Genomic DNA, 863,975 nt, shown 5'->3' on the forward strand with positions numbered 1-863,975 from the left:
AGGTGGAAAAGGAGACTTCTGAAAAAGAAAAATCAAATGAAACAGAATCTGAGGACAACGAAACAGAGATACCGGAAGGTCGAGTTCTGAGAAAGAGAACTTGGATTGAGGAAAGAAACGGCAAAGACGGCAAAACAAGAAGGAACGCCAAAGGAGATATTTGGCCAAATAAAATTAAGAAATTAAGATACAGACTGACGCAAGCTAAACCCTCAGAGGCTGAACAAGTGAATGAAGTAACTTGTCTCCATGACCAGACAAGTCAATGCCGTCTCCTCGTCATGCTTCAACATCCTCCGCATGCTACGTAAGATCTTCCGGTGGCTCCCCACCGAAACCAGGAAGACGGTCACCCAGGCCCTTGTCACCAGCCGACTGGAGTACGGCAACACCCTCTACGCCGGAACGACAGCCAAACTCCAGAAGAGACTCCAGCGCATCCAGAACGCCTCAGCACGCCTCATCCTGGACATCCCCCGACACAGCCACATCTCCGAACACCTGAGAAACCTGCACTGGCTCCCCGTCAGCAAGAGGATCACGTTCCGACTCCTCACCCACGCACACAAAGCGCTCCACAACCAAGGCCCAAGATACCTCAACGACCGTCTGACCTTCTACACACCCACCCGCCAGCTACGATCGACCAGCCACGCCCTCGCCGCCGTTCCCCACATCCGAAGGGTCACAACGGGAGGAAGATCCTTCGCCTACCTGGCTGCCAAGACGTGGAACTCCCTCCCCATCCACCTCCGCCTGACCCAAGACCACCTCTCCTTCAGGAAGCAACTCAAGACCTGGCTGTTCGAGCAGTAGCGGACCCCCTGCCCCAGCGCCTTGAGACCCTACGGGTGAGTAGCGCGCTATACAAATGCTTTGATTGATTGATTGATTGAACTAGTCAGCATCCAGAGAAAGAGGGAGAAACAGAAGTGTCAGAAGCAAATAAACTAGCAAGGAAGCCAAATCAGAAATATAAGTCACCTGAATGGACGTACGTGGCACTGCCTGAACAAGGAGAAGAGGCAGATAGTCAAGGAAATCCAGAGGAGACTTGGCTGAAACTGATAAAAGAAGAAGAGACTGGGGAAATCCTGAGAGTTATATTATCCGATATCGGAGAAGAAGCGGAAGATCAGGAAATCCAGCATGTGGATGACGAGACAGAAGTGAAAAACGACGAAAGGCCAAGCTGAGTAATTTAGACGATCCTTGTAGGAATACAGAGGATTGAATAAGAAAAATTGCAATATTTGAACAAATCTGTAAAGTTTAGCTTCAAAAGCTAAAGGAGGTGGAGTAAAAGAGGCTAAAGACACGGTTAGATCTAACAAGATGGCTAACATAGATGATAACAAGAGTAGATGTACCTTCATGAGAAGATGGTGCAAGACATGTTGCTGTTGTACAGGATTATTAATGCTTCTTTGGAGCATACTCGCTCTTTTAATCTCTTTCAAAGTAACTCTAGATACATTAGCAGGACATACTGAGAACATGACTAATATAGTGAAAAACTCACAAAAAGTAATACCGGTTAGAACAAGCACAGAGCATGTGCATCAAGACAGATCAATAAATGATTTCTCTAGCAATGTGTTTTCAAAACTGTTGTATGAATATGTTAAAACAATGGAAGTAAGGGATTGCTACGTCTGCATGCAATTACCTGCATCTGTTTCAGAAGGGGTGACTTATCATCACCTCCCAGCAACTTATGGAATAACATGTAGTGTTTTGACTAGTATATTTTATAAAGTAGGAAAATTAGAGTACAATTTGTCTAACATAGATAATATTCTTGGACGATTGCCCATGAATAAAGAATTAAATCCAGCTAAAGATGCTAATACATTAGGAGAAATTTTCATAGAAACTAAAGGATTAACCCTAGAATATATTTTTAAGAACAATTTAACTTGCAGTTTAAAACCAGAAGAGAAAACATTCTTGGATATGGTTGAGGAGAGAAGATTGAAAATACACAAGAATGCAGAAGGACATAAAGAAGGGGAAAACATTTGGGCAATAGATGGGAACAAGGAAACACAAGGTGACGTTAGACCAACAATAGCTATAGATTCACCACAGAAAGGCAAATTATGGATCATGAGAGAAAGATCCCAGTATGATTACATATACATAGGGACAAGTGAGTGTCATGATACATACTTCATTGCATCTGGATGGGGATTTAGAGGTGGAGAAGACCCAGTTTTCCCTGGATTGTATTATATTTGTGGGAACAAGGCTTATTACAGGTTGCCTGACCATTGGTATGGCACATGTTATGTAGGCCTGGTCTTTCCAAAGATCTTTCACATGGATAGAGTAGAAAATAGTGGACCAAATAACCTACTAATGCGTAGCAGAAGAGAAACCTGGTTAGAAATTGTAGGTGATATTTTTGGAGCCTTGATACCAGCAGTGGGAATATCTTTGAATGCAAATAATATTCGGAAACTATCCACTATTGTGGATCGTTTGTCACCAAGCACAGCTGGAGGATTTCTATTGGTAAACACTGAATTGGTTGCCATGCGTGCTATGATTATGCAAAATCGGCTTGCCCTTGATATTCTATTGGCAAAAGAGGGTGGAGTCTGTGGAATGCTGAAAGTTCAACATTGTTGCACTTACATTCCTGACGAAAGCAGAGATTTAAAAGTCTATATCAAAAATATTACAGAATTGCATGACGAAATAAAACCACTGGAGGTTGAAAGTATCTGGACTAGAAATAGTAATAAGATGGCTGCTATAAAAGCTTTCTTAGGTAAATTAGGTAGTACTATAATAGGGAAAATATTATTTCAATTAATCTGTGTGATTTTTGTATTATTACTACTTAGATTAGGATGTATGTGTTGTAGATATAGGAGAAATAAAAAGAAGGTTAAAAGAGAAATTTACAAAAAGAGAGAAAAGAAACCAGAAAAAGATCTCAATGAAATAGAAATGGAAGAATGGAAGGAGAGCATGTATGATAGAACCCAGAGAGAAGATGAAAGGGAAACTGAATTTTAATTAAGCAAAAAAGACATTTCAAATTTCTGAAAAAAAGGGGAAACCAAATTGAAATTTGTGGGTTGTTTGGTGGTGATAAAATCACCAAAGGGGGGATTGCTGGAGCGGGTAAAATAAAATTATTTTGGTATACCCAATCCATTTATATATGTTTATATTAAAAAGACTAAACGATAATTCTTAATGATTAAACAGTGTGTTGTGATGAACTATCAACCTCATTAATCAAGAGAACATACGTGGGAATGCATATGCATGGCTAAAATAATAGGTGAACTAAGATTGTACATGTATTAATTACGTTTTGTGTTTCTTTACCTTAAGTTGACTATTTCGGCCTGCTAAAAGATGGCCGCCAACTGAATCCACACTAAAGTACATGACTTCATGCAATTGACAGCAGAGGAAGGCGTCTGCACTGACTACGCAGCAACCTCTCCTTGAACCCCTGAACCAGGTCCATGAAGACTACTCTGGGCGAGATGCCAATGTCCCTGAACACGGATGAAAATGTTGCAAAATGGGAACCAAAAGCCACCTTTCCACAATAGACTGATACTTTCCTGACCTGGGAACGATTTTCCCATACGCTTAGTTTAATACATCATCCGTATGTGAAATTGTAAATTGTTGCTTAAAATCTTGGGATGGGGCTGGATTCAGCCAATGAAAACCCTAGAAATTATGAAATGTTTCTATTATATGTAAAATTTCAGTATAAATATTAGTAGTACAGAGAGGGAAATTAGGTTACCACCCTACGATCTCGAGACGCACCCTGATCGATGCTATTCACGACGCTGACAGCAGAGGATGGGACGCTAGATTCTTTGATGATTTTCTGAGGACCCGATTCTGACTTAGAGAACGACAATTAGCCAGAATAGGTAATTATGACTCAAGATTTATTGCACTTGTTAGGATTCTAACATGAAATTTTAATTAGATAAAGAAATTGATTGTTTGAAGAACTGTGTCGGGTGGTTATTTCTTGAAATGTATATTTTATTAGCATAAGAATTGAAGTGTTTAACATCAAAATCCCTAGTTCAACTAAATGATCCAGTTGGCCTCCGGATGGAGGAATTGTTAGGATGAAATTAAATAGAAGTGGTCTCCTCCACCCAAGGGAAATAAAGCTGTAGTTCGGAAGGAAAAATTGAAGACCTCTCTCTCCCCTGTAGGCACGGATAGATTGATGTGAAAGAATGTTGGTGTTATGGGCCCCACCAGCGTGTGATGCGTGTATGTGCGTGTGACTGTGGAATCATTCCGTCCGTGGAATCAGGAGGAGATTTTGCGTTCTGAACTGCACCACGACTACTCACCTGTAAGGGTCTCAAGGCGCTGAGGGGGGGGGGTGGCAGGGGGGGGGTAAGCAGGCTCCAGTCCATCAAGGGGGGGTCTGTCGAAGAGCCAGGTTTTGAGGTTTCTTGTGAAGATGGGAAGCGATGTTGTCTGTCTGAGGTGGAGCGGCAGGGCGTTCCAGGCTCGGGCTGCGAGGAAGGAGAAGGAGCGGCCGCCCGATCTGGTCTTTCTAGTGCGGGGGACCACCAGGTGTCGTTCCATGTGTCGGGGTTTGGGCCCATGATGAGTTCTTCTGTTTTGTTGGTATTTAGTTGTAGGCAGCTGTTTTTCATCTATTTGGCGACGGCTTCCATGCCTTCTCGAAAATTGTGTCTGGCGGTATTGGGTTCGTTGGATAGGGAGAGGGTGAGTTGGGTGTCGTCTGCGTATGACACAATGTTGAGTCCGTACGTTCTGACGATGGGGGCGAGTGGAGCCATGTAGACGTTGAAGAGGATAGGGCTGAGGGAGTACCCCTGGGGGACTCCGCAGGTGGTAGGGTCGGAGAGGAAAGGGGGGAGTCTGACCCGCTGCGTTCTGCCGGAGAGGAAGGAGCAGATCCAGTTGAGGGCCTTGTCTTGGATCCCTGCGTCGTGGAATCTGCATATTAGGGTGCGGTGAGAGACTGTGTAGAACGCCACTGAGAGGTCGAGGAGGATGAGGGCTGCTGTTTCTCCTTTGTCCAGTAGGGTGCGGATGTCGTCTGTTGCAGCGAGGAGGGCGGTTTCCATACTGTGTTTTTTTCTGAAGCCGGATTGGGAGGAGTTGAGGATGTTGTGCTCTTCGATGAATGTGGCGAGTTGGCTGTTGATGGTTTTCTCGATGACTTTCACTGGGAACGGGAGCAGGGAGATGTGTCTGTAGTTTCTGAGGTCGGTGGGGTCCGCTGAGGGTTTCTTCAGGAGGGGGTTGACCTTGGCGTATTTCCAGTTGGCGGGGAACGTGGCGGTTGCCAGGGAGCGGTTGATGGTGTGGCAGAGCATGGGTGCGATGGTGTCGGCAGCTCTGTTGAAAATGTGGTGGGGGCAGGGGTCCGTGGGGGTCCCGGAGTGAATTGACTTCATCATCTTCAGTGTGTCTTCGGTGATGAGGGCTGTCCAGTTGTCGATTGCTGGCTTCAGGGTGTCGGGGGATGGTTGGTGAGGGTTCAGTGTGTTGGTTGTCTTCATCGAAGTTGTCGTAGATGCTCTTGATTTTGTGGTGGAAAAAGGTGGTGAGTTATTCGCAGAGGTATTGTGAGGGAGGGATGTTGGTGGACTCGCTGGATGGGTTGGGCGAACTCCTTGATGATGTTGAAGAGTTCTTTGCTGTTGTGTGCGTGAGTGGAGATTCTGTCTTCAATCGCTTTTTTTCCTCGTTTTTCTGATGAGTTGGTGGTGGGCGTTGGTGGCGGCTCTGAAGTTGTTGTAGGCTTCTGTGGATTTGATGTTCCTCCAGGCCTTTTCGAGGCAGTGGCAAGTGCGTCTGGACTCTCGAATTTCGGTGGTAGACCATCTGTCTTTCTTGGCATGGGTGTTGTTGTTTTTCTTGAGGGGGACTGTGGTGTTGGCGCTGTCGGAGATCCATCTGTGCAGGGTTTGGGCTGCGGTATTGGGGTAGTCGTTTTCCACGATGGTTGGGGTGGAGTTGCTGAGTGATGAGGTTAGCTGGTCGTCGGGGATTCTGGACCAGTTTCTTTGTGGGAGAGGTGCATGTGTCTGTGCATGGTGGATGTTCTGAAGGTGAAGTGGACGCATCAATGGTCAGTCCAATGGAGTTTGGTGGTGTGGCTGAAGATGATGGAGATACCTGTTGTGAAGAGGGGGTCGAGGGTGTGTCCTGCTGAGTGCGTGGGTTCGGTCACGATCTGACGGAGTCCAATGTTGTGGAAGTTGTCCAGGAGGGATGTGGTGCTGGGGTCCAGTTGGTTGTCAAGGTGGAAGTTGAGGTCTCCCAGTAGGGTGTAGTTGGTGGACGCGATGGCATGCGGGGAGATGATGTCCGTGATGGAGTTGGCAAAAAGTCCGCGGGGTCCAGGGGGTCGGTAGATGAGGGTTCCTCAGAGGGTGGTGGTAGGGTTGTCCAGTATCTTGAAGTGAAGGTGTTCCATCAGGTCTGTGGGCTCGTCAGGGAGTGTGCTCAGGCGGAGGTTGGATTTGTGGATGATGGCGATTCCTCCTCCCGGGCGGGTGGGGCGGTCCTTCCTGGAGATCTTGTATCCTTGGGGAATGGCGATGGCGATGTCCAGTCCTGAGGTGGTGTTGGTCCATGTTTCGGTGAAGAACGCTACGTCCGGGGTGGTGCTGTCGAGGAGGTCCCAGATTTTGGTGGCGTGTTTGTGGAGGGATCGGATGTTGAGGAGGATGCATTGTGTCTTCGGTTGGTATGTGGTCTTGCGGGTGGGTTGCGCCGGGTCCGTGGTCTTGGCGGTGCTGCAGGTGTGCCAGCAGCGGTGACAGCTGAAGGGTCCGTGGGTATCGGTTGGTGATGCTAGCTTGCAGTTGTTGTTGCATCCTGGGTTGAGAGCGTGGAGTGCCGCTGGGTCATAGCATTGGCGTTGAGGAGGTCCAGGGTTCCTGGCGCTACTTACGGTCGGGTCGCGGTCGGGCGCAGACGGGCTTGCCTTTGGTGTGCCTTTGGCACGCCTGCTGCCCGCGTCCGCACAGAGGACGCGCAGCTGCCGCCATTAAGTAGGGTTCAGGGAGGGCTGGACAGCTGGGAGGCGGGAGCGGGGAGGGGAGCTGGATTGGGCCGGTCACGTTGGTCGTGCTTGGGGGAAGGGGCCGCGGGGGCAGCAGCGGCAGGGAAAAAGGGGCAGAAAAGGCAAAAAGAGAGGAAAGAGTGAAAATGAGGCAGTGAAAGGTGCAAGAAAAGTGGGGGAAAGACACAGAAGGAAAGTGAGAGGAGAAGATTAAATCGGTGAAAAACGAGTGAAAACTGGGGAAAGACACAGGGGGAGTGAAAGGGGGAGATTGAAATCAGTAAAAAAAACGAGTGAAAACGGAGGAAAGACACAGTCCCACTCTGTCCCACTTACAAATGTAAGTGGGACAGAGGAGAGGAGCAAATAGCAAGAATTAAAGCATAACAAGAAGATGACTTATGGAGTCTAGCCCTTTATGATGGGGCAGAAAATCAAACTGGTGGAAAGTAAATACTGACATAGTGTGCTCTGGTGCAGCGAAGTAAATTATAAATGAGGACAGCAGGTATCATTATGGGTAAAGGCAAAGGTGGCAAGTCGGCATTAAAGCAATAAAATTGATTACTACACAGTAAGCATAAGTATTGACCACTGAGTGCTGACACAGATGATGACACAGGTGTAGAGTCTCCTCATAGGCTACACTGGCAGCCAAAATTGACACTGATTTCATGCAAGTGAACCTGCTGAGGGCAGACTGTAGCATTCTGCTGTGGGGCTGTAGAATGCAAGAATATTTAAGTCTTCTAAAGCTGATGTTCCAGGGTGGCAGTTGCCAGTGGTGTACTTCCTCTGTGGTACATAGCTTCTGTGTTGGCTAATAAACCAGCTTTTACCTTTTACTTTGGTGGTGCCCGGAAACTTGTCTTCAACATTTCACAGAGCTTAAGAAAGTAGCAGAGAGGTCCCATGACGGACATGGGCATTACTCATTGCAATGCACAGTTACACAGATAGGAATGCAACACTTCAACACACCAGGAGGGCTGGAGCTGCAAGGTTTAAGAAGCACAGCATTACAATATTTTAGGACTACACCCAGATTCCAAAATCTCCTCAAATCATTTGGAGCAGGTGAGTAGAAGTTATGTGTCCTTAAATGTATGTGTATTTATCCACCAGGTTAAGAGAAATACACAATGGCAAATTCCACTTTTATACAGATTCAGTCAGTGAGTGGGAGTGAGTAGAATGTGACTGCAAACAACAAGGTGACAGAAGTAATGCTTGAATTAATCTTAAACAGTGCCAATCACTCGGCCCGTATTCCTGTCATATGTTTTTTCGTCCTATGTTACTCTAGACAGGGACCTGCCAAATGCAAATCAACTGTGATTCTTCTCAAATAGGAACAATCCAGTCCAAACTGCCAGGCCACATCCTCTCCAGATGGAACACAAGCAACCCCAAACCAGCATTTCCTACATAGGCCTCATTAGTAACTTCGCCATGGCCGAAAACAAGCCCAGGTAAAAAAAAGGAGAGTTATGCATGGGACTAGCTACATCACCATGTAAAAAAATCCTAGTTACAGAAACAAAACCAAAAGGCATCCTAGCATCGGGGAGAGAGGAATCTCCTATTCGAGAGCTATGATGCCTTGTGGTGAAAGCCAGAGATCCCTACAAGCCACAAAGCTGATTCCACAGACAAACATCTGACGTTCCCTTCGATGCTGAGCCATTTCATGTTGTGACCAGAAAAGGACACATGGTGACTGCCCAACATCCTGCGAAGCCTATCACATGAGATTCCTTGCATTTCTGACATGCAGCTCATCGCTCGTTGGGCGCTGATGTCAATGTAGAGACTGGGTCTGAAAGGACAATTGGGGAACCCCTGCCTGCTGTTGTACTTCCATCAGCAGCACAGATCAGGGACACTTTGACTGCCTGTCCACAGTTTCCGAAGACACGGTCAGGACGTGTGATCAGAATGCCATGAAGATTCATTGAGGAGTTATGATGGTATATATTTGTTAAAAATGAAAACATTTTATGTAACAGAAAGGGAGATGTAGTGCTTTGTGAGTTAGCAATGACAAAACCCTCTTGGCTCCTGATGGATTCAGCAGAACTGTTACTTAAGCTTTAAAGCGAAGTGGAGTGAATGAAGGTTTAGGATGCTGAGGTCAAGGTTACACGCAGAAGAATAAAGATGTGTTTTACTCTGCTCCGTGTGTGGCATAGTGGGTACCCAGGCTAGGGGGGACGCTACATTCAACTGTCCAATTTTATGTGGCATACATGTCCCTCCACTTAGCAAAGTGGTTGACTGTATAAAGTAATTTAAACAGAGTGAACATGAGTTCAGAATGAAGATGAATAGCAAACAACGTCACGGTATGAATGCTTAAACCACCTTCACATATTCCTGTCTGAATGAAAGTATACAGTATGACTCTGAAAGAAATTTTCGGAATTACTGCAAACTATGTAATGGCTTTGGCTTTTCCCAGTGCTTTGCAAAGGTTTGTTGGGTGAAACACCTGGTGGTTCATGAATGTTTGCCAAGCTGTGCAAATTTCCATATACTTGATTATCAACGAGTGGCAATAGGAAGAAACTTCCCCTCTAGTTCTACCCCTTCATTTGTGGCACTCAGGTTACTCAACAGTGAGCACAGAAGGAGGTTTGTGATGGTGAAGCGATATCCACACTGAACATTCCCTAGACTCTGTAAGATTAGCAAAGACCTTGTGCGATGGAATTTTCACATAGAGCTGAATGTTGTATGGATGACAAGAGAGGTTAGATATCCTCAGAAGAGAGCAGAGGAGTTCCATGTACATATTGAAGAGTGCTTAGGAAAGCATGGAACTTTGTGAAACACCCTGTTGAAGAGAGAGGGGATTCAACAATGTCCCAAATACCATGTCAGAAATGACCCTCGTCCCCCAATCCATTCATCCTAGATTTTTAGGAGGGATACATGATTGACTGTGTCAAACATGGCCAGTAGTCAAGAAAAATTAGTAGGCAGGACTCTCCTTTGTGTAAAATGCACATTTATCCATTCTTTGTAGCACCACTGTTTCTGTAGTGCAAAAGAACCTTAATCGCAAGGGGCACTTCTCAATTTAGTTGTGTCTTTAAGGGAATTTGTAGCTGCATCCCAACTGAACTTTCAAGTGCTTTTGTTATGAAGGGAAGGCTGAATAGAAGGTAGAAGTAAGTTATGTATTTGGGGTCTGCAACCGCCTTTGTGAGAAGACCCCAATGCCACCGTATCATTCACATCTCCCCTGTGAGGGTTATAGTTCTCTAGGAAGATATTATTTGAAACATAACTAGTTTCTCTACTGTGAGTGCCACCATTTGTTCAGCAAATAAAACCTTATTGCCAATCTGATGAAAAATGGTGTGGAATATTGTGGGCTTAATTTTTGCTGTTTTCACTTTGACAGGCATTTGAAAATAAATAATTGATCATTTTTCAAACTTTACACTATGCGTCAAATCCATAACCATCACACCTTCACCTCCACGTGACCACCATCTAGGTGGGTGGGGCATACCCAAAAAGTATAAGGTGGTGAAGCACTGGCTGTGACAAATCAATCCCAGATTTACCAAGTCACTTGTGTCCACAGTGCAGTGACAAATACAGGTACATAGTCTCTTCTAATCAATGGGCATTTCATAGCTTCTACTTTTTTGTTTCCTACCAAATGCAACGGCCATACTTAGCTTAACACAGCCCCTGCAGGACGGGTGGGGGAGGGATGATGGAACCATTTGAGGGGGGAGGAGTTACTCATTCTCACCCAGATCCTTCAGGCCACGGTGTATCATACATGCTCTCCAGAGTTTCTGAAATTCCCGGGGGCAGCCACTGTCCTTGTAATTCATCTTTCCAATTGGCATACGTTGGTCCATCCCGCTATAGCATCTTGATACTGCCGGACTCACTTTGCTCCCCCAACCCCTGTCAAATGCCATTTTTAACTCAAGAATTTGTGTTGCACTGATATTTCTATGGATAATGTTATGTGGCAATCATAATAGTATTATTTTCTAATATATCACATTATGCACTGTATTCATGTTATACCAGCGTGCTCACAGACATACACAAAAATGTGATGGGAAGTTCTCACACACTACCAGGTTGCATTATATTGCAATCCAAAAATTCGAGCTGACTGCAATTTGAGAAAAATGGGTGGAGGATATGGGATATTTGTTGAGTGCGGGAGATTGGACTAATGTACTATATAACGCCCCCAGGATTTACCATAAGGCATGCTCAAATTCATTCAATATTACTACATGCACAATGTTTACATGAGACTTATTTCCAAGATGCAAATATATAGGGCCTGACTTCAATCACATGGTATGGAGCTGCCAAAAGCTACGATCATATTGGAACAAGGCCCTACAATTGGGTGACGGAGTTACAGAACATAAACTTTTGAATACCCCAGGAATATGTTTGCTGGGATTATTTTCCTGGACCAGTACCAATGGAGATACAATCAGTTTATTGGATATAACGTTGGTGTTGGCCAGGCGAAAAAAGATCTATGACTTAGAAAAAAACAAAGGGCCTAGATATCACAAAATGGTGGGGGGGATTTTAAAAAACAAGTTAAACGCTCCACTGACAGACTTGCCAATGGTGGATGTCAGTGGCTCGGTAAACTCACACAAACATATAATTACCACCCCTATGCTAAGATATGTTTGCAGAGGGGCCATAACCTACTAGGCTGGTTCATAATGAGGGCCTACGTCTTAAATCTGGGTACATCCTTACTCCTTCTGTGGTTCCTTCTTGCCAGAGATGATTAGATATCTTGCCCTGATTTGTGGGTGTATTGTTTCTGTTGGCCTTGTAGGGGATGCAGCTGCCTATAGTGAGGACAGTGCAGTGATGCTGTTAAACTTTGATGTGATGTTTACTATGTTTTAGAGGCCAAAGAGAAACATCAAACAGATAGATAAATGTGAGTAAATAAATAAAATGATACACACATAAGGTCTGATTCACAAAAAATTGTAATTCTGCATTCGGATGTTTACAACATTTCTTGGGAATTGGTTTACTAATTTTGTGAATTCAGATTTCCAGGAACAAATTTCAGGCTAGATTTAGGGGTTGTCAAATTTAGAAAACTCCACCGGCTCCATGGTGATCTCTGTACATTCATGGCGACTCCTGTGAAGGTACCAGAAGTTTGATGGATGGTCGTCACTGGTTTTGACCACCATCCGAAAATGTTTGGTTTTTCAAGAACAAACAAGTAAAGTGGAATATTTAGTAGAAGACCACACCTAAACTGGGTCCTTGGTAAATATGCAATTGCGACCATGCAGAGGCATTCCCACAAGCGCTATTGTACATAATGCACTTGTGGAAATGCCATTTTCGCTTTGCAGTGGCATTTTTTACTCTACAAGGTGATAATTCCCCTGGAAAAACTCCTATCCGAAACTCACACCATACTTGGTGGGTGTGGAAAGGGTTTTTACATCTTGGCAGGAGATTTACTCCATTTTAGCAAAAAATCCATGACCATTTCTATGGTGGGAGTGGGTGAAAGAAAAGTTTGAGAATATCCACACATTCTCAAGTTTGTGGCTTTTACTAAACTGTCCATAGAAATCTCTCATTGGACGTTTATTTTCCACACTTTCAGTGGGATTTACTTGCACACAATATTACATCTTCAAGCGGTAATCTTGCGCATGAATAAAAGGTCGATGAGGGCAGGGTTACCTACGTGAATACCTTGCACTTGAAAAGTGACTCATTTGTGCATGCCAGTTGAATTTAAATGTACAAATGGCTTCGTGCACTTGACCCTAAACAATAAGCAACAGGTAAAAGAGGAACACAGAAAAACGGATAGAAAGGAACTTCGTGATATGGTTAAGCCATGTTGTCACTTGTAGAATCCCGGTTCTCCTTTTACAAAAACAAAATGAAAATATGTGTGCAGTGGGTTGCGTCTTTTGTGGCCTAAACTTCCCCTGAAACCTTTAGTACTGTGGGTTTTACATTTCCATTTACATACCTTTCCATTCCATCTCAGTTCTCAGTTTCTGTCATTCTGCTGTTGGGAAGGAAGTGACCACCGGTTCCTCTTAGTTTCTTCTTCTGTCCTAATATTTGGCTTACACCTGGTGGTTTGTGGTAAGGTTATTCTGCATGAAACAAAAGTCTAGATTCTTCTTGCTTACACATTTTCACAGTCACCATTGATACACATTTTTTCTGAAAAGTGACAATTTGTTTTAAAGAAGTTAAATGATTTACCAATGCATCATATTATAGTCCGTTGTAGTGCTCAGTCTCAAAACCTACGGTTGAGAAAGTAAACATCCTTTTTCTTATATTGCTCATTGATTAATAATGTGGTTGTCCAGTTTCTAAGATATCAAGAATCCCTGAATTTATTCACCTGCGTAAGTGTCTTCAGAACATGCCGTGACAGGCCCTATCAGGCACTGTGTTTCTAACTGTCAAAGAGTAAAGTGCAGAGTGTTCTCCGTAAAGTTCAAGTCCTATATAGCATGGGGTTTATTTTAGATTGATGAGGGCCCGTTTTGCAAAAAACATTACAAATCCAAAAGGCTGGTGGCCAACACTAGACATATTAGCTTTGCCAATGATTATTTTCATCTGTGATGTCTTCCTTTTTTTTTTTTTTTATAATTTTTTTATTATTTTATATTTCTTTACAAGACATACAGGATTATTGCAGAATTAACAACGAAATAGATACAAAGGAAAAAAAAAATGTTTACCAAACAAAATAAGGAAATGGTCGTAAAGGGACACAAGAAGTACAATTCAATTATAATAATGATGATCAGGCGAGCTCCCCCGGAATCCATTGGCGCACAGGGTCCCAAATTCTCCTGCCTAAACACCTTTTCCTTCTGCCTTTTGTCCTATATATGGCTTCCTCTATATTAAAAGAGGCTAGAAGACGCGCTCTCCACACTTCAAATGAAGGAGGAGTTGGGCTGATCCATTCTTGGGTTATGCAAGCCCTAATTAGAGCCATAGATATAAATAGAAAAGCTTGTTTACCTTCTGGCATCAAATCTGAGTTCACACCAATCAAGACAAGTTCCCCCGTTAAGGTGAGTGAAGACCTAAGCACTGTGTTCAAGAAGGTCTGTATTGCCTCTAAAAACGGGGCTAGCCGTGGACAGGCGCAAAACATATGTATTGAATCTGCAGCGTGACGACTACATCTATTACATGCTGTTCCTGCCGTCCCACCCCATTTTGAAATTTTTAAGGGCGTATAATATAAATCATATATTGCCATATAATGCTGAGTACGTAATCTGCCAGTGACCAAAACCGTGTTAGCCAAAGTAATTGATTGTTCTAGACAGATAGTCTTGATCCCTAACCTCTTAGCCCATCTTTCTGCATAGATAGCAGAATCATCTGGACAGGAGTCCAGTAAAAGTCTATAATAATAACCAATTCGTTTTTTTACAAATAGATTATCAATAAGTGAAATCCTTCTAATGCCGGATAGTTCCACCATTGACAGAGAAGAAAAAAAGCTATAAATCTGTACATATTTAAAATAATCCTGTACTGAAAGTTTATATCTTTCCGTTAACTCCAAAAAGGTAAATAATCGGCCATCCTGCCATATATCATGCACCCAATGAATTCCTTTGTTTCGCCATCTAGACATGACTCCATCCTGAAAGACGGTTGGAAATATTTTAGAGGCAGAAAAAGGTGTATAAATTGACAGTTTCTTAATTCCAAATTGATGTCTAACTATTTTCCATACAGCGAACGCTGCTTTCAACGTCTTAAATTTAATTTTTTTATAGTAGCTTGGTTCTATATTTTTAAGAAAACAGCCACGACATTCCTCTCCCAATATAAGTTCATATATTGAAGGTGAATGACTCTGAGGAATCTTTACTTTTTCCCCAATAATCAGCGGAGAGATAAACTGTAAGACAGAAGCAGCATAATAAAACAAAAAATGTGGGAGTCCCCAGCCCCCCCTAGATTTTGGTAAAATCATCTTTTTATATGCCCTGCGATGTTTTTTATAACCCCAAATAAACCTGGAAACCAGTCTTTCCAATTGTTTAAACAGGGTCGAGGGAAACTCAAGTGGGATAGAACGAAACATATAAAAAAAATTTGGAAGTACAATCATTTTTAACACATTATTCCGACCAACTAAAGATAAATGAAGATGGTCAATCCGTTCAAGTGTAGAATTTGCATTTTGAAGAGCCGGGTTAAAATTTAAAGCTGGAATATCTGATACAGGGGATGTGATTTTTATGCCCAAATAGGTTGCTACGGATACTAAGGGAATCGATAAAGGGGGGGTCTGACCAATGACTATATTTTGGGTTTTCGCTATATTCAATTTATAGCCAGAAAAGGACCCAAACTGGATAGCCAGGTCCTCAATCACTGGAAGAGCTTTCGAGATATTGGTTGTGAGCACTATAATATCATCAGCATAGGCAAGCGCTCTATAGTTGTTATTAGCAGCAATGACAGGAGGAATTTCGTATGCTGAATTCAGTTTGTTTAAAAATATGTCTATATAAATAGCAAACAAAAGTGGGGAAGAAGGACAGCCCTGCCGAGTCCCTCTAGAGATAGAAAAAAGAGAAGATTTTTTGGAGCCCAATTTTATACAGGATGTGGGGGATACATAGAGGGATTTTACGGCAAGGATAATGCGTGGACCAAACCCTTTCAAAACTAACAACTCCCACAAGTATGACCAAGCTACCCTGTCGACTGCCTTTTCGGCATCCAACAGGGTAATACCCAGATCACACCTCATCACTTCGGCCCGGTCCATTAACGTAATTACTCGCCGGACGTGGTCCAAGGTATCCCGAAGTGGAATAAAGCCATGCTGTAAAGGCGATACTACTGTAGAGATTACCCTGGAAATACGAGTTGCTAGGATCTTTGAAAAAACCTTGCTATCGGCATTAATCAGTGATATTGGTCTAAAAGATGAGGGGAGTAAATGGGGTTTGCCTTTCTTGAGAAATGCCATGATTGTTGATTGACTCCAAGAAGGGGGTGCAACCGCATTTTGAGCCTCTACACAAGTCTGAAGAAAATCTTGCTTCAACAAGGCTCTGAACACTCTATATAAAACTCTAATGGTATACCATCTGGCCCTATGGCTTTCCCAGCGGCTAGCGAGAGAATAGCCGCCTCTACTTCATCCCAAGAGATTTCTACATCTAATGCTGCAGATTGAGCATCGGTTAACTTGGAGATATTATCGATCCCACAAAAGTTTAACAAAGAATCTGATGAATACGAAAGATTTTCCTCAGTATAAAGTTTACTGTAAAATAGGCGAAAAACCTCCAGGATTTCTTCAGGTAGAGTATATATTTGACCTGAGTCACCCTGAATCTCACTCACATTATTAAACACTTCCTGCTGCCTAAGCCTTTTAGCCAGGATCCGCCCTGTCATTTCCCCCAATTCATAAACTCTAGAGCGGGATACTGCAACCTGCTCCGCCAGTTTCGATGCAAAGACTTCATAAAGCCTAGACTTATGTATGGCAAGTTTTGATTTAATAGTTTCAGTGTCTTGAGCTGTGATAACAGCGGAAATTAGTTTTGCCTCCCATTCTGATACAGCCTTCTGATAGATAGCAAGTTGGGCCCGGGAAGACCTTTGTTTATTAATAGAATATGACAAAGTTTCACCCCGAACCGCGGTTTTGAACGCGTCCCAGACCATTTTAATATCGAAGATTTGTGTAATCCATTTAGACATATGTTCAATATACAAAGTATCGACCAAAAGTTTGCGTTCAAATGACCAGGAATTTATCCTCCGAGATGAGCCCAAACCATGCTTAATCTCAATTAGTATAGGGTTATGATCTGAAATTATTCTTGGAAATACCTCATAGGTAATATTATGTAGAAGCACCGAAGACACAAAAAAATAATCTACGCGGACCACTTTCCGATGTGGGGCTGAATAAAATGTAAATCCCGGTACAGTATTTCTCTTTGCAAACCCCACATCAAGAAGGCCAGCCTCTAAGACTAAGCCTTTTAATGCCTTATAAACCTTCTTCTTAAGCCCTTGATACGGAATCTCTGAGGATAAATTACCATCACTGTCGATATGGATATTGAAATCCCCACAAAATACTAATGGAGTGGGCCATCCAGCTAATTCTAATCTTAGAAAATTTAAAAGGTCAGGGTCATCAGAATTAGGGCCATATATAGAACAAATAGTCACTTGTCTACCATTTAAACACAGTTGTACTATGACCCATCTTCCAAACTGATCAGTTTTAACTCGTTTACAAGACCCTAGCCCCTTTCTAATAAGGACTGCCACCCCCCTTGTAGTAGTGCCTTGACTCGTGCATCCTACAAGAAACATTCCTAAATCTTTAAAGCATTTTCTATTATTCCATGTCAGGTGTGTCTCTTGTAAGCAGAGGACGTCTATTCGCATACTTTGAATGATATGGGCACACATACCCCTCTTTTGCTTATTATTCAGCCCGCAGATATTCCAAGAACATACTCTTAAATTAGCCATTGAAGATTCTTTCTTTTTTTTGTTCGTTTATCATACCTCCAAAACTAGTAAGAAAAAGGGAGGTGACATCAATATAATACAAATCAACTATAACTTCCTCTACTGAGCTTAAATACAAATTAACTGCAATAAACCTGAGCTTACTAAACCCATCCCCCCACCCCCCCTCCACCCTCCCCCAAACCCCCCAAAACCCCAACCCCACCCATAGCGAGCAAAAGGGACTAAGAGTCCCTAAATGTGATGGTCTGAGAAGCATAATGCGTCTCGCTGCGCACTCTCATCTGCCAGACAAAGATCAAAAGGAATACATTTTAATGATACTTGGGCCCACCTATGACAAGAACAAAAAAGAAGCATAGAACCAAATAGGTAATTGCAGAAAAGTGGACCCCTGAAAAGTTAATCTAACAACAAGAGAGACAAACCAAGTAAATTTAAGTCATCATATCTTAGATAGAAATTCTTTGGCAACATTCTCCGATGGAAAAAAATTAGTTCTCTCCTTAAAGATGACCTTAAGTTTTGCAGGGTTAAGAAGAAGAGCTTGGGCTCCCTTCATCTGAAACGAGGGGATAAGTTGACGAAACTGCCAACGTTGTTGGACAGTAGAATGGCAATAGTCAGGGCGGACAAAAAAGTCCAAACCCTTTCCCCTTCATTTATGGTTTGGCCGAGCAAGATCATACAGTGCCTCGCGCGCCAAAAAGTTGTTCAGGGAGATCAAGATAGCTCTCGGTTGGTTGTTAGAGGCCCCGCCAGGATTCTTCTTAAGTTGGAAGGGACACCTGTGTGCTCTGAGGAGCTCCCGGTCCCACTGCCACTGAGTTAATTCCGGAAAAGCCTCAGTAAAAAGTTCTATAATAAATTGTCTGACATTGGTCCCTTCACTTCCTTCGGGGATACCCAAAATGCGCAAATTATTGCGCCTCGATCTATTCTCCAAATCCACAAGCTTCCAGTTAAAGTCCTCCTTTAGATTGACAAGAGTGGAGAGTTGAGAAGTTTGCTGAGTCAACACATCTTCAATAGCGGAGATCCTCCCCTCAGCCTCCTGTACTCTGACAGAGTTTTCATTGCAGGTTTTTATAACCCGTCGCACGTTGTTTTGAAGCTTACGTAGTACCCCTTGGGTACGCAGGTTCTCAGCTCTAGTCTCTTCCCGGTGTTGAACCATCAGTTGATACACTATATCTAGGGTGACCGCCGATGTCTGAGATCTCTGCGACAGGTCAGGTAGCTCTGCATGCGTGCTCCCAGTAGGAGAAATAAGGGTAAGAGAGCCATGATACTTAACAGCTTCTGGGTTTGCTGAAGGGGGCCCCCCCCTAAGGACAGTATTTTCCTCAGCCCCCCACTCCAAACGAGCAGACGAAGAGTCGTCATTAATTGATCCTTCTACAATGGAAGGGCTATTTTCTTGGCCGCCAGCAGTTAAACTAGAGATGCTACCATCGTCATTCCACTCCTCATCCCCTTCCTGGTCTGAACTTTCCATCTCCAGTGCGGCCGATAAGTCGGACATTGAATAGAAGTTTCCTGCAGACTCAGTTGAATGTGCATCAACAATGTTATCAGCCTCCTCCTGAGAATTAACATAAGCCATGGAGCCGGCACTGGGGGCAACAGTGTTATCATAGGACATGCCCTGGGATTTTGACTCTACCTCCAAGGTAATAACTGTATCCTTTTTACCAACATCTACAGTAGAGGCAGCAGTCAGTACCCCCAGGGGTTCCTCATTACAAGAAGAGGGGGGAGGATCCAATACTTCAAGATGCATACTATCACAGGCAATGATACAGGGATTGACCAAAAGATTATCACTCAGATGTGTTGAACAGGGTTCGGAATTAGCCAATAAATCTCCAACAGACTTTGGTTTCAAATTATCCTTCAGATTAACCTTATCCTTATCCAGTACCTTATTCCCTTTTTTAAACATGCCAGGTATTTTTTTTTTTTGAGGGAGTAGCACTACATCTCCCAGCATGCATCAGATCAGTTTCACAAAGTTTGTGTAGTATAGGATTAACAGAGTCAGCCGAGGTATTATTATTACAGCTGCTGTCTTCTGAGTAGACTCATTGACGATTTTTGATATATTCAAGGAAGCTCCGTGATTTACTGGGTTACCAGTAACCGTCGTAGCCGCCGCCGCTGCACGAGTCGTTGGCTTAGGTCCCATCACTGGAGCACTTCTGCGTACTCGTCTCCCCAGTATTCCTTTACTTTTGGACTGTTCACCGGTGGCGGTTAGTTTCAACGAAAAGTCCTGAATCCAGCACGATCGAGATTCAGCAGGCAGGTAGTTCCGCTTCAATAGCTGCCCAGTGGAAACGGTCGCCGCACGCCAAGCAGTTTGAAAACACCGACGATATTTGAGTAAAGAAGCCTGCCGCATACTAGCAAGTCACCCCATTAATCGGAACTTCACATGAAGTCTTCTACGCCACTCCGCATCTCCGTCAAAGCTGCCAGTGAGAGTGACTAACAGCGAGCTAGACTCTGCTGCTCACTCGGATACACACACATCCGCCATCTTGCCCTCATCTGTGATGTCTTCCTATTGGAAATAATGAACTTATTTCCACTTTCCCCTCGATCTCTCAGCAGCCTTCAAGACCATCGACCACCAAGCCTTACAGATCACTTACTCCACCAGAATGGAGTTCAAAGCACTGCTTCTGTTGCTTCTGGAAGGTCAGGCAAATTTGCCTTTAATCAAGTAGTCCCGGTCCTCCTTTGTTTGTACCAGAACACTACTTGACAAATTATTTTTAAATTGGATGGAATTGTGAAAAAATGATTCAGATAGCCAGGGTGAATCAGGAGTAGATACAACTGACCAAGCCTTTGTCGGCAGTTGCATTATAATAATTGTTATAAGTTTGCTTCTTGGTACATTCCCCACTCCCCTCCCCATGTATCCACTTTGGTATTGTCTTAGAACCTTGACATGAAGGCAGCCTTGGAATGTTGACAGGCTGGCACTTCAGAGGTTTACCTGGCTTCAGCAATCTGAGGGTGCAATTATCTTTAATACAAATAAAGAAGCTTCTTCTTACCTGCGTTGTTAATATTACTTCATTTTGGCGACGAGAGGAAAGGGATGCTGTGACAGGGACAGCGCTGCATCCTCCCCTGTGGATCTTTTCGTCTTGCTGGCTTTTTGGAGGAGCTGACGTATTTCTTCTGTAGCGGAACATCTCTTTAATGGACAACTTACCTGTTGTGGGTCTCATATACTTGACTCATGCTTTATGCCTTTTCCTGTTCTCGCTCTCCCTCCTCCTCTTTCTGCCTTTTTATTTCTTTGGGGAGGAAAATGTGTTATAAGTTTGCTACTTGGTACATTCCCCACTCCCCTCCCCATGTATCCACTTTGGTATTGTCTTAGAACCTTGACATGAAGGCAGCCTTGGAATATTGACAGGCTGGCACTTCAGAGGTTTACCTGGCTTCAGCAAGCTGAGGGTGCAATTATCTTTAATACAAATAAAGAAGCTTCTTCTTACCTGCGTTGTTAATATTACTTCAATAATGTTCTATCAGCTATGGAAATTGTTCATTATGTGTCAACGTTTTACATATAAAAATGGTGTTTGACAAGATTTCCTGCTTCAAACTCATGGAAATTCTGTCTGATGCAGCCTCGCAGGATTTTAACTGAGTTGATCAGAAATGTACATTCTGAGGTCTCTTATAGCTGAGAGACCGCTTAACAGTGGTGGCAGCTGCCACTTAACCATGCCTGTGTCGAGGGGTTGAGAACTGGTGGGGGTAATAAAAATTTTAAAAAAGAACTTACCTGCCGCTCCCGGACGCCTCCTCGATGCTTCTCTGCTCCAGCCAACTCGGTGCTCTGCACAGCTCCCCTCCCCACCCAATCCAGATGCTGCTCTCATGCATGAGAGGAGTGCCAGGATTGGTCTAAGTGGGCTGAAATGCCGCTCAGTTAGGGACAGGGAGCCTGTGGATTTTCTCCCACCAGGCTCTGCAAGACAGCACGGTTGGAGAAATGTCAGTGCGCATGTCGGTTTGGCTCACCTAAGACTGCCGGCCTATCCGAAATGCGTACTGACAGTGCACCTACCACTCCTCCTCCCTGGGCCTGGCTGCTGTTGATGCATGGCCTGCCCCTCCCTAGACTTGGTGGACTTGGCTGAGTTGGAGTAAGTGAAAAATAAAATGATTATAAAATAGTCTTATTATCATTTTATTTTTCATTTGCTGCCTTTCAGCAATGGAGCAACGCTCCTCCGCCATAACAGAGGAGCCGCCCCTGCTGCTTAAGTGTATTGCATAGTCATGGAGTTTAGTTCAAGTAGTTTTGGAGATGCCATAGGTTTTCATATAAAAATTACTTGGTATGATACAGTTGAAATATTTGATTATACAGTATGCAACCCTTTCTTTACCCACAGTTGGTTACACTGTGAACTCCCTCCCGTGGCATCTCTCTCTGTGTTTATCTGATTGATGATAAGCTGCACAGGTGCAGGCACATAAAGTGGTTGTGGTAGGTATGCTAAAGTGACATGGCATACTTCTACAATGTAACTCCCAGGACATACTCACAAGCTGTTTGGGTGCCATACTCATGAAGTTTATTTACACCCCCTGACTGCTGGGTAAAATGCAAGTAAAGATAGCCACAGCTCTCTAGAAAGATTTGTATGGATACTTTCATGGTGCACATACAATTGTTCTGTTCTTTTCTCAATTGTCATTCTCTTGTCTCACATAAAGTAGTGAGGTAGCAGTTCTCCTTTGTCCCCATTCTGGACTCAGGCGCCTCAACTCTGTAGTAGTGATCTTTAGAAGCATCCTACATCTATTCAACTTACATTGTGGGCAGGTGTGGGACTAATATGCTCCTCTGGTCCATCTAAGTATTGGGCAGAGCCAGTGATCTCTAGATGGAAAATGCAAAGGCGTAAGACAATGGCTGTGGGCCCTATATGTGGGAAGAATCCCCCTTTGTAATCAAATCACCCCTCCGTGCCCAGTAAGTTGCCAAAGGGTTCGTAGTCCTTAGCGATGACATACTGCCCACTTACTGCCCACCAAGAAACTACCGGTCCCGTTAAACACCTTTAAAATGGGATTCTTCACATATAGTGAATCAAAGACTATGGGCCCGATTCACAGAACTAACTTAAGACAAAATCCTAAACTTACTACCATTTTGGTATTCACAGAAGGCACTTACTCATTTTGGTATTCACAGAAGGCACTTACTCATTTCGGTATTCACAGAAGTTAGGACTCCTAACTTTAGGACTCCTAAATGCCTTCTGTGAATACCGAAAGTCTTAAAATTAGGATTTTTCTCATTTTAGTAGTCCTAAGTTTAGATTTAGGACTACTAAATTGAGAAAAATCCTAATTTTAAGAATTTCGGTATTCACAGAAGGCATTTAGGAGTCCTAAAGTTAGGAGTCCTAACTATACTACTACTAAACTGAGAAAAATCCTAATTTTAAGACTTTCGGTAGTCACAGAAGGCATTTAGGAGTCCTAAAGTTAGGAGTCCTAAATTTAGGACTACTAAATTGAGAAAAATCCTAATTTTAAGAATTTCGGTATTCACAGAAGGCATTTAGGAGTCCTAAAGTTAGGAGTCCTAACTATACTACTACTAAACTGAGAAAAATCCTAATTTTAAGACTTTCGGTATTCACAGAAGGCATTTAGGAGTCCTAAAGTTAGGACTCCTAACTTCTGTGAATACCGAAATGAGTAAGTGCCTTCTGTGAATACCAAAATGAGTAAGTGCCTTCTGTGAATACCAAAATGGTAGTAAGTTTAGGATTTTGTCTTAAGTTAGTTCTGTGAATCGGGCCCTATATCTTCCGGTAGGTTCCTGAACATCCAAGCCTTAGAGTCCCCTTTAATCTGGTCCTTACTGGACTAACAAGCTGCAGGGCTGGGGACACATAGATTTATTCCAAATAGGTTTACCCTAACACAATCCCAGGCATTCTTTGATGAGTTAGTCCAACTCGTAACTGGTGCTACAAAAATTAACATTCTAACAGAGAAAGAATATGAATATGGAATTGAATCACTAGGTAAAAGATAAGATAGAATGCAAATTCAATACCATTAACGGTGGCATTCTCAAAAATATCACATGCAGTACTACACGTATTTACCATGCCAATGAAATACAGGAACTATTCCTACAAGGACAAATATTGCAAGATACTGTCAGGGTGTTGAGCACTAACCTTTATGACGTTTGATCTTGTAGAGGCAGGATGAAGTTTCAGAATTAGCCCCCAACTCCTCCCCCGGATTAACCGGACCCATCACCAAGAGGTGACTTGAGAATCTATCAAACACTAGGGGGAAAAGAGAATGGCATGTCAGAGGAGAAATGAAGACTGCCTCTGCTGGTCTGATCTCTACGTATGTGCTGCTCTCTGTGTCAGTTAAGGCTTCGGGTCAGTCGGGGAAGTGTCTAATGAGCTGTAAGGGTACAAGCAAGAGTATTTGAATGTTCATGTGTTTGGTATCCCCTTGATCAAACTAACCCTACTTCTGAATCTAGTAACGACTGACCTAACAGCTCCATTACCTCTTTCCCGCTTGCCATGCCGTGGATGAGTGGGAATCCCTAGCAGGAAAGAACAAAGGTTATCTGATGCCCTGATTTACCTTACTGTGAGTTTTTACCCATCCCTTACCTATCAAATACCTTGTGTGGGATAAAAGAGTCAGTGGGTTGAGGTCTTGTAGGCAGGAATTCTTGCCATTCCTCACCACTACAGTGGATTCAAGGGTAATTGGCTTTACCTGTCCAACTATTTCCCAATGGTCAATGATGGCACTGATAAAGCACACTACTCTGCTTAGAATTCGAGGCACTTATCTCTCTTGGATAATTCCTGCAAGTTTCTAATCGCTTACTCAATTTGTATCTTTGCAGAACCCGGAGGAGCTTCTCTCAAGTGGGCGATTAAGGAACTTCTAAATTAAGTACTAATGAAGCAATGTAAGGGCGAGCCCTCCGAAGAACAGTAAGTTTGTTTGCTGTGCTGCACACTTGCGCATTACCGGGCCATTTAAAGAATGTGATGCTGTTGTCCTTGTCTCTTTTTTTCAGATTTCATGACAAGAGAGGACTGCAGCTTGATTGAGAACGCCAATGCCATTTGAAGCTGCTGGATCCGAGGCGTTGAGGGAAGAGAAGGCCACTGGAGACAAGAAGTCGAGAGAGGCAGGAACACTCCCAGGACCCAACCACGCCTATAGTGGCATTTTATAGGTGACCCCACCCCCAATCGCTTTACTTTTCACAAGGTTCAAACTCTTACGAGATTTCCCAAATCTCACGGGAGCGGCTCACGCGAGAATAGATGCTGCTGAAATAGGGTCAGACACTGCTCTTCTCCCAAATAACAAGTACATGCCACAGAGGATCAAATTGGCATTGAGGCCCAGAACTCCCTCCACCAAACTATATTCCATCATTTGCCCGTACCGAAGCCACTGACCAAAAAGACCTCAAGCTTCGGTGTTTATTGTGTCCCTCCCAATGTGTGTTCCACTGGGAATGTCCCCAGGGGTCAAGTGTTGATGTTTGCTGGGGATCCCAGTCTGTCTCTGTGATTTTGTGTGTCGCGGATGTCTGTGGACTTGAGCAGCCATGACAGATACACATACAGTTGGCATCACAATAAACACTATGTCCTAGGGACATACATACAATGCAAATTATACTGGACATAATCCTTACAAAATAATTAAGAAGCCATACACACAATGTAGTCTATTATTCACTGTTAGACCCAGCAATTTCGGGCTGTCTGAGACACATCTCATCCAGTCAGAACCCACTGTTCCAAATACAATGAGCATGATACACTTGTCCGATGACCTGTGCTTACCCTCTGGTAGCTTGGCACCGAGCAGTGAGGCATATCCTCAAGACTCGAGTGTAAAGTGTTGGCACAGCACCCCCCCCTCGAAACAAACTTTGTTCGCCACAAAAAGACTCCATACCGTACGTATAAAAACACTTGACTTTATGTTATACACACACACACACACACACACTGCAATCAAAACAAGATACACATTGCATATACACTCTACAGTTATAAGCAATTATCAAACACCTCTATTGAAATCAAAACAAAACACACATCGTATATACTTTTCACAGTTATATGCAATTGTCAGACTTTCCCACTGCAGAAAGGTCAAACAGTCACCAGTCTCTGACTACACCACGTGACCCAGCCTCTCAGTTTATCAACTTCTCCAGCCAACAATACACGTTGCCCTTGCTGGTGCCCTGTTGACTAGACAGTCGGAACCACCTAACATGGAAAGAAACAGTTACTTAGTTTCCATCCGGACTAGACCTCCAGGCGACTGATGGCACCTGCAGATGTGCGGGATCGCTATCCCCAACACCCCCCACCCGGTAGACTAAATGTTGTGACCCAGGAAGCTGGCGCATTCCCCATCTGGGGAAATGTTTTACTCTCAAGCACAGGTGTGACCAGCCTTAGAACCCTGGCAGTCAGCTGCAGATGCCCATAAGGCACACAAAAAACCTTGGGTCTTGTCTCGATATTTTCCAAAACAAAGCACTCTGTGTCATGGGTACAAGGAGAGGAAGCCAACGACTTCGGGCAGAGGCTGCGATGTCGTGCACCATCGTCCTCCTGATCTGGAGGCTGAAGATAGTCTCAACTCCCGGGTAAGGATCCCCCAACACCCCTTGGCCTCCGCACGCTGTGAAGCACAAGCAAGTACAGGTTTCTTGGTTGCAAGCACAAGTCCCTTAGACTCTGCAAGCTTCCCCTGCACTCCTTAAACTCCTCTCGTCCCGGCACCTCAGATGGCTGTTGATCTTTGTGCACACACTCCTCTTGTGAGTTAAGTGATAGGGAAATACTAGCATCCTTCTAGGAGCAAATGAATGAAATTCACCAGACATAGCAGGTTTGCTCAGAAACAGAGTGAAATGTAGTTTATTGGTACCAAATGCATACATCATTGCTAATTAGCAAGGAAGAAGTCAGGTTTCCTGCCTTAGGGGCTCTCAGACTGCTTCTTCTCAGAGTAACTGGTTTCTGGGTGCTATATACATTTAGTAATGCCATGTCAGCAGAAGTAGAATAAGGCACCAAGCCAAATATGGCTAACAGGGATGTGCAAGATCTGCACCATGCCAATTATAAACAGCTAGATAAGGGCAGACCAGAAAGGCTGGTTCGGCACTGTGTAAGCAACTTGCACAACCAGATAAAGAACTATCATGAAGTCAGGACAAGCAAAGTGACCTCTAAGGGGGTTCAGAATAGCTGTTGAAGCTTGTCCAGTCAAGGTCAGATAGGAAGCCCTTTGAAGCTCCAGGCCTCATGTTCGTGTGATATATCAAAGCATGATATCTTATGAAGTGCATACACATGAATTTATATGGACATATATATATTTTTCAACAATCCTCCCTTTTGGATCGTCCTATCCGACATTAGTGTAAAACCAAAATATATATATGTATATATGAAGGAAACAGTTACATATCTTTGGATGGCATTACACAGTGTTTGCATAAAAGTGCATATATTGTCACATTGATACATCCTGATCTGAGAATTATTTTTGAACATGATCACAATGATATGCTAGTAGTCAATTCATACTACTTCCTGTGTGCATTATTATATCAGCAGGCTCGTGATACCGGCAGCATACTCATAATTAAGTGTCTAACAAATATTGTTTGCTCTATGCAATGCATAAGGCTACAGTGTCATTTTAGTCACTCAGTTCCCGGGCACTTTCTGCAAGTGTCAGTAATTTAAAGGCACGCAGTGAGCGGTCATCTGCTTTTCCTCCTGGTCTGCAGTCTTGTTCAGGGGTGGTTTCAAGGACCTGCCCTGCGTTGTCCTCTTCAGTCTATTTTCCTGCAGGTGCAGACCATCACCTTTCTTTGAGACTGCATTGTGTACTTCACTCAACAGCATCAGTTGGTGTCACGTCCCTCTGACACTTTATGATGGGCCCACATGGATCGTAGAAATGGTGTGGTCTGTCCTTTTCTTGACTGCTGTGTTGCGCAGATCCTCTGGTGACAGATGGTCATCAATTTCTGGTACCATCATCTCAGGTGTTGGAATGCTGCCCTGCATCGTGTCCCCCTAATCCATTCATGGATTTGGTTCACTGTCTGTGGTCCAGTCCACCTAGAACTAAGAGAAACAGTTTTTATTTTTCTCACCATGACCATGTCTTCATAGTTGCTTTAGAAGTCTTTGTCCCATTGCAGGCAGTACTAAAGTCAGAGCATCAGGCCATTTCAGGCCTGTTCCATCAGTTGCCTTTACTAATAATCTATTTTTTATTTTGGAGCTCATTTACTCCTCCTGGCCTCAATGTTGGAGGGTGATATGGGGTATGCATGCTATACTTTATGCCCAAGAACAACCTCTTTAGCATAAATGTAGTCACTAAGTGATCTCCTTCTATCGCTCTTTATGCCCTGGTGGTCCCCTAACCTTGGAGAGCTGGCTTTCCTGAAGCACTGCGCCCCAGTTGCTGCATCATTCTTCCCTGTTGGACACACTTCCATTCATTTTGAAAACGTATCCACTCACACCAGTAAATATTTAAATCCATTCACTGGGAAGCAACGTGCATCTGCGCATTCATCCTCCCTTGTGCAATATCAAATGGTCCCTGCTCCAGTCTTCTAAGGGAAAGGAACATACTGCGTGGGGGCAAAGGCATCTCATCCTGATAGGCCCGCACTCTCTTCATTATTCGACTCACATCCATCATCAATCCACCCTCTATGTTCATCTGGTGTTGCAGACCATTGTTATTCCTTTACATTAGCTTGCAACAATTGTCTCTGAATCCCATCTGCACTGGCTGTAACATGCTCTCTTTTTCTGCTGTGTCAGTGATGGCATTACCTTTGGCTAACTCAGTATTAGCTGCTGTGTAGGCTTCACATTTTATTACCGCTATCCTGGTGTATAATTGTATTGCTTTTAACAAGATCCTTACTAAAGGACCATTTTTAATAAGGCGCCCTGCTTCGGTTATGAATCCGTGATGCTCCCACAGCTGGCCACAAATAAGAACTGCAAAGCATAATGTGAGTCAGTGTAAATGTTTACAGTTTTACCCTTGACTAGTATTCATGCTTTTGTTACAGCATACAGCACATCTTACTGAGTTGATGTTTCAAGTGGCAGAGCTGCACTTTCAACTTTGTTGTCTGCTATTGCTATGGCATACCCTGCTCTGTAATTAGTGTCTATCAGTCTGCTGAAGAAACCACCAGTGTACCACTCATACAGTCTGTCTTTCCTAATAGTGTCTAATATTGGCGTGGTGCCGTTTTCTACGATCTCAACACCAACTTACTTAGGGGTCTCATCTATCGCTAAGAGAATGGATCTCATCTGAATAACCTATTGCAGGTGGGAGGGGCGGAGCTTGCCTGAGCTCATGATGGCTGCATAGATTGTGAGCTCCGCCGAGCCATCTAAATATTCGTTCATAATCCGACCAATGTGCTGCATACTTGATTAACAATTAACCGGCATCTACACCAGAGGCTGTTGCGCTCATATTGCCCTGCTCAAATCTCAAATCCATCACCTGCAAGTAACAGGGCTGGCGATCGGCGAAGAGGCCTTGCGCTCGGCTGCACGGCCCGGGCCTGTGGCGTGTGTGGCGCCCAGGCCGGGAGCGCGCGACTGCTCCCCCTGCATGAGTGTCTACGGAGAGAACTGAGCAAACATTGCTGCATAGCCGGAGAAGGTGGTTATGGTGGCGCATACCTGAAGACTAGTTGAGCTGTGAGGAGTGGCATACGGCTACGGGTGCGCTATCAGACTTCGGCTCGGTGTGCGCGCTGCTGGGGGCCCTGACTGCAGACCGGCGAGTGGATTGAGACACGGTGCTGAAGCCCTGGTGTAGTGGTCCTGGGCGTAGCCGTGAGTACTGAGAGACGGGGCGGGTGGCCGGGCTCATCCATCTGAGGCCCCTCCCATTGGAGTGAGCTCCCTCCTTCTCCCGGGACAGGTCAAGAGGCGGTGGTGAGGCCCACCGAAGTAGGGAAGGGCCTGGAGCGGCCATCTTGCAGTCTCGCCCTGACGATCTACCTACAGCGGCATCCCCCGTGACACGCAGGTGGGGGGACCCCCCTTTTCTATTGGACACAGTTGTGTTGGCCTTACTGCCATTCCGGTGCAGCGGGGGATACTTCAGTGCAAATAAGGACCATACACACTTCAGTGATTTTCCAATGCGGTGGTCTTGCGATATGGCCCTCCCCCGAGCGACACATTTCCAGGCGCAGTCAGGCCATACATTGATACCGGATCACACAGGCAGCCCGATAGTGCAAGGGGGCATGCTGAAACACTGACTTGCCCAGCGCTGGGGACTAACAGGCACATGCATCAAAGCTTTTTGCGATCGTAAACGGTGCAATTCGCAAAAATCGGCAATTTGCGATCGCAAAAATAGCTATAGCGATGCATGAAACAACTTGCCACTCGCAATGTAAGAAATCGCAAATTTTTAGCGATTTCTCAAATTGCGATTGCATTTAAGGAATCGCAAATTGCGATTCCTTAAATGCAATGCAGGATGCCTTTAAAAATAGCGATTTTGCTATTTGGGCCCGCTATTTACCATGGAATCATACCACATGGTAAATAGCGGAAACTTTGAAAGATGCACTAAAGTGCATTTTTCAAAGTTGTAGGTTACACACACACACATGTCATCAGGACATGTGTGTGCGCAACATATGTGCACGGTTCAATTTCAGGGGTGCAACAGGATGTCCTTTTTACACCCTTGCACCCTTGAAATTGCGCTTGCAATTTCCCATTCATTCCCATGGGCCTGTAGGCCCATAGGAATGAATGAGAAACTATTCCTTATTTGCGACTCGCAATTTGCGAGTCGCAAATAAGGAATGTGTAGGAATAGTTATTATTATAGCGATTCCTACATGCATAGGATTTTGCGAGTCCTTAATTGCGAATCCTTAATATTCGCAATTAAGGACTTGCAAAATCCTAGCTTGATGCATGTGCCTGCATATATGCAGCTAACAAAGGTGGTGTGCAAGCATGGAGACCCTGACCTCCCCCATACTCCCTCACTGCGCAGCTCAATCGAAGTATTACACACAGCAACAATCCGTCTAACAAGCAGTGAACTACCTATTGATGGGCACGTGTGAGGGACATTGCAGGTCATAGACGCACTCAGCTACAACTGCTAGAAGCTGTCTTGATCAACGACGTGCATGCATAGGGGGTAGCGGTTGGGACAGCAGGTGCGTGACCCCACTAACATTGGGGGAAGGTGCCCTGGAGGATCGCCGAGTCTAGTGTTCTGCTGGATCCTGAACCAACTTGTACGATAATTGGACGTCCTACTATATACTCCCATCCTCCAACTACAGATAAATAATCAGTGCTGCCCCTGCAGTGGCTTACAGTGTATGTTCCCTTGCATAGTCTTGGAAAGCAGCTAATAGGGTGACAGAGCAGTGGGACGCTACGGCCCATTGGAGACCCCGTTGCCATTACTGGAGAGAGAATTGAAACTCGGACACAGAGGCCATATGAAAGGTGGACAAGAAACAACCCAAGCTCCACTTCGAAAAACGGAAGTCCAGACTCCAAGAGCAAGACCCGAAGGAGGGCCCGAATGCACAGGCTGAAGAGCCAGACCCTATGGACGACGATATCTGAACTATATTGGTGGCTATGCAAATGAGCCTGCAAAAGAGCTTGACCACCATTGATAGTAAACTGGACTCTCTGGCGCAGCGTATTGACCGCTTGACAGAAAGCAGGGATAAGCAGGCGGAGCGACAAGATATGACGGAGCATAGGGTCACAGAAGTTTAGGAGGCCCAGACAGAATTGGGCTCTGAACAAAAGCAGATAAGTAAAATACTACTAACCCTACAAGATAAGGCAGAAGACCTTGAAGCTCGCTCCCGCAGAATCAATATTAGAATTACGGGCCTTCTGGAGTCCACAAAAGTAGGCAATATGGAACTCTTTGTTGAGAAGCTGCTGGAGACTCTGTTGGGCCGTGACACATTTTCTTCAATGTTTGTCATAGAAAGAGCACACCGCTCTCTTGGCCCGAGGCCTCCCCTTGAAGCTGCGCCGAGGCCCATCATCACCAAATTGTTAAATTACAGAGATAGAGACGCAGCTTTGAAGGTGGCTCGAGAGAAGTAATCATTACAATACGAAGGATCAACGATTTCGCTCTTCCCGGACTTTACGCTCCGGGTGCAGGAGGCTCGCAGACAATTCGCACCACTGAAGAAACAACTACGTGAACAACAGTTGGATTACGCCATGCTATATCTGGCGAGACTACAAGTCAACAGACAGGGTCGTTTCTGAATCTTTACAGACCCTAAGACCTTGCAGAAAGCCCTGAAGGAATGGGCTAGGGACACAACTCGTCAAAACGCATGTCTGCCCACGGGGAAGCTGCCAAAAGCAGTCTGGAAGAACAAGACTGACTGCTGATTCATATAGCGTAGCAGATAAGAATTTTGCTCAGAGGGGAATGGGGAATGTAATTGTGGATAGTATGTGATATAGCTGTTGGTGACGACGCAGTGGGGCAGGATAAGGTATATGACAGTTACAAAGGCAACATGCTGAAGTTGAGTTATGCATAGACTTAAGCGACATATGTACTGTGTAGACCTACATGTCTATGAGCTCCTCAGATAACATATGTTGATGCCAAAATGCTTGTAGAATGCACACTATATGTCTGAAGATGGGCGGATCAGGGACAGCACCTGGTGTGCAATGGAACGTACAGGGCTCAGGCAACATCTGCCCAAAAGTGTGTACCACTACCTGTACCTTCGTAGGTTTTGTTTGTTGTTTATCGACATCATTTTTGATTGTCACACAAAGGTAATGGGGCTGTTAGGGGGTTTCCACCAATGCAGAGTTGGGGTATGCATGGCGTGGGTGGGGGGAGGGGGTACACAGAGACACAGTATATGTTGTGGTTACAATGCAGTATTAACAGTCCAATCTTTGTGCAGATAACTTCTCCATATAGCGATGCTGGAATGTTAGAGGCCTGAATGATTATAGAAAGCTGAGGAAAGTCCTGGCGTATCTCACCAGACATTCTATCGATATAGCTTTACTGCAGGAGTCGCACTTGCAACTACATAGCAGATAGCAGAATGCTTAACTGTAGGGGGCTGCTGGGTAATGTCCATGTGGAGGGGTTCACGTCTCACGCCCGAGGGGTGATAACTTGGGTTAACCCAAAATCAGGGCTGCAACTGGAGCCATTAGAAACAGACTCGGATGGTAGGTATGCTATTTCAAGATGCAGAGGGAAGGGACTTGATCTGATTATATTTAATATATGGTCCAAATTTTGATAATCTAAAGTTCTATGCAGTGATCCTTGAGAGAATGCGCGGCTATGGGGGTACCCTCCAACTGTGGGGTGGAGACCTCAACTGCGTATTAAATACACACCTAGACAGGTCGGGAGGCCCGGAACGGCGACTTACAGCTGCTTCCCCAGAAATCATGGGGGCGATAACACAATTACACTTATTTGATGTATGGAGAATGCGCTCACCAAGTAAAGGAGGATACACACATTATTCTGCTCATCACAATTTACATTCTAGAAAAGACTACTCTCTGGCCTCTAGGAACTTGTACACTCAGGTCAGAGACAGTGTGGTGCTGCCTCGCACCTTTTCGGATCATTCTCCGGTGCTGTTGGTCCTGGAGAGCCCCTGCTGACATATCCCACCTTTTACTTGGCGATTCCCCCCTTACTAGCTATTGGACACAGTTTTCAAGTCTGAGATTTTAGAAGCAATAGACACCTTTTTTTAATGTAATGTAGGGTCGGTTGATACCTTTTTGGTGATATGGGAAACATTTAAAGTCTAATTCAGAGGGATTGCTATGTCTAAAAATTCTGGCATCCTTTGGGCGATAAGAAAGCCGCTTTCAGACTTAGAAGGCAGCCTCAAGGTGCTTGAACATAGATCCCTCTCTGGCGCGGACGAACAAGCACAGGGGGAATTTCGAGAGCTGCTGAAGGAGTAGCATGAAACGGCCAACTCAGAACTGAAACACCTGGGTAAATATGCTAAGGCCCACCATTATGGAGTAGGTGAGATGCCAGGCTCGGTCCTGGCTTCTCTGCTAAAAAAATGTAGAGAGAGAACTGGGGTGGAGGTACTCAATAACGAACAGGGAGCACCCATTATGGAATCTACAGAAATAGTAAACAGATTCAAGCAGTACTACACCACACTATATACCTCCAAAGCAGGGGACCTTGGTACAGAGATATTAGATTACCTAGCACACATAAAACTCCCCTGGTTGACAAACACTCACTGGGAATACCTCATGTGTTCATTGGAAACAGAGGAGATAACTGCAGCACTGATGGGAATGAGAGCTGGCAGTTCTCCAGGCGCCAATGGATTAACAGTCTCCTTTTATAAGGAGTTTAAAGACATCCTCAGCCCACATTTACGCACGCTGTTTGAGGAGATCAGCGAAAGCGGTCAGATGCCTCCATCTATGAGAGGCACTGATCATCGCCATTTTGAAGCCAGATAAGCGAACAACAGAATGTTCATCATATCGTCTACTATCGCTGTTGAACATGGACACAAAATTATACGCTAAAATACTAGTGAATCGTTTGACTCCGCTCGCCCTGCTGCTGGTGGCGCTGGAGCAGGCCCTAGCAGAAATCTGACATATAATCTGTGAACAGTATTCAGCGCAATTCAACATACAAGGCAAGACGTGCGTTCTGTCGCCGTGTTCCTTGATATGGAGAAGACATTTGACTCGGTCGAAAGGACTTTTATGTACCAGGTTCTGATGAGACTTGGCTTAGGGAGTGTTTTTCTACAAATGATAGGTGTCCCATACAATAGCCCAGTAGCCAGAATGAAAATAGGTGACATGATCACCGACACGATATGTATCACTAGGAGCAAGCGGCAAGGCTGCCCGCTTTCCCCGATATTTTATGCGCTGGCTGCAGAACCATTGGCCTGCGCATTGCGGGAATATCACAGTCACAGGGGTCTTCGCTTCCCGGAATATCAGCTGGTGATTTCCACGAATGCTGACGACACATTGCTCTACATCAGAGACCCTGAACATAACTTGTCCCCAGTACTTCGCAAAGTAGTCCAGTTTGGAGCACTGTCTGGCCTTAAGGTCAATTGAACCAAATCGATCATATTCCCGCTTACTCCCAACACACCACACTTTGCCCCTGACTTTCCCCTTCTATGGACGACAGACTCGGTAAGATACCTGGGGGTTAAACTGCACATAGACTCGGAGGTAGTATTCAGGGAAAACTATGGGGATGCAGTCAGTAAACTGGAAGCTGATGTAGAACGCTGGATCCGGTTACCATTATCACTAGCAGGCAGGGTCTCGATCATGAAGATGGTCGTATTGCCTAGGTTCCTGTTTCTGTTCACTAATATCCCGATGGTCCTCCCTTCCTCCTTTTTCAGAACGCTCACATCCTTATTACTCTGATTGGCCTGGGCTAGGAAGCATGCCGGGGTCTGGTGGTATACACTCACGCTGCCATATCCCATGGGGGGGCTCGGAGCGCCAGACCTGGGTCTGTACTACAGGATGGCTCAGAGCGGGCACCCTCATTACTGGATACATGGCCCCACTGACACACAGCACATCCAGATCGAGAAAGTTGTGGCAGCACCGCTTCCTTTGCCTGCAATTTTATTTAATCCTCCTGATCACAGGACAGGGATCCTAGACTTAATCAACTAGACAGTGCACGCCTGGCATCACCTGCTGATGTTACAGGCAGATGCTATTTTGTACTCCCCGCTTGCTCCCCTGGAGTGGGGCCGCTGGCTACCTGCATGTACTGACAGGGGGGTTACCCGGGCGTTGAACGCTATGAATATTGTAAAGATTGGTGATATGTTTGCAGAGGGTGTTGTGAAATCGTGGGATGCAGTAGAGACGCAGGGTCAGTGTGATACGCTGCTCCATAGATTCCAATACCACGAATGAGACAATCACTGAAGGAGATCCTGGGCAGTGACTTAGCCGAGCCACCTGATGTGGCTTCACTTACGCTTTTGATAAAAACGGAATTGCTGACTCGGATTGTATAAAATGACTCAGACTTATCGAGCCAACCACTACACTAGATAGGATAGACTGGTTTGGCAGGCTGATATAGGTAAAGACATTGGTAATGGTATGTGGAAGTATTGTTGCGAGAGCGCAAAACGTATCTCCCTAAACAGCCGCCACAAGCTGATCCACTTCAAATTCCTTAACAGAGTATACTACACCCCAGAGAGATTGCATAGGTATGGACTGCGTGTCTCTGCTGACTGGGAGCGCTGCGGCAATGGTCCGGCGGATTGTTTCCACTTAGCATGGGTGTGCCCGGGGATCGCCAACTTCTGGACCCTGATTTTCAAAGCTCTAGGTGACATCATTGACACCAGATCCGATGCAGGCCCTGCTGGGTTATTCCCTACCCTTGCCAAAACCCATTAGAAGACTGGTTGATATGGGGCTGCTGATAGCCAGACGTAGAGTGGCGATGTGCTGGTCCCATGGCCCAATCCCCACTATGTCCTGCTGGTCAAGAGACATGGTATATTGTAGTACACAGACTGAAAACTATAGTGCACTCCTTCCACCACGCAGCCACCCTAAGAACTTTTGGGCATTATATCAAACGTATTTGGCTTATAAAGCGAGCTCAGTCCATGGTGAGGACACCGCTGTGCAAGAGTCGGTGTGAGCAAAGCTGCTAGTGTAGCTGTGATAGTTCTGTGAGGTTGTGTGCTTACGCCAGGGACTTATTGCTATATGACGTCCTGATCTCCTGAAGGGATTGAGCGAGAAGATATATGCAATTGGGAATGTCTTTCTGTATCACATGTTGTTGCTATATTTAACAGGGGCCCTGGTCCCGCGATGGCCAATGAGGACAAGTACGTAGCACAAAGATGTAACGAAAATACTTAATGGACTATAATGCTGCGTGTTATGCTTATGGTATTATTGCCGGAATGTCTCTGATTTTTTTCATTTGGTGTTGTATTAAAAATTTTAATAAATTAATTCCAAAAAAAAACTATTGCAGGTAATACTTTTGCCATATTGACAGGTGGGCATCTTATTATGACATTACAATTAGACAACATGGTGCCATTATAACCTCTGTGCCTGCCAGCAGGAAATGTTGTATCGATTCAGACAACAACAAACAAATGCATCCGCACCAAAGGTGGCACCTAGACAATACAAGTATAGTCCAACACAATAAGAGCCATCCTCTCCACCATCACAGCTGCCGACCCCCAATAACTGCAGAAAGCAAAGTCCCATGGTTGTGTCCGACAGGCCTTTTTTTTCCAGCTGTTTCAGCACCGCATTGACAACACCACTTCACTTGCAATGTTATTTTGCTCTGAAACAGAGATGGGAAGGCACTTTGTAGTCAGGCAGTCCCCATGATGGCGCAGTACACAATGTCTCTTTCAATTTCTTGAAACAGTTTGCAAGGTCATTAGTCATAGCATCTGCATTCAGGGACCCATTGGTGGCAGCAGTTCATTATCCCCAGGAAGGACATCATTTCTTTTTTTGTGGGGAGGAGCTGAATGCCCTGAAACAATTATATTCTGTCAGGTGGCATGCGGCGTGTACCTTGGAATATCACAAAACCCAGGTAAGTCACCTCTTTTTGGCAGCACTTGCATTTTGACAATGAGGAGTTTTATCTTCTCTTCTGGAGGTAGTTCAGCAGAGCTACAGTGTCTTTTTCACAGGCTTTCAAAGGCCTCAATTGATGAAGATGTCACAAGGAGGTCATCATCATACTGCAAGACGATGCTACCACCTTCCATGCATAGGTGGTCCAAGTCTCTCTTAACTGCCTGCGCATTGACATTGGGACTCACAGTGAACGAAGTGTACTGGGTATCCAAGCACGACGGCAAAGAGGCTTTCACTCTATGGATGAACTTTAATGCTAAAACCCACTGAGGGAAAAATACTCTGCCTCTACAGGTATAAATAATAATTTAGTATGGGTGTCGGGCACAACAGGCTCCAAGGGAACCACAAGTTCATAAGGTTAGGTAATCACCTTTCACCGTCCTCTTTTTTTAATTTTTATTTTGTTTATTTATTTATTTTAAATATCACTTTATGGGGAAGGCACATTTCCAAATCTCTTGGTCTCCTAGTTCTATAACCTTATTGTTTGTGATATGTACAGCCCTTTCACCTTTCATATTCATAAAACTGCAGTCTAACAGCATCATTCATCATCCCTCAACACATCCATAAGTGCGCTACAGGGTGTGCATACAACAGGGAATCCTTACTGAAGCTGCAAGCAGAAAGTGCCTTGTTCTAACCTATCCTTAGGTATTTGTGAGTAAATTCCATTTACTCAAAAACAATATACTGCTGCAAAGATGTGTTTCCGGGGAGGCCATATTCATTTATATTAAAATTGTGAAATGTAGCCCTTTATCTCCCACCTTAGTGGAAACATCTCCTACTATAGTGGAAACATGACATTCTCCTTAGGGGTGTCTGATACCTTCATCCTGAAACACTGTGGAACAATAACACTGATACCCTACTCTTATGTACTCTCTGGTATCTACGCTGTACCCATTGATAATGTCATTAAGTAGGATAAACCCCACCCTGCATATCTCCTACAAAGGTATTATTTCTGAAGAAAACTGTGATATCCCCATCTGCTCCTAACAGAATATGCAATACTTCCTTTTGCTAATGTCACCTAAAACAGATCTGTGGTGTCCAATCTAGATCCAGGAAGGCTTAATCAATGCCATAATTTTATTGTAACAACTATGTAAATTCTTCCATTTATTAAATGTATTTAAATTACTAATGACCATATCCTGAATATCATTTACATGAATTGAGAATTAATTTGACCCTAATTTTCCTAGGCACATGATAGCCTCAGACATCATCAGAGCTAAGCTTATTTTAACACTAAGCTATTTTTTAACTGCTATGATGTTTTTTTTCACATTACCCGTAGTGTGTTATCCTACAATGTTATAATCAGGAAATTTAATTAATTAAAAGGAATTAAGTTAGTGTTGAACTACTCTTCAACATTACAAGCATGTATTATATATATATGTTTTTCCTATTTAGAACAAGTTGCATTCTAGTGTGTGTTCGCTTAACACGCGTTATTTGCTGTAGACCAAAATAGAAGCAAAACTGCTAAAAAGGATTATCTTCCCCATTCAATCAAATACAGCCCTGTTTATTTATTTATTTGTATTATTACTACGAGGGCTATAGACTAAATGTACAACTTGCATTTACACAAGTATATATGTACATGTATGCACCAGGAAATGCTGTAATGCTTTCATAATCTAATGTAGGCCTCTAAAAGTTGAAATCACACACACTTTTTTTTTACGATACTGTAAAAGTTCTGGCTTATTTTATTTCTACAAATACTTATTTTAGCTTGCACTAGAGAGTCTGTGTATGTGACTCTCTGAAATCATTTAGATAAAATCAATTTTATCAGTGATCTGCTAACAAAACGTGTTTAAATTAAGGACTGTCACAGTGGCTAACTTCAGATAAAAAAATGCTCAAAACTCCCTGCGTTGGCATTTTTTAGCTGTGCTAGTTAGTGCTAAATACAGAACTTGGCCTCTGACCCTTAAACCTGTTGTCCCTTGTTTGAGCAAGATTATCCCCATGTGGCCATCCCTATTTAAAGTAACTCTCGAGAAGCATGACTGAAGTGCCTCCGTCCTGATATTTTAAAGGTAGGATCTAACTTTTGCTGTTTTTATTCTTAGTCCTATGCAGTGTGATTTCTAGCACCTAAAGAACTGGCTCAAAATTTTAGTTTTCAGAATGCTATAATGCGCCCAGAACTATTGTGCATTAAGGCATGCAATGTAATTAACATGTCTCTAGAGCTACTCTCTTTGCATAACTTTTAATAGCATTTGTATTTGAGACTGCAGCCATTAGGCCATACTAGAAATCATATTTTAAGTTTGTCACTAAGAGACAGTAATATTGGCATTGTTAGGTAAACTAATACTCGCCCTTTTTCTTTAGTACACGACATATTTATCCATTTAGACATTGAAATCTGAATGCACACTTTGCACATGTTGATTTTATATTACATTGCTACATTTTATTTCTTTTTTACAGTAGGGTTATTAGACATTATAAAGATCATAAAAATGCAAAAACGATTTTCGTGCAATGACTTTTAATAATATTTTACATGTAGTCATTATTGAGTAATAATTACTAACCCTTGTTTCTACGTATGAAAAGCAAGCCTCATTCCTTTCAGTTTGTTTTTAAATGCATTTATTTATAACACTTACAAAACTTCTTTTGAAGCTAAGCACAGAAGCGTTAATGAAACATAGAAAGTTATTTTACCCTTTTGGAAATAAGGCATTATTAACCATTAGAAACACAAATGTGCTCCTTAGGAAAGGAATAGGAAAGAAAGTCCTGACTTTCATCTTTTTTCTTTTATCCAAAATATTGAAGCTATATTTCTAACTTTCAATACTAGTTGTCTATAATGTACGTGCTTTTATGTGCCACTTCATATTAACTTAAAACCTAGTTCCCACAGTCTTTACTTGTAGCTTGTGCCTGGGTAGGTCCTGTCTTAATTATCTAGCTGTATCTTATGACCGGCAGGTTTCAGCTTTTACACATTTTCAGGAGAGAAAGCAGCAGCTGGTGCTGGGACTGAGCTCAGTTCCTTCTATTAAAAACCAGGTATTCCAAGCCAGTCAAAATCTATCGTTTGCAGTGTTGGTGTATACACTAATGACATATTGAGTTTACTTGAAATTTCATTATAAAGTGCTATGCCATTAGAGTGCTGCAAAAGTTTGTACAGGAGCGTTTTGAAACCCCAGGCCTGTGTGCGTATTTTACAGCTACTTGACTTGGCCTATGAAACTACTTCCCAAGCTCTGAACTCCTATTTTTCTACATATAAAATTCCCCTAAAATGCTAGGTAGCTGATAGGCAGTACTAACAAAAGGTTGGGCATCTATTTTTAATTATTATTTTTTTTTTTTTTTTTTTTTTTTTAAACCGTTTATTACAGGTCTTAAAAGTATACAAGTATGGGCCCACAACCTTCCGGCCGGCCGCTAGCAATAGTAGGAACATACAACATATATTCATGGAACACGTGGTATTACAGGAGGAGCGTTTCTCAATAGATAACAATGTTGAAAACCACATCATCCAGGCCCCATTATGCGGTTTCATTTTAAAATAAGAACAACAAAAAATTAAAACCACACCCACAAGGCAACCCACAATCAAAAATAGCAGCACGTGCTCCCCAAGAGGGGGGATCCCAACTATACAAAGAAGTGTGAAGAGGGGGAAGTGAGCAAAGCGAGGACTGGGGGAACCCAATGCCCGGCAGCGGGGGGAATGAGTCGGCTAAGGGGATGGGGCTGGCGAGGGATCAGGCAGCAGCGGTGGCGCGCAGATACCCCCTCGGTAGGCGTTCCAGGGGCCCCATACTTTCACCCATGTCCCAGGCTTACCCCTCGCCACATACACCACTTTTTCGCGAAACATGCACCAGTCCATGTGTTCTTTCCAGGCCGAGACCGTCGGGGGCCTCTGGGATCCCCACAGTTGAGCAATATCACGCTTGGCTACCATATATCCCAGAGTCACCCACCACGTCTGCGGCGCTGAGTAATCAGTCGGTTCCCACACATTCAACAGGCATCTCCTCGCTTCAGGCAACAGCGCCACATGCGTAACCAGTCGCAGCACCTCATGTACACCACGCCAGAACCCCTCTACCTCCGGGCACTCCCACAAAATATGCATAAAGGTCCCCAAAGCACCACACCCACGCTTACACAACCCATCTCCAGCATAGCCCATACGCAGAAGCTTTGGCCCCGTCATGTAGACCCGGTGGAGTATCTTGAGCTGGACGAAGCGAAGGCGAGCCGGTATGGCCACCTCCTTCGGGGAGGCCACCGCGGAGGTCCAGTCCTCGTCGTCCAACTCCAGCCCGTCGGCAACCCAAGCCGCACGAAGGGCAGTCAACAGGCCCGAGCGGTCGTTTATCAGCTTTTTGTATATAAGTGAGATCGTGCTGTCCGGGACGTGCCAATCCAGCACTCTATCTTCCAGGGGGGAATATTCCGGGATGGAGGCAACGTCCGTGAAGACGGAACCCAGCGCATGACGGACCTGCAAATACCGGAAGTATTTACTGCCCTGCAACTGAAATTCCGTCTGCAGCATATCGAACGTTTTAAATCCTCCCCTCGTCCAAAGATCCCCCACTTTACTGATACCTATTATGTCCCACTTCTCAAAGCCCTTAGAGGTCCACAGGGAACCTAACCGCTCAGACGCGTATAGTGGTGATGCCCGGGTCAAACGGTCCTTCCACCCCATAGCTGCATTGGCCGCGTGCCAGACTTGCACCATGACACGCGTGGGGCCCGTCAGACGAGCGTCGGGCGCGCTAGAATAGAGCGCTCGATTGTAGTCGCCACCTGGCAGGAGCATCTTGTCCATTTCAAAAGCCGGGTTTAAGGCGGGCCCGTAGAGGCCGTGATTAATGGCAGCGAGCTGGGAGGCCCAATAGTACCGTTTAATATCCGGGAGGGCGATCCCCCCGTCAAACCATGGGAGCGTCAGCTTAGCCAGAGCAATGCGCGGCCTCCCGTCCCAGAATAGGCGGCGTTGCAGACTCTCCACCTATTTTTAATTTTTGTTATGTCCTAGTTGTGTAAAACACACAAATTCGTTTTTCTCTGTGAGGCCTACTTTTTCCTATTGAGTGCCATTTTCTAGGTAAAGTTAGTTCTAACATTACTATGTTAAAATTATTATTATTATTATTTTTTAGTATTATATAGCTCTAGCTATACCCAAAGGTATCAGAGCGCTTTATTTGTTATGAGATAACATTTACAAGAGGTACATAAAACATGAACAATCCTTAATACATCAATTATGTACATAAACAAACACAAAATATCTTTTATGAAACACAGGACAATGTATGCAAAGTCCATTCTCTTTTAATATGGAATGCTAGGCATTTCTGCCTTGAGTTTTAATTTTAATTTTTACCATTCTGGGAATATAATTATTGAATTTTTCAACCATCTATACTTTGTTGCAGCTACACTTTCCATAGTAGCGCACAACTACTCGACGTATTTTATATAATTTATATTATTACCTTTATTTGCAAGGCTATCTGGTGATGATTTGTTTTGAACTTTTCTCTCCTGCCAGTTTGCAAACAACTTTCTAGTGGGCTTACCATGATTTTCTCCAGGATCCACTCTCATGAAATGTGTTTTTTTACTCACAATGTGCACTTATACCCTGAAAGATAAATACAAAAGGTCTCCTACAAAGGAAAAGTTGTTAGGTAGTGGATAGAATGAGTTAAAAAGAAGAAAATCAACAGTTATGGACCAGCTAGAGACATCACATAAAACGATTTTGCTTCTCTAATTCTCTATTTTTCATATAATTCAAAGAAAACATGTCAAGGAATCAAGATCAATACACTATTTAAATGCAGTCATTTCTCCATGACATACTACTCGTATTTCAAAATAATCAGAAGCTCCACTCACTAAATTCTGGGAGGGTTTCTTTTTCTGGGGAAAATCAATACCCCATCCTAGCACAGGCTCTCCTGCAATGGTTTTTTAGAAGACCCCCCCCAAGGGTCTAGCCATTTGTCAAAATGTATTGACATAAAGTAACTTAGTTACTTATCAGTCCCCTGTTTCACTACTTTTATATGTGTAGGTACACATGAGTTATTCTCTAACCCAGGCTCTCCTGTAGTGTATGCCACATATCAATTAGTGTATTGATACAAAGAATATTTTAAAAACATTCTCTACAGTCCCCTGTTTAGTTTAAATGCCAGTTAATGCCCCTTTTTATTAATACTATGTGTTAAATATGCATTTGAAAGACTGAAAGGTCACTTGCAGCAAGGCAAGTTAGTTAATTAGCTTACAGTTCACTTACCGACTGGTGACATGACAGTCCTCCAATGTCCCACTTTTTCTGACACCATTCTGATAGGGAAATACTGGCACCCTCCCAGGAGCAAATGAATGGTTTTCAGATGTACCGAGCAGCACTAATGACTCCGATGGCAGCAAAACACAGGCGTGTGTCAGGAGCTTGGAGCAGCAATTAAGGAAAAGTTTGCTGTGGGATTAGACGCCGGCACTTTATGGAATTTGTGAAATAGACAGCTGTACAGAAGATGCAATATGAAGAGCATACATATCACAATGAAAGAAGACATCGATAAGGTGCATATTACTCTTGTTTAGTGCATAATTTGAATCGAGTAGCATCGCTGGTGAAGGTTTCCTGTTACCTGCTGAGCCTGTTGTCCCTGGAGGGGCAGCGCTAACGCCCTGTTGTGTTGCTGAGATTGGAGAGGGGCCGCCGGACGGGACTGCAGGTCCCGTGAGCCGGTGAGGCCCGCAGGTGTGTAGCGGCCCGCCCTCCCGCCCACAGTCCACATAAATTACCTCGCGGAACCCGCTGGCGCGGGTCCCGCATCGCTGGTGAAGGTTTCCTGTTACCTGCTGAGCCTGTTGTCCCTGGAGGGGCAGCGCTAACGCCTTGTTGTGTTGCTGAGATTGGAGAGGGGCCGCCGGACGGGACTGCAGGTCCCAGGAGCCCGTGAGCCGGTGAGGCCCGCAGGTGTGTAGCGGCCCGCCCTCCCGCCCACAGTCCACCCTAATCGCCTATTGGCTCTTGTGCCGGCCAAATAACAACGGTTCCCGCTAGCGGGACGCGACGCGGGACGCCCTGGACTAAGCCCGGACAAAGGGCGGACAGTCTGAGACAGTCCGGGACAGGACCGGGTAGGAGGGGGCCATTATCCTTGGTTGTTTACCGTTTGCCGATTATTATTGTGTCATCCTGTGTTTGCATTATTGGTACTGGCACAGCTCGTTTTTCAATGCCTAAAGCTAAACCAACGGCCGCGTTGTCCACTATGGATAATTATTTAGTAAAGATGGTGGATAAAATCAATCAGGAAAGGAGGAAGTCCTTAGGACGATCGGGGCCACAAAGCATAGGCCCTTCTTCCCCTACTGGACCAGCATCTCAGTCAACCTCCATCCTTAATGTTAGTGTTCATACGAACTCAATGGCCAGCCCCGTTTTGGTTGACTCCAATGATACTATAAGTGAGACAATTGTCACTACCATGCCCATAAATGAAGTAGAATCAGATGTAGAAATTTCTTCAGACCCAATAGCCCCAATTGTGCAGGCCCCTAGGACACAAAGATCAATACGTTCCTGCAGGATTAATAGCAAAACCAATCAGCCCAAACGAGGGGGGAATCGCCCTGTTAAAAGAACTGACCCCTTATTGCCCAATACTCAGCATGACCAAATTAAGTTACAGGATGGTCCCACGATCAGCTTGGATAAGGAGCAACTAGATATTTTGCTTAATGCTATCGAGGCCAAGCTTGATCTCCTTGTTAAACCCCTACTGACCAAACTTGCTACAATTTCTGACGAAGTAGTCAGACTGGGTGGTTTAGTGGATACCCTCCTAAATACCGTAAAGGCAGTAACCACCGTCGAAAAAGATTTTGTATCCGCTGTGGTGTCTTCTAATCTCCACATATCTGATCCGACGACGGTTGAGAGCAGTAATGTTAGCTCTGGGAATGATCGTGTTGCAACCCCTGCCGTACCTAACTCCCTCCTGCAGTTGCCGGTCCAAGCTAAACCTTCCTTTAACTCAGTACTAAGGAAGCAGATGGGCCCCAATGTAAATCATAACAGTTTTAGTAGCCCTCAGCCGGATCTACCACCGTCCTGTGCACCATTTGTAGCAGTGTTAACAAATGTCCCCCCATTAAATACGTCTGGAAGCAACCACGGCTTTGTTGAATCACACTCCTCTTTAAAGAATAAAACCGTGGATTGGCTTCATAGGCAGTGCGGTTTTCCAGTTGCACTTTCAGGGGATATTTTGAGCACTAGAAGAACGAATTGGGTGGGGAAATCACACAAGACTTGTGGAGGGGATTGCATAGTTATCAACTTTCGAAATCCGCAACTTACCTCCACGGCGTTGATTAAAGCTGCTTCTCTTCCCACACGGGATGAAGGAATATCCCTACGCCCCCTGGGGTTCTTCTATAGAGATTTTGATATTCAACCGGATGCTGAGCGTTATCAAGGGAGGTCTAGAGGTCTGAATATGTGTGATGGCCCTACCATCCCCACGTTCAATAGATTTCAGCCCCTGAGTGGCCTTGATTGTAATGATTGACTGGGGCTACCCTCGGTGTTCCCTGGGTCTGTGATTGTTTCTATGAGAAAGGGAAGTTGTAGTATGACCAGGGGGGCTTATGAATTAGTAGAGACCACTGGTCTAAAAGACCCCAATGTTAATCTTATTGATGTTTCAGTGGACAGCAGAACTGTAAGACCGACCACTGGTGTTGGGGACAGGATTGATCCAACTACACCCACCATATTAGACAACAGAGGACGGTGCTCTATTGTATGTTGGAATGTTGCTGGCCTCTCACAAAAGGATACTTGTCTAGGATGGTTTGATTTTATCAATAATTTTAATATTATCTGTTTTCAGGAAACCTGGAGTCTGGTACCCATCAACTATTTGGGTTTTGTTTCTTACCATTTGCCGGCTGTGGCTTCCACTTCGGGCAGAGCTAAGGGTGGGCTTTTGACTCTGATCTCTGTAGAGGTGCCACTTATCGTCAAGAAACATGTAACCATTGGGGCCCATTCCCAGATTTTATGGCTTTCTCAGGAGCCGGGTAGAAATATCCTTTTAATCAACTTTTATAATAATGTATTTGACAACTCTAGGCATGAGGTAGTTTTTGCTTTAGAGTCCGCTTTGGCGGATATAGTTACGGGTAACAATGTTATGTTTGATTTTATTTGGCTAGGGGATTTTAACACTGTTGTATGCCCATCCCCTGTCCATAGGGCCTGTGGTTTTGTTAATTGCTGGGGGGAAGGCGTCCGCGACTTTCCCCACAATTCCTATGGAGAGTCATTAAATAAAATCCTGATGACTTATGATTTGGAACTGTTGGAGAACTTGAAGGGTGCCTCTGGTGAAATCATCCCTACATTCACGGGCCGGAATGCAAATACTTTGATTGATTTCATTTGCATCTCATCTAGCCTCAACCAGTGGTGTACAGCCCCTCTGATAGTAGATAATCTTATCAGCGACCATAATTGTCTAACTATGGAGGCCGTACTATGGAAGGCGAAATGGGGTCCCAAACCTAACACTATTACTAATATTGAACCCCATCGTTCCAACGGTACTAGAATTAGGTGGAAAGGGGATAAAGCAGATATCTTGTCCAACTCCATTATTAATATTTGTCTTAACGATATTTCCGCTATTTTAGAGAGTAAAGAACCGACGGATGTAACTATCCCTAAGTTTATTAATATTAACACTATTATTGATGCTAAATTTACAGTGTCCCTAAAGGGCAAATCGTGCAGGCAAAGGGGATGGTTCGACCATGCTAGCACTATTGCACTTAAGGGTCTCAAAGAGGCACTTGCTGCTAAACCCAGAGACATAAATTTGGTAAGGGAACTTAGAGCCACCTATCAGACAGCAATTAACAACAGGAAGGCCGAATTAAGGCAAGACGCCTGGGACAAGTTAGACCAGGCGGCCGAAACCTCAGACTCCTCCCTTTTCTGGGCAACAGTTAATCGTCCATTTCTTAAAAATGAGGAGATGCCTGAGCTGACTGCTAACGTTAGCGTAGAAAGTTGGGTCTCCCACTTTTCCATGATTTTCGAGTCGGACAAATCCCCGGATGTAGATCGAGGTGACTGGTCTGCCATTCCTTTAGATATATCCATTTCTGAGGTTCAGGATAGTATTTCTGCCAGCAAGGGAGGTAAGGCCCAGGGGCCAGACGGGGTGCCCATTGATGTTTATAAAAAAGAACCTGAGATTTGGGGCCCGTTATTAACAATCGTGTTTAATGTAGCAGTCTGCCTCGGTGTCCCACCCTCATGGGAGGAATCCATTATAGTACCAATTTACAAGAAGGGAGAGAGGAGTGATGCCAAGAACTATCGACCAATCTCCCTTCTAGATTCCTCCGTGAAAATCATGAGTAGGGTGCTCCTGGTCAGACTCGAAGAATGGGCCGATTCTAATAACATACTGGCTAACTCTCAATATGGTTTCAGGAAGGGACGGGGAACAGTAGAACAGTGCCTCAACCTTGAACTTCTAATAGGGAAATATACGAAGGCCAAGAAAGGATCTCTTTTTCTCTGCTTCGCAGATTTGAGTAGTGCCTTCGATATGGTGAATCACAAGATTTTATGGGAGAAACTTCTGGAAATGGGAGCCCCGGAGGGCATTGTTTATTTCTTGGCCCGGTTATACGCCAATCTCAGATCTAGCGTCCGTTACGGCCCGGGAGGGGAGTGTACCCCTAAGTTCCCTATCAGACGTGGTATCAGGCAGGGGTGTGTACTCGCCCCCCTGCTTTTTACACTCTTTATTAATGAGGTTGATTCGGTCTTAAAGACTGTAGCGGCTGATACCCCTAAAACCCCTGATTTTCATATTCCTGTTCTACTTTATGCAGACGATGCCGTTATTTTATCTAGGACCCCTATCGGCCTACAACGTCTAATGGACAGATTTTCTCTGTTCATTAAGGACAGGAAGTTGAAGATCAATAAATCAAAAACCTTTGTCATGGAGTGTGGCAATAGTTGTAAAAAACCACATTCTTTTTTCATCGAAGGGCATAAGGTCCAAACGGTGGACTCTTTCAACTACCTAGGTATCACCTTTTCCAAATTAGGTAGTTGGTCCAATGAGATCAACTATGTAAGGGGTAGAATGGCGAAAAGTGCCCACGGGGTGTTTCAGTTTGCATCTAAACTAGGGGATAAACGGCTCATGGACATGCTGAAAATTTACCAAATGAGGTGTCTTTCTATTACTCTCTATGGTGCTGGTATTTGGGGGCACGCCCCGAGTGGAAGTCTACAAGTGAGGAAAATATCTTCCTTAAAAGACTTTTAAGTCTACCCACTTCGGCTTCTACCGACCTGGTGCATAGGGAGTTTGGAATCCAACATCTCTCAGACTCTGTAGCCCTTAGACCGCTTATGCTTTGGCGTGCAATATGGGTAAAGGAAGAGACCTCTTTAAATAGAGCTATTATTGAAGACTGTCTCTCTACCGATAAGTATTTAAAGATTCCATGGGTAAAATTTGTTTCTGATAGTTTTTCTGAAATCTATGATCTTAATGTAATAGAGGATCACTATGCCGCCTCTTGTTTGACCAAAAACGAGTTGAAATCTACTTTTATGAACCATAGGAACGAGAAGCGAGGGAGGATCAGTGGTAATTTAACAACCTGTCGGTTTTATGGAAGTTTTAGCGAAACGACAGGGTTTCAACCGTACTTGAGTTTTGTTTCCAGACCCTCCCATCGATTCGTTCTGACAAGACTCCGTTTTGGTATTGTTCATCATCTGGTGGCATTTCCAAGCATTAGGAAACACCCGATCGGTCCTTGCCCATGTGATAATATTACCGTACAAAGTACTATGCACTTTTTACTGTTCTGTTCATTTTATGGGAATATTCGATCAGCTTTTTTAAAACCCGTTTTTAGGAAGTATGGAGTTAGGACTGTAAAAGATACTATGAAACTGTTATTTAACCCGTCACCTGATGTCTGTTTTTTCACTGCCACTTTTCTTTTACGGGCCATTAAAGCAAGGCCAAGTCTGTCATTTTAAAACTGTTTTAAAGTATTTTTAAATGTTTGATTGTCAAAATGATGAAGCTGCTTTTATGTATGTATGTGCTTTTATGGACTTTGTTTTTAAGCTCCGAATAAAGCCTTATGAACTGACTGAATGAAACTCACCAGACATAGCAGGTTTGCTCAGAAACAGAGCAAAATTTATTTTATTGGTACCAAATGCATGCATCATTGCTAATTAGCAAGGAAGAAGTCAGATCTCCTTCCTTAGGGGTTCTCAGACTGCTCCCTCTCAGAGTGACTGGTTTCTGGGTGCTATATACATTTTGTAATGCCATGTCAGTGGAACTAGAATAAGGCACCAAGCCAAATAAGTCTAACAGGGATGTGCAAGATCTGCACCATGCCAATTACAACCAGCTAGATATGGGCAGACCAGAAAGGCTGGCTCGGCACTGTGTAAGCAACTTGCACAACCAGATAAAGAACTATCATGAAGTCAGGACAAGATACTGTATAACTGGTGGGGGGCTTTTGATTGATCCTTAGTGAGTATGATGATAGATATCGAGTAAGGATTTGTATATGTTTGTACAAAAAACCAATAAACTACGTTTTAAAAAAATGAAGTCTGGACGAGCAAAGTGACCTCTAAGGGAGTTCAGAATAGCTGTTGAAGCTTGTCCAGTCAAGGTCAGATAGGAAGCCCTTTGGAGCTCCAGGCCTCATGTTAGCGTGATATATGTAAGCATGATATCTTTTGAAGTGCATACACATGAATTTATATGGACATATATATATTTTTCAACATTAAGGGTATGTCAGGATGATCCTTTCCCCCATCAGGATCACTTCCACCTGTCTCCGCCACTCCCCTTGCTAATCCAATGCGAGAAGCAAGCCCACATCGTACCGAACACACCATCCAGTGTCATTCACGACTCTTGCAGGTAAGACATACACATACCTGCCCAACCTCTTCCCAACACCATACTCTTATCATTAGGGAGAACTCTGATATAGCAGGAGACACAAAGAACCTGGCACGTAGCTTTCTGCATGCCAACCCGTGTAACAGTATCCCATGCACACAGTCCCCACCAGGGAAAAACTGTGGCACAATCAATCAGCTACGTCCGTGGATGGCGCCACCAACGCAGCCGGCCCACTGAGGCCCCTGGCATAGGTCTTATCCCATAATAAGGGACTTACAGCTAACCCAAATAAGTGCTTTGGAACTGCACGGCAGAGTCAAACGTGCTTGCATCCTGGGGTGGCGTAGTGGGCAAAAGAACGATGGAATTAACCCAGATCTCTTGACTGGGGGAGAATGTCTGCATTGTCAGCATTCCGTCCATCATTTGTTTGTTGTAACGCTTTTCGCCCTAAGTGGGATGGGTTTTCCCAGACGTGGGACCCGTGCTCACTACGCCACTGGAGTCAAGCTATCCTGGCTGATGACGGCTGATAGCCAGAAACCGGTCCTAGGATGCTTGATTCCGGTCCAGGGAAGACATGGCTTGGCAGTTCGGGCTGGACTGTTCCCATGAGGCACAGGGTCAAGACTGATTTGCATATGGCCATGTCTAAACGGGGGTGGCGTAGTGGGCAAAAGAACGATGGATTTAACCCAGATCTCTTGACTGGGAGAGAATGTTGTCAGCATTCCGTCCATCAATTGTTTGTTGTAACGCTTTTCGCCCTAAGTGGGATGGGTATTCCCAGACGTGGGACCCGTGCTCACTACGCCACTGGAGTCAAGCTATCCTGGCTGATGACGGCTGATAGCCAGAAACCGGTCCTAGGATGCTGGATTCCGGTCCAGGGTAGACATGGCTTGGCAGTTCGGGCTGGACTGTTCCCATGAGGCACAGGGTCAAGACTGATTTGCATATGGCCATGTCTAAACTGGGGTGGCGTAGTGGGCAAAAGAACGATGGATTTAACCCAGATCTCTTGACTGGGGGAGAATGTCTGCATTGTCAGCATTCCGTCCATCATTTGTTTGTTGTAACGCTTTTCGCCCTAAGTGGGATGGGTATTCCCAGACGTGGGACCCGTGCTTACTACGCCACTGGAGTCAAGCTATCCTGGCTGATGACGGCTGATAGCCAGAAACCGGTCCTAGGATGCTTGATTCCGGTCCAGGGTAGACATGGCTTGGCAGTTCGGGCTGGACTGTTCCCATGAGGCACAGGGTCAAGACTGATTTGCATATGGCCATGTCTAAACTGGGGTGGTGTAGTGGGCAAAAGAACGATGGATTTAACCCAGATCTCTTGACTGGGGAAGAATGTCTGCATTGTCAGCATTCCGTCCATCATTTGTTTGTTGTAACGCTTTTCGCCCTAAGTGGGATGGGTATTCCCAGATGTGGGACCCGTGCTCACTACGCCACTGGAGTCAAGCTATCCTGGCTGATGACGGCTGATAGCCAGAAACCGGTCCTAGGATGCTTGATTCCAGTCCAGGGAAGACATGGCTTGGCAGTTCGGGCTGGACTGTTCCCATGAGGCACAGGGTCAAGACTGATTTGCATATGGCCATGTCTAAACTGGGGTGGCGTAGTGGGCAAAAGAACGATGGATTTAACCCAGATCTCTTGACTGGGGGAGAATGTCTGCATTGTCAGCATTCCGTCCATCATTTGTTTGTTGTAGTGCATCCTAAAGCTAGCATCCAGAGCAGCAGAAAACTGGAAAGAAGAAAAGTAAAAAGTTGAGGGAAATCACCCTAGAAAGGGCCATTTGCAACACTAGCCCTTCCCAGTCGAAAGCCAGGGGAGTTTAATCAATACCTTGACAAAGTTCCCTGAACTGAGCGATAGACCCTGAACAATGACCCAACTTCCCTGGTGAAACTGGTCAGTCCTACGCCCCTTCCTGGAACCTCCTTAGATCCATTCCTTATACTAAGCCTCCCCTGGGAAACCCCCCAGACTCAACCCAGTGCCCCTGTTAGCCCCAGGGGTCTGACTCCCGTTCTCACTCACAGGCATCCTTAGTTCACCGGTAAAGACCCCAGAAAAGGGCACCGACAGTCACCGGTGTCCAGAACCAGGCTCCTGCCCACCCCAAGCCCTCCGACATGGGTGGTTCTCCAGAAGGGGATTGATCAACCTGGAGCCACACCCCGATATCCACTACCCCTCTCACCAGCTCAGGAACAGTCTCCTGAGCCTGACTATCCAGCGTAAGGTTGCAACCCTGGTGCTGGATAGGAGCCGGGGCAATCTCTTTTGCCTCTGTCCCCTTTCACTGAAGTCCTGCATCCCCCATTGAAGAGAAGTACCCCTGTATCCTGAATAGGAGGAATGTGGGTGTCAACCAGCCCCCCTCATTCTTCCTCCACTAGAGAAGACCCTCCATTAGTGGCCTCTTGGTACTGCCCTGGCTACTCCCTGGGTGCTCCCACCTAGAGTACACCACACCCTGGGACTGAGTAGGAGGCATCCTGGACCTTGGTCCAACCCTACACTTCCTTCTCCACTGAGACGAGATAGAGGGGCCCCCAACCACTCAACTCCATGGGGAATTGCCAACACTTATCTGTATCTCCTCCACCCCTGCTGAGGGATCACTGGATCCACCCACATTAGGTTCCTCTCCTAGTGCCTGTCCAGCCATCGCCCAGGACCCAGTTGACATGCTACCACCACTTGGGCTGGACCTAGCCCTCTTGGCTTGCAGATCCGACCTGGCCCCATTCAACCCCAGAGCCAGAATCCCTTTTCTTGCATTCAAGCCACGCATTCTCTCCGCCCTCGCCCTTCTACGTTCCTATTGGAATCTACCGGGCTCCATCGTGAGCCCACTTTCTCCCCGTCTGCCCCCGCAGTTCCCTGAAGGACCGACACTTAGAGGTGACACTGCTTTTTGCTCAGGGGGGCGCCACTCCCCATCCCTGCAGTTTTTGACTCTGGAAAGCCTTAAGAGGCAGTCTCTGTCCCTCATCATCCACAACCTCACTCTCTGAATCGCCAGCAACACTCCAGGCCTCCAGCCAGGCCCTCTGTGACCTTTGCAGCGCTCCCCTTCCCCTGCGGCCTTTAAAAGAACACCTTGGGTCTGTGTGGAGTCTCCTGTGCTGGGACACATCCCCAGATTCCCATTCCTGCCCAAACTCCCCCACAACAAGTACCCCTGCTGTCTTTTCAGATTTAGACATGACTGTTGTGAACACAGAGAAAGGTTTCTAAACTAGAACAGCAAACCACAGAAAAAAAACAACACTTTAAGGCAAGAAAATTATACTGTACACCGGAGTCGTAGCAAAGCAATGTATTGCTAGGGATTGTGCCACTCATGTCCTATCCACACCGCTGATCACTAAATGTTAGACCCAGCAGTTTTGGGCTGGCTGAGACGCACCACAGCCAGTCAGAACCCATTGTTCCAAATAGAATGAGTATGATACACTTGTCCAATAACCTGTGATCACCCTCTGGTAACTTGGCACCAAGCAGTCAGGCGTACCCTCAGGGCTTGAGTGTAAAGTGTTGGCACAGCACCACCGTCGCAACACACTGCGTTCGCCACAAAAAACTCCACATTGTATGACTAAAACCACTTGTCTTTATATTACACACACACACAAATACACACACACACACAAACACACTGAAAACAAAACGAGATGCACACAGTAAATACACTCAACAGTTATGCCCAATTGTCAAACACCTCTATTGAAATCAAAACAAAACATACATTGTATATACACTTCACAGTTATATGCAATTGTCAGACTTCCCCCACGCCCCCGTAGACAAAAGGTTGTGACAAAGGAAGCTGGTGCACTCCCCGTCTGGAGAAATGTTTTCCCCTCAAGTGAAGGTGTGACCTGCCGTAGACCCCCGGCAGTCAGCTGCAGATGCTCACAAGACACACAAAACCCCTCGGGTCGTGTCTCGATGTTTTCCAATACAAAGCACCGTGAGGCGTGGGTCCAGGAAGAGGAAGCCAAAGACCTCAGACAGAGGCCGCAAAAGCAGGCACTGTCGTGTTCCCAATCTCGAGGCCAAAGACCATCTCAGGTCCCAGCCCAGGTTCCCCCAACACCCCACGGACACCACACGCTCTGGAGCACAAGCAAGCACAGGTCCCCTTGGTTGCAAGCACGGGTCCTTTGGACTCTGCAAGCTACCCCCGCACTCCTTGAACTCCTCACATCCCAGCACCACCTCAGATGCCCTCTGATCACACCCAAATGATGGTGTATGTCAGGACGGTCCTTGTCCCAACCACAATCACTTGAACATGTCTCTGACTCTCCCCGTGTAAGCCTTACGATCTTATGGAGACAGTGAGATCCTTTGTGACTCATGCACACACCTGCCCAATCTCTTCTCAACACCGCACGGGAGAACTCCGATATATCAGGAGACATGCAGGTCACATGCGGAACCTGGCACGTAGCTTTCTACATGCCAACCCGTGTAACAGTAACTGTGGGCTAATCAATGAGCTACCTCCATGGATGGCACCACCAACGCGGCAGGCTCACAGAGGCACATTTTAGTTACATGCCCCTGGAATAGGTCTTACTCCATGACAAGAGACTTACTGCTAACTTGAAACAGCCAATCATATATACACCGATCAACAGTATGTACATGATGAGCTCAGCGCTTTGACACTGCACAGCTGTGCTAAACATGCGCGTATCCTAAGGCTAGCATCCAGAGCAGTGGAAAACTGGGAAGGAGAAAAGCAAAAAGTTGAGGGAAAGCGTCCTAAAAAGGGCCATTTCCAACAACTGTTTTACACTAACACTAATTTTTTATCACTCACCAACAAAGTTATCTTTTCCTACTATGGTGACAAGCCTCATCAACTTTACATTTCGGAACTACAGCACTCCCTCTCACACTTTTATCTACTGTACACTTTTGCACAAACTCTTCTCCACTTCACCATAATAGTATTATTCCTACAGAACAACTACCCTTCTCAACACAAAAGAGAAGACTGAATTTTCATAGCCTTTAAACACTTCTCCATAGACAACCTAATTCTTGAACTCATCTCTAACCTTGTCAACTCCACCTCCGATGCCAACATCATTATAAACAACTTCAACAATTTTTGGAATGAAAAGTGACCATCCATGTCCCAATTACGACATGCACGCTTAAGCCAAAGGCTTCAGCGCCCTTGTATTCTAAAGACAGAAATAATAATGGAAGAAAAACAAAACTTGCGAGATCCTTTTAATAACGAAGTTACTACACATAATACAAAGATAGCTCATCACATCAGCCATAGCAAAGTACTATACCAACACCATCAATGAAGCCACCATCAGAAGCAGAATACTGTTCAATACAATCAAGCACAGCATCAACACCCTGCCACACCCACCTATTCCTAACTTCACAGAAAAGGGCAATGTCACAAACCTCTTCTTCAGTGAAAACATGCAGAAGACTCAACAGCACATCAATAACACCAAGCCTGCTTCATCTGTTACACCCACCCATTCTTGTAGAATCCTGCAATGGTTAGCCTTCAAAATCCTACCTCTCCCAGATCTTACTTACTCAACTTCCTTAAAGTCACTTCTTATGAACATGATGTCTGTCTTCCCATTATCCTGCATCAAAGCTCTCCCTGGGAATGCTCTCTTAGCCCAACTTATCATTAGCGTCTTCCCAGAAGCTCCCAAGACAGGACACATCTTCCCACTCCTAAAGCCAACCTACAGTAGACGCTGATGACCTCTCCAACAACCGGCCCATCACTAAGCTGAAATTTATCGCCAAGGACAATTAAAAAAAGCAGTCTATGTTCAACACCAAGTTCACATCAATACTAACCATCTCCTGCATGACTACTAGTCTGACTTCAGATTATGCGGCAGTTCAGAGAACCATACTTTACTCGTTATAGATTTCCACACAGTTGACCATCCCACCCTCATTTGCACCCTGAACTCTTGAAAGAGATTCATCTGCAATGCCTTCACTAGTTCGCCTCTTACCTTTCCAACTAATACCAGGGTGTTCACATGTCACAATACCAGTGTGTGCTACATGTCACAAAAGAAACCTATTCAAGTAGAGTCCCCAGGGTTCCATACTTTCTCCTGTCATCTTCAACTTTTACAAGGAGCCACTTATTACTCTACTGAGAGATAACAGCATCAAGATCCGATTATATGCCAATGATACACAACCTACTTGGAAGTCCCCTTCACAACAGACATCCAATGGCTCAAACACTGCTTGCACATCATCCAGACCTGGGTGCCCTGCGCCTACCTGAAGTCCAACACAACCAGGACAAAAGTTTTGTTCTTTATCAAGAACAATAAAGTTAAAACTGGCTCAAAGACATGAATCTTATCAGCTTCCAAATCCTAACTGTCACCAAATGCTAGGTCTCTCACATATGCTCCGAACACCAATCTCATTCAGTAGGAACACACTGCTGAAAAAAACCAAAGCAGACCTGTTACCTGCTTTCTCTTCTGAAGAAAGTCAAACCGTTTCTGCCAGAAAGTGACTTCACTGCTGTTCAAGCACTCATACTGTTGCATCTGCATAGTGGTAGTGCCCTACTCTTTGTCCTCCCAGACTCCACAGTGGTTCCCCATAGGAGCATCCTACATGCCACAGAACATTCTATCCAGGGCCTGATGAAATATGATCACATCACCCCCATCCTGATGGAACTCCATTGGCATCTCTTACTGCCCACATGATCTTCCAACCCAGCTGTGTCATTTACAAAGCCCTCTTGACCATCAACCCTGCTTATCTTGCAGACAAGCTCACTGTTTCTGGAGGTTCTTGGCACACTGATAGCCAGGACACTATCAGACTGCAGAATAAGAAATGTAAAAATAAACAAGCATTGGCATAGCCAATAGGTCTCGCCTTTGGGACCTTATAAGTTTAGCCATGCAGCAGACTTCTTTAATTGTTACAATTACAGGCCACATGTAGCCACAAGATGGCAGAAAAGGCACGCATGTACGAACGATGTCAAGAAGCGGAATGAGTGACACAAGCGCAAATGCCGCCCACTGATCTAATATCACATGTGTAGCTGTTTATTTCTGTCTGGAGCGTATACTCGGGAACCCCAAAAAGCTGAGCGTCTTGTAGCTTCTTGGAATCCGCCGAAGCCCTCCCACACCCTTAACACAAAGCAAGTGTACTGAGCACATGGCGAAGTCACCTCTCAGCAGTCACCTCATCGCCTGTCAGAGAGGACCACTTGAGCCCCCCTCGGACCCTAGAAAGAGCCAAGCCGGTGTGACAGCGCGGTCTGCTAAGTGTCACTATTGTGTGAACCTCTGAATAAAAGAAAAACACAACGTAAGCGTCTCTTTCGTATCTCCAGCCCGCCTTGTTGGCAGCAGCGCTATTGCCCAAGAGGCAGCGCCGGCGGCTGTCGTCGTGACACGGCCGCCTTAGGAAGGACAACCAGGCAAATACAGGGTGCAAAGGAGCCTCTCGCCATTGGCTGGCAGCGACGCTGATGCTTGTGTTGCTGGGCTCTGAGTGATGTGGACCATGTTGATTTGCAAAAGTAGGTCACAGTTCACTCAGCTGTTTTGTAGGATGGGGTGGGGGAGAAACCTGTACTGTCCGGTTCTGTTTCCATACTCTGAGATCTGAAGAAGGTGGTATGTGGGTTGGGGAAGGGGGTGTTTGTGGAAGGCCAGCGGTTATTTTCATTGTTTTCAGGATGTGAGGCCACTGCTGAATCAGCAGATAGTGAGTAGGAACAAGGCAAAACAAGACCATGTGTTGTGCGTGCACACTGCAAGGAATGTAAGGTATGCAGCTGGCACCTGGCTGTGCTGCTGCTCGCTCCCGAGACCCCTAGGCCATGGGAGTCAACGTTTAGCAGGCTTTCAATTTTTGAAAGCCACACGCAAAGGCCAATAGAATGTGTGGCAAAACTATAGCCACACGCACAAGTTTTATGAAAGTCTGGAGAGATTCCAAGAGGCCCTCTCCTAGAGCATCGCATGTGCGATGCGCTAGGCTCGGCCTAAAAAGCAAGACAGTAGTCCTTTTCCACCCATGCACCCAGGATATGGAACAACATTTCTCTATCCATCTACACCGAGCCAACGCTGGTCCAATTTAGGAAACAGTTGAAGACTCGCCTCTTTAAAGATCACTACATCACAGTGAATTAAGCGTATACATCACAATGCATTAAACGTGTACAACCAAGCTTCCCCTCCTATTAGTTGTTGACTTTATGATTGTTTTTGATCATGTACAGTGCTGCGCTGCCTTTTGGCTAGGTTTGCGCTGCAGCAATACCATATATATACATACATAGTTCCCAACAATAGAACTTTTCTGAAACGTATTAATAAATCCTTGACTAAGATGCCCTTTCAGCTTTTTCTTCTCTTCTACGTTATGGCATATTCACAGAAGGATGGATCACCATTTAATTCGTTATCCCATCTTTTTTCCTTCCTCTCTTAATGAATCAATAACTCTTTCTGATCTATTTGTCTATTCTCCCACTTTTCTCTTCTAAAATGTTGGCATGTATGACACTGTAACATTTATTTTTGTGCTATAAACAATTCGCCCTTACATTAATAATGTTTACAGGAGGGTGTGTGCTGACCGAGCAATGAATAGGAGTAAGGCTTCTGTTTTAATTGGTATTTAATTTTAATGAAATTTTCATTATATTTTTATCACTTTATCGGCGTGCACTTATGTTTTTTTGTTCCATGTGCAAAGCTAATAGATACTTGCATAGTCTGGTTCAATACAAAGTACCGGTACACAATCTGACAATGTTTTATGGTGGTTTTGTAAAAAAAAAAACATTATTTTATTGGATTTCTCTGGCAGGGAACCTCAGAGGTATTCCAGTGCTGTGAGTATCAAAGCGCAGGGAAAAGGTGCTGAATTAACACCACGGGAATTCTTCCCTGACAGGAAGTGGTCACTCACACTGCCCACCAATCTGCAGAGCGCCCGAGTCTGGGGTTGAGAAGGTAGTTAAGTAATACCTGCAATAAAACAAAAATCACTTGATCCACGAAGCCCTTGATAGGAACACGCACAAGAGTAATCAATAAGGCTATTTTGTTAAACAAACACATTTGTCTCGATTTACATTATCCTTCACCGAAACGGAACAGTCAGTGAAGACGAGGGGAGTTAATCAGGATGGAAGGTGAATGGAAAGGACATTTTAATCATTGCACCGACAGGCTGAATGGAAAGACATTACCAATTGTTTTACGTTTTCTTGTTCCCCGTTGGCAGATTCATTGGTCTGGATGTCTTAATGACAGTGTGGGAAACTTTGCAAAAGGACAAAAGGATGGTTTTAGAAACAAGTAGAGTAAGGGATTAGATGATTTCCGTCTATGTAAAATTTAAAATACAAATGGAAAACTAGGATCCTTACCGGGCCGTGAATAGACCAAAATGTCTGTTTTAATCTCATCTTTTTGCTCTGGGAGCACTTCTCTTTTTGGCTGCGTTTCTGTTATGAAAGTATTTATTTTGGTGTGTTTCCGTAGTAAAATGCTTGTTTTAGGTATCTATTGTTAGGAAAGGGAATGTTTTTGTTTCTTTAAGATAACTTTTACTTTCTTTTAGCTTAAATAAGGCTCTTTTCTTTTGGGTTGTTTATTTTTCCCATTAGTTTACTGGGTTTTAAGAGTGTTTCTATTTTAAGTGCTGTTTTCTGAGGCCTTTCGTCTTTAAACTTTTTTCCTTCTGTGGCATTTTTAAGCCTTCATTTTAATTTGCTCGTACTTCTTCCTTTTTTGGTCTGGGTGTTTTGTGATTGATTTGTTCTGTATTTATTGTATTTTAGGGGAATGGAGAGGGAAAGCTACCTCATGTGATGGGATTGCAGTTGTGTGGTGGGGTGTTGACATGGCTGTCTCCTCAAGTCAAACAGTGTGGTAGAAGCCAAGTGTCTATCATCTGTTAGATGCAAGAAGCTTCTGCTGGAGTATTTGATGGTATGGTGGAGGAGGATGAGCAGTGGGAGGAATTGTAGAATAAGCAGGAGCGTGGAGATTAAGATATCGCTGAGGGACTTTCACTCACTGGAATTGTTTAAGGTGGCGAGCTTTCTGAAATTCATTGGCTCTGTACCACTACTCTTGGAATCCACTCTAAAACATAACAAGCATTGGTATAGCCAATAGGTCTCGCCTTTGGGACCTTATAAGTGTTAAGCCATGCAACACTTGATGTTGTTGCACCAAGGATATTGTACTGGATAACTAAACACTTATAAGGTCCCAAAGGGGAGACCTATTGGCTATGCCAATGCTTTTTTTTTTTTTAAAGGACAAGCAGTGCTATCAGGCTCCGGCTGTCACTTAGTCCACCGCATCCCACATAGACGCTGCAGCCATCTTTGAGAGAGGTAGAGAGAGAGAGGTAGAGAGAGAGTTAGAGAGGTAGAGAGAGGTAGAGAGGTAGAGAGGTAGAGAGAGGTAGAGAGGTGTAGAGAGGTAGAGAGAGAGGGGTAGAGAGCGAGGTAGAGAGAGGTAGAGAGGTGGAGAGAGGGGTAGAGAGGTGGAGGTAGAGAGAGGTAGAGAGAGCGAGAGGTAGAGAAGTAGAGAGAGGTAGAGAGATAGAGAGAGGTAGCGAGGTAAAGAGGTTGAGGTAGAGAGAGGTAGAGAGAGAGGTAGAGAGAGAGCGGTATAGAGAGAGGTAGAGAGAGGTAGAGATGTAGAGAGAGGTAGAGAGAGAGAGGCAGAGAGAGAGAGGTAGAGAGAGGCAGAGAGGTAGAGAGAGGTAGAGGGGTAGAGAGAGGTAGAGGGGTAGAGAGAGGTTTAGGGGTAGAGTGAGGTAGAGGTAGAGGTAGAGAGGTAAAGAGGTAGAGGTAGAGGTAGAGAGATAGAGGTAGAGAGGTAGAGAGAGAGAGGTAGAGAGAGAGAGGTAGAGAAAGATGTAGAGAGAGAGAGGTGGAGAGAGAGATAGAGAGGAAGAGAGGTAGAGAGAGGTAGAGAGATAGAGAGGTAGAGGTAGAGAGGTATAGAGAGAGAGGGGTGGTGAGACACACAGAGGTAGAGAGATAGAGAGAGATAGAGGTAGAGAGAGTTAGATAGAGGTAGAGAGAGAGAGAGAGAGGTAGAGAGAGAGGTAGAGAGAGAGATAGAGAGAGAGAGGTTGAGAGAGAGGTAGAGAGGTAGAGAGAGGTAGAGAGAGAGAAGTAGAGAGGGGGAGGTGGAGAGGTAGAGGTAGAGAGGTAGAGGGAGAGGTAGAGAGAGGTAGAGAGAGGTAGAGAGAGAGAGGTAGAGAGAGGTAGAGAGGTAGAGAGAGGTAGCGAGGTAGGGAGAGGTAGAGCGGTAGAGAGAGGTAGAGAGGGAGAGAGGTAGAGAGATAGGTAGAGAGGTAGAGGTAGAGAGAGAGAGGTAGAGAGAGGTAGAGAGAGAGGTAGAGTGAGAGAGGTAGAGAGAGTGGTATAGAGTGAGAGAGGTAGAGAGAGAGGTAGAGAGAGGTAGAGAGAGAGGTAGAGAGAGAGGTAGAGAGAGAGAGGAAGAGAGAGAGAGGTAGAGAGAGAGGTAGAGAGGTTGAGAGATAGAGAGGCAGAGGTAGAGGTAGAGAGGTAGAGAGAGAGAAGTAGAGAGAGAGAGAGGTAGAGAGAGAGGGGGAGAGAGAGAGAGAGTTAGAGAGATGTAGAGAGAGAGAGTTAGAGAGAGAGAGGTAGATGGAGAGAGAGGTAAAGAGAGAGAGTTAGAGAGATGTAGAGAGAGAGGTAGAGAGAGGTAGAGAGAGAGAGGTAGAGAGGTAGAGAGAGAGAGGTAGAGAGAGAGCGGTAGAGAGAGAGGTAGAGAGAGGTATAGAGAGAGAGAGAGAGGAGTAGAGAGAGAGAGGTAGAGAGAAATTTAGAGAGAGGTAGAGAGAGAGAGGTAGGTAGAGAGGTAGAGAGAGGTAGCGAGGTAGAGAGAGGTAGAGAGAGAGAGGTAGAGAGAGTTAGAGAGAGAAAGGTAGAGAGAGAGGTAGAGAGAGAGGGGTAGAGAGAGAGAGGTAGAGAGAGAGAGAGGTAGAGAAAGATGTAGAGAGAGAGAGGTGGAGAGAGAGATAGAGAGGAAGAGAGGTAGAGAGAGGTAGAGAGATAGAGAGGTAGAGGTAGAGAGGTAGAGAGAGAGGGGTAGAGAGACAGACAGAGGTAGAGAGATAGAGAGAGAGAGGTAGAGAGAGTTAGAGAGAGAGAGAGAGGTAGAGAGAGAGGTAGAGAGAGAGAGAGGTAGAGAGAGAGAGAGGTTGAGAGAGAGGTAGAGAGGGAGAGGGAGAGAGAGAGAGGTAGAGAGAGGTAGAGAGAGAGAAGTAGAGAGAGGGAGGTAGAGAGGTAGAGGTAGAGAGGTAGAGGTAGAGGTAGAGAGAGGTAGAGAGGTAGAGAGAGGTAGAGAGAGAGGTAGAGAGAGAGAGGTAGAGAGAGAGAGGTAGAGAGAGATGTAGAGAGAAAGGTAGAGAGAGAAAGGTAGAGAGAGAGGTAGAGAGAGAGATGTAGGTAGAGAGGTAGAAAGAGGTAGCGAGGTAGGGAGAGGTAGAGCGGTAGAGAGAGGTAGAGAGGTAGAGAGAGGTAGAGAGGTAGAGGTAGAGAGAGGTAGAGAGAGGTAGAGAGGTAGAGAGAGAGAGGTAGAGAGAGGTAGCGAGGTAGGGAGAGGTAGAGCGGTAGAGAGAGGTAGAGAGGTAGAGAGGTAGAGAGAGGTAGAGAGGTAAAGAGATAGGTAGAGAGGTAGAGGTAGAGAGAGAGAGGTAGAGAGAGGTAGAGAGAGAGGTAGAGTGAGAGAGGTAGAGAGAGTGGTATAGAGTGAGAGAGGTAGAGAGAGATGTAGAGAGAGGTAGAGAGAGAGGTAGAGAGAGAGGTAGAGAGAGAGAGGAAGAGAGAGAGAGGTAGAGAGAGAGGTAGAGAGATAGAGAGGCAGAGGTAGAGGTAGAGAGGTAGAGAGAGAGAGAGGTAGAGAGAGAGAGAGAGAGAGGTAGAGAGAGAGGGGGAGAGAGAGAGAGTTAGAGAGATGTAGAGAGAGAGAGTTAGAGAGAGAGAGGTAGAGAGAGAGAGGTAAAGAGAGAGAGTTAGAGAGATGTAGAGAGAGAGGTAGAGAGAGGTAGAGAGAGAGAGGTAGAGAGAGAGAGGTAGAGAGAGAGCGGTAGAGAGAGAGGTAGAGAGAGGTAATGAGAGGTAGAGAGGTATAGAGAGAGAGAGAGAGAGAGAGAGAGAGAGAGGTAGAGCGAGAGAGAGGTAGAGAGAAATTTAGAGAGAGGTAGAGAGAGAGAGGTAGGTAGAGAGGTAGAGAGAGGTAGCGAGGTAGAGAGAGGTAGAGAGGTAGAGGTAAAGAGAGAGGTAGAGAGAGAGGTAGAGAGAGAAAGGTAGAGAGAGAGGTAGAGAGAGAGGGGTAGAGAGAGAGAGGTAGAGAGAGAGAGGTGGAGAGAGAGATAGAGAGGAAGAGAGGTAGAGAGAGGTAGAGAGATAGAGAGGTAGAGGTAGAGAGGTAGAGAGAGAGGGGTAGAGAGACAGACAGAGGTAGAGAGATAGAGAGAGAGAGGTAGAGAGAGGTAGAGAGAGAGAGAGAGGTAGAGAGAGAGGTAGAGAGAGAGAGGTGGAGAGAGAGGTTGAGAGAGAGGTAGAGAGGGAGAGGGAGAGAGAGAGAGGTAGAGAGAGGTAGAGAGAGAGAGAAGTAGAGAGAGGGAGGTAGCGAGGTAGAGGTAGAGAGGTAGAGGGAGAGGTAGAGAGAGGTAGAGAGAGGTAGAGAGGTAGAGAGAGAGAGGTAGAGAGAGGTAGAGAGAGAGGTAGAGAGAGAGAGGTAGAGAGAGATGTAGAGAGAGATGTAGAGAGAAAGGTAGAGAGAGAAAGGTAGAGAGAGAAAGCTAGAGAGAGAGAGAGGTAGGTAGAGAGGTAGAAAGAGGTAGCGAGGTAGGGAGAGGTAGAACAGTAGAGAGAGGTAGAGAGATAGGTAGAGAGGTAGAGGTAGAGAGAGAGAGGTAGAGAGAGAGGTAGAGTGAGAGAGGTAGAGAGAGTGGTATAGAGTGAGAGAGGTAGAGAGAGAGGTAGAGAGAGAGGTAGAGAGAGGTAGAGAGAGAGGTAGAGAGAGAGAGGTAGAGAGAGAGGTAGAGAGGTAGAGAGATAGAGAGGCAGAGGTAGAGGTAGAGAGGTAGAGAGAGAGAGGTAGAGAGAGAGAAGTAGAGAGAGAGAGGTAGAGAGAGAGGGGGAGAGAGAGAGAGTTAGAGAGATGTAGAGAGAGAGAGTTAGAGAGAGAGAGGTAAAGAGAGAGAGTTAGAGAGAGAGGTAGAGAGGTAGAGAGATAGAGAGGCAGAGGTAGAGAGGTAGAGAGAGAGAGGTAGAGAGAGAGAAGTAGAGAGAGAGAGGTAGAGAGAGAGAGAGAGAGAGAGAGTTAGAGAGATGTAGAGAGAGAGAGGTAGAGAGAGAGAGGTAGAGAGAGGTAGAGAGAGGTAGAGAGAGGTAGAGAGAGAGAGGTAGAGAGAGAGAGAGGTAGAGAGAGAGAGGTAGAGAGAGAGGTAGAGAGGTAGAGAGCGGTAGAGAGAGGTAGAGAGAGAGAGGTAGAGAGAAAGGTAGAGAGAGAGAGGTAGGTAGAGAGGTAGAGAGAGGTAGCGAGGTAGCGAGGTAGAGAGAGGTAGAGGTAGAGTGAGAGGTAGAGAGAGAGGTAGAGAGAGAGAGGTAGAGAGAGAGGTAGAGAGAGAGGGGTAGAGAGAGAGGTAGAGAGGTGTAGAGAGGTAGAGGTAGAGAGGTAGAGGTAGAGAGAGAGGTAGAGTGAGTGGTAGAGAGAGAGGTAGAGGTAGAGAGCTAGAGAGGTAGAGAGGTAGAGAGAGAGAGAGAGAGGTAGAGAGGTAGGAAGAGGTAGAGAGAGGTAGAGAGAGGTAGAGAGGGGTAGAGGTAGAGAGAGAGGTGGAGAGGTAGAGGTAGAGAGGTAGAGGTAGAGAAGTTCATCAAAATGCTCAGGTGCCAGGATCGGTTTTTAGGCCACAAAGCTGCGGGTTCATGTTTAATACTTTATTGGGCGATTAATTAAAACACATACGATATACTCAGTAATGCAGGGAAGCTGACCCTTTCTATGTAAACAAGGAGGCACTGCTCGCTCCTGCAGGCAAAACCCCGTGGGATGCGAGGAATGCAGCTGAGGGGGCAGGGGTGGAGGGAGTGCGGCTGAGAGCACACAAAGCGTTTCCCTTGCGGGAGCGAGCAGGGGCACCATCTGGTTGCAAGTTAATTACAAACAGATGGTTTCAAAGCTCGCTCCCGCAAGGAAATCGCCAAACGTGCATGCGTTGCCATTGAAAGCAATGCAAAGCGTGCACGTTTTTGGCCCAAAAAGTGAATCGATTTCTAAAGGTCTCCTCCTATACAGCACATGCGCGCTGCGTAGCCGAGACCTAAAAACAACGTTTCTAAAAGAGACCTACGACACATGCTCATTTTGTTTTCTCGTTATGTTTTGTGAGCTATGTCTAGGGTTTATATTTCGAAGTGCAGTTCTTTTCCTCAAGCTTTACAGTACTCTGTGTGCATTACCCAACCGTACCCAATTGTTACACTAATTTTATAGGTCAAGTAATTCATCGTAGCTGCTGTTTTCCGCCTAGCTGGATTATCCTTCGCTAAAGCTTCACAGGAGTTTAAACAGCCTCCTCAATACTCTCCACACTGGCTTCAGAGAGAGCAGCAGCACAGAGACTGCAATTCTGCAGAATGTGGATGACAGTCTGCATCCTTGACATTGGGAATTCTTGTCTTATTGTTCTCCTCGACTTCTCCACTGCACTTGGCACAGTCAACAACCAGGGTCTGATAAACATCCTGATGGGAATTAAAGGTGCAGCCCTTAACTGGCTCACCTTCTATTTAACAAACTGTTCCAAAGTAATGAAAATTGGGAACTCTGTATGAAAGGTAATTGACTACAGCAAGGGTTTCTCCAAGACTCGACCCTCTCTCCGACCCCATTCAATTTCTGTCCTAAACCTCTCTGTGTGACCCGTAGGAACTTTTGGAATCTCTTCCACCTTATGCTGACGATTCCCAAATATACCTGAAGGTTGCATCCTCGGACAGCATCACCCTCCTATCCAACAACTTAGTAAGAATTCAGTCTAGGATGTCATATCACCACCTCAAACTAAACAATGCAAAAACAGAATTCCTCTTACATCTCATAAGAAAGCTGCTCAATGTATGCATGGATCGGTCGATTTTTCCTGCCTTGAAGTGCCAACCTTCCATTGTGCAGACTGTCAAGTCCTTGGCTTCACCCTTGACAAACGACTCAAGCTCCAGAATCATATTGCAGTCATGGCCAAGAGCACCCAGTTCCAACTAAGGCTGCTTTGTGGAATTAGGCAACTCATTGCAGAACAGTACCTAAAATCAGCTGTACAGGTGCTTGACTATTGAATCACTCTCCTCTCGGGCATTCCCAAAGTTCTCTTAGGTTTCCTCAGAGCAGTCCTATATGCTGCAGTCCGCTTTGTTACCAGTCACACAAATCTTACCACATCCTTCATATCCTGCTACCCCCACACCCCCCAATTGCTAACTATAGAGGCGAAAACCAAATGTAAAATCATCTATGCCAATCACAGAGTACTGCACTCCTCTTCACACACATATCTAACTGGAAAACTAAACATTTCAGGGGCAAAAATGGGTTCAAGGAACGCCCAATCTCTTCTCCTGGAGCCCCAACCTTCAAACAACAGCGATTCACGAACCAGCCATTCTCTGGAAGTCCCACAAGAATATGGAACTTCCTCCCTCCATATGGCTACTTGTCATGCTACCTTCAAAAAAAGATCTCAAAGCTTTTCTTTTTGAAGAACACTTAGGTCAAATTTCTTTTGTCCCCACTTGCTCTCCAATAACTGCTTACATTTTTCCTATGTTATATCTCAAATATACTACTGTACTCAGTGGTGCAGCTAGACCTGAGACAGCCCGGGGCGGTAGCCGCGTTTGCCGCCCCCATGCGGCACGACTTTGAAGGGGTGGAGGGGTGCTGGTGAATCCACAGATTGCCGCCCCGCGACGGTGCCACACTGAAGACGGCAGGTGAGAGCTGGGGGAATGGAATTTTGCCATTTTGTCCACCCCCCTCAGGGATGACACCCGGGGCGGACCCCCTTCCTAAGTACTGATTGTTTAAGAACAGCACTCGTGTACAGCTTAACTCCCACTTACTCACAATTACCAGCTTTTAACTCTTCCTAAGTTGAATCCCAAATGTATTTACACTGTGATTGTTGTGACTGTTCTCTTGTTAGTGCTTTGATGCCTCCGGGCCATGTCTGTGCTATATGAAATTACATAAATAAATATATAATTTAAATCCACTCTAGACGCACATTGCTCCGATTTGTTACTTGGTAGTACAAAAGAACAAGCACATCCCTGGAACTGGTGTTTCCCTTCCAGATAAGATTTACATTGATCCATACATTTTAGAATCTGAGATGTATAGAACACATTAAATATTCACATTATATGATCATGGTGTTAGTTATTCCCAGTGCATTACTGCTGCTCAAAGAAATCTAGAACAGTCAGAATGTTTACTGGTTGATGCCATCCTAAATCGCTGATGCATTTAAATATGTCATTTCTTTCTTGGAATCTCTCTTTATAACCCATATTTTTTGTTTTTACAGATCGATGATTCTTGTCCTTGGAGACCAGGTTATACTCCCTGCACACTTCTCCCTAATCCCTTCCTCCAAGGTCACCCACTATTTACCAGGAATAAACATTTGTTAATCATTGCCAAACTTGATAGGGTCTAGGGTTTGTTCTGAATGTGTGGTCAAGCTGTGTTCTGAGGGGTCAAGAAAGTAGATCCCTGAAGGTCTTCTAGCGTGGAAAGCTTCTGCCTAATCAACAATGCTTGTAGGTGAGAAATTATTTCAAGTTCCCTGAAGAGGGATTTTCAGACGCAGAGGGGAAAAATGCACACAGCGGCTAATCTCCGAGAGGAGAGTTAATCTTTCTGCCACTAAACAGAGCTGTTTGTGGTGTTACATAATCTTTTATTTGGCTTTCTGACACATCAAGATGCAACAGGAGCAGCAAGCAGTGGTGGTCCAAAGCTGCAGCAGCACATTGAGTGATGCTTAGTCAGATGTTGTGCTTCCTTTCATCAGATCAGTGTGGCAATCATCTGAGCCAAATAATCAGCCTGAGAATGAGACAGTGAAGAAGGCTGAGAGAGCCAATGGGAAAGAGCAGCATGGCCTGTACACCCTGTTGTGTGCAGGCCATGGTACCTTAAATCAATGAACCTTGTGCCACAAGATATCTGAACTTGCATTGAAGTTCTGTGATTAGTATAGTGAAAACTCCTACCACAAACAGCTCTTTAACTAAAGCTTGACACCACTCAATGAGAGCCCAAGGTTCCTCGTTTTCATGGGATGCTATAATCACACATGAATGACTTGAAGAAATACCACCCACAATGAAAAACCACACCATTACCCCATTTCGACTTCTAGCGCCTAAGACAAACCAAGAGGTGCCCGGCAGGGCAAGCACCCTGCCACCGACGGACCGAATACCAGGGCCTTTCTGAACCTCTGGCAAGGCTGAGATTGAGAGGCAGAGAGAACGTTTGACCCCTGCCCGCGCCATCAGTGTCGAAGCAGCCGAGAAGTAAAAATGTAGAGGATCCAGATCCACAACACAAGCTTGTACGACCTTACTAAGTTGCTGGCTCCCGCTCAAGTAGCGATGGCTCCGTGCTCATATATAGAGGGCCAACAATGATACTGGTCGACACAACCTGGTTTGAGGGTATTGGTGAGAGAGTCCTTATTAAGCAGCTAAGAACACCTGTGCAGTATGTAGAGAGCTGCACAAAAACCCTGATGCCACTGTGACTCTGATCAGTGGTCACAGTGTCTAGAAGGCCTTGTTCAGGTTCCTAATGATGTTCTGTAACTAGTCCAAACACACAATGGCACCTTTCTTTCCAGTCAGGCCCATGTATACTGAGAGACTTTAATGATTGACTATGAAAGACATCCAGTGGGAGAGCATCTAACATTGTTGGTGTCGAAAGGGACAGGTGTGGTGCATCGGACAGAGCGGCTGACTCCGGAGCACGTGGGCTTCACGGTTCGGTCCCTGGCTGCAGCTCAGCTCAGCCCCCTGTGACTCTGGGCAATAGCTCACTTAATCTCCCCGGCGGCCCCCAGCGCCTTGAGACCCCTAGGGGTGATTAGTTTGCACTTTACAAATACAGGGGACATAACATCACCAACCATGAGAGTGTCACTAAATACCGTTGAGATGGCCGCAGATCCCTTTAACTGCTAAACATGGCCCTTGGTGATTGAATGTTTAAGCAACTGAGGAGTGTCAAGATCTTGTTGGGGCCACTTCAAGGAGGGTTTGTAAAGCTCCACTGCCTGGAAATCCATGAAATACATGCAGCTCTCATAGGTGATCTTGCTGATGCCTTTCCTTTCCTCCTTTGGGTAAATCTATGGGGTGTGCTGCCTGCACACCTAACAATACAGCTGCTGGTGGTACTTGTGCAGGCCGAGTAAGAGCCTCTGGAGGTACCAAATTCTTGGAGTGGCTTGAGGAAGGCGGTTCAGGCTACGACTTGTGATTAACCAGGACCCCAGGAGCTTGATTGGGGGGCTGCTGCAGCTAAAATAATCCTACTGTGGCCCCAGAAGTGCAGATTTCTGGCCCTCAATTGGCATTGGCTAGGGTCCCGCATATTCCCTATCCAACTTTAGGACCTCCCCTTTCAGCTAGAACTCATGCACAACGCCAACCTCTTCAGTGAGCTGCATTTCTGTGATGCTGCAGATTTCAGCCACCGATGTTCCTAAGAAGTCAAGAAGTCTTGTTGCAGCCAGCTAGTGACAATGGCAGAAAAAATGAAAACCAACAAGCTTTTCACACCTTGTGTAGTGAGATATGACAAGGGGTCAACAGCATAGGCTTTAAATGTGATTAGAGATAAGCGCCTTACTCAAATACATAACAGTGGCGTAACAAAGGCCCCCGCAGCCCCTGCAGTGCGGGGGCCCCCTCAGCACATTGCCCTGGCTTCAAAGCTCCTGAGTGAGTTCGATGGGGGGACCCTCCCTGTACTTTACAGGGGGACCCCCTCAAGTTTCGTTACGCCACTTATACATAAATGCACTCCAAACTTACGTGTAAGACAGAGACTCCTGGGACTGCGGTCAAAATGAAGACAGTCTGAGTGGTAAGAGTGTTAACGGATTTGGAACAGAAATCTAGCATGATCCAGGCACTGTGAGGTTCGACTTAGGGCAGAAGAGGAGTTGAATGCCTTCAGGATATGTTCTATAGACAGAAAGGTGAAAATTGATATGAGTATTGATATGCTGGATAATATAATGAGGGGACACTCTTCTTAATAATCTGAGTGTTCAGTCGTCGGTCCTTGCTGTCTCGCTTGCAGTGGAGATGGAAAAGGCTTTGGAGGGACTGCATGAATCAGAAGTGGGACACATTATACAAGGGTCCCCTAGGAAACTTGACGTGGGTCACAGCCTTCAGAGGTACTGTGATGGTGGTGCTGGAGTTAGCAAATTGTAGAGAGAGGGTGTAGGAAAGTGGATATCTGACTATGGTTACCCCCAACTTTTTGCCTAGTGTCTAGCTGGTTTTTCGACTTAGTTGGCCTGAGATCCTGCCATTCAGGGTCTCAGGCTGTCTGCTCTCTCTTTAAAATGGACTCCATGTACCCTAGGTACATAACCAATTGGTAAGGATCACCTTATTGGACCCTGTACAGTGTACCCTAGGTACCCAGGGCATAGGTGTACCCTAGGCCTCCCAGGGGCTGCAGCATGTATTATGCCACCCCTGGTCTGGCCTTCCAATCAGACACAACTGGCTGATCACTCAGCTGGGGCAAGGTTGTGTAATCACCCCTTGCTTAGATATAGTATGCCTATATCTACCCTTATATATAGACACATGTGTACCTATCAGTCACTCCTATGGCAGGCCTTAACAATCCTGGAGGCAGAGTGCTTTGTAACATGTGAGATGGTGCTCTAGCATGAGCTGAGCCTGTCTGCAGCTTTCGGAACCATGTCCTTATAGCTGTTCTATGATATAGCCTACCATATACTCTTAAAGTGCCTTATAATCTTAAACGGTTATGGTAACTATGGTTTGGCTTTATCAAAACATGTCGTGTAAGGTGTCTAACACTTTGGAATAATACCCCCATACCATTTCTGGACATGAGGATATTATTCCCCCCTTCTAGAGGGAAAGACATGTTAAAATCATACTTCACTGTTAGCCTCTGACCAAAGCCTCAGCATCACAAAATGGATGCTGCTGCCACAACACAAGTCTGACCTCCTGCAGCTGGGAGTGATCCCAGCCAGGGAGGCCTGGACAATAGGTTTCCTGCTTGGGGAGGTGCTAGCACCTCCCCAGACAGCCTTTAGTGTATTGGGGCAGGGTGGGCTGAAAGGAATGAGACATGCCTGGGGCACACAAGGTGTTCCTTGCATAGTCCAGTTCAAACCGGCGCTGGGGCACTCCAGCCCCAGCTCTGGCGCGAAACTGGACAAAGGGAAGTGGGTGTAACCACCCCCTCCCAGGTCCCACCCATAAGGCGTGACCTAGCAGGTATCCCAGCCCCCCAGATTAGTATAAGAGTGGGAGTTGGGCCTCAAGACTTTAGATTATCCTGAACCTGCAACTTGAACAGAAACTCTGGACCTTCGACGAAAGAAGAAGACTGAAGAATCTCCCTTGTGGCCAAGGAGTGGCTACCCTGTGCAAACAGGCACCATCAAGAGACTACCCTTTGCTTTGCCCAAGTTCTACGAGGAACCGACTGCAGAGCCCGACCAGAGCCTTGACTTCCAGACTTCTCCGACCCTGATCCACATCCACAGCAGAGCTGAGATCCGTGGAGGCGACGAGCGACGTGGGACCGGCTACCTGGGAAAAGTGGCTAGTATCTTCAAGCGCAGCTTCTGAGGCACCCTCGAAGTTGTGCACCGGGGATTGAGAAGCCCCACCCCCAAGCACCATCTGCACCGAAGATCAGCCCCCCACACTCCACGAGTTCTGCGTGGGGCCCTTCAGCATTTTCCTGCTTGCCGCGTCTGTCCGGTTGCTTGCCCGCTGGCTAGTGGCCTTTGTGACGACGCACCCTGAAATCTTCATCGCTGGTTTGGCTCCTCCAGACTGGCTCCTGCTCCTTTGAAAAAGAGAAGCACCCCAGACCTTCCTGGTCTGCACCAGAAGCAAGTCCTCCGTTCTGCGTGGGTTCCGCTTGCCAAGGCTTGGTGAGTCCTAGTCCAACTTCGACGCCGCCGACAGCAAGAGCCTTCGTGGGACAGCTCGCCTCCTGGTCCTGGTCGTCCTCGACGCTTCCTGGTCCTCCTGGCTGCAGCGACAAGCTTCACCCTCACCTGCAATCTTCACGACATCGCCTGGTTCCTTCCTGGTTCCACGTGGTCACTGGCTAGTGACCTTGACTCCGTCCCTTCTGCTTGCAGGTCTCCTCTCTTCTTGATCCCAGCCTTGGGATCCACCGGACACTCTTCACTGACTGCCTGTCAGCATCTTTCTTCAGGCATCCATAGGAGTCGACGACGAAACCCGACGCAACTTCACCCCTATGCACCCGCAGCCTGTGGGCTAGGTAACTTGGGTACTCCGGTGCTCATCAGGATAGTGACTATCCTAGTGTCTAGTTTTCCAGTCTCGACTTCCTAGCTACTCCGGAAGTGTCCTAAATCTATCGATTTCTAAACTGTACTATTGCTATTGACTTTTACGCATTACGCGTGAGTGTTTTCACTCTGCACACGGATCCCGTGGGCCTCCCACTTCCTAACCTTTGGTAGTATAGTGTAGCCCCAGCGATTCCCTAGGCCTAGGCCTATTCTATTTCCGTGACAGTGGTCCTTATACCACTTACTTAGTATATGGTTTGCGTGGCCCCTAGGGCCTAACTGTATTACTTACCTGTGTGACTTAATGTATGCTTAAATAAGACTGTGTTGTACTTACCTCTAATCTCATAAAGAGTGCTGAGGGTTTGACTAGAATAAATACACTTTATTTTATATATATATCTGTTGTGGTGTCCTTTCATTTGGTATTCAAGGGATTATATATGGTATCACAGCTGGCTTCACATGCCATTCAGAGTTTAGCCTAAGACTGCTCTTGTCCATGCTACCACTAGGATAGCTGGTCTATAAGGTTGACTTTACAACCAATCACCATAAGGGTATTTGGACTGATATAAGGTGTACACTAGAACTAGTGACATCATACATCAGGCCAACTTCTCACAGAGGGCAATACAAAAGCTAATTGTAAAGAAAAGGCTGACACTGTGTAGTGCTAAAGCTATCGGCCTTTCAAGACATGAGTCCTGACACCATGGAGAAGAAATTTACTGCAGCTAAAGAAAGTACTTGATGTGCATGGGAGGGTTTGCCTGACCCATGGTGGGATATGGGAATATAAGCTGTTTGCCAATGTACTAGGTCTTCTACGGAAAATCTGAAACTGGAGATAGTGAGATTCCTGGCTGAGATGTGAACTTTGAGTTACATGGTGGGTTTTCCTGGGGGCGGGGGAGGTGGCCAAAGATGGGCTGATGTTAGGTTGGGCTCTGGGCCAGCAAGACCAAGCTGGTCATCCTCTAGGTAAGATGCTAATGGTGAGGATGCTGGGTCTAACTGTTTGGGGTTTGCCTTCTCTGCTTTATCTCACTGCTCGCTCTTCTTCCACTCTGTGGCCTTTGCTATGCCTCTGTTGATGGTAGCCATTTTGAAATTGATGGAAACTTTTATTTGATCATTTTGTTGGAGGTTCACATGAAAATGTGTGACATTTATAATCTGGAGACTAGCTTCCATGAGAAATTGTACTTTATTTGATTAAAAATATAATCATAAAAGCAAGACATACATACCATACGTATACAAAACTAAGTGATTAAAATAACCAAAGTGTAATAGGACTACATGTTTTAAAACCAGATAGCAGCATAATATCGTTAAAAACAACTAATAATGTAAAAAACAGAATAAGCGTTGCTGCTAAAATCTACAAATAAGACACTGAATTGCAGAGAAACCCATGAGATAAGAACAGTTCACGGAAGCAGCTGTCAGTTGTCGATAGTCAGTATCGAGTCGTCCATGATACATGATGATAATGCTCTATAATATTGACTTGAACCCAAAAACTTGCTGTGCTCAATCCAGTCTGTCAGAATGTCGGTAAAAATTGTTTGCGCGCACAAATGTCTGTTGTAGAAGTATCTCAAATTCTACTCAAAATGTTAGTGGAGACAAAAGAGACGCAACTGTACTCCAGCCAAGCATTGGAGCAAGTCACGCACTAAACATGGCCAATTACTGGTACTGCTACACACGCTCCAAGAAATTAACAGAGGCAGAAAATATCAGTAGGTAAAATACGAAAGTAAAGGGAAAACATTCTTTAATGCAGGTGGGCGCTCTTTTCGTAATACAGCTGCCATTTTGTGGAACTCTTTGCCGGCCCACATTCGTGGGCTTACTAATTATTTTCACTTCAGAAAAGCCATTAAGACATTTTTGTTCCCGTCCCTGTAGGCCTTCAGCGTTTGTGCGTGCTGCTCTTTTGTTGCTTAGCGCCGGGACGCCTCTTAGCTGAGGCAACTGTCGCGCTTTATAAAATCTAGTAACATAACATAACATAAGAATGTTTCAACATTTAAAAAAAATGTGTGTCATTTTTAATTTTCCTTCTTTATTGAATTTCGCTGTTTCTTAAATGCATATTAGAAAAAGGCTCCCAACACATGGAACACCAGGGGTCTTATAATAAAAGTGCCCCAGGGGTGCAACAGACGTTTGTGCCCACTTTTCCCGCCTCTGGTATTCCAGAAGGGGCCGCAGACGCTTCGACGACCCCTTCAGTAATACCGATAGCGCAGGTGCACTTAAAGTATCAGCACTACCTTCCAAGGACGTTCCTTAATTTACATGGGGACATGCCCCATGCAAATGAGGGAATTCCTTTGCCTCTATGCCCGTGCCATATCACAGACACTGGCGCAGAGGCAAAGAAGCTCTCAGGAGGCGCACTGTCAGTGCGCCCTCTGAGTGCAGCCCTCTGGAGGGGAGAAAGAGGGTCCTATGGACACCCAAGCATCCCTTTGAAGGTGGGTGCAGTCACTCGCTGCACTTGCCAGCAAGGGGATGTCTAATTCCCATTAATAGTGCAGGTGGGTTGCCTGAAACAAATTCATGTAGGGCTGACATTGTGTAACTCCCTTTTTTTTTTGATTAACAATGTTTTAATAACAAAGAGACACACAGACACTCAGTACATTAACAATACAGTGTAGCAAGAAAGGCATCCAATGGATCATCACATTATGTCATACAGCCTGATACCTTGTGGTGTTGCACTCCAGCACAACATCAGTGTATTCACATCAGTATTATCTACATGATTAATCCATACTTTACTACGCGTTGCCCAGTGTAGACACACATTGCACCTCCTCTGTATGCAGCCGCAACCCAGAACGACCTGCGAGATATCTGACCTCGGTGTACTTCCTAGCAGTACCCTACGTACTTAATAACTCAGTTACTCCTTGCCCTGTATCTCATGTGCAGGGGTGTGTTCGCCGTCCGTCTCACTAGCCCTAGATGTCAGGTAAGTCTGATACATTGCCCAAAAGTTTTTTGGCCGGCTGCGTGGGGGGAGAAGCTCGCTGTAATTTTCTGTTTGTGTACTACTGTACATCATATCTCTTGACCAGCTAGCAATAGTGGGTGTCGGGCCCCGGGACCAGCAGATCGCAACCCTTCATCTGGCTATTAGCAGGCCCATATGTACAAGTCGTCTGACTGCTTTTGGTAAATGCTTGGAATATCTAAATAAGGCCAATGTGGGGTCAGTTGCGAGTGTCGTATCTATGATGTCTCCCAGCATGTTGAAGGCCAAGACCCAGAAACTGGCAATTCCCGGGCATGTCCAGGCAAGGTGGAAAAATTCCGCCAGGTCTTCGCCACAGCGCTCACAAGCCGCAGAATCCCTCAGCCCATATCTGCATAGCCTCTCAGGTGTATAATAAACCCTATTTAAAAATGTAAAGTTTATCAATCTGTGTCTGCCATTAAGGGAGATACGTTTTGTGCTCTCGCAGCAATATCTCCAGGTTTTATCATCCAAATCTCTGCCCAGATCAGCCTGCCAAGCTAGTCTAGCCTTTGTGTAAAAATCCTCTCGATAACCCTGGGACAGTTTATAAATAGTTGATACGACCCGGGTTGAGGAGTCAGATTTTATTGCATAGGTAAGTGGGGTCAGCTCAGGTGGCTCAGCAAGGTCACTGCCCAAAATCTTCGTCAGCACATGTCGAGCCCTGTGAAACTGGAATCTGTTTAGCAATGTGTCATGTCGGCTGGTCACCCCAACATCTTCCCATTTCTTAGCCACCCCTCCTGTGAACATATCCCCTATCGTCAAAATATTTAAGGAGCTGAGCACCCGGTTCACTCCCTTCACTCTGCACAGAGGTAACCAAAGACACCATTCCAAAGGGGTCAATGGGGAGTATAAAACAGCTCTCGCTTGCAGTTTCAGAAGGTGGTGCCAGGCATGTTTAGTTGCATTAATAGAATCTATAATCCCCGTTCTACGATCAGATGAGGTACACAGCAGAGCCGGCAGAGGGAGTGGTGCAGCCACCGCCCCTCTATCTGAATATGGGGGGGTGTCAGACAGACCATGTATCCAATGATGAGCATGAGCACTTTGTGCAGCCTTGTAGTATAAATCAAGATCTGGGGCTCCCAATCCGCCCATTCAGTAAGGAAGTGTAAGAATGTCCCATCTGACCCTTGTGTGCTTTCCGGCACAGGCTAGTTTGAGTAGTAGTGAAGTAAGCAATCGGAGAAAGGAGCTAGGAAGGACCATAGGGATATTAGTAAATAAAAATAAAAAGCGGGGAAGGATTACCATCTTCATGATGGAAACTCTGCCTACTAGCGATAATGGCAGCCAAATCCACCTATCTACGTTGTCTTCCAACTTGCTAATTGCAACCCCGTAATATTCTCCAAATACCACCTCCGAAGTCAGTGTGAATCTTAATTCCCAAATAGCGCACTTCAGTGGAACTCTATCATCAAGGGCACCACGATTCAACATCCACTACATGGTCACCCGATTAAACTCAAGGTTACAGCCACATGTAATAGTCAGAACGTTATTTACATGTTGAAATGCCCATCTGGCTTAGTCTATGTGGGTAAGACAGAGAGAAAAATCTGCATAAGAATCAACGAACATAAAAGTAATATACGAACTCGACAGGCTAAATCTCCAATCGCCACTCATTTTCATCATCACCAACACGACATTTGCCATCTACGCTTTCTCATTCTTGAACAAATCCCATATTTAAGGGGACGGGACAACAACAAATATCTGCTGCAAAGAGAAACCTTTTGGATACACAAACTTAACTCCACCCATCCAAAAGGTCTTAATGAGCGTTATGACCTGGGCTGTTTTTTGTAAATGAGTCACCTACTCACGACCTGATTCCACCCTATGAGAACCCGTCCATTTTTGGAAACCCTATGAGCTTGTGCTACTGATAATGTAACTGTATAATTTTTTTCTTACATATTATTCTTTACATTTGTTACATTTTGTATCATTTTTCCCTTATCAAGTTTATCGTACAATACGATTGTCATTTCACCATTGACAGTTTAATGTTTTGCTTCCGTCTATTTACTCTCTTTGAAATGAATGGTAACACATTGTTTAGGACACACATTCGAAATTCCTATATACCGTGTTCATTGATACGTTGGTAACTTACATTTATTTATCAATTTCGATTCCCCACATTAACCTTCGGTTCAGTTTATTAACACACTAGCATTACATCCCGTTTATACGCATGAGTCCCTTTTCTGTTTCACATCATTTTCCAGCACGAGAACTACGAATCTTTCTTTCACGTAGTTCTTGACTATCCACTCCTTTATAGACCCACGTGTTTCATTATCACATGACCGCCACCTGTTGGATTTTACACTCACCGGAGCATTTAGAAGCGTTTTCTCGCTAAGCGAAGATACCTTAACCGTCATTACCAACCGTAAGTTTATTTTTACAACTGTGAGTGTACACCTGGCTTACGCGGTGGTAACTTCACGGACTCTAACAGCTCTCTCGATTTCGCCACCTTAAATCGGGTAGACCATTTTTGATCTTTACAACCGAAACCTCTTTCCTTCGCTTTCTCATTTCTTTTTATGTTTTTTAATAACACAAACACTAGGGTTAGATTCTAACACACGTTCAGTTTCCCGTTTCCACATGAACACTCAGTGAGTTTAATTCGAGTACTCTATCACTTCTAGTACGATCAGTGACATTACTTTTTTTGCAGTCACTTACAACCAGGTTAACTCTTCTGGAGCACAAGCGGAACCTACTAATTTGCACTTTTTACACAATTAGTCACCTTGAGCGTACCATCCAGTATTCCTTCAGGCACCTTTTTATAATAGTTTACTACTAAGCTCAACTGTAGTTTCTTGTTTTAATACTGAAACTGACTACTGGCCTTTTCCTTTTAGAGTGCCGCCCCTGAAGAAGGGCTGAGACAGCCCGAAATGCATTGGGCATTTGGCTAAATAGTTGATTGAACTAGAATGAAAACAATTCTACAGCAACATTTGAAGAAAAGATTCAATAAATTGAAATGATCTCTGAACAAGTTTTGGTTCAATTTGTTTCACTGACAAAGAGAATTCATCTCTCATCCTGAGTGCAATACGAGTGACACTTTCCTATCCAGGAGCGTGCTAACCTTTTGCATACTTGATTTCCCCACTCAGGGGGATTTACTCGTCTGCACCAATTACCAACTCTAGATTCTGTCTATTTCGTCGACACTGAGTGCGCACCTTCTGTTTTTTCTATTTCTTGTCTACCTTCCCCATGGTGGCTATGTTGGGTTTCGACCAGCCGCGCCCCGTGTGCTATGAGATACAGCAGTGGGGAATCTCTGCCAGGTGTAGTGAAGGGTATCTCTGCTGTTCAGCTCCGCCACAGCAAGTCATGCACAGCCAGGATCTCCCGATGTGTTACTGCGCCTGCAGAGCTGCTCCGCAGTTCGCCTGTCAATTCCCCAACCATCTATCAGAGCAGCACCTCACTCAGCATAGCACAGCTCCGTGGCGTCCATAGCCAAGCCCAGGGGTCGTTGTATAGTGTAGCACAGCACCGTAATATAACTTTGGCGCTGCCGGTACCATCCAGACCAGGCCTCCGATCCTAGATCGCAATGTTACCAGGGATAACGGTGTTCCCCACACCCCTGTGCCGATCCTCAAGAACAACTGCACTAAGGAGGACTCCAGTCACAAGCGCCACGATCAGCCGCACGCCCGTCGTAGCATGGCTCCCAAGATATCCCAGGCGAAGCGTACTGCGCACAAGACCTCTGTATACAGTTTTTAGATCCTCTCAGCCCAGTTCCGCAACTGCGTCACTGCGTTTTTGTATATCAGGGTGACACAGCAGAAGAGAGGCCCAGGAACGTTCCACTCTCCCAGGGTAGCCGAAGACACCTACCCGACTCGTTCAAGTGCCTAGGCGGGGAAGCAATAACCGGCTTCTGCACAGATTCCGGTCCGTTCTAGTGGACTCCACTGCGTGCTCCAATGTGGGCACTGGTGATGTGTAGCACCCCAGGCTTAAGTAGGCAGAGTCACCAGGCCGTCCCCTTATGTTCTCAGTGCACGAGCCGCTTCTGGGGGAGGCGCTACTCACAGTAATTGCAGGCACGTTCTGACTGCACGGCACGCCGCTTTCGCAGTGCACGGCTCAGCAACCAGCCCGAGTCTCAGCTCCCTGGGGCCAAATAAGTCCCCAACGCCAGGTAGTCCGCCACTCCGCTCAGTTCTCCTTGGATGTCGGGGGAGGGAGGGACACCGCTTCTCCTATCAAGCACAGGTTCGCCTGGGTGATACAACAACCGCTCTCTTTGTTCCCCGCAATGCGGGAAGCTTCATTCTCCGGCAGTCGATGTGCTGACTGCACGTCCACCCCAGGCTCCGTGGCGCAGCTCCAGGCCCACTCGCCGTAGCTCAGTATCCGATGTTGTGGGTCGTTTCAGCAACTGCAAGTTCGATCGCTGCTACAGGCACATACTTCTGCGCTCTGATGCGCGCAGTTCAGACATCCAAGGATGACTCTATGCAGGATAATTGATGAATTTTGTGATGGCTCGACGGAGCTCCCTGCTTAAGTGGTCATCTTAGGCTCAAGCAAGCTCCGCCCGACATTCTTAATCACTATCCCATATGTACTCTTTTTTCCTAAGCCCTATGAACTTTTAAAACACTTTCTTGTGGGTGTAATATTTATTTTAAATATATATCTTAATTTAATATAAACAACTAAACTCTAAAGGCAATTCTACCATGAAATCATTTTTATGGTAGGCAGCATGCTAGGGGAATTGTTGCCGGAGTATCATGGTTTGTCATGACCTAAGCTTACATAAGTATCTAATTTGAAAGAAAGATATCCTGCAAACAATGCCAAGTTTAAAGTTTTTGGAATCATCACTGACTAGATGAAAAAATATTGGGTACGGCTTAACCACTGTGACAAATGGAAGCTTCGCTATAGACATTAACAGGGAAAAGGACAGTCAAAGTTTTCACAAAGTCAGTCTTTTTATTTCTTAATGTAATTTTCCTGAAAAGTAATTTAATGGAGTGGCCATATGCATTCATCATTTGTTTATTTCGTCTTCATTCCTTTTTCAGCTGGCAGAGCTGACCATCCAGCACCAGAGCAGGAACCGGGGTGAAAAACAACAAGATACTCAACTGCAAATCAGGCATGACAACCAGCAAGGAGGATAACTATCTATCATCAGGGAAAGTGCACCTACCTGGAGGCAAACTTGCTCAACTACCAAAAGACACCAGAGCAGATGATGTTAAACCCACTATGGGTGTTGGACGAATTGGACACCACAAGCCAGGAGGCGGTATATAATGGAGCTCCTTCTGACAAAGAACAAGACATATCTTTGGTGTCCCAAGGGCAGGCCCTACCATCATCTGGGCCTGTACTCACACACCTCTTTAACTCCAGAAGCCCCAATACCAATGGGTCACCAGCTGCACACCTTGATCTACCTCCTCTTCCAAGTGCCCCCCAGGAGCAGCAGCAGTCAAGGGACACATTCGCCTCAGTCACCCCTTAACCCCTCAATATGTAAAGCTGCTGCCAAGGAGGTTGTGAGGCCTACGGCAGATGGCCAGCTAGCAATTTCTTTAGATATGTAGGAATTATTAGGGGAATTAATGGTACTCTCAGAGGCACTATCTGACCAACATAGGGATAAATGTTTGCTCCTGAACTCCTTTATAAGAGGCATCACATCTCATCTGCCTTCACAATCCACCCACATGCATGCCTTCCAGTCATCTTTTTTTAACTGCTTCCCCTTATACCATGGTGTATTGTCTTTTTAGGGGGTGTCTTTTTTTACTACGGCCAGCCTAATGTCAATTTTATAGGAGGAAATTAATGCTGTGCTGGAGTAAATCGAATCTGTGGATGGCTAGGAATTGTTGCTCACAAACAACCAGGAGTTTTTGACTAGATATACAAAAACACTATGTGGCCACAAAGGGTCTAATTCACAAAACTGCACCCGTTGAAACACAAAAGGGCCTTTTGGTATGCATGAAACCCAACTTGTGATTCTGTAATACTTTACCGATTTGCAATTTGGGTTTGCAACTATATACCAAATTGCTATTTAGAAGGGGGGGATGTTCAGCGTGCTCCAAATAGCAATTCGTAATGCAATGTATTCATGCTTTGCGATCAAAATCCAGTTTCAAAACATTAATATTTTACCGACTACTGAAATGTGGTGCTAACCCATTCGCAAAGGGGAAATGGTTGGGTCGTGGCTGCATTAAAAAAAAAATGATTGCTATATTGAAATGCAATCACAGACATGGTGGTCTGGTGAGGGCAGCAGGCCACCATCCCAGTGACTGTAGCCAATCGTAGTGGGTTGCAATTTGTGACCTAACTCATGCATATTAATGAGGTAGATTGGATTGCGACCCAGTATGAATGGTGATTTTGTTACTCAAACTATTTGTGCATAGGTTGGTTTGCAAAATCAGAATTGATTCAGTAAAAGTTACTGCGCAATTTGCAATCACTTTCACCAAATTGATTCTTAGTACATTTGGCCCTTTGTTCTGATTCTCCGTTTGAGTTGGGGGAGTGACCTATTAATGATTTGGATTGCTAGCTTTCATTTTAACATTTGAAATGTAATGAAAAACATATTTGTAAATCACACTAAACCCAAAGGTGTCAAAGCACTGAGCCAAAGAGTGACCGTCCTTGCAAAGTCTCAAAACCAAGATCAAGAATTATGAAGAAAACAGCCATGTTTTTAGATTTTTCCTAAACAAAGAAAAATAATCTGTCTGTGCAATATGGAGGCAGCATATTCCACAATGTTGGTGCTGTGACCGAAAGGTAACGACCTCCCCATCTAACTTTGCGATAGCTGGGAATAATCACCTTTCTGCAGGATACCATTAGAAGAGAGAATTAAGATGATTTGATGCTCTGTGATGAAGTGCCAAGAAGACCATGCAAAGTAGTTTAAAGGTAATCCGCTTTCTGACTGGAAGGCAGTGGAGATCTTAAAAACCCTCTCTGTCCACAGAGGAGTCCCAACCAACAGGGCTGTTTCAGGTATCAGGTATCAGGTAAAGTGCACCGTAAAGACTTTTTAAACTATGTTTTTGGACTTGCTAGATAAGACTTTTCTTATTATACTGTTCTATTTTTATACCCAATAAAAATTGGCTTTTTAAAAAATTTGCACAATCTGAAGGACCACGCTATTTTCATATCAAAAAATGTAACAACATATTTTAGGTTAGTAGCACACAAAATCTAGATGAAAAGTCTTTGGTGTATCGTGGAAATTTCTGATATAGATAGCTGTGCCTGTACTATTATGCCATTGTCTGACATGACTGTGAAGTGTATAGGCATATAGATGTTGTATGATCACAGAATAAAAACTTAACATGGCAACAAATCCATAAATACTTATATAGTTTTGGTTAAGTATTGTAATGTTTTACATTCAAAAGGTACTCGCTGGTTAGATTTTTACAAATTTGCATTTGCAAATGGCGTGCGCAAGAGTAAGTTTAAATGTGTGTCAGAGTGACTGATGTGCTAAGAGAGTAGTGAAGTGAATTGGGGAATGGGGAGGTTTCACCATTACTGGTTGTGCTTCCAGCTATGGATTAAGTGGTGGGATTGTTCCTGCTGCAAGTACATTGACTTCAAGATTTCTGGGGGCCGTTGCCCAGCAGTTCGACACTGGTACAGGTTTGTTATTGCCTCTTTCATCTTCTTAGTCAAGACATGTTGCCTTGCACTCTCTTCCCTCAAAGAACCTAGGATTTCCATGTTGCAGCTTTGGTTACCTTTCATAGTGTTATGAAAGGCATGCATGCATATGCTTTTCACCCACCTAAGGGAGTCCTTCAGGTGGTCTGCCATCTCACGCAGAGTTGACCACAAATATCCTACCACACAGTGGAGTGCTATTGGAAACGCGATCTTGCCCGAGGACAAGGTTTGGACTTGTCAAAACCCCTTTTATGCATGGCTGTCTGACCTGACCAGCTGATTGTCTATCGTGTGTAGGATAACAATATTGGATGTATTAGGGGGATAGAGGGGAGCTGGTGGCTGGGGACTTGCAACCCTCAGGAGAGGCCTCGAAAGAAGACCGCTTGCTGGCTTTGAAGTGGTTGGCTGTTGGCTTTAGTGTGGGGCAAACAATGTCCTTCTCTTCTCCTGCCATGGCAGCTGGCGAAATAGCTGCTTGAAGGCGTCAAAGATTTTCTGCTGAGAATACCTGCTGTCCTCCACTTGTGGTTGATGCCGCATAATTGTCATGCCCAGTACCTGCAGGACAGAGAGGAAGAAAGTTGAAATGCATCCAATAAAGTTTGTGCTGATGTCGTCGGACATGCTTCACAGTAGATTTGCGAAGGAAGTAATAATTTAACTTACTGACATGTAACTATACTAAAAAAAGCAATGGGTGCTTCCTTTGTGGATGGACTCCCTACACCAGTGTCTGTGAAAACGTGGTGGTAAGGTATACTCTGATCCAGCAGCTCGAAAGATTAAGATGAACAAGCATTGGCATAGCCAATAGTTCTCGCCTTTGGGACCTTATAAGTGTTTAGCCAAGCAACAGTTCATGTTGTTGCACCAGGGATATTGTGCTGCATAACTAAATACTTATAAGGCCCCAAAGGCGAGACCTATTGGCTATGCCAATGCTTGTTTAAACTATGACCCGGTGCTGCAGTGTTCTCTCGCGAGACAACGTGCGTGATGGTGCAGCGCTCATGTAGTGCTGTGCTGTCTGTAGTAGGAAATTGTCCGGTACTTTAAAGAAATGAACATTTCTGTGAAGACAGCTCCGGGATGCAGGTCTGGAGGTCTCAAGAGGCGGGTGCAGCATGGCTGGGCCACCATGGCCGTCTCTTAATAAAAAGCGTTATGCTTCGAATGTCATCATGGGAAAGTTTGCGCAGGCTCGATGCTCTGCGGCCTTTATCAGAATGATAATAACTTGTTTTTCCACAGTGCTTAAGGTCTTTTACAAGTGTGCATTGGGCGGACGCCCAGGGAGCCGACCATCAGAGGTGCTGGAGCTCCCGCAGCAGAATTGATCTGACTTACGTCCAAAGAAAAGTGAATTTGAACACTTGTAGAGAAGACTGTTGGGTCCTTGGCTACTTTTTGTTTGTTTTTGTTTTCATGACGCTCCTGAGTCTGGCCCCACTTCCCATCCACTCCTACACAAATGTCAAACCATAGCCAGCGGACGAGTGTGGGGGTGCCAAACGAAGTTTTGCCCAGGGCGCTCTCTGACCAAAGGGCAGCTCTGATTACTGCTAAAGATTTTTGCCCCCTCTAAGCGCTGTAAACAGTGGAGCGAGGTGCTGCTGGACAGTTTGTCATCAGACAGCACAATGCGCTGGGACTGTTCCAGTATGACAGAAGTGTGCGCCCATGACGGCTTCCGGTGAGAGGAGGCCGAGATCAGCAGATACAGGCCGGCGCATAGAGCGAGGGGGTCAGTCGCGTTTCTTCGGGGTCCCTGGTAGAGGAGACACAACATGTCTGCGCTCTTTGTCATTATCCGTGTGCGTGTTGTTAGTTTGTTGCCGGCGTTCACATGGCAGGTGCGGGCTGTTAGACTGCGGTTTTCATCACCCGCTGCACAGCGTGCCCCGGGGAAATGCATTTTGAGTCACTAGAACATCCCCTAACTCAGAAGAAAACTTTCAAATGCGTGCCCAAAAATGACTGCCGGTAGCATCTGCCATTCAAGAAAAGCAGGAATAAGGGGGCTTAGGGTTTTAGATCTGCGCTCTACCACAAGTGACACACCGTGTGATCTGACACACCCTGTGATTTTAGGCACATTAGGAGATTTGTCTTGACTATGAAGTGAGAGTCACCGTAGCAGTTTGTAGAGAAGAAGAACAATGGCCTGCGAACAGGGCTTTAAGTGGGATAAAAAACTGGGGGGTCTCTCAAAGGGGCGTGGCCGATGTTAATTAAGGGCGTGGCTTAAACACTTCTAAGCTAAAATCTGTGCTGCCCAACTTGTATTTTGCTGTTTCTGTCATTGCATCCAGATATATGATGCAACAAGTAACATCATACCTACAACAAGCCAGGACTATTGGATTTGTCAATGGTTGTTCTTGCAGAAGATAAATAAGCAGCAACTATCGCTTGTATATAATATTGAAAAAGCTTCCACTAAAGCCCTGGTGACACCACAACAATGTTGCTGCTCCTTAGTTTCAAAGAGAGAAGGGCAACCCAGAGAGAAAATGACTCTTTAAAGGATTACTGGCTTCGAGCCCAGTGGCGCCTGTTGTCTCTTGTCCCGCAGTAAGAGATGGGGAGGAGCGGGTGAGAGAGGGGGAGGAAAGCCTGCCATGCAAGGGATGCTAGAAAGCAGGATAGCAGCTGTGCACGTGCACGACATCGCGAACGCAAGCTGGAGGCCTGAAAAGCCACTAGTTAGCACTTCCAAAACCCGCTTACTAAAACTCTCACCAGAGCATCGCTTATGCGATAGCTCAGGCGAGACCTAAAAAGGAATTAAAAAGTTACAAACTAAAGGATTACAGTGGTATTTGACACCAATGATGTCAATACACTGAGACATACATGATTGATAAACACCACTTCATAACAAATAAATCACAAACAAAACAGCAGAGATTTGAAACAACATATACACAAAAGATGCAAAGAAAGTAAAAATGTGGATATATACTAGTAGATGTAAGATGTTCATAGACTTATTTGATAGGTGGGTGATGGAGACGTAAATTGCAGCTGCCAGGATGTTCCCTGATATCACCTGTGGTGTAAGTCACAATGTGAACATTAGGTGTTGGTGTCTCACAGCAGCTGACAAGAGATGCATATATACACAGTCATAAGACATTCAAACACATACATTCTTAAGGTAGGGTGACATGTTGGATACCCAATAAAACAAGCATACGGGTCCGCTCATGAATGTTAATAACTTGGCAATAAGAAAAATATTGTGCTTACAGTCATGTCATAGTTTTAAGAAAAGTGACAAAGAATATCACAGTGGATAATTAAGCAAAATGGGAACCTGGGTAGATATACAGATCTGTTACAATTGACATACACCGATCCTGTGACTTATAGAGAGGGAGAGAGATGGCTGACCCAAACCCAAACCAGTAGATGGTGTATTTACCAGTTTTTATCATTAGTTCCGGACAGTCCTGGTTTGGGTGCAGTGCTAGGAGCAGAAGAGGTGGTGATAAGTAGTGAAAGAGATGATAACACGGGCCCTTAAAAGTGATTTAAATCATGATATGAATGAGCATGTGTGTTAAAACATGACCACCAGAAAGTGACCGAGTGGGGTCAAATATTAACTCCAGCACTGCAAACTGACGACAGTTTCCTGTCCCTTTCAGCACTCTCGGATTTGGAGTGTAGAACAATTATTGGTGACAATGTGCTGATCTCTAACTTGAGAGCATCTCAGATGTTAAAGAGGAAATTCTACAGAAAAGGGAGGTGGGAGGGCAGTTAGAAATTTGTAGTTACAGTATCCACCAGAGAAAGCATAACCAAAGGTAAGTAGCTTGTTCTTCTGATAGCCAATTCTAACCTCAGATTCCTCACTTTCAGAATAGATACCATGGGAGTAACTCCTAAAAGAAGGAGGGTTTGGGAAGTGGACTCAGTTTAAAAATTAGCAAGACAAAGCAAGCAAAGTGAACTTCTCGTCAGATCTGGCTGTCAAGGCAGTGGTGCCACATAAACGCATGCAGCAAGCCTACCTTGCAGCCTGACAGATATCATAAAGAGGCACCCCCAGGGCCAATGTCATCGTAGCAGCCTCTGCTCTGATGGAATGGGCTCTCAGGCCCTCAGAGAGCTGTTTCTTGGACCAGTGTGTAGCAGAGTTTAATTTAGAGGATTATACACTTTCACAGGGTCTTGTTTTGCATTGTCCTGTACTTCTTCACACTTGAGAAACCAACTAAGAGGTGATAATCTACTTTCTAGTCAATTTAAAAGTGCAGCGTCATCTTTGGATTAAAGCAATAGAGCCTCTCCTGTTTTTGAGGGATGATACAGAGTGAATGATTCAGGGTAGGTGACTGATTGGCCAAGATCAATCAATCAATCAATACATTTGTAGAGCGCACTACTCACCCGTGAGGGTCTTAAGGTGCTGGGGGGTGAGGGGTGCTGCTACTGTTCGAATAGCCAGGTCTTGAGGAGCCTTTTGAAGGTAAGTAGGTCCTGGGTCTGCTGCTGTAGGAGGATGGGGAGGGTGTTCCAGGTTTTGGCAGCGAGGTGGGAAAATGATCTGCCACCGGTGTTCGTTCTTCGGATGTGGGGGACGGTGGGGAGTGCGAGGTCGGTGGAGCGGAGCTGTCGGTTCGGGGTGTAGAAGGTGAGTCGTCTGTTGAGGTATGCCGGTCTGGTGTTGTGGAGCACCTTGTGTGCGTGGGTGAGGAGCTGGAAGGTGATCCTCTGGTTGACGGGAAGCCAGTGCAGGTCTCTCAGGTGTGGTGTGATGTGGCTGTGGCGAGGGATGTCGAGGATCAGGCGTGCGGAGGCGTTCTGTATGCATTGTAGTCGTTTCAGGAGTTTGGCCGAGGCTCCTGCGTAGAGGGCGTTTCCGTATTCCAGCCTGCTGCTGACGAGGGCCTGGGTGACCGTTCTTCTGGTTTCGGTGGGGATCCACCTGTAGATCTTGCGGAGCATGCGGAGGGTGTTGAAGCCGGAGAACGAGACGGCGTTGATTTGCTTGGTCATGGAGAGCGTTGAGTCGAGGATAAATCCCAGGTTGCGTGCGTGGTCGGTGGGTGTAGGTGCTTTTCCCAGGGCTAACGGCTACCAGGAGTCGCCCCAGGCTGAGGGGGTGGAACCGAGGATGAGGACCTCTGTCTTGTCTAAGTTCAGCTTCAGACGGCTGTTCTTCATCCACTCGGCGACGGCTTTCATTCCTTCGTGGAGGTTGGTTTTGGTGGTGAGGGGGTCCTTGGTGAGGGAGAGGATCAGCTGGGTGTCGTCGGCGTAGGAGATGATGTTGAGGTCGTACAGTCAGGCGACGTGGGCGAGCGGTGCCATGTGGACGTTGAATAATGTTGGGCTGAGGGATGATCCTTGGGGTATGCCGCAGATGATCTCGGAGGCTTCGGAGCGGAAAGGGGGGAGGCGTATGCTCTGGGTTCTGATGGAGAGGAAGGAGTTGGTCCAGTCCAGAGCCTTGTCTCAGATCCCTGCCTTGTGGAGGCGTGTGCGTAGGGTGCGTTAGCAGACTGTGTCGAATGCGGCCGATAGGTCCTGGAGGATGAGGGCCGCGGTTTTGCCGTTGTCCAGTAGGACCCTGATGTCATTGGTGGCGGTGATGAGGGCAGTCTCGGTGCTGTGGTTGCAGCAAAACCCAGACTGGGACGGGTCCAGGATGTTGTTCTCCTCGAGGTAGCGGGTCAGCTGTCTGTTGATGGTCTTCTCGATGACATTCGCGGGGAATGAGGAATAGAGAATGATAACCTCTTATCTGACCTATCTTATTTGTACAGAATTAATCACTTATGTTTAACAAAGACCCCAGAATACAAAATTACTTCAAAAACATTTTCATTCTTTTTATTGTTTTCTTTTAAAATATAAATAGCAAAACATTCATATATGTTCTATTAGCATATAATTTGTATATAGATCATACATTTCTACAAACAATGTTTCCACATTAGTTAAATTTCATAAACACTTGTGAATTTAGAAGGCAAAACAGTTTAAAAAGCCTGTGGAAAAGAACCCCCGAAAGGAAAATAAGAAAAAAACGTCACATCAGCATTCTCACCTATCAATCACTCTTACATACCATCAGACATTCCACATAGAATAAAGAAAGAATTGATTTTTTGTTAAAAACACAAACCAACTCTGGTATGAGATCCTACTAAAGTTCTGATTAAAAAAAATATATATATAGATTTTGAATAGTTCTTGCTAGGTCCTAAAATACTAGGATCGGGGCGTTGAGATTGAATTCTTCTATGGATCTCCCAGATGTATGGTTGGTACTCCCGGTCTACGTACGTTTCGGAGACTGTATACAATTTTCACGTCTCCTTCTTCAGGACCAGTATATTTTTAGAGGTTTCTTTGTCGTCTGAGCGGCGAAAAAATATATAGGGGTTCTCTCTATGTAGGATAACGAACAGAAATTTGCATGTATAAAAATCTTGTATGCAATCTGGGGGTAAATAATTTTAAAGAATGCTTATATGTGGGTGCTCTAGCTTAATTAGAGCCACTGCAGCTAAGAGACAGTTATAGCAGCATCATTTTATCGTTTCTAACAACATTGCAAGCAAAAAAAGGGAAAGTGCCCAAGATATGAGTAACCAAAAAGTGCTTGAAAACAGAAAAAAGGTGCCATAGAAAGAGTTAAAACCTTCATAGATTTACTAAGTGTTACGCAAACTAAGAAGAAGGGAGAGGAGTGTTAGCATAATATTCGCCTACGTGTATTTTTTGGCGTAGTCTCTGGTTTCCCGACACCTGATCCGTATTCCAACTAGTGCAGTAAACACGAAGATTTTCTAGAGATTTAACTCTGTTAGGTAAAGATTAAAGAGAGATAACCTCTATGTATAGGGTTGTTTTTGATTATTTGCTTCGAGATACAGAGAATTAAAGTTATCTCACCCTCTTAAAAATAAGTAGACATAAAGAGTTGTATGTCCTGATGTATTAGGCCATTAGTCATTCCTACGTTCTATTTTTTCCAGAGACACAACGAGAGCGATAGGCCACACTGTTGAAAGTGTTGTTGTCAGTTACCATCTAAAGACAAACAGATGAGAATATATATTTATCAGAGATGAAATAACACAGTAATCATTCAGCAGTGTTGGATTTAATCTGCCTCTAAGTTTTTACCCAAATTGTTTAAATACATGAGTCCTCAAAGGGGTGTGCTGCGTGTCTGTCCCTTTAGCTTAAGCAGGTTGGAAGGCATATTGTGCTCAGAGGTACAATCTAAAAAGGAGGAAGACCAGGAATTTGTCGTTTTAGTCTAGTTGGATTTCTACACTTATCCAGTAAGAAACGTAAGTCTACGATAATTAGGATAATTACAATGGTTGAGATAATTACCAAAAAAGACATACAATGACACTATCATAGCGATGCCCGCAGTGTCTTATTAGTACACCAAATCAGTTCTAAGTTCAAATGAACTGAGATGACTGCGCGTCTAATGTAAACTATTAGAGATAACCTTTCTATTGTGCATATTGTAAGCACAAAGTGTGTGTACTTTAAAGATATAGTTTGCGAACGCTGTATACGGAACGTGTTTTTATTACGTGGTAAACAGAGTTAGAACCAAGATACACACACATATATACACACCTATTTTGAAAAATACAGGCATAGTCTATATATTGTGTGGGGGCACCGATGGTCGTAAGATGGAAAAAACCGCAATGTACGTTCTGTGTGGACAGACCATTTAGGATACGGTGCCCTGATATTTTGGTGTGCAATTAGATTTCTGTCTTTACAGATAGGTAAGGTCACTAAAGCTACCGCTTCCCTTACCTGATAGTTTGTAGAGTTTCCCGCTTTCAATGCTGCCGGATCGGAAAAGCGAGGATAATGGTGGCCTCGTATTTGTTTGGAAGAAACCGAGGTCACATGTTTCTACGTAAAGTTTACGTGGCGCTACACGACCTTCATGAGGAGAAGACGTAACAATGGTCGCCATCTTTAGATGGTGTACAAAGTGATAAAAAAGTGTGATACCTCCAAAGAGCATTGTATGTGAGATTGGAAAATGGTGGATGATTTATCAAACTGATAACAGATAGTAAATATATCAATGAAGTTATTAAAGGGAATACATACAAACCACACGCGTTATGGTCTCAAGCATATGTATATATTGCTGGTCCTTATTTCAGAGAACTCTAAAAACAGAGTTGATACTCCGACAGTTGGGTATTACTGTATACGCATATATCTATTATGATGAGAACGCTGTGTAGCGTATGCAATCACACAAGAAATACGATCAGTAAAAGCTAAATTGGTCGCCATCTTGAGATGGTCTTAAATAGTCTCAAAGAGAGAGCAAATCCAGACAAAGTAAGATATCTTGTCTACAATTGCAGCACTGCAGGTATGTTAAATTGAAAAATTTGTGATGACACCGTCACAGACAAGCCTGAGATCAGTATTTGTACAGGGAAACAGAAGTGTTTTATCCAGACAAAGTAAGATATCTTGTCTACAATTGCAGCACTGCAGGTATGTTAAATTGAAAAATTTGTGATGACACCGTCACAGACAAGCCTGAGATCAGTATTTGTACAGGGAAACAGAAGTGTTTTATCAATATCACAGGGGGATTACCTTTATTATATAGGGCACAGTATATATAAATTATTCTGTGACTAGCCAGATAATTTCCTCATTGAGGCCTTTGCGTACAGTATCCAAGTGAAAAATCCAAAATGTTTCACGTTGTTTTCTAGTTTTTACTGGGTCCTTACCTGGTGTTGTCTTGACCTTTTCTAAGATAAGCCATTTTATTTCCATTTCCTTGTGTTTATAATCAAGGTAATGATTGACCAAAGGTGCTTGTTGTTTACTGGTTCTTATGGCTGATTTATGTTCTGAGAGTCTCGTCCGAAACTCTCTAGATGTTTCCCCTATGTAGCCAAGGCCACATGGCCATAGTATCAGATAAATGATGTTGGAACTCCTACAGTTGGTCATTTGTTGTAATTTGCCTGATTTTTCACCATATGTCCAAGTTTGTGAGACTATAGCGTGTTCACATGCATGGCAATTACCACATCTGTGGTTTCCTAAAGGTAGGGGTTTACCATCCAGGGTAGTTTGTCCGGTCTTATTTTGTGGGTGGAATCTACTATGCACAAGTTTATCTTTTAGGTTGGGATTTCTTCTAAAGGCTACTATTGGTTTATGTATGGAATTGGTGTCTTCATTAGTATTCAGGATTTTCCAATTTTTATCCAAAATCTGTTTGATTTTATAATTAATGTTGGAATGATCCACCACACAGACAAGTTTGTCCATTTTCTCTTTGGGTTCATTACTGATAAGGGCATCTCTGTTATAATATTTAGCCCGTTTAAGTGACTGACGTATCAGTCTTCTAGGATAGCCTCTAAGGAGGAGGCGTTCCTGGAGTAGTTTAGCATGTATCATGAATTCTGCGATGTTGGTGCAGTTTCTCCTGATTCTTAAAAATTCCCCATGGAATGGAGTCCTTTTGGCATGGTGGATGGTAACTGGTATGTTCTAGAATAGTGTTTTTAGCTGTTGGTTTTCTAAACAGACTGACCTCTAAGTGCCCTTTGTTGCCTGTAATCCATATATCTAAAAATTCTACTTTGTCAGCGGAATATTTACCAGTGAATTTCAAATTATTGTCATTTAAGTTTAGCCAGGATATAAAGGCCAGGAGATCAGATTCTGAGCCAGTCCAGATGAAAAAAATGTCATCTATAAAACGATGCCACTGAGTTATATTTTCAAAAAAAGGAGCAATCTCATTGAAAATATGTTTGCGCTCAAATTCCCCCATAAAAATGTTGGCTACACTTGGGGCACAAGACGCCCCCATACTTGTACCTTTGACTTGATGGTAAAGGTCTTGTTCAAATTCAAAATAGTTGTGTTGTAACACAATTTTGAGACAGTCCAAAATGAACACATCAGGTCTATCCCCAGGTGTCCTGGCCAAGAGGGCTGCCACCGCCTCTATAGCCAGGTCCTGGGGAATGTTGGTATATAAAGACTCTATGTCAAGAGTGACGAGTAGTTGTGTATTGCAATTGAATGATTTGTGTTCCAATGTTGCGATCATATGGCCTGTATCTTTAATGTACGAAGTGTACTGGGTGGTTAAAGGGCAAAGAAAAGTGTCAACATATTTTGACAATGAGTTTATGGAGGAAATGATGGGTCTGATTGGTGGGTCCAAGATGTCTTTATGAGTTTTCGGGACTCCATATATTGCTGGTGTCACTGTGTTGGTTCTGTTGAGATAGGCTAATTCTTTCTGGCAAATGTAGCCATCAACAAAGGCTTTAGTAGTGGGGAATGGGAGCAGGGAGATTGGCCGGAAGTTCTTGGCTGAACGATGTCACATATTGTCAGGAGTAACTACCCAATTACTGGGATGTAATTCCAATACGTTTCCATCCCAAAGACATATGGGAGCTCGTCTTATCCTTTCTTCACCAAAAAGATTCCTCTTTATCGGTGGAAGAGGAGTCTGAACGAGGGGCACACTCTTGTGGTAAATATTTCATTACCGGTACTATTTTTTATGCGGTAAAGTCTAGTAAGAATAACTCAGTAAAAATAAGAGGCAGAATCCGTGGTATTAGAGGTTCTGAAAGGCTTTATTCCTCTACAAAGGAATTATGGTTCGAACCATAGGCTTCAAATTCCATCACCACGAGGGTTCAGGAAGGGAAGGCAATACATTATTGACAAGTAAAGATATTTATATGAAAAGCATTACATTAAGACAGATGCAGGATGCGTAACAGCTGATAATACAGATAATAATACACATACGTAATGAAAAAAGGCGTACATATAGGCGTAACTAGAAACGTCATTAAACATGATGTCACAAGTGGGTGGATCCATAAGAGAATCCTGCAATGTCAGCAGAAATATTTGGCAGAGATGCGCGCGCAGCCGCATGACGTGTGATTGACGTGCAACTAGAGGGTGAAGGGGACTTGACATTTAGCTCTACATGTGGAGACAGAAGTCTGGGGGGTCATGTCAACCTAATCCCAAATCATATCTAATATCTTATGTTTAAAGAACTGTATTATCCAAAAGGAAAGGTCTCTAGGATGAAATCTATTCTATACTGACTGTTAGTGCGTGTACAAGCGTCTAAGTGTCTACATGAGATGCGAGGGGGCAGGAATCTTCCATGGTAACAGGGGCTATGAATTACTTGCATGAGGACAGTGAGGCCTGGCCCTTTACTCGGTAGCTGGAAGAATGTTTACCTAAACTACTAGACAGGAATGCATCGGATGAGGAGCGGAGCAGATAATCTTGAAGGTGAAATACAGTTTTTGGCAGGCAACGGCCGGATCAGGCACCGTTAGCCGCGCAGGGAGTAGGACAAAGTTCATGGGTACAGATGCGGGCTCAGACTGGAGCTTTCAGAGGCAGAAGGCAGGAAAAGACTTGATGGCAGAATTCAGGGCCTACTCGCCTGAACTGTAAAACGTGGAAAGTGAACCACATAAAGTCGGTGGCCTTTCATACTTAGGAATGGAATATCTGACCCATTCATGGCGGATCTGAAAGAGGACATGTTGACGGTGGACGCACATGTATTTGCGTCTTCATAACTGGAACTGGAGGGAACATACATGTACTTGTAGCATGCACATGGAGCCGTTGGGGTCTACGATAGGGGACATAACTGATCATAAAATTCATATTTCCTCACTCTGACCAGGATGGCATAGCCATCTGCCCTTGCTTCCCAAGAGTGAAATAGTATGGTACTCTTGCGAAGATAAGTGAATGTACGCGGGGACATAGTAGACCCGTGACCGGCTGGTTGGTCACATCCTGTGGGGGATAGTAGGCTGTTAACTGCTGTGTGTACATGACCCCTGGCCTATGTTTCTTCCTTTTTTAATGTTATGCAAAATGCATCTGTACTGCTCAAACATTACTTGTGCATATGTAACTGCGATTCCTTTAGTTATACTGTTCTTTATTGCTAAATGCAAAACAAAAATTACAAAAAAGGTGTTCTTTTACATTCCTCTAAATGAGAATAGCCAATTTCTTTTAGCATTTCAGTTCCAAACTAAAGTTCTCATTTGGTGTCGATTGCCACACGGTTATATATAAAGTCCCTCAATCTTTAATCAGATCCTAAAGAAAGATTTGGAAGGATTGCAGCTACTCTGTAACTCAGTGTTAGTGAAGTATTCTGATGACCTTATGGTGGCATCAAAGACAAAAGAAGATTTCAAATTAAATTCAATTGCACTCCTGAACCACCATGCAGACAATGGTTGCAAGCTCTCTTCTACAAAAATGCATTATTGTAAAAGAAAAGTGATTTATCTTGGTCACGACATTGAGGAAGGGGCAAGGAAAGTATTCAAAGACTGCCTTTCTGCAACCTTCAACATGAATCCTCCAACTACCCAGAGGAAGTGAGGATTGTTTTGGGAATAGTTGGCTACTGCGGTCAGTGGTTTCCAAGGCTTTCACCGATTGCGAACCTTTTAGTGAGGCTTACTCGCAGTGACATCAAGGATCCGGTAGCATTTGATGGCGAATGCTTGAAGGCATTCTGGGAACTCAGAAGAAATCTTTGTGGCGCACCTGCTCTCAGAATGTATGAGAAGGAGTTTTTCCAATTTTGACACGAAAAGGACAGGTATGTTAGTTCAGAAGCATGGTGGAGTAACGCAGCCTATTGCTAATGTCTTGGCTACATTAGATCCCTAAGCTACAGCTCTTCCTGGCTGTTGGAAAGCAGTTGCAGCTGTAAATAATATAAATATATAACAATTTGGGTAAATTGTGTTGAATACATTTGGAGCTATTATTCCATCTAATGGAGTAACTAAGAACAAAATGAAAACTAGAAGATTATCTATGCTTGCAGATTTCCTTGCTTGTAACACTGCCATTGCATTAACCCAGATAAATACCAAATTAATTGCTATGCGTGCTAAGATTATGGAGAGCCCCCTTGTGTTTTACAAGCTTCAAGCGACAGAGGGCGGGGTATGTAGGGTGTTTGAAGGTGGGAGAGTGCTGCACTTTCATCCTGGATAACAATAAGCTTATTAACAACGTATGTAATTAATATAATTAATGTTTCTTGTGAAGTCACAGCTTTTGAAGAGTATGGCTTGCGGGAATCCATTGGTACCCGATTTGGAGAGACTAAAAAGAGCTTTAGAAAAGTTGGTAAATGGTTATACTAACTCCTACAACCCTTGTGCTAATTTGTGCAATTGTTCTATTTCTTTTGTTGAAATGTTCTGAATTAATCACTAATAAGTTGGGTTCAAAATGTAGCTGTAAAAAGGAAACAATGTCCAAGAGGAAAAGGTACAAGATGCAAATGGAAAGTACAAGAAATCAAGTATACAATCGGCTTTGCTGTTGAAACAAATTTGCTACAACCGGTTTCAGTGTGTTTTCTGGGCTTAGTCGAACTAGGCCTCAGTTAGGCTATGGTACCATCTTGTCCATATGCGGTGACATCTTTATTCTCGGATTGTATTTCTGTCAGACACTGCGTGCAGCAAGATTTAGATTTGTTTATTTCTGAATGACAGTGTTCTCCTAGAGGGCCTGAAGCTGTGCTAATATTTTCAAATACCTTCCGATTGCATGGGGTATTGTATTCATTCAAATTGTTTTGCTGTTTATGTAATAAGTTTGTTCTGAAACCTACTGACGACATTAGGTAAGAGAGGCTGAATCAATATTTATTTAGCGGGTTAGTGCTAAAGTGATAGGGCTATACACTGATTCATAATGCTGGTAACATCATGATGATTTTGCAGTTATGCTTTCATATGGATGAAATGGCTATATTAAAATCCTGAATTTGGGGATGAGCCAGCTCTTTTTGGCATCTACTAGGGATGCGGCCTGATTTCTTACTGATTTGCTGCACATTTGAGACTTAAGGCTCTACTACGAGTCTGCCGATCCACGGACTGCTAGACAAGCAGGTGCGCAGTGGTGGCGGTCTTGTGACTGCCCCATTATGGCCAGGGCAGCCGGGCTGTCCTGGAACCACTGCAACGGCGGTGCCGCAGTGTTATGAAGGCTGCAATATGCTTGGTGGGGCTGCTGTGGCCCGCAAAGCATATTGCGAGTTTCCTCAAGCCTCACTTTTCATAGCGGTGCAGCCGCCATGAAAAGTGTGGCAATGAGGAAACAAAGGGGTCCCCTTGTGCCTCACGCCATGTGGATGCCCACAGGGGGGTACAACATGTGCCCCCCTGTGTGCATGCACACCAGTACCTGCACGGTATGGACTGCAGCTTTCCATGCCGTGCAGGTATTGCCTTTGAAGCTCCCATTGCAGTGCCTATTTCATGTGCACGGCCCTGGGAACGCCAAAAAACGCCAGCCAAAAGGAGAAAACTCCTAATCTGGTGGGCGGTTTGTATGTAAGTTTGTCGGTGCGGGAGCGGGCGGTCCCACTCCTGAACCACCAAATTCATAATGAGGCACTTACTCTATTTCAGATTTTGCCTATTATTCTACGTTGTTCCTATTATTGAGAGACTTCATGGCAATGATTCTATGCATTTAAATAAGGCTATTGTTGCATCTGCAATTTACTATTTCTGTATTGTACTTTTGAATTTTTCTTATAAACCTGCACGTTTGCTTCTAAAGTTTGCTCTAGAACTGGCTCAAGTCAGTCCTTTCTTTATTTGACTCTATTTTTAAATGGTGTTTTGAACCTTGCCTCTGGGACACATTACTTGTGACTCGAAGTTAATACCATCCCCGATCCACCCACATCCGGATTGTGCCATTGAGCTGTAAAAGTTTAGGGCCACAGCACACCCACATCTGTTATAAGGATATAAGTGTAAAGTATAGTAGTGAATGATATTTTAATGACTGACAAACATGCCCAAACTTTTAGTATACTAAGGTACAGAAATTTCTCTACAGGATGAGATTAAATTGTTCATATATATATATATAGACTGTGTTTTCATTCAACTATTTGTTCCACTGATGTAATTGTACATCACTGTTTTAACACATATATATGTAATATATACATTGTAATAACTGATTTAAACAGTTTTCCATGTAGTTGAGATATATATATTTGAAGCCTTAAAGAAGTTCCATCTCATGGAGAGAAACGTATTGGCTGGCCTGAACAGTTATTTGTATGAACAAACAAATTACGAAAGTAACTGTGATGAAGCCAACTATATGGTATCACATGAAGTTTTTATTCTGAGATATGAAATAATCATTTTAAGAAACTATGAACGCCTTTGGTTTGTCAAGTACAAGGTTATGAGTGCATCTCTAACTGTGAATGTCAAATCTTTTTAATGCCCTCTATCCACTAGTGTAATTTAGTCTTCTATATTCCCTCACAGTCACTATATACACCCTTTAAGCTGTGCAGCTTTGTGCCTCCTCATACTGTCCTTTCTCCCTGCGCAAGAAAACATTATGTGCACATATTGGAAAGAACACGCTCCCAGCACAGGAGATGGGAATTTTACAAGACCGATGTAAAAATTCCATGACAAAGCCAAAATGTCAGGGGCACCCAAAATGTATTTATTGGATTACTGATGTCTGGCAATTATTCTACTTTAGAGTGCTCCTTAGCCTTCCACTTTGTAAAAGTAATGCCAATTTCTTAGTCGTATTGTGATTAGGAGCTTTCTTTTGAAACTCAATTACATCTGTCAGGGATTTGAGAGTAGACATTTCTAGGTTTCAAAGCTGCAGGTGTAGTGGGATGAACATGCTTCTTAGGTCGGGCATTATCCAAGATCTTTTAATTATACTAAAATATGTATAATATATTTACATATAGGGGTTTCAGCCACCAGTTTGCATCCATTAGTCTGTTGTTGTGTCATTCACATATTTTTTTTTCCCGCCCACTACAGCATATTGCATGGAGCAGTGGGTCAGCCTACTTAAGCAACTGGTTAACATCACTGGAGTGACTGCATTTTGCTCTCACAAGAAGCACATCCACACACAAGCTAGTTCCCATCAATGCGAATGTTTTTGCGTCTACTTTATAATTACATTAGTGTTGCCCTTGTGTTTAGAGACTGGTGTGATAGCAGGATGTCTTTGATGCCCATTCCTTCTCACATCTCCCGGCAATGCTGTTGTAAATTCCTTTTGGAGTGTTTTGCTTTTCTGACTGCTGCTATTTCGCAGCATACCAGATGGTGTTCATTTAAAACGGTCCTGTATTAAGTTATCCTCTTCTTACTTTTTTTTCTTTGTATTTTTTCTTTTCTTCTTTCAATCCTAATTAAATGTTTTCCTCTCTTCTTTCATTCTTTTATTTTTGATAGTCAATTTTATTGAGTTTTGCAAACATGAAACATACAAACTGCAATTCATATCGCCAGCCTCTGATCTCCTTAGTTGAACGTTGATATCTATAGGTAAATATACAGCAGTACCTCAGTCGGTTGTCAGTGTTGAGTCCCAGCCCATAATGATCACACCATTTGACCCATATTTTGGCAGGTTTTTGCGGGCAGCTCTAGGAAGGTTTTTGCTGGCAGCCCCCCAGATTGGTTATTCCTCCTGTGCATGGGGAGAGGATGTAGCTTAACGGCTACAGCGGTCTACCTCAAATCTGGGGAACCGTTTTCGAGTCTCAGCAATGACGCTCAACATCCTGTGATTCTGGGCAGATTACTTAATCTCCCTGTGCCTAACAAAAATTAACGTATCCTCATGTAACGCAACTTGGGCTCATGTAAAGCACTCTGGTACCCGATTTCGGGTCAAGTTCGCGCTATATAAAACTTCAGAAAATAAATTAATAATTAAATACATCCCTGCTCCGCAAGGGGAGTCTTGGGCAATTCTAAGATCTATCTCTCTCTCTTGGCCCACAAAGTGGCCACCCTCACTAATTTCCGTTCCCCCCTCATGTTTCCCAGGTCACCTAGAATATCTCAATCAGTCAATTTGTAGAGCGCAACTTAACACCTGTGAGGGTATCCAGGTGCTGGCAGGTTCTAGTGGTTCATCCAATGAGCCAAGTCTTGCAGAAACGGCTATCGAATCAAATGCTCTATAAAGTCCAGGAGCAGCAGGGTGCAAGGGCCGTGCAATTCTCAGGCTCTGGCCAGAGCTATATGTGCCTGACGGATACAGTGGTGGGTGCCTTGTTTCAGCATGAAGCCACATTGGTCTGAATAGACCAGGTCCTCCATGACTTTATGCAAGGTGGAGAGCGAGCAGCTTCGTAATTATTTTGAGCTGCATGTTAATCAGGAATATGGGGCGAAAGTCCACACAACGGGGTTTGGTGTGGTTCGAATTGAGGATCACCACAAATAGTTGCTGCATCTATTTCTGTGGGGAATGCCCCTGCCTCCTGGGCAGCTCGGTAAAGTTCCAACAGATGTGAAGAGAGGCAGGTGCGGAATTTGCTGTAGTATTGCAGGGGGAAACCCTCTCAGCCCGGTGCTTTCCCAGGTTCCATCGCCAGGATGGCTTCCTCTATTTCCTCGATTGTCAAGGTGTTACACACGTAATCCAAGCCTGTACAAAAAACATATAAATGTCGCGGGACCTCTGTGTAACCGGGATGCTTTGGTTGCGTTGTTCCAAGCACTGCAAAGTTGGTGGAGTGCAGAAGGAGGACAGGGATCTACAAATCCCATGAGTCCTTCATGATATGACGCCATGTACGTTCGGAGCCCCGCGATATAGGAAATGAAGACCACTTCATTGGTAAACGAGGGGCAGATTATTCATTTGGTCGAGCCCATCTCTACACGTTGGATGAAGCTGCGAGTGGTATCTTGGTAAGGGGGCGGGCGCACCAATCCTCTGTTTTAGTTCTGCTGGTTTCTTCGTGAAGGCGAAAGGATTGTCTTCATTTTCATGCTATTTCTGGCTGTTCTCGTTTTGCACTAACTGGCTGGAAAAATCTTTTCAGCAAAACATTTATTTTCGTACCTGATATCAGGGGTGCATTTCTTGGCTTATTCGTGTCTATGATAGCTTCGCTATCCTACACATCTGTGAAATGTGTTTATACCAACAAGACAATCATTGCTGGTATAACCTACAATCGCCAAGGTCAGGCTGAGACTTTGCCCACCAATTTGATTGAGGTAGGACAGGTTTGTTAATTACAAAATAAGAGTTATTATTATTTAAGGAAGATGTGTGAATTCTTATGGTGTTCTATGGATTACAACTACGCTTCAAGAGTACTTACTGTGTGAAATATATCATTGATTTGGGCAAAATACTTTTTACATGACAAGATAAGGCCATGTATGCTCATCATTATTTAATCATGTTTTTTAAACAGGGGTACATGAGCCCTGGATATTGGTTCATACCCTGTGAGGTTGGATGCATGATATCTTTGGTAGGTACTAAAAGATATCGGTGATATAAGTTCCATTATGAGTGAAAATGTTGTTGGAAATATATTAAGTGTCTTTTTATCTTTCAGCCTTCTCCCCAAAGACAGACACCATAGTCTCCTACTATGCAGATATGCCAAATAATATCGAGAAGTTATCCTAGGGGGATGTTATTTCTTTTACATGTAATGAAGGAATTAGCTGGAGATTATTACTCTAAATTGTGTAACATTGAGTTATATCATAAGTTGTTTTTTCTTTTACAGGTCTCTCTCCCTGCAGAACCTTCCCTATCCTTCCCTCTTTTGATCACTTTAAGCTTCTGTACTTTCATAGCAATTCGGAACGAAGGCCGTTGAGCGGTGGACCAAATGAGCATCGAACCAACTCTGAGGAAAAATCGGTCACATGATCGCAACAGAATAATCTGCCCATGTTATGTATTCCTCCTGGTTGGTTAAATATCATCACGGCCACATTAGAGGATGTAATAGCAGCGCTAGCGCTAGTACAAGAAGTAACAGCCTCAAGAGCTGAAATGGCTGCCTTACAAGAGAGAGTAGTCAGATTACAGAGGAACCCTTTTGATGTTAATAATGGGAGAGGAACAGGGGGTGCCTCATGGTTTTCTAGTCAGAATACAGCGACTAACCCACAACTCACAGTGGAAGCTCCTACACCCATACCTTTAGAAGCCCCAGAACGTTATTAGGGAGATGTTACCAAGGTGCAAATATTTCTTACACAAGTCCTTTTACATTTCACTTGTCGACGACAAGCATGTAATATTAATCAGGCTAGGGTTACCTTTATGATTTCGTATTTTAACAGGAGATGCAGCCTAATGGGCCGTTCCTTTAGTTCAACGAGACGACCCGCTTCTGTATGACTGGGATGAATTCCGTAAAGAGCTTGAGGGGTTTTTGATTGTAGAGCCTACACCTTCTCAGCTGATAGGGAGTTGTTAGAGCTAAAGCAAGGATCAAAAGATGTAGTTGTTTATTAAAACACCTTCCAAAGATCAGTTTCTGAGACACAATGGCCAGGAGAAAAGAGCCACCTTGTTTCACCGGGGGTTAAGAGAGGGACATCCATGTGTATCAATTTATTTAACTTGACTTTACGCTTGAATGAGTGAACGTCGTGGAGACACAAAGACAATTCACAGGCATTTAACTAGGTTTGAGAAGAATAGAAATATGGGTAGCGGAAGTAATAATTCTACAGAGCCTATGGAGATAGGTTTTCTGAGAGCTGCACTTACGAAGAAAGAGAGGGAGGAAAAAAAATGGATTATGCATGTTCTGTGGAGAAAAAAAAAGGACATTTCTTAAAGGATTGTCTAAACAAACCTAGGAATCTTAGTGGTTGGTCTAGAGTACCAGCTCTAAACAGATATGAAGATGGAAAACTAAGTTGCTCAAGGGGCAAGGAAGGGAATACCTTGAGCGCCAGATATATCTCTTCCATGAGCAGGGCTGACATGCCAAATTGAGAACATTTATTTTTGTCATTCCAGTTGAAGACTAGAGATGGGTGGCAAACCCAGCAAACTAGGATAGATTCAGGAGTAACAGGATTATTCATAGACGAAGATGTGTCTAGAACATTACACGTAACACTACTGGAGAAAAAGAGTCTGGAAAATGTATTTGCTGTAGATGGGAGGTAACTTGCTTCTGATCCCATCAAATATCATACAGAAGACTTGTTTGTTTGAAATACCAAAGAACATTTAGAAGTAGTTTGGTTTAATATTATAAAGACACCTCAATATGAGTTGATATTTGGACTCCCATGGTTGAACATGATCCCGCAATTAACCTGTGTGACGACTCTCTCGCTTTTAAATCCCCGTTTTGTAGAGAACATTGTCTCACTAATACAATATCACCAGTTGAGGCATTGGCACAGAACCATAGTATATTCACGGCAGCAAAAAAAACTATAGTACTTCCAGGGTATTATGGTGAATACCAAGATGCATTTAGTGAGAAAAAAGCAGATACATTGCCCCCTCATCGTTCTTATGATTGCCAAATAGATCTGATCCCTGGGGCGGTGGTAATGTGTGGCAGACTCTATGCACTTACAGAGACAGAAAATGTATATTTGAAACAATACATAGACAAATACTTGGCTAATTGTTTTATACGACCCTCTAAGTGTCCAGCATCTTTGCCTTTGTTTTTTTTTATCCCTTAAGGCACTTGCATATCCCTGTACTCTGTGGCAGGCACCATGCGGTGCCTGCCACATAGTGCAGGGATATTAGGGGGGCACCATAGGTGCCCCCCAGTGCCCATGACCCAGTCCCAGGGATTAAGCGGGGCCCGCTACGGGCCCCAAAAACCATTTCCGCCATTTGTTTTGCTGCGGTTTGTCCGCCGCAAAAAGAATGGAGGAAAGGGATATCATAATCTCTACGGTGGTATCCATGTTGGGCTAGGTTTATGTTCCTACAGGCGGTCAGAAAAGGACCGCCTGTCAGAACGGTGGCGGATCGTCCTTACGACCTCCACGCATACCCAACGATTCCCCCACCACCATAATATGGCGGGGGGAAAACAGCAGTACGATGGCGGAAGGTCCACCACCGACCGGCTGTCGGTGGCAGGCCTTCCGCCATCGTAATCCGCCCCATAGTGTTTTTAATCCCAAGTTTATAGGGCCATACAGAATTATAAAATGTGTGAATCCTTTTACTGTCAAACTCGCTTTACCCAGGTGTTGGAAACAGCCCACTCCCACTCCGCAGGGTGGTGGTGGACCTTCCCGACACAATGGGGTAGCTTGGCTCGAGTGGTCAGGAAACAGGCGCAGTGCTAAGCATACAATATACCCATACAATAACCATGCGTGCATCCGTTCCAAAAACGACTCTACACCGTAAAAATTATGAAAATATTCTTTCTTTATCTTTTTCTCTTAGTTGCTGATTGGGAAAATAAATAACAATCACAATATACAAATTCTTAAATAGAGCAGGTCAAATAAATATTTGCTGTTCGCTGAAATAAATAGGGGTGATCATAAATAACAGGACATAAATACAAGTGCAATATATACAGACCATTAAATACTTTGAGGTAATAAATACTGTACCAATAAATACTGTACCAATAAATACTGTACACCAACAAGTCCTGTGGACCTATAAATACAGTGCAGCATTAAATAGATAAGAATTTAATAAATACAGTTTCCTCAATAAATAATTAGAAGTATACAGTAGCACTCATGAATCAGATGACACTTCAATACTTAAGGGCTGATTTGGCCCAGGCACAGCTTGTAGGGTGTTGAAGGCTTGGGGGGTCCTACTCCCTGGCTGAGGCAAAGGCTGAGGCCTAAACTGAGGTAGATCAAAGGGGGGAATTCCAATACCCTGGCTTTCCTCTCCACACAACCTCTCTAGGTTAGTCCCAGTTCATCCCAGGCACAGTCAGATGGGTTTCAGCACCTCCCTAGCCCCTTAGAGTAGTCTCTCAGGTCTCCACAGGGCCTTAGGCGCCCTCTACTCCACTTACTGCCCTTTTCTGATGTTCCGACGCCGCTGGAGTCGTGTCGACGCCGTGAGGCGGTTCCGGTTCGGTCTCGGCGGCCTCGGCACAGGGTCAGTTCTTTGTCGACGCCGGTAGGCGGTTCCGGTCCGATGTCGGTGGCCTCGGTTCGATCTCGACCTCCGATTCGACGGCGTCGGGCAGTCTCTTCACGATGTCGACTTCGGGCGGCTTCGGTCCGATGGCGCTCTCGGCTCCGATGACGTCGGCCGGCCTGGCCTCGATGTCGACTTCCGGCGACTCCGGGGTGCGATCCTCACCCCCGACCTCCGGTGCTCCTCCTCACAGGCTCCGGGCGACTCCGGAGTGCGATCCTCACTCCCGACCTCCGGTGCTCCTCTACCTCGGTCTCCGACGACTCCGGAGGGCGGACTTCACTCCTCCGATGACGTCGCTCGCTCGACCTCGGTTCACTTCCTTCTCGACCCTTGGTATTCCTCTCGACCTCCGCCGGCGCCCTCTTACGACCTCAGGCGGCTCCGGGTACGACGTCTGCTACCTCAGTCAGCGCCGCTTCTCCACCTCGGGCTCCAGGTCTTCGGCTACTCGACGCCAGACTCCAGGGAAACCAGTTCTCAGGTCAGAATCTTGCTGCTTTATTGGTTCCAAGGCCTGTTCCTGCTGTCCAGGTCCTTAGGATGGTTTTCTGCTGTCTTCTTCCCCCACAGGGCTATAGGCTGGGATCCATCAGTAGGGACAAGTATCAAGGGTGGGTTTATGGACCCCACTCCAGGCACAAGTTTCCACCCCTGCTGCTTCACTCCTTCCTCCTTCACTGTTGTGCTCCTCTCTCTTCACCAGTCAGGTGCCAACTGCCAGCTCCAACTGCCAACTGCCTCTCTTATCCTCCCAACATTCTAAACGGTTTCCAACTGTCACACAGTTCTGGAATCTCCTGGAAGGTTCTGGAAGGTGCTGGTAGGTTCCAGTGGATGCTGGTGATGTCACAGGAGGCCACCATTTTGTGCTTCAGGCCCTCAGACAGAAGTTTCAGGGGTAGCTAAAATGGCTCCCTGAATCTGTAGCAACACTAAAAAGTCTGGTGGTTCCCAAAAAGGAAAAATTCAAACAGGGTTTGAGGCAAAAGTGGGACAAAATAAATAATGATGAGGAGGGACCACCCAAAGGGCTGACAGGTCTAACACGCGTCCCCCCCAGCTGAAAGTGGGGAGAGCTACCCAACCCCTTGGGAGTTCTCATCACTAAGGCGGAAATACCTTGAGAGACCGTCTGCATTGGCGTGGTCCACTCCAGGCCGATGTTCCACCTGAAAGTCCATCCCCTGTAGGGAAATAGACCACCTCAACAACTTGGGATTCTCCCCCTTCATTTGCATCAGCCAACGAAGGGGTCGGTGGTCGGTCTGAACCAGGAAGTGCGAGCCAAACAGGTATGGCCGCAACTTCTTCAGAGCCCATACCACTGCAAAGGCTTCACGCTCTATTGCACTCCACTTCTGTTCCCTGGGAAGTAGTCTCCTGGATAGGAAGACCACGGGTTGATCCAGACCCTCTTCGTTGAGTTGCGATAACACTGCCCCAATGCCATGTTCTGATGCATCTGTCTGGACAATGAACTTCTTGGAAAAGTCTGGGGCCCGTAAGACCGGGGCCTCGCACATGGCTTTCTTCAATTTCTCAAAGGCTTGCTGACAAGCCTCCGTCCAGACTACCCGTCGAGGTTGTTTCTTGGACGTGAGCTCCGTGAGAGGGGCTACGATGGTACCGTACCCCTTCACGAAGCGGCGATAGTATCCCGTGAGGCCCAAAAATGCTCGGACCTCAGTCTGTGTCTTGGGGGGTTCCCAGGCCATGATGGCCTCGATCTTCGCCTGGAGGGGCTGCACCGTTCCCCTACCCACCAAGTGTCCAAGGTACACTACCGACCCCTGCCCGATCTGGCACTTGCTGGCCTTGATCGTCAATCCAGCTTGTCTCAGGGCCTGGAGAACAGCTTGCAGGTGACGCAAGTGATCCTCCCAGCTGTTACTGAAGACGGCTATGTCATCCAGATAAGCAGCAGAGAAACTCTCCATCCCGGTGAGGATCTGGTTTACCAGGCGCTGAAACGTGGCAGGTGCGTTCTTGAGCCCAAAGGGCATCACACAGAACTGGTAGTGGCCATTGGGCGTGGAGAAGGCTGACCTTTCCCTTGCTCCATCAGTCAAAGAGATCTGCCAGTACCCTGAAGTAAGGTCAAAGGTACTTAGATATTGGGCAGCTCCCAGCCGGTCAATTAATTCATCCGCCCTAGGGATCGGATGAGCATCAGTCTTTGTCACTGAATTCAGTCCCCGGTAGTCCACACAGAACCTCAGTTCTGGTTGGGCACCCGGTGGTGCAGCTTTTGGTACTAACACCACCGGACTGGACCAGGGGCTGCTAGAAGGTTCAACCACTCCTAGCTCCAGCATCTTAGTGACTTCACTATGAATGCTGGCCTTCACCTTGTCTGACATCCGGTAGATCTTGGACTTCACAGGTGGGCTGTCTCCTGTGTCCACGTCATGGACGCACAGGTGAGTCCTACCTGGGACAAGGGAGAACAACGAAGAGTACTGCCCCAGGACCTGGCGACAGTCCTCCTGCTGTTCAGGAGTTAGAGATGGGGAGAGAATCACTCCCTCCACCGACCCATCCTTTTCTTGAGACGCAAACAGATCAGGGAGAGGCTCGCTTTCCACGTCCTCTCCTCCGTCAGTCACCATCATCAAGATGACTTCGGGCCTCTCGTGGTGGGGTTTGAGGCGGTTGGCATGCAGCACCCGCAGGGGCTGACGAGGGGTCTTCAGGTCCACCAAGTAGGTAGCCTTACCCTTCTTCTCCAACACCTCAAAGGGTCCTGACCAGCGATCCTGGAGGGCACTAAGCTCTCCAGGTTCGATCACCCACACCTTCTGGCCAGGCTCCAACTCCACCGGGTGAGCGTTGTGGTCATACCACGCCTTCATTACTGCTTGGCTGGCTTCCAAGTTGTCAGAAGCTTGCTTCCACAACTTAGCCATTTGGCTCCGGAAGGCCAGCATGTAGCTCACCACATCCTGGGGGAGCTTTCTGGGAGTTCTTTCCCATCCGTCTCTCACCAGGTTAAGAGGTCCGCGTACAGGGTGCCCATACAGAAGCTCGAAGGGGCTGAAGCCCACTCCCTTCTGTGGCACTTCCCTGTAAGAAAAGAGCAAACAGGGTAGGAGGACGTCCCATTTCCTCCGCAGGCTTTCAGGCAGACTTCTGATCATGCCTTTCAAGGTTTTATTAAACCTCTCCACCAGACCATTGGTCTGGGGGTGGTAAGGAGTTGTGAACCGGTAGGTCACTCCACACTCCTTCCACATTGCCCGCATATACGCTGACATGAAGTTGGTCCCCCTGTCGGACACAACTTCCTTGGGAAAACCCACTCGGGTAAAGATTCCCATCAGGGCCCTTGCCACAACAGGTGCTGTTATGGTCCTCAGAGGGATTGCCTCTGGGTACCGTGTGGCATGATCCACCAAAACCAGGATAAACCTGTGACCAGCTGTAGTCGGTGGATCTAATGGACCCACAATGTCGATGCCCACCCTTTCAAAGGGGGTGCTAACGACAGGAAGTGGTTCCAGGGGAGCTTTCAGCTTCACCCCTGTTTTCCCACTGGCTTGGCAAGACACACATGTCCGGCAGTAAGTATCGGACGACACTTTCATCTGAGGCCAATAAAAGTGTGGGACAAGACGGGCGAAGGTCTTGTCTTGCCCCAGGTGTCCTGCCAATGGTATCTCGTGAGCCAACTCCAGAAGGAAGGCTCGATAACGTTGAGGAACTACCAAGGCTCGTGACGATCCATGTAGGGGTGCCTTGGGTTCACTGTAGAGGAGGCCATCCTCCCAGTAAACACTGTAGTTCCCTTCAACGTTCCCTGCTGCCTGGGCTTCGGCCTGTCGCCTCAGCCCCTCAAGGGTAGGGCACTCCCTCTGGCCCTGGCAGAATTCCTCCCTGGACGGGCCTCCCTCCACGTGCCACTCGGCCGGGATGGGTAAGTCCTCCAGGTTGGTAACGTCCCCCTCCGCAGACTCCTGGTCCACCACCTCCGGTGGCCTATCCGTCCTACGGGGTGGAGACGCCGAGGCAGGCTCCTCCTGTCCTCGGTTCTTCCCTTGACTGGCAGCTGGCTGGGCCTTTGTTCCAGGCTCCAGCCGGAATGAACTCCCTCTTCGGGTAGTCCCGGACCTTGTGCTAACACAGGCCCAGTCAGGTGTACCCAGCATCTCGGTGTGAGTCCGGTATTCCACCTCCTTCCAAGCGTTGTGCTCCATGTCATTGCCCAGCAGACAATCGACTGGCACGGCAGGGCTTACGGCAACTCGAAGTGAACCTGCAACCCCCCCCCATTCAAAGGGAACCTCAGCCACGGGATAGTGGCCGGTTCTGCCGTCAGCCATCGCGGCTGGGTGGAGTACATCGGGAATGACCTGCTCTGGAGACACCAGCTGGCTACGCACCATAGTCATACTGGCTCCTGTGTCTCTCAGAGCCTCCCCTCTTTGGCCATTGATGGTGATCCACTGCCCATACTTTGCAGTATTTGCGGGCACCTGGATCTTAGGAACCATCTCCCGTTCTCCCAGGGACACTAAAGTGACACCCGCCCACTCCCTTCCCTTAGTTAAGGGCATCTCCTCCCCGAGCACTGCACTAGCTACTCCGGGGGTCTTTCCTCCAGTGGGAGGGGGTGATCGTTTCTGACACTTCGGATCTCCTTTATAGTGTCCAACGCCACCGCATTCGTAGCAATGGACAACCCTTGGCTGCTGACACTGGCCAGGATTAGGGTTTCTGGGTGGGTTAGCCTTAGAGGTGAATCCTGTTCCCTTCCCTTGGAAGTTATTTTGGGGGCCTTTGGAGAACTCCTTTTTCTTTTCCCCTCCCTCTTTCTTCTGGGGGGCGCCCTGTCCGGCCTTTTGAGTATCCCCTCCAGTCCCCCTTGTGGACACCCGGGTACTAGCCCAAATGTCCGCCTCCTCAGCAAGCTTCCGGGGACTGGTCAGCTTGCTATCCACCAGGTGTTGCCGCAGTTCAGGGAAACATTTCTCGAGTAGGTGTTCCTTCAACACTAGGTCAAACAGCTCCTCGTAGTTCCTTACTTCACTGCCCTGAATCCAACCTTCCAGTGCCTTCTTTGCATAGTCCAGGAAGTCCACCCAATTCTGTGTGCCCAGTTTGTGACTACCCCTGAACTTCTGTCTGTACTTTTCCGGAGTAAGTCCAAACTTCCTGATGAGCGCCAGTTTCATGGTGGGGTAGTGGGTTTGCTCATCCTCTTCGAGGGCCAATAAAGCATCCCTACCAGCTGGAGGCATGTATTTATACAGTCCCCCTCCCCAATACTTCGCTGGAACCCCATGGGCCCTCAATGAGACCTCATAGGCTGCTAGCCACTTGGCGATGTCGTCACCTGCCCCATAGCTCGCTACAATGTCCTTTGGCAGGTAAGGTTTGGATTCCCTGGTGGACTCTTGGTTTTGGCTGCCACCATTGGGAACAGGTTGTGCCCCGATTCTCAAAATCTGAAGATCTATTTCTTTCAGTCGCAATTCATGGGCCATCCTCTGCTCCTCTTTCTCCTTTTCCAGCCTTGCTAAGTCCCATGTGAGCTGTCTCTTCTCTCTCCGGTCTGCTAACTCCACTTCGGATAAGCCCCCACTAGAGACAGTGCTGCCCTTCCTAGAAAGTGTCCTGGGCCCTGCTGACAGGTTCCCCACCTCAGGTTGGTACATCTCAGCCCCCTCGGGGTCAGGCTCTCCATCCCTGTCTTCTTCCTCAGCCTTGCTTTCCCTGCGTGCCTCCCCCCAAGCCCTTAAGCTGGTTTGGAGTGCACCCTTCTTTGCTCCTGGGGGACAGTACACCCCCTCTCGCTGGCAAAACTCCCTGAGTTGGGCCACAGTGTACGTGTCTAGATTTTCAAGAACAAACTCCATCTTGCCCACTCAGGTTAGAGGACAGGTTTTGTGCAGTAACAATGCAGGGGGGTACCTTTAATAATACCTCCTCCCACCACCAGAGTAAATTTGGAAAAAACAAAAACCCACAATTAGGAAGGCCGCTGTGAGAAAACTCCCGGTGTAGGCCTATGGACTACCCACAGTTATTGTTGAGTATATGTAGGCACAGCTCTATCCCACCACTGAACACCAATTTATGTTGGAAACAGCCCACTCCCACTCCGCAGGGTGGTGGTGGACCTTCCCGACACAATGGGGTAGCTTGGCTCGAGTGGTCAGGAAACAGGCGCAGTGCTAAGCATACAATATACCCATACAATAACCATGCGTGCATCCGTTCCAAAAACGACTCTACACCGTAAAAATTATGAAAATATTCTTTCTTTATCTTTTTCTCTTAGTTGCTGATTGGGAAAATAAATAACAATCACAATATACAAATTCTTAAATAGAGCAGGTCAAATAAATATTTGCTGTTCGCTGAAATAAATAGGGGTGATCATAAATAACAGGACATAAATACAAGTGCAATATATACAGACCATTAAATACTTTGAGGTAATAAATACTGTACCAATAAATACTGTACCAATAAATACTGTACACCAACAAGTCCTGTGGACCTATAAATACAGTGCAGCATTAAATAGATAAGAATTTAATAAATACAGTTTCCTCAATAAATAATTAGAAGTATACAGTAACACTCATGAATCAGATGACACTTCAATACTTAAGGGCTGATTTGGCCCAGGCACAGCTTGTAGGGTGTTGAAGGCTTGGGGGGTCCTACTCCCTGGCTGAGGCAAAGGCTGAGGCCTAAACTGAGGTAGATCAAAGGGGGGAATTCCAATACCCTGGCTTTCCTCTCCACACAACCTCTCTAGGTTAGTCCCAGTTCATCCCAGGCACAGTCAGATGGGTTTCAGCACCTCCCTAGCCCCTTAGAGTAGTCTCTCAGGTCTCCACAGGGCCTTAGGCGCCCTCTACTCCACTTACTGCCCTTTTCTGATGTTCCGACGCCGCTGGAGTCGTGTCGACGCCGTGAGGCGGTTCCGGTTCGGTCTCGGCGGCCTCGGCACAGGGTCAGTTCTTTGTCGACGCCGGTAGGCGGTTCCGGTCCGATGTCGGTGGCCTCGGTTCGATCTCGACCTCCGATTCGACGGCGTCGGGCAGTCTCTTCACGATGTCGACTTCGGGCGGCTTCGGTCCGATGGCGCTCTCGGCTCCGATGACGTCGGCCGGCCTGGCCTCGATGTCGACTTCCGGCGACTCCGGGGTGCGATTCTCACCCCCGACCTCCGGTGCTCCTCCTCACAGGCTCCGGGCGACTCCGGAGTGCGATCCTCACTCCCGACCTCCGGTGCTCCTCTACCTCGGTCTACGACGACTCCGGAGGGCGGACTTCACTCCTCCGATGACGTCGCTCGCTCGACCTCGGTTCACTTCCTTCTCGACCCTTGGTATTCCTCTCGACCTCCGCCGGCGCCCTCTTACGACCTCAGGCGGCTCCGGGTACGACGTCTGCTACCTCAGTCAGCGCCGCTTCTCCACCTCGGGCTCCAGGTCTTCGGCTACTCGACGCCAGACTCCAGGGAAACCAGTTCTCAGGTCAGAATCTTGCTGCTTTATTGGTTCCAAGGCCTGTTCCTGCTGTCCAGGTCCTTAGGATGGTTTTCTGCTGTCTTCTTCCCCCACAGGGCTATAGGCTGGGATCCATCAGTAGGGACAAGTATCAAGGGTGGGTTTATGGACCCCACTCCAGGCACAAGTTTCCACCCCTGCTGCTTCACTCCTTCCTCCTTCACTGTTGTGCTCCTCTCTCTTCACCAGTCAGGTGCCAACTGCCAGCTCCAACTGCCAACTGCCTCTCTTATCCTCCCAACATTCTAAACGGTTTCCAACTGTCACACAAAATGTGTGAATCCTTTTACTGTCAAACTCGCTTTACCCAGGTATCTCAGAATCCATCCTGTATTCCATGTTTCCTTGATAAAAACCTTCCTAGATAAAAATACAAAAAATCCCCAGCAACTGTTTTAGTGGATGGAAAACCTGAGTATGAAATAAACAAAATCCTAGATTCCAAAACAAAGGGGATCTCATCTCTGGTATTTTGTCTCATGGAAAGGGTATGGAGTTGAGGAAAACTCATGGGAACCTGCATCTAATCTACATGCACCTCGTCTCTTGCGAACATTTCATGCAAATAATCGGATAAAGCAAGTCCAGGACACCGTCCCTTGGGGTAGGGATGTACTGTTACACACATAACCCAATCCTGCACAAAAAAGATGCAACGTATAAACGACGCAGTACCTCTGTGTATGCATTAGTTGCATTGTTCCAAGCCCTGCAAAGTTAGTGGAGTGCAGAAGGAGGACATGGAACTACAAATCACAGGAGTCCTTCTTGATATGAAGTCGCGTACGTTCGGAGCCCCGCGGAAGAGGAAATAAAGACCACTTCCGTGGTAAACGGAGGGCAGATTATTTGTTTGTTAAGTCGATCTCTACACTTCGGCTGAAGCTGCGAGCAGTATCTCGGTAAGTGTGCGGGCGCACCGATCCTCTGTTTTCGTTCTGCTGGTCTCTTCGTGAAGGCGAAAGGATTGCCTTCATTTTCATGCTACTTCTGGCTGTTCTCGTTTTGCACTAACTCGCTGGAAAAATCCTTCCGCCAAAACATTTAATTTTGTACTGGATATCAGGGATGCATTTCTTGGCATATAGTGTCTGTGATAGCTTCGCTATTCTACATATCTGTGAGATGTGTTTGTACCAACAAGACAATCAATGCTGGTATAACCTACAGTCGCTACGATCAGGCTGTGACTTTGCCCCCCAATTTGATTGTGGAAGAACATTTTGTGAATTACAAAAGTTATTTAGGGACGATATGTGAATACTTATGGTGTTCCATGGTTTACAACTACGCTTCAAGAGTACTTACTGTGTGAAATATATCATTGATTTTGGATTGTGGAGAAATACTTTTTACATGACAAGATAAGGCCATGTATGCTCAACATTATTTAATCATGTTTTCTAACAGAGATATTGGAGTCCTGGATATTGGTTTATACCCTGTGAGGTTGGATGCATGATATCTTTTGGTAGGTACTAAAGATATCATCAGTGATATATGTTCAATTACGAGGGAAAACGTTGTTGGAAATATATTAAGTGTCTTTTCATCTTTAAGCCTTCTCCCCAAAGACAGACACCATAGTCTGCTACTATATAGATATGCCAAATAATAGCTAAAAGTTATCCTAGGGTGATGTTATTTTCTTTTACAGGTAATGAAGGAATTAGCTGGAGATTATTATTCTAAATTGTGTAACATTGAGTTATAGCACAAGCTGTTTTTTCTTGTACAGGTTTCCCACCCTGTTGTACCTTTCCTATCCTTCCATCGCTTGATCACCTTTAGCTTCTGTGTTTTCATAGCAATTTGGAATTAAGGCGGTTGAGAGGTGGACCAAATGAGCATCAAACCAACTCTGAGGAAAAATCGATCACATGATCACAACACAAGGCTTCATCTAGTGCCTTTGCTGCTGTGGAGAATAAGGTTGGAATGGGGATCTCTGACTCAAGGAGTTTACCAAACTCACTCAACAGACGTGGGTGCTGTACGTGGAGCTCCCAGTAGTGGTCTGGAAGGTTTCTGCAAATCCCCGCCATGTGCATCAGTTGCCCCCCCATACATCCTGCACCGCTGGAACTAACCTGGAAGCAAGGTCCCTGACGGTTAGCCATCAAAACTTTCTGTTTTTATCACCACCCTCGTACACTAATCCTGTCGATGCATCTTGAGGCTTCAGAGTCCTTTCCAAGGGACCACTTTTCCAGGTGCAGCGATTTGGGGCTCAAGGGATGTGATGAGTCTGTTTTTGGCTCTCACGGTCTCCGGATATATGACTTTGCCATGCCTCTGATGGTGGTTTTGCTTGCTTCCAACAAAGTGATGGTAGAGTCTTCAGAACCCTGGCTGTTTTGGAAGTAGGTTTCAATTTTGGTGGCTGTTATTCTCACAGTGGAGGTCTGCGAGGTGCTAGGCATGTGGCATCAGATGGGCTGGGGGCCAGCGGTAAGTGAGCTAAACTGCAGGGAAGTGGGTAGTGGTCTGATATTCCTCCAGGGTGTAGGTCAATTGTCCTCACTTACAGGGTGTCAGTCGCTGGGAACAGAACCAGGTGGATGCAGGATTGGGTCTTGTGAGCCGGGAAGTTGTGTATATTTTGTAGCCCCAGGTGCCATAGTCGCCAGCTGTCATAAAGCCCTAATGCATCCATCCATCCCCGGAGTTGTAAAGCATGATGGCTGTGGAACTCAGAGTGGGCCAGAGGCATCTCTCTCGGGATCAGGGGTGCATTAATGTAGCACCCGATTATGGTTATGCCCAAGGCGAGGGATAGGATAATGGCCTCTCCTGCCCTGAGGGTGGAGGGGGGGCAGTGGAATGTATACGCTAAGGGAGTTACACTCCTACCCTTCGAATGGTCCGACTATGCTTATGTATCTACCGTGAGTATCCGTGAAGCAGTTGGTTACCTTCAGCAGGAGGGATCTGTGAAGGCGTATGGCCACCACACTGAGCCCCTTAAGTGTACCCAGAGTAGAAGATCCTGTTGTAGCCATACCTGCAGAGGAAGGGGCAGGTCTTGCCCAACAGATGAGTTTTCTGGAGCACGAGGTTGGAGGGTTGGGTGTCTTGTGATAAGGGGTTCTGGGGGATCTTGTGCGCGGAGTGATAAGCTGGGAAATCTGCACTAGTTTCCCCTGTGCGTTAGGTTAGGCGCAGAATTCAATGCTGGCTGAAAAGGGAAGAGAAGAATATAAAAGAACATCACAGGAAAAGCCTCATGCAGAACATCATCAACCCAGACGTCGCCACACTTCCACCCAAGAAGAATCTGACACCCAAATCATTTAGCAAACAAACTCCCAGGTATTATTAAGGCAAAATACAAAAGTCAGGCAAGAAGCAAAAGGTGATCGTCTGTGGCCTGTCATTCCTGGGATGGGTCAGGCTGCTGTACCAAGATCCTGTACCTTGGGTGTGGGTGAATGGCATGCTGCTGGAGGAAATATCCACAGGTAGGGGCACCCAGCAGGAATATCCGTGGTCTCTGCTGCTGTTCGCAGTGACACTTGCCGCTAGTTGATTAGCTACACAGAGATGCCCGGATTCGTGCGTTGAGGGGGGATCCAGCCTGGGAGGACACCATCTATCTATATGTGGATGACATCCTTCTATACACAGCGGACCTCGATAAGTCCCTGCTGTGAATACTGGAGGTCCTGAATATTTTCAGGATGCATGCTGGCTAGCGGGGAAACTGGGGAAAATCTGTCGCGTTTGACCCTTCCTGGTCTGGTGGGTGCCAGCCAGCTTTAAATACAAAGGAATATATGTTAGAGTTGACCGGGAGCTGTTCCTCCAAGAAAACCTAGACAGAATTCTTAAGGTGTATAGGCGAGATGTGGGTCACTGGTGCCACCTCCTGTCACTCGTGGGGAGAGCAACATTATGCATAATTATCGATTGTACAGTCTTCACCCCTTAGATGCCCTTAGTCACAAATGGAAACAATATCTGGGAAGATTAGAAGATGATGCATTGGGGAGACCTGCCGAACCCAAGTGAAGTAGCAATAAGGGCCGGCTTTCGCTAATGCACAGAGCCTATTACACTAAAACAACATTGTATAAAATGGGAAGTAGCGACTCAAATCACTGCCTGAGGGGGTGTAGACAGAAGGGAACGTTGATACACACTAGCTCGGAGTGCTCACGTTTACAGAGTTTTTGGGAGAGGGTGGAGAACAGACTATACGATGTGACAGAGGCACAAGTATATATTTTTTTAAAGCAGCAAACATGTTTGCTCGTATCACACCGCAGTGCGCAGAACTCAAAAAATTGAGCTCAAACATCACTGTTCCTCCAGTTAGAACAATAATTACAGGAACACTGGTCATGGAGAAGAGAAGAATCCATGAAAACAGCACTGGCTGGCAGCACCACTGCACTGGCCGGATACCCTCCTGTCTACTTTGGAGCTGGTCACAGAGTCAGATGGGAATTAGCCGTAGTCTCAGTTTCAACTTGTCTTTTCCTTTGACTGCTGGAATATGGTCCTCTGTCTCATGAATAATATTTTTTTGACATGAAACACAGAATCTTCTGTTAACACACTTGCAGCACAGTCATCACACTCTGATGGTATGTGAGGAGGCTGGAAAGCTTAGGCTTCTGATCTGCACATGGGCACGTGATGTTGGCCAAACAAACTTCTTTGAAGCTTGGCAGTGCAGTGGACCATCATTTGTGCCTCTCTAACTGCGTCTACCGGCTGCTCAGCTTTAAGCCACCAGCAGTTATAGACTTCTGTCCATGAGCAGTAAGCAATCTCTACTCCCAGTTCCAGAGGAATATTTGTGAAATGCTCATACTACATGTGCTCACTTTTGACTAAAACACATGGGTTTGAAAGTGAGAACTGCCAGACTGATAGACCTAGTCTTGGTTTGCTTGCCTTTTTCACCTCTGCTCTGCAAGCACTACTGCAACAGTGTGTGCATGTGACCTATCGCCCACAGTCTGAAATGCAACCATTTTTAGCTTAACGAGGTTGAAGAGAAGGCAGCATTAGGCATGCGTTTTAATTCAAGTGGTTTCTGAAACAGTAGAACAACTTGCCACATGTGAGTGTGCAAGTCTGTAAGTCAAGGTCTTCTCCAAAGCACAGCTAAGGCTACAGCTGTAGTCCCTGACAGCACTTCACTGCTCACAAAGATAATGACAATTTGCAATTTTGGATTGCAGTGTGCTGCCACAGGCATTTTTGACAGTTGTTGTGCTTAGTTTTTTGGGAGAATGTTCACTTTGCAAGCCCCACTCTATCAGTCATACAGTGTTAGTGAAAACCGGGTCAGAGAAGAAGTGCCAAGGGTCTCTAGTAAATCTATGTAAAAGTTGTTATCTATGTAGTGAGAGGGGAGAAAACCACATCCCTCCCTATAACCATCAACTCCATCCTAGTGAGCACGTTGCTCAGAGTCAAAAATATGATGGAGCCTCTGCTGGTGTGTCTGTCCAGGTAGAGGAACTGGTTCAGAGTCAGGCTGTATAACTACCACTTTCGCTTTTTCTCATCTCACAGCTCACCATCAGTCAATATCAGGCTGCAGTCGGTTCAGTGTCCAACATGAGAATCCGTACCGGATCATCGTCTGGCACCAGTAATGTTGACACCGCCGCCAACATGGACGGGCACAGCGCAGATCTTGGATCCAAATAATAAGTCTGTACTGGAGTTGGTAGGAGCCCGTGGTGGGTCCCAAGGAGTCAGACAGCACAGATCTTCGAGTGGCAACTCAACTCAAAGCTCTTGTGGTTACTTGCAGCTCAAAGGAGCACCGTAAGTGTGCCAGAAATCTACAGCATGGCCTCCTTAAAGGCTTCAATCTGCTGTGATATCACCAATGGGCTGGGAAATTCAGGGCATACCAAGATCAGTTGGGGAACCTGTGTTTCGACTGGCGACCTAGTGGAAGTCCGACTCACAGGACGCCCTAGTGTCTTCTCTTCGGATACAGACTGGCGATAAGGTGTTAAGACATACTTCTCTTTTTAATGTTTGGACTTTGATTAGGACTTACAGGGAACTTTGACCGCAAAGGTGACATCTCACAGGAACGGCCTCAGGAGCACGATGGAGCACAAGCCTGTGGCATGGAGCTGGACTTAGGGCCATAACCTTTTCTTATGTTCAGCAACATGCAGCTTCTCTTCTCAGTCCCAGGTCACCTGTGGGTGCATGATGGCACATTTATCACACACCTTTAAGGTGACTAACGAGCCCAGACACCAGAGAGACACCTAGTGCAGGTCCGTGACAGACATTTGCTTTCTACAGTCACGAAATGCAGCTGCGCTGCGTCACTTCTGGGGCAGAAGAGTCACACGGAGACACCTATCGGTGCACAGGAGCATTCCAAGAGAAGAATTTCTGGATCCAGTCGGGCGCCTCTGGAGTACTCTAACGTGAGAACCTGCAGTTAGAAGTATGCATCAAAAATAATTCTACATACAAATATTTACTAACACATAGAATATGTTTTTCCCTTCTGTATTCATTTATATTCCTTCTACAAATTGTGCACCTTAGTGGGAACACAAAATCATTTACAGACTACAAAAGCTCACAGAAAAAAACCCATCCTAAAACGTAACACAAGCGTAACGTGTTGGATGGAAGAACCTTGGGTTTTTTCTTTTCGAATTTACAAATCTGAATAAAGCAACAAGAGTAGTTCAAAATGCCATATTTTCATTTCTTTCGGTTTCAGTAGAAACAAGAACAGAGTGCATGCTTTTCTACGTGCGCTGGTCATACTCTTGCCTTGCTGAAACCAGATGTCTGCCACAAAGACCTGCATAATGAACACAAGTATGTGTTAAGTCTTTCAAATAATTTATTAAAACAACTCTGACTTCTATCTTCCAATAAAAGAAATACAAAGCAATTTTTCTATAAAGCCTTGTCTAATATGGTACTTGATAAAAGTAGATTCTATCTTTATTAACATCCCCAAAAGACAATAGCCATCTGCGCCTTCCTCTCGGCAATTATTCAGAAACACTGCAGATAAGCTGCGGCCATTCAAAGAATCTGTCTGCAAGGTTGAAACTTCATTAGGGTTCAAAATTCAGGTATGTCGGAGTATTGATGTCCAGGTTTACTTGTAACGGCACTCACCCGTATGTCACTTCTATGAGTAGCACTAGTCTGGTAACCAAATACTTTAAGGGACTTTACCTCAATTATGGCTCTTGGATGTAATGCAATTGTAGATTTCCAGACAGTGGATACATGTGAAATATGTTCTGAATGGCTTTGCCAGTTTCTATCCATTTCTCACATAGTGCATATAAATGCCACTTTAGTCTTTTTAGGTGTGAGGTGAGCATCATAGTCAGGCATTTTTTTTTTTTTAATTAATGACAAAAATATAAAAACCTCAGAAATAAAACATTGACATTGCGACCAACATCACAACCATCTCTACAGAAATGCATTTATAAATCTACCAGGATTTTTCTTTTTTAGTGAGATCAGAAAAAAAGTTGCAAATTCAAGAGAAAATATTTTATTAGGATTACTCTTCTTGCGCATCTAGCTGAAATGTTCGAAAATAAATTTTACCAATGTGCGCATTTGACAACATAGACCTAAAACGTATAAAGAATGTGCAAATTCAGGTGAATTCAATTTATAAGCACAGTATACTGCCCATGTTGTTTGTATCGGAAGTAGTATTTTACCCTTGCTTGGCTTTAGAAATCACAAGAGTACTTTTGACTAACCTTGCAAACCGTGGCACCAAGACCTGAAAATTAAAAATGTGTATTCGGCCATATTGCAGAGACACTGCTTTGCAACTTAAGCATCTTAACCATGGGACTGGAGGTCACGGCACTGAATGTGAAGCCCATGTGGCGACATAGGGTTACACTAGTGAGACATAAATAGATAGTGTTTTTCTTTTCTTTTGATTTTGGGAGAGAAAGACAGAGAGGCAGGCTCGGCCTAATGCACAGTGTAATAAAACAGATTGACAGTGAGAGCCTTACTTGAGCAATGTTTGACCCAATCAGGGAATTTTACGGATCCAATGCTCTGGGCTGACCACATCAGCAATCAATCAGTATAGACATAATACAGATAGAGGAAAGGAAATTTCACAGTAATTGTTTGGACTAGTCGGATTCCGTGGGTACTAAGTGCAGTAAGGAACACTACCTATGAACAGTTTGGAGAGAAAGTACTTACAAAGTTCTTGCATTGACTTCTGGTTTGCAACAGAAACAAATGCCTTGGGGTACGAGACCTGTTAATGCCTTGTTGGGTTGGAGGCGGCACTGCCAGAAAACTTCGGCTTCTTTAATCGTTAAAATGTTTTTAGAATCTGCTGCTTTGCACCGTCGGGGAAGCAATGTATTAAGGCTGGTGTCCAGAAGGTATAAGCAACCTCCGCTGATGGAACAACAATTTCTTCTAAAAAACAGCAAGATTTAGAATTGCTTTAAAACCCCAGCATCTACCGCCAACATGCCACACATTAAAACAATTCAGGGGAACTCTTTTTTCAAGAATTTCCTTTTCTGGAGTTACCTTCCAACCAAGGATTCACTGTAACCAGGAAGTGTCTGAAAAGGTTCTCCATAAACCCTTGTTCGAAATGATTCAGGAAAAACGCTGCGGCCCTGGAGACCGCTTTCCCTCTTCCGAAGAAAATGACGCTCACTTCAAAAAGGCAATATTTAACCTCGCAGAGTCGGCTATTCGGCCAGCAGGGTGGACTGGAGCGACTTGAACGTCCGAGGGTTTGCTTTCCTCTGCTCTAGGGGTATAGGGTGGTGCTTTCTCTGGTGAGGGGTCTGGCACAGCATGTCATCCAGGGAGAGCGAGCTGATCTGTCCTGAGGCCTGCAGCTTGCTGTACACGGATTCAAACCTGGCAAGTTGTGTTGGGTTATTCTTCACCTTCTCGCGGACAGCAGCAAGCTAAAGGACGAAACAAACAGATACACACTGAGGAATCAGCCGCCACATTATACTGCAGTAACAGGAATACTCAAGTTATAGATTTCATATAAGCTGAATAGCTGCTTTAAAGAAGGACTTCAAATCAGTACTCCCTATGTGTGACGTTCAACAGTTAAAGTAAAGTTATTCCCTTTCCCAGGGTCAGTTAAGTGCAGTCAGGTGGTGTCTGACTCCTTAACATGTAGACGACACATTAGACAATTACAAAGAGTTTTAACCTTCTCTAGACACTCCCTAAAGAGTGCCATCAATCTGCCCCCCCTCCGGCTCTTGCTTATGACCTAAGCACCAGGCCAGAATTGCAGCCTGGACTGAACCCTCCACTGATCACTCCAGTGTATAGTGCTTCACATCTGCCAAGGAATGGTGGATTTTTTTTTTTAACCTTCTACAGACTGGCACCAGCAGTGGCTGAGGCCACGAAGAACTGGATTCAGTGCAATAAAGACTATGGGTAAGGAATCCGGGAAATTAGCCACCCGTACCTCCTACCAGTCCCAATCATTACTTCATGCCGAAAGAACTAAGCAGGATTAACATTGCCTTGGGCCAACACAAATACAAGAAAACTACACACTGACGTAGGGATGCCAATGGACCTTACTGTGAGAAGTTCCACAGATTTTACATAGCCAAAAACACACAACCAAGCCTGTGACTACAGGACCACAGCCTACGTCACGTGGTGTTTGTTGTCATGGCTGTATGTGACTGAATACAAAACCAGAGAACTCAAAGACAGGTAAGTGACTCAAAGAAATAGACAACACATCGGCAAGCTCATTCAAATATAGGTGGGTGCTATAACTTAGGTGACACAGTATATCCAAAGAACAAGGAAAAAACAACTGTCGCTGGACAGTACGGCCGTCATTCATGTGATAATTTAACAGGTTAAAGGCACACAGCAAAGTAGACGTCAAGTTATGAAAATTTCACAGCTCACAGGTATCAACTCAGGCACAGGAGATTTACACAACCCTTGCAGATTTAAGTCTAATAGGACACACAGGGCTGAATGACAGTGAGTGCTGATACAAGCATGTATGTGGGTGACCGAGTCGTGGTGTGGGGGTGAAGAATGCTGCCCATCTTTGAGAGGCTGGATTCGTAGTGTGTTCCGTGGGCAGGGCATATTGTGAGATATGAGTGGCCCTGCGAGTGATGGACGTTGCAAATGATTGAAAGTGAGTGAATGATGCAACGATTGTTTTTTTAAAGGGTGTGGGTGAACACCTTGGTGCATGAGCGATGCGGAACTGTGTTGCATGTAGCTTAGTAATGTGAACTGGTGAGTGTGGGCAACAGAAGATGCGGGTGATTAGACTGTGTGGACAAGTGTGTCTGATAGGACCCCCTTGCACTGCGCCAACTGTCTTCCAACTAAGATTATGTACCACCACTTACCATCCTGAGTTCCACATTGTACTATTCAATACTCCAGGTCATCCCTTGGAGAAGACTAGTGCTGTAACCAAGTCTTGTGTGCCAGCAGTTACAAGTCTCCATCTAAAACAAGGTTTAATGATCCACTCAACCCTGAAGCATATTCTGGATACCAACAACCTGTTTTCTGAAGCCAACTATGTAACAGTTTCACTCAGACATGTTTTGGAGAGAATTCTGTAACCACTCTCAAATTTCATGAACCATAAAATCATCCTCGAGAACAGAAGGTAAAAGAAGGATGGAGGGGTAGCACTAACATATGCTATCACAACCTGAACCTCATGGAAATGTTTGATTGAGCATACTCTCATTTGAGGGCCTGGGTGCCAGCCGCATTGTCAATCACAAGAGTTTCATTATCACAGCTGTGGTTCACAGTCCACTTGGATCCAACTCTACTTTTCTGGATTCCTCAAAAGGGCACTCCGCCTGTTCGATCATTAGACTGAGAGTACTAATTCAAAATCTATGGTGGACATCATCACTAACATGCTTGAATCCAGCAGCCTGCATGTGGTGAGTGGCCTAAGCAGAAAGACAGAAACACTGGAGCTTAGGCTGATCCACAATCTGACAACCTCAAAATGGAGGTGCAACTGCAGCTATGGTCTCACCATCCTTTAGTCCCTATCAAGCTGTCAAACAAAACCTTCATTCGAAGCGGCAACGGCTCGCTTATCCTCCCTTTTACTTGCATCACAAACATTAAGTTTTGTATTCAGTCCAAGACAAACAACCTGGTTCGATCAACCTTGAAAACTTGATTGGCAATCTGCATCAGAAAGTATCGGCTGCACAAAACATTTGAGTGCCAGCCAAAATGAGAAAACTAAAGTTGTAAATCAAATCAGCCAACACGTGTTTCAGTGGGAAACTAGCTAAGCTGCAATAAGCCAACCACAAGCTGGAATGATAATGATGCAAGTCTAGGTCAGAAGAGGAAACAGCCAACTGCAAGACACATAGTACAGGTTACCATATAGCGACGCAGAAGGCCAAATAGGCTTACTTTGATTAAAGCATCGTTGAGGCATCCAATATAACACAGAAAATCTTCAACAGCTAGCAGAAGCTGTTCACCCCACACGTCCTGAAAAGTATTCCATGCCTTTCACGTGAAGACCCACCTGAATCCTTGTAGCAAAATTGACATAATTAGTGACGCCACGGCAAACAGACTGGAACATCTTCTTTGCCAACATCCCACACCATTCATACTACAAAGAAGAAATCCTTCCTACATTAAACAATTCAGAGGTGGCGCTAAAAGGTACCTTTTCCTGGCATGCTTGGACTACTGTACTATCATCAATACTGGTCTCCTTAACAATCTCACTGCCGAGCTTTAAAGGTTACAGAGCCAGGCAGTCAGAGTGCGCTTTAACCTCTATGAACATGCCCATGACAAATCGGCCCTCAAAGGAATTCACTGGGTTCCAATGGAAAAAGGGTCAAGATGGAGGTCTTCTGTGTGGACCGGTGCTGTGGACAAGGATAGCCTGGTGCAGCTGACTCTGAGTGGCTGACCGTATTTGGCGGTGATTGAGGGGAGGGAGATTGTTGGGTGTAAAAGCAGATACTATATTACGCTGTTGACCTGACGTCTTTGTGAGTTGCTCGCCTGAACACTCTGAGTCACTGTGCTGGTACGCCGCCCGGCCCCCGGGATGTGGGCTGAATGGCTGTGTGCACTGTTATAACGGCAGCTGAGAATTGAGATGTCGAGAGTGTACAGGTTGACTTAATGGATGCCTTGTTTACAATTCTGCAATAAAAATATGTTTAAAAAAAAAAAAGATGGAGGTCTTCTGCACCATTCATAAAGCTCGCTGGCCGGAATACCTGCAGAAACTGACGACATACTATTCACCAACGAGAAACCTTTCTTGAGGGACTGCTAATCTGTTTAACTAAGGATCTTCTAAGAGGCTGAAACACAAAAGAAGAGCTGTAGGAGTAAAATGCTCCAAACTGTGGAATTCTCTAAACCCAATCCTAAAATCTGTACCCAACCGTAATTGATTCATAAAACATCTCAAAACAGAGGAATTCAAATGAACGCTGCAAAGAACACTAGTCGCAACTGAAGAATATCGGACATGAATATCAATCTACCCAGTTAGAACTCTAATCAACCTTCTTATCCTTCAGATGTGTACCTCTCTACATGTGCACCTTGGAGCTCTGATGTATTCTAAAAGAGACATGCAGCACTTTACAAATCTCTAAATAAAGAATAAAATTACATGAGTTTATGAAAGTGGTATAGAGGTTTGTGGGACTGGATGTGTAAGAACATTGCTGCATCTGCTACTAATGCTGCTGGTAAATTTTCCTTGCAGGGGCCAGTAGCTAAGGAGCGGCTGTTGCATGATCAAAGGCCTAGAAACATCGGACAAGTTGTATCCTTTGAACTTATGAAATAGATAGTGGATTCCTTTGCAGATGAACTTTTACCAAATAGTAGACTGCTTAAAATACTTTTGGGAGCTATCTCCTTTCCCAGCACAGTCTCCATCAATTCGTATGTGCAATAGTCATGTTTGGGCACCACTTGAAAATGTTTATGCCCACATCCAAGAACAGTGTCTCATTACAACTGCAATGCAAAAAACCCCAAAAAAAACACGTTTTGCAAAAAGAGACTCAAAATGTAGACTTTCAAACATTCAACCTTTCATAAATACCACCCTACTAAAATTTTGAACTGCACCTAATCTCATTTTACAGCATTTGCCACAACATACGCTAGGACAGAGGTTTCACCAACAGCTCAGTAAGGGCCAACACCTCAGTCAGAAAGGTAGGGATTTTCCTCAGTCAACAGTAACTTCAAGGCCCATCGCAAAAGAACTATATTCTCTGACTGAGGTATGAAACCCCAATCCTATCCCACCAGCATCCTGCAGATTAATTAGCAAGCCAATATTAGAATCCATGAGGGGAAGTAGACTGCGTACTCTACAAGTGCCACCCTGATTGTTGTAGGGCTAATGCTCTGACACCCCAGAACATCTCCATTGGGCTTCAAGTAACATAAAATGTGCTGCCTATGAACTTTCTTGCCACGGTATTCTCATCAGAGTGAAACTCTGCCACTTGTTTCCTTGAAGGGCTAAGCAAAGAGCTGGGACATAGTGGCTGGCCATAAAGGCCTCTACTTAAAACCACAGCTGGACAGGTGAGAACTTAAGCGCCACCCTAATCTTCTGTAGTGAAAGCAAATGTATATGCGTGAGAAAAGGGCACTCTGTTCCATTGGAGTTGGTACTGCCAACATTGACAAATCAAATATGTTAATTCGTTTTGGTCAAGGTTTGCGCATCAAAACTGTAGATTGATGCTGTGTGAGAGACAATAACAAAAATAAGCGACATCCAACTAGAAAGTCGAGTTTTAAGGGTTCGCTGAAGTATTAGTAAACAGGAGCTAGAGTTGGAGCTCGGGTGGAAAACCGGAGCAAGACATGTTAAACCGAAAGTTCGAAATTCCCATTATCACTAGTATATTAGACAAGGTTACCAAAGATGTGACCGCATCAATGAATTTAGAAAGAAAAATCAAACACATCTGTGTGCATTGTATAACAAAACGTAAAGGTAGATTAGGGCAAGGTGGGATCTGGATCAGCCAGGGCTCGGTCTCAGCGCTCGAGGGAAAACACTGCCGGGGATGACCAAACAAGAGCTGCCACCCTCTCTATTGACTGAGCGTTAAAACATATTATATATATATATATATATATATATATAATGTTTTTCATACCGATTAATTAAATCATTACAATATAAGTACTGAGTGCAAAGATTACAATCTAGAAAATTATATATTTTCTCATCATGTTACTTTACCCAGGCTACCTGTACTGCTTTTTTATGGTTTCTGTTAAAAATATATATTTTTGACTTGTCACAGTACTGCTAACCACAAGTCAGGTTCTGCAGTTATAGTCTGGCAGATCAAAGAGGGATGTCTGGAGTCGCCGCAGGAGCAGCCTAAAACAGTCTATATCGTATACAGTACTTATATGATGTCCAGACATTGTTTGGGAAATGCTCTCACGTGTCTGAAGTCGCCGCAGGAGCAGCCTAAAACAGTCTATATCGTATACAGTACTTATATGATGTCCAGACATTGTTTGGGAAATGCTCTCACGTGTGCTTGGGCGTGACTCGTGATCTACACAGACTGAAAAGCAGGAAAGACAAACAATAACCATGCTTTGATCCCTTATTTGTGTAAATCTTATTGTCTCGCTAGTGGCTGCTGGCCAATGTTACCTGGGCCCACGTCCTGATGTACAGAGCTTGAATTACTTGAAATAAAACAGGGTTGATTCCCTCTGTATGTAGTTTGCTCCAGGGTAGCCCTCTGCTGAAGAATAATCAGCAAAAAATAGAAAGAAACATTCTTGCCCTGATGCCACAGACCTAGTTGTGTCCCATAATAATTAAAGCAATACTGGTATTTATGTACTAGATTAAGGTGGAAAGCCTGAGTAAAAGAGGGGGTGAAGAGATTTATCTGCAACGCTACCCTCTAGGAGAACCCCAGCATACGCCGTGGCATCGAGAAGGGCAACAATCTAGGAGTTTTTAGGATCTGCAAGTGCACCCTCCTTGGAAGGCAGGTACAGGACTGAGCCTTTCCAGGAGTTGGCGAGTACTGCCAGCTCAAACGCGCTACATCCAAAGGATGGATCGGTCTCAGCCTATACTTCATTTCTGAGGACTGAGCCCTTCCTGCAGGAGCGGAGACCCGGGAGGTCCCCAAGATCTCAGCCTGATGGATCTTCAGAAAAGCCACTTAGAAAACACTGGGGGCTGTCTCCAGCCTGCTGTAGAAAGACTGTGTGGTAAACATCTGGAGGAGGTTTCAGGGCTGGACATGGCCCGAATAAAGGCCAAAGCAATGGGTGAGCAGGCTATTGTACTAAATGAGTTACTTTAATACCGCTACTTTATTTGAACAGTGAGTGTTACTGCCCTGACGAAGGGCAACAACTGAAAAAAGTATCAAACTATAAAATACAACAAATATACTATTGCAGAATATTATATATATATATATATATTCACTTAAAAAACCATAGGTTTCACACATGTTATAGTTAGCTGGGCATTTCTCTCGTAAAAAACCAATGAAATTCCCCCGTTATAGTTAGTGCAGGCAACTATAACTCACGCGAACGCAATCCTCTGCTGATGACGTCAGATATTACATCACTGTATTTAGTCACTTATTTACCCATGTCTTCTTCCATTCATCTTTAGCTATACATATATTACATTTTTTTTTTTTTCAGAAAGACACATATGTCATCAGTGATGTAATATCTGACGTCATCAGCAGAGGATTGCGGTCGCGTGAGTTATAGTTGCCTGCACTAACTATAACGGGGAATTTCATTGGTTTTTTACGAGGGAAATGCCCAGCTAACTATAACATGTGTGAAACCTATGGTTTAAGTGAATTTGCAAGGTTTTTTAAATGCTAATTCCTAACTATAACGTGTGTGAAACCTATGGTTTTTTCAGTGAATTTGTACGGTTTTTTAAATGCTAAGTTATGTATTTATTAATATATTTTTTTAAACAAAACTTTTTCACGGCGCGCGCACGGTGCGCTTCGCGCACCGTGCGCGCACGGTGGGCACGCGGTGCGCTTTGCGCACCGCGCGCCCACTTTACACAATTCGTGCCGTGCACTCACGGAGCGCTTCGCCCCCAAGGGCCAAATACATTTTTTTTTTTAAATCGCGGAGTGCGCGCACGCTGCGCAAACTTCGCAGAATTTTTTCCGTTTGGGTGGTGCGCGCACTCGGCGATTTTTCGAAAAAAAAATAATAATGTTTTTGGCCCTTGGGGGTCCTTCTGGGACCCCCTGACCACGGCTAGGGGGTCAGGAACTGTCCACCCTGCCCCCTTTTCACGTTCTCCACATTTGTTTTTCACCCCCTCAGAGTGCGAGAGACAAAATGGCGGCCGACACTTCCTGGTTTCGACCGATTCGAATGTTTACTAAGATCTAACAACCAATCAGAATTGCGCTTGCGCACGGCAAGGTGCGCGCACCCAGCGCGCGTACAGATATATATATTGATTTAAATGCTATTTTCTCTGCAAATACTGAACAGATTTACACCAAACCTGCAAAAGGCACTTCATGGACCTTATGGCTACCTCTGCCAAATTTCACGTAATTCTGTTCAGCCGTTCGGGCTGTAGCTGCGACTAAAGTCCCTATGGAAAAATCCATGGGGAAAACGCGTTTTGGGACCCCCCCTTTTTCTCGGCCCCCGCTTGACGAATCACCCCGAGACTTTCAGGGTAGGAGCGGAGCGCCCCATTAGTTTTGAAAATTTCGCGAGGATTCGTCAATCGGCGCCAAAGTTATTCAAAATAGAATTTTGAGATTTCCTATGGAAACTCGGTCCTAACTATAACTATCTACTGGCGGAAATTTTACTGATAAAAAACCAATGAAATTCCCCCGTTATAGTTAGTGCAGGAAACTATAACTCACGCGACCGCAATCCTCTGCTGATGCTAATACTGTATTTAGACACTTATTTGCCCAGGTCTTCTTCCATAAATTTTTAGCTATACATATATTACAAATTTTTTTTTCTCATAAAGACACATATGTCATCAGCAGAAGATTGCGGTCGCGTGAGTTATAGTTTCCTGCACTAACTATAACGGGGGAATTTCATTGGTTTTTTATCAGTAAAATTTCCGCTAACTATAACATGTGTGAAACCTATGGTTTTTTCAGTGAATTTGCAAGGTTTTTTAAATGCTAATTCCTAACTATAACGTGTGTGAAACCTATGGTTTTTTCAGTGAATTTGTACGTTTTTTTAAATGCTAAGTTACTTTACGCCATTCGTGGCGTGCGCGCCCACTTAACGCAGTTCGTTTCATGCGCGCACCGTGCGCTTCGCGCACCGTGCGCGCACAGTGAGCACGCGCCCACTTTACGCAGTTAGGGCCGTGCACGCACGGTGGGCATGTGGTGCGCTATGCGCACCGCGTGCCCACGTTCCGCTAGATGGGCCATGTACGCACGATGCGCTTCGCGCACCGTGCGCACATGGAGGACATATTATGCGCTTCCTTGTGATAGGTAATCTGTTGAAATTTTTTGGGGAAATGCTGTGCTCTTATATGCCATGCACAAATGGTGGCCTTCGGCCACCATTTGCACACGGGGTGGAGAGAGTGGTTTTTTTTTTTTTAAATAATTATTTACCGTACGCGTACGGTAAGCGTAATCGGCGAAATTTTCGAAAAATAAAAAATTACCGTTTTTTGCCTTGGGGGATCTTTGAAGACTCAACTAACATGGTTATGTGCATGGGCGCTGTCTAAACAGCCCCTTTATATGTTTTTGGCATTTGTTTATCAGCTCCCCCCTCAGAGTGCGAGAGAGAAAATGGCGGCCGCCGCTTCCTGGTTTCGACCGATTCGAATGTTTACTAAGATCTAAGGGCCAATCAGAATCGCGCTCGCGCACGCCACCGTACGCGTACGGTAAGCGCTCCGTAAGCGCACCGTAAGCTGGCTCAGATATATATATTGATTTAAAGGCTATTTTCTCAGAATCTACTGAACAGATTTACACCAAACCTACAAAAGACACTTCCTTGACCTGAGGACTACCTCTCTGCCAAATTTCAAGTAATTCTGTTCAGCCGTTCGGGCTGTAGCTGTGTCTAAAGGTCCTATGGAAAAATGCATGGGAAAAACGCGTTTTGGGACCCCCCTTTTATCTCAGCCCCCGCTTGACGAATCCCCCCGAGACTTTCAGGGTAGGAGCGGAGCGTAGCGCCCCACCTATTTCGAAAAATTCGCAAGGATTCGTCGACCGGCGCAAAAGTTATTCAAAATAGAATGTTGCGGATTTCCTATGGAAACGTGGTCCTAACTATAACTACCTACTGGCGACCGCCAGTAGGTAATATATATATCCTGTTTTGTTGTTTTAACTGTTCGAAACAGACTGTGAACTCATGCAGTAATCAGTCCTTCCAGGAACCTGGCGAATCTGAAGCCCATGTCGTTATTATTGAATAGGCTTAAGTTTTTTTTTTAAACATCTTACAAATAGCTGTTTGTTGAATGAATGCCTTGGATGAACCTACCATAGCTTCTACATTTTATAAACACACAGCAGCTGCCTTCTCCAGGTGGCGGTGTCTAGTGGGGGGTAGGGATGTCATCTGTCATAGCAAGTGTCCCAAGCCACTTTTCCCCCCACAAAGAAATTCTGTTTCATTGAAATCATGGATTCTCTGCTTCAAATAAGTTGTCAGCATGTGTTTTGCGACGAAAGATGTGCTTTTAGACCAGGTTTTATTGTTTGCACATACATGTTATTGCCTACCTACCAGATTCATCCATTGTTGGCAGAAGGACAGGCCAATGGGCTGAATGTCTGTGTGGATCATACAAGTCTTATGTTCAAAAGCGACAGTCCAGCTCAGCCCATCATCCTACACTGCTCACAGAATTGGTAAAGACTCTTGTTATTCAGCGGTCTCAAACAAACAGCTATTATTATTACCTTCTTGGTTACTACTCTTGCTGTTATTCCTCATTCCACTAGCATGTGATTGAGCACAACAACTATATGGGGAAACTACAAGCAAATCAGTAGTGTCTACATTTTGGGTGTGCCATTCATTCTTTGAACAGGCTTTCCAATTAGTTCTTTCAACAAGGTGCTAGCAGGGCAAATTCTTCACATAGACATTAACGGAGTTATTTTGTAACAGGCAGCAGCCTTCGTCTTAAATTTGTCGGGCGTAAAAACCATACATTTTGTTTGATGATATTTTCAGCTCTGTCATGTTCTTTGTTACATGATGTAAGGGCATCTAGGTTGTGGTATACTCTTACTTGTTTAGAAGGCAGAAGGGTGACATATTCCGCATTACTTAACACTTCTGGGCTCATTCGCTTCCAACTCTCTTTAATCGCCACTGGAGTCTTATAAAGAGTTCTACTGTAACCTGCCAAGTTAGATTCCATTTACATCGATGCTGTGTTCACAGTAACATCACCACTGTACAGGCTGATTTTTGAGATCTTCAGAAGTTTAAGAGTGTTGGTCTGTTACTAACACACATCCCAATATGGCGTAAATAATTGCAGTGAAAATAAACACACACGGCCCAAGCATACAAATGGATAGGATCTTTAAGCTGACAATCCTCAGCACCGACGGTGCTAGGGATTTCTGTTTCAGCTGCTTCACTAATGGCCTTCATTGAAGGATGTAAACACACTGGCTCCCACTGAGAGCGTCCACCCGGGCCCTTGTTCGAGGAGAGTCTCATCTCAGGGAAGTGCAGATCTGACCCCACAGGGAATTTCCTGGACACCAAAGGGAAGACAAAGTCCAACGATGGTCACGTCCTGCTTTTGGCAGACACAAAGAGTCCAGCAGCAAACATGAAGGAAAAGCCTTTCATAGTTAAAATTAACACAAGTGTTTACTAATATTTCTGGTACAATTCCTTCTGAAGTTCCCAACAGGAAGGGAAGCAGCATTGGTACAAAGCGGCTCCACCATGTCAAGAGAGCAGCAACATTAATGCATTAAAGCACTACAAGCAGGTACCTGGAAACCTCAAAGGTGTTAAGGTTTAAAAATGTGGTCTCAGTACAGTTAGGTCTGTGCACCCTAGACCAATGATTACTGCTGGTCAGTGTTTAGAGAGATGGCTTGCTGGCTGACAAGCAATCACTCTCTATTTCGGCACCTCTATTGCCTTTACATGAGGATATACTAGCCTCAAGGACTCCACCTCTGAGGTCACAGGCACACTGTGAGGAGGGGGGAGTGGAGATACACTTGAAACCAACGTCAACAGTCTCTACCCTTGAGTTGTCATGGTCTTTGGCCACGGAAATGCCGTGCAAAGGGCATCCAAGTGCTAAAGACAACCTCAAAAGGATAGAAGCTAGAAACCATGTCTATTTTTCAGCTGTGCCACAACATTATGTGGGAGACTGATTTGCTATGTGGTGCAACTGAAAGTCACTAGACCTTGAGCTGTTAGTTACATCTAGGGTCAAAACTTTTCTTCAGGTAGATTGCAACTTTCAAGTGTACAGAGTGGCAGTGCAAACTGAAGGTGTCGCATTTCAAGTATCAATGAGATTTAAAAAGAGTTATTGTGGCCACGTTGGAGAATTGTAGTTGGATGAAAACTGTTGCATCTCCAACATGGTGAATTATTAAGTTAAATAACAACGGTTTTGAATAAAATCCGACAATGTTTGACAAAACATACACAAGTCCCAGTACAGAAGCCCCCCTTTAAACCATTTCAATAATATAATGAATTGTGAAGAAAAAAAATGTTTAAATAACAATGACAAGAGGGTGTTGGTACAAACTCTTTTCCCTAAAAAACCCACAAGCCATGACCTTCTATCTTCTATGCATTTCACAACATATACTGGAAGAAGGACCAGGGTATAAGATAGGGTGAGGGAACAGAAGTAAAAGTAAAAAGAACAGTTACTTACTATGTGGTGGAGAATATCTAACTACACATTCCTCACCTTAGAATATTCCCCGAGACATCAGACTGGAGCCGGAAAACTTCTAAGCAGTACATCTGTGCACCGGAAGGTGGCACCCGCTGCTCCACATCTGCATCGAGAGTGCCAGATGTGATGTGCGCTGGCCTTTATAGGCGCCGCCCACCCACGCAAGCTGAAATCAGTTGCTATCGTGACTCAGATGCAGAGCCAAAACCAAATTGGTCGTGACCAGTGTGCAGATTCCTAGCTTAGGATCTCTGTAGGTGAAAGAATCCAGTTAACAGATCGGGGCAGGTGGGAGGGTTGGTGAGGAATCTGCGGTTAGTAAAGAGTCTCTACCAGAAAAGGCATTAACGAACGTAAGAAACTTGTACTTTTGACAGACACTTCTAACCTCAGATTCCTCACCTTAGAATAGGTTTACCAGAGCAGTAACTTCTAGGAGGTGGGTCTGTGAACTAGCTCAAACCAAACGTCCTACAAGACCGAATGGGCAAAATGCCTTTTGCACCAGACCAGACTATCCAGACAGTAGTGCCCACATCACAACCTGGTAGATGTCCATGACAGGTACTCCACATGCCAAAGCAGTAGTAGCAGCCTTGGATCTGGTTGAATGAGCCCTCGGGAGGCAGCTTTTTAGCTAATGCTTAAAAAACTTGATGCAGAGCACATTCCAGCAGGAGATTGTCCACTTCTGCACCACTCTTTCCTTCTTCGCTCCAATGAACCTGATAAAGAACTAATCACCACCTGGTGTTCTGTGGAATGATCAATAAAGAAGTTCAGTGCTCTCTTCGGATCCAGATAATGGAGACGCTCCTTTCCTTAGAAGGGTGAGGTGGAGAAAAGAACATCGTCAGGGCGACGGATTGGCCAATGTGAAACAACACAATCACCTTTGGTAAGAAGGGCACACGAGTCCGGAGAACCAGCTTGTCTGGACAGAAGGCAGTATCGGGAGTGGCAACAGAAAGAGCCTGAAGCTTGCTCACACTCCGGGCTGATGTGAGGGTCACCAAGAATCCAATCTTATGGGTGAGCAACCTGAGTGGACAACTGTGCATGGGTTCAAAGGGAAACACATGAGGAAGGTCCAAATCAATTCAAGTCCCTCTGGGGGACAACAAAAGGAGATGGGAAACAAATGTTGGAGTCCTTTAAGGCTGGTCCAGCAACTGTAAAATGGACAAATAGCCGACTGGTAACCTTTAACTGTACCCATATCAAGGCTTTGCCAGGCTAAGAACAGTATAAACAACAAAACCTCGGAGAGCTTGGCATGAAGTAGGTCGACCTGTTTGTTGCCACACCAAGCCATAAACTTGTCCCACATTAGGGGTATACCGATTTGGTAGATGTAAAGCCTGGCTGTGAGAATAACTTCCACAACCTCCGAGGAAGGTCAGAAGCCCTCAACTGCTGCAGCTTAATCTCCGGCATGGAGGTGGAGCATGTGCAGGTTCAGGTACAGAATTCTTTCCTGCTGCGACAAGAGTTCCTCACGAAGGGGCAGCTTGATTGAAGGATAGAGACTCATGAGTTTGGTGTACCAAACTCTCCTTCCCAGTCTGGCATCACCAGGATGATTTCGGCCCAGTGATCTTGACCTTCAGAACTCTGGCCAGGAGTGGTATCGGCAGAAAAGGGTACAGGAGTCCCGAGTTCCACCTGACATGGAATGTATCTCCCAGCAAGAGCCGCACGAGAAACTAACTCGCAAAAGTGCTGACATTGTGCGTTCTCTTCAGTAGCGAATGGCTCGAGCGAAGGGTCTTCGTAGTTGCGGAAGAGGCGTTCAAGGAGTCAGTCAGGTGATGCGCAATCAGTAAAATCCCCTGGCGCCCCAGCCACGTCCAGAGGTGCAGGGCCTCTTGGCAAAGGACCAGGACCCCACCCTGCCCTACTTGTTACAATACCACATGGCGGTGGTGTTGTACGAGATCATTTGAAGCAGTCTCCCTTGAATGGATGACAGGAAGGCGTTCAACGCCTGTAACTTCAACTGGCTGATGTGGTGTTGAGCCTCTGCCGGAGACTAGAGGCTTCTGATCTCCACCTCTGCCAGATGGCAGCCCCAGCTCAGAAGCGATGCATCTGTCACCACTGTCAGCTCTGGGTGGGGAACAGAGAACTGTCTGTCACTGACCAAATGGTGGTCTTATTGTCACCACTGCAGGTCTTTTGCAGACCCTGCTGAAATCTGGCCTAGTGTGGAGCAGTCCCCTTGATGTTACTACCACTGGGACTTCAGATCCCACTGCAGAGCCTGCATATGGTATCTGGTGTGCTTGATCAGCAGGATGTAGGAGGTCATCAGCCCTAAAATCCTCAGAGTCAACATCAAGGGGATCCAGGACCGAGGCTGAAACATAGGGATCATTGCCCAAATGGCCTGGACTCTCCGCTATTGGATACAGATGTGAAACTGCACAGTGACCAGATTTGCTCCAATATAAGGAAGCAACTGGGAAGGAGTCAGGTGTAACTTTGGAATGTTTATAGTGTACCCAGTGATAGGAGGAGGTTGGACATAGTCTATAGGTGGTTGTCGACCACATGTGGCAAGCCAGCAATCAGTTGTCAAGGTAGGGGGAATACAGGGACTTCCGACCTCCAAAGATCTGTGACCACCGCCATCCCCTTTGAAAACACCAGAGGGGAGCTGGTGAGGCCAAACAGAAGAACAGCGAACTGGAAATGCTTGTGGCCCACCGTGAACCTCAGGCATGGGTGATGGTGCCAGCAGAGGCATCAGTGCAGACTCGGCTCTGGGACTGGGAGCTGATCCAGGGGGTCCAAATGGTGCAGAGGGAGGTTCTGCCAGCGGAGTCCCACTTGGGAGGTCTCTCGGCTCCATAGGCGCACCAGAGGAAGTTGGTTGCGCAAACAAGCGCATCATGGCCACCCTAAACTCATGGAGTTGATCAGGAGTTGCACCAAGTCCGGGAAATGCGGGCTGGCTCAGAGCAGAGGCTGGGACCGGCGCCGGAAAATGGCTTCGGGAGCAGGCTCTGCAGGGTCAATGACCCAGCACCTTTACAGGAGACTTGGAGCCGCCCCGTTTAGATCACATCTTCTTCTTGAACTTACTGTAGGAGTGTGACATCAACAACTACTTCTCTTGGTACTGCTTGTGGGAACAAGATCGGGAATAGCGAGGAAAAATAGTCCCAAAGACACCAGGGGTAGCTCCAAATCTGCCTCTGTCACCACAAAAAGAAAGGAAATGATGTCAGCACACGTGGATGGAGCCTATGTAGGCCTACGCACATCACATCTGGCACAGACCGCGTTGACGGGGAGACGAAGGCACCATCTTTCAGCGTGCAGGGGTACTGCTTCAAAGTTTCTGGATCCAGTCTGATGCTTGGAGGAATATTCTAAGGTGAGGAAACTGTGGTTAGAATTCTTTATTACAAAGGGTACTTAGGAATAAGATGGGGGGACAGCAGTACACAACGTACTGAGTTTATGACAGACAGGAGAGGGAAAATGACATGTATAAACCTACAGGTGAGACAGGAGGTGAAGAGGGTCAGAAGGTCAAATTAACGGGAAATAGAGAAGCGAGTAAGGAAGGAGGAGCGATAAAAGGAAGTACAGGACTCCTCCATAAATAATAAAATACAAAATAGCTTGACAGCCTGGTAATGTATTTTCCCCATAAAATGGAATTGTCAAGACAGATGTCATTAATCGGACCGGAGTTACATTATGTCAGATTGTGCAGGTAGGACCCGTCAAAACCTGTATGGTGGTTTTCATCAGCAAAGCATCCAACAGGTCTTGAAACTATAGTGACAAACATAGTTTAAATATTTGAATCCAATGTACCCCGAAACACTGCAGTAGGGCCCCCATGAATCCTTGATTCACTAATGCATCTCAGAAGATTTTATGTAAAAAGAATAAAGCCAGTCAATCCTTTAATTTGTGGCTCCACAAACACTTGTGAGTCCAAGATGGACTTCAGAGCTTTCACTTGAGAGAAAAGAAAACACATTCCTCTTAAAAACATGCGCAACGGAATGTTTACTGTTCCTATTTCCAGATGGCAGCCACGGTGACATTATAATGCAAAAGTAAGCATTCGCTGTTCCCAGGAGCGTTGCACACAAGCAGAGGATAAGTAAAGACACCAAGAGGTACGAATGAAGAGCTGCTGCTAACACGATGAAGATGAGCATCGAGACAGCACATTCACTCCACGGAAGCAGAACGAAAATATTCATGCATTATCTATCAATCTGCACGCATGAGGCCATCTAGTGGTGACAAAGTGTACTTTAATCTCAACTACTGAGAAATTAAATTCTAGCTTCTTCTGGCTTTTTTAGCGTTTCGAAGCTTTTCACCTAGGAACGGAATATGCTCCACATAGGAACAGGGAGCTGTGGTAGTTTCACAAATGAGTGCCATTTTCAGAAGTGATAGATGGGGCAAAAGACAAACAAAACAACACGTTGGAATCATTCCATAGTTACAATGAGATGTTAAGAGGCGCAGGGGTGGCGCACCTGAAGGCTAGTAACGGTGACGTGGTGGCATCGGACAGCGGCCCTGGATGCAGGTAGGGTGAACGTGGCCCGGAGCTTGCTTACGACGACATTCCAAAGCCATGGGGTAAGAGTGCGGAGAGAGCGGACGCGGGGCAGAGAGAGCACAACGGAGTTTGGGCACAGAGAGAAGGCAGAAGTTGGCATAACAGATCCATCGTCATGGAGACTGGCCCAGCACAAGAGAGGAACTGATAAGCCGTAAACTTTCTTGAAAACTACTGCTGGCAGAGAGTTAGTCGGCTATTGCCTTTCACGGGGGATGGAATGACATTGTAAGATTTGAAAACAGTAGTAGCAGTAGTAATGGTAGCACGTACACTGATAGCCCAGCCCTTCTTACATCGTTATGCTGCGAAGGGCTACTCGAGATTCTTTAAGAAGACAGTTCAGAGCACCGCCCTTAATGTCACGGCTATCTTCAAGGTACCCCATTGTAAAGGCCAACGCCACGGCCATTTCCCCCCCCAGCAGAAGGTCCAATACCCTACACTACCCTGTCTGTTGATATACTGGACATTGGTTGTTGTCGTCTGATAGAACTGTATGCTGCCTCCTGAGGTGGGGAGGAGGAAGGGTTTCACAGTGAGACCAGCCGCCTGCAGCTCCAGCGCAGTCATGTGCAGGGCTGTTACCACAGGCACCTTGCCTTGATGTTGCCAAGATGAATGTCCCAGCTCAATTAGGAGACATCCAAAATTACGGAAGTCTGCAAGTGAGGATGACTGAAGCGAAGACCAGCCAATAGAAAGAAGGCTCACATCTTCCAGGGCAGACCCGGAAGAACAGAGTGGTAATCTGTACCTGACAAGAGACTCCCCTGATGGTGCAGCCGCTGCATTCCCAAGCACACTGACCGCATGACCCTCATTCGCCACCTGGGGTGTGGCACCAGCAGGAGGCATGAGGTCATCCGGTCTCACAGGGATAGGACTTCCAGAGCTTGCAGTCACCAGGATCACACCCGATTATCTGCAGTCCGCCGATAAAGAAAAGCCTTCACAGGGTTGGTCTTCACTGCACCCATGAAGGTCACCTTCTGTGCTGTGAAGCGATGAGACGTCTGGCCCTTGATGGTTAAGCCGAAATGATGCAGAAAGGTGATGATGTGTGGAACATGTTTCGAGACCAGAGCAGTCCTCGCACTCTACTCATCACAAGGCAGTCCTCAAAGTACGTAAAAGTGTATCCTTAGTGAGGCCAGGGCCAGTACCTTGGGGGACACTCGCAATGCAGCTCTCAGACCAAGTGGTAGAACCTTGAACTGACAGTGCGTTGACCCCCCTGTGAACCTCACGTAGGGTCTGTGAGAAGGGAGGATTAGCAGGTGGAAGTGGGCAGCTTAGATTTCCAGGAGCTGCTATCTCGGTCGTGATTGGTAGGAGGCTTGAATATTGTAATTAATTATACACATGTTTTGAACCTTCAGACCACATTCTACCCAGAATCAGGCTGCCAGATCAGTCCCCTTTGACCCTCTGTTTTCTTCAGCAAAAGCAATTCTTCAAAGTCTACACTGGTGGCCAACATGAACAAGAATTCATGGTGAAGCTCTGCCTTTTGTATTTATTTTTACAAAAGCTTGAATGATACAGCTCTGTTTTGTCTCAGGTTTAAAATCACCAAATACACTCACTCCCCTCTGCTTTCTTCCTGGGCCAATCTGTTAGGGGTTCCTTGTTCTAAAAAAAAAAAATGAGGTAAATTGTCATCTGAGCTGGCTCCCATCTTTTGAACAATCTTCTTCATGACTTGAGGGCCATTCCTTTCCAGGATGTAGGGATTAAAGGGTTAATACTTTCCTCTGCTCTCTTTAAGCACTCTTCAGTGACATTTTTATTTGTTAATAGCGCAAAGTGACCCGCGGGTGAATGTCAAGCTCTAAACATACTTTTAATATTAACCAGTCGCGTGTTGAGAACCAACAGAATCTGGCTCAGAAACAAAATTTTTAAATTGTCCGGCCGAACGAACAGATTGAAGAGGAGAAGCCCATGATGGGTCTCTGACCATCGTCCTTCTTGGGAACAAGAAGTTGAGGAAGTAAAATCCCATTCCCCTTTCCTCCAAGAACACCACCTCTATGGCCCATTGTTCAATATGACAAGAACCTCGTCTGCAAAATCTTGGTGATTACGGGAGAGCATAGCCTAGTGAAAGGAGGACAACTGGAGGGGAAGAAAGGAAGGTTGTAGAACACGGCCCCTGCAGATAAGCTGGATCACCCAGCGACTCATCTGGATCGTCTTCCAGTTCATGGAGAAAAGGGAGACAATCCCCTTGCTGGAAACGGGTGGTGTAAAGGAGAGAGTCAGAGAGGCTACGAGTCAGCAGAGTCAGGGGACGATGGCAGAGACTGGAGCCGCTGCTGCGGCTGATGGTGTCCCTTAGATTCGCCCCTACCTCAAAAGGACCAGTACATATTGTTATGTTTTTGGATCGGGGTGACAGGTCTGTTTTTCTTTGAGGATCCCCTAAACTTTTACTACTACTAGTGGAACAGCACTGCTGGAGATCCATGCCCAGCAAATGTGCCATGGTGCGACTGGCTTTGAATTGCATCAGACAGGAGTCAGCTTTTTCTCATATAAGTTGTTCGATGATGAGGGCATGTTCATAAAGGATGGCCGGACAGCTCCCGAGAAGCCTATGAAGCACATCCAAGTGTGGGGGCACAGGGTAATTGTATCAGAAGAAATCCAAGTCCCATATAGAGATTAGAACACAGCCATCTAGTTCACCCTGGACTACATCCGAAAACAGCTTTGGAAGGTTTATAATGATCAATTTCACCAGCTCCCACGCGGCATGGGCATAGCAGGCAAAATCTCACACAGCATTACCAGTGCAAGGAGCTACGGTGCCAGACTTGGACAGCTGTAGCCACTTGAGTCAAGTCTCTTAGAGTCTCAGTCTGGAGGAGCCGTAGGAGAGGCACTAGGATTCACTTCAGCTGCAGAGACTTGAACCACCAAACTGTCCTAAGAGCATTGTGCTGACAGAAACTCTGCATGACAACCCAGGCCACAGCTTTCAGACTCAATTTTTCTATGAACTGTAGGACTTGAGAAGAACTTCTTCCAGGCAGGCAGAACGATCTCAATGAGTGCCTTGGTGAAACACAGCAGCAGTTTTAAGTCTGCAGGAGATGGCTACAAGGTTTTAGTAAAAAATCTTGATTTCACCTCACTGGTGGGCAAGGACATTTTCAAGCCATCCGTAGTTTTTCATACCACCAAAGTAAAAAGAAAACTTTCTCTGAAGAAGGTCACAGGAGTATGGAGTGCCCCTTTCTGAAGAAGTATCAAGACCTTTACCATGCCGCAAGTCCATGGCAGCATTTGTACTGTAAAGAGGGAGATGATCACCCGCCTCTAATTAATTATCCTCTGTGTAGCCACAGTTTTTGCCCTGTAGAACAAGATCATCAGATCCCAATCTGAAAAGTTCCTTCATCTGAGCAAACCTCTGGGTACAATGGGAAGTTCCACGGCAGTGGTTTGTTAAAAAAAAATATATATATAAAAAACCCAGGCATGTACCTCGACTGTAACTGCTCTGATATCAGCCACCTTTAAAGGTTGAAGTACTTCAGACATCATAACAGGACACAAAGGTGGCACCGGTTATGGTGCCATAGAAGACAGAGTACACAGAGTTCAGGGCTTTGGCCATAACCTGTGGAGACACAAAGTCAGGTGGTGTTGAGATCAGGGCTTCCGGAATTGTTAAACCCATAAGACCAGGCACAACGCTAGGGAATGGCTGAGAGGGTAGGAAGCAGTCATGAATACACCCAGCATGGCCTGATGAAAAGCCTAGATGTGTGTAGGGTCCGCAGATGCAGTGGGAACTGTGGCTTCATATTCCTAAAGCCCAGCTCCACCTCTGGTGACAGGAAAGAGGCAGGTGTCCAAATAGTTCTGGCAGCTAACAATTTCCTCAAGGAACAGACAACCCTTCCTTTCCATGGTGTTTGTGTTTTTTATGGGAACATCTCTTGGGAGATCGCTCCTTGTCCGTGGACTTACCTCAGGAGACAGGTACTACATTGGGGTTTCCCTGCAGGCCTTGACCAAAAGTAACTTGGTCTCCCATTCTCTGATGGCCTTCAAATGCATTAAGATGCGGGAATCACTGGATAAAGGATCGTGGACACATCCAAGATACCACATGCAGATGTTGTGCAGATATAGCAAAGGCATCTGTTACAGCATCTACGAACCCCAACACCTTTAGAGGAGTTATATGACCTAGTCCCTGTCGAAAGGTGAGTAATTTTCATCAGTCAAGCACTAAGGGAAAGCATTGGATGTGTGTCATGAGGAGGAGTAAATAGGAACTGATGCAAGAGCACCAATTATCACATCCTTTGTGAGCACAATTTTAGGCTGTGCATTGCCCCTAAAAGACCTGCTCCCAAGATGATCCAGCAGACTAGCAGTAGAAGGGGATAGGAGTTATGGGGGACCCATACAAAATATAGTTCCCTCTCCTGGTACCCTTCCTTGGGTCCCCTGCCTGATCTACCCAAACTAAGAGTCGCACCATCCAGTTAGAAAACATAGCAATACCAGACATTTATGAACAATTGAACATATGGAAAATCTGCTCCACTCACCTTCAATTGGCAGCTCATCTGCCAACAAGAAACTGAAGCACTTTTAGCAACAGTCAAATTGAGAGATTCCTAATTCTGTGCAGGGTCCTATGACATTATGTTTTTGCTGGTTATCCAACTGTAAGGTGTAGCTCCAAATATACTGAAGAAAGACATCATGAAAAAATCTTGAACAATTAAAAAAGATAATATATATATATATATTTTTTACATCTGGTAAAAAGGCTAATCTGGACTAAAGCTGCTGGGGTAATTTTAGTCCCCGTGTGGCCAACTACAGGGAAATAAACAAGGCAGGCTCATTTGTATGATGAACCAGACGGTGGGCCTAAAGCTCCAATCAATCAATCAATCAATACACTAGCTAATAAAGTGGTTTATGCGGTTGTTGGACCTGGCCCTTTCCCCAAACTTTGTATGCCTTCCTCTTCCTACTTTTTGGTGAATGTGTTTTGTTGGCCTTAAGTAAGCTAACTAGTGCTAAATTGTTTGTGCTCTCTCCTTACAACATGGCAGAATTGGCTTATACACCACTGGCATATATAATTTATGTATAAGTCCCTGGTAGAGTGCACTACATGTACCCAGGGCCTGTAAAATTAAAAGCTAACAGTGGGCCTGAAGCACTGATTGTGCCACTCACTTAAGTAGTCCTTTAAACATGTCTCAGGCCTGCCATTGCAGAGCTGGTGTGTGCAGTTTTAAACTGTCATTTCGACCTGGTAAAATACACCCTTTGTCTGGCCCAAACCTTCCTTGTCGATACCCTCCTTTTTAATTCATCAGTCACCCCTAGGGTAGGCCCTGAACATCCCAGAGGGCAGGGTGCAATGTATTTATAAAGTAGGACAAGTACTTTTAAGTTTTACAGATTTACAGATCCTAGTAGTGAAAAACTTTTCACTACTGCAAGGTCTATCTCTCCCATAGGATAACATTGGGATTACCTTATTACATTTTGTAAGTGTAATTTCCAAATGGGAAGAGATAACTGGTTCAAAATTGGTGTCTGGGAGCCTAATTTAAAATCCACTTGTGGTGAAGTCGAATTCTAAATTACAATTCTGAAAATGAAAACTTTAAAAAGTTGCCTTAGCCATTTGGTGCCTGCAGAGTGTCTATGGTCACATGACTAGATGTAGTTGGCAGTTGGGTTTTGTGTATTCCTCCTAGACAGCCACACACAATGGGAGCTTAGGTGACTAAATGGGCCATAACTAACAGAATGGGAGGGAAGAGCTGGGCCCAGCCTCACTTACACCAGAATAGGCTGTGTCCTGTCTCCACACAAAGGGCCACATGCCCCCTGTACTCGGTCTGGAGCCAAGGCAGGGAATGCAGGGCATCTGTGCACTTTAAAGGCCTACCTCTAGACGCTTCTCCCCACTTCAAAGGCACAACTGTACATAAAAGAAGAACCTCAGACACCACCCCTTCAGTACACTTCTGAACCTGTGGATACTCTGCTGGGCTCCTGCTGAGCTATGCTGACCTGCTGCCCTCTTGCCGGTGTGAGGAGGACTGGATCTGCATCTCTTGAATCCAGAACCCAGGGTGACTCCAAGGGGTAGTTATCTGGCCTACTGATCTGAAGCCTCGGTGGCATAACAGGCTTCCAACCATCTTGCACCTGCACCTCGGCTCTGCCATCTATGAGTCTGCCCTGCCAAGTGGTGCCATGGCAGTCCTGGACCCTTGGAAGTGGGCGTAAGGGGCTTGTCAGCGGAACTCTGCTGAGCGACGCATCTCCTTGGCTGAGCAGTGCATCCCAGAGCAGAACGGACTCATCAAAAGAGCTGCATCACCTCCGCAGCTCTCAGAACTGGCGAATCACCCCGGAGACCTATCTACAGTCCAGGTCCTTGCATCTATTGTCGACAGCTGCCCGACACAGACACCGGACTCCACATCGCAGCCCCTGAGAACCGATGCATTGCTAGCTGCGTACCACATCCCCGATGCCGGATTTTGCATCGCAAGCTCCGTCGAGGGCATCCTCGATGATGACTCAGAAGGAACTAGCACCGCAGCCTTATTGCACATCGGATCTGATGCATTGCTTCGGCTGTGCGGCGCATCTTTGACCCAGATCCATGCAATGTTCCACAACCAGGATTTAAGGTACTCTGTTCAGCGGGCCTAAATGGATCGTTGTATCCAGTCCGTGATCCATCACAGTCGGCCTGAACTTGTGACTTTGTCCTAGTCTGGCGTGATGAGATTTCCCCAGTTGGCGCTTTGTGCTTTTTGGCGCTATTTTCACTATAAACTTTAAAATTCAATATCTGCAGTCCTACTAATTGGATTTTTGTCGTTTTGGTCTCGTTTTATTAAAACGTACTCTATTTTTCTAAACTTGCCGTGGGCTCATTTTGTGGTGCGTTTTCACTGTTATTCTTTTTAAAGTGCTGCACAAATACTTTACACATTGTCTCGAAGTTAAGCCACATAATGTATCCCTTTTATATAACAACATAAAACCATCTCTGAATATAATGACAAAACAATAATAGCTTTAGGTACCAATCCTCTGTTTGTATTAACCAGATTGTCCTTAAAGTTACAGCCAATGAGGTCCCCCGTAACAATGAAGGCCAAGGAGGCAGACACTGATTGCTAAGATAGATCCTACCGGGATGAATGGGAGAGATGACCTCTAGGTACATTCGTTGCCCTCCCGGATTTAATGAGGGAGAATACAAAATTAAGTGATATACTTCTATGTCGACACATGAACGGCTGTGTGAGGATTAATAAAGTCGCACACAAAAACCATAAAACTCCAAGAGTTTTGGCCAGCGGAACTGCTGAGGGAGACTGAAGCAAGTTTTAGTTTGACACGATGGCAGAAAGAAGGCATGGGCGCACTTTTGTTTGAGTGAAGGCAATGTGGCTGCTTATGCACCCTGAACACTTATGCAACAGAGGGTAGGCAAAGCTCTGAATGTTACAGCTTTAAGAGGTAGTTTTCGGTCCTCCTCCTAGTGCATATAGGTATAACAAGCTGGCAACACGAGAGACACAGGCTCAATACAAGGGAATGACCCACAAGCCCAATAATTACACAGCAGGGCAATATATGGAGTGTGGGGGACACACACCCCATGTTTTTTTGGGAGGTATGAAGGGAGGATTCTTCCAAGCAGATAAAGGAAGATGCTGGACAGCTTTGCATTCAGGAACTGACCCGGACAGGCTTTGTACAATCCAAATTTATTTAGTGGACTAGTCCAAGATGGAGGCCAGATCAAGAAAAGGCATCTCAAAATCCCAATCCAAGACATACTATTGCCAAGAAAATATGCTAGCCATGGCAGAGTATAAAATGACAATTTAGAAAAAAATATTTGCAAGTTCTCTTGTAGGTGGACACAAGTAGTGCTGCTTTTCTGTGGTTACACTGGGTTCCATTAGTGCTCCAATTCTTGTTTCAGAGTTGGTGCCAGGTTTGAGTGATTCAGTATTTATTTTTACAAAATCCTAATAACTTACCATGTAAGCAAAATAGGCAACTAGTTGAAAATGTATGCACTAAACTCTAGAAGAATCACTGCATATGTTCAAATCACAGTGCCCACTAGGGGTCTAGTGGACATTAGAAATTATCTTCAAAGTCCTGTACACAAAATATTGCATTTATCAGAGTCGCACCCTCCAGATCCAAATCCAAAACGTTTTAAAAAAAAAAAAAATCCAATAAAAGAGCTTTTCTGACCAGATGTAATAGTGGCATATCCAGACATACCACAAAGATCCCTTAAATCCTTGATGACCTCCAAAACCAAAAGGCGTGTTGTCAGACTATTACTGTATCATTATGGCAAGGCAAATTCATACAGACAGCATTACAGAATGACACAATTTAGCAGAGCTAGATAATCAACATATACAGGCAATGACAAATAATCGCTGATTACATTTTAGCACGTGTGAGGTTGATGGCTGGCTTCACCAGGACAAGAACAAATTACAGTATTTTTTATTGTCTTTTCACAACTTTAAAATTCTTGCCAGTATACCGTATAGAGTAACAGGTAGATGGGACTAAACAGGGGTTGCCTCAGTGATTTAATCGGTTCAGAAATATGTAGGAAAAGTACTGGCCGATTAAGAAGATTTTAAAGAAGTGCAACGGGAAGTCAAAAAATTGTAAGCAATGGGAAGGCTCCAAGCCCTTTTTTGTAAATGACGTCCCGCAGGTCAGACGCATGCGTTTGCGCAGGCTCTCACAGGTTCCCCCCTAAAAAGTACCAGTGTTATATATATATATATATTACCTACTGACGGTCGCCAGTAGGTAGATATAGTTAGGCCCTATTTTCCATAGGATATCCGCAACATTCTATTTGGAATAACTTTGGCGCCGATTGACGAATCTTTGCGAAATTTTCAAAACTTTTGGCCAGCTCCGGTCTGCTCCTATCCTAAAAGTTTCACGGGGATTCGTCAAGCGGGGACCGAGAAAAAAGGGGGGTCCCAAAACGCGTTTTCCCCATGTAATTTCCCATAGGACCTTTAGCCGCAGCTACAGCCCGAACTGCTGAACGGAATTACATCAAATTTGGCAAAGAGGTAGTCCTTAGTTCAGACTCGTGCCTTTTGCTTAAATGGTGTAAATCCGTTCAGTAGTTCCAGAGAAAATGACAGTTAAATGTACATATATATCTATGGCCTCCGAGGGTCCGCGTACCCGAAGCGCACCCTGCCGTGCACAAGCTATAATTTAATTGGCCAAATCCCGGGGGCAATTAATTTAATGTAAAGGGGGGACCAAAGGGGCCCCCCAGCCCCAGGGACTGCCACCCCCCGGGGCTTTTTGAAATTATGTATGGGGGGGCTCTCAGACCCCCCCCAGCCCCGGGGACCGCCACCCCCCAGGGCTATTTCAAATTAGGTGTGGGGGGCTCTCAGGCCCCCCCAGCCCTGGGGACTGCCACCCTTCAGGGCTTTTTACAAATGTTGGAGGGGGGCCGCGCGGCCCCCCTCCTGGAGCCTTGTACAGGCCCTGGGGACCGCCACCCCCCAGGGCCGGCTCCTGCAGTGTCCTGGGGTACCCACCCCCGGGACACTGCTGTTTGCAATGGCAGGACGGGAGCCTCGCGGCTCCCCCCCTGCCATTGCAAACTGCTTTGCTTTATTGAAGCAAGAGCAGGGAAACATGCTCTCGCTTCAATGAAGCAAAGCAGATTGCTTTTCCATATGGGGAGCAGCATGTTAGCTGCTCCCCATGTGGAAAAGCAAAGCCGGCTCCCGCAGAAGGCGGGGAGCCGTCTGGGACCGTGGGGGGATTGGGGACCCCCCCACGGTCCCCAACAAGAGCCAGGCCCTGAGGGATGGGCTCCCCGGGGCCGTAATTGGCCCGGGAGGGGGGCCACGTGGCCCCCCTCCCCATTAAGCAAACACAAAAAAAAAAAAAAAATCAATGGTCGGCCCTGGGGGATGGGGTCCCCGGGGCCTTAAGTGGCCAGAGGATGGGGGCTACGCAGCACCCCTCCATTAAAAGATTTTTAAAGTTGGCCATGCCCCGGGGGATGGGGTCCCCGGGGCGCAGAATTGGCCACGGGAGGGGGTCCACGTAGCCCCCTTCCCGTTAATTTTTAAAAAATAATTTTAATTTGGGGGTGAGGCCCTGGGGGATGGGGTCCCCAGGGACACAAAAAAGTAAAAGGAAGGGGGGCCACACAGCTCCCTTTAAAAAAATAAATAAAAGACGCGATCGTCCCTAGGCCCCGCTCCCTCACAAGCACACTCTGCAAACGCACCCTGTGGGGCGTTTTATATTGGGGAATTAATTCCCCTTTAATACTGGGGGCCCCTGGGGGCCAACTAGCCCACCAGGTACCTCCAGTAAGCGCCACAGGGCTGCGTTGCATGGAGGTGCTCCAGGCCACGCCCCTTTTTACACCTCTCTGCAACGCAGCCTTGTGGCGTTTACTGGAGGTACCTGGTGGGCTAGTTGGACCCCAGGGACCCTCAGGATTCAAAGGTACTTAATCCTCCAACTTAAAACGCACCACGTGGCGCGTTTTAAGTTGGGGAATTAATTCCTCTTCAATCCTGAGGTCCCCTGAGGGCCAACTAGCCCAACAGGTACCTCCAGTAAGCGCCACGGAGCTGCATTGCAGAGTGTTGTAAAAAGGGGTGTGGCCTCTGAACACCTCTCTGCAACGCAGCTTCCTGGCGCATACTGGAGGTACCTGGTGGACTAGTTGGCCCCCAGGGGACCTCAGGATTGAAGAGGAATTAATTCCCCAAATTAAAACGCGCCTCAGGGTGTGTTTGCACACATGTCACCTCAGGCCCCGCCCCCTTCCTTCACCATTGTGCAACTATTCCTCTAAAATCAGCCGAACTACGAATTCCGATTTACTCACCTGTTATCAGGAGAGAACCCAGTGCTGCATCTTTTAGCCCAGCACTGACCTTGAAAAGTAATTCTAAGCATACTTACCAGTAACTTGTATTTCCTTCAATAGGAATCCATTGTGTGATTTTCAGCAGAAAAGTTCCTAAGTGTCTATTTTCACAAACTAAAAATATTCCTAAAAAATCGTCTGTATGACTTAAACACATTCTTTCAACTGTTTACAGGAGATTCACCAGTGCTGGATCCAGGATCCACCACGGAGTAAGAAAAAGTAACGATAACACTACTTACCTGCTAAGTGAATTTTCTGCCATGGGATAACATTGGTGATTCTATGTGAAAAAATTTCTGTCAACTTTTAAAATACAATAATATTCCTTAAAAATCACTACTGTAACCAAAAGGTGTTTACTCAACTGTTTACAGGAGATGTCCAAGGACTGAATCTAGGATCCAGTCCTGTGGTTAGAAAAGTAATCCATAAAGTAACTAATTGCATTTGACTAGAAATTCACATTGAGCTCAATGTTGCATTGTGTTTGAAATTGTGTTGCCCATTGCAACAACTGTAACTACTGTACTTAAAAGTCTATTGCCTATTTGTAAAATATTTAAACTAAAGTAATTCATTCTGAGAAAGTATATTTTGTATTGTAATGTATAATGTAATTATAATGTAATTAAACAAATAAAATATCTAAAAATAAATAGTTAAAAAAATGTAGTAAATCAGTATAAAAAAATCAGTATAATACATTAAAAATTGTCATTTACAAAACCTTTGAAATTCACTTAACAAAACATAGGTTTCAGGCCTGATATAGTTAGGAATTAGCATTTAAAAAACCTTTGAAATTCACTGAAAAAACCATAGGTTTCAGGCCTGATATAGTTAGGAATTAGCATTTAAAAAACCTTAGAAATTCACTGAAAAAAACATAGGTTTTAGGGGTGTTATTGTTGGCTGGACATTTCACTCGAACAAAACCATTGAAATTCCTCCGATATAGTTAGTTGTACTAACTACATCTCGCGCGCCCGCAATCCACTGCTGATGATGTCACATATTACATCATTCATGACAGGGTCAGTGACATCACTGATGACATCTCAAATGACATCACTGATGACATCAACCATGTGACAATCAGATAAACCTCATCATACACTAGTATAACCTTTCATCACTCACTGTAAAATACAGAGTGCCAGATTTAAAACCATTGACACACCAATACAAGTTTCTAAACACCCACCCAGTGATTCCTAGATCTATACACACATCTAATCACTTACCTATAGATTCACTCATACATGCTGTCAATGATCAATAGAACACTATCAAATATACTTATACACCTATATCGACATTACACACCAGCACACATCCTAATCACTTATGAAGTCATCCTACTCACTTATGCAAACAATGGATCATACTTACTTTTACTTAGCTATACACATAAAAACACCACTTCATCTATTCATATAGATAACTCATACTTAGTGTGTTATAAAATCACTATTACAAGTATACAGTTATCCATCCAGTCACTCATACAATCACTGAGTCTTATGTATACTTATTTATATACAACTGACACATACACTGGCTTTTATTTTTCTAGTTTGTTGGACATGTACCATTGAGACATATATTGGCTCATCAATGCACACCCATAAAGATATTCACTCACCCAAACAACTATTATAACATGAAGTTTTAACTTCATATACCTACTGAATCAACTATTCACACATCTTTGAGCAGTCACACACCCCCCACCGAACCACATATATATATATATATATATATATATATATATATACACATATATATACACACACCCACACACACAGCCAATGAGGCTTTCTAGTCCTTGCACCTTTACCGCAATGGATTGGCAAAGAACGTTGAGTTTTAGTAGGTGTTTGGCTTTTATGGATTGCGCCATTCCTAGTTTGTAGGAAAGGTGCTTCAAAGGAGCTTGAAGGAAATGTTCCACCCATCCCTGCCCCTTAGATTTGAAAGAGGTGGCACAGCATTTATTCTATGCCATATGGAGGGGGCAATTTAGGAATGCACAACTATTTTGTTTCTCATTTAAGGTTGAGGCTTCAATCCCATGTTGAGGATTACACACCAGTAGGAAAATAGACAACGGTAGTCACTAGATCTGCACGTACAGTATGGTTTCTAAGGCCTCTGCTGGAGGTCTGAGAAGTGTTTTAGTCCAAATAATGACATGTATTGCTCCTAACTTTAATAAATACCTTGAGCAACACTTAAATGATTTTACTTACTAATTCCTGACATTGAATCAAGGTGAAGAGTGGAGTACTGCACGGCAAATAGGTGTTTTTTAGCATGTTCTCTTATAGGAGTAAGTTTCTATTTTTTCAGTTTTTGTTCCCGACAAAGCTTTTTCTTTTTGGTGCTTAACCTGAATCTTTGTTCAGGTGATTTGTTCTATGGGTACTCAATCTATGGATCCTTATTGGGGGCGAGGCTTTGATTTTCTTGTAATAAAATGTGAATCCCACATGTGTTTGGTTCTTTGGGTGATATAAAAGAGTCTAAAACAGACTCGCTTACAAACAGGGAGAAAGCGAAAATCTTCAATTTGCAGTCTTTTTTTGCTTCAAGTAAATCTATTGATTTTTCAATACGTAATAAAATAAGTATATACATTTTTTGTGTTACATTTCTATCAAAGTACAGCAGAAAAGACAGTATTGTTCATTTACGCAAACCCAATTAAATGGTTTAAAAAAAAAAAAAATTACACACTACCTTCCCCGTACATCATGTATAGAAGGCAGTATATGTCTAAGTAAAATAACAGAAAATAAGGAAAAATAAAATCCACGATGCACCTTAAGAATAAAAGTCTGTGGACCAGACCAAGCAGGACAGTGTAATCTTTAGTACTCGACCAAGACACTGCACAATTTTTATCATAAGTCTCTGCAAAAGTTACAATATCGGAACTTCTACATTATGTAGTTTTTCATCTATTCATAAATTTGGACTTCTTAGATTGGAGAAGGGGGATACAATGGGGGCGGAGATTTAAACCGCTGGCCATTTACTATTCCTCCGATAGCACATATCTTAGCAGAACCGGTCTAGAGTTTCTCCATCAAGAGCTCCTTCATAGGTCATCCTCTAATCAGCATAATGCTAGAATTTCAGGGGAGTCTTTCATCTGATTTTGCCACTAATTAAATCATGTATGAGACCCAAACATCACATGGTGGTCCTCCAACTCCCAGTATACACAGTATGCGCCTTGTGCTTACTTCTGCAGTAACCCATTAGTTAAGCCCACAAGTCCATTTCCTCAGTTGCGGGGCAGTGGGCGATTTGCGCACCATTGTGATGTCTTTTAATCAAGATGTAGATGTAGTCCAAGTCTAAGAATTTCATAAGGTATTGGTTCTTTTCGGTTCGTTGCAATACCCCAGTAGGCAAGTGATAGGTTCAGCTGTGAGCGGTTTACCAGTCAGTTCAGCCGTTCTTGCCATCACTCCTTCCAAAACTGAGTAATCTCTAGGCATGACCATTCCATATGGTAAATGTCAGCTTCTCCACAAGGATTCCTAGGGCACTTTGGTATTATACCTGGTAACTTAAGGCTTATCTGTGTAGGGGTAAGGTAAGCTTGGTGTAGGTAGTTGAATTGTGTATATTTGAGACGAGGGTTCGTTGACACTTTTGTAACATGCTCCAGAAAGGACTTCCACTGTTACTAACCACTCTTCCCCCAAGATGTGGGTATTCAGTTGTATGGTCTGTCAGTAGTGCATCATACACTAAAATGGCTGCCTCACTGCTATCTCCATTACATAACAGGTGTAATGTTTCAGGTGGGTGCAGGTGCTCTTGGTCTTGCCCCCACAGTTCTCAGATTGTGTTTTCGGGAGGGTTGTACATCAAGAAGTGTCCCACGAAGAGCCCATAGATATCCTCAACCTCTTGGAATGATCGCAATGTGCTGTGCAAGTATATGCCTCCCAATTAAGTCAGTCCTAATTCTGTCCATGGTTTGGTGCTATGTTGGGTGGTGAGCCCATCTATGAAATTTAGTAAGTGCCCATAGTGGTAAATTCAGGGAGTATGGGTTGCAGATATTTGTGTCAACAATATTTTGCACCCATCACCAGTATTTGCTAGGGTAGTCCCATCCCGTGGCCCCATCAACCATTTAAGTGGTGTCCCCCTAGCTCCTTTATTATTACTGCCATCTCTGGGTTAGGAGTACTCAATAGCCATCTCATAGGCCATTGCAGCCGTGCTGCTGCATGAATATAATTTGTGCAGGGCCACTCTTTTCCTACCTTTCCTCCATATGAGACTGGATAATACATTTTTAAGATCTTTGAAGAATCCTGTTAGAAATGGGATCTCTGGTTGACTAAGGCTTGCGCCAAAGCCAGGCAGAGACCACCACTCTAGTCAGGGCAAGGGAGTTACACGCCAAAGATAACCCCTGCTCACCCCCTTGGTAGCTTGGCACGAGCAGTCAGGCTGATCCTGGAGGCCATGTGTAAAGCATTTGCGCATGCACACAGCAACAACATCCCAGGCACACCACAAAAGGAACTCCACACAAGGTTATATCAAAAATAGCCTTTGTATTCTCATAACACATTAGAATAGTAAACACATATTATACATGGTGCCACCTGGCACTAGGTCATATTTACAAGGGATTATTTACACCTGACAGGGCCAACTGGACCACTGTCGGAACCATCACAAAGTGAACTTAGTAGATGTAGAACTTATCCTAAACATAGAACACAACCAGTAACTACTGGTAACCACTGTACTCAGCATCAGCCTGTAACATAAACCACATTATGCACAGTATCACATTAGGCGCGAATACATTCTGCGCCAACCTCACCAGCATAAACACATTATGCAATTCTCTCATAAGTCTAAACGCATTAGACAACCTCCTAAGCATAACTCACATTAGGGGCATAAATCACACAGTGGAACATAATCTCACTAGCATAAACCATAAAATGCAAAACAACCTCCTAATCATAAAAAACACATTCAGGGTGCGTTAATCATACTACATGAATCACATTTCCTAGCACCATAAATCACATTTAGCGCATAGTCTCCTCAAAAGACCATAGTAGGCATAAATCACATTAGGGCCTGGCGCCCTACAAACCTCCCAGTCCCCCTGGCCAACTGGCCATCCCAAAGGGGGCTCAAATGCCCTATGTCCAAAAGTCAGGGCGCGCTGCCTATGCAGCGAAAGTCAAGGGTGCGCAATCTGCGCAGACCTAAACGTTGCAGCTGGCACTAAGTGCTGCGCAGCTGTGAATGGATGGGGCGAAGGAGTGCATCTCACTTCTAATTTAGAAGACATGTCCCCCCAATAAAGAATAACCTAAAGATGCAGCTGCCCACTACTTGCTGGGCAGCTGGGAATATTAAAATGCGACAGGGGCTCTCAGTGGCCCTTAAAACAAATGTACCCCCTTTAAAAGGTAAATAGCTGGGGTCTGTGGTTCCCTTGGTGAATCCGACAGAGTGGATCTGCGTTATCCAGCGTAATCTTGTAGGCAGTCTTACAAACTCGGAGACGGGCGCTCATATGAAGCGCGAGTCTGGTTAACCCCCGAAATCGTTGAAGTTAGGCTAAACGGTATTGGCATGGAATCGAAGCATTTATTTTGACACCACGGGGGCATATTCATTGGAAATTATTTTTAAGATTACGCTGGATAACGCAGATCCACTCTGTCGGATTCACCAAGGGAACCACAGACCCCAGCTCTTACATTTTAAATAACGGGTTGCCCCGCCCAGTCCTGATGAAGATCCACAAGGCCGAGGAATTTATCGCCCCTTTGGTTACAAGCCGGATCGAAACGTCGACGCCCACTTAATCTGCCTGGACCCTGAGCCCTAATCCCACGTGCCATCTTAGAATTGATTTTCAGTCGGAATTGACAAAATATTTATTGTGATTGTATCTTGGCCAGGCTACTCTAGGACGGTGATTTGTAACCAGTCGTTTTGTGTTTTGCTTTCACTTATCAAAATTTCTTACGTAATTCTGTTGAAATATCTCCTTTTATCACTTCACTCTCGAGCACCCTGTCTTCTGCACGTCTCCCTCTGGAGCAACCCCTTTCTCAATTTGTATTGAATACTGTCTGGGTTTCACCAACTGATTCAAATAAATACATGGTGATCCAGAATGTGGTCGTTTTTGCACTTTTTATCTGTATGGGTAAGCACTTCAGCGCCCAGCATTGGGGTAGTAGGCGCTATACAAATGCTACAATATATACCATGTGCCCATGCAACTACCACAATAAAGGAATCATGGTACATTGATTTTTGTCTCTGTGGCCCTTTGGTTAGGCGGTTCCTGTACCACTACAATATCTGACGAAGGCGCTTCGTTTAGTAGTCTGTTTCCCACGGGAAACATTGCTATATGTACCAATATTCCGTGTTATATCTTACAATGGATAGGTCCTGCCCCGTGCCCCTCGTTGGGCAGAGGGAGCGACGGCGGGTACTATGGGCGTATATTAATTATGACAGTATTTTGGACATCTTTTTAATTATAAGCACATAGTTCAATCTGTTTGTTCAAAGACGTTGGAAGGGTGCCCACATATTTATAACAGCATCTGATATTACATGTTATTTATTAATGTTTTCAATGGTACATATTGAGGCTATCCTTATAACACCTACACGCGGAATCAACATATTCAATCCTTCTTCCATTGATTCGGTAAATAAGCACACTAGCCGAACCCCTGCCATCGCCGGCCCCTTATAACCCCCCCATTACCCGTTCCTATCCCACACTCCGTCTCTTATAATGCCTGGCACTACCAGCCCTGCAATGTCTACCCAAAATCCTGTTATCGCCTGCCCCCCTACGTCTGAAACCCTCTAGTCCAGGCCAGCCGGTGTCCATCCAAAAACACCGTACTTTTTAATTTCAGCCATTCCGTGCCTCACCCCAGTCTCCAAATTCTTACTCTAATATGTGCCCCGCAGTTATTGCTACCACCTCGCACTACACGCCCTGTAATCCATGCCCTCTAATAACGTTCACCTGTGTCTTTCAATCTCACGAGCCCCACACGCACTACTCTCTAAATTCAGCCCCCTGGCCTGTGCCCCTCCACTTTATCCTTCATTTCAACGCCTCCATATTAGTGACCCCCCCACCCCGGCCATCTCCTGCCCCCTCATACAGTACCCTACACTATGTGATGCCTCCAAACTAGCTCTCCGTCAGTGCCTTCCTTGACGTTCTCTGCCCTATGCATTTACCACATAATAAGATAAGGGGACTATCGAGAGAGCACCCCACTGTTGAAAGGGAGCCTGTCACATTGGGGACTCTTTCCTTCATGGGGCTCCCCTGGGGTTGGGATGAAACGCTGCGGTGGCTCCTTTGTTGTTGTTGGAGGGGGCCTGGGTGCCGTTCCTGCATGGTACCACTTTTGCAACACGTAATGGAAATCTGTTTTATTGCGCGGCCTAGACAGCCATAAAACCAGTGCTTTAAGTGGAAAAAAAAACCTGGGGGTGCTCTAAAAGGGGCGTGGTTAATGGCTTGAAGGGGCGTGGCCTATCCGAGTAGGGGGCGTGGTCTAAATCAAAATAACTAGCACTGTGTGCTTAAGAAAATCATGAGTACCGGCACTTCTCCGTGTTCTCCCATTGAGTACCGGGACTTCTCCTTGTGTTAAGAGAGTACTGGTACTCCTAGTGGCATGCTGTGGTCAGTCTCTAGGTTATGGGTGCTTGACAGTTAATGTCGAGTGGATTCCGGCGCTAGGTTGCGGCTGCAGCCCTACACTCTGAGCCGGCATTTGATAAGATAGCGCCTTAGGCGGAGAGAAATTTGGCGCCCTTGCTAATAGAGACTGAAATGCGGCAGCAGGGGGTCCTTTTTGAGTTGAGCTAAGCAGTGACTGCCCCCTGAACCCAAACGCCTCGAGACCTCCCCAGCTCACCTAAATCACCGATAGTTTAGCTGCCTCACGGTGATGGGTCTGTTGGTGTGTGTATCAGCAGGGGTGAAACGGTGAAAGGAGCGCGAAGAAAGGGACAATGAGGTGTTAAAACAGGCCGGCCCTGCTCACACCCTGACAGCGCAACAGGACAGGAAGACACCTGTGTTTTTCTAAGCTAGAGGTTTCGACATTGGAACTGTCGCGCTGTGAGTTATAGGGAAAGTTTGCAGATCCGTTGTCTGTCAGAGTGCCTTGAGAAAAAAAAAAGTCTGCTTTTGCGTAAAACTTCTGCTTCTCATGTTAATGCCCTTGGGCTAAGTTCACGCTATATATAGTTACAACAAACGCTAATTACACCCTGCAGCTATGGGCAGAACTTGGCCAAAGGCACTTTGAACAGTGAAGAAGAAAATGCTGATAGTGTACAAGGCTGCCTTGAAGCCACGCCCCCAGACACGCACCTCCCAGGCTCACCCCTATCAATTTGGTGAGTACCGGCACTTCTCTTTTTCCATTTAAAGCACTGCCTAACAGTGCAGCAACAGTGGGCAGAGTCTGAGCACCGGCAGGTTTTTTTTGGGCCCTCAAAACGGGTCCGAAAAAAAAAAAATAAAGAACGGACTACCTTTAGTAGCCACGAAAATAGAGCCCGATAGAGACCCGTTTCGAGGGCCCCAAAAAAAAACTGCCGGTGCTCAGACCCGGACAGACCCGGACCACTTAAAGCCCTGCATATGCCGCTACACAACAGCGTTGGGGAATGTCCCTCAGGAGTGGCACCAACAACAAGGTGATATGTTTCACAAGACATGTGTCACGCCACTGCTAGTCAGCCTGTATAACAAACGTGCAGTGACAGCATAGCAGTGCAGTGAGTGTTATGGGAGCTACACCGCAGCATTATCATGTGTCGTGTGTAGCGTTGCAGGGCAACACTTAATACAAAAGATGGACCACAGCTTCACAGAGCAATGTGTTTTGTAGGGGGTTTGTCTCAGTTGGGCAGTGTGTACTATGGGAGCAACACTGCAGCGTGGCAATAGCAGAACAATGTGTATTGTGTAGCGTTGAGGGGTAAGAGTCACACAAAAGACAAACATCACCACTGCAGAGGTTCTGTCACAGCAGGATAATGTTAATTATTGCACATGCAACAGCAAAGCAGAACAATTTGTGTAGTAAAAAATAAAATCAAAATGAAAATTAGTTTTATAAAGCGATTAAACGAACAATGATGGCCAGGGGAACATACTATAGCACCGACTTGTGTAGTTTTAAATCTTCAAAAAAGGCACAAAATGGTTACAATTGCCCACCTCAGAGTATGGTTTGCCACCAATAAACCACAAATATTAAGCTATTAATAATATTAATATCTTCTGCTATGCTACCAGCGCCAAGATGCCCTAGGGTATTCAAGCGCTTTATAAAACTCTGAACAGAGAGCTTTGAGAGGCAACATAGACATGCAATCAGAATATATACAGCACAAATGCCAAGCGCAAACACTTAGAACGAGAGGAGATCTTTAGATTTCTGATCCTATATTTCAAATATTTAGATCTAAATATTTGAAATAAAAGTGTTTGCGCTTGGCATTTGTGCTGTATATATTCTGATTGCATGTTTAAATTGACTCTCAGAGCTCTCTGTTCAGAGTTTTATAAAGCGTTTAAATACCCTAGGGCATCTTGGCGCTGGTAGCATAGCAGAAGATATTAATGTCCATAAAAAGCAGAGACTATAGATTGAAAAGCCGGGTCTTAAGGATCCTCCTAAAGATTAACAGGGAAGAGCTGGTCTTTAAGTTGAAGGGTGGAGCATTCCATCGTTTGGTTCTGCCGTATGTGAAGTTTCTGCACCCTCCTCCCCCTACCCCTGCGATCTTCTGACCTTGGGCACTGTAAAGCTACCTGCTGAGGACGATCGAAGTGTCCTGATAGTAGTGCACAGGCGCGCAACACCCATTGGACTCACAGGGCTTCAGCCCCCCCCCCCCCCCGTCGTGTGTGGCAGCCCGGGATGAGACACCTTCCCGGGCAAAAAAGCAGCCGCACCCGAGCACTTCACAGGTCTTTAAAAGACCATTTGCCAGTTAATGAGGCCTTGCTGTTGTTTCACCCCTTCTAAGAGCCCCTGCAGCACCACTCTGCCTATTGCTTAAAGTTCAGCCCCCCCCCGAAATTTTTGCTCAGCCCCCCCCCAAATTTGGCTCTAGTTGCGCCTCTGGTAGTGCATCTAGTTAGTTTATGTTTAAAATAAACAGGGTCATCGCCATGAAGAGCCTTATCGGCGATACACAGCATCTTGAAGTCTATCATTTTATTAACTGGCATAGTATGTGTAGCGCTGCAATGCAAAGTGCTCTAGAAAGCAAACTACATCACTGCAGAGAAATGCCTATCTAAGGTTTTGTGTCATTGCGGGACAATGTGTATTACAAGCGATACAACGTAGTATCCAACACAACGTGTATTAAAAGAGATGCATTGCAGCACAATGGGATTATAATTGCTTTTTCAGAGCACAATAGTGCGATCTTCATCAGAAGAACACAGCAGTGCAATGTGTACTATTACAGTGCTGCGTCACAACACCTCAGGGACTTTTTCCATTTAAAGCACTGCCTAACAGTGCAGCAACAGTGGGCAGAGTCTGAGCACCGGCAGTTTTTTTGGGGCCCTCAAAACGGGTCCGAAAAAAAAAAAAAAGAAAGAACGGACTACCTTTAGTAGCCACGAAAATAGAGCCCGATAGAGACCCGTTTCGAGGGCCCCAAAAAAAAAACTGCCGGTGCTCAGACCCGGACAGACCCGGCCCACTTAAAGCCCTGCATAAAACTAATGATGCCGAATTAGAGGGCGGCCTTTCAAGCGCTGGGAGGGCATCCCGTGTGGAAGGCATGTTAGCTCAGATAAAACAAATGATATGCCTGTGGTGACAAAGGACACGGATTTTCAGCCTTTGCTTGAGAGTAGCACTATATTTACATATGAAACTGGTCTCTGGTATGTAATTATATATTCATCCACACCGAGACTGGTCTCTCTTGATAAATTCACGCTTTCTCCCAACCACATCCGTCTGTCCAAGTATTCATTCGTCCAAGCATTCATTCACCCAGCCAAGCTACATATAAGATAGCCCAGTGGTTTGGGTGTAAGCTAAGTAGAACGGTTTTTGACTTCCAAAACTCCTCCAGCTGCAGCTTGCTCGTCTTTTCAACCGTTTTAGGGAGATAACATGAGGAGAAAACGTCTACGTAATGAAAACGAACATCCTCAGGTATGAGGACATAATTGAATCTGTTGTATGAGTTGCGTAAATGGTCAGTGTTTACATTGCAACTATGCATCCATATGGAATCCAGATAGAAAGTGGGGAGGCTGGACTGTTTAGATTACTGTATAAGTGTAATTAATGCACACGAATACTGCTTGCTCATGGATGCGTCTTGAATTGGGACAGTTTCCCCTATGATAACTGTGTGGCACTGACACCCCATTTGCATTACACGTCATGGTTCACGAGAGCACCAATGCCTGCAGTGATCTCATATGGCAATAGCTGCTGTGAATGTAAGGCCTGTCTCACCTACAATGCTAGGGGATCTTTGATGCACTGGCTGAAAGGACCACCAACGCCTCCAGGGCAACACTTCTTAGCATTCAAATGGGTCTTACATCTAAAAATGTTTTGAGAGTGGCATGCGGCCTTATATATTTCAAACAAAAAGGATCTCTTTGGAAAAAACATAAAAGATCACGGTAAAGCCAAGCAAACACAACTGACGTCTACTCCATGTAAAAACAAAAATGCATACCAGAAGCACTTTAAGTTGACAGATTCTCACACTTAAACGATATGGCCATTTAAGCACGCTCTGTACAGTGGCATGCCCAGGGCTTCAACCCAGGACTTTAAAACTGTCACTGTGTGCACTGGGACAAGGCTTTGCCATTAACAGGGTAATCGAGCAGCAGTATTTACTGAACAGGAAACAAACAATTTTTAGAATGGTATTGCTTTTTTACACATCCTGCACTCAGTCGTGGCTCGTGGGGGAGGGGGGGATGTGCGGGGGGATGTCGCGTGGGGGGGGGTGTGTCGCGTGGGGGGGGTGGGGGAGGGGGGGTCAGGGAGTGTTAAAATAATTTTTTTTTAAATCCTACCTGAGGTCCTCAGCACGTCCGCGCCGCCTCGGGTCCGTCCGTTGGCACCTTCAGCCCCTCTCAGGCTCTCAGCCAATCCTGGCGCTGCCAGCAGCGCCAGGATTGGCTTAGGGCACGGTTACTGCTCGCCTGCCTGCCCATTAGGAGACCGAGGTTTGAGCCTTTGCTCAACCCTTGGTCTCCTAATGGGCATGCGCCAGCCAGAGCAGACACTGGTGCGCATGACTGGGCACGGAGCGAAAATTCGCTCACCTTCCCCAATCATGCGCACTTGTGCTGCTGCCTGTTGCTCGTGCCTGGTCCGTCTGACAATCATGTCAGTCAACATGACGCCGGACCGCCCACCCTCTTCAGACTCTGAAGGGGGTGGGCGGTCCAACGTCATGCTGACTGACATGATTGTCAGTTCTCCCTCTGCTTCTTTGAACTTGAGTAAACTGATTCAGTTTACTTAAGTTCAAAGACGCCAACATTGCGGGCTGGGGGGCTACGCCCCAACGCCCTAATGGACGCACCGCTACTGTTTCTTCCTCACGAGAGCCCCACTCAGCACTCTCGTCACCGGCGGGCGGGACTTCCTCACCCGGCCCCACCCACGTCCCAGGCAAAACGTGCCTGACTTCCTGGTCGGGAGGACCCGGCCGCAGCGGTGATTATTTCTTTGGGCACTATGAGGGGTAGGCTCCCTCTTTACTAACAATATAAAGCGGGGTGGGCACCCGCTCAATAAATAAAAGCAAAGTCGCGGGGTGGGCACCCGCGCATTAATTAAATTGAAAGCGAAGACGCAGGGTGGGCACCTGCTCAATTAAATAAAAATAAGTGGGGTGGGCACCCGCAAAACAATGAAAAATGCGGGGGAATCCCTACGTCGGGATTCCCTTGAAGGTGATTGCAGCCAAGCGCTGCGTGTGGAATGCAGAAGCGCTCCCTCCCGGAATAAATACAGCGCTCTGCAAGAAAATAGAAATAAAGCGCTCATGAGGCGCTAGGAGGTAAAAAAAACACTAAGTCCCAAAGAATTGCAAATGAAGCAAAAGGTCCCAGTAGTCCTTTAGGCATCTAGGGGCAATGCAGGGCCCAGGGGCCAGCACACAGGGTCCTTCAGCAGGGAGGCAGCCCCCATGGCGGTCCCTCCGGGGCCCCACCAGCTGCAAGCCCCCCTCCGTCAGGAACAGAACAGGAACTGAACAACTTTCATGGGGTCACAGCCCCTATATTTATATTAGGAAATCCCTTTGTGGCACAGCACAGGGCTTGTAGGATACCAGTCAGAACTGGTTTGGGGGAGCTTTGGAGCACTTTGTTTTGCTCAGCTCCTCTTCTCCTTTGTCAGGTGGGGGCTCGGGGATTAGACGCACCACAGGTGGCGGAGCCAGCATTGTGGAGGGAAGACACAGTTCTATTCAGGTCCCAGGTGCAACTCCTCCCTCCCATCTGCATGCAGATCTCTCTATTTACCACTGGGCAGACTCAACGTGGCTCCTGGAATTCCCCAGCCCTCCCAGCTCTGGGCAATCACAAGCCAGACATGCACTCCACATCAGGCAGGCAGACACATAGCACACAGAAATGGCAACTTCTAAAACTGGCATTTCTCCACCAGTCACCATAACTCTGCGCACACCATTGCGCAGCATTTATCCTCACAAGTTCATACATACCAAACTCGGCCATGCACTCCTCTCATACCAGAAATTACCATGGACACACATATCCCCCATGCATGCCTATGGGAGGGCAGGCCAATCTCACCACACGTACTCAGAGAGCGCACACACTTTACACTGGACCACAATGCTAAAGTGCGCAGAGGCCTAAAATCACTACCACCATGTCAGAGCTTACGGCAAAAAGTTCATGGGTGAACCTGCCATAAAGGGCCAAGTCCAACAAATCCCTATTTGGAAGCAGAGAAAAGTGATACAATAGTCTGGGCATCACCAACATCTTGGCTATTGCCACTCTGTTCATTGCCCTCTCGTTCTCCCTCTGTCAATTAACTATGTGGGAACAAGCCCAATTTAGCCCAGACACGGTACCAACCTCATTCAGCACCTCCATCCTCAAGGGGCGATCATGCTGTACATCCCTCAAATAAACAAGTCATTCTGTAGAGCAAGATAATATCCCAGGCACTATTACTTGGTATCCCCAATAGACCCCTGACTGGTGCCCCTACCTACATCAAATGAGTCAGAGATGATTCTTCCTGGACAGACTGTGACCTTCTAATTGGAATAACATAACATGTATTTGTAAAGCGCACATTAACCCAAGAATATCTTGGCGCTGAATAACAGATGTTTATTGTTATCCAGGTCAATGGTACTCATTTTATCGACTTCAGGAGGATGAAAGGCTGAGTGGACATGCTGGGATTTGAAGCTGTGACCATGAGGTCGAACACAGGCCCCTACAGTGGACGCACTGTAGTGCCATTCCCAGGGTGTCACATTATTTTTCAATGTCAAGTGACATTGGCAGGTGGAAGGGCCCTCGGTTCAAGGGTTACATTCGTAAGTCTAAATAATGGTCTCAAGTTTAGAAATGTGTTTCTACCAGATATAAAACCATTCTGTTGAACCAAGGTTTCAATCACCAGAGTAAATCTATTGGCTAACACTTTTCTAAGGACTTTGGAGTCAACATTAATAAGTAATAGTCTGGAGGAACACACATCAAGCGGGTCACAATTACATTTAGGGGGAACCAATATCAGTGCCTCTCTCAATGTTTCAGGCAGGTCCCCAGCATCTTTAGCGTCCTTAAGCAGATGGAGAAGTTTTGGAGACAGTTTAGTTTTATATGTGGCATAGAACTCCACAGGGAATCCATCTGTACCCAGGGTTTTATGATGTGCCGTCTGATCAATTGAGCCATGAACCTTATCTATTGTGAGCAGTTCATCCAAGGTAAGCTACTGTAGAAGATTTATCAATGGAATGGGCATCACATCTATACAAGATTGCAACAAAGGTCCTTCCGCCACATCTCTGGCTGTGTATAGGTCACCACAGTATTCCGCAAAACTCCTATTAATGTCTGCTTGTGTGAGGAACGTCTCACCTCTTAGCGATATAATGGCTCCTATTGGACTTGTAGGTGGGTCAGTACGCAAAATCCAGGCCAGCAGTCCCCCCGATTTATCTCCCTTCCCTTGCTGACGTAAAATGTATTCCCTGCAATCCAGCCGTCCTGATCTATTCAAGAGGTCTATGTATTCCTTTCTAAGCTCCGTGATACTGTATACATCGCCCGCTGCATCCCTCCCCCCCTGCCTTCCTTATTTTGTGTTCCAAATGTAAAATAGGTTTATTCAATTGGTCCTATCTACCATAGGTAGTTTTGATGAACACCTGTGTCCCATTTGTCTCTCCTATCAGATGATGACCCCCTCATTTTCCACAACATATGGATCAATATGCGTGCCTATGATTTCTCTAAATTTGATGTTCTGTAGCTCCTGGGTTTTAAGTTTCCAAGAAGAAATCTGCTCTCCCCGTCTACCCCCACAATACCTCCATTTTAAGTGGGCTATGGTCAGAGAGGGGTTGACACAGGTAATCAGTGTATAGTATATTGGGGTTCATAGCCATTTACATAAAAAAAGATTATAGTATGTCATTGGTGCACTGATGCGTAATCTGCTCTAGTAGGATGCATAATACTCCACGTGCCATGTAGGTGTCTGTCTGTAGTTTAGGAGCACAAATAGCATGATTTCCTAATACTCATTGCTTCCTACGACGTCAACCTGTTAAGATCAACATCCTCCCAGTTAAAATCCCCACCCCACATTTTTGGTGCTGCTAAGTATAGGCAGAAGCTCATCTAGAAACAAAGTGATTACTGTGTGGGGCAATTATCGCCACTAATTATAAAGGTTCGCCATACAACCCCACCTCCACCACCACATAAAGACCCGCAGCATCTATTATTTTATGGCGAATCACAACAGGGACAGCAGGTGATATATATATGATTTGGCCCCTACATTCTCCTTGATAGCTTTTGAAACTCCGAGGTCAGATGTGACCCTGGCTGATATCAATGTGCACCTGTCTCTGTCTTAAATAGGCATAGATCTGTGACACCACACAGGAGTGACCATCCCCTGCCCATTCCATGTAATTACATTATACCTGTTTGATATCTTGTTTTGTGTAACTGCTGTGGTTTACCTTGTTGTTGCCCCTCTCTTATACTGTGTAAGAATCAACTGATTGGTAGTACCAGTAACTCGCTTCCTTTACAAACTGCGATTAGATTTGTATCCATATAAACATTAACAGAGGTGCCAAGCTCAATTCCTACTCCCAGGTCAGGATGATAATAACTAGTCTAACCAATGAATAATACTGATTTATCAAACCTTTCCATTTTGGAACTAAGGGTGAACCAATTGTCTTCGGCTTATAAGATTGTAACTGTCATGTTTATTCAAATCACTAGCCCATCCCACTGATCATATTTCAATCATACACTCATGTGCTCCCCCTTGCAACATAACACAAATACACATACAAATATCACCATTGCAATGATGAAGAAAAGGATATGATGAACCAGAGTCATATCAAGTTCAGACATATCAGGCCATAGATGTGGCTACTCACACCTGGTCAGCGCCAGGATACCCTCCTGGATGAAAGAGTGCTCTACAAATCAGCATAACATAACATCCAAGCTAGCCATCAGTGCCACTTCAATGTCCTCCATGGCGATACCTTCCGCTCTCTCCAGAACTCTGCTGCAGATCTTCATATAGGGGCTGCTGTGCATTTCCACCTCTGCTACCGCCATGGCTCTTTCTCTTGCTGCCGGTTCCTTTGTTGGCCTACCAACTGCACTGCTTTTGGGGTGATGTCAAGTGTTCTGCATCAACTATCCATTCCACAATACATGTAAATGCCATTGAGGTAGCCTCCCCTTGGATTCCAATCACTCCCGGGCTTCTGCCGGTATTGTGAAGAAGACCTTTTTCTCAGCATCCGGCATTCAAAGCTTGGTTGTAAACATGAGAGAATATCTGATTCCCAACTGACAAAGTCTCCTTTTGACCTCCATACACTATCCTGGTCACTTCTGGACTTTCATTTTATAATCTGGGAAGATGGGCACCTCTCATTCGCCACATGCAGTGGGCCCTTGTTCCTAGATGCCAGCAGGATACTATCTCTATCCCGGTAGTTTAACAGTCTTGCAATAACTGGCCAGGTGAGGCATTCAGCCACGGAAGTCCACATCGTTGCTAATACAGACTCATTGAATTTCAACTCATTCTGTGAGTTTCTAGTGATGTGCTCGCAAAATCAGAATTTCTATAGTCAGGGCGTATTGGGTTCCAATGCACTTTTCACATGCTTAATGGTTGGTAGAAGCATGTTGTAAAGGAGCACAGCAACCTCCAGCAACATTTAAAAAAAATAATAATAAACAAACACAATAAGTCTCCTATGTCCTTGAATCCATCACCCCAGGAGTCATTTTTATCACATTGTAAAAGCACTCCAAGCTGGAGATGACTGCTCTTCAGCTGGAGTGCAGGGACCCCTTCTGGTTGGTTGTATGACTGCAATTCATGGCCCGACAAATGCTAAAACCCCCCCCAAAAACAACAAAAAAAGCCTACAACAGACGTTTAATGTGTTTTTTAAATATGCTATACCAGAAATATTTTCTGATAATCACTATTATTAAATATTGCAATGTTTGAATTTAGGAAATATACATTTGAGCACAGTTATTGGGGACTTGTTGACAAAGCCAATAGGTCCACTTTATACATGTTCATGTGCTGCTCCTTCGATAAAGCCAACTGGCCCGCTTTTTATATTTTGGTGTTCTGGCCTTTTGAGAAAGTCAGTAGCCTTACTTAAAATGACGGCTTTTATATTGTTATATGACATACACAGCAATGCGCGGTGGCAAGGGGATAGGCACAGGGTGGTTTGGTGCACACGGGGGTTGCAACCAGCCCTGCAAGCCCTACCCCACACCGTGCATAGTGACTGACATCTTACTTTACGTTAAAAAAACACAGAAATTGACTGAATAAAACAAAGGAAGTGATGTTCTAGTTAGGAATTGTAATAATATCTTACTTTACATTAAAAACAACCTTAGAAATACACTAAAAATACAAAAGGTTAAAGGAATGTTATAGTTCGGTGAAAATGAAAATTAAATCATGATGTTTTAAACTAACAAAACTAATGAAATTCCCCAGTCATAGTAATCTCAAGTAACTATAACTTGAGTGTCGCCATGCAATGCTTATTACCTCACATTTTATATCACTCATGATATGTTCGATGATGAGATAGTTTCTTTAGGGGGCAAAAGTTACAGGTACTTGAGATAACTTTTTCAGCAGAAAAAAAAAAAAAAATATATATATATATATATATATATATGTGTGTGTGTGTGTTAAAGTTATAGATAGAGATCTGTTAGTTAGATTGAAGTTCTGCTTTTGCTCCTGCCTAACTACTCTTTCACAGAGGGTTTATCCTTCAGTTGTTTTAATCATTCTGTCAATGCCTTTGTCGTAAATCTGCCCCTTTAATTCTCTGTATGCATGCACAGGAAGCAGAAAATGGAGTGCCTGTGTCCATGCCAATAGCGCAATATCCTTTTTATCCCATCAACAGATTTTACATTATTTACACAATTTCGAGCTTTGTTATACATCAATTCATCTGCACTTGATATTCGAGAGACATTTACAATGTTAACCTCAAAGGATGTAGCACAATAAACATGTAAACCTGAGTATACTTAATAACAATAATATAGAATACAGTGATTTTTAGGTCTCCACATACATTTAGTTCCCCAGTTATTATTACAGTTGTGTGTTTTCATCGTCTGCTGATGAACAATGTAAAAATTTCAAGACAAACTTACCACCTCTTCGGAAATCTCTGGTCTCTTCACAAAGTGTGGAGCTACAGTTACTTGAGCCATCTCCAGTATATGCAAGGCATCTACCATTGCGCCTGACTCAGTCTGAATTAGAATCTGAAACAAAATGAAATTAGTGCTGGTCAGTGAATTTAATCTTCTAAAAGTCTCTTTGAATGTGCCTGCATGCCAGTGTACTCGCTGCCAGTGAGCAGCTGTTAGTGCCACTGAAGCTGGTGAGTGTTGCTGTCCTAATGTTATATTATGTGCTTCTAAAGTCTTGTTTTAAGACCCTAATTGCGTATAAATCAGCTAAAATAGACAATACTCATTGGTGACTAGCCATTGTTGGACTTAGCCCTCTCTGCAGGGTCATACCCAAACCTTTTCGCCTTAACCCTCCTTTTTGCTGAACACATTTGTGTTGGCTTTTAGACTGTGCAAACTTTACCACTGCCAACTAGTTTTAAAGTGCTTCTGCTCTCTCCTTTACACATGGTGAAATTGGCTTATACCCAATTGGAACATTTCATTTATTCGAAAGGCCCTAGTAAAGTGGTACTATGTGTACACAGGGACTGTAAATTAAATGTTACTAGTAGGGCCACAGCACTGATTGTATCACCCACTTAAGTAGCTTTTTTAACATGTCCCAGGCCTGCCGTGTGCAGTCTAACCTGGCAAAATAAACCTTTTGCCATGCCTAAACCTTCTTTTTTAATACATACAAGTTACCCCTACAGTAAGCCCTAAACAACCCATCTGGTAGGGTGCAATGTATTTAAAAAGTTGGACATGTACTTTTAACTTTTACATGTCCTGGTAGGGAAAAATTCTTACATTCACTTTTCCCTACTGCATGGCCTACCTTTTCCATAGGATAACATAGGGTTACTTTGTTACATTTATTTAATATCTTTCAATTGGGAGCAGGTAGGAATATCAAATTTGGTCTCCAAAGAATTGTCAATTAAAACCCTCTTTAATGATAACGTTAGCTTTTAAGTCTTAATCCTGAAAATGCCACTTTTAGAAAGTTGCCATTTTCTTGCCCCAACTATTTGGTGCCTGTATCCTGGGTCACATAACTAGGTGTAGCTGGTAATTGATCTTTGTGTATTGCTCCCAGACAGTGAGAGAAAGAGTGGAATAGGTGTTGGCAGGATGGGCCATCTGTGACTTGATGGGGCCGAGTTTCACCTACCACACTTACACATCACAAAGCTTCTGCCTCAGCATACTCTCAACTGGGTTCATACCAGTCTTTTGTGCCTGCAGACAAGCTTGGGCCAGGGTAGGGAAGAAGGGAATTCCACTCACCTCTGGCGGTAGAACCCTCTAGAAATTTCTCCTACTTCAAAGCTGGCACCACATATAAATATTTTACCCTCAGACCCAACTCTTCAGTACACCTCTAGACCTGTGGAAGACACAGAAGGATTGCTGTGCTGCCTGCAAGAAGGACTGCTACTCTGCCACCTCAGTAAGAAGGACTGGACCGGCATCTTGAACACAGGACCGTCAGAGTGACTCCAAGAGCTAGTTGGTTGGCTTCCTGATCAGAGCCCCAGAGACACAAAAGGCTCCAATCATCTTGAACCGTGCACCTGGACTCTGCCTTCTGTCAGTCCTGCCCCCAACTGGTGCCACCCCAGTCCTGGACCCTTGGAAGGGGGCCTGAAGGTGCCAGCTCAGCTGTGGACTTGAGCAGAATTGATGCAGCGCATCTCTTTGCATATTTGCATTGGAACCGCTGCTGTGGCACGCATTCCTGATACAGGGCCCCACTGCACCTCAGGTGCGACGTTGCACGACACATCCGCGATGCAGGACTTCGCATAGCAGCCCTATAGCCCCTCAGAACTGCCGCTGCGCAATGCATCCTCGGTGCTGGACTTCTCATTGCAGACTTGCAGCTCTCTGCAGACTTGAGGCTCTTCGGAACGGACGCGGAATCTCGTAACACTCCACAACCAGGATTTAACGAACTTTGTTCAGCGGGCCTAACTTAGTCCCTGTATCCCACCCGCATTTCATTGCGGTCGGCTTGAATTTGAGGCTTTGTCCGAGTCTAGCTTGACCAGATAATCACAGTTGGCGATTGTGTTTTTAAGCACTATTTTTACCTAGATCTTTAAAATTGTATTTTTGTTGTTTCGGTGTGCAGTAAATTATTAAATTTTTCTCTTTTTTCTAAATTGGTGTGGGATTTTCCTTCTGTTGTGTTTTCACTTTATTACTGTTTGAAATGCTGCAGAAATACTTTACTCATTGCGTCTTAGTTCAGCCTGACTGCTTTTTGCCAAGCTACCAGAGGGTTGAGCACGTTAACTTGCGTTTCACCCGAGCAAGAATTGCGGTTGCAGCGTTAGTAGGGTTTTATCCCCCTCAACCAATGACTTAATTTCCTACAGCCACATATTATTTTATGTGGATACCTGGTTCAATCTATGCCACTAATTGTAGAAGAGCAGCGTTTTCGGTTGGTGTGGGCTATGTGACTTGTAGAATGGTGTCTTGTCATGGGATAACCATCTAGGTAGGAGTTTAGAGGTATGCCCAAATTAAGATAGTGGCTAAAATATGCTCTACAATGCTGCACATTTTAGGAGAGTCCAATACGAAAGGGTGACTTTAGGTAACTGCCCATATATTCCCTGACAGATAACAATACTCAAACTGCTGGTATTGAAACCTTGAGTTACAATGCATGAGTTTCCTTTTGCGAGCGTGTCTCTCAACACATTGTAACTACATTTTATAGACATAATTTTTCCTTCTGTTCCTCTGTTTTGTTGGTTTGCATCAGGATCCAGTTATCTCCAGTCCTTACTCAGTTCTGTCAGGACTTCCCAATATTTTCCAGTTGTCATTGGGTTTTCCTGCTTAGGAAGTTTGCCATCTTTTCTACTAATTCAGTCTGGACATTTTTATATGTTTTGACTTTTTCCTACAAAACTAGGAGACCCTTGAGGCATGCACTTGCAGGATTCATTCTAACAAGTCCGAGTTGGCCAACTGGCTACAGAAGTAGTCACTTTCCCCCTTAGTATCTCCAAGGTGACACAATTATGTCCTGCCCTTTACAAACGCATCAAAAATACTGGGCACCCAGTATTCCAAAGAACAAGAGTAATAAGATCATAAAGAACAGTGTTCCCCTAAAAATCATTTAAACTGGACTAATGCATAATCCAATAGGCCAGGCATTGGTATATGATAATAATCAACACAATTTCATCAGTGAGCAATATGTTATGTTAAAGTGTCATAACATAGGTCCAGTAGACAGTCAATATACGTCAAATTAATTCAGGTGCTCTAAGCTACGACGCAGTGTAAATGCAAAAAGGCAATTGTGATTCTAACCTCTCCATTCAATGCTCAGTATCAGAATACATGGAATCATAATTTTCCGCTCAGAGGGTGAGGAGTGCAAGTGGATTATAGTATCAAAGACGGAGTATGCGGTGTTCAACAAAGTGAGAAACTAAAAGACGTAGAAAACGTGTGACCACTGCTAGCTTCCGGGAAAGAGGGAAGGCACACGTGAAGCACAAGGTAACATTTTAAATTAATAGCATGTGTTGCTGTAGATACAGAAATGCTCTGTATCGACAGCAAAGCGATGGCAAGCTAGCAGATGATGAAGATGCTTGAAAAAAGTGCCCTCAATATCTAGAGCTTGTTGACGTGCCAATACAAATACTGCTTGGTGAAGGTGTGCGGCATTGACCAAGTAGAAGCTTTACAGATATCCATGAGCGGGATATTACCTAAAAAAGCTAATGTGGCTCCCTTTGCATTAGTAGAATATGCTTTTGGAGGCACAGGCAGTGTGCGCTTGGCTTTAGCATAGCAACTTTGAGTATATATAACTAGCCACCTAGCAATGCCAGTTTTGAAAATAGCACACTACTTGTAGAGTGTGGCAAAGTCTACAAAAAGTTGAGCGAACTTTCTTAATGGCCTAGTCTGTCAATATGATGCATGAGAGCTCTTAATGTCCAGAGTGTGAAGCGCCCTTTTAGCTACCGACTTTGGCTGTGGGGGAAAAAAACACGGGTAGCTTAACAGTTTGGTTGATGTGAAAAAAGGAGACAACCTGGGGCAAAAAGTTAGGGTTAGTGTGAAAAACTACACTACCTACCCGATACCTATACCTAAATGAATGCTTTTCGCATTGTAAGAGCACACCAATACATCTGAGTAAGATGACTTCTATTAGGAAGGTAACCCTCCAAGATAAGAATTTTAAGGAACACCAGTGCAGAGACTCAAAAGGTGGACCCATAAGTAACCACATTCAGGTTTCATACCGGTGGAGCAGGTATCTTTGGAGGAATTACCCTCTTTAATCTTTACGTAAAAGCTTTAATTACAGGTACCCTGACAATTGGTGAATGCGGTCTATTTTGGTGACATGCAACAACTACAGATAGCTGTAGGTGTATGGAAGTGTAAGCTAGACCTCCTTGTAGAGATGTAGATGGTAGAAAACTAACTCCTGCACAGGGACTGTAAAAGGGTCCAGCTGTTTAGAAATACAGTAGTGGATAAACCTTTTCACTTTAGATGCCTAAGAGGCACAAATAGAGAGTTTTCTGGCCTCTCATACAATAGCCATGCATTCCAGTGGGAGGTTAAGGTAGTCAAACTCTAGGAACCGAGGTGCCAAATAGCTAGATTGAGGTGTTTGGGGTCTGGGTGTCTGAGTTGACCCTGATGCAGAGCGAAAAGGTCTGGCCTGATTGAAAGCTTTTTGTGGGAGTAATATCTCAAAGACCTCTGAATACAATGGCTGTCTTGCCCAGGCTGGCATGACACATGTGATAAGTTGGGCTGGTATATGCTGTCCACTAGTTATAGTGGGCAACTTGCACCAGTCCAAACGACCATTATTGATGATTAGGTTAAAGACAACCTTTATTGAAAGCTATCCTAGTGGCAGCTATGGAGAGCAGCCTTCAGGCTAAGTCTTGAAGGAATGTAAAGCAGCTTGGTTTACCAGATTATAACCTTCTGAATGACCAAATGAAAGGAGAACCACACCAGGTATATATAAAATATATGTATTTATTTCTAAACACTCTCTACTAACCGCTTTATAAGATTAGAGAACAAGGCACACAGAATTACAGTACTAGAATGACAGTGAATAGCACAATACACAGCGGGCTTCAGGGGGAGACCGAACCATATATTAAGAAAGTGGTATAACAACCACAACTTGACTAGACACAGTGCCTAGGGCACATAGAATCGCTGGGACCCCAAGGAACCACCCAAGGTAGTAACGCAGGGGACCCACGGGGGACGCGTGCAGTGTGAGAAAACAGCCGCGAGCTCCGTACAACTCTATGGGAAAGTCGCGGTTGGAATTTTAAAGATTAAGGACACTTAGGAGAGGACTTTAAGCATACCCTTTCGAACATAGAAGGTTCTAAAGGCAGCACCCTTGAGAATACCGAGGTACCCGTGTTACCTATCCCAGGAGAGCCCGGTCCATAGGGGTCAAGTGGTGTCGGAAATACTCGTTGATATCAATGCCGTGTTGCAAAGAAGTGCTGCTGCCGGGAGGATGAGAAGTGTCCGGTGTGATCCAAGCCTGGATTGGAGCTGAGAAGAACCTGAAAGCAACGGGGACAGAGTCTGGGACACTTCACAGTGACCAGGGGCACGATAGACGAATGCCCACCAATGTCGGGTGTTTCAGGTGAGATGAGGTGAAGCTTGACTGTGCAGCCACGGGGACCAGGAGACGTCGACAACGACCAAAGTCCGCAGGTGAGCTGTCCTACGAAGGATGTCGAGTGCTGGGGGGTCAGTGTCTGGATTGGAGACCAACAAGCCTAGGCAACTGCAACTCACGCGGTCAGAGAAAAGATGCTTCGGTGAGGACCAGTAAGGTCCTGGGGACTCCCCAAGCGATGGAGAGTCAGGGCACGTCTGGAGCAACCAGGAAAGCCCACTGAAAGTTAAGGATACCTTCACAGGGACCCACAGGTCGACGGACCAGGGATCGCGAAGGGACCTCGAGAGGAATCACAAAATACCAGCCCACGGAACACTCGTGGAGTGTAGGCCGGTAATCTTCGGGGGAAAACACTGCTCGGGTTGGGACTACAAGTAGCCCAAAGCACAGCCTCAGGGGTCGCCAAAAAGCATATGCTGCTGCAAATGTGCTCGGTGTCCAGGGGTATGGGTTGCACGGTCCCCACGAGGGCTGCGGGTCTCAGGTTTGCTGAGAGCACTAGTCAACCTCGGGGAAGCTTGGGAACCCACCTTCTGTGTTGGAAAATCTTTGGAGTCCTTCAGGAGCTGCGTAGATGTAAACCAGTCAGATGCGTTTCAGGTGCCTGCCTTGCAGGGGAGTAACTCCTTTACTCCAAGGGAGATTCTTCAGTCATCCAACGAAGTGTAGATAATCGAAGTACTTGGTTTCTGTAGCAGGGTTTCGTCCAGGTAAATCCTAAAGTCCTGTAGCCAGGGGTTCCAACTTTATACCCAAGGAAGGGGTGGGACAAACTCTGGGGACCCACCTATGGGAGGGTCAGGACAGCGGGGTGGCTACACCCATGTCCTTTGTCCAGTTTTGCGCTAGAGAAGGAGCAAATGGCTCCTGCAACCAGTTTGAGCTGGACTATGCACAGGGACACCAAATATGTCCCCAGTGCAGACTTCAAAGCACTCTTGGAGTGCACCCACCCAGCCTCAATACACTAAAGCCTGTCTGAGAGGTGGTCACACCTCCCTGTGACAGGAAACCTATTGTCCAGCCGTCCCTTGCTGGAGTTTCGTAAAGCAGCAGGAGGGCAGACTCGTGTCTATGGCTGGCAGCATCCATCTTGTAATGTCAGGGTTGAGAAAGCTGGTACCGGGTGTACCGATGTTGTCATATTTCTCCCTCTAGTAGGGTGGAATCATACCTCCCACACCAGTTACTGGTGTGGAGGTATGATTCCAAGGTGTTTGACACCAAACACGACATGTTTCAATGCAGCCGTTTTAAAGTTAGCGTTTACCGCGAGGTTATAATGCACTTTAGAGTATATTGTTGGCTGCATCACAATCAACCATGGAATAGAGGTTCCGAAGGCTGCAGAGTGGCTCTGCTCAAGCAGTTGCACCCTCTCACATAAAACCCAGCACCCTGCCTTCAAGATTGATAAGGCCTGCCATAGGGGTGACTGATAGGTTTATGTGTGCCGTGATATGGATATAGTGAACCTATATCCAAGTAAGGGGTGCATGCACCACCTTACACAGTCTGCTGTAGCAGACCTGTTGTGTCATTTTGAATGGTCTCCCAGGGATGGCATAATACATGCTGCAGCCCCTGAGAGGCCTCTGGGGTACCTATGCCCTAGGTATATAGTATACCATATACTAGGGACTTATGAGGGTACCCCAGAATCCAATCTGGAGTGTACTTGAAGTACATGAACACCAATTTAGGGAGAAAGCAGATAGACTGGGGTGCTGATTAGCAGGATCCCTGTCAAACTAAGTCGAAAACCAACAAAACACCAGGCAGAAAGTGGGGGTAACCATGCAGTCAGATTCCACCTTCCTACAACTAGGATGAGAGTCATGGATGCTTTCTTCAACTTCCTCACCCACCAAGTACATGATGAGGCGAAGCAGGAGAAAAGCGCAGGCAAATATCCATGATCAGTCCATCCATTAGAGCACTGTCGATGTACTGTAGGTGTGGGTACCTGGCGGTGAAGCTTTGGCATTTTGTGTTTTCAAGAAAGACGAACAGGTTGATTGTTTGAATCCCCCATCGTTGGAAGTGGGTGGAGTTATCTCTTGTGTACCAATTGGTGCATCCTGCTAAGTACTTCCGCAAAATCGTTCTCCTTCTTGGTAGATCTCCACCAACAGGTGAATGCTGTGGCAAGCTGCCAAATGCCAGGTCACTTGTGTCAGAGGAACAACCTGTGGGGAGTGGGTCTGAATGCTGAACATGGCAATCATGCTGTCTTGTCTTTAGAAGTACTGTTTTCCCTGTAATTGGGAGAAATGCTGAAAGGGCTAACCTGATGGCTAAAAGTTTCAAGTAATTGATATGACGAACCTGGTGCTGTGGAGTCCAAAAAACATGCATTACCATCTGTTGGAGGAGAGCTAGTCAACCCACAAGAGATACATCTGTTGTGATGGTCATCTGTAGAAGGGGGTCTAGAAAGGCCGTGCTGAGCAGCAGGTTGTTGCTGTTCCAGTATTGGAGAGAAGGCTGGGCCATGGCAGTTACCAACACTAGATCCTCGCAATACCTTTCTGCTTGTGACAACCGTGGTGAGAAACAATCTTGCAATAGGGCATGTGTAACCAGCACTTGGTACAATAATTATGCACAAAGCCATAATTCCCAACAGTTTCTTACGTGCAGACAGTGATGGGACGGTGTGTCTGAAAAAGAGGCAGCAGCTGTTGGAATGCGTCTGATGGTTGGGGTATATTTTGCCTGTTACCGCATTCAGGAACGAGCTTAGGAAGGGTTGAATTTATTAGGGTTGGAGATGGCACTTTCGAATTGATGGTAAATCTAGATTGTGACGTAGAGACAATGCTTGTGGAGTGTGTACAATGCATTGTTGTTTGCTGCTGCTCTTTATCAGCCAGTTGTTTAAGTATGGAAACACATTGCATTTCAGTGCCGCTAGTCTGTAATGACTGCTAGACACTTTGTAAATACCCTTGGAGCTGCAGAAACCCTAAAGGGGAAAACTTTGAACTGGTAGCGTTTTCCACTTACCACAAAACAAAGAAACTGGTGGTGTGCTGGGTGTACAGGGATATTAAAGTATGCGTCTTTCAGGTCCAGTGCTGCCATGCCACCTTGGTGTAGCAAGGGGATGACATCTTGTAACACAACCATGTGAAAGCATGCAGAAGAGATGAACCTGTTCAGTGGTCAGAGGTCAAGGATCAGTAAGCTGTCCTTTTTGGGGATATGAAAGTACAAGGAGTACACCCCTGCTGGTGCAAAGGTAAGGGTTCCATGGTGTCCTTTGCAAGGAGCACATGCACCTCTTCTTCTAGGAGACGAAGTTGGCTACTCAGTACTTTGATTGAGGGGGGAAGGGGGGTGGCGGGGGTAGTTTGGAAGAGGTGTGTCACATTTGAGTTGGTGCCCTTCCCGCACAATGGAAAGGAACCACTGATCTGATGTAATGCTTCCCACTGTGACATGAAGAGTGTTTATTATTCCCCTGACTGGTGTACTGATTGGAGAAAAGGAAGGGGGGTCATTGCTTTGTAGCAAAGGAATCCCTTGCATGGCCACCCCTAGCCATTTCCTCAGTAGCCCCCTTTTGAAAAGAGTTAGGCTGCTGAGGGTTCTGAAAGGGTTGATGCTACAGCTGCAGCTGAGAAGGAGACCTTTGGCCTAAGCCTGCTGGCTGGCTCCCTTCCCAGGTGTGCTGCTTGTGAAAAGGCAACTTTGAAATGGGAGCCTGAACAAGACCCTTGCGGGTATCAGAGCGCTTTACAGGCAAATGTGAGTAATAGAGGCACGCAAAGCAAAAATATAGTTTAGCATAAAACAGTAATAGTAAAATAATACAAAAAGACAAATATATACAGGATACACCAATAGTTCAGGTGAATTTGGCCAGGAGAATAGATTTCACTTCTTTTTTTAATAATCCCGTGGAAGGGTTCCATCTTGTTTCTGGGGGCAAGGCATTCCAAATCCTGGGGGCCATTCCTGAGAAGGTCCGATTGTAAGTTTTCTTCATAGCAAATCGTTGTGGTTTCAGTAGCAAGTTATATGAGCTCCTGGTGGATCTGTTACCACAGGAGAGCACCAATTTGTCAGCTAGATAACTAGGAGTTTTGTGATGTAATGCCTTGTGTGTCATACAGGCGATGTTCCAGTGTATTCTCGCCTCGAAAGACAGCCAGTTGAGGGCACAAAGGTCAGGGGAAATGTGACAGTTTCTTTTGGAGCTTGTGATGAGTCTAGCAGCTGAGTTGATTGAAGCTCTTAGAGGGGCCGTCATCGATCTGGGAAGGCCGCAGAGAGCTACACTCCCATAGGCCACACTCTGGATTACTAGCGATTGAACAGCATGCTTGAAGTCAATTGCGGGTAGGAAGGGTTTGAGTTTTCTCATGGTGTTCATCTGAAAATTTGCTCCTTTTGTGGAGGCGCAGATGTGTTTCTGCATATTTAGATTACTGTCCAGAGTTACTCCCAGCGACTTCGCTGAGTCGATAATTAGTGGTTGACCGTTGAGTGCTGTCAGGTGTTTCATCCACTCGAGGATGATGGTCGATTGGCGGGTGGGGCGATTAAGAGGAATTCGGTTTTGAGGGTGTTTAGTTTCAGATGGTTTTTGGCCATCCAGGTTTGTGTTTGTTGGGAGTGTTGCATTGAGAGACTTGATGTCCTCAAGTGAGTGGATCTTTATATAAAGTTGTGTGTCATCTGCATACATGTGATAATGGACATTTGAGGACCTGAGAAGCTCGGTGAGTGGTTACATAAATATGGTTGAAAAGTGTTGGTGAGAGAGATGATCCCTGCGATACTCCTAAGGTGACTGGAGTGGGCTTGGATAAGGATTGATTGATCTTGAATCTTTGTGTTCTATCTTGGAGGAAGGAGGAGAACCAATTAAGCACAGAGCCAGAGAGACCCATTCTGTGTTTCAGGAGGTCAAGCAAGTTGTTGTATTTGACTGTGTCGAAGGTCGAGGATAGGTCAAGCAGGATTAGTAGACAGGCTTCGTTTTGGTCCAGGATTGTTAATGCGTCATCGATTATGTGGGTCATGGCTGATTCAGTGCTGTGTCCTGCACGGAACCCGATTGGTATTGATCGAGCAAGCTGAATCGTTCTATGTGGTTGTCAAGTTGCGTGTGAACACATTTTTCTAGCAACTTGGCCAAAGTGGGGATGTTGGATATTGGGTGATAGCTATTCAAGTCTGCAGGGTACGCAGATGGCTTCTTTAGGATTGGGCATACCTGGCCTGCTTTAAGGATTTCAGGGATAGTTCCTTGAAGGAGCGAGGTGTTAATAATCTTGGTCCATAATGGCAATATCATTAGGATGAACTCTCTTAAGTAGTTTGCGGGTAGAGGGTCTGTGTAGTGGTTGGAGGGATTCAGGGCCGTAAGCGTTCTCAAAATAGTTTCTTCGCTGTAAGTATTGAAGGCGGACCAGGAGGCGTTGTTTTTCCGGTCAAACTTTGCGGAGCATAAGAGAGGGTCTCCTGGCGGGGGCAAAGAGGTGACCATGTGAGTATCTGTTTGGGATAGTAGGTCGTTGCGCAAGTTTGATTTTAAGTTTTCTGTCTTCCTAGTGAAGTAGGAGTGAAATTCCTCGCAATTGGGTCATGTGCCTGTGTTAGCTTGGGGGAGGTGCGAGCCACCTTTTGATTGAGATGTGATTAGATCGAATAGCTTTTTGGGTCGATTCTTGGCTTGGTCTAATTGCTTACTGAAGAAGTCTGCTTTTGATCTTCTAATCTTTCTGTAATAGGACTTTCTTGTGCTTCTTAGTAGTTTGAGATGGTCAAAGGATGATGCCGATCTCCATCGTCGTTCAATTCCTCTTACTGAACGTCTTTGTTCGTTTAGCCTGCCATCATACCAGGGTTTTGAGTCTTTTGTGGTGAGGGTGAGGGTTTTGGTATTGGTGAGGGCGCACTACAGACCTTGCTGTCTGTTGTGTATGAATCCTTCTTCATTTTCTTGAGCATCTGATTGACCTGAGCGCCCAACAGATGCACGCCATCACAAGGTACACTAAGAGGGTTACTGAACCTCTGCTTAAACCCTGACACCCTCAGCTCACTAGTGACACTAGTGTTGATCCCTCTAACCACTGTATCTGCTGCATCAAGGGCACAACGTATATTAGTGCTATTAATTGTTTTGTCCTCTGCAATTGGCTCTTGCCCCATTTTGCGGTGAAACTCAAGAAGATGCTTTATGTGCGCCTCCATCTACTCTCAGTGATACTGATCATATCTAAGAGGAGGCCTACAGAGTTGGCAATTTACCACTGTGTGGCTGCCTAAAGGCTACCCTTTTTCCTGCATCATCATCTTTTTTGATTCTTTATCAGGGGGAGGAGCATTCCCTGTGGCCTGTGCAGAGGCCCTCTGATGAGCAGTGTGCACTAACTATAAATCTGGGATAATAATCTCTTTGAAAATGAGCTGGATCTTCAGGGGCAGACATACTTCTTTTCGAGCTGGTGGGTGTTCACCCTGGTCTTTACTATGTCTTAAAGGTTTTATTGGTGGGTTTAGCATACCCTTCAGAAAGGGAAGATACCCAACGGACTGCTCAGTTTTGGACAACATTTCCAGCATAAGTCATTCTTGTCATCCGTAAGATGGTGCTTCATCTGGTAATGCTAAGCACCCCGCTGTATTGCGAGAAGCTATGCAGTAGTATCATCCCATGGGAACTATTCAGAAGGATATCGCTTGAAATCTAGGTCATCTTGTGGGTTGACTACATAATCTTCCAAGGATCAAGTCTCTCCTGAGGCCTAAAAGGCTCGTCATGTGGGTCCTGCGGTTACTAAGGAGAGCCTGCATCAGAGTCTGTACTTTGTTTGTCAGGTGAAGTAAATGCACCTTTTCTTGGAATAGGGATAAACCCCAGAGTTGGAGATCTGGTGAGGACACTGCCAGTGTTCAGGTGAATAAAGCATTTTGTGTGCTTTCCGTCCACGACATCAAACAGATTTTGAAAATTCAACCAGCCTGAGGTGTCCTACCTTGGCGTTCACTTCAGGGCCTTTGGGTGTTGACTCTTTGGTGTTGACTTCAGCTATGAGTGAGGTGGGTCAATGACTTGGGGCTGAGGTGTCTCTGGTTTTGAACAAGGCTGTGGGCTTTGGCATTAAGTGAGTTTTCGGCGCCTGGGCGCTGAACAGACGATGGAGTAGGATGAGGATCTATGCCATTGGTAAGGGCTTTGCTCAACGGCGAGCCAACCTCTGGAGTCCAGGACATGCCGACTAGAGGTGTGGACCCTGGGGGTTTAGGCTTTTTTCTTCCCAGCTCTGGGCTTTGAATGCTGGACTCGGTGGGAGCAGTGCTCTGCCTCTGCGGGTGGTAGTTTAGGCATTCAAGAATGATCTTGAGCCGTAGCCGATGAGCGTGGTGGACCCTCGTATTTGGCTCCAAAAGTGGCTCCTGCTGTGGTGCTGGCATGAGGATTTCAAAGTCTTTCTCAATATCAGAGGCCTCAGAGAAGATAGCCTCAGGTTCATCTTGCAACTGGCCTAGGGAAATGTGATACTTCATAGCTACCATGCTGAGAACGACGTTACCCGCGAAGGATAATACTCATCATCCTCTGTTCATCTTGTTATCCTTTATGTGTATCACCATTGGGACTACATGAGGGTCCTTTCTGTATATATATCTATATACAAATAATAATACGCAAGGTATAGGAATTTAATTTTCTTCCTATGGCCCTTTCTTTTCTGTGATGAGATGTGCCTTTTCTGAAGGATTATATAAACTCTCTTTTGGATAACTTACTTGCCTTCCAAATAGCCCTGACGAAGTTCCCGCTTGGAACGAAACGCGTTGGCTGTGTGCTGTTCGTGTTAAAATTATCGGAATAAAGAGAAAATTATTATGTTTTTTGGACTACTTGATTTCGTGTTGAATCTTAATGAGTGCACCTTCCACCTTTGGATTTACGTTGTGATTTGTTTTGCACCTTTGGACGACGGATGCAGGAAGTGTTTTTGCACCTATTTGTTGACTGCTAATAATACATGTGTTTTGGTTGAGCTGGACCTTGGTCGGTCGTTCTGTTTCTTGTTTCTTAATGACTAGAGGTGTGGACCCTGGCGAATTAGGCTTTTTTCTTCCCTGCTCTCGGCTGAATGCTGGACTCGGGTGGGAACAGTGCTCTGCCTCTGCGGGTGGTAGTTTAGGCATTCAAGAATGATCTTGAGCCGTAGCCGATGAGCGTGGTGGACCCTCGTATTTGGCTCCAAAAGTGGCTCCTGCTGTGGTGCTGGCATGAGGATTTCAAAGCCTTTGTCAATGTCAGAGGCCTCAGAGAAGATAGCCTCAGGTTCATCTTGCAACTGGCCTAGGGAAATGTGAGAAGGGCAAGCGTCTTCCTCCTCATCACAGGGGATCTCTTTAGCACTTGCTGATGCCTCTGAGACCTGCATCTTGTACTACACCCCCTACTCTTTCTCCTGTGTCTGACATTCTTTTTGCAACAGAAGGTGAGGCAAGTGTAGCAGGAGGATTCTCTGTGATCCACAAGGAGGAAGAGGCTGCAGACCTCGTGGTGGTCAACCTAAGCGTATTTTGCATTGCACCTAGGACAGAAATACAATGGAGTGTGTTTCATTATGTAGTCCTAGTTGCACTATCAAGGAAAACCTTGACCAACCTCAAAGGGAAGAAGCGAGTTGAGACCACAGTGTTGTGAAGTATATCCGACTACAAAGGTTGATTCTGGCAAAACTTTTGATTTCAATATTGTTGTTTTTGTCGCTGGGGTAGAAAAGGGAGCAGTAGATTCTGAATTGGAACTGAAAAAGAAAGCAATCTGGTGTGTATAATGCGTCAACTTTGGAGCTGAGCACAGAACGTCCAGGCCTGATGGCGAAATTAAAACTGGGGTGGAACCTGTATGCTGATGTATTCTGCACCAAGGGAGGAGTCACAGCAGGTCTTCTGACTCACACGTCTGAAGAAAACCAATGACAAACATCTGGGCCCAACACTGGAGGGCAGGAGTATGCCACACATGCTACTAACATTATGTTACAGGGAATCTGACAGAATATTGTAGTAGCAAGAGTTTTAGTGTTGGTGGACGACACTGCCGACAGATCATGGGGTTTGCACAGTGAGATTCTTTAGTAGGCAATCTTAGGAGGGGTTGTATGTTGCTTTGCCAACTGTAATATGGTATGTGTGTGTCATTTTAAGACTGCATACTAGCTGGTTGTCTTATGGGAAAGCATTTGTGCTGCCTAGCCTACCTAGTTAGTTATGCAGAGAAGTCAATGATGAAGTCCTTTGGCAAGTTTTGTTCTTTGGAAACAGTTATGTCAGATGCTGAGGGTCTGTGAAACATTACAAAAAAGGCAGAGGGCCTAACGTAATTATGATGAAAACATTTTCTTTTTAAAGGCAACAGCCTTTTAAGAGTGCATTGTTATTACAATGTGTTAAAGCTTATAGTCAGGGATTTTGTTATATGGAATCTCACATATTACTGTTGCAGGCAAAGATTTTGTTGTTGGTCACTAGCTCTGATAAACCCCGGGATAGAATATTTGGAGACAGATAACCCATATTAACCCTTATACAAGGAGCTGCATATTACTTTGCAAACTAATATTTGTAATTTTAGGACGGTCTAAACAAGTGTCTTGTCGGAAACCTTAAGCAGTAAGTTTAAGTTCTTTATGGTGAAAGGCAAATTATACAAGCTACAGACCTGACTGGTTTATTGGAAAAGGTTAAGTCAGATGCCATTTGTTTGAACAGGTTATTATAAAAAGAATTATGAAAAAGGCAATAAGCCTGACTTATTTATTAGGAAAAACACATACTAAAGACAATGAATTAGTATTATGCTCTGTTAAAGGCTTCAGACAAGTATTTTCATAAATGGAAACTCACTAATTTCTCATTGGAGGCAAGAGTTTTAGTGTTGGTAACTCCCTGTTGCAAAGTCTTGGGGTAAAGAGATGCACTGTGATAATGGTATGTGTATTTGTAAAGAGTACTATCACCTGCAAGGATAACCTGGCGCTGAGTAGGTGTGTGTGCCTAGCCTGACCTCTGGTAGGATGTTTAACTGAAAAGCCAGGTCTTCAGCTTCTTGAATTCCGTAAGAAGAGAGGAGGAGACTCTAATGAGGAGAGGGAAGTTGTTCCACACTTTAGGAGCAATGTTAAGAGAATGCTCGTTCTCCTGGTCTTCTTCTGTGTATGCGTGGGATGTTAGCGAGTAGAAGTCCTGCAGAGGTGTCTGGATGGTTGGTGGAAGGACATGAAACTGTTCAGGTAGGTGGGGCCCGAGTTGTTGAGTGCCTTGAAGGTGACATGTTTGAATTAAGTGCATTTGTGCATCGATAGCCAGTGTAGTTCCCTGAGGTGTCATACAATGTGAGTTCTGTGGGGGAGATTAAGGATGAGTCTGTCTGCTGAGTCCTGGATAGTCTTTAGTCTTCTGGTGAGTTGCTTGGTGATCCCGATGTAGAGGGAGTTCCCATAGTCCAACTTGTTGGTGACAAGGGCGTGAGTGACAATTTTTCTTGTGTTGCTTGGGGGCCATTTGAAGACATTCTGCCGCATCTTAAGGGTGTGGCAGCAGGAAGCAATGATGGCGTTTTCTTGTGCAGTCATGTTAAGTTTGCTGTTGATTATTCCGAGGTTCCTGGCCAGGGCCCTGGGTCTGAGTTCAGCCAGCCACTAGTTGAAGTCCCATGGTGAGGTGTTCTTGCCCAAGATCACTACTTCTGTCTCGTCAGTGTTGAGCTTGAACCTGCTGGATTTCATCCAGTTAGCGGCTTCAGTCATGCAGGCGCTGAACTTGTTTCTGTGTCTTGTCCGAGAGGGAGAGTATGAGTTGTAAGGGTCTTTTAACTGGGTCTGTATATTGTTTTGCCAACTATAAACAGGTTTATATTTCTAATATTATGACTGTAAGCAAGATGGTTGCGTTCTGGAATAGCTTACTGGGGTAGACTGGAGTGGATTATGGAGACAAGCCAAAGATAAAGGCTGTAGGCTTGATTGGTTATTGGGAAGAGTTTTGCAAGATGCCATAGGTCCGACCGGTTAATAAAAGGTTTTGACAAAGCCTTTAGGCTCGACCTATTTATTGTGAAAAACATAAATTAAAGCTAATTCATCTTTAGGAGGGGACTGTTCCCACACAGTGTTAAAGCCTGTAAACAAATATGATAAATGGAATTTCACAGATGACCGCAACAGGCAAAGATTTTGATACGAATTACCACACTTCCGACAAACTCTGGAGGTAGAAGATTTGCACTGTAATGATCCTTGCTAGACCCTCTTAGGAGGGCCTGGCAGATTTAGTTGTCTGCCAGGATTTGGTAATAGAACAAATTAATAACAAATAGTAAACAAACATTTGCATACATAGATCGTTTTGGGTCAGCCCTCTTCTGTCATTCATCTGTTCTAGTGTCATTCACATTCTGCTTCTACAGGACAGGGTACAACATGGAAAAATGGGAAAACACACTTCAACAATTAACTTTTGTTCTGTGTGTGACTGTGTGTCTATATGTCTGAGTGCACTCCAGTGCTATAGCTGGCGGGCCAGTCCTTTAACTTACCAGTTTAATTCTTTTCATCTTAGTCTTCAATTTTTCTTTTGTTATTTGCCTGAAGATCCCCGGCAGTGCTACTGAACCGCTTGCTCCCATTTTATCTGGAGAATGCCACATCCCACAAGGTCACTGCTTCTAAACCAAGCAGCTTTTTTTTTAAAAGATATTGCCCAACAGGATGTTCTACCATTCCAGAATGGCTGCTACATTTAGATGGATTATGTTGCCCATTCTGGATCAGTACAATAATAATGCACAGTACGATTCCAAGACATATGCAGAAATGTTAGGTTTACTGAGCGGCATTGCTTCTAAAAGTGGTCGCTATGTTGGAATTACAAAAAGAAAAACAAAAGCATTACAGTAACTATTTCAAGATAGTTGCTTCTCTAAGTCACTGGGAGTGCCTCTTTTTTCTACTATTCTTTTAATATATCTTGCATATGCTTTCTGAGTTTGTATATTTTATTGTGGATGGCAAATTAATAAATGCAAAAGGAAAATCCGATGAGCGTATAATTTTGATTCTAAAGTAGAAACTCCACTTAGCACACCTACCTATGTATTATATACGGTCTGGGGAGATAGTGGACTGGACTACATTATAAAACCCCTCTACATCCACCTTATGGAAAAGCGTTCAATGCACCGATGAGTCAAGTAGGTGTATGAATAGATGAAAGAGTCAAGGTTGAGCAATAGACTGCATGTATGTTGACATACTGAGTGGCTAAACTCACCGATAAATGAAGAGGTTCAGTTATAACCAGACCTACTGGCACTGTCGGTGATTATCTATTACATTGCTTGAACTGTAAATAAGAGATCTACAAAATTAACAAAATCTACATTGGCACACCTGTGCCCACAATGCAATGTGACGCACAACACAGGACAGTTGGTAACCAGTGATTAGTACAAAATGGCATTCACTTATATAAACTTTAAGAGTCCAACTGTGATGATTACAGCAACAGAATCCTTGGATCAAGTGAACCACACTAGCACTTGGTTAGGATGAACAAAGAAAAGCTTAAGCAACGTACTCACATTCTCACTCATACTCACATTAAGATTATTGCATATTCTGCTGTCTGTGTTCATGATGCGTGAAAATATGGATTTGGCCTTCGCAACATTATTCTGGGAGAAAACATAAGAGAAACAGTCAAATGAATCACCTATCAAGCGTTTATGACAGACATAGAAAGAGAGGCAATTGATACATTTAGGGCAAACAGAGTAGACATTACAAAATATGAGGATTGTCTGAAGGTGCAACAGCCACAGAGCAAATATTTTACAGCATAATTCACCTGCCCACAAACACGCAACCAGCTAAAATGTGAAGCATTCGTTATTAGACAAAATATATGCCACCAGCATCAGATTTTCAGTAACTTCGTTTAAAAATTGCACAGCCTGATAACAATTCACAAGTGCTGGGCAAAAGGAAAAGATACAATGTGCTATATCAGAAATGGATCATGTATGGTAACAAAATATCAAATGTACTGCAAAAACATCAACTAGCATTGATTACTGGTTTTAAACATACTTCTCATATTGTCCATATATGCCAAAATTGTGGATTTTCATCTTATCTGCCAGTGATATCAAAGAAAGGCTAAAACGTAGACAGCTAAATTAACGCTGCCATTACAGTTGGTGCATACTAGGTGCTTTCAACCTTAAGGTAATGCGAATGGTTTCACATTATGGGTGTTAGACCGAACTTTTACAAGCACAAGCAACCTCTCCTGAGCATTCAGGAACTGAGATTACATTGCCTTTTTTCTGTCAAGTAAACATTTCTTAACAGTATACATGTGTTTCAAGCTAAGCACCGATAATCAGAAGGAATCATTTTAACTGTCCCAATCATTACCTTGTGAGATGAGTTCACATTTTGTGATACCCAGGCACTGCATAAACTAAGATAACCCCTACAGCTCTGCGGATGACCCCTAAAGTACTACAGTAACCACAATTTCCCACATATTGGTGTAGCTCAACGATGCAAGTTCTGTGAGTCCTACATGAAAGTCACCCATTATTTTTTCTCCTGTTCTTCCCTTCTGAGTAGTCTGGTGTTGGACATATACTTCAGAGGTAAGGCAGGGCCACTGCTGGAAGGACACTGCATGGCCCAGCAAAGAAAAGACCAGCAGGAAATAAGGAAGGAATGAGAAGTACAGATGACTGGTGTTGTTTGGCTGTAGGCATTCCACTGCTGAAGCCTAGATGGTTTGCACTGCGGGCAATGTCGGAGGAGGGTGTATTTACACAGACAGATGGGCCAGTCATAGAATTCACTGCTTCAGTGGAGGCGAAAGACACAATACAGCAGAGTGCAGGGTCCTCTCCCTGGGTTGCCCGTCTCTATCCCTGCGAGCATGGAGTAACCATGAGTTTTAACTGGGGTGGGAAGCTTTGACTGACATGGTTAGGACACAGGAGCAGCCCGAGAGACACACCAGGGCTATCAAAAACATGGGTTATAGTGGCTTTCCTATTCACTCATGAGCAATATTATGCCATGTGAGCAGTTGACAGGAACACAGTCACATCAATGTACTACTTTGTTAGGGTTTCTCATAGGCACATGTACAGTAACTTCCTTAGCAGAATAGTGACCTGCGATTTTGTTTTGGCAAACAAGGTCACTAAGGTGTGCAGTGCTGGATGTTCAGGAAGTGCATGTGTCTCCACTCCCTCACCAGGACTCAATCAATTCGGCTTCCTGTGAAGTCCAGCATCCCTTCTTCTGCTCCACCTCTCTCCACCAACTACACATCATGTGCCCATTTGTCATTACTGTCACTGTTCAAAATGAGCAAGAACTGGGGAACCAAGCATCAAACTTCTGAGTGACTCTGATATCTTTTGCCCCAGAATTCATACGTTTCTTACTGGCCACCACTTTAGTATGACCAACAGAAAGAGGAAGACACAGAGCTTGGGGCAAAATGATAGACCAGTTGCCCTGTCGTACCAGGATACAATCCTGTCGTTGAAGGGACAAAGAAAGAATGTCCTTCATTCTATCCACAAACAGTCGTTACCTTTCCACTGGGAATGAAGCTTAGATTTTCATTAACAACTTTGAGTATGAAGAAAATCCTGTAAATATATTAAGTTCACTTAAAGAACATCTTTGTGTTCGAGTTGCTTACTTAAACAAAGCACATTATGGTATTTCATCTCCAAAATTATTGGCACACAAGGCAATATTAGACCTATGTGGTGTCTTGTTGAATCTAGAATCTGGAACACTGCCTGTGTTTCAGATTCTAGAGAAGACGGTTTGACCCAGGTTTACTTGCATGGACGTTTCTTATGATGCTCTGTGCTAATAAAGCATACTTTACAACTGTGGCGTGCGTGGAGACAACTTTATTACATTGGCGACGATCGGAGAACATTTGGAATAGAAATCGGAAAGTAAACCTGGAGTCCTGTGAGCGGCAGATCAAGTGACCGTCAATCTTTGAAGTGAGGGAGCCGGTACCGCGTCTGATGCAAAACGAGCGTAGCGGAAGGCGGTTGTTGAAAATCCGGTATCCACAAGAGCTTCGGTGAGGCACATAGTTATTTTTAACTATTTTGGTCGAGTTCAAGGCTGGAGTGAAGCTCTGCGCAAGCGCGCGTTCTAGCGTGATGAAGTCATAGACTGGCGGCCATACTTTGGGACACATTCACGTTACGTGTCGGCCATTTTAAAGGCTTTTTACGAGTGAATTTGTCCGTGCAGTAACAGAACACAAAGCAGACTCAAATAGACTAACTTGAACCCCCTAGGAGACATACACTGTAAGAGACCCTTATTTCTTTTATAGAAGGACGTGAGGGTTTTGCGGTCAGACTTGGGCAATTCATCAATATGCCATATTGGCTAGGACTGAAAGAAAGATATAGACTGAATTCCCAAATATACATAAAACATCCGCAACACTCAAAGCAGTACTAGATCCAGAGCAAAGTAAGTAAAAGCAAGCCTTGATAAAGCAGTCAAGAAAAAACACTAAGGATAAGGCTGCAATGGGAGGACTATGTCATGAAATCCCTAATAAACAAGGAGTGGGAGGTAGAGTGCTTCCAGGTAAAAAAAAGTATCAAGTAATGTGAGGTTCAAACTGGCACACTAGCTGCACCCTATTGATTTGACCGTGTTGATACTAAATAAAATATAGCTGGGGAGGTCCTCTGTCTGTCCAAGGATCATTGAGATGGAGGCCTTCTTCACGCATGTGACCTGGGTTAAATTACGCAAGGGACATTTCCAGACTGTGCCCTATAATAGGCACCATAACGGAGACCTCCATCAAGCACGGTTTATTGGGAATCATCACCAAACCAAAAGCTAGGATGAGAGATAGGTTCACACTCTCAGGAAACATACTGGCAAAAACACCAGATTTCAATGTACTGGCTGTATCCCCAGGGTCCAACACAGAAGGCATGGGAAAAAGATTAAATAGAACGGGCTCTTGTGGAAAAGTCACAGACTGGGCTAGTAGGGGAGACTATCGAGTAACAGATGATCTAGTCACCTTGGTTGAAATAAACCAAAAACTAAATGACACTGCAGTCGCCAGACCTCTGTGAATTATGAGATGCAGGTGATGTGGTCAGACAGGGTCGAATAGATGGACTCCAAGAACTGTGTCATGAAACTGTCAAAAAATTAGATTTTACATTCATTTTATTTGGCACAATAATTCAAGTTGTCCTGACGAGGTCTTAGCAACTGCGCAAGGCCAAAATGCAGCACACCATCAAGGAGCTGATAAGATTTATGGAATAAGGCAAAGTAATGTAATAGAGCATTGAAGCCAAAAATAATATTGACTCGATAAATAAAACTATCACAGAAATGTACATTAAACTGCTGACCACCCTATTTAATGAAGTGGGACCTACAAAATGTTTTTTTAAATTAATTTATTTATTTGGTCTGTATGAAGAGGAACACATTTCTGTATGCATTTATAATAAAACTAAGAATATCAGGGTAGATTGTTTTTTGTTGAACAACTCTCCGAAAAGAAGGAGTATTCATCTCCAATCAGGATTTAATATTTTAAAATGAAGGAAATAAACCAAGCACCATTGATCAGCTTTTCAACTAGTGTCACTGACTGTCAAAACCTGCCAGTCGGAGATCAGACTGGAAAGGCAGGAGGAAATTAAGGGGGAACAATTCAGGACTCGCTAATCGGCCTTGACAAAGGCAGAATCTGAATTCCATCAGGCAAATTATTCAGAAAAAGAACTAAAGCAGGGTCAGACAAAATTTCCCTTACGCTGGCGTAATCTCATGTACTCAAGAGTAATTTTGCATTACGCTTGCCACTCGAAATTCTCAAAATGACACCATGCTCCATAATTACGTGAAATTCACTGCAAAAATGTAATAATCAACAATGTGAAAGACCAGAATGTAAGCAGTTGCAGCATTTTTTGGTATAAAATGAGTTCACGCTCAAAATGGATATGGAGAACTTCACTGCACCAAATGCTGATTTTGCATTTCACGCAAGTGTATTGTTCCTGAAATTTAGCGAAACTACAAATTTCACACATCCCTAAAAAAAAAGACAAAAGCTAGGACTTTTCACCCTGATATACTGGGGAGAATACTTGTAGCTGGCCTACAGAAACGTCAGGACTCTTGCAGTTCCACGCCCAGCAGGACATTAGAGATACCAGCAATCTATGTACCACAAGGTTTAATATTAACAAACTCAATCCCTGTCCTGACACTCCCTGCAAATGGGCCAAAGACCAAAACGCAACAAAACTCCATTAAGGGAGACTGCATTTGCTGACAGTAGAGCAGTAAAGGGGCAGGATACCAGTAAACGAATCAACTCCTCCACTCTACCCACCAAGTCAGTTCCATTATTTCTAACTCTGGTGGGTAATGGCTTTTGGACAAGCAGTGACAATTTTTCTATTCACAGATTAGAACTGGCATTTGTTCTGATCACTTGACCTAGATATATCAAACAATACTACTGTGAAAGAAAAGAACAATTATACTCCCTTGTGGATTATTATATTCTGATCAATATTTCAAGGTGGTGATCACTCAACGCTTCTACATGGACTATGTTGTGTGAGCGTTACTTACATTTTTGATGGATACTTGTTATGTGCCATTTTTGTATGTGTCGAATACTTGATCAAACCCTTGAAAGCAGGATTGCCTACCAAGTTAAAATGGATTACTTTGTTGGTTCACACTGTCACTGGCTTTGAATTAACATATAAACAAGCTATAATTACTTGCAATGACTTCTTTTGCACAGAGAATAGCTACGTCTGCACTTGTTTAGAAAGCAGATACAATAAAGAAAGCACAAAGCATGGGTTATTTGTTCCACGGTTTTACCTAGTATAGGCACATGGCAGTTTGTGACACAAACAATGTTTGATATGGTTAAGGCAACTGCCTTGGCAACAGGGTCATTGGTGGCAGCCCACAAACAGGTCTTCATGCGTGACTGAAAGGCAACAGAGCCTTGAAGAACTCTCTGTGGATTCCCAGGGCAGAAGTCATTTGGTATATAACTGCGGAGCCTGATTCTGGTCAAAGCCTTAAAGCACAAAACACAGATGCAGGCATTTCAGAGAACCCAGCTTTCTCCAGCCCTCCAAGAGTCCTTACTTTATCAAGCAGAGACAGGTTCAATACGCAACATTTTAGGGGAGGACCAAGGAAACTTGGCAAGGAAGTGTCTCAGAAACAGCTGATGTGGTGAGGGAAAGGGGCTTCAACAATTTGTGCAGGCCTAAATGATCTCGGAACTGGTTAGACTGGCTCTGAAAATAATAAAACCAGGCTACTGGGAAGAATACTTATTGTTGCCACAGATCCAGGTTTCATTCCACTGCTATTTACAAGAAATCCTGCCAGAAGGGTATCCCCTGTGATGTACAGGGTACTGGAGACAGATATTTTCCCCTCCCCTCACCCCCCCAGTGAGATAGTACAGATGACCTACTACAATGTCTTTTTTAATCTTAGACCTGAATAAGAACATTCTATATATTTGGAAAACATTTCACAATGGACATTTCAATGGATCACAGCATTCATCCAGTCGGGGAGTCATGGCGTCTTGATGTCTTGATCTAGAGGACTAAATTTATTACTTTTTCCCAATTTAGATGTTGAAACAGTGGATTTTCATTTTTTCATTCAGAATATCATTTCCATTTCAAAGTCCTACTGCTAGGCCGATCCCGTGTTTTTTTCAAGGAGTGTAACACAAAAGAAGCATAATTCTGCACCCCCTGGGTGGATTTCGCACACTGGCAGAAGCCAGGTAGACAGAAATATCACAGAGGCTTGCTAGCCAGGGATTTCACACAGCTAGCTAATCAGAAGTCTCTCATTCTCAGGACTTCAGGATTCATCTGTGGGGGTTCAGGGGCTGTCTGAGTGCTGTGTAATAGACTTCAGATTTTCAGAGACCCTTGTAGGTAATTCAGCCTCTTTTAGTGATTTGCTTGGAGGACATCGTAGTAGTGCTCTTCTGTTTAAAAAAAGGTCGCTAGTCCCACTGGAAAAAAGTATCCGCTATTGTTATGGTCCTCAAGTTTTCTTCCAGTTGTGTTGGGCAAAGATACGTTGTTGGTTTACATAGAAAACATACTGACCAAGGTCTCGTTGCAGCAGTAAGGGGTACTTAGTCCAGATCTCTTAGTCATAGTGGACTATTTGCGGTTCCCTTCTCTACAGACCTTCTCATTACCAAAGGCTCTCTTCTGGTTTGTCTCAAAGATCTGTGACATCTTAAAAGCAAGCCAATGTGAAGCATTCCTGTCCCTGGTTTTGCTCCTGCTTCCCAATCAAGGGGGGTCATAGTGTGTGGTTTGCTCATCTTCTTCACTTTTTCCATCTTTTCTCTTCATTCCCAGATTGCATACGCTGATCAGGAGGGAACGTCGTGGCCGTATTCTGAAAAGGATAGCCTTAGTCCACACACTTCAGGAAACCCTACTGCTCTGGATGGCGGCCTTGGTAGGTCACACCTCTCCCAATGGACATCCCGCCTTCATAGTGCTCGTAATTTTAACCTCACGATATCAGAAACAAAATCTGTAGGTGAGAAAGTCCCACAAAACTACATGCACAAATACATTATTTATATTGGGGATTATCACGATTCTGTGGGATAGCGGGGTATGGCGCAATACTGACAATGAGGCTAGAATGTGCTGATTATGTAGCAAAGCTATTGAGCCTGTAGGACACATCGCCCTGACTTATTACATATTTTGTTTAGCTAGAAGGCATCATGTTCTGCTTTTGATGGACAATTTAGGATTGGGTGCCAGTTGCCCTTTCTATGGGGTGTTTGAGAAGCTATTTATCCGGAACCTAAGAAAACTTTTCAGTGATTTCTTCATACTTAAATGTGCTGCTTTTCCAGTGTAAAGATGGGTGGCACAGGTCGGGGACGGCATGAGGGCACGGGGGTGTGGGGTTGGGGGGTATTTAATGGGGTTTAAAAAACGATAAAAAAACTTACCCGATCGCCACATCTCTCCTCAGTCTCTCCTCCACAGTCTCTCCCCGAGGGCCAGACAGGAAGCACCCAGGCTCCCCATAGCCAATCATAATGCTGCAATGCAGTGTTGCGATTGGTCTGAGCGCCGTGGTTCGGCGCTCAGCCAGGGAATGGGAGCCTGGCTTCTCCACACAGGCTGTAATAGAGAACATGCAAAGTGCACTTGGAGTTATCATCTTATGTTACCTTTTTTCACTGCTGCAAAGCAGTGGGGGGACGCCACTCCGCCTTAGCGGAGGAGCTGCCACTGGTTAAGGTGTGCTGCGAGTGAGATCGGATGCTAGTAGCACTTGGTGGATGGGGATAATTTTTTAAGTTCATCGTTTTTGGACTCGCTTGAGACAGCGCATATGCTGTCATTTGCAAGACATTTTTGTTTACTGACAGGAGTCTTAGAGCCAGCTCACTGCTTACCATTGGTTAGCTTCATCGTTACTCATTTCCTTGTTTCTCTTTGCATGCTACACTTTCTCTTTATGTGTTTATCCCTTTCCTAGAGCAAGGCTGAAGTATTGCTTCCTTGATCAGTATATGTCCTTCCACTAGTTGTGCTTTCTGAGATATTTGTTTCCACTAGCAATTTCTTCCCATTCATTCACACTGGCACCTGCCAGTGCTGGTTCTAGCACTACCATTGACAACTGCAACACTGAATAGACGCCCTTGCCCACTGTAGAACTAGCTGCATCTATTGAACATTTACCATCTACAGCAATAGGGCCAGTGACTATACTCCCGTCAAGTTGGACAACTGACGAACCTGAACATAAGAGGCCTGATAGGGCCATTACTATGCCCCATCCAGTACGAACACAGCAGTCCCTGGAACAGCCACCCAAATGTTGCCATATGTAGCAGTTTTGGTAGGAGTACTGCCTTTACCAGCTGATAGGAAGGAATCATGCCTGGCTCTGAAAAACAAAGTCTGCCATTGGCTCTCACAGAATACTGCATTTACCATACCAGAATATAAAGACATATTAGTGAGGAGAATTGGGCGGATTGGCCACTCACTGAAATCATCTGAGGGGGTGTGCATGGTCATTAATTGTAGGAATCCAGGTTTGGGGCACAGCCTGATTGAATTCAGGTTCAGGTTTGGTTGCATAGCATTATCCATTAGCATTGTCCTGATGAACTATTTCTATAAACCCAGTCTGGCCGACCTGCAAGGGGGAGGATGGATGTGAACCATCGACCTGAACTAGTGGGTGCTCCTAGCATCTCCACCTTTAACATATTTTTGCCACTCTCAGGTTTGGATGCCAAGGATTGACTTGTTCCATCCTTGAATTCTGGGATTTCGAGTACCAAGGAGGCTGAAATTGGCTCGGTGGCTTCTATGCATCATGTATTTTTGGCACCCACCTCATCTACATCTCGAGTTTCTAGCCTCCTCCATGATCATATGCGGCAGCCCCATGCACGTAATAGTCCTCAATTTGTCGCATCAGATGCCCCTCATGTTTACACTGGCTGTGATCGTGCCCTTACGGCAGCTCTTCCTCCTAAGCTCGTTCCTGGAACCTTGACGCATTAAAAACAAATTAACATGTCCTTAATGGTGTGACTTTGTGGACTAATTTGATTTATGCATGTTCCAGGAAACCTGGGCAGTTACGCCCCATTTCTGGGCTCGGTTTCCTAGCTTTGATCAACCTGATCTTTTCTCTGGGAGAGGTAGGCCATCGGTGGGCCTTGCAATCTGATTCAGAACCCCCCTGGTTTGTACTTACAAAATCATTGACCTCTGGTGACGCATTGTGTGTACTCCTGCAATCTACTGTTGGGATTTTGTTATGTTTTAACAATGTCTATTGTAGGCACGAAGGTAACAAAGCCACCTTAGTTGTTATTGACGTAATGAATGCGCACCTCTCATGACTCCTATTTGGTGTTTTTAGGATTGTGTTGGGTATTTTAATTTTGAACCCCTCTGTATTGCCACTGACACCCTTAGTGGGGAGGAGGAGGAAGTATGGGCATTCCCGGAGCTTACACTCAAACCTTCTGCCGCAGCCCTGCAACTAAACGGTTTTACTCTTAATAATTGCTTTAGAGCCTGTAATGGAGAACTCTATCAGATAAAAAGGGGAAGTCACGTTCAATCGTCAGGATGGCACCAGCCATATAGATTACATATTGATAAGCATCAGGCTGTGGTCGCAAGTAATTGACATGGAGGTTGTCTCTAGGTAGGACAGCGGTCATAGTGGCCTGGACCTCTCCTTGAGTTCACTGGGCCTTTGCATTCCATCTCAAGAGTTTGATCCCTTTGACAAGAGGCTACTTCCAACTAGTAACCGACGTAGACTGCAATGGAGTGTTGTCGCTGCCAACCCAATCATTCAGGCACAGCTGTACAAGGTTATTGCTACAGCTTTGGAATCAATCCTAGCTCTGGGAGGGAGTTCCCTCGCAGTGTCCTTATGGGAAGATTACACTGCCATCCATAATTCCTTGTTTTGCTGCTTAAAGATTTATGATAGAGGCCAGCACTCTCCTAAAATGGGATCATGAGTCCAAACGGCATACCCAGGCATGTCGGTTGCTAGGCGGGCCCTAATGACTGCTATTAAATGTGGGACTAGAGCTGCAATCCAGGAAACTAGGGCTTCTTATTAAGTTGTATTGGATAAGGCCAAGCAAGATCATGAAGTGGCCAAATGGGAGGCATTATTGGTTGCAAATTAAGGGGAACGATCATCACTCCTTTTCGCAAATAGTGGCTAATAAGGGCCTAGATGTTGCAGCCTCGCTATGTAGTAATATGGCCGCTGCCACTAGGGTTGATCACTTCACAGGTCTGTACGATTGATGTGGGGTTGAATGAGCTAGCCCTAGCGCCACCTGCTGGCATTGCAGTGTGTTCTGCCAGCAGGGCACTTGAAGGTGCGACCATGTACAGTCCTCAAGATGGTCTGGCTGCCTCAGTAAAACAGGTTGAGGAAAGCCAATCAACCAGCACCCCACCTGGGGTTGTTCTGATCCATCAGGATGAGTGTGTTCTTTGCCCTATCACTGAGTGAAGTTGCCGGTGCCTGGGCCGTAGCTACGGGGGGTGTTTGGGGTATTCCACCCCCATAATAAATATATTTTCTGATAGTTGGGTACAGATGCTTTCAGTTGGGTACTGAGAGATGTCAGTAGGATTTCACCAGGGATCTTTACACACACACAGACAAAAATGCACACACTGGAATAAAATTCTCGCGCATTTCAAAGACATACTAGGATACCACATTCCGGTCTCTCCTGAATTTGTACTTCTAGGGCTTAGGGACCCAGGGTTGATGCATCAAACCACGGCGGCTCAAGCCATCATCTGGCTTTGTCTGGGTGTGGCCAAAACAGCTTTGGCTGCAGCCTGGAAGAAGCAGGAGGCTCCGGCCATGACACAACGGCAGGCACGCCTCTGGAGAGCGCGAACCATGGAACGATTGAGTGATATCTATAGAGACGCTTTAAAAAAAATTTGAATACACCTGGGGGAACTAAGTGCAGTATTTGTACTCTGGGTTACCGATGACTACATGTTCCCTGAGGGTTAGAGCACTCCACCTGATCCAATTCTAAGCAGAGTACCATCACACACCAGAACGCCTCATAGACCTAGTTCTACTATTGCTAGTCACCCAGGGTCTTACTTAGCATGGGTTACACAAGCCCAGCTTATTTTCCCTTTATTTTTTTTTCTACTCATTTTGTGTTCGGTTCACACACAGTTGGGGGTTAATTCCCAGGCTCTCCTATACGCTCATCATAAGCGAATGCATGAGTGCTCATTGGCATAGGGGTTGGGTTTGGGAGAGGGTTAGGAGTACATGGGTGGGGTTTGTTTAAGAAGACTTGGTTGACCGCAACATACAGGTAATACATATAGGACTCCTTGAGGGCAATGGGACTCGTAACAACCGCAATACTTGTGCATGGAAATAGCATTATGACAGCTGTATACGGGATGATTGAATATATGTATTGCCATTTGCTATGATAATTCTTTTGCAAAACTCAAAAACAAATTTGAGAAATAAAATGCGCACACACTTTCTATTTTGAAAGTCCTCAAATTATTGGATATTTTACAAAATATTATGTTTATTAGTACTCCTACCAATCCTCTCCTTTTCTATTGACCCATAGGCCCCTCTCATGCACCCTGCTTGTCGTATAATGTATTGAAACATTATGCGCAAGCCGGATTTTTAGAAAATTTGAACCCCCCCAAATTATTTTGACCAAGCTACACCCCTGGCCGTGCCCGTGTCTATTGATTAGATTCCGCAAGGAAATCGCCGGGGCTTGATATGGTACTAGGGGGGCTATTTAAAGCTGAGAAGGGGATTTGGAAACCCTATCTTGATCTTTATTTTAATAATATTATGAATGGTCTCACCATGCAGCAGACCTGGGCAGGGGCTGAAATTGTCCCAATTTATAATAAAAAGGGCTTTACGTCCACTCCGTCCAACTTTCGCCCTATTAGCCTCACCAACAGCTCGCAGAAGCTCTTTAATTGAATCTTGTTGAGCAGATTGCAAGCTTGGATGGAGGACGTACGAGTGTTGACCCCCTTGCAAGCTGGATTCAGGGCTGGAACCAGTACCACGACCAAGTGCTTCAATTGCAACAAATTTACTGGAAGTACGTTTCGTTGGGAGGAGGATGTCTCTATGTAATTTTTGTCAACTTTTGGTCGGCGTTTGATCTAGTCTTGTGGAAGGTTCTGACTGACATGGGTATTCCGAAATATTTGATTGATGTGTTCAGGAGATTACACCAGGGCAATTATGCACAGGTTAAGTGTGGTCCTACTGGGGAGCTGACAGCCCCCATTCTAGTGTCCCGGGGTGTAAGACAGGGATGTTTTTTAGCTTCTACCTTGGTTTTGTTATGCATTAATGATTTGGTGACTGTATTGGAGCAATGTAAGCACAATGCCCCGTGTCTGGCTAACAGGAAGGCCCCGGCGCTCCTGTTTGCAGACGACACCCTGCTGGTCTCAAAATCCCCAATGGGCGTTCAAATCTTTTGGGCCAGTTCGGTGTCTTCTGCAGACAGAAAGGGCTCGGAGATCAACCTCAACAAAACTAAATATATGGCATTGAATCTAGGTCGCACCAAGTGCATAACAGCTTTTCATTAGAGACGGTCCGGACATTTGAATATCTAGAGTTTACCCTCAGTGAGCATTTTGGTTGGTCCTCCCAGATCCAAAAGTGCAAACTTAGACTAGAACACTATATTGGTGGCATTTTGAGAGCATTTAAAGGCTTTAGCTTTTGTTTGATAGCCCCTGCATTGTAAATCTATAATTTACAAGTTTGGGGGGAGGGGAGGTGGTGGAATCCTTATATGGTGCTCTGGGGGCACGACAACGTCAATGACATGGAATTCAAGGAAAATTGTTCTATACAACTCCTCACCAATATCCTTTCCAGCACCCATTTGTGCCATTCTGCTGTATCTTGGCATTCGACCCCTTGTCTATAGAGTAAGACTCAGACCCTTGCTGTATTGGAGGAGGATCTGGACCTCAGTGGACTTATTGCCCTTTCAGATGGGCCTAAAAGAAATCCTAAAACTCCCTGAGGCTGCTTGAATCCTGCTGGGTATATCAAATGTTGTTTAGTAGAGATTGGGTGTGAGAATATGTGGGCTCAGCCAGGTCCATGCTTAAGAAGCTATACTGGAGACCTTGCCACTCTGTACATTTGTGAAGTGGCAGTGCCCCCCCCAGCCACATTAGAGCTGAGTTGTCTTTATTTTGTCCTGAGGTTAAGGAAACTGTAGATTGTGCCCTGTATTTCTGTCCATACTAACATGCACACAGTAGGAAATGGATTCTGCCGCTGTGTCGCAATCTGGATATCAAAACTGTAACAAGGATATTAAGGTCAGACACTGCCAGGCCAACTGTATTTGCTATCTCCCGTTATCTTCTATGTAAGTGGAGATATAGACAGAAAAGGGCTTCTCTAGGGCCCAGGACTTGTGCGCTTGTGATGGTTGTACTATGTAACTGGTTGCAACTTTATGAATTACATGTCTGTGAGTTATGAATGTGGCTCGCGGGCTCATGTTTCAAATGCTATGAATGTTTTCCTTTACATGCTGCTAGTTTTATATTTTCCTATGTGCTTCTAAACCCCTTACATGCTATGATTGTAATGATGCAATAGATTTATTCTTTTAATGTATTGTTTTATCTGCTTTTATGGCTATTGCCCAAATAAAGTATATTAAAGTTTCTTTTACAACAATTCAAAAAGCTTTATTCAACAGTAAGTCTTAAAAGCACATCAACACATTAGACAGACAGAATGAATATCACAAAATAAAATAAACCACACACAATTTTTAAAAAAAATCATTAAATCCAATTAATTACTGTCGATAATATGGTTAAAAACATTATTAGTTGCTAAAATTTACAGAACAAAAAAGAAAAACTTAACTCGTAAGGGACACTAACTAGCAGCAGGTTGGATAGAAGTTCGGGTACGTATTATCCAGGTCCAACTTAGAAATTTAGCTACAGCCACAACTATGCAAGGTGAACAATCAGACCCCAATATCCTTAATGCTTCTATATGTCTTCGAGTAGCTAGCTTAAGACAAATAGGTCTAAGCCATTTGCGACGCGGAGCAACATAGAGAGGACATACAAAAAATACATGTGCTACAGATTCAGACATGTCTAGGCAATTATGACAATTGTCATCCAATGTTGAGGACCATTTATTTGTGAATGATTTGACCGAGAGAGTACCTACTCTAAATTGAAAATATAACTTCCGGTCAAATGGCCTCTCAATGATGTCCCAATATGGTTCACATTTTGGGCGAGATTTATGATCAAGAAACCGACCAGTTAAATTTGTGGACAAGTTAGCTCTATGGGATTCTAACGGGACCATTTCCCAATATTTTTCTTTCATATGTTTTTTTGTTGGGAAGATTGAAGGGTTCGGATTATCCCATAAAATACTGAGATCTAACTTTAGTAGAAGGGACCTAATTTCCCTGAGCCACTGGATTTTGTGAAATTGGTCGGCCTGAATCACATCCTTCAAACCCTGTACATAATGCGTTAGTTCAGGGGTCGTCCAAATACGTCTCCAATACAACAGTGGTCGCAACCTAGCTAAATCAGCAATTTTTTTGCTACCTAGATCCAACAAAAGCGGGACAGTTGAGGTGCTTTGGGGCACACCAACCAAATTACGTAAAAAAGTATTCTCCGCTTTAACTAGGCGGTTCAAGTTGGTAAAACCCCATAGTTCAGATCCGTAAAGGGCTGTATTAACAACTTTCATGTTATACACCTCAAGGGCGGGAGTAATTGGCCTTGTTAAAGAGGACCTATGTTTGAAGGATAGGGCACCTGCAAGTTGGTGGAATTTTAATATAGCCATAGGCAGTCTGTTACTTTCCCTCTCCTGAGGCGGATGCCAGGAGATCTTTCTTTTACTTTATTGCATTGCATTGCGCATTTTAAAAAAATTTGTATGTGCCATTGTGACTTTGTGTGCGCTAGCGCGTGAGTTTTATACTTAACTCTGGTGACACTTGCCAAAGCTCCTGGAGAGTCTTCTCCCCCCCTCGTTGCCGGTCACTCTCAGCCGAGTATCGACGCTGAGAGACCGGCTTCGCGGGACGAGGGGTAGACGGCGGCCATATTGGGTTGGGCTACTGGTCGGTCGCGCTCTAGCTGCGCATAAAAGGGGCTTTTGGAAGCCCTGCGCTCGACTAGGCAGTCTGTTACTTTCCCTCTCCTGAGGCGGATTCCGGGAGATCTTTCTTTTACTTTATTGCATTGCATTGCGCATTTAAAAAAAATTGTATGTGCCATTGTGACTTTGTGTGCGCTAGCGCGTGAGTTTTATACTTAACTCTGGTGACACTTGCCAAAGCTCCTGGAGAGTCTTCTCCCCCCCCCCTCGTTGCCGGTCACTCTCAGCCGAGTATCGACGCTGAGAGACCGGCTTCGCGGGACGAGGGGTAGACGGCGGCCATATTGGGTTGGACTACTGGTCGGTCGCGCTCTAGCTGCGCATAAAAGGGGCTTTTGGAAGCCCTGCGCTCGACTAGGCAGTCTGTTACTTTCCCTCTCCTGAGGCGGATGCCGGGAGATCTTTCTTTTACTTTATTGCATTGCATTGCGCATTTTAAAAAATTTGTATGTGCCATTGTGACTTTGTGTGCGCTAGCGCATGAGTTTTATACTTAACTCTGGTGACACTTGCCAAAGCTCCTGGAGAGTCTTCTCCCCGCCCTCATTGCCGGTCACTCTCAGCCGAGTATCGACGCGGAGAGACCGGCTTCGCGGGACGAGGGGTAGACGGCGGCCATATTGGGTTGGGCTACTGGTCGGTCGCGCTCTAGCTGCACATAAAAGGGGACGGGCATGGCTCAGCGCAGCGGACGCGTTCAGCAGACACGCCGTATCTGCGCCGGAGTCGTGCCAGAGTCCTGCCCGTCAGCGCTAAGGAGGCGCAAGGCACAAGGGTTAACGGGTCTCATCACTCAGCTGGCGGTCCCTACAAGAGAGAGGATTTACTCAGTATTCGGCAGACCTTTTTGTCCTGTGAATACACCCCTCATGACCCGCTGTGCGGTCCCTACCGGTGCCCTTATGGTAATTTTGTCCTTAGCTCCACTACCCCCATTAGAGCACTTCGTGAGCCCCCTCCCATGACATTCTTGCCCAGTGAGTCTTCCACTCCCCGGATCCTTAAAATATGGAACCTCAATGTCAGGTCATTGATTAAACATCATGCTGCTATCCACGACCTTATCTTAGCAGAAGCCCCTGATATCTTTTTCATGACTGAGACTTGGCTTCATGATGAGGCCATGGTGGAATTGAACTTGGCAATCACGCAACAATACTCTATGGTAGCTAAATCATGCTACCCCTGTACTTGGAAGATATTAGCTATAGATGGCTGTGAGAGTGCGCACTTTTGTGTCACAATTAATCATCACCTTACCTTCTCTGGGCTTCTGATTTACAGACCCCCTGGTAATGATATAGCCTTTAGAAAGGCTCTTCCTGAAATAGTGAGCTCTCTCGCGATAGGTTCGGCTAATTTCACTGTTCTTGGTGATCTTAACCTCCATTTTGACCTCTGCCATACCCCTGTTATCAGCAGTACTCTTGCAGATCTAGAGGCGCTGCAGTTAAGTCAGATGGTCACCCTCCCTACGCATATAGGTGGTCATATCCTGGACCCCATTTTTACAAATCTGTCTGCGGCCAAGGTTCTGCCTCCGTCCCCGGTAGCCTGGTCAGACCATTTTTTGGTGGAATTGAACCTTGTGATTAGAAACCCTCCTTTCACAAACTTAGACAGGTCTGTCTTTAAACGTCCTTGGAAGAAACTTAAGCTCGAGGACTTCCATCGGGTACTCAGCGAAAACCCACTTGACCCTTTTCATGATGTCGAGTCTGGCTACGATTTCTTTTGTGACTGGGTTTCCCGTGCACTTGATTCCTGCTACGTGGAGTAAATGTCTCTCTTTTGAACCCAGCCCAAGGTATGATAATACTTTATTGCTTTTAAAAAAATCATGTAAACAAGCGGAAAGAGACTGGCGAAAAACCTATGATGCTGAGAAAAAAATATTGTACCTCGAAAAAATTAAAATATACCATAGAGCCATTTGCAGAGCTCGTGCGGCTTATTACTCCCAGGAGTTCAAACGCAGCCCTAATCCTGCAAAGCTGATTTTTAAAGTTCTTAAGGATCTGACGGCTAAAAGAGCTTCAGCAGCCGAGATATGCTCTGCATCCCTCTGTGAGGAGCTCGCCAACTTTTTTTTGGAAAAGGTGCATACCATCTATCGCTCCTTTCCTAATATCACCCCTCAGTGTGAAGGACAGAGACTTTTTTTCTACCCCTATTGCGGCTCTATCCACACTTCCGGGAATCTCTGAGCTCGAGTTCAATAGGCTGGCAGCTAAAGTTAAATCCGGGTCCCCTGCAGACCCGCGCAGTTCGGAGATTCGGCTGCTTTATGTTTCCCCCCTGTGCGCCAACTTATTAATCTCTCATTGTGTTCAGGGATTGTACCAACTAAGTGGAAACAAGCCTATGTCACCCCTATTCTGAAGAAACCCGCCTTGGACCCCCTTAAACTGGAGAATTATCGTCCTATCTCTCTTCTCCCTTGGGCTGCCAAGGTTGCGGAGGCCTATGTCAATGGAATCCTGACTCAACATCTTCAGACCGCTAATATCTTGGATCCCTCCCAGAACGGTTTTCGAGCAGGTCACAGCACGGAGTCTGCTCTCCTAGCGATGACGGAACATCTGCGCACCGTGCTTGACTCCGGTCAAACTGCGGCACTGGTGTTACTCGACCTCAGTGCCGCGTTTGACATGGTCTCACATGTGATACTTCTACAGCGTCTGGGTGAGGCAGGTATCTCTGGCCCGGCACTTGACTGGTTTCGGTCTTTTTTAGCAGGTCGCTCATTTCGGGTTGCCACACCTCCTTTTGAATCCAAACCCTACTTCATCGAGCAGGGAGTTCCTCAGGGGTCGGCACTCAGCCCCACGCTGTTTAACCTGTATGTGCAACCGCTGGCTGCGGTCGCCAAACAGTGGGGCCTGACTATGGTTTCCTATGCGGACGACACGCAGTTGGCGGTTGCACTCAATGGGGACTCCGACTCGGAGGCCCCTAGGTTCAGGGAGGGCTTAACAGCAGTGGCTGGGCTGGATGACGGCCAACTGTTTACAACTCAATGCTAAAAAGACGGAAGTCCTTATCATTGGTAAACAGTGCAATCTCTGGGGTGATCAGTGGTGGCCCCCAGAGTTGGGTCCTGCCCCTATTCCGGTCCCCGAGGTTAAAAACCTGGGGGTCTGGTTAGATTCTGCCCTTAGTTTCTGTGGACATACAAAAAAAGTGGCTGCTGTTTGCTTTGGGGTCTTGCGGGGGCTTAGGCCAACTCTGAAATTTTTTGGCGCCCCCACTAGACAGTTGATAATCCAGGCCACCATACTCTCACGGCTCGATAACGCGAGTTCACTCTTGGTGGGGGCCAATCAGGCGGAAGTTATCCGGATGCAGCGAGTACAGAATGCGGCGGCCAGAGCCTTAGTGGGTCTGCCTAGGTTCTGCTCCGCGAAGGAAACTATCCAGAAACTTCACTGGCTGCCCATGGCTCAAAGGATTGAGTTTAAGACTTTATGCCTCTCCTTCAAGATCCTTAAGCTGTCCTTCCCCCCCGATCCTGGAGCATCTTCTTACCCCTTATGTTCCCTCTCGCTGTCTGAGGTCATTGGGCCAAAATCTAGCAGTAGTTCCACGGTTCAAACGCTGCAGAGCGGGAGGGTGTTCCTTCCGCTTTTTGGCGGCTAGGCTTTGGAACTCATTACCTGCTCATATTCGTGCCCTTGGTGACCTGCTCATGTTCAGGAGGGCTATTAAAACGTATCTTTTTCCCTCTGGCTGTAATTTTACTACATAGGATATCATTTCCTTACTCTGCTTCTCCTCTTCTCTATCTGCTTCTCTGTTCTATGTATTATTCATTCTGCCAGTCGGAGCGCCGGGACGCTCCTTTGCTGGGGCAGCTGTGCGCTATAGAAGAACGGATAACATAACATAACATATCCATATGTCGATTCCATCCCATGTTAGTCTGTAATAAAATTCCAAGATAGACAAAGAAGTCGACCTGTTCAAGGGGTGTACCATCAAGAACAATTTTACCCTTAAAGGAATTGGCCTGATTCAGAGACATGAACTTTGTCTTAGTAGTATTGATCTCAAGTCCACGTTGTTGGCAGAACTCTCCGAATGCATGGACGGCCTTCTGGAGGCCACTCGGGGTCCGTGAGAGAACTAGGGTATCGTCCGCAAACATGAGAACAGGTACGCGTGCCCCAGCTAATATAGGAGCATCAGTGGGAGAGCTACTAAGGTGATCAACTATTCCATTTATGTACAAGGAAAATTGAGTGGGAGCCAGGACACACCCCTGCCGAACACCACGTTCGACAGGGAATGTGTCCGTGACCTCACCCTGGGCCCCCCATCTGATTCTCGCGTAACTATTCTCATGCAGGCGGACGACAAGAGTCAAAAGATCAAGCGGCATCCCCTGTTCGGCAAGAACAGACCAGAGTTTGCTGCGGGGGACTAAATCAAAGGCCGATTTTAAATCTACAAACACTGCATAAAGTGACCCCTTAGTTAACAGCACATTTCTCCAATAAAGTATAATAAAAAAAAGAACTTGGTCGATCGAACTAGTACATGGACGAAATCCAGCTTGATATGGGGATAAAACATTTTGTTCCTCAATCCATGTTTGTACTTTGCTCTGGACTAGACGACCAACCAATTTTTGTGCTGAGTCTATGAGGCTAATAGGCCTATAATTATTTGGAAGTGATTTGTCCCCCTTTTTAAAAACAGGAATAATCTCGGCTCCCTTCCATGAAGATGGAATGGGAGCTCCTCTGGCCACTGAATTTGCAAGCAATGCAAAATACTGGCACCAAGAAGGTCTATCGCTTAGGAAGATGTCAGCTGGAATACCATCCATACCTGGCGCTCTACCTCTGGTAACACAGTCTAATGCAATGCTTACATCTTCAACTGTAAACAGATTATTTTGAAAAAGGATAGTGGGTGGAGGGCTACTGACCGGTAGAACAAGTTACTTACCTTCGGTAACGATGTATCTGTAAGAAACATTAGTTAGTTAGATTCCTCACCTTAGAATATCCCCAGGCGTCAGACTGGATCCGGAAGATTTTTCGTCAGCAATACCCCTTGCGCGTCGCTAGGCGCCGTCTGCGGCTCCGCGTCCGTCGTCGGCGTCGTGCGCCAGGATGTCGTCGTCGGAGTACTTAGACGCCGCCCTCGCGCGCTGACGTCAGTTCTTGTACATAGCTTTCCGCGCCAGGAACGCAGAGCCATGCAAAGACCGACACTGGTGCCAAAAATGAAATCTAGGGGCCTGAAAAGGACAACCTTAACCCTAGATGTCAGTTCGCAGAACGGGGAGGATGGGTGGGTTGGTGAGGAATCTAACTAACTAATGTTTCTTACAGATACATCGTTACCGAAGGTAAGTAACTTGTTCATCTGAAAGAAACACGTTAGTTAGATTCCTCACCTTAGAATAGATACCCAAGCAATACCATCCCCGGTGGTGGGTCTGCGAACCAAGATCACACCAGAAAGTCCTGGAGGACAGAACGGCCAAAGAAGCCATCCCTCCGGACTTGGCTGTCAAGGCAATAATGCCTGGCAAACGTGTGTAACGAAGCCCACGTCGCCGCCTGACAGATGTCCTGCAAAGGGACTCCCCGTCCCAAGGCAGTAGTAGCCGCTGTGGCCCAAGTAGAATGGGCGCGCAGCCCAACAGGAGGGTCCTTTTTTGCCAAAGAATAGCAAATTTTGATACACAAAACGACCCACCGAGAGATGGTCCGTTTGTGCACAGCTTTCCCCTTCTTAGCGCCCACGTACCCAACAAAAAGCTGGTCGTCCACCCGGAACTGTTTTGTGCGGTCCAGATAAAAGGAGAGCGCACGTTTTGGGTCCAGACGGTGGAGCCTCTCTTCCTCTTTGGAAGGATGCGGAGGCGGAAAGAAGGTGGGCAAGGTGACAGACTGCCCAAGATGAAATGGAGTCACCACTTTCGGAAGAAAGGAGGGACGAGGCCGAAGGACAACCTTGTCCGGATGAACAGATAGAAAAGGAGGCTTTGAAGATAAAGCCTGGAGCTCACTCACCCGTCTAGCCGAGGTGATGGCTACCAGAAAAGCAGTCTTAAGAGTCAGAAGACGAAGAGGACAATTGTGAAGAGGCTCGAAGGGAGCGCACATCAGGAAGGTCAAGACCAGATTCAAGTCCCACTGAGGCATTACAAAAGGGACAGGAGGGAACGTGTGAGTAATGCCTTTCAGAAAGCGTGTAACCACAGGGGACTTGAAAAGAGAAGGCTGATCAGGAAGCCGCAAGAAGGCGGAGATGGCAGCAAGATAACCTTTCAGGGTGCCCAGGGCAGAGCCCTGCCGGGCCAGAGAAAGAAGAAAAAGAAGAACCTCAGAAAGAGGGGCGGAAAGGGGATCTACAGCCTTTGCTGTGCACCATGCCACAAATTTGTTCCACCGGCAGGTGTATACCGTCTTTGTGGAGGGACGCCTGGCTGCCAGAATGATATCACAGACTTCAGGAGGCAAGTCGAATGGCATCAACTGCCGCCGCTCAATCTCCACGCATGGAGGTGGAGGCTGGACAGGTTCGGGTGGAGGACCGTCCCCTGCTGCTGCGACAGAAGATCCTCCCGAAGGGGCAGACGTATCGGGGGATCGGTCAACATACTGAGTAGCTCGGGATACCAGTACCTTCGTGCCCAATCCGGAGCCACCAAGATGACTTGGGCCCGGTCGTGCCTGATCTTCTTCAGCACTCTGGGCAGAAGTGGTATAGGCGGAAAGGCGTACAACAGACCGCAACTCCACTCGTGACGAAAAGCGTCGCCGAGCGAGTGCCGCCTTGGAAATTCCAACGCGCAGAACTGCTGACATTGCGCGTTCTCTTCGGTGGCGAATAGATCTAACCAAGGCTCTCCCCACTGCTGAAAGAGACCTTGCGCCACTTCGGAGTTCAGACGCCATTCGTGATCCATCATGCACCGGCGGCTGAGTTCGTCCGCTCTGGCGTTCAGAGAGCCCGCCAGATGTTGAACCACTAGGGTCATGCCCTGGTGTTCCAGCCACGTCCAGAGGCGCAGAGCCTCCTGACAAAGGGTCCACGACCCCACCCCGCCCTGTTTGTTGCAATACCACATGGCGGTGGTGTTGTCCGTGAACACCTGCACGACACTGCCCCTGACAGAGGGAAGGAAGGCTTTCAGTGCAAGTCGGATCGCTCTCAACTCCAACAGGTTGATGTGGAGACGAGACTCCGCCGGAGACCAGAGGCCTCCGATCTCCGCCTCTCCCATATGGCCACCCCAGCCCAGGAGGGACGCATCTGTCACTACGACATGCTCCGGTTGGGGAAGGGAGAGGCTCCTGCCCATGACCCAATCGCGGTCCGTGAGCCACCACTGCAACTGTTGTGCAGTGCCCTCCGAGATCAAGACATGGTCGGACAGGTTGCCGTGATGCTGGGCCCACTGAAACTTCAGGTCCCACTGCAGAGCCCGCATGCGCCGCCTGGCGTGATGCACTAGTAGGATGCAGGAGGCCATCAGCCCCAGAAGCCGCAACACTAGCCTGACCGAAACCCAGGATAGAGGCCGAAAGATGGGAATCAGGGCCTGTATATCCCGGACCCGCTGTTCCGGTGGATAGACCCGGAACTGCACCGAATCGAGAACCGCTCCGATGAAGAGGAGCTTCTGAGAGGGACTCAGGTGTGACTTCGGCACGTTGATGGAAAATCCCAGCAAATGCAGGAGATCCGCCGTAGTCTGGAGGTGGGAGACGACTGCCTGCTGCGAGCCCGCCTTCAACAACCAGTCGTCGAGATAGGGGAAGACTGGAACCCCTGATCTGCGCAGATGAGCTGCGACCACCGCCATCACTTTCGTGAACACCCGAGGGGCACTGGTGAGGCCGAAGGGGAGCACGGTAAACTGAAAATGCTCGTGGCCCACCGTGAACCGCAGGTAACGCCGGTGGGCCGGCAGGACGGGGATATGGAAATATGCGTCCTGCAAGTCCAACGCTACCATCCAGTCTCCGGGGTCTAGGGCAGCTAGAACCTGAGCCAAGGTTAACATCTTGAACCTTTCCTTTCGGAGGAAGGCATTGACGTTCCGGAGGTCCAAGATGGGGCGTAGGCCCCCTTTGCCCTTCTTGGGAACCAGAAAGTAGTGGGAATAGCAACCACGACCTACTTCTGGACTCGGAACGCGCTAGACGGCCCCCTTGGCCAAGAGGGCCGAAACTTCCTCGCGGAGAAGATTCAAATGATCCCCCGAGATACGGTGGAGCTGCGGTGGCATGGCTGGAGGGGTCGTCTCGAAGGGGAGGGAGTAGCCCCTTCGGACGATTTGCAGCACCCACCTGTCCGATGTAATGGACCGCCAGTGGAGCAGGTGATGGCGAACTCTGCCGCCCACTGGCGTGGAATGGGCCTGAAAGCTCGGACTAGGAAGGCTTTGAGGCGGATGCTGCCGGGGTGGATGTGGGCTGACCACGTCGTCCTCCAGATCCGCCACGGCGGAAACCACGTCCGCGCGCAGGTTGGTTCTGCGGCTGGTGGCTGGGCGGACGTGAGGAGGCGCCCCTTCCTTGGCCACGAAAGGGGCGAAAAGCGGAGGTGTGCGCCCGCGGAGCCGAGAGGCCCAAGGACTTGGCCATAGCCCGGGAGTCCTTAAAGCGGTTCAGCGCACTGTCCGCCTTCTCACCAAACAGGCGAGTGCCATCAAAGGGCATGTCCATGAGGGTGTTCTGGACATCCCCGGAAAATGACGTGGACCGCATCCAGGCGTGGCGACGGAGTGCCACCGTGGTGGAAATCGCCCGACCCAGCGAGTCCGTGGTGTCAAGCCCACATCGTATGGCGTGCCGCGCTGCATCCCTCCCATCGGCCAAAGCCTGGTTAACACGTGTCCGGACCTCCTCCGGACACAGGGGCAGCACGTCCTCCACCGTATCCCACAGAGAATGGGAATAACGGTCCAAGAGACAGGCGGTGTTTAAAGACCGCAGGCCCAAACTAAGGGACGAGAACAGTTTCTTGCCAAACTGCTCGAGTCTCTTGGAATCCCGGTCCGGCGGAGCGGTTGGGAAGGAGGATTGGGAGGTAGAGGCCTGGATAACCAGACTCTCGGGGGTGGGGTGTTGGGACAGGAAACTGGGGTCGCCCGGAGCAGGGCGGTGGCGCCTGGCAACGTTCCAATCCACAGGAGGAACTGTGGAGGGCTTGGACCAGGTGCCCTGCAGAACGTCAGTGAGGGCCTCATTGAACGGCAGCAGAGGCTCAGTGGAGCTTGTTGCGGTTTGAAGCACCTCAGAGAATGATGTTAGTCCTCACAGCCACGGCAGGCAGCTCGAGCCCAAGGGCTGCGGCCGCCTTGCGCAGCACCACAGAAAATGCTGCACCCTCCTCCGAAGCCACAGTCGGAGGAGAAGTGAATCCAGTGTCTGGCGATGTATCAAGACCACTGGCCTCCCCCAGTTCATCTGCCCAGTCCTGTGAAAGCTGCGACTGAACAGCCAGAGGGTCCTCAAACCCCTCCCAGTCGCCCCCGTAGTCCGATTCCTGATAAACAGGAGGAATGATCGGAGCCGGACTATAGAGATGAAGGGTCTCAAGCGGCGCCGGACGCGGCGTCGGTCGACGCCGTTGCGGCGCCGGGTCCGGAATAGGGCTAAACTGGGGTTGGACGCCGTCCGGAGTCGGCAGCAACGGCGGCGGCGTCGGCGGAGGTGTAGGCGTCTGCGCCGGCGGCGCCGGAGACGGCGTCGGTGGTTCATGCGCCGGCGCCGGTGGAGGAGTGGTTAGGTCAACCGGCGTCGACGGGGGCCCAGGCATGGGCCCCGCGGGGACCTGCGGCGTCGAGACCGGAGTCGTCGACGGCGCCGGGGCCGAAGCCGCCGGCAGGCAGGGTCGCCCAGTCGAGCCCGCGGGGCCCGAAGGCGCGCCAGCGGGCGTCGACGGCGGGGCCAGGCTCCTCATGGCCGAGAGGAAGGCACTGACCTCCGCCGGCGTCGCGTTAGTCCCAGGGACCGGAGGGTATGGGGACGGGCGCGGCGCCTGCGGCTCCGCCGGAGCCGCGGGGGTGGAACCACTTGGACCCTCGGCCGAGTCGCGCGACCGGCGAGGGGAGTCCGAAGAGCGATGTCGCCGCTTGGACTTCTTAGAGCGTTTGGACTTACCCGACGACTTGGAGCCCGACGATCGATGGTGGCGTCGGCTAGGGCTCCGCGAGCGATCCTTGGACCTCCTCCTGGACCGGGATCGCGCACAACGCGGAGCCGAGTGGCGAAGCTCGAGAAGCTTGCGGGACCGCTCCCGCCGAGCCTTCGAAGTCAGGGCCTGGCAATCGGAACACGACTCCGCGTCGTGGTCGGGGCCTAAACAGTAGAGGCACCGGCGGTGGTGGTCGGTCACCGACATCAGTCGATGGCAATCCTCACAAGCCTTGAACCCAGGCATCCTACCGGCACCAGATGTCGACAGACAAGGATCAAAAGTGATCAAAAAAGATTTAGTCAAAAAAGACTAAAAGGGGTAGCTCTCCCGGATCTGCGCTTACTGGCGCGGAAAAAAGAAGAACTGACGTCAGCGCGCGAGGGCGGCGTCTAAGTACTCCGACGACGTCATCCCGGCGCACGACGCCGACGACGGACGCGGAGCCGCAGACGACGCCTAGCGACGCGCAAGGGGTATTGCTGACGAAAAATCTTCCGGATCCAGTCTGACGCCTGGGGATATTCTAAGGTGAGGAATCTAACTAACGTGTTTCTTTCAGATACACCTGATTACAAGCGTATTGAGGTTTTAAAAAAATCTAGCCATTGTAGCTGGGGAACGTTATTTTGTGGGGGATCCCCCTGCCCACCCCTATCCCATTTTATATTATTCCAGAATAGTTTGAAATCTTTAGAAGCACAAGCCGATTTCAAGTCCCGCCATCTGTCCTCGTCCCACTTCCTTTATGCCTCCTTTTGGACTAATCTATAAGAATCCCTTGCCTCGCGTACTCTCATGGGATTCTTTGCCTTTATTTCTTTCCTCAATCTTAACCTAGCGGCTTTACAGGAATTATTGTACCACTTAGCTGTGGCCACTTTTGAGTTTCTGTTTCCCCTAGGTGATGCCTTCTAAAAAAATGACATGAGTCTAGAAAAAAGTTTGTCATGGGCCTCTACCATAATCCAGGGGAAATCCTGGCTATCAATTTGTGTATTTAATTTTGCCAGTTCCTCTATGACTTCCTTTTTAAGTGCAGCCAGTTGGGCAGGATTCTCCACTATTTTGGCCCATTTAACATGGCGCATATTATTAGAAGCTACAATGTCCAAGGTGGTTATTACTCCACCTATGGACTCTTCTTTATCCCCTGATTGTACATGAAATAACGAACAAAGAGGGTTATGGTCGCTTTCTATCCGAGGTTTGATAACCTGTGACGGGTTGCCTCCCACTAGCCCACCCGACGACCCGTTTCCCGCTCACCTCTCCCCTTGTTTTCCCTTTCAGCCGGGACCGGACTCTTCAGGGCTCTTTCCCTTTAACCCGGAGGGACGGCGCCAGGAGGAAACACCCCACGTGATCGGGTCACCTGACCCAGAGGCGGAACTCAAAAACGCGGAAGTAATCAGAGCGAGGAGAGGGACGTGGGACGCCGGAGAGAGACGGATGCCTGACGACCTGCTCTGGACCTTCGGGACACGTTCTTCCCCGCCCGACGAGGACTCTGGACCAGAGGCGAAGAGGAACCGCGAGGACCCGACCAGTCCGCAGACCGAGGGACCCCACGAAAGAAGGGAGCCGGACCTCATCCGGCATCGCCAGCAAGCGGGCCATGTCCCTGGAGGGGCATGGCTTAACAAGGTACGGGGAACCCTAGGGGCCTTTTGGAACACCCCTGTCAGGGGAGGGGACCTGGGTGCGAGGTGTGGAAACCCACGAAGGGACACTAGCCCGAATACCTGAACGCGCTGTCCCCACACACCCAAAAACCCTCACACACGGTGGTGGAACAGGAAAAGTCGGGTGTCTCCTCCTCACTTCCCTTACCTGTAGGAACCTTGGTTACCATAACGACGGAATTAACCCCAGTTCTTTTGTTTTCTTTTGGGGAATCACGGACAGCTTGACGGAGGGAGGAAGAGCTTCCTCCTGTTCCCTTCTCTTCCCGGGACTACAGATCCGAAGACTGAAGCAGGACCAACCCGGACTCTGTTCTGATGACACAACCGACGGACAGTCGCTTGTTTATTTTCATTACCTGACCTTCTGATTCACATTGTCATTTGGCCGTCAATAAAAGACCCATACCAAGAACCCCTTGTGTCTCACCCTTGCTTCTCCACTGCGCCACATAACCATATCAATCAACCTATGCCAAAATCTAATATCCACCAGTAGATAGTCAATCCGGCTACTATTCCTCCCATTATCAAAGGTACTCGCTCCCAGTTGATCTGAGGGAGTTCTCCCATTTGCTGCTCTTAAACCTCTTTCTAAGCACATAGCTTTTAACTGGATTGCTGCAGCTGACCATCTTTTAATAGCTGGGGGACCAAGCTTGGGAATACCTCATCTATTATCCTGATCGGCAGATATATCCTGATCTTTTTGGCCGAGGGGTTCATAAGTGGTGTTAAAATCACCCCCACTATTGAAGCAAACTGCATTGGGAGATCCTCTAGTTGGATGTCAAGAGCTGTGATGACCTCTGAAATGTGGCCACCTGGTTGTCCTCTGGCATAGACGTTAAAAATGGCCAATTTGTTGCCATCAGGCCATTCAAGTCTAACTGCCAGAATATCTTTTGACAGAACTCTGACCTGCTGAACCTTGCATCTCAAGGTCTGGCGTATCCAAATCACCAGGCCTCCTGCTGGCCGACCTTTTAGGCTTTTACCAGCGGGGATAAAAAAATTAAGATATCCTACTCGAAAGACCGCACCCGCGGATCATGATTCCTGAAAAAGATTAATATCATACTGATCAATGAATTTGCACCATTCCGGAGAAGGAACCTTATTACCAATTCCCGCAAGGTTCCATGAAATGAGGGATAAACCTTCCTTTTTAGGTTGGGGAATGGTCAATTTTATGGAATTTTTTGATCCTCCCAAGATTACATCTCGTCTCTCTATGCAATGCTCTGCTTTAGATTTATCTAGGGAGTACGGATTTGGCATAGTACCCTGGGTTCCAACGTGTCTTTCTACGCCCCTTGGATTCGGGCACCCCACTACTATAAGTTGGTTGTTATGGGAAGTCTCTGTGATCCTCGTTATTTCCACTGGGGTACATATGGGCAATGCTGATCCTAGATAGTCACCCTCATTAGCCTGTTCCGAGTAGCTATATGGATTACTGAAGGCAGTATAACCTGAATTCTGCAGTCAATCGCAATCCTCCATGTCTGTCAGTGCCCCATATCGATTCCTCAGGTTGATTCCATCAAAAAAAGAAGGTAAGCCCCTTCTCATTGGCGGGTGTGCGTGAAAGGGCTTTGAGCTAAACCCAGAGTTAATCCCTTTACACCACAGTCGATCATAGAAAAATTCTAAGGTTAATGGGATTATAGCAGAACCCCTAAGTTGAGGAGGGAATAAGTTTGCTAGTACAAACCGCAACGCTTGGGGATTTGAAAAATTTATAACTATGCAATCACCCCCAAATCTTTTCTTGCTCTTTCCCAACCAAGGTACCCTTCTGGCCATTATGATATCCTTGGCTAGTTGTTGTTTGCCCCCATCGGAAATCATCATACTATTGGATAGCCAATGGAGGGCTTTGCCAATTAAATTGCCTGCGGGTTCTTCTTTACCAGGGCTTAGACAGGGTACATTAGCTAGTACAAGTACTAGGGGCAAGGCCTCAGGTATAAGCTGAAATGCTTCTCTATCTGAAGGGATCTTGTGGTAGCCACACAGGGCGTTAGGACTAATAATAGAGCTTGGAAGAGTGGCCCCCTTTCCCGGTTTTACTGGGACCCTGATGCTCATAGAACCATTGGAGACTAAGATTTGATCGTTCAGGCTAGGATCTACATCTCCAGTTGGGGTATTAGCCTGGTTCTGGGGTTGAGACAGATGTATATCCGGATCCCTTTGGGTAACTGACTGACACCCCGGCTCCAAAGGGAATAAGTCGCATCTATCAGAGGGAAGGTTAGATGGAAAATTCACCCCACATTATCTTTCCATGCCAATCACTTTTTCCTCTATAGAGGATAGCCTAGCTAAAATAGGATCCAAGATATGATCTAGTTTTCCTTTAAATATTGTCCAAAGAGAATCCATATGTACCTCTGGTGCAGATTTAGGGGGATTTGGTTTGGCTACTTTCAGCCTGGTCTTTTGTACTCCTATCCCCTTAGATTGATCAGCCTTGCTTAATGACATCAGCCCACCAGCCCTAGTACATCGTCTTTTCTTTTGGGCAGGGGGGGAGGAAGTGATACTAGGTACAATATTATCAGTATAGCCTATTAAAGAAGATCTGTGGGACTGATCCGGATTACTCATAAGATTTATATCATTTTCTATCAAGTCCCGTGGTAAACCTGGTGATATTAACTCCGTCTGGGGAACTATCCCTTCCAGTTCTTCATGCACCATCGCAATGGTGGTGAGCCCTGGATCCAATGAGAGTCTCCTTTCAGTTCTTTCTATTTCATCATTAAGCATGCTGGATACTTTCACCAGGTACGAATCCAAAGTAGCTCCACCCCCTCCATCGCCTTTCCCACCATTGTTTTTCCTTTTCACCATTTTCCTTGCACGAGTATGAATAAAGCAAACAGTACCTTCGTAATGCCGACCTTAGGGGGAGGCCCAGCCCAGCCTCAATCAGCCTCTGACGGCCACAGACGGCCCGCCCTTTGCCCGGGCTTAGCCCGGCGCTGCCCGCGCGTGTCCCGCAGGACGGGAGGCGTTCAGCTGTTTAATAGCGCCTCCGGGCGCAGGTTGCGTGGTCAGAGGTGCGCCGGTGTTGGCTGGGGCACCTGGGATATGAAGTATTCCTGCCGTTGCCCTCACGGCGTTTGATGAGGGACAGCACTCCCACCAGCGCCGTTACCCTCACGGCCCAGGTAATCCGGTAGCAAAAGGAGTATGTTGCAACCACAGCAGGCTCTCAGGGATGTATACTAAAAACAGCGATACGGAGAAGAGTCCCAACCCATGATGGAAGAACGTGGGACACAGCCGCGTATGTCTGCTGTGCTGGTGCAGTTTCTTACCTGCAGCCACCCCTCCTGCCTTGTTGCTTGCCTTGTCCCTTCTGCATTGTTGTTTGTCCGTCCCTCTCACTTTGTTGCTTGCCAACGTCCTTCCGTACTGTATTGTTGCTTGCCAACGTCCTTCCTACCCCCGTCCCACTTTGTTGCCTGCCCTGTCCCATTCCTCTATCCCGCATTGTTGCTAGACGTCTCCACCACCTCCTCCCCTGTTGTTGCTGCCACGTCCCGTCTCACTTTTTGTTTACCCCCTACGGTCCCACTAGGAAATAAAGCTCTATGACGTGGCCAGCGCTGCCGGCATCATAGAAAGGCAAATGCTACTTACCAGTATGCATCTGTTCTCGGCATGTAGAGCTGCAGATCTACACACTGTGCATAGATCGCCATTTGGTGTTGGGCCCAGATGTTTGCAGTTGTTTTTCCTCTTGGAAAGTCTTTGGAAGTCACGAGGTATGTGACTCCTCCTTTGGATCGTATTGCGCATGGGCTTCGGCTCCATCCTCCGATTGTTTTTCGACCAGCAGGGAAATCATGGAGCGTAGTAAGAAACAGTGAAGATGCCCATGTGTGTTGTATCTAAATAAGATAAACTGGAACAGATAAAGGTAGCCGGGGAGGCGGGTGGGCGTGTGTAGATCTGCAGCTCTACATGCCAAGAACAGATGCATACTCGTAAGTAGCATTCGCCGTTCGAGGCATATGAGCTGCAGATTACACACTGTGCATAGATTATATAGCAGTACCCATCCTTAGCGGCGACCACCAGTATCTGTTGCAGTGGTTTGAAACCATGTCTTGAGTACAGCCTGGCCCACACTAGCTTGTTGCTTAGTTTACACATCTACACAATAGTGTTTAGTGAAAGTGTGCGGTGTTGACCATGTAGCTGCTTTGCAGATATCATCTAAGGGAATGTTCCCTAAGATTGCCATGGAAGCCCCTATCTTACGTGTAAAGTGGGCTTTAGAGGGAACGGATAGCGTTCGTTTTGCTTTGCGGTAGCAAATCTGAATGCATTTGACAATCCACCTAGCTATCCCAGATTTGGAGATGGGGTTGCCTTTATGTGGTGGTGAGAAGGAAACGAACAGTTGTTTGGTTTTGCGAAAAGGTTGTGTTCTCTCGATGTAGTAGAGTAAGGCTCGTTTTACATCTAGTGTGAGGAGAGCTCTTTCTGCAACGGTTTGTGGTTGCGAGAAGAATACGGGTAGTTGCACAGATTGGTTTAGGTGAAAGGGAGAAATGACTTTAGGGAGGAATTTTGGATTAGTACGGAGAACAACCTTATTATGGTGCATTTGCAGAAAAGGTTCTTGAATGGTGAGTGCTTGTATCTCACTGACTCTTCTGAGGGAAGTGATGGCTACTAGAAAGGAATATGCTACTTACCAGTATGCATCTGTTCTTGGCATGTAGAGCTGCAGAGCCACACACTTAGGATAAGATCACCATCTGGTGTTGGGCTCGGATGATTGCAGGTTCTTGTTGTCTTCGGAAGACGCCTTTTGGTCACGAGATAGGTGACTCCTCCTCTGGACAACAGTGCGCATGGGCATCCACTCCATCCTCAGATTGTTTTTCGCCATGATAGGAAATTATGGAGTGTGTAAGAATAAAGAGAAAGGATGTCCATGTGTAATGTCTAATTAAGACAATGCTGGAACAGATACAGGTCCCGGGGAGGTGGGTGGGCGTGTGTGGCTCTGCAGCTCTACATGCCAAGAACAGATGCATACTGGTAAGTAGCATATTCCGTTCGAGGCATATGAGCTGCAGATCACACACTTAGGATAGACTATATAGCAGTGTCTCCCCTAGCGGTGGTCACCTGTATCCGTTGCAGCAGTTTGGAATAGAGTTTTTAGGACAGCTTGGCCTACGGAAGCTTGTTGTTTGGATTGCACATCAACACAGTAATGCTTAGTGAAGGTGTGTGTGGTAGACCATGTGGCTGCTTTGCAAATATCTTCTAAGGGAATATTCCCTAAGAATGCCATGGAAGCCCCTATTTTCCGTGTGGAGTACGCTTTAGGGGGAACTGTAAGAGTGCGTTTAGCTTTTTGGTAACATATTTGGATGCATTTAACTATCCACCTGGCTATACCTGATTTTGAGATGGGGTTGCCTTTATGTGGTGGAGAGAAAGCAACAAACAGTTGTTTGGTTTTGCGAAAGGGTTTGGTTCTGTCGATGTAATAAAGCAAGGCTCTTTTAACATCTAAGGTATGAAGGGCTCTCTCAGCTACGGAGTCTGGATTAGGGAAGAAGACTGGCAGCTCGACTGATTGGTTAAGATGGAAAAGGAAAATGACTTTTGGCAGGAATTTTGGGTTTGTCCTAAGAACCACTTTGCTACGATGTAGTTGTAGGAATGGCTCTTCAATAGTTAAGGCCTGTATCTCACTTACCCTTCGCAGGGATGTGATTGCGATAAGGAAAGCCACTTTCCATGTAAGGAATTGCAGTTCGCATTTGTGCATAGGTTCAAATGGAGGGCCCATGAGTCTTGTTAGAACAATATTTAGATTCCACACTGGAGAAGGTGGTAATCTGGGAGGAATAATTATTTTGAGACCTTCCATGAAGGCTTTGATGGCTGGTATCTTGAATATTGACAAGTGTTGTCGATTTTGTAGGTAGGCTGCTAACGCTACCAGGTGTAGACGTATGGAGGAATACGCTAAATTGCATCTTTGCAAGTGTAGTAAATAGCAAATAATGTTTTGGATGGAAGCATCCAGTGGACGTATATTATTGCAGTAAATGGCAAATCTTTTCCATTTTGCAGCATAACATGCCCTAGTAGTAGGTCTTCTAGCTTCTTTTATGATATTCATACAGTCTGGTGGGAGATTGAGGTAACCGAACTCTAAGACTTCAGGAGCCAGATCGCCAAGTTCAGTTGCTGTGGATCTGGGTGTCTGATTTCTCCATGGTTCTGGGTTAATAAGGCCGGGGAAAGGCGCAGTTTTTGATGTGGAACTAGCGATAGTTCCAGAAGTGTTGTGAACCAGGGTTGACGTGCCCAAGTGGGAGCTACTAGAATCAGTTTTAGAGACTGTTGTTTGAGCTTGTGTACCACAAATGGAATGAGTGGGAGAGGCGGAAAAGCGTACGCAAATCTGCCTGACCAGTTCATCCATATTGCATTGCCCTTCGACTGTGGGTGTGGAAACCTGCCGGCGAAGGTTGGGCATTTTGCGTTTTCGTGTGTGGCGAACAGGTCTATGTCTGGTTGGCCCCATTTTTGGAAGAATGGGAGTAGGACTTTGGGGTGTAATTCCCATTCGTGGATTTGTTGTGTCTGTCGACTTAGGAGATCGGCAATCTGGTTGTGAACCCCTGGAAGGTGTTCCGCTAGCAGGTAAATGTTTTGGGGAATTGCCCATCTCCAGATGTTCTTTGCGAGTTGGGACAGTTGGAGAGAATGTGTCCCCCTCTGTTTTTGTATGTAATACATGGTTGTCATGTTGTCTGTGCGGATGAGGACAGTTTTGTTCCTTAGATGTACTTGAAAAGATTTCAGTGCTAGGAACACTGCTAGAATTTCTAGGTGATTGATATGGAGCAGTTTTTGTTGAGTGGTCCATTTGCCCTGAGTGGTGTGTTGGAGGAGATGGGCTCCCCACCCTGTGAGAAATGCGTCGGTTGTCAGCACTACTTGTGGAAGAGGCTCTAAGAACGGTTGCCCTTTGGACAGGTTGATGGTGTTCCACCACTTCAGTGAGCGGCTGTCCACCAACACCAGATCGGTAACTTGTCCGTGAGCCTGGTTCCACTGTTGTGCTAGACATTCTTGCAAGGGACGCATTTGAAGACGTGCGTGAGGCACAATGGAAATGCATGACGCCATCATGCCTAACAGTTGCATAAACACTCTTGCTGGAAGAGAGTGTTGAGTTCGAAATTTTAAGATGAGGTTTTGTATGTTGGCTATCCTGGCTGTGCTGGGATAAGCTATGGCCTTGGAAGTATTTATGGTGGCTCCCAGATATTGATGTATGTGGGAGGGTTGCAGTTGAGATTTGGGATAGTTGATGGTAAATCCCAAGTTGTGTAAGGTTTGAATAGTGCGGTGAGTGTGGAGAACGCATTTGTCGAAAGTATTTGCTTTTATGAGCCAATCGTCGAGGTACGGGAAGACATGGATTTGTTGTCTCCTGAGGTGCGCTGCCACTACTGCTAAGCATTTGGTGGATACCCTGGGTGCAGTTGTTACTCCGAATGGGAGGACTGTAAACTGATAGTGCTGTCCGTCTACCACAAACCTTAGGTACTTCCTGTGAGCAGGATGCATGGGGATGTGAAAGTATGCGTCCTTGAGGTCCAATGTGGCCAGGAAGTCGTCTTGTTGAAGTAGTGGAAGGACTTGTTGGAGAGTGATCATATGGAAGTGATCTGAGTGTATGTACTGGTTTAGTAGTCTGAGGTCGAGTATGGGTCTTAAGGTCTCGTCCTTTTTGGGGACCAGGAAGTATAGGGAATATACTCCTGTACCCTGATGTTGGAGTGGAACTGGTTCTATTGCGTGTTTTTGAAGCAAGGACCGAATTTCCTGTTTGAGGAGTGTAAGATGGTGTGGTGACATTGGACGGTGCTTGGGTGGTATGTGTGGGGGGGGTTGTGTTTGTGAGTTCGAGGCAGTAACCAAACTGGATAATTTGTCTTACCCACTTGTCTGTTGTAATGGAATTCCAGACAGGTAGGAACTGTTGGAGTCTTCCCCCGACCAGAGTGGAATGGTCTGGGGGGAGTGGAGGCAAGTCACTGTTTAGTGGCTGGAGAGGTGCGGGTGTTGGTATTGCCCCGACCTCGGCCCTTGGTGTTGTTTCCCCTATATCCTCCTCTAAAATATCCTCTGTTAGGGGATGTTTGTGCGGAGGTTTTGAAAGTGGAAGAGGTGTCTGTCCCAACATTTTTGGAGGCTCCCCTATAGAAGGAGCGTCAAAAGGAGCCTCGCGGTTGTGGAGACTGTAGTGCTCCCATTGATTTAGCAGTCTCGTTATCTTTTTTCATCTTCTCAAGTGCAGTATCTACTGCGGGCCCAAATAGTTGCTCTTGGTTGAATGGTTGACCAAGTATTGTTGTTTGTACTTCCGGCTTAAAGCCTGAAATACGTAGCCATGCATGGCGTCTAAGTAGTATGCTTGTGTTGACCGCCCTAGAAGCAGTGTCCGCGGCGTCTAGTGCACATTTGATTGATGCGTTAGATATGAGTTTCCCCTCTTGGATGAGGTAATTGGCCTGGGATTTGTACTGATCTGGTAGGTGTTGTAAAAGATCTTCTAACTGATCATAATGAGCCCTATCATATCGGGCTAATAGGGCTTGTGTGTTGGCAATACGCCAATGGTTAGCAGCTTGTGCTGCAACTCTTTTGCCCGAGGCCTCTAATAGCTTGGACTCTTTATCTGGGGGCGGTGCGTCTCCTGTTGTTTGGGAGTTAGCCCGCTTTCTTGCGTTTGAAACTACTAAAGAGTCTAGAGGGAGCTGTGCTTTAATGTAAGTGGGATCTTGTGGGGCAGGTCTATATTTTTTTTCAATTCGGGGGTTAAGAACCCTAGCTCTGACAGGATCTTTAAAGACCTCTGTGGCGTGTTTAATGACTCCCTTAATCATGGGCAAGATTTGAACTGATTTTTGAGACTGTTCGAATGTGTCTAGAAGAAAGTCTTCTTCGGGTGTATCTGAGTGCATGGTGACGCCATGGAAAAGTGCCGCCCTGTTTATCAGCTGCCCAAACCCTAGGTGGTCATCTGGAGGGGAGGGTTTGTTTGGGGGTATGTAGTGGGATCAGGAATATCAGGTAAAGGGTAAGCCCAGTCATCTAAGGGTGCCGTATCCGGGAGTGTGAAAGGATCATTAGGATTGTTAACGTCATCCGGATCACCCCCTCCCCTAAGTCATCATCATCATCCTGTGGAGGTGGTGTATGTGAAGGAGATGGTAGAGGAGAAGGAGGTGGGGGAAGGGGGGGTGGGGTGGGAGGTGATATAGGAGAGGAAGGACGAATGGGTGAGGTGGCAAAGTCCTTCGTCTTTATGGGAGCTGGAGAAGGTGTTGTGTCCAGCTTCCTTTTCTTGTATGGCACAGCAGTGACATGTCCCGTTTTCGGATTGATATAAATCCTTTTTTGCGTGGGATCAGGACAAAAAAGTTCTTCATTGCCCGAAAGAGGCTTTGGTGCCGACTTTTTCGATCTATGTTTTGGGTGATCGGTAGAGTCTTTTTGGACTTTAGACTGTTGTTTCGGTGCCGATGATGGTTTCGGTGCCGATGATGATTTCGGTGCCGAAGAAGTTTTCGGTGCCGAAGAAGTTTTCGGTGCCGAAGAAGTTTTCGGTGCCGAAGAAGTTTTCGGTGCCGTCAGGGATTTCGGTGCCGAAGAACGTTTCGGTGCCGGTGGAGATTTTGGTCTCGATGGTTTCGGACCCAGCTTCGGTGCCGAGAGGTGTTGCGTCTTTGGTGCCGAAGGTATTGTGGGCACTATAACATGTGGTTTGCTCGAGCCCGAGCCACCTGTAGGCTTATATTTCTTCGGAGCCGAGCCCAGGGGCGGGGCTACTGAAGACGATTTTCGGTTGCGACTGGGGCCAGCTGGCGGAGTCTTGACCAATGCCTTTTTTGGGGGGGGGTTGGGGTAGGGGCACTGGTACTCACTCGTTGCCCCGGAGTGATGAGGTCATCGGAATCGTCCGCTTCGGATACGATTTGGAGGTCTTCGGAATCTTCTTCCGGGACATCCTGGGCGAAGATGTCCTCTGGTTCTGGAGCTGGTCTGGCCATGATATGGCCTCGAGCTCTTCGGTCCCGGATGGTTTTCTTGGATCGGAATGCGGCGCAGGATGGACAGCTGGATTCGTTATGTTCCGGCGAGAGGCACAGGTTGCAGACCTCGTGGTGGTCACTGTGGGGGAACTTTGCTCCACATTGGGGGCATTTTTTTAAAGGTGTCCTTTCCATGAGCCGTATCCGGAACCGGTCCGATTAAATTTCGACGTAGAGTAGTAGAGAATTTTCGCTTCGAAAGCTGGATTTTCAAAAGTTTTCAGCCGGAGTGGAAAAGTTCATCCGAACCCAATGGCGGAAAAAAACAATCTGAGGATGGAGTGGATGCCCATGCGCACTGTTGTCCAGAGGAGGAGTCACCTATCTCGTGACCAAAAGGCTTCTTCCGAAGACAACAACAACCTGCAATCATCCGAGCCCAACACCAGATGGCGATCTTATCCTAAGTGTGTGATCTGCAGCTCATATGCCTCGTGTTATCCATGTTAGGAATTGAAGTTCACATTTTTGTAGAGGTTCAAAGGGAGGACCCATTAGTCTGGTGAGAACGATGTTCAGGTTCCACACAGGTGAGGGTGGCACTCTGGGGGGAATTATTCTTTTGAGGCCTTCCATGAAGGCTTTTATGGCAGGTACTTTAAAGAGTGATAAAGAGTGATAGGTGCTGCCTGTTTTGTAGGTAGGCTGCTATGGCTGCAAGGTGCAGTCGAATAGACGTGTAGGCTAGATTGCATCTTTGTAAGTGTAGTAAATAGCATATGATGTGTTGAATGGACACATCTAAGGGATTAAAGTTATTGCTGTGACAATAGACTACAAATCAATTCCACTTGGCTGCGCAGCAAGCTCTAGTGGTAGGACGTCTAGCTTCTCCAATGGCGTTCATACAGTCTGGGGGGAGATTTAGATAACCGAAATCTAGGATTTCAGGAGCTAGATCGCAAGGTTGAGCTGAGCTGGGTCCGGGTGTCTGATCTCTCTGATTTTCTTGGGTGGCGAAGAGGTCTATCTGTGGATGCCCCCACATTTGAAAGTACAGGTGAAGAACTTGTGGATGGAGTTCCCACTCATGGATCTGTTGAGTTTGTCTGCTCAGGTGATCTTCTGTAGTGTTTTGGACTCCTGGGACATGTTGGGCTAGGAGAAAGATTTTTCGGGGTATGGCCCATCTCCATATGCTCTGTGCTAGCTGAGAGAGCTGCGGAGAGTGTGTGCCTCCTTGCTTTTGCATATAGTACATGGCTGTCATGTTGTCTGTGCGACTAGGACTGCCTTGCCTGAGATTTGTGTTTGAAAAGATTTTAGGGCTAAACATATGGCTAGTAACTCCAGATTGTTGATGTGGAGTAACTTCTGTTGAGGTGTCCACCTGCCCTGCATGGTGTGATGTAGTAGGTGAGCTCCCCAGCCGGAGAGCGATGCGTCCGCTGTTAGTACTATCTGAGGAACCGGGTCCAGGAACGGTCGCCCTTTGGAAAGGTTTTTGGTGGTCCACAACTGCAGAGAGCGATGGGTACGACCGTCTACCAACACCAGATCTGTCAGTTGACCCTGGGCCTGGTTCCATTGGCGCGCTAAGCACTCTTGGAGAGGACACATTTGGAGTCTTGCGTGAGGTACTATGAATATGCAAGATGCCATCATCCCTATTAGTTGCATGAACACTCGAGCTGGAAGAGAGTGTTGTGGCAGAAATTTGGCACGTAGAGCCTGAATGCTTGTTATCCTGGCAGAACTGGGGAAGGCTAGCACTCTTGAGGTGTCTATGGTGGCACCGAGGTATTGTTTTACGTGGGATGGTTGTAGATGGGACTTTGCGTGGTTTACTGTGAAGCCCAGTTCGTTAAGTAGCTGGATAGTGGCGTGCGTGTGTTGTACACACTGGTTGTATGAGCTGGCTTTTATTAGCCAGTCGGCTAGGTATGGGAAGACATGGATGTGTTGTCTTCGCAGGTGTGCGGCCACTACTGCTAGGCACTTGGGAAATACTCGTGGTGCTGTGGTGACTCCGAATGGGAGCACTTTGAATTGATAGTGTTGGCCGTCCACCACAAATCTGAGGAACTTCCTGTGAGCGTTGTGAACAGGAATGTGGAAATAGGCAGCTTTGAGGTCTAAAGTGGCCAGGAAATCGTTTTGGGAGAGCAGGGGAAGTACTTGCTGGAGTGTGACCATGTGAAAATGGTCTGAATGGATATATTGGTTCAGGGGCCTGAGGTCTAGGATGGGCCTTAGCGTGTCGTCCCTTTTTGGTATGAGAAAATATAGGGAGTAAACCCCTATATTGTGTTGGTTGATAGGAACTAGTTCTATTGCCCCCTTTTGTAGGAGGGAGATTACCTCCTGCTTTAGTAGTGTTAAATGTTCCTGTGACATTGGGCAATGTTTGGGTGGAATGGTTGGGGGGGTAGATGTTAGTTCGAGGCAATAGCCTGACCGAATTATTTGTGTTACCCATTTGTCTGAGGTGATGGTAGTCCAGACAGTAAGGAAATTGTGGAGTCTGCCCCCGACCAGAGTGGGATGGTCTAGGGGGAGTGGAGGGAAGTCATTGGGCAGGGGTGGAGGCAGAGCGGGAGGTGTTTATCTTGCCTCTGCCTTTATTATTGTTGCCTCTGTAGCCGCCTCTTTGGTAACCCCTTGTAAAGGTGGATTGGGTAGGAGCTTTATAGGAAGTGGAAGGGGTGTCTGAGGAGTAGCCTCTGGATGTGCTTCGAAAGGAAGAGCGGCGAAAAGAGCGCCTGGGAGTGTGTGATTGTAAGGCTCCCATAGATTTCGCCGTATCTGTGTCTTTCTTCATTTTTTCCAGGGCCTCATCTACTTTTGGGCCGAACAAATGTTCCTGGTCAAAAGGGTGGTTCAGGATGGAAGCTTGCACCTCTGGTTTGAAACCTGAAATCCTTAGCCAGGCACGGCGACGGAGGAGGACGCTGGTGTTAATTGCCCTAGAGGCGGTGTCAGCTGCATCTAGGGCACAGCGGATGGAGGTATTGGTGATGGTTTTGCCCTCCTGAATGAGTTCATTTGCTCGATTTTTATATTTGTCAGGGAGGTGTTGCATTATGGCTTCTAGTTCGTCATAATGGGCCCTGTCGTATCTTGCCAGAAGTGCTGGTGTTTTTGCGATGCGCCATATGTTGGCAGCCTGGGATGCAGTGCGCTTGCCGGATGCGTCCAAGAGTTTCGACTCTTTATCAGGTGGTGGTGCTTCGCCTGATACTTGGGAGTTTGCTCGCTTTCGTGCTGAAGACACTACTAGGGAATCTAGTGGTGCTGGCCCTCTGATGTAGGCGGGATCTGTAGGGACGGCCTTATATTTTTTGTCTATGCGAGGGTTGATGACCCTGGCTCTGACTGGATCTTTAAAGACCTCCGGCGCGTGTTTGATAACTCCTTTGAGCATGGGCAGGATGGAGGTGGCCCTGTGTGTTGTGTCGAAAATATCAAGGAGGAAGTCCTCCTCCACGGGGTCGGTATAGAGGTCCACACCGTGGTAGTGTGCAGCCCTCTGGAGTAGGTGGTTGAACCCCAATGAGTCTTCTGGTGGGGATGGTCTCGAAGGGTAGAGATCATCCTGCAGGACGTTAGGAATGTCAGGAATGTTATAGTCGTCCCATGGGTCTGGGGAGCCTGTCGGAGTGGGGTCCCCTGTAGGTTGGTCATGGGGCTCGTCCCCTATGTCATCATCATTGTCATCATCCGGAGAGGGTGTGGGGGAATGATGAGGTGGGGGGGGGAGAAGGAGGTGGTGGAGGAGGGGGCGAAGGTATTCTCAGAGGGGAAGTAGCAAAGTCTTTCCTCTTTGGAGGTGGAGCTGGGGCAGGCTTGTCCAGCTGTCTCTTTTTGATGCTGAGCATCAAATGTCCAGTTTTAGGATCCTTGACCAGTGTTTTTTGCAATGGATCAGGCTTAAAAAGTTCTTCAGAGAGTGGCCTGTCCATCAGCGCCGAAGCCGTAGGTTTTTTGGTTTTAGAGTCTGCACTAGTGCGCTGTTTTGCACTATGCGGCTTCGAAAGGGCTGGTTGATTACTCGGCTCCGAGATGGTTTTTGGCTTCGAGATATGGGTGTCGGTGGCCTTGTGTTTTTTGCTCGGTTCCGGGGACGGTGTCGGTACCAAGGAGCTTGAGCTGGCTTTCGGTGCCGAGTGCTTAGGTAAGGAGCTTGGTACGGAGGAGGAGGCCATTTTCTTTTTCAGCGTCGGTGCGGAGGAGTGTTTCTCGGCACCGACGATGGGCTGGCTCGAGCCCGAGCCGCCGGAAGGCTTAATAAGCGTCTTTACCGGTCCCGAAGGTGCGGTGTGGGAAGCAGTGCTCTTGGTCGTGCCTAGGCTCGAAGGCGTGACCGAAGCCTTTTTCGATGCCGTGGAGGGTGTGGGGTGGTGGATTTCGGTACTCACGACCCTCTGTGCCGGAGTGATGTCTTCCACACCTGAATCGTCAGCTTCCGAGGCGGTGACTAGGCCCTCGTCGGTGTGTTGTCCTTCTGGAGCGTTGACGCCTTCTCCGAAGATGACATCTGGGATCGCCGTTGTCGAGTGTGCCATAGTTCTTCGTGCCCTTCGGTCTCGAATGGTTTTCTTGGACCGGAAGGATTTGCACGCCGGACAGTCTTGAGCCTCGTGTTCAGGGGAGAGGCAGAGGTTGCATACTTTGAGAAGATCGGTGTGGGGGAATTTGGACCCACATCGAGGGCACTTCTTGAAGGGAGTCCTTTCCATTAGCCAGGACCGGAGCTTGGGTAGGCCCGAAGGCCGTCGTCGACGACTGGAATCGAAGGTCTTGATCGATGAGAGCCGCATCGAGTGAGGGGATCGTGATCGAAAACAATACCGCGAAAAGGGGGTGAGGATTGCGCGTCGACTGTAGAACTGGAAACTGTTCGGAACCGGAGCACGAAGATCACATCCGAGCCCGATGGCGGAAAATAACAATCTGAGGATGGAGCCGAAGCCCATGCGCAATACGATCCGAAGGAGGAGTCACATACCTCGTAACTTCCAAAGACTTTCCAAGAGGAAAAACAACTGCAAACATCCGGGCCCAACACCAGATGGCAATCTATGCACAGTGTGTAATCTGCAGCTCATATGCCTCGAACTTTATGTTTTCTAACTTTCAGCCATGCTAGACAGCAGCCATGTTGCTGTAAAACAGGGCTAAAGGACATGGACAAAGCCAAAAGCTCTCATGTAGGCCAGATCTATTGGCTTTCATACATTCATAAAAAATAAAAAGAGAACCAGTTTATACCCGTTTCAAAGCCAGTGCAGCAGCAAAGCAGAACGCTTGCCTTGGTATATGTTCCGCTTTCATGTCTATTTCATCCAGCAGCAAGCCACAGACGGAGCGAGATTCTTGCCTATTCTGAAACGAAGAAAAATGGATAAAGGGTAATCACATGTTTAAATAAAAAGATAGAGCACACAGATATGCCATCATATTTGCTACATTAGACAAAGAGTGGCAATAGCAGCTGGGCCTAAAAGTTGTTCAAAGGCGACATTTGGTAAGTGTGGCATTGAAGCTCTTGAACCAGACATAAAACAAAGGGACATTATGGAATCCTTAATGTTGGTGACAAAGGACTGGTGGGAAGAGAACTGTTTTTATTTGTTTTTTACTGAAGGGCTCTATATCTACCAATTTAGTAGGGTGGCTACAAAATATTCTGCACAACTGCATGCAATTTTAAGCTATATTTCTACTTGCAATTTGATCTCCAATGAAAATTATATGCCTATCCAAAGTTAAGGCTTTTGCAATTCCAAAAGCAACATCTTTCCAAATTTTACTGGAGCAGGGATTATCGTCTAACTCAAAAATGTTACACAAGAGTTTCTGTAGCATATTTGGAAAAGGTTTATTAACTATCTTATTTGATATTTGCACCACCAAATTTGGGAAACCTTTTGTACAAATCCTTACAAATGCTTGCTTTCCAAACCATTGACTTGCGTTTCGTGAGTAGACCAGGACTTACCAGCTTGTAGCAGATTGCAAATCCAAGTATGTATGATTCTCTGCTGAATTTAATGTTTTGCCTTCTCATTTCCAGCAGTACCTCCAAAGCACCTGAACAGAGAAGGATCATTAGTCATGGAGGCATGCTAATACTGTATAACGTCTATTGCAATCTATTGTACAGCATCTTACTGAATGTACATAGAATTTAGTGACTGTAAATGTAAAGAATACCATTTATCCTAATCCAAAATACTTTAGCGTTTTTGAAAATACCTAAACTATTGATGTTCATATCCACCAGTCCCTTACAATAGATAGTACATTAAACTCTTCATGGTCCTGAAATCCAGTGGGTAATTTTTCAGCCACTAAACTGTCAGTGGCCATAACTCAAACAGTGCATTTCAATAGTTGCAGAACTGATGTTTACAGTCAGAAATGGTGACAGAATCCACTGAAATAGTGTGCTTTGGCCAAGCCACTAAATAGAACAGTAGCAATTATCGGACATAGGGGAAAGGACGATGTTTCCAGTTTGAAGATGTTTTAGGAGACAAGGGTACCCCGATATGTGAACCTGGGGTGATAATGAATAGTTAAGAACAATGGTTCAAGTATGGCCCAAAAGGGTCCAATAGAAAAGGTGACCCAAGCAGGGTCACTTGTTTTTTTAAGAGAAGTGAAATCAATTCCATAGGGAGCAGGAGACAAAGTACGTAAAGGGTCATGTAGGTCAAAAGATGACAGGTATTTATTTAAACAAAGTCAATTTTAGAGTGCTCACATAATAAGAAAGCGTGGTGCGAAATAGTGATAGTAGTTTTAAAAAGACATCGCATTGACAACAATATAGTAGTTGAATTCCATAATTGATCTTTACAAGTTATAAGGAATTACCCCACAACATGAATTCCTTATAACTTGTAAAGATCAATTATGGAATTCAACTACTATATTGTTGTCAATCCGATGTCTTTTTAAAACTACTATCACTATTTCACACCACGCTTTGTTATTATGTGAGCACTCTAAAATTGACTTTGTTTAAATAAATACCTGTCATCTTTTGACCTACATGACCCTTTACGTACTTTGTCTCCTGCTCCCTACGGAATTGATTTCACTTCTCTTAAAAAAACAAGTGACCCTGCTTGGGTCACCTTTTCTATTGGACCCTTTTAGGCCATACTTGAACCACTGTTCTTAACTATCCAGTTTGAAGATGGCGGTGGCCAAAACGATATTAAGTTGAGGAAATGGCGAGATTTCTGTCAAAAGGGATAACTGGTTCCATGAAAATTGAAAAAAGTAGAATGAAGATCATAATAGACCAACATTTTTGCTAAGAGAAAGATGTTAGATTTGGAGCCATTAATTTAGGCCCACTTATCATGCATTTACAGAACTTGCAAGGCAATCGAAGTGAACTGGTTATGCCCTAGTGAAATGTGCTACTGGAGTGAGAGACATGTTAAACAGCTACAGGATAGCAGAAGCCTAGTGGATGCCACAGTGAACAATGAGATTAGAGGTCAAGATACATTAAAGTGATAGAGTAGGCATGGTTAGAGAGGAAGGATTGGAATCACTTCAATACCTGTTTTCTGTTCACAGGTCAAATTGAGAGCCTAAGAAGCAGAATCAGATGGTGACAGTGTCAAACGTCGACTGAGCTCTCCAGTAGGACGAGAAATGCTAAGAACCAAACCATTGTATTTTCAGCTAGACATCAAACATGAATGAGTGAGGTCTGAGAGCATTTACTATTGCGCAATGCAGATGTTTAAGATTTGAACGATAATAGATCCTGCTGCAGTTGTACAGGGGCACATTCATTTAACATCTTGGAATATATATTATAGAAGGTACATGATGATGAATTTTTTACTGGTGGTGGAATGCTACTCATGGGGAGGGAAGAGCGGACTTTCTCATAGATGTCTCAGGAAAGTATCTCCACATTGTAGAAAGGTGGAATCTGACTGCATGGTTACCCCCACTTTTTGCCTGGTGTTTTGCTGCGTTTCGACTTAGTTTGACTGGGATCCTGCTAATCAGGACCCCAGTCTAGCTGCTTTCTCCCTATAAACTGGTTGTTCATGTACTTTAGGTACACTCCAGATTGGATTCTGGGGTACCCTTATAAGTCTCTAGTATATGGTATACTATATACCCAGGGCATAGGTACCCCAGAGACCTCTCAGGGGCTGCAGCATGTATTATGCCACCCCTGGGAGACCATTCAAAATGACACAACAGGTCTGCTATAGCAGCCCGTGTAAGGTGGTGCATGCACCCCTTACTTAGATATAGGTTCACTATATCTATCCATGTCACTGCACATATAAACCTATCAGTCACCCCTATGGCAGGCCTTATCAATCCTGAAGGCAGGGTGCTGGGTTTTATGTGAGAGGGTGCCCATGCATGAGCAGAGCCCCTCTGCAACCTTCGGAACCTCTATTCCGGGGTTGTTTGTGATGCAGCCAACCATATACTCTAAAGTGCATTATAACCTCGCGTCAAATGCTAACTTTAAAACGGCTGCATGGAAACATGTCGTGTTTGGTGTCAAACACCTTCGAATCATACCTCCACACCAGTAACTGGTGTCGGAGGTATGATTCCACCCTACTAGAGGGAGAAATATGACAGCACCGGTACACCCGGTACCAACTTCACAGACCCTGGCATCATAAAAGATGCTGCCAGCCACAGACACGAGTCTGCCCTCCTGCTGCTGGACGAGACGCCGGCAGGGGAAGGCTGGACAACAGGTTTCCTGTCACAGACAGGCTTTAGTGTATTGGGGCTGGGTGGGTGCACTCCGAGAGGGCTTTGATGTCTGCACCGGGGGCACATTTGGTGTCCCTGCGCACAGTCCAGCTCAAACCGGTTGCAGGGGTTATCAGCCCCTGCTTTGTCGAGAAACTGGACAAAGGACATGGGTGTAGCCACCCCTCTGTCCTGACCCTCCCATAGGTGGGTCCCCAGAGTTTGACCCACACCTTCCTCAGGTATAAAGTAGGAACCCCTGGCTACAGGACTTTAGATTTTACCTGGACTAAACTCTGCTACAGAAACCAAGTATCATTCTACGATCTACGCATTGCTGGACAACTGAAGATTCTCCCTTGGAATAAAGGAGTCACTCCCCTGCAAGGCAGGCACCTCAACGCATCTGACCGGTTTGCATCTACGCAGCTCGTGAAGGGCTCAGAAGATTTAGCAACACAGGAGGTGGGTTCCCAAGCTTCCCCGAGGCCGACTAGTGCTCTCAGCAAACCTGAGACCCGCAGCCCTCGTGGGGACCGTGCAACCCGTACCCCTGTACACCGTGAACATTTGCAGCTGCATATGCTTTTTGAGGATCCCGGAGGCTGTGCTTTGGGCTACTTGTAGTCCAGACCCCGAGCAGTGTTTCCACCAAAGATTACTGGCCTACACTCCATGAGTGTTCCGTGGGCTGGTATTTTGTGGTTCCTCTCGAGGTCCCTTTGCGATCCCTGCTCCATCGACCTGTGGGTCCCTGAGAAGGGAACTTTAACTTTCAGTGGGCTTTCCTGGTTGCTCCAGACGTGCCCTGACTCTCCATCACTTGGGGAGTCCCCAGGACCTTTCAGGTCCTCACCGAAGCATCTTTTCTCTGACCACGCGTGTTGCAGTTGCCAAGGCTTGTTGGTATCCAATCCGGACACTGACCCCCCAGCCCTCGACATCCTTCCTGGGACAGCTCACCTGCGGACTTTGGTCATCGTTGGCGTCTCCTGGTCCCCTTTGCTGCAGAGTCAAGCTTCACCTCTTCGCACCTTAAACAACCCTTAAACACCCAACATCAGTGGGCATTCGTCTACCGATCCCCTGGTCACCCTGAAGTGACCCAGACTATGTCCCCTCTGCTTTCAGGTTCTTCTCAGCTCCGATCCAGGCTTGGATCACACCAGACACTTTTCCTCTTCACGGCAGCAGCCCTTTGCAGCGTCACGCCATTGAAAATGACGAAGATTCCTGACACCATTTGACACCTATGCGCCCGGCTTCCCTGGGTTAGGTAACACAAGTACTCTGGTGCTCACACGGGTACTGGCCTTAAAACCTTCTAAGTTTGAAAGGGTTTGCTCAAAGTCCTCTCCTAAGTGTCCTTAATCTTTAAAATTCCAACCGCGCCTTTCCCATAGGATTGTACGGAGCTCGCGGCTGTGTTCTCACACTGCACGCGTTCCCCGGGGGTCCCCTGTGTCACTAACTTGGGTGGTTCCTTGGGGTCCCAGAGATTCTTCGTGCGCTAGGCACTGTGTCTAGTCAAGTCGTGGTTGTTATACCACTTTCTTAATATATGGCTTGGTCTCCCCCTGGGGCCCACTGTGTATTGTGCTATTTACTGTCGTTCTAGTACTGTAATATTGTGTGCCTTGTTCTCTAATCTCATAAAGAGGTTAGTAGGGAGTGTTTAGAAATGAATATGCTACTTACCAGTATGCATCTGTTCTTGGCATGTAGGGCTGCTGACATTCATATCTGTGCATAGATCGCCGCCTAGTGTTGGGTCCGGATGTTTGCACGTTGTTGTCCTGGAAGAGTCTTCGAAGTATCCTTGGATAGGTGACTCCTCCCCTGGACTACAGTGCGCATGGGCATCCTCTCCATCCTCAGATTGTTTTTCGCCATTGTGGCAGTGATGGAGTAGATACAGAAAGTGATGACCATGCTATACAGTAATTCTGAGAGCTGCAGCTGCTACAGGCGCCGGGGAGGAGGGAGGGCGATATGAATGTCAGCAGCCCTACATGCCAAGAACAGATGCATACTGGTAAGTAGCATATTCAGTTCGAGGCATGTGGGCTGCTGAATTCATATCTGTGCATAGAATACATAGCAGTGCCCTCTATTAGCGGCGGCTACCAGTGCCAGCTGCAGCGGTCTGAAAAAGTGTTTTGAGAACAGCCTGTCCTACAGCTGCCTGCTGTTTTGACTGCACGTCTACACAATAGTGTTTTGTAAATGTGTGTGTAGTGGACCATGTGGCTGCTCTGCATATATCATGCAGGGGAATATTTCCTAGAAAAGCCATGGAAGCCCCCAACTTGCGTGTTGAGTGGGCTCGTGGTGGAATAGTTAATGTGCGTTTTGCCTTTTGATAACAGATTTGAATACACTTAACTATCCATCTGGCTATCCCTGCTTTGGAGATGGCGTTACCTTTGTGGTGTGGGGCAAAGGCAACGAACAGTTGTTTTGTCTTCCTGAAGGGTTTAGTCCTGTCGATGTAGTACACGAGGGCCCTCCGTACATCTAGTGTATGTAGTGCCCTTTCTGCGACAGTTTGTGGGTTTTGGAAGAAAACGGGCAGTTCAATAGTTTGATTCATGTGGAACTGCGATATTACTTTGGGCATGAATTTGGGGTTGGTACGTAGTACGACCCTGTTGGCGTGAACCTGTATAAATGGCTCTTGAACTGTTAGTGCCTGGAGTTCACTAACTCTTCTTAAGGAAGTGATCGCTACCAGGAAGGCTACTTTCCAGGTAAGGAATTGAATCTCGCATGAGTGTAGAGGTTCAAAGGGTGGACCCATCAGGCGTGTGAGGACCAAGTTGAGGTTCCACATTGGAGCCGGTGGGTGGCTTGGTGGAATGACTCGTTTGAGTCCCTCCAAGAATGCTTTGATGGCAGGCACTCTGAATAGTGAGAGGTGCTGCCTGGTCTGCAGATAGGCTGATATTGCGGTCATATGGACACGTATAGAGGTGTACGCCAGATTGCATCGGTATAGGTGTAAGAGGTAACAGATGATGTTTTGGATGGATGCGTCCAGCGGGTTAATGTCATTATTACCGCAATAAATGACGAACCTTTTCCATTTGGCTGCATAGCAAGCCCTTGTAGTGGGTCTCCTGGCCTCCTTGATGATGTCCATACAGTCAGGTGGCAGGTTGAGATAGCCAAACTCTAGGACTTCAGGAGCCAGATCGCCAGGTTCAGCTGTTGCGGATCTGGGTGCTGAATCTCTCCATGGTTCTGCGTCAAATGCGCGGGTTTGATCCGCAGCCTTTGATGCGGCACCACGGAAAGTTCGAGGAAGGTGGTGTACCACGGCTGGCGTGCCCACGTGGGAGCAACTAGGATGAGTGTCAGGGAGTGTTGTCTGAGTTTGCGGGCCACCAGCGGTATTAACGGCGCTGGGGGAAAAGCGTACGCAAATCTGCCGGACCAGTTCATCCATATCGCATTGCCCTGCGACTGCGGATGTGGGAACCTGGCGGCAAAGCTTTGGCATTTTGCGTTTTCGCTTGTCGCGAATAGGTCTATCTCCGGATGACCCCACTGCTGGAAGTACGGTTGGAGTACTGATGGGTGTAACTCCCACTCGTGCATCTGGTGGCTGTGTCTGCTGAGCAGATCCGCCATCTGGTTGTCCTTGCCAGGGAGGTGTTCCGCCATGAGGAACATGTTCCTCTGAATGGCCCACTTCCACATGCTCTGAGCCAGATGAGACAACTGTGGAGAGTGTGTTCCTCCCTGCTTCTGTATGTAGTACATTGCGGTCATGTTGTCCGTCCGGATCAACACGACCTTGTTGCATAGATGTACTTTGAATGCCTTCATGGCCAGGAAGATTGCCATCAGTTCCAGAAGGTTGATGTGCATCTTCTTTTGTTGTGTCGTCCATAGTCCCTGCACTGTGTAGTGGAGTACATGAGCTCCCCATCCCTGGAGAGACGCGTCCGCTGTCAGTACTATCTGTGGGACAGGCTCTTGGAATGGTCGGCCCTTGCAAAGGTTTTGTGGATTCCACCAATGCAGAGAGTTGTATGCCCGACCGCTCACCAACACTAGGTCTTTCAACTGTCCTTGAGCCTGATTGCACTGACGTGCTAGGCACTCCTGAAGCGGGCGCATATGTAATCTCGCGTGCGGGACTATGAAGATGCAGGAGGCCATCATGCCTATTAACTGCATAAACACTCGCGCTGGAAGTGAGTGATTGGGTTTGAACTTGGAGATCAGCAGTTGTATGCTGTTGATCCTCACTAAATTTGGCTGAGTGTCTATAGTCGCACCTAGGTACTGTTGTACGTGTGCGGGCTGGAGATGGGACTTTGGGTAATTTAGTGAGAATCCCAGACTGTGAAGAAGGTGAATGGTGTGGGACATGTGGCTGGCACATTGCTGGGCTGACTTCGCTTGAACGAGCCAGTCGTCTAGGTAGGGGTAGACGTGTATATGCTGCCTCCGTAGATGTGCTGCCACCGTAGCTAGGCACTTCGTGAAAACCCTGGGCGCTGTTGTCACGCCGAAGGGAAGGACTTTGAATTGATAGTGCTGCCCCTGAACAGTGAACCTGAGGTATTTTTTGTGTGAGGGGTGGATGGGTATGTGGAAATACGCATCCTTGAGGTCCAGTGTGGCTAGGAAGTCTCCCTGCTTGAGAAGCGGAAGGACTTGCTGTAGAGTGAGCATGTGAAAGTGCTCTGAAAGAATGTACTGGTTCAGGGGTCTCAGGTCTAATATAGGTCTGAGTGACCCGTCCTTTTTTGGAATTAGGAAGTAGAGGGAGTACACCCCCGTACCCTGCTCGTGGATGGGTACGACCTCTATAGCGCCTTTTAGAAGCATACTTTGCACCTCTTTCTGTAAGAGCGTTAAGTGCTCTGAGGACATAGGACGGTTTCTTGGTGGTATTGTGGGTGGAGTGGAGGTTAACTCCAGACAGTAACCGTATTTTACAATATCTTTGACCCACCTGTCCGTGGTGATGGAGTTCCACGTGGACAGGAACCTTTGTAGCCTTCCCCCGACAGGTGTTATGTGGTCGGGAGGAAGGGAGAGGGCGTCACTGCTTGTTCTTGGGGGAGGACCTGGTGTTGCCGTAGCCGCGTCCTCTGCCCTTTGTACTGGAGCCACGATATCCACCCCGGGTGTTTTTATCGTAGGTGGTCTGTGTATTGCCTTTGTTATATGTTTGTTGTGACCCCTGTCCTCTACCTGCTCCCTTGTTTCCGGGGCGACGAAAGGAGCCGCTCCGAAAGGACTGAGTTTGGAGAGCGCCCATGGACTTTGCAGTGTCCGTGTCCTTTTTTATCTTCTCAAGGGTGGTGTCAACCTCTGGCCCGAATAAATAGTCGGGGTTGACAGGCTGGTTGAGTATATTGTTTTGTACCTCAGGCTTGAATCCTGAGATTCGTAACCAGGCATGTCGTCACAGCATGACGCTTGTGTTTATGGCCCTGGCAGCCGTGTCTGCAGCATCTAGTGCACACTTGATGGAAGCATTCGTGAGTAGCTGTCCTTCTCTGATGAGCATTTCTGCGCCTTCCTTGAACTGGTCAGGGAGATGTTGGAATAGTTGCTCCAGTGTGTCATAGTGCGCTCTATCATAGCGAGCAAGGAGCGCTTGAGTGTTGGCTATGCGCCATATGTTGGCAGCTTGGGCGGCAACTCGCTTGCCAGAGGTCTCTAACACCTTGGACTCTTTGTCCGGGGGAGGAGCGTCACCTGTCGTTTGCGAGTGTGCCCTCTTGCGAGCATTCGCTACGACAATGGAGTCTAGTGGTAATTGGCCTCTGATGTAAGTAGGGTCCCCAGGTGCTGATCGGTATTTCTTATCAATCCTGGGGTTTATCACTCGTGCCCTGGTGGGTTCCTTGAAAATGTCCTTGGCTGGTTTGAGGACTCCTTTCAACATGGGCAGAGTCTTTACATGCCGTTCTGAGGATGCGAAAGTGTCCATAAGAAAGTCATCTTCGACGGTGTCAGAGTGAAGCTGCACCCCATGGTTATTGGCAGCACGTTCAATAAGAGCGTTGAAGGCTGCAGTATCCTCTGTGGGAGATGTTTTTGCCCCATAGAGTTGTGGGTCCTGTGCATCGAGAGGTGCACCTGGGTCTACAGGGTCGCCCCAAGTGTGGTCAGGGTCCTGCTGGTCATCAGGGTCTGTGTCTCCATGGTAGGGGACTTGGTCATCCATGTAGTCCTCCAACGCATCCGTGTCGGAACGTGTGGGGGAGAATAGTTGTGGATCCTGGTAGGATGAGTGGAAAGGTTCATAAAGGAGAGGTTCTGATTCTACAGGCAGCTTCCTTTTTAGTGGGATCCTGAAAGGGTCCAACGGTGGTTCCGAAGTTATCCTTCGCTCGTGGAGAATCATCCTGCCAGTGTTGGCGTCGATGACACGTGACGGAGACGTCTCAGCAGGTGTAATCGTAGTCTGGGTGACCCGTGTCCTGAGTTGGAACATTTTCGGGATTGTTGACGGAGGCAAGCCAAAGGTAATGTTGGCTGGCACCGAAGAGGCTGCTGGAGCTTCGATCGGACCGGAACCCGACGGGTCCTGGAGGGCAGCCTTGGTTTTGCTGCTTTGTGTCGCACCAGGTCGTCCTTGGAGCGCCTTTGAGGCTTTGGCACCGACCAGGTTCGTAGAGGCGGCCGTGGACTTTTTCGGCGCCGTTGGTTCATCGAGTCGAGGTGCGGAGATGACCGTCGACGTCTTCGATGCGTGAGGCTTTGGTGTCGTCGAGGGAGCGATGCGAGACGCAGCAGGCGGTGCAGCCCTCGGTGTCAGTGGCGTCGGTGCCGGGAGCCGAGCAGGTTTGTCGGCGCCGAAGGCCTTTTTCCGTTTGTCGACTCCGACGTCGCCCGCTTCAAGTTCGGCACCGAAGTCTCTCTTGGTGCGGTCGGTGTCGACGCGCTGGCGTCGAAGGCGTGGAAGGCCTCGATCCGACCAGCGCCACTTTCGGTTTCGTTGGAACCGGAGCAGCTTTCGGTTTCGGTTTTATGGAAGGGAAACCAGCTGGTTTAAGCGGTAATGGCTGCCGCTGAATGTCCGAGGCCGGGCCCGAGGGCGGGGCCGAAGAACTGCGGGATGGGTCTCGGGTAAGGCCCGAAGGCGATCCCTCGACCGGAGCCATAGGCCGTGGAACTGGGCCTTCTTCGGTCTGAACAGGTAGGCCTTGTTCATCATTGGAGCTACTCTCTTCGGCCCCTAAGGCCTCCTCGTCGTCTCCTACCTCGGTGTCGTCTTCACCTCTGTGGAAGAGTGATTCGTCGACTTCGTCCGATCCGGATCCGTGTTCGGAAACGGGACTGGAGGGTAAGACTTCCAATTCTTCGACGTCTTCGGCCTCGTTGAAGATGTCTGCTGGGGCCGGTGCCGCGTGCTGCGCCTCGAGTCTCGCCGCTCGTCGATTCCGTAGAGTCTTTTTTGAACGGAACCGGGCACAGGCCATGCATGTCGATTCGTCGTGGTCCGGCGAAAGGCATTTGTTGCACACCGGATGGACGTCGATGTGTGGGTACTTCGCATTGCATACCGGACACCTCTTGAATGGCGTCCTCGATTCCATCGTCGAAGTAGTCGATGAACAGGTAATGCGAAAAAAGTCGGTGCTGAAAGTTAGTAAACTAACAAAGTTGTATCGAAAACCGATCGATAAACAGTACCGACGCGAACTAAAGGCCTTTTGGCCTCGACAAAATATTTTCCTAACTTGAGCTAAGATAGCACATCCGAACCCAATGGCGGAAAAAAACAATCTGAGGATGGAGAGGATGCCCATGCGCACTGTAGTCCAGGGGAGGAGTCACCTATCCAAGGATACTTCGAAGACTCTTCCAGGACAACAACGTGCAAACATCCGGACCCAACACTAGGCGGCGATCTATGCACAGATATGAATTCAGCAGCCCACATGCCTCGAACTAAATACATATATTTGATATATACCTTGTAAGGTTCTCCTTTCATTTGGTCATTCATGAGGTTATGATCTGGTAAACCAAGCTGCTTTACATTCCTTCGAGACTTAGCCTGAAGGCTGCTCTCCATAGCTACCACTAGGATAGCTTTCAATAAAGGTTGTCTTTAACCTAATCATCAATAAGGGTCGTTTGGACTGGTGCAAGGTGCCTACTATAACTAGTGGACAGCATATACCAGGCCAACTTCTCTCACACATGATTAGGAGTACGATCATAGCCTGTAAATATTCAGAGCCAGGCCAGATTAGAGGAAAGTTCAGGAGTTTTGGGCTGAGGCTTGTGCTTGCAGAGAAGCTGGACTTGACGGTACAATGGTGTCTCCGAAGAGCGGTAAGAATTTAGTTTTTCTAGGGAGTTGCACTCCAGGGCATTTCACAAATTCCCTCCCCTGGCATGTGACAATGGGGTCTCGTTGGAACAAGCAGTAGTAGGGAGAGGGGGTAACAGTCTTGAACCAGGTTCAGTAGCAACCAGCATTTCTATATTCCCCATGATCTGCTATTTACAAATCTATATGGTTAACAAACATTCTTTCTTCAAACTTGGATAGTTATTGGTGAGTCATCAGATTGCCCTTTTGCCCCCAAATGGACCCTGAACCAGATCACGTTTTCAACTCACCAGAAATATTAGCAAGTATTCTGCTGATCTGTGACAAAAATGATGATAATGCTGGACACAGATAAAACATGTGCATGATCTGGTTCCTTACACCCTGGGCATCGGTGCATAGCATTAGGATAAATTCTTGACAGTTTTTTTAGTGTCTAATAAATGATGCAGCATTATAAAAAACTGTCAGCAATATTGTATTAAAAAAAAGGTTCACCTATCAGAAATACAATTTTTATCCATAGTTCATTATTAGCACTAATGTCTTTAGTAGACCATCACATTATTTCTTTTAAGGTCCAATCAGTCTCACTGTATTTACATTTTTGACATATTTGTTTAATACAGAACGATGTTCAAAAGAATATACTGCACTAAAAACAGGATTCCCTATGAACCACAGATCTTACGACGGGTGAACGTCACTTTCAGCCTATAATATAGTAATAATGAAAATAAAGTGCATGTCTCTGCCCTTAACTACTGAACTTTATTGAAAGTCTGCAATTCATCCAACACATCGATAACTAAATAATTGTCTCTGGATTTTGGACTGAGCAGAGATCTGTAGTAAGGGAAATTCATTCTAATTCCAAAGTACTGTTTGCAAAGGAGATTTTGTAAATTACATTTTTTTTTGTCTATTGTGCCAAAGAAATGCGAGACCCTGCACTATTCTTAACTTTTTTTTTTAGTTTCACTGTTGCATTTAGTTAGAAAGCCATATGTGGGCTAGGGAAAATAATTTCCTTGAGAGAGGTAAACTGTGCATAGTCATATCTATATGGTTTCAAACAAATAGTGAGTACCCAGCAATCGAGCGCCCAGTAGTAATACTAAGTTTGGACGGCTCAGGCTGCTTTCTCTGTGCATCTATAAATATTGTTTACCTGGAGAGTGGGGAAGTTTTGTTTTACCATATAAATCAATCTGCTTATCTTCCTAATCTGAACACCAAAAAGACAGTCTGGAATACACATGGGTAGTTGCTGAAACAGAAAGCTATTTGGGCAGAATAATCGTTTCAATGTGTAGTTGACTCTACCAATAATTGATATCTGAAGATTCAGACTCTGATCCAATTGCTGCTTAGCCTCTGCCCATTTATTTAGGTAAAACTTGTTCAATTTTATTGGGATTTTGCATGCCAGGAGATATGACTTGTTCTCCAATCCTAACTAAAGTGGGAAGCCGGGACATCCTGTTGGGTGGAATGTTCCCTCGGATTTTACGATATCGACTGTATACTCTGAAACCTTCCCGCACATGATTAAAGTATCTAAAATTTCGTTAACGGATCTGGGACTGAGGTAGTAACTAATAAGTAGTCCGCACAGAGTTTAAAGTTTCTGAGTCGATGCCCACAACTTAAAAGATTGTGTGACTGTAACTCCTTATTTGGAGCACTATTTATAACCAAGTAAGCCATCAGACTCTGGTATAAGTCTAGTACTGCTTTGATAAAAGAGTGAGATATTTAACTCTAGTCACAGACTCCCAGAGACCACTGTATTAAATCAAAGGCTGTCCCTCATAGACTAGCATGACCCAAAAGATTACAATGGAGGAATCTAGAAAGGTAAGAATCTAACAATTACTGGCTTATGTTACAATCTTTTATTAAGGTCTGCTGATCTTGGTGAATAATGTTCATACCTTTGTATTCTTTTAGCAAGTATATTAGTGTTGATTCTGCTATCAGTATTGTGTAGTGGTACGGGTCTATGTGAAGAACATTGAGTGGGGTCCTTACCCGGTTTAATAAAAACAGACAAAGAAATCTTTTACTGTGAAATTAGGTAAAACTCCTTGGAAGATACCTTGGTGTGCTATTATGATGAATTCTATTAGATAGTTCTATACATAGTTTTGCGGGAAGGGTATTTGGTCCAGATGCCTTCCCATTCTTCAACGATGCAACATACTACTTATCTCTGCAGTCAAGCTGGATCTTTCTGCCTTACTTATTTAGTTTCTTATTGTGTATTTTTTATTATTCCTCTGAAGAGGGCTTTATACGAGTCACATATATGCAATATGTGCACCAATCCAGCATTTAGTTCAATGTATTCCTAGGCTGTTTTCTCAATAGAAGTCAAACACGCTGTGCCCTTTATGGGGACCCATCAAAGGTTAAGAGACAAGGCCTGCTAATAAACATAAGGTTATGTAAATATAATGTGATGATCACATAGTTGGAAATATGGCAAAAACTCAACTTGAGAAAAAGCTTTATAGCATGCAAAAACAGTGTAGCCTGCATTATCAGGGTCCCGATTCCTATAAGGATCAAACAAGTCCAGATTCTTTATTAAGGATTTAACTGCATCTTTTACTGCAGTGGATTATGGTGTCTTTTAGTAGATCTGTCTATCAATTCTGGAGCTAAATTCTAGTCTGTAGAGGGTATATATATATATATATATATATATATATATATATATATATATATATATATATATATAGAGAGAGAGAGAGAGAGAGAGAGAGAGAGACTTCATATTTCTATTTCTTATGATTGAAATATATTGAGGTCATCACTATTTGAACCTTTAACAGACATGACTGTTCATTTTTTTTTACCATTTTGAAGTCTGGTTGGTACCCATCTGCCATATGGATGCAACTTTCTAGTTATTACCAAGATTAAAGCAGATTTTCTAGAGAAAACTGCTATGCTTCTAATTGTGTTTTTTGCAGCGATACAGCAGCAGTAGAAGCCCAGGAGTTTTCTAGGATGCCAAGCTAACTGTAAGAATACATGTGTCTTATATTATCATTACACCTTAACCAGAGTGTCCCAACATTTGTAATATTACCCACGGTTTATTCTTACTATGAAACAGTTTGTTAACATTTCATGATCCAACTGAATGGTCTAACCACTCTCTGTAACTGAATGTGTTGTCCTTGTATTTCATTCCCTTTTCATCCACTGCATGAAGATCTTCCATCATTTTCTTCTCTTCCAACGACCCTTAAGTACACCGAATGCCCCCCCCCCCCTCTCGGTATCCATCATAAGTCCTCTCTCTTCACTCTTCACACTTGTCTCCTACCCTGACACCGGCCACATCCCCAGAACAAATTTTACATGTGTGTTTGTACCTCCTGTAGAACATCCCATAAACAGAACGAAAAATATATCCAAGTATTTTATAATCATAGCAGTATTTCATTGTTTATTATTTATGGCTTATTAATCTAATTTTTGCCTAATTTGATAATTTCCCGTAATCCGCTACATTTTTTTGCCCCTGGTGCTGAAAATATAAATTCGGGGAGCTGTTAATAAGGATATTTAATATAGAGGGGTGCTGAGAGTAGCTGCATAGCATAAGTTCTTGAATCTAGGAATTATTTGCCAGAATTCCCATCTCTGTTGATCAATTTGTTTTGAACTATCTGGTCTAAAAAGGATAGATTTATATTTGTACTGAATAAGGCTTCAAGTGACACTGTTCCTACTACCAAGTATGCCTGATAATTCATCAAAGTCATCCTTGGCTTGGAGGAGACTTTTTGTGACTCAAATTAAGTCTCTTGAATATAATGCATTTATTTACTTAAATCTATTGAAGGATCCAACCTTTTCACTCTTTCTTTAAGAGAATGTATAACCAAAGATTTCAGGGCTGAATTTACCTTTGAGCAGTGGAGGGCTGGTGACCATTAAAAGTGGTGAAGCGTAATCCTTGACTCGAATTCCAGTGAGCGAGACTGACTCATTTACTTGGAGGGTACAGGTTGGCTGGGTGGGGGTAAGGGGGCGAAATTGCACACACTCACTTGCACTTACTCTAAATCTCTCCCTCATTCTCACTCGGTCTTAGCCATTTACTTTCATTCGCAGTCACTGTTACTTACTCTCAGTCAGTTTCACTGACTCATGCAGTCTGACTCAATCTCACTTTGACCCACCCAGTCTCACTCATTCTCAGTTACTCTCACTCAGTCCACCCACTCAGTCCTGATTGACTTAAGTCCCACTCGGTTTCACTCTGACTCACTCATTCCCGCTCAGCCTGACACATTCTCACCTAGTTTCTTTGAGTCTCCCCATGACTCACTCGTTCTTCCCGATTCACTCAGTCCCACTCATTCCAAATCACTCATTTTCACTGTGACTCACTCATACTCAATCAGTCCCTCTCATTCTGACTTACACAACCTTCCTCTGAATCACACAACCTCACTGACTGACGATCTCAATTAGTCTCGCTCTGACTCACTTACTCCCGCTTAGCCACACTCATTCCCACAGTTTCCCTGAGCCTCCCTATAACTCCCTCTTCCTCCCCGATTCAACTTAAATCCTACTCATTCTCATTCAATCTCACTGTGACCCACTCATACTCAGTCTCATACAGTTAGAACACTAGAACATAAAGGATACATCTTTAAGATGTTTACTCAAACTCTATTCTAGTGCACACAATATGAATTGTAACTACAATAAAGACAAATGAAATAGGAGTAGGAACATTTACTAAAAGTGTGAACAAAAAGCAAAAATCCAAAATGACACCCACAGATGAACTAAAATATAGGTAACTGGATAGCTCGGTATGCATCTCATGCTTGAAAATTGTGGATAAGTATCTCACAATAAATATTCTCACAAAGAGTGGGATAAAGGCTGAGAGACAGGAAACTGTACATGTTCCTCAATAGGCCCTACCGAATGCCAACAAACCTGTGGATGGGCAGGTGTGTTGGCTGAAACCTGTTGACCCTGGTACACTAGAGATAACACTCTCACTTAGTGTCCCTACCTGTTTTCCTCTTTGGCAAGGTGATCCTGAAATAAAATACATTTCTGGGCACCTGAGACAATTTTAATTGTAGGTTCTCTCATAACAACCAAAGAGCTCCCTTGGTTCTCAATGTTGAGATTGTCCAGATACACTAGGTATGTGGACATGGACTCTAAGATAAAACATGCCACTAGTGACCCTAGTGGGTAAGGGTCCTATTGAACCCCATGGGTGGTTTTTGTTGGAAGGGTTTAGATAGATTAGAAAATTCTTTTGTAACATATTTATAGAAATTATATCTCCATTCTGCTCCTTCAAAGCACTAGTTAATGCGACCACAGCAGTAAATAAATCCCATTTCTAGTTTTAGAGATAGGTCACATCAGCACATCTTAACAATTAGGCTTTCATTGCAACATAATATCATGTCCTGCACTCTAGTAGTATGAGGCCAGATGCCCTCAAGTTCAGCATTTCACGAAGGCTACGTGACTACCTTCCTGAAAGCCTTCAGTCAGAATGGGTGATTTGATTCTGCACGGCCTGTCCAGTTGTCACCTGGAGTGAAGATTCCCCTCTAACTCCTTGATCTTTGTGTTCAGCTTTTATACCATTGTATTGTTTTTGTAACTCTCGAAATAAACAATAAATGAGGCACGTAGTTATCAACCATCTAGAAACTCTTCAGAATACAATAACAAATATTTTGAAAAAGAACAGGGAGCGTTTAGATTAATCACGAAAATAAATTCAAGCAAACTTGATTATCACTTTGAACATAATATTACCCCCTAAATGTGCACTCTACACACATATTCACTTTTGAGTGATTGATACTTTTAATTCAAGAAGGGTAATACCCAGAACAGAGAAGACATAATATTCAAGACATCATCATAAGCGTTTCTGATTTTTCCAAAGAGACAGAGCTTTATCATCATGTGACCTTGCTTCCATCCTTTCTTGCAACTAGTTATCTCATTTGAATCAAGGCAAATTGCAAGTATATTGCAGGATTCTGCTGTTTCTCTGTATTACTTAGTTTTACCTCTACAAGTATTAATTGTTCCTTTTCAGCTGTAACCAAAATGAAAAGCAAGGATTTCTTTTAGAAACAAAGGTTATAGAATAATATGTAAGTACTCACTTTCATAAAGACCTTTTGTAAATAACATGTCCATCATAATGTTGAACGATGTACTGTCGCAAAAGAAACCATTCAAAGTCTGGGCTCCCAAAAAAACAACAACAAAACTGATTTTAGGAGGGAAGGCAAACAAACTTAATACATGTACTTCAATTAATTTAATTTAAAAAAGAGAAAACAGGCTTTCCATCATGTCTAGTAATTTTCAACACAACATGAATTCTTAATAATTAAGCACAATCATATGACTCATCTATGTTGATTCTGGAAATTCGTACAATAGTGTATTTGATACTCTGAATTTCAAACAAACCATCTAAAAATCTACATATTTTGAATAAATCTCAGCACTCCCCTCATTTGTTTGTTTTTTAGGAGATGACATTAAATTCTGGCAAACCCTACAGCACATAATTACATAGCAAAGTACAATGTGACTCCTTGACATTTAATTCCCACCACATAAAAAGCAAATATCTCAGACAGATATTAAATAGGAAACAAGAAATTGACTTTGTACATAATTGAGTACCAAACTAAAAATAAATGTGGTAAATGAAGAGGTTACTTACCTTCGATAACTATGTGTTTGGTAGAGACATTTGTTACTTCTATATTCCTTACCTTAGAATTTAATGCCTCTCTAGCAGTCCCCCTGCGTGTCATTAGGTGGCGTCGGTCGGCAACTCGTCCGTCGCCGGTGTCTTGGGCGTCGGGATCACGTCGCGGGACCTACATAGATGCCGCTCATGCGCGCTGATGTCAGTTCTTAACACAACTTTCCACGCCATAATCGGGGAGCCACGAAGACACTGATAACTGGCGCGTTGAAACTAGAGCCCATTAGGGGAGTCCCTATCTCTAGAAATAGGGTTTCAAAGCGGGGAGGATGGTTGGACTGGTAAGAAAACTACAACTAATAGATGTCTCTAACAGATACATTGTTACCGAAGCAGTAGATTCCTCACCTTAGAATAGATATCCCAGCAATACCATTCCTGGAGGAGGGTCTGCGAAACAAGATCAAACCAGAACGTCCTGGAGGATCAAACGGGCAAAGTATCCATCCCTCCGGACTTGGCTATCCTGGCTGTAGTGTCTGGTAAACGTGTGCAAGGATTCCCACGTTGCTGCCAGACAGATGTCAAGGACTGGAACTCCACACTCTAATGCCGCGGTTGCTCTGGTGGAATGAGCACGCAACCCCATAGGAGGGTCCTTCTTTGCCAAAGCACAGCCTATTTTGATGCAAAAGACAACCCATTGGGAGATGGTCTGTTTCTGAACAGCCCGGCCTTTCTTGGCAGCCACATAGCCGACGAAAAGTTGATCATCCACCCGGAAGTCTTTTGTGCGATCAAGATAAAAAGACAATGCACGCGTTGGGTCGAGCTAGTGAAGTCTCTCCTCCTCCTTAGAGGGATGTGGAGGTAGATAAAAGGTGAGCAGAGTGCTAGATTGTCCCACATGAAACAGCGTGACGACCTTAGGAAGGAATGAAGGCTTGGTCCGAGGCACCAGTTTATCCGGATAGACAGATAGAAAAGGGGGCTTAGAAGATAAGGCCTGCAGCTCATTCACCCTGCGAGCAGAAGTGATGGTAACAACAAAGGCAGTTTTGAGAGTCAGCAACTCAAGGGGACAGTTATGAAGAGGCTCAAAGGAAGCACACTTAAGAAAGGTGAAAACCAAATTTAGGTCCCATTGGGGTATTACAAAAGGAGATGGAGGGAACAGATGAGTAAGACCCTTAAAGAATCTGTTAACGAAAGGAGATCTGAATAAAGAAAGTTGATCAGGAAACCGAAGAAAATCAGAGATGACTGCAGTATTTTCTTTAAGAGCGCCCAAAGAAGATCCCTGCTGGGCCAAGGAAAGAATATACAAAAGGATCTCAGATAGAGGAGCAGAGAGGGGGTCCACAGCCTTTGCTGTGCACCATGCCAGAAATTTGTTCCATCTACAGGCGTATAGCGTTTTAGTGGAGTGACGCCTGGCTGCCAAGATAATATAACAGACTTCGGGTGTAAGGTCGAAAGCTGTCAACTGCTGCCGCTCAATCTTCATGCAAGGAGGTGGAGTCTGGACAGGTTCGGGTGAAGAACTGTCTCCTGCTGCTGCGACTGAAGATCCTCCCGAAGGGGCAGTCTGATTGAAGGATCGATGGCCATGCTCAGAAGGTCGGGGTACCAGACTCTACGTGTTCAGTCTGGAGCTACAAGAATGAATTGAGCCCGGTCGCGCTTGATCTTCTTGGACACTCTGGGCAGAAGTAGTACAGGGGGAAAGGCGTACAGGAGGCCGTAGCTCCACTCGCAATGAAAACCCTCGCCGAGGGAGTCCTACAAAACTGCTGACATTGCACGTTCTCTTCCGAGGCAAACAGATCTAACCAAGGCTCTCCCCACAGCTGAAAGAGACCTTGCGCCACCTCGGGATGGAGGCGACAATTATGATCAACTAGGTAACGATGGCTGAGTTAGTCCGCAATGGTATCCAGGGAGCCCGCAAGGTGTTGAACCACCAGGGTTATGTCCTGATGTTCCAGCCATTTCTTAAGGTGGAGAGCCTCTTGACAAAGGGTCCACGAATCTACCCCACCCTGTTTGTTGCAGTACCACATGGCGGTGGAGTTGTCAGTGAACACCTCCACCACTTTCCCCCTGAGAGAGGGAAGGAGGGTCTTCAGTGCCAGTCTGATCGCCTGGATCTCCAAAAGGTTGATATGGAGGAAGGACTCCACCGGAGACCAGACGCCTCTGATCTCTGCCTTTCCCAGGTGTCCGCCCCATGCCTGAAGCGACGCATCCGTTACCACGGTCAGAATTGGTTGGGGAAGGGAGAGGGATCTGACTCTGACACAATCTTGGTTCGTAAGCTACCACTGCAATTGGTGTGCAGTTCCCTCCGAGATCTGGATGTAGTCTGAAAGATTCCCCTGATGCCACGCCTACTGGAACTTAAGGTCCCACTGCAGAGCCCGCATATGCCATCTGGCATGATCCACCAGCAGGAAGCAGGAGGCCATGAAGCCCAGCAGCTTGTCATTCATACCGCCGACAGAAGCCACCTAAGCACACGCAGGGGTACTGCTGAAGAACAAATCTCCCGATAGACACCTGGGGGAAATTCTAAGGAAAGGAATTTATAACTAACAGTCTCCATCTGAATCAAATAACAGTATGTGGACAAAATATGTGCTAATTATCCTTACATATGAATAAGTGTTGTAGCCACATACTGCTTAGCTGGGGAACTGCAATTAAAGTGAACATCCAGTCTATGATTTTCAGTGGGAGTAAAGTTTTGCTCTTGGCGGGTTTTCTCGTGTAACAAGTGTGTTCGCTGGTGTCGATTATTTTATTTAGTGCACACCACAAACAGAATTGCCTATGGTTGTTTGTTAACTTGACAGATAAGGGTACTGGGCAACTTCATGACAACATAATTTGCCTGGGCATCTGACTTTCGTTTCTTAATTTCTAGAGACAGAATATGTAAACATTAAATTATTCAGGCTAGCAATTCTGAGAATCTGAGCAGGAAACTACTTGTAGCAATTTGCAGATCTTGATGCATTTGAGTTAGATCAGTAGATAATAACACTTTCTCTTCTGTGAACCCCCAACGTAAAAATGTCTGGAATCCGAAGACCCTGAAATGAACGATTAATGCATGCCAAGGACTCAGGCCTGAGCAATTTCGATGACTTGAATCGCAAAACAATATACAAAAATATAGAACAGTGATAGAACATGCCGTACACAGAACCTTTTAGGCTATTAGCCTTAGCATTCCGCATCCTGTAGCCAGCTGCTACAAAGCGACGCATGAGTGTTAACAAGGGTCTCTGTAAATTGAATTCTAGCCTGATGTGCGCCTGGGCAGTTGAGGAGGGCAGGTTTAAAGTTTGCCCAATAAATGAGCCTGTGTGCAGTCCAGCCAGGGAGGCAGTTTCCTTGGGAGCACCAGCTGCCCATAAATAATAATACAAAGAAAACTGACTTAAATGACTTAGGGGCGATATCGAGGGCTTTTCCAAATGATTATAGAGCCTGCGAACTGCTACTGAAGCAGCCTTACTTCCTAAGCGTGCCCAGGGTGCATCGGGGACCCTTGATCAGCAAACCTCACTCCAGGAAAGCAGCAAGTGCTTTACTTCTCTACTGTCGTGCCCCCACACTAACCAGCTCTCCCGCTTGCATTGTTTTTGCTGAAAACAAGCACTGCCGATGTTGTGGTTATAAAGAAATCAAGTTCTTACCTAGGACTGGGTTTGTACAGATTGGCCTGCGTCTGCAATGAAAACCGGTGCAGCAGCGAATCAGATAAGGCACCACGAGGACCGACTAGCACTGGCTTCACAGGTTAATAATGCCACATCATTTTTTGTCGACAGCATCACAAACTAATTGCCAAAAAGCAAATTCTGTTTTGAAAAAATATAAATGAAACAATATATATCCATATGTTTCAGCAACTGAATAAGAGAGATTCCATCAAGGTAAACAAGGGAGCTCTGCGGGCTGCGTCAATGCACAAACATTTTTCAGATCACAACAAATACAGTCCGTATCAGAGCTTCACAGATGTGTTTTTCAAGGTCTGAAGTGACTAGATCTTTGACCTGGAATCATGTTTTCTGTTAACTTCAGAATAAAACGATCTTCTAAATCCGAATCGTTTTGAATATGTTTATTAACACACAGACATAAGATTATGCTGCATGTGATGTCGCAGGATGCTATCATAGCCTCTCCCATACCTCAGACCCTCGGGGGGGGCCGCTGCGATGTGGCTCGATTAGGAGAAGAAGCCCTCATGGTGTTTCATCGGTGACGTTGATTTGCCAGTGCTCCATACTCCGCTTCGTGGGCTGCATTGGCTGAAATAGCCCCATGGAATGAGGACCCCGCACACTGCGCTAGTCCTCTTCCTCCAAAGCGGAGAGCTCTTCCATACCAAGAGTCTCACTAGCCCAGCAGATTGTTATCGAACCTTCCCAGGAAGTATGTGACGCGCTAGCTCCATTCTGTTCAAGATAGCATTTCTTTCCCTGATAACTGCGGATGAGTTGAATCCAGCGGGGTTCAGCCCGCATCCGACGCGGTTTCTGGCCCTGCTGATGTGGGACTGCGTCCCTCCTCAGACCACGGATCACTGACCCGCTCAAGAGTGCCCGGTACCTCCCCGGCGCGAGGCTTCTCCAGGACGGGTTGTAAGCCGGCATTTCCTCCCATCCATCTTGTATGCCTACCAGAGGGTATCATTTAAGGGAGAAAACCGGTGTTTAGTTCAATATAACACGTTGTTTTTTTCATGAAGGAAAGCAGAAAAGTCACCATCTGTGAGCTAGCTTTTGTTGATGTGCCTCCTCCCTTATGTTCTTCAATAAGTGCTTCTCAGTAACATCTTTACCAGTGAATAGTGTGAGTGGCCGCAGGGTAGAAGGTCGATGTACACCTACGACCCATTTCAGATATGCTGTGGGTAAAAAAACACATAAGTCCACGGGCAAGAGGACTGATGCACTGCCAAATACAACGAATATGCTTCAATTACTTACCAGTAATTGCATCACTCCGAGTCCTCGCCCCTTGCTTCTATTTATTACACACGAGGCATTCCTTCCTCACCAGACACCCGTTAACACGCTATTGAAAACCTGAAATAAAAATACCCCACCCCCCATCCAACCTCCTGTAATACCACATAACCCGAAATCACACCAAGAAGGTTGACCTGGACTACCAGGGAGGGAGGGAGGGATGGATGGATGTAATGAAAAGAAGCAAGGGAAGAGGACTCAGAGTAATGCAATTACCGGTAAGTAATTGAAGCATTACCTCCTCGTTCCTCCCTCGCTTCCATTCATTTTACACATGAGACGTACAAAGCCAAACAGGACAACCGAATTGGAGATGCACAATAACATGTTTATTTGAATAACACGTACAACAAGGAAGCACCGCTATTCAGGTACCATAGTGGAAAGAATCCGGAAACCAAAAACCTCCGACCGGTCAACTTCATGGACCATCCGGTAATGAGAGGCAAAGGTCAGAGGGGAAGCCCAGGTGGCCCCTTGACAGATGTCAAAAATGGTAGCCCCCTGACCTCAGCACAAGAGGTCGCTATGGACCTAGTGGAGCGACCCAAAACCCCCAAGGGAGAAACCTGACCAGCAGGCTAGTAGGACAGAGAAATCAGAGTCCGAATCCACGACTCAAGGAAGAAGTGTAAGGACACCACCCCTTATTCACAGAACCAAAATTCACAAAAATGGAATCAGAGACACAAATGGAAGCCACACGAGCCATATAGATCAGGAGAGCCCTACTGACATCCAAAGAGTGCTGCCGCACCTCAAACTCCGAAGAAGTAGACTCAAAAAATGAGGGCAGGATCAATTCCTGGTCCCGATGGAACTCCGAATCAACCTTAGTATGAAAGGAAAGGACAGGCCGCAAAATGATCCTGTCATCAAAAACCCCACAGAAGGGATGCTTGAAAGACAAAGCACCTAGTTCACACAAACGTCGAGTGGAGGAAATAGCCACCAAAAGAGTCTTAAAAGATAACAAACGCAAATCCACAGAAACCAGAGGCTTAAAAGGGGGAGACATCAAGGACTCCAAAACCAAATTATACCTATTTTAGATGTCTCCCTGCTGGTTTTCTTGTTTGTCATTATGGTGGGGAAACGTGCATCCAAACACAAGCATGTGCTGTCCTCTTCGGACGATGATGAAGCCATTCCTGCTCGCCGGAGCAGGTCCAGGGGTTCGGCGGATTCTTCTGCCTTCCTCTCTGCTTCTGAGGTTCAGGCAATGCTTGAGGCTGCTGTGGCTCGTGCTCTGGGTGCCAGGGTTCCGCCCAAAAGAAAGGGATCTTGGTCTGCGGTGGGTCCGGTGGATTCGACCTCTGATGACTTCTCAGCATCTGAGACTAGCTGTGCGTAGAGAGGAAGTTCGGGACCTTCTGCAGGATGTCATATTATTTCAGATTTTCAAACATGTGGAACAGGTGTCTGGTGAGGCAGGAATTCATGTGTGTAATGAAGGGAAGTGAGGGAGGGACGAGGATGTAATGCTTTTATCACTTCGATGCCACTTCCTCCATACATTGGAAAGTCCCATGGAATCAATCCAATTTACGAGAAATGAGCTTCTAGATGTCGTTGCTGGATGTCCACGACATGTTTTGACTGTGCCATCAATGGTAGTGTTAAAGTCGTCCCCTATCACTAACACCTTAGTAATGGTGTCTGATACAAGTGTGCTTAATGTTTCTTGCCTAGAGTTGATGGGGGGCAATGACTTACTAGATATCAAGGGTGACCATCCAGATACCAGGAACCAGAACAAATCGTATTGTCAGTGTGTACTCCAGATACTGTTTTGGAAACATTGTGTAGCAGGATTTGCACATCCCCAGAATCTCTTGTAAATACCTTGAAATTATATTGAACCTGTATTTCCTTAGAAATGAAAACTCCGTGCCAAAGAAATCTGTATACTGCAGTATTCAAATGGTGGAGACGTGCCGCATGACTCACTGAAATGCTGCTTCCCGCTTTACCATATCATTAAGGCCATTAACATTCCAGGTAATCACTTTAAATGCCAGGTTCCTTATGTTTGTTGTTATGAGAGCTATAGTAGCGTAAAGCAAAATGGAGAAATGTCCAGTGTCCAGCCGCCACCCGCATCACCATGGTGGGCTCGAAGCCCATCAGATGGGCAGTTTCTCATAATAGATTGTTCACCAAGTGCATATAAACTGCCAACAAGGGATACTCTTATCCTACCCCGCCCCCCACAAATTCAACAATTCCTACACTTCATTCCCAGAAGAATCAGTCATCTGTACAAACAATGACATTTTGTTAAGGCCATATAACTTGGGACGCAAGGGAAATGCGGTAACCAAGTGACTCAATTTCCCCACCCACACCAGAATTAAAGTAAATAGCGCTAAAGTGAGCAAATAGCAATGATGTGGAAGTAAGTATTACTGGTTAATCTAGTGGGTATGACCTCGAGAGGTAGGTGTGTGTGTGTAACCTTCCCGATGCAGAATTCTAGGGTGGTGCCCTCAAGAAAGAAATGTTCCTAGCCAGAGCTTGCCTCCATCGACCCCCAACCCTCAGGCACTGTAAGCTAACAGTTAAACCCATAGATGAACAACCTGCCAAGATACAATGCCTCTCACAAGGCTGGATTAGGTAGAGTATCTAGGGATGCAGTCAGTGCCTCACATTCGTTGAGTCTGGATTCCCCACCAGTTTTGCTTCTGTTTGGTGGAGTGCACTTGATACCTCGTTACTCATGCAGGCTTGAGATGTGCTACGGTTGTGCAGTTGTCATTGCTGTTTTCCTTCAGGGTTGTACCCAGCTGTAGCAAGAGTGTATCTGGATTCTAGGGTCTTTCTTTCCTTGATACATATGCATGCCGCTTTCCTCTGCCTCTGCCACAAACAACTTTGCGTCTGAGATGCCTCAACAGGGACACATCCACCCGGATCTCGTCCATCCTCCCTTAAAGAGAGACACCAAAGTTTCCTTATTAGATTGAAGGATGGCCTCAGCCAAAGAGCCCTATGAATTCTCAGTCCACTGCTACTACTCCAGCGGGAGTGGTCATCTGGTTGCACAAGTAGGTGAATCAGGGACCTATAGAGAGTAGACCCAGCTCATATAGGTCAGGTAAGCTGGTGCGTCATGTTAGCAGCAGCTATATGTAGCAAAAGCGAAAACCAAGTGCCTCTCATCATTTCTTACACAGAGCAGGAAAAAGCGGTAGTTGCTGCATGTCCGCCTTGACACTAAGATGATTGTTCAAACCCTGCAGAAATTTGGGATTGTGTCAGGTTTGAAGTTTAACTGCTCAAAGTAATGCTTATTCTTCATGTAACCAAACGTTAGACACAGGGCTGTGGTATGATTAGATCTGAGAGTATTACCTTTCGCTATCTTAGGGGTTAAAGTGTTTCACACATAAACAGAGCCTGTTAGATGAGAACCTGGCCAAGGCTGTGTCAGCTCAATGGCCCCAGATAAAGTTCTTGAAGACTCTTCTTTCTATGAAGGTCAGAGTCACGCTTACTAGATGATCATGCTCACCTGCCTCCTGTACTGCTAAGGGAATCTCCCCTACTGCTCCCCAGCGGGTTGTTACGAGACTAAGGTCCGGATTTAGATATTGGTAGATTCGGACCCGCTGTCACCTTTGACGGTTTCACCGCCCGCCTACTTGGTTGTCCTCCCGATCTATTCAGATATTGGCGGTTCCATGGACAAAAGACCGTAAGAGTGCTGCTGACTCAGCCAAAAGTTTTCACCCGCATCAACAGGGTCATAAGCAGAGTTGGCCGTCTGCCGGAATCCAGCCATGATTACCGCTGGCTCAATCACGATGTGCCTTTCCTTTCGAGGAAATTGTTGTGGTGATACCTCCTACTTTGAGTTGGTGGATTCAAAGGAAATGAGGTAGACACTCACCTTTTTTTCTGTTTCCCACCTCCGTTTCCATCTTGAACCACATTGTCTATGTCTCTCCTTTGCTGCTACAACTTGACCACAACGCTAATGAACTCCGTTATCGCCGGAATCTAAGGTAAACTTGTTTTACACTTGTCTTACTATGAATCGTGTGTTGAAAACTGATTTAGTCTTGTTGCTTTTACATGCAATTTTTTTTCTAATGGGTATTGCATTAGTGTTAATTTTACAACTGATAAAGGTAAAATGAACACACTTGTATTGACACTTAAAAAAAGAAAGACGTGGTGCTTGTATGTGTTGTCTTTGTGGTGCCTGTGAGTGTGTATTCAATAGTGTGTGTTGTTTGTGTGCTATGCAATATGCAAAAAATGAACATAACACATTACCTACATATATTTTAGAAGCAATCACAACATTTATGTGTAGTGACACATTAATAAGTAGTACTTACCAGTTTCCACTCCACCAGAGACTCATTCCATCAGCAAACGGATGAGAGGACAACGGGAGCACAACAGGGACATCTAAATAGACTCAGCACAAAAATGCTGACCTGACAGCGACAGAGTACTGTTAGCCAGCAGAGGAGTCTGACGCGTCAACAAAGGTTCCCGCTTACACGACGGGAAACAGTCTGTTGATGCACACAGAGGTTCAGACAGCCCACCTCTAAATACGGTGGGTGGGATACCGTCAGCTTGGAGGAGTACTTGTAACCACCGCCACAGAGGGATGAAGGGAGTCCCGCCGAGATCTTAATCAGGCCCTTACACACAATGCTAGGACACTTTATTTTGAACTCAGGCCTACCGAGAGTCATGTTAGCTAAATTGAGATTTCTAGTTCTGCAGTGGGGATTGGAGTCTCTCAATTTTGAGCATTAGTACCTGGCTGCGTAGCAGCAGTGTACCTGCCACTCGCTGTTTTGCAGCTTCCAAATGAAATCAGTACCATGCAATCTCACCTGCAAGTAGACTTGTATACGAGCTCTTCCTCCTCTACTTGTGATCACATAAAGAAGCTTTATAATTATTAAACAGGTCACTCAGTATGCCCTCTGTGTTGCTCTGGTGGGTATTCCCAAACATTGAGGCCACCTCACTGCCAAGGAGCAATGCCACTGGGAAGAGGTGGGTCTCTCAACTATGGGTGAATTTTTCCAAGTTGCCCACTTGTCTGCATTTAAAACATTGGTTCTAGAGTACAACATTCACAGAGGGCAATTTCTAACACAGATCCTGGATAATACACTTCAAGAATTTTGAAATATATTAGAAGAAAATCCACAAACACACGCTCTAATATAAGCCAAGGCAGTGGCAGAAGATTGGTTAGCTGGCTAAGCGAAGCAACTCAGTCCCACACAGGAGCATGCCTACTGAATCTCAGAGAGCAATGGGAGGTGGACATAGGTCGAGCTCTTCATGACAAGGAGTCTGGACGGGAATTAGTTTATACATATGCAATCGTTGAAAATGCAAAAAACAGAAATGGCTCAGCACACAACTCAAATTCAGGTATAATGGACAGAAATATATGTCAAAGTCAATAAACAAACAAAAATGTAAAGTATCCCCAAGGATTCACGGTATACTTCAGTATCTGGATGCTGACATTTTCTTTATTTTGTTGTTCAAGTTATTCTGAATTAAAAGCACAGCATACAATTCATAGCCGACGCGGCGCGTTTCGTCCCAACGGGACTTCTTCAAGGCTCACAGAAAGTGCTTATACGGTCCAACGCGAGTCAATGTTTCCCTTATTCTTTCTGTAATTAGTATATTCAAAGGTCTAAAACCTTCATACAGACAAACACCTCTATATTTATGTGATGTGGAGGTGGAAGATTCAAGGTACGATAGCCTTGATCGTGATATACGGTCAGAATGCCACAGGGTCCGCGCTCAGCGTGTTTGAGAAAGTAGAGCTCTACATTCTTCCACCTCCACATCACATAAATATAGAGGTGTTTGTCTGTATGAAGGTTTTAGACCTTTGAATATACTAATTACAGAAAGAATTAGGGAAAACATTGACTCGCGTTGGACCGTATAAGCACTTTCTGTGAGCCTTGAAGAAGTCCCGTTGGGACGGAACGCGCCGCGTCGGCTATGAATTGTATGCTGTGCTTTTAATTCAGAATAACTTGAACAACAAAATAAAGAAAATGTCATCATCCAGATACTGAAGTCTACCGTGAATCCTTGGGGATACTTTACATTTTTGTTTGTTTATTGACTTTGACATATATTTCTGTCCATTATACCTGAATTTGAGTTGTGTGCTGAGCCATTTCTGGTTTTTGCATTTTCTTTGGGTGACACCAAATATTAGGGACGCAGGAAGGTCACGTCCCTGGCTCTTTGCACCACATTTTTGTTTATTTACATTATTGTATTCATCTGATTGGTTAAGGTTCTCTAGTGCCCTGATCTTCTCTTTGCTGTTCAGTATCACATATGCAATCATTTACTGCCCAATTCAAATACATATAATATAACTTGATGCACAGAGCCAACCTAACCATGATTAAAATCAACAGATTATTCCCCGGAGCAAGTCCCTGCCCTAAATGCCACATTCCGCAAGCCAGGTTCACGCATATGATGCAGGCCTGACCCTTCATAATGTGATATAGGAGTTCATGTAACTAACAAACTGCATGAGATAATGGGCATTGCTGGTCTATGTCACTTGGAGAGCTGCATTCTTGGGTTCTTCAAGCTCTCAAAAACACAAAGCAGAAACCAAATTCCTAGTACTAGCACAAAGGTCTATGACAATGAGATGGAAGGCTAATGATTCCATAACAGTCACTTTATGGCTTAGAGCTACCCTTGGATGAGCAGAAGCAGAAAATATGGCTCTAGATAGGAGAAGAGGCCAAAGAGTCAAGAAAACACTCCATAGCCAACCAGTGGTATGACATCTTGCACGCTGTGAGTAATGCAATATGAGGTGAGCTAAATCCCTGTGACTCCCCAGGCTATTATCCAGAGATTTGTAATACCTCAATTAATACTTTTATTTGCCACACATACTGGATTAATTAACTGTAACGGTATACACAAAAGAAAAAAGAACTAGTATTGTTGTATCCTTGTACCCAAGTATGTAAAAGACCTGTACTGGATCAACTCTGGGACCTACATGTGTGAGAATTAACGGAAATGTACACATTAACTTAAACATACACGTGCATATGCCGCCCTAATTAAGACAGTTCCTGCAATATACCAGCATTAAAGGTATATCACATGTTCTTCATTGTTTACAAAGAGATAAGGATCAATTTGTTGTTATTTTGTTTTACCAGGAATCAACTGTTTCTACACTCACTACCGCAATCTCCATTTACATGAATAAAACTTCCATCCAAGTCACGCTATTCTAGGCACCATAATCTGTATAAACCCAACACTACATACGCAGGCAATCCAATACCTTCTACTACTCCTACAAAGGAAGCCAAATGGATTCACACTGCACAGCATCCTGCAACATCACTTCCAGGCACCTCTCAAACGCTCACCTTCTTACAATAAGCTCTCAACTATTCTCCACACCCAAAACAGTCCCCTTTCTCACACTTTTTGGCACTGATCAGATAAACTCATATCAGGCACAACCTGCTGCACCATACAGCCCACGACACATACAATGCCAGATAAAGAGCAGTCTCTTTACTTCACTCTAACACGCAAACACATACCTACACTGAACATCCATACGCCAAGACTACACCCAAATCTAAACACACAATTACCTTTCGAACCACAGATTATGATGCAGATCAGCCGACACACATCCAAAGCCATCTGTCACATGACTTCACTCAACTAATGCACCCATCAACAACTCATCACTAAATCTAAAAAACACATCCAAGCACGTCTTTGCAGCTTCTAAGAACAAATTCCACACATGTCAATATTACCTTAGCACTCGCAGTCTACCTGTAACATATGGGTCAATGGTGCTACACCTCAACAAATGACGCACGCGAAACATGGCATACGCATCCCTGAACCACAGACACGGCCTTCTAGAACAGTCACAAACTATAACCACCTCTACCAGCAAACTGCACAGAATTTCCACGTAGAATCCTCACAAAATGAAAAACATGGTTAGCATGTCAGGAGACATGAATAAACTAATCAACTGCACCAGCACTGTGAAAACCAAAAGCCACAAGGTGCAAAACCAGAAGGAGCAATATCAAACTGAAAAGGCAGAACTCCAGTTTCTTTCCCTCATGCAGCACCCACTCAAAAATAGCCCTTAATAACCCTTAAACACCATCATGAACATTCCCCACCACCAATCATTTAAGACAGATACCTGATAAACATTCAGGAATTACAAACACAGAATTAGGCAGCTACAACAAAAAATAAATTAAAATAGCCCTGTATGAATTACACAACACCACACCTCAGTTCGCTTCCCACGCCGATATAAAAAAAAAATACAAAAAAAAAAAAAGCGGTCTGAATCTCCCAAATGAGCGCAAGCCAGACTCAGTATCATTCCTTCTCACAAATTACAGATCCTTTGGCAATCACAGAGACAGCATACGTGACTAACTCGACACAGCTTCTTTGCCAAGATATATTGATCAATGAATCAGGATTTGGCGAAGAACCGGACCCCAATTAAACTTGAAACCATAGCACACCCATAAAAGTTTCTCCACAGATGCACAAAAAGCATAGAAATAGAATCAAATGATGAATCATCTATACACCATTATACTCTTTCTCACACACATAAAACTATATAATTGACAGACCCCCATTCATTCAGAAACAACAGATAAAGCAGTAGCCAAACCAAAAGGCAACAGCTAATCGTCAAGTGCAGAGGCCGAAAGATTTTCTTTAGGTATGCGGTGTCAGTGCTGCCATGTGAGGGGTGCTGAAAACCGAGAGTTGTTGAATAACAAGGCTGCCTAGTCTTGATTTCACCTCCTGACTCTTCCAGCACCCTACACTTACTGGTTCTTAATCTCACTGTTGCAGGTTCTTTTAGCCATACTTTCTCTCTTTGTCTCGGTTTTTAAGTCTCGCCTGAGCCAGTGCATGCACCGCTCTGGTGAGACTTTTAGTATGTGGGCTTCGGAAAATGCATGTCTAAGAGAAATAGAGGCGCACTCCGAGGTTCAATATTGCTCTACGTTACTAATTTGAAACCAAGGGTGCTACACTACCTGTGTGTGTTGACATCACACACTCAATAAACTAGAAGACTTACAGGCTAGACCCTGATTGTAGTGAGCACTGTTCCTACTTAACAGTTGTTCTATAATGATAAACTTCACTTTTTTTTTTTTTAGTTTAAAAACATACTAAATCCCCCCCCCCCCAAAAAATAAAACTTTTTCCAGGAACTTATTATTGACCAATAAATCATAAGGCGTAATACAATTCTTACATTAATCAGTGTACTAATACACAACCATCTGGTAACACCATAAGATACTTTAACAGAACATATTCTTGAATCCTTGAATTTGAAAGAACATAATGTTGCACAGTACAATTTCCTAGTACAATATATCCCTGTGTAACAATTCCCATATTCATCTCTGCATAGCTTTCACGTGGCCCATAGAGGTCACAGGCCTGAAGCCCGATGCATTACGGGACTCGCTGGTCCCTTCCTCAGGGGCAACATTCTGTAATCAAAAGAATTGTCATCGTGTACGGAGAGTCACGTGTCCCACGAAACAAAGAAAGGGGAGAGGGAGCAACAGGAATCCACTATAGTCTATGTGAGTGAATGTACATGTAGATCACCTATCCATGTTATGTCGCCTAGTAAAGTCACGTCATGTCAATTGTGTTACATAACGACACCTTCATTATTGTTAGGCACGGGGAGATTAAGTGATTTGCCAAGAATTATTTACTGTACCAACAAAAACAGGCTCCACTGTCCTTCTCAGAAGTATCAATACTAAGAGGCGGGGACACAGCTGTGCTGCAGTAAAGGGATACGGTGCTTGCACTTCACAGTCCACCTATGCACAATGAGCGGTCACTTTCCTTCAATCAATGGCACCTGATCCATTGTCTCCTCCATAGCCACTGCACCCGGCACAAAGGTAATGTTGAATTATATTTCACTATTGGAGTTGCAGCCAATGACAACTGCTATGTGCACTCCAAATGTGGCTGATATTTCCCACAACTAAAACTTTATTGTCCTAGAGATTGGTTTTCAGTGCGAGTTAGGGTTTGCACGTCCCAGGGGTTTAGAATGATCACACAAATGTGGTGCTGAAGGTTCAATGACATCAGTGGTCTGGGGGATAGCACAAACAGGCCTTAGGTGTAACTATGTTAGGCCCTCATGCGACAAAGGAACCAGGAGGAAAAAGAGGCAGTTTTAGCAACTTGGGACCCATATCTGGGTTTGAATGCACCGGAGCACTGATTAAGGTGTTCAAATGCAATGGCACCTTACAAACACGCTGCCTGTTAAGCCCTGTGGACACTTTGAGATAAAGCCCGGGCTTGGGGCTTATCACCTCAGCGAGGAGCAAGTAAAAAAGGTAGCTTTCCATTGGACCTATTGAAGCTAATCAGCATATTGGAGCTACAGGAGCTAGCCAGCATATCCACCTAAAGTGTCTGATCGGTAAAAGGGCAGCTGCCCAAATCTTTCAGAGGAACAGGCTAAAGTGTTGGGAGCTGGGGCAAAATAGATTTTGTTTTGCCTTCAACATTTGTGTTAATTACTAGCTTTACTGTCAGTCGATTCAAGATTTCAGAGTGGATCCCATAATGTTCTTTAAAAAAAGACGAACCCCATTGCAGAGTTAGTAGTTCTAGTCGTTCAAGGGTTACAGATTATAAAACACAATAAAGCAGCATTTTTTGGGTGTTGGTAACCTTAAAGATTTCCTTGTAAAAGTACTTCTTGGTTGAGATAAGCAAAGCGTTGTACTGTCATCAGTGGACATGAAAGTGATTAACTTTTGGGTCCTAGCCATGCAATTTACAATTCAAACTCAATAAAAACAGAGATCATACCAATAATTGATTCGTAATAGGTAACTACCTAAGGTGCATAAAATATAACAAGCCATAGATATAGCAAACATTAGCCCCTCACTTAAATTGTAAAGACATTTCTAGCTGCAGTCCAAATTGGTACAGACAGCTTTTTACGAAAGTAGTTTTATGAAACTGGCCAGTTTATGAAAATTCAAGGTTTCTGAAGATTTGCAGTGCAAATTGAGAAGAGATTAACACAGACTGCCAGTTCCTAGTCAATGCTTCTTTCCTGGAGCACCACTGCAGCTTCTGAGTTATCTGAGAGCATATAAAAGATAAAGTTTGTGTGGACAAGAACGTCGATTTTTCACAGCCTGGTGGGCATAAAATCTGGACTTTATCAATGACATGGAGGCTAAGATTAATTATTTGATTTCTGCTATACTTACTATCTTTCAAGTTTAATTGTACTCAGTGCAGGCGGGAGAATGCGCCCCAGGTTTTCTGCTTTCGTGTCTTGAGGGGATCTTCGCATCCTCTACAATCTAGGTGGGTCTTTAATTATCCCAGGGGGTAGTTGATGGATCCCCTTTATAAAATGAGTCCTTGTTGAGCATGTGTATGGCGCTACAGAGCCATCTTCTGCTATCTTGAGCCATCTTCTGCTATCTTGAGCGGTCACCATGATTACCATGAAAATGTGCAAGGTCTCTGCTGAGTAGCCACACCCCTCCTTCCTAATCCTTCGGTGCAGCACGTCAAAGCAAGCCACCGCACCGATTGCCCCCGCAGAGCTCTTCGGCTTTACTATTCGGGGTGGCACTTATCAGAATAAGCGACTGCACCGATAGGTGGCAACAAGTCGAGGCATACTTCCTGCACTAAAGTACTTTCTCTCATCAGGGTAAAGTACCTTAGCGCCTGACTGCCCTTCAGGCATGTGCGTCGGCCGCCATGTTGCAAGATTGGGATACTTGTGAAACAGCCATTTTGTTGGTTTGGGCATCATTTGAATGACGGTTGTAAGGACTTTTGGCAGTTGTAGTTAGACTGAGATATATGCATTGCTTCTTGAGGAGAGTTGTTTCTTGGCCCAATCTAATTTAAGCTTTTAGCTATTTAAATACATGATACTATATTTTTACCAATCTTAATACTACTTAACAACGTTATAGTGTAGCACAGATGTCAGATGATCGATCAGTTAGAAGAAAGACTAGAAATTAGAGGGTATGGTAAATACAGCACTGGGAAAGTTGATGGATTTGCTAAATGACACCATCAACAAGAGATCTGAAGCACTTTCTAAGAAACAAAAAGGTTTCAAAAACAGCTGAACAATCAGGATGGGTAGGTAAGACCCAAAGGAAAAGAGCTTCAGGCGACGACCATAATAATAAAAGCAAGAAAGCAAAGGTAGCAGGGGAAAATCTGACACTTGATGCTGTTGATGACAGGATTAGTGCTTCTGGCACTGTGGATGGGCAAGATAAAGACCCGGATGTTCATGATAATGATGAGGCTTCAGAACCAGATATCAATCAATCAGAACCAGAAATCAATCTCCTTTACTCCTCAGAATTGGACTCCGACCATAATGTCAGGAAGAAAGGAACATTCTAAGGAGGGGTCTAAGGCCTCAGGGTCAAAGATGGGCATAGATGATCATTTGGGGGAATGAAATGTTCGACCCCCTTTCAATAAAACTCCCTCTATCCCCTTTTTTGGGCACCGTCACACCATGTAGTTGATTACATCTCCTTCTGGTTAAGAAGGGAGATACCTAAGGAGGTGAGATCTCGGCTGGGATTCTGATGCCCACGCCCTTCTCTTCCTGATAAGGTTGCTATGAACCCAGACTTGGATGCCAAAGTAGTGGTGTTTATTAATAAGCGCGAGAAAGACCAGAGGAGGGTCCTAGATAGAGGCTTGAAATCCTGGCAGGGCTGTCTGTTGGACTGGATTGGTCCCCTGACTAAGATTTTTAAATGGCAGAGGGTGCCTATCATAAGGAGATTCCAGTTGATGCCAAAGAATTACACCAGTGTGCCCAGAGAGCCATTGGCCTCTTGATTTTATCACAGGCATGGCTAAAAATATTGTAGTGTTTAGAATCATATAAAAGTCCCAAAAGGATTTCAAAAAGGTGTTTCAGGTCAGGATTATAGGTATGGCCGGGAGAATGAGAGGTTGGTTCCTCGACTGAAGACAACCTACATCAAGACCCTACTTGGGACGAGGTTCAGCCAGACATGCTTTGGATCCTACTAAGGTTTCTACCCCCAGAAACAATGGTTTCTTGGCTAGTCTTCCAGAGGAGATAGGAGACCAAGAGGAATATCAGCAGGTAAACGTTTTGATAGACCTTTCAAATGCCTCTATAAAGGTAGGAGGCAGGTTGGCCCAGTTTTGTGGGAACTGGAGGCTGGTGACAGAGGAGCTCTGTGTTTTAGAGACTGTCAAGGGATACAAACTGGAGTTTATAGATACCCCAGTTCAGACAAGGAAACCTTGGGAGATAAGATTCTCAGAGGCAGATTCAAAGTTGATGACACAAGAGCTAGAAGATGTATTGGCAAAAGAGGCCATTCAGGAGGTCACAGATGGTGGTCTAGGTTTCATCAGCAATATACTCCTGGTCGAGAAGAAAGACAAGGGTATGTGACCAATGATAATTCTAAAGGAATTGAATGAGTGGGTTGGATATCACCACTTCAAGATGGAGGAAATGAATGTGTTAGGGGAGGAAATGAATGTGTTAGGGGACGCGTGAAGGAGACTAACTAATGAGGTTAGATCTCCATAATGCGTATTTGACTGTACCGATTTGGCCACCTCGCCAGAGATATCTCCACTATCCTGACATAAAATCGTAGCTCAGCCCATCATAACTTCTGAGATGCAATTGTTCTTGTTCAGATAAAATTATTAAAAGCAGGACTCTTTGGATCAGTGATGCTCAAAGTACGGCCCGGGGACGCCTGCAGCCCTCCTGACCTTCACATGCAGCCCCAGAGTTACCAACAGCACTGGGCTGCTGTTTACTTCCGAGAGCACTAACATTTAGAAAGATGTTAAATGGGGAAGCTTTTATTTAAAAGCTAACTAAAGTAAAAGGAAAATAATGTAATAAAGTAGCCTGCAACATTTAACCACCCACAAAGCCCCACTCCCATCCTGCTAGCTTCAGTGCGGCCCTCGGGCTCACGAAAGACCATACTTTGCGGCCCCTCGGAAAATATTTGTGAGTATCAATGCTTTAGATCCTCAAGACCCCAACCTGGTTACATTGAGACTTAAGTACGATTATGAGAAACAATTATGGTGAACAGAGAAACAGGCTAGTGTAGGTTCAAGCACCCAGCAGTGGTAACTTTTTAAACAAGCTACATACCTGATCTTTGATTAGTTCCAATGCAGTTTCAGGCAGATCCAACTCATAGCATAATCTAATAAATAGGGGCCCAAATTTAAACTCGCCATACGTCCTACTTATGTTCTCTGAATGGTACCTAGGAAGTGAATCACAAAAAGATATGTAAACTATTTGCAGAGGGACAAAAGTCAAGCACACATAAAATGCATATTCAGGTTTATTACATATATATTGGATAAATAACGAGTAACCATGCAATATCGTACAATATATACCACTGAGGGGTTCTGGTGACATCATAATCCATAAGGGCAAAGACCAAGTGATTTGGAAATGTATGCAGAACCCTAAAATGGCAACACGTAAAAACAGGGGCATAACACAATAGTTTTCTTTTCAGATTTATTTGGGGGAGTTAGCTTGCAAAAGGCATTCTTTTTCAAATGGAGAAATGAATATTGTGAGATGTTGGACAACACTGCTCGGCCATAAAAAGATAAAACCATAATTAAGGTGTTGAGAGTGTACAATTGCAAAATAAAAACACCCTTTGATATACTGAAAAATGAATTGTGTCTGTAGAAGAGACTTTTTAAGCTGTTCTATGCTAAATGCAGCTGAAAAATAGCAATGATTGGAATTAGGATGTTCAAGTTTTCTTAACCATTCATAAATACAATTTTGCTTAAACAGACAACCGTAAAGATGTGCAGAGTTGCCATGAAGATAAAACTCATTCCACAGGAACCAGTGAAATATTTTTCATACTTCATAGGTCCTGCATCTGCAATTTCACTTTCTGCAATAAAAGCACACACACATGACATATCTCTTGAAGCAAAGCGATCGTGGACGCGGCGTGCTCTAACTGCTGGTGCAGTCATTTGGGCTATGACCACAATCCCCAAAATACTGCAGAAACTAAAAATGATGACGCTCCACTCCTGGGGGCTGCGTTTACAAATGTATTTGATAAATCAACAGCATTCCACCAGAGGCCACCAATGCGTTTCGTCTATATATCTGTCTTCACGATTTTAGTTTGTGCTTTCATATCTTTTTAACATTGATAGGCATTCTGGAACTTGTGGTCCGTCCAATTAATATTGTACCTGAAAGCAATTACTGGATTTGCAGTTATTGGTAAACTATACAGCAAAAACACAACTCATACAGGCTATTATTCGTCTTACATCTCAAAGGAGTGCATTAATAATCCTTGGTGTTCTGAACAGTTCATGCTACAACACTCCTGGCAGTTGCTTGATCTCTCAGAGTTTGTATTTCGACAATACGTGCTTTGTCCTCAATTATTTCAACAACAATGCTTCCATTCACAAATACTTCTCAGTTCCCTGTCTCTTTTGTTGGTGATTACAAGTGCTAATATACCTAAATTGCCACGCAAATCCCCAGGATTCAGATCTGCTGAATAATACATCAGTTGAAAGGTAGCAGCAATATGAAGGGTAAATTAATCCAGGACATATGCTCACTGTCTCCCATGAGGAGATCCCTGGTGGTAGGCTTCCAGTGTGTAGTTCACATGCGACGATTAGTATCGATTATTTGTCTCTGCAGATATTTCGGGGGTAGTGGTCATATCCCACCGACTGCACCAGCAGTTAGAGCGCACCGCTTTTCAACCGCATTGTTTGTTGGATTTATGTGGTGTTTGCGCCCGGCATGAGAGGAGCTTTTGAGATTCAATCTGGTGCAGTGCCAAACAAGAGATACTAATTGTCACGTGTGTACTACACACTGGAGGACTACCACAGCCCGGAAAGGCATGGGCTTCCACTTTGTCTTGGGAACCTCTGCAACTGGTAAAATGTCAACAGCAATCTCCCCGAGAATTTGCCGGCGCGTTTCCTGTGCCGGTTCTCTATGGACATTGTTTGCCTTGCACGTCGGAACATGGGAGGATTCCGGTGAGCTATTTTTCATCACCAAACACATCGCGCATTTCGCACTCACCTCATTCTCTTCCTGCTGCTCTCTTCTGCATCGGAGCGTCCTCCATTTTAGGAATGCACGCGTCTCCTCAGAAGTGTTCTGCGTAGCGGTGGACTTCCCGGCTGACACACTGGAGCCTCTGTTAACCCCCTCATGGCTTCCTGCATGTCTTTTAAAGTGACATACAAACATTTTCTTCTACCATGAGAGTATATCTTATGCTGTATGTTTATCCTGACTGGACTTGTTTTTTTTTTCTACCTCACATGCTTCCTTTCATGAGGCCTTCTCAGTTAACTATTTCAAGGTTTTGAATGCTGTTCATTTCAAGGAATTTCTGCTCTTCTACGATATATTATGACTGCATTTCCTCTTTATGGCCACGAGCTTCACTTTTTAGCTTGAATTTTCTCACAGCCATACCACCTTTTTCCTATACGCTTTTCTTACCTGGATGCAGCTGTTGCCTGATCTAATATGCCTCATTACTTAATCTGCACTTATATAACCAGGTCAATTCTTCAACTGTCAATATACTGAATGTTTTATAATCACCTAGTTATTCTATGATTTGACATGACTGGAGTCTTTCTCTTCGCCTTCCTCTTGCATAATACATTGTCATTTTTGATTCTCTACCAAATGGTCAACATGTTACCTTTTTCAAGGTCTGGGACTCTATAATTTGTTGGAATTTATGCGCCAATGTGCTTCTTCTCTTTTTAAACCACGGCTGGTCAAACCATTGGTTGTTTCTTCAGGAACATTTTAATACCACGGTTCTCACGAGGCCTGTGCATCGTTTATGCTACCCACTGGTAGATAGCTCTTTATGGGTAAATTGCGCAAGCCGAAATTTGTTTTTGTTCCATCACGACAAAGACCATTGGTAACTTCCCCAGCTGTGTTATCACCAGTCTCCTCTTCTACTACATTGCAGAGTGCTGGAGTAACTCCTAAACGTAGCTCCTCATCTTCACAGGCCGCCTCAAGCAAAGCATCTCCTTCCACCTCCTCAACTAAACGCTTGAAACACGATCCTCCATCTCCTGATAAACCTTCATCCTCCATATCTATGGAGCTACTATTGGAGGAGATACGTGCTTTACATCAGTTTGTGGAGGAAACCAACAATAAGATGCAATTGTTGGAGGGAAAATGGTCTACAATGGAAAACAGAGTGACTTCATTGGAATCCCAGATACCTCAGGTACAGGATAACTCCCAGCAAATCTCTTCCTTAGAGAAAACAGTCCGCAGCCTTCAACAACACACTGAAGATTTAGAAAACAGAAATAGGAGGAACAACCTTCGTATTTATGGTTTGCCTGAGTCTCTTGAGGGCAATGATCCCGTTTCTTTCTTCTCCTCCTTTCTGCCGAAGCTCCTGGATATGCCTCCTACTACTTCACTTAGCATTCAAAGAGCTCATAGGCTCGGCCCTCGTCCACCTCTCTCAACAACTTCAGTTAAACCACGTGGTGTCATTATCCTCTTTTTGAAATTCACCGATCTACTCTCAGTTCTCTCTGCAGCTAGAACTAAAAAACAAATTACTTGGCTTGGTCAGAAGGTGTTTTTGTCTCAAGATGTTTCCAACCCCACAGCTTCCAGAAGAAAGGAATTCCTGAATCTTCGTCCTCCTCTACGAGCTATTGGCGCTAGACACGGTTTGTTTCATCCCTGTATCTTCAAAGTGACATTCCAAAACCAAACTTGGACTTTTCAAGATCCTGCAGAACTTAAGAATTTTATTCATATTCACACCACTAATGTTATGGATACTATTAATTCTTCAAGTGGTTCTTCACATGGTTGACTGATTAATTTCCTTTCCTGCATAAGCTTCTGTGATTGTTCTCTCCATTGGCTCTGTCTCTTTCTTGATGTCTCTTCATTGGCACTGTTAGTTAAGTAGTTGCTTTGTTCTCTGATGTTTTTCTCTTCTTTCTCATGTTTACCATGTTGCTGGTTATATTCTAGTCAGTTATATATATCTCTATACATTATATCAACGTTAAGTGTCTCTTTGTTTTATTCATACAGATGTATTTATGTCTCTTCATCCCATATGGTCCCTCTCCTACTTCCCTCAAGTCCTGATGCGGTTGGACTCCCCACGTTGGGTGGTTCATTTTGTCCTGCGTTGTCCCTGCCCCATTGTCTGTTCTTTCTCCCCTCAGGTATGTTATTTTCAGTCATCCTTTTTTGGATATGTACTGTCTCCTCTTTTTCCTTGTCTCTCTTTCTTTTTCCCTTTTTTCCTCCCTTTTATTTCTCCTCTAATTGTTCTATTCTCCTTTCTTCTCATCCGTGCTCGGCTTACCTTATTATTTGTATGACTCCATCACCTGTTTCTCTACATTTTCCTTCTCTCCTCTTCATTTTTTCCTCTTCTTTCATGATCTTTTTTCTCTTATATCCATTGTTATTCTCTATGATGTTCCTAGTACTGTAAATGTTGTTCTTGTCAGAATTTTAATGTTTTTGCATTCAGAGTTATCTCCTGGAATGTAAAGGGTTTGATCAATCCTATTAAAAGAGAGAGAATCCTTTCCCACCTCGCTTCTTATAATCCGGATATAGTCCTCTTGCAGGAGACCCACCTCACAGAAACTGAGTCACTTAAATTAAGAAGAAGCTGGGTGGGAACGGTCTTATTCTCTCCATCTACTAATGAAAAAAATGGAGTTGTCATTTTATGTCATAAGAAATTAAAATGTAAAGTGCTATCGCAAGAAAATGATGCTGATGGTAGATGGATTTTAGCTAAACTGTCAATTAATTCTGTTCCTTTAACTGTTTTTAATATTTATGGTCCTACACATCCTGATTGTTCTTTTTGGCCTTTGATCACTCAAAAATGTATTCAACTTCGAGACGATTAGTTTATCCTGGGAGGAAACTGCAACCAAATAGTAGACCCTTTTTTGGATCGTAAATCTACAGTTCGCTTTATTCCAAGCAAGACTCACAAGCACTTCCTTGATACTATTTCTCAATCACATCTCATTGATTCTTGGCGACTTTCTCATCCCGACACTCTTGACTACTCCTTTTTCTCTCCCCCTCATTCATCCCTTTCTCGTCTAGACTACATCTTTCTTTGTCAATCTTTGTCTCAAAACTTACTGTCTTCATCTATTTAACCTATAGTTATCTCGGACCACGCTCCGATTGTAACAGTACTTGACTTATTCCATCCACATCCAAGATCTACCCGATGGCGTTTCAATAATTCCCTTCTAACTGATCCCCTGTTTCCCTCCTCTTTTCGCACCTTCGCTAATGAATTCTTTCTCCTAAATTGTGATTCTAGTACTTCTCCCCCATATTATCTGGGATTCCTTTAAAGCTACTGCACGAGGTTTCATTATAGATTTTGTTTCTAAGAAAAAGAAACGCTTTCTTCAGAAACGGAAAACTATATTAGCTCAAATTAAACTTTTGGAACACAAATTTTACACAGCATCACAAACTTCCATTTCACCAGAATTGATACGAGCTAAGCTGGAGTTTAACAAAACCTCGACTGATAATGCTTCTTCAATACTCCTTTGCAGTAGTGCTCGCTTTTATGGTGGTCGTAATAAAGCAAGGAAACTTCTAGCGAATTATCTTAAAACACGCAAAGAACGTAGTTTTATTGATTCGATTTATTCCTCTGATAATTCCCTTCTTCATAAAGATCAAGCAATACTCAATGAATTTAAACATTTTTATCAAAACCTTTACACATCAGAATCTCCCCCCACTCCTTCTCTTATTCAGACTTATCGTGACAAAATCCCTCCTCCTTCTTCCCATTTAAATCTCCTTGATCTCGAAAATGACCTTTCCCTTACTGAACTTTCCAAAGCTTTAAATACCCTTCCTAAGGGTAAATCACCCGGTCCAGACGGTTTCTCAGTTGAATTTTATTTGTACTTTTCTGATTTGTTATTCCCTAAACTTTTGACACTTTTTAACTCATTTTTTTCATCTGGTAAGACAGAAGGTACTTTTCAAGAGGCAACCATCTGCCTCATTCCCAAAGACGGTCGGGATCCTAAATTTTGCAAAAACTATCGCCCGATCTCTTTAGTTAACGTTGATTATAAATTATTTGCTAAACTGCTTACTTTACGTTTAGATCCTATCATGCCCCATCTTATTGGGAAGGAGCAATGTGGTTTTGTCAAGGGTAGATTAACTTCCGACAATTCTCGTCTTTTTCTCAATGTTTTAAATAAAGTCTCTTCCCTCTCTATTCCCCTAGCTGCTATCTCTGTTGATGCAGAGAAAGCTTTCGATAGAGTTGATTGGTCCTTTCTGTTTGCATCATTATGCTGGCATGGTTTTGGTCCTAAATTTGTATCACTTATTTCTTTATTATAATCTGCTACCAAAGCCTCGGTTCTTGTTAATGGCCGCGTCTCATCTTCCTTTCCTCTCCAACGCGGCGTTCGTCAAGGTTGTCCCTTATCCCCTCTTCTCTTCGTTTTAGCTCTTGAACCCTTTTTGACTTCTATCCGTAACAATGATTCTATTTCCGGTTTTCCTTATGGTGATCACCAATTGAAACTTTCTGCTTATGCGGACGACATCCTTTTATTTATCTCTGCTCCCGAGTTTTCTATTCCTCCTTTACTTCTCGAATTTAATTCTTTTTCGCAGGTTTCTGGCTACAAGATTAACTCTGACAAGACTGAAATCCTCCCTCTATTGAAATACGGTCTTCCCCATTTCTTCTCTTCCACTGGTTTTGCCTGGAATAGTTAAAAAATAAAGTACCTAGGCATTTCGTTCTCCAATTCTATCACCTCTTCTATTAAACTGAATATGTCTGCTGCCCTTTCTCGAATTGAGAAACTATTCACCTCTTGGAATCCCCTTTTTCTTTCCTGGTGGGGCCGGCTGGATTCGATTAAGATGATAATCGCCCCAATTTTAATTTATATTCTCTCCATGCTCCCCGTTCAGATCACCTCTATTTACATTAAACTTATTCATCGTGTCTCTCTAGATTCCTTTGGAAGAATAAAAAATCCAGAATAGCCCTATCTTCTCTTCGGAAATCAAAATCTAATGGCGGTGTGAATTTCCCAGATTTTCGTCTTTATCATAAATCCTTCTCTTTATGACCGGCCTCACGATGGCTCACGTCGGATCTTTCCTCCTTTCCCCCTCTTTGGCTCTACATTAAACAAACCTTATTATTACCCTTTTCCTTCAAAGAAGTTATATGTTTTTCTGCAAAAAATTCTCATACTTCCCTCCCCTTGTTTCGACATACTTGTCTCCTCCTGAAACCTTTAGTTCATCCCTCTAGCATTTCCCATGCATCTTTCTTAGACTCTCCTATTTGGCATAATTCCCTTATCCTACTTAACAACAGACCCATTTTTTGGAACGCTTGGAGGCCAAAAGGTATTTTATGGGTTAATCAGTTTTTTGATGGCGTTTCACCTTGCTCCTTTCCTCAATTTCAATCCTTGTTTCACTGTCCTCGTTCCTTCTTACAGAGATTTACCACTCTTATGGCACATATTCCTCAATCTTCTTTATCTGATATCCAAAACCCCCTTCTAAATATACTTTTTACTATCCACAAAGGCTCTCTTATATACAAAAAGTTTTCTGCCCCTATTCCTGATCGCACTAAGTCCAAATTGGAACTTTTCTTGGGAATCGGATCTTGGATGTCACTGGCCTACTACTTTCTGGGATAAACTGTGGTCCAGATCTTTAAAAATTTCTCGCTCTGCTTCTCTTTCCCAATCTCTGTTTTTCCTTTATCATAGGCTTTATCTCTCCCCTGCCTCCCTTGCTAATTTTTCTTCCTCGGCTGACTCTGACTGTTGGACCTGTGGTTCGTCTACTGCGGACCTTTTTCATCCATCTCCTCTTTCTCTGTCCTTCAGTCTCCAAATTTTGGGAGAAAGTTTGGGCTTACATTTCTCGTTTGTTTACAATCTCCATTCCTTATTCTATACCTCTTCTCTTTGCTGGAAGTCTTTCCGATTCTTTAGATCTCCTTCCACATGATCATGGTCTTTTTGACCTCATGCTTGCTTTGGCTTTTCAACACATTTCCTTTAATTGGAAAAGTCTTGACAAACTGTCCATACAGCATTGGTGGAACACTCTTTGTCATTTCCATTGACTTGACATTGCTTTTGCTTCTTCTTGCAAACCACTCATGAATAGGGATCTATTTTGGTTGCCCCATACCACCTATTTGGACCGAATTGTTTAAAAAAATTCTCTGCATCAAACTTCTGAAAATGTCAAGCCCCCTTGAACTGATTTTGCCTCTCTTCTTTATTATCCACCCTGTTAAGCTATTATATATATATATTGTTATACTCATTAGATGTATTTATATTTACTTATGCATTTACAGTATTTTATCTAGTATATTTTTCTGTTTTCTTTCTTTGTATTACAGTATTAGTTTTTCCTTTCCCCCTCCTGCCCCTCCTTCCCCCTCTTTACCTTCTATAAACCCCACAAATTGCTTCTACTCTTTTCTTCCAGTCATCAGCTAATTTCTTTTTGATATTCTTATATTTATTGCTGTTGTCTTTATTTATTTCAAATTGCCAATAAAGCTTTTCAAACATAAAAAAAGAGAGACTGATAACTTATGAATCACCTTCTTTGAGAACAGGAGTATTGCTGGTGAAAGGAGCTACATTACACGCATGCACCGTTTAAAGTGAAATCAGGAAGATTCAAAATGGAGAGGAGTGCAGCAGTATATTGTAACATTAGCATTGTGCTAAAAGGACTAATGCCCACACTCCTCTATGTTTAAAGACTGATTATATCTCCAAAGGATGTCTTTCATTTGATGAACAACACATGCAAATACAGCATTGATCTGAAAGTTAACATTAATCAGACTACGAGTACTAGAATGTCTATGGGCATAAAAGGCATGTGAGCACTGTATGTAATGGTTAAACTCAGGTACCATGAGCAAGACCGTAATGGTTGAAACGCATTGGTGGCGTTGTGGTTAAGTTGCTGATACTAATTAAATCTACGTGATTTTTAAGCCCCCGGAGTGCAGCTTCTTTGTTTTTGCTTGCAAGTATTCCAGGTTTCCATAGAAAATATATTTTTTGGTTTCCTATTAACTTTTGCGTATGACAAATCTTCACAAAACCCCCCCCAAAAAAAAAGGATTCATCCACCATAGCTTCAGTATGATCTGTCAAACAGAGGCCGAGATAAAAGGGTGTTCCCAAACACGTTTTCCTCATGCAATTTTCCATAGACATTTTGAACAGCACTAACGCCTGAACAGAATTACACCAAATTTGGCAGAAAGCTAGATCTTTACCCAGAAAGAGTGCTTTTTGTTATTTGGTGTAAATATATTCAGTAGTTTTTGACACATTAAGGTTCAAGTTTGTAGATATCTAGAGACAGGGGAGTACCCCAGGACAGGAAGACCAAAAGATAAGATCTGACTGGGTGCTGGCAACATCTACAATGGCAGCCATTTTAGGACTTGGGGTCTCCGTGTTGTAAGAGGAAAAAACCTAAAAAACACAGGGGGCAGAGTAAGGTTATCCTAGACCCCTAGGCCGGGGAGGGGGGTCTCAGAAGGAGCCCCCCTTAAGGGCCAAAATTCCAAAAGGAAAATGTTACTTACCCTGTAAGCATCTGTTTGTGGCATGTAGTGCTGTAGATTTGCTGTAGATTCACATGCTGTGCATACTCCTGCAATCTATTGTTAGGCCTGGAAGTGTGCAAGTTGTTTTTCTTTGAAGAATTCTTATGGAGTCACGTGGTACTGTGACTTTACCTCTTGCTGGCAATGCACATTGTCATCGGCTTCATTATTAGATTGTTTTCCGCACAGCAGGTGAGGATGAAACTGAAGCAAAGCAACACAGGATAAAGAAAGAAGACCATGCAAGAGATGTAAGAACAAATGGTAACTGCAACAGCCAGAGGCGTCCGGGGAGGAGGGGGGGTGCAATTGAATCTACAGCACTACATTCTACTACAGATGCTTTCAGGGTAAGTAATATTTTCTGTTCAAAGCATGTGTAGCTGCAGATTCACATGCTGTGCATAGTCTGTAAAGCAGTCCTTCCCTAAGCTGTTCCTGGCCTGTGGGTGTTGCAATAGACTGAAAGAGGGTACAAAGTGCAGCCTGACCAACATTTGCTTGTTATAGGGCTAATACGGACGCACAGTAGTTTTCAGTGAAAGTGTGCGGTGTAAACCAAGCAGCTGCTTTACAAATGCCCGCTATTGGGTGGTTCCCAAGGAAGGACATAGAGGCCCCTTTCTTTCTGGTAGAGTGGGTCCTAGGAGTAGTAAGCAAAACTCTTATCTTTTGTGTAACTGGTTTAGATGCATTTCATTATCCACCTGGCTATGCTTGATTTTGATCAGGCCTTCCCTCTGTGTGATTCAGAAAAAGCAACAAACTGTTTTTGAGTCTTTTTAAAGGTCTTCTTTCTGTCCACATAGTACATTAAGGCTCGTTTGACCTCTAAGGTATGAAGAGCCATTTCTGGGAGTTCTATAGACTGGGTAAGGTAGAAAGAGACCACCTTAGGAAGAAAATTAGGGTTGGTGCAGAGGACCACTCTACTTCTATGAACCTGAAAAAAGGTTCTTCCAAGGTTAAAGCCTGAAGCTCACTAACACGTCTTAGTGAGGTGATGACTACTAGGAAAGCTATTTTCCAAGAGAGAAATTGCAAGGGACATGACTGGAGGGCCAGACAAATGGGAGATCCATAAGTCTGGTGAGGGTAATATTAAGACTCCCCACTTCGGCCCGAGGCATCGGGAAGGAATGACTCGAGTCCTTCTTTAAAAGCTTTCATGACTGGAATCCTGAAGAGAGAAAGCGATGTTGCCCATTCTGGAGATAAGCAGCCACAGCCGCCAAGTTCAGCTGAATGGAGGTGAATTCTAGACCACATGTTTGGAGGTGCAGTAGGTAACAAACGATGTTTTGAACTGTGGCTGCAAGTGTTCAATCTGATTTGAAAGGCAGTAGCAGTCACACCTTTCCATTTGGCAGTATAGAAAGGGACGAGTCGTGGGTCTGCGTGCTTCCTTAAGAAAGTTCATACACTGAGGAGGGAGAGTGAGGTAACACAATTATAAGACTTCCGGAGCCAGATTGCAAGGTTGAGGCTCTTAGGTTCGGGGTGCCTTATTTCTCCATGGTTCTGCATGAGAAGGTCTGGAGTGCATGGGAGCCTCTTGTGCAGAACCACCGACTCCTCGATGAGGGTTGAGAGGCAGGGTTATCTGGCCCAGGTAGAGTCACCAGGATGAGGGTGAGAGGAGTTTGATGCAGCTTCTGAACCAAAAATGGAATGAGGTGGAAAAGCGTAGGCAAATATCCCTGACCAGTTTATCCATACTGCATTACCATGGACTGTGGGTATCTGGAGGCAACGTTTGGGCATCTTGCATTTTCTGCTGTGGCAAAGAGGTTCACATGTGGAAACCCCCAGTGAGAAAGTACCAGAGTAGAACTCCTGGGATGGAGTTCCCACCTGTGGATTTGTTACTACATCTTCTTGAGAAGGTTGGCAATGTCGCTGTCCACCCCCGGTAGGTATTCTCCTAGCAGTGGATCTTGTGGTGGAGAGCCCAGCGCCAGTTGGACTAAGCAAGCAGAGAGAGTTTAAAATGGATTGCCTCCTTGCTTAACTATGTAATATATGGCTGTCATGTTGTCCGTCCAGACAAGGGCTACCTTGCCCGTATGTGGGGACGGTAGGCTTTGAGAGTTAGATGAAACGCTAACAACGCTAGGAGACCACTGTGACTGGGATCCCACTGATACTGGACTGTCACTTCAATTAAATAAAACTGGAGAATTTCAGTGTTTTTTTTTGTTTAAAATGGTATGCTTGAATTAACTTTTTCACCTATGTCACTTTATCCTTTACTTTTTCAGTGATTGAATTATATATATATATATATATATATATATATATATATATATATATATATATATATATATATATATATATATATATATATATATATATATATAGACATATGGGGAAATTCTCTAGGCCAAGCGCAACTGGGCCATTTTTTTGTTGTTTAAAATGGTATGCTTTAATTAACATTTTCACCTATGTCACTTTATCCTTTACTTTTTCAGTGATTGAATTATATATATATCCATATGGGGAAATGCTCCGGGTCAAGTGCAACTGTAGTTTGGACACTGATATAACAGTTTGTCAAAATGAAATGATTAGCAGTTTCAAACAAAGAGGGTACAATGGTAAAATACTAAAGGGAACACAAAAAAAGTCAACACATTAACTAGGGAGACTATTCTTTCCAACCATAAGAAGAAACAACAAGAGAAAGGGGCTGTGAGACTTATTACTACCTACAGTAAGCAGGGTGATGAATTGAGAACATTAGTCAGGAGAAACTGCCACAATGTATGCTCTGACCCAGTGATAGGGGCATTGGTGCCCAGAAATTCACAGGTCACACATCGCAGAGTGGTGTCAATGTGGGACACCTTGGTGAAGACCAACCCTGAAATTGCCAAATCTAAAAACTGGCTTTCAGGTAGAATGGTCTTCCAAAAGTGCTCTAAATGCAGGGCGTGTACTATTGGTATCAACACCAGCGACTAACACACACACACACCTTTTAGTGAGAGACCGGTGAAGATCAAAGAAATCTTTTACAGCAAAAGTGATCATGCAGTATATGTTGTGACGTGTAGCTGCAATTTAAGATACATGGGCAGTACGGTTCTGCAGGCTCACAAACGTACACTGCAGCACATACAAGCCATTTCCAAAGCAGACAATACTTACCCAGTTGCGAGACACTGCGCTAAGGTCCACAACAGCAGTGAGTCACAGATGACATTGTTTGTGATTGATACAGTCCCATTGAACAAGAATTGGGGTGATCAGATTAAAGCATTAAGACAGTTGGAAACGATGTACATATTAAATCAGGATTCTAAGTTCCCCTATGAATTGAACAGTGAAGAGCATTTCCATTTTTTTTTTTTAAACTGCACACATCACAACCATACTGGAATTAAAAATATATATATATATATATATTAGAGTGGATACTTTATCAGTCATTTGCTTACTTCTTACATTGCAGTGCATAATGAGGTCAAAAAAGCCATCTCCCACCCACTATACCTGTGAAAAATGAATGTGAGAAACCGTTTCATTAATTGAGTGTTAGCCCACTATGGTCTTATTACAAGAGTGAATACATGCCTGAAAATGATTTATAAAAAGTATGTTATATGCATTTTAATGCATGGTTTGTATTTTTTATTACGTGTCTGCTCAGTACAATGCAATCCAAAAAGATTTTTTGAGAAGACCGAAAAATATATTTGTAATTATGAATGAATAAATATGTAATGCAATTTAATGAAATTATATTATACTTCATGTAGAAAATTAGACTTTTATTCCTAAGAACATTGGATGAATTGAAAAAGATATAAAACAATTTAGACATTGTGAATGTATTAGTACGTAGACTGTCCATTTCCATGATGACGTGCAATATATAAACAGGTAAAATGGCGGCGCTGCATTTATGTGATCAAGGCTGTGGGGCAGCAGCAGAAACGCGTAATGGTGTTCATGGAACAGCAATAAACTTTCTTTGGAGCATCATTTAAACTGTCTTTGTCAATCCGGTGGGAGGAAGCAAGTCGTGGAGAATTGCCGGAATATATATCACACACACACACACACACATTATATATGCACACATATGTGCACATATCTTTCGCTATGACTCCACACAGAAGTTATAATGGTAAGTTTGTATGCTCATTCAGCATTCCCCATTATTGCCATATAATTCAATTTGATGGTGTGTCAGCCTAGATAGCCACACAGAGAATACTGCGATGGAGCCAGTTTGTAGATTTTTCATATGTAATGAGGAGTAGTCTATGAGGTCTAATCTGCCTAATTCTTACATTAGGTTCCTTTACATTTCTAGCTCACTTGATTGGATGACCAAGCATACTGCCAGAGTGGGTTGCTGAAAGCACAAGTCCAACGCAGAGCAAGGGGGCTCTAGAAACCCACAGATTTCACTTTTACTCTTCGAATTGAAATAAATTGCTTAGTTTGGTAGCAGTGTGCTATGAAAGACACTAGTTCATGAAAAAGATGTGCTGGGAGGGAGGACTTTCCTACTCAGGGAAAAAAGCCTGGACAGGTAAAATCAAAGTCAGAAGTTGAGAATGACCGCCTTGGAGTGCAGGCTGGGTGCAGCACTGAGTTCGGCCTGCTGGAAGTGGTGCCTCAAGTCCTAGATGCAATATCTGTCCGCCGTTGCTTTGCATTGGGGCTGATGAACCTTTCGGCTGCCTGACGAGAATTTTCAAGTCTGATGCAACCTTAGTTTTAGATCAGTGGGGCTTGGCATCACTCTGTGTTAGATCCGGTGCAGCTCTCAGACAGGATGTGTGCGGCATGGCCTGTGAGGCCTTGTGTCGCTTGCCGGCTGTTGCAATGGAACCTTTGAATCAGAGCCCCCCCCCCCACCCCCCCCGAGTCACTGCATGTCTTTACTTTATTACTTTATTTTTTATGAAATAGCTGCTCATTTTAACAGTTCTTGTTTGAAGTCTGTTTTTACCCATTTTAATATACTTTGCGATCTCTGCTTCCATAATTTTACATCACCCTAGTTAAAGCATATCCTAGCGTTCGGCCCCCGCGGCTTCCGGAAGTACATCGGGAACCGCACTGCACTGGGGGTTGACGCTCTAGCTGTTTTTTCCGCTTCCACTATATCTGTCACGCTGGAGCATCCGCGCAGCGTGTAGGTAGCAGGGGCATTGGTCTTGCTGCTTGAAGGTGAATCGCCGCGTATTTGCACGTGTCACCTTGCACTTTATTTTTTATGAAATAGCTGCTCATTTTAACAGTTCTTGTTTGAAGCCTGTTTTTAACTGTTTTAATATACTTTGCGATCTCTGCTTCCATAATTTTACATCGCCCTAGTTAAAGCATATCCTAGCGTTCGGCCCCGCGGTTCCCGGAAGTCAGTCAATCAATCAATCAAAAAACTTTATTTCGGCCATTGCGGCCACAAAAGCACAAAATATACACAATTGCAATTAAACATTATATAGTTAAAATATAGTAAAATATCATTAACCATCCCAACATTGAAAAATAGAGTCAATCTCTCAACCTCGAAGCAAATATGAATTCATATAAAGTATGTGCAAAAAAAAGGACAAAGTGTTTTAAAAAATAAAATAAATACGAAAATAAGAGCCACAAGTCAATAATTTACATATTTCCATTAAGATAATAAATAAAGTTCAGAGTTTTAAAAGGATGCATATCCAACAAAAGAAATAATTCAAAAACATCATGATTCATATTTGGTTCTGCACTGGCATTTTCATAATGTTCCGTCGCCTAGTCCACATAGCAAAGAGGAATTTAGAGATTGCTACAGTGATAACAGGTTGAGTATCATATTTCATTATCCTATAGGCTTCACTATGGTTACTTATGCCTAGGTTTTTACAAAGATGAATAATCCATTTCTTTCTAGGCCTAACATAGGCTGGACAGAAAAAAATAACATGGACTTCAGTTTCTTCCATCACTAAACAGGCTGGACATGGCTGCTTCGTGGCGCCTACCCACTTGTTGGTAAATGTATTCAGCGGGAGTGTACCATGCCGAAACTGGATGTAGAGCTTTTTTGCCATTAAGGGTTGGATCCAGTCCAGTGCCGGCTCTAAATAGTATTGGGATTTGACTTCCACAAACTTAGTTGTTAAAGTGGTGGAATCTGCCGTCTGGAGGATTTGAAGCAATTGATGTTCTTTCAAGGCATACAATAAAGTTTTTTTTTACGTTACCGGGCATGACACATCCGGTGTTGACCATAAATCATCTCTGCCTATTGCTTGTAAGGAATTAATTCCTCCTTATTGCAGTGTAACTCTGGAGTGCTCCACAGTCGTCTCCAGTATAAGACTGGACGGGCAGCAACCAGATCGGCAATCGGGACTATACCTAGGTCCAACCTTAGTGGGATGAGTGGAGTACTTTTAGGGAGTGCCAAGAGTTGTCTCATAAAGTTATTCTCAGTGAGCGTTAAAATTTTAGATGAACAGTGGCCCCAAAGTTCCGCTCCATAGACAACTGCCCCCCTTGCTTGGACCTTATATACTACTACCGGGGGTCCAATAACCTTGGCAGCACATTTCCTATAGACTCTCAATATTCCCCCAGCCATCTGGATCAATTTCAAGTTTACTTTATGAATTTGCGGGCCCCACTCCATCCTGTCATTTAATGTAAGACCCAGGTAATCAAAGATGGGTACCCGTTCGAGAAACATGTGAACCGCACTGCACTGGGGGTTGACGCTCTAGCTGTTTTGTCCGCCTCCACTATATCTGTTACGCAGGAGCGTCCGCACAGCGGGCGCACGCGGCGCGCCAAAGGCTAGCCCGTCTGCGCCCAGCGCCAGGACCCCTGGACCAGACGGACCAGTTAGATATGACAGGCAGGTTTTACTTAATTTAAGGTCCAGTCTTTGTGCACCCCACAATCTACCCATACTTCAGGGTACCAGAGCTGTTGTTGGGTGCCCAAAATGTACTTTTAATCCGGAACCACACAGACAGAGAAGAGATCAGAGGGGAAGGGCAGAGGATAATACCCAGAATAGTAACATGATGTTTGGTCCCGTTATGAAAGACACGGAGCAAGTAGCCGCCAATTCCGAGGGAACAGCACCTGAACACATTAAATACCTTTTGGTGAATGCTCGTTCTGTGGTTAAACACAGATATGAACTTGAAGATCTCATACAACTCTCTACTCCAGACATCGTCTTTTTGACTGAAACCTGGACGGATAATTCCTCCGCCCCCGACTGGAATATTGCAGTCCCAGACGGATATGCATATTTCTCCCAGAACAGAGAATAAGGTAAAGGTGGAGGCATAGCTATCATCTATCGGGCCAATTTCAAATTACACACAGAATCAATTTCTACTCTTCCAGCAGAGGCGCTGCAGTGCCGAATAAAACTTAACAACATGCAGATTTTTCAGGGAATCCTGATATATCGCCCCCCCAGGCCCTAGAGGAACTTTCGCGCAAATGTTACTGACTCTCCTAGAATCATATACTGATCCCCATTCCCTTACGGTTCTGGGAGATTTTAACTACCATTTGGAACTAAACAATAATTTAGATACCGCCAGACTTCTAGACAACCTTGTGGCTTTGAACCTTGAGCAGGTAATAATTGGTTCCATCCACATGGCGGGTCACACGTTGGATGGGATCTTTACTAATGATTTAGACATTACTTTCTCCAACTTATTGGACCTGCCCTGGACTGACCACAAGGCTATCTATTTCAAACTTAAAATTTCCGAGATGCAGTCCACAGCACAAGCAAGACTAACCAAAGTCCCTATTAGACGTTGGGACAAAGTTAAGGAGGGAGTCTTTGAGTCAGCCCTGGGTTCAGGCCCTATTGTGTTAGACCGTGATAATAACACTGCAGTACAGCATTTTAACGAGTGGCTTCTGGCAGCAGCAGATAAGGCTGTACCAGTAAAGATAGTCAAAAGAAAGAGAGGGAAGACACCATCCCCTTGGTATACCCCCGAACTTAAAAGCTTAAAGATCACCTGCAGAAAGGCGGAACGCCTCTGGAGGACAGACTATGATAATCTAAAGAAAACCCTATATAATCACTCCATTCAAGCATATAAGGAGGCAATAGTGGCTGCCAAAAACACTTTTTCACAGTTAAAATCAAGGACACGGGTAACTCCACCAGAGAACTGTTTAAAACAGTTAACTTGTTGGTTAAACCCCAACAAGTCAGTATTTTTAAGCCAGATCAAAGTTTCTGCAATGCCCTTGTGGAACATTTCCAATAGAAGGTCAAAGGAATCTATAACAATTTTTCAAATATCATAAAACCTTTGGATACGTTGGTGCCCCCGACACGTCTTTCTAGTAGGCTGACTAGCTTTCAGCCGATGAGTAAAGAGGTGTTTAATAACATCCTGATTTCTCTGAAATCAGGAGCCCCGACCGATCCTTGTCCACCTTCCTTTATGCATCGAGCAGCAGATCCGATCTGTGAATATCTTACACCTAGTCTAAATCAAATCATAAAATCTGGACAGTATCCCGCTATCTGGATACGGGCAGCTGTTACCCCCCTCTTAAAAAAACCAAGTCTGGATCTGGGTAACACTAATAACTATCGCCCCATTGCTGGTCGTCCTTTTGCAGCTAAGGTTCTGGAGAAGTACCTGAATAAAATCCTAACAGCTTACTTAGACACTAATGGCTTGTTAGACTCTTCCCAACATGGTTTTCGGCCACACCATTCGACAGAATCAGCTCTAGTTAAGGCAGCTGAAGAGATTCGTAGAGCTGTGGACGGTCTTGGTACTCCTTGATCTGTCAGCCGCTTTCGATACCGCCAGCCACATGGTTCTGGCACAGCGGCTGAGGGAGATTGGGATAGGAGGAACAGCCCTGTCTCTTCTGATCTCCTTTCTTGGAAACAGGGAGCAGAGGCTGTTTTGGGATGGTATGAAATCTGATAGCTTTCTCCTTCCTTGCGGAGTCCCTCAGGGGTCAGCCCTATCTCCTACCCTGTTTAATTTGTATGTGACACCTTTAGCTGACCTCGTCAGGAAACATGCCTTCGTTTTGGTCTCGTATGGTGACGATTCCCAACTTGTCTTATCTACCAACAATCAGCTCGGAACCATAGCGGGCAGATTCCATTCCTGTCTTACAGAGATCATGTCCTGGATGGGTCAGAATTATTTAAAGATAAACACAGATAAAACAGAAGTGATGGAGTTTGGGCCAGGCTTGCCCCTGTGGAACAAATCGTGGTGCCCATCAGAGGCGGGAGAATGTCCGACCCCAGTAGAGAAGGTCAGAAACTTGGGCATCCTCTTTGACAATAAACTTAATCTGGGGGCCCAAGTTAACAGTCTTGTGTCCTCGTGTTTTTTCCTCTTGAAGACATTGAGGAAAATGTTTCCTTTCATTCCATTAGAACTACAAAAAACAGTGATGGTGGCTCTCTTTCTTTCTAAGCTGGACTATTCCAACGCCTTGTTTCTGGGGATCGATAAATATCAACTGTCGAAACTGCAGTCACTACAGAACGCAGCAGCTAGCCTTCTGCTGGGTTTACGTAGAGGACAGCCCACCTCAGCGGGGATACGATCTCTCCATTGGCTGCCCATAAAACAGCGTATAGAATTTAAGGCGCTTACATATGTGCATAAGGCAATTTACGGCGGTGCTACAGAGGACCTGAAAAGCTTCTCTGTATCCTATGCTCCTTCACGCCCCTTAAGATCAGCCACTCAAGGCCTTGTCAGAGTCCCAAAGATCAGAAGACATGGCTGGGGCAGTCGGACAATCACATACTGTGCGGCCAGGCTGTGGAACAACCTGCCTCAGACCATGAGATTGCAACCTGACCTTCAGGTATTCAGGAAAAGTTTAAAAACTCGGCTTTTTGCAACCATATGAGTGAGCTTTTTCTGTGTCCCTTGCTATTACACCCTCAGCGCCAAGACACCTCGGCATTCGAGTGCTTTAGAAACATATATACATAAACATGTCGGATCTGATGGATCATTCAGTTAGACAGGGAGGGGTATGCTCTGATGCCCGTCAAGGACCTGGGGGGCTCATCTTGGGGATCAGAATCACTCCAGCAGAAGCCAGCAGTAGGGCTCAGGCAGGTCCAGTGAGTACTGTTCATCTACAAGGAAGGCATCTGGAAGCCTTCTGTGACCCTGTAACTCAATCAGGGGGCCAGGCAACTGAACAGAGAGTCATTCTGGGTAGCCTCGGTTCTAGGCAAGCCGATCCAACCCTTTCTTCGGTCAGCAGGGCAGTCCTTCTTCCTCAGACAGCACAGAAGTCCTTTTGAATGTTCCACAGGTGCAAGAGTGTTCTGATGAAATGGTTCTGAAGGTCCCATTTTTATTACGGGTGCCAGCTATTGGTTCTGGTCAGTTCTTCCCCTTTCCCTCGGTTTGGCTCAAAACTGTCTAGGGTGATGAAAGGTAGTACAGGCCAGGTGTAAGGTTCCTTTGTGTTTGCTCCAGGTAGGTCCAACACTAGTCAAGACTGTCTTTGTGAATTTCCACTCACTTCCACTCTATCATTCAGAAATGCAAGTTCCAGTGATGAACACAAGATTAAACGTAGGGAATTGCAAAAAATTTCTCAAATTCCACTACCAAACATCACAAACTCTGGCTTACTAAACAGAGAAATTGTTTTGATGAAGGGACAAAGCTAGGAACATGATGGTTCTGAACATGCTTCGAATATTCCACTACTTCAAGACGCTCAATCTGGATGAAATCTCTCTTACCAACCATTGCCTAATCTCGTTTTTTTCCGGATGAATTATCCAAGTCTGTGGTGATCACCCAACATTCAGCTCACATGGAAATCACAACCTCCTGAGTGACTTACTCTTCTGGGTTGCACCCGTGTAAAGAAAATAAGACCTCAATCTTCAACATCCAGGAAAATCTACTATTAACCTTGAATCCATGACAACTTCTTTGTTGACTTTCTTAAATCTTTTAACAACCCTTAACAGGGCTAAACATATTGAGCCCCTGGAAAGGCTTGCAAACAACTGCAGTGGCAAGGGAAAAGCGTCAAATGGTGTTTCTGGCCAGCAGATCACACAATGCAAACGTGTCCCCCCCCTTTTTTTTTTAAGTGCTCAACCAATTCCACCTGAGGGGTCATTCAAAAATTGGCCTTTTCTCTAATCCTCTTTAACATCACCATCATGTTTTTACAAATATGTTTGAGGTCTACAACTTAGGCCATCATATGTGACACTCAAATTCACATCATACTCTCCAATGATCTCAAACACATGCCTAAAAGTCCTGGAATGTCTGCATAGTGTGTAATTTGGTTGCAGATTCAAGTTCTGTGTCTATCCTCCTATATGATGAAAACTTCGCTTTTTTGGATACTTCATATTGGATTGGCCTTTTTCCAATTGTCCCCACCAACACTTTCTCAAACTGTACGCTATTTAAGTGCAAGTCTCAATGCTAATTTTTCAATTACCGCTCAAGTGGACAATGTGCCAAAAATGCCTTTTGACATTTAAACAACCTTCCTTCAATCCGGATTCTTCCTCAAAGAACTGCATTTGGCCGTGCAGTTGTGAGCTCCAGAATAGACAACTGTGAAAGAATAAATGTTAGGCTTTTCCCTCAACCCATGGCTAAATGACACAGAAGACCGAACCATACAGCTTGCATCGATCTGAAGCAAACTAACCAAGTTACTCCTGCTTTGATGACACTTCATTGGCTCTGTTCGAACAGAGGAGCAAGTTGAATTCTTTACGTCTTGTGCATAAGGCTGTTCGTAGCGGGGCTCCATCCTATCTCACACTGCTTTTGCATTTGTGACTGACCGGACTTCTAAGCCTGGCCATCTAACACCGTTTCGCCATAAACACTCTGATAACAAATCAATTCATGCTTAAGGTCCTCTAGTTGGATTTGCTTCCTTCCTTCATAAAGAAAATAAGATCCTCAAAACCAATTCATAAAATCGCTGAAACTGTCCCCTCACAACAGAACTTTAGTTTGCTACCCTGCTGATAAATAGATATTGAGCTCTCCTTATATCATTTCATAAATCTCAGCTGATTATGCTAATAACCTCTTTTGTAATCTTACTCTTTAAGCGATCTTGAGTTACATTTGGGTTGCCAATTAAAGAAAGTAAATCAAATGAGAGAGTACCTGTAAATAAGAGTTTTGGCCAATTCTACATCAGCAGCAGTCTGGCACAAATGAAGAAGCTTTTTGAGCTCATCTTTGTGGACAAGCTCATTTTTCTTTAATTTGTCTTCAATTCTCCTAAAGTACAGATCTGCAAGAGAAAGGGAAAGGTTTATGAGCTGTGAACTGCAAACAATTTTAGACTCAGCCTACTACTAAAATTATCAGTGGTGCATCAAATCTGCTAATGGCCCTAATGACAGCACATAAATTGGGTTCAACTGCCCTTGGTTGCGTAGTGAAAAAGCAACAGAAAAATGTGGGGGGGGGGGGGTTTAACTGACAGTATAGGCCCTCTGTTGCTTCACCCAGTAAGCCAAAATCCTTTTTAGAATATATATTACAAAATACAACAGGTTTCATTTGGGGGCTAAAGCACTACATAGAAATATTTAAACTCAGATTTCATTAATTTATCCTATTTATTCAGAAACACCTTTGATTGTGGGATGTCACAAAGCATATTTCCTTTAATGTTGTGATTTTTCTTTTCTGTCGAAATCATGTAACTCAATAAAGAAATCTAAACATAAAAACACCTTTGAATAAACCTTACATAATGCAAGATTCTCTTAAAGTCCACTCATAAACACCCTATCATGACAATCCATATGATGAAGATGAATCTTCCATATTAACATTCATACTATGTTCTTGATGGTTTCTTTCATAGTTATTACAGAAGGACCATTATTCCACAGTGTAGCTGATTCTACGAGGTACAGCCAACTTGAGTTTAGCTGATATGATGCCGCTTCCTCAGGGTGATAGATTATATATTGTTTACACTTTCCTTGAAGGTCTCTAAGCATAATTTCCATTCATAGTACGTCATGTTGTCATGCATCCAAAGATGGATACTCAAAATTATTTATTCATTCGTAATGATTCTTACCTGTCATTTCAACATCTATACCGTTCCCTTAAATAATGCGTATACCACTTGTTCTATATGAAATGCCATTTAAGCTCAGTATGCCGTCAAGGTTCACTTTTGCTAGTGCAACCGGTTACGTTAAGCGAATCTTGCCTTATTGTGGGTTTTATTAAAAGCCTTTTTTGAATAAAAGGGATCAATTAACAAAATCAAAGTTTAAGTATTTGTATGTAATAATTTAGCTACCTACTGAAACCCACTGTATTGAGTAGTAAAAGTGGGTTTCCTCAGATCTCCGGCTCAATGCCACTGTACCTGCTTCATCATTGAAGACTACAACCCAGAAAAAGAGAGTGAGAGTGAGTGAGTGTATGTGGGGTGTGCGTGTGTGTCTGTCTGAGGGGGCGCGATTTTCTATGATAAAAATACACCTATTCATTTTATAACATACATTTAAACTCTTGACTTCATAATTCCACAAGTCATATTCGTTCAAGTGAAAGGTGATCCATCATTATGGGCTTCTATATCTGTGGAAAACCAGGATTGTCTCATACAACTTGTGGACAAGGTGGGCGAATGTTAACACGGGCAGTGTCACCCGCGCAACCTAACCAGCTTGAGACTAGTTACTGGTCGGTAAGCTCTGAAGTGTGAAAACTGACCGAGGAGTGAAATGTAACAATTACAAGGACAGCTAATTAGTAGAACAATATAATTTCGTGCTTGCTAATATCTCGTTAGTCAGTGTAAAAGGACAATAAGAATTCATTGTATACCTGTTCATTTCATAACAAATCGCCAAATAATTGTGGCAGCATCATTATATAAGACAATATTGTAAGATTTCATGGAAAAGGGTCAACAAGCCTTTGCAGGGGTCATAAATTCTCATAATTTCGCCTGAGAACACAGCAGAGTTGGAACCATCGAGACACAAAGCCATGTCAAGCTTGAGCAAAGCCACCTGGCAGAGAGGCACCCAGAGACATGCAGAGGAACAGCACCAAAGAATGCCGTGAAATCAGTTTTCCTAACACAGGTTTCGGAAAACAAAAATGTAACAACTGTTCTTTACTCCCTGTCAAAGGAAGAGCAGTGTTTTCCTTCCATTTCTCTTCAAATTCACTTTGCGTTCGGTCATCTGATGAAACGTTCACTAAATATTTGACATGCTCACTCTAAGGCTTGGTTTCAAATGGAGGCTGGGGTTGCACACAGCTGGTGCCTTTTGGTCCTGGTGAACTTCACAATGAATAAAGTGATGAGGGATTACTTACTCTGAGTAGTCGGAAATACAGCCCGGCGATGTGGCCTGCAGTGTGTTAATATTACCAAGCTATGTCCTCTGCACAAGCCCAAAACATGAACAGTAGGACCTGGGTGAAGGCTCCTCAGAGAGGTAGCCAACAGTGCAAAGACATCATCTCAGTGCACGCATGGTGCTGGTCTTTTAGCACAATCGGTTACAGATGAGATGAACAACACGTGAATAATGCAATGGAAAAAAAGCGTTGGCACAGTTAATACAAAAACTCCAAAATCTTTTTGATGTAAAATTGGCGAGGGTGCACTACAGACTTTGCTGTCTGTTGTGGAAGTCAACAGATCTTCGCCAACAGACAGCTAGGAGCTGTAGACAAACAGTGGAGAGGGCAGAGGAGGAAATAAGCAACAGGGCGGGTGGGGGCGGTTTGATTAAACTAAACAAGCATTGGCAAAGGGAATAGGTCTCGCTTTTATGCAACTGCCAAGCTGTTTGATTTGCTAATGCTTGTCTATAAAGTATACTTTAAAAAAACGTAAAAGAATAAAAAAGGCGCTGGAGGAAAAGAAGACATCTTATCTTTCTCAATAAATGAAATTGGGCAACAAACATTGGATGGAACTTGTCAGACCAACATGTAACAAGATACACAGGAGCCAAACCGTGATAGAAGCAGCACTTCTGCTTTCGTCCATGAAATATTATCCTGGTCTCTGATTCCCCAGCACTCTACATAAAGAAACATCTAAATTCAGCATATGCAAGTCTCGAGTAGAAAAGCATGGGAAGGAAGATACCCTGGAAAGAGTATTGTAAAAACTGTGCTGAAGGACAACTGTTTAGCTTTAACACCTTGGAAGCTCTATAAGTGTACGAAAAAAAGTTCAAGCACTTCCATGACACGATAATGGTAAACACTTTTTTTTTTTTACAAAAAGCTTTATTTGACGTATTAGGTCATAAAAGCACAAAACTTACATATATAAACAATACACAATACTTCTACAAGCAATTCATGGAAAATCTTTGCAGAATCAATGCAGGCTCTCTAGGATGGAAAGATATGAGTATCATAAAAACTCTATGTACAAGTTAAAAATGTTTTTTTTAATATAAAAATTAGTTAGCTAAAAACTTTCTAAGTGTACTTCTATACAAACTACCTTTATTAACAGTCAAACTAAAGAGCAGTTGGTTATGCCGAAATGCATTACACCCAGACATATATGTTAATGAACCATTATCTCTTTATGGGACCTTGCTCTAATTGCCCCCACCCACCCCAGGAATTTCGCCATGGTTACAACAATCGCTTCAGTTGTGTCACTTCTGAGGATTCTTTCAGCCTCTTGCGCCCTTCTTGTTCCCAAAAGCTTACATATTGGGGACAACCAGGTGCGCCGCGGAGTTTTATAACCACTGCATTCGAACAATACATGGGCCAATGATTCGTTGCAGATCTGGCACACCGGATACAAATCGTTACTAGGTGTGGACCATTTGCTAGTAAAAGCTTTTAATGGCAGTGTGCCAACCCTGAATTGGAAATATAATTTCCGCTCAAAGGGCTTAGTAATAATGTCCCAATATTGCTCTAGCTCAGGTATGGATTTACAACTCAGGAAACGCCCTGTAAGGGAAGAGGGCTCACAGTTTCTCACTAAACCGGTCTGCGCCATTTCCCAATATTTGGCCTTCAAGATCTGTTTTGAAGGAAAGATTGTATTTTTGGGATCCTCCCATAGAGAGCTCATACCATATTCAATAGGGTGACTCTAAGCTGTCTTAGCCATCTTATTTGGTGTAATGTGTCTGCCCTCATTACATCTAGGAAGCCAGCCGCATATTCTGCAAGTTCTGGGGTAGACCAAAGTCTACGCCAGTGCAAAAGTGGGCGTACTTTTGCAGTTTCAGCTATTGGCTTCCTCCCAAGATCAATCAGTAATGGGCATACCGGGGTACTCTGGGGCAAACTGGTAATATTTCTGAGAAACTTATTTTCCGAGATAGTAAGTTTGGCTAAGTTCTTTACCCTGCGGTAATTGCAGCATTTGCCATTTAACTAAAACTACAAAAATCCTATACATTGAACAAGGAAAAATATGGAATATCAGAAGACACACCAATTGTAATTCGGCCAATGCGGTTTATCTAATCACATGCCCATGTCAACTCAGATATATAGGCATGACCAGCCGGAAGATAAAGACCAGGATATGCGAACATAGGAGCAACATCCGATGTAAGCGGAATACCACGAAACTAACCGATCTATTCCTAACTGCAGGACACACAACCAATGACATGACCTGGGTGGTCATTGAACAACTAGACGCACATACTGGAAACCTGCAAGACCTACTTTTGGAAAAAGAGCAACGTTGGGTTTATAGGCTCTCAACTCACACCAAAGGCCTCAACGACAATGTTCCATGGAACACGTACTGAGAAAATAATCACTTTTTAGTATACACCAGTGATAATAGGTGCCAGGTGCTAGTCGATGGGCCGACTTAGATGACAGACCTAAAAGTTCCCATATACACACCATGCCATATTACTCTGTAAGATCATATCTCCTAAAAATACGTTAATTGCCACCAATTCTCATGGCTGGGAGTATGCCTAAAGATTGATTTTTAAAGATTTCTACTAGGGACCTATTGGTATGACAACCCCTGCACAAGGGCTAACGCGGCCCTAATGCCGTTTGTAATTACTCCATAGCCCTGCATATCACGGTCTCTACAATGTAACACATGGTCCCCACATTCTTCTTTCCTTAAGTCCACCTAGAAATTACAGCCCCCTTTAACGCGCATCTATATCTTGATATTTTTCCACTTGAGTAGCTCTTTAACTACGGGCACTCAAATCCGCAGCCACATCCTCAAATGGTGCCACAGTGTGCTGAATATCAGCACTCTAGTTCTTGAGGCTCCTGACCACGTGAGGACGTGACCACTCCCCAGTCTTCCTACTAGTAACAGTAGGACTCTCCATACACCGCAAACCGGCGGGATCCGGTCCACAACGTAGGTGACAATGATATGGAGCCCCAGACAAACGTGAGTACAAGCACCCGTTTTCAATACGCAGGAGCCGCGATACGAGGAATTTCATTACCGCAACAGTTGTCTCGGCTTTCCACTCCTTTTTAGGGTCAGAATTGGGTAGAGCATTGTATGATGGGATCCATCAGGCGTTTTTCAAACAGAGTCAAAGTGAGGCTGCTTTTCATGTCGTGAGTCAGTACGTACCGTCCGTCTTTCTATGTTGAATGTGTTCTCTGGAACAAAATCACGCGGAACCACTAGATACGAAATTTTAATCTTCACCAATGTGCCATAACGCGAAACATTTTGAACCTGACATATATTCCACCATTGCTTAACACGCATAACTTAATATCAGACTTGAGGTGCCTTTATCGCTGATTTTCATTTAATTATGCACCACCGGGGCACATTGTAGCCACGCTTGGTTATTTTTCAGATAACCATCATGCGTGCACTCACCATGTCACATGCTTGATGCCATTGTTACAGTTTTCCTAGCAATATGCCCACTACTCTTCACATGGAGGAGCGCTATTTAAATAAGACACGCATGAAATGTCTAAACAAATGGAAATGCCGCAATGTACTTTTCTTTTACAGGTACTCCCCGTACAGGATCTGTAAATAACAAGATCCCACCACACTCAGAGCGCACTTTAGGGCATGTGCTGATATCTACACTAGAGTGGCCTTATATCTCATTTTTTGGCCACACACTTAGATTTGGTCCTGAAGAAAGCCTCTTGAGCACACCTGAAGGCAGAAACTAGTAGACCTACACTTTCACTGGGATAGAGAGGTACATTTTAAAACCTCATATATATCCCGACGATGTTTTTACCTATGTCCTAGGGCCCTTCCACTAAAACTTTTACAAGGGCATCTCCTAGAGACATTTTTATCACATAGTTTCACTTCACATAGCACTTTTTCACTCTTCACACAACAACCCGCTCCGCTGTAGTTCAGGCGTTGAAGCACAGCTGGATTGCACTCGGTAATCCAGCTGGGCCCCGATGATGAAGCATGCCACCTACTAGGTAGGTGGGTGAGGGGTTTCCTAAAACAACTATTTGTTGTTTTGCGCTCCCCGAAGAAGGTACAGGTCCTGAACTACGACCAAAAAACCTACTAAGGACTTGTCCACGTTGTTTGTTTGCATACTACCCAGGGAAAAGGACAAGTAGCCTTTCCATTTTTCCTTACTCTCTAGTTGGTCTTTTGTGTTTTGTAAGTTCTCATGACCCCAAAGTTCTGCACCATATAAAGCAGAGCTAATTACTTTCATGTTATATAGCTCCATAGCAGGGCTAATTGTAATGGTGAAGGAAGTATTGTATTCTTTTTGCAGCACCCCTGCCAATTGTCGATGTTTTAGTTATGCTAGATCAACTTGATGTGACCACTTTAGCCCCTCCTGAATGTTGATCCCTAGATATATGAACTCCTTACCCTGATCTAGCACGGCGTTATTCAGCCTGATGACCCCCTTAAATGCCCTGTGTGGATTAAAGGCCATTAGTTTTGTTTTAGACACATGACCTCCAATCCCCGTCGAGCACAAAACTCTTTGAAGATTGATAGGGCTTTCTGGAGCTCACTCTGTGTTTTAGAAAGGATCAATGTGTCGTCCGCAAACATTAGCATGGGGACTTTTTTGCCTGCCAGTGACGGTGCATCAGTGGTGGTTAATCTCATACAGTTCACTATCTCATTTATGTATAGCGAAAATAGGGTTGGGCCAGTACACATCCCTGTCGAACTCCCTTCTCCACTGGGAAGAATTCTGTGGCTTCACCCTGTTTGCCCCATCGGATCTTAGCCTTGTTGTCCTCGTGCATTCTAATGATAAGTGTCAGCAAGTCGGGTGGTAACCCCATATCTTGTAATGTCTGCCAGAGTTTTCCACGTGGCACAAGATCAAATGCTGACCTAAAGTCAACAAAGACGGCATACAAACTGCCCTTACCCAGGATTACTGTCTTCCAGTGTAAAAGAGTGAACCTGAACACCTTGTCTATTGTACTTGTAAAAGCACAGAATCCTGCTTGGAGGGGCGATAAGATACCGAATTCCTCAATCCAATCTTGCACTCTATTGAGCACCAACCTGCCCATTACCTTTTGTAACAAGTCAATAAGGCTAATGGGCCTGTAATTCCCTGGGCACGATTTATCTACTTTTTTTAAAAACAGGAATGATCTCTGCACCTTTCCAGGAATCTGGAATCGGCGCACCTTGGGCTATAGCATTTGACAGTAAGAGGATATATGAACTCCATCTCACTTTGTTAGAGAGGAATACATCCCCCGGTATTCCATCTAAACCCGGAGCTTTTTCTGCCATAATAGATTTCAGGGCCACCTCAACATCTGCCTTGCTAAAAACTGCCCCCTTAAAAAACTGTTTAGCAATGCTGCCCTCTATTTCATGCTCACTTGTAGCGTACTGCGGTTTAAAGTGGTTTACCCACGCGCGTTGTGAGACGTGATTATGGGGCTGGGAGGCCTGTTCTCTATTCCATTTGTGGACATTCCAGAATTGTTTTGGGTTCCTATTAACACAGGCCTCCTTCAGTTCGTCCCACCTTTTACTGTCCCATTCCTTTTTCGCCTTTTTTTCACCCCCCGGTATATGGCCCTTGCTATTTGTACCGATGCGGGTCCCCTTGCTTTATAGCATCCCCTAAAGCTACACAAGACCTTCTACATTCAGTACTATACCATTCCTGTACTTTGGGTATGGGTAACTTTTTAGGTTTGCTCTTTGTACCAAAATGCATACGCAGTTGTCCAAAAAATGTGTTATGTATGCCAATGTATAGCTTTAAATCAATCGGATTAGATGCACTAACCTTTAGATCACTAATGGCCCGGTCTAATTCTTTTTCAATGCTAGCAAGTACTACCGGTAATTCTTTTAATTTAGTCCATTTTAATCGCCTAAGGTCATTTGATGGGACAACGTCAGTAGTTATATAACTGGCTAGTATTTCGTGACGGACTTTGGAACAAGAAAGGTCCAAGTCCACACATAAAGTATTATGATCGCTTTCCAGTCTATCTTGGATCTTAATATCCTTCACTCTATGCCAGAGTGCTAGGCTGACCAGAACATAATCTAGCCTACTGGTACTGTGGCCGTTATCGAATGTATCGGCCCCCATTTTGCCAGACATTGTACGGCCATTAAGTGTCCGCAAACCCTTTTCCATACATATTGAATTAATTTGGATCACCACATCAGACCATCTTTTTATTGGGTCTAACTCCAGCTTTGGGATACCCCACTTTAGATCTTCCTTGTCAAACGAGTTGCCCTCCTCATTCAAGAGTGGCTCAAACGTTGCATTAACATCCCCTGCAATGATGAAGGGTGTGCCTGACTGACTACTCTCGAGAAGGTCGTCAAGACTTTTTCCCCCTTGAGCCTCGCACCTTTATGTTATATATTACTGCAATCTCATTAGTGCCCCTAGACAATTTAACGGCCTGAATGTCCTGACTATGGGTTGGGATAGCTTGAATATCTAGGCCCATATATTGCTTCGCCCACAATGTCAGTCCCCCTGATGGTCTCCCTTTTGGGCCTTTAACGGCTGGAATATGACAATTTAGATACCCAACACAAAAGAGGGGGACTTCTGACCAGGTCTCTTGGAACAGACACAAATCAAACTTCTCAATAAAAGCATGCCACTCTGGGGATCCCAACTTGGAACCTAAGCCTGCAATGTTCCAGGTCAGTAGTGTGTTCCTTACGGGTAATGTACTGCCAGGTAATTGGATATTTGATACGCATGAGCTTAGGCTTGGGCTGCCCTCTTGTCCTAGACCTTCATTTGGTTAATTAGCAGGACGTCCTCTCTTACATCTGGGTCCAGATCTAAAGGTGGACGATCACGCCCTAAAGGGCTGTCCCTGAGGGCCAACTTTGATGGCGTAAATCTATATTTTCTAGCGTTGATACACCCCGAAGCCTCGATAGGTTATGCTCATATTGGTGGACGTTTTCACTACTCTTAGGAGGGCGTCTAAACTGGATAGCTGATTGACCTGGAGCACTTGTGTGGAATTCAAGGGCAAATAGATTTTCCGCTATGTCTGCCCTGGCCATCGTAAGCTCAATGCTATCCAAGGAGTTTGATGTTGCTACCAACCTGCGGGCCTTGACAATGTCTTCCCTAATTACCGAACGGCATCCTCTCACATGCCGTATCCAATGAATTGATGTATTTATTAGGGAATCCTCACTCTCTGGTCTTTTGTTTGCAACTAACTAGTTTTGGTACATTCGCAATGACAATTTTTAATGAATTAGGCATTTCTGTAGAGTAATTAGCCAGGTGCCTATTTTGCTGCTCTGGCATTAGCTGGGTAGGATGTGATGCGGTTTTGCCATTATAACGTACCAGGGCACTCGCACAAGCTACTGGAAAAGAGTTTTCGCTATGACTAATAGTAGGATTTGATCTAGTAGGATTTGGGGTAGGTCCAGACTTTACTTAGGATGTCCTTCTAATCTCTGCCCTGGGCCAACCCAAACTAAATGTGGACCCAGCAGTCTGCGTTTGGTTGGTATGTGGGGTGATAGCTGATATGGCCCTAGATATTACATGTGAATGTCTTGGGTCTTTGCTTTTCCTTGTACCCCCTGATTGCAATCGGTCAGATGTCAGTGATTTTACCAACAATAATAGATCCTCGATCTGGCCTCTCATTAATCCCATTTCTTGCCTCAGCAAAGTGACTTGCTGAAGTAAGTCTTGATGTTCCTTAGATGAGTCTAGCCCCCTGTCCCTAACCTGCTCAAGAATGGCCGGGGACATCTGGATTACCCGAGACCCACCTTCATCTCTTGTTTCGTTATTGGGGATATCAAGTAGTGGGAGGAATCTATTAGTGCACTGCACCACAGTGACAGTGTGATCTATGTTGGCTACGCCCTCTTTAGATACTTCTCCTTCATCGGTGCTTTTAGTGACTTTGTTTGTGCGTGTTTTATGAAACATTGCCGGGATGATGGTAGTGGGAGTTTTATCATCAAGGGACGGCTTAATTGGAGGTGGGACACTAGTAACGTGTGTCGAAGGCTCTAGCTCTAGGATACCCTCACACTCCTCTATTAGGGTGTCTATCCGATCTAGGACACAATTACTACTTGCGTGTAGATGGAGCTTACTTGCCCTTTTGCCCCTTCTGCTCCGATTTCAGCTAATACCTCCAGCCTCCCCACCATCCTCGCCCCCACCCAACAACTTCCTTTTGCCCATTGATGTTAATAGGGGGATTACAATATGGCTTGTTCAATCAATCAAACTGGGCACAATATCTGTTTACTGTCCTCAATGTACCAAAATGTGCTACTATCATGCAAGGTTGATCTCCTTATAACATTGCTAAAAAAGGGATCTTTCGCAATAAAGATGGCCCAGCTCTTTCAGAGAAAAAAATAAATAAAAAGAAAACATCAGCGTCTTTAGCAAACAGTCACATCCGGGATAGCAAAAACAGTACCTTTAGGGGTTATCGGTCACAATAAGATCACCAACGCTGCACTCCAGCTTGTGCAGCAGACGTTAAGGGGGTGGCCCAGCCCTGCCTTCTCCTGGCACTGACGGGCCTGCCCTTGTCCCGGATGTCACCCGGGCGCCGCCCATGCTGCGGAAGTCCGGCGCGGCTTTTGAAGCTCCGCCTGTCGCAGTGGCAGCGTCACCCAGCGCCTGATGGACAGGGGCCGCTGGGAGTTGTAGTTCGTGCGTTGGCCGTTCCCCTCACAGCTTAGTTGGGAGATGCGGAGTGTCGGCCGTTCCCCTCACGGCTCAATGACAGAGTGCTGGGTATCGGCCGTTCCCCTGCCTATTTTCCTTAAAGTGATCCAAAACTACACAAGCAGCAATGTGTTCTCTTAATTTTGTGCCTACTAGCCCATAGGAAAGGCATACTTACTTGGTTGACTTAAACAGGCATCCAATGTTCTAGATAATAAACAAAAAAAGATTCACCTGTAGGCAAACCCGTCAAAGGTAATTAAAAAATACAAGCTTGCGAGAAACGAAGAAAGAATGGCTCTCATCAACTGCATACTTAGTCTAATACAATTTGGAGATAATCCCACTATTTATTACAACAATATAGAAATGTCAAACACTTTGGCTATGCAATTAAGCAAATATCCCCAATACTTCGGGATAGCTGGTTCAGCGCTAGGTTATGAACAAAACGTCCTTTGGCACACTAGAGGACATTAAATCATTAAGCAAGATTTTAAGGACATTCATCTGCAAGCAACTTAACAATAGACCCAAAGACATTTGGAGTTTCATCTTAGGTCTAAAATATTCTGAACTATGGCGATTTTAAATGTCCAGTTAACAATGAAGGTGGCAGTGCTTTAAAGCTTGTCTGAATTTCTTGTGGGGTAGGTACAGTCTCAGAAAATATTATCCCACCTTAATTTAGCTAGTGTGATTTGTATTTTGTCATATAACCAAGGGACAGACCTAACCTAGGAGGCATACTCCTTTTTCATCCGCCATGGTAAATCGAATATAGCTTTGCCTGCCAGTTATCTGAACACATAACTCGGGTAAAAATGGAATTCTACCTCGAGACATGGTGATCCAAAATGTAAATGACAGCAAAACTATACCAAAGACATGATGATGACTGATTTGTTGCATATGCTAGTAAAGTTCTGTACCTAGTCAAGCAGGAAATTAGATTCACACAGAATGTTTTATTGCTGATGATCCGAATGCTCAAAATATTCAGTAGCTTAGCAAAGGGATAGATGGGCATTAATGAAATATCTAACTAGCCCTTACAATATCTGTAAAGTGATGTAATTTACAAATTACATTGTGGCTAATGTCTAACCAGGGGTACTGAGAATACAAAATGAGCACTATAAGAGGAGTGCTGTGGCTTAAGGATTGGACGACATGTACAACTATGCTGTGGCCCCAGCATCTTCAAGAATGTTTATGAGGGAACGGGACCATCATTTGAAAGTCGGAGCTACAAATCCTGATAAAGTATATGACAGCAATAGATGCCAAGACATGAATTCTCTCTTTGTGGCTGGATGTTCTGACTTTGTTAAGAAAGATGTAGAAAGCAAGTTCCTAGCAGGCATTTGAAATGTGTGATTGAACAACATTTCCGTAGGTCATCCATCATTGCCCACAAAAATAAGGGTTTGGCTATTTTAACGACTCAGATAATGTTTGAAAGAATTTTGTGGCATATTTATCATATTTCAAAGTGGAAAATGAGCACGAACACAAAGCTATGGCAAGTTGATCTGGACCACTGATGACCATATCTCTGGAAAGGATAGTGTCCCTGGTGCATACAAAGTGCAAGCGAATAACGGTGGGAACATACTGAAGAGAAGTTAGCTCAGGTAATCAATGAAAATGCTATCACTCATTCTGCAGCCAGAGGCAGGCTGAGACTGGAACCCTGAACAATAAGATTAAGTATATCCATCAATAGATCAAGTACAGTGCAGTTGGATGCCACACATAGAAATTTCAAATAACCAACCACCATAGGTTGTACTGTGGTGATGGGCAGCTTCACAGTCTGAAGAGGACATACGTTGGCAATGTTAGCATATATGCTGAAGTAACAGGTCTTTAATTTTCTAAATGCCATATCCCAATCTTTCACCCCAGATACCATGGAAAATGGTTTTGCTGAGCCAGAAACCATCACAGCACCAGCCATCACCAAAGGAGACACCCGCAGGATCAGGACTCAGAGCAACCCGAGAGCGAATGGGCTCTGTAATGAGAAGGTCGGTATGGGCCACCATATTCATTTACTTCTTAAAAGAGTGTAGCAGCCAGTTGTTCTTCAAGGAAAGTCCTTCATCAGTGACCACGTTGCAAGAATTACATTTTCCTATCATCAAGGAGAGGAAATCTCTAAGCTAATTTTATCACACGATTTTGAGATAAATCTAAGCATAAACATACAATTTCATCCATGTGGGTCCAAGCATAGATCAGTACTCCAGTTCGATCACAAGGCCAATCTTCTGGCATAGTTAGAAAAAACTTCAGACACAATGCAAAGTTCATGCCAATCCGGCAAAAATGTCATGCAGGTTTGATCAGAGGAGCAATTACATTAACTTTGATAGGGACTACAGGAAGTTCAACCATCAGCTGCCGCCAATGTGCTGACCGCAGTGGCGGTGAGGCGCGCTGCACATAATCTTAACTTTAATTATTCTTGGGTGCCTGACTCCAAAATGGCGACGCCTCGGGGCCAATTACATCTGACGTGCTATCTGCTGACCTGCAAGCACCCGTGAGGCCGGAGACGAGGGTCTGCCTCTGACACGCGGACCGCAGTGGCGGTGAGGCGCGACTCACAAAATCCTACTTTCATCTTTAATTCATCTTCAACTCAACTCGGATGCCTGTCCCCAAAATGGTGACTCCTCAGGGCTACGACGCGCTGACTCCTGATAATCCCGGCCACAGAGCCAAGGTGATCAACGGACTCTTTCTGCCTGACTACAAGATGGCGGCCAAGCTTCACTCTGCTTCCTATCTTGCATCCCCTGCTATCTCCACTCGCCATCCCTGGACTCAAGACTTTCGGACCTACCCGGAGCCTCTCTTTTATCCGGCAGAGTCCGAACTGTATGGCCGATTCCCGGTGGAGCTGCTTCGCTCAGCTATAGGGGAGACTGGCTCTGGCACTACGCTATGGCCATCACCTACCCAGCCGGATTTTGGACATATGTCTCGTCTCGCCACTGCTTACTCCTTCCTGTGGACTCCCAGCTCTCCCTGGCCTCTTTCTGGATCTTGATTTTCTTGTTTGATAAAAACTCCTGCTTGAATATGTAATCATTACATAATTAACAGCGACTTGCAAGTTACACAAATATTCACATTAATTACAGAAAGTGCTCTAATACCTTCGGGTCCAGCCAACGCTATTTAAAACTCAAAATAACTGTAAAGCGCTCTGATATCCATCGGGATCTGGTTCGCGCTATATAAAACTTTATAAATAAATAAATAAAAATAAATAAAATCATGAAGTTTATCCAAATGGAACAAAAATCTGAAGAGCTTACAAATTGACTTAAACGTATGTAATTCAGAGTCTTGTTCTTGAGGAAAGACTTCTCAGATAGTAATGGTAAAGGATGCTGCTGACCAACATTGTGAACAATGAGATTAGTCTTCACGTGAAACATTCATTCGCTCATCAAGCTCCATAGCATATAAAAACACACAATATTTTTACAAAAAGATTTTTTTAAACAAAGAAGATGGCAAAAAATAAAACAAATCACTGATTCACTGGAGAAAGCTCCTATACATTGTCTCTAATTTTATAATCTACCTTACCTTGTTTACCTCCAACACGCGGAAGAACTTCAGGTTTGTGTTGCTTTTGAAATGGGCAAACACTGCTGCACTGCATAGGCCACACCGGCAGATTGTGACTGATGCATCTCCTACTTTGTTTGCACTCCCCTATAAGGAGCATAGTATGTAGAATATGAAGTTTCTATTAGCCTTTTCAATTCTAAAGTTTCAATTGCAACAGTTTTTAGAAGCACTAGGAAGCAGTGCCTTCTTTGAACCAGTCAACGCAATGTCAGTGCAGCAAATGTTGTCTAACAGATGTATGCTTGCATTCCAATATCTTGTGGTCTTGTTTGCCCTTAACCGGTTTGCCCTTAACCCATTAGTCAACAGAAGTAGTATGTGCAGAGATCACAGAGGGGATATGCACATGTAGTTAATGATTTTAAACTCAGATCATCCTTGATATTAGCTTAGCAAATTCACTCTAGCTCAAACTTTGCCATACAGATAGGATATCTATCTTTGAGAGTGGGAAAAGTCTAGAAACATCTCGAGAAGGGGGTGGGGGCATAGAGGTGCTGTAAGAAGAAATAACAAGCATTAAAAATGCAATAGGTCGCGCCTTTCATCAAGTTAAAGCCATTTACTTTGCTATACAATACCTTTAGCAAAGCAAATGGCTTTACCTTAATCGAAGGCGAGACCTATTGCATTTTCAATTCTTGTTCTAAGGGCTGCCACTAGCTACAGCACCTTCACAATTACCCTCACAGACACCTTCAGCTCGACCTTTGAGCGCCACCCCCACCACGTCGAAGGTTGCAGACCTGTGGTTGAAACGGTATTGCTTATGTACTCACTTTGCCAGGGTTACTGTGTGATACTGAAAGGTGCTGCCACTCTCTCATTAAAAGTATTTAAACACTCCCCCTGCCCATCCACAGAACCCCCTGAGAAGTGCAGGTACTATTCCTTACTAATTAAGGAACTGCAGGCCCTCAGTACAAGCGAGCACTTGCCCATCTAGAGCTCTGTTGCAGAAAGTATCATGAACACTCCCGAGATACTAACGTACAATGTTCAACGTAACTGCCTTGTAATGCATCACTAGCGCCCTCTTTTCAAAGTACCGGCTTTTCTTCCTCTGTGCTGCTGAGCACTTGTGCGCCTCTGCGATAAGGCGTGTGCACCGCATCCCTGTTTGAGAGGCACACCAAATAAATAATGAAAGCACTCATTAAAATGCTTCCTCCTGCTAGCGCGAGCCCGCCTCCCCCACCCGCTTCCTCCACGGCCCCCACCCCCGGGACTAGCTGTTCTTGCACTTCCCACGCTCCCCACCACACGCCACGTGCCGAGGCACCCGGCGCTGTGGTCACGAGCCGCCCACCCCTGCGCCCCTGCAGACCCTGTGCCATCCGAGCTCCAGCCTCGCTTCTCAGAGAATTCCTCGACAGCCACTTCCGGGAAATGGGGGTGGGTGAACTGTACGGTGCACGAGGTGTGATGAGGAGCGCATCTCATCGAGAACCGTACTGCTACCCACAAAGGGGAAAGGCGGGGCAGTGATGAGGGGGCAGCGAAACAGGTGCAAAAAAAGTTGTGTGTGGGACCAAAAGGAAATATGGAGGCTGAGCGTGGGGAGTCGTTCTTTACCACCCACCATTTATTGGCTGTAGTGGGGTGTTGCGCTGGGCTCGGGAGTACTGGGTGTGTGGTGTAGGTTGCGGTGCAGTAGGCAGACCGTGGGAGGATTGGAGCACATTGCAGAGGAACGGCAGCGTGTAGGTGGGGTAGGAGAGGAAAAGGGGTTATCTGATATAGAGGAGAAGGGGGGCGCAGTGGGTGGAATGGGTTGGAGTGGGACTCTGTGGGTGTCAGCTGTTGGGCAAAAGGTTTGGGTCTGCAGCGTATTGGGGAAGAGGAGAAGCGTGTGAGACAAGGGAGTAACTAGAAGAACAAGCACGGTCCGCTTTCACTTTCAGCCGTCGTGAAAGCTTTCTTGTCTTTATGGGGCCATGTGTTTTGAAACACATGGCCCCATAAAGATAAGAAAGCATTCACAGCAGAAGGAAGGCAGACAAGCCCGTCCAAATGGGACGGCTCAGAAAGCCGAACTAAAACGTCACCAACACCTCTTTTCCAATGGCTGGCCACCGTTTAGCATAAACGGTGACGCCGGCCAATGGAAAAGAGGGGCGGGCTTAATGCCCTTTACAGAATATACCCCAAATCATTAAATCTCGCCAGCGAAACTGTGCATGTGCGCAGCCCATGCCAGGCGAGACCTAAAATGGTAGGAAAGTGAAAAGGGTTTATCCACTGGGACAACGAAGGCCAGCTACAAGGGTGAAGACTGGACACTTAGCAGTACGCAAAGTAGTATAGAATATGGCCTACAATTCTAACAAAACATATATTAACCACATAGGTTAAAAATAGAGAAACATTTTTTTTACATTTAAGGCACTGATGCAGGCAGGGATCTGTTATTATTTGTGCAGAATCTTTTTGATTTTCTTGGGGGGAGAGGGGTTAGAGGAAGGGGTGATTCTAGGGGAAACCATTCCTACTAGCAAAACAAGTTGGGTCTGTCCTTGGCAAACACCTTTCAATGGTGTTGAAAAAAACATATGCATGCACAGTCTAAGACAAAGTACAATTAGTTTGATTTAGTTTAGCTAGCAGCAAGAGCATTCCTATTATTAGTGATAAGAGAAAACATCTCCTCCTGCAAGACTGTTAGCTAACTTGCTTAGTCGGTTTTGCTTCTTTGAGTTTTGAAATAATGAAACTTCTGTTTTATTTTGTGTTTTACAATAGCAGCTAGGATTAACACTTTTCTCTGGTGTTAAATTAAATAGGCATAGTGAGTTCCAGAACCATATAAACTCAAGATTTAGGAATGTATGCCTGAGGACTGCGAGTTATTTGGGAAACAGTTGAACACTAAACTCCAAATGTATATTGAAAAGAGTGAAAGAACTCGGTCATGGCGTAATATTTGCTGCTTAATGTCCATATATTTAGAAATATAAAAATTATTACATTTTTTAAGACATTAAGGACTTTTTCAGTTTACCACTGTAATGCTACACAAGACCTACTTTGGCCAGTTACTTTCTTCCCTCTTTGCATCCCTCACTTATTTTCAGTAGCTTTTTTAGCACCCCTTTGCATGAATACGCACCAGTTTCAAAGCTATTTTCTGTCTCAGCAACAGATAAGACAATGCTTATTAACACTTTTTAAAACGCTTAGTTTTCATAGTGAAATATTCTTACAAATCAATGCACTGAGTGTCAATTAGAACTGTATTTAATATACACATTGTTCAGTCCATGTACTCTTTAGGAACCCACTACCAAAACTACTTATCAGCCATTTCCCCAGTCAGTCTCTCATGCAGCCACATTTCACATGATCTGCAGATGTGGTCTAAAGAAAAACCCCACTGAGGAAATAATAGACCTCATCAGCATCTCATTCATCATACAATCAAAAACTCTCTCTTGAAATACAAAGTCCCAAACAACTCTTCTAGCAAGACTTGGAAAGAGGCAAAATTCCATCTTTTTGACATCAGGACCATCAAACAATCAATTGAACCAATTTAGACCAAGGTTAGCATTATTAATCTGTTCTTCAAAACCATGCAGTCCTAAAAATGACACTGGATTGGTCAGACCACACTGTCATTCCGAACATCCCCCACCCATCGACACCAACCATCGACAGCTGTCAAACAAAGACCATCAAACCTAGGTATAACATCTTCATAGACAGGTACTTGAAAAATCTGAAGAAAAGACTCAACACCATGGTAATGACAACTAACTGCAAAGCCAGTGCCATTTCCTTACTCCACTTAGTCAATCTGATCACAAAACAGGATACCAATACTCAAACTGCTCCATGATTCTGGTGGTGTGCTATACAAAACCGAAGTTCTCAAATGGAAAGAGGCGCAGACAAAGAACAAGTTGAACAGGTATATTTACTTTAAAACGCTGAGATACTCAACCAGCAGAACCACGGGCAGGAAGCAATCGTTGTGATTACGTTTCCACATTCTGAATATCTCACATTTTATTTTATAACATTCGCGTGTGCCATGCAAGCGCTATGAAATAACACAAAACCCAACAACGTTCCACTCACAACTTCCACCATACACAACAAATGTTTTAAAAAATAAACTATCTATTACCCACAACACACCACCAAACATGAACACACCACCGTATTTAAAACACAGACTACAATCTAATTAGGTTGAAACAATTTTTCAATACCATGAACGGCAGAGGGAGAAATGATCAACCGTCCACACTGTCACACTGGCAATCCCTCAATTTAAGAGGAGAACTGCTAGCCCAAACACTGGAACCAGGGGAATAGTGCCGGACACCTGAATTCTCTGTTGATCAGTCTGGAGATGAGTATAGGCTTTTGAAAGAAATGCAAGGTAAAGGCAGGCCCCTTAATATACCTTCCATGTTGCATGCTCTTGCAGAAAACACAAGGTGAAGAAACCTCAACACATCTTCCATGCGGAAACAACAACAACTTCTCCTTATTACAACATTCACCATCCTCCAATTTGACCACAGACTACTTGACCACCAACACTCTCCTTGGAGAAGAAAATCCACTATGATACTTTGGAGAAAGATCAAGAAGTTTCATATTTACCATATGACCCACCTGAACGCACACATATTTGGCATTAGAATCTTCATACCTCTCTTAAGCACAAAATATTTAATCCATCACCTCCTCCATGTCCTTCCTGGGAAATTATAGCCCATCGATAACCTACTGACCTTGGAATCAGGAAGCCTTTCCTTCAGAAATACAAACAGTGAGTCACTCACCAGTGTCAGGATTGGCTATAATCTATGTGGCCAAAAATAACCATTTCAGATTCACTAACCAATTCAAACTATTTGCCAACGATAACTGCACATTGTCCTTGATCACTATTACACCTTCCAACCAACCTATTACTACGAATGATACAAGGAAGCAGTGATATGTTTAGCATTAGGATTAAATAAAAAGTCTGAAAATGTCCCTGATGATAATTGCTCTCCGTTGTGTGTGATAATTTCGTCAGGCATACCTTCTCTTGAGAGCAAATAATCCAGAACTCAATAACACTGGTTGTTTTGGACTTTGAAACAAATTTCACCTCTGGCCACCAAGAGTAATAATCCACAACGCCAAATTTGGTTGCGCTAAAAACCACATTTAATAGACCAATCACATCAGGACCTAATTTTGACTGCACCTTATCTGGCACTACTACAAGCTACATCGGGCTCGGCACAGTCACTTGCGCTTATAACTGACAGTACAAGAAAAACATTCTTACACATAGTTTATATCTAAACAAAGTATTCTCTGAGCATGCATTTTATAGCTCTTATCCCTATATGACCTTTATGTACAGGTTGTAGCATTTTCCCACAAAGATGAAGACTCAAAGAAAACACTAAAAACTTGTGTCTTCCCTCTAGACCGTTAACTAAATATGGCTCTTAGGCTACATGTTGGAATGCACCTAATTCCTTGTCTATTCTCTTAGCCAAAGGCCAACCTGTCTTCATGTGTATAGAGACTTGCTATATTTCTCCACTGCCTCCAACTACTCCAATTCTAATACACCTCTTTGGGTCACACTCCCCAATGCACAGGCTATGTATTCATCAGCGTTGCCTACCTTCTTGTCAGAAACAAAGGGCGCTACTGGAAGCCTAGATAAACAATCAGCAAAACTTTTCTTAATACCCACTATGCCCTTATGCCCTTAATGTGATAATGGAATTCCTGCGACCTAGACTGCCACTTAGCAATTCTGGGAGTTGTCTTCCTAGCATCCTCGGTAATTAACATATCTACCAAGGGTTTATGACACTCCATCAATAGGCCAAAGCTTGCAGTCCTACTACGTGATAGGTGGCTTCTGCATCACGTCAAGTCCTAGAAACAAATGGCACCACTTCATCTTACCATCTCTTGCTTGCATCAAAACTGCACCCAATCCATGTTGGCTAGAATTGTTGATTACTACACTGGGATAATTAGTATCAAAATGCTTAAGGGGCATGGTTTCTCTCACAATCAGAGAAAACTCACTTTCACAATCTTGGACAAAAATTTCAAATTTTTCTTAAGACGTTTACCCATGCAATATCAGCACATCCTGGAATGGCTTTAGAGTTAAACTATAACAAACCTGCCAAAAAAGAGCAAGCCCTGGCTTGATCCTTATTGTTGGGCACAGGCAACTGGAATATGGTACATAACAGGCTTTTCTTTGGTTTTACACCCTCAATTGACAAGTGACCTAAATATTCAACACGAACCACATCAAACTTGCACTTGCTGGCTCGTAAAGTAACACCTTTCTCTTGATAGACCGATAACATGCCAACCTTTTATCATGCACATGTTTAGTACTTACATAGACAAACATTATTTTGGAAACAAATTATGCCAGTAACTGTTTTAGATAGACATTCCATGATTCTTTTGTAAACAGCATTGGCTTAAGCTAGACCAAAAGCCATCTATTTGAAATGAAAATATCCTCAGGCATGATGAAAGATGGAAGATGAGACTATTTGCATAAGCCTGATATGCCAATGCCAAATCCAGCATTGTGAAGACCTTTGCACACTACAGAATGTTCAACATTTCTCTATGGTTTGGAAGAGAATGCCTGTGGACCTAAATACTGACATTTATAGCCCTTAAGTCAACACACATACTCGACTAACCATTGGCCTTTTGTGCTAGAACAACAGGAGATAAGATATCAGAGTTCTCAATTGGTTCTATCACTCCTTGTTCACACAAAGGTTCAGTTCTTTCTTCAATGCTGGATGAATCGTCAAGGGTACTCTACGAACTTTGTTTAACTACAGGATGGGCATCAGACTTGAGTTGGGGACACCCTTTCTACACTGATGTGAACTGGAAGTGGGTCCCCATTGTCCATAATTCACTCACCTGCCAGGAGGTGGGAGGATCGGAGCTAGCACTGGGCAGGTGCATAATAGGCAGCAGTCAAGCCTGTGGCACTGGATGCGCTTTCTACAGTGTGGAGGCTGGATGTGGTACTCCATTGCCCATAATTCACTCACCTAACAGGTGGCAGGATGCGCAGCTAGCACCAGGCAGGTGCAAAAGAGGCAGCAGTCAAGACTGCAGCGTGGGACGCACTTTCTACAACGCTGTGGGCTGGAGGTGGGATTACATTGCCCATTATTCACTCACCTCCCAGAAGGCTGAGGACTCTCAGCGATAAGAGGCATGAACGTAAGAGGCAGCAGTTAAGCCTGCATTGCGGCACACACCGGCTGCATTCCTGGGCAAGAACGGACCAGTCTGCACCCATCCAAGCCAGAAGGATGCTGGCCTAGACCCTCCATCTTTTGTTGTTTTACAGAGGACTGTGCTGGTGGAGTAAGTGACCTTGAGCTTGTTTCTATTATATTGGATTTTTACGGGAGTTGTAGCGCTATAGCACTCTTCTTTTACTGGCTTTGGGGAGGAAGGGGTGTGGGGGGGCGGGGTCGGGCCAGGTTCCTTTCTCAGAAGGGACTTGGACATGGTAAAGAGTATAGCTGTTTCTGAGCTCTAGAGCTTGACGGACGGGGTGCTTCTAGGAACGCAACGTCCATTATGTCATATTTCACTCCTGCGGTAGGGGCACTTGCTGAGGAGATCGTTACTGTGGAGGAAGAACTTAGTTTGTGTTGTTCCACCGGACGTCCTTCCAGGAGTAGGCAGGGGAGCGTGAGTGCAAGGGGCCCTCCAATTAAAATACAGGACTCACCAGTCTGAATGTTGCTGATACTCATCCTGAGATGACAGTATCCTCTGTGGATTTGGACCCACCAGTTTGTAAACGCAAAAAAAGAACATATCAAACTTTAGCAGGAGATGGGACTCTGATCAAAAAGCTGCCGAAAGGATGCTTTGTAATGTCGGCACAGATATGGAGGGTTTTCATCATGTACTCTTTAATAATGATAAAGCTGTGTCTGATACCATGACTCGCCTGAATCAATTTCTTTCTACTGTCTAAGATAACTTGGAATGTAATGTTAGAACCATGTTTGACACTGTTCTGACAAGACTATCTGTTATAGAGCAAGTTCTTATTAATCTGGATCAGTCATCTTGCCCCTCCTCTTTCAGATATGGTTCCCTCTTCCTCAGACCTTTGACAAGTCAACTGTCCGTTGCAACCTGACAGGGAAAGAGGTAACTCCTCTTTGTCTGCTACCGACATGGCCAAGAGGGAAGCCAACCCAAAGTTATATTTTAGTGGGAACTAAACCATTTCTGTCTAGATCCTCTGTGCGGCCCCCTCATTGATGAGAGCTCAAGGGCTCCCACAATGGAAACCAATGGCTCTCATGTTACCTTACAGCAGAGCTCAAATGTTACCCCCTGCAAAGCTGTCTGAGACCTTCTTCAGATGACTCCTTTTGTGATGATCTTGACTAATGTCCCCTCCTTGGTTGAGGGGCATAAGGAAACCAGTGGGCAACTTATTAATAAAGTTTGACACTGGAATAAAGTACGACCTATCGATGGTACACTATTATTCAGGCACATCTTGATGGCTAGGACGGTGGGCTGGGTGGGCAAAAGTCCAGCAAAGGCAACTGGGGATTGTGTGGTGTTTAATTTTGACAATAGAGAGCTGGTTGATTACTTGGCTCATAGTTTAGCGCAGTCTCCTGCAGTGGGCTCCAGTATTTCTGTCCATTCCCCTTTGACAAGACTTGAAGCCCATAACTCACAACATCAGAGAATAGTTGCAGAACCAAACATGGATCAGTTTGCACTATCGACTACGAATAGGTTTTCTGTTTTGTGTGCTCTTTAAGGGCTAGACTGATGTACAGTGAGCCCTTTGGATTTTAGCCCACAGAACACACACTCTGAAGACAGGGCTCCCATATCAGGCTCAGAATGTAAGGCTGGAAGTGCTAAACTTCCAAGCTGGAACATTGATGCGGCGATGGGTAAATTAAATGATTCGCTGTGGGTAACATTTGTAAAGAACTTCAACGCTCTGTGCTGTCAGTAAACCTAGGATGTGTCTAATGAGCTTTTGATTGAGGACGTTGCTTTCTTTTTTCATGGCCATTCCCTCCTTGTCTGGTCAGGCAAAGGAAAGTATTGCCACATTAGTGTCTCACAATATAGGCTGCATCACTACACATTATGACATAGGTTCTGCTTACCTGCTGGGTGTCAAGCTTCTCTTTTCTAATTCCAAGTGTTTTATTGCTGAATTTTTACAATGCCAATGTGTCTAAAGAGACCTCAGAGTCGTTTTTGGGTCTCCGGGACTGCTTAGATCAATTGAGAATAGAGTCCAACCTGTTTATTCTAGTGGTCATCCTGGGCGACCGTAATTTACATTTGTGTGTTAAAAATTGTGAAATGGCTAGATTCAATGAGGCGGAAGGTCACACTGCAAGCTGCAGGGAAAGTTGCTGAACGACCTCATGTGTGATTTGAACGTATCATTTGAATGGCGCGGTCAAGGGGATGACCTCTATAACTGTTTTTTTGGTCCATTATTCATGGGAAGGGGGGCGCACACAAGCATTGATTATGGTCTTCTCTCAGCCCCGTTATGTCCCTTAGTATCTAAGAATGCCACATCCGGTCAAGATGGGAGCGATTACAATCAGATTACGGTCTCCCTAAATTGGGATACTGAGCGAGCCCCCGCACACCATTCACTTCGAAGGGATAATGGCGTGGTGACAGCTGCTCGGAGAAGGAGGATCAGATGGAAGGGGATCTGCCCGCCCTTGTTTTTAACGGAGTTAATAATGAATAGTTGTGGGGATTTTGCGACATGCCAATCAGTAGATCTGTCATTGGAACGTGGCTGCATTTTCTAATATTTGCTCTACAGTAAGTGTTATACATATTGGTGAGGGAGTTAGTGGGCGGAGCAATTCTCCCCTATGGTTTGGTCATGAATGTTTGAGGGCCCATTGCGATTTGATACAGGCCCTCCGTGCCTCGAGTGGCAGCCAATATGGCTGAATGTAGACATATAAAGCAGCTATTAAAACAAGCATTGGCATAGCCAATAGGTCTCGCTTTTGGGACCTTATAAGTGTTTAGCCATGCAACAGTTGCATAACTAAATACTTAGAAGGTCCCAAAAGCGAGACCTATTGGCTATGCCAATGCTTGTTTCTGTTTATTACTGCTCTGTAGTAATGGCGGCACCCGTGCTTTAGCTTAAACATCTTAAGCTAAAGTCGGGTGCCGAGATTGCATCAAAAGTAAAGAATGGTCTATTTCTTTACTTTTGAAGCAATCTCAGCACCCGACTTTAGCCTTAGATGTTTAAGCTAAAGCACGGCTGCCGCCATTACTACATAGAAGTAATAAACAGGAAGAAAAAAAACTGCCTCATGGAGCACATCAAAACGGCTCTAGGCTACAGTGGTAGCACTTTTTTGAGCCCTCACAAAAAGTCTCGCCAGACCAGCGCATGCGCTGGGTCAGGCGAGACCTAAATAGAAAGGAAGCTCTGCGTCATGAAGCGTGGGTGGACTTAACGGGAAATGTGTCACCCAGGGCTTTAAGTGGGCCGGGTTTCACCAGTGCTGAGCACTGGCAGTGCTGAGCACTGGCAGTTTTTTAAAGGGGACCTCGAAACGGGTCTCTATCTGGCTCTGTTTTGTGCCCTGGCACAGGCGATCCATTCTTTTCCAGACTGCAGTGACTGCAGGCACATCCATGTGCGCGTGCTCACTTCTCACTAGTGGAGAACTTACGGCATTACATCATGCCAGGTGAGTGTAGTAGGGGAAGGGAAATCCTTTAAAGAGAGTCAATTTCTCTCTGGATTTCCATTCTCTTTTTGAAACGCAGGAGCTGCAACATTGTCGTGGTTTCACCAGAGCGTTAAGTGGAAGCTTTTCCCATATTATATGCAACAAGCCATAGTTGCTGCTTATTTATCTTATGCAACAAACAACCATTGACTATACACAGAGATCCCCTACTACAGAACAGCAAAATACAAGTCGGGGGGCACACTAAGCTAAGCAAAGATTTTTAGCTTGCATGTTTTTAAGCCACGCCCTTAATTACAGTGGCCACGCCCCTTTGAGAGTCCCCCCAGTTTTTTCATCTCACTTAAAACCCTGGTGTCAACAAAAATGCAGCTCTAAATTTGAGGAAACTGTTTTTTCTAGCAATGATTCCCCAGCCATTCACGATTTTATTGCCCCTGACATTTGGGTGTCTCATTTCAGCAGTATTGATGGCCCTACGGACCCATAGGGATGAGTGTGGAGCCTTTTGCTGTCTCAGATTATTCAAATCTTTGGTTCGAACTAGGGCAAGTAAAGGATGTTATTGGCTGGATTTGTAGTAATAGGGCTGATGGCCTCAATGGGGTTGCCGCTGATTTGTTTATGCTGAATGTTAATCTGTAAGCATCCCTGCTTACTGTGTATCTGAATGGAGTAGTTAAAATTGGGATCCCTCCTACAGGGGTGTGGAATTTATTAAAATATCTACTTGTCCATCGGGCAGGTTGCTTCATAAATCTACTTGTCCTGTAACAAAATCCACTTGTCCCTTTGGTGCCAAGTTGTGCGGCGACAGATAATGGCAGCAATCTCATTATATAAGAGCTCTTATATAGCCTCTCTGATTATGCCAGGGTTCATACCATAGTAGTGTTTGAATACTAGCAATCCCTTTATGTTCCTACGTTTCCGCAGATCTACATACTGGGATTGAAGGTAGTGGTAAACAATAGTTCCAGGGTTGGAATGTCCTTTTGAGTCTGCAAACCTACTAACTTGCCTGTTTTAAGGGTTTTCAACAACTCTTCTCTAATCTATTCCAATACTGAGAAATGTTGTAAATTTTCTCCTGACAATGGCAGAAGTAAACCTTCTTCCAGAGTTGGGAAAAAAGTGGTTGAAGGGAAAATAAACTTGCAAACACTCAGGTTTTAGCATGAGCAAATCTACACATGCATATATGCTCATGCTAAAATGCAGTTCACAAATATTTTCTAGGAGTACTATCTCTTGCCCTACTGCTGTAAATTCTTCTGAATTCACGAAAGCCATATTGCTGCCCTTAATGCAAGGTCCTATACCAAGGGTGCACTTTTGAGATTGTCTTTAATAATTGGGCCCCTAATTCGGTCTCTCTCTCTCTCTCATTCAGTCTCTTGCTCATACGGTCTCACACTCTCACACTCTCACACTCTCACACTCTCACACACTCTCACACTCTCACTCTCACACACTCTCACTCACTCTCTCACTCTATTTACACTGTATATAAATCACCTTGAGGGTGAATTATTACGGGAGGGCCTTGATTTACCTCAAATGGGCAACAGACTCATTCCTGTACGCAGATGATGCTATCCTTCTAGTATGGACAGCCTTGGCTCTCTCACGACTATTAGCTTCTTTCGTGAAATGTATGGCCTCTTCTGACCTTTCAACTGATTTAGGGAGGTCATATGTCATGGGCGCTAGATCCACGAACAGTAGAAAACACAGGATAGTGGGGGTGGAAATCACTAGGGTCCCCCTCATTTTTTATATCAAGGGGTTCTGTTTGACCAGAGATGGCCTGCTGTCCTCTGATTTCAGCCAAACGGTCTCTCTTCACAAAATGTGACTGAACCTGGACCAAGAAAAACGGTCTTGCCCGTGGAAAATATGACAGTAAGGCTTTAGAATTGGAAAAAGGTACGGTGCAGGCTTTTACTATGCTTAAAACAACGTTGCATATTGAGCCTTACTTGATCCTTGTTGGTAATTGCTATCATTGTTACCCCCTAACCAGATTTAGCTTGGGGGTGATACATCAGCTGCTCACATTTCTCAAAGGGTGGTGATTGGTGGAGAATCTTTCTCCTTGTCGCTGTTATAATTTTTCAACACAAAATACTCTCCACTACTTTTTTTGCGCCTTTTATAGTAACCTACGGTGCTAATTTATAATTTCCCTTCTTACAAAGGTATGAATTCCTCACAGGCAAGACTGGCCCTTTTGTTTTTACAGATGTTAACCTCAGAACGGGCAACGGTCTGAACTACGCGGGCTCAGCCATGTGTGTCCCAACAATGCAAGAGCAATGATGCTGGACATAACCACGCATATGCGTGGTTAAGGCGGTGCCCGGTCTAGCTGCCGGAATGGGCGGGCTAAAGTAAGAAGAAGAATCTGGAGGAACACGGGGAGGTAAGTGGAGCTGAGTTTTTGAGGGTAGTTTTCAGGGCTGGAGGGGTCAGAGTTGTTTTCATTGCTGAGAGGTCGGGGGAAGATTTTAGGGCTCTGAGTAGTTTTTAGGGCACAGGGGGAGGGTCGGGTAGTATTGAAGGCTTAGGTGGAGTGTTGGGGTAGTTTTTAGCACTTGGGGAGGAGGCTGGGTTTCAGGAGGGAGGGGGTACTTTTAGGTTTCAGGGAGGGGCGTGTTAGGGCTCAAGGCAGGGATCGGGGTACTTTTTAGGGCAGGGGGGCAGGGAACCTTTTAGTTATTGGCCGGAAGGAGTTGGTTTTCAGGAGGGAGGGGGTAGTTTTAGGGCTCAGGGCGGAGGTCGGGGGGTTACACTTACCTTATCAGTCTTAACCACGCATATGTCTTTGCCGTAAATGCCCTAACAACGCATATTTCATTGTAAAGGCATGCGTGGTAAAGGAATATGCGTGGTTAAGACCGCGGTCCGTCACACCACCCCTCAGAACGCATTTGTTTGTCTATGGCTGGATTTTAAAGAGGCACTGCAATAAAAAAGATTGTGCTTTGAAAATTGTTTTATTAGTTTTATCATGATTTATGTTTATTTGGATTATATATCTATTTTTAAACGTCTGATGTTTTTAACGTGTCATGTATTTATTGCCTGTTGTATGGAAATTACTTTCTGAAATAAACATTCATGATTGACAGAGTGACTTTAGTTAAATCCTTTAGTTTTCCCAAATTACTCTTCCACTCTGAAACATCCACAGAAGGTTATTCTAGCATAAATTCCTGAACAATTCTTTCTTAATATCACTTCTTCAGAACGGTTACATCCGCCACAAAATGCAGGACCCATCCTTTGCAACTTAAACTGTTCCTGGAGAAGAGTGAATGCAGTATAAAATTACAGTAGCAAACTTTCCCAAACTTAATTAGGCATACCACCATATGACGAAGTATGACATTACTTAAGACATTTTCTCCTATTCACCTACAATGAACAAAGTAACAGAGGAAACAAGGCCAGCCATCTTTTGTACTCCCACTCCAACAATTCTTATTAGGCAAAAGAGTCTTTTTATACAAACTCACATCACTAACTGAAAAGTTACTGCTCTCACACAAAACAAGGTTCTCATTTCCTGAAACAGAGGGAGCCTTTGGAATATTTACCTAGCACATAAACCACATTCGCTACCTCATTAAGTGCATACTTAGAGGAACTCCTACATAAGTAAGCAAAATGTCCTTTCTTTGCACTTAATGCAAAGATGATTAACAGCCTCACAAGATGCATTAGCGAGATGATTATTACTCCCACACGGATAACATTGAACCCCATGTGACTTCCTCCAAGTGATGTTACTAATTTTTTTAAGCATTTCATCATGAGTAACAACTGAGTAAACTCCAATAGTCTGACGAAAGACACAATTCTTCCATAAGAGATGTGTTCGCAATCCCAGATGCCAGTTCAATTGCTTTAGCTAACTTTAATTTGTAAGATGTCAGTAAACTCTCCTAGATGTTCATACTGCTAAGTCTTTTTTAACACTTGATCATTAAATTTTGAAGGTTCACCATGTTTATTTTATCCAAAATGTGTGCATTAACATGGGTCAGATTGACATATTACAGGAAAAATAAAGATAGTATCAAATGTGAGTGCTTTTGGGAGCCTCTCAATGTACACACGAGAGACAGACATTTGTTCTAAACACTAGTGAATAGCACTCCTGACGCCCTATCAAACTGCGGGACAGATAGGCTCAAGATGTCGGGGCTGTAGACATAACATGAACGGATGGAGGTGAGGATGGCCCCTAGAGTCCTAGTAGTATTCAAGAGAATAAGACTTATTCAGTTGAAATACTTACAGCATGTTTACTTTAGCCTAACCAGGTTGCATAAAAACGAATGAAGGTCTTGACACTCAATGCAGTGTAGAGTTGGGTTGGGTACCTTCTACTAAACAATGTGGGATTGCCCCATTATCCATCCAACAGTAATGGTCTTGTATACATTTGACCCTGTCTCAAATGGTTGGTAGACCAATCAAACCGTACCCTAAAATTGCACACTGGAGACTAATGGACGAATGGAGAAGCCTCTGGGCTACTAGATAGCCGAGGGCAACGTGCCAAGAGATTCCTCGACATTCACAATGAGACAAACCTTCCCTCCCCCCCCATGCTGGAGAGGAAAAGGGGCATGGCCTGGTGTGTTAGGCGGAAGAATACATTTATAAATCAAGGGGGTGCTGAAGAAATATAGAAAAAATATGCAGGTTATGGTGGAAATATTTCCAAGATCTAGTGTCTGACTGACTAATGGTCCATAGATGCTATTATCAGTTCAAGATGTGATATGTTATAATAGTAGGCTGCCTGCATTTGCTGCGATTGAAAAAAATGTTTTATATAACTAATAAAAACTTTAAAAAAAATCTGCATGTATAATTCTGCGGCCCGGTTTCAGTTCAACAAAATCTCAATTCAAAATTGCTGATGCGTGGTTGCGAAGGAGACAGGTTGAAAAATGTGTGTAGCACCATTGTGTAAGCGGACCGATGATGGGATGATCCACAGACCTAAACTAAAACTAAATGCATGGCTGCACGTGGTTGTTGGGCTATGGATTGAACTGCTGGGAGGAGTGCTATAATCACTGATTCACACAAAGAGATGGCGGGCCTACAATGAGACCCAGTGAACGGCTGCATACAAGTGCTAGGCAACGTATTGACTACAGGGAGCTGAAATACAGTTGAGATGTGCAAAGAGATGGCGGGAATGGAGTCATCGCCAACCGAATACACCAAGTAAGGCTGTAGTGTTAGTCATCTCAACCTGCTCGCCCTAAATTGTTCATTCTCATCATCTTGACACCACAAAAAGACGGAGAGAACACCACTGTCTCCCTAACTTGCCTGCCTCTTGTACTCAGCCTTCACAAGTCACCGATCAAAGAAGAATCATGGGTTCTGATGCAGTGTGTAGAAGTGTATCTTTTCCAAGTAAGCGTCAGACACCAATTGAAGTGATTGAATTGAGGTTTATTCAAGATTATACATATGACGAGACCCCATCCAGCATCAGGCTGAAGACAACTGCCAAACGTTTAAAGATCGCTCGGCAGTACACATTCTAGACCCTCAACATTCCAGAATCAAAGTGCTGACAGATAAGCTAAGAACACCACCTCACCTCCCCCTTTCAGCAATAACCTAAAAATAACAGGCAACAAAAAAAAAAAAAAATAAACAACCAGATAAATAAAGCGATCAAACAAGACAATCTTGTAACCTTAAAGGAACCCTCTTTACACAAAGAGGTCTGGGCTCCCTTTCTCCAGTTCCAGACTCGGGAAACCACTTGCGTGTAGGAGACACAATACTTCCATCTAAAGAAGTGACAGGGCGTAATTTTGCAACCCTGCTCAGGTTCCAAATCTTGTGATCACTTGTTTTTATAGCATTTTTAAACACTTTGATAACCTGACACGGTTTACTGAACTTAGAAATGCCTCCTGTTTTCCTTGGAGACTTGATTTTGACCCAGTCCCCAAGACCAACAACAGTTCTCTTTACAGCCTTTCTCTCATCATAACGAACTTTCAGTTCGTTCATTAACCTTTTCTCCTTTTCTCTCCAACCATCTGTGCTCCCCACATTGTCACACACCAATGACCTCTTCTTACACACCCACAGAGGGACAGCTTCAGTACTAGCAATCCTACCTTTAAACAAGCGAAAAGGAGCCACACCAGTCGATGAGTGGGGAGTGAATCTATACTCCCTGACCTTCTTTTTTAACGCCTCCTCCCAATTATCGCCACAAGACCTTGCTTGCTGCATAGATTCCTTCAGGACTTCGATGAACCTTTGCACAACACCATTGCATTGAGGATGGTACAGAGAAGACCGTTTGTGCTTAATTCCTCTCAAAGACAAAAATTCTTACATTGATTTAGAAGTAAATTGTACGCCATTGTCTGACAAAAGCGTTTGTGGAAATCCCTCACTTCCAAATATCTCATCCAAACATTCTATTACTACAACTGCCTCAACTGAGTTTACAACCTTTATCACAGGCCACCGAGAGAATAAATCCATGCAGACAATGACATGCCTATCTTGAGAACCGTACCTCACAGGTCCCAAAATATCTATTGAAATATCTGACCAAGGACCGGCTGCTTGCTCCCTAATGATCATAGGTTGAGTTCTGCATTTAAGTAATATGTCGCAATTTGCACATTCCACACAATCACGAACAATCCTTTCTATAAAAACATCCATACCCGGCCACCAATATGCTTCTCTAATCCTTTCCTTGGTTTTAGCAATCCCCATATGGGATGCATGAGCACTATTGACCGGTCTACCTCTCAGTGAAGAAGGAGGAACAGGTTTACTCCCACGCAAAAGAACTCCATCTTCCACAGATAATTCATCTTTCACGTTCCAGAAACCTTTTAGATCTTCACCACAATCTATCTTTTCACACCAACCACCTATCACCATGGTGACAATCTTTTGCACAACCTCATCCTCCACAAGACCTTGCTTCCACTCACTTTCAGATAACATCCCCTCAGTGATCAAACATACATTAACTTCTTCTTCAAAACATTCTCCACCAAACCATTCTACATCATCATTTTCAATTGAACCAAGTCTTGAGAGACAATCAGCAATAAGATTATTGGCCCCAGGTAAATACAACACATCAAACATAAACTCTTGAAGAGCCACAACCCACTTACGAATCCGATGGGAAACGAAGTCAATGCCTTTCTTAGTGAAAACCTCTTTCAGAGGTTTGTGATCAGACAATACTTTGAACTCCTTACCCCACATAAACTTTCTTAATTTCCTAATAGCCCAGAACACAGCAAGGGCTTCTTTCTCAACAACCGAATAACGACATTCAGCACCCCTCAAAGGCCTAGAGATGAACAAAATTGTTCTTTCTTGTCCATCAACCTTCTGCAATAGGACTGCTCCTAGCCCAGTCGAACTCGCATCAGTCATGAGATAGGAAGGTCTAGCAGGATCGAAGCTACTAAGACATGGGGCATTACTGAGATCCCTTTTTAAACCAACAAATTCCTCTTCACAATTTTCCGACCAAACAAACTCACAACCTTTCTTTAGAAGAGACCTCAAAGATTGTTTTTCCTGCAAAATTCTGAATAAATTTGTGGTAAAATTCTGCCATACCCAAAAACTTTATTAACTCCTCTTTTGTCGATGGTGAACGCAAACCAAGAATAGAGTCAACCAATGCACTCTTTGGCCTGATGCCTTCCGCCGAAACAACATGACCAAGATAGTCTATTTCTGCAACATCAAACTTGCATTTATCAGCACGGAGTGTAAGACCAGCATCTTGTAAAAGATTAAGAACAGACCTCAACCTCATATTATGTTGACTTTATCTGCCCCAAAAACAAGAACATCATCTTGATATACCTTAACCCCTTCTAGGCCTCCCAGTACGCCCTCCATCACTCTCTGAAAAACAGAGGCTGCTGAAACTAAACCGAAGGGCATCCTCATATACTTAAAAGTCCCAAAGGGAGTCACAAAGGTGGTGAGATCCTGTGAAGAAGAGTCAAGCTTAACCTGGTGGTAAGCAGAGGTCAGATCCAAAGAAGAGAAATGTCTCGCACCCTCAAGAGAGCACAACATCTCAGCGACATTTGGTAAAGGATAATGATCCACAATCACTGCCCTATTGAGCTCTCTCAAGTCCACACAAAGCCGAGCCTCTCCATTGGCCTTTCGTGCCATAACCACCGGAGAAACCCACTCGGTTCCCTCAACTTCTTGAATAATTCCCTTCTTCAATAGCTTGTCTAACTCACATTTCATGCTATCCCTTACTTGAAGAGGTACATTTCTCACTTTTGCAACCTTCGGTAGAACATCTTTCTTCAATAGAATGCGATGTACATATTTCTTCAAACATCCTAACTCACTCCTAAAAACATCAGGAAAAGCTTTGATCCAATCTTGATTACAATCTCCAACCACACTCACAGGTGGCAATTCTTTCAGACAGACAGAGGGTTTTTCGTTTGGGTCAACATAGACATTGAGATCTCTCTGGTGAAACCAGCTAATAAGAGAATCACCCTTCATGGAAACATACATTTTTGCAGGAATTACTCTTCCCTTGAAATCAATGGTTCCCCAAAAATAACCCAACAATTCTATTGTAACACCACCATACCCTTTGGGTCTTATGTCAGGTTTTACAAGAGATACTTTACCCATTACATTTTTTTCAAAAAAAACTTTGGGAACTAAAGTTATTTTAGCTCCAGAGTCAAATAGCATATTAACAGGAACATCATTAACTAATACAACTTCATAAGGACCATCAGAGGACCCTGCTGAGATTTGGGAGACTACAATCTCTCCCTCATCATCTTCATCTTCAACAAAGAGGTCAACTTCACTAACTTTCTTCGGACTCTTCACAGATCTACAGCATTTAGAAGCATGACCTCTCTTTTGGCAAATTGTCTTCCATCCAGGGCAGTCTTTAAAATTAGCCAAATGACCAGAGTCACCGCACCTGAAACACTTTCCTTGAAAACCTTTGGGAAGTGTTGTTTTCTGAGAAAAACTGTTTTTCACCTTTGGTTTTACAACCTTATCTTCTGATTTGTCTACCACTACCATAACTTCAGTCCCTTCTTTCTTTTCACCGGAAGAATCCTTCTTTATAACATCAACACAAGCTTTTGAATGCTCATGACTCTTGGCTATTGTTATAACCTCAATGAGCGTTGGGTTATCTTTTTGCCATAGCGCATCTCTAGTTTTATCTTGGGCACAACCCAACATAAACTGATCCCTCAAACGTTCTTCCAATGTAGCACCAAAATTACAAGTTGAAGCTAATTTCCGCAGAATTGCAATATATTGTTGAACAGATTCATCTTCCCGTTGCATTCTCCTCCCGAAGTGATAACGTTCAAGAATTGTACTTATTTTAGGCAAATAGTGTAGATCAAGTTTTTTTTATACAAATCTCATATTCATTAAGTGAAGCTGCGTAACCATCTGATAGATCTGGGAGATGCTCGAACACTTCTTGTTCTTCAGAGCCCAGACAGTGCATGAGAAGAGATGTTTTTCTTTCTGCACTCAATGAGGTGCCACATACTCGCGCATAATGTACAAATACTTTTTTCCACTTTTGCCAAGAAAGAGGAGGGTCACCTGGAGTTGTTAGAAAAAATGGGGGTGACGTGACATTCTGCATTTTGGAGTTAGAATAAGGACAACCTGTAAAAACACTCTATCAAACCGGAAATAAAATTTAAACAAATGAGAGAAAGCTTAGAGCATCAGCGAGTGAGTGATAAAGCAGATTAATTTTATACATCAGTTGTGTGCTTCAGTATTAAATAAGCACTATACATTTCTAAAATTTAATGTAAATCTTGTAAGATATGCATATAGGCGCTAAATCATACTGTACGGAAATGTAATGTGTTAAAATTAAGACTTATGTCAGAGCTCTGCACATCAGCGTTCTAAACACTAACGTGCACACAATTAATATTTCAGCTGTGCGCGTCAGCAAATTCTGAAGCGTCTGACCTTCTAATCACTGCAGACGAGTTAGCGCTATGAGCAATAACGTGCACTTTCTCAGTGTATCAGCTGTGCACATCAGCGATCCATAAAATGTCTTTAAAATGTTAAATGAGGCGTGTCCAAGATGGCGACGGAGTAGGACGTGTCTTCAGTCTCTCCGCCACCGTACCCGCTTAGCGTTGTATAGCGCCTTCCCTCGCCCCTCCCGCTTGACACCCTGAGTTGGCGCTGGTCCCCTAGTGGCCCGGGAGGAAGCCTGGCGATCTTTGTGCCCGAGGGGCAAGAACGGGGACCTCTGGCGGCTTTGCGGCCTGGGGTGAGAGCGGCGGCCGCAGCCGGGAGACTTGCGTGGCGACGCGGCTGGAGGCGGTGCCCTTTGCCGCGCTACCGCTCCGACGCTGAATGCCGTACCTGACCGCCGGATCGGTGGAGCGAGGCCTGGGACCCGGCGGATGAGGAGGGCCCTGCTGAATCTGCCGCGGGGCGGCCGAGGTGGGGAGAGCGTGCCTGCGGCTGGCGGTGACGGCGCGGAGTGTGGGCCTCGCCTACGAGGAACGCTACGGAGGTGCGGAGAGAGACTGCGACCGAGGAGAGACGCTGGTCCGCTGGTGCTGGGGGGCCTCTGGGCCTGTGGTCGACTGGCGTGTGGGGTGGCCCCGGCCCTGTACTTCCCGGGCCCCGTGGGGTTCCATCCGCAGTGGTGTGCCGGTGGGGGCCCTGTGGAGCTGGGGGCCGCCCCCCTGGCGAGGTGCCCGGACCTGAACAGCCCTTCCTGGAGTGAGGCCTGCTGCCGAGCTGCTCTCGGGACCCGCCGGTGAGCTCCTTCCCCCATCCCCCCTCCGGCTGGTTGGCCTCCGCGGGGGCCGCGTACCTGATGCTGCTGCTGGTGCTTACTGGAAAGGGGTGAGCTGCCGCCTGTGCTACTGTGAACCTGGGGTGCCCGGTGGGAGGCGTATTCCCCGGCAGGCATGCAGCTGCCGACAATGCTTGGCCGGCCGCCTTCCAACCTGTGACTGCGAGGCCGGGGGTCAGTACGTGGGCGCTGTACGAGTCGGGGAATGGAGAGTTGGAAGCTGGCCCTGGTGTCCTTTGCGCCCCCCCTGGTTACTGCTGCCTGACGAGGGTCCTTGGTGAGTGCGGCCTGGCCCGGGCACGGACCCCGTAGGCGCTGGAGTGCGCTAACTGTGGCGAGTTGGCGGTGGATCGGACCCCGGTGCGCTGAGACGCGGTGGCCCCCGGCGTGTGACGGAGTGGGAAGCCTGGGATTCGGGACTTTACGCTAGTGCTGGCCCGGTGAGAGGTATTGGCGAGTCTGCAGCCGTGGGGGAGCCGGGGCGAGAGAGGTGGGGTCTGCCTGCGGTCTGGAGCCCCAGTCACTCGTGGTGCTGCTCGCGATGTCGACGAAGCCCCGCAAGGAAAAATCGGTCAAGATTGGGCCCCCGAGGGGTGCACTGCCAATGACGCCCTCGGGTACCAGCGCTTCCCCCAGCAAAAAGCAGATGATGCGCCAGCCACCAAGGCCTTCATGATGGAGCTTTTTTCCGCTATCAAGGAAGACATCTCGAATCTCCGCTCCCAGCTTGCCTCGGACCTCAGAGAAGTGCGACGTGAAGTGGATGGCATTGGCGAGCGCGTGGCAACACTGGAAGAGCACGACCTAGGTCTGGCGGGTGACGTCCACCAGCTCCAACAGGATGTGCTCCGACTAACGGAGCAGAACTTGGACCTCCAGGCCCATGCGGAAGACCTGGAAAACCGGTCTCGGCGGAACAACATCCGTATCCGAGCAGTGCCCTGGGGGGGCGAAGCTGGGGATCTCCGTGGGTATGTAGAGGCTCTTTTCTTGCAAATCCTGGGTGAAGACGATCTCCACGAAGTCAGGATGGACAGGGTCTACAGAGTGGGCCTACCGAGGGGCTCGGGGGCTCCACCGCCGGACATTCTGGTCTGCGTCAATGATTTCCAGCTCAAGGAACGTATTCTTCGGAAGGCGCGGAGTATTCCTAACCTGCTATTCAGAGAGCACCATCCCCAACTCTTCCAAGATCTGGCAGCTTCTACGCTGCAGAAGCGATGTGCCTTTCGTCCTGTGACGGCGTTTTTGCGCGATCAACATGTGGCATACTCCTGGGGTCATCCCTTTCGTCTCATCTTCAGGTGGCAAAACAGACTGGTCCAGATGCGCTCTCTGCAGGATGCTAAGGACCTCCTGGGGCTGGACGACGCCACGGACTCCCCGAGGGGGGGGACGCTCACCATCGCGGCGCAGAAGGCGCTCTTCCTCCTGGCACAGAGTTGGGCACCTGGAGACACAGAATAGGCCGGATACCGCGTCCAGTCAACAGGAAAGAGATTGAGCAGTGGCCTCTGTAGTGAATGTGACGGTGTCGTCGCCGCGGGACAGCTCATCGGCGGCTTGATGGTAGAGGGAAGGCTGCTTGGTGGTGGGGGAACGCCTTCCTCCTGTTCAGGTACCGTGGGTAACTATGTACTTTTGGGGAAGATACCCCGGACCGGAGAGCAGATGGGACACTGCCTGTTGCCTGCGACCGCGCTCTCCGAGGGTCTCATCACCAGCCCTCCTGGTTGCAACATTCGTTTTTTTTTTTACTCTCTTTGGGGGGGGTCCAGTTGACTCTTCTGCCTGTTGCATTTGGTTTTTTTATGAGTTTTTGGGAAAGGGATTTTGGGGTTGGAGTGGGGGGCGTCGGGGTGGATGGGTGGGGGTGGGATGGGGGGGGGACCAGTGGTGGTAATAGGGAGCTGCAGCGCGGGAGGCTCTGTGGGTTACGCCTAGTGGGGGCTCTGGGGAGGGGAGCTCGAGGGGGTGGCGGGGGTCACTCTTGAATGGCGGAGGGGGAGTTACGCTTGCTTTGGAGGGAGCCCTGATCCTAGGCGAGGTGGGGGAGGAGAGAGTGGCTGTCGTTGGGGGCGCTGCTCTGGCTGGGTCTGGGCAGCGGGCCACCGTCGGAGAGATAACGTGAGATGGTCTGAGGCCTGTGGTCCTGGGGAGCACTGCGGGCCCACTTCTGCCGGGGCCTTTCTAGTCGGGTTAGGTTCCTGGGACGGGGGCGGCGCTTTGTCTGTGGCTGACCTGTGAGAGCTGAGAGTTGAGAGATCTGCGGCATGCCTGTTACCCTAGGAACTTGGAATGTGAAGGGGTTGAATTCGCCTCAGAAGCGCCAAAAAGTTTGGAAATATGTACTGGATCATCACCTGGATGTGGTGGGTCTCCAGGAGACCCACCTGGCTCGGCGGGATGAGGCCAGGTTGAAACATAAGCAGTTCCCCCTTATCTATAGATCTTCGGCAGTTTCGAAACATAGGGGAGTGGCGCTGCTGTTCCGCTCGACTCTCCACTTCCAGCCCTTGGGAGTCCGGAGCGATAGGGAGGGTAGATGGCTTCTTGTTAAGGGGGTGCTCCTCGGCAGGACCTGTTCCTTCCTTGTGCTGTATGCTCCCAATGCGGGGCAAAATAGATTCCTTTTGAGCTTACTGCGAACTGTAGAGGATTTTGTGGAGGGGGCGCTCTTTGTCATGGGGGACTTCAATCTCGTTTGGGATCCGGACTTGGACAGCTCCCACTGCCGGAGGGCCGAAACTGGGGTATTCTCTGATGAGTCGCGCCGGCGGATCGAAGAGCTGGGGTTGCTGGATGGGTGGCGCTCCCTGCACCCCCTCTCCCGGGACTACACTTTCTTCTCTCATGTCCACCAATCGTATTCCCGCTTAGATCATATTTTTTACAGCCAGTCCCTTCGGGGTTCCGTGAGTGAGGCCAAGATTTTTCCTCTTTCTGTCTCTGACCATAGCTTGTTTGCGCTGGGGCTCCAGTGGGCCCCGGTGGGGGACGTTCCGCGCAGATGGTACTTTCCGGCGTCCCTGGTGCGGGACGATTCCTCTTGCAAGGAGCTCCGTGTGGCGATTCGGGACTTTTTCGACCTTAACCCGGTTCAAGACACATCTGTTTTTACTACCTGGGATGCCTTTAAGGCCTCCGTGAGGGGTAGTTGCTTAGCTATTAATACGGCACTTAATAGATTGAGGAGAACGTAACAAGAGGCGTTAGAGGCGGAACTCGCGGTGCTGGAGCGTGCGCATAAAGACCATCCTTCCAAACACACGTTGCGACCGCTTACTGCTCTCCGGGGCAAGCTACGGGCTCATTACAATAATAGGTCGGAGTTTACCCTCCTGAAGCTCCGTCATCTCTCTTATACCCAGGGGAACAAGGTGGGGAGACACTTGGCCCGCCAACTGCGCCGTAAGCGTGAGCGGGAATACATCGGGGGCATTCGGGACGCAGCAGGCGCGCTGCAGCACTGCGATGCGGACAAGGCGGCACGCTTTGGCGAGTTTTATGCGACGTTATACGCGGGGGAATCCCTTGACCCCGCTGCCCAGAGGGACTACTTGCGCACTCTCCCGCTCCCACAGGTTTCTGCGGCCCGGAATGAGCTGCTCTCTGCTCCCATCACAAGAGAGGAGGTGCTGAGTGCCGTCAAGTCCCTGAAGCCTCATAAGGCGCCGGGTGCAGACGGCTTCACGACCCTCTTTTATCAGACCTTTGCCGCCGATTTCAGTGATCTCTTGGTCCAACTGTTCAATGCGATGGCTGAGTCGGGGGTTACCTCGGCCTCTATGGCGGAGGCCGTCATCTCCGTCATCCCTAAACCCGGTAAGGACCCTGCTATCTGTTCATCGTATAGGCCGATTGCCCTGCTCAATGTCGACGCCAAACTCTATTCTTCCATCCTAGCGTCCCGCCTGCAGGACCGGATGCCGGTACTAATCCACCCGGATCAATCGGGGTTTATTAAAGGGCGACAAACCCATGATAACACCAGGAGGGTGATTCACCTCATCGAGAAGGCCAACCGATTTAACATTCCGGCAATTTTGCTTGGCCTGGACGCCGAGAAGGCGTTTGACCGGGTGGACTGGCAGTTTCTCTTTCGTACCTTGGAAGCGTTTGGGTTCTCGGATAGATTCCTCACCATGCTTCGGGCCAATTACAGCGGGCCCCGTTCTCGTGTCGCGGTCAATGGCTACTTTTCGTCCTTCCTCCCACACTCGCGGGGCACGAGGCCGGGGTGTCCGCTCTCTCCCTTGCTGTTCGCTCTGAGTATTGAACCGCTGGCGCTGGTGATACGGGAGCACCCGGATATCCGGGGGTTACCCTTTACGGGCGAACAGCACAAGATCTCCTTGTTCGCGGACGACGTCTTGCTCTCGCTGGCGGATCCTGCGCACTCCCTCCCCCACGTCCAGAGGACCTTGGCGCGGTTTGAAGCAGTGGCGGGTTTTAAGGTGAACTATGACAAATCCTATATCCTTAATCTTACACTCTCGCCGACGGAGGTGGACCGCCTTCGGCCACTCTCGCCCCTTCCTTGGACTCATTCCTCATTACTATACTTGGGGGTGCACTTGACCCCCACAGTGGGGAAACTGTATTCGGCCAATTTCCCTCCCCTCATGGCTGCATTACGGGCTGATTTGAACCGGTGGAAACCGTTGTTTATCTCCTGGCTTGGTAGGATACACGCGATTAAAATGACGCTCTTGCCGAAGCTTTTATATCTGTTCCAGGCGCTCCCTATTGTCTTGGACACTGACTTCTTTCGCCGCGTAAAGACTCTAATGCTCCGTTTCATATGGCGGGGGGGGGGCGAGCTAGATTTTCTTTTGCCACTCTCCGACGCCCTCGGGGAGAGGGAGGGGTGGGCCTCCCGGACGTGCTCCTCTACTATAAAGCTGCGCAGTTGAGGGTCTTGGTGGAATGGACCCAACCGCTTTCGGAGAAACACTGGCTCCACAGGGACAGAAGTGTGGCGGGACGCACGATATGGGATCTGGTATGGAAACCTAAGGGGGACAGGCCCCAGAATGCGTACATCAGCACCCCTACCGGCACCACCCTTAAGGTCTGGGACTCGGTTTCTGGGGATGAGCGCTGGACTACGTTCCCGTCGCCTTTTACTCCCATACATTTCAATCCGGCCTTCCCCCCTGCGATGCAAGAGGGTCCATTCGACGCTTGGAGAAGCGGGGGCTGTCTCGCCCTTACGCATTTGTTTCATGGCTCGGCCCCGCTCACCTTTGCCAATTGTGGACGGGACTATGGGTTCCTCAAACAGAGCAGTTGCGCCACGCCCAACTGCTGCACTGGGCTTTGTCTCCGTCGGTGCGAGAGGCGGCTGTTCGACCGCCCACCCCCTTTGAGGCTTTCCTCTCGCGCACCTCGATGATGCGCGGAGCCATCTCCTTTATCTATGGCCATCTCTTGGCCACCGCTCTCTCTCCGAGGCCGCGCTATATGGGCTTCTGGAAGGACATCCTGGGGAGGGCCGTTGCAGATGAAGAATGGTCTCACTTGTGGCCCGATTTGACCAGCCACAATCACTCGGTGGAGCTGCACGAGGCGCACCTCAAGACAATGATGGACTGGTATCTCCCGCCAAGATACACCGCATCTTCCCTACCTCCTCGGACAGGTGTTGGAGGGGATGTGGTCTCTTGGGGGACTTCCGCCATATTTGGTGGGATTGCCCGGTCATCCGCCCCTACTGGCAGGAGATACTGTCCCATATTAAAGAGATCTTGGGTTACCCGATCGTGGACTCCGTGGCTCACGTATTACTGGGTCTGCGGGATCCCCTCCTCGAACACCAGACGCGTGCGGACAAAAAGATCCTTTGGTTGTGCTTGGGGGCGGATAAGGTCACTCTGGCGGCAGCTTGGAAAAAGAAGGAAGCCCCCGGCGATCTCTTTGTGGCATGCGAGGTTGTGGAAATTGTTGAGCATGGAACGGATGGCGGATGTCTTCCTGGGGTCCTTTAAGAATTTCAGTTTCCGCTGGGGCCCTCTGGTGCGCTTTCTCTCTAGGGGATTGCCGGCAGCAGTATGTCCTCCCTCAATTCGAGCCCTTCACCTGTTCCAGGTATGATTATCACCTGGGGAATGCCCTGCGCACGACTGAGAGTTACCACCACTGGGGGGAGGGTGGGAGGGGTTGGGAGGGTCGGGGAGGTTGTGGGGAGTTCTCTTTTCTTTTGAGTTTGATTTTTTGGAGTGGCGCCTGAAGAGGAGGGGAGAGCTAGATCTTTCTCGATTGTTGAGCATTGCCCGATAGCCTGGACTTTTGCAGTGGCATTTTACTGGGCGGAAGTGAGGCCCCACCATTGACATTCTCCCTGCTACCTCAGACTCGTTTGGGTCTCCTTCTAGCTATGGGGCTGATTGCTTAACATGGGTGCTACACCAGGCGGTTGCTTTGCTCCCTGGCCTCCCCTCCTAATATGCATCCCCCTGCGAGGGAAGTTGTGCGGGACTGTCGCCGGTGGTTTCTTTTTGTGTTTTCTTATCAATAAAGACATCTTTTACAAAAAAAAATGTTAAAAGAGAGTAGACACAGCTCAGCGCGTACGTCAGTGATTCATAAAATGCCTTGAAATTCTTGAATTAGAGCAGACACAGCTCACCGCAATAGTAAGACTTCGCTTAGATCAAACGTCTTCTTCCAAGATGTCCGCCGGAAAGACGGACCGTAATGGTTCTTGCGTTCCAGCAGCAGTTCGACTTCCGAGCATGCGCAGAATTTGTCTTTAAGACTATACGGATACAGTCAATAAGGTGCACCAGAAATCCCCCAGGAGCTCCGCAAACCCACTCCCGGACACCCTTCACTAACAGGACACTGCGCTTTCAGGTGAGAGTTTTTAAAAGAAAAAAAAAAAGAGAATTTAAGATCCTACCGGTTTCCGGCTTCTCTTAAATGTCTTCGTCGAGTTTGTTACTTCCTCTCCCGTTTTTTAAACATAGAAGTGCATACGAATGATCCTTTTTGTTTGAGTGAGTGGGGTTTCTGGTGATAGTTGAAAGAAAAAGAGCGAGGAATCTTCATCTCATCTAAAGTTGGCTGTTGAGGTCTCACATGCCTTTGTACGCGTAGGTTAATCGTCGCCAAAATGTAGAAGTGTGTCTTTTCCAAGTAAGCGTCAGACACCAATTGAAGTGATTGAATTGCGGTTTATTCAAGATTATACATATGACGAGACCCCATCCAGCATCAGGCTGAAGACAACTGCCAAACGTTTAAAGATCGCTTGGCAGTACACATTCTAGACCCCCAACATTCCAGAATCAAAGTGCTGACAGATAAGCTAAGAACACCACACAGTGCCTCTACTGGCACTCGTCGCCAGTGAAAAGATGCACCAGACAGCAACTAAGTTGAACAGGTGAGTTTACTTTAGAGCGCTAAGGTATACCACAAGCAGGGCCACTGGCAGGAAGCAACTGCCGTGATTACATCCAAAATCTGTCACAATCTGTTTTAGAGCACTGTTGCGTGCCGTGCACCTGCTATGAAAGAACACAAAACCAAACATTAATATCATGGTGCAACTAAGAATGACCTGCCAAAAAATTAGCTACAAGAACCAATAAAACAAAAAGCACATAACCAAAATTCCAAGACTAATCACTCGTGAGGCTATCTAGGCGCTCTGTAGCAGGTGTGAGAGGCCAGCCCTAGGGGCTTACTCGAATAGCCAGATTTTCAGCTTCTTGAAAAAGTCAGGAAAAGAGAAATAGGCTTTGAAATGCTGTGGTAGGTCGTTTCAGGCTTTAGGGGCGAGGTACAAGATGGCGCAGCCCATGCTCTACTTTTGTATATGCATGGAATGTGTGCTAGTCGGAGATTGGCAGTGCGGGGTTGTCAGGAAGGTTGGTGGAAGTGAATGCAGCTCTTCAGGTAGGCAGGGCCAGTGTTGTGGAGAGCTTTGTAGGTGTGGATGTGGAGTTTGAAGTGTGCGCTCTTGTGTTTCGGGGGCCAGTGTAGTTCTCTAAGGTGTGGTGTGATGTGGGCTCGGTGGGGGAAGTTGAGGACCAGTCTGGCTACTGAGCTTTGGACCGTCTGTAGTCTTTTAGTGAGCTGGTTGGTAATCCCTGCATACAGGGTGTTTTCATAGTCTAGTCAGGTGGTGATAAGGGCTTGGGTGATCGTCTTCCTGGCATTGTCTGGTAGACATTTGAAGATTTTCGTCAGCATTCTTAATGTGTTGTAGCAGGCCAAGACCACTGTGTTGACTTGGGCGGTCATGTCCAGTTTGATGTCTTTGATGATTCAGAGGTTTCTTGTGAGCAGGGCATGGGGGTAGGTCCAAGGTCTATGGGGCTCCTGGTGGAATCCCATGGTGAGGTGTCCTTCCATAAGACTACAACCTAAGTCTTGTCCGAGTTCAATTTAAGGCAATTGGATTTCGTCCAGGTGGCTACTTCGGTCATAAATGTGGGGAACTTGCTCCTGGGGTTGGGTGTTTTGTCAGAAAGGAACAGTATCAATTGCATGCTGTCAGTGTAAGAGCAGATGTTTAGGTTGTGACCTCATACGAAGCCAGCCAGTGAGGTCATGTAGATGCTGAAGAGTGATGGACTGAGCGAGAAGCCTGGATACATGCTTTGTGGAGTCGTTGGATTAGGATGGGGTGGGAGATGGTGTTGAAGGAAGCTGATAGGACTAAAAGGATGAGGGCTGCGGTTCACCCCTGTCGAGGATCATCCTGATGTCATCCGTTGCTGCTATAAATGCGGTTTCTGTGCTATGGTAGGGTCTGAATCCTGATTGTGTGGTGCTGAGAAACTGGTGTTTGGCAAGGAGGTCAGAGATGTGCTTGTTGATTGCATATTCCAGGACTCTAGTTGGCTAGGGAAGGAGGGTTATCAGTTGGTGAGTTTGGTCAAGTCAGCCAAGGGTTTCTTTAGGAGGGTGTTGACAGCTGCTCTTTTCCATGGTCATCGGAAGGTGGCTGTGCTGAAGGAAGTGTTGAGGATAGGGGTGTGGGCCTCGTGATGGGAATTCCTCCTTTGTCAAAGGCATGGTTGGTGCAGGGCTCCGCTGAGGCCCCGGAGTGAACAGTCATCATAATTGTTGTGGTTTTCTCTATGCTAATGGTGGCCCATGTTGGAATTGTGTTGACTTCCTTCGCCACTGGGTGACTTGTGGAGATGGCCAAGGTGGTCCGGCTGCAGGGCCAAGTTGCTGCATATGATTGCACAGATCTTGTGATGGGTTGATGTTTTCGGTGACAGCTGTGGGTGTAGTGAACTCGGATGATTGCAAAGATTTCTTTGCTGCTGTTAGAGCTGCTGTTTAATCATCCTACTTTGGCCTTCCCTTGATTTCTCAGGTGAGCTGGTAGTACCTCGTCTGGGCGGCTTTGAAGCACTTGTTGAAGTTCTCCATTAGGCGTGCCAGGATGCCTGTGGGTTCAGGTTTGCTCTTGTGATACTGCCTCCAACTGGAAACTGCAAGTACTCAATCATTCATTAAAAATGGCTAGCTGCCTCTAGTGCTAGTAGGTCGTGTTAACAAGCATTAACTAGTTATCACCGCCTCAATAGCATAAAGCAAGCTAATTTGATTGCTCTTCTCCCTCCTCTAAGCAACCCTAAAATTCACCTCTTAAAACAGACCATGTAAACAACCATACCATCCTCCACATGTGGGAATGACACTCTTCTAACAATCATCAGTAAACCCCATTTCCAAAGATGCACTTGCACCCCTCAAGAAAGACAAAGCTTCACTTGAAGAAGGAATATTTCCTAATGCAATCAAGTGGGACAATCCTCTGTTACTTGACAAAAGCAAACCTCAAAACCAAAGACCGTGGCAGCTACCAACCTTGGACAAACCTCTCATTACTCAAAAACATTGGTAAGCAAACAACAAGGTCGGACTGGGACAGAAAATAGGCCTGGGCACTAAAATAAATCTGGTCCCACGTGTGAATAAATTGCTAAAATAGTGGCCCATTTTTTCTAATTGAGTTAGTTCTGAACTTGTAAAGAAATGCTGTTTAACTGTTTTACCATGGTATTGTAGACTGTAGGGATTTGAGTTTGCTTAAGACAATGTTTGTTTTAATATCAGGGAAAACAACAATAAAAACCAGACCATAAAACATACCCACAAACAGTCAAAGATTGAGAGAATGACAGATATCTTCCAGGACGACTATGAAAGTTCTGAATATAAATGGGAACTACTGGTTACCTTTCTTACACAGGGATTGCCACTGGCAGTGTGCCCACCCTTAGTTAGGGACATGCACCTCTTTAAATTTTTAACACATTGTACATGACTAAATAGTAGAGAACGCTGCAACGTGTCGCCGCCACCACCTCTACTGTTTGTTATGAGGGGTGTGGGTTTTTATTTTATTTTTGTGGTACCTCCCAGTTGGAAGGGTTTAAGTTAAACCAGTCACAAAAGAAAGACGAGCTGAATGCATACCTCCTTACTATTCAAAACACCCCATGCCGATATTATACCGGAAACTGTACCTGTTACTGTCTATCCAACAATGAGCAAGGCATGGGCCCATGTTACATACGTAAGTTCACACGTGATATACTAAACTTGCTATTCTCTGTCTAACTGCTCTGACAATCCTTTTGTTAAATGGCAATGAAGTGTATGTTAAAATGCCAATAAACATATGTTTGAAAAAATGAAAAAACAATGAACACACATTCACATATCAGACCAGTCCATCAGGCACAGTCTGATTGCCTTGTAGGCCAGTCCGAACCAGGCAACCACTATCAAAACAAATAAAATTGAAATTAATTCCACCCTAAAAGATTACTGACTGGTTTCAGGCCACACTGCACAACTGAAACAGCAAGCAGCCAAGACCTTCATGGAAACAGTCTTGTAATACAATGGAGAACCACTGGTCCTCCAGGATCTCTGAGCCGCCTTTGATGAGACTAAAGTCATTCCCATATCAATATGCTCCCCTGACACATGGAATTGAAGAGGGCAAGCAGAAGAGTAATCTTCTTTGAGACATACAAAACTTACAAAGCACAAGAACAAGGCTATCGTGAAGGCCCTGCTTCTGCAGTGAAGTGTTCCACTAGGTCAGCCGTTGCAGTTACCTGTTGCATCAAACTTTGATCGGGGACCCAGATCTCAAAACAGAAGAGCATACATAAATGTGGAAAGAAATAACATTAAGGAGCTGAATGTGGAGGGTTGTAATATGCCTAAGTGGACAAATGCAATGATAGAGAGATTGACCGACAATGGTGCAAATTAAAAAGAAAATCTAGTGAGATAGAGAAGTGGAGCAAGGAGGAGTTAAGTATGAAATGATCAATTAATAGGATGAAAAATGAAAAGGCAAAAATAATGGAAAGTAGAAAGCATTAAAGAACTTAACAAGAAATGATAAAAAGAAAGAATGGACTGATCCCTGAAGAAAAATAGAAAAGATGAGAGAAAGGATGAAATTAATGAGGAGAGAAGTATATAAAGGATAAAATACATGAAAGAAAGAAGGACATGACCAAAATGAAATACATGATGAAATGCAGAAAGAGGTGAAAGAAAGGAAGATGGCATTAAAGGATAAAAAGAAGAAAGGAGTAAAGATAGGATGTGGCCTAATGGCTAGGGCGGTCGACCTCAAATCTGGGGAACCGGATTAGAGTCTCGGCAAGGATAAGCAACATCCTGTGATTCTGGGCAAATCACTTAATCTCCCCGTGCCTAACAAAAATGAATGTGTCCTCATGTAACACAACTGGTGCTCGTCTAAAGCGCTCCGATACCTGATACCTTCAGTTCAAGTTCGCGCTATATAAAAACTCAAATAAAAAAAATTAAAAATGTAATAAATAAGTTGAAATAGAAGGGATTAAATACAGGGGTGAATATGGAGTTAAGGTGAAAGACTGAAGAAAAACATATTGAAACAAACTAGCATCTTGAAATGCAGCACTAGATATTGTTTGACACCAAGTAATACAGAAAAGGCATTAGTGAACTAGAAAATGTATAGTTCCAGTCCCACGACTCCTTTGGAAATGACTTGATGACAGCAAGGCATCCACAATATTGATCTTTCAAAGCAATTGAATTCCTCATTGTGGCAGGGGACAAGCAAATATGGCAGCTAGTGCTTCTCTCTAATGTAAAACTTATTCAGCTTGCAATTACGACTATGGCTGCTAGATTATTTCAAAAATGGTATCAAATATGCATCACACAGTGATTGAGGACTACTGGCTGCTGCAACTTACACTAATGCACTACTGAAACTGATGAGTCGTCTAAAAGCAAAATACAGGCACTTCCTAGTCTTCACTGATGATCTGATTTGCTTATCTGATTCTCTTGTCACACTGAAAGAACGTTTACCTGTTTCACCACCCCCATTTCATTGATGCATTATCATTCCCCTGTGGTAATAGAATCTCTTACTTCCCACACTGAGGCTTTAGTAACAATATACAAGGGATTAAGGATGTGAAATAAGATCCTTTCCACTTCCAAGGGTAACAGAGACTGCATCCAACTAAGCTGCAATTTGGGCAGACACATACATTTCCCTGATTTTAGGTATTAGGAATTTATTCTTAAAATTCTTGAGGGCAATGGAGACAACCTCTGTCTTCTAAACTCTCTAGAGCCGTTTCAGAAATGGATTCTTTGATACGAAATCAAGACTGGAAGTTTTTTTTAGAAGCAAGAGAGATGCTCTAATGTCCATTTAACTTGTTGAGTAAAGTGCTTCAAATTATGAAGCAGTAAGCGGAATATACCCTTTCATTGAATTGCTACACATTTACCTATTGGATCAAACCCATACTCACATTTCTCTTATTGTGAGCATGGAGAAAATGGATGCTGCGCGATACATGAACAGAGTAGTTTTATGGTGATTTCTAGGGTTCGGTCATCCTGGTAGCCAGTTGAGCGGGAGGTACATTCTTCTGAGATCCCTTAGGCTGATGAAATATACACCTCAACATCTTTGACAAATGATTCACAGCAGAGCATAAAGGCGGTGGCCTGGAACACAGCTTTCAAATCATGCAGATCTGCCTCTGAGTGCTGAGGTGCCTCTCAGATTTCTGGGCCCACTGCCACTGCTTTGTATATATTACTACACAAATTCTTTCACATTCATTAAAGTTCCTCATCTGTGGCACATGGTGCTGTTAATATCTGGATCAGAACAAATAATGGTACAACGAGTTGATCAGAGGAAAACTGAAGAAAAGACACAACAGCCTCACCCTTGGAGTATCACCTAGTGGAACTCTTGCATGGGTAGTATAAGGCTTTAAAGCATGCTACAGAAATACTTTTTATGGCATCTGCTATCTGAGGGATATATTAAACAATCAATGAAGAGGTAAAACCAGTCTTATTGAGGTAGGATTTGCTATAAAGTGAACCTTTAATATCCAGGTCTGTCCAACCCCGAGGGTTGCCTACCTACATAGAGGTAATTATATTCCTTCCCAGCACTGGTACATTGAAAACAAGATGATACTGGCTAGTGATCAAAGGCATTTTTGGTTCAAATATGGCCTATAGTATTGCAGGAGGCTATTTAAAAATGCGGGATGTGACGGCTCCCTGAACACTGAGAACAGAAAGAGTCTTGGCTAACTCCAACTAAAGAGACAACTGGTAACTTTTGCCAAACACGACACCAAAAAAAATATTGTTTGGGTCTTTGCAGAAACCACCTGCTTCAAGAGTACTTTTAGAAAATATTTCCTTACCCCAAAGTAAGCACAGTCCATAGGAGTACTGCTTCCATTATCAGAAGAGAAATGCAATCTGAGGTCCAATGAAAGGGTGTTAGGCTGCATCACTGTGTCCTACAGAGATTGAGGCATATTGTGGTCCTTACCACAACGCCAAGGTGCTCCCAACTCTTTGGGACGGGGCTAGAATGCATCTATGAATTACACTTATATTTCAATCTATAGGTTTCAATGATGGGTTTTATGGATATTTTAAGTGGCAAAATGTCAAAAGAAAACTAAATAATGGTTTGAATGATTAGGTGTTTCACAGAGTGCTAACATGGCACTTTACAGTCATCCCAGAGCACCCCGACACTCTTCAAGCATGCAAAAAAGGCACAGTGGGGTATTCAGACAGTCACAGCAAACAGCGCAAGCATTAAGCCATACAAGGGATGTGTTGGGATGCGATAGTCCTTCCTAAGTGGAACCTGAAGCACTTCTGGTGACCTGGAACTAACCTTTGTGTTAGTTCCTTTTCGGCTTTCCTGGCCACGGTGTTTTTGGAGCTCGGCGTCTTAGTGCTTGCAGGGCTCAGCATTCGGCGTTTGGCGGGCAGAGGTGGCGGGCAGAGGTGGCGGTCAAAGGGGAGGCGGCGCCTCGGAGAGGCCGATGGTCGGAGGCTGCTGTGCGGATCGCAGAAAGAAGAGGCATTGCCGCGAGAGTCGGATTTCAAAGGAGCCCGGCGCCTGCCTTCATGTTCCCATGTCTGCTGACTCGGCAGACTGGATTAACCCCTGAAAGCATTCAGAGCTGTGAAACAAAGGTCCAAATAACATAACGGAGAGTGTGACCTGGAGAGTTTAGAAGAGGCAGGATCTGGTATATGGCGTACTCCAATGACCCCGGTAAGGAAAAGGGGCGAGATTGGGGGCCTAAGCTGAATTTAGAGCATGGAATTTTAGGCGAAGAGAGGCAGGACGGGGATCTATTCACAGGGGCGAATAGATTTAATAGCTACACCCTCAGGAGCAGGGATATTTGGGGCCAAAATAACCCCCCCACCCCCGAAGTAGTTAATAAGAACTCTGCGCTATCTGCAATTCCTGCGGTACAAATTAAGCCCCAAAAAGAAGTGAAAACTTCTAATATCGCCTTGAACTTAAAGACCTCCTTAGGCAAGACCCCACACGAAAGGACCTGAAAAAGTCGTCTAAAAATAAATCGGGGAATATTCGCGTCACCCCCTCCTTAAGATCTTACTTCAAGGTTCAGGCTATACAATCTTCCTTGAAGAAGCCAAATCAACTGCCTGAATTCAACTCTGGGTCAATATGGAGTAGTGACAGAGCTCCGAAATTACAATCCCTAAATATAAACGATAAGGGAACGGGAAAAGAAATGGATCCAATAAGCTTGGAAAATAGATATGAACCGCTCTCACAAGATATCAATGACACTGTTAATAGCTCCTTATCTTCTTCTTCCCCGGTTAATAAGGGAAAGTCACCCCCCTCCCAATAAATGGTAGCGCAACTGAAGAGTTAGGCTCATTAAGACCACTAAATACAGCGTGCAATACAGGGGTTACTTGCCCCACGGAGGGGCTACTAACTACCCTTCTTACAGAAATAAGAGATACATTTGCAATCTCTGAAAATAACTGAAGATACAGTCTGTGAGACACTTGAAACCAAAATGAACGCTATCTCGGAAAGAGTTGGGGTAATGGAGTTAGCCTTTGAAGATCTCACAAAGCAAGTAGATACAAATACACGAGATATACAGACACTAAAAGGCGGGGACAAGATTCTGAAGGAGAAACTGGAAGCTTAGAAAATGCCGCAAGGAGGAATAACATTAGGCTCCTGAATATACCTGAAGATGTGGAGGGAGGAGACAAGGTCCTTTATAATTAACCTCCTTATAGAACTTCACCCTGATATTGACAAAAAGACCCTTGAGGACGATATGCAAAGAGTACATCGGGACTCTTTCACTTAAAATCCTGGGAAGAAAAATCCAAGGAGGATCTTAGCCAATTTTAAATCATATGTACTTAAAGAAAATATCCTGGCAGGAGGATTAAAAGCAGGGGGTATAAAAAAGCTGGGTGGACATTTCGTGTTAGATCTGATATTTCCCACATCACTCAAGACAAGCAATGGGAGTTGGGGAAATCAATGCAAGAACTAAGAAATTTGGGTGCTACGGCAAACCTATGTTTCCCCGCCTCGCTTAAAGTAATGTGGAACAATAAAATGTTCAATTTTAAAGATCCAGAAGAAGCTTATGCCCTGATAAGTCAGATAGAGAGTACATCCAAATGAGATTTGTTGGAATAAAGCCGGGTTAGAGACAGAGCCCGAAAATCAGAGGAATTTTACCTCTAATAGTAGTAAGGGAGGGTTCCCCAGGGCAGGGGGGTTGGTTTTCACTTAAAATGAAAAAAAAGTTACATTTTTATTTACACGTTGGGTGGGGGAGCAAGTGGGAGAAAAGCAAAAAAAAATGTTCTTATTTAAAAACTTTAATCAGAGGGATCTTTGGCCTTCTTTTTTAAATGTCAGCAATGCCGGTAAAAACTCCTAGTATTCCATGGCTAAGAATGAAAGAGTAAAAGGCATGAGAATTATGTCTTGGAATGTCAACGGATTAAGGGTCCCTTCCAGAAGAAAGAGGATACTAGAGTATTTAAGATCAGACTGCCATATTTTTCTTGTTCAAGAATCACATTTACTTAGTGAGGAATGGACAATTGTTTTAAAACATAAGAAATGGATTGAACATTGTATCTGTACAACTCAATCTTGCACAGTGAAAGGAGTAGCCATCTTAATCAAAAAAGCAGCCCTAGCGATGTTAGATGAATATATGGTTGGCCCCTTGGGGAGGTGGGCAATTGCTAAGGTAAAAATTAACAGGGCGTGGTTGACTCTTGTAAGTTACTATGGGCCGAACTTAGATGACCCAGCTGCTCTATATACTCTTCTTCAACTAACTAAAGTCAATGACCACATAATAATAGGGGGTGATTTTAATCCGGTCTGTGACCCGAGTCAAGATTCTACCTCACGTAGAGTAGCACTAAATACACAAAAAATGAGAGCGGCTCTAAGGCAATTAATGTCGGACATTGGGCTAGTAGATATATGGAGAGAGATGGCCAATAAGTCTAAAACAAATGGCGGGAAATTTATGTTTCATAATAAAAAGTGCGGACACTGTTCAAGAATTGATTTCTTTTTAGTGGACACAGTGGCAAGTAGAAACATTATTTTAGTTAGCCATGTCCCGGAGCATATGTCAGATCATTCGGCAGTCATCCTAGAAATAGCCACGAATGTGGCCCTCCCCTCCCGGAGATGGACCATCAATCGAGCATTATTATTAGAAAATACAATAATTGAAAAGCTAAAAGTAGAAACTAAAGAGTTTTTGTATGTTAACCTTAACTCAGCTTCATCTCAAATTGTATGGGATACTTACAAAGCTTACTTGAGGGGCTCTCTAACAGCTATATCCATTTCTCAGTCTAAGAAAGTACAAGAGGAGACCAACAAGTTAGAGGCTGAGATATATAGACTCCAAGAAAGCCTAGAGAAAGATCAGGGGAACCCAAATATTTTAAGATGGCTAACAATTGCAAAAAATAAGCTTGCTGATTCCTTAGAAATTATAATTTAAAAAAAAGTGGGATGCTAGTAAGTTAGCTCACCATGAGTACGGGGAGGGGTGTAACAAGCTCCTCGCGTGGAAAACAAACAAGAAATTGGATAAAGAACCTCCGGTGTTCAGATACAGGTAAGATCATCACAGATGACTCTGCAATCGAGGTGGCCTTTGTACAATTTTTTAAAAACTTATATACGGAGGAGATGATATTTGATGAAAATTACACTGAATAATTTCTATCAGAGCTAGTTCTTCCCTCGCTTCAACAAAACAAAAAAGAGCAATTAAATCGCCCCATATCTATGGAAGAAATTACTCAAACTATCAGTTCTTTAAAAAAGGGAAAAGCTGCTGGCCCGACTCAATTCCTAATGAGATCTACATTATATTAAAAGATGAACTGGCACCTATTCTCCTTCAATTGCTTAATTCATCCTTTATAGAAGGTCATAGTCCGCCCGTTTCATGGGAAGAGGCAACTATAACAATTCTGTTGAAACCAAATAAAAATCCAAGACTCTGTGTATCCTATAGGCCTATCTTTCTTTGGAACTGTGATCATAAAATATACCCCCAGATTATCACTAAACGTTTAGATAAAGTAATAGGCCTGTTAATACATCCAGACCAAAAAGGGTTCATGGAAGGAAAGCAGCCGAGTGAATTGACACACAATCTAATTGGAGCAATAGACATGGCTCAGACTTATAAGACCCCTTTGGCAATAATGACATTCGATGCCGCCAAAGCTTTCGATCGGGTCAATTGGTCTTTCCTGTTCAAAGTAATCCAGCGTTTTAATTTAGGCGAAACGTGTTTGACAGCAATTAAAACCATATACAAAAATCCTTCAGCAAAAATTCTCATTAACAGGAAACTAACTAGTTCAATACAAATTGGAAGAGGAACCAGACAAGGCTGTCCCCTTTACTTTTTAATATCTACATTGAACCCCTTGCATGTAAATTAAGAGCTTGCCAGAATATTATACCCTTCAGATGTAATGGTTGGGAAAACAAAATTGGTCTGTATGCAGATGACCTTATAATTTACACCGGTAATTTGGAAAGATCGTACCCAGAGATATGGTCAGAGATAGAGAGCTTTGGAAAAGTTTCTGGATACCTCCTTAATCATCAAAAAACAGAACTAATGAAATGGAACACTAATTTTAGGAGTATTTACACAAAAAAGGAAATGAGATATCTTAGAATCCAGATAGTCCAAAATATTGACAAAATAGCCCAAGTTAACTTTGAAAAAACAACAAAGAAAGTTAGCTCACAATTACAATCATGGGGGCACTTTCACTTTCCTTTCTGGGTAAATCTAACCTATTAAAAATGTCAATCCTGCCAAAATACACGTTTTTGTTTAATAGCATCCCCTTAGATTTCCCAAAAATTTGGTTTAAGAAGGTGCAGGGGCTCTTTTCAAGTTTCATGTGGGGAAATAAAAATCCAAGAATAGCTCTAAAGAAACTTAGAAAGAAAAGAGATAATGGAGGCATGGCAACCCCTGAATTATATCTGTATCTCTGTGCCTTTCATTTAAAAAAATTCCGGCAACTAATGATGGAGAGTTCAACTTTTTCACCACTCTATAAAGCTCTTACAACCGACTTTACTGAACAAGCAGGGTGCTTCCTTTTAAAATTTGGCCACCCAAACTTTTCTAAAAAGGTAAAATTGAAGATTTCGTCATCAGCTAAAAAGCTCTGGTCTCAGGTTAGACGCCTTTTAAAAAATCCCGTATTATAATGACATCGCCACTGTCTGGGATTCCCCAGGTACGCCGTTGTGTTTGGAAGAGACCCTTACAGTTCCCCTTCGAAGCTGTGGTATCACCACATGGGGGTAACTGCTTTTTGACACTGAACTTATCTCCTGGCCTCACCTTACAGCGGTATGTGAGAACTCGGTTTAGAAGTTAAAATATTATCATTTGTTAAGCTGGACAAAATCTATAGGTAAAGAGCTAAAAGGGAACTCGAATTTGGCATTAAAGATATGCTCCCATCAAACAAAAACAAAAGAAGTGGCAGAATGGTATTGGCTACTTGTCCAGAACAGAGAAGAGATGCAGGCTTCGTTTACTGAGATATGGAAGAAGGACCTGCCGGACGAAGAACTCGAAAACATAGGGCAAGTATCTATGTCTTCTTTATGGTCATTTGTAAATGCTGCTCCTTTTAAGAAGAACCACATTTTTACAGTACACAAAGCCTACTGGACACCTTGGAAAATATCGAAAATGGGGAACCAGGAGATTAAGAAGTGGCCTAAATGTGGAGCAGCTAGGGCAAACGAGGTCCATATGTTCTGGAGCTGCCCGGTAATATACTCTTTCTGGAAGAAAGTGGGTAAGACCATCTCAGATATTATGGGGCTGGAAATAAAATTAACAACTTTGTCCATAATTTTTGGGGTATTACCAAGGGAGTTAGACGGCCGCCTTCTAACAAAAAGACACAATGCTCTCTTCTTTACTCTGATATTATTAGCTTGCAGGGAGCTCTGTATTAAATGGATTTTACCCTGCTCCCCCACGGAAGAAGAATGGATTAATTCCATCCAGAGGGTATCTGTTTTGGATCAATCTGGCAAACATAATAATAAAAAAAAAATTACTGGGAAATATGGGATAAGTGGGTGGAGGCAGGCTCCCCCTAACATATAAAATGTTAGTTATGGGCTTGAGAGGTCTTTCGTCTCTCTTTTGTAGGTTTATGATATTTTTATTGTTTTCCACCTTTCGACATTTTGATTTCTTGGTCCAATGATTAAGAATATGCTCTGGAAAGAACCCCTTGATGGGGCCGCTACTATCCTTGAAAAAAGGATTATAATGGTCTAACAGACGAAACAAGATCAGGGGTTGGACGCCACATAAGAAACCGAAGGTGTGGTTCTGGAGATACGTGGTATCCTTCTCTCCTCTGTGGAGCGACCAGGCCTGTAAAAACTGTAAAAACTTCCTTGAGATGGTCAGAGTACCCCCTTCTTGAATTTAGAGCATATTGTGATTAAATGAGGACAAAAAAAAGAAAGAAAAAAAACGTATATGTTTCAGGAAAGAAATAAGTGCATACCTTTGTTACCATAAATTTGATAGGCAATTGTTACTTTCTTTTCTTGAAACTCTTGCAGTCGTAGTACGTCATCTGTCAGTAGGTAGCGAATTGCTGGAAGACAAAACGGACACATGAGTGAGATGCGATAATACCCAGTGCAATATGTGCACATCGTACATGGAAGTTTATGATTCACACATTAAGGAGTTTTTTTTTTAATGTGAATTAGACCCCTTTATCTCACTGTCAAACCTCAGTTCTGGAGAGCATGCAGAACATGTTGTGCGCCATTGTTAAGCGTCACAATAAAATTCACATAATGGAGGGGGAATGTTTTAATGTCAGAGAAAGATGGCTGCGTGAGTTGAGAGCTCCGCAGTCTACATTCACCGAACAATTACTGTCCAATGAAGATCAAGTATGTTTTACAAAATGATGCTTCAGAGAAACTGTACTTAATGTTGCACAATAGTTTAGGAAAACATTTTTTTTAATTCACAATTTTTGTGTATGTTTTGCAATAAATAATCAATCTTACGTTCATGCTTCTGCAGGTAATCAGGGAACACTCCGGAAGCATTATTTGAAACCTCAACCTGTTACAATTTGCAAACATGTGGGCAAGCTGAGCTCACGGCTAACTGTATTTCCTTTAAGCGCTCATCCTACTAATAATCGCGTTAGAATTAATGAATTACGTATACAAGTTTGAGCAACTTATGCAAACAGATTTAAATGTTGCCTTAAATGGTAGGCAATTCTCTTTGAAACATCTATATATCAAAGCGTTTGTGCTGCAGTGGGGTTGGGCCTACTTCCCCAAACATGAACACGTGTTGCCTTTGACTCTAAATAATATGTCTTGGGTGTCAAGCCATAGGAATGCCACACTCATGCCATACGAATAATAGGTGTGTCCCACTAGCACAGGAGTAGGCTTGGGTTGTCAGTTCTATAGGCCACCTCGTGACACATGTATGGTTATGGGGCTTTCGCTTCCAGATTTTGCAAACTACAAGAAACCTTCTTTGGCTACAGGTTACCTCTTATCCTTGCAGTGAACAGTGATTAGTATCGCTCTCCTACTGTACTACCAGTCTCCATCCTTTGTATTCCCCAAGCTGCTTTTCAAACTTGCTTGAAACAATAACCCGGTAAGCTTATGCAGACTGCCTGGGTGCTCCTCTGACGGCTGTGGCTCAAAAAACCAGTCTGAAAGGAAGAGATCCTTGGGAGCCGCACGCACTGCTGAAGAACTCCAAGACTGCAACTAGAGAGAAGTTATACTTTCACCACACTAGGTCTGCTGTTACTTTGTGCCTACAGTGCCATGAAAACCTAAACAAAACTTACTAAGTTGTGCACAGACTGTAGGCTCCACTGTGGAGTAACTGAAATGATCATTGCTGTTGAGAATGTGCCACACCATCAACTCATAAAAACATTCCAGAAAAATAATAGGAAATCCTGCTATTCCCATCATGAAACTTACAGAACTGAACAGCTTTTTGGCTGACATGTTCTCTCCACTACAGCACACTGAGTGGATCAATAAAAACAGCTTTCACCTCATGATTGTTGGTCAGGTTCAGCCAGGAAATGTATAAGCAGGTACATATTATTCAAGATTCTGATACCTGGATGCATTTCTACTAGCTGATTAGTCACTACCAAGCATTACAAAACTAAAAGCCTGTTGTGCATAAATGTTATGTCTAGCTTTGCTGCTGCAAAATCCACTTCTGGACACTGTACTTCAAGGACGACAGGCTGATCATCTGCTCCTGGCCAAAAGCTGGTAGTTAGGCAACACTAACTTACCTTATTTACCTGACAGAATAATATTGGAGGAGTACCACATTGAACAAGCATTGGCATAGCCGATAGGTCTCGCTTTTGGGACCTTATAGGTATTTAGTTATGCAGCACAATATCCTTGGTGCAACAACAGCGACTGTTGCATGTCTAAACACTTATAAGGTCCTAAAGGCGAGACCTATTGGCTATGCCAATGCTTGTTATTCAGTGGTTTCTAGTAAAAGGGTGTGTATATTCACAGAATCTATCTACCTACATTTTTTTGATGTCTCAAAGCAAGTTTATTTTTTAAAGCCACTGATGATATTCCACACCACAGATTGTGTGAGAGTTTTCGGACAGTTTTAGATTTGCAAATCACAAAATGTATTTTTTTTTTTGCAAACCTACTTCTTTTTTAACACACAGATTCAATTTGCAGTTTTTCAAGAATTGCATTTCTTAGAGGATCAATTGTATTCTTTCAAAATCATCTTTTAAAATTATACTTGTAAGCTATCAATTCACCGTTTATTTTTTTCCAAGGTGAACTGTTTTTGGGAGAAATGGTGGTAAATCACAGTTTGCAGTGAAGCAATCAATTTGGGACCCAAATTCACTGCATTCAATTTTGAGAAAATTACAATGTTCAGCTCTCTGTGTCAGTAATAGGAGCTTGCACATATAAAAACTTTCCATTCAAAATTAAAATTACGGGGCGTGGCTTGAGCAAGATGGCCGATCGGACCTAATCCGAGTCGGCTCCCGCACCACCCTGGGCTTACCCCGGCTGCGGCGCTGTTCCTGGGTCCCTGGGCAGGCCGAACGCTTTCCGAATGCCAAGGCGAGCTGATGGGCACCAGAAGAGGTGGGCGAACCCCGCTCGGAGGCTGACTGGAGCGCCCGAGGTCCGCGGCTGCGGCGGCGCCTACGGCGAACAAGATGGCGGCTCTCGAGGACGGATCGGCGCTCCGCGCCAGGCGAAGCTGACGGTCCGGCGCACCCTGGCCAGAGGCGGGTGCGGCTGACTCTCCCTGGGTGCTTTTGTGGCGGCCCGGGCCCGATGGGGAGGGACGCGGACCAGGCGCCGACCTGCTGGGAATCCCCCTGAGGCTGCGGGCTGTGCGACGACCGGAACCCGTGATCCCACGGCCCCGGATGTGGCGGCTTCGCTGAAGAGGGATCGGAGCACGAGCGGAGGATACACGGTGAGGAGCGGGAGTGAGAGCTGACGGGAGGACCCCGGGAGAGCTCGCGAGCCTGGAGAGATCGGGAGGTGGAGCTACCGGTGAGTCCCTGAGATCCTGGAGCGCTGGTGGGTGGACAGTCCCCTCGTGGACACGCCGAGGGCCTTCAGCTACACACCATCAGCAACGCGCCTCCCCCTCGGGGGGCAGATGAGAGAGTTTGGCAGAGGGCGCACGGGTACTGGCCGGGGGTGCCGGAGGAGGTCTCCCACTACATGAGCGCCGGCTGGCGGGTCTTCGGGGATCCAGCGGAGGCTTTGGCGAGGGGGGCCCGGAGCAGCTGAGGTGTGACACCGGAGTGGTCTGAGAACCCGGGCGCTGTTCGGGGGGCCCCTGCTCGTGCTGCTCGCAAGCTGAGCCGTTCAGGGGCGGCCATATGCCTGCTAAGAAGGGTCCGGCAAAACACACCGCCTCAGTGACTGCCTTCTACAGCCCAGCGGATAAGGGGACGTCTGGGGCCCCGGCCGACCCCCCGGGGGTGATGGCGTTAACTAAGGAGGACCTCCTGGCCTCGTTACGGGACTTCAAAGCCGAGCTGCGGGAGGAGATAGTCCGGGATGTCCAACGCTCGATCGACCAGTTGCGCTCGGACTTGTGCGACCAGTTGTCCGGCCTTAGGCAAGATGTCGACGCGGTGGGCACGCGGGTGGTGGAGTTGGAGGCGCACCATCAGGACCTAGACAGCAGGTCCGCAGACCACTCGCGACGGATTCAGGCCCTCCAGGATCAACTGACACAGACGCAGCTCAAGGCGGAGGACCTGGAGAACCGCGCTCGACGCGACAACATACGCGTGCGCCACTTGGAGGAGCGGGCGGAAGGCCCTGACCTAGAAGCATTCTTGGAGGGCCTCTTCGCGGAAGTGGTGAAGCCGCAAACCCTCAAAATCAAGCTCGACCGGGCACATAGGGTGGGTTCCCTGGCGCCAGGAGACAGACGGAGGCCGAGAGACATACTGGCTAAATTTCACTCCTACAAAATCAAAGAGGCTGTCCTGGCGGCAGCCCGGGCATCTTCGGAGGTGTCGTTCCAGGGGTTTACATGTGCGCTATTTCAGGATCTGTCCGCGGCGACGTTGGCGAGGCGCCAGTCCTTTCGGCCACTGACTACTAAATTGAGAGCGGAGCACATTAGGTACCGATGGACCTTCCCCTTTGGCCTATCATTTGAATACCAAAATAAGCAACGGACTGTTGTGGACCTGGCGGCCGGCAGGGCCATTTTGGGACTTTCCTCATCGGGAGACGAGCAGGAGGAGGGGGGAGAGTGGGCGGCTGGCGGAGCCGGGGCAAAGTCCAGAGAGTGGGCCACGGTGGGTCGTGCTCCTCCCAGATGACTCCGCGGGTGACGCCATCTGGAGATTGCTTTAGCCAACGGAAGGGGACCTTGTGCACCTGCTGCAGGCCCATGAGGCCTCGCTTGAACAATGCCCCACCAGGTCGTGCTGCCAGTACAGGAGCAGGGGTAGCGTTGGGCAGTGGACTGCAGAATCGGGCCTGTCGGGGGCCTGGGAACAACAGTTGAGGATGTTTCCTCATCTCTTTTCTTTGCATAGAGATTTTTTTTGCAGCCGGGGTAGGGGTGGGCGGGTTGCCATGACCCTCCGAGTCTTCTACACTTGGATGTTGTGTGGATCTGGGGTATTTTGGTTATTTCTATTCCTTTCTCTTCTTTCCATTTCTTCTCTCTATCTTTCTCTTTTCTTGACACGGAGGGCGGGGGGATCTTCTGGGGAGGGGTGGAGGGGTGGAGGGGTGGGGGGCAGACCTTGGGCCTTGCTAATAATGGTAGCTTTCATCCAAACCCACGATGGCTTTATCCATAGGCTCCTGGAATGTGCAAGGGCTTAATTCCCCCCAGAAACGACAGAGGGTGCTAAAGTACATATCAGACCGTCATCTGGACATAGTTGCAGTACAAGAAACACATCTGCATAAGGGGGAAGACCACAGGTTGCGGCATAGGTCCTACCCACTCATGTATAGTTCTTCAGCCGCCACCAAGCACAGGGGGGTAGTGTTGATGTTTCATAGCGGGGTAAAGTTTCAGCCCTTGGAGGTATGCTCGGATAAGACGGGGAGGTGGGTGATGGTAAAGGGGGTTCTAAGGGGTCAGACCTGCACTTTCATCTCCATCTACGCGCCCAACACAGGTCAGGCGGGGTTCTTGTCCACTTTTTGCACGAAATTGGAACAGTTTGCGGAAGGCTCAGTCGTTTTGATGGGGGACTTTAATCTGGTTTGGCAGACGGAGCTGGATAGTTCGCATTCGCAGAGGGCGGATTCGGGTTCCTTTTCCACGGCTTCCAAGCAACGCTTATCGGATCTGGGCCTTTGCGATGCGTGGCGCACACTTCATCCTTCCACGAAGGATTACACCCATTTTTCACATGTCCATCAGTCTTATTCCCGGGATCGCCAACGCAAGTGGTACTTCCCCGCCTCCCTCACCAGGGACATAGTACTGCGCGCATCTCTACGGGAGGCTATAGACGAATACTTTGCCCTCAATGGCGCGGAGGAGACCTCGGAGCTGATACGGTGGGACGCCTTTAAGCCGGTGCTTAGGGGCAAGTGCATCGCACTTAACTCCGCGCTCAACCGGCAGAGAGCAGCGGAACGGGAACGTCTGGAGGAGGAGCTGGTGGCGGCGGAGCAGGCCCATAAGGCCAAGCCTTCTAGCATCATCTTGCGGCCCCTTAAGGCTTTGCGGGGCAAACTGAAGTCTATATATGCCAACAGGGCCGAGATTACTCTCTTGCGCCTACGCCACACCTCGTATATCCAAGGGAACAAGATCGGGAGACACCTGGCCCGACAGCTCCGAATAAAAGGGACAAGGAATATATTGAGGGGATTCGAGATGCTGCGGATGTGGTCATTCACTTCGATGAAGGGAAGGCGGACTGTTTTTGCTCCTTCTACAGCGCGCTGTATACGTCGGACTCTTTAGAGGGCCCAGTGCAGGAAGAATATCTGCAGGGGTTACCGCTTCCCCAGGTCGCCGCTTCTACTAATGCGGACCTCTGCGCCCCCATCTCGTTGGAGGAAGTCACCAAAGCCATAATGGCGCTTAAACTGAATAAAGCTCCCGGACCCGATGGCCTCACAGCCCTATTCTACCGCACTTTCGCGCCGGACCTGGCTCCACGTTTGCAGTCTCTTTTTAACGCCGTCATCACTCAAGGGGTGGTTTCCCCATCCATGGCGGAGGCGGTTATCACGGTCCTCCCAAAACCGGGGAAACGCAAGGATCAATGTTCCTCCTACCACCCAATCGCGTTGTTGAACTTGGACACTAAATTGTACTCCTCTATCCTGGCCGCTAGGCTTAATCCTCTTATGGCAGCGCTGATACATCCCGGCCAATCGGGTTTTATTCCAGGGAGGCAAACGCATGATAACACGCGACGTATTGTACATCTCATAGCAAAAAAGCCTCTAAAAGACGCTTGCCAGCCCTCCTGGTTGGTCTTGATGCCGAAAAGGCGTTCGACCGGGTGGACTGGGGCTTCCTCTTCTCCACAATGCGACGGATGGGCTTTGCGGATGCCTTCATCGCAATGATTCAGGCCAACTATCGGATTCCTACGTCGCGTGTTCAGGTCAATGGGACCTGTTCGGCTCCGTTTACCCTCTCTAGGGGCACTAGACAGGGTTGCCCTTTATCCCCCCTCTTGTTTGCCCTGAGCATTGAGCCCCTGGCGATGGCCATTCGGCACAACACACAGATAACAGGTATTCCATTTGCGGGAGAGGACCACAAGATCTCCCTATTCGCTGATGACGTTCTCCTCTCCCTCACTCACCCTTCCACGTCGCTCCCGACTCTCCATGCAGAGCTGCGGCGCTTTGAACGGGTGGCGGGGTTCAAGATTAACCTGGACAAGTCATACATCCTCAATCTTACAATTCAGGGGGAGGAGCTCTGGCGCCTCCAACAGAGCACGACTTTCTGATGGGCGACTACATCGCTCCAATATCTGGGAGTTCAGCTCACTCCGTCCGTGGAAGATCTGTATAAGGCCAACTTCCCCCCACTTCTTGCGCACATTAAGGCTGACTTAGCGCGCTGGAAGCCGTTGTTCATCTCCTGGCTGGGGCGTATTCATTCGCTTAAAATGACAATATTGCCGAAACTGCTCCACTTGTTCCAAGCCCTTCCCATTGATGTCCCCCTCTCTTTTTTCTCGACTATGCGCTCCCTCTGCTCCCGTTATATCTGGCAGGGGGGGTAGAGCCCGTCTGTCATATTCCATGTTGCGGAGGCCTCGCTCTGCGGGCGGGGCGGGCCTCCCCGACTTCCACCTCTACTATAAGGCGGAGCAACTGCGCGTGTTGATGGAATGGTCGAAAAGAGAATCGGACAAACACTGGCTGCATATGGACAGGTCGGTGGCGGGACGGACTATTTGGGATTTAGCGTGGCGCCCGAAACGAGATAGACCGGATAACGCGTACATCAGCACGCCCACCAGAACAACATTACGGGTCTGGGACTCCCCGTCTCCGGACGACCGGTGGACCACTTTCCCTTCCCCTCACACCCCCATTCATGGGCTGGCGGCCTTTCCGCCAGCGTTCACTAGAGGGCCATTCGCAGCTTGGGAGGAGGGGGGCTGTTTAATGATCGGACATCTCTTTAGAGAGTCTCGGTTGATGACTTTCTCCGAATGTAGGAATGACTTTAGCCTTCCGCAAACTGAACACTATAGATTCCTCCAGCTCCGGCACTGGCTTCAATCACCGGAGATTCAGGCAGCGATCCACAGGCCCCAGACACCGTTTGAAAAATTCATTCGCACTACCACCACCATGAAGGGGGCAATTTCCTCTCTTTATGGCCACCTTCTGGCCACTGTGGTCTCCCCGTCCCCGCGATTTAAGGCTAAAAGGGAAGAAGTGATGCTTAGACCGATTGAGGAGTGGGAGGCCCTGTGGTCAGACATCTCCAAGCACAACCACTCGATAGAATTACGAGAAGCTCACATGAAAGTAATGGTGGATTGGTACCTATATCCAGCTAAACTGCGGCGTATTTTCCCAGGCACCTCTGACCGCTGCTGGAGGGGATGTGGGATGCTGGGGGACTTTCAGCACATCTGGTGGACTTGTCCTACGATCCGCCCCTTCTGGGAAGAGATCCTGGCGCAAATTAAATCTATGCTGGGATATCCGATCCCCACCTCCATGGCGACAGCGCTGTTGGGCCTTCGAGATCCCTCCCTGCGCTACCAAACCAGAGCGGATAAGGCCGTAATGTGGCTGTGCTTGGGGGCGGCGAAGGTAGTATCGCCGCCAATTGGAAGAAGCAGGCGGCACCCACGGCCTCGATGTGGCATGCCCGCCTTTGGAGACTCCTTAGTCTAGAAAGAATGGCGGACATCTACAGGGAGGATTATGCCGCATTTGAGCTCAAGTCGGGTCCACTGGTGACTTTCCTCTCTAGAGGTTTGCCGGCGGCGGTTTGTCCGCCCCAGATCAGGGGATTACGGCTGTTTCAACTGTAGTCGGTCGAGGCGGCTACGGGTGGCATCTCCTGATCGTATATTTCGCAGCTGCAGGGTCACCTGGGTGAGACTCTGTCCGGTCTCCGCTCTGGATGGGCCTCTCCCCTCCCTCTCCCCGGCACCGGGCCTTCGGGCTCCCTCCCTGAGTCCCTCCTCTGTCTCTCTCTCTCTCTTGCTTTTCCTTCTCTCTCCTTGTTCTCTTTTTCTCTCTTATGATTTATGGGGTGTGTGGGGTGGGTCGGGAGGGATTGTGGGGAGTTGGGGGTGTTTATAAAACGGATTTGCAGTTTCATGGCACAGTGTCATCAGGATGTTTGGACTTCGCCTTTTGAGTACCCGACCAGCGCAGGACTGTTAGAGCCCGATTGACGCCCACGGGAGTTCCCCAGGGCGTAGTTTCGGGGCCTGCTTCCCCTCCCTATTTCAGCTCTACTGTACCCCTCCATTAGCGTATGTTACTATTGGGGAAGTTCGCCTCTTCTGGGTATTGTTTAGGGTCGGTACTCTGTTATTGTCTACATCATCGCTTGCTGGTCTACTCAGTTATCATGCAAATGTCATGGTATGTTCTGTTTGTCATTCTTTTTGATGCTAATAAAAACAATTTTGACAAAAAAAATTAAAATTACATTTTCACCTCTAGATCACTCTACATGGGCTAATAAAGACAGATCTTTTTCAGCCTTTTATTGTACCCGCTAGACACCTAGTTGAACCGCCCTAAGACTGCTTCTTTACCTCGCATTATGGAAGTGTAGGTCCTACAGATTCCATATCCTTATATGAGGCTTGGATGAAAAAATGTAATGGACTAATGCAGAGGTTGTTGTGATCTGTGTCTAATAGGAAGGCCGCATAGGTACATGCTGCATCCACACAACTGAGAGCTTACTGCATTAACTGCAGCATCACCGTCCTGCACTGTGCAACATACTGCCAGTGGCTACAGCTGCAGAAAAGAAGCTGATGTTGCCCAAGCATGGCATATTTGCAGCTGGCAGCAGTAGTGAATTATGTGCACAACTCCATCGCATTATGCTGAAGGGCATGTGCAGCCTCTCTAGCGTTGATTATATGATAAGTCGGTAGAGGCCAGCAGGTGCATGCCCAGGCAACCACTTGATTTTACACTCAGCCTCCACCTCTCATCCATGTCAGTTTGTTTTCCTGTCTAAAGGAAGCGTCTTGCCTACCCACGGCCCAAGCTGACTTGACAAGCATACCATCACACCATGACCTGATCACTCTGCAGCCTTCAGCAGATGGAGGCAGGGCCAGAATGGGAATTAAAATAAGCCCTTGTAAAAATTATTATACCAGCCGTACACTGCACAGAGCACGTGAACTCAGTGAGTGAACCCAATGCTGTCCAATGTATTTTGGAGGTCACCTCTAATCAGTGATGGCTGGAGAATTATGTTGTGTTAGGAGATAAATAAAGGTCCTGAATTGGACTGACTGAACGAGCATATAAGTCTGGCTTCCATTGGAGTGCATGGGGATATTCTCAACCTCATAAAGTTTAGAAACCATTAGGCCAAATGGGTTTTTTTACAACACTATTCTCAAATAAGTGGCAAAAATGCCGGAGGTTCGGAAATATTCGACTACTTTGATATTGTGACCAACAAGGCTAACCACCTAAGTAATGTTCAGGGTTCACCCATCACAAAATATTTTGAGGATATGTTGATAAACTGAAGAATTTCTCTCAGCACAATTTCTCTAAGATTTAAAATGCCATACATAATACAGGCAGTTTAGTTAATGGACTTTCACTAAGCATCTTTCTTCCATTCTGCATTTTTATTTGCTGCCATTTTGCAGTCCTGCCATTTCTAGGCAGATTCTCAGTCACGATATGGATGAAATTCTTTTTTGAAATTGCAGGGTAGGAAAATAAAACAAATACACCAATCTCTCAGTGTCAGGGGAGAGAGAGAGAGAGAGAGGAGGGGTGAGAAAAGATACAGCATCTTCATTTTTAGATTTTCATGTTTTATAAATAGGCGCCTGGTGACCAACTATCAGCCTGTCGTTTTCACCAAGCATCCACATGTGCTCCTGTCACACAAGGAACGATATTCCCTTGCATGACCACGCAGTACCATCACAAGCCATGAATATTCATTATACACTAATAATTAGCAACAATATGTCGCCCAAACAAGGGTGGGTAGCGGGAGGCTGACTTTGCATGCGAAGATAATAATGTATGCATGACTTGGCGGTCTTACGCAGCTGTCAAAGCGTCCATAAAACTCACAAATATAAAAAGTAATTAAAGGTGAATTTTGTTAAAAAGAGCCATGACTTGTAGCAAAACACCTTTTTTTCTCAGGAAACAGGAAAAATGCAAAGTTCTGAAACATTTCACAGAGATTGCAAACTGTAAAACATTGCTGATATGCCACAGAAAAGCAATTTCAATGTATGTAGAAATACTGACAATATAGCAGTTTGTAAAACAAGGCTCATGTGTTTATACCCAGCCCACTGGTTCGTTCACCATGCGGAGCTGTTACATTTTGCATGTTACATCAGATACAGATTCCATTCTTTCATTAAGACAGCAAAAGCAAACTGTCTCATGCATTTTCCAAAACTCATTTGTCGATGCAGTGCTTTTGCATTTGGAGAGATCTCTGGGATAATTATCATTCGCTGAGGGTCCACCGGTGCTTTTAATTCAAGCACAGCACCGCGTCATCTCCAAGTGACGGTACGGCAGCCCTGCTCTCCTCACCCAGGTCCACTCAACATGTGGTGTGTTCGTGCCTTTAGCTTCCCCAGCGCCAGCTTGCGGAACACTCGGAGAAATGGGTACTGGGAGCAAACTTGCTAGACACGCAGGTAAAGAATCCCGGAAAAAGTTAAGTACGCATTTAAAAAACTGAAATTGAATATTGTGCTAAACTTAAAGCCGTCTGCAAGATTTTTATTGTATGTTTTAAATAACTTTAGGCGGGAGCGAGGAGGGCTGAAATGAGCCTGCATACGCATTTAAAAAACTGAAATTGAAAATTGTGATAAACTTAAAGCCATCTCCAAGATTTTTACTGTATGTTTTAGATACCTTTAGGCGGGAGTGAGGAGGGCTGAAATCAGCCTGCATGTCTTAGGGGACAAGACGCGCGGCCGCGAGACGGGCTCTATTGTGGGGGAGGGGCGGAGCGTCTGACGAGTGGTGTGCGCGCACCATGACGAGAGGAAAGCCAGATGGCGGCTGCGCTCGTAACCGCGCGTGTTACCGCAAGCTCTAGGCCACAAGCAAAAGCATGTGGTAGCATTTTCTGAAGCCCACTTACTTAAAGTCTCACCAGAGCAGCGCATGCACTGGCTCAGGAAAGACCTAAAAAGCTTCTCAGTTTTCTCCTGGCAGAAGTAAACTCCCCACACCACAGTCCTGGAGTTTATAACATTGAGCTCTGTAGCTATCCACTCATGAGCTCACATACCTAGTGCTATTGATCCAAGAGTACACAAAGAGCTTTCATCACAACCCTGTGACAGTTTTCAAGTGCAACTATCCTTACACGCCATTTAAGTGAAATAATCTTTAGCCTGTTTATACAGATACAATCCTAAGAACGCTTTGAAGCCCTAAAATCTTAAAACTGTGGAATTCTTACAACCGACCAGAAGCAACTAAATGTTAAATCCTAAAACTACCTGTAGGTGTTTTAATCTTCTACCAACACTACAACCCTAAACAACCTTCTAAGAAGTACGAATACCAACAACTTGAGCAGAACAACTCCACTAGCATCAAACATTACAACAGCCCAACAGTTAAGAACTACAGTTCTACAAGTGCACTGAAATGCTGCTAAGCACTGCAAATTGGAATGCAATAATATATTTTTAAAATGAAAAAACATTTTAAAGTTATGGTTCAGGCTCAAACACACAGAATCTCTAAAATACTCCAGTTATGGTTAGCAACAGACACTACAACTAGTGCCACCCACCATGTTGTTGCTTGATGGCTCTTTTTTTTTCTGTGCCGTTAGAACTTGGAGTTTTGAACATGAAGGATGAAAAGTTGTGGTGTGAGTTGTGTGCAATGCTAACCACACCAGTCAAATTTCACTAGTTTTGCACATTTGATCTAGACACATAAATCAGTTTTAACTCTTGTTTTCCCCGCAAATTCCTTCTTTTTTTAATGACACTCCATTTCCAATCCTGCAGCGAATGTTCAGACCCCCCACCCAATTCCCACGGGCAGTCAACCCCCACAGAGGATGGCCTTTGGCCAGGCCTTGCACCTGATCACCCATGAGTAATCAACTCCCACTGCCTTAAATGACCGGACGTGTTTTCTCATGGAATAAATTGAGGCTTAGGTATCTGAAAAGGCCAAGTGCATGAAAAAGCGGTAATATACCTGGATGACTCTTCAATCTGCAGCTGATAATATATCTTGTTGAGGTCAAGTTTGAAGAAACACTTTGCACCATTGTGCAGGTGTAGCATGTAAATTTTTTCGGGGTTCAAAGTATGTCATCAAACTGCCTTTCAAACATTTGAAAGCGTAGTCAGTTCTGAAGGTTCATACATGATGTCCTGCATACCTGAACTAACCAACTGCACCAGGAATCTCTCTCTCCTCATCTTCAAAACCCCTGGCAATACAAATTTTACAATTCTTGAGCCAGCAGGCTCAATTGAGCCTAAAATTGCTCACTTGTCTTCATTGACATGGGCAAACACCTTGTTTGAACATGGCTGACGAGGCAGAAGTAATGACTGCAGTCAACAAGTAAGGACATCTCAGACTTTGCTTCCCCACTGTGGAAGTTATTCGAAATTTGAATTACGTGCCCATTAACCTGGAGCAATTACAATTGAAATGAAATTGTTATGCTGTGTTTTAATGTGTTTTTCTGGCTTACACTAAGGTAGGCCTGAACTACATCTATCAAATATGGCTGCTGGTTCTTAATGTTCATTGTGTGTTTTTATTTCTCAGCAAAATGTGCACTGTTTATTTGATAATGATTTGCTGTTCTCAAAAAAAAAACTATAGTGGAAGCATATTTGTTACTTTCAAAGCTCATCCTGCCCACTCGCTGAAGACTGAGAAACCATGAGTCTTTCCTTTGTTTACTGTAACACCTTTGTTCAGTCACTTTCAATTACATAAGGTCAGAAAGCGTTTAATAGATTTAAATTTAGGGATAGCGCTAACATGGTAGGTTTATATGACATTTTAAAATAGTGAAATATGGTTTGCTAAAATAATTATACTTTTGCTCGCACCATGCTGAAGTAGTTTCCATAATTTTTTTATGGCGACATTGGCAACATAAACCCTTGAATTTGGGGGTGAGCCAGAGACTTTTGGGTTTCTAACAGGGATGCTGTCCGATTCAATACTGATTTGCTGCACCTTTGAGACGTAATCTATTTTTCAGATGTTTTTAATGCAGTATTTTACCTAAATTCTGAGAGCCTTCATGACATTTGTTTTCTTTGCCCTTTGACTACTTCAATGAGATTGCTGCACCATTTTTCAATGTTTCTGTATTGCACTCAAAAGCTTTTTGATAACCACATTTTATTCGTTTTGTCAGATTTCGGCACTTTCCACAAATTGTACAAAACTACTTCAATATGCATCACATATTTAGACATACTAAATGCAGTATCAACATCGTTACACACTCAACCCATGATGCGTTTACCATAAGCTTACATCGGATTGGTTTGGACTTATTTAATAAAACTTCAGTTTTTTCCCCCCTTAAACTTCTAATCTTGAACTCCTTTTTTGAGTCAGTCCTTTCTAATTTAATGCATTTTAAAATGCTGTTTTGAATCTGGTCTCTAGAGACATACTACCTCATGGTTCTAGAGGTCAATTTCACCCCTGCAAACTGGGTGCCACTTTTATGTAAATTATATATAAGAGACCGCGGCCCACACTGCCACCGAATCTCCATCAAGGGTGAACAAACCAACCATGGGCAGAAGGAATAAGACAGCAAAGACAGATTTAATGAGAAACTAAACAGTACATCATAATCAAGGGGCTGTTGTGACTAACCATGATGGTACATTGAGAGTTACTTTATATACTATGTACATATAATGTATACTGGTAGTGAATCATCTTTGGAGCTTAGCGGGAGACATTTGCTCAATGCTGTAAGTGGCCCAACCCTAGGCATCTGACAGCACTTACAGAAATATACGCACCAGAAGCAGTGTCACCACATAAACGTCAAAAATGCATTACTGAGGTGACATTTAACAGGAAATAGGGTAAACTTCTGTAATATGCTGCTCAGCCAGGATGTGTGTGTATGTTGGAATGTTGGAGTTAGAATGTTGGAATGGTTTGAGTCAGTTGGTCTATGGGCTGAGCAGCGTACAGGCTGCTCCTGGTGGGGCTCGTTATTTATATACTTAAATACCTGTAACTTCAATCATCAATAAATATACTTGAAGTTACCAACAACGAACGGACATTTCATCATTCATATTTCTACTTATTACAATTGGTACCAGGAGTGGGGTTATTTCTATTCCCCACAATTGACGACGATTGGAAAGACCTTGCTCTTCAACCCTCAAGAAACTTCAAGATAAAGAAATTCAAGATAAAGGAAATCCTCGAAAAGCAACTTAAACTTACTTGCACCGAGAGCCCCACCAGTGACCTCCCATCGGTCGCCCACAACACCAGAGTGCAAGTCCCTGCTTGGGTTTCCTTTCTACTGCCTGCAACTACGAGATCTGAGGGTTGTTCCTGTCGCGCTACGAACAAACTTTCTACTGCCTGCAACTACGAGATCTGAGGGTTGTTCCTGTCGCGCTACGAACAAACTTTCTACTGCCTGCAACTACGAGATCTGAGGGGCCTGCTTCCTGCAGTTCCTACGACATCCTTCGCCATTATTTTGGGTTTCCTGCTCAGATTACAGAGCAACTTTCACAGAGCCCAGATCGAGGGAAAGGTAATCTGAACCGGTGTTTTCAGTGCCAGCTGGGGAGATCTGATGCAAGTGAGAACGATGTTTTGCACGACTGGGGGCCATTTGACAAACTCGAGAGCCAACTGTGTTGTCGATTTCGTACTTTGACATTGATTTTTAAACGGAACTGTATTTATTTGCTGCCATCTACTGGAGGAGATTGGGAATTTTATTTTGCCTACAATTTCGTAATATTGAAGGGAAATGTTTCGTCCTCCTTTCACTTCGGTAGTCAGTTTCATGTAACAATTTATGCGGGGCAGATACAGTGTTTGTGTGCTTTTGTGGGACTTCCTAATTATGCAGTGAAGGCGACATTGAACCATTTTCTACATCGTGGTTCGAGACTTGGGCGGTGAGTTAATCATTTTGATTTTTTTTCCCCATATTTCTCTGGTGCGCTTTTCAATGACAGTTTAACTGTCTTTACATACTCTTAAACGTTGCTCGAGCGCACACAGAGTCTGCTCGCGCTCTTACCTTCATTCCTGCTTCCTGGTCTCGCATGTCTCTGTGACGTCTTCAGTGGTTGTGAGATTCTAACCATATTTGGTGCACGGAGATGCCGAGAGCCATCCGGCGTGGCGTCACCGTGCGTGCCGCCATCTTAAATTTGCCACAACATCCTACAATACAGTCTGCTTTTGCCAAGCATGTTTGCTTTCGCCAACCACGTCTGTTCGCTATGCGGGACGATAAAGTTATTTCAAGTTCGTTTTCATGCTGCCTCAAGACGTTTCTACAACCCATTATTTCAGGGTCTCCAGAATGCCAGTTGTCAATTTTAATGTTTATTTCAACAACATGGGTTTTGAGACAAACCGTCTCCTTTGGGAAATTTCAAGCGTAATCGAAGTACTGTACTTTCACTTTTTAACAGTGCCACCTAGCTGTTATCCTTTTATCACTGCACCTCAACAAGGAAAATATGAATCCTTGCGATTTAGACATTGAAAATGCAGGTCTTCGAGAGTTCCTTCCGATCCAATTAATTCAACTTCTTTTCGTGGAACTCACTCCGCCTGAAGTTTCTAGAAAGTGTTACTTTACATGCCTGCATCAGTTCTCTCCTTCGTAGATGTCACCATCAAAGTAGTGTGCAGTGTACTTTTCAGTCATGATACCTTTATGTTAATTTTAGTATAAGTACTTCACAATGCCTTTACTCTCATTTTCTGAAATAAGTACTTCATAATTCTATACGCTAATTTTTAAAATAAGTACTTCATGATATATTTACAGTTATGTTTAAAATAAGTACTGACAGTTTAATTTAAAGTAAGGATTTCGCAATATATTTTGCCTTGTTTCATGTAGTACTACCACATCTCGTAAACATTTTTACAAATTGCATTTACTTTGTTGCATGTGGTACTACCACATCTCGTGCACATTTTGACGAATTGCATTTACTTTGTTACATGTGGTACTACCACATCTAGTGCGCATTTTCATAAATTGCTTTTGCCTGGTTTCATGTGGTACTACCGCATTTCGTGCATATTTTTTCAGAGATTGCAGTTACCTTATTTAACATGTTCTACTGTTTATGTGGTGCGTTCCCACATCTATTTAATGTGGTACATCCACATCTTATGCACTTGTTCTACTGTTTATGTGGTGCGTTCTCACATCTATTTTATGTGGTGTTTCCCCATATCTATTTACTGTGGTACATCCACATCTTGTGCACACGTTATACTGTTTTATGTGGTGTGTCCCCACATCTTTTTATTGTGGTCATCCCACATCTGTACTCGCAAATTGTTTTTGCGTCACGTTGTGCGTTTTGCTTTCCTTGTTTTCTTCTTCATGTTCTTGATTGTACTCTTGTACTTCCTTTGTGTCGGCCCGGCCAGCTTTCATGATCTTTGTACTTGAGTCACTTATTGTTTTGTTGTGGGTGTGTATCGGTTGTTTCCATGGGAGAAAGGGAGATGGGTGATTGAGTCGTCTTTCGTGCCTCCTGTGATCCTTATTGTTCCTTCCCACTCACTATTTTCTCATTGTTTTGGTTGTGGGTGTGTATCGGTTGTTTTCATGGTAGAAAGGGAGATGGGTGGTTGAGTCGTCTTTCGTGCCTCCTGTGATCCTTATTGTTTCTTCCCACTTACTATTTTCTCTTGGCGTTTTCTGCGTTTTCTTTCAATTTTCATATCTTGCCATGTTTTCGCTTACGTCTTTTACTGTGACTTTTTGTTATACCTTTTTAGAGTTTCTCCCTTTTTCATTGTTAAGAAGGGAGATGTTGTAATATGCTGCTCAGCCAGGATGTGTGTGTATGTTGGAATGTTGGAGTTGGAATGGTTTGAGTCAGTTGGTCTATGGGCTGAGCAGCGTACAGGCTGCTCCTGGTGGGGCTCGTTATTTATATACTTAAATACCTGTAACTTCAATCATCAATAAATATACTTGAAGTTACCAACAACGAACGGACATTTCATCATTCATATTTCTACTTATTACAACTTCTTATTCCAGGTCATCACATTAATAAATGTTCCAAAATATCCTCAAGTATCCTTTTCTTCAAAGGGATGCCATCCTCGTCGCCATTTTTGGGATCACAGGACACTTCTTTTTTAATATAGTGGGGTTATTTAGTTACACAGAGAGACCCCCAGAACAACCTCCTCAGCTCCTCAGCTAGGCTTCACTGCGTGACTCTACAATCCAGATTCCAGCAGTAGAACCTCGTTGCTAGGAGATGAAGTGTAAACCATAACATGGAAACATTAAAGGAACATTACATATAAGGAAAACATAACAATCACAGTCACTATTGCCAGTTCTGGAGGCTCAATCCACAAATTACTAGCTCAATGGAAGCAAACCAAGACGACAACACACATAATGCACTAGGTTTTCTCATTAAAGCCATGGCCTTGGAATAGTCTCTGTGATGACATGGACTGGGGTGGTCAGGCGCGCAACGGCCAGATGGATAATAGGGCTTTAGCACCCTCTGTCCTGTGCATTAGCCCGGTCTGCTGCAGCTTGAGCTGCCGTGACATAGGCTGGGCAGTGTTCGTAGTCTTATCTTCATCACAAGAGTTTTTCACAGGTCTTTAAAAGAATATCTACATGCCTTTGTGAACTGGTTAGAAAGGCTTTTTTTCCCCCCCACTGGTTCCAGTACCCCGTTGCTCTCCACTCAGCCTATGCCTTACAGTTCCCAGATGGGGAGGAAAGGGTTTCTCATACCAAGCGGCCAAACTGTGGAACTCCCTCCCCATACAGATCCGATTACAGTCCAACAGGACTCTTTTCAGGAAAATGATAAAAACATGGCTCTTCGCCAAGCTCTAGATATGTCAGCGTTTGCCTGGTTTTCACTCACCTCAGCGCCAAGACGCCTCGGCAATAGTGCGCTTTATAAATATATCTATCAGTCAGTCAGTACTTTTACCATTTCACAGTAGGGCTGCCACCTTTCCAAAAGAAAAATACCAGCCATTTGTTTCTTCAGCAGTTTTCAAGCAACAATAAAAATGTTAAGATAACTGATGATTAACGTTCCTACTGGTGAGAGATTGGAATTTTTTCTAGTGGCAGTTTAGACTCATTCTAAAGTAGCGCGGAGGGTTAATGTTGCTGCTGCAAAGAATGTGTACCATGCAGATCATAGAAATGAGTGTGAATTAAATATAAGAAGCGCTATCAAGAAAATTGAGAGGTTATAGAGAGCAGGGCAAAAGTCCTAAAAAAAGAAGTGGGGGGACTCTCCAAGTTAGGTGGTGTTACAGGTGACATCACGACAGGAAGTGACATCAGATGTGCAGTATAGTTGAAGGAATGGTGGCAATCTGCGGCCATGGTCATTCATTCCTTAGAAATGATTCTGAGGCATTCCATAGATTTCCATCAATCTTGAGCACCCAAATTGTAAAATTTGAAGAGGTTAAAGCGCTTTTGGATGTTGGGGGCACAGCAGGTTGCCTTTAATGACTGCATTGAGACCTTTCAAAAGTGATCATTTTTAACTCTAAACTTAGAAACATCCATGCTTCCTTGCCCTAACGACAATTCCACTAGGGAACTAAGAGGAAAGTCAATTGGAAAGGTCATGCATGATGTGCGGAGGAGAATTGGTCAAGAGCAAAGCAAAAGATGCAGTTCCTCAAGCTATGTTACGCACTTGTAAAGTCCAGCTGCACAAAATGGGTTGAAATGATTCCCTTGCAAGGTAGGTATGGTGTATTTCAGTTAGGATGGTCTTCCAAGTCGCAAAGTGATGGGATAATAGTGCATAACTCAAATTAATACAAATAGCTGCCAAGTTTTCAGGGTAAGGCTTCCCGTTTTCCGATTTTATGGATTTTTTTACAGCTAAATACAGACAGAAAACAATGTGTTTTCGGTCTGCATTTATTTTTAAAAGTGGATAAATACAGAAAACTGTCCTACTTTTAAGGGACTCTCTGCGCTGTCTTTCATGAATTATAGTGACGAGGAAACAGTATCCTTTGGACCAGATTGTATTATCTAATCATCAACCATTCTGCACATTTCATTCAACCTGATTTTTTCTCCAATTCAATCTCGTCCACAGTTTAGAAGATTAAGCCATATATCGCCCCCAGTCTGGCCTGTCTTTATGTCAGCAGATTTGAACAGGTTCATGTTTTTAATGAATTAGCCCCCTTTTTTGAGAACATTAGTCACTGGTACCGCTTCATAGATGATATTTTCATCTGGAGCGGTGCCAGTGACCAATTGGAAGAATTTATCTCCTGGTTAAATATGGGAGATCCAAACCTTAAATTTACCTCCCAATGGAGTAAATCCCACATTAACTTTTTGGACATTTGTATTAAAAACAATGAGAACTAACTAGCAGTGGAATTATATAGTAAACCAACAGACAAAAATACCCTGCTTCATTGTAAAAGCCACAACCCCCGAAGGATGGTTTAGAGGCAAGATGGCGGCTGCGTGAATGCTGTATGTGCAGCTTCCACCCCGTAGACCAGAGATTTAAAATGGATAAGGAATGAGACTGACCTTTGGAGCTGGAATCGAGCTCTTCTCGGGCCGACACATGAACTTGCTGTCGGGCGCATTTGCTGATCTCGTTGATCGCACCGACTTTCATCTTTACAGGAAAGCAATGCCGCAGAAAGTAACTAAGCTGCCCAGGGAGAGAGCGGAGCAGGGAGCGTGACCGGGGGAGCGCGAGGACTTTCACAAAAGATGCCGGCGGGCCACAGAGTTGAGGACGCTACTCTAGCACTCAACGAGAAGGAGGAGTGCAAGCTCAGACGTCAGACGCAGGAGCAGCGTCCCCCGGAGACGGCGAGAAAACCAAAACAGCCTAACGTTCCAGAGATGTTTGCAGGCATAGGACTTCACAGCAGTAAGAAATCAAGTGGGAGAGAGGGGCCAGACAGCAAAGTTCAGCCAGAGCGGGCTGAGCAGAAAGGCACTCTTCAAACAGTGAGTAATTTGAATAATGGGGAAAAAACTTGACTTTGGCACAGACTAATTTAAAATGTAATGACAGGCTGAGTAACATCCCAAGTGTACTGCTGGATATTTCTGCGGGGGAAAATAACATGGCAGGGCATCCCGAGATGCAAAAAGGAGAAATAGACATGGGGGGGGCCCTGTTTGCATACGGACCCCAATATAATTCTGGATAACTTTAAAATTATAGGATTACCGGAAGTAGACAAGTTTTACTCCCTTACTGACGATTCGGAAATTTCTTTAGGCAGTGAGCCGGGGGACTCAGATCTCGATAACTCTAGAGAGGGGTCAGATAGCTCTAAATCTGAACCTGTGACTCAGACGATGCTCTGCAGGAAAAAAACGAAGAAATAGTAATGGGAAAACCTCTCATGCTAAAGGGTACGAGTCAGATTTTGGCCAATCCAGCCAGCTGAAATGGGATTATGCAGGGATTCTTTTGGAAACGGAGATTAAGGGGGCAGAAGGTGGGACACAGAAGTAGACTACGGCAACACTCTCTGGCCCAAACATTAGCTCTGATACCTCCCCTTCGATGGTCTTAATCTACTCAACCTTGAAACAAATACAAATTGAAGCCCGACAAAAGCATAAAGGGGCACACATGGCAACGATGAAACTACAGGGTGCCATAAGGAAAATCAATAAAGCTTGTTCTGAGATTACTGAGCAGACCGCTGCACTGGAAGAGCGCGTAGTGGCGCTTGAGACGGGGGCCGAGGTTGAGGGGAAACAAACAACTGCCAATGAGGCTAGAATGACCAACGTCATGTGGAAGCTCAAGGATTTCGAGAATCGAGAGCATCGCAACAATTTGAGACTGCTTAGGATCCATGAAAATGCGGAAGGGGAGGGTATTCGTGGCTTCGTTTGCGGCTTCTCAAGGGGGCCTTCCCGGAGCTATCACACTGGGATTGGGACTCCAGGGTGCAAAAAGTGCACCGATTTCCCCTTATGTTGAAAAAGAAAAGGGGACAAGGAGCTCAAGATGACAAACCAAGAGCTATTTTGATTTTTTTTGGTAACTTTTTGTTGCGACAGGCAGTTTTTGATAAGGCTCGACCAGAAGCCAGGCGCTCAGCGGAGGGTCATATATTTTTTGTCAGGCCGGACTTCTGCCACACAACGGTTGAAAGAAGATGGCGGCTTAGACAGTTGATCACCCCATTTCAGAAAGCCGGATGTGAAGTATATTTATTCAGTCCTGCTCGCCTGAAAGTTATTTATAAAGGGGCGATTAGAGTGTTTAACTCAGAAATTCAGGCTCAGGAATATTTGCAGGGAATTTTGGGTGTTGGAAAATGATGATTTCTTTGTTCAACTCCATCTAGTCAAGATTAATTGTCTTTTCTTGTAATTTTCTCTATTTTTTTCTACTAATGAGCTTTTACGGGTTTACTGGTGGAGGGTGGAAGCTGCACTGGGTGACAGCAGATGCAGGAGGCATCTCAAGGGTCTTCGGACCTATTTTGCCGGGGTTTTGGGGGTGGGGAGGGGTGGGCTGGGGTTGGATCCTTAATTATGGGCTTAGTGTGTAATAGGATGAGATCTCTGGGCACAAGGAATTGGCTCTTTCATACAGGGGTAAATGGGTAAAGGCACGGTGAGGATCGCTTCCGTGAATATTTGCGGTTTAAATAACCCAGGGAAAAAACGTAGAATTATTGAGGACATCCAATATCTGAGAGCGGATATTGTGTGTCTTCAGGAGACTCACATTGAAGCAGGCCGCCAGAAAGTTGCGGAATTGGCTGGATACCAATTAATTGCTAGCATTTCCCAAAGGGACACGAACACAGGGTGTTGCTATTATGGCATGGAAAGGACTAGCCAAGTTTCTACGCACAAGTGCTGACAAGATGGGGAGATGGGCCGTGGCTCAATGTGTCATGAACGCTTGTTCTTTTACTTTATGCTCATTGTATGGACCCGTATTGGATGATCCCGCTCTGTAAGACTGGTTGAGTAGTGAATTAGTGGGTTGGCCACTGCCTCTTATTATTTGTGGTGATATAAATATAAAATCACAAGCCGGCTATGTCGGTGAGAGCGCATATCGGGGTCGTAAACCCAAGGTTTACAAGTCTGTTGCTCACCTATGTGCACTGCACGGGTTATTGGACATTTGGGCTATGTCCAAATCTGGGGACCCTGGATATACTTTTTTTTCTGCTCCACGTCAAGTTCATGTTCAACTTGATTACTTTTTTGCTTCTCCATCAGTTGCACAGAAAGCTCAGATTCATAAGTATCCAAGGGTTATGTCTGACCACAATCCCCTAGTACTTGAAATAGCTATACAGAATAATTCATCCCGGGTTTCTTGTTGGACATTTGATGGGGCTTTGCTATCAGATAATGGATACTTGCAACATATGAAGGTTTGGATTCCTAGACTTATAATTGAAAATGAGGGGAGTGCTCGACCAGACATCGTATGGGACTCTCTCAAGGCTGGGATAAAGGGGGAGACTTTTAGATATGGGTGGGCAGAGCAGAAAAAGAATAAGACTTTAGAACTGGCCTTGTATGCGGAATTAATGGAAGCCGAGGGCCAGCTAATCGAGGCTTTGACATGTGGTGGGGATATTGAGAAAGCCCAGGCTAGAGTAGCGGTGGGAAAGTCCGCAATAACAGAGATTTCAGCTAAAAAGGCCGCTGGTAAATATATCGCCTGGCGAAGTAAGCTTTATGAAAATAATGAAAGGGTGGGACAACTACTAGCTAGACGCACAAGAGAGGATAGTGCAATGCGAAATATTAGAAATCAGAGAACCTATTTTGGGTACAATTACAGATCCTGTAGCTATCCGTTCGGCATTTCAGAGATTTTATCAGGACTTATATAATGAAGATTCGCACTTTGACGATTCAGAGTTCTTGAATTATATCTTATATCTCCCTTTTGAAGAAATCACTGTGGAGGAAAGGGAGGCTATTCAGGCCCCAATTTCGGAGGAGGAGATAAGGGGGGCGGTCAACTCCCTACCAAGTGGGAAAGCGACCGGTACAGACTCAATCCCAGGGGAATTTTACTACGTTTTTTTACATGTGTTTTTGAGCTGCTGAAAGAGGTAGTTACGATTGCTCAAGTGGGTGGGGAGGCTCCGGAATCCTGGAGATATGCTAACATAGCGTTTTTAACTAAAAAAGATAAACCCACCATGGAGCTTGGGTCTTATCACCCAATTACGTTAATTAATAGCGACATAAAAATATATGCTAAAATCTTTAGCTAGCCGTTTATCTAATGTGATGAAGAGACTGGTTTCCCCCTTCCAACATGGCTTTGTCCCCGGCCGCGAAACCACCGATCAAATTCAGACAATTGCGCTCTTTGATGCATCCAAAATAGCCGGAGACCCTATGGCTTTAATCCTGCTCGACGCAGAGAAAGCCTTTGATAGGGTCTCCTGGCCTTTTTTGTGGGCCTTATTAGAATGAAATGGACTAGGTAGTGGGTTCATCAAGGTGGTCCAGACCATGTATCATAGTCCAGTCGCCCGTGTGGCTGTAATGGGAGATATGTCAGAGCCGGTCTCGATTTGTCATGGAATCTGCCACGGGTGTCCTTGCTCGCCCCTTTTATTTGCGCTGTATATCGAAAGATTGTGCATAACACTCATATTGTTGTGATGAATAATAAGGGGGGCGATACTCAAATTCTGGCTTATGCCGATGATCTGGCCATTATAAATCCTAACCCGTCCCAAGCTCTTATAGAAATTGAAAGGGAAGCTGCAAGTTTTGGCCGGCTCTCTGGATATTTGCTTAATCAGAGCCAAATCTTAATGGTAATAAATGGATTGGTCCAGCTAGACGATCCTAGGGTGGTCCCCAGTGCCAAATATTTAGGGGTGGTGATAACAGCAGAAGTGGGGATCATCGTAGGTCTAAACTTAGGCCCTTTACTTCGGAAATTTAAAAATGATTTCACCCGAATGAATAATCTCATGCTCACATTAGTAGGGAGAAGCAATGTGATCAAGATGCTGTTTCTTCCCAGATTACTGTACTTTTTCAGGGCCATACCATTAGAAGTAGAAAGCCGCTGTTTTAAATCTATGAATCAGCTGGTGTCTTGGTTTTTATGGGCCAGGCAACGCCCCCGTAGGGCCTGGAAATTTTTTACCTTGCCAAGAGAACGAGGTGGTTGGGCGGTCCCTAAGCTCCAATTATATTATTGGGTGGCAGTACTTCAACAAATAACAATATTATTAATCTCGGATGAAATTAACCCAGAAGAAGGGGATTTGGTATCAATTTATGAATTGATAATGGGTGTCGAAGCTCGTGGATGTCTTTTACGGCAGATTGTATATGAATACTTTAAAAGAGTCAGATTTAAGGTTCTTTTGGGAACATTCAAGGTTTGGACAGCCGTTCGAAAGGAATTTGGGATTGGTAGAATAAATAGATATACTCCTACAGTGGAAAATCCTCTGCTCCCAGTGGATAATCCTCTGCTCCCAGACATTTTTAGGGATGGTTACATGTCACTTTGGGTACAGAGGGGGGTGAGAGCTATTGCAGATTTGGTTGATGAGGGAGGGATTCTCCCCTTTGATATAATAAAGGGAAAATTCGGCATTTACAACATTCATTTTTTAAAGTATTTACAAATTAGGGATTTCTTTGTTAAAAAAAAAAAGGAGGAACTGCAGGCTTCAACCGGGTAGAGCTAGTTGAGTCAATGTTAAAATCTTCTCTCCCCATCACTAATATTTATAAGCAGCTAAACAAAGAAATGGGGGACGACCTGACGAAACACTACTCGCTGGTCAGAGCTTCTACAAATAATGACGGGAGACTGTGAAGATTCCCTTTTTTTAGCGCAGACATCGTTTATCGCTGATAATTTACAGATGCAATGTTATAAAACTTGGTTTAATCTTTATATCACTCCGGCGAAGATTGCTAAATGAGGAGGGACTACAGGGATTCATTGTCCACGGTGTGGCTGCCATGCAGCCGATCTCATTCATTTATTTGCTGACTGTCCCAAGCTGGGAAATTTTATAAAGGAGGTGGGCAAAATACAAGGAGGTGGGCAAAATACTTGAAGCTCAGCTAGGCTATCCAATCCCTATCTCACCGGGCCTATTAGTTTTAGGTATATGTGATCTGCAAATACAATGGAGTCACCAGATATTCTTATTTATAGCTATGACTATTTTTAGACTCTACTGTAGGGGAAGCGCAATTACACTCCTTTCCAAGCGCACAGCAAATTGCGAATTTATCACGTGTAAATGATGTCCATGTTTCAATTTTAAAGTCATTCAAACTGCTCCAAAGAGTTGTATACTCTTATTTATTGTTCTTAAATATGACACACGTAGGATGCAAATGTTTTCATTACTGTTTCTTATGCGTCAGATATGCCCATCCGGGCCTTTTTCTGGGCACGCTTGAATCCATCAAACATCCTCAGCCTTAAAAGATTTTATACCCAATGCATTTCAAGCCATTTGTGGCCCTTCGTCAGGGGTTTACTACAAATAAAAGAACGGTGTCATTAGAATATGTAAATTAAAACATCTCCACATCTTGTCAAAATTGTAATTCATACCAGAAACCATTCACAATTACACCGATGTCCCTGACCAGCGTTTTCCCTCTAAAAGATGTGTTAGACCTGTCAGCCCTTTGGGTGGTCCCTCCTCATCATTATTTATTTTGTCCCACTTTTGCCTCAAACCCGGTTAGTATTTTTCCTTTTTGGGAACCACCAGACTTTTTAGTATTGATGCAGATTCAGGGAGCCATTTTATCTACCCCTGGAACTTCTGTCTGAGGGCCTGGAGCACAAAATGGTGGCCACCCATTGTCACCTGTGACATCACTGGAACCTACCAGCACCTTCCAGAACATTCCAGAACCCTGTGACAGTGTGAGGCAGGTTTAGAATGTTGGGAAGGCATCTCCAGGTTGGCAGTTGGCACCTGACTGGTGAAGAGAGAGCAGCAGAAACCTGAAGGAGGAAGGAGTGAGGCAGCAGGGGTGGAAACTTGTGCCTGGAGTGGGGTCCATAAACCCACCCTTGATACTAGTCCCTACTGACTGAGCCCAGCCTGGAGCCCTGTGTGGGAGAAAGCAAGAAAAATCATCTTAAGGACCTGGACAGCAGGAACAGGCCTTAAAAGTAAAGAACAGCAAGTTCCTGACCTGGTTACTGGTAACTTCTTGAAGTCCGACGTCGAGAAGCCTGAAGACCTGGAGCCCGAGGTGGAGAAGCGGCGCTGACTGGAAAGCAGACGTCGTACCCGGAGCCGCCAGAGGTCGAGAGAGGGCGCCGACGGAGGTCGTGGGGACACCAGAGGTCGAGGAGAAAGTCACCTGAGGTCGAGTGTGCGGCGTCGACGGGGAGTGAAGTCCGCCCTCCGGAGTCGCCAGAGACAGAGGTGAAGCGTGCCGGAGGTCGGGAGTGGAGGTCGCACTCCGGAGTCGCCGGAACCCGAGTAAAGGAGCACCGGAGGTCGGGAGTGGAGATCGCACTCCGGAGCCGCCCGAAGTTAGACATCGAGCCAAGATTGCCCGACGTCATCGAACCGGAGGTCGACATCGAGCCGAGGCCGCCGACATCGAACCGGAGCCGCCCGAAGTCGACATCGAGCCAAGACTGCCCGACGTCATCGAACCGGAGGTCGACATCGAGCCGAGGCCGCCGACATCGAACCGGAACCGCCTACCAGCGTCGTCAACAACTGTCATTGCGCCGAGGCCGCCGACATCGAACCGGAGCCGCCTCACGGCGTCGACACGACTCCAGCGGCATCGGAGCTTCATAAAAAGGGCAGTAAGTGGAATAGAGGGCGCCTAAGGCCCTGTGGAGCCCTAAGAGACCATCCTAGGGGCTAGAGAGGTGCTGGAACCAGCTTGATTGTGCCAGGGGTGAGCTGAGACTAATACAGAGGGGTTGTGTAGTGTGGGAGAGCCAGATCTCTAGATTCCCCCTTGATCTACCTCAGTTTAGGCCTCAGCCTTGACCAAGCCAAGTAGTACACCCCTCAGGTCATCCAAAACTCTGCAAGCTGGGATTGGACCAAATCATCCCATAGTACCTCAGGAATGTGAACTAATTCTCAAGTGTCACTGTTGGCTTTTATTATTTATTGAGAGCACTGTATTTATTGTATTCATCCTATTTATTGCCTTACAGTATTTATTGTTTCACAGTATTTATTGTCGCACAATATTTATTGTCTCGCAGTATTTATTGCCCCATAATATTTAATTGCCTTTTATGTAATGCACTTATATTTATGCCTTGATTATTTATGATCTACCTTATTTATTGAATCGTTGAAGTATTATTTATCTGACTTACCCTTCCACAGGAAAAGCCTTGTGTACTGTGATTGTATTATTATTTATTTAATCAGAAACTAAGAGAAAAGAAGATAAAGAGATATATTTTCAGTATAATTTTTAAGGTGTAGTGTCGTTTTTGGAACGGATGCACGCATGGTTATTGTGTGGGTATGACGTATGCTTAGCACGGTGCCTGATCCCTGACCACTCGAGCCAAGCTACCACAGTGTATGTCTGGGAGAACACCACCACCCTTCCGGTGTGGGAGTGTTTTTCTAACATAATTGGTGTTCAGTGGTGGGATAGAGCTGTGCCTACGTATACTCGACAATAACTGTGGGTAGTCCATAGGCCTACACCGGGAGTTTTCTCCAAGCGGACTTCCTAATTGTGAGTTTTTGTTTTTTCCAAATTTACTCTGGTGGTGGGAGGAGGTATTATAAAAGGTACCCCCCTGCATAGCTTCTGCAAATAACTGTCCTCTGACCTGAGTGGGCAAGATGGAGATTGTACTGGAGAATTTAGAAACGTACACTGTGGCCCAACTCAGGGAGTTTTGTCAGCGGGAGGGGGTGTATTGTCCCCCAGGAGCAAAGAAGGGTGCACTCCAAACCAGCTTAAGGGCTTGGGGGGAGGCACGACGAGAAAGCAAGGCTGAGGAGGAGGACAGGGATAGAGAGCCCGACAGTGAGGGAGCTGGTTTGTACCAACCTGAGGTGGGGAACCTGTTAGCGGGGCCCAGGACACTTTCTAGGAAGGGCAGCAGTGCCTCTAGCGGTGGCTTGTCTGAAGTGGAGTTAACAGACCGGAGGGAGAAAAGACAGCTCACATGGGACTTAGCAAGGCTGGAGAAAGAGAAGGAGGAACAGAGGATGGCTCATGAGCTGAGGTTAAGGGAGATAGATCTCCAGATCCTACGAGCCGGGGCACACCCTATTCCTAATGGTGGCAGCGAAGAAAGAGTTCACCAGGGAACCCAAACCCTATTTGCCGAAAGACATAGTGGCTAGCTATGGTGTGGGTGACGATATTGCCAAGTGGCTAGCGTCCTATGAGGTCTCATTAAGGGCCCATGGGGTTCCAGAGAAGTACTGGGGAGGGGGATTGTACAGGTACATGCCTCCAGCTGGTAGGGATGCATTATTGGCCCTAGAGCAGGATGAGCAGACCCACTACCCCACCATGAAAGTGGCGCTCATACGAAAGTTTGGACTAACACCCGAGAAATACAGACAGAAGTTCCGGGGTAGCCACAAACTGGGCACACAGAATTGGGTGGACTTCCTGGATTATGCAAAGAAGGCATTAGAGGGTTGGATTCAGGGCAGTGAAGTAAGGAACTACGAGGGGTTGTTTGATTTAGTATTGAAGGAACACCTGCTCGAAAAATGTTTCCCTGAACTGCGTCAACATCTGGTGGATAGCAAGCTGATCAATCCCCGGAAGCTTGCTGAGGAGGCGGACATTTGGGCTAGTATCCGGGTGTCCACAAGGGGGACTGGAGGGGATACTCAAAAGGCCGGACAGGGCGCCCCCCAGAAGAAAGAGGGAGGGGAAAAGAAAAAGGAGTTCTCCAAAGGCCCCCAAAATAATTTCCAAGGTAAGGGAACAGGATTCACCCCTAGGGCTAACCCACCCCGAAACCCTAATCCTGGCCAGAGTCAGCAGCCAAGGGTTGTCCATTGCTTCGAGTGCGGTGGCGTTGGACACTATAAGGGAGATGCGAAGTGCCCAAAATTACCACCCCCTCCCATTGGAGGAAAGGCCCCCGGAGTAGCTAGTGTAGTGCTCGGGGAGGAGATGCCTTTAATTAAGGGAAGGGAGTGGGCGGGTGTCACTTTAGTGTCCCTGGGAGAACGGGAGATGGTTCCTAAGATCCAGGTGCCCGCAAATACTATAAAGTATGGGCAGTGGGTCACCATCAACGGCCAAAGGGGGGAGGCTCTGAGAGACACAGGAGCCAGTATGACTATGGTGCGTAGCCAACTGGTGTCTCCAGAGCAGGTGATTCCCGATGTACTCCACCCTGCCACGATGGCGGACGGCAGAATGGGCCACTATCCGGTGGCCGAGGTTCCCTTTGAATGGGAAGGGGTTGCAGGTTCACTTCGAGTTGCCGTAAGCCCTGCCATGCCAGTCGATTGTCTGCTGGGGAATGACATGGAGCACAATGCTTGGAAAGAGGTGGAATACCGGACTCACACTGAGATGCTGGGTACACCTGACTGGGCCTGTGTGAGCACAAGGTCCGCGACTACCCAGAGAGGGAGTTCGTTCAGGCTGGAGCCTGGAACAAAGGCCCAGCCAGCTGCCGATCAAGGGAAGAACCGAGGACAGGAGGAGCCTGCCTCGGCGTCCGCACCCCGTAGGACGGATAGGCCACCGGAGGTGGTGGACCAGGAGTCTGCGGTGGGGGATGTCACCAAACTGGAGGACCTCCCCATCCCGGCCGAGTGGCACGTGGAGGGAGGCCCGACCAGGGAGGAATTCTGCCAGGGCCAGGAGGAGTGCCCTACCCTTGAGGGACTGAGGCGACAGGCCGAAGCCCAGGCAGCAGGGAACGTTGAAGGGAACTACAGTATTTACTGGGAGGATGGCCTCCTCTACAGTGAACCCAAGGCACCCCTACATGGATCGTCACGAGCCTTGGTAGTCCCTCAACGTTATCGAGCCTTTCTTCTGGAGTTGGCTCACGAGATCCCATTGGCAGGACACTTGGGGCAAGACAAGACCTTCGCCCGTCTTGTCCCACACTTTTATTGGCCTCAGATGAAAGTGTCGTCCGACACCTACTGCCGGACATGTGTGTCTTGCCAAACCAGTGGGAAAACAGGGGTGAAGCTGAAAGCTCCCCTGGAACCACTTCCTGTCGATAGCACCCCCTTTGAAAGGGTGGGCATCGACATTGTGGGTCCATTAGATCCGCCTACTACAGCTGGTCACAGGTTTATCCTGGTTCTGGTGGATCATGCCACACGGTACCCAGAGGCAATACCTCTGAGGACCATAACAGCACCTGTTGTGGCTAGGGCCCTGATGGGAATCTTTACCCGAGTGGGTTTTCCCCAAGGAAGTTGTGTCCGACAGGGGGACCAACTTCATGTCAGCGTACAGGCGGGCCATGTGGAAGGAGTGTGGAGTGACCTACCGGTTCACAACTCCTTACCGCCCCCAGACCAATGGTCTGGTGGAGAGGTTTAACAAAACCTTGAAAGGCATGATCAGAAGTCTGCCTGAAAGCCTGCGGAGGAAATGGGACGTCCTCCTACCCTGTTTATTGTTTTCCTACAGGGAAGTGCCACAGAAGGGAGTGGGCTTCAGCCCCTTCGAGCTCTTGTATGGGCACCCTGTACGTGGACCTCTCAACCTGGTGAGAGACGGATGGGAAAGAACTCCCAGGAAGCTTCCCCAGGACGTGGTGAGCTACATGCTGGCCTTCCGGAGCCAAATGGCTAAGTTGTGGAAGCAAGCTTCTGACAACTTGGAGGCCAGCCAAGCAGTAATGAAGGCGTGGTATGACCACAACGCTCACCCGGTGGAGTTGGAGCCTGGCCAGAAGGTGTGGGTGATCGAACCAGGAGAGCTTAGCGCCCTCCAGGATCGCTGGTCAGGACCCTTTGAGGTATTGGAGAAGAAGGGTAAGGCTACCTACTTGGTGGATCTTAAGACCCCTCGTCAGCCCCTACGGGTGCTGCATGCCAACCGCCTCAAACCCCACCACGAGAGGCCCGAAGTCATTTTGATGATGGTGACTGACGGAGCAGAGGACGCGGAAAGCGAGCTTCTCCCCGATTTATTTGCGTCTCAAGAGAAGGATGGGTCGGTGGAGGGAGTGATTCTCTCCCCATCCCTAACTCCTGAACAACAGGAGGACTGCCGCCAGGTCCTGGGACTGTACTCTTCGTTGTTCTCCCTTGTTCCGGGTAGGACTCACCTGTGCGTCCATGACGTGGACACAGGAGACAGCCCACCTGTGAAGTCCAAGATCTACCGGATGTCAGACAAGGTGAAGGCCAGCATTAACAGTGAAGTCACTAAGATGCTGGAGCTAGGAGTGATCGAACCTTCCAGCAGCCCCTGGTCCAGTCCGGTGGTGTTAGTACCAAAAGCCGCACCACCGGGTGGCCAACCGGAACTGAGGTTCTGTGTGGACTACCGGGGACTGAATTCAGTAACCAAAACTGATGCTCATCCGATCCCAAGGGCGGATGAATTGATTGACCGGCTGGGAGCTGCCCAATATCTAAGTACCTTTGACCTTACTTCTGGGTACTGGCAGATCTCTTTGACTGATGGAGCTAGGGAAAGGTCAGCCTTCTCTACGCCCAATGGCCACTACCAGTTCTGTGTGATGCCCTTTGGGCTCAAGAACGCACCTGCCACGTTTCAGCGTCTGGTGAACCAGATCCTCACTGGAATGGAGAGTTTCTCTGCTGCTTATCTGGATGACATAGCCGTCTTCAGTAACAGCTGGGAGGATCACTTGCGTCACCTGCAAGCTGTTCTCCAGGCCCTGAGACAAGCTGGATTGACGATCAAGGCCAGCAAGTGCCAGATCGGGCAGGGGTCGGTAGTGTACCTTGGACACTTGGTGGGTAGGGGAGCGGTGCAACCCCTCCAGGCGAAGATCGAGGCCATCATGGCCTGGGAACCCCCCAAGACTCAGACTGAGGTCCGAGCATTTTTGGGCCTCACCGGATACTACCGCCGCTTCGTGAAGGGATACGGTACCATCGTGGCCCCCCTCACGGAGCTTACGTCCAAGAAGCAACCTCGACGGGTAGTCTGGACGGAGGCTTGTCAGCAGGCCTTCGTAAAGCTGAAGCAAGCCATGTGCGAGGCCCCGGTCTTAAGGGCCCCAGACTTTTCCAAGAAGTTCATTGTCCAGACAGATGCATCGGAACATGGCATTGGGGCAGTGTTATCGCAACTCAATGAAGAGGGTCTGGATCAACCCGTGGTCTTCCTATCCCGGAGACTACTTCCCAGGGAACAGAAGTGGAGTGCAATAGAGCGTGAAGCCTTTGCAGTGGTATGGGCTCTGAAGAAGTTGCGGCCATACCTGTTTGGCTCGCACTTCCTAGTTCAGACCGACCACAGACCCCTTCGTTGGCTGATGCAGATGAAGGGGGAGAATCCCAAGTTGTTGAGGTGGTCTATCTCCCTACAGGGAATGGACTTTCAGGTGGAACATCGGCCTGGAGTGGACCACGCCAATGCAGACGGTCTCTCAAGGTATTTCCGCCTTAGTGATGAGAACTCCCAAGGGGTTGGGTAGCTCTCCCCACTTTCAGCTGGGGGGGGACGCGTGTTAGACCTGTCAGCCCTTTGGGTGGTCCCTCCTCATCATTATTTATTTTGTCCCACTTTTGCCTCAAACCCTGTTAGTATTTTTCCTTTTTGGGAACCACCAGACTTTTTAGTATTGATGCAGATTCAGGGAGCCATTTTATCTACCCCTGGAACTTCTGTCTGAGGGCCTGGAGCACAAAATGGTGGCCACCCATTGTCACCTGTGACATCACTGGAACCTACCAGCACCTTCCAGAACATTCCAGAACCCTGTGACAGTGTGAGGCAGGTTTAGAATGTTGGGAAGGCATCTCCAGGTTGGCAGTTGGAGTTGGCAGTTGGCACCTGACTGGTGAAGAGAGAGCAGCAGAAACCTGAAGGAGGAAGGAGTGAGGCAGCAGGGGTGGAAACTTGTGCCTGGAGTGGGGTCCATAAACCCACCCTTGATACTAGTCCCTACTGACTGAGCCCAGCCTGGAGCCCTGTGTGGGAGAAAGCAAGAAAAACCATCTTAAGGACCTGGACAGCAGGAACAGGCCTTAAAAGTAAAGAACAGCAAGTTCCTGACCTGGTTACTGGTAACTTCTTGAAGTCCGACGTCGAGAAGCCTGAAGACCTGGAGCCCGAGGTGGAGAAGCGGCGCTGACTGGAAAGCAGACGTCGTACCCGGAGCCGCCAGAGGTCGAGAGAGGGCGCCGACGGAGGTCGTGGGGACACCAGAGGTCGAGGAGAAAGTCACCTGAGGTCGAGTGTGCGGCGTCGACGGGGGAGTGAAGTCCGCCCTCCGGAGTCGCCGGAGACCGAGGTGAAGCGTGCCGGAGGTCGGGAGTGGAGGTCACACTCCGGAGTCGCCGGAACCCGAGGAAAGGAGCACCGGAGGTCGGGAGTGGAGATCGCACTCCGGAGCCGCCCGAAGTCGACATCGAGCCAAGATTGCCTGACGTCATCGAACCGGAGGTCGACATCGAGCCGAGGCCGCCGACATCGAACCGGAGCCGCCCGAAGTCGACATCGAGCCAAGACTGCCCGACGTCATCGAACTGGAGGTCGACATCGAGCCGAGGCCGCCGACATCGAGCCGAGGCCGCCTCACGGCGTCGACACGACTCCAGCGGCATCGGAGCTTCATAAAAAGGGCAGTAAGTGGAATAGAGGGCACCTAAGGCCCTGTGGAGCCCTAAGAGACCATCCTAGGGGCTAGAGAGGTGCTGGAACCAGCTTGATTGTGCCAGGGGTGAGCTGAGACTAATACAGAGGGGTTGTGTAGTGTGGGAGAGCCAGATCTCTAGATTCCCCCTTGATCTACCTCAGTTTAGGCCTCAGCCTTGACCAAGCCAAGTAGTACACCCCTCAGGTCATCCAAAACTCTGCAAGCTGGGATTGGGCCAAATCATCCCATAGTACCTCAGGAATGTGAACTGATTTTCAAGTGTCACTGTTGGCTTTTATTATTTATTGAGAGCACTGTATTTATTGTATTCATCCTATTTATTGCCTTACAGTATTTATTGTTTCACAGTATTTATTGTCGCACAATATTTATTGTCTCGCAGTATTTATTGCCCCATAATATTTAATTGCCTTTTATGTAATGCACTTATATTTATGCCTTGATTATTTATGATCTACCTTATTTATTGAATCGTTGAAGTATTATTTATCTGACTTACCCTTCCACAGGAAAAGCCTTGTGTACTGTGATTGTATTATTATTTATTTAATCAGCAACTAAGAGAAAAGAAGATAAAGAGATATATTTTCAGTATAATTTTTAAGGTGTAGTGTCGTTTTTGGAACGGATGCACGCATGGTTATTGTGTGGGTATGACGTATGCTTAGCACGGTGCCTGATCCCTGACCACTCGAGCCAAGCTACCACAGTGTATGTCTGGGAGAACATCATACCAAAAAATACTGTGGGTCTAAAAGTTCTGTGTGGATACCTGATATATTCAGTAGAGTGAAAACCATCTGGGGTATACCCAAAAAGGTTGATTTCCCATCACCCACAAAGGTGGCTATTCATCATCTGGGAACTCTGAGCTAAACCATAACAACCAACCACTTGGGTAATTATGGCGGTTGTATGGTAGTCCCAGTCGTGAGTGACCAAAGGTAGGGTGATGGTTTGCAGTGCCAAGAATATAAAAGGAAAAAGTGCTATTAAAAATGGCTATCAAAACACAAACAATTTTATTCTGGTGCTGTCTTGATGCCACTTTAAAAACAGTGCGTGGACAGTGTAACAAATAACTGTCAGGGTGGCGGTCTACATGTTTCGGCTATCGGACTATGGAGTCCAAGCTCTCATCAGGACCTTATGCGCTACTGCAAAAAACGTGAAAAAAAGGAAACTTAAGTAAGCTAATAGTTGGGATGAATTCCCAATACGACCTTTTTATGCTAGTCCGTTTCCCTGGAATTTTTTGGGGGGGAAAACAGGAACCTAGTTACAATAGAAGAGAAAAATCAATCATTTCTGAAAAGTATCAATATCCAACACAAATATGGCTAGATACAGTGTACTAGCGGTCATTGGCACAATACAAGTAGAAGTTATTGTTTACACAAAATGGTAGGCATATCAAGAAGTTGCTTATGTACTTACCCGTCAATTTTCGGGTATGTACCTCGCCTCGCCTGGCATCCGCTCAGGACTGGAGGCACCGCTCTATGAGGAAGAGAGCATCAATGTGTACAGTAATTAGCCCCAAGGTTGTATATTCCATTGTGTTATAGTGGGGGGAGGGAGAAAAAACTTCCACAATGTGTCGTTTGTAGATGCAATTATGAAAGAATGGCAGAATCAAACAGTCTAGTCAAGTGTAATCAACCGCTGATAACACAAATGTCTGTGTATGCTAGCAAATTTAAAATTGCGCTGTAATGCTGGCACACGATTATGAACGGGTCAATAATGCAACACGAGTCTTTTAAATTCGCATTAAGACCCTCGTTAGAACGGCCATAGTGCTCGGTAACTGAAGCAGTGAACACTCTGGCTAAGACATAAAGACGTGTCATATGACGCTTGAAGACTCACACCTCACCTATGGCTTATGCGTATGATATTAATATAATGTCTAAAGACAAAAACAAAAACAAAAGTCAGATAACAACGCGCTTGAGGACTCACCTCTCCGTCGGTACCCCGCGCTAGCAGCTGAGCTGGAAGGGGAGGTGGCGTACCGGCCGGGGGAGTATCCTAATAAAGACCAATGAGCGTCCGTCTTCGTCACTTTCAACGGAGCGCTTAGAGGGACAAAAACCGTGTCTGGTTTCTCGACAGAGGGGAACTTGGGTAATGTAGTTGTATAACAAAGTTCCTCTACAGAGCGTATATCGGCGACATCTTGGAGTGTCTGCCGAAAAGGTACAATCAAAGTGTTTTATATGACAAACTGATGCGTAGCAAAGCGCAAGTCGTATGAAAGGCCACTCAGCGTACATTACGATTATATGCTATGAAAGTGTCACCCTAAGGATATAAACAGTGCTATGTCACATATTTGTAGGAATAAGGAATTCCAATAATCCGAAAGGCCACTTAGCGTAAATTATAAAATGTATGCTGTAATGGTGGCGCAATCAGGATGTAAACATTGTGATGTTGCATAAAAACCGATGGTATAGTATACTAAAGCCATAGGTGGTGTCAGTCAATGATGCTAAAAAAAGGGTTGGTAAATCCTCATCTGTCTGGGAGAACACCACCACCCTTCCGGTGTGGGAGTGTTTTTCTAACAAGATGTATTTATGCACTCCTTTTAGAGGGAAAACGCTGGTCAGGGACATCGGTGTAATTGTGAATGGTTTCTGGTATGAATTACAATTTTGACAAGATGTGGAGATGTTTTAATTTACATATTCTAATGACACCGTTCTTTTATTTGTAGTAAACCCCTGACGAAGGGCCACAAATGGCTTGAAATGCATTGGGTATAAAAGCTTTTAAGGCTGAGGATGTTTGATAGATTCAAGCGTGCCCAGAAAAAGGCCCGGATGGGCATATCTGACGCATAAGAAACAGTAATGAAAACATTTGCATCCTACGTGTGTCATATTTAAGAACAATAAATAAGAGTATACAACTCTTTGGAGCAGTTTGAATGACTTTAAAATTGAAACATGGACATCATTTACACGTGATAATTTCGCAATATGCTGTGCGCTTGGAAAGGAGTGTAATTGCGCTTCCCCTACAGTTGTATCTATGAACACGTGAAACCAAGGTGGATCACGTTTGTCCAGGCTGCACGCAAAAGAACAGAAAGTTGGTTGATATTGAAAAGAAAGATGTAATTTGGTGTGCACTGTATGACATTTGGATATTTTTAGACTCTGCCTGGCCACAGCATGGCTGGATACCGAACCACCTACCGGACAGCAGTGGCTGGGGAGCTCATTAGCCATATATCGATCCGAAATAGCTGTCTATGAACGTAGGGGTAATAAGGCTAGGAAAAAGGGCAGGGAAATCTGGGCCCCAATCAAACAGTGGGTAGAAGGGTTTCAGGCAGAGTAAGAATATTATAATCGCAGATACACTGACTGCTCTACCTACCGGACCAGTTCTAGTAGTATGGGTTATACCACTTCTATTTTTACCCATTTTTACCAAATGAAATGTGACTTTGGCCCTCTTTTTTCTTTACGAATGACGTAGGTATTTGTTTGTCCACATGTGGACATATAATGGACAGAGAGATATAGAGCCGCTAGTTAAATATGCACTTTAGGGACCTGCATTGATTTATCGTAGCGCCCGAACAAGTGTCACCTTACGGGGATATATTTTAAAATGCCCCCCCTGCAAATGGACACAGAGATATTGAGCTGCTGGTTAAATAGCACGCTAGGGACCTGCATTTATTTATCGTATTGCCCGAATAAGTGTCACCTAATAGGTTGTGGGATTCATTTTATAATGGCCCCCTCGTAAATAGGAAAAGTAGGGGCAACAAACAGCACTTGCCATTAGCCATATGCCAAAATAAAATCCGCCTGGTAATATGTGCTCTCTACCTTTTTCATAGACCCTAATTATAAAAGGGAATTTTGGAGGACGACACATCAGAAAGTCTGTTTTGGGGAACTAGCTAACAAGGCCCCGTGTGAAAGGAACTTACAGTTAAAATATATACTGCGGTGCAGAAGAAGCAGGTAAATTTGGGAGTATGTCGCTGCTCATTGGACATACTAAATTAATTCCCATTTTAGGTTTGCGGGCCTCTGATTTACTCTATGTGTGTCTTTCAGATTCCGCTCATGTTCTGGTGCGGAATGTTACATGTCCACCTGCCAGATCCAATAATACGAATATATTTGTACTGACCGAACTAGGGAACATTAAGGTGAGGTTTAAATATTTTATCCTACCTTGACTATAATTTGAGTACCCAACATGTGTAGACTACAGTTATTGTACCGTTATGTATCTATGGATATAGTCTAGTGCTTTCTGGATACAACAGAGGATACAACGCCCCAACAGTCTCTTGGAAATCTTTTGCCCAGTATATCTGGAGCGACTCTCCTCGCCTACATGAGGTGAGATTTTTAGTAAAAAATTAATGTGAATGTGTGGGAGTAAAAGGTTGCAAGTTTAGTTGGTATATGAGCGCATAAATGAGTTCAAGTAAGAATCATGCACAAATAGTTTGTTACGGTATGAATGGTGAGAAGATTGCCATTTATAACTAGAGATAATTTCTGGTGACTTTTATGTACTGATGGTTATGCCTAAAGCTGACCCAAATCTCATTCTGATATTGTGTCATTACTAGGGTTTCTGCATATTATGTCTTAGAATAAGGGTCACATTGGATTACTCGAAAGCCCTAGATATAACCATGGGAAGGGCTACAAACCGATTTGGGATTTTTAGAATGTACAATCCTTTACCAATATGTTAGTTTAGAGGTTGTATTTTAGGACCGACTGATAGACATTTGTGTTTCATCACACAGATGTTTTTAACTCATCAAAATTCAAGTTTTATGTCAAAGAGAGTCAGAACCTTCGTCTTGATAAAGATGGTGGTATAATACATCCATCGAAATGCGTCGACGCCTAGTAAAGCACACAATCTGTGAAAGGGGCTGGGGCCAATGAGTATTCGATAAATCTAAAAATACCAGGTTCCACGCCGTTGCCATTGTTGTAACACGGATGTGTACCATGTAAATGACATATTGTGTTTGCCTGTGTAATGTATTCCCTTTTTTAACTTGTTTACAGTTATTTAGTTAGTATTTTGTGATAACAGATCGGGCTAATGTTTACACTGTTGACTAGTAATGCTATATAAATTGTGTCAAACATTTTTTCGTCTTTTTAATCATACTGTGTTTTTATGAATTTTTAATCAATAAATCGATTTATACTTTTGTATAATCCTATGTGTTCCGATTATCTTTTGGCGATATATGGCTTAATCTTCTGAAGTGTGGACGAGATTGAATTGGTGGTAAAAAAATCAGGTTGAATGAAATGTGCAGAATGGTTGATGATTAGATAATACAATCTGGTTCAAAGGATACTGTTTCCTCGTCACTGTATAATGCCCTATTCCTTTGGTCTTAACCCCTTCGGTGCTCATGACGGAACGGTTCCGTCATGAGCCACGGTTGAGCTGTGCTCATGACGGAACCGTTCCGTCATGACCACGCCCGCGCAAGATTCCGTCAGCACAGCGGCGGAATTTGCGCAGCATGGAAGGGGTTAAGGGGCTCCAATTTGTTTTGATAACTTCATGAATTATAGGTCAGCAGCTGGATAGCATGGAAATTAAAAAACAGGATGACATTTCTTTAGATATGTCAACATCCATTTATAGTATAATGCTAGTATTTACAGTGCATGTATTGTTATGTAATACTTGCCAGCTTAAATAGCTAAAACATGACAGACATCAAAGTATGAGTGCGCGTCTATCAGTAAAATAAATATGGAAATGTACAGTTTGACAACTTCAATTATATGGCAAACTGAGTACCAATCACTTGGGTAATAATAATGATACGTGCTATTTACAGGACTTAGTAAGAGAGCATCGACATGGAGTGCTAAATTAAAAGGAACTTATCATTAAAAACCTGGTTTCTTCAGCACAGAGGTCCTGTATGTTAATAGAGGCTCAGTTTACATTTCATAAATAACAAACTGGTACTTAGCAGGGGTCTCACTGACATCCAAACTGAGTGTTATTGGCCTAGATTAAACCAAGGCCTGCGAATAGGATTTTCGTTAAAGGCTCAACGGTGCAAATCCCGCTGAGTACTGGGTGCAATACAGTAAAGGACTACACCACCTATCTCACGTTTAATCTATGCGTTTGGAAGAGTACAGTCAGACACACTCGCTATTCCAACTCCAGTGTCTGGACATGCATCACAATTAGCTTCTGGCTGCAGGCTCCAGCTTCTTAGAGCCTACTGCCCTTCAAGGTCATCGGCAAACATGAGCCCCTGCTTTCCCTACTGAAACACAGCGCTTATAGGAATCTCAAGCACAAACGCACCCTTTTCCCCAAGAAAGTAATATTTTCAGAGTTGCTTAAAACACACAGCACATTCAGAAAACACAAAATTAACTGGCAAGCCGATTCAATGCGTTTTAGGTAGAGGACTATGCATAAGACAACTTAAATGTACACTTTATACACAATTATATGTTCTAATTCTATCCTCACAAGCAACTCATTGTCCTCCATGAGGCAGGAGGATTCTCCAAGTATAGAATGGGATTCCCAGATATGTTTCTATGAAGGTCGCCACACCATGAAGAATGAACAAGTAAACATAAGTTTTACAGATAGTGTCACACTTTAATAAAGGTATTGCAGGATATTGTTATTTATTAATTATGAAAGGCAGTACACTAACTACAGCTCTCTAAAATGCACAGTTGAGTAGGCGTGATAGCAAGCGACTCACTGTCACACCATTTACCATGCATGTAGGCAAGAAAATGGAATAACCAAGCTTTGGCCCCCACGCCTTCTGGAACTACCTAAACCCTTCCCAAAGACGCAGTCTCCTGCTACACCTTCAACATACCTCTTTCTCTGAATCACAAGCACAACTTTATCTCAGGTCTCTTTCCTGTGCCACTCACAGAGACTGAAGCATGAACAAAGAAGGTGTTCACCAATTAAGTTAAGAACTGATGGGGGCAAGGTCAAAGGGCAAAGCATAATTTTGATAGGTAGCGCATTCGCCCACTACACAAGAATCTGGGGAGAAAGGGTGTGAAGGAAGCCGGATGTGTGCCGAGAGCAGCTGCGAGCCCTGTACTGGGAGCGAGGATAACCTTACCAGGATTAAAGTCCCGTAGCTGGGAGTGTTGAAACTACGCGGTAGCCAGCCCTGTCGTTGGGAGATCGATGGGTAAGTCAACGGCCACCATCTAAGAAAGTTAGGGGAGGCCGTGTGGGCAAGCAGGGATGTGGAATTCCTATTGTCCGACGCCCGGGGTATATTGTTTGGGGTCAAGGGCAACAAGTTTTCATGTGTATTTTGTCCTTGGGACAAGTAGGCCCGACCCCCTACAGCACAAACCCTTTGGCTGCCAGTTTACAGTACCATATTATGGATAAAGGAAGGGCATTGTCTGCAGTTAAGGTAATATGTGTGTCCTGTTAACACTGTTCAAACCTCTATTTATGGTTCAATAATGCAAAGCCTTTATTATTAGGATGAGCACTAAAAGTAAATGTTGTAAGCTCGGCCTGCACTACTGACGGTGTTTCCAGTATAAACGTGTACACACGTTTTAAAAGTTTAGTAATATGAGGCTATGTGTAATGCTCCCAGAATGCTCTCTGATCATATGCAAATATTTGCAGAAGCTTGAAAGCAACAGTGATGATTCTTTGCTTTCAAAATAAAATGTTCACAAAAAAATGCAAGTAGGAAAACACATTTTGCTAAACTACTGTAAGATTTTGGGTACCATATCTTTGCAGCATCATTTAGTAACATGTTGTTGTATGCTTGTATTTCCCAAAAATATTCATAATGGAAAATCAGTGTACTCAGTTAAAATACGATTGTGGGAAACAAAAATAAACAAGCATTGGCAAAGACAGTAGGTCTGAAGTTTGCAGACAGGCTTTTGGTTTTGTCAATGTGTGACTAGTTTTGGCATGGTTTTTATAAAACCTTATCGGTGTGGGACCTGCAGGGCCCTCACCATTCTAACAAGCATTGGCAAAAGCAAAAATTGGTTTTGGTCTCAAAAAGCACACATTGCCACAGCAGTTCCAAGAACTGAACAAAACTACTTTGTGTGCCAATATGCTCCTTGTAAAAGAGCAGAATATTGTCACTCACAGTGTAGCCAGCTGATAGACCGAGAGAAGGAGAGAGAGCGAGAGAGACAATTTTATTAAACACAAAAGGTCATGGTTAACGCCAGGCTTAAATAGAGGCCCATTTATTAAAGAAAGTCTCAAAAGTGCATCCATGGTATATATCCTTGCATTAAGTGCATATATACAGTTTCCGTGAATTCACAAGAATTTAGAGAAGTAGGCCAAGAAATAGTACTACCAGAAAATATTTGTGAACTGCATTTTAGCAGGAGCAAATGTGCATGTGTAGTTTGCTCATGTGAAAATCTGAATGTTTCAAGTTCACTTTCAATCCACCCAGTTTTTTCCCAAACCCGGAAGAAGTTTTACGTCTGCCACTGTCGGGAGTACATTTCCAACTTTTTTCAGTATGGGAAAAGATTAGAAAGGAGTTGGTAGAAAAAACTTAAAACATGCAAGTTAGTAGGTTTGCACAGACTCAAAAGGGCATTCCAATCCTTGAACTATTGCTTACCACTATCTTCAGCCCTTGTATATAGACCTGCAGAAAAGTAGCAACATAAGGGAATTGCTAGTATCCAAACCCTACTATGGTACGAGCCCTGGCATAATTAGAGAGGCTTTATCAGAACTCTTACATAATGAGATTGCTGCCTTAATTTGTCGCTGCATTACATGGCACAAAAGGGACAAGTGGATTTTGTTACAGGATAAGTAGGTATATGAAGCAACCTGCCCCATGGACAAGTAGATATTTTATTAAATTCCACACCCCTGGTAAGTGACGCCATCATAGATAGCCCAGCTTTTGAGCAGGGGGGGGAGGGGGGGGATGGGGGGACTGCGTCCACCCGGTAAAATAAGTGGGGGGGACGCCTTCCACCCGCGTGGTACCCCTACTCGTGCCCCAATAGAGAGATGAGGTGCAGTGTTGGAGAGTGGTAGTGAGGGAAATCACGGGGGGGGGGTGCCAATAAAAACTGTCACACCAGGTGAAACCTGTGCTACTGGCCCAGGCTGGGAGTGTTAGCAGCCCCCCTCTCGCTCCATGACAGGCTCTAGGGCGGTGCGATCGGTGCCACCACACCGGGCACTGACTTGGGGTGGGGGCATTACTTTTGCAAGTATATTCTCATTTTGAAAGCACCTGTGTTAGACCTGTCAGCCCTTTGGGTGGTCCCTCCTCATCATTATTTATTTTGTCCCACTTTTGCCTCAAACCCTGTTAGTATTTTTCCTTTTTGGGATCCACCAGACTTTTTAGTGTTGATGCAGGGTCAGGGAGCCATTTTCCCTACCCCTGGAAATTCTGTCTGAGGGCCTGAAACACAAAATGGTGGCCACCCATTGTCACCTGAGACATAGCTGGAACCTACTAGTACCTTCCGGAACATTCTAGAACCCTGTGACAGTGTGAGGCAGGTTTAGAATGTTGGGAAGCCAGCTCAGAGTTGGCAGTTGGAGTAGGCAGTTGGCACCTGACTGGAGAGGAGAGAGGACAGAGAAACAGAAGGAGGAAGGAGTAAGGCAGCAGGGGTGGAAACTTGTGCCTGGAGTGGGGTCCAGAAACCCACCCTTGATACTAGTCCCTACTGACCAAGCCCAGCCTAAAGCCCTGTGTGGGATAAAGACCAGAAAATCATCTTAAGGACCTGAACAGCCGGAACAGGCCTTAAAGGAGAAGAACAGCAAGTTCCTGACCTGTTTGGTGGAATCCTCCTGGAGACCCAACGTCGAGAAGCCTGGAGACCTGGAGCCCGAGGTGGAGAAGCGGCGCTGACAGAAGGCAGACGTCGTACCCGGAGCCTCTAGGGGTCGAGTGAGGGCGCCGACGGAGTTCGTGGGGAGACACCGGAGGTCGAGTAGAGGCCACCTGAGGTCGAGGTGAGGCGTCGATGGGGGAGTGAAGTCCGCCCTCCGGAGTCGCCGGAAGCTGAAGTAAAGCGCGCAGGAGGTCGGGAGTGGAGATCGCACTCCGGAGTCGCCGGAACCCGAAGTGGAGCCGACGGAGGACGGGAGTGGAGGTCGCACTCCGGAGTCGCCCGGAAGCGGGGGAACCGTGACCCTGTGACGCCGGAACACGACATCGAGCCGAGGCCGCCCAGCGACATCAATCCGGAGCCGCCTCACGGCATCGACCCGGCATCAGGTAAAGCAGATCGACGCAACATCGAACCGAGGCCGGCCAGCGACATCGAATCGGAACCGCCCGACGGCATCGACACGGCGTCAAGTGGAACAGATCGACGCGACATCGAACCGGAGCCGCCCAGCGACGTCGACCCGGCGCCGAGCGGAGCCGATCTTCGTGAAAAGGGCAGTAAGTGGTAGAAAGGGCATCTGAGGCCCTGTGGAGCCCTAAAAGACCAGTCTTGGGGCTAGAGGGGTGTTAGGACCAACCTGAGAGTGCTAGGGGGTGAACTGAGACTGGTGCAGGGACCTGTGTGAGGGACTGTGTAGTTGGAAGAATCAGAACCTTAGGTTTCCCTCATTCTACCTCAGCTTAGGCCCCAGCCTTGACCACTCTAGGTGGGACATCCCCAGGCCACCCCAGTGACCATAAGCTGTACTTGGGCATGGTAAAATCAATCTACCTCATAAATGTGATCTGATTTGCAATTGTTTGATGGCTTATATTATTTATTGAAGGTGTTTTATTTATTGTCTGACCGTATTTATTCCTGCCTTGTATTTATTGTCTGACAGTATTTATTTGCCCTATGTATTTATCGCACCTCTATTTATTCCTTGTGTATTTATGACCTAATCCTATTTATTGCACCTGCAAAGTGTTATTAATTAATTGACCTGCTATTTCTGAAGAAAATCCTTTTGTATTGTATTTGTGTCATAACCCTGCAATTAAGAGAAAAACTAAGATAAACACAAAGTGATTCTTTCATAAATTTTTACGGTGTAGAGTCGTTTTTGGAACGGATGAACGCATGGTTATTGTGAGGGTGTGACGTACGCTTAACACGGTGCCTGACCCCCGACCGCTCGAGCCAAGCTACCCCTTGTGTTGGGAAGAACCGGGTGACTGCTAACCCGATTGCCCGGAGTTTTCTAACATAATTGGTGTTCAGCGGTGGGATAGAGCTGTGCTTGCGTCAACTCGACAATAACTGTGGGTAGTCCATAGGCCTACACCGGGAGTTTTCTCAAAGCGGACTTCCTAATTCTGAGTTTTGTTTTTTCCAAATTTACTCTGGTGGTGGGAGGAGGTATTACAAAAGGTACCCCCCTGCATAGCTTCTGTAAACACCTGTCTTCTATTCTGAGTGGGCAAAATGGAGTTTGTGTTGGAAGATTTGGAAACTTACACTGTGGCCCAACTCAGAGAGTTTTGTCAGCGAGAGGGGGTGTATTGTCCCCCAGGTGCAAAGAAGGCTGAACTCCAGACCAGCTTGAGGGCTTGGGGGGAGGCACGACGGGAAAGTAAGGCTGAGCAGGAGGACAGGGATGGAGATCCTGTTAGCGAGGGGGCTGGGTTGTACCAACCTGAGGTGGGGAACCTGTTAGCGGGGCCCAGAACACTTTCCAGGAAGGGCAGCACTGTCTCTAGCGGTGGCTTATCTGAAGCAGAGTTAACGGACCGGAGGGAGAAAAGACAGCTCACATGGGAGTTGGCAAAGCTGGAGAAAGAGAAGGAGGGACAGAGGATGGCTCACGAGTTGAGGCTGAGGGAAATAGATCTCCAGATCCTACAAGTCGGGGCACAAACTGTTCCTAATGGTGGCAGCAAAGACAAAGAAATCACCAGGGAACCCAAACCCTATCTGCCAAAAGACATAGTAGCTAGCTATAGTGCAGGGGATGATATTGCCAAGTGGCTAGCGGCCTATGAGGTCTCTTTAAGGGCCCATGGGGTGCCAGAGAAGTACTGGGGAGGGGGATTGTACAAATACATGCCTCCAGCTGGTAGGGATGCATTATTGGCCCTAGAGCAGGATGAGCAGACCCACTACCCCACCATGAAAGTGGCGCTCGTAAGAAAGTTTGGACTAACACCCGAGAAGTACAGACAGAAGTTCCGGGGTAGCCACAAACTGGGCACACAGAATTGGGTGGATTTCCTGGACTATGCAAAGAAGGCATTAGAGGGTTGGATTCAGGGCAGTGAGGTGAGGGACTACGAGGGGTTGTTTGATTTAATGTTGAAGGAACACCTGCTCGAAAAATGTTTCCCTGAACTGCGTCAACACCTGGTGGATAGCAAGCTGACCAAACCCTGGAAGCTTGCTGAGGAGGCAGACATTTGGGCTAGTACACGGGTGTCCACAAGGGGGACTGGAGGGGACTCTCAAAAGACCGGACAGGGCGCCCCCCAGAAGAAAGAGGGAGGGGAAAAGAAAACGGAGTTCTCTAAAGGCCCCCAAAATAGTTCCCAAGGGAAGGGAACAGGATTCACCCCTAGGGCTAACCCACCCAGAAACCCTAATCCTGGCCAGAGTCAGCAGCCAAGGGTTGTTCATTGCTACGAGTGCGGTGGTGTCGGACACTATAAGGGAGATGTGAAGTGCCCGAAAAGACCACCCCCTCCCATTGGAGGAAAGGCCCCCGGAGTAGCTAGTGTAGTGCTCGGGGAGGAGATGCCCTTAACTAAGGGAAGGGAGTGGGCGGGTGTCACTTTAGTGTCCCTGGGAGAACGGGAGATGGTTCCTAAGATCCAGGTGCCCGCAAATACCATAAAGTATGGGCAGTGGGTCACCATCAACGGCCAAAGAGGGGAGGCTCTGAGAGACACAGGAGCCAGTATGACTATGGTACGTAGCCAACTGGTGTCTCCAGAGCAGGTAATTCCCGATGTACTCCACCCAGCCGCGATGGCTGACGGCAGAACCGGCCACTATCCGGTGGCCGAGGTTCCCTTTGAATGGGAGGGGGTTGCAGGTTCACTTCGAGTTGCCGTAAGCCCTGCCGTGCCGGTCGATTGTCTACTGGGGAATGACATGGAGCACAATGCTTGGAAGGAGGTGGAATACCGGACTCATGCTGAGATGCTGGGTACACCTGACTGGGCCTGTGTTAGCACAGGGTCCGCGACTACCCGGAGAGGGAGTCTGTTTCGACTGGAGCCTGGAACAAAGGCACAGCCGGCTGCCGACCAAGGGAAGAACCGAGGACAGGAGGAGCCTGCCTCGGCATCCGCACCCCGTGTGACGGATAGGCCACCGGAGGTGGTGGACCAGGAGTCCGCGGTGGGGGATGTTACCGAACTGGAGAACCTACCCATCCCGGCCGAGTGGCACGTGGAGGGAGGGCCGACCAGGGAGGAATTCTGCAAGGGCCAGAGGGAGTGCCCTACCCTTGAGGGACTGAGGCGACAGGCCGAAGCCCAGGCAGCAGGGAACGTTGAGGGGAACTACAACCTTTACTGGGAGGATGGCCTCCTCTACAGTGAACCCAAGGCACCCCTACATGGATCGTCACGAGCCTTAGTAGTCCCTCAACGTTACCGAGCCTTCCTACTGGAATTGGCTCACGAGATCCCCTTGGCAGGACACCTGGGGCAAGACAAGACCTTCGCCCGTCTTGTCCCACACTTTTATTGGCCTCAAATGAAAGTGTCGTCCGACACCTACTGCCGGACATGTGTGTCTTGCCAAGCCAGTGGGAAAACAGGGGTGAAGCTGAAAGCTCCCCTGGAACCACTTCCTGTCGTTAGCACCCCCTTTGAAAGGGTGGGCATCGACATTGTGGGTCCATTAGATCCGCCTACTACAGCTGGTCACAGGTTTATCCTGGTTCTGGTGGATCATGCCACACGGTACCCAGAGGCTATACCTCTAAGGACCATTACAGCACCTGTTGTGGCTAGGGCCCTGATGGGAATCTTTACCCGAGTGGGTTTTCCCAAGGAAGTTGTGTCCGACAGGGGGACCAACTTCATGTCAGCATACATGCGGGCCATGTGGAAGGAGTGTGGAGTGACCTACCGGTTCACAACTCCTTACCACCCCCAGACCAATGGTCTGGTGGAGAGGTTTAACAAAACCTTGAAAGGCATGATCAGAAGTCTGCCTGAAAGCCTGCGGAGGAAATGGGACGTCCTCCTACCCTGTCTATTGTTTTCCTACAGGGAAGTGCCACAGAAGGGAGTGGGCTTCAGCCCCTTCGAGCTTTTGTATGGGCACCCTGTGCGTGGACCTCTCAGCCTGGTGAGAGACGGATGGGAAAGAACTCCCAGAAAGCTTCCCCAGGACGTGGTGAGCTACATGCTGGCCTTCCGAAGCCAAATGGCTAAGTTGTGGAAGCAAGCTTCTGACAACTTGGAGGCCAGCCAAGCAGTAATGAAGGCGTGGTATGACCACAACGCTCACCCGGTGGAATTGGAGCCTGGCCAGAAGGTGTGGGTGATCGAACCAGGAGAGCTTAGCGCCCTCCAGGATCGCTGGTCAGGACCCTTTGAGGTATTGGAGAAGAAGGGTAAGGCTACCTACTTGGTGGATCTTAAGACCCCTCGTCAGCCCCTACGGGTGCTGCATGCCAACCGCCTCAAACCCCACCACGAGAGGCCCGAAGTCATTTTGATGATGGTGACTGACGGAGCAGAGGACGTGGAAAGCGAGCCTCTCCCCGATTTATTTGCGTCTCAAGAGAAGGATGGGTCGGTGGAGGGAGTGATTCTCTCCCCATCTCTAACTCCTGAACAGCAGGACGACTGCCGCCAGGTCCTGGGACAGTACTCTTCGTTGTTCTCCCTTGTTCCGGGTAGGACTCACCTGTGCGTCCATGATGTGGACACAGGAGACAGCCCACCTGTGAAGTCCAAGATCTACCGGATGTCAGACCAGGTGAAGGCCAGCATTCACAGTGAAGTCACTAAGATGCTGGAGCTAGGAGTGATCGAACCTTCCAGCAGCCCCTGGTCCAGTCCGGTGGTGCTAGTACCAAAAGCCGCACCACCGGGTGCCCAACCGGAACTGAGGTTCTGTGTGGACTACCGGGGACTGAACTCAGTAACCAAGACTGATGCTCATCCGATCCCAAGGGCGGATGAATTGATTGACCGGCTGGGAGCTGCCCAATATCTAAGTACCTTTGACCTTACTTCTGGGTACTGGCAGATCTCGCTGACTGACGGAGCTAGGGAAAGGTCAGCCTTCTCCACGCCCAAAGGCCACTACCAGTTCTGTGTGATGCCCTTTGGGCTCAAGAACGCACCTGCCACGTTTCAGCGTCTGGTGAACCAGATCCTCACTGGAATGGAGAGTTTCTCTGCTGCTTATCTGGATGACATAGCCGTCTTCAGTAACAGCTGGGAGGATCACTTGCGTCACCTGCAAGCTGTTCTCCAGGCCCTGAGACAAGCTGGTTTAACGATCAAGGCCAGCAAGTGCCAGATCGGGCAGGGGTCGGTAGTGTACCTTGGACACTTGGTGGGTAGGGGAGCGGTGCAACCCCTCCAGGCGAAAATCGAGGCAATCATGGCCTGGGAACCCCCCAAGACTCAGACTGAGGTCCGAGCTTTTCTGGGCCTCACCGGATATTACCGCCGCTTCGTGAAGGGATACGGGACCATTGTGGCCCCCCTCACGGAGCTTACGTCCAAGAAACAACCTCGACGGGTAGTCTGGACGGAGGCTTGTCAGCAGGCCTTTGTGAAACTGAAGCAAGCCATGTGCGAGGCCCCGGTCCTACGGGCCCCAGACTTTTCCAAGGAGTTCACTGTCCAGACGGATGCATCGGAACATGGCATTGGGGCAGTGTTATCGCAACTCAATGAAGAGGGTCTGGATCAACCCGTGGTCTTCCTATCCCGGAGACTACTTCCCAGGGAACAGAAGTGGAGTGCAATAGAGCGTGAAGCCTTTGCAGTGGTATGGGCTCTGAAGAAGCTGCGGCCATACCTGTTTGGCACGCACTTCCTAGTTCAGACCGACCACAGACCCCTTTGTTGGCTGATGCAGATGAAGGGGGAGAATCCCAAGTTGCTAAGGTGGTCTATCTCCCTACAGGGAATGGACTTTCAGGTGGAACATCGGCCTGGAGTGGACCACGCCAATGCAGACGGTCTCTCAAGGTATTTCCGCCTTAGTGATGAGAACTCCCAAGGGGTTGGGTAGCTCTCCCCACTTTCAGCTGGGGGGACGCGTGTTAGACCTGTCAGCCCTTTGGGTGGTCCCTCCTCATCATTATTTATTTTGTCCCACTTTTGCCTCAAACCCTGTTAGTATTTTTCCTTTTTGGGAACCACCAGACTTTTTAGTGTTGATGCAGGGTCAGGGAGCCATTTTCCCTACCCCTGGAACTTCTGTCTGAGGGCCTGAAACACAAAATGGTGGCCACCCATTGTCACCTGAGACATAGCTGGAACCTACTAGTACCTTCCGGAACATTCTAGAACCCTGTGACAGTGTGAGGCAGGTTTAGAATGTTGGGAAGCCAGCTCAGAGTTGGCAGTTGGAGTAGGCAGTTGGCACCTGACTGGAGAGGAGAGAGGACAGAGAAACAGAAGGAGGAAGGAGTAAGGCAGCAGGGGTGGAAACTTGTGCCTGGAGTGGGGTCCAGAAACCCACCCTTGATACTAGTCCCTACTGACCAAGCCCAGCCTAAAGCCCTGTGTGGGATAAAGGCCAGAAAATCATCTTACGGACCTGAACAGCCGGAACAGGCCTTAAAGGAGAAGAACAGCAAGTTCCTGACCTGTTTGGTGGAATCCTCCTGGAGACCCAACGTCGAGAAGCCTGGAGACCTGGAGCCCGAGGTGGAGAAGCGGCGCTGACAGAAGGCAGACGTCGTACCCGGAGCCGCTAGAGGTCGAGTGAGGGCGCCGACGGAGGTCGTGGGGAGACACCGGAGGTCGAGTAGAGGCGTCGACAGGGGAGTGAAGTCCGCCCTCCGGAGTCGCCGGAAGCTGAAGTAAAGCGCGCAGGAGGTCGGGAGTGGAGATCGCACTCCGGAGTCGCCGGAACCCGAAGTGGAGCCGGCGGAGGACGGGAGTGGAGGTCGTACTCCGGAGTCGCCCGGAAGCGGGGGAACCGTGACCCTGTGACGCCGGAACACGACATCGAGCCGAGGCTGCCCAGCGACATCAATCCGGAGCCGCCTCACGGCATCGACCCGGCGTCAGGTAAAGCAGATCGACGCAACATCGAACCGAGGCCGGCCAGCGACATCGAATCGGAACCGCCCGACGGCATCGACACGGCGTCAAGTGGAACAGATCGACGCGACATCGAACCAGAGCCGCCCAGCGACGTCGACCCGGCGCCGAGCGGAGCCGATCTTCGTGAAAAGGGCAGTAAGTGGTAGAAAGGGCATCTGAGGCCCTGTGGAGCCCTAAAAGACCAGTCTTGGGGCTAGAGGGGTGTTAGGACCAACCTGAGAGTGCTAGGGGGTGAACTGAGACTGGTGCAGGGACCTGTGTGAGGGACTGTGTAGTTGGAAGAATCAGAACCTTAGGTTTCCCTCATTCTACCTCAGCTTAGGCCCCAGCCTTGACCACTCTAGGTGGGACATCCCCAGGCCACCCCAGTGACCATAAGCTGTACTTGGGCATGGTAAAATCAATCTACCTCATAAATGTGATCTGATTTGCAATTGTTTGATGGCTTATATTATTTATTGAAGGTGTTTTATTTATTGTCTGACCGTATTTATTCCTGCCTTGTATTTATTGTCTGACAGTATTTATTTGCCCTATGTATTTATCGCACCTCTATTTATTCCTTGTGTATTTATGACCTAATCCTATTTATTGCACCTGCAAAGTGTTATTAATTAATTGACCTGCTATTTCTGAAGAAAATCCTTTTGTATTGTATTTGTGTCATAACCCTGCAACTAAGAGAAAAACTAAGATAAACACAAAGTGATTCTTTCATAAATTTTTACGGTGTAGAGTCGTTTTTGGAACGGATGAACGCATGGTTATTGTGAGGGTGTGACGTACGCTTAACACGGTGCCTGACCCCCGACCGCTCGAGCCAAGCTACCCCTTGTGTTGGGAAGAACCGGGTGACTGCTAACCCGATTGCCCGGAGTTTTCTAACAACCTGCTACTGTGTTCCTGGCCACCAGCAATTTTCTGGCACGAATTAAAATGTCAAATTAACTCCTGTGATTAATTGTCTTCCTGGAAAGAGACCAGATGTTTGTCTAGTGGAAGTTTTGACTCATCCTAAGGTAGCGCAGAGGGTTAAATTGCCTGCTGCTAAGAACGTGTACCATGCAGATAACAAAGTGTATTTAAAGTGAATATGTCAGTGGGTTACTGCTTCTTTAAGAGAGCTCCTTTTGTTACTTGTCGTTTATAAGTCAAAATCCTAATATAGAACATTGAGCCATTAACTGTCAAAGAGCTGCATGCAAACTGCAAGGTATATATTAGAGCTCTATGTTTTTTTGCCCACTTTCATTATTCTAATCTTGCCAAAAGGGTTCATTTGTGTAGAAAACAATTATTATTATTAAAGAGAACCTCTAAAAATGATGTTACGCTTTAAAATCTGAATTCATGCTTTTCCAGAATAAGGACTTTTAAACTCTATTGCCTACCAGTATCACTGACATGTCACTCCTGCACTACACCTTGTAGTCCTGTCTGATGTAACATTTCCTATACACTGATTACACACATATGATTGACTCTTTGCAATGTGTGTGTGGTGTAAAGCGCTCTGACACCTCACACTAGAATGAGTGGAGCTAAATTACTAAATGAATCTGAGAAACAGTGGTTATGGAGACTTGAGGGGGAACTGTTAATGGGTGCTGGCGAGGGAATCCGCGGCAGATGTGGTCATGGGGTGGGGGAGGCTGGGTCGCCAACAGACATTGTCGCACAGGGCGCAACCAGCGTTAAAGCCGGAACACCCCCCGAAGTTCGGGTTTAGTTGCGCCCCTGGTGGTGGGTACTCTAGCCCGAAAGCTGGTACTGGTGCAGCTTTCCAGACGGTCCTAAATGTTTTGTGAATTCTATGCAACGGGGTAAAACTGCAATCAAACGACCGAGTGTTCACAAGCATCTCTTTAACCACAGTATACTCGTTACAAATTTGATGCGGATTGTTGATGACGTTCCTTCAACAGGCATGCGAATTCCAACGAGCTGCATAAAGTTATAGGATACAGTCAGCGCTTAAAATGGGCAGGTACTGTCCAGTACGGAGTACCTTTGATTCTTTAAATTGAAAGGGAAAGGAGTTGCACTTCTCAGTACTTCTGCAATACATTCATTGGAAAACAACAGGCACTTCTCAGGAGCAAACAGATACTCTGATTAGTAAGTACCTGCTACTATATTTGCATTTAAAACACAGGATACAGTGCAAACGCGCCTGGCGACCGAGTGCATAAGGCGCCTCGGTTTAGTATCGCATTTGCCATTTTGCAGTTGACACACAGAGTAGTGGACACAGATTCGTCACTAGGTCAGTCCCGACAACTTTGAGCCTTCGCTACTCCTGAGCAAATATTACAAAAATTGTGAGCATGGTCCTGTCCAACAAGTGCACACATCGTGCAGAGTTCCGTAGCATACAAAACTGAAAAGGTGAAGTCACAGAAGGAGTTGCGGGGTTATCCGTCGATGCTTTCACCGTTGCAAATGGTTTACAAACGTTTCTTCAAACTTTGCAGTGTGAAAGGTCAGGGCTTAACAACGCGACTAACACGTCACTGTCCAATTGTTACCTCCATGGGGCCACCTCCAACAGCTGTCCTTGACCTCCGTGTTGCCCCTCCCGCACCCCAGCAGCGCCCGCCGGCTGCCGCACGCCCACCGTGCAGCCGCCATTCTGCCCCCCTGGGCGGACTAACTCAGTAGTGTTTTCAGGGGGGTGGAATGAAACACGCGAGTGCACGGACTAACTGCGCGCCTGTGATCCGTTTTTTGTATTTGATAACTACGCCCGCTATACTGTTCCAAACACAAGCCGTGCATCTACTTTAAACGTGTCTTTAAAGTTCCCACGTGAATTTCGGAAAAGTAGACTGCACCTCCGTTGTCACGTGGGCACTTAGTACATTCCAAGATGGCGGCCTCCATGATGCGGCGGTGCTGGCTGTCAAGCCGGGGTGCTTTTGCTGCATTAGCAGCCCCTCATCCTCTGTGTGCAGGTAATGGAGTTAGGTTCACCACAAATAGCCACTGTGCCTACCGGGTGATCAAAAACGATCTCTGCGCGACTTTTGTCCTTTGCATTGGAGACCGATGAAATGATCCCTTGCCCAGCGCCCTTGTCCTGCTGAGCTGCTTAATTGAGAAAAGAGCGTGTCTCTGTTTGCTTTAGTTTGTAATTGCTGAAAAAGAGTGCTCACGTTGTTTTATTTATGTTTTATTTAGCTCTGACATTTCCCAACACCTTTTGAGTGCAGTTTCAGTTGTGTGTAATTTATTTGTATAGGCTATGTGCCACGCTTATTAATGTGTCTATTGTGTCATTCACATTCTTCTGCCCTCTATAGCATAGAGCAACGGACAATCCACTTCAGCCGACTTCACCGTGAGTGGCAGCCTTCTGCTGTTTAATAAGGAGCAAGCACACTCACACAATGTAGTTCCTTTCTGTTTCAGGGACTTCTGTTGCAATGTGTACTCTTTGATACAAATAACACTTTTTAAAAAAAATGTAATGTTGGTGAGGGCTGTGCAGCTCTCCCAACAATTTTTGTTTTTTAAACCAAGGCAAAACAAACATTGACAAAGCGGCAGGCGAGGCCACACTGGTATTGATAGTGCTTGTTTGTTTATCTGGGGACTCTTGTATTTTTACCCACCCATAGTCTAGAGTACAAACTTGTTTTTCTTTTGTATACATGTTTTGCAGATCTGTGGATTCTCTGCTTCCACTTTATAACATTGCACACCTATGCTTATTTGTGTGCCATTCTTTGTGGCACTGCTTTAAATCCGTTCGTTCATATTGCTCATGGTGCTGTGTGTATACTTGCCTATTCTTGTAACCCCTCTCACCAAATGAGGCGGCAACTGTTAAATTGTATTTTAATTTTTAATAAATCTTGTTCAGATTCAGGAAAGCATTCATTTAGTATTGTGTGGCATCGTATGTTTCAGAATTTGTAATGATATTTCAACAACCCAGTCAAGTCAAAGAAAGCTTTATTCGCTTGCTATATCAGACAATCATAAAAGCACACAAGAAAGCATTAAAAACATATCAACGAGTATATAAGTTAAATATTATCCTGCATATGTACACACAATCTCTGGTATGTTACAAAGTTAAAAGAAACAGTATTACATTAAAAAAATTAAGAAAAATATCAGGCAGTACATGAGTTAAAAAGTATCCTACAAATGTACACATGATCTATAGTATGTTACAAAGTTTAAGAAACAGTATTAAATTGAGACCTTCGTCCGATTAGAATCGATTAAATAAGCATACTTTTCCTTTGACTCAGAACTTCCTTCAGAAAGATTACAATTCTAAAAACACTATGCTCGTTATCTAAGTGTTGTAGTGCAACCAATTTTAAAACTGGTACTAAATACAATTTCCTTACATGGGTATAGAATCTATAAAAGAAAACCACATGTATCGTAGATTGGCTGGAATTATTGTCACAGGGGCAAGGTCGAAGGTTAAGAGTCCAGTCATTCATTGTGGGTAAAGTGACTAGTCTATGAAATATCCCCAACCTAAATCTGGTTAATAAAAACCTATCATATACTCCAGGTACTAAAGTCAAATAAGGTTGAAGGCTAAAAGTGGATAAAATCAACTGGTGGTGCAGGACTGTTGGTTTCAGTATCTCGGAGGACATTCTAATAGAGTCCAGCAACAAGAGGCCCTCCTTTTTGTAATTCTTTTCTTGTTATTGTCCCAGTAGTTCTAGGGTTATTAAAACAGTCTACACTGCCAAGATCTTGTAAGAAGTTGCGGACGTACCTTATCCATGGGATCTTTAAGACCCCTTCTAGTTTCAAAATATCTAGTAAAATATCTCTGTTTAATTTTGCCTGATCTTTAGTCCCGAGCCTGTGCCATAAAAGCACAGGCTCAAGCTTTATTAAATCAGAGATGAAGGGAAGTCCCAGCTCCCCGTGACATATACATGATGATGTACTGTTAGGAACAGATAAAATGTACCGGAGAAAATGATTTTCAATACGTTGAATAGGCAGCAAGTCAGTAAACCCCCAGACCCCTGCGTCATACACTGCTAAAGAGACACACTTTGCCTTATAGAATTTTTTTATTCAACTTTCAACTTTATTTCGGCCACTCGGGCCATAAAAGAATATTGTAAAATAAGCATACAAAATAAAATACATATTGCACACCACTTGTTAAAATACATCAGTTAAAAATTACAGCATTGCAATAGGAAAAACTGTTCATTCACCGTGTTTAGATTTTATACACCGATTACGATTTATCCACATAGATGTTAAAAATTTCGCAACTGCAAACACTGTGGGTGCAGATAGATCAGTTTTTAAAATTCTATAGGCTGGTGTATACTGCCTAAAGCCCAGATTTTTTAAGAGTGGAAGGATCCAATATCTCCTTGATCTATGATAAGCTCGACAAAAGAAAATTATGTGCAAGTCAGACTCAGATGGATGGCCACATGCTGGGCATTGTGGTGTTGAATTTGATTGCGACCAAGTGGCAGTATGAGCTCCTAGAGGCAAAGTGCCATAGCGCCATTGTAGGTAAAGTTTCGTAGTTAGCGTTGATTCAATATTATCTAGGACTGATTCCCGGTAATATGTGTCTTTAAATTCCAGAAAATGCGCAGTTAAACACCCCGCACTAGCCTTCGTAGATGAAACACGTAAATTGTGCTCATAGTAGGCCTGAGAAATGGATTTGCGGGAGATCATTCGACATGCATTAGCTGGGTCAGACCACAGATCGGGTCTTCCTATTAACTCACAGGAATGTTTGACGTAGAGAAGCCATGGTACTTGGTCAGCTCTTATGAGGCGCAGAATCTCTTGTAACTCCATTCTATAGTTCTCAAGCTCTGGGGAACACCATAATTTACGCCAGAACATTAAGGGTTTAAGACCAAGTTCCACCGTTATTGGTCTTAAGCCCATATCCAATCTTAAGGGTAGTAATGGTGTACTTGGTGGTAGGGCTGTCATCTGCCTCAAGAAGTTATTCTCAATAATCTGTAGATTCTGTTTGGGTATATGTCCCCAGATTTCACCCCCATATAATCCAGCCGCCCTAGCCTGAGCTTTATAAATATGCAGGCGTGGGCCTAGTGGTTTATAATTCAGCCCGCTCAAGATCCTAGAGATGGCCCCCGTCATCTGGGTTAACTTCAGAGTTACTTTTGTCAAGTGTGAATCCCATTTCATTGATTGATTAAAAATGAATCCCAGGTATTCAAAGGTGTATACCCTCTCAAGACTAGAAGCCCCTATCCGCGGGCTTGGTCGGGTTGCGGCGGGCGGGTTGAAGATCATATATTTAGTTTTTGTGGTATTGATCTCCAAGCCGTGCGACTTGCAAAAGTCAACAAATCCATCGAGGACCCTTTGTATGCCCATAGGAGATTTGGAGAGCAGCAGGGTATCATCTGCAAACATAATTGCTGGTACCCTGCTGCCCGCCAACCTGGGGGCATCAATATTACTTATCTCATTTAAATGATTAAAAACCCCGTTGACAAAGAGGCAGAAGAGGGTGGGTGCAAGCACGCAACCCTGTCTAACCCCCCTGTCAACGGGGAAGGGTTCCGAAATGGTACCTCCTCTGCCACACCTTACCCTTGCAAAGTTATTCGGGATGTAATTTTTTCAAAATTTTAAGCAGGTCAACCGGGGCCCCTAAAGCTGAGAGGACTGCCCATAATTTGTCCCTAGGGACTAAATCAAATGCCGCTCGCAGGTCGACGAATATGGTGTATAGACTGCCCCCCTCGATTGTTACTGACTTCCAGTAGAGAAGGTTTAAACGGAAAATTTGATCCACCGTTGAAACCCCCCTCCTGAAGCCTGCTTGGAAGGGGCTCAGAATATTGCAGTCTGCAATCCAGACCTGAAGTCGGTCCAGAATCAGTCTACCAAAGATTTTTTGTGGGACGTCTATGAGGCTAATAGGTCTGTAGTTGGCTGGGAGCAGAGGAGAGCCCTTTTTATAAATAGGGACAATGTCTGCGCCCAGCCAAGTAGCAGGAACCTCCATGCCACGTAAAATGCAATTGAACAGTAGGACTAGATAGGGAGTCCAGACATCCGGCTCCTGCTTAAAGAGGTCACCCGGAAGACCGTCCAAGCCAGGAGCCTTACCTGATGCCAGACCAGCTATAGCCACTCTAACCTCCTTAGCTGTAAACAAAGGCGTTACTATGGAATCTTCAACCAGAAGAAGATGAGAAGCGACCGGTTCCCCGTCCGGTAGCTGATATAGCGAATGGAAATGGTCGGACCATGACTTTGGTGAGATGTTCGGCTCCAATGCAGGAGCCAATTCCATTGAACCAGTATTCACTGTTCGCCAGAATAAGCGTGAGTCGCCCCTGGCCAAAGATGTAGAGAGGGTTTCCCATCTTTGGTGTTCCCATTCTTTTTTTGCATTACAAGTTAAGGTCTTATATGCCGCTCTCTTGGCTCTAATTACCTCATTTCCCATTCCCGATTTAATAGAATTTAATAGGCTTAATTTGGCATTGCGGCAGGTCTTATTGTACCAGGATGGTCCAGCAACGCAGCTATTTACCCTCTTTGGTATACGAGTGAGGATTGCGGATACTGTCTCAGAGAGATCTCTGTGGCACTGTCCTAGATGTTCATATTCACTCTGGGTTGTATCACATACCTTAAGTGCGTAAACCTTTTCGAGAATGGGGACAACCCTCACATAGAGCATTGGTATCTTCTCTGGGTTAGAGATAAATCTCTCCCACTTTACTCTACGTCTATTTTGTGTGAGTCCAAGGCCAGCCTCCAGGGACTCCCTCTGTCTCAGTTTAGGGACTAGGCCAGGGTGTGCAAATTCCAGTTCCAGCGCATTGTGGTCACTATCTTCCCTGGGCAATACCCGGAAATCAATAATACATGACCATAATGCTAGGGGGACCAGTATGTAATCCAGTCTTGACTCTCTGCCTTTACTATTAAAAGTGTTGCTAGCTGGTTTATCCGAGGTAGCCCTACCATTGCATGCCCGTAAGCCATATTTCATGGTTAGAGTGGTAATTTGTGTGGCAAGAGGGGTCCAAGCTCTAGGCGCCGATGCTTGCAAAGGGGGTATGGACCATTCCATATCCTCTTCCGCGGCTAGATCTACCAATAAGCCCGGGAGGGGCTCGTAGCGGGAGTTAAGGTCTCCGCCTATCAGGAAAGAGATACCCTGCGGGATGTTATCTAAAACTACTGCCAACTCCTCTATCGTATGTGAGGTCTGCGAGAACTTAGTTGGTCTGGAATATACGTTAATCAGCAGGAGACTACCTGCGTTCGGCCATTCAAGCTGGACCACAAGGATGTCGGCCGAGTTTTGTGGTTGAACAACAGCCCTACATCCCAAATCAGTGGATATCCAAGTAGCCAAACCTCCTGAGGGACGTCCTATACCAGCCCATTTTGCCGATGCAGAAAATGTAGCAAAACCCACATGAGAGAGATGTTCTCTCGCCCAAGTTTCTTGGAAGAAGCAGATGTCTTGAGCCTTAATATATGCGCTCCATTCCGGACAGTTAACTTTATTTGCCAGACCCGCCACATTCCAAGATAGGATTTTAAGGTAGGGGCGAATAGGTCTTTCTGATACTATGGTTGGGGAGGGGACCTCCCTCATAACCTGCACTAAGGGTGAGGCTTCCTGCATACTCGCCACAAGGAGTGCAGATTCCTCATATGAGCTAATCGTTGGGAGGGGGATGCCAAAATCTTTCTCTGTGACTTGTTGTACTCCAGTATTTGGAATCTTTTCAGGTAAAACAAATGACCTGGTCTGTGGGTTGGTAAAGCCATTAAACCCAAAGTATACCTCCTCCTCTATCTTTATTGGTCAGTCCACCATGTCGAGACTACTAAATCTATTATAAATAGGAAAGCAGTCGAGACGTGATGGCCTATAATGGTGGGTTGGTCTTTGTGCTCTAGGGACCTGATTTCTTGCCCTTCTAGACACTGATTCCCAACAATCCTCTCCTGGTTCGTAATTAGCAGTAGGATAGAAAAAAGACAAAGGAAGGGGGTGAATCTGTGACCCTTGTACCTCATGAGGCCAGTTGCAAATGTGCGAGACAGTGGAAGGATCTCTAAAATTGATCAGAGCACAGTCTCCCTGGATTGACTTCCTAGTATTTCCTATCCAGGGGATTTGCCTCACAGTCAACACCTCACTATATATTCCTTCTGGTAGCGGCCTGTTTGTTGAAAGCCAGTAAATTACCTTGTTCTTAAGGGCCCCCGGTGATTCTCTAGTAGAAGAATTTAGTTTGGGGATCCCAGCTAGGATTACGGTATATGGTATTGCTTCTGGCGGTAAATCAATAGTTCTATAATTTGGGTCATAACCGTTGGTGGTCGCAAGAGATGTGACCGTCTTCGGTTGTTTGATTGAACCATTAGCCTTTGTCATAGGAATATCGGTCGAGGGCACTGCAGAGGTGATGGTGGGCTCCTGCAGTTGCTTGGGTTGTGAGGTCAGACAACCCACTTCCCCTGCAATCTCAGGGGTGAGAGTGTTAGTGGAAACTAGTGGGTTATTACGTGGAATGTGGTTGTGTACATTGGAACCCTCCAGTACACGAGTCAGATCCTTCTGTTGGTGTACTAAGGCTTTTTCTATCTTCACTAGACAGCTTAGAATAGGGTTAAGTAAATCCCTCAAAAGTGTAGCAATATTTGAGAGTGTAAGGCCCTCCTCTCCTGGAACAACAGTTATATTTTGTTTATCTTTAAGCTGGGTACTAGAGGGTAAAAACCCTTGTTTTTGAAATCTGTTCGTGACTTTTTTAGCCGTATTGGTTACATTATTGTCACGAAGGGAAGAGGGTTTAGTAAATTTGGTTTTGCCCCCTCTTGTACTTTGTGCCCCTCCCTTTATTTTTGGGATAGCTCCTTCCCTAGCATGTGTAGTGATAGAATCATGTTGAACTAAAGGAGTTGGGGTTAACTCTTTATCAGGCAGATTGGGTTCGATAGTGGTGGCTATTGTAGATAAGGTAGGTAATGGGAGTGGTAATGAGCTGAACTCAGTGTGGGTGGAGGAGTCATGTTCGGATAAAGAATTCTTTGAGTTAACAAGTACCGAGTGCTCGGTTATATTACACACTGTTGCATTTACCCCCTCCTCTTCCATTATTATGCCACTAACTGGAAGCACAGGAGAGGTAACGTTGCAGAGGGCCCAACGAAGATCTTCTAGCCCATTCTAGCTCTTGAGAAATGCGCCTTTCCAGTACAGTAATTTCATCTATAAGAAGGGACCCTGCTTTAACAAAATATGTATCCAATGTACCTGTGGGGGCCCCCAAAGTCGACAATGTTTTACTCCTAGTTGCCCTTGGAGACGTCCTTAACTAGGCGAATACACAAGACGTGCAGGTTGAGTTATGGGCTGGGAGTTAGTCCTCTTCCTTTCTCGTCCGTCCTCGAACGGCCCCGGGCTTCGACCCGCACGCGTCCCGCCCACACGCGTTAGCGGAACTTTATTAATATAGGGGAAGAAAGCAGGAATAGGGGAGGAGTCGGGAAGAGTGCCAGGTGCAGCTGATGTGCAACGCGCACAGCACCCTGGTCCTCGCAGTCCCAAATGCGTGATTGTCCGGTTTCAAATGATGAACTTCCCCCTTTGGCAGAGCACAACACACAGCGTAGCGTCCTTCAGAGCGTGAGGGCCGGTAAAAAAGAGAAGCCCAAGTGTTCAGCGACAAAGTCTAAGCCTTCGAGCGGCTCCCGCGAAGCGGGGGCCGCGAGGCTTGATAAGGTCTGTGGGGGTGGAGTCAGGAAGAGGGCCAGGTGCAGCTGATGTGCAATGCGCACAGCACCCTGGTCCTCCCAGTCCCAAATGCGTGATTGTCCGGTTTCAAATGATGATCTTCCCCCTTTGGCAGAGCACAACACACAGCGTAGCGTCCTTCAGAGCGTGAGGGCCGGTAAAAAAGAGAAGCCCAAGTGTTCAGCGACCATAGAATTTAATAAGCTTCTCAGGTGACCTTTTTCCCAGTTTCCTGGCAAAGTTAGTAAGGGAAGATGTTGTTCTTAGGAGTACCAATTTTTTCGCTGCTACAGTTTGTGCCCAAGTATCATTATGAGCAAAACGTTTTCCCAAATATGAGAACCTCTTGGTTACCCTAATCTTCTGTCCTGCCACAAACATATCTTTAGATTTCTTGACACCAGGGCCACATCGCATAATAAAGGTCTTAAAGGAGTTTACTCTTAATCCAAGATCTTTCATAAAATGGGAGCAACTGTCCAGCACCCTCTGAAGACCTACTTGTGTGCGGGACATCAGCACCGCATCATCTGCGTAAAGAATGGCTGGAATTTGACGTCCTGCTACCTGAGGAAAGTCATTATTATCCGTCGGGTTGGCCTCCTCCAGGCTGTTGGTATAGAGATTAAAAAGGAACAGAGACAGGACGCAACCGTGCCTGACTCCGCTCCTAATCGGGAATGCAGTCGAATGCTCGCCCCTCAGTCCATAGCGGACACACGCCTTGGCGTCACAGTAAAAACACTTAAGAAAATCGATAATCTGAACGTCAACCCCCATGACTTTTAAAATAGACCAGAGTTTGTTGTGGACGACACAGTCAAAAGCGGCTGTGAGATCCACAAACACTAAAAATAAGTTCCCCTTCTTTGCCCTTGTGTACTTCCCCACGAAGATAGACAGATTTAAACCCTGTTCCACTGTTCCCAATCCTGCTCGGAATCCGTATTGCAGGTCGGATAGGACAGAGTTCTCCTCTGCCCAGTCCTGGATGCATTCTAAGATAATCCTACCTATAACTTTAGTTACTGCGTCCAGCAAGGAGATTGGCTGGTAACAACCAGGGTCCTGTCTGTCCCCCTTTTTAAAGATAGGGACAATAGTAGATTCTACCTAAGTCGATGGGAAAGTGGTGCTTCAGCTCGCGGTAAGTACCTGGACCAGAATGGGCCCCCACAAGGAAATGTTTGATTTGAACAGATCTATGGGGACCCCATCCGATCCAGAAGCCTTACCACCCTTGCTTAAGGATAGGGCCCGCTCCACCTCGTCCAGGGTAAATAACAAGTCAGAGAGTTACAATCCTCTTGAGCAAAAATTAGTTTTTCTGGCCTTTATTGCTTTATATTCCACTCTAGCACTCCTCACGTCATCTAAGTTTCTAGGAGTTTTATGTAACTCCTTTTATAAAAGGGAGTATGCCAGGGTACACCTGGATTCAAACCATCAATTTGAGTGTCTGCTGCTGCTAGTATGTTTTAGGAGGGATTCTTTTATTGCATTGGATATCACCTGGAATGAGGCCATGATATTATCTGGGGAAGCTGATTCATTCAAACAAGTCCCAATGGCAGATCTACATTTGTCCACCACTGTCTTTATTGTTGCTACCTGGTCCACCATGGCCCAGCGCAGGGAATACCCATTCAATCTCCCGATCGCTATGTTTTCTAACAGCTGGTCATTTTTATCAAATCTAACTGCTCTACTAGAGGGTAATATCCCTGACAAACACAGTGGAAAGTGATCGCTGAGAGAATTATCTGAGACAGTAAACCAGTGCAACCTATGCACATAATTACAAGATGTTAAAATGTAATCTATCGTCGTGTGAAATCCCCTACCATTAAATGTCCAAGGCATGGGGGTGGGTGGTTGACCTAATTCATTTACAAAGCCCAAATTAAGGCTGAAAATTAATTCATTAAGTTGCTCTCCCAACACGGAATGCCGAAAGTGGGATGAGCATGCCTCATCTTCATTCAGAACACCACATAAGTTATCAGCATTGGTGCATAGTGCACAGTTAAACCCCCCTGCCAGAATTAACACTAAGTCTTTTGCCTTATTTTTACACGCAGATTTCAACGATTTGATCATATCTTTTACTAAATTTCCCACTTTATCAGATGGGATATTAATGTAAAAGTTGGTCACGATTATACAGTGTTTTGTGTCCAAATACAGAATGACCATTTGGTAGTAAGGATCACTAACAAACATCGTTATTACCTCCACTTTTAAGCTGCAAGATATATAAGTGCATAGCCCCCCCTTAGCCCTACCACTTAGACTATCTATCACTGGGGTGTGGTATGTCCTGTAACCATTCATATGGGTCGCCTCCCTTGACCAGGTTTCTTGAAAGCATAAGACCTCGAATTGCAAGATAAAGTCCCACCACAGAGTGTTATTTAGCTTGGAAGAAGTACCCGCAATATTCCGTGAAGCGATATTACAAAGAAGTAATTTACCAGTGACGGGGATGTTAGTAGGGGTTATTATCCTCAGTGGTTCCTTAAATGTGTTACTATGTAGATGGGAATTGTCTGTACAACCCACGGGATCCATTAAGACTACTGATTTCCCTAGGTCCTCATCTGTGTGGCTTTTACCAGTGAAAGTGGGGAGGGGAACAACCTTTTCTGCCTCAGCAAAACCTCGATTACCCCTGGCTTCGGACCGAACGGGTAGGGTTTTGGGTTGACCATACTCCCCTGAGACCAGTCAATCGATCTTTTCCAGTGAGCTCAAGACATTAAAACGGTTGCTCACTGGTACCAAGTATCTGGGTTCCCTGTTACCCATGAAGTTTTCACCTATAGGCGCACGCCATCGTGGTATAAAATGTTTGGGCGGTTGGTAGAAAAATCAGAGTGGAAGGATGTTGATGTCGTTGGGATTCACAGACTCGTTACCTCTCCTCTCCAGGATTGTATGTACCAGATCTGACAAACTAAAAGTTAAAACAACACAGACTCCCTGCAAAGTTTGTGCTGAGTTGCCCACCCACCTTATTCTCCGTACCATTTTGAATTCTGAGAAGAGGGTGTTACTAATGCCAGTCCTTGAACTTAAGAAGTGTAATGATTTATTTTTTAAGGTTGACCAGTGTTCGAAGGCATTATGTGACAGGGGAGGTACGTTGGCCAGGATGGCCGTGTACGGGGTCGCTTCTGGTGGCAAATTTAGATTTTGTGAGGAATTGGGAGGCTTGTCATGGTAATCTTGTGAGAAAATATCTTTCTCCACTTCCTTATTTCCGTCAGGCGTCTTAGGGCCTAGTGCTCCTCTTTCTGTAATAGCGGAAATACTGGATTCTACTGTGGGGGGTCCTATTTTCCAAGGAGGAGGCCCAGAATGACTAAGGGCTTTGGCTGTACTACGAACGATGTTATTAGAAGAGCTCTTAGTGTGGGTCTGTCTATTTACCTGTCTATTCAAGGAGGAACTTTCAGGTTGACCAGCCCCCTTGCCCTTCCCCCTGTTGTTTATTGTACCATGAATTATCGGAGAACTAACAACTGGTAAGTCCGACGGTTTGCAGCTTATCATCTCTTCTACCTTAATCAACCTGGCTTCTACCGTTGTTAATTTTAGTGGAATTGGTTCCAATAATACAGTAAACATTGTTTCCAATCTACCCCAAAAGTTCCCCTCTTGTGTGGCGTTGGCAAGTTTTTCTGTCTCAGTATGGGAGATAGTGTTAAGGGGACCCTCATTGGGCTCCTTTTCGCTTGTAACAAATCTCGATCTCTTCCCGGGTTTTTTTTGGGCAGGCCTGCTCTGTTTCTGCGGTCCTCGGGCCCTTCTTTTTCTTGGGTGGAGGGTCAGCAGAGTGGTGTGAACTTAAATAGGCTTTCTGGGCTCTAGTTGTTACTTTGGGTGTGATGGGACTACATTCTAAGTCGGAAGACAAGAAGGAGGAAGCAAGTTCCGTCACCGCTTCAGGGTCGGTACATAATGGCGATCTATTCCGTATAGGGGGTGCCTCTTGGATGGACTTTGAACTCGTATCAGTGAGTACAGGGGTCCGGGAAAGTCTAGGGGGGGGGGGGGAGGTTCAAGGGATAACCTTCGCTCTGTCAGTTTGATCTCATTGATAAGACCCAATTCTGCCCTCAGCAGAAAAGCGTCAAGAGTCCCTACAACACCCTGGCCTACTCCTAGTTTTCATTTACTCATATTGATATTAATAATAGCGAAGCATCCATACAGTATGAATTCTACTACAGTAAAATGTTAAACAAACTTTACCATAACATTGCAGATGTCCCCATAACCAAGTCCTTAGGGGGGTGGCCCTGCCCTGCCTCGTCCGGCCGCGGACGGGCGCAGACGGGCCTGCCCTTGGCCTGGGCGCGCGTCACGCGCTACAGGAGTGGTCTGGCCCTTTTGTGTACCTCCAGGCGCAACAGAAGATCGTCGGCAGCCTATCCTGCCGCAAAGGGTACTGGGCGGTGTAGTCCCACGGGCCCTCTAGCCTCGGTTGCTGGTCAACCCACTCCTATATAATACATGTTTTGCAAATGTTGTACATTTCAAGGGTTGAAATGAAATCAATTTTAATCAAAGTGTTGTTTTGTTACTATAAATTACATTGTTGTTCAACTAATTTACTTTAACAACTCAAATGTTCTTAAAGAATTTTGCAATGTGTTTTAGTCCCTGACCACAATCACCAGGAGCTCTTCTCTGACCACTCCAGATTTCAGGAAACCTTCCCTCAGTGGGTGATAGCTCATTGATTACATTGGGCATCAGAGCAATACATTTGTTTGTACAGTGTTTTGTGGTGTAGCCTGATTTGTCTGCATCAGAGAGTGGTACATATAGTCGAGGACTTGCAGAGCCAATAGATGAGATTGAATAAATGAGTCATAGGACACATTGATGAATAACAATATTAATTTAGGGCTTAGCCTGCAATTGGAATAAGAGACTTGGATACGCAATGAGAAATTAAGCATGAGGACTTGAGCCTTTCTGTCCAAGTTGATATCAAGCGTGCAAACTGAGTTGTGCGTCTAAACTGTAGGGGTAAAAGTGAAATGATTAGCACATGTGACTATTCATGCCTCTGCCCACAATATATCGGGTACTATACCGAACAGGGTTACTAGGGAAGGCAGAGAGTATGGAAATATCAGTGTGGCACTCAGTGAACACTGTAATGAGGACAATAATCCAGTGTTTGTTAATCCATTTGAATTATGTAATTTTTAGTTCTGGTGTGTGATTAAAGTGCATTCTTCTTACCTAAAATGTAAGCCTTTGGTTGGGCACGGAGTTATTATATCTGTAGGTTTACTGTTAAGTTCTGAGCTTTTGCTACCCCACACCTCCATGAGACGCCAGTCAATTGCTTGCCCTTGCGACCCTGTGAGTCCAGTGCGAAAGGGGTCTTACTTGTTCCAGGTTGCTTGCATAATCATAATAGGACAGACCCAGAACATCAATAGAAAACAACCTCAACCATCATGATTGAGGCCCAGTAGCCCCTGCCTGCACTACAGCCCCTGAACAGGGTCCGACAATTGGTAGCAAGCTGTTTTAGATCTGCAAGTTCCAGTTGTCTTCAATAGAACAGGAAGTCCACCTTAAGCACAGCATTACCTAGACAATACAGTGGAAGATACAAAGTTGGTGGGATTAGATGTCGAGGCCCTGTCTTTAGAGCAGTTGAGGGATCTGTTTAGAGAGAGTGTGGAGGGCTTCTGGAAACAACAATAGGGATATTTTTGTTTGCTTTGTTGAGGAGTAGTTGGAGAAAATGTGATAAGGAAGTAACTGTGAAGGACTCTAGAGAGGGTGCTATGATTGAAACCTTGAAGGGAGTAATGCGGCATCAGCCTCTCTTAAACCCTTAGCACAGGGTTTTTCCTCAAACACACCAAGTGTGTCCATTTGTTTCCAGAAGAAAATCCCCCAGCTCCCACCGACACCCTATATCTCATTTCAATTGTTCTACTGTAACCAATTTCAGGAGCTATTCCCATGAGGGTGGATTAAGACTGACTAAGATCCTGAGCTTGCTCTTGGCACTTCGAAAAGCTGAGGAAGAGGAGAAAGCCAAGGAATTTAAGATGGCAAATTTGAAGATCAGCTCGCCAGAAACAAGAGAAACGGAGGTTGTAGAGACAGGTGAAATGAGCCTGTGAGGAAAGTAAAAGGAGTCGCGAGGAGAGGTAGAAGAGAAAGCGGTGATAGCCTTACAGAAGGAAAAACTCATTCTGACAACAGAGCAACAGATACAGCTACAACTGGGAAAGACAATTCCATCTTCAGCAATACAGGACCAACCAATGTTCCAAAAGAGCTTGTGAAATTGTATGTGGAAAGCCAGGATACTTTGTGAGTTTGGAAATTTCTTGTTGAGTGTAGACTTTGCCTGATGTGTCTAGGGCTACCCCTTTAATGGGTTGTTTGCCCGTTGAAGGTACAGCAGTTATTAGGGTAATGCCTTTATCTGATAAAATGAGCTCTGAGCGAATGAAGGAAGCTATGATCGGATGGTTTGGGCTGAAGACAACTCCTTACTTTCAGATTTTTAAAGCCAGCAAGAGAGCGGATGATGTTCTCTTAGAAACTTGGTTTAATGCTGTGTTACATGATTGGAATGAGTGGGTGAGAGAGCTAGAGGCAAAGGAGTTGCATGCCCTTAATCACAGTTGATTATGACAGAGTGACTTGAGGAGTGCTCTACCCCACTTAATTAATACCTGTCAGACTTGACAGAGAAGGATCCAGAGAAGCTTGCAGTGTTGCTTGACAAGTGGTTAGCTAAAGGGGTTAGCAAGAGACCTGAACAGAGATTTGAGTTTACTTTTGAGTGGTGCACCAATAAGCTTCTTATCCACAACAAACAAGAGTAGACATAAGGATAGGTATTCCTTTTTATTCTGGAACGGCATGAATTTAAACCAAAGTGAGAGAATAATTCTCAACAGACTGGTTCCAAACTGGGGGTAAGGGCCATGGTCAATTCAAGTCAAACAAGCTTTACTCAATTTCATATATGAATCATAAAAACATTACAGACATTATAAAACAGTTAAACAGACATTAGTATCACAATTAGTATGATTCATATAAAATTACATTATCATTTTGGTTAAAACCGTTGTCCCAAAAGATATTCTTAAAAATAAATAATTACAAAATATTATACTGACTTAAAACACAAACTCCACCTCCAATCCATACCTCTTTCTGACTGTGATCACTCCTTTAATAAAGTTGAGGACACAGTAACAGATAGCAGTTGAATCCAGAGAAAGAAGAAACCCAAAACCTTCAATATAAGCCCTCAATAGAGGTAACATAAATCTATCTCTCTCTCTCTCTCTGTCTTATACCGGCCCCAAAACAAAGTAAAGTGCAGAGTGCTTTGTTTTGTCATGTTATGATATCGGCACAATGGAAGATTATTTGCCCATCTTCATTGCTGCAGGAAGGCTACCAGAAAATGAATTAAGGACAAGCGGAACCTAGACAGACGAAATCTGTGTTGGGGGTTTGTAAATAAACGAAGAGAAGGTTGAGGTTCCGTAACTAACTCACCCACAGTCAGATGACTTAAAGAACTCCGCTGATTCAGCAACTGTAAATACTTTGCACTCACTCTATTTTCATAAGCTGTTTTAATAATAGATTTTTTGCTTGCTAGGGTAATTTAGAAGTATTGAGATAAAAGTCAACTAGGTACAATTCCTGAAATGTACGTTTAAGATAACTGAACCAGGGAATAAAATACATGTTAGATAAAAGAAGACATTCCAGAATAATGGACCCTGTAAATTCAAATTCTGGGGTAAGCCAGCTCTTTGCCCATAGCAGTAAGGGAGCCAGATGAAGCTTGTCTTCAATGTGTCCTAAGCCCAATTCGTGGTAGCAGAAGGACGTAGATGAACCTTTGGGTACTGATAAAAGCCTATGTATAAAAGTGTTCTCTACCACCTGGAGCAATTACTGTAGCCCGACTCCTGTCCTATAAGAGGCAATCATAAAGCATTTTGCTTTATATAAGGTAATCATCTCTTTGCAGCTCCAGTGGTCTGTATAGCTCTTAGTCCCAGTAGAAGATCCCAAGACAGCTGGGAATTAAAAACGATTCCCAAGTAGGGGAAGCTTGGAACTTTCTCGACCACCATGCCCTGTACCTCAAATATTTTGGACTTAGTTCTCTTGGGACCGCACACCAAAATATATGATTTTTTATGGTTCATCTTAAGTCTAGAGATTCCATAAAAACTACAAAGGCATCAAGGGATTTTTGTAAATTGTTTGCTATCCTAGTTATTAGGACAGCATTGTCCGCATATAATAGTATAGGGATAAATTCACTCCCAACTTTGGGATAGTCAAGTTTTTCCTTCAACTAGTAAGGCATTGGTGGCCACGAGCATCAAGATATGGGTTGCACCTTGAGAGTGCTCCAGACCCCTCCGTCATTTGCTCACACGCAGCCCAAAGACAAGGAGCCGGGGTTATCCCTAGCCGTTCTTGAGTGCCCTGGCACGGCACTTGGATGTCCCGAGCCACTGCGGCGACCGAGAAGCCAGGCAGCCGCAGAGGAGAGACAACGGCGCCCCGGCGCAGTATGGCAGTGCCCATGCTGTGGTGAACTCTGTCCTGGTGACAGTGCAGGCTGCACCCGGCCTATCGGGAGCGAGAGGACGAAGTCTGACTGGGGCCTATCCCGCCAGCTCTGAATCTTGGCGACACAAGTCAATCCAGTCGCCTGACCCTCGGGCTGTCAGAGGCAGACAAGTAGCAAGAAATCAAAGAGAGAGCGAATTACGGGGGTGAGCCGTGGCACCGGGCGGCCACCTGAGAAAGGACGTCGCAGCTGAGACGTGCGCTGGTCTGGAGACAGCGAGGGGCCCCTCCGCAGTGCAGCGGAGCGGCGAGGCCCAAGGAGGAGCCGGACGGACCAGTAGGTGCGGAACCTGCCGCCCGAACCTGTGGCCCCCAGAAAAGAAGAGAAGAGGTGGTGGGCCTCACCACTGTAGGTTCTGCAACGAGGGGGCTGGAGAAGCAGCAGTCCGCCCAGAGCATTGACACTCCAGAGTCGCCGTCCCTGCAGGTGAGGAGCAGTGGGGGCTGCTGAAGCCGGCATCGGACCACACCTGTCTTGCGGCAGTGGTGACATCCGGACATGATGAGACGGTAGGAGCAGCGGGCGGTCAGGCGGCTTTACCCCCCTTCACCTGTTGTCCCACCAAAACCCAAATCTGGTGGCCAGTTCCCACTGGGAGAGCTGGCCTAGGTGCAAGTGTGAAACATAGTGGCTGCAGCGGGTGCCTCCTCAGAGGGATTGAATACCTCACCCGGCACATTTGGGGCGGAAGAAGGCCCCATCTCACCCCTCTGATCACCCTGGAGGAGGGCCTGATCGCGTACAGGGCGAGGACCCCGGTTCTATGAGGGGAACCAGGATAAAAGTACTCGACGCCAGGGACCGGGAGGAATGCCAGAATGAATTGGAGAGATGCCCTTATGGCCCCCCCTAGGTAATCACTATCTCAACTCTGCTGAGATTGATCCAAATCTACTATCTTCATTGCGCATACCTCACCCCAGTCAGGCTAGAGCGAGCAGGATGTATTCCAATACCAAGGTGCACACGTTGTATGGAAGAATCCGCAGACTCTTATAACATGACCTGGTCCTCTGCTATTATATCGAAATACTGGGCGGAGGTGGCTGGTGAATTGAGTGGGGTTCTGGGATGGGAGGCTCCACTCACGCCCCAAGTTTTACTTCTGAGAGTCTTGAATGGCATTGGAGGCTCCAGAGTAGACAAAACCTTTCTGGGCTTGGCAACCATGGCAGCCAAGAGGGACATAGTGACCAGATGGAAGGGGACCCAACCCCCCTACAATCACCCAGTGGCGGAGAGGACTGGACTGGTGCGCTGCACAAGAGCAACCTGTATATGAGGCAAAGGGGATGTACAGCCAAATATAAACAGGTGTGGGATAAATGGCTGGGTCTGTTGGATTGAAGGGGCGAGGGTGGGATATGGGAAACTACAACCTTGGTCTTGCTGCATGATTGCAATGTGTTTCTACTGTATAGTAAGGGATGACAGCCCAGCATAGTAGATGTGGTCGGTGTCAAACGGGGGTGATCCATTATTATGAGCAGCCGTGTCTATTTGTTTGCTTGATAAAAATGAATACATTGGAGTATACAGGGATGTGGAATTCCTACAGCCTGACGCCCAGGACCTATTGTATGGGGTCAAGGACAACAGGATTTCATGTATATTTTGTCCTTGGTACAAGTAGGCCCAACCCCCTGCATCACAAACCCTTTGGCTGCCAGTTTGCAGTACCACATTATGGATCAGGGAAGGGCACTGTCTGGCAATTAAGGTAATATTTTTGTCCATAAGTTAATGCTGTTCAAACTTGTATTTATGGTTCATTAATTGAAAGCCTTTATTATTAGGGTGAGCGCTCCAAGTACATTTTGTAAGCTCTGACTGCACTACTGACAGTGGTTCCAGTATAAAAATGTGTACACACACGTTTTCAAAGTTTAGCAATATGAGACTATGTATAATGCTCCCAGTAAGCTCGCTGATTTGTTGCAAAAATTTGAAGGAGCTTGAATGCAAGATTGATGATTCTTTGCTTTCAAAATAAAATGTTCATAAAAAAATGAAAGCAGGAAAAAAACATTTAGCTAAACTACTGTAAAATTTCAGGTACCATTTCTTTGCAGCATCATTTAGTTTCATGTGATGATGTTTGCTAGTATTTCCCGAAAATATTTATAATGGAAAATCAGTTTCAATAATATTATGGGAAACGGAGAAAAAAAACAATCAATTTTGTCAATGTGTGAATTGTTTTATCATGGTTTTTGTAAAACCTTATTGGTGTGGGAGCTGCCAGGCCCTCACCATTATAACAAACATTGGCAAAAGCAAAATTTGTTTTTGGTCTCAAAAAGCACACACTGCCACAGCAGTTACTGACACTGAACAAAACTACTTTGTGTGCCGATATGCTCCTTGTGAAAGAGCAGAATGCTGTCACTCACAGTGAAGCCTGTCGATACAGAGGGAGAGAGACAGAATTTTAATAAACACAATAGGTCATGGTCAACGCCAGACCAAATTAGCGGCCCAATTATTAAAGAAAGTCTCAAAAGGGCACCCATGGTATATGTCCTTGCATTAAGTGCAGCTATACGCCTTTCGTGAATTCCCAAGAATTTACAGAAGTAGGACAAGAAATGGTACTCCTAGAAAATATTTATGAACTGCATTTTAGCATGAGCAAATGTGCATGTGTAGATTTGCTCATACGAAAATCTGAGTGTTCGCAAGTTCAATTTCCCTCCAACCACTTTTTTTCCCAACTGTGGAAGAAGGTTTACATCTGCCATTGTCAGGAATACATTTCCAACATTTATGAGTATGGGAAAAAATTCGAGAAGAGTTGTTGAAAACCCTTAAAATATGCAAGTTAATAGGTTTGCACATTCTCAAAAGGGAATTCTAGCCCTGGAACTATTACTTAACACTACCTTCAACCCTAGTATGTAGATCTGAGGAAACGTGGCAACATAAGGGGATTGCAAGTATTCAAACACTACTATGGTATTAGCCTTGGCATAATCAGAGAGGCCATATCAGAGCTCTTATATAATGAGATTGCTGCCATAATTTGTCGCTGCACTACATGGCACCAAAGGGACAAGTGGATTTTGTTACAGGACAAGTAGATTTATGAAGCAACCTGCCCCATGAACAAGTAGATATTTTAATAAATTCCACTCCTCTGGTATTAAAAAAACAAAACAGTGGGGCACTAAACCATTCGTATAAATAAGAAACAAAAAAGGTGCCAAAATACAGCCTTGCAGGACTCCTTTCATTGATGGTATGGAGTTCAGTTTCTCATCATTTGGGCCGTACCTAATCCTCACCGTGGTCTTGGATTGTAATCTACATAATAAGGTGTCAACTGGTTCCTCCACTCCTATGATGCCCATTATGAGCCACAACTTGTCCAGATTGACAGTGTCGAAAGCACTTGATAGCTCCATGAAGGCAAGATGTAAAGAGCTCTTCATGGACCTAGTGTACTTACTAAAATCGGGGACAAATTGAGGCATTGCTCTGTGGTGCCCATTCCTCGCCGAAAACCGTACTGGACCCTTGACAGTACATGATTGTTGGCTGCCCAATCTTCTAATTGAACCAGGAGGACTCTTCCTAAAGCCTTTACAATAGAGTCAGTCAATGAAATCGGTCTGTAACAGGCCGGGTCATTTTTGTCCCCCTTTTTAAAAACCGGAACCACTATTGTCTCACTCCAAGAACCAGGCAAAGGGCCAACAATAGCTGCTCTAATAACATTTGTTAGTAGTGGGGCCCAAAGATTTGTATTATCCTTAAACAAATCCAAGGGCACCCCATCTAGCCCAGGCACTTTATGGAGAATGCCCTGAGTAATAGCATTTTCCACCTCTTGTGCTGAAATACTCTTATTAGAAAGTGACATTTCGACCGCTTTTCGGCCCGTACTGGATCGTGGATGTCTTAAACCTGGGTCATTTCCAAAGGAGATGAGGATACAAGCAAAAAAGGAATTTGATTCCAAGTCAGAAATACAAGGAGAAGAGAAAACAGGAACGTTTTTCCACACTTAAAGTGATTACTTGTTTTTGGTGTCACAAGGAGGGGCTTTACAAAAGAGACTATCAGGTGAAATAGTCCAGCTACACCCGTGATAGCAAGTGTGTTGATTGTGAGTGAAGGGAGCCAAGAGGGCCCTGTTGTACTCATCCTAGTATCATGGACATTTTGGAAAGATATGCAGAAGGTCTTAAGCACATCCATCCAACTATCATGGTTTTTTTTTTGTTGGCAGCGACTATTGGTTGGAGGAAGGTACTAAGAGCTATGTTTGAGGGAAGTATCTCAAACTTTAGGAGATGCTCCCTGGTGCCAATGACATAGGTTTGGTAGCCATTGGGAAAATCTTAGAGCACTCTTTGCCTGAGTTGATGTTGCATTCCATGATAAATTGGCCATGATCAATGTAGGGGTGCGAGAGAAGCATGGTATTGGATGCGCCTTGTGTAGTGATCTGATTGCCCATGCGTTAGTCCCAGGACTAGAATCCTTCTTTGACTTAGTTTGTCAGCTATGTTGACCAGGAACTGTCCTAGATTTGTATGGTCCAGAGAAACGTAGTAAGCAGATCAGAGCAGATTCTGAGAAGGCACAGGCCATGGCACGCATTGCCCCTGCGGACAAGGTATTGGAGTCTGGTCACTGTCAGAGTGGCAGGGTTTGTTTTCTGCTGGAGGATGTATCCGTGAACAATTCTCTCAGGCACAAATTGAATTCCTTACACTTGTGGCACTTCAAAAGGAAGCCCAGGGACAGGACAGCAAGGGAATGGTTGGAAGGCATTATGTGGGCTGGTAGGATACTCTGTTTTACAGAGAGCCTGTGCATCCCAAGCCAGGAGCTAGCAAGCGGCTAGTGATTGCCTTAATGCACAGGAATTCATCAAGTTCACAACAGGAATATCCACCCATTGGATGCCAAGTTCCAGCCTGTGTTGTAGTGGGATGTTGCACTACTGAGACCATTTTTAAGACTCTGGCTAATACAGGAACTTTGTGGCCAACTATGGTACAATATCTGCACCCATGACAGCCCTGATATAAAGAAGCAGTCTAAGAAAATGCTCTGGACTGCTGAGTGCCAGAAGGCCTTTGAGTACCCTAAGACAACTCTTTACAGTGCATCTGTGTTGACTGTGCATGTGATGGCCCGTCTTTTTTTGTACAAACTTACACCTCAGATAAAAGAATTGGAGTAGTACTGACTGGATGGTGACAAGGGTAGAGAACTTCCAGTGGCTTTTAGCAACCCCAGACTGCTTCCTAGGCAATAGAACTGAGCTTCCCTTCGAAAAATAATTCTTAGTGATATGGCAGGCTTTGAGGATGTTCCCGCCTTACTCGTTGAAGTTTGTGCTCAAGAAAGATTACAAACCTCACAAGTGATGGATGGAAATTAAGGGCGAGAATCCCAGGTTTCTGAGATGGTCTGTATTGTTACAAGATCTAGATCTCTCAGTAGAGCAGAAGGCCCCAATGAATCATGAGGATGCATGTGGGCTTTCCTGCAAGTTTTGCCCACCAGATGGCCAGATGTCTCGACCAGTGGAGTAAGGTTTAGGGTAGTCTGATCTGGGGGTGAGGGATGAGGAAGAGGTAGGCTGTTGGGACAGTGATGTCCCTTGCCTGGCAAACGGACAAATCCCCTGCCTTGAGTTCCCAACTGCGTGTGAAACTGGTATCCTGATTTTTATTTGAACCCTGACATTATGCTAATCTAGCATAAGCCCAGAGGCTTAGATCTGTCCTTGGCAGCGAGAGTTTAAGAAACTGTATTAGAAGACGATGGATTATTGTTCCTGTCCTTAGTGCATCATGTAAAGCGGTGTTAGTAGTGTACCATATTTCATGATTTATAATGTGACCATACCTTTTCCCATGCCAAAGAGAGTGAGGTGAACTGACCTCTCACGTGTAAAGTTCAGACCCAGAACCTTGTACTGATATTCTGTGTGTATGTCGAGTGGGTGTGTATGTGCGGTGCATGTGTAGCACACGTATGGTAGAAGGTTTCTGTGTGAGTCTGAGTATTGGGCTAGTGGGATCCATTTTGGATGCCTTTGGTTTAACATGGCACAAGATGGATGATGAGGTCAGCTTCCCAGACAGTGGAAGTGTACTGCCTGCAATCCTTTAGTTGGACGGTGGAGACCCCAACACTGAAGTCAATAGGATGGAGAAAGGCCTACCTGTAAAATTCCATGAAGACTTTGTAAGCAAGGGGCCGCTAATCAGTTCATCCCGAGCACTGCCATTTAGTAGACAGTGCTGGTGGGACTGCAGCTTCTGTTGCTGAACGTGAGGAAGTTTCTAGGCCAGGCCTGACCCAGCATAACCCAGCATAACTTTAAAATGCGATTATCTGCTCCTGCACCAATAGTCTAAAGGCTGCATTTATAAATGTAGCAGCTTTAAACCAAGATGCTTTTGTTCTTACCTTTCAAGCCAGTGGAATTGTTAGTTTAATATGGCATTGATATGCAAATACATTAGGGGTAGCAGGGGTGGGGGAATCATATCGCCCGACGCCCGAACCAAGTTGTTTTTATCGGTGGGCAAGAAGATTTAATGTCTATTTCGTCCGACGGACAAGTAGACATTAAATCACGTAAATGAAACCGGCTGTGAGCACTATGGGGCTCACAGCCAATCAGAGAAGCGTGCCGGGAGCCTTTGGAGGCTTCTGATTGGCTGGCAGCCCATAACTGGGCTCTAGACAGTGATTGGCTGAGGGAGTGAAACGTCACTCAGTCTCTGCAAGTAGGAGTTTGTGGCCGCCGCGAGGTAAAATAAGGCGCACTAGCATAATGCCCGCCATAGCACTTGTAGAGTGTTCAAAAGGGTTATATTTTGCTCAGCTTGCAGATCGCTCCATAGAACCGGTGTGCCTGCTGTGAGAGACCGTGTGTAACCTTGTGGTTCCAGAAAGCGCGGGCTCTCATCCCTGCTATTGGAGCGTGAGACGGAGCATAAAACGTAGGGGCGCTGAAGCAGAGGGCACAGTAAAGCAGTGCCGCAGTACCGGGGGATCCGCAAATAAATTGACATTCTGCCCCCACTTGTTTACACGAGGCCCCCGTTATGTTGCAGGACCCTGCCGCCGCCTCTACCTAGTCCTCCTGTCCCATGGGCACCCGGAGATCACTGCTGCCACTGGCTTCCGATCCTCATTGCTTCGGGGTTGAGTGAGCGAGAGCCGACTGTGGGGTTTTGGAGGGGCTGTGGCCGAAGCGCTAGCAGAGACCACTGTAAACATCACTGGTTTCCACTTCCAGAGAAGCCCGCCAAAGGATCCGGTTTACGCGGCATTTGCATCAACCACGGTAAGGTGGGAAGTCGGATCGGCCTTTCCAGCCTACAGCTCTTCACGCTGCTGCTCCTGTCTTATCGGTTCAGGTAGGAAAGTTCCATCTGTGTGCTTTGAGGCTGCAGCCCTACCCCCTGTCCCCCCAACCCCCTCTTCCACCTGGTGGATATTGCACTTCAACAGAGGCGCAACTAGAGCCAAATTTCGGGGGGGGGGCTAAGAAATAATTTCGGGGGGGGGGCTGAAACTTTAAGCAATAGGCAGAGTGGAGCTGCAGGGGCTCTTAGAAGGGGTGAGCAATAGGCAGAATGGAGCTGCAGGGGCTCGTAGAAGGGGTGAAACAACAGCAACAGGCCTCATTAACATGGGAATGGTCGTCTTTTAAAGACCTGTGAATTGCTCGGGTGCGGCTGTGTGACTGCCCGGGAAGCTGTCTCATCCCGGGCTGCCACACGCGACGGGGGGGGGGGCTGAAGCCCTGTGAGTCCAATGGGTGTTGCGCGCCTGCACTTCAAAGATTAGCGGGTTTCAAGCCTGGCTTGACCATGAACCCACTGAGTTCCTATTATTGGGGCCCAGTCACTGCGTGTTTACTATGGCTTGTGACCTTTTACCAAATCCTCCCAGCACTAGCTGCCTCAGTTTGTAGGGTTTTGAATATTAATATATAGCTGTTAGCAGCACTTTCGGCCTTACATTTCAACTTCCCTTCCCCCCCTCCCGTTTTGTGCTGTTGATAACATGTCAGGAAAGAGTGTCTTTGTTGCCCATGCTGTTCGGCGTCAGTGCTCTAGCTCCGGGAGCCCCAGAATTCAGTTAATTCCACACCTGAAGTACCAACAGATGTGACCAACCGTTGCTATTGTAGCCGTGCTGTAAGTCATGCCAACTGCGCACGTTTCCATTGCTATGCAGAGAGCTGATTAGAACCAGATGTGTGACACAGAATTGCCATACTGGGCAATTTCCCTCACAAATGGGCGATATCTTTCCCATTTGTGAGAGAAAATGCTCAATTGGCCGGTGCCTAGTATTTTAGTTTGTATAATTAAGTCCGTTGTACGCATTTCATTTAAGCTGCCGCAGCGCTGCAGTTTCTTTCTTGAGCTGCCAGGATTGCTTAGATGCTAACTTTAACTGTAAAAGGACACTGGATAATTAATAGGTAAAGAGGTTGTCCAGATTATACCACGTTGGTAAAGCGGGGACGTGAGCTTGGATTAGAAGGCGCATTTTCGGACTCTACAACCAAATGTCCCCTCTGCATAACACATTTGATTTACAGTGCAGTGGCGCCAATTGAATAGTGCTACTTAAGAAAAATAAATGAATGTGACAGTCCTTGTGTAAATGTAACTGGCGCTCATGTAAAGCGCTCCAATACCTTCAGATCGAATTCGCGCTCTATAAAACCGCAAAAAATGCCATTCTTTTATTAGCACTCAAAGTCTTATGCAAGCGTATTCAGGCCATATTAAAATTCACATTGATCCATCGGGTGAAGAAAATGAATGTCCTGCATTTTTAAGTGCGTGCGCACAACCTAACCGTGCAAGTGGCTGTGGGCACAGGCCATCTGCTCAGAGCATGGATACCCCTTTAAAAGCAAGACATTCTTTCCCTCCTTTATTGTGCCCCAAGGTGAGAGAACCGCACAGGGGGTCTGCATTAGGGACATTTCTGCAAGCCTCACCGCCCACGGGTATTTCCACAATATCTGCACACAGCAACAGAAAAGGCGAAACTTGACCCAGGCGAGAACAGGCAGCGCAATGGCTCTATTTCCATTTCAAAAGGTTGAAGCTGTTTTTTCCTCACCTTCTTATCTGTAACTCAGTGGTGTGCTGAACCTTCCCCCACCCCCTCGCTCTGTCAGCTGGAAGAGGGAGTGAGGGCTACAACTGGGCCCCTCTTAGCCTGTCAACCTCAAAATAAAGAGCAATGAATTCTACTTATGTTTGATGTGTGGACGGGAGTAGGTGGGACAAGTGGATTTTACAGGACATGTAGATCTCAGTGGCATTTTGTCCCATGGACAAGTAGATTATTTTGAAAATTCCACACCCCTGGGGTAGTGGGGAGTCAGTCATAATATGAACACACATTACGACAAAAATATATAGTTCATCTAATGTATTTATATTCAATGGATGCAAGTCCATACATCAAGCAAAACTATAGCTTAATTACAGTCCATCAAATGGCAGTATTTAATAAATGTAGCAGAATTAAGCCAATATGCTTTTTTTCTCAACTTATCAGCCAGTGTAATTGTTAGTTTACTGACTGGATATGTATGAGAATATCTCACTCTGAACTACACCAAAAAGCTGTCGTAGAAAAAAACAATGAATAAATCTTGAATGATTGACAAACGTGCTGAACACTAAAATGTATATTCCTACTCAATGAAACCTTAAAAGTGTAGGCATAGACCTGATCATATTGCTGCATGCATATATTCTATGCCTTGTCCCAGTCGTCAGGTTGGTCCCTCTCTTCTCTGTCTAATCTCCCTTCGGTATAGTATCAAATTGCACTGTCCAGGGAAGAAGGGTATCTTTAATGTCGCATCCCCAAAGAATTCAGTTGGTCAAAACCTCTGCAAAAACATGATTGATATTCTTAGCTTCACCTTTTACATTATTCCATCTCCCTTTAATTTCAGGTAGAATTCTTGTTAATCAGACGGAAACACCGAGTCCCACTCTGTGGTTAGATTTATAGCCCCTTGGCACAAGGTGTAAAAATACACCAGTTTCAGTTGTTTCTTCAGGCTTTGCCAAAGACACTACACCTCTGTACCATCTCCACTGCATGAAAGGAGGGCAGGGAGGAGTCACGTTCTCTGTGCCTCCTAATTACATAATAAAAATACCATGCACGATATTATGACCAATTCTTTCAATGAATCACTGCTGGCAATTACATTTACTCTTGATTTTCAATTTTAGCTATATTAATTACATTGAATTGTATGCAATAACATGTTGACATCTGGCTTAAGTACCAATTCAAATTCATAATAAAACATGCAAAATAATTGTGCGAAACAAATTAATTGAGCTAATTAATCCCACCCAGCAACGATTGCTTTGCTATCAGTTACCCGTGAAACATAATTCTAATCTGTTTAAACCTCTTGAATGAGTGAGAAAAATATGATGTATATTAACCGTCTTTTCCACATCATTTTCAAATCTTTCGTTGTGCAGCTGAAAAGTTGAGACATTTGAAGCATCAGCACCATAATCCCACATCTTTTAATAGGAGTTAGAATATTCCCAGTGTTAGCAGAATGTATTTTTACTGTGGGCCTTTAAAAAAACAGAGAGTGAACTATCTTTTTTCTCTTCTTTTGCCATCTGAAATGTTGGTTGGGTGTGAAATCTGCATATATACCAGACTCACTTTTAAACATTGATACCCAAAAACACTGTGATCAGAGTATTGTAGTGTAGCGCTCTAGTCCTCGCACGCTACGTGGCGCGCGAGAACCGCGCAAGCAATGTAATGCGCGAGTCGCGTTATCGATCGCGCGGTCGTGCTTTGCCCGGCGCTCAGGTGTATATGGAGAATAAAGTCATTTCATGAGCCATAACCTTACCGCGCCTCAGTGCATCATTAAGGGAAGCCTATAACGTTACAGTGGCGACGAGATATGGGATCTTTCTGATCGGGAGGAAGAAAAGTGGAAGACCAGACCCATCACCTAGAAAGCACAGGCCAGCCCAGCAGCCACCACTGAGGACTACAAGAGGAAGACCACCACTGCGGTACATACACAGAGAGAGAGCGCGGCAGAGGCAGCAAGGAAGAAAAGCCGACCACCAGGTGAGAAACCAGCGTAGGGGAGAAAGCAGGAGAAGGACGGTGTAGACCCTAAACCACAGGGAACCTGGCGGAAGCGGCAGCACGCAGTGACGGGGGGACGGAAGAGACACGACAAGAGCAGGCGCAGCTAGGTAGCGCGGACGCGCCAGGCAGCCCAAGAGGCGGCACCAGAAAGACTCGCTGAGATGAGCGCGCAAGGATCTTCGCTGACGGCGCCAATCCTATTCCTGCCGAGACCGGGAGAACCCCAAATGAAGTGGGAGGATTGGCAAGAGTATTTCAAGAACTATATTGCAGCGCTTGAAGACGAAAATGGAGAAGCTTTCCCCAGCGTGAGGAAGAAAAGGATTCTCCTGCACAACTTAGGCCCGGAGGGCATAAGAGTTTTTCAGAAACTGGTACCTACACCCCGACAAGCTGCAGATGATGACGTATTTAAACATGCCATTGAGGACCTCGACACCCACTATCGCCCAGCAGTGAGTGTTTCAATTGATCGATACAATTTCCAACAAAGGAAACAAGAGGCTGGAGAAACCATAGATAATTACGTAGCAGCGTTGAGAAAGTTGGCAGTGACATGCAAGTATGGAGCATTGCATGATGAGTTCATTAACGATCAAATCGTCATGCATACCACCAACAAGAGCGTACAAGACAAGTTGTGGGCAAATAGCGAGGCGCCACTAAAAGTAGTAATTGCTATGGTAAAAAAGGCAGAATTGACAAAAAGGTGCGCAGAGGCAGCAAAAAGGAAGACGCTCCCGAAGACCATGGTGAACAAAGTGGACGACGAACCACAGGGAAGGAGCAAACCCATGCCCCCGGAAAGTAAAGGACCTACTAAATGGAAAGGGAAACAAGGGCAAACATGGAAGCAGAATAGGGACAACAACGGGGCATGCTACAGGTGTGGGAGTCTAGCACATGCAGCCCAGGACAAACGTGGCCCGGCATTCCGAGCGAAGTGTATGTTCTGCGGCATAATGGGACACTATGAGAAGGTCTGTCGACGAAAAACGAAGAGACCCATGGTGAAGTACGTTACTCAAGATCAACTGGAGGAAGAAGAAGAACAAGAGGAAGACGTTGAGGTACTATGCGTAGAAGACCAAGTACTGGGGATTGATGGAAAGCGATCCCGCAAACCACAAAGCGACATGGTGATCGGAGGAGTGAGGATCAAGATAGTAATAGACTCGGGATCCCCATACACCATCATCCAAAGAGCAGTGTGGGAGGAACAATTCGAGCCCAGTTTGGGAGCAAGACTAGAACCACCAGATATAAGACCAGTATCGTACATAGGCGAACCGATTCCCATGGTGGGATACAGGAAGTTGATCTTCAAATTTAGAGGAAGAAGGGCAGAGTGCAAACTATACATAGCGGAGAAGGGCCCCTCCGTCCTAGGATGGATGGATCAAGGTGATCTAGGGATTAAGCTAGACCCAGGAGGGGACACACAAGTGCTTATGACAGCGCCAGGGAGCTGGCCGGGACTGGAAGAGATGAAGAGCAAATTCCCGAAAGTGTTTGGAGGGAAGGTTGGAAAACTGGAGAAATTCACACACAAAAGATGTACTCAAAGAAAACTCCAGACCAGTATCCCACAAAGTCCGCAACGTACCTCTAGCCGTAAAAGAAGCAGTGCAAATGGAGCTTCATAGACTGGAAAAAGATGGAATAATAGAGCCGATAGACCGCGCAGAATGGCTCGCCCCCTTGGTAGTGGCGATTAAACCCAATGGCAAAGTCCGCCTTTGTGTGGATCTTCGAGAACTGAACAAATGTCTCATCGTGGAAAAATTTCCATTACCTCGCATCGAAGAAATGCTAGCTAAGACCAAGGGGGTAAAGTGGTTCTCCACTATTGACCTAACGTGGCCTATCACCAGATAGATCTACATCATTTATAACACCCTTTGGATGCTACCAATTCCGCAGAATGCCATTCGGTCTCGCCTCAGCAGCGGCGGTGTTCCAAAAATTAATGCATCGCCTATTCCAGGACATCGAGGGCATTCAGTACTTCCAAGACGACATACTGGTGATGGGAACAGATAGAAAAAACCATGATGAGAGGCTGGATAAGGTACTCTGGGTGCTAGAGAACAACGGCCTAACCGCGGAATGGGAGAAGTGCCGACTGGGAATGACGTCAGTCACTTACCTAGGTCATTAAATAGGAGGACAGGGCATCACCCCAAAACGAGCAAATGTGGAAGCGATATGCAAGGCAATGGCCCCTACCAACAAAGAAGAGGTGCGGTCCTTCCTAGGGATGGCAGAGTATTACAGCAAGTTCGTGCAACACTTTGCCATCTGACACACCACCTAAGACAACTAACGAGGGACAAAACGGTATACAAATGGACTAAAGAAACACAAAAGGAATTTGAAGCCCTGAAGAAAGACATCAGCCAAGCGGAGCCACTGCAAGGATATAATCCACTCGGTCGGTCAATACTGACGACGGATGCCAGCGAAAAAGGCCTAGGGGCAGTCCTCATGCAGGAGAGGAGAGACGGAACGGCGGAGACCCTCAGCTTCGCGTCAAGAGCGCTATCACCCACTGAACAGAAATACAGCGTAATCGAGAAGGAGATGCTAGCAGTAGTGTGGGCCATGGGGAAATTTCGCCAATTTCTATGGGGCACAAGGTTCCTACTCAAAACGGATCATAAGCCATTAGTCAAAGTGCTCACCTCGAGTGGACATGCCAGTGCTACGCCACGCATCGCGAAAATGACACTCAAACTATTAGAGTACAGGTACGATGTGGAGTACATACCGGGGACAAGAAACAAGGTAGCAGATTACCTTAGTAGAGCAGCAGCCATGGAAGATGCCCTGAACACCGCTACAGAAGCGGAAGAAAAAGTAGCGGTAATGGAAGATCCAGAAAGAGTGATAAGTAAGCAAGACTGGACCCTAGCGTATGAAGAAGACATGGAAATCCGTGAAGTCAAAGAGAACATAATACATGATGGCCGGAAAAGAAACGGCTAGGGGAGGCACTCAGGAAATACTATGAAGTCAGGGAGGAACTATCGGTGGGGTACGAAGGAACATTCCTGTACAGAGGGGATAAAGTAATTCCCCCAGCAGCGTTAGTTTCTCGATTAGTCGCATTACTACACGAAGGACATTTGGGAATAGTAAAAACCAAGGCAAGAGCAAAGCACATGTACTGGTGGCCAGGAATGGACGCTCAGGTGGAAAGGCAAGTGAGAGAATGTGATCAGTGCCAAAGAGCGGACAAAACGCTGAATCCCCTACGACCGGCGTTGGGGAAATTCACACTACCGAGTGGCCCGTGGGAAGATGTGGCGGTGGACATCCTGGGGCCAGTGCTGGACACCCATGGAACGCCCCAATACCTATGCCGTCTGGTCGACAAATATTCGAAGTGGCCGGAGATACACATACAAGATGAAATGGATGCAGAGACAGTGATTAAGTTTCTTACCACAGTGTTCCTAAGAGAAGGTATTCCGAGAACCATCTTGAGTGACAATGGACCTCAATTCACGTCTGAAAAATGGGACCAGTATGCCGAGCGAAATGGAATCAAATTGCTACACACAGCAGTGTATCATCCGTCGACCAATGGACAGGTGGAACGATTCGACAGAGTCCTTATGGGGTCCATTCAAGCAGCCATCATGATGGGAAAAGATTGGGAGAAGGATATACAGAACATGATGTGGGCATACCGCATCACTCCCACGGGCACTGGGTATAGCCCATTCCAAATATTAAGAGGGAGACTGGTTCTACGGCTATACGGAAAAGGAAGGGAGACAGCAAGTACAGTCCACCACTGCAGGTGAAGGAAATGTACGAGAGAGCTGCATTACTCAGCGATGGGAATGTGTGGTCCCAAGATCGCATGGCCAAATGCAACAAGATCTTAAAATGGCCCGAGGAAGAGAATGAAAAGACACAACAAGAAACCAATCCAAGGGAAAATGAAGGAAGTAGCCCCACTGAAGGAAGAGACATGAAGGCGGAAGAGAGCCGTAAGGAGCAGGAAGATCAGGGGGCGACTGAGATGGAGGAACTACCGAGAGAGGAGAGTAGTACCCCGGGGAGAGGAGAACGAGGTGCTCCCCGAGATAAGGTGGGGAGCCCAGCTGAGGACAGTAACCCGGATATTTCCTCCACTCCGGTAAGGCGCACCAGAGTGGCTGTAAGACCTAGCCGCTTCAGAGACTTTGATCTAGAGGGAAGCTATGCACCCTAGAGACTGTAAGGACTGCATGTTCATTGGGCCTTGTAAAAGAAGGAAGATATGTAGTGTAGCGCTCTAGTCCTCGCACGCTACGTGGCTACGTAGCGCGCGAGTACAGCGCGAGCAATGTAATGCGCATGCGCGAGTCGCGTTATCGATCGCGCGGTCGTGCTTTGCCCGGCGCTCTCGTGTATATGGAGAATAAAGTAATTTCATGAGCCATAACCTTACCGCGCCTCAGTGCATCATTAAGGGAAGCCTATAACGTTACAAGTATCAACTGTAAGAGTATCTCACAGGAAAGTACATAGAGAAATGTCTGTGTGTGTGTGTGTGTACATATATATATATTCCACTGCAAAGTTCGCGCAGAAACCCCAGCCGCTTAGCAGTGGCGGGCCCAGACGGGGTCGCGAATCCCAAAAAATCCAAACACTCGTATCATCCGTCAAAGAAACGATGTCCAGGCCACTTTCTCCCTGTCAGCGTGTTTTTATTTATTTTTAAATGCCGAGTCACTCGATGCGTTTCGGAGGGAGACGTCCTTGCTCACGAGTACGAGTGCAAGTAAATTATTAGTGTTTATACAAAATCATGTGACACACCTCACGATAGTAAGCAGTGAAAACAGGCTCCTTGTGTTATGCGAACAATACAGAGCTAGAAAGCAGACTCAATTCATTTATATATTTGTTTGGCAGTATGAATGAGACATAGTATTATAGCACAGTGGCTAAACATAAATAATACTGAACATAGTTTTGAATTTGTACAATAAAATAAAATATACAATGTACTGAAAATAACAGCACTTAAATCCATTCTTAAAGGCTGTTGCAGAATCTGCCTGCAAATGCACAATAACGCCAATTGTAAAACGGCTAGTTTAATTGTTAAGCTACAATAAGTGATGCTCAACTGCGCACAGACCCAGTGGGCTCTTAACTGTTAACTCAAGCCCCAGTGGGCCTATCCGCAGACCAAATCAGTACAACGCCCAGTGGGCAAACCAGTCCAACCCCAGTGGGTTGAAGCCCACATTCAAACTATGGTGCTTTATTAACTCACTCATATCTCCACCATTGACGAGCATGCTGTTAAGTCTTGCATTAAACTCTCCTTTAGAGACTCACCAAGGACCTGTAAGATAAAGTGAATAAAGAGGAGATGAGAAACCATTCAAATCATTCATAACTATTTACATACACTACATCCATGTTAAAAACAAAGGAGTACGGCTGTCAAGCAATTAAAATCAAAGTTTCATCTTCAGGGCACGCAACCTGGTCATTCTATCGTATATGTGTGTATGGAATTCATCAACCTAGGTGTATTGCCAAAGTCTCATCACAGTTATGTCCCTCTTCTTGCATTGTACGATACTTGATAATTAATCTAGATTCCAAACGTCTCCGTTCTTGGGTCTTGCACCGCCTCTCTCTCTCATGGGGACATTGTCTAGGACACAAAAATAAATGAGACTATTATTGCTTTTATGGTGAGTTGCAAAGTGTCTTGCTACCGAATATTGTTTATCCTGGTTCTTTATTGCCCTCCGATGCTCCAGCACACGTTTTTTCGCTTGGTGTATGGTGCTGCCTATATAGTACTTGTTACAGGGGCATCTGAGGGCATACACTGCAAACTCCGTTTTGCAGGAAAAGTGTTTAAGAATTTTAAATGGCTTACACTGTGGGGAAAGCTTAACCTCTTTTACATTAGTACTGTATTTACAGGCTTTGCACCTGCCACACGTGTAAAACCCCTGTGCATTGCTTTTCTTAGTGTCAGAGGTAATCCGAGGTTGGCATACCATAGCCTTAAGAAATCTGGCCTTGCAGTAAGTTATTTGAGGATAGTCTTCAATCCCTTGTATTAAATCTTTGTCAGTTTTCAATACATCCCAAAATTTTCTGAGGGCTTTTCTGACCTCCTATGATAGTTTGTTGAAGCTCATTATAAATCGGATTTTGTCTGTCATTTTTGATTGCTCAGGTTTGACCTTTTCAGTGAGTAACTCTCCCCTGTCTCTTTTATTAACCTCTTCCAGGGCTTTCTCTATGTTATGTTATTATTTTCTTATATAGCGCACAGATGCCGCAGCCAAGAGGCGTCCCGGCGCTTTAGGAGATGGAACACACAGCACAACAATGAAGACCAGAACACTGAACTATACAGAGGAGAATAAATGGGTTTTTAATTGTTTCCTGAACGGAAACAAATCGTGGATGGAACGAAGTGAGACAGGTTTTAGTGTATCCTCTCTCTTTGAATCTCTCACACATTGTCATACATTCGGTTTTAAAGTCCTCCATTGTGCTACAATTGCGTTTAGCATGGAGAAGCTCCCCCAATGGGATGCTGTTGATAAGGCTACTGGGATGACAGCTGTGTGCGTGCAGTAGGCTGTGTTCCAGCTGTCTCTTTCCTGAAGAGCGCTGTGGTCAGTGTGCTATCCTTAATTTTGATTTTTAAATCAAGAAATTCAATTGCCTCTTTGTCACTATGACTAGTAAACAAGAGGTTAAATGAGTTGGTGTTCAGTATTTTGGCTTCCTCTTCACTGCCCTTCCATATACAAAAAATGTCATCTATGTACCGCACCCAAGCTTTGACCTGTGTTTTGTATTGGTCTAGGGATCTGACTACTTGCTCCTCCCACCAGCCCAGGTACAGCCCCGCGAAACTGGGGGCGAAGCAAGTATCCATCGCGGTTCCAAGGGTTTGATGGTAGATCACTCCATCAAACAGAAAAATGTATTGTGTCAGGCAGGTCTGGATCATGTCCAATAGCATTTCAGTATGGAATAAAAAGGAAACTGATCTAGTTCCTAACAAATGTCTGCATGCTTTGATTCCCATTTTGTGTGGGATACTGGTGTAAAGGCTGTTGGCTTCTAAGGTCATGAGTAAACAGCCCGGGTGCCAGCCCACTTTGTCAATCATGCGTAAAAAATCACCGGAATCTTTCAGGTAGGAGGGGAGACTCTGTACTAGGGATTGCAGATAAAAATCCACATACCTGGACGTGTTCTCAAAGCAGCTTCCCCTAGATTATACAATCGGCCTTCCCGGGGGATTAGTCAGATTTTTATGAAGTTTAGGGAGGAGATAAAAGGCTGGTATTTTAGGGTATCTACACTTCATGAAGTTGTATTCTTCTAATTCCAACAAGCCCCTATCTTTCCAGTCTCCTAACTTTTCTTGATTTTTGGTGTTACTTGCTTCATATAGCTGTTTTGTGCTCCTTTCATATCTACTCGTGTCATTCAACTGCGAGAGACCCTCATTAATATACATTTCTTTAGAAAGCACAACAATGTTGCCTCCCTTGTCTGATTTTTTAATTATAATTTGATTGTCATTTTTTAGGCTTTGTATTCATCTGTGCCATGGATACGTTGGTTTTCACATACTTATGGTTTTTAGATAATTTGTCCAATTCTTTTGCAACCCCCTTCTCAAAGATGTCTTGCTTCATTAGCAATCTGAGGCAGAAAGATTGATTTAGGTCTGAACCCACTGTCATAGTTAAGGTCAAGTCTTATATTCTCATTGATTAAGTTCAAAATGGGATCTTGGCTCAAGTTAGGGTCACCTTCCAGGTCATGGAGCATGTGTAGCATTTCAACATCACTTATCTGGATGTTGCTCGGCTGTTCTTGGATTCCTATTGCCTGTTCTCTAACTTTAGTGGTAAACCACTTCTTTAGCCTGAGCTTACGAGTGAACTGGAATAGATCAATTCGGCTTTGTGTGTATTCAAAGTTAGCTGAGGGACAAAATGAAAGGCCATATGACAATACCTCAATTTCGGCCTCGCTGAGCTCTCATTTGGAGAGATTTATAACTGTCTTGGTGTCCTTCATTTTGTTTTCTTCTGTCCCCTCGTTCCTGTTCCCACAGGGCTTGTTATTTCTTCTCTTACAGAGGTGTTTGACCTTCCGTCTCCTCTGCCTCCTCTTCCACGTCCTCTTGGACCTCCGGTGCCTGGCTTGCTCTGCGTTGCTAGTCTGCCTTGGGCTACCATGGAGAATTCCTTTAAAATCTGTTCTTTTGGGCCCAATGTCTTCGGGCATGCAGAAGGGCAGTCACTGCCGGTCACGGGGATTTCATCCCCCTGGTGTCCACTCGTTGATGGTTCCATGGCTCTTGTTTGTTGTGCTCTATTTCTGAGGTGACTGGTTTGTTGCGCAAGTGGGTCTGTAATAAAAAAACACTTTGGAATCGGAGACCTGTGTGCTTTCCTTTCAACGTAGAAGGCGATGTTGGAATTTTTGGGATATATATATATATATATATATATATATATATATATATCCCGGACGAAGGCTTCTGGCCGAAACGCATAGGTCGTTGTTGTTACCTGATGCACTTTGCACTTTGAAACTTAAGAAAAGAGGAAAAAAGCAAATAAAAATGAAATGAGCAACTTTAAAACTGACCTGGATCTGCTGTCTGGTGTGCTGCCTTTCTGAGACCCTCTGTGACTTGGTAAATACTTTTGAGGGCTCCACACAGGAAAAAAAAAAAAAAAAAAAAGATAGATGGGTATGGACTGCTACTATATGGTCCTATCAGCAGGAACTATCAAAGCAGTATGCTGCCTGTGCAGAGCGCTCCATGTGGACAGTCTACGTCCACTGGAGGCACTCCACCTCCAATGGGAAGAGGACTTAGACAAACCAATCCCAACAAAGGACTGGGACTATATCCTAGCTGGAATACCCAAGGTATCCAGAAATGCACAATTCAAGCTGATAAATGACTATGTTTTTCACAGAGCCTGACGCCTGAGCACGTTCACAGATATTTCCAAACAGAAGAAGTGCCTGCCCACGATGCGGCAAAGCAGGAGCACATATTATACACATGTTCTGGACTTGCACCCAACTACGAGGATACTGGGAGGAGGTGGTACAAACTGTGGGTGAGGTCGTCGATGGGGAGATCCCCCTGCTCCCAGCACGCTGTCTATTGGGTGGGGGAGGTCGTCGATAGGGAGATCCCCCTGCTCTCCAGCATGCTGTCTATTGGGAGGGGTCCCCCATACGGCCAAAACCAAAGTCCCCAGTAAGTTCCAGGACCTGGCATTCGTGCTGGCGATGTGCGAGATAATTATGAATTGGAAAGCCATAAGAGGCACTAATCTGACCACCTGGAGAAAAGAACTCCTGAAATAGGCGGGATGTGAGGGGCGAATATTGGTGAGGGAGGCTAAAGGGGGCTTGCGATACATTGAGATGCCAGAGCCTGGTAGATCCTCATGCATGACCTAGAGCGCCCGGAGAAGAATGCCCAAGAGGAGTATGGAGTAGACCCATAGGGCCCACCCCTGACATATGCACCGACAGAACCAACATTACCTGGATAGTTCCCATGTCAGACAGATCCCACAGACAAATACACTGCCTCTGCTTGATAACACCCAAACTACTACTACCCAAACTTGATGCACCCAAACTACTTGCCATGACTGTATCCCCGCAACCAAGACCCAATCATTACATTGGCGACTCGCGGGTGGGGGGGATAAGGAGGTGTGTGGATCCAACGTGAGCTGTGATTATGGAGCATTCCGATATGTCATCATTAGTTAATATGTTGAATGAACACATAACGAATGCTATGTTGTGAATTGCCGACTTACTATGCTGTTTAAGGATCAATAAAATCTGTTTTAAAAACAAAAAAAGTATATAGCTATGGAGTTAAGGATAGTTAATCTGTACTTACCAAAATATGCATTACTGCCCGATATTCTGGTTGTATAGATTTTTCGGTTATATTTTCGGATGTTGATATTTTTGTATTCTGACTCGCAAACATACATCTGACTTGGCGAGATGAAAGAATGAATAGAAACCAGTCCCCCCGAGTCTGCTCTGATTTAACATAGCAGATTCTCTGCTACTCTCGCTGCCTCCCCTTAACTGGTAGTGGTTTTCCATATCCGTAATTTAACAGTGAGCTGAGAAATAAATTGCTCTAATATAAACAACTGTACTATTTGAATTGAGCAGATCGCCCCAGGCACTCCTTATTCCACAGTCCTTCTCTCTGCCTATCCTTCAGCTTTTAAGCATTATAACATGAAGGTAAGCCATATTTTAAAATGTCATAGTTGTTTATTGATGAAAACTTTATGGTTCAAATCTTTTTATTAGTGTTTCAATACAGTGCCAATATCAGTAACACTGACCTCTCAAGAACTCAAGGGGTCGCTCCTCAAAGCAATCCTATCTAGAAAAGCAATATCTTGGCAAACACATACCACCCTCACCTCCCCCCACTCACTTCATATTGTTAAACAAGCGTTTGCTGACCACAGCGTTTCTTACTCCCTGGTGATTCAGTTAGGACTGCGTGTCAGTCTCCGTTAGTCTCAGGCGGAGATACTTAAGGTTTGTCAGTTCCCGGAAGTATTGTGCAAGCAATAACAGATAAGGGCACCATAGGTTCCAGAAGGAGGCGTCCTGATTAGCAAGTGTGAGCGAAATCTTTTCCATACCTGGGATGTGCCATAGCCTATGGAGCCATCCTGTGTGGGTGGGACTCTGCGAAGTGTCCCAGTGAAGAAGAATATTCTGGATAGCTGTGCCTAGTGCCAAGCCGATCTCTATCCCACGCATGGACTTATAGGGGTACGCTAATTGGTTGGGCAGCCCCCAGAGTGTATAAGCAGGAAATCTTGGCAATCGTGTATTAAAATGTAGATCTATATCATTGAGTACCTGTGGCCAGTATTATTGTAGCAGCAGCCAGTCACACAATAGGTGGACCAGGGTCCCTTGCGCACCCCCCCCCTCCCCCTCCCCCCCGCCAACAGGCTCTGCTCTGAGCTGGGTTGACTCTATGTAGGGCTACATTGCTGGCTGTGTAATATATACCCATTCTCTGTCACTTAGCTGTCCCTCTAGGTCCTTTTCCCATCTAGTCTGGTTGGCTTTGTATATGTGTTTGTTACTTTGGTTCAGAAATGCATATATCTCGGATAGAAGTCTTTTATCCAATATTTTAGTGATCAGTCATTTCTTGTACTGGGCGAGGTGGCGCTGTGCATTAGCCCTACAATGTGGGTGCATTATCCAATGCATATAATGGAAGCATTCAGTTTCAGGGAGGTCGTAATCTCTGCACATTTGGCTAAAAGAGATCAGTCCTTCCTCATCGAATAAGTGCTCCATGGAGCGACAGTCTGACTACTGCAATCTCACGAAAGTCCCTGGTGCCATACCCGGGCCGAAGTCCGTGGTGTTCAACACTGGGGTCATGGGTGAGAAAAAGGAAGTCAGTCTGCATCGAACAGAGGTCCGGTCCATGCTATCATAGTCACCTATGGAGGACATGTAAAGATTCCGGGGTCTATACATTTTCTTTAGAAAAGGAACTTTCAAGAGTGATGTGCCCATCACCACTCTGTCCTGGAATAACCAGTGCTTCTCTGATTCAGACCGGCTCCGCTCCACTAGGTATCGAAGTTGGGCGGCCTGGTAGTACAATTGAAGGTCAGGGATGCCCAAAAACCTCAGCCCTGGGGAGGAAAAAGCTCAGGTCCTTCTTCATGTAGGGCTTTCCCCCAAGCCAGATGAATTGAAGTAGTTCCGCCAGGAGTTTAGAGATCATGCCCTTTGGCGGTGGTAGTGGGAGTGTTTGAAAAAGATACAGTATCTTCGGGAGGACTGACATCTTAGTAGAGGCCACCCTTCCCAGCCAGGAGATCGTGTGGTGTTTCCAGTGTGCGAAGTTGCTGCAAATTTGTTGATGTAGCGTTTGATAGTTGAGAGAAGCAGTTAATTGTATGGAGGTGGCTAATTGTATCCCTACGTATAGGATTGCCACCTTCGCCCATTTGATAGTATATTGCCGCGCCAGCAGGGGTGGTAAGGAGAGGCGGAGTGCCTGCAATTTCGCCACATTAATACGGAAACCTGACTCTTCACCAAAGGTCTCAAGCTCCCTGAGGAAGGCCGGCAGAGCTGTGGCTGGCTTGTCCAATGTTACCAGTCCATTATCGGCGTAAAGGCTTATGGTATGCTGATCCCTTCTGAAGTTCGCTCTGGTGATCTCAGGATTATCCCGGACCCTCTGAGCTAGGTGATTAATGTAAAGGGTGACCAGTAGGGGTGATATGGGACACCCCTGGCGTGTACCCCTACCTACTGAAAAGGGTGCAGCAGTGCAGCCATTGATCTGCACTATAGCCGTGGGCGAGTGGTAGCCGTTTAAAATCTGTGTCCTGAATTTCTCACACTGTGCAAAATGTGTGAGACCCTGCTGCAGAAATGGCCAATGGATCCTGCCGAAGGCCTTTTCGGCATTGATCGCCAGGAGCATGAGTTCACCCGGTGTTCGATCCGCCTTTTCTATAATGTGTAGTATATGCTTGGTATTATCGCTTGTTTGTCTCTGGGGGATGAATCCCGCTTGGTCTGGATCAATGATGGAAGGCATATATGGGCTGAGCCTACAGGCCAGGATGACCGTCAGTAATCTTAAATTTACGTTTAAATGGAAGATGGGCCGGTATGAACTGCACTGTGATTTATCTTTGCCCGACTTGTGAATTACAACAATAGCCGCGGTCAGCATCGAAGTGGAATCGCTCCAGGGGCTGCAAAGGAATTAAATAACCGCGTTAGGATGGGCATGATGATGGGGCAGAAGGTCTTATAGAAACCGACAAGTAGCCATCTGGCCCCGGGGACTTTGCCAGTTTCTGAAAGGAGACAGCTGCTATAACTTCCTCTATGCGTATCTCATTTTCTAATGACACTGCCTGTTCCGGGGCGAGAGGGGATGTGCGCGCCTATAGGCGATATTGGGCGCTAACTGTGGGATCTAGATGTTGGCCCGTGTAGAGGTGTGTATAATAGTCCCTGAAGATGTCTGCTGTGTCTCTGTTCTCTGTAGCCATCTTTCCCCGGTGTGTATATAGAGGATACCTCCAGACCCGGTAGCGTAGTTTGTTTGCCAAGAGCAGGCCACATTTGTCTCCACCGATGTAGGAAGAATGTCCCAGGCGAATGGCAGCATAATCTGCCCGATCCAGTTCCATACCCGCCAGTCGGGAGTGAAGGGCTGATAGTTGACGCCACACCCTCGGGATGCCTGTTCATTGGTGTATACACTCGAGCTCTGTAATTTGTTTAGTGAGGGTCTCCCATTTCTCTTTTCGAACTTTGTCAGCAGCTGAGATCACAATGAGTTCCCCCTAACTACTGTTTTGAGTACTTCCCCCTCCATGTTGCGATGGAGATGTCGGGGGTCTAGTGTGTAAGGAACTCGGTGATGACTCATTGCACCAGCTTGACCATGTCTCTGTGCCGACCTGTCTAGGATATTATCAAATACCAGTTTGAGGTCCCCCCCAGCAATACCCTCCTCTCAGTAGTAGACATTGCCTGCACTAATGCATTGCTTAGAAGGGCCTCCTGCCCTTTTTTCGGGGTGTAAATAGAACCCACCACTAATGACTGACCTCTATTGTGAGGTGATAAGTGAGAAGTCTGCCCCAAATGTCTGCCCCTTTTTGTCCTCCCCTCCCCCTAAAGGAGCGTGCCACCAGTATGGCCACCCCTGCTGTGTTTGTGGTGGTAGAGGAGAAAAACTGGCAGGGAAAGGCCCGTGTCTAAAGGTGGTGGCAGTCCTTGGAGAGAAGGTGAGTCTCCTGATGGAGATATATGCCCGCTCCCGAGTTTTTTCAGGTATGACAGTACCACCCTGCGTCTTACCGGGTTATTCAGTCCTCTCACATTGAGAGTGAGGACATTAAGTGGCTTGACTTGCATTGGGACTGACCAGGTAGATGTATGCTGTGGGATTCAGCCGTCCGCTGAGTCTTGGGGAACCGCATGGTGTTATGGAAAACCCTATGGGAGTCCTGCATGCAGGTCGTTGTGTCAGCTGTTTACGTGAGTATAGACCCCAATAATGAAACATAGAGAACAGAAAAAAGGTAGACTGGAAAACTGGAGCATCAACTTACGTTCAGTTCCGCATTCTTGCAAGTCTGTGAGTTTGGCCATATGGGGTCCAAATCATGGCCAATAAATCCCATTACCCTCCCCACCGCCCTGCCCAATGGCTATACGTGGATCTGCTACTTGATCGATCCTCTAAAGTGTCGTCTATCTTGGTCAGCACCGCAGGAATCGCCTCCAACGTCACCTGCTGCCCCTTAGCAATATCTGCGGTGTCCAGAATCCTCGACTCCCCTCTTGTTCCACGTCTCCTCAATCGTGATCTGCTTTGCATTGGATGGAGGGAGGCGGGGCGATGCCTGACCCTCTGTGAGCAGGTCAAATCCCAGGAACTGGCATGCCACTGCTAGTGATCTTAGGTGGAAAGACTTCCCGTCCCAGCAGAATATGATGTGAAAGGGATGTCCCCATGAGTAGGGTATTCCCTTGTTTTACAGGAACGTGGTGATGGGCCGGAACTCTCTCCGCTTCTGCAATGTGATTGTTGCTAGGTCTTGATAGAGTGTCGGAGGCAGGTCTCTAAAATTGAGTGGCTGCTTCTCCTGGGCTTTACGTAGAATGTCCTCCTTGACCTGGTAGTCGTGTACACATCCTAAGATGCCAGCCGGGGGAGGGGGCACATTCGATCGTGGCTGTCCAACACGGTGCACTCTGTCAATCTTTATTGCAGTTTCAGGGTGCATTCCCAGGACATGACAGAAGAGGTTCTGGACGTAGCTAAAGATGTCCTCCCCCCTCCGCTTTGGTAGCGATGCCTCATATGCAGATGTTGTTCCGGTGGGATCTGTTTTCAAGATCCTCCTTGTGGGCCTTTAAGTCTATATGTTGTTCACGGAGGCTGGTAACCTGTTGGTAGGATTCGAGTGCTTCCTCCCTACTGTCTCCCTGCTCTTCCAGTATTGCAAAGCCGTCCCCTAGGGAATCCACTTCCCCTTTGATTTCTTTGATGTCCTGGGAGAGATCTCTTTTGACCGCTTGTAGTTTGTCTCTCAGAGACGTAAACAGTGATTCCAGGAAGGAGCGTGTCGCTGGCTCCTCCCCCGTGTCCTCGTACTAGCATCGCATAGGGTCCGACGTGGGGGTGGCCAGATGTGTCCCCCATGGGCGAGTGAGCATCTCCTTGAGAATGTGGTCCTTCTTGGTGCAGCTGGACACCTTTGTCGGTTGGTATTGGTTCCTCCCACAGCCTCGGGCTATGAGCGTGGACCGGCTCGCCACCTCCTGACAGCCCCGCAATGAAACTTTCAGATGGGGTGGAAGCGACAGGTCCAGACAGGTTTCTCCTCCGTGTGCGCCTTGCAGGGCGAAGTCCACCCCTCAAGCCAGTGTCCACTTCCAGCAGGGATGGACTCCCTATGCTCACCTCAGCAGCTTAGGTCCCACTGTATTGCTCCTGCAGCGCAGGCTCCAGACAGTGCAGCCCTGCCCAGGCAACTGATGGTGGTAATGGCAGTCGCTCTTCCGTGCACTGCCCGGCAGATGATGCCGCCTATCCCATCCTCCAGCCTCGGTAAGCCGCCTGGACGCCCCTGTCCCACTGGGGGTGTCGCCAGTGTTTGAGGTGATGCAGGGAGGCCTTGTTCACCGAAGTTGGCCTCAATCGGGCAGGGAGGCCCGGACCACTTCTCCGAGCTTACCGCCCCCTCGCTGGCTCCTTCCACACATTCTTGCCAGAGCCGGGGACCACCCGCGCCACAGGCCTCCCTACCTTTCTACGGCCTCAGGGCCCCGCCCTCAGCGTCCCAGACTGGCGTCCGCTCCCGCATTCAGTTCTGCTGGGCAGGGACCAATTTGTTCGCCTCCTGTGGGGCTCTGCTCATCTGCTTTGTGTGCTGCCCCCAGATGCCTCCCACGGGTACACTCCCCAGATAGCATAGGGTACTGCCTGTCCCCCGGCTGTGTTTCTCGCCAGCTCTGTGCCAATGCCCACTTTCTCCAGGCCTTCTACCCTCCTTTCAGTCTTGCGGCATCAGCGGGTGCGGCCAGTTTCATATACTAGCGAGGGGCGGCCGGCTGCGGAGCAAAGGCCAGCCCGGCCCCAGGCTGTGGTGCACATATTCTACTCCAGGCAGTTGTAGACGACTCAGCCAGCCCCTGGCTGCGGACGTCTCTGGCCTGTGGCGGTCCAACGCCAGTACAACCTCCGCTCCTGCGGTCTTCTCCACCGTTTGGGCTCCAGTCTGGTTGTGTGTCACAGGCTTCTCCGCTGGCCCCGCTAGTGAAGCCAGCCGCGATTCCGGTGCTGTGCTCGGCCCGGCCCTCCGTGCCTCCTGCTGCTCAGCTCTGGCTCCCTGGATTTTTAAGTCTCGGCTAGCGAAGGCTGCGCTTGCGCAGTCTCGCTTGCGAGATATAATGACTTGGAGAAGAGGGGCTTGAACCCGCCCCTCTTCTCAACTCTTCTCCATTGGCTGGCCTCTTGAATGATGGCAGCCATTGGAGAAGAGGTTCGTCACTCCGAACAGGCCCCGTCCTTTTCGGATTCGGGGGCGTGTTTTTTGCAACTTTTCTAATTATCTCCTCCAGCCAATGGCAAAAGGAGAGAAAAGCAAAACACGCCCCCGAATCCGGAAACGCCGCTGCCTTTCTCCGAGGCATTTCTGCTTCGCCTCGGAGAAAGGCAGATGTCTCTCTCGTATTTTACCCTCAAAATCGGTTGTTTTCCAACTTGTTGCGTTTGGCAGTCAGCAGGGAGTGACGAGCAGAGGTACCACTTCGCGCACTCTCGTCCGTTAAGTTGACACGTTCGGACATGCTTGGTTGCCGGTATTTTGTCTTGGGAAATGCTGTTTTTGTATAGTAAAACTTTGACGGTTGCATTGCCATTTGGTGCTGTTAAATGGCGTCGCATGCGAACTTGTGCACGGTTTCTATTGTGCAGGGTCCGAAGTTTTCTGCATGCAAGCTCCAACCAGGTGACATTGGGTGGGTTGCTAGGTGTTGTATTCAAGGATGGTGCGTTGAGCGAGTGAGGTTTGCTGATTTGGTTAACTTAACACGCTCTTTGCTGAATTGTTTACTGCCTGATACCGACACCTAAAAGACTTCGCGTACAGTATCTTGTGACCCCACTTGCCTGTGTTACTACTTCCTAATCCTATGCCGATATCTTGTGACTCGACAACGAACGAATCGGCCTGAAAGTAGACGTGTGCTGCCCTCGCTGTTCATATCTCACCCATCCTCTGCTTTCCAGGTATTGGGGGGGCCGGGGGGGCGGGGGGGCGGGTTAGATGCTCAGGCTGCACCTCTTTTCCGACTGCAGATGTCCTAAGAATATTGCACAGTACTGACTGCTGACAAAGTACAGTGGCTAGGCTTTTATTCAACGTGTAAAAAAAAAAAAATGCACACGGTGGACACGTTTCAAGGATCACAGCTAGAGTCGAGGCGCTTGCAGGTTACGTATTTTTTAAGCGAGAGCTCCGAATGTTCAATTTACAAATTTGTGTGTAAAAGCTGCTGTTATTTCCCGTTTCACATCATACTTTTGCTGTCCTTGGGCATTTTGCTTTTCACCTGCATTACTGTCGCACGCAAGCCACGCCTGGAGAATGGAATGTAAACAAACCAACCCATTAGTATGTAAAAATTGAACTCTTTAAATGCTGTGTGTGTAGTGCATGTCCTCAGCATTGAGCTCGTCTTGTGTTTCCTATGCGTTGCGGCAGCTTTTGAGTGATACTCGCTTACTGTGAGTTGTGCCAAACCACTCTCGTGTCTTTAGAAGCGGTGGAAGCATTAAGAGCTTAGGCCCTGCATGCAGCTACTTGAATTCCAGCCAGGGAGGGTGAAAGCATACCTTCAGTGTAGGTGGTGACAAGATGACGTATTTGAGCAAAGCTAATCTTAATAGACAGCTCTAAATATCGAAACCTTCGTCTTGCTCAAAGTAACTTTGCTTTGAAATGCATCTTAGATAGTGGACTACTGTTTGAACGACTTTGGATTTTAGGCATCCACCTACGGCTTTAGGGAGTCGCCGATAGGCCGCAGGTGGACTGTGATCACTTTAGGCTGCAGTGAGAATGAGCGGTGCATCAGCGCCTGCTTGTTAGCAGGATAGATTAGATAAGGCGGGCAATGGGCCGGTATCACAGTTGTAGCTGAGGGCCGCTTTTTTGTCCAGCGTGGTGGCCGATTTGAGCGGTGTCAGTGCTGTATTGTTGTTGCCATCAGCCCAGTGGGGGCCAGAGCGGCCTCTCCAGAGGCTGATGGACCTCTATTACCCTTTTTACCAATTCCCAGTCTCTCGCTGGGCCGGCCCTTTAATGTATGCAGATTGAGCACTGCTCGGGGGCACAGATCAAACAACAGTAAAACAGAGCGGTTCCGTTCATAATGTGAAATATGCCACACGCACAAGCTGTAATCTCGGAAGCTGCACAATAGGAGTGTCGAGAAGGCACAGCTTTTTTTCACGTCACCTGTCCTGCCCCCCCTCCCGCTGGTCCCACCCCAGGCTCAGAACGAAGGCCCCTTTCAGAAAGCCCCTTCTTTACTTTAGTTTGACTTTTTCCCTGTTGGGATGGGTTCCTTGTCCTAACCCAGTTGTACAGACGCTCAACGTCACTTAGGTCCCGCACTGAAGTTTAGGAAATGCTCCTTCATAGAGCTCCTCCCTCCCAAGTTCAAGGAGCCCCCTCCAGGCAGTCCTGCATGCAGAGTGCCCCCACCCTAAGCCAGAGTTCTACCGGGCACACCCACTGATCACAGTTCAGTACAACATAAACAAAAATAATGTCATGAGCAATGCCAATAGCTCTAACTTTAACAATGCCGAGACCGTTGCAAATGCTTGTTTTTTGACGGGTTCGGTTGTATGTGCCCCCTTCTCGAGCTGGTTTTGGCTGTGCTGGTGTACTGGGCCGGGTTTGGGCAGGAGAGACGACGAAAGGCGTTCTACTCTGCCGCCATCTTGGCCAGGCCCCCTGATGAAAACTTTAAACGATTACAATTTCCAAAGCTACTTAAAAAGTTACAAAATTAAAATTACACTCCCAAAATATTGAACATCAAACTATATTTTCAAACATCAATGAAAACTCTAGGCACTACATCTATATTTTGATCTCGCCATCATCTAGAACTCCTCTACAGGAATCACTTTCAACAGTAACTCGAGCTTGCACCTCACTGCAGGAGTTTAAAATATACCCGAAGAGTCATCCCTTAATGCTAGAAGGGAAAGAGTGACTATTTCCTAATAGCGTCTTCGTTCCATTTGTATGGTTGCATGTTTATCACAGAAAATGTGGACATATCTGTCCAAAGTCTGTCTTTGTTGCCCACCGGAAATATCAGTTCCTAAGCTCATTACACAAATAATTAGGGAATAAAAAAGCATATAAAAATACTAATTATATAAAGGCATAGTACAAAAGAGTAGCAAGTTAAAACCAAATGCTTAGAAAAGTATAAATAGTGAGTGATCCTTTCCACCGCAGGCTAAAGGCTCCTTTTATCCCCCTTCAACCGCTGTTCATAATCCAATTGAGGGAGGGTTAGTCGACAAGCCTTCACAACCCTGCCGAGTTAATCATTATACATGTGTGGAGTTCAGCATGGAGGCGGATCAGGGGCCTGGAGAAAGGCAAGTATAGTGGCCACAGATTACATAAATATGACAAAAAGGGCAGCTAGCTGAGCTGATTCGCCTCTCAGACAGGCTTCTACACCATACCGGCCGAAGCCAGAAATTCCTTAGCGAAAGCCGCTTATCACAAATAAAAAGTACATGCGTCAGTGATTCCACTCCCTTTGCGCAGAGATGACATGTTCTGTCAGAGTCATCCAGGTTCCTTCGATCTTACCAATAGGAATCGCAGTCCCATTAGCTGACGTTTCATGCTCACGTTGAGGGGAAGGGAAAGGTAGGATGGTAGGGACCCTGGCTCGTACAGTGTCGAGACAATTTTTTTCACGCCTTGTACGTCATGTTTCGTTGATATTAGCCGTGCTTGTTTGATCAGCAGTTTGGCAGTCACACGCCCCGGCAGGCTGCTTGCGTAGATTTAACATGCCTCCAGGGCATGAGTTAGATATTTGTGCCAGTTTGTTGACGGATTGCTTATCACTTCCAATATGATATTTGATAAATTGCCTGCTTGGCTTTGAGGCTGGAGGCTAAGAACTTTGCTTTTAGTATTCAGTTCTGCGCAGCTAACCCAAACTCTAGTTGGATTTAGGCCTGCGATGTGCAATTTGAGGGTGAAAATATTCTACGGTAGCAAGAGGACTGCGCTCTGTCCAACCAGTTGGCCATTTTGTCTCTGAATATCATTATCCCGTAAGCAATGGTAGGAAGGAATTTGCATCCTATTACCTTTAAGTGAGGGGATAGATCTGGGTTCGTCAATGATTTTTTTTCAGCTTACAGAAAGTCCAATCTAGGGAGTTTGCTGCCCCTGTTGGGCGTTAATGTGTTGTGTCAAATGGCCTCTTTGGTTTAGCCATACCCCTGGATGACCTTAAGTCATCCACCTCTTCAATGGCTTTTATCTCCTGAAAACAGGCGAGTCAATGCATTTTGGTTAAAGGTATGATTTTTAAGGAATATTAGAACATTGGAATGTCGAGCACTCCATTGTAGGCAATGGAGTGCTCCATGCTTCTACGGGCCGGTAAAGGCCCGCAGAGCAACATTCCAATGTTTTACAAAAGCCTCTCGAAGTTCGAGGGGATTTAAATCCCCTCGAGCTTCGAGAAGCCTTTGTTTAATTTGTTAGAACATTCTGCCCTCTAGTGGCAGAATCTTCTAATAGCCTTATAGCCCTTCTTAGCAGGGCTATACCGCTATTAAAGTCCCGCTGCTTTTGTTAAAGTCCCTCGCCTTCGGCTCGGGCCTTTAACGCTGCAGCGGGCCTTTAATAGCCGGTATAGTCCGCTACGGCGGGCTATAAGGCTATATTATTGTATTTCAAAATATGACACTTTTTCACATAGACTCACCAATGTTATCCTATGGGAGGAAATTCACTTAGCAGGTAAGTTACTTTTGTAATCCAGTGCTGGACTCCTAGATTCAGCACTGGGATATCTACTTAAAACAGGTAAGTAATTCAGTTTTTGCAGTTTGTACGATTTTTAAAGAATATTCTTGTATTTCAAAAGTTGACAGAAACTTTTCCACAAAGAACCCCCAATGTTATCCTCTGGAAGGAAATTCAATTCACAGGTAAGTTAGTTTTTAGTTACTTTTCTTACTCCGTGCTGGACACCTAGGTTCAGCACTGGGACCTTTCCTGCAAACAGTTGAGAAAATTCAGTTAGGTTATTTGTGCGATTTTTAAGGAATATTCTTAGTTTTCAAAAGTCGACACTAAGAAACTTTTTGGGAGAAAAAGTGTCAATGTTAACTCATTTTTCCTCATAGGATATCGGTTTCAAGGTAAGTAATCGGTCTTTTGAGTTAGGGTTCTGGGGTTAGACTCAGGGGTCTCCTAGGGTCAGTGATGCACTGTTGTTTCACCCCCAGTGGCACTAGGGCGGCCGGGTTCAGAGTGTTAAGGCCCAGTGTTATCCTATGGAGGATAGGGGGGCTCTGGTTGGTGGCTGCTGGCAAGCAGGCCACAGGGTTGTGGGAGCAAAGCTCCTAGGGTTAAGCTCAGGGCACGTTGGGCACCAAATTAGCACCAAAAGAGGCACCCTCAGCAGCGGTAGGGCAGCCGGGTGCAGGGTGCACTTTTGCGGTTGGGTGCTCAGTTGAATTCGATGGAAATTCTCCGGGACAAAGAAACACTGCAGGCTCGGGGACGAACATCTTCCAGGAGTGACCACCACTTCGAGGGATTAGTTGGGATGTAGAGGGATGGTTAGGCACCACTGGGTTGGGCACACAAGGCCGTGGGGCGACGGGTGCAGGGGTGCCTTTGGACATCGGATTTTCTTACCCGCTCTGGTCGCGGTAGGGGGGGCCTCCTGGATTGAGGCTGCAGGCGTCGGCTGGAGGCTTGAGGCTGGTCAGGTGTCGCAAGATCTCGGGTCAGGATCGCCGGGGGGACCACCTCGTGGTGTTTGTTCAGTCAAGCACAGGCCGGGCTCGGCAGGTGCAGAGTGTGCTGGATTTGCGGTTTCTGGCTGGCACCAGAAGCTTCAGTTCAAACACGTCTGGTGTTCACGGGAGAAGCAGCTTGGAAAGTGAATGCAGGCAGGTCCTCCGGGGTTTTTGAGGTTGCTTGCCGCTGGACACGCCGGGGTTTCGCAGGAGCAGGTTCGAGGGGAGACAGGCCTGTAGGGCTGGGCCAAGTCAGTGGACGTCGTCCTCTTGTTAGCTCTGCACGGCTTCTCGTCCTTCTTCTTTTCTTGTTGTTGCTGGATCTGAGGAAGGTAGGCTCAGGGTGCCCCTAAATACTAAATTTAGGGGTGTTACAGGTAGTTAAAGGGCATGGACCAATGGGTCCCTTCCCTGGGGTGGGTACACCCCCTATTTTGCCACTCAAGTGGGAAGGGGGCAGGAGCCTGTCCCTGGTTGGCTGGGTCCCCCCATCCTCAAGAAGGCAGGGACTCGAGGTCGCCTCCCCCACCTTAGGGGTGGAGTTGGCAGAGGTGGGCACACCTCTTCCTCACTTGTTTTTCCCGCCGGTTCTCCCGCCCAAAGTAGGTGGTAGAACCAGTGGGGACCAGTTGCTGAAAGCAGCAAATGGTCTGGAGAGGCTCACAAAGGCGGCATGCCTTTGAAGCTTCTCCTTCGTGAACCCTGCCCATCCTGGGGGAGGAGGCTTGGCACCTCGTCCCAGGATCTGCATTGTTTCAGACCCCAGAGAGCAGCAGGCTCTCGACCCAGGGGTCCAGAAACATGTCTGGTGGTAGCAGCCTATGCAGCCACTCAGTCAGGTCACTGGTTGTTGGTCGTTTTTCAGGGGGCATCTCTAAGATGCCCTCTGTGGTGCTTTTTACATTAAATCCCACACTGGCATCAGTGTGGGTTTAATGTGCTGAGAAGTTTGATACCAAACTTCCCAGTCTTAAGTGTAGCCATTATGGTGCTGTGTAGTTCGTAATGACAACCTCCCAGCATCATATACTCTTAATGGCAGCACTGCACTTACAGGGCCCATGAATGGACCTGGGTACTTTAGGGGTACAGGGCTCATGCACCTGTACCCTCACCACTGGCATAGGGCACCCAGCTAGAGGGGTGACTGATGTATGCCAGGGCAGTGGTTTGTGGACATGGCACACAGGGGTGTGTGCCATGTCGTCTCTTTATTTTGTTCTGCGCCCAAACACTCAGCCTGCAAAGGCAGTGTGTGTGTGTCAGGGTACAGGGCCTCTAAGGGTGGCAAAATAAGTGATGCAGCCCTTAGGGACCTTCTCTGGTCACAGTGCCCTGGGTACCTATGGTACCATTTACCAGGGGCTGAAATGTGGCAAGAGATACCAATTGGGTTTAGGCTTCAATGCAGTTTTAGGGAAGGAACACAGGCCCTGGGTACCTCAAAGTACATCAGCAAAAAGTGGGGGCATACCATGCAAGAAAGAGGGCGCTTTCTCACAGAAACCCCTCAGTGTTTCACGGATAGTTGCACCCAATAGGTATTCCTGGAATAAGGGAGCCATTACTGAGGCCCATCGAGATGGGGCCCACTTGTATACAGCTGCGTGAAACCACTTGGCCCAGGGGCACCCCCTGCTTACATCGATTTGATGGCAGTTGTTACTTGGGCTGGGCTTTGGGTTGCCATTTGCCTGTTTAATCCCTTTCCGGGTGCCTTGAGCATGCTGTGGTCGGCCAGGTGGTCCACATAAAGGTCTTTGATGTAGGAGTCCCATTCCACGGGGGCAATGTTGGCAGTAGCGATTTAAGTTGGAGCATTTGTTGTTCCATAGTCAGAATTCCCTCTGGTCTCTGGATGTTATTACCTCATGCGATTCAGCCCATCTCTAGTCCTTCTCTGCCCTTGTTTGGGCATAAAGGGCTTTTCTGTGTTTTGGGCATAGTGCATATAGGATACAGGCAAATCCGTAGTAAATATCCAGTTTAATGTTCGCAGGCCTAGATGATTTAGGAAAGAAGTCGGGGCAATGTATTGTGTGTCGCACCTTTGGAATTCCGTTTCGATTGGAGCTATGGCCCATATTTGGTTGTCAAGGGCCACAAATGGGCTGTTCAGTTCTGTACAAATTAGGTTCTCATTAAAGTCTCCCATCATGACCCACATATCATCTGAATATGAAGCTGATGAGTCTTTCAAGATTGGGAGCAGCAAGTCCAGGGTTGTTTCCCTTCTTGTTTTTGTGGGGTGGATATAGACGCACCCTAGGATGAGGGTGATCCCGGGCCTTACTTTACTGATTTTGGCCAACAAAACCTCGAAAAAGCTGTGGTTACTGGTCCCTGTGCAGAACACCATGGCAGTTGATGGCAGTTCTTTTTTCACATAAATCGACATATCACAAGAGGCGTGACCCCCTGCCTATGAAGCTGTTGCTGGTGCTTTGTAACCTGTGAAGTCGGACCAGTGAGACAAGTGGAGTGCTCAGGTTTCCTGCAGGGCAATGATGTCACATTTCTTCCGCTCATTAATAGCCACCTTCTTGGCTTCAGAATCAATTAAACCTCATATGTTCCATGAACTAATTTTCAAATGAGATCTTGTAACAAGGTTTGATCTTCAGGAGGCTGTGTGCTAGGGTCAGGCGCTATGAGTGTTCGGGAGCCATGCCCAGTCCAACGGTTTTAACTGCCATGTGGTACAATGGAGGCCGCTCCCTTTTTTGTTTGCTGTTATTATTAATTTCCCCTCTGTAATTGGTGGAGGTCGATTTCCCTTTTTAATACCCCTTAAGACAAAGCTGATGGAGCACCTTGGCTTAATATTGCCTTCCGGCCTTGGCCTGTTGTTCTGCTAGCGATGTCATCTTTCCCTGTTAGGAAGGCGGGTATGTCGGTGCTGTAGTAACTATTACTTTTATTACCCAGTTTTCAAGCTGCATTTTATTCCTCATTGGGGCATTTACCAAGCACGGGGGTGGTGAAGGTAATTTCACTGCGCTCGTTTGACTCTCCAGTTTCTGGGGTAAGGAAGGTCACTCCCTCAATATCAGCAAAGGTGATACTTTCCAGGCCTGGCGAGTTGGCATAGAGTTTCATGATGTTCTCTCTGTTGAGAATGTCCCACTTCCCACTTGAGACATACTCAGGGTATAATATGATCCTAAGGTAAGAAGCGTTTTCAGAAGCTTTGCCATTGCACTGCACCATGTCCTTCTGTTCTGCTGGATTTTGGGTCAGCCTGGTGTCTTCCTCACTACAATTCCATTCCAAGGGTGTTTTGTCCTTTTGGGGTTCTGGGCTGCCTTGTGGACCTGATGCCATAAAATTACCCCTGTTCTCTGGTGTAATGCTAGGGTTTTTTGCTAGTCTCCTGTGCTCCGTATGGTGCCTTTCTATTTCAGCTGATCCTCTAGGTTCTTCAGGGATTGATGCTGGTTGTGCCCACACAGAGGAGCTATCGGGAAGTTTTGCTGTATTTCCACTTAATGTAGTAGCACTTGCAGTGGCGTAGGCTACTGGCGATGGGCCACCCATTTGTGAGTCCTGTCTCAATTCTACATTGAGAACTTGATTTGAAGCATCTGGCTTCCGCCACGTCACTGGCGGATTTTTTGAGGCTGCAGTTGGGGGTCCTATTAGGATCTGTGGATCAGTTGTTCCCTTAGGCTCTTGGTTATCATGTAACAACCAGTGCAAAAGGTTCAAGTTTCTGTTTTTGCAGCTCTTGTTTCGTTTTTTCAGTCTTTTCTTATTTTTACTTGACAGAGGGGCACTTGCAGTAGCTGGTGCGTTGGGGTCCTTGCTCAGGGAGTTAGAGTCCATGGCGGTGGGCTCTTGCTTAGGGTCCCTCTGATGCTCATGCTGGAACTTGCCAGCGATAGCCAACATTGGTGATTGCTTTATTTGGTCAGGGCCTGCTCATCTGTTGGCTATTCCCCTAGTCTTGGTTGTCCCCGGAGATGGGGCTGGTTGTGAAGCCCACCTGCTCTCTGGTGCATGAGGAGTTTGAAGAGCTTTGTGGCTTTGCCGCAGGAGCAGTGTGTTACCAACCTCTGGGCCCCTGGTTTCCCTTTTCAGATCCTCAATCAAGGAACTCATAATTTTAGGCAAAGTTGCTGACTTCTCTGAAATAGGGCTGCAGTGGTTTGAATCTTGCCTTGGTGCTGTTTCTTGAGCCCTGATTATTGGGCTGTCAAGCAGTCCAACTTGCCATTAAATCTTGTAATTAAAGTAGAAAGAGATTGTATAATAGTTATTTGTACATCTAGTTTATTAGCATGCAGCAGTGCTGCGTTGGCCATAGAGGTTAGGTTTTTGTTTATGATTATTAGTGCTTCTGAATGTGGGACGATGGCAGGGCACTCATCCTCCTGGTCTTGGTCTAACTATGAGATTGCATCTTGTTGATGGATGAAGCATAAGCTAGAGAAGCTCGAGCACCAACTGGCCAGTAAACATCTTTCACCATTCTCTTCTTTTTGGCCTGATTCGGTGTCCTCTTCTCGAGCTTACACAAGGAGGGGCAATCCCGGTGGGGCTTCTGGACGAGTCAGATCCTCAGCTTGGGTCAGTACTTCAGCTATTTCGCTATCTAGTGAGGGCCAACTAGACTTGGCTTGATTTGGCGAAAATCGATTATCTTGGGACTCCAGGACCACTGCTGTGCCTTTTGTGTTATCTTTGTTTAGCTTTACTGTGTGCTAAGCAAGAGGTGAGGCCGCTAGGCATTTCTGGAAATATTGCAAATCAAGCTTGGCCTTAATGTTTGTAGTAGTAAATGCTGCTCTCGCCAAGGAGCTCTTTAGAGCATTGGTTGCACTTGCCATCTCTTTCCCCACTATTACTATCTTCAGGCTAAAAAGAGTAGGATTTTTTCTGTCCGTTAGTTCACTAGGAGATACCTTGTGTGGCTCTTTACTTCGCCCTCTGCAGGGACTGAGGTTTGGGCATGGATTTTCCTGAGATGGTGCTTGAATTCTCCTTAGCATGTGGTGCTAGGTACCCTCTGATGTCATTTCAGCGCATTACAGGTGTGCAGCCATCCTCTTCCCGAACCTGGAGGGGAGCCCCTGTTGCTGGAGCCAGGTTGCTGTCTAGTGCTGGGCGATGCTCGGGGGCTTCCCCATCCCCTTTGCTGGGGTATAACAATGTGTCCTTTTGCATTTTAGCCGTCTTGTGAGGGCATTGGCTAGCTTGCAGTTGTGTTGATATGGTGCTTCGTGTTCTCATTTTTTGTAGATCTGTGTGGCGGTATCACCTTACACTGCCGTCTCTATGAAGCCTTTGGCAATTGGTGCTTTTGAGCGGGTGTGGATTGCAGTTTGTAAGCTCACAGGTGGTAGAGTGCAATATGCTAGTTCAGCTTAAAGCGTAAGGCTTGGGTTTCGGTGTCTGCGCTGCCTCTCCCCTCTCTATGAGCAAATTGCAAATAGCAATTGAGTGGAAGGTACGAGCACCCAGTGATAGTTAGTCGCCAAACTGAGTCACCAAGTTGAGTCCTATAGGCGTGCTATCCTGAGGGCTATCATATGCTAGAACGGAGTTGTTGTGAGTAGTGGGCAACTTCCTGGCCGCGATGTACCACCACACCTCCCCCTTAGGTGGGATGTCTTGCCCATTTTGGGCGGGAGAGTGGCACTAGCACGCAGCGGCATTCTAGTGACACAGCTGTAATAGTTCTTAGCGGGTCTTGGGTGCCTTGAGGAGATTTTGACAGATGAGAAAGCTGCGAGACTCAGTGGGCTGTCTGGGTGAGGGGGTCACAGGCAAAAAGCCTGGAGCAGGGGGGAGAGCTCGCCCGGTACACAGGCCTCACCCAAACCTGGTCGGACAGCTTTCATGAACCCGAGACTCAACTTAATACTGCGCTTAGGCCTGTATTCTCGTGCTCTGTGGTGTGCCTGCCCCCCCCCCCCCCTCCTATTGCGGTGGCCTACAGTCAAAAAGACACAATTGCTGTATTATGCAGGGCCCTGTGTGATCTCTCCAAGTGGACCCACACGTCTCCCTCATGTCTGCAGCCCCACATCTTGTTTGGTGCTTAGCTGGTCTTTGGTTGATCTTTAATCTGGACTCTTCAGTGGCTTGGGCACCCTTTAATAGCCTTTGATAGTCTGTAACAATCCTGGTGTCCTGGCCTCCGGTCGAAGTATGGTTTTATTATGGTGGTGTTCAAGTTTTCGTAACAGTATTTGATGGAGTTTAGGCAGATTTTAAGCAGAGTTCAGGGAGCCGCGGGCTCTTTACTGTCGTGCCGGAATGTGAAAGATAGTCCGGTGGATGTCAGGGCTGACTAGGGAAATTTAGGCAGGCTGGCGGCTGTGAGAGGCTGTTTTCCCCATTCTCCTCATCTTTCCACAGTCCTCCCTCTACCAGCTGTGCGCTCCGTGACCAAGTCCGCTCGGCAAGCGTGGTCCGCGGGCTGCTGCTCGGTAGAGGGCAGGCCCGATAGAGCGGGGCAGGGGCTGCCAGGGGGCAGATGCGTCAAGAGCTACGGCAGCAGTCACAGGAAGAGGCGCGGGAGCGGAGCGGCTGCGTCAGCAAGGTGGCCACTTGTGCGAATGACACGCCCGGCCTGCGTTACCCAATGCACACTCCCCATAGCCTGTGCAGCCCGCAACAGCCCTACTTGTAGCGGAGTATCTATGTGTACTGCTTCCAGAACTGCTCTGCACCCCTCCCCCCACCACTCCTGAACTTCGCTGACAATCGACAGCCCACTCTGCTTGCTTGTGCTGCTCCACCTCCTTGCCTTACTCTGCCACATCAGATACGGACACATCAAGTAGGTCAATAATCTCTGTTCTGTACAGGCCCAGCTCCAGGAACCTTTATTTGGGTGGGCCAAGGGTGCATTCGGGTGGGCCACTGCAAGCCAGATTTGTCGCTTATATGTCTACCCAGGCCTGCTTCAGGGCCCTCCTTTATCTCTTCTAAGTCTTACAAGGCCCAGTAAAACGAACTCTTTTACAAATCTCTTTCTAAATGTTATTACTCTCTCAATAAAAAGTGTTTTTTTCCATGTAATTGTGGGAAGAGGAGGTTTCGGAGGTGGGAGTATCAGGCAAGTGACACTACTCAGGCTCCCTCTGTGCGAGCCTTCAGGGAGAATCCCTCATTACTACCTCCTCCTGACCCCGACTCTGCAGTGCACTCTCTTCAAGGCCCGATTATCCACTTCTCTGCCACCCCTCTCCAGTGCAACTTATCTCGCAGCTGACCTTGGTCCCGAGACCCATATCAGCCCACATCCGGCTCCATTTTCATTATTCCTGGTTAAAAACGTTGTAAAATCACCTTCAAACTTGAAACATTGAATATAGCAGTAAATGTCATTACCATGCACTTCAAAGTATGCTCCACAGTTGTGCTAATCACCCGACTGTTAATTAAATAAACAAAAATAGAAAGGCCATGAGAGGCCTGGATTTAGAGCTGGTGCAAAAGTATTTTTTGGCGCCCCACCAATGACCTCTTTCTCTGTAGATACCTTTACTACCAACGTCAAACAGTGCCCTTCATCTCTCTGTAGCCACTCCCCCTCATGACCTCCTCCTCAGAGTCCCTCACTACCACCCTCCACCAGTGACCCTCATCTCTCTGTAGTCCCCCCAACCCCATGACCTCCTCCTTGGATTCCCTCACTGCCACCCTCTACCAGTGCCCCTCATCTCTCCGTTGCCCCTCTCTCATATGCATTTCATTTATTGTATAGCGCTACTCATATCAGTGTAGGGTGTCACAGTACTTTACATCACGCACACATTATACAGAGACAATAAATCAGTCTACAGGGAATATCACAGAAGCCAATGAGGATTGCAAGGTGCAGAAATCACATGTCATCCATACTGGTGGGCAATATATTTTACCAGTGGCGTAACGAACATTTAAGGCCCCCCCCTGCAATGTACACAGAGGGGCCCCACTCTGGATTTAATCGGGAGTGGTTAGGCATGAGTACTGTGCTGAGGGGGCCCCCTGCAGCTCGGGGCCCCCCGCACTGCGGGGGATGCGGGGGCCTGTGTTACGCCCCTGTATTTTAAGAGGGTTTGTTCTGGAGAAGCACAAACTCAGGATTTAAAGAGTACTCCAGTGGTTGGGGGTTGGCTTTACTGATAAAAATGTTTAACTGCCCAAACAAACTATTTTTTAGCAACATTAGAATAATGAAAGACTGTGGAAGTTCTAACTATATCACAACACAAACAAGCAACGTTTGTATGCAGCTCTTTGATGACAGTTCATAGGTCACTGTCCTATGTTAGGATTGTAACTTCGGAACAGCAAGTAACACAAGGATCTCTGTGACAAAGGAAGTAACCCACTGAGCAATCCACACAAAATTCAGTTTATCTGCATTTCAGACAAATGATTGTTCTCCAGCAGGATCATAAATCACCAGTTATCTGAACATTTTTAGGTCGAGCCTTAACAGCGCTTGCGCTGTAGGCGATCTGTTATCTTTACTTTGTGGGGGATGACTCCTCCCACGTTCTGGATTGGCTTTTCTGGTTGTCGTTGAAAAATCGTAGCCTGCAAATGGCTAATGGTGGCTGCATGTTCCACCTTTACTCGTGAGTTCACTCCCCTGGAGTATTGCCTCGGTAGCGAGCAGAGACGCGCACGTTCCTTGCGTACCTTTTTCTTGTTTTCTCTGAATTAGTCCCAACGCCATTTTTGGAAGACCAGAAATTATATGATTCAAAACGGAACACATGGTTTGTCAGCTACATTTAGAAAATACATTGGTGCAATTATAAAAATTAAAAGGCTCCCGTCTTTCCATTCAACCACAAACTGAACCGTGTGCAGCTTCGTTTGTACTTTTAAAAGGAGACGCTTAGATCACCACGTACTCCCTTTAAGCGGTAAAGATGCCCCTGCCTGATCAGAAACAGATTCCTGCTGTGGCGTTATTGCCAAAAGTCAGTTCGACACTGTAGTCATTATTTCGGATGCCAGCAATCATGTGCACTATAACGTTGAACAAAAGCTAAAACAAGACAACTGCATTGTGTCAGCAAATGTGACGGTCGGCATTAAAACTGGAAGCAACGAATCATATAAATCGTCACAGTGTATAGAGATGCCAGAGCGCTGCTCCCAAACTGCGAATTCTCCCAGGTACAGTCTACTCAGTACTTTTTTGGTAAATAAATATATAACAGTACAGTGTGCTGAGAATTACAACTGGTTTTGGCGATGGTGCCATCTGCGGAGAAGATGGGGGGGCACGTAAATCTAAAGTCAGAAAGAGCTGCCCTTGCCGAAACCACATGATGCCAGAAGTTCAGATGTTTACAAAATGTTCAGGGATGGCATCTTCCCTTCATGATTCAGTAGTTTATATATATTTTTTAGGAGCACCGGCACCGCATCATGCTATGGTTGCTATAGTGACTGCTGCATTTTGTCCAGTGGTCTAAGTGGGCGGGATCGGAGGGGCACGGCGTGCCCCTACTTCTTCAATTCTAAGGATTCCGTTCCCCTACTTTTTTATTTTGAAAATGCGTTCCAGGACTCAAGAAATCACCATCGCCTTTAAATAAAGCTCGGCGCTTCCTGGCTTTCGAGGACGGGCGGCAGAGAAGTAACAGGACTCTGTCTTTTCCTTCTTGCTCAGAGAAGAAATATACAGTGTCCACTTCTGCTCTGCCGCTTCAGCTGCCCCCCCCCCCTCTTTCATTCTTCCCTCTCTTTCTGTCTAGCGGTTCTTCTCTTACTGAAAACCGTGACTTCAAGATGGGGTTCTCACTCTCTTTCCTCTCCTTTCTTTTCTTTGCTCCCCTGTGAAATTGATCCAAATAAGAAAATCATTTTTGCCGGAAATGTCGTATTTTAATTCCAAAGTGCAGCATCTGGAATAAAAGGTTAAAAATATGAAAAATAACTAAAGTAAGACGGAGTGGTAGCAAACTGGCCAGATTGATTTTATCCACACCCAAACACATTAGCGCCACTTTTACAGAGTTTGCCAGTGAAGCGCTATTTTTGTTTTCTTGTCTTTGTTTTCCCTGGGCTTGCAACTAGTGCACCTATCCTGGAGGTACTGCAAAGTGTGGATTGGAAAACAAAATGTGTACTGCGGCTCTGCGTACAGGGATGTGGTCTTTTTACCATACTGCTAACGTTTTGTTAGGATATCAGCAATGTTCATTGAAATTGGTCCATTCAACGCCCTGTAGTCATGTCCTTAACTTTTCAGGCAAAAGCACTCACTGATTTCTGAATAGTGAGTGTAAAAGCGTTAAGGTAACCATGTTGTTCCTGCTTACATTTCACATGGTTTGCTAAATTTTGCATTCCCTATGAGTGTTTGCTTTTTCCAGGATGTTGTTACTTTTTTTTGTAGGCCGCATATTTCTCTTGTCTATTGCGTCATTTAAATTGAGCCTCATCCAGGTGTTTATAGCCGGCAGCAATTGGTTTGTAGTTGAAGGCAGTGTGAGTTTTTCTCAGTGGGGCAGTATGGTGTTCAGTGGGGGAGAGGATGTGGCACTATGGCCAGAGCTGCTGAATTTGGAACTGGGAACCAGGTTCAGTCTTAATAACCAGTCCATCAGACGACTCTCCTGAGAGAGCACAATCCCATGCTAGACCTTAGAAGGCTTCACAAGAGCTTAGAAGCACTGGTGTCTTAGCACCAGCAGGTGGACCCTAGCAGTGGCAAGTCTGGGTTAACCTTCAAGGTTTGTCCACCACAATCCATACTGAAGTTCACCTCCAGTCTTGGGGGCAGGCCTATGAAGCAGCACAGCCAAGAGCAACAGTGACAGTCACTGAGGTCACAGGACCCTTGAGAAGGGCCAACTCTAGGGCGGTGCAACCGTTGTGACTGCACCGGGTGCTGACTTTGGGAGGAGGCATTATGTTTGCAAGTATATTAAGGTTTTAAAAGCGCTTGCTGCCTCCTTCCTGGCCTCCAGCAATTTTCGGCAACAATAAAAATGTCATGATGACTCTGATGTTTAATGTTCCTCCTAGAGAGAGATCGGAGTTTTGTCTAGTGGAAGTTTTGACTCATGGAAAGGTAGCACAGAGGGCTAATGTGCCTGCTGCAAAGAACATGTACCCTGCAGATCACAAAGTGCACATAATGTAAATAGGTCAGTGGGCTACTGCTTTTGTCAGAGAAATCATTTTGTTGCTGGCAGTTTATAAGTGAAAATCCTAACATAGAACAGTGCGCTATTAACTGTCATCTAAGAGCTGCATCCAAACTGCAAGATATAAATTAGAGAATTGTGCTTTTCCCCCCAGTCTTTGGTTATCCTAATGTTGCAAATAGTGACAGAAATCAGTTCTGATTATTAAAGAGAACCCCCAACCATGGTATTACGTTTTAAATTCTGAGTTTGTGTTTCTCCAGACCAATAACTATTAACCTATATGGCCTACTAGTATGGTTGTCATGTGACTCCTACACCTTGTAGTCCTTAGTCTCATGTAACATTTTCTATACAGTGATTTACACACGTATTGATTGTCTCTGTGTAATGTGTGGGATGTAAAGTGCTCTGACAACCTACACTGGTATGAGTGGCGCTGTAAATCAACTGAAATGCATCTGAGAGAGCGTGGTTATGGAGACTTGAGGGGCACTGTTAAAGGGTGGTAGTGAGGGAATCCATGGCAGAGGTGGTCATTGGGGGGCAATAATAAACATTAATGCACAGGGCACCACCAGTGCTAAGGCTGGACCTGCCCTTGAGGCCAGTCTGCCTCACCCATAGTTAGCTCCATTGGCCTTGTTTCAGAGGTAGTAGCTGCAACTCACCAGGGATTGGCAATGCAGAATTTGCACGCACACCAAATTAAGTTCGCAAACTTCTCAGTCTCTCTGCTTCGTTCACAAGCACTTTTAACATGTGCTGCTTGCTGTGGGACCACTGCAATTAATTATGCAACAAGCAAAGGAGGACAACATTATGCCGCAGTGTTGACTAAATTATGCATTAAAAAAAAGCTGCAGAGTAATGCAGTATATTTTCTGATATTTTATTATTTTGGCATGTGTACACATGCTAACAGTCTCTGGAAATATTTTGCCTTATTAGTACCAGTGTAACATACAAATGCAACAGTGAGAAAGGTGATCAGTCAACCTTTGCAATAAGCCATCCACTCCGCAGCAAAACAAGTCAAATTTTTTATTAACTTTTGATACGTTTGAGCAATAAACAATTTATTAGTTTAAATGGTCAGATCATGAAGCAGATCTTGCATTATGAGGCAAATATGGCAGAGCCATAATTATATAGAAAACATTTGCAAACTAGGATATTTTGCCATTAATATTTGAACTGCTGTTGTGGAAAAAGGGAGAAGTGCTGATGACAAACTCCATGGCTCCGCGACAAATAACTTGTGCTTACACATTTTCTCGTATTTGGGACATTCTGTGATTAGAAGCGTATCCCACTTTGTGAATGTGTTTTAATGTCAATAACTCATTATAACCTTAAATAATCATGTGTATCCATTGGTTGTTTCAACTGGGCAGTGAAATGCCAAACAAATACTAAAAATTGGGATGTTTGCGCATTCTGGCCACACCTCCGGCTCCGCCCACTGATCAAATCCTTGGGTTATTCCTGCCCTCTGATTCTCCGCCCACAGTTCCCCTACGTTTTTTTCCCCCACTTCGACCACTGATTTTGTCATTTCTGTACATTTTTACATGCACTGATGTGTGGGACAAATTCCACGCTAATTAAAAAAAAAAAAAGGCTTCAAAACTAATGTGCAGAGAAACTTGCCGAGGATTGAAATGAAATTCTGCAACTGCATACAAAACAATTTGCAGGATAAGACTACACGTGATCACGTGGGTGAGTTTATGCGTGGTGTTTTTGTGTGTGTAAAAGAGTAGGAGATTGTTAAGTTGAAAGACAGTGAACATTGTATGCGCTTGTTAGAGAGGGGGTGTAAAGTGAGAATGAGTGTGCGTCTAAGCGAGAGAAATAGAATAACTATGGGAGAGTGCGAAAGTGTACGCTTGTGTGTGAGAGCGTGTAAATTAAAGCAAGCCAGCGCGGTGTGTTTCCGTTCGACAGAGGGTGTGTAGAGTAAAGTGTATGTGGTAGGTAAGAAAAAGAGACGTTTTATATATGAGTGTGTAAAGAAGATTCCGTACGTGTGACTAAGATTTTTGTGTGTGTGTATATATAGGTGTGTGTGTGTGTGAGAGAGAGAGAGAGGGCTGCAAGTTAGGGAATGTTGGCTTTCCAAAATAGCTTACATATTTAAACACAGTTTGTATTACATTACAGTCTGAAGAAAAGAAAAAAAATTAAATCATAATTGTTAAAACGTGATTGCACCCTCTATATGTAATTGAAAATGAACCCAGTCTAGGGCAACATTCCAGGAGTGCCTTCACACTGAAATAATTGAAATGTCCCCCCTGTTCATTGTCATGCACATTGCCTTAGCAGGGAAAACCGGTACGCAGAAGTTCTCCAGAACCCATAATAATACATTTTTTGAAGAAAAAAAACATCTGAGAACTGCCCCAAAGAATCTGCACCCTGGACCTGGAGCAGGGACCCTCTGTTAGCGGTGCAAAAACGGATGCGTTTATTTGGCAAACAAGTCAAGTACGTCACCGTAGGGCAATAACGACTCGCATGTCTGTGTGAGAGAGAGAGAGAGAGAGAGAGTAGCTCGTGACGCTGTACCTCGGGCCCACAGGCACACAAAGAGGTGTCAGAGAGAGAGAAAGTACGGAATGAAAAGCATCAAAACACGAGTCAATACGATAGCAGTCAGATATGTGGCTTTTCCTTTTCGTTAGTACAACCATAAGCGCACAAGAGCGCGCCTGGGCTCTAAGAATAAGAGCCGCCTTTCATCAGTGTGCGTGCGGCCACAGTAAGAATGGAGAATCTCCCCCATAGAGTACTGCACCAGTTATCTGAACATTTTATTGTTGTTGTATTGTACATCGGTGGCAGATTCACCACGAGGGCCAAGGCTCATGTTTGGGTGGGCCTGGCCCACCCGGCCCACCCTCTAGAACCGGGCCTGGTTCTGTGTGTATGGAAAATATTCTTATTTGCAGCATTTCGAATTGAAATGTTTATGTAAGCACAGATTGGGGGAGGTAGGTGTGTGTGTGTGTGTGTGTGTGTGTGGTTTTTTCGTTCCCCTGGCAGATTGGATCAGAATATAAGCCACATGCATCCCAGTTAATTTTGCAGACTAACATCCCTCAATAAATATATCTATCAATGATTGTATTATACAGTTTGTACAGTGAATTGCTATCCACCCGGGTTTTCCAACACAAGGCAGGGAGGAACCTCATCAAAATGAGCTACATTGATTTCTGGTGCCACCAGACATTCTCTTCCTTAGTCACCGCTCCACCCATCACTCCGAGTCATCAGGGACCCCTCCCACTTAATCAATTTAAGCAGGGTGGGTGCCACAGGGAGGTTTGTTGCATAAAACCTTGAACTACTTGTTTATTGTTCCCTTGACTTTAATCGTACTGCAATGGCGGCTGGTGATCTTTGAAACTAGTGGGCCGTAATATTTGCACTGAATTGGAGTGGCCTAGGCCAAATTCTTCTAGAGGGGTTCCGGGGGCTGCAAGTGTCAACATTTTGTCATGCAACACCCTCCTATGTATCAGTTTATGTAAATAATTACTTAAAAACATGGCAGGCCAGAAATTTGCCAATGATTGCATCTAAATGTCATCAGTGACCCACATCTTATATAGTACCACTAGTATGCCAAGTGTAGAATTTTGTCAAGGTTGACCGTCAATCCACAACCCCTACGCCCCAAAATGGCTGCCCCCCATGCAAGAAATTGTTGCCAGTGTGCCGTAGCCAACATTTTTCACCAGGTGTCCTGAATCTCACACACATTCACTCATTCATTCACTTACACTATCACCCAGGCAGCTTAAAGTGACTCCGGCATAGGTTGCATGGAAAACACTACAGAAATAACATACAGAAAAAGCACATTCTCTCAGTGAATGCAAGATGAAGAAAAATATGTGTAATGGAAGCAGTGACTGCATCGTTCACATGGATTACCTTAGGGGCTTTTACATTCGTTCTTATGAAATCTTTCTGTGCTTGGAAAGAATGCAGGACCACATAGGAGCCTGTTTCAAATATTGCTTTGAATTGCTTTTCACATAGGGCCATTGAAGGACCTTATTAGGCACACTCTCTCCACATCTGTGAAACCCGGTTTTTGACATAAGAATTTTTTTTACGGTGTGGTCGGTCAGAGAAATATCTTACACAATGTATATAGCACTAATTCAGACCACTCCTTCAGGGACCTTCTGGCTACAGTTTCAGAAGGTAATAAGATAACAGTTCAAAGTTTCTTATTCAGCAAGGCAACGAACCTGCAGAATTAGGCACACTGTCCACATCAAAGTTCCTAGCTCTGTTTTTCGACTTTTCCCACCTTAATAAAGATTCTTTCATTTTTGTCTCAACACCTACATTTCAGACTCTCACTGTTCAGTGTTTACCAGTGTCTGAAATTTTTTCAGTTTAATGACAACTCGTTGCCTACAAGTCTGCTAAAAACATGAAACGTTTGATCAAATTTAGTGCAAGGCAAACGAGCATAAAGGCGCCGAAACAGACAAAACGACTGCATTATTCAGTAAACAAATTAATGAATCTCTCTCTATTCTGAATTCATTCGTTGTTCTAAGGGAAAACACGCTCCTCATGTTTCTACAATAAAATGAAGTGCTCTTGAAAAAACTGACCATCAATAAGAGAGTATATAAATATCAAAAGGGGAAAACAGTTCCTCTCTATGGGCCTAAGTAGAGAGTTCCAATGACTAACTACGCTATTAGGGATGGTATCTGGGGGGGGATCTGCAATTCCAGATCGTAATGCCCTCACACACCTGTTAGGGTGTCATGCTTCATCATTGGGCGCTCCTCGTCGGACCGGCGCTGCAATGTCCGACGGGCCTGGTGGCATCTTTATCGGAGATCTTTTGATCTGGGAACGCCGTTTGGTGAATGAGGTGTGTGGGGCTATAAGAGAAACATTGTTTGCTAGAGGTGTAGATTGTGATTGTTAAAAAGGCCCCTATCCTTGTTGGTTCACTTTATTAAATGCTCAAGGAAGGGACTTAATTAAAAACTGTGAGGCTACGTGTGATAATTAAAGGTATTCAGATAGCCATTTGTGAATTAAGTCAGGTCAACATGTTTCGTGTCAAGTGCTCAGAGGTAAAGCGACACTTCTTCAGGACCGGAATGATATGACCGCTTGTGAGCAGTCACGGAAGGAGAAAACCCTTTCTGAGTGCTAGGGTCCTTTTATTTAAGGTTCTTGTTATGGTATTCTTCCTCCTTGGGGTAGAATGAAGAGCCTCAGAGATGAGGGAAGACGACCCGACCACTTGTGCGGGTGTACCTGAAACAGACGTGGGCTCGTCTTAGAACCTACTCGTCGTCATCTCACCTGGATGTTCAATAAGAGAGGGCATGAAGGAAGTTGGAGGCCTGGGGAGAAGTCGGTAGGTGAACAGACTGACCGGTGACAGGGGGGGGAGACACGGCATGTCAAGTTCTGCAGCTCCAGTTCTCCATTGCAATGCTGTGAAGCACTGCAACCCTTGAAGGCGAAAGTGAAAGCAAGTCAGTGGTAGAAGTGGGCGGGATCGGAAGGGCCCGGCGTGCCCCTACTTTTAACAAGCATTGGCATAGCCAATAGGTCTTGCTTTTGGGACCTTATACGTATTTAGATATGCAGCACAATATCCTTGGTGCAACAACATCAACTGTTGCATGGCTAAACACTTATAAGGTCCCAAAAGCGAGACCTATTGGCTATGCTAATGCTTGTTTATTAGTAGCCTTCACTCGTGAGAAAGTGAAGCTTGCTTTGCTACTGTAAGAGAGCAAAGCTTGCTTTGCTGCTGCCTGATTTGTATGTGACCTGAGATGAAGAAACCTTCACTACTGCTACCCTAGCTGAACATGTCCTCTGAAGGGGGAGTTTCCGTTGCTTTTGCCCCATCTTATCCAAAAACAAAGAATATATCGAAGCCTTTGCATAAAATGCTCTATGAACCAAGGGCTGTTTTACAATGTTTGATGTGAGATGACAGTACAGTGTGAAGAGTTGTCAGAGAATGGAGCTTGTGATAAAAACGCCAAGAGGTGTCAGTAGGTGGGGCATGTGATGTCACTGCAGTGTGCTGTTAGTAGGTAGGATCTGTGATGTCATAATACAATGATGTGCGGTCAGTTGGTGGGGCTTGTGATGTCACTGCAGTGTGCTGTGTGATCAGGGGATCAGGCAGGACTGTAACGTCACAAGCTGGGCCATAGCTTTGTCTGCAGCTCTCCGACCCCAAAACGAGCTTGATTATGAAGAGAGCCACTGGAATTATGCTGCATTTTTCGCCTAGCTATGGATCTGCTGCATTTGTCACATAATCCTCATATCCGCATAATTTGCAGATTTTAACCAAATAAAATAGTTTCTAGCTCAAATGGATGAAAAGTTAGTAAAAATGAACGACATTTGTCGCGCAGTGAAAGGTCCTGAACTAAGGTTCACTGGTTACTTTTCAGAACTTATTTTTCTATTTGAATTTGAAAGTGGTACTAATAAGCTGAAAACTTTGCTAAAACAGTGCTTACAATGGTAAAAAATAAAAAATTATGAAGTAATCCTCTCACAAAATGAGCCGAATTCCGCTGCATAATTTGCCTTTTCTTGCCTCGTAATTTAGTCAGCATAATGAATCCCTCTCCTGCCGCATAATTCCAGTGGCCCTGATTATAACTCTGCTTAAATTGTTGTGGTGCGGTTTGTACATGACGCCACACTTGTTAAGCTTTTCACCACAGCTCAGCAGAACGCCACACTTCGCACTAAAAACAATCACTCACGCTGCTGTCTGAGGTGTAATTGAGCCGATTCCAGCCCCACCGGCCTCTGAAGCTGACAGGTGGGTGAATAGGGAACTCCCGGAGCCACTCCATGCATTTGAGGATTGGCGTTTCTCTTAAATCCCACTTTCTACCACCCCTGCATGCGCCCTTCTACCGGCCTTGCAAAGCTGTCTGTCTGCTGGTTGCAGGCTCGGGGCATTAGAAAGATACCTACATATACGTAGAAATGGCAGCATTAACAGGACACACTGTGCAACAGCCCCATTGGCGGTGGCTTACAGATGCCCACCTATGGATTGATACCAACAAAGCTGAGGAATGCACTAGAGACCGCTAGGTGGCACTGTACAGACACTGAGATATCGGTACAAGGTTCGGAAAAGCAGAACACATCACCACCAGTGGTCTCTCTGGCGATGTCACGCTATTTAAATATATATTTTATATATATATACCCACAGCGAGGGACAGATCTGCTGTACTTACAAACTCCAGGCTGACTGCACTGTTCAGCTGCGGCACCGGATGGCGATAGAGAGACATCAAGATCTCGCCCAAGTCACTGAGCTGAAAATAAGCGCAAGAAACAACTGTCACTGAGAGTCACGGAGGAGAGTGTGCACGGCACGAGGAGTGAGGGCACGAGACAGAGAGGGAGAACCCAGAGACGTTTTAAGGCATGGGCAAAGTGGGCTCTGGCCCAGGGCCCCCAGCCTTTCAGGGGGCCTCTTGATAGAGCCAGCTCTATTCTGCAGAGTCAAGCCCTGATGTCCTTGAATAACACTTAAACAGATTGTTTTAAATGCCGTTTTCCTTTAATCAATTTTTGATGTGGGTGATGTGTGAGTCTATTACAGACATTTTGCCAAGAAATGTTGTGTTTACGGTTAATTGCAGTACTATTAGTGAACTACTGTTTTGTTACAATATTGAAAACACGCCTCACTATCCTTGAATATTACATTAATAAAACATTTAGAATTTGGAGGAGTGTGCCTGTGCATTGTCAGTGACTTGGACGAGGAGAGCATTTATGAGGAGAAATTGTACCATAAATTCAAAGCTGTTCTGAACAGGGGCCCCTAAAATATGTTTGGCCCAGGGCCCCCAAAATCCTTAAGATGTCCCTGGGAGAACCCACGAATTCCTGAACAATGTGGAAAAAAGAACAAAAACATGTGTCACAACAGAGATTGTCTGAAAAAGAGAAATGGCGCGAGGAATAAAAAAACTTCGAAAAAGAGAAGTCACACAAGAAAGAGCAACTGAGACAAGGAGAGGTCACGAGAAAGATAATTAACAAGGAAGAATTCCCGAGGAATTGGGGAATGCATACAGAAGAGAACACACACGCGAGGGCTGCACGCGCAGCAATGATTGGAGAGGCGGAGCGAGGCGCGCGTGCTTGTGCACGTAACCGCAAGCTGGTGGCCGGCGGGTAGCACTTTGAAAAGCCCCTTACTAAAGTCGAGCAAGCAGCGCATGCCCTGTTCTAGGCTCAACCTAAAAATTATTTCAGTCCGTTCCACTACTTCTTTGTTTTAAGAAAGCGTCCCAGGACGGCAGGAATAGTCCTACTTAAAAATTACAACTTTATCTTTAAGCCTGTGTTGTGCACATCGAGGAAGCCTCTGCGGTGCCCACGACCTCCTCCCCCTTCCCCTCTGTATCTAGGGGCCTGCAAAGCAACACTGAAAGGGCCATCAGTCTTAGGATAGCGCAAAAGGGCTTCCTCTGATGGCCCTGCTGCTGCCGTGATTCACACCTCATTCAGTGAGGACGCTGTCTGCCTGCCCCCACTGTGACCAATACAATGGTCACCTCGAAATGATTTGGTGTCCCCCCCTCCCCCTCCCATGACCTCCTCTGCCCTTAATTTTCGGGCTGATGATGCCACCTGGAAAAGAAGAAAAGGGCTTCAGTTTGGAATTGCTGGCTTGCTGTAAATCTGCTCACCACCCAGCTAGAACTAGAAAATAGGAGGACGGCGGCTGCTGTAGAAGAGGCCCTCCACTGTACCCACAGCTGACCCAGCCCCACCAGCCTCTCCTGGATATTGTTCTGCGTGCCTGCCCAGAGGTCCCCTGCCCCTCCTTTACATCTCTGCTCTTTTGTCTGCATTGAGGCCTGCAAGAGGAGCCTGGACTGCCTCTGAACTCCTCATGTAAGTTAGGAAAGGTGCATTTTTTTACAATAACTGGAAAATGTCGAATGTCTTGTCAGCTGTTTTTCTTATGTTATTTTTTTAAATGTGTACCACTGCTTTGTCTGTGTTCAGGAATGTGGTCTTATAAAACAAGCATTTACAATGCAATAGGTCTCGCATTACTGAAAGTTTGACCTATTGGCGTTGCAAATAATAATGCAGCGCCAAAAGCTCAAACTTTCAGTATTGTGAGGCCTATTGCATTGCAAATAATTGCTTTTTTAGGCAGGGGGAAGACTAAGTGATTTGCCCAGCATCATAGGATGCTTGAGCATCCTGTCAGACCCGAACCTGGTTCCCCAGCTTCAGTCTTGTAGGACACTGAAATATGTTGATTATGGCTACTTCTGGAGTTGCCCCTCAGTAGCAGCCTCATTCACTTTGAAGCAAGGTAGAGTTCAGACAGACATGGGCTGACAAAATAATGTAAATATGAAAAAGAATCAGTTTCCAAGCACGTGAGCTGTGCTATTGCAAAGCGAGCATTGCAGCACCAGCCTGTGGTTCGTTGGTAAATTGCAACATCAGTTCAACTTGACTCGTGTACATGTCAGTATTAGTTGCAAAGCGCTTTATACCACTTCTGCCGTTTGTAAGCATTATGTATCCAATCTAGCGATACTCAAATTAACTGACCTGGAAAGGATTAATTGGTTTTGCCAGCGTGATCAATACACATGAGACTTCAATGATGAGTATTAATTCACAGAGGTATGTTGGCACCTTAGAAATACTGACTATAGTGCATGCTGGCTATTTCAGTGCGCGTTGTGTTTGTTACAAGGTGGAAGCCATGCGTGGCACACACTACCACAAGGGTTGCACAGATACGGAAGAGCGCATTTACTTAGGTAGAGAGGGGGACAGGGGTGGAGCTTTATTGAGAGCCAGGTCAAGTGCCAAAACATGTGTAATTAACCTGCTGGACAATTGTGTACAGGTTTTGACAACATTTTACAGTGATGGTTGAACTGACGATCAGTTACAAATCCAAATTTGCACAAATAAATCAGCTAAACATAACATTTTATTTTTCTACCAGTCGGAGGGTCCAAATATTGGTACAAAACTTCCCAGAATCCCTGCAAAACTACATGTCACTTGTGCAGATCACGAGGTCTGGTCCATAGTGTTTTGCACCTGAGCCTCTGCGCTCAAGACAGCCAGTAAAGTGACTGCGTTGTCCCTGCTCAGTTCATGATGAAGCCTGCAACCAGTACTTAATTTGAGCTGGTGGTTGCAGGTGCGGATATTCAGCAGGGTGGTTCCATGAGTTAAATACTCACCGCTGAGATCTGCGAGCTATTAGTCGGAATCACAGAATGGCTAACCGAGACCTCGATCCTTCAGAGGGTGGTAAATTAAATATCATTCCACAGGGTAACACTAACATATATTATTTACAATGCTTAGAAGCGTGGGTTGAAACTCAACATGAAACTGGTTATTACCCTTAACATATGGACAATTATAGGATGGGATGTGAGGAAGGCAGACAAGAGATGAAGCCACCTGCCTAATACTAACTACATTTTTAGAGCCACTCATGGCTAAGGACGCTGAGGGGGTCCATTGAGACCCACCCCCGAAAGGAACAATCTTGCCCATTCTATTGACCCCCTCCTCCATCCTCTGTTACCCACTCAATTCTCAGCGGCCTGGATGCCTTCAAAGTCTAAATTAAGAGTCCTTTCTATGTGTGAATGGAGCCCTGAATAGTGAAGAGTGGCACGCATAGAAGCAGTGTTCTCTTCTGCTTCCCCGTCACCCCTCTTCGCTTATGTTCTCTCTCTCGCATACCTACACTTAATTCTCCTCCTCTCCATCAGTGCTTCGAAGTGGCGTTGTCAGCCATAAAGCTCATTCCCACGACCAACTCCATACAGCCCTCTCCTATCCCCTTGCAGTACTCTGAAGCGGCCAGCAGATGACTTGTACTTCTATGAGCTAGTGCATACGATGGCTCTTGAACGCCTCGATGCCGTGCCCGGCCACGCCAAAGATCAATGTATTGTTTTATAAAATGCAAACTCTGCACAAGCAGGTCTCAGAGTGCTGTGCACAAGAGGGTGTTCGAACACAAGACAACTGTGAATTAACTGGTGACACAACAGAGCAGATATAGTTTACAGTATAGTTCCGTTGGGTAGCAATTACTTTAGACAAGCAATCATAGTATAGTCATTCAGCAAAAAACATGAATTTTTTAAAACAAACACACTACACCAATTTGTAGTAATTATATATATATAAAACACAATCCTGTAGCACCGACGATCCGGCGAACAGCAGGTACGGACCACAGCGTGCGTTGTAAATGAAAGGTGCTTTATTTAAAATGGCTTCGAATCCTAATACAGAGGCAAGTGCCCAGCATTACGTGTTTCGACTGTTACCCCTCCGTCTTGATCACATAACGAGCTAGATCATACATATATATATATATATATATATATATATATATATATATATATATATATATATATATATATATATATGTCAGATCATATTCATAAAGAGTGGGCTGTCATACAATACAAGAAAAAAAGTGGTTGAATAGTGACTGTTGTGACATGGAGTGAATATGGTGAGACAATGGAAACAAGAAATTAAAACACTAATACATGGATAACACAAATTGATGGCTAGTAAATCTAGATCTCTGTCCAAGTGAACAAATACAGTGGTAACCTGAGCATTCAATTATTTATGGATACACTGTTATCGGACATGAGAGACCGCACGTCGACGTTTCAACCGAATTTGTCTATTTCATGGGGACATCACGGTGAGTCTTCTTCAGGACAAAAAGGGGGTGGGGGTTTTAGACAGCCAAGTCGTAAGGAAACAAACTCCTCCAAGCCTGGATGGAGTGAGAGTGGGGCGTCTTGTCAGGGCATCTCTAAAAACGGGAAGGTGGCTTAGTAAATGTGAAGGAGAATGGAAATCCCTTTGAGTGTGGCATGACAGTCACCTCGCCATCAGAAGGACCTTGAGGGAGTGTTCCTCTCCGAGAGTAAAAAAGTTGTAGGTGCTTGCATCTAGATCTGCCTCAGGAGCTGGTTCTTCAAAGAGAACGCTGAACAGCAGAGGTAGGGAAACCGGGACCGATCAACATTCCGATCAGGTCCTCAGTTGCTTCTCCCAGAACGGGGCGCTAGTTACAAATCCTCTGTAAGGCCCTCAATAGTAAATATATCGCCGTGTGTGCAACTTGCGGCAGGATTGAAAGCGAAGCTACCTCCCGGTGTCGTCTCAGCCGAGTGACAACAGAGCAGAGCAAATTGTTGACAATGCAATATTGGCCCTTGATTAGCAGTGGATTTCAGAACAAGGAGTGTAAAATCCTCGGTGTAGAGGATGCTGTGGTGCAGGACACGCAAACTAGTTTATTTTAACAAACTGACTACAATGAACGCGGTACCTGTGCATCCCAAACTGGAAACAAGGTGAATAACACAAAAGACATGGGATTAGACAGTGCAGCCAAATCTGGGACTAGTAGGAAGGCTTTGAAGAGGCTAGACACATGGAGAGCTGGGTGATCCTCTGCCTTGACAAAGCACCGGCTGTGTCATGCAGCTTCCAATCCACTTATGGCAAGCGTGTCTCTGAACCAGGGAGAGGAGAGCTTAGCCTCTGGCACAACACTGAAACCTCTGCCTCAGCAAGGGTTCGGCTGGGAGTTACCCCGGCCTGGACCCAAACCCTTCTCTGCACAATACAGCTTCTCTTCAACTCAAAGTGACAGGACTGCAGAACAGATAATTGCATTCTGCCTTTACTTCAGTTCTGTACGGCATGGCACAAAAATGTTTACAAAATTGTCTAGAAGTCAAAAAACATTATTATATTGCTTGTTAGAAAGTTTATGTTAAAGATTATGCATAGTAAAGCACAGGCAGGAATTGTACAGGGGGGTCAAAAAGGTAAGTGGTCCTGTGTGAGGGTCCTTAGGAATAACATTAATGTGCTTACCTCAGAGGTCTACCCAGAGGCCTTCTTTTGTGTACCAAACTGCTCATGTGTATTCAATCAGGAACCCAATTCAAAGGATATTCAGGAAGAATCCGTGTCTTACACTAAGAGTGATCCATGTCGTTTATATCAAATAAGCATACATATCTGCAGTATTGCATTGAAAAAGGCATCGGGCGTTTCCCACGGCGACTGAAAGGGTGAGGGGCCGGTTTAGTTTGTGGGGGCAGGTTTTGTAGCTGTGTAGGAGTTTTAAAAACACTGCAAAGTTCTTTTTATATTCAGCTGGTTTCGGGCAACAATAAAAGTTGAGGGAAATGAGAGGGACCTTTTAACGCCAAAGGAATAGAGTACAAAACAACAATGTCACGAAGGTGTTTTAAAAAAAAAAAAAAAATTGATTGTTGGGTCAAACATTACGAATCAAGAGAGTCACAAAATTCTTTTGATATAGATGGTGCTATAATTCCCTTTCCATCGAAACGCGTTGACGCTTTTTGACACAATCCGTGTACTTGCTGGAACCACAGATTATGAATCAATTGTAGTATCTGGTTCTAGTTGGTGTTCATTGTTTTTTTCACGGACGTGTGTGTTATGGCAACATTTGGTGTCTTCTCTCATGTGTACTCTCCGTATATAGTTGGAAATATATTCAGCTGGTTTCGGGCAACAATAAAAGTTGAGGGAAATGAGAGGGACCTTTTAACGCCAAAGGAATAGAGTACAAAACAACAATGTCACGAAGGTGTTTTAAAAAAAAAATAATAATTGATTGTTGGGTCAAACATTACGAATCAAGAGAGTCACAAAATTCTTTTGATATAGATGGTGCTATAATTCCCTTTCCATCGAAACGCGTTGACGCTTTTTGACACAATCCGTGTACTTGCTGGAACCACAGATTATGAATCAATTGTAGTATCGGGTTCTAGTTGGTGTTCATTGTTTTTTTCACGGACTTGTGTGTTATGACAACATTTGGTGTCTTCTCTCATGTGTACTCTCCGTATATAGTTTGAAATTTTAAGGTTGTGTGTAATAGACTGTTGATTTTAAATTGTTTTTAAAAAAATTCTTTCTCAATTGTATATCCAAAATCTTTTTATCTACATGGTAATGAATAAATTGACAACTTGCTATTTTAAATCAAGTTGCACGTTTTTGTAGTTTTGGGTTTAACTTTCTACTCTCATTGCATAGATGGTACAAATGAAGTGTGAATAACCTGAATGACCGATGTGATTCTCTCTGTGAGTTTGTGAGTAGATAACTCTAGTCATAGGAAACTTGTAGCCATAAGTCCAAAGGAAACCCTCTTTGCAACAACAATAAAAGTGCCAAGATAACTCTGGTGATCAATGTACCTGCTGGAGAGAGATGGGAGGGGAATTTTGTCTAATGGCTGTTTTGACTCATCTAAGGTAGCGCAGATGGTTAATACACCTGCTGCAAAGAACGTGTACCATACATATCAAAGAGCAATATTTTATGTGCATAACTCAGTGGGTTACTACTTTTTGTTCACTTCCTGAATGAAAATATAATTTTGCCTTTTACTATCATTTTATGTTCAGAAATGGTTGGAAAAAGGGAGGAGAAGTACTGATAAAAGAAACTGCATGGCTCGGAGACAAATGGCATATGATTCCACTTATAAGCATATATTGGACATTCTGTGATTGGAAATACGTCCCACATTGTAAATGTATTTTAATGTAAACAACTTATATATTGAACCTCAAATAAACATGTTTGAATTAAATAACGTTAAAAGCTGTAACTGGTCAGTGAAATGGCAAACATACGAAAAATTGGTATGTTTTGCTATTTCTAGCCACCCCTCTGACCCCCGCCCACTGATCGAATCCTCGGGTTATTCCCGCCCCCTGATTCTCTGTCCACAGTTCCCCTACTTTTTTTTCCCCACTTCGACCACTGAAGCAAGTGGATGGCTGATGTGGACAGAAACACCATGCACAGTGTATATCGTTTACCCCACGCCTAGAGTCATTAGAGCTCACGCCTCTCATGATGCCAGGTCACATGGTAAAACGCTGCCCTGCCTTTCTCCCTCCCACATAAGCTGCCTTCTTTAGCTCTTGGAGATGGACAGGTAGCCCCGGGCATACAGGGATGAAACCCTAAGCGCCTGGGGCTATGTTACAAAGTGACGCTTGATGTGGGTCATGCTGGGGTGTTACCAGGAGGCCCTGAAGACGGCAGGCTGGGAGAAGGTAAAACCCTGGGCTTAGCCCAGCAAAGCTACCTTCTGTGGCACATGAACACTAGTGTAAATGTCTTGGAAGGGCCATGTGAGGAGTGCCTGGCAGCCTGACCTTCACTCAAGCGAGGGTCAGAGAGTTCAACAGCCAATTCAAATTACTATTATAATCAATATAATAGAAATTAGAAAATGTACATGTTAATTTTGTCAGGAATCTGGTTGGGCAGAGCGCCCACGCCCAAGGAAACAAACTGCCCCTGTCATACTGGACTCTAAACAAAAGCTCATAAAAACTACTGTTAGAGAACAGCATAATACAACTGTGGAGTGAGGAACCCATGCAATAAGAAAGCATTGAACAGAAGATGGGAGGGATGGAGTTATAGATGGAAAGAAGAATGAATGAATGGATAGATGGATGAAGGATAGATGAGAGGAAGATTAATGCATGGAAAGCAAGATCGAGACATGGATGGGAAGAAAGGTAAATGGAAGAAAAGATGGATGACGGGATATATGGATCAATCAAAAGAGAAAAGGAAGGATGCAAGGAGTAAAGGCAGGATGTGGTTTGAGGGGATGCATGAGTTGGTGGATTATATGGAATGAAGGGTGGCCAAATTCTTTGAGAGCTGAAGTGTAAACGGCCCATTTTGGCCAGATTGTTTTCAGAATTCACTGAGGGAAGCAACCGAATAAGTGTTGGACTTGCTTGCTTCACATGCTTACTCAGTACTATAAGCGATACGATTCAAAGTGGTGAAGTATTTTATTTTTTTGGCTACTTCTTTGCCGGCACTCCTGTTGTATTTAGTATTTTATATTCCTTCTTGTTAATTTTGTTAGGTATGTTTTTTAGTTTTCTGGTGTAATCTTCTGACACTCACCAAACCAGCATTCATGTCAGTAGCTCTAGGAATCTGCTAAGCATTCCCTGTGGTTTTCATGCCTCATTCTTACACTTCGCTTTGATTATGGATTCTGTTATTTTCATTCATGCGAACAATAGCTTTTGTTCTCTAGCTTTTTTCACTTTATTCCCTCTACATTCAATAAGATTTATTCACATGAAAAAGTTTCAATACCTTAGTCATTGTTTATTGGATCTATGCACTATGCTTTTCATGCAGTGCAGTTAATCAGGAGGAATTACATGTTTAGAAACCTACAAATAAATAGTTGTATCAGTGCAAATAGGCATTTAGCATCTCAGAATTAATTTAATTTAGTGGTTTCCTACATCTTCTAATAAATTTATACTTATTCAGATTTAGAAACATTTACGTATAATAATTCAATCCCCCACAATGAGGTGTCTTTTCTCAGTTAAATTAATTTCACATTTGAATCCAGTGTGATGTGCTGCCAACATATTTTCAAATTCTTTGTTCTGAGGTTGTGTTTATTTTCACCAATTTCAGTCATGATTTCCCTGGTTGTCTTAACCACATACACTTTACAATATGGACACTTGGGTCTTAATTATGAGTTTGACGTTCCATAGTTCCGCCAAACTCTTAGTGGAGGTGGGGTGGTGGTCGGGGACCCCCACACCAGTGGTCCGACCACCATATTACAACTTTGGCAGTCAGACCATATTAGGATCACTGCAACTGCCAGGGATCATCGATTGCTGGTGCGGCAGTCAGAGGCCGAAAATATGCTTGGTGGTGCCTCAGTGGCACCGCCAAGCATTTTACAAGTTGACTGTCAGCTACCCTTTTCATGGCGGTGAGATTGCCATGAAATGGGTGGCACAGAGTCAGTAAAGAGGGCCCTACAGGGCCCCTTGTTGCCTCAGGGCCTTTTGGATGCATGCAGGGGGGACATGGTGTGCCCTCCGTCTTCATTCACCCTCTGTTCATCACGGCATGGACTTCAAAGTCCATGCCATGCTGAAATGCGTTGTGGCTATCCCACGGTGCTACCTCTCTAAGGCTCTCCTATGAGCCTTTGAAAGGCAGCCCTGAGGGCTAGCTGTACAACTTGTAATCTAGCAGGCAGTCGGTGGTGGAGTTTGGCGCCGCCAAACTCATAATCAGGCCCTAAATGAGGTATATATCATTTGATGCATTGCATGCAGTGTAATCTCCAAGATTGATTTTTATCTGTTTTAGAGTGAATTACAGTGTTTCCTCTGGTTACATTTGAACAATGTATAACATTTAAACATGGAAATGTTAATTTCTATTGTGTTATTTAAGACAACTTGATAGTCATTAGCAGTAGCGGCTGCTACTTCACGGCGGTGAGACAAAGGGCCGTTGGGAGGGAATGAAAAGAAAAAAGAAAAACACTTACCTGTGGGCCGCCGCCTCTAGGTCCTCTTCGCCCACTTCCAGGACTCCAGGACATGAAGCAGGAACAGGATGCACCCAGGCTACCAGACTCCCCTTGCCAATTATGACGCTGCTGATAGCAGCGTCATGATTAGTCTGAGCACCGTGGTTCGGCGCTCAGAGAGGGAGTGGGAGCCTAGGCATGTTCTCCACCCAAGCTGTAATGCAGTTTGGGTGGAGAACATGCAAAGTGTGCATGACTGTTTGGCCTTCCAAACAGTCATGCGCACTCAGATTGCCACCACACCTCCCCCTGTTCCACTGACATAGGCCAGCCCCGCCCCGCCCCTAACAAGCAGAGCAAGGACGGAAAAATACAATGATAATAACAATGCGGTATCATTTTATTTTTCCTTTTTCATCTACTCACAGAGCAGTGGGGGGACGCTTCTCCGCATTAGCAGAGGAGCGTCCATGGTCATTACTACATAGTCTTGTTTTCACTATCATCTGTTTTGTTTTTCTCTTTGCTAGGCCGTCGTTGTGACAAAAACTGAGAAACCACATTAGAGGAAACCAAATAATGGAATACCATTTTTAAGGAAAGCCAGTTTTAAGGAACTGTACAAAAAAATCTAAATTTAAAGGAAGCATTTTGAAGGAAAGCTAATTTTAAGGAAAAATCCAAAATTGCATCAAACTTGGGTGGAGTTTAGGAATAGCGAGAGGTTTTTGGGTTCAGGGATGGGTAATGATGAGGGATTTTAGAGGTCAGGAATAGGTGGAGTGAAGGCGTAGAAAGGGGGATGTAGGGTTCCGGATTGGGTGACGTTTAGGGGTGGTGAGGGGCTTTTAGGGTTCACAGATGAGTGGATTTTAGTAATGTGAGGTGTTTTTGGACTTTAACGATGGGTGGAGTGTAAAGTTATTGAGAGGTTTTAGGGTTCATGGATGGACTGAGTTTAGGGTTGGTGATAGTTTTTACTGCTCAGTTATGGGTAGAGTTATGGGGTGGTGAGGAGTTTTTAAGGTTTAGTATTGGGTGGAGTTTAGGGTGGTGAAGACTTTTAATGATTCAGGGATGGGTGGAATTGAGATGTAGAAAGGGATTTTTAGGGTTCAGGGATCGGTAGAGTTTAGTAGTAGTGGGGGGTTATTTGGGGCCATGGATGGATGTTGTTTAAAGGCACTGAGTAAGGTTCAGGGATGGTTGGAGTTTGCGTGTGGTGAGGGGGTTTTAAGGGATTAGGGATGGGTGGGGTTTAGGCGTAGAATGGAGTTTTTAGGGTTCAGGAATGGATGGCGTTTACGTGTAGTGAGGTGTTGCACATCTCAATGTTCAGTGGAGGGTAGGGGTAGAAAGGGATTTTAGAGTTCAAGGACAAGTGGACTTCAGTTGTGACGGGTTTTTAGGGGGACAGGAATCAATGGTGTTTAGGGGTGTTGAGGGATCATCAAATTAAAAGCATGTGACGTTATTGTTTGACAATGTAAATGACATAAAACTGTAATAATATCCCCTGAAGTAAAGCACTGAAATAAAAACCTCTGATAAAACATTCTTAAAGTGAGTTCTGCAACCATTGCATTTAAACATTAAAAAGACAAGCAAGCAAATGCCACTTTCAATCAAAAAGACGTTGTATGAATTGGTTTCTATGAAATTGTAAATGCCATTAATTCTGAAAATTTCCATTAAACAGTTTCTCAGTAATGGTATTTAAAGGAATTCTTTTTCTATGAAATCAGATACAACCCATCATTGGAGTGTCTGTCAAAATGTTTTTGAGTTCCCATTGTCTTAATAAGTTTCCCATACTTCAGACACAATACCTGTATTTTGAAAATCTGAGTGGCAGTGCTATCCTTTTTCACATAACTTGGTTACTCATACTTATTTTTTTGGTTCATCCGTAACTAATAACTCTTCTCTACTTTGAGTTTTTACTTATTCCTTAACTTCAGTCAGAGTCTCAAGCTCTTTTTCTGTCTGGTATTCCATTGGGTGGGATTTTGTTTTCTTTTTTCTAACTACATGGGTTCTTGAGTAGGTTCCTAAGATGGAAACTCTTCTCATGTAACACATTGTTCTGATCCATTTCTTTTGTGCTAAGTGTTGTTTCCAGTTGTCTTTGTTAACTTTAACTATTACATCTAAGCAGAATGCAGCCTTCTCACCAATGTTAACAATGATCTTAATTTCCTCCTGTCCAAGGTTCAACAGAGTGATGTTTTAGTTAGTTCTTCTCTGGTTCTCTGCCAGAAAAGTGGTAAATGGCAAATGTTGTTGATTAATCTCAACAAATGTCTTCAGTCCTTTCTCCCACATGACATTATTCAACATTTGTTCTTCTTCAGATTTTTCTGTCACAAACAAGATCCCTTTGGGCTCCTATTGTAAGCATACGGGTACCCACAATTATTATACATACATCATACAAAATCATCAGCAATCATAAAAAACCAAAAAAGGATAATATAAAGATTACATTTTTATTATATTGTCATATATAGATATTTCTGATCTAAAATTCAAAAAGTGTGTACAATGAATTCATAAAAACACATCCAGAGTGTACATCAAAGTTTCAATTTTGCTCACACTTAAATTAAAAACACATAATCTAACAGACTGTAATAACCGATGGAAACAGAAGACCCAATATTATTTCATTGGCACACCAAGTCTTACAACCAAGTGATTCAGAGGTCAACCCAATCTCGTATTGTCCTTATTTTCATTGACCCCAGGTGATGCTTGGGTGCTCGAATAACACATAGCGACGCGTTTCGGTGGTACAAAATGATACGCCACCTTCTTCAAGCTTAACGTTTATGAATCAGTGTTTTCCAATCTAAATCTGAAAACAATAATATATACAATATACAATTAAAATTCAAGTACATAGGTCCATTTTAAAACGTGTGCTATAATACAATTGATTGTTATACTATTTCATCATACCACTGCTAATGATCATGTATATACACAAGAAACATAAAATAATTCTTTATCCATATATTCAATCCATTTATATTATCATTTTGGTTTCATGCTTGATGATTCAACACCTATCCATTCACCATATTCCTAAATTCATATACCATTCATCCATACATTCACATACATTTCCTACAGGTACCCACCTATTGCGAAACATTCCAGTAACCAGTAGGAGAAATATTTCTTCCTCTGTTGCAGTTATTTTTGCCTCCAAGTCACACAGTGTGTGAAAAAGGATATATAACAAAAGGAGTTCCCCCTATAGAGAGTAACAACAAAAACGAATATTGTAGTATATTCTAATAATCATAATTCTTGTTTTTGCTCGATATGGCCACCATATAGAGGGGCAGTACCTTAATTTGTGGTTTCCTTTAATATGTTCTTTTCTTGAACTTATAAACGGACAGACTGTACACAAAGTTGCATCAGCCTTCAATCTTTTGTTACGATCACGATTAGTGAAGTCTTACAATAAAAAAGCTCTTTTGTAATGATATGTTATTATCAACATTCACTACCACCCGTCCCTATACAGCTCATCTTATTATATCCAGAAGGGTTTACTACCTTAATAGAATTCCATCTATGTTCCGCCTCTGGAGCTGTGGCAAGAAATCTTCTATAAACTTGGACAGCCTCTTGGTGGGTTACAAAAATCACTCCTTCAATATCCCCAGTACTCTAAGAGTAAAGAACAAGTAATGACCATCCTAATCATAATTAAAACAAACCAGCATGTAACAACAATCCTATTTAATCGTCTGCAGGATATACAATATGTATAGGATGGTGGGTTCAACCCTCACTCATTGCCCGAAGCGGCTACCACCCCATATACACGATATCCTATCATAAACTATCAAAGGGCACTAGTATTAACCAGCCCTGAAGCGCTTGTCCGTGTGCGAAAATTACATAAACATTAATCCCCCTTCACGGGGCTACACAGTTATGCGATAGCGGTATTCCATAAGTAAATGACGGTAATAAGATTTTAAAATTATCACGTGTCCGTTCTAACCGAACCAACTGGTGGTATTTTCCTAACGGCCACGAGGTATCAATAAAAGCGTGGCCCAAAAGAAGTACATACTAAAACTCACCGGGACCTAAAAAAGTCTCCGAGCCTGCTCAAAACGTCTCCGCGTCCGACCGATCGTTCCCGGCAAGCCAAATGCCGCACCCATAAATAGTCCTCCAACGCTCTCTGCCAATGGGACTTCTCATAGACAAGGAAAGTGGACTAATATTCGTAAAACACGCGCCATCTTAGCCTGGACTGGCGAATACTAAGATCAATTGGTACCTCTTCAGATTTTCACATAGCTAAGTTAACATAACAAAGCACAATTTACTAGCCCATAGAGATTTCAGAGATTGGAAGATAGTACCAATCCTGTGCTTTGAAATAAGTGAAAAAAGCATATAATGTAACAATTGTAGAAATACTTTATTAATCCATGGGGTTTGCCTGTTTTGGAGACAAAAAATCTACTGCTTCCATACCCCTGTGGTGAGGAATGTTCATAAATGGCGCTGTGCTGTAACATCCAAAGTACCACAAAGCTTCATTGTTCTTGATAAGTGCACTAATGACCCAAGAGGGTGCTACTGTTTATTGATAAAATGTGTGATGTCTCTGATGTGGGGTGATTCCTCTTGTGCAGTTTGGGTAGTAATTAGACTACATAATTTTCTAATGATTTTTGTATTGACTGTTTAGCTGAGATAATTGTGCTGCCTAGGCGGTAATGCAGATTTTTGGGAAGTAAGTAGCTAATTGGAATTCTTGGGTGTGTTTGTGCTGGGAACTGTTTATTTCTGCTATATATACTCCAAAGATCCAGTGGAGCTTGACTTATTTGTTGAGTATTTCTTCTCGAACAGCTTTATATTACGATTGTGAAATCCTGAATCATTTACCTATATATTCCATCATATTGTATGTGCTCTCTGAGCTCTTTTTCATAGTTTACTAGAGTGCCACCCTTGTCTGACACTCAAATTGTGATTTCTTGATTTGAGCTTAATTTCTTTATGCATGTGCTCACTTTGCAAGTAGGTTGTCCTGTTGTACTTTAACTCTTAGGCAAACTTTTCCAAATCTGTTAATTCCAGTTTTTCAAATACATAATGCGCTTTAGGTGTTTCAAAATGAAACTTCTTTGTGAGATCTTTACACAACATTCAACTGTGAATTGTTTTTGTTTAATATTCCAAATGTGAAATCGTTAAGCTTTAAGTTAGGCATACTTTTTAGAATTCTGTTTCAGCTTCATATAGTGGTGAGGTTGTTGCGGTCACAAATGACGTACTCTTTTGAAGTACATTTTCTTTAAAGTTTATTAGTATATATTTAGAGATGTTTCTTATGAGTTTCTCGTTTTGCTTCTCAGGGTCCTTCCTCTGTCCTCTCTGGGTGGTTCTCTTTGTTCCAAGACCCTGCCTAAAGAAATGCCCTCTGGATGTACTTGGTTGACTCTTCACTGCTATTGCTTATTCTCAATTGATCATCTTAATGTGTTTCAGATTATTTCTCCTTAGGTGTGTCTAGCTTCTGTAATGGGTTTTGTTTGATCCCATGTGCTCCTTGACTCTTTGTTATTTGCATTAGTGAGTATGGCCCCTACCATTACTTCCTTGTTCCTTTCATCTTCAGTGATCCTATCTGATGAGGGCATATATACATTTTGTTTTCTTTTTTCAGTTTTGTAATAATCTTGCTGATGTAGACTATGTCAGGTTTGTAGTTTATAGTGTTAGAATTGTAACAATTTATCAGGGGCGGTTCGTTTCCTTGGTCGTGGTGATTCCGCCCAACTAGATTCCTGGCAAGATCAACATGTACATTTTCTAATGACAATTGTATTGACTATAATAGTAATTTGAATTGGCTGTATGTTACTCTCTGACCCTCACTGTGCGCATGTGCCACCGTAGGTAGCATTGCTGGGCTAAGCCAGCGCTTACCTTCTCCCAACCCTGGCCTGCCGTCTTCAGGGCCTCCTTTTAACTCTCATGATGCACATCAAGTGTCACTTTGTAACATAGCCCCGGGCGCTTAGGTTTTCAGTCCAGTACAGCCCAGGGCTACCTGTCAATCTCCGAGTGCTAAAGGAGGCAACTTAACTGGGAGCGAGAAAGGCAAGGCAGCGTTTTATCAAGTGACCTGGCATCACAAGAGTTATGAGCTCTGATGATTCTATGACATGGGGTCACATGCAGTAAACAGATATATACTGTGCACGGTGTATCTGTTTAAAGCAGCAATCCACTTGCTTTCACTTTCGCCTTCAAGCGTTGCAGTGCTTCACAACATTGCATGGAGAACTGGAGCTGCAGAACTTGACATGCCGTGTCTCGCCTCCTGTCACAGGTCAGTCTGTTCCCCCTACCAGCCTCTCCCCAGGCTTCCAACTTCCTTCATGCCCTCTCTTATCGATACAGTTTTTTGCAAAAGCACATAATTTTATTGTAGAAACATGAGGAGCAGGGTTTCACTTACTACAACTAATGTATTGAGATTAGAGAGAGACTCGTTAATTTGTCTACTGAATAATGCAGTAGTTTTGTCTGTCTTGATGTCTTTATGCTTGCTTGCCTTGCACTAAATTTGATCAAATGTTTCATGTTTTTAGCAGACCTGTTGGCTACGAGTTGTTTTCAAACTGAACAAATTTCAGACACTGGTAAACATTGAACAGTGAGAGTCTGGAATGTAGGTGTTGAGACCAAAATTAAAGAATCTTTATTAAGGTGGGAAAAGTCGAAAAACAGAGCTAGGAACTTTGATGTGGATAGAGTGTGCTTAATTCTGCAGGTTCGTTGCCTCAGGTCGAAAGAATGTAAAGTGATAATAAGCATCTTACAAAGCCTAGAAGTGGTGGCCCGGTAACGTCACCCAGGGCTATGCGGCCTGTTGCCGTGCAGGAAAGGGGAGAACGCGCATAAGCAAGCATTAAGAGCACTGGAAGCAAAAGTGCTCCACGCAGAGTTCATGCGCTGTTGCGAGGCACCGACCGGGACAAATTGCTCTGCAGACAATTGATGCAGTAAAATCATAATACATAGCGTTCTGAAATAAAGGTAAAAATGGAATGCCATTCATTGGGAATTTATCTATCAGGGTGTTGTTTGCATAACGTACTTGTATACACTCTTGATTTTTGTTTTGTTGAATTTGTTTTGCATACAGTTTCTAATTAGATACATTTAATTGATCTACTAAGGGTAAATACGTTTGCAAATGTAACAATTTGATTACATTTATAGAGTGCTTCCGCCACAATTCTGTCCAAAATCAATCGTGGTGCAATGAAAGCAGCAACAGTATCAAAGCAAAATCACAGTCCGTGCATAATTTGAGCAGGTGGGGCCCGACGGCACTGATTTCTGGGGACCTGTACGTATTTTCCCTCTACAGACTTTGATCCACAGCAAGAGAGAGAAAAACATAAAAGGGGGAAAAAGGAGAAAGGCTGAAAGACAGTGACCAATGGAGAAAGCAGGGTTGACGGAGAACCTCAAATGTGAGATAAGTAGGCAGGGAGTGTCTGGTGGTGGATTCAAGTTTATAAAATTGTGTTTATTGTTGTAAGAACAGTTGCCATCACCATACCGTGTGACATGCCATGGAAACAATTTTCACACTTGTCAGCTTCCACCTGTATGCAATGAAGGTGGTTAGCCTTTGCTTGTTGGCATACACCATACATAGACCAGTATAAAGGTATTCTCTCCATACACCGTGGTTTGCTTTGAGCTGATCTGACAGAAAGACATTGCACTGATCATCATACAGCGAGTGGAAGGATGTGCCCCATAGCCAAACACTAGTAGAAAGTGAGGCATGCTGTTCAGTGTTTTGCTAAATGTGCTGATTCTCCACTCACTAGCATTGTACATACGTATCTTTTAAGGAACTTTTGTATCCTTATATTATCTGAAGAAAATCATTGTTATGTCTTAAAACATGAAAAGATGTTTTTTGACACACATAAAATCACAAATCCTTTTGCAATTAACCTTCCCATCAATACGATGAATTTGATTAGATGGTACAAATGAAACAGACCTCTTTTCTTTAATTGCACATTCTGAGCATGATCCTATTGAAAGCCTTGCCTTTTAGTGACGATAAAAGGCACATCGAATGATCTACAAAGTGATGTACTTGATGGACGTTTCATTGATTTAAAAGGCGCTGCGAAGCACCGGGGTGAGTAGCAAGTATGGTCTCCATACAGTCACCGAGGAGGGAACTATACACCACTAGCAATACAAAGGTTTTTTGTCACTGCTGCAAGTAACTGTGATGCGTGCCTTTCTTAGGGAATTGCATGCAGGGATTTTCTAGGAGGAACGTCCGCCGTATGTTAACTCCTATCTTCTTCGGCATTCCATTTCCATTACATTTGCAGCAGTCTGCTCCTCCCTCAGTGGCGTAAATGCTGATTTTGTATGCCAAGGCTTGGGCTTTCATGAAACATGTGGGCTCTGTGTACCTGTTCTGGAACCTAGTGAATGCTTACACCTTCTCTACACTGGCAACAGCTGCAAGATAAGTGAAACCGGCACCTGGCCTGCTCATACACACAGAAAGAAGAGGGAATGTACAGTACCTATCAAAGCAAAGAGTTTACCATATTAAAGTGATACCCATTAGAGTTACACCACAAGATGTTCATTAAACAATAACCAAAAAGGTCCAAATAGATTACTTACGAGAAATACTTTAAAAAAAGGAAAATATGCACTTTGTACTTGAATGTAAAAATCCCTTCGAACTGAATGAGACCCCACGAGCTGATAGGGCGTGGGTGCTCTGTGTTCTATTATTAAAAAGGCTGGAGCCGGTGGTGCTGAACGGCCATCTTAAGGTCAGGCTCCCACCTTGAGGCCTCTCAAAAACATAAAAAAGCCTCCTGCTTGGAAAACAGTTACAATAGGATTGCATTCTGTTCACAAGGCATATAAAAGATAAACAAATGTGTGATGACTGAGTGTTCTTTTCAGATATAAACTAGACCCTCTTGTATTGTAGAGGCACAGTGTCCAGAGGAAGGGGAGAGGATGTAGCCTTACGGCTAGAGCGGTCGACCTCGAAGCTGGGGAACTGGGTTCAAGTTTTCGCAGCAACGCTCAACAGCCTTGATTCTGGGCAAATCACTTAATCTCCCCGTGCCTAACAAAAAAATTAATGTGTTCTTCTGTAACGAAACTGGTGCTCATGTAAAGTGCTCTGCTACCCGAAGTCTCGGATCTAGTTTGCGCTATATAAAACTCTAGAAGAAAAAAAAAAAATAAACAATCAGAATAGTGTGATGCCTCAATGGTCCTGGACTGGCCAAACACAAAGACAGGGAAGAGAGGCATCCAGTTGGAAGCAGGGAAAAATCTTAACTTAGCTGACGCCAAGCTTCTTATTGGAAAGCTAGTGGACATAGAAATATCTAGCTTAGTTTCATGTTTTAATTGCTTGAAGTACTGCATGTCAATGCTTGCTTCGTGTGAAACAGTAATTGCAACTAACTTCTTTTTATTGTTCTTTTAGGCAAACGATTTCTTCTGTCGTCTGCATATGGTGATCCTCTCAGATGGGAGGAAAGAGAAAAGGATCTCCATAATTTAGGTAGGTGATAATGCTTGCTTTGCTGTACTAAAAATGTTAGATAGTTGATAGAGGGGCAGAGGATGATAAAGATATTTGGAAATATGTGATCCTTTTTGGGTGGGGTCTAGTTTCTTCCTTGATAAAATTAGTTGTTGCTTTATGTAGAAATGTAATCTACTCGGTTCTGTATTACACAAGGGATGGTCAACCTTCGGTAGCACCCTGGTATTGAGAAAGATGGTCATCTGTCCCTTTTGTCTTGCTAAGCAGATCGTCCGGTTTGTTTTTTTTCCCCTGTGACTAGGGTAATTTTTGCTCTAATGGTCAATCCCAGCAGACTTTAATTCTACCTTTTGCCTCCCTGGTATCGATTTTGGAGAATTTCCTTTCCAGGCAATAAGTGTTGTAGTTCTGATTTTTCTGAGGGATGTCTAGGTCTCATGGTTATCTTATGGTTGTTCTGGATTACATCTGATTAAGACCTCCCCAGGGAAAGTGTAAAATCCACCCTTCCTTTTATTTGCTCCTCATTTCTCTTGAAACACTAGAATACCTTCACCTGCTGTTTTTCCTTCTTACCTACGATTCCTTCTGCTGTGATGAGTAAATTCTTTCTTGGGACATTGAAACACCACTCTGTCTCCACAGCCCGCATCAAGGTTTTGTTTGAATTCTGAAGATGGGGCCCTTTTTCCTGGTAGTCCTATCTTGACCCTCTCTCTGCTCAGCACCCACTCCAGTAACCTTCCGCCTCCCTCGTAGTCTTGTACCTGGCAACTCCAAGTAGGCTGGCTGCATACTGTTCTCAGGCATCATCCTACGGGTCTACATGATCTACAGAGTTATCTTCTTTGCACTTGCAGTTTCAGATGGCTGTGGTGCGGTTGGCCAAGAAGGGTGACGGACGCCCGCACAGTTGGCTCCTCTGAAGTCCGAGGACAAATTACATACACGGCAAGGACCTGACAGCCTTGAGAAGGATTAGTAATTAGTGTAAGCTGTATATCCCAAGTGGAAGGGCATTGCTTTTTAAACCTATTTTATCATATATGTGATAATGAGATAGAGAGGCAACCTGAAGCAAGTAACACAGTTGTAGTATAAAGAGCAGTTCATAGCAAACCGAAATTTCAATAGTCAATTAAGGAGATGAGACAGTCGCCTCCACCAATCTATTCACCTACTGCAGTTCCAGAGATTGTCATTTAACTGTGATAGGACATATAGGACCTGATGTTTCTGTGTATTTTCAATTTACTGCTGGCTTTCATAATGGTCCTCTCAAATTGAAACATTTGTATAAGAAATCCTTTCTATTCCTGCCATTGAGATGACTCTTGCTCTGTCTAGTGGAGTGCGATCAGAATTTTGCAGGAGAATTTGAGTTACTTTAGTTAGTCTTAGAGCAATAGAAAAAGCTGGAGGCTAAACTACCTCACTGATAGTGTGAAGATTATCTTGCCAAATACTCAAGTGCTGGAAAAACGATAATCACGGGGTGGGTGGAGACGCATCTTTACAGCACTGAAAACACAAAGATGATGTATGTGGATGCACTTTGTAGCTTACTTTGATATCAACATTATAAAGCTTGGGAAAAATTATGAAGCAAATTCTTGAATATCAAAGTCTTGCTCTAAATGAATTGTCCTGTTCTCAATAATTCATAGATGTTAGGCAGCATACTATCCCAAAATGAGATCTCATTAAGTAGGAGCCAACATTGGTTGAATTCATCAAATATTTCTCCATATGTTCATTGCAGAGTGATTTGGATTCGAACACAGCAGCTTGAATAGTCAAGAAATGTCACTTTAGTGGAGTATGTCTATTTCAAAACCATTAATAACACTATCCACACTCCTAGTTTTACAATAGGTAAACAAATGTCTAATTTATGAGGCACAACATGAACTCCTCAAAACCTCGGGGAACAGATAAATCACTTTAAATTGTCAAGGTGTTTCTTCCTCTCATCTAGTGGATTGCTTTATTTGTGACTTGAAGTCACAAGCATTAGGTGTTTAGGGGTGTGGAATTCCTATCAGTCGACCTCCAGGAAATGTTGCTTGACATCAAGGACAACAAGTTTTCACGTTTATTTTGTCCACTAAAGAAGTAGTTCTAACCTCCGGCAAAACCAGTGGCCTAGCAAGGTCAGTGGGTACCCAGTGCGGAAAATTTCTTGTCACACCCGGCTTGACAAAATGGCAAAAATATGTGTTTAAAACACATATTTTTGCCAATTTGTCACCCCTCAGTGAAGACATCCGGGGCGTCCCGCACCCCCTTCCTATGCCACTGGCAAAACAAACTTTTTGGCTGCCAGTTTATAGTACAACAGTATGGATCTGTGAAAGAATATTGTTTGCCACTAAGGCAAGGCTCGTATCCATATGTGTAAGTTGTTTAATCTTCTATATATGAATCATTAATGTAAAGCCTTCACTGTCAGAGAGAGCACACTAAAGATGTGCATTGAGTTTGCTTGCATTACTGAGAGGGGCTCCAGTATAAAAACATACACAAGTTTGCGAAATTAAACAACTTGAATCTATTTTATTTATATTGCCATCAAAATATTCCTAGGATATATGAAAATATGTGCATAAGCGTGAAAACAACATTTGTAATAGTTTGCTTTCAAAATAAAATGTACATTTAAAAAATGGCACTTGAAAAATTGATTTGTTAAATTATTGAGCAATTTCGAATACCACTTCTCAGAGGAATCATTTAGTAAAACTTGTTTGACACATGCCAGTAATAAAAAAAAAAAAGATTATTATTGAAGACTCAGTTTAAAACCATTGCGGGCAACATGAAAATAAATGAGATTCTGATTCTTAGATAAAGTAGCAAACGTTCACCAGCAAGTATGTATTCTTGCATTGGTGCAGATTTCCGACTTTCAGAAATTCACAAGAGTTTACGGAAGTAGGCCTAGAAACCATACTCCAGAAACTTGTGAATTCCATTTTTACATGAACATATTTAACCTCTGATGAGTAATTGCAAATGTACCTGCAGTGCATACCTTTATTTCCCACCCTTCAAATCGTTTTACTCTTGCAAGTAGTAAATTTCCAACCTATTCCAGTGTGGGAGAGACTGGAAATTAATTTGTTAATACCGTAATCATATTAGTTCGTAGGTGTTCAGACTTCTGGTGTCTACGTTTGGTAAAATATAAATGATTGGAATCTTGGGGTTAGTACCTCATAAATATTTGTATTCATCACCATCAATATATTTTAAAAATTGTATGTTTTTTTAATTTGCTCAGTAGTACGCACCGAGACACAAAGGTGGTTGGGGGGTGGGGGGTGGTAGGGCGGGGGCCTCTTGGTTGTCCAATGATTTCAGGGATTGGTTCAAGTACAGAAAACGTTTTGGAATACATAAAAATACATATTTCGAAATTTGTCTGTACCTTACCTGCGTACAATAAAGATACAAAGGATCTACTTCAGACAATGTATGACATTCCATGGAATCCACACTACATCCTGGTTACTATGGATGAGTAGAGTCTACATACGATTATTGCTCATGATCATGGCATCAAAGCATTAGAAAGCTTTTAGTATATGAGATAAGCCAGTTATTAGCAACATATACAGATGCTTATTGATTTGACTAAATTTGTACTCCTAAACAATTTATTTTTCTCTATCAAGACCATTTGTACCACCGAAGGAGAGGGACTGCTTTGGGTTCTCGCTTTGTGCCTTCATCTACAAATATTTTCATGTGGTGGTTTGAAAAAAGGTATGCTTGGAATGAGGATCTGTATAACACTGAAGACAAAATTTTCTTTTGGGGAAGATACAGTGACGATTTAGAATGGCACCGTCGATGAACTCATCAAGCGCCATACCTTTTCGAATAAGAATGAGTATAATATAAGGCTTAACATTGGTATATCATCCTGATGAAGTGGGCTTTTTGTATATTCCACTGAATTTTGAGAATATGGAATTGCATTCTCGATTTTCTTAGGTGCCTCTTGCAGGATTTTTATAATAGTTACATGTGTAACGATAGTAAGGTAACTATCATTTAGAGACCACCTAGTGCTGGACATGAGCTCTTTACACCTTTTTCCAATGTTTGATCAGATCTACAGAATGCCATTATGTAGATGTATATTTCTGCTTGCACTGAAAAGATTGCTTATCTTTTGCTGCACTTGCTAGAGAACTCAGTGCCACATGACAGTCACACTTGAGAATTCCTGTAGGGTTTGGCTACGCCTTTCATGCTTTTGCAGGCGTCAAAAGGGATATCGAAAGAACAGATTTCTAATGAAAGCAGAGGCAGCGAAAAGGTGCAAGGGAAGCAAGATGAAAGGGAGGAAGTGATGGGCTCTGTAACGTTCACACTACACAGCCTGGGCCGGAAAGGGAGACAAGACATTATCTTTTTTAAAGGAGACACAGTCTGCCTGCACTGGATAGGGGATAACAGGTGAAATGTGTTGGGAGTGGGGTGCTCAGGGAAGAACTGCTTTGTGTGATTTGCAGAGGGCACTGAAACAGGTACCTCTGAATCCACTGAGCTTGTTCCACCAGATGAACTATTTCTAATAGAAAATATCTGCTGCTCTCGCCCCCTACTTCTGCACCCATGTACTCTGATATTAACCTTTAGACCATAGTTCAACTACTTGTTTTACACTGTGTTTTTGTACTGTTTGCTTTCGTACATCCGGCACTATGCACATATAGTTGTGGAGCCTGCAGTGTTCTGTGCTGCTTGTCTTGCATCAGTCAATCAATAAATCAGGATTAAGAAGTGCGGCCAATCCACTGTCAGGGTCTCAAGGCGCTGGAGTTGGTAGCTGCTTCGTGGTGAGCTGTTATTTCGAACAACCGTGTCTTGAGTCCTTTTCTGAATTCCCAGAGCAATGCAGCATTCCTGAGGCGCAGGAGAATCGTCGTTCCAGGCTTTGATCACCATGTTAGAGAGGGAGCCTACTACGCTGTTGGATTGGCGAATCCAGGGGGGTGTCTGTGAGGAAAAGGGAGGCGGATCGCAGGTGTCTGGCTGGTTGGTGGAAGGTCTTTCATTTGTTGATGTATGCTGGTCCTTCGTCGTGCAGGGCTTTGTATGCATTGGTTCCCTAAGTATACCTCCCTTTTCTCCTACACTATAGAGTATACACTGCTGTCTCTAAAACATGTGCAAATCAAAAAACAATGCTTTGCCTGCTTAACTTAAATTTGTGTAAGTATGCAGTGTCAGACTCAAGTCACCACTAAGATCTGAATGTTGCTTGGAACCCACCACCCTCCTTCCCCATTGAAAGGGCTTAAGGCATCCAAGACTGCACTCTACAAAGAGAGCGAAGAGGGTGGAAGGGAGATAGAGATATGAGAGAAGGCACACGAGAGTTGCTATCAGTTTGTAGTCCCACAATACTTGGATGGAGGTCCTCTCAGATTTTATGCAGTCCCTTGTCAGTGCCAGCTTTTTTGTACTGTACAGAACACAAGACTATTGTTACTCTATGTGCTTACATCAACTTAAAATACACACAGTCTTTTCCGTTTACAATGGATTTGACATAAATTGTACCATTTTACAGGAAATTAACGCGTAAACAAAATTTACTGTAGTTGCTGATGCACTATGGTAAACATTCAACTAATCAATGGCACAATACCTTTATCTTGTTTGAGCAAAAAGAACTGTCATGAGATTGTTCTTCTTCTCCTGTCCTTTAGCATTTGTTAATGCTCCACAGCTCCAAATATAACATTGCAGACGTCCAAGAAACAGTTGTTATGGTACAATTTTGATTAAGTTGGTTCAGGGGATAGTACAGGGGCCCAGAGCCCAAACAAGTAATATCAAGCTCCCCGTAGCTATAACTAACCTGAGGCCTCTGAAGGCAGCACTGGGAGAGGTTAAATAATTATAAGGATACAAGAATAATCTTTGAGGGACTGTTGCAGACGAAATTTCAAGTGCCTCAAACAGGGACGATGTTTTTTACATCTGGCATGAAGATAATCTTGATTGGGAAACCAGAAACGCAGGTGAAGAGCAGATCCTAAGTAGAGGCTTCCTCTTATCAGGAGGGAGGAGTGCGAAGTCCCTTGCCACACCTTGGGTGTGGCTTTTATTGACTGCAGGCTCCTTAAATCCTGAAGTTGATCTACAAAACCAGGTGTAGGTTCTTGAATCCCACTGCAGTCTGCCACTCACATGGGGAATATGGTCACAGATTTTGGGATGTCTGCCTGAGGACAGGATTGACTGTGTTGGTGATGGGGTGTTAACAACTGGGCAGCACGCATGTGGCCATTTGAATCCTGGGCAGCATGACTCCAGTTGCTCAGTGTGGACGACACAGTTTGAGTGGCACTGATTTAAGCCAAGGATATAAGGGGTATCCAGTAATGCCGAGGACCAGAGGTGGATCGGGTGGGAGTGAGAACTTGTATCAAGCAATGCCATGCAACAGTAATCCTAAGACTTCACAATTGCACCTTGTTGGCCTACTTTGCCTACCTGTCTTCTCTATTGGAGAGACTGCTCACCCTTCAGATTGCCCCACTTACCATCACATATATGTATGAAGCATTTCTAGTTTTGTAGAGTAGCTCATTTATTTTTGACTGCACAAATCATCCAAACCAAAGACATATTACACAACCTTACAATTGGATTATAGAAACTTCTCATCACAACAACACGGTACTCCTCCAGTATGCCCCATAGTTGGATTTCATAGGACATCCACCATCACTTTCACCCAACAGTAATGGTCCAAATAGTATTCCAATCACACCTACCAACGGAATCATAGATAGCACACACTAGATACTCCACTTTCATATGCACAGTTTAGGATCAAAGCCATATAGTTGGCAAAGCGCTACCAGATCAACAGTACTGTTCCGCACCACACCAACAGTCACCTTAGAAACCATGAGGTAGGTTTTATGTCTTTATAGTTCAAATCTTTTTATTGAATTTTACTAAATCAGACAAACATTGCCAATTGCAGACTTTGCATTTTCTTTGTGTGTACAAAGCTCTTCATGCTAGAACATACATGCAGGTGTAAACTAGGTAAACTAACCCACACCTTTTCCCTCCCTCCACCCTCCCTCCATTCACTTATGTATTATTGGTTGGGATTCAGTGTTAGTGGTACTGCAAATTAATTCTGCTCCAGGATTGGGGATGCGGAAGCCTAGGGCAGAGGCAGCAGACGTAAGTATTTGGAGCAGGTAAGTTCTCTGAATTCTTGTGCAAGCAGAGACAGGAAGGACTGTCGCAGCTCCCGGAATGCCGAGCCCTGCCTGGACACCGTGAGTGTGATCTTTTCTTTTCCCAAAATGTGCCACAACCGTTGGGGCCAGCCTGTGTGTGTGGGAATCTGTGGTGTCCCCCAGTGGGTATGTTCTGCATGGCTGCACCCAGGGCCAGTCCAATCAAACGCCCTCTTCACGACTTCAGGGGGTATGTGAGTGGGTTTGTGATTCCTAGGAGTATATATGCCGGGAATCTAGGTAGTTGGGTATCAAGGTGCACCTCAATTTCATATAGTATTTGGGTCCAGTAATGCTGTAGGAGTTGGCATTCCCATAGGACTTGCACTAGCGTTACCTGACCCCTGCCAACACTCCGCGCTCTGTGTGGGGTTAACCGTGTGTATTCGCATTGGGGTATAATACCAGTAGGTGACTACCTCTGTAAATATTTCTGTCAGGGCTGTGTTAATGGCTGTGTGTCTGGCTCTATAATATATTCCTTCCCATTCTTTGTTGCTCAGTGCCCTCCCTATGTCCTTTTCCCATCTTACTCGTCCCGCGTTGTACGTGTGTTAATTTCGCGGTTTCAGCAGGGCATATAGCTCTAAAATTATCTTCTTGTCTGAGGACTTTGATAGGAGCCATTTTTCATATTGGGTAAGGTATCTTTGCGCATTAAGCCTATTTTGTGGCTGGAATGCCCAGTGACGGAGTTGTAGGTATCCTAGCCTCTCTGTTTCCAGAATACCAAAGTACGCTTTAACTCATAGGAAGGAGAGTACCCCTTTCTTATCAAAGAGATGACCTATTGTGCGGCACTCTGAGCCATGCCACTGCATGAACCTGGCCGTACCCATTCTCGCCTCAAACTCCGGGTTGTTAAATAGTGGGGTCAAGGGGGAGGGAAAGGTATTCAAATTATTTCTAGTGTTAGTCTAATATCACGTCACCATTGTTGACTGCTTTATGGGGGACAAATACAAGTTCCGTGGCCTGTGTGGTTTCTTGAGGAAGGGGCCCTTCAGTAGTGATGTTCCGGCCACTGCCCCATCCTGGAATAGCCAGTGCTTCTCTGATTCGGCCCTGTTCCATTGTACGAGGTATCTCATTTGCGCTGCTTGATAATATAATTGGAGATTGGGTATCCCCAGCCCTCCCTTGTTTGGTGGGAGGAAGCTAATGGCCTTTTTCATTCGTGGTTTACAACTTTGTCAAATGAACTGCAGAATCTCTGTCTGCAACTTATGTAGCATGCTGCAGGGGGAGAGTCTGGAATAAATATAGGATCTTAGGAAGAACCATCATTTTAATATCAGTTACTCTGCCCAGTTACGAGATTGGATGATGTTTCCCTCCTTTAGATGTCAGTACGGATTTGCCTATGGAGATTACGATAGCTGATGGGGGCAGTGGCCTGTGTAGTTGATGTTGATTGTACCCCCAGGTAGGGAATAGTGCTGTGCGACCACTGAATAGGGTGTTGGTTCTGAAATCGTTCCACCGTTTGAGGTGGGAGGGAGAGGTTGAGTGCCATGGATTTCCCTACATTTACTTTGAACCCCGATGCCCTGCCAAAGTGGTCCAATTCCTTAAGAAAAGCATCTAGGAAAGACTCTGAGTTGTCAAGCATTACCAGGACGTTGTCTGCATAAAGACTTATGGTGTGTTTGTCCCCTTCAAATGACACTCCGGAGACACGTGGGTGAGTTTGAATTTTCTGCGCTAGTGGCTCCATATGTAACGTGAATAACAGAGGCCAAAGAGGACACCTTTGCCTATCTGTAATGGAGCAGATGTATGTCCGTTTATTCTAACCGTTGCGGTGGGAAAAGGATAACAGTTTAATATCTGGGTCCTCAGCCTCACCCCATGCCAGAGTGGATCAGTACCTGCTCACTGTAAGGCCAATGCACCCTGTCGGAGGCCTTTTCGGCACCTATGGTCAAGAGCATATACTTGCCTGATTCTCTGGACGCTTTCTCGATAATGTGGGGAACCCGTTTTGTATTGTCGCTTGTCTGTCTCTGGGGGATGAAGCCTGCCTGGTCTGGGTCCACCAGGGCAGGCATGTAGGTGCTCAGCCTATGGGCTAGTATTCCGGTAAATAGTTTCAGGTTCACATTCAAGAGTGAGATAGGTTGGAACGAGCTACAGTATGATTTGTCCTTCCCTGGCTTGGGGATGACTATAATTTCTGCCTCTAGCATCGAGGTTAGGATCGCACCCTGCTCCGCAAATGTGTTAAACAGTCAAGTCAGGAGTGCCACTACTGGGCAACACTTTTTATAGAAGGCTGACTTGAAGTGGTCTGGGCCTGGGGATTTTGCTGGTTTTAACCCGGAGATTGCCGCGATGACCTCCTCAATACGGATTTCTCCATCTAGGTGTTCGGATTGCTCCGGGGTCAGGGCGACGGGTTGCGCGTTTAGCAAGAATCATTTGATCTCAGCACTGTCTAGCGTTTGGCCCGAGTATAGCTGCGCACAGAAATCATGAAAGGCCCTCACTATTTCAGTGTCCTCTGAAACTAGGGCTCCTTCCCGGTCATGTATCACCTCAATCTCCTGCCTCTGCCGACGTTTGCGTAGTTTGTGTGCTAAGAGGCATCTGTCTCCCCCACCTAAAAGTTGTGACGCAACCGAAGGGCCGCATACTCAGCCCGGAATAAGTCAATCGCCGCTAATTGTGATCGAAGTGCCGAAAGTTGGCGCCATATTCTGAGGGTCCTGTCCTCTGATGGATGAGCTCTAGTTCCCTTATTTGCTGAGAGAGGCCCTCTCTTTTCTCTTTCCGGAGTGCGTTATCCACAGCAGATGTCGCAAAGAATTCGCTCCGACTACGGTTTTAAGCGCCTCCCACAGGGTTGCCGTGCGTGTCAACGGAATGTCATTGTGCAAAAGATAGTACTCTATAGCTCACTAAATATGTGTCACTACTTCAGGGCATTGTAAAAGCGTGTCTCTCATACCCCACTGTCTAAAGAGGCGTTTCATTGGTGGGAACGAGAGCGTGATCCCTACTGCTGCGTGATCGGAGAGAGTTGCTATGAGAATTTCTGTGTCCACTGCGAGTGGATGAATGTCTTTGGTGCCAAGAAGATAGTCTAGCCTGGCGTATGTTTTGTGAGCATGAGAAAAAAAAGAGTATTCCCTGGCTTGGGGATGGGATGCCCTCCAGAGGTCTATCAGGCCTAACTCCCTCAACCAGGTCTGGCCTTCTGCGGACAGGGCACTTGTTTGCCCATATTGTAGGGCTGACCTATCTAGGGTGTTGTTGAATTCCAAGTTGAGATTCCCCCCATGCCATTTTTTACGTTCGTCATTAGCCATTGCCTCTGACAGTGCCACATGGAGGAATTTCTCTAGTCCCTCGTTCGCTGTGTATATCGAGCCTATTTTCAAAGCGTAGCCCACCAGCATAAATTTATAAGCAAGGAGTCTCCCCTTGATTTCGGCCTTTTTTTGTACAACTTTGCCTTCTAAAAGTTATGGACACTGAAATAGCCACCCCCGCGGTTTTGGTAGAGCATGAAGAGAACAATTGGGTGGGGAAGACACAGGCTTTGAGCCTGTGGCAGTGTCTGGCTAGGAGATGGGTTTCCTGGAGGAGACAGATGTATGCCTTCGTGCTTTCTAGATATGATATTATCGCTTTGCGATTTATTGGGTTATTGAGTCCCCTCACGTTTATGGTGAGAAATCTAAGATCAGTAGATTGAATTCTTTTGAGTAGTCAGTATATCTGTGAAATAAATCGCTGGATCCAATTGCCCCATCTATTTTCTACCTCTACACAGGATAATCCTCTGGGCCCTCATGGTGTGCCTCTGGGTGCGATTGTGTGGTGAATGGAGGACTCCAAAAATAACCCTTACTAACCCTATAGAAAAATAAACCAGAATAACTAATAAAAAGTTCAAGATCAGTCCTTTGGCCATTCGTGGCCGCCAGGAAGTGAGATTTGGGTCCATAGTGTGGCCAATCTTCAGACGCCCTCCCCACCCGCCGCCCGCCTTCAGGTTCTTTGTGGGACAACTGCCCACGTGGTAAGCTCATACATCCTCCATCTTTGCCAATGCCGCAGGAATAGGCTCCAGTACTTCCTGTTGGCCTTTGGCTATTTCCGCCTGGTTTTCTCTGGGTACGTCAGCGTCCTTGTCGCCGCCATCTTGTCCGTTGCTCCGCCTAGCCGGTGCAAGGCTCCTCTACTACAGGGCTCCTCAGGCAGTTTCAGACTCCGTAATCGACAGACCTCGGATAGGGAGCGCAGCTGTTGGAGTTTACCACCCCAGTGGACGATAAGTCTGAAGAGGTGGCCCCAAGAGTATGCAATATCCTGCTCACGTAGGTGTGTGGTAACCGGGCGTGTTTCTCTTTATTTCTGAGGCAAAGTAGGGGTTTGGTCTCTGAATGTGACAGGATACATAGTTTGTGCTTTGCCCAGTATTTCCTGTTTGATTTGATAGTTATGTACGCAAGCATAAATGTCCGCTGGGGGGGCTCTGTAGAGCGAGGCGGGCTCACTCTGCGTGCTCTGTCCAGTTTGAGCTCTGTACCAGGAGGGTTGCCAAGTATATAATTAAAGAGGTCCCTTACAAAGCCAAAGATGTCTCCTCCCTCCACTTTTGTCGCCACTCCTCATATCCGGACATTGTTTCTTCAGGACCGATTCTCAAGATCTTCTAGATGGGGTTGCAAGTCTATATGCTGGTCCCGGAGTCAGAGCACTTCTTGCTGCAGTGTCTCCATCTCTGTGTCCTGGCCGTCCCCTTCATCTTCCAGTGCTGCAACTCGTTCCCCGAGGGTGTTCACATCCCTTCTGGTCTCCTTGATTTCTTGAGTGAGATCCTTCTTGACAGTTTGCAGGTCCTTCGGAGCGTTATGAACAGCGACTCTAGGAATGAGCGCGTCACTGGCTCTTCCGCTGGATTTTCTGTCCGTGTGTGGGGTGTCTCTCCAAACGCCGGGCCCTCTGCTAGACCGCTGCCGGAAGGCCGTGTTAGCTTATCCTTGAGGGATCAGTCCTTCTTCACTCTACTGGTGGACATGATCGGGCTCCGTGCCGTATGTCTATGCCAGCTGTCTCTTCCAGAGATATGCTCTCTTCAATTGCTAGGTTCGTCTTGCAGAGCCCCCTCTTCTCTCTCGTGCTATGTTTATCCGAGTGTGCTAGGGTTTGTCGTCAGTGCTCAGCTGGTACCGCACAGGTGTGCCAGTCCTCCAGCTATCTCTCACTCTGGTACAATGAGGCGTTCCTCTGTGCACTGGATATTTGATTCCTGGTTTCGGTACTGCCCCTACCCTCTGGGATGGTGCTTCTATGTCGCAGGCGGGGTCCCGCTTCATCTTGTGGGTATAGTATAGGGTGGGGCGACCCAGGCTCGCCCTTTTCCAGCTGGTGGGGCACGAAGAACCGCACATGGACCTACTGTTGGCTGTGTTCGTGAGGTCTGGTGCGGGCCCCAGGCTCTCCAGCAGACCTCAGTTGTTTGCCAACCTTTAGCTGCGCTGAGGCCCCTCAGAGCCGCTTTGTCTCGCGGCTGCGCAGGCAACTTCGCCCTGTGGGGCCCCTCTGTCCATCTGATCCAAGGGTGGCTACCGGAGACGGCTGCCGTTCACCGCGTCCGGTCTGAGGGCTCTGTGGCTTCCCCCGGGGTATGTGGGCATATCTCCTCCAGGAGGCTGTTCATTGATAAGTCTGCTGAGTTTATTGCAGGAGTGGATCTCATGCTGCTCTTTTCCTGTGCGTCCTCAACTTTTGGGCCTTTCTTAGTTTAAGGCCCAGCGCGGTGTGCAGCGTCACTGTCTCTCTCCCTCATCTGCCCCCACCTTCACCGGGCCTGTAGCTCTTGGGGCCTGTCTGCTCAGGATTCCTCCCATGCCCCCCAAGGCCGCTCAAAAGATGTGCTCCTCACCTCAGGGCAAGCGTAGGCCCGCGGCCACAGTGGCGTCCTCCTGCACTGAGGTATTCACGGGGGATGTTCTCGGTGTTCACGTTAGACAGGGTGAACTGGAGCTTCCGGTGGGGGCCACCGCTCTGGCCTCTTCATTATCTGATGGCGCCAGGCCTCGCTTCTCGCAGCCGCCAGCCCTCGCGGGCCGCTCCACTGCCCGTCCCAGGCCCTCGCCGAGGAACTGACCATCTCCTCCATCTCAGGGACCCCCAGGGCAGGGGTTCTGCTCTAGGCTGCTTGGTCTGGAGTATCTGGTGAGCGTCTGGTGGGCACCGCAGCTCAAGCCTGGCGGGGTCCGACCGCCACCCAGGTTCCGGTGACAGCCTCTTCAATACTCGCCTCCGTCGGCTTTCACCGCTCGCCGTCCGCGGCCCCTCAAGTTGCGGCCGCCATCTTACTCAGGCTGCACCATCAATTCCCCTGGTCCCGGGCCCTTGCAGAGGAACAGACCAGCTCCGCTCTCACAGGGACACCCAGTGCGAAGGTTTCGGGTCTTTAGCCTCCGCTTTACCGTATGGATTCGGTGTGGATGTGGCTTTCAGGCCGGCGGTGGGCAGGAGCGACGGAGCAGAGCGTCCTACCTTGCCGCCATCTTGGCCACGCCCCTCGGTTTTATGTCTTTAAAAACACATCACATAATAATTGCAGACTTGAATTGCAAAGTATATATAGAAAGCAGTCTGCTCTGACTGAGAAGTGGGCAACCAACCATCCTGTCTAAAATAAAGAAATGGAACAGTCTTTCAGCGCTCCATGTGTACTCTTATGCTCTTGCAGTGCTCTTTCACTATTTGTTGGCCTTCTTTTCGTTCTTCGTTGCCTGCTCCTGATAAAGCAGCTTTCTTCCCTATTCTTGCATTTGCAGTTGTTCTGCCCAAGGAGCACTTTGGTCTCACCTTGGAATTGTTTTTCCTTTAGTTTATGAAAAATTATTTTAAAATGGCCCGGGGATGGTGGAGGTTGTGACAGCCATCTGGGGAAGAAAGCATTGGCAAAGCCAAAAGGTCGGCACTCAGATATCTCAGGCACGACCTATTACCTTTGCCAATATTTGTTTTACTTTTAAGAATTCTAGACACTGGAGCACACCAAACTTTATTATATCCTATGGAACTTGTAATACGGTTGACGGGATATCCGTGACGTTTGTGACGGAGTATCCCATCTGCCGAGCTCGTAATCAGGCCCTTCGATTTGCTACGAGAACACATGCTTAAAATTAGCATCTGTTTCCAAATGTAAAGCATACAAATGGACATGCACGTAAGAGCCCAAGATAAAAACCTGCAGGGGCAAAAAGTAAGGTTTAGGCAGTCGCCGCAGGTGTACCAGGAAATATGGTTAGGCAGATAAAATCAATTGGAAACAAGTGATTCTTGTGAGAACACAGTTCCCAGATAGTAAAGTAGCATATGTAAAAGAATATTAACAATTATTTATACGAGCATGTATACACCTCACAATATACATTATATTCATATTGCCATTATCAAATGCTGCAATATTTTTAGCCACATTATACACATGAATATACGTACACATACTATACAATTCATGTTCGGTATAATGCAGCCTAATCTAAATGTATGTAATAATCAAGAATGGAATACAAACAAACTACATTGCCAACGGTAAGTTGCTCATACATAATATACAGCCACATATATTTTATCTTATAATTTACTTTGGTACTATTATTTTCAGTCTGTTAGATATACATGTAGTTATGTATCCTAATTGAGGCCTTTATTCACAGATCTCAATCTAATCGAACCTGTCCCCAGTTTGCATTGGGCCGTCGTTCTATTACCCCTCTAGGATGAGGTTTCATGCAGACAACTCCGTAAAAACAAATTCTTAAATTTTCACTAGTGTTATTTTTCCTGTTCTAATGAGTTGCAAGGGGATAGTTATTAGCTCAATTTCTGCTTGCCCTAACAGGCTCTTGTATTCTATTCTATCCTTCAAGAAGCGTACGGTGCTACCCACATATATCAGAACACATTGACAGATAATACAGTAAGCAACATAATTGGTATTGCAGTTTATGAATTGTTTCAAATAGTATTTTCTTCTACTATTATATTGAAAACAGGTAGTTTTGTCTAATGCATATTGGCATATGTTGCAAAATCCACTTTTGTAAAAGCCAAGTGTGGTGGTACTGTCAACCAGGCAGGTGTTGTATTTGTTGTCTGACATTGTAGTTGTAGCATGCTATGACAAAGCATGCTACGCAAGGTTGTGCCTCTGCTATGCGTTACTTGAGGCTTTTGTGGTGAGACCGCTGTAAGGGTATTATCTAAAGTAAGTAAATGGTAATGTCTATATCGAATTCCATTTATAAATGCACTATGACAACTATATGGTGTTATGAATGTTAGATGTTTCTCTTGATTGTTACGTTTGGGTCTGTTCATGAGTAATGCACCCTGCTTTATCTTAATAATTCTCTGTCATGCCATATGTAGCACCTCCTTTGGGTATCCTCGTCAAAAGCCTTTGTTCTAGTTTCACCAGTTCCAGGTCAAAAATGTTATCCCCCATAGGGAATGGAGTGGATCGGCGAGATAGAATGTGTACTAGTTGCATGTAATATAGAATTACATGCCGTGGGTTTTCTATGTATTTTTGATGCAATCGTGCTCCCTTCCACATTAAGTTCCACATCCAGAAAATCTATACTTGTTATATTGTAATTATGAGTTAATAAAATATTGAAGGTGCTGACATAAGATATTGAATAAAGTCTAGAAAGAAGTACTTACTTTTTTCCAAATTAAAATATCCTCCTCAATGAATCTTTCTCAGTGCAGGAGGATATGCTCTGTCATGTCAAAGCCACCAGGGGCTCCCTATGTGCGACTGTTAAAACCAGCTGACGTATAGGTTGGTAAAAATGAGAACATTTTGAACCCATTGCCACCCTCTAGGATTGAGGAAACCACTGGCCATTATGTTAAAATGCACTGTTCTCTAAAATAATGGCGACCATGTCCACTAGCATGTTGGTGTGTTCTAATAGTGTTGCATCCCTGGACAATAGGAAATGCTGTAGTGCTATAAGACCCTTGTCTTAGAGAGCAGACATCTAAGGTTACAAGTGTCACTTCCTCTGACCAGATGATGTCAACCAGTTTGTTAAAAAAATCCTTAGGGCCCTGTATATATGCCGGAAGGACTTGTACCAAAGGTTTCAAATAGAGATCCACCTGTTTTGAGATGTGATCCATTGGCGTGCAAATAACACAACATCAAACGGAGGCATTCAATGCATGCTGAGACGCAGGTACAGTCCTCCCTCCATCACAAGTTCAATTCAGAGCCCTATGAAAGGACCGCTTTCTACTTTATCACCACCAGGTGGCAGCACAGCCCTTAATCACATCAGGACGAGCATAGCACAGATCTTTGGTTTCGGGGGAAGGATGTTTAAAAATACAATGTAATAATTTGAAGGTGCATTGTAATACTTCTGTGTTTTAATTACTGTGAAATCATTGATGGAAGTATCTTTGTGTCCCCCACGGACAAGGTAGACTCTAAAATGTATGTAAAGTTAGATATCAACAGTAAGGTGCCTGATGGGTTTGTGCTTTTTGTAGCACCTGTCTTTTGGTCACTGGTCTCGGAATTAGTAGAAAGAGTTAGTAACAGGGGTAGGGCGATCTGTGACCAAGTTGTCTGGAAGAGAAGGGACTTCTGTTCTTTTCTGAAAGATGCATAGATTTATTGTACTTTTGAGGAGGTTTTTTAGACAAATTCAATGCTGTGTGCTGTAGGTTTCAGTGACTTTTAGTTCTAGTGGAAACTTCTGACCGCAGATTCCTCACCTTTAGAACATCCCTAGGCACCAGAACACATCTGGAAGATGTTTCAGCATAGAACCTGTGCTGCAGTAGGTCTCGCCGTGCGGCTCTTCATTGACTTTACTCTGCTTTATAAGTGACGGCTGGAGCAACATATAGGTACCATCCAAGTGTGCTGAGGACATTTCCTTTCTTTCTTTGCCTTCTAACGTGGATCCAGAGCTAGCTCCTACTTTTTCTTTTCAATTGACAAGCTCTTTTCTCTTTAAAGTTTATTTCCAGTGTCGAAGGGAATATGTTTTCTCCTAAAACTACGGGTTTAAGTCTTGTAGGGACTGTTGCAAACAAATGTCTGTACCCAGATCCCAACGAGGCGTTTCTTTGGGTTCAATCCACAATTTCAAGTCTTGCGGGGAGTGTGCCTGATGAATCTCAACCATGCGATCTGCAACCACGAATCCAAGCTGTACGAGGCCGGGCACCACAGGAAATCATGTAATGTCGACTCATGCTCAGAGTCGAGGACACGGACTCGTTCCCGCTCTCAGGTAAGACCAAATAAAAAATGAAGCACAAGAAGTCCAAGTGGGCCTTGTCCCAGCCTCACCACTTTCCAATTGAGTCATGAGGATGCCAAGGTCCCCCCTTGTCTTGTGCTCTGTCCCCTACTGAGGAGTCGATTCCGTAGCATATTCCAATGCACCCTGAATTCCCAGGTCCGTCAGCGATGCCACAACAGGTTTAAGTTTTTAAGGAGGCCATGCTCCACATCTTTGGCACTCTGCTGGTCTCCTTTGCTGCCCCTTCTGACCCCACAAATCTGTAGAATCCTCCAGTCAGCCGGCTGTTCACCCTATGCTCTGTCTTGAACCTGCCTCTGGTTCAGCTCCGGTTTCGGAGTCAACCCCATGCCCGTCCTACTTCAAACTGAATCTATCTCTACCTTGGTCGAAGCCAAATGCTGTCACAGTCCTGACGCACCCAGCCCCAATTCAATCCTACTCTCATAAGATCATGCCTCTTCCCAGGAACTGGCCCCCAGTGCTCCAGCAACTCTTTGTATCAGACTCTGAAGAGAGCCAACAACCTTTTGGTGATGACGGTGATAGTGGAGACGACTTTTCCCCACAATATGATGGTGGCAATTTGTATCTGAACCTACTAGAGGCCAGTGGGCCGGACACTTCCTCTGACATGGTGTTGGGTTCTCCCGCTTGCCCCTCAGCAGAAGAGTCCGCCTCATTCACCGTGGTCATTAGACAGGCGGAGGAGTGCTAGATTTACAGTTACCTTCCATTGAGGTAAAAAACAACCTCCTCAAAGACAAACCTCCCCTGAAACACTAATACCGTTCAACGAAGCCCCAATTAACACTCCCATGAACACTTGGGCTAAATCCACCTGTGCACAGAGAGGTGGCACGTCACCACAGAACCTCTCTGGGTCACACTGCCTATCTGATCCTGGTGTAGTATGGCCTGCACAAACAGGTTTAACCCCAGTTCTTTTCCAACCACCACCTCACCCCTCCCTCCGGACAGAGAGTCAAAAAGAATTGCGCCATTTGGGAAGAGGATGCCTTCTTCCAATAGCCTCACATCAAATCAGTCAAGGCAAGCTTTTTGCTGGGATGAGACTCCCATGCATTGTGGGACATGATTTCGGAGATCTTGCCAGCAGTTCCTGAAGAATTCCATGGCAACTTAGCACAAACCATTCAAGATGGCCAGGATGCAGCCATGCATGTCATATGGTCAGGCCTGGACATGACTGACTGTTTAGACAGAGCGGTTGGCACCAACCTGGTCCTCTGGCACCGTACATGGATGAGAGCCATGGGTTTTCCAAGCGTCATTCATGGATATGCATTTTGACAGATCTCACCTTTTTGGAAAGAAGACGGTCTCCGCTCTCAAACAAATAGAGCTACTGCACACTCCCTCAGGCTTTTCACACCCTCAAAGCAGTAACCCTTCAAAAATGAGCCCCTTTTTAAATTGTATTTAAGACTCTGTTTATTGACAGTTTAGTAAAAAAACAGGTACATAGCATATTGGTGCACTGATATTTCAATAGAGTGAATAAGCATCTGACCTCCAAGTATTTCCCACAGAGCTACCCTTCCATTCACCAAATCAGCCGACATTTGTAAAGGGCCCAAATGGGACTGACTGCGGCTCCAGTAGCCCAGAAGAAACAAAATCATTACAAATATTGCACCTGTAGATGTTCCATGGCCCCCAGATTTTCGTCCATTTTCTAGGGTAACCCCGTCCTTCATACACCACCCTCTGAGCCAACATACACCAATCCATGTCGCGCATTCAATCCCCTAATCGGAGCGACTGCTGTGCCCCCCCCCCCCCCCATGATCTTGCAATATTACGTTTGGCAACCATTAGTCCAAGTGCCCACCGTATTTGTGTTATGCGGTTCAGGTCTGTTGCACTCCAGATGTTGAGGAGACACCATTTTGCAGAGGCGGTCATTGAGCCCCCAGTCACTTCACCGATACACTCCACGACTCCTACCCAGAAACTTTGCACTATAGGGCAGTTCCGCACAACCGGGTGGAACATGCCTGGTTGCCCATGCCCATACCCACGCCGGCAACTCTCCGACATCAATCTAACCTTTTTAAACAATATAGTTTGTACACAATAGGATCGATGTCGTATTTTTATTTGCACCAATTGCTATTGGCTTTGCGAACATACAGCATCCAGGCCAACCATCACAACAGCAGGCACCCCAGTCCTTTTGGGGTTGGAGTAGGGGAATCGGCAAGCAAATATCAGCGTCTGTAAGAACAGCAAACCTCCCAGCCCACAGCCCCTCTGGCTGCAGCCTCTGATCTGCTTTAGTTTGCCCTTTGCAGCACCAAAACACCCAGTGGGCAGCAGGATCAGTCATTTTATCGAAGAATAGGAAACAGTAACATATTATTGGTTGGGTTCTGTAGATAGTCCATTAGAGCAACTCCCTGCCATTCCTTTCCATCCCACTGCTTCTTCCACCCACATCAGTGTCACTTTCAGATGACCATTTGTCCACTTTGCTACAGAAAGTTCACGCTCTTTTGGAGAAAAGAGCCCTGGAGAGGGCCTCAGCCTTGGTTATCTAAGCTGGGTATTACTCTTGTTACTTATTTATGCCAAAAAAGGGCAGAGGCCTATGTTAGATCTTCATTCTCTCAATTTCGTCCTGCAAAAGGACAAACTCAAAATGCTCAAGCTGTCCTAGGTTCCGTCTGTATATCAGAGCTTCGATCCCAAAGTTTCAGCCTCAGCTCTGGGTCTCAGTGAAGATGGCTTTGAGGCTTCTCCGCCTACTAGCCTCCAGCATCCTGTTCATCGACCATGCCAGATGACAAATGCAGGCTTTGCAGTGGGATCTGAAGTCTCAGAGGGCCCAGATTACATCCAGGTTTTAGAGGGAACTGCAAAAGTTCTGCAGTGGTTTCTGCTCTACCGTAATTGGACTGGCAGTAGACCTGTCTCCCTCCCCCACCCAGAGCGGAAGGTGGTGACAGATGTGTCAATGCTGGATTGGGGAGGTCCTCTGGAAGAGGTTGAGATCAGAGGACTATGGTCTCCGGCAGATATCCGCCTCTGCATTGATTTTCTGGAGTTTCAGGCCATTCGCTTGGCATTCAAAGCCTTCCTGTCATCATTAATGGGGAAGTTGGTTCAAGTATTCACTGACAAAACCACCTCCATGTGTTATTGTAGCAAGCAGGGTGGGTGGAGTACTGGGCTCTGTACTAGGAGTCCCTGGAACTGACTGAAACGTCAGGGCATCTCGCTGATCGTAAACCACCTGGTGGGATCTCTAAACACCAGCGCACACAAACTCAGCTGACGGTGCCTAGCTGATCACAAAGGGTAGCTACACCCATAGGTGGCGTAGGTGTCTTCTAACAATGGGGAGAATCCTGCCTTGATTTCTTTGCCACTGTAGAAAATGTGCAGTGTCAACAATTTTGCACATAGTAATTCCCAAGAAGGCTAGGTCTTGGAGACACATTCCACCTAATCAAAAGCGCGGGACTCCTGTATGCCTACCCATTGCCACCTCTCCTGCCTGAGTTCTGAAGCAGATCAGAAACAACCATGCCCAAGTAATCCTTAAGGCTCTGGATTGGGCTGGAATAGTGTGGTATACGTGACATGTGGGCATGAGCATCTGTTCTCCGATCATGCTGCTTCTTTGGGAGAATCATCTGTCACAGCAGCAGTGCTGGGTCATGCACCCTGGCCTGCACAATCTACACTTCCGTTAGTGGAGATTGTGCAGTGGCAGTTGACTGCATTCGGTCTACCTCCCAAAGCAGCGGATGTCATCCTGTCACCCAGGTGGCCTTCTACAGATTTTGTAGAATCTGTTTATGCTGGATGATGATAGGTTTGATGCTTGGTGTGGCGCCCGTACCAGCGACCCGTTGCAGTCCAAGCTATCAGATTTCCTGTTGCACCTTTCTGCATTTGTATGGGTTCTGGAGCAGCCATCCTTTTTCAAATCACCTGTTGGGATGCATTTCCTCAAATGTTTGGTCATATGTTTCCTCCAAAGCCTTTCAAGACGGCACAGTGGAACCTTACTTTGGTCCTTATGGTCTTTATTTGTACCCCTTTTAAGCCCTTGCACAGCTTTCCCCTTCATCTCCTGACTCTGAAAACTGTCTTTCTCATTTTGATCACCTCAGCAATTGCCGCTTCCTCTGACTCATGCATGAAAATATTTCCACGAAAATGTCCCCATTCCAAGGTCTCAGGATATTTCCCAAACGACTGTAGCAACTGGTCACTGATAGCCTTTTGTGTATTTAAGCAGGGTTCCTCAACTTGACTGCTATTCTCTTCTTCCCAGTGGTGTAAATTACAGAAAAGATTTGAGAAATCTATGCAGAAGGCTGGTGGCAGGCCTCAGCATCCGGAACATGCCATTAATACAGTAGTAAATAAGTAGGGTGTAACTGGTAGTGAAGTTATGCAAGAACAAGATTTAGGATAGCATCTGCTGATAACAAATCATTAATGGTGGAAGTGGCACTTCTCAGATGTAAAGATTGTTAGATGGATGCAACATTTCAGTTCACAACAGCGCAGTACATATATTGTTCTGAGCAGCATCTTGGGAGTGAGGGTGTTGAAGGCACCATGGCTACCATGCCCTGTGTTGTTTCTATGGGTTTCTGTCTTTTTTTGTTATTTTATCCCAGCGAGATCAACAATGATGAGCTCATTTAGGGTCATCTCTGTTTACTGGATTGCAACCCTGGAGTTCTCTTTCAGATAAAGGCTACTGGCTTCTCTAACTGTGCTCTGTGGGACTGACAGTGGTTGCAGCATGACCTTGTTCCATGGTTCCTTCAGAAGGAGATACCTACTAGATTCCTCTGTGTAAATGTGTGTGTGTTTGTGTTCGAATGACCATATCTCTGGTGGCGTGGGGGGGCACCATTTACATTCCTTTCCCTCCTGCTCTCTGCAAAGTGATTCAATGATCCGGTGGGCGAGGGTGTCAGACTTTCATCCTTGTAGTTTCTGCAGTGCATCGGAAAGAATGCTCTCAGTACCTTCACTCCTCTTGACTCGATTTACTTCTTAGTGAGATGTGGGTCACTGTTTAGGACTCAATACACATTGTGCTTTGCCTGGTTGGATCTGGCAGAGCAGAGGCTTCTGTTTTCCATGGCCCTGGACAACACTGATAATGCAGTGTGCATGTGTTTTGTGATTATAGGAGTGCCCCAGAATTTCAGAATGTGAATGTTACAGGCCAGCTGATTAGCCATAAATAAATCTGTTCATCAGTTGTTCTTTTTGCATTTGTCACCCCAAGTGGGACGAGTATGCTCAGATGTGGGTCCCGTGCTCTGCATGCCACTGGGGTCAAGCTAGCCTGGCTGATGAGGTGTGATACCCCGAAACTGGTCCCAGGATGCTTTTTTTGGGTCCAGGGATGACCTGGCCTGGCAGTTCAGGCTGGACTGTTCCCATAGGGTGCGGGGTCAAGACTGATTTGCATATGGTTGGGTTTAAACTGAAATGGCATGGGAAGCAAACAAACGCTGGATCTAGGCCCAAAATCTCTGTACTTGGGTGCATTTTTGACTTTGTTCAGCATTCTGTCCATTAATTGATTTTTTTTGGTATTTCTCTAAATGGGCCATGAGGGACTGGCAGTGGTGGGAGCATGACCTTTTTTCCTGGTTCCTTCAGGAGGAGACACCTACCAGATTACACTGTGTAAATGCTACTTCAAATGTCTTTTTAACTGGAATTATTTGTGCGTGGGGAAGCTGGGCTGGCTGGTGTTAACTAAGAGGAGCACCCTGATGAAGAGAGGACCTCTGAATGGCAAACAGCAAAAGCAGGGAACTTGCTCATGCTTGCAGTTGTTGTGCTTATGTATTGTCAATGGCAGAGCGGGGAGTATCTGCTCCCTGAAGTCCAGAAGGGAAGGCATCAAGGGAAGAAACAAGACTCTGGCTGGCATTGCAGGTCAAGACGAATAAGTAGGGATAAGGAGCGTCCAGCTATGGTCCAGCACATATGCTTATTAAATAAATCAGAAACCACAAGAGTTTGTTGTTCCTTGACCGAATAGTAGAAAGAGGGGTGAGGCTGTCAGTCAGAAAGAGCTGCTCAACTGGAAGATACAGTAGTACATGCTTTAAAAGCCTACAAAACATATGTTTTGAAAACGCAGATAAATAACCTGTGCTTTGAAAGCCACCATGAAGTATAACATAAACATAATATGCTTTGGAAGCCACCATGACGTCACAGGATTTAAAACCAACATGACTTAACTAAACATAATATGTGTTTGAAAAGCAACATAAAATAACATATTCTTTGAAAAACAACATAACATGCTCTCAAGGCCATCATAACGTATACTTTGAAAGACAGCATAATTCATGTTTGAAAGTCAACCTGTACTTTGATTTCTTTTCAGTGAATTTCTAAGGTTTAAAAAAATTATATTTCCTAACTATAACGTCCCTGTAACCTTTTGTTTTTTCAGTGGATTTGTCAGGTTTTTTAAATGCTAATTCCTAACTATAACAACCCTGTAACCTTTGGTTTTTTCACCCCAAGAACAATAAGTGTTGGAGAGAGGGAGCAGGCAATCCCCAAATCTGCATTATAGAATCTAGAGATTTCATTTTTTAGATTATCCAAAACCTTACATGTAGCAAAGATATGGCTACGGTCAGCCTGAAATAAATCACAGCGCGGGCAGGAGGTTCCTTTCCCTGTGTCCCATTTAGCGATCTTTTTCGGGGTATAATATAAAGAAAAACATGATTTATAATACTGCGCCTGTAACCTAGCAGGAACTAAAATATTCTGAGCTAAATTCATTGAGTGGAAGAATAGTTCCTCAGAAACACTGATTTCTGCCTTCCATTTTGTCCCTCGATCCTCCATATCGTCTACCATCAAAGAATTATACATATTATATAGAAGACCAATAGATAAATCTCTAAGTTTATCCATGATATAGATATTAAAAAACCCATTCGGTCCTCCCACTTTTTTCGACAAATGTCTCCGATTTGTAAAAATTTAAAGAAATCTCTATTCTCCAACCCAAATCGCTCTCTTAAGTTTTCAAATGTTACCAGCCCATTTACAGAAAAAAGATCGCCAAGTTTTATCATACCGGTCTCTATCCATTTTTCTGTGATAGGGCCTTTAAAAATCTCTGGCAACATAGGATTATTACATAGTGGAGTATAATAATTCAGGGACCAAGCCCAGTCAGCTTTAGCATACATTTTATAACCTTATACCCGCCTTGTAGTGTCTTAAAGCGCACTTTCTTGTAGTGGTTATCGTTTATATGTCGCCATATCCATCCCCATGCCTCTGTCCCCATGATCAGCTCAAGTGGTGATGGTATCTCCTCATTCCCACCTACTCTTGGTTTTTCTTGAATCAGAGTTAAATTATGCAATATAGTAGTGACCCAATAGTATAGTTTAATATTTGGCAAGGCAAGCCCTCCCCTTTCTTTTGATAGCGCAAGGTATTTAAAAGCTCTTCTGGGTCTGGCATAACCCCAGATAAATCTTGAAAATAAATCTTCAATTTTTTATAAGGCACTTGCCATCAAATTCTAGCGGGATCGCCCGCAAGAGGTACAGGAATTTTGGGAAGAACAGCATTTTGATGCAATTACATCTCCCAATTATAGATAAGTGTAGATTATGTAGTCTCGCCATTTCTAATCTACTTTTGATAATTAATGGTTCAGTATTGTTTTCAACTATGCAATCAATATTTGCGGTAATTTCTATGCCCAAATATGTTGCTTTTTCCACCACTCGTGCATCGTTAATCTTGGCATAAGCGTTGCAGATAATTTGAGTTTCATTTCGATTTAGAGAGTACCCTTTTTCAGCTTCTAAGGTTTTTCTAAATTCTGTTCTTAATTGTAATGTCCATTTTTTATGTGAGCCTCTTAAGATTTGTGTATTTTCTTTCTTTAATTGGATATTGTAAATTGGATATTGTACATGAGTATAGCACTACTATCTGGATGAGTGCATGAGTAGAAGCTGAATGATTAGCTAAGTGCATGACTAATGGCTCAATAATTCAATACATGCATAGATAGTGGTTGGATGATTAAATGTGTGCAACTTTAGTGCCTGGATGATTGCAGGATTGCATAGATAGTATATAGGTGATTTATAGAGTGCATGGATAGTGCATAAATGATTAAGTACATGCATAGCACCTAGCAAATTGAATGAGTGCATGAGTAGTGTTTTAGTGATTGCATGACTACTTGGCTGCTTTGTTTTTGGTTCAGTGAACGTGGGTAGTGCCTGGGTAATTGTTAAGTGCATCAGTAGTGCCTGGCTGATTGCATGAGTTCATGACTAGTGTCTGTGTGATTGTACGACTCCATTATTAAACTTCGAGAGATTGGATGAAAGTAAGTGTACTGCTGGGGTGATTGTATGTATTAGTGCAAGAGTATTCCCTCCGCAATTAAATGAGTGCAAAGCTACTGGATGTATAACCGGTTTACTACAGTGGTACTCTCTACGTAATTAGGTGTGTGCGTGACTAGTGTCTGAGTGTTTGCATGAGTTCATGCTTGTGCCTCAGTATTTCAATGAGTGCATGGGTTGTAAGGGTGTGCTTAGGTGACTGCATTGCTTCTGCGAAAGTGATACAATGACTGCATAGTTACAACCTTGTTAATTGCATAAGTAAATGGTTAGTGTCTGGGTGGTTAGTTGAATGTAAAGGCAGTGCCTTAATAGTTCAATGACTGCATAATGTCTGCCTGCCTGATTCGAAGAGTACATGTGTAGTGTCTAGGTAATTGAATAACTCCATGGATACTGAATCACTGATTTGATGACTGCCTCACTAGTGGCTGAGTGATTGCCTGAGTACCTGAATACTGCCTGACTGACTTTGAAAGTATCTTCATTACTGTTAGATATATATAACAGTTGTGACTATATATCTGACTCATCGGATCTCTCCTTCTGTCAGTATCAAACTACCTGTTTTACTGTATATATGCTTTTCTAAGGAGCTATGTGTGAGTGAAGTCTAGATATCACACTTGGTATATAAGTGCATACATGGCTCTCTAGGAGCATACATTGCTTTGTTTCTGAGCATGCACATGCATCAGTAAGTTTCTAAAACGGAAAACAACATTTAAAAAAATTTCAAAGCACAAAACCTTTTGTGAATGGCATAGCTACATCATTTCTCAAATACTTCATCTGCTTTTAAAACATATATTCAGCATTTCCCAAGCAAAAGGTACATTCCAACTGAAGCTAGCACAAGACCTCTCGAGGCATTCTACGCTATTAATCCTTCTCAATTTTAAACAAACCATGTTTAAAGAAAAAACACAATCCTCACCATATACATTAAATGTTCACCAACCTTACTGAACATAGATAACCATATAAACATATATGTGATTTCTTAATAGATGTACACCTTTTCTGCATCTTTAAGTAAACTCAAAAGTCCCACTGTATATATAGCTATCTGCAACCATATCTCACCATCTAAGCATATGCTACGCGATCATATAAGTTAAAAACAACATTGACAAATACTTCCCAATATAGACCTAACAAGTATTACTTTTTCTACTTCATATACAGGTAGACAACATGTTCTCATCTTTTATTTGTGACTACACTACTCCTGTTTAATAATGTTACTAAAACTACTACAACTCCCAGAATGCAAATGACAGATGTATCTCTTCTGATCATGATATTTAGACATTTAAAACATTCTTAGTTCCTCATTGCAACTTTCCACAATACTATACTATTATTTTTCAATAAAGTACACAATGTAATAAAGGGGCACTAATTCATGTTTCTCTTAAGTCCCAAAAGTAAGATGGACTGCAAAAGCTGTCCAGCTGCTGTCATGAACTCTAAACTTTGATCTTAGAGCAACAAATGGTAGATGTTTCTCAGATTGCCATGGTAGAACCACTTTCAATAGGCACAGCCACTGCAGTAGAATTGATTATTTTTTGGGTCATGTCTAGCTCTGGCCGCCTCTCAAGGATATGGAAGTGATAGACCGAGTAGATGGCATTCACAATGCTCTTAGTATGACATTATGTATCATAACAGCTTCACATTATGGGGAGAAGGGAAATAGTGAGATAGGAGAACTCATGTCCACCAGTAATTGAAGATCTATTCGGTGGAACTGGGTAGTAAAGAACCCTTTAACCCTCAACATTGTTATGGGAAGTGTTATTGCAGATCATGAATACTTATCCAAACTTCTCAGTGAGTTGAAATATGTGGAACTGGCAAACCGCGTTTGACAAGTTATTTGGTAAAACAGGGGAAGTGTTGTGAAAGGATAGAAGAAAAAGGAAACCTCACCCAAACCCTGTTTCATGGTATAATGCCGCTTGTAAAGTGGCTAAAAGTGAGTTCCTTGCCTCCATTAAAACCAGATCCCAAGTAGAGATAGCTAAATCTAGGGCACATCATCGGAAAGTGCTCATGAACGCAAAGAGGGAGTGGGAGGATTTGTTATGGATGAACCTGCATGAAGTTCTCCTAAATAAGAACACTAAGGCATTTTGGAGAACAGCTGTCATGTCCTCAAGTGGATGCCAGCCAATACTCGATTTTTGCATCCAGCCAGATGAGTGGGTAACGCACTGAAGTCATCTGTACTCAGACAAGCCTGGGACAGTGAATGCAAATGGTGTTTCACTAGATAGTGGTGTCCCATTTGAGCCCAGTAATTTGAAACTTTCACTAAGTGAGACCGTAAAGGCAATTAATTCTTGTATCCCAGACAATGCCCCAAGCCCTGATGGAATACCTAGTGATCTGTTTAGAGAAAACCCAGACATTTAGGGGCCATACATAAATCTGCTCTCTAACAGTATCTTAGCTGGTATGGCTATCCCCCACTCTTGGAAGCTAGCAGGAATTGTTACCATCAGTTTTTTGCAAGCAGGTGTTTGATCATCTCCAGGATTGGATCTGTGAAGGAAGTATTATTTCAGATTGGCAGGCTGGTTTCAGATCAAATGTGAGTACGATAGATTATATTTTTCGGTTTATTTGTTTTTATTGGAGGGAAGTAAATATCAACAAGGACCACTTATATATTGCCTTTGTTGATCTACGATCAGCCTTTGATATGGTTCCAAGAGACAAGTTATGGGGAGTTCTAGAAGAAATGGGAGGCCCGGCTCCTCTCCTGAGCATCATGAAGAGATTACATATAGACACCCTGGCCCAAGTGAGGTGGGGGAGGATGGGGCGTTGGCGGAACCAATTCATATTGACAAAGGGGTAAGTTAGGGGTGCGTAATAGCGCCCACGTTGTTCACACTGTATAGAAATGATGTCATAGAGTTTTTGAACAGGGATGAGTGTGACGCACCAAACATAGGAGGGCCCCTGCACTCCTCTTTGCAGATGATACACTGCTGATCTCCAAGTCGCCCCATGGGCTCCAGCAGTTGCTGAATGATTTTCAGACATTTTGCCTGGAGCGGGCCTTGGAGCTTAATAGCTCCATGACTAAGGGGGTAGATTCCAATGTCATTCGGAAGGGCTCCGAATCGGATTCATGTTTGCCGAATCCGAACCGGAGACCTTGTTTCCGACCGAATCGAACACATTTCTCAACCACCGTGTTCGATGCCTGGAAACCAGTAGGGCTGTCCGAATCGGTTTCAAAAGGCATTCTGACAGGTCGCGTCTTTCGGAGCCGAATCGTACAGCTCTATAGTTTCTCCGGAATGAATCGGCTGACAGAATCTGTGTTTGGGGGCCTGTAGTAGACCCCCCTTCACCCGGGGCCCTCCGAATCGGGACCGTGGGGGTAAACAAGGGACCCCCCCTCCTTTCCAACCATGTACAATGTGGCAGGCACCATGAGGTGCCTGCCACAGGGTGCACGATTTTCCCCAGGCACCCCTTTCATCAATGGGAGCTTGTGTTCTCGTTCAGAACACAGGCTCCCATTGAAGTCAATAATAGATCAGATAAGAAGCATTTATAAAGTGCATGGTTACACCACAATGGTGTGTCCCGCGCTGGACCTAGGAATTAGCTAAGAGGAGAGGGATCAATGCTGAAACTCAATAAGGCCGGTAGACGTAAAGAGAAGACTAGAAGTGGATGTTATTGCTAAAAAGCCAATATTTTAGTTTCTTGCTGAAGTCAATTTCTGATGGGGAGTCTCCGAGTCCCTTGGGAAGGGAGTTTCATAATTTAGGCACTATATAGAAGAAAGACTTGGCTCCCATTTTCGCCTTTTTAATCATTGGGGATGGTAGCCAAGTTGGCGTCAGAGGATCTGAGATTAGCAGTAGGGACATAGTTTTGGACTAGGGAATGGAGGTAACTGGGGCCTTATTTCTTTAAAATATGTCGGCATATACATAGGGCTGTGAAGCAAATTCTTTACGTTACTGGAAGTCAATGTAGCAGATCTAGGGCGCGAGAGGCAGACTATATTATGGGAAGATTAGGAATTGGTCTCGCAGCTGCATTTTGGACTCGTTGCAGCAGTCCTAGATTCCCTTTAGAGGCACCTAGCTAGGTAAAGTACATTCCCATAGTCCAGCTGTGAGGTAGTGAGCGAATGAACTATGGTTCTACGAGATTTAGTCGGAATGAGATCAAGGACTTTTCTGAAGGTTCTCAGAGTACCTAAACACTTTCCTGCAATTTTCCTGATTTGGTCTTCGAAAGTTAATTTAGAGTCGAACATTACTCCCAGGTTTTTTGCATTGTGTTTAGGGGCAGGGGGTTCCGCCAGAGACACTGGCCACCAGGCTGACGTCCAAATTGAACGAGTTCTTCCGAACAGTATGATGTTCGTTTTGTTAGCGTTCAGTATTAAGCAGTTTTTAGTCATCCAGACTGCAAAGTCAGATAAGCAGGCCCTAAACCTATCGGCCATGATAGAAGTGGAATTCGACAGATTAACTATTAGTTGGGTGTCGTCAGCCTACAACACCATTTGAACTTTATGTTTTCAGATGATGCCAGCCAGGGGTTTCATTTGTAAATTGAATAGAGTGGGGCTCAAAATAGAGCCCTGAGGGACCCCTTTCGTAGAGTGATATTAGTCCGAAACGCAGGGTTTGAGTGTGACTTGAAGGGAGCTATCCTGTAAAAAGGAATTGAACTATTTCATGGCGTTGCCTTCAATTCCGGAATCCTGAAGCCTTTGAGTTAGTATGACCTGTGACACCATGTTGAAGGCTGCACTCAGGTCCAGTAGTAGCAATGGGAGTCTGACCGAATTGTATCCGGAAGCATCCAGATGCATCCAAATCGCTTGGTTGGACTCCCCCAATCCGAGTCATCCGGAAAGCATTCCGGAACCGATTCGGTAGGAATGCTTTCCAAACGACATAGAAATCGGGCCCTACATGTATGATCTTCTCTTCCCCACCAACAATTCAGTGTAGGAGGCAGATGCTTGTGGGTGCTATCCCTTTAGAAGTAGCGGATGAGTTTGATTACCTAGGTATGAAATTTACACGAAGCCTATGTTGGTCTCCACAGGTGGAAAGGGCACAGCTATCCCTGATACAACAGACGGCAAATATAGCAAAAATACATAGAAAAACTACATTCAGAAGGGTGGCTCCCGCACCTGAGATTTACGTTAAGGCTCAAAGAGTGGTTTTATATGGCGCGGAGATATGAGGCTTCCCAAAACTTTTTGTTGGTGATAGAATACAAATTCTTTAGATCACTGTTAAATTTTCCAGCAATTACCCCATTGACTCCACTTTCCTTTAGACTTGGTCCAGAAAAAAATTACCCATAAAATCGAGCTTAGACTGCTCATGTTCTGGCATCGACTATGGCCTACTACAGCACTAGAGTCTTATAAGGTTGGACTTTGAGATCTGATGTTGCCAAAATGTGCAAGTAAGATCTTGTGGCTCCACACTCTTAAGGCCCTTTTACAGAGGTTAAGTCTTGACACATACTGGGACTTTCCGGAGACTTTATGCCAAATCCAAAAGCCCAGTCTTAAAGCTGTCTATTGGGGCAGTGTTGCAATGGATAATATTCAAAATTGTAAAGGATCCCTGTCTGCTACTTTTATTGATTTTCAATCGACCCTGCTATATGAGAGTACTATCGATGAAATTGTCCCCCCCTTTAGCAAGAGAGCTATATTTGCAGTTCAGGTATGGATGTCTACCTGTAAATACTTTTAAAAAGAAGTGTTATAGGATCCGCAACGATGTGGCCATTCGTGGGCTACGATGGGCACCGGGTTGGGAGGACCGCATATCCCTGTACGCAGACGACGTTCTCCTCTACCTCGCCTCCCCCGGGAGATCCCTCAATGTCCTACTTGACATCCTGGACATCTTTGGGAGATACTCTGGGTTCCGAGTCAACTGGCAGAAGTCACTCATATATGTCCTAAGTGGTAACACCCCGCAATTGCCCCGAAATTGTCCGATATCAATCGTAACTGACGGCTTCAAATATCTTGGAATATTTGTCTCTCAGGATCCAGCGCTCCGATATGCGCGTAATTTGGCCCCGCCCCTGCTGCGCCTTAAAAGCGACATTATACATTGGAAATCGCTCCCCATCTCCTTGTTGGGCAAGGCCGCGTTATTCAAAATGATGTCCTTGCCACGTTTCCTCTATTCACTGCAAAATGCCGCAGACCCGGTTCCTAATTCGTATTTCGGGGAGATAGAGGGCCTACAGAGGGACCTCCTTTGGGGTGGAAGGCCACGCATAGCCTTATCAAAGCTCACGCTTAGCTGGTACGATGGTGGAATTGGACTGCCAGACATAAAAAAATATTATTGGGCAGCTCATCTTATAGCTATAAACCATGGCACATATGGCCCCCCAGACGCCCCGGGATTCCGCATGGACCGCTGGATCCTTCCTAACGGAACATACGGTCGAGCACTATACTCCACACCCGGCAAGTACCAGCTGACAGGACCCACTAAGCACATGATCAAGATATGGCACGCAGCGACACAGTCGTTGGGCTGGGCCAACAGACTAACACTTGCTACCCCGCTCTGGGATTCACAAAAGCTAGGATACCTGGGCAACTCAAAGGGGTTTGATAAATGGGACTTGTTCGGAATATCCACTATCGGAGATCTCTGGGAGGCGGAGGGAGTAAAATCGTTTAGCACACTTCAGACTCAATACTCACTTGCTGACGAGTTATTCAGATACATACAGGTCCGACACGCATTACAGACCGCACTGCTGAGAGACACCTCCTTGCCGGATAGCTCCCCCTTGGAGGATAGGCTCCTTGATGGGCACCTGCCTGAACGGGCTATCTCCCTAACATATAGAAAACGAATTAACAACATGCGTGACCCCCTGACCATACTGAGGGAGAAATGGACGGAGGATGGTATTGAATTAGACGATGAAGGGTGGCAAACAGCGATCTCATCCCCTAAAACAGTCGCAATATCAGCGCGGCTCCGCCTGGTGCAACTTAAAATAGTGCACAGAATATATCTAACGGGGCCTCAGCTGGCGCACATGGGGGGACACACGGATGGTTCTTGCAGACGGGGGTGCTCCCAGCCAGGTATTTTTATACACATCATATGGCACTGTAAACCGATTCAAGAGTACTGGCATAAGATACATTCAGTCATGAGTGAAATCCTAGAGGTTGAACTCCAGCCAGAAGCTCCCAGATGCCTCCTTAATATTTGGGAACCCACAGACCTCAACGCCTACACCGTACAATGTGTCACACTCGCTTGCATGATAGCTAAAAGGAATATTGCACAACACTGGGGGACCGCACACGCACCCACACTAGCGGACTGGAAAAAAGACCTTGATTGGTGCATGCAACGCGAAAAATCTGTATACATTGCACGGGGTTGCCCCCGAAAATGGTCCAAGATATGGACCCCTTGGAACCAATACCAAGGAGAAATATGTACCCCCCCCCGGCTGAGCGAATTAGAGGTCTCCCCTTCCCCATAACTCCAACTGAAAAAATATGTTGTGTACTACCGAATCCTTGTGTTTGCCATTGCCTATGCTGTGATAATGTGAAACTATGCCTTGTTGTCGAATTCTTTCTAATAAAAGGAGTTAAAAAAAAAAAAAAAAAAAAAGAAGTGGTATAAAGAAATGGACATGGTGGATGAGAATTGTACCTGTTGCCAAGAAGGACCTGAGACTCTCGAGCATGTTATATTTTTACTTGTCCTTTGTATATGCAGTCTCGAGTCAATTGGATTATTCGCGAAACCACAGCGAAATGTCCGCGGCCAGAGATATCACTATCTTTTTAAACTAAATTTTCTCAACAACTACTGAACGGATTTAAACCAAATAAGCAAAAGGCACTTCCTTGTACCGACATCTACCTCCCTGCTAAATATGGTTTAAGTCCATTCAGCGGTTCTGGCTGTAGATGTGGCTAAAGGTTCTTATGGGAATTAAAATTACAAACACACTCTTACTTTGCGCCCCAAATTCTCTGTCGCTACTGCACGTTTCACCCCCAAACTTTCCATAACAATAGAACCTAATCTGACAGTTTTGGGGGAACATTTCATGAACATTGGTCAAATAACGCCACAGTTATAGCCAAGTCAAAAAATGCTTTCCCTATGGAAACTAGGTCCTAAAGCCAGTAGGGGAGATATATATATATATATTCACAGAAAAAAACATAGGTTTCAGGGGTGTTATAGTTAGCTGCCCATTTCACTCGTACAAAACCATAGAAATTCCTCCGTTATAGTTAGTTCTGCTAACTATAACTCACGCGCCCGCAATGCACTGCTGATGATGTCACATTATGCATCATTCATGACATGGTCAGTGACATCACTGATGACATCACTGATGACATCTCAAATGACATCACTGATGACATCACTGATGACATCATCCACTGAATGTGGTTTAGTTTGAAATTTAAATATGTATTATATATATATACCAATCTGTATTGAAGATTGAGTGGATATATAACTGTCTGGATGGAGGATTTAGTAGCTGTCCGACTGTCTTTTTAAGTGAGTAATTAAAAGTGTCTCACTTAATACATGGATTAGTAACGAAACTATGTGAATGTGTGCAGCACTGTCTCTGTTGTTGTATAACATGCTGCCTCAGTTGGTCACTAACTACATGTGTGTATATTAGTTATTGATTAGTTGGGTGAGTATTTGTATGGGACACTGAGTTTGTGTGTGGTTGGATGGGGTGTGTGTAACTCTATGCATACATGTGTGAATGGTTGATTGACTAGGTGTATGGGTTTAAGAGTGCATGTGGAAACAGTTGTTTGGGTGACTGAGTGTATTTATTTGTGTGTTGGTGAGCGAATATATGTTTAGTTGTACATCTTCAACAAAGTAAAAAAATAAAAGGCATTGTGAGAGTTGATGTATATAAATAAGTTTGTGTAAGAGTCAGTGATTGTGAGAGTAAATATATGAATGAGTGTATAATTTTAATGGTGCTTTTTTAACATATTAACGATGAGTTACTATGTGTTTGAATAAATGAGGTGTCGTTGGATAATTGTGTAAGTGAGTAAATTTAGGTGCGATACATTTTTTTCATGAGTGAGTAGGATGACTGCATAACCGACTAAGATGACTGCTGATGTGTCAATGTCTATATATGTGTATAAATGCATTTGATAGTGTTCTATTAATTAATGACTGCATGTATAGATGATTCGGTTGTTGAATGGGTAGTTGTGTGTGTAGACTTGGGGATCAGTGAGTGGGTATGTAGTAACTGGTATTGGTGTGTCAATGGTTTCAAATATGGTACTCTGTATTTTACAGTGAGTGATGAAAGGTTATAATAGTGTATGATGTGGTGTATCGGATTGTCAAGTGGATGATGTCATCAGTGATGTCATTTGAAATGTCATCAGTGATGTCATCAGTGATGTCACTGACCATGTCATAAATGATGCAATATGTGACATCATCAGCAGTGCATTGCGGGCGCGTGAGTTATAGTTAGCAGAACTAACTATAACGGAGGAATTTCTATGGTTTTGTACGAGTGAAATGGGCAGCTAACTATAACGGCCCTGAAACCTATGGTTTTTTCTGTGAATTTCTAAGGTTTTTTAAATGCTAATTTCTGACTATAACGTCTCTGAAACCTATGTTTTTTTTCAGTGAATTTCAAAGGTTTTTTAAATGCTAACTTTTAAGTGTGATAGTAGTTATATCTATTTTTTTGTACTGATTTTCTACAGTTTTTTAACTGTTTATTTATAAATAGTTTATTCATTAAATAACATATATTTTTCTGAAAATTGCAAAAAAACATTTTTTAATTAAAACTGAAATATTGATTAATTTTCTTGTTGTCATTTTTTATTTTAATACATTTATATCATTTTCTTTAAAAAAAAATTCAATTTTTTTTCGCAGTCGCGCACTCAAAGTGTACACATCACGGTGGGTGCGCGCATTCTAGCCGCCATTTTAGAAAAGTCATGAAGGATCCGCGTATGGTGTGCGACGGCTGCGTGTTTTTCAGTTACATCATATACATTTAATATTACGGTACAAGATGTTTGCGCGCTTGCGGGTCCCGCGTGACATCATATACGTGCTGGGGCGCGCTGGGTGCGCGACTCCCGCAAAAAAAATTTATGTTCCAAAATGATATGTATGTGTCTTTAATATACATATTAAGGCAAGAGATTATGTAAAATATTCATCAAAATAATATATTTGTACTTATAAGAAACTTATATTATTTTTAAATATATTTTCGCGAAGTCGGGTGCGTGCGTCGTGAGTGCAGAAAACCAGGTCAGCAGAGCTGCTGTAGAGCCAGAGAACCAGGTCAGCAGAGCTACTCTAGAGCCAGAGAACCAAATCAGCAGAGCTGCTTTAGAGCCATAGAACCAGGTCAGCAGAGCTGCTTTAGAGCCAGAGAACCAGGTCAGTAGAGCTGCTCTAGAGCCTAAGAACCAGGTCAACAGAGCTGCTCTAGAGCCAGAGAACCAGGTCAGCAGAGCTGCTGCAGAGCCAGAGAAACCAGGTCAGTAGAGCTGTTTTAGAGGGAGAGAACCAGGTCAGCAGAGCTTCTATAGAGCCAGAGAACCATGTCAGCAGAACTGCTTCAGAGCCATAGAACTGGGTCTGCAGAGCTGTTGTAGAGCCAGAGAACTAGATCAGCAGAGCTGCTCTGTAGCATAAGAACTAGGTCAGCAGAGCTGCTCTAGAGCCAGAGAAACCAGGTCAGCAGAGCTGCTTTAGAGAGAGAGAGAACCAGGTCAGCAGAGCTGCTTTAGAGCCAGAGAACCAGGTCAGCAGAGCTGCTCTAGCTGACACTGACTGACACTGACTGACTGACACTGACTGACACTGATTGACACTGACTGACACTCATTGACTGACACTGACTGACACTCATTGACTGACACTGACTGACTGACACTGATTGACTGACACTGATTGACTGACACTGATTGACTGACACTGATTGACTGACTGACACTGACTGACTGACATTGACTGACACTGACTGACTACTCTCTACTACTCTACTACTCTCTCTCTACTACTCACTCTCTACAACTCACTCTCTACTACTCACTCTCAACTACTCACTCTCTACTACTCACTCTCTACTACTCACACTCTACTACTCACTCTCTACTACTCTCTACTATTCACTCTCTACTACTCACTCTCTACTACTCACTCTACTACTTTCTACAACTCTCTACCACTCACTCTCTACTACTCTACTACTCACTCTCTACCACTCTCTACTACTCACTCGCTACTACTCTCTACTGCTCACTCTCTACTACTCTCTCTCTCTACTACTCTCTACTACTACTCTCTACTATTCACTCTCTACTACTCACTCTCTACTACTCTCTACTACTCACTCCACTACTCTCTGCTGCCCTCTAGCACTCACTCTCTACTACTCTACTACTATCTCTCTACTACTCACTCTCTACTACTCACTCTACTACTCTCTACTACTCACTCTCTACTACTCTCTCTCTACTACTCACTCTCTACTATTCACTCTCTACTACTCACTCTCTACTACTCGCTCTCTACTACTCACTCTCCACTACTCACTCTCTACTACTCACTCTCTACTACTCACTCTCTACTACTCACACTCTACTACTCACACTCTACTACTCTACTACTCACTCTCTACTACTCTCTACTATTCACTCTCTACTACTCACTCTCTACTACTCACTCTACTACTTTCTACAACTCTCTACCACTCACTCTCTACTACTCTACTACTCACTCTCTACCACTCTCTACTACTCACTCGCTACTACTCTCTACTGCTCACTCTCTACTACTCTCTCTCTCTACTACTCTCTACTACTACTCTCTACTATTCACTCTCTACTACTCACTCTCTACTACTCTCTACTACTCACTCCACTACTCTCTGCTGCCCTCTAGCACTCACTCTCTACTACTCTACTACTATCTCTCTACTACTCACTCTCTACTACTCACTCTACTACTCTCTACTACTCACTCTCTACTACTCTCTCTCTACTACTCACTCTCTACTATTCACTCTCTACTACTCACTCTCTACTACTCGCTCTCTACTACTCACTCTCCACTACTCACTCTCTACTACTCACTCTCTACTACTCACTCTCTACTACTCACTCTCTACTACTCACACTCTACTACTCTACTACTCACTCTCTACTACTCTCTACTATTCACTCTCTACTACTCACTCTCTACTACTCACTCTACTACTTTCTACAACTCTCTACCACTCACTCTCTACTACTCTACTACTCACTCTCTACCACTCTCTACTACTCACTCGCTACTACTCTCTACTGCTCACTCTCTACTACTCTCTCTCTCTACTACTCTCTACTACTACTCTCTACTATTCACTCTCTACTACTCACTCTCTACTACTCTCTACTACTCACTCCACTACTCTCTGCTGCCCTCTAGCACTCACTCTCTACTACTCTACTACTATCTCTCTACTACTCACTCTCTACTACTCACTCTACTACTCTCTACTACTCACTCTCTACTACTCTCTCTCTACTACTCACTCTCTACTATTCACTCTCTACTACTCACTCTCTACTACTCGCTCTCTACTACTCACTCTCCACTACTCACTCTCTACTACTCGCTCTCTACTACTCTCTACTACTCGCTCTCTACTACTCACTCTCTACTACTCACTCTCTACTACTCACTCTCTACTACTCACTCTCTACTACTCTCTACTACTCTCTCTGCTACTCACTCTCTACTACTCACGCTCTACTACTCTACTACTCTCTACTACTCACTCTCTACTATTCTCTACTACTCACTCTACTACTCTCTCCTACTCTCTACCACTCACTCTCTACTACTCTACTACTCTCTCTTCTACTACTCTCTCTTCTACTACTCTCTCTTCTACTACTCACTCTCTACTACTCTCTACTACTCTCTACTACTCTCTACTACTCACTCTGTACTACTCACTCTGTACTACTCACTCTCTACTACTCTCTACTGCTCACTCTCCACTACTGATTCTCTACTACTCACTCTCAACTACTCTCTACTACTCACTCCACTACTCACTCTCTACTACTCTCTCTACTTCTCACTCTCTACTACTCTCTCTACTACTCACTCTCTACTACTCACTCTCTACTACACACTCTACTACTTGCTCTCTGCTACTCGCTCTCTACTACTCTCTAGTACTCACTCTCTACTACTCTCTACTACTCACTCTCTACTACTCACTCTCTACTACTCTACTACTCTCTACTACTCTCTCTCTGCTACTCACTCTCTGCTACTCACTCTCTACTACTCACTCTCTACTACTCTCTATTACTCACTCTCTACTACTCTCTCTACCACTCTCTACTACTCACTCTCTACTACTCTCTACTACTCTCTACTACTCACTCTCTACTACTCTCTCTCTACTACTCTCTACTACTCACTCTGCTACTCACTCTCTACTACTCTCTACTACTCACTTTCTACTACTCACTCTACTACTCACTCTCTACTATTCTCTACTACTCACTCTCTAATACTCACTCTCTACTACTCACTCTCTACTACTCTCTCTACTACTCACTCTGATACTTTCTCTACTACTCTCTACTACTCTCTACTACTCACTCTCTACTCTCTATTACTCGCTCTCTACTCTCTACCTCTCTCTCTACTACTGTCTACCTCTCTACCTCTACACCTCTACACCTCTACCTCTCTGTACATGCACACATATGCACATATATATATGCATATATATGCATATGCATTTATATATGTATGTGTATATATATATATATATACATATATAAACATATAATCTGCATATCTATATAAATATAAATTCATGCAAACATATACATATATGCATACATATGCATGGTATGTATATGAAATTTTGAAAAACACTAATAAAACCAAAGCTAAAAAGCCACCTAATTATAAACCGAATTGCTTTAACTTAAACGAGGGCGAGACCTATTGCATTTTCAATGCTTGTTTACTTTGGTTCCATCCAGAAGGCATTCAGATGTGACACATTTGCCATAAATTCTGAATGGTAGCACTCTAGTTCCTCATTAGATCACTGTAGCAAAGCTACTGCTCACCATGGAAGTCTGCTGCTGGTATTCAAAGTGCATGTTTCAGTCTGCATGTCAGAACTTTTTAATGAAATAGAAGAGGATTTGAGAAGTCAAAATGTGCCCTAAGTTTTCTTTCTGCAGCACTAATCATAATTTCTATGGCAAAATGAACCCCCTCATTTTGTTCCTTTGCAAATTAAATGTTTTAAATGTTACCACTTTATTCCAATCAAGATGGCTTCAGGTGTGCCATACCTTTGTCATAAGTAAGACTGTTAGCGCTCTAGTTGTTCTTTAAAACACTCTGGGATTTCTGTCATTGGGCTATACTTGGGCTACATCTCGGTGATATTTGTGCTACATTTGGGCTCTTTTGTCTCTGGTGGCCATCTTGGGAACCTTGTTATGTAGATTCCTAATTTCCTCATTTACTGCAGTCTCCTCAGTAGGCATACTGTCAGTTGTTTACTTTGATTCAATGAAGAAGGCATTCAGATGTGTCACACATTTGCCATAAATTCAGAATGTTAGCACTCTAGTCGCTCATTAGATCACTATAGTAAAGCTACTGCTCACCAGGGAAGTCTGCTGCTGGTATTGAAAGTGCATGTTTCAGTCTGCATGTCAGAATTCTTTAATGAAATAGAAGAGGATTTGAGAAGTCACTCAAAATGTGCCCTAATTTTTCTTTCTGCAGCACTAATCATACATTCTATGGCAAAATGAACCCTCTCATTGTGTTCCTTTTTAAATTAAATGTTTTAAATGTTACCACTTTATTCCAATCAAGATGGCTTCAGGTGTGCCATACCTTTGTCATAAGTAAGACTGTTAGCGCTCTAGTTGTTCTTTGGAACACTCTGGGAAGCTGCAGTAGAACACAAAGGAATCAACTGACAGTCTCTGCCCTTGTTGGATGTACATGTTTTACTGAGAATGTCAGACTTCATTCTCACCTGACTGAGAAAGATAATGTGAATTTACAGAAAATATGCTCTCAGTTTAGCTTATAGATCACCTTCCAAACCTCTGTGGGAAAAGCATGTGAAAATAGTTTTCTCTCAAACATGATTCATGATATCCCAGCAGAAGGCTTTTTCACATGGTAAAATCACCTTAGAACATACTACAATTCTTAAAATGAGTATGGTACCATCAACAAATGATTTATAATGTAACTAAAGTCTTAAAACCTTCTATTAACTGCAATGCTTTTTAATGAGGTGTTATCATGTATATTGGTCCCAAGATGGCTGCCAACACTTCTTGGATGAAGTGCTGACAGCCAATCAGATCTCACAATGAGATGTGTGGTTAGGGTCCGCCCAGATATGTATAAGATTTTACTTTTGATTTTCACAGGAACTACTGAAGGGATTTACACCATATATGCAAAAGGCACATGCCTGACCTGAGGACTACCTCTTTGCCAAATTTCAGGTAATTCTGTTCAGCCATTCGGGCTGTACCTTCGACTAAATGTCCTATGGAAAAATGCATGGGGAAAACGTGTTTTGGGACCCCCCCTTTTTCTCGGCCCCCGCTTGACGAATCACCCCGAGACTTTCAGGGTAGGAGCTGAACGGAGCGCCCCATTTGTTTTGAAAATTTCGCGAGGATTCGTCAACCGGCGCCAAAGTTATTCAAAATAGAATTTTGAGATTTCCTATGGAAACTAGGTTGTAACTATAACTATCTACTGCGACCGCCAGTAGATAATATATATATTACAGGCTTGACTTTGTCATCCAATATGTTTCTAAAGTTTGCACAGTTTGAGTATTTCTTCTCTTTTTAAGATCACCCTCTGTGTAATTTGGAAGTGTGCTGTTTTATATGCCGCTATCTCATTGGCTTATATATGAGGGAGGAGTCAACATTTTACTATATTTGTATTGTATGGTTCTTCAGGTGTCATGTGATCAAGGCCGTGGCAACACGGCCGAAACGCGTCATGCCGACTGACTTGAACGAATAAACCTGTTCGAAAATATATTTCTCAGCGTGTGGTGGTCTGTACCTGTTCCAGTTATCTGCTGGAGTCTGGGAACTCTTCACGTTATTCATTGCAGCAAAGTACGGCTGTCTTTGCTTACGGACCCTCCTGGCACTATTGTGGCGGATTCCTGAACGGCCGACATCGCGGACGCGATATCTTGCTTGACCCGGAAGGGAAACAAACGGATCCAGCCCCCCGCACCGAAGTAACGAAGAAGCAAGTGGTGATTGGTTTTCGGCGGTCTCTCCTGAGCAGCGGATGCCCATAGGAGTCGAAGGATTCTGAAGGACATTGCAGCATTCAGGGAGGGTAACCCGTAACCGTTTTCACGTTGCTTAAGTTTTATTTTGGACATTTGCGGGTGCAAGGAAAACGCTGAATACAATTTTGCAGTACTCCTGCTTGCACTAGGTGGGATAAATCTGCATGCTTAAGTAGGTTTAGTTCAATTTCAGAATGTCGTCAGTGGCAGACGCCATGAGGAACCGAGAGGTTGCTGCGGACACCCTCTTCGATAACCTTCCCAGCGATCTCACCTCACTGGGGGCTGCTAATACTATTAACCCTACCAGCACTACGGATGTTAAATCACTTCTGAAAAAACTAGAAAAACTTCTGCGCACGGAACTTAATAAATGGTGGGAGAAACGTTCCCTGGAAAAGTATAGAGAAGTGGGTAGAGTACCACGTGGGCTAAGAATACTCATTGCTCCCTCCTTTGAAAACCCTAATCCCCTGATGCTTGAGGAATGGGCAACCAACAATCTTGAGTCGTCCATGAATATGGTGAAGATATTGATAAAGTACGCTGCCATAGACAGAGAGGTAATTTTGAAGCAAATCGATGACCTGAACCTGTTACTGGGGGCACATGAACAACAGGACATTATCACCAAGGGTCGAGGTGAAATCGATGCACGACTTCAAAAATATGAAGAATCAATAAAGGCGCGGAAAATATTCAAATTCGCCAGGGATAAGACTGATTATGAGTCGGGAAGAATCTTTACTTTCGCACGTAAGTTTGACAATGTTAAAAGGCAAGCTCTAACATCTAAAGCAGCTATAGCCTCAACTACCATTGTGCGTCTTCCTGGCGATATAGAATCAGACTCGGATCCCAGTTCAATGGCAAGTAGTGTATGTTCATCTGATAGTGGGCCTACTACTGGACTGATGCCTATTCCCACTGACATTTCCCCTTCTGAGGAACTTGTTTTTTTAGTGGAAGATCGCCGCCATACGTTGCGGCAAACTACTCAATCCAGGAGAGGATCAAACGAAGAAATGAGAGTAGAAAACAAAGACGGAAAGCCAAAAGGAGGAAACAACAGGGGAAAATGGAGAAATACAAAGAAGAGAAATTAAAGAATGATATGTCATTAGACATTACTGTCATCAATCTGACGAATGTGAACCTTACCAAATCTGAGCTTGTTATATTATCTAAAGGACTGTCATTTTGCCCAAGAAGTTGTTTTAGGTATGTTCAAACCAGAATCGATGTTTTCAAATTTATAAGAAAACTAAAATTACTAAAACACTTCAAGTTAAACAAAGCTTCCAGCACTGCTGCTAAAATTGTGATTTCTGACAAGGCTGGATCTCGGCTGACTGCCAGTGATGTAACGCATTTAAAAACTATACATGCTCTTGTTGGTAATTCAGAGGATGTGGTATGTTCAACTCAACAACAACTTTTAGATTTAGGCACCACGGGCAATTCACCAGCTGTCAGCCCATTTCGTCCTAAATCTACATTCATCCCACTCATGCCGAAGGACGCGTTGGATGTATTCAGTGACTGTGTCACTCAAGACCTTAAAACTCTTAACAAAAAGATTCAAAAGACAGTTAAACGTCAGAACTATCAAGAGCGACAATATTCCACCCTAATCAACAAATTGAAAAACAATAATGAAATCATTGTAACAAAAGCAGACAAGGGGGGCAATGTTGTCCTTTGGTCTAAGAGTGACTACTTACAGGAGGCCTATCGCCATTTGAATAATGAATTATGTTATAGAAAGGCCACCTTTAACGACATCAAAAAGTTAAAAGACTGCATCCATGCTGAACTAGGACAATTGAAGAGGGATGGGTTATTGAACAAAAATGAACACAGTTTCTTAAAAATTGAGTTTCCAACCACTGCAGTTCTCTATTTCATCCCAAAAGTGCACAAACAACAAGAGCCCATTCCAGGTAGGCCCATCATTTCAGCTCAACGAAGTCTATGTGAGAACATATCTAAATATGTTGACTTTTTCTTGCGTGGATTTGTGGAGGAACTTCCGTCCTACATCAAAGATACGGGGCATTTTCTCTCTAATATATCTGAGACAGTGTGGCAAGATGGTTACTGTTTTATTGTCATGGATATTTGCTCTCTCTATACGAGCATACGTCATTGTGACGGTTTACAAGCAGTTAAATTTTATTTAGAGAAGAGAGACATTATTTTTAATCAACACAATAGTCTGTTATTACGTATGATTGAATTATGCCTATGTAACAACTATTTTTTGTTCAACCAAGAAGTGTTTCAGCAACTGCAAGGTGTAGCTATGGGGGCATGTTTCTCCCCCAGTTACGCGTGTTTACACGTGGGCTGGTGGGAGGAACATGTCCTCAGATGCATTCATGACGAATTGTATCAGATTCATGTCGTACGTTGGTGGAGATTCATCGACGACATATGTATAATTTGGAAAGGGTCAACTGAATCAGCTAATGAATCCGTAAAGCTGATTAATATAAACAACTTGAATCTTGAATTCACTGCCCATATCAGTGCTGAACATGTTGAATTCCTTGATTTTGAACTATATATCCATGATAATAGTATACAGACTAAAATACACCGCAAAAGTACAGCTGGTAATTCAGTACTCCATGCGCAGAGCTCCCATCCATATCATTTACTTAAAAGTATACCGTATGGTGAGTTCTTACGCATCAAGCGCATATGTAGTACAGATTTTGATTGTAATAACTGTCAAAAAGACTAATTTCAGAGATTTTTAGCCCGCGGTTACACCAGAGATGATTTAGAAACAGCACTAGTGAAAGCAAACAGTACTAACCGCGATGATTATCTTAAATCAGTAATCAGGACTACCACCATCAAATCCACCCCTAAAAATGAGAGCGAGTGTAGCGAACCTGGTTGCATTCGATTCATCACTACCTTCAGTAATCAGGACAAGGAATTGAGAAAACTGATTTATAAAAACTGGCCCATAGTGAAAACCGATCTTACTATGTCCCAATTAGTACCTGATTTACCGCAAATCACGTTCAGGAGAGCACCCTCTATGAGGAATGCCCTAGGTAGGACTAGCCCAGAGGCTACCACTACGAGCACATGGCTATCTAATCGTAAAGGTTTTTTCAAATGTAGTTTGTGCCGAGCGTGCAAGTTTGGCACTAACACTTATGAATTTATGGGCGCCTTTGATCTAACCCCTACTGCTCTGAAAGGCTTTTTTACGTGTAAAACTGACCATGCAGTTTATGTTCTTGAATGTTCGTGCAACTTAAAGTACGTTGGTAGCACGAAATTACAGGCATCAGTCAGAATTCTACAACATTTAAGGGCTATTGTTAATTCTGATTCAAGCTACCCTGTTGCCCGTCATTTTAAACTAGTCCACAAAAACAACCTGAACGATTTAAAGTATTTTGTGATCGATGCAGTACCTAAACTTATCAGAGGAGGTAATAGAGAAAAGCGCCTCAGGCAATTGGAAACCCAATATATTCTTTTATTAGACACTAAGATGCCTAACGGCCTCAACACAGGGGAAGTTATGCATACTTTTCTTTGAATATTAATCCAGGATACATCATTCCCTGTGTGTACTTAAAAACTCTATTTTACTGCATTGAACACATTAGCTTTCTAGATGATTAAATTTTACTTAGCCTATATTTATAACTGCTTTATGGAGATCACTCCTGTTAACACGTCTACCTTTGGGGTACTTTCTGAATTTTCTCCTTGGTCCTGATAATGTGTTGAGTTGATATGTACAATTAAACTGCTACCTTAAGGTTTTTTAGTCTTGCAGCCCCAGCTTAAATGTTGATTTTACTTAATGTGCAATTTGTCCCGTCTAGTCAAGTTTCATTCTTTGTTCCTAATGACTTTTTGCTGCTATACTACTTTGCTATTTGCACATGTGTTGCCTATTTTGCACAAATGCACTTGCACTTTATTTCCAGTACTGTTGTTTCTAGGAGAAATTGTCTGTAGCATGGCCATTTGATTATTTAAGGATTAATCCTTTATACCGGTCTGTTACACGTATTGTTTATTTTGCGCATTTGCACACAAAACGATCTGTGCCATATATGTCTTTACTAGCACTGATGCACTTGCACTTTATCTAGGATACAGTATTTAAACTATGCAATGTCTATATTAATGCATTTGCACTCTATATATCTGAACTGGTTTTATTAGTTGCGTGCAAATATGTATTTATATGTATATATATATTTTTCATGTGTATATTAATGCCATTTTGTAGTTCGCAGCTGTATTTGTATGAAGGAATAATATAATAATATAGTATATATCTAGACAGGGAATATTGAAGGACGGTTTACATCGAATTTGCTTTATGTAAAATATAGGGCTCTATAGGTTTACGATGAAGAGGATGTTCCGCATGAAGTGATTTTTTTTGTTATATTAGATTCACAATTTTGATATTTTGATTCTTTCTGGTTGACCCATAGAAGGCAAATGCTAATGATATGCGAGCATATTATTTTACTTCAGGGTGTATTTTATCTGTGTAACCACTATGGTACAATTAGGCTTGACTTTGTCATCCAATATGTTTCTAAAGTTTGCACAGTTTGAGTATTTCTTCTCTTTTTAAGATCACCCTCTGTGTAATTTGGAAGTGTGCTGTTTTATATGCCGCTATCTCATTGGCTTATATATGAGGGAGGAGTCAACATTTTACTATATTTGTATTGTATGGTTCTTCAGGTGTCATGTGATCAAGGCCGTGGCAACACGGCCGAAACGCGTCATGCCGACTGACTTGAACGAATAAACCTGTTCGAAAATATATTTCTCAGTGTGTGGTGGTCTGTACCTGTTCCAGTTATCTGCTGGAGTCTGGGAACTCTTCAAGTTATATATATATATCTATATATATATATATATCTCTATCTATATATATATCTCTATCTATATATATATATCTATATATATATAGATATAGATATATATATAGATAGATATATATATATATATATATATATATATCTATCTCTATGTGTGATCAAGTCCCCAGGGTGGGACGAAACGCGTAATGGCTGCCGTTCCTGTTTGTGTAAAGCATGGAATAAACTAAGCGGAATTTTAAAAGGAACTTTGTGGTCCGTGCTCTTTATATCCAGTATCCGAAAGGAAGGAAATGTGGTGAAAGAGTTTCTAAACGATATATATATATATATATATATATATATATATATATATATATATATATATATATATATATATATATATATATATTCACTCCTAGATGAGCTGCATTCCAGTAGTTGCAGTGCTAATTTTTTCTCATGGTGGTGCTCATGAACATGTGTGTTTATATATACATGTTCATGACCACCACCATGGGAAAAATTAACACTGCAACTACCGGCATGCAGATCACCTGGGAGCACATGTAAAAGCGGAAATTGAAGGTTGCGCAAACTCGTGCTTGCCAGCTTTCCCCCATGAAAAAGGAGCAGCGGCTCTGAAACGCGCCGGGGAAAGGAAATAATCGGAATTGTCAGCGTTGGTTTGAATAAATGATTGTCGTCAATCAGTCTTTTGTGGAGTAGCGTCTTTGAAGCTCAGGGCACCTTTGGGAATATGAATATATATATATATCATTTCAATAAGTCTGCATGGGGCTCTTGTCACACGGCCTGATCGCGTCATCAGTAATCGGGAGTCGATGTGCATTGATGAGGTGGAAACAACAGGAGTCACAAGACCCTCAACAATCTGTTTGGACCCAGTCTCTTCATTAATGTCCGTGTTTGGCGAGAGATGAGCCACACGTCTGAAGTGCGAAGATTCTCAAGTAAGGGACTCCCAGGATGCTGGGCATATACCATGTGTCCTTTAATGGCCACAACAGTAAATGTTTCAGCACCGAAAGAAGCATAAGATTTTTGTTTTCTCAATTGTTGAGCAAAGTGATACCTTTCACATGGTGTCTTTTGTCAGCATATATCTTCCCCTTTTGCTTACGACAAGCATTTGTTGGACGAATATCTTCCTTAGTCTTTTATCTTCTGTTGCTGCATTGAGTCATCGTGACTCTTGCAAACATCAGGGTTGCAGGGCTTTACCCTATAGTGGAATGAAGTGTTGATCAGTAAGCTTGAAGGGCATTATTCAGAATGACTTTAAGGTCAAGTCTCTCTAGCATGCTGAACAGCTTTCTTGGAGTACTCATGAAACTTTTGGCAAGGCCACAGAGGAGGGATTTTCAGATGATTCACATTGAATAGTTATGAAAATCTCTGAACTCTCGACTATTGAAAGGTGGGCCGTTGTCTTATTTCAAGATCACAGGGACACCCCATGTCGTAAAAATACCATCTAATCTTTCAATAACTTTTTCATGAGTAATGGATGAAAGATCTTCTATCAAGGGAAAATTAGAGTATTCATTAATAACTACCATTAAGTGATGTCCGTAACCAAGAGGACCAAAGAAATCAATAGCAATTCTCTCCCAAGCATGGTTCTGAGGTTCTGACATGTTTTAAGGGGTAGTGAGTGACTTTGGATGTGAGACAGTTGCATAGGTGACAGGCCCTGAACTCTCTTTCAACCCTTTTGTTGAGTTGAGGTAACCAGTCTCGATCTCGGAGAGCATGTGTAACGGCAACGATTACTCAATGTCCCTCATAAGCCACCTCAATAATCTGTTGTCTTAAACTTTCCGGAATAACAATTCGCGAACGTCTCAAGATGAGACCTTCTTGAGTTAGACAGTTCATCTCTGACATTCTTAAATTTCAAATATTCACTGTCACTAGTCAGAGGTCAAGAATGCTGGTTCCTGGATTGGTGAGTAATAATGTCTTTCAATTTGAGCATGTCACTGTCATGGCTCATGGCAGTGACAATCTGTTCCAGTGACATTGCAGTTGGCGTGCTTGATTTCACAATGAAGTTTATGTATGCTGCAGCTGTCTTTGATGGATTACCATGGCTGTGTAACGGTACTCTTGAGAAATAGTCAGCTGGATTGTTAACTTTCCCTGGACGATGCACAATCGTATAGTGTATTATTGTAATCTCAAACCCCAACGTTCAATATGAAGAAGCATCTTGGCTTTTGGATTTCCAAATATGGTCAACAAAGCCTGATGATCAGTCACTACTGTGAAAGTCTTTCTATATAAAAACAAGTGGAAGTATTTTACAATCCCACACCACTGTCATGCTCCCTTTCTCAGGCTGTGAATATGCACGTTCAGTTTGGGACAAGCTTTTGCATGCATAAACTACAAAACATTGTGCATTTGGCTGTACATTGTGTTGTGCAAGTATTGTACCTAACCCGACAGGGCTAGCATCTACTGCAACCTCTGTGTGCAGCTTGGGATCGAAGTAGGCCACTTCAGTGGTATTCTCAATGGCTTGTTTGATTCTCTGAAAGCTCTGCTCCCATTCATGTCACCAGTGAAACAACACATTGTTTTGTTAATACTCTCAGCGGAGCCTTGTATACATAGAGAACAAACTGGCCGTGCCAAGGAATGAAGGTAACATGGAAATGTCCTTTGGGGCACTGGCAGTAGACATAACTTGCACTTTATCTGGATCAGTTGTCATGCCCCATCAGGAAACATATGGCCAAAGAATTTCAACTTTGTTTTATGGAATTAGCAATTATCAGCATTTAGAGTTAAGCCATCATCGGTTAGCAGTCTACAAACATGCATGAGAGCCTTGTCGTTCCTTATAAGTAGCTCTGAAAACTGAAATGTCATTGCTATAATTAAAAGCATTCACAACAGGCTGTATGATACGACAAATGACTTCTAGAAAAAGTTCAGCAGCAGATAACACACCAAAGCTCAGTCGCTTGTAACAAAATAGACCAATGTGTGTAGAAAAAGTTGTAATGTATCTACAATATTCTTCGAGTTCCAACTGGTGCTATTAAGTCGAGAGAAGACCTTTGCACCATTCAATTGGGCTATCATGGCAGCAATGTGAAAAAGTTCAGCAGCAGATAACACACCAATGGTCAGTCGCTTGTAACAAAACAGACCAATGTGTGTAGAAAAAGTCCTAATGTATCTACAATATTCTTCGAGTTCCAACTGGTGCTATTGTTTAGGTCGAGACGAGAGAAGACCTTCGCACCATTCAATTGGGCTATCATGCCAGCAATGTGCTGACCAGTATGTTGCTTCATCTCAATGACCTTATGGGCTTGATGCATGTCAACGCATATGCGCACATCTTCTTCACTGTCCCTTTTAGGCACTACCACTAGGGTAGAGACCCAAGGCATTGGCCCAGTGGAGTATTCGATGATGTCATGCTTGAGTAAGGAATCAAGTTCTTTTTCAACAGCTTCTTGCAAGTGAAAAGCAACTCTTCTATGTCTTTGAGCAACAGGACGAACATCTTCATTTATATGTAACTGTACATTCATAGACTTTAGTTTACCTAAACCATAAAATAATGAAGGAAATTGACCTACTATTTTGTGATACGCATTTGTTGTAGTTCACCGAGATGAGTCCCTTATAAGCAGCAGTGTCAAAACTGAGCAGGTAGGCACTTGAAGTGGTACGTTGAAGTACATGAATGGGCGATTGTACCTTTGTTTTCTGGTGCTTCATTTCAGCCACAAATTAACCTGGACTTCTTTGTGCCATCAATGCAGCCCACGAATAGACTTTAGTTTTTGATAGCATAAGATGTGGCAGCAGAAGCAGTTCATGATAATTCTACTCGGGGATTATGTCTGTCGACGTACCACTATCCGTGATGAAAGGTATTGAACATCCATTTATCTTTAATGTGAACTTCGGACAGTGATTGTATTTCTTTGGTGCTTTTTCATAGCGGCTTCTCTTTGTCTGGTGTTTTCCTCATATGTGACCAGTCCTACCTGGGCACGTCTTTCCGACGTAAACATTGACATCGCACAACTATCATCGTCACTGGAAACGGAGACTGAGGAACTCTTTGACGATGATTTAGATGGAAGTCAACCTCGATTGGCGTTGGTTTGTCTCACGTGGTGTTGCTGCTTAGCCTGATGGGCATGCATTGAATGCTGCTTGTGGAGTGTGCGGGTGGGCATTTTGAATTTTCGCAGTGACACTCTTGTTCCCTCTTTAGACCTACACACCATCACAAAGTGGTTCGCTTTACCACAGCCGTTGCAAATCTTTCTGATAGCAGGACACTTTCCTTCATGTGGAAACGACTGTCCGCACCGGAAGCACAACTTCTTTAACTTCAGAAACACTGCTCTGTGCCTCTCTGCCTTTTGCCTTGAATTTCTTTTTCATGTGCATGACTGCTTCACTCTGGACACCTCCTGCCTCAATATCAGCAGCTTGTCAATCAGCTTGCTCCACAGCTCTAGCAGCCTCTCCAAGCTGAGAGTCTCTTTTATCATTTGTCTTCGAAATTAATCTGACAGACATCCATCAATGTCTCTGAGACGTATAGCTTCCTCATCATTAAACTCATTGAATTTACAGTGTTTGATGAGCTAATCCAGTCTCTCCATAAATTCATCAATGGTTTCACCCACTTTCTGTCGTTCCTGACTAAACGCATATCTTTCATAGTCTATATTTGGCATTGGATTGAATTTGAGGTTTAAGGCTGCTTTGATTTGATCAGACGTAATTATATCAACTCGTGGTATTTTCTTTCTGACTTTTTTTACACTATCTCCAGCTAGATTTTTGAGGTACTTTATAATCCTTTGTCATCACTTTCTTCAGTTGCATAAATGAAATCTTCAAATACCTCTAACCACGCAGTCCATCGATTGCCGATACTTTGTTTCTTGGCGGGATTGTCGCGATCATCGGCCAAAGGAGGTATTACACTACAATCCCCAGAAGCCCCGAAACCCGTCATCCCGGAAACAGGAAGTTGCCCCCGCCCAGCCGGAACTACAAAGAAGCGCCGCTCCCACAGGAGGGGGCTTGTCAATCCAGAAGTTCCGGATCCTTGAGCTGCTCGCCGTAACACTGCAACCAGCGCGTCGCCAGGAGCGGCGCTTCATCAGGCTTCGGCGTTTACTTTCCTGGTGCCTAGCCTTCGGGATATTAGCCCACTTTCCTCGAGACTCGGTCGGCGGAAGGTGTTGTCCCCACAGGACGACCGAGTCTCACTCCTGCCACAGACCTCAGGAAAAGGGGAGCGGTTGCAGACGCTTTCCCTCCATCATCGCCCCGGTACCTTGGATTCTGCGGTGACGTAACCGTATGGAATCCGACATTCCTTGCTGCACGACGGACGCTACGGTCAGGTAACGAACAGGCCCTGAATCCCCAAGGCTTTGCTGATTTTGGTTTTGTTTCTTGTTGTTTTTGTTTTGGTTTTCAGAGAAGCTCACGGGCCAAAGTCACGTGTGATACTTCTAGCGCCTGCGCTTTTCCTCCTTGCTGATTTTTGGGTGCATTGCCTACCTCGACTTGCCTGTTCTTCCTTGATTTCACCTATTATTCCCCGGAGCACTATTCCTTCAACGTCACCCTGATTGCTGTTGGGAGAACCGGTCCAGTCATCCCCGTGCTTCATTTCCAGCTCCATTCCCAGAACACCCCCACTTTCTCACAGGTACAGACAACGTCAGGAAACCGAGGTCCCGCAAAAGGGAGGAACGGGGGTGGGTCTGCCTACCTTCTCAATTGTTCTTCTCTCTCTCTTCCCCTGTGCAGTTTCCTTCGCTGACCTGGCTGGATACTTAAGTTACCCGGAAGACCGGAGAAACGCTGTGGTGTCACATATTATTTCCCCTTCTTCCGTACCTTCCCCAGAGGGCAGTCCCCATAGCGGAGAGTATTCCCATTTCCCTGTGAGGTGCTGCGCCCTGGGGAATCTAAGGGGTTATTCGTCAGTCATCGTTCCTGCTGGTGTTCTACAGAGGTTAGTGGCTATCACAGGTCGCAAGCTACTAGCGTCACGACAGATTGACAAGCCCACGTACACCATCAGCCTGGACGATGGATACCAACACAGTGTTAGCCTCCTTAGTGGAGAGCCTGGCTGCCTTACAACAGGAGGTTCACACCTCCAGACAAGAATCCCAAGGGCTGAGAGCCGAGATTGGGACCTTACGCAGAGAAGTCGCAGGCATCTCCCGTAGTGGAAAGAACCCCGTACTAGGGAAAAGTCAGTACATCAAGGACTGGACTTTGCCCCCACCGACCACCTCTTTAGGGGCTGGTAGCCCGGCCCCGGGTTTCTTTTCCACACCCACTCTCAATCCTCCAACCGTAGGAACTCCCCCCACAGTGCAAGTGATACATAACCCCGGGATACCATTGCCCCCCCCCGAACGGTTCTATGGGGAACCAAAGAAGTTCGAGTCCTTCTTGAACCAAAGTCGTCTCCATTTCCTCTGCAAACCTGCCATCTTTCAGGAGGATGCGGCGAAGACTTCATTCATGATGTCCTATATGGGAGGGAATGCGGCCAACTGGACCATCCCCTTAATGGAAAGAAATGATCCCGTCCTACACGATTTTACGGCCTTTTGTCTCGAGATGAGGAAACTCTTCGACAGAAAGACGCACATGTTATCATTGGACAAAGAACTCCTCACCCTTCGGCAAGGAACGCAGGACCTGTTAACGTACATCACCGCGTTCAATCGTTTGGTGGTAGAAACCAGCTGGCCCCCCGAGAAGAGAACCACGCTGTTTTACCAAGGGCTCCGAAATGAACTCAAAGACGTACTAGCCCAAGTGGTACAGCTTCCCCAGTCCTGTGAGGAACTAATCGAACTCACAGTGCAATTAGACCATCGAGTGCAAGAGCGGAAAGGGGACAGGAGCCGAGGTGATATACGCCCCTTCACTGTGCGATCACGACCCACCCAGGGAGACGCACAAAAACCCTCCGACAGGCCGGAGCCCATGCAGATCGGAGGAATAAGAGGGCCCCTGTCAGCGGAAGAGAGAGAAAAAAGACGACAGCAAAAACTCTGCTTGTACTGCGGGAAAAGCGGACATTTCATTAGAGAATGCCGAGCACGAGAGAGAGGTCCCGACAGAGGCTCCATCCAAAAACCACAGGCTACGATATTTCAGGAGTCGGAAAACTAACGAACCCAAGGAGCGATGGGACCAACGCCTTGGGTTTTGCTTCCTCTATGGTCCCGGCGCAACTGGCCAACACCATCCAACCGGCAGTAGCCCATATCACAGTAAATGTCGAGTTGTGGATCTTAGACGCCACCCCTCTCAGTACCTCAGCGATGCTGGATTCGGGGGCTACAGGAAACTACATCGACCAGCAATACGCAAAACAGGTCGGAGTGTCCTGCGAACGAAAAAGGACCCCAGTAGCAGTGACAGCAGTTGACGGAAAGGCCTTGACCTCAGGACCAGTCATACTGCATACCCTGCCCATTACCCTACAGATAGGGGGGCATTTCGAAACCATATGATTCGACCTGATAGATGCTCCGCATTTCCGCCTCATCCTGGGAATGCCGTGGCTGACGCTACACGACCCAGTCATCCGATGGGCAGAACGATCCGTCTCTCTTACATCCTCGTTTTGCCAAAACCATTGTACTCAAAAACAGGTGATGCCTGAGCTACAGACCACCACGCAAGCGGAGTTGCTGGCGATAAGTTGCAGCCCTGGCAGGGACCAATGTCCAACCGTCTTGCCCGATGACTACCAGGAATACGGAGAGGTATTTGACAAACGAAAAGCAACACAGTTGCCGCCCCATCGATCCTATGATTGCCGCATCGACCTCGTTCCTGGAGCAAATATCCCCTGCAGTAGAGTGTACGCGCTTACTGAACCAGAAACGCGGTATCTCCAGGAGTACCTGAAGGAACATCTCGCATCTGGATTCATACGTCACTCAACATCCCCGGCTTCGTCTCCCCTCTTTTTCATTTCGAAGAAGGACTGTGACGAGCTCAGGACCTGCATAGATTACCGGGCACTTAACAAAGTAACGATAAAAAATCGATACCCGCTGCCTCTGATTCCAGTCCTGTTGGACCAACTGCGAGGGGCTCGGATCTTCACCAAACTGGATCTGCGGGGGGCATATCACTTGGTGCGAGTGAAGGCTGGAGACGAGTGGAAAACCGCATTTCGAACCAAATACGGCCTTTACGAGTACCAAGTGATGCCTTTCGGATTGTGTAATGCCCCTGCAGCGTTCCAGTATTTTATGGATGACGTTCTCTGCGGCCTCTTGGACACTCACTGTATTGTGTATATCGACGATATCTTGGTATACTCGGACAACCTACCAGAACACATTATCCACGTCAAGAAGGTGCTAGACCGACTCCGTGCCCACTCTTTGTACGCCAAACTAGAAAAATGCTTGTTCCATGCGGAAGAGGTCACCTTCTTGGGGTATGTCGTGAATGCGCAAGGCTTCCAAATGGACGCAGGGAAGATCGAGGCCATAACTGGATGGAATCCGCCCCGTACCGTAAAGGCAGTTCAAAGCTTTCTGGGATTCGCCAATTACTACAGGCGTTTTATCAAGGACTTCTCTAAGGTCATACATCCCATCTCCAGGCTCCTAAGGAAGAACGTCCGGTTCCAGTGGGACGCAGAAGCCAACCAAGCGTTCGAGACATTGAAACAAAGATTCACTCAGGCCCCTATCCTCAGGCATCCCGATACTTCCTTGCCGTTTGTGGTAGAAACGGACGCATCACAATATGCCTTGGGGGGCATACTATCCCAAAGACACCCCGAGACGGGACAGCTCCATCCTGTCGCATACTTCTCCAAAAAGCTTGCTCCGAGTGAGATCAATTATACGGTGTCGGATAAAGAACTACTGGCCATCAAACGGGCCTGTGAGGAGTGGAGACATTACTTACTAGGAGCAAGACATACGGTGGAGATCTACACCGATCACCGCAACCTCCTCTTTTTAAAAACCGCTCGAGCTCTAACTCCCCGACAGCTGCGATGGTCCCTGTTCTTTTCGGATTATGATTTTCTGATCAAATACAAACCCGGACCCCAGAATGGAAAAGCCGACGCCCTGTCCCGGCAAGAAGATGAACCGAGTGAGACCCCGGAAGAAATCCCCGAACCTCCACCCATCATCTCAGCCGCAGCATTTCGGGATAAATGCATCGCCTTCGTGATGTCCCAGGATTTCATAGACGAAGTGAAAAATGCAGGAACCTACATCGACATCCAGACCTGGTTAGGCGAAGACCCCGAACACAGAACCTCAAACGGGGACTTGTTGTACCACCAACAAGCGTTGTACATACCTAATGCAGCTCTACAACAACAAGCGTTACACTGGGCTCACGACTCCAAGTTGGGGGGCCATTTAGGGGAAAACAAGACCATTGCTAACATCCAGAGATCCTTTTGGTGGCCTACACTGCACAAAGACACCAGAGAGTATGTGAAACAATGTGCAGTGTGTGCACAGGGGAAAACCATACATACCAAACCTGTAGGGCTCTTACGGCCCATACCAATCCCACCAGTTCCCTGGCACACGGTCTCTATGGACTTTGTGGTAGAAATGCCCCCCAGTGAAGGATACACGACCGTCCTCGTGGTGGTGGATCATCTAACTAAGATGGGACATTTCATCCCCCTTAAAAAACTGCCCTCTTCCGCAGAATTAGCCTTGCTCTTCCTACAGCATATCGTGAGAGCCCATGGGATCCCCCGGATCCTCATAACCGACCGGGGTTCCCAGTTCACATCCCGTTTTTGGAGGGCATTGTGCACCTCGATGGACCTAGACGCCCGGTTATCCACAAGTTACCATCCCCAAACAGATGGGAAAACCGAGCGGCTCAATCAAACACTAGAGCAGTACTTGCGATGTTTCTCTCTCCAAAACAGTGAGGACTGGTATTCCTTGATTTGGACAGCCGAATTTGCGTACAACAACGCAGAACACTCCACGCTAGGTTGCTCCCCCTTCTTTTGCTTAAATGGGTTCCACCCAAACATGCTACCATTCGACTGGCCAGTGAAATCACGACACCCGTCTATACAGGAACATCACGCTCACCTAAGAGCGGTGCTCGCAGACGCCAAACAGCATTTGGCCCAGGCCCAGACCACACAGAAACGGGTAGCAGACACCAAAAGAACACTCGAACCCACATATCAGATTGGTGACAAAGTATGGCTGTCCACAAAGAACCTCCCCCTAAAAGGGGCAGGTAAACTAGCACCAAAATACGTTGGGCCCTATGGGATAGAGGCAATCATAAACCCTGTAGCGGTACGGCTCACCTTACCCCCCACATGGCGAATCCACCCTGTGTTTCATGTGTCCTTGCTGAGACCATGCTCTGGAGCAATGAGGTTACCTGTCACGCCGACTGCACTGGACATAGATGGACAGGAAGAATACGAAGTCCGGGCCATACTCGATTCTCGTCTCCTAAGAGGGAGAGTGCAATATCTCATCGACTGGAAGGGCTATGGGGTTGGGGACAGATCGTGGGAACCAGCCAGTAACCTCCATTGCCCGCAGCTCTTACAGCGGTTCCACAGGACACACCCCGGTAAACCCGGACGTCCGCCGGGACGGCGGTCGGTAAGGGGGGGTTCTGTCGCGATCATCGGCCAAAGGAGGTATTACACTACAATCCCCAGAAGCCCCGAAACCCGTCATCCCGGAAACAGGAAGTTGCCCCCGCCCAGCCGGAACTACAAAGAAGCGCCGCTCCCACAGGAGGGGGCTTGTCAATCCAGAAGTTCCGGATCCTTGAGCTGCTCGCCGTAACACTGCAACCAGCGCGTCGCCAGGAGCGGCGCTTCATCAGGCTTCGGCGTTTACTTTCCTGGTGCCTAGCCTTCGGGATATTAGCCCACTTTCCTCGAGACTCGGTCGGCGGAAGGTGTTGTCCCCGCAGGACGACCGAGTCTCACTCCTGCCACAGACCTCAGGAAAAGGGGAGCGGTTGCAGACGCTTTCCCTCCATCATCGCCCCGGTACCTTGGATTCTGCGGTGACGTAACCGTATGGAATCCGACATTCCTTGCTGCACGACGGACGCTACGGTCAGGTAACGAACAGGCCCTGAATCCCCAAGGCTTTGCTGATTTTGGTTTTGTTTCTTGTTGTTTTTGTTTTGGTTTTCAGAGAAGCTCACGGGCCAAAGTCACGTGTGATACTTCTAGCGCCTGCGCTTTTCCTCCTTGCTGATTTTTGGGTGCATTGCCTACCTCGACTTGCCTGTTCTTCCTTGATTTCACCTATTATTCCCCGGAGCACTATTCCTTCAACGTCACCCTGATTGCTGTTGGGAGAACCGGTCCAGTCATCCCCGTGCTTCATTTCCAGCTCCATTCCCAGAACACCCCCACTTTCTCACAGGTACAGACAACGTCAGGAAACCGAGGTCCCGCAAAAGGGAGGAACGGGGGTGGGTCTGCCTACCTTCTCAATTGTTCTTCTCTCTCTCTTCCCCTGTGCAGTTTCCTTCGCTGACCTGGCTGGATACTTAAGTTACCCGGAAGACCGGAGAAACGCTGTGGTGTCACATATTATTTCCCCTTCTTCCGTACCTTCCCCAGAGGGCAGTCCCCATAGCGGAGAGTATTCCCATTTCCCTGTGAGGTGCTGCGCCCTGGGGAATCTAAGGGGTTATTCGTCAGTCATCGTTCCTGCTGGTGTTCTACAGAGGTTAGTGGCTATCACAGGTCGCAAGCTACTAGCGTCACGACAGGGATCAAATGTGGAGGGTGGTTTTAGGAAAGCAGCAGCAGGCTGAACCTGAAGGCGGAGTCTCTACTAACTTAGTCGTCGGCGTACTACTCCCTCGATTTGGGTTATGATGAGTAACCACTCTATTACATTTGAAACACTTGCCCAATCTTAGAATGGCAGCGCTTCCTTTCATAGTTTTAGCTTGTTCTTGGCTGTTTCTTTGCATTTGTAGCTTCAGCGTTATCACTTCGTATACTGTATTGTATTATGTTGCATAGCAGTACAGTACCTTTATTTGTGGCATTCTCATTCAGTCCTCAGCCAAAGGCGGCTCCTCCGCTGAGGTGGAGGAACATCGCCCCACTGCTCAAAAGGAAAAAGAAAATCATAATAACGCATTGTTATTATCATTGTAGTTTTCCTATTGCAGTCAGTGGCTCTCAGGGCGGGCCAGAGCACGGGGAGGAGTAGTTTGCACTCTCTAAGTGTGCATGACTGCTGAGGTCCTGCCAGTCCTGCGCACTTTGCATGTTCCTCACCAGGCTGTAATGCACAGCCTGTTGAGAAACAAGTCCAGCGTCGCATTCCCGGTCTGATTGCTGGTCCACAGTGCTCAGACCAATCACAATGCTGCATTGCAGTGTTGTGATTGGCTCAGGAGAGCCTGGGAGCTCTTGGTGCCTCCTGCTGCTGGACCGGAGACAGGATGAAGAGGGCGGAGGACGGCCGTTTTCAGGTGTTTTTTAAAATAATGTTTTGTCCCCACTACCCGGGTCCGGTAGCAGCCGCTACTGCCATTAACATATAGACTTCTCATCGAAGTCTCCGTTATCTTCAAATGCTTTATGCAGGCTGAGATCGTGCAGCAACTCCACATACGCCAGTGTCGATTCTGCACTTCGACTGCGGCACACGTGGCATACACAAGCAGTTTGTAGGACCACGGCAAACTCTCTGGATGAGCACTGTCTGTCTTGGGTTTACTTATCCTCTACTCGTCGCCACTTGTAGCATTGTCCCCAGCCCAGACATGCGTAAATGACTGTGCCACACACGGAGGGTAATTTTACACGTCTTTATTAATCAGCATGTAAATCCGAACTCAACATTCTAAACCGATCTTCCCTTCCCAACAGTTGAATGTTCACATAATCAGTCTACGGAGTCCATCAGAGCCAAAAGGGTTCCATCACTTCTAACTCGCAAGACACTACACCTCCCAGCCACGTACAGGCACCTCTTTCATAGCTCATACAGGGCTAAAATAGGTGAGGCCACCCTGCCAGGTGTGAGGTGCCCCATTAAGCAGTTAGCTGTGAGCAGCAAAAAAGTGGGGCATTTAGCATCTATTTCAAATGAATTCAGGCAACGGGACAGAGCACCTAAATGGGAGACAACCCCACATAAACTTGTTTTTAAGTTCCGTAGTTCAGAGTCCAGTTCACTTGGTTTCATGTTCGTTTCTCCTTGCTATGACTTGCTATCATCATTTGTAGGGCGAGAGAGAGTGTGCACGCACACAATAGGATCCGTATTCAGCGTGCATAGATACTGACAATTAACTTTATTTTGAATGGTTCTTCTGGTGAAAGCCACCAATACATCATCTGGAAGGCTACAATGAACACAGAAGGTTTAGTTCACCGTTTGCTAAACTTAACTGCTATGCCTATGTATTTACTTTCTGAAGAGCGCAAATGAAGAGGAGGGAATGAACTAAAAGGCCACTGTCTCTAGCATGACTAGTAGCTGTGTTGCTGCCCTCGCCTAAAACTCCTCATTCTGTAAGTATCTCCCGGGATAAAGATAAACTCAAACGAAATCCTGACATTAGTACGTATTCGTGCCTGCTCTGGCCCCTTGCGCTGTTTCTGCACTCAAGGATCTAGGTGCCTAGTGTTCTAACTCTCTGCGCCCTCTGCATATTTCAACAAACACTTGGACACCTACAACCTCTAGCGCATACATCTAGATAACTTACTCCATCCCTGGTCTACACACCCTTTTTCACTCACTACCCAGTCACTAAATTTCACACAGCGATAAATCCTTATTCAGGAGACATGATCACTTGCCCAACGCAGTTCCTGTCTGTGCTATTCCGATACCACACTTAAAATCCTCATTCCCCAGCAGTACCAGTGTCAACAGGTCTATGGTGACCAGAAGTACTAGATTTGTAATGAAAATCCATATGTGTCCCCACCTGCCCTGGCAAATTTTAGCCCATGTCCCGGTTTCACAGAGGTTTGACTGAAAACAGGAGGAGGCAAATTTTCATGTGTACCAGTACAGAATGAGTTTGCAGACCCTAGAAGAGGGTGATTTAGTTAACACAGGTTACACTGTGTGCAAACGTTGCATCTTATTTTTCATTTTAGCTCATTTTTTGTTTTCTGTGTTGGTGAACGCTGTCAATTAAGTCTTTTGTGTTCCTTGGTCATGAAAAATTGTATTACTTCTTTAATGTTTGTGGAATGTCCTTTTTTTGAGGTTTCAAAATGTGTCCACCATAAGCTTTTTCACTCACTCATAGACCCCTCTTGGAACAGGTAAATTATCAAATGATTTAATACACAGAATAAATAAGGGGCTTCCGTTCACTGTTCTGTCAATAGATGGGGCTCGCCTGCAAGACACAATGAACAAGCATTGGCAATGCCAATAGGTCTAGCTTATGAATGAAATTGCCTTTTGTGTCACTCAATAAGTCAACAACATACTGCATTCTGTCATTTATCTCTGCATTCATGTATCCATTCACCTATCCAAAACTCATACTTGTATTAACCTTTTTTTTAAACTGCAATAAAACACACACAGACTCAACAACATATGCAAGATAAATTAAAGGAATACAAGTAGAAAACAAAAAACCATGCTACTGTTTAAACATTGCAGGCATATGCTTGCGATAACAGAAATAAACACACCAGATGGTGTCCATCTTCCAGGGGCTTCGTCAATAGTCTATCGTTGTTCCAAAGTACCAGCATGGCTGTCACATTTAGAACCAACATGTTGGCCATCTTGGAATGGTAACACAATGATACACTATGTACAACCACATTCAATAATGGTCTGTTGGTTTGGGGGAAGTAGCGACCTGGGTTATAAAGTACTGCAGATGAATGAGCGGCCACCAAGCCACCCATATGCACTGACTGGACAGCTGTAGTATCCTCTTAAGAAAAATTTAAGTAAAAGGAGGAGAGGCAAAGAAATGAGAGGTAAACTATAAAAGGAAACTGTCCAACCAGCCTTGATAATAAAGTACACTCTTTTTCAGGTGGATGCGAATAAGTGATCAGAAATTGCTGTTATTCACAGGGCGAGAGATACATTGACTGTAGACAGAACTATTACCCCACTGCTATCATGGATGGAGCAGAGTGTAAATGACACTGAGATAGACTAATGGCAGAAGAGAGCTGAAACTCTATTTATCTATGTGGATATATATTTATATATGGATGTATTATTTAATGATTTTTTTATTATAAGATCCTGTCAGACAGCTCAGTCTGTCAGGCATTTTGAAGAAATTCTAGCAAGAATTATTACGCTACAGATCTTCTACACCTCGGCTTTGTCACAAGGTGTAGCCAACACCAAAATCAGTCCCTACAAAGGTAAGCTGTGAGATTTCATGAAACAAAACACCTATTTGTAGATGTTAACACAGAGAAAATAACATAAGCATACAATATTTGAGGTCTGAGGATTAAGTAATGATTATGAATCTGATGTCTTCTGTTCAATGCCCTTTTTAGTTGTTAACACAACACAGGGTTACTTCTTATTTATATAGATCTTAATTAGTTTTATTATTCCAAGATGTCAGCCAATCTCATATGAAACAAAAGGAAAACCAACACTTGTTTCGCGACTATATTGTTGCTTCATCAGGACCAATAAATTAACTGAGTGCAGAATAAAATGAATTGTAATGTTGCCACATGCCGCAAACACAAAGCGACCAAACCAGTATCAAGTAGATAACAGACAGAATAAAACATAAAGGGTCAAAACAAATATGTTAGAGCAATTCAAAAAACATTTTCTACATGTGAAATTTATTCAAAACCTATAATTGAATGGACCACGGCAAACACAAGGAGATGATGGACGGAGTGCTGAAACGTTTCAGATACTCACCCCCAGTCACAGATCTGGGTTGAATCCATCATCATTCTTTAGCTCACTTCGCCACCTCAGTTCAGACCCAGCTATATGCAAATCAGTCTTGGCCCTGTGCCTCATGGGAACAGTCCAGCCCGAACTACCAAGGCAGGTCTTCCCTGAACCGGAAAAAAGCATCCTGGGACTGGTTTTGCGCTAACAGCCCTCATCAGCCAGGCTAGCTTGAATCCAGTGGCAAACCCTGCCAACTTAGGTCAAACAAAGCAAACACAAGGAGATGATGGACGGAGTGCTGAAACTTTTCAGACACTCACCCCCAGTCACAGATCTGGGTTGAATCCATCATCATTCTTTAGCTCACTCCGCCACCTCAGTTCAGACCCAGCCATATGCAAATCAGTCTTGGCCCTGTGCCTCATGGGAACAGTCCAGCCCAAACTGCCAAGCCAGGTCTTCCCTGAACCGGAAAGAAGCATCCTGGGACCGGTTTCGCGCTAACAGCCCTCATCAGCCCTCATCGCCCGAAGTTGGCAGGGTATGCCCTGCTCACATTGCCACTGGATTCAAGCTAGCCTGGTTGATGAGGGCTGTTAGCCCGAAACCGGTCCCAGGATGCCTGTTTCCGGTCTAGGGAAGACATGGAAACAGATCTGTGACTGGGGGTGAGTGTCTGAAAAGTTTCAGCGCTCAGTCCATCATATCCTTGTGTTTGCATTGAACGGACGACCCCACAATCCCAATAGATGGAACAATTAATATACAGACAAAAATAGAGAGAATAATATAAAAGCCACTATTTCATCATAGTGTACAAAGCAAGAAACCATGTTGTTCATAATACTTGTGAAAGAAAGGTAGCATCGAATCCATTGCTACTTTAGAAGTTATCAAATTCACTATTGTTAAATGTTCGCAAACCTGTGAATTTAGGAAAGTTGAAAAGCAAAAGGATAAAAGAGAGAAATTAAAAGGAGCAGTTTAAAAAAAGAGACCACATTCTGATTCCCCGTAACTCGTATCCATTCACCATTGTGTTTTGCATACTTAAAGGTGCTACATGAAAAGAGTATTCATAAGTAGGTGCTACGAAAGTTCCTAAATCTTTATCAATGCTGAATGTCCATAGGAGTTCAGTCCCAGTGATTCAAGACAGCAGTTAGCATCACAAGCAGTCAATCTAGATGTATGGAAAGATCATTGTAATAGTCTAATTTATATCACAACAGGTTTTGCTTTCCTGAATAGTACCCATACCTCTGCATCATCAGTAGAGGAGCAATTTAACTCTGAGGTACAATTATGTGTACACGTTCAAGGTGTTTTCATTTCTAGAAATAAAACGGAACAGCTTTAGCGGTTATGATTGTGCTAAAATCACGAGGCTATGTATAATGTTCTGTGTCCTAATAAAAATATATAATAAATCTGTGCTCTAACTGAATCTCTAACCACTGTTAAGAGCCCTGAGTGTGGGCATACAGATTGGAGTAATCAATTTATTAACTTGCTAACTCTATCTTGGAAAACTTAAATCAACAGGATAAATATCTAAGCAAAATATTTCAACTTGATGAGATCCAGCATGCCAGAAATTCACCGACTATCACTCTACTCCTCGTACTACTGTGGGAATACAAATGTGAACTCTCCGTATACTAGATGTTTACCACTTCACTCCAACCCAAAGGCTATTTATTTTGTCGATACTATAAAATTCACCCAATGAGCTAGTTGCTCCACTTACTGACTTTATAACTGTTTAGGCGTTGTCTCTCTAGATAACAAACCCGTTCAACGATATCCTCAGGACCAAATATTACATCTATGACCCTCGGACTGGGAAGAAAACAACTAGTGCACCAACCATGGCTTAAAGCACCCAATCCCGTTCGCCATTAGATCATATCAACCTATCCATAGAGAATAAAAGAGTACTACTGTAAACATCTGTGTGAGTTACTTCCAAAATGACGACACAGCCTGACACAGTATTAAATACCTATTCTACACCACAAGATCTCTACCAACTGAACTCACAAAATTCAAAAGGCCTCAAATACATTCCAATCCGATACTGTGTTCCAATAAACCAATTCGACAGTCCACAAAGTTGCTGTCCTTGACTTCGCTGTTAAGCTCTAATATTAAAGTTTTCAATGTATAATGCAATTCCGTTTCTATGTTGAAACCATACTTAAATGCTCCCAATATCTCTCTCTCTCACAGCCTCTTTATCTGATCATCACCACTTCTTCTGTGTCTCTTCACAGTTTCAGTTGCAACGCATGTATTTCACAGAGTCTCTGTTTGCAATCAGAGACCCTAAAATATAATAGTATAATTTTCGGTGGGATTTCTGCAGGCTCTCAAATGTTCTTTCCATCTTTCTTTGACAGGGTGGATTGTTGAGCCTAAATACATTTTTAGACATACTCGGGTAATGACATGCATACATACAGAGCTTAGTATTACAGTTCAAAAAATTCCACCATAGGGTAACTCTTCTTTCTTTCACAATAAAAAAAAGGATTTTTTTTTCTGCAATGCAACCATTAGGCACACATTTATTAAACTAAGAAGATATACAGAGTTGTTGTTGGCTAAATAAAATACTGTTTCTCCTAAGAGGCCCTTACAATGATTCTCACTGTGTACATCTTCTGTATCCATGGTATGTCAAAGAGCCTATCTTTGGGCTTTAATATAGAGCAATAACAAGCCACCCATAAATGCTTATTCACTTTAACACATGCGTTTTACATTAACTATGTTAGGCCCTTCTGCCTTTGGTGTAACATTTCATAATAAACAAATCAGGCCTATAGCCATGATCATTGGCTTGCCACCATGTCATTCATGATGTACTGAGAATAAGTTTTGGTATAAGCCACATAGTGCAATACAAGCCCTCTTTTTAGTGGGAGCACTTAAATTTTGCCCAGTCAAATTTGGGGCTGTATTACACAGTGTCAATGTTTGCGGCCGGCGCACCTTTCAAAAGGTGCGCCGGGCGCAAACAATGACAATGCGCCCCATTATGGTAAATGTGCTGACCCCAGGGCAGCCGCGAACTTGCGCTGCACCCAGGACAGCGCATTCATGTGAAAACACGGCGCGGCTGCTTGCAACCACTCCGTGTTTTCACAGACCAGGCGGCAAGCCGCCTGCATTTTTAAAGGGGAGTAGAGATCCCCTTGCAGGTGGGTGCAGTCATTGACTTCATCCGCCTGCAAAGGAATGTCTGGGGGGTCCATAGGACCCCCTTCTAACCTCCAGAGGGCTGCTCTCAGGGGGAACACTCACAGGGCGCCACCTAGAAGGTCCACCCCCTGAGAGCTTCTTTGAGCCCACGTCTGTAATATGGCGTGGCCTCAGAGGCAAAGGAATTTCCTCATTTGCATTGGGCGCGCTCCTATGCAATGAGGGAATGCCCTTTTGATGGTAGCGCTGGCGCTTTAAGTGCGCCAGCGAAATCGGTATTACTGAAGAGGACGCACAAGGGTCTGCACCACCTTCTGTATTTCCAAAGTTCCCCGGGGGCGCGCAAAGAGGACGCAAACTCCCATTGCGCTCCAGGGGCACTTATTGCAATACGATCCCTGGACTCTAGCAAACCATCATGTGCAGGAAGCCTAAGTCCTTCTCTCAGTGGTACTTTAAACTTTCTATTTTGTTGGCCCCATAAGGTCAAACGACAGCTGTGCTGTCAAACCAGGGCCACAAAATGCATGAACATTAGTGTAACCCTGGGCATCCCATAAGTCTCTCTGAAGTCAAATTTTGATGATGGAAACGGAAGCGGAAGTTTCTGGGATTGCAAAAAAACTGTACATTCTTCATGACAACCCTCCATCCATCTGTGTTGCTGCCAGAGAAAAATAAACCCTGTAAATTATCTACTTGTCTAAGAAACGTAAACACCATGACAATGCTGTGTGTTTTTGTGTACCCCCAAAAGACAAGCTCTATCCCTTTGTAAGCTTGGTACTTTATGCGTGTTTGCTGCAGAGTCAGGCAGTTGGATTAACAAAGAAAATAATCACAGCTGCATGGAGAGGAAACACCTTTTTTCTGTGTAAGCACACTTCTTCTGCTCCTGTCTACCAACATGTGGGTGGAACAAACCCCCTCTCTTTAGTACTCCAGAAAACTGTTTAATTGGTTGATCACATAAGGATGGTGACAGCTTGTCTGTCAGTCTAGACCTAATAAAAATGGACCCAGGTAAACACTTTTACACTGGGTTCACTCAGAGGAAACTGTGTGATCAATGTACAGTTGACTGAGCACAGGACCACCCGCTATGCAAGTTGGGGGTGTATTATGAGTTTTTTTTGGGCATTTGAGTGGTGCACTGTCTGCTATTTATATGTTTTATATGAATGTTCATTATTAATGTTTCCAGCTACTTGAAATTATCGCTCCAGGTTATTCAATTAGGAATTGGTTAGATTTTTAGTACCTGAAAACGACTTTGGTAGTCCTCCTGCGGAGCGCCACCCAGTGCTCAGCGGTAGGACCGTCAGAGCCGGATTACGACTGTAATCCTTGGCTGGCAGACGTACTGCAGCGGTGCTTCTCTAAGGCTCATAGGAGAACCTTAGAAAGGCGCCGCAGTACGTTCCTGCACAGGAAGGAATGCAACATGTCATGCATTCCTTTCTGTGCACGAACAGAGGTTGCAAAAATGCAGGGGGGCACAACAAGTGCTCCCCTACATGCACCCCCATGCACAGAGACACAATGGGGCCCTGTTAGGTCCTCCTTTGTTGCCTCACCGCCACCCTTTTCATAGCGGTCTCATCGCCATGAAAAGGATGGCGGTGAGGCAAGTTCTATTATGCTTGGCAGTGCCGCAGCGCACCGCTAGCATATTGCAGCCTCTGACTGCTGTGCAACCACCGCAGGATCAGGAATCCCTGGCGGTTGCAGTGGTACTGTGGCGGTCCAACCGCCAAAGTCTTAATATGGCGGGTGGACCGTTAGTCTGGCGGTCCATGGACCGCCACTGCGACTACGGTGGTCAAATGGACCCCCGTAGTCGTAATGAGGCCCTAAGAAATGCTTATGGATTTTAGGTAAAGTCAATTGATGAAACAAGAAGATTTCTGTCTACTTAGTACTGTGACTGATGCTGTCTAGATCTTTAGGCAGGGGAGCATCCCTTAGAGCACTAATTTTTGTTATCAGTTCTTCCAGCTACTGAATCTTTTTTTTATATATAATAAATGCTGTTTTTGAGATCTGTTATTTATTTTCACAGCTGACCTTGCCATGCTAATGGACAGAACCTACGAGAAAAAGCTCCCGGTCAGCTCTTTGACTATATCTCGGGTAAGAAAATTATCATGAGTCATAATGAATAAATTAATGCTTTCTTTTCTGTAGTGCACACTCACTGCAAACTCTATGCACTCTCATGTCTTTGGCAGGTCCATGGAGCTATGATAAATGGGTGTAATCCTAGTCTTGCCAAGATCACACCGTTTTTTAAACCGGAAAGCTTGGATTCACATGTTTGTACTGGACAGAAATGCACAAAATATGGATGGCTCAGAAGACTGTAGAATGCATCTCAAATGTTTCAGATGAATTCTGAAAAGACTTTGTTAAAGGACTATTACATTATCTTTACTTGATAAAATGAATGTTTGTTTATGAAAATCTTAGAATTTCTATGAAAAACTGGACTTAAAGCAACATTATAGTTCGAATGCGAAACCAGATATTCTCAATAAATAAGCAAGCTTTGTCAAGGACCAATAGACATTATATTTTCTAAGTGTTTTAGCCATTTTGTGAACTAAGGTGGCTAAAAGCAACAAAAAAAAAAGCACTGTGATGCGGCCAACGGTGACTCCCTCAAATCGCTTTTCTGTTCTTTTTTTGCTGGAGGGAGGGTGGGGCATGAGGCAACACAGAGAGTGAGTGGGGGTAAAAACAGCGCTCTGACACTACTAGTGGTGTCCACGTAAGTGTTTTTTTCTTATGACGGTGGGGGTTGTTGGGTGGGAGGAACAACACAGACAACAGAAGGAGTGGGGAGGCGCTACAGTGCAGCCACCGATCTCTGCATCACATCACTTTTTAGGTCTCGCCTAGGCAGTGCGCATGCGCTGCCCTAGGAGAGGGCCTTTAGCAATCGGTCTTCAATTTTCAAGCACTCGCACTTGTGCTTGTGGCGGCATCCACCATGAGGGAGCGAGCAGCGGCGCGGCCATGTTAATTACAAACACATGTCCCCTGCGCGCCGCTGCTCACTCACGCAAGGTCGATGCCGCCATAAGCGCGAGTGCTTGAAAAGTGAAGACCGCTTGTGGAATGCTGCAGCTGCATTCTTTGCGCTTGTTTAATATTATTACTGCCAAGTGACTGACTGACTGTCTTCCAGTTGCTTTGTGAGGTTGTTGACACAGCCTTGTTCGTGCTCTGTTTGTCGTGTATTGTAAGCCACAGACGCGATAAATATCTATATTTTTAATTCCCTTGTTTCCGTTTGTAATGCCTATTTGTAGAAAGGCGTGAATCAACTACAGTACTTGAAAGTCTTGATCATGTACACGTTAGTAGGGAAAGTATAGCGCCATCCCTCCCGTTCTTTAGTGCTGCAAGAGAGCAAACCTTGTTTGGATTCCTCAAGCAGTTGTCCCGTCAGCTCTTAAGACTCTCTGAGATCAAGTATACAGGCTCCTTGATTGTGTGGATTCGTGTTACCTGCATCATATAATACACAGTGGCATCACGCAGGGGGACTCCTGCTGGTGACGTCCCATCATACCTTCTTGACTTAGTGCGAAAACGCCACTGCCACACAGTCGCATAATTCCAGTGGTCCTGATTTAGGCTCTCACCAATAGCAGCAAGTAGGTGGGACTCATTGTGCCCCAGTCTGCTTCTGTCAGTGCGTGCTGCCTGCCTACCACAGTGCATTCTTTTGTGCAGTGCTGTCCGCGCGCTCATGCAGGATTATGATGTGCCACTGCATTTTTGTGGTGCCTTCAATGCGTGTCTCTTGTCTCCTCCTGTCACGTGGCACGGTCCCAGAAGAAGGCAGAAAACATGTTGCAGGGACAATGGGACAGATATCAGCGGCGAGCAATTAATTTGTCAGCATCCTGCCAAATGCAGAGGCGGCATCTGCGGAATGTGTGATCAGTCAGGGAGACTGCTTACACTAAACACTGAGCTGCTCAAGGGGACAGCGCATTCTGGATTGTGAATTCTCACCTGGAAATAATCAAATGTAGTTTTTATTCCATTTCTCCCGCTGAAAACTTGGAACTGAGACCAGACCACTGTTGTCATCACCCCGAGCTCGGGGACGGGAGGAGCATTCATAGCCATCTGTAAATGATAATAATGGCCGCCCAGCTAGTAATTAAAGAAAACAAGGAGGGTAGGGAAGGGCGAACCACTACAGTGATTGTTGAAGGTCTTTGAGAGATATGTTTTTTGGGTTGGCAATCTCAAGCTTAACGTCTCTGTCCAGATTAGTTCCAGGAGGGTAATATCCATGCAGGTTTTCATGATAACCACAGAGTTCATAAGTGTTATTCATTGAGATCCTGTATGTGGGGTGCCCAGAATTTTAAAGCCAAAACCCGGGACATTTCGCAACAAGCCATTTTACGTCACTGGAAGCGATGTCCGTCTGCACAACACAGCTGTACAGAAAAAGTGTTTTTCTGCCATGAAATCTCAGACAAATGTTGCTAAATCAATTGCCTGGCAAGGCTGGACAGTGCTCACAGCGCGGTCACGTGCAGCTGGAACTGGACAACTTTTTTTGTTGACTTTCGCTTTTTTCCTCCCCCGCCTTTTTCTAAAAGAGGCCCCGGCGACCTGGATGGCGGAAACATCGGACTCTTGATCACATACTGTCCCAATAACCACAGTCCGCAATGTATGTACACCCTGTGTGAAAATCTGACCTTGACTTAAACCCTCCTTTATTTTTTTCAACGACCCTCTCCTTCACCTTTTTCAACGACCCTCTCCTTCACCTTCTACATGCTGCCTGAGTAAACGGTACACCGCATGCCTTAATCTCTCGCTCTGAAAATAAATCCCTACATCCTAACAATATGTTTAGTCACTCCATCCACGATTTGCTTCCCACATACCCCCACTAATTATCATACCAAAATCATTAATGTTACAACCAAGTAACTGGAGTAAGAGCAAGGAGCGGCTTCCGTGACAGCACAAGAATAACCATTAACTACTGCACTACCCAGTAATTTTGGGTTCTGGATTAGCATGCTAAAGCGCCTCGACGCCTCGTCAGGGGGCGTCAGTGCTACATAAATGCAAATTCATTGTAAATACCATTTAAGGCATGGCCGGTCTTGTTTATTGTCTCTATAATATGCTGCACAGCTAAACACTTACACGGTCCCAAAGGCGAGACCTATTGGCTATGCCAATGCTTGTTTTTTGTTATGGCGTGTAGGAGCAGGGAAACAGACATCTGGAAGGCAGGTGGTAGCAGGACAACATGGACAACAGGAGAGAGGGTGGTTGGAGAGCAACACTGACAATGGGAGTGACAGAGGTGAGACATTTGACACTGACAACAGGAAGGAGAGGGGGAGCAGGGCAACACGAACAATGGTAGAGAGCTTGGGGGCAGGATAGGGCAACCTGGACAACAGGAGGGAAGGTGGGGGCATGGCAGCATGGACAATGTGAGTGAGGGTGGTGGCAATCCAGCACAGCCAACAAGAGGCAGGATGGGGCAAGCGAGCTCGGACAAAGGGTGGGAGGGAGCAGGGCAATTCAGACAACAAGAGATAGGTTGGGGGCAAGACAACACAGACAACGGGAGGGAAGGTGGGGACAAGCCAACACAGACTAAAGGAGGGAGTGTGGGAGCAGGCCAACACGGACAACAGAAAGCCAGCACGGACAACAGGAGGGAGGATGTGGACAAGGCAGCATGACAACAGAAGGAGGGAGGGCGGGTGGGGGCAACCCCACCAGGGGGACAGAAAAGTGTTGGAAGGAGCTAGCTGAAAACGATGCACTCTGGTAAAGTGCTTGTTATGTTATATTACATATATTTCTAGAGCGCACGTACACTAAAATCGGCTTCATGGCACTACTAAGGTAACTGAAACATAGCACACAACTGATCGTTATTCATAAGCAAGCCTGAAAAGCCAGGTCTTTAGGGAGTTTCATGAACACAGTATAACAGAGGTGAACCTGATGTCAGGTGGAATGGTGTTCCTGATGCGGTGGGTAAGTACCGAGAATCTGGAACTGCTGAGTTGTTATTTTTTTTTAAATGTAGGAATGATAAGAAAATTCAAATGCATAGATCTAAGGTTACGAGTGGGGTGTATTTCAGTATACGAGCAGAGATGAAGACTGGACTGCCAGTCCATAATGATTTAAAAATAAGGCAGCCGGCCTTGAAGATGGAGCGCTGTTCTACAGGCAGCGAGTGGAGTTTCCGCAGCAGGGGGTGATATGAAAGTCCTGAGGTTGTTGGTACAGTAGCCTGGCTGTTTGATTTTGGACCAGTTGGATTCTGCGAGTCAGACTCTTAGGAAGGCCCAAGTAAAGAAGACTTAGCATAATCTAACCTTGAGATGACCAATGCAATAATAGTCTGAGTGAGAGCCTGTTTACTGACCTTTTTAATTTTGCAGAGTTGTAGGAAACAGGAAGAGGTTACAGCCCCTAATTGAGGTTTCATAGACAAGTTGGCATCGACCAGTACTCCGAGGCTCTTAACAGATTTCCTGGGCAAAAGAGGAGAGCCCATTGTGGCAGGCCAAAATGTGGACCTCCACGGGTCATTTTTCTTTCTGGTAATGACAATCTAGGTCTTATCGGAATTCAGCTTGAGTTGACTGTCATTCATCCAATCCCGGATAAATAACATTGTGTTTGGAAACAAGCTTCACATTCCAGGGAGTTGTCTATAGTGAAGATCAGTCGCAGATCGTCTGCGTAATTGTAGCCTTTGACCTTCATTTGGTTCAAGGCTTGCACCAATGGACCAACGTATAGATTGAAAAGGTAGGGTGGCAAGGCAGATCCCTAAGGAACACCACAAGTCAGCCTGACCTTAGGGTAGCAGAAGGCAGAAGGCCTGGGACCGGTTCTTCAGAAACGAAAGTATCCAGTCCTGCGCAGTGTCCTGGGGCCGCCAACCTCGACACTGTCCACCAGAATATCATGGTCGGCCATGTCTAATGCCGGTGAGAGATCAAGAAGCACCAGTGCCTGGGAGATATCCCCGTCAGCTGCCTCACGAAGGCAGAAATGCTTAACACGAACAAAAAGAGCAGTGGAAGGACACAGATAATACGTCCATGCTCCAAGGGGGAGTGTCAAACACACAAGTGATAATAATGCCAACCAATGGTAATATGGGTTGTCTCGCAGCATGCTGATAGAAAACAAATGGTCTTTTAGAGCCAACGCATGTGCTTCCTAGGAGAGACCTAAAAAGAAAATACAGGTAAAGCGACATGATGCAAAGTCTAAAAAATAGTGAATTACCCCGAGTTATGGTACCTGCAAATAATAACACGCCCCTGCCATGCGTTGATCATATAAGTGTGTGCGTGAAACTGGTTCATGAGGTTGTTACTTTTTTATGCAACATCATCATCGGGAGTAAGAAACTATACAGCAGAAGTGTTTTGTTGTGAATATCCTTTTAACTGTGTTGTATTGCTTAAGAATGTGTCATCGTGGAAAGTTAGGATGTAGAATTCAGTAAATGGCCATAACGGCCCACTAATTGTCCAGTGATATTAATTTGATTTTCTTCTCACTGCTTCTTATCTTTTTCTCTTAAAGGGAGAAGACATCCATACAAGTATTTGCATATTTTATAAAAATCTTTTTAAGAATTAAAAAAAATCTTATAGCTGAGGCAGAAATAAAAAAAATTAAAAACCACAGAAATCAAATAGTTATGTTTGTCATCGCCATCACCCTAACGTACACCAAATCCATGCCTCCATCTTTCAAGTTTTACCACAGGTGCGCTACGATAACAGTGGTGCAAATAAAGCATCCATGGCCAATCAAATTGGTTTTTCACTTTTTTATATTAAGTGTTATGATTATTATATAATTAATATTTTTTTCATAGATTTTTTATTTTTTATTTGCCGTTTTGCAGTCACCATATTTCTTTGTTTATTTATTTTTATACGTTTGCGTGTTAAGGATACTGGTTTACAAACTGCAACTGATCGGTGTTACAAGTTTTCTGGTTTTGAAATTCGAAAATGATAGTGATCATATTTTGATTTACAGACTATGTTTAATTTGGCACTGATAGTTTATGAAATGTTTTTGATACCCTAAACATCCTCAACCATTATACACCAACCAATCTGTAAATTTTGTGAAATCTGTATTTTTGGGAAACAAGATTGTTTTGTACTCTGTCTGGTTCTTGAACCACATAATGCCGGGCGAATGCAAAGAACTCAATCCTCTTTGTCTTGTCAAATGTGACTTGGTTTATGAATTGGCCCTGTGAAATCCCAAATTTAGTCATCACAATAAATCAAATGCTAATTTCACGAACAGATTTTAATGAACGTATTTGGAAACTTAACACTATAGATATGTTTAATTATGCTGATCCAGCATTTTGTATTTTTTAATAACTAAAGGTCTACTGAATTGCTCTATGTCAGTCCACGAAAAAACATCTATTCTGATAGAATATCTATCTGCTTTAATTCTGTCAAGTACTTTTTGATACATCAGAGCGCAACCATGAACGATGATTTTTTTATACACCCCTCCAAGAAAGGATTCCCACGGATAGCTTATTGATCCCACGGATAATCTCCACCACATACCTACCGCACGTGGATCAATAAACCAGATGTGAATGAGCCAGTGCCTGCTAATTGGAGTACAGATTTGGTCAAACTGTGTTAACGAAGACAAAAACAGCATTCCATCATACATATCATGCCAGTGTCCCCACCAGCGCTTCTCTGTCTCCACGCTTCAAACTAGTCTATCCTTGTAAAGTTCTGATGGTTCTGCTGGCCTCTAGACTGCTTGAAGTTCTCAGCATAATGAGATCAACTACCCTTGTCACTCATGCCTTCACACAGAGGATTTAGATTTCATTTGGGTTCTGAATTGTAATGTATGCCCAGTACCAGATGATAGATTCATGTGCTTAAGTTTCAGGCTAGATCCACTTGTATCATCACAGGAGGAGGGTTGTATGGCTCTGCTTAAACTCATTTTTGTCCTTTCGCAGTTTGTCGACAGCATTTCCTCACGAGAAGAAATAGACCAAGCAGAATACTATCTGTACAAGTAAGAGAGCTTTGCATTTTTAATTTTCTCATGACGACACATACGATGAATAACTACAGTCCTTACTATATACTCGTGCTTACTAGATAATGTGTGTGGACAGTCCTCTTATGCTTTAGTCTATAAAATATATGATGGATCATTTTAAGCACATTGTGATTGTTTTTTGATATGTAGTAACATAATTCCATATTACCATGAAAAATGTTAATGTTAAAGTTCTCATGAGTGTTATACTCCCTCATGCACAGACCTAGATTTAATATATGAATCTTTTTTAAAAAAAATAGGATTCTTAAAATTGTGTTTACATTTTCTCATGCAAATCGTAAAATGGAGTAATTGTTAGAAATGCAGACCGACATGGGAGAGGGTGTGGCGTAATGGCCAGAGCTGGCAACTTTGGTTTGGGAAACCAGATTCAAGTCTCGGCGTTGGCTCATCATCTTCTGGGCAAAAAAGGTAATCTCCCCATGACTACCAAAAAAAACACACCGATGGATCCTTCTGGAAGGCAACTGGTGCTCATGTAAAGTGCTTGGGTCGAATTTGTGCTGTTTAAAACTGCAACAAAAAAAAACAGCTTTATCTTTTAGCACAAAAATGTAATTTATATAGAGCAATTAACTAGAATACCCTCTTTGCCCAAATAGTAGGAGAGAGGTTTAACAGTGAAAATAGTTCAGTATGATCTGGCGACAACTTGCCATCTTGTACCTTTGCATATGCTTGCAACATTGTTTTTTAGAAATAGAAGTATCCAGTATCAAGTTTTCCTATCCATATCTGATGACGTAAAGATTACGTTGTACTGCCTACATAAGAAATAAATTAGATGTCACCAAATACACCTTTTTGTTGATGTACCTCCCTCATAAAAGGAGGGAAAGGCACAGCATGAAAGAGGAATGGAGAGAAACCACTGTTTGGGTGGTGTAGCCGATGCTTTATACCTACATATGATCACAAGCTCTTCAAAACAGCATTTCGAGACAATAAAACAGCATGTAGAGTTAAAGGCCATCGCTTGACATGGAAGCCTGTGCCAATCGATCTCTATTTTACTTTCCCTTCTTCACTTCTCCACAATTATTCTTACATTGACCACTGGACACTTGGATTTGTGGTCTGGAGAAGCACCCGGAGCACCCTTCTTCTGGTTGGGGTCAAATTACTGCCTCCTTAAACAGGACTAGATGGGACCGGAAGGGGGTAGAGGCTGATTGTAACTCGGGCATTGTTCTTCTTTTTCTGTTCTCCAGGAGATATGTCCTACCAAACTCTCTATAGTTACTCCCGCCCCAACCCCCCCAGTAATGGAAACCTCACTGCCCAATGTGTTATGTGCCACATGTGTGGAATGATGCATTTGCGTGTGCGAGGCTGGTTGAAAGAGTTTGGTAAGAGTGAATGGGTCCGTACAACTAACAGTGAGCGCCTGCACACAATGGTGGTTCCCATTTAGATTGTCTCTGTCTTCCTGAAGAATGTAACATGCTGCTTGCAGCTGTCCCATGATTATTGCCCCTCTTGTTGCCTGGTTGGTTTGGGGTTTTCTTGTCGGATCTTGCACATCTGCCTTGGAGCAAATAACCGGCATACCTGACCAACCATCCCCCTCCGCACTTTTAAGCATTACTTATCAGAGGAGAGACCCCATCCAAAAAGATCTAATTTTTCACTGGCCAAAACCTCCACCCTTGTAATCTACACAATTTGATGCCAGCCCGATCCAATCCCTATGAGGCCCAGAAAGAGGTGCCCTTTCCAGATTTGAGGAGTGTTTACTTTTTGAAAGTAGTTTGAACTATAGTAGGCCCTGGCTTCACTCCATTGCTCCTTAAGGAGGATAAATACATTTATGAAAGATTTGGATTTCAGGACTGTGTTTGTCTGGCATAGAGAGGCATTAACCAGGAGCTTTTTGCTGTTCTCCTTGAAGGACGGAAATTAGCCTCTTAGTTGAAAATGCCTTTCGCTACAACCAGCCCTGGAAGAAAAGGAAGCAGAATCACCCAGTGTAGAGAGGAACCAGTCACTGTCGAGGAGGAAAACGAGCAAGGCTCAGAGTGCTGAAGCCTGCCTGAAATTGTCTTAAATGAGTGAGCCGCCATGAGGGCTTTACAACCACCTTGCTAAGAACTACCTAAGAAATACTGTAGCATCCGGGAGGTTGAGGACTTGCTGCGATCATTTGAGGATTGCAAGTTTAGTAACATTTTGGTTGTATGCTACCCACACCCCGCATACTCGCCCACACTGTCCCCTCAACCTACCTTGGAAGGAAAATAGAGTTTTTTCTTTACTTCCTAGGCCTTATGGCAGTTGCCTGCTGTGTACCCTGATTCAGGAACCACTTGATGTTGTCTCTTGTTCTTAAACAGATCCTTGTTTTGAAGTTGCTGCTGGATACTACTCCTGAATCCCAGTTCCCCTACATCCAGATGATGATCTGTGCGATCATTCGCTGTATTCGGCCAACTAAAAAACATGACTGCAGAATTAAGCAGCACCTTGGGGCAAACCTTAGCATTGTTAAAAAGGCCAAGTGTGATCAGCAAGCTCATACTGGGCTGAAGTATAAACTTGAACAGCAAAAGAGCAGAAATTCTTAAAGCATCTACGGGGGAATACTGACGATCAGTCTAACTGCCCTCTGAACCTAGAATAGGTTTTGAGGCAGCCCTTAAGCTAATTCTAGTTTAATTAAGGATCAGGTTGATTCCAACACTGATACATTTTATAGATAAGTTGAAGGAGGTTGCAGGGTTACCAGACCTTTCTCCAGTCCTGTGGTCTAAGGTATTTCTGGTCAGAACCAGGCACCATAACTCAAAAATAGTTTTTAAATGGCCCAAGATCTACAGAGAGATTTGTTAAAATAGATTTACCCAAAAGCTGGTAAGACTACTGCATGGTCTAATTGTGGCAAGGGAAGAAAGAGAGGGGAAATCATCAACATGACTTGCTATTTGAAAATTTAGCCGTGTAAAACAACAGTCTTCTCACTTTACTACCTCCTTGCTCCACTTAGAGTACATAGGTTTGAGATGACTAGTTGCTAATTCTGGCATTTAACTACCCTTCTCCACCTTGTGTCCTTTGTGTCTGGCGTCACCTTTTCTCTGGGTTAAGGGGGGGGATCTTGCATTCCCTGTGCTTTCCTGTGGTTACACTTAAGTGCCTGCTGTCAAGTACCTCAACTTTCTTCTCTACAGGGAGAGCACTTTGTCTTTTAAATCATCGGGGCGATCAGGGAAACACTCTTTAAACCTTACAACCCCGCAGTTTTTAGTGGCATTATCAAGGTGATAGCTCTGAGCTTACCATCTTTACGCACTAAATGAAGCACTTTTTCTTTGCTGTTTTAGCCACTTATGCACTTTAGTTCAAGGGGCCCTTTCTGTTCTTATGGGTACAGTGAGGTTGAAGGGTCTAGTCTGAGTCGAATTTTCCGGCACGTTTACTAACTAGTGTCCTCAGACTTAGCAGCCTGCAGCTTTACTTGCGAAGCTCGCCAATCTGTTGACTATGCACTTTAATACTCAGTACTCTCTTGCAACCCCTCCTCTTGCTCATGCACTTTCAGCTCATGAGCTCCTCAAAAACTAATTTGTTCTCCCTCCTTTCTCTTTGTTGTGGAGCTTGCACTCCTAGAAGCAATTTTAATGGGACAGTTAAATATGGTTCTTAATTTTAGCAAATAAGTATTTGGATGGATATTTTAATATTGTTTGACACAAATTGTTATGGCTTTTATTAACTAAACAATAAAATTGAGATTGAAATATCTATGGATGGGAAAAGGTCTAGAGGAGTAATTAATCATAGTGCATTTTAAGATTGAAATGTGAGGAAAGAGAAAGGTATTTTGATTGTTTCAAGCCACACCTTTATCTAAAACGGGTTAGCATCTTCAGAATGGGGATTCTCCCTCTGTCCGAAGTAACTGCTAAATGGGTCACTAGGAACAGGATTACCGACAAATGCTTGTTTTTCATAATCGGAAAGAAACCATTTAACTCTTTTTTTCCCTAGATATTTAAATTATTGGAAATGTTGGTTGAAATTATTATTAGTGGGGGCACAAGTGATGATAATGCGCACTAAAGCTGCCTCCCCCTCTGTGTTGACGTACCCTGTAGAATCTTGCGAAGTTATACCAGATAAACACTTTCTGCGTAACCTTTGTGCCTCCTTTGCATCTTGCCAAGCTTGTTGGAGAAAATTACCCATCATCTCTGTCTTTTCTTCTAATTGCTTTTAATTTTGTATCTAATACCTACTTTCTGAAGGAGGTTCTTCCTACTGTTCCTGTGCAGTAACGTCTCTTAAACTGCCTATTTTTGGGCACCCTATCCAGGCGGTCAATAAATATTTGGTCTCTGTTTCGTATGGAAATTCCATGAGAAAATTACCAGAAAATGCTCACCTAAAAACCTCGGACTTCAGGAACCTCTCTACAGGGCCGGCTTTAGCTCTGGTGGCGCCCTGTGCGACAATGTCTGTTGGCACCCCCTCCCCCCCACCATGACCACCTCTGCCTTGGATTCCCTCACTATACCCTTTAACAGTGCCTCTCAAGTCTCCATAACCAATGTTTCTCAGATTCATTTAGTTTTATAACACCACTCATACCAGTGTAAGGTGTCAGAGCACGTTATACCCCACACACATTGCACAGAGACAATCATTTGTGTGTAATTCAGTGTATAGGAAATCTTATATCGGACAGTACTACAAGGTGTAGTGTAGGAATGGCATGTCATCGATAATGGTAGGCAAATAGTTAAAGTTCTTATTCAGGAAAGGCACAAATTCAGAATTCAAAACACAACGCAACGTCATTGTTAGAATTGTTTTCTTCCCAAATGACCCCTTTTCACAAGATTAGGATAATGAAAGACTGGGGGGAAAAACATATAGCTCTAACATATATCTTGCAGTTTGCAGCAGCTCTAGGATGACAGTTAATAGCTCAATGTTGTATATTAGGATTTTGAGTTAGAAACCACAAGTATCAAAAGGAGCTCTCTTACAGAAGCAGTAACCCACTGACCTATTTACATTACATGCACTTCGTTATCCGCATGGTACACTTTCTTGCTACCTTAGGATGAGTCAAAATTTCCACTAGACAAACCTCCTGTCTCTTTCCAGGAAGATGATTAATCACAGGACTTCTCTTGACATTTTAATTTATGTCTAAATGTTGCTGGAGGCCAGGACCGCGGCAGCAGGTGCTTTTAAAATGATGATACACATTTTAAAAAATGACGCCCCCACCCTAAGTCAACGCACGGTGCGATCGCACCGCCCTAGCGCCGGCCCTGCCTCTCCACTTTGGCTTTCATTCAAACCTAGTCAAACCCCCAAAAGACGAGGAAAAAGCTGGAAATGTGGGAAACATTTTCCAAACCGATCTATTCCACTGACCACAACTCAGTGCAGTAGGTCAAAAGTATGAGCTTACAGCTTTCTTCAAGAAAATACGCTCACTTTCTGCAAATTAACCTTAGAGTAGAGCTGACCAGACAGATCCTTAGTAATGGGTCATCTGTACGATGGGAGTATTATCTACACTGGCTCCCAATAAAGCTCACTGAAACTAAAATGATACAAACTAAAGCAGCCACATTATGCCTCAATTTTCTGAAACGTGACCCGGGCAGTTAGTGTAAAAGCACTACAGTGACTCCTGGTGGAGTCCAGGATCGAATCCAAGATACCCTATCCCATTCACAAGGCTTCTTAAGACGAAGGATCCAGATATCTTGAAAGCCTAGCACCACACTACACCACCATCAGGAACCCACGAACGGTCAACTTACACCTTTTCTAAGAATGCACCATCAAAGAAACAACACCAAACAGATCTCTGGGATTAAATGGCCTCAAACTCTGGAATCTTTCACATTCCAGTCTGAGGGCAAGAACCCAGTCACCTCCATTTAAAAAAAAACATCTTGAGTACGGAACCCTTCAAGACACGGTTGGCTAAAGAAGTGGAGGCGAGTGCTCGTTGTCATACCACAGGCCTGCAGGGAGTAACTAAGGAATATTGCATGGTGGTGACCCCTGCATGGTCAGGTGGCACTGCCTCAAGAATCCTGAACTTGCAATCTGATCTGCACAGCCCTCGGAAGGCATTATGAGGCTATGCTTAGTACAATGTAAAACTCCTACATTAAAAATATATGTCTGATCGCCCAAAGGTCTTGGCATATGCCTCATGGTACGCTTTCTAAGGCGTGTCTCTCCTGGCACTTACCTTGGAAAGGGATCTATGTGATCTATTCTGGGACCCACATCACTTGGCCCAGTAATAAGATTAATTTCTTATAACGCAGTAATAAGTTGTCCGCCACTGCATACAATTTAGATAATGTGCTCATGAGATAATATGATGCATAATTTATTTTTGCCGTTGTAATGCGCGTGCCTGTAATATTATGGGGCTCATGTTTTTGTTATATTTTTAGACTAATTATCTCTGGGCTTTATGGGCAGCCTTGATTGTGCGCGCATGCCCATGCTATGAGGAGACTGGACCTAGATAACTGCGCATAATGTTCCAGGCGAGGTATCCTGACTGCGTGCATCTCTTATCCTAGAATATTGTGATGAAGCATTAAAGGACATTTTCAGGCTCCTCCCAGGCTGGTGTTTCCTGTATTTAAACTACAAACGCAATATTGTTAATTTTTACAGTGCACTCTGAATTGTGGCGTTGAACTGTTCTCAATTTGTGTTAGATTAACAGCCTGCATTATAGTCCTTTGATTGATGGAAGGCGCCAGAGCCCCTCTTCCGGGGTTCAAACATGTAATTAGCTGGTGCCGGGTCCACAGAGCATTCAAACTCGCAATTACCGAGCCCCGTCTGTCTGAGGCGCGCTGTAATCCGCGCACTTACTCCGGTTCGGCCATATTCCGCAGGGGGTGTCTCTAATCGCCATTACTTATCACAGGAAACGATTTATATATACAAAGTTGCTATCATTTTAAGTGCCACCTAAAATTATAGCAACTTTGTCAGCGGTATTCTGTAAGCAGTATTTCTGTGTGAATAATGTTTCTGGTGGCCTCGTACTTCCTTTAGCAATAACGGATTCTGTAGTAATAAAACATATTGACCTAATGTCACCAATCCTTGATTTTTACATATTCTGTTGCGAAAGACGCTATAGAAATAACAGCTCTTGCACATAGTTCCGGTTGAGTTTGCATAGTCGAGGCACACCGACGGACATCCATACGTTCCTGCCCCCCGATTGCATGCCGCCTTTTGTCGGCTGGCACAAGTCTCGGTGGCAGAGCCCTGCCTGCTTCCACTGCGCTTGGTTTGGGAGTTGGCTCCCGAGGGCCCCGTGGGAACCCCGTCGGAGCCCCTATCCCTACAGCCCTGCACATCCTGCCACACCGGCACCCTCCCTCATTATGGACTACTGCATTATCGAGCAGCCGATTTAATATCTCCGCCCACTCGCGAGGGCGTCCTTTATAATCGGAGTTCTTCCGCGAGGCCAATGGGAGGCCCAGGGTTGGGATCTGTGGGGCATTTCTCCCTGCTTTGCTTGGGCACAACGCTCGACAGGGATGTGTCGTTAGGTGTGAGAGGTATTTTCGTTGCCTGTTTGAGCCTAGTCACCACCTCTTCCCAGGATCCCACCAAGGTGGTGACACGTCCAAGCAATGTGCCTCGTCGTATTCATGGCAGGACTAGGGTATAGATGCTATAGGTAACGGAGGCAGCCATCTTGAACCACCTTCAATGTCCGTTGGAGCCCTGGGCCTCCTGGAAGTTCATCGCTAGAGGATGCGTTACTATCGAAATATATTAGCAGACCTCTTGGCATTGTCTTTGCGTGACGTGTCATTAAACAACTTTTAAAAACAGTGCAAACTACACATCCTCGCGATGTATCTTTATATTTGTGGGTAGGGACGCAGAGATGGTGTGGTGTTCATGATTGCTTTCGTCTTTGGAAGTGGGTAAAGAGCACGCGAGGGGAAAGTTTGCAAATGCAATTCTTTTACATGGAAGGCGGTATTTTTGGGTAAAAGCGTGTGCCTTTCAGGCCTTGTAAAACATGGAGCGGAGGGCATGTACCGTGCCTGGCCGACTGCCGCTGCAGCCTGCCAGCTTTCGGGAACAATGGAGCCGTGTCATCAATAGATGTGCAGGGCGTACCATAGACTGCATTAAATGCCTGCGTGGGGACTGAGGAGACAGCAGAGAAAATCGTATTACTCGGTCTCCATGGCAACCGCTCACCACAGCAGTCTTCTCATTTTGCTGAGTTGGTCACATCCGGTAACACTGATCATTAGCCTGCTTTTTAAAGAAGAAAATGCACAGCGAAAAAAAATCATATCCCTTATCATGCATCTTGGTAGTATCTTGTCAGAAAGCTTGAAAACCTCTTTGGAGAAGAGGCGGAGAAACACACATGATTATCCTTTGTTGTCTAAACGGTTCAGTTTGAAGAATTGAAACACGCAACGTTAACAGACCTGGAATAAATAAAAACATGTCGCCAAGAAAGCTCCTTTGGAACATTTTCTTAGTCCACCTCTAGAAAAGGTAACCCCTCAGCTCTACATCTAACCAGCACCCCGGAAAATTAGGGGAGGAGGAAGGAGGAATAACGCAGCTACCAATAAGAGCAAAAGTAGAGCGTTCTTGCAACAAGTCAAAGCTACATCACACCAGAGAGGTGGAACAATAATGGCTTCAGGTCATATTTAATGAATCAGCCCTTCCAAGTGTCACGCATCCCGCGTTAATCTAACGCAAATTAGTGTTATATCCACATCCCGAAATAATGGAATATTACTTGGCAGGGCTAAATTGAACAAATAAACTGCTCTCACTTTCTTCCTCAACTGCTTGAAAGGGACAGGTGCCATGGCTTAATTTGAGCCGGTGGTTTCTGTTGCCCGACAATGCTACTTAAATGGCTACACCAGCACTAGGGAAAGTCTGCCACATGATGGCGCTGTTTGTCTAATTTGGCTACTAGCACAACAGCAGTTGTCTATTAATTCAATATACATCAAAATCACTAATACCTATCGCCTAAGCCATTATTATAGATTTGGGGACCTGAAATAGTTGGCAATGTCACACTTGTGGCAGTGTGATGGTTAGACGGTTAGTAGTTGTGTTGGTACTGTTGTTGGCAGCGTTGACTGAGGCAGTGGATGATGCCAGTGGTCTCCAGACTAGGGCCCTAGCAATTATTATTATTATTTTTTACTAATTAAGATCTGACCGGCACAGAGGTATTTAGGTTAATAAGTCACATAGGTCAATAAATCACACAGTTTTGCTTCCACGGCATGAACATTAAAGTCCTTCGCCTGGGTCCATGTAGTAAAGAACGCAAATACAGAACTTAGCAGCCAGACTCATCCTGGACATCCCCAAATGAAACCACAACCCCCCTTCCCCCCCCCCCCCCCCCGAGAAACCTCCACTGTCTCTCCATCCAGAAAATATATCCGTTCAAGTTCCTCACGCACGCCTACAAGGCCCTCCATGACCTAGGACCTGCCTTCCTCAACCATCAACTGAACTTCCACCAACCAGCTAGACACCTGCACTCGCACCCACACACCCCGCATCCGTCGCAGCCGTGGCCGCTCATTCTCATACATAGCTGCCAAGACCTGGAACGACCTCCCAACCCCCAGCTCTGTCCAACCCCCTCGGGGACAGACTTCAGAAACAAACTCGAGACCTGGATCTTTGATGTAGACACAGCCCCCAGATACCCCTAGGGTCAACAGTGTTGTGCTTTACAATTGCTCATTTGATTTGATAAAGACGATTACTTTCACACTACTGGCGCTCTCCCCACCAGCCTGCCTCACCACAACTCCATCATGAATGCCGTGCACCGCAAGAAGTCCGCTCCACGCTGCTGCTCCACTTGTCAATGAGTGTATAAATTAGAAGTTTTTTAAACAGGTCGTTTTTTCTGGGTATATCGCAAGGAAAACATGCAGAACCTAAGAACTTTAATAATAAGTCATGGAATTTTTAGTAAGCTAAATACCATACGTCGATATACATACACACAGTGCAAAGACCAGAATAATCCAGCTATTCCGGTGCTCTCAAGCGCATACCATGGTGTCAATGTTTGCTTCCCGCTCCAATCAGAATATAAAAGAACTAAAATATTTTTTTGGGGAAAAGGGGCTTTCTGGACTGTTCATCATCAGTCAATGTATGTAGTGGGGCAGGATATGGAAGTCGTAAGTCCAAGACATAACTGACATCTTTATCTCATCCCGGCTATTAACCAAGACCTCTTTGCAAAACACTTCAACGCCGTTTCAGAGCTTTTATGCCATTTCTAGACCAGTAAACAGCAACAAAGTGATAATTTATTACTGTCATACTTTGTTTTGCTTGTACTAGTGTGACACTTAATGCGTTGAAATGTCATACATAAGTGCAGTAAAAACCCGGAAATGTCATTCTTAAACTAAAGCTAGAGACTTGCCAGCTACGCTGAAGCCATCCATCTCTAGGAGCAGATCTAGGATCCTCCTTTGTCTTGGTTTGTTCCTTCATTTTGTGTTCCACTCTTGTTGCTCTTGGTCTGGCTTCCTTTTCAGTGTGGCGTGTGGTTGCGAGCATTGGTAACAGTTGTTGCAGTTCCTGAGGTCGTACCCTTTATACACCGCATCTGATGGAGCTCCTCTACTGAGATGGAGCCTGGTTGGCTTGGCTCGCGCATGGCGGGCTTTGGATAACACTTGAAGCCGAGCATTGATATCTTGTTTGTGGTAGCTTGCAGCGCGTCTGCAGAGTGACATGCAGTCTAATAATGAAGCCCAGTGATGAAGTGCAGGGAAGGATGCGTTGCCATATGGACGCCAGTCTTCAGGCACGGCAGGGATCGCGGAGGCACTATCCCTTACAGATGGCCGATTCCATCTCCTCTCCTCCTGCACCTGGGAAAAGATGGCAGCGCGCCACTTTGGCACATGCGGTTTCCGAATTCAAAATTTGCAGCATTTCATTTGTAATTCATGGTGAATGAGATATCATAAAGGGTGTTTGGGAAACAAATCATTGCACACTATTGCTGTTGAGACTTCTGGGCCCAGCAAAGGAGAGCAAACTCCTTTCTACAAACCTTGGGGCATAATAACGGATATGGGGACACACTTAGGAAAAGCTTTGTATCTTATAGGAAATGCCAAGGAGCCACTTTTACTCTTCATTTTAAACAGTTCTAATTTCATCCCAGTTCGGCATTCATGACCCAGCATTTCCGTTGTTAATTCCTGTAATGCTTGGTGTTAACTAATTTTCAAAGGCTTGTTGAGTTCCATTAACCCGATAGGTCAGAAGTGTCATGTCACTGCATAAAAAGTGCTTCAGCGACAGGCTAGATCCACTTTGAAAACACACGTCACAGTTTCTAAGATTATCCACTCCAGACTTTTATGGACTATTCACAAAGTTTTTTTTGTGAGTGGTGTTGCGTCATTCCTGACTTACTGTGGAGTTTCCTGGAGAAAAACACATTTCCACTTGGAACAAAGCGGTGCGAATGATAGCTGCCATCTTGGATTTGTACCCTGAAACATTCTATAAGTATACCACCTCTCAAGAAAAAACAGAATGCTTGTTTATAATAATTTGTTTGTAGTGCTGATTATTTTTTGTTATACCACGAATAAGGATGTAGAGGATTTGTAAAGAAACGAATGCTACTTCACTCCAAATGGACTCATCTTGCTCATTCATTGAAGATTAACTTTCAGCTGCTCAACGTTGAGCCCTTGTTGGACTTTTCCTCTTTCCAACATTCAAACCGCTGTACCTTTTACAAGAGGGTTATCCAGGTGCCTCTTTATTCTTTTTATTGTAATTTAGTTCTAGGATTTCCATAGAGCAGCTTAGAAAAGCCTGCTCGCTGGCCCTTTACTACATTGCAGCAGAAAACATGAGAAGCACACGTTTTACATTCCTCATTTGAGCATCTTTAGAGCTTCCCAATCACATGGCGTTTGAAAATGATCTTTTAGAAGTAAAGGATCATGTTTGTCTCATTCACAGTTTCTATTTGTTATTATGGGTTCTGTATGCTGGACATAGGTGATAAGCTAGAAAATAGTATATAGATCTAGAAAGATTCATATTTTTAAAATATGTTCTAACTTTTGAACTCGGGAAGAGGGGGTTTACTGTCTGTCACAAATGTTCGAGTCGCGGCAAGGACGCGCAACATGCTGTGATTCTGGGCAAATCACTTAATCTCCCCGTGCCTAACAAAAACAAATGTATCCTCATGTAACGCAACTGGTGCGCGTGTAAAGTGCTCTGATACCTTTGGCTCACGTTCGTGCTATATAAAACTCCCCAAAAAAAGGAAGAGAAAAACACGAAGAAAAATGAGAAATCACAAATGAAAAAGAACCTGCAAGAGTGAGATAAAGAAACAGGAAATGTAAAGTAGTGGACGACAGAGACATAAGGTCGAATCAAATCTAGATCGTCATGGTATTTGGCAACCCCTGTGGTAGGCTCCTAGAAAAAAGCTGTAGACTCCTGCACTTCCATCTTTTTATCTCCAAATTAAGCAGTAATTCACAACCCTTGATGGGTCAGTGTTGAGGATTCACTTATAGAAAGGGTTAAGGTGATGTATCTGTATTTCACAACTTGTGTCAGCAGCAGTATCGTTGAATTATTTTTTACTAGTTACCGTCCAGGAGGTTAGGGTACATTACAAGCTGCCAGCATCCCCCTCAACAAACCCTGCTGTTTGGGCTGGTGCTGGAATGGTTGTTGAACATCATTGAGAAAGGTACGAAGACTAACAAGATTCAAACATCGAAATTAAAATATGAAAAGTAAAGTCAGTATGATGAACTGATGGTATTTTCATGACCTAAATAATCACTCAATGCATTGATGCAAATGATAGGGTGACCATCCGCTTTTCCGGGTTGCAAGATTGTTTGGAATAGGCCAGACTTACCACTAAGGAATTGGTTGAAAGGTTCCTCTTTAGGTTGGTGTACCTGAATTGAAAATTCTTAGGATTCTACATTATTACTGGTCTAACTAGACCTATGAGAGTCAGCATTGCCCTGAAAACAGAATTCATCCTTCACTCCCCACCCAACTGCTCCACCCCCATTTCATGATCAACCACCTAGACGCCCTCAAATGCAAACCAGCCATCATAAAAACAATGAAATCTCTCAGAATCATCCTGGTTCAAAAGCTTAACATGCGAGCATACATATGTGCATCCACTCATAGGTCAGTTCACCAACACAACCCTTTGCAGAAAGCTGAAGCTATTCACCCCCCGCCTGATTTCAAGATGACTGGGCAATCCCTAGTTGTATTTAAACTGGACTTTGGTAGTGCAACCCTGACGGATTTTCTGAAATCCCAAACAGCTCCACTACAGGAGACCCTTAATGAAATGGCAACACTGAGAACAATAAAAATAAATGTTGACCATATCACAACATCTCTGAAGTCTCTCCACTGACTCTGTTTCGAAGCAAGGATCCAGCAGAAAATTGCTTGCTTAACACACAAAGACCTGCAAAATGGTTCACCAGTGTACCTGAAACAAAAGCTCATGATCTTAGAAGGAGCTACTCCCGAAGGAGTGCCAATTCCCTACGGCTGAACCCCCTGAGATTTAGAAAAAAAAGAGTTATTGCTGCACCTTCTCTGAGTCCATCCCAAGGATCCGGAACTCTCTCCCACCTGAGATTTGAGCAAACCCATCAACTGTAGCTTTCATGAAAGAGATTAAAAGGTTGCTACTAAACAGATTCCTACCTTAACGACTGAGACCAGGGTTTTGCCAGGGATCACCTGACACCCTCTTAACCATGAGCCTCGTGATTGAGCCTCCAGAGAACGATCACGGAAGACCAACCTTTTTTCTTCGGACTATATTTGTTTTCTAACAGGGTGGGTTTTTCTATGTACATCGTGCTGATGTCTTGGGTTATGTTTGCACTTTATAAACTCTTTAAATAAAATAATGTCATTTGGCAGCTCCCGGCTCTTCAGAGAGAAAGCAGACTCAGCCCTGGAGTGTTAAGGATAGTCGGGCCATGGCCCACTTGCTCGGGCTGATCTCATCTGCCCGTCAATTCTGCGAACAGTGCTGGTCATTCTGGAGCTTGACTTACCGACGTAGACTGCCCTTTCAGCCTCTCCAGAAGCCCACCTCACCCTTTTTCAGCTCCAAAAGGTGAGGTGATGGCAGAGACCCTGGCCACTAGCAGATGTTGCTGCCCTCCTCCTCCTCGTTGACTGCTGTGGCTTCCATCAAGCTGCTTTATTTTCCCTTCCAACTGTCATCTGTGGCTGGTACAGAACTGAATTAAATTTTGTCTATATATCTGGTGTGCTAATACCTCCGAATAATGGGTCCTGCAAGTTGTTCAATTTGGACATACTATCCCCTTTTTACCCGCACCTCCCAACATTCCTCCAGTTTGTGGTCATGTGTCAGTGAACCATGCTGCTATACTGACCAAATAAGTTCAGATGCTACTCAGCAAGAAGGTAATAGAGAGAGTTCCCAAGGTGAGAAGCAGAATAAACCAGACCAACCTCATGAAGCTGCTGCCATCAGACGTGCCCACAAGCCTTTCTGCCTACCATGAGGTGCAGGTCCGTTCAGATTTTCTGAGGAACAATACGATTGCCTTATAGTACTGTAATAAGCAGGGTGCAGTGGGGTCTCATATACTAGACTTGGGCATGCTGAGTATCTGCCAGTGGCTAGACATTCACAAGATAGTGTTGACAGTTTGTGACTTGGTGGGCTTTCTCAACATCAGAGTAAGCAAGCTCAGGAGGGCTCATCTTGCGAATCACAAGTGATGTCTGCACGCAGAGGTGGTTCATATGTGTTTTCCCAGATCTTTTCACTATCGCCAAGAAAGCTTGGTGACTCACCTTTGCATTATAGTGATTGCTCGTCAGGATTTACTGAGCGACACGTTTCACCTACAGTGGGTCTCTGGCCTCTTCTATCCATTTTTACCTCTAATGCAGATTCCTCGAGTCCTAAAGAAGGTCAGGGGTGACTAGGTCTGTTCACCTGGACTAGGCTCAATTCATCCTGATTGTCCCAGAGTTTGGTATGTGGAACTGCTAAATCTGACCACCTGTCTTTTTCTCTGGCAATTTCTTCGGAAAGACTTGCTATCCTAGCAACAGGAAAGGGGTTTACATCTGAACCACCACAATCTACACTTCCATAAGTGGAGATTGAGCAGAATCAACTGTGCATTTAATCTGCTATTGGAAGTGGGGGATGTGGTCCTGGTGGCTCGCTGCTCTTTTATCAAGTCTACCTATTCCAGCCATTGGGCTAAATTTATGGGCTGGTGTGAAAACCAACACATTGACCATCTTCAATCTAGGTTGTCCGGGATCTACAAGCTTTGTCTTTGCATCCTCTGCATATTACCTTCTTTGGGGGCAAATTGGTGATTTTGACTCAGACATCTTTTCTCCCAAAGATGTATTTCCCCTTCCCTGTGGATAGTGTATCCGCCAGAAAGAACAGCGCAGGTTACTTGCTTGTTTTAATTTCTCAAATACTAGGCAATTTAGCCTATAGTGCCTCATCAAAATTATTTCCATATTGTAATTGGAATTGGAGTGGAATGTTAAATTGCTAATAAATGGATGCTTTAATTGTGCAAAGAAGCGAAAGGGTGTGTGGATTTGGATTCTTCATAAAAATCAGAGTAGGGTTGTTCTGCCGGCAGTAATGAGTAGATGATTTATCCTTGATATTCTGCATGTACTACGGTATCTATGTTTTATGGTAAATCCTGTATCTGGAGACTGAATTTTAAATAAAGTTGTTCAAAAAATCAGAGTATGGTATAAAAGCACGCCAAAGCAGTTGCAACCCCCTAGCTAAGAAGCAAGCAGAATAGTCAGGTGCAAGTTATAACTCACAGCCTAGGGAAACTTTCTTAACCCTTTTGCTGCGGCGGGAATTCCGCCGCAGCGTTGGGGGGTGTGGGGGGGCAGCGCGGTGGCGCGGTGCTCATGACGGAACCGCTCCGTCATGAGCCGCGGTTGAGCTGTGCTCATGACGGAGTGGTTCCGTCATGACTCCGCCCACTGCGCTAATCGCCCGAACAGGTGGGGAATTAGCGCCGCGTGGGCGGCGCGGCCGCCAACGGCCGCAGCATGACGGAACCACTCCGTCATGAGCACACGGCGACCGTGGCTCATGACGGAGCGGTTCCGTCATGAGTGGGGAAGGGGTTAAGAATGGTCTAAAGAACATCCTTTAGCCGTTGTTAAACAATACATTGAAACATTCAATAAAAATGAATGCAACTAACTTTCTTGCAGATCCTTAAAAGAAGAGATCCAAAAGAGATCTGATAACTCTTGCATTCAAGGCACTGATGCAAAAAATATCATAGGTCTGCGGAACTTGGCATTCATGTTAACAGTTCACTTATAATAATTGATGGTGATCTTAGAATGTTGAATAAAACATTATATACAGTGTCAGACTTGACATCACCAGCATGCACAATTGTGAAGATTACAGAAAGAAACAAGAGCAATACAAAGCTATATTTTTTATAACAATCTTCCAATCTTTTTTACATGTGCTAAAAACTCAACAGGCATGGCATGTTATACATAGACTTTCTCTCATGATGTATATGATAAGCAACAAGCTATAAGCAATAGAGATTCAAAATATGATTTGGTCTTGGTACAAGATTATGAATTGTCTCCTTTGACTCTGCATGAGAAGCCTAGAGTAACATGCCTCTCCCATGGGGTTATTCAATATCAATAAACGTGCTGTAGTTTGAGGGCTGATCAATCTGAAATGAAACAGGGTGATATAATACAAGGAAGAATAAGAAGTCTTCTCGCAGAAAGAATGGAATATATGTAGTTAGATTTGTAAAATCATGCTGTCACTTGACAGAAGTGAATGTTGTGGTTTGAACTATTCCCACCGCCACTTGATGTAGCTATGTCGTTTTGCTGATCAAATACTAATAAATTCAAGGGTGCAAAACGTGTAAAATTACGTAGTGTCGCTTCATTATTATTCAAGCAAGATAAAAGCATTGAGGCTAGTAACTGAATATTGTACTGCTACGGCATCACATAGTGCAGCACAGATAACACATTTGTTACAAGTGCCTTATTCACCAGTGTTTATTGAGCGATTAAATGATATCTACATGTTTTAACTCAAGGGGCATAGTCTCGTATGTAAAAGCACCTCATAGTCATAAAGGGGTATTCCACGCATTCAAATACACTTTAGGATCAGCCTCACATACGCTATAGTATTTTACACATATTGTGTTTTCCAGACTGGATATAAAAATCCTGATAGATGGTGAAATACTGATCCGTGATACTGATAGCAAGGGAATAAAAGAGATCTCTTTTTGAACCCAGCAGACTGAAGGTGTGCTTAAAGTGCGAATTAAAAGGAGAATGGATTTGAATGCCAATCCAAGGAGTTGTGCATGGGCTGATGAGTACTGTTACTACCATTAAAAATAATACAAATTCAAGATATAAACTGTCAACATGCTCGTTTGGTGTTTTTGTTGAGAGGTGTATCCCCAGCCCCCCCAAAAAAGAACTGGAATTCTTTGTCAGAACACTTTTCTGTGCTCCACTGAAGAATACAACTGTAACTCTGTAGCTTCCAACATCCGTGACCAGATTGATAACTCTTTGACAATTAGACATTTGTAGAAGGTCAAGGGACACCATTGGTGGCGGGGGTGGAAAAGACCACCGTACCCGCAGAGAATTTGAAAAAAGGATTAGGATGCCTTTATTGTGGAAGATATAAACACCAGGAGTGTTGGCTCTAAAGGCGCACTAGTGTGTAGTTAATTATATCTCGAGTTCCAATACGTTCTACTTTTCATGACCCCACTGCCTAGAAGCCACAATTAACAAATAACTATTTCATAAACTGAAAAGGAATGTGGATTTACGTAACAAAAAGTGTAATTCTGGTAATCAACAAGTTTGTACTATTCCAAAGAAATCCAGTATTGAAGATTTAACACGTTGTGATCATTCAGAAGTCTGGTATTTCCCCTGTTCTATCTTCCATAAGGGAAAGCGCATGCACAGCTCGGTCCGGCCGCCTTTCCACTGTCCCCAGCGACACCTGTTACTGCAGCAGCGGCGCTGACGGAAGATAGAACAGGGGGTAATGTACCACCCACAACCATGAAGTTTCTCTGTGAAGAACACTGGATTGAGGAGAAGATCATACACCATTCAGTAATTTGATACTGATGTAATACACAACCCTGATGAAGTCCTAAAGGGACGAAACACGTGGGCTGGGCTGAATGGACGACTCCTTTGTATTGAAATATTGAATAACGTTGGATTTTAAACAGACATACAAGACTGCTGAATGTTCACAACGTGTTGAATCACCTTTATTGGGGAAGCATTAGAAGTTCCCTGGGTTGCTGGAATACACTGCCATGAGGCAAAGGTAGCAGGAGCAAGGCTAATGTGTACTCAACATTACAGGATTCCATGGCATGAAGGACAGTGGAAAGGGGTGGGAAGGAAGCAGGGCCACCCAGGCCATCACGCCCCCACCACGCACAGTGTTTTCATCAATGACGCCATTTCCGATATTGCAATAATGTTATCATTGATGTCATAAAACTTGTCATGAATGATGTAATATGGGAAATAATTAGCAGTGCATGGGAAGGGGGTGAGTTATAGTTACTCTAAGGTACTGGTGAAGTTTAATGGTTTTGTTGAAAACGGTATGATTTAAGTGCCAATTTTTACTTAACTATATCATTGTTTTAATCTTTGGTTTTGTCAGTGAATTTCTAAGGTTTTTTTTTTTGTTACTGTAAAGTAAGATATAATTACAATTCCAAACTATAACACCACTTTAACCTTTGATTTTTGTTGTTGTTGTGAATTTCTATGGTCTTTTAACATAAAGTAAGATAGATGTCCATCAATGTGCACAGCGTTGTGTTGGGGATATCAACCCCACACTGGCACCCGACACCTCGCCACACATGGCCGGCAGTCAGCCCCTGCGCCTTACCCCCTCTGGCGCTAAACCCCCCATTAGCACCCAAAACCCCGCTGACAGGCACGACTGATTTTGATGTTGCAATGTAAAAGGTTCCATTTTAGGAAAGGCAGACCTACTGAGTTTCTCAAAGGGTAAGCACACCCAATATATAAAAATCAATATGTCTTTGAGTCTTTTAATAGTTTCAGGCCATTCAGTGCAGCCATAGAATGCACCACAAGAGAGCCATGCACTCCAGTTAAAGAGCATACAGCTCCATTCCAGAGTGCGAAAAAATAAATAAGGTAACCTATTCTGGGGTCATGGATGTAATAACCCAGGAGACTTACTGTGTATTTTTTTTTATGTTGTTGGGGTTCTGCTGCGCTCCCTGCATCCCCTCACAATATTAAAAAATGGTCGGTGGTGACTCTTCTAAGTGTACCACCAGGAATAAAAAAAAATATTTTAAAAAGCCATAGGTGGACCTTTAGCTGTGCCTCTGCCTTTTAGTCCCTTCCATAGCTCTCTCCTTAGGCGTGGCAAGACCCCCTTTTTTTATGTTATCACTTGTGTTCTGGTAAGTCATTGTACCTTCACTACATTTGTGTTTTGTAGTCTATTGAGACGGTTTTCCCCTCTTCAGAGACTCAGAGCTGATTGCTTATTCCGTACCCCAACTTTTGTTACCCTCCTGCCCCTGCCTTCCATTTTCTGCGACATGTATGCTTTTCTATTTGTTTGAATTCAATAAACAGATATTAAAGAAAAAAGCCATCGGGCATTATGGAGCACTCCTTGCCGGGAGTAGTGAATAATAAATGAGCACCTCTGGGCGCTCCTTTATTATTCTTCCCTTTCAGTTTTTTTTGTTTATTTCTGTGGGTGTCCTGTTCCCATTCGGGACACCCACAGCTTTAATTTTTGTAGTGGGCCGCGGTGGAAGCCCCATGGCCCCTAGGCCTTGCCGGCTCTCTGCAAGTGGCTCGATTCAATGGGGCTGCACAGAATCCAGCCACAGCATTTTTTATTAAAATTCTTTTTGTTAACTCGAGGTGGTGCCATTCCCACCCGGGGCACCCCACAACAGTTGTTATGTTGGGGCCATGTGGGGAGCCCCAAGGCCCTTGTGGCCCTGCTAACTGTCTGCAAGGCAGGACCCGACAACACTATATTTATGAATTTTTTAGAAACAAAACCTGATTTGCCCCGTGCCAACCTGGGACCCCCACATCATTTTTAGGTCTCGGCTGGCGTGGGCTGCATACATGCACAGTCTCGCTGGCGAGATTTAATGATTTAGAGGGAATTCTGTAAAGGGCTTCAAGCTCTGCCCCTCTTTCCCATTGGCCGGCGTCACCGTTTAAGCTAAACATTGGCCAGCCATTGGGAAAGAGCACTTTGTGACGTAGACTTTTCCATTTTTCGGCCGACCCACTTGGACGGGCTCTTCCGCTTTCTGGCTGAAGTAAAAGGTTTCTTATCTTTATGTGGCCATGTGTTTCAACACATGGCCCCATAAAGACAAGAAATCGTTTTGCGACTTTGTTTGTTGCTGTGTTTTCATCCCGTCGTACATCATGCTCGTTTTAAGAGTAACCATTCAGAGGAAAAAAAAGTTCTCTGGCAGAGAGAGGGCTGTGGGAGCAGGGATTTGGTTTTCTTTTGGCACCGGGACAGCTCCTCGCGTTGACAGCACTGCTTGTGCTCCTATAGGGCAGGGGTCTGCTGCAGGCAGCCACATGGCACCAGAGAAACGAGCCCAGTGGCCACAGGCTCCATCTGCGCCTTTTAGAGTGAAGTCTCGCCTTTAACGCTTGATGTCCATGGAAGCGTTTTCAGTCCCTGTGACTAAGCCTGGAAACCCCTTATGATCTTCGATGAATGCTTGTATTAGCCTGTGATCATGCACGTCTGCCGCCTGTAGGAGTCGCATGTTGCCTGTAATACTCTGCTGCTCGTAGTAGAAATGTGGTGACAATAAGCTTGGTGCCTGTAGTGATTTGCTGCTTGTAACCGCTTGCTGTCTGATGGAACTGGAGACCTGCAGCAGGCCTTTGATTGTGGATCACTGCAGCCTCCAACAGTCCTGTGACTACAGTCTGTAACTTCCTCTTAGCTGCTGTGCCAAGAATAAACTGGTGACTGTAGCAGTCAGTTGTCTGTAACAGCCTGTAGACAGTTGCTGCCTGCAGTAGCTTGGTAGCTGATGTCCTTACATATCTTGCTAGCCGCAGAAGCCTGCTTCCTGTAGTCATCTGGCCATGGTGTACGTCTGCTAATACCGTTGAGACTGTAGATGTTTACGCCATGCTTGTGACGTTATACTCATGCTAGCTGTGAGAGCCGGGTGCCCTAAAGATGATCACTAGCTGAGACAGCTTGACAGCAGTAGAAACCTATGGCCTGTTATATCGGGTGTGTATTGAACCCTGCTGCCTGAAATAACCAGAAATAGGGAGGTGCTTAGTAATAATCTGGTATCTGTTGAGACTTGCCAACCATAGTAGCCTGGTGGCTCAAGGCCGTGTTGCCTGTGGCAACCGAATGGCCGAAGATTTCGCTACATTTATTAGCCTGGTGGCTAAAGATTCTTGTTACCAGTAACAGCCTAATGACCGAGGAGGCTTGTATGTCTTTTGCATTAGGCCGATGGCTGAAGACGCTTGCTGCCTGCAACAGCCTAACTGCTGAGGACGCTTGCTGCCCGATGGAGCCTGGTGGCTGAGGACGCTTGCTGCCCGATGGAGCCTGGTGGCTGAAGACGCTTGCTGCCTGCAACAGCCTAACTGCTGAGGACGCTTGCAGCCCGATGGAGCCTGGTGGCTGAGGACGCTTGCTGCCCGATGGAGCCTGGTGGCTGAAGACGCTTGCTGTCTGCAGTAACTGGCCGCTTCGGGTGAAGGAGCTCGCTGCCTTCACGTAGGCTGTGACTTTAGAGGCCTGCTAACTTTTTTGAGGCAAGGCCGGGAGTGAAACAGAAAATCCTACTCGTTGTGATCAAAGAGGAAGCCGTTACTCGCAGGCAGACAGAAGCCAGATGTAATTATTCAGGAATTTAGTTCGCTGCTTTCTTTTTCGCCACCCGAAGCCTCTCTGAAAATAAAGGGGTGGGGCCGTGGGGTGGGTTGGGGCGGGAGGGCCAGCGAAGATGGCTACGGCCTGTGCAATGAAGGTTCCTTTGCGCTCGGTGTCGAGGCGCTGGACTAGCGCCAACAAATACTCGCGCATTCATCAGCAGCTGGGGCCCGACACACGGTTTGCTGGGTATTTGTACAGCACGTGACATGCTGAAGAGCAGCTACCCCGAACAGGGGCGTAAGTTCAATTGGTGCAGCAGGAGCAGTGGCACCGGGACACATGCCCGAGGGGCCCGCTGAACTCAGAATATTGCTGTGTTTCACAGTTCACACATCAGTCAATGGCTATTTTCCTTACTTCGACTAGGGCCCATGAATACCTATCTACGCCACTGATCCCAACCCCGCTCCCTCCATCATCAAAGCTTTGGTCTGTCATAGACGATTGTTAATTCCAAGTTGTTTGCAATTATCTTCCAGTATACAGTGCTGAATGGGGCACCCCTTTAGGGCTTTAAGTGGGCCGGGTCTTGCCGGTGCTGAGCACCAGCACTTCTTAAAAGCAGGTGCAGAGACGGGTCCCTTTCTGGCTCTCCATTTCTGCCCTCACCCTCGGGGTGGGAAAGAAAACCTTAACTCTGCAGCAGTACCCCTGCTCAAAGATTTATGGAAGCACAAGGGAGTTCAGACTGTTCCCCTGTAATCTTCCCCCAATCCCATAAAACAGTTCACTGCATGATTGAATTGTCAGAAACTGTTGTAAAACGTCCACCTTGGAGGAAACTTTGACCTTCATTCTGTATTTTAAAGTGCCAGGACTATGTGCGTAAACCTTTGAGACGTGCACTGCACAGTGGACTCGTCTGTTGCTCCAGTGAAGAGGTCCTGCTTTTTGGTCCTACCTAAAGTACATTTAGAAACAAATACATTGATCTGCGCTTGGAGAATTTGAACATACTGCAATCGGGCAATGGTGACCGGGAGAATGTGCAGATAGCAGGGCCAGCTTTAGCGCTGGTGATCCCTGGTGGGACAATCTTTTTTGGTGCCCCTCCTCCCTGTGACCTCTTTCTCGCATTCCCTCACTACTGCCTGGCAAGAGTGCCCCTAATATATCCAAAGTCCCTATCTCGCATACGTTTCATTTGTTTTTAAAGCACTGGTAAAGGCTTGCTTTACTGACCCACTCTGCTATCCACATAAGATACAGATCTGTTCTTTGCAGCTGGCATGTTAACCCCTGAGCTACTTTATGGTGAGTCATAACCTCCACTAGACACAACTCTGATCCCTCTCTCTAGTAGGAACATTAATCACAAGAGTTATCTTGACATTTTTATTGCTGCCTGAAAGCTGGACCTGCAAATAACTCTGCAGCAGGTGCTTTTAAATTGTAAGTTATTGCTAATCACAGGGCCCCCTCCTTGAGGTCAGTGCGCCCTCTCCAGGTCTGCGCCCAGTGTGGCTGCACCTCTTGCACTGCCCTAAAGCCTGCAATGGTAGATACATTTCAGCTTGTGAGATGTATTCAAATGTGCACACGTGATGTAGTGTCAAAAGTAAGTAATATCTAGGGTTAACGTTTGCAAATCCTGCTGCTTCAAGACCCACCACTGCTTACAACAACGCAGAGAAACTCAAAATGGGTGTCAGTGGGGCGATTTGTCTTTTCTGATAAATGCTTTTCCTGATGTGTGGATTTATGTTTAATCAGGGCTTTAAGTGGGCCGTATGTTGTGTTGCTTAGCATGTGAGGTGGATAATCCTCGAGGCACGCGCCCCTTGGCATTGGTGTCCCAGTGCCAGCACACGTTCCCCAGTGATATTGGGGGCCACTGTGCTTCTAATCTGATGTCCCACTTGTTGGTCAGGATTCGGCAGGCGTCTGTTGAAGGCCAGACAATGAACATGTCATGGTTGAGGGACAGCAGAGTCGCTTGCTCTGCTGTAATATCACCCAAAAAAACACCTTATGCATTTTGCTCAACTTACACCTCTCAAAAAGTTAAACGCCGAGGTTGTATTGATCGTTTTCCACCCAATATTTTGAAAACGGTAGATTGACACCGTATTTCCCTTTCTTCTGCCTCACTTGCTTTCCTTTTTTCTTTGATTTTCTTGGAGAAGAGTTATTTGCTGTTCATTTTACTTTGTAGCATAAACTCACCCCTTTCTTAGGGATTGTTGTAAACTATCAAAATGCATTCTGTCTTTTTGATGCCGAACTGGAGCAATTTTTGCACCATCATTTACATTTGTAACAGAGAACTTTTATTTCTCAATGTTTTTATTTTCTTAAATAGTTCTTCTATAGCTTTACATCAATCTTAGAACTGTTGTAAGGAGGACAGGCGTCTGACCGAAGCTCAAAGGCTGAAGCCGCACCGCCTCCATACAGACGGACTCTTCCAGCGGCCTTGGCTTGACTGTAGGTTTCCATGGCAACGCACGAGTAGCGGTATATGCGCTGTGTGATGCGAGAGACCCTTCCTCATCCTCTGAGAGGAAGCCGAGTCGTTGGTCATTGGTGCGTGTTTTCTCTGGCACAAGTTGTATTTAGGAGCAAAACTTCCGTATTTGAGCTCACACACCGATTGGGATTTACATTTTGTTTGGTTAAAGACAGCTTCGCTTTGTTAACATGGTGTGGTGCTCTGATTTAAAAGTTAACAGTTTGCTAAAAGGTGTATAGCGTTTTATTAAAAAAGGTAAGCTTAAATCAACTTAAACCACTGATATTAAGCCTGGATGGTATTCCATTACATCATTTTGCTCCTCGCCGTGCCACTGCACACAGGTAGTTTGGACACTTAATTCCTGTATACGTCTAGACATTCACATCTTCCAACCTTAAATTGCTTAGAAATATGCAAAAGCATTAACTTGTTGATTGATGGCCAATCACTGCGTTTTGTCGAAACTACTGATGAGGAAACGGTGGCAACACCCTGGTATATGCATAAGTGCTGCTTTGAGACAGTGGCGCCGTGTGTGTATGGAAGTCCCCAAAATGTTTGAGGCATTAAAGTTCTTATATTGGAATGTGGATGTTGGGTGAATAGCACGTGTGCAAGGGCATAGCTAACACTGGTGCAGCAGATGCAGTGGCGCCAGGGCCCTTTGAGCTAGGATAATTGCTGTGTTTTACTACCCAGACAGCAGTCATAAGGGCCATTTCCTTGCTTTCCACCAAGGCCCATGGTTTCCATGCCTCACTACTGCACAGGTTTCGTCCATGTGAGGTGTACTGTTGCAGGTTCGTAGCGGGCCTGCACAGATTGACTTCTCATGGTAAGATCTGTAATATACACATTCTCTTCCTGTGATGCCTTTGTTTGTTATCAGCTGAATCATTCCTGTTGATTCCCACAGATTACCTAAGAGGTAATGCTTAACGTCAGGTCAGGGATGTCCAGTTTAGTTCCGAGGCAAAATCCATAGCAGATTTTAAGGATACCCACACAAAAGACTTTTGCATCCAGCAAATATTAATGGAATTTATTTACATAGTTTTTGATGGCCGAGAAAATCTGGTATAAATACGGCACCTTTTAGTCCTAAACTGGACATCTCTGCTTTAATTGAAGTATGATAAAATGGCAGACACATTTTCCTCATATTTTTAACCCCTCCAATAAATAGTTTGCACCACATGAGGAGGAACCAACTACGGGAAATGGAAGGCAATCAACTTTCCAATTAAGCCAGTCCATCTCAGTCAAGGGAGTCAAGGTTGATATTAGACAAGACACATGCAGGAAAGCCCCAGGCCGAGATGGAGTCCCAGTGGACCCGCTCAAAGATAATCCTGATTTATGTGCCCCATTGCTCACCAACATTCTTAGAGTTCCCATCATTGGCCCACTCCCTTCATCTCGCAAAGAAGCGACTATGGTGCCAATCCTTAAATAAGCATTGAAAATGCAATAGGTCTCGCATTTGATTAAGTTAAAGCCATTTGCTTTGCTAATGGTATTGTATAGCAAAGCAAATGGCTTTAACTTAATAAAAGGCGAGACCTATTGCTTTTTTAATGCTTGTTGATGTTGGGAGCTACGGGGGAGCCACAAAGGCCTCACAGCCCCGCTAGCTCCCCTGCCAACACCCAGCCTGGGTGTGGCGGAAGCCGGCATTGCTTCCACCCGGCAGGAGCATCTTTTCTTTCTGTTCCCGCCAGGAGAAAGCAGTTCTAGGTTCCCCTCCCCACAAGAACGTGGTCAGGGAGAAATGTTTGTGCCTCCACAAAAGAGCACAGAAGACTTCCATGGACCTGCTCTAGCTGGCATGGAAAATATTAGTGAATGGCGTCCCTGGGACACCTTCAAGGAGCCGACCCTGGTATAAGGGGTCCCCAGGGCCAAAGCATGGCACGGGATGGGGGCCGCATGCCCCCCTTCCCATAACTTTAAACACAATGAATGCTAATTTTGATTGAACTAAATGTACTATATGCAAGTGTGTGCTGGAGGTTGAGAGGCAGGAATACACAACTACCAAATGTATTTCAGCACACATGGCTTGCATATCTAATGTGACTCGAAGTTAATTTATTATCAGGTATATACCATGGTATTTTGCAGAGCGTCGAGATTAACTCAAAATGTGTGGATGTGCTGCAATTATGAATTTCCCCTTACAGTACTGTGGCAAGTTGAAAGAAAGACGAAGGTAACTCTATGTGTTATGTTGGAGACAAGTTGAAGTCTGTTTTCACCTGTGGTTAGCACACGTCACAATTGTAATAAAGAACAAGCATTGGCATAGACAATAGGTCTCGCCTTTGGGACCTTATAAGTGTTTAGCCATGCAACACTTGATGTTGTTGCACCAAGGATATTGTACTGGATAACTAAACACTTATAAGGTCCCAAAGTCGAGACCTATTGGCTATGCCAATGCTTGTTAGTTTAATCGGCAATTTTTAACTTAGTCAAGTAATGGACTAGCGTAGGAGAAGCGGAATCAAAAACAATACAATTCAAACACTTGGGTGAATAAAGTAGAAGAGAGATGAATCAATCAGGAAAACGAAGGAGTTGGAAAAATGAATGGTGCTGCATGCCTCAAGGAAACTATTGCAGCAGGGTGAACTAATTATGACAGAAGTCGAGCTGGTAAACCAAGATAGTATCAAGGGGTTACTTACTTGGCGACCAGAAGGAAGCCAGTAATTGAAGGAACCCGGTGATATGGATGCAATAAATCATGAAGGGCCATGGGGAGGAATCCAGACCCGAAGGCGGAACCTAAGGAGAGAGGGTGAATATTATCAGGCAAGGGGCGTGTGTGCGTGCCTTAATTAAAAGGTGAATTGTGCAAACCACTTACTGAGGCAATTATTGCCAGGGAGTTGTAGGTTAATGAAGCCGGGTTGGCGGTCACGCTAGAAGCTTACCCGGCCGTGGCAGTGAAGTCCATATTCACTTCTGCAGTTGGTGAAACCACTGTGTAGTCGGTGTAACTGGATTTCAAAACTGAAACAGGAGAGGGGTAAGAAGGGAGGAGGGGGGTTAATTAAAGGAAGATTGCACAATGCTCGGGCCAGGGCAGAGCCACACTCTGGTGTTGAAGGGCACTTACTTGTCAGCACGCATGGTCAGTCAATTTAAAGAGATGAGCAGCCTTCGGGCGAGTGACTTCTGCTGTATCTGATGAAGGAAGCTGAAGTATATAGCAATCAGCTTCTGGTAGTTGTGCGACAAACTAGAACGTGCATTTCCTGAGAAGGCAAGGACACAGAGTTGCTGGTACGGACTTATGGGAGGAAGGTAGGATTGGAGAGTGGTAAGGAGGAAGTATAAGAGAAGGCATGGGAGCAAGAAGTAAACAAGTGGGAGGGGTGGGGGGAGTGCGTGCGCGCGCTAAGCAGCAAAGGAAATTTTAAAAAAGCACGCATGCGCGCAATGAGGAAGTGTAAGAGAAGGCATGGGAGCAAGAAGTAAACAAGTGGGAGGGGTGGGGGAGTGCGCGCACGCTAAGCAGCAAAAGGAAATAAAAAAAAGTAGACAAGACAGCAAAAGTGAAAGCAGGGGTGCGCGCGCAATGGCAAACACGCGAGTGGTGCGCGTGCAGCAGCGGAAAAAGTGAAAGCTCCAGTGAAAGCTGCCGGCTGCGCGCGTGCACGCTCGTGTGAACGCAAGCGCTAGGCCATGTGGCAGCACTTTGAAAACCCGTACACAAAATGTCTCAGCCAGACCAGCGCATGCGCTGGATCAGGCGAGAACTAAAAATGGTTTGCAAATGGCGTTTCGGCATGGGTGAGCAAGGATGTGTTCAGCCAAAACGTGTTTGATGGCAGCCAGACATCAATAAATAAAACAACCACACACAGCGTCATTATCCTTTTTGTACGAAGGAGTTTTGAGCTATATATGTCTGTATTTTTGTATGTATGTATGCAGGGCTTTAAGAGGGCCGGGTCTCACCGGTGCTGAGCACCGGCAGTGTTTTAAAGGGGGCCTCAAAATGGGTCTCTATCGGGCTCTGTTTTGTGCCCTGGCTTACTTGTTCCGTTTTTTTCCAGACTGCAGTGACAGCAGGCACATCGATGTGCACGTACTCACACTGCTCACTCCTCACCAGTGGAGAAGTTACAGCATGACGTCATGCCATGTGAGCGTTGTAGGGGAAGGGAAATCCTTTAAAGAGAGTCATTTTCTCTCTGGATTTCCCTTCTCTTTTTGAAACTCAGGAGCAGCAGCATTGTCGTGGTGTCACCAGGGCTTTAAGTGGAAGCTTTTTCAATATTATATACAAGCCATAGTTGCTCCTTATTTATCTTATGCAACTAACAACCATTGACAAAGCCAATAGTCCTGACTTCTTGTAGGTATGATGTTACTTGTTGTATCATATATCTGGATGCAACGACAGAAACAGCAAAATACAAGTCGGACGGCACACTGTGCTAAGTACAGATTTTTAGCTTACGTGTTTTTAAGCCACACTCTTAATAACATTGGCCACTCCTCCCCTTTGAGAGACCCCCTAGTTTTTTTCATCCCACTTAAAGCCCTGTATGTATGTATGTATTACCTGCTGGTGGTCACCAGTAGTTAGTTATAGTTAGGACCTAGGTTTCCCCTGCAATTTCCCACTGGGAATTTAGACACTACTACAGTCCGAGCTGCTGAACGGAATTACACCAAATTTGTCAGAAAGCTAGATTTTAGTCCAGAAATAGTGCTTTTTGTAATTTGGTGTAAGGCTGTTCAGTAGTTTTCGAGTTATTAAAGTAAAAAGATTTATGTATATCTAGACACGCGTATCTACCGCGGCGTATCAGTGAAGCTATGCGCAAACAGCAATGTCGTGATTGGCGGGCCGTAACCTGAGAGGAGAGTTGCACCTGCCATTTTGTGAATCGGGACTCTGTTCCCAGGGGGGGGAAATACAATTTTAAAGTGATAGAAGGAGCCAGTGTAGAGGTACCCTGACCCCATGGGACTGATGGAGGGGTCTGTGATCGACCCCTCATAGGTAAGCAATTGTTTAAAATCATTTTTTTAGCACAAGGGTGCGCAGATCCACTGCAGCGTTCAGCGTGACACTCTGTGCTCCGTGGCATGTCCACGGATCCACCTCCCAATTAAAAATAACACCTACACCCACTCACAGACCCACACACCTACTCACAAACTCACTGACACAACCACACAATTCACACACCCATGCACCCACACAGCGCCTCACACACCAACAGACCCACACACCCACTCACTCACACACCCACCCAGACAACCACTCACACACCCACACAACCACTCACACACCCACACACCAACTCAACCACTCATGCACATCTACTCACCTATACAGCCACTCACACACCTACTCATAGACCCACACACCCACTCACAGACCCACACACCCACTCACAGACCCACACACCCACTCACAGACCCACACACCCACTCACAGACCCACACACCCACTCACAGATCCACACACCCACTCACAGACCCACACACACACACAACCACTCACACACTCTTACAGCCACTCACACACCCAGTCAGACCTACATAACCACTCACAGACCCACACAGCCACTCACACACCCACTCGCTTACACACCCACTTACACACCCACACTATCACTCATACACCCATGCAGCCACTCACACACCCACTCACAGACCTACAGAACCACTCACAAACACACACAGCCACTCCCATACCCACCTACACACTCACACAGCACTCACACACCCATATAGCCACTCGCACAGCAACTAAAACACCCACAGTCACTGACACCACAACAGTGATACACTTACAGAAATTGCAATAGCGTATGTTTTTATTAAATGTGGTGTTGTTTTAGTAATGAATGTGTGCTTTTGGTTGGGAATGGATCTGTGGATCCATAAAATGAAGATAAAAAAAGAAAGATTTGGTGCATTCCATTTATAGAAAGACTACATAAGTAACCTTACCTTAATTTTTTGTCTTAAAATATATACTAAGAATGAATGCGTGAATAAAATGTATTAAAAAAACTTGTGAAAATATATATTAGTAAATTGAACTTATTGGTCAAATTGTAGTACAATTTATATATTTTTTTAAACTGTACAATTCACTAAAAAACCCCAAGGTTACAGGGACGTTAAAGGCAGGAAACAGCATTAAAAACCTTACAAATTCACTGAAAAAACGAAGTTTACTGGAACTTTATAGTTAGGTTCAGATTTCAAACACACAAAACCAAAGAAATTCAACAGTTATAGTTACCTGAGCTAATTGTAACTCACTCCCCCTGCAATGCACTGCTTATGATCTCACATATTACATTACTTAAATGACATCACTGATGACATCATCCAGAAAAATAAACTTCAATATGCTTCATAAAATGCCATTTTATTTATTTATTTTTAAATAAGAAAAGGAGACAGGTGAGAGACGTACAGCAGAGAGCCCACTGTAACCTTATCAACTACGACATTCTCTTATCACCCAGGAGAGTTCAGAAGATAGTCTTGTCTCTTCTAAACCACTACTCTAAACACTATTGACTAAAGTAAAATGTCTAACCGCAAATGCGGTCACAAAACATTTGCAGTTACTACCAACTTCAAGTTGGTGGTCAGCCATTCACAAACGGGAAGGGGTAACCTAGGGACTCCTTCACCTTTGTGAATGGGGGGGGCCAACATTTTTTCACAGCAGGCAGTGGTCCCAAATTTGGTTGCAAATTGCGAGTCGCAAAAAAAATCACAATTTGCGATCCGCAAAACGGAATGGTCGTACATCTGGCTCTTAGCTTTTAACTAACAGCATGACAATCCAGTCAGAATATGTGCGTATATTTTGTACTAACGAATCACTGCTCTGTAAACCAGGTCTCTGGGACCAATATCTGATTGAAGTCATTTTCCGATAACTGTTCTCTTGCTGTTAATAATTAATTATTAGATATTTGTTTAATGGCTATTCTTACCAGTTAAAATTTTTGGCACAAACTCCCCTCCCAAAAAATGCTTAGATCAAAATCTATGTTTTGTCGCCAAAAAGCTGCACAACTCTACCTGACTTCTGTTAAGATATCGTTTAGTTTTTGGAGATAATCCACTGTGACAAAGGAAGCACAACTGTTCATTCTGGGTTGTACAGTTTTGATTTAAACCTATTGGACTAGCACGCCAGAAAACAATGATTTTTTAAAAGAAGGCCCAGGACTAGTAAGGTTGGGCTCTGGTGTCAGTCTTGTGGAACACCTGTGATATTTGACAGGGTTGATAAATTACCTCTCCTTTTAAGGTCGAAGTCTACCAGACTCCTTTTCCTGGGGGAGACCAGCACTTGTTCAACCCTTCTTGTTGCAGTCATGCACGCTTGCTACTTGCGCTCCACCATGTTCAAAGTTCAGCAGCCCCCACAACAAAATTATCACTTTGCAAATGTAAAACCTTAGTTCCCAAAACGGATGGAATTTTGCATATGTAAGGTGCACTTTGAATGCGCAATCTGAAAGAGACACGTTAGTGATAGAGTCCTTACCTTAGAATATCCCCAGGCATCAGACTGGATCCGGAAAAGTTTTTCGTCAGCAGTACCTCTGCGCGTCGGTAGGTGACGTCGTGCGGCTCCGTGTCCGTCGCTGGCATCGTAAGCACTGAGATGATGTCACGGAGACTACTTAGGTTCCACCCATGCGCGCTGACGTCAGTTCTTTCTTTTTCCGCGCCAGTAAGCGCAGATCCGGTTAGAGCACGTACCCTAGTCACTTTTTGACTATCTTTTTGAGACATTTTGTCTCCTGTAAGTTTGAGTCTACTCTGGTGCATGTAGAGATGCCTGGTTTTAAGTCTTGTGTGGCATGCCGTCGCAATATGTCGGTGGCGGACCTCCACGACGACTGTCTCTGCTGCCTGGAGCGCGACCACGACTCCCGGGCCTGTATGGACTGTTTGGCCAGGAGTCCGAAGGCCTTGAGGGAGCGGCGCCGGAAGCTGTTTGAGGTCCTACACTCGTCCTGTGCCGTTCACAGTCCAGGGGCCGCTCCAGAGAACGCTCGCGGGGCCACCATCACCGCTCCTCGGGCTCCTTTCACCCTCTGATTCGGGTAAGAGACGTCACAAAAAGAAGTCGAAGAAGCGTTGTCGCTCTCTGACTTCCCCCCGTCAGTCCCCGGATGCGGACGAGGGGGACAGGGGTTCTGCCCCTGCAGCTCCTTCGGAGCCCGGGAATCCCGCGGCCTACCCACCTTACCCGGATCTGTCGACGCCTCCCGCACAGGTGCAAGAATTTCTTGCTAGCACGGAGCGCCTGTTTAGGCCTTGGGCTCCCGCCGGCGTGCCCTTGGGCCCCGCGGTCCCATGTCAGGATCCTGTCAGCGCCGCTGGCGGCCCAGGCCCCGGAGCCGCAGGGTCCCGCGCCGCTGGCTCCGGCCACAGCGCCACAAGGTCCCGTGCTGCCGGCTCCAGCCCCAGCGCCGCCCTCGGCTCCACCTCCGGCACCGCAGTGGATACCATTTGTTCCGCCCCTGCCCAAGTTCTCAGACAATTTTGTCCCTACCTGGGATCCGCATTGGGACACGGCGCCCATTCGGCCCCATCCGGCGGCGTTTCCGGCGGTGTTTGTTCCTTCCCCGGCCCCTGCCCTGCTTCTGCAGTCTGTCCCACATACGGCAGAGGTGGAGGATGATTGTGAGGGGTCCGAGGACCCCCTTGCTCGTCAGTGTGACTCCGAGCAGGACTGGGCGGACGTGTTAGAGGAGGCCGGCGGACTTGATCTCTCCTCTGACCCGGGGTTTGCCTCTCCTCCGCTTACCATGGAGGAGGGCGCTTCGTATACGATGGTTCTTCATCGGGCCGCCGAGGTCCTCCACCTTGATCTCCCTACGGTGGCCCTAAAGACTAATCTCCTCACTGAAGTGCTCCAGACGGCATCCACTTCGTCAGAGCCCCTGCTGCCATTTAATGATGCCCTCACTGACGTTCTGCTGGGCACTTGGTCGCGGCCAGCCACAGGTGCCCCGGTGGATAAGAATGTTGCCTGGCAACATTCTTATCCACCGCGGCACCTGTGGCTGGCCGCGACCAAGTGCCCAGCAGAACGTCAGTGAGGGCGTCATTAAATGGCAGCAGGGGCTCTGACGAAGTGGATGCCGTCTGGAGCACTTCAGTGAGGAGATTAGTCTTTAGGGCCATCGCCCGGCGCCGGTTGACCCTGCCTTTCTGACCACTCATCGTACGCCCGAGATGCCTGGTCATCCAAGCGGTTGTTCTCTTTGGCCAGCTTCGGGCTGCAGTCAGTGAACACTGCATGCCTCTTGGGCCACTATTCCCACGCGGTGTGGGATGCCGTTGCACAGGTTTTGCCTCAGTGTCCTGAAGAAGCCCAAGCTGTGCTGTCTCAAGCTGTTGCCGAGGGTAAGGATGCGGCTAAGTTTGCCATTCGGTGTGGTTTGGACACCGCGGACTCACTAGGTAGAGCCATATCTACGACTGTGGCACTTCGTCACCACGCCTGGTTGAAATCTACCGGGTTCTCGCCAGATGTACAAAGCTCACTCATGGACATGCCCTTTGATGGCACCCGCCTGTTTGGCGATAAGGCCGACAGTGCGCTGGAGCGTTTTAAGGACTCGCGGGCTACGGCCAAGTCCTTAGGTCTTTCCACGAAAAGCCCAGCCACTCCTGGTTTTCGTTCCTTTTGTGGCAACGGCAGGGGCACCCAGGCACGTTCGTTTAGCAAGCCTGTGCAGAACCAGCCACAGCGCGGCCGTGGACGCGGCTTCCGCAGGGGTGGGTCTGGGAATCAGCTTGGGGGTCAGTCCACCTCCGCTGCTTCTGCCTCCAAACCTTCCTAATCTGAGCTTTGTGGAGCACCCCACGCCAGTGGGTGGCAGGATCCGCCATCCCCTCCCCCACTGGCCCGCTATCACGTCGGACACGTGGGCGCTGTAGATCATCCGCAAGGGTTACTCCCTTCCCTTTCAGTCCAGCCATGCCACCTCGGTACCACCGCATGTCGGGGGAACACTTGGCGACTCTCCAGCAGGAAGTTACGACCCTTTTGGCCAAGAGGGCCATTGAGTGCGTTCCGGAGCCAGAAGTAGGGAGTGGTTGTTATTCCCACTACTTTCTGGTCCTCAAGAAGGACAAAGGGGTCTGCATCCCATCTTGGACCTCCGGAACGTCAACCGCTTCCTCCGGAAGGAGAAGTTCAAAATGCTGACTCTGGCTAAGGTCTTCGCTGCCCTCGACCCTGGAGACTGGATGGTAGTGTAGGACTTGCAGGACGCATATTTTCACATCCCCGCCATGCCGGCCCCCCGGCGTTACCTGCGGTTCACGGTAGGCCACGAGCACTTTCAGTTTGCCATGCTCCCCTTCGGCCTTACCAGCGCTCCTCGGGTGTTCATGAAAGTGATGGTGGTGGCCGCAGCTCATCTGCGCAGGTCAGGGGTGTCAGTCTTCCCCACCTCGACGACTGGTTGTTGAAGGCAGGCTCGCCCCAGGCAGTCGTCTCCCACCTTCAGACTACGGCCGACCTCCTGCATTTGCTGGGGTTCTCTATCAACATGCCGAAGTCGCACCTGAGTCCCTCTCAGCAGCTCGCCTTCATAGGAGCGATTCTGGATTCGACGCTGTTTCGGGTTTATCCTCCTGAGCAGCGAATCTGGGATATTCAGGCAATGATTCCGATCTTTCAGCCTCTATCTCGGGTTTCAGTCAGGATGACCCTCCGGCTCCTGGGCCTGATGGCCTCCTGCATCCTGCTGGAGCAACATGCCAGATGGCATATGCGGGCTCTGCAGTGGGACCTGAAGTTCCAGTGTGCGCAGCATCAGGGCAACCTGTCCGATCATGTCCAGATCTCGGAGGGCTCTGTGCGACAATTGCAGTGGTGGCTCACGTATTGCGATTGGGTCAATGGCAGATCCCTCTCCCTTCCCCAACCGGAGCACACAGTGGTGACGGATGCGTCCCTCCTGGGATGGGGAGGCCACTTGGGAGAGACGGAGATCAGAGGACTCTGGTCTCCGGCGGAGTCCCGGCTCCATTTCAACCTTTTGCAGCTACGGGTGATCCGACTTGCACTGAAGGCATTCCTTCCCTCTGTCCGGGGAAGTGTGGTGCAGGTGTTCACGGACAACACCATCGCCATGTGGTATTGCAACAAACAGGGCGGGGTGGGGTCGTGGACCCTATGTCAGGAGGCTCTGCGCCTCGACAAGGCTGGAACATCAAGGCATTACCTTGATGGTTCAACACCTGGCAGGTTCTCTGAACGCCAGGGCGGATGAACTCAGCCGCTGGTGCTTGATGGATCACGAATGGCGTCTGCACTCGGACGTGGCGCAAGGTCTCTTTCTACAGTGGGGAGAGCCTTGGTTAGATCTATTCGCCACCGAAGAGAACGCGCAATATCATCAGTTCTGCGCGTTGGAATTTCCAAAGCGACACTCGCTCGGCAACGCTTTTCGTCGCAAGTGGAGTTGCGGTCTGTTGTACGCCTTTCCGCCTATACCACTTCTGCCCAGAGTGCTGAAGAAGATTCGGCGCGACCGGGCCCAAGTCATCCTTGTGGCTCCAGATTGCGCACGAAGATACTGGTATCCCGAGCTACTCAGCATGGCACTCGATCCCCCGATCCGTCTGCCTCTTCGGGAGCATCTTCTGTCGCAGCAGCAGGGGATGGTCCTCCACCCAAACCTGTCCAGCCTCCACCTCCATGCATGGAGATTGAGCGGCGACAGTTGACAGCTTTCGATGTTCCTCCCGAAGTCTGTGATGTAATTCTGGCAGCCAGGCGTCCATCCACTAAGACGGTGTACGCCTGCCAGTGGAACAAGTTTGTGGCGTGGTGCACAGCAAAGTCTGTGGATCCCCTTTCTGCCCCTCTTTCTGAGGTCCTTCTGTTCCTACTATCCTAGGCCCAGCAGGGCTCTGCTCTGAGCACTCTCAAAGGTTATGTTTCAGCCAGCTCCGCCTTTCTAAGGCTTCCAGATCAGTCTTCTCTCTTTAAGTCCCCGGTTGTTAACCGTTTCCTGAAAGGCATTACGCACACGTTTCCCCCCGTGCCTTTCGTAATGCCTCAATGGGACTTAAATCTTGTCTTGACCTATCTGATGTGCGCTCCCTTTGAGCCCCTTCATAACTGTGGGGTCATGGACCCTATGTCAGGAGGCTCTGCGCCTCTGGACATGGCTGGAACAACAAGGCATTACCTTGATGGTTTAACACCTGGCAGGTTCTCTGAACGCCAGGGCGGACGAACTCAGCCGCCGGTGCTTGATGGATCACGAATGGCATCTGCACTCGGACGTCTTCTCACTCTCAAGACGGCTTTCCTGGTAGCGATCACCTCTGCCAGAAGAGTGAGTGAGCTCCAGGCTCTTTCTTCTAAACCTCCGTTCCTTCCTGTTCATCCGGACATGGTGGTTTTAAGGACCCGTCCTTCTTTTTTGCCAAAGGTTGTCACGCCCTTCCACATTGGGCAGACCATCACCTTGCCCACCTTCTTTCCGACTCAGCATCCTTCAAAAGAGGAAGAGAGGCTCCACCGTCTGGACCCAAAACGTGCACTCTTGTTCTATCTGAAGCGCACACAGCAGTTCTGGGTGGATGACCAGCTCTTTGTTGGCTACGTGGGCACCAAAAAAGGTCGGGCTGTGCACAAACGAACCATCTCTCGGGGGGTCATCCTGTGCATCAAAGCATGTTACTCATTGGTTAAGAAGGAGCCTACTGTGGGGCTGCATGCCCATTCTACCAGGGCAACGGCAGCCACTACTGTCTTGGGACGCGGCGTTCCCTTGCAGGATATTTGTCAGGCAGCTACGTGGACCTCGCTGCACACGTTTACCAAGCATTACTGCCTTGACAGTCCAGTCCGGAGAGAAGGCTTCTTCGACCGTTCTGTTCTCCGTGACTTTCTGGTGTAATGTATTCGCAGACCCACCACCGGGGTTGGTATTGCTGGTGTATCTATTCTAAGGTAAGGAATCTATCACTAACGTGTCTCTTTCAGATGCACATGTTCCTACTTGTGTAACAATATATCTGTAAGAGACATTAGTTAGTGATAGATTCCTTACCGCCCCACCCATCCACCCCGTTCTGCGAATTGATTCTAGGGTTATGGTCATCCCTTTCAGGGCCCTAGTTTCATGGCCCCAGTGGTCAGTTTCTTGCAAGGCTCTACGTTCCTGGCGCAGAAAGTCGTGTACAGAACTGACGTCAGGGCGCATGGGTGGTGCCTAAGTAGTCTCCGTGACGTCATCTCGGCGCTTACAACACCAGCGACGGACACGGAGTCGCACGACACCACCTACCGACGCGCAGGGATACTGCCGACGAAAAACCTTTCCGGATCCAGTCTGACGCCTGGGAATATTCTACGGTAAGGAATCTATCACCAACTAATGTTTCTTACAGATATATTGTTACACAAGTAGTAACTTGTGCAATATTGCCAGTATGGTGGAACTACCATATCCGTCAGGTTATGGTAAGGTTCAGGATTCTGGCCATTGCTGAGCGAGGCAGCTTGCAAAACAAGGCGAATAAAAAAACTCGTTAAATCACTAGTATTTGCTTTCCACTTGAAGATAGCTTCACACCCTGGAAACCTGTTTAAATCTGCAGCTGTCAAAGGAAGTAGTGCTACATTTCTCATGGTGGTACAAAAGGGGGTGGTGATGGACGGAGCATCAGAACCAATCAAACACTCACATCCAGTCAACAGATCTGGGTTTGATCCATCACCGTTCTTTAGCCCACTCTGCCACCCCAGTTCAGACATGGCCATATGCAAATCAGTCTGACCCTGTGCCTCATGGGAACAGTCCAGCCCGAACTGCCAAGCCATGCCTTCCCTGGACCGGAAACAAGCTTCCTAGGACCGGTTTCTGGCAATTCAGCCGTCTTCAGCCAGGCTTGCTTGAATCCAGTGACAAAGTGAGCAAGGGACTCACGTCTGAGCATACCCTGACAACTTATGGCGTACAAAGCGGTACAAAAGGCGGTGGTGATGGACGGAGCATCAGAACCAATCAAACACTCACACCCAGTCAACAGATCTGAGTTTGATCCATCACCGTTCTTTAGCCCACTCTGCCACCCCAGTTCAGACATGGCCATATGCAAATCAGTCTGACCCTGTGCCTCATGGGAACAGTCCAGCCCGAACTGCCAAGCTATGCCTTCCCTGGACCGGAAACAAGCTTCCTAGGACCGATTTCTGGCATTTCAGCCGTCTTCAGCCAGGCTTGCTTGAATCCAGTGGCAAAGTGAGCAAGGGACTCACGTCTGAGCATACCCTGCCAACTTATGGCGAACAAAGCGGTACAAAAGGGGGTGGTGATGGATGGAGCATCAGAACCAATCAAACACTTACACCCAGTCAACAGATCTGGGTTTGATCCATCACCGTTCTTTAGCCCACTCTGCCACCCCAGTTCAGACATGGCCATATGCAAATCAGTCTGACCCTGTGCATCATGGGAACAGTCCAGCCCGAACTGCCAAGCCATGCCTTTCCTGGACCGGAAACAAGCTTCCTAGGACCGGTTTCTGGCATTTCAGCCGTCTTCAGCCAGACTTTCTTGAATCCAGTGGCAGGGTATGCTCAGACGTGAGTCCCTTGCTTACTTTGCCACTGGATTCAAGCAAGCCTGGCTGAAGACGGCTGAAATGCCAGAAACCGGTCCTAGGAAGCTTGTTTCTGGTCCAGGGAAGACATGGCTTGGCAGTTCGGGCTGGACTGTTCCCATGAGGCACAGGGTCAGACTGATTTGCATATGGCCATGTCTGAACTGGGGTGGCAGAGTGGGCTAAAGAACGGTGATGGATTAAACCCAGATCAGTTGACTGGGGGTGAGTGCTTGCAATGTTCAACACTCCGTCCATCATTTCCTTTGGTTTTTGCTTTGTTCGCCATAAGTTGGCAGGGTATGCTCAGACGTGAGTCCCTTGCTCACTTTGCCACTGGATTCAAGCAAGCCTGGCTGAAGACGGCTGAAATGCCAGAAACCGGTCCTAGGAAGCTTGTTTCCGGTCCAGGGAAGACATGGCTTGGCAGTTCGGGCTGGACTGTTCCCATGAGGCACAGGGTCAGACTGATTTGCATATGGCCATGTCTGAACTGGGGTGGCAAAGTGGGCTAAAGAACGGTGATGGATTAAACCCAGATCAGTTGACTGGGGGTGAGTGCTTGCAATGTTCAACACTCCGTCCATCATTTCCTTTGGTTCTTGCTTTCTCAAGGTGGCAAAGGTGAGGTTTCACCCAATAACCCCCGTATTTAATCAAAACATAGCAGAAACATTCTCTAATATTTATTAACACTGCTATGTATCACTTTCTTTTGCATACATTTTAAGCAAGCATGTTTAACATGTGGTAAACCACCTGCTTTTGTAAATGCTAAGGATTGGAGTAATCTGGGAAATTTAGCCCTGTCATATATTCCCTGGAGTACTCCTGGTATCCTCTGAGAATCCCTAAAAGTAGGAATTTGGTCTGAATGCTATAATAGCCTATTGAGAGAAAACATGCAACTTTTAAATGGTGGGCTTTGTGAATCAAGCCTACAGTCATTACACTGAGTGCATTATGTGGTTTGAGCCTAGAATACAGAATAGTTTAACAGGTTTAACACAAAAGCTTGTGATTCATTTATCCAGCTTTGTTATCATGCCAATTACCCTTGGAGCTTCCAAGACCTTCAATTATCCAGCCAGGAGTTTGCAACAAGTAATTTTTGCATTTCTTCACCTCCTAGTTGAGCACACGTGGTGTGTGAAATGAAAGGGACTGTTTTTACATAGTGTGGGTCTTCCTTTGAAACAAAAATGATTTGCAGAAATGATTTGAGGTAGACCCTGTTGTTCAGTGAGTAGGAGAAGTGATATGGGAATGTCTCCCTCTGGGATACCGCTTAAAGACTTACTTAATTTTGAATGTTGTGTCTTTTTACTGGACGTATACATCTAACCGCTGTGGATCAATCAGTGCTGTTTTGTAAAGCTTTCTACCTTGTTGTTAACCCTCCTCCATGTTTCAGATAGCTTGAGAGTCTTCCAGATAACAAGGTACGGAGTGGGGCTTAAATTAAATGACTCAGTTCAGTTCAGTTCATAAACTTTATACGGGTAGCTTAGTACCCATAAAAGCACAGCATCATAACAAATTAAATAACAAGCGGAGAGTTAGAAATACATGACAATGGGGAAATTTGCAATGATATAACCATAACATTTTGATGAATTAGATTACAAGTTAAAAAGAACTTCATTGGTAATAAATAAATAAATAAATTGCTATTATATAAAACATTATGTCATCCTACAGTTGTACAAAGATAGTCAGTCATAATAAAATCTCAGGGGTCGGACATGGTCTTACGTGCTCTGGTAGCAATTCTCGAAAAATCAACTCTTCGTCAGCCAAAGAGACGAAACATGAGTAGGCATTATCCAGACTAATAGGCCTTCTCTTTTTAAAAAAATGGATATAAAAGCCACTTTATGTATTTTATATAATACTTACAGAAAAATAAAAAGTGTAAAATTGATTGGCCACTTACCCCATCACAAGGGCATGGTACGTGATCGAGGTTAGGATGGTAACCAAGGGGAAAACATAGTGCAAATCTGACAGTTCCTGCTCTTAAGCAGAATAGTAGGCTCCTTTCCTAATGACTCATGCATAGGGTGAGATATATGGGTAAAGGATGCTGATACTGTTCGATAGACATGTAGCTAAGAACAGAAGATTTCTTGGATTCCAATCCAATCCTTTCTGTATTGTATAAAGAATAGAGGGCATCTCTTAGCTCCTTTTTAGACACAGTTTCAACTATATTTGGGTTTAAAAAGATACGTTCTTTGTTGACACTGCACAAGCTTTGATGCACTACACTCAACCAAGGAATTTCCATCCCTTTCTCACACATAACGCAGTCATTAATAATCTCTCTAGTAAGGGAGGCGGCCTGGTTCTTCCATACTGATAACCAAAAAAGAGCAGGTCGGGCGCGTATAAAATCCGATATAAAATTAAGATCAAGTTCTCTGTGGCAAATGTATTGTGGGGTGGAGATTGGGATACCAGCAGTTTCCTGCAAAACCTATTTTCTTCATGCTGGATGCAGGCACTGTTTGCAATGCCCCAAATCTCAGCCCCATATGTGGCCACAGGGACGCACTGTAATTAAAAAAAAAATTGAATAGCTAAAATAGCACCAGTGGTCTTTGGGCGGAGAAGGCTCAGAATTGAACTGGTGGCCTTTGAGAACTTGCTCCTGGAGTGAGCAAGATGCTCAGTCCAGGAGCCGTTTGCAGCAAAGACCAACCCAAGATAAGGAAATGTGCGGGTGCTTGTCAGTTTCTGACTACCCACTGCAATAGAACTTAGCTGTCGCTTCCCAGGACCACAGGACATTAAAAATGATTTTTTAAAATTAACACATAGATCCAAGCTGTCCATATACCAGACAAATGTCTGTACTAAAATACGCAGGGAGTTCGGAGTGCGGCCTATAAGGACCGCATCGTCTGCGTATAGTAACACGGGAAGAGTTTTACTATTAATTGTAGGAACATCGTAGGTCGAGGTTTTTAGTGAGTTATTCAGCCCATTAATGTAGATAATGAAAAGGAGGGGGGCCAAGACACAACCCTGTCTGACCCCCCTTCCTACCTTAATGGCTCCTGAAAACTCTCCACCCATGCCGATCCTCACTTGGGCCTGGAGGTCTTTATGAAGGTACGCTAGGAAATGTACAAGAGGCTCATCCAGCCCGTATGCCAGAAGGATTGTCCAAAGCTTTGACCTATTGACAAGGTCAAATGCTGAGGACAAATCCATAAAGGCCAAATAGACCGTGGACTTCCGTACGATGGTATATTTCCCAATAACCAAATTGAGGTTGAGACATTGTTCATTTGTGCCCACCTTGCTACGGAAGCCTAACTGACAGGGCTCTAAGATACCATTTTCCTCTGACCAGGTTAAGATCTTATTATACAAAACTCTTCCCAATATTTTTAGAGCATTGTCAATTAGTGAGATCGGCCTATAAATACTAGGCTGGGACCGATCCCCTTTTTTAAAAATTGGAACTATGATACTCTTAGCCCACGTATCAGGGAGCGTAGCGTGGGTTAGGCTATTAAAAACATTCAAAAGTAACGGTGCTCAGAAGTCTGGTTTCCATTTTATTAAATCAATAGGCATCCCATCTGGGCCAGGTGCTTTGTTCCCAATGCTCTGTTGAATGGCCTCTTCTACTTCAGAGATGGTTTGCTCTATGGTGGTAAGTGGGCCATGGTCATATTGATCTGACTCTGATTGGGGGGTAGCATACATTTTTGAGAAACGATTTTCCCAAGACTCACTAGAGATATTGCAGCTGATGGGGGTTAATAGCTGACCCATCGATCGGGGCTTCCTTACTGCGGACCAGAAGATGTTACCCTTTTTCTTGCTTGCGGCCTGTGATAGGGTTTCCCAGCGTTCGTTTAGAAGAGCTCCCTTCCTGTTCGAAATTGCTATGTTATATTTCCGCCTTGCCAATTGTACATCTGTGGCACACCTCAGATTAGATGACAATGCCCTGCGGAGATTCCTATTGGCCAATGTGCACTCACGGTCGAACCATCTAGGCTTGTTTCCTGCCGAGGGGTCAGGTTTCGACAGGAGAGTTTTGATGGCCAGACACAGTTTACAAAAATCCTGGACTACATCAGTGTGTGCAGTTTGTGATGACAAGCAAGAGTTAATGAGATACATGTGGCCCCTAAGGAATGTTTTAAAGAGTTCGCCACTATCAACGTCCTTCCATATTAGTCTTAAATTATTGGCTGAGGGTGTGAGATTTTTTACCCCGCATTCAGAAGGAAACACGGGCCGAGGTGCAGAACTCATTACTATTTTAATAGGGTATGATCCCCATGATCCGTGGCAATGACCTCTGCGGCCATTAGTTGATCTTCAAGAGAAGGGGAGATAAAAATAAAATCGATAGTTGAGGAACATCCCCTTCCCCTAAATGTTGGTTATTTGTGGTTGGTGACATTAGGATCGCCCACCAGATCCATAACATTGGCCAAATTATATGATCTTAAGAACATTGCTAGCTCTGCACCCCTACGAAATGAGGGACCAGAATTGCTTGTCCCTTCATCATGCTCCATATCGGTAAGTTTGGCATTATAATCTCCCCCCAAGAGAATCCCAATGGGTCCCTCCATGTTTTGCTGGCTATCTAAGTTAGAGATAAAATCAAAAAGCCCAATGAAGTTCCTGTTAGGAACAGAATGGAAATAATTGTTATAAAAATTTACCAAGTAGAAACAAACTCTCCTTTTAAAAAAAACAACTTGATAGTAAAAATTATTTGAGGTAGACCCTGTTGTTCAGTGAGTAGGAGAAGTGATATGGGAATGTCTCCCTCTGGGATACCGCTTAAGGACTTACTTAATTTGAATGTTGTGTCCTTTTACTGGACATATACATCTAACCACTGTGGATCAATCAGTGCCGTTTTGTAAAGCTTTCTACCTTGTTGTTAACCCTCCTCCACATTTCAGATAGCTTGAGAGTCTTCCAGATAACTAGGTAGGGAGTGGGGCTTAAACTAAATGACTCGTATTTTGGAAAGTCTGGAAGTAAAAGATGAACAGTCAACGAGTGTCATATGATCTGTGGGACTCTTATAGAATCTCAGTCTTGTCTGAAGAGAGGGTCAGGTCCAGCTGGCTTCCTGGAAGGATCCTACATTCCTCTGGTGCAGGATTATATTTGTTGCTACCCTTGAGCAACAACAAAACTGCACAGTGATGCAGAACTATTGACTTTAAATGAATTATGCAGGAACAGAACCAGCAAAAGAACAACTGGATGAGCACAGGTGCAAGCTCTACATTTTTGCAATATCTGGCAGGCTGCAGCAAATGCTTCGTGCAATGAATTTCCCAGCAGAGTCACATGATGGAAACTTTCTGAGCCATGGATTATCTGACGTACCTATTGTCCAAAGATTGGCCATACTTGCTTTTCCTTGTGGTATTGCAAAGCAGCCTCCATATAATGTACAAGCTCTTCATTCCATATATAACATGTTTGTCTCTATTTTTTACAAGGTGTTGGAGAAAAGCCATCTGTCGCGGACCACACATGGCTTGTTACCACACTGTTGTGTAGTTGATCGTGGAGTGTAAATTCCTGCTTTGGACTTTTACCAGGGTTCCCTCAGTGTCCAGTGCATATCAGCGCATGTGCCTTAAAAACTTCCTTCACTTAGCTCCTTCGCTTAGAGCGAGGAGCCAAGTGATCTCATAATGTATTATTTCCACATTCTTTATGTAAAAATTAAAGGAAATAAATAGTAGGCGGGGCAGGGCGGAGCCCTGGCGCTCATATTACGGAACCGCCAATGTAATTTTGTATTCTGAAGTTACACTGGTGTTAGTGAAATGCTTTATGAATCGCCTGTTGCCGGGCCTTTTCTGATCCATTCTAAGCTTATTCTGTCTAAGGATAGTCCAATGTAAGGCATTTGTTTGGATATGCGTTTTTTCTGCCGCTAGCATTGCGGAAACCAATCCATCACTATAATAGCATTAGGAGACCCTGGTGGGAGTTAAGATCATTGTTATGCAAAACTGACTTCGGCGAGTTTCTGTATCAAGCCCACATATTTTCTAATTTATAAAATGTTTTTGGGAGAACTTTATTGAAGATGTTCATATTAACTCATCAAATGATAACATGATTATATCTGTAATTTGGTTAATTTGGTAAAATGACAGAATCTGTTCATAGCCAGATGCCAAGCTCATCAAAATAAAACTCTGAAAGATACTTAATGAATCCTTAAATGCTGTAAAGCTGCTTCTTTCCTCTAAGCCTAAGCCAAATTTCGGTCTTCTTGATTTTGGGGGGGGGGGGGGTTTCACGTTATTGAAATAAAGAAGAGTGTGTGAAGACAAATAAAGAAATGTAGACATGCCTAGAGGAAATGGGATGATAACAGTCCAAGTATATTTGCTCTTTAAATATTTTGTGGTCGTTAGATCAAATAGGAGTTGCCGGGTCAAGCTTTTGCAGTCCTTGTCAGCAGAAACTCCTTAATAAGGAAAACAAAGAGAGTTGTTAAAGGCATTTGATGTAGGCCCATGGTGTTGGGATGAGTTAATGCTGAAGACACATTTAAGTAAATCTCTGTATAGCAGACTGTAAATTGACAAGCTTTCTTAACTCTATTGATACAGCCACTCTGTCTTCTAGTGGTGGCATCTTCGCTGCTGCTTAACTAAAAGAAAGGAGTGGCAAAATGTGGTCCTTGTCTGTATGTCTACTCTGATGGACAGAAGTTAAATTCAACTCCAGCAGCTAAATTCTTGTTTATTGTACTCTGCCAACAATCTACTGTTTATTCAGTCTGGCACTGTGCCTTGCCTCTTCTGGCTGTTGTCTTGTCTCCCAATGTTGTACCACTTGCAAAACCAGGAGTTTCTTTTTTAATTCTCGGCTGTCCTTTCAGGCCCCCATTTCTAAACACGCTTAGGTTGATTTTATTAACTAGCTCCTCATGTTGTGTCTTTTCTCCATAATCTATATCTTCTATGCAATCATAGGTATCAACACAATTGGCGGATGATAGAGTGGCTTGCCAAAATAATTTGACATCATTTTTCAAATGTGTTTTCGCTTCAAGTCCTTGATATGTGTTTAATTCTTATACTTTCTATGAGGTTTCCAGTGTCTCATTGTGTTACACCCGCCACCTCTAAAAGCACTCGATCCAGTTAATGTGGCTCGTATTCCTTACAAGGCATGTCCGGCACGTCTCGAGTCACTCCTAATACATCAGTCGTGCATCGATCTGCTCCACGCGCAAAACATCTGGAACCCCCGTTGAAACCCTTCTGAATGTGAAAGAGGCAACATTTCTAACTAGAACTTTTCTCCTGCTTAAGTTTCACTTCTGGTGTCAGCAGTCTTTTGATAATAGCCTTCCTATGCACTCTCTCTACTGAATGAGTTTTTTTAATGTAGTACTTCTTACGAAATACTTATGGCTTATATGTTTTTATGTACCTTGATAGATCATGGTTTACTTTGTTCATTCCTTTCCAACTAAAATGAAAGTAAAAATAAAGAGGAATGGTCGCTTTCCCATCTGTCCCTTGATATTTCCCCTTGTCTATATCTCAGTATGCCTTTTCCAATGCCCTCCTCTCCGTCTTCATTGCTTTGTATCGCCCTCCCACAAATATTTTTCTTTGTTCTTTACTGATTTAAAGTGTTTTGCCTTAAATCTGGAAGTTTAACTGTAACATTTATAAATCATTCATTACTGCGCATGGATATTGATTGAATATGACTTTATTTATGTACTTATGGCTAGTGATAGGAGAAACTGCTTTCGCTTCTTCAGACGCTTATAAAATGAGAGCCTGAAGTTCAATGGTATATAAGAATCTTCATAGTATATGAGAAAAGGACCATTTTACATACTCTAGCAAAGAAGCATAGATTTTTATATGCAGATTAATATAGAGAAATCATTGAGCACGTGTCCCCAGTTTGTGATTACTAAATTTCTAAATTCTGACTGGAAAGAATGTTGCCACAAAAATATACAAAAAAGTGATGGCTGGAATGCTTAATCTCAGCCACTGCTAATTACCCAATGTCACATTCCAGTACATTATTTTTTACCTGCCATGCCACCATATCTGAAAGAAACACGTTAGTTATAGATTCCTTACCTTAGAATTACCCCCAGGCGTCAGACTGGATCCGGAAAGCTTTTATGTCAGCAATGCCTCTGCACGTCGGAAGGTGGTGTCGGTCGGCTCCGCGTCCGTCGTCGGCATTGTGGTCGCCGGGTTGACATCGCAGTAGCTACTTAGACGTCGCCCTCATGCGCTGACGTCAGTTCTTTCTTTTTCCGCGCCAGCCAGCGCAGATCCGGAGAGACCGGTACCTCCAGTCATTTTTTGACTGACTTTTTTCTCAACTTTTTGTTTGAGTCCATCGACTCCTGGTGCACGAGGGATGCCCAGCTTCAAGGCTTGCGGTTCCTGTACCCGACTGATGTCTGTTACAGATCCGCACCGCGTGTGCCTCCTTTGCCTGGAGCGCGACCACGACCCCAAGTCGTGCTTCAACTGCCGGTCGATGACGCCAAAGGCTTTGTGGGAGTGGACCTGAAAGCTGCTTGAGTGCCGGCAGTTGGCTCCGCTCTGTTCGAGGTCCCGGTCGCGAGGGAGGTCGAGGGACCAGTGCAGAGCCATCACCACTTGTCCAAGTCATCGAAGTCTTCGCACTCGGGGTCGGGTAAGTAGAAGCACAATAAGAAGTCGAAGAAGCATTGTCACTCTTCGACTTCTCCCCGTCGGTCGGCTGACGCAACGAGGGATGCGGGCTGTGCCCCTCCCACGGTTCCACATGCGGAGCCCAGAGAGTCAACTCCAGCCTTCCCTCCCTTTCTGGGCCCCGGAGCGACTCCCACCCCGCTTCGTATACTGTACGAGGCGATGTAAGCCATCCTTGGGCGGCCTGAACCCTCCAGCGCCTTCGGGCCCTGCGGACTCGGTTGGGGGGCCTAGCTCTTCTCCGCAGTCTGCTTCCGGCCACGGTGCCGCAGGCCCCCTTTGGATCCAGGCTTGGATCCGGTTGACCTCATTATGCTGCCACTGGCACCGCTTCCTCCACAACCGATCCAGCCGTATCCAGTGCTGAGAGGGGTTTTTGTGCCCCTGTTCACTTCTGGGGTCCCTTTTCGGCCAGATTGGCAACCTGAGGTGGAGCAAGAGGACTGGGAGGGGTCAGGTGACCCCTTAACTGATCAGATGTAGTCTGAGCAGGACTGGAGGGAGGAACTGGGGGATGCCAGTGGTCTTGACACATCTGACCTTGGCATGTTGTCTCCTCCGACCGTGGCTACGGAGGAGGGAGCATCATACGCAGTGGTGTTGCGTAGGGCGGCCGAGGCCCTCAACCTCTTCGGAGCCTCTGCTGCCGTTCAATGAGGCCCTTACCGACGTCCTTTTGGGCACGTGGTCCAGGCCCAACATGGGGGCGCCCATGGATAGGATGATTGCCCAACACCACCGCTCGGCTCCGGGCGACCCCACTTTCATCTCCCAACACCCCACACCGGAGAGCTTGGTAGTCCAAGCCTTCACTTCCAAAAGCGCATTTCATACCGCTCCACCGGAAAGGGAATCTAAGAAGCTGGACCATCTTGGGAAGAAAATGTTCTCTTCCGCCAGCTTGGGACTGCGGTCGATAAACCCTGCATGTCTATTGGGCCGTTATTCCCACTCTGTGTGGGATAGGGTTGTGCAGGTGCTGCCTCAGTGTCCGCAGGAGGCCCGGACAGTACTCTCCCAGGCTGTCGCCCCTGGAGGGATGCGGCTAAGTTTACCATCCGTTGTGGGATGGATACCGCCGACTCTCTAGGCAGGACGATTTCCACGTCTGTAGCCCTTCGTCGCTGCGCCTGGATGAGATTGACTGGCTTTTCAGGAAAAGTCCATAACACCTTGATGGACATCCCCTTTGATGGCTGTCGCCATTTTGGCGACAAAGCGTTACCTGTGGTTTACGGTAGGCCACGAGCATTTTCAGTTTACCGTGCTCCCCTTTAGCCTTATTAGTGCCCCTCGGGTGCTCACGAAAGTGATGGCGGTGGTCGCAGCTCATCTGCACAGATCAGGGGTTCCAGTCTTCCCCTATCTCGACAACTGGCTGTTGAAGGCGGGCTCGCCCCAGGCTGTCGTCTCCCACCTCCAGACTATGGCCGAACTCCTGCATTCGCTGGGGTTTTCCATCAATGTGCCAAAGTCACACCTGATTCCCTCTCAGAAGCTCCTCTTCATCGGAGCGGTTCTGGACACAACGCGGTTTCGGGTTTGTCCTCCCAAACGGCGAGTCTGGGATATTCGGGCTATGATTCTGCTCATTCAGCCTCTATCCCAGGTGTCGGTCAGGATGACCCTGAGGCTGCTGGGCCTCATGGTCTTCTGCATCCTGCTGGTCGATCATGCCAAGTGGCATATGCGGGCTCTGCAGTGGGAACTGAAATTCCAGTGGGCGCAGCATCAGGGGAATCTTGTTAGATTGCGTCCAGATCTCGGCGGGTACTGCACAACAATTGCAGTGGTGGCTCACGAACCAGGATTGGGTCGGCGGCAGATCCCTCTCCCTTCCCCAACCAGTGGTGATGGGCGCATCCCTTCTGAGATGGTGCGGCCACAAGGGAGAGGTGGAGATCAGAGGCCTCTAGTCTCCGGTGGAGTCCAGGCTCCACATCAACCTTCTGGAGCTTCGGGCGATTCGTCTTGCACTAAAAGCATTCCTTCCCCCTGTCCGGGGAGGAGTAGTGCAGGTGTTCACGGACAACACCACCGCCATGTGGTACTGCAACAAACAGGGCGGGGTGGGGTTGTGGACCCTATGTCCGGTGGCCCTCTGCCTTTGGACATGGCTGGAACATCAGTGCATATCCCTGGTGGTTCAACACCTGACAGGTTCCCTGAACGCCCGGGTGGACGAACTCAGCCGCAGGTGCATGATGGATCACGAATGGCGTCTTCACTCGGAGGTGATGCAAGGTCTCTTTCGACAGTGGGGAGAGCCTAGGTTAGATCTATTCGCCACTGAAGAGAACGCGCAATGTCAGCAATTCTGCGCATTGGAATTTCCAAGGCGGCACTCGCTAGGCGACGCTTTTTGTCGCGAGTGGAGTTGCGATCTGTTGTACGCTTTTCCGCCTATACCACTTCTGCCCAGAGTGCTGAAGAAGATCCAGTGCGACTGGGCCCAAGTCATCCTTGTGGCTCCAGATTGGGCACGAAGAGTCTGGTATCCCGAGCTGCTCAACATGGCCATCGATCCTCCGATCCGACTGCCTCTTCGGAAGGATCTTCTGTCGCAGCAACAGGGGACGGTCCTCCACCCGAACCTGTCTAGCCTCCAACTCCTTGCGTGGAGATTGAGCGGCGGCAGTTGACATCTTTTGACCTGCTTCCTGAAGTCTGTGATGTAATCTTGGCAGCCAGGCGTACCTCCACTAAGACGGTATATGTCTGCCGGTGGAACAAGTTTGTGGCATGGTGCACCGCAAAGGCTGTGGATCCCCTTTCTGCCCCTCTTTCTGAGGTTCTCTTGTTTCTTCTTTCTTTAGCCCAGCAGGGCCCTGCTCTGGGCACTATCAAGGGCTATCTTTCAGCCATCTCTGCTTTCCTTTGGCTTCCAGATCAGCCCTCTCTAAGTCCCCAGTGGTAAATTGCTTCTTGAAAGGGATAACTCACCTCTTTCCTCCTATTCCCTTTGTTATGCCTCAGTGGGACTTGAATCTAGTTCTAACCTATTTAATATGTGCTCCCTTTGAGCCGCTTCACAACTGTCCTTTGAGGCTTCAGACACTTAAAACTGCTTTCCTGGTAGCCATCACATCTGCCAGAAGAGTGAGTGAGCTCCAGTCTCTTTCCTCCAAGCCTCCTTTCCTATCTGTTCATCCGGACAAGGTAGTTCTCAGGACTCGTCCATCCTTCTTGCCTAAGGTTGTCACTGCCTTTCACATCGGGCAGACCATCACTTTGCCCACCTTCTTTCCGCCTCCGCATCCTTCCAAAGAGGAAGAGAGGCTCCACCGTCTGGACCCAAAATGTGAGCTTTCGTTCTATTTGAATCGCACAAAGAATTTCCGGGTGGATGACAAGCTTTTTTTCAGCTATGTGGGTGCCAAAAGAGGTTGGGCCGTACACAAGTGAACCATTTCTCGGTGGGTCGTTTTGTGTATCAAAACATGCTATTTTCTGGTTAAAAAGGAGCCTCCTATGGGGCAACTCGCTGTTTATACCTGTTGTGCCTTGGCAGTAGGAAATCCCCTTTTACCATAACTGTAATGCTGTTCTGTGTTCGCGCGTTGTGGGATTTAGTTGGACGCCGCGAGTGAATCTCCTTCACTCGCGGCGTCCAACTAAATCCCACAACGCGCGAACACAGAACAGCATTACAGTTATGGTAAATGGGGATTTCCTACTGCCAAGGCACAACAGGTATAAAAACAGCACCTGTGAAGCACCTGAGTGAAGGAGTGCGTATTTAGTCGGGTAGTGCTAGCGCCTATTCCCTGGGAGTTAAGCCGGGAGCCAATGGAGTGAGAGGCACAGTGGATGCATCCTATACGCTGCCAGGAAGGTTGAGCCTTCTGAGTGTACAACACACGCCTCACGTGTGGGAGCGTGGTTGAGCTGTTGTGCACGGATATTTATGTAAAACCCCTGTCCTGAAGAGGCTAACGAAGATAGGCTGAAACGTGTTCACGTCGACAGATACTTCAAAGGAGGAGCCACAGGATTTTTATCGATTTTGGAACTTTTACGTGACACACTATTAGCTAAGTTAACTCGGAGCCTGACAGTGTGTCACGGTTTGACTACCTCCCTGTGGATCCCCTATAAATTATTTTAGGGGGACACTATAATGAACTTAATTTCCGTTGGGTTATTGATTGTATATACATTTATGTGATGTTGGTTATGTGATTTAATTTGTCTTGTGATATATGCTTTGCATTTTCTCTTTGAATAGGCGCTCACCCAAGTGGGTGACAAATTGAGTAAGATTTGTTCAGTAGAATATAAATTATTCTGGAGAGAGTAATTCAATGTGCTCTTTCTACAGCATTAGTTCAGTAGTGATTCCTTGATACTTTTTTTGCTTTATATATGTGAGCTTGCAGCAAATGGATTTCATGTTTGAGCCTACTTGTCCGGTGGATAATATTGAAATACAGGTTTATTGTCCTTGAACCGTAAACAGTATGTCCCTGGGCAGGGGTTAGGAGGTTCACACCCCCTGCTTGCTGGACTCCTGATCAGGCCCCCCCTTGATGTGAGGGTTTTAGGCTCTTCAGGTGTGATGGTCTCAGTCAAGGTTCCTCAGATGTGAGGGTCTCGACTTGAGAATTATGGTAGGACCCCTCAGATTTGTGGGTGTGGAGGTGGGGTATTGGCGAGGCTCCCTTTCACACAAAGGTCTAGAGTGCATCAGATGTGACGATTTTAGTGAAGGATCCTCTGACCGGAGGGTGTTGGTCATAGCTCCTGAAATGTGAGGGTATGTGAGGGCTTCTCCGACATTAGTGTGTCTGCCAGTGGCTCTCAGATGTGGCTAAAAATTAATGTCGGATCTAACAAGAAGGGGCCATTGAGACCCATGAAAATACCTACCAGTTTTTCAGCGACATTAACCTGCCTTGAAATTATTCGGCCAACATGTTTTTGAATGTACAAGGTCTTGCCTAAGTGTGTGTCTATGTAAAAGACAATCGTAAGTGATGGTCTTGCCATTTGCAAAGGTCTTAAGTCTTCGCATGTCAGCCATGAATAGTTCCTCCAGTCCTAATTTTTAGGTCTTGCTTAGGCAGTGCTTGCACTGTCTCTTCGAGACCAGCTGTATTCGGGATATGCGTATAAAGCTCCGCCTACTTCCCTCCCATCTTTTTAATTGGCTCCTGTCCCTGTCCTTTGTAAATGGTGGCTTTTCATTGGTCATTAGACTTTGTGGTCCCTCCTTAGTCCCTCCCTGTCTCTCTTTGTAACCTCCCATGAGGACAACCCCTATTACATGTGTTGTTACACCCCAGGTTTTAATTACAGCCTCAAGGCGCTATTTTCTTAATGGCCTTCAAACAGGACACTTACTTGGTCCTAAACAAGGTTGGCAGTGGTTACTTTACGCACTAGCACATCTCACATTTATATTAAACCTTCTATAAATTTCACTTCATCAGCTCCACATAGACTACAACCTAATCCGTAATTAATATAACAATTCTTTTGTCACATTTCAAAGCTACTAATTGTATATATTGAATGTACTGAGGTACTGTCTTGCATGCAATGCGTTATGGATAGGGTGGATTTACCATATCTTCAATGTTTATGATGCTCACTGGGGATCTCTAGGCGCAGCTTGCGGTACTGTACCTACACATCTAATATTTATATTAGTACTTCTATAAATTTCCCTTCATCAGCTCCACATAGAGTACAACTTAATGGGAATTAATATAATAATTGTTTTGTCACATTTCAAAGCTATTAATTATATATATGCGCGTAGCTATTTGAATGTACTTGTGGTACTGTCTTGCATGCAATGCATTATTATTATTTTTTTTTGTAAAAATATACTTTATTTAAGATTTTGTAGAGCACATATACAATTTAACCAGTCCCATAGGGTGGTTTTGCAGTATAATCTGTGTAGGGGGTGCACGCAGGCACCTGCATACCGGTTTTCCATCAAGATTTGACTCATAAGGCTCTCACTTTTATATTGAAGTGAAGCTGTGTTTACGTAACCCATTCTGCCCATTTTTTCTGTTTCTATTTTTTCTCTGCTATTTCTTTACCCTGGCGTTTTATATCAACATAGTAAAACAGCATAATCTTGTCTAGGCACATGTGAGTAACGTCTTTTACTTCAAGTTTTTTATGTTTAAATAATAGTAGGTTTCTAGCTATCCATAGACTTTCTTTTGCACAGCTGAGTATTTTCCATAGGGCTCTGTCTTTATTTTTTGACAGTGTGCCTCCTATGCCATATAGTACAAGTTCATAATTCAAGGTTTCTAGCGTGGTTATGTGTTTAATAAACATTTTTAGTTTGTCCCAAAAATCTTTGGCAAAATGACAGTTCCATAAGAAATGCATAGTTGTTTCTTCTCCTGGGCAGTCTGGTCTTGGGCATTTTGCAGATTGTGCTAGTCCCCGCCTGTGTTTGAAGGTCTTTACCGGTAAGGCATTGGAGACTGCCAACCATGAAATGTCTTTTTGCGAGTTTGTAATGTCTACGTGGCTTGTTTTTTCCCAAACCAGTTTGGAGAGTTTTTCTGGTAGGTTGTTAACCATCTCCATGTTTTCCAATTGCTCTAGCTCTTTCTTCAGCAGGGTTCTTGTCTCGAAGCAGTGTTTGTCCAACTCCAGAAGCTGTAGCATCCTTATGAAGGGTTCCAGGCAGGTGTAGAGCTTGTTGGGAAAAAAAGCAACCGGTATGGTATTGTCTCTTTGTAGTATTTTAAATTTATTAAAAATGTCACCAGCACCATAACGTACATAATTGGCTGCTATGTTTCTGTTTTCTCGTATTGCTTTGAGGCAGAGGCAAAAATAGTTAGTAAAAATGTACAGGTACAAGTTTGGCATATTTTTCCCCCGTTTCTTGGATGTTTGAATACCATAGTTCTTTTCACCTTCTCCATTTTGGAGTTCCAAAAGAAGGTAAACAGGCATTTTTGTAGTTGTTGGAGCGTTGTTTTGTCGGGTGGATATACTACTGCAAAGAAAAGGATGAGTGGCAGGATGACAGCTTTTATGACCATAGTTTTCCCTGTCATAGATAGGGTTCTTGTCTTCCATAACCCCAGCTTCTGGTTGATCTTGCGCTGGACTGGTGGCCAATTTTCTTTCCCTTCTGGGTCTTGTGAGAAGGTTATTCCCAGGATTTTTGTGGGTTGTTTTGTAACTTTCACCTCTAGTTTTGCCAAGTTGTTCCAGTTTCCTATCGTGAGGCATGTGCTTTTTTCAGTGTTTAGAACCAAACCTGATGCTTGTGCAAAGGAGCACACGTCTGACCGAGGGGGGGTCCGGGCATAGCACAGTTACGTCATCCATATATGCGATGCATTTGGCTTGTTTTCCATCTGCTCCTGGTACGTAGATGCCCTTGATTACTTTGTCTTTCCTTAATCTGCAGAGTAGTGGTTCCAAGGCGCACACAAAAAGAGCTGGAGAGAGGGGGCAGCCGTGGCGTACTCCTGATTTTATGTGCATTTCTGTAGTGAGTGACCCATTGACAATTATGTTGCTAGTTGCGTTTGCATATAACATTTGGATCATTTCAGTAAACACTGTAGGGAATCCCATTTTGTGTAAGACTTTGAATAGGTAGGCATGTGAGACACTATTGAAGGCTTTTTGTAGGTCTAGTGATAAAACCCCTAGCGAGTTACCTTCTTTTAAAGCTCTGTTGATAGCGTCCCGGATGGTAATGAGGCTGTCCGAGATCTTCCTGCCTGGCACTGCACAGGTCTGATCCGGTTCGATCACAGTTTTTAAAACCCTTTTTATTCTGTTTGTTATACATTTGCTATAAATGTTGCTATCCACATTTAGTAAAGTCATTGGTCTCCAATTTTTTATGTTGTTGACGTCTCCCTTTTTGTGGATTAGTCTTACAGTTCCCTGTGTAAATGTGTGTAGAAAGGATTTCCTTTCCACACATTTCCATAAAGTCTCTTGCTATGACCTTCCAGAAAGTTTTGTAAAACTCCCAGGGTAGGCCGTCTTGACCTGGGGCGGAGTTTTTCGGCACTTTCTGTATTATATTTAGGAATTCCTCTCCTGTAAAGGGCCTTTGTAGGAATTCTTTTTCTTCGAGGGATAAACCTTTATCATAGCCTTCTAGTAATTCATCACCTGCATTTTCATCCGAGTTTTTCTGTGAGAAGAGGCTGGAGAAGAATTCGTGGACAATCTGTTCTATGTCTTTTTGGCCTTTTGACGTTGTGCCTTGTGCATCCATAAGCTCTTCTATGGGTGTATGGTTTGTTTTAGCTTTTTTAGAGAAAAAGGAGTTACACTTTTCGTCCTCTTCATACTTGAGGACTCGTGAGTTAAACATGGTTTCCTTTCCCTTTTTGGTGAACCAATTTCTAATATCTGCCTTAGTCTTTTTAATGTCCTCTGAGACCTGTATCCCTGCGTCCTGCAATTCTATGAGGTTTGTGAGGGTGTCTTGTAGTTCGTTATATTCTAGTCTTTTCTCCTTCGCTATTTCTTTACCTTTTCTTGAAAAGAAGGTTTTGGTTTGTATTTTTACATATTCCCACTATTATTGTAATGATGGGAACTTTCTCTTTTTTGCTTTCCACTTTTCATATTGTTCTATGAAGGCCTCCTGAATATCTTGGGTTTGTAGGAGGGTAGTGTTCAGTTTCCAATAGGCGCTAGTTTTCCTGCCCGTATTAGGGATTGACACTTCTGTTAGCAGGGTTTGGTGGTCTGATTAGGCAGCTATCTTGTAGTTCAGAGGTAATACATTTGATGTTTTCTGAGGTTAGGATAAGGTCTATTTTATAGACAGTGTTTCCATCGTCCGAGATCCAAGTGTAGCCTGTAGTGTTTGGGTTACAAAGTGTAAATGAATCTTGCAGGTTAAGGTTAGTGATTATCTCGAGGAGTTTCTTTGAGGACTTATCTAAGGTGTATGTTTGACATGAGCCTACTCTATCTGTTTTGTGTAGTATACAATTGAAATCTCCTAGCATTATAGTAGGTGTACATCCTATTAGGAAGTGCTGCAGGTTTTCAAACAGTTCGTATCTCTCATTTTTTGTAGTTTGCGCATACACATTACAGATACGAAAATGTTGTCCCTGGTAGTTAACGTGTAGCATAACTGCCCTCCCATGTTCTATGTTTTCTTGCTTTACAATGGAGAACTGGTGGCTTTTGAACAGAAAACATAACCCTGCGTTTTTGTTTCCGCCCCTGACCATATGGATGGGCCCAGGTCCCATTCCTCCTGCTCCTGTAAGAAGGAGTAGTTATAATTAAATGGTAGATGGCATTCTTTTAGGCAAATAATGTCAGCGTTTAGTAATTTGCAATTTTCTAGTACAGATGCTCTTTTGTTGGTTTGCTTTAGACCTCTAACATTTAGGGTGGCTATTAAGATAGCCATGAGTACGTAGAGGGTGTGAGCCATATTCTGTCTTAGTTTGTTTTTTCTTTTCTATTTCCTTTCCAGTTTCCACTTTGCATTTCTTCCCCTTTTTGGTTGGAGTTGCAGATCTCTTCCTCACTTCCTAGAAAGGGGTCTAGAACTAAAATAGCCTCTGTATCCATCTCACTAGTGGGAGATGATAAAGTTTGTTGTAGCTCTTCAGTCAGGCCTGATAGGTTGATGCCTTCTGCATCGGTGAGACTTGCCAGGCTGCTGAACCTATTTGTTGTGCTGTCAAAGGAAATGAGGCCCTCTAGTCCCTCAAAGGGATTGTCATTTTTTTGTGTAGAGCTTTTCCTTTTGTTCCTGATCTGTAAGGCTTCCTCTGTGTATTGTAGTGTTTTGTTTGTTTTCCTTTTTAGGATTCTCTGATGGTGTCTGTCGGTTTGCTCACAGATTTTTGCGTATTCTTTTTCTGCTGCTAATTTGTCGTTACTAGGTGTTTCTTCTATCATTGTGTTTTCGTCCTCTTCCTGATCGTTGTGTTCTATTTCCATGTCTATGTGTTTTTTAAGCCTTTGTGATTTTCTCTGCTTGTTTGACAGGGACTTTTCCCATTCCTCCGCTGTGGTGCGTGTTTCTTCCATTCTTTTAGGTGTAGGTAGCGTTATGTGTGTGCTTGCCTCGTTGTCTTGTGTGGTGCTGTGTTTGTGTTTCTAGTGGCTGTGAGATAATAATCAGCTCTGGTTGCTGGCTTTCCTGTGTCTCTGGTACTGTGTCTGTTGTGGCGCCACTTTGAGTTAGATCAGTGTCGTTTGAATCCGTCCCTGTTTGTGTGTGTGTGACCTCATTGTCCCTGCTTAGAGTTAGATTTTTTTCCTTGCTTTCTGTCTGGGTGTTTGAGTCTGGGCTGACTCCGTCTGGCATTGTTGTTTTTGTCTCCTCTTTGTCTCCTTCCCCTTCTCTTTTGGTTGGTGCGTTTTGCTTGTCAGAGAGTGCATGTGTACTATGTTGTGTGTTTAAAGGGCATTGCTTGTAAAGGTGGTCCTTTGTACCACATAGGTTGCAGTTCTTTGCTGTCTCGCATTGTTGCGCTTTGTGGCCTTTTGTTCCACCGTTTCTGCAAATGTCTCCAGTGCACACTTCTTTTGTGTGTCCAAACTGGAGGCATTGCCTGCAGAAGATTGGTTGTCCTGGGTAGTACAGGAAACCCCTATTTGGGCCAATAGAGAAGTTCAGGGGTGGGTGTCTTGTCCCCCCCACACCTGTACTGTCTGGGGCTAGTACCACCATATATCTTCGCTTTCCATTCCATGCTCCCCATTCGTTTCGTAGTTCATTCCCTCCCCTGACTTTGCTGCAGTATCTGTGTAAAAACATTTCTATCTCACTTGCTGGTGCAAAGGGGTTGTACATGTGTACTGTAAGTCGGATTTCCCTGGGCACTGTTATTTCTGTGACAATGTATCCTTTCATCTCTGGGTGATTTCTGTTAGTGTTTAGGTTATACAGGAAGCTTTGGTATTCTGTTTCGGATGCTAATGTTATATCAAAAATCCCTTTCTTTCTAAAATTCTGGATGCATTTAGTTTGTGCGGGTTCTTTCCTAAAAATCTGTCGCATCACTATTTCCATGAGGTGTTTTATGCTGCGTTTTTCCTTAGCGCTTTTGTCAATTTCAAACCTAACGGTGAACCTAATGTTCGACATTGGCGTGTTACCTTTTGCTCTTGTGTCCTCTTGGTTTGCGTAGTCTCTGTGTCCTCCGGCCACTGCCGCGTATGATTTGGGTGCTGCCGTCGCTATGTTGCTTTGTGTGTGTGCCCCCTGGCCGAGCGCTGAGCGCGCCTGGGGGCTCACTTTACTTTATCCCAAGATTTTTGCTCGACTCTTGTTTTGGTCTCCCTCTGCTGGACGACTGGTGTGGGGGCCGTCTCTGTGTTGTGGGTGGGCGGTGCGTGCCCCCTGGCCGAGCACCGGCTGGTGCGCCTGGGGGCTCGCGTTTAGCTAAAACAAAGTCTTCTTTCCTGATTGCGTGCCCCCTGGCCGAGCACCCGTGTGGTGCGCCTGGGGGCTCGCGTTTACTAACACCGGGTCTGCAAGTGCCCTCCCGATGTTGTAGGCGCTTGTTTAGAATCCGGTGGTTCTTCTCTTTGGAAAAGGAAGGGATTTACTCCTCGTGGCGTGCCCCCTGGCCGTGCACCGTCTGGTGCGCCTGGGGGCTCGCGTTTACCAATCCGGGTCCGTAAATTCCCTCACGATGTTGCGGGCACTTGTTAGGAATCCAGTGATTATTCCCTTTGAAAGGGAAGGGATTTTCTCCTCGTTGCGTGCCCCCTGGCCCAGCACCCGTGTGGTGCACCTGGGGGCTCGCGTTTGCTGAACCGGGTCTGCCAATGCCCTTGCGATGTTTGTAGGCACTTCAGTGATTTTTCCTTTTTGGAAAGGAAGGGATTTTCTCCTTGTGGCGTGCCCCCCGGCCGAGCACCGTCCGGTGCGCCTGGGGGCCCGCTTTCTGTGCTCGTAATGCGGAGGTGGGGCTGGATGGCTTTGCCCCTTTTCCGCTTTTTTTTCTTCCGTCGTTGGGGTGTCCCCGGGCCGAGCACTCAGCTGGTGCGCCCGAGGTTGATTGATTGATGTACTTATAGAGCGCAGCTATCACCCTACGGGCATCTTGGCGCTTGCATTGGGAACCCGTCCTGGTTTTTCCCTGTAAGATAACCTGTACTGGGCATCCCCAAGGTGAAAGCCAGGCATCCCACCGCGGGGGGCCGTTGTGGAGATTAAGCAGGCTTGCCCCCGTATTGCGAAAAAATCGTCCGATCGCCCCCCTTCGCTGTTTTCCTGGTCGGGTGACCAGGTGTCCTTAAAGTGGAGGCAGTCCGCAGGGTGTGGAGTGACCCCGAGCCGAGCACTCTTCCAGTGCGCCCGGGGTCTCTCTCAAATTAAAAGTCCCACCGCAGCTATGTGCGGGAAAAAGGTCCGATCAGGGAGGCTTCCCCACCACCCCCCTGAGTTTCTGGGCATCAGCTGGGTCCCGGGCAGGCCAGGAATCCGCAGCCCGTCCCTCCACTCGGGGTGGGGCAGGTATCTCCCTTGGTGTGGGTGTTGGCCCCTTTTGGCGCAGCCCAGGGTTTACGCAGACTTGCCACGGACAAGCCGTGGAGCGAAGGCCCAGTGTCGCCCAGGTGCACTTTCAGGGGTTGCCACCTAGCCTTTCCCCTTTCGCTCGGATGCCACGCAGCCTTGCCACGGACAAGCCGTGGAGCGAAGGCCCAGCAACACCCAAGTGTCCGGTTTTTCAGGCGCCCTCTAGCCAGACACAAGTGTATTACTACACTTGATCTTAGCCAAAAGGCCGAGAGGCGATCATGCATGCAATGCATTATGGGTGTACCATATGTGACCGAAAGTTTGATGCTCACTAGGGACCTCTATGCGCAGGTTGCAGTACTGCACTTACACATCTCATATTTATATTAGACCTTCTATAAATTTACCTTCATCAACTCCACATAGAGTACAACCTAATCGGAATAAATATAATAATTGTTTTATCACATTTTAAAGCTATTAATTGTATATATGGACATAGCTATTTTAATGTATTGTGGTACTGTCTTGCATGCAATGCATTATGGGTAGGGTGGATTTACCATATCTTAAAGGTTTATGATACTCAGTGCTAGTGTCTTGCTCACTAGGGACCTCTAGGAACAGCTTGCTGTACTGCACTGAGACCTACAATGCTGGTTCCTGGCTCACTATGAAATCATTTGCAGTGCACGAGGTCTCGCATTACTGAAAGTATGAGCTATTGGCGTTGCATTATTATTTGCAATGCCAATACCTCAAACTATCAGTAATGCGAGACGTATTGCATTGCAAATGCTTGTTTTCTATGCATTCAACAGTACTCTGTTGCTTGTAGCTTTATTCTTTATACCAAAACCGCATAAACTTCTCACATCTGGTATGGGACAACTACAGATCAGTCTGTAGAGGCAACCGATTTTTTAGCCAAAATTGTAGATATTTCTCATTTTTTCTTTCTGATGTTCTCTTCCTTGCTCCTTCTATATTCCTCATTCCAATTGAAGTAATAGTAAAATATTATTCGTTCTTTTTCTACTGCAGAATGTACCTCTGGGGTGCTTCCAGATTGATGTTTGTGTGTAGCATGCATAGGGATTTTCAATGACTCTGGTTCTCGGACTGTGATCTCAGCGGCGCAGCAGAAGCTCCCAGATGTTCCTAGTGAGCTGCAAAAAGAGCCACATTTTATGATCAAATGAATAACAAAACAAGTGAAAGTCTGCCAAATATTGGTGAAACTCGCAGGGGAGGCGCCTCAGCGCGCAGGAAAATGTAAGCAAAAATACATACCGCATTCGGCAAGGCGCAGGAGGCTGACAAAAAGAGTAGTTTGCAGTAGTATTTTTAAAGAGTGCTTTTTTAGTTCCACACAGGAGCCCCCTTTAAATATCTGTTAGTTACGGAAAATTGATATTAATGTGGTGAATACAGAAAGTATGTTTAAATTCCTTGCTGGCGGCTCGTGGCAGGACTGTAAAAGCAGCGAGACAGCAGACACAATGGAGCCGAGTCCTTTCTCTGTTTCTCGATGCCTGTTGCCTTCGGCCAGACTGTTCAAGGCAGAAGGAAGGCTCTGGTGGCAGAGGGTGGGGGCCTCTGAACAGGGCGGTGGCTGTGATAATCTGATAAATGTTCTGGAAAGCTTGCTCGTTCAGTTGGAAGCTCCAGTCCTTCCGCCAGAGACGGAGGAGGCCGCCTTCGGGCTGCCAGCATCTGCAGTCTCATCGCAGCTCTAGTCTCGAGCGGGGAGTGCAGCGCGTGGCGAGCACGGATGTGTGTTGATTTTCAGCCTCTCGGGTGCATCTTAAAGTTGTGTGATCCAGAACAGCCCAGATTGGTGCTTCTGATGCACGAGTTAGCTGTGTTCACTGATCGCACATCTGTACACATTTTGTGCCATTCCAGATGATGTGATGCTTGTAATTTAATTAAGCTAAATAAATATGCCATTTTTTCTAAATGTCACTGTGCTTATTGCATAACTATCCTTTTCTGCTTCATGTTGTTGATACACACCACTTTTAGAAGGTTCAGTGCCTTGACCTGTCATAATCAATCAACTACTAAAAAACCTGATGCTGACCATCAGCCTTCACGAAACTGCCAGCTCTTCGTAAGGTTGTATGAATGAGGCCCTCAGTGTGGTCGTCTTTACTCCACTCAGCTTCTTTGTCTAACAAAGTGTCTCGGTTCCCGACTTCCATTAAGGCTTCAACCTCTTGTGTCGTAAATAATTGAAATATTCTCTTGAATATCACATAGGACTTACTATACGCCAGTGGTCATGGTCGTGAACAAGCCATGATTTTTTAGAGCTTTTTGTTGTCTTCATCGCTATTGACTGCAATTTACTTTACGTGGAAAGAAGGATGGGTGCCAGCGACATTGCACAGCTGGGCCTGTATTATAGAAGAGCCCTGGGGTTGCAACAGGCGTTTGCGCCCACTTTGCGCGCCCCCGGGGCACTTTGGTATTACAGAAGGGTCCACAAACGCTTGTGCGTCCTCTTCTGTAATACTGAAAGCGCTGGCGCACATACAGTGCCAGCGCTTCCTCAAGAGGGCGTTCCCTCATTTGCATGGGGGCTTGGTCCCATGCAAATTAGGTCATCACTTTTCCTTTGCGCCCGCACCGTATTACAGGCGGCGGAGCAGAGGCACAGAAGCGCCCCCCTGATGGCAGCCCTTTGGAGGGGGTAAAGGGGATCCCATGGACACCCCAGTCATCCCCTTGTAGACGAGTGCAGTTGGTGACTGTACCTGCCTACAAGGGGATCTGTAATCCCCTGTAAAAGTGCAGGCAGATTACCACCTGCACTGTGAAAATACAGAGCGGCTTAAAAGCAGACGCTCCATTTTCACATGAATGCTTTGCCCCCAGCACAAGTTTGTGGCTGCCCTGGGGGCAGCGTATTCACCATAATGCGGCGCATTTTCCCCGATTGCACTGGGCACACATTTCGAAAGGTACACCCAGCGCAATCCAGAAAAATGCGCTGCATCCATAATATGGTTACACAATAATGGAATTAAACCCAGAGCGTCACTAGGACCTGGATTAAATGCGGTACAATAAGGGGGGTGGTCCCAGTGGTAATACAATATTAAATGGACATCAACATCACCTGATAAATCAATTATAACCAATTTTTAAACATATTGAAAATATTTAATCACATTGAACATATAATGCCTCATGTTCAAACATAGCACATTTATCACACGGATTTCTGCATAGGTGCCCCAGAAAGGGAAAGAGAGGAATAGGTGCATCAATGTGCAAAAGTGAGGGTGAGTGATGGAAGGAGGACAGTGAGCAGTGTACATCAAAAACGCATGAAAAGGCCTCCATAATATGGCCCCTGGGGTTTATATCTTTCACCTCTAGTCACGTACATTGGCTCAAAATCTACTTCCGTTAATCGTACATCAGAAACTGGAAATGTACCTCAAGCCTTGTGTAGCAAATGGGTTCCGGCCATTTAATCCCCCTGGATTGTTTTGTTTTTGACTACCCAGTTTTTGGACTTTTACTGTGAGGGAGTCTCACTAATCGAGTCTCCCTCACGGTAAGTTTACTGTAAATGTACCGAGCGGGTGTACCGCTAGGTTTTGCTTTTTAAGATAAGGCAGAGGCTGTGCAGCTAGTGTAAGAGGCTCTAAGCTGGTTACATGTGATCACTTGAGCACACACGGTGTGTGTGTACATGTGCAGACTGCACATGTGAGACTCCCTTCAAGGATTGGTACTGACGTGGGTGGGCCTTTTTCTGTGAGTAGGTATTCATATTGTAATCTTCAATGCATACTCATGTGCTGCTTAACTGAATTACAGATTAAAAGGCGAAATCGGTGCCAATGTCCAGATCCATTCTACTTAGGCAAACATGGCCTCAATCTTAAGAGAAACATGCATCCCGAGGGTAGATTCACGGTCCTTTTTCATCAAATCTACATTCTTTTAGCACTTAAATTGTATATTTCCCTAGATCAGCTCATAATCCAATTTGACACCTTCCATCTTCTGGGCCAGATTATTTACTCTGCTGTCCAGCAGGCATAAGAGTAACATCTCAGACCAACACCGTTAGAGTAGCACCAAGAAACCAATCTGGTGTACGTGCGCTCTACAAATTAAGTATAACCTAACAGGAGGATCTAAGGGCCCCCCGCACAATAGCGCCATTAACAGTGTTTGACCCAGTTCCTCGGAAAGGAAATGGTAGGGAGGAAATTGAAAGGTGGGAAAGAATATTGCAGCTGTGTCAGTTGGGAGGTGAGCTGAAGCTTTTCATAGACCACTTGGAGTCACCAAGTTGAAATGTCCCAGAATGCTGTGGAGAAGGGTTTGGCAGGGATGGAATGATGAAGTGGTACCCTAGGATATGCTAGGGGTTCCCAGCATCTAGAACTTTTCACCCCAACTGTAAATCCTCTTCACAAGGTAGAGACTGATCGGATGACACTGGACCTGAGAGTAATGATTCCAAAGGATGCCTAACTTGAAGTAGAAGCAACCCGATACTACTGCAAGGATGAACTGAAGTAATTTACTTCTAGCTGACTCCCCGGACTTGGGCGGGTCTCTCCAGGGCATGTACTGCTGGCCCCCTTGTGCCCTCTGAGGAACAGCTCCCAGCATGAAAATCAATTGTAGAGGCCTGGGTAAAATGGTCCTGGTAGCTATGGCTTGACGCCAGGAGCAACACGATCCCAAGAATGTCCCATTCCACCTACGGAGATCGAATAATTGAGGATACAAACCCGGTCCCCCTGGGGGACTGGATGGATAACAAAGCGCACAGTTATGTGCTGTCCTTCAAGATGTTCACCCGGGGGGAGCCAAGCCCCCGATAATTGCATCCTTGTTTTATTGGTTTTGGATGGGGAGGGGGCATACATGGTGCCCATTCCCTGAGCTCTAACATGGCCCTACCTCCCCTGATCTCTATCGCGGTCCTAAGGACCCCATTGCCCCAAGGCCTGACATGATTCAAGGTGTCCCGGAAGACTTCTCCCCTCCAGGTCAGAAAAGTCCAGGAAGACTGCATAAGACTCCACCTGCCCCCTGTGCCCGTCTGAAGGAGTGTACGCACCCGGCTCCAAGACTCTGTGGACAGCAGCGCAGAAGGAGCCGACTCCAGGGCTGCACCAAAGAGTGTTGCCGCAGCACCGGGAGCTGGCAGGGCAGCTCAGGAGTGGGCTCCCTGCACGGTCTCAATGAAAATGCCTGGTGAGCCCGGGCATCCATTATATAAAAGAAAATGCGGCTCAAGGCTAACTATGAGCATTTTAACAAATGGCAAAGCCAATAGTCTAATATTAACGTCTCATGACCGGGGATCGCCACATAATTCCCTACAAGCACACAAACATTTTCATGTTTCTTCCTTGTGGTGGCTAGGAAAGATAGGGGCACCACCAGTGTAGTTCCAAGTGTGTGGAGGTGCTGCAGGCGGTGCAGTAGCCCCCAGAAATGTTTCTGTGAAAACTCACCATAGATCTACCAGGCGCTTATGCTCCTGGAAGAAGTTTAAGTTTTCAAAGCCTTTCTAGAGCCTGTGCTTTTGCACATGGGCGTGGGAATGCAGGGACCTCTTTTGGTTGGTCCAAAAGCTTCAGCAGCAGCAGCCCAATAAAATCAGAAATACGACTGTGGAGCACGGTATGAAATTCAGTGCTTTATTGATAATATTAATGGTAGACAATGCAAGGTTTTTCACTGAAATGAATTGAATGTTGGTACTACCCCAATTGACTTCAACTTTGGGTTATAACATGTATTGCCTGTTGGTACTGTCGTCATTGATTTCAGTGGTGTTGCAATGGTGAAACAGATCATGCTGCTTTTACTAATGTGGTAACACCCTGACGAAGTCAGCAGGCCTGCCTTATTGATAATGGCATTCCCTTATATTGTAATATTGCATCAAGCGTAAATGAAGGGTACTGTGGTTATGGGATTCAAGGCTGTTCTGCTTGGGTTTTCGGAACCCGCTCAGCAGAGCCTCTCTAACCCAAACCAGAACGTTACCCCCTCCCTAGGGCCTATTTACACCTAAATAACCACATATATGTACCACCTAAGGACAGGGAATTCCTACTATATATACCAAGACCTACAAGTCACAGCCTCGCGGTCCCAAATGGACCCAGGACTTCCTGCCCAGACGGCAGCCACAGACTTCCTGCCCAGACGGCAGCCACAGCCTCGCGGTCCCAAATGGACCCAGGACTTCCTGCCCAGACGGCAGCCACAGCCTCGCGGTCCCAAACGGACCCAGGACTTCCTGCCCAGACGGCAGCCACAGCCTCGCGGTCCCAAACGGACCCAGGACTTCCTGCCCAGACGGCAGCCACAGCCTCGCGGTCCCAAACGGACCCAGGACTTCCTGCCCAGACGGCAGCTTTAGACAAGTCACAGCCTCGCGGTCCCAAACGGACCCAGGACTTCCTGCCCAGACGGCAGCCACAGACTTCCTGCCCAGACGGCAGTCACAGCCTCGCGGTCCCAAATGGACCCAGGACTTCCTGCCCAGACGGCAGCCTTAGCACGAGTTCATCCTATAATTACCACGACATCAGTGTTACTATATATCAGATCACACAAAGACAGCTAGTTGAGCACAACTTGTTCCCCAGTTCGAAGGGCTCCTTTCTCCCTTATTCAGTTACCACCCACCTGATCAGGATTAACATCTGTTCATGTTAAGTCACAGCTGACTAGAAGAATAGGTTACCCTCTTACACAAGAACACGTAGCACATATTGCTTTACTACAAACTGAATACTTTATTTAGTTATTACATGCACACTCACGGAACATAATCCATATCAAAGAAAAGTGAAAGATTAAGTTGTACACTCTAATAGTAAGGGGTTGACATCACCTTGGTCGTATGTAGCCTGCACTCAATGGTCATCTAGGTTCCCTTCTCGTCTGCGCCTCGGCTTCGCCTGGAAGTCACACCTCCGCAATCACGGGTTTACTCCCGTCTCCCTCTCCGAGTCACTGGGACCTCTTCCTCATCGGCTACTCTCTTCTCTTTGGAATATCTATCTCTCGGTTTTTCTCCACCTCCAAGTTTGTCATCTGTCTTCCCTGGAATAAGTAGCAGCTTTACTACTAACGGCCAGGTGCCGCCCATGGACAAGAAACAAGTGCCAGTATCTGCCTCAAACTTTTACTAATATAGACGTGCATTTCCTCATGGAAAATTCCAGCCCGTAACCTGCCGCCCACCAAATTCTTGTACCTCCCCGTGCCAAGGACACGTTCCCAGCCGGCCAGCCTGATGTAGTGTCTTCGGCATGAAGAAAAATACAATCCTTCGATAAGGGCCGGCCTGAACCGGTTCTCTCCAAGCGAATAACACCTCCTAACTAAAACACTGCCTATGACCTAGAAACATCCCGAGCTGCCAGAGCAGGAGGAAAGATGGAGTCTCTCCCGTTTAAGGCCTACCAGGCCTGAATTCAGCACGGCTCCATGAAATACCCTCACTACAGAACAGATTACCCCTAATGCTAACGAATCTATCCCCTAGGATATATATATGCAAACCCTGATCTATGGGGAAGAACACAGGATCATGTCGAAGTGCCTAATAAATAGGCTCTATACACTACTCTAACCCTTAGACTTGAATGGAAAGAGACTGAAGTCACCTAAATCACCCTTCAACACAATAAGACCGGAAAGATCGAGCAGTACATTTCACCCTTGACTTCAGTCTATTATACATTCATTAAATGGAGCTAACATCTGTGGAAGAATAATATGAAACAAAGCTAACTGATCTATGTCTAGTACCAAGTGTGCAGAATTGAAATAATGAAGGAATACACTGAATAAAGCAACAGATAGAAATCAAAACAGCAACAGCAATCAAAATACCACCTAATATTTGGCGTAGCGCGTGTATATCAGGTAACCAATTAAAGAGCCAGTCAAACCAGCCCTGGTCAATGTGTTTTCTAACTTCTTCTGTTAAGTCACGCAACTTGTCGATGTGAGCACGAATGGATTGTGTATGGTCAGACAAGTTAAAACAACAGAGACCTTCGAAGTCCGAGCAATCATGTCCATGTGTAAGCAAAAGATAATCAATGGCTGCTCTATTTTGCAAAATGGCCCTACGTTCACCCTGGGCGTCTAATAGCATGTCAGACAAAATTGTAGAAGTATGATTAATAGATTTCACCATCCAGCAGGCCATTTTCCCAATAGATTTGGCATTATAAACCGCCAAAGCAGGAACACCAATAATTGAAACAGCTAAGCTAAGGTATTCAGACTTGGAATATAAATGCAAAGATGGGTCACAATCCTCCTGTAACATTACAGTATCTCGAAGCACACGAGAGTTGGCATTCGGGTGCGATGCAAACATCAACAAACTGAGTCTCGTAATGGCACAAGGGCCTCCGGAAATGTTTGCAGGGACTAATGGCCAGGAAGTATTACCACATGAGAAAAGCCATCCGGCAGGTAGTAACATCGTGCGATAGTGACTGGGGGTAACTACCAAACTATTACAAGTCATATTGTTCTGAACTGAAACACATGTGGTCGGTGTCCTTTGAAAGCACAAAGTCCGTTCGTGAGCGGTAAATGAAGTGGCGCCTTTTAGTTTGAGGCGTAGACATTCAGAGATCGCACTAGGATTACATGTAAGAAAGAAGCACAAATCACCTTGTGTGATATTATAAGTAAGTATTTGGGACTGGATGGGGGTTTGCTCGTTCGGCAATTCAATACATAGGGGGCAATATACATGGGTAGCAAAATCACCCAGGAGAATATTGGGACGGGCCTTCGAGACATTAAAAATATGAGTTAAAGTTTCCAATGAGGCGGGGACAGCAACCAGGCAGGTCGCCAGAATGTCATGGACAGATCTCATCGGTGTCAAACAGAAGTGAGGGGCGTCAGTCACCCTTTTGGCAAGTGCGGTCCAAAAGTTCGATGATGAATCCCATGCAGCGAAGGAACGCAACACTCGGGTTCCCAGTTCATCCCGGGTTGATAGGATCCCTCCTTTCTCGTCATACCAGTCCGAAAACAGTCCGGCTCCGACACATCCTGCAGCAACAATCCAAAGAATGATCTGAAAGAGAACGAAATACAGGCATTAATCATTCTCGTAAATAACATTTATCAGCCGGGACCGCTTCCCAGCTATCTTTCCCTGGTCTCATAACCAAAATGGTATTATCCTGACCGGTGGCAATGACCTCTGCTTGTTCAGGGGGATTCTTAGGCGACTGCACCCAAACTCTGGCCCCAGGATTATCCGTGGAGCCAAAACCTTTCTGGCCACGTACAGTTAGCAACGTTGGAGCAGTGCCTTTCATTAATACACCACTGAAAACAGGCATTATGAGTAATTGAGCCACTCGGTCAGTGCGATGTATCAGTAAGTCAATCTCACTGCTATTCAGCAGGAGCACCTTAATCTCTCCCTGATAATCACTGTCGATAATTCCTCCAAGCACCTGAATGCCTTTTACAGCCAGCCCCGATCTAGGGGCGATCAATCCGAAATTTCCAGGTGGTATCTGAACACCAACACCTGTCTCTATGATGACTCGATCTCTACTTTTTATAACAATGTCATCCATAGCATGCAAGTCTAAACCTGCCGACCCTGGGGTCGCTCTACATGGAGCCAAAGCTCCGGGAGTAATTTCCCAATACATCACGGTTTCTCTGATTTCATTAGGCATAGCCTCAGCATTCGGGGGAAACAAACGCATGAGTGGAGATTCAGCATTTAAAAAAGGACGATTGTTCAAAATCAATAGTGCTTGGGGCAAAAAGTCTCGCCAATTTTTATACTTGTCATCCGTTAACTTACGCAGCTGGTCCTTTAGCAGGCCATTCAATCTCTCCACCAGGCCCGAGGCCTGTGGGTAGTAGGGGATATGGAATATCCATTCAATATTGTTTTCCGCACAGAACTCCTGTACCAATCTTCCACGAAAATGGGATGCATTATCAGATTGAATTTGGAATGGCACACCATAGTACATCATAATTAATTCTAATGTTTTAATGGTATTCAATTGGGTAGCTTGCTTACAGGGAAGGGCTACCAGCAGTCCATTGTATGTATCAACAATAGTGCAAACATATTGACAATTCCTACTCATGGGAAGTGGACCAATGTAATCGATCTGCCAAATTTGAGCGGGCAGTTTGCCGCGATGTAAATGACCTTTAACAATTTGGGGCACCTTACGCCGTCTGATATGCTGACAAACGGGGCAGTGTAAAATAACATTTTTGATTAAATCTAAGGGAATATAAATTCCTCGATCAGCAGCCCACCTGCTAGTGGCCTTCTCTCCAAAATGTCCTGCCTTCTGGTGTGCCCATTTCGCCAATCCCGCAATATCAGAATCTTGCCTGTCCACCACTGCCTCAGCAATTTTAGACTTCTCATCTGCAATGTTATGAAAAAATTTGTCAAGAGAATCTATCGGGGTGTGAGCGTCCACATGGAAGATTGTAACAGTACTCTGTGGGAGCATCTCCCAAATTTCTTGCCATAACTCTTTTCCCCATAATTCTTTGGAATGTAACTTCCAATTATGGGAATGCCAAGTTGGCAACCAAACAGCCAGTCCATTGGCAGTAGACCAAGAATCAGTGAAAATATGACATGTACCAGGTAACTCTTGTTTCAAAACTTGGTAAACAGCGTAAAGCTCGGCAAATTGGCTGCTTTTACCTTCACCAGTTGTGCTCAACAATTTCTGTGTGATCGGATTATAGGACACCGCCTTCCAGTGCCGTGTCATCCCTATAAACCTCGCTGAACCATCAGTGAACCAAACATGGTTTCTTTCCGCTGCGGACAAATCATCAAAAGGCTTACCCCACTTGACAGGAGACTCCTGTGCTAAAGGTACGGAACATTCACTCTCAGTCTCAGTCGATGGCGCTCGCGCCACCTGCTCATGTAAAGAAGCAATTCCTTTCGGGCCCACACGTGCCCTGTCTTGTATGTACCATTTCCATTTAATCACACTCGCCTCTTGAGCGTGTCCAATTCGGTGAGTTTTCGGCGAACTCAGGACCCACTGCATGATAGGAATTTCCGGACGCAGAACTATATCATGTTCCAAAGTCAATTGCTCGGTATCCACCAGAGCCCAATAACAAGCAAGTAACTGTTTCTCAAAGGGTGTGTAACGCTCACCAGCATCAGGTAACTTTTTGGTCCAAAAACCTAACGGTACTTTACTCCTGCCTTGTTTCTGCCACAAACTCCAATTTGCATAAAGGCCCTGTACAGACACATTCAAATCCACGTCACCATCACGTACAGGCCATAAATCCAGAGCATGTTGAATTGCCTCTTTTGCCAGACTAAACGCATCTTGCTGTGGTTTATCCCATTCAAATGCATTCTTTTTACGCGTGACCCGGTACAAGGGGGCCAATATTTGACTCAAATGAGGAATATGCTGGCGCCAAAAGCCAAACAGACCAATGAAGCTCTGGGCTTCTTTCCTATTTCTAGGAACTGCAAAATCAAGAATCTTCTGTTTAACCTGAGGGATCACTTCACGGTGCCCTTCATGCCAATTAATACCCAAAAATTTTACAGCCTGGGACGGACCTTGCAATTTATCTGGGTTGATTTCCCAACCTTTCTCACGCAGGCACTCAATGACTCTGTCTAATTGGGTCTGAACTTCCTCTTGTGTTTCGCCTTGGATCAAAACATCATCAATATAATGACATATCTGAATTTGGGGATGAACCGGTACCTCAGCCAAATGCTCTGCCACCAGCCGGTGACATATCGTAGGACTATGCACATAGCCCTGGGGAAGACTTCTAAACGTCATCTGACGCCCGTTCCACGTAAAACTGAATTGTTCCTGACACTCTGGGGCAATCGGAATTGAAAAGAAAGCATTAGCAATATCAATGGACGCGTACCATGTACCTAGATGCTTTTGGATTCTCTCAATAAGTGTAATAACATCCGGTACTGCAACAGTCAAAGAGGGTGTGTGCTTGTTCAATTCTCGATAATCAACGGTCATGCGCCAAGAGTTATCACTCTTACGCACCGGCCAAACAGGATTATTCCAAGCAGAAGTAACTGGGGTTATGACTCCTGCATCCACTAACTCCTGAATAGTGGTACTAATCTCCTCATGACCACCTGGAATACGATACTGCTTCTGACAAACCACTTTTGTCGCATGGGGAACTTGTATGGGGGGCATTCTTAAACGACCAACCCGTATAGGTCTGGACGATATATAATGCGTTGTTCCAAATTGGTAACATCCGTCATCTAGATGCAAAGTCATTCCTCTCAAAATATCAATCCCAATTATGAATTCTAGAAGTGGCACTACTAGTACAGAATACTCTTTTCTAGGAATTCTACCTATTCTCATTTCAAGCAAAGTTTGAACTGCAGGGGTTTCTTTTCCACCTAATCCGGTAATAGTAAAAGGCTGACCTGTAAACTTCTTTGATTTTCCATGAATAAGAGTGGCCTCCGCTCCTGTATCTACCAATGCTCGGGCCCTTTGGATATTACGATGTCTCCAATAAATATCAATATCTACATAGGGTCTATTATCTCTGTGAGCCCATCTGTGTACCGGAGCTTGACCTATTTCCTAGTCATTCTTACTGCATTCTGTGTACCAGGATAGATCAGGATAAAGACTCTCACGTTTCTTAGGTATCGGTACCTCCTGTTCATATCCATTCCCAGTACGGAACGGATTCGTATCTTCTGCATTGTACTGCGGGTTACGATCGACCAAACTGTGACGATCCTCTCTCCTCCTCAACTCAGGGGATTGATCCCTATCATCTCTACGTCTGCTGTAAACATAGTCAGTTCTCCCCCTTTCTCTTTCCCCCTCTCTCTCCCTGTCTCTCTCTCGACGGGGGGACACATCACGTGCAGAACGTCGATCATCACGACGAACAGAGCGCCCACGGCGATCGTCATCACCGCTACCGTCAGAACCACCACGATCACACTCAGTGGTCCGAACACGCCGGGCACCCTCCTTTCGATCCAAGCCACGTTTGCGAAACAACTCCCACAAACGAGCGGTAGTCTCACCATCAATATCCTCCCTCCGCACACCATCAGCCAGAAGACCAGAAAAAATATCACGTCTAGTAAGTTTATTTTCACCAGGAGTACGAGTGTCAGGCCGGGACTGCCGTTCAGGTTTAAACCACTCACCCAACTCACCGAGTTGGCGCACCGATTCCAAAACCGTAGATAATACGTTACCAGTCTGATTAATCAATAAAGTCATCATGACCTGCTTATAAGCAACAGGGGAAGATCGAATGATACGGTTCCGCACAGAAGATGTCAATGAACCATCAAGCAACCTGTCAGCAGTACCCAGAAAAATTGCCGTTTTCATCACCTCCTCTTTGAGACGTTGAGCAGCATCACGCAAAGTATACCACGACTTGTCATTCACAGGCCAGTCAGATTCAGTAGGATATTTTAGATTACAACCCTCAGTCGCCAATTGGAGTAAAGAAATCTGACCAACACCATTATAGTTACGAAAATGATCCTGCACAGTAGAATCCAAACTCAAGGAACAGAACTTTAAACAATCGCCAGTATCCAACATAATACCAGCAGCGCCCAGTTCATAAAGGCGCACCATCCATGTGAGCAAGGACTCACCAGCTCGCTGCCGAAATCGCTGCAAAATATCACTAATTTCCTGCTGAGTAAAGTCTTCTAAACAGTCCAAAGAAATACCCTGCGGAGCATTGGGAGACTGCTGCAACTTCCGACGGAAAACTGGATGCGCAGAAACCGCGGGACGAGCATCACAAGGAGCCCGATCAGTACTCGTAGAGGGACAATCAGTGTAAGAAGCATTGATCCCACTCGAAGAACGAGCGTAATCACGGGGTGCACCATCAAAGGTGCGAGAAGCAGACTTACAATCATGGCGGGAGCGAGAAGACTCGCGCTTGGCAGACTCCTCACCCGAGGAACAAGAATCCGTCGAGTTCCAGATATTACCATCCCATTCATCAGGATTCCAATCCAGCCCAGCTGTCGCCACGACCAGACGCACCTTTCGCGTCGAAACCCGACCGCGCCTGTTCTTGTATTTATAACGAGCAATTCGCACAGCCGCCCGTTCGGCAATAGTTTGGTAAGTCTCAAGTTTATCAGCAAGCAACTTATTTTGACACCGCAACAAAGTATGAGAATTCTGAATCTCAACAAAGTGCGCTTCCACATCTTTAAGAGATATCTGTAACTTCAACAATCTCTCATGCAGAATCCTGTATGCAGACAAAAGAATCCAACCTCTGCGCCCCAAAATGGGAATCTCCTCACCCTTCGATACGGGTGCCTTCTGCAAACAAGCAATCACATCAGCCGGCTCTGCCAGCTCCAAAGAAGAATTCCAATTCTCACTCAAACCAGTGGAATCAGCCCACTCACGGGCCAAGGCTTCATAAGGCGTTGAATCCCATCCAGGAATATCAACGGGCAACTTAAAAGTAGATTTAGACCTTCTAGAAAACATCGCGAAAAAGGAAAAAGAAGAAAAGAAGAGAAAGACAAGAAGGAAGAAAAATAAAAACTATACACACAAATATACAAAAATAAAATGCAAACAAAACCACGCACGCGCCGAAAGCAAACACAAGACAACCACAACGCACACAGGTTTCGTAAACGGTTCGTGACGCCAAATGTTCTGCTTGGGTTTTCGGAACCCGCTCAGCAGAGCCTCTCTAACCCAAACCAGAACGTTACCCCCTCCCTAGGGCCTATTTACACCTAAATAACCACATATATGTACCACCTAAGGACAGGGAATTCCTACTATATATACCAAGACCTACAAGTCACAGCCTCGCGGTCCCAAATGGACCCAGGACTTCCTGCCCAGACGGCAGCCACAGACTTCCTGCCCAGACGGCAGTCACAGCCTCGCGGTCCCAAATGGACCCAGGACTTCCTGCCCAGACGGCAGCCACAGCCTCGCGGTCCCAAATGGACCCAGGACTTCCTGCCCAGACGGCAGCCACAGCCTCGCGGTCCCAAACGGACCCAGGACTTCCTGCCCAGACGGCAGCCACAGCCTCGCGGTCCCAAACGGACCCAGGACTTCCTGCCCAGACGGCAGCCACAGCCTCGCGGTCCCAAACGGACCCAGGACTTCCTGCCCAGACGGCAGCTTTAGACAAGTCACAGCCTCGCGGTCCCAAACGGACCCAGGACTTCCTGCCCAGACGGCAGCCACAGACTTCCTGCCCAGACGGCAGTCACAGCCTCGCGGTCCCAAATGGACCCAGGACTTCCTGCCCAGACGGCAGCCTTAGCACGAGTTCATCCTATAATTACCACGACATCAGTGTTACTATATATCAGATCACACAAAGACAGCTAGTTGAGCACAACTTGTTCCCCAGTTCAAAGGGCTCCTTTCTCCCTTATTCAGTTACCACCCACCTGATCAGGATTAACATCTGTTCATGTTAAGTCACAGCTGACTAGAAGAATAGGTTACCCTCTTACACAAGAACACGTAGCACATATTGCTTTACTACAAACTGAATACTTTATTTAGTTATTACATGCACACTCACGGAACATAATCCATATCAAAGAAAAGTGAAAGATTAAGTTGTACACTCTAATAGTAAGGGGTTGACATCACCTTGGTCGTATGTAGCCTGCACTCAATGGTCATCTAGGTTCCCTTCTCGTCTGCGCCTCGGCTTCGCCTGGAAGTCACACCTCCGCAATCACGGGTTTACTCCCGTCTCCCTCTCCGAGTCACTGGGACCTCTTCCTCATCGGCTACTCTCTTCTCTTTGGAATATCTATCTCTCGGTTTTTCTCCACCTCCAAGTTTGTCATCTGTCTTCCCTGGAATAAGTAGCAGCTTTACTACTAACGGCCAGGTGCCGCCCATGGACAAGAAGCAAGTGCCAGTATCTGCCTCAAACTTTTACTAATATAGACGTGCATTTCCTCATGGAAAATTCCAGCCCGTAACCTGCCGCCCACCAAATTCTTGTACCTCCCCGTGCCAAGGACACGTTCCCAGCCGGCCGGCCTGATGTAGTGTCTTCGGCATGAAGAAAAATACAATCCTTCGATAAGGGCCGGCCTGAACCGGTTCTCTCCAAGCGAATAACACCTCCTAACTAAAACACTGCCTATGACCTAGAAACATCCCGAGCTGCCAGAGCAGGAGGAAAGATGGAGTCTCTCCCGTTTAAGGCCTACCAGGCCTGAATTCAGCACGGCTCCATGAAATACCCTCACTACAGAACAGATTACCCCTAATGCTAACGAATCTATCCCCTAGGATATATATATGCAAACCCTGATCTATGGGGAAGAACACAGGATCATGTCGAAGTGCCTAATAAATAGGCTCTATACACTACTCTAACCCTTAGACTTGAATGGAAAGAGACTGAAGTCACCTAAATCACCCTTCAACACAATAAGACCGGAAAGATCGAGCAGTACAAAGGCCCACTAGGAGTGTAACGTGATATGAGGGTGTCACCACAGATATTTCCATCTACCTGATGGTACATACTTGTAATTTAGTGCATAGTATTTCGTAGTGTGCATGTAATAACAGTACTTTCCATTTTCATAAGGAAAAGCACTGACTGAACCTTGATTTATTGAGTGTTGTTGAGGTGTACCTGCGAGCTAGTAACTAACCCACACCACGTCCCCTGAGAAGGCTTTTGACTGCTCTACTTCGCTACTCTGAGAGTCAAGTACTGCAATGGGGTACTTTGTTCTCGGTAACAAGAAACTTGTGAACGTATTACTTGGGAAGGACTCTCATCCTTTGCAACTATTAACCCAATTTCTTACAGCTTATCTTTGGTAAAAACCGTTTTAATACCTGTTTTTCAACATCGGGCCTCAAATTGAATGTTGGGTACCACATATAAGAAGATGAGACCGAGGTCCTCCTCAAACTCAAATGCGGACTAAAGGGCCACAGACAGGTCACTAACTACCTGCCAATGCTTAGGAGCTGGATGCCTCTGGCCTCTACAGTAGCTAGACACAGCTAAGACCAAAGTTGCTTTTATCAGCCCAGGAAAACCTTCAGTGAAACCTGCTAAGCGACCTGTCTGTTGGACCCACTTTTTCACCGAGCTGAGCTTTTTAAGAGAGGGTATTATATTCATTTAATCTCTATCCTTTGTCTCCCATTGCAACAAAAGGAGTCTAATGAATTGTGCCACAAGCTAGAGAAATATTTCATGCTGCTTCTTCCACACAAGATCACACTGTCTCCGTGCTGCTACCTCCTCACAAGATGACACTAGTCTACGCCTTGGACCTGACTTTTGTAATGTGAGCTATGCAGGTCTCTGTCATTCCTTGGAAAAAACTGCATAGAAGCAAAAGCATATAATGCATTCTATTTTTAGCCTGTGGAAATTAGTGTGAAATGCTCCCATCTGCAGCAGATGCAGGAGAATCCCTGCGGCCCACTCCCTGGGGGCGCCTTTTGGGTATGCATTAGCTATATGGCTCTTCATCTATGGCATGAAAGCAGTGCTCCCCCAAACAACTTGTTTGCCCTTGTGCCCCCATCTGCAATACGGCATGGGTGAAAAAGCTTCCTCATTTGCATTCCCCTGCAAATAGAAGACAAAAGTTTGTGCTAGCGCAATTCATGATATAGAAGGGTCAGCGCATACGTCTACAGCCCCTTCTGTAATCCCAGAATGTCCTGGATGTGTTTACAGTGGGAGAAAGCGATAATTGCGATTCAATTGCACTATGTATAATAAGGCCCAAGATGCCCAACGGCGAATACCCTATGCATAAAGTGCCTTTATCCTCTGAGCTACAAATGTTTTGGGGAAAAATTCCTGCATGCATAGTGCTCCACTATCCGAAATGCCCTTTCTCTTCCTCTGCACAGATATCAAAGTTAGGCGACCCAATACTTTAGTCTTCCATTATGTCTGTGATCTTTATCTCCACCCAGAGACACCAAAACGCAAGCATCAGATAGAGCTTGGGTCCCCAATACCCAGCCAAGATGGACGGGACAATCAGAACATGGCTGATCGTTCTCCTGACACCCAATCACCCCTCTCTTCCTGACACCACCTTACTAAAGGGTATAAATAACTTAATCAATAAAACACTAAGTGAAGCTGGCTTACAACAGAAGGAAACAAGGCAATTAAAAAATAATCCTACATTTTCCACATAGGCCTTGGTTTTTATACTTATTTCCATGACCACGAAAGTCAGTAAAGATTGGTAAAGCAACTTTTATGATAATATTTGCATGCTGAACAATTCAGCTGGCTTACCAGAGGTGATCTCTTGAGCATCAGAAAACTGGTTTTAGAAGCCAGCAGCTACACTTCTTAAAGAGGATGCTTCCAATGGAGATCAGTAGTTATCTATGCCTGGATACTAAAATGCCTGTAGGGCATGATGTACTTTAAAAGGTGTCCCAGTCATTATATAAGTAGTCGGAAACCTTGTTGAATATGTGCCATTGTTCACGCACTATGAGTAGAGTTCATTTTACTGCAGAGTATCCTAAAGATCTCTCAACTTTGAACTCTTAAATTGGAAATAATATAGGTTTATGTTATGTATATGGTAGTTCTATAATGCAAACCTAGCCAATAGAGAGAGGAATGCTGTACAGGGTCGAAGACCAGCATAAAGTTAACAAGTGATGGGTAAGGCAGCATAAAGTCAAGAAGTGATAGGTAAGGCAGCATAAAGTCAAGAAGTGATAGGTAAGGCAGCATAAAGTCAGCAAATGATAGGTAAGGCAGCATAAGTCAACCAGTGATTGGTAAGGCAGCATAAAGTCAACAAGTGATAGGCAAGGCAGCATAAAGTCAACAAGTGATAGGCAAGGCAGCATAAAGTCAACAAGTGATATGTAAGGCAGAATAAGTCAACCAGTTATAGGTAAGGCAGCCTAAGTCAACCAGTGATAGCTAAGGCAGCATAAAGTCAACAAGTGATAGGTAGGGCAGCATAAAGTCAACAAGTGATATGTAAGTCAGCATAAGTCAACAAGTGATAGGTAAGGCAGCATAAAGTCAGCAAGTAATAGGTAAGGCAGCATAAGTCAACCAGTGATCTGTAAGGCAGCATAAAGTCAACAAGTGATAGGTACGGCAGCATAAAGCCAACAAGTGATAGGTAAGGCAGCATAAAGTCAACAAGTGATAGGTAAGGCAGCATAAAATCAGCAAGTGATAGGTAAGGCAGCATAAAGTCAACATGTGATCGGTAAGGCAGCTGGGTTGTGGACAGCAAATGATGCATTGTTCTTTAAGGAGACGAGTCCTTAGCCCTATCGTAAATTGAATCAGCTTTTTCGCAGCACAGTGAGTGGTGTGACAGGTGTCCATGGGAAGCTGTTAAGGGAAGATCTAGGCGACAATGTTGGCACTCAGACAAGGCCTGGAACTATAAAGAGGAGTCTTGTTATCATATACAGACAGAAGGTGAAATGTACTGTCTGAGGGATCTGTTCCAGTGTTTGCAATTATTGATGAAACAGGAGATTTATAATGGTAGCAAAGACTGAGTAACGGAGAGACTTCTGTGTTCAATATCTGATATTGTATTTTGATGGTGAGCACCATTCAGGAGCAATGGCATCTAGCGTGGTAAGGTTAATAGGTGGAGAGTTGCTGTAAATATTCGTTTTCAGAGGGTAGAGAGCATGTGATTTTGAAGTCGGTCCTTATGTACTACTATTTATCATATGTGCTGAAAGTCGTACCATATTGGGGGTGTGCGTGTTTGTGTGTGTGAATTGTGCATTCTTAGTTAAAAGTTTCAAATTGAGCATCAATCAATCAATCAGGGGTTTGTATAGCGCGCTACTCACCCGTGAGGGTCCCAAGGCGCTGAGGGGAGGCGACTCCGGATCAGTCGAAGAGTCAGGTCTTAAGGTCCTTCCTGAACGTGTGCAGGGCCGGGGAGCGTCTGATGTTCACAGGGAGCTTGTTCCAGGTTGTGGCTGCGATGTAGGCGAAGGCTCTCCCGCAGCATCATTTTAAAGGTCTATTTTTCTTCTGTGGAACATTGTGCATTGTATAAACGTCTGAGCAGTTAGAACATAGGTAGTGGCATGGGTGTGTTACTCATTGAGCATTTATGACCGGACTTATGGATATAATGGCATATAGTATTGTGTAAACGTAATTAATTGAGCATCCATCCTCTACCACTGTCTCAGTTTTTGTATATGCTTTACATTTTGCAGTTTCTAGCCCCACTCAGAAAGCTGGTCGTAAGTTGTTTTTTTATTTTTTTATTATAAATGTTCCTATATATCAGTTGACCAGCTTTACCCTTTCTGGCTGATTATGCAGTAGTTCTCTGTCCGTTAAAGTACCATAAACCAGCATTGCTACAATCCAAATAACATTGGAGAAATACAGGGAAACTCTTTACCCATTAAGCCATTACCCTCTGGGTGATCTACTGTGCACTTCTTATAACAAATATCTCTCCTATTCAGAAAATCTTCGATGTCATCTGATACCATTTGAGGCCCGGGGGGCATATATAAAAGGGGGATCGTGCTTAATAAGAGTATTGTCAGGGCCTATTTGATGCAAGACTGTATGTAAAACAGGTCTCTCAACAGAATCCAAAGCTTTTCGGCATCCAAAAATACTCCTGCAACGAGAAGGTCTGATTTAACCTGGCGCACCAGGGCGAAGAGTAGACGAAGACTGTGTGTAGTGGATCTGGCTGGCATAAACCCGGTCTGATCTGGCAGTACTAGGCCCTTTAAAAATCTTACAAGGCGCTTTGCAATATTGTGAGTGAATATCTTACTGTCAATATCAGGGAGGCGTAGAGGGCGATAGGATTTGATAGATTGCGGATCATTCTCATGTTTTAGCAGAGTGATAATGATGGCTTCCCTCATCGAGGGCGGTAGGCAGTTATTTGTAATTGCCTCATTATAGACCTCAAGGAGGCGTGGAGAGCGGGTTCTCGCTGAAAGCCTTATAGATTTTGGCAGTGAGGCAGTCTGATCCAGGGGCTCTACTAGTGGCTATACCTTTGACAGCCTCTGAGGCGTCTTCTAATTATATGGGTCCATTCATTGGCAGCTGGTCGCCTTGTTCTAGCCACACCATTCTTAAGTCCTGTAGATATTCAGAGACCTGTGTCTGTAAATTTCATCTTGGAGGTACATAGGTCAGAGAAGTAACCATTGAAAACTTAGGCAACCTCAACCCTTGCCAATCTGAGCTCCCAGTTTTCATCTCTGACACTGGGAGTTGTATTGTTTTTTTCCTTTCGCCTGCAGCAGCCATGCCAGAGTTTTACTGGGTCACTCCCTTCACCATATTGGTGAGCTGGCGCCCTACCCCCTCAGAATATTTGCTTCCCTGTCTGCTGTTTCCCTGCATGGTAGCAATGTAGAGTGCATGTCCGTCTTTAGACCTACATCATGGTGCAGCACCACTCTATCCCCAGCTGTTTTAGCTTATCCTCCACCATTCCGAGTTGTGTACAGATAGCTTTCTTTACCACTGCCTTATAGATACATACACCCCTTATCATAGGCTTGAAGGCCTCCCACAGTGTAGCGTGCAAGCTCACTGCTCTTGTATTTAAACAAAAGCACTCATGAATTGGTGTGGAGAGCTAGGGAGAATGAAATGTGACTTAACGTTCTGAAAAGATATACAGATCAGCTCTAGAAAACTACCACTGCCTCATAAAGAAACCTTGTGCTACATATAACGTAGATGAATTAGCCCTTTCCAATTCGCTTCAAGAAATTTCCTCTGTTGTAAATACCTTTCTGCAGCCTTCTGTCTTGTGTTGAGACTTCATGAAGCTTCTATTATGTCAGCTCTTAAAACGATTAATTAGATCTACTATAGTCTCTTTATCGTAGAAACAAACATATGTGGTTCCTTTAATTAAGAACACATTTGCCATCCCTTAGTGATGGTTAATTTTCAGATTTACATAATTTTACCAGTTAAGATTAATTCTGAAAAAACAGAGATGCTAATTTTTGACAAGCCTAGTTCAATATGTTCATTAACTTAGGAGGCTGACAAACAAGATCAGCTTAGTCTACCTGCTTCATCTAAGCTGGTTAGAAACTTTGGAATTTAATTTGACTGAGATCTAATCATTAGACTCCAGGTATCTACTCTCTCAACCATTTGTTTTTGTTGACTGAAATCTTTCAGGCGATTGTTCGCCGACTCCCTCGATCCGTAAAAAAGTAGTTCATGCTATTATTACGGATAGATTTTATAATGGTAATTTACTTTAATAGGGTTCCCAAAAGATCTCGTTTAATGCCTATAAACTCTTCAAAATGCTGTGGTCTGAGTTATTTTGAATTTATCTAGACATCAATCTATTTATTCTCATTTAAGGAAGATTCACTGGCTCTATGAAATCTAAATGAGGAGGCATACGCAGGAAGCTGGTATGGGTTCAGTAACCCCTTTATCCTGCACCTCAGTCACGGCCTTAAATTAAATGTCAGAATAAAAAGAAAAAGCAACTTGAGAACATTAGAATACACAGATTGAACCTTACAGAAAACCAAGATTAGCATGAAATACAACAAACAGAACAGTGGATCATAATAGTCACAATATTAACCACACAAAGACACGCAATTCATGTTCCATATGCACCCATCGTCTGTCCTCACTGCACTTTTGAATAACTTAACAACTGTCCTGGGTGCCAAAAACTTGGATAATGGTTTTGCAGTCGAAAGCTTTACAACTACCATGTCCGCCACCACCACACAAGGATCACAAACAGCTTTGTTTGAATTATAATAAGATTTCCTCTCAGTCATCTTAAACACTTCCTGAGTTCTCAAATCATCACCATCCCACAGCAGTCTTGTCTTTTTTACCCTTCCACCATCTTGGAGAAAGTCAGATATTGGCCTTCCCTCCTTTAAGTAATTCAAAAGAAACCTTCCAGGTGATGGCATGTAGTGTCATTATATATGCCACTAACTACTTTGTGGTCTTTTCTCTCTACACTATGTCACAATCCCTAGCTATGTAGTTTTATTAAAATGCTCATCCAGACCGTTACACTCCGGATGATATATTGTGCATTTCTTATGCAAAATAGCTCCTTGTTCAGAAAATCTTCCATGTTGTGTTATACCATTCAAACCCTTTATCCATAAGTAGACTACAGGGGAAGCTTTCCCTGCTTCAAAGCTAATTAAGAAAACCATTAATCCATCAATAATCCCATCAAAGCCTTCCTTTAGTTTTCTTAATGCCTTGACGGCCATCATGCACAAAGACCAGTAACCTTCCCCAAGACGATATAGTAGGACTTGGCCTTGCTCTGCGAACTACCATTTTCCACTTAAAACCCAGCTCAACTTTGACAATCCAGTACCGCTTCCAATTATTGTCTTTAAAATCATTTATGGCTTTGACATATCTGTTTTAGGTTTCATCCCATCAGCATTGATCAAATGTCATAAATATTCTATTTTTTTTTTTTAAATATTTCAATATAGTTTTTTATTACTTTTTTACAACATATAACATGTAATAGTCATCGCTTTGTCGTTACAGGGCAGCCCGAGCTGGCTGTGTTGGTTGTAGTATCTCTCCGGTTGATGTATGCTTGGCTGCCCCCTTTCCACTGTCACCGTAAGGGGAAATGAGAGGGAGTGAAAAGGGAAAAGATAGGAATAAAGGTAGAGAGAAATAGAGATAACATACCCGAAGTTAGTATTTTCGTCGCTAGTGTCTTGATCCGGTGGGGGTGTGCTTTTCGAGCCTTCTGTTAGTGCCATTCAAGGCGAATCATATGGGTCAAGAAACTTGTCCAGGGAAGTTGTACAGTTCTATGTCTGGTAGATTGTGCTTGTTTTTTAGCATGCTGTAGGTGGAGGGGCCTTCCCCCTCTTCCAGCTGAGCTGGGTAGGAGATACCTAGTATTTTCCATGAATCTATAGATAGCGGTTTCCCCCTGTATTTTATCTTTGAGTTTGCCCACAGTGACTCCCACCTTGAGTTTTTTACGCTGTGTTCCATCTTTTGGTCTACATTCAGCAGGGCATTTCTCGTATTTTTTAGTATTGGGTTTGCGGTTTGTGTTTGTTTGTTGGCTGTGAGGAGAACCATTGGCTCAAGGTTGTTTAGAATTGCTCTCTCAATTGTAAGCCAGACCGGCGTGTAGTCCTGGCTGGGCAGGACCCAGTAGACCCCCAGTTTCGCTAAAAAGGCAGTTTGGAATGTTTTGAAGTCAGCCACATTTAGTCCCCCCAGTTTCTTGTCTAGTCTTAATTTTGTAAGGCTTATCCTCGCTTTTTTGTCACGCCAAAGGAATTTGAGCATATTCGACAGGTAGTTGACCATTGGAGTGATCATCATCTTTACTGTCTCTATCCTCCCCCACCATGTTACAAATTTGGGCGACCAGTCCTCCAACAGCGTCTTTGTCTTTGCTAGCATTAGTTTCTCATTTTGGTCGAGTGTGCTTTTGAGATCATTGTCGAAATGTATACCTAGGTATTTGATGAAACCGGTTTGACAGGCTAGGCCCGATTCCCCCGGTATCTCTCTAGTGGTGTAAATGTTTAGTGGCTTACATTCTGACTTATCCTTGTTTAGCTTGTACCCAGAGTGGCTTGAGTACTTTTCTATGTTCTCCATGAGGGCCGTGATGGAGGATTTTGGGCTGTCTGTGATGATAAGAATGCCATCCGCGTACGCGGCTAGTTTGACTGTGACCTCATTGATGGTGATCCCTTTCATCTCCTCATTGGCCCCAATAACTCTGATCAGAGGTTCCAGGGCCAGCAGAAACAACGAGGGGGACAAGGGGCAGCCCTGCCTTGTTCCACGCTGTAGGGTGAAGGGTTCTGAGACCGCCCCATTAACTACAATTCGAGCACTAGGTTTTTCGTATAAAGCCATGACTTTCCGTGTATATGATTCACCCAAGTTGTATGCCCGCATGCACTGCTCCAGGAAGTGCCAGGATACCCTGTCAACACCTCAAGTACCTTCCTCACTCTATCTGCATGCTCCGGCTTGATTTCACCACAAATCAGAATGTCCTGTTCATAGTAGTGTATGCCAAGAATGCCCTCCAACGAATTGTACATTGCCAGTTGGAATGATGAGGGTGACAATAATCCAAATGGCATTTTGGCAAGTTGGAAAGTGCCAAACTGTTTGATAAAAGCAGTCAAATATTTTGATTTGATGTACAGCGTAATCTGATACGTTAGTGCTGTCTAGTGTTATGAAGCGCATCGCACCAGCCAAAGATGACACCATTTCTTAAAAAAATAAATAATTTGTAAACAATTTTTATTAAGCAAAAAGAAAGACATGGTACAGTGCTTTGATAAGTCGGCATATGGGTCCACTATAAAAACATGGCAAATACATCTTATATAATATGACTTGAGTACAGTCCACCACCCTGCTACCTCACATACATGTGAATAACATAACTGTTAGGCAGCAATCCGCACCCGGGCACATAGTCATTCGCAGTAAGAGTCCCATCCCTTTCGGTTGCATACTATAGAGCAAGCGTGACATTCTCATCAGGGCGGGAGTGTATCGTCAAATCTGGAGACCTCCAGCATGAGGCGTCGATATCGCTCTAGCTCAATGGTAGGGGTTACACACAAGTCACCTCTGTATTTGTTCCACCTCCCCCACTTGTGGTCCCATTTTTTAGGACACCCTCTGTGCTTGAAAACCTCTTTTCCGGCAATCATTGCCCTGTCCATGTCTATGGCCCAGTCCCTCAGGCCTGAGGCTGTCTCCGCTCCCCATTTCTTCGCAATATTGCGTTTCGCGAGTGACCACCCCGTTGAAGCCCACACCTGTTCTGCAAGATGACACAATTTCAGAAAAATTTGGCAAGGGAAATCTATCTACAGCCAAACATTTATTCAGTACCCTTAAATCAATGCACAGACACAGAACACACGGGGCCTCATGCATCACAACAACAGCACCAACCCTTCCTTGCATTCCACAGGCTAATTATTTCCCAGTGTGATCTAAATCATCCAGTATTTTTTTCCGCCCATCTCTCACACTGAAGGGCAACCCTCTAACATTGCTTTGAATTGATACAGAACCTGCCTTCAGTCAAATTTTAGGGCCTGATTAATTTTTTTTAGGCATCCTAATTTATCATTAAAAACTTCAGGAAATTCAATAAAAAATCAAGAACCACGCTCCTTCTATTCTTTGTAAAACAACATTCTAGACCGGCTTGTCTGTCAGGGACAGTGCATTCATGACCCCCTCATCACCTTTCAAATTGATAGGATTAGATCAGCCTTCATCAAGAAATATGCCCATGACACCCTGATGTGACAATCTAAACATGCTATCTCCTACTTTGGGTATCTATATCAATGTAGCCCAAAATCTCCATAGGTTTACCTCATAATCTCGAACGGTCACGTTAGGGTATACCAACCCTACCACCCCTTTAAACTGCTTGTGCTATACATCATTAGAAATCGATGTTAACCAGAGCAATGATTCCATTAGAACGTCAACAGGTTCTTAGTTTATTTAAATAACATCATTGGGGTGGGATTTCGTCCAATTATCCTCAACATTAGCTATTTTGATTACATATAATTTAGCTATCTCAGAGACCTTGGCCTCTTTACTCACAGATCTACAGCACTTGCTGAAATGCCCCTTTTGTATGACAGATTTTCTAACTGCTTTTCGTACATGACTAGCCTTGTAATTTGCATAATGTCCTGAAGTTTCTCATCTGGAACTTCTGCACCTAAGCCACAGTCTTCAGTCATCTGTCAGAATTTCAAAACAAGCAACACTTTTAGAACCTTGGAACATTCAGGTGGAACTTCAAGAAGTGCCAGATGTGGAACCCTGGTAAGCATCCACTGAAGCTGCTTAACAAGCTGGATACCACAGGCTACCTATTCAGAAAATATGTCATCAAGATGGCCGACAGATGATCAGTGCCGGCCCGAAACTCCCTGGCAAAGGATCGCCTTTTTGGCTTTAATCCCCTGGAAGCTACCCCCTTCTTAGACCCTTATATACACCTGGGGTTAGATTTGACTGCGGCTCTCATTTCTCCAACTCCCGTGTTTAAACTAAAAATCTTCAGAGGAGCCGTGATTATTATCCTGATCGTCGAGACTGAGTAATATGGCTGATGCCCGGCGGAGCTGCCTAGACAGCTATAGAGGAGATCGGCTGTGGTTCACCCCCTCGGCCGTCACCTACCCAGCCGGACATTGGGCACTGTTCTCCTCGTCTCCCCGCTGTGTCTCCTTTCTCCCCCTACCTCCGACGAAGTAATCCATCCTTGAACCTTGTTACTCCCCGGGGGCTCTAAGGATTGCAGTGCTTTGCTTCTCCAATTTCCCCCAATTGAATTTGAAACCAACCTCAGCAACTTCCGAAGAATCTGCGAACATTCTACCCACCATGGAGACCTAGCAATTTGACTGATGCCCGGTGGAGCTACCTAGGTAGCTATAGAGGAGATGGGCTGTGGATTTCCCCCTCGGCTGTCACCTACCCAGCCGGACATTGTGCAGACTTTCCTTCATCTCTCCGCAGTGTCTCCTTCCTCCCCCCGCCTTCCGACGATTCAGCCGGCTTGTTTGACTTTCTCTTTGTCTTTAGGTTCCCCTGAATTACTTTCCCCCTTGCCGGTCTTTCCTGACCCAATCTTCTTTCCAACCTCTTTTTACTTTTCCCCTCTTCCTCCTATACCTCATAGGATATGTGTATTTGTTTAAGCCATGCTCTAGTAACTCATGTTACTGCTTAACACTGTTTTTTCACATGTTATACTTGGCTTCTGTAACTGATGAAATTCTGTAACTCGATAATCCTCATGTAAAGCGCTCTGATACCACTGGGTCTAGCCAGCACTATATACACTGCACATAAATAAGAAAAGGGTTTTGTTTAAATCTAAGGTGCTTACTTTCAGAGCTTTGAATAATTCTGGTCCCATGTACCTTCGGAACTTTTTAGATCAGATGGGACTAAATTACTCAGAATTCCCCGTATCCGACATGGTAGAAGAGGCAACCACTTTTTCTTCTATTTGACCACTACGCATCAGAATTCTCTCCTTGGAGAACATTGTCATGCTTTATGCCTTATGCAAGAAACTCAAAACCTGGCTTTTTAATTGTAATATAGCCTTAGAGACCACTGTAGCGGGCTCTACCGGCCATTAAAGGCTTGCTTCAGAGTTAAACAAGGGAGCGGGCCATTAATGGCCAGTAGAGCCCACTACAGAGGGCACTAAGGCTATTAGAACAATCTGCCCCTAGAGGGCAGAATGTTATAACTTGTAAAACAAAGGCCTCACAGAGCCTGAGGGGATTGAAATTCACTCGGGCCCCCGTTAGTCCTTTTGTTCACAGCATTAGCTGTGAACAAACATTGGAACGTTAGAGCTCCAGGCTTCTACCGGTCATTAGACGCCCCGGACACTCCATTGTTTTCAGTGGAGCTCCCAACATTTCAATGTTCTAATTAACATTATTTCTGGGCTTTATATTGCAGTTTTTTTAGTATTGGGACAACAAAGAGTGGGTGGATGGTGCACGCTACAAAAATCTCATTCATTCATACTGAATGGTGAATTTTGAGCTCTAGATCTACACAAAATCTTTAAGCATATAACATGTGGGAACATATTTTTATGCCTGGTAATTGCTTTTATTGTGACATTGTAGCACTGCTACCTTGTCTGGGAGTGACTGCAAGATGTTGTCTGCATGAGTGGTTGGGGAGGTGCATGGCGGACAGGTGTTCTTTGTGGGACGATTTGGGTGTGGCGTGGGGCCAGATATGCGCTTAGATCACCTTTGCACGTTTGACTCTGAAAGTATGTATGCAAGTATCGCATAAGTGTGTAATTTGATTGTCCTAGGTTGTTTGCATGTTATGCATATCCTGGTGAGGTCTCCGTGAGGCCACAGTGATACTGAAAGGTTCCTCTCTATTGTGGACTTGGTATTGAAACCCGAGTGGCTTTAAATACTCTAGGGGGGAAACAGCTGAGTTTATCCTAAAGACTTGGACCTATGCGTAGCTGACGTTAATGTTTAAGAAAGACCACAGTTTTGCAGTGTCAACTGAGCTATTTATGTATTATATTTCTTATACAATGAGACATAAACAGTGATCATGAAAAAAGAAATAAAGTTGAATGAAATAATGTCTGGTACATGTGCACAACTATAAATTTGTTAAAGGTCTGCATTTTTCAAGCACTTTGCCTGGATATTTAATCCAGTACGAATACATAGTCTGTTCAGCATTATATGTGGAATGAAATCATAAAGCTAGTATACGTGTGTGCTGTAAATCAGAGTTTGCTAAAGGTCTTTCATAGATAGTGAAGAAATCTGTGCAGACCCAATACAGCCTTTTTAGGGAGGCGTTCGTTTCCGAGCAATTAAGCAGCGCTTAATTTGAGCCTGTGGTTTCTGGTGCTGGGCACCGGCACTTAATTCTCAACACCGGGACTAATGACTGTCCACCACATGGCGGCGCTGATGAGCACAACAACAGTTTTTAATAATTCAATATACATTAAAATTCATAATAACTGACGCTCACACTATTCTGATGGCTTTTGGATGCCCGGAGTAGTCTCAATTGTTACAATTGTTGGAGTGTGATGGTTAGTAATTGGAGGGATTAAGATATTTATTAGTCTGGTATTCTAGGCAGCAATGGTTGAACAAGGAATCAAAAGAGTGTTAGACATTGCGACTGATGTAGGGTTTGACAGACTGAGTGGTGTTCGTCGGATGGTGGAGGACAACTTTAGAGATGACTGGCGAGCCAGCGGTCACTTCGGTACAATGAAAGGAACAGTCATGTTTGCGACGGAGAACCCTGCCCACCAAACTCTAAATCGGGCCCTACATTATGGTATTTCCCCGTGTTCATTATTTTCTAGCTTTGTGTAGCCTGTTATTAGCGGAAGTAATGAAAAAAAATGATACTAGATGTAGTGTCATGTTCTGCTGCTTGGATGAAAATAAATGATACAAGCATTAGCAAAGCAAATAGTGCTAGTTTTATTGAACTAATTCATGCAAAATCCGGTATACACACGTGTTTTTCCGGAGTTACATGCACATTAATCCAGACCTATTTGCTTTGCCAATGCTGCAGAATAAATAATTGGTTTCTGTATGGAAGGTGCATAGGGTGTAAATAATGTGACAAACAACGTGATGATTGAGTGTAGTATTCAAATGAAAAATAGTCCCTCATGCATTCCAATGAAAGCACTTCCTTGAAGGCGGGATGATAAACCAAACAACCAATAGCATGAAGTAAAAGAAAAACACTTTTATCGGTGGACAAATGTCCTCTCAAGGCGTATTAAAAAATATTTGGTTCAAATGGCTGTGCAGGCAGCTGTGCTATTAAGGCAAACCCTAATAAGAACTGCACCATTAGCACCACCATGGGCAACACTACCCACCTCACCACACATAGCATGCATGCCAATAAATAAACACACCACACATTTTTTTGGGGGGGGGTAAAACTGCTGCAGGTTTATTACGTACACCGTTATGTAATATGGTGGGTTATCTTACGGGCGATCCAAGGGCAGGCAACCTTCTGGGCTGCCTGCCCGCCTGATGAGCCAAGCAGCACTGGGGCGAACCCCATCTGTGCTGCCCCTTTTGGTGATCCTCTTCCCGGATCACGGTTCCTTATTAATCACGCCCCTTTCAGGGCGGAGCTTAGCAAGGCAAGCCCCCGGTTGTTCAGGCCCACAACCGCCCGAAGGACAAACGGGGCGCCGACACGGTTTTCCAGGAACCTCCCATGAGGCTCATGGTCTTTGGCTCTGGCACCCCCTATGGTGCCACGCAGAGGTACCCTTCTGTACCCATTTGTTTCCAGATCGCCCTGTAACTCCGCCACAGCTCTGGAGGTGGCCACCGTCGCCGCCAGAGCTCCCCACCAAAACAGCTATAGTCTTGCCCGCTAACTCTCCTGTCTAGAGCCTCCTGCAAATCTAGATGAAAGAGAACATCCCTACTGGTTATCGATGCCCCAGCTATATCCCAATAGCCCTAGACGTTAGCTTGGATCAGCTAGTGTCTGATGAAACAAAAATGCCCTTTATGCCTGTGAAGTTGTGCCAAGCACTATTCACCTCACGCGGCAAAGTTCCACTGCGTCCCATGACTCAGCCCTGTCCCACTCTGGGCGGGACAGTTTCAGACACCCTGGTACACGATGCCCCACCTATTTGCTGATCACACTGCCAGCCGCCCATCTAGCACCGTGTGTGACTGGACACATGTGTCTCCCATCTATGGGACAGCAGCTCACATTCTTAGAAGACCGTTCCTACCCCCGCTTGCCAGCTTAGGCTATAAGGGCGAGGGGGAATATACTTAACCCTGGCACAGTCCCTTTACTTGCTAAATCCATGCGCACAGGAATGTCCATAACAGGCGTATGAGACAATGAGCACGCTGCCCTCCAGCACTTGCCCTGCATCCCTTATTCCTTATGGGAATTTCGAACGCTCCGCTTCCTCTGGTAAAGCCCCCTAGGCATACCCGCTCAGAGAATCTGTCTGATTCGATACAGGGTGGTGCACTGTCTGTAATCTAGTGCCTAACACTTGATGTGGGAAATGCCACACTCTGCCTCGGTCATGGGAACCTAAAGGAGCACACCATATTCACCCGGGCGTACCTCTAGATGGGACTGGCTCCACCCACCTGGGGCGCCAGAGACACACCTCTTTACTGGTTTTTTGCCACTTGGCAACCTTCTGGTTGCAGCTCTGTGTATTTGTACAGCGCGCATGCCCCCGGGGCACGAAGCCGCTGACTAGCCAGTGTATGTTACCCACTCGCTAATACTTATCTATCGCTAACTGCCCTTACTTGGATTGAAGGGTTGCTGGATGCTACCCAAGGACTGAAGACTTAATGCTCCAACCCAGTTTGACCCCAGAACTTGGGGGCAACCCAAGTAGTGACCATGCCTTTCATGGTACATCTACCCCAGCGCTTGACTATAAATGTTTTCGGAACCCCAGTCCCAAAAGATGCCCCTTCTTTTGTCTGGTTCTAGCCCACAGAAGCATAACCCAGGGGGGCAGACAAGTCTGTGGAACCAGGGGGAAAGTTATGTGCAAATACCTGCCCTTTCCTGAATTTTGGGATGCCAAAAGGTCGATAATACCCTGTCGCCATTTGGCACTAACGCAGTGTTTACCAAACTTAACTGTGCCGCAGCACACTGTTAGCTGACAACTACCACCACCCGCCTGCTGCCCTGATTGAAGCACGGGTGAATATGTCTTAACGGAAGCTACCCGATACGGCCCTTGGCTGCAGGGGGATGCCCACCCAGTGTACATGGTACCTGATTCTATATGTTGCCCGCATTTGTTCCCCATGAGGTCCCTCGTAGTCAATTGCACAATGCCGTTGCAGTATTTAGCAGTGCCTCTTTTTGCGTTGAAGTTTCCGGAGTATGTGTAACATTAGACTTTCTCACCATTGGGCTGGTAACCAGTGGGAAAGGCAGACTGTTATTTTGCGGCTTCTGACATTGCCTCCGGATATATACTACAAAACCACAGTACCTACAACATGCCAGTACCCTTGGCTTTAACAATGCTTGTTAGTTGTATAACATAACTGAAGCCACAATTCTGGCTTCCTTGCGTAGCATATTGAAAATGCTTCCATTCTGAACTGGTGGGACTGTCACCTTAACGTGTTGAACATTCATTAAATGTCTCCCTTCGATGAATAGCAAGCTCTACGCAAATGGGACCATTACACTAATCAACTTCCGCAACAGCCAGACAGGTCACCTGCACGTGACCCAGGTGCCGACAGCGGAAAGCGGGGGCCCTTTGGAAACGGAATACGGTGCACAATCCCCGCGTTGGAGACAAAATTGACCTTGCTGAACTGCGAACGAAGCCCAAGCGGAGACAAAATAACTATTCTTTGCAAAACATAGCCTGTCCGTAACTTGTGTCCATATTGGGACAAAGGATGAACTATGAGTGACGTTTAAAGGACTATGACTGACACTTTCTTGCGAGCAAAATCAAACAATGGAGATGAGGGAGACATATCGATATCAGTAATAACCCCCATTAGACCAACGAGAAACTTTGAGACCACCAACTTTTAAGGCTGCCTTTGTGTGCATTACCGGGCTTAGGGGCGCCTTGAGCGACGTACACATGTTACATAACCCTTGGTGGCACACGGACCTTGTCAGGCAAGCGGTGAAGTCTTCACTCAATGCAATAAAACTAAACCGATTACTCCAGCGCACGGCCCCCACGGCGCCCCCCAGACGCCAACGGGACAAGCCGAAGTTTGTACCGAGCTCTGGGGGATTTAAATCTCAGCACTTACTCCACCACGCGTGTGAGAAATGACACTAGTTAGCACCGTGCAAACTTGCAATCTTGCAAAACAAGTACGTAATATGTAACGGACGGCGTGTCCGGCGCGCAGAAGAGGACGTCCAGATGGTTGGGGAGGCCTATATAGACCTCCCCCAGTCCTCGCGCAAATGAAGTGACGCACACCTTGCGTGGCGCACAAGGCTGGGGGGGACTCCTCCCAGGGTCCCTGACTATAAGGGGGGTGTGGGGTGCCCCAGTGGCACTAGAGGGCTGCCCTCTTTAGTGGCTCCCTGTGGGGGCCTCGGGCAGCTGCATAGCACCACCATGGGCAACACTACCCACCCCACCACACATAGCAAGCATGGCAATAAATAAACACACCACACATTTTTTTTTGTTTTGGTAAAACTGCAACAGGTTTATTACGTACACCATTATGTAATATGGTGGGTTATCTTACGGGTGATCCAAGGGCAGGCAACCTTCTGGGCACCCCACACCCCCCTTATGGTCAGGAACCCTAGGAGTAGTGCCCCCCCCCCGCCTTGTCCGGCGCGCGAAAGAGGACGCCCAGATGGTGGGGGAGGCCTATATAGACCTCCCCCAGTCCTCGCACACAGGAGGTCACGCACACCTTGCGCACCGCACAAGGCTGGGGGGGGGACTCCTGCCAGGGTCCCTGACCATAAGGGGGGTGTGGGGTGCCCCAGTGGCACTAGATGGCTGCCCTCTTTAGTGGCCCCCTGCGGGGGCCTTGGGCAGCCGCATTCTGCCCAATTTTTACTGTTGCAGGAAGCATTGGCTCTAAGCGGATTAAATAGGCTGTCAAGGAAAACCCAGGGGATCCAGAGCCCTGTGTGCACTCCAAAGTGTAAAGGGGCGCGTACCTAGCCTCACGGTTTTTGGGAAAAAATCCTATAAGTACTCTCATTGCTCAATCAAAATGTTTCCTACTTGACAGGTAGACACACATTTTTAACGAACCTAAACTCAAACCCATGGCATGAGAAGAGGCACAGATAAGAGATCTGTTAAAGCCACATGAATAGACCTGTAAGGATCTCAGACTCGGGCGTGTCCATATACCATGAAACATGCGTGCAATTGTACAGTACTCCAGCAATAAAGAACGTCTTTAATTTGGTGGTTTAAAATGTTCCCTAACGTTGGAGAAATACCGGTATCCATACAAAATATTGTTCTCCAAAAAGCTAAGATTTACCAATCACAGTAGGAGGGGATCAAGGCCAGCGAATAGGAAAGCATTTAATGAATGTCCTGTTAAGTCTCCCCTCTGAGTATTGCAGTATTACTGATTAAAGGCTTATGAAAATAATGAGCAGCTGGAAACTTCTGTGTGAGGAGTATATTGACTATAAGATTTAAGCAGTCTTGTGCTATTCTTGCATTAATTATCAAACCAAAACAGAGAACGCGAACTTGTAACTTGGCTACCTCATACCTACCTAATATTGTTGTGAGTAATCACCTATGATAATTTGAACAAATCCGTGCTTTTTGTTTTGGAAATTGCCAAATGCGATGTGTGATTTGCCTATTTGATATCCCGCACCTTCAATTGCATAGTCTTCGCTTAGTTACTTCTTAGACCCTGCTCCATAGTTCTCATGTTATTTGCCAAATTCACTTATTTCAAAGTGCTACCTCTGATGCCCACCTTTTTCACACCCATTTGTAATATACACGTTCTCAAGCAGACACATACATGTAACTTGGCCCTTTTCATTTCCTTATAATTTAGGCATATTTGGTGGGGTAAGTCTATTTTTCATTCAGGCACTGTTTATTTAACAGGCTTATTCTTGAGCACTATAAAATCCAGCAATCATAAATGTTAAATAATCTGCATTTTAAATGACTGACACACAGTGCCAGTATAGAACTGTTTGTGTGTGTGTTTCGTTTCCTTGTTCAATGGTTATCACATATGTTTTTCTTTTGGCTGTGTTTTCAGATTTCGCCATAGTCCAAATTGCTTTTACTTGAGAGACTGGACCATCCACAGCTGGATTCGACATTGTCTCAAATATGGTGCTGAGGACAAAGCATTGTATGTGTTACGAAATAAGGTCAGGATTTTAGAGAAAAATAGATTTCCACCGATGAGTTTCTTAAACATTAATTCAAATGTACTGTAAACTGCATCATATTGCCCACTTATTTAATTGGTTGTAAATGATGTAAGATAGAATTGACCGAAGCAGATTTCTGTTTGGGTGGGAATTTTCTGTGGTTTTCAAATTTCAAAGATCCGGTCAATGGCAAGTTCCAGTTTATAGTGCTTTTCTGTCATGGTTTAAGAGGTTCCAGTTAATCAAAGTACCACAGTAAATAGTTAAATCTATTGTGATCATCCCAAATGGATTTTACAGGACAAGCCAACATAATCTTCATAGTGCAATGCTTTTTAATGTGTATTTTCAGTGATCACATTAGTAATGCAACATGATGCAGAAAGGTATCAACAATTACAAACGTCATGACTGATTTAGACTTGGCTGGTGATGGAAAATCCTCTTTGTAGATGAAAGTGCTAATTCTAGAGGAGAACCAGCTGACATAGAGCCGCATCTATATATTGACGGCCAGAGTTTACTCTGTCAGGCCAATGGAGTAAATGACTCGGGTGCCCTGACGAAGTCCTCGTCTGCCAAATTTCGAAATGACCACCAAGCTGTCGGTCATCTCTGAAGCATTGGCAGAAGGCACTGTCACGGCGGTTCCTGTCAATGCCTATTTAAGATTGACGCACATCTCCGTCAACATGACGGAGCCGTCTGTCAAACTGATTTATTTTTCCGAAAAGAAAATCCGTATGCAGGTTTTTTTTTTTTAAGGTAAAAGAAAAATGTCCCACCTCGCCATAGGAGTGACCTCCCATGGCGACGAAAGCTTTAGACCGCTTTCAGTGCCCCATACAGCAAGGGTTTTCCTGGCTGTGACAGGCAGTGCAAAAACTGACCTGTATTTACGCCCATCTAAATTAGGTGGGTGGACATAGAGGTCAGTCTCCGATGGCCCTTACTCCATTAGGGCATCAGGGGGGTGTAACAATGGTAAAGACGGAGTGCTATACGCTGTGGTTACGCCAATGGTCCACCCACATTTAAATCTGGCGGGCCGACAGTTATTTTGACGGTAAGCATACTCCATCACTAAATCAAGCCTATAGATTCTTGCACTAGTTTATTCTTCTGGTATAGAAAATTTGACTAGTGACTTCTGCTCTGGCTTCAGGACTTCCTCCAATAACAGGAGGGTTTTCACTTACCACCCAACTCTAAATCGTGTTCATGGTATTTTGTTGCATGCACTGATTATTCGAAAACATTTTTGATGTAAATGCTGATCGAGACCTGTACTGCTTTTAAGTATGAACTCTGACTTTTACAGGTACAATATGGACTTTTCCCAGATAACTTTACTTTCAATTTGCTGCTGGATTCTTTTATAAAGAGTGAAAATTATAAAGGTAAGAAAAAAACGCACACAACTACACTTATTTTTATTTTTCATTAGTGATGCTTAGAAACCATTTCTTAATTGCAGCCTTTACAATAGAAAACAGCCAGAATAACATGGCTGCCAATGCCACATCTACTGCAGTCATTCTGAGTACCGTGCTTGACTATTCCAATTGTCAAGCAATTGAGTGTCTCTAAATGCTGTTTAAAATACTCATATAAGTAGTCATTTAAATGTTATTCACTTATTTACTGAACGTATCTCCTTTATTCTGAGAAAGATGTTTCATTTACTGCTGCTTTTTTTCTCAGACGTGCATTTAAGGCTAAGTAATGCAGCTCTGTTCTCTTCGGCTTACAGAGAATGTGTTTCTTGAATAATTAAGGACCATTAAGCCTTCCCAAGTGAGTCATCCTACCTTAGCTATTGTTTCAGTGCGTCCTCATTCTTTAAATTGTCATACGCACTCCTCGCTATCTGTATGAAAACGATGTATTGTAATGAGTCCTTGCATCAGTAAAGTATGCAATCAAAAATTACATTTCCAGGATCTGTTTCTGGACGCTCGCTTGTGCTACATCGTTCCCCAATGAAATGCCGCCGATCTCATACATGACATCATAAATGGCATTAATAATGACATCATGTGTGACGTCATCAAACAACCCGCTTATTACTTTAATGTACCGTCTCCAGAACATAAAGTGGGCATGGCCTGCAACATGAGTGATGCATTAAATATAGCATCACCAAGAGTAGCACTTTTGAGTCCAGTTTGAAAAGAGCATGGTCTTCTGCTGAGCCCCTATATATTTATGGCATTTGTAAGTTTTTTTGTTGAAGCAGGGAGAGTACATTTCGGGAAATATCCCACCCCTTCATGAGTTTCTTCAGCTAATTTCATGGGATTTGCAAGGATGCACCTTGACTGTGCTTGTATTCATGTATTATGCACAATGTGATGCGGCTGCGTTGTATACACAGATTATGGTCCATGGCCAAGTGATGCATGTAATTTGTGAAGAGCGTGTCCTGTGGTACAAGTACATCCTGGGCATTGTACTTGTACCTGTGACCATAATCTGTATGCATATGACCAGGAAATCATCATTAGCCATGTCCTGTGTTTAGTACTTACTGGTAATAGCATGAAGAGCATGCTGCTGGGAGCCATGACCTGTGTGTAGTGCACACAGTGCATGGATATCACCCATGTCCTGTGTTCAGTACTTACTGGTAACAGCATGAAGAGCATGCTGCTGGGAGCGATGACCGGAGTGTAGTGCACACAGTGCATGGATATCACCCATGCCTTGTGTTCAGTACTTACTGGTAACAGCATGAAGAGCATGCTGCTGGGAGCCATGACCCGAGTGTAGTGCACACTGTGCATGGATATCACCCATGCCCTGTGTTCAGTACTTACTGGTAACAGCATGAAGAGCATGCTGCTGGGAGCCATGACCTGAGTGTAGTGCACACAGTGCATGGATATCACCCATGCCCTGTGTTCAGTACTTACTGGTAACAGCATGAAGAGCATGCTGCTGGGAGCCATGACCCGAGTGTAGTGCACACTGTGCATGGATATCACCCATGCCCTGTGTTCAGTACTTACTGGTAACAGCATGAAGAGCATGCTGCTGGGAGCCATGACCTGAGTGTAGTGCACACAGTGCATGGATATCACCCATGCCCTGTGTTCAGTACTTACTGGTAACAGCATGAAGAGCATGCTGCTGGGAGCCATGACCCGAGTGTAGTGCACACAGTGCATGGATATCACCCATGTCCTGTGTTCAGTACTTACTGGTAACAGCATGAAGAGCATGCTGCTGGGAGCCATGAACTGAGTGTAGTGCACACAGTGCATGGATATCACCCATGCCCTGTGTTCAGTACTTACTGGTAACAGCATGAAGAGCATGCTGCTGGGAACCATGAACTGAGTGTAGTGCACACAGTGCATGGATTTCACCCATGCCCTGTGTTCAGTACTTACTGGTAACAGCATGAAGAGCATGCTGCTGGGAGCCATGACCTGAGTGTAGTGCACACAGTGCATGGATATCACCCATGTCCTGTGTTCAGTACTTACTGGTAACAGCATGAAGAGCATGCTGCTGGGAGCCATGAACTGAGTGTAGTGCACACAGTGCATGGATATCACCCATGCCCTGTGTTCAGTACTTACTGGTAACAGCATGAAGAGCATGCTGCTGGGAACAATGAACTGAGTGTAGTGCACACAGTGCATGGATTTCACCCATGCCCTGTGCTCAGTACTTACTGGTAACAGCATGCTGCTGGGAGCCATGACCTGAGTGAAGTGCACACTGTGCATGGATATCACCCATGCCCTGTGTTCAGTACTTACTGGTAACAGCATGAAGAGTATGCTGCTGGGAGCAAAGAACTGAGTGTAGTGCACACAGTGCATGGATTTCACCCATGCCCTGTGTTCAGTACTTACTGGTAACAGCATGAAGAGCATGCTGCTGGGAGCCATGACCTGAGTGAAGTGCACACCGTGCATGGATTTCACCCATACCCTGTGTTCGGTACTTACTGGTAACAGCATGAAGAACATGCTGCTGGGAGCCATGACCTGAGTGAAGTGCACACTGTGCATGGATATCACCCATGCCCTGTGTTCAGTACTTACTGGTAACAGAATGAAGAGCATGCTGCTGGGAGCCATGAACTGAGTGTAGTGCACACAGTGCATGGATATCACCCACGCCCTGTGTTCAGTACTTACTGGTAACAGCATGAAGAGCGTGCTGCTGGGACCCATGACCTGAGTGTAGTGCATACAGTGATGAATTTCACCCATGCCCTGTGTTAAGCTGCAGTGCATACACTTTTCCCAGATTCTGCTGTGCATTGACAAATGCTATGAGCTGTGGGTTTCTGGGGAACAGTGAAAGGGCTCGAGAGATCGCATCATGCCTTGCCTTGCTCGGAGATCGCAGGGGCCAAAGTACATGATGCGAAAACTCCTACATGTTCTCATAAAATACTTTCTTAAATGAAAAATTAGATTTAAATGAGTTGTACAAAAATAGAGATATTCCACTAAAGAACCTCAGCTGATGGAGCATTTTTGTCACTATGCATACATTAAATATGACCCAAGTCAATTATGGCGAGCAAAGTAACCATGTTAGCCTCTGGTGTGCTGCTGATGACCTCAGAGATGATGCTAAATTTGCTGAGCAGGCAGTGGAGGGTCTCTCTGTCTGTCTGAAGGCCAGACCCTCTGCCTAGATGCACTGAACATCGCTATAGCGTAAATATATCGAGCTCTTGGGGAAGTGATGTTAAAGACAGGCCTTGAATGTATGGCTTTTAATCTGGAGCTCACTGAGCCAAGCAGAAGAGTATACCCAAGGGACTTTTGTGACAAAGGTCTTCATTGTAGCGTCTTTGCAAAGGGCAGTCACAACACCCATAGGTCACTGGACATAGTTGAGGGGAATGCTCAGTGGGAATTAGGAGTAGATCTGATGAATGCAGGATCTGTCCAAAGGCCAGAGCCTGCACCCATAGCACATTGGGCATGACAAAATTCCTTATTGACAGTATTTCTAAATTCAAAATTGACGTTCGTGGGTGAAAAGTTCCTCCATTCCCTATTTTCTGAATCAGTCTTAGGAGTTTAAACTTGCAAATCGTTTTTTTTTTGTTTTTCTTTGCTTACCCACGTTGAACTGCTTTGCTATTAGGTCCGATAGAGAAGAAAGAGTGTCATAGATACACATTTGACCAATGTATAGCAGCGTCTGGGATAAGAGAAGGCCCAGAAGCTAAAACCACTATTCCCTCAGACTGTACCTCACATGGCCATCAGATGTGTCCCATGGGCACAGGATGTTGCCTTCAGCCACAATCTGCACCCACTTCCCTTATTGCTAAATTTTCCTAGGTATGGCTATCAGCCATGCGATTTTCGCTCTAGGAGTTTAAAGTGAAAACCTATCTAATGGACTCACTAAAATTCCTCTACTCACCTTTTACCGATCTCCAAACAACTTTCCAATATCAAACTTGGATGGACATACTTTGCTTTTTGAAAATTACATGCGTAATAGTCATACAAGGCACCATTTATAAGCAGTTGTAAAAAACTATTTTTTAATTGCTGTTTTTTATCGGTAGTACTCATCCCTCCACTTCCTTTTGGCTAGGAATTTGCTGCATAAATGCCACATACAAGCATACATTGACAGTGCACAGTAGTATTGATGACAGCTTGAGGTCATTGGCAGTGGCTTATCTGTAGTACAGTGCCAGTACCAGTGCAGAATTATAGGTTAGAGCTACATTGGAAGAGAGTACCTAATTCTATATCAGTGTGGCTACAGATTCAAGAAACACCTATATGTGAACCCAGATTTGAGATTTCACACTTTGTTACCCTAGTCAGCTATTTCTTTTTTAATGGAAAGGGTTATTTCAAATCTCCTTTCCCCTTTTGTAAATTATCCCAGCCCATAGAAATTTTTGTCACAAAGAAGTTTGAAATGCATTCTAGCCTGTGAAGCAGTCGATGTTGTTTTAACTGCAGTCCACCTCGCGATTCAGGAAATATGATTATAACTAAGATTTCCGATTTTCAGTTTAAAGCGGTTATAACCGATAAAACACCACCAAAAGGACTATTTGCTTTTCAGTCGAAACTGAGAATCACCAGATTTTGCCTAACTTTTACTGTTGTGGCATCCTCTAGTGTCAAACAGTATAAGTGTATCCCTTACCTCTTGGCACTTTTCTGTGATGGATGGTCAGCTATGGGCCATGGTAAGCCTCCTTGAATGACCTTGTGACTATCTGCAAGGCCTCTACTTCCACTCCTCCCAGGGTCTACTTACATTCCTATTTTGGGAGCATGGCACACCTCAGATAAATTCAATCCACTGCTTAGTACATGTTAATGTGTGTTGGGATGCCGGTTTGCAGGTGAACTGTTAGCAGTGTCTCAGTACAGGGCAAGTGAACCTCTATGATGCCAACCTCATTCATAGCGAGCATGGCAGAGATTTCCTTTCCAAAAACTCAGGAATCAGGGTTGTGGCAAAAAGATCTCTGTGCATACAGATGCCTTCAGCATCAATGTCCTTTCATAAAACATTGCCCAAAACACTGCTGCTGTTAGTTTTACATGGTAATGGTCTGAAAAGCATACCTATTGGAACTATATCCACTCACACAAAAGGATAAGGGGCCATAACACAAACATCTTCAGCGCCCATGTGCAGGCCTAGAAGGTCTCCATGCACTGGTTAGGGGGAAACTACGCTCCTTTTAACACCTACATTAACTCAGAAAACCTAAGTGTTTAAGAGTTGTAGCAAGTACTCCTCTGAAGCATGAATAGGCGGCAGCTCCTCTGAGTTCCCAAATATGTGCTGCAGACAGTGCAGTTTCAGCAGAAAACAGCGCTAACACTGGCGTTGGATGTGTTCCTGTCTCAGCCCCAGGATCTTGTTGTTCATCTTGGATTCCTAATGCCCCCATTGTGACCAGATTTAATGGAAACGTATTGAGTTGTGATTGTTTTTTCCTCCAGGACGGAAAATACACTAGACCAGTTCACACTGCACAGAACTCGAGGATAAATCGCCTTGTGCAATTGATTTACCTTTCCAACAGAAAGAAAACAAACACCCTCACGGCTTTCAAATAAACAAAAGCTGACCGACATGCTTGATAAAAATTGATACCTAGATACCCTGGCTTTAAAAAAGAAACCCAAAATCACATAGATATGGCCCAATAACGCAAAGCAAACTTCTATCTCAGTGTAAACTGTGCACTGAAATGGCCCACGGCATCCCACAGATCATGAAGTTTGGTTACCACCTCAGCTGCATCTCCATGCAGCAGCACGGTTTGCTATCACCAAAGACCCTATTACTAACAGTATACATATTAATTCCTTAGCTGGCTTCTCCCCTGTGGTTACGTAGAGGAGGAACAGGCCCAGATCAGAATGTAATAAAACATTTATTAGCCCGAATTTTGCTTGGTGTCTTGAGGCAAAGATAAGGATATTATGACTAGGGCTCCCGGTTTTATGGTATTTATATTTTTGTCATTTCCGTCTGTATTCATCCATATTTATTTTTTGTAAATTTAACCTGCATTTATCCATATTTATTTTAGGTTTTGTGAAAAAAAATAGATGAAATGTGTATATTTCTGTATTTATTTAACTAGTTAATGTGCACTCTTGCCTGAACGCCTGACAGGTTTCAATGATATATACACACGCAGGTGGCAAATTATGCACATGCAAGAAAATATGTGCATTTTAGTACCATGGTTGTGCAAATCTACTGCTGTTTAAGGTTTTTTACTAAAATCCCTATATTTGTAACCCCCTTGCCTGTCAATCCGTACAGCTATTGGCCTGGCAGTCATGATTGACAGCATTTAGAGTCACTCAAAAACAACCCAATTTCCGTTTTTATCCACATTTAAAAAAAATACAGACAGGAAAATTAATGGTTTTCTGTCTGTATTTATCTGTAAAAATCAGTAAAAAACGGAAAACAGGGAACCTTAATTATGACATTGGCTTGCAGGCACAGAACACCCCACAATATGTTTTTCATGTTCTATGTAGAAAATGTTTGTTTGGCTAACCATTGGCATTAGTTTGAGGAAAAAATAAATAAGAAGGTGTGGCGAATGCCTACCATTTATGTTTTATCTGCTACGATCAAATGTTAATGAGGTGCACATATTTTCCCATCCATGCACATCATTGCCATGTCGTGGGAAGTGACTGCCGAGAAGTGGTTTTCTTTTTTCTTTTTTTTTCTTTTTCTTTTTTTTTTATCATTCTTTTTATTGATGAAAAAGTGTATTGTAGTACAGTCATTATTCATTTAGGTGCATACAGAGATTGACACATATTCAATGAACATTGGTTCATCACATGACATAGTGTCTTGCTTCACCTATTTCGTGTCTCCTATCTATCCTGCTACTCACTGTCCAAGGGAGAGGAGGGCCTGGAGCGAAGGGGCGTACAAATGTTCCCTCTGTATAAGTTCCACTTGTTCCATACTTGGGCCCACTTCTGGGGGCAGCACCGTGGGAATGGGAATTTGAGTACTGGAGAATCAGGCAGGCAGGGAGGTGAAAGAAATAATTAAAAGTTACTTGAGAAAACAAATTCAAGGAAAAGGTTCAAAGAGTGGAGTTAGGAGCTGAAACAAAGGGAGGAATAATTTACAAAACGGAGGAACATGGGATTGAAGCAAATGAAATCTAATTTCTTTACAAGCATTGGAAAAACACTATTTTGACGGAGCTACAAAGAGTGACCATTCATAACCACTAATTTTTACATTGAAAAAAAACACTAGAATCCACAACAAATAGAAGGTGAAGACAGGAAAGCCTACTTATAACTGCAGTCCAAGTTGTAATCCAGGAACTGGTGTCTGGGGCTCAGGTTATAAGCTCTTCCCAGCCAATCACAATCCAACCCATTAAAACAGCTCACAATCCCAGTTGTCGAAATAGAATTAAAAATATGTTTGTGAATGTTTTTGTGAATATTTAAAAAAGCACTTTAATGGCTTTCTAGAAAACCAAGACAGCTTTGTTCGTTGGGCCCAGTGTTCTATCTGGTCCAGATTTGATGTAAATCCGTCCAGCGATTTTTACTTTATTCTTGACTGAATGTCCTATGGGAATTTGAATGGAAAACACCATATTTTGTACTTCTTTATAAATCTCTCTGCCCATCCCCCTGTCCTATTCTGAAACTTTAAAGGATCAAACTGAACGTTCCTCTGTACATTTTTGTACAGTTTGTGCAAAAGTGTCATTCGGGCTCAAAGCTATCAGTGAGCAGAAAATCACCAAAAAGTATTTGTCCATTAATGTGATCCATTTTTCTTACCAGCACCCTCAAAATGTTACATAGTGTTGAGAATAATCAGCTAGCTACCTGGTGAGCACTGATTTACCCGGCAGATAGAGATTGCATGAACTGTGATCACCCTAATACATGCATATTCACAGTCTATCACAGTCCTCCATGCAGTAATACATCCAGGTATTCCAACAGCAATAACAACAGTTGTGATATTCCTTTATCTTGAACGGTGTAGATCGTTCTCATCTGTGTATACGACCAATGGTGGTGTGTGGCCAGTAAGACCATTTTATCTCAAATGCAGCTGATCATAGCGCCTTCATTTATTTTATTTTTTTGCTTACTTTTTTCTGGAACAGGAGCATCCTTTGGTGGAAAGTTAGTGCTGTTGTTGAGGTATATTTTGTGTATTGTTTGGCCCTCCACTGTAGGCCGGTCCTTGTCTAGGGTTCAAATATGCATTGGGCAAGCTTTTGACTACCCTGATCCGAAGCCAGAGCAACTGATGTAAAATGGGTGTTAATACATGCTCTTTGGTTCTTCATTTTGCAATTAATTTGGCACATCTTTTTTGTAACCACTGGTTTAGGCCAAGAAGTTATAATTGAGGCCCACATACAAAGCTGAACTGTGATCCCTTTACACATTATAATTACTCAGAATATTTTGGCCGTGTTAAAGGGGCAGGAGTGTTGAAATGTTTTTTAGGACTTTAATTCGATAGTTGTATGTCTGAATCAGTTTTGTGAATCGAGATTTGGAGTTTAAATACCTACCGAATATCTTTCCAGGTATTGTACTTTCATTATTTCGGATGGTGAGGGGCCCAGGTCAGAAACCGGTGAGTTAGATAATGTCTGTCAGTGGCCTTGTATTTGGGTCAAATTATGTGCATCTCTCATTACTTTCTTTTTGTCTATTGGTGCTGTCACACTGCCACTGAAACCATGAATCCATGATCGACATTGCTCCAGTAATGATTCTGATTCAGTTTAAAATTGGAGTTGTTCTCTTACCAGTCTTTCAATTAACCTGCCTTCAAATGCGTACTTTGTCTAGGGAACGGTTTATCAAGTCGGTCTACGCTTGTTCATGATTGGTGGAGCAGCTTCCTTGGATGTTTTATGAACAGGACTCTCCCTCAGGGATTGGTGTATGATTGCCATTGCCTTTGTCTACATTCTTTGATATCAGAAAACAGTATACACAAACATTCAATGCAAATGAAAGAAAAGCATGTTGACCATCAAGATTTGTAATCGCACCAAAGCCATCCTACACTTTATTTCACCAGCATATAACAATTTTAATCTTCCTTTCCCTGTCATTCGTTTTTTTTCCTGATACCAACCTGTATACTTTTTTTTATCCTTACTTGATAAAGTGCTGAAGCTTGTGCTCCAGGATCTAGTTTGTTCATGCTTGTTCTGACACCACCTTTTGTTGTGCATTTCTGTGAAAAAGTCACACATTTCTCAATACCACTTACCCATCAAGCTTTAAAGTGTGATAGATGATCGCACCCTGTCATTGATTATCGTGTCTTTCAGGCATTAAATACTTGTATGGATCTATGCACCTCAGGGTCTGACAATATCCTTAGTAGCACCACGTTAACCATGCTTGGGGCTTCCAGACTATGCTGTGGCCAAACTTGAGTGATAAGAAATGTAGCCGTCTAGCTGATTTGTCATCTGAAGAAGCACAATCATGTGTCTCATGCCTGTAGAACAGAAGATCTACTTCAATCAATCAATCAATCAATCAAGAGTTTATATAGCGCGGCTACTTACCCGCGAGGGTCTCAAGGCGCTGGGGGGGGGCAGGAGGAGGGGGAGGAGGGGCTGATGATCTTTCTGGGCATGGTGGTTTAAGGTTTAGTCGAAGAGCTAGGTCTTGAGGTCCTTCCTGAATTGGGTCATCGACGGGGATTGCCTTAGGTGGAGGGACAGGGTATTCCAGGGCTTGGCGGCGAGGTAGGAGAAGGATCTTCCTCCGGTTCTGGTCTTGTGGATCCATTGGATGGAGGCCAGGGTAAGTTGGGCGGAGCGAAGTTTTCTGGCGGGTGACATGTTTTATCTGGTGCATAAAGGCTACATGGATGTTGACCATTCTGGTCTGGCTTCTACTTCTGCTCTTATGTTCTTGTTTGCTCCGTTGGCTGGGAAAACATGCCTCTGATAAAAGTACTTAAAATAATAAATAGGCTGGTTGGAGAGAGATCGTTCAGATTGTTAAGAATAAAACCCTGGGCTAAATTTCTACTACACATTGGAAAATTTGACTCTCATTTTGCTTTTAAGTTGGTCTGACAACTTTCTTGTTTTGATTATCTAAGTAAGTATTTGATGTGTGCTGCTGCTCACTTGATAGTTATGCTATTAGTTAGAAATGGGGGTCTCTAGTTGGCAATGGTATACACCTTTGTCCAAATAGGGACCCTCGCTTCTAGTCAGGGAAGGGGGGGGGGTACCCTGCTAAAATAACCCCTGCTCACCCTCTTGGTAGCTTGGCATGATCAGACAGGCTTATTTCAGAGGCAGTGTGTAAAGCATCTGTGAACAAATACAGTAATACAGTGCCAACACTGCAGATGGACACCACACAGGTTGGGTTATAAAAATAAGTATTTTTTATACAGACTTAACACAAGACTCAAACGACAAAAATCCACAATACTGTACTCAAGATATGCTTAAAAATAGGTTATTCACTTAAAATCAGTCTCTAGCAACAAATAACTCCAATGTGAGTTATCACGACATCGTGACAGGAGAAATCCCAAAAGTATGGCACCGACCGTGAGGTGCGCGGCGTCGGGCCTGGAGTCAAACAGACCCCCAAAGAACAGTGCCTTGGTAAAGCGATGAAAAGCAAAGACAGCTCATGACGTCTGTTCCTTACAACCCCAGGGGAGGTGTAGACTCGGTTCTTTACTGCAGCGCAGGGGAGGTGAGACGACGGTTCTTTACTGCATCGGGGAGATGACGTCACGATGGCGCCGAAACCACGTTCCTTACGATGTCATGCTGTCGATGGATTCTCGGTCACCCACGTCGAGGATCGGCTCCACAATGTCGATGTCTGCTTCGGAGTCAATGCGGCACAGCAGCCGGCATCGGGACCGTGGCACAAGTCTGAGCAGCGCTCACGGCTTCGGGCAGGTTACGGCGTCGCTCGCTGGCGTCTATGTGGCACGGCGGCCGGCGTCGGGTCTGCGGTGCAAGCCGGAGCAGCGCTCATAGCTTCGGTGCAGAAGACCGCGTCGATCGCCAGCGTCGGTGTTGCAATTTTCCTTCTGCAGCAGCTAAAACCACAGTTCTAGGTGCAGGCAAGCAGAAGGGGTGAACTCTTGTATCCCTGAGACTTCAGGCAGGAGGCAAGCTCAAGTTCAAGCCCTTGGAGATTTTCTTCAAGATGATAAAAGCACACTCCTGGCAAGTGCTGCCTGTGTTGCATTAACAGTACGGCATCTCTTTTGAGAAGAGCCTGGTGGCTTCTCCCGTTGATAATCTGTGTGTGTCATACCTGCTCGGGTGGATAAGGGGCGACTCCGCTCTAGAATCAGACTCTCTCTGCTTGAGACTGCCAAGCCGTTCTTGTACCCTCTTCTCACACACACACACACACACACACACACACACAGTCCCACAAAGCTACACGCACACCACATTTTCGTGCTCTAGCTTTTCTGGAACAAAGTATTAAAAAAAGACTCATGCGTATTTTGGGCTTTGTGGAATATGGTGGTAAACTTCTCAGCCAACAGCCAGTGCGTGGTTTTAGCTCTTGGTAAATACACTGTCTGCGTACACAGGTATTTTCAGGGGCAGACTTAGTCTGTCAAGCGGATCCAGTGGCTCGCGACCTGAGAAGCCTTCGCCCAGAACCTGACCGGGGGTGCGGTAACATCATAGGCCCGACTCATCAATTATGAGGCATGGGCCCAGGGATGACCTGTCTACGCAGCGCCTTTGCAGTGGGGGTGACTGACTGTGCAGGCAGGCTGCCTGCCCCTAGTCACGCTGCAATGGCAGCAAGCAGAGCTGGTTAATGGCGGTGACAATGAAAGCAGGAGACTACGGGTCTAATCCGGGGCATCCGCTATACCAAACACTATGTCAAGGGACGAAAAACCAAGCTCAAGATCACACAGCGTGCCAGCAGAGAATGTAGCCTCGATTTCACATACCCTAGGCTCGCTGCCTAGGCGAGACCTAAAAATGGAAGGGAGACCCACGCCAGTGTTGCCAGGTCTAACACTTTTGTTTTTCAGTACCAATTAGACATTTCTTGTAATTATTTACAATCAGTCAGGAAAGGTGGTGAGGAGATTAAGACTGCAATATGATTTTGCTAGTGCTCGGGTAAAAAAACTCATGCATTGAGCACTGGCAATTCTGTGTTTCTGACTGAATTGATTACATTATATATGTTCAAGCTATTTGTTGGCAGGAGCAGTCTCGCCTGCATTAATATAGTAATGTGTGTGTTGGTGGATCTGTGCTTGTCCTATAGTGGGTGTTTGAATGTATGATGGCAGTGTGTTGGCGTGTGATTGGTGTGTGGATGTATAATGGTGGATAAGTGGGCTTTTGGTGATGGATTTAATGACATGTTTTTGAGATTATCAGTGTACGAACATGGCTGTGTGGTTGTCTAATAGGGAGTGTGTGAGTGCATGCTGGTGCATCCATGCAATATGTGTGGTGGGTTAATGCGTTGCCATATGATGGACGCTGGACACAATGTATGAAGATGGGTGTGGCAGCATACTGTGGTGGGTTGACATGTTGGAATTTTAGTCATGTATATGATGATGGTGGCTGTGTTGGTGTAAAATGTAGTTGCTAATCATTTATAATGTGGAGGGAGCGTGTTTGTGGTTCAAGGGATGTGTGTCATCGCAAAAACTGTATGCCCTGGGTTTGAGGTAAGGTTGACTTAAAAATGTCATGACTTTTATTTATTTAAGTTTGATTTAGATCACGACAATCCTATCAAACAAATGAATGCATAATTTCATAAAACGTAATCAACACCTAACATCAACAAGTATAAAAAGCCTTTAAAAATTGTATACATCTAATAAACAGTTGTCACAGCCTTCAGGTTATATATAAAATTAAGATAGTCCGCTGCAGTCTGTACATTATTTCTAATAAATGAGATGTGTAAATATCATCATCTAAAGGTGGCTAAGGCAGCACTAACAATACATGTTTAAGATCCTGGATCCACTGATGCAATTCCAGCACATAGAATCTTCGTAACATTTGCCAAGCCATTGTGCATAGTTGTACCTCAAACAGAGACCATGTGTTCTGAGCTTTATCATAAACCTTAGCAGCTCATGATTAGAGAAGAGATCTAGCTTAAACTCTGCATCCATATGAACAATCTCCCATGTTTTGCAATATTTACTATCCCTCTCAAAATGAATATTACTCCACCATCCTTAAACTCCTTGCCAGTTAACTATAATGCCGAATATATCATTTCTAAAGAAAAATATTTCGAAGTGTAAAGTGGATTTAAGACCATGTTCCACTACAATACCCAAACACTTGTAATTAGACACTGTTTCCAATCCTACTCCATTCTAATGTCACCAATAATTATTACTCTTCAGATGTTTATGAAGAATCACAACCTTCATTGTCTTTCTATTGACCTTTAGTTAATGCCAAGATGCATAAGAAATAGGTTTTGCAAGTAGGAGTTAGATCCATGATCTGAACATCGTCTGTGTAAAGCAGGATATTGATTTTCTTTTCATCCGAATGTGCGGGGAATTTATGGTAGGAATGTAGTAGCTTGAGTAGATCATAAATATACAGGAAGAACGAGAAAGGAGCTGGTAGGCTATATTTTGAGGTTGCGTTTTGAAGTCCTATTTGGGCATGGGCATTATGCCACCTTTACAAGAATGTTATACCCTCATTATCACTGTTAGTAAACAGGGGCCCCAAACATGTTCCCCAAACTTCAGAATGCAGTTTTAATATTGTAACGGGCAACCCATCTGGGCCTTGAGCCAATGTATATCTTACTCTTTGAATACTTTTTGTAATCATACGAGGGGACAAGGATCACATCTTTTGTGGAGCAATTTCACAATCCCTGCCTCTGTAAATGGTGTCATCCCTTTTCTGGGATATATTGCTGAAATATAATTGCCCCAGTCTCTTTCCGGAATAGGACCTGTAGACTTTTGAAACATTGTCCCAGAAATTGTTGCAGTAACATTCCAACCCCTCCTCCCTTCCATGGTTATTTGCTGTCCCTACCCTCGTCAACAGCATTCAAACTGTGCTTTTTTATTTCTGTGGCCACTCGTCTGGTATTACAAAAATGCTCACTATCTCTGTAGCATCTCTATACTCTAGAATCTGATTACGAATCAACTTATTCAGAGTACTGCAAATAATTATTCCTTCCTTTGATTTAGATGCAGCAACTCCAGATGATGGCAAGTCTCCATTATGATTGCTTGAAACTTTTTTTTTGGAAGTGTTTGCAAAAAGGTATTGCATTAGTTGATCATAATTCAGTAAATTGTTCCCTTTAAAATAAACATAACCTATTTCCATCGATTTTTCAAATTTAATAGCATTATTGATTGTTGTCCCCACTATACCCTACCATTACTTTTTGCGATTAATACATCTCCTTTGGGGGAAATCTTGCAGTGCGAAAAAGGGATTGATTGATCCATTGAACAGAGAATTAAATTATGCTCACTCGAATCTGTAAAAACTATTGTCATATGTGAAGCTAATAAAAATAGATAACACTAAGCCAGAAGTGGAGGGCCCAAGGGAAGTTTAGAGACCTGCACGGCTAGTTTCTCCAAAACAACTTTTGTATAACACCTAGTTATCCGCAGGTCTAACAGGCTTCACCAAAACCTTAAGGAGCTAGGACACAGGCAAATGAACTCTCAATCCTTAATTGGGGGAAGTCCTTAAAAAAGGACGGACTCCCATCACCCACCGAGGTGGCATGCTTCATCATCTTGGATTTCTCCTCTTGGCTGCAACGCCTAGCGCAGCCAAGGGCTACAACACCCTCACTGTGAGGGAGGAGCTCAGGGATGTTTTGAGATACTATTATTATTTAGGATCTGCTAGAATCCAGGAGATGTAAAGCACATAATGCTTGAGTAACGGGCGCAGTGCAAAACATGAAAAGTGTATTAAAACTAACTACCAAGAGAAAATGTTTCAGCCATTTGACCTGAAAAGTATCTCTGCCTTCCTCAGGACCTTTGATATTTTATGCTACTGCGTAATGAAGTGGAACAATAAGTGTAACTAAAATGTGATTTGAAACAAATACAACCTACAACACCAGTAGTTTCCCTTTTGTTTGAATACGATGTATACCAACAAAAAACATTGACTCTAAGTTAAGCCTGACTGCTTTTGTGCCTGGCTATCATAGAGTTGAGCACAGGTTTATTTAGTGACTTTTGTGGTTCACCCTAACAAGGATTGTGATTATCAGGGCTGGCTTCTGTGCTGATGGCGTCCTGTGCTGCATTCTTTTTTGGCACCCCTCTAATGACCCCTTTCTCCACAGATTCCCTCATTAACACCCTCCAAAAGTGCCCATCATCTCTCCATAGCTCCACTCTAGCATGCATTTCATTTGTTTTATAATATTGTTCATACCAGTTTAGGGTTTCAAAGCCCTTTACATCATGCACACATTATACAGATACAATGGCTTGTGTGTCCAAATCGGTCTATAGGAAATGTTACATAAAACAATGAGGAATACAAGGTGTAGGAATCGCATGTTATCCATACTAGTAGGTAGTATATTTTAAGAGAGTTTGGTCTGGAGAATCACAAACCCAGGATTTAAAACATACCACAGTGTTGGAGGTGGCTTTACCAATAAGAATGTATTTCTACCCAAACAACCCCTTTTTAGTAACATTAGGATCATGAAAGGTTGGGGAAGAAACATAGCGTTCTAACCGACACCATGCTGTTGCATGCAGCTCTTTGATGACAATTCAGCGATCTGCATGGTACACATTCTTTGCAGCAGGCATATTAACCCTCAGTCCTACTGAGTCAAACTGCCACTAGACAAAACGTGATCTCTCTCCAGCAGGATCCTTAATCACCAGGGTTGTCTTGACATGTTTATTATTGCCTGACAAGTGCTGTACACACAAGGAACGCTGCAGCAAGTGCTTGAACTCATTAGTGACTTCTAAACAAAGTTCCCACCTCCCTCGAGCTCAGTGCCAGGTGCGCTGCATTGGTAGCACCCCCCTGAAGTGGGTTCTCACCCTATCAACCAATAATCCAATTAGTTACACTCAAAAAATTAACAAGCCTATTTTAGGTGGTTGTAAATCCGAGGTTTAACAACACCGGCTCAGTTGTTGCCAGGCAGGCTATCTTATCAAATGCTGATGCAAGTTCTGGACTATTTTGTGCCATGAATTAGTATCTTCAGTTCCAGCGCTTTGTGGGCATGTGGGCATGTGCCGCTATCTCACTCACCAGGGGCAGAAACAACCTTTTGAAACCTCATGGGTAGCTCAGGAAACTCCTTTTGATTTACAATAGTTCTTAATGCAATCATTTCCCTTTCCCACCAAAAGAAAGTCTACTCTACCACTAACTTGACCTAATGATTTCCTGTCTGAAGCTCTCACTAGTTTATTTAACTGTTTACTTCTTATTAGGATTGTGCAACCCCCCAACAATCATACAAGAGAAAGATTCAATATAAATTTGAGTAACAAAATAAAAAAACATCAAAAATGACGACCTCCGCGTAAGACTGACTAGAGCTTCTGGCCCCATCTACTTGACCTGTTAGCGGCGTGCCTTGTGCACAGACGCTTCAATCCACTGGACGCTACAGAGTGAGAAAGCACCCAATCTGCGCTCCTCAGGAAGGGACAGCACTTCTGTTCAGGCCCCACAAATATCCTCTGCAGCCCCTCACTGCCACAAATCCAAATCAGTTCAAGTGTATTCGGGCAGAGCGGCTCACTGAAACTCAGTCATCTGGAGCATAACGTTGTAGTTTTTACGGCAGAGCCACTGTTAATATTTTAGTCAACTTTAAATCCCTTTCAATTTTATTTTTCAGGGAAATTTATTTATCAGTGTGTCTCTGCTTTCTTTGTGTTTTATGTGAGGTTGGATATCCAGATGCATGATGGGGGTTGTTGTGTTGGTGTATTTGATGGTGAGTAATAGTGGGTGCTGGCATAGTGTAGTGGGAGTGTTGACATATGATGTTAGTTGCTTGGATGTATAATGTGGGTATGGTGTCCTATTATGTTTGTTGTGTTAACGTGTGGTGGTGGGCGTGTTGGCATATGATGCCCCCGCAATCCTTAAGAGTGCTTTGTACCTCCTTGCAGCATGTGTGCTGCCCTGTCCCACCAATGCTGGCCCTCTCTGTGCCTCCACTGTCCCCGGACGTCCATATGCTTACCCTCCACCTGCATTGGTACCCCTCCCTCTAGGAGCCACTGTGTTTCCCATGCAGACACTCTGTGTCACTCTGCCTTTCATCTGTAGACCCCCGTTACCCTGCCCCCTCTGCATCTGCAGTATATGTCCCTCGCCTGATCTCCATATGCTGTCAACTCCTTATAGACTATCTATGTGTCTCGCTTTACTGTAGCCCTATGCCACCCATGCTTGCCAATCCACGGCAGTCCCTCAGTGTGCTCCCATCTGTCCTGATGCCCCTCAGTGTAGCCCTCCACCCCCTGCAGCCCCTTTGTATGCCCACTATGGTTCTCAAGATACTGTATGCCCGACTGCCCCCCCCCCCCTCCACTCTTCCTTGCAGACTCTCTGCATGGCATCATCTCAGATCCTTGTGGCTCTCCGTGTGCCTACACCAGCCTTCAGCCTTATATGTTGCACTTCTAGTTACATCTCGTGTGCCATCCTGGTTCGCCCCATGCTGTTTCTCTGTGTGCCACTCCCGTATCCTGCAGCCCCTCTGTAGTCTGTCCTTTGCAACGACTCTCTGTAGAAGCTTGCCTTGCTCCTGCAAGTCCTATCGTGCTGTTGGACAAAATTGGCAGAATTTTTGTTTTTAATTGTCTTGGAAAGGGCCAGATGTTCAGTATAATCCACACCAAGGGCATGGCATTAGTGGTCGTATTGCTCCCCGTGCTGCCTTTAATGGAGGTAAGAGCATAGTGTATGCCCTTCCCCTCTCCAGCTTGCCGTAAGGTGTAGGGTATTTTTAATTGAAATGTAAGGGTGACAGGTGCCGTGCTGACACCCACCCATGACCCATAAAGCACCAGAAAAGGGTGGAAGGTCACCTGCTGCTCCGTGGCATGTGTAATATTGTTGTCCAGGGGAGTACCACAGGGATCCTGTTTAAGCCCTACTTTATTCAATATTTACATTGCTCCCTTGGCCAACCTTATGAGGACATTTGGATTTGTTCCAATATCTTATGCGGATGATACCCATCTTACCTTCTCCTTTGATGATGCACTCTACTACAGCTCAGACTAACTTCTCTGCCGGCATGCTAGCAATATCTCCGTGGATGAGCACCAACTATCTCCAACTAAATGCCGGAAAAACAGAGATTATGTTTTTCGGAGAAGCCACCTTGTTGTGGACACCAGAATGGTTGCCCAGGGAGCTATGCGCCCTCCCCACCCCGAAGGCATCAGAAAAGAATCTTGGGGTGCGCATCGAACAGAGATTAAACATGAAGTAGCAGGTGTCTCAAATGGTTAGCTCATGCTTTCATGTATTAGGCCTTTTGAGACGTGTGTTTCCATTTCTTTTTTGATCACACACGAAAGACTCTTGTCCAGTCTCTAGTCATAAATCGACTTGACTATTGCAATGCCCTACTGATATCAGCCAATGAGGCTGCGCTGGATCGTTTGCAGGTGGTGCAGAACACAGCAGCGCGTCTGGTATTGAACGCCCCCTACAGATCTCCGGCGAACTTGCTACTGCGGAAACTGCACGGTCTCCCGGTGCGCAAGCGAATAGTATTTAAGGTCTACTGCATTACCCACAAGGCAGAATATGGCAGTGGGCCAACATACTTGGCGGAGAAGCTGTGTCATTACACTCCCCTTAGAGACCTGCGATCCAGCTCAAAATCACTTCTCAAAGTTCCGAGCATCTACAAAGCTAGGACCGGGGGGAAGGCTTTTTCCTACCTTGCCCCCCGGAACTGGAATTCGCTTCCGTTAACACTGAAGCAATGCACGGACTACCTCCGCTTCAGAAAGTCCTTGAAAACATTTTTATTTTAGATGTTTCTTTCAGCATCGTCTTCTTCCCTATTTGCCCGCAAGCGGGAAGATACCCCTTCGGGGGTGATTCAGGCGCTAAATAAGCAAATAGAATAAAATAAATTGTGGATTATCATGACTTTACCGGGGTGTCCTGACCCACTTTAAACTTTGTCTGTATCATTCATTGCCTTTGAGCACTCACACTGGAAATAATAACATATTGCACAATACGCATTTGAATGTTCTATACATTTATTACTTCCTGCTTGTAGTGTCTTGACAGTTAACAATGAGGGATCCCTTTTGGCTATGACGTAATGAATAGAGTGTTTTGCAGTGAAGGATGCTTTAGGATGTTGAGTTCGCAGTTACACGCATACGAATAAAAACATGTGATACTAAGCTCCATGTGTGGTGTAGTTATTGCCGGGTACCCCAGCTGGGAAGACGCTACAAATGGCATTGAGTTAGGGAATAACTAACCCAAAGCTTGACAGTGCTCCCTCCGAGAAATGCTGTTGGTCCAAGCAAACTGCCTGTGAGTGTCACGTGTGCCCTTGTTGAAGTACCAAACAAATTCTGAATGCATGTGGGCTGTTCCAGCGGCTGTGAAGCTGTTGAAAACCAAGACAGTTACAGAGAATCTACATGTTGTTTGTCAAGAACCTGTTGGTAGGGGCATACAAAAAGGTACCACGCAACATAGAGCCATACACAGTACGGCGTGATAATGCTGCTATTACAAGTGCTGCAAAGCAGAGATCAATCTGGTGGAAAAAAGTGTAAAGCGACAGCCAAGTACAAGATAACACTGCGATTACAAGTGCTACCAAGCCGAAAACAACCTGGTGTCAAAAAGTACAAAGCGATAGCCAAGAGCAAGATAACGCTGCAATTACAAGTGCTGCGAGGCAGAGATCAACCAGGTGTAAGCAAGTGCACAGAAGTGCCCGAAGCAAAGCGGCCTAGATGCAAGTAAACGGTTGTCTGCTTACCAGAAGTAATTAGAGTCTTCATACCGCAGCACTGGGCAAAGAAGTCCAAGAAGAACTGCCTGAGGTTGTGCTTATGGAGCCATCCATACCCGAAGAGGCGAGCTGCCAAAGCCGCTGGGTGGGGCTCAGAACAACTCCACAATTCCTGAAGTGTGAAAGTGAGTGATGTGTTCGAAATATTGGCAGGTTGTTTTTCGGATGGGGACCAAAAAGAAAATCATGTTTCCAGTTATCATCATAGATCATCCAGAGGCTAGCATGTCAAGGGTCTCAGAGAGGATGAGCTGGAAGTAGTGGCCGAAATACCACCATGCCCAGCCTCAGTAAGTTCCACACTGATCTACAACACTGCCACTTTCTTGAAACCACCACCATCATCGTTCGATACCACCAAAAAGCTAAATATTGATGACCGATAGATTATGTTGATGGAGATATTTGAAGATTTCTATGATGCACTTGAAGACACTGCTAACAGAGAGATTAGCAAATATCTCGAAAACCTTGCTGGTGATGGCGTAAATTGAATACTAAAGAAAATGCCACAAACTGACAAATAAATCACATACCGTCAGATTAAAGAAACCTTGAATCTCAAGTTCAATCCAATTCCAAATGTTTCCTATGAAAGATATATTTTCAGTCAAGAAGGACAGAATGTTGGTGAAAAGGTATATGAATTTGTAGCGAGACTTGACACACTTATCAAACAGTGTAAGTTCAATGAATTTAATGATGAAGAGGCCATGCGTCTCAGGGTCATTGATGGATGCTTGTCTGATTCGGTCAGACAGCGAATGCTGAGAGATACTTTGAGCCTGGAACGAGTGTTGATGGCTGCTAGAGCTGTGGAGCGTATCAATTGACAAGCTGCTGACATGGAGGCCAGAGGCTCCTCAAATAAATCAGTCATGATTGTGAAAAGCAATAAAAGCAAAAGACTGAAAGACACAAGGTGATGTCTCTACGTAAAAAGAAGTCATGTTTTAGATGTGGATTTTTGTTTCTACACAAAGGCAAATGTCCTGCCATTGGACGCATTTTAAGGGCTGTGGAAAGGAGAACCATTTTAATTGAAGACATTTAAATGTATATATGTGGATAGCTTTTGCAAAATTGGCAAGTTTTCGTTTAACAGAGGGGGAGATGTAGTGTCTTGCGAGTTAACAGTGATGAAACCCTTTTGACTCCTAATGAACTCTGTAGAGCTATGATGTAATGAATTGAGTGTATTACAGTGAAGGCTGCTTTAGAATGTTGAGTTTGCAGTTACAGGCAGACGAATAAAGATGTGTGATACCAAGCTCCGTGTGTGGCATAGTCATTGGTGGGTACCACGGCTAAGAAGACGCTACACCACTGTTATATGTATATTTTGTATCCCAGTTTTTACGCTTTTCATAATTGTCCACTGTTTGTATATTTAATTGTTACACTTGCTCACTTGTGAATTTTGCTAAGCATCTGTCTCATGAGTGGTTTCAGATTTCCAGGAAGTATTCAGGTTTGTTTGATTAGCAATATAATCTTGCCTTATAATTGTTATGTTTGGTATACAGTCTATTTGACATTCTGTTTAAATGTTCATTTGTATTTTATTTATTTCTCTTTTATGTCTTACCAGATGCTGTTTTAGTGGTAACGGAGATAATGCTTCAGGAAAGCTTTGATGAGGTTTCTACACAGCTTCTCTCTTTCTATGCCTTGCTTAAATACCTCGAAGACAAGCCTAGTCTTAAGGTAAATCTTGAATTTAAAAAAATTGACAAATGATGAATACATCCATAGTCAAGATGGTCTTTATCCATAAGTTATATTTTAAGTACCCAGTTTTTTACTTGGAAAGAAATGTCCCCAACGAGTAGCTGGAATAGATCGTTGGAGCTAATCAACCAATCAGAATGCTTTCTTAGCAGGCTGTATCAACCTGTATTGGCGCAGTCTGGAAGTATTTTGTAGCTGCCAGCTCCATGTCCTAGTGTGCTCAAATTTACCCCACCACTTTATGATCTATGTATTTGATACCAGCACAAAAATGTAGTCCTGCTGCAGTTAGTATACACCATTAATGGCAGGAGAACGGTATCGAGAATGGTTTACCTGTTTTGTTCCCAAGGACCAAACAGATAAACCATGTCATTTTCTGAACCAGCAGTGAAAGTTGAGTGTCTCACTGGGGTTTGTTGCCTTGTTGTCATTCAATACTTGGGATGGCACTACTTTCATTGGTCCTAAAGACTCCATTATCTGTCTAATTGCCATAAAGTTTATTATTTGAGGTCCAGGAGCTGGTAGTGCCTTATGGTTGCACGATTAAGTCCATGCAAACTTCATAGGGCACTAGAAGTTAATATCTCTACAAGCGCTCTACAACTTACCATCTCTGTGGCCATCCCCATAGCTCTGAGACAAAGATGTAAGATAGTTCATTAATGAAATGATTGCTTTAGAGAGTTAAGTGCACTTAAGAAAAGAAAAAGGCAGAGAAGAAAGAAAGAAAAATACAACCGCGAGAGCGCAATAAAGAAGGAAATTAAAACAGAATGCGAGGAAAGAAGTAAAAAAGGAAAGAAATAAAGGAAAAGGGGACAAAAGAGAGAAGTTAAAAAGGGTGGAAGGAGGACTGAGGGGTGAAAAGCCGGGGAAGATGGGAAGGAGATGAAGTGATGGAAGGTGAAGAATGAATCAAGAGGAGTGGAAGGAAGGAAATTAAGGAAGAGGAGAAACAGAGAAATGAAACAAATGGAACAAGGAGAGAAGGAAAGGAAATGAGGAACAAATGAGACAAGAAACAGAGAAACAGAACACATGAAAGATGAAAGGGAAAAAAGCAAAAATGCACAGAAAAAGGGGAAAGAAAGACTGACCAAAGAAAAGAAGCAACATAAAAGAAATAAGGGAAAAGGATGAGAGTGAGGCAAGAAAAGGAGAGAAATATGATGGAAAGAAACAAAAGAAGCAAAGAAACAACATCAACAAGCATTAGAGGAAGTGAGAGAAAGAAAGAAACAGATTAAGAAATAGAGAAAAAGGAGAAGAAACGTGAGAAAGACAAAAAGAAAGAAAGAGAAAAGGACAGAAAAAGGAAAGATAACTAGAAAAAGACAATAATGCAAACCCAGTCTTTTCCACAGCCGTGCAGAGAGATAATTATAAATTTTTGGTAGAAGGGGAATGACAGATCATCTCCAACATGTTTTTACCAGGGGTATGGAGGGAATAAAATTGTTTGACAAGTTTAGGAAATATTACACTATTAGCAATATTTTCAATTACACCTTTGGGTTATGCATCCCTCCCTCAAGCATGCTACCATCAGGGCCTTAACCTCTTTTGATAGGTTCCATAGAACCCCTCTCGTCACCCAGATGATTCTCTCAGGGATTTTTTTTTAATGAATATCTTTTCATTATTTTCATTTCTAAAATGGTACAATAACATTTAAACTTGCACACAATGTTGACACTCAGCTCCTCGTTACTCATCCCGCCCATCTAAGTCTTCCCTTGTCCCCTCATGAAGTGGGATCTCCTCCTCCTCTGTCAAACCGTGATATGCTTGCCACCTTCCCCACACGTATTGAAACATTTAGGCACCCACTACTTCCATGCACTACCCGATCCACCTCCATGCATTTATTCATTCCCACCCTCCATTCGGCCCTCATGGGGGTCTGATCCCGCCCCCATAATCTGGCCACATCTCTTTTTGCCACACCAATTGCATTTGAGGGATATCTACATCATTAGGTATGCCTACGATCATCAGCTGGGGTGTCCTAGGGATTCCAGTCCGGTGACAACTTCTCCCCAATGAGGACTCACTCTGAGGCAGTCCTAAACCGTATGTAGGAAGGTACCCACTGCCACCCTGCCTCAGAGACATACAATACAGTCAGCTCTCCCCATATTGTGCAAACAGGACCTGTTGTAGTAGGACCCATGTAGGATGTTGAATTATATTAATTGCAGCCTAGCGGGTATCCCAGTCAATAACCTCTAGGGACCCAACATTGGACTCCAACCATTCCCGGAGTTTCCCAAGGTTAGCTGGGATATTATTAAGGATAACATGGCATAACTGAGACACCGCCTTACGAGTAAGCTCTTTTCCCAGGTTTTCAGGGGGCTACCCTCTGGGAATTCCTCCCCTAGGATCCCCTCTGCTCTCAAGGCATGGGAGAGCTGCATGTATGAGAATTGCTGTGTAGGAGCCAGGGCATTTTCTCGCTGGAGTACCTCAAACGGCTTAAGCTCACCCCTGCTAGCACATCCCCCACTGTCTCTATACTTATCCGTTCCAAACGGTGGAAGCCAGTAAGCCTGCCCACCTTGGACAAGTGTGTGCCTCTCCACACTGAGGTAGCCACTGTGAGTCTCCCCTTCCAACCCAGGTACCTCGTAGCCTCATCCCTAGCCCCTAACTTCGTCCGGGTGGGCTTGAGCAGGGACCGCCTGTGCTGTTTCCCATATACGTATTGGACATGAGTCCTCACCTCCATAGATGCCCTCTCCACCCTATATGCCTATTGCACTATGGGTTATGCCTCCATGCATTAATAATTTGTAGCTGGCAGCCCTATGATACGCTTGCATGTCGGGTAACGCTAGGCTCCCATTGTAGACTAAGCAATACAGCATCCGCAGACCCACTCTAGAGGTGCCCCCAGCCCAGAACAAAGTTAGGAGTGTTTTATCAAGACTGAAAGCTGTTTGGGATGTACAATGGGGTGTTTTGTTACACTTAAAGCAGTTTGGGTAGGATGATTATTTTGTACAGGGCGGCCCTGCCCATTCGGTTCAAGGAAAGCGTGCGCCATCTCTCCGCATCTGCCCACAAACCGCTAAGGATTTTACCTAAGGTAAGCGCTCCACTTAAGTCATAATGTTTATGTCCAAATATCGGAAGCCAGTCCTGGTCAGCCGAAGGTCACCCAGCGGAGCTCGTAGGCCTTCCCAGTCAATACAGTACCCAAAGTAGAACTCGAGCACCCAGAACACAGCTAGTACCGCCGGAATGACCACTCCAGGTCTGCCACATACACCAGGAAGTCGTCAGCATATAAGGACAGGTTTTCCAGGGCATCGGCCACCTGCAGAAAACCCGTTATATCAGCTCTACAGCAAACCCAGCAGGCCAGCGGTTCCAGGCAAAATGCAAACAACAGAGGAAACAATGGACACCACTGTCCCGTACCGTACTATACCTCGAAGGACTATGAGACCACCCCTTCACACACACTGCTGCAGTGGGTGCTGTGTGAAGAAGGGACACCTAGCGACAGAACCTAGGTCCAAATCTGGTCGCCTTAGATTTTTTACTAAGTACCTCCAGTCTATTGTTTTGAATTCTTACTCAATCTCTAGAGACAGTATCACTCTAGGTTTTCTGTCTGCTTTGACCATGTCTAGTCACAATTGCAGCCGCCGAAGGTTTAACCATGTTGCCATACCTGGCTTGAATCCTGCCTGATCAGGATGTATCAAGACGGATATCACCCCTATAAGTCGAGTCACCAGAATCTTGGCCAGAATCTTACTCTGGGTTTTATCAAGGAAATACATTTATAGGAAGAGCAAAAATTCGCCAGTCTCCCCTCCCTAGGGATAACCACTATAATCACATGGTTAAAGGCAAGCTCCCATCCTCTGTGCTACCCCAAATAGATTAAGGCAGTATAGAGCCAGGACCGGAGCCAGTTCTCCAGAAATTTCTCAGACTCTGAGGCCTCTGTGCAGTCTGCAAACCCAATACATCTTCAGTAATTCCTGCGCGATCTGTTTTCTGCATCCTCCGCATGTGCCTCCAGGACCACCATAGAGGAAAGTAATTTGGAGACCTGTTTCTTAAGGGTGGCCACCTGGTCTTCCACCGTGGAAACGGGGGTCTCTGCTTCTGTGACCAGTGGGCTACATTCTGGAGGTCTTGGTGCCGGAGAGAGACGTCGATATAAACCTCTCCCACCTTATTCTTCACCTCCTGCCTTGAATCCTGAATAGCCTGGAGAATAGTAGTAAGGTCAGGGAGTTCCTGCCCCCCCTGCTGCGTGTAGGGGGGCAGGGATGGACTCTTTGCCTCCCCGGAGCCATAGAAGTAAATTTGTCCATCTTAGTTTTTGTCTGCGCAGGGTGCAGTGGCCTATCTGACCCCATGATTAGCAGGAGCCTTTCGGTGCCAGTCTCAGTCAAGTGAAGGCTGGAGGACACCTGACCCTCTTGCCCAGGGGCAGCACATGCTGCCAGTGCTAAGTTCCACAACCTCCACAGGTACTGGAAACCTGCCAGACCACCGAGGTAGTCTTTCCTTGGGGGTAGGGAGTGGAACCCCACAGCACCACCAAGGCTGCCCTTCGGTCCGAAGATCTGATGCAAATACTGATGGGTCCTGGCCCGCTTGCCTTAAGGGGCAGCATGTGCAGCCCGGGCCCTAATTCCAGACTTCCAGCTTCTGAAGCGCCGCAACCATGGACCATTGGTCTTGACTTTGCTACTACTCCACCCTCAAAGTCTACTGCCATTGATCGTATGCTTGAGCAGGCGACCAGTGTTGTTAGTGGAGAGATTGTGCTGTCTGAGTGAAGGCTGCTCATAAGCACTGGTAATCAGAAGTGTAGTACTGGACACAGTCAGTCAAATCCTTTGGTGGATTGCTTACCTTCCTTGGTTACGGGCACGCCGGGTAACCCACCATGTGTGCCCCCTTTGAGCCAGAATTCTTAGAAGTCGCTTAACCATTAGCCACCAAGAAAATGTAAAAAGGGGGCTCGTATGCAGTGCTGCCAGGACAGTATTGCTGATCCGGCTTCTTAGTCAATCTCCTCTCATACTGATGAATCACGGTCCTCACTTCTCCCCAATTGTATGTCTCCCCCAAGGAGGGGGGGGCCCTCAGTTTGCGGCCAGTGATAAATTATCTCTGCAATTGGAAGGCTATTTTGATTAGCTTAAGACATGGCTAAAGTCCGAACTTCCCATTTGTTATTACGCCTTGACACCCTGGAAACCAAAATAGCGTCGGCCCCATGCTCTTTAGCCTCCGCTTGTATAGACAACGCCTGTCACCTAACTGCCCTAGGACGCACAATCACCGGTTTGGCTAGCAGCGAGGCACCTGTCTTGGTATCTAATAGTGAGGCACCCACTGGCTCAACTCAAGTCAGGAATCCCCCACATCAGTAGCACGTCAGTCAAAACCATATGAAGACCTGGGCAATTGGGGTTACCCAGCGGGATACCTGCGTTAGCCCTGTGCCAGCCACTAGTTTGGGGCATCCTAATATGATTTTTCCGGTCCTTAAGCTGGCCAAGGGTCCCCTAGGGCACAACTTGTACCTGACCAAACCTTCGTTAGTCTACCACCCGCAGCATGTCCTTACGTGGCCGTGCTCATCGGGGGTTCTCCTCTGAGCAAGGACCAATCTGAAGCTAACGAGGAACTATACAATAAAACTCTGGACTGGTCAGTGCGGCACAAAGGGTTCCTGTTAACCATCGCGACAGATATGGTGGTGGTGCGCAGATGTGCATGGATTGGACCCGACCCCGGAGACCCCAATAGTTTATAATTTAATGTTTCGTTTTTGCTTGCCTACTGCCCAGAGGATCGTTGTTACTCTGGTTCCACTGGATTTCTCTTCTAAACTGCTAATCGTTTATCATCCGAACTGATTTGGCCCTATAGGTCCTCCGTTCAATAGACCCAGAGCTGCTGAGGCTTTGCAGCACTTGCCTTCTTTTAGCCAACTCACCCTGCACACTTTTAGAATGCAATTGGGGGCTTCTTCTCAAGGTCCTGCAACTTCCCAGCAGTGGTCCACTGTGCTTCTCACAATCCCTACTGTGAATAGATTTGACTCGCTTGCAGACATTGACTCCCACCATTAGCAACCCTGCCCAGCGACACTGCTAGTGGCCAGAATATTGCCCCATCAGATGAAACCTTAGTGGTCCACAATGCTGTCTGCTCTTATTCTCTTCTAAGGTGGAATGTTGCAGGACTCAGAGAGAAAGTAGACAATCCTGATTGGTGAACTTTTATTAACATGTTTGTTATTATTTCTCTGCACGAGACCTGGGCAACCACTCCCATTTCATTTGATGGTTATGCATGTTATTCGTGCCAAACAACTCCATCTCCTCGTCGTACGGCTATAGGTGTGCATGCAATCTGAGTCTCTGTAAATCTCTGTGTGGATGTGATACCTATTACCACCAGGTCCCCAGCTTTCCAAATCATAAAGGTCCAGGGTCGATCTTCCTATTTTATTTTTTCATAATTCGTTTTTATAACAAAGATTTTGTTAACTCTGTATGTATCAACTTTGCTCAGTTGTTTAACTTTTTGTCCAATTTTAAACATTCAAAGGATAATATCCAGCCGCAGCCTCCATACATCTTTTGATTCTAATGCAAAAATAGCCGGGGGAGAGCTCCCGGAGGGGAGATCTCCAAGGGAACTCAGCAAAGCAAAGGGCATCGAGCTGGTAAATTATGTGGCTTTACACAATCTTATTGATCTAGTTAATCATTTAAATGAAGATAAGTGCCTTTTGCCAACTTATAGGGGTCATGGTCATCAATCGACCATTGATTACATTTTTATAACCAGGAATTTAGTGGATCACTTCACTAAAGGGGAGGTCGTGCTTATGGAATGGAGGGACCACACTGCACTGTCTATTACTGGGCTGCTTCCCTTAAGGAGGCTGCAACCGACGAGTAATGTTATACCCACCCAGCATTCTAGAGATGAGCTTAGACTGGTCTGGTGCCTCAACGACAGTTTAATCGCCCTTGGCTCCATTTTAACTCAGTCCCGGGATTTATTCCTCAATTACATATCAGAAGCCTGGGGGGTGCTAGATAGATCACTATGTTGCACTAGTTCAGACCATCAAACATGTTCTTTCCAAGTCAGTATGGCCAGATAAGGAGGACCCTCATTGGTTCGACACGCATTCCTCAGTGGAACACAGGCGCCTTAGGTCAGCTTTAGCTGTCTCCCCGAGAGTGCCTTCTGATGTGCGACTTACTCATCAAGTACATAAGCTAGCTCTTAAATCTAGAAAGAAGGCACTCCATAAGCTGGACTGGGAAATCCTGGAAACAGCTGCGGTTGGCAATAATAGTAAAAGAAAATTGGGACGCTGTTAAAAGAATTAGGTCAAGAAAAGTTCCCGATAACCCTTTGCCACAATGCAAAATTCTTGGTGCGGAGCATGTGGCTCACATCTCTGCTATTTACTATCTGGAAGAAGATGTAGAGACAGTTGGTCTCTTACACAACAGATTAATCAATTCTCCCTCTTTGCCAGAAGTTGAATCAGTTATTCTCGAGAGTGTAGGCGGTAAGGCCTTCGGCCCAGATGGGACCACAATTGATTTAATAAGATATAATGTTGCTCTTTGTGGTCCCTTGATCGCTAATGTTTTTAACAGTTTATTAAATTCTCATATCCCACAATCATGGAAATTGGCAATAATTGTACCTATTTTTACGAAGGGCGATGTCCCCAAAGTGCTACAAGCCTATTTCATTATTAGATAGCACTATTAAAACCATTGGTAGGTTTATTTACAACCGCATGGGCCCAGGAATTTGGGGTTCGTGCAGGATTGGGGACAATTGAACAGTGTTTAAATTTCAGCCTAATAATTATACGTACGTCTCAGTCAAACACTTTCCTCTCTATATGGCCTTAATGGACCTTTCAACAGCATTTGACTCTGCTAACAGGCCCAAGTTGTGGCTAAGGCTTCCGGATATGGGTGTTGAAGCATCTTTTGTGAATTGATTATATAATTTGCATACTGATCTGGTGGCTAAAGTGCGTTTAAGCCCAGAAGAAGAAATGTCCCTGGTAATTAGCCACAAGCGAGGTGTGCTCCAAGAATATATTTTGGCCCCCATACTTTGTATTCTGTACATTAATGTCCTCTCTTGACCTCTGTTCATGTTGACACCCATAGAGTCACCCAGGTGCCTGCACTTCGGTACATGGATGATGCGGTCCTACTTGGTCAGACCCCAAAAGCGCTGCATGTACTAGTCGTCCAATACATGGATTGCCTCGACCTGGCCTCTAACTATGGCAGATTCTACATCATGGCTTGTGGACCAGGTAGAGTTGACACCCCTAGAATTATTTTAAAGGGGTAGCCCTTGCATAGTGTAAAAGATTTTTGTAATGTAGGCGTCACCTTTAATTCCTCAGGTTCGTGGCAGTCCCAACTGACTAGTTCTTGCCTTAAACTTAGTAGGACAGCCGGAGCCATCCTCAATTTAGTCAAATCAAGAGAGAAGGGGACGACACCCAACTTCTAAAAATGTACAATGCCCAATGCGGCCCAGCTGCTATGTACGGGGCAGGGATATGGGGATGTTCCCCCCCTTCAGCTGGAGGAAAATCGCATATGCAGAAGGTTTTTACAGCTTCCTCCTGCCATGCCTGGCTTTATCTTACATGCAGAGTTAAATCAACATATATATCAAGGACAGTGCCCAATTGGCTGCTTTGTTACTCTGGGTCAATATATGGACAATCCCTCTGGCGCAGTTCTGTAGGTTGTCTTAGTCTCTGGCTCGGGCTCTGTCCCCTGGGTGGAGAATACCCCCTCAACATTCCAGGTGTTGGAGTTGTCTTCTTTGTTCATGTCTACCATAAATATAAAGAAAGCAGATAAATCAAGTGGGTAAAGAGCTTGTTCTTGGAATCTTGCGCTGAAAAAATGTTGCAAAATGAATTGGTGAAAAGTACTGTGATGAGTTATTATCAGACTCTCTAGCTCGGAGCTTTTTCTTTACCTTTCTTTAGTATCAATGCAATGGGAAAGGTCTCTTCTTTTCTGATTTAGATCTGGCTCAGTGTGGCGACTCATGAGCTTCGGAAAGCTTACCGATGCCCTGGGAGGAATTTCCCAGGCTTGTCCTTGTGTCGGGAATCCCCTCCCGCAGATGGATTCCCTCCCACGATGCCACTGCCGTGAACCTGGTGTGATTGGAGGAGAGCGGACTACAACTCCCAGAATGCCCTCCGGCAACAATGCCTTATGCAACTCAAGAGTTCTGTTTACATAACACCAAGGGTAACGCCTAGTTTTCGTGTTATGCAACTCAAGAGTCATGGTTATACAACGCCGAGAGTACTACTTAAGGAGAAGAGCACTGGGACTCGGCGTCGGATATTCTGATCTTTACCGGAGTACCTGGTTGAGGTACACGGACCCGTTGGAGAGTTGAGCGGCGGAAGGAACATTCTAAGGAGCGGAGGAGAGGTGCTGCGTGTGCTTCCTGCCCGTGTCCTGTACCGTTCTGAGAGCCGTATTCAACGTCATTGGGCACAGGTACCGTTGGTAGAGCCGAAGCTCCCAACGGCCTAACAATTGGAGAAAACGAGGTGGGTGCGAGCCGAAGCTCCCCACCCTCGTTACTTGGGTAAACACACGCCCAGAGCTAAGACGCTATCCAGGAGGTGTTTCCGCGTCTTAGCCATCGACACTCGTAGGAGAACTGGGATAGGTAGAGCGGCTGCTCCCATCCATTCTCTGCACCACCTTGGGTAGCATCACTTAAACCCGGATACAAGAGACGCACACTAGGAAGTGTTCCCAGCGCCTTTGTGTCGTGGCAGTACTCTGGGGGATACTGGTAGAGCAGCTGTTCCCAGGCGGTAGAGAGCCCGGCCGGGTGACTCCCACGTGCCCTCCCCTCGCCCCCCCAATGATTCCACAACCTTGGAACTACCCTTCACAGCGGTCCAGTGGCATTGTCGGCCACTGCTTAGCGCTGTGCCCTCCGTTGGAGCATACCGGGTCCGGTGTGCATGCGGAGGACGGTTAGAAGAGCTGTGAATGGGTATCGTACTTTAACTGGTGATTCCAGTACCGGTATTCTTTGTTGTCTGTAATTGTTTATCTGTTTATTAAATCATCCTTAAACCTCCATTTCTCTGGTCCGTCGTCTGTTGGTCCCAACCCCGAGAAAGCCAGGACGTTACATAATATCCGACCTCTTCCATAACAATCTCCTGGTTGGGCGAACGACATGGCCACGATTGAGGATGTGTTGGCCGTCTTAGCCGCGATGCAAATCGAGCTCACCGCTTCCAGACAGGAAACAGCCGACGTTAAGGCTAGAATGGACGCTCTGCAGAACGATCCGCTACAGGCGAGTGCCTCTCACACGGCCACGGCCCCTGCGGTTGTGGTAGAGATGCCCGTAGCCATTCCTTTGGCGACACCAGAGAGGTACAGCGGAGACCCCAACACAGTGCAGGTATTCCTCACTCAAGTAGCACTGCATCAGTCCTGCAAACCAAAGGCCTTTCCTACCAGCCAAGCCAGAGTGGCCTTTCTGATCTCGTATCTTGCTGGGAACGCGGCGCAATGGGCAGTCCCACTGGTGAGCAGGGACGACCCTATCCTATGTGATTGGGGAGCCTTCCGCGAGGAATTCTTGAAGGTGTTTGATCGAAGGGCGGACTCGTATACTGCCGATCGAGAGATGTTGGAGCTGAGGCAAGGCAACAATGATCTGGTGCAGTACCTTAATGCTTTTCGAAGATTAGTGGCCGAAACCAAGTGGCCCATAGCCAAACAAACCGCGCTGTTTCACCAGGGCTTGAGCGAAGAGCTCAAAGATGTGGTAGCACAAATCGACCCCCAACCCAAGACATGTGAGGGCTTGATCAACCTGGTGCTACGGCTGGACCATAGATTGAACGAAAGAAAGGGCGATCACAAGAGGAAAGGGAAAGCGCTGCCATCGTATGTTTCGATGGGTGGCCCTGAGACCAACTCCTCCACCAGGACGGAACCCATGGACATAGGAGCTATAAGGGCGAGCCTTACAGCCACTGAAAAAGAATCACGCCGCAAGCAAGGCCTTTGCCTTTACTGCGGAAAAAGGGGGCACTATGTACGCGAGTGTCCAGCCAAGCCAAAAACCTCACGGTACCGAGCGAACAAAACGGTGACAGCAGTGGTGGACGCACCGGCGGAAAACTGAGGGACTCCGGGTCTAGGGAAGGGGCATCTTGGAGTCACACCCACATCCCTTCCATGTTGAGCCCGAATCAAGGAGGGCGAAGACATTTGTTTTTTACCTTACACGTAGGAGTGCAGGACCAGTGGATACCTGTGGTAGCCATGATTGATTCAGGAGCCACGGGCATGTTCATGGACTACAATGAAGCATAGAGACTGGGTCTCACTCTCCTTCCCAAACAGATACCAGAGGAGGTGTATGCCGTGGATGGGAGAAGTCTGGTGACCGGACCTATCGGACAGCACACAGGAGAAGTACCGGTGAGGTTCGGAAAACAGCACAACGAACGTATCGATTTTAGCATAATCAGAGCCCCGCAGTACGGGGTCATATTGGGCCTACCCTGGCTCCAAAAACATAACCCAACGGTGGATTGGCCTACGCATCACATTGAGATGACTTCCCCGTATTGTGAACAATGGTGCGGCATGCGGCAGGACCCCCACGAAGGTGAGGTAGGCGAAGGTCACACGGTCGCCACGGCAGCAGAAAAGGCCGTAAAGCTGCCCAGAGTGTATCACGGTTTCGGGGACGTCTTCGATGAAATCCGAGCGGAGGTGCTCCCTCCACATAGACCGTTCGACTGCCAAATCGACCTGGTTCCGGGGGCTAGCGTTCCCAGCGGCAGACTGTATGCGCTCACAGAACCCGAAAACGTACATCTACGGGGATATTTGGATAAGTTACTAGGGCTGGGGTTCATCAGGCCGTCGAAATCCCCCGCCGCATCGCCTCTCTTTTTCATCCCGAAAGCGAATGGCGAATTGAGGGCCTGCGTGGACTTTAGGGCCTTGAACGCGATAACCATAAAAAAACGATACCCCCTGCCTCTCATAAGCGTCCTCCTGGAACAGGTAAAAAAGGCCCAAATATACACAAAGCTTGATCTGAAGGGGGCATACCATCTTGTGAGCATGAGGGACGGCGACAAATGGAAAACTGCCTTTAAGACCAGGTTCGGGCTCTTTGAGTACCTCGTCATGCCGTTCGGACTATGCAATGCTCCTGCCGCCTTCCAATACTTCCTCAATGAGGTGTTCCGGGAGGTATTAGATATTTACGTGGTCGTTTACATAGACGACATACTCATCTACTCCAACTCAGAGGAAGAACACGTACAGCACGTATCCGCGGTCCTCAACAAACTGAGGGAAAACATGCTATACTGCAAACTCAGCAAATGTGACTTCCACGTCACATCAGTGGAATTCCTTGGGGTGATGCTGAGCCCCAACGGACAGGAGATGGCGGAACGCAAGATCAGAGCGGTGGAGGAGTGGCCGGTGCCCCGAGGAGTTAAGGAAGTCCAGAGCTTCATAGGCTTCGCCAACTTTTATAGGCGTTTTATTGAGGGGTTTTCTGTCTTGGTTGCCCCGATCACGCAACTACTAAGGAAGTCTCAGGAGTTTGTGTGGGGACCGGAAGCAGAAAAAGCATTTGTGGCCCTCAAGAAGGCCTTCAGCACCGCCCCGGTGCTAGCTCACTCGAATCCGGAATTACCCTATGTGATAGAAGCGGACGCCTCTGATGTGGCGCTGGGTGCCATGCTATCTCAAAGGAATGAGGTGTCGGGGTTGCTCCATCCTGTGGCGTACATGTCTCGTAAATTGAACGACGCGGAACGCAATTACCATATTGCGGAGAAGGAACTACTCGCGATAAAGGACGCATTTGCTGAGTGGAGGCATTTGTTAATGGGAACCAGACGCGTGGTTACGGTATATACGGACCACAGAAACCTCCAGTTTCTGACGGCGGCGCGGCACTTGTCTCCCCGTCAAATGAGGTGGATGCTCTTTTTCTCCGGTTTCAATTTCCACATCACATACCGACCCGGTACGGAGAACAGGAAAGCGGACGCGCTTTCGAGGCAATCAACTGCCAGGGATCCGCAGCCGGTTGCCGAACATTCCATCATCCCTCCAGGAGTTGTGATAGGGACGATTCAACCACAGACGTTCCTCAGGGGGGTTCAGAAGGGGACCCATACCTTCATGTGGTGGAGGTGGCTTCACAGTCACAAGGAGTGGCAGATGAAGGACGGGATTCCAGTGAAAGGACGATGTATGTTGTTACTCACGCCTAGGCTTCGAAAACAGGCCTTCACCTGGTGCCACGTGTCTCCCTGTGCCGGCCATCTGGGTGTCGAAAAGACGGTAGCGAGCCTAGGACGGCAGTTCTGGTGGCCTGCCATGAGAACAGACGTCCGGAATTGGTGTTCATCATGTACCGTTTGCGCATCCATGAAATCGGACCACAGAAGATCGCAAGGACTCCTCCAACCCCTTCCTACACCGACCAAACCCTGGGAAAACATATCCTTAGACTTCATTGTCGGGCTACCAAAGGATCAAGGAAAGACGGCCATCCTGGTGGTGGTGGACTATCTCACGAAGATGGGGCACTTCCTCGCTTGCAATCAGGTACCTTCGGCAGGAGAGCTGGCGTCGTTGTTATTGAGGAATGTAGTGAGACTACATGGCCTGCCCAACGTGATCGTGTCGGACAGGGGGTCTCAGTTCACGTCGCACTTCTGGAAATCTTGGTGTTCGGCGTTACACGTCAAGTCTGCCATGTCCACGAGTTATCACCCGCAGACGGACGGCCAGACGGAGCGCCTGAACCAGTCGCTCAAACAATATCTACGTTGTTTTGTTGAGCAGGAGAAGGATGAGTGGGTGGACCTACTTTGGATCGCGGAAATCGCGTACAACAACGCCACACAATTTTCCACCAAGGCCTCCCCTTTTTATTGTAACTACGGCCATCATCCCCGGTTCTTGCCGTTTCTGCACCCGGTCAGGGAAGACAGATTGCCGACAACAGCCAAGCGGGTGGCCCGCATCAAGGAGGCCTTGCTGAGTTCTCGAGTTGCCCTGGAGGTGACTAAGGCCTCGTATAAAGCCTTTTCTGATAGGAGGAGACGGCCTGGACCAGTCTACAAACCTGGGGATTTCGTCTGGGTCTCTACACGGCACATGAGATCCAAGAAAAGTAGCGTGTTCCATCCCCGCTTCATGGGGCCGTATAGGATCCTTCGATGCATCAGCCCGGTGAACGTGAAATTGTGCCTGCCCCAGTCCCTGCGGATCCATCCCGTGTTCCACGTTTCCCTCTTGAAACCCGCGGTGAGGCCTCGTGCGCCGGTGTCGGTGAATGTGGATTCGGAGGTGGAGTACGAGGTGGCTGGTATCTTGGATTCCACGTGGCGCAGGGGCAAACTATGGTATCTGGTGGCATGGAATGGGTACGGACCCGAGGAGCAGTCATGGGAACCTGCGGCGGGGGTTCACGCTCCTCGTCTGGTGTCGTCGTTCCATCGTCGATATCCTTCCTGTGCTGGTCCTGCTGGGGGGCGCTGATGGGAGGGGGATGTACTGTCAGGAATCCCCTCCCGCACATGGATTCCCTCCCACGATGCCACTGCCGTGAACCTGGTGCGATTGGAGGAGAGCGGACTACAACTCCCAGAATGCCCTCCGGCAACAATATCTTATGCAACTCAAGAGTTCTGGTTACATAACACCAAGGGTAACGCCTAGTTTTCGTGTTATGCAACTCAAGAGTCATGGTTATACAACGCCGAGAGTACTACTTAAGGAGAAGAGCACTTTGACTCGGCGTCGGATATTCTGATCTTTACCGGAGTACCTGGTTGAGGTACACAGACCCGTTGGAGAGTTGAGCGGTGGAAGGAACATTCTAAGGAGCGGAGGAGAGGTGCTGCGTGTGCTTCCTGCCCGTGTCCTGTCCCATTCTGAGAACCGTATTCAACGTCATTGGGCAGAAGGTACCGTTGGTAGAGCCGAAGCTCCCAACGGCCTAACAATTGGAGAAAACGAGGTGGGTGCGAGCCGAAGCTCCCCACCCTCGTTACTTGGGTAAACACACGCCCAGAGATAAGACGCTATCCAGGAGGTGTTTCCGCGTCTTAGCCATCGACACTCGTAGGAGAACTGGGATAGGTAGAGCGGCTGCTCCCATCCATTCTCTGCACCACCTTGGGTAGCATCACTTAAACCCGGATACAAGAGATGCACACTAGGAAGTGTTCCCAGCGCCTTTGTGTCGTGGCAGTACTCTGGGGGATACTGGTAGAGCGGCTGTTCCCAGGTGGTAGAGAGCCCGGCCGGGTGACTACCACGTGCCCCACCCCCCCCCATAGATTCCACAACCTTGGAACTACCCTTCACAGCGGTCCAGTGGCATTGTCGGCCACTGCTTAGCACTGTGCCCTCCGTTGGAGCATACCGGGTCCGGTGTGCATGCGGAAGACGGTTAGAAGAGCTGTGAATGGGTATCTTACTTTAACTGGTGATTCCAGTACCGGTATTCTTTGTTGTCTGTAATTGTTTATCTGTTTATTAAATCATCCTTAAACCTCCATTTCTCTGGTCCGTCGTCTGTTGGTCCCAACCCCGAGAAAGCCAGGACGTTACACCTTGTGACGCAATCACTACTGCATTATATGTTCTTTTTCAACTATTTTCGTTTTCCGCAAATACATTTTCTTAAACCCTCTATTAAAAACCTTGAGTTTCTGTAGATTTGCTCAGGCCCTGCACACGTTGCAATCTCTGAATACGCTAATTATCTGTTTTATGGTGAGTGCTTTTCTTAACGCTGCAATTCGAGCCAGAAATTCAATGGAAGAGTAACGGTGTCTGTTTTATTGATGTAATAGTACCTCACTTTTAGATATCTATTGTTTTTGATCATGCTGTATTTAAATTTCATATGCATTATGCACTTTTTAGGTCTCACCTAGGCAACGTTTGCGCTGTCTCTTCGAGACATGCTGTATTCAGGATATGGGCATGAAGCTCCGCCCACTTTCCACCCATCTTTTTATTTGGCTCCTGTCCCTGTCCCTGTTCCTGTTCTTTGTAAATGGTGGCTTTTCATTAGTCAATGGTCTTAGTAGTCCCTCCGTAGTACTGCCTTGTCTCGTCTTGTAACCTTCCATGAGGACACCCTCTGTTAAATGTGTTGTTACTCCCTAGGTTTTAATTACAGCCACAAGGCACTAGTTTTTTAAAAGGCTTCATGGCAGGACACACACTTGGTCCTAAGCTAGGCTGGCAGTGACATTTATTGGAGACTGTCTATAAATTTCCCTTCATCAGCTCCACACAGAGTTCAACCTAATCCAAAATTATTGTAATAATTCTTTTGTCACATTTCAAAGCTACTAATTGTATATATGGACATAGCTATTTGAATGTACTCGTAGTACTGTCTTGCATGCAATGTATTATGGGTAGGGTGGATTTACCATATCTTCTGCAGGGTGCAGTACCAAATGGGGACTTCTTTTGGCCACATATGGTACTGCACACTGCAACATGGCTAGTTAAAAAACATTGGCATTTATATAATGTCAGTAACTCCAACTCCAATAAATGCAATAGGTCTTGCATTTATTAAAGTTAGAGCTGTTGGCATTGAAAATGACTGTTTTTTACTTTTGCATTTTTAGGTTGAGCCTACAGTCAGCGCACATTCGCTGCTCTGCGAGGCATGCTGTATTGCAGTATGTACTTGTAGCCCCGCCCACTCTCCTCCCATAATTGTCATTGGCTTTTGTCATTGTCCTTCGTAAATGCTGGCTTCTGATTGGTTAATAGGCTTGTTAGTCCCTCCTTAGTACCGCCTTGTCTTCATTTGTAACCTCCCATGAGGACTGGCCCTTCTACTTCGGTTGTTACACATATACTTTAATTAGAGCCTGGGAGCACTATTTTCTTAATTGGCTTTCTTTTGCCTGCTGTTGCAGGCAGGACACACTCGCTCGCTCTCTCTCACAACGCTTTTTTTTTTTAATTTAAGCAGCACGCCTGCCTCAGATGGGATAATTGCGGACTTGCTTTTCTTCTACCTGAACATGGGCGTGCTCGTTTTGTTATAGTGGATCGCCAGCTGTCTATTGAAATCACCACGGCCTTAAGACTTTAAACATATAATTGCTCATATTTTAAGTAGCTGTGTACTTTTTCGCTTAGGTAGTTTATGATGCTCACTCAGGGACCTCTAGGAGCAGATTGTGGTACAGCACTTGGAAATGCAGTGCTGGTGCCTTGCTCACTAGGGTCCTCTAGAAGCAGCTTGTGGTGCTGCACCTAGACATGCAGTACTGGTGCTTTGCTCACTAGGGACCTCTAGGAGCAGCTTGCAGTACTGCACCAAGACATGCAGTGCTGGTGAGCCATTTCTGGTAGTCTAATACGTACTCATTTACCTACATGGTGAAGCAATACCAACTAAGTAAACATAGCGTATCTTCAAATTTTGTTGTTTTCGACCCAGGGTGTGTGGATTAAAATATGTAAAATGCAGTTGGAAAGTCAAAGTACTTAAATTTCAATGGATGACGAGCCCGATTTATTGTCTCCTGACCTAGAAACATAATGCTTGACTATTAATAGGCTCATAAAGAACTAATGTCTACATTTTGTCTAAGATAGGAATTTTGGGCTGGTTAACTAATGTGTAGTTGTCGAAATGTGTTTAAAACACATGGAGGGTTTGTGAACACCACAACTCAACACTTTAATAGTCTTTTTAGGGTATAGCCTGCGATAACATGTGCGAGTGCATACGTCTCACTTGCCAGTCACTCTTGCATACAGAAAAGGGCTTGGAACCTGTCTGTTGCCTACCATTTGTTGGCTTGTGTGGCACACTTCTTAACAGACTCGTAATTAGTCTAGGCAGACTTAACCTTTCCCTTCCTTGCTGTGGAGCAGGAACCAAGCACCGATTGATTCAACTTAATCAGTGACTGTCCACTCCTCCCGACATGTTAGAGGTACTATTTTGTTCTTTTCATCTTTTAGTGCCCTGCGTACAGAAGTCGTGTGATTAGCAAAAAGGTGTCATCCAGCACAAACAAAATTGCACAGATATATTTCTATAGCTAACTTTCTTATATTTTGGCAAGTCTTCTTTCCTCACTTTGCACTCATCTTCTCTTTTCTTTTTGATTGTGGGCACTATTGTCAAAAAAGGAGGATTATCTTATTGCAAAGCGACATTGTTTCTTTTTTATGTGTAATATCTGAAAAGATGCTTTTACACATAATCTTTCAGTATACCCCAATCCACCCCACTCCGATCCACTCCACTCCATTCTACACTATTCCACTTCACCCCACACCAATCCAATCCAGTGCAGACCAATTCAGTCCACCACACTCCAATCCTCCTAACCCACCTCACTTCAATCTTTCCCACTCCAATCCAAAACAATATGCCCCACTCCAAGCGTCCTCACTCCAATCTGCCCTACTCAAATCTAAAGCAATCTTCCCCACTCCAGTCTACCCAACTCAAATTCAAAACCATCTGCCCAACTCCAATCCAAAACAATATGCCCCACTCCAATCTGCTCAACTCCAATCCAAAACAATCTTCCCTTCTCCAGTCCAAAACAGTCTGCCCCACTCCAATCCAAAACAATCTGCCCAATTCTAATACAAAACAATCTGCCCCACAACAATCAAAACAGTCTGACCCACTCCAAACCAAAACAATCTGCCCCACTCCAAACCACCCCATTCCAACCCAAAACATCTGCCCAACTCCAATCCAAAACATTCTGCCCCACTCCAATCCAAAACAATCTACCCCACTCCAACCAGCTGCACTCCAAAACTCCAAAACAATCTGCCCACTCCAATCTGCCCTACTCCAATCCTAAACAATCTGCCTCACTCCAATCTGCCCTACTCCGATTTAAAATAGCCTGCCCCACTCCAATCCAAAACAGTTTTACCCACTCCAATCTGCCCCAGTCTAATCCAAAACAGTCTGCCCCTCCAATCATCCTCACTCCAATCTGCCCCACTCTGTGTCCCACTCTAATCCACCCCGCCCCACCAAATCCCATCTACCCCACTCCAATCCACCCCACTCCAATATAAAACATTCTGCCCCACTACAATCCATCCCACTCAAATCTGCCCAACTCCAATCTTCACCACTCTGGTCCTAAACAATCCACCTCACCCCAATTCACCCACTCCATCCCACACTAATCCAATCCACCTCACCCAGATGCAGTCCAATTCAATCTGCCCCACTCCAATCCAATCCACCTCACCCAAATCCAATGCACCCACTCCCTCCCCTAGCCACCCAACCCCACTCCGATCCATTCCACCACATCTCAATCCAAAACAATTTGCCCCACACCACTCTGCCCTGCTCCAATCCAAAACAATCTGCCCCACACCAGTCCGCCCTGCTCCAATCCAAAACAATCAGCCCCACTCCAATCTAAAACAATTTGCCCAACTCCAAATCAAAACAATCTGCCCCTCTCCAGTCTGCCCAACTCTAATCCAAAGAAATCTACCCCATTTCAATCTACCTCACTCGAATCCAAAACAATCTGCCCCACTCCAATTCACCTCACCCAAATCCAGTCTACCCCACCTCACTCCAATCCACTACAATGTACCTCACTCCAATCCAATCCACCCAAATCCAATCTTCCCCAATCAACCTCACCCCACCCCATTCTAATACAATCCACCTCACCCCACCCACCCATTCCAATCCAACTCAGTCCAATCCATCTCACCCCACGACAATACAATCTACACCACTTCATTTCAGCCCACTCCAGTCCACCCTACCCCATCCAATCTACCCCAGTCCACTCCAATCCGCCTTATTCAGTCTACCACACTCCAATCCACCCCATTGCAGTCCAGTTCACCCCACTCTATCTCAGTTCAATCCAGTCCATCGCACCCCAGTTCACTCCACCCCACACTCCAACCCACCACATTGTAGTCCAATCCATCGTACCCCAGTTCACTCAACCTCACTCAATCCAATCTGTCCAGCCCACCACACTCCAATCCACCCCATTCCAATCCACCCCACCCCAATCCAATCCAACCCACCCCAATCCGCCCTCCACTCTACTCTAATTCACCCCACGCCAAAACACCATACTCTAATCCAGTCCACCCCACCCCAAACGAATCTAATCCACCTCACCCCAATCCACCCCATTGCAATCCACCTCACTCCATTCCAATCTACCTCAGACAGTCCACCCGCTCCAATCCATCCCACCCAATCCAACCTACTCTACCCCAATCCATCCCACCCCATTCCAATCCACTTCACTTCAATCCAATAAACCCCATCCATTCCACCCCCTCTAATCCACCCCACTCCACTCAATCCAACCCACTCTACCCCAATCGAAATCCACCCTAATCTACTCCAGTCCTAACAACCCCACTACCTCAGTCCACTGCAACCTACTCCACCCTATTTCACTCCACGCCACTCCCCACACGACACTGCACTCTGCGACACTTTCTGCCACTGAACCACTGAACACTACTTCCCTCTACTCAACTCTGGCACTCTACTCCCCCCAACTCCTCTCTACTCCAACAAATTTGGTCTATGACACTGTACTTCCCCCACTTCAGTCTAGGACACTTCACACCACTAACTTTTAGCCATGCTGAATAGCAGACACACCGGTGTACAACATAGTAAAATCACATTGCGAAATCCAGTAGCTCTTGTATAGGCAAGACCTATTGGCTTTGCCAATGCTTGTTTTACCTTACCATTGGTCATCTCTCTCTTCAGAATACTTATGTCTAGCAACAGGCATAAACGTACAACTAATGTGCATTTTTCATGTCCACTGCACACCGTTCCTATTGTTTTTTGTTTGTGTGTACACTTTGTTGCTATATGTGTAATTGAGGCAGTGCTTAATTTGTAACATAATGAGTGCCGGTCCCTAAAGCATGGCTCAAAAGATGCTGGCTGGTGCTTTTAAATGTCCGCACGCCCAGTTGCAAAATTACCCAATAGGCAAAGTGGGCACCGGCCTATGGGCCAACTTCTTTAAGGGGCCCTGCAACAACAGATCAAGACACAACTTAGTACATAAACCAGAGACATCTGATTCACATAACAGTTTGTCTCTTAAAAGCTCATCTTCTGGCAGCTGCCAGTTTGAAAAAAAAATCCTGTGCATTGGGTATTAGGCGACAATTTGCGAGGGGGGGCCAAATTTCGACTGCCTTGGGGCCTCCACAGGGTTTAATCCAGCACTGCCCATGCCGAAAACCAAGGCTGCTTAGTCCTGAATCCACCGCATGCCAGACACTCACCCCCTTTCCCTTCGTCTCACCCTGGCAGGCTCCTGCTTTCTCCCTTGTGGGTGGTTTTTCCATCTTCCCTTCTTTCTTCTTGCCATTTGCGTGTTTCCCCCTCTCTTGCTTTCAAAGAATGTCTGATAAGGAAATATAAGCGCTGGTGGACCCCACCGGCTCAAATTAAGCTCTGAGCTGAGGGATGAGCTCGGTGGCTATGAAGTTGTATTATTATTATTATAGTTGCTTGTAAAGCGCAACTGACACCCTACGGGTAACCTGGCGCTATGTTAAGATGTTGACAGAGTGAAAAAAACAGACTAGGCCCCTGCCAGGCGGAATTAGCACGGGGCTAGAGGGCGAGCCCGAGGAAAAAGCCAGGTTTTTATCCTTTTTCTGAACTGCAGCAGATTATCTATCTTTCGAATGTCCAATGGGAGTGTATTCCAGAGCCGGGGAGCTGTTGTGCAAAAGGCCCGGCATCCAGATTTAACTTTCCTGACTCTTTGCACCCTCACCAAATTTGATGAGGCTGAACGAAGCAACCGAGGGGGGGCATACCAACTAAATTTTTCCTGCAGGGATTTAGGTCCCTGTCCATGTAGGGCCTTAAACAACAAGCACAAGGCCTTAAATTGTATTATCTGCAGGACTGGTAGCCAGTGTAAGTCCGAGAGTGCCAGAGAGGCAGAGGAACGACGTGATCGTCCCAGTGCCATCTTTGCGTCCATGGTCTGTATTCTCTGCAATCTCTCAATCAGATACCGTGGGGAGTCCAGGAGCAGAGCATTGCAGTAGTCCAGCCTGCCGAGGATAGTACTCCGGACTATCAATGTCCTGGCCTCTAATGAAAACATCGGAAAGATTTTTTGAAAGGCCCTAATCAAGCTAAAACAACTCCCAACTGTCTTGTTGACATGTTTCTCTAATGTCAATTTACTATCAAACATGACTCCCAGATTAGGCACAACAGTACTGGGAGTCAGTGAGGCGCTAGCAGCAGTTGGCCAAAAGTTAGATGGAAGTAAGGGGGGAATTCTTCGTGTTGCGCAATATAAGATCTCTGTCTTCTCACAGTTAAATTGAAGGGAGTTCTCCCTAAGCCAGACCGCTATATCCTGCAGACATGCATGAAAATCTATTAAAGAAACTGATTGCTCACCTTCTAAGGACAGGATAAGCTGTGTGTCCTCTGCATAATTAACTAGGTTGACATTATGATATCTTATAATTTCAGGTAGAGACTCATATACACATTTAAAAGGATTGGACTTATTGCCGATCCCTGTGGGACACCATGCAATATATTAGAAAACTTAGAGCGAAAGGGAGGAAGGGCTATTGTTTGTTGTCTATTGGATAAGTAAGAATGGAACCACTTAAGGGCAGTGCCCGTCACTCCCAGCTCTTCAAGCCTGGACAGAAGGATCCCATGGTTTACCGTATCTAATGCGGCAGACAGGTCGAGAAGGACCAAAATAGCCAGCTGTCCCCTGTCTGCTCGCATTCGCAGGTCATCCATGACGGTCACCAGAGCCGTCTCTGTCCCATGGCCAGGGCGGAATCCAAATTGTACCCTATCCAGAATGCTGTTACTTTCTAAAACTGGGAGAGTGTTTTACTAACCACTCGCTCCAGAATTTTTATTGGCTATGGTAATAAGGAAATTGGTCTATAATTCTTCATACACGCTGGGTCTAGTGTCACCTTTTTCAGCAAAGGCGTCACTGACGCCTGCTTCCAGCAGGCTGGCACTGTGCCATTCATCAGGGATTGGTTGCAAATTTGCCATAGTGCCGGAGATAACTCTGGAGCCAATCCCTTCCAGATTTTATGTGGCAATGGATCCAAAGGAGATCCAGAGGATAATCCCATCGCCATTTTTGCAAAATCCCCTAAAGAAAGTGTGTCAAAATGATCCAAAGTATAGTGTCCCCCTCTCAGCTTGATTCAGTGAATGCAGTTCCTTAGGCATGTGCCCTGGGTTAAGATCATTAACAATATTACTTATCTTGTCCTCAAAAAAGGATGCCAGTCTATCGCACAGTGCCTGACTGGGCACAATCTCGTTCTTTACACACTCTGGATTATTTGGAATTGGGAGCTATGACCCCTCAGAAATGTTTGTAGCGCTGGTTCTAAATGGGATGTGTCAATGGATTGTAACAATTATTTTGACAACAAAGCCATTGGTTGTTTAGTACTGTGTAATGCCCAAGTGAAGAGTAATATGTTTGGCCACTGTAGAAGTCAATTCTATCGAAAGAATAATTCTATAGCACAAATATTGTCAATTCGCAGTCGTATCAGCGATAATTTAATCTCTCATAGATCCTGTAGCTGGAGGTATAATGAATGGCCATATAATAAACCTGTCAAAAACATGACCACTGGAAGTATTTTGGCAGAAATAATGGCCGTTTAGATGCCCTTGGATTTACCAATATACACACTAAGGCTATGTCTTCTGTAATTACTGTGCCCATCGAAATAAACATTTCAATTACTGTGCCACAGATTGTCAGTTAACAATTGTTGGCAAAAGGCTGCCTTTAATTTGTACAGCTGAGCGTTCCCTTTCCTAGTCCCCCCCCCCCCTTTAAATAGGTGGCAGAATGGCTCCATATATTTCTGTAGGTGCTGACGTGATTTTGTCCTGGAACAAGAAGAGGACACTCACGTGGTTTAACTGAGTTTTTCTATGCTATTGGAATAGTCCACCTCCAAAGTGGATGTATATTTGTGTTTTCCAGAATATTTTTTTTCTGCTCATGAGTGTTGGAAGTGCCTTCATGTTCCTCTGAGTTCTCTCTTCCATTTTGTGGTTAAGAATGTATCGGCACAGAGTAGAACAGCAGTTTTTTTTATATCTTCAGGTAGAAGATTAAATCCTGTTTTTGTCTCCCAAAATAAATCGATTTGTCCTTGGTTTACTAGCCTACGGGTAGAGGAGTGGCTCAAGAAGACACTTCTCCCTCAAAATGCTGTTGAAGTTCATGTGGTCGGCCAAAGTGCTGCCGTAGCCAGAGTTAAGTGACTGCTCTCTTTGTCTGGAGGGACAGACAATTTTTTTGTTCACGTAAATGTTTGTTTTATTTTGTATGTTTTTATTAGTTTGGGTAGTAGGGAGTGGAAGGGGCAATTTATCAATGCATGGCCTCCAGCTTGCAAATCGTAGGGTGTTTATTTGTTTCAATTCTCTGTACGAAGACAGGGTAGATGTTTGACCAGCACTCAAGTCTTCCTTCTCAAATTGAGACTTCCAGTGGAAGCATAACATAGCCTTTCTGTTGACTGGGTGGCAAAGGCTGTTCTGAAGAAATGTTGAAATGCTGTACAGCCATATACAGGGAAAACACTATTATGATTTTTGGAAAATATGACTTTTTTCATGTCCACGAAGGGACAAGGATGTGTCACCGAGTAAGAAATGTCTCCTCCCTGCCACCATTTGAATCTTCGTAAGTTTCTCTGACAATTCAGCCTATTTTTCCTCTGTCCTAACTCTGAAGCAATTGTCTGTTCCTCATTGTTGTTTGTTTTCACTGCTAGTGTGCAGAACCTGGTTCTCATTAGGCTCAGGGTGTTTTCTTCTCACAATTCCCTACCCCTTAGAGGTGGAGGCGTCTCACTTATCCTGGTTAGGATCAAAGGTCACGGCTCAAAGGATCTAGGGCCCGATGTACCAGGAGTCCATTAGCAAACCGTTCATTGACTTTTGGAAAAAGGGCTATGATTTTGGGAAACGACCTATGTACTGTTTGGCAAGTGTACAAAATCACCATGCACAAGGAGTCGCATAACAATCTGTCTAATGAATATTAATTAGGCAGGTCGCAATATGCACCACCGCTGTGTTTGGCTACAAATAGGCGTGGTGGTACACGGGGGACATAAGACCACCATCACTGTGTGTGCATTCCTAAACGGGAAACTTGTGTTTTTTTTGTTTTTTTAAAAGCAGCCTGAGTACCTTGAAGGACCTGGTGCTGCTTTAAAAAAAATTAAAGCTTCCCGTTTGGGAAAATACCAGGTGGAGCAGGCCGTGGTCACGTGGGCCACTGTCTACTTCCCCTGAAGATGGCAACACAAGTTCGAAAGGACCCCTTCCCCTTTGAAACAGGTACTACCTCCATTAAGGAACTAGTAACTGGCCTATGGTTTGCAACCAGAATTGCGGCCCCACATGATTGGCACATACTATACGCAATCTGAATTTGGAAAGAACACCCCTTTCATGCCCCTTCCAAATGGTGATCTGGTATGGGTTGCAAAACCTATTTTACAAGTTCAAAAAACATTTCTGAGTCTTAAAATGTGTTTTGTACATTGGAAACAGCCAGTTTGCAGTCACATACTTGTAATTTTGTGAATTGCGGGGTTTCCAATCACAAAATTGCTTGCAATGTCTTGCACCGGATGTATATTTGACAGTGGCTTTTCTTAGTTCTGAGTTCTTTATCTGAAAGCGTTATTTTTCATTATCCCGGTGTGTTTCCTTAGAAATTACTTTTAATTCTTCTTCGTTAAGCCTCAGCTTGCCACTAGGTTAAAAAGAAAAAAGTGCATTTCGTCCTTATTATCTTGAGTAAAAGAAAGATGAGCTTTATGTGGAAATGAACAATGCATAGCACAGATTTGTTACCATCTAGTCTGGATGCTCTTCTTGTGATATTCCTCAGTGTCATTCTGTGCAACTTTGAAGACTGCAGTTTTGAAACAATGTGCCTGATGTGCAGCAGGATTGCTACTGAGTTTCCTTTGAAGTGTATGTTACGTGGAGTTACAGGAGTTCCTAGTTTATAAACTCTGTGGTCTCTAAAGTAAATATTCTTCAAAATATATTACAGGGTGATTTGACTCTTTTTTTCTTTGCCTCCCATCAATGGAACCAATTTACTGGGTATTCATTTTAGAGTATTTTGTTATGTGGTTTACAGTTGTTCCTTGTGTGGTACAATATTCAACATTTTTATGATTCATTTTTGTTATGCCCCAAGGGGTATTGATTATCCAGTAAGATAAGCTGTCTGTTGATGCTGAGCACCTTCCAGACATGTAATTGTTAATTGGGCTACCCCTGATTCTTTGTATACTGTTATGTTATGTAGAGTTGTATGGTGCAGCTAATCACACGTGAGGCTATCCAGGTGCTGGAGCAGGAGTGTAGGCGGCAGGGTTGGACTGGGAACCAAAACCAGCCCTGGCAAAGTGCTCGGCTGGCCACCCCGGGGGGTTGGGGATGCCACCGAGCTCTTTGCCAGGGCCGGTTTTCGGCCGATTTTGTTTCAGGGCCGATGGCCCTGTAACAAAAATGGCCCCCAGAGGCCCAAAACTGGCCCCCACCCGTGCGGCCCACCGGGGGATTGCCCGATGCCCGCTATGGCCAGTCTGGCCCTGGTAGGCGGTCCGGCCCGCAGAAATTATTCGAAGAGCCAGAAGTGAGGAGGAGGCCATAATGTGTTGGGGAAGGTCCTTCTAGGTCTTGTGTGCGATGTAGGAGGATATTCCACCTCCTATTCTGCTCTTGTGGATGTGGGGTGTAGGAGAGTAGGATCTGCTTCTTATGGTTACCCCCACTTTTTGCTGATGTTTCACTGTTTTTCGACTTTAGTCTGGCTGGGACCCTGCTATTCAGGGCCCCAGCCTAGCTGCTTCCTCTCTAAATTGATTGCATGTACTTTAGGTACACCACAGATTGGATTGTGGGATACACTTATAAGTCCCTAGTATATGGTATACTATATACTGTATGGTATACATATATATGAGGGGCGGGGCTTGCCTGGCTAGAGAATGGCCGTAGCCTAAGCAGGCTCCAGCGACCGCCGGAATTATCCTTAAATATCCTGAGTCAAATGGGCACTAAATACTCCTAAACTGGCTATACTAGCATCGGAAGTGGCCGGGTACACGTAGAGCAACTTGCGTGCAGACAGCTGCGATAGTCGCAGAGATCGGCTAACTTCCGTGGCAGACGGGTGGCGGACATTTGGGGCCCTACCTTGATAGTGGGATCGACTGCTCTGCTGCACGGCGCATTGCCCGCTGGTTCTGGAGCTACGCCTTGGTCGCATGCAGTGAAGGACCCCCAGCAGACGTGGAGCGGAGAATATCGGAGATGCGGTGTGCTGGTAAGAAGTGGTTGCTTCATACGTGCCCTGACTCTCCATCGCTTGAGGAGTCCACAGGACCTTGCTGGTCCACACCAAAGCCGTTTTACTCTCACTGCGTGGGTTGCCTTTGTCAAGGCTTGTTGGTCTCCAATCTGGACACCGACCCCCCAGCACTCGACATCCTTCGTGGGACAGCTCGCCTGCAGACTGTGGCCGTCGTCGACGCTTCCTGGTCTCCGTGGCAGTGGAGACAAGCTTCATCTCATCGCACCTGAAACACCCAACATCAGTGGGCATTTGTCTATCGTGCCCCTGGTCACTGGCAAGTGACCCAGACTCTGTCCCCTCTGCTTTCAGGTTCTTCACATCTTCAATCCAGGCTTGGATCACACCGGACACTTTTCTTTTCCACGGCAGCAGCACTTTGCAGCAACTCTCCATTGACGACATTGAAGATTCCCGACATCATTTGACACCTAAGCTCCCGGCTTCCCTGGGTTAGGTAACACGAGTACTCCGGTGCTCATGTGGGTGCTGGCCTTAGAACCTTTTAAGTCTGAAAGGGTTTGCTCCAAGTCCTCGCCTAAGTGTCCTTAAACTCTAAAATTACATCCGCGACTTTCCCATAGGATTGTACGGAGCAGGCGGCTGTGTTCTCACACTGCACGCGTCCCCCGTGGGTCCCCTGTGTCACTACCTTGGGTGGTTCCTTGGGGTCCCAGCGATTCTACATGCTCTAGGCACTGTGTCTAGTCAAGTCGTGGTTCTTATACCACTTTCTTAATATATGGTTTGGTCTCCCCTGGGGCCCATTGTATATTGTGCTATTTACTGTTGTTTTAGAACTGTATTATTGTGTGCCTTGCTCTCTAATCTCATAAAGAGGTTAGTAGAAAGTGTTTAGTAATAAATACATATATTTTATATATATAGCTTGTGTGGTTCTCGTTTAATTTAGCCATTCAAGAGGTTATAATCTGGTAAACCAAGCTGCTTTACATTCCTTCGAGACTTAGCCTGAAGGCTGCTCTCCATAGCTACCACTAGGATAGCTTTCAATAAAGGTTGTCTTAAACCTAATCATCAATAAGGGTTGTTTGGACTGGTGCAAGGTGCCCACTATAACTAGTGGACAGCATATACCAGGCTAACTTCTCACATTGTTGTGCAGCCGTGGGATTCAAGCTTGCTATTGCTTTACCAGATAATCTCATTGAGTGACTAACTGAAAACCTCTATAGGTACATAGGTACATATAAATCAAGTTTACAATACAGTAAGTTCTACTGAACTTAGAGTTGTGTGTCAAGGGCTTAGCACACCCTTTCTACAACTCAAGAGAGTTTAGTAGTTCCCACTAGGTTAGGTAGGTGCAACACCTCACTACACTAGTATGTCTTCAACAGCAGAAGCCAGTGGCTCCTTGCTGACTAAGTATGACCACCTCTCATTTCAGGAATTGAGAAACATGTGTGCATCTAGGAAATTGAAGACAGGGAAGAACCCTAGGAGTTAACGCCTCATAGAGGCTTTGCTTTTAGTATAAGTATAAGTATAAAGAAGCTTGTAAAGCGCTTGAATGCCAAACAGCGTCTTGGCACTGAAGTGTATACGGTCGATGAGGGAGGAACAGTCACTAGTGAATATTAAACAGCTGAGACTTCAGGACCTTCCTAAAATATGCAAAATTCTGTTGAAGTCGCATAGCCACTGGTAACTTATTCCACAATTTAATTGCACAGCTGGCAAATGAGCGACCACCCCATCTCACTAATCTAAATCTGGGGGTGCAGATGAGGCCAAGGCTGGCCGAACGCAGGTCACGAGAGGGAGTGTAAGGCCTAAACTTATCCCTTCCGTCAGTTGCACCCCCACCGAACCGTGCCCTGTGTACCAGACAGAGTGCCTTAAACTCAATTCTCTGCTGGACCGGAAGCCAGTGTAATGATTTTCTTCCCTTAGAAGTGGGATGTCCCCTAGGTAAATTCAAGATGACACGAACCGCCGCGTTTTGCAGTGACTGGATCTTACCAACCTGGTATTTGTCAATACCCAGGAACATAGCATTACAATAGTCCAATCTGGACATAAAGAGAGCAGCCATTACCGTCTTCTGCAACGCCTGAGTAATGAAAGGAAAGATTTTTCGCAGTGTTTTTAGCAGAAAAAAAAAGAGGAGGTTAAACTATTGACCTGAGCTGACATATTCAGCTTATAATCAAAAATCACCTCCAAGTTCCTCACCTTGGTGACCGGTAAGGGACACTGCCCGGCCTCCGGTGGCCACCACAGAGTGTTCCACAGAGGAGGGCCCTACAGAATTCCATGACTTCTCGGTATTTATCTTGACCTCAGAAAGACCCCAGGGTCTGATGAGGCAGACAAGTTGGCAGAAGAGGACCGGCCTGGAAGTGAAAGCATTCAGGACCTAGAATCTGAAGCTGATCAGGAGGATCAAGATGATTCTAACCTGGACAATCTAATCTTTACTGAGGGTGGGGGAGAGGACCCAAGGGGTCCCCTCTTTACTCCACCTGGAAGGGTTAACAGTGTACCTAGAAGGTCTAGATCTCCTTCTCAGGAATCTAATCATTCTGATATATCTGTAGAAACCTCTATTCCTCAGGAGTCCTTTTATAAGAGGAAATGCAGACTGCTTGAGTTTAAGAAAGCTAAGCTCAGGATCAAGAGAGAGCAGTTGGCATTAGATAGGGAATCCCTGGAGCTCCAGAGAGCTTCACAAAGATGGGGGCTAGAGCCCCATGGTGGCAGCATCAGTGTCCCTAGAGGTAGAGATCATACTCATGACCATAGAAACCTGAACAAGATTGTCCCTCCCTACCAGAGTGGGGATGACATCCACAAATGGATAACTGCACTTGAGAGGGCCTGTAAAGTACAGAGGGTCCCTCAGGAGCAGTGGGCAGCAATCTTGTGGCTCTCCTTTGCAGACAAAGGTAGAGACAAGCTCCTCACTGTTAGAGAAGAGGATGATGACAATTACAAAGTCTTGAAGAGTGCACTGATTGATGGGTTTGGCCTAACCACTGAGCAATACAGGATAAAGTTCAGAGATACCCAAAAGGCACAGACTCAAGACTGGGTTGACTTTGTAGATTGTGCTACTAAGGCTCTGGAAGGCTGGTTACTTGGCGGTAAGGTGTGTGATTTTAACGGATTGTGCAATTTGATTATGATTGAGCAGATCCTTAATAATTGTCAAAATCAGCTGTTGCATCAGTACCTAGTGGACTCTGATCTGACCTCTCCCCAAGATTTGGGCCAGAAGGCAGACAAATGGGTCAGAACCAGGGTGAGGCAGAAGGTTCAGAACCAAGGTGGTGACCCCAAGAAGCACGATTCGAAGAACTCTAATAAGGGTGGGGAAAAGGGTAAAAAAATAAGTCTTCTCAAGGGCCCCAAAAATCTGCATCTGGTGGGGAGTCCCAATCTAACAAAGGAAATGGCCAAAAGAAACCATGGTGTAAAATCTGTAAACAGAAAACCCATTGGACAAGTGATTGTACCAAGTCCAAGGACCCAACTCCAGCCACCATTGCCCCTAAGGCAACTGTTCCCCCTAGTTCAGCTCCAGGTGGTGGTACTCAGAATAAGGGTGTAGTAGGGTTAACCCTGGGATCTGAGATGGACTCTGGCCTAGTCAGAGTTCCTACTCAGGGTGTACTGATCTGTGATGGAAGCATGGTTATGGCCTCCTTATTTGTCAGTCCCAGTAATCTGGGAAAATACAGACAGCAACCTTTTATAAATGGAAAAGAGGCTTTGGCATTCAGGGACACAGGAGCAAGTGTCACAATGGTGACAAAAGATCTTCTGGCTCCTGATCAAATCCTACTTGGGGAAATGTACCAAGTGACCAATGCTAGCAATGTCAGGACAGACCATTCCTTGGCAGTTGTTAATTTCACCTGGGGAGGGGTAACTGGCCCTAAGAAGGTTGTGGTAAGTGCAGACCTCCCGGTTGAATGCTTGCTTGGCAATGATTTAGAAACTTCAGCTTGGGCTGAAGTGGAGCTTAGGACCCATGCAGAAATGTTGAAAATCCCTGCAGATGAGTTTGCTATGACCTGGTCACAGATCAGAAATGTCTAACACTGGACAGGCCCTGGATCCTGGAAGAGTGGACCAGGTGCCTCCCAAGAAAAGGAGCAGTAGGGGTAAGGCAGTGTCTTCCACCCTGACTCAGAAAGCAGATCAGTCTCTTGAGGGAGATGATCTCAGTCCTGATAAAGGAACTGTCCCAGAGGAGCTTGAACCTGACCACTTTGAGTTCTTGCGGACAGGGGCCCCTTCCAGGGCATATCTGAGCCAGGAGCAGCTGAGCTGCCCTTCTCTTGAACCCCTCAGAATGCAAGCTGCTGATGAGGCTGCTGGGAATGCTAGTGGAACCCATAAGATCTATTGGGATGACGGACTCCTGTACTCAGAGTGTAGAGACCCCAAGCCTGGTGCCACCAGGAGGTTGGTTATACCTCTGAAGCTCAGGGGCTTCCTATTTCCTTAGCAGGACACCTAGGCAAAAACAAGACTTGGGACAGAATTTCCCCTCACTTTCATTGGCCTCACATGTCTGAGGACACCAAGGAGTTTTGTCGCTCATGTGTCACCTGTCAATAATAATAATACTGGAGTTTATATAGCGCAAATAGCTACCTCAAAGCAGAGGTTTCCCTGCGCTCTAGCAGCAGGCAGCACGCACAGGGAGGTTTCAGCGCTGGACCCGAACCTAGTCCAGCCTAAAGAGCCATGTCTTCAGCGCTTTTCTGAAACAGGTCTCTGTCTTAGTTTGGCTGAGGTACTCAGGCAGGGCATTCCTCATTTTAGCCGTACTCACTGTGAACGCTCTACCACCCAAAAGCGAGGAGTACACATCAAATTCTGAGAATTGGACCGTAGGAAGGGAATTTGCTTATAGCAGCAGAGTCTCTGTTTAAGATATCTGGGACATTTTCCCTTATGGGCCTGGTAGGCCAAGGCCATGGCCTTAAACTCAATTCTTCTGGCTACTGGGAACCAGTGAAGCTCCTGAAGGTGCGGAGAGACATGATGACAGAAGGAAATACGTCTGATCAGTCTCGCAGCCGCATTCTGTACCATCTGGAGATGCCTAATCGAATATTTAGGAAGGCCTAGATATAAACCATTTGCGTAGTTCAGCCTAGATGGCACTGTGGCATGGACAACGGATTTACGGTAATCTTCAGGCAAGAAATGTAAAACTTTCCGGAATTTTCTCAATTTGCTAAAGCAAGTCACGGACACCTGTTGGATTTGAGCCGAAAAGGAGAGATCCACCTCCCATCTCACACCTAGATTTTTTATATTAGTGGCGGGGGAAGGCGGTGGGCGCATTTCTGATGGCCACCATAGAACAGGATCAGGCACTGGGCCTTTACCAAAAAACAGCACCTCTGTTTTTCCTGCGTTGATTTTTAGTTTGTATTTATTCATCCATAGTGCTATATCTCTCAAGCATCCTTTAAAATTCTTAAAAGCCTCTACCGTCCGCTCTTGGAAAGGGAAAACCAACTGGGTATCGTCAGCATAGGAAACTGCCTTCACTCCCCAGTTGGCAATCAGAGAGAACAGCGGAGCTAGGTACAGATTGAAAAGTAAAGGGCTCAGCGCTGAGCCTTGAGGGACACCACACCACAGATGTTTAGGTTTGGATTCAAATGGTTGTAAGGCAACTCTCTGGGTGCGACCGCTCAGATATGATTTCAACCAGGCCAACACCTTCCCCCCAAAGCCCGTATCTTGAAGTCTCTGAACCAGCAGGGCATGATCGACAGTGTCAAATGCTGCAGACCGATCCAGGAGCACCAGCAAAGCTGATGCCCCTGAATCTAACGACCATCTCACTGACTCGGCCACCTCTAGGAGAGCGGTCTCCGTGCTGAAGCCCGCCCGGAAACCAGACTGTGTATCATGCAGAGAGGCATTATTCTCGATGAAGTTAGTCAGTTGGCTCTGGACCAGCTTCTCTAACATTTTTCCCAAGGCGGGCAGCAGAGAGATTGGCCTGAGATTGTTGAGATCTTCAGGGTCACCATTTGGGTTTTTTCTCAGAGGGAGAAGGGTAGCGTGTTTCCACTTATCCGGGAACACACCACTTTCAAGGGAGGAGTGCCAGATATGAGATAGCGCACCAGTGAGCGAAGGGGACAGCATTTCCCAAAGTTTAGGAGGACACGGATCATCTGGGGCGCCAGATCCACATTTTTGCAATTCTGCTATTGCAACTTGATGCGAAATTGGTATGAAGTTTGTGAACGGAGAAACCTCCGTAACTCCCAATGGCATGTCTGATTTCACCGTTGCCTCAGGTGCTGAGAAGGAGTCATAAACCTTTGAGATTTTATTATCAAAGAAGCTTGTAATTTTTTCACATAGAGCGGCAGACGGTCAAGCCATTGGTAAGGCAGGTGGTACAACAAAGACCCCCCCCTGATACCACTAGCTGTGGTGGGGGTTCCCCTTGAGAGGGTTGGGATTGACATAGTTGGTACCATGGATCCTCAAACAGCATCTGGGCACAGATTTATACTGGTGGTGGTGGCCAATGCCACTAGGTATCCAGAGGCTATTCCCCTTAGGACCACCAAAGCACCTGTGGTGGCAAGGGCCCTACTTGGAATCTTTTCCATTGTGGGTTTCCCTAAGGAGGTAGTATCAGACAATGTGCAAACTTCATGTCTAGTTACTTGACTGCTATGTGGAAGGAGTGTGGTGTGAATTATAAATTCACCACCCCTTATCACCCACAATGCAATGGGTTAGTTGAAAGGTTCAACAAAACCCTCAAGGGCATGATCAGAAGGGGGTTGGTTACAGCCCATTTGAGCTTCTGTTTGAACATCCAGTGAGGGGTCCATTATGTCTAGTGAAGGAGGGATGGTTGTTACCTCTCAAACCCGCTAAACAGGATATTGTGGACTATGTACTTGGTCTCCGCTCCAGGATGACTGAGTACATGAAGAAGGCAAGTAAAAACCTTGACGCTAGCCAGGAATTACAAATGGCCTGGCATGACCGAAAGGCTGTGCTGACTGTTTACCAACCAGGGCAGAAAGTATGGATGTTGGAGCCTGTGGCCCCAGCAGCCCTCCAAGATAAGTGGAGTGGCCCCTATACCATAATTGAGCAAAAGGGAGAGGTTACCTACTTGGTAGACCTTGGAGCTCCCAGGAGCCCCTAAAGGGTGCTCCATGTCAATAGGCTCAAACCATATATTGACAGGGCTGACATGGGCTTGCTCATGGCTACTGATGAGGGACAGGAGGAAGAGAGTGTCCCATTCCCTGACCTGGTCTCTCAGAACCCTGATGATGGATCAGTAGATGGTGTAGCCTTGGCAGGCAGCCTCACTGTCCAGCAACAAACTGACTGCAGAAACGTTCTCAGCCAGTTTAAACATATGTTTTCACTGACTCCAAGTCAGACTACCTGGTGCACTCATGAAGTGGACACTGGGGAAAGTCTGCCTGTTAAAAATAAGATTTACAGGCAACCTGACCATGTCAGGGACTGTATCAGGGCTGAAGTCCAAAAGATGTTGGAATTGAGAGTTATTGAACCCTCAGATAGTCCTTGGGCTAGTCCAGTAGTCTTAGTGACTAAACCTCATACCAAAGATGGCAAGAGAGAGATGAGGTTTTGTGTAGACTACAGGGGTCTCAATGCAGTCACTAGGACTGATGCCCATCCAATCCCTAAGGCAGATGAGCTGATAGACACTTTGGCCTCAGCCAAGTTTCTTAGCACATTTGACCTGACAGCTGGCTACTGGTAGATCAGACTAGCTGATGATGCAAAGACAGCATTTTGTACCCCTAGTGGGCATTACCAATTTGTGGTGATGCCCTTTGGTTTGAAAAATGCACCTGCCACTTTTCAACCGTTGGTGAATAAAGTCCTTACAGGCGTGGAAGCCTATAGTGCAGCATATCTAGATGACATTGCTGTCTTTCGCTCCACCTGGGAGGATCACCCGGTCCACCTAAGAAATGTTTTGGAGGCCCTGCAAAAAGCAGGCCTAACTATCAAGGCCACTAAGTGCCAGATAGGGCAGAGTCAGGTTGTGTACCTGGGCCACCTTGTGGGTGGAGGCCAGGTTCAACCATTGCAGAGCAAAATCCAGAAAATAATGGACTGGGTTGCTCCAACCACCCAGACTCGGGTCAGAGCTTTCTTGGGCCTGACTGGGTACTATAGAACATTTGTCAAAGGTTATGGATCCATAGTGACCCCTTTGAATGACTTAACTTCTAAGAAAATGCCAAAGAAAGTTCAGTGGATAGTCAGCTGTCAAAGGGCATTTGATGACCAGAAGCAGACCATGTGCACTGCTCTCATTCTGCAAAGTCCTAACTACTCCAAAGAATTCATTGTCCAAACAAATGCATCTGAGTTGGGGTAGGGGTTGTGTTATCACAATTGAATGATGAAGGTCAGGATCAGCCAGTAGCTTTTATTAGCAGAATGCTGACCCCCAGAGAGAAACGTTGGTCAGCTATTTAGAGGGAGGCCTTTGCTGTGGTTTGGGCTCTGAAGAAGTTGAGGCCATACTTGTTTGGCACTCACTTCATTGTTCAGACAGACCATAAGCCCCTCTTATGGCTAAAACAGATGAAGGGCGAAAACCCCAAACTTTTAAGGTGGTCCATTTCCCTACAGGGGATGGACTATACAGTGGAACATAGACCTGGGAGTAACCATGCCAATGCAGATGGACTCTTCAGATATTTCCACTTAGAACATGAAGACTCAACTGGTCAAGGTTAGTTTAATGTCCTTACCTTTGGGGGGGGGGGGGTTGTGTAGGAGAGTAGGATCTTCTTCGTATGGTTACCCCCACTTTTTGCTGATGTTTCACTGTTTTTCGACTTTAGTCTGGCTGGGACCCTGCTATTCAGGGCCCCAGCCTAGCTGCTTCCTCTCTAAATTGATTACATGTACTTTAGGTACACCACAGATTGGATTATGGGGTACCCTTATAAGTCCCTAGTATATGGTATACTATATACCCAGGGCATAGGTACCCCAGAGGCCTACCAGGGGCTGCAGAATGTATTGTGCCACCCCTGGGAAGCCATTTAAAATGACACAACAGGTCTGCTACAGCGGCCTGTGTAAGGTGGTGTATGCACCCCTTACTCAGATGTAGGTTCCCTATATCTATCCATATCACTACACATATAAACCTATCAGTCACCCCTATGGCAGGCCTTATCAATCCTGAAGGCAGGGTGCTGGATTTTATGTGAGAGGGTGCCCATGCATGAGCAGAGCCCCTCTGCAGCCTTTGGAACCTTTTATTCCGGGGTTGTTTGTGATGCAGCCAAACCATATACTCATAAGTGCATTATAACCTTGCGTTAATTGCTAACTTTGGAATGGCTGCACGGAAACATGTCGTGTTTGGTGTCAAACACATTAGAATCATACCTCCACACCAGTAACTGTTGCGGAAGGTATGATTCCACCCTACTAGAGGGAGAACCATGACTTCACCGGTACACCCGGTACCAGGTTCACAGACCCTGGCATCACAAAATGGATGCTGCCAGCCACAGACACGAGTCTGCCCTCCTGCTGCTGGACGAAGCTCCGTCAGGGGAGGCCTGGACAATAGGGGTCCTGTCACAGGGAGGTGTAACCACCTCTCAGACAGGCTTTAGTGTATTGGGGCTGGGTGGGTGCACTCCAAGAGTGCTTTGATGTCTGCACTGGGGGCACATTTGGTGTCCCTGTGCATAGTCCAGCTCAAACCGGTTGCAGGGGCTACCAGCCCCTGCTCTGGTGTGAAACTGGACAAAGGATATGGGTGTAGCCACCCCTCTGTCCTGACCCTCCCATAGGTGGGTCCCCAGAGTTTGTCCCACCCCTTCCTTGGGTTTATTGAGGAAATTGTGGGGGGTGTATTTTAACTGTGTGAATTTGGCCCTCTGACTATCTCTGTGTGAGATTTGAATTTCGTCACCCAGCAGTTTACGGCTACTCACCGGGGTTCTTGTTACTAGGGCGCATCACGAGCCTTGTGTCACGGGCTGCTCCTCTGGGGGCTTATTAGTACCACAGCGGCCATCTTGAAGGCGACGCGCGTTTTTCGTGTTCAGCGCTCTAGATGTTGCACGCTGAATTCCGGACCCAGCCACGCCCTTTAAGTAGTAGGCCTGACAGGAAGTGCAGCGGACGCGCCGACAGCGCGCCGAAGGTGCGCCTAAGGTAAGCCCGTCTGCGCCAGTCAGCGCGCAGTCAGGGCACGTCACTCTGCCCCACTTGTCTTAAGAGTCCTTTTCCCCCAGTACCTTCTCGGCAGAGCGGCTGAAATCCCTGCAACCCCCTCTGTGTCCAACTCATAAAGTCTGTCCCAATGTTCCCTCCAGAGACTTCTCCTGTGGTGATTGTGTGTTTCACTTCACGCCTGAGCTTAGACCGATTGGTTTGGCTGACGGCTCTTCAAGTTCTGGAACCATTAGCGCCTGCCTTATTAATGCAAGATCTGTGAAGAAGCACTGCGTTGATGTGCTCGATCTGGTTACGGCCAATAAACTGGACATCTTGTTCGTGACAGAGACCTGGCTAGATGCCTTCTCTAATCCTATAGTGGTAATGGCTACACCCGCGGGATTCAAAGTTCACCGGGTTGATCATTGTTCTGGCAGAGGTGGAGTCCTGGCCATCTGGTATAGGGACAACTGGACCTTTAGGAGCGAAATCTCTACTCTTTGGGGCGAATGTGAAGCCTTGAATTTTAGTCTCCAACTATCGGCCGCATTCACTCTGGGTGGCTCTCTGATCTATCGGCCCCCTGGTTCAGCTGGGAATTTCTTAGCGTCCTGTTGTGAGGCCTTAGCAGAGCGGGCCCTGAGGTTCTTGAAGTTTGTACACCTTGGGGATGTTAATATCCACCTTGATTGTAGCGAGGAGGCGGACTCCGTGGCATTTTTAGACTCCCTTCATCTTGTGAATCTCTCCCAAAGGGTCATGTTCCCAACTCATCAGGGTGGCCACACTCTGGACATAATTTGCACTAATTTCCCCACATTAGTTATGAAGCCTCGTCCAGTGGCGTGGTCAGATCACTTTCCCATCTTTTTCTCTTGGGCTTTGCAAAAATCAATGAGGCAGTCCAACTGCAAACACCCGCCCATCTCCAGGAAGGTAGATCCTATTCAGCTCAGCCTTGCGCTTGATGCCTCACGGCCTACTTTCGGGACAGGCTTGGAGGAGAATGTCACCCAATTTGCTGATTGGATTGCAGGTTCAGCTGCTTCGGTGTCGGCAGCAGGTCTGCCTAGGCTGAGAAGAGATGCCCCTTCTAAGCCATGGTTCACTCCCACGCTGCGGAATCTGAAGCACGTCTGCAAAGTTGCGGAGAGGTCCTGGCGCTCCGGTGGATATCAGCACCGTGATAAAGAGATTCTTAGATCTAAACAAAAACTTTACTATGGAGCGATAGGGGAGGCCAAGGGTCTGTATTACGCAGCCCGTATTGAACGCGCTAATAACAACTCTAAAGAGATCTTTGCCATAGTGCAGAGTTTCCTAGCCCCTAGCGCCCAGGTGGCGGTAGCCCCTGCCTCGGAAGCCTGGTGCAATACCTTGGCATCTTTTTTTAGGGATAAAATAATCAGCATCCAGGAGACATTTCGGTCCTCGGTGAGGTCTGGTAGCCCTGAGCAGGCGCCTCTTCCGCCTAGGGCACCTCCGATCTCCAGCCTCTCTGATTTTAGTCCCATTTATCTGACAGGTTCTCTCAGAATTCTTAAAGCCCTCAAGTCTGGCTCGCCTAATGACCCGTGCGTGGCTAGACTACTCTCCGATGTGGCTGACACCACCAACTTAGAGGTGAATCTCCTGGTCAACCAATCATTACCGGAAGCGTATGTGCCTATGGCATGGAAACACGCTTTAATTCTGCCGCTACTTAAAAAGCCATCCCATGATCCTTTACTCCCAGAAAACTATCGTCCCATCTCGCTTCTGCCTAGTTTGGCCAAAGTATGCGAGAAGGCAGTCACGTTCCAACTGACTAACTTCGTGGAGGGAGCAGGTGTGCTTCACCCGGCGCAATCTGGATTCCGTGCCTCTTACAGTACCGAATCCGCACTGTTAGAGGTTTCGGAGTCGATCCGGGAGTGCCTGGATGCCGGCGGGAGAGCAGCATTGATATTGCTAGATCTCTCGGCGGCGTTCGACACGGTGCCCAATGCCATGCTCCTTGACCGCCTCCTGGATATTGGAGTATCTGGGAGGGCGCTGCTTTGGATCAGCTCCTTTTTGGAGGGAAGGATGCAGCAGGTCTGGCTCCCTCCGTGTGCCTCGGTCCCCTTGAGGGTTACCACGGGGGTACCACAGGGGTCGTCACTTAGCCCTCTGCTATTTAACATCTATGTGACTCCGCTGATTTTTCTGGCGGAGTCACTGGGGGCTAAAGTGATGGCCTATGCTGATGACACCCAGCTGCTGTTCACTTGGAATAAGCAAGACGACTCGGTGGCTAGACCTCATCAGTGTCTGTCCTCGGTCTTTCAGTGGTTGGCTAATGCACAGCTGAAATGTAACGAGGCAAAATCGGAGGTCCTGCTGTTTGGCTCATTTTCTCCTGAGTTCAGAGGAAGACTCTGGCCTTCGGGCTTTCCATGTCCCCCCCAGACTAATGGGGCCGTAAAAAATCTCGGCGTCTGGTTTGACGAGAACTTGAACTTTGCATCGCATGTAAAAAACTGCCCGGCACATGCTTTGGGCTGATGAAGAGTTTGAAGAAGTTTCTCCCCTTGCTGCCATATAAGGCCAGAGAGACGGTGGTGCGCGCACTGGTTCTCTCCCGCCTGGATTACGCGAATGCCCTCCTGGCGGGCAGCCCGGGCTACCTTGTAAAGAAATTGCAAGTGGTACAAAATTCGGCCGCCAGACTTCTAGGGGAGCTGTCCTCCAGGCATAGTGTACGGGCGCAGCTTCGGTCACTTCATTGGCTTCCCGTTGAAACACGACTGAAATTTAAAATGCTGTCAATTGTGCAACAGGCCCTCTATGGATTAGGCCCCTCTTATTTGCAGGACAGATTCGCCTTCTACATTCCTAGGAGACAGCTGAGGTCGTCCTCACTGCTGCTGATGCAGGTGCCCAAATTTAAGCGTCAACGGTTGGGGGGCAACTCCTTTGCCCATAGAGCCTGCCTTGCCTGGAATTCGCTTCCCCTGACTTTGAGGGCCATCTCTGATCCTCGTTTGTTCAGGAAGTCTTTGACGACTCTGCTGTTTTAATGGACATCTGTGTTTTTGGGCCGCCTGTCTGTTGCTAGCGCCGGGACACTTCCGAGTAGCTGTGCGCTGAATAAATTAAAATAACATAACAACATAACATAACATAAAGTAGGAACCCCTGACTACAGGACTTTAGATTTACCTGGACGAAACTCTGCTACAGAATCCCAGAACTTCTACTATCTACACGACGTTGGATGACCGAAGAATGTCCCTTGGAGTAAAGGAGTTACTCCCCTGCAAGCCAGGAACCAAAGACGCATCTGTCTGGTTTGCAACTACGCAGCTCCTGAAGGACTCTGAAGACTTTGCAACACAGGAGGTAGGTTTCCAAGCTTCCCCGGGGCCGATCCGTGCTCTCAGCAATCCTGAGATCCAAAGCCCTCGTGGGGACCGTGCAACCCAAACCCCTGGACGCCGTGCACATTTGCAGCAGCGTATGCTTCTTGGCGATCCCTGAGGCTGTGCTTTGGGCTACTTGCAGTCCAGACCCGAGCAGTGATTCCCACCGAAGATTACTGGCCTACACACCTCGAGTGACCCGTGGGCTGGTATTTAGTGATTCCTCTCGAGGTCCCTTCGCGATCCCTTGTCCGTCGACTTGTGGGTCCCTGAGAAGGGTACTTTGACTTTGAACGGGCTTACCTGGTTGCTCCAGACGTGCCCTGACTCTCCATGGCTTGGGGAGTCCACAGGACCTTGCTGGTCCACACCAAAGCTGTTTTACTCTCACCGCGTGGGTTGCCGTTGTCAAGGCTTGTTGGTCTCCAATCCGGACACTGACCGCCCCAGAACTCGACATCCTTTGTGGGACAGCTCGCCTGCAGACTGTGGCCATCGTCGACGCCTCCTGGTCTCCGTGGCAGCGGAGACAAACTTCACCTCATCGCACCTGAATCACCCAACATCGGTGGGCATTCGTCTATCGTGCCCCTGGTCACTGGCAAGTGACCCAGACTCTGTCCCCTCTGCTTTCAGGTTCTTCACATCATTGATCCAGGCTTGGATCACACCGGACACTTTTCCTTTCCACGGCAGCAGCACTTTGCAGCAACTCTCCATTGACGACATCGAAGATTCTCGACACCATTTGACACCTATGCACCCGGCTTCCCTGCGTTCGGTAACACGAGTACTCCGGTGCTCATGTGGGTGCTGGCCTTAGAACCTTCTAAGTCTGAAAGGGTTTGCTTCAAGTCCTCTCCTAAGTGTCCTTAAACTCTAAAATTCCAACCGCGACTTTCCCATAGGATTGTACGAAGGTCGTGGCTGTGTTCTCACACTGCACGCGTCCCCCGTGGGTAACCTGTGTCACTACCATGGGTGGTTCCTTGGGGTCCCAGCGATTCTACGTGCTCTAGGCACTGTGTCTAGTCAAGTCGTGGTTCTTATACCACTTCCTTAATATATGGTGTGGTCTCCCCCTGGGGCCCATTGTATATTGTGCTATTTACCATCGTTTTAGAACTGTATTATTGTGTGCCTTGCTCTCTAATCTCATAAAGAGGTTAGTAGAGAGTGTTTAGTAATAAATACATATATTATATATATTATACCTTGTGTGGTTCTCCTTTCATTTAGTCATTCAAGAGGTTATAATCTGGTAAACCAAGCTGCTTTACATTCCTTCGAGATTTAGCCTGAAGGCTGCTCTCCATAGCTACCACTAGGATAGCTTTCAATAAAGGTTGTCTTAAACCTAATAATCAATAAGGGTTGTTTGGACTGGTGCAAGGTGCCCACTATAACTAGTGGACAGCATATACCAGACCAACTTCTCACATGGGCTGTATGTTTAAGTGAGATAGTGGCTGAGTGCACATTTTTGGTGAATTGGTGGAAGTGTAGGCGCTTGGTCAGGCATGCGGGTCCGATGCTGTGCTGTGCTTTGTATGCTTACGTGAGGAGTTTGAATAAGCTGAGTTAGTGGATGGGGAGTTAGTGGAGCTGCCGGAAGTGTGGTGAGATGTGGGTGCATCGTGGCAGGTTAAGGATGAGTCTCGCTGCAGTGTTCTGGATGGTCTGAAAGTGGTGTAGGGAGTGGTTGGAGATCCCGATGTAGCATGTGTTGCCGTAGTCTAATCTGCTTGTCAGGAGGGCTTGCGTGCCGGTGTGTCTGTTGGACAGAGGTAGCCATTTAGATATCTTGTGGAGCATGTAAAAAATGTGGAAGCAGTAGGAGCTGACCATGTTGACCTGCGCTATCATGTTGAGCTTGTCATCCAGGATGATTCCTAGGTTTCTGAAATGGTCTGTTGGAATGGGGATTGGTCCAAGCTGTGAAGGCCATCAGGTGGAGTTCCCTGGAGAGTTCTTGTTCCCATAGATCAGCACTTCCATCTTGTCGGACTTAAGTTTCAGGCAGTTAGATCTCATCCAGTCTGCAACGTTGATCATGCAGTTGAAGAAGTTGGCTCTGGTTGTGGTGCGACCCGTCTGTCAGAGAGAGGATAAGTTGGGTGTCATTGGCATAGGATATGATGGTGATGCCTTTGGATCTAATTATATTGGTGAGGAGGGTCATGTAGATGTTGAACAGTGTTGACCTGAGTGATGAACCCTGAGGGACTCCGCAGATCAGCTCCTTGGATTCCGATGCATGCAGTGGTTAAAGGATCTATAGATAATTTACAGCACCTTGATTTTTCAAGAGTATAATTTAAAGAAGGGCAAAGTGAAGAGTTAGTTAATAAGATAGCATGACTCTAGCTTGTGAATCCCTTCTTCAGAAGCGGTCTTGCAGGTATCTGTATTTCCTCAGTAACTACATGCTAAAGTTGTTCAATCCATCCTGGGAAATGTTCCCATTTCTCTGCCCCAGAAGGGATCAACTTGTTATTCTTGTCTAATGTTTTTGAATATTAAAGAAGATCCCGTGATGAAGATGAAGAGCCTAGCTGCCTGTAACATGCATTCTCCGTTATGGGTCTATTCATTAATTTCAGAAACAACTCACAATCCTCCCAGTTAGAACCATGGGAATAGAAGCAGTTTTTTAATGTCTTCTTACTCCCTTAACTAGTTTGTTATAAGAAACTCAAGGATCAACTACCACTGTGTGGCATGCTATCTTGCATGATATGGTGGTCATTGATGCCTTAATGCCACAGGGCAATTACAGTAGCGGCTGCTACCGAACCCAGGTGGTGGGGTAAGGGGGAGGGAGAGAGGACAAAAAAACAAAATTAAAAAAACACTTGTCTGTAATGGCCGGCCGCCACCTCTCCTCTGTCCTCCATCATCTTCCTTCTGTTTCTGCTGTCCCGGCCGGCAGCAGGAAGCACCCGGGCTCCCAAGCTCCCCTGAACCAATCTCAATGCAGCGTTGTGATTGGTCTGGGTGCTGTGGTTTGGCGCTCAGACGGGGAAAGGGAGGCTTTGCATGTTCCTCACCAGGCTGTGTAATGCAGCCTGGTGGGGAAGATGCACAGTGCGCAGAACTATTTGGCTGGCCGTAGAGGGCCGGCCAAGCAGTCCTGCGCATTTAGGGAGTGTAAACCACTCCTCCCCCTGCTCTGGCCAGCCCCACCCTGCCTGCAAGTGATGAAATAGGAAAACTAAAATGATAATACCAATAGTTACCATTTTATTTTTCCTTTTGTTCAGTGAGGCGACGCTCCTCCGCCTTAGCAGAGGAGCCGCCACTGGGCAATTGTTGCTTTGTGTGCAGTGTTTTGCCTATATCAACATTTCCCTTCCGTTGTTTCTCTTTTAATAAGAGCAAAATAATAAAATGTTTGAGCTGCAGTGCTTCTGCTTGGGCTTTCTAGTCCATTTTCTTATTATTGTGTTTTTTATTTTTTTTATTCATTGTATTTTCTTTAAAAATATGTAAAGAAGAGTCGCTGTTTGTTTTGTAACTGAAAAGACCATTTTCTCTCTCCCGCATTTCGTTCTTCATCCTTCTTGTTTGCAGAACTATATTAAGGTTTATCAGCTTAATGGAGGTAACCATGACTGAGAACTGGTTTAACAGCTAAGTAGTGTTTTTCTTGCCATGGGGTTGTCCCATATGTACTTCCCTTTTGCTCCTGAAAACAAGCCTAAGTAAAGCCCGTGAAGCGTTTATACTCCGAGTGTACCTTGTAATCGTGCATAGCATGTGCTTAGCTCTTTTTCTCTTCTTTTACGTGTATTTCAGTGGGAAGATGAGAGGAATATTGGAGCATCTTTGTTTCTCACCGGCCTGGAACAGGAAAATACAGTTGGTTATAGCTCCCAACTGTATGGACTTGCTCTCCTTGGTAAGTAAAGATCAAAAACTTTACTTTTTGTTTTCTTTTTAAATGATTTCTAAGTCACACACTGTTCTCTACTGTCAAAGCTCTCGTTTCATAAATCGTCTTTAGGACCGTGTTTGCAAGGTTTGAGCTAGATCTTGACATGCATGGCTACTATGTAGTAATCACATTCCTCCAGGAAATGCTCACAGTTCATGCAAATGATTGTCCCTTCTCTTTTCCTAAAATATGAGCAAGAAGGTCTTTAAGGATGAATCACTCATTAGCACTGATCCTTTCGAGAAATATCCACAAACCATAGTCCGATTGTTGTACTTTCTTTTTGCGCTACCCTTCTTGTAGCTCTCTCTCCCACCCCTGCCCATTTGATCCAGATTCGTTTTTATTTGTCTAATTTTCCACCACCTCTGGTTCTGGTGTGCCCACAATCTGTCTGCTGTGGGATTGTACTGATTCATGTCAAGTACAGCTGTACCTTACCAGATATTGTGCTTTTGGGGGTGGAGCCAGCCACGTACCAAGATGGCTGCCATGCTCAATGTCTGTGGCACGGCTCCCCTTCTGAAGCTGTGATGCAATACTGATGTTTAAAGTAGGTCTGGCTTTAAGAGGTTCTGACTGGTTGAAATGGAGGCCCACGTGATGATTGACTGCCCATGCAGGACCTGGATGATTGGAGTTATACACCCCTTTCCTATGACCACAGTGATATCATTATAGTAGTGACACGCTGGTAATTGACATCACTAGAGGCAAAGAAAAATCACAGCCATAAGAGAGTCTCTGAGCCATTTGGTATACCAGCACCGAGAGGTGTCTCGCAGTGCCAGGCGGATTGTGGCGACAGGAAGAGCTGGGGCAAGATCTAACAAGGACGATAGAGCGAGCAACTCCATACTGCAATCTCAGCACAACGTCTTCTGAGTAAATGCTGGCTGCAACGCAGAGGGACAAATGAGTTGATGGCTGTGGCCATCCAAAGACTTCTCTTCTTGCCGAAGAGCTGGTACTCCGTTTTATTTACAAACAGTGAAAAGCACTCTGAGTTGATATGTTTCTGAAGGTAAAGAAATTGAGGGGAGCAAAAGAAAAACGTGATTTCCTCACTCCTAATGTCTTTACATCAAAGGGGCACATGACGAGCACCACGAGGTACACAAACCTCCTGGTAAGGTACTTTCTAAAGGGAAGATGCTGGTGGCAGGATTGAGTGACCTTCAAACATCCTCTAAGCGAAATCAGTCACAATTGTGGCTCTGAAGAAGTTGCCGAAGCAGTTTAAGATCTGTGGGACAGAAAGTGAGAAGGGGCGGGCATGAGCAGCCTTGAGGTATTGGTTTGTGTGTTGATGGGGGAGAAGCTAGACACCAGATTGACGTCAGTTTATTGGAATAATTGTGAAAAGTGTGTATGTTCTTCAAGCCATTTGAAACCATAGAGTCCCTGTTGAATGTGACCTGGAGCACCTATCTCAGAATGCTGTGGACACCTCCCCCTTCGAAAATTGAAAACACACAAGACACGTTTTGCAGCAAGAAGAGCTGAGGCTGATTTCGCTGCCAGGTTGAGGCTTTAGGGTCATCAGGACTTTTTCGGCAGAAAGTTGACATAGAGCACACTACTGGTCGTATTGACAGAGGGAAATGGTGACCTGGGCTGCAGCCAGGAAGTCTTACCTTTACCTTTCTGGAGTGATGGCTCATCAGTCCCTCAGCCTAACCCAGGCAATAATATTGGGGAGGCAGGTACTGGGGATACCAAAGATAGTTAAATTCCCTAGGGCACGGTGTCTCCCTATCGTTCCCCACAAGACTGAGGCTAAAACCTGGAGGTGGGATTTACGGGTTCTGAGCCAGAGTGCACCTGTGGATTTCTTATGTCACACGCGCCTAAGGCTGCGGGGAGAGAGCCCAGGGTAGTTCACCATAGAGCCTTATCCTCTGTAGTCTGTTGCTAGGACTTGCCCTTTTGATTGTCTCGTCTCGTGTTATTCCTTCTTACTATGGCGGGGATGACTTCAAGTGGCTGATCTCCAGGACCTGGGACTGCAGGATTTGTTTTGGGGTACTTACAAGTATTTGGGGAGCTCTGTCTACACACCACTCTCTCTGCTCACCCTTCTCCGGTCTTATGGAATGGTTTTCCTGATCTTTGAGGGCTGTTCTTGTGTTTTATTTTAGTGACCCTGTATCATATGTTGAATCTAGTTATTGAGTCTTAGCTTTCTATTGCCTGTTGAATATGTGCTGCTGTTCTTGCATTGTGTTGTCTATGTGTGCGATGCCAAGCGGTGTTTTTTCTGTTCTCAATAACAATTATTTAAAATTAGAACCTGAGATATAGAATCGTTTATTACATTGGCTGGCAATGCTCTGTCTCGTCGGTCTGCATTACACACAACTGAGGTCATAACCTGCGAATAAGTTATATCACTAGCCATCCAGCTGCTGCACATGGATTTGTCAAGTTTTTTTTTTTACCACAATCCTTGTGTGTAACCGTTCTCCTTGTCAGGGTGAGCAGTGATTTCTGTTTCTAGTGTGGCATAATCTTTTTAAGACTGTCGGTTCCATTAATGTTACGTGATGCACAGAATATGTTTACATTTGACTTTGCATTATTTATGTTCTTATTGTGGCATAGGTAAACTGGTAAGGAAGTGTATGTAGTGCATATGGATGCCGAGGCATGGCTTCTCTTCCAAACCCTACCCAGAGTCCTGGAGACTGAGAGGCCGCGGGCTGGGAGCCTGTAAGTGTTTAAAAGAGCGCAGGTGGACAGTTAGAAGGGACTGCAGTGTTCATCCACGCGTGTGCAATGAGGTGCCGCTGTTTAAACACTCCTCGTGCGCCAACAGTGCAGCAAGCGTCACACGCAAGCAAGTCAGGCAACGGCTCGAGGCCTCAAATGAGAGTAGTGGGGTCAGACGTTTGGGGTCGTGTATATGGGAAGGGTTTCATAGTAAGCATAGAGTGCGTGCCCTTCCAGTGGGCTCGCGCATGCGTGGATGATTAGAGCCCCTCTTGCAAGAGCAGCAGCTGCAGCGCTCCTGGCTGCTAATCCCGTGCCGGAAGCACCAGTGACGGGCACTGGGCAGGGTACCTTTCTGCAGCAGGAATCAAAGTGTGCTGGTGCCTACCTAAAGAGGCTAAATTTTTATAACGGTGCCTCTTGGCCCTAGGTGTTAAGCCTTTATTTGGTGTATTTTGCTCTCGTATGCTGTGCACAACTATTGCCGATGGTGTGTCGGAGGCGAATAGATATATTTTCAGTATTTCTGTTCATCAAGTGAAGAGCGGTCGCCACAACACGAACACGTGCGCTCGTGATGGTGGTTGTTGAAAGGTGGAATAGACTGTAGTGCCTGCGTTTTCTCGCGGGGTTCTGTCAGTTTCCCTGTCGGAGTTAGACAGGCCTATAGTCAGGCAGGTCGTCTCTCGGCTGTTTGTGGACTTGTTTTATGGTATGCTGGCTGGGCCGGTTTTACTGTTGCTTTCTTTGATATTAAAACAAGCATTGCCAGTCATAAACTGAAATCCATGCTGTCTCACATACACGGCATGCCTTTATAAACATGGGCCACTTTTGTAAGCTATTTAATGCACAAATGGGGGGCACCTTTATTTGGGGGACTTAAAGGCCTGCCCTCATGCCATGTATGGTTTAAAGGCCTGTTGCCGGGTTGCGGTCGAGGGTGCAGAGAAGCTGTGGCACGCGGAGGGGTGAGGCACACATTTGTACAGTGACATCCTAAAGATGATGATTTTGTCTGACTGTTCCAGTCAAACAGAACGATCCGTCTGAGCAGGCAGGACGGTTGGAATGCCCTCTGAAGGGATTCATGATGCACAGAGCTGACCGATGACCGCCACGTCTGACCTCGACGCAGATATTGACCCACGCTCCGCATCATGGCCTGCATCTCTGGATAGAATGGCCGAAGGCGCGCCTCTTCCGGAAACACATTTAACGTCTGCCCGTGCGAACCACGTGCCAATCACCCCATGACTTTGACACTCATTGCATAAGAGCAGCGCACTGCCAGTAATGCTTCCTGGAACAAGCGAGCATTAACGGCGCTGACCTCCACGAGCGATGTCTGTGGCCGCGGCCTGGCCTGCAGCACTGCGGCCGTCTAAATGTATCCACTGCTCAATAACCCTGTCTGCAATCTGTGCGACGGCTCTATGTGCAAGGAAGGGGAATACGTTCACACTTTGCACCCCGCGACATGTTATTTTCGATGGTGCAGATATGAGTCCAGTTGACCAAGTATATTAAAAATGTTAATATTTACTTGTTGATAAAAAAAAAATACGCACTTTTTAGTAAAAAAAATCTCCCACCACAGACATTTCAACTGCCCCCAAGTATAAAGTCTTAGGGGCTAGGATATTGTTGGTTGGGTGGCCGGCAGGTTCACTGGGCCTCCAGAGTTTCTCCCTCTGCTCTCCCCCCCTTAGCAGAGGGGTGCCCCCAAGTTAGAGGTCCTCGCTGCTGTGTCAGTGGGGAGCTCTGCCGAAAGATCATCTGCCGACGCAGCAGAGCTGAGTTCCGGTGCATTAGAACGGAGTTCCCGGCCGGCCGCTGTACTGCGGCAAGCCCCTCAACATTCTTTTTAATTGTTAAGAAACAAACTTGAAAGAATGGGCCCTGGGAGTCAGCGGCGCAAGCTCCTCCCCTAAACAGGATTGTCTCCCCCCACTGGGATCCGGCGGTCTGTGGCACGTGGGCTTCCAGCTCTGAGGTCTCAAGTCTGAGAGCTTCTTCATCAGAAACGCAGTGGTGTCACCACCCTTAAATGAAGCAGAGGCCAAACACTCCTCGAGGCTTACATTGGAGTTGTTCCCAATATTGATCCCCTTGAAACTTGACGTTAGTTAGGAAATTAGATACATTTTTAAAGAGTGATTACATCAGATTGAGACGATTTTGACTGCAGTGTGGCTAGTCATCTTGACAATAGCCTTGTTTTCTGTTGAGTAAATTCACCTCCTTGTCGCAGACTCTGTGTCGTATAATGCCAAGTTGATCACTGATCCCATGTGGCACTCCTACTAGCAAAAAGCCGTGACCCTTGCCGTCTTAGGGGGGGGGGGATTGAAATCTATTCGAAATGAACAGTAGCAAGGCCAATAGATTGCGCATTGGCTGCCAGTCTCTTGGCTTTGTCAGTGCTTGTTGTGTCATGAATTTTTTGACAATTTTAGTATCAGGGAAGCTGCTGCGTTCGCATCAGTCTAAAGAATCATTGGCTAAAAACAAAACTATTTTGGTCTCAAAAAGCCCACATTGATAGTAATTATAATAATAAATAAATCTTTATTCGGAACTAATCACAACCATAAAAGATAAAAGGAGACATTCCATAAAAAGAACCATATTACAGTTATAGATCATTAAAAAAGTTGTGCCAATATCGCAAAGTCCAAGCAGCCATCAGTCACATCTTGATCTTCTTGATGTAAAAGTATCCCTCAGGAAATTTGTGACAACAAAAAGGATGTGATCGTTGGGCAAAAGCTGTAAATACATAAGTGAAACACCGGCTTGCCTAAGTTTCATAGCTTTTAGAAGGGGCTTAAGAAACAGCCTCCTGGGATAGCTAAAATATTTGCATAAGAGGACGAAATGTAAGGTGTCCTGTGGAGACCTAACGTCACAGCCACAGGGCCCTCTCACATTTGCAGGTAAAAAACCAGGTGGGGAGGCCGAGGTAATGGAGCTGATTAAATCTGAACCGGGTCACTAAACATCTATTAGAAGCGTTTGTGAGAGTCAATAGGTATTTCTCCATTCCATGCACTGATTTTAGCATGACATGCCCTCTCACAGCTGGTTTCACGAGCTCAGTATTTTCACACTGGGCAATGGCATGTTTAAAAAACAGCTCCTTTACTATGCTCACGTCCCGAGGCCTCAGTGTCTCACATTAAAAAAAATATATATATCTGTCCTGCCCAAGTCCACCAAGGACTCCTTTACATACCGTAACCAGGGGATTTTACATGTGTGGTCTAATGACAATCTAAAATGATCGAGCAGTTAAACTCGGCGTCATCCAGAGAACATAGCTTTACCCTACACAACAGAGGCTTCACTGCCGCCAAATCAGCGAAATAATTTACTCCTAATTCTGCGTGTACAGTGATCGAGGGAGTGCCTTGTGGGACCTTCAAGATTCGCCTCAAGTTGTAGCTTATTAGCTGCCATGTACCCCCAAATCTTGCTACCGTATAGGACCTTGTAGATGCATATAGACTGGTATAACTGTGAAATCACCCATTGATAGTAGTATGCCACTGAAAGGAACTACTTTGTGTGTGGATGTGTTACTGTGAAAGGGCAGAATGCAGCCACACACACTGAAGTTAGCCAATAGCTGGAGTGGGCTGGCCCATTGCTCCCATGCTCTATGCTATAGTAGGCAAAATAAAAATATGGATGAGACAATAAGAGACCAATGGATGGAGAGGGCTATCCAAACGCCCTTATAAGTATATTATATATATAATTGTAGTAAATTGAAAAAGTCTTGGCTAGCACCAGACGTAAAATATGAGACCACCAGAGGACCCACCAGCTAAAACACTTTCATCTCTTGCAAGAGCCATTGCCTGTATTAATTGAACTTAAATCAGAGAATGTTCCAAGAGCCCAGTAAACCTTTCATCTGCTCTCTTTTCCTCATCCCTCCTGTAATCTCTATCCTCCCTCCTTTCCTTCTAATCCAGCATAACGTTACAAATTATTTCGTTTCCCAATGAAAATTTAATTCCACAATACTTACCCTTTATTTCTTCCAATTTACCTCTGCCACAGGCTCTGTTTTTTTAAAATTCCACTCTACTCCATTTACTCCTTCACTCATCGCCTCCACTTTCAGACTCACTTGTCATCTACAGTGGGTCATCATGCGCCCTCTGCCTCCGTCGTCATTGCCTGTTGACCCTTTGCAGTGACAATAAATCCTCCTGTCCAATTCACTCACAGAACCACAAATTTAGGTAGTAACCATGACCATCAGGCAGTTCTCGTCTTCCTTAGGTGTATGGCTTGTGTGCCACCATTTGAACAGTTTAGGTATAAGGTGCTCTATGGGGTCTAGGGGTATATCTGCCCCACGGGGATCGAAGCTGTGAATTGAACCAGAAAAATCGTTTTTGGGGACAGAGATACAGTAAGCAATATTGACTCCTAAAATGTATGTGCTTTTGGGAAAAGGTAAACCCAGGTACATAACACCAGACGCTTCTCAACATTGTCCTCTGACTCCCAGTTGGTGAACTCATCATAAATAACCTAGAGTAGACAGAATACTTCTGTCTGGACCTTGCCAGGCTACATTGCAAATATTGTCAGGAAATCCTGAGCTGACCTCAAATCATGGGTTTCAGGGGCTCTTAGATGCTATTAATAAGCCTGGAATGCTAGGCTTGTTGAACTATGCAGTGGATATTTGCTTCTGTTTTAGCGTTAACCATGACAGCGGTGAATGCTTTACCACAATTGTTAAGTCAGTGTAGATAGTCTAGTACGTCAGCAGTATCTGCAGGCATTTGAAAGCTGGAGACTTATAGATTTTTTAATTCGATAGTATGAGTGTTTATTTTGATTAAATATTACTGATATGCTGCAGATTTTGCTATATTTTATCCATTACATTTCTCCAGCAGCAGTTGTATAACAAATCTATACAACTACGTTTCCCATGGAACTCCAGCAAAGAACTAGTCTCTTACGCAGTCATCATCCACCTACCCTTGGAAGAGGTTCCTTTACTTTCTGTGCCTCCTCTGTTTTTAGCAGCTCCAGCAGCAGATATGTGTTCTCTTTACTACTGCTTTGCGTTTATCCGTTTTCATTTGCTTGTCCTTCACATTAGTTTGGTAGAAGGTTATAAGTGAAGTAGCGTTTTATTGCTCTTGATTTGATTTATCCATCCTTACAGGACGCCATGGCGCCAGCCGAGTCCATGCCCGTGTGGTGTAGCAGTAGCAGAGCCGCAATCCTTTTTGGTGAGGTCCTCTGACAGCTAGAGGGTACCTGGACTTCATGTACCACAGCAGATATGCCAAGCTCTGTGCCACCTCCTGCTGTGTCGATGCAGATCCCAACCACTCAGGCACCTCAACCAATTGATAGTAGAGGGGCCGTGAAATCTACCTCCAGATTGACTTAGCAAATTCCCATCTGGGCCTGGAGCCTGACACCTTGACACCTTCCCACCTTCCACCCAGCATCAGTGCAACCCTCTCAGAGCTCCATTCCTAGAGTGGCGACACAGCCTAGGCCTGAAAGCCCTTGAGAAATGTGTCCTGAGGGAACCTGATCTCTGAATAATACTCCATTTGAACTACCACTAGTCACTAGTCCAACGACCAACGACTGATGATAAATCTCAGAGGATTCTCCTTATTAAGACAAAATCTAAGCACCTAAAGGAGCAAGCCAGGAACGGAGACATTTTGTAAGCTTTTGGCCTTCCTGGCCAGAAAGTACTTCCTCTGCAAGGAGTCAGATAGTAAGGGTGCGGAGGCTACAAGGAATTCCACTGGCCTGGCTGCTCCACAGCTCCGTCCTGATGATGAGGATCACAATTTGGTCTACAACTACCAAACAGTCCGAAGGGGAGGAAGACGCGACAAGACCATGGCACCCCAAATCAAATTTCAAGACTTTGAAACAAAACACTGGAGACAATACACTTGCACTCTATCTGATAAGTTGGACTCGGAGGATATATATCATTATCTGTCCACAGTGTGAGTCCTGGCGGACAAAGAAGCCTCCTATGTAGCCTACCGCCTCAGAAAACCACTAGACAATGAGGTTTGAAATCCTCTTTGGGTGGAGTGGCCACGTTCAACTCTGGAAGTGACGGTTTCAGTGATCCCTGATATTCATGACAACATTGCCATCTTTTTGGCCAATTATTTCAAGCATCCTCAAAAGGGCATCAACCGCTCATGGCAGTCGGGCCAAGACAAGCTCCTAGATGTGGCAGGATCTCTGAGATAGATATTGAACATGACTGATGAGGCCAAGGATTCAAGTTCACTGATCTCCCCAGAGACTTTCTCTCTGGTTGGGCCAAAAGAGCCATCATAATTTTAGGCAACAAAAAGTCTGTATCCTGAGCAAAAACAATAATGTTCAATAGTTCGTAAACGTATTGTTGTTGAAAACTTCTTCTTTTAATTCCAGATATTCACTTCTTGTTTCAGTGGAATTACATTCAATAGTACAACGTTACACTTGGTTTATACAGTCAAAGCCAAATGATAAATGTAGCCAACACGTGTTTCGCCATTGGGCCATCACCCATCGACTTCCTCAGGGCAAGATATGAGTTAAAAATTATCTGCAATTCCAGATTCAGTAGGTCCAGTATATGTTCTTTAAACCTATGTTTCCATTTTGGTCTTCAATGATAATTAATATATGATGGTATCTCGCAGCAAACGGAGAGTACTCCAAGGGAAAATACCGGTGTCTAGGAAACATCAATTGAGCAATTTCTACAGAGAGCCACAGGCCTTTTCCCTTTAAAGTGGACCCAAAGTTGGGGGGGCTTGGCCTATTCGGAGGTGGAGCTTATCGCATCCAGAGAACTTTACAGCGACCCTTTCCTAAAATAGCTGGGTAACTTCGTCTCAACCTTTACATTTTTGATTAAGCCACAGGCATCTATTAAAATGGGTTCTGCCCCCAGGGCTTTGAGGCCAGATGAGGCAAGGGGCAATCGACTGGTCGCTTCCAGAGTCAAGCCCCTAAAAGAGGCCAGTTCTCCAAAAGAGAGCAGGGCAGGATCAGACCTGCTTTGGAGGATTCTATCCCTCAAAAGGAGACGGAATAGCGAAAATGGCAAGAGAAGTGGGTAGGGAACTTCAATGCAGGAAGGTTTTCTGGTAAGTACTCCGCATTCTTCTATGTAAGAGTAGGAGGCATGCAGGCAAAATGTGTGCACTATTGGCAGATGATTACCTCAGATGTATGGGTACTACACACTAGTGAAGATTTCAATTTAGCATTCTGTGGGTCCCAAAGCTATTTTGGTCTTCCTCTGCCTCAGGATTTCTCCAAAACAGAATCTCTCCTGATAGATTGATAGGTGCAGACCTGGAAGAGAAGCCGCCATATCCTGAACATTTTTGCATCCCTGAAGTTTCCTTTGTAATCTTTTCCTTGTATAACACTAGTCCAACGACTGATGATAAATCTCAGAGATTTCTCCTTATTAAGACAAAATCTAAGCACCTAAAGGAGCAAGCCAGGAACGGAGACATTTTGTAAGCTTTTGGCCTTCCTGGCCAGAAAGTACTTCCACGGCAAGGAGTCAGATAGTAAGGGCGGATTACTAACTCAGTAGAGTTACTCTCCCGGTACAACAGGGCCCAATGGGATGATAGGAAGGATCTCCAACATCTCCCAGAAGAGTACAAAAAGAGAGGTGAGGAATTGGTGGGTGAAGGCGAACATATATCTAATGCCAAAATGAGGTGTGTGCTAGAGCTGCCGACACCTCAGCAAGGGGTGTAAACTCAGCTGTTATCTTCCACATTCATGCATGTCTGCATTTCAGGCTTCAAGCCAGACGTTTCAGAGTATCTACTTAACGGTCCTTATGATGGTGATCTTTTATTAAGCCCACAGGATGATGAAATGCTAGAGAAAATCAAGAAAATGATTCATCAAAGGATATAAGGGCGTTGCAGACCACAACTCCATGCCAGTCCTTTTGTAAGCAGCAAGGAAGGGATAGTGCCAAAGCTTCCTCGTCCGAGCAGAGACAGACTTACCAAAGACAACAACAAGCCTATCACCAGTAAGGTAGTAGAGGCTACAGTAGAGGAGCCTATAAAGGGAATAGAGGCAAGAAAAGAGGCAGAGGTACGCCTGCAAATGGTACCTCAAACAGCAAATGGTGAGTCTCCTCACATTCTCCCCCAATCACTTAACACCTTTCACGGGCAGACTTCAAAGGTTCATGGCAGATTGGTAGGACATCACTTCCGAACAATGGGTGCTCTCCGTCATTAAGCACGGTTACTGTCTCGAACTCACAGCAACCCTTACTAAACATGTCTTCATGCAAGCACACCCTTAACCCACAACACGTACATTTTCTCAAAGAAGAGGTAAAAGCACTTCTTGCAAACGGGGCTATTGAGCCAGTTCCAAAGCAACATCAAAGCTGAGGGATGTACTCCCTTTACTTTCTTTTTATCAAAGAAAGACAGAACACCGAGGCCAATCTTAGACCTCAGACCTCTCAACTCATGCATCCTTTCAGAACATTTTCATATGGCCACACTATAGGATGTCATTACCACTCTTACAGGAAGGCGACTTCATGGCACGTCTCTACCTAAAGTATGCATGCTTCCGCATCACATTCCCATCCAGCCAGCGCACCGCTGCTATCTGCAGTTTGTGGTAAGGGGACACGATTATCAATTCAAGGTTTTACCATTTGGGGATCAGAACAACTACAAGGGTATTCACAAAATGTCTAGCTGTAGTAGCTGCCAGTCCAAGGAGACAAAGCATTAATGTTTTCACTGATCTAGACGACTGGCTGATAAAGAGTACAGACAAGTCCAAAGGTATAAAAGATACACAAGCCACCATCAATCTTCTCCACAGGTTAGGATTTACAATAAACGGGACAAAATCGTACCAAGAACCACTTCAGGTCCAACCTTATCCCGGAGTGATTCTGAATTCAGCACAGCCAAAGCCTACCCCGATCCACAGATCATTCGGAACTCCCGGAACCAATTGTCTCTTTTAGCCACTGCACCATCTACCAGTCAGGACGGTAAGGCGTCTTCTAAGTGTGATGGCGTCCTGCATAGTCATTATCCCACATACCAGACTGTATATGCACCCATTACAGATGTTTCTTGCGTCACAGTGGTCACAAACGGAGCTCAGAGTAGAGGATCTAGTGTTGATTCAGCCCAGGATCTGTCTCTCTCCGCAGTGGTGGAACAGCAACAACCGGTTGCAGGGCAGGCCGTTTGTGAATCCTAATCTGCAGGTGACTATCAATACAGATGCATCACTCACAGGTTGGGGGGAGCACATAATGGGCATGAAGTTACAGGGGCGTGGATGGCTCAGCAAATTACCCTCCTCATCAACTTATTGGAACTATTAGCAATACAACTGGCACTGATATCTTTCATGAAGGCTATTCAGCACAAAGTAGTCCTCATAAAGACATACAACATAACAGCCATGTTTTACCTACAGAAGCAGGGAGGCGCTCACTTTCTCCAGCTAGCACAGAGCATATGGAATTGGGCAATTCCCTGTCACATTCACCTTTTGACTGAGTTTCTCCCAGCACTGGCGTAATGAAACTTGAGGGGCCCCCCTGCAAGGTATGTGGAGGGGCCCCCTCCGAACTCAGTCATGAGCTCTCTGGCCAGAGTACTGTGCTGAGGGGCCCCCCTGCAGCTTGGGGCCCCCCCTGCACCATGGGTGCCTGTGTTACGCCACTGTGTGTGGACATTGACTTTGCCTACCTCCTAAGCAGGATGCAGCAACAAGTCCACAAGTGGGAAAACCTCCCACACGTTATACTTCCATACTTCCAACTTTGGGGAATACCAGATATAAATCTATTCGCCAAGGTGCAGAACACAAAATGCCAACATTTGGCCTCTAGGTTTTATCACCCACAATCCAAGGGCAATGCACTATAGGTGGGTTGGTGAGGGATCTTTACCTACGCTTTTCTACCTCTACCACTAGTCCCATATGAGATGAGGAAGCTCAAGCACATATCTTTCACCTTGATTCTGATAGCTTCCACAAGAGCAAGCCAGCCATTTTACACAACCCTACTTGAGCTATCTGTTGTTCCTCACAAGGAGCTACCCAATATGCATAACCTTCTCACACAGAAACAAGGCAGTGTCAGACATCCAAAAACCAAGCAGCTCAATCTGGCTCCAGAGGTCCTAGAGTTTGACTACTTAAAATTACTGAATATAAGAAGGTATGGACATCCTCCAGGAGGTATAATGACCTACCACTAGAGCATGTTATGCAGCCCAAGTGGAAGAGATTTGTCCACTACTGTAGCACACAGCACATTGATCTCATGATGCCTACAGTACATAACCTCATATGCTACCTCCTACACTTGAAAAAGGCAAGTTAGCTTACACATCTTATTTTGTAAATATTTTAATGATTTTAATTATAACAAAAGCCTGTGCACATCAAGCTAAATCTTCAGCAATCTTAAATATCTATACAACTACACTTAGCAGCTATTGCTGCATTTCTCCAGAACAGGAAACCAAATCACTCTTTAGAATCCCTGTTGTTAAGGTATTCATAAAGGGCGTAAATAGAATTGCACAATGTTAAACCAAAAACTTGATATTAATCCCGGCTTCCAAACTAAATTAAATTGTGTGATCCTAGGCAATTGTTTTATTTCATATTCCCTCCTTTTTCATTATCACATATGAGGATCTTGAAATATATGACTTTCGGATGTGTGTTGTACAAAACATTCTCCAGTGTTTGATTTAATAAACAAAAATGCATAATATAAACCGAGGGTACCCAAAGAGTGCAAATAACAACTGACTTGCCTTTAACTGCCACATGCTTCAACATAAGGAATTGCAATTCCTAAATATCGATTTTTAAGGAATCGCTATTTAGGAATCACAATTCCTTATGCATGTAGGAATCACAAAATAAATTGCGATTCCTAAACATTACCTAATAGCGATTCGCACATTGTGAATCGCTATTGGGTAATGTCTCTCCATTCATTCCTATGGGCCTATAGGCTCATAGGAATGAATGGGAAGGCATTCGCAAATTGCGATTACCAAATTGGTAATCGCAAATTGCGAATACAATTCCAAGGGTGCCAGGGGGCCTAAGGCCCCTCTGATGTCTCCCCCCCAAGAAAAAGGTAAGTGTGCACATGTGGCCCACACACATGCCTAAGGGCATGTGTGTGCACCACGTCACTTTGAAAAATTCACTTTTGTGCTTTTTTCAAAGCATGTGCAAATTACCATGAACTTGAAGTTGATGGTAATTAGCGTTTCCTAAATGCAGTTTGCATTTAGGAAAGGCTTGATGCATCGCATTTTGGGAATCGCAAATTGCGATTTCCTGAATACATTTGCAATTTAGGTAATCTCAGAAAATTGTGATTATCTAAATTGGGAATGGAAAGCCTTTGATTCAGCAGAAAAAGCCTTTTTGCCCTCGCAAAAGGGCCGATTCTGCAAATCGGGCCATTTGCAAAGGCAAAAATGATTGATGCATGTGGCCCTCAGTTCGCTATTGGCATTGTTGTCAGGATGTGTGTGGGGGGTGGGGGTGGAGAATGAAAATTTCTAGATTCATGTTTGAAAACTGTCACTTAAAAATTACTTCTCAATGCACTGATATCTGATTTACTAAGGGAAACGGTTCTGCATGTTAATGATGAACACTTTTTGAACAGACTTTATCATATTTTACACTTTAGCAATGTTTTTGGACCTGGTGCATGGTGTAGGATCTGAGGGTGTCGGATGTTAGGCCGCCGGGCATATTATAGGATGTTTATTCCAGAAGGTGTCACGTTTAACTTGTCTAGGGGAACAAAATCACATTCCAGGGTAATTTCTTCCCCAGCATTCAGGGATACTTTAAAGTTGGCCAGGCTGGAATACATCAAGGCCTATGGGAATATGGACTCATGGTTAGAGATAACTCGATTTCTTTGAAGAGATCTTTTGAGGCGGTTTCATCTCCTACAATAGACAGATAATTGATCCAAAAAGCTGGTATCAACATTAACATGTTTGGGTCCCGCTCAGCTGGGGGCACCATGGCATCTAAATGTTTTTCTTTAGGGGGTAGGATTGGAAGACATAATGAAGGCAGCAGACTGATATTCAGTTTCTACCTTTAAGAGGTTTTACTTTAAACCTGTGGTGGTCGTGGCCGTGCTGGAGGTGAATAAGCTTTGAGCTAGAATACTCCTCATCTATGGTCCTAGCTAACGCAAAGGTAAGTTTCAGTTCTATTAAGAACACAGAGGCGAGGAATATCCTTTCCTCTGAATGTTGCATAATCTGTTACCCACCCTATATGGATTCAAAATAATGAGTGGAGATTTGCCTGTTTGCAGAGGGATCCGTATTTCCTATAAGTAACCAATTTCATAAATATATTGGAAAATTGTGCATGTGATTTGATGGTAATGTTTCCTTTAGCTTTTGATATTTAGTGGGTGTGCTACTTCTGGGTAGTAATGATATTCTCTTCTGGTTAACTTAGTTGGCTATCATAACCAGGAATCCATATTGGCTGTCATGTGGAGAAAGAGGGGGCACAGGAAGTTATGGAGCCTCTTTAAGAGATAGGGTGACGATTGGCTATGAGATGGTTGTTCTTTTGAGAAGTTGCATGGGACAGGTAGTTGGATATGTTCGTCATATGATTGCTGCTGGAGGAATACACAGAGAAAGTATAGCATTATCCTTGAATCCATTTCCCTAATAGAACTTAAACTTCTTTCACGTCATTTAGGACATTTTGCGTTCTACAGTAAGACGTGAAGCCAGCTCCTCTACTACCCAAAATCACTTGCAATCTTCTGCAAGAAAAGGGAGAGGTCCTGTTAGTTACTTTTGGAGACAAGGGAACAATGAAATTACATCTCCAAAAGTGAAATCACCCATACCTGGAATAGCCAAAGCAGTGTAGTTAACTCTCAGTGAGCCTTATTCTCTGGCACCTGAACCATCAATATAGAAACCAAGAAAAACAAACAAAACCTTGAAAAAGACCAGGCTGGATAGGCAAGTCCCAAACTGCTTTCACTGTACCTAAGGCTGTTCTACCCAGGGCTTGTGAAACCGTGTTTAAACCTAGCCATGTAACTGAAAAACCTCTGCAGCATCTTATTCAGCTGTAGCCTAGATCCACGCCGCTGTATGTGCTGCCATCTAAAGGAGTGGAAGACTACGGTATGCATTTCTGTCAGCCTTTATTATTTTGAAGTTTTTTTAGCAACTCCACATTTGCACATGTTTTGTTGCTGGTATTTGGATAGCCCAACAATCACCAACTTGCCCTCTTGAAGATTTCCTTCTCTTGAACAGGCTCACCCAATAGAGGGCCTCTGTGGGACTTGGGTTTGTCTGTCTTTCCATGTGAGAGAGTGTGCTGTGGTTTGAAGTGATGGGCTTTGTCTAAGCTAGTGTTACATTGGAGGGTGGGATAGATCTCCGGCCTAGCCAGAAAGTATGTCCTAAATTTTTCCTACAAGATAGGTTGGAGGACTGGTTCAGGTTTTCTGACCATCCACCTAATCTGTTCCGGCCATGCATTGACTTTCATACAGGTGCAGTGGGTCTTGTGCCATTCCCAACAATGTATGTGGTTACAGTACTCAGCCTTTTTAGTGCATTGTTTATGGTTCTTCTGTTACTCATCTGGGGTTTATTGTTTCTGATAGACGTTCTAATGAAACTCTGCTGCCGTTGATCGTTGTTCCACTGTCCCTTTGCAGGTAAATCATTCCTACCCCTTTTTCTTGCGCTGTTTTTTTAATGCAGCGTTCCTTTGTTGTGTCTTGTGTTTCCCAATACACAGTTGCTCAGTGTGAGAGCCTCTGTTCCTGCTCCTTGATAATCCCCAACCTCGTTTTCCCTGCCCTACCACAGTTGTCTAGGGTAGCCTTTACTCCAGGTGCCCTGTTCTCTCACTCCCTTTTCCACTGAACAGTCCTTGTCTGAGGCAGTATGTCCCAGGACTCCCTTGCATAGATGGATGGATGGATGGATTGATGGATACAGAGAAGTCGACAGATAGGCAAATAATCAAACACACAGATGCACAGTTCTGCAGAGATAGATCAGGGAACCAAGACACAACTTTACTGTCTGTAATCAGTAAGGTATAGCTCTGCTCTGTATCTGCATGCTGTCTGTGGCAAGTGAGGGAAAACTGCAGTTTGTGATGAGTGAACAGTAGTCTGCTGTGTGCGTCAGGGAGATGGCTCTGCTGTGTGCAATGGAAAACGCACTTATTGATTGCTATCGTCTCTGGACAGTGGCAGTCTGTTCCCTGTAGTGATGTATTCTCAGAGGTCTGTCTACCCAGGTGGACTGGAGGGACAGGCGGGCCTTGCTGCTCTCTCATTCATTCATTCATCCATACATAACTGTAGAGCCCAGAGTTTCAGAGGGAGTTGAAAAGAGGGAGAGCTGATGGGGCGCCAGTGGTCTCCCATAAGGTGTTTGGGCTTGTGTGGGAGGACTGAGTCAACAGGGCCCTCACCTGTCTCTGCCAGTGGGTTAAGAGGTGCTCTGGCCCTCTTCATTCCCAGGGCAATAGGGCCTAAGCAGTCAGTGCTGATCCCTGACCCAGCGCCTCCAGCGGGGCTGCTCCAGTGAGACATTAGCCTTTCAGGCCCAACCAGGACTGTGCCCAGTCAGGGGTGTGCCTGTGCCAGAACGGCCGGATTAGGGATGCGATAGGGGGTGTAAGGTGCCCAATGGTTCATTTCATTTCAGAATATCTTAGAAAAACTGATGCCAATAGCAACAAGCTGCTGATCACAAGTGTAAGTACCAAAAACACGCTCATGCCTGGAGGCAGAAAGAAGTGTTACCGCGTGTCTCACCTTCACCATTGTGGCCAGCATACTCAGATTTTAATGTTACTTTCCAGTAACATTCGATTAGCATTTTTTGTTGCAGTTGGCTTCCAGATGCGAAAAGCACCAAAAACATTTAATATTTTGCTTTAATAACTCTGTGCAAATCACAACTGTGTCCGTTGAAATTGGATGGAGGCCGGTTTGACCTTTTCATAGTACTCATGTAATACCCCAAAATTCCCCTCGCAACTATAGTCCAATTCAAGCCTTCAGATTTGGTTCTTAACAAAAGAAACACACGTTTTTAGGACTTCTAGTGTGCATTCTACACATAATATGTTTTGTCTATTCTGTTCCAATTGATAGTGTGCAAACTCATAAGTCCTCTTGGTGTCTTCATTTGACAAATCATCTTTTAAGGTACATGAAATGTTATTTTGTTGTCATTTGCAGGGAAAGTGGAGATTTCCAAAGGTCTGCGTGCTGTATACCACCAAATGCCTTTGATGTGGATCCCAGGCTACTTGGACCGAGCTTTACAAGTGATGGAGAAAGTTTTAACATTACCTGGAGACTTGAAACTATGCAAAGAAGCAGTAAGTAGTAATTAAAGCTTGTCATGTTTAATTTCAAGTGTGAGTACGCTTATAATTAATATGTATCCTCCTGCAGGCCATCATTTGATCATTACAGATCGATGCATGTGACCTTATAATGGATCCTCATGCGTCTCTTTAACCTGCATCCCATCTCTGTCTTGCCCAGGCTTTTTTCGGTTTGAAGCTAGCAGCACTTTCCCATTCTGCCCAATATTGATGTGAAAAAACGACCTGCTAACAAGTCAAGATATGCAGCCAATACAAAATCAAATTGAGAAGAAGTAAATAAACGTTTCTGATGGATACTTCTGCCTGTGGATTCCTCACCTTATAAAAACCCCCTGCGCCAGCATCCCACGGAAATTCTTTCATAGCTCTCCCACGTCGATGAGGATGTCACAATAGCATGGCTCCGCTTGCGACACCGTATGACGTCATCGGAGCCATAAGAAGACCCCGTCGGCGTGCTGACGTCAGTACCCTTTTTTCCGCGCCGACGACGCTTAACGATTTTTCTAGGGCTCTCCATTTTCTTCTAAGAAAACTTTGTATCACTTGTTGGTTTCTGATGGTTACTTCCAGGATGACCAGGTTTAAACCCTGCAGAGAATGTGGCGGGCATATGTCGATCACGGACCCGCATGAAGATTGCCTCTGGTGTTTATTTCCGGATCATGACGTCGAAGAATGTCGAAGCTGCTGGAAGATGAATCCCAAGGCTATTAGGGAGTGTGAAGCAAAGCTGTTTATGGCTAAAGCCAAAAAGGAGAAGAGGGGTCGAAAGAGGGCGAAGTCTTCGTCTTCCCATTCATCGAAGTCGAAGAAACATAAGAAGTCCAAGAGGAGACATGGCACTCGGCACCGTTCTTTGAAGACCAGGGCGTCGAGGTCGCTGACTCCGGCTGAGCGGCCTCGAATGAAGGACTTAGTTTCTCCATCTCCATCTTCTCAGGTGACGCCGGTTCCTTCTCCGGAACCGGTATCGCCGGCTTCGAAAGGGTCTTCGCTGCATGAAGACTCACCGGCTCCAGAGATGTCTCCGGTGCCTAGGGAGTCGTCTCCAGGCCGGGTGGCTTCACCTGTGCGAGCGCCGTCCCCGGCTCCACAGACTCCAGCTCGACCTCAGGAAGGTACGGATCCATATCCTGCTTTTCCTGCTCCCAGGTCAGACCCATTGCATTTCCTTAATGCGATGTTTGGCATGTTTGCCAGGGCCTCTGCTCCATCCGGTGCGCCTTCGGGCCCCATGGGTCCTTTGGCCTTTAACTTGGGTGTTCCTTCAATTTTATCCTCCAGCACCCTTTATGCCTTTCTTGGCGTCGACTCCGGCTTGGCATTTCCCGGCGCCGAGGTCCTCCACTCCGGCTCCTCGGACTCCTTCGGCTGTTGACTCGGCGCCGCCTCGAGTTCGGTCGAGGTTCAAAACTGAGGCTCCTCCGTCGACGTCGTTGATGCCTTCACCGGCGTCACGTGTGGCGCCGCCGATGCCGATTCCTAAACAACGCTCTAGGAGAGAGGCGCAGAGGCTCCTTGAAGAGGAGGAATATGCACAGAATCAGGAGGAAGGGGAGATTGTTGATTCTATGGATGAGTTTGAAGGCCTTCGCAAGGCTAGTGGCTTGGATACTTCTCCTGAGTATAATCTCCCATCTGTGAATGCTGGTGTTGTGCAAGACATTGCTCCTTATCATGTGGTCATAAGAAAGGCGGCTGATTTGCTGGCTCTACAGCTTCCCTCAGCTGAAGTAAAATCTAATATTCTTACGGAGGTTCCTAATACTTCTTCTACTTCTGAACCGTTGCTTCCCTTAACGGATGCTTTGGCGGAACCAATAATGGAGGTGTGGCAGAAGCCTTTATCTGCTCCTGCGGTTTCTCGTTCCATCTCTAGAAGGTATAGGCCTGCTCCTGGTGATCCGGCTTTTTTGTCTTCACACGGCCCGGCACGTCAGGTGATTCAATCGGGTCTGGACACTGCTAACTCTGTTGCTCGTGTGATGGGGTCTTCTGTGGCTGCAAGGAGACAGGCTTGGCTTCGATCGTCTAGTTTCTCACCTGATGTTCAAGCGACTTTGCTGGATTTGCCCTTTGATGGGTCGAAACTCTTTGGTTCAAAGGCGGACTCAGCCTTGGAGCATTTTAAGGACAGCATGGCTACTGCAAGGTCTCTAGGCCTCCAGGTGCAGTCCAGAGGATACGGCTACAAGCAGTATCGTGGATCTGGGAGATCTGCTTCCTTTCTTGGCCGCCAGCAATCTCAGCAGGGTCAACAACAGCAGAATTCCTTGTTCAAGTCATACAGAGGGAAGAATAAAAGAAGCATCAGGCGTGCAGATCGACAACAATCCCCCTCCTCTTCCTCTACTTCCCCTCCCGCCACCATTGGTACATCAGGAAAGCAGTTCTAGATCCCCCATTTTAGAACATGTTGGTCCGATTGGAGGTCGGGTGTCCCCCTTTCTACAAGAATGGAGACTGAGCACGTCAGATCGTTGGGTCTTGAATCTTGTAGAGAATGGGTACGCCCTTCCCTTTTTGGAGTTTCCTCCTCCTTACCCTCCTCGCCAGGGTGGGTGCTCCGAGGATCACTTACTGCTTTTACAGCAGGAGGTTCATACCTTGCTACAGAAAGGTGCGATAGAGGTGGTTCCGGAGCAGGCAAGGGGTCAGGGTTGCTACTCCCGGTATTTCCTGATCCCCAAAAAGGACGGTCGCTTAAGGCCAATCCTGGACCTCAGGATTTTGAACCTTTACCTCAGACAGGAGAAGTTCAAAATGTTGACCTTGGCTTGGGTTCTTCTTGCACTGCAACAGGAAGACTGGATGGTGTCCATCGATCTACAGGATGCGTATTTTCATCTTTCCATCCTGAAGTCGCATCGGAAGTATCTTCGGTTCACGGTAGGGTTGCAACATTATCAGTTTGCGGTTCTTCCGTTCGGTCTTACTTCCGCACCTCGAGGCTTTACAAAGGTGATGGCAGTGATAGTGGCTCATCTCAGAAGGAGAGGGGTTCCTGTTTTCCCCTACCTGGACGACTGGCTTTTGAAAGTGGAGTCTCCAGAGTTGGTTTGGCGCCACTTGCAGGTAACAGCTCATCTGTCGTTCAAACTGGGTTTCTCGATAAATGTACCCAAATCTCACCTGGTGCCTTCTCAGCGCAGCCTGTTCATAGGGGCAATACTGGACACTTCTGTATGTTGAGCTTACCCTCCTCCGCAGAGGATTCTCGACATTCAGGAAATGATTCCTTTATTTCACGATGGAGCGGTTGTTCCAGTCCTGAAGGTTCTTCGCCTGCTCGGTCTGTTCGCTTCCTGCATTCTATTGGTCAACCACGCACACTGGCACATGAGTGCACTCCAGTGGTGCCTCCGCAGGCAGTGGTATCACACAACGGAGATCTTGGGAAGAAGGTCAAGATCTCCAGAGAAGCTGCAGCGGAGCTGATTTGGTGGAGTGTGCCGCGCAACCTGTCTCAAGGAAAGCCCTTTTAGCCTTTTCCACCGGTGGCCACAGTGATCACGGATGCCTCCACTCTAGGGTGGGGTGTTCATCTGGGGAATCTGGAGGTTAAAGGTCTTTGGTCTCTAGAGGAAAGGTTGCTTCATATCAACCTGCTGGAATTGCGGGCGATCCGTTTGGTACTAAAGGTCTTCCTCCCTTCCCTTCGCGGTCAGTCGGTTCAGATCCTGACGGACAACACTACTGCAATGTGGTATATCAACAAACAGGGAGGTGTAGGGTCGTTTCCTCTCTGTCGAGAGGCTCTGCAGCTCTGGTCCTGGGCTCAGAACCATCGGATTTGTGTGTTTGCAAATCATCTGGCCGGTGTGCTGAATGTTCGTGCGGACAGTCTCAGTCGGCATTACTCGGCTGATTACGAGTGGCGGCTTCATCCGGAGGTGGTCCATCGCATCTTTCGGATGTGGGGGTCTCCTTGGTTGGACCTGTTTGCCACTCACGAGAAGGGCACACTGCCCGTCGTTCTGCAGTCTTCAGTATCCGATGCAGGGAGCGCTGGGGGACGCGTTTCAGTTGGATTGGAGTGCACAGCTCCTTTACGCATTTCCTCCCATACCCTTGATTCCTCGAGTTCTGAGGAAGATTCGCCAAGACCGGGCTCAAGTCATATTGATCGCCCCAGGTTACCCTCCGCTCCGTCTCCCTCTAAGGGCAGACCTCCTCTCGCAGTCGCAGGGATAGGTTCTACTCCCCCCACCTCCAGAGCCTGCACCTTCATGCCTGGAGATTGAACGGGGCAACCTGAGTTCCTTCTCTCTCCTGCCGGAGATTGTGGATGTTATTTTATCGTCCAGGTGACACTCCACTAAGTCTGGTTACTCTTCCAGATGGTCCAGATTTGTAAGGGGGTGCGGAGAGAGAGACATTGACCCTTTGAAGGCCCGTTTGTCTAATTTTCTGGAGTTTTCACTTTCTTTGGCACAGCAAGGTTGTACTGTAGCCACTGTTAAGGGCTATTTGTCTGCCTTGTCAGCCTTTCTATGTTTGCCGGACCAGCCGTCTTTATTTAAGTCCCCCATTGTCATGAGGTTCATTAAGGGCTTTACAAATGAGTTCCTTCCCACGCCTTTCATTATGCCTCAGTGGGATTTGAATCTCGTTCTTACCTTTTTGATGGGTTCTCCGTTTGAGCCTCTTCATACTTGCCCATTGAGGCTTCTTTCTTTTAAAACGTTTTTCTTGATTGCCATTACCTCGGCTAGGAGGGTAAGTGAGCTTCAGGTTCTTAGTTCGAAAACTCCTTTTTTGACCATTCATGTGGATAAGTTGGTTTTAAGGACCAGGGCTGCTTTCCTTTTCATTTGGGACAGTCCATTACTTTACCTAACTTCCATCCTCCCCCTCACCCTTCCAAGGAGGAGGAGAGACTGCATCGTTTGGACCCTGAGAGAGCTGTCAGCTTTTACTTGGATCGGACAAGAGATCTGAGGCTGGACGATCAGCTCTTTGTGGGCTATGTTGGGAAGATGAAAGGCAAGGCTGTGCACAAGAGGACTCTCTCCAGGTGGATTTTCTAAGCCCTGGCCAAGAAAGACCCTCCTGAAGGTATCAGAGCTCATTCCACCAGAGCTAAGTCTACTTCTTCTGCTTTGGCTAGAGGGGTTCCTGTTGTTGACATTTGTAAGGCGGCAACTTGGGCCTCCCTCCACACCTTTGCGAAGCATTACTGCTTGGTCTCTGAGGTTAGGAGGGATGGTCATTTTGCTCGCGCTGCTTTGCAAGATTTCTTGGTTTAGTCAGGTGGACTCCCTCCTTCAGGAGAGGTACGGCTTTGGGAGTCTATTCATAAGGTGAGGAATCCACAGGTAGAAGTATCCATCAGAAGAACAAGTTACTTACCTTCGGTAACGCTTTTTCTGGTGGATACAGTACCTGCCTGTGGATTCCTCACTGTCCCGCCAGCCTCCCCGTTGTCCACCTGTTTCTACCAAAAAATGTTTTATTTTAATATGTCTTAATCGTGTTGATATTTTAATATTGAGAAATGCTTATTCAGTTGCTATTTCTCTGTCTTTATTGATTATGCATTTGTGAGTTTATAAATGTATATATATTTGGTATGCTATGTTTACATTTGAAAATGTGTCGGTCCGCCCATGTGCCTCGGTGGCACGGAAAAAATGGGTGGAACTGATGTCAGCGCGCCGACGAGGCTCCGATGACATCTTACGGTGTCACGAGCAGAGCCGTGCTATTGTGACATCCTCGTCGACGTGGGAGAGCTAGGAAAGAATTTCCGCGGGATGCTGGCGCAGGGGGTATTCATAAGTGGAGGAATCCACAGGCAGATACTGTATCCACCAGAAAAAGTGTTACCGAAGGTAAGTAACTTGTTCTTTAAGACTATAATTCAGTATCAGTGTTTATCTCTTATAAGGGAGCCAACTCTCAACAACCAAATATTTGTTAATCCAAAATGTGATGGCCATGCACTCCAAATATATATTCTCATGCCCTTTGGGATGGCCCAACGCTTAATAAACGCACCACTGTACCCACTTTGTCCTCGAAAACATTTCATCAATCAATTTTGGCAGAGAGTCTCTATCCCACAATGCCCGAGAGGATATTTCCCACCATGACCCCAAAACACTTTATAATTTTGCAACCCCAGACCATGTGCAGAAAATCCGCCTTCTTCCAAGTGATATGGTAAATGATTGAAGGAGGATTCACATGCCATAAACCCTAGAAGCATTCTAGTGTAGTATATTCGTATATTCGAGGTAGGTAACTAAGCTCATCCAACCTTCGCAGGAGAAGGATGCTACCTTAATGGGAGCCACTTTACTTTTTGTCTGATAAAGCTCTGAAGACTGCTTCCTAGGTCCTTCGCAATAGAGTGTGTGTTAAAAAGTAAGGATTTATATATTAAGATGATGTTGGGATACACTGGCACTTCATTAGTTAGCTTGGCTTCCATGGGGGAAGTGTGGGAGGGGATCAGTTTTTGCAATATGAGGTGAAAGAGCGATATACAAGATTTTTTTAATACAACTGGTTCATGTGATGGCCAAATAGAGGCTGTACGTCTGAGAATTATTTTACAGCAGTGCCTGTCTCCCAGTTCTGGTATCAGGGTCTCAGCTCTTAAAAACCTGCAAAGCTGATACCTGCCCAAGAGGTTTACTCTCCCATCATCCCATTATGGTGTCCCCCGGACCAGTTTACTCTTCCACCCAAGAGCGTTCTGTGTTTCTTGCCACAATATAAACACTGTTTATGTTGTCCAGAGATATATTGGTTGATGCCATTGATGATAGAAGTGAAGCGTAAGGGGGATGCATGTCGCCGTGCTCACAGTTCTGATCTAAAAGTTGGAGTACTTGCACCAAAGAGCAAATAATGAATAACCATTAAGTGGGATACACAGTAGTTTGACACAATATTTTCTGTACCCAAGCTCCCATTGAAAATGAATAGGTCAGATTCTTGTTCTTGGAATTGTAAGGCCCCTTAAAAGACACAAAGCAAGGACACCTAATGTTCAAAAAAGAAAGGGATAATTCGATACTCGCAGTTCCGAAGGGAATAAAACCTCGGGAAATATATACTACTTTAACTAATGCCATCACAGAAAGAAAGGCCAAGGGTAATACAAACTGCCTTTTAGGGAATCCGGTAAAGTGAAATGTTCCTTGACCAGAAAATGAGGTTTTGTTCTAGCAATGTACACCCAAGATCTAAAACTCCATCCATCTCAACACACCTTGCTCGTGTCCAAGCAGACGATAGTTGTTCCCCATGCAGCGGATATATTTCAGATTTCAACCATTTAAAGAGGAGACCAAACTATTCCCCAAACCTGTCCAGAATCAACATTACACAGGGATATGACCGCTTTGGGTAACTGAGGTAGATAATAAGAATATCTCTATAAATAGTATTTGTTCCTTCAACCAAATCACTCTTTCTGCCTGACTGATCCGATCCAAGAAAAAGTGGTTTGATGACCAAGAAAAAGTACAAGGTTGACAAAGAATATCACTGCCTCGTTGCAAGTTCTTTTGGGGAAGAGACTGGAAAGAGTCCTGGTTCCGTGAAGCCTTGGTATGGGTGCCTTACACTGAAGGCAGACATATGTCAGCGATGTAGCGCCAAATTCATTTTTTCAAACAGGTAATCCCGTGCTAACTAAAAGCATGCTATGTTTATAGAGAATCCTGCAGCCTAAGTGTGAGGGCTCATACATTGTGGAGGTGATGATGTTAGTAGAGTGTTCGGACCAAAGCCGTTTTAGTCAGGCTGTATCAAGGGGTCTAATACTGCAGTACTCTAGTATCCAGCGCTTTGGCGAACACTTTTGACTCTATGTTTATATGGGTCATTTGTCTGTAATGCGAGCAGAGCTCAGAGGGCAGCCAGGTTTAGGCAGCACCATGATGCATGCAGGGGAAGAGTATTTGGAAAAAGCCAGAGTATTTGGAAAAAGCTACTTCAAAGAACTCCATCCGAAGCCCTTTGGACCTAGGAATCTTACAAATTGAATCTAACTGAGGGCATCTGCATATTTGTCCTGTCTGAAGTTAAGTTTAAGCTGGAGGACCAATAAAATCGACAGCGGGGGAACAATTTACGTTTCCTCAAAATCCCAGAGGGGGTGGAAGGGGGCAACCCCAGAGCCTTCATGGTGAAGCTACTGAAAGGTTGCATTTCCGGGTCAGTCCAAATGGGATTGGGACTTGGAAATTCAGCGAGCCCACGGATTCCCTTTAATGTTGAAGAAGCACTCACGGAACAAAACAGAAAAACCCAAGCAATACTGGTGTACTTTTGTAACTTCTTATTGAGGCATTTTGTGTACGAGCAGGCTCGCCCAAATCCTAAGAAATCCATGAAGGGGTGTCATTTTTTGTTAAACCCGATTTTGCACATGCAACTGTCGAGCAAAGATGGCGCCTCCGGCAGCTGTTTGCCCCTTTTCGAAAATTTGGGACAGAGGTCTAGCTCCAAAATCCCACCAGACTAAAAATTATATTTAAAGGACAATCCCGTAGCTTCACCTCCTAGATTCAAGCTCAAGAATACCTAAAAGAGCTTAGCCCGGGGAGGTGGTAGCAGTAATTTGTCGCAATGAAATATATGATTGTGTCTTCTCCAGTGTTCATTCTCTGAGGGCTACGAGAGGTCTTTAGGCAGTCATCAACTTTATTGGGCGGGGGTGGTGGGGCAGTGGGTCAAATGATCATCTTTCAGGCTTTGCATCATTGCTTGTTTACTGGGGGGAGGGGGTTGGGTTAGGTGGGAGGGTGGGTTGATCACACACAAGGAATGGCTTAGGTCTGAAGGGTCACATCTGTGTTATTGGTTGTTTTCTCTACTAATGAACAGTATCTTGTTTTACAGATTTAGGAGTGGTATGGAATCAAAGGATTATGGCTCTTTTTATGACAGGAATGTGGAAACCACAGACAGCCACATTGAATATCTGTGGGCTAAATGATGTTAGGAAAAGGGGAAAGGTTTCTCAAGGGCTCCAAATGTTGCAAGCAGACATCGTCTGTCTGCAAGAAACGCACATAGAGGAGGCCCGAAAGGATTCGTTGAGGAGCCTAGGCTATAGATTAGTGTCTCCTTGGAGTTTCGAAAGTGCACTACTTTATAGTGATGATTATCGGAGTCATATGAAGGAGTGGATTCCTGAGTTGTTGGTAGGAATATAGGAAGTGCATCTCTAGTAACAGTCTGGGATTTCATGAAAGCTTGCATTCAGGGGGAAACCATTCAGTTCTCCTTAAAAAGGGGAAAAGATGAGAAACGTATTTTGCAAGCTAGCCGGCTGAAGTTAGCACAAGCTGAAGAAAAACTAGATACAGCACTGTAACAGAAGATTGGGGTAGAGGAGGCCCAAACTGATGTGGCATAAGCCAAAGCTACAATTGAGGAAAACCTTGCTAAAAATTCTGCAGATAAATTACCTGCTCATTGGGAAAAGATATATGAATGTAGTGAAAAGATAGGACACCAACCAGCAATAAAAACTAGACAGGAACTTACCCGCAATTAAATTGCCATAATAAGAGATCCAATACTTGGCTTGGTGTCAGATCCATTTAAGATTCGGGCTGCTTTTCAGAACTATTCTCAAACATTATATTCTGAGGGACTCAAGAATAATATCTATCAAACACAGAACCTAACCAGCAGGTAGTTGGAATCTACTGTGTTGGAACAACTGATTAGGCTGGAACAAGAGCAGCTCGATTTCTCTTTGTCTTGGGATGAGATGATCCTTTTGGCAATGTCGGCACAGACCTAATTCCCAACTAATTTTATAAAATCTTTGCGGATCAGATAAAAGACGTTATTACAGCTCTGTTTGAACACATTTTTAATGGGGCTGACCCTCCTAAATCTTGGACTCTGGCTAAAATGATTTTTTGGCTTCTATCGCCCAATCACATTAATCAATGGGGTTTCAAAAATCTACTCAAAATGTTTAGCTACCTACCTATCCCAGGTGATTCATATACTAGTATCCAAATGGCAACACTGATTTATCCCTGGTAGGGGCACAAGAGACCATATTAGAAGGATTAGCTCTATGTTTGATGCGGGGCAGGTGTCAGGTGACCCTATGGCCATGATTATGCTTGATGCAGAAAAAGCATTTGATGGGGTCTCCTGGCATTTCCTCTGGGCCTCAATGTGAATGAAGGGGATAGGCCCCAAGTCAAGGCATTATATTTGTAGCCAGCCGCTAGTGTTTATATCAACGGGGAAATGACCAAGCAATTTAACATTTCAAGAGTGACACGACAAGGGTGCCCATGTTCTCCACTGTTATTTGCAGTATATATTGACCCATTTTTAAAAAGTCTTTGCCTACGACATAGCCCTGGTTACTCCCAATCCCAAACCTGCTATTAAGGCCGTAGAAGAATAAGCCTCGATTTTTGGGTCTATGCCAGGGTATTCTTTAAACAAGGAAAAGATCCAGATTATTATTAATGAGTATATATCCCTGGTTGATAATAGAGTGGTCGAAAGTGCAACCTATCTAGGGGTCACCATAAGGGCTAATTTAGACGAGCTTATTAACAAAACCTATCTCCTTCAGCAGAGAAAACCGAGCAATCACTGGGTAGGTTGAATAATATGCATCTGTCACTGGTGGGCAGATGCAATTTAATTAAGATGTTTTTTCCCCAGAGATATTGTATCTAATAAGCGCTATTCATCTTGCTTTCTCAAATCAATGACTGAAGAGATTTGAGAGTACTTATTCACAATTTATTGGGGCTTACTCGAGACCAAGAAGATCGGTAAAGTTTTTGTCACTCCCTAGAGAACGTGGGGGGTTGGCCCTCCCTAATCTCAAATTATACTATTGGGCTACGTCCTTAGCACATTGTACCGTGCTTCTACAGGACCGCCCCAGCGGCGAGGTGTGTAGTCATCCTTTTCCCTTTGAGATATTAATTGGTACCAAGGCTTGTGGGTGTTTATGGCGGCAACTAGTCTTTGGATAATATAAAAGGGTACGTTTTAAGACTCTCTTGCCGCTTTTAAAGTCTGGGCCTCCGTACACCGACTATTCGGTAGAGGCAGATTAAACTTTTATACCCCCTCCAGGGTAATAAGACTCTACCTGAGATTTTCGATGACTCATATATGATCGAGTGGTTTAAGGCTGGGATTAACCCCTTCAGCGCTGCGCGGATTCCCCCGCGGTGCTGAAGGGTTCGAGCGCGGGCGGGGCCATGACGGAACGGTTCCGTCATGAGCACAGCTCAACCGATGCTCATGACGGAACCGTTCCGTCATGAGCATGGAAGGGGTTAATAAACTAGGGTGTTTTTATTCCTCGTCTGGTATTATTTACTACAATAATCTCACCTATAGAGAATTGTTTACGTTTCTTCAAATTAGGAATTTGTTGCAGAAAAATGGGGGAGGGCCAGCTGGGTTTTGCAAAAATTAGTTTACAGAGAAACTGATCAATTTTACCCCCCACCCAAATAGGTAGTATATATAACTTTTTGAATAATCTTATGAAAGATGATATTGAAAAATGCTCCTCAAAGTGACAAATAAAATTAAATATTATGGATGGCTCTTTTCAACAACCCTTTTTATTGGCAAATATGGTTTTAATGTCTGCCAATCTTCAGGTTCAGTTTTATAATACCAGCTTTTACCTAGATCATACTCCACATCGAATTGCTAAATGGGGTGAAGGGAAAGGAACGCACTGTCCATGCTGTGCTCTTTATGTGGCAGATGCAGTGTATATGTTTGCAACTTGTAGCTGTCTCTCTCCGGTAATAGATGACATTAATATTTTGTTTAGAAATAAGTCATCTATGAATATAGTTATGACCCCTCCATCAATACTACTGGTAATACAAGATAGTGTCAGTATGGAGGAGGAAGGGGCTCTGCTAAGTATCGCAATGTCTATATTTAGGTTATGGATTGCCTCAGCTTGAATTCTCCGTCTTTTTAACAATGGTTGGCTCGGTTGTTAATGGTGTATAACCTTGAAAAAGCAATACATGTACAAAAGGGGCCTCGAGGCAAGAAAAAGAGACTAAGAACATGGAAGCACTTATCTATGTGGGCTGATCGATTGTATAAACTGCACATGTCACTTTATGGGGTAATCTGATCGAAGGGTGGAGGATTTGATTGGGTCGGTTTTTATATCCATACTAGCTCTCTTTTGGCATTCTAGCTGTGGTTATTTGATGAATTATACTAAAATGATGTTGATAATAGTTTGTTTCTTTGTAGACCTTGATAAAATGTTATATTGTTGGGACTGGTATGTGATGGATCCCTCTTTTGGAAAATTATTGTGTGGGGCAGGGTGAGGATGGGTGTCGCTCGAGGGTTGTGGGGTATAATTTACAAAAAGCTTCAATAAAAATATTTTGAAAAAAAAACCAGTGTCCAAACAGCTAGCACATCTTCAATATTCTGATACTGATCAATCAACTCAGATATTCTAAGGGCTTGGCTTCTCTAATGAACTACTCAACTGGCAGAATGAGTACAACAACATTCTGAGCAAAAGAGCACGAAAGTGGATGGAGATCCCATTAGCTGGGAAATTGTGTTACAGAAACAGGGCTGGGAAAACGATGGTGAATTATCTGAAATATACTCAAAATAAATCCCTTATACCAGCGGTAAGGAATGTAGCAGGGTAAGTTGTATCATCGACTCAGGGCATTCTGGATGCTTTTAGAACATTCTGCTCCAACCTGTATAATTCCAGCCAAACAGTCCCTATAAATATAAGCAATGAATACTTAGACTAATGTACTTTCCCATTAGTATCCAAGGAAGACCTGCTCACTCTTAATGCACCCATTGAGGAAGGGGAATTTCTGTCAGCTGTCCGTAGTCTTAGAAGGCACCAGGTAGGTATTCAGGTAGGTTTTAGAAAACGTATGCGGAGCTGATTGTGGACCTGCTGAAGGCAGTTTATCATCAGTATGCAGACTCGGGATCTATCTCTGAGTCCCCAACCAAAGCCACGATTGTGGTCATTCCGAAGGAGGGGAAGGACCACTTGGACGTTAAAAACGAAAGACTCATATCCTTCATCAATCTCAACTACAAAACATATGCCAAAATTACCAGGCGTAGATTGGAGACAGTTATACAGTCATACTAATGCTTTTCTGCCCCTCGCAAACCGATTCCCAAAGGGTAGTCTCACTGCAGACCACATCAGGTTAGTTTTCCATGCTTTGAATAAAGCTAAGACCATTCACTCTTCAACAGCTGCACTGGTGCTCAATGCGGAAAAGGCGTTTGACAAAGTCTCCTAGGCATTTCTCAACGCCACACTATACAAATATCTTTTGGGGAAAGATTTTATCTGCATGACCATGTCTCTTTATTCGAACCCGATAGTGACAGTTAGGGTTAATGATCACCTCTCCCAACCATTTCCACTGTTGCAGGTTACTCATCAGGGATTCCCGCTTTCCCCACTCATCTTATCGCTGTTTAGTGAGCCATTGCTACCGAGACTTGGGTGTAATCATAATATTAAGGGTATTAACTTCAGCTTTGGCATGCAATTGGTAGCTGCGTATGCTGTCGACGTCCTATTATTTACAGTGAAGGCTCAACGGGCCATTCCCCTCATTTTGCAGGAGATAGGTGATTACTGGTGTCAGGCTACTCCCTTAACAGGGAGGGCTTCCCACTAAATATCCACTGCACTCCATCAGTGATAGGCAATTTGGGTTTGAAATGGCAACCAAAAGTCCTTAAATATTTAGGTATGTGGTTTCGTTGACACTTGAAAAACTCAATCACTATCAACGAAAAGTAAACACTGTAGGAAGCTAGCTCTGTATATACTATATCAAACAAAAATCAAAATGGGGGGAGAATGGACCACTTCTCCTGTGTAACCATGGTCTTAGTTAACGTGGGGAACCATCGTTGTAAAAAACCCTCATATATGTACACAGGCGATGGGCGGTATATGTTGATTCCCCGCCTCCATGTACCGTAACAGCATGATCATTGGGTCTTTTCCTTTGTCAGTATGCTGACCTCCGCATGGAGGAAGACCAACTGGTTTGACAGTAGTGGTCAGGAATAAAAAGAGGGCATGCTCGTCCTCAGATGTGAAAAATAAATAAAATTCCCTACATCAAATCTTGTGTATTTTATTCTTGAGATTTGTGATGTGGGAAACTAAAAACAACGTTGTGCGTGTATAGACCCAGTTACTGGTCCATCGCACTGGTGGTGGTCAACATGTTTCAGCCTCATGGGACCTCTAGAGGCTTTCGTCAGGACCAAAAAAAGTTGTAAGAGCACATTCTGGCTCTTAATGTAGAAGGGGGGGGGGGTGTACTCACCACCCTTGTTTTCTAAAGGTCAGATCTGTTGTATCTGTACCTGTAAGGAAAAGTACGAACAAAATCATATACTAGTAACTTCACTGTTAGAAATTCAGTTATTCTATGCTTTAACGGTAGCTCATTATGGTAGTCCCCATGAATCCATATTAGGGTGGGGAAAGCAGGCATATTATTGGCGCAGGCATTGGCTGGTTCAGGACTAAATATGAAGTGTACAAGGGGGGAGGAAAGGCAGCTTTCCAAAGTCTAATCTATCACAATTGCGGTTGGTGTATGTTCAAATAGTAATGTACAGTGGCATCAAGGTTAAGATATTCTTAGAAACTATCGTTTGAGAGGAGTAAGCAGTGTAGGTCTGTGGTATCGTGCACTGCTCTCTATGTCGATGTCAACCGTTCAATAATTAGAGACCATAATGGCTTGGCAAACATCGTGTGTGTAATTAACTCAATATAGGAGTGCGCTGTGTGATGGTTAGGCTAGGTACAGAGGTAACTGTTTGTTTAGTTAGGCCGTGCACAACTCCCTTGTAGTAAGTCAGACTTTCTATCAGAACGCCACAGACGCTGTTGCTATTCGTGGCGGGTGTAATTCTATTTATTACTAGAGTGCTACAAAACTTGAGCTAGGCCAGGGAACGGGGTAGCGGTCCTCCGTAGTGGCGGTCATTGACTGATGTGTTATGCAGCGTGTGAAATCAAAGCAATTCATTAGTGTATTGCGGCGCTAGCGTATGGTGAAAATAGCTATTAATCATCCGTGCGGTAACTCGAAGAGATGCGCCCGGTGACATTTAATCAATAGTGCGGTACAAGTTCTTTACCTCCGATGTTGTCGGATACTGCTCCCTCGGGGCACCGGCGAGCTAGGAAAACCTATTGCTGTTGGGGATAGGAGCGGGTTAGTAGCCGTTTACTCACTGTTTGTAGTATTGTGGAGTACACCTCGACGTGGCTTACCGGTTACTCCTTAGGCACTGCTCTGAACGTGGCTCCCCGGATGACGTGGGCCCGTTCAGGGTCGCATTACATAGTCTGGGTGTGTAGATATAAAAGAAGAACTACTGCTTGGTAGTGGTTGGCAAAGTCGGTTGGCATACATACCATTGGTGGTAAAAAGACTATGGATAAAGTATAACAGAAGATAGTTTATGTGGTTTTTGCGTGTTAAGATACCATTTAGCTACTGAACCACGAGGGGATTGGTAATAAATCACTTACAAGGCCTAGAGTGGAGGTAGAGTGAATTTTGTGATTTACAAAGTGCAAAATAATAGTCTATTATAAAAATGAATGTCAGTTGCTTTTGCCCTTCTGTTTTTTTGTAGTGCCATTGTAACTAGAAGTGTGGTATGTGCCTGACTGATCTATTCCAGATTGAAGGGTCACTGGGCAAGTAGTTTCATGTGAGTATCTGTTTAAGCAAAGGCTATCTTGGAGAATGGAATGTTGAGACAGTATTGGCGTCATCTACCTAAGCTAGCGAGTGCCAGGGAATATTATCATTCAGTCCTTCTTTGTCAGTTTTTAGGCGATAGACCCAAGAGCCTATGTAAGAAGCTAGAGCGGACCTGGCGACTCTCTCATAATGAGCAAAATAAAGTTAGCTACAAGACCGCTTTGACCATATATCATAAAAATATCAAAAAGGCCCGCAAATTTTACATTGCATCTTTATTGGATCAAGCTGGAAATAATTCCAGGACGCTTTTCCAAATTTTGAAATCTTTTATAAGCCTGAAAGCTTGTGAGACCACTGATATTTCTTCGCAATCTTTGTTCGATAAAATCTCTTCTTTTTTCACTCAGAAAATTGAAAACATTTATCAGAAAATTATCTCGGCAAATACTTCCTCCTCCCCTTCCATAGCAGATTATTCTAATTATATAAACACACACCTTCAACTCCATACTTTCCCTTCTTTTGCTGTTACAGAAGTTATATCCTAGACTCTCGGCCCAACTTGCACTACCCATTTGCTCCATTCTTAATAGCTCTTTGAGCTCCGGTAGTCTCCCGTCGGAATAGAAACCTGCTCAAGTAATCCCTATCCGTAAAAACCTTAAAATTCATACTTCCGAGCTGACCAACTACCGTCCCATCTCCCTGCTCCCCTTACAGAGCAAGCTTATAGAAAGACATATCAATAAACATCTATCGGCGTTTGTTGAATTCACCCACTTTCTTGATGTTTCACAATCGGTCTTTCGGGACAAACATAGTACGGAGACTGCCTTAGTGGAGGTGACTGATAACATCAGGATGGCACTGGACAATGGTCAGGCAGCACTTTTGGTGCTGCTTGACCATTCAGCAGCATTTGACACTATTTCCCATCAGATTTTGTTGAAGAGGCTACAAGATATGGGTGTTCAGAGACTTGCACTAAAGTGGTTGACTGATTTTTTAACGGACAGAACCCAGACAGTCACCCTGGGCTCTTTTAAGTCTGCCCCATCCCGGATTACCAAGGGAGTCCCCCATGGCTCGATTTTGAGCCCGACTCTTTTTAATATCTATGTGACCCCTTTGGCTAAACTTATGAGGAATTTGGGCTTTAATCCCATTTCACATGCAGAGGATACCCAACTCCCCCTAACTTTTGACAAAAGTAGACCTGACATCCAACACATCTTCTCCAAGGGCATGATGGCTATTGCCTCTTGGATGCAAAGCAATTTCCTTCAACTAAACTCTGAAAAATCCAAGATCATGCTGTTTGGAGGAGCTGTCATCTGTTGGTCACCTACTTGGTGGCCTGAGGAGGTGGGTAAAGCCCCGACACCTAAAGAAGTGGTCAAAAATGTAGGTGTCAAAATTGATCAAAAGCTTACTCTAGATGCCCATGTCAACTCCACCATTGGCACCTGTTACTATGTCTTGGGTCTACTCAAGAGAATTTTTCGCTTACTCCCCCCTGCGACAAAAAAACATTGATGCAGGCCCTGATTCTGAGTAGAATAGATTACTGCAATGTCCTGCTTCTCTCGACCAATGAAGCCTCTTTTAACAAACTACAGGTTGTGCAGAACACGGCTACCCGCCTAGTTGCGGGAGCCCCGCTTAGAACTCCCTCTATGCCCCTCATGAAAAAACTCCACTGGCTCCCGGTAAGGAAACGTGTGAAATTTAAGATAGGTTGCATTGTCTTCAAGGCCTTAAACGATCTAGGCCCGTCCTATCTCTCTAGTAAGATAACTAACTACACTCCTCTCCGCTCTCTTAGGTCAGGATCTAAATGCCTACTTTGCATCCCAAGAATTAAAAAATCACGTAGCGGTGGCAAAGCTTTCTCATATCTGGCCCCTGTCCTCTGGAATGAATTACCTTTACATCTTCGTGATTGTCTGACCATCTCTCATTTCAGAAAGCTCCTAAAAACCTACCTTTTTTAATCGGTCTGCCGGTTCAGTAGGGCCGTTTCAAGCGCAGAGATACCCCTTGGGGTGATTCAGCGCTATACAAAACCATAAATCAAATCAAATCAAATCAACGTTGCTCCTTCTCATACAGAACTCATTCAGTGTTGTTGCTCTTGACTGATAAGGTCTCCAGAATTACCCAGTTCAGGTCTTCTGGAAGATGATTTGTATCTATGAAATGTTTGCACATCTTCGTGGTTGCCTTTCTGCATGTGATGTTGCTTCTGTGTTCAACGATACGTTGCTTAATCTTGCACCAAGTCATTCCTATGTATTTCAGTCCGCAGGGGCAAACTATCATGTACACTACATGCGTCGCGTTGCAGTTCGTGTGATTACGTAACTCCCAGTTCAGGTTTGGGAGAAGTTGTAAGTTCTTGGTTACTTTGGTCAGCTTATACACGGAGCAGGAACCACATGGATAATGTCCTGTTATGGGATCCAAATTCCATGCTGACGTTATGGTGTCTCTTTTAGTAGTGATTCCTGGTCTTGTGTGTACTAGGATATCTTTGATGTTCTTAGTCCTCTTGTTGGCGAATCTAGGTCTAGGCCATTTCAGTGTGTTTGAAGTGAGGATCCTCCAGTTCTTATTAATGATCTTTTAAACTGTGTTTGATGATGTGTTGTACGTCGTGACACAGGTCAGCAGATCTTCGGGTTCCTCGCGTTGCATGATTTGCAACAGGTTCTCTCTAGGCTGATTGCGAGCTCTTTTCTGGCACTTCTTTATAGTCCTGATTGGGTAGTCTCTTTTCACAAGCTTGCTTTCCAAATCCTTAGCCCGTTTCTTATAATCTTCCAAGTTGCTACAGTTTCGTTTTAAACGTAAAAATTGGTTGTTGGGTAGATTGTCTCTCAAAGGGCGAGGGTGGAAGCTGCTGTATGAGAGTATACTGCTTCTTGCTGTAGGTTTATAATAAGTTTTAGTTTGTAGTGTGCCGTTTCCCGTGAAGATGGTAACATCCAGTAAGTCCAGTTGTTTCTTATCCGCTGTATACGTGAATTTGAGACTGTCATCCCTTGTGTTTATCCAGGTTAGGAACTCCTTGAGCGCTTCCTGCGTGTCCTCCCATATCATGATCACGTCGTCTATGTAACGCCGCCAGAGTTTAATACCTCCATCGAAGGAGTTTGTTTGAGTATGTATATGTTCTTGTTCGAAACTGCTCACGTATAGCCTGGCCACACTAGGAGCGAAAGTACTGCCCATTGAAGTACCATGGCATTGTCCAAAAAGAGTGCCTTCATATTCAAAATAGTTCTCGGTGAGAGCTAGTCTACAGCACTCCAGTATGAAGTATCTGAGTGTCTTGTGGGTCCAATATTCGGTGAATAAGATGTCTTCCAAGGTGTCCAAGGTCTTTTGTTGTGGGAGACTCGTGTAGAGGCTTTCTACATTAAGGCCTACTAGGAGCATTGTATCTTCATCCTAGGGTTGCCCGTCCAGTAGATTCAGAAGGTCACGTGTGTCCTTAAGATACGTAGGTGTTTTCTGCACTAGAGGTTTCAGAGATTAATCTGCAAATTGAGCTAGTGGTTCCAGGACAGAACCGATTCCTGACACTATGGGGCGTCCTGGTGGTGGAGTTCTGTTCTTATGAGTTTTAGGTAGAGAGTAGAAGTAGGGCACTCTAGGTGATTTCGTCTTAAGGAAATCAGCCTCATGTTTTGAAATCCATTGGTTAGTTTCTGCCTCTTCTACCATTAACTCAATGGTTCTTTGTAGTCTTTTGGTTGGGTCAGAGATCAGTTTTCTATAGAACTTCTGGTCTGACAGGAGGTCACGGCATTGTTGATTGTATCCTTGTTTGGTCAGAAGGACAATCGCACCTCCTTTGTCCGCTGGTTTGATAATGAGGTTTTCATTCCTGCGCAGTTCCTCCATTGCCCTTTGTTCCTGTCTGGTCATGTTGATGTAGGGTTTCTTAGCTGTGGTCCCCAGGTTTTCCACTTCCTGCATGATAGCTTGTTCAAAAGCTTGTATTTCCACGGGCACCAGATGTGTAGATGGGCAGAAAGTCGATTTTGGTCTTAGGTTAGTATCGCTCTCTATTGAGGGCCTCTCCTTGTTGTTAAAAAAGGCTTTAAGCTTTATCTTTCTACAGAACTCTGCCAATTCGCACCTCAATTTGAAGATGTCTAGCGGGGGTGGGAACAAAGCCAAGGCCTTTGTTTAAAACTTTCTTCTGGTCAGCTGTAAGAGTGATTTCAGTCAGATTGACTACCAGTGACTCGTCAAACTGGTTCCTGGTTGTTCTATGGTCATGCTCTGGATATGCATCTGCCTCTCTTGTTCGTTCCAGGTAACCCTTTTTCGTCTGCCCCTTTGGTGGCCGGGGCCTCTCCCTAAAAATGTAGGTGGTGGTTGTGTGTTCATTATGGGGCCCATTGCTGGTGGACCCTGGAAGTATGGGTTCATCCAGGCTGGGAAATTGGGCATGAATGGTTGGGCAGTTTGATTGTGGGTAGTCATAGTATCTCGGCATCTGCCAGTTGTTCCCTCTTCGGCGTTGGTTTCGTCTGTATTGACCTCTCCCTCTTCTTGGGGTAGTACCCTCATCACTACTCCAATCAGAGTTATTATTGGAGCTTTCCCCCGAGGAGTCCTTCTCTTCTCTGTAATCTGGGGTGACGTCTTTCCATTGAAAATTTCTTCAGATCTTTATTTAATTTTTGGATCTTATTTTGAGTGATATACTCCTTTGTCTCATTCATCTCTTTGTTTATTTCTTCGAGTTTCTTTTTATAAACTGAGATGTGAACTGTTGTCTTAAGTTTGGCTTCACTGACTTGTATCTTGATTGTCAGGGTTTCAACTAACCGTGTAGCTGTATTGATTATCAAAACCAGGTAGTCCCTGGTGCATTTCCATGAGATGGATGACCAGTCTTTCCGGAAAGCAACATCCTTCAGAAAAATTTGTGGGGCATTCTGTACCCACAGGCCTTTGGGGGCCGAGTTGGCACGTAGGTACTCTTTCATAATGATGCCATGGATAGCTGTTCTTACTAGTTCCTTCTTAGTCTCTGTAAGTTCATCCCACTCATTGGTTTGTGTCAATGTTTGTACCAAGTCTTTGTCTTGTAATAGTGAAGATTCTGATAGAATGGCATTCACCTCTTCCTATGTATAACTGAGGCCCTGAATTTCCGCCATATTCCCCTATGTATTCTAGTCCGCTAGCTTTGTTTTTCGCTATGTCCCTATTGTTGGGCGTAAGCGAGGTTCAATGGCGGCGATCTACTGCTCGTGTAGTAGGGTTTCCCACAGCTGTGCGCTGCTCGTAGGTTCAAAACATCAATGAAGAGGGAAAAAGAGGCTGTGATCCATTCGGCTTCCAATAGTTAGTACAAAAATATCAAAGTAAGGTATAGAGTGCACAGAGTCCAGTGGATCCGAAAGGCTTACAGAGGTAAGTAGGTCTTGGTGCAGTTAAGTAAAATAGTACTTTTCTAATGTAATACAGTTGAATGCAGTTACAGGTAGGTCAAATGTTGAGAAACAGATGAAATTACTTTTAATTTACTTTGCAATTATTTTGAGATTACTTTATAAATTACTTTTCAGATTACCTTTTCTACTCAGTGTGGTATGCCTAGATATCACACTGGGACATTTCCTGGATAAAAGGTAAGTCAGTCAGTTTTGGTTAAGACATAGTTTTTTGCTTTTTCATACAATTTCCAACTCCACACTTAAAACTTTTTTCGCAGAAAAGCAGTCTATGGGAGGAAAAGGAGTTATCAGTTTAAAGGCAAATACTTGGTTGTGGAAGTTGGGTTCCTGGTGTTAGAACAAGGGTTCCCCCAGGTTCAAGGATGCACTCAAAGAGCACCCTCAGCGGCACCAGGGCGGCCGGGTGCAGAGTGCTGAGGCCCAATGTTATCCAGTGGGAGATAGGGGGCCTCCGGTTAGTGACTGCTCACGGGCACGCCACTTGGATGTGGGAGCAAACCTCGTGGGGTTTAGTTTAGGGAAAGGGGGGATCCACGTTAGCACACAAGGTGCACCCACAGTGACACGGGGCAGCCGGGAGCGCGGTGCTGGATCGACTTCGGGAGCCCTGTCGGTTTCAATGGGGAAGTTCTGGTCAGAACAAACACTGCAGGCTTGGGCATGAAGATCTTCTGGAGGCGACCACCAGTTGGAGAGGTAAGTTGGGATGTCGTGGAATACCGGGACTCTGTCGGTTGAGCCACAGAAGGCCGTGGGGCATCGGGTGCAGGGGTGTCTTTTGGCATCAGGTTTTCCTTACCAGCTCTGGTCACGGTCGGGGGGGATCCTACAGATAGGGGCTGCAGGTGTCATCTGGAGACTTGAGGTAGGTCAGGGATCACCAGATGATCCCAGGTTAGGATCACCGGGTAAACCTCCTCATGGTGTTGGGCCACTCGAACTCTGGCCGTGGGTGTCGGGTGCATGGTGGTGCAGACTCACAGATATGGCCAGAGCCAGAGTCTGTTGGTGAGCAAATCCAGTGCTCACGGGAGACAAAGTCTTGTTAGGGAAGGCAGGGCAGGTCCTCTAGGTTCTGGGGGGCTGCTAGCTGCAGGACACACCGGTATTCTGCTGGAGTAGGTCGAGGTCAGGACAGGCCTGTAGGGCTGGGGCTATGGCAGTTGGTGTCGTCCTCTTCTTCCTTCAGCACGACTTTTCGGTCCTTCTTCTTTCTTTTTTTCTCAGGAGGCAAGGTTCAGGGTTGCCCCTAAATACAACATTTAGGGGCGTTTCAGGTAGGTACAGGTTGGGACTAATGTGTCCTTTCCTTGGGTTGGGCACACTCCCTATTATGCCACCCTCCAGTGGAAGTGAGGCATTAGCCTCACTCTGGTTGGCTGGATCCCCGCATCTTCAAGATGGAGGGGACTGAAAGTTGTGCCTCACCTCCCCCACCTGAGGGGTGGGGTTAGCAAAGGTGGGCACACCTCTCATCCTATCTTGATTTTCCCGCCGATTCTCCCGCCCAAAGTTGGGGTCATAACTGGTGGGGGGCAGTTGCTGGGAGCAGCAAATGTCTGGGTCAGCTCACAAAGGCGGCAAACCTTTGAAGCTTCCCCTTCATGGACCCTGTCCATCCTGGGGCAGGAGGGTTGCCACCTCTGCCCAGAATGTGCTTTGTTTCAGGACCCCGAGAGCAGGAGGCTCTCGTCTCAGGGGTCCAGAAACATGTCTGGTGGTGGCACCTGGCAAGCAGTGATCAGCCAGGACACTAGAGTCTGGTCGTTTTTTAGGGGGCATCTCTAAGATGCCCTCTGCGTGGATTTTGCATTAAATCCCACGCTGGTATCGTGTAGGTTTAATGTGCTGAGAAGTTTGATATCAAACTTCCCAGTTTTCAGTGAAGCCATTATGGTGTTGTGGAGTTCATAATGACAAACTTTCAGACTGTATACTCTTTATAGCTTTAATGCACTTACAATGTCTAAGAAAGGACCTAGACTCTGTAGGGGTACAGGGCCCATGCACCTGTTCCCTCACCACTGGCATAGTGCACCCAGCCAGAGGGGTGGCTGACCTCTGCCATAGGCAGTGGGTTGGAGGCATGGCACACAGGGATGTGTGCCATGTCGACTCTTCACTTTGTTCTGCACCAAAACACGCAGCCTGGAATGGCAGTGTGTGTGTGTGTCAGGCTACAGGGCCTCTAAGAGTGGCACAATATGTGCTGCATCCCTTAGAGGCCTTCCCTGGTCACAGGGCCTTGGTGCCAATGCTACCTTTTACAAGGGACTTACATGTGGCCATAGAGTTGCCAATTGGTTGTGCAACAGTACAGTTTTAGAGTAAGAACATAGGCCCTAGGTACCTGGTTGGCAGGAACCCAGGGCACACTTAGTTAAAAGAGCATCAACATCAGGCAAAAAGTGGGGGAAACCATGCAAGAAAGGGCACTTTCCCACACACACTGACCAAACTAAAATATTTATTGAGCTCCTGGTCTCCCAAACATGTTACCTGATGGGGTCTGGCTCAGACGGTTAAAATGATCATAGCTCCTCTGGTTAACTTCCTGCCCAGTGTGCTCCCAGTCGCTCTTTCCCCCTCCTTTTTAAAACAGTCGACAAACACATATCTGCATTCCTATGGAGGGGCAAGAGCGCCAGGAACACCATGAATACTTTGAAAATGAAAAAGATCAAAGGGGGCTTAACCTACATGAGTATACAAGATATCAACAGGCTTTCCTGGCTTCTCAAGGCTCTAGGTGGTTTAGAATGCAGGCGGTCTGCTCCTTTCCATGGCTAGACAGAGAGATCTACTTAGTTCACCCTCTGTCGCTTAGCTCTACCTATATGCAACATAGCAAGACCTTCTCTGGAACACTTGAAGTGCTTAATGTTAGATACAGTAACTCCCCTACTGTTGAGTGGCTCAGTTATGGCTTCCTTGTGGCATAATCATAAGATTACACTACATGGGAAAACAGCATATTGAAAGTCATGGGCGATTATGGGCATAAATACCATAGGAGACATGGATATTCAGCTTAATCCTATCCCATTTTCTACTTGGCACACAAAGTCCGACCTCCCTGATATTGACTAGGTTACAAATGAAGACATGGCGGTACTAAGGAGGGACTAATGAATCTGAAGCAAGCATTTTCAAAGGACAATGACACGAGCCAATAAAACATATTGGCGGAGAGTGGGCGGAGCTTCAAGTCCATACTTGAATACAGCATGCCTCGCAGAGCAGAGCATGCACTGCTCAGGCTCGACCTAAAAAGGCTTTGGCAGGCAGATCCTTTTGCCACACTGCTGCACTGGGAACTTGAAATAAACATGTACGCAGTTCCACAGAAGGCCGTTTTAAGTTAGCTATGTCTTTGCATCGCCCATCTCCCCAAAATACATTTCTTTGCCGCATAGTAATTCTCATGTATTCTGGGAACAGCAGGCTCGCTGTCGCCTCTTTTTGCCAAAAGCAGAATCTCAGCCTTTCTTTCTTCTTCGTCTCTGTTCTGTATGCTGGCTCCCATCAGGAAATAACAAGATCCTGGATTGTTGGCAAAATAACAGACCCCTTGTTATAGCTACCTCCAGAAGCTGCCCCCTCTCCTTATTATTACTTAAATTGATTTGTTTTTTTATCAAGTGCGTTGTTACCCAGGAAAAGGGTGTCTTGATTCTAGCACCAAAAGGAAGGAATGAAAGCCAATCACTGCTGATCAAGGCTCGTAAGGAGGAGAAACATTTTGAAGATTTCCCAAATTTAAGGAGACATTTTTCTGCCAGGAGTTTTAAAGGGAGGGTGTCCCAAGTTGTGGCAGTGACCATGGAATCATTTACACTGACCCCCTCCTTTTGCCCTACTATCTTCCCTACTCTATAATCTAAAGCATCTGAAGATCTTCACTGGAGCACCATCTAGGTAAGGTGACAGACCACTAAAAACCATCTTGAGACAAACTTCCAACTCGATGGGAAAGCTAACTGCCCTCAAGATAGGACATCCTCCTATAATTCTCTAAAGATTCAATTTAGTTTTCAGGATAACAAGTCTGCGCCACCATAATTGCTCAAGATGCCCAGACCCGGCTATATTGGCTGAGGGCTGAGGAAGCTGAGCACCCGCATGATCACCCAGAGACCTGGAAATGCCGAAGAAGATGAGCACCGGCCAGTCCTGACCAAAGGCAGCAACTGCTGAAGAATACTAGCATCCACCAGTCTGGCCTGCTGCTCTGAAACCTTCCGTGGTCCGAGAGAAGCAAGCCAAACCACTGCTGTGGTCAAACGATGGTACAGAAAAGTCCAACGGTGCAAGGCACCATGAGCACCTTCCAATGCAAATTAGTGCTTAATTTGTAAAAATGTAGGTGCCAGAGCCAAAGGTATTTCACAGTTCGCAGCAGCTTGCACCATCTACAACTCCAGCCACTGCTGCAGATTACCTGCATTAGATTTCTTACTGCGACACTCTTACAAGTGCAACATTTTTGGCTTGTCCAGTTCTAATCATTCAGTATGGATGGCGTGGTGGTGTTAGTTGTATCATATTTTTAAGAGTATATTGATGTGGTAATGTGCTCTGCTCAAAACATATGGTAGACCACACCACTATTTTGTAGACTCTGATTAATAAGGGTAGGTGCTTAGAAAATAAGTGTTGGTGCCGAACACCGGCACCAATTGTGAGCACTGGCACCGACCAGGCTGCGCCTCGGCTCAATAGGCAACTGTGAGGTTCAGCCTCCAGAGAGTGAAAGACTGTGACACGAATTACGTAAGCTGCAATTGGAAGGTGTCCTTATTAGTGAGACTATTTGGGCTAAGACATTTTTGAACTGCCCTACAAGTTTGCGAAGTGCCGATTGCTTAGTGAAACTTGCGACTAATATTGCCTAAATTCGGCTAGGACGTGGCCAAGCCGAGCTGCAAGATGGCCGTTTGGTAAAGTGGCTCTGCCGGCCAAGCACAATATCCGTCAATTATCCGACCCTAGGCTATGCATCCTGGCCCAAGATAAGGAGGATAGTGAGCGCACAACGCTGTAGAGCGCACTGGTGTACTTTGTGCAGGGGTGCGTGCTAAACACAGTAAGAAAATCACAACGAGACTCTGCGGCCGGTCCCCAGCCGAGGAACGCACTAAGGCAGCGGACTGGAGAGCGGATCGTGGCGAGGACTCACCGGGTGGAGGTCTGATGAGCTCTGGAGTTAATTGACCCACTGCTGGGACTGCGGGCCAAAGTGGTGAGATTGTTGACACGGGCGCCGACGCTCAGCATCGTCGGAGAGAGGGCGCTGGAGGCGTGGACTGCCAGTGAAGCCTGCTGTACAGCGGTCGTGTGAATAGCAGGCCAGTGGCTGTACCTGCTTGTGCTCCCCTGTGGCAGCGAAGGCAGCAGAGGCAGCCCACAGCAGCGAGGGAACGCGTGGATTTAAGGCGGCCCCCGGGGCGTCCCATCCGGCGCCGACAGGGGACATGGTGGAGAGGCCTTGGTGCAGTAAGCGCGTGTGGCCTAGGGCGTGCCTTGGGCCAAACGGCAGCAGTAAACACCGTCCTGGCACTGGGTCCTGGAAGATCTGGGCCCGTGAATAGATCCATTGTTCACCTGCAGCACGTGGAGCCCCCCCCCCCCCCCCCCCCCCCACTGAGGACGCTGGGGCCTCCGCTCCCACAGACAACATTGTCTTCTAGAATTAGCGGGCCTGGTGGCGAATTGTGAAATCTGTGCTTGCGGGAGAGCAGGCCGCGCTCGTCCCGGCTCCATGGTGGCATCAAGGTCAATAGTGGAAGCCCTCACCAACAAGTAAGACTGTGCGACACTGCTTCGGCCCCCAAAATGTTTCCCCATGGCGCAGAACATGCTCACTAACAAAACTACTCCTGCACGGTGTACATGAGGGGGCTGAAACGTATCTTGGCACTGGCTGCCGGGGTTATTGGCCTACGACAGCACGCCGGGGAACAGCGCTGTGACGATCGGCATCCCTATCTGACCCAGGGGTGCGGCCTGAGATACTCCGAGGCCTCACACTGTGCAAGGGGGGCCTCCGTCAATCACTGGCCACTAGAGACAACAGACCCAGGAGTGTATTTTGAATCTGGAACTGCGGGTGGGCAGAAAGCAAAAGTGCACCCGTCAGCCTCCAACCCCCCTCTGACGCTGCTGGGACTGGGTAATTGGTGGCAGAGGCAACAGTGGGACCACGTTGTGCCCAGATCGGGACATACCAAAAGCGCATCTGCGCCCCGCAGCGACAATACACAAATTCAGACTCTGGCTGGGCTCTTCCTGTACTGGGCCGGGCCGGCCGGCCGGCCGTTATAACACTTGAGATTCACAACAAGCGAAGTGTCAGCACGCCCCATTGGGGCGCTATCGCCATTTTGGGCAGCTGCAGCCCTAATGCGAAAAGAACACTAGGCTGCTGGCCGCAGTAAAAGAATAACTGGAGAGTGCAGGAGTAATAGCGCATGAGCCTCCTCATTCATCGATATTGGGACTGCTGTATGTTTACATTGTGGTGTGCGTGGAAGTGGTAACACTAGGACCTGGTTAACACACCACATTCGCATCTCCACCTCTGTTGCACCCGGGCAGATTGGCAGGGCTTGGATTTGAGTCTTCACCTACTGTGGTGAAGCGCCACAGGTGGGGAGCTGCCATGAAGAAAACGGACAATAAGCATGCCAAGATTACCTTTGAGAAACGCAATACAAGATTGCAAGACGCTGACTCGACACCGTTCACTGTGGTGCCCGAAACGCAGCTGGAACCCGTGCAAGACAATATTAAAACCATGCTGCGCGAGGTGAGCGTCAGCTTGCGGCCAATAGACTCTAAACTAGACTCCCTAGCATTGAGGATGGACCATATCTCATAAAAAGTTGACCAGCATGAAACTTGAATTGACACCTTAGAAACTAGAGTCTCAGACTAAGAAGACCGGCAAGTAGAGACACAGGAACGTCTTCTTCTCATGGGCAAAGTGCTAAGAGTGATCAAGGCAACCAACGAGGACCTTCGAAGCGATGTCGTGAAGAAATAATGTCCTCATAACGGGTATTCCAGAGTCCACGAACATAACAAATATGGAACACTACGTCAAAGGGCTCCTGAGGAACTTGTTCGGCTCTGATCTGTCAGCGATGTTCTTAGTGGAACGTGCACACTGCACTTTGGGACCTAGGCCCCCCGCGCACAGCGGCATCTGATTCTGGCTCGTTTATTAAACTATAGGGACAGAGACACTGTCTTAAGTATGGCCCGGGATAAAAGGGACATACAGCATCAGGGAAATAACATTGCGTTCTATTCGGCTTACTCAAGCAGTTCAAGTCGCACGACGGGAGTTTATCCCAGCCAAAAAACTATTTCAGAAAACCGGCACGAAATACACAATGCTTTACCCCGCGAAGCTATGGGTACAGACTGGGGGCAAGTGAATGATCTTCACTGAAGCCAGTGCTGCTCGGAAATTCGCCAGACAGACCGCTAGAAAGCAACACAGCAGAGACGCGGCAAATGAGGCCTCTCCGAGTAGCCAGCTAAGTGATAATGACTAATGTTTGGTGCACGCTTGTCTGATTCCTGGATGTGCTGTTCACAGACTGCAGTCATATGAACAGAATTGCATATCTTTCCTTACTTGTGTATTGGGGCTTTCCTTTTCCTTTTTTTACTCAGATAAATGCAAGTTGGTAGTAAAAACTGCTCGGCCACCGTGTTGTTACGTGACAGGGCAGTATGCTAGCGAACCCACCCCACTCTGGAATGATTCCCTTTAGCCCTGAGTTCCAAGGGCCTATGTTTGTAGTGGGAAGTTCATTTTGGGATGCACAACCTGATTGGGGGCTTGGTGTGGGTGGAGGGTGGGAAGGGGGTGTTATTGTTATTTGTTGTCCAATGCTGTACGTATTAGAGCTGCCGCTGTTGGTTCCTTCTATTGACGGTATAACACATCTTGGATGCATAATAGCCACGTACTCGATTAGCTCCCTAAGCGCGACACTGAGACCGAGACCAGATGCAGGGGGGACTACAATGTCATAGATAACTTGTCTTACCTGGAACGTCCGTGGTCTTAACGACCATAGGAAAGCACGCCTGATGCAGTCATATCTGGCCAGACATACAGCAGACATTTGTCTCCTGCAGGAGACCCACCTAAGGGAAGCCGCTCGCTCTAGACTAACCAACAATAGGTGGAGCGAGGTACACACATCAAGTTATTATTCCAATTAATCCCGTGGGGTGGCAACACTAATTAGGAAGGGCATGCCCTGGCAGACACAAAAGGCGTTAAGTGACCCGGAAGGCCGGTACATAATATTAAGGGGGCTATTGTTCAACCAGCAGGTTATCATTGCTAACACATATGGCCCCAACGTAGATGATCCCACTTTCTTCCAACAAGTTTGGCATAAGATGCAGTCACTGGGGGATGCTGCAATCCTTTGGGGGGGGACTTTAACATTGTCCTGTCGCTTTCAATGGACAAAGCGGGCGCGTCGCGTACACACCACCCGCCAGCCCTGGCGGTCCTGAATAGTTTAATGTTGGACCATCACCTGATTGACTCATTGTGTGCGCTCCATGCTACTGCACGAGAGGGCACGTGTATCACGAAGCAACATCACGCATGGTCCAGAATTGATTTCTGGTTAACAACTAAGGACTTGCACACTTGGGTCATAGTCGCAACACACCACGCCCACACACTTTCGGATCATGCTCTGGTTGCTTTAGTCATATCTGTGCCAAAACCCTATATACAACCATTCTCGTGGCTCCTTCCCCCCCAATGCCCTCCTAGATGCGGCCTTTTGCGTAAGTATCAGGACGCAAATCCCTGAATACTTTGAGCACAACACGGGGTCGGTAGACACAGCAGGAATGTTGTGGGAGGCGTTCAAAGTGGTGATACTGCATAGCCAGGCAATCAGGTATGCTTCGTGACATCCGGAGCAGTCTGGACAGATTGGAAAAAGAGATACAGGCATTAGAGACACAATACTTTCGATCGCCGTCGCCCGCGACTTTAGGGAACATTTGCAATAAATAGACAGAATTCCAGGAGGAGGCGGCCTGGGAGACTAACTTTTTACATAAACATGCAGTTGCGCGCTACTATGGTGAGGGAGATAGGCCAGGCAGGTCGCTTGCAAACCACCTGCGGGCACCTAGAGGGTCCACATTTGTCACTGAACTTGCCGCCCCTGATGATACCATTGTGTGCTCCCCACCCGCTATTCTTGACCCCATGAAAGACCTTTACGCACAGTTGTACACCTCTTGGTCCAGCCCACCTGACGCTGTCCTGCAGGACGTTTTCGACTCAGTAGAGCTCCTATGGCTGAGTAGGGCCCATCGGGACTACTTGGATGTTCCATTTACTGTGGAAGACGTGCTACGTGTCATTGGCAGCCTGCCTGCGGACAAAGCCCCTGGGGTAGACGGTCTTACGGCCAAATCTTTCAAAGAATACTCAGAACTACTGGCACCACAGCTCCTGGTTGTCTACCAAGAGGCCACGCAGTCGGGCACCCTGCCCAGCTCTATGCTCAAGGCCATCATCATTAAAATACTAAAACCTGACAAGGACCCCTCGAAGTGTGACTCATATCATCCACTGTCATTGATCAATCTGGCTGCAAACATTTTTGCCAAGCTCCTGGCTACCGGACTGCAAACGCTGCTCCCGCTGATTGTCAGACCGTACCAGTCCGGTTTTATACCGGGGAGGTCCACTTCCCACAATCTCAGGACTTTGTTTGCGCTCATACACTATCTTGCCCCTCATGTACCTGCGATTGCGGCGCTCTTGGACGCCACCAAGGCGTTTGATTCCTTGGAATGGGGGTTCCTGTTTCTGCTTCTACACTGGCTGGGCCTGAGTCTTCTATTTATTCAACAGATTAAGGTGCTTTACACTCTGCCTACAGCGCGCCTGAAGGTCAATGGCTTGATTTCAGACCCGATACCCATTACAAGGGGCACCAGACAGGGCTGCCTCTTGTCGCCCTTTTTGTTTGCAATAGCGACAAAGCCACTGGCGGCCAGAATCAGGCTGCATCATACAAATCGAGGAATTGGGTTTACCACAAGGAGGCTCACCGTGTCTATGTATGCAGATGACATCACTTTATACATGACGAACCCCAAAGACAACTTCGCACCTATGACACGAGAACTAGTGTGTTATGGGGGGCTGTCTGGGGTGGTGGTCAATTGGAGCAAATCTGTCATGATTCCCCTACCATCTGAATCTCAGCCCTTTGACACTGAATACCCCATTGCATGGGCGACCGGTCCGACACGGTATCTGGGTGTCTGGATAAGCAGCGACTTGCAGGAAATATGGGCAACCAATGATGGCAGGGTGGTGGATTGGATTGAGGATAAAGTATGCAGATGGAAGACACTTCTCCTTTCCCTGATTGGCCCCTTAGCGGTGGCCAAAATGATAATCCTGCCTAAACTACTGTACTTATTTGTAAATGTTCCTGTCCCTCTTACGATGCAATTTTTTTAAACTACTTAGATCCCTAATGATTGAACTGGTATGGGTGGGGGGACAGCCTAGGATCTCCTGGGAAGTGCTCAAGCTACCACACGCACAAGGTGGGCTAGCGGCTCCTGATTTTGCTCTCTATTTCTATAGTGCCCAGGCACAATTTTTACATTATTGGATACACCCCACACCTTTTCAGCCCCTTGTCGCCATCGAGCTAGACAGCGTAGCACTCCTTCCCTTAAGCACCGCTATTTATCAAACATATAAACGCCCACTCAATGAGGTGTACACTACAGAGGCACTGCGCTGGGCATGGGAGGGCCTCTGCAAATGCGCAAACACTGACATGCTTTATGCCCCTTCCATGCAATTGGCACATAACCCACTGATTCCTCTACTCATGGACGGCAAAGCGCAGGAGCGTTCGCACTTACACCATATACAAGTGGGCCAGGACCTATACCCAGGAAACACTTTCCTAACAATACAACAGATGTGTGGCCCTACGCCTCCTTCAGCGCTAGACACGCTGTTATATTATCAACTGCGGGCATCCTTTAGAAGCAAATTCTGAACATTTCCGAACCCTCCCCGACAGTACCCGCACTCGAAAATATACTCAAGGTGGAGTCGGGTCGCAAGTTGATTACTCGAATTTACACTACAACACAGAGGGATTATCCGATCATTGCGTCGGCATCCCGTGCGGCGTGGCAGGGGGATCTAGGGGTGAGCATCACAGGCGAGCAGTGGGATTTTAGCTGTAGACAGCTGGAGCAGCTGTCTCCTAATTATCGCCTCAGACTTATCCACTTCAAATACATCGATCGCACTCTGATGCTGCTCCATCGGATGGGATTGAAGTCTGACGATAACTGCTGGCGCTGTGGGGCTCCCCAAGCGTCAATCATACATCTGGCATGGCAATGTAGACCTATTGCCAACTTCTGGCTAAAAGTACTGCACCATATTAAGGTCATAACAGGACAAGATTTGCCTTGCACACCATTGGCGATGCTGTTGGGAGTTATTTCCGATATACCACCGAAGTTGAGGAAACTACCGGCCATGCTATTGCTGATGGCTAAGCGACAGGCGGCCCTCCATTGGGGTGCGGTTCCCCTCCCCCCGACGACAGAGTGGATCCGGAGTGTTACCTATTGTAGGGCCCAATTGGCAGGCTTCTGGGAGCTAATGCCGACGCAATCTCGTCCACAAGATATATGGGGCCCGTTTGTGAGCTGGTTGAGTTCTACGGATGCAGACAACCCCTGAGAGGGGCATCACTGTGTTGTGCACCCTGGACTATACTGGATGTGGTTTCCTGCTACAGCAATTATAATGCATTTTTCTTCCTACCGTGTATGTTAAGGATAGTGGCATAAACTTCTTGATTGTGTCCTGCACAAGGTGTTGTGGAGATATAATAATAATATGTGTTATATACTGCCATCCTTGTATAGCTGACCGGATGGTTGTTGTGTCATTGTTGTAACTTTACACGAAATGGCAATAAAACAATCAAAAAAATCTTGCCTATATTCGACTTGCGTGGAGGTCACCATAGACCCTGAGGGCACTATAGAGTGTGAAGAAGGGCACCTTATAGTGGGCAGTGCTTTGTCAATAGCCCCTGGGAGAGATTGTTTAACCATGTAGCCATACCCCTATCTGATAGTGTAGAAATCCATACTGCTGTGATATTTAAGTACTTTCTCTTACTAAAAACACAAGCACTAGCCTAGGCAGTGATATTTGTGTCTGTTGCTTGATTGTTGAGTTCTGAGTCTCTGTCCCCTAGTCTACTCCACTGAAAAGCATTTGACTACTCCTCTCGATACTCGGAGAGTCAAGTACAGGGAAGGGTGTATTTTGCCTAGTTTGCAAAGCATAGTAGGGCAGTCCCCAGGATACCAGCGGCAGACAACCTCAACCACTACAGTTGTGGCCCAGTTGTCCTTGTTTGCCTTGTGGCTCCCTCATTGGAGTCTGGCATCTGCTATGCAACTTGTGAAAAGCATTTCTGATTCTATCTAAATTATTTTTTACTTTTGGAAGTATTTCTTTCAATTCTCTGGGGCATGGCCTTCATATAACCCTTTGATAGAGAAAGATCGTGGGAAGGACCCTCTAAAGTGAGGTTTTTAAATGCTATTTAATGTTTAGGTGTAAAGAAATCCTTTACCCCTGAAAATAAATTGTTCTTTCTTGAACCTGGAGCTGGACCTGGAACTCTTACACAATAATTACTCGCCACAATACCAATTGTATATGACTTCTGATGTAAACAAATTGCTTGCTATTAATTGAATGTAATCATATAATCATAAACATGGATACTCATTGAAACTACAAATTACATAAGATTGCAAACAACACCATATTTATGACATTCGCCTCAATTGGTGTATTTGCCCTTTGAATATCCATTCTGATAAAGGGTGTTCCTCATCATCTACTCTCTAACTAGATAGCTATACAAACCCCTACATTTGCCTAATATCTCACTGCATACTCAACATGTCTTTTGCCATGTCTACTTATCTACTACCACTAGCGTCATCTGCTCCTCGGAGGATCACACCTTGAAGTGGTCGAGGGACTTGCTTGTCTCAGTGACCTGGAGAGCTATGCGGGTGGGAACTAAGTCTACTGGCAAGGTTGCCCAGGCAGGTCAGGTCAAAAGGTCGAAATCAGAAGAAGAGTGATTCACTAATCCTGCAGGTTGGGGGTTGGGCACAAAACTAACAACCTTGTCCGATAAAAAGCATTTGTTATAGACAGAGCAGCAAGAAACAATAAATCCTCTGGGCACAAGGGACTTCTAGAGCATCTGCATGAGACATACTTGATTGACAGTAGCCGAAGCTGCAAGGAAACTACTGACAGGATGACGGAAGTTCTGAGTGCCAAATACAAGAGTCAGATTCTGGAACTTACCGATTATGTATGACACAGGAAGCCTAGGTACAGAATAAAGGCAGGCCAAAGAACACCTGGAGACAATCTGTGGAAACAGAAATGAAGAATCTGAACCACCGCTGGTGCATCGTACAGAATCTTGCCCAAGACAGACAGAAATGGAGGTCCTTCGTTTCTTTCCTACATGCCAGTCGGGATAACGGACAGTGAGTAAAAAAGTACTCTCATCTGAAGCTAAAACATTTGACACTTATCTCACTCAATATTCCATTTCTACACTCCCTCTATCATCACGCATAAGGTTAAATACCAAGGTTGCCATATCTTAGACCTGATGCTCTTTAGACCCAATAGAGACATATAATCCCTTTCTCAAAAGAAATGATGAAATAACCAACATGCTACCTTGTCCCGCCAAGCCTATACACTTTAGGGGCCAATTGTGCCTATTTCTTTCCTGTACTTTTCCGTTCATAATAATGATACGACAATCTGACAATCTCTGTTTGCAACTTGCTGGATATGTCTCGTATTTCTCAGCCGCCGTGCACATGGAACACACTTTACCCAGAGTTTCAAAGACCTGACACCACCACAAACCCAATACAGTCCTCTTTTATTTTCTTATTAACTTAATACTCCCAGCTCTGTATTTCTAAACTTTGTCACCCCTTTTTTATATTCAAACCTTGTAATTTCCTTTTCTAATTTCTCACTTAAATTCGATAGGCTACCTACCATGTTCACCAATCCTAGGATAGATCAGGAGAACACATCCAGCTAATATTACCCTAGGTACACCATAGAGCCCATGCTATAAACCAAGTCTAGTGAGTACCTTGTATGGTATCCAAAGCATTACTAATACATTTCATATGTACTTCTCTAGCCTTTTGTACATAACTGTATCTTTTCCAGTTATTATTTGTCGACACAGACCTTAACTTACATTTAACATACATAGGACGCTCCAAGACCAGCAGGCTAACAAGACATAACTATCTAATGAATGACTCTTCGGTTCACCCATAAGTAAAAGCTAGTACTATCTAAATACAATTTCCACGTTGTTACTGATACATCACTCCGATAGTCGCCTACATGCTTCTCCACTACAGATGTACAACACTGATAACTGACAATTAACCTTTATGCATTCCCCTTTTCTAATCAAACTCTTGTATCATCAATTATCACTCTACAGCCATGGCCTCTAAAACAACAGTAGGTTCTTATATGTGACCTTCTGCATGAATATGGTTTATAAATCTCATGTACACATATAAACTAAACTGTGTAACACCTTTTAGGGGGATTTCTTTGAAAGGATCAATGTAGGGTTACCGTTGGTGTTATCCGTTCACTATTTCTGATTGAAAATAGTTTCACACCGTCTAAATGTTGATAATTTGCACATAATGTTGCCACTGCTTTAAGTGGGCATTCTCATCTCCCCTTGAGCGTGGACTAAAATCTTTTTTAAATCCTGGGAAACATAATTTTATATATATATCTATCTATATATTACCTACTGGCGGTCGCCAGTAGGTAGTTATAGTTAGGACCCTCTTACCATAGGAAATCCGCAACATTCTATTTTGAATAACTTTGGCGTCGGTCGACGAATCCTCGCAAAAGTTTCAAAATAGGTGGGGCGTTGAGCTCCGCTCCTACCCTGAAAGTCTCGGGGGGATTCGTCAAGCGGGGGCTGAGATAAAAGGGGGGTCCCAAAACGCGTTTTTCCCATGCATTTTTCCATAGGACCTTTAGACACAGCCACAGCCCGAACGGCTGAACAGAGTTAAATGAAATTTGGCAGAGAGGTAGTCCTCAGGTCAAGGAAGTGCCTTTTGTAGGTTTGGTGTAAATCTGTTCAGTAGATTCTGAGAAAATAGCCTTTAAATCAATATATATATCTGAGCCAGCTTACGGTGCGCTTACGGTGCGCTTACCGTATGCGTACGGTGACGTGCGCGAGCGCGATTCTGATTGGCCGTTAGATCTTAGTAAATATTCGAATCGGTCGAAACCAGGAAGCGGCGGCCGCCATTTTCTCTCTCGCACTCTGACAGGGGGTTGAAAAACAAAGTGCAAAAACATGTAAAGGGGCTGTTTAGACAGCTCCCAAGCACCTAGCCATGTCGAGGGAGTCCCCAACGATCCCCCAAGTGAAAAAAGGCAATTTTAATTTTTTCGAAAATTTCGCCGATTACGCGTACGGTAATAAATAATAAAAAAAATAAAAAAAATCCACATTCTCCCCACCCCGTGTGCAAATGGTCCCCGAAGGGCACCATTTGTGCATGGCTTATTACAGCAAAACAAAACATATATTTTACCTGTCACAACGATGCTCATCATATGTCCTCCATGTGCGCACGGTGCGCGAAGCGCATCGTGCGTTCATGGCCCATCTAGCGTAACGTGGGCACGCGCGCGCCTACTAACTAAAACGTTCCTAAAACCCGAGTGAAAAAAAAATAAAAATACACACACCTATATATATATATATATATATATATATATATATATATATATATATTCACTGAAAAAACCATAGGTTTCACACATGTTATAGTTAGCTGGACATTTTACTGATAAAAAACCAATGAAATTCCCCCGTTATAGTTACTGTAGGCAACTATAACTCACGCGACCGTAATCCTCTGCTGATGACATATGTGTCTTTATGAAAAAAAAATATTTGTAATATATGTATAGCTAAAATTTAATGGAAGAAGACATGGGCAAATAAGTGTCTAAATACAGTATTAGCATCAGCAGAGGATTATGGTCGCGTGAGTTATAGTTGCCTACAGTAACTATAACGGGGGAATTTCATTGGTTTTTTATCAGTAAAATGTCCAGCTAACTATAACATGTGTGAAACCTATGGTTTTTTCAGTGAATATATATATATGTAGATATAGATATATATATATATATATGTGTGTGTGTATTTTTTTTTTTTTTTCACTCGGGTTTCAGGAACGTTTTAGTTAGTTGGACATGTAACTCATATAAAACCAGAGAAATTCAACCATTATAGTTAGTGGAGCTAACTATAACTCACACCCTCACAATGCACTGCTGATGACGTCACATATTACATTACTCATGACATGGTTAATGACATCACTGATATCACTGATGACATCTCAAATGATATCACTCATGACATCATCCAGTGACTGAGTGTTTCTGAAAAGTTAAAGAATATTATCTATAAATACGCCACGGTGTATTGAAGAATGAGTGGGTGTATGAGTGTCTGTATGGATGACTTTGTGGGTGCGTGACTGTCTAAGTGAGTGATTAAACGTGTCTTAGTGAATGCATGGGTGAGTGACTAATCTGTGTGAATGTCGGTATCAGTCTGTCACTTGGTGTGTAAGTGTGTGCATACGTTGGTGAGTAGCTGCATGAGTGTCTATATGGGTTAATGATTGGTTGAGTACCTGTATGAGTGTCTGTGTGGGTACCTGAGTGTCTGTGTGGATGGGGGGGTGTGACTCCCTGCATGGATGTGTGAGTGAGATATTCACTGGGAGTATGGGTTCATGAGTGCATCTGTGAGGGGCTGTATGTGGGTGAGTGTGTGTGTGTGTAGACCTATGAATCAGTGAGTGGGTATGTACTAACTGGTATTGGTGTGTCTATGGTTTCGAGAATGTTAGTCTGTATTTTTGAGTAGTGGTATGAATCGTTATATTAGGGTGTGAGGAGTTGCATCAAATATTAAGTTGGTGATGTCATCAGTGATGTAATTTGAGATGTCACGAGTGATGTCACTGACCATGTCATGAGTGATGTAATATGTGAGTCATCAGCAGTGCATTGCGGGGGTGCGAGTTATAGTTAGCTCTACTAACTATAACGGCTGAATTTCTATGGTTTTATAGGAGTAAAATGTCCAACTAACTATAACGTCCCTGAAACCTGTGGCTTTTTCAGTGAATTTCCGAGGTTTTTTAAATGCTAATTTCTAACTATAACGTCCCTGAAATGTATGGTTTTTTTCAGTGAATTTTCAAGGTTTTTTAAATGCGAATATCTAACTATAAAGTAGTAGTCGCGTTAGCAGAGTGGTGCAGAAAGGGGCCTTGGCCTGCAACCAGTGCTCAGCATTTCCGCTGTGTAGGACTTACTGGAGGTACCAGGAGGGCCACTTGGCCCCCAAAGACCCTCAGGATTAAAGTGGACTACATCCCCCAACCAGTAGTGTGCCAGGAGGCGCGTTTGCATAGTGGTGGAGAAAGGTGAGCGTGGCCTCCGAAGACTTCTTAGCAATCCTACTGTGTGGGACTTACTGGAGGTAACAGGAGGGGTAGTAGCCCCCCAAAGACAACCTTGTGGGCCAACTACCCCTCCTATTTCCTCCAGTAAGAGCTACACAGCAGCATTGGTAAGTTCCCATAGCAGGCCACACCCCCTTTGCCCACCACTCGGCAAACGCTCTCCCTGGGGCGCTGTTGGATAGGGATTAAAGTCCCCTTCACTGCTGGAGGTCCCTAGGGGCCAACTAGCCTACCTGATACCTCCAGTATTCCCCAGCTAGTGGTATTGCTGAGAGGTGGAAACAGCCTATGCCCCCTTTCTCCACCACTCTGCAAACGCACCTCCTGGCACGCTCTTGGTTGGGGGATGAAGTCGCCTTGCCTACTGAGGGTCGCTGGGGGCCAACTAGCTCACCTGCTGGATTGCTGAGAGTGGTCTGAGGCCACGCCCCCTTTTTACACCACTCTGCAAGCGCATGTCCTGGCACACTGCTGCATGGGGGATGAAGTCTACTTTATTCCTGAGGTCATCAGGACACAAGAGGACGTCATCGCCCCACCAGCAGTTCGGCAAGAGGCACGTTTGCAGAGTGGTGTAAAAAGGGGCGTGGCCTCGAACTACCTTTTAGTAGTCCCACTGTGTGGGGCTTACTGGAGTTACCTGGTGGGCTAGTTGGCCCCTAAGGACCTTTAGGATTGAAGGGGACTTAATCCCCTAATTCAGAAAGCACCAGGAGGCGCGTTTGCACAGTGGTGCAGGGAGGGGGGTGTGGCCTCCAGCGAGATGCCAGCTTCTTTTTTTATCATTGTTAGATATTTTGTGGGTCCTGGAGACCCCATCCCACAGGGCCTGAGCCATTTTTTAGAAAGAAAAAAATTAAAAACGGGAAGGGGGCCGCACAGCCCCATCCCGAGGCCGATTTTGACCCCGGGGCATGGCCGTCTGTATTTATTTTTTTAATGTATACAGGAGGGGGGCCACATTGCCCCCATTCCCTTGGCCTCTTTTGGCCTTGGAACCGCATCCCCCAGGGCCTGGTCTCTTTGTTGGGGACCACGGGGGAGCCCCAATGCCCCCGCGGTCCCATCTGGCTCCCCGCCTCCTGCAGGAGCTGGCATTGCTTTTGGACAAGGGGAGCTGCTGACATGCAGGGGGGTTAATAGGGGTCTGCAACGGAACCCCCATTAACATAATTAGTGCCCCTGGGAGGTGGTGGTCCATGGGGCAGTGTGGGGGGGCTCGAGCCCCCCCCCACATTTACTTTTGTAATAGCCTTGGGGAGATGGTGGTCCACGGGGATTGGGGGGATATGAGGCCCCCCCGCCCATAATTAAATAAAGCCCCAGGGAGGTGGCGGTCCCCGGGGCTTGGGGGAGCCCGCGAGGCCCCTTCTTATAATTTAGGAAAGCCCCGGGGAGGTGGCAGTCCCCGGGGCTGTGGGGGGGCTGCGTGCCCCGCGCATAATTTATGAAAGCCCCGACGAGGTGGCCGTCCCCGGGGTTGCAGAGGGGCCTCGTGCCCCGCGCATAACAATAAAGCCCCAGGGAGGTGGCGGTCCCCAGGGTTGCGGGGGCCCATGTGGCCCCCACATATATTTACATATTGCCTCTGGGACATGGCCCAACCAGGGGCTTATTAAAACGAAGTGTGGGACACGGCACATCGTTTTCTTTGGGCAGGATTTGCGAATCCCGCCGAAATGTTTTCCACAAAAATGCTTTTTGTGGCCCTGGGGGTCCTTGTGGAACCCCCTGACCAGGCCTAGTGTGTCAGGGTGTTTCTACCCTGCCCCCTTATCTTGTTTTTTACCTTTTTTCTTTTGACTCGGTTGTGCTGAGTCAGAAGATGGCTGCCAACACTTCTTGGTTTGAAGTGTTGGCAGTCAGTCAGAATCAAGCTCGTGATCGGGAGGTTTCAGCCAATCAGATCTCACAATTCTCAAATATCAATATCTGTAAATCTTTCAATATCTCAAAAACTACTGAAGGGATTTCAACCATTTAAAGAAAAGCGTGCTTTCTGGGCCAAGAGCTATCTCTCTGCCAAGTTTGGTGTAATTCCGTTCAGCAGTTCAGGTTGTAGCCGTGTCTAAAGTTTCCTATTCAAATTAACATGGAGAAAACATGTTTTGGGACCCCCCCCCTTTTTTTTTCTCAGCCCCCGCTCGACGTATCACCCCAAAACGTACAAGACAGGAGCTGACCTGAGCGGGCCAAAAGTTTTGAAAATTACATGAAGATTCGTCAAGCGGTGCCCAAAGTTATTGGCAAATCAAAAAACACTTTTCCTTTGGAAACTGGATCCTAACTATAACTACCTACAGGCTACCGCCAGTAGGTAATATATAGTATTTAGAGCTTGGAGGGACAAAACTCGTGGTGGCAAGTTCTGCTACAATGACAACATTTTTTGGCTAATATATGGTCCTATGATCAGGATGGGTTTAACCTGTGTGTTCGCAGTAGTTGTTGAACCTCTGATAAGATACAGAGTTGAGTGTACTGATGTGTATTAGCATCATCAGTGCACAGCTAAAGGAATCATTCCACTAGTACCAGTGGTGGCAAGGTGTGTTTGCTTAGAGCAATATTACCCTTATTTTTTTTTATATATTCTGACAGCTGGACATTACTTGCTGTGGATGTGTATCGACCATGTCTCTGTCACTACCGTAAATAATAGCTTCGCATATACACCCACCTTGAAACAGCCACAAATGTCCCTTTGTTCCTTAATTCGAAGATGCGAAAGTACCAGCTTCCGGGTGGAATATTCGCAATTGCAAATGTGTTCAGGGCTTTTATAGTTTTGTGAGTCCTGATGCGTTGAATTAGGGCTCAGTATTTATGCACAAAGGGGAAAATCTTTGCACATCTATGTTTTTTTTTTTTATTTTATGCTCAATAACCTGCACAAAAAGCTTTGTGAGTCGTGCCCAAAATGGTTTTGACGACGTTCAGCTCGAGGATGCATTCCGCCAATAGTTTATTCCTAGTGATTTCAAAATCTAATTCTAAAACGGAGGTCGTTCAAAATGTAGCAAGCCTGGGGACATTTCCAAGGCAGGGCGGCTCTTCACTGGCTGAAAGTGGAAGCCCGCACTGCCTTGAAGCACCCCGGTCTGTCTATAAATGCTTCGTAGATCCCAGGGGTATTTTCTGGACAGGCTGTTCTTTCCTCAGATTACTCTAACATTTCCTCCATTCTGGTAAATGCTGGTCGTCTATTTTAGGAGCACGGAATTTACTCATACTTCACCCCAAACTCTGGATTTATCTACCTTCATCTCTGCCTAACATTCAGACCTTCTAACACCTAACCCTTTATGTGAAGCCTCTTTGCCTTTCCCCTGCCTCGTCTGCACATACAACATTTACTCCAACACTATATTAATGTATGAATTCATACATTCATTCATCCCTAAACCTGCTTGTTCTCAAGCAACTTCTACTTCAAGCCATGATACATTTAAAGTGTTGGGTTTAATGCTTGCATATTTTATAGGTCACCTATCAATTTAATCTGCAGCATTTTTAGGTATTGTCTAAAACATGTCTGTCTGACTTCCTCTCCCACATACTGTGTGCCTAGATTTTGCTGTGTAGTAATAGTGACAATCCATCTATAAAGTTGCATCTCGATGACGCTAGTCTTATGGACACATTTCATTGCCTGGCATGGGTGCTGCGAATTGCTGGATGATATTGACAAGGGCTGAAAGACCACACACAGTCGTTGGTACTATCCACCCACGAAGACCCCAACGGGGCAATTCTGGTGTGTCCTGAGCATTATAGTTGCTTCTTTGAACAACTTTCCCCTGCATCCTCTTTTAAGTTAGACTCTTCCTTGTCTAAGATGGTTGCCACAACTGGGCATGGGTGGTAGATGACACTGCTGGGAAGCCGATCCCAAGCAAGCAGCATAGCACAGTCCTCAAAGTGATGCGTCCTTAATGAAGGCTTGGAGCCTATCAGAAATGTTTCCGTAGAGGGAAATAAGGAATTGCTGCTGTTCCTATCAAACTAAGCAATGGGAGGTGGTTTCTGTACCCTAGTCCCAAGATTGTGGGAAATTGCCATCTCTCGTTTTGAATCCTGGCCTCCCTTTACTGCTAGAACCATTTTTTGCCCTATTTGTTTGCACCTAAATTGAACTCTTCCTTGTCTTAGAGTTTGTGTGTGCTGTAAGGTATTCATTTACACACATTTGTTCATACATGCAGAAATGTACCAATGGGACTTGATATATTATTACAATGATGAAGGCACTGAAATGCTCATGGATCCTTCCCTCCATATCGGTCTCGATCAGAACTTCTCTATCTTAAAGGGTTGGAAGTTAGGGATGTAAACAAAAGTTATGTTTACACCAGGAAAGAAATTTGATTTTACAAAAAAAATAGCAGTAATGTGTTCTTCCATGCATGATATTTTAAGACAATGGGATCAAAAGGCTGAATGTACATATTGTCCAATTATCTCAATTTATCTTGAGGCCTTTTTCAGTGTAATATGTGTGCTGCATATTACCCTACAGGTTCCAGTGCTGCTCACTGTTGTGCTATTTCAAGTATGCTTCCTGAAACGAGGTCCCTTATAATGAGCACTTTGGTGTCTGTTCATACTTCAACCTCGGTTGGCGACTTCCTAGGTGAGCAGCCATAAGACTCCTGTGTTTGGCTAACGGTGACGCTTGTTGATGATGGCTATTAAGTCAGGGATGGCAATGGCTTTTTGCTGCATGAAATATTCATGCTTTTACTGGTAAAAGGCTGCAGTAAAGTTTTTTTACAGCTCCTACATATCCTGCGTAAGACGTAGACTCTGCTAGTTGTCCACATTATAGTAATTTCAGGGAAAGTGGAAACTTATTCAGGATAACCAGGATCATTAAACTGTGTAATGCATAAACTGCATTATTAATAATAGTGCATGAACAAGCTAATATAACTTCAATATATCCGAAAGACTGATGGCCAGGAAAAAGAGCGTTAATGCTGGAGAATTAATGATGAGCATTAGATTTGAAAGATCTGTATTATGATTGGGAGGGTAAACTAAGATGTATGGGACAATCTCTAAAGTAACTAAACAGGGTGAACGCTTACTTGAACCTGGTAAAATTGCTGATCACCAGAGCTTATCTGATATAGCCCAAAAATCTAATGTAATGCCAGGAGTAAAATGGCCCTCACGATTTGACAGGCTTTATGCAAGGTAGAAGCAAAGTCAAAAACAGTGGTGCTGCGTGTGAGCGCTTGTTTCTGGTCATTGTGGTCAACCCTATCCATCTAGGGAATTGATGCAGTAACCCTAAACAGGATGAATGTTATTATTATTGCTGGAGAAATGTGGATGAAGCTAATCCTCTGGTGTTGTTGCCTTGTCATCTCTACCCTGGTTCCTGGGTAAGGATACTGGGCGAGAGCTGAACCCCCTTGCTAGGTGACTGATTGAAATATTTAGAGATTTCATTTTGTGCAACATGTTTTTACGTCGTCATTGTTGTTTAAATAAATAAATTCTCGTTTTCAAGCATTGTTTGAAATGTGGCAAAGGTGAACCTGACAAGCTTCCACACAGAAGACAGACCTGGTAAAGAACAGTGTGTATGATTTTTTTTCGTTAATATTTATTTTTTGTGTACAGGTTTTATGAAATCAAGAAATAAGTTACCGAATGTAAAAGCTTCTCAATTTTTATGTTACATAAACATAGAACCTCAGCGACATCTGCGGAGCACATATGAGACACAATCATGTACCATAAGAGGGCTTTCTTAATATTATCAATAGCCACCACAGCATTGCTATGCGCCCTTTCCAGGGCAGACCGAAAATATATCCTAAACATATTTAGTGTCACTCATAGTTTAGTTTTAGAAGGTCTCTCCCGGGACAATGGTACCTGTGGAATTGGTTACAGGAGACTGTGAATGTTTACTGCAAATTGATTAGTTGGTCGCTGAAATGCTTTTCTGTATCTTCTTCAAACTTTCATTGATGTCACTATTTGTCACTTCAGTTCATAGGGTTCACCTTTTACCTGGGACACTGAACACAGTTCTTTGAACCCCTTGTTAGGACTTTTTTTTAACTTAATATAAATCACAATACATTTTACCTACTTGGCTCCAATTGTGCTTTTTTGGAAAATCCGTACACCTTCTCCTAGACTATTGCCATTGTGCTTAATTTGTATTATTCATAAATTCTAAGTTTATTCTCATACCAATTCCACAGGTACTGTTGTTGTTTTTTTCGTACTGTAAGGGGATCAATGCTAGGCCCGTGTTTACAGGAAGTCAGAAGGGTTGAGGGTTGGGATCAGTTCTGAAACTTCCGTGGGCAGGGGAGGTTAAAGTGGAGACTTCCTAAAGGTTAGGAGCATCGAGGCAGAAGAGCAGAATAAGAGATAGAGGGAGGGAGGGAGAACTTCCTGAGAAGGTGAACGAAAAGGCTCGGAATGAGAGAGGGAGAGAGAGGGAGAGAGAGAGAGAGGAGCTGGAGAGAAGAGGAAAGGAAGAACAGGAGAACGAATGGGGTGCAAGGCTTTGCCTAAAAAGTGGAGTTCCAATGGGAGTGAGTGGGCCATGCAAACGAGGCGGTGACATATATAAGAGGTATTCGGGGGCTGGGCCAGGAGCTGGGCAGCAGCATTCTGGGTAGAGCGAAAGAGTGAGGCAGCGGGTGGGACACACAGTGGAGCAGTGCTGTACACGAGTCAGTTTGTGGAGGGGTTAAAGGTCATGGGGTGCCTAGGGCTGGTCTCAGAGAGACGGAAGTGACGGATGCCTCGTGCAGGCTTTGCTTCTCCGCTTTCTTTCCCTGGTTCTCGTGTCTCTGAGCCCCTTCAGTGCACGGCACTTTATTATCCCTTTCTGGTTCTCAGCCTGTCTGCAGGGGATTGCTTTGGGTGGGTGCCAGGAAGCAGGTGGCCATGATTTATCTTTGTGTTCCTCAGCTGGATGTCCTGGGGAGCGTGCTGGACTCGGCGGCTTCACTACCCGCGGACCCGCAGCCGTCGGACCGGGCTGAGGACGAATCACCGACCGACGAAGAGCAGGAGCCGGCCGAGGAAGACACCGAGCGGCCCCGGCTGCCAGAGTACTGCGACCGGTTCAAGGTAGGCTGTGTGCGCGTGCTGTTACTAGGCTGACGTCATGCAATTACATTACCTCCAACAGGAAATGAGTCTGACGAGGACAAGGCCATCTGTTTTTGCTCGCCCCCTGGGATTGTACTTGCATCTTGCGGACATCCTGCTGACAGATAAGGCCCTCTTCACGAGGGTGGTTTTTCGCTGCAGGCCCAATACCCTGGCTGGTCAGATCGCCACTCGAAATGGAGAGCCTGTTGTATTCACTTGTCTTAAGCCATAATCTTCCTTCCTTCATGCCTAGTTTGACCAGTCACATATCAATCAGGCATTTATAGAGCGCACTACTCACCCGCGAGGGTCTCAAGGCGCTAAGGGGGGAGGGGGGGGGGGGCTGCTACTGTTCAAACAGCCAGGTCTTGAGAAGTCTCCTGAAGGTCAGCAGGTCCTGGGTCTGTCGGAGGTGGATGGGGGAAGGTGTTCCAAGTCTTGGCGAGATGGGAGAAAGAGCTGCTGCTGGTGGTCGTTCGGTGGATGCATGGAACGAGGGCGAGGTCAGTGGAGCGAAGCTGGCGGTTGGGGGTGTAGAAGGTGAGTCGTTTGTTGAGGTATGTTGGTCCGGTGTTGTGGAGTTCTTTGTGAGCATGGGTGAGGAGCATGAAGGTGATCCTCTTGTTGACGGGAATCCAGTGCAGACAAAATGATTACGTGCTGTGCATCCATTAACTGGGCATCCAGTGTTGTAGCGCCTAGCAACAGCGCAGCCTGCGGCGTGAGCTAACTGTGTCAATCTGGGATACGTTTAAGAAACTTCACATTATATTATTTTGATACAGTATTAAGCACCATCCTTATCATCTCCGTGTTCAGAAGTGAAACCAGGGACAGTCACTGCTTGAACTGGACACACTTTACTCCGGACACCTCTAAATTGGGGGTTAACAGGTGTGGCAGCTGAGAGGGGAGGGAGTGACGGCAAGCAGAGTCTGACAGTCACCGTATACATTTATTTCTAAAAAACACTGCTGCAAAGAAATTGGCAGCAAGGGCAATAGTGACAGTAAAACTGTTCTGGCTTAATTGGACACAAACAGGGTACAATTTACACTATAGTAATAATGGTAAGATAACTCTGGAGGGTAATGCTCTTACTAAAGAGAGCTGTGTTTTGTCTAGTCACAATTTTGATTCAAAGTCACATTAGGGGTGTATGTTCCTGCTGCAAAGCACATTGTGCAACATACAGATCACAGATTCTTCTTTTATGTAGATTGGTAAATGGATCACTACTTTTGACACAGAGCTCACTTTGTTACTTTCATAAGTTGCAATCCTCCTCATATAGCACAGTAAGCCAAGAACCGGTATCAAGAAGCAGCTGCAAACTGCAAGGCGTGGATTTAGAAACGTGCTTTTTTTTTTCAATCTGTAATTATCCTAAGATTGCTAAAAAGGGTTCCTTTAGGGTAGTAGTAAACTTTTATTAGTACAGACAACCCCAACCACTGTGTTACGTTTTAAACCCTGACTTTGTTTACCTCTCGACCATGCACTCTTAGCACATAGTCAAGGCCACTGGAATTATGCGATTTTGCGGCTGTGACCTTTTCTGCATACTTACTGATATGTCTTATTTATCTGTTTTATGATCTGCAGCTTTTATTTAAAAAATGTTTTTAGCTGAAATGGAGCATAAGCTAATAAAAACTTGGCGACGTGTTGCAGCGCAATGGAAGGCCCTTTGCAAAGGTTGACTGGTGCCCTTTCGATTGCTTAATGCGATATTTGTGTGCCAAGCTAGTAATAATGGGGTGAAACCTTTGCCCAGATAGTGTTACCCTGTGTAAAAATGATAAAATAAGGAAGTAATGCTATTACAAAAAGTGACTCATTATACTGCATAATTTGCCTTTTCTTGCCACATAATTCAATCAACTCTGCCACATGATTTGGTCCTCCCCTGCTGCATGTAAAGCCCTGTGACACCCTACATTAGGATCAGTAGGGATATAAAAGAATAAAAAATAAATTTAAAAAAGTGCTATTTAAATCTTTATTTGTGTAATTAAAAATGCAGACTGATATATCTGACATTCTGACAGTCCATGTATATCTCTTACATACAGGCTTTGCCTTATTTCCCTCCATTTCATTGGATTCTGGGTGTTAATTTCTAGATGGCTTCCACCCAGGATGATACTTGTACAAAAGGAGAGCTTATGGCCCTTTAAATCAGGCTTTTGTTTAGGGCCTGGCTGGAAATGAAAATGTGAAAGTCCTTTCACCTCCTGCAAGTTGCTGCTGTCAACAGGAAGCAGACAACATGTGGGCACTGCTGACTGTGTCCTGGTGTCGGCAAATTACTAACCCTGGGCGTAGTTTGCGTAGTAGCTCTACTAGAAGCTACGTGAAGTGCACTATGCGAGATACGCGTAGTGCTACGCGAACTCCGTAGTGCGCTGTTGGGGATGATTGCACAGTGCCGGATGCTTGTCCGCACTGTGCAATCATTGGAAACGGCATCTCGCACAGTGCGAGCTGTCATTTTCTGCCGCTCAAGTAGATTTTTACTCGAGCGGCAGCCTTCTCAACGCGGACCGGTAGTTTCTCATCGCGAGCGGTCGCGAGCATACGTGACCACTCGCAATGAGAAAGCCGACCTCCCCACGTTGAGAATCTCGCCGGGAGGTTTATTTTCCACGCTTGCGATCGCCAACTTGATGTTGCTGATCGCGAACGAGGAAAAAGTCTCACCGGGATGTCATTTTGCTTGCTCGCGGTCGCCAACTTGACATTGAGGACCACAAGCAAGTTTTTGTACTGTGCTACGTGCAATTCGCGTAGCGCGAAGTACCACAAACTACGCGAGCGTAGTGTAGTTGGCCGCCCAGGGTTACAAATGACACCAGGACAAATTCAGCATATTCCTTTGAGCCAGCCAAATCCCGGATCTGGTTCACTATTAGCTGCTGGATCCGATATCCAGTGTGCTTCCCATAATCTACTCCACTGGAGATCTAGTAAAGATTATAGAGGGTAACACTTCACTGCTCTCGAGCTCATGCACCAAGTGATTGTGATTGTGACAGTAAAGCCAGAGTTCATGTGTTGAATTGTGCATGGCAAGCACTACAACATTTTCTTCTCGGGATACGTCTGAATATCACGTGACTAACCATACGTTTAATTAACTAGAATTCTGTCACTCGTTATCACTTTTATAAAACAAGCAGCATTTAGAACTGTTTTAGTTGCCTCATGCAGTTTACTACCTTTTCTTGTCAACGTACAGTTGTTGAAAAAGTGCAGATCACAGTGTGTGCCAGGGACTACTCATGCTCTGTTTGCGAATTGACTGTTCTAGAATTCATCATAGAATTAAGTCAAAAGCATTGATCTATAAATGCAGTCCTTGGTTGCCAGCTACTAATTGTTGGTTAGTATGTGCCTGGTGCAACTAGTGTACGGGAAAGACTTGCTTGCACATTTGCCATTGCCATTCCACAAAAAAATCGGACGACCTGGGGCCATATGGGAGAAGTGCCCTAAGGTCACAGCAGGCATTGGTGCCTGGCATCTCTTTATGGTCATTGCAATGTTTCACAGGAAGCTGTGTAAGCTTCATTGTCCTTGCAGTCCGTCTCAGTGTACCCTGGTCAGTGACTGCTGCCTTTTTCTGAACCCTCTAATTGTATCTCACTGCTTTCCTGTCATGCTCCATCGTGTTGTTCTCTTGGCCTGTAGCGACTGTACTTTCTTCCTCGAGACCCACTTTGCTTTCCCCATCTTTGTATTTTTAGCCGGCACATGGCCATCACAGTGGGTCTTACAGGTGGAAGTGAGCGTCCGTCTTTACCTCTAGTCACCCTTCTGCTTCATTCGGTGCCCCACTGGCTGGGACACCACTGGTCACAGGTGGTTTTATTGCTGCAAATGTAACACAATCTTACAGTGTAAAGTAAATATTGCAGTGTCGCTCACCGACCATAAGCATGGTGAGTTTGTCATCATAAACCTGAGCAGAAGGAGGATGTCCCTGTTCTTTTGAAGGACTTCCTCTTTCAGGTTTTGGCATGCAGGAGAATGGTATTTTATTTCTGGGTGAAAAATTCATAGTTACTGAAACTTTTAAGATGTCTGTGACTGCCATTTGGCATCCTAAGAGTGACTATATATATGTGTCAGGGCTGCTGCTGACGCTACTACCAAAGTGGACAGCCCAACCTCCCCTTATGCATCTAGTAGCCCTGCTTGCCACGAATCCTCTTACATATTGAGTAGAGCTGCTGCTCAGACAATGTCAGGTCGTTTATTGTAATTCCTTTCATACAGCTGCGTATCTCGTGAAGGCTGTGCCTAGTAGTTTTTAAACGGATTAAACAGGCCACATTCTACTTTACAACACGAATGTTCCTTTCTTCACTGAAGACTTTATCCTCTTCATTGACTTAAGATAGGCCTACATACACTCAGGTCTAAACACATTCATTGTGGCAAACCCTTGCTTCCCCTGTTCGTCAGAGGGCACCTAAGATGCGATACCGTAAGCTGTGCTTCCGCTTTAGGCAGCTGTGACCAAAGCTGTCCTCCTTCTCAACCGACCCTTACCTTGCCACAGCAATCCTAAACCTACCAACCCAAATACTTTTTCAAGGTGACGGCGGTGCAGGTTTGATGCTCTTCTCACGAATGAGTGCCAGTGACCTGTGACCCACGTCTCTGTCCTTTTGGTACCTTTTTGGTATTGCCGTAGAATTAAAAAGATCCTAAAATACGATATTTATTGAACTTGGGGAAATGGTGTCAGCCCCAATAACAATGCTCTTCAAGGGCTTTATAGAGAGATGGAAGGTTCCAGAGCTGCTGAAAAAAGTGGGAGCGGACAGAAGGATCACAAAAACTTGGCAGACAATGGACATCACGCTTGGGAATTTATTAAATCACGTCCTTGGAAAGAATAATGGAACGCTTCAAAAAGACATTCTATTCTGAATTATTTAACCATACACAATGGCGTACTTGGGGCAGGTTGTCAAGATTGTGGGTCCAAACGGAACAAGACCAATAAGGCCAACTAAGCTGACCCAAGTGAAGGTTGTTATCACCCAAGTAAAGACAAAGAAACTCCATTAGATACAAAACAGCAGCCCAAGGATGCTGTGGAAGGCCCAAAATCAAGGCAAGGCCTCCATGGCAGTTTTGTACCCAAAAAGAGCAGGAGTGTGGCAAGAATTGCAAAATTTACATACAGAATAGGCAGGATCTTCTTTGTAAACCTCGCCCAACGTCAGTATTGCACATTTCAACAGTGGTTACCTGTGTATCAGACCTGTAGCTTGAGTGCTCCTGAAAACTGTTCTTCGTGTCGGCACCTCTTGTCTGGATACATCTTTGTTGTTGCGGCTTTCTGGGCGTCTTTACAGAACCTAAAAAACAAGAGAGAACAGATTGGTGGAACTAAAGCCAAAGAGAACATTTGAAGACTATACAATCAGTTGGAAACAGACACCAAGACAGGTTAAAATGAGTTACCTTAAGGACATATAAAGAGTGAAGTTCTAACTCTGAAGGAAGAATAATTTATACTTTGACTCTCGCATATTTGATATTCAAGGAGAAGTGAACACTGTTTCACACTCAGAAGAAAAATATAGTGGAACAATAGTGAAAAGAGGAATAATCCTGTAAAATCGAGTACTCTTATGAACATTGTGTAAAGATACAGACATCAGTTCTGAAGGGAGAGCATTTCGTTCTGTAGACTGTGAGCAGTCTCTTCCCACTCCCTTTTCCATTCCTTTGAGTTCCTTCCTGTCACTCAGTGTGTTTCTAATACTAGAGTGGCTGAGGGAATAAATGGGAGTCGAGAGCAGTTGTCTTGTGCTTCTGCTGGAATAACCAGTCTCAAGACACAAGTGATCGTCTTCGATATCAAGAACATCATTTGAAAACACTCCACACACAAGACCCAGCTAGCATGAGAGTAAACTGGATTTGGACGAGGCCGGATAAAAAATTGACAGAGTGTGCTTGTTAATGGATCCCCATTCTGAGAAGCCACAAGTGACAGGGTGCCTCAGAGGTCAGTTGCCTTCCGTGCTTTCAGATATATAATTTAGGGGACAGTGCAGAGTAGCTGGTAGGTCTTTGATACGTAAATCCATCAAAGGATTGATACCCGAGAGAAAGTGAAGAACTGCAGCATAATTTTGAAAAGTTGGGCAGTTACTCTAAGGGGTATGTTAGGTGAATATAGAAAAGTGCATGACCATGTATTTAGGGCATAGCAAACCAGGAGAGCAGGATGGGACGTTGACGCCTCAAAGGTCAACAGAGCACTCTTGGATTATCATATTAGATGACTTCAAGGTAGATAAACAGACACTAGGCCTCCTTATCCACTTCCCTAGCTGGGGCTTATCGTGAGTGCTCCCCATGCACTGCTTTCTATTTTCTAATCTATCACTTCAGAATATGCATGATTGAATGCAATCAGAAAGATAAATACATTCTTGCTATGCTTGTTTTAGAATGTATTTCTGACTGCAGTTGGGATACTGGCTGTTAGTTTTATTAAACACTTTCAAGTACAGACTAGTTTTGTCAACACTTAGCACAAACACTTAGCACAACACCAGATTTGTCCATTCTATACACTAAGTGTCCAAGAAAGTAACATAGCAGCTAGAAAGAATTCACCTCAAGCCCCACCTATGAATTTTATTTGGGATTTGTAGAGCGTGAACTAATCACCCGTGAGATTCTCTATGTGCTGAGAAGGAGCGGAAGTCAGGAGCATCAGTTGGAGAGCCAGGTCTTCAGTTCCTTGCGGAATGTTGTGAGCATGGTGGCTACTCTGATGTCCTGGGGGAGGTCGTCCCAGGTCTTAGCTTCTAGAAATGAGAATGAGCGGACTCCTTGCCTACTTCTGCGAATGCGGGGGCTGTGTGCGAGTGAAAGCGCAATAGATAGGAGGATCTGGGTTGGCAGGTGGAAGTGCAGTCAGCGGTTGAGGTAGGCGGGTCCCTTCTGATGCATCGCTTTATAGGCGAGGGTGAGGTTCTTGACCTGGCAGCATCAAGACAAGGCGCTATGGGGGTGTGGCGGGGAAGGTTGAGAACTTTTGCAGCAGCATTTTGGATGGTTTTAAGCTTGTGTGTGAGGTGGGCGGGTATTCTGTAGTAGAGGGCCTGCCCATAGACTAACCTGGTCATGATCAGAGCCTTGGTGATGGTCTTTCTGGTGTCCCAGATGAGCCATTTGAAGATTTGTTGGAAAATGCAGAGGATATTTAGGCAGGCGAATTTGATGGGCATTGATTGGGGGTCTAATGGAGAGTTCGGTGTCCATGACAATGCTCAGGTTGCGTGCCTGGTCGGTGGTTGTCTGGGTGTGTCCCAATTTGGTGGGGCACCAGGTGGCATCCCAGGGGGAGTTGTAGGCTCCGAAAATCAGGTCTTCCATTTTCTCAGGGTTGAGTTTCAGGCAGTTAGTGCGCATCCATGTGGCGACTTCCATCATACAGTTTTGAAGTTGTTTTTGGTGATGTTGAGGTCCTCAGAGAGGGACAGGATGAATTGTGTCTCATTAGCATTCAAGATGATGCTGAGTCCGTGGGAACGGGTGATCTTCGCAAGGGTTGCCATGTAAATTCTGATAAGGGTGGGGCTAAGGGTATGATGCCTGTGGGACTCCGCAGATGACGGCTTTGGGTTCGGAGGTGAAGCCTGACCTGTTGCGTTCTTTTGGTCAGGAAGGAACGCATCCATTGGAGTGCTGCTCATTGAATTCCTGCATCATTGAGTCTGATGATGAGTGTTGAGAATGACCGTGTCGAAGGCGGCGGAGTGGTCATGCAGAATTAGGGCTGTGGAGCGTCCTCTGTCCGTGATAGTGTGAATGTCGCCCATTGCTGTGATGAGGGCCAACTCCGTGCTATGGTTGCTGCAAAATCCTTATTGCGAGTGGTCAAGGAGTGCATGTTGTTGATGTATAGGCAAAGCTGGCAATTAATTGCTTTTTCCATGACTTTTCCTGGGAAGGGAAGCAGAGAGATGGGTCGATAGTTGCTGAAGACGTCTGGGTCTGTGGATGGTTCTTGAAAAAGAGGGGTGGCATCTTTGTGTTTCCAGGCGTCCGGCTATGTGGCAGTGGCAATGAATGTGTTGATGATGGACAGTAGTACTAAGCTTATGGTGTTGCTGCCTAGGTTGAAGAGGCGGTGCGGGCAGGAATCACTTGGGGCACCTGAATGGGTGAATACCATGATCGCTGTGGTTTCTTCGGTGGTCATTGGGGTTCAGTTGGAGAGTGTTGGGGCTCCAGCGGTGAGAGCCAGTGAATGAGGAAGGGTTGTGGGAAGAGGTGGAGGATCGAAATTCTTGTATTTGTTGTTGTCATGGAAGAAATCTGACAGTGAATTGCAGAGATCTTGCAATAGGGTGATGGCGTTAGATGTGTCTGCGGGGTGGGTGAATTCTTTGATGATCGTGAAGAGTTCTTTAGGTAGGTGAGAACTCCCTTAGTGGTTGACATGCCATCCATCTGGATCTTGGAGTGGAGGTGCTGTATGAGGGTCATATCTGGTTCATTGTTGGCAGTGCACTTTGTTGTCTTTGTGAATTATTGTGATGCCTCCTCCAGGCTTTAAAGTTCTGTCCTAGTGCAGGACCTTGTAGCCTGCTGGGATGGCATTGGCGATGTCAGGGGCAGATGATGGGTTAAGCCATGTTTCATTGAGGAAAGCAAGGTCTGGTGCATGTGTGTGGATGAGGATACAAACCTCAGTGGCATTTTGTTGAGGGAGCGGGTGTTGAGTAGCATGCATGTGAGTGGTTGGTGGTGGCTGGTGGGTGCATGGGAGTGGTGAATGGTGGGTGCGTGAGGGTGGTGGACGGGTATGGTACTGGGTGCCTGGGTGTGGCTGGGGTGTGGGTGAGAGGAGCAGCGGCAATGTGAGCCTGAGAAGGCCCCGACTGTAGTGTTGGGTGCGGCGTGAAAGCAGTGGTCTTCTCTGCATCTGTGGTTCAGGCAATGGAGTTCCACAAAGGAGTAGCTGTGGGTGGTGGGGGGACCAGGGTTTCTGGCCTGGGCACGGTCCAAGCGTGGACAGGTGCAAACGGGCTTGCATTTGGTGCAGTCGCTGCACGCTGCCGCCATTAAGTAGGTCCTGGGGTAGTGGGAGCTCGGGAGATGAGGTTGGAAATGACAATAAGTTGTAGCGTGCGAGCAGCACTCAACAGAACAAAATCAAAAAGTGGGTAAAATGAGAAAAAAGCAGGTAAAATAAAGCAAGCAGAGCAAAAAGCGGGTAAAACAAAAAGTAAAGTAAGGTAGTCAGTGAGGCAGGCAGCAGAGCTTACCTGAGCCAGCTGGGGTCACTAGACAACTACTTAATGGGGTCATGCTGCAGCCGCTATTAAGTAGTTCCTGGAAGGAGGCGGAGATTGGGAGGCGGGGCTGGAAATGGTTGGAAGTTTTGGCGTGTGAGCAGCACCCACAGAACCAAAGCAAAAAGCAGGTAAAACAACGCACAAGGAAACAGAACAGAAAACAGATAAAACAAAAAGTCAGGTAGTAAGCGAGGCAGGCAGGTGAGCACACCTGAGGCAGCTGGGGCACCAGACACCTATTTCTTCGTGGTCACATTCCCCCTGCATGTGCCTCTCTTTGCTTAAATCGGTCCCTAATGAAATAGTTGCAGCACCCTAAGTCTAATTCCCTGAAGATGTTCATCAGGTACTGCACCAATGGGGCCCAAATGTATTGAACCTTTTCCATTCTTGCTTCAAGTTACATGAAAGGTTTGGACCGTTTCTAAGTCCCAAACCACTGTAACAATTGTGGATGATATAAATGACAATCTCCTCATTGTGGTATTGAAGGAGTGGTTGGGGATATTGTGAATGAGTGCTTACGAATATGTATGAGGTTGTCTGATTTATATCTTTGTGAGGGGTTTAGATTTGTTTTAGTGGTTGTGACAAATGGATTGCATTTTGTACCTCAAATTGTAAAAATAGAATTATAATGAACGATATGTATTGTTAAATATACATTTTAAATGAAAATGTTATAACAACTGAAAATATTTTTACATTTGCGAGAAGTAATGAAGAAATTAATATTGTTTTTATAAAGTATATGTTTAGTATATTATTGATTATCTGTTGATTTGTTCTGGAACAAACAGGTGTAGCACAGGTACAGGTGAAGCAGGAACTTTCTGTGATGTATTGGTCGTATCACCCCTTTACCCAACCTAAAGATAATTATAGGGGGTTACCCTTTGTGAATTTGTTCAGTCTCCAGAAAAAGTGTCTGCCACAGCCCATAGGTCCACATTACCTCCTTTGGCTGAACATCTTGCTTCAGTGTGAGGCAGCTATCCCCTGGGCTGCTCTCAGCATGCAAGATATTAAGATTCTATGAGCTCTAGACAAACATTTTTGGTTGGTAGGCCAGATCTGTAACAGAGCCATCCAAGAGTCAACTGATAAAGGATATCCCAACTCTTGCCCATGCTTGAGTATTTCTTGACAGAAACGCTTAATGGGCTTGCACTCCCAAAAGTGCAGCATTGATCCTGTCTCCTTACCACAACCCCAACACGTCTCTTGAGCCTCGGGATAAAATGGGTGCACGCAATGTAGAGTCAAGAAACAATACTATATTAATTAATATAACATCATTATATGAAGGATGCTCTTAAAAAATCTATCAACATCTCCCCTCATATATTGCCACTCATCATCTCAACAGGCCTGCCGACATCCCTCCTCCATTTCTCTTTTCATTTCCAGTGTAGTCGTACCTTACAGCTCAAGACATCCGTATATCCTAAGGAACGGTTTCCCTGCCCCTTTTTTAGGTCTTACCTGCTGACGGTGCATGCGCTATCCACTGGGAAGTGATATTGTTTACTATTAAGGGCCTGGAGATTTAGGGGGGCATTATGATGGCGGAAGGACCGCTACCGCCCGGCCGGCAGCGGCGGTCCTTCCACCATCACTGAGCATTTTACCCACCGCCAAATTAGTATGGTGGTGGGTATCGCAGCGGATGCAAAGTCCGTCTGCCGATATTCCGCCGGAGGCAATCACACCGATTGCCTGGCGGACGGAAAAGGGCCACTAATATTGTGGCAGTGCCTAGCAGGCACTGTCCGCCATATTAGGATGTGTCCTGGAAGAGGCCTTCCCATGGCGGCGATGCCGCCATGGAAAGGCTGGCGGGGATTGGGTTTGGGGGCACGTTGCAGGCCCCCTCTGTGTGGGGGAGGGTGTATGTGCACTGGGCCCCTACATTTCCATGCACAAGGTGGCAGGCACCGTGTGGTGCCTGCCACGTTGTGCATGGAAATGCACATTTTGGCATTGCGAACGGTACTGCAACCAGCAGCACCGTCGGTAATGATCAGGGCCCTGGATGCACCCGCCATAGTGATATACCTAATATACTCAGCGGGACCGTCGCTTTATTGGCGGCCGGTCCCAGAACCGCAACGATGGTGGGCGGCCATCGTAATGAGCTCCTTAGTTCTCTCACCCCAGGATCATATTCCTTTCTTCTCTGATGTGTGGCTACCAACAAATACTGAAACAGTAAGACCTCACTGTCACCAAATGGTATAGATGTCCTTAGATTAACCTGCTTCATGACCTTTTCCTCAAGAGGATAACTGTGCATTTTGACTGCTATGTCACCTCCCTTTCTCTTGTTTAACAGTCTGCTGTCTGCTTTCTACTTCTGCATTTTATATCCTCCCCTTCAGTAACCTCCTGTAAATTTCGGATCTTAACATTGTGCCACGAGGACCTGTTTTTCAAGGTCCTCACATTTAGCCATGAGGGCTGTGGTTTACGCTTCTGCGTGCCAGATTGTCGTGATTGTGAGCTAGTCTGCCTCTGACAGTATCTGCAGTGGGCTCTCATCAGACTTTATTCTCTGGTTTATCCTATGCAAGTCTGACTTTACCTATGTATATTCTTTGCTAATGCCATCTTGCCAGGCAAACAAGGTTGCTCTAACTACATATAGATCCTTAATCAGCACCTTCCGTCATCCAAGAATATGTAAAAGGTAGGTTTGCCACTTCACCGCCTGCATTCAACTGCAGCCATCATCATCAATTCCGTGGTGCCGTCACCATTTCTTTAGTGCAAAAACAACAGATGATGGATGGAATGCTGTACAAATCAAACAATCACCCGAGTCACAGATCTGGGTTAAATCCATAATTTTTTTGCAATCCACACATTTCCGGTTTGATCCAGCCTTATGTGAATCAGTCTTGACCCTGCTCCTCATGGGAACAGTCCAGCACGAACTGCAGGGCCAGGTCCTCCCTGGACCAGAAACAAGCATCCTCGGACCGGTTTCGGGGTATCACTCTTCATTAGCCAGGCTAGCTTGAATTTGGTGGCACTGACGTAGGTCCTCTGCTCACTATGCCACTTTACTAGTATTCCGCCAAAGAAAACTGTGCTCCACTTTGAGCAAGCGAAGCACAGTTGCTTTGACAGAGAAGGCGCTGCATGTAAGCAGCTCCCTCTTTGTCAAAACAATGCAAACCCACAGGAGTCAGCGAACCGGCAGGGACCGCTGGGGCCTTGAGGCTCCCCCGCGGTACCCAACATTGCTAAATGGGTGCCCTTGGTGTGACCAGGGCACCCACACTAGAGGCCGGGACCCAGGGGATGGGGTCTCCGGTGCCAAAATCAGCCTGGGAGGGGCTCCCTTAAAATGTATTCAATTTTCATTTTTAAAGGCTGTGCCCCGGGGGATGGGTTCCCCAGGGCCCTTTAAGTCAAATAAAAATATATTTTTTTATAGGGCTGGGGCTGGAATCGGCCCAGGGAGGGGTGGCAGCACAGAGCCCTGCCCCATTTAAAAAAGGTCTGGCCCCGGGGGTGGGTTCCCCGGGACCAAAATTGGCCCAGGGAAAGGGGGGTCATGCAGCTCCCCTCTCTGAATAAATTAATAATAAAAGAAAAAAAGACCAGTAAGTTGTGGAGGCCACGCCCCCTTTCTCCACCACTCTGCAAATGCGTCACCTGGCGCAGTGCTGGTTGGGGGAAGAAGTGCCCTTGGCTCCAGAGGGTACTTAGAGGCCAACAAGCCCTCCTGTTACCTCCAGTAAGTCCCACACAGCAGGATTGCTGAGAGGTCTTTGGAGATCATGTCCCCTTTCACCACCACTCTGCAAGCGCGCCTCCTTGCGCACTGCTAGTTGGGGGATGAAGTTCCCTTGGATGCTGAGCGTCCTTAGGGGCCAACAAGCCCTCCTGTTACCTCCAGCGAGTCTCACACAGCTGAATTGCTGAGAGGTCTTCGAAGGCCACGCCATCTTTCTCCACCACTTTGCTAATGCGCCTCCTGGCACACTGCTGGTTGTGGGATGAAGACCTCTTGGATGCTGAGTGTTCTTAGGGGCCCAGAAGACCTCCTGTTACCTCCAGTAAGTTCGACACAGCAGGATTCCTGAGAGATGGTCTGAGCTCCCCCTTTCTCCAGCACTTTACAGACATGACTACAAGTTAAAACAAGCATTGAAAAAGCAATAGGTCTCGCCTTTATTTAAGTTAAAGTAATTTGCTTTGCTAATGGTATTGTATAGCAAAGCAAATGGCTTTAACTTAATGAAAGGCAAGACCTATTGCATTTTTAATGCTTGTATTATTTGCTTTCTACTTACATTCTGTTCTAAAACATTGTGCGACTATTCCAACATGGCAGTGAAACGTGCACATTCAATGACCTTCATATGAGACTGACAGTGCACCAGCCAAGATCCTGAACTCCACATGTGACAGTAGTAGTGCACCAGCAACGACCCCGGTTTCCATGCAGACATTTGTACCCCTCTTCCGCTGACGTGTTGTACTTTGGCTGCTCATCAAAAGTCAGGACTTGGTTGATATGCGAAGCCCTGATCATTAATTGGAGCTTATGATGCGCATGGCAAGGTCACGCTAACAAGTGACGCTGGGTGTAAAGATGTAACGTCAGGTGTCAAAACTCTAATAAAATCAGGAGACAGAAGGCGCGACGGAGCCCAGGTACCCGTGAGGCGCCATCGTACAATTAACTATCGAGCCCTTCCCTCTGATGCTTTGTAAACGGGGCCAAGTCCCGCAGCCCATTAATATTCTGACTGGCCCCTTAGAACCGTGAGCCGGTCCCAGCGGTGATAGTTAAACATTGTCCATCAGAGACGTCCCGGGGGTACAACGGGCCACCCCGGGCCTTGTAATCCTTCGCCGAGTCCCGATCCTCCGGGATAGCCCCTGATCAACGGATTCCTGCGGTCTTCGTGCCCTGAGATGGCCCTTATCAATGCACAAGCAGTGCCAACCTGTTAGTCGCCCGTGGTCAGGGTGCGCCCTGGGCAGACACAAGCCTGCGCCCTCGCTACTGTTGTGGTATAACAGTGAGGCAGCAGGGGCCCCTTCTCACAGGGCGGCCCTTGGCTGGCTACATTGAAGCTGTGAGTGGCATCTGAACACCACCCCCACCCCATGGGATAGGAGTGGAAAAGGGATAACAGGAGGGTGGGAAGGAAGAGGCAACACAGACAACGGGGGTGGGTGGGTTGGAAGGAAGCAGAAACACAGACAACGGGTAGGTTGGAAGGAAGCGGAAACACTGACAATGAGGGGGTTGGAAGGAAGAGGAAACACGGACAACGGGCGGTAAGAGGGGAGGGAGCGAAAGCACGCCGCTATGCACGCGTACGGACAAAAAATGCGCGCGCGTGTGCACATCCCTATGCTAATTAGAGTAAAAAAATGGCGTCAGGCTGTCCACATGCGCGGGCATTTTCTTGTCCGTACGTGTGCATGTTTAACATTGTGAATGGCGAGAGGAGCCATCTTTGTCCTTCTGGACGCGCGTGCATTCAGCTTTGGCTGAATTGATCGCAAAAGGCCCTCGCATGCAGCGCATGCGCGCTGCTAACGCCAGGCGAGACCTAAAAATCATAGAAATTCACTTAAAAAACCAAAGGTTACAGGGACGTTATAGTTAAGAAATTGATTTTGAAAAACCTTAGAAATTCACTGAAAAAAACAAAAGTTACAGGAATGTTATAGTTAGGCTCGGAGTTCACTCATACAAAACCAGTGAAATTCGGCAGTTATAGTTACCTGAGCTAACTATAACGTATGACCCCGTAATGCACTGCTTATGACCTCACATATTACATCACTCATGACATGGCCATTGACATCACTGATGACATCACGAATGACATCTCAAATGACATCGATGATGACATCATCCACAGAACCACTCACATACCTACTCACACCCCCATATCACCTCTTATACACTCACTCGCACACTTGCACAAACACTCACATACCCATTCACAGACTCATACTCATTCCTACATAAAGCCACTCACACACCCACTCACTCGCTCATAAAGCCACTCACAACCATTCACTCACCCATGCAGTCACTCATACAGCCTGTTGCTCACCCTTACATCCAGTTACATAACCACACACTCACCCATACAGCTACTCACACACCCACTTATTTACCTAGAAAGTCATTCACACACCCATTTACACACTCAATCAGCCTCTCAACACAGCCACTCACTGACCCATACAAGCCCTCACACAACCCCTTAGATACTCATTCACACATCCATACAAGCACTCGCACATCCGTGTACTCAATCATACCGGCACTTACACACCCATTCACTCACTCAGCCATTCAGATACCCACTCACTCACCCATACAGTCACTACACACCCACTTACTGACCCATAGAACCACTCACACCACCACTCACCCACCCATACAGCCACTGACACACCCACTCACTCACCAATACAGCCACTCACAAAGCATCTCACTGACCACACAGCTAGTCACACACCCACTTATACAGCCACTCACACACCCATACACACAAGGACACATACAGTCACACAGTCACTCACATAATATATATTAGAAGTAGTATCACTCATTAGTTGTTCACCCAGTATACTACTTTAACTTTTGTAGTACCTTAGTATACATGTTTAACAATCATAAACTCTTATAAAATACTTACACTCACTGGATGATGTCATCAGTTCAGTAATGTCACCAGTAATGTCACTGACCATGCCATGAGTAATGTAATATGTGAAGTTATAAGCAGTGCATTGCAGGTGCGTAGATTATAGTTAGTTCAGGTAACTATAACTTGCATTTCATTGGTGTTGTACTAGTGAAATCTGTTCCTAACTATAAAGTCTCTTGAACCCTTTTGTTATTCAGTGAATTTCTATGTTTTTTAAATTCTATTTCCTAACTATACCATTCCTGTAACCTTGTTTTTAAGTGAATTCGTAAGGTTTAAAAAAAAAATGTATTTCCTAACTGTAGTCACTAACCTTTGACATTAAGTGTGTGAGTGAGTGCTTGAGTGTCTCACTGAGTGAATGAGTGTTTTGTGTAGGTTTTAAGTGGGTGTGAGAGAGTATGAGTGGGGCTGTAAGTGGAGATATGAGTGTCTGAGTCTCAGGTAGGGTGGGGCGGTAAACTCCACTCCCCGGGTAGAGTTTGCAGAGCTTTGCCACTCTGCTTGGAACGCAGAGTTTGGCAAAAACTCTGCTGGTGGTTGAGAGAGGGGGCAGGGCCTTTGACGAGGTCTGAGCAATCCAACTGTGGGGGAGTCTCTTGTGGCCACAATAGGGGGTCTTGGCCCCTAACGACCCTCAGCAGCCCCCAACCAGTAGTGCACTAGGGGGCCCCTTGGCAGAGTGGTTGAGAATGGGGGTGGGGCTTCCGATGAGGTCTTAACAATCTTGCTGTGGGGACTTACTTGTGACAATAGGGGTTCTTGGCCCCCAACGACCCTCAGCAGCCAAGGGGACTTCATCCCCCAACCAGTAGTGTGCCAGGAGGCCTCTTTATAGAGTGGTTGAGAAAGTGGGCGGGGCATCCAATGAGGTAGCAGAAATCCTGCTGTGGGGGATTTACTTGTGTCAACAATAGGGGTTCTTGGCCCCCAATGACCCTCAGCAGCCAAGGGGACTTCATCCCCCAAACAGTAGTGCACCAGGAGCCCCCTTACAGAGTGGTCGAGCAATGGGGCTGGGCCTCTGACGAGGTCTCAGTAATCCCGCTGTGGGGGACTTACTTGTGGGTGTTATTTAGCCCCGGAAAGGTCATTTGCCTTGGGGTGGGTGGGCATTATTCTTTCTTTAGCCCTGGGGAGATGGTGATCCCTGGGGATCAATTAGCCTTAGTAGGGTGGTCATGTTTGCCCGCCCTCCTTTTATTTAAAAAAGGTCCCCAGGACCTGGTCCAACCAGGGGCTATATTCAAAAGGATTTTAAAAGGCCGCACTTTTTTTGCCGAGGATTTACAGTTGTTTCGCGTTTTCACTGTAATTAAAAAAAAAAAATTAAAAGTGCTTTTTGGCCCTGTCACGGGACCAGAGCTAAGGGGTCAGAATTCCTACCATGCCTCATTTTCTTTTTTTTATTATTATTATTTTTTTGTACAGTTTTTCAGGGATTTGGCTGAAGCAGAGTCCCAAGATGGCTCCCAACACTTCCTGGTTGAGGTGCTGTCAGCCAATCAGATCTCAGCACGAGATAGGGAGGGTTCGCGGAGCCGTCGCGTCCTTATATATGCAAATTTTAATTTCCTTTAATATCTCCAAAACTATTGAACAGATTTGCACCAATTCACAAAAAGGTCACTTTCTGGACGAACAGCCACCTTTCTGCCAAATTTGGTGTCATTCCGTTCAGCGGTTCGGGCTGCAGTCGTGTCTAAAATTCCTATGGGAATTAACATGGGAAACGCACTTTTTTTTTTTACCCCTCCCACCTCCTTTTTCTCTGTCCCCGCTTATCGAATCACCCAGAACTTTCAATGCACAAGAAGAATCACCAAAGCACTTTATTTGGAAAATTGCTTGAAGATTCGTCAACTGGCGTCAAAGATATAGGCAAGTCAAAAAACGCTCTTACTATGGAAACATGGTCCTATCTACAACTACCTACTGTCGACTGCCAGTGGTATTTGTATGTATGTACGTATATATATATATATATATATATATATATATATATATATATATATAGGGGTCAAGATTGTTTTTAGGGTTTGAGCAGGGAAGGTTACATCAGATTGGTCGCACACTGCTACACCTACCAGTCGTGTTCCCCCAATGAAAATGGTCCCTGAAGGTCAGCGTCGGCGGATACACCTATGCTCAAGAGTGCGTGCAAGTATGCGTGGCGTGTGCCATCCCTGGACACGTGTTTCGAGGTAGTTGCCTCTCGTCAGCAGGGAGTAGGAAAATGAGAGTGGGGTTGCTGTGTAAGCTGCTAAAAACATAATCAGGTCTAGTACCTCTCTTAGCGCGCAGGTGCGTAACCATGAGTCCGTCGACTCCACCGGCTCAAGGGAGCCTGAATATAAAGTTACATCAGATTGGTCGCACACTGCTACACCTACCAGTCGTGTTCCCCCAATTAAAATGGTCCCTGAAGGTCAGCGTCGGCGGATACACCTATGCTCAAGAGTGCGTGCAAGTATGCGTGGCGTGTGCCATCCCTGGACACGTGTTTCGAGGTAGTTGCCTCTCGTCAGCAGGGAGTAGGAAAATGAGAGTGGGGTTGCTGTGTAAGCTGCTAAAAACATAATCAGGTCTAGTACCTCTCTTAGCGCGCAGGTGCGTAACCATGAGTCCGTCGACTCCACCGGCTCAAGGGAGCCTGAATATAAAGTTACATCAGATTGGTCGCACACTGCTACACCTACCAGTCGTGTTCCCCCAATGAAAATGGTCCCTGAAGGTCAGCGTCGGCGGATACACCTATGCTCAAGAGTGCGTGCAAGTATGCGTGGCGTGTGCCATCCCTGGACACGTGTTTCGAGGTAGTTGCCTCTCGTCAGCAGGGAGTAGGAAAATGAGAGTGGGGTTGCTGTGTAAGCTGCTAAAAACATAATCAGGTCTAGTACCTCTCTTAGCGCGCAGGGTCTAGAGATCATCCGTTCAACAAGTACTTACTTGCACCCATTGGGGTGAACCACTCAAGAACTCCATCAGAGATCATCAGTTCAACAAGTACTTACTTGCACACACTGGGGTGAACCACTCAAGAACTTCATGTACCAGCTTCCCTTGGGGCGACCCGGAGGAGGAGCTAGTGGAGTGCGGTCCATTGCGGTTGTTTATAAAAATGGCTCCCTCGAGCTTTGAGCTGACGAGCTCCTGGACGACGCACCTGCGTGCCTGTGCGGGCACTGAGGCCCTTGATGGTTGCTTGGCGGCCCTCTCTTCCACCCCTAACTATTTTCTCTACTGAGGAGGGAAGTTATCCCGAAACCCGAGCCATGTCTCGGGCGATATTTTAAAACCCGGGACATGTATCGGGTCTAGAGATCATCCGTTCAACAAGTACTTACTTGCACCCATTGGGGTGAACCACTCAAGAACTCCATCAGAGATCATCAGTTCAACAAGTACTTACTTGCACACACTGGGGTGAACCACTCAAGAACTTCATGTACCAGCTTCCCTTGGGGCGACCCGGAGGAGGAGCTAGCGGAGTGCGGTCCATTGCGGTTGTTTGAGCAGGGAAGGGATAGTTTTCAGGGCTGGGGGGAGGGACTGGGTCACGGTGGTTTACAGGTGTAGGGAACAATTTTTAGACCTCAGGGCAGGGGGCTGGAGTCAAGGTCATTTTCAGGGCGTATGGTCAATTTTCAGGGCTCATTGTGGAGTGGGGAAAAAAGGGACAGTTTTCAGGCCTGGGGCAGTGGTGTGATCTTTACCACACATGTCACTTTACCAATCATGTCATTGCCATGAAATTACGAGGTAAAAACATGTGTGGTAAAGAAGCGGTCATGGTTGAGACCGTGTGGTTCAGGCATGCGTTGTATCATTATACAACCCAGTGGCACGGCTCCAGTGTGTGCCCCAGACAGGCAAGGTCTCCTCCATAAGGCACAAAATCCCACTGGACAGGCAATTGTGAATCATCCCAGGGGGTACACGGTTGCCATTTCAGTTTCAAGGAGAGCCCAGAGTCAGGTAAGCACGAGTGCAGGAGGGGCGTAAGAAAGCCCCAGGCTGCCGATCGTCTGCACCATCAACTACTCGGGGTGAGTACATCACGCCACGAGGTCAGTGTCTGTCTTCAAGAGGAGGGGCTACTGCAGGAGTAGGTACTCCGGGGTTATGTCCACGCCGTGCACTGCCCGTCTGGTTCACGGCGGCCACCTATCTGGCTCTTCAAGGGCAAGCGGGACCGACTGGCAACAGCGCCGCCAGGTGCCCCATCGCAGGCCTCACCCCTTCATGTGTGGCAGCTTTGAGGCTGCTCTCTGTGAGCCCTTCTCATTGCGGGAAGGTAGGGTACTGACGTGCCCCGTCTCCAGTGGTCGCTACGCCTCACCGCCAGCGACCACCATGTTGAGCTCAGCGCTGTGGAACTGTTCTTTAGGGTGCGGGCTCTTCCGCCTGAGCCCCGGTTGGGGTTTGACGGTCTGCAGGGGTGTTGCAATAACTAAGGGAAGCCAGGGGGTGTGTCAAATTATGCTGTCAGGTGGGATGTCTTCAGATTTTGTTGGGCTGCAATAGCCAATCCTAAGATCGACCATCATCTTGGCAGCCTAAACCACACATCCCTCAGGGATGGATAGATTAAAATTAATAGTGAAATTGAAAAAATATTATTACATTTAATCAAAAATAGATTAATGTTTAGAATTAAAGTACACATATGAAAACATAAATATGTATATATATTGTGTGTGTGTAGGTGTTTATATCTATGAGATTAGAATTAATACATAGCACCTTATCTACGCAGTAAAGGCAATGTGATGTAAAGATCCACAATGTAAAGGAACTCCCGATATACTTTCCTCAAAGAAACGACTCCTGATGCAATCTCTTACGATATAGTAACTAATATTCCCTCACAAAGAGCTCCAAACGGAGCACGTTTTGTATTAATAATTTGATCTTAGTTTGTAGCAAACTGTTGATAAAGCATGCCACTGGAACTAGGTAGGAGTTTTCGTTCAAACAAGTCTGCCTTAAACTTGGGATTTATTGATTCTCCGTTCTCCTCTGTTTGTAACTGTTTATCTAATATCTTATGTGGTTTGCCCTTCTACTGCCAGCTACCCTCTGCCAAGCCAAGACATTCTTTGAACTCTGGCCACCTTTTTCAAAGATTAAGGCCACAATATCTAGAAAGTGACTGTTTACACCAACTCCATCCTCCCAATACTCTCTCAAAAATAGAAATGTATACCAAATGACGCACTCCTACCTTTTGTAGGAGTACTTTTACATGTGTTTCCGGAGAGAAAATCCAACTGTGTGGATGTGTGCAGGATTGTGTCTCCCACCTGCTTCCCCCAAGAGCACACTCCTCCTTTCCTAACCCATACTCTGGCTTACTACGGTCTGCATAGGTATGAGGGCTTTCTATCCACATAACTATGCTTCCCACGTGGAAATCCAGATTCTTCAAATCAGCATTTCCCTATCAGATCCTGAAATCCAGTTTTAAGTCCTCGGGTGGCACCTAGGAACATTACGCATTGAGCCTTGTGTCTGTCATGGTTAGTTTTATGATATTGCACAAGTCTTAGAAGGTGAGAAAGTTCAAAATATGGCATGTTCAGCGCAAAAACTGAAATTTTGAACCCAAATGCTGCTTTTAAAATTCATTGACACAGTACTTCATATTGTTTGTCAAACAATTAACATTCATATTTAATAAAGGTATAGTGTGTTAAAGTTATTAAAATACAATATGTGATAGAGACTTCTAGCTGCAGATTCCTTACCATAGAACATTACCCAGTTGCTAGACTGGATCTGTAAACTTTTCTGAGCAGTCCCCTTTGTGCTCCGGTAAGTGGCTCCAATCGGCTCCTTAGGCATTGTCTACACCAGAAGTGACGTGCGCGGTGTCTATATAGGTGCCACCCCAGCACGCTGACCTCAGATCCATCAGTGTGTATCTGGATTGACCTTTTGTCGACATTTCAACCAGTCTGCCTTTATTCCAACATTTTTTGGAAGATGCCCTGAAAAAACTGGGATTTAAACCTTGTGGTCCCTGTCAAGGCAAATGTTTGTGACAGACCCCCACTTGGTTTGCCTTTGCTGTCTGGAACCTGATCACAACATCAGTGCCTGCATGGAGTGCAAGACCATGCACATATCCAAGATTGAGCCATGAAGCTCCTAGTCACTCATCACATGTCTCTGCACAATTACAGTCCCAGTCACTCTCGGAGTCGTTTGTGCTGGTCCGTGCCGCAATCCAGAACTTTGTCTGGTAAGTTCCACAAAAAGAGGTCAAACAAGTCAAGGCATTCTTTGACTCCTCCATGCTTGTTCAAGTCACCAAATGAGTTGCGGGAACGATGCCACAAGTCAAGGACCTCCACCCACGTCGTCCCCATGGAGCCTGGTTCTGCTCCGCACCTCCCCGAGTTTGTCACAGTGACCCCAGGCCAACTTAAAGAATTTCATGAGGCCATGCATCTACTTTTTGAGCTCCTTCAAGCCCCATGGGTCAGAGAGGGGCCCCAACTGGGTTTCCGCTGTCTGTTTCACCCTTGGCACCAATCGGGCACTATCGATCCAGTACAGCCCCGTTCTCAAATCCACGACCTCCACGGGGGCTCGTTCTAGTGTTGCCGTTCCTGGTGCTGCTCCCATCATAATGCCTGACTCAAGTATGGAGTTGGATCTACATCAATTGGACACAGACAGTTTGTTTCTGTGACAGAGCCTTATTTTCCTGAAAGGGCCTGTGAGGATTATGATTGGAGGGGATCTGAGGATCCCTATAGCTATCCCAAACCTCTTGAAGAGACCATGGCCGAGTAAAACTGGTATGAGGAATTGGCTGATGCCAGTGGTCTGGATACCTCATCAGACACTGGTCTCCTCTCCTACTGTAGCTACAGGCCTCCTTTGCAAGGGTGATGCAATAGGCAACAGAGGTCCTCAAGCTCACACTACCACCAGTAGAGGTCAAGACCAAAGTCTTGACAGAGGGGCTTCAACCCGGGGTATCCCCTTCAGAATTTTTACTCCCCTTTAATGAAGCCCTCACTAATGTCCTGCCAAGCGTGGCACAGGCACTTCCATGCACAGGACCATTGTCTGCCACCATGGCCCTGCGCCCAGGAACCCAGCTTTCGTTAACAAGCACAATACCCCTGAGAGCCTGGTGGTCCAAGCTTCTATGACCAAAGTTAACCCTGGTTCATTCCTTACCACACCACTGTATAGGGAATCCAAGAGTCTGGATACTTTTGGGACGATGATTTTCTCTTTCACTAGCCTTGCACTGCAGTCTGTGAACCCTGCATGTTTATTAGGCTACTGCTCCCATGTGGTATGGGATTCGGCTACGCAAGTGCTGCTAATGGCCTCAGAGGAGGTCCAAACCATACTCTCCCAAGCAATTGTTGATGTCAGACATGCAGCAAAGTTCACCAAATGTTGCGGACTGGATACAACCGACTCGCTAGGCACAGCAATTGCATTGTCAATGGCACTGAGAGGCCACACCTGGCTGAAATCGACTGGCTTTTCAGGGGACATGTCCTTCGATGGCACTCGCCTGTTTGGTGACAAAGCAGATTTAACGCTTGAGCATTTCAAAGGTAGGAGGGCCCCTGCTAGGTTGTTAGGGCTCTCCATGACCCGGTGACAGCCACACTCCACCTTTTGCTCCTTCCGTGGCTACAGTAGGGGCTAACAGTCGCATCCTTTCCCCCTAGCCATCCCAGCCATCAGACTCATGTGTCTGTGGACGTGGCTCCCACAGGCCTTCTGGGACCCATTGCCAGAGGTCTACCTAGTCTGCCACCCCCCAGCAGCTGCAACCTGAAAGCCACTTTAATATGCTCTCGCAACATAATGAGAAGCTGGCTGGCGGTAGGACCCGTCACTACCTGCCTCAGTGGCAAACAATAAACTCCACTGTACTTGCCAGATTCGCTGACGAAGGACCACTTTTTGCTCCTGCAACTGGAAGTACAGAATCTTTTGGCCAAAGGAGCCATCAAGAAGATCCACTATCAGAAGTAGTTTGTGGTTGCTATTCCTGCTACTTTCTGGTACTGAAAAAAAGGAAGAGGCTGCCGTCCTGTTTTAGACGTAAACCCTCTCAACTACTTCCTGAAAAAGGAAAAATTCAAAATGCTCACTCTGGCTCAGGTCTTGTCTGTCTTGGATCCCGGAGAGTAGATGGTAGTTCTGGATTTGCAGGACACATATTTCCATATTCCCGTCCTGCCAGACGTTACCTGCCGTTCATGCTAGGTCAAGTTTTTCCAGTTTGCTGTGCTCTCTTTTCAACGGACCAGCGTTCTTTGGGTGTTTATGAAAGTGATGATGGTTGTTGCAGCCTACCTGCTGAGGTTCTGCAGAAACAGAACTGGCGGGAGAGCTTTCTCCTACATCGCAGCCAAGACATGGAACAAGCTCCGGGTCAACCTCAGACGCTCCCCAACCCTCGATACGTTCAGGAAGGTCCTCAAGACTGGCTCTTTGACTGACTCGGACCTGCTCCCCTACTTCCCCGAGCGCCTTGAGACCTCACAGGTGAGTAACGCGCTATATAAACCACTGATTGATTGATTCTTGTCTTCCCCTAACTGGACAACTGGTTGTTAAAAGCGAGCTCGCCTCAGACAATCGTCACCCACCTCCAGTCTATGGCGGACCGCCTGATTTTGCTGGGATTCCCAATGAGTGTGCTGAAGTAGCACCTGACTCCCGCTCAGACGCGCCCTTTCATCTGAGCTATTCTAGACACAGTGCACTTCTCCGTCTATCCTCCAGAGCGGTGAGTTTAGGATATCCAGGCAATGATTCAAAAGTAAAACTAACTCTGAGGCTTCTGGGCCTCATGGCCTCCTGCATCCTGCTGGTAAAGCATGCCTGTTGAAATATGCGGGCTTTGCAGTGGGACCTCAGGATTCAGCATCAGGAAAATCTTTCTGATCTGGTGTGGATATTGAAGGGAAATGCAAAAGACCTGCAGTGGTGGCTGACAAACCGAGATTGGATCAGTGACAGAGACTCCCCTCCTTTCCCCACTCGGAAATCACAGTGATCACAGATGCGTCACCTCCGGGTTGGAGTGACCATTTGGAAGAGGTGGATATCAGAGGACTCTGGTCTCTGTCACAGTTTCAACTCCACATCAACATGTTGGAGTTGAGAGTGGTACGCTTGGCATTGAAAGCCCTCTTCCTATCCATCAAGGGGAGGCTGGGTCAGGTGTTCGCAAACAATACCACTGCCATGAAGTACTGCAACAGACAGGACAGAGTGGGGTCCTTGACCCTGTACCAGGAGTTCTACGCCTCTAATCTTGGCTTGTGCAAAAAGAATAATTCCTGGTCATACAGCACCTGTCTGGATCCCTAAATCCAAGGGCACCCTAACTCACTCGCCTCGCACATCACAAATGGCGTCTTCAACCTGAGGTGGTCAAAGGCCTCGTCAACGATTAGGAAGAACCTGCTACATCTCTTTGCAACTGCCAAGAATCCACAATACCAGCACATCTGAGCTTTGGAATTTCCAAAGCGACTGTCGCTCAGAGATGCATTTCAGGACTCCTGTACGCCTTCACACCAATACCACTCCTACCCAGAGTTCTGAAGAAGAGCAGGACCAGCTGGGCCCACAATGACCACACTAGGTCCTGGTGGATGATCAACTTTTTATTGGGTTTACTGGAGCTGTACTCTGTATCAAGATATTCTATGCACTGGCCAAGAAGCATCCCCTGGATAGCTTAAAGGCTCATTCCACCAGAGCCAAGGATGCAACCACTGTGTTAGCTCGTGGAGTGCCTTTTTTGGATATCTGTCAGACACACATGGGCCTCACTGCACACATTTACCAAGCACTACTGCTTAGACAGTCAGGTCTGGCGTGATGGACATTTCACCCATTCGGTGTTCCAGGACATTCTAGTTTAACCAGTCTGCAGACCCTCTTCTGGGGGGGTATTGCTTGTTTCTATTATAAGGTAAGAAATCTGCAGACTCTATCTAGCCACAGATTCCTTACCGATCCACCCCGCTCTACGCACTGCAGCTTCCTTCCAACGAGGTCTGTGAGCACTTCACTTTCGCACACTGGTCACATTACCTCAGTCTGGCTCCGTGCTCCGGGCTTGAAAAGAAGTCATGAAACTGAGGTCAGCCATCTGGGGTTGCACCTATATTGGCACCATGTACGTCACTTATTGCGCAGACATCGCCTATGGTACAGATGCGTCACCAATTGGCAGCAACTACTGGCACGCAAAGGAGACTGCTCAAAAAGCATTCCGTATCCAGTCTGATGCCTGGGGAATATTCTGAGGTAAGAAATCTGCAGCTAGACAGAGTCTCTACCCGGTTACTGTCCTTTATTTACAGAAGATGTAATTTTAGTTTCTTCTAAAGCAAGCTAGTTGTGAGGTGTTGTTGCATTACAATTTTGTATTTAACTATGTCCATTGCAGGTAAAATAATTAAAACTAGTTGCCTGGCATGAAACCTAAAAGGCAAAGAGTTCTTCTCAAAAGTATGAACATTCTAGTGTTTTGCAGTTTAATGTAACTGTTTGCTTAAACTATTTTAGTTGTGTGAGAAACTATGACTGTTAAATGATTCTCTGATTTGTATTTATTTGTATTTCTTTGTTTCACTTTCCTTCCTCAGGAACTATCCTCAAAACTGTGTTCATCTGTGAAAATTGAATCTGAGAGTCTTCTGACCTGCATCAACCATCTTGTGCAAGAAAAACTGCCAGCAGCCGAGGCGAAAGACATTGCAACCTATGAGCAGAGCATAAAAGATTGGAGTATAGAGCAGGCAAAATTGATTGAGAGAGAAAAAGAGATGAGAGAAATAGCCAAACGGGAGCAAGAAGCCAGACTCGCTGCTAAAGGTGTGACTCAAACAGCATAGCTCCTTTGCTCAACTGGAGGTTGCCCATTTTTCTAAAAATTAAACTGTCTGTTGGTATATACCTATTTATATACAGTTGGTTGCACCCTTCATGTGGTATATCCAATACAATATTCTTGTTTGCATCAGAATTACCTGTAGATAAATAAAGATAACACACCTTTTCCTTAATAAGAGTTTTCTTGTCTTCAATTTCTTAAATGTGCATGTGTGTTTGAGTATGTGTGTTTATCTTTTCATGTGAGATTAGTTAAATCAAAATAATATAAAATGTGTAATGTAAATGGATTACACAGATGTTTCTCTTTAGCTCGATGCCTTTGCTACAGATCTTTATGGCTCACTTACACGGCTACAGAAGATTAGCTTTAATTATTAGTTTGTTACCTAAGATTTCCAGATCTCAGTCACCATGTCCACACTTGTAACCTCTTTACTTTCCTCCTGGTAGGCCGCCGAGGTCTCCGGCAGACCTTTGGAAGAGTCTTGTATTTCTCTAGGAAGTTGTAGGATGTTGTTTTCCAGCCAAAATATAGCTTTGTTCCCAAAATCCTTCACTCCAGGCACTGTCTTCTTCCTAGACACCATAGAGCCATTTAAGGCATAGGGTAGCTGTTCTAGAAGCTTTAGCATGCTGTGGGCTCAAAGTTGCTTCCCCTTTTTCTAACCTAGCAGCATAATGCAGTCTAGTAACTTAGAAGCTGAAGGATCTTTTCTAGGCTCATACCATAGAGGCCCATGTCAGCCAAACACCGGGGGAGGGCAGGTAGCAGTAGCGGCTCCTCGAGGGAGTGTGGTGAGGCCGGGCGGGGCGCAATGTAATTAGTTTTATTTATTTATTTACTTAACTCCGTTTGGCCGTATGCCAGAGTTTACTACCCCCCACCCTGCCCCTCCCCGCCGCCCCGCAGCACTCCCTCGAGGAGCCGCTACTGTCAGGTAGTGCTAAAACATAAAGTATTTCCAAGGAGATTTAAATGGTTTGTCAGGAAATTCTTATCTCAGTGAGGACTTTGAAGCTTCCTTAACCATGATGGATAGATGAAGCTGATTGGGTTGGCGTGAAGCAGTTCGCTGTCATTAGAGCAGAGGGTTCTGAACTGCATGTATGTCTGAAACATTTTGTTTTGCATAGGTACATCGGGCAGTTATTCTTTACATGCCTGTGGCTCTCAGTACAGTAAAACTCCTCTACAACTGCAAAGGTGGGAAGAAGAGCGACTGTTTTCATGCATGGGATGAAATTCCTCAATGGGTAGAGGGGAGTAATGTGTGGCCCCTGAGGAGGAGGATAGCCATTTGCCTCCCTCCCACCCTCCCCAAGGGTTGATGGGGTACCTTATCACCACAGATGCTGGCCGGTCTTAGAGAGACACACCAGCCTCCCTTGCATATACTGCGCATATATATCCCATCAGAATGCTGATCTAAGTGTAGACAGTATATGGCCTCACAGTTTGAAGTTCAGAGTTTGTGCACTGTGCTGCCATTTGTAGGTTGCAAGGCCTAATACAATCAGGCCTCACTTAATCAGTCTCCATGGTGCTTAGTGGGGAAGTCTGTTGGCAGACTTTATTTCACCACCAGGATGGTCAGCAGGAGAGACCTTTTTCTATAATGGGTGGGACCTTCTGCCAGGTATTAACCCCACTTACGCACAGGCAGAACGAACATTTGATTCCTTTGTGTAATAAGTGTCTGTATTTCAGTCAGGAAATCTTAAACCTAACCTTCTCAGAGACCCACTCAAAATATTCAAGAAATGATTATGCTTATGCCTTCATCCTGTCAGATGGGCAGCTGCTTTTTTGGCCATTAAGGCATTTGGAAACTAATTTTGCTATGCCTATGAAGAGACTACTTTAGTAATAGAACCTCCATCAAACGAAAGGACTGATGGGAAGGATGGTAGTTGGCTAATGTTTGGCATATGGGTGGTTCTGATTAAATCAAGCCCCACAATTAAATTGTATCGCTCGTGAGCATGTTTTAATAAATGTTTTCAATCATTTTCTGACAGGAAATCACCTACGATTGATTCTTAAATTTCCTACAGAATTCTTAATCCAACTCCCTGTAATTCTGAATATTTTCTTTCAGGTCCCTTTTTCTCAGCACAAATATCTCTGCATTCTTAATACTAAACAGTGTCTAAAATTCTGTTTGACAGGACCATAATGTCCGATCAGTAATTTCTTTCACCCAGTCCTTTATAGGTCATGCCAAGGAATCTTTCGGTAGATAAGCAGCCAATAGTGAATTGTTCCATAAGTAAGTGTTAGTCTGTAGGAAACTGAATTTCTATATAGTGTACCAAAGTGAGGTACACTGTGCAGAAACTACAGGTGACCCTTACTGGTGTACAGGAGCTTGCTTTAACAATCCCAAAGTGCTCTATTTTGTGGTAGAGTGGTCGAGCAGCTTTAGGCTTATTTGAGGGATGTGTTGAGCATATGTTGTACACACATAGTTAGTAAATAAGACACACACTCAAGAAGAAATTCGAGACCAATTTAGAAAAATAACAGATTTTTATTTTAATTTAGACACCAAGATCATTGGAATCAGGTAAGTACTTTAGGAGTTATTGTTTTTACAGAAAAACAGTAGAATAGGAAAAGCTGTCAGATTTGAGGCCAGAGCCTCAAAATGGGTAATGTTATCCTATGGAAGAAACTTGCACTGCATTGTAATACTTACAAACAGTTGTTAGGGTTGATCTCTTGGATGAAGGTGCATAGAACCATTAGCAGTTTGATTTTACCTGCCCTGATGTGTCAGGGTGCAGAGTGCTGGTCGTGATGGCAGCCTCAAGCGTTACGCTGTAAAGTCAGTGGAGAAACCTGTAACCAGAAAAAGGCTGCAAGTGGGGACTTAAAGAAAAGTCCAGCAGAACCCAAGGGGAGCTTGGCTTTTGAGGGGTCTCTTGAGCAAGGGGACACCGTCAATTGTCTCAGACTCAGCTGTGGGGCTCTGATGCAGAGGTGTTGTGTCCAGCTGGCCCCTTGTGTTGGAGGCTCTTGCTTCTTGTGGTCGACCTGATGATGGGGGCCAAACAGGGCCATTCTCGGTGCTGGCATCAGTGATGCTAATGTCCCTCGTCGGTAAGTCGGTCTTGTCAGGGTCTGTGTAACAAGCCTTGGCTGCTGCAAGGGTTCCAAAATCTAGGGTATTGGTGCTCGGGGGCTCCTGAAAGGTCTATCAACTCGAAGCCCGTTGGGGAGCCGGGGCTGACCTCTGGGAGCCACAAAGTCCTTTTTCCTGGGGTGCGGCTTCCTCAGTGAACCCGGTGAATGCGGTCGGTGCAGGGAAGTGACTCCTCCACTTCAAGGGAGATGCTGACTGGATGGCGAAGTGCTGGCAGCCCTCCAAGTTTTTGGGAGGGGGCAAGGGCTGCTGATTGAATCGGGTCCTTGCAATTGTTAGGACAGCAGCAGGCAGGCAGGCAGGGTTTGGCACCAGTTCTGGAGCTGGTCCAAAGTTGTTGCATTTTCATCTCTTCAGTCTTCTTGGTCCTTCTTCTGTTCCCAGTAGACAAATCTGAGTTCCTGGTGTCAGTGAGCCATCTAAATACTGAATGTAGGGGCGTTAAGGACTACTTACCCCTGGGGTGTCTCCACCCCCTATATGACCACTTCCTGTGGAGAGTGGGCATAAACCTGACCCAGAGTTCCTAGGTCCACTAAAAACAAGATGGTGGAAACCTTCTTTCATTGTCCACTTCAGGTAGCCCACCTTAGAGGTGTGACTAGCCTCAGAGTAAACACGCCTGCTGACTAGCTAACTTTCCCGCATGCCTGGGGCCAAATGGGACTTAGAGCTGAGGGGGTCATCTCTCAGGTTTGGGGGAAGCCGGGGTCGTATATCAAAGGCAGTAGCGGCTTCTAAGCGTTTGGCCTTGATATGCTAAATCACTAGCCATCCTTCTGGCGGTGGTGTGAACACCTTCCTCCAAGGCAGGCATTGTTTTCACCTCCGAGAGTATTGGCTGTCACCTGCAGGGGTGAGAAACCTGTCTGTGGTGCAGGCTGAATGATACCAGACACCCAGCACACTAAGAGACTAGTAGATTCAGGGGTAACCTCTAAGGTGCCCTCGGAGTGCATTTCAGGACATATCCAATACTGACTTCAGCATGGATTTGGAAAGACGAGGTGTTTGATACCAAACACCATTATTTTCAGTGAAGCCATTATGTAGCTGGGTAACTTGTAATGGCCATTGCCCAGCACATATATTTAAATGGCTCCCTGATCACTTGTAATATCTAGCACTGGAACTAGACATCACGGGGCATATCTGCTCATGCAGATGTGCCCTCACATGTAGTAGAATGCACCCTTCCTTTTGGTCTGCTGTAAAGGGGACTTACATATATTGCATGCAGTGTGTGTAGGCATGACACACAGGGAGGGTGCCATGACGTGTTTTCACAATGGTTTACAAATTTTCACACAGCCTACAGTAGCAGTCTCCATGGATTTGTGTGTGGGTTCTTTAGGGTGGCACAATACATGCTGCAGCCCGGGGGACCAGGGGTAACATTTACTAGGGACTTAGAAGGGTGCAAATGTCCTTGTCAATTGGTTTTAAAATTGAACATGTAGCTTGTTTTAGAGAGAGCACTGGTACTGGGGCCTGGTTAGCAGGACCCAGTGCACATCAGTCGAAAAACTTCAGTACAGTGGCAAAAAGTGGGGCTGACCATGTCACAAAGGGGCACTTTCCTACAGGCACCATTCACTTGACCATTCACTTGAGGAACATATCCAAACCACCAAGAGAATGGTTCCAATGGCATTTCTTTGTAGTGCCACCTTAATTGGTATCTGCAGAGCGGCAACTGGGCATGCATTCCATACTTTCACAAATGACTACTGTTTGAATGTGTAATTCAAGTCGGGATGCAGAAATTGGAAATGTGGTGCGTCAGTACACATGGCAATAAGTTAAGCATCTTTCCAGCCTTCCCTACTTTCATTATCTGCTGCTTTCTAAATCTTTTGAAAATCCAGTACATCGATGAAGTACAACGGCTGATAGCAATGCTTTCTTTTTCCATGTTACAGGCTTTGTAAATTAGTTCAAAAGAATGACCCATTGGCTTTCAAAGAAATATATCAGGCTTCCATGAGTAAACCAATTTGATCACCGAAAGGGAGGATCAAAATTAACCTTACATGAATTCTTTGATATTGCTCTTTTAGAAATTAATTAATAGGGGAATCTTGTGTCACACCTCACTATTAATATGTGTGAAAGTCCACATTAGAGTTGTGAAACCATGGGGAAGATCGCTGTTAAGCCAGGTTAGACCTCGGAATAATATGCGAGCAGAGCGATGGCTGCCCCCTTGAATTACAGAATACTCTGATGGAATATCAGGGGAATGCACACTATGACTAAAAGGTACAACGTGTTTTCTTTCCTAAATAGGAGGGGTATACAAGTGGCATTGCTGCAAGAGACACATATACCTGTTAAAGAGGGAGCTGCATAACCAAGATGATGGAGAGGTCACGTTTATTATACTACGTACTCAGCCTATGCCAGAGGGGTGCTAATCTTGGCAGGTGTCCTTTTCCAGCATGCAGGGACCTGATAGATCCAGAAGGTAGATATGGAGTAGTCACTGGCCGACTAGAGGGACGCAACCCAACTCTGATTAACATATATGCGCCAAACGTGGACCAGGGAAAGTTCCTTACTACTCTGTCTGACCCCTTGGCCCCATATATGATCCACTTGGTGATTATAGGAGAAATTTTAACTGTAGCGGACTGTAGGGCTGATCGCTTACACCTCTCTCTCAGGGACTGCCCAATACAGAGAACTGCCAAGTTTTCTGCAGAATGGCCAGCAAGATGGAGTCTGGTAGACGCATGGCGACACATACATCCACAGACGGGGGACTACACCTTTTTCTCGAGCTTGCACGATCTCCATATCAGGTTAGAAACATTCCTCTGCACCCCTGACATTCACGCCATGGTACATCAGGTGGAATACCTAGCGCGCATGACTTCTTACCAAAATCTGGTATTATTGCACCTCAACAGGATGTGGCCCCATCCCTGCTTACCAACCTGGAGACTTAAACCAGAGTGAATAGAAGACCCGTATACTGGGATTCAATTGGGGATCATATTAGACAATATTTTGAGGCTAATGAGTGGACGGGCTCATCCCCATTAGCATCAAGGCAGTGATCGGAGGGTGATGCATAGCGGAGACGGTATGAATCAGGGGCACGCTAATGCAGGAGTTCATGGAGTCTGAACTAGGACTATGAGAGGTGGAAAAGCATAGATCGGGTTGCCCTGACTTGCAGCAAGCCTTACGGGATGCGAAAGAGAGGGTAGTGGAGAGGCTCAGGTGCTGTGACTACTGAAATTATATGCTGAAAGCATACAGGGAGAGACACAAAACTGGATCTCTGCTGGCCTGGCTGGCAAACGCGGCTAAGAGGGGCTCGCTCATAGTAGCAATTAAGATTGAAGAGGGTCACCTGCTCTATAAGCAGGAGAAGATCAATAGGCATTTCCTGCAATACTATTGAGAGCTCTACACCAGCATCACACACCATGACACGGAGCACTGCATGCCTTTCTGGCGCTACTGACACTCCAGTCTGTCACGGATGATGGGGCTGAAAAACTAGGGCAGGCTATCACCTTACAAGTGAGAGAAGCCTTGAAAGGGTTAGCGAGGGGCAAAACACCTGGGACAGATGGACTCCCGGTAGAATTTTAGGCAACCTAGTCAGCTGAGCTGGCCCCCAGATTGGTTGATCTGTACAAAACAGCCATGGACATGGGACACCTACCCACCTCCTCCCAAACGGCATGAGTGATATCCCTCCTAAAACCAGGGAAACCTGCAAACAATAGTAAGGCCTATCGGCCACTATCGATGCTGAATCTTGACTACAAGATACTTAACAAGATCCTGCCCAGCAAACTTCTCCCTTTCCCACCGAAACTAATGCACTCTGACCAAGACAGATGTATCACTGGACGCAATACTGCGTTGAACATCCGGCGATTGCTGGCACTGATGGAGGCAGACTCCTTCGACAGAGCAGAGGCTGCAGTATTTGCAGTCGCCATAGAGGGCGCATTTGATAGTTTGGAATGGAGCTTTCTCTACAGGGTCATGAACAACATGCGAATAGGACAGGGATTCCTGGCGTGGACTTGACTACTGTACGCCAACCCCACGACTAGCGTGCTCATGGGACTGACCTTCTCGGAGGCCTATTCGGTGGGCAGAGATGCGTGACAGGGCTGCCCCCTGTCGCCCCTGCTGTTCGCTATAGTGAAGGAACCATTGGTCAGCCTCGCAAGAGAGTGACTTAGATACCGGGGCCTCCCCTCAGCATAGGCGATCACCATCATCGCATAGCGTTTTATGCAGACAACCTTATATTATTTCTCAGAGACGCCACATCCGACTTGGAGGGCGCTCAAACTTCCATGTTCGACAAAAGATTAGCACAGCATGTCCTGCCATCAATATAAAACTTTTGACCTTCTAGGTGTCTCAGAACCCTGATAAACAACACAGTCAATTGAGTTATGAATAATTGTGTTTTGGCGTATTTTTACAGGCAGAGCACATAACCCGGTTAGACCACTAATGTTGTTAACTATCTCTTAACCTGCAGCTGTGGATGTGGGGATGTCCTTTCATCAGAAATACTGAAAAACTCATGCCCACAGCGCCAAATTTTAACTCTAAAGTGTTGTGAACTTATTCAAAAATTCTAGAATCGTGAGAAGAGGTCATTGGGATGGGAATGGTGCAGAGAGGAGAATGGAGGGTAATTAGAAAGTGTGAGCATAAAAAATATCAGGGTAAGAAAAAAAGGAAGGAATGGTAAGGAAAGAGGTGGATGGCATAAGAGCACAGTAGTGGATAGAAGGGAGGAGAACAAATATGACAGAAGGGCTGATTAGCAAGGATTAGGAGAGTGAAATGCTTCTCAAGTAGAGAATGTGATGAAGACGGTGTTAAGGGTGGTTGAATGAGGATATAGCTAGAGAACGCCGAGCAATGTGGGTGATGGGAATAGGCTGACTGATAGGCCTGAACTGAGAATGAGATGATGTGAGCAGAAGGAGAGGAGTAGAGAAGGGTGAATGAGGAGGATGAGGCTGATGAATGATTATGATGATGAGAAAGAAAGGTAATCAGAGTGCAGCGTAATGAGCAAATGCTAAATTGTACTGGGGCAGAGAAGGAGCGTTCAGAGGAGGATAGTAGCACAGAAGAGAGAAGAGAGTGGTGGGGAATCAAGACAGAGAAGGTGATTGACCAGAAGGGACTAGAGGAAAAAAGTAAGAAGAGAAGGGGACATGCCAGTCATGATTTAGAAAAAAACGTTCAGTCTTGAGGCACTCATATGAGCTATACATTTCCACTCTTTTGCTATTAAAATACATTCTACTCAAAGGACTGGTTGAAAAACTAACCACCAAATTACAATTCCAGTCATCCTCAGAACCTGGGCTCTTAACACCATTAGCAGCTAAGGGAAGAAACAGGCTCACATTTGATGTTTGGCAAGTTGCCAACTTTGATTGCTCTTCCAATTATTACAATTATTTGAAATAAATGGACAGCAGTATGCGCTGTCAACAACTTTAAAATGTCACAAAGGCCTTTACAATCTCTTTAAAATGTGCAGGTCCCCCAAGCAGTTAAAGCTTTCTTTATATACACAACATCTGAAAGAGACACCTTAGTGATAGATTCCTTACCTTAGAATATTCCCCAGGCATCAGTCTAGATCCAGAAAGTTTTCTGCTTAGCAGTACCTCTGCGCGCCAGTAGTTGGCGCCGTGCGGCTCCGTGTCCGTCACCGGCGTCGTGCGCGCCGGGATGACGTCACGGAGGTTACTTAAGTGCCACCCATGTGCGCTGACGTCAGCCGAAAGCGCAGATCCGGATTGAGCACATACCTCGGTCAATTTTTGACCACTTTTTGAGACTTTTTGTCTTCCTCTCTTGTCTCCTGGTGCACGTAGGGATGCCCGGCTTTAAGTCTTGCGGGTCGTGCCACCGTAATATGTCGGTGGCGGACCCCCATGATGTCTGCCTCTACTGCCGTGCCATGGCCCCGAAGGCATTGCGGGATCGGCGCCGGAAGTTGCTGGAGGTCTGGCACTCCTCTCGCCGCCGCTCCGGGTCTAGGGGCCGTTCGCGGGACCGCTCGCCCCGTCCGGCTACAAGCATCTTACCACAGACCAACGGCTTATAAAGTTGCCAAATACTGCCAGCACCTAAAGGTCAGGGGGAGGTCTCCCAGTTCTGCGGGCTTGTGAAAAAATGAGGACGGCAAAGAATAGAACCCAAATACCCAAAGACTTAGAGGGAGAAAAATGAGAAAAAGAGAAGAGCAGGGAAGAGAGGATTATGCAGCATCTCCTTGGTGTAGAGAAGCCCTGGGAAAGGGTGAGCAGGTTCCCTGGACATGGGGCCATATTCAGTCTCTTCAGAGGAAAGGGTCCCCCCCTCTGCTATCCCGCCTCATCCTATCAGGGTTCTCCCCTTGGAAGTAAGGGGTCGGCAGAGAGTTGGAGGGCTGTCAAGCGAGGAGGAACTGATCTGGCATGTTCCAGTTTACAGAGGTGTGAGACTAGGGGCTACCAAGTGCGCTCAAATTTAGCATCGGTGAGGGTTAGTCTATGAGGGAGTGAGAGAGGAGCTCCATCACCATGTCATGCCATAGGCGAGTAAGCCATACCGAGGACGGGGGGGAGGGGGTGTTAAAAACCTTCTTCCAATGAAGCGCTATAACCTGTTTTGCTGCAGTAAGCATGTGAAAGATCAAGCGCCAGTCCGAGTGTGTCGTGGCCTTAAGGGACCTCGGACACGACCACCATATGTGCATGAATGAACCCTGGGAGCCCTGACAGCGCCAGCAGAGAGGAGCGAAGCCGGGGAACATCTTTTGCAGCCTAAGGGGGTATAGGACCAACGGGTCATGATTTTCTACGCCGTCTCCTGCTGTGCAGCGCTTTTTAAAATGCGTGGAATATCCTGCCATAGCTGGTACCACTGGTCAGGAAGAATATGTTTCTCGAGATCCCTCTGCCAGTTGTGTTGGTAAGTGTGAGGGGGCCCTTCATGTGAATGTTAAAGAACCTTGTAAGTCTTGGAAATCAGCCCTCGGGAGCCATTAAAAGATCGGACTAAGGTTTTAAAAGGAGTACGTTGGCGTGTTGCCCCCTTTGTGTCGGAAGGGGTTAGGAGCCAGTGGCGGATTTGAAAATATTCTATGCTTGCTGTTTTAGGAAGGCTAAAGTCCTTCCTGCATTGCTCAAAGGATCTAAAAGGTCCCCCTTCTAAGAGTTGTGCTATGATACGGCACTCACCAGCTTCTCATGCAGGAAAGGAGGCGGGGTGCAGGACCTGGGGCAAGTCCTGATTATGCGCCAGGGGTGTGTTGGGGAAGGGGAAGGTGATAAGGCCACGGGTCACTGCTATTCTGTCCCAGATCTCCAAAACAGTTTTTGTCAGGGTGGCAATATAAGCGCTACGGTGTCTGGCACCTCTCGGCAGCCAGGTTAGGTCCCACAGCGGGCGACAAGCCACGACCCTGTCCATGTGGAACCAGTGCTTTTCGCTTTCGCAAACCACCCACTCCGAAATATAGCGCAGGTGTGAAGCCCAGTAGTAGACAAGGAAGTCTGTGCACGCCAGCCTTCCCTGGTCTCGAGGTAGCATTAAGACTTTTGTAGAAAAGCGCGGCCTCCCTCCACCCCAGATGAAGGTAGTAACGTCCCGCTGTAGGCTCTGGATGTCCCTTTTGGAAAAGGCATTTGGAGTCCCTGAAAAAGGTAGAGCACCTTAGGAAGAAGTGACATCTTGACCGCATTAAGGCGGCCCAACCAGGAGATGGGAAGCGATTTCCAACGATGGAGGTCATCCCTTACGGAATTTCTACAAGTCGGCCAATTTGCCTGCGTCTACGAGTCTAGAGTAGCCATGACACTAATGCCTAGACAGCGGACAGATCATGGGGCCCATTGGAAGGGGATAGCATCCCCCAGGTCCTCTAGCTGTTGCGGGGGGGAGGGTAAGGTTAAGCGCCTGTGATTTAGCAAGATTGATTTTGAGCCCCGAGATCAATTCAGATTGGGAGAGTATATCATGTAGCGCGGGGAGGGAGCTTGCAGGGTCAGTAAGTGTCAAGAGGAGGTCATCGGCAAAGAGGGCGATCTTATGTGCAATCCCCCCGAGCCGGATGGCAATCGCCAGGGGCTCCACAGCAAGGGCAAAAAGGAGAGGTGACAATGGACACCACTGGCGTGTGCCCCGTTGAATGAAGAAGGGTGGGGTGAGGAGACCGCTGACTCTAATCCGCGCCGCATAGGGAGCCATGATTTGCTCAATCATGAGCGGGCCCAGTCCTATCCGCTGTAGTACTGCCCTGAGAAAGGACCAGTCGACCCGGTCGAAAGCCTTCTCGGCATCAAGGGAGAGGAGGAAAGCCGGGATATTACGGCGTTGAGCTTTTTCCACTAAGTGGACCACTCGACAGAGGTTATCCGCCCCCTGGCGCTCCTGAATGAAACCTACCTGGTCGGGCCCAATTAGGCCAGGGAGATGAGGGGCGAGACGTGGGGCCAAAATTTTGGTATATAATTTAACGTCGACATTTAACAACGAAATAGGACAGTATGACGCGCACAAGGTTGGGTCTTTCCCTGGCTTGGGGATGAGCGCTATCTCGGCTCTGGCCATCGTCGGTGTGACAGACATTGTGTAGTTAAAAAGTCGCAGCAACGGGGCCTGTAGCTCCCTGATAGAAAAAGAAGGTAGATTGATAGTGTAAGGCCATCGGAGCCTGGAGACTTCCCAGTAGTAAGCTTTTTAATGCTTTTTGGATCTCCTCCGCCGTGGTGGTTTCCTCCAGTTGTTGCTTAAAAAAAGGGTCGAGCGGCGTCCAAGGGCAGGAGGACAGGAAGGGGTCTATCTGGTCCACACAGGTATCTCCCCGGTTATAAAGAGTGGAAAAAAACGTGCCAAATTCCTGCTGTTTGGCTTGCTCCGAGGTAGCCCACCCCCCTCCCGGCAGCGCAATTTTGGAGATGTGGCTACGGGACACCTGGAGACAAAGGTGACGTGCTAGCATGGAACCCACCTTACTACCTCGCCCATAGAATTTTTGTTTGAGGGCTAAGAGGGAGTGTTCCGCCTTATTAACTCATAGAGCTTTAAGTTGGCCCCGGAGCAAGGCGAGTTGTTTCCGTGTCTGTTTCGAGGGTGCCCTATGGCCTTGTCTTTCCAGTGATTTAATGTCGCTAGCAAGTTTGTTTTCCACCAGGCTGGAAATGGAAGTGTTAACGCCTCAGATTGTGGCCTTGAGGAGGAAGGCGCCACCTAGGAGCTGACCAGGGTTTCCTGCCAATACCCGCCAGAGTAATTTCTAGATGGGCATGGTCGGTAATTGATATATCCGAGATCACTGCGGACTCCAAAGAGCGAATGAGAGAGTGGGAAAAAAAATTGATCGATGCGGGATTAACATTGGTGGACATGGGAGTAAAATGTATAATCCTGTGTCTCAGGCTCTTTGTAGAGCCACGCGTCCGTAAGGCCCAAGGCTTCGAAGTCTTGCTTAAGTGCTGCTGACAGGGGCAGCTGGTGACATTTGAAAGTGGTGGGCGTAAATACTGTGGCGGGCGAGCGAGCCCGAACCACCTACGGTGGGGTTCAGGGGGTCTCCCCCGAGAAAATATTGAAAAAAGTGGGGGGCAAATGTTGCATTCTAAAGCAAATTTGAGAAGGAGGTGGCTTGGCGAACACATCTCTGGGAGTAGCCAGACAAGTCTCTTTGCACTTGCACAGACACATCACTCTCCCTGCATTCACATAGGCACACTACTCACCCTACACTCATAGACCCATTACTCACCCTTCCCTGACATCACTAAGCCTGCATTCACCCATCCACATCACTCACCCTGGACTCTCACAGGCACACTGCTCAACCTGCACTCACACAGACATCACTCATCCTTCGCTGCACTGCACTCAATAGGTTTAATTTATTACAATCTAGGTATTTGTGATACTATTTAAAAAAAAAAAAAAAATTTTAACAATATACAGAGAATTCCTTCAATTACATTGCTCACGGTGACCATAATGTGCCTTATAGACAAAGCATTAAAACAACTGTGGAAATGATAACACCCTTATAGCATTCTGATTCGGTCCTGCAAAAATTCAGTCATTCCAATGTTGGTTTTATGGAAAATAATTATTTAAAAAAATTAACTTATGTGAAACAGGAAACAGACAAAAATTAATTTACATGTGCAACATCATAAAAGCGAATATAGATATCCTGCTTGGATCATAGCTAAGGCAGCAGTCAGCTGCAGCGCTTCATGCCTTCCAGCCATGTGCATTGCTTAACTATTTATGCTTTTAAAGTGCCCGCCGCCAGTAGCACCAACAGGATTAAATAAAGCAGAGCAAATCTCAGAAGGCTTTGTTTAAACACAATACCGCAGTCCATCTGCCTCTCCAGGTGCGTGCACTCCTGATTATTGATATAGCGCTGTCATTTATAACAAAGTATGACGCGCTGAGCAGGAGAGATGTTTAATATCCTGATTAATTAGTAATTGTTACCACAGGTGTGTGTATCCAGCGCTGTGCACCGGCAGCGTGTAAAGGGCTTACCTGTGTGTACCCAGAAGAACGTTATACCCAGCAATGGCTATTAAGTAGTATAGGCACAGAATTGTAGGTCTAGTGCCGTCTGCACTCCATGGTGTGTAGAGTTGTGTATCGGGCTGCGCTGCCTATTACAAACTGCTTATACCTGGCAGTTATATACAGCAGTGTGCCATTAACTGAACATACTCTCGCATATGTGCTATCAGTATAGATTTTCATATAGTTACCACCAACATTTACTCACCAGTGGGAATCAGTGGCTGGACAGGGGGGGAGGGCAATATAAATAAACACACGCTCTCTGTATTTCGGCCAGCTCTGAAACCTTGAGATTAAAACACCAAGTAACCCACCGCAAGCAATGATAATGCTCAGACCGAGCGGTGCCAGCTGCCAGAGTCCTCTCAGCCACATCCGAGAGGCTAAGGAGCTAAGCATACCAAAAAGGCCCATTTCCTCCCTACCTACACAGTTTACGTTGTGTGTTCCTCAGTAGTGAACGTGTCAGACTGCAGCAGTCTGCTCTCCACCGATACCTACGGTGCCTGTGACGTATGCTGACCGCTGAGCCGCTCTCCACGTCCGAGGGCTTCCTGTGTGCAGGTGCCAGCCGGGAGGCGCGCGTGCCGGAGCGAGTGTCGGTGCCCATTGTTCCTGGATGGAGCCATGCATGCTGGGCATCTATCTTTAGCGCGCTGCGCTCCCAAGAGAGGGGCTGAACTTTGGGAGGACAGGACCACTAACGCCCACTCTCGGTCTTATCTTCAGCAAAACAAAGGTGTGAATGAGCGGAAGAGTGCCGCTATTTTAATACAGGAAAACTCACTAACATTCATTTCAAACTGCGTACCACAGCCATTTAAATTGAGGCAGAGAAGTAGAGTTGAGTTTTCTCGACCATCAATCACTACGTGCACCCAGTTGCGGCTTGCGGGGGGGGTGTGTGTATGTGTCACGCGGGGGGTATCGCGCGCGCGTGGGGGGAGGGGGTATCGCGCGTGGGGGGGGGTTTAAATACATTTTAAAAAATCCTTATCCTACCTGAGGTCTGACTCCTGAGCATGTCCGCGCCGCCTCAGGTCCGTCCGTTGGCGCCTACAGCGGTACAGCCCCTCTCAGGCTCTCAGCCAATCCTGGCACTGCCAGCAGCGCCAGGATTGGCTTAGGGCACGGTTACGGCTCGCCCGCCTGCCCATTAGGAGACCAAGGTTTGAGCCTTTACTCAACCCTCGGTCTCCTAATGGGCATGCGCCAGCCAGAGCAGACACAAGTGCGCATGACTGGGCACGGAGCGAAAATTCGCTCACCTTCCCCAATCATGCGCACTTGTGCTGCTGCCTGTTGCCCCTGCCTGGTCTGTCTGACAATCATGTCAGTCAACATGACGTCGGACCGCCCACCCCCGGGTGGGCGGGCGACGTCATGCTGACTGACATGATTGTCAGTTCTCCTCTTTGAACTTAAGTAAACTGATTCAATTTACTTACGTTCAAAGAAGACGCCGATGCTGCGGGCGACGCTTGGGGCGGGGGGGCTACGCCCCAATGCCCTAATGGACGCACCGCCACTGGCTGCTGACATTGCTTCAGTTCCCTGGAAAGACGAGGTAGTGTGGTCTAGGCTGGGGTCCCACACTAAATTAAAATCACCCCGAGGATAATAGGGTCAGGCTCCCGATAGAGCGAGTTCCGAAGCAGGTTCCAAAGGTATGCGTCTTTGCGTGATTGGGTGCATAAACATTAAGCATCGTGAGAGGTTTACCCTATATAAAAAGTGTGAGTTTTTAGAAAACATCCCTCCTTGTCCCGCACGGTTCGAGTCACCGGCTTGGGAGTGCCTGTTGTAAAAAAAAAAATAGAAACCCCTGCTGTTTTAGTCTGTGCTGAGGCCCAAATCTGTGTGGGGAAACTAGGGTGGAACATGCGCTGGGTGTCCGTGTGTAAAAGATGTGTTTCCTGGAGGAAAACGACGTCCAGGTCATGCATAAGCCTCTTATTAGGGGCTTTGAGGCCTTTTACATTAAGGGAAAGACATTTAAGGTGTGCCAATATCTACTACAGGTGAGGTGAAGCGTTGGTAGTCATGCAGGTCATCACACCTCTTTCTCACTGATCCCAGTTCCCACAGAGCAATCATCTGCTGTGGTGGGTTAGGGGGAGGATAGCGAGTTGTGCTTAAGCGAGGAATAGAGTAGGTCCCCTCCCATGTCCAAAGAATCCCAGGCCAAGGGTATGCCCCGATGCGTTTGTATTCTCTCCCCAAGAATCCAAAAAAGAAGAGGGAACAAAAGAGATAGAAAGAAGGAAACAACAAGCCAACCAGTAGAAAGGCCAACTGGGCCAAAGAATACCATTCCAGTCCAGGAGCGGCCCAGTGGTGTGAACCAGGGCGGCTCTGAGGAAGTCACACCCCATAGGGATTAGGGGAATGGCGGGGTGGGCCAGTAGATATGAGAGAGCAGCCGCTGTCGGCCCCCCAGTGGCTGACCAGCTACACTAACATTGTTGAGGTATGAGGTCCCCCCAGGAATAAACCCAGAGCCCCTGAACGCCTTGCGGGGTCATGTCCGTAAAACACAGCACAAGTCAAAAGAGCAGAAGTCCTCATGTCTCAGGAGGAGGTCCAACAGGTGCGGACGCTCAGGAGGATGGCAGCAGGCTGTGGTTCGTGTTGTGGGATCCTGTCTGTGTAGAGCCACCAGGAAGCAAAACACCAGAGGCGGCCATATCGCCAGGGCAACCCCAGCAGGATCAAACACTCACGAGGGAGGCACAGGGCTGTGCCCGCAGGAGGAAGAGGCAGTTCCCTCCAACCTCAAAGGATCACATCCCATCAAGGGACCACCATCTTAGCACCTGAGCCAGAGTGAGAAGGGGGCCCCGACTTTGAGTTCCCTTCCATCGAAGATTGCAAGGCTTCCATAGACTTCAAATGGTGGATAATGTCCTGTTTGGCTTGGAGTGCCATCGCACTGGCTTTAGAGGATCTAGTGCGAGGAGACTGAACCGTTGACCACTCTAGGCACAGAGGAGTCCAGGACTCTGAGTCAGCAGAGGTAGGGGTGGGGGGCCGAGGGTCAGGTGAGAGGTGAAGGAGCTGGCAGGCCTCCTTAAGGGACCTGAGAGATCTGCGCTTTCCCTCCCATTGGAAGATCAGGGCAAAGGGATGGCCCCATTGGTACTTAACATTTTACTCCTTCAGTTTGTCGGTCACTGGCTTGAAGTCCCTGTGGCGGTGCAGGGTGAGTGGGGAGAGGTCTTGGAAGATTTGGATGCAATGTCCCTCATATGTTCCTCAGAGGTCCGAGATGCCCGGAGGATTGCCTGTTTCTCCGTGAAGAAGTGTACTCGGGTCAGGATGTCAGGGACCAGATTGGCCTTCCCACGCGGAGATGCAACTCGGTGCACTCTGTCCAGCGTTGGAGGAAAGGCGGCGTCGTTCCCCCGGACCACCTGGAGGAGATCTGCAACATAGGTCATGACATCCTGAGCCTCAGCTCCTCGTGGAACTCCCCTGATGCGGAGGTTGTTCCGACGGCTCCTGTTTTCTAAGTCCTCCTGCTTAGTTTGGAGTTCAACATGTTGTTCCTCAAGCACCGTCACACGGCGCCAAAGCTCCTCCTGATCCACAGTTCTTGTGTTGAGGGTGCGTTTTCGGCTACATCTCGCAGGATGTCCGTAAGGCAGGTTTTGACTTCCATTTTGAGAGAGCTAATTTCAGCCTTTATCTCCTGAAGGCAATTGGATATGAAGGCCTGAGTGATGGGGCTGGCTTCAGCGACCTCTTGCTTGGTGGCCATCATGGGATCCTCCTGAGAAGGGGCTGGGGTAGTTTTGAACCACAGATCTGCCACCGATGCGTCCTTGGGTGTTGACTGTACCGTGGCTTTCCACAGTTTGTTGCGGGGCATGACTTGGGCAGAGGGAACACCCAGCCTGCAGGAGCTTTCACTAGCGCCCAGCACGGGGACTCCACTGCCACTGACGGGGTACTCTCCTGCTTGGGGCCTTCGGAAGGAAGGTTGAGAGTGAGCGGCCCAGAAAGCTGGAGGCGATGTTCCTCACTGCAGATCCCAAGGCAATCACCAGAGTGTGTCCTGCACGCAGGCCCGAGCCCCTTGATACTCCGAGCTCAGGAGGGGGCGCATGACCCCCTCAAGGCTCCAACTTCAGCACAACTCCAGTCATGCAGGGGTCTGCCTTCACCGCCACCGGGCCCACTAAGGGAGTCTTTCAGGGGGAGGCAGAGAGAAAGCGGACCAAGACGCGAAGGGCAGGCCCTAGCCTGTGCGAAAGGCTCCTGTGCGAAGGTAGGGGGGAGGTGGTGGATAGGCTCAGGCCCTTCGATACTCCGGCCTCAGGCTGGGGTAAAGAAAACGATCAAAGCCCCAAGTGCACTGCCATCCTGTGCTTGCCGGCAACAAGTCTCCCCCCGTTATGCCCACTTAGTCCAAGGAGGGAGAAATTGTGATTCATAGTGCTGGGGCAGGCGACGGCTCTCAAGTCAGGGCCCGGCTGCGGAGGAGGCACCCCTTGTCGCAAGATCCAGTGCGATCGCTGGGAGACTGCTTGTGTAGAGACCCAAGCCCTTCAGTTCTCCGGGCGCAGGTGGGAGTGCAAGCCGCGTGGAAGTCCCCAAATTCAGCAGAACTCCGGTCGTGCAAAATGGTCGAGTGTGCCTCCCCCCAAGACAGCCAGTAGAAGCCTTCAGGAGGGAGCAGAAAAAGAGTGATTTGTATAGCTGAGGTGGGCAACGGCCCACGTGGCAGAGTCCCGCGGGCTGCAGTGGGTCAGTCACCGCACAGGTCCGGGCCCCTCGATACTCCGGGCCCAGGCAGGAGCACATCAAGTCTCAAATCGCAGCGTGAGCTCTTTTGCGTGTACACCTCGTCCGCCACCGATAAACACACTCAGTCCTGGAGGGAGAACGAGAAATGCAGTAACGAGTGCCCAGCAACTGTGATGGCCAGGGCCCTGAAGAGAGCTACTGGTCCACAAGGTGAGACCTCTGGTTTAGGCCTCCCGGTAACTGCGTGCTTCAGGCCTTTGGGTCTTCTGCGGCCCCCAAAGAAACGCGAAGTCAGGCGCAGGGGCTGCGGGGCATAAGAAGCACCCCAGCAAGACCCCGCACCCAGCCAATTCCGCCACAGGGCCCGGGGCTCCCGCAGGGCGCAGGCCTCTCCTGCGCCCTCCGAGCAAGATGGCTGGCGGGAACGCTGTGGCAGGTCGTCCACTTCAATCTGTGTGGCAATGGGTCTGGATCGCTCTCTCCCCCCCCCCCGCCCCCCCCCCCCGAGGGCTGCGCCTCCACCCCCAGGCCTCGCAGTCACTGCGCATTGCCGGATCCGACACACCTCATCGTCACTTCTTCCACCTCAGGTCCCACTGCATGGGCTCACAACCGAGGGATTCCACGGCCCCCAGTCTTCTCCTTGGCCCAGGGTTCCACGCGGCCCACCACTCAGGGCCGCCACTAGATGTAGTTGGGTCTTCTGGGGCCCCCTAAGAGGCGCGTAGTCAGGCGCGAGGCTGCGGGGAAATGAGAAGCACCCCAGCAGCCAGTTTCGCCACTGGGCCCTGTACTCCCGCAGGGCGCAGGCCTCTCCTGCGCCCACCGAACAAGATGGCAGGCGGGAACGCTGTGGCGGGCCGTCCGCTTCACTCTGGGGCAATCGCCGCAGCCGAGTCCCTGGTGTACCAACCGGGATACACAGAGGTTGAAGACTCACTGAAGGGGGGGCACCGACCGCAACCCCTGTGCCTCTGAAAACTTGCAAAAGCCCCCGGCCGGCCTCCGGAGGACGGAGCTCTAGCAGGTCAAGTCCTACTCCATCGAGGTCTGAGGTCTTAGCCACGCCCCCCACATTCATTCTTTTAAACACTGCCACAAAGAAATTAGCAACAAGGAGAAGCATGGTAGTAGATCTGTTATGCTTAATTGGTTGCAAAGTCTACATTTTAAAATATTTGATTGGGTTAAGTCATCTGCTGTAAAGGTGCCTAGTAAATCTCAGGGAATAGTAATAATGGTGAGATAACTGAAGTTTAACGCATTTGTTGGAGAGATCTGTTTTGTGAAGTTCCAGATTTGAATCAAAGTAGTATACGGTTAATGTGTCTCCTGCAAAGCGCATCAGATGACAGATTTTTATTTTATGTAGATAGTAAAGAGGGTTACTGCTTTTAACACAGAGATCCTTTTGTTACCTGCAGTTCATAAATTTTAATCCTTGTAATATAGCACAGTGAGCTATGAAGGACATGACTCCTACACCTTGTAAGCCTGTCTCATATAACTCACTTGTACATTGATTTACACATGTACATGATTTATTGTCATTGTATAATGCGTATGCAAAGAGCTCTGACGCCCTGCATTGGGTTGCTTATTCCCCCTATAGGGGAGAGGATGTGGCCTTACGGTTAGAGCACTCGACCTCGAAACTGGGGAACCGGGTTCGAGTCTCGGCAACAACGCGCAACATCCTGTGATTCTGGGCAAATCACTTAATCTCCCCGTGCCTAACAAAAATGAATGTGTCCATCTGCAACAAAACTGGTGCTCATGTAAAGCGCTCTGATACCCAATGTCTCGCGTCTAGTTCGCGCTATATAAAACAAAAACAAAAATATTACTATTTAAATTGTTATTTGTGTAAATACTGGGACAGACCAACTGTTAAAACGAGGTTTCTTCATTAAAGATGGGAAGAGGCCTTGCAGTTTTGAGTAGAATATTTATTTGTAGGATGCAAGGTAAAGACAGCTAGCCACCCAACAGGCTCTGTGTACAGCTGATCTTCAAATCACTAGTAACATTCTACAACCAGCCAAGGGATGGCAAACAATTCTAGAACTCACACATGTAATGTGATAAAGAGATACTGCAGAAGCACATTACAACACATCTCCCTCACTAATACAACAATATAAACATTATACAAAATGATAAGTATTAAATAAAAACATGAAAACTTGTTTGTAGAACAACAAAAGTCTATTAGATCAGAATGAAACAGAAGGTGCAGGTTTACACAACTTAATCATCCAAATATAGGGGAGCACGGGTTTCCCTCCTCGATTTCCTTGGGAAAACAACATCACGCTGGTCACCATCATCATCACTACACCCATCAACACTCTGCTGATTTCCTTGGGAAAACAACATCACGCTTGTCACCATCATCATCACTACACCCATCAACACTCCCAGGTCTCCTCCCCCTACACACAGCAACTCTGCCGATATTCCACACCCTATGATCGGATGTTTTAATGGCATTGTCAAAAACTTTAATAACCTTTCATGGTCTTGAAACTTAGATCCAGTAATGCACCATCCAGGTTTTTTCACCACCACTAAGGCCCCTACAACAACCTTAGTGTTTTTGATAGCATGTCTCGAATTATTATATTGCATTTTGCTATTCATACACTTCTCTTCCTCTTTTTTCTTCCAGTCTTTTATGTCAGTGTAAACACGTTTATCAGAGAGGCATTTGTTGACCTACAGGGGTTCCAAAAAGGTTTCAGGATGCCTACCACGAAACAGAAAAAATTGGGATTTTCCTGTTGTCGTGTGGGGAGCAAATCTATACACCCGAACCCTCTTGGAGACCTCCTCTTTCCAATTCAGACAGTTATTCTTTGCCAAAGAGATAGTTTCTTTTAAAACTCTGTTGAACCTCTCCACAGTTCCGTTGGACTCCAGATGATAAAGGGCACATTTTGTTTGATGAATTCCACAACATATGAGAAAATCCTCCATTACCTTAGAAACAAGTTGTGCACCATTGTCCGTTAACAAAGATTCTGGTAGCCCCTCTCTTGTAAGTAGCATTTTAAGAAAGTTAATCATAGTTTTTGTATCCGCCCCTGGAAAAACTGATTTCAGGCCACCTGGAGTAAAGATCCATCACCACAATAAAAGAAATAAAATAAAAACTTGGCTCTATCCCAGAGTATAATGCCATTTCTGCCCTTTGCCACAGGCTCTTTTCCGTCTCTCAGCGCCAGGATACCCGGCGGGTTGCAGTGCGCTCTACAAATATTCATTACATTACAATGAAATAGGTGTCCTGGCCATCACCATGTACAGTACTCAAGATGTCCAAAGTGATGTCCTTCCAAGGACCACTGGGGCGTGTCCTAGTTCCCATAGGCTTCGTTCTAGTTTTCATGCTCTTTTCACTCAGCGAGCACTGTACACATTCTCTCACCAGATGCTCAACCTGAAGATCCATTCCTGGCCACTAGTAAGTGGAGCGCAATCTCTCCTTGGTTTTTGAAATACTCAAATGGGAATTGTGTGCTAGTTCCAGTAATTCCTTGCGTAACACAACCGGAGGAACTAACCTATGATCTCTCCACAGCATGCCCTCACTAGAGGATAGTTGATCCTTCACACACCAAAACTCTTTAAAGCATGAACCTCCTTGTTCTTTATACTGCCAACCATCACAGATAAGCTTCATAACACCCTTAAGAACCTCATCTACATGACAAGCTTCACACAAACGTTCTTGTCCCCAACTATTGGACTTGTTGAAAACTGAATCACCCTGGGAATTTAATTCAGCAGCAGGGACCAATCTGGACAGCGTCTCAGCTGCAATATTTTCAGACCCAGGAATATATCTCACACAAAAATTATATCCTTGCAGACTGACAACCCATTTAGAGATTCTGGGCTAAATAAAATCAATGCTCTTGCTAGTAAAAACCTCCCACAACAGTTATGATCCATCCTAATCATGAATGAGGCACCCCATAGAAATTTATTTCGTTTTTTGATGTCCCAACGGACCGCAAGGGCCTCCCTTTCAATGACTTAGTAGCTACACTCCGCTCCTTTGAGGCTCCTGGAAATAAAAATAATGGTATTGTTAGGCCCAGAACCAACTTGATCGAAAACAGCACCAAACCCAAGACTTGCATTAGTGGAGATGACAGAGGGTTTGCTGGGATCAAAATTGCAAAGTTTAGGTGCATGAGATAGTTTGATTTTAATCTCTCTGAACTCTTTTTCATACACCTCACTCCACACATATTTAACACCTTTCTTCAATAAGTTCCTCATACTACACGTTAGGGGTGGGCAGAATTTGCGTAGTCGCGCTACACAAAGCTCCGCAAAACGGTAAAAAATCTCCGCGAACACGCAGAGTTCCGCAAACACGCAGAATTGCTTGTTCTGCCCGTTCGCGATGCTTTTTCCCTGTTCGCGACCGCTGTTTTTGTGCTTGGTGGGAAATATCTTGCTAATACGCATTTTGAAAGCGTCAACAAGCAAAAAATTCCGCAAAGCCGCAGATCGTGGAATTTTTGGCATTCTCCGCGGAATGCAAAATAACCCAAATTCCGCAAATTCCGTGAGCGGAACGGAATTTACCCCCCAGGCCTACTAAACGTGACCTCAGCAAAGTTTTTCACAAATTTATTATAATACTTAGCCATCCCTAGAAAACGCATAAGTTCTTCTTTTGACGATGGAGAAGCTAAATCCTTAATAGTATCAACCAGTACTCCCTTGGGAACTACACCATATGCAGTAATGGAATGCCCCAGGTAGTCTATTTCACTGAGACCAAACTTACATTTTTTTAGCTTGATGGTGAGATTGTGAGTACTAAGTCTGTCCAGAACTTGTCTGACCCTACTACCAAGTTCTGCCTCGTTACACCTATAAACCAAAATATCATCCTGATATACACAGACTCCTGGCACATTGAGTAAAACTTTCTCGATGGCACGCTGAAAGACAGACGCAGCGGATATGAGTCCAAAAGATAACCTAACATATCTAAATGTACCAAAGGGCGTAACAAATGCAATGAGATGTTTAGAGAACTGATCTAATAAAATCTGGTGGTAGGCGGAAGTTAGATCAATGGTACTAACATATTTTTCACCACCCACCATGGTTAAAAGATCAGAAATATTTGGGAGATGATATTTATTAACCAAGACACACTTATTAAGCTGTCTGAGATCAACACATAGTCTCAGTGATCCATCAGCCTTCCTTTCAGCCACCACAGAAGCCAACCAAGCAGTCCCTTCAACTCCTTCAATAATGCCTTGAGACTTAAGTTTTTTCAAGCTCACAGCACATCTCTTCTTTTACTGCAAAAGGATTATTAGTATTACATACCTTACTGGAAATGGGGATTAAACCAGGAGCCAACTTTATCTTGTGACAGTAACCTTTCTAGCAACCAAGTTTATCACCAAAAACTTGGGGTACTCTTCCTTTAAACTTTCTTGTAAAAGGGTATCATGTCCAGTAAGTTTGACAGGTTGACTATCTTTCAGAAAAATAGGGGATCACTGTTGGGGTCTAACATGACACCAAGGTCTTTTTGATGCCACCAACTCAAAATGCTGTCCCCCTTGTTTGATACATAGATCTTACCTGAGGTGAAACAGCCCTCATATTCTAACAAACCTATAAAATACCCTTGCAGCTCAAACGGATCACCACCATAGGCAAAAGGGTGAATGTCAGGTTTGTGTAAGAAAAATTTTCCCTGTAATTTATCCTCAGAGAATTTGCTAGATACTATGGTAATCTTGGCACCAGAGTCAAATAAGACCTTAGTCTTTTCACCTTCGACATCTATGAAATCTAAAGGCCCGTCAGCTCCAACTTAAAGGATGATTTGTCCACACTCAAAGTCATGGGAATTTACAAGCAAGTCACACTCAACTTCACTCACCCTCTGCTTGAGTCCCTTCATCCTATGCAACTGCACAATGACCCTTCTTTTTACAAAATGTACACACAGCATTAAGGGCTGGACACGACTTGTCATTGGCCAAATGTCCTATCTTATCACATCTAAAACACTTTCGCTCCTTCCTATCAGAGATTTGATTGTTTCCATATCATTGTCAGAAACCAACACCCGAACTAACAGATACCTCTTTATTGAGGTTTTTCTTGACCTCCTTCACGCATTCAAGAGAATATTCAATTTGTTACGCAAAAAGCAAAACTTCATCAAGAGTAGGTTAATCTTGAAGCCACAGTTCATCACGTACTTTCTCTGTCCTACAACCTAACATAACCTGGTCTCTGATTCTTTCATCTATCAAGACTCAAAACTTGCAGGAGGAAGCTAGACGTTTAAGGTCTGTGACGAAATTTTCAGTTAACTCTTGTTCTCTTTGTAATCTCTTGCCAAAATGATAGCCTTCCAATATAGTACTTACTTTGGGTAAATAATGTACATCCAGTTTGTACACACACATCTCATATCCATTGAGATCAACTGAGACACTGTTAGGGACATCAGTAAGGTGATCAAAAACATCTTGACATTCTGATACAAGGCAGTGTAAAAGTAACACTGTCCTCCTCTCAACACTGAGAGAAGTGCCACAACTCAAGTGTACCTCTCGAAGACTTTCTTCCACTTGGACCATTTACTAGGAGGATCACCAGGGGACTGAAGAAAGAAAGGAGGAGCAGTAACATTTTGCATGGTTGGTTAGGGTGTAAATGACAGCAAATAGTATTGTGAAAACTGATACACACGTACTTTGCAAACTGTAGAAGAGCTGTGTGAAATACAATAGTAGCTGTGTCAACAAAGCACAAGTATGAATTCTACTTTTCACTCTGTATCAATACTGTGTGTGGCAGAAAACAGCTGTGCGTGTCAGCGCAATAATGAGAGCTGAGTTAATTAAAGCTCAATTATGACACACAATATCACTGCTGTGCCATGCCATGACACACGGTATAATAGCTATGCATGTCAGCGCAAACAGAGAAACACAGAAGGGCTGAAATGATTGTGACATGTGGTACTACTGCTGTGCATGTCAGAGCAATGCCATGACCAACTGTATAATAGCTGTGCGTGTCAGCGCAGTGCAGAAAACACCAAAAGGCTGAAATAATTGTGCAAGTAATATTACAGCTGTGCGTGTTATCGCAATACCATGACACGCTGTACAATGGCTGTGCGCGTCAGCGCATTATAGAAAGACACTGATGCCCTGAAGTGATTAAAATTGAATATGCTGTGCACGTCAGCGTGTAACCTAGATAACGTGAAGTAACTCATTACAGCTGAAGCAATTGAGGCTGAGTCCGCTGTGCATGTGAGCGCGTAGCCTAGGAAACCAATAACAAAGAGTTGTATGTATCCGAAGTCACAATGGGAGGATGCTACAGAGATGCTTCACGTGAAAACAAAGAAAGCGTTTCACTGGCGATGTGGTGTTGAGTCGTGCGTCTCACTGACGAAGTCACAGTGAGGCGTGCGTCTCACTGATGAGATCACTGTGAGTCTCCTCTCTACAGCCGGTGAAAAGAATTCCTCGAATGCAGGACGCGCACCAGGGAAGCTCGAGACAGTGAGTGACAGTAGAGGGAAACGGGTAACGTCTCGTGCGCACAGCCGTGTTTAAAAATAAACGAAGACAAGGCCTTGAGTAATATTGCTGACAAAGCAAGTCAAATTATAATAAAAGTAATGCTCACCACAGCCTATAATGGCGCACATCAGTTCAAAGGGGTTCAACTAACGCCCTCTAAGTAAGGGTTAAAAGCTTACTTTTAATCGATGCACTTCTGCTTCCTTTTTCGCTTTAGGCAGCACAAACTTTTTGAGATAAAACATCCATCTTTGAATTCAGCACGCTATGATGCTTAGCAGTATTGTAAATGAAGACGCTCAATTGTTTTGCCAAGTAAAAAAAAAGATGAGTTCTTAAAGTATTCAAAAAAATATATCATTTTGGAGTTGAGCTGTCCTTTTCTTTCCCCTTTTTCTTTCCAAGTAGTCTCCAGTGTTGAAACAAAGTTTCTTCATTAAAGATGGGAAGAGGCCTTGTAGTTTTGAGTAGAATATTTATTTGTAGGATGTAAGGGAAAGACAGCTCAGCCACCCAACAGACACTGTCCTCAGCTGATCTCCAAATCACTGGTAACATTCTACAACCAGCCAAGGGCTTGCAAACAATTCTACAACTCACACGTGTAATGTAATAAAGAGATAAAGCAGAAGCACATTACAACACCAACACATCTGACATTCCTATGGTGCATGTATCTCTTATATACAGGGACAGAACATTGGCAAAAACACACATTTCCTAAGTCCCTGTGAACAGATAACAAACTGTGTGCCTTTGTTTCCCCTCCATGACATTTACATTTAAGTGAGAGGTTCCAGGCCGCCCTCAGTCAGGATATTAGAAGCAAAAGCAGGCCTAGCTGGAGGTGAAAAAACGAAGCTTCCTTGCTGCCTGGACGTTGCTGCTGGGGATAGAAAGCAGACAACGTACAGGCGCTTATGAATGTGTCCCATGTCTGAAAATTACAGCATATTTCTGTGGGGCCCAACTTCTGTGCAGCGGGGGCGGCGTCCACCCTGTGAAAATAGTGGGTGGATGCCGTGTACTTGCGTGTACCCCCGACTTGTGCCCTGGTAAAGTTAAGGCAGCATTCAGATGTCGCTTGATTAGTCTTGGACTGCGCTGGAGTCCCGGTCTCTATTGCGACTATTCATGGTGATGCCCTGCAGTCATATTTATGTTAAATGGGTATCTGCTTTTCCTTGGACACTAACTGTGTTGCTGAAACTCCTGTTGTAGTGAGGTGAGTGGATTGGTACAATACTGCCATGTGAAAGGTGGTGGTGTGACTGCATGGGGGTGCCCTCACAGCATCCCTTGCACGGGCCCCCTCTCAGCATCCCTTGCAGGGGCCCCCTCTCAGCATCCCTTGCAGGAACCCCCTCTCAGCATCCCTTGCAGGGGCCCCTCTCAGCATCCCTTGCAGGAACCGCCTCTCAGCATCCCTTACAGGAGCCTCCTCTCAGCATTCCTTGCAGGAGCCCTCTCTCAACATCCCTTGCAGGGGCCCCATCTCAATATTCCTTGCAGGAGCCCCATCTCAGTATTCCTTGCAGCAGCCCCGTCTCAGTATCCCTTGCAGGGGCCCCTCTCAGCATCCCTTGCAGGAGCCCCCTTACCCCCTCACGACATTCCTTGCACCCCCCTTTGGGCCCCCCAAGCTTTTGTTACGCTGCTGGGAACAATCACACACACTTGTGGGGCTTGTTGCTGCCCTCAAAAGGTCAAGGCGTGAAAACAGTTTGGTTCCATTTAATTGAATGATCATGTCCGCTGTGTGTGGACCAGGGTGTCTCTCCCTTTGATTTGATTGGTTGGCGCATATCAACACAAATGCACACCACTCTGCTACTGTCCTTTGTTGGTACGACTACTGTGGGTGAAACCCATGGCATAGGGCATGTGGAGTGCTCGATGATGTCATGGTTTAATTTTCTGCAATTTGCAGCTACACTCAGACTGCCTTCTTGAGGGGGGAGGATTTTATGCTTGGAGCAAATCTAGGGTTAGACCAGGATGGTCCTTTGGTTGAAGGGGAAATAAATGGCCATCCAGAATCATTTTTAATCATTACAGGTGTTGCCAGATCTTGGTTAAGACCAGTGGAGGTTTTCCAACCTACCCCCTCAGGAAAATAAGTTGAAGTTGTAGGCATTTCAAATAAACGGCTGACTAATATCTTGTTAACAAATGTCACAGATAAAATTGGTTCATATGTTAATAATCATGAATTCATAATTATGGAGACAAGTCCAGTGAATCTGTTCGGTTGCTGTCTTTTGGGCAGGTTAAATTGTGTGATTTACCTTACACCAAATGGTGTTGGAATTCAAACAAAAGATGACTAAATGGACTTTAAAATAAAATGACAAGAGACAAAGGTTAAATTGTTTCCAGTTCTTGCAACAGAGGATTGGCCTCCATATTTAAGGCACACTGTGAAGGAGGTTTTACAGGAAAAGAAATTGGGTTGAGAAAAGCGCAGAGCAAGTACAGATCACAGTAAAACCGAAAGCAGGGTATCCCCGTACTCCTCAATATAGGCTTGTTTGTGACACTGAGGAGGGGATTACACCTGTCATTGATAAAGTGATCAAACAGGGTATTTTAAAGGTAGTGCTATGAACTCTATGTATTTCACCTATAATTGGCTTGAAGAAACCGAGTGGCAATCAGAGAATACTACAGGATTGGCACAACATATATGATATAGTGATTCCATGTTGTCCTGTGTACCAAATCCAGCAGTGATTATGTTTCAAATTGCAGCTTATTCAAAACCGTTCACAGTAATTGAGTTATGTCAGACATACTTATCTATCCTATCTCGCTTCACAAGGATAGTCAGTATCTTTTTGTGTTCAGATTTAAAGATGTAAGTTCTTTTTTGGTGTAGGATTCCACAAAGGTATACAGAAAGCCCCTCAATTGTTTTGCCAAAACTCAAGAAAAGTTTGGAATGGTTAAATTTGCATTGCATCTCAGTACTAGTGCAGTATGTTGTCGATTTGAGTCAAAACAACAGAAGGCTGTAAGCTGGATACAATTTCTTTTTAAATTATTTGGCTAAAAACTAGTGTAAAGTATCCCCTATTACAATGCATTACAGCCGAAAAAACATCATTTATTTGGGACACCAAATTGAAAAGGGAATGGGAAGGTGTCCAAAAAAAACAATTTCTGCGATCTGAAAATGAACCTACCAACTACACAGAAAGAAGTGATGATATTTCTGTGAATGGTTGCCTACTGTCCTCAGTGGATTTCAAACTGTTCCTTGATTTCTACATGGACTGGCACACAATGATGTTGGTGAGTTAGTGCTCTTGGATGATGAATACATGAAAGCCTTCCTGGAACTCAGCACAATGTCTGTGTGATACTCCAACTTTCAAAATGCCTGATTGTGAGAAAGACATTTGTTTATCTTGTTCACAAAAAGGAGCATTGTGCACTTTTTGTTCTTACCCAAAAGCATGGTTCCGCAAAAAGACTAATTGCATACATTTCTGCAACACTAGATCCTGTAGCAGCTGCTTTGCTTGGTTGTTTAAAGAACATTGCAGCAAGTGCTTTTGCAATGGTACAGGGTGAGACAATTGTAATGGGGTATACACTTATTGTGTTGGTTAAATAGTAAGGCATTGCTTGCTTGTAAACTCACTCAGAAGAAGCCATGAAAAGATCATATTGGCAGCAGAGAATATTTCATTTTAAAGATGTAGTGCCCTGAATCCTGCCACACTCCTGCCTTTGTCAAAGAAAGAAGCTGTGGCATCTGATGATCGAATTGATGACTTTGAGCATGACTGTATTGATGTGACTAAATTATGCACCAAGACAAGACCAGACATTTAATATGTACCACTTTAGTTGACTGATGTAATTCTGTTTGTGGATGGTTCTTGTCTGAGAGATCATCATGGAATCACCATCAACCAAACTCCCACATGGTTGCTATTAATGGAGAGAGAAGCTACTCATCACCTTGCCCAGGGTCTGAACACCCACTGCCCCCCCCCTCAAAACATTGCAGAACTGAGATACCCACTTACGTAATTAGGTTTTGCACACCTCACAGTTTGTTATTATTTATCTTTAGTTTGTTGCTAATTTCTATACACTGCTGCTGTTATATAAATGCAAGCACAATTTTGACTTCCACCAGGTCAGTAACATGCCAGAGGTTACAGGACACGACTGGCCCCCGTCAGCCTATCTTATGCTGTACGTATTAATTGTACACTATCATTGAATGGCGCTGGGAATAGAGTTTTTTGTACCTAATTGTCACCAAGTCATAATTAATGTTTTCACAATAACATAACTAGATGTAATGACTGGTTTACAGAAATCCTGTATATATATGAACAGTTACTGGAAATACCAATAAACAAATGTTTAAAAAAACTTTAGAAAAAGAGATCATCATGGAATTGTTCGAGTAGCATATGAAGTTTGAACATCACAATATACTTGTGTAAGGTAACTTCAACAAAAGTAGCATAACTGATTGCCCATTCCAAGAGCATGCTACATTATCAATAAATGGAGTTTTATAATCTACTCAGATAGGCAGTATGCTTTTGATCTGGTTCATGATTTTGGCCAATTGTGGTACCAGCAGGGTTTCATGACATCGGTGGCCTGCCAATAAAGAATGTCCTACAAAGTTCAGATTTATTGGAAGCTCTAAAAATTTCCAAAGAAAATTGTTGTTGAGAAACGCACTGAGCACAAGAGAGGAGATAACATGGTTTCATTAGGCAACAACGTTTCTGATGACGTTGCAAAATGCTGTGTTCTTGTGTCTGGTACCTTAGAACTGGGTGAGGATTATTAAACAGAAGTGGAATATGTAAATTGCTTTTTAGGTCGAGCATGAGCCATAGCGCATGTGCTGCTCTGCGAGACTTATTTTAGACGAGTAGCGAATAGAAGCCCCGCCCACTCTCCCCTCATGTTTGCCATTGGCTTGTGTCATTGTCTGTTCTAAATGCTGGCTTCTGATTCATCAATAGGCTTGTTAGTCCCTCCTTAGTACCGCCTCCTCTTCATTTGTCTTCTCCAAAGGCGGCTGGCCCCTTTACTTCGAGTGTTACACGGTACATGTTATTTAGACTGTGAGCCATTTCTCCCGCCGCACTCCCATTGTCCGTGCCTTCTCCCCCCACCCGCATTCCCGTAGTCCGTGCCTTCTCCCCCCGCCCGCCCGTTGTCCGTGCTTTCTCCCCCCGTGGCCGTGATGACTACCGTTTGCAATGCAAGAGGTCTTGCGCAGATGCGAGTCCTATTGCATTGCAAATACTTGTTCTATTTACCTTCTGATTTAGACAGGTAACGTATCGCAAAAGCATTATTTGGTTTAGCAATGAATAAAAAAAAAAAACTAGGATTAAAGGGGTGAGAGCAACTGTGCAGTGGGTGAAAAGAGGAGAAAATGTAGGGAACGAGAGACAGCAAAGATACAAATCAGAAGAGAACACAAGCGAGAAAAAGCGCTGACACACAGACTATGTGCTATTTTTTTATATAGCAGAGAGCCCTGAAGTAAAATTTAACTCTGTGAAAGATTAGTGCCCTCACAGTGCCGCCGACACCAGAACTAAGCGCTATGATAATGTGCGTCATGCAAATGAAACACACAGAATCAACGCTGTGCATAGGTTTATTAGCACTGTAGCATTCGTTGCGGAGCTCCAGCCGCTTCATTTAGAAAACAAAACCCTAAGCTAACTCCAGGCCTAAAAATTTCCTGCAGTGATGCAGTTGCATGTGATTTTCAAAAAATAAATAAAAAGTAAATCTTTATACTGGCCTGTCAAGGATCCAGAAAGACAGGAAGGTGGCCCGAATATGGGAAGGGGTCCAACGTCGTGCTCCTCAAGGAGTCAGTCGCAACCACCCTCAAGCCACTAGACACATCCAGGAGCTCCCCACTTTTGTTGGGTGCCACCGTCTGCCCCTTGGCGAGGGTGAGCCTCTTTTAAATTTGTTTTGAGAGCATATTTTTACAGAGTGACTGTAACAACTGAAGGTCCTGATGAATGACCTGGAACCCCGTGAGGGGTCCGCAATTGGGCAGAAACATGTCGACCATGACCACCAAGAGGGTTTTATTTCTCAGAAAACCTTAGTCCTCTTTTTTAACCTACTCCTTTGGACCTACCCAATAAAAATATTTTGACCCCTTGGAAGTAGTTTTATCCCACTCAACATACCACATTTTCTGAATGCACTCTGTCCCTCAATTACTCTATATCCACCGCTCATCTAAAAACACCTATGCTCCTCCTATTTTGAGTGTTGTAGCCCACACCACGGACCTTGCAGTCCGGGTATGAGGAGGGGACCCAATGATGAGGAATGTCCTCTTCGGGTGAGTGAGGGTTCTCGTCCTTAAAAAGGACTCCTTCCAAAGACACTACCTTATCTCCTCACATATCAACCTAAGAACTCTGAACGGATATATCTGGAAGTAAGATAGTATCTTTCAGCCCCCAGCTTTCTACTGGAAGTACTTTAAAGGTATGTAGTCTGTCAGCAAGTCAGTGTTGATAGAAAAATACAGGTGATTATAAGGCATGCAGGAAAATCAGAAGGTCAATTTACAAGCCTACAAGTAGTTTTTGTAGAAATGCTATTTTCCAATGGCACTACATGCATCTGAGTGATCATTTGTTTGCCTTGTTGGGAGGAATACTCGACAAGGTGTTGTGACACACGCACTGTAGTAAAGCTATTACTGATTCATTGTATCCCTATATTTGGCCTGACAACTTCTTTACTATTGATGGGGAGCTTACTTAAACAAACATTGGCAAAGCCAATAGATTTCCTCTACGCATGCGCTATTGGTTTTGCTAATGTCTTTTCTTCATGTTGTATGGCAGAGCGGAGTGGAGTAGAGGAGTGGGGTGTAGTGAAGTCCAGTGACTTGGAGTGGCATAGAATGCAGTGTCATTGAGAAGAGTGGCGTGACGTAGAGTGGACTGGCGTAGAGTAGAATCATCCTATGCTTAGAATTTTACATGAGAAGAAAGGAGCTGTGTATATAAGGCAGTTGAGATGTGATAAATGGGATACTTTAGTTAGGATAGAGCACGTGTATGCACTTATAATTATATAGTTGATAGACTTTTTATGTTGGGTGAAGACTCTATATTTAGAGGCATTTTTTCACATTCAGGTAATACAGCGTATTTTAACAGTCCAAGTAACTGGGTAGGTTCTTGTTATTTAGCATTTGTTTTTCCTAAAATATATCTTTTAAGAAAGTTGAATGAAATGAGTGAAGTGAGCTACAAAAGGGTGAAACTTGAGTTTGGTCAAGTGCTTATTGATGTGTTTGTTATGTTGTTTCTTCTTATCGACCTTTTGATTTTACTGAAATTATATAGAAATGAAATAGTTATAGGGACTTCAGCCAGCCCTCTACACCCATTGTTGCGTCATTCACATATTTGTTCCAACAATTACAGCAAACAGCATGGGACAATAGGTCAGCCCACTTCACTCTGAGTGATGGCATTCTTCCTTTTCACAAGGAACGTTTCTGTACACAAACTAGGGATCTTCAGTTCTAGAGGCTACTATAACAATGTGTGCTTCTTGAGACAAAAGCCAGAATTTTGATTTCAGACATTTTATTTTATACTGGCAATGGCCCAGCAGCTCCCCAACAATAAAGTTTTGCAAAAGCCATGACAAAACATAACATGCATCGAGAAAGGCAAAAGGCTGGCACTGGACGCCAGGCATTTTGGCTTTGCAAATGGTTGTTTAGCTATTTGGTTTGCTAATAGTGATCCCCCTCCCCGATGATCACTCATTCTCCTTTCATTTATACTTCCTCTATGTCGTGTTGATGTCACGTGCTGTGCAAGCCCCTGTGCAAGCCGCAGGTCGCCGGAAAGAGGAAGGGGGTGCAGCGTGGTTTTGGTCTTCGGCGCGGGCAGTAAACTTGGCTTGGTCTCCCGTATTTCGGCTGACTGCTTCATTTTTTTTTGTTTGTTGCCCAAATAGCTATGGCTTGCAGTAAGCTCAGGGGCTCTCTGGGCAAAGTGAGCGGGCCAGCATCGCAGTGCAGCCTTTTTTGTGCTGCGCCGCCAGCGTGTTCACCTGTCTGTCGGGGCTCGTGGCTCTGCAGGACTCTGCTGATCAAGGCTTTATGGGACTCTGCTGGTTGAGTGCTGGTAATCCGCTAGCCCAGAAGAAGCCAGAAGATCTCCTCCACGTGGCTTTGAGCACTAACAAAGCACATGCAAAGCGACCAGGATCAGGACTAAGGCCAAGACCAGATCAAAGGGAATGAATGAAGACGTTCCCCTCTGGTTCTTCTCCGGTTCCAATGAATTTCGGTTGCCGTGGTTGGTGCTTGATGCCTGGCTCGCATGGATGACCTTCTGCAGTGCGGAAGTAGCCATAGTTAGGCTGGTGCAGCTTGCAAGTGGAGGTGGCGGCCAGCACCTACTTGTTTCCCACAGGCCTTCATCACAGGACCCGCAGCGATTATTCTACAATACCTATCCGGCTCATCATCATGCCAAGCTGCTTGTTGCCTGCAGTCAAAAATAGACAGTCCTCTTTTCTTATGCAACAACAGGCAGCATTAAGCAAGCAGGCAGCCGGGAGTGAGTGCATTTTCAGCACACTTTGCTCACTTGTCTTCAAAGTATTGTACAAGGCACCCCAGTTCACTGAAGAAAGCACGCTTGTGCTCTTTCCCTTGTATCCAGTTGAAGACAACCGCTGAGGGAAGGTAAGACAGTGCCATTAGAGGCAAGTCCCTGCCCTCGGGAGCCGGGAGCTATAAGGTCCGGCAAGAGGAGGGAGGAGCCACTAACTGCCCCATGGCGCAGGAAGAACCAGTTGAGCACTGTGGGGACTCCCCGAGGGATCAAGAAATCTCTCCAGTCAGCTCCAGAGCCCAGTCAACAATGAAATGCCAGTATTTGTAAAGCGCACAGCTACCTCCAAAGTGGTGTCCCAGCGCTGGGGGCCCTCGGGAAGATTAAGCAAGCTATTGCCCAGAGTCACATGGTGCTGGGCTAACCTGCCGCCGGCACCCGGGATCGAACCGTGAACCCCGTAGCCCTGGAGTCAGGCACACTGGCCGCTGCGCCACACCTCTTCCACTGCTCTTTACCATCTATACTGCCCCAGCCTCTCGTATTGGATACTGCTCCTGTGATCTTGAAATGTTCTGAGCCAACTACAGCCTCTGATCTTATTCTGACAACTCCTTTAGACAGCAGTAGAGCGGTTGGCACTCCAGGCCCCTGTGACAACCCTCCGGGATTATTTGTTTTTAATCCTCTAAAGTAGATAGTGCAGGCGTCACCCCATGAAGCAAGGGTAATCTCCCCACTCAATTTAGTCCAGCGCAGTCGAAGAATAAGCCTCTGATTTTGACCTTTTAATTTACGCAGTACATTCTCCCTTATCAATTCTGCCTATTCCTGATTGCAGTGGGACCATAGTCGGCTTGGTGGGCGAGGGTGTTGGAGCCCAGCTGGCAAAGCCCAAGAAAGAAGTTGCTGAGTTTCTGCAAACCAGCAGTCTGGTCAACAGTTTTTCCCCTGGGCGCCATTTCCCCTTATAATTTTTCACCAACAGTTGCATTAAGAGACTCCTCTCTTGTTCCCTCAAAAGCTGTTCTTTTCTCTAAGGATCCTTTTCATCAGGACGCGTAATATTTCCAAATCAGAGGCTACTTAAATCCAGCAGCTGGCTCTCGGCCAGATCCAATGCAGGAAACAGGTCTGGACCACATCATCAGTCCACCGGCTGCCCAGTGGACTCGGGCTCCAGAAAGAAATATAATATTACTTTCACCTACGAAACCACCCAATTTGAACAATTCAGAAAACTGTGTTCACAGATCTGGTGGCATGGAATTAAATGATCAATCTCTTTTGGAACTGTCCTTCTTCCTTATAGAGTCCACTCAAGGCTCGTGGTACATTCATGACCTTCCGCAGAAACTACCGCCTCCCAATCTAATCACGTTCATAAATGGCCATGATATCTTAGCTCTGCAGGAAACATGGGCTGAGCTCAGCTGTCTGATAGTAGGGTTCACTAAGCACTGCAAGCCAGCTCTTAGAGATCACAAGTACGGTAGATGAAAAGGCGTTTTATCTATATACACCTCAGTTAAATTGCTGGGGAATACTGATCCATTAACGTTACAAGAGAGCTGGTTGTTAGGAATCAAAATTATCAATTGGAGATTAGAGCACCCCCTCCTACTGATCAATGTTAACATCAATCCCTGTACAAGGGAAAAGAGATCAGATCTCAATCGTTTAATACTCATCCTGTGCAAAATATTTAAGGACTATCCCCAGGCAGATTGTGTTATAACCGGGGACTTTAACACAAAACGTTTCCAAGATCATCACGAGGACTTTGAGGGGTCTCTTCCAGGGAGCTTGCAGAACATCATCATCAATCTAGGCCAAGGGGTTGTTCACTAAGAACCTTGGGCGGACTCTTGGTTCTCCAACTTAATAGTAGGGGCTATAAAGTATTGAATGGTTGGTTTCTGTAAGAAATACCGGCGAACTGGACAAGAACCCATGGAAAAACCTGCTCCTACCTTGATTATACAATCTGTAATATGAATATGCTTTCTTCTGTAGAAAGCTATAGTATTGCTCCAAGTATAGAGAGTGATAATCTTCACCAGATCATCACCATAAACTCCAGCCTATCATATCTCGCCTCCGCCAGCATTATTTGTGGAGGAATGCCAGCTGAGAATCTTGAGCGCCTTAAATGGAGTGACACTGTCAGTGATACCATCATAGCTCATAGATGGAGTTGGGGCAGGTAATGGGCCTCTTATTACAGCACTGACGAGCCTCATCGCCCGACTGCTCTTCAAATTTTCTCGACCACCTTGATGGCCCAGTTCCTCTAAGCCAATTGTTGAAACAACACAGATTTAGGATCTAAAGAAAGCCCGTAACAGGGCCCTGAGGGTCGTTTGGGAGTATCCTGGAGCAAAGGAGTTGATTGCTTTGCTTAAGTTGGCACAGAAAACCTAAAAGCAGGCAATTATTTCATAGAAGCAAAAATGTCTACAACACTTCTGGGCAACTCTCTTATGTGCAAATAAAAATCCAAATCCCAGGAGTTATTGGGCGCTAGTGAATAGACAAATGAACAACACCAGTTTGCCGGATTGTGCGAATATCATCGAATCGGAATGGCCATCCTTCCTCCCCAAGCATTTTTTGACAAGCAAGAAAGAAGACTGCCTGTCGGACAGGGGCATTCAAAGTCTAACTGTAATCTCCACTCGCGTCCTGCCCCATGATCAAGAATGCTTGCTTTTCCCAGCCACGGAAATGCTCCCCCTGACACGTCAGCTTATCCAAGTAATATCGAAGGCAAGGCAGGATGGGGCCTCAGGGCCCAGTGGTTTGCCTCAGGCCCTTTTCAAACAGGATATCCCGTTTTGGGGAGGATGGCTCTCTATGTTCTTTGATTACTGCCAGAGGATTATACCTGAATCGTGGCGTGAGACGATAATCCACCCCATCGATAAAGGGGGCTCTAGATCAGATCCGAGTAAATACAAGTAGATTGCGCTCCTTGAAAATGAGGCCAAATACTACACCAGCCTGCTTGCTGGAGGATCTATGGCTGTGGATGGAATCGAAGGGGCTTATCCCAAAGAAGCAAACGGGTTTTACAGCAAAATGTGGTCCATTAATCAACCTGTTAGCAATATCAATCTTGACGGACAAGGCGACCTCTTCACACTCCTTGCTGCACTGCTGTTTTGTTGACTTCAAGGTTAAGTTTAAATGAGCATCAAGGGGGGCTCTCGGGTCCAAAATAAAGAAGTGGGGAATTCCCTCAAAGATCCTGGAACCCAGTATACAGTTACACTCCAACATCTGGTTTCACATTAAACTAGGAGATGGTGCCCATCTATACAGGAAAATCACCACCTCAGGGTGTAAAGCAAGGGTGGATTTTAGCCCCCTACTTTTCAATGTGTTCATTGCCAACTTGTCACAATCCCTCGACTCCATCAACATTCACCCCCCTCCCCCAAGATTGGTGTCATACGGATCAGTAACCTGCTGTTTGCTGATGACCTTGCTCTATTTAGTTCTACAACAGTAGCGTTACAACGCCTATTAAACCATCTGCATACCTACACAACTATTAATAATCTGGAGGTGAATTTTCAAAAACCTACGGTAGTTACGTTTGGTAGGAAAAAGTACCAGGGAGGTGGCTGGCTTTACAACAGCAACAAGATTGTGGTGGAACAATCATACAAGTACCTCGGGGTACATATTGATGCCAGGAGCTCCTTTATCAGGCAATGTAAGGAAGTTGAAGCAAAGACCCTGACCCTCAAGGTGACCTTATCTAAATGATCAAAATCACTAATGGGGCCAAGCCTTTCTCCCCTGCGGGAAGTTAGGAGGGCCAAAATGTCCCCATCATTTACTTATGGTAGTGAAATCTTACTAGGCAAGGAAAGCAGTTTATTAAACAAACTCATCACATGAATATATAAATGTATTCTCAGGCTGCCAAAGTTATCATCTGCTGCCCAGATTACGTTGGAACTGGGTCTTCCTGATCAGCTGGTGCCTACCTTGACCTGTATCGTAAGCTGTAGGGGGCTAGGGCTGGCTGTTTAGAGGCATTGCTATGGGCCGAAATTAGCTCTTATGGGTCAAGTCAAGTGCACCATCTCTTCCTCGAGGACCGTCAGTACCTTTTGAAGGTGAATGTACTTTGGGCCATCAATCGGAGTCAATCAGCATTCAAATTTGGTATTAAAAAATGTGTCCACCTGTGGTCATACCACTCTGACAGAGCCAGCCTAGCCAAGCGCTAGCATGCTTGGGCAGTTAATACGTACCAGCCAGCATCCCCCCACATCTTTTCAGTACATATTGTAATTATCTAAAGGCAAGATTTATGGCCCTCAGATTGGGGGATTGGCCAGCCTTGGAGCACCTTGCCAGCTGGTGTCGACCCCTGTGGGACATTCTGTAGAGGCTGTGGACAGTGTGAAGAATCTCTCAAACATGTTGTGTGCCTCTGCCCAGACTTGTTAGATGAGTGCAAATTGGAACACATTGGGAGTTCATACTTGTTGGCAGGCCATTATTGCAGCCTTCAATCTAGACAATACCTCTCAAAATATCTAGCTGACTAAATTTGTCTTCATTGCACTGAACAGGCTCAGTCATCCAGGGACTTCACTGAGGGGCTCTGCTCCCACCCCTGGTAAGTCCAGTGTACGTCCACCCTGGAAATCCATTCTATGACTAAAGTGCTGCTTCACAGCACTGGCACTTTGCGAGTTATTTCTCTTTTTGAAGTAATGCTGGTATTTAAACTGTCCTTGCATTTCTCTAACACTGTAGTGTGATATTACCTTGATGATGGCTATTTGTATTAATAATTTGCTGCTGCATCATCTGTACTAGCACCTGTGGGACATTGCTCACTAGTAGATCTGTGAGGTGTGTGTAGCAAGTATCCACGCAGGTAAGTTGAAAGGTTTACTTCTTTATTGGTTAAAACCATAGACGCATCCTCAGCTTGTCAGTTACAGCATCACACTCGAAGAGAAGACCCTTGTCAACATTCTAAGGTAGACTTCACTCCAACATTCCACGACTGTACCATAGTGGGGTAAAGGGGAGGGGTGGGTGGAACATACCAAGGGAGGAAATTACAACAGTGTGTCTCTTCAAAAACATTTTAAGAGGCGTTTGCGCTAGACTAACGTGACTGCACTTTTTTACCTAATGTATTGATGAACTTACTTTCCTCAGTAGGTGCTTCCTTGCACTAGCACTTTGATCTTTTAAGTTACAGTGATACGCCAAATGATCGTAGTGTGGTATTGTGCTGTTGATGATCATTTTAAGGAACAATCTTCCTCTATATCTAATGCACTAGCACTTGCGAGGCGTCTTTTCTTTGTAAATCAGTGATGTGTGCTTCTCCCAAAACTTTTGATTGCCTCTGTGCTAGACAAATTTGACCAATTGCACGTTTCATTTAATGTATTAATATCTATCACCTTTATTAGGTTCTCCTTTTTACTAGCACTTTGCTCCATTATGTAAAAGTGACACGGCATCGGAATAATCGTCCTAGCTGTATCGTGCTGTTTTAATCGGTGTGCTCTTCCTTTATGCCAAGAGTTTCTCTTGTGCTTTTATTTTTGAAAAATTGTAATGGTTGTAATTAATCATATACAATAAAGATATTTACTGACATGGGTTTGCGAATGGAGGACACTTTTATTGTTGTGCCAGGCATGCTTTCTGTCCTTGTCTGGCTCTAATATGGCTTGGATTTAGCTGTCTGACCTAAAAGTGCCTCTACTGCATGTGAGTGCCATAATAAATAAACAATGACTTGTGTGGACTCACCCTTCATCCCATGAAGTATGCTGTTGTATTGTGTATGTGTCAAGTGGAAGTAATAGTTTGATTTTCGTCTCCGTTATGTACTTTGGAGAAGCTCTTTGGAGGAGTTTTTCAGATCGCAGCATTGAGAAGTTAAGTGCTCTTTTAATTTTCTACCTTGATCTAACACACACACACTCTCTCTCGCTCTCTCTCTTTTATAAGAATACTTCTGCCTTCTACATAGGACACGGTGTTTCAGAAGAAAGCTTTTAGATAAACATCAGAGATGGTGCCTCCATGGATGACTACTGCCCAGGCCCTACCTTCAGTGATAAAGGACAGCTCTGAGGTAGGATCAGATAATGAGACCGCATCAGAGGGAGTGAAAAATGGAGAAAAATCTGAAAGTGATTTTTAAGTTTGCAGGGTTCAATTTGATGATTCGTCTTCCAGGGCTTTTGAGGAACATGGTCATGGCAGTCGTAATATCCATTTTCAAGCACAATCTGTGCAGTGGAGAGACAGTAGAAGGGTAGCCCAATCCAGAGGACAGGAACATGCGGCGGCAAGCACAGACCAAGTGCTCGTTTGGCAGTTCCCCAAATTCCTCCATTCACTGCACACTCTGGATATAAAGTCAATACAGAAGGTTTTACCTGTTGATACAGCCATCTCTTTCTCGATGTGGACTTCCTTGAGGAAATTGTGCACCAAACAAATTTGTGTGCCAGACAATTTCTGATAAAGCATGGAGGCACTCTTAGGCCTCATTGTATGGCACACTGGTGGACTTGCACATCACTTGGGGAGTTGAAAAAATGTCTGCCATATGCTCAACATAGTGATAGTGCACAAACTAAGGGGTATATTTACTAGAAAATTACACAGCGTGGCACTGCAAGCCATCTTGCTGTTCTGAGCTGCGTCTTTAGTAAAATATAGGGATGCATCGTGTTTACAGCAATACAACGCATCCCTGTGCTTTGTTCTGCGCTGGCACACAATTAGGTGCCTATCGCCACCGCAGTCCCCCTTGCACCATGGGGCAAGGGTGCCTGCATTGCAGAAATTATAGCTTTTATACAGGAAGGGACATCTTCCTGCACAAAAACAATTATTGTTGGTGTTTTCCATCTTCTATGTGTGCTGCTGAATGCAGCTCACATAGAAAGAGCAAACAAGGAGAAATAAAGGTATTTCTCCTCGGTTGCGCCATTTTCACACATCTCCTGGGGAGGCGTTAGGAATCTGACACATTCCGCGGTTTACGAAGCCTTGTAAGTCTGGGAATGCGTCAGATTCCATGGATGGTGCGTGGGAACACCTACAGCAACACCTATGCAACGCCCCTTTCTCGTAGAGTAATGCGTCGAAAGGGGCCATATTAACAAGGCCATGAAAAGCCTGGTGGCTTTACATGGCCTTGTAAATATGGGCCTGCCCCTGTGGCTCTGGAGCATCACAAAAGTGATGGTCCAATGCTAAAAAAAAACCGCTGGGGCATTGTAAACAGTGTACAGTCCTACCTGTCTACTAGCATGGTTTAAGCAATATCTAACTTCCCGCCAGCTATGAGCAGAGATAGGTTTCTTATATTGCAAGGCACACTGCATTTTTATGATAATTATGATGCATTGCCCGGGACCATCCAGACTATGACAGGTATTCAAAATTCGGCCTGTCATGGAAAATTTGTCTGCCAAGTTTCCAGAGATTTATACTCCTGGAAAGAATATAGACGTTGAGGAGTCCTTAATCCTGTATAAAAAGTGACTGCTGTTCAGGCAATACATACCAAGCAAAAGAGTTTGTTATGGCATCATGATGCACAAGTGGGAGAGCTGAACTGGTCATGTGTGGAGACTGAGAATATATACAGGGATGAACACTGCTCTAAATTCTGTAGGTTGCCCTTCTATGCTAGGAATTACTGCAAAGATTGTATGGGACCTTGTCCAATCACCCCTTCATAAAGGTTACACCTTTATGTTAACAACCTTTGCACAGGAGTTTAGTTGTTCAGTGAGTTATACAGAGCTGGCACTGTGGAATGTGGTACACTTTTATTTTGCCACAAAGGATACTGCAGGAGCTTGTTTGTCAAAATCTCCCAAAAAGACAGAGCAATGCTTTGCATTCCAAGGAACTACTTGCATTCAAATTCTTAGATAGGCGGGATGTATACATGCTCACAACAATCCATGATGAGAGCAGTTCCCTGGTCACAGTTTGGGGTCAGTTGGCAGAAGTTCACAATCCCAACTGTTTACTTGATTACAACAAGTACATGGGTGTAGTGGATAGGAACAGCCAGATCCTTCAGCTATATAAAGCGAGCCGTAAAACTTGCATATGGTATAAAAAGTTGTTTACCCACCTGATCCAGTTGGCCTCTTACAATTTATATGTAGTTTACCTTCAGACCACTTATGGAAAACCAATGTCTTTCCTTGACTTCCAGTTGGCCATCGCTGAAAGTCTTACTGCTATAGAAACAGCAGCCTTTACTTTATCTGCTGTTGAGGAAATTTCGAAACTGCAGGATTGGCCTTTGTTGACCACTTCCTGCAACGGTGAAAAAGATTCAAGCATGTT

The 863,975-nt window shown here is 45.5% G+C and overlaps 2 protein-coding genes across 2 annotated transcripts; one reads left to right on the forward strand and one right to left on the reverse strand.

The window, feature by feature from the left end:
- Positions 1-121,108: 121,108 nt before the first annotated feature.
- On the reverse strand, positions 121,109-401,305 carry PTCD2 (pentatricopeptide repeat domain 2). Its single transcript, XM_085632353.1, has 10 exons — positions 401,129-401,305; positions 346,580-346,672; positions 289,770-289,899; positions 268,005-268,122; positions 248,101-248,179; positions 230,843-230,934; positions 230,113-230,226; positions 187,640-187,714; positions 169,245-169,358; positions 121,109-122,541 (listed from the first exon to the last, which is right to left on the reverse strand). Exons 1-10 carry the CDS (start codon positions 401,229-401,231, stop codon positions 122,317-122,319), a joined length of 1,143 nt encoding a protein of 380 aa, XP_085488479.1. The 5' UTR covers positions 401,232-401,305; the 3' UTR covers positions 121,109-122,316.
- A 92-nt stretch (positions 401,306-401,397) lies between these two features.
- On the forward strand, positions 401,398-821,080 carry MRPS27 (mitochondrial ribosomal protein S27). Its single transcript, XM_085632352.1, has 11 exons — positions 401,398-401,554; positions 489,544-489,621; positions 558,129-558,199; positions 565,122-565,180; positions 661,122-661,236; positions 662,561-662,639; positions 684,418-684,533; positions 729,522-729,624; positions 747,719-747,861; positions 793,784-793,945; positions 820,658-821,080. Exons 1-11 carry the CDS (start codon positions 401,470-401,472, stop codon positions 820,904-820,906), a joined length of 1,260 nt encoding a protein of 419 aa, XP_085488478.1. The 5' UTR covers positions 401,398-401,469; the 3' UTR covers positions 820,907-821,080.
- Positions 821,081-863,975: the final 42,895 nt, after the last annotated feature.

The sequence above is a fragment of the Triturus cristatus genome, chromosome 2_1 (genome assembly GCF_964204655.1).
Source record: "Triturus cristatus chromosome 2_1, aTriCri1.1, whole genome shotgun sequence".
NCBI classification, from domain to species: Eukaryota; Metazoa; Chordata; class Amphibia; order Caudata; family Salamandridae; genus Triturus; species Triturus cristatus.

Coding starts and splice junctions, on each gene's coding strand:
- PTCD2 (XM_085632353.1), bottom strand. CDS start 401,231: ATGGCGGCTGCACGGTGGGCGTGCGGCAGCCGGCGGGCGCTGCTGGGG. Junction 346,673..401,128: donor TTGGAGGTGGCCCCATGGAG/GTAACAATTGGA, acceptor TTTGTCTTCCAG/CAATTCGCTACCTACTGACA. Junction 122,542..169,244: donor CAGAGATTTCCGAAGAGGTG/GTAAGTTTGTCT, acceptor TTCGTCCTTTAG/CTTGCTGCTGTCCGCGAGAA.
- MRPS27 (XM_085632352.1), top strand. CDS start 401,470: ATGGCGGCCTCCATGATGCGGCGGTGCTGGCTGTCAAGCCGGGGTGCT. Junction 684,534..729,521: donor AAGACAAGCCTAGTCTTAAG/GTAAATCTTGAA, acceptor CGTGTATTTCAG/TGGGAAGATGAGAGGAATAT. Junction 747,862..793,783: donor TGAAACTATGCAAAGAAGCA/GTAAGTAGTAAT, acceptor TGTGTTCCTCAG/CTGGATGTCCTGGGGAGCGT.